This window comes from Rhinolophus sinicus, chromosome 14 (assembly GCF_057876585.1).
Source record: "Rhinolophus sinicus isolate RSI-liver-muscle chromosome 14, RSI-T2T, whole genome shotgun sequence".
NCBI lineage: Eukaryota > Metazoa > Chordata > Mammalia > Chiroptera > Rhinolophidae > Rhinolophus > Rhinolophus sinicus.
In genome coordinates, this window is record NC_142514.1 from 47738952 (window position 1) to 48680175 (window position 941224).

The window sequence follows — 941224 nt, forward strand, 5'->3', positions numbered from 1 at the left end:
TAGAGGGTCTTGTGCAGAATGCCAGTTTCTAAAAGGAGTGTTCACTCAGCACAATGCTGCTGCTTTCTAACTATGAGACTCTGGGCATAACCCCACATACTGCTGGTTGGGGTTATTCTTTGGCTGGAGGGGGCCTGTGCTACTAGCTAGGCCACTGAAGACAATTTCAAATTCATCTGCCCTCCTCTTGTGTGTATGTTACTCTTCCTATTAGGAGGCGAAGCTTATTACTCTTTCCTTGAACAGCTGAGCCTGTGACTGATTTGACCAGTAGAATGTAGAGGAAGTACTTTTTGGGGACTTTTGAGCGCAGGCTTTAAGAAGCCTAGCAGTTTCCGCTTCCTCCCTTTTGGAACCCAGCCACCATACTGTGAGGAAGTCCAAGCAACCGTGCGGAGAAGAATCGAGGCTCTGGGTTGAGCTCCCCGCTGAAGCCAGCACCATCTTGTGAGCTGTGTGAATGAGCCACCTCAGCAGTGGATCTTCAAGCCCTGAGCAACCCTGCTGACATCGCAGGGAACAGAAATGAGCTGTCCCCTCTGAGCCCTGCCTAACCTGCAAAATCATTCACCCACAAACGATTGTTGCTGTTTTAAGCATTAAGTTTGGGGGTGATTTATTGTGTAGCAACAGATCATTGAAACTCATCTCTTAGAAGCCCTGAAAACATTTGAGTCGAGTAGTTTCTGCTCTCTCACCCTAGATACCACGGCAGGAAGTGTCATCGTTTGGGGGGCTTTCGGTAGGTATTGCTCTTTACATTGTGACTGTATCATAACCTTGTAAACTTAGAGTGCTTCAGATGGAAACATAAGTTTGAAGTGGAGACTGCCCTTAATTGCTCCCTGCACTAATAATAGTCGAATTGGCATTGCCACCGGCGTAACGTAAAACAACACCGTTGGTTCCAAACACACTCGAGATGCCTTTAGGCTGTAAAGTTTAGTTTATATTCTAGAACTAACTCTCTGTAAGGGAGGGTGGGTAACAGGATCCCTCAGGCATAATAGAGGAGAGACACAGAATTATATCATGAAGTTTGAAGGGTGTGACCTTACCCCAAAATCAAGACTTTCCCATTTCTCTCTCTTCACACACACACACACACACACACACACACACACACACACACACACACTTCTTCATAGCAAAAGAAGGTGCCATTATTTTTTACATCTGTCATATCTGTCTCTCTATATGGACATAGTATTACGATAAGCTACCATTTATTGGAACTATTCAATGCTTTACATATAATAGCAAAACTTATCACAACCCTGTGAGGTAGGTACTATTTACGATCTCTATTTTACAGGTGGGGGAACTGAAACTTAGAGAAGTTAGGCAAGTTGGTAAGATCACACAGTTAGCAGGTGGCAGAGCTGGGATTCACATAGCTCTGCACAGCTGAAAATCCTAGGTTCTTTTCTATTAGCCCCCTCTCCACACACACATACACACACACACACACATGCACACACACGGGAGAATCATGTATCTCACTGACTTTCAGGACTGTCAGTTTCCTATTTCTGGACCTAGCTTCATTAGCACGATGACATGAATGAACTTCAAGGATTTTTTTCCATTTTGTTTTTCTCCTAAGCCCTCATAAGTGGGCTTGTTTTGTGTTTTTGACATTTGAAAAGAAATTCCATGTGGCTTGTGCTCATGAATGTGCTGAGGGGCAGTTGGGTGTTTCTGCTTGTGTGGAAGCTCTTCTCTCAGGCCACATTCCTTTCCCATGGACTCCAGGGACGGCGGGGAAGGCGCCATGGGATCTGCCTGGAGCGAGCTGTGACTGTGGGAGCCAGAGACTCCTGGCCTTGTTACAGCTCCAGGTTGGAGGAGTGCCATGAAATCACATGATGTTTGGACTAAAAGGGCGAGCCAAAGAATGTTTCTCTCATCCTGCCCTGACCAGTGACGCCTAAGCAGTGAGCGAGTGGGCCCCTCCAAGGAGCTATTCTGATCCACTGAACGCATTAGGACAATGGAAGAAAAGGCGAATCTCGGGGGCTACTAACGCTGAGCAGTATTCCAAAACCAGTTAGTGAGAGTCAGGATATACAGAGAAGCATGGTGGGAGACCCTGGAAGGACACTTCTATGTCATCTTGTTAAATACCCTCCATTACTGCGAGTGGAGGAGGTGGTAGTAATTAAAATAGTGAGCCAGAAGGGAAAGGGACAGATGGTTTGTGTAACCAGAACAAGATTCCAGGTGTCCTAAACCCAATGCCAGGAGCAGAGGGCAACCCTTGTTTAGGGTTTTTGTTGGTGGAATGTGGAATAGCTTTGTTAATTTGATTATTTTTTCTAAGGGCCTATTTTTCAGATTTTACTCTGGATGCCGTGGAGAATGAAGGTTGGTGTAGAAGAAAATGCAACTTATTGCCGACAGAGAAAAAGAGGACACCTCTCATGTCCACCCTCTTCCCAGTCTCTCCCACCTCCCTTCTTCATTTCATATTGACAGCTTCCTATTCTTCTGGATTAGAGAAAGAATAAAATAGGGCTGTCCTATGCTTACTTTTCAAGTGTCACTTATCTAGACCACAGGAGGACTCATTCTAAACAGGAGAATGATTTAGCCCTCCCTGACTGACCCAGGTCCCTGGGCTCCCAGCCTCCTCTCTGAGACCTGGCAGATGAGCCTCCCTCGGCCTCCCACAGTGAGCCAGGGGTCTTGAGAAAGTTAGTGTAGCCATGAAGGCGTAGGTCTACGTTAAATCTTGGCTCAACCATGTTTTCGACATTGGCGTGAACTATACGAAACTATAATATATAACTTTTTAAAAACATTACCTTTTTTATTTTTAAAATAATTATAAATTCACGTGCAGTTGTAAAAAAAAAATACAGAAAGATCCCATGTACACTTGTACCCATTTCTCCATAATGTTAACATGGTGCAAAACTACAGTCTAATGTCACAATCAGTAGATTGACATTGATACAGTCAAGATACAGAAGAATTCCATCATCACAGGATCCCTTCTGTTGTCTTTTTAGAGCCACACCTATCTCCCCTCAACCTGGCAACCGCTACCTGTCCTCTATTTTTATAATGTAGTCATTTCAAGAATGTTATAGAAATGGAATCATATAGTATGTAACTTTTGGGATTGGCTTTTTTTATTCAACGTAATTCCCTGGAGATGCATATAATTTGTGGCTTGTGTCAAAAGTTTGTTACTGTTTATTGCTGAGTAGTATTCCATAGTATGGATGTATCACAGCTTGTTTAACCATTCACACATTGAAGGACCTCTGGGTTATTCCCTTTGGGGCTATTACAAACAAAGCTGCTATGGACACTTGTATATAGCTTTTTGTGTGTACGTAAGTTTTCATTTTTTTCTGAGATAAGTACTCAAGAGTGCATTTGCTGGTCTTATAGTAGTTGAGTGTTTAGTTTTATAAGAAACTGCTACACTCTTTTCCAGAGTGGCTGTACCATTTTACATTTCTATCAGCAATGAATGAGTGATGCAGTTTCTCCCTCTACAACTTCGCCAGCACTTTGGTGTTGTCACTATTTTTCATATTAGCCATTCTGATAGGCGTGTAGTGATATTTCATTATGGTTTTCATTTGTATTTCCTTAATAGTTAATGATGCTGAATATCATTTCATGTGCCTATTTGCCATCTGTATATCCCCTTCAGTGCAGCATCTGTTCATGTCTTTTGCACATTCTCTAACTGGATTGGTTTTTCTATTGTTGAGTTTTGAGAATTCTTTATATATTATAAATTCTAGTCTTTTGTTGGACATGTGGTTTGCAAGTATTTTTGCCCAGTCTGTAGCTTGTCTGTTTATCCTCTTACCAAGGTCTTTCACAGAGCAAAAGTATTTAATACTGATAAGGTCCAGTTTATCGATTTTTCCTCTTATAGATTGTGCTTTTGGTAATAAGTCTATGAACTCTTCGGTCTAGAGTCTAGATTTTCTCCCATTTTTTTCCCTAAAACTTTTTACACTTAAGTCTGCAATCCATTTTGACTTGAGTTTTGTATAAACTGTGAGGTTTAGGTCGAGGTTCATTTTTTGGCCAATGGATATCCAATTCTTCTAGCACTATTTGTTGAAAAAACTACCTTTCCTCCATTGGATTGCTTTTACACCTTTGTCAAAAATCAGTTGGGCATGTTTATGTGGGTCTATTTCTGGGTTCTTTATTCTGTTTCATAGATCTTTGTGTCTATTCCTCTGCCAACATCACACTGTTTTGATAACTATAGCTTTAAAGTAGGTCTTAATATCAAGTAGAATGATTTTTACCACTTTATTTTCTTTTTCAGTGGAACTTACATGTTGTTTTGTTTATCATTTTACTTGGGAATACACTTCAAACTTACAGAAAAGTTGCAAAAATAAAAATACTACAAAACATAGTCATATATTTTTTAGATTCAATTATTCTTTATATTTTGCTGCATTTGTTTTATCATTTGACACCCCCCCCCCACACACACACACTTATTTCTACTAAACCATTTAAAGCCAGGTTAAATGTATCATGGAACTTTATTCCTAAATACCTCATATACTCCCTGAAAATAGGGATGTTTTCTTACATAACCACAATATAGTTATCAATGCCAATAAATTTATCATTGATAAATACTCTTATCTAATCTCCTATTCATATTTTTACTTTTTTTGAAAATCAATCCAATAATGTCCTTTAAAGTCTTTTTTAAAAACACTTTAAACAGGGTGTCCAATCTAGGGTCAGGCATACCATCTAGTTGCCAAGACTCTTTACCCTCCTTTAATCTGAAACATCTCCACAGCCTTTCTTCATCTTTTATGCCATTGACACTATGGAAGAATACAATAACCCCTACCCCCAACTTTTAATAGTGCAGTCCTCATTTTGGGTTTATCTTAGATTTCCCGATGATTAGTGGTGCATTCTTGGCCAAAATATTACAAAGGTGATGTGTCTGTCTCAGCATAACACATCTGGAGGTACTCCATTTTCATCTGCCTCCACTGGTGATTTTAATGTTGATTATCTGGTGAAGCTTTTGTATGATATTTGTTTGTGCCTACAAAAATGGCAATTTCATGACTCAGCCTAACACATAACCTTTATTAAGGTTTTATAGGTGTAACCTGACCTCTCTGATGCTCAGTTTCCCCTGTTTATTAAGCGTGGCTAGTAATAATTTCTCTCCCATGAGTATCATTGGGAGAGTTAAATAAGGTAATGTATGTAAAATTTGGCACATGAAAAGCACCCCATGAACATTAGCTATTATTATTGCAGCTAGGCAGTATTAAGGAATCTTGGTTTTGATCTTACTCTCAGACTCTCCCAATTACAGGCCAAAACTAGGACAGAAGCAAAATGATGGGAGTGGAGACAGCCTTAGTGCTGCCATTTCAGTTTCCTCATCTGTAAAATGGGAAAATGCCTCCCATTCCACAGGGGTGCTGTGAGGTTTAATGACATGTGTGTATTCTATGCCTATGTAGAACCTATGTTGAATAAGTTCTCAAGAAAAATCATGAGTGATTCATAACCTGTTGTATGAGGAAAACAGAAATATCTGTCAGTTTTTAAAAAAAATCTAACATAACGTGGATCATTCTGAAGCAGTAGCAAGGTATGAAAAAATACAGTCGGAGCCCAGGACTTTGGGAATCGGCACCATTTAGCAGCTGTGTGATCTCTGGGCAGATTACTTAACCATTTGGACTTCCATTTTACCATTGTAATTTGGGGACAAAAATCAAGTGCACAGCCCTTGGGATTTTTCTGTTAATTAATGATGCCTAGCAGTACCTGGGCACTCCATCGACGACATCTGCACGAAGGACGCATGGCAGAAGCATTCGCCTGGAAAGCTGCCTGGAGCTAAGCGCTTCCCGGGCCAGCCCATCACAGTAGCTAGCGCCCACGCCTGGGCCGGGCCGCACCCCGCGGCTGCCGCGGGAGCCGCTGTTCCCGGCTCCTCCCGCCCCTTTCACCCCTCTTCCCCACCTCCTCCGCCACAAGCTCCGCCCCCGGCAGCCGCGTCTACCCGGGCGACTGCCCGGCACCTGGCAGACGCGCGGCAGCGGGGGAGGCAGGAGGCAACCCTCGGGCGGCGGCGGGGGAGGGGCGTGGGCGCACAGATGGGAGCAACTGAGAAAGGCGGCAAGAAGAGCCGGAGGCTGTTTTCTTCTCTGCGGCCGTGGAAGGCCACCCGGCGGCTGTGGAGGACGCGCTCGGCTCCCAAGGCGGCGCAGGGTGAGTGTGGGCGCGGCCGGGGGACCTGTTACCGCGCGCGGCCAGCGCGGGTCTCCGACTGCAGCCTCTCCCGCCGAGTTCTCGGGCCTCCGGCCCGCGGGCGGGGGCGACGCAGCCTGGAAGTCCGGCCCGATCTGGGCGACCCTGCGCTCTGACCCTTGGCGGCGGGAACAAGACCCGTCCCTGAGCTCCCCCGGGGCCGCTCGACCAAGTGCAGGGGCCGGTCTCGGCACAGTGCCCTCTCCCCCTGACTCCTACGCCCTACGAGCATCATCTCCCGTGGGCCAGGTGGTGGCTACTTGTTTACTTCCTGCAAAAGCCTCTGTCTATCTGTTTAGCTCCGGACAGAAGGAATCCAGGGTGCCTCGGAGACACAGCCTTACTCAGGTTGCATCCGCCCCTCCCCGCTCCCAACACCTGGCAGCCACCTGCAATGCAGTACCTTTTGGGGGAATGAATCCGTACCTAACGCTACCTTCAAGGTCCTCTTCATCAGACCCACCCCCTTTCCAATCTGTCTGGGGTGGCTCCCTGTTATTTCCTAAGCTCTAGCTACAAACTATTTCCCAAACACATTCCACCCTGCCCTCACCAGGGCCTTAACTCAGTGATTTGTTAAATCACTGACTCACTCCATTCATTCCTTCCACAATTTTTATCCATCCCCCATGTGTGCCAGGGCCTGAAGTGAACAAGATAGGCAAGGCTCCAATCATGGAACTACTTCGGGAGGGGGAAAGAGACGTTACAAATATAAAACAGGTAAAAATCCCCACGAGGAATTGCTCTGTGTGCTTAGAAGGAATCAGTCCGTTGGGAGAGGACACAGGCAGGGGGCCCTAGCTTATAGGGTAGGTGGACAGGGAAGGGCTCTGAGGCAGTGCAGTGTAATGAGACCTGAAGTCTGATTAAGAGTTACTCCAGCATGGAGCCAGGGAGAGCATTCCTGCCAGAGGGAATAACAAGTGGACGGGTTCCCGGTGTGCCTGAGCTTAGCAGGGGGAAAGTGAAGAAAGCAGGGCCTGGATGAAGGTCTGGCTAGTCCATGATGAGTTTGGGTTTTATTCTCAGTGGGCTGGGAAGCCATTGAAATGTTCTAAGCAGGGACATGACATGATCTGCTGGCTCACTGCCTTCTCTGTCTGCAGTGGCCATGCCTTCGTCTCTCAGCCTGGCCAATTCCTACGCATCCATCAAGACTTGTGCAAATGCCATCTTCGCTGTGAAGCCTTTCCTGGGGTTCCTGCCACCTGTAACCTCTCTTTTAGTATCTTGTCACTCATAGGGCATTTGTTGCTATTCATCCAGTATTATAGATTCCATGTGGGCAGGTTATCATTTGCGTCATTTTAGCATCAGGGTTTGGTACTTGGTAGATACCTGTGTGCGTGCGTGTGTGTGTGTGTGAGTGTGTGTTGTGTGTGTGTCCTATCTTGTCCTTTTCATTTATTTCCATCATCTGATGATTCTTACTAGGGACGGACATGCCTTGATTTCTAAAATGGCCGACCTCATCGAGGGCAGAAGCTAGGTTGCACTAGAGCCCTATTATGGATATAGTTGTCACTTTCCCACTACGGGGTTGTTTTGAGGCTTAAATGAATTAATGAGTTAATACTTGCAAATTGCTGGCACATAGCATTCTAAAAATAAATTTGACAAAGAGCAGCAATAATTATCTTTCAAATATTTATTTATTGCAGTAGAAACAAGCTTTTCTATTGTTGGTAGTTAGAGAGACTCAGTGTCTTGGCATTGTTCTCTTGCTGGCTTTCAAAAGATGTGTGATTACTTTTCCTCAATGCACCAATTAAATTCCTGCCCCACTGGCATCAAGAACTTGCTGAAACTTAGTAGGGCTGAAGGCTGAGCACCCTTTCTTTAGGTTGCCTGAGTAGTTCAATAGATTGGAAATTGCAACAAGTATTCCTCGAGTGATAATTACATGTCTAGTGTTATTTCAGGTGTTGTGTGAATGTTTACCAAAGAAGAATAAATGGGTATTTCCATTGTACTAAATTAGGTTAGAATAAGTTTCCTACTTTTATAAATTTTAAAACCCGTTCTATACTGCATACACAGCCATGCTCTCCTCTCTTCTCTGTTCCTCTCGCTGAGTTCACCCATTGCTCATGAATTCACACATCTCTCTTTTTTTTAGATGGTATCTCGGTTGCTCACTGCGTTTCTCTACTTCCCCTTCCCCTGTACAACCTGGGGGTAAGGTCATTAGAATGTCTTATGTATATGATACTTTACAGTTTACAAAGTAGGTCAACTACAAGATCTTGTTTAGATCTTGACAGCACCCCTGGAAGGAGGGAGGGAAGGTGGTGTTTATTTCCCCCATGTACAGATGAGGAAGATGAAACAAGAGACAGATGACTTGCTAGAGGTCATATGACTGGTGAGTGGCAGACTTAGGTCTGAGTACCCATATAGCATCCTTTCTGCCACATCTCCCTGCACAAAGTAAACATGTTCCAATATCCATACTCATGGAGGGGAAAAGTAAAATTAGTACATATCATGCAATGAAAGAAATCCACATTCCAATTTTATTTGACTTTTTTTTTTTAAAGGTACCCTGATTTTTCATGAGGATGGCAATGTCACTTGGGCATCTACAATCATATGCTTTGGTGTCAGACAGACTGATTTCAATCTGCCCCTAATTAGTGACATACTAATAAGCTGTCTGATCTTGGGCAGGATGTTAAATCTTTCTAAAGCTCATGTATCTATCATATGTAAAATAAGGATGATAATTCTAGTGCCATAAAGTTGCTGTAATGATTAAATGAGTTAATGCGTATAAAATGCCTGGTACAAGGTGGTAGTTATTATTTTTATTAACAGTAGCCCAGATCTTCCACCATATGGTCATACCCCAAATATGGTTAAGTTGTGGAGCTGGAAAGTTAAGTGAGCTGCGGGAAAAAAATCCGTAGCTGGAAGCTCCTTCAGGGCAGCTCTCTCTCTGGACCAACCAGAAGGTTCTTCACATCAATATCCTTTTTCCCACCCGTTTTTTTTTTTGTTTTTTTTTTTTTCACCAGAAGGCTGAAGGTGAGAAATAACATACCTTCTGGGGACTCCTGGCATCTTTTCAGCCTAACAGTGTCCCAAATGTAGCAGCTATTCAATTAAACATGCTTGTAATGAATGAATCCTCTAGGAGGATTCAAAGACATGTCTCCAAAGAGAATGAGTCTAAAATTTACAGTCTGAGCACCTGTGACTGTAAGTATAGGATAAATACATAGAAGGACAGTAATTGGGTTAAAAGGTATGTTTCTTTAATTTTGAAACGTATGCCTAAGTAGACCTCAGTATATTTGAGCTAACTTAGTTCCCACCAGTAATGTGTGAGATTCCTGATTCCTTACTTCCTTGCTAATACTGAGTAATGTCAGACTTTTTAATTTGATGGGCTTGCCAATTTGATGGGCGTGAAATGGTACTGCATGGTTGTTTTATACTGAATTTCCTTGAAGAATAATGAAGTTGAAGATTTTTCACATGAATTATCAACCATATATGTGATCCTCTTTGAAATGCCTGTTCACGTCCTTTCCCATTTTTTTAACTTGGCAATGGTTTATTATTATTATTTTTCTTATCCATTTGTAGGAGTTCTTTACATATTCTGGATACTAATCATTTGTTGGCTTATATATCCAAACAACTTTAAAAAATATACCTAACCACGCAAGTGGTTCTAAAGGGGAATATGAACAAGCTGTGCCCAGTGGAAATTAACCCCTCACGTGCGTCCATCCTTTCTGAAGGTCTGTAGTTTAGTGAAATATCAAAGCTTTTAGGTTATAGAAAAAGGAGCGAATCGCTGGTGGAAACATTTTGTGAACAGTAGGCCGGCTTAGCCCTTGAAGTGATGGTAGAAAACAGGTCCTGACTTCCTCCCATTAGAAATGACCTCCTCCGGATCCTCGTGGGGTGAAGAGCCCTTTCCAGAACTGCAATATTCCCTGGGAAGACACCGGAACTGGAGTTAGTTTCTGTCACAATAACTTTTCCTGGAAAGCAAAGAGAATGCTTTCCAGGAAAAGTTATTTGGAGAAGAGGATGGGACACTTGCCAGGTGATCTGTGGTTTCATCCCTCGCTGCCATTTTCTAGCCATATACCTTTAAAAACTCACATTGCATAGAAATAATGATCACTACCCAGGGATATTGGAAAGAGCAAGTGAGATCATAAATATGAAAGGCTGTGTAAGTACAAGGTGTATTTTCTAGGCTCTTAAAGACAATTCCAGAGTCGGAAACCTTTGTCGACCTACAGTCATTAGGCCCTATTCCTTCTCTTACCGACCACCTATTCTGCACACAGGTGCATGATTGTACAGCAGTAGTTCTCCCAGAGCAGTCTCTAGACCAGCAATAGCTACATCAGCATGAACTTGTTAGCAGTACAAATTCTTGGCCTTCCCAGAGAGCTGCTGAATCAGGAAATCTGGAGGTGGGGCTCCGCAATCTGTGTTTTAACAAGTCCTGCAGTAATTGATTTGTACTAAAAGTTTGAGAACACTGGCCCCATGGGATTTGCCAAGACTTGGGAGTCAGCAGATGTGGGCTTTAAATCTGAACTCTTCCATTTGCTAGCTTGTGACATGAGCAAGTTACTGGACCCTTCTAGGGCATCCAAGCTCTCATCAGTGAAAGGAAAATGATATCTTCTCCCTCTTGGGGTTGTTGTGAGAAGTAAATAACAGGAAGGAATTTTGCTACTTTTTAGCTATGTTTCCTTTGGAAAGTCACCTTGTCTCTTTCAGCCTTATTTTTCTCATCTAAAAAGATGGAATGGCAAGAGTTAACATGTATGCACTGCTTACTATGTGCCAGCCACTGTCCTAAACCTGTACATATTTTAATTTTATTTCTTACGGTAACTGTGTTTTACAATCTCTGTTTTACAAATGAGAAAAAGCACAGAGGTTAAGTAACGTCTCCCAAGTTCCACAGCTAGTAAGCTGGAATTCAGTTCAAACTCATGCAGTGTGCTCTGAAAGCTCTTGCTTTAAAAGATGATGGTTGGCAAATAATAAGGTCTCAATTAATATGTGATGATGATGATAAGATTGCCTGGCACACAGTAAGTACTTCATATATTAATTCTCTTGCCTTGAGGCCTGGCTTCTGTAGAATTTGCCAAGGTTTTCTTACAGTCATGCTGCCCTCTTCTGCGTTGACCCTAATCCCAAAGCTCCACCCCCATGTAGGCAGTTTTGTTCTCACATCTTTTATGGCCACTTAGATGCTCTGAGCAAACCAGAGTCTTGGCTGGATGGAGGAAGTCTTGGCTTGCCTGAATGTGGTGTGGAGGTGAAGCTGTCCTCCTGTTACCCCACCCTGACGTGTTTTGAGGATCAATGACTAAGCCTGAAGAGGTTCCAGGCTAGTGGTTGAAAGGTCATTAGGTCTGCCTCATTTGGGACATAGCCTCCTAGTTTCTTCTACTCTCAAATTTCTAAGGAAATGGAAAAGCTTTTTTTTTTTTGCTCAGTTTTTCTTCAGAGTAAAATTTACAGCTGGGAAGTTTAACCCACAATATTACAGCAGTGTTTTTTCTTTGTTTTGCTAGGACAATGAAAAGCCTTATTCTCTTTCAATTTAGGGCCCCACTCATTGTTCCTGAAAATTTTCTTTGGTTTTGCTCTCAAAATGGCCTCCCTTGCTGGGCATGACTCACCAGTCTAGTGACTCAGAAGTGGCATCTAACAAGACAAGGACTGTTCAGAGCTGTGAAGGGACTTGGTTGCCAGTGGAGCCTGCCTGGAGCTTGCCCTAAACCCAGTTACTGAGATGAACCATCATTTCCATTAATAAAGGTTTATAAAGGTCCATGGTACCAGTTTATTTGAAGTATGGGGTCTGCCAGAGACACTGCCTTGTCCTGGAAAGCTCCAATGCTTGAGTCCATTCTTGTCCCTCAACTGGGTATGGCCTTAAGATTTACTGTGGGGTAAGACCAAGCTTCTGAAAATTCATCTGACACTGCTTGGAATGGCCACTGAATTAGGAGTTATCGGGCTTCTGTAAATACAGTGACAGGACAAAAAAGTAAAGTCTCTTTTTATGTGAAGAGGTCTTCAAACCTCTTTCAACTTAATTTTTAAAATAAACTACCAATTAAGGGTAGATAGATGAACAGATATGCAATAAGAGAAATATAGCAAAATATACTTGAAGATGGAGTTCAATCGTGCTGTTCTTCCAACTTTTCTTGTTTGAAGCTTAGATAAAATGCAGGTACCCTTAAAAGTGACCACCCTCTTAAATAAAAATTACTTCTCTTTTAATATAAATGACAGGCCTTCTCCCACTTCCTCACTTCTCCCAGCCTTATGGTATTTTTTCCTGGGAAGCTTGCTGGATTAAAAAGGGCCTGGAGCGAGGCTGGTAGGGGGTGAGCTACTTCTTTAAGTCGAGGGCTTTGTATTATTCCTGATGTGTAATTCTCACAGTAGCCCTACAGGCTAGTTATTATTTTTTGCATTTTATGAGGAAACTGAGCCACAAAGGGGTGAACATGACCCAAGTCACAAGGTACTAATATTAGTCTTCACAGCGTTTATAGAGCCCTTACTTAATGTGTCAGGCTGTGTGCTATGTACTTTACATGTAGTAACTCGTTTGGGCCTCACCCAACTCTAGGAGGTGGGTACCATTATTATCTTCATCTTACAGATCAGAAAATGGAGATTAAAGAGGTGCAAGAACGTGTCTCAGCTTACTTTAGGGGCCAGTACATGGCAGAGCCCATGTTTGAACCCAGTTTCTCCTGCTTCAGAGCCCTGCCCCACTCTTCAGACCCAGGCCTTGGTGTTCCTCTGCCTAATTCAGTACATCGGTATACCTTATGGCGCCCTCTTGTCCTGAGACCATAGCTCTTTGAGGACAGCAAATGTTTTGTTCACTGTGTCATTTGCAGTGTTCAGAGCAGTGCCTGGTACAATGAATATTTATTGAATGAAAGCGCACAAGTAGTGGCTTCTCACCACCTGCTCCTTCCCTTACCCTCTCAGCCTCTAAAGGTGCTCCTACGAGGTACATTTTGACTGTCTTGGACTTGGTCCTTGGAAACAGAGGGGCCTGTTTCTTTCAGGTGATTTATGAGTTAACATGGTTCATTTGGTAGCCGCTGAATGAAGGCAGATTTTCCTCATTGGTCTGACATTGTCCAAGAGGAACAGAAAGGTATTATCCACTTCCAAGGAAAGAGGGGAGCAAAAACCAAGACTTAAAATTTCCCTCAAATCTCAGGGACTTTAAATTGTGGCAGCTAGAAGTCAACTCCAGGACCCCCTAGTGGCCATGACAGCTTTCACTCGACAGCTGTTTGACTGTTGGGCTGGAGGACCGAGCCCATGAACACTAGCAATTAGTTCTCTTAAGTGCCCAAGCATGTTGGTGATTGTACCTCACGTTTATACAGTGCTTAGTTTACAAAGTACTGCATCTGTGCTTCCCTTTGATCTTCTGAACAGCCCAGTATATACACAGGGCAGGTGTGATTAGCCCCACTTTACAGATGAGGAAACTGGTACCAGAGAGGCTAAGTCACTCGCCTTACACCACTCAATTAATTGTGGTAGAGATAGGTCTTCAATCCTCTTGTCTCAACTCTTACTCCAGCAAATTTTCCATGTCAATAATGCATTTAACCCAGCATTTTCTGGGCATGAGAGCAATAGGTAGGTGTTAGTCTTCTCCCAACTTAGTGAGGTGCTGGATTGGGTCAGTGAATCTTTTTGGATATCAGTTTACCCATCAGTCTAATGGGGGGATAAACACCAATCATCGGTGAGTGCACTTGGAGGAGAGGAGTTTGTGAGAATTCCAAGCTTAAAAAACAACTTGGGAGTAAAGATGTTTGGAAGGGACTGGGATGATCCTGGCCAATTTTCCATAAAATAAACATCATCTCCCCTGGCCACTCTATCTAAAATGCACCTCTGTTATCTCACAACCATGCTTCATTTTTCTTCACAGCATTCACTGACATTTATTATAGGTTTATATTTGTTGATTGTCTGAATATTCCCACCAGGGAGTATGTATGTAATAGCCGTGAGAGCAGGGGCTTGGTCTGTTTTCTGCATTCCTGAATCCTTAACAAGTGGAATAGTGCCTGGTAGAAATACCATATGAGGAAGGAAGGGAGGAAAGAAGGGAGGTAGGCAGGGAAGAAGGAATCTGAGCTGAGTAGTGATTGAAAGTAAGCTTGAATGAGATGATTGAAAGATTTACTTGAATCTTGCTTCTCCTCTAACAGAGGGGTCTCATGGTCTGGTTGCTTCATACCCATTTCTGGATCAGCCACTCAGTGGCTTAAAACCAGTCATTAAAGCCTCCTTGAGTATCAGCTTACACCTGGATGAAATGGGTTCATGGCCTGTGTCCATGCAGCAATCACAGGTCATTGTATTGTACTTTATGCCTCTGTATTGTAACCGTCTTTGAGCATCCTGAGGACTGAAGGATGGTCCCCTTCACTGTTGTATCCCCAGTACTTAGCATAGAGCCTTGGCCACAGAGAGGTAAAACAAATGTTTGTTGAATGAATAAATGAATGAATATGTAAGAGGAAACAAAGCACAGGGTTCATATAATCCCCCTCCAAAGTTAAGTCTCCATTTGAAAATAAGCCTGGTGCATGGCAGAGACATTCCCCTTTCAACTGGAACCAAATCTCTCCAGAGACAAGGAGGTGCTATACAGTCGGTTCTCTGACCTAAAGGAAGGAAAGTCATGCCTAAGCTCCAGATCCAGTTCCAGGCCGTGTTTTGGAATTTGTGTTTACGTCTGCCTTCATCCCCACATCCTTTCTGCTCCAGCATAAGCAAAATTATAACCCCGCACACTGACTTGCATGCAATTCTCAGAGCCCCGGTGCATCTCCGTTGAGGGGGCTTCGCCCCAAGACCGCTGACTGACTGTGAATGACAAATCAAAAGTCAGGGTTGCAGAATCAGCCGGACTTTCCTGCTCATTTGCAGCAAAGGGAGGAAGGAGAGAATGAAAGATTCTGAAAATAAAGGTAAGGGGCTGACTGCAGAGGGAGGCTAAAAGGTGCAAGGGAGGAGATGGTGCTGGACAGGCATGTTTAGCTTGTATTAATGACCGATTTAGGATTACTGTCACATAGGATTTAAAAATTCTAGTTATATAATAAACCTGACTTTTTTTTTTTTTAAATGACTGGCTTCTGGTTTCCAAATATTGTATCATTCAATTTTCCATTTTTGTGCTACGAAACATAACCATATTTTTGCATTCTTCATTTACTCTTCGCTGGGTAACACATCTTTCTATTTCACAGATTTCCTTATGATAGCTACCAGGATTTTAGTAATTTTATGTTGGGAGTGTTCACAATAGTTAACTAATATGTTACGTTTTCAATGCATTATTGGAATTGGAATAGCTGAAATACTTCGGATTTACACAGTTAGGGTTCTCAAGAAAAGCCTTGACTGAGAATCCCCTAATGGACATTAATCTTTTGAGGAGGACTCAGTGGGGAGCCGTCACTGACCTTCAGAACTGTTTATCTTGCAGAGAAATATTCGGATGTAAAGTTCCCCCCGCCCATTCTGCCAAGCCTCCACCCCCTAGATCCCTGATATATTAACACTCTCCCTCCCTCTCCCGCCCGCCGTCACTCTTAATTCCTTTGGAGGGTGGAGGAGCGAAACGGATTTAAATGAAAACCCAGGAAAGGAAAGGGCTCCTGAAAATGAGCCAACCAAATTTTAAGTTCAACCACAAGGATCCTGGAGGATTCTGGGGTTTTAAATTCCGAGGCTCTTTAAATTTTCTGCCGCAGTTGGGGGAGGAGCGATAGAGCCCACAGTCTCAGCAGGCTACACGTGTTCCCAGATCCTATTTCCAGGAGGGAGCCCTTCCCTTGTGCTGGTCCAGCTCCTGGTCCGGTTACTGGAGGAAGGCGCAGTCGGGGGTCAGGCTCCCGGGGAAAACTCCCGGGTGGCCACCAGGGCAGAGGGCGCCATCTCCGCTCCTTAGTGCCCCGCAGCTGCTTGCTGAGAGCTAATTTTAGGGTTTGCCTGCTCCCCTTGCCCCCCCATCCCCCGCAGGATTTTACCGTTCTCACCCGGGAGGCACTGCGCATCAGTTTGCACCCTACCCTGTCTTGTCCGTGTGCTCTGCGTAAGGAGGGCCCAGCACTTTGCCCTTGGGCACCCGGGCTTGGGTGCGCAGGTGGAGTCTGGCACGTAGCGCCCGGGCAGGTTACTTGCGCCCGAGTTAACTTGTTTGGGTGATCCGTGCAACAACGCGAGCCCCAAGCCGCCTCCTATCTGTGCGCCACGGGGTGTGTGTGTGTGTGTGGGGGGGGGGGAGTGGGGGCGGCTTCTACAGACCAGTCTCAGCCACTCACTCTTGCTGTTTATGATTCCCACATTGTAATGGGCAATGATTTGAATTTTTATTCCACATTAAAAAAAAGAAAAAAGAAAAAAAAGGAAAACCAAATAAACCACATACAGCCTGATGCCAGTGGAGAGACTGGTATTTCCATCTACCAAGCTCTTTGTAATGAAGGTTCTTAAGCTACCCCACTGGCTATAATTGAGGCTTTAAAAGGGGCCAGGGTAGCTGGGGTTGATAGTATTAACATCTAATAGGTTCTAGATCATTCATATTGACATACTGATCTCTGTGGTTTTGATGTTTAAATTTCAATTAAGTAGCCTTAGCAGGGAAGAAAACAGCTATGCATGGGCCTGGTAAGTGGAAAGAGGGCTTATCCACTGCTGTTTCTACGCCAGCCTCCGGTGGACAAATAAAACCTGTGTGTATATTCAAAGTATTTTAAATGAAATCGAGGACAGTGTTGACTTTTCCTGTGTTGTTTTTAGTGGCTGGAGAAGAGGTTTCTGGGAAGAAAAAAAATGTGCTTATATGCCATGTCATGCTAGGCCAGGGGCACAATTTCGAGAAAGATAAAACTGCCTGAATTGGAGGTTCAGGTTCAGGTTAATATTCACTGTAGTTTGGAATGGAAACACTCCTAGTTTCTCAGTGTATCAGCATGTTTTAAGCTTCAAATCTCCAGCTGCTTTTTTGAGGGGAGTGGTGTTTAGAATTTTTGTTTCACTTTGTTTTGGAAAGAGCCTTTGGTTGGGAGTCAGAATAGGTAGGTTCTAGCTTGTTCTGCCAGAAACTCATTAGTGACCTAGGATTTCATTTCTTTAGATTTCAGTTTCCTTATCTCGAAAATGGAGAAATGTTAAGACTAGATCACTGTTCTTCAGATTGTGGTGGTAAGAAACCCATTTAGTGAGTCTCAAGCAACATTTAAAAAAATAAAATTGAATAGAAAATGTCAGAAGCCATTGCACATGGTGAGGATAAATACTGTTGCCTGAAATTTCTGTTTCGGGTATTTGTTTTTGTAGGTAGGTATGGGCTGTATTGCTGTCAGTTACTATTTCTCACTGTGAATTCTAGTCAAAAGAGTTTGAGGAACACGGAAATAAATCATAGCTTCAGTCATTTGGTTTTCAACAAGCCTGAAATGCTGTTTTATATGCATGTCCATTTTTGTTTATAAGGAGAATATCAATAGTTTTTTTCAGATTTTCAAAGGTTTAGACCCCAAATAGGTTATACATTATTGTATTTCTTCGAAGTTCCTTCCAAGCTAATTTCTTACAGATCAAAGAATCCTTTCAGGGCTGGGAAGTAGTTAAATGTTGAGAGAGATGGAGTATGCTACATGACGTTGGGGGTGTGTAAGGTGGGGGGGTACGTGTGTGCATGTTGAAGAGGTGTAACCATGGTAACCAGACCATAAGATCTATTTGAATATGTGTACACTAAAAATTAGAGTCTTTGAATACGTGTACACTAAAAATTAGAGTCTTTGAGAAGTACCACAGAAAACTATTAAAATGTTGTGAATTGTTTGGAAGTCAACTCTCCTTGCAAAGACTGAAAAAGAGCCAGGTAAAATTTAAAGAGGTTGACAGGGGCAAATAAATACTCAGGATGTTAGTAGGAGAAACTGAATTTTTATAAGCTACCATCATATGACCAGTGTTCAGTAAATAGTGAATTGTGGTTTAATAAATGCTTTTCTTTCTTTTCCCTATTACTGGTATATCTTGTCTTTAAGGCAGTCTGGTGAAGCTTTTAAATACAAGAGACATTGTATAACATTTAACCAGCATATCTCAAAATGCTTTGCAAGCCAGAAAAAAAAAATGTATGAGGCAACTGAGAAAAAAATAGTTGACTGAATTAATAAGTAGGTATTGGCAAACATGATAGCTAATTATAATAATAACAACCCTAGCTCCTATTTAATGAACAACTATTAGTATGTGTAAAGCTGTCTGCAGGGGCTTTACATATTGTCACAACACTGCAAGATAGGGAGTATTTTACATGTAAAGAAATGGTTTAAGAATTTTGTACAGGGATACATAGCTAATAAGTGGCAGAGCCAAGATTCAAACCCAGGTCATTTTACCTCCTAATCCATTCATTCACATGATAGGCAAGAGCTTGAGAATAAGTGGCATGGCAAATTGCAGTTTTTAGTAACATTTTCAATATCGTTTATTATTAGAATTAATTTGCTTACTATAAAAGGGAAATGTGAACCTTAGAAAATGATGGCTTTTGACTGATTTTCTAGATAGTGTTTATTTGAAAAGTAGACATTTTTAACTCTTAAGTTCAGCTCCAGATTTTCCTTTTATTTAGTAAATTCTCTGAGTGTTTATGCAACAAGGTTTTAGAAGCAGAGATATCAAAGGACAGGAGTGTCTCCACACCTGGGTGGAAATTTAGGTGGAAATTTTTTTTTCTACAGGAGTTCGGGGCAAATAGGTCTCTTTTCAGCTTTTCTGTTATTTTTTCTATATTTCATCTCAAAATAGCAAACATGACATTTTGTGAGCAAATGAAGTTATGCATAACATATTTTAATGTAAAACTAGGATTAGAGCATTGGTCTATGCTAGTGGTTCCTGAAAGAATTTGATTTTGTATTAAAATTTATTAAAGAATCTGATTGGGAGTTAGAATATAGTCAGGTATAGACTTTTAGGTCCTAAGTATTAAAGGGACTCTGGCGTCCATCCCCCCAGTCTGTAAGTCAAAATAAAATAAGTGTAAGGAAATCTAAAAATGTTGTGCTTTTTCTTAATCATCATGACTACTGTGATACTTTTAGAGAACTCAAATTCTTTCCAGGACTTTTGTTGTTGCTTCTTTTGACTGGGTGGATTGAGGAAATGGTATTTTGACTGGGGCGATCTGTAAGTGGTGGGGTGATCTGTAAGTGGTGGGGTGATTTTTCGGATTTCAGGGCTAGCCTGTGATAAAGCTGGGCTTGCAGCTTGCTATGCCAGTGGTTCTCAAATGGGCATGGTCCTGCTTCCTGCAGGACACACTGGAAATACACGAGGGGCTCTAGAAGTGTTCACTGGGCAGAAACCAGAAAAGCTAGATGTACTGCATTGTTCTGGACTGTTCTGTCCCATGATAAATTACCCCGTGTCTTGTGCAACTTTCAGATGTTTTGCTGAAGAGGTAAGTGAAAACCCTCTATATTTTTCCGAGCATAGAACATAAATTGGTTTTACATATACACTGAAATTCCCAGGATTAAAAATGCTATGTAAATTGAGGGAAGATTGTAGTTTATTTTGTTCAGAACCCAAAGCGACACCACTTGTATTAGAGACTCCAATACAATGCACTTGTCTCATTCAATCTACATACAGGTACACACATCTGACTACTTTATTATGACCTCAGTACAATCCTGCTTGATCATTTACATATTGAAATCCATATTGTTTTATTATAAGTAACTTTCATTTTTTACATTGTAGTTGGTCCCTTATTTATCTTTTTGTTTAATTTTGTGTCAGGTAGCTTATTTTATCTTTGAATTTCATTTTGAGATACTAAACAGGGAACTACAAAAAATGTTTTTTATATTTACGTATATTTGTATTGCTGAGAGTATATAAAAGGACTTCATTTTGGCTTTCTTAATATTTTAAAAGAATTTGAGCCAACATTAAAACTTTTGGAGATTGCATATTCAATTCTATATTTCTGGTTCCTTAAAAACATTAGAACTATCTACAACGATGAGATTGAGCTGAACATAAATTGCAGGTGTTGGGGTTGTAAATCTTCTAAAACATTTTGTCTGGTAATTATTTTTTTAGGCTACTGTACTGGCACTTTAAAATTTCATTTTCTAATTGTTGCTAGGATATAGAAATATAGTTGATTTCCTTTGTTGACCTTATTTCAGTGACTTTGCTGAATTCTTTTACTGATTTTAATTGTGTTTTGATTTTTGGGGAGTTTACTGTGTAGGCAGTTAGTTTTCTGTGAATACTGTCAGTTTTATGTCTCCCTTTCAAATCCTTATACTTTTTAAACCTTGCCTTACTGTAATAAGATTTCTCTCACAACATTGAATAGAAACGGTGACTGTGAGTATTCTTACTTTGTTTCTCATCTCAGGGAAAGCTATCCATCTTTCACCATTAAGTACAATATTTGATGTAAGATTTATATAGATACTTTTTATTGGATTAAGAAAGTTATCTATTCCTACTGTGCTAAGTTTTTGAATCATGAATTGGTGCTGAGTTTTACCAAATGTTTGTCTATATTGCGATGATCATTTGTTCTATTTTATTCTGTTCATATGATGAATTACATTGAATTTTGACTGTTAAACCAACATTGCATTTCTGGAATAAGCTCAACTTAGTTGTAACATGTTGACTTGCTAGTATTTTCTTGCAGACTATCTTTGTCCATGAGAGATATTAACCTGTAATTTTTTATTGTTGTGATGCCTTTGCCAGGTTTTGATATCAAGGTTTTGCTGAACTTACAGAACAAGGAAGCATTTCTTCTTTTTCTATTCCCCAGAAGAGTTTTGTAAGATTGGAATTATTCTTTAAATGTCTGGAATAATATGCTGGTGAAACTATTTGGGCTTGGAAATTTTGTTGTGGGAAGGTTTTAAAATATGGATTCATTTATTTTAGTAGGTATAGATTTATTCTAATTTCCTTTTTTTGTGTGTCTTAGTAAGCTGTGTTTTTCCAGGAATTTGTTCATTTCATCTGAATTTTCATATTTATTGGCATAAGGTTTTCTTTATATCCTCTTAGGATCTTTTTAATATCTGTAGGTTGTGTGGTCTTGTCCCTATTTCCTATTCCTAATGTGACATTTCTCTTTATACTGTTAACTTTCACTTTTTTCTTTGTATATTGCCAAAGTTTTCTTAATTTTATTAACCTTTGTAAACAGCTAGCTTTTTTTGACTTGGTCATTTTTTGTGTTTTTTTTTTTTTTTTAATATTACGTATTTTTTATTTCTTTAGTTCCTACTTTTATACTCTTTGGTTCTAATTTTCTGAAATTTTTTCTAGTTTTTTGAAGTGGAAGCCTATATCTGATTTTCAGTTTTGTTTTTTAACAAATATTTTCATTTAAGGCTGTAAATTTTCTTCGAAGCATAGCTTTAGCTATATCCTGCAAGTTTTGTTATCATTTAGTTTAAAATATTCTATAATTTCCATTGTGATTTCTTTTTTTTTTTTTTTTTTTTTTGATATACTCTGTTATATAGAAATGTACTTCTTAATATCTAAGCAGTTGGGGAGTTTCTTGTTATCTTTTTTGCTATTGATTTCTAGCTTACTTTTACTGTGGGTAAAGAACTTTTACACTGCCCCACATATTCTTTACTTTATTTTCTGTACTTTTAGTCCATTTTTCTCTTTTTCAGTTTATTTTTTTGCTATCTTAGGGCTCACCAGCTCTCTTTGCTGTTCCTAATTTATTATCACACAATCTGTTAATGTCTTGGTTTCATTTTGTATTTTGCAGTTTTAGAATTTGTATTAGATTATTTAAAAAATAGGTATTCCATCTTGTCAGTTATTTCTTCAAATATATTAACCACAGTCATTTTAACGGCCATATTTAATAATGGCAGCCAGAGTCACTTGTCAGTCTATTGATGTTTTCTGTCTTTCTTCTTGGTTCCCTTTCTTCATATGCTTGGCAATCTTTTATTAAATGTCCAACATTGTGTGTGAAAAGCCTCTGGATGATGTCATCTCCCTCCTGAGAGTTTGCCTTATTCTCTGCCACAGAAGAAAGGAGATCACTAAAGTCTGATCAGACACTGTGTCAATAAGGCCATTCTGCAGACTTTTAAGGTTTGGCTTGCTTTTGGGTTTCCCTAATCCTAGGCCCCCAGGAGTACTGACTGAGAGCCTGAGATGTTTCCCATGGCAGGTCCTGAAGTCCAATTTCTGTCTTTCTAGATTCTGAGTTTGCTGAAAACTCTGCTCTGCAAAATGCTCATTCTTCTTTTCCATCTCCTTTCTCCTTGGCTTGTGAGCCCAGTACCCTGTCCAGCTCAGTTAGCAACACTTCAAGGAGAAAGCGCATAGCAGACTCACTTCTCTGACCTACTCTAGGATGTGCCTTTCGAGTCCTGAGCTCCACTTTTTGTCTTTGCAGCCCTGTAAGAGTGTCTAAAATTCTGTCTCTTAGCAGCTGCCCTCTGCCTGGCTTCTCAACTTCTTGCCCCATGCCAAGAATTGGCAAATAACCTACGGGAGAAAAATGGGCTTTCAGAAAGATAGGCTTACCTCAGTGAGCCTCTCTCATCTCTCTAAGACCTGGCTCCTCAAATCCTGACGAATCAGTTAGGTCTCTTATTACTTCAAACAGATGTTTTGGTATTTTATCTGGCTTTTCTAATTGCCCTCAGCACAACTGTTGGTTTGCTACAATCCACTCTATTATAACTGGAAGTTGAATAAGACAGTGTTTTTTGTGTGTGTGTTTTTTTTTTAATGTGGACTATATTAACAAATTAAAACAGCAGAGCAGTAAACTCAGATACCGATGACATTTTAAACATCTTATATACACAATAAAGGGTGTATATAGTTGATTTCTAGCTAATTGCTTATTCGAAGCTTGCTAGTGTCTTCTTTTCCCGTATTTTCTCTGACATGCTTACAAATTTATGTTGCTTTGTTCCAGAGAATATGTGTAGTAAAAGACGTTCATTTTTCTGAGTCTTGCCCTCCATCGAAATGTTTAATACTTTTGTGTTTTTTGGAATTTGGAATTGTTAACTCATTTCCCAAGTTTACTATTATTCTAAAATTTGCGAAATAATTTGAATGGTTGAGTTACGAAAAGTTCTAGAACACTTAATACCATAGCTTTCCCCCAACCTTTTACCATGAACGAGAAGGTATTTTTTTCAACATCCTTGTGTGGGGGCCATACATCCTCCTGCCCAGAGTCAGACGCCATTCCTACCTGGTCGGAATCTTGCTCACCGTGTCAGGTGTCTGAGTGGGTGGAGGCCTCGATGTAAGATGTCCACAGCCCTCGGAGCCTACAGCAGCAGCCCACCAAAAAGCCGGTAATGCCTGCTATGGCCAACAGGGTGGCATGCCATCCAGAGGCTCGAGAGGACCACCAATTCACCGAGGGGTCACGTCTCTCCCAGGCAGACTGTGCTCCCCCTCTCTGGTGCGGCTCCTCATGGGCTTCCTGAGACTGCGTTTTCACACGCACAAACTGCTCTACCATCCCTCGGAGAGCCTTGGCCGGCGCCATACCCTGCTCGCTGCGCCATTTGTCGTGTGGGAGACCCTGCTCGCTGCGCCATTTGTCGTGCGGGGCGGCCTGCAGGGTCTCTGGTCCCGCTCCCCACATAACGCAGGATATGGTGAGGCCAAAAAGGAACACCCACGGAGCCATAGGTAGGGGAGTCATACCACTACGGTCTCACTGGAGGCTGGGTTCACTGGACGTGCGACCTGCTGTCCGTTTTGTCTGCAACCCACCGACGACTCTCTTTCACTCTCCTCCACTCTCCTCCGTAGCCGCAGCAGTTATATTAGCGGCCAATTGGCTAACTGGCCACAGCTGATGGCCAATCAGCCACAGCTGACAGCCATCTACTACCCGAGCCAGCACTCCTCCACGTGAGGCCAAGAGCCTGTAAACTACTTTCTGGGGCTCTGTCCCCACAATGACATAAAATGGAAGGGTGACCAGGTAGGTGACTGGTACATTACCCAACTGTGGAAAGGTTTTTCATGTTACCCCCTGATTTTTTTTTTTTAAATCAAACAAACAAAATTTGCACTTGTTTTTCAGTCTTTTCAGAGGTGTTTCCCGACTCTAATGCTGATAATGTTCTTCTGTTTTTTGATCTGGCTGCTGGTGTTTTAGGTACATTCAGTTTGTGAAAATGTGTTGAGCTCAATGCACAATTGATCACTTTTCAGTATGTCTATTACATTTCATTGAAAAATTTTAAAAAGAACTAACGTTTTATTGTTAAATAAATAAAAAATGTCCAGGACCAAAAAGCTTGAGAAGCACTGATCAAGTTCATCCTCCAAACCCTAAAATGATGAGGGACGAGGAAACTGAAGCTTGGAAAGGGGAAATTACTTGGGGGTTGGGGAAGTGTCTCGCATGCAGACCTTCTGACTCTATCTAGTTCTGTCTTACTTTTCTAACTGGTTGGTTCAGAAAGGGGATGAAGAAAAATCCAGCATGCACTAAATTTGAGCTGGATGATATTCTCAGAACCCCAAATGTATCTTGCATGAGTCATCACTTAACTGCCTCCTCTTTTTCTGCCCTCTTCATCCTCTTCCCTGGGCCTTTAAAAACAGATACTTTTATCTCATGTGAATTTGGAGATGGTTATTTTATCACCTCAGAATCATTTGACTTACATATGCTTAGAAAAAAGGAAATTCGTGCCTGTGAAATCTAACAAGAGCCCAGCACAAGGTATGTTTATTTCCCCTTCTAAGCCATTTTTAGTTTGATGCTGTATGGTTTAAATTTAGAATACTTTTTTCAAACTGGGGGTGGGGATGCTGGTGTGGAGATTGGACCCAGCTGTGACTCCTGCTGTTATGAGTTAAATGGGAAAACCTGGAAATCAATGTAACTCTAAAAGGAGTGGGCTTTCATGAGAGGGGGCTGCAGGGGAGCAGACTTGGCCTTAATTGGGGTGACATAGTGTGGGGGCAGAGCCCCAGAAAGTAGTTTCCAGGCTCTCGGCCTCACATAGACAGGTGCCTGGCTCAGGTAGTAAATGGCCATCAACTGTGATTGCATGGCCATCAGCTGTGGCTAGTTGGCCGTCAGCTGTAACCAGTGAGCCATTGGCCACTAATATAACTGCTGTGGCTACGCTAGCAAAAGGAGAAGCGAGAAAGAATGGGGGCTAGCAAGGAGATAGCGGCTGGGCTGGCAAGCATGGATGGCGGTTTGCGGACAGTGTGGATCCAGCCTCCAGTGAGAGTATAGTGCCGCCAGAGAGAATATAGTGGTATGACTCCCCTACCTATGGCTCAGTGGGTGTTCCTTTTTGGCCTCACCATATCCTGCGTTCTTATGTGGAGAGCGGGAGCAGAGACCTTGCGGGTCGCCCGGCACGACAAATGGCGCAGCGAGCGGGGTCCCCTGCACGACAAATGGCGCAGCGAGCAGGGTCTCCCGCACGACAAATGGCGCAGCGAGCAGGGTCTCCCGCACGACAAATGGCGCAGCGAGCAGGGTATGGTGCCGGCCAAGGCTCTCCGAAGAGTGGTGGAGCAGTTTGTGTGTATGAACACTGAGTCTCTGGAAGACCAGGAGGAGCAGATGCCAGAGAGCTGGACCCACGTGGAGGGGTGGGAGGACGTGGACGTTTCTCCCACCAGCACAGGAAAAGCCATGCAGCTGCTGGAGAGATGGAGCCCCGTGGAGAGGTGGAAAGATGTGGACGGTTCCCCAACCAGCACAGGCCGGAGAAAGCAAAGGTCGTTGCAGCCCTGTGGGCCGGGAAGTTCCTGCTCAGGCAGCCCGGATGCGGGACTTGTCCCAGGAGGAAAGGCTTGCTGAGTCCTCTGTGGGAGATGAGGGTGAGGTCAAGGTCGTCCCTCACCCCCAGGACAGCCCTGGCAAATGACTATGGACTATGGGGAATTGCTTTCCATCCCTAATTTAATGGACCGCTTGACTGTTTGCTTGGGAACTTACCACCTTGTAGTGGAACTGGGGGATATTTGCTTTTGTGTCTTGACTGGCCACCGTTGAGAATATGTAAGCACCTTGATTGTGAGTCGCTGTTGTTCCAGCACGGTACCCTGAGAGGCCCAGAGAGAGTGGCAGTGCCCTGAGAACCCTGGCTGAGTCCAGGAAGTCTGGCTGTGCCCTGAGATACCCTGGCTGTGCCCAGGAAGTCGGGCTGTTCCCAGAGAGAGTGGCAGTGCTCTGAGAGCCCTGGCTGTGTCCAGGAAGTGTGGCTGTGCCCACAGAGAGTGGCAGTGCCCTGAGAGACCTGGCTGAGTCCAGGAAGTCTGGCTGAGCCCTGAAGATACCCTGGCTGTGCCCAGGAAGTCGGGCTGTTCCCAGAGAGAGTGGCAGTGCCCTGAGAAATCCTAGCGGTGCCCTGAGAAACCCTGGCTGTGTCCGGGAAGACAGGTGGTACCTTAAGAAGTCCAGGAAGTCTGGCCGTGCCCAGAAGTACTGGTGGTGCCCTGAGAAACCCTGGCTGTGCCCAGAGAGGCTGGCTGTGTCCAGGATATTGCATTCACCTTCAGGCTCCTCGCACAGGGCCGCTCGCGGAAGACGCTTGTCGCGTAGATTGTGAGGTGAGAGCCTGTAGGGGTGGAGTGTGGGGGCAGAGCCCCAGAAAGTAGTTTCCAGGCTCTCGGCCTCACATAGACAGGTGCCTGGCTCAGGTAGTAAATGGCCATCAACTGTGATTGCATGGCCATCAGCTGTAGCTAGTTGGCTGTCAGCTGTAACCAGTGAGCCATTGGCCACTAATATAACTGCTGTGGCTACGCTAGCAGAGAGAGGGAAGAGAGAGAAAGAATGGGGGCTAGCAAGAAGATGGTGGCTGGGCTGGCAAGCGTGGATGGCGGTTTGCGGACAGTGTGGATCCAGCCTCCAGTGAGAGTATAGTGCCGCCAGAGAGAATATAGTGGTATGACTCCCCTACCTATGGCTCAGTGGGTGTTCCTTTTTGGCCTCACCATATCCTGCGTTCTTATGTGGGGAGCGGGAGCAGAGACCTCGCGGGTCGCCCGGCATGACAAATGGCGCAGCGAGCAGGGTCCCCTGCACGACAAATAGCGCAGCGAGCAGGGTCTCCCGCACGACACATGGTGATGGTGGTGGTAAGGAGAAAGAGACAGTGGGAGGTGTCTGTCTTTCCCTCCTGCTTCTCCGGGACTTGGCCTGATGATGTGGCGAGGGTTTTTTAAATGTGTTTGTACACACACGTACATGCCCAGGCATGCTCACATACATGGATGCATACGTGCCATGTTTCCCTGAAAATAGACCTAGTCGCACCATCAGCTCCAATGCGTCTTTTGGAGCAAAAATTAATATAAGACCTGGTGTTATATAATATATAATATAATAGAATACCGAGTTTTATATTAACTATTGCTCCAAAAGACGCATTAGAGCTGATGGTCCGGCTAGGTCTTATTTTCGGGGAAACAGTATGTAGCTTGGCTTGAAATTGGTAGTGTGTCATTAATTCATCCTGGGTTCATTTTACTTCCTCAAAGGCTAGATTTTGAGTTCCCAACATTCTGTTTCTTCTGCTTGGAATATATTTCCCCGTCCTCTTTGGCTCAGTTCTACTCCTTTTCAAATAGCAGCTTCCTTGTCAAGGCTTTCTCTGACTGCAGGTCTCTTCCCTATAACTCGCCTTATAACACACTCCCAGAGCATCTTGTGTTTTCTCTTTCATGTCACTTTCCATACTTTTAGTTACTAGATTAAATTCTGGCACACCATAGGCCCTCAATACATGTTGTAAAATGGAGGTTGGAAAGAACAAAAAAAAGGAAAGAAGAAAAGGAGGGAGGGAGAGGGAAAAGGGAAGGGAAGGGAAGGCACCGGAGCCACATTTTGGATCTCTCCTCTTAAACTTAACAAAGTGGATAAGTTCTGTAACATCTCTGAGCCTCAGTTTCCTCATTTTCAAAATTGAAATAGTAATACTCAACTCATAGGGTTGTTGTGAGATTAGAAATAATACATTAAAAAGTACCTAACTAGTGCTGATACGTAGTAGACACTCAATACAATGTAATTAAAAAGTATATATGTTCCCAAAAGGGAGTTATGAAATTTCAGAAAAGCACAGAGAAAACCTGTAAAACCATCTATTATTCCATCCCTTAAAGATAATTGCTGTTGAAATTTGAGTGTATCCCCTTTCTGTGATATCGTGGTATATCCATACGTGCTTTACTTTGTTGAGATCATTTTTTTTTCCCTTAACATAGCCGCGGACTTTCAACTTTTTCAGTATGTGCAAAACACTACTAAATTTCATAATATTTCATAACAATAACCAGGCCTTCATTTATTAAAAGGAGATTTAGAAACTTGTACGTTTAACCATTCACACTCAGCTTTTAACAGGAAAGTATGTTTTTGATTTAGGAGGATAATTCAAGTTCCAGGGTAAATAAATGATACAGTAGATAGGGTACAAATTGACTTGAAAAAAAAAAAAACCCTCCTTGTTCATTTCGGTGGATTGGGGGATTAGATTTTTAAAGAAATGAGGCAGCCAGTAGAATGAAAAATCCATTGTTCTAGAAGTGAGGAGGTCTGAAATTTTCCTGCTTACAGTCCAGTCACTGACTCACCTTGAGTCAGTCATTTCACATTGCACCATGCCAATCACCAAGTTGATGCCCAGGATTAATTTATGGAATAATTTAATACATCCCCCAAGCCCATTTAGGGTGTCAGTGAACATGTGCTGAGTGAAACTGACTCAACTCTGTGTGTAGTCTTCCTTCATAAACCAGAACCTAATTTTCATTTTGTTAATTAGTACTCTGCATTGGCCATTTGAATAGCAAAATTCCAAGTTATAGAGAACAGTGGTCATCTGTTTTTGTTGTTTTTTCTCATCATCTGCAGATCACTGCTTAGGATTGAAAAGTCCTAATTTTTATAAAGTCAGTCCACTTGTGAAACTATCACCTAAATCACTCCATAGGACATTGCTAGCAACCCAGAAGCCCTCTTTGCTAAGAGTAACTATTAAACGAATCCAAGATTGGTTTTGCTTGTGTTTGAATTTTATGTAAATGGGATCATTCAGGATAGTATAATCTTTTGTGCTAGTTTCTTTCACCCAATGCTGTGTATTTATAGTAGTTGTAGTTCATTCATTCTCATTGCTATAAGGTAGTTGTAGTTCATTCATTCTCATCTCAATACAATAAAGTGGTTTATTCCATCAAGTGAATAAACCACTTTACTTTTCTCATTGTAATTTTGACAGACATTTGGGTAATTTCCAGTTTTAGTATATTACAAAAAGGACTGCTGTGAACGCTCTCTTACATGCCTTTTGGTTTATGCACATCTGTACATATGTCTGTTGGTTATATGCTGAGTGAAATTACTAGGCCATAGCGTATGTGTGCATTATGCTTTAGTAGATGCTGCCAGTTTTACATAGTGATTGTACCAAGTTTTACTCCCATCAGCAGTGTATAAGACGTCTAGTTGCTCTACATCTTTATCAACATTTGATACTGTCAGTCTTTAAAATTTCAGCCTTTCTGGTTGGTGTGTGGTGATATATCATGGTGCTTTTAATTTGAATTTCCATGATGAATCTGAGGTTAAACACGTTTCCAGAAGTTTGTTAGCCGTTTGTGTGTAGTTTTTTTGTGATAGGCCTGATTGGCTTTTGCCAAATTTTCTATTGGGTTGTCTGCCTTTTTCTTATTGACTTGAAGATTTTTTTTTTTTAATTAAATTGTGTATTCTGGATATGAATGCTTTGGAGATATGTATTGCAAAAATCTTCTCTCACATGTGGCTTGCATTTTCAATCTCTTGATATATTTTGGTGATCAGAGATTTTTTAAATATTGTATACTTTATTAATTTTCGCTTTATAGTAACTACTTTTTGGATCCTGTTTAAGAAATCTTTGCTTGCCACATTGTCATAAAAATAATTGTTTTATGTATCGTTATAATAGCTTTGTTATTTTAGAGTGTATTGATTTTAAAAAATCTTCATGCATTTGATGTATTGAAAACAGTTAAACACTGAATAAGTTTAAATGATGACTTTCCCACAACTTCTTACCTGTGTGATCTTTGGCAAGTCAAATTAGCATTCTCAACTTAATTTTTTTCAAGTATAAGTAAGAATAATAATATTTACTTCAAAGTATTGTGAGCATCATGTCTATTTAACTATAAACTGTTATTAAAAAGTCAGCTATTATAAATGACAGTTTTGGAACAGTTGGGGTTATCTGAATATAGACTAGATAGTAGATGACATTAGGGAATTATTATTAATTTGTGGTTGTTTAGGAGAAGTTCATTATTAGGACGTGCATGATGATGATAAATATGATGTTTTAATTCATTTTCAAGAAGTTCAACTAAAAAAAAACACCCTCAAATATTTAGAGAAAGCAAACTGATAATATGTTTTCAGTTGTTGAATCTAAGTATTAGACATATGGTATTCATTGTGTGAAATTCTTGCAACTTTTTGGCATGTTTGAAATTTTCATAATAAAATGTTCAGGTGTAAGTTAGCTATTAATGAAGTTAAAGCATTCCTTCATTTAACATTTTCTCCAAAGCTAAAGATACGTGAGGACATCATTAAATGGATTTTGAGTAACTTGGTTTATTTTATCTGGGAAAGGAGATGAAAATGAATTAAGAATAAAACGTGAACTGTATAGCATTGCATGCCAGGGTGGGATAAAGCTGAGTTATTTCCATAAAATACAGGCATCGCTGGGAATGTAAGGAAGGAGAAGTTAAGGAAGGGATTGGGGATATACTGAGTGCCCATTAAGCCACTGTGCTTCATATGTGAATAAATATCATCACCTTTGATTTAAAAAGCAACTCTGTGAGGTAGGCAATATTAGAAAAGTTCTATATGTTTTGGATAACTTAGCTAACACAGCAACTGCATGGTGGAGCTGGGATTTGAACCCAGATCTATGTTTTATCTTTCTCCTTTCCACTCTCCCATTCTTATTTATAAAGGAGGTTGGCTGCCTTTTTATTTCTTTTTTCTTTTTTAATGAATGTTATGCTTTTCATTGTAGAAACTTTGGAAAACACATATGTATCAATGAGATTTGCTGCATAACAAACCACCCCAAAACTCAGTGGCTTAAGATAATATACATTTACTCAGCTCACAATTCTGCAGGCCAGTAGGTGGGCTCAGCTAGGCAGTTCTGATCTGGGCCAAGCTCAGCTGTTCTCAGTGAGGCTCATTCCCATGACTGGGGTGACTGGGCCAGCTCCTCCGTGTGGTCTCCCAACCTCTGGCAGACTACCTTGGGCTGGTTGTCCTGGAGGGGGAGAGGAGAAGCCAAGAGAACAAGCAGAAGTCCGCAAGGCCTCGGGGGCCTACACTCAGAACTGGTGCTATGTCACTTCCCCTTTGTCATAGTTCATACCATGGACTGGGTGGCTTAAACCACACATATTTACTTCTCATAGTTCTGGAGGCTGGGAAGTTCGAGATCAGGGTGCCAGCAGATTCAATTCTTGGTCAGGGCCCTCTTGCTGACGTGTAGCAGGCTACCTTCTTGCTATCCTCACATGACAGGGAGAGAGAGCGAGCTCTGGTCTCTTTTTCTCTTCTTATAAGGACACGAGTCCTATCTTGGGGGGCCTACCTTCGTGACCTTATCCAAACCTAATTACCTCCCAAGGCCCCCACCTCCAAATACCATCAAATTGGAATTTAGGGCTCTAACATGAATTGGAGTGGGGGGCATTCCGTTCATAATACTCTCTGTTGTTCAAAGCAAGTTACAAGCTAACACCAATTCAAGGACGGAGGAAGTAGACTCTACCTCTTGGTAAGAGGTAATATGAAGTAACATTGTAAAGTGGTGTGGGTAGCAAGGAGTGGGGAGTGAATGATGGCATCCATTGTTGCAGACAGTCTTACAGAACATACAGAAATAAACATCCTTTAAATCATTCCTATGACCACTGTCAACAGATAATCACTGTTAATATGTTGGTGTATTTCCTGCCATTGTTTTATTCTATACATTTATAGTTAGACTTTTTCTGTTTTTTTCCCAAAGAATCTGACTCAGATTTTAGAGTTAGATTTGTGTTCTGTTCATTTACCTTAATATTATATTGTAGGTATTTTCCCGGGCATAAACTATTCTTTGAAAGCGTGGTTTACGATGCAAAGGAAACTAACGTAATTGCTATGTTCCAGGTACTGTGCTAAGCACTTTCACAGTTATCTTGACAATAAAGCAAGTTTCTTGTTAATTGACAGGATTGACATTCTGCCACCAAACAAAGAATTCACTTGCTGTTGCAAAGGAAAAACAATGGATTTTGCTTGAAAAGATCCAGAGAAAATTATAATGGTTAAGCTAGATCAGCAATGCCCATTTTTCTCTTGAAAGCCTAACCTGTCACCTGTAACTGTTTAGCACTGGCAGTTTCCTTGTCGTAAATGGTGGGAGAGTTGGGACACTGGCAATAGCTAAGGCTGTGTGCTCTCCATTTGTTCCTGTTGCTTAAGGAAACCATCTTTGCTGGACGAGATCACATGTTAAAGTTACGTTGAAGGCCATTGCCAGCCATTTCAGTGAGCAGTTTTTATTTGCAAAGATTTTGATTTTGATTCTGTGAACAAAATAGTATCTTGTTAGAGAAGAAGGTGTGGTGGAGGGAACACATCCATTTGTGACAGGAAGTGATTAATTACATTCATGAATCATTAGATACAGAGAAGTGTGGATTTTTGGGGGAATTGTTCCCATTTGCGCTACTTTGTCCTGTTGGCAGTCTCTATATCCTGAGTGATCAATCAGAAAATACAGCCTTGTACCCGGAGACCACCTGTCCAGCCCTCTCTTTTTATAGGTGAAGCCACGTCATTATTTATTTGATGGATCTGGCTGTATTTCAGGGTCATGCTGTATTACATCCATCCATTCTTATTGTATAGACAGCGTAATAAGGAGCATAAAATTTGGAGGCCAAAGACCGAGGTTTGAGCCTGGGCTTTGCACCACGTAGCTGTTGACTATGAACAGATTTCTTAATTTCTTTGTTTTAATTTCTCATTCATAATCACAGAAGCTTCAGTCTTCTGAAAGTTGTTGTGAAGGTTGACTGACACAGTTTACATCTGTGCTGTCTAATACAGCAGCCGTAGCTATGAGTGGCTGTTGAGCACTTGAAATGTAGCTAGTCCCAATTAAGGTGTGCTGTAAGTGTAAAATGCACTCTGAATTTTGAAGACTTAGTGTGAAAAAATATCAAATACCTCAATGATTACTTGGTCCTGTTGACTACATGTTGAAATGGCAATACTTTGTACTCACTGAATTAAATAAAATATATTTAAATTAATTCACTTGTTTTTTTTAATGTGGCTACTAGAAATTTAAAAATTACTTATATGCCTCATGTATATGGCTTGTATTATATTTCTATTGGACAGTGTTATGCTACATGGAAGTTCTCTGTAAAATATAGCATACAGCATAAATGTCAGTTACAATCAGAAAAAGTGTAAGTTTAGTTGATGAATAGGATTTCTAAGTGATATCATGAAGCTTATTATTTTTACTAAATTTCTAATGCAAGCTTTTCTTTACGCATCTTAATTTTTCCTCTTAGTGTGAAGTAGGGAAGTGGGGGGAGGGTCATGATAATCCAATTATCTGAGCAAATATTAATAACCAGTGCATTGAGCTACAATGATTCAGGCATTGTGCTAAGTACTGTATTAGGTAGGATTTTGTTGGTTAAAACTGACAGAGGGGCGGGCCCGGTGGCTCAGGCGGTTGGAACTCCGTGCTCCTAACTCCGAAGGCTGCCGGTTCGATTCCCACATGGGCCAGTGGGCTCTCAACCACAAGGTTGGCGGTTCAACTTCTCGAGTCCCGCAAGGGATGGTGGGCTCCGCCCCCTGCAACTAAAATTGAACACGGCACCTTGAGCTGAGCTGTCTCCTGGATGGCTCAGTTGGTTGGAACGTGGGCTCTCAATCACAAGGTTGCCAGTTCGCTTCCTCGACTCCCGCAAGGAATGGTGGGCTGTGCCCCCCTGCAACTAGCAACAGCAACTGGATCTGGAGCTGAGCTGTGCCCTCCACAACTAAGACTGAAAGAACAACAACTTGACTTGGAAAAAAAAAGTCCTGGAAGTACACACTGTTCCCCAATAAAGTCCTGTTCCCCTTCCCCAATAAAATCTAAATAAATAAATAAATAAATAAATAAATTTCCAAAAAAAAAAATCTGACAGAGACCCACTTTGAAGTAACTGAGTTGAAAAGGGGGGAATCTTGTAACCATGGAAGGGGTAGGAGTGCATCTGGGCGTCGTGATTCCTAGGATGCAAACTTTGTTTTCTCTCACGCTCTCTCTTCCTCTCTCTAATTTACTTCTCCTTCATTGGGAACGTTGTTCTCTTAGATCACTTATCTCCAACAGTCAGAAAGCATTGTTCCTACAACTCCTGCCCGTCATCCTTTCTTTAGGGAAGGACTCAGACTTATTCTCTCTGGTTTTAAATTGAAGTCCTGTGAAAATGCCACGGTTGGCTTAGCTTGGTTTCAGGTACCCACCCCAGGGCCATGGCAACTCTTAATTGCAACCACAGTGGAGGAAGATTTCCCAGAAAAGGGCGTGCTGCTTCTGGCTGATAAGAGAATAAATGTACACTACACCTACCCTCGCTACTTTAATAAGTACAGCCATTCTGCAGAGGTAATCTCAGTTTAGAAATGAGGAAAGTAATCGAATAAGTTACCTATTTTGCCAAAGTTCAGACATCCAGGCTGGAAGCCCGGGTGGGTCCATCTCCAAAGTCCATGTTCTTAACCACGATACTGAGAAAGTTCTAGTAAATTGGGTTTGTGGGGACTTAAGTTTTACTGAATTAGCAATTTGCTATTTTTCTCCCTACTAGATTGCTTCCGACTGAAATTTATGGTCGGAATGAGGGTACAGAAACTGGTCCCATGGTAACACACAGTAAATTTTTCTTAAATGGAAAACCAACACTACTATGCTCTCCAGTCTTGCAGCCAAAGCCTTCAAGGCAATAGAGAAACTCTACCATAATTATAGTAATGAACTTCAAACATAGTTACTGCTTGGGCATTTTGTTTTTGTAATTTGCGAGCTAACACCTTCTTTTGGAAACTTCTCCATCTCATTTTGTCACCATCACATGGTTCCTTATACTCTGTACCACACAGCGTAGTGATTTCAGAGGCAAAGATGGAAGTGTCATCTTGTTTTTCATCAACACTCTCTGGCCCAAAGGAAATATTCTTTAAAAATGATGATCTGTAAGTCTTTCAGAAAAAATGAACTGGAGTGTATGAATTTCCTACTCAGATCAAAAAGTTAAAGATTTCAAACTACAATGATTTTAAAAGGCTACAAGTCTGTGTGTTTTCCTTCACCCAGTATAAGTGGTTTTATTTGCATAGGAAAATAGCAGTAAGTGACAACTTTATTGGCTGAATTCATGTTACTCAGTGTGATGGAATGCTAAGAACTCTGATATGGACTGGTGAGAAAACCAGTCCCCTATTCGTAGCTCTCATGCAGTTATAGATGCAATGGCTAACATTCACTGGGTTCTAAACAGTATACAGAGCAGTTACCCATATGTCTTTCATGGACTCTTCCCAGTGGCACTAGTCATTTATTTGTTTAATACGTATTTATCAGGTGTTTGCATTGTGTCAGACATGATGTTAGGTACCAAACATTGCCCACAGTCTGATCTGGGAAGTCATATATGTAACAGGAAATTACAATGTAGTGTAAGTGCTGTGTTAAAAGATGTACACTGTTCTGTGGGATGACATGATATTATATCTAACTTGGTTTTGAGAACTTTGGTGGTTTCCTGGGGAAGTGCTATCTATCCGTGCATCTGAAGGGCAAGCATGAATTGACCAGGCAGGGGATCATAAAGAAACGCTGTGTCTGAATTTAGAGACAGGATGGAGAAAGGGGAAGTGATGAGGGTGGAGTCTCCAAAGGGTTGTATCTGGCTTAGAATGTGAAGGGTCCATTGTGTTAAATACCTTAGACTGAGGGCAATGGGAAACTCTGGAATGGTTTAAGCAGCTGAGTCATAATTGGATCTGCATTTTAGAAAGCTCAAATGTGAATCAGTTTTCTCACTTCTCTGTCTCAGTTTTCTTTTTCTTTTTTAATCGTTTCAGGTGTACAAAACAACATAATGATTAGACATTTATACACCTCGCAAAGTGATAACCCCAATAAGTCTATTACCCATCTGACACTGTAATAGTTATTACAATCTTATTGACTATATTCCCTATGCTGTACTTTATATCCTGTGACTATATTTTTTTATAGTTGACATTTAATATTATTTTATATTAGTTTCAGGTGTGCAGCATAGTCATTAGACATTTATATAATTTATGAAGTTAACCCCTCCCCCATTAGTCTAGTACCCATCTGACACTATACATAGTTTTTACATTATTGACTATATTCCCCATACTATATTTCACATCCCTGTGACTCTCCTCTAACTCAATGTGTACTTCTTAATCCCTTTACCCTTCTCACCCAGCCCCTCAACCCTCCTCCCATCTAGTGACCATCCGTTTGTTCTCTGTGTCTATGAAACTACTTCTGTTTTGTTCGTTTATTTTGTTCTTTAGATTCCACATATAAGGGAGATTATACGTACGGTATTTGTCTCTCTGAGTCTGACTTATTTCATTTAGCATAATACCCTCACCATCCATGTTGTTGTTCAATTTTCTTATCTCTAAATTGAAAGGGATAGTCTTACCTTGAGCTCCTTCCAACTTTAATATTCCATGAATTTCTCCTATTCTGGAAAAACGTAATTTCATGCTCATTTCCAGATCTGTCGGGTAGCAGGGCCTACGGTCACAACTTGAAAAGGTGAGTTTGTGGGGATGGGGGCGGGTGAGAGTGGGGACAAGAAGTTGAGTGGATTGAGATGTCATTTCCACTGGGAAATAAGGACACGGAAAGGTTATGCAGGTTTTTCTGACAGTCTCCTGAAAGGGAACTGGTGGATAGCGTTAGCCTCTCAACAGACAGGGTAATGTCACCTTGCCCTGTTTCTCTGTCTCAATTTTAATACAGATGCAATCTGATAGTTATTTTACAAAAATGCTGTAAAGTGCTATATACTGAGATATTTACTGATGAAGTAATACGAAGTCTAGAATTTGCTTAAAAGTAATTACGTGTCTACGTATAAAGCATGACTGGCCGTGACTGGGTAATTGTTGATTCTGAATGATGGGGACAAAGAAGTCCATTATGTAATTTCTCTATTTTGTATATGTTTTAAAATTTCCATAATAGAAAGTGAAACGATACAATAATAAAATAAGATGCCCCAACTTATTACCCAAGTTCCTTACTTACTTTCCGTACAAGAAAAGTAAGGAGGAAGAGTCATACTCTCACATTTGGCCACATTGAAGTAAATAGACTCAGAGCCACTGTGTCATAAATGCTAATATTTTGCTGTAAGTTCTGGATCAACTTTGATGGCTTAAAATGCTCTGTATTGCACTGAGATTATTTGGGCAGATCTAAGAAAGAGAATTATACCCCAAGGAAGGGGCAGCTTTTCTAGGGAGTTCATTGATGACACAGTCAGGGTTCTGCAGCTCTGGGCAGGGTCTGCCCAGGAAGGCAGTCTCTGGATAGTAGGCCAAGGTGGAGACATCTCTGGCTTTGGAGTCATGCATGGTAGACGCAGGTGTGTATCAGTTGAAGGCAATGACAAGAAATAACAGAATAGATAACATTCATTGAACTCTACATGCCAGGCACTGTGCTCAGCTCGTTATGTATTTAATATCATTATTCAATGCTACTTGCTACTCTATAGAGGCTACTGTTTTACAGATGAGGAAACTGAGGCATAGGGAAGTTATATAATTTGTCCATGACCACATAGACTTTCCGTAATTCCTAGTAAATGTTGTGGTAAATAAATAATTGAAATCCAGTCGTTAGCTTGCAATTTGCATCCTAGTTAGGATTAGGCTTGGATGCACATAACAGAAAAAGCAAAATAATAATGGCTTACAAAAAAAAGTTTCTCTCTCAGCTTTAAAAAGTCTAGAGAATCGGTACAGGGCTGCCATGGTTATCTGTGGATCAGGTTCCTTCTGTCCTACTGCTTCACTGTCACAGTCTCCCATCCTCATGCTCACCTCATCCTGGTCCGAGATACCTGCTGGAGCTCCGTGTTTTACTCAGAAGAAAGGGAAAAGGATGAAAGAAGGGCTCCCTCATCCCCCCTTCAAAGGATGCATACCAGAAATTGCACATATCATGTCTGCTTATATTACAGTGACCATAACTTAGTCCTATGGACATACCTACGTAGAAAACTCGCATGTGGCAGGTCCAAGATATGAAAGAAGACTGAGAAATACATTCTTTATACTGCATGGCCATGTGCTCAGCTAAAGATCTATGAGCTAAAGGTTCTGTTAGCATTGAAGATGGAAAGGAGCTGTTGGGGATCACTAGCAATCACTGCTTAGCCCATGCTCAGCTCGGGTTTCCGTAGGTATGATGCCAGCACCGTAATCTTTCTCAGAAGACCTTTCACATTTAAATGGGTAAATACATGGAAAAACTGAGGCACTTAATTTAGTTCGCAGGAAATACTATGAATAGTTCCTTCCCTCCAGTTAGATGTGGTCAAGTAGGCAGCTGTGGTTTGGTGCCTTGGAGACTTTGCCTGGAGACTCAGCACCCCAAGAATTGGCTCTACCTGCATCTGGGGGGACCACTGCCTTCCTTATCACCATCATAGAGGATTAGCCACATGCTCTAGGGCTCAGAACCTTTGGGCACAAAGGGGTTACAGAGAATATGCATCCACATCTTAAGGCTCTTGAGCCTAAAATCATGTATAATGAGCTCAGGGCCAAACATGAGAATGTTCAGGATTTACGGAAACTTTCTCTTCAGTGTAAGTGCATTGGCACTTGACTTGGGAAAACTATTCACCATGCAGAATTTTTGTCTGTGTTCCCCAAGATTGATAGCAATTGAGCACAGAGTCAACTTATGGTATAGTCTGTTGGTGTTTGTCCATTTGAGAAGTTGAAGTTTCCCTGCTTGTAAGATGACAGATTAAAGGGACAGGTGCTTCCATAAGTCACTCTTGAAATAGTAATATAGGTGTATTACCTACAGGTAATATAGGTGTAACATTGTTATACCATGAGCCTGGCCTTGAAAATCAAGGGTACATTGAATGCTAGCAAATTAAACTGTGTTTTAAGTGAGCTTACTAAGGAAATCCATAGCACATTTTTCTGCAAGCAAAGATGGCTTCCCACACAGATTTTTTGCATTTTCGTTCAATTAGCAGATACTTACTGAGCACTGTAGTAGGCCTGGCAAAACATGATGAATATTGCCTTTACCTACCAGACTTGCTCAAAATACCTGAATTATAAAGAGACAACTACTAGTCCTAGGCAACATATAGTCAAATAATAAAATTTGTTACATCAATTCTAAAAACAGTTTCTTTTATAAACATTCATTCAATCTTGAAGCATCTTAACACTGATAATATGTCATGTGTGTCCTATGTTAGTTGTAGTATATTTTTCTTTTTTAATGCAGTGACTTAAAATGGATGATTTCTTAGATTTTTTGAAATACAGTGTTTGAGTAGGGTCTTAGTGTTTATTATGTGCTTTCATGTACCTTATTTCATTTGATTCTTCCTATGAGGGAGGAAAGGTAGAGTCCTCAATTTTATAGAGAGGGAATGTGGCTATGAGTAGTAAACAGATTATAGAAAACTTGCTTGTGGCAGGTCCACAACTCAAACATAGTTTTTTGTTTTTTTTCCCTCCGAAGTGGTTTTCTACCATGCCTTGATGTCTTTTTAATTTTCATACACACATATTGATACATATACACATTGCAAACACAATAGAGGTCAAGCTCTTTTTTTAAAGCTAGGAGCTTCTAATGAAAATAAAGATTTTTTTTCTTCTAGTGATTTAAAACGAGGCCAAAGGTAGCCAAGTATCAATTTTCAGGAGCTCAACGTACAAATTCCTCTACGCCAGGTGGTTACAGTACAAGACTGCCTAGTGGGAAGCCACATTAATGGAAAACTTTGAGGTTTCGCTGAGCAGAACCTGCCACGTGGATAGTAAAGCAAGGGTAGCTCCCATAAGGTGCCCAAACCATGTTTCACTTAGGTCAGATCCAAGGAATGACCCCAATGTTCTCCAGCTTTCACGTTGACCACTGGGATCGCCTCTTCAAACTGATGCAGTGGCCAAAGCATGATCAGAAAGATGGGAGTTTGTATGCTAACTGATTGCTAGCTGTGTGAGCTTGGGCAAGTTACTTAACCTCTCCAAATGTGCCTCAAAATAAGGGTGATAACTTTGCAATGTTGTTGGGAGGTGGATGTTAAGGTAGTTAAGATACCTGGCAAATGGTAAGTTAGCAATGGCAGTTATTTTTAATACTTCTACAGTTTGGGGGAGGTACAGGTTGCAGGGTATTGAATTATCTTTAAAAAATATATTCTGCCTGGAAATTTTTCCCTATCTTCTGGGAAACCCAGAACTCCAATAGGTACCAAGAACAGACAAATCTCATACTTCAGGAATATTGTGGGGATAGTTGAGAGATTTTCTTCTTTTAATATTACCAGCTCACTCGGTTTTTTCCAGCATACTTCGTTGTCTCTCGTGTGCATTGCTCTATGTGGAGCTCTTGATAGCTGCCACTATTTATGCACGCATTCTATAGAAAACCCTTGATTAACTGGGACTTAGCTACTGGAGCACTTAAATGGTCATCGTTTTTCCCCTCTGGGCTTTATTTGGAGGAGAAACAAGAAAATGACAAGTAAAGTTTTGAGAAGGATAGGAAAATCCTGTAATTTAACACCATCAATTTTATCTAAGAGAAAGAGAATGATTCTCAAGGCCACTCTGCTGATTAATGATAGAGTGAGGAGGATTCTCAGCCTCTTGCTCTTTCTTCTGGACTGTGAACTACAGATGTGGCTTTTGGCATTTGTCTTGGTGTTGTTACTCCTCTGGCTTTGCCACTACACTATTGGTTTCAAAATCAAATGCCTGCAAGGTTGAAGATAGTGGGAACAAGTGGGACAGGATAGGTATCGTACATTGGGAAGTGACGGTGAACGATGGCACTCAACGCTGGAGCCTGTGTACTTTCTGTGAAGGCATCTAAGCTAAAATTTTTTTAAAAGTACAGAACAAACAAAACACATCTGGGGGTCAGATATGGCCTGCTGGTCTCAATTTGAGTGCCTTGTACCAATTATATCCACAGGCCTGGTTCATTAAGGAGATAGTCTGAATTATGTACCTGAGACATGTTGCCAAAGAGTTTCAATACTATTCGTCGATTTATATTAGCTAAGGCAGAAAATTGAAGAAGTGCATTTTAGAAACCTGATTATAGTATATTTTGTAACAGAGCAGAAGCTCTCCCCTTATTCACTGTTTGGTTAGTCAGATTAGTCAGAATTCTTTGTTGTCCAATTATTCAAGTGAATTCAGATGTCACAGTGTATAGGACATTCACAATTGGATTCTAGGACCTCTCAGTACTGGAGGTTATTGCCATATGTAGACATTCAAACATTTAATACTGGGACCCATAGTGAGAAACACATTTGTGTTATTGCTGAGCAGAAACACACACACACACACACACACACACACACACACACACAAACTCAAAAACAGTATTTTAAGAAACATCTTAACTATGTGCCCAAAGCTGATGTTTTCTGACCTATATCATTTTTATTAAAATAAGCTAAGTTTGTTTTACAGTCCACTAGTGTATCACAACATGTAATGTAAAACAAATCACTAGACAAGGTGATGCTAATATTTATTTAGTAGATATTAATATTTTCTCAATCTCTAATGAGTGTGAGGTACTCTTTTGGGTATCATGCGGGATATACACATGAACAAAAAAACAGATTTTTATCTGAAAATTCAAGGCAGAACAATCACTTCACATTTTACATAATGCTTTTATATTATCATACAGCCATAATGATAACAAATCTCTTAAGTGGGCAGGGCAGATTTTAGCCTAATTTTACAGATAGGAAGTTACATTTTTGAAAAAAATGATTTATCCATAAAAAAATAGTAGAATAATAATAGTGATAATAGATGGATGGATAGCATTTGTTAAGCACTTACTATATTTAGGTACTGATTTAATTTTTACTACAACCTTAATCTGATGGTACTCATATTATGCTGGTTTTACAGAGGAGAAAAGTGAGGCGGAGAGGTTAAGTAACCTTGCCCAAGTTCATAGAGCTAAGAGTCTGAGGAACTAGGATTCAATGCTAGAAAATAATGGTTCCATAACCTGAATCTTAACCAACGTATGATAGTTCCTGGAAATCACAGGGCACAGGGCCCTTCCTGGAAGGCACAGATCATGATCCCAGATAGGTTGTGCATGTATCCATTGTTTCTTACCCTATCAACAGTGGTGTGACATCTGCTGTGACAGGAGATCATTTTGGGGGTGGAGGAGATGGGGAGAAATAGAGCCTGGCTCCTGAACATTCCTCAGTGTGGATAATCTTTACTAAGTTAATAAAAGTGACTGAAGTCAGCAAGAAAAAGGCAAAGGGAAAAATGCTCTCCCCCAAAAGAGACCATCTGATCATTTGGCTCTGGCCCCAGATGTGATGTGGTATTCTTGAGATAAATTATGGAGCAATCTTGATCTTGGAAAAACAGGAGAGTTTGGCTGTAAATGTTCACCTTGGATTTTATCAGGGCCACCTCCCTTCCTTGAGTGCAGGTTCTCATTCAGAATCATATAGATAAGTTTCCATTAGCATAGTCTTGGAAAAAACAATACTTAATCTTTGTCAAGCTCCTCACATACGAAGAACTAGGCCTGACAAGCACTGAGGATAGAAGCCAGATCAATAATAGTAATAATAGAGAACAATTGTTAAGTACTTAATTCTATATGTGTTAAATACTAATTAAAATCTTACTTCCAAGTATATAATAGTGGTACTTTTATTATGCTTTATTTTATAGAGTAGAAAAGTGAGATCTTCATGGACAAGTGAATTTGATCTTCAGGACAGTAAAGACAATCTTAGGGTTGAAATTGGTGTATATTCCCAGTTTAAGCACCAAACTAGTTTTTAGACTGTTGTAAATTAGTCGAGCTGTTGTATTTTCCTACCCTAATATGTTCTTTATATCCTAACTTTGTAGGGTTGTTAATAATTACTCTGATTTTATTTATGTTAAATTAAGAGCAAAGATAAAAAATAAAATGGTCCCTGTAGCCCATTCATGTTTTTCTTTAAATTTGCAAACTGGGAAGATAGATATCCAAAAATACAAAGGCGTATGTTTCATCTAAATTTCTTCCAGCAATATGTCTGCAACTTTGAAAACAGTTGAGCAAAAAATAACTGAGAGTGCTGTTTTTGAAAATAATAATTTTCACTTTTTAAAAATGGTTTTCCCTAAATTCTCTTAATCCAGCGATTATAAATCCAGAATTTGACAAGGCATGTGATGGACATTACATATTTACTCTAACTGTGGGTTAGTAATGAATTAAAGGAAATGTGCAGAAAAGATTAAAATGTTATTGGAAAAGATTTACTAGACTGTGCAGAATATTATTTCTTCAGTCAAGTAAGTAAAACAGCTCAATCCGACAGATATGGGAAATTGAAAGCATAAAATTTTTGTTTAAAATTTTATTACAACTTTAACTGCCACCACTCAAGTTTTTTGATCTTGTAAATGAGCATTAACTGTGATTTGTGATTCAGGTTGGACCACACCATCACCAGATAATGCAGTTAGGAAAGCAACTGGTCAGGCAATTTAGTCTTCCCAGAGGGACTGGAGGGATCTAGAAGGCAGCAGGCACTCTCTTGGCCTCTACTGATTCACCTTCTTCCTCCAAGAATTGGCGTTTGAGTGATCCTTGAAGAGGAAAACGTCTCTCAATCCAGTTAATTTATTTTACATAGACCCTGTGTAGAGCTAGAGCTTCCAGGAAACTGTTTGGGTCCCAAATGATTTGGACTGAAGTCTCTTAAATGTGATAGTTTGATTTTGTGTCCTTAGGTGATCAAAATTATAACAGCAAGAGAAAGCCATGAAAGGGAAGAAGGCAAAGCTGGCTTAAGCAAATTTTACACACATGCACTTTTTTCTTGTTGTTTTGATGATGAACCTCTGTCAGATGACTTGAAAAGCTTCTCACTTAGTCATCCCAAATCCTAGTAAAGAATCCTTTTTAACCAAGATTTTCACCTGGCCTTTACCTAAATTGATGAGAAGGAGGGGTACTTCTGCAGTCCTATTATTTCAGGTGAAAATGAACATTTAGTAATCACCTTTTGAGACTTAGAATTATATCTAGGTTTTATAAGGCTTGAAAATTTTTACAATGTTGGGATCCTCTTTAAGAATACGAAATCACGAATGTAAAATTTTGTACACATCCTTGAAAAAGGCTTCTGCACGAAAGGAGTCCTGACCCTTAAGCTTCATTACCTTTGTGATAAACTCTCCTCTGATGAGTGACTGCTTTCTTTGCCCCAAAAGTATGAAAGAAAAGGGGGGTGGAGCTAGAGAATGGAAAGAAAATCCTCATTTTACTTGCTTCCCAACCATTCCCTCAAGCCAGCTGAGTTGTTTGGTCCTTTCTCTAGGTCTCAAGGTAAATTATGTCAGATCTGAACTTGCACCTGATTCAACCTTGCTCTCCATCCATTTCCCCAATTTATTCCTTCAGCAGATAGTTACTAAACAGCCACATACTATATACTGACTAGGTCGAATGGACCCTAATTGCCTCCTAGTGTTTGAATAGCAAGCTCTTTGGTATCTCACTTAGGGACCATCATTATGGGAAATGTGCAAAACCCTGCTGTTTCTTTCTATCCTAGCATACATATAGCCTGGCTTAACTTAGGTTTTTTTTCTGTTCCATTGAGTTACAAATCAGTCCTCTAGGGTTGTAACGGTCCGGGTGGCTTTGACTTGCCGAATCGTCTAGTAAATATAATCCAAGTTATACGAAATGGGAGTGTCTGGATCTTACCAAGAGACCCCCTTGTCCCCAAAGCTTACCAGTCAGAGACACCCAGCCCCCCTTCTTCTTCACCTCACACGCTAACACACCCTCCACCCGGGTTGTAGTAGTCGCCTCCTCCTCCCACCCCGCCCCCTTTTACGCCTTCAGCCCACCTCCCCGAGAATCTCCCTTTCCTTACTCCCTCTCTTTTCTTCTCTACCCGTGGGCCAGCTGCGATTGGAGCTGCCCTGCTGCACGGCGGGGCGACGCGGCGACACCTTATAGGATTGCTTCCGGGCACTCCCCAGCCAGAGCGTGGCTGGCCGGGAGCCTGGAGCTCGGCTAGGCTGGCAGCTCCGTGGCGGCAGCGCCCCCGCCCTCTGCCCCCCTCCCTCTTGCTGTCCCTCCCTCCCTCCCCTGCGCCCCGGTGCCGAGCCGCGCTCTGCCCAGGGCGGTGGCTTCGCCGCGCCCCGTAAAGCTCCTCTACGTAAAGCTCCTCTACGGTGGCCGCTCCCTCTTTCCCTCCTCTTAGCATCATGTCGGGCACTTGATGTTTTTCCTCCCCTCCCCTTTTTTCTTTTTTTAAAATTTCTCCTTTAGCCCTTTCCACCTTCCATCTCCCTATTCGTCTCCCAGGTGGATTTTTTTTTTTTTCCCTTTTCTCTTGGCTTGCCCATGAGCCTCCTCGGGAGCTACCGGAAAAAGACCAGCAACGATGGTTATGAATCTTTGCAGCTGGTGGACAGTAACGGGGACTTTAGTGTGGGGAGCGGCGGGGGTGGCGTCAAGCAGAGAGTGAATGTCGGGGCGGCGGGGCGGAGTCCTGCCCGGCAGCCTCAGGACCGCGCCAGCACCATGGACAGCTCAGGTAGCGCCACGGTTGGGGAGCGTCCGGCTGAACTCCGTGCGCGGGCGGACCTGCAGATACGGCCCAGTACCCAGTACGCTAGCTCGAGGCTCCCACCCCAGCCCTAGCCAGGGAGAGGCTGGGAGAGAGGCGAAGGCATCTAATACCACCAGAGAGTCGCGTCTCTAATTTCTCTATACCAGGGAGGTAGGAAACGTTAGATCAGTCCGGAGGCCCAGCGACTGTAGCGAGCGCCTCTTAATCTTCTAAGGCTGCTGAATACACCACCTGGGGGCGGGGAGGGGAGGGGAAAGTGGAGGAGGGGTGGACAGGCGAGGGGAGGAGGTGGCACCAGGCGAGACTAGGAAGTAGGGCGAGAAGAGGCAGCTGCTTTCACTACCCAGCTGGATGGGGGGGGTGGGGGGGGAGAGGTGAAGGAGTAAGTGCGTTGATTGTTTTTGAAGCCTGTGGACGATATGGATTCCAATTCTCGTAATGCTGGTGTTATTTGCAATTGTGTAGAGCTCTGCTTCTTCTCAACCCTGCTAGGGTTAATGCTGTTTCTTGAGCAGTTTTTACCTGGGATCTAGAGTCCTTTTCCGCAGTTTTTATGATTTGCACAATGAAAGTTACTCTATCTGTTGTTGGCTTTGATCTTGTTTATACTTTCACATTGAATATATTAATATTTCATAAACCTTTATATGTAAGAAAAATGGAAATACCTCTACACTTTGTATCGGGGCTTGCAACCATCTTATAAAGCATTTTAACAAGTTGGATTTCTTTCTTGAAAATGCTCTTTTAGCGATTTCCGTAGCAAAACAGTCATACACCTTGGACAAGGTGTATTATTATAACCGTTTTCTTACCTTGTCAAGGAACCAATATTCGAGGATTGTTTACATAGAGATAATTTATAATTGGAGTGGTTAGTGGTTTGTTCCACATTGATCATTTTAATACTGGACAACTGAAGACTCCGGAGGAAAGATTCATATTGGGTTGTTGGGAAGTAATGAAACAAAACTGGATTTAATTCCTGCTTTGCAAACAAATACTTGCGTCTGTAAATTGTGTAATGGCTCTCCCTGGGCTACCATTTTCTATTTCCCTCATCCCATAAGTGAGGTGACATATTGCCCACAGATGTTCAAGTATCCTGGCCTGAAAACGAATGTTACCCATAGAGCTCTTAGTGAAGTTAAGTAAGGTATTGGTGAGATGTTCTCGCAGGACCATTTTAAATTACAACTAAAATGTGACTGATGGCTTCAAGGGTCTTGGTATTGAGGTTGTACATTGCTATTTAATTTATGTTTTTCCAAATCTGTGATATAGCAAAGTTCAAACCATCTTTTGACTAGATGTGATCTCCTTTAAATCTTAAACAAAGATTCATGTACTCCAAATGATGACACTGGAATCCTTTCTGGAACATAGTAGGCATGTAAACAAACGAACAGTTTCCAAATGAGTGTGGAGAAGCCCACTTCAGGGAAATGAAAGAAATATGAAAATTTTTGTATTTTCATCTTTCCTAGAGATTTTCTTTTTAAGAATTGGAGTTTGTTTTTAAAGTATGTCATATTCTAGAATAAATTCAGCACGTATTTCCAGAGCTTGTGTGCTGAGCTCTGTGCTAAGTAAGCACTGTGGGGAACTGCCCTCTAGGGGGCAGTCACTTAATAGGGGCAGTAACTCAAACACAGGGCAGCCTGTGGTAAATCTGGAGTTTTGAGGATTCTTTTTTCCCCCACTACATCAGAGATTTTCCAATAGGTTTAGAGGAGAAGAGTGAATTGCCTTGATAAACTGTTGTAATGGGAAATCATTTTTTTGTTAAGAATATTATCTCTAAATCCTTATTATTAGGAGTTGAATCTTCAACTCGATCAAACTAGAACTATATGAAATGGTTGCAGGGTCCCGTCCCTCACTCCCCACTTAGGGGAATGATGTGGCTTTGTTGTGGCAGTACTGTGTATCTTATGACAATTTTGATGCATATTTACCATTGAGAATGCAGTTTGGGAGGATGCTGTTTGGTTTGGATAAGGGATTGGGTCCTGAGAGTGGGTTTCTTTTAGTGGGTAGCAAGTTTCATTTACTAGTGCAACTATATCTGTCCTGTGTAATTATAGTTCTTCCAAGATCCTGAAAGAGCGGCTTTGTGTAGTGTAAACATATCTGTTTCTTTAAGATATTTAATTAAACTCATGGATCATTTCTAAAGCAGCAGTAATCTGCCCATTCATTCTATTGATCGTGCTGTGATATCCTGGTTAGGATAGGTGGTTCATGGGGCTTTTGTTCTAACAGAAATGTTTATGAATGGAGAGAACGTGTCGGGGTACCACTAGAGAATTTAAAGTTTAGTCTTAACAATACCTTACACGTGCACAGTTATTTATAATAGACAGAACAGTTGGACACTAATCTTATTTCCTTTCCCCAGAATTCTGTTAGATAGGGTAAGTCGCATGTGTCGGTGGCCAGGGATTTGGGATCAAACCTCTGCACTATTGTTACTAGTTGTAAAACCTAGAAAATGTTTAAGCCTATTCCCCATTATAAAAGGAGACTCATAACAAAGCTTTATTTAGTGTGAGGCTTAAAACAACAGGAGAAGATATTTGCAATTTTTCTTCCCTTTGTTATCGGTACTGTTCCAATCGGATGAAGAAACATATTCTTAGAGATGGCAGGAGACTTGTTCAAGATAAAATAGCTACTTAGTGACATCAAGATTCAGGTTTGTGATTCTAAGGTCTAAGGGTATCCCCATTGAACTAAACTGTCTTTATCTCTATAGGCATAATATCAACTGATTGTTGAAATGGAAACAATATTATCTACTTTGATTTTCCCCTCTGTTATTAGATGAAAGAGCGACAGATGTTCAGAGAAGTGTAATGATTTTTAAGTCAACAGACTTTCAAGTGGTAGATGCCAAAGCAGCTCCCTGGGTGGATGTGTCTTGCAGAGCTCTCTACCTGCTCTGGCTCACTTTCTCTTCATTTGAATTATTTGCTAGAAAAGAGTGTCATTCAAAGGTCATCCTCTCATATCCCAAATGGCACTGCAGCTATCCCAATTCATTAGCTCAGAAATCCTGTATTTCTCTTGTGTGCATTTCATCTTCCATGGAAAGTAGAATCCACAAAAGCATCACTCCCAGTCTTGAGTCACGAAAGCGTTCCAACATTAGGCTTTACTTACCAAGTTCATGATGACAAGCCACAAAACAGCAGTCCAATTAAGAATGTAAGGATAATGAAGAATGCTAAAATACTTGCCTGTTTAGTATGAATCTGATTGCAAACAAAAATTAGCTTCAACAAATACTATTCTGGATAGTGTTTAAACCCAGCACCCACATTATGTAATCTTTATTTGGGTAACATCATGCATCATTGACGTATTATCAGCATATAGGTACTGATATTACTTCCTTAGGAATACCGGCTCACTTAAGGGTCTTGTTGGCAGGCAACAATGGTTGAAGGCAAAGTTGATTTATCTAACTGATTTAATGTATGGCTAACCTTTGAATGTTTCTGGATAACCGTTTAATGATGCACCTCTCAAATTTCAAGTGCTTGGTGACTGCCAGGTTTTATAGACTTAGAAGGGGAATCCTTTGGACCAAGTCTCTGAAAGATGGCCACGTAGGCTATGATCTACACCTTCTGTGATGGAGCTGTCCCTGCCTTCTGAGGCAGTGACTTGGACTGTTTTCGTTGGCACAGAGCTCTTCCTTTTATTTAGGCAAAAATCAGCCTTTCAGCTCTCTAGATACAAAATAAAATCAAGTTTTTTTTTTGTTTTTTTTTTACCACATGGCAACCTTTTGAAAATGAAACAAGAGGTCATGTTTCTCCTCTTAATCCAATTCTCTTCTCTTCTAGGCTAATCAAGCCTAGGTTCTTCAGCTTTCTTTTTTTTCCTTCACATAAATTGGTTTCCATATAATTATCCTAAGCCTTCAGAATAATTTGTTTCTTTAACTTTATGTAACGAGGTTTGTAAATCAATTTTTATTATAAGAGTTTTCCATGCTCTTGATTAAAAAAGAAATAAAAATTACAGAAAGGAATAAAACGAAAAATATAAAAACATACCTTCTTCCCTCCCTGATTCTTTAGGCCCTTGCCTCAAAGGTACCGTATTTTGCCATGTATAATGCACACCCACGTGTTTGGCCCAAACTTTCAGGGAAAAAAATCTTTTGTTTTAATTTTTTTAATTGAAATTTTTATTTGTGTACATTTATGTACTTGTTTTTTGTATTATAAAGGAATTTTAGCATTTGTTTTTTAGCATAGTATGGTACAAGAAATTTTATATAACAAATAATTACAAAACACAAGAATAGATACAAGGTACAAGAAATTTTATGGACCGGTAACAAATTTACCATATTTATGCATCATAGAAGGCCAAGAGCTCTTTGTTGTTGCAAGTTCATCCTAAGTTCAGCAAAACTGATTATCATTATCCCAGGGTATTATTTTGCATACAGATATCGTTACTGATTTCTAGAGTTACACTTTTAACTCATAAGCATAAATACAAGAATTAAAAACATTTATATAGATATGGAATTAGTACTACCCATCTATAATGCACATCCTTATTTTTCCCTCACAAATTTGGGCCAAAAAGTGCCCATTTAATAATATGGCAAAATATGGTGACCCCTATTGAAAGTGAAAATGTATGTAAATACATATGCACCATATTTTCCCCAAAATAAGACCTAGCCGGACAATCAGCTCTAATGCGTCTTTTGGAGCAAAAATTAATATAAGACCCAGTCTTATATTATATTATGTTACATTATATTACATTATATTAGTGGTAGTTCCTTTCCTCTTGTGGTTGAATAAACCAGGCACAGAGAGGTTAAGCAATTTGCCTCAGATTACACAGGCTCTACTCATTCTTTATTGAGTAAAATGCCATAAAAAATGCCCATAAGATTGCAAGTGAAGAATTTAGTGAACGTTTCTATTTGTTTCTTTCCCTGAGGAAAGGAGAAATAGGAGTGTCCGAGATAACTGAAATGAGTGCAGTTGTTTTTCATTTTGAATCTTGTGCCAATAAGACAGATATCTCTCCGGATTTAAACATAGCATAAAGAACTTAAAAATACTGGAACTGAGGAAGATAGAGGAAAATCAGTATTGAATAAGACTGATTAAATTCTGATATGACACTGAGAGTACAATATAATAATGCAGCTTTATAAATTTATAGAATGATATCTTCAGTAAAAATGAGTCTTCACTGCTCTCAGGGTAAAGTCCAGAGTATTCTTAACTGGACATCAGAAGCCCATCCTAGTACCTCTGCCAGCGAGCCCAACAGAATTTCTTATCCTTTCTTCACTGGTAGGGTCCCCCTCCCTTCACTGTCTCTCTAAGCTTTTGGAAATACTGTTCCCTCAGCTTAGGGCAGCTTTCCTCATAGCCATCTAGATGTCCACTTTTCTAAGTTATCTCCTATTCATTCTTCAGGACTTGGTTTCATTAGCCTTAAACCCCATAGGCTGCCTATGAGATGGCTGTTCTCCACGCCCCTCCAGCAGCCTGTACGTCCCTGTCATAGCTTGTCATCACATTCAGTTGTGATAATGTTGCCTGGCCTGTGTCTCCCTCTAGACTGGAAGTAAAGTTCAGACAGCTGTGTCTTATTCACCTTTGTATTCTTGTCACTGTTTGGCATTTATTTAAATACTCATTGAATAAATGAAAGCATGAACAGATTTTGAATTTTAAAAAGGGCATTTATAATGAAATACGTCCATCCAAATCTAAAAATAATCGTACAGCTAGATTTTAACAGAAATGAGGCCAGACTTGAAAGAAATGAAACTATTGCCCAAAAGGTAGGCCAGTTCAATAACGAGCATGTTTTGTATGCAAGGACAATAGAGGGGAGACAGAGAGGATTTAATACATGGCCCCAGGCCCCCAAGAGTTTTCTAATGTGGAAATGTAAAGAAATAATTATCTCACCAAAAGACTGCTCTCTTGAACAAAAAATGCAATCTATTGTATAATTTATCATCTAGGTAACTTTTTTGAGCAGAAATAATGAAACCAAAACAGAAAACAAACCATTAAATGTACACATTTTTTTTTTCTAACGGACTAATAATAGATGACTTTTGTCCGTAGATTTCTTCATTATTATCACAAGATTTGACTCTTAGCGATTTTCAGGTTTAATATAAAAAGTTATGTATCACCTTTGGCTTTCTGCAGTTATATGTAAGTTTTATGGTGACTTACTGCTTTTTGTAACCTGCACTCACCATTTTGAACTCTTTCTGGAAAGAATCTATCATTTTGAGGTGAATTGAAGAATCCTGGAGCTTATATTGAACATTTCCTTGTTTGTGAAACTTGTAACTCAGGAATAAACTAAATTACAGTTACTGTATGTTGAACAACATCTCTTGAAATTTACTTGGAAGCTTTTGACAGAACAGCTTAGTTAGTCTGAGGAATGAGTCCTTCATGGTCCAAAGAATTAGAAAATTTCATGACATGTGCCAAGAGGTCTGGCAGTTTCTACTACCTTTAATTGCTTTACCTGACATGTCACAGGCCACAGTCTAGATTCAAAAAACGTTTTCATTTCAACAATGCATCAAAGTATAATTGTAAAAGATACTAGGGATGGAAGTTAAAATTCAGCCGTGCGTGGTGTTAACAATGCAGATAACCCCACCAAGGAAGCAATCAAATGACCCAGTGCCTTCTGTGCAGTGTTGGGTTTGCATGTACAGAAAGTAATGACTACTGGTGTATTGCACAGTAGCACTCTATTTGGTGTCTGGTGAGTTTGTTTGGCATATGTTCTAAGCCACTTCCTGATGTTAGAAATGTTACGCTGTGAAAGAAGTGCACATTAGAATTGGTTATATTTGGCAAACGCCGGGGTGGATAAGTGGGATAACAATAGACATGTAAAGTGGTGTGGGGGTGCAGAAGAAGGAGCCATGATTTCACCTGGAAGGACTAGGGACGGCCACAGTGGAAAGTGATGTTTGAGCCAGAAGTCAGTAGGTGGAGAAGGAAAGGAAAATTGTTTGGGGCTGGGGGCTGAGGCACCGTGACATTATCGTGCATGGTGTGTTGACAGAACTGCATTTAGGCCTAGAAGCTGGAGATCATATGGGTGGGAAGTGCTGTAGTGGATGGCGCTGGGCAGAGAGATAGAACCCAGATTGGAGCGAGCCTGCTGAGGAGGTTAGACTGTATTCTGTAGACAGTGGGAGGGTGCTGAAGATTTGGGGGTAGGGGGAGGTGAGGCAGGGCTGACTTATCCAACAGGAATAGTGCCTAGGGACCCCAATAATTTTAAGACCCACCAAAATGTTTTAAAATTTCTTTTAAAAAACAGAATTTAAAAAATGAGTATAACAGTTAGGGATTCACCTTTATACAAATGCAACCAAAATATACAAATTTTTTTTTTTTTTTTTTTAATGGGGGAATGGGCTCTCCAAGGCAGGAGAAGAGGGAGTATTTCCAGTCTTGGCTAAAAGTGGGAAATGTGACCAACTGTTTTCTATGCTGCAAATGTACCACGAGCATACTTGTGGAAGGGCCAGATATACTGTTAGCTTGGCACACGGTTTCACTAAGCTTTCAGCTCTTTGGTAGGCTGCCCTTTATTAGGCTGTGCAGCTCTTCAGGGGAGTGCTGTGGAAAGGGTGGGAGGCAGGAGCAGGGCCTGTGCTTGCCCGTGGGAGGAGAAAGGTAATCAGTGGAAATGCTAGAACTGAAGCTCTATGGCGCTGGGCTGAGTCCAGGCCCGAGGCTGGAGGCCAGGATGGTATAAGGTAGCCAGCCTGCCCTTACGCCCATGCTCGCTGCGTGAGGCTCCGTGTCCCTGCCTGATGATGGAGGCACAGGAAGAAAGCTCGGCCACTGGAGAAATTTGGAAGATGATTACTGATGCAAGAATTCTCGGTCTCTATGGAAACAGACAAGTGCCTGAAAAAATACCCTGACCCCAGGACTGCCTCGTACCAGCATTTGGACACTTGAGCATTGAAACAAAAATCTTAGCAGGGTAACAGTCCTTATTTCTCCCTGCCCCTTATTCTTTTTTCGCTTTCTCCTTCTATGGCCTCCTTTCCTCTTTTCTGTCTTCCTCCTCTATCTCCTTCCCCTTCATCTTCAACTTCCTTGTCCTTCCTTCCCTTCCTTTGTCTGTGCTACCCTCTTTGCCCTTTCCTGTGTGGGTCCTGTGTGCCCTCCTCCCCTGCCAGTGAGTCACCCCGTGGGGGAGATTTGGAGCTCCATGCCAGGAAGGTACGTGGATGACTAGTTTTGGGGGTTGTGTGGGGGCGTGTGTAGAACTTAGATCCCAGCTTACTGCACGGGGTCCAGTAGGTGTGAACACAGGTGTCACTTTCCAATTTGGGTAACCGTATCTAACCTACCTAAAATTTCACTTACTGTTACTATTAGCCAAGTGTTCCACACTGACTCGATGGTGAGGGGTTTCACAAGTCTCCATCCTAGAGGTGGCTGTGTTTCATTCCGGCGAAGGCAAGAATTTTACTTACTAATTCACAACTGGGGAGTGCAAGATAAAGCTTGCCATTTTCCCCTTCCTGTCTCCCTTGCCTCACCCCTGCAGGAGAGCAGATCTTTTCTCTTCTCCTTCCCTCTTGCTGAAGCCTCGATGAATTCCTCTGTTTTCAACACTGCCACGTCCAATTTTTGGATACTCTTGAACAGTGGGGGGTATTAAGAAATCATGAGTCAGAAACCCCAGATATCAGCTCTGGCTTTGTCATTTACCAATTGTGACCTTGGGCCAGTAATTCAAATGAGAAAAATCATACTGACCCTGCCGGTTTCACAGGCTAGGTGAAATGTGAGAATGTAGATGAAAGCACTTTGCCGTGAATAACTCTATTCTCTCATTTCACAAATGCCTCTTCACCACCTACTATGTGCTGGCACTGTTCTAGGTACAGGGATGCAGTGGAGGACGAGACAGATAAGACCTCAGCACCTACGAGCTTATATTATACCGTGTTTCCCTGAAAATAAGACCTAACTGGAAAATAAGTCCTAGCATGATTTTTCAGGGTGACATCCCCTGAACATAAGCCCTCATGCGTCTTTTGGAGCACAAATTAATATAAGACCCGGTCTTATTTTCGGGAAACACGGTAGTGCAGAAGACATGGCATAAACCAGTAAACAAAGATAAAGGATTCTATGCCATGCTAAATGCTACGAGGGGCTAGAGTAAGGAGAGAATAATTCAGGGTCCTGCGGGGAGGAGGGAGGCCCATTTTATAGACTATGATCAGGAAAGCTTTTTCTGAGGAGGTAACATTTGAGCTGACACTTGATGAAGCAGAAGCAGACAGAAAACATTAAAAAAGAAAAGAGCTGGGAGTAGAGCAAGCACTTCAAATACTAGGTCCAATAAGTGAAAAGACCTGGAAGAGGGAGAAAGCTTTCCCGAAAGGAGTAGAGAACTGGTGTACCCGGCACTTAGGAAGCCAGGAGGGAATGACAACAAAGGAAGTCTGAGTTGTGTTTTTAAGAGACTATGTTGGCTGTTTGCGTTGAGAAAGAATTTGAGGTAGCTTCACAGGTATTGGCAGGTTGTAGGCAGGATTTATATAGCACAGGTGAGGTTAGCAACTGTACTGCTCAGCATTAATGGTCAGCCTGCCCCTTCCAGCCCCCCAGAGTTCAAGTGAACTAACATTTTCACAGGTGCTTTTTAATATGCTATGATATTTAGTTCTTACAATTATCCAGTAAAATACGTGGCATCAGCAAAATGTTTTAGACAGAAGAAGCTCTGTTAAGTTCAGTGAGCTGATAACACAGCTCAGGCTGCAGCATGGCCCAGGTCTCCTGACATACTGGAGAGGGACAGAGATTGCAAAGGAGGAGAGCTGAGATCTTGGGCTCCCTGTGGCTAAGATGTATCGATCACTTTAGGAGGAGACGAGCTGGAGGGACAGAACAGGAAAAATTGGGTTTTAACTGCTAGGGTAATTAGCTTAGGTTGCCTCGAAAAGTATAGCAGGATTCCACTTTAATTATTGGTCTGAAAGTCCAGCCGTTAATTCCCGTCACAGGGTAGGAGCTGGCTCTGTCTCTTAGTGTGCCAGGAAAGAACTGTCTCCTTTATGCCTCTTACTGGCACACAGAGCCTGGGAGCCTTTCACACACTATCTTGTTTTGTGAGCATTTGCAGTTGTAACAGAAGACAGTTGTATTTCGTATGTTGCTTTGTTTTCAAGCCATTGCATAAGAGCTGGCCTTCTTGTATCTTAAAAACCCCAAACAAAACCAAAGCAAACAAAACCAAACCCTGTTTTTGCTTATAGCTGTGATACATATTCATGAGAATAAAAAGCACACACAAAAAGAACCAAATTCAGAGAGTGGTATAAAAATGAAAATAAACGTCCACTTCCTTTCTCTGCAGCTTTTATCCTACTCTCTACATATAATTAATATTAATGGTTTCTTGTATATACTTACAGAATTTTCTGTGCATGTGCAAGCTTATACACCACCACATAGACCAAGCAGAGTCATGTACACCACATAATGCTATCCACCCATTCATATGTAATGTGTGACTGTATGTCCGGGAAGCCTTCTATGCGTGCTGTTCCATAACTTGGTTTTTACTTAACACTGTGTCTTAGGTAACTGTCTACATTCGTACCCAGAGATGGACCTCTTTTTCTCTAATGACTGCTTTGCATTTCACTGTCCCAGTTCCTCCATCGATAAGTAGTAAATATCTTTAAACACGTATTTGTGTAAATTGTATATGTGGTACACCCGTGGGATAAATTCTTAGACGTGGAGTTGCTAGGGGAATGAGCATATGCACCGCACATTAGGTCTTGCCAGATTGCTGTTCTAGAACCTGTAACAACCTAAGTTTCTACTGTCAGGGTATGAGACTGCTTGTTTTCCCACATACTTGCCAAAGCTGAGTGTTACCCAACTTTTTTATTTTTGGCAGTCTCATGTGTGAGAAATAGTGATCGTTGTTTGTTTAAAACTGGCATTAAATGTTGATACTTCTATGAATTATTTTTGTTGTTGGAAATGGGTTCTAATTATTTTTTTAATTACATAGGTAATTACATATTTAGGACGATTTAGAAAATGCAGAAAAACACAAAGGACAATAAAAGTAACTGATAAACTTGTTTTCCATGGATGACCATTGTTAACATTTTAGAGTATATCCTTTTGTCTCTTATCTATAAGTAGAGTATGAATGAAAAAGATTTCCTGTTGTCTTCTTGGCTTTCCATTGATTGTGGCTACTATTCTTCTTGTGGAGTAAAGCACTGGAGTTGGGGCTAGTGATTGTTCTAGATTCGAGTTTTGGTATCACTGACTAGCACTGTAACCTTGGGTAAGTCATTAGCCCTTTGAGCCCCACTGTAAAACAGATAATGCCTATCTCATCATATTGTTAGGACCATCAAAGGGGATAAGGTATAGAAAAATGCCTGGTGCATTCCCTGCCCTAGAGTAGATGCTTGATATGTGTTGGCTGTATCAAGGGGTTGAAGCTAAGTGAGGATATTTTATTAAGTCGGGAATATTTTATTATCCTGGGGTTTCTTCCAAGTAGATCATTTTACTCTCTTCGTTTTACAAGGTTCTGAGCATTTCCTTCGTTATAGTCGTTCTGGGATTGTTTATAAGCTTTAAGGCAACTTGTAGTCACAAGGAGTCTTCATAGCTGTGTAGGATATTTATCACCAGAACTCTCAGTTGAGGCAGTCAGCAGGCTTGGTACATACTCAGGACAGGCCAGTTTAAGGGGAGTTTTGAGGGCAGAGGATGAAACAGGAATTTTCCAAGGATGAAAGGAAACTAGCCTTTATGTTCTAAGAATGATTAGCCATTAATGTGTTTGTCTGTAGCTTTATTTATTTTCCCCAGTGCTTCTGCAAAAGCTAGTTCATGGAAAGCAGTGGTTCTCAGTGATGGACTGTTTTATGCAGCCCCCCCAACCCCTGACATTTGATAATGCCTGGAGACATTTTAGATGGTGGGGTTGTTACTGACATCTAGTCGATAGAGGCCAGGGTGCTTTTAAACACCCTACAATGCACAAGACAGTTCCACACAATAAAGAATTATCTGGCCCAGAATGTCAACAGTGAGAAGGTTGGGAAGCCCTGATATAAAAGGAGTGAATATATTGATTATGCGTTGAAGGCAGCAAACATGGTAAAGTATGGGTCCATGGTCTATGAAACTGGTGTTGCTGACCAGAGCTACAAATTGAATGGTACCTAAGAGGAATTTCTTTCTGGTTGAAAGAAGGTGCTTTGCTCTTCAGGGATAAAATGGTTCTTGTTTGGCTAAAATCACTACCTGGAGACAGCCAAAGTCCTAGAAAGGTCAAGTTCATGTCTCAGTGTCCATGGAGTCCAAGATAGACCAGCTTTGTTTATTCACACATTTATTCATTCAGCAAGCACTGTAAGTGACTACCTGCCCAAGTACTGTGCTGTGAGATCAAAAACAAACAAACAAACAAACAAACAAAAAAGCCATCGTATTCACCCCAGAGGAGCCAGATGTTAGAAGACCCAGGAACACTGTGTTAGAAGACAGTGTTATTGTGGTTAAGAACTCAGATCTGGATCTGTGTTTGTTGGCCTCAAATCCCGCCTCTGCCACTTGTAATGTACAGTGGTACTTCGGTTTTCGAACGTAATCCACGAGCTCTGAAACAGCTAGGCCTCAGGATCTTGCACTCAGCAGAAACCGTGTGACATATTCGACTTCTGAGTCATGTTCAAAAACTGAAGCATTTACTTCCGGTTTACGGCATTCATAAACTAAAATGTTCGTCAACAGATGTTCAAAAAGCGAGGTACTACTGTATGTGATTTGGGTCCTCGTTTTAGGATGAGGTAAAGAATATCTAGTTTACGTGATTGTTGTGATGATTAAAATGTTGACAGACATAGAGTGTTTCGAACAGTGTCTAGCTCAATAACATTTTAGTTGCTTTTGTTATTTTTATTTCACTCCTGTTACTGGAATCTTGGAGCTTTATGGATTATCTAATTTAGAGTTTTCAAATTTGATTAGTACTAGATTTCTGAATAAAAGCCTTACCCAGACTGACAATATATGAAATGCATGAAAACAGAAACAACTCTGGTTAAAGTAAGCGGGGGAGGCTGGACACTGCTTTCTTGGACGACTCCCCTCTCTATCCCCAAAGGTGGTTTCTCGTGCATAACTGCAGACCCTGGGGCTGGGTAGGAGCCAGTTTGACAACTGCTGATCTCATCCAGTCCATTCATTTTAAGGGTAAGGGCCCTGAGGCCTGGAGAGAGGAATTTACAGGGAGGATAAGGCAAATACGTGAGTAACATGTGCATGTGTCAAACGATGCCGTACGCAGGAGTTCAGAGACGGCAGAGACAGACATTTCCTTGGTTAGGTTGTATTTAGGGCTGGTTGGGAAGGATGAGTAAAATTTGAGCATTTCAGATAAAATTGGAAAAAAATATTTTCAGAAGAAGAAATACAATGATCAAGGGAAGGAGGAAAAAGCATTGGAGACTTTACCCATGTCTTCGTAAATTATCTTTGGTTGCACATAGTAAAAGCCTATTTTAGAAGACCTTAACTGAAAACCAAAGGAAAGGAGTTGTTACAAAGTCACAGGGTGTCTTCTGGGTTCCAGGATCGGAGAGGTGAACCTGGTCTCCTTTGGGCCTGGAACTCGAGAGCTGAAAGCCAGCCCGCCTCTCTCTAGTGCATCATGGTTCTTGTTTTGTTCTCTTCTGCGCGTTTGCTTCATCCTTTATTCTCTCTCTGCACAGCTTTCTTGTTGTCTCTGTGCACATGGCTTCCCCGGGGTTCCCAAGGTCACATGTCACTCATTCCAGCAATTGGTCTTCACTGATCCTCTGTCTCCAAATCCCAAACTCTAAATTACAGGAAGAGAGAATTCAATGGGCTTGAGAGTTGTTGCTTGTGTCTCTCATCCAGTAGCTCTAGCCAGCGTGGGGGACGGGAGGACGGGTTGGCACAGCCCTCCTGAAACTTGAGAAAGGAACAGGCTGACCCTCGAGTTGCTCCTTTACCATCAGTGGAGACTTGTACCTCTAACAAAGTACGTGGCACATAATATGGGTGACAAGTAGGTTAGTGGGCTAATGACGGCTTCCCTGAAGAGGGACACTGACAGGGGCAAGTAGCCAGTGCTGGCTCTGAAGTGTAGGCAAGATGTCCACAAGTGAAGAAGGGGACGAGGGAGGACATTCTAAACAGGAGCTGGCTAGAAAGGTGGGAGAACACTGAACGTGGTAGTAACACTGAGGGATTGAGTATCTGTGCACCAGCAACTTCAGTCGTCCACACACATAACAAATATTTATTGAGGACTTGTGAGGAGGAGGGTATGTTTATGGATGGAGAAACCAAATTAAAATAGTTAAATTACTGCCCCAGTGTCCTAGGGAATAGGAATAGGAACCATAACTAGACTGTTTCAGTCTTAAAAAAATATTTTTCTCTATAGTTTCATTTTTGCTTTCTCTGCTTGATTTTACAAGAAAATGACTCAGGGCAAGGTTGGTGGCTCTTGGTGTGTGTGTGTGTGTGTGTGTGTGTGTGTGTGTTTCAGTAGCTGTTGAAATTGTGCATTGTCCTTACTTCCGAAAGTGAGAAATAAGCACAGTTTCCATAACTATAAAATGATTTATGTATGGGTGTATGTTTGTTTTAGGGGGATTGTTTGGTCAGATCCTTTCTAGCTCTAACATTTTAGTATTCGGGAGCTTATTCTCTTGCATTTCAGTAATGTCAGCAACCAGTTAGATTCAATTTATTATAGAATTACTTATAATAGGAAAAAATTCAGCACTGCCTAAAATGTTCCAGGATCGGAGATTGGTTGAGAAAATTATGATATGCCTAGATGATATTACTAAATAGCCATCAAAAAGTATTTATTCAATGAATTTTTAATGTAATGGAAAGATGTTTGAAATGTAAAGTTTCGGAACAAGAAACAAACTATATGTGCTGAATTAAACTACACAAACACACACATATGTATATATTCACACAGGAAGTCATTGTAAGGATCTATATGAGTCTAAAAATGGAGGAACTACATCAAAATATTATAAAAGGATATTTGGATAGTAGGGTACCAGTAATTTTAACATTTTTCTTTTTTTTAAAGATTTTATTGGGGAAGGGGAACAGGACTTCATTGGGGAACAGTGTGTACTTCCAGGATTTTTTCCAAGTCAATTTGTTGTCCTTTCAATCATAGTTGGGGAGGGGGCAGCCCAGCCCCAGGTCCAGTCGCGGTTGTTAGTGCAGGGGGCAGAGCCCACCATCCCTTGCGGGAGTCGAGGAGTCGAACGTAATTTTAACATTTTATTTTTATGTGTTTTGCTACAGTTTCAACAATGAATTTACATTTCATAACTTCAGTTTTATATAACTATATTCCTCTGTAGCTGCTTTAATAACTGCAGTTTTTATTGAAATAATTACAGACTCACAAGTAGTTGTGAGAAAAAATACAGAGAGACCCTTGTAAACTTTGCTTATTTCTCCCAGGGGTAATAGTTTTCAGAACTCCAGTGTAATAGCACATTCAAGATATTGACATTGATACATTCCACCTCATACTCCCCTGGTGTTTTTTGTGCTCGTGTGTGTGTGTAAGTTCTATGTGGGTTCGTGAGTCCACCACCACAGTCAAGATACTGAACACTTCCACCACCACAAGGAGCCTTCGTGATGCCCCTTTTATAAAACCACATCCACACCCACCGTTGTTCTTTCAAAAACATAGTTAACTCAGGTATGAAGGGCATTTACCCGTTTTGCTTTTTCATCTGAAGCCATAATTGTAGAACCTTAGAGTTGGAAAGAACTTTAGCAGTCTTATTGGTCACACATAAGGTGGGAATTTTAGAGGGGAAATGGGAGAGGTTTTATGATTCTCTGCCCTCCTTCAAACAGCATCACCTTGAGCTCTCTCCCTGCCCTTCACCCCAAGGACCTTTGCCTCAGTAATGCAGGTCTTGAGTTAGCTTTCTCATGCCTGACCCTCTAACTCTGGGTCAGCTGCTGCTTTTCTGTGCCTTGAAAATACTCTGTATTTTCCTCATTGTGCACTTTGCTCATCTTATAATTGCTCGTAGAAAATCAATAAATATTGGATGGGCAGATGAATGTGGATAACAGTCCTTTCCCAATTTCTGAGGAGCCTTCAACGGCCAGCTCTCCTTCTTCTGCTCTTTGAGTAGCACATCACAGCATTTATGTGGCCAGCCTACTTTAGTTTGGCTGTGTCCCTTACTTGCCTAGTCCACAGATTCCAGCCTCTACCGGCTGAAGCTTCCACCAGGATGAGTGCCTCTTCTGAGCTCCTCACATCTGTCTTTTCCTCCCCCACTTCTAAAGCGAACACAACATTGGTGATGAGTACTACGAGCAACTTCCAGCCTACCACCGTGCTGTGTGCTTGACATGCGTGATCTCTTTTAACACAACATAGTTCAAGTTAGGTTTTACTATACCCATTTATAAAATGGGGAAACAGAGTCAAAAAATGGTGGATAGCAAGTAGCCAAAGAAGAGGCAACTAGATTGAAATCCAGGACTGTCTAATATAAAGCCCCCTTTCCTGACCGGTCTGAAAGAAGGAGCTGCATCTGTTTTGACTCCATGGTCCTCCCAAATGTCAGCACTTCCTCAAGGACCCTCTTTAGTTCCTGATTGAACTCTTTCAGTCAGGTAACTCTGGACTTTGGAAGGCAGCCATTCAATTGCCAGACCAGAAACATCACCAGGAAGTTGTCCACGTTCAGTGGCCTTCTTCCCTTCACTCCCTCAGCGCTATATCTAGGTGGGTTGTAGCCCTGTCCTGTCTTGCAACATAAATTTCTCTGAATCTATAGCTCCCTCATGTGATAGCTAGAAGGGATTTCAATGATTTTCTGGTCTTATCTATTGCAGATGAGGAAACTAGAGTGCCCACAGAGGAGCCTGTTCAACTTACTACCCTTGAGTTACGTGAAACCTGATCCTATTGCTCTGGCTTACCTTTCTCCTTCTAGCTCTTACAGTCTTTCTTCATGAGATGGGTTTTTTTGACCTTTCATTGCCCTGGTTATTCGCGTATGGACACCCTCCAGCTGGCCATTGTCCCTCTTGATTTTGGAACTGATCTCAGTATCCCAAATATAGGTTGATTGCCTGAGTCCTAGAGAGGATGTTTAATAAAGTAATTATGAAAACCTCTATGTGCCAGGGGCTACCACATTCTGCCTTTCTTCTTCCTTTCTCCAAATATTGTCTACAAATATTTATGAGATAGTTTTGGCTGCATGTAACAAAGGCCATCAAAACTATGGCTTAAACAGATGAAAGCTTATTTCTTGCTCACATAAAAGTCTGATTTGCAATGGCAGCTCTACTCTGAAATAACTAGGGTCCCTGGCTCCTTTTATCTTGTCTCTTTATGCTCCTTAGGGTGTTACTTTCTTTCTCATTATCTAAGATGGCCAACCAAACACGTTTGTTTTCCACCATGCCAATTTACAAGAAACACCGTGGAAGTTGCACTCTCATTTCCATTCCCATCCCATTGGTTGGAACTTAATCACGTGGTCATGCCTCACTGAAGGGGGAGCCTGGGAAATGTAGTCTTTTATTTTGGGAGGTCACATGACCATAATAAAATATTTTTAAGGAAGAAGAAGGGGAGAATGGGTATTGATTTAACAAATAGCAGTCTCTGCCACACCCCTCTCTCATGTTTCAACTCCAAAAAAACAGGCCCTAGGTTGGTCCTTTAGAACCACTGGGCTCCCAGGCTTATGAAGTTCCATTTCTAGAAAAGATGACAGAACTCGGCCTCTCAGTGAAGTCAAGAGAAATTCTCAGGATTTCATGAAAGACTGAAATTCACAATCTTTGTGAGGAGGACGCAATGGTAAAAATAGCTGTCATTTATTAGGAGCTTACTATTTACTTGCCATTTATCTGTAAAATACTTAAATATGCATTATCTTATTTAATTCTCAGAAGAATCCTAGGAGGCAAGTACTGTTATTAATCTCCAACTTTACAGATCAAGTTTTCCAGAGAAATGAAATAACTTGCCCAAGGTCACATAGCAAATACATAGTGACACTGCCAGCTATTTATTTTGGTGCCCTGGTGACCTGAGGTCATTGTCTTCTCTGCTTTGATGCCCCACAAATTGGAGTTGCTCATTAACACTTCATAACGCCTTCTCATGTTCCTCATATAATCAGAACACATCTAAATATAATCTGAGCAGGAAGTGAGCAGGAAGTGTTGTTTTAGATAGGTTATGAGCCCCAAGTTGAAGAGATGGGTCTTATATCCTGTTTGCTGAGTCTTAGCTCAGATCAGAAAAAGTACATGGTGACTATTTGGCAAAGGCTGTTGTTCCTGCGCTCCATTTCGCTGTCAGTGGTGCTCCTTGGGATATTTCCTTTTGCATGAGGCAACTGAGGAGCAGAGATATCACAGGACTTACAACTTACGGTAGGGTTGGGATCTGACTCCATCCACATCGGTTTGATGCCAAGCTGGAAATTTAACTTGCCCACTGCCTCATGTTCACTATTTTTCTCAGCCTGAAGTCTGTTTCCTCATGTTCTGGAGTCTCTCAGTATATACTGGGACCGGGTACCAGGCCTTCAGTTCATTGGCTTCTCTGTGCCTGGTTAAAGATCCTAGGCTCTGATTGATCACAGACATTTCTAGGCCCTGATTGATGATAGCCTTGATTTTAATCATTTGTTGTGTTTTCTTTTATCAGTATGGCAAGTGGGTTATACAAATGTTAACCAAGAGGCGTTTTATGAAGAAACCATGTCTCTGTGGTCAAGTGCTCTTTTCCAACCCCAAATCAGGATATGTAGACCACAGGACAGGGCACTTGACGCATGGATATTTCATAATAATAAGTATTTGGTGAATTGCGGGGTGGTGATGGGGGGATGCTTTAGAGGTGGTGGGAGGGGACGCCTTTCTGAGTGGGTAGCATTTACAGTAGGGTATTCTAGAGAATGAGAAGGAATCAGTCATGCAAAGAGCCAGGAAGAGGTTCCTGATATTATAGAAGGAATAACAAAAGGCTATGCGCTAGGTGGGGAAAATGGAAAACAGGCAAGAAATAAACTAATATCATGTCTGAGCCTTATGAGTACATATCTTAGAGTTTGTTTGTTACAGAAGGGGAGACAGAGGCCCATTGTCAGTTGCCGCCTCCCCCATGCCCAGTGGAGAGTCAGTGGCTACTTGTGGACAGGCCTCAGTGATGCTGAGGTAATGCCTTCCTACTTGTCACATTCTCCTTCGCCTCGGCATCTTTGGAAGAGTGAGGAACAGTTTCCTTAATGAATCATTATTCTCTGTCGCTTTACTAAACTCACCTTTGAAAGTGGTCACATGGACAGTATTCCTTTCAGAATTCTTTTGAGATCTCCCAGGGGCTTTGAAGCTAAGAAAGCAGTGATATTTTTGATAGCAATGGCTTATAAAAATATTTAGCTCACTCTTTCCTCTTAAAATCCATTCAAGCACTTAGAAGTTTGGAAATCAGATGATTATATCAGAGTCTGAAACCTGGAATTGATAGAAAATTGGAGGATACTCAAAGGATGTTCTGTTGGCAGAGGGGCTGAGCTGCTCTGAAAACAATGGCAGATTCTTTTATTTATAGTGACTAGAGCCTCACAGATGTGCATCAACTGGAGATAGTCCATCAGTCACTAGCAGGTCTGCACATGGTTCCAGTGTGGGTACTTGGGTTCTTAATCTGATTTTTATTCAGCTATTCATTTTAAGGTCTGTAACATACCAAGAGGTTTTTTTTATTAGTTTGTTTTTTTTTTAAAGGCAAGCTAAAAGAACACAAGTCCAGTAATTAATTATGGGAATTTAATAGTACATTCTGGACTTACTTGTTGTTTGCCCAGGCTCAGCAGAGATGCTTTTGATGTACTTCCAATGACAATAAAAATAACAGCTTGGTGAAATAAACAGGCTTTTAGGTGGAGAACTGAAGTTCTAGGATGAGCTTTATCTTCTGATCACATTGCTCTTTGGCACTGGCCACGAGTACAAACTCTCAATGCCTTATTTTTAGTTTACAGAGTGATTCCATGAACATTATTTTACTTCACTTTTATGAGCTGAGTAAAATTATCTTCATATTGTGGCTGAGGAGACTGAGGTTCAAAAGAGATAAGTGACAGGTGACAGAATCAGAACTCCAATCCAGATGTTGTAGTACTTTCAGTCCTAACTCCTGTGAAACATAGCAGCCTTCAAATCTTAAAAAGCATCAGTGCCAACTGTAAGACAGTGACTTAGGGGTTTTTCTCCCATGAGTATTATTTTAAACATTTTAAGGAAATAACTGCAAATTCTGTTCCACACTAACCCTAATGCTTTCTATAGTGTCCCTGAGTCCAGAATTCCTCAGGACTATTTGACTTTTCCCCAAGCTTCACTCTTTAATATTACCTTATGTTTGATTATATCGTATTGAACGCAGAGTCTGGAGAATAATTATTAAGGATTTGTAGGTTGTTTGCTTGACCTTTATAAAGAAGAAGCATAGATGGTGTGGCTGCTATGGAAAACAGTATGGCAGTTCCTCAAAAAATTAAAAATAGAAGCACTGTATGATCCCACAGTTCCACTTCTGGGCATTTATCTGAGGAGATCCAAAGCATTAATTTGAAAAGATATATGCACCCCTTGTTCACTGCAGCGTTATTTACCATAACCAAGATATAGAAGCAACCTAAGTGTCCATCGATAGATGAATGAATAAAGATGAGGTGTCATATAATATATTACTCAGCCATATAAAAGAATGAAATCTTACTATTTGTGATAACACGGGTGTACCCAGAGGTAAATATGCTAAGTGAAATAAGTCAGAGAAAGACAAATACCACATAATTTTACTTATATGTGGAATCGAAAAAACAAAATAAAACAGAAACAAACTCAGAGAACATTGTGATGGTTGTGAGATGGGAGGTGAAAAAGGTGAAAGGATTAAATAGGACAAATTGCCAGTTATAAAAATAGTCAGGGATATAAAGTACAACGTGGGGAATATAGTCAATAATATTGTAATAACTATGGATGGTGTCAGGTGGGTACTAAACTAATGGGATGACCATTTGGAAATTATATAAATATCTAATCATCTGAAACTAATATTGTATGTCAAATATAATTGAAAAATAAATTTTAAAAATCGTAGATGTGAATAGAAATAAATAAAAAACTATTTCACAAAGTAACCTGGGCTTCAGCCATGTCTGTATCTGATTCACTCACTGTAACAAATTCTTTTGAAGATATGTTTCTAATATCTTGGACTAGCTAATTAAGGACGAGATGGCAGTTTTGTTGTTAGGTTAATTTAACTATCCATGCTTTGGGAGAAAGCCATGACAAAACTGTATCAAAAGAAAAAGAAGACTCCCAAATAAAATTATACTGGCAAAATTTTCTAGGCAGAGAAGAACACTGCAAGTATAAGATGTAATCATGTTTGACACAAGAACTAGGAGAATACAAACTACAAGACCTTTAAGCCTGACAGCCTCTGGCAAGGTGGTAAACAATGGGAGGTCTTTTAGAATGGCTTTTCTTGGGATAAAGCACAAAATATATGTAACACATGCAGAATTGCTGCTGGAGAGGCGACAACAAAAATACTCGAGACATCCAAGGAAACCTAGGAAAGCATGTGCAAAGTTCCAGAAGAAAGCAAGAGTGCGGGCTGTTGGAAGACTTGGCCAGGGACTCCCTGGGATGGGAACAAAGAGCTAGAGGGTAGGGAGAAATGCAGGAGGTGAAACTGTAGAGCTCAGCAGCTCCGTCATTCCAGGCCTTTTAAACCCTGTTACCTGGAGCTCTTAAAGGTTTCTAAGAAGGGGAGTGATAACGATTAAATTTGTGTTTTAACAACATCCCTCTGGAAAGGACAAGAAGCGTTCCAGGCTGGGAGTGAGGAGATCAGTTTGCAGGACAGTTAGGAGGCTGGAGAAGCGAGAGACCTGAAGTAAGGTACTAGCTAGTAGTGGGTGTGTAGAAAAGTGGGATGGATGGGGTGTTTGCCTGTAGGAACGGGGTGAGGAGACAACGTACGCAGATTTCTCTGCATCACCCATTCTTACCCCATCACCTCCTATGCCAAAAAACCTTTGTTGCCATTGGGGCTTTTATGGCCAATCAACAGGCGAGATTTGTGGATTCTTGAACCAAGTCTTTTCTAATAACCTCTACCACCCCAAGTTGCTAATAAATGCCCTTGACACATTTTTATTGAAAAAAACTTGTGGGCAAATGATTGCCTTTTTAAAATGAATGTTCAATGTGCAGGGACATTTTATTCTAATCCAGGAGGAAACAACTGTCTTAAGTGGCTAACCAGAAATACAGTGGTTCAGTTTCTTTAATTAGAAAGTGATAGACCTTCTAATGTGTGTATCATATAAATACCAAAAATAATGTTTCTTTTAATATAATGATGGTGAAAGTGGTAAGAATGACTATGCCTGAAATTTGAAGGCTGTGTTTATGTGGATGGAAGCACCAGAGGTAGTGAGAAAAGGTAGATTTTATCTATCCGTGTGTGTATATAAAATGTATACATTGTATAGTATGGTACATAATGTATGTGTGTGTGTGTGTGTGTGTGTGTCGATGGTATATCTTGAGGCTCGTCACCTACAGGATAAATCTGAGTGTCTTAAATGGACATACAAGTATTCCATAATGTGATTTCTACCTATCCCACCGCTCTCTGTGAAGTATTATTGCTGACTACTTTATAATTCGGAACTTAAGGTCGAAATCAATATTTATTGAGCCAGGCACTTTGGGAAAAACAGTGCCCCAAATAACATATATCTATCCTTTCGTGGAGCTTCTTTTCTAGTAGATGGAGATAGAAAAAAAAAATCAGGATTAAATATTCCATGAAGAAAAAGAAACTAGAATAAGGAAATTGGGGATGCTACTGCCTAAAGGGTGACCTGGAAAGCCTCTCTGAAAAAAAAACATTTCAGCAGACCTGTAGGAATTGAGGAAGCAAGCCATGTGGATATTGGGGGGAAGAGTGGGATGGTCAGTGCGAAGGCCCTGAGGCTGGGGTAGAGAGACAGGGAATGAGAGGTCGGAGATAAAGCCAGAGAGGGATGCAGAGTTCCACTCCCATAGGGCCTGTCGGACATTGTAAGAATGTTCATTTTTACTCTAAGTGGGATGGGAAACCACCGGAAGATTTTCAGCAGAAGAGTATGATTTGCCTTATTTCTTAAAGGAACACTTTTGTTGCTCTCTATCTGACAGACTGCAGGGAGGCAGGGGCGGAGGCGAAGACACCAGGTGGGTCTCCTGCAATTACTCAGGTGAGAAATGCCAGGGACTTAGATCTATGGTTGGAAGCACCAGAGGTAGTGAGGAGAGGTAGACTTTATCTATCCATGTGTGTGTATATAAAATATTTACATGACATATTATGGTATAGAAGATGTAAATACAGAGGGTGCCAAAAAAATGTATTCACGTTTTAAGAAGGGGAAAAACCCGTATTAAAATTGTAATAATATATACCGATAACAAAAGATGAATACAAGTCATGTGTATACATTTGTTGGCACCCCCAATATATATACCTTTCTAATTTCAAGTGTGTGTGTATGTGTGTGTGTATGTGTGTATGTGTATAAAAGTAGGAAGAGGGAACAACACAAGTAGAAAGCAGAAACCTGTGTCCCTATTATATTACCTGGCTTCGAGAATGATCTACTCGTGACCAATCTCATTTCATCTGCATCTGTTTCCACCCCTCTGGGTTAGTGTGGAATAAGTCCCAGCCACAAAATCATTTCATTCTTAAATATTTCAATATGTCTCCAAAATATAAGGACGTCTTTTAAAAACATTATCACATGTGGAGAAAAGGGAACTCTTGTACACTGTTGGTGGGATTGCAAATTGGTGCAGCCACTATGGAAAACAGTATGGCGATGCCTCAAAAAATTAAAAGGAGAACTACCTTATGACCCAGCAATTCCACTTCTGGATATTTATCCAGAAAAATCCAAAACACCAATTTGAAAAGATACATGCTCCCCTATGTACACTGCAGCATTATTTACAATGGTCAAGATATGGAAACAACCTAAGTGCCCATCAATAGATGATTGGATAAAGAAATTTGGTACATACATACAATGGAATATTACTCAGCCATAAAAAAGAATGAAATTTTACCATTTGTGAAAACATGGGTAGCCCTAGAGGGTATTATGCTAAGTGAAATAAGTCAGACAGAGAAAGACAAATACCATGTGATTTCACTTACATATGCAATCTAAAAAACAAATTAGAAAGAGACTCATAGATACAAAGAACAAACTGATGGTTGCCAGATAGGAGGGGGGTGGGGGGTAGGGTAAAAAAAGGTGAAAGGATTAAGGACTACAAATTAGCAGTTACAAAATAGTCATGGGGATGTAAAGTACAGCATAGAGAATATAGTCAATAATACTGTAATCTGTGGTGTCAGATGGATACTAGACTTATTGGGGAGATCACTTTGTAAATTATATAAATGTCTAACCACTATGCTGTACACCAGAAATTAATATAATATTGAATATCAACTGTAATTGAAAAAAATGAAAATAATAGTCTCATCCCATCTAGAATATTAATAGTAATTCCTTAATATCATCAATATCCAGTCTGTTTAAATGATCACAATTCTTAAGTGAGAGTTAATTTTTTCTTGTTACATTTTGGTTGAACAAGGATCCAAATAATGTTAATGCATTAAAGTTGGTTGATGTGTCTCTTAATTATCTCTTCTAAAGTTTCCTTTCCATCTCTTTTTTTGTCCCCTTGCAATATCTTTGTTGAAAAAAATCAGGTTATTTGCACTGTAGATTTTCCCCAACATCTGGATTTTGCTGACAGCATCCCTGTGGTCGCACTTAACCTATTTCTCTGTCCTGTGTTCACTGGTAGTTAGAGGCTTGATCAGATTTAGATACAGATTAGATTTTTGCAAGACTGTCTCATCGGTTAGTTTTGTCTTTTTATTGGGGGTACACAATGCATTGTTTTTTTCTGTGTTTTTTTTTTTTTTTTTGATCACTGCCTAGTTCCATTGTTTTATTAGGAGTTGCAAATGGTGAATTTTATCATCTCTTTTTTATTCATTGGCTGGAATACGTCCATGAAGAGAAACTTTCCCTCATCAGATATTTGGTTACAATGAAGTGCAATTCATATAGCAAAGCCTGGAAACAGACTCGATTCCCTCTATCAGTTTTCAAAAATAAAATACTGGTTCCCTAGCCTTTTCCGAGGGTGACTAATGACATTTTTTTCCTTCTCTCTTCTTTATCTTATTATTATGAACACATGTTTGTAAACATATATGTGTTTCAATCCATTGCAGTTATTATTCTTACTGATCCTCAAATGGCCCCATCTTTGGCCAGTGGGAGTCTCTTAAGTTGGCGTCTGAATCCTTTTGACGCACTGCGGTAGTCATTGACTCTTTCTTTGCTTCCTGGTATCACAAACCAGGCTCATCTTATACACATTCCATTCCAGTATTAGAATCAGGCTGTGTTCAAAGGATCCTGGTTTTTTTTAGAAAGCAGTGGTGTTTCGGACCATCGTCTTTTTGTGACAGCTGCTTGCTGCTACTGGTCTGGTCTTTGTGTCCAGTCCTTTCAGGGGACAGAGCTAGAAACAAAATTTTTAAAAGATAAAATGCATCATGGATTAATAATGATACTTCCAACTCATATTCAGGAACATGTTTTTTTTTTTTTTTTTACTTAATTTCATCAGCGTTTTACATCCTTATCTCTTAACATCTGTATCACTTTTGTCCCATGCCAAAAGTCCTGGTTCTCAATTACACCAATATAACAACTTACTTGCTTAATGTCATAATACATAGTCACAGTATAAAAACACCAACACTACCACCAAAACAGTTTAAGGTTGTAATGTTTTTAGGGTGGGTGTGGGGGGTCTGGATATAGTCACTTTAAGGCAGTTACTTTGTATCTTAAAGTCACTTGAGATAGTTTCTATCTGTGTGGTTATATCATCAGTTTGATACTTAGTTGGGTTCGTTTGCTTCATTTTGCTCTCATTTTATAGGGGTTGCTTTTCAGTTTGTGTTTGTAATTATGTATTTACATAGCTGCAAATTGAAATCTATAAAACAGTTGTATTCAAAGAAATCCAGCATGTATCCCTGCCCCCCATGCTTGATTCCCTACCCCATAGGTAGTAGTTTTGGAGAATATATATATATAGTTCCCCCCCCGCCCCCCATGTCCCTCAACTCTGAGATAAGCAGGAGTTCTACATATAGTTTGAATTCTGGATAAAATCTGAAGGTTGAATGACAATATTTTCAGGAAGATTAAATGTGAGATGTGAGAATAGGGTCAAGGTGGATATCCTGGGGTGTGGCTTAATCAACTGATAGAATGGCCCTGAATGCCCTCGCCTCTCCCCCATCTGTCCTGGTTAACCTCACTTTTCTTTGCAGACTGTTCAGCTTTCCTTGTTCTCAGGTTCTCTTCTCTGTGTTCCAGTGATATCCTGTATATAACGTTGTCCTTCTCATACGGTGTTCACTCTTTTTGTTTATGTTTGTCTGATCAGGAGACTCTGAGCAGCTTGATGACAGGGATTGTGCTTGCTTCTGTTTTCCTACCGCCTAGAACAAAGCTTTTGACTGAGTAGAAAGCAGTGCAATGTATACATGAGCAACTAACTAGGCCAGGCCCAATACTAGGTTCTCTAATATCTACAATCTTCAGAATAACTCACAAGGTCGATGTTGTCATCCCATTTTACAGGTGAAGAAACTGAGACACAGGAAGGTGTAAGTAGCTTATCTAAAGTAACAGCTAGTAAACAATGCTGAGCTGGAGTTTGGGCCCAGGTCTGTCTGAGGCTGAAGGTACACAGCCCCAACTGTTCTCTAGGGGTATTCATTTAACAAATGGTGTGGGAGACTCTCCACATTTTGCCTTTACTAACTGTGTGACCTCAGCAAGTAAGATAGCCTCTCTATATCTGTTTCCACCTCTACAAAATGTAAGATAGTTATAATATATACCTCAGAGGGTTGTAAAGCATTGAGAACAATGCCTGGTACATTGTAGGCACTCAAATGTTAGCTGATTTTAGTTTGTTATTTTTAGTAGCAGAATACTAGGATACACTTATTATCACTGTATCCACAGCTCTGTGTTCTGCACTGTGTATGCTTTCTCGTCTAACCTACTTGCTTGCCTTCTAGGAGCTTACAGTCAGCTAAAAAGGCAACATGCAGATGTTTAAAGGTTACAAAAAAGGGAACCTGGGGAGTGGGGAGTGGTTACTCTGAGATTAATGCCAAGTTCAGGAAAAGAGGACAGAAGGAGTTTGCAGCTGACCAACCTGTTATGTAACAGCCCTCACCAGGGCTTCCCAGACAGAAATAGAAAACAGAAACCTTGATGGAGATTTGAATGCTTTTGTTTGACCGACGCTGCCCTTAGTGGCAGTTGAAATGTCATGTCCAGTTTGGTGAGGCTTCTACCAGTACCTTGCCCATTAGCAATACATCACAATTTAACTCACATTTTATAGAGTCTGTGACTCATGGAGTCACCCAGTGTTGAGGGACCTTGGAGATCAGCTAATTCCACTCCTCGTTTCTCAGAGGAAGAGATTTTTGCCCTGAGAGGGAAAGCCATCTGCTTAAGGGCACGCAGGTATTTGGCACGTGAACTGCTTTGGTGTTACCCTCATGGGTCGGATAATGGATATACCCGAATGCCAGGACTTATGTCTGGGAGGAGAGTGGACGCTAATGCGGAAGTATGTGGGGGAGGGGGATGATGGCCCCTCTTATGTGCTGTTCCCATTGTCCTTGCAAATCCAGGCTCCACGCCTGTGAGAAGCACTGTGACAGTGGCTGCCGCGGAAGAGTCCCCCCCACCCCCCATGATGTAGCCATTTCTCTCTACTCTTCTCTCTGTCAAACGGGAAATGAGGAATGTGATAGGGAAGGGGCATGGGAGTTAGAGCCAGGCAGACCTGGTTCATGACCTGATCTGTGACTATTCTAGAATTACTTAACTTTCATAAGCCTTAATTTCCTCCTCTGTAAAATGGGCATAATAATAGCCTTTTCGACGGGTTGTTGTAAGGATTAAATGTGATAGCGTATGTGAAGCCCCTGACAGAGAAAAAGTGCTCAGTAAATGGTAGCCACCCCCTCACCCCGAGCCATCTTAATGTAAGATCGCTTATTCTCAGTGAGGACATATGGCAGAGGGTTGTGGCTGTGTTGTTACAATTCCCTGTTTATCAGAAGTTCCTGAGGGGTGACGAAAGATGCAGACTTTCGGCCCCATCCTCAGATATTCCGATTCAGGAAAAATATGGAGCTCTGCATTTTTAAACAGGGGCACCCCAAGATATTTTGATGCAGTGGTCTGGCACCTCTGCATCCTGGAGTCAGACCTGGGATTTAATCCTGGGAACCCCTTACTAGGCCCTCTAGCTTGGGCCTAGATTATGTAACCTCTCTGAGCCTCATTTTGGCACCTGGACAGTGGGACTAACTTAGCCTTTTTTGCAGAGTCCTTTTAAGGGTGAAATGAAGCAGGGCATGTGAAGCATCTCGCTTGGACCTGGAATATAGGGGAGCCCAGTGAAAATTAGTTGCCCCCCGGGGCTGCCTCATTTACTTGTACAGTTACGCTATGCACAGACGGGCTTGTCCGAGAGGTCAGGTGGGAGTGAGATCAAATCCCCAAGGGCTGACTCACCCTATTCTAATATATACAAATGTTCTGTACAAGCTAGCTGTAGCTCCGTTTCCTCCTTTTATAAAGGGAAGCCAAACCTTTAAAACATATCCCCCAACCCACGTATACCATTATTTAGGTTTTACAGAGGTCACATCACTCATGATGGAAAGGTCACCTGCTTTCAGCCTCTCATGTTGTCTCTCCTTTATGAAGATCCTTTTTTGTGATTGTCGGTACCTGTCTTTGAAATCTCAGAGCCTGTGAGCTCTGATCATGTTATCTGGGATCTAAAAGGCACCACGTGAAACTAGACAGTGCTAATGACTTATCAACTCTGTTAGCCATAGCCTTCCTTGTCAAAGAAGGCTGTGACCCTGGGTTTGTCAGCACTAATGCGCTTTTGTACCTTAAAGGGAATTGACCATGGGCAGCTTTGCAAAGTGTGTAGAATGTTTTTTTTGGGAAGATGGAGAGCATATTCGCAGTTTGGTTCTTTGAGCACTTGCCCATTCTCCTCTCCTGTGCTCTGCTGCCATGGCTGAAATGCTTATGCACGTGGCTGGCAAACATGAGAATCAAAGTCAGCAGCTGCTGCCCCTCGAGACTGCATGTACCTGTAGAGTGGGTGGCGCTGGGCAGCAAGAAGAAGCTAATTCAAGTAAGAATATGAGGTATGAGTGAAAAATATGGTGAATGTTTACATAAAAAAATTATTACAGTAAAAGACACATTGCCATGAATTCCCCCTCAAAATACTCCCCCTTGCTTCGAACACACTTATCCCATCGTTCTTGCCACTTTCTGAAGCAGTTCTGGAAGTCCTCTTTCGTGTCTTAATCCTCCATCATGACAACGCTCCGTGTCACACATCCCTTCTGGCACAGGGCAATTTCTGTCAAACACAAACATTCCGGTGTGTCCTCATCCACCTTATTCACCGGATCTGGCACCATGTGATTTCTGGCTCTTCCCCAAAGTCAAAATGATTCAGGACATCGAGGCAGCCACGACAGCACAACTAAAGACACTCACAAAAGAGGACTTCCAGAACTGCTTCAGAAAGTGGCAAGAATGAAGTGTGTTCAGAGTGAGGGGGAGTATTTTGAGGAGGATTAATGGCAGTGTGCCTTTTAGTATAATAAAATTTTTTACTGAAATATTCACCATAGTTGATCACACCTTGATATATTTTTAAAAATACATTTGATATAACATCACATGTGCGCGTACAACGTGTGGGTTTGATACATTTATATGTTACGGTATGATTGCCATTGTAGCGATAGTTAGCACCTCTAGCACGTCACATAGTTATCATTTCTTTTTTGTGGTGGGAATAATGAAGATGTGGTCTCTTAGCAGGTTTGATTATTATAATACAGTATTGTTGTCGTTAGTTGCTACATTGTGCATTTCATCTTGGGGACTTACCACTCATTGCAAGCCTTGGTACCCTTAAATGTCTCTCCTATCCCCTCACCCTCTGGCCACGGGCAACCACCATTTTACTGCTTTTACCAGTTTGGCTTTTTTCAGATTCCACATATAAGCAAAGAGCATCTTCAACTGTTGCCTCCCTCTCTTTGTGTGACCACCAACTCCACACAAGGGGCCATGAGCATAGCTGGGCCTGGACTTTCCTCTCCTGCCTGTTAAAAGTCATAGAAGGTAGTTTTCATCCATTTATGTCTTCCCAGTAACGGATGGTTAGCAGTGTTTCTCTCCTTAGTGTCTGGTCTTTAAAATATCTTTAGGTCGAAGACAGAGCAGACATCAGACCAGGATCTGGCTTCTCTGTTGTCCAGCAGTAGTGCTTTCTGGTTTGACTGTTTCCCTTTTATGGTTTAAACTTTTAACTGTGTGTGTGTGTGTGTGTGTGTGTGTGTGTGTGTGTGTGTGTGTATGTGTGTATGTAGTAGCAAAATGTCATGAGAAGAACATGGGCTTTGGAGTGAGACGGACCCAGGGAAGAGCCCTGGCTGTGTGACTGTATTTGTCTCTTGGTTCTTCAGTTAGCACATCTGAGAAAGGGGGTTAATAGAATTTACTTGGCAACATGATTGTGAGGATTAAATGAGAAAATGGATATAAAGCTCATAGTCCCAGTTCCCAATAATCAGAAGGGGATTAATAAATGATAGCTGCTGCCATTATCACCTTGCAGCATTTCAATGCAATTGCAGTTGCTTTAGGCTGAACTGGAGCTTGTGGTTTCTTGACAGATTTAATTCAGTTCAATTCAGTGTCCTATTTTGGACTGTTGATTCTCGTAGGAGTGCTTCTTGGTGCTTGGTACAGACATGGTATAAGTCGAGCGTTGTCTCTGTTCTCACTAACCTCTTCTTGCTCATTCTCAATTCATTTCTTCTTCTTACAGCTTCCAACAAAAGCATTCCACACCTCTCCCCATAATTCTAAATAACTCTGTGGACCCTTGTGAAGGTTAGTTTGACCTTCACGCCTTTGGGGATTTGGGGACCACTCACCTCCCTAGTCTCCCTTTCCTCCCTCTCTAATACACAGCTGCCTGAGGAAACAGCAGGATATCCTAGTTCTGGTAGTGCCTTTAGCACATTATCTCAGCATCTCCTTTTTCTTCCTCTATTGTGGAGCCCGGAATACCCATCCCTCAGTGCTGGGTGAGGATTCATGCCTGTGAGTCTGTGTGCCAAGAGCAGACGGACCCCCACACAGGCCAGACCATGGGATATAGAAGAGTCATATTGACATCTGCGTCTGCCAAGTGCCAAGCAGAGGCAGACGTCTCCTTGAACTCAGGGAGGCCCTGGGTAGACAGTGATCTGTGCCGTTTCTGCATCCTACAGAAGACAAACCACACAGCTCTTTTCTGTTCCCCTTCCCTCTCCAGGTTCCTCATAATAGAAGGTAGTGGTGAAGATGGCATGATGATATGGCTACTACGTACTGAGCATTTCTTGTGTGTGTGTGTGTGTGTGTGTGTGTGTGTGTGTTTGTAAGTATATATTATGTTGTTACATATTTCAGTTAATGATTAGTATCTCAAAACTGAGATCCAGTGTGATTACACAGCACCCCTAAGCATGTAGAAGACGGGGTGGGGGGGAAGGTGGCAGAAATGATGGTAACGGCCCCTCCAAAGCAGGACTTCACACTTTTCTGATGGTAGGGTAACCAGTAGGCCAGGGAAATAATCAATTGTCTCCCTCCTCAGCAACAGCCAGTGTTTGTCTCCCTTGTCATTGGTGCGTTTCATTTCAGTTATCTTCAGGTGGGTGAAGAAATAGATCTCAGAAAATTTAATCCATCTGGTGGTGCTATGCCCAGAATTCAATTAAGTCCATGATTTCCAATTAATGGGCCTTTATGCAGAGACTGAGGTCATCACATTAATCTTGTTTTATTTTAGGATTTCCACTGTCATCATTTATAGCCAGTCTTGTCAGGATTATTGGAACATAATTAAGCCAGAAGGACATCCAGAGCAGCTAGTTCACATGGGAGCCAGGGAAGGACCCCCCCGCCTTTGCTTGGTAAGCCTTGCTCAGGCATCACATGTGAGGATTTCCCTCTGTGGACTATCTCCTGGATGTCTGATCTCTGTGTCGTTCCAATCCCCCATGATAAAAAGTTTCCAGACATGGAAAGGATTTCAGAGTCGCAGTTGGTGATCCACTGTGAGCAGTGTTCTAGTTACTTCAGTGCCACCACCTACACCTTCACTTCAAGTTACCACTAAGTTGTGACTGTAACAGACAGCACGGTTTTACAGATGGTGGATTTAACCTTTGTGATAATTCTGTGAGGAAGGTATCATGGGCTTTCAATTAGGTTATAGATAGGAAATGGCCTCTTCACTGACTCACTGGAAGAACATGGCAGTTCCTAGATGCAGACCTTTCCCAATTGCCTGTTTCTTTCCTTTTCTCGTGGTGGTGTTGCCTGTAGGATCTCCTTCACTTTCCCATGTGGAAATAAGGAGATAGGCATACATAGGCAAATACTATTTATGATTGCCTTCCAGATGACAGGTGCTTCTGTGTTATTATTTCATTTAAACCTCATCACATACATGGAAGGAAGATATCTGCTCCCATTTTACAGTGGAAGAAACCGGCATAGAGAGATTAATTACCTTGCACACAGTTAACAAAAGTAGGAAGGAAGGAAGTTCAGTGTTATGAATCCAGGTCTGCTTATTTGCAAAGTCTGTTCTTTCAACCATATTCTGAAGGTACCAAATGCTTCTTCTCTTTTCCTGGTTCTCCAGGAGTGTTTATTGTGGAGTTGAGACTCTTGAGCACAAGTAACACCTAGGGGGTCATTGTTTTGAGTGGAGGGGTTCTGAATAGAGACTAGGAACCTACCTACTCCTAACAGGTAAGTGTGTGCCCTTGAGATTTGTTTAGCATGTCTGCTGTGCTCCGAGGCCAGCCCCAGGTCGTCTCCCAAGTCTGGTCCAGCCAAGCCCTGTCGTTGGCTTTGATTGAATCTGCTCAGTGTTTGGTTTGCCTGTGCTAGAGGGTAGTAGTCAGACCTATATGAGAGTGTCTCCACAGGCCAAGGCCACGCCAGAAACTTTGTCCTTGAGACCAGTGACACGTAGGCGTTGCAGGTTCTCTTTGTACTTAGGTAGCAGATTTTCCTCCAAATGCTGGCTGTGGGATTTTTGTTGTTGTTTTGGTTTGGTTTTCGTTTGTCTCAGGATTCACCTTCAGAGAGTTTCTGCATTCCCTGTTTATTATAGTTAGCATTTACATGTGTCCTCACTCCGAGTTCACTGCTTGGCTTCACTGAGCATTTTTATGCTCGGCACGACTTACTTCAAAGACTGCCTGTCAGGGGTTCCTCCTAATACATTTATCTGATAATTAGATGCTGAAGCTACTGCCTTGAAATTTCCTTCAGGTGCCCTCTGATGGAATTCTAGGTTTTGAAATATGCCCTGAAAGGTGTGCTCTCCCTGGGGAATCCCACTTGTCTGAGGCAATATTAATATTAATGTGCTCTGTGAACAGCTTGGAAATCTGTTGATGATCATTTTATTGTCATTTGTTATGTCAGTGTGACAACCAAATCCCACAAGCGGTTATAGAGAAAGCAAGCGAAAGTTCTTACCCTTTAGCTTGACCTTCAGTCATTCTGGGATCTGAGGGCCACTCACCTTCTCAGTCTCACTTCCCTTTCTTCTTACCTCCTCCCAGTTCCCCGAGGAAACAGCCCCGATAGCCTGGTTCCAGCACGGTGCCTTAGGCAAATGACTTACCAGCTGAGTCCACTTCTTTTAGTGGAGACGGTGAGGGCCACCTCTCAGGGCTCTTAGCATGGTCGCTAGTACAGCTCTAACTGATGCTCAGTTAGGATCCTTTTCCGTTTTATGTTTGTCGTCCACTTGGTGGTCTCTTGGCCTTTGCTTGCTCTCCTCCTTCAGCTTGAAATGCCCTATAGACCATTTCTACTCAAACTGCAATTCAGGTGCCACTTCTTCCATAAAGCCTTCCTCTTTCCTGCTTCCAGCCATCTGCGTCCCTGTCCTCAATGTAGAAATACACTCCTCTAAACACGTATCCACTTCATAAGCCCGCGCACGCGCGCGCGCGCACACACACACACTACTTGGTGAGTCTGAGCAATAGAAAATCAGTTAACAGTTATGTTGCAGCTCTATGACATGTTTAAACTTGCAGTGGCAGCTCCACAAAAAAATATTAATAACTATGAAGGTACTTTTCAGTGTTAAGTGGGAAAAATGACAGGTACAAATGTACCTGTAGTATGATCTTCTTTCTGTGTATGTTCATAGAACACGCCACATACGCGTGTTTTGCACATATGCAAAAACAGAACTCATAATGCAAGGATATAGAGTTCTCTAAAGTGTTAACAGTGGTTATCCTTGTTTGTTCTCTTGTTTTATTTTCTTCTCTGTTTTAATTCCTTTTTCTTTGGTTTTAGTAAATTGAGGTGCAGAGAAGTAAGTTAATCATACTGCCTTGCGGTCTTTACACGGCACAAGGCCGCTCTTTGGTTTTATTCTAGGTTTTTTTTTTTTCCCAATCCCATCCTCTTTTCTAAGCCATTTGCTTTTTTTCTAGAATGCTCTTAATATGTATCCTTAGATGTGCCTACAATTTTCCATATTGAATATGCAGGATCTCTGTATTTTATATATATATTACATTATTACAAAATAAAATATATAGTATATATGTTATGTAACAAAATATGATATGATAAAAATAATATATATACCATATATACATATAATACATGCTTATTTTAATCTGATTTAAAACCCCTTTTCAAAATAGAAACCAGAATTGTATCTCCTTTGTTTCCTCTCCCCTCAACCTCAACTCTCTCTCTCTCCCTCTCTCTCTCGCTCTCTCTCTCTCTCTCTCACACACACACACACACACACACACACACACACACACACACACAGATTTCTTGACCAGCTGCACTTCCTCTCTGAAATCCCAGAATTCTTTATTGCATGTTGGTAGATTCATCCCTTGCACTCTGTGACATACGGTTCTGCATGGAGTTTCCCCTCTGACTTGTCCCGAGTAACTGAGCACGGCTCCTAGTTCTTAGCACAGTCCAGAGCTTTGCAGAGAATGGTTATGGCAAGGTAGACAGCCCTGTGGGACCAAAGATAGTGTTTTGTGGTGATTCATGTGTTTGTCTTACCTTCTTCTAGTCTGGGCTCTTTTCAAGGATATGGTGAGAGGGACACAGGCTTTACAGTTTAAAAGTGTGTGTGTGTGTGTGTGTGTACACAGCCATACATATATGTCAAAACTTATCAAATGTTTACATATTAAATATGTGCAGTTTATTGTATGTCAATTTTATACACGTCAACACAGCTGTTTATTTAAAAAGCTAAATCATAGCACTAATTGGGGAAAATCATTTTGTCTTCCTGGTGTGTCCATTTGCATGGGAATATATTGCTAAGATCCCATTGAGTATTGAAATGTTATGCACCTGGGTTGCTTCCTCTTATGGTTTGCAGGACTGCACTTCTGTGGCTCTCTGCACTAGGCCGTGCCTGATGAAAAGAAAAATGCGTAGCGTCACACAGACATTTGTGTATCCTAGTTAAGCAATCCTGAGTGAATGAACCTGCCTCTTTGAGACAGTTTCCTTATCTGACAATTAAGAGCAAAAATTCCTTTCAGTTTTATTGTGTGGGATACTGTCTGTTCGTAGTGTAGTGCTTAGCATGTAGTAAGGGTCCTTTGACAGATGTGCACCATGTGTATGTTGTGTGTAGTATATAGTATATACACATCAACCTTGACCTTGTAAACAAACAGTGTCCGTCCATGGTAGTTGCTTCTCCACTGGAGAGAAACAGTTGGATATTTCTCTTAAGCGGCCTGCTTGCAATGGCAGCACCAGAATTTCTGACTAGGAGTTGCTAAGAGAAGACAATTTTATTGGAAGGAGAGGAGGCTGAGAACCGGGTCTTAGAGTTCACTTGCGTAACTAACACAGTGCTTTCCTTTGCTGCGGGTATTATTTGGAAGGACTGTTGCAAGAGTTCTCTCAGTCACCCTTTGAGGCCTCTGTTGTCTCCCCTCTGCCCATTAAATGGAACTGAAGTGCTGGAAAGAAGATTTTTGCCTGATGTTTTTCATTGCTGTATGCTTTAAGCAGGCCATCAGTCCTTTGTTATCTGCGTCCTCCATCAGGGACAGGGTCAGATAACAATGAGGACGTTTTGTCTGTTCCAGGCAACAAGGCCAGCAATTAGAGGGAAAGGTCATAGTCCCTTTAATGCAATTTAAGCCCTGACAGTTTGATTAGACTATGGAGAAAAAAACATTTGATGGTCCCTCACTTCCTGGAGTTGAGAGGCCATGTGGTGGGCAGAACCCTTGCTGTTTCTTCAGAGTCCCATTGGGGGGTTCTGATCTTATTAAATAGATTTGATCATTATTATTTCATAATGATGAGCTTCTTTATTTGGCCCCAGTGTTGGAGAATAAAGATCTCTTACATAGATCTGTTTCCCTGGCATACCATAAATACTTAAAATATTTGTTGAATCATATTAAGCAATATCCATATATGTTTTATATGAGATTTTGTTGTCTAGAATTTGGATTGGCAACTATGGCCTGGTTCTGATGATCTGTGAAGGTGTAAAATATGTTACGTCCATTTAGCTGGAATTTCCCCAGTATTGACAGCCTGTGAGTGGCCTTTATTCTACACAGGTCAGTTTTGGTTCCCAATGTGGTCCTCATTTTGACTGCATTTCTCATTCTTTCTACTCTTACAATTTTTTCTTTTTTTTTAAACATCTTGGATCCTTTTGGGAAAGAAAAGCTAGTAATGGTTACTTAATTAGCTCCTCTTATGTGTCTGAAGATAAAAATTTCTCCCTGGTCTTCTGATCAAATATGAGTCCAATATTAGTCCAATGAAACGCTTGTTGAGTTTTATGAAATCTTCATCACTTAGGCAAGCAAGCTTAGTGGGTACGGGAAGACACAGGGCTGCAATCAGAAATTCAGAGAAGTGTGAGGAGACAGTGGAAGCATCTGGTTACATTTGCTGCCTACAGTTAGGCAAAGGCCGTCTCTGCCTCCATTGATGTGTTTGGTCTTCCTGGTCCTCCCTGCCATCTTCTCTCTGCATTCCACAGCAGCTCAGTTTCACATACATTTATTGAGTGCTTACTGTGTGCCAGGTACTGTGTTAAGATTTTAGAAGGATGTGAAGAAGCATAGAACACGGTCCCTGTTTTTAAAGACCCAAAGCCTCAGGGGGTGGGGGCAGACCCATTCACAAATAATTCTAATATAGGTTAGACTCTTCTGAATCCTAGGATGGAGGTGCAAAGTGAGGTAAGGGAATGAAGGCATGAGAGACAAAGTCCCTCATGAAAGAAAACAGGATGGAGAGGTGGATACGTGCAGGGGCTTTAAATCCAAAAGGTCCAGTCTCATGCTGTCATGACTGCTACTAAAGCCTCAGTTTCCTCACTGGGACTCCCACCTGCCACTGTGCTTAGTTGTGAGGGTCTGCTTTGTGGAAACCGCTTAGCAGAGTACCGAACCTGGAGTACTCATTTAATAGATGGCCTTTAACAATGCCGAAAGAGTCGGAGACTTTTAGAACTGGAGGGAACTTAGGTAATCATCTAATTCATTCCTGTTTTTATATTCTTTGAGGCCCTGAGTCTGTGATTCTCCCATAAGCCACATAGCTCGGGAAGGAGCTGGGGCTGCTCCTCCCACCAAAGTCCTGAGAAATGGGTATAGAAATACCGTACACATTGATTTAATGGTGTCAGGGGTGATAATAAAATATTCAGTAAGTGGTAATAATGTAAATTAGTGTATAGATATATGAGTATATAATGTATAGACCTTTTATTCTCTAAACAAATGTACACATGCACCTATAACTTTACCAGGTGATAGTATTTATAGCACAATCTATCATTCTAATCTGTGATTTTGGGGTTGATTTTTGGACATTTTTTAGAGTGTCCTTGTCACTCGCTAAATGATCCTCATTTCTGAGTCATGGTTTGAGACAGGGAGTGGCATCAGCTCCTTCCACCAACGTCCCCTTTAAACTGATTGTCAGAAGGGCCCCGGCACCTTGCTCTAGCTGCAGAAGGGCTGAACATGCCGTTGACTTGTCGGGGCTGTGATGCCCTTGGATGCCAGTGCTCCCTGCGTGGTTCAGACCCTCCGCGCCTGAGTCGTTGGCACTTCCTGCTCTTGGCCTGGGCCTGCCAGGGCTGAGCTCCCCTGGAGCCGTTGGTGGATGCTGCACATGCCCAGGTCTGCCTCCTTGGTCTGTTGAGCAGCTGCCAGACCTGTCCATATCTAGGGCTGCTACTGTGCAGTGTCACCAATGACTTGTAGCTTTAATAGCTCATAGTGCGTGCCAAATAGTACAGAAATATTTCAGTATTTCAAAAGCCAGTACCACGTGCAAATAACGTATACCATTACTAGATCGCTTCAAGTTGGGAAGGCGAAACCCCAGGGCTATAAAGAGGTTCACCTCTGTTAAAAATTTGTGATTCTGAACTATCAGAAGTGAAGAGTTTATATATGCTGTAGCGGAAGCTCCAGGCAGAGATTCTGTCCTTGTTTACACAACTCCAGTTGGCTTTGTCAACCCTGAAACTGAACATGGCCTATTTTGGTGAGGCTTGCCTAGCTTTGCTGGAGACAGCATATTTCAGGGCTTTATTCTTTCCATTCCCCAGAGCCACCTGGTAGCTGTCATTTGTGCAGTGCTTACAACACCCCAGGCACTATGCTAAGGTTTACAGAACTTTGTCTTACGTAATTCTCACCACAATCCTAGTAATATTCTATGAATGCTTCTATTTTACAGATACGGAAATCAAAACTTTGATCAGTTACTCAACTCCTCTAGGCTGGAGTCTGGTCAGTAGCAAAAGTTGAATCCAAACCAGTTCTGGCTGACCTAAAGCCCATATATTGACTGTGGTGGCTTTGTCCCATGCTTGTCCTTGTTTGGCATAGGAAATGTTGATTTTTTTCGCTTGATTTTACTTTTTTTCTGTGAAATTATTTCTAGTTGGATTCCTGAGCATTCCATGGTAGGTGGTCAGTCCAATGACTTAATCACATGAGAGCTGAATTTCTAAGAATTAAAATAAAAATTCCTGATTGTTTTGGAAAATCTCACTCTTTAAAATTGCATTCACATACATGGTCTCATTTGTTTTTTTTGACGCCATGAGACATGTAGGCAAGTTTCTTAATTTGTTCCAATTTATAAAGGGAGATGAGGCCTCAGAGGAGTAGAATATCATGCTTAAGGTCACAGTTTTTAAGTGGAGAAACTAAGTCTCCAGTCTAAGATCTCTGTCTTCCCAAAGTCCGTCCTCTTTTCTCTAAGCTTCCCTGAAGTAGGATGAGTGGAGAATGAGGGTTAAGCTGCCTTTGATTCTGGAAGCCTTGAGCTTTTCCATGATGTATCTAGTTGTTATCCCCAGGTGATCCATTTTTCTCTAGTTGTGCGAAGCACAAAGCTGAAAAATCTGTTATAAACGAGGTGAAGTCTTCTGTGGTGATGACACTGGTTCTTTGCCCCTTGCCAAGTGTTGTGGAGAAGAAATAGCAGTTTCCAGGACAGGGGCTAATGGTGCATCTCTGCAAGGTCCCTGTAGTTTGGGGAATTTCTGTCCTGCCGTTGCCAACTTTGTAGAAGCCAGGAAAGGACACCTGTGGCATCATGACATAGAAATAACCACTGAGGAAAATGTATTGTTGGTGAAAAGCATGAAGATCATCCTGCCAAAATCCAGATCATTGGTCATCTCTTAAACAGAACACTAGGGAATAATAACAGTTACTGGAACTGGATGACCAGGACTTTTCTAGAAATGGGAAAGGTGATGCTCTGTGGAAGTGTGTTTGGGGAAGCACAGAGGAAGGATGTTGTCCAAGATCTTTAATTGTCACCAAGAGCCCTTTGCCACCTCTTCCCTGTCCGTCATGTACTGGATTATTTGGTATTTACATCAGAGCTGAGACGGTTACTATCACAATAAATCAGGGTCTCACGTCTTAGAAAAAGAGCCAAGTATTGAAGGGTCTTCTTGGTAAGTTCCCAGCTTAGTTGAGTTAAAGATTCGCTTAGGGTTACTCAAGGGCTTATGGGCAGCATTTATCTGCATCTCACAGGTTGGCTGGGAAACTAAGTGACTGTGAATGAGGATGAATTATGCACTGAGGAGGGTGGTCTTCTACAGCGATGGAGGAAGGACATGGTGAACTTTAATAGCATAGTACTTTATTTTATCTAACATTTTAAGCTGTAAAACTCATAAATGTAAATTATACAACATTTAGAAATTACAGTCAAACAAATAAAAAAATCACTCATCATTTCCCCCTCTACGTAGATACAATTACTATAACTCTTGAAAATTTAGCAGCTAAGAGCATGGACTCTAGAGCAGCCTGCCTGGGTACAAACGCTGGCTTGCTAAGTGTGGGACCTGGGTGCGTCCCTGACGTGACTGCTTCAGTTTCCTCATGTGTAACATGGGGAAAAGCAATGGATCTTCTTTATAAGGTGGTCGTAGAGATTCAATACTGCATATAGAGAACTTAGATCAGTGCTTGGGGAACATAGGCTTTCGGTAAATTTGAGTTGTTATTATTTTATGGTTATTAAATCCTCTGCTATCTTTCTTTAGACTCCAATGTTTTTCTTTTACAAAAAGATTAAACTGTGCCTATTGTAGAGTTTGCTTAGTTTTACGTAGCCATTTGTCATGAGCGTCTGTACACTTCTAGAGTGATTTAACATCTAATTATGTGGAATAATATATCACTTTTAGTCTCTTGCCATTATAAATAACACCTCAGTGAATATCTTTATTTGCTCAATACTCGTATTTGCGTACCAACCTCTTCTTTTGATGACAGTACTTTAAGGGGGAGCATACTTTCTTAGGGGTCAACAAGTGGAATTATATGCAGATATATATATATATGTCATGGGTGCTTATATTATATGAGCAGTGGGAGCATATGTGAGGAATAACCACTGTGCATTATGGACTCTCCAGGACAAGGCCTCTGTCAATATTTTGCTTCCTTTTTCATAGTACTTCTCATGGTGTTTTGCCCATGGCTGACCAATCAAATTGATGTTTATGAAAAGTAGCCACACTTAACTTTTCCTGTATTTCTAGTTACATTAAGGCAATTAAGACCATTTGCCTTACCATTTGTGCTGGTCTTCTTAAAAATATATTCTGTTCCAAATAACTATCAAATCACCTCAAATCATTTTTGGAATGAAGCTTGGTTTAAATAAATGAGCAAACAGCTAACAGTTCATTGGGAAGCAGAGATTCTCTCCCAGGAGATAACAAATTTTATGTCATGGAGCAAGTGAGAACTGGTGAGGTCACTCATGTGGTGAGTTCCCAGGGCTTGGGAGGGAAAGGATCCTGCTTGTTGTCTTGTAAACAATAGGAATCCCAAGAAAACTTGTTCATTACACCTTTAGAAATGATGGGGTGGGGCCAGGTGCTTGTCTCTTGGTGGGCTTAGATTGTAAAACAACAAGATATCTTAGAACAAGAATCTACCTGGACCCTTCAAGGCACAGCTCTGGATCTTTCTCATTGGATGGATGACACTCTCATGCTCTTTTAGCTCCCACCCTCTGGGATCTTCAAATTCCTGAGGACCCTTTATGAAGCCCAGGTATTCTTCTCACTGGGTGCCATTTTAGCTGAAGCTTTTAGAAAAGTATCAGAAGTTGTAAGCTCTGGATTCCTAAGAATGCAAGTCTTTTTTAACCATCTGGTACAGGGATGATAAAACTTCTGTAAAGAGCCAGATAGTGAATACTTTAGATTTTTGTTGGCCATTAGGTCTCTGTCCCAACCCTCAGCTCTGTCGTGCAGCATGAAAGCAGCCATGGACCAGATGTCAAGGCATGAATGTGGCTGTGTTCCAGTAAAACTTTACTTATAGACACTAACATTTGACCTGAGTATTGTTTTCGCCTTTTATATTAAACCTTATTCTTTGTTTGACCTTTTTCAGTCATTTTAAAATGAAAAAGCCATTTTGATTTCACAGACAGGACAAAAAATAGGCCAAACCCACAGGCTGGATTTGGCCCGTGGGCCGTAGTTTGTCGACTCCTGATCTATAGTCTTTTTTTTTTTTTTTCCTGCATCCCTTTCCAAGGGCACCATTTCCCTCTTTGTTGTATCATGTTTTTGAAACTTCTCTTCTCTCAGCTGGCTGATGCTCAGCTATCCTTTGGAGGGTCTGTGCTGTTGGCCGTCACGTAGCTCATCAGGGAAAACCAGAATACCTACCCCAAAGAACCTTTAGGGCAAAATCAGATCATTTCCTTCTCTTTTTTTGTGTCCTGGCTAGCTGGACATATAATTTGGGTATATGAAGGTTACAGATGGACTTTGACACATAGTTCTGTTTCTGCAGGGCTCCAAGGCTCTAATGAGCAGAAGCGTGCAGCCTGAGTGATGTTGAGAGTCTGATTTTTAGATAATCAAGGATATTTATATCTTTTAATAGGTTGGTGCTGTGGAATTCTGTTCTAGCATGAAATTGAGACTCAGAGAGAAGTCTGGATAATCAATTTGGTGTCATCCCTTAGAACAATAATATATTCATTTGCTTATTCGTCAGCTTTGATTATTCTTTGCAATTTCTAGTAGAGCCTCCTTTTCAGAGAGATACCTAATAGTGACTGAGGCAGCACTGGCTCTTGTGATCAGGATAGAAGGACCAACAGCCAGCATTTATTTATAGGTATATGTGTGAGCCTCTAAATGGCATGTAGGACTGTAGTAGGTACCTCAAGTATGATTTAACGTGTAGCCGCCTGGCCAATAAACACCATAAAAGATAAGCCTCTTCGCTACTAGTTGGGGAAATCATAAAATAACAAAATGAAATATTGCTTCATACTCATCAGATTTCTAAAAATTTTAAAGTCTGACAAAATCGAATGTTAAGGAGCATATAGAGTGAGGGAGCTCATATACGTTACTAGCAGCAGTTTACACAGATATGACGACTTTGGAAAATGATTTGTCAATGTCTAGAAATTTAAAGATGTGCATATCCTATCTACTAGCAAATTTCACTCCTAGGTACAACTTAGAGAGAATCTCTTATATGTAATCAAGTTGATGTGTTTCTAACTGTATTGTTTGTTTTAGCAAACAACCTTAGTGTCCATCTTAGTGGGCAATCTTATTGTCCAACCTTAGTGGGTAATGGATGCATATTTTAAGTGAGCTAAAGTTCCACGTGGTACCAGCATAGATGAGTTTTAAGTGATGGGGAGTGAAAAAAGTAATGCTGCAAATAGAAAACCATTTATATATAGCTTAAAAGCTTGGAGAATAATATTAATATATTGCGTATGGATACCTACATATGTAGCAAAAGTTTAAAGAAATTATTTGGAATGATAAGTATTAAATTCAGGATAGTGGTAGGGGAAGAAAGAGGGATGTGGTTGGGCTCAAATCCCACCTATGCTGGTAACGTATTAGCTGTATACCCTTAGACAAGTTTGCTAACCTCTGTGCTTCAGTTCTCTGGTACAGAAAATACAAGAATAATGTTACTTACCTCATAGGTATTCTATGAGTTAAATGAGTGAGTGTATGTAAAATGCTTAGAATAAGACCTAACAGATAGTAAGTGCTATATGAATGCTAGCAATTATAGTTCTTATGTACATGAGTATTTTATTCTTTCTTTATTTGAAAAAATCTTAAAGATTGCAAGTTTTTATTCACAACTGTTTTAGTATTCTAAAAGATAAGGACTATTTTTTCAACATAACTGTAATATCGTTATTATACCTGAAAATTAACAATACATTTTAAATATCAAATACTTAATAAATATTCAAATTCCAGTTGTCTTATAAATACCTCTTTTTTTTTTTTTTTTTTTTTTTTTTTTACAGTTTGTTTAGATTGAGTTCCACACATTGTGCTTGGTTAATTTGTCTTTGAAGACTTTTAATCTTTAGATTCCTCATCCAACTTTCCTTATTCTTGCAATTTATGTTTTTAGCTTTGTTGAACTATAATTGGTATGCAGAAAGTTATACACACTTAATGTATATATCTTGTTGAGTTTGGACATATGCATAGATTTGTGATACTGTTACCATATGAAAGGTTCTAAATATATCCATCACCTCTGAAAATTTCCTTGTATTCTTTTGTGTGTGTGTTGTTTTGTTTTTTTGATAAGAACACTTAACATGAGCTCTATCCTCTTATCACATTTTAAAGTGCGCAATAAATACTGCAATTTTTAAAAAATAATAGATGTCATTCTTGCCCTGTGCTATCATGTAGTTGAAAAGTGACCAAAGGTTAAAAATATCAGCGTAGGATTTTAGGATGAGGCATAATAATAGTATAGCTACAATCCATTGCCCCTAGCTATGTTAGGAACTATGCTAATAGCTTCATATGCACTCATTTAACCTTTTCCTATGAAGTAGGCTTATTTTCATCCCTATTTTATAGACAGGAAGAAAGAGGTTTAGAAGGACTGACGTCCCAAGGTCACACAGTTAGGAGTAGGGAGGCTGGGCCCGAACCCTGGTGAGATTGACTCATGCTCTTGACTGCTGGCTGTGTAGCCTTCCTGGACATTGCTTGCATTAGCCTTCTGCTTCCTTCCTGTATCGGTCTTTATAAGCTAAGCTGTGTTGTGGTCGTGAACATTCCCCAAATGGAAATGAGGTGGCTCCTAATAAGAAAGTGTTAATCTTTACTCATGTTGTGTATGCATCAAAGTTCACCTGGGAACTCTGCCCCAAAGCTGCTTTCTTTGTGACCCAGGAGATACTGGAAGTGACACATTAACACGTTCACTCGTGTATCATAGGCTAGAGTGGTGGTGGTGTTCAGTCGGGGGTAATTTTGCCACCCAGGAGATACTTGCCAATGTGTGGAGACCTTTTTAGTTGTGGAAACTGGGGGACTGGGAGGGCTGCCATGGTGCTATCTAGTGGGTAGAGGCCGGAGATGTTGCTAAACACACTACAATGCACAGGGCAGCACCCCCAACCCTCAGCAAAGGAGGATTTGTCCCCAAATGTCAACAGTGCCAAGGTTGAGAAACTCTGGGCTAGAGCTAACCAGCAAGTACCAAGTTATGAAGCTGTAAGGGAGAGAACCTGAAGTAGTGACCTAATAGCATTAATGACCACCATGCAGCCTCAGGCCTAAAATAAAGGCCTGTAATAGAGGCCCTTCAGAAGATGTTTCTCGTGTAGGAGTGAACTGTTACTTCGAGGGATAGCTACGGAATGGGCCTTCTCACAGGCGACTCCATCAAGGGGTCATTTCTAGGCCGCCTGCTGCTCTTCCTTGGCAGGCTCTCTGGAGCAGCACTCTCTGAAAGAAGCACAACGCAGGCCACATGTGTAATTTAAAATTTTCTGGTATCCACATTAAAAAAGTGAAAAGGAACAAGTGAAATTAATTTAAGAGCATAATCTGTTTAATTCAGTAGATCCAAAAGGCTGTCATTTCAACATGTAATCAATGTAAGCATATTATGACCTACTTTACGTTCTTTTTTATTGGGGGGGGGAACTGTCTCTGAAATTTGGTGTGTGTTATACCCGCAGTCCATCTCAGTTCGGAGTAGCCACATTTCAAGTGCTCAGTGGGCACATATGACTCGTGGCTGCAGTTCAGGACACGCAGTTCTGGAAGTTTCTGTTCCTGGGACGGAGGGTGGCACTTGCCTTGGGCTCTGAGAACACACGGCACCGGGGTAACCCAGAGTCACTCAGTTCTGAGCGCGGGACGTAACTTCCAGGAATGTTTGTCCCAGACACTCAGGGATGATCTGGGAACCAAGAGGGGTCAGTTTCCTGTGTAATCGGTGCCATCACCTCCTTTTCTGTTTTCATTGGCAGGTGCCTCGTCTCCAGACATGGAGCCCAGCTATGGGGGCGGTCTCTTTGACATGGTGAAAGGAGGTGCAGGGAGACTCTTCAGTAACCTGAAGGACAACTTAAAAGACACCCTCAAAGACACATCTTCCAGAGTGATACAATCTGTTACCAGGTATGTGTGTTGTTCTCAGTTGAGTTAATGGACCTCAGTGCCCCCAAAGGATCTGGTTACCTGCCAGCTGCTTGTCTGGCTGAACGACTCTGGTTTTCTGAGATAATTGCATGGGATCTGATTGAGCAATGTCACTGAAGCTATAAAGTTGAGTCCTTCGGAAGCTACAAGCACAGGCTCCCTGGTGCATGACAGTCTAGTTGTTGCCATCCCTGGCTTTCAAATCCAACATCCTGGGTTCTAGTGCATAACCTGCCTTTGTTAACCATGAGACCTAAGGTAAGTTAATTAACCTCTCTGAGCTTTACTTATACACCCTGGTAGGATTCGTGTCTTCGGGTGGTTTGAGAATTAAATGAGATACTAATGGTTATGTAGTCTGAATAAGCAATACTCACGGATTGCAATCAAAACAGAATTTTGGTTTTCTATCTTAATAGCCCTTTAAAATGTATTTAATGGGAGAAGGTTTCTACCTATCCACTGTATGAAAACTTGTACCAGCAGGCCATATGAATTCTTTTTTTATTCTTAGGTATTAGAAAATTCTGGGGTCACTTGAAGTTAAAGGGTGTAGTTTTAAATAAGAAATTCAAATGTCAAGTCCAGTATATTAATGAACGTTTTAATCTTTGTTCAAAAGTAAAGTTGATCCCTTACCTCCAATCCTCAACTAGGACCTTATAGACAAAGAGAAGAGGTCCTTTGTTCTTTCTCCATCACTTCCTGCCCTACCCACTAGCTGCTGACACTTACGAGAGACATTTTCCTATAGGCAAAGAGGCTGGAACAGTCAGTTTTAATAAATTGGCATTGCTCTTTATTTTGAGTGGCTTCTGTTTATAAAGTGTTATCTACAAAGGGTATTAGGGTACACCGGTTGGGGTGGTAGATTTACTCTCTTTAGGGTGCGGGCTGTCTGCTCTCAACAGTGCTTCCTTGTTAGAGAGAAGACCTTGAGGGAAGTCAACATAATGCCAGCTAGACAGAAGTGTCCCAGCTAATGATGGGCCAGTGATAGAGAGACAGAGAGCTCGGCATATTTAGGTTATTTTAATGAGTGCCCTTTCCTGTTTCGCTTCCAGCTACACGAAGGGAGATTTAGACTTCACTTACGTTACCTCCAGAATTATTGGTAAGTTGTTCGTGTTTGTGAACTGCTCCGAGTCAGCTTTCAGTCGCTGCCCCTCATGACAACAGAGCTGTTTCACCCGTTTTCTTTCTCTGTGACCCTCCCAGTGATGTCCTTCCCTCTGGACAGTGTTGACATAGGATTCAGGAATCAAGTTGATGACATTCGAAGCTTTTTGGATTCCAGACATCTGGACCACTACACGGTGTACAATCTGTCGCCTAAGTCTTATCGAACTGCCAAGTTTCACAGCAGGGTAAGCAATTGTCGCTCTGGGATCACATGGCTGAAGACATGACGATCAATTTCCTCTTTTTTCCGATTTCCTCTTAAGAGCTGTCCTCAAAGCCTTTGCCCTTAGACCCACGAAGCTGAAAAACTACAAACTCTGCACATTTCTAGCCACAAAATATTTATTAGGCTGTAATGAGATATTCTGAAGGGTTTCTTTGGGTGAAGATATTTGCAGGAACGTTGATCTGTCCGTGAAATACCACCTGATTTGGGATGGTATTTGTGCTTGGTTGTGCTTGGTTGCTCAGTGGTGCTTGGTTGCTCAGTTGTGAGGGCACATCGCTGCGAGGCTCAGTTGGAGACAACTGCTACTTAAGGCGTCTGGCTCCCTTTCTGTGGTAACACTAATTAGGCTTTTAACCCTTTCTGATTGCTCCTTGGGCATCACGATGAGGCAGTGTGGCTAGACCAGTACAGACACACCAGTATTAATGGAAATTGCTTTCTGACATTCAGTAGAAGTGCTTCTTTCATAAGTGTTTCTTCAGTCTACATTGTAGGGTTGGTAATCATATTACTAATATTAATATCGTGAGAGTAGCAGCCAGCACTTACAGAACATATATACTGGGCCAAGAACTTTACATGTAGTGTCTCATTAAACTCTCTCCACAGTCCTCTGGGGTAGCTGGAGAAACTGAGGCACAAAGAGGTAAGGTACCTTGCCCAAGACCACACAACTAGTAAGTAGCCTAAGGCTTCTGCTCTTCACCATGACCCTGGGCTGACATTATTACCTGGACAAGCTGGGTTGTCCTCCTAAGGAGCTTTTAGAACTAGGCAGCGAAATAGTCCTAGTTTCAGGCTGGCGAAGGAGCATGACACTGCCTTTGGTTTGAATCTGATGTCGAGCCTGATATTTCTGGCCACTGACTTCTTGATTTACTCACTAAAAGAAGGCTTTTTCTCTCTCTCAAGAACATCTTCAAATATCTTGACTTAGCCTTTCTCTGTGGTTGGTTCTGCAGCGACATCTGGGTCTATTCATAAATAGAAAGGGTTTTCTTTGTACATGGGACCCCTTACAAGTGAAACTTGATTTTAAATATGTAAAATGGTAGCTGGTTGTCCATGCTGTGTATCTAGGATCTCAGCTTTGATGTCAGAACACACTGTGCTCCAAATCTCAGTTGCCATTGATAATCTCTGGGCCTCAGTTTCCAGGTCTATGAAAAAATACAAGAAGGTTGATTTGTATGTTCTCTAAGACCCCTTTCTGCCCTATTGTTCAGTAAGATAAGGGAGAGTCTTTTAAGGACTCTCTTCTCAGAGTGTTCCCGAATAGGCAAGAGGTAACCCAGTGGTCTCAAACTTTCATGTACATCAGAATCACCTAGAGGGTTTGTCACATACCCAGGCCCCGCACCTGTGATTTGGCAGGACAGGAGTGTGGTGAGAATCTGCGTTGCTCATAACTTCCTGGGTGCTACTCCTCTGTCACCCTGGGGACCGCTCTCGGAGAAGCACTGATAAAACCATTCTGAAGGGGTTTGGTCTAAATTGGCATTCTACAATGGAGATTTTAAATGCAGTGCTTTAAAATTCCCTATAATTAACTGCCCTTCCATCCCTTATTCCTTCTATTACGTAATTCAGAGCAAGTGAATAAATTTCAAGCAAAAATGTGGGTTGATATTTTGTTTCTAATTCAGATGCAGATCTTTTGAATTGATTTTTTTCTTGTTTGGAGACTCAGTGCCATCATTTTCATAGCTGAAGGGCTGTGGAACATCCTGCCCTAATGTTTTGTGGAAATTATATTTCATCTTGAAAGATCTGTGATAGTCTGGACCATTTTCCCTCTGGAAGTAAATAAAGATATAACATCATTATGGAAACATTTGTACATATGAAGATATCTGTTTGGGTAGTATTTGTAAAAGCAGTCGCTATAAAGATATCTAAAGAAAGGTATCTATTAGTGTAACTACATATCTTGTGACCCATTTTTACAGTCTTACCAAAGGAACCAGGAATTACACAGCAAATTATATCTGCTGCAGGCTGCTCTCACTTGCCCAAGAAGGGCAGGACGTGTGTTTATTTTATTTGCTACCTAGAATAGTGCCTGGCATGGCTAAAATGTATCTCAGAAGAATGAATGTGTCAAGAATTGTTAAACACATAGGTATAAAATAAATATTTAGTTCTTGTTCTCAAGGCACTAAAGCCTCGCTGGAGAGAGAACCCAGGACATTCTAAATAATACAACCCAGGACAAATGCAAATAATATGTACACTATCTACTGAGGGAGTTTAAGGAAGGGAGACAGCAGTGAAAACTGGACTTTGAAGCATGAGTAAGTCTTGCATAGCTGCAAGATGTGGGGTTATTCTTGTCCGTGAAAATTATGTAATGAATCTTAGAGGTTCTTCATCATCTGGCTTCTGCCTGCCTCTCCAGCTTCATCTTCCACTGTTCTCCCTGCTCCCCCACCCCATGCTCCAATCAGGGGAGACACCCCCTGTCTCTGCATGAGCTGCTCCCTCTCCCTAAAACCCCTTCTTTGTTAGCCTAACTTCACTAAGAGGAAGATTGCCACATGCCGTAAGCCTTTTTCGATTCTTTCCCCCTAACATACAGGATTGTATGATGTCCTCAGCCCTAGCCAGGTAGTCCCAGAACTCGCAGCCCTCAGTTGCATATCAGGTAGACAGTCCCCAAACTGTAGTATATTCACCTTAGCTCTGCTTTTGATGTGGGTTTTGTCAAACTCCTAGTCCTTTCTTTCCCCAGTACTAACACTGTGAATTGATTTGCATCTCATTGTTGCATTACTTAGAAAGTTCTCTTCTCATCTTCCAGTCCGTTTCTTCCTCTTTTAGGTCAGTGGAGTGCTAAGGCTGCAGTTAAGTCTTATTTTAATAAGTGTGCATGGCAGAGTCTTCCATAAATACTAGTGTTGGAAAAGACCAAACAGGAGACTGGTTTTCTTTACACACTCAGGTGTCCAGCTCTGTCTGTATTTCTGTGCCTTAAGACCAGAACTCAGTCACTTTACATTTGTATTATGTGATGTGTGTTTGGAGATGCGGGTGATAGTGGCAAAGACAGGATCTTTCCGGGAAGATTTTATTTGCGGAGGGGCATCATTCTGTATTTTGATTAGCTTTTGTGCTTAGACGTCACATGGATTGAAGGAATCCTATGCAATAATCAAAAAGCACTTTTCTTAGTATTTGTTTACATAAAAGAACATTAAAATAGGACTCTGTGTTTAGTCTCAGTTTTAACAGAGGATTCAGCTGAAAACAGCACATGGCAGATAGATAGTCCTGCTTTCAAAGTGAAGGGCTAGAATACCTGTTCAGAACCGTAGAGGAGGTATTGAATGTCAGTTTTTTTCCGTTCTTCTTAGCCAGTACCCACCTTGAAGAAATGACTAGTACCGATGTTGACATAAAGTCCTGGAGACTTAACAGATGCATCATCTATCCTGATATCCTTAATCTGAGTTAAACAGACATGGGTTCCCTGTGTATTTAGATCCATGGATGGGCTTCAGAGGGTTTAAACATCTGTTTCCACTCCCTTTTTTTTTCCTTTTTTAATTGTGGTAAACTATGCGTAACATAAACTTATCATTTATACCCTTTGTAAGTGTACAAATTCAGTATCATTAAACACACTCCAGGGTTGTGTAGTCACCACTATCTATACAGAACCTTTTTTTTCATTATCCCCCAAATAAACAGTGTACCCATTCACTCCATGAGTGTGTGTATGTGTGTATCTGGGTTCAATTTCTGCACAGGTTTATAGCTGTGCCCCAGAGTATCAGGAACCACCACTTTACACATTTCTTGATGTTACTGTTGGCACCAAGTCTAAACTGGTTCTGAAGTTTCTACATTCTGAGTAAAGCCATTCCAGTGCCCCCTTTGAGCCTTCTTCCCCCTCTGCTCAAACAGGAAGGAAGGTATGCTGAAGGAGCCCTTTAGTAACATAGAAAAAATAAACCTAGCTGGTTCTGTCAGCTACCGTGTTTCCCAGAAAATAAGACCTAGCCCGACAATAAGCTCTAATGCATCTTTTGGAGCAAAAATTATTTATATTATATTATAGTAAAATAAGACCGGATCTTATATAATGTAATATAACATAATTATAATATAATATAGTATAGTATAATATAATATAATACCAGGTCTTATATTAATTTTTGCTCCCAAAGATGCATTAGAGCTGATGGTCTGTCCGGCTAGGTCTTATTTTCGGGGAAACACGGTAGGTTTATTTTTGACTTTTTTGACTCATTTTGACTCTTTCCAAACCACATGATCTTGTAGGATTTCTTCCCCTTTGGGAACAGCTTGATTTTTGGAAAATATATTATCATCTTGGGGTCATGATTATATGAAAGTCAACCTTTCCCCCACCCCCCTTCCTTCCAGAGTTCACCAAAGTCCCCATTATTTCTGGTGTGGTTTGTTGGTTGGTGAAGGGGTTGGCCATAGAGGAATGACCTTACAGCTTATGTTTCGTCTTTCCCTCTGCCACCATGCCTCATTGTAAGGACAGGAAATGGTTGGGTAAGAAAAGAAATTCCTGGCCTGAGAGCCAGAGGACCATGGATCCCCATATTCTAACTCTGCAGGTTTCAGTGAGTTGCTAAAGACATTTGGTAAAATACAGCCATCACAGGAAGCCCCACAAATGTAAGATGGAATGGGAGTAAATAGTTATCAGACAGCATGGTATCATAGAAAGTACACAAATCTTATTATTTTTATTGAGGTAAAATTTATAAAACATACACAAATTTTAAACTTTAAAAAAAATTACCATAGGTTCCCATCTCAGCTGTTTGTCTTCCTGGGTAAGTTACTTCACCTATTCAGAGACTCAGTTTTCTCCTGTATAAAGTGGGGATGACAATAGAATACCTATCTCACAAATACTTAGAACCTTTTTGTGTAGGTTTGCTTAAGGAATACATGTGATAGGAGTGTCTGGCCTAGAGTAAGCCTTCAGTGGATGGTAGCCATGATTAACATTGGTAATAATGAAATGCCACAATAAATGACTGACTGAAATACCCTATCCCTCCAAGGTTCTTAGAACACTGGATATAACTCTGCCGTATAGCACCTTTTGCTGCTCAACAAGTGGATGCGTATGCCATCTTATCTCGTGCTTGGGGCAATGGAGACATGAAAATCGAATAGTATCCAGCCCGGGTGCTGTTTTGGTCTCTTTCCCCCCTGGGTGATATCATGGCAGCCCTGTGATCCATATGGCATTCTCTGATGCTCTGCAGCTCCAGGAGGTGTTCAAAGGGACTAGAGATGGCAGAGTGAAATGTCACATGCCTTAAGACTTTGCTTATTGCATGAAGCTGTGAATCCTAGAAAGCTAAAACCAACCACCAATCCGAAACAAAACAACCAGTTTTCAGTGACTGAATTCCTTTTGAAAATGTTTTGGGTTTAATTATGACTTAATGTTTTTTCCCCTTTGGAAAGAGCACATACTTTAAAAAAAATTGAAATTGTATGTTTGCTTAATGATGTATAATTATATGTGAAGTAAATATGTAATTATGGAGCACTTTCAATTAATATTATTTACTTGATTGATTTAATGATTCTGGACCTTTTAGCCTGTTGTGCTAAGAACAGTTTAGCCAACTTTTAGCTGAGGCTTAGTATAGACATTGCCACTTAGTGTTTGTATGGGTGACATACAGTTTCTAAAAGGTTTAAAAATACAACCTGGCAAAACAAATTTCCAACACTTTTACATGGTTGTGATCTAAAACAACAAAATTGATTTGCCTTTTTTTTTTTCCCCTTAAGATATTGCATATGTAGACAAATTTTATTACAAGAAAAGATTGCCAAGTGAGGGTCATTCGTTCACTCAGTAAATACCTACTGTGCACCTGCCATTTAATTAGCACATGCACACTGGATTTGGGTCACAAAAGTGAATTAAGTTATGGTCTCTCTTCTCATGGAGCTGAATGTCTAGATGGGAGACAGACATAAACAGTTAATTTGAATACAGCTTGACAGTAAGCTTGCACTTACTGTGTTTACGTTGTGCTACTTAACTCTCACAACAATTTTGTAATGTCTATTTTCACTTTACACACAAGAGAACTGAGGCTTGGAGAGGTTAGTAGCTTTCCTAAGGTTAATAAGGTAGTAAGTGGTAAAGCCAAGGTGAAAACCCAGCCTATGGTCTTACCCATGTTGCTCTACTGATAAAAGCTGTAATAAATGAAAATGAACAAGGGTACGGGTACAAGATGACCAAGTTGACGAAACATTTCTGCCTGTGGATGTGAGAGAAACTGTCAGAGATAAGAGAGCGCTTGACCTTAGGTTTGGAAGGATGAATAGGGATTTACCAGGGAAGAGAAAACATTGCAAACAGGAAGCAGCTTGTACAGATGTACATTTTGCAATTCCTCTGATGGTAAAGTTTATCTTCCCCATTTTTGTTATTATTATTTTAAAAAATCAGTATATCATCTCCATTCTTTGAGAATACATCAAAGAGGAATCTATCTGGGGGTAAAGAATGGGCCAGAAACAGACCTGAATGATGTTAGGTAAAAGGGACAATCTGTTACGGAGTTAGAATTGACAGAGGCCCAGTACTGGAACACCCTGGATTATTTGGTAGCTGTGTCAAGCATTTCAACTGGTTTGTTTAATAAACTACATCTGTCATTCCCAAAGATAAAGGAAAATGGGTGTCCTGAAAGGTCCCCTGCCACTACCCCACAATCATCTTATAGAAAAAGAGTTATAAATTAACCAAAAAAAAAAATAAAAAAATGGGCCTTCTTGGCAGCCCCAGAGAGAGAAATGCCACATGTTTGCTTTCAGATGTCAGCTCTACAGAGACATACATAATTTCCCATTTGTATTTTGACTGGTTGTTATTTGGTTACCAGAAAAGGGCAAACCAAACAGATTGCTCCTACTTCCTTTTCCCCACTGTTAAATGTTAGGAATTTGAGACATTTGGGTTTTCTTAGGCCAGTGGTGTTAGAGTTGCAGAACACTTTCTGATGACACCATTGACATAAAACCGATTCTTTCTCCAGAGTTCCCTACATCAACAAATGGCATCTGCTCCCATTCTTTTATCCAGCCATTCCAGCTCGAAACCTGGAGTCAGCCTTGATTCTTTCTCTCCTTTCTCTCTCTCAGATACACCCCTCCACACTCACTCACTGCCACCATGTGATCAATCATCTAGTCTTGTGTAGGTATTCCACTCCCCCTCTATTTCGTGAATCTCTCAAATTGTTTTGTACGCCACTGCTACTTTCTAAGTCTGAGCCGCCATCATCCCTTACTAGACTCCTCAGCTGCCTCCTGACTGGTTTCCATGACTACTCTCATGTCATCCACCATCCATGCTGGATCTTGAGATGGCTTTGGAAACGCAGATCTGAGGGTCGCTCTTTTTCTTAAATACTTCTCCCAGCTCTTAACAAGGCCTTGTATAATCTGACCCTTTAGACTTCGCTCTCACCATAGAGTTTCGTTCATTTTTTTTCCCAAACATTTTTGGCATTGGCAGTTACCTGATTATAATAATAATAATAATAATAATAATAACAACTAACGTTTATTGATCACTTTGTGTGTGTCAGATCCCGAGCTAAGTCCTTGAAATACATTCTCATGTAGTACAACCCTGTCGTGTGGGTATCATTAACCACGTTTTATGAAGAAAGGCTTAAAGAGGTCACAAAGTTTGCCCAGGTCTAAGCTTCTCTTTATTGTTTATTAGTTAAATTAGTGAGTATCTAATCAATGAGGGCTCATGCCTCATATTTTGAGGCAAATGATCGTCTCAACTAGTAGACTGTTGTAGCACAATGATTTATATTCAGAAGACCAGGTTGCAATGCTGGTACAGTTTTCTTATCTACAAAATGGGGGCCATATTAATACCTGTCTTATATGATTGTTACACAGATCAGAGCTGAACAGAATTCTTGGAGCATAGTTTATGCTACATAATCTGTTAAATGAATATGTGATGTGTATTGAATGAAAATCCTGAAGGTTGACCCCGTGGAATTGTGGGTACCATCATTAGGATAGAAAGAAATAAGGACCATGAACAAGCTTGGACTCACTCTTCAGCATTTTTCGTGTTATCATGAGAGCTGGGATAAAATTAGGAATAGTGCAGAATTTATAAGATAAACCTATAATTAAACATCTAGTAGGCAGGTCAAAACACCTTGTACTTACTAGAAATTAAATTTGCGCAGTGGTAGTATTATAGTCATTGAGGTTTATCTCAGGGGCAATTATTGCTCATTGAAAGAAAATTTAGTGGAACCTCACAGAAAAAGAAATCCAAATACATGGTCTAGTTGGATTTAAACTATATTTCAAAATATGTTTTCATACCTTAACTGAAACGGAATTTTTTAATTAAAAAATTACTGGATGAAACAACTCTTCTTTCTATGGTGGGCTCCTGTTCTCAGACCTTCCTGGCTATGTTAAAAGAGGATACAGCATTACTTCCAGAAGCAGTGGTTTGGTGGGATACCTGGTTATGCAGAGGAAGTCCTAGGGGAACTCATTTTCTTTTCCTGTGTCCCCTTAGGTCTCAGAATGCAGCTGGCCCATTAGGCAGGCCCCCAGTCTGCACAACCTCTTTGCTGTGTGTCGGAATATGTACAACTGGCTACTACAGAACCCCAAAAACGTCTGTGTTGTCCACTGCTTGGTGAGTAACTTGTTGTCTTTGTGGTGGTTTGGTGTAGTTTGGTCAACGACAGCCGGCTCTGCACAGACTGATGAACAGGTAACATTTACGTTGAATTATAATTTATTGAGCTCCTTCTTAGGAATTAGGTGATCTGAGGGATATAAAAATGAGAGATGACCTTAATATTCTTGTCTTAAAATTTGAGTACTAGTGGGAGAGGCAGATATGTACACAACACACATCATACAGGGCCTCCGCAATGTGCTTAGTATTATAAAAGAGGTAGAAACAAGAGCTGTGGTTGCACAGGTGAAAATACCATTGACTTGTGTGTGAATAAAGTTGACATAAACACATATATTTATTTTTCCTTTTAAAAAAATATATTGTTTGTTTTTCAATTACAGTTTACATACCACATTATATTAGTTTCAGGTGTTCCACATAGTGATTAGACGTTTGTATGACTTATATAGTGATAACCTCAATGGGTCTAGTACCCACCTGACACCATACATTGTTACTACAGTATTATTGACTATATTCCCTATGCTTTCCTTACTTTTTGTGTTTGAATAAAAATGAAATAAAAAGACACCTATGCCCTTGTAAGCAGTCACATAGATTGACTGTATTTTATAGCAATTCCCAGTGGGACTGATGGCTTTTCTGACCACTGACTTCATAGAGCCCCTTTCCCTAGCCCTCCTCAGGAGGCCTTTTACCTACTGTTGAAAACTCAACTTCTGACCAAAAGAGACACCAATAATGGATATCCCTTGTAACAAGTATTCTCCTCTCACATGGGTCTTCAAGTTAAGTGACCTAACCAACCTTAATCCTCCACCATCTGACTGGCTCTCTTCTTTCAGTTCTATTGGGATAGGATTTGAGCCATCAAAAATGGATGTGAAAATAAAGATGTGAAACAACGAAAAAAAAAAAAAAAAAAGGAAAGAAAACTCAACTTCCAGTAAAATCTTTCTGCCCCTTTTGAGTATTTGCACAATATGGACTTTCCACTGTATATCTAAATGCCTCCTGTGGCATTTTATACACTCTATCATCATACTGGTGATCTGCCCGTTTCCCACTAGACTATGAGCATCTTGGGGGCAAGGACTGAGTCTTTTGTCACTTTTGCACCCCAGGTGTGAAAGATTTGAATACGTGTTTGACAACATGAAAAAATAACACACAAGTGGAATCTGAGCATAAACACTGGAAATAGTCATTGCTTCTATAAACTTCATGGGATATATATTTTTTCACTATGATCTTGATGATTTCCCTCCACCCCACACTGCCCCCTTCTTGAGAGCCAGTTGGCTAAGAAGGAAGAAAGCAGAAGAACCTGTTTTCTTCTTTCCACTTCACATCCCTAAACTCCTGGCAACAAAGGAAGAACAGCTGGTGTTCCTAGGAGTTGAATATTAAAGGCCAAAAAGTTTTCCTGTCTGAGGCGTAGCAGATTGTGCAATGGGGCAGGTTGCCATTAGGGACTTAGCCGTCTTTAGGCACCTTAGTGATTTTCTTTTCACGCGAGAACTTTCTAAAAGTTCAGAGAGCCCGGTCTGATGACTTTGTAAGGGAAGACGGTTCACAAGAGACGAGAGGCTTTCTGTTCTAACGATGCAATCCTGAAGACGAAAAACCCAATGAAGAAGAGAGAAGAGGCAGACAAGATACTATGACTCCTTAGGCTGCTCTTGAAGCTCCTGAAAAAGGACATTCATGAGTCGGAAAAGACTGCAGCAAGGCTTTGGGAAGTAGAATGGAAGCTGGAGGTGGGAATTTTTGTTTTTAACCTATCCACACTACTATTATCAAAAATAATAAGCATATACTGGACTTTTAATAAAAAAATTTAAAAGACTTACAGATAAAAGGGGGGGGGGGGGACACATAGCCAAGCACCATGAGCCTGTTAAAAGAGTGTCAAGAGGGCTAAAACCTAAAAAGAATTAAGTTGAGAAAAATGTCTTTAAAAAAAAAAAGTGTCCTTGGAATAAGGAAGACCACAAATGCTTGAGGCACACAGTATAATCTTAACTCCTTTTACTCTGATCCTTTATCAGGAGGAACAAATGTCAAAGCTAGAAAGAGAAGAACAATGATAACTAAGACAAAGCTGATAGGTGGCGAGATAGTAAAAGAGCCTCACAGTACTTAACAAAATAATCCACTCTCTAGCTTTAAATTATGTGACAGAATGCCGAAAGCACTAGGAAAAGCAGTTACAGATTCATTATGTCATATGAGGAAACTGGAAGAAGAGGTGCCAGGCAAGCGGAGAGAGATTTTTTGTTTTCCCCCCAAAAGACGGAGGAGGTTGATCCTGGAAAGTTACAGGCTGGTGAGCCTGATGGCAGTTCAGGCGAAATTCCCATAAATTTTTGCACAGATGATTTTCAGCTCTTACCAAAAACCCTAAAATTGTTTCATTATGAACATACATATCAAACCAACTGAACATTTTGCAACAAGACTAATAGAGTTAGTAGAGATAATTTATTGGATTTCTGCAAGATATTTCCGAGTTTCTTATAATCAAGGTAGAGAAACTTGAGCTAGATTGTTAACACATTTAGTCAAATTGTGGCTGAATATCTGCTCCTAACGGTAGGTGATTAATACATCAGCAGCCTCCCAAGGTTGCATTTGCTTCATCTTTTTATTAACAACTTTGATAAAGACGTGGCGATCAAGCTTATTCATTTTCTTAGACTGGGAGGGTCACATTAATGAATTTGGACTTTTAAAAAGTTTTTTCAGGTTGGTCAGTGAACAGAAGCTAACAATATAAAATTAAACATAGGATGAATGTACAGTCTTGAATTCTGGTTCTAAATGATTAAATATATTTGTCCATTAGCTTAACACATCATATGAAAAAGAACTAGGGGTTTTAGTGGATAGAAAGTTCAATCAGGGTTTATGGTGTGACTTAGCCTGCATTTAAACTAGCTTAGCCTAGGGTTATGTTAATAAAAACACAGTATCCCAACTAGGGAAGATAATATTTCCTTTCTAGTTTGATCAGAACACGTCATATCTTGCATTTCACATCTGGGCAGCACATTTAAGATTGTTGTTTTAAAACTGCAGTCTTGTTCAGAACAAGTGCACCAAATTATGATGTCTCTTAAAATGGAATATCAAATGAGGAAGAATTGAAGGGACTATGTATTAGCAGAGTTCTCCAGAGAAACAGAGCCAATGGGATATGTAGAGAGCAATATTGAGAGGAGAATTATTATAGGAATTGGCTCACGTGGTTGTGGAGGATGAAAAATCCCACAGTCTGCCCTTGGCAAGCTGGAGATCCAAAAAAGCCAGTGATATAATTTAGTCTATCTGAAGCCCTCACAACCAAGGGGGCCACTGGTGTTAAGTCCAGCGGTCTGAAGGCCCCAAATCCAAGAGTTCCAGTGTCTGAGGGCAAGAGAAGTTAGATGTCCCAGCTCAAGAAGAGAGAGAGGATTTGCCCTTCCTTTGCTTTTTTGTTCTATTTAGGCCCTCAACAGATTGGACGGTGCCCCCCTCCCTCAGCCCTCTTTGAGGAAGACTGATCTCTTTACTCAGTCTACGGACTCAAATGCTGATCTCTTCCAGAAACACCCTGACAGACACACTCAGAAATAATGTTTTGCCAGCTATCTGGGCATCCTTTAGCCCAATCAAGTTGACGCAAAATCAGCCATCACAGATTGGGTGTGTTTTTAACCAGGAATATAAAAGTGTTGATGGAAAGGAAAGGTGTTCAGATATGTGAGGGCTGTCAGAGGGGGAAAGGAGTACATTTTCTTTTGGTCCTCACAGAAGGAAGAATGAGAATCGTTGAGTTGACACAGACTTCAACTCAACATATTCACTATAAGAAAGAACTTTGTAAACTGGACTGGGCTACTTCAAGTAGCAGTAAGCTCCTTGTCACTTAAAATGTTCTAGAAGAGGTTGGGTCACCATCTATCAGGAATGTTATTACATGTATTCATCTATTGAATAAGGTTGAATCAGGCGAAGCTTCTTTTATATGATTTTATATGACTCTAGGAATAAATTTTGTGGGAAATATATTCCAAAAAGCAGTATTTATCTAACCTGTGAACTCTACCTGCAGCCCTAATCCAACCTCCACTGTTAGCTCTGATGCCGCAGGTCCAAAGTTACTTTGAAGACTAGATTAGTTTTCAGTAAATATATGCAAATCAAATTTATATTGCTGGGTTTCTTAGATTAGTAGAGAGTCAATTTCACCTTAAGAATCAGTCTTGCCTTTCTGCTTTGTGATTTAAATAGCTGGAACAGATTTTGATTTTCAAGTAAATAATTTTGAACTGACACACATGCCCAGTCACAAGGGTTTCTCTCCTCTCTCCCCACCCCACCCCCAACCCTTCTCTTTTAATGGCAAGTACAGCTATTCTTAGTGGTGAGTGGGTAATTGAATGGGCCATGTTTATGACAAGTTTATGCATTTTCTTTGGCAGGATGGACGAGCAGCATCGTCAATTCTGGTTGGTGCTATGTTCATTTTTTGTAATCTCTACTCTACTCCTGGTCCAGCTGTTCGGTTATTATATGCAAAGCGACCAGGAATTGGACTTTCGCCATCCCATAGGAGGTAAAGTAAGCTAGGTGCAGGGGTGGGCACAGACATGGTCTAATTGGTATCATGTACTTAAAAAAAAAGAAAAAAAAAAAAAAACCCTTTTAGGATAATTGACTTATTATCTTCTCTTTAGTCAGAATCTCTTCCTTTCTCTTAATTAAATTGTATCTCCTTACCTTTTTGGATTAAAAGAAGTGCTTGTGATGATAACATTCTAGAATTTTTCCAATGCCAGCCTTTAACTATACATTTAATCTGCTAGATCGAATAGGACTAGATGTTCAAAACTGACCTTGTATAAAGCTCCTACAAGCTTTTTCATTTAATAAATACCCTTTTATCAGTTCTTTGGGGGAAGCACAGCAGGGTCATATTAGATAAAAGCTTTTCTAAATTTCTGGCTGCATGCTCTTGCTAGTTCATGTTTAAGAAATTAACACAGTAAAGCTTTACTGTAAGTTAAATTACAAAGACAAACTTCATAGTAAAGCTCGATTGCTTGCTTCTTTCTTCTGGTGTGGTGGGCGCCAATAAAATGAGAATCTTTTGTTTTAGATACCTGGGCTATATGTGTGACCTCCTAGCCGACAAACCCTACCGCCCTCACTTCAAGCCTCTCACCATTAAGTCGATCACTGTCAGTCCAGTCCCTTTTTTTAACAAACAGAGAAATGGATGTCGCCCTTACTGTGATGTACTGATCGGAGAAACCAAAATATACACAACCTGCGCAGATTTTGAACGAATGAAGTAAGTCATGATAGTTTTCTTCGCTTCTTCTTGTGAATGGCTCAATTCTTCTGTAAGTCGGATTGTATTCTTCCTGTTAGGACTGCATCATTGTGAAATGCCTGATATTAAAAACAAAAGTGTTTAACATAGGTGGTAATCGTAAAAAAGCACAACTGCATCAAGGGACACCGTAGCCGCTTTCAAATGGTGATACAAGCTGAGGGACTAACATGAGCTGTAATGAGGGTTAACACAGTGATGTGGAAAAAAAAAAAAGGCAGTGGTGTGGGACAGAGGATCTGGACGTTTAAGAAGAGGATGACCTTGAGAGCTGGTGAGGATAATGGATGAATGCAGTTTCTAGGTGAGCAGCTAGGTAGATGGTGATGTAATTAAAGAAGTTATAGAATCTATAGGAAAGAGCAGGTGCTAGTGGGAGGTGATAGGGGTTGTGGAGAGAAGGGAGAGTGGATGATAACAGGAAATGAAATGAGTTTAGAATAGACTGAATTTGAGGACTGGTATCCAATACCCTCATAGAGCATTTCTTTGTTGGTTTCATCCTGATCTCAGTTGAACTTTTTGTTCCCTCTTTCTTTGCTTTTACTATTAATTTCAAGTTAGGGAAAGGCAGGTACATCAGGGTACGATGTATTTGAAGAAGAGATCTGCAAAATAGGGATAGGCGACTGATTTATCTGGAAGTCCGGATGGGATGGAGAGAGAGGCCCTGGCACCAGACCAACGCCATCCCATGGCAGAACCAGTTGGCACTGGCTGTGCTCCTCCTGACTTTGCTCAAGATAGAAAATGGTTCTTGGGTCCAGGCCTGGGCCAGCAGGTCCCTTCACCTGTGCAATTGTACCAAATTGGACTCTGTTTATGTATGTTTTTGTCTCTGTTTGAAGAGAATACCGTGTCCAAGATGGGAAAATCTTCATTCCCTTGAGCATCACTGTGCAAGGAGATGTGGTTGTTTCCATGTATCACTTGAGGTCAACCATTGGGAGCCGGCTACAGGCCAAGGTATGGTTTCAGGAAGAATCATGGCGTAAGCTCCTCTGAACCTGCAATAGGAGTATTTCAATCTTTCCTCTTCATCACTTTGGGTTTGAGTGACTTGTGGTTTTAGAATCAGATGGAGCCTTTAAAGACGGCTTATGCCCATCTTCCTCATTTTACAGGGGAGGAAACTGAGACTCAGCAAGTTTGTAACTTGCCCAGATGACTTTGCCGGAAGGTGGCAGCTCTAGAACTTCTGGCAAATCTTGCTCTTTAGAAGCTTGTACCTTTTTTATACCGTCCCATTTGGATCAGCATGAGCGGATATTTCTACTAAGGCTGTGGGATTAAGTAATTACAGTTTTTCAATTTTTTTCCTGTGATAAAAGTAACATAACATAAAAGTCACCCTTTTAAAATGGACAGTGCAGTTGTTTTTAGTATTTTCAAAAGGGTGCGCAACCATCAGCACTATCTAATGTCAGAACGTTTTAATTACCTCCAAAGGAAACCCTCTGTCCATTAGCAGTCACCGCCTATTCCCCCGCCGCCATCCCCTAGGCAATCACTAATCTACTTTCTACCTCTATGGATTTACTGATTTTGGACACTTCATATAAATGCAGTCATCCCATAAGTGGTCTTTTGTGACTGGCTTTTTTCACCTAACCGTGTTGTTTTTGAGGTTCTCCCACGTTGCGGCTGTAACAGCACTTGATTACCTCATATGGCCAAATGATACTCCGTTGTGTGGATACACCACCTTTTAATCTCTTCATTAGTTGATGGACATTTGGGTCATTGCCACTTTTGGGATATTACAAATAATTCCATAAGTAATTGTATTTTAATTCATCAAATATTTGCCAAGTGCCTACTCTGTGCCAGTCATTGCCTAGGTGTGTAGGATTGACAAGAATGAGACTGTACTTGCCTGTAAGGAGCGCAGCCTCGCGTGGGAAGTTCACACATCTACAGCGGTTCCACTGCCCTATTAGAAGTGGGAAGAGATGCTATAATGGGGGCGGTTTCTTTTAGCCGGTGGTGGCTCAGAATGCTACAGAGAGGATATGACCTGTCATGGTGGGCCATGAAGGATGAGGTCGTCAGGTTGGAGCAGGGGCATTGCAGATAGAAGGAATGGAATGAGCCAAAGCATGGCCGTGTGCAAGAACATGGGACCTTCGCAGATGAGGAAATGGCAAGAGTTCCTGGAGAGGAGAGTCTAGAATTGACGCTGTTCCACATGGAGAGGTCATTTAATATTGAAAGTAAACCAAGATTCAAAAGTAGAAACAGTTGGTGGTGCTTGGCTCGCCAAAATATAATCTTGATCCGATTTCCTTCTCCCTGATTGATGTTAATGTGCTTCTCTCATGTATTTTTAGGTGACCAACACGCAGATATTCCAGCTTCAGTTTCATACTGGATTCATACCATTGGAAACAACAGTTTTAAAGTTTACCAAGTGAGTGGTGCTGGGGCCGAAACCCCTTGTCAATCGAAGCGCAGTGAAACGCTGGGAGCCAGTTGCTCAGGGCTCGTTAGTGCTGTGCTGCGGCACCGCTGAACGTGCTGCAGGACTGCTGAGTGTTGCCTAACAACACAGAGGCTGGTGGCATTTTACAACTTGTGGAGGTGCCTATGGTTTGTCCTGAACACATGGTTCAATGGACTTCAAATCAAAAGGCCTGAAAGTCCACGTGAGGGGACAACAGGGAACAAACTATTAATACTGTGATCCTTTGCATCTGTGGATCCCTTTGTGTTTTTCTGCAGGGTTGGCAGTTTCATCAATAGTAGGATATGAGCAGTGACCCTTCAGAATGGATGCCAGGCTGGAGCACTAAGGCTCCCAGGGGGACCCCTCTATCCTAGACATTCATCCTTAGTTGCAATATTATAGCGTGGTCTGGGGAACACGGGGTGGCTGAAGCTGGCGTGGTAGATGGGAGTTGCTGGGTCAGGGTAAGGATACGACATTCAAGAGCTCAGGGTGTAGGCTGTGGGCCTATTTCACTATTTCAACACCTGACTTGGCCGTTCTTGTGCATAGTGGGTGGATGTATCAGCCCTGCCTTGTATAATGCTCTCACATCTGGTAGTATCCCAATTCTTTGAGTAGGTATTATTCTCTTTTCTCAGGAAACTGAGGCTCAGGCCAGTAAAGGAACATATCTGGTTAATGACTGATTGTTCCCCTAGAATTGAGTCTCAGAGTTAACATAGGAGTCAACCTCCAATGGTTTCTGTGCTGAATATCATACTCGTGCCATTGCTTTTCACTGATCTTATCTATATTTTACATCCCTATTTAGGCCTGAATTGGATGCATGTGATGTACCAGAAAAATATCCTCAGCTATTCCAGGTGACTCTGGATGTAGAACTACAGCCCCATGACAAAGTGATAGACTTAACCCCACCATGGGAACATTATTGCACAAAAGATGTCAATCCCAGCATCCTCTTCTCTTCTCACCAGGAACATCAGGATACTTTGGTCTTAGGAGGTATGAGTCACCTGGTGGATTTGTCTCCCGCATGAAGCCTATGTGTTATTTATCACGTTGACGTATTTCCCGTGTTTCATTGACACTGCATGGCCTTTTGTCTTGCAGGACAGGCTCCAATAGATATCCCTCCAGACAACCCCAGGCATTTTGGGCAAGGTGGCTTTTTTTCCTCTCTCTGTTGGCAAGGTACTTCCAAGCGTTTCTTTAAGTTACATGGTTAGATGATTAAGTTACGTGGTTTTTCTGTCTAGATGATTAGTTCTCAAAACAGCCCAAAGTAAAGCAGCACTTCAAGGTCATATAGCTTCCTCCTTATTCCACACTCCGCTCATTCCTTTTTCAAATCAGGCAGCTTTCCTACTTTCAAGTCCATAGATGCTCTTAGACTGATGCAACAGGCCATCTTAAACTGCAGTCTCCCTTTTCTCTCTATGTAGTATTGTGGATCACCTCTTTCCTAGATTTACAAATAAGTCATATTTTCTAGCACCACCCTTTATGCTGCTGACACACAAATTAACAAAGGACTCTGCCCAGCATTTCCTCTAAAGGGCTCCAACCACTAGCAGGGCAGAACTAAGCTTCCCCTCGTGTAAGGAAGGCAAACACTTGCCCATATGTCTCTGTTACTTGTTTTAACAACTGTGGCAGACATAGGGCTCCATCACAGTATCCGTTTTTTGCTGAATCTGGAGATGTTCCAGAATTTTTCCAACATAACACTTCAGACTGCTGCCATCAGTAGACTGGCATTGGCATTCCAAGTGGTAGCCATCTGCCATCTTTGCCTTGGAGTTTGTTGAAGTTAACTGCAAGGTTCAATGTAGAATTGAATAATGACTTCCTCTCTAAAAGGGGTAGGAAACTGGCCTTGCCAGTGGTCTACTTACAATTTTCTTGCTTGACTTCCTCCGTTGTGTGAACATAAGACAGTATTCCCACTACCTGCACAGAGTTTTCCATATTTGGTGAAAAAATTGTTCATTTGTTTCCTTTGAATTGAAAGGCTCACTTTCAGAATTTTCCGTTATACTAAGAAATGGGACCAGTAACATACAACAATGGAAAACCTGGGAAATCTAGATAGCAGGTAGATGTCCCAGTTCCCTCTTGGTTTCCCCTCTATCTTCTCTGCTTCATACATGGGCTGTCAGTAAAACTTAACGTTTACCTCTTTCCTGCCATTTTAGTAAGTGATTTAAAAGTCGTTCCTGGTAGAACTAGGTTTTAGCACATATGCACAATTTCTTATCCTAACTCCGCAGAGCCAGGTATGTATCGGAATGCAGAATTTTTTGGATTTCAGAAGGGTGATCTGGTACATAAACTGTATATTATTTGGCATTCACGGTGGCATCTCTGGCAACAACTTGTAATCAAACAGACTAACATTTCTGCAGTGAAACACATAAATAACACCCCTGACTGAGATACACGAAGACCGTAAACACTTCCACTGATATCAGCTGTGATCAGATTATTCTACCAACTGAGTTTGTACCAAATTTAGGGAAACCTTTCCCTTTCCACAGCCTTTTGCGTTTCACAGTTGGGGATAAGGGATGTGGAGCTGTACTTGATTTGGAACGTGGATCTTTCTGACGTTAAATAATAAAGTTCCATAGGAGGATCTGTCTCAAGGAGAGCCTGGAAAGTCACTCACCAGCTTCTCTGTTCCTTCCCCAGAAGATACCTCTTTCCTGTTGCCTATTTACTGCTGAAAGTTACCTCCTTTCAGGTTGGGGTAAGGAATATCCTAAGCAGAGCCATTCCCACTATTCACTTATTAGGTGTGTGGTTCACGTCTGCTCTAGACTGTGGGAGAAAGGCCCTGCTTCTGGCTGCAGGCCACATGGAAAAGTAAAAGTGAGAGGCGTCAGCAAAGGAATAGGAGATTATGTTGTTTTTGTTCAAAGCACCTAGCATAGTGCCTGGAAGATAACAACAACAATAATAATAATAATAAAAGATACAAACACTCAAGTACTGCTTACTGTTGATCTGGGTGCTTCCTATACATCATCTCATGGAGTTCTCACTGCAGCCTTGTGAATTAGGTTCTATTTGTTACCCTCATTTTGCTGAGGAGGAAACCAAGGCCCAGAGAAGTAAAGTAACTTTCTGAGAGTCACAGAGCCAGTAAGTAGTGGAGCTAGGATTCAGACCCAGGCTGTCTGGCTTCAGAGTTTCTGCCCTTCACCTCTGAGATGCTCGACAAATGGTAATTGAATGTGTAATATGAAGTACATCCTTTTCCATTGGAAAGGGTTTGGAGGTGTTTTTTGCTCAGGCTGCTCCTTCTGTCTTTCTGAGGATATATATATACAAAAACCAACAGTGTTGTGGCCAGTAGCTAACCATTTGTGGGCACATTGGCCTTTCTTAGATCAGAAATCAGAGAAATCATTCTGTGAAGAGGACCACGCTGCCCTAGTGAATCAGGAAAGTGAGCAATCGGACGATGAACTTCTGACCCTTTCCAGTCCGCACGGCAATGCCAATGGTGACAAACATCATGGAGCCAAGAAACCCAGCAAAAAGCAGCAGGAGCCTGCTGCCCCTGCCCCCGCCGAGGATGTGGACCTTCTGGGCTTGGAAGGGTCTGCAGTGAGTAAGAACTTCTCCCCGCCATTGGCTCCGCCCACCAACTCTGAACTGCTCAGTGATCTGTTTGGGGGTGCAGGTGCGGCCGGCCCTGGACAGTCCGGGGTGGAAGATGTGTTTCATCCGAGTGGACCTGCGTCTGCGCAGTCAACACCACGCCGGGCTGCCACCTCCACCTCTGCATCTCCAACCCTAAGAGGGAGAGAAGGTAATTTTTTTGCATGTGGCACTGTACCTACTTCTCAGTTTCAAATTATAACCTTTTGGGCCAAGCGTGCAGAATGGAACCTTCCTACTAAGCTAGACTTTTCTCCCTGGAGGTCCCTCAGAGGTCTACATCTTCATTTAAATGGGGAGCACAAGAGGAAACAGAAATCTTGCCCATTTTGGTAGGGTAGTGGAGGAGTGGATATTTGAATTCTTCATCCTTACTTTAATGGTTTTTTTTCCAGGGCTTCAATACCTGAGCTGCTTTCATTACTTCTGCTTGGAGATGTATAATAGGTTGATGAATAATAACAGCAAATGTTTGTGGGGTACTTACTATTTGTCAAACATGGAATTTAATGCTAAACATGGTTCAGTTCTTATAAAAACCTAGTCAATAGGTGCTGTTGTACCCCCATTTCATAGTTGAGGAAATAGAGGCTCCGAGTCAAACTAATGGCATACATTCGTGCAGTTAGTAATTGATGGGTCCAGGGTCCCCAACTAGGCCATTTGACCCCACAGCTTTCTCTCTTGCTTCCTGTCGTGCCTCCTGGGAAGTGTAGTTCCCTGAATGCACTTTGGCTGTTCAGAGAAGCACTTGGTTCCTTCAAGGTATGTTTAAGGGACTCATGCCAGGAGCACAGCCGACTGGAGCAGAGCAGTTGGTGCCAGTTAAGGAGTTTGAGCCCCTTGTGGATCAGTTAGCTTCAATTAGCTTATTGCTGCAGACCCAACCCTTCCTGTGAATGGTCATCCAGAGTGTTTTGCTATTTGCAGGACAGTGTAGCTAGGTAAGCAGAAGTCCATTATAGCTTGGTAACAGCTGCCCCTTGTTACCAAGATGATGTCACATTAGGAAGAGTAAAGAGAAATGTCTTAACTCTCCAGGCATATGGTAACCTATAGGAACTTTCTTTCCCAAGCTCACCCTTCACTTCTGAGAAAGGATTGGGCAGGTGTTGATGTATGGTCGTTCAGCTGGAGGCATTCTCTGTAAGAGTGAGTTTCAGCATCATAGAATGTAGCTGCAGAGGCTCAAGGTCCTGCATGTTATTGGTGGTGCCTGGATGTGAACCCAGGTGTCCTGCATCCCAGGCTATTTCCTCTACACTTCATTCACTTCCTTCCATCCAGTTCTTACTCATCAAAGTGAATCAAATCTGGCATTTTCTTTCCGTCAGGAAAAAACATCCCCAAGATCCAAGATAGCATAGTGCTCAGTGGTCATGTGTGAAGACCACGCGCCTTGTGTGGCTTTCGATAATTTCATTCATCATAGTCCTGGGCAGATAGTAGTTGTGTTCCAGTGTCAAAACTACAAGGTACCTGTGAGAGTAGATAACTCTGTTCCTCTGGTTATAGACAATGAAATTGAGGCCTAGGTATCTTGACTGACTTGTCCAAGAATACACAGCTGGTTAGTGGCAAGCCCAGATCTAGAACTCCAGTATTCTGTCCCCTAAGAGGAAGTAGAAGGAACACAGTCCAGAGTTAAAGGCTTGGATTTGAATCCCAGGACTGACACTTAACTGTGTGGCCTTATTAATAATACCTTAATTTTCTTAGTTGTGCAGTGGGGATAATACTTTCTGTCAGCATTGTTGTTAAGAGCTCTCGTCTTGTGGTGTTGGGAGGTTCACTTTTAGTTGTTGGAGAATGCCTCTAATTTAACATAAGTTGATATTAAAAGTGCACCAAGTCATAGCGAAAGGATTTTAGCATCCTCCACTAGTTGGCTTTAAAACTTAGATGTAGAGGGATTAAGCCAGCATTCTCTTACAGTTACTCTATAAATCTCAGTGTTCTCATTTTATAGGAGGGATAAAGTTGTGTGAGTATTAAAATAGGAAAGGTATGTGGATTGCGTAGCATCGTGCCCGACAGACACTGGATCCGCTGGTGCTACACTGGACTAATCTGCTGCCCAGCAGATAGTAGAAGAGCATCATGGCAACGAAGTCATAGCTGAACATACTCAACCATGTATCCTACATGGGCTTTGAGAGTGGGGTTTGTTCATTAACTTGTTTCATTCTAGTCGTCTATTCCTAAACAGGTCAGTCCCACTCCAGGAAGCAATCAACTCATTCGTACAACTCATAAGTATTAGATACTTACAGATTAGGAAGTGACATCCCACTATGAGTTGCTAAGGGACGTTTTGTTCCTTGACTGATAATGAGATATTAAAGGCCAGTTATACACATGCAGCTCTGCACCGTTCTCTTCACGTTCATTTCACACCTTGATAAATGTGAGATGCCTCTGGGAAATTCCTGGAATTTGGAGTCAGAAGACTTGAGCATGAATTCCAGCACTATTATTTACTTGCTATAGGGCTTTCTAACCTCCGGTTCATTGTCTATAGAATGAAGGTAATACCGCTTCTGGTCTGAGAGAGATACTAGGTACTGCGGACCTGCTGAGGCGTTCTTTATGAAAGGCAATGTGAACCCTAAGAAACGATACAATCTTCCTGTTTTTGCTGGACACCTCAGCTGCCCACTTTGTTCCAGTCTTCTTAGTTCATTCACAAACTTTTGTTAGCCCCGAGGAAGATTTAACGACAGAATGGGCCTGTGGAACAGCCCAGAAGGCAGGCATCATCCCGATTTTTCAAGTATCTGGCCTAGGGTCTGGCAACAGTGACAACTCTTCAATATTTATTCAGTGAATGAACTCATAGGACAAAGAAACACCTTTTTCTTTTTGTTTTCTAGGTGCCACCTTTGACCCATTCGGAGCACCTTCTAAACCATCAGGGCAAGATTTGCTGGGTTCTTTTCTGAATACGTCCAGTGCATCCAGTGACCCCTTCCTTCAGCCGACGAGAAGTCCTTCACCAACGGTACACGGTAAGGAAGTATTTTATATTGTGTTGAGTGGAACATAGATTGCCATAAGATATCAGGTGCTTAGATTTAAAAGCATCCTGTAGTTGTTTTCTTGGGGGGAGTGGGGTTTGGGGAGAAGCTACATATGCATCTCTCCCTTTTGGAAATGAACAATTCACATTAACCTATCAAAAGCTCTGGGATATTTTACCATAGCAAGCCTGTCAAACTTTGTTCACTGAGCTTTTCTAAAACGGATTTGACTGTGGAATTCTTTTTTTCATTAGCGCTACACGTACAGAATTATAAGACACCATTGACTGTGGGAGGTTCCTTTATTTATTTTATGTACCGATACGGGATAAATAAATGCTGCTACTTTGAGTTGATTGAAAGATGCATCCTAGTTAGAAACATCTTTCAGATGTGGAAAAATACGAGTCTGAAGTTAATAAAATGTAGTAAGAGCATTTCATAAAATTAGTATTGTACAGAACAAAGTTTAAAATACAATGCCCTGACATATTAGGGCTATTCAGTCTAATGCGAAGTGGCCATTGAGCACTTGAAATGTGGCTAGTCTGATTTGAAATGTGCTCTCAGTATAAAATACAGCCGAGATTTCAAAACTTAGTACCAAAAAATGTAAAACATCTCATTAATATTTTTCTATATTAATTACTTAAGATGATATTTTGAATAGATTGGGTTAAATAAAATATTAAAATTAATTTCACCAGTGTCTTTTTACCTTTTTTTAATGTGACTACTGGATAATTTTAAACTACATGTGTGGTCCACAGTATATTTTTATGTTAGAGACTTAGGTTGTGTGGAAAGAATAGTAATCACATCCATTTGTAAGGGCAAACGGGTATAATTTCAATAAAACTGGTGAAAACTGGAGCTCTTCAGTGAAGGACAAATGGCTTTGAGCTTCAGCTAGGGGACTGTCCTGATGTTAAAGGCTATTGATCATTACTGGCCTCAGCCGAGAGTGATGTATTCGTGAAGGCACTCTGAGCTTGCCTGGAGAATGTGGTTCAGTCACCAGCTTGACCTCATGGAAGTGGTCAAAAGCGAAAGGAAGATGAGTTGTGCAACATTGGTCAAACTATAACTTGACTAAAAATGAGAGATTAGTCCAGGAATAACCTTTATAAGTGATTTCCAGTTGGTCTTAAATCTCAAACTGTTTGAAGTGGCTCCACAGGGCAACCTACAAGAAATGTACCTCTCACGCTTGAGCAGTGCCTACCTAAGAGAGTCTCCTGATTAGAAGTTCATTACCCTGGGAGGAAAGATACAGGGATAGAGGTTAAAGCTGTTGTTTTCACTCACTCACTTAAAATTTAAGTCACGTCATTGCTCTGCTCAAAATGGCTCCCTATTTCATTCAATTATGGAAGCCAAAGCCCTTGAAATGGCCTACGTAGGCCCTATGTGCTCTAACACCCCAATGACTTCACTTCCTGTTCTCTCCCTCTTGCTCTCTCCATTCCAGCCTTACTGGCCTCTTTACTGTTGCACTGGCTGTCCCCTCTCCCCTAGACATCGGCATGGTTTGATCTTTGCTCAACTGTCACCTTCTCAATGGGGTCTTCTCTGACTGCTCCATTGCACATCGCAACTCACCCCCCTGCCCCTACTCTACATTTTCCTTTCCATGGTACTTATCAACTTGCAATATATTCAATAGTTTACTTACGTGTTATGTTTATATTTAGTTGTCTGTTTCTCCCCACTAGAACATGAGCTCCAGCAGGACAGGGACTTTTGTTTGTTTTGCTCATTAATGCTTCCTTAGTGCTGAGAAGAACTACTGGCATATGGTAGGTGCTATCTAATATGTAAATATAAAATGAATTAACTAATTTTTTTCCTACCTAAGTCTCCTTGATGGATGATAGCATTAATAAGGTTATGTATTTTCCTGACTTTAATACTTTGAATTTATTGTCTTCATAAGAGTGCTACCTTTTATGTCCCATGGGCATGGATATTCATACTTCAGCATGGCAGCTCCGGGTCTAGTTCTTTGTTTCTTGTGAATTGGTTAGAACGTGTTGTTTGTCACCTATTTTTGGCCAGTTAGCACCCCTTTCTTTTGTGGCCACGCTTCTCATTTTGGTGTCTGTCTTGCCCAATGAATGAAAAGAATTTTCCACAATCCTTGCTGGGAAAGCAATGATCATTCCACTATTCGTGTCTCAGTTGCATCTTCTTCATACAGGATAACTATAGGGGAGACTCAGATGTCAGATTGGGAGGTCAGATGCCCACCTCCAAATTCTTGGGGAATTTACCTCAGATTTCCACAAGGTACCACCAATCTCTTCTGAAAAATCAAGAAATATTGCCTTTGAGTTCTAAAAATATTTATAGAACATCTACTCTAAAGAGAATAAGCACTTGGGGCATAGTGTTGGAAGAAAGAGTAAATAAATAATCGTAATAAAAGGCAAAAGGGAGAATAAAAGTATTAGGTAATTACTTTTTAATTTGTATATTCCCATCTCTCCATCATATTTTAAGTTTCTTGAGGATAAGCAACATGTCTTTTAGTTCTTTATTCTCTGGTGTGGTGTCTTGCATGTGGTATGTAGTCATAAGGATTTGTGAGTTTGCTTAGTAATGAGGTTGAAGTTCTGACACCTAGTTCTGCATCCTACTTGGACGTAAGACCTAGGTGAGAGAGTGAAAGAAATCAGACAGCAAATAGTAGCAAAATAGTCTAATTTCCACCTCAATTTTCAGGGATTACTGTGGAATAATAATGGAGAGGAAAGAACTGTTTTTTGCCGATAATGGCATATTCTTTTTAACTTAATGGGAAGGTACAAGGGGTCTTTGTTTGTACTACGCCAAAAAAAAAAAAAAAGTAAATATAAGTCTTGCTAATACTAATCTTGGTGATTTGATGATTCTTATGGTGGTCAAGGTGGTGTGTGTGTGTGTGTGTGTGTGTGTGTGTGTGTGTGTGTGTGTGTTTTAAATCTCACTTGCAATGTTAGTTTAGTATTTGCATTTTACTCCTTGATTTTATGGAGAGAACCTAGAGGTACCTTGGAAAGAAATTATTTCTTATGGCACCCTATTTCTTCTTTGGATTTTATAGGTGCAGCAAAAACTTATTACCAGTGTGTATTACTCTAATACACCTAATTCTCTTCAGCTGAACATTCTTAAATGCTACATTTGGAATTTTGAGAGGGGTTAGAATGATCTATTTAGAAGCTGTAATGAGTTAGTTTTGAGTAACAATAGATACATCCCTGGCATGAGCATGGTGGATGGTATATAGTCAATGCCCAATACATGTTCTCAATGACTCATCATTCTCAATTCATGTCACAGAAGAGGAGAAAACAAAATTTCAGTTTTAAGTTGATCATGCCTCTCCTGCGCTTGTTAATGCCAACCTAGGGCAAATTGAGTTTTTTTTTTTTTTAATCTTATTGCCCACTGACTTTTGCTTAAGTATAGTGGTAGGATACACAAAGATGAGTAAAATGGTTCCTGCCTTCAAGAAGTTCACAATTTAATGGAGACAGACATATGCACAGTTATAATTCAAAGTGTGTGGATATGGAGATAAAAAAGGTGAGCCAAAGGAGGAACAGAGATAAATAATATATGGCTTTTACCAACCCTGATGTAAGAACCACAGATGAGGGCACAAATTATCAAGTGCTGCAGACTGTGGTGAGAGCTCAGAGGCAGGATGAATCCCTTGGGACCTTGGGAGGCCATGCAGATTGCATGGAAGGTACAACATTTTCCTGTGTGGACTTCAAAACATGGGTTCTAAGCTATCTTGTTTTGATTCTTTTTTTTTTCTTCTTCTTCTTCTCATATTTAGCTTCTAGTACACCTGCTGTGAACATTCAGCCAGATGTTTCAGGAGGTTGGGACTGGCGTACTAAACCAGGTAAAGGTCAGCAGGTTGTTGTTGTTTTTTTTTAAATTATTATTATTATTATTATTATTATTATTATTATTTCGGAGCACATTTAACCAATTGCTAAAGCATAACAATTGGTTAAGAGGAAGTGAGTAATTACAGAGTATTATAGCCCACTGTATAATTGATGTTGGTTTTCCCTAAACACTCATATTCTGCTGGAACTCCTCCCATTGCACTTGATGACATGGTAGAGCGGTGTATGATACATTATTTCAGTGTTCTGCATCTCATTTGCTGAATGAATGTCTGTCTTGACGCTAGAGTTAGGCAGATACAACTCTGCCACTTAGAAGTTCTTGGAGTTTTTTTTACAAGTCTGAACCTCTGTTTTGTTATCTGTGAAGTGGGGGTCATAGCTCTTGTCCCACCCAGTTGTATAGTTTAAGTGAAATAACGTAATGTGAAAATTTCTGGCATGGAGTAGATGCTGAATAATTTGGATTGTCTTCCTTCTTCACAAAGGACTTGTTTCAGGGCTGGATTTGTCTGTGATAAATAAGCTGTCTTTCTCATGGCTGGATACTATTTACTGAGAGCTCTCTTGTGTAATTGCATCTCCAACACTGTGCAAGCTACACCATCCACACCTCCCCCCGACACACACATTCTTATCACAGCAACTTGCTGAAGCAGTTGCTGTTTTCTTACTTGCCAAATGAGAAAATGTTGAAGCTCAGAGAGGTTCAACAGCAAGCCCAAGGTCACCCAGCTAGGAAACAGCAGAGCCAGAGCTCAGATCCAGGCCTGACTACAAATCCCATAGGAAAGAATGAAGTCAGGTGACAGGAGAGGTAAACACTGGACATAATAGTTCACAGGTATGGCCAGGAAACAACAAAGGCCTTCTCTGTGCCTTGTCCCTGCTCCGGTGCACTAGTCACATGAGCCAGAAAAGCAAGGTCTAGCAACTTCTAACGTATTTCCAAATCCTGTCCTAGTTTGCCCTTAGAGACAGGATGAGCTGTAGCTCTGGATTTCTGAATTTCAGAATTCAGCCTCAGAGAAGTAACTCATTTTCAATGATCTGATTTCCTTTTCAGGAGGTTTTGGAATGGGAAGCAAGTCAGCTGCCACCAGCCCAACAGGATCTTCGCACGGCACTCCCACCCATCAAAACAAACCCCAGACTCTGGATCCTTTTGCTGACCTTGGGACCCTAGGTACAAACTTAACAGGTTAAGATACTTACTTAAGGCTACAAAACCTCAAATCTAAATCTTGAGTGTCACAATAAGCTGGTACCTAAAATCCTGTGTATTCTTAAACTGGACTCTAAAACCTGAGATTGGCTTTAAAAAAGGAAAAAAAAAAAAAGGAAATCAGCTTCAAAGAATGGGTTGGAATTAACCCCTATTAACTCATTTCTCCAATGCCTAATTTTGGATTAGTAACATGAATAGAGTTGGAACTTCCAAAAGCATCTGACAACAGGGTTTGGCTGCAGCAAAAGTAATGAATGTTTAGGGACACGCTAAGAAGCTGGTCAGATCGATTTGAGCCACATGGGTCCAGCCGTGCATAGGCTGTCCTGCAGTGTTACCCATGAAAGCCTCATACTGGTGTCCCTCTTCTCTCTGTTGACTACAATGTTCTCTGGTCAGTTTGTAAAGTTACATATGGAAAATAGACTATGTAGTATTTCTAAAGTGTTTTTCATCATGTATTAATTATTGTTATAGGCTAAATGTTCCATGAGCAAGTAATTTTGTAAACACTGCGTTCAGTGGACTTTGATTACTGCAGAAACATCTGAGAATAAATGTCCAGGGTGGTATTCCTCAAAGGGTTACAGTTTGCAGGGTTCTCAAACTATTTCACCAAGGAACCTGTTTTTAAGGCATAGTTCTTTGGATGGTCTGAAACCTTGTCTTCTCCTTTTTCCTCCCTCCACTGGGCAGTGCAGGGTTGTTAAATAAGGGTGAGTAGCCATGTTGGTAGTTGAGGTTCTCAGAAAGCTTTAAATGCTGAGGCATTTAAAGACAAATTGTCTGCAGGGAATGAGAGTATGGCAACCATTTTTGCCCGTAATTGTGTCAGAATCTTGACCTTTCATTATCTAAAGATAAAAAAAAAAAATCTAAATCTAAAAAATCTATTTTAGATTTTTTTTTTTCTTTTAAGAACTCTCAAAATTATTTTCCGTTCTTTGTATCTTTTAAAGTTTTAAATAACGATATCAGGTGAAATTCTATTTCAGATAAAACTCATGTGCTGTTTACTTTTTATCCATTTATTTATTCCGCAACTATTTACTCAGTTCATGCAAAAGTAATTGTGGTTTTTGCAATTATTTTTAACCTTTTAAACAACAATTACTTTTAAAAAAAATTTTATTGGGGGACAGTGTGTTTTTCCAGGGCCCATCAGCTCCAAGTCGTTGTCCTTCAATCTAGTTGTGGAGGGCGCAGCTCACTGGCCCATGTGAGAATCGAACCAGCAACCCTATTGTTCAGAGCTCATGCTCTAACCAACTGAGCCACTCAGCCACCCCAGAAACTTTTGCACCAACCTAAGTGCCTCCTATGTGCTAACACTGTTTTAATGAAATCCCAACGAACCAAAAAAAAAAAAAAAAAAAAAAAAAAAAATCCAAAACAAAATTCCTGTCTTCCTAAAGCTTATGTTCTAGAAGGGGAAACAAACAGTCAATGAATAAATATATAATATAATGTCAAATAGTAAAAATAACAGTGTTTATTGGGGGTTTTACTATGTGCCAGGCACTATTTTAAGTGCTTTACATATATAAATTTATTTAGTCTTCCCAATAATCTTCTGAAGTACAGAATATTATAATCCTCCTTTTGTAGACGAAGAAACTGGGGCACAAAAGGTTAAATTACATGCCCAAGTCATAAAGTTTAAACACTAAATTCTATCTCTAAAGCTTGCACTCATAACCCCTGTGCACAGTGCTATAAAAAAATAAGGCAGAGAAGTGATGGTGAGTGGTGGATGGGCTGGGTGTTATTTTAGACATCAAGTGGTGGGGGAAGGGCTCTCTGAATAGGTGACCTTTATAGGGAAGTTCTTTTTGAAAATCCAACATCACATCTTACATTTAGTTCTCATGTTCTTTTAGACACCTCTAATCTGGAATCATTCCTCAGCTTTTCTTTTTATTTTATTTGTTTTTGTTTTTTTTAAATTTCAATGACTGTTGACATACAATATCATATAAGTTTCAGGTGTGCAGCATAGTGATTAAACATTTATATAACTTACGAAGTGATTGCCGTGAAATCTAGTACCCATGTGACACCACACAGTTATTACAACATTCTTGACTATAGTCCCCATGCCATACTTCATGTCCCCGTGACTGTTTTGTAACTGCCAGCTCGTACTTCTTAATCCTGTCATGCTTTTTCACCCAGCCCTCCAACCCCTCTCCCACCCAGCAACCATCAGCTTGTTCTCTGTATTTATGAGCTTGTTTCTGATTTGTTTGTTTATTTTGTTTTTTAGATTCTACATATAAGTGAAATTGTACGGTCATTCCTCAGCCTTTCTTTGCCTTTTATGACATTGATACTTGAAGGGTACAGGCCAGTTGAGAAAGTGTCAACTTGTTAACTTTAACCACTTGCTTAGGGTGATGTCTTCCAGTTTCCTTCATTATAAAGTTACCATTTTTCCCTTGGTAATTAATGAGTAATCTGGGGGAGATAATTTGAGCTTGTCCTATTTGAGATAATTTTATTTGAGAATATTTTATTCTCTTTTTTTTTTTTTTTAATTTTATTTTATTAAATTTATTGGGGTGACAATTGTTAGTAAAATTACATAGATTTCAGGTGTACAATTCTGTATTACATCATCTATAAATCCCATTGTGTGTTCATCACCCAGAGTCAGTTCTCCTTCCATCACCATATATTTGATCCCCCTTACCCTCATCTCCCACCCCCCACCCCCCACCCCCCCTTACCCTCTGGTAACCACTAAACTATTGTCTGTGTCTATGAGTTTCTGTTTCTCATTTGTTTGTCTTGTTCTTTTGTTGTTTTTGGTTTATATACCACATATCAGTGAAATCACATGGTTCTCTGCTTTTTCTGTCTGACTTATTTCGCTCAGCATTACACTCTCAAGATCCATCCATGTTGTCACAAATGTTATATTTTATTCTCCATCTGACTTTTACCCACTGATTTTAGCACTCTTGCCAGAAGTAGTTATTACTATGATGTTTGCAAAATTGTGGTTTTCTGATTCTGTCCTTCTTTCTAAATTTATTAATGGGCACTTAACTAGAACGAAAATCTCCTTTTCTTTTTCTCTCTTTCTTCTTTCCTCCCTCCCTCCCTCTCTCCCTCTACCTGTCTCTCTCTCACATCACAATGGACTAATGGATTTTTTTTTTGATTCAGTGAGTTATCATTCATTACTATCATTATTCCCTTTAATGTTCACATTGTTCCAGATTTGATTTGTGAAAACGCCCGTTTTTCTGGCTTCTATGTCCTTTTCACTGGATTGCATCTTTTGAGAACTTTGTTTATGGCACAACAAGAGAAATTTTTACACCCTCATCCTAGAATCATTCATTCTCCAAAGACTTTTTATTCTCTTTTGTGGGGAATGGTATTTAGAAACCAAAATTTGTGTGCTAAGTATGTTTATTGGTAGTGGGGTGGGTATCATTGCTCTCTACCTTTCAGTACATAAAGATAGGAGATGAGTGAGTATAAATATGTTTAATTCCATCCAGTACCACATGGTTCTTCCTTATCTTGCCTTATTGCCTATGTGTATCTTCCATTCCCGTATATCACAACAACATTAGTAGTCAGACAACAAAAATAGTTTCAGAATAGTTATAGCCAATATCGCTACAACAACAACCCTACCAGGAGGACTTCAAGAGTTCTTTGTCATTTTTGAAATGCAGTAATTCTTACAACTGCTGGAAAAATCGGTTTCCTAAATTTTTATCTCCATTTTTCAAGTCACATAACTTAGGAAAGTTAAGTGACTTTCCTAAAGCCACACCGTGAACCAGGTGATGGAGCAAGGGCTACCAGCTAGAATTTTGATGCCTAGGTAATTGCTTTACATATTAAACTTCCAAATCATATAGCTGCAATTCAGAAAAATACAAATGACAGCTAGTGTCTTTCTCTTTAAGGTATTTTCACACTGAGCAATTCTAATACAAACGCGTGTGCCTTAGTTCCTCCCATAGATATTCTGATTTAGTTGATCTGGCTCTGGCTCGAATATAGAGAGTTTGAAAAGCTCCCCTGACGATTCTGATACACCGCCAAGGCTGTTAACCACGCTTTAGGTTAGCAGTGGCCTCTGGGTTTCCCTGCTTCTTTGTGTTTTTGTCAGCTCTCTGCTTCAGTAGTATTAAAAGTTAGACTTGCTGAACATGGGTAGAAAATATTGTGGAAGAGTAGACTTCGGGAAGTCCTATGATGTTGATGAGCCCCTTGAGAGCAGGGTCAGCACCTGCCCTTTCACCGCTGTGTCTGCAACCTGGCGTGTAGAAGGTGCTCAATAGTATTTCATAAATGAATGGATAAATGACAATCTTAGGGGAATCTGGATGGTTTTGTTTTGTTTTGCTTTGTTTTTAGTTTTTTAGGCTTTCCCATATTCACTGAATTTTAAAATAACATGTAATACATACATATATATATATATATATATATATATATATATATATGTACTATATATATATTCAGTACATATATACACAGAAGAAAGACAATAAGCATCCTGAAAATATAAAATGAAATCTCAGTGTGGAATAAATACCCAGCCTGAGGTATATGTGGATGTGCTGTTGGCAGGTGGGCCCAAGGGCACAGGAAGCCACGCTCCCTGCTCTGAGTTACAGAGCGACAGGGGGCAGTGCCAAGCTTCAGACAACAACCCTGGTCATTACCTTCTCCTATTACCAAGTATTTATTGAGCCTTTATGATGTACCAGTGTGTTCTGGGCACTGCTGGGCATAGAAACTTGCATTATGCATTTTATAATATATAATGTGTCTTAATTTGCTTTGTTCAGTGTTTGTGAAACACTTATGTGCAGCCATTGTGTCTTTCCAATGTGCTGGTGATGGAGATGTAGTGCTGATATCACAGATAAGGGAGCGAAGGCTCGAAGAGGTGAAGTTTTCCCCTGAGCTTCAGAAGCACCAGGATTCTCTATAGACTGTTTTCAGCTACATTCCCAGCTCCCAGACAGTATCATGATGAATGTGTGAATGAGAGAGAGAGCTGAGGCTCACACTCGGATCGACTCCAAGTCCAGTGGCCATAGTACAGCGTTCCCAGTGGGGAAGGAAGGAGGAATCCCACATCAGAATAGAGGGAAAGTATCCATAGAAAGAAGAGACAGTAAGGAAGGGATGAGTTGTAGTGAAAAGCTCAGAGACTTGGGGAGGAAGTAGGGCTTATGGGTGCAGCATATCAGCATGACATTTGGAGGTAGCATGCCTGTGGTCAAGGCCTGGCTCCTTTATCGAGTTATGTGATCAGGAACATGTCAGTACATCTCTCTGCGCCTTGATTTTCTCATCTTTAATGTGGGGCCAATAATATTCCCAACCTCCTAAGAGTGTTGTGTAGCTTGATGGCAGTAATGTACACAAACATAGCTCGTAAACTCTAAAGAGCTATATAAATGCTACTTATTTTATAATCACTGGTACTTTGGGTTTGGTGCACGAAAGGGTCCCTGGAGATCATGACATTTCAGGTTCTCTTTTTACCTTTTTAAACACTAGCCATGACTCATCTTCATCTTTTGGAAACACCTCAGCATATATGCACTGAGTACTTAAAAGTTAGGAGATTATGGAATCAGGGTTGTACTTAAATTCCTGGCACAAAGTAATGTCACTTTTTAAAGCGTGAATTCGATCCTTTGCCCTGTTCAAAGTTGTCAGAGCATTGGCTGTGTTTATTCTCCTGCAGTGAAATGTAAGTAGTATGAAATTGAACCCTACTGAAATTTCAAAACATCTTTGTTTATTCTTGAATATCAGCCATGCTTGTATTTATAACAAACAATGATTAATCCTGATCATTGAAGTGTAACTAGCACCTTAATGAGTGAATATATTTTGTTTTTTCCTTCTTCTTGTCATTTGGTAGTTTTTACTCCAGTGAAGAAATAGAATTTGCTTAGAAGGTAGGAAGGAGGAGAGGGATGGCACAGTGGGAAGAGCCAGGCTCTTCTGGCTTGGAGCCAAAGACTTGGATTCAAGTCCCAGTTTTGTCACTTGCTGCCTGTGTGACTTTGAGAAAATCACTTAACTGCTCTGAGCTGCAGTTTGTTCATCTGAAGAAAAGATGGGACTATTAATACATACGTAACAATGTCATTATGGGGATTAAAGGACATCTATACCTGAAGTTTCTTTAATTATTAGGAAAGTTTATTGTGCTATCAGTCAAGGTGATTTCCACTAAAGTCATTGCAAACAGTAACTGGGATACAAGAGTTAGAGGCTACTCAAAATAACATTTACCTTCTTTTCCCCCTTTGTTTTGTAGGTAGTTCTTCATTTGCCAGCAAACCCACCACACCAACTGGATTGGGTGGAGGATTTCCACCTCTCAGCTCGCCACAGAAAGCTTCTCCCCAGCCTATGGCTGGAGGGTGGCAGCAGGCAGGTGGCTACAACTGGCAGCAGACACAGTCGAAGCCACAACCTAGCATGCCACACTCCTCTCCCCAGAACCGACCCAACTACAACGTGAGCTTCTCAGCGATGCCTGGGGGCCAGAATGAACGTGGGAAAGGATCAACTAATTTGGGTAAGGATGATAGTATGGAGCCTGGCTATCAGGTGGCCTGTGTTTTCATTCTGTCTGTCTGTCTGTATGTATGTATGTGTGAAGGAGACAAGAAACAATTCCAGTAGTTTCTGAGGCAATCTTACAGTTGTAGTGACACAGCATGGTCACTGCCTCCAACTCTGTGCCTACACCACCTGGGTTTACCATACTGTTAACACTTATCACATCATTTTCTGACTGTTAGCGGACTTATCTGTCTGTCCACATTAAGACCAGCTGGAGGGCAGGCGCTGTGTCTTTTTTTGCCATGTTATCATAGGCACAAAACATAGTGCCTGGCACGTGATTAGAACTGAATGAATATTGAGGGGATGTGAGTGGAGGGGTGGTTGGATCTTTAAGCTGGCATTCCTTTGGAAGAGGGGGTAGAAGAGAAAGGTTGGGAGCCCTTTAAGCACTGTGTTCACATTTTCCCTTGGGTGCTGAGTAGAGGAGGGTATATGTCCTGGACATTTGGTCTTTCTTATGCTCTGGTTGGTGGATGTTCCTGAGATCATTGGGTTTCCTGTGATGGTTATTCCTCTCTTCTGAGAAGAAAGTTAAAAAGAACATAAAATGGGCCCGCAGCTAAGGTTGGAGGGTCCTCTGGATGGCATTCATTTTTTGTTAATGGGATTCTTGATGAGTAAAAAGCAGTGTGTTTTTCCTAGCAGGAATGGTTAAATTTGACTTTGTTAAAAGGCCTGTTATGATATATATTACATTCCAGTTGAATTCCCAAGATCATTCCCAAGAATGAAATGTGTAGGGATATGATGAGGAAACAGGCCTTTCTTTGGAATATGGAAAAGAAAATTCTACACTTCCTAGTAGCAATAACTATGATTTATTGAGTGTTTACTGTCTGTATGCCAAGTGCTATTCTAAGCAGTTTTCATGGATTATTTCATATATTCTTCAAAACCACCCCCATGTTGTAGGTGAAGAATCTATGACAGAGATGGATAAAGTAATGTCCTAAATTCCTACAGCTTGTACGTGACAGAGCCAAGATATGAACCCAGGCCATCGGGCTCCAGACCCCTTGCAGGCAATCGGGCTCCAGACCCCTTGCTCTTAACCACCGCAGTGCCTTCTGGCTATGACACAGCCTTCTCACAATACTAACGTGATAGGGACTCTTTTGTGGGGAACGTGTAACATCGTGTTGTTCTTTGGCTAGCAGTGGATATTCCTTGGATAATTGCATAGAGTCTTGTGGCTTCCTTTCCATTTTTATTTTGAGTAGGTGTATGGTGAGTGTCTTCAATCAGCAAATACTGATGGAGCATCTTCAATGTAGAATACGTTGGGGACACAGCAGTGAACAAGACAGACAAAACCACTAGTCTCAGAGCACTTCTGTTTTAGTGTGTGCAGGTGCCAGAATGTGTACAGAGTACCTACCAGTACGGAGATGACAAATGGGTTTCAGTTCGGACACCAACTCTGGTTGATGGACATTGATGGCATGGACTGGTGTGTTGTGGTTTTGTTTGAATTTAACAAACATTCAAATAGCCAGGTGCTGTTATAAGCACTATAAAATGTTAACCTCAATTCTCACAACAACTCTATGAAGTAAGTAGTAGTAACACTGTCCCCATTTACACATGAGGTGATCAAAGCATTGCTAATAAGTGGCAGAGCTGGAATTCAAACCTGGGGAGTCTGTCTCCAGAGTCTCTGCTGTTCGCCACCATGCGAGGCTGCCTCTCCAAGCAGATTGAGAAAGATCGTGAGGCCACAACCACACTTGGAGAAGAAGACCACTATGATGGACTAAAATTGTCAGCTGAGTGTAGGAAGAAAAGCGATGGCATTAGTTGTATGAGTGGGACAGGGGGTGGGGACAATCATGAGTGTCCTTATCTATAAATAGATGGTACAGTGGAAATGGAATTGGATTTAATCTAAATGGAATTATGGAATTGGATCTAGCCTCACGTCCCAGCTTTGCCATGGACATGGTATATGGTCCTGGACAGAGCTCTTAAGTTCTCCAGACTGCATTTTTCTCGCCTAGAAAATGGGCATGGCAGTCTCATACCCATACAAGGTAAGTGTGAGAATTAAGGAGAGTAATGCCTGCGAAAGCACCTTGAAGACTTGAAGTGTTGTGAGACAATGGTATGATTTATGTTTAAGAGTAAAAATCATAATGAGTTTTTAAAAATTATATTGCAGAAGGGAAACAAAAAGCAGCTGACTTTGAAGATCTACTTTCTAGTCAAGGTTTCAATGCACACAAAGACAAAAAAGGGCCTCGAACAATAGCTGAGATGAGAAAGGAAGAAATGGCGAAGGAGATGGATCCTGAGAAATTAAAGGTGAGTGAGCCCCTGACGCAGTCTGATTATCCTGTATGACAAAGCATGTGACAAGGTCATGTGTGTGGGTCCATCAGGGTTCCTGTTCTTTGCCTCCTCACTGCTTTTCTCCACTCTTCACCAGAGCAGTTCAGCTTTTATGTTTTGCATTCTGGACCTCTAGGTAAGATTTGCCTTGGGGCAAAAGAAAGTTTCTCCGTTGGTTTTTTTAAGTTTGTAAACCAGATACTCTAACCATCCTTTATCACAGATGAGGAAATGGGCGTTATTTCACAGATGAGGATGTTGTGTGGACAGGTGGACCCAGATTATCCTGGAAACAAAAAGAACGTCATGCTGATGAGTTGTGTGAGGTAGTGGAAGAGTTTGTAAAGATCAAGAGAATTAGCATGCTCTTCACAGATGGAGAGGTTGAAATCCTACATGACGAAATACTAAATAAGCTGCCATTATAACAGACAAGAAGATGAAGGTCTGATCTGTTACTGCATTAAAGCATCTTCAAAACCAGGCTAGCATAGCCATTCAATCTTACACGTTTGGGGAAAAAAGAAATACAATACCTTTGCAGGCAGCTTTGAACATCGGTTGAGGATGGTCAGATTCTTTGGTACTTTCTGAGTGCAATAGAAGGTCCCTTGTTTGCACTTGCTTTTCACTTCACACATCACACACAGAAGCTTTATATTCCTTCCAAAACCTTTGTGTTCCATCACGATAATTTTTGTTCATATGGCAAACTCTGTCACTTTTGTGTAAAACAAAGTCATGTATGTCTTTTAAATCATGCTTGGTTATTTAGTTGGCACAGGGTAAATAGTTGTTTGGGAGAGGAGCCGTCATTAACTGTGACTAAACCATTCATTGGAGAACAAACATGCACTGAGCTCCTGTTAATGTCCTTAGTGCTGACACATTGTTACAATCACTTCAACTTAATCACCTCATTTGTTCAAACTATGAAGATCCAAACTATGAATAGTTTGAATGAATGACTAAATGGATGAATTCATTTAACAAACCTTTTTTGAGCAGGTCTTTTCTGTGCCAGCCGAGTGACTTGATTTCTGAGATAACAGTATTATCTCAGAAATAGTACCTTTCCTCAGGCAGCTCTGCCTCGTGGCAGGAAAGGACAGACACACAGACAGTTACAATAAAGTGGGGCACATAGTATGATAGAAATATGTTTAAGGGAGTAGCCCAGAGAAATGTACTCTTTTTTTTCCCAAGGGATATTTATTTAGTGTCTCTGTGCCCTGTGTTGCACCAGACAGAGGCAGATAGCAGAGATCAAAATAGACATGGTATGTGTCCCCACGGAGTTGATACTTTAGGAGTAAGAGAGGAAGGAATTCAAACTCTCAAAGGTGAACAGTATAAAATTCCTGAGCAGGCTTTTGAAGGATGATGAAGAGTGAATCAGAAAGAGAAGGCAGCAAGTGGAAATGGGAGAACATTCCAGGTAGAGGAAACAGCTTGGAGTTCCCAGGGAGCCCCAGGTACTTTGAAGCTGTTGGAGTGGGAGGGGTTTCCAGAGCCCAAGTGGAGACCGTCTAGACCCGAAAGCATTTGAACTTCTTAATTCCCCTGTGTTTGCAGATTCTGGAATGGATTGAAGGCAAAGAGAGAAATATCAGAGCACTTCTGTCCACCATGCACACTGTGCTGTGGGCTGGGGAGACCAAGTGGAAACCAGTGGGCATGGCAGACCTGGTGACACCAGAGCAGGTGAAGAAGGTGTACAGGAAGGCGGTACTGGTGGTACATCCAGATAAAGTAAGTAGAACCGACCCTATCGTCCCGCCTGTCTGGTCCTTGATTTATTAGTTGATCGACATACATTCAAACAGCATACTTTCAATTTGCTGGTGATTAGCCTATTCATATGATAAAATACAGTCCATGGGCTAACATCGAGTATTTAAACAAATAGTTACACTTTATAAAGTGGGTGAAAAAATATCAAACTATATATTACAAATAACGGAATGGGGGCTTTGCTTAGAGAGGTAGGTGTAAGATTCACCACCAAATAATTTTCAGGGTCTCCAAGAACTTAACTATTTTTAGAAATGGGAAAATAGGAGCTTAGAAATATACAATCAATTGGAGATAGACGGTCATGAACCCTTGTCATTTGGTAGATACTTGTGGAGACTGGAGAAGAATCTTTTGCTGCCCAACAAGTTGTCCGTTGTCTACTCATTGACTGATTATTACTACCATATGTGAATTTCTAGGGGGTGGGCATTCTGGGGAGGTCATAGTAATTCGGGTCACATAGACTGGGCTGTAAAAAGAGAAATAGCCTAATAGAAAAACATTTCAATAATTTAGAGCCCACATATTAGCAGTGGAAGATTTAATATAAATAAATAAAATTTTATCTGTGGTATCTAATGCATATTTTGTTTTATCTATAGGCTACTGGGCAACCCTATGAACAGTATGCAAAGATGATTTTCATGGAGCTCAATGATGCCTGGTCTGAATTTGAAAATCAAGGCCAAAAGCCCTTGTATTAATTCATGAGCTTTTCCGTCTCTGCTACAGACCTGTGCTAATGCTTAGTGTATGTCACAATTCTGAGATTTTTACAGATGAACCAAAAACTCCAGTAACATGTATCCAGTACTAAACTGTTACATTACTTGTGAATTAATTCCTCATTGATAAGCAGTGTAGATGTTTGTTTTCTTGAGTCCCCACCATAAAAGTTCCAAAGCAGGAGAGGAACTTTTAGTCAAATGCCCTTGCGGAGTTACAACATTCCAGCCTGCCCTTTGGGAGCCTACTCAGCATATTGTGGGGAAATGGAAAATAGGCCACCAGAAGCAAAGCACCCATTTCATTGTCTGGGAATAGGATTAATGAGCAAAAGTTATGATAATAAGATTAAATGATAGATTTTAACTAATGGTTTTTAGATTTTCTTGGAAAGATGTAATTTGAGCAACAGCTTTATATAGACTCTAGGAACACAACCACCAAGTTTTTTTTTTTTTAATTAATAGAAATTTACTATGGTCTATAGCATAGTATTGTACATTCTTTTGGTCAAGAGGACTTGCACAAGAACTTGCACAAGAACTTGAATTATGAAAGTGATTATATTGCAATCCAGTGATTACCACCAACTCTTTCTGGATAAGCTGAAAATCAGTGAAAATGCTGGCTAAAGAAAATAGGGACTCTGAAGATGCAGAAATCTTCATTTCTGGTCAGAAAGTGGGGCTGCTACCTTCCTTTCCCTTTAGAAAACTGGTTGCTTAATTAAAAAGTCTTAATAACATGCGCTGTGTGATCTGAGAGAAACTTCTAATTTTGCCATAAAACTTAATGCTCTTCCTTTTGCTTAGCCAAGAAAATGTTCTTACCTTGTTGTAAAGCAGTGTGGCGCATTCACAAGTTACCAGGACCAATATCTAGTATGGACTCAGTGTCCTCTAGGTTTGCAAGTGGTTTCCAGTGGGGTTCATCGTTTTAAAAGTTTTTGGGGATCCACGGGGCCATCTGTGAAAGCAAAGCAAGAGTGAAACCTTTGCAGACTTCACACTGGTCAGCTAAGTTTTTTGGCTGTTTCTGATTTTAAGGGATAAGCAATTGTTATCCCGTGACTTTAGTAGATCTTTTTCGGTGCACATACACATGTGCTTAGTATATATATATATATATGCAAAGCAGACTGGCAAAAAGATTTCCATGCTAATTTTAAAAGGTTCATGCTCAATATTGTGAAAAGCTTTCAACAATTGTTTTTCAAAGACAATCATTTCTGTTTCTGTTTTAATTTTCTTGTGGCAAACTGTACTGGAAAAGCAGCATGTCAAAGATGCTTTATGTTCTATAGAGAACTCTCTTTTTCTTTTCTTTTCTTTTTTTTTTTTTTTTTGGTTAAAAGAGTTCATTTTTTACTTTACCTTTTACTGACAATGTGAACTTGCAAAAAACAAAAAAATGTTCTTTTTAAATATACAGCTGTAAACTGTCCAAGATAACCATAACAAACTAGTTGTTATTTATTAACGTATTATAAAATAATGTTTGATCCAGTATGTGCTTGTCTTATTTAAAATTGGAATGTGAGACATGTTGCTGTGACCTGTTTTTTTTTTCTCATTCACATTTGTAGATATTGTGTGAACTACAGTATATAATGATAATAATTAAAAGGATATTATGTGAATGTCACGTGCATTTTGAAATGATAGAACTATATTAGCTTTGTATCATGTTTGGATAATTCACCAATATTCACAGTTTAAAACATCATTAAACATTTTGTAATTAGCAATGAGAAAAAAAATCTTACTTAAATTTGGGTTCTCCACCTCTTTCCGGATACATTATAACTCTGGATCCCTGTTTATCTCAAAACCCTTAACATGTGCAGACCAACAGGTTTTTGCATTCCTTTTAAATATCTGATTGTGACAGAACTTCTTGTTGATCAGATTCACCATTTCATTCATATTTATTGTAATATATTTTTGTTTTGTAAATATGTTACACACAACAAAATGTGATTGGTCTAAAATATTTGTAATGTATATTAAAAGGCTCAAAAATATTTGTAGACACCTAAGTTATTTTGGCACTCATAGCAATGTAATAACAAACTTGAATTGCACCTTTCCACATGATTCACATTTAAGAAAAGTTATGGGGAAAGAACATGAAAAGCATCTAATACATTTGTACCAAAATATAATCTGACAGGAGTTCTGAATTTATACTCTGACCACCCTCTCTGCCACCCTTGCCTCCATGACTACACACACTTTGATCATGTTACATGAATACTGCATTTCAGAAGGAATCAGCATAGAAATCCTGGTCTCCTAGTTAGAATATTCATGGATTTTTCAAAGCTGCATTTTTATACTGAGGCAGAGGGATTGGTCCTGGGAATCTGGGACTTTGTCATAGAAAACATTTTAGTTCTTTTAGGACAGAAGCAGCATGTTCATTTAGAAGCAGAGGTTGCAAATCAAAATCATTTGAACCATTCCTGTACTGTCTGTGTCTGCAAGTTGGATCCTAATGCTGCTGATAAAACACCACTGTTTAAGAAATGAACACAAAAATTGAATTCCAGAAATAGTTAAAACAGCAATTGTCCAGTTTCTCCACTGGAAACATCTATGGGGAATTTAGATCAAGTAAACAGGTTTTGTTTGTTCTAAAGCTAAACCGTGCTGTTTGGGTATAGTACTGTGTTTTCCCAAAAATAAGGCCTACCCGGACAGTCAACTCTAATGCGTCTTTTGGAGCAAAAATTAATATAGGACCCGGTCTTATTTTACTATAACGTAAGATCCGATCCTATATAATATAATGCCAGGTCTTATATTAATTTTTGCTCCAAAAGACACATTAGAGATGATTGTCCGACTAGGTCTTATTTTCAAGGAAACAGTAGCACAGCATTGGTTTGAGACCAGAAGACTGGGTTGGAATCGGTTTTTTCACTTACGACTGTCATACTGGGCGAATTTCTTAAAGTTTCTAAGTCTTAATCTTATCACCTGTAAAACAGATAATTCTAACAACCCTGCAATGGAGAAATTAGGCATTTGTATATATAAACTGCCTGTTATTAAATGGATACTCACTAAATAGGAGTTATCGTTACAGTCAATAAGACAAAGTGTATCACTGCAGGTCAGTATGGGAGCTGAATTACATTGTTGTGGGAAGTGGATAACATGAGTAGGAAAAGGCAACCAGTTGGCTCTGATTTCTGCCTCCTTGGGCTGACAGAGCTATCTGTGTAAAATGGCAGATTTGCACTGTAGGTTCTATAAAGGGAATGGCTGTATGAAAAGAAGTACTATTTGAGAGTTAGGAAGGAAAACTACCATTGACTGATTTCAATAGTGTTGCATCATACTTGCATTTAACTTACGCACATCCAACCCCAGTGCAGATGTGATGTCACTGCATCTATCTTTCATGCACAGCCCTAGGTACTATTCTATATATTCATTTTCTCATTTAATTTTCAAGTTCTGAGAGGTAGGTTTTGTAAATCATACCTCAGGAAATGGAAGCCTGGAGAGGGTTACCCAGAGTTGGTGTTTGAGGCTAGATTTTTCCTGTAGGATAGGGAGAAATGATACTATATTTGGTGAACTTCATTAATATTTGTTAATTCAACAAATATTGTGTGTATACTGTAGGATATAAATATGTTTATAAGGAAAAATCGAATAAGTGGATTTGATTGCCCTGTTAAACATAAGGGGCCATTATTTCTAATTACTACAACAGTTTCTGCCTTCCTGGAACTTCAGATCTACTGTGGGGGACAATACAAATGCTAACCATCTGACTTCAGAGGTGAACTGTTTTGGGCTTGATCTCAGCTTCCCTACTCACTAGCTACTCTCTGAGCCTTAGTTTTCTCATCTGTAAAATGGAGATAATAAAATCGAGTTTATAGTGTGAGAGAATTGAATGCAAGGAGAGACTATAAAAATTTATTTGAAGTCACTGTAGTTCTAGGCAGCATGAGGACAGAGTCTCAGACATCAAAGTAACACACTGATGGCCAGGTGGGGATAGGGTTCAGCCTCTGAGATTTTACTTTCTGTTTGTGGTGACTCTTATTTTTGAGGAAACATGGAGTGGGTAAGTGGATGAACAATTTTTCGTTGCAGCATCTGGCAAGAGAAAAGCAGATGTTCTAAAAAGATGATTAAAGCCTCAGGCAAGATGGCAATTTTTCTCTTTAAAGTGTTTAATAAACTGAAACTGGAAAGGACAGCTGGTGTGGGCAGAAAACTTGTTGGAGACCAATACGGGCTCTGCATTTTTCTGATTCTGGACATTATCCACCTGCAAACACCTCTTTTTCTTTTCACCATCTTTAGTTTCTTCCTGCGAAGCTTAAGGCATTCAAACCAAGCTGTTCCTCTGAAGTAATGTCACTTTTCTCCAAAATTTCCTTTGTGTGGGACTGGCCTCAACTTGACATGGAAGCCTCGAGCAAACCTTTATATCTGATTTTCCAGATCCTTGCTGGATGATTGGGAATGGAAGGGAAAATGGGCTGATTTGACTCCATAGGCAATCCACATCGATCAGTGAGAAAAACACCTTAACTTCCTCATGAGAACAGCTTAGCACTAGAGCAAGGGAGCTGAAAAAGACAGGCTTTCGGTGTTTGGGTGAAAGGGAGTACCCCGAGAGCTTTAACAGGTATTAGAATAGGATACTCAAAATAGGGAAGGCAGTTCTCCACTATCTTGAATAGATTGCAGGCAACGGAGTGCAGTGTAATTCTGGATCTCCACGGGTCGGCAGTGAGTCAGGTATTAGCAATACAGTTTTTAATAAGTTCTTTCCATCTGTGAGGAGAAATGAGAGGAGCTAGAAAAACAAACTCACAGGTAGTTAAGCATGTGTTGAGACAATAATACTCTCAGTGTACAGTTTTGAAAAAGTAAACCAAGTGGGGATCCTGAAAGGTGGTGAGAATTTGTGCCTCTCAGGTAGTTAGAACCCGGGTTCCCACGTATCTCAATCTTTCAGTCTTGTTGAAAATTAAGAAAAATGCAATAGGAGAGGGGCAGCACCGTTCCGTGGAGTAGTTCTCGGCTAGAACGAGGGGTAAGTAATCCAACCTCAAAAGAGCTATGTGCATCAGGCAAGTCCTACTCTTTCTGAGCCTCTTTCCTTAAAGGTCGAATGAACCAGATGGTTTTTAAGTTCTCTTCTAGGCTGTTCCTAACAAGACAAAACTCCATTCCCTGGAGGGAAGTAAATACAAAACGGCTGTCTGAGGAGGGCTCAGAACCTAGGAGACGGGATTGCGGCGCAAACGGGATTGCAGGGCAAGCCCAAGAAAGAGGACCAGTAGGCAGGATGATAGAGCTCTGCGAGTGGGGGCGGAGCTATGGGCGGGCTGGGACGCGGCCGTGCGTGTCGGGGGCGGGGCTCCGAGTGGCGGGGCGGGGCTTGGGGCCGACAGGGCCGGGGCTCCGAGTGCAGGGGGCTGATCGGCACCCGCAGGGGCGGGGCACCGTGTGGGCGGTGTGGGGAAGATGGGGCGTGGCAGGGGCGGGGCTCTGAGTGGCTGGGGCGGGCTCGGGACCCACGGTACAGTCCTGGGTGGGGGCCAGGGCTGTGGCAGGAAGCCGGAAGCAGCCGCGGCCCCAGCTCGGGAGACATGGCGGGCATTAAAGGTATATCGGTGGTCCCCGGCTCGCTAGTCCTGCGGTGGGGGTCGCCACCTTCTCCCCGGGCTAAGCTTGGAGCTGCGCTTTCAGCGCGTGGGCGACGAGCGGCCTTCCCCCAGACTCGCCACGCGTCCCGCCCCTCCAGTGGGAATGCGCTCTCGCGTTCCCTTCGCCCCTTGGGATGCGGGTGGAGGGGTGTTTGGGGAGCCTTTTTGTTCTTTTTGCAAGGCCACTGGCCTTCACACTCGCCTAGCACTCCGGGACCCTCCAGGCGGACCCCTCTCCAGGAACGATGGCTGCTTGGGAGACCTGGGCCAGCCCCCGGAGCATCATCTCGGCTCCTCCTCAATTCCTCGCGGCGTTCTCCCCCCGCCCCACTTCTTGCCGAGTTTTTAACAAGGTTCCCACTTCCTGACATGTCCACCCTGAGGCCTCTCCTTTCTTGTCCTGCCACTCCGCAGTTTCCCATTGCTTCCAGAGAAGCCATTGTCTCCAGTGTTCTAGGCTTTGAGGCACTTAATCCTCTTGTTCGTGATGATTTTTCCAATTGGGCAGAGTTGACTGCAGGCGGGTGTCAAAAGAAAGCGCCCAGAAATGCTGTATTTGTCATAACTGTGGAGGGTAGATTAGGTGGAATTTTATCGCAACTTTCATGTATGGACAGACAGTGGTGTTTTGCAGTATGTAGATTTGGAATGGTGCAGTTGATAAAAAGGGGGTATCAAGAACACCACTTCCCTTATCTGTATTCCGTCAGAGGAATGGAGAATGACTGGTGGGAGAGGTTATTGGAAGGCTTCCTGTTATTTTGGGAGGAAACCATTGGATTTCTATCTTTTGAAAAGAGTAGCGTAACTTGTGTCTCTCCTCTTTGGAATGCCTGTCCTCTTCGAAATTTGAACCCAAAGCTCTTCCTTCTCCTGTTCGTCAACCTGCTATAAACATGTATACAGTATATTTACACACATGTATGTAATTATGAAATTTACTTGAGTGTGTGAGCCTTTAGCCACAGACCCATTTTATCATGATTTCTGGCTGACTTTTATATTCAACATCAGGTTGATAAACATAATTTACTTGGACAGTGCCCAGTGTATAATATCGCCATTTGAAGCCAATGCAGGAAACAGCTGACAAGTAGGATCTCAGTATTGGACTGTGTTCAGCCATGCCCAGAAACTATGAAATAATGATGTTTATGTGTACATGTGTTAGAAATTGTGATGTAGTAAAAAGCAAGTTAGGCTATGAAGTAGAAAAGCACTAAGGGAAAGAAGCATTTTGCAGATAATTCAACTTGTGTTGAGAGACTACTATCTGCCTGAGACTAGGGATAAACATAAATGCGAAGTTACCGCTGGGTGACAGAGTTGGAAATAATTACTATGTAAGTGTCTAAGTTGTGCTCAGATATAGTGAGAGCACAAAGATGGCGTGGGTTGCATTGTGTGCCCCAAATAGATATGTTCTAATTCCCCAGTACCTGTCAATGTGACCTTATCTGAAAATAGGGTCTTGGCAGATGTAATCAAGTTAGGACGATGTTGAATTAGCATGGGCCCTAACCCAATGACTAGTGTCCTTATGAGAAAAGGACATGGAGACATACAGGGAGAACATATAAAGACAGAGGCATAAAGGACAGTGATGCAGCTGCAAGGCAAAGAGCACCAAAGATTGCCAGCAACCACCTGGAGTTAGGAAGAGGACAGGAAGGAATTTTTTCCTTCGAGTCTCCAGAGCGAGCATGGCCTTTCTGACACCTGGATTTCAGACATCAAACCTCCAGAACTGTGGGAAAATACATTTCTGTTGTTCTAAGCCACCCAGTTGATGGTATGTTGTTAATAGCAGCCCTATTAACTTAATGCAGATGGGATCACTTAACCCCTCTCCAGAAAGTAAGAGGACCATTTCTCCACAAGAGGCAATCCTTGCATTGAAGCTGAAAGGATCAATAAGGCTTCACCTACTAGGATGAGGGAAGGGCAGAGTTTATTCCAAATGGAGAGAAGAGCATGTAACATAGGGCAGGGGGCATGAAAGAGCACACTGTCCTCTCCAGGAGCTTCAGCCATGTTAGTAAGACTGAAACTTAGTGGGAGAATGGCGAAGTTTGAAGCTGGAAAGGCACTGAGGCTCAGACCACGATGCACCTCAAGTGCCAGAACAACTTGTAGGCTGTGAAAGCAACTGCGAAGCAATGACACCAGCTTTATATATTTGAGAGGTCACTGTCTACTGTGTGGAGGGTGGATTGGAAGCGGTGAATAGGGGTAGGTATGAGATGATAAGGGCCTGCACTAGGGCAGTAGCCAAGGGTTGAAGAGAAGAGGGTGGGTGTTTTAGTCCTCAGAGGTGTAACAATTTATTGGGAAGTTCAAGGTACCAGCAGATTCGATGTCTGTTGAGGGCTTACTTCCTGGTTTGTAGATGGCCATCTTCCTGTATCATCACATGGTGGAAGGGGTGAGGGAGCTCTCTGGGGTCTTTTTTATAATGGCACTAATTCCATTCATGAAGGCTCTGCCCTCATGACCTAATTACTTCCCCAAAGCGTAATACCATCCCATTGGGCATTAAGATTTAACATGAATTTTGTGGGGCACAAGCTTTCAGTCCATAGCAGTGAGGTCTGAGAGATTGAGTCACCTTGACTTGCTAATTTTCTGGAAGGCAGAGTGCCGTGATGGTGTTGGTATTTCAAGATAGAACCTTCAAAGGGAAGAAGTGTGTGTTTGGGAGAAAAAGTTGGGGATGTTTTACACATGTTGAATTTGAGGTCCTCGTTGGCTACTCAGGTGGAGAAATCCAGATTGGAGCTGGAAGTGCAACACCTATGTGGCCGGGCCCTTGTGGTCCTGGGGAGCTGTGGGTTGAACGCAATGTCTCAGCAAGCGTGTAGAGTGAAAAGAGATGAAATTGAATTCCTGGTCAGCTCCAACTTTAAGAGATGGTAGAGGATGCGATTCCTGAAAAAGGCAAAAAAGGACTGAAAAGAATCAACTGGAAGATACAGTTGTGAACCTAGAGAGACTGCTGTTACAGACCAGAAAGGTCTGCGGTTCTCTGCTTTGAAAGGTGTCCTGGAGGAGGGAGTAATGCAAATGGTCAGGCACAGGGAGGGGACAAAGCCAACCTGGAAGAGATCCTCTGTCTTGAAATAATAGGTAAAAGCTTAACTTTGTGTATTTTTCTTTAAAAAGTGACATGCACCAAATGAAAAAAATATATAAATTAAAATTGTCAGTCCTTCCTTGTCCCCTAATATCTTCAAACTTCCAGATGTCTTTAAAAAGCACCTTGACATCTTCCTATAAAACAGTACCCACCCCCAAATCTCCTCTTAATGTAAAAAGAAGCAATGAAAATGCTAATTAGTTTAATCAGTGAGTAATTTTGAATGTTACAGATTTTTTCAGAAGGAAATTTGGGTAATATAGTGTCCTATGCTTCTGATTTATATCTCTATCAAAGAACATTGTGAAAATGAGCATCGATTAACATTTACTTATTAAGCCCCTTTTTTTGTCAAGCACTTTACATAGATTATCTCATTTAATTTCCATAAGCTTCCTCTTAAGGTGGCACCATTATCCCCATTTTACACATGAGAAATCAGATTTAAAGAGGTTCAACGTCTACCCAGGGTCACACAACCAGTCCTTGGCATAGAAGGTTTGAACCCATGTTGGTGACTCAGAGCTGAAAATTTTTAAACAACTCTGATATTCTGTTTCTCACTTAGCAGCATAAGGACAGATATGTTCCTATCTCCTCAGAGACTAATGCCCTACAGATGCTGGAAATAAATATTTTATTCAGTAATTGAGAATCATTTTCTGTGAAGATAGTCTCCAAATACTTGAAGTTTGGGGAGTCAAAAATGATCAAAGGGTATACATTACAGGGAGGCAGTTTTGCATATAATTTAAGGAAAGAGGTTTTTCAATCTTCAGAAACTGTCAGAATGAAATGACAGTTTCTGCTTCAGGCAGTGGTGAGTTTCCCTTCACTGGATTTGTGGTAGACTGGCTGGCTGGCTGCTTATGACAAATATAGAGAGAATTCATACATTAGATATGGGTTGAGTACTGGAAATGCTGAGACCTTTCTCCACCTAAAAAATTTAAAATTGGTGGACAGAAGCAGTGATCTGCTAATCAAATGTATTATCAACTAATGAAATAAGTAAATTACATTTGCTTAAATTTGGGATCTTTTATTCTTTTAATCAAAATTTTTATTGAGATAAAATTCACATACCATGGAATTAACCTTTTAAAGTGTTAAAGTCTGTGGTTTTTAGTATATTCATAAACTTGTGCAACCATCGCTACTATCAAATTCCAGAATATTTCTTTACCTCTAAGAGAAACTCTGTACCCTTAGTGGTTGTTCCCCATTCCTCTCCTCCTTCCCCAGCCCCTGGCAACCACTGATATGGAACCTCTAACTCTTGGTTTTATTTTTCACAGCTCTTGTGTTATTATCCTTCAGTGGGGCTATTGGACTGACTTTTCTTATGCTGGGATGTGCTTTAGAGGATTATGGGTAAGTTACTGGACAAACACTGTTCTTTTTGTATCTTTGTCACTATTTTGTGTGTGTGTGTTTGTGTGTCATGGGTGTTAGAGAGTTTGGTGGATTTAACACTAAGCTCTAACCAATGAGTTAGAGAAGCCCAAATTATGAACCTAATCCCTTCATGGGTCAGCTGTACTTGTACAGAGAAAAGCTCTTTTAAAAATTGATGTCTTCATTTAATAAGCATTTCTTGAACACCTACTCTGGATCAGCTGAAGATACAAGAAGGAAGACACACAGTGCTGTCCTCAAGGAGCTCACAGTTCTAGTTGTGAATGAGAGACAGGTAAACAATCCAATTAGTAAGGTAACAGCTATAGTGGAGATATGTGCAAAGTACAGTGAGAGTGTTGAGAAAGTCCATCAGAATTTCCCTGGGAGATCCGGGGAGGGCTGTATAGAAGTTTTCTTTAAGCTGAGACTTGGTGGATAAATAAGAGTTTATCAGTCTGGTGAGTTGGGGAGGGCATTTCAGGCAGAGGGAACATTCAACAAATTTCTTTAAGTTAATTTTAATGCCATCTGGAGGTGGTAAATTATCTCATATTTATAACGTACATATATAGACACACATAGACAGACACAAACAGACCTTTTGATCATGAGAAAAACTCACTAGTTTATAAAAGAACAGTTGAATCCAATTTTTGTTTTGGAGGCATTTACAATTTATATTGTCAATGTAAGAAATGTCCAGATCTTAGAGAATATTTATAAGAGTTTATTTGAACCCAAACTGCTAACAGTTGCTGGGAAACAAGATCTCAAATACTTTGGAGAATGACAATTTTGCAGTTTCTTTTATGTGTTTGAAATTAAGGAGGGAATGTAAGGAAGATTACATGAAGGCAGGAGAAAGCAAAGCGGGAACTGGATTACAGGACAGTTAACAAGATTATGTGCTTTCTTGAGGGTGGTTATGCTTATTTCAAGGGTATGTTAACCTAGAGCACAGAAAAATGGACAGGACTTGCTTAAGGTAACAATAAACTTTTCACTAAAGAAATTATATGCCTAGGGTCTGACTACCCACCATGACCTGCCCACGTAGGAATTTATGATCATATCACCCTGTGAGGTTACTTTCCGTAGAACCCCTTTCTCATCCATAATATCTAGCATTGACAAGTCAAGTTCCAAATGACCTTCCCACATTTAAAATAAGGACAGCTGTTTTCAATATTTCAGAGAATTGGTTTGCCACCTAAATGACATTATAGGTTGATCCATTTATCTAAATCCTCTTTTTCAGGCATCAAAAAAACAGTTAAATACACTTTCTATTCATTCTGCTGTAAGTTTATGGTTGTGGGTATGTCAGGTAACAGCTGAGTCTATTCCACACCTCTTCTCCAATCTGTATCTGTTTCCTCACTGGTACAATAAGGGCTTTGACCTACAGAATCTCTAAAAGCCCCATCCAACAATATTGTTTGGTGATTCTTGAAATACACCGTAATTCCTCTAATTTAAAATTAGGAGTCCAAACTCAGTGTTTCTGTCCTGAGTCTCTTCATGAAGGGCACTTTCCTTTCTTGCTTTTTGGTTAACCTTCCTGCCCTCTTAGATGTATGCTGAAATGGGAAGCTTTCATTATGGTGGGGCTTCACCCCAACTCCTGCTCAGAGGTTCTGGCTATCTGGTGGATCTGTGTTATCAAGGCATTGGGGTGATATGCATTATTGTGTGTGTATATAAAAATGGGTGGAGACTATGCCTTTACCCCCCTGTCAGGGAATGAAACATAATAAATGTCTAACTGATGGAGAAAAATATTTTTAAAGCTTTTATAGAGAAAATGTAGTTGGAAATAGAAAAAATGTAGTTGGAAAGCAGATGGTAATTTTTAATAAATGCAAAACATTGAAATTTGAGAAGAAAATAGCTTTTTTTTGCATTACAGAGTTATTGTGAGCCCTTGTAATAAAGATTAGAATGTATGTAAAGTTTTCACTAATACGCGTATGTATTTTCATGTCTTCCAAACTTAAAATCCATTTATTATTTTGTTCATTCAGTAATATTAATGAAGCACCTCATTATAGGCCCTGGAGATACATGGTGATTGATTAAGACAGATCAGATCCCTGTTCTCACAAACAAGGAAATGTCAGATGGGAATAGGTGCTAAACAGAAAGTTCAGAGGGTGATGTGCTCAAGGGTGACTCGAGGCATTTAAAATGAATGGTCAGGATAAACTGCTCTTAGGAGGAGACCTCTCAGCTTATACTGTGTGATGAGAGGAGCCAGCCAATGAGGAGATCAGGGGATGGAGTATTCTAAGCAGGATGGGCTAAGTGTGTTTAAGAAACCTGAAAGAAAGCTGATGTGACTATAGATTAAGTGAATGCAGGGAAGATGGCACAACATGAAAGAAATGTTAACCAGATCATGTAAGACTTCGTAGACTAGGGCAAGGAACCTGGGTTTTATTCTAATCCACTGAAATGTTTCCAACATGCAGACACTCAAAACAGCTTTATTGAATTAGCATGTGCAGCGCACTGAACTAAGTTCTATAGGGAAAGCAAAGATGTCTAAGTGAAGCTTCTGTCCTTAAATTACAGCTCAGTAATAACAGAAAATAAAGGTTCTAGTTTATACATCGTGTAGTTGTTTCTGACCACAGTGTCAGCTATCTACCTCTTAAGGGACTGGTCATTTTTAAATATCAGTACTTCTTATCTGCTAGCATCAGCTTATGTGCTAGTATTGACAGTTGAATAAGTAGTTTTTGACCTAGACATGTAAAATAATATTAACTTTAAAACAGTAGACTGTCTTAACTGTAACTTTTCTTTTTGCATTTCTTCTGGATCCAACCAACAGTGTCTACTGGCCCTTGTTCGTCTTGATATTTCACGCCATCTCTCCCATTCCCCATTTCATTGCCAAAAGAGTGACGTATGACTCTGATGCGACGAGCAGTGCCTGTCGGGAACTGGCATATTTTTTCACCACTGGAATTGTTGTTTCTGCCTTTGGATTTCCTGTTATTCTTGCTCGTGTGGCTGTGGTAAGTTTTGTTCTCTATTGTTTTGCCCAGTAGTCGCTGAGTTTACTTCCAAGGCCTGTGTCTGGAACCACAGTTTCATTTTCATTTCTTAGACTTAGTACTCAAATCAGAGGTTGTTTTCAGTTTCTCTAGTGCACATTTTAGGTCTACCTATCAATATCTTGGCCATGTTTTCAGAATGCTTTCTTTGTTTCTCTGGCAACGTTTAGCCAGACCAAGTGATTTCTTGTTTTTTCTGCTTTAAGCTATTTTTTTGAATTGTTCTCAAATCCTTGCCTCTTATCCTAGGGCAATCCACAGAGACTACAATAGCAAATCTAAATGGCTCCTGATCACCCAATTCCAATGTGCATGTGTTGGGGGGGGGGGGGAGTTTCCCCTACACCACCACCGAGAACTGTCTACCCAGAGACAGCCTCAAGTTAAGGTCTCAGTCCCACAAGACTGCTCTCCGTCTCAGGTACCACTCGAAAGTCCAGGTTGTTACCTGTGCTTCTGACCGACTAGCTATAGATCAGAGCTTCCCATGACCTTCTCCTTGGGTTTGATTGATTTGCTCGCAGAACTCAGGAAACTGGTTTATTCACTAGACCACCAGTTTAGTGTCAAAGGATATGACTCAGGAACAGCCAGATGGAAGAGATGCCTATAGGCTAAGTTATGGGGAAAGGGTACTAAGCTTCCATGTCCTCTCCGAACGCACCACCCTCCCCAAATCACAAAATCACCAACCCAGTGTTCTCCAAATCCCATCCTTTTGGGTTTTTTTGGAGGCTTCATTACATAGGCATGATTGATCAAATCCTTGGCTGTTGATGACTGATTCAGTCACCAGCTCCTCTTAGTTCCCCAAAGGTCAGGAGGGTGGGACTGAAAGTTCCAAACCTTTAATCACAGCGCTTGGCTTCTCTGGAAACCATCCCTCATCCTTAGGTACTTTCCAAAAGTTGCCTCATTAACATAACAAAGGTAACCTTTATCCTTCTGGTCACTTATGGAATTTCAAGTGTTTTAGGAGCTCTGTGCCAAAAAGGAGAGGAAGATCAAATATGCATTTCACAACAGGCATATGTTGAGGGGCAACTGTTAACTACTAGAAGATACAATGAGTAAGATGACATCTTCATATCCAATATAAAAATTTTCCTTTTGTCTCCAAAACACAAATTCTGGGTATAAATCTTTTCTTTGATGTTCACTGTCTTCCTACTATTTATTTTTATTCCTCCCAATTAACATACTGTTTCAATTTTGTGAAACTCTTATTTGGGGCATTGAATACCAGATATGCACAAGTCTTATTTATCCATTCAGTAGATATCTTTAGAACATATGTTATTAGTAAGACACCAGGAATAAGAGGCAGATACTGTCTCTGCTCCCAAAGAGCACAGAAAGTAGCCTGATGGGTAAGTATAGAATAAATGTACTATGTGTAACAATTAAAACGTGATCAGAATGCCTTTGAAACAACAAGAGAAATTCCAACTGGCATTTGGTGTGGTTTTTGATAAATAGGATTTTGATTAAACTAGAGAAGGCTATTAAATGGAATGGCACCCAAGTGTGAAAAAGCAAAATGTGGAATAAAGAACAGCAGTCCTATATGATGGAGCAAAAAGAAGTGGTTGAGATTGAGGGTAGGGAGGCTGATGACACCTTATTTGAAGGGTCTTTAATGTTGTGCCAGTTCGAACTCTTATCTGGATAATGGAGAAACATTGATGGTTTTTGAATGCAAGATTGTCATGAGCTTATTCTTCTTATGTCTCAGACTAAGTACTTCTTAAGTTTTGCTCTAAAGAGTTCTATTTTCAGCCTTGGATACTGCATCACATTTTATGAAGTGACTTTGATGTGTTCTGTTGGTTAAATTAAAACAAAAAATGCCCACTAGAGGGTGCTGTCATCCCCAACGGTGCCTCTGTAAAATCATCTCCCACACCCAAAAAGCTGTTTTCATTTGCATGCAGGTTATTTTTCAGTCTTTTTTTTTTTTTTTGTCTGATAGAGAAACAAACCAATCCATAACTCTCCAATTCCTATTTTCATGAAAGAAGGCAATGTGTACTGAACTTTCAGTACCCAATGTTGTAATTGGACTCATTATAATCTGCTGCATGTATTTTACTTAAGGCAATCATTGTGTAGTGAAAACAACTAGAGAAATATGTCTAATGGGGAAAATGTTAAGGATGATACTAGACTTAATTAACAAGTATCATGAAATAATTAGACTAATTACTGAATAGTTCACTGTCTCCTGCCTGTTACATTAAGCCTTTTAGCAGCTTTGTGTAATATTTCATTGGATGTTTCTAATGCAGAAAATAACAGATTTGTAAAGAGCACAATATGAAGAAAGTAAAGATTTAATTTTCTTTTCTTGTGTTTCAGATCAAATGGGGAGCCTGCGGCCTTGTGCTGGCAGGCAATGCAGTCATTTTCCTTACAATTCAAGGTTTTTTCCTTGTATTTGGAAGAGGAGATGATTTTAGCTGGGAGCAGTGGTAGCAGTTTATTCTGATAAAATGCATTTAATTTCTTTAAAATTATACTATATGTATGTGTGTGCACATGTGGCCTTTGACTATGAATTTCAATATGCTGGGTTTTTTTTTAGTTTTTTTTTTATAGCTTTATATCATGTTCACATTAAGGAGGATTACATGAGAAAGAGATTAATTATATTCCCAGCAAATAGACCACTCCATTTATTCAATTTGAATTATGTTATTTGGCTGTTTCTATAGTCATGGTGCTCTCAGAAAATATATTAACACAGTCTTGTAGACAGCTGCTCACATATGCAATGCATCTACATCTTCTGCGTGGGGATGTGCTTGGGTAGGACCAGGTCTCAGTTCTGCCCAGGACTTCCAAGACACACTTGTGGCCCAGAGAGGCAGAGGTGGTTCCTTCTTTGTGTGGTGGACCCTTGCTTCTCAAAGTGTGGTCCACAGATAGCATCAACATCTCCTAGGAGCCTATTACAAATGCAGGACCTGAGACCCCAGCCCAGACCCAGTACATTATGATGAAATCGCATAAGAAGTGCTGTCATAGAGGAATAAGCATCACATCGTTTCCTTTTCTTTCCCTTGGCTGAATCACTTAACCTCTCTGGGTGTTAGCTGCCTATTTGTAAAAATTGTTTCATCTCCCCTCATGTTGAGGCCTAGTTCACACTCTTTGTTATTTGTGAAATGTCCCACCTGTAAGATACAGGCTGTTGCTCATATTTCTGAAGTGTTGGCAGTAGATAACAGCTCTGCCTTCTCACTGTCTGAAAGGCAATGGCTGTCTTCACAGTGCTAGGGGAACAGAATAACCCTGGAGCTCCACTGGGGTGCGAGGAGTGGGGAGGCCAGGCTGGAACCAGTTCCTGAGACCCCAGGAGCTGCTTTAGCAGGATGGAGAAGAATAGCTAGGTAATTCTGCTTCATTTCCCTTTATAATCTGACACTTCTGTCCCGCTCCCTTCTCTTTCCACCCCCCGCCCCCCAACACACACACACACACACACACACACACACACACACACACACACACACACACTCCCAGCAGTTCTGATGTTCTGATTTGCTCTTACTCTTTCATGACACTGGCATCTCCTTTCTGTAGACATGGAACCAAGTAAGCAAGCAGAGGGGGAGCTGCTTAATTTTACTTATATGTTGATATGCTTGTCTTTCATGTCCTGTAGCACTTTATATAAAACACTTTAGCTACTTCTAAATGAATCATTAGGATACATGTCATGATGGACCTTGTAATCACAGTTTTTCTAGTTCAACTTTATGTCCAAGACCTGTTGATAAAGGGAGATACGGGAAATAGAACCACTTGATCAGAATATAAGCAATGATCTTAAAGTATTGTTACTATGTGATAAGTGACATACATTCAAAACACTGAACCCTTGAAGTTTGTAATCTGAGTAATTAGCACACTCCTTCATATTCTGGAATGATGCTGGGAACAGGAGAAGATAAAAGTGATACCTGAAAGGACAATAAGCCAAGTTATATTTTGACGTTGTGCATGATTTTTTGTTTTCAATGTTATATGTACATATAGAATTATTAAAGTTGTTCCAATATTTATATTAGACAAATTATATTGACACTTTATGATTTTAACCAGCATTTTTAATTACACTTGCACTTATTGTATTGAAATAAATTGTACTTTTAACACAAAACCAGAGTTTAATTTTAAAAGTCCTCATTCTGATGTAGTCTTACTTAAAAGACAATGAAAAAATGAGAATTTCTTGGTGTTCTAAAATGGGCAGTTTGAGCAATAATCTGTCCTGCAATAGAATAATAGCAATAAGTTTTAAGATCCCATTTTGAATATCTAGTTGGTTTGTAATAGCTCTTGTTTCCTAGAATGGGAATAGTGTTTAATTTATACTATTTTTTGCAAAAAAAAAAAAAAAAAAAATGTCTTTGTTGCTTATACACATTTCAAATAACCAAGGTAGCCTTAATGTGTAGCCTTAAATCTTTGCCTCTTGACTGTATTTTCAGAATAATGTAAAGTACTTGCATATAGATTATTTGTAGCTATTTCCTATTAATGGAATGATTTGTTGAAGTGGTGGATTTGGGGATTTGCTATGTGTCTGAATACAGAAGACCTTTGTTCTGAAGTGCCTACGTTTCACTTAAGTAATAAACGTCAATAGGAAATACTGCTACATATGAAAGTACAATACAAAAGTTGCATCTTGGTGACAAAAATGTTGGACATTTTTTTCCTTTTAAATTTTTATCATTTTCTATATACCATAAAATATATTTGGGAGATTCAAAGCATATTGATTACGGTCTCAAGCTGAGATTACACATAAAGAATTGCTTATATGTAAGTAGTCTTATGAAGGTATTATTCTCTATCACATTCCAAACAACTGGCTTATAGGTAGACTTTGAAACACTTTTCTCACAGAAACAATATTATGTATTAGTGACTGAGTCCCCAGGCTAAGCCTTCAGTGGCAGACTAAACCCTAATGTAGCTGACCTACAGTACTCGAGGTACCTGCCTGAGATTTGAGTCTTGGAAACAGGTTAGTGTCAACCGTGGAGGCAGGAAAGTATAAATTTCGACATCTTTTCCAGAGATCAAAGTCTTTCTTAGGTCAGTTTTAGCAGCCCTTTCCATCCCCTAACCCCTTGGGGTCCAGATATACTCCTGTGAGGTTTGCTGGCCTCCTCTCCTGACTGGGGAGCCATCCTCTTAGCTTACCCCACCTTCTAAATGAGGTTCTTCATATTCCAAACTCATCCAGCTTTCTACTCTTACCAATCAGTTTTCTTAGCATAGCTGATATCATGTGATAAGAAGAAAGCAATCTGACCCAACTCCTTTCCAGAAAGAATGAATGACTTGGGATCATCTTCCCCAGTACATCTGAAACTCACCCGTCCGTGCATTGTGCAATCATCACACAGCGCTGCCGCCTTATTTTTACAAGGGCGTGCCTCGGCACCCAATGACTTTCACAGAAAATGGCAATGTTCCAAAGTAAAGTGGAAAAAGCATTCCAGCAATTTATAGGAAAGGATGAGACTATCTTAGAACAGGGTAACACTGCCATAGCTCTTCCTCAGGGTGAGTTTCAGCTGGTCCTACTTTTCATAGTTGTTTCTTTTCCCTAGGAACCCACAGATTTTTTTTTTTTATAGTCTCCTGAAGAAATCTTTACCTTTGAGATATCTTCTTGATGAAGACTGAGTGTAGCTGAAATGTTTCATGAATAACATTCCTTATTCTCTCAGGGATGGCTAGAAAAGACAATGTGTTGACAAGGATATGGAAAAAAATGAGCCCTCATAAATTGCTGGTGGGAATGTAAAATTGCAATTCCTCGAAAGGTTAAACATTGAGTTACCATATGGCCCACAAATTCCCTTCCTGGGCATAGTCCTAAGAGAGATGAAAACATACATCACACAAAAACTTGTAAACGAATGTTCATAGCAACATTATTCATAATAGCCAAGAAGTGGAAACAATCCAAATGTCCATCAATAATGAATGAAAGAGATGAAGTACTTACTGATACATGTTACAACATGGATGAACCTTGAAAACATTATATTAAGTGAAAAAAAGCCTGTTACAAAAGCCCATATATTGTATAATACCATTTATCTGAAATGTCCAGAATAAACAAATCTATAGAAAGAGTGAATATATGTGTTTTCCAGGGGCTGAGGGAAAGGGAAGTGAGGAATGACAGCTAATGGGTACAGGGTTTCTTTTTGGGATGATGAAAATATTTGGAATTAGTGGTGGTTGCACAACTCTTAGATATACTAAAAGGCATTGATCGAACTGTACTCTTTGAAAGTGTAAATTGTGTAGTATGTGAATTTCATCTCAAAAAAACACGAAAAGTAGAAACAACCGAAATGTCTAATGAACTGATAACGTGTGGTGCAAACTTATCATGGGTAATGGAAGTGTTCTAGATTGTGGTGATGTTTGCAGAACTCTGTGACTGTACCAGAAACCATTGAATTCTATGCTTTAAATGTGAATTTTATGGTATGCTGATTGATATATCAATAAATCTGCAAAACACAATGAATGGAAGAATGAACTCTCTTTGTCTGAATTACAAGAAAAGTATATCAGTTATTCCAGAATTTGTGGGACAATATCTTGAGGAATCCAGCCAATACCAAAATAATTCAAGTTATAAGGGTGTTTTAATTTACCTGCAATGTCATTTTTCTAGGTTTTGTAATATCCTATTATCCCAGAATTTTAATTTGATAATTTAAAATTTATTTAAAAGCGCCTTTTGAAGGAAGACCCCCAAATTGTGTAAGTGTTAAGCCCCACAAAATCTAAGATTGTCCCTGTCTATAGCAGTGATCAAAACAGACAAAACCACTTGCTATATAGAGCTTATATTTCAGGAGGAGAAGAAAAAAATGAGATGAAAGAAAATATTGTATGTCAACTGGAATTGAACAATAAAGTAAAAAAAATAAAATACATGACATGATAGGTGGCATGGGGGCAAATTATAGTAGAAAAAGGGATAAGTAGTATGTTAGGCCTCACGACTTGAGATGCCTAGGGCGGCCATGTGAAGAAGCCATTTTGAGTTCACATCCAAAAGATGTGGATGCATCAGTCTTTGTGAACATCCTTAATTAGTTCTTTACAATGCTTTTCTAGAAGAGCAGAAGTGGGTTGAAGTGTATACACATTTTTCATGATGCCAAATCATCTTCCTGCTCAACCGTTCTTGAGAATGCTCTTTCCCTACCAAAATATGTTTTTAATATTTTAAAAGAATTCTAATTCAGAAAAAAACATCTCATTGTTATTTTAAATTGAGCATATGTTTAAAAACTGATAATATTGAATTTTTTCATACTTTTCTTCCTCTATCTCTTGTGAATTGCCTACTTTTTTTTAGGGCATTTATCTTTGTTATTGATTTGAAAGAGTTCTTTACATATTAAGATTCTAAGCATTGTTTCTTATATTTTGCAAACGTATATATTTTTATCAGATAATAGACTCATGAAAAGTAGTCCTGTGATTTTTAAACTCGTTTATGTAATTTTTCTACCTACAGAATTTTCTGAGTTTTCTGTAACCTAACATGTTAATTTCCCCCCAGAAATCTGAAATTGTATGTATTTTTAGAAAGGTCTTCTCTATTCCGAGAGAATAAAAACATATTCTCCTAGAGCATTTATAGGTTCATTAAAAATACATTTTAATTCACCTAGAATATATTTTGGGTATTTCTCTTGATATCTTTAGCCAGGCATCTCAGCAAGTTAGTAAACTGGTTAAACAGTTTGTTTAATTTCAAATATCACCTTTAACATACAGTAAAATTTTATATCCACCTAGTTTATTTCTGGACTTTCTCTCTCTCTCTTTTTAAATGTAGGTATTCTTGAACCGGTACCACGTTTTAAAAATGTATTCCTTCATAATACGATTTTTAATTTGGTAGAATAAGTCTGCACTGATTTCTTCTTTTTTTCATTACAAAAAGTAGCATTTTATAGCTTGAGAAATAACAAAGTTTAAATGAAACAGCTCTTAACCCAGGAAGTGAAGTTATGGGCTAGTTGGGACTCTGGCCAGGTTATGGTCATTGGTAAAGAAGAGAGGGGGTTGAGTTGGAAAGTAAGTAAAGTGGACCTCGTAGATGGCTGAGACAGTAGCCCCAGGTACCTGAGTTGTAGCGACTGTTAACTCTGAGGACTAATTTAGGCAATGTCAGGAAAATTTGTTTTTCTTTTCTTTATTTTTCTAAATACATTTTTTCATTATCTGAAATTATCCTCATGTAGGTTGGAAAATGCTGACACCAGTCAATTCTTAAGGTCTTTTTTATTCTAAACAAAATTGGTAGGATTATGAACCCCATTGTTTTGAGATAACCCAAGTGGTTTTTCAGGTGCTCAAAAGTTTTTAGAGAACTGTTAAAATCTCATGTTATTTGGGGGCAGTATTAGCAATTAGAAGTGTTTCATTTCACATGTTTTATCAGGTGAAATTGATTTTGGTTTGGACTTCTTTTCTTGGAGTGAGAAATATTTCAATCAGGTAAAATACATCTAACACATAGTAGGAATTCCGAATATGAAATGGCAATTTAATTGGTATGGAGTTTCTTAGAGAAGGGTTAGTGTAGTAAGATTAAATAGTTTTAGCTAAAAATAGGCTTATTTTGTTTAAAAAGATTAGATTGTGACCTATATTTTAGCCTCTGCATTTTAGTCCTTGGCAATTTAGGACTATATGGTGTCTTATTAAAGTTATCTTTAATTAATTTTCAAATTTGCCTCTTTCAACACAATGAGAAATTCTCAAGTTCTTCCTTTGCAGCTTGCTTGGGTGTGATACAACTGTTACCAATATGGACATAAAGACTGAGCTGATAACTGAATTATATTAACTCACAGGTGACCTAGTATATTTATACATGTATGCTTTGTTGTGCTATCTTGTTAATATTTTAAAATGTATATTCTCTTACTTTCAGCACTGTTTCAAAAATGAAATGCTTGGGTTCATTCTTGATAAAATGTGAAAATCTTCTTCTACAATTTCTTTTTTTGCTCCTACTTTCCTGTTAAGGTTGGCCTTTGGATGTATGTCTTCCTGACCAGAGTCAAAAAAGTGATTTTAGTTTCACAAGTATGAATCATAGTCCAAAAACTCAGGGCAACAATGATCTCATGTGACGGTTAAGTTTATTGTCAACTTGACCAGCCATGGGGTGCCAAGACGTTTGGTTAAGCATGATTCTGGGTGTGTCTATGAGGGTAGACTGTGCAGTTTGTCCTCCCCATGTGGATAGGTCTCATTGGACTTGGACTGGAACTTATACCATCAGGTCTCCTGGTTCTTAGGCTTTGGGCTCTCTTATTATGTCTCCAGTTGTCTGACTGCAAGTTTTGAAACTTCTCAGCCTCCATATTCACATGAGCCAATTCCTTACAATAAATCTCTTTACATATCTCTATTTCTATTTCTAACTCTTATCTCTGTCTCATCTACATCCTACTGGTTCTGTTTCTCTGGAGAACCCAGACTAATGCATCTAATTTACTTATTTTTCTTATATCACCTTCTACTTTGTGCTTCGCACATCATTGGACAGATGGGAAATTCAACTCCAATTTTCTTGGAGTTGAAACCTAGGGCAGCACAGAGAACTCAGATCTTAAGCCAATGAGTAAGTTGTTTGCCTCTCCCATCGATGATCCTTACTCATCACGAGTCGCTGCTGAGATACCCACGGCCTCTGATTATATGATCTCTTTAGGACCAGGTTTCTGCACTTCTGGAGCCACTATCAATTAGTGCAAGGGCATCTGATGAGGCTTAAAACTGTCAAGTTCCTTTCCCATTCAGGTCTTGCCACCTTCCCAGAGTGCTGCCAGAGATTAAGGCATGGGTCCTCACTGCTTATAGGATCTTCAGATATACATCTCTGACTGGATTTAATGAAATATTGTTGAGAAGTCAGTTCTCCCCAAATTGGTCTATAGAATCAATACAATCCCAATTAAAATTCCAGAAAGAGTTTTGGGAGAAATTCATATACTACCTGATTTCAAGACTTATTATAAGATTGTACATTAGTTCAGTGTGATACTGGAGAAAGGACCCTCATATAGATCAGTGGAATGGCATCAGAAATCGATGCATATATATGTGGTAAAATGATTTTTGATTTAAAAAAAAACATTCTAAGCTGAGGAGACATAACAATGAACAGAACAAGTTCTCTGCCCTCATCTCATGGAGCCAGCTTCAAATGGGCAAGACTAATAATTAATTTTTTAAAATAAACAAATAGTTGAGTAATAAACTTTGACAGTGACTAATCCTATGAAGAAATAAATCAGGATAAAGGTACAGAGAATGACTTGCAGCAAGGGCTACTTGAATATGTCAGATAGAGATGGTTGTTGAGCAGAGATCTGAATAATGAAGTACAAACATGGTGATAGGACCTAGTTTGAAGATGCAATTCTTGGGTTTTTTTGGTTGTTGTTTATTCCTTTTTTTCAATAAATTTTTGTTGAGTACCTGCTATCTACTGAATATTATTCTAGTAGCTGGTGACACAGTAGCAAATGAAACAGACAACTCCCTCTGCCCCCACACAGCTTACTTTTTTCTAAGGAAGTAAAGAATAAACTACATAAATAAGTAAAATGTATGGTATGTCAGTGGAAATGCTGCTAAGGCAAGAAAAAAGAAGAAAGGATGGAGATAGTGTGTGTGTGTGTGTGTGTGTGTGTGTGTGTGTGTGTGTGTGCGCGCGCGCGTGTGTGCAGGTGGTAGTGATTTCCATTTAAGATACAGTGGCCAGGAAAGGCTTACTTAGAAGATGGAATTTGAAGGAAGTGAAGGGAGACCTATGCATAGGGAGAGATGATCCAAGAAGAGGAATGAGCAGGTGGAAAGACCCTTTGGTAGAGCATGCCTGGTAACTAGCAAGGAACTCAGGGAGAGAGTGGAGGGAGAGAGTGTGTATAGGGGCTGGATGGATCCTGTGGTCCTGATGTATAGGTTACTCTAAAGACTTTGAGTTTGGCTTAGTGGTACAAAGTCCTTAGAGGGATTTGAGCAGGAGTAGTGATACGACTTAGTTCTTATTAGGATTTCTTTAACTGTGTTTTAATTAAGACTATTTTAGAGAGAAAAAGAGGAAAAAAACAATTTTGCTTTTCCAAATTAACCGTGTTTGTATTTGAAAGAAGGAAAGGAGAGATCAACAAACCACAGAAAACAAATAAATGCATTTTGTTCAGGGACAGACAGCTGAAGCAATAAGGGTGAATCACAGTCAGAGAATCAGTTATGTCCAAAGTACTCAGGAAATGGCTTGGTCTCCAATTAATCATTCCATGTTGTTAAACTCTGTGGAGATAAATTTAGCTGGCAGTAGGTGGAATGAGATGAGTTCTCATGAAAACATGTTTTCAATGAAGTTGGCAAAGAGTGCTGTGTAAATCCAAAATAACCCAAACTATGTCCTAATAGTGTTACGTTTGGTGTGCCACATCCCCAGGAGTGACCAGTTGGGATGTCTGTCCCTGAGGCAGGAAGACAGAGGATGCTAACACTTGCCTTAGCAGAAGGGGTGAGATAGTGAGGTGGGTGAGGGAAAGAGAATCGCCCTGAAACATACAGATGCTTTGGTGTTACCGCCCCCTCATGGTCATTCTAGGAGATGTCTTTAATGTGATTTAGACATATTTGCTGTCAGGGCTCACACTTGGTTAAATTTAAATTATCAATAAAGAGAAAGTGATTTTTAAGTATTAGCCCTTGGACCGTATTTATGTAATTCATTTAATTAGTGTGTGGGGGGGATTGCTATATTTTTTTAAACTTTTATTTATTTAAATGTGTTTTTCCAGGATCCATCAGCTCCGAGTCAAGTAGTTGTTTCAATCTAGTTGTGGAGGGCGCAGCTCAGAGTGGCCCATGTGGGGATCGAACCGGCAACCGTGTTATTAAGAGCACCGCACTCTAACCAACTGAACTAATCGGTTGCCCCGGAAAGTTGCTATTTTAATGGCTGTCAGCACAATTCTTTTCAGGAGGAAAAGGTGTTTTTTTTAAGAAAAATTTCTCTAATAACTTTATTTTTTATTTTTAACTTTTTATTGACGTATATACAAAGGAAATCACATATAAATATGTAATTTGTTGAATTACCCAAAACTGAACACACCTGTAAACAGCACTGAATTCCTGTTCCTTTTATCCCCATTTTAAATTATTTTTAAAAAGATTTTTATTAAAAAATAGCTAATACACAATATTATGTTAGTTTCAGGTGTATATAACAGTTATTCAACAATTTATTTACCTAAATAAGTGATTGCCATAAGTTCAGCAACCATCTGACGCCGTACTATGCTATCACAATATTATTGACTATATTCCCTATGTTGTACATTGCATTCCATGACTTGTTTTATACCTAGAAATTTGAACCTTTTATTCTCCTTCTGTGTGTTGTGCGTGCCCTCCTGTTATAGTTGAGCTTTGGTTGCTATTAGCACATCAGTAGGGGGGATTGACCCTCAGGCTGATTGGCTTGGGGTGTGGCCACGTCCATAGATTTCAGGCTGCTGTGTGGAGGGCTTACCCCATTGAATGGGATGCACCCCCATTGGCTCTGGTGCCTGTTGAGACTGCCCTTTGTGTGTGCCGCTTGTGGGGCTAATTGGGCGGGTGCTCTGCTGTGTTCTGAGGCCAAACTCCAAGTATGTTGATTCTGGGGCCTTGGCCTCTAGGGCACACCCAGGTGACTGTTTGGGAACTACCTGGTAGGAGCTACAAAGTGATCTGCAGTTGTTTACTAGCCTGTGCTAAACCTGGAGGCATGTCAGAGAGGCCACTTTGCAAACTGAGGACGTCTGCCACCAGTACCAGTCCTGGGGTAACTCTGCAAAATGCTAGGACACTCCAAGGCCTGCTGCCACCTGCCAGCTCCTTTAAGGTTCACCACTGATAAAGCCTCATGTGGTATGCAAGTTAGGGGAGACAAGGTCTGAGGGAGTCACTAGAGTGAGAAGAGTTGTGGTCACTAGGTTAATGTAAATTCTGATTTGGTGCCAGTGCTAAGCCTGAAGCTTCTCAGCAAAAGTCCCACAGCATACTGAGGCCAGTTGCCACCCACCTTTGGTCTATCAGACTGGGATAGTTTTCCAAGACAGAGTGCAATGCAGGTGGGCCTGGCTGCTTGCAGGAAAGTGCCTCCGGCATTTGAGGAGTTGGTTAGGGCGGAGTCCCAGTGAGTTAGCAGATAGGAGCTGGAGAGCTCACCAGACCAATCAGATTCAGATTTGGTCATGTGGGGGTGGGCTTAACACAAGAAAGATGGAGCCCGCCTGCTGGCTTCATGGGAAAAGGATCCCACACAGGGAAAATGCTGATTGTCCTCCAGACCTTCTCTCAAAGCCACACAACTCAGTTGGCTCCGTGTATGTCACAGACACCTCAGAAGTGTCCTTCCACTGGAGCACAAGGTGAGTGCCTGGAAGTGAGAGAATCTGTGTGTGGGCTGTTTAAGAGGACGTCTGGTTTCCTGCCACCTTTTGTCCCACCTGGATAGTCGGAATCCCTACTGTTTTTCACAGGCGGATGTTGTGGGTGCTCTCTTCCTGGCATGAGTATTCTGGGCTTGAGAGCCTGATGTGGAAACCTCCGCAGCTGATATCCTTCCCAGTTCTCAGCCTCCACACAGAGGTTTGGAATTAGCCAGTTCCGTGTCTTCACCTCTCCTACCAGTCTCGATGAGGCTTTTTCTTTATATCCTTAGTTATAAAACCTGTTTCAGCCAGACTTCAGGTGATTATCCAGGTTGATTGTTCTATAATTTAGTTATAATTTTAATATGTTCATGGAAGGAAGGAAGGAAGGAAGGAAGGAAGGAAGGAAGGAAGGAAGGAAAGAAGGAAGGAAGGAAGCCAGCACAGTATTTATCTATTCTGCCATCTTGAATCTCAGTCCAATTTGTACTTTATAATCCCTTCACCTTTTTCACCCTGTCCCCCAACCTTTCTCCCATCTTGCACCCCAATAAATCTAGTATCCATCTGACACCATACATAGTTATTACAATATTATTTACTGTATTCCTTATGATATACCCTACATCCCCATGACTACTTTGTAACAACCAATTTGTGCTTAATCCCTTCACCTTTTTCACTCATTCCTAACAACCCTCCCTCCCATCTAGCACCATCAAAATGTTCTCTGTGTCTATGAGTTTGTTTCATTTTGTTTGTTTATTTTGTTCTTTAGATTCCACATATAAGTAAAATCACATTGCGTTTGTCTTTCACTGTCTGACATACCCCAGTCAGCAAAGTACCCTTCAGGTCCATCCATGCCACTGCAGATGGCAAGAACACATTCCCTTCCAGGGCAGAGCAATATTCCACTGTATATATGTACCACCTCCTCTTTATCCATTCAACCATCAACAGACACCCATGCTTCCTCCACATCTTGGCCATTATAAACAATGTTGCAATGAATATATGGATGCACACGTCCTCTTGAAGTAGCATTTTGAGTTTCTTTGGATAATTACCCAGAAGTGGGATTACTGGGTCCTTCTTTGTCACTTGTTATAGCCTTTGTTTTAAAGTCTACTTTGGTATAAGTATTGCTACCCCAGCTTTTTTATTTTTTTATTTTCATGAAATATCTGTTTCCCATTCCTTTACTTTCAGTCTGTGTGTGTCTTTTGATCTGAAGTGAGCCTCTGGTAGGCAGCACATGTGATAATCTTGCTGTCTTATCCATTCAACCACCCTATCTTTTGATTGGAGCATTTAATCCATTTAGAGTTAAAATAATTGTTGAGATTGTATATATAGCCATTTTATTATTCAGTTTTTTATCTTTTTTTGTCTTAAAGAAGTCCCTCTAATATTCCTTGTAATACTAGTTTGGTGGTGAGGAACTCCTGTAGCTTTTTCTTGTCTGGGAAGCTGTTTATCTAGCCTTTGATTCTAAATGATAACTTTGCTGGGTAGCGTAATCTTGGTTTTAGGTCCTTGCTTTTCATCACTTTGAATTTGCTGCCAATCCCTTCTGGCCGGCAAAGTTTCTATTGAGAAATCAGCTGACAGACTTATGGAAGCTCCCTTTTAGGTAAATAACTGCTTTTTCTCTTGCTCCTTTTAGGATTCTCTGTTTGTGTTTAACCTTTGGCATTTTAATTATGATGTGACTTGGTGTGGGCCTCTTTGAATTCATCTTGTTTGCGACTCTCTGCACTCCCTCGATTTGTATGTCTATTTCCTTTGCTATGTTAGGGAAATTTTCAGTCATTATTTCTTCAGATAGGTTCTCAAACACTTGCTCTCTCTCTTCTCCTTCTGGTACTCCTATGATGTAAATGTTTTTATATTTGATGTAGTCCCAGAGGTCCCTTAAACTATCCTCATTTTTAAAAATTGTTTTTTTCTTTTTGCTATTCTGATTGGGTGTTTTCTCCTACCTTGTCTTCCAAATCACTGATTCCATCCTCTGCTTCATATAATCTGCTGTTGATTCCTTCTAGTGTATTTTTCATTTCAATTATTGTATTTCTCATTTCTGAATGGTTCTTTTTTTATGGTTTCTGTGTCCTTTTTTAGGACTACTGTCTCTTTTTTGAAGTTATCACTAAGTTCCTTGATCATCCTATAATTAGTGTTTTGAACTCTGTATCTGGTAAGTCACTTGATTCCATTTCATTTAGTTCCTTTTTTCTGGATTTTTTCCCTATTCTTTGGGACATGTGTCTTTGTTTTCTCATTTTGGCTGCCTCTCTGTGTCTGTTTTGTTTCTATGTATTAGGTAGTTCTACTACTTCTCCCAGTCTTGGCTGGGTGGCCTTACATAGTAGAAGCCCTGTGGGGCCCACTGGCACTTCCTGATCACCTGTACTGGCAGGCATGTCCTTTGTGTGGGTTGTGTGTGCCCTCTTGTAGTTGAGGCTTTCTTGCTGTTGGCATGCCAGTGGGTAGAATTGACCCTCAGGCTGTTTGGCCATACCCACAGTGTACGAGCTTCTGTGTGGGAACTGACACCATGGAGTGGGATTTGTCTCAGTGGGCTCTGGTGTTTGCTGAGACCACCTTTTCAGTGTGCCACTTGTGGGGCTAATTAGTGGTGCTCTGTTGTGGTTTGAAGCCTGCCTCTGGGTATATTGGTTCTGGGGCCTCTTGGGAGGTACTCCTGTTCAGACTAACATCAGCCACTGCCTGTGATTGACCTGGGGCTACCTGGTAGTTGCAACAAAAAGTGATCCACAGCTGGTTGCTGCCTGTGCTGGACTTAGAGGCTCATGGGAGAGGCCACACTGGGAACTCAGGCTGGCTGCTACCAGTACTGGGCCTGGGGCAGCTCAGTAAAAGGCCCAGGGCACCCTCAGGCTTGCCTCTGCCTGCTGGCTTCCCGTACAGCTCAACTGCTTAAAGAACCTTTGCTGCATGCAAGTTGGGGGAAGCAGGGTCTCAGGGAGTCACCAGGGTGGGACAAGTGTTGTTCACAAGGTTAATGCAGATTCGGGGTGGGTTCCAGTGCTGAGGGGCCACTCGGCAAAAGGCTCAGAGCACACTGAGCCAGCCGCCACCCACATGAGACTTACAGACCCCTGAGAGTTGTCCAAGAAAGACTACATCATAGGTGGGGCTGGCTGCCTGCCAATGAAAGTGCCTCCCACAGTGTACAAGCTGACACCAGCTGCCTGCTGCTGAAAGAGCCTCCTGTAGTGAGTGGGGCAGGGTTGTCTGCCCACCACTGAAAGTGCCCCTGGCAGTGTGTGAATTAGGTGGCATGAGGTCCCAGGGAGACTCCAGGGTGGAGTGAGTGGTTTTCACGAGGCCAATGCAAATTTAGCTTTGGCTGTGTGCAGGAGGGCTCAACACAGGAAACTTGGTGCCCACCCATAGGCTGCATGGGAGGAGGGCTCAACAGAGGGACACGGCGGCTGTCCCTCCAGACCTTGTCCTGACGCCACACAACTTTGTCTCTCCCTGTGTGTCTCTGGCTCCTCCAAAGTTGCTGTCCCTCCACCAGAGCCCAGGGTGAGTGCTTGTGAGTGAGTGAGTCTGTGTGTGGGTCCTATAAGGGACACCTGGGTTTCCAGCAGCCTTCTGTCTCACCCACTCTTTTTCTCCACAGAATCCCCACTGTTCTTCACAGCCATATGTTGTGGGAGCTCCTCTTCTTGGCACTGGTGCTCCAGGCTGGGGAGCACAGTCTGGGGCTGGGGTCCCACCTTCCTCAGGGGGGACCTCTGCAACTGAAATATTCCTTCCAATTTTCAACCATCACGTTTGTGTGGGGCTGCCCATTCTGTATCTCCACCCCTCCTACCAGTATTGGCATGGCTTCTTCTTTATATCTTTAGTTATAGGGTTCTGTTCAGCTAGTCTTCAGTTGGTTCTCCAGGTTGATTGTTCTGTAATTTAGTTGTGTAATTTAGTTCTATAATTTGAATGTGGCCATAGAGTGAGGCAAGCAGTGTTTACATACTCTGTCATCTTGTCCAGGCTCTGGAATGTTCAGTTTCCTGATCTAGTGATGGCTGCACTGCAATTTTAAATCTGTGAAAATTTACTAAGTTGTATACATACAATATGTACACTTATAATTTTCTATGTGTATGTATAAAAGAAACCTCACTTCTCATGTGTTTTTCTGTTGATGATGAACATCCAAATATCCAAAGCTGGAAAGACTTTTTATAACATTTTATTTAAGCCAAAACTGACAACAATTGCCAGGAAGCAAGATCTCAAATGCTTGGGAGAATAACAGTTTTGCAGTTTCTTTTATGCATTTGAAATTAAGGTGGGAATATAAGGAAGATTACACGAATGGGGGAGAAGGCAAGGTGGGGATCAGATTATAGCATAGTTAAGATTATATTCTCTCTTGAGGGTGATTACAGTCTTAGAAGGAGTCTAAAAAGAGGGTAAAGGGGATCCAATATATGGTGATGGAAAGAGAACTAACTCTGGGTGGTGAACACACAATGTGATATATAGATGATGTATTACAGAATTTTACACTTGAAATCTATGTAACTTTACTAACAATTGTCACCCCAATAAACTTTAATTAAAAAAAAAGAGGCATTTCAAAATTGTGTTAACCTAGATGCATAGAAACAATGGACAGGGCTTGCTTAAGGCAAAGATAAGCCTTTTACTAAAGAAGTTATATGCCTGGGGTGTGACTACCCCCCAGGACCTACCCAGTTAGGAATTTATGATTTATTATAGCACCGCTTTTCATTCATAAAACTAAACCTCCATACGTGCAGCACAGGTTAAAAGCCCTTTACCAAGCTACAGAAATTGTAAATGTTTCCCGGGGCTGTGTTTACTACGTGTTTTTTTCTTACGAAAGCCAATAGTAAATAACTTGATAAAGAGCAACTCAGAATTGAAATTTGCTTTGTGTAAAAATAATCTCACTTGTTTAGAGGGGTTAATATGCTGTATGTGGGTCTAGTTGCTGCTGAATATCATTCATCCTTTTGTCCTTCTAGCCCCCAGTGGCATTTCTTGTTCATAAGTCCAATACAGTGTAAATAAGATAACATTGGGAACTGGCTGTAATTTTATCTTCCTTCTTGAAGTCTTTTATAATGTGGAGATAATTAATAGATCTATGGTTAAACTCATTACCAGGAACAGTCAATATTTGTTTTCCTGTGGAGCGCTTGGTGATTACATTAAGTGAGTAGAGAGTTTCCTTTAACTGCAAATCTTTCAATAGATTAACAATTTTAAGGTTAGAGATCTCTAACCTGTAAAGATGTTAAAATTATTTTTCTTTTAACATTCCATTTCTACAAATAAACGAGAAAATTCCAACTTAAAATAGAAGATTAAATCAATTGCTCAATTACGTGTTTTAAATTAACCAGATAACTCTAACAGGTGAAACTCTCTTAACACTATAAGTACATAAAGTATCAAATATGAAAATTTAATACAAAAACAGTAATATGATGCAGTTGATTCTCTTCAACATTTTATGCTTAATTTAATTTAATTTTATTAATTTTGTTTATTAGTTTCAGGTATACAAAACAATGCAATAGTTAGACATTTCACCCCTCACAAAGTGGTAAGCCCCCTCCCCCAATCTATTGCCCCTCTGACATCATACGTATTTATTACAATTCCATTTACTCTATTCCTTATGCTATACTCCATATCCCATGACTATATATATATATATATATATATATATATATATATATATATATATATATGTAGAATTACATTTTTATGTGTAAAATTATAGTTGACATACAATATTATTCAGCTTCAGCTTCAGGTGTACAGTGCAGTGATCAGGCATCTACACCATCCATGGAGTGGTCTCCCTAATAAGACATGTGCCCATCTGACACCTTACAAAATGTTCACAACATTATTGATTTTGAAGGAAGCTACAGGCCAAACTGTCTTTCATATCCCCATGGCAATATTGTAGTTACCAATTTATGCTGTCTAATCCTTTCCCCTGCTCCCTCATCCCCACCCCCATCCCATCTAGCAACCATCAGTTTTTCCTCTATATCTCTGAGACTATTTCTGTTTACTTAGCTTATTTATTCAGTTCTTTAGATTCCACATATAAGTGAGATCATGTGGTATTTGTCTTTCTCCGACTGACTTATTTCACTTTATGCTTAATTTTAAATATTTCTGAAGATAAAGTTGTTTTCTAACTTAAAAAAAAGATGCCATCTCAAGTAATTTGGGGAGATATTATTTAGCCAAACAAGATTGCATAATGACCAGAGATATTACCGAGGCTCTGACTGTATTCTTGTCTGAGGCACCAATGAATCTTTTTACTTGGTTAAATACTTAGAAGCAAGATTTCTGGGTTGAATGGTAAATGTGTATTTAACTTTGCAATAAACTGCCAATTTATTTTTCAAAGTAGCTGTACCATTTTACATTCCCATCAATGACGTATGAGTGTCTCAGTTCTGCAGCCTCATTAGTACAAGGAATTGTCAGGTTTTAAATTTTAGCCATCCTAGTAGGCATGCAGTGGTTTTAATATGCATTTTCCTAATGAACAATGATGTTGAGAATCTTTTTATATACTTATTTATTATCTCTATATCTTTAGTTCTGTCGGTGTATATTTTTGGCCCATTTCTTCATTAAGTTGTTTGATTTCTTAATATTGAGTTTTGAAAGCTCTTATATATTCTTGATACAAGGCTTTATCATTTATGTGATCTGAAAATATTTTATCTAGTCCATGGCTTGTCTTTTCATTTACTTAACAGAGCCTTTGGAGGAGCAGAAGTTTTAAATTTTGATTAAGTTTAATTTACCAGTTATTTTCTTTGATGGATCATGCTTTTGATATCATCTTAAAAGTCATTGCCTAATCTAAAGTTGTCAGATTGTTCTCTTATGTTTTCTTCTAGAAGTTTGATGGTTTTAGTTTTAGATTTAGGTTTATGGTCCAGTTGAGTTAATTTTTCTCATAGAGTATGAATTATGAATCAAGATTTGTTTTTGCATATGAATATCCAATTGTTCCAGCATTACCAGTTGTAAACACTATCTTTCTTAAATTTTCTTTGCATTTTTATCAAAAGTAAATTTACATATATGTGTAGGTCTGTTTGTATGTGTAGGTCTATTCTATAATCTATTCCCATTGATTTTTTAAGACGACCATTTCTCCAATACTATACTCTCTTGACTAATGTAGCTCTATCTATAATAAGTCTAGAAATCAGATAACATATTGGGTTTCACAAAAAATCCTTCTGGAATTTTGATTGGAATTGCATTGAACCTGTAGATCAGTTTGGGGAGAATTGACATCTTAACAATACTGAGTGTTCCAATCGATGAACAATCCATTCGTTTAGGTCTTTTTTAATTTCTTTCACTAGTGTTTTGTTGCTTTCAGCACTCAAAACTTGCACATATTATATTTATTCCTAAGATTTTGTATTTTTTATACTCTTATAATTAAAAAATATCAATTTCTAATTGTTCATTGCTGGTATATAGAAATAGAATTGATTTTTAAAATTTTTTTTTGACTTTCATGAGTTTGATTATACTCTATGAGTCCATTGTAGTATTCCCCATGTCTCCATGATTATACTCAGGTTTAATAATTCACTAGAAGGACTTAGAGAACTCAGCAGTGTTCACAGTTATGTTTTACTATAACAAAAGGATACAGATTAAATTCAGTAATGGTAAAAGGAACGTAGGGCAGGGTCTAGAGATCACACTGAACTTCAAGTTGTCCTCTCCCACTGCAGCTGTGTGGAGAGAATTTATTTTTCCCCAGACACAATGTGTGAAAATATGCAGAGTATTGCCAACCAGGGAAGATCACCCAAGCTTTGGCATTCAGAGTTTTTATTAGAAATTGGCCACAAATCCACAGCTGACCATCTGTGTGGCAGACTTTAGTCTCTAGCCCCTCCAGAGGTTGAGCTGAATATTGTGTGGCCCAAGGCTCCCGTCATACATCACATTGTTAACACAGACCCCCAGGTATGGCTACGTAATAGGTTCCCACCCTGAGTGACACGATTAGCCTAGACTATCTGGCTACTTCTTCAACCTTATTGGTCTGCTACTCCGCCCACTTTCCATAGCTCCAGCTGTTCTGTTACATGAACACTTCAAGCTCATCTTACCTTAGAGCCTTTGTTATATCCCATACTTGGAGCAATCTCCCCTTATATTTTGGTATAACTTGGTCTCTATTACCATGTTTTCCCGAAAATAAGACCTAACCAGAAAATAAGCCCTAGCATGATTTTTCAGGATGACAGTCCCTGGACATAAGCCCTAATGTGTCTTTTGGAGCAAAAATTAATATATGACCCAGTCTTATTTTCAAGGAAGCACGGTAATATTTGGGCTTTGTTAAATGCCACCTCCTCATCTGGGTTTTCTCGACCACATAATCTACAGTAGAACTCAAATGTCTCTAATACACTCTGCTGTTTTTCTGTTTAGTTTCTTCATAGTACTTACCACTGTTATGTTATTTTTTCTTTACTATGTTCCTTTGTCCCGTGACCACATAATATAAGCCAAATGAGAGTAGGACCCTGATCCATATTACATACCAGCATTGTGTGCCTGGCATGTAGTAAGTGCTCAAAAAATATTTGTTGAATGAATGAGTGACCTTCATAGCTGAAACACTGAGGCTCAAAGAGATAAAGTGACTTCCCCAAAAACACATCCAACAAATGCCAGAGTCAGGATTCATCTCATGTTTGCCTGATAGGATCTTGAGAACAGAAAAAGAACATTAGGTAAAAGCTGAAAAAGCTGAATAAAATGTGGATTTTAGTTAATAATCATATATTAATATGGTTTGTAATCGTCACAAATGAACTATAGTATTGTAAGATGTTAATAACAGAGAAAATTGAATATGGGGTATATGGGAACAATCTTAGCAAATTTTCTGTGAATCTATAACTATTCTAAAATAAAAGACTTGCTAAAGTAATGGGTGGCTGAATGGGAGTAAATAGTCTGGTCTTGCAACCTTGGAAAAAAGAGCAAAATTCACATAGGCCTAAGACCTGTATTCCTCTCTGGTATGGGAGGAAGGACATGGCATTTGGTAGGGAGAAGGGCTGAGACAAGTAAGGGTGTCCAGCTTGTTCCTGCCCTACTGTCTCATGGCTCTTCCTGGAAAGAGCTATGGCTCTGTAGAGCCATGTGTACTAGAAGATAAGATTTGACATTTCCTTGGTGTGGGGAAAGGGGTGGTGCGCAAACTCAAATGACCACAGCATCCAGTCATGTGGTCTAAATGAGTAAAACAAGTTGGGTGTAAGAAACACGGGAGCTCTGGGAACGATAGCAAATGGCAGAGACCATCCTCAGGTGAAAGAACAGCTACTACTGAGTGCTGGATGATTTTTGCTACACAGGAATGTAAGCTCAGATGCTGTATTTTCTGATATTTCAAAAGAAACTAGAAATACAGATTTTAAAAAGTAATATGGACTAGTCTACTTTTTAAACATTGGCAATTATTTCAGAAAGTTTTTGTTAAACATTAAGCATAGCCAAACTGAATCAAAGGAGATACTTATGTGGACATGTTCCTTACACTGCCAGGTTGCAACTACTCTCTATAAACCTGGGCTCTGCCAAGAAGGTGAGCCAATCTCGGGGAACCAGACCTTTGTGTAAAGCATGGGGTTACTGAGTGTGCCCTGGTCTATGACAGCTTCAATCTGTGAGAATAAATGTCTGAGCTTCTTCTAGAAAGTCCTGGACAATGTAGAGAAGAGAGAGGGAATCAGTGGTGAGTAGCATGAGCAAAGGTTGAGAGTTAGAACATCCCAGGGTGTGTTTAGGTGACTGGATGATTGAAGTAAGGATTCACAAAGAGGAGAATTTGTTGGGCTAGAAAGTTAGGTTGGAGCTAGATTATGATGGGCCTGGGCGTTTGGACTTTATGTGGTTTGTAGCAGATGACTAGTCCCCAGGTTCTCTTGAAGGAACATAGAGAAGAAGTCAGGAGCTGTACTGAGAAATTTGGTATTAATCCTGGACTTACAGCCAGAAAAAGAGGCAGAATAAATTAATATACTGAGTCTAGTTAGAATAATTGGGTTCAGGTGAGAGTGACCATTAATAATTAGCCAAAGAGTATGTATGCATATACCTTTATGTAGTTATTTGACGCATACGTAACCTTTCTAACTGGCCTAGGTTGACTTATCTGGCCCCAGTCAAAACAGCTCCCACTGGCACCCCAGATTTATACCAGTAAGCAAACACTATACTCTTTCTCATTCTCATTCCTGTCTTAGTATCTCTTGACTCCCAAGGATTATAGCACTGACCCAGAGCTGCTGAAATGGAGAGACCCATGCCTGACCAGTGCACACAGCATACAACAGTGATATTTGATGTGAGATTAGGTCACAGCCAGCTAGGAAGCTTTCTTAATTGTGGCATACAGCCAACAAAACAAAGCCTATTTGGTGTGTGTGGAGGGTTCTTCCATCTCTTTCTGGCTATCCCTTCTTACCCTCCTTCAGTCATCCTTTCCCCTAAATTCTAGTTCATAATTTTTATTTGAAACTTTTCTAATTCCTTTGGGCCACTAGCTAGCTGAGCATATACCTCCCTAAACAATAGCATTATATTTCATACTCTTATTGTTGTAATGCTGGTATTTTAATAGCCCAAGAGAGACTGAGATAACTACCCCCATCTCACCACCATCACCAAGGAGATCAAATATCATTTTTAGCATTTCTGATAAGTCCCTTGTGGTGAAAACATAAAAACTAGAGACCAAAAAACTGGCAGCTACATATTTTCAGTAAGATATTGCTAATGGTTGGCTGGTCCTTTCTAATAATGAATTAAAATTGGTGTTTGGAAGGTTCTCTTATATTAACTGCCTAAGAGTCCTGCTTTAAGAAGCAACTTCTCGTCTTCCTCTCAGCCATCTGCCCAGCAGCTGCAAAGCAGCGACCATGGAGAAGTGCATCTCCACACACATTGGCCAGGCTGGTGTCCAGATTGGCAATGCCTGCTGGGAGCTCTTCTGCCTGGAACACTGGCATTCAGCCCCATGGCTAGCTGCCAAGTGACAAGACGATTGGGGGAGGAGATGACTCCTTCAACACCTTCTTCACTGAGACAGGCACTGGCAAGCATGTGTCCAGGGCAGTGTTTGTAGAGCTAGAACCCACGGTCACTAATGAAGTTTGCACTGGCACCTACCACCCTCTATTCTACCGTGAGCAGCTCATCACAGACAAGGAAGATGCTGCCAATAACTATGCCCCCAAGGGCACTGCAGCATGGGCAAGGAGATTACTGACCTTGTCTTGGACCGAATTTGGAAACTGGCCTACCAGTGCACAGGTCTTCAGGGCTTCATGGTTTCCCACAGTTTTGGTGGGGGAACTGGTTTATCTCCCTGCTGATGGAATATCTCTCTGTTGATTATGGCAAGAAGTCCAAGCTGGACTTCTCCATTTACCCAGCCCGCCTGGGTTTCCACAGCTGCAGTTGAGCCCTACAGCTCCATCCTCACCACCCACGCCACCCTGGAGCACTCTGATTGTGCCTTCATGGTTGACAATGAGGCCATCTATGACATCTGTCATAGAAACCTCAATATGGAGCACCCAACCTATACTAACCTGAATAGGTTCATAGGTCAAATTGCGTCCTCTATCACTGCTTCGCTCAGATTTGATGGAATGTTGACCTGACCAAATTCCAGACCAACCAGGCACCCTATCTTCACATCCACTTCCCTCTGGCGACATATACCACTGTCATCTCTGCTGAGAAAGCCTACCACGAGCAGCTTTCTGTAGCAGAGACCACCACTGCGTGCTTTGAGCCAGCCAACCAGATGGTGAATGTGACCCTCACCATGGGAAATATGTGGCTTACTGCCTGTGGTACCATGGTGACGTGGTTCCCAAAGATGTCAATGCCTTCATTGCCACCATCAAGACCAAGCTTACCATCCAGTTTGTGGACTGGTGCCCCTCTGGCTTCAAAGTTGGCATTAATTACCAGCCTCCCACTATGGTACGTGGTGGAGACTTGGCCAAAGTACAGAGAGCTGTGTGTGTGCAGAGCAGCACCACAGCTATTGTGAGCTTGTCTGGGCCTCAAGTACCACCTGATGTGTGCCAAGCATGCCTTTGTTCACTGGTATGTGGATGAGGGAATGGAGGCAGGAGTGTTTTTTGAGGCCCGTGAGGACATGGCTGACCTTGAGATGTATTATGAAGAGGTTGGTGTGAATTATGTTGAAGGAGAGGGTGAGGAAGAAGGAGAGGACTACTAAAGTTAACATGTCACAAAAGTGCTGCTTTTACAGGGAAGCTTATTCTGTTTTAAACATTGGAAAGTTGTGGTCTGATCAGTTAATTTGTATGTAGCAGTGTATATACTCTCGTATATAATTACTGGCCTATGCCTTAAAGCATGACACTTGGTTATAGACCCAACCTGTCCATTTCAATGAAGGGTTTGAATAAAGTATTCCCTGTCTTAAAAAATAAATAAAGTTGGTGTATTTATTGCTTCCTCCCATTGATTCTACCGTGTTTAACCGAAAATAAGACCTAGCTGGGCTATCAGCTCTAATGTGTCTTTTGGAGCAAAAATTAATGTAAGACCCGGTCTTATTTTACTATAATATAAGACCGGGTCTTTAATATAATATAATATAATATAATATAATATAATATAATATAATATAATATAATATAATATAATATAATATAATATAATCGGGCCTTATATTAATTATTGCTCCAAAAAGACATTAGAGCTGATTGTCCAGCTAGGTCTTATTTTCAGGAAAACAGGGTCGTTCTGCCTAGTGAGGCAACTCAGAGCAGTTCTAATCTCATTTCCATTCTATGAAAGAACATTTATTAATAACAGCAACTATTAGCAAACTTGATAAAGTTGTAAATGAATAGTGTAAATCCCACTGGGGTCTTTTCCAATCACTTGCTCACTTCCCAAATAAGTAAACTGAGGGAGATGTCTGATTTTAATCATGATGATGTACCACTGATAACCCAAAGTTACTTATGACTTTGCCATTAGGATTTACAATGGAAACTGTTTTTTAAAAAAGAGGTTAAAATTATCTTTTATTTTTATAACCTTGAATTTAAAAAAAAATTAGTTTCAGGTGTACAAAGCAACATAATATTTAGACATTTACACCCCTCAAAAAGTGGTAACCTCCTCCCTCACAATGAAACTCTTTTATGTATGTATGATAGGAATTAAACTTTATGTGAAAATTTACATAATGAACATTTTTGATACCCAAATGAGTGTTTTCTCTAACCAAGGCACAGCATGGGAAAAGGGTCCTACCCTTATTTCAAAACTGTCCAAAATATTTTGTGATAGTTAAATAATTTTAAATACTTACAGAGGACTATTTGAAGTCATATGGTGAATAAAGTAGATGATAGAGACATCTGATGATCACTTCGGGGCAGTAAGCAAGGTACCAGTAAAAATCGAGACAGTTTTTCTTTTTTTTAATATAACATTGTTTTTTTAACTAGTTTCAGGTGCACAAAACAATGTAATAGTTAGACATTTATCATTTATATCCCTCACAGAGTGACAACCCCTCTCCCCCATCCACTACCCCTTTGACATCTCACACAGCCATTACATTTCCACTGTTTCTATTCCTAATGCTGTACTCCGCTTCTTGTAAATATATATATAATTGTAGTTGACATTCATTTTTGTTCAGCTTCAGCTTCAGGTATACAATGCAGTGATCAGGCATCTACATCATCCCTGAGGTGATCTCCCTAATGAGACAAGGAGAGAGTTTTTCTTAACGTGACTCAAAAGGTGCTTCAGAAGGCAATTCACACAGAGGAGTGTAAGTGGCAGTAAAGACAATACTCATGATGATTGGTAACCAAGAAATGCTGGATTAAAAGTAACCTAGTTTACAATCAAACTTCCCCTGCTGATATAAAACTTTCTATTTATTTATTGTTTTGATCACCCTTACTTTGCCTCTGCAAAGAGAACCATACTTTCAGTAGGATCCATCATTTTACTCAATAATTGTTTATTGAGCACCTTCTCTGTGCCAGGCATGAAGGGCAAGATGAACACGTGGACTTCATCCCTGCCCTAACTGATTTATGGTAACAGTGGGGTTATGAGGTCAGAGTATGGGAAAAACAAAAAGCAAATCTTTGACGGAAACTGATTGGAAACTGCTGGTATTAGTTAAATATGCCCACATTTTGAGTTAAAGTTTTACTTTTTCCCCAAACATTATCTTGACAACATTATAGTCCCAGGAGGTATTAGGACATGTGGTAATGAAAATATAGCAGGCCTTGTGCCTTTATTAATGTTTACATTGCTCATGACCTTTGTGCATAAATGCTTTTTGCACACTTGGCCACTCAAAACATGATCTGGTTGACCTGTTTTTCCACAAGAACTTGGACAGAATCTTTGACGGACAAACAGAGAGTCATGCCTTCATGAAGGATCTACTTACAAATGAAATGCTATAGTGTCATACTTTTAAAGCAAGAAATGTGAACCAAAGTTGAAAAAAAAAAGCAGTAATGAGGGACTAAGTTAAGCTTTTAACTTATAGAGGAAACTGACCATATTAGGAATTTAACATTGACTTATTTTTCTTTGATGTAATGTCATAAAAAGTTAGAATGCACTCATTCATTCAACAAGTATTTATTGACCACCTACCATATGCCAACCACTTGCTAAGTGTTGAGGTGCAATAGAAAACAAGACAGAACTGGAATGTTACAATGCAATAAGTAACCACAAATTTTGAGCTACAGAAGAAAAATGGAAGAGTGCTGTGAAAGCAGGGGACATAGAACAACACTAATGCAAAGTAGACAGGGAAGGCTCTATGAGGAAGTGATTTCTTTAAACAGAGACCTAAAGGATGAGTAGAAAATGGTATGATCAAGATTGGGGAAGAGATTTCCAGGCAGGAGGAGCAGTGTGTGGGACAGAATATATTTTGACTTTAATAAATTTCAAATTGTGAAAATTTTCCAAAGCCCAAAATAGAAATTCAGCATCCTGTGATATTTAAAAAACCTCATCATTTTACTTTAGACTGGCCAGAAATGTGTCAAGAAGAAAACTTGAAAGAGATAGATTTCATCTCTCTGGCTTGTAAACAAAATGCACAAAACACTTGAGGTCAGTTTGTAATTGCCCTTTTTCATCATCCCAGATGAATGTCCAGACTTTAGTAACCTAGTAAAACTTTTTTTCTGGCTTTGTAAATAAATATGCTACTGTGAAATCTGGTTCAAAAGATCAAGCAAAGAGCAACTCTGGTCTTTAAAACATCATGTAATATGAGGTATTACCAAACATTCATTTTAAAAAAAGAAAAGAATAAAATCAATTCACCAATGGCATGCTAGTGTGAGGTAGTAAAATGAAGCAACTCAGCCCAGATGCTGCAATTCATAAACAGGGCTGTTATTTGGGAGAAAGGGCAAAGGAAGGCAGTAGCAAAAGAAGTTAACATGGATGGGGTCATGCAGTCTTTCCTTTTCCATTTTCCTCCATTCAACTATAATAACTATGCCGCTGGGTCATTTGGCTGTGGCAAAATTGACGCCAAAGTCATCTACTTAACGATATGAAGAGTACCCATCAACCTGGGATTACAAATAGTCCTTTACCTTGTCAGACTTTTGGAAAGGCTGCACCCTGGAGCCCAGTGGGGAGTGGGTGAGATGGTGAGGGTGTCTCTGTACACTCTCGACTCACTGCTGGTCGGTCAGCATGTTTTGTAGATGGAAGAAAGCACATTTGTTCTTATTCAAAATCTCAATTCTGAAAGATATTTAATCCCAAAACTCATCTAAGGCATTGCAATATTCTCCGAAAGGAAATACATAAATAGATTAAGTGCCCCTAAGGACAGATGTTCACTATCTCCTGAGGCAGCCAATTCTCTTTCTGATAGCTGCCATTTAAAAAAGTTCTTGCTCTCCTTCCATCAACATATATTTGATCCCTTTTACCCTCATCTACCATCCCTTTCCCTCTTACCCTCTGGTAACCACTAAACTATTGTCTGTGTCTATGAGTTTTTTTTTTTTTTTCATTTGTTTGTCTTGTTCCTTTGTTGCTTTCAGTTTTATATACCAGATATCAGTGAAATCATATGGTTCTCGACGTTTTCTGTCTGATTTATTTCACTTAGCATAATAATCTGAAGATCCATCCATGTTGTTGCAAATGGCACTATTTCATCTTTATGGCAGAATAGTATTCCATTGTGTACATATACCACAACTTCTTTATCCATTCATCTATCAAAGGACACTTTGGTTGTTTCCATGTCTTGGCCAGTTAAATAAAGCTGCAGTGAACATTGGAGCACATCTATCTTTACAGATAAATGTTTTTAGATTTTTGGGGTAGATACCCAGGAGAGGGATTGCTGGGTAATATGGTAATTTCATTCTTAATTTTTTGAGGAACCTCCACACTACCTTCCATAGCAGCTGCACCAATCTGCATTCCCAACAACAGTATATGAAGGTTCCTTTTTCTCCACAGCCTCTCCAACACTTGTTATTATTTGCTTGTTGGTGATGGCCATTCTAACTGGGATGAGGTGATATCTCTAGGTGGTGAACACACAATGTGATACATAGATGATATATTATAGAATTCTACACCTGAAACCTATGTAACTCTACTATGAGTTGGCACCCCAATAAACTTTAATTTAAAAAAAGCCTATTATGCATAAGATTCTTCCTGTACATCATCTTATTTAATCCCTCCAATAACCCCATTAAATAAACATTATCATCTCTATTAAAACAAAAAAAAGTTCTCACTCATATCAAGATCAAGTTCATTTTTCTTTAATTTCCACAAAAAGCAATAATAAAACTATCTCTTGAGCACTTCTATGTACTAGAGCTATGCCAAGGAGCTTCACATGGATGGTTTGTAGTGCTCCCAACAATAGTGCCAGGAAAGGATCATTGTGTGCATTTTAAGAACAAAGAAACTGATTCAAGGTCACACTGCTAAGAGGCGTGGATCCAGTCTGGCTAAATCTAACATCTAGGCCTCAACACCATGCATAATTCTTCTTTGAAATTTGTGTATTTGAAGGCATCTCTTAAACTCTTTCTCTCAGTTTCCTCACTCATATCTCATATGTCATGCTTTCCAATGCTCTCAGGATAAACTGTGACCATATTTCTATAAAAGGTATCTATAGATCAATATAAAGGTTATTGATCCCCAGAAAACTGCATACAGTATTCCAATTGGGATGTGAGCATTGCTAATAGACTTCCTTAAGTTTTTTATTGATGGTATTTGTTTTTAAACAACAACAGTAGTGTAATCAGTTAAGATATGGGTTTAGGTAGATTTCAACCCTGACAAGCTGTTGACTGTGGGTATTTTACTTGCCAAATTATTAGATTTCTCACCTATAACACGGGATGATGATGATAATGCCTACTTTTTAAAACTTTTGTGAGAATTGACATGATACATGTAAAGAAAGAACTTAGAGCACTATTTTCAATAAATGGGATATATTATATATATATATATATATATATATATATATATATATATATATATATTATATATATATATATATATATATATATATATATATATATATATATATATATATATATATATAATTCAGCCATAAAAAACAAGGAACTATTGCTATTTGTGACAACATTGATGAATCTTGATGGCATTATGCTAGGTGAAATAAGTCACACAGAGAAAGACAAATACTGTATGATCTCACTTATGTGTGGAATCTACAAAGGAAAAACCCAAACTCATAGGAAATGATTTGTAGTTAGCAGAGGCAGAGGGTGGGGGTGGGAAAGGGAACTGGACGAAGGTGGTCAAAAAGTACAAACTTCAGGTATAAGATAAGTACTAAGGATGTAATGTACAACACGATGGCTGTAGCTAACACTGCTGTGTGATATACGGGAAAGCTGTTAGGGGAGTAAATCCAAAGAGTTCTTCTCACAAGGATAAAATTATTTAATTATTTTCCTCTTTTCGTTTTTCTTTATTTTCTTTTTATTATATATACACACATATATATATGAAGATGAATATTAGCTGAACCTCTTATAATCATTCTACAATATGTATAAATCAAGGTATCATACTGTACACCTTAAACTTATAGTGATGTTTGTCAATTATTCTCAATAAAACTGTAAAAAAAATAATTATAAAAGAACACTGTGTTCTTAAAAAATTGCAGCATACCATTTACAGAGAAATTCTTCATTTAGTCACGATCTAATGAGCTAAACAACTAAACATTAGCAAGCGAAGTCTGTGAGCAGCAATGTAGATGACACCAAGTCTATGCATTTGTCACCTGAATTCTACTCATAGACCCATACTCATTTAAAGCCTTATTATATACATATGTCTATAAGCTTGGTTCTTTCATTACTGAGTCCATAGGCAAGTACAGGAGGTAAATCAACCGAAAATAGCAAGATAGGTAAATTGAAAAGACCAAAGGTAGGCAAATTGAAAGTAGCAAGAAACAAATGATTATTTTAAAGGAAAAAGAGAGACTAAAGAATTACAAAAATTAGAAACTCAAAAGGTATAGAAGTCTGAGACACCAACTAGCCTTGAATAGCCGAGTAGATTCCAAGAATATCACTGGATTATAACCTAGCACTATAATTGAGCAGCTTTCATCCTGCGCTCTTTTGGAAGGAGCACTGTGATTTTCCTTTGAAAAACCATCCTTCCCAAATTGTACTTAGTTCCAGTGGAACCATCACTTAAAGTGTCCTTTCCTCTCCTGAACAAGGTTAACACATGGTACAAACCAGCTCAGTTGCTTTCTTGTAGAAATTTGCATGTTGAGCAGAATGACACAAAGCTGATGGGGCTTCTTCATCCTGGTGGTGGTACCCTGAATAGATATTCCATTCTTTCCTTCTATATAGACCCTTGGAACTGCATGGTCCCTAACCTTTTCAAGATTGGTTGTCCAATTTTCCTTCACTTGGGGGACTTCTCTAAAACACTCCAATAAAATACTTTATTTGTTTACTTAAGTTATCCAAAGGTGTTTTGGGCTGTTCACAACCTGTGATCTATAACTGACACGGATTCAATAGAGGAAAGCCTTTTTTTTTTTTTTTTTGGTTCTTTTTTTTTTTTTTTTTATATGCAGGGTTTAAAAAGGTATTTTTAATAAAAATTTAAAATAGTTCCATCTAATTTTGTTAAAATAAAATTGAAAAATTTTAGCATTACAAGGATATTTCCATTCTAAAGAATATATTAATTTTTCTAACCACCTTAGATAAATGAGTTGTTACTGCGTACAAATCCAACAAATGATTGCATTTTACTTTTATAGCTTGAATGTGTCTTGGTTAGCTCCTTTTCCCAGCATGGCTCTGGTTAACTCCTTATGAAAGTGATGAGTGATTTTGTAGAACCTGTTCAAGGACACATCTGAAAGAGATACCTTTTAGCTGTGGTCAATACACTTTGTACATTCTACAAATATCTACATCTCTTTTGTGTATCATGCTGTGCAAAGTTTTGGGATAAAGCAGTGTGATGGATGCAGTCCCAGCACTCATGGAGCTCGTGGTCTAATAGCCCAGTACATGTGCACGGAATGGAAGGTAAAGTTGCCCTTGCTCATGATGAGATAATTCCCCATGACCTTGACCATGCAGATCCTTTGCTTAGAAAATCCAGTGTCTGACCTTTATCCACATCCTTTACCTATATTCCATTTCTTTTTCATGGTTCAGGTCAGATATGTTGTTCTCCGTTAAGCATCTCACAATAATAGCATTTTTGGGAGCAGGATGCTTTAGTTGGATTACATCTTTTATTTCTCACAAGGCACTATGAAGTATTTATGTAGGACTCAAATAATCTAATTGATGGGACTTTCAGGAAGATTGACAATATTTATAATTTGAAATATTGAATTCAACATGACCAGAATAATTGGGATCTTTTTGACCATAGAATCTAAAATATAAGTTGGGAAAGCAACAGTTTTAAAGCTGACTGTGCATCAGAATTGCCTGGGGGAGCTTTTCAAAAAATAGAGTACATTCTCAAAAATTCCAATTAATTAAAAACATACAAGTACACACATATAGAACACAGCACACAAAAAATGACCCCAAATCATATCTTCTAAAGATAATCACAAATAGCACTTGGTGAGTTTCCATTCAGTCTTTCTTGTTTTGTAACTATACACTTTTAAACATAATTTTGGCATAAATGTGGCCTTTTCATCGAGATCTTCCCTGACCATCTCATTTAAAACTATAACCTACCTCCATTCCCTGTCCCTGTTATTGCTTAAGTTTTTCCCATAGAATTTCTCACCTTTTATTTATTAAAAATTACATTTTAATTAATTTATTTTCCTCCCCCAGGTAAACTTGCCTTCCTTTTCACCTTCCTGCACCACTCACTAGACTGTCAGCTTCAAAAGGGCAGAGCTTTTTGTCTGCTTTGTTCACTGAAGCGTGCATAGCTCCAAGAAGATTGTGTGATACAGAGAGGTGGCATAATACTTCTTTGCTGAATGATGAATAAATAAATGAATGAGATTGCCCAAATGCCCTTCAGATATACTGAATTAATCCCACTCGTACAAGAAGTGAAAGTCAGTATCCATGTCAGAGAAGTGTTTTTGATGAGTAGGACTTTGAGACATTGCTCGAATGCTTCCTAGGTTCTCTGTTGAGGGCACTGAGAGTCAGGAGCCTAGCAATAGTAAAGCAGCTCCCTGAGGTCATTTGGCTAATAGCAGGTGCTACACCTGAGGGCAATGCCATACTGAAGAGACCACCTGCCCTCTAACAGGTTCAATAGGAATATTTTTAAAAACGTGCCCAGCTCCTAGTTCTGGAACTTGAGCACATAACTTGTCCTCGTTATAAATTCTGGGACTTGTTCAGAGCTATGTCCTCTGGTGCACATATTTCTACTGCCTAGATTGCCTAATTTTTGAACTTTTTAACAGCTGAGTACTGCTTTCAGTGCTATTTAGTCATTTCCCACAGCACTCTGTACCTTTAGAGTAGCTTTTGAAGTTACTTGGGCCATTTGGGGTAGAGGACATTGGATGACTATTTTTGTGCCACTAGATAAATGGAAAGCTTCTTGGTATTATTAATGTTCAAAACATGCAACCCACACTCGTATGTTATTCAACTAGAGATTGCTTTGAAGTCATTCTTTAATTATAGAATTTCCAAATCAGAAAGTATATCTGAAAATAGAAATTTAGAACTAAATACATGGAAGGGCATGAAGGGCTTTTTATAAAAATTAAGAGGATAGTAAAATGTAGTGGAGAAGCTCCAGGGCTAGGACTCAGGAGATTTGGATCCCAGCTGCGTCTCTGCCCATTATTAGCCCTGCAAATCCCCCATTTGGTTGGGAAATGGGGCTGCTCATCCTAACTCACAAGCTTTGTTGTGTAGAACTATAAATATGTGAATCACAATGAAAACTGTAAAATTGTATCAGATTGATAAAGCTGCACTAATTTTCTTAAACATTGGTGAATGACGGCAGGTTGGTAGAAAGAGGGATTTCAAAGGACTCTAGAGCTTGTATACACATAATATATCGTTATACATAAACATGTAGTGTGGGTACCTGGCAAAAATTATCTAAGTAGTGTCAGAATATACCGTATTTCTACAAATCAATAAGACAAAGACAAACAAAACCATGAAAATGTACTCAAACTCATTAGTAATCTTGGAAATACAAACTAAAACCACAGTGAGAGATCATTTCAGACAGAAGCTTAATATTAAAGATGCCAGACAGAGAGAGTACACTTGAAGTGGAACTATATTCAGTAGTTAGAAACTACTGGGGCTTAAATTCTTGATTTAAAACTGCTGTGGTTGAAATTTCAGCTCTGCCACTTGCTGTTTAACTTTGAACAATTAATTCCTCTAAGTCTCAATTTTCTTGTCTATAAAATAGGGAAGAGTAATGAGAAAATCCATGGAAAGCAGTCAGCACGTTGCCTGGCACGTAAGAGAACACTCACTGCATTGTTCATTGTCATGTAAATTTTTATAACTAGTGAATGTTGCCTGCTCATTATGGGCCAGGCACTGCACTGGGCTGAGTGCCTTATGGGTATTATTAATTCTAATCTTATGTGTTGTGATTATATCCATTGTACAAATGAGGACACAGGTATCAGAGATGAGGGGGCCAGGACTCAAAGCTACGTCAGGTGGACTCTGTAGTCTGTATGTAAAACTCCTGGTTTTATTGCCTCCCACTGTTGCCATGGAGAGCATTGCATCTTAGAAAGACACAGATGATCTTCAAGGTCACTTACATAAGTCCTTTATCTCCATCACATGCACGCACGCATAAGCACACACACATGCACACATATTCAGAGAGACTAGCCTATTTCCCTTTCTGGTTAGAAGTGTGTCATTTTTCAGTATTGTTCCGAAAACAGATTAGTAATGATAGAGTCTGTCATGCTTCTATTACCAATTTTTACAGTCAGCCTATAACATTACTTATAAAAATGTTCTTTTGGAGCCCCTGTGGGTCTCTTTGAACATTTCTGCAGCATCATCTGTACAGAGAGTACATCTGGGAAGATTGAGGATGGGGAATAATGTAATCAAGCCTGTTAAGAAGCCCTCTCTCTGAAGTAAACTGGAAGGTCAGATGTGCATATGATGTTTCTGAACTCCATTCTCTGCAGCTCCATTCTGGAATTTTAGAATTAAAAGAGACTTTAGCAATTACCCTAGTTTAACTTTCTCTCCCCTGCCAGATTCACTTTGACAATATTCCTTACCACTTGCCATAGCTGGGGAGGGAAGGATTTTTCATTTAATTTCTGGACTCCACTAATGGTTACATAGTTCATTCATTCTTTCTGTAACGTTCACTCTCTGATGTGTGTTCTGCCTCCTAAAGCAGCATAGACTAAATATATATTTTACACATGAAAAATCTTTGAAATTTGAAGACAGCAATTGGGTTTCCTTTGTAAGACAGGTTTCTCTCGTGAGAAAACTGGGTCTCATTTTGTGCACCATGATAACCATAGCCTCTAGAACAGCGTACAGTACAGTCTCATGAAATTTCTTGGTGGGTGATTGAGTTTTCTCTTTTCTACAGTTACAGCTTCAGTGTCCTGGTCAATTCTTCATGAGACATGGTTTCTGAATTTCTCGTGCACTGAGTGATCCTTCTGTGAACACGGTCTAGTTTCTTCATATCTTTCATAAAGTGTCTGAAACAAAATATTTTATTCCTTTACATGTGAAACGTGAAATGTGACCATTAACTCGTCTCAGATGTGCGCCCCATGTAGTCAGGGCCCACATATTATACGTAAATGGATAAATGAGTGGCTATATGAATATATGCTTAAGGGTTGCTCTGGGCAGTTATGGGTGTAACATTTGACCCTGCTGTGCTTGGCTACAACTGGTTGAACTTAGGGTAAATATCTGATTTTGGGGGGCCAATCAGAATCCTGTCCTGGGAATTTGGAATTAAGACCTATCTCTAGGGCAAAAGGAGCTTAAAGGTCCGGCACAGAGGCTAGAAGTAGAGATTTGACTTGTTACAGCTTCATGGAGCAGAACTAAGAGGAACAGGGTAGTGACAGAGAGAAACAGGAGACACACAGCCCTCAAGAGGAAAGGAGATAGACTACTTGGCTGCCTACGGACCCCATGGCTTCCCAGCGCCTGGCTCCAGTTTCCATGGGGGTCCAGCCGGTCTTCATTTTGTGAGCGCTCTGAATCCTTGCAATAATCACTGTCCCGCCAGGCCAGATGGACAGACACACAGACATGCACACATATGCCTGTTCTGAAGCTTGCTTAGGTTAGTTCTATTTCTTGCAATCACACTATCTCTGTATAGAATAATTTATCCAACCTAAGATAACACTAATGCTTGACTCATATTCTACACATAGATAAGTAAACTATCCAAGACTTTTCACGTGAACTGCTGTTAAACCAACCTTGTCACAGGTTTTTTTGTAAGTTTTCTCATTCAAACATTCATTCAACAACAGTATATTAAGCAACTACTATACGTGAAAGTACTTTTTATAAACAATTTGCCTGTCAGCTGTTGCTTTTTGTTGCTAAAAGGACCATTGTCTCAATAATCTTGCGTTTCCATTTACTTCTTATCAGCAGTGGAATGAAAAACAAATGAGTTACCAAGTAGTGAGCTCGTGAGCAATAAGGAGTAAAATAAAAGTTCTTAAGCTCTGAGTGTGGGCATGTGCAGGGATGATGCAGTGCATGCTGTTTGCTACATCTACGTCAGGTGCTTTGAGAACATTTTGCCTACTCTGCTTTACTCTTAGATTCTGGGTTGTTGAAGGTATAGTAAATACATTTTGGATAACTGAAATGTTATTGTGGTTTTATGCATGCATATATGCACACGTATGTCATACAAATTTCTATCTAAATATATATACCACGTTTCCCCAAAAATAAGACCTAGCCGGACTATCAGCTCTAATGTGTCTTTTGGAGCAAAAATTAATATAAGACCTGGTCTCGTATTATATTATGTTACATTATATAAGACTCGGTCTTATAGCAAAATAAGACTGCATCTTATATTAATTTTTGCTTCAAAAGGCGCATTAGAGATGATGGTCCGGCTAGGTCTTATTTTCAGGGAAACACAGGACATAGCTAGTGGAAAAACAGTAAGGTTTTTACCAGAATGCAACAGTGAGGAAGATTCAATCACAATTAAATAAATAAAACTGGTTGCATTTATAGACCATCAGATGTGCTTGGGACTTTTTCCTTCTGGTTATACATCTTGAATAAAACTGAAGGTTAAACTTGGCCATTTGTTGGGCCTTTTAATTTATCTCCTTCATCTTACTATTTACTTCAACAAATCAACCAACATTTAAATACCCATTTCCAAGCTGCTTTTCTGCAATCCCAATTTGTATGGGATTCCCCCCGAACCCTCATCACTTGTGAGTTCAGCTTTAGGGATGAAAGGGAATATGAGAAAGAAGACACATTTATTTTTTCATAGTCCAAATGCCAATGCACTAGTCAAGTTTATACTTGCTCTATCCTCCATTTACACTAGCAATAAAAGCAGAATGGCACAAAGAAAAAGGGATTTGAATTCTGGCTCTGCTACCTCTCAACCGTACAACCTTTTTGCAATTCTCATTATTTCTTTGTATCTAAAATGAGGTTAATACTACCAACTTATAGGAATTGCTGTGAAGGTTAAGAGACTTAATGTCTGTAAAATACTTAGCATAGTGCCTGGCACCTGGTAAGTGTTCAACTGATAAGAGCTTTTATTGTTATTTTTATTACTGTGAGATTCTTCTGTTCATGCCTCCAAAGAGAAATATAGAAAACAACATGCAAGGTAGAGGAGGGAGGAAGCATATTGTAAGAACAAAGTACATTTTCTGGTAGTCCTGATATTAGTTATAAATACCTTAAAAATTTGTTAGTGGTAACACAATTGTTTAGAGGTCTGTCCTGGGGATAATATGAATTTTCCTATGAGGATTATTCCAGGCTTCATTTTCTATGAGAAGGAATTCCCTTATGCTTCTTAAATTTCTATTTTCTTGGTAGAGAGTCTGTTTTCCCTAATCTACTGTGGGTTTTCTCAACTTTTCCCCTTTCAATCCTAGTAGGTTCAATCTGTGCTGTGGCAAGAATGGTATTTAGAAGAAAGAGACATGAGAAAGGGCCATTCTTCACAATGAATACTATGTTTTAATACCCCCAGATAATTCTACAATAATTTTCATCCCTACTTAGACATTTTATGGAAAATGGCCTATCCTGTGTATTTTTAATCTTTGGATCTAAGAAAAAGTTCCTACTAGCCAGCTCTACGTCTTTGAAGGCTGAAGTGCGGGTGTTTTGTTCTCCACCCTCTTGGATGACTTGTGGAAGTATCTTCTAACTTCCTTCCTGAGGGAGTTTCCTCAGACTTAAACTAAGGTTAGAAAGGACTGTGACCACGTAGTTGATTCAAGAAATGTAATTGATCGAGTTCATGGAACACGGGACCAAACTTGCAGGGGAGGCTGAAGAGTCCGAATGCCAGTTGATTTTAATAATAGGATAGAATACTATTTGGAAATCAAGGGATTGGATTGACCAAATGACCACAACGTAATGACTCCAAGATAAAAAACTGTTAGCTGAGCAATATACAATTGTACATATTGTTGTATAATGTACTTTCATTTCCTTACCCTAAAAAGCCCCTGTTGCTGGCAGGTAGATTGGCCTGGTCTGAAAATTTTACTGCTGTCAGTTCCGATGTGAAGTCATTAATATTTGTCACATATTTAAACTCTCTTTATGGTAAATGGTAGAGGCAATTATTTTCCTATATACACAGGATGTATTGAGGGAGTCAAAGCACTCTAAGAAGAGGCTCCATTTCAAGGTAACAGATTTGTGTCTATTTGTGCTTAGATTACAAAACTTAGAAAAATCTCAACTACTTATGTTACTCTGAAGAAAGAAATGAATAACTCAGTAACTCACTATTGCTAAGAAACAAATTACTAAGCTAACCAAATATCATCCTTTCCCTGTGTTTCAGTTTAAAATTTCAGAGAGAGGTGTGGTCAGATTTATCAATATGATTCACTCTCTACCATTTTTCTCTTCTAGGAGAGAGCCCCTTTCTGCTATGATTGATTGCCTAGGGGAGCCTCAGGATATCTCTGGTGTAAAGAGCAAACATCCTTTTTAGCAAATAGCCAGACATTACAGTAGGGGGGATGTAGATTATCTTGCTTATTTTGCCATCTCTCAGTGCAGAGATGGAAACATTGTGAACTGGGAACATTGAGTTTCGTTCTACCAGTATCCTTGCCTTTTAGAAGGTACCTGTTACGAACAGTAAAAGTAAAGTGGATTGCTTCTGAAATTGTGAGATGAGCTAAGGGCAGCATTTCTATTTCATTAGCTGTTTTTTCTTTTTATATTTTCTGCTGAGAGAAAGAGTGGAACCTAAGCTCTTCATTCATTGAAGCATCCAGGTTGCTTAGAATCCTTTTAGGTAGCTACGAACACCTTACGGCCATTCCAAAAAGTATAGCTAGATAATTTGTAAATTCAATTTCGTGTCAATTATAATCCATTTATTGTGCTCCTTTCTGTACTGTGGGTATTTACCAAGCTCAGCTGTAGTTTATAGCGCTAATGAGAAAGATTAACAGTAAAAAATCTTTTCTATGCACAGGTGGGGGTGGAAGACTTATTATCTTCTCCCTCCACTTCCAAATCACCCAGGCTTCAAGCTTCAAAATCATATATTTTTCTTCTTCTTCTAATCTAATATTAAATCATATTGATTTTGTCTTAATATTTGTTTCTATTCCCCATTTTTGCATTATGATTGTTTTTATTTTATCCCAGGCTTTCTTATTTCATTCATTAAGTGTTTCTTTGTTACACATTAATTAATTCATTCAAAAAACATTTATTATTCACCTACTATGTATTAGGTATTAGCAGCTTGGAGTTTACACTCCACTCCTAATAATAATTAATACGTAATAATAATCAAGATGAAATCTCATGTTGGGTACAATCTTGCCTGTCACTACGAAAGCCTCTAATAAGTCTTTTATAGATTCTCCCTATATCACATTAAAATTACTATTGCCAGGCTAATTTTGTTTAATGCTTCATTTTGGCTTCTGTGACCCTAGTTGTGTGGCTCTAGTCTTTTTCCTAAGGTTATCTCACATTATTCTCTTAATTTTCCAATATTTTAGATAAATTCATCTGCTAGCTGTTTTACCATGATCCCTGGCCTTTCCCAGCTTCAGTGGTTATGTTGTTCATTTCATGTGGAAATGCCTTTTTTCCCCCACCATCTCATATGACAAAAATCCATCCATCTTCGAAAGCTCACTTTAATGGTCACTTTTTTCAGGAAGATTTTCCTAATCTCCTTCCTCTTTGGCATTTGTTCTCCAGCATTATCCCTTAATATCCAGCTATCCAGACTCTGTCCCTACACATTCTGAATTACTTGCCTAACATAACAATCTAGAAAGGAACATTGAAATGCCTAAAGCAGTTGTTAGCAATTGCTCCAGTATTTTTTCTATTTCCCGTACGCTCTCCTACATACGTGTCAGTTCTTGGATTCCGCCAGTCCTTTGCCCTTCTTTGGTCTCTTTTCTCTGCACATCTACATCAATTTTTTAAAAACACATGTATATTTTTATTGTTCTCTTAGCATTTGATTATTGATTCTCTAAAGTGGATTTTCAACTTACTTGTGTGGTTTTTTTTCTGAAGTGGATATTCTTGGATAAGATCTTGCTTTTGTTCCATTCTCTAAAGAATTCAGTCTTGCCTGGGGCCAAACTAATGCCAGCCGGTCCCTTTCTATTCTCCCAAGGGATGGGGGGAGTGGCCAACCAATTATCTTTATTTATATTTAAAATTCTTTTTAAAATTAAAAAAATGTGATTGTAGGAAAATACGCATAAGAAAATTTACCATCTTAACCATTTGAAGTGGTCAGGTCAGTAGTGTTACATATTTTCACATGATTGTGCAACCAATCTCCAGAACTTTTTAAAGCGTGCAATCTGTTCTTACATTTTTAAATGGTCATTTATTTGCTTGCTTTACCTTGCCTATTAGACAGAAAGTTTCTTGAGGACAGGGCTGTGTTACTGATTTTTGTATCCTAATCAAACTGGTATAATCCATTAACAATTGCTTCATGAAGTTGAATTGGCCCTAGTTTTCCCTATATTCTCATTTAATGTGTTCTCCATGGGATCCCTACTTTGTTAACAGACGGAGAACCTGTTATCAATGAAATAGTGTGCATCTTGAAAACATTTCCACTTACGTAAGCGAGGAAGATGAATGTCAACAGGTTTAGTAGTTGGTCTATGGGGTTGATTGCAGCTACTTTGGAGGTTTGGATTTTTGGCTTATTACATGGTGCTTGCTGGTTTTTTGTTGTTGGGAGGTGGGACAGTGCTGTTGTATTTATTTTAAGAAGGCAGAAAGCCAGGGAAACATAATTGAAAGGAAGTTTCGGTGCTGGCATATTATGATTCTAACGGGAATGGTAACAAATGAATTGCAACTTCCTTTTATTTGAAGTGGTCCATGTGAACTGGAGGTTAACATTTTACACTCAAGATATTGCCAACTGCCAAATACTTTCATGATTCTTGGTTTAATATAGGCCTATAAATTTACACTGTACTGGTAATTTGTATCTTTACATAATAGCTTCACAGAATTACACTGTACACGTTCTCCAGATTTAGGGGAAACCAATTATCTCCCCCACCCTCATATTTCTGAAGGTTCTCAGAGGGCTTACAAAGGTTCGGGTAAGTACACTTTGATATTTGCACAACAATGAAAGCGCCCAATGACGCATTTCTCCGAACATATCTTCGTCATTAAGTGGTACATGCCTGTACCTATGTCATTTCCTTTTTTTCCTGAAGAACTTCAACATTTCTTGCACCTCCAGTTCTGCTGAAATAAATTCATTCAGTTTTGTTTGTTGGAGAAAGTCTTTATTGCTCTTTCACTTTTGAAGACTAATTCCACAGAACATAGAATTCTAGGAATTCTAGGGTTTTCTTTTTCTTTCAACAATGAAATACTGCATTCCACTCTTTTATGGCTTGCACTGTTTCTGATTAGAAGTGCTTTGCAATTTTTGTCCTTGTTCCTCTATAGTTGGTTGTTATTTTTCCCCTTTGGCTTTTTTTTTTTTATTCAAGATGTTATCTTTTTTCTTTTGGTGGCCTGCAGTTTGAATATGATATGCTTAAATTTAAAAAAATATATTTGGATTCTCTGAACTTCCATGATTTGTGGTTCAATGTCTTTCATTGATTTTCAAAAATTTTCATTCTTCATTACTTCAAATATTTCTTCTGCTTCATTATCTTTCTGTTCCTACTTCCATTATAATTACACATATATTACCTTTTAGAAATTGTCCCACAGATCTTAGATGTTCTGCTTTCTTTTTTCATTCTTTTAGTTTTTTGAATTTCAAATTCAGGAATTTCTCTTGACCTTTCTTCCAGGTTTTTCTTTTCCTGGCTTTTTCTAGTTTCTACTGATATACGCTTTGAAGGCAATCTTTATTTCTGTTACAGTTTTTTTTTTTATTTCTAGTCTCTTTTTTATTCTTTCTTCAAGTTTCCGTATCTCTAATTGTATTGCCAATCTCTTGTGTGTTGTCTGTTTTTTCCATTATAGTCCTTAATGTATTATTCAGAGTTATTTTAAATTCCTTGTCTGATAATTTTAACATTTGTGTCATATTTGAATCTGGTTCTGCTCATTGCTTTCTCTTTTTAGATTGTGTTTTTTTCTTGCTATTTGTCATGTCTTATAGTTTTTTGTTGAAAGCTGGACATGTTATATAGAGCATAAGAACTGAAGTAAATAGGCTTTCAGTGTGAAACTTTATATTAATTTGACTAAGGGTTGGGCTGTTTTTAGTATATGCTGTAGCAATATATATCAGAGACTTCAAATTTCTATAGTATTCTTGTTTTTGTTTCCTCTCCTGACTTTGGGCTTTCTTAACTCCTCTTCCTCATAAAGAATGTGTTTTGCAGCCATGTGTCTGGGAGACTAACCAGTCACCTGAAGGCAAGTTGATTATATTGAACTTCTTTTACCCTGGAAGAAAGGAAAACAATTATATATTTACAGCAATTGACTCATCATCCAGGTATTGGTTTGCTTACCCTACCCATAGTGTGCCAATCAGCACCATTCTATGAGAGCTTACAGAGTATTTGATCTACTGACACAACATTTGATAAAATATTGCATTGGATTAAGGTACCCACTCTACAGCAAAGAAGACGTGGCTGTGGGTACATGACCATGGGATTATTGATTCTTTGACCTATTGTACCATCCAGAAGCTGCTGGCCTGATGGACTGATGAAATGACCTGTGAGAGGGCAACTGTGGTGACAGGTTAGAGATGGTGTCCTGAAAGAATGGAATGCTAGCCTCCAAGAGGCAGCACATACCCTAAACCAATGACCATTATATAGTCCTGTGCCCCAATCACAGATAGAAGTACGGATTTCCCTCTTCACTATCACTCCCAGTGATCCATTTTGTGCTTTTATAGGGCTAGAATTCCTGGATTGTAAAAGGGGAACAATTTCTTAGCTAGAGTCCCATTAAGCCTTATGTTTCATTTAACACCAGTCACTTTAGGCTCCTCATACAAAAAGACAAGCAGCAAAAAGGAGATGCCATCTTGGCATGGAAGTGGTACGGCTGCTGTTACATGGTGACATCAGGGAAAAATACATTTAGCATGCAGATAATCCACTGGGTTTTCTTTTTGATACTTACCTGCCTAAGTCGATAGTAAATGTACAAGTAAAGTAGCCATGGCCTGAGAAGAAGGGCATGGTAATCAGGGACTCATACATCTCAAGAATGTAAGTGTAGATCACCTACCAGTTAAGCTATGTAGATTAGCAGAGATGCTAGCTGAGTAAAGGGAATTTAGAATAAGTAGAGGACAGTGATGGTGGAATCAACTATGATCCAGAGACCAGCCATCGTGGTGGAAGCTATAGTTTGCCTCACCAACTTTCATCTTAAAAGTTTTTCCAAGAGAAAAGACCAACCAGAATTCTGGAAGAACACTTCCCATATGAGGTGAATTTATTATACGAAGAAAACAGATTCAAGAAGCACAAGAGGTGGATTGTAGGAGATGCTGTAATATGCTACTCAAATTATGCCTTATGAATTGAGAATCTTCATTTCTTTAGCTCCCACGAGTGCTGACATCTCATAGTCCAACCCTAAAAGTAACCATGGGAGAAAGAGAGTCAACTCATTCAGGAGTTTACCTCTACTCCAGGAGCAACCCACATCCCATGGTTGATCATTATAGGTAGTATAAACCCCTCTTCCCTAGCCTCACTTAGGGAGATCTCATAAGGGTCATCGCAGCTTTAGAGTTCCTTGTGAAGTTGTCTTAAGCATCTGCAGAAGCTGTATTGCCTTTCTTCTTTCCCACTCTTTCCCTCACTCCCTTGCAGCTGGTGTTCTATGGATCACTCCTCAATAAATGACCTGCATGCAAAGCTCCATCTCAGAAAACCCAACATTTGACACACAATGAGGAAACTTTAGAACATATAAAGCTACTTCAGCTTGTCTCAATTTTCTCTCTGATATATGAGCTTAAACTTTAAATAGGAAGAATGGTGGGTTGAGTTGAAGGAAAGAAAATAAAGATAGTATAGAGAAATGATTAAAAGATTGGAACCTTATATATAGTAACAGAGACAAAAGTCAAAGGACATTAGTTCATATTGGGCTTAGTAGTACACTGAGTTGTAGAAACACATAAAATATGATGGAGACCATCCATGGAATTATTGAAGGGTTTGAAAGAAAGTAATAGTGAGGTGGTGTATGGACTTCATTGTTGAGGAAAGAAAGAAGTTCTTGGGTTAACTTTACACCAAAACTGAACACACAAGTGCTAATCAGCCTGCGATATCTTGGTGGATTTTTATTCCTGCTGATGTTTCAGCCTGACTTTTTTGCAATATAAAGGATTCTAAAAGGTCTAAAAAGAGCTGTTCTCTCCCATCCTCCAAAGTTGGGGTTGGGAAGGGTAGACTATTTGGCAGTGAAGTGAGTAGATGAAATTTTCAGAGTTTTTGTTTTGTTTGTAGGTTAAGATGATTTAACCTTTATCAATATCATACTTTCTTGGAGTAAGGTAAAAAGTTGTCTTGTCAAAGTGCTAGAGTCATGCTGTCCATCCTAAAGCAGTGCTTTTCTCTGGCACATAACACTTCAAATGATAGATTCTCTTTCTCTGGGTCTTGCTATCATTGTAATCAGTTTTTCCTAATCCTTGAGTCTTTGACAATACAGTGTGCTAATAACAAATGAGGTTTATCACAAAGGTATGTTGTATGCTATTCAGGTAGACTGTGATGTTTGGAGGACAGGAACCATGTCTGTTTTGCTCATTGCTGAATGTCCAGCCCTGTGTGAGGTCTTGGCTAAGAGTAGGTGCTCAATAAATTCATTGTATGACACAGTGAATTTGGGGCAAGTCACTTAATATCTAAAATCTTCTGTTTCCACATCTATTGAAATAGAAAGAAAAGTCTCACTCTACTTTCTTCATTACCTATGTGCTGGTATTTTAATACTTCAAAGAAGCCATCCCATGTAAAATTAATTGTCTTCTAAAAAACCCTAACTCAAACCATGTAGATTTGAAAGGGAGCATCTAGACTTTTCTCACATGCAGTACAGAAATCCTTTCTGTTGCATTCCTGATGAATAGTTATTGAGCTTCTGCTTAAGTAGTGACTGGCAACCCAGTATATCCTCGTGAGCCTATTGTCAGATAACTCAAGAGCAGTGATACAGGAGATGTAGTCTGAGGACCAATAGCATCAGCACAACCTGGGGTCTTGTTAGAAATGAAGCAGCCCAGGCACCATACAGAACTTGAATCAGAATCTGCTTTTAACAAGACAACAAGATCCCCCAGTAATTCATATGCTTGTTAGTGTTGCTCTAGAGTTTTGTTTTTTTTTGAAAGCTTATTCTTTATAGTATCCAGTCATTAGTCTTAATTCAATTTCTTGCAACTTTATATAAGTCTAGTCTATTCCTTGTTCCACACGAGACTTTTCAAATATTTGAAGGCAGAATCCACGTTGTTCGTTGGCTTGACTCTTCCTAGATTGTTCCAGGTGGGAACCCTTCCTGTTCTGAGCTTTCCCATAATACCTTTGTCCTGTAGGATTGTTTTAACAAGAATATCAGAGTCTGCGACTCAAGGATTTATGAAAGGAAAGGCTACCTCATCTCTTTGCCCCCATGATTGGTGGAATGGCAATAAAAGAAAGGACATTTGAGCTGATTGTTTATACACTGAAGCCTTAGGGCATATAAACAGGATGAAATCACTTATCTCACCCTTACTAATTGTTTCCTACAGATTGTGGCATTTTCCTGCATTTGCCATCTTTTCAGGGACAGTTCTCCAAACTCAGCCTTCTCTTTTCTATACTAAAAGCACCCTGTCCATTTAACCGTTTGGCATGGTTGGAATGTGAATTTTTTTAGAGAAGAGGATAAAGTTTTACTTATGTTTGTTTTTAACTTCAAGTTAAATCAGTGCTTAGCACATAGCATGCTCTTAATAAGTATTTTTGCATATACAAATGAATTAATGAGTAGAGAAACATGGTTTCAAGACCTAGGTTTCCATCTTTTGAAAACACATTAGTGTGTTACTATCCTGACAAAATGTGGTATCATAAAAGGGGCAGAATACTCCATAGGTTGTATGACCATTTTAGATCAGTGGTATTATGAGTTGCCCTAATTGAGACTTGATGCTTTGAGGAGCTCAGCCTAATAAAGACAAAAGAGAATATGACTGCTATCATTATGGTTGTCTGTGTTTATAAAGTCAACATAGACCTTTACAAAGTTGATTTAGCTTATCAACAAGGTGGAATTTGTTTTAAGTGGCATTTTTAAGGTTTTTATTTTATTTTATTTTGGATCTGAGGGTCTTTCCAAGATTAGAAAGGCTCACTTGGCTGAACTTCTGAGGTCTTTCCCCCTCATCTCCTTTCTGTCATTCTTTGCTTCCTTATTCCTCTAACTATATCTGAAGCCATTTCCCTCATCTGAAATTACCTTTTCTTTAAGTATTACTATGAAAAAGACTGTGGGGAGAATAGTAAATGCAGAGTAGATGGAAAATCATAATGATTCAAGAAAGATGGTGGTAAAATATGACATTTTCTGGTGTTGGATATAATAATGGGTAGAAACGGAGGAATGGGAAAAACAGACTGGCTTCTTTGCCATGGCAACATTAAGTGCATTTATTATATAAACAGAAGGAGGAAAAGCAATTATTTGGTCCCTGTGCTTTTTTCCCTAGTCCTCTGGGTCTCTTGTTTTCAGTTCAGTTTAAAGTCTCAAAAGACGGCAGCCAGTTACCTTGTAATGACATAGATCATTTTCTTAAATGCCCAAGATTGCAGGTATACAGTTGACTTCACAATATTTTACTATTGAAAAATAAATACATCAAAGATTTCTTTAAAAGTTAACACTAGCTTGTGTCCTTTTTCATCAAGCACAGAAGAGTGCCCCCTGTAAAAGTTCATATCTTTATTTTGATACAATAAACTTATGAGCAGAAATCAAGGTACCATTTTCTTTACAATTCAGTATCATTAGAAAATTGATTCATTCATGTATGTCTCAAGGGTAAATGGTCATCATCGAATGTCTGACAGAAAAACACTAAGTGATTCTAGTTTAAAAGGAAAACCAACGTGCGCTGAGTAACAGCACTTCATAGATAGTTTGAAAGGGTACTTTCCTTCACTACGTCAAAATGCACCTGATGTCCTTGGGTACCAGTGAGAAAGGAAAGCTATTAACTGCTAATGGTAGTGACATATTGTATTTTAAGAGAGGAAAGGTAGGGGAAAATATATGGCAAACCAATTGTAAGTCAAGAACACAGTAGGTTTCCCAAAGAGAATTTCTGTGTTTTCATGATATTCTGCCCATTTTCGATGGGATAGTGCAAAATTAAAAAGTGTCTAGGATCATTTAATAAATTTTCCAAATAATCCAAAATTACAATGTAAGCTGTAAGATGGGTTGGGGTAAGTTGATGAGGCAAGAGCTTATTCATATACCAAATTTCTGGGTACATGCATTAGCCCCACTCTTTATTAGCTCTGTGACTTTGGGCAAGATACCTAATGTCTCTGAGTTGTAGTTTCTACAAGTGCACAATCAGGATAACAGATTCTACCACAGAGAGAGGTTGTCAGGTTTAGTGCAGTAACATGTAGAATGCAGCCAGTAGGGGACTTGGCATATGGTTGGGCTTCAAAAATAGGAACTACATTTCCATTCTCTCTGTCACTTTAGTTCAGATCTTAAGAATCTCCTGTGGGCACAAATAGCTTCCAGTTTTCCTTGTCTGTAGTCTCCCAATGTGTGTCCATTTTGTTTACTTACCAGTATTTATACAACATCTTTCACACAATCTTCCTAACTTAATATTGTACCATTTTCAAACTTCTTATCATAGCATTTAAGGACATCCACCATCTGACCCCAAATAACATCTCCTTTATAAAGACCTTGTTTACTGTTCTCATTTCCTCAATGTGCCCTTTTTTTCTTTCCATAATTTCACTCAATTCTTCCCTGCCTCTAAGTGCAATACTTTCCATTTCTGCATATTGAAATCCTACTTATGCTCTATTTTTTCTTTATGTAAATTTTTTATGTAAGCATCTTTAAAGACTTTTATTAAAAATATAGCTAACATACAACATTATATTAGTTTCAGGTGTACACCATAGTTGTTCAAAATGTATATACCTAAAGAAGTGACCACCATGATAAGTCCAGTAACCATCTGACGCTGTACCATGCTCCCACAATATTATTGACTATATTCCCCATGCTGTATGTTACATTCCCATTATTTGTTTTATACCTGGAAATTAGGGCCACTTATTGCCCTTTACCTTTTCCCCACATTTTTTATTTTTCAATTACAGTAACATTCAATATTATTTTGTATTAATTTCAGGTGTACAGCATAGTGGTTAGACATTTGTGTATTTAAGAGGTGATCCCCCTGACTAGTCTAGTACCCACCTGGCTCTATACATAGTTATTACCATATTATTGACTACATTCCCTGTGCTTTATTTTATATCCCTATGATGATTTTGTAACTACCAATTTGTAGTTCTTAATCCCTTCACCTTTTCACCCTGTCCCACAAACTGCCTCCCATCTATCACCCTGATAAGTCTAGTTTCCATCTGACACCATACATAGTTATTACAATGTCATTGACTGTATTTCTTATGATATAACCCACATCCCCATAACTAATTTGTAATGACCAATTTGTACTTCTTAATCCCTTCCCCCTTTTCACTGACCGCCTTATTCCCCTTCCATCTAGCAACCATCAAAATGTTCTCTGTATCTATGAGTTTGTTTCTCTTTTGTTTGTTTATTTTGTTCTTTAGATTCCACATATGAGCAAAATCACATTGCATTTGTCTTTCACTGTCTGACATACTCCATTCAGCACAATACCCTTCAGGTCCATCCATGCCACTGCAGAGGGTAAGAAACCATTCCATTGTATATAGGAACCACCTACTCTTTATCTATTCATCCATCGGTGGACACCCAGGCTGCCTCCACATCTTGGCCATTGTAAACAATGCTGCAATGAACATATGCATACACATGTCCCCTCAAAGTAGCAATTTGGATTTCTGTGGATAAATACTGGCAGTGTGATTACTGGGTCCTTTTTTGTCACTTGTTATAGCCTTTGTTTTAAAGTCTATTTTGTCTAGTATATGTATTACTACCCCAGCTTTTTCCGTTTGTTTCAATTTTCCATCTCTGTACTTTCACTTTGTGTGTGTCTTTCAATCTGAAGTGAATCTCTTGTAGGCAGCATATGTAAGAATTTTGTTTTCTTATCCATTCAGCCACCCTAATGTTTTTTATTGTAGCATTTAATATATTTACATTGAAAGTAATTGTTGATAGATATGTAGTTATTTCCATTTTATTATTTATATTTTGATCTTTTTTCATCTTAAAGAAGTCCCTCTGAGATTCCTTTAATACTAGCTTGGTGGTGATGAACTCCTTTAGCTTTTTCTTGTCAGAGAAGCTCTTTATCTGTCCTTCAATTTTAAATGACAGTCTTGCTGGTTCCTTCCTTTTCATCACTTTGAATATTTTTGTGCCAATCCTTTCTGGCAGGCAAAGCTTTTGTTGAGAAATCAGTTGAAAGTCTTATTGGAGCTCCCTTATACGTTACTATTTGCTTTTCTCTTGCTGCTTTTAGGATTCTCTCTTTGTCTTTAACCTTTGCCATTTTAATTATAATGTGTCTAGGTGTGGACCTGTTTGGGTTCATCTTGTTTGGAATTCTCTGCACTTCCTGGGCTTGTATGTCTATTTCCTTTTCCAGGTTAGGAAAATTTTCAGTTATTATTTCTTAAAATAGGTTCTCAGTCCCTCAGTCTCTTCTTCTTCTGGTACTCCTATGATGTGAATATTGTTATGCTTGATGTTGTTCCAGAGGTCTCTTAAACTATTCTTATTTTTTTGTATTCTTTTTTCTTTCTGCTGGATGTTTTCTGCTACCTGTCTTACAAATTGCTGATTTGGTTCTTTGCTTTATCTAGTCTGCTGGTGATTCCTTCTAGTGCATTCTTCATTTCAGTTATTGTATTGTTCAGTTCTGACTGGTTCTTTTTATGGTTTCTATGTCCTTTTTTATGCTTGCTATCTCTTTGTTGAAGTTCTCAGTAAGTTCCCTGAGCATCCTTATAACTAGTGTTTTGAATTCTGTCTCTGGTAGGTTGATTGACTCCATTTTATTTAGTTCTTTTTGTGGAGTTTTCTCCTATTCTTTCACTTGGGATGTGTATCTTTGTTTCCTCTTTTTGGCTGCCTCTCTGCGTTTGTTTCTATGTATTAGGTAGATCTGCTATGTTTCCCAGTCTTCGCTGGGTAGCCTTATGTAGTAGGTGCCCTGTGGGGTCCTGGCACAGTCTCCCTGGTCATCTGTGTTGGGCGCTCCAGGAGTGTCCCTTGTGTGAGTAGTATGTGCCCTCCTGTTATATTTGAACGCTGATTGCTATTGGCACGTCATTGGGTGCAATTTACCCCCAAGCTGACTAGTTGTGGAGTTTGGCCATGTGCACAGCTTAGAGGCTGCTTTTTTTTTTTTTTTTTAATCCTTACATATCTGCTTTATTAGTTTCTGAGTGGGATATGTTAAAATTTCCCCTCTACGAGTAAGGATTTGCCAATTTTTTTTCTTGTTCTTATGTCAAATTGCTTCATCTTTCAGAGTCACAGTTTCTTTGTCTTGTCTTTCACAACATTGGCCTCTATCTTTTTGTGGGCTCCAAATCAGACCTCACTGATGGAGTCACTTGCTCTGAGCTCCAGTACTGAGGAAGCAGCTCAAAAGCCACCAGGGACATATGGAGGGCTTACATATGGAGGGCATATAGAGGACATAAGGAGTGGGATTCACCCCATTGGGCTCTGATGCCTGTTGAGACTGACGTTCAGGTGTGCCACTTATGGGGCTAATTGGGTGGTGCTCTGCTGTGATCTGAAGCCAACCTCCAAGTATCTTGGTTCTGGGGCCTCTTGGGAGGAGCTCCAGTGCAGGCCTACATCAGCAACTGCCTGTGACTCTCCAGGGACTACATGGTAGGTGCTACAAGGTGATCCGTGGTTGATTGCTGCCTGTTTTGGACATGGAGGTGTGTCGGAGAGGCCACACTGGGAAATGAGGACAGTGGCCACCATTCCTGGGTCTGGAGTAGCTCTGCAAAAAGCCAGGACACTCTGAGGCATGCTGCCAGCTATGTGCTCGTGTAAAGTTCATCCACTGATAAAGCCTCCTGTGGTACACCAGGGTAGAGTAAGCAGAGCTCACTAGACCAATTCAGATTCAGATTTGGCCATGGGCATGGGGGAGGGTTCAACACAGGAAAGATGGCACCCACCCACTGGCTGCATAGGAGAAGGACCCCACACAGGGAAAATGACAATTGTCCCTCTAGTCCTTTCCTTGAAGCCACACAACTCAGACTTTCCCCATGTGTCCCTGATGCTTCCTGAGTCACTCTCCCTCTGCTGGAGCCCAGGGTGAGTGCCTGTGACTGAGTGAGTCTGTGTGTGGACATCTGGGTTTACTGCAGCCTATCCAGATGGCCGGTATCCTCACTGTTTTTCACAGCCAGATGTGGGGACTCCTCTTCCTGGCACCAGTACTCCAGGCTGGGGATCTTGGTGTGGGGCTAGCGTCCCTCACTCCTCCATGGAGAACCTCTGTGGCTGAGATACCCCTTCAAATTTTCAACCACCTCACAGAGGTTCAGGGCCAACCTGTTTCGTGTCTCCACCCATCCTATGAGTCTCATAACTATATCTTTAGTTATGAAACTTCTGTTCAGCTAGGCTTTAGATGGTTCTCCATGTTGATTGTTCTATAATTTAATTTTAATTTTGATGTGTTCATGGGATGAGGCAAGCACAGTGTTTGTCTACTCTGCCATCTTGGATCTCTCCCGTACTAATGCTTTAAATTCCAGCTTCAACACCATGCTATCCATGAAATATTCCTTAATCCTTTAGACAGAAGTGATCTCTACTTCTGAACTGCCTAACAATTCCTTACAATATTGATAATACATACTTATGCATTTGTATAATGCTAAACTCAAGGATAAGGATACAGTTTGGATATTACCTAACTTGTCTAGAGTAGTTGGCAATACAGAAATCTCTGCATCCATTTTCTCTCTCTGACTTGTGAAACTCTGGACTTCTTACTACCTATCTGGCTTTCCCTTCTCAGTCTTCTCAATGGGTGTATTAATTTCCTAGGGTTGCCTTAAAAATGTATGACAAACTGGATGGCTTCAAACAACTTAATTTTACTGCCTCAAAAACCTGCGTGTGAAAGCTTTGCTCGTAATCACCAAAAGTCTGGAAACAACTAATATGTCTTCCAGTAGGTGAGTGGATAATCAAACTGTGGTACATGCATACAATGAAATAGTATTTAGCAGTAAAACAAAACAAAACAAAACAAAAAAACCCACCACCACCACCACTAACAACAACAAAGAGCTATCAAGTCACAAAAGATATGGATGAATGGTAAATTTATATTTCTAGGTGGAAGAAGCCAGTCTAAAAAGACTACCTACTGTATGACTGTATTTACAGGATATTCTGGAAAAATCAAATTATAGAGACAATAAATAGATCAGTCATTTCTGGAGTTTGAGGAGGGGGGAAGGTTGAATAGGTGAAATACAGAGGATAACGATTATGAAAAAATTCTGTAATGGTAGGCACCTGACCGTATGCATTTGTCAAAACCCATTAAACTCCACAGCACAAAGAATAAGTCTTAATGTATGCAAATAAAAAATCATTTAGGAGGTATAAGGATTCCAGGGTGGAACACAATTTGACAAAACAATCTAACTATGTTATAAATGTATGAAAACCAAACAAAACAGTGCAGGGATTAGGGGAAAATTTGACTGACCAAAATAATTGGAAATGAGTGGAACCTGTGAGACTTAAGGAAAAAGGAATTGTACATAAACACTGTATTCTAGTTGGTAACATCTTCCATGGGGGAATGGACGAACTATTCTGAAATCACAATACATGTATACTGGAATTAAACAAATAAGTAAGTGAATGTCAGATAGTGGGAGCCAGGGTTCTTACTGTTGAAGTGGGAGCTTACAGGTAAGCAAGTGGAGGATGCTGGCATGATCCCTATGGTTATGGATTAGAGTTTGAGACATCAGTATGAACTCATGTTTGCAGCAGGTGTTTACATATAAAAATATTTATAGATATGTGTATATATAGGTATTCATTATGTACCTGTTTTGTATTCTGGATTAATGATATAAATAAATTATTGAATTAGTAAACAATTTTGGGAGAAGAGACGAATTTCTCATGCAGAACAATTTAAAATAATTTGTGTAGATCCTCATTCTCAAGGAAGTGGAACATAACTCTCCACTCCCTACATGTGGGCTGTGCATAATAACTTCCTTCCAAAGAGTACAGTGTGGAAAGGGGAAAAAAAGAGCAACTCTACAGGGGAAAAACCTGATAAATGTTACCTCAGCCAGGAGATCAAGGCCAATATTATAGTGATGTCACATTGATAGTATGTACATAGTGTGATACGATGTGATGGGAGTAGCACTTTAACTCTGTGGTCTTCCTCTGCGCATAACATATAACCACAGACTAATCATGAGGAAAACATTAGACAGACTCCAGTTGAGGGATGGTGTATGAAATACTCAACCAGTACTCCTCAGTACAGTCAAGGCCATCAAAAACAAAAACAATTCTGAGAAACGATCACAGCCAAGAGGAGCCTAAGGAAATGTGCTGACGAAATGTAATGTGGTATTCTGGATGGGATACTGGAACAGAAAAAGGACCTGAGGTAAAAACTAATGAAATCTGAATAAGTTATGGAATTTAGTTAAAAAGTATATATCAATATTGGTTCATTGATTGTGATCAATTAAGCATACTGATGTAAAATGTTAATGATAGGGAGACTGGGTATATGGTGTACGATGGGAACGCCACTATCTTTATAACGTTTCTTTAAATCGAAAACTTCTAAAATAAAAAGTTTATCAAACAGTTTCTACTCCAAGTTTTACCCATACCAATTAAATCAGATGTCTCGAGTGTGAGGTAGGCATCATTATTTTTTTAAACGTCCCAGATGATGTCTTTACGCAGCAAAATTTGGGAACCTCTGGGGTAGGAAAAGTCTCCGAGGCATGGAGGCTGTTATATTTTGGCATTCCTTACTTCACTCAAAATGTTCCAAACTAATCGAATATGTTGAGTGTTGCTTCTATTTTATACCTGTGTGAAGTTGAAGGCTTAATAATGAGTGTGATAAAAATAAAGTACTGGAACAAGTTGCCCGTTTGAGCACCACTTGATGTTACATTATTGAATATTGAGCCACTGACAAATATATCAAGCATATAATTACAAACAATATTACATCTTAAAATTTCTCTTGTAATTTTCCCTCGATTGAAATGAAAAAACACATTTATGTGCACACTCTTTCCTTTGGTCCCAGCCCCCCTCACCAGAGTATATCAATATGCTCTCGTAGACTCCCACCCTGGGTTCATTTTTCACCCTTTTTTGATTTTTTCTGTGCTGTAGAAGGCTGACTCTATGGGCTGCAACACTCCACCCCTTTTGCCCTCTGATTTCCAATTGGGTTCAGGCAGGATGGAAGAGATAGATACGATATTTTTAGCCCCACTGTTGCCCTTCCTCGTCATGGTTCTGGCAGTGGCTGCATTTGTCCCAGCTCCAGCTTCTGTCAGCTCCAGCTTTCGCTTGGCTCTAGAAACACTGTTCCCTTTCCTCACCCCTTCAGGCCCAGGAGAAGTAATGGCTTCCTGTTGTGGCTAGTCTCCGGTAACTCACCATCCTTTGTTGGAGTTTTAAAAATTTTAACTGTACCTCTATAAATAGTCTCCTCACTGAAATATTTTGTAGTTTAACCCTTGAGGGTACCATCTGTTCCCTGTCAGAATTCTGACTGATACAATCAGTGTATAGTTGTCTGCTCTCTGTTCTTGGGAATCATGACCTCCCCCTCTTTTTTAAAACTTGAGATAATGTCCTGCCTACTTCTTTGGCTTTAAAAATGTCCTCTATTTGGTGAAATGATGCTGAAAGTAGAGAACATTATTTTCCCTAAATCTTTACTTGGCAAAAGAAAATGTTGGCAAACCTATGCTGGTTCACCCCACATTTTTTTAAATTTCACTTTTGAAATCCAGAGTCTGGAAACCATTGATCTAAATGAGTATTTGACTTTGAAACATCAAGGGAATTCAGCTGTAATTCATTTTACCACAAGAATCTTACAAATTTGGTGAAAGTTGCCACTGTGAAAGTTGTCACAGCAGGCACTCAAGTTCCTAGGGTTCACTTGTTTGCTTAACTTATTGTCCCACTCCTGGTAAGGAGGCAAATAGTATCAGGGAAAATAGAAGGAACTATAAAAATTGAAGTGGTATTTTTTGCACTCTTCAGTATTACACTTCCAGAGAAGAAGATGTTATAGCAGACTGTGTTTTAAGTATCAAAAACACAGACCAAAAGTGAATTCAATCTTTGAAGACAAACAGAGCCATCTCAAGTTAGGGGGAAAATAAGAAAGCCCCAAGAGAAACAAAGAGAGCTAAGTTGGTGTGTCATTGATAAAGAGGTCCTGTATCCAGTAGGTAACTCCATCTCTGAGCAACAAACAGGGGACATCTGTGTTTAAAGTGGTGTTTTAAATTGAATGCGTTTCATAATATCAAGTGTAGTAGTCCCTCCTTATCTGCTATTTTGTGTTCTGTCATTTTGGTTACCCCTGGCCAACTATGGTCCAAAAATGTTAAATGGAAAATTCCAGAAATAAACAATTTTTAACTTTTAAAATGAGCACAATTCTGAGTAGCATGATGAAATCTTGCATCATCGCGTTCTGTCCTGCCTGGGCATGAGTCAGCCCTTTGCCCGGTATAGCCATGCTGTATCCGCTATCTGACCATTAACTATGGTCAGCATATTAACTATGAGACTGATCATTAGTCACTTAGTAGTGGTCTTCGTTATCAAATGGATTGTCATGATATCACAGTGCATGTGTTCAAGTAACCTTCACAGTAGCCTAATGCTATATGGCATAGGCCAACATCATTCGCCTCACTTCATCTCATCACGCAGGCATTGTATCATCTCACATCATCACAAGAAGACTGAGTAGAGTACAATAAGCTGTTTTGAGAGAGAGAGAGACATTCACATAACTCTAATTACAGTATATTGTTATAATAGTTTTATTTTATTAATGATTGTTGTTAATATCTTACTGTGCTTAATTTATAAATTAAACTTTATCATAGGTATGCATATGTGGAAAAAATATGAGGTCTGATGACAATTAAGTTCGTGAACTTGTTGCAACACTGTTGCTAACCTTTTTTGATATCAGAGGGATTATTCATTATGAATTTGTACCAACTGGACAAACAGTTAACCAAGTTTACTATTTGGAAGTGCTGAAAAGGCTGTGTGAAAAAGTTAGACGACCTGAACTTTCCACCAACAATTCATGGCTCTTGCATCACGACAATGCACCAGCTCACACGGCACTGTCTGTGAGGGAGTTTTTAGCCAGTAAACAAGTAACTGTATTGGAACATCCTTCCTTCTCACCTGATCTGGCCCCCAATGGCTTCTTTCTTTACCCGAAGATAAAGGAAATATTGAAAGGAAGACATTTTGTTGACATTCAGGACATCAAAGGTAATACGACAACAGCTCTGATGGCCATTCCAGAGAAACAGTTCCCAAATTGCTTTGATGGGTGGACTAGGCACTGGCATCGGTGCATAGCTTCCTAAGGGAAGTACTTGGAGGGTAACCATAGTGATATTGAGCATTGAGGTGTTGTAGCACTTTTTCTAGGATGAGTTCGCAAACTTAATTTGCAGACCTTGTATATAGGGTTTGGTACTATCCACAGTTTCTGGCATCTACTGGGGCGGGGGGTCTTAGAATGTATCCCCACAGATAAGGATGGACTACTGTACAACTAATCTATAATTGAAACAACAGTTTTGATGTATGCTATGAAGTTTATATCTGAGAACTGAATGTTATAGGAGATCAGCCACAGACACTCCTGAAGAGTTTGGGAGGAATCCAAGAGCTGAGAGAATCACAGAGTAGAAAGAGCCATTGTCCCTTACCCTAGAGCTAGGGGTGGAGAGAAGACCCTAGTGTTCTGGACAATCTGGGGTAGCATGGGGCAGTATGTAGGAATGGCTCTTTGATGAAGGCAGTCAAATCTGAACCAGCTTCAGAGTTCCAGCTTGACTCAGTAAGATGAAGAAGCAGTACGATACTTCCTGAGAGTAGCATAGATATGGTTCTGGGTGTTGGAAAGCCTTGCCAAGCTGCCTGTAGCTCAGAGTGGTATTTGGAGAACATTCTTGCATTTCAGAAAAGAATCAGGAGCAAGCAAGGGGATTCATTGATCTTGAAGTGACCTTTGACATGGACCTATGTAGATCAACACCTGAAAAACAGACACGATGAAGAGTCAGATGACAAATTCAACAGATGACCAAGGGTCAGAAACTTTGCTTATCATGGGTCCTGCCTGCCTTCTTGTCCCACTGACACCTGCTTAGAAGTTAGGAGTGAACTTAAGGAAAGAAATACAAGTCTGAATTCATTGAGGTTTCGTTTCTATGCATTGGTAAAACAGGATCTCACTGAAGAAATTAAGTTCAGTTGCATAAAAACATTGTCATGTTTTCTGAAGACCTGCTTATATGGACTGAAGTTCAAATTCTGTTTTCTACTATAGACTATGTTCTTCCATGTGACAGAGAACCTGACTGCTGGCAGCTGCAGCTCACAACTTCATATATTCACCATCTGAGGGGGGAAAACTCTTTATTCCTTTTCCTTCCGCCCCTTGGTCCCTCCACCCCAATTCCTGTTTGAAAAGACTCAGAAAACAATCTTGCCTGGCCTTCTAGTCATGTTCCCACCCCATGGACCAATTACAGAGCCAGAAGTATGAGATATTATGATAGATCCAGCTTGGACCATGTGCTATGTGGCCTCTGAAGCCAGGATGCTGTAACTAACTGGCTGTCTCCACTAGACTCATGTGCTTGGTTTTGGAGGAGGAGCAGTTTCTCTGCCAAAAGGAAATACTTTTATTTATTTATTTATTTACTTTTTTAATTAGTTTCAGGTGCACAAGACAAAGCAAAACTTAGGCGTTTATCATTTATATCCCTCACACTGTGTGAACCCCCCTCCCCCCATCCACTATCCCTCTGTACGTTCCCCAAATTAATTTTCAAAACCCCGTGGTCATCTTGTGGTTACCGACTATTTTTTTAAACCTCTCACCTTCCCCTTATCCCCACCCCCCCCGCCCCTCTAGCAACCCTGAGTTTTTCCTCCATGTTTCCAAAACTGTCTCTGATTAGTTCATTCACTTATTCTTTTCTTTAGATCAAAAGGAAATACTTTGACCAGAGGAAGAAGAGAAGAAAAGTGACTGAGAAAATAATAGTGTCCTTCACAATCTGTTTGAATTAGGTATCCATCTAGTAGGACCACTACGAATAAATGTTTCCTTAATGTTACATTGATATGATCAAAGCAAGTAACTAAAATAATTAGCAGGATATTCACTATGTCTTATATGACCCATTAGAACTAGAACCCAGACTCTGAAAAGAAAAAACCCCACAAAAAACAAAACCAACACAAAAAACACTTAGCCTTTACATTGTTCGTTTGTAAATTTTGCAGCATATTAACTATGAGACTTGGCTTAAAGGCCAGTGAATAGCCCGGTGCTTTTTGCTCTCAAATCCCATTGTACTCCTGCCGAGAACAAAGTGTTTTGTGCTATGTGAAAATTTGTTTATGGTGTATGTGGACCAATCATCAGGATTATTATTGGCCACTTTCCTTTAAGGTCCATTGGGACTTAAATCTGAAATGCATTTCTGTGAAAACTTCACTTAGCTGCATAATTCTGAAATGATTCTTACCAACTGTTTATTCATAGCAGGCTTCTCTGTAAACAAACAATTCAATTGGCTTGCCTTTCAACTCCAAGCAGCTTTATGATCTCAGTTTAAATAGCTGCTTTGAGTTTCATTGCTGTTATACAGCTTTTTATGCCGTCAGAATAATACATGTCTCCCACATTCATGCCAGTAGCACTCTACAGAGCAAGAAAAGACAGTCCCGCAGATTTGGATCCTAAATGAGTTGCGATGGGGCAGGTCGCAAGTGGCAAGTGAGCTCAGCAGCTCAATAGTAACCAGGCTGCCCCAGGCCTTAAGGAGCATCAGAATGGCTCTAGTTTCCAGGAATAGTTTCCAAAGAATGCATGATATCACATAGATATTTTCAATTAACTCTTTTTATTTTCTGACTATAAAAGTAACATGGTCATTGTAGGTAACTTGGAAAGGTAAAAATGAATGACTAAACAATTCCCCAAACCAAAGATAGCCACTGTTAACATTTTGGTGTATTTCTTATCATTGTTTTTTTTGTGTATATATTTTTAAAATCCGTTGAGATTATGTTACATATAGAATTCCTATAATATATATTCTATGGAAATTTAGAATAAAAATATCTCTTTGATATGTAAATTTTAAACAGTGCTATAGGTAAGTAATCACTGTAATTATTCATAAAATAAAGCATTTTTGTTTTTGTTCTTTTGAATTATACAAATGGAATACTACAAGATTTGCCTTTTATACTTCAGTCCAATGCACATTAACTGAGCAATGTCTACATCCAAGATACTGTGATAAACACTTTAGGGGATTAGAAAAAAGTTGATAAGACACCACTTTTGTCCCCAGGGTATTTATATAGGTATATATACACAACTAACCACTAGATGACTGAGAAAGTGTTTTATGATAAAATGGTTACAAAACAAATTTCCAAATGATCATAGCCTATAGGTAGCGTAGCTCCAATTTGGCAGATTACGAAAAAGGGTCAATTTAGTTATCTTAGCATTTTGGCATGGAATTCGACCATTAGATGGTGATGGGTGATGGTTGAAGGAGGGGTGTTGTGGAATGGAGGCAGAATTGAATTGAATAGCATGCTGAACAGCACTGAACGAAAACAAGAAGTGAAAAAGAAAAAAAAGCAAAGGTGTGTTTAGGTAACTACAAGTTACCCTTTGCATTGAAAGAACACACTTGGTAAAGTAACTCTCAGATAATCTACTGCGAATGAATCTGAATGTCAGACTGATTTAAATTTTATTTTGTAGGCAGTGGAGAAACATAGATACTTTTGAGTAGCAGCATAAAATGATCAGGGCTGTACCTTAAGGGTATTATAAGAGACCTAAAATTCTTAAAAGGAATGAGATGCCCATTTGTATGTAGGTGGGTGTTCATATAACTGTTTTCTAAATATACTTTTTAAATAGAAATGGTAGATATATTTTCATTTTTTTTCTGTACTCCAAGAATAATTTTTTAGAACTTTTTAGAAGAACATAAAAATTTCATGAAATATTTTAATGTCTAACCTTCCTTGTCGTTGGTATTTTAAAAATGATTTGTAACTTGACAATGAAGTAAGTATTCACTTGTTGTATATATATTTGTTTCTTTTGTGTTTCTTTCATAACATGCTTCATTCACTCAAAAAGGATTTATGGAGCAACTATATGAATAAAATTTTATATAATGAGTATTATAGGAACTATGTCTCTTGGATAATTTGGATTAAATTCTGGGCCTGGAGATAGAATTTTAGTAAGAAGAGTTTTGAATAAAATTCTTAGCATTTAAGAAAAACTATTAGTACTTAAGATAGTCAGACATTCTATTGATAGTAATAATCTTGCTCTTAAATATTTGGAAACTCAGATTTTCTACATTTGTTCTTCAATTTCTTTTCCAAATTTTCAAAGTGTTTTTCTTTCACTGCTTTTTGACTACTACATTAACTTTGAATTACTGAAAACCTTTTGAAAAAATGAAATGCGTTTTAAGGGTACTGTTCGTGTTCAATGTAGAAAATTGATTTTAGGCTTTCATTAAATCAGCTTTTACATTATCTGCTCTAAACTTTTTATTGATAAATATATTTCTCGTGTTGACAGTGGTACTGGCTACGATTTAGTCAAATAAGTTGGTCTACTAATTATCTAGAAATGGCACGTTAAGTGACTCCAAAGTTCAAACATCCTTATGTAAAAGGCTTTCTCTTCCAATGTTTACTTTGGTTTCAGAATTCATTACTTAACTAAGCACTATATTCTTTATAATGCAGTTCAGTACAATTAAATATAAGAAGACATTTACTCAAATCTAAGAATATACTTGAATATTTATGGTAATTAATTGTATTAATGAATTATTATTATTTTTTTTACCATAGCACCTTTTAAGTTTGCAAATACAGCTCTTATTTTAGATCCAAATGCCTTTGTATCCATTTCACAAAGCCTCATGACATATTCTGAGATTCCATTTTTGCTACTCTGCCACTCTTTTTCCTTCCAAAGGAAAGAATAAATTAGAGCAATTGTAGCAACACAGAAGTCACAAAATGAAGGCCAACTTTAGTGATGCTTTTTAGGATCAGGATAAATAAATAGTCTCAAATTACTCTCATGAAATTTTAACATTTGGGGAATCTCCCATAGTTGGTGCCCCAGACTTAAAGAATTAATACATAATCAATCTGGAAGTCACAGCAGAGCATATGCATATAAACTGTCAAATTACTTAGTGGTTCTTTGGCTGCTTGACTGAATTGGTTAAAATCAAAGCCTGTGTATGTATGTTTAAATAAAAGCCCTTGCCAATTAATTTTCCTGTTTCAGATGTACTGATTCACCCCAACCCTCTTGAAAATAAAATGTGTGTATGTTGTAACACACACACACAGACACACGCACACATACACACATTTTATTTATTTATTTATTTATTATAATGGAGAATAGAGGCAAGGAAAGTAAGTAAAGCAATCATAACCTTTGGAGGGATGAAATTGTTCATGCTTTATGAATGGTGAATACACCGCACTGTGAATAATAGGTAACATTTTTACTATAGAACTTGTCATTTGCACCCCAAAACTTGATCATATAAACACTGAAGCTGCAGCTCCAAATCATAGATTCTTTGATGCAGTGGGGACATTAATTACCATCATTCTAGTCTAACCTCTTTTCTACCCAATGTTGTCCTACAATATCCCTGAAGGACAGTCGTTCAGTCTCTAATTAAAAATATCTAGTGCTAAAGAGCTCATTTTGTCTCACCAGGTAGCCCATTCCACTTCTAATGGCTGTGAGAACTAGAAAGTTATTCTTTTGATTTGGTTTAAATTTGGCTACCTATGTTTTCTGCTTGCTGATTTTAGTTTGGTTTACAGGAGCTATCCAGAAAAATCTGCCACTTCTTTATGATTGTCTTTTCAGTGTTTGAAATAAAATATCATTCTTGCCTTCCACCAAAACTGATTTTCTCCAATTACATTTGGCATGCCTATTAAAATACAGATTTCTCTTTCCTCACTGCCAGGGGCCTTTATTCATTAGATGTATGATGGGCCCCAGGATTTTTGTCTGTTTTGTAGTGTGAGTTGTGTTTGCTGCTATGTATTTTTATCAGCCTGTTTTCTGTAGGTAGAATTTTGGGGGTCCAATGATTTTCTTCCATTTTGTACTCTATCTCTTTTATTCCAAGCTTGCAGTGTTTCTACTGATATAAAATTCTCAGAACCTTGTAGGTGTCCTGTGTATGTTAAAGAAATTCACTCCGGAAGAAAAGAGGCTTGCTGTGGATCTTCCCTATATAAATTCCCATCTCTATTTTGGGGCTCTGAGAAGATCTGTGAGTTACATACTTAATCTCTTCAAAAAACCTTTTGTGTGACTGTATACTCTGATTTTTTAGTCTTCCTGAAGTATTAGCAAAAGATTGACCAGCTACGTGCTTGGCTTTTTCTCTACAGCATGCTTTCCTGGCAGTGAATTGCTTACTTTCTGCATCTTTTGGAAACTGGATAAGCTGAAAATTTCCCAAATCATTAAGTCCTGGTTCCCTTGTGTTTAAGAATTCTTTCCTCAATTTATCTCTCTCTCCTTGTGTTTTACTCTAGGCAGCAAGCAGCCAGGATGCATCTTCAACACTTTGCTTGGAAATCTCCTCAGCTGTGTATCCAATTTCATTATACAGTATACAAGTTCTGCTTTCTGTATAATTGCAGGACACAATTCTACTAAGCTTTCTGCCACTATATATAACAAAGATCCTCCTCCCTCAAATTTCCAATATCATGTTCCTCACTTACTTCTATCCTCACCATCAGTCACTTTAATGTCCATGTTTCTACCAACAGTCTCTTCATAATGATTTAAATATTCTCTAAGGTGATGTATGTTTTTCTACCATGTTCCGCACTTCCTTCTGAGTCCTCACTAGCAGCATGAACAGTCTGTTTAAGGCAAAATAGGCTTTTTCCATCATGCTCCATAAACATTCTTCCAGTTTCTGCCCACTGCCCAATTCCAGAGCCATTCCCACCCACATTTTCAGGTCTTTGTTATAGCAGTACTTCATTTTCACTTACAAAAAAATATTAGGGTTCAACCACAGAAGCAGAACCAGTAGGAGACACATAGTAAGATACTTATTGCAAGGCTTAGGTGATTGTAGGGACTGGCTAGGCTAGTTCCTACATAGAGCAGACTGTCAAGAAAGGCAAGCTGGGAATTCTCGGTCATGGACGGAAGGTTCTGTGGAGTTTCTTTTTCTTGAGGGAAGCCTCAGCTCTACTTTTACCGCCTTTCAACTTACTGAACCAGGCCCACCCTGATTATTTAGGATAATTTCTCTCACTTGCAGTCTACTGATGATGGACTTTAATCACGTCTACAAAATCTCTTCATAGCCACGCTTACATTAGTGTTTGATTGCATAACTGGGGGACTATAGCTTAGCTAAGTTAGCACACCAAGACCATTAGTGTGTCCTATATTATACTTCTTCTACTACCCACAGCTGCGTCCTCACACATAACCTAGTTATTTTCATTTGAATGTTCAGGGTTTAAAGGGATTTATTCTCAGAGATGTCTTCAGAATCAAGATAAGATGTTTTCATCTTATTGGCTTGTTGTACACAATAGTTCTTCAATTAGCAGTTACACCTTCACAGGGGGCAAATTATTTCTCCATGAGGATTTAGAAGATTGATGTACATTAAATATCAATTTCTTTTGGTTGGAAATGGCACTGATAGTATTTAAATAATCTATTTCCTTGCTGGGGACCAACAGCATTGGTATCACCTGGGAGCTTATTAGAAATGCAGACACCAGGGCCCTACCCCAGGACTCCTGAAGCAGAATCTGTACTTTCAATATCCCTAGTTTGATTCAGTTGCACCTTGAAGTTTGACAAGCACTGGTCTACTACAATTGCCTAATTTCTTCTGTTACCCTTGCTCGAGGCTCATCTTTTTCTTTTTCTGCCATACTTTATATATGCAGGATGTACTTCTCTTCCTCCAAATTTGAAAACACAATTCTTGAGTCTAAAAGTTTGCAACATTTCATCATGAATAAAGGTTAAAATCCAAATCACCTTCAAAATCCCATATAACTTTCGATGTTCTTCCCAGTAGGTCTCTATGTATTTTTCCAGGTACATTTTTCTGAACATATCACGAGCTCGAGCTACACAATTTGCTGTCCCCTAGGGTACCGTGCCTTTTTCCCTCTGTGCCTTTCCTTCCACACTCTGTTTCTCTGCGGGGAGTGCCCTACACGACCTGGTTGAACTATGAGAACCCTCGCTTGACTCCTCTTGGATAAAAAGGACCTGTGCTGTTTGTCTTGGTCATCATGCCTGATATGTAATTGCTACTGATTATCTATTAAGGGAGCAATAAATGAGCAAAATAAGGGAGCAAAATATGACTACCCAAAATGGTTTCCAGAGATGTGAAGAGTAAATGAGATGATAATAAGCAAACATAATTGAGTACTAGGTAAAAGTACTATTGTAAAGGCATTATCTCATTACTTTTTATGACATTTCAGAGAGGTCATTATTACTATCACCTCTATTTTACACAAAAAGAAACAGACATGACCTGGTTGAACTATGAGAACTCATACAAGATCTTATCATAAGTTGCATAAAAACTCAGCAATATGGCCTCTGATAGATATCAAAGCATCTGGCAAAGTCCTTCACAAATGCAAAATTTGAGATTTGTGTGGTAATTAGACATATAATCAATAGTTATAATTATCATGTTATTTTAAAAGACTTTCGAGAAAACATTTAGAACACCACAGACAGGGTGAAGTGCTGTTTTAATTAAACTGTATTCCAACAAACCTTTCTGAGCATCTACGTGTATTGTAGTGGATATCTGTGCTTTTTTGTTGACTTCTTCAGTAAGAGCATCCTAATTTTATTTTGGGGTACCACTTTTCCCCTGCTAAGTTATTTGGTTAGGGTGAGATCAACTCTCCTCCCTTTCTCTGTTTTCATGGAGTGTACAGGTTACTCACACCTGGATAGTCATCGTATTCCAACTCTTTGGCCATCATGACCCAAGTAAGTTAATAAATAAGACTTGGTTTGGTAGTTGTTAACATATTGGTTAATTGTTTCAAATTGTAAGAGTGGAAGAGTGAGAAGGAAAGTCAAAGAGAGAAGAGGTGAACCAGGAGAGAGTCATGAAAATCGTTGTAAAGAGTTTCAAGCAGTGCTATATCAATGTTATGAAATTAATAGTTGAATAAGGTTTATGTATTTTGAAACTAACAACCAAAATACGTGGACAACCTGTTTTATTCATTGTAAGTAGCTGTAACTTCAGTCATGATTGATTGCTCTTCGCGGGATCTGTATCTGTGTAAATAGGCATATTATTGATTTTTTTTAAAAAAAGAGAAGATAGGCGATCTCATTATTTTCTTTTTTAAATCAAATGTTTCCTTTTAGTGATTTTTTTTTCCTCACTCAGGAATGAGTTAAGGTGTTAATCCTTTCTTGTTATCATGGAGAAGTTTTTCAATGTGGTAATAATTGCCTAATTGGTAGTGATTTATTTTTACTCATCTAATCAGTCAATAGCTCTTTATTGGCCTTCAGATAGGCAGCAGGCTTTGTGCCAGAGGGAATGAAATTCAAAGGTGTCCCTTAGCCTAGAATGTAACCTCCACAGGAGTTCCTGACTCAGAGCCTGATGCCTAGCAGACATTCAAGATTTGATCATGGTATCAGAAATCCATACACGTGGATGTGGGGGTGTATTTCTGTATTAATTTAACAATGGTAGCTTTGAGGAGCCATGCTTGGTCTTTAAGTATTGCCTGTGACTCAAACATGAATTGAAGGCTTGGGCCTTTGTAATTCTTTACCTTATGGCAGTTATTCCTCATAATACTCAGGTTTAATGATCCTTATTTTCAGTAGTTCACAATGAAATAATTTATGACAATGATGCTGGAATGACACCCTGATACCATAGTAGGTAATTTTAGTCCCTAATAGTTTACTAGCTTTAGTGAATTGAATGGTGGCTCCCCCTGCCACCCCCCCCCGCCAAAAAAAAAAAAAAAAAAAAAAACACAAACAAAACTGTCCACATCCTAAACTCCAGACTCTGTGAATGGGATGTTATTTGGGTCTTTGCAGATGTAATTAAGTAAGAATCTCCAGTTGAGATCCTCCTGGATTATCTGGATGGTCCCTACATCCAATGACAAGTGTCTTTATAAGAGACAGAAGAGAAGAAGACACAGACATAGAGAAGGCCATGTGAAGATGGAGGCAGAAATTGGAGTGATGCAACCACCAGCCAATGAATTCCTGGAGCTACTAAAAACTGGGAGGGGCAAGGAAGGATTCTCCACTTAGAGCCTTGGGAGGGAATACAGACCTGACTACACCTTGAGGTTGGACTTCTGGTCTCCAAAATAGTGAAAGAATAAATTTCAGTTATAAATGTTAAGTTTGTGGTCATTTGTTAAAGCAACCTTAGGAAATGAATATGCTAGTTTATACCAATTATCTAATTAAGGATTCTGCTGTGTTGTTTTATTTCATAATAATTTGGGAAAGTCAGTATCTCTATTCCAATTCCTGTCTCCGCCCAATGGAGACATTGGTCTGTTTTTTGAGGTTTGAATGAAAACTCAAAGGTTAGTGCTTCTGGGTTATTTTTGCCTTTCAAAGATGCCCCAGAAAGTCCATTCAGTGCACAAATATGAAATTTCTGCATGAAGTGACCTCAACAGGTGGTCTGGAGATCCAAATGCTATTCAGAAAAGTGACACTGGACCTGGGAGGAAATTTCTATAGGGGAAAAGTTCCATTTACAAAGCCCCACAAGTTGGCAGAGTGGCTGGGTCAGGGAGCTAGGAGACCTTGCTTACTACCATACCCATCTCTGGGTTACTTTCTCTCTGTGCCTCTGATGCCTCTTCTTATGAGGGTGTTAGGCAAGTTATTTCTAGAGACTTTTTAAAATTAACCGTTCATCCAACCTAGAGTATGTCCACTCCCCTTTATTCATTCTTCCTCACGCTGTTTCCTTCATCTCACCCATCACAGTTGGTAGTTATATGAATACTTGCGTGTCTGACTATTACAACTCCAAGTTCAAGGAACATAATAACTGCCCCTAGCATATTGTCTGGCACACAGTATGTCCTCAACAAATCCATGAGTGAACATTTTGAGTGGAGAGCAAGAAAATGTCTAATTACTTTGGGTTTGGAATCAGGCTGTTGAAGGATTTTTGTTTCCCTACATCAAAAGCCATTGAATTTCAAGATTGAAAAATAAATGGTCATTTAGTCCAACCCCCTACTTGGTGCATGAGTGGCCTCGTCAGCCTTCCTGACAGCATGACCAAAATGCTTGGCTGAAACATCCTTGGTGATAGGAAGCTCGCTACCTCCCTACTTCGGGTCTCCCATTCGTTCTCCTTTCCCACTCCTCCCGATCATTGCAATCTTTATGGTATCATTTTCCACACCTGATGGAGCAGAGACATGGAAGTCCGCAGGTGGGAGGAACAGAGGGAACCCTAGCCTAACTCCGAGTCTGAGAACCTCTGGCTCAAGGTGAGTGCGCTGTAGCTGACTGCAGGATGCAGTAGCGGTGCCCCCTTCCTGCTGGGTTCGTCTCTGCTCTCGGACTCCGGGAGCGGGTGCGGGGGCGGGCAGGGGGTCCTCCTTCTCAACATCTCCGCTTCTCCTCCTCCCCGCCCGCGGCCACGCGCCTCGGCGCTCCCTGCCCTCGCCGCTCGGGTTCCCTTCTGTCGCTCCCGAGCTGTCGCGGAGGGCGCGGGCACGCGGGCGGCCACCCGACTCTCTCTCCCTTCTCCCCAGCCCACAGGCCACCCCCACCCCCCGCCCCAACCTCCCGCCAGCTCCTCCTCCGCACACACTCTGCTACCCTTCTCTCTCCTGAGAGTTGCCTGGCATCTTCGGCGAGGAGTTTGGAGCGCCCCACCGCAGAGACCACGCCGGCTGAGCGCGAGCCACGCAGGTGCCATCTCTGCCTTCCATCTGGGTTGGATCCTGGCATCGAGGTGGGACCCGCTTCTCTCTCCTCCACTCCCTAACGCCACCTCTTCCCGCTCCCGGCAATTCCAGGAGTGGGGCGCTGGGCCGCCCGCAGCCTGTGGGCCACTTGGGGACCAGGAGTTAGGGCCGGCCTGGAGGCGCCACTGGAGGGGCGCCGGGGATCTCTCGGCTTCCCCGGGGCTGGGAATCGGGGGGCCCCGGGGCAAGGGGGTCGGCGAGCACAGCTAAGTGCAGCCAGCCGAGTCTGGGCTCGCACCTGCCGGGCACGTCCCGAAAGGACGTGCCACCCGGCCAACTTCTTTTCCAGGTCTCCTTCCTACTGTGGAAACTGAAAGGACTCGTAAACCAGTAAGTCCTGGGGCCCGGAGGAGGGATTTATGGGTTTGGATGCAAAAGAAAAAAAATTGTTGTACACCCGAGCCTCTGTTTTCCACTCTCTCTTGCTCTCCTAAAGCACATTAACAAACAAACAAAGAAGAAAACCCAATCCTAGCCAAAGCACTTATTTAAAGGGATTTATAGAGACGAGAAAAAGAGACCTAACTGAAGAATCACTTTGGAAACCCCAGGTACGGCGAGGCAGCCTAAGAAAATGGTTATTGTGGGTGCCATTTCTAGGACTTGTGTGTGTAAACGGAAGATGGCACTGGCTCTTGTAAGCCTGACGGAGTTCCTTATAGTGAGGGTGGTTCGGAGTGTCTTCTATTAACGTTTATTTCCATAAGTATTAAAGTACCTTGAAACAAGTACTCTTTCAGAGCTTTGGACGTGGAGTCAGAATTTTGGTATGATTGCCATTTATCTGTGACTTTGCTGTTAGCTTGACTTCTCTGGGCCTCAGTTTCCTCATCTGTCAAATTAGAGGGTTGAATTAAGATTCTGAGGGCCTTTTAATAATATCTAAGATGTTTCCCAACTTAAAAATTTATAATTCTTTAACATGCTACAAACATTGCTAGATTCATAATTTCACGACATTTAAAAAATCTATATTGATCTTGGCATTTTGTTTGTATGCATTTAGGAATTGTGCTTTTAGGGTATTCCAACCAAAAATTAAAGAGAAAAACACTTATAAAAGGATTCAGAAATACATAGTTTATATGTAAATATTTAGATCATCTCTCCCTCTTCCTCAAAGAATCCTGTTCAACTTTAAGTTAGTATTTACAACACTGCAACAAAAACATGTGACTTTAGCAAAGTACTTATTCTCTTTCAGTATTGTATAGTTGGAGGACATAAAAATTGTTTTGGAGGAAAACAAAAATTGCACCTTTCCTAGCAATTACTGCTCTTGAAAAGTGTTTGCTACTTTTTAGCATAAAGTTGTGTGCAAAATATTAAAAAAAATGGTTTCAGGCCACGTCAGAGCCTCTCAGAAATGAGCTCAGGAGCAGAGATGCCAATTTTAGTAAAGCATTTTTGTTGTCTTGGATTGAATCCCAGAAAATAGCAGAGGTTAACCAAACAGGTAAATAAGAAATTAGGTTTTGACACACACACAAAGTTTTATAAGAAGTGGGCACTATAAGTGTCAGCTAACCTTTCATTTCCTTTTGATAAAAAAATGACAACAAACAGCTTTTGGCTGAAGGAGATAGAGAATGTTAGAATGGCTTTTGTTGTTACTTGTAATTCAAAATTATTTGAGACTTAGTCATCAGACTTAGTCATCAGTCATTAGGATAGGTTTAGAAGTGTTTTGGCTCTTTTTGGTGGCTTTGATCTAAAGTAATGGGTTTGTACCAGCATGTACTTTGTATGCAGTTTGGGATAATGGAGTGGATTTGAAATACTCTTTTATGAACACATTTTAACTTAGTTTCAGTGCCTTTTCACTTTGGGGCTGACAGTGTCATGAATCATTCAGGCATTTGTCTTCCCTCATCTTCTCTGGTGAAGTAGATGGTCATCTCCTTAGAAACAGAGGCTCAAAACGTTCAGCAAATTGGTTTTTGAATGAACAGAGAGTAGTAGTAGAACTTAAATACCCTGGCTTCTCATTGCTGGTTGGAAAACAACTGAAAACAGTGGCTGGGTCTGACTGCTCAAAGGTCCACAGCCAACTCATTCATGGCTTAGAAGCCGTGGTTGGCAGAAGCTCTATTTCTCTTTTGTAATATGGGGACTTTACTCTCATGAATTTACCAAGAAAAAACAGGCATGTCTTCACACTTAGATCATTATTATATAACTAAATGATTTGTATTTGTGAAGTACAATATCTCAGGGGGTCCTGGAATAAAACTAAAATGTCCAGGGAAAAAAAAAGAATTGTCTTGGCCATACTGTACTGCATTTTTCATATTGAGAGCCAAACACACATGCGGTACTAAAACACATGTCCTGTGGAGTTAAAAATGAAGAAAAGGGCTTATAGTCTGCTCTAATTCTTAAGATCTTTGGAGATTTACAAATTCTGCATTTAATTAAATCAGAAAGTCACAAATGTTCACCTCCTGGCCCACTTTAGTACATATAACCTTTTAGTTTAAATTCAAATTTGGTCTGCTTATTATTTGGAATATTCCTTCTCAAATACTACCTAAAACTTTTGTGACAACGGTGACATTATCTGTTGTCTTTTCCCACACACGATCTTATTAATTAAAAATTTTTTAACACTTTGAAATATAATATTTATAGGGAGAAGTACGTAAAATAAATGTACTGGTCAACAAATAGTATAATAAATCATTATAGCAGATAATTGTAAGGCAAATACCCGACTATTCATCTAAAAAACAGAACATTGTTAATACTCTGAAATCTCTTACTTGTTCCTTCCTCCTCACAAGTTTAGTTTCAACTATTTTTTTGGAATTTTATATGACGACAGGAGGCATTCTTTCATGGATTCTTTTGCTTAACATTATGTTTATAAGATTAAGCCATTTCTTTGTTCCCCTTTAAAGCAAAAACTTTTAAAAAGAGATGTTTATATTCCCTGTCTCAAATTCATTTCTTTACATTCTCTCTTAAACCCATTCCTATCAATCTTTTGTTTTTAGTACCCAGCCAAAACTACTCTTGTGATAGTCACCAACGAAATCACCTTTCCTAAATCCAGTAGTCAGTTGTCAGTGTTGATTTTACTTCACCCATTGGTACGTTGTCACAGTTATCACCCTCCGCTCCCTGTAATATTTCCTGATTGATTTTCAGGGTTCTGTGTGCTCTTGATGTTCCTCCATCACTGGCCACTCCTTTCTATTTACTTTGCTGGTCTCTCCTCTCAGAGGTTTCAACCTTAGAATGCCTTAAGGTTTAGTTCTTGGGAGCTCTTTTTTCTATAGTCTTTGATGAGTTCATGCAATCTCTCTCTCTCTTTTTTTTCCTGCAATGTCTATGTCTGTATACTGATGACTCCAAAATGATAGCTGAAGCCTTGACTTCTCCCCCCAAACTTCCGACCCCTGTGACCTCTATCCAGCTGCCTACTCAGCATTTCCATTAGGATGTCTAGTAGACATCTCCAGCCCAACATACTCCAAATGGAATCTTCATCTTGCCCAAGTCTACTCTACCTGCAGTCTTCCCCATCTCCATCTTTCAAATTGCTTCGTCCCCAACCTTGGAGTCATCTTTGATTTTTCCCATTCCCTCAGACCTCAGATGTAATGTGACAGGAGATCTTTTTGCTCTGTCTTCAAAGTAAATCCAGAATATAATTGCTTCTTATCATCTCCACACTGCCACCTTGGTCTGAGCTGCCATAATGCCTAACATGGATTATTGCGAGGCCCTCCTAACTGGTCTCCATGCTTTTACCCTTTGCTTTCCAGAATCCGTTTTCAGAATTGCAATTAGAGCTCTTGTTTTTACAACATATGTTTGATCATGTCATCTTTCTGCTCCAAACTCTCCAATGGCTTTCCAGTGTATATGGAGTAGGAACCAAAGTCCTTAAGATGACCTACAAAGCCCTGCCTGATCTTTCCTCCGCCCCTTTACCTGTCTGATCTCATTTCCTACTGTTTTTCTCACTCAGTTCCAGCCACACTGGTCTCCTGCTGTTCCTTGGCTATACTGGAGATCATCTTTGCACTTTAACTTCCTCTGCTCTGGGGGAATGCTCTTACCCCAGACATCCACATGGCTTACTACTTTGTTACCATCACTTCCTTTACATCTTTGCTCAGTGGTCTCCTTTTCAGTGAGGCTTATCCGGAATATCATATTTAAAATTGCATATCTTCTTACCTTGCAATACACTCTTTCCATAGTACTTACCACCTTTTAAAATACTGTATGACTTCTTATTTATCGTTTTTTGTCCTGTTTATTTCTAGTAGAATTTAAACCCCAGGAAGGCAGATTTTTTTTTTTCTGTTTTGTTCACTATTGTATTCCTAGTACCTGAAATAGGCTGAGCCTATAAGAGATGCTCAGTAATTTTTTTTTTTTGATTGAATGCTGTTATTGACAGTGGCTATTACTTGTTTATTTTCATTGCTGGATATAGTTCATTGTATGAATACAATATCTTTATTGTTTACTGATTCCGATTACAGATAATTGGATCACCTCCCTTCCTCTCTTGCTCCTTCTTTCCCTCCACCTCTCCCTGCTGTAGTGTGGATCAGTACTCCAATCCTTTTTATGGTCAGATAATATTCCATTGTATGGATATACCACTTTTTGTTTATTCATTCATCGGTTGGTGGACATTTATGTAGTTTCCATTTGTAGGCTATTTTGAATAATATTGTCACTAACATTTGTGAACAAGTTTTTGTGTGAATGTATATATCACTCTTGGGTACATACCTAGTAGTGGAATTACTGAGTCATAAGGTAACACTGTGTTTAACATTTGAAAATCTGCCAAACTGCTTTCCAAAGCAGCTTCCGTCATTTTACATTCCCACCAGCAATGTACAAGGGTTCCAGTTTCTCCACATCCTTCTTAACACTTGTTATTGTTCGTACTTTTGAATATAGTTGTTCTAGTGGATGTGAAGTGGTATTACGTTACGGTTTTGATTACATTTCCTGATGACTAATGATGTGGAGAATCTTTTCACGTGTTTATTGGCCATTTGTATATCTTTTTTTGGAGAAATGTTCTTTGCCGATTTTTAATTGGGTTATTTGTCATTTTACTATTGTGTTGTAAGAGTTCTTTATATACAGATACAAATCTGTTGTAAGGTATATGATTTGCAAATATTTTCACCTTCTGTGAATTAACAAATGTCTTCTTCTTTTCCAATGTCTAGGCATCTTGTCAAAAATCAATTTGTGAAAAATGTAAGGGTTTATTTCTGGAATCTCAATTCTAATCCATTGATATATATTTCTATCCTTGTACCAATACCACACCATCTTTACTACTGGAGCTTGGAAGCACGTTTTGAAATCAGAAGTGTGAATCCCCTAACTTTGTTCTTTTTCAATATTGTTTTGGCTATTTCCTCCATATCCTTATGAATTTCAGAATCAGCTTGTCAAGTTCTGCACAAAATGTAGCTAGGATTTTGAGGGGATTGCACTGAATCTGAGATCAGTTTGGGGAGTACCCTGTTTCCCCGAAAATAAGACCTAGCTGGACAATTAGCTCTAATGCGTCTTTTGGAGCAAAAATTAATATAAGACCCGGTAATTTTTGCTCCAAAAGACGCATTAGAGCTAATTGTCCGGCTAGGTCTTATTTTCGGGGAAACACAGTAGTATCATATTAATAAAATCAAGTCTTTTAATCCATGAACATGGGATGTTTTTCCATTAATATAGATATTCTTTAATTTCTTTCAGTGATGTTTTATAGTATTCAATATACAAATCTTGCACTTCTTTTCTTGAATTTATTACTAAGTATTTTATTCTTTCTGATGCTATTGAAAATGAAACTACTTTTGAAATTTTATTTTGTTCATTGATAGTGTGTAGAAATACAAATGATTTTCATATGTTGTATTCTGCACACTTGCTGAACTTATTTCTTAATTGTAATATGTTTTTCGTTACTTCTTAGTATTTTCTATATACAAGATCATATCACCTGAGAACAGAGATAGTTTTACTTCTTTCTTTCTAATCTGGATAACTTTTATATCTTTTTCTTGCCTAATTGCCCTAGATAGAATCTCCAGTTCAATACTGAATAAGAAGTGAAAGTGAGTATCTTTGTGTTATTCCTGATCTCAGCAGGGAAATATCTAGTCTTGAACCATTACATATTATCTCGGTTGTGGGTCATTCATATGTAGCTGTTATGAGGTTGAGGAAGTTCTCTTTTATTTCAGTTTGTTGAATGTTTTTATCATTAAGTGATGTTGGAGTTTGTCAATTGCTTTTTCCATTGATATAATCATGTCTTTTACTATTATGATTCATTAATTCCTACATTGATTGATTTTCATATTTTATACCAAACTTGCATTCCTGAGATAAATCATATTTGGTCATAGTGTATTACTTTTATTTTTTAGAATTAATTAATTAACTAATTAACTAATTAATTAATTAATTAGTTTCAGATGTACAAAACAATGTAATAGTTAGACATTTCACCCCTCACAAAGTGATAACCCCCCTCCCCAATCTCTTGCCCCTCTGACATCATATATATCTGTTACAATTCCATTGACTATTCCCTATGCTGTACTCCACATCCCGTGACTATATATATATTAAATTATAGTTGAAATACAATATTATTCAGCTTCAGCTTCAGGTGTACAGTGCAGTGGTCAGGTAGGTTGGATAATACTTTTTATACATAGTTGGATTTGGTTTGCTAGTATATTTGCATCCATATTCATAAGGGATGTTGGTCTGTAGTTTTTGTACTGTGACGTTTTTCTCTGGTTTTGGTATCAATAATACTGCCCTCAGAATAAGTTGAGAAGTATTTAAAATTCTTGGTTTTATATTTTTCGCCAGCAACCTTGCTAAATTTTATAATTAAGTCAAACAAATTACAAATAGGTACTTTTGGATTTTCTTCTTTTCCTGTCACTTATGAATAATGACTGTTTTGTTTCTTCCTTCATAATCTTTAAACTCCCCCACCCCTTCTCTTACTGCACTGACTAGGACCTCAAGTATAATGTTAATTTGAAGTACTGACAGAGGGAATCAGTTCACCATTGAGAATGGTGTTTGCTTTGGGTTTTGGTAGGTAGCCTTTTTCAGACTTAACAAATTCCTTCTATTTCTAGCTTGCAAATAGTTTTGTTTTTGTTTTTTTGTTGTTTTTGGTCATGAATAGATGCTGACTATTATCAAATGCTTTTTTTATATTTGCTGATATAATCTGATGCTTTTTCTCCTCCAATTTATTAATGGGGTAAATTATACCAATTTTTAAAATACTAAATCATAGTAGGCCCCTGTTCCACTACCATACTCTTGCTATATGAGCTTTTTATGCATTGCAGAATTCCATTTGCTAATACATTGCCAAGGATTTTAAAAAGTCTGTATTCATGTATAAGATTGGCTATAATCTTTTTCAAATTGTTCTTGTGTTTTGGTATTAAGGTTATGTTAACTATAAATTTGAGTTATTAGTGTTGACCTCTTTTTAGTCTCTGGAAGAGTTTTTGCTGATTTAAAATTATTTTTTCCACTGTAAAAATCTTTGGTGAAACCAGAGTTTCTACCATGGATTGGACTTTTAATTGATTACAGGAACATTCTCCTCCCTTCCTTCCTTCCTTCCTTCCTTCCTTCCTTCCTTCCTTCCTTCCTTCCTTCCTTCCTTCCTTCCTTCCTTCCTTCCCCATTTTTTTTCTTTCTCCTTTTGTGTCAGCTTTGGTAAATTATATATTCTAAGAGTTTGTCCATTTCATCTAAAATTTCAAAGTTAACTGGCATAAAGTTTGTCTAATTAATTCTGTGTTTATGTCCCCCTTTCATTGCTAACATTGGTTATTTGTACCTCATTTCTTCAGTCTCATCACAAAATTTTATTAGTTTTACTTGTCTTTTAAAACACCAGTTTTATGTTTGTTGATTCTTATTTTTGCATGTTTGCTTTCTATTTCACCAATTTCAGCTCTTATCTTTATTATTTCCTCCATTTTACTTTTTTTGATATTCCCTTTTGCTGTTCTAACTCCCTAAAATGAATGATAGCTCATTAATTTTCAGTTTTTCTTTGTTTTGAAATGTTATTTATGACTCTGAATTTCCCTCTAAGTACCCTTTTGTCTGCATGAAGTAAGTTTTGAGATGCTTTATACACTATCATCTGTTAAAAATATATTTTGATTTTCATTACACTTTTTTTTACCCAGTGGTTTGCTCAAAAATATTTTTCTTAATGTCCTAATATATAGCATTTGTACAACTATATTTTTGCTATTTATTTCTGCCTTAAAAACTCTATGGTCCGAGAATGTGGTTTAATCCTTTGGGTTTGTTTGTAACATGCTTTATGTCTTTGTGCATGGTCAGTTTTTATAAATGTACCATTAGTGCTTGAAAATAATGTGTAATCTGCATTTTTGGGGAGCAGAGTTTAATGTATGTCAAATTGGTTAATGTTGTTCCAATGTCATTTGTTAATGTTCCAGTCTCACATATCCTCATGTATTTTGTATTTGCTTATTCTATCATTCTTTTGGAGAGTGGGTTAAAATCTTCCGCCATATATGTAGATTTCTTTTTCTTAGTACTCTGAATTTTCACTTTATATATTTTGAAGCTACATTTTAATATGCATATGTTATTTTGAAGTTATGTTGTATATTGTATATATATATACGTATATATGTATATACACACGCACATTTAAAATTATTATATATTCCTGGAAGCTTTTATCAATTTGGAGTGACTTTCTTGAGTTATAGTTCTGCTTTTGTAGGGTTTTATTGGGGGATATTATATATCTATATCTATATCTATATCTATATCTATATCTATATCTATATCTATATCTATATCTATATCTCTATCTCTATCTCTATCTCTATCTCTATCTCTATATCTATATCTATATCTATATCTATATCTATATCTATATCTATATCTAATCTATCTATCTATCTATCAACTTTTTTCAGTAGTTCTGAGTTATGATTATCTTCATACTTCCTGGTGGCTTCAACATGAAAACCATATATCTGTATTCTTGGATCCACATTGAACCCTTGAATCTACATTGCTGACGTGCCAAGCTTAAAGATGTGACTAATGTCATTATAATACTTTCAAGTGAATTTTAGTAAATATTCATAAAAATATCATACAGAGAAATGCTGGATATATAGTAAAAATCATTGTCAAACTTAAGTGCCATGAACTTGGAATTTTAAAATCTTTTTCAGAATTGTCAATACTTCATATGTTTCAAGTAGGCTCTCTGAAATTTTGGGGAATATTGATTCTCACCAAATGAAAGCCAGCAAGTCACTTATTCTTTCAAAAACTTAGTAGGCTACATTCTTCCCTCTTACACAATTTTATGGTACCAAATAAAATCTCTCAAATGTAAATACAGTCCACTTTCAGTTAGTGGCCGTTGAAATGATTAGGTAATCTACCGAGCTGGGTCCCAGTTGTGGCTCTGCTTTGCAATGCATGGAGACTTGCTGAGGAAGAATACAGCTGCGGGGAGCCATTGCCTGGTGCACTGTAAATGATTTGGAAGGAGAGAGTCATGCATTTGAGAACTATTTGAGAAAAATTTTATGGTACCCTATGGATCTCTTTAAATCCAACTAGAGCACTATGGACTAGCCACTGAAAATGACCGCACTGGAGACTCTTACGGGGCATTATGGTAGTAATATTAGTTTTAAAGTCTTTGCCAATTAGTGGGGAAAAATCCAGAACTGATATAGATTTACAAACATGTATATATATGTGTGTATAACAGTGAATGAGAAAGAGAGAAAGAGGAAGGGAGAGGCTCTACTTTTGTGCCAATAATTTCTATAAAGTTTGTGGGTGCATATAAGTATTTTATCTTGTTGGTACTAGATAATAGCTAAAAGTTTGAGCCAAATAGATTCTCAAGAGCTTCTATAATGGTATTACAATAAGCTTTAAAAATGTGGACTCATGTTGAAGAACAGCTTTTACCGAATATCTGTCTTGCGAAGGCGTAGAACAATTTTGTCAGAATTATATTTTCCCATTTCACTTTAACTAGCAGCTGTTATTTGGGTGTTTAAACCTATGAAAATTAAGAAACTATACACATGAGGTAATCAAACAATTAATTTTCTGTAAGCACCAACAACATTTCTGAACCAAACTGGCCAATGTTTAAGAGATGAAAAAGAAAATAAGTTATAAACATAGATAAACCCACACACATTTAGTAAACAGAGAAAATAAATTCTAAACACATGGAAAGAGAAAATAAGCTATAAACACACATAGATAAACAGAAAGCATACTGGCACATACATAATAAGCACCCCATAACTGTAGTTGCTGTTATATTACTAAGATGTTACCTCTTAGAGTTATGACGTACTTATCATATTAGACCTACCTAGGAGGTAGCTGGGTGACCTGGGTGTCTGGCAATAACACTGCTAGTCACAGGTTTGATTTGGGGGAGAAAAGGTTTTTATACAGAACAAACAGGACGTAAATTGTTCTTTCTATAAAAAGCAGTCATCTGGGCAAGTGGCTTCTTGGTATTTTGATTCTAAGTTTGCAAATCAGTTCTCTCACAGGAGTTCCTTTCATCTTTATTGATATCCTTTGGTTGATCTTTGTTTTCACTGACCATAAGTTCTGTGGGAATGTCTCTTGTAATACTTGCAATGCTAGTGTAATGCTTCATATCTTCCTCATTTTTCAAAGGGGCAGTTAAATTTTCACTCCTCGCTGGGATATGTTATGATTCCCCCAAACTAGAAGTAACTCTGATTTCTACTAGTTACCACTCTTTCTAGGTAGTTGTGATTCTTTTAATCTAGACATCATGGATATTTAAGATAAGCCACCATTTTTGTACTAATAAGAAAGAAAAAGCTCTGCCTATTTAACTATTTTACAATGCTTTCTCATCCTTTAGAATTTTTGTTTTGTACCTACTAAGAGAGGCTTTTAAGAATTATTTAAATAAAGCTTTTGTTGAACGCATATCCCCCTCATAAGGAAAGTATAAATCAAAGAAATTGGTTAAGAAATTCTTTTCCATATTCAGAATCTGGTTTTTCTTGAATCATTCTTCAACTCAATGCTGTTGATGTCAGTATTTTCCCAAACAATAACATACTATGGTTATCAAGAATATTGTGACGTAACACTTAATAAAAGACCGCTTCACTATTGTTCTTGAGATCTTGTAGGTTGGCCGATTTTGCACATTTGATTAAAGCTGGCTGTTTATTGACCTTACCGTAAGATATCAACATAAGGTTTCTAGACAACCCTCAGGGCTCATATTCCTTCATCAAATGTTCTTTAAATAGTTTGTTGACCAAAATATTGATGGGTTAAAATGTTACAGTCTGTCATGAGGAAAGTGCCCCAGTTTGTATGTATGCAATCAATGACTACTAGATCGCAGCCGCTACCAGGCCGCTGGTAATTGTCAGATGGCATCGATTTTAACAAAGATCCTGATGTCAGAGGTGTTAAAATATTTTGAACCTTAAAATAGAAGAAATAAAACACTATTCTCTTCCTTTATATTTCCTTAGAGTTCAACTAAAATTTCACTTCTATGAACCTTTTGTTGTTCTCTATGATTTTGTTAGTACGTCGCTATGTTTTTCTGAAAACGCATAGCACTTGAATTGAAAGGACGGAATAATAATTTTGCATGAAAATAATCAATGTACATGGTTACAAAAACCTACTGTCATAAAAGAAAACTGTAGTCCCCTGACCTACTACCTTCACTATGTCAGTCCCGACTGTGGGAACAACTAACGAACCATTTCTGGTCTTGGTTCTTAGACCTGTGGCTATCCGTCTAGGGCTAAATCATATGCTTACACCGATTCCTTTCTCACTTCTCTTCTCTTCTCTTCTTTATTTAACAACTGTAAACAGACACTGTGGTAGAAGAGAAATTAGCTTACTGATTTAGCCTTCTTTTTCCCTTTTCCACATATAATTATATTAAATTTCTAAGCTCTTTTATTGGTTACCTTTGTAATGCCCACCACTATTTCTTATTCTATTCACTACAGTTTCTCTTGGCCCCTTACTTTATAAGGTTGGTATATTTTAACTTTTGACTTCTCACTATCTCTCCTTATATAATTATACTACCCCAATTTTGACAACTATATAGTGGAGAATGTTGATAACATTTTATATTTAGTATTTTGATTAATTAAATCTTTCATTTTGTCTATTGGTTGAGCCCAAAAGTTGAAAAATCAGTAAATTGGGATGTGTTGCAAATAAGTCATTTTTTGTTGTTGTTGTTAAATAATGGATTTTCTTTCAACTGGATTCTTTAGTTCCAGCATTTGCTCAGAATTATTCCATATTTTATTTTTGTTCATATTTAGATCAGGACTTTTTGTAGAGCTTTTTTCAATTAATTTTATTTCTTCTTACTGGGAGAAAATATGTGGGCCTTCCTCTTTATATCTTTAATTTCCATTTTTTTTTAAACTTGTTCTCTTTACTTTTTGGAATCTATTTCATTCTTCTTTTTGAAGACCACTGAATTCATATTCATATTTGGACTTGTGGCTTCAATTTTGAACTATAACTTCCTTTTCTCGTTTGTGCTGTTCTGGGTTTTGTTTTATTTTCTGTAGCTTCAGAATCATATTATGTCTCATGTTGACTCCATTCCCACCTTCCTCCTAGCTATTTCTTTTCGCGAACCTCTGTATTCCAGCTGCTATCTGGACTGGTCATTCTCAAGTCTGCAGAGCAATCAGCTAGGCTGCAGTCATGCTTTCCTGAATCCATGTTTTCCTTTTTCTTGGTTTACTCATTTTGCTGGAATTTCTTGTTAATGTAGTTCTGAGAAAGAGATTCATAAGATATAAATTTCCTAAGTCACTGTGTTATTGAAGATATATTTGTTTTGCTCTGATACTTGCTTGACTGGCTAATAGAATTTTAAACTGTAGATAATTTTCCATCAGGAATTACTGGATTGTCCTCTAGCATTCAGTGTTTTGGTATGAAACTCTTATTTCCATTGTTTCTCATTTCTTTAGTGATTTTTCCCCCTTGGGAGAATTTTTCTATCTTCTCTTCTTTTTTGCACTTCTCAATTTCTTAATGATATGTTTGGAAATGAATTGGATTTTTCCCTATTCCTCCTCCTTGGAAATTGGTAGACTTCTATTTTTTCCAGTTTAAAGACTTATGTCTCTTATTAGCTCTGGGAAATTTTCTCATTATTTCACTGATCATTTTTTCTTTATTCTCTTTTTTTGGAAGTACTATTGGTTGGACATGGCTCTCTTGACCTTTTTTTTTTAAAGCATCTTTTCTCAGTTGGTCCCCCCACCCCGCCCCCCGGCCTTTGGGAGGAATTAATTATGCAAATGTGCTTTCTAAACTTTCCATTGAAAATTTTTTTATAACTATGCATTTAATTTTCCAAAGCTCTTTCTTCCTCTGATTATTCCTTTGTTAGAACAATCTTTGAATTTATGGATTCAAAGTCTTCTGAAATGTCTCTGAAGATACCACTAACATTTGTTAAAGATATTTTTTCTTCTCTGATTTATCTTTATGTTCCTTGTGACAGGTTTTCTTTTTTCTCATAAAATTTTCCATTATATTGAAGACTTTCTTCAAGTTTTAGTTAATATCTCCATTCAGCCAGGCTGTTAGTGAAGAAATAGGAAGACTGTGAATTCTGTGCATATCGGCAGTGTTTGCCTGAACCTTCATTTCAGGCACTTAGTCAGGAGCTGCCATTTATGCTGAAGGTCTATCCTCCTAAATGTCTGAAAGTGTAAGGTCTTTACCATGTTGGTGCTATGTATATACTTAAAGCCCCAATTCTCCTCCAACAACAGTCTACATTTTACTCCTTAACATATAAGAGTATATAGGACAATTTTTTATTGTCTTTGGCTATTTGACATCTTTGAATATTTTGCTTATGTTTGGGGAATTCACCACTTTATAAATCAGTGGCTTCTCAAGTTTTCTGGCTGCTTGCATGTAGACTGTGAACCAGGCTTTACGAATTAGAGGCATTCATGCCAGGTTTTAGATCAGAAATGTGGGATATGAAAGAGCAGATGTGCTCACAGGAACTCAAAGGTAATAGGCGTTGAGGTTTCAGTCATAACATGCAGTGTCTTGGGCAGGGCTGTCTTTTCTAGACCAATCTACGTGGAATTTTGGGTGTTGTTTTCAGCTGTGTGCTTTATTAGTCAAGTTCTCTAGTCCTTGCTGAGGTAACCCCAAATCTTTAGTGAATTCCTTTGTACTTAAACTAGCTAGAGTTATTTTCAGTTGTTTGTAAACCACTTGCCTGACTGTTACAGGGAGCTGGGTTTGGCTGCTGTGAATTGTCTGTAAGTCAGATATTACATACAGAGAGCAAAACGTCCTCTTCTTTCAGCTGCACCGCACACTGCCCTTCTGCCCTTTACCATTCAGAACATCTCCAAAGGTTTGCCAGGTAAATTTGTTTTCTCATTGATGACAGTTCCTTCCCCAAATATTCTAAGTAGTTACTTCCTTAATTCTATTTCATTAGTCTTTGCTTCATCTTTCAGAAATTTCTTTAAATCTCTCTTTTGCTGCTGGTTCCCTCTCATTCTCTCTGTTCTAATGGATTGATATGATTTACTTTAATTCTCAGTGCATCTCAGAAGGAAGAGAAGATCCATTTATTCATTCAGTTTGCCATGTTGAATATGAAGAGTCATGGTACTTTATTCATATTGGTATTGTAGTACTATGCAATGTAAAAGTCATAAAATAATGTTACTTCTTAAAGTAAATTATGATTAAGTAAATTATTAATTTGTGTATTTCTAGCACCCTGTGTGGTAACTTACATTTTACTAAATACTCAGTTAATATTTAAATGAATTGATTTATGTACCTAGTTTTAAATTACTTTGTAGGTAAGATGCCTATTCTGACCCAACTTTCTTGCTTTATGGCACCCAAATTTATGAATCATAGTTGATCCCGCTGCATTTTTAAGCAGTTAATTTGTGACAAGGTCACACAATTAGAGTCATATCAGGAATTAAAGTACTTGAAATTATGTTTTCTAAGTGACAAATACTTATGACAGGATGGTGGGAAAAATATATATTTTTTTAATTTCAAAAATAATTTAGGTCTTTAACAAGCACTTGATGGGAAAAACAAAACCAATTTCTATCCTAAGTGAAGAAATAAAAGTAAACATACTTAAAATAACATGGTTACTAGAGATAGACCAGGCTATATTTATTTTGTTAAATTTTCCACACTTGAAGAAATAGTGTTTTTCATTTATATTTAAACAAAATGCTTAAATGTTGCTATGTAAGTGAAAGACAGATGGCTATTTCTCCAGCAGAAAGGAAAAGCAAAAATTAGTGGCAGATGGAGCTTATTGAGTTTATTGGTCAAGGCAACAGAACTGTCAGAATTGCTTTTCTTACAAACCTTTCTACAAACCTAGAGACCTTTTGTTATCATTGGAGCAAGTTGTAAATAATTTCCTTCTTGCCTAATCACTCATTCAAACACTGAGACTATTCTGTTTTATATTTAAGTAGAATTTGATACATAAAAATAACACAAAGAATTCTCTCTGATAGAAATTAAACAGTCTGGTTTTCTTCTGAAAACCCACAGTATAATTCAGTAGAATATAGATTTTGATTTTCCTATTGTTTAAAGTTTATAGTAATAACGAAAGAGTTAGTGATATGTTGAATGTGATTTGAAGAGTTAGTGATACCGTGTTTGGTATGTTATGCAAATGAAATTATTGCCTGCACATCCAGGTATCATGGATGCATCATTTAGATCAGACTGTGGATGAGTCTTTGTATATTTCATAAAGATTTCTTTAAATATTTCAAATAAGACACATTTCTTCTTTTAACTGTCAGCATAGAATGACTACATTCCAGGGGAATGTAAGGCAGTATTATCTCAAATTCCTCAAGGCTTGGTGTGCATCAATTCAGGGAGCTATACTTGTGGAGGGTTGCCTGAGGAATGAGCACTCCATTTGTTTATCTACATCAGGAATTCTTAACCTGGGAGTTTTGGATAAATTTCAGAGAGTTTGTCAATCCCCTGAAATAATAGCCCTAATTTTGGGTGTATGTGCCTCTTCCTGGCAGTTGGTACATTGCTCTCCCCAAATTCTCAACAAGGTCCATATCCAAAAATGGTTAAAAATCACAATTTTGAAATTCTGTCTGGTGTTAAGCCAGATTCCCAAAGAGCTGTATATGGATGATATTAGAAAGCCTTTTTTAAAGATTGCTTTTATTCAATTTTGTCTTGGTGTGATGCCACCAGCCTATTTTGAAGAATATTTTAAGAAAGAGTCATATTTGCCATTCATTCATTCATTCAGTTAATATATATGGAGTATCTATTATGTAACAGGCAGGCTAATATGTGTGAAGGATATAATGATGAAAAGGAAATAGTCAAAAAATCCCTGGGTCTGGTGTAGTTTACATTCCAGTGGAGAGAATTAGACAATAAGCAAGAAAATTAACAAATCATATTCATGTTAGTGTACAGTAATAAGCAGAAAAAAATTAAGCAGAAGAGCAGATATGACATGTTGGGGTCGGGCAGGTGTTGAAATTTTAAATAGGCTGGATAGGGAAAGCTCCTCTGAGAAAGTGACTTGAGCAAAAGGGAGAGCAGTGGTTGATGAGGTCAGAGAGGCCTGGAACAGAGATCCAGGACCTTGTAGTTCTGCAGAGGCCTTGGACTTTCAGTCCGAGTGAAAACGGGAGTACTGCCGTGTTTTGGGAATGTGAGACAAGATCACTTGTCTGTATGTTATCCAGATAACACTGTGTGTTATCAAGATCACTCTCGTTGTTGCATTGGGAATAGACTGAATTAGGGTCGCAGTAGGGAGATCAGTTAGGAGGCTCTTCTGATCTTCCATGGAAGAGATAATGGTGGCTTAGAATGGGGTATTGGCAAAGCAGGGGTTGAGAAGTTATTGTATTTTGAAATTCCCATGAAACTCTACTACTCTTAGGATGTTCATGAGAATGGTACCTGTTATCTTATAGAGTTAGTAAGGCAAAGTTTCTTTCTGTTCTTAGTGTTAAGATGATTTGTACATTTCCCTTAAGGAGTTGGTTTTAAGTACTCTGAATTTATAATTGGATAATTTCACCATGAGAAAGCTTAAAGCAAATTAATAGCTCATCCTTAGGAAGTGAATTCAAATTAATGGCATTTTGAATATTAGACCATTTTGGTCACCTTACCATTACTTTCCACTTCACATGATTTTTTTTTCCCCTCACAGTTTAAAATTTTCTGTCATGTTTTTTCTGTATTATTTCTGTTTTTGTAAACCTCCTTATGTCCTTTTCTGGTACAAGTCAGGGTGCATATAAATATTTCTCTCTTTGAAGCTATGGGAAGTACCACCTTTCACATTCTCCTCAAGGTTGCATCTATGCCCTTTTCATACTTGTGGTTGTGTTTTTGTTATACAGAACAAAACCTGAATGCAAGATTTCAAACCATAAAAATAGTTTGTGTTTTTCATGGAGCATTAAATAAAAGAATGGTTGTCTTATGTAAGGAAAAACAACTGATCTATTTTGTCACTTAGCTAAGTGGATAATCATTTGAGTTAAAAGTGAGTCAAATCAATTGTTGGATTAAATGAGTAGTCACTAGTCAGTTCATTTGAAACACTTAGTCTACGAATATGTTGTATCTATGACACATCTTGATTATGAAACTTGCCCTTGGGTTTATTTCATGAGAAAATTTTGTATCAGAAACAGGTAACATAAAAAGCTAGAAGAAATTTGTACACATTTCATATGATTAGATACTGAGGATTCCAAACTAAACCAATTTTTAAAAATCCTAAAGAAACATTGCGATGTCAGTATTAAAGAACCCAAATTCTGCTGAAAAACTGATAGTCTCAAAAACAAATTTACCAGACTACACAATGTTTATACACACCCATTTTCTTCCCAAGAGTTATTAAGTTGTGAAATAAACAAACACGTTTTTCTGTTTGCTGATCACGTGCTACCAATTCTCAGATGAGACATATTTTGTACTTAATATTTTATAACATTCTTTGTCGTAAAGATGTGACTTCTATTTTCAAATAAAATCACCCAGAATTATGGGCAGTTCTGAAAGGGATGGGAGAGATCATCCATCAGTCTGACTTGTAGATGAGGAACCTGAGGTCTAGAATGTTGATGTCCCAAGGCATACAGTGATTAGTGAAAAAGTCTAGATTGGCACCCCGACTCCTGACACCTAATTCAGGGTCTTTTTTTTTTTTTTTTAGCCTCAGATGAACTTGCATGTAGTGAACCTAATCCCCAATTTGAGATAATAAAAACGCTTGGACTATAAAAAGCCTTTAGTGTTTCATTATAAACCTAAGCCCAAATATATTAAAATAATAGTAGCATTCTAATTCATGACATATTGGTACAAATAATCTTGTTCATGATGTGTTTCGAATTGAATAGAATTCATGGGAAAGCTTGTCTCTAAAATCACCCTATCGTTTGGCTATATTACACCATTGAACTTTTCTTAAATTACTCTGATAACTCTCCTAAGTGAATATTGTCTCATCTGCAAATGAACAGTGGGTTTCCAAAAGCATATTGGGAAATTTCCTCCTTTTTATTGGAAATAAATATGCAGTCATTACCTATGTTCTAACCATTTGGCTTTGTAGTATCATAGGAAGGACAGACAATTTTTTGATTATGTCATATGAATATATGGCTGATTTTAACTATGTAAGAAAACATGTGCACGAGAATAAGTCTATAACATAATTATACTTTAATGTGAGATACTTCTCTGATATTGATCCAGAGTGTTATAGGTAATCCAAATTTAAGAACTGATTTATAATCCTTTTCCTTTTATATTTTCTATGGACAGCTTGTATATATGTCAGGGTTTTTAGTTTTTTAGATTTACTGTTTTTCAGGTGTACTTCTCCGAAGTAAGATGACGTGTCAAAAATTTTTTGTGGCTTTGTTACACTGGGGTAAGTCATTTGCCTTTTATCTGTCTATAAATAAGGTAGAAATTTTTCCCTTGGAGTTGCTGTTTACTTTATTGGCTAACAGAATTTCTCATCTCCAGTTAGGAATTCTCATGCTCATGCTCACTAAACAAAAATTTAAGAGTGAAAATCCCTTCTAACCCTTTGAAAAAGTGAGAATGAAAATCCTTCTAACCCTTTGAAAAAGTGAAAATGAAAACCATTTCCAACCTCCTGGAAACAACCTGATGTGTGTCCTTCCAGAACTATAACACTAACACACACACAGACACAGACACACACACACACACACACACACACACACACACTTCAGCTTTTCAATGTGTCATGACAACTTTTTTCAGTATTTACTGATGTACTTATTTGTTTAATGATTACACGGCAGTTAACTGTATGAATGGACCTTAATTTATTAATTTATTTGATGTTTCCCATTGGTAGATATTTCTTTTTCTGTAACAAATCATGCTGCATTGAAATCCACATACATATATCTTTGTATATTTGGGAGAATATTTCTGTAGATTAATTCCTAAAGAGAGATTCTTATGTAGAATATATGCACATTTTTGAATTTGATAGGTACTGTGAAATCTTTTCCGTAAAGCTTTGTACCATTTGCAGTCTGAATGTAAGTATATGAGTGCTATTCCATTGCATTTCTGATGCATACGCCTTTAAGATACATATGATTATTCTTTTACCTTTTTGACCTGTCAGGTACGCAAAATATGGAATCTCATTTCAGTTTTATTCATTTGATTATTTGTGAGGTTGAACCCTGTTTATTGACCATTTACATTTATTATATGATTTTCTAATTCATATACTTTGACCAGTTTTCTTGTTGGATTTTATTGGTCTTAGTTGATTTTTAGAAATGTCTAAAATGTAATAGATATTTAGCTTTGCAGTATCAGTCAGTGTTCTCCACAGAAACAGAATATATATATATATATATATATATATATATATATATATATATATATATGAAGACATTTTAAATTTATTATAAGGAATTGTCACATAACTTTATGGAGGCTGAGATGTCCCCAAGATATGCAGTTGGCAAGCTGGAGACCCAGGAGAGCTGATAGTATAAATTCCAACCTGAACACTGGCAGGTTTGAGACTCAAGAAGGATGGATGTTTCAGTTTGAGTCTAAAGGAAGGAAAAGACTGATGTTAGTCAGGCAATAGGAGTTCCCTGTGACTCAGACTTTTTGTTCTCTTCAGCTCTCCAATTGATGGGATGAGGCCCACCCACATTAGGGAAGGCAATCAGCTTTACTTGGTCTGCTGATTCAAATGTTAAATTAATCTAGAAGCATCCTCACAGATATACCCAGCAGAATATTTGACCAAATGTCTGAGTACCCTGTGGGCCTTGACAAGTTGCCTCATAACATTAACCATCATAGCCCTAACAATTTCTTATGTTTTGCACATTTTTCCTTTTTGCCCATCATTTTCTTTTAACTTTGTTTTCTTTTACAGTACAGGAAATTTATATATACACATTAACACCCTTATACATACTTAGAAACAAGATACAATGACCCTTGAATATTTTAATTTTATTTAGCAAATGTAGCACTATTAAGTTACACATATATGTATATATGTACATATGTACATATACATGGTGCCAAAAAGTTGTGTACACATTTTCAGAAAGGAAAGAACTATTAAAATTGTAATACTCAATATATACTGATAACAACAGATGAATACAAGTCACGTTTGACTTCTGCAATTACAAGAGGTGCTCGAAGTGGTTACCATCAGCATCCAGACACTTCTGATTACGGCAAACCACTGCTTGAGCAACGTTGACCAAAGTGTCCACTTGTACACGCTTTTTTGGCACCCTCAGTGTATATCTATCTATCTATCTATCTATCTATCTATCTATCTATCTATCTATCTATCATCTATCTCTATGTCTATATAGATATAGCTCTCTCTCTATATATATAGATATACAGCATATCTAGGTCTATATATATATCAGATTGATACTAATCCAAAGTGCATGTGCCCAATGCTTCGAAAGGCCAAAACTCAAAACTTCAGAGTTTGGAGTAAGGAAAGTTTTGTTGCTTGAGAAGGAGCCAACAGAGAAGACAGGAGACCTAATCCTCAAATCCACCTTAAGAAAGTACAGAGTTCAGGCTTCTTTTATGTCAAGGGAAGGAGAAATGGGAGGGGCTGTTTTAGTAAAACTCAAGCTGCAAGCAGAATTCCTCTAATGATTGGCATGTATATATGCAAGACTAAGCAGGAGCTATGATCCTGAAGGCCCTGGGAACAACCCAGGCTTGAACAAGATGGAGTCAGAGAGACCGAATATTTCACTCTGTTACAAGATAATAGTCAAATCTTTAATTCTCTGTGTCAAGGAGCAATTTACTTGGTGATCATATTTAAAATAAATGACTATGACACAAAATGATGGGTTTATTCTCATATGGAAAGGAGATGTCATTTGAAATGCTATTTTGCATTATAACTCTGATAAACAATAACAAATATGTTATAAAGAACTATTATCAAGGGATGGTGTATACTTTGGAAATTTCCATCTTGAATAACACCAGAAGAATGCTTTCAGAAATTATATGTGTATTAGTCTTTCTCCTTCCCATTACAGGAATATCCTTAAGAGAAAGCTTACAGATTTTTTTTTAACGTCTTCTTATTTTTAACTGCCTTGAACTATAGCAGAAATCTGTTTGAAATTAATCATACATTGCTGATGACTTTGGAGTGTACCATTCTCATTTGTTTCTTACCACGTTCTAGTTTTATTCTGATTAAACAAAACAAAACAAAACTTCAAATCATCTAATTTGTTCTGTGTTCCAAGTTTTTGAAATTAAAGCCAGGCTATCTTTAACGAAACCCACTTTATCTGTCAGCTATTACCTGTGTATTTAGTTCTGAGCATCTCCCCAGCTACTCCAATCTAAAGGTGCTCTTATGAGCTTCTCTACCAGTCTCGTTGTACACACTGTTCATTCTCATTTGCAGACATGTATATATTTACAGAAAATACTCAACAGAACTCCACTGTTAACCAATTTCAACAAAACAAAACAAAACAAAACAAAACAAAACAAAACAAAACAAAACAAAACACTATGCCATAAGGGATCAGAAAGTGATAACATACTTCTCTCTCTTATATTATCTATCTAATTTTTATTAGGCTCCAAATCTCAAATGTTTCCAAGATGTTTGTGGTTTGATCAAGTTTTGTGAATCAGAAGAGTTCTCAGGATATTGTTACTCTGATAATATATGCTTTCAGATGCAAATACTAGACTCCTTGCTATTTAGGGTTCATTTGGAGGGAAAGAAGTATCATTTGCAAAGGAAGCATGTAAACAAAATAGAATCATCATTTAATTAAGCTGATTCAATAGTTGCTGTTTCTATGACATTCATGATTACATTTTAAATTTCAAATACTTCTTTGAAGAATTTAGGCTAATTTCAGTTCAGCCAACTGAATCATTCCTCCATGTACAGCCTGAAAATACAATAGTTTTAATTAGTAACATTACATATTCACGGTTTTGTAAAACGAAAGAAATAACTTAGTCTCTTTTCATTGAGATATTCTGATTTTAGAAATGTGTTAAGAAGATTGAAGTACAAAGGAACACAGTTGCAATGAGAATTCACTTTTGGCTAATTGTTATCACTGTGGGCAAAATCATATCAGTCATGTTAATTATTTTTGTCTTAATTTTTGCATCTGATACATACTTATATTTATAGAAAGATTTAGAAACCAAACTGTGAACTGTCATTACTTACATATTGTTTGAATATTTTTACATATATTATTTTTATAATTATAATGATCATGAGTTGATTTTTAAAAATTTCTATTTTCTTACAATTTTACATTTACCTTAATCCTTCAAAATACTTATTCCATATAAATCCACGTAAAATTCTCAGAATTCTCATTCTGCATTAGTTTGTATATGAGGTAACACAGCTGTTGGGTTATTTGCATAATTTGTAAAAGAAAGAATTATGGAGAATTGTGATTTTATTTTTAAAGAATTAGTTATTAAAACACAAATGTCACTTTTGAGGATTCTTTTTGTACAGAATTATATAATTGTTCTTAGTTTTTATATGTCTAAAAAGTGATAATTGTCTTTAGTCAACAATGGAAGTCTGTGTAAGAAGTCTGTCAATGTGCATCAATTATTGGAGAATGCATTAAGGACATGTCTTATGTAATGTCCTATATCTGGAAGATTATGGGCAGAGTCAGGAGATCATTTAGTTGTCCTGATGTTGAAAACAAAATCTTTCTAAAAGCACTCAGTGATAGTACTGTTAATATTTTGGTGTTATTCTCTTTAAGAAATATTAAAACAACACTTTACTATTTGTTTATATAATTACACATCCAGATATTTCTTATTTCTGCTGAAGTTCATTAGAATTCTTTTTAGGAAAGGAGATTGAAATATTTAACTATAATTCCCTTTCATTAAAATATAAATGTTAGATTAATGAAGAAAATTAAGCATAAATTTCCAAAAAGGGGTGCTAGAGAGTGACGTTTTCTCTATAAATAAATGCACCCTCTTAAGTATAACACCCTGTGCAGTCAAAGCATAGAGCTGTGTAGTAGGTGCTGATTGAGCACTTGAAAAGTTAAATCATTACTACTGAGCACTGTATGGTTTAATCTTAGATACTTCCTATGTATGTTATAGTCAAAATGATTAATTATTTTCCTATGTGTCTTTTTAATGTCCTAGCAGAATTTATTTATGTGATAACAGCGTTTAACTTCTCATATCCAATTACTCCCTGGAGATTTAAGTTGTTTTGCATGCCACCAAATACAACCCATGACGTTGTCTTGCCTCCTGGAATCTCAAAGAATACTTCAGATTTGAATGGACAATATGAGGCAGCTGTTGAAGCTAAATTTAATTCAAGTGGTACCTACTTTTCTAACTTCTCATCCAAACCAACTGTCCACTGTTGCTTTTGGAGTGAGGAAGATAAAAACTGCTCTGTACATGCAGACAACATTGAAGGGAAGGAAGTTGTTTCAACAGTAAACTCTGCAGTTTTTCAACAAATAGGTAAGTATTTTAACTTTCCAAGATTTAGCTTTTATTTAACTGTATTGAACCAAATCTTTTCATTCTCTGGAACCTGTATGAAATAGATGTCTTATGGATGGGATTCTTAACACATACCATCATTTTATATGAGTAATAAAATCAGGATTCATCATGGGACCAAACTAATAAGCCCCGAATTATTTTATATCCTATAAAACTAAAATAAAAATGTAATGAAGGAACTCTTTTTATCTATAAATACATTTGGTGTAGACTTCTAATTTTGCTTTAAAATAGAGAAAGCACACCTGATTTTGTTAAATAGATAAAATACTTAAAATATTAAACTGTTAAATTAGTTCAATCTTAAAGCATTTGTGAATAATATTAGTTCAAGCAAAGAATCGCTCTGCAACCAATATATATTTGAAATCTTGCATGTAGCTAGTGTAGTTAATAATGCTGCATCTGGAAATCTAAACAACAAAATTATTTCCAAGCCTCCTGGAAGAACTAATGGAGCCAAGTCAATTGACTCAGCAATCTGAAGAAATCTTCAGTGTGGGAATAAAGACACACACAGTATAGCACTCCTTTGTAGGGTTAATCAGGATTTCTCAACCTCAATACTAGTGACATATTAGACCAGATAATTCTTGGTTATGGGGAGCTGTTCTGTGCCTTAGAGGAGATTTAGCAGCATCTCTGGCTTCTACCTACTATCAATAGATGGCTATACCACTCTCTCCCCACTTGTAGCAATCAGAACGTATCTCCAGACTTTGCCAGCTATTTCCTGGCGGGCCACCAAATACCCCCCTGCTTGAACACCACTGATTAGATGGAAGAAACACTCCAGTGTGTTGAAATCAGTTTAGGAATAAGGATAAAGCATAAATATGCAATAAAAATCAGAGTTCTGGAACAAGTTAGACTAGCTCCGAGTGTCTCCCATTGAGTCTAGTCATGTAATTTAATTTTAAGTGAAGTGCTTTTTTTTTTTTTTTTCAATTTGTAAGGGAAATTAACTTAGCCATTTCAGTGATTATTAAATGTACCAAGAATGAACTTAAGAAGTCAGGGTCCTTGGGATAAGCCTCGAAATGATCAAAAAATGTTAACACTTTCTTCACTTAAGAGGCATGATCATGATGCTGTAGGTTTTAATTTTATATACTGTATAAATAAGGCTAATACCTAGTTACTTCTAAGTTAGTTTACGTTTTTATAACTAAAATTACTAGTTTAAATGGTGGTTACTGCAGATTTCTATTTAATATTCTGCCAAGTAGGTGGTTTATTTCATTGGGGTCAAGAGTGCTGCCAAGCTAGAAATCTTTTAGGTTTGGGAAAATGTGTTAGTGTTGCCTTAAGATAGTTTTAGTCTCGTCTGAAGTTAGTCATGATTTTCAGTTGTTGCTATTCTTGGCTTTCTAAATTAAAAATCACCTATAGTTTATCTTTCGTTATCAGGTAAGTTTTTCGGTGTGCAGTGAAATAAACTTTCATCAGTTGTGTTTGGAGCCTGTAATATTACAATAACAAGAATTTAAGGCATACATCATAGTTCAAATGTGAATCACCATGCTTTTATTGCTAAAGTAGACACATAAATACTGCTCCAAATTTGCTTGTACTTTGATATTTAATGTTCTCTTTTCTCTTGGAAAGTGAGCATTAACCAAGCTATGTGAGTTTTGAGGATTTGTCCTTCTTAAGTGGTTCAGGATAAAAAAGTTTGAGAAGGAATAATTGAATTTAATTCTCTTACTTTACAAAAAAGGAAACTGAAGGCCAAAGGAACGGAATGACTTGGGCAAACACATACCACTAGGTAGAGTCTGTTTTTTTTCTCTCAGAATGGGCAGTGGAAGTTGTATCAGAACACTGGTAAATTTAATTTAGCTCTTCTCTTTCACTGAGTTGTTCAGAATGTTTTTCAGATTTAATGTAGCTTATTTTTAATTCAGGTGCAAACTGGAACATACAGTGCTGGATGAAAGAGGACTTGAAATTATTCATCTGTTACATGGAGTCATTATTTAAGAATTCTGTCAAGAATTATGACCTTAAGGTCCATCTTTTATATGTTATGTAAGTACCAAGTAAATTAATTTGGACAGTTCAATTTTTTTAAATTTAAATGCAAGAGCTTCCATATGCAGAAGTGGACTGTGAAACCTCTCTTATCCCTACATTTCCTTTCATATCTCTGTATATTTCTAAGAGGATATATATACATATATTATATATATATACATATATACATATATAATATATAGTATATATACATATATAGTATATATATATGTGTGTGTGTGTATATATATATATATATATATATATATATATATATATATATAATTTTTATACAACTTTCTTTTCCATTAGGTTTCTTCTTTTCTTTTTCTGTTGATTTAGGTAGAAAGACATTGTAGATAAGAATGGGCATATATTCTGAAAAAATTGTGAGGTGAGTCTCACCTCAGCTTCTGAGTATTGAGAGAAGGAAGGAAGTACTGTTGTTCATGAAGAAATATTTGAAGTTTGGGGCAGAAATAGATTTTATTGAGCAAAATAGATTTTAGCTCAGAGAAATAAATTCTTTTGCAATGCAGTACATTCCTACAATGACCTAAATACTTGGGATGGTGATCAAAAACTCTCTGGGTGCCTATTCAAGAGAATTTCAAATATTATTAGCAGGTTAGAGCAATGTGCTCCGTTTTAAAACTCTGTGGCTATGTGTAAAGTCTTAAGTTTTAATGTGTATAGACTATAGTTATGTCTTGAGTTCTGCACTTTCTGAAAAAGGTATTCTATATAAATATATCAGAGCATTACAAAATAGCATAGTAACTTAGCTACTACAGCTGAGACCTTTAGTTAGCTGAGTAGTCACTGGTCTATGCATCTAAACGGTAGAACCCAGAAAAAAGAGAAAATTATGATAAATTAGCTAGATTTTTAAACTTGATCATAGGATTAATTTTGCAGATTCTTTTGACCTGCTTTTATTTTTAACTCAGGTTTCTAGAATTATTAGAACAGGAAAACCTGTTATAAGTGCATGCAATTTGAGAAACATTCTCTTTTCTTTTCCCCACATTAATTGTTCTATCCTTTGTATGATTTGGTTAATATGTATATTTTACCAATTGTTACATGCTAGTTCTGCCTCGAATTCTACTTTAGTGCACATCTTTGGGCAATGTATCTCCAAGTAATTTAAATAAGACTCCAGATCAGGAGGAAGAGCTGGCCAGTATAACAAATGAGACCTCCATGGGAGAGAAAATCCATAATGGTGGTTACGCCACAAAAGTTTTAAATCAAAATCACCTTCTCTGGACATTAGGGAATTCACAAGAGAAAGCTCTCAAATGCTTCCATGTGTAAATAATTACATTTTTAAAAGGAACTAAACCCTAATGTTTATAAGGGATTTAAAGCCCTATAAATATGTCCCTTAAGGAAAAGCATTGTTTGAGCTCAGATATTAATGTTTGTCAGAGGATTTGAAGGAGAGGTAGCATAGAAACGTGCTATTCTGGAACAGCTTTAGACATTTTATCTTAGACCTAGGAAGGAAATCTTCTTCCTTCGTAAGGTGCAGACTCTGTGTACTAGGCACTGAGCTGAGTGTGGGAAACACTGTGAAACAACTGAGACTCAGCCCTTCCCCTGGAGCTAACAGTAAAGGCAAAGAGCAAAACAACAAACTTTGAAAAGACTGTGATGTAATAAACACAGGGACTTGGGGATCATATGCCAGAAATATCTGCCTAGATTATGAGGGGCACAGAAGAATGAGCCAGATCGAGTGAAGAGCATTTGCAAAGGTCTGTAGTCACATATAGACACTTGAGGACTTGAAACATTGCGTGGTTGGGCTGGGAAGGAGGGGAATGATGAGAAGTCAGTGTGGATGAACAAGCAAGGATCATCCAGGGAGTTTGGACATTTGTAACTGCTGACACCTAGTTGACTTTGTTTCTTCAGTATTAGTCCTATCTGCGTTGTTAGTGATTCCAATATCCACATGGATGATATTCAGTTTCTTGAATGCTTTATTTTTATTCTTATTTTTTTCACTCCACTTGGTTCACCCATTCTCATGAACATACTCTAAACCTTGTCATTACTGATAAGCATGTTCTTTATATAATCTCAGTTCAAGGATCCCACACTCTGACCATCTCTTCTCCTACTCCTTTTGTTAGGCTTATTTCCTCTATTATCTCAACCTCAGAAGTAATTCTACATGTTTCTTGGCTCTGCGATCTGGGCATATGTTTCTCCTTTTTCATGACAAGGTGAACAACTCTGCAGCTGAGTATCTTTGTCAGTATGCTTACAGTAAGCACGGTTTGGGGAGTCCAGTGGCTTTGTTTCATTTTGTATTCTTTCAGTCTAAGCTATTGTGATTCTGCTATTCTAATTCTCTCATAAGACCACACGGCTCCTGTGAATCTTCCTTGGGTTCACTCCATTAGACAAAAGCTCACAGATTTCTTAGAGATAAGCCCTTCTCTTTGATCTTTGCTTAAAAGCCATTTCTTAATTTTAATATCTTTTGCCATCTGGAGAGGCTGAGTATTTCATACGTAGCTCTAAAGTCCTGGTTTCTTTTGTTTCACAGCCCTTTCCTCAATGTATATCTCTCCTCTTGCAGCAAGAAGAAACCGAGAGGCACCTTCACTCTTGCTTAAAAATGTCTTGAAGTAGGTGACCCAGTTCAGTAGGCACTTAGCTTTGTGCCAGTACATAAGAAAGATCCCCTTTCCTCCAGTTTCTATTAGGTTGGTGCAAAAGTAATTGCGTTTTTTGGAATTATTTTTAACCTGTTAAACCGCAATTACTTTTGCACGAACCTAATAATATGTTCCTCACTTTCTTTTGTTCCCTCACTTGCAATGTCCTCAAAATCCAGATTTCTACCAGCAGTCCATTCAAGGCAATTTAGGCATTCTCTATATCATGCTTGTCCAAATCTTTCTAGCTTCTGCCCATCGCCTGGTTCCAAAGCCACTGTCACATTTTTAGGTATTTATTATGGCACTATCTCATTTCCAGGTACCGACATCTGCCTTGGTTATCTATGCTATATAATAAATTACACAATATTTTGTGGCTTAAAACAACAAACATTTATCATCTTTCAGTTTCTATGGATCAGGAATCCCAGTGCAGCTTACCCGGGGAACATCTGCCTCAAGGTCTTTCACAAGATTACAATGAAGATGTCAGCTAGGATTGCAGTTATTTCAAGGTTGAACTTCAGGAGGATCTGTTTCCAAGCTCACTTCCTGGACTTCCAAGGTCCTCATAGGTTGTTGGACTGAGTTCCTTCCTGCCTGTAACTGCAGGCCTCCTTCAGGTGCTTGTCACGTGAATTTCTCCATGGAGCACGTTACAACATTGCAGCTGGCTTCCCTTAGAGAGAGCCAGACAGACCTGCTGATGACGTTGTATTTGAGTTTCACCAGGAAAAAAGGAGCAGTGGGAGATTCTCTTATGATTGCCCTTCTCCCCAAATCTATCAGTCTACTCATGCCAGTGCCTAGGCAGTTTCCTTTGCTTCTTTCATTGTAGATGAAGTCTCTGTGTTCCAGTCTAAAGTGAACCCTTTCTCATGGGTTTTGAGTCCCATCCCCTGTGGCCTATTCAAGAACTTTGATCTTGCAGTGATCCCCTCTCTTTCCTGCATCTTCAAGTTTCTCTCTCAATGACAGACATGCTGGAATAACTCCCACTTAAGACATGGATTTCCTTGATCACACATTTTCATCAAATAACTACCCCCATTTCACTACTCCCTTTAAAGAAAACACAATTTTGGACTGTGCGAATACATTATATCTTCCAAAATTAATATACAAAGTCAAGAAAAGTGACTTCTGGCCATGAGGGAATGATAGGGTCTGGGATTGCTCTTCCATCATAAACAATTAGGAAACTTGATAAAATGTAGGAAGCATCCATTTTCAGATATTGGACAAAGACAGAACAGAACTGCAATTCCTGAGAGAAGGAAACAAAATGAGTCCTCTGTCACTCAGGCTGTCTGAAGAGGCGATTTCCAGAACATGGCATAGGGTTGCAGAACTCAAGCAGAGCCCAGAAATATTGGTGAATCAATGAAACATAGATAGAAGTTCAGAGAGTGTAAGAGGGCTTGAATCCATGAATCCAGGAGGTACAGAGGGGGTCCCCTTGACTCTTTGGCGGAATACCATTCTGCCCATGATGTTGGGTAAGAAAAACTTCTAGGAAGATAACAATTACCAGGAGCTATAAGCTAAACAATTCCCAGAAGTCACACAGGGCCAGGAATAATTAAAGTTTCCATCAAACAGTTTGGTGAGACCTTGTTAAATGTCAGTGACATTTTTAGAAACCCCATATAATAGCTATACTTTAAAAGTATAGCCCGAGAGTCAAGCCTAATTAGCCCGAGAGTCAAGGCTACACTATGCTATCCCAAAAAGAACTTAAAAGAAGCTTAAAGGTTCAAACTGGTGCCCAAGTTACTAACCGACTGCCAGAATTTTTTTTTTACCAATCTTTAAAGCTAAACAGTACAATACACACTCAAAAATGTAATATTCACAATCTGGCATCCAGTAAAAAAAATTACATATGAATATTTGTATGAAGGAACAGGAAAATGTAACCGATAATCAAGAGAAAAAAGAAAATCAATCAATAGAAACAGACCCAGAAACGACAAAGTTGATAGAATTAGCAGACAAAGACAGTTATTAATATGCTGCACATACTCAATGATATAAAGGAAAACATGGATATAATGAGGAGAGAAATTAATGATGTAAAAAAGGAGTGACTGAAATTTTTAGAAAAAAATTTGTGAAGTAAACGAAAGTACTCAATATTAATTGCGACATTTTAGGAATAGTGTTCTTCCACTGCTACAAAATGTTTCACGTTGGTTTTATATTTTGCCTGCTATAATGCTGGAACCAGCAATTTGTCCAACGAGCCTTGATTCCTTTTGATTGGAGAATAGTATTTACAAAGCAGTATGTCAGGGCTAGGTGCTCATTGTTACTTGAGTTGCATTGTTTCTAGGCTCTCTCAGCACAGAGCTAGTTATACTTATGTATACACATAATATGCATATGTACACACATAATATATACATGATGTATATATATTAAAATACACAATTTATATCTCTCCATATAAACATATATTAAAAGCTTGTGTCCATACTAATATCTCCCATTCTAGTCCAAAACAACAGAATTCATTCTAGCCTTCCCTTTCTTTCTTTTTCTTTTCTTAACTCGTTTCTCCAGCAGTGAGAAACCTGGCTTCCCTTTCCTGCAATATATTACTCATTTGCTCAGTCCTAGAATACATGTAGTTTTGAAATTGCTAATCCATAGCACCGTGAAAAACAAACATATTAGCTAGAGTATAATATTTGTTTAGACTTATTTTGTCTTTGCTAAGGCTAAAGGTTATGATCAAAACACTATGTTCCAAAGTTAATTAGGATTTCCTCCCCTCTGCCCATGTAGTGATATTGTGAACTTGATGTACATTAAGGGCCATTCATTCTTGTTTCATTCCTCTTTTTTTTCTTCTTTTCTTCCTCTTTCCTATCCTTGTTGATTTTCCGTGTGTGGTAATATCTTATATGTGAAGAGTACTTTGTGTTTTACAAAATGCTTCTTAAATTTGTCTCCTTGATAAGATTTATCTAGGTCAATACTTCTCACCTGGGCTTGATTCTCAAGCTCTGGGGTGGAGCTAGTAATTTGCATTTCTGTCAAGTTCCAGGTGATGATGGTTACTGATTTGACAACCAGGTTTTGAGAACCACTGATTTATGACACTTATTAAAAACAGATTCCTTAGCCCCAGACCTACTGAGTTCTTCCTGGATGGTCTAGGAATCTATTTTTTTAACAAGTCTCCAGGTAATTCTTATGAAGAAACTAGTCTGGGGTACTAATATGGTCTTTGAAATAGTTTGGGATTAGCAAAGTAGATTTTTTTGGGTAACATTTATATAGATAACCACTCTGAGATTTAAAATAATTGACTTGATTAAATGATATAGAAGGCTATACTAAATTTTCTAATTCCTGTTAACTGGTTTGTCTACTATGTTTTGCTCTTAGTTTGTGTCACAATCAGAAATTTGGAGGGTACCCATTTGGTCTTATTCCTGTAATAACTTAGTATAAATCTCTTAGAGAAGTTTTAACATCTTCATAGAAAAATGTTCTGGGAACAAATAATTTGACCAAAGGTCAGAGGACAGAATGTGCTTTCTATAAACCACTGTGTCTGCCGAAAATGAAATTTCAATACTAAATCTTATACATCTAATTTCTGTGTAGAAAAATTGACCAAATGGTGAAATTTGTAAAGAAGCCATTTAAAATTTATTTGACAATTTTTTTTTACTGTCTTCACTTTCAAGTAAAGTTTACTCATATATAGAGAAATTAAATAAATAGTGGCAGAGAGAGAGAAAGAGAGAGAATTGGGAAGGGATAAAATATTTTGCTGCATAAAAATTTTTGAAGAATTTCAAAAATTCTTAAGTTTTGGTTATGTTAAACCAATGTATCTCTTTCTTATTTTAAAAACTTGATTATCACTTTAATCCTTATATTTAAAATGATCAATTTTTTAGGGTATCATTTGATGTTCATAAATACTTAAAACTTTTAAAAGTCTTTTGGAAGTAAAAAGTTCTTGTTCTGACTTTGGCAAATAACAAGGCTTCACACAAACTTGGAAAAACTGCTGTCATAAATATGAGAAATATCTAATGTTTTCCTAAAGGAAAAATATGCTTTGAAATAATTCTATAATTCTCTAATGTTCCTATTTATAGAAATATTAACATGACACAGTTAAAATATTGTTTAATTGGAGCCACTAATGTCTTTATTAATCTCCTAAATAAAATGACAATGGTAACAGTAAAATTTATCATATGATAATAAGACATGTTGGATGTAATGAAAAGAGCACTGAACATGGGAGCACAAGACTTCAGATGAGTTCCAGGTCTATATTTTTGGACTATTGCTGGGGTTGAAAATTGCATGACTATGTTTATGGACACCAAAATTTGAATTTCATATAATTTCCATTTGTCATAGAACATTCTTTCTTTTTTTTTCTTTTTAAAAACCAGTTGAAAATGTAACAAACCAATCTTAACTTACAAGCTGTACAAAACAGGTATATTTGGTTTGTTGGGTTGTAGTTTCCTAACTCCTGCTTAGAACATCCAAAAATTAGTTTTAGATTGATTCCTAGGGTTTCATGATGGGGTTATTTGTTGTGGTGGTTTGGAAATTTTTAGAATGGAGATGCTTCAAGAAAAACAAATTTTGAATTACTGTTATATATATTATATAGTATATGTTATATATAGTCATTATATACTTATGGATGTATGCTATATGTTTTATTTTCTTTGTGTATATTGAAATTATAAAGAAAATGAAGATTGATTAAATAGTGAAATTGATTAACAGTGAAATATTAGAGAAACCACAGAGTTAATCTAATTGGTAATCAAATTTATTCTACAAATGTCCACTGTGTTTAGAAAAGGATGGCATTGGCAATATCATCTAAATTAACACAGTGTAATTCTACCTTTTTTTTGTTTTAGAAAAGAAAAATATCACTAGAATTTCTTATCCTTTAAAAAGTAGTAGTTGAGAATATATGTCTTATTTTCTCTTCAGTTCTATTTTTGCCTTAAAATTTGGGAGTTCCTCAGTCAAAATTTCTGACATAAAATACCACAATTGATTCAATTTACTTTATACCCTTTTGATAAAAGCTTTTATTTTAATATTCGAAAAACTCATAAAAGGCATGGTGTGACGTTTTTAAAAACTGTATTTTATTGTCTTTGTTTAAACATTTAGATAAAATTGAAAATGCTAAGTCGTTTGACCGTTGCACCTCTGATTAAAAAAAGTATTTTATGGGTGTACAGGACTTACAAAAATATTTTCATATAATTTCCTTTGATATTCATAACCACCTTGTAAAATAGATGGTGCAGGTGTGTTCTTTATTTTATTGATTAAGGAAACGGGGGTTCACAAAATGCCCTTACATGTCTGTGGTCTTATGGCTCCTAAGCAAACGGAAGAACTTCAGTTTAAATCTCGGTGTTAATTTAGTGTGCTTTTCTCATTATCCCTTACACAGTACCCAGTAGATGGCTTTGCACATTAAAAGGTCTGTAAATGTTTTCTGATTGATCTTTTTAGGACTAAATTAATACTAGGGTCTATGATAAATTATGAAAGTGTATCATAATTCAAAACATTTAATACTAGTGGGATGTGTATGGAAAGATTAGGGCCCATTTCTTTCATGTTGTGTTTATATCTGAATGCTCATGTATGTGCTAGTTAGCACAATTTCTAAAGCAACACTTCCTCCACACTGAATTTTTAATTAGTATATTTATCACTTACAGTTTTTCCCCCCAAAGAATTGCAAGATATCCGAAGGCAGTGATCATGCTTAAATATGAATACTCTCTCCCTATCTCTAAGTTCTTTAAAAAGCATAGAGTGGTTTGAATAGAAGGCAAGACATATTTATGGACAGAATGGGGCTAGCTCAAGCAAGACAGGGGAATTTGAGGCATTGTATTCCCCCCTCCCTACTCCCACCCTGAAGTCTTCTCATTTACAGCAAGGCTTAGACTAGGGGACCAAGCAGATTAAAAAAAACACTAAAAATCAGAAATAACAACTCTCTGTGTCTTGGTTGCATGCTATTATTCTTCATGTCTTGAGTTAGGTAACTTTACCCAACTAATTACAATTATATTTTAAGGTTAACCCATTCATTTGTAGGTTTACAATGATTGGCAAAGTATTGCTTAAGTTTCTTTTCCTAGATTTTTGTTGTTGTAAACAACTTTAGAGAAATAATTAACACACAATAAACTGTACATATTTAAAGTATAAAGATAATTTTTGATAAATGAAACCAGTCATAAAATCATCATTATAATGAAGAAAATGAATATATTGCCAATCACAAAATTCCTTCCTGCCCCTTTTTAATCTCACCCTCCACCCCTACCTGTGGTACCCTACCACTACCATGCCTGCCCCCCACTGTCCTCAAGCAATGTCTGATCTGCTTTCTGTTACCATAGGTTACTTTGCATTTTCTAGAATTTTTTTAAAAAATAAACTCTTCTTTCTTTCTTTTCTTTTTAAAAACTTTTACTTATTTAAGTGTGTTTTTCCGGGACCCTTCAGCTCCAAGTCAAGTAGTTGTTTCAATCTAGTTGTGGAGGGTGCAGCTCACAGTGGCCTATGTGGGGATCGAACTGGCAACCTTGTTGTTAAGAGAACCACACTCTAACCAACTGAGATATCTGGCCGCCCCTAGAATTTTTTATAAATGCAATCATACATACTTTTGTCATTATTTTATATGGCATGATTTTGAGATTCATTCATGTTGTGTGTATTTACTGGTAGTTCATTCTTCTTCCTTGCCGAGTAGTATTCCGTTATATGGATATAGCACAATTTGTTTATCCATTTACCTGTTGATAAACATTTTAGTTGTTTACAGTTTTTGGCTATTACAAATAAAAGTGCTACAAGTCTCTGTACTTATTTGTATACAAATCTCTAAGGAAATATGCTTTCATTTCTCTTGGATGCAAACCTGGGAGTGGAATGTGTAAATCATATGTTAGGTGTATGTTTAACAACTTAAGAAATTGCCAAACTGTTTTCCAAAGTTGTATTATTGTACTTTCCCACCAGCATTGCGTTAGAATTCCAATTCCACTACATCCTGTTCAATACTTTGTATGATTAATCTTTTTCATGTTAGCCATTATAATATGTGAATAGTGGTATCTTATTGTGGTTTTAATTTGTGTTTCCTGAATAACTAATGATATTGGGTTCTTTTCACATGCTTATTTTCATTCTTCTATCTTCCATGGTGAAGTGACTGTTGAAATCTTTGCCTATTTTTTAATGGGATTTTTAATTTTAGTATTAGTGAGTTTTTAGAGTTCGTTGTATCTTCTGGATACAAGTGCTTTATCAGATAGATGATTGGCGTATTCTCTCAATCTATGGCTTGTCTTTTTGTTATCTGTATCTTTCAAAGAACAGAAGTTTTCAATCTTGACAAAAGTCCAATTTGTCAGTTTGTTCTTTTATGGATCAAGCATTTGATGTTGCAGCCAAGAATTTTTACCTAACCCAAGGTCACAAAAATTTTCTCATGCTCTCTTCTGGAAGTTTCATAGCTTTAGGTTTTAAATTTGAATTGATAATCCGTTTTGAATTAATTTTTGAATCTGGTGTGAGGTAAGACTTGAAAGTTGTTCTCCCCCCTCCCCCACCGCCCCTGGCATATAGATATCCCATTGTACCAGCACAATTTATTAAAAAGACTACCCTTTTTCTACAGAACTGCTTTTGAATCTTTGTAAAAAATTGGTCTCTATTCTGTTTTCCATGTAAGTGTTGGTCTCTATTCTTTTCCAGGAACCTTATTTTTTCTATCTTTACACTAGTAGTCCATTGGCTTGAATATTGTAGCTTATTAATTATAACTTCTTGCATTATTATGTTAGTCGTTGCTTTAGGATTTATAATATAGGTTTTTAACTTATTATAGCCTGATATTATACCTCGAAGTGATATTATACCACTTCACTGCATGCTGACATATCTTCCTCCTCCCCAAGCTTGGTGCTAATGTCATACATTTTACTTCTACCTATGTAAAAAAACCTCACACTACATGGTTTTTATTTTTGCATTAAACAGTAAGTAAATATTTACCCTCTTAGTTAAATTTTATTTTCTTTGTGTGGAACCAGACTTCATCTGCTATCATTTTCTTTTTGCCTGAAGGTTTTCCTTTAGCGTTTTTTTATAATGCACGTCTCATAGTGATGAATCATTTCAATTTTGGCATGTCTGGAAAAGCCTTTATTTCATGTTTATTTTGAAAGATATGTTCTCTGGATATAGGGATTAGGATAGCAATTTTCCTTGCCTTTCAGTACGTCCTCGTTGCTCACTATTGTCTTGCTTATATTATTTCTGATGGCTCACCTGCTTTAACCCTTATCTTTGTTTCCCTGATATAATGTATCTTTTTGCCAGATGCCCTTTAAGGTGGGTGTCCAGAGCAGTTTATCTCAATTTGGATTTTGTGTCCTACATTTTCAATATGTCCAGTACCTTCACAACTATATTAATATTTAGTTCTTCTTTCTTCATATAGGCCGGAAGTGTTAGAAGAGTCGCCCCTGGTCCCCCAGAAAGGCAGTTTTCAGCTTGTTCAGTGCAACTGCAGTGTTCACGAGTGTTATGAATGTCGTGTGCCGGTGCCAACAGCCAAACTCAACTACACTCTTTTTATGTATTTGAAAATTACATCTGCTGGAGTCATTTTTCAGTCACCTCTGATGTCAGTTCAGCCTATAAATATCGGTAAGTTATAGGAAAGATCATAGATCTAAACAGGAGTCATCCAAACAGGTTAAAGATTGATGAAAAGTTTGTCACTAGCTTACCTTGCTTTAACCAACACTGTAATTATGGTAACTGTAGTGCTGGGGTGGGGGTGGGGTGTATCAGGAGCAGATTCTGGAATGATTTAACAGTGGTATTGTTATCTGTGCAGTTATAACTAAATTCTTTCTTGTAAACAGTTTGATTTTTTGAAATCCTGGATCTGTCTAATGGATATGTATTGTTGGGTTATTACTTTTTCACATCTCAGACAACTATTTATGAAAATAATTAGAAGCCTTTTTTTGGCTTGAATTTATTCCTTCAATAAATATTTCTTAGAGGCTCATGATTTAGGGTCTGGGGAAACAGTGGAGAATGAGACAAAGCTCTTGCCTCAAAGGGCAGGGACAAATAATAGCAGGCAGAGATAAACAGCGAAAAAGTAAACAAGGAGTAATTTACTATACAAATCTGATAACGAGAAAAACTCAAATAATAGGCAATTTTTTTAGTACAAGGATGCCCCAAATTTCTTTTGATCAACTTGAATATATAACTACAAATGTGAATAGAACAGGTACATGTTAACTTAAAGTATTTGACCCATTAATTCAGTTTTGTGTGCATATGTTAAATTCGATATTACATATAATATATAATTTAACAGTGTTACCATTCTGCACTTACATTTCCTGAAATAATTATATATAAATGCTTTATATGCCGCTTTTCATCATTGTTTTTGACATCACTAGAGCCATTTTTTAAGGTATCTGACATAATTTTCCACACAATTTCTTCTTTGCTTCTTTCTAAGTTACCAGGGATATGACAATTTTTGAATCTGCACATAGCATTATATTTTAACATTAGGGCTTTCAAATAATTTGTCATCTAGGAATATATTTATGATATTCACAACATAATTACAATGATATCCCAGCAATTCAGTCACGAAGTTCTACCTCAGGAAAAAAGATGCAAAATGTATATTAAATATCATCATCATCTCTTTTTAAAACCAAATCTATCAAGTGATTTTCAGAAGCATTTGGCGCCATCATTGAATTGAATTGTGTTTTTTTTTTTAAATAAAGAGAAAGTGCTATGATAGACTTTATTAAAAACTTTAAAAAGAATTTTGTCTTTTTCAGGGACAATTTTGGGGAATTTTTTTCTTGTATTTAGGTGTTATTATAAAGTATACTGTAAAGTCCAAAAATTGTTAAGTGCCATGAAAGAAATGGTGTGATGGAGAGTATTAGGGGTAAGGGTTGTAATTTCAGCTATGGAAGTCACAGATAACTTCTTTTAGGAGATAACATTTGAGTTGAATAGAGATAGCCATGCAAAAATCCAGAGCAAAAGGTACTACTACAAGCAGAAAAAATAGCGTTCACAAAACCCTTGAGATGAAATGAGCTTGGTTGTTAAAGGAACCAAAGAGAAAATCCTTGTGTTTGGAGTGAATGAGGTAGGAGAATAGTTGGAGGTGTGGTCAGAGTTATCCGTATCCAGATCGTATCATCGGCTATGGTTTTGGAGTTTGGATTTTTTCTAGTTGCAATGGAAGCTTTTGAACCAGGAGAGTTATATGATCCGGTGTATGCGTGTGTCTGTGTGTGTGCATGTACGTGCATACATGTGCATATTTAGTAGTTACTCTACATGGGAAGAAGAAATTGATGGGGAAGAGGGGAAGGATAGTTGCAAGGGTGGAAGCAGAGGGTCCAGATAGGAGGCTGTTGGAATTGTCCAGGTGGCTTAGGGTTAAATCAGTGGAGAAGTAATGATCAGACTTGGGATCTATTTGGGAGATGGTGCTGACTGAACTCCCTAGTGGATTGAGTTTGAAGTGTGAAGGACAGAGAGGAATCATGGATAACACTTAGGCTTGGACTTGAGCATACCAGTGAACGGTGGTACTAGATACTGAGATAGGAAAATTTGGCGGGGATTAGGTGAGTGACACATTATGTTTGACACGCTTTTTAGAAACTGAAGAAATGTTGAGTAGGCAGTGGGATATATGATCCTAGAATTCAGAGGAGATAAATATTTGGGAGTCTCTATCATATAGATGTCTATGGAATTGTATAAATCACCCATTTAGAGTTCAGTGAGAGAAAGACTGAGGAATGATCAGAAAAAGTGAGGCGTAAAGAAATGTGGTGATCTGGAAGCCAAGTGGAAAAAGAATTAAAGCTTTTCTTTTTCCCCCCACAATGAGCAGGTGTGTGGAATGCTTCTGAGAGGTGGGGTAAAATGAATCAGATAATTGACATTGGATGTGGCAAAGGGTAGTGAACTTGATAAGAGCAGTTTCAGTGGACAGTTAAGGAGGGAGACATGATCAGAGTAGGTTGATTAGGGAATGGGATGCAAAGTGGAGAGAGTAATGCCAACTTTTTTGAGGAATATTGCTCTGAAATAAGCTGATAGATGGGAGTGTATCTGGGACTGCATATATAGGGTGGCCTGGGAAAAACTATTTTTAGATTTCGAACATTAAGGAATATTAAGGCAGTTAGGAAATGTACAGTAGTTTATATTTTATGATTTGGTGTTTTTGTTTTGCTTTTTAGTCATGGAAACTCAGTGTATTTCAACTGTTTTTTTTAGACTTCAATGTTTAGCTGTCCCTTCTTTAAAGTAACTAAAATTTGTAATATGTCACGTAAAGTAAAACCTATTAATTTTGACTCGAGGAAAAAGAGAAAAACTATATCCAAATTTCTGAAAACATAGAATGTGAAAAATATTTATGTACCATTTTATTTCTTGAAAATAAAATTTAAATCAGTCAGTGTTTCAAGTTATGATTATTTCTATGTGCATGAGTAATTCCTATTCATTGTAAAAATCTTGAAATAGAAATACACTAAGAAGAAAAATACATCATCTATTTTCTATCTTTTGGCATTTTTTTCTATTTTAATACATATTTATACATATGCTTTTCATTTGTTAGTTTTTACAAATCAGGAATGCAAGTATAGTGTTGTTTAATAAACTTTTTTAAAATTAAAGTTTATTGGGGTTAATAAACTTTTAAAACTAACAATATTAAACATTTTCAATATTCTTCTCAATATGATTTTTAATGGCTGTATAGATTTCCCTTGTAGGGATGAACCATAAATTTATTCAATCAATCCTTTATTGTAAGATGTTTACATTGTTTCTACAAATAATTTAAAGGTTTTGTTAGTTTAAATCTATACACATAGCCACATATCTCCATATTTATATACACAAATGCATATGCATACATAAACACATATGTATACATATGAACTCAGAAATCATTTAGCAGGTTAAACACACCATTAGGCTCAGAAATTTCATCCCCATTTCTGGTGACAAGCTAGGGCCTGCTAATACTGTTTATGACATTTAAAATATGCATGCTGTGTGTTATTTGAGTAGGTGTGTCTGGATTGTTGTTATTCAAAATTAAATGCTTTGCTGAATTTTGCATGCATATTTGCATTAATTCACATTCATATTTGCATTAAGTTTTGCATGCAACATCTGTATACATTTTCCAAATAGTGCTCTGCAAAATTCTTTTTTGTTACCCACTAAAACAAATGGGTAGGTGTAGTGGGGAAAGGCTTCAAATAAGTTTGGGAAATGCTAGGTTAAGTAAAGTTAAGCAGACTTTTTAAACAGCAGGGATTCACGTTTATCAAAATAACCTCGTTTGGTGATTTATGGTTTTTATCACTTAGGGAGAAAGAAATGAAATTGCTATGGTAAGGTATAAGAGAAGACCCAATATTTTGTTTATATAATTAGCCCTTGAATAAGGTCATCCTTTAAATAGTTGAAAGACCAGGATATGCTAAAAGTTCGATTTGACTTCATTTTATGATTATCATAAAAATTGCTTGACTTAAAAGTGTTCTCTTTTTTCCTTAAGTGAAACCTGATCCACCACTAGATTTGCGTATGGAAATCACAGATAGTGGTCATTTAAAGATTTCTTGGTCCAGCCCAACATTGCTACCATTTCAGCTTCAATATCAGGTGAAATATTCAGAGAATTCTACAACAAATATGAGAGAAGTAAGTACACTTTACTAAATAAAAGGAAATGTTGAAATGTAATTAAAGTAAATGTGAGATCCCCAGGTCCTGTAGAAAGTGCTGCCCCCGCCCCGCCACCCCTCCTCCTGCACTGCCCCCCTTCCCTTACCAAGTGTGCACATTCTTTGTGGAGCAGAATCAGTTATAGTTTAATATTATATTGCTGGCTTTTATTGAAGATCAGCATAGGAAATGACCATATAAACAGCATTTCTGCATCTTCTATAAAGTGCTTTTAGAAAATTGTTTGACATTACGCAATATCTCTTATGGATCCATGTTACATATTGAGGAGCATGACTAATTCCTCCAGAATTTAGTGCCAGAAAAAGTTCCTCCTCTGAAAAAAGGTTATATATATTTGATTGTGATCTTGCTTTCCTCTTTCTTCTCCCCTCTTCCCTTTCCCCTCTCTTCTCTCTCTCCCATTTATACACACACGCACACACACACAAACACACACACAGAGTTAAATGGCTACAGGAAGTCCAGTTATAGAAACTCAAATTCATAATTATAATTTTTTTTCACCTACAGATATCCTCTGGTTTCTGATTTTACTTTTAATCTTTTTTTTTATTACTCAATATATTTATTTACATGCAGTGAATGCATTTGTACTGTTAAGTGCAGTAAATCCTTTTCTCAGTCTTTTGGTAAATATTTATTGAGCACCTACTAGATGTCAGGGACTATTCTGCTCTCATCAGGATACACTGGGATAGTAGAACAGGATAAGAGGAGTTTGGTCATGCCGGTGGGACATGGTGGGTTGTAATAGTAAATGGAGGTGGGGAAGATCTCATTGAGAAGGTGACATTAGAGGGGGGAATGGGGTTCCATATAGAGAAAACAGCAATTCAGAGGCCCTAAGTTGGATGAGAAGCTGGAGGCCAGGGGAGTGAGTGAGAGTAAGAATAACAGTAGATGCATCAAAAAAGAGTAGGGGATAGTAGTCTAGTTTCATTGTGTTTGCATGTAGCTGTCCAGTTTTCCCAACACTATAGAATGTTATTAATGTTATCCCAGTAAATATGAATAAATGTGCAATTAAAAAAAAAGTGGGGCAAGGGAGGAGAAGGAGGAAATTTTAATGAACCTCCTGGACCTGCAAGGACTTTGGCACTTTATGAAACTAATTGTTATGTCATTTAGAGGTAAACAACTGTTTTTTTGTTTTGTTTTGTTTTTTTTCGATATTGGCTAACTTTGTTAAGAATTTATTTTCGTAAGGAGCAGGATAGGTATCCTTCATGTTGAGCATGGTAAAGCAGAGTGAAGACTTCTCTGGGCTTCAGCTTTCTCGTCTGTGAAATGGAGAAAATAAGACTTGAAATGCTACCAGTATAGGTGACCTGATACTGTTTAATGTGTTCCTCATCCTTTTCCCACTTTCAGTCTGTGGCACCCCGCAGTCTCAGAGGCCGGCGAGTTTTGGAGTATATCATTTGAAAACTGAATTTATTTGCTAAGCACTTTTTAGCTAGTGGTTGTTTTATGCAGCGTTAGGTCTCTTAGATATTTTCCCTCTAGTTTGTAAACTGTATTTTGATTCACTGCATCTTATCATCAGGCCCAGGTTCTTAATATTATTCATGCCGTTCCTCTGTGATGTGTTCCTCTAGGAACACTTATAGTTCTGTTTACCCTGCACGTCATTTTCTAACATGTGAGTTACACTTGTCAGCAGTGGCTTGAAGCTTCCCAGCAACATTAGGTATATGTCTCAAAATTTGAAAGGTCAATATTCGTTATCATCCAGTTAAAAATATTTGCTGGTTATCATTGTGATCGTTTTCTTGAACTTATGCACTATTTAAAATTTTTTTGGCTAATGCGACAACATATGTTCTTTGGTTATTGATTTCTGTTTAATTCCACTGTGGCCAGCTAACTACTCTCAGATTTTAATTCTTTGAAGTTTGTTGAGACCTGCTTATGATCAGTTTTGGTAAAGGTTCCACGTTGACTTGATGTTCTCATGTGTTTTTTCCAATAATATTGAACAGACTGATGAGATTGTTTCAGCTACATCTCTGCTAGTAGGCAGTGTGCTTCCTGGGTCTTCGTATGAGGTTCAAGTGAGGGGTAAGAGATTGGATGGCCCCGGCGTCTGGAGTGACTGGAGTAGTCCTCTGATTTTTACTACACAAGGTAGGTTTTATGATAATCCCTGCTATTAAGAGGGAAATGTATTTCTAAAGTTACTTTTGGCATATCATAAGAATCTTAAATTTTGTGGTACTAAGAAACCAAAAGGAGGAACACAATATTAATTTTCTATTTAAATTCTATGTTAATGAAAACTTGCATAAGTTTTCCTTTGCAAGTTCCTATGTTAATGAAAACTTGCATAAGAGCTCCCAGGTTTATGTGCATCTATAGCAGTATCTTGTTGAATTACTTTCTTATTAAAAAGATGAGTTAATATAAAAGTTCCAAATCCACACATTCAGAACACTACTTGTGTTGATGTTTCTTTAACTTATAGTTTGAAAATCAGACATATTTATTTATTTGACGTTAATTTTAAATATTACGATTTTATGTGAATAGTACGCGTCATATAATAAAATAATCCTTTTGCTCCTGGTACTTGGTTTTGAGAGTTTTCACTTTTGTTTTTCATATTTTAAAAGTTATCTTTAGCATCAGAAACACTGAGCTTATTCACAACTTCCTTAGAAGTTGAGATGCAGTGTTTTCCATAGGGGCCCAGGTGCCTTAGAATAAATAGTCCTCGCCCTGTCACACGCTCAGCTGTTACTGTAGGATGACACTTCATGGTCCCTTGACAAGTTATCTGATCTGTCACATCGGCAAAACTATTCCTACTCAAACTCACTCGGGTTGATTATGAACATATGGAGATACCAAGTACTGTGTCAAACACAAAGCAGATATTCAACACATTTAACTAAATACGTTTAGTTTTTGATTACTTAGTATTTAAAAAGTAAGGATTAGTCAAAAAGTAAGTAGCATGAGTGGTTTCAGAGATCTGACAGAATTTTATAGAAATCCTGGCCTCCTCACTTATTTGGAATGTTTCTTAACCTTTCTATGCCTCAGTTTCCTCATATGTAGAATAGGGATGTTTTTATATGGATGGAATGAAATAATGCCCATAAAGAACTTACTGCAGTGGCTTACTTACCCTTAGTAACCACTCAGGAAATAGTAGATACTATGATAGTTTATAAATCCCCAATCTCAGTATTCAAAATCTCAAAGTCTAATGAAGGTGAGAGATTGGCATGGTCCATAACTAATTGCTTAGCACCAGTAAGATTGTGAGAAGAGCTTGACAAACTGCTAAGCAAAGGGAGTGATCAATTCTCACTGGGAAAGTCCTGGGCCTTGCATGAACAGATTTAGAAGACATGCATTTCTCATCTCTATTCCTCAAATAATTATTGGGTATCAAAATGTGTATAACGTGATGCTGACAAGCTTTTGGAAGGAAGATTAAAATTTTATACCATTGATTTATGGGCCTTAGTGATCAGCTGTGAATGAATTAACAGGAATGAATAGACAGGAATGAATTAGCATCAAATTTCAAAGCATGTCCCATGGTGGTTTTTATACAGTGGGATGTGGTGAAGTGGGTGGTGAGGAGGGAAGTTTGACAAAGATGGAGAGGCAACAGCCCCTACCCCCAATCTGAGCGGCCTGTGGCTTGCCGCTTTTATTTAATCATTAGGTGAAATGTTTCTCATCCACAAGAAAATGGATTTATTCTTTATTGCTTTACTTCTTAATTAGATCTGAAAACCTACCCTCTCTGCAGAAGAGGGAAATTCTGAAAGACTCATCATTGTTTTTAAAGTTTGCTAATATTCAAATTATACCTTTCTAAAATAATGGTTCTTAGCAATGTTATGTATTTAGCTGGATTAAGATGAAAATTTTGATTCAGTATAATAGTTATTTGTGTTACATTTCACATAAGATTTGTTTTGCTTTTAGACCTTTGAATAGACATATTTTTAGTTCTATTTTACTTTATATAAAACCCTTTTATACTTTTTTTACTTCCCTAGTTTATGTCAATGTCCATAGGGTTAAATTTGCTTGGTTTCTTAACATGTTGGATCATATTTTTATGTTTTCATACATAATATAATCAACTTTATTAATATATACTATAAAGCACATACACATATATGCCTTCCCATATGCAAATATTTAGTGTTTGTGTACATGAAGGTAATAAAGATATGTTTTGCTGCAAAGAAAATTTGTCAATTTATTTGCTTGTACAATATCCAACAATATTACCATTAATAGCTAACCTTTTATTTATTAACTACAAATGTCCCTTTAGTGACTTTAGACATCCCAAACAGAAAAATCTGAAAATATGTGGAAAAAAAAAATCTGGACAGTGAGTAAATAGCTGCTCCAAAGGGTAGAGTTTATTGACTTAGCAATGAGTATGAAGTCTATTAATTCAACAGTCTTGGATAGTTTAGATGCCACTGAGTGGAAACAGATGAATATTAAGGGAAAGATAGAAACTTGCCAAAAGAAAGTATGCTAAGGGCTCCAAGAGTGGGGATAAAAGCTTACAGCGCGTTTGTCTATTACAATGTCATCTACTGTAATTGATGTGTGCTGAATTGCAAATAAAATATACAATTAGGTCATAATTCCCTATTGAATAATAGCAATGATGATGGTAATGATGAGAGTTATAGGGTACTTCCTGTGTTTCCGGCACAGTTCTAAGTACTTTATATATACGTATTATCTTTCTATTCTTTCAACAATCCTTAGTGATAGGTGCTGTTGTTCCTCTCTTATTGACAAAGAAATTGAAATTTAGAGAGGTTAAGTAACTTCTAAAAGTTGATACAATTAGAAAGTAGCAGAGCTGCTGGCAATCTAATTCCAAAGTTTATGTTTGTAACCACTAATATGGTAATAAGGGGATTAAGTGCATAATGCATAATTATGCAAGATTTCCAGTGGCACTAAAAATTGATATTCAAAGCTAATAAGCAGTAAGCTTAGTTACAGTAAGCTTAGTTACATAAAGTATTTTAGTGTAACACCTCATTTCCTTCATGATTCCTGCCAAATGAGGTTTCGGTGTTTGCTTAGGTTTTTAAGATTTCGTTTTGCTGAATTACCTTTGCATCAATTTCCATACTTCCCAGTGCTTACCACACTTGATCCTTGTTCCCTGAACGGTGTGCATCAGCAAAGGATGTTTTTCCAAACTTGGGTACTTGCTATTCTTTGCGCAAAGGGATTTGAATCTTTCTCCCTTAAATCTAGGTATTTACTATTATTAGCTTCTCCTCCATTGTTCACTGATAAGTGCTATAATGCCATCTGCCAAACAGAAACATTTTGTACCATTGAGGCATTGATTTATTTAGAATGAATCAGAACACCTGCTTTATCATTTCCAAATACTTTGGATTTTCCTTTTTTTTTTTTTGAACAGAGGTTACCTGGTATATTGCTGCCACAACAAAAAGAATGCTAAGTATCAGTTACTTTATAGTTACTACTTTTTATTCATTGATGTTAGTGATATTAAAGCTGTACCTACCAAGTGCGGTTAAGGAAGCATTGCTATTCCTAATCAAAGAATTCTTATGGATTCCTATAAAATGAATTGGCTAAGTTCTTTCTCTGTAGTTGTTGGGAAGTCTTGACTTTTAGAGGAAAACCCAGGACTCTAGCAGAACTTATGAAGTCCAACATATTGCATTGAGGTTGTTATGCTATACACTAAAAACAACTTTAGAAGTGCTGAATGCTTGTAATACCTTTATTAATATATTCTTCTTGTTATGAAAGAAAAGGATAAATATTATACATAGTAGATAATTTCTGCATTTCACACTTGGCAGCTCTTATAGTGGGTTAGAGGAAATATTTTCCCCTTAAGAAAATTAGGTAATCTCCAAGAATTAAAAAATCTGTTTATGGAGCTATAATAAAGAAACACATTTTAAAATAACTTTATCTAAAATGTTTTGATTTATGTTCTTTCGAGTAATTCACTAATATTTATCAATAGAATTTCCTCTTTTAATAAAGTTTAATAAAGTTTTAATGTAGATTCTGCAAAGGTATTGCTACTTGGCCATAAGTAGAAAATCATTATTGTTTTCTTATCTTACAAATTAAATATTGTAGAGTATCTCATGTGAGAATAAAATATATGTATTATTTTACAACTTAAATATTCAACATTTACCTCATCAATTTCAATGTATTTGTTCAAAGCAAGTTTTATAAATTGTCAGGTTTTTAATAAATTGTTTTTCTTATTTTTAAGCTAATATTTCAGCATTTAATAATGCCAGAATACTTTGACTTTAATCTTATTCCTTAATTAAGCCTTAACTATATGCATTCGATTTTGAAGTGAAATGCTTTGAGTTTTTGTTGTCTTTAAAACTAAAAGCTTCAACTTCATTTCTGAAAGCTCATTTGTGCTCTTTTAAAAAGTGGATTAGTCTGAGACTTTTGAAGCACTTCAGTAATGAGGTGGGGAGCATATTCAAGGTAGGTTAATCATCTCTCATGTCAGTGCTAGGTACTTGTGCACAGCATGTAATGTACCAGTGAGGCTCGAGTGCCATCCTAGACTAGCTTATAAAGCTAATGGACTGGCTTCTGTCCAGTAATTTCATGCTATTAAGTTTTCCTCCTATTTCTGTTTCATTGTAGACATACAAAATGCCAATATCTTATATGGATTACAAATACAAAGACATTGCAGCTCAGCATGTTATTACAGAAAACAATAAAAACCAACATAGATTTTTAATTCTGTTTTTGGAGGTAATCCAGATGTTATGTATGGAAACAGACATTCGTATTCTAACAGCAAAACAAACAAACAAACAAAAAACGGGTTACCTTAAATTGTACAATCGAAATAGACTGATTGTATAATACACTCTGGCAGAAATAATTTCTTCCTATGTTAACAGTCATTTACTTTTATTCTGTTTCTAATTTAAAATACAGGCAAACCATGTGTCCAGCAATAGGGAACTGAAAAAATAGTATGGAATCGTGTATAGGAATTAAAAATACTATTTTAGAAAAATACTTGTTCCCTTGTTCTTAGCCACAGGAGACTGGCATTAAATAACTCAAAATGATACTACAGACCGGTAATATACAGACTTGCTTTGTATATTGATGCATTATTAATTTTACATTTCCTAACTAGTTTTCTTATTTAAAGTTTATTTCTCCACTTTACCTGCTAATTTGAAATTTTCATATATCCAAAGGAGACGTAGCAACCACCATTTTTCTTTCTTTTCTTTTTTAGGATTTTGTCTTATAGTGATTTAAAAACTTGCTCTAAGCTTCACTGATTTCTTTTTTTGGCTTTATGAAAATACATTTTTATTAAAACCAGTAGAGTCTGAGCAGGAGACAGCACAAAGGGTGTAAACAATGTAAACCCTACCTTCAGCTCAGCCTGATTGAATGCTGAAAGACAACTCAAATGCTCTATGTGGCCTTAGTGGCAAGATACATTAATTGTATTGTACACAGAAGACACACTCATGGTGAATAGGGAAAATATTTTATCGAAGTCGGTCCCAAAGCTAAATACTGGCATCATCACAAACAGCTATGCGAAGGCTGCTATCCCTACTAAACTGGTTTGTTGAATCACAGCACCACATCCATGATGAGTCAGTGTGGTACATTTGGCTTCATGAGGATCTTCTGCTTCTAAATCCCAAACGTAAAGTTTGCCAACCTGATTACCCACTGCAAGCATCTTTTGCCAGACATCCATAGTAAACCTCATGTACCAAATGTCACACTGGCTGTAATCAAATTGCCCAAGAATAGTCACTTTAGACTCACTGGGCTTAATTTTATCTACATCATATTCCATTTTACTAGCTTTCCAGCACACAATGTTGTTTTCACAAATCACCTAACCAACACACACAATCGATGTAATGCCTATGGATATCTCTGGTAGAAAAGTCAGGAAAGTGAGTTTTCTGTTCGTTTTATTTGCATTATAATCATAAGATCCCTTAATCGCATTAATCATCCTCTGAATTGATCCTCCAAAGTTTAAGGAAGTGATCCGCACCACAGGATGTTATTATTTTTCACCCAAAGAAACATAATGAGCACTTAGAACTTCATCTCTGTGCCCTTCTGCACCTCCAAATATTGCCACGAGAGTGTCCGTTTGCATATTCCATACTCGTAAAGCACGATCTTTACTGACTGACAGGAGAAGATGTGGGTCTCTTGGGTGGAATTTCAGCTCATTGATAGCATTCCCATGGCCAACACAATGCTTTATGCACTGCACTGCTATGGGATTAGTTATCCTAATTATGCCTCTAGATCCAGCTACAGCCAGCAGAGGATGGCTTGGATTGCTGTCATGTCCATGCACAAGTGTAAACGTTTTCATTAGCACGAGCATCCACATAGGATTGCAACAGCTGGATTTCTCCTTGTGAGTGACATTCGTATAAAGTAAATCTACAGTTGCAAACGCTAGTGGATCTCCTTTTTTACTGTGCCAGCTAAACTGAACTTCAAACAATGGTTGATTATGATCTTCCTTGAGAGTTTTATACATTTGAAAGAATATTTGCATTTCTTTGACTTCCATTTCCCTTTCCCCCAACTTTTCCTTCCAGGTCCACTTGGTATGTTTGTACCACTTTCTATATTGACATCATCATCATTCTCATCTCCGGAGAGGTCTGGGTGGCTCTAAGCTTCACTGATTCTGAAAACAGAGTCTAGGCATGCCATTGTGGAATGAGACTGTATTTCATTTTCATTAATTTTCTACCTATCAGCTAGCAAGTGACCATTACTCACTAAAACGTATTTTATAATAAATGTCTCTATGTTTAGAAAATATGGAAGACATTTGTGCAAGCTCAGGTCATTTGAGAATGGGAGTGCTTGGGACTCTAACTGTACACAAACAATTCCAGTTTTGCAGTATCTTAGCACACTCATTTTATTTTGGCCGTGTAATCCTGAATGCGTTGTGAATCTTTTTTACATATAAATTGCTTACATGATGATTTCTGCCTTCATCTGACATTCTACCTTTCTTCCTTTATTACAGATGTCATATACTTTCCACCTAAAATTCTGACAACTGTTGGGTCTAATGTTTCTTTTCACTGCATCTATAAAAATGAAAACAAGATTGTTTCCTCAAAAAAGATTGTTTGGTGGATGAATTTAGCTGAGAAAATTCCTCAAAGCCAATATAATGTTGTGGGTGACCATGTTAGTAAAGTTACTTTTCCCAATGTGAATGCAACCAAACCTCGAGGAAAGTTCACCTACGATGCAGTGTACTGCTGCAATGAGCATGAATGCCACCATCGCTATGCTGAGTTATATGTGATTGGTAAGAATACTGAGGTTTTAGTCGTTTTGTTCCACAAGATCAATTTTTATTATGGGCCCCGTGTTAGGGTCCCATTGAAGATATAAAGAAATTTTGTTTTCATTAAAATTTTTTTGGTGTTTTTTGCTTTGTATTAATCTTGTAATGTGTTTTAAATAGATGTCAATATCAATATATCATGTGAAACTGATGGGTACTTAACTAAAATGACTTGCAGATGGTCAACCAACACAATCCAATCACTCGTGGGAAGTACTTTGCAGATGAGGTATCATAGGTATGTATTATTTTTACTGTTTTATTTTTCTGCGGATATGGTGAAATAACAACTTCCCAGAGAACTATCGCCATGACAGTCATCTCGTAGATTTTCTTCTTGAAAGAGGAAGGTAGAATATACTTAATTAGGAAACAGTAACTGCTACTGTAGCCATGTAATGACATATTAAGAGCAAATAGAGGCAGAAGGGCTATTTCAAAGAGGAGGAGAAATGCTTTGTGTATTCTGATATGGAGTGTTGATAGGGACTCATTTATAAAAAAGGGATTTTCTTCTCTGAGAAAATGAATGATATATTTGATATGTGATTCATATAGGAACCAAGAATTGGTATTTTGAAAATTATATTGCTTTGAACTAGAAAATATCGACACTGTAATTAAGCTGTAATTTACTATCAAGTACATTGTCAGTTTGTCATGGAATTTAATCCATATTGAAAGTGTAAGGAATTTACCTTCCTTCTCATCTCAGGAATGCCCATTACTACTTTTTATCTATACTTTTTAAATTGCATCACTTTTTAAATAATAGCTTAGTTTTCAGTGTTATAGGTTCTATCTCTCATTGGGTCATGATATCCATGCTATAGCAATGCTACTTATTTCATTTGCATTCCCACTTAGTGTTTAATGAAATATTTAATATGGATTAATGTCTGTTTCTATGGAAAGACAAGATTGGGATATAGCTGGGAATTAAAAAAATAACTGTCTAATAAGAAAATCTATTTTCAGATTCAGATGAAGCAACAAATGTACCTTTTAACATCAAAGCAGAATTCTCAGATATCTTACTGCTTTCATCAACATTGCATATTAATTGACTGTTTTCATATCTTTTAAGGAGCAGCCTTTACTGTGCTGATGTTCCATCTATTCATCCCACCTCTGAACCCAAAGATTGCAATTTGCAGAGAGATGGTTTTTACGAATGCGTATTTCAGCCAATCTTTCTATTTTCCGGCTATACAATGTGGATTGGGATCAATCATTCTTTGGGTTCACTTGCTTCTCCCCCAACGTGTGTTGTTCCTGATTCTGTGGGTATGTTAAACTGTGTGGTGTGTCTTCATTTTTATTAGCAGATTTGAATTTAGGTTGATACAAGGTAACTGTTCTATTTTACCATTTTCTAATCACATTGGATTTAAATTTTTCCCTGTTTTCAGTGGAATTAAAAAGACAATCAGCCTTAGAAAGTTTCACAGTTTTGATATCATTTTAAATTATTTATAGCACCATGATGTAGCAATAGGAATATTTTCAGCATACTATTTGATGAATTATATTGGTCACTGTGAATGAAATTTAGTAAGATCATTCTGAATAATGCACTACTTTGTGTTTTTCTCCCAATGTACTTATGAAAACATTTGGTATTTTCAATCTGGAAGTTTAATTTGGGTATTCTGATGGTTTTTCTAATCTGAGTAGTAATCACCCAAGGCATTCATTTATGAGGCTGCGTAGAGAGAAGAATTCAAAATAACTAAAGTGATGTGAAGAAGAGAAAACAGACAAATATGATGACATCCATTATGATATTTTAAACATTCTTTTAAAAATATATTTTAATTTCAAAGGATTAACAGAACCCTGGGGAAACTTGATATATCCTTTTGGTATCACTGTGAAATCTTTGAGAAATTATCCATTTATGATTGTGCAGCAGTGATAAAAGAATATGTTTTGGTGCTACATACTATTTTGTTGGGAGATTATGCCCAAAATCAATATTTGATTCATTATACTTTCAAATAATTAGAACACATCTGAATTAAAACTTGTATTTCATTAAAAATAAGATAGCATTGTCATAATTTTTAGATTTTTAAAAAAATTTTAGTTTTTGTTATTAGTTTCAGGTGTATAAAACAACATAATGATTAGACATGTACACACATCACAAAGTGATAAACCCACCAAGTCTACTACCTGTCTGACATTGTACATAGCTATTACAATACCATTGACTATATTCCCTATGCTGTACTTTACTAGGTTTTTTAAACATAAAGTCTCAATTAACACCCACACGCACACCCACACACACTATTTAGTTTGATTCCGTTTTAAGTGATTTTGCTATAAGAGGTACATATCTGGTACTAAATATCCTTGTATAGGAAAGAGCCCTACTACGTCCCTACCCCACAAACATGCACAGATGTACCCTCACATGTAACATATGACAAATGCAACATGTATTCAATTCTATATCTGAATAACCTCAATGTTATTCTTTTTAGTACTTAAATAAGGAGTTTAAATTGGGTTCATATTGCCTGCTTAGTACCAGAAAACAATGTGGAAATTAAACTAATGCAAATGCCAGCTCCACCTCTTACTAGCTTTATAAACTTGAGCTAGTCACATAAGCGGTCTGTGACTATTTTATCACCCGTTAAATGTGGAAAGCTCTTCATACCTCCCCAGTGTGGGTTTTATGGGGACCAGGTAAACTATTGTACTTAAAGCATCCTTTCTGCAAACTGAACATTCATGGAGTCATGGTATCCACGGAATGGAATCACATGATATCCATATAATTCAGTCACGTACGATCACAGATTTAATGTCTTAAGGTCTCTCAAACATTCATACTTCCTTTCTTGAGAAGGAATTATCTTTTCAAGAGATGAAATATACATCATCTTACTGGTTGGTGAAGAATGTCTTCTTGGTATCTGAAGAATTGAATATTCGTGAGAAACTGTACTAATGAAAAAGTTTAGTTTTGGTTATCAACAGTTTAAAGTATTATTGCTGATGAAATGTGGAGCTTCAGAGGCTCACACTGTTGTGCTTGGGCATTGGGACTTTTTGTTTCCAAATGCATTGAATTTCCATACTATTCTTTACTATTTTTTTAAAACGTTCTTACCATGCTGGTCATCTTTGCTTCTCTGTTTCTGCCCGTTAAAAGCCGGTTTTCTTTAGATTATAGAGAACCAAGGCTTTACTCTGCAAGACTGACTCTGAACTTGGCCTAGAAATACTTAATAATAGACAGCAGGAGAAAAATTTGAAACTTACACATATGGAAATGGATACATTGCATATTTTTGCCTTTAATTAAAGTTCTATGTAGAACAGTGTGCTGTTGATATTTATCATGTGTTCAGTATGATATCTTTTGCGGGCAGAGCCAATAGCTCAGTTTCTAATTAGGTCTTAGTATTAACTTGCAGGGTGGCATGGACAATGTATTGTTTTATTATTATTTTTAAATCAACCTCTCTATTTGCAAAATAGAGATTAAACCCTTTCATATGTATCACATAAAATTGTAGGGGATTAAATGAGATGAGGAATGAGAAAGTTTTGAAAAAGAAATCTTGCTTTATAAATTTAAGGTATAAAGAGTATAACATAATAATGGCTTTTAAACATTATGACTGTCATATCATACTGTTTTTTAAATTTCTAGTGAAACCATTGCCTCCACCCAGTGTGAAAGCAGAAATTACTGTAAAAATTGGATTACTGAAAATATCTTGGGAAAAACCAATTTTTCCAGAGAATAATCTTCAGTTCCAGATTCGTTATGGTTTAAGTGGAAAAGAAGTACAATGGAAGGTACCTTTTACCTAGAAATTTCTTTAGCTTGCTTCACTAAATGTATTTTTTATATTGTTTAAGAATTTTATTGCATAAGATTTATTTTATTGGCATAAAAATACATCCTTCTGTATTCTGTAGGTATTTTTGTTAAATAGATTGCTCTAAGTTTAACCCTTTTAAGGAATGAAATATCCTGCAATCCACCATTTCCAAAATTGAGTTTTATAGAATGTTGGCCTCATAAAATGTTCCTTGCAAAGAGAACATATGGCTCAATAAGTTTAGGAATTCCTGTACGTCCCTAGTGTAGAGGCACAGTATATTACATATTAAAGGTTTAGAGAGGTCCTACATTAAAGGAACATTTGTGACTTTATTTCATCCTGTTTCTCAAACTTATTTTACCAAGGAACCCTTTTCCCTCTAACATCTAATAATATTCCTTAGTACACATATGTTCAATGGAACGCATTTTGGAAGAAGCTGCTTTTATGAAAAAAACAGAATCATACCCATAGTGGCAAGTGTGCACATGATGACTTGCCATGTCAGTTTTCTGATGGCAGCCTGCAAAGACCTAGAAAAATCAGGAACCCTAACTTTGTCATTAGATCATGATTTCAACTGAAAAGAATGTGATTGTTTACCTGCTTATTCAGGAGACTGACTATCAGAGATGCCTTCTATATAGCAGGCCCTACTAGCAACTAAATTAAAATTCTTAAAAGTTTTTATGGATAGAGGATTAGTGGACAGAGGTTAGTAACAGAGTTAAGAGAGCAAGTGGGAAGTGAAGTTGTAAGTGAACCCGGCCAAATATTGTTATGAGAAGGAAATAACTAGAGGACTAAGACAACCCTTAACTCTAAGGGGCTCACGAGCCAAGTCTAATGTGATTATTTCCAAAGCCAGAAGTCAATTACCTCTTAATTTTGGAATAGTGTAGTGGTAAGGTTTAAAATGAAATGCACTTCAGGGTCTGCTCAGCTAGATACGAGTGTGTGTCAGTCATGGCCAGTCTAATGCATTGACTTACGTTGCAGATACACGAGGTGTATGACGCAAAGTCAAGATCTGCCAGCCTCCCAGTGCCAGACCTGTGTACTGTCTATGCTGCTCAGGTGCGCTGTAAGAGGCTGGATGGACAGGGATATTGGAGTAATTGGAGTAGTCCAGCCTACACAGTTGTCATGGATGTAAAAGGTCTGTAGAGGTTTTGTAAACACGCTTTAAAAATGCATAAGTGTGTGTTTCAAATATGACTGAAAGATAGTCCTCCCAAGAACATATATACAACTTGGGCTCCTTGTTGTTTTGCAGTTCCTGTCAGAGGACCTGAATTTTGGAGAATGATTGATGAAAACACCACTAAAAAAGAGAGAAATGTCACTTTACTTTGGAAGGTATTCCTGCTTTTTATGTTATTCTTGAAATTTATCTTTCTGCTCTTGAAAGATTTACTTCATGGTTCATAATTTTGTCATTTTAAAGCTCTTCAATCTCATATTTCATTTATATTTTGCGACATGATTACAGAGAGCTAAGATCCATAGTGGAGGGAACACCAGGATAGAGTTAGGATAATTTAATGCTGTTCTCAGCTGAACACATTATACAGGGGGTGCCAAAAAAAAATGTATATACACTTGAAGAAAGGAAAAAAACTATTAAAATTGTAATACTCAATATGTACCAATTACAAAAGTTGAATACAAGTCATGTTTGACTTCTCCAGTTACAAGAGGTGCTCAAACTGGTTACCATCAGCATCCAGACACTTCTGATTATGGCGAGCTACTGCTTGAGCAACACTGACCAAAGTGGCCACTTGTATACATTTTTTTTTTTGCATCCCTGGGAGTTATGTCTGTACTATTTTGGCAAAGTATTTCACCTAGACTCTTTAGCCTCAGTTTTCTCATTTGTAAAAATGTAGGATTGGAGTAGATGATATTTAGTGTTCCTTTCAGTCCCAAAATTCTATTTATATTTAATCCTAAACAAAGCAAATGTGGACTTCCCTACATACCTCAAGGGCATCTAAAACAATAGATATTCTTTTTGTATGATGGCATGTAAACAATGGATATTTCCATAAACAATGGATATTCAGCCTGGCAATTTTCAAGGCATTCATTCTCTCTCCCAAATGAATTGACTTCTATCCCAAGAGAGTGGAGTTTTTTGGTCAGAATTTTGGGGACACACAAACATTCAGTCTGTAGCAAACATCATATGTCATTAGGAAATTACAAATTAAAACAACAGTGAAATGCCACTACATACTTAGAATGATTACAATACATGTAACTGACAAATTGATGCAAGGATGCAAAGCAACAGGCACTTTTCTTCTTTGCTGGTGGGACTGCAAAATGATACAGGTACTTCGGAAGTATTACAAAGTTAAACATAGTCTTACCATATGATCCACTATTATATTATTAGTTATTTACCCAACTGATTTGAAAACTTGTGTCTGCATAAAAATTTGCACGTACATGTCCATAGCAGCTTTATTCATAATCACCCAAAACTGGAAGCAACTAAGGTATTCTTCTATAGGTGAGTGGATAAACCAACTATAGTACTTCCGTACAATGGAACGTCATTCAGTGTTAAAAAAAGAAATTGCTATAAAGCCACAGAAAGACCTAGATGGATCTTAAATGCATGTAGCTCGGTACTAGAAGCTCGTCTGAAAGGGCAACATAGTGATTCCACTTATATGACATTTTGGAAAAGCACAACTCTAAAGATGATAAAAAGAGTAGTGGTTTCTAGGGGTTTGGCTAGTGGGGAATAAGGTGAAGTATAGGGGATTATTTATGGTGGTGAAACTATTCTGTATAATATTGCCATGGTGAGTACATAGTACTACGTATTTGCCAAAACCCATAGAACTTTATAGCACAAAGAGCAAACCTTAATGTATGCAAATTAAAAATAAATCATTTAGGAGGTTGGAGAATCCCGGGATGGAATTCAGACTGTGACAAAAGAATCTCTAACTGTACTACAAGTGTAGGAAAAACCTCACTGTACGAGGAGGGAGAAAAAGGTACAGGCCTAAGTCACTGTAAATGAGTGGATTCTTTAAAGGCAAAAGAAACGGTACATATGCACTGGGTTCTAGTTGATAAAGTTCTTTATCATGGGGTATGGGTTAACAATTCTTGTACCACTATACATATAAACTGAATTGAATAATTAAGGAAATTAATGTGGATGGTGGGGCCCAGATTTCTCACTGTTGGACTAATTATAGAGGAGCAAGGGGGAGAAGACCAGAATAATCCATGTGATAATGGGTTAGAGTGGAAAACATCATATGAACTCCTGTTTACCTTAATATGGCTACAGATGGATTCATTTGGAACTATTTCTAGATATGTATAATACAGGAGTTAGTATACACACATATATTTCCTTGATTTATAAGCTGAGAGGGCCTTGAAGTAACAGTACTCTAGTAGAAGGAGCATACCCAGATTTGTTTCTAATACCATTCTCTAATAAAAGGACCTAAGGTTCCTTGAAAAATGGATAGAGCACCTTTATAGTACCAAAAAGTAAGGAAGTTTATCATAATTTATTTTTAATTAAAGTTTATTGGGGTGACAATTGTTAGTAAAGTTACATAGGTTTCAGGTGTACAGTTCAGTAATACATCATCTATATATCACATTGTGTGTTTGCCACCCAGAGTCAGTTCTCCTTCCATCACCATATATTTGATCCCGTTTACCCTCGTTTTTAATTGATAGTTGCAAAAGTAAATATCAGTATATGAAAACTGACGTAGATTTTTAAAATAAAAAAGCAAAATTTGCATGACTTTTCAGACATTTCTTTCTTGAAATGGCTGCAAAAATCTCACCCCCATTTACTCAGATTATTCCAAACCCACAGAGATACATGTCTATGTGTTTGTGTTTCTTGTTTTCTGATATTTCTGACTTATAGGAATCTCAATTACAAAAAAAGAAAGAAAGGAAGAAATTGAGAAGCACTGTTCTAGTCTATTGCATAGAGTCAAGCTTTCTAGGGGTTTACAAGGGATTGGCAGCACTTATTCTTACCTGAAACAGGTGAAGGTGATGTGAGAAGTGGTGTATTCTGTAGAATGGAATAATAGAATTGGAATAAATACAAGGCCTGATAATTAAGTTGGAGAACTCATCCTAGAAAAAGTGCTACATACCTCATTGTTGAATATCACTACTGTCACCTTCAAAGTACTCCCCTTGGGAAGCTATGTATTGATAACTGCACCTCATCCTCCCTTCAAAGCAATTTTTGGAACTCTGTTTTTAGAATGGCCATCAGATCTGTCATATTACCCTTGATGTCCTGAATGTCATCAAAATGTCTTCTTTTCAATAGTTCCTTTATCTTCAGGTAAAGAAAGAAGTCGTTGGGGGCCAGATCAGGTGAGTAGGGAGGGTGTTTCACTATAGTTATTTGTTTACGGGCTAAAAACTCTCTCATAGACAGTGCCGTGTGAGCTGGTGCATTGTCGTGATGCAAGAGCCATGAATTGTTGGCAAAAAGTTCAGGTTGTCTAACTCTTCACACAGCCTTTTCTGCACTTTCAAATAGTAAACTTGGTTAACTGTCCAGTTGGTACAAATTCATAGTGAATAATCCCTCTGATATCAAAAAAGGGTTAGCAACATTGTTGTAACAAGTTCGCGAACTTAATTGTCTGACCTTAGCATGTATTTTACACTGGAATTGTCAGTGACCTGGTATGATTTTTTTTTTAACTTATAAGAACCGAAATTCTGGGGTACCATATACAGTATCCTGATAGCCTGTGTTATGTTAAGTGGCAGCATATCAAGGGAAGGGAAAATGAATGACAAATCTTACGAGGTTTGACAATTAAGTTTGTGAACTTGTTGCAACGATGTTGCCTTCATCAACAATTCATGGCTCTTGCATCACCACAATGAACCAGCTCACACAGCACTGTCTGCGAGGGAGTTTGTAGCCAGTAAACAAATCACTGTATTGGAACACCCTCCCTACTCACCTGGGCCCCAATGACTTCTTCCTTTACCTGAAGATAAAGGAAATATTGAAAGGAAGACATTTTGATGACATTCAGGACATCAAAGGTAATACGACAGGTCTGATGGCCATTCTAGAAACAGAGTTCCAAAAATTGCTTTGAAGGGCGGATGAGGTGCTGTCATCGATACATAGCTTCCCAAGGGGAGTACTTTGAAGGTGACAATAGTGATATTCAACAATGAGGTATGTAGCACTTTTTCTAGGATGAATTCGCATACTTAATTGTCAGACCTCATATGTGATGATTAACATCTTTCATCTTTCTTGTTTCTGTACAGAACCAGAGAGCGTTATCCTTTTTTTTTTCTCTCTCTCTCTTTTTAGATTAAAAAAAACACACCTTTTCTTAGAGTGAAACTTCTTGGTAGAAAAGCATTCTGTTTGTACTCATACTTCATTGTCTTCCAATGATTTATTCTCTGAATCTTAAGGATAAAAACACCCTGAAGGGAGAAAATAAGTTTCCTATGCTCCATACCCATTCAGACACCTTCACTGAGGCTATATTCAGAGGCAGGCCCTACTCTATCTCCCTCCCCATACCACAGCCTGGAAATAGGCAGTGCTTGCTCCAGTTTCCCAATGGGAAATGAATGGTAAGAGCTCCATGAGGTCAGTTGGTATAAAAAGCACCGTAGCCTTTAAACTAATCAATTTTTATATTTACTACAGCCCCTGATGAAAAATGACTCATTGTGCAGTGTGAGAAGATATGTGGTAAAACATCACACTTCCCGAAATGGAACATGGTCAGAAGATGTGGGAAATCACACTAAATTCACTTTCCTGTGGACAGAGCAAGCACATACTATTACAGTTCTGGCTGTAAATTCCATTGGTGCCTCTCTTGCAAATTTTAATTTAACATTCTCATGGCCTATGAGCAAAGGTAAGAAAAGGTACAGGCCAATAAACCAATGTCCCTTTTAATATTTAATCTTTGCAAACTCCTCCCCTTCTAAATGTCTTCCAAGAAGCCTGTGACTCTCTGAATCAGAAAGTCTCTCTTTCACCTTTGTTTCTTCTTTGTCTGAAAAATAACAAACTAGATTATACTCTGATTATATAATATGGTTCTTGGGTTCTCATGTGGTAGAGCATGGTTGAACATGGTTGAAATGGTATTATAATAAGAGAGTATTCTAATAAATCTAATATTTAAATCTTTTGGAACAATGGGGGAGAAGAGTTTGGAGGGAATTAAGACGATCTATAGGCTAGTGGAGAACACCTTTCTGACTATATCCAAAAATCACTTTTTTTTATTTTAGGTGGAATCTTGTTTCTCCTCAATAGCGTGTATTCCCACATCTTTCTGCTTATGATATATGACTCTTATAATATTATACAAAAATAATTGTCATGTGTTACATCTGTTTGTGTATATGTCTGCCTTCTTTTCCTTCTCCCCTTTTCCAGTAGATTATATGTTCTTCAAAGGTATTAGGAGGTTTTCATTAATTTTGATTTTAAAAATAAATTTCCTTCTTTTCCCCTCAGTAAATATCGTGCAGTCGCTCAGTGCTTATCCTTTAAACAGTAGTTGTATGATTCTTTCATGGACATTGTCACCCAGTGATTACAATCTGATGTATTTTATTCTTGAGTGGAAAATTCTTAATGAAGACAATGAAATTAAATGGCTTAGAATCCCTTCATCTGTTAAAAAGTATTACATCCATGGTAAGTTTCCTGTACTTTAATATGTTTCTCTTATGGATTAGTATGATACTACAGATTAATAATTTAATTAATAAGCCAGTTAATTTAAACTTCAAAAATATGGATGATATTCCTATCTTAATACATGCAATTTTGTCACTTTACCACAAACATTTCATTCTATTTCATTTGATCCTTTTCCATTTAAATATTTTACACAGTGGTCACCATTTCATATCAGATACCACTTTCCTTCTAATTTGTTCCTAGGATATATCACAAGCATGTTTCTATTTTGTCCCCAATCCCTTTAACCATCATTTTAGATGATCATATAGCATTTTATCCCAAAATCTACTTAAACTATTTATTTGAGAACATTTATGTTGCTTCCAGCTTTACCTTTTCCTTTAAACCAATTTGTAACGGTTTTTGATACCTATTGCCAAATTTTCCCAAATTGTGTACCAGTTTATAAATCCCACTCACGGTGAGTGGGAATGCCAGGCTGAAGGCCTGAGGATCTCGGACCTGGTGGCACAGGCCAGTGTAAACTCCCAAAAGTAGACCAGTTGCCCCAGGAGGTGTACAAAGTATAGTCTAAGTGCCCAGTACAGCATCTCCAAGTCTGAGTAAGGTTTAAGTATAGAAAAGCTAAGGATTGTCATGATCTTGTTATACAACATCATTCCAAAGACTCATACTTGTATTTTACTTCAAAGACCTAGAATTTAGCATTAGGGTAAATAGAAACAAATTATTGATAGAGAACTAAATTCATTTCATTACCACTGTTGTCCAGATGCTTTTCTTTAACCCATGTGGATATAGAATTTAGGCTTTGAAGAGATTTATCTCTTATAGAATAATATTTATATGTTAATAGCATGTAAAAATGATAGATCACTGATAGATTCGTTTTGAGCTTTTCTATGGTAATGGTCATCCTCCAGGAATCTAAACTCCTCAATATTGCAAGGAGATTTCTGGACCTTACCCCCATCTTCTTTGTATAGAATTTTGCAAGACTTTAGTCTCTCAGCTGCCTTGAATGGAGAAACTAAGTAAGCTAAATTCCTATGTAAGGGGAATATTGCTGGCTTTGAGGATATGGGAGAGGAGGTAAAGCATATTGTCCTAGACAGGTAAATAAGACAACTCATTTACCCTGAACTTGAATAAAGTGGCTACCACTGGAACATGCCTTTGAAAAATTGCTGTATTCTATCACTGGGTTAGATTTTTAAAAGTTATTTGTAAAATTATTGTCAGTTCTAGGAGAATTTGGAGGGCTTAAGTTGTTTCTGAAGCTCCCTTAATCATAAGTATCAATCTATAACTAAAAAGTAATTTCTATGTTTGGGAAAATAGGAGGGTCACTTAAAATTTTTTTTTATATAGATTTCTCTCATTTATATTAATTCAGTAGGAATGACCCGTTAATATGTTTTTATCCTCAGATCACTTTATCCCCATTGAGAAGTATCAGTTCAGTCTTTATCCAATATTTACAGAAGGAGTGGGGAAACCGAAGACAATTAATAGTTTTACCCAAGGTAAAAATGTTAACTTTAGTTTCTTTTTATACAGATTTGTGGTTTTCTACTTAGCAGTAATGTTGCCATCTGATTATTCTCCTTCTGATGGAATCATGGAAGAGTCCAGAGTCTTATGTAGTAGATGTGTCAAGGGGTGCATGCAATAATGATACGTGGTTCCATGGTGGTAGTAAGAAGGAGAATAATCAGTCATGGTATTGAATTCTTGTATTGTATTCTTGTATTCCTGTATTGAATTCTTGTAAAATTTTCAGTCTCAAATTGGGTAAAAAGTAGATGGAAACGAAATAAAGGGAAATCCACAGCTATATAATAAAATACATCTTCATAAAGATTAATTAGAAACATATTAATATTCTGTACAACTCATATAAATGCACTTTCCCGAAACATTATGTTTTGGAGCATGTATTTGTGAGTCCACAAATTTTAATCAGTCTTCTAAAGGAAATATTTTTTTCCTCTAAAAATAAAACTGGAGGCCGGCCCGGTGGCTCAGATGGTTAGAGCTCCATGCTCCTAACTCTGAAGGCTGCTGGTTCGATTCCCACATGGGCCAGTGGGCTCTCAACCACAAGGTTGCCAGTTCAATTCCTCGAGTCCCGCAAGGGATGGTGGGCAGCGCCCCCTGCAACTAAGATTGAACACGGCACCTTGAGCTGAGCTGCCTCCTGGATGGCTCAGTTGGTTGGAGCGCATCCTCTCAACCACAAGGTTGCCAGTTCGATTCCTCGAGTCCTGCAAGGGACGGTGGGCAGCACCCCCTGCAACTAAAATTGAACACGGCACCTTGAGTTGAGCTGCCGCTGAGCTCCCAGATGGCTCAGTTGGTTGGAGCGCATCCTCTCAACCACAAGGTTGCCGGTTTGACTCCTGCAAGGGATGGTGGGCTGTGCCCCCTGCAACTAGAAAAATGGCAACTGGACCTGGAGCTGAGCTGTGGCCTCCACAACTAAGACTGAAAGGACAACAACTTGAAGCTGAACGGCACCCCCCACAACTAAGATTGAAAGGACAACAACTTGACTTGGAAAAAAAGGCCTGGAAGTACACACTGTTCCCCAATAAAGTCCTGTTCCCCTTCCCCAATAAAATCTTTAAAAAAAATAAATAAAACTGGAGAGATAATATAGACATAAGTTCCCTGGGCCTCTTATATTTCTGATTCATCTTACCATAGTTGACGTATGAACATTTTGCTATTACTTTTCAAACTGTCTTCTAATCCAAGCACCCCAATAATGAAGTTTCAAGAGAAATATTTTACATGGTTTCAGAATTAAAATAATTATAATAATTCATTTATGTATTATTAAACAAACATATATCGAGCACTCTTCTAAGCACTGGGGATTGAAGAGTAAACATGAGTCTCTGCCTTTATGGAGCTTAACCTCCAGTACGCTAATGGGAGTGACAGCCAAAAAACAAATCATGTATAATGTAATGTCAGATAAAAATGAGTGCCACGAAGCAAAATAAAAGTAAGGTGAAGGGATAGACTTAAAATGTGGTACTTCAGTTAAGATGGCCAAAATTGTTGTTTTCTCTGTGCAGGTGATATTTGAGTAGAGCCCTGCAAGTTCAAAGGGAAGAACATTTCAGCAAAGGGATAGCATGTGCAAAGGCTCTGATGAGTAAGCACGCTTGGTACCAAGTTCAAGAAACAGCAAGGAGGTCAATATGTCTGGAGTGAACAATATAGAGACTGGCAGGTGTTGTAGGTTGGCTTGAGACAGAGTCATCATAGCAACTTTCATTGGTACTTTGACTCATACAGCCTGAAAGTGATCAGATGGAGAGAACTGACAAATAAGTTGTTTTGAAAAAAATATTTTGCTAAATTAAGCATAATTCTGAACAAAATAATAATTTTATTAATGTGATCACGACTATACTTTTATCTTTTTATTTTTATATTTTAGAGGTAATACAGATTTATGATGAAATCAGAAAAACAACCTATGCTAACTTTTGATACAGAAAGATACTATTTCTTCAAGCTTCTGAATTGTGTGAATTATATTTCTTTTTCAGATGATATTGAAAAACGCCAGAATGACTCAGGTCTATATGTACTTGTGCCAATAATTATTTCCTCTTCAACCTTGTTGCTTGGAACATTGTTAATATCACATCAAAGGTACTGTAGTTGTTGTTAAGTATCTTCAGCATATTTAAACCTTGATTTAAAATACAAATCAGAAACATTAAGGTATTCTAAATTTTTTTGGTACAATTTAAGATGGCATAAAAATAAAAGGACTGTTTTCAGAAAGCCAAATTCCATTTTGCTAGCACAGCATAAACCTAATGGGAGAAATTCGTCTTTCTGAGTATATACATTCAGGAAATGACCAGCCTATAATAGGAAATCATAGGCAGTATGTTTTTGGAGATGGCAAAAATGGCTTTCAGAGTTGTGCAATACAGATTGAGGATATTAGTGGTGACAATTTACCTGGAACAGTCAGTTTACTTAGGATCAGTAAGCATTCTGCTTTTTGAAAATCAGCGCTGCACGGCTCCAGATTGGTTTGGCAAACGGCCTTGACTTTCTTACGGTTCTATGGGTGCCATATTACTCTGTGCTGAGAGGTCTGGACCAATGAGTTTATTTCACAGATGATGAATCTCTACAGAAACTTTTGCCTTCTAGCAAAAAAGAGGGAGAGTAGATTTTAGAATCTGAATTTATCTGTCAGTCAGTTGAGCTTATGGGGCCATATCAAGTAGAATTGTTTCTGAAACTCAATTGATGACCATTTTTAATATTTTATTTATTCTGAGAAAAGCCTATGCACAGTGCCTGGCACCCAGCTTTCAGTAAGTGTTGGCTAGTTTTATTATTATAATGATTATTAACTTTGGTCTAGAAAGCTTGTTGGTGGAAATCTTCATGTAATAGCATATGAAAATGAATCTGACCCTACTGAGGCATTAATTTCTAATTTATACATTTGTTAACTGTTAACGTTTTCAATACGAGTGTTTTTCTCTAATTCTAATGCAATATTTATCCTTTGTAGAATGAAAAAGCTGTTTTGGGAAGATGTTCCAAACCCCAAGAATTGTTCCTGGGCACAAGGACTTAATTTTCAGAAGGTCCCTTTTTCACTATTCTTAACCTCAAATATATAAGATTGCATTTTACATGTCATATGCCTTCTAGAGCTTTAAACATTTTTAAGGTTTAAAAGTTCTTATTTTATTCAATTCATTTTAATATATCTGTTTAATCTACCATATATTTTTAAGAGTAGCAGGATTCAAGTATTTGAAATCAGGGGAAACAAAACTCAATAGGCAGTTTAGCATATGAAAGTTAATAATATGCATATCTTTTCTGTGTCACAGTATATATTAAAACAAATATTAGAATATTAATGATCAAATCTGATGGAGAATGGATATTTGGATACCTTTTAAAAATAAATTGATTGTCCTTAGGCTGGAATCAATATTTTTAATACCTATAATTATTTCTGTAATTATTTAAATCAATTAAAAAACTATGTAAATAATTCCATCCTCAAACACTGCAATATGAAAAATGCAATTTTATCATAATCAATCTTACACTTATACAAATAGTTTCTTTCAAGCTGAAGAACTTAATGAAATAATTAGTCAACTATAATAACTTAATTTGTACCTATGTCTATAACAGAATTCTTTAGAAAGCTCTAGAGGTTAGCAAATGTTTTATTAACTCTCAAAATTTGAAGTGAGATTGTTTTTCTACCCATAAAACTGGAAAAATAAGGATTTAATTTTCATGTCAAAATGTATACACGATGGTTTAAACAATCATATGGAGGTTATCAATGCAGTCTCAATATCTTAACTGTTGTATTTATCATACAGCAGTGTTTAGTCACCATGTTGTACATTACATCCCTAGTACTTGTTTATCTTATAAGTGGAAGTTTGTGCCTTTTGACCAACTTCACTCAATTCCCTCTCCCCACCCACCACAAATCTGATCTTTTTTCTATGAGTTTGAAATTTTTTGGATTCCACATGTAAGTGAGATCATACAGTATTTGTCTTTCTCTGTCTGACTTATTTCACGTAACATAATGCTCTCAAAGTCCATCCATGTTGTTTACAAGTGGCAGGATTTTCTCCTTTTTATGACTGAATAATATTCCATTGTATAGATGTATATTCCACAATTTCTTTATCCGTTAGTCTGTTGATGGACACTTAGGTTGTTTCCATGTCGTGACTATTGCCAATAATGCTGGGAAAGCAACGTTGGAGCTACAGTGTGGAAGATGACTAGGCATTAACTAGGTTTTATGGTGGAGGGGAACACAGGCAAAGCCTCCTGCGAATAAATACAAAGCCACGTGGCTGGAAGGACCTTAGCACACTCACAAATGGAACATGGGGAGAATAGAAGACAAAGAGTCAGGAGGAGCTATTTCTTCTTAAATGTGAGGGTTTTTTTTTTCTTTTAATCTGAGAGTTTTTTGGTCAAAAATATCTAAATATCTATTTCAATAGAAAGATGTAAAGCTTCACTCTCTAAGTACGTATTCATGTAGGGACTAACCATCTTACTGTTTCTTTGAAAGAAGCTAAACACTTTCTCTCTCTGAAATTTCCCCTATGAACCACCATGAAAATGGTTTCTCAGTGTTTACCAGGACAGGGAAATGATCGGGTCCACCTCAGCACCATGCAGTTTGAACCTGCAGCAAATGATCTTTCCCTTTCCAGGACAATGCCTGACACAAAGGAACCAGTTGGTAGATGTAGGTTGAGTCAGTGAATGCTTGTCCACTGCGTGGTACCCCACTGTCTCATGTACGCTCCCTGAAGATGATGAGCATTGTACCACAGCACGTCATCTGACAGACACTGTATACAAGCAGACTGAAATATCACCATTTCCCGCCAGGTTCTGGCAAACTAAAGAAGTGTGAAGAATTTTTAAATTACCTGCAGTGGGTGTGTGAACGCCCTGATTTGTAAGACAGATATTTTAAACCATAGCAAGTATTTGACTTTATATAATCCTACAAAGATATTCTTTAGGCACAAACAGCCCTTAAGGTAAAGCTTCGTTTGGCACTGGGGCTTAACAGGTACACAAATAACATGATTAGGAATAAATCAGTTTTTGGAATCTAACAGGAATATTTGAAGAATGGAAAATAATATAATTCCAAAGATCTTACTAATGATAAAAATCTTCTAAAATTCGGTATCTTTTTTGCATCTCGCTGCTTTAATCTCCTAAATAACTAAAATTTACTTTTTTAGGGAAAAATAATACCGTACGAAACATGTTGTATAAATAAAGAGTACAAGGAAAATTTACTGACTGCTCTGTGCTTTCACATTCATATTGTTTTATTTAATTCTGTCATAAGCCTCATAGCCTTATATTTTCTGATGACAAAACTGAGGCTCACAGTGGTTCCGTAGCGTGTCTTGCTCATCCCGCCTGTACATGTAGAAACCTTGGGTCACACCCAGGTGCATCAGGCTCAAACTGATACTCTTGCCATCAATTCCATATTAACAATTAATTGCTTAAGATACTTAGTGCTGCTAAATTGGACATTTAAATACAATTGAAATGGTAAATTTTATGTTATAAGAGTATATGTTTTAGTGCAATAAAAACAAAACAAAACCGGGCAATGGATTTGAATAGACATTTCTCCAAATGGCCAATAAGCAAATGAAAATATGCTCAACATCATTAGCCATTAGATAAAACAGATAAAAAATACAAGATATCACTTATCATTAGCTAGGGAGACTATAATAAAAAAAAAGATAGTAAGTGGTGGTGGAGAAATTGGAACTTTCATATACTGCCTGTGGAAATGTAAAGTGGTGTAGCCCTTTTGGAAAATAGTCTAGCAGTTCAGTAGTTAAACGTGGAATTACCATATGACCCAACATTCCACTTCTACATGTGTATCCAATAGAAGTGAAATCATATGTCCACACAGAAACTTGTACATGAAAGTTCATGATAGTCAAAATGTGGAAACAACCTACATGTCCCTCAAATGATGAATGATAGGCAAATTGTGGTATATACAATTCTAAAACTGAAGGAAACAAACAAACAGTTCAGTGATGGGTCTAGGGAAGGTCTTTTTTATTTACTTGGTCATCATTTAAAGACAATTTCAATTGTATGTCTTCTGTCAATTCTAAGAAATTATGTTATTACTTTGATAATTTCTTCTCTTCTTGTTTCTTTGGTTCTCTCTTTCTAGAATCTGTATTCATTGGCTTTTGGACACCCCCCCGCATAGATCCTCCATATTTCATTATCTCATCTCTGTTGTTTGTCTTTTTGTTTTACACATTGAGAACTTGCCATAACCTACTCTTTCAGTGCTTCTGTTGAACTTTAATTTGCTATTATATTTGTAAATTTCCAAGTATTCTTTTTCAGAGTATTCTGTTCTGGTTTTGTACATGCAATGTTTTCTTAAATCTTACTAGAAATATCAATTAGAGGATCGTTGCTTGTTTGTTTTAAAAATTCTCTTTTCTTTTATTCCCTGAATTCTCCATTTCTGCTAGGATCCTGTTCTCCTCTTATTTGTCTTGGCCTTTCTTTTTCTTTATCTCTGACTTTCCCCTAATATCTGGTAGTAATCCTTTGTTTTCCTTTCATATTTAAGAATGAAACAATAGACAGGCTGACTGGGAGCACAGTGCATATATATAGGCGGGGATTGTTGTCCTGGTTGGATAGACAGGGCTCTGGCTGGATGAGGAAAGATGTGCTTACAGACACTAATAACTAACACCCCATGGCTGCTTGGTTCCTCCCCAGATAGCTCCTTAGTTGCTTTTGAAAACAAAATCTGAATTTGGCTGTGGAAGGTGATTTGCCTATGAAAGCTCTTCCATGTGCAACTGTGGAGTAGAAGAGCCCCATTCTATATGCAGAATTTCCAGTTCTCAGTCTCAGCTCTCATTTTTTCCTGTGTTTTTACCTGCCATCTCGTCATCCACCATCTCTATTGTATTCAACCTGACAAACTTTCTTTCTCTTCAGCTACAGCCCACTCTGTAAACATTCTGGTCTGCAGCTTCCGTTCTGGTTTGCTCATCTGAGGTCTACACTCATCCAGTTGTTTTCCATTTTTAAAAAATGAAATAAAAATCTTAGTCTTTTTTAGCCTTCTCAGATTACCTTCTTTGTTATGGGTGTATATTTAATTTATTCATGTAGTTTCATTCTAACAGTCTCTACAGAAATGAGAAAGAAACATATATGCTAAATCTGCCATCTTGAATTATATTACTCTTCTACACTATTTTTCTTGATATTTTAAAAATAAAAATCTTTGAAAAATAAAAAAAGTGAAATAAAAATAAAGATCAGAATCTTAGATTAAATTTTTGTTGTAGGAAAATGTACCGTAGCCTTGCTTTTGTTCTAATTCAAATTTCACAGTGTTTAAAACACTGTTTTCATTTTTTTACCCTTTTCTTTAGCATTTTTGCCTAATCTGTGATTTTCTTCCTCTAATTCCAAATCATCTGTATTTAAAAAAATCTAACCCTGCTCTTTTGTTGTCTACATTTATGCCAGTTTTTACCAGCGTGTACTCCACTTAACAACCTGCTTTAGGAGTGTTAACGCTAGAACAAAATGGGTTTTTATGACACAAAGACTATCCTAGAGTCCTCAGCCTGCTCTAGGCCTCCAAAGAAGAAGCTCAGCCACCTATGGAAGAACACCATCCTCACAGATCTGAGACAGAACACCCTGGCATTCCTATAAGTGTGGAAGAGCTGGTGCAGTTTTGAGTTAAAGGTTCTATTTAGAAGTGTTCATAACTGAGCTTAGAAGTGTATCTTTCAGTTCCCTAAAATAGGGCTTCAGTTTTGTTTATTTTCTAGTTCTTAATATTTATGCATATGCCCTTGAGTTATAAAGAACCAGAAGAGGCGATGAATAATTAATCAGCTCAATTTTATCTCAGCAAGTAGGAAAAAAAAGCAAAACAAAGCATGTTCTACCTATTTGTGTTTGGGGTGTCTTTTCATCTGCTATTGTGTTATGGAAAGATTGTTGGACTGGGAAAAACAAAAAACAAAACCAAGTCAGGGTTCTCACTCTGCTCTAATTAGCTATGTAACTTTAAGCCTCAATTGTTTTGTCTAAAAAAGGTGAGAGACATAGATCAGATGATTTCTCTCTCTCGCTCTCTCTCTCTCTCTCCCTGTGTGTGTGTTTGGAATAGTTGTATATAGCTGTGTATATAGTTGAATAGTTGTGTATAGTTGTACATATATTTCAACAGGTGTATACAGTTATATATGCGGTTGAATAGTTGTATGTAGTTAGACATATAGTTGAATAGTTGTATATGAGGTCTGACAATTAAGTTCATGAACTTGTTGCAACGATGTTGCTAACCTTTTTTTGATATCAGAGGGATTATTCATTATGAATTTGTACCAACTGGATACAGTTAACCAAGTTTACTATTTGGAAGTGCTGAAAAGGCTGCGTGAAAAAGATGAAAATGACCTGAACTTTTTGCCAACAATTCATGGCTCTTGCATCACGACAATGCACCAGCTCACACGGCACTGTCTGTGAGGGAGTTTTTAGCCAGTAAACAAATAACTATTAGAATACCCTCCTTATTCACCTGATCTGGCCCCCAGTGACTTCTTTCTTTACCTGAAGATAAAGGCAATATTGAAAGGAAGACATTTTGGTGATATTCAGGATACCAAGGGTAATATGATGACAGCTCTGATGGCCATTCCAGAAAAAGAGTTCCAAAATTGCTTTGAAGGTTGAACTAGGCGCTGGAGTTAGTGCATAGCTTTCCAAAGGGAGTACTTCAGAGGTGACCATAGTGATATTCAACAATGAGATGTGTAGCATTTTTCCTAAGGTGAGTTTGCGAACTTAATTGGCAGACCTCGTATAGTTGTGGTATATTTAGTTGAATAATTGTATATAGCTGCATCTGTTGTTGAATAGTTGTATATAGCTCTACATATTATTGAATAGTTGCATATAGCTATATATGTAGTTGAATAGTTGTATCAAATGATTTCTTAGATCTTTTTTCTAACTAAAAAAATCATGATAATGATTCTGTGATTCTATTCTTCACTATTTCAGCTCTTCTTTCTGTTAATTTTAAAATTTTTGTTTTCACTGCTCTACTCTCACTTTTTCTTGTTCCAAACTATCTAATATTGCTGTTGTTCCCCCACACCCCTTTTTATTTTTACAGTTCTTTGTTTTTGTCTCCTTTTACTTAGTCTGTTATTCCTCTATAGTTTTTCCTTTTCTGGGGTAAGTAAGACTGTCCTTAGAGTGTGATATTAAGGCATGCATTAAGGAAGTGGAAGAGGCCAATTTAATTAAAAATTTTACCCTTTCCTAAAAAGATGCATTACTGTAACATAACTCAAGAATTTATAGTCCAGAACTCATGTCTGACAGAATATGTTTTGAAATCTTTTATCTTTTGTTTTCTGAGTGATTTTTTATTTTGCTTTCTTACTTTGTTTTATTTTATCTAAACAGAAAATGGACATTCTTTGAAGTCTAATCATGATCACTACAGATGAACCCAATGTATCAACTTCCCAACATCTAATACTTCTATAGAGTATTAGAAGATTTTTACATTTGGAAGAAGGGGAAAAAAATCTAAAAAAAAAAAAAATTGGTTGAACTATTGAGAACTAAACTATGATGGATTATGTTGATTTAAAACTAAAAAGAGACAAGTACATTTGGGGCCAAGGTATAGGTCTAAGTTCAATTCAGTTTGGATATATAATTACTTTTCAAGTCATCTAAAGTTAAAAAAGTAATATTCGTGATATCTGGCTTTTGATTTATCACTTGATCATAAAACATTAAAAAATTTTGACTGTTGCTCTTACCACATATCTATTAGCTATCATCAAATATATAGTAAACAATGCTGTAACTGGGTGAAAACTACAACTTCTGACACATAGCTTTGCAAATATAATGACTCTAATTACATAATGCAGTAAAGGTATTTAGTTTATATTTTTATGTCCAAAATTTTCTGTTTTATATTCCTTTATAGACACTTAAGTCTATAAACTGACCCATTTGGGTGTTCTTTTGAATTTCTTGTAGTTTTTATAGCTAACTTTGCTCAATCCGGGAATTTCTATTTTCAATAGCCTCAAAAATAGCTCAAGTGCTAACGTCCATTTCATTTCAAAGAAAGCCACAAGTTACAGTCTGTCCTGGTCACACGCCAATGGAAATTATAGTTCATATCAGGATGCCCTGACATATCTAGGTCAAGTTGACCACATCAGAAAACACATTGGCCTCCAACTCAACCTCTTTGTGGAATTCTTGCCTAAATGTAACTTATATACACTGAGCCTCCCAAAGCTTCTGGCAGGTAGGGAAGTGGATAGTGATGCAACAAGGGAGACTCTTTGGGGCTTTTACAAATATTTCATGATGAAGTTAGGACTTTTCTTTCTGAAAAAGACTACTTGCTGTTTCTAGGAATCAGGCATACTAATTGTGTTGCTCACATTCATAATGAACCAAAGTCTTTGTTTGATGAGCCCAAATAATCAAATTTAGGCTACATATGGATCACTTGTATTTAAATTTCATTCATAGTTTTGTTTGAATTTTAAAAAAAACCAAACACTGAAATTCAGGAGAAACGTGTCCTTTGCCCCCTTCATTGATTTTTAATAGATGTCATTGGAATCTAAAACCTAAGTGTGAAATTAGACAGACATTCTTTAATTCCTACCACCTGAATACATACTTAATGTGTTCCCAGACTGTTCTAAAATCTCAAAAATTAGATATAAATAGTAATTGAAATGATTTTTGATAAATACACTTTTAATAAATATTTGTGACCCAGTCATAAAATATGCTTCAATAATATTTGTGGGCATGTGATTTCTCTTTGACTATTAGTGAAGTCTTCCATCTAAATGCATTTGAAGATATGTAAATTATTTGGTATCAATAAATAGTTACCAATTATGAAGTTTTAGAGGGCATGAAATATGCCAAATGTCATTTGAAGAACATACACGAGTTTGCATTCTGTAGATTTCTATCAGAAAGAAAATCGGTATAGGAACAGTTTTTTCTTCATATATATGTTTATAGAATAAGAAAAAAGGTTATGTTAACATGGCATTTGTCACTATGTAGTATTTTAATATCTATATAAGTGTATTCCATTATTATTACATTTAATGTTCGGTATATTTATTTTATGGTTATAATCACCAATATATTTCATTTAAGAATTCAAAACTATGCTAAATGATTTATGGTTTTATATGGAATATGTTTGCCATTATGAAGAATAGCTGGGTATATTGTTACTTCAGGCAATAAATCTGAATTCATTTTATTAGTTTAAAAATTATAATATTCAAAAGTTCAATTATGTGAATGATATACAAATTGAACACATTTTCTATAGCACTTCATTTAGCTGTTAATTTTTCAATGTGATGTGTCCACAGTATTCTTTACTTTGCATTTATTTTCTCAATATGTTTACATTGTATGAGTTGAGCATTTTGCACACAGATTCTTGATTTGTAGCTGCTTGACAGGATTTTTTGTTGTGCTGTAATCACCATTCTTATAAAAAGTATGATGTGCATTTGTTTTGTGTCTTTGTCTTCATTCCACATGTCCCATAGTATGTATTTTTATATTAAGTTATTTATAAGAAACAGTAATTTTATTTTAAAAGTTTGTGATCATCTTTTTCACCTTCATTGTGTTCAATAAATAGGTATTCTTCATTCTTATGTTCTGATAGTCTAAAACAGATTCTTAGTATGATGTAAGGCAGATAAGTTCTTAACAGGCAGTCACAAGTATTTTACCTTCATATCACATCTTATGTCATGGAGTAGTTATTTTAACTATCTTTGGAGAAGCTTTTGCTCATTTGATTTTATTTCAATTTACTTTTTTTAGTAGATGTTTAAATTTTTCGTTTGGGGAAATCTAATTTGCTATAAAATATTACAAATTCTTTAGAAGATAGCACTTTCTAGTTACAATAATGACTCTTTATTGAGAGCTAAGCACTTTCAGACACTATTAATTTATTCCTCATCACAACAATGAAGTAAGTATTGAACACATCTTTACAGACAAAGAAGCTAAAAGGCATGAGGTTAATGTACTTGTCCATGGCCATAGAAGAAGGACTTAAACCTAAATCAGTCTCATCCAACTTTTGAACACTATCTTATACTGCTTCTCATTTATAATTTTTGATATAGCTGTTTCAGTCCAAAACTAGTTATTTGTGGTTGACTTAATGTCCTTTAGCATTAACCTTTCACACTTCCATTACTGCAAACATGTCATAGTGAAGCAAAAAAAAAAAAAAAAAAAAAAAAAAAAAAAAAAAAAATACCACAATTGAACATTAAAATGTGTCTTTTCTTTTAGCCAGAAACGTTTGAGCATCTTTTTATCAAGCATACAGAATCAGTGACATTTGGTCCTCTTCTTTTGGAGCCTGAAACCATTTCAGAAGATATCAGTGTTGATACATCATGGAAAACTAAAGATGAGAAGGCACCAACAGCTATGGTCTCTCTACTTTTGACAACTCCGGATCTTGAAAAGGGTTCTATTTGCATTACTGACCAGTGCAATAGTGCTGACTTCTCTGAGGCCGAGAGCACCAAGATAACCTGTGAGGATGAAAGCAGGCGAGAACCCTCTGTTAAATATGCTACCCTGCTCAGCAGCTCCAAATCAATTGAAATCGATGAAGAGCAAGGGCTTATAAATAGCTCAGTCAGCAAATGCTTCTCTGACAGAAATTCTCTGTCAAAGGATTCTTTCTCTAATAGCTCATGGGAGATAGAAACACAGGCATTTTTTATGTTATCAGATCAGCATCCCAATATAATTTCACCACACCTTACATTCTCAGAAGGACTGGATAAACTTTTGAAACTTGAGGGAAATTTCCTTGAAGAAAATAATGATGAAAAATCTGTCTATTATTTAGGGGTCACCTCAATCAAAAAAAGAGAGAGTGATGTGTTTTTGACTGATGAGTCAAGTGTGTTGTGCCCATTCCCAGCCCACTGTTTATTCACTGGCTACAGGATCCTCCAGGACAGTTGCTCTCACCTTGTAGAAAATACCTTCAACTTAGGAACTTCTGGTCAGAAGACTTTTGTATCTTACCTGCCTCAGTTTCAGACTTGTTCCACTCAGACTCAGAAGATAATGGAAAACAAGATGTGTGATCTAACTGTCTAATTTCAATCAAGAAACATCTCAGATTATGTTATAATGAGTCATATAAAGTGTACATATTCCGCTATAGTTGTGGATAGGGGAGAGAAAAGAAGACTGAGTCAAATTTGAAAATGATTGTTCTAAAATTAAAGTTATCTGTCCTCACTCAGTATTACAAGCAAAAAAAAAAAAAAAAAGTGAGAAAGCCTTCATGAGCCTAGCCATCTAGACTGACTCTTCTAATGATTCTCTGAACAGCTGCAGTGGGAATGTCTCCAGTGACTTGTTTCTAGCTAGAAACAAGCCCAACAAATATCATTTGTGAACATTACACCTGTGTAGCAAAAGCTAATCTGAATTACACCTACACCTGAAAGAAGACTTCAAACTGACACTTGTGAGATATAACTGTTTTTCAAGAGTGTGATTGTTTTACCTTGAGTTGTGTTTGTTTTGCCCTAATTTACCCACACAGACACACACACTTATACTTACTAGGCATCCTTGTGCATTTTTAAAATATGTGATGTATTTGTATTTTGTGCTACTACACTGTGTTATCTGAAGGTTTTTCAATTTAACAAACTTGCCTTGAGCACTTACTCTGTATTAGGCACTCCGTTAAATGTTGCAGATAGTGGATTTAGCCCTGGATATACTTGTGAAGATTGACAAGTCAATCTTTATGTATCAAATCTAAGATGTGTACCATAGAATGAAACCGCTTACTAGAACGGCAATACCCACAATCAGTATTTTGAGGACAGCACAAGCACTTTTGGAAAAACACAATGTCTGTCTTAATTCTTCTCTATAAAACATGTTGAAATGGTTACTTTCTGATCCAGAGAGAATCCGGATACAGTTAGGTTGCTGAATGTTCCTGTGTGTCACTCTGGAATCATTGTCTTCCCCCATTCCCACTTGCATGCACACAATTTTTTTCTCACTTAGCATTCTCTCTATATGTAAACCCACCACTGTGCTAATACTTTCCATATTTTAACTCAATTTATTATTAAAATAATTGTATGAAACATGTATTACTATTAGAACCCTTTTAAAGGTTAAGAGATTAAGTAATTTGCCCAAAGTTGTAGGGTTAGTGGAAGATGGAACCAGAATTTAGATTTAAACCCAGATTTTTTCAATGCTAGTGATTGTGTTTTTATCCTATACCTTACACTGCCATCCGGTAAACACACACACACGTGTGCGTGTGTAATCAAATAAAATGTGTAATCAAATAAAGTGTATTAAGTAGAAATGTAATACTGCATGAAAATTAAGTGAGAATTACACAGATGCTGTCTTTACCTTTAAAGACTTTAAAGTTTATTGTTTATTTCAGCTTTTTGGTGTGGCAAAAAAACCAGAATGACAGCCTATTGGGCAACAAACTAAGTTAAGAAACCTGCACAGATAGACGTTTAATGGCAATAAGTAAGAATTTGAATATTATCAACATCATCAAAAGAAATACTTTAGTCCTCAAAAATATGCCTATGGGTTGCTAAATCTTACCAGTTTCGTACTTCCAGAGGGGATTCTGCTGATTTTACTGTTACCTTAAGTAACGTCCTACAGGCCATCTCCATTCCAGTTGTAGCCATATGAAATGAGCAGTTCTAAACAATAACAAAGATCTCAGACCCTACCTGACAGATATCTCTTCACACTTGCCACTTAGAAATCAATCCATCCATCCATTTCGTGTCTCAGAATCTCACATACTTCAATTGATAATCCTCTTAGAAGAGAAAGATGGAGGGCCCATATCGACTCATGGAATAATTAGTGTGGTATGAAAGCTTTAGTTCTATACAAACACAAATTGAGGGAAAAAAATATTTTTCTCACTGATTTTTAAGTGGTTTACCAATTCAGAAGAAGAAATAAATGGTTACATATATGGAAGTTTTGGTAAAATGGACCATTATTTTTAATGTCACTCATAGAATATAGACATTTAATTTAGTGTACACTATAGAAGTGTTTGGAAATTACATTTTGCCCCATTCTGCATATCATTAGAGACAAAAGACTGAACATGTCCACCACGTAAGACACAACATCTGCCTGTGGTCTGGGACCCAGAACAACGTGGAAGAGAAACTGACATGTGCAGTTAGCACAAGGCTTCACCATGCTCTGTGGATGCTGTAGTGAATTCAGAGGTCCCAGGACCACTGGAATGCTGCAGGTCTGAGTTAAAGGAATTTAGTGACAGCACATCACCCTGAGATTATTGAAACCATCCTGGTGCAGCTTCAGTTCCAAAAACAAAGCATTTCAGAAATAATGAGATTCCAAGGGGCTTTCTTTCATGAAGAGGGCTGAAGTGGTACAGTTTAGACTATTGGTACATATAGATTTAGAGCAAATTTATTGTCAGTGTGCTAGGACTCTGATTTTCACTTTGAAAGTTCATTTCGCTGTATATTACTATATATTATTGGGTCTTTATGAAAAGTATGTGCCATTAAATAGTGGATTTTCATAAAACCTTAGGTCACATTTAGAATGTTTTTGTTTTAAACTTTAGAATGGTCAGATACTCTCCATTTCTTCCCAGAGATTCTGGAAAAGAAATTTTAAGGGAGAGAGGACCTGAACTTTGGATTTTTAAATTTAGGGTAATTTGGGAATTTTGAATATTTTATTTAAAGGCCTTAAATTACAACACAAGCTACTAATCAGTCTCTATAAATGTGAACTTCATGAAAAGAAACTCAGAAATTAATAATTTGAACTATGGCTTCAAGTTTAAACAGATTATTTGAAGGTAAATCATTCTTAAGGGTTAATGAGATTATAGGTTTCCTAGGTTAAACCCCTCAAGAACAAAGAGAAAAAAAATCAAGGTACACTTATCAGTAAGAGTAAAGGTCTTATTTTGGAGCCCTATATTCCCATTTAGAGATGAGCTATATATTGACACAAGGAATAGGAACAGATATTATTTTTAAGCACAGTCTCAAGCAATATAAAGTCATGGATAAAATTCCGAAATCAATGTGTCATCCTGGACCTAGAATAAGGTTTTATGACCCCAATCATGGCATTCTTTTACCTCCTCTCATCCCTTTCCAATAAAATCAATTTCCTCTTTACAAATATCAAACATGTGGTCATATTCCCTTAGGAATATCCATCTTAGGTACCCAAAAGCAGAGGGAAGATATATTTCCCCCGCAAATTGATTCCAGATTCCAAAGCGACTTTGGTTGGTACAGTGTACAGACTAGACTGTAAGAGTTGTGTGTAGGTGTTCATGTGGATTTGGACAGTGTGCTAAATGGATCATGACGTACTGCAACCATGTGTCACGTGGATGGGGATTAAAAAAAAGACCTCTCTCCAAATTATTTCTCATCATTTTTAAAAGAAATTTGTTCTGCTTTTCATCTTTCAAGTGTCATCTTGATGGTTACAAACTCTTCTAAAGTTTCCATTATTGAGAAAACACATTCTCAAAAATTTCAAACACAAAATTAAAATTGTCCACTCTAATATGATTAGAAGAAGTTGCATTTGAGAATAAAATTAAACATAGTTACCAAAAAAAAAAAAAAAAAAAAAAAAAGGAAGAACTAGCGCTAAAAGGAAACTAGATAGTCAATAGTTTTACTCTTTCTTGACCAACTAGTTTAAAACAGTAAAGCACTCCTGCACCTATTCATGATGTTGGAAGAGCAACTTACAACACAAAGGTCTGTACCGGAACTGAGACGTTGCATGCATTTGTATGAGCATCAAGAAGTGGTTTCCATGGGTTTTTATACTGAATGAATTATTTTGATACAAAGTTTATCAATTAATTTTTATTTTGGAAAGCTGCTGAGGTCTAGTTTTCTAAGTTAATTATGCTGAAGATCTGTGGCATTGAATTCAATTTCGTGAGGATCACTGACAGGATGTTTTAAATGACATGTTCATTCAAAAACCCGGAACTGAGAAAAACTTGGAAGATACTTAATTTTGTAGTGATACACTTATATTGTAGATATTGTACTTTTAAAACTTGTCATTAAGTAGTTGGTATGGAGTTAACACCTTCTTTTTAGTCACGATTGGTATGTTAATAAATCTTATAAACAAGTGCTGAGATATGTATCACTAATTGTTCTATAAAATTTAATTATCCTAATTCTTCTTTATGTTCCTAAAGTTATAAAGTATAAATTATGATGGTTAATATTTTTATTTTTGTAATTATGAATCATAAGCAATGTCAGAATTTTGAGACATAGAAAGTCCAAATAGAATCATTATGAATTTAAGTTATTTTAGGATTATTTTATCTACTGTATGATAACTACTTTCAGCAAAGATTTGAAAATATAAAGAAGTAATCCTTGTAGTTTATGTAAATAGTTTATCCATTGTTAGCCTTTGTGTCTTCAAAAATTCTTACAAACCTAATACCCTGCCTTTGGAAGGAATTTCAAAATATTTTAGATGCAGTTCTCTCCTTCTTACTCTTACTCTCTCTGGTACTTACTCAATACATCACCCCACACAAATTCTTTCTAGAATTGTAGCTATTTGCGATGAAAAATTACTCATTTTAAACATCAAGAGCTCTTTAGTATAATTCTTTAGTTTCTTAAGTAATCTTGATTTACAGTGATATGCAAACATGTGCTTTGTCACTTAGGTTTCTAGTAATTTGAGTTTTTAACCACTCTGTAGGCTGGTATTCAAAATACGTTCTTTCTTGTTTGTTTATTTATTTATTTATATTTTAGAAATGTAAATAAAACAAATACACACAGGAAAAATTTCAAACAGTACAGAGAAAAACAAAATAAAAAGTGCAAGTCTCCATCCGCTCCTTTAGTTCCTATTCTCCAAAATAACCTCTGGTATTAATATATGCCACATACTTTAAAAAAAATTCATATCGTTGAGATCGTATTCCACTTGCTGTTATAAAATTACCCCTTTCCCTTAATATATCTAGTTGATACTTCTAGATAAACCCAAATTACCTACTTCATTATTTTTAATGGTTGCCTAGTATACCATTGTATCAAAGTACAATTATTTGTGTAATAGTTCACAATTGGTGAATATTTATGTTGTTTCCAATCTATATTGTGGGCAATATTGAAGTGAGAGCATTCGTGTATAATATTATGTTGGCTCACTTTTGCAAATATACTTGTCAGGACTCTTGGTTGCAAGTGTAAGAAACCAACTCAAATTTTCTGAAGTATCTTTTTGATATTTTAATTTTAACTTAATGACATTGATCTTATTTTCATGTTTATAAGCCATTTGTTCTTCTCTACCTTCATATTCATTACCTAATTTTCTATTGGGTTATTATAATTTCATTGATTTCTTAGAATTCTTTATTACACATGTGATCTTAGTTTTTCTTAATTGAGATATAACTTAGATACTGTAAAGTATACAAGCCATCAGTGTAAAACTTAATACAGTTTTATACATTTCCCCCTGATAACCTACCTAGGAATAAAATTGCTGAATCATTTTATAGGTTCTAGTTTAGCTTTAATAGATACTGCCAAATAATGGTTGAACTAATTTACACTGCCATCAGTAAATTTAGAAGAGTTTTGTTGCTTCATATACCATATCCTAATCAACATTGATATTGTCAACCTTTTGAATTTTAGCCCTTCTGATGGTTGCATATTGGTTTCTTGTGCTTTTAGTTTGCATTTCTATAAAATATAATGAATTTAAGTAACAATATCTTTCCTGCCATTTTTGCTATTTTTGTCAATTATTTTATTTCTGTGTATTTCACAAACACATAAAACATTGTTACATTGTTGCTTTAAACACTAAATAGTCTTTTAAATTTGCCCTTTGTAATGCTGTTTATTCCTTCTTGTATTTTTGTGATTCCATCTGGGATAATTTCCCTTCCTCCTAAAGAACTTTCTTTCGGGTGTGGGTCAACTGTTATGGATTCTCTCAGGCTTTGTTTCATTTTACCTTCAATTTTGATAGGTATTTTTGCTGCCTATAGAATTCTAAGTTGGCAGTTTTTCTGCATCTCAAGTTGTCACTTTATTGTCTTCTGGCTTCCATAGTTACAGTTGAGAAGTTAGCCATCATTTTAGTTGTTGTTTCCCTTAAGGTAATTTGTCTTTTTGTTTGTTAGCTTTTAAGATTTTTCCTTTTACCTTTGGTTTGTAGCAGTTTGAGTATAACATGGTTTTCTTTTTAATTATCCAGATTGGTATCATTGAGCTTCTATCAGTGGGTGACAGGTTTCACTAGATATGGAAAATGCTCAGCCATTATTTCTCCACATATCAATTTTGTCCCATTTTATTTATCCTCCCCTTCTGGGATTCTTGAATTCACATGTTAATTATTTCGGCGCAGGCCCACATGTGTATTTTTCCCCTTTTTTTTTTTGTCTTTATGTTTAGTTATGATTATTTTTCGCTTCATCTATCTTTGAGGTCACCAATTATGTCATTTCTATGAAAAGTCTATAGTTAAACTTATCAAATGCAATCTTGTCCTTTTGATTCTTTTTTGTAGCTCTTAATTGTCTCTTGAAATGCTATATATAGTGTGCTGCTGATTCCTTCTAGTGCATTCTTCATTTCAGTTATTGTGTTCTTCTCTTCTGACTGGTTATTTTTATGATTTCTATGTCCTTTTTAATGCTTGCTATCTCCTTGTTGTTCTCACTAAGTTCCTTGAGTATCCTCATAACCATTGTTTTGAACTCTGTCTCTGGTAGGTTGCTTACCTCCATTTCGTTTAGTTCTTTTTCTGGATTTTTCTCCTTTTCTTTCACTTGAGATGTATTTCTTTATTCCCTCACTTTGGCTGCCTCTCTGTGTTTGTTTGTATGTATTAGGTAGATCTGCTATGTCTCCCAGTCTTGGCCAGGTGGTCTTATGTAGTAGGTGTCCTATGGGACCCTGGCACTGTCTCCCTGGTCACCTGAATCGGGTGCTCCAGGAGTGTCCCTTGTGTGGTCCTGTGTGCTCTGCTGTTATAGTTGAGCCTTGATTGCTATTGGCATGTCAGTTGGTGGGGTTGACCCTCAGGCTGACTGGTTGTGGGGTTTGGCCACATGCACAACTCATGCGCTGCTGTGCGGGGGGCTTACCCCACTGAGTGGGACTTGCCCCAGCAGGCTCTGGTGCCTGTTGAGACTGCCCTGGTGTGTGCCACTTGTGGGGCAAATTGGGTGGTACCCTGCTGTGGTCTGAAGCCAACCTCCAAGTGTATTAGTTCTAGGGCCTCTTATAGGAGGGGCTCTGGTGCAGGCGCAGGTCAGCCGCTGCTTGTGACTGGCCAGGAACTACCTGGTAGGAGCTACAAAGCGATCCGTGGTTTTCTGCTGCCTGTGCTAAACCTGGAGGTGCGTGGGAGAGGCCACACTAAAACCGAGGATGTCTGCCACCGGTACTGGGCCTGGGGTAGCTCTGCAAATAGCGAGGACACCGCGAGGCCTGCTGCCACCTGCTGGCTTTCTTAAATTCAGCCACTGATAAAGCCTTGTGTGGTATGCAAATTGGGTGAGGCAGTGTCTTAGGGAGTCACTGGAGTGGGAAGTGTTGTGATCGGCAGGTTAATGTAAATTCTGGTTTGGTGCCAGTTTTGAGCTGGGAGCTACTCAGCAAAAGTCTCGGAGCACACAAGGCCAGTCACTGCCTGCTGGGGGCCTGCCAGACTCCAATAGCTTTCTAAGAAAGAGTATAATGTGGGCGAGGCTGCCTGCTCACAGACAAAGAGTTTCCAGTGATGGGGGAGTTGGGTAGGGTAGGTTCAGAATGAGTCAGCAGGATGGAGCAGCAGAGCTCACCAGGCCAATCAGATTCAAATTTGGCCAAGTGTGGGCGGGCTCAACACAGGAAAGATGGCGCCTGTCTGCTGGCTGCACGGGAGAAGGATCTCACACAGGAAAAATGCCGCCTGTCCTCCTGTTCTCCCCCTAAGCCACACACCTCAGTCTGCCCTTGCTCCTGTATGTCTCCAAGTCACCATCCGTCCTCTGGAACCCAAGGTGAGTGCCTGCGAGCGAGTGAGTCTGTGTGCTGGCCCTTTAAGAGGACGGACGTCTGGGTTTCCTGCAGCCTTAGTCCCACCAAGATGGTTGGAATCCCCACTGTTTTCCACAGCCAGATGTTTTGGGGCTCCTCCTCCCAGCACCAGTACTCCGGCCTGGATAGTCGGGTGTGGGGCTGTGGTTCCTTGCTCTTCCTGGGGGAACCTCCATGGCTGAGATATCTCTCCTGGTTCTCAACCACCACACAGAGGTTTGAGAGTCTCCATCCCTCCCACCAATCTCGATGTGGCTTCTTCTTTATATCTTTAGTTATAAAAATTCTGTGCAGCTAGACATCAGCTTGTTCTCCAGGTTGATTTTCCTGTAATTTAGGTGTAATTTTAATGTGTTCACAGAAGGAAGCAGGCACAGTGTTTATTTACTCCACCATCTTGGATCTCCCATTCAATTTCTAGCATGGGTCTTGTTTTCTTATCCATTCAGGTACCCTATGTCTTTTGATTGGAACACTTAATCCATTTACATTTAAAGTGATTAGGTACATAGTTGTTCCCATTTTATTATTCATGTTTTGATCCTTTTGTTTGTTTTTCTCCTTCTGTTTAAAGTAGTCCTTTTAATATTTCTTGTAATACTGGCTTGGTGATAATGAATTCCTTTAGCTTTTTCTTTTCTGGTAAGCTCTTTATCTCTTCTTCAATGGTAAATGATAGCCTTGCTGGGTAGAGTACTCCTGGTTGTAAACCCCCCACACCCCCTTTTTTTTATTACTTTGAATATTTTCTGCCACTCCCTTCTGGCCTAAAAAGTTTCTGTTGAGAAATCAGCTGATAATCTTAAGGCAGCTCCCTTGTAAGTAACTAGTTGTCTTTTTCTTGCTGCTTTTAGGATTCTCTCTTTGTCTTTAACCTTTGCTATTTTAATTATAATGTGTGTTGGTGTGGACCTGTTTGGGTTCATCTTGTTTGGGACTCTGTGCTTCTTGGGCTTGTATGTCTATTTCCCTCACCAGGTTAGGGAAGTTTTCAGTGATTAGTTCTTCAAATAGGTTCTCAATCCCTTGCTTTCTCTCTTCTCCTTCTGGTACCCTTATAATGCGAATGTTGTTATGCTTGATGTTGTCCCAAATGTCCCTTAAACTATTATTATTATTATTATTATTCCTTTGTGTTGTTCTGATTGGGTGTTATATGCTTCCTTATCTTCTACATCATTGATTCCATCCTCTGCTTCGTGTAATCTGCTGCTGATTCTTTTTAGTGTATTCTTCATTTCAGTTATTGTATTCTTTATTTCTGACTGGTTCTTTTTCATGATTTCTATGTCTTTCTTTATGCTTACTATCCCTTTGTTGAAGTTCTCACTAAGTTCCTTAACCCTTCAGTACATTAATTGATTTCAAGTTTTTTTCCCCAAAATGTGTTAAAAATTCACACACACACACACACACACAAAGTTGATATTTTGACTATGTTATGCATTTAATAATAACATTTTGAGCTGCTTTGCACATAAATGACATTATTTTTATTTTAAATCTTTGTTATGTGGTAATAAATTTATTATATTGAATTTTAGCAAAAAATACTCAAAACATACTAAGTGGCATCAATTAGATTTAAGTATAGATAAATTAGAATTTAATTGCATTGATGACATAAAACATTTATTACAATATGGCATACAAAACATTTTTGTTTTTGATAGTGCAAGCCACAGGAAATCATACACAAATATCACAGCAAAAGTGTCAAGCATTCTTATAACCAGTTTTAAACTGTTTCTGGTTTGTTGGTTGTCTCCATTTCATTTGTTTTTTTTTTTTCATGGAGGTTTTTCCTGCTCTTTTATTTGGGAGATGCTTCTTTGTTTCCTTATTTCGGTTAACTCTCTGTGTTCCCTTCTATGTATTAGGTAGTTCTCCTATGTGTCTCAGTCTTCCTCGGCTGGCTGTATGTAGCATGTATCCTGTGAGGTTCAGTGACACAGTCTCCCTGATCACTCATGTGTGTGTGTGTTCCAGGAGTGTCCCTTGTGTGTGTTGTGTGTATTTACCTGTTGTAGTTGAGCCTTGCTTGCTTTTGATGCATCAGTGGGTGGAATTGACTCCCAGGCTGACTTGCTGTGTGGATTGGCTATTTCCACAGTGTATGAGTTGCTGTGTGGGGCTTAACCACTCAGAGGGGGATTCTCACCAGTGGGCTCTTGTGCCTGTTGAGACCACCCTTTGGGTGTGCCATTTGTGAGACTAAGCGGGTCGTGCTATGGTATGGTCTGAAGCCAGCCCCAGGGCGTGTGGCTTCTGGTATCTCTTGGCAGAGGCTTCTGTGGCAGGCCAATTTCAGCCTTGTCTGTGACTGGCCTGGGGCTACTGGTAGGAGCAACAAAGCTATACGTGGTTGGTTGCTGCCTGTACTGGACTTGGAGGCATGTGGGGGTGGCATCGCTGTGAACAGAGGCCAGCTGCCGCCAGTATTGGGCCTGGGGTAGCTTAGCAATAGGCCAAGGACCCCTCTAGGCCTATTGCCACCTGCTGGCTGCCCATACAGCTCAGCAGTTGAAGGAGCCTTCTTAGGTACACAGGCCAGGCTGGTTAACCCGGTGTTGAAGGTGTTGAAATTGTACCCAGTGATGTAGCAACTAGCTGGGTGGGGTAGGTCCCAGGGAGTCACAAGGTGTGGCCAGTAGTTTTCACAAAGTCAATGCAGATTCAGCTGCTGCACCAGCGCCGAGCCCATGAGCACCTTGCAAAATGCCCTGGGCTCATCATGGTCAGCCCCTGCTTGCCTCATCTCCATAGATCCCCAAGAGCCACCTAAGAGAGAATATAGCTTAAGTTGTGGCTAACTGCCCACCACCGAGATTTCCCCAGGCTACTGCAGGCTGTCTGCTGCTGTAAAAAGCTTTTGAAGCTTGTGGGGCAGGGCTGGCTGCTCAGGAACCAGGAGTGCCCTCAGCAATGCAGCACTAGCTGGGTGGGGCAGGGACCCAGGGCATTACCAAGGTGATGCGCACATGTGGGTTTTCCCAGACCAATTCAGTCTTAGATTTGGCCCTTTGGGGGAGGTTCAATACAGAAAAGACGGTGCCCTCCTGTAGGCTACACATGAAGTAGGCTCCACACAGGGACAAAGCCCTCACCATGAAGCCACCCAGCTGTCTTTTCCTGTATGCCTCTAGCACCTCTCGAGTTGCCGCCCCTCCACCGTAGCCCAGGTGAGCATTTGCAAGCGAGTGAGTCTATGTATGAGCCATTTAAGATGATGTCTGGGTTTCTAGCCGCCTTCTGTCTCACCAGGATGGAAAGAGTCCTTGTTGCTTTTTATTGCCAGATGTTGTGGGGCCTCCTCTTCCAAGCACAGGACATCTGGACTGGGGAGCCCAGTGTGAGGCTGGGACCCTTCCTCTCAGAGGGTACCTCTGCCACTGAGATGTCCCTCCCAGTATTTAACCACTACCTATGGGTTTGGGGTCAGTCCATTTCACATCTCTACCCTTCCTACTGGTCTCGATATGGCCTTTTCTTTAAATCCTTAGTTATAGGGGTTCTGTTTGGCTAGTCTTTAGATGATTCTTGAGGTTGATTGTTCTATAATGTAGTTGTAATTTTGATTACAGGCAGGCAGCAGGCATAGCATTTACCTGATACACCATCTGGGACCTCCTCTCTTTGTCACTATAATATTTAGTTATCCAAGATTATCCATCAATTTAAAAAGTTGGGGAGAAAAATTTTACTTGTATCTTCTTAAATAATAATTGAGATAAATAATTCATATCATGTCTGTACTATTAAATTCTTCCCAGAATCCACCTTTGACACTAGAGAATAGAAATGTAGTAGGTACTTTAAATTTATGCTTTAGATATAGGGTTATAAATAGGGTGACTATCCATCTGATTGCGGCTGGCCAAGTTTACCTTTATGTATAAATAATAACCCCTTTCACTGTCATATGTGTCCCAGTTTTGACAACAAAATATATGGTCATCCTATAAAGGACTAGCCCTCCTGATAATAATTGTTACTTTCATTTTTGTCTCTTTAATGCACTAGTCATTTTCAAATGTGTTCAGGTATAGAACATCTGGAAATCATGGTGTACTTTAAAGAACATCAACATATTCTCCTATTGTATCACCTGAAAACACTGTCTAGTAGCAAATAGCTATTATTTGTATTTAAGTATCTGCTTCTCAAAAATAACTGGATAAAAGCTTTCAAAATAAAAGCTTTGCTCAAAAATAACTGGATAAAAGCTTTATCCAGCAACATGGTAAACTAGATGTTCAAAGAAATCTCTCTCAACATAGCATACCTTAAAACAATGCTAGATTAGAAATATCATTTTAATGTACTGCTACATTGAAGGGACAGTAAGGAATTTCCAGAGGAGTGTGCTAACATTGGCATCAACTGATTTCCATGACCTATTGCCTCGTTTTGAGAGAGTAACACAGAGGGAGAAAAAGAGGGGAGACCTTCCACAAGTGGAGGACCTCAGAAGTGAACAGGATAAAATTGTACCCAGCAGAGGAAGATGGCAGGGTGTATGTTCCTATCTCAGCCATTGCGCTGGACTGAGTTGAAAAAAATAAAAGAGAAAAAAGGGCTTCCTTTGAGATTCCCTACCCTCAGATTTGTATTTTAAGATTTTCATTTATATAGATTTTGGGCCAGAATTCATACTACTTGTGTGGTCCAGAAAAGCACAAGCAGAATATTTAGTTTTAAGAATCCCAGATTGGTTGAGCCTTTAAGGTACATCACAGAAGCAAATGTAAGTGGTCTCTGGGGAAACCCACCTTCAACCTAGATCCAGAAGACCTCACAACTCCAAGGAACATATGGTCATGGACAAAAATCACTTAAACAAGGACAGGGACCCCTTTAGTGAGAATCAACTGGAACAACAGATGACAGTATCAGAAATACCAAGACCAGAATACTAAGCCAATATGATCAGGAAGGCAAAGGAGAAAAATGGAAAAGATTTGGTCCTTAAAAACAGTATTTTACTGCTGAGTCAATCCTGTAGCTGCCTACTTCTGAACTCCTAAGAGAGGACATATTTTTTTCCTATAGTTTAAGTCATTTTAATTGGGAGTTCTACTTATAGCTAAAAGCATCTCAACTGATGGAAAGAAAAAGGAACTGACTTCAGAGTGGGGTGACTGTTATCACAAAAATAGCAACACAATGTGATTGATTTGCAGAAGGAGGAAAGATGGTTCTTCTGTTTCTGGTATTAGAGAACAAATCCTACTAAACTGAAAAAGAAAGATCAATCCTCAGGTTGAAGGAAACTCACAAACTTAAAGATACAGATCTTTAACCCAATAAAACCAAAGAATATTTAACATATATTTTTTCTTCTTTAGAAATAATGGATGCCATTTACACCGTTAGAAATTCCTGATATAGCACACTGCACCTCAAGCAGTAACTATTGACCCTGAGACAAGATACAGATAAAGAAAACTTAATCTACATAAGAGGGTCCAGCCAACCTTGTTGAATTCCTTGAAATTCTCCCTGAAAATTTTAGGAAATTTGATATAAGAGGAATATTCAGATTCCTTCTCACAAAATAGAACTCAATACAAAAAGATAGTTACATTGAATGCTGTTGGCGGTTGTTTGGCTGACATGTCCAGCAAAACTTTCCTGAAAGTCTTCTCTTTTGCATCCTGATAAAATGGTCTGTTTTGAGGATTTCTAGACAGACTAGATTTGCAGTCTGTTTTTGTCCTTAGTGATTTTGTGACCTTAGTAGATCCTTCCCACTCTGGTCTCCAATTTCCTTAACTGTTAAATGAGAAGCTTGCTTTACTTAATTTCCGAGGTGCCTTTCAACTCCAAATTTCTAAGACCATGTTTCTTTACCAATATTTCTCTTTACAGAGATTATCGATCTTAACAATAAAGTTAAAAAGGGGCATTTTTCACTCTCACTTGTATTTTTTTCTGTTTGACTCTGGGTTCTTATGCTGCACTGATCTGAATTTCAAGAGCTCTCCTGCAGCCACACTTAATGGGCGTTGAATCAGGGCCACGTGCAACAAATGTGCGATAGCCACAATAGGGAGTTAAACCTCTGGAAAAGGAGTTTCCTGGGGTTAAAACTGGTGGGAACTATCAACAGCTTGATGTAGGTGGAGGTAGAGGTATTGACAGGTGAAATTGTAGACTCTATTGACAACACTGGGATATGTGCTGAAGAGAAATCTACATCTCTCTATGTATATATCTATAAGTAGACACACGTATATTTTAAAGCAAGACCTAGCTATCTATATTTATCCATATACTCATATAAGATATAAAAGGACATCAAATGAACACGATGGCCTTTTCTAATGAAAATGTTTTTAGTAAGTATTTTGTCAGAGCCTCAAAGCCTGGTATTTCAAGGCCCTGTCATTTCATGGGAAAGCTGTCAGTGAAAATTTTTGAATCTCTGATGGATAAATACTTTTTTGTGAAACTGCGCTGGACTTCTCTAAAATCCCCACATGGCCTGATGTCCAGCTTTCTGCTGCAGGGCCTTTCAACCCTTTGCTTTAAAGGTTTGGCACTTGGCCAGGGACTGTGACTCCACCATCTCGCTTGCTTATCACGCCCAGTGTGTCACCACATCCTACTACTTCTCTCTCCTGAGCATCCCCTAAGCCTATCCACAGTGTTCAACCCCCTGTCTATCATTCTAGTCCAGGATTTCATGATCTCTCACTAGATGATGGCAATTGTCTGCTTATTTCAGGCATTTGGGTGAATGTAAAATAGTATGGTAGACCGTTGTTTTGCATTTCTCTGATGTGAAATGAAACAACTTTTCATATATGTTTCTGTTATTCAGATCTCCATTTTTAAAAAGTACTTGATTAAATGTTTCACCCATTTTTTTTTACTTGTTTGTTTGCTTTTGTTTTCAATTGATTTGTAAAATTTTTTGTATATTCTAGATAGGAGTCCTTGTCAGATATATGAATTGCAAACATAGTTTACCACTCAGTGGCTTGCTTTTCTACTCTCTTAATGAAAGTTTTTGATGAGCAGAAATGCATAATTATAATACAGTATAATATTATGTTTCTTTGTGGTGAGCAGTGTTTTGAGTCCTGTTTCAAAAAATTTAACCTACCCTAGGATTATAAATATATTATTTTATTTATTTTTACAATACATCTAGACTTAGTCTTTTGTTTTGTTTTTGTATGATACGAGCTAAGGGCCTCTGTATTTGTTTTTATTGCTGTGTAATGAATCATCATAAATTTAGTCGCTTAAAACAGCCCACTTTGTTACCTCATCGTTTCCGCAGGTCAGCAGTCTTGGAATGGCTTAGCTGGCTCCTCCTCACAGGGTCTCACAAAGTTGCAGTCAAGGCATTAACCGGGCTGCAGTCACATCTGTGTTTCGAGGTCCTCTTCTAAGCTCATACGATTGTTAGCAGAGTTTATTTCTTCTCAGTTGTAGAATTCATGGCAGCTTGTTTCTCCAAAGCCAGCAAGGGAGAGAGGGATATTCTGCTACCGTGGGTTGTTCACCCCTAGACCCTCTTGTAAAGAGCTCACTTATTAGGTGAGGCCCACCCAGGATTGAAATTCAACTGATTAGAGACCTTAATTACATTTTAAAAATTCCTCCACCTTTGCCATATTATATTGATTAAAAGCAAGGTACGGGTCCTACCAACACTCAAGGGGAAGGGAATTTACAAAGGCATGGATACCAGGGGGCAGGAATCATGGCAGACCATCTTAATATTCTACTTACTACAATCCCTTTCTGTTTTTTCCAAGCACACAGTTGACCCAGATGCATTTAGCACTCACACTTGATAAGGTTTTTGTCCAAACATCAGAGGAAGGGTTGATTCATAGCTAACAAATGAGGGCCATTTGAATAGGAAAATTCTGAAAGGAAATGAAATCTTGGTGAAATTGATGAAAGGTACACAGGAGGTGGCTATTTTTTTCTGAGCTGGGAGGTATTTGATCTTCAGTAGAAGGCACTAGAGTGAGATATGTTCATTATTTTCTCCAGGGCAAGTGACCCATTAGAGTTCTTGTTGCAGATTGACTCGAATTTCTTTAATTCCCCTTTCAACAACTTCAGCAATATGTGCCCAGCATAGTCTGGTACAAGGCTACCTGGCCTGCACACTCAGGTCATGAAGATTGGGCAGAGAAACTGCTCCCAGTTGAGATACATAGCTGGATTCAATAGCTCAGCAGATGTGGAGGCAAAGAGTGCGGGAGAATAAGGGAATTAATAGAGCTGTTATGACTGTAAGGAGTATAGCATAGTAGAAGAGAGAGAAAATGTTTAGAGAGAAAAATCAGGCTTGGAAGGAAGGAAGGGATTCATGCTGAGTATTAAGAGATACAGGACATATGGAGCACCCTTAGCTTCACCAGAAATACCATGTTTCCCCGAAAATAAGACCGGGTCTTATATTAAGTTTTGCTCTAAAAGACACATTAGGGCTTATGCGTTCAGGGGATGGCATCCTGAAAAATCATGCTAGGGCTTATTTTCCGGTTAGGTCTTATTTTCGGGGAAACACAGTATACACACCTAAAGCCAGAAAAATATGACTCTAAAACAGCACAATCGAGGAAATTAGTTTTCTAAAATAAAAATCCCTTGCAGACATGTAATGTTAATCCCAAATTAATGAAAAACATGAACGTTAAGGTCCAAGAATCATAAGCCCAAATTGTGAATAAAACGAAATCCGTACCCAGACATATGATGAAACTTTCAAACTATAAACACAAAGAAAAAGGATATTAAGAGAAATCAGAAACAAATGACACTCTACAAAGAAAGAACAATTAAACTCTAAATAGGCTTTTCAAAAGCAAGAGTAGAAGCCAGGATAGAATAATACCTGGGAAGTCATGAGAGAAAATAACAGTGCACTGGGAGTTCACCACTGATAGACCTTTGCTGAAAGAACCACTGGATGTTATCAATGAGACAGAAATGGAACTCAGAAGGACAAAGTGAGACCCAAGATGTCTTTTTCAGCAAAAGAATTAGTAAACATGTGGGTAAACTGACTGTATTAAATAATAAAAATGTTGACTAACTCACAAGAAGAAATTTGTATATTAAAGGATAACCTTGCAAATTTTTGATTGATATAGGCACTACAATGTAAAACTTAAACCTTCTACAAATTCATAACCTCTCCCTCTAAATCAACAAATTCCAATGGTGGGTATCTCCAATAATCCTCAGATATTTCTCATGTTCCAACCCATACCTGGTCTCACTCTCAGACCTTTAACCAAGGAAACTTCTTACCTATTCTGTGACATCACACCTGCTAACTAGGAATACAGAATTGCCCGACTGGCTTAACCACAGGGATCTGAGGTAATGGCTAATTGATCACCAGAAATGGAATAGATGGGCAACCTAGAAAGGTGTTTCTTGTCACATAGAAAGAAAAATTGGGGGTTTGCTGAGAAGACATGAGAACCCATAGTAGAGATTCACAGCTTTTTAGCAAGTTCCTAGAACTAAGTCAGTTTATAAAACCAAAGACCTTCAACGGAGAGCAACTGCAGCCATTTACTGAATTAATATGCACTGTGGATAGTGAAATACATTCTCCCAGGGGTTATTAGATACTAACTCTGACTTTACAATGACTCGCAGAGATCAGAAACACCACTGTACCACAGGTTCGAGTTTATGAAGATCAGTGATAAATGGCCTGAGCCTCAGATTTATCTTGAGTTTCTTTTCCCAGTCCCAGATTATATAGTGGGAATAGGCTTTCTTTGTAACTGGCAGAATCACTACATTTGTTCTCTGACCCAAAGAGTGAGAGCTATTATCGTAGGAAAGGCCAAGTGAAGTCCTTGAGCTGCCACAGCCCTAGGGACAACTGCAGAGCTAACTGCCACCATCAGAGACCTGAGAGCTGCAGTTGTGCTCCTACCAGATCACAAGCGGGGATTCTTAGGGATCTTCTACAAACAGATGGTCTCCCAAAGGGTGACAGCTCCCACCCAAATCAAGTACATGACTGCATGAAATATACACAGATTTCCCCTCAAATTAAATGAGCAAGACACAGATTGTCATGCTTTAGTTTTCATTCTTTTCTTAATTTTTCTAGCTGTCTTCTTTCCTCTTTTGGTAGTTTAAAGCTACTTTAAAACATTCTGATTAACTTCCTGTGGCTCACAGTGGTTTGTGTGCCAACTTATCACTGATTCTTACACGTCACCACCTGGCCTCTACCATGCCAATATCCTAGTCTTCCCATTGAAGTCAGGAACCCAGTTCCATTGTATCATACTGCACTGTCATGTCCAGCCTCGGGGACAGCCACCACAGAGCCCTTCAAGGCTGCAGGTGCCTCTTCATGAAGACATTTCTTAATTGTGAAGGGAATGTGACAAGATGGCTGAACAGGTCGCATGTAATAGATCCATTCCAACTTACCTATGTCTCTATGGATTCCTTTTACAAAAGGAAGTAACAGCCAAACTATACCATCTGCAGGCCCCAAAAGATGAGGGGACGGAGCTCCTACCAGAGGACATAATGAGAGAAAGAGTCAGCCACTTTGAGAGGAGCAGTAAGCTTCAGTTGAGGGAAACAGAAAGCTGGAGACCTTTTATCTTTGGACAGGGAGAGAGCCAAGGGAATAACTACCTCAACCTCCCTCTTCACACCTCCCTCCCATTTCCTCCCAGAGCTTCAATTAGACAAAACCAACCAGACAAGAAGGGCCTGTTGATACAGTCCAGACAGGGTAGATGTCTGAGGCAAGGAGAGGTATGGAAAAGAGGGGAGAATAGACAAGGAAAGGAAGGGAGATTTCTTAGTCTCCTCTCAGCAGAAAAGGAGATTCGTAAGTAAGTTTAGTGTTTTGTAGAAATAAAAAAGTTACATTTCTTCCAACATGGCATGGCAGTAATGTATTACTGCAAAAGTAGTTGAGGTTTTTGCAATTATTTTTAACCTTTTAAACCGCAATTACTTTTGCACCAACCTAATATAAATGTTAAAATGGGCTATACTAGTATTTTCTTGCTCCTCCTAAAAAGAGAAGGAAGATGAAACCCACAAATCAGGAGGACCCACCAAAATCCTTGTCAAGAGGTCAAATAAATTTATCTGGATAAGAACATATTAGAATCTGATTATCAAAACATTACAAACCTACTTCTCACTTAGTACTTGGCAACTTGAAAGGCTATTCTCCCACATTTTTGCAGGGGTTACTGCCTCACTCCAGGCAGTTCTCTGCTCAATTTGACTTCCTCACCTTAAAGAGACCATCCAAAACCAAATTATCTAAAGTTGTACCTTTTCAAGTCTTTCTTTTTGAAATAAAACAATTCTCTAACTAACGTTATATTAATGTTTATTTTGCTTACTATTTTATTGCCTGTATATTACTGAAATATAAGCTTATAAGCTTCAAGAGGACTTGGAATTGTTCTTTCAATTCTATATCCTTAATACCTAGAACAGTGCTGGAAACAAAGCAAACCCATTATTACTTTTCCCTAAATAATTCTCATAATGGTTAATATCCCCAGAGAGAAAATGGGGGCTTAGTCACTTTTCCAATAACTCAGAACTAGTAAGCTGCCGAGTAAGGAAAGAAGTCCAGGCCTGAAGGCATATAAACATCAAAACCCAGTTTGTCAGATGGTGAGCTTCTTGTAGCAGAGATCTAACTTGGAGTGTGGAAACTGGAATTGCAGTGGGTGAAGACAGAGGATTCGTAGACTCCAAATCTCCAAAGGGTTAGGAAACAATCATGGGCTTCTCACTTGGGGTAGGACTCGTTAAGTTATCCATGAAGTTAAAAAAAAAAAAAAAAAGTTTCAATTAATTAATTTAAAAAAAAGGTAGGCTGGTTTTAAGTTCTGTGGTTCCCAGATCCTGCTAACAGTCCTCCTGATTTGTGTTGTGCTCTTCTGCCACCTGCTGGTCATCCATGGGAAGGCAGAATGAAGCTTCACACTTGGTCCGTGCTCTTGGATTTTGCCAGCTCTGCCCTGCAGAGTGAGATTACAGCGTCACCTGCAGTCCTTCTCAAGGAGCTTGTTTTGAGACCCTTGGCTTGTTTCTATTTTTTTTTAGGCGTCTCGGAGAAGTTCTGAGTGGAGGGCCTCTGCCTCCAATCTGAAGTTCCAGGCTTCAAACAGGATGCAGACAGATGCCTCTCCCCTGGGTCCTCCGAACCTTTGATATAACGGATGGTTCTTCTGGACGGCTCAGCAGTGCCGACTGGCGGGCACAGTGGGCGTTTTCCAAATAAGAGTTCCTTCATCTCCCTTCACCAGAGCCCCCACCCAATGGCTGGCCCGTGCAGCCCTTCTGGTTAGAGTACACTTAGAGTCCGAAATAGTCCCAAGGAGATGGGGCCTTCTCACTAGTGTTTAGGACTCTTAGGGCTAAAAATATCAGCTCGTGGACTTATGCAAGAGAGAGCCTCTTCTTCAGGGGTTTGTGGGCCAGTAGAAAGCCTGGAGGCAGGGGACCTAGTTATGCCAGGGCTCCAACTAGGTGGATTGTTGTCAGCAGGGGACTCAGACTCCAAATTGTGCAGTGGACTGGAAACCATCCACTAAGCACGTTAGATGACTGCCCATTAATTTTCCACCCGAAATCTGGGGGAAACCGTAAGAAATACGTGTGACTATATTATTCACACATATACAAAGAGTATAAAATTTCTGTTAAAGACCAAATATCAACAGTACTTATCTGAGAGTGATGTGATCGTTTCTTCCCTTACTGCATTTTCTAGTTTTTTCTACAGTTTGCATTTATTACTGGCATAATATTTTTTAACTTAAAAAAAAAAAAAAGAATGTTTCTTAATGAGAGACCTGTGGACCCAGGACTTTGTTTGCTGTGGGTGGGATGGATGCAAGTCTCCCAGGAAGGAGTTGTGAAAGCAGAAAACAAAAGGGCAGCTCTGTTTCATCATTGCCGCTCACTCACATAGGCATTTTGAAGACAAAGGTCAGAGTCTTCCCTAAAGCCATCACTAGCTTGGCTGGATGGCACGCTGCTGGCGCTGGAGTCCAGAGACCTGGCATTGGCCTCTAGTCCCCACCTGCTTCCATTCCTTTTTCACCCATGATCTCCTGCCAGCACCTCTGTCCCTAGCCCTTCCCGCTCACCATAATTGTCCCATCCTCACTCCAACTTGCTTTTCCATTGCCACGTGAAATGATCATAAGCAAGTGTCTAGCTAGAAACAGACATTATTCATTCAGTATTAAGTCAAAGGAGTGAAAGGGGACCACAAGGACTTTTTTTTTTTTTTTTTTGTCACTGGAGAGGTTTGTGCATGTCAAAGTTTAAGACTTATTAACCTACATAGTTTAACCTGAGCTGAGAGGAGCTAAACTCTAGGCTCCCCGTACCCCCACTAGCAAATGAATTACCACGAGTGAAATCAAACTCAACTTCTCCTTACTCCTGATAAACTCTTTCTTTTCCTCCTCTTTCTGCAAACAGGGCCGTCATCTTTCCAGAAACCTAAGCATAAAATCTGAGAGTTACTTTTCACGTTTTCCACCATTTAAACAATGGCCCAGGCCTGAAGATTCTGTCTCCTGGATGTCTCTCCCTTCTCTCCTGCCCACTGTGGTTTCCCTGTCTCATCCCATTGCCTCTGCTTACCCCATAGCACTAGCATCCTGAAGTATCCTGCTCACAGTCTGCCCTTGTCCGGTCCATCTGACTTAGAGATGCTGCTTTCATCCATTTGAGGGCCAGTTTTGACTATTCTGCCAAAAACATTGACAAGTTACCCAGTATTGACTAAATAAATCAGAATTCCATAGTTGGACATATGAGCCCCTCCACAATCCAATCCCAGGCATAGGGTCTACTGCTCCCCTCCTTATAAGCTAGTCAGCAGCCAGATTCCCCGAAAATAAGACCTAGCCAGACAATCAGCTCTAATGCATCTTTTGGAGCAAAAATTAATATAAGACCAGGTATTGTATTGTATTATATTATATTATATTATATTATATTATATTATATTATATTATATTACATTATATTAAAGACCTAGTCTTATAGTATAATAAGACCGGTTCTGATATTAATTTTTGCTCCAAAAGACACATTAGAGCTGACTGTCCGGCTAGGTCTTATTTTTAGGGAAACACGGTATTATGTTCTAGGCACTATAATAGACACTGAGGCTATAGAGACAAGTAAGACAGTGCCTGCTCTCCGGCAGCTCCAGGTCTTGTTGGAGAGACAGCCAACAGTGTAATAAGTGCTCTAGGGGGATGCCCAGAGCTCTCTGGGAGTCTAGGCAGAGAGTATGAGGCTAAGGGCAGATAAGGAATGGGTGAGGGTGGGGGCCAGGGGATTGTTGAACATTTTAGACAGAGGCAACAGCCTTGCAGATGCCTGGAACGGCAAGAATACATGGCAGGTGATACTACAAGTAGTTTAGAAAGGATGGAGCTTAGGTTGCATGACAGAAAGCAGTTGAACATGATGGTGAGGGCATAAGAACAGCAGCTCTAATGTTAATATCTTCGTAGGGGCCCAGTATTCTGCTGAACACTTTTCATGGGCTTTCCTATTTACTGTTCACAAAACACTATAATATTGATATAGTTTGTTCTGCCACGGTACGTGTTTCTGTGACACCAGTTAACTCACACGTGATTGGAAAATGATTTCCGTGTGATGAAGTTGGGTTGATTCAAACACGTTTTTCTCTGGCAAAGGAAATTGGTGGAACAGGAGTAAAATTAGAAATTTCTACCCAGTATTGACCAAATAAAATCAGAATTCCAAATAAAATCAGAAAATGATTGGGCTTTCAGCCCAACTATGTTTTAGGCTGGGGCCCTAACGCTGTATTTTAAGAATATTTAAAATGAGAGCCTGACCTGAGTCTCCTTTCCTGGGTAGCCCAGCCTTGCACAGGCTCTAGGCTCATGGCAAGTACTCATATTTGTCCCTCTCTGTCTGTGTTCACTGCGGCCCCATGGCTCAGAGCTCTGCTTCTATCTGCATTTTCTTGGCTCCTACACAATAACATCTCCACTCTACAAGTTTATGCTTTTAAAATACTCCCTGAAGCAGCTTTCAACTATGCTGAGTATCCTGCTTAGATCGTCGTGAGTTACCTCCTGAGATTACAGCTATTGCTTTTATTAGTGCTCTGATTGCAATGCTTCACAGCTTTTGCGAGATCTGCCCAGCTTCATTTTTCCCCTCAGTCTTTTTATTTTTAGTGTGTGCTTTTGTAGAACATGAACTTCTTACGGATTGTATATGTAGTACAATAAGAGACATGTACTGTTAAATTCTCATTTTATAACAGAGGAAATAGAAGCTTAGAGGCATGGAACGTGCTTGTGTTTGCACAGTTGGCAAATGGTAAAGCTTGATTTTCACAACTGGGACTTTGAAAATTACATTTCCCAGACTTTTTTTTTTGTCAGCTGCTGTCCTGTAAGGGTTTGCTGTTGGGTAGCACTGGAAAGAGGCCAGAGAGTGAGAGAAGGAAAAGGTCGACTTTGTTTCTGTAGTCCTAGTCCTGTCCATGTTTCTCAGGAGTCATGGACAATTGGCTCCAGCCTTTCTGTGCCCCTTGGTTGCCATCAGCAGCTGGGTGGCAATCCCTTTGGCAGTCAGTGAACCAGCCATGCCATGGTCCTTCACCAGATGGACCTTAAAATCCCTGGATAATTAAAAAGCCTGTGGGGGATTCTTCACCTTCTGGAATGATTTGCATACCAGCTTTCAAAGTTTCCTCCCAGAAGTTTGAATTTCAGGCTTTCGGAACTTCTCCAAGCTCTTCTGTTCTGGAAAGACCCTCTTCAGGCTCCTTGTTCCTAGGAGTTGTGGCTGGCTTCCTGCAGTTCTTATTCTCTGGGTTCCCCTTTGTTCTTTCAGAATTCCAACACTTGTGCTATCCATCCCTGGTATTAAATGTCCTCTCTACAAAAGCGAATGTGTCTTCTCCCGGAGCAGAGCCCGACTGTCACATTGTGCTCATGAATATCTCTCTGTAGGGAAAGGTGAGTCTCTGAAGGCATTTAAGCAGAAAACGAACTCCTTGTGGCAGATCTTATTTTATCTCAGCATTTGGCAGCATTTGTCTCTGTGGACAACTTTTCCTTCCTTTAAACATTATATCATCGTGGCTTCTGTAATGTTATACTCTTATGGTCTCCTCCCATCTCCTCTCCGGCCACTTTTTCTCAGCCTCTTATGAAGACTCTTCTTTCTTTATCCTCTTATTACTGAAAGCCCTAATGGGGGCCCTTTTGATTCTTCAGTCTACACCTTGCCCTAGAATAGCTCATCAAATCCCATAGATTCAGTTAGTATCTGTCTTCTGATGAAGATTCATGTCTTCAGCCCAGACGTTTCTCCTCAGTTTTCAGATCCATTTATCCAACTGACATCTGGACATGTCTATTTGAATGTTCTCTAGTTAACACCAGACAGCTTGTATTGTGATAGAGGGAGAATTTGTTTCAATCTAGAGTGTGGTTAAAAAGCCCTCCTAATCGGCATGAAACCCAAACATCCCTAACTGAGTCGATGGTCCTTATCTCCCATCCGCCCTTCTTCCCCTCTGTGTTCCTAGTGTGAATAGCTAACTCTGGAGTTCGTCCAGTTGTCCAAGTCAAAAACCTGGGTGTTCATTTGATCCCGGCTTTTTCCTCTTGTCCCTTATACAGATAAGTCCTATAGATTAAATATCTGCATTCAATTTACTTATTTCTATCATCTCTGTCACTAGTCTGTCCTACAATAACTTCCAACAACCTCTCCACAGGTATCTCAGTTTCCAAATGTGCTATTTTAAAGTTCAATTTCCACATAGCACTGAGAGTAATTTTTCCCCCAAATAAGAATCTAATCAAAGTCTTTCTTCTAATTAAAATCCTTAAGACCCAATTCTACCTTTAAAATAAAGGATAGACGGCCTAACATGGCTTATCCTACCCTTTATGATCTTGTAGTGGGATGCCTCCAGATGAGGACTCCTTTTTTTAAGCAAGAATAGTTGCCATTTAAAGTCTTCCAGTTCTAATATGCCGAGGGATGTAGATGGAAGGCATCCTTAGGAGCAGATATTGCTTTGGGAAGAGTCCCTGGGGTGGTTGGGTAGTCTCTCTTACATGTAAATGTTAGGCAAGCTGGTACCCATTGCCTTGCGAAAGGCATAATAGGAGTTCTTGAAACCTGGCAATAGCTGCATATGCTCAAAAGGCACGTGTCCAGTGTCTGGGGAAGAGGTCAACAGAAGTCACTGAATTTCTCAGAAGCAAATAAACCTTGACTTCTTCCCTGTTGGGTTTCAAGGTTATTAGAAACTCTTTGCAGAATTGATGTAGTCTCTGTTGATATCCCCTGGCAGCAAAGATCACCATGGGATAAAGGTGAGTTTGAATACTAGAGGGCCCTATACTGACATGAAGGCATAACTGGTACCCACCGAGGTGTTAATACCTACCTGAAGAGGCCTGGAACTAAGAGGAGGATGGAATGACTTCTCTTGTAGATGTCAAGCCAGCTTCCATCCTCAGCCATGTCAGTGTTTATGCAGTGGGACCATGAACTTTTTTTTTTTTTTTTTTTTTTTTTTTTTTGTAGAAGTAGACAACATTCTTGCAGCCAATGCATGGATTTTTTCTCTCTAAAGATGAGCCATAGATCTGGCTACATAATTTGCAAGGCCCAGTGCAAAATGAAAATGTGGGGCTCCATGGTCAGAAAGTATTAAGAATTGCAAGACAGCAATAGCAGACCAACGTGGGCCATTCTGAGCATGGAGCTCTGTGTGACTGCCCTGGCCCTCACCAGCCATCTACCTGGTGAAGTGTTTACATTGGACATCTTCAAACATGGAAAGGAAACAATTTGTTCTTAAAGCAATTGATACCTGCTGCAAGGATGGATATGACTTCATTGCCGACAGTGTCTCTGTCAGCACTACCGTGTGAGGGCTTGCGGAAATCATGACCTATTGAGATGATATCTGATATAATAGCTGATGCAATATTGCTTCAGACTAAGGAAACAAACTACTGAAAAGAAACTGCAACAATGGACACATGACCACATGATTCATTAATTGTACTATTTACTTTATCACTAAGAAGCAGGTGTCCCAACAGTACTGAAATGGACTTTTGAAGGCTAAACTAAAACACTATCCCTGAGATAGGACCATTCACGAGTGGTGCACTGTCATTCAGGATGCTAAAGATATCAGTGGCTGATAGGGTGCTCTGTCCACATGGTTTCAGTAAATGGATCCAGGAAGCAAAGATGGAAGTAAGTTTGACCTTATCATTTCCAGCGACTCAATCAGGGTATTTGTGCGTTCTGTCCTTACAGCCTTAAGCTCTGCTGTGTTAGGGTCCTGATTCCCGCAGGGGTAGAAATGTCTCTTCTGGAGCATGACTCTGCACCATTTCCTGAGTTGGAAGCTGTGACTGTCACCTGGCCACTTTGGGCTCCTCATGCACACAACCCATCCAGAAAATAAAGGAGTTACTCTATCGGTTGACATATTGGACCCTGTTTATTGTGTGGTGCTAGTAATGGGGGGCATGAAGGAATATGTTTGGAACTCAAAGAATTCATTGAATTTATTCAAGCCTCTAGAGCAGGAGTTGGCAATTTTTTTCTTAATGGGCCACATAGTAAATATTTTCATTTTTACAGGCAGTACGATTTCTGTCATAACTATTCAACTCTGCTGTTGTAGCAGTCATAGGCAATACATAAATAAATAAATGAGCATAGCTGTGTTCCCCAAACAAAAGTTATTTACAAAAATGGCTGGTTCATAGGCTACAGTTTGCTGTCTTCTGCTTTCGGTGTAACCTCAAGTAACCAAGAACTATAGAGCACAGAGGAAGATGTCAGATGATACCATGAAGATACACTGAGTCAAGTTTAAAATGTGGGAAATTCCACAAAACAAATGACTTGTTTTCTTCAACAGACATATAATATAGATATTATATCTATATAATATAGGTATATAGTATATATATAGATATATAACAAAGAAAGATGAAGAACTGCTATATATTAAAGGACACCTAAGAAACCTATTAATATATGGACTTTCAATTAAAATTGTTTTTTAATTGTCAGGGAAAATTGAACATAGGTTGGAAATTAACGTTGTTAAGGAATTGAAAAAAAATTTATTGGGTATGATAATGGTGTCATGATTATGTTAAAGTAAGAGGCCACATCTGTCAGCCATGTATGGTAAGGTACTTATAATGAAATAACACAATATCTTGGGTTTACTTTAGTATAGTCCAGCAAAAGAAAAAAAGAAATAGCAATAGCAGACCATTGTGTGTGTGTCTCTGTGTGTGTGTGTGTTGCTGGAGAGTAGGTGTTAATGAAATAATAATAATAATAATGGCAAAATGTGGACACTTGTTGAAACCATGAGGTACCTGAGATTGCATTGTAGCGTTCTCTCTGCTTCTGTAAATGTTTGAAAAATTCCCAAATCAACAGTTTAATGAACAGGAAAAATAATTTTAATTAAATGAAAATATTGAAGATGTTGCCATGCCAAATTTCTTACCACTTTGCTCATTTATTATTTAGGTGCTCACCAAATGAAAAAAAAAAAATGTATGCTCAATTCTATAAGTAAACAACTTTCTTAGTTTCCCCTACTGTAGTTTGGTTTCTAATCTAAACCTTTGGATAGATGATTTGTTCTACTAATTGATATTTTCTACGAAGAATTCTTTCATCTGTATACTGGGCTAAAATATGTTTGCTGAATATGTACAGGAGTGCATAAGTGATGACACCCTTTTCTTTCCTTGATTGTCTCAGTGAAAAATTTAGGGATGAAATGTTTATTCATTTGCTGTTTTCCATTTAAATATTGGGCACATATGCTCCATGCGCCATGTACTGAACACATCCAATTGTATTATAACGGGCTACTTCTACCTGAGGGCCTGGTACCCAGAAAGTACCTGTCATGGCCTTGCTCGCTTGAACTCTAAAATTCTGTCTCTTGTTATAACATGTCATTTTTAGATTAGGGAGAGTCTTCATCTTTGGCTCCCCTCCCTTATCTTTTTAGTGACTTTTATTGGCTCGTGAGCTTCATCATGTATACTGAAGATAACTAATGACTTGCCTTTGACCCCAGGCCCGCGGAGTTTTAAATTACTTATCTTTTGGAAAGTTTAGCCTTTAAGACTTCAACCTTAGTCTTCGTTTAAAGACAGAAAAGATGATGTATAAAGACTATAAACTAGGATGGGGGGATTGGGCTGAGAAGTTTAGCCCCCTTGAATGTCTTTGGAGTAACGGCTTGCTGAAAGGCAGGGGGAAATCCTGCTGAGAAGCCCAGGCTTCCGCACCTTGAGCTTCCAACCTTAACCCCACTCAGAACCTCAGATCCAACTACAGCCCTCCTTGACCTTAAGAAGGCAGCTTTTGACCTCTGAAGCCCCTCCGTTTACCTCCTACCACCTGCTTAATTCTAGCTGATATACAAAGGTGCTGAATTAAACCAAGAAGTGTGAACATTTGTGAAAAGTATTTGCCCAGAGCGGGGTGGGGTCCACTGACAATGTCTCAGGAATTTCAAAACTCTGCTGCCCTCACACCAGGCTCAAAGTAGGAATTTTACTCTGTCCTGCGGTTTTGTCATCGTCCACTCTCAGTGTGGCCCTGGCTTCATGTCTTCCCCTTTCTGGGCTTCTATTTCCTTCTCAAGGAAGTAGATTCAGTTCAGAAGGAAGTTGAGGTCCCAGGAACAGGAAGGAGAATCCTTTTAAGGTCAGAGTTCCACTCAGCTGTCTAGCCAATGGAGACAACCTGGAGCAGAAGGCTCCTCACTCTCCCAAAAGCAGAGTCATGAAGCAAATCTCTTTCTCACAACCTCCAATCTTAATTACAATCTAGTTCACCCCTCACCCCCAGCACACACATACCCACACTCATACGTAGAAGTCCATTCAGGTTTCAAAGGCAAACGACTCGTCTTGGCTAGACTTGATCTGAAGTTCTGCACAGAGTTCTAACTGAGAGCCTGGAAAGCAGGACCTGAATCCCAGTCCCTAAGTGATGTTCTGCTTTCATGTGTCATCACAGTGACGGGCTACCTGGTGGTAATGTAAAGAAAGCAAAGAATAAAGCAGCCTCTGAAAACAGCCTATACCATTTCAGACCTCAGATACATAGTAAGCAAACACTCAGATTGTGAGGTTCCTTGTCACCTGGCCTTTTCCAAGGCACCAAATCATTACTCCCTCAGCCCTCTTTTTTTTTTTTTTTTTTTTTTTAACAGGACTTTATTGGGAAACAGTGTGTACTTCCAGGCCTTTTTTCCAAGTCAAGTTATTGTCCTTTCAATCTTAGTTGTAGAGGGCGCAGCTCAGCTCCAGGGCTGCAGGGGGCACAGCCCACCATCCGTTGCGGGAGTCACACCAGCAACCTTGTGGTTGAGAGGATGCGCTCCAACCAACTGAGCCATCCAGGAGGCAGCTCAGCTCAAGGTGCCGTGTTCAATCTTAGTTGCTGTGTTCAATCTTAGCTGCCCACCATCCTTTGCGGGACTCCAGGAGTTGAACCGGCAACCTTGTGGTTGAGAGCCCACTGGCCCATGTGGGAATGGAACCGGCAGCCTTCAGAGTTAGGAGCATGGAGCTTTAACCACCTGAGCCACCGGCCCGGCCCAGCCCTTTGTTTTTAACTTCAGATGTTTAACACATCAGTTCAGGCTGCCCAGTTATCCTGAGGAACAGTGGAAAAGGCTGAAGCTCCCTAAAGTATCTGGTAGAATAAGCTTGTGTGGAATTCACATTTAAGGTTATCTCCCTTTCTTGGAGGCTGTGGAAAAGAGGACGGGCCTTGGACTCCAGCAGAGTGTGGGTGGCACCCCTGTTCTGCCAGTTACTTGCAACAGGATCATTTAAGTCAATCATTTTGAGTTCCAATTTTGTCTTTTAAGAAATAGTGATTATAAAAATAACTCTATAGACAAGAATTGAGGGATTACATGATATGTGTAGGTAAATTGCTGGTCAATAGATTCTCAACAAATACTGAAATTTCCCCATCCCTCTAACCTACAAAATGGTCTTCACAAAATTTTCACCTTGGGCTGCAAAAGTGCTTTTTAATTGAAAAAGCCAAATTGATTTAGGTCCAACACCTATCCAATCGCAAAAGTGGAAATTTACTCTCACACACACTCTTCCACTGGGAGTGAACAGGAATAAGTTAGATGGCATTGTAGCCACTAATGAGAGTGGACTGGGGGAATGCAAACTAATTTATCAAGTAGAAATAATACTTTTTAAATGAAACAAATATATGATCAGCAATACCACGAAACTGAGTGTCCTTTTCCTTGCCTCCTGGCTTTTGTCTTGTATTTTCCTCTGGACGTGGGATTAATTGCTATGTCCCCAGTTATGTATGAACTCAGGGCTGGCCTATAAAATTTCCTTACTTTTGGCCAGATGCGTATCCTCCAGTAAGTGCCTGCATTATTGGGACAAAAGGACACTCAGCAACTTCCCTGTTTACAACACAACCATTCTGAAGGTATCTTGACTATATATATATATATATATATATATATATATATATATATATATATCAAAAGTCTTACATAGGTATACTCCTTAACTCAGCAATTCCAATTCTAGGAAATTATTCAAAGGAAATCATTAAAATGTGCTAAAAAAATTGTAAACAAGCATTCTATTTATAACTTCAAATGGAATGTTATGTAACTATTAAACATGTGTTGTAGAAGAATACTGACATACAGAAATATACACAATAAATTTGTAATCAGAAAAACAAGTAGTCTATAAGGCATTTGGATTTTTATGAACTCACTGCTTTAAAATCGGGGCTTTACAGAGTGTAGAAGGAGAGAGGCAAATTATTTAGTATTTCTAAATGGTGAAATTAAAGGAAAATTTTAGTTTTGTTTCTTTGTACTTGTCTGTGTTTTATAAATTTTATGATGAGTTATTATTGTTATTACTAACACCCAAGTGAATGATGGTTGCTTTCCCTGTAGGGCTTTTGGAAAGCTCTTCACACGTCTCAGAATATTACTTCCCCCTCTTTGTTTATTGACGATAATTTTTCGGTCATTATTTAAAACTAAGCTTAAATATCACTGATTCCCAGAATTCTTTACTGCATTTACAACATCTTTTTTAAGACACGCAAGCACACGTTCACTGAACACTTACCACAGGCTAATAAGCACTATTCTAAGCTTTTTGTGTGTATTAACTCATTTAGTTTTCACCACACCCAAATGAAGTAGGGAATGATGTCATCTCCATTTCACAGATAATGTAACTGAAGCTTAGAGATCAAGCAACTTGCCAAGATCACACAGCTAGGAAAACGGTGGGTGAGAATATTATAAATCCAGGCAGTCTGACTCTAGAGCTCTATACTTCTGCACTAGTCTGCCCTATACTTGCATGTGTTGCTACAGAGCCTATTGCCATTATTGATTTGCTTCTGTGCATTCCACTCTGTCCTGCAGCTTGACTAAATTCCCAGCACCAAGCATCTTCGGAGATAAATAAGTATTGAATAGTATATAAAATTTTCAACGAGATTTACCAGTGCTGTTAAGTACGGAACAAATCTTTTATTGCGATTGAGAAGAAGTGGAAGGAAGGGGAGGAGAGGGAGAAAGAAGAAAGGGAAGAAACAAAGAAGAAGAGTAATAGGAAGAACAGGATGGTTGTAGAGAGAGAGAAAAAAGAAGTATTGAGGCTTTGGGTCCCTACAACGGTCAGTCCTACTCCCTCTGTTTGGCAAAAATTCTAATTCAGTCATTTTCAAACTTTTTAAAAAAGCAGCAGACTATTTTCATCTGTAAAATTGTGTACCAAAGGCTAGCATATAAAATGGATGAGGCTGGGGATGGATGTACAACTTGCTGTACTCATTCAAGGAATTCCTGGCCTCCCCCAGCCCCACTGCAGCCCTGATACACCTCTGAAGAAACGTTAGGACCTGAGAACAGCTTGAAAGCCACTGACTTAATTCATTTTTGGGTGATGGTTGAAGTGTGCCTTTGTGAGTAGAATTCTTATCTCCTATAGGATCAATGTTAAAAATCGTGATCTTGTAACTGTGATCCTGTATCTTCTGTTTTTGAAATTTAAAACTCTGATGTAAATCGATTTGACAGTGGTTTGGCTTGGGACTTCTTGAAAGTTTTTTTCTCCTTTCTGTGCCTCCCTCCCCTCTCACCAAACCTTGATGATTCTGTTTACTGAACATTTAGTATGCATCCCAGTTCCAGTGGTTCTGTTTACTTCGAACCAGTGTGCACATCTGGCTGGGTAACTTGGGAGGGGTTTTCTACATCTGTGTTGGATTCACTCCAGACCATGAGGCGGACCAGCCGCTAGAAAGCACCTTTTCCTGGCGTTGCCTGGCCAACTTCTCCTTTCTTCCTTCCGCCCCTCCTTGAGCATCTATAAAAGCTTTTGGCGATATGAAGAGAAGGAAGGCAGTCTTTGGGACAGGGAGTCCACTGTCTTCCCTTAATGCTGACATTTTGGAATAAAACCCGCTTTTCTTTCCGCCAACCTTGCCTCTTGAGTTGTGGCTTTCTAGCGGCGAGCGGCTGGATCTTTTGCAGGGTAACAATCTCTTTCTGAGACTGCAGTTCAAACCACACTAACTCCAAGAAAATGAAACAGTTACATAATATGGAATTTACATAATAAATGTTCCCTTTGGAAGATTTTTTCTACGTGGGTTTTATTGACGTTAGAGTTTAACTTTAAACTTCAGATGTCTTCTTTGTCTGATAAATATTCCTGCAGCAAGTACAGGCAGTTTCACTTCTCCAGGAATTTTCAGACTGCTTTCAAAATTAGTATTATTTATCCTGAAATTTTCTATGGTCATTTGCGATTCATGAATGCTTTTGAAAACTTCTGAATGGAATAAGATTTGGTGGAGGGAGATTTTCCAATACTTTATCATCTTCATTGATTCCTTGCTTAAAACTCAGTGAATCTGACTTCAGCCAGCCGGTCAACAACACTATCTACTCACTGCGGTGTCAGATCTATGAGAAAGTTGCTCCAAGTCATCAGCAATCATACATACAAGTGCTGATTATTACTATGAGGCTTTGTTATGATAAGGAAGATTATAATAGCAAGTTTTTTCAGATCAAATTAATACACTGGCTTGACTGTATATATTAGTCTATACTTACCTTTATTGAGCAAATCATGATATTATTTTTAGCATGGTAAAGAGAAAATCCCAGGCACAAAATGGAGTCACCTGTTGTGTTAAAAGCCCATGACACCAAACCTAGACTTAATACCTGACCTAATTGCAGTTTCATCCTTCTCCAGGAATGTAAGCTTAATTGGTAGTCTGGAATTTTCTAGTTAGCACCAGTGAGGTAATCTGTGGGCCCTCTCCATTCTCTCAAAGGAAGCTAAGGCAATCCGCCTGATAAGACCCCACCTTTCCCCAAGGAAGGTAAACTTGCTTGAAACAATCCTTTCTTTTTTTTCCTAACAACTTTTTTGTCCTGCCTCATTTCTCCCTACAAAAGCCTTTCATATGGGACAGCTTCTCAGAGCACCTCTCAGATTACTAGACGGCATGCTGCTTGACTCAGCAATTAATAAAGCCAATTAGATCTTCAAATTTACTCTATTGAAATTGTCATTCTTTAACAAGCCATGACAGAAATGGGTGGGTCTTGAGAATCCTACTTATAGAGGATATGGAAGGAGTTATTTATGTAACGTAGGTTATGTTGCAAATGTCTTCTATACCAGTTTACACATTGGGACAGGATGTGGGAAGTATAGCCTAACTTCTATGATGGGAGGCTAGCTTGTGGTAAATTCATGTCACTGACTAGAAAGGACTCTCCAAGTGCCCTCCTTATAACCACGGATCCTTTAAATAAGCATTGCATTTGCAAATAAACCAACTTTGATGTATCTTTGATATTTCAATGGTTTGAGGAACTGGAAAAATAGCTGCCATTTATTAAAAACTTGCTCTTAGGTTGGTGCAAAAGGAATTGCGGTTAAGGTTAAAAATAATTGCAAAAACTGCAATTACTTTTGCACCAACTTAATAAATGCAATCATCTTCTCATTAATTTAACATCCATCATCTCATTTCATCCTCAAGACAATTCGATGAGGTAGATAGCATTTACGTCCATTTATAAAAGTGGCTCAGAGTTTTTGACTTGTCCAAAGTGACATAGTTGGTAAGAAGCATGGTCAGAATTCAACCCAGTTCATCTGATTCGAAAGCCCATGCTCTTGACTGCTCTGCTAAACGGACATTGCAGTGTTCTCCAATTAGAACTGTATCTTCATTTGTTGTACTTATTCTTCCACAGTCTAGCACATAGCAGGCATTTAAGAAATGTTGAACGAATGACCGAATGAATGAATAAAAAGCAATGATCTGATTTAAGCTGTGAATAACCAAAATAATATGCCAATATTTCTTAAATACACCTAAGCTCTGTTTACTTTTTTCCATTTCTACTGTCAGCCCAAGAACCATCCATTTTGTGGATGAAAAAAGGGTTCCATGGAAAGAAACCTCACAGGGTGATTTGATCATAAATTCCTAACTGAGCAGGTCATGGTGGGTAGTCACAGCGCCAGGTATACAACTTCTTTAGGGAAAGATTTTTAAGCCAGCCCTGTCCATTGTGCTTGTGCATCTAGGTTAACACACCTTTGAAATGCCAGAAGTAATACCGTTGGTAGGGGTAATTCTTAAGCACATAATCTTGTAATCCAATCTTCGCTTTGCTTTCTCCCACCCTCATGTAACCTTCATACATCTCCCCCCTTAATTTCAAATGCATAACAAACCCTGCAAAACTGTTATTCCCCAGAACATTTGAGATCTTGCTCCCCAGCATATGTTGTCAGTTTGTCTCAGATAAACTCTTATAGACATTCTCTATAGGTTTGGACGTTTCTTATATTGACAACTCCTTCAAAAACTTGGCTGTCTCCAATCTAGTCTCACTGCAAATACCAGAGATAGCTCTCTGAAATGCAAAACTTTTCCACCTTCACCCTCATAAAAAAATCTTCAATGGTTCTCCACTGCTTCTAGGATTGAGTCCCAAACCTTTAACATGGGATACAAAGCCCTTTCAGCCCCATCTTGTACTGGCTCTGAGAGCCCTCAGTAGTGCAGCCACTCAGGCCTGCCTTCAGTTCTCAAGGTGCTGTGTCCGTGCTATTTTCTCTGTTGAAAATACACTTTTGCTTTCTTTCCACCCTCCACCTCTTGTAATTCTTTTATCCTTCAGATCTCAGTCAACATTCCTTGCCCCCCAGAGCCCTAAGTCTAGATCAAGTTCTAAAATTTCATCTTATGGCAACTTGAACTTCTCCTTGTTAGCAGTGATCACTGTTGCAAGGTTACACTCATTTGATTGGTTTTCTGTCTCCCCCATTCAAATGTAAGCTCCATGGAGCAGGGGCCATGACCATTTTTTACTCACCTTTGTGAAGACCATCAGTGTCTGTCCCATAGTAATCCCTCAATAGATACTTAACATTCAAAGGTTTGCTTGAATGAATGTATGAATACCATTGGGATACTGTGAGCTGGGTTTTCTGCTGTTTCCATTCTCCATTCTTATCATCATGATCTAACATTTCTGCAGCAACTCTTTTGCTCAGGTCACAGTGATGTTTAGAATGGATTTTAAAACTATCAGCACATCTCACAGCATTTCAATAACTTTCATATTGATTCCACATCAATATGATATGTTGAATACTCTGGGTTAAATAAAATCTATTACTAACGTTAAAAAACAAACAAACAGCACTTCTGCTGTCAGGGCTCACCTCTCGGGAAGCTCATATAGAGTTAGGATTAGAAAAAGCAAAGCACGTGTGTGTTGGGCAGGTAATAAAGAGAAGCATCCGTCCAGAACGCCTGGGTCACTGACAACCTGCAGGCTGCCTTGGTTCTCTCATTACCACCTTCCATTTGCCTTCACTGTGAAAGAAAGGCAAGTACAGAATGCAGACTCCCTGCTGACCTGGGTGCTCCACAGAGCCACTGATTAAAGCTGGAAATGAAACTCTTTTTCTCAGTTTAATCTTCTTAAACCTAATACTTGCTGTGTTTCCTGCTGAGCTACCACACACCTGCTGGGTAGCCCTTTGCTACCTGATGCTATGAAAATGATGACATTTACTTCCTCAAGTGAGAGAGATGATCAGCTCATTAGGAGGCCAAAGGAAGAAAAACAATGCTCAATTAGTTTTTGAAAGAGTTTCATTTCCACCCTTTGACTAGTTTAACGGGTTAAGAATGAAAGAACAAACGTGTGTGTGTGTGTGTGTGTGTGTGTGTGTGTGTGTGTGTGTGTGTTAAGCACTGTTGACCTGGACTTCTCTGTTTCCAAAGCATCTATCATTGTGGGCAAATTCAATTTCATGAAATTGAAATGGGTGTCATGCTGGCTTTTGAAGGCACCGCTGGCCTTCTGGAGTCCTTCATCTGCTTGGTCTCTGACCCCTCTGGCTCCATTGTAAAATACAATCTGCAGAGGCAGAGTATAGCTCCCTTCTCGACCACATTATTAAAAAGCGTGACTTCTCACCAAAAGAGAACAGGGAGACGCCAAAGAGAAGAACAAAGCTTTTCTCTCCTCGGCACAGCATGTTTATTTTCTAAGACCTTCTAGCACTCACCCTAGAGAAAAGAAAGGACTCAGTATGCTGTTGTCATTCTAAGGGAAGAATGAAATGTGCTAAGATGGGTATTTCTATTCATACTTTGCACATCACATCTGCCCTACATTTCTAGCACTCTCAGGAGGAAGGGATGTTTTTTTTTCTTTTTAAAGCATCTCTTCTGATTTGAATTTAGAAGTGTTAGAATGTTTGGTGCTGCCTGGAGTTGAAGCTTTGGGGTAAGATTGTGAAATTTATAATCTGAATATTTTTCACCCCGATGTATAGGCTACCAGCCAAACACATTTTTGGAAGGTAGAAGCTCCCTATCAAAATAAAGGACATTTGCTTTTCTATGTTGTCACTACACGTTTTTAAGGGTGATGCATTTGGAATGTAGCCTAGAATCTACCTGGCCTTGCCAGACCATGTCTGTCTATTGTTCTCTATTGAACTCCCGTAGTAAAGCAGTGCCTAGGTCATAGGAATCCCTCATGAAAATGTTTTAACGGGACGAATAATTAAATGATTCCTTGAATATCATCATCAGCAGCAGACATCCTCTTGAGCAGTCACATGTTGTAGGGAGCTCAGGAAGGTCCTTGTCTCCCCAGCTCTGCTTAGCTGTGGACGCCAGCAACCATTAGCATAGAGATCAGCTCCCTCGCCCAGCCCTGAGCTTGTGTTAAAAGACTTCATCACATGTCGCATTCTCGCCAGGGGCAGGGACTCTCCAGTAAATCTTGTTGCTGAAAGCTCAGCATCTGCTGGACCCGAATGAAACCTCAAAGCGAGCTGCTTCTGTGCTTAGTTAGACCTCCCAGCCTCAGTCCCGTGCCAGGGAGTATGTGCCTCTTTTACTGTCTGGCGGGGGTTTTGCTTCCATAATGATCAACAAATGGAATATAGCATAGAATTTGTCTGACTGCAAGTTTCACCTCTGCCTAGTGCTTCCTACTGTGTTATGAGGGGGAACAGAATACATGACCCCCAAATATGCCATTTTGGCATGTGGATTGTTTTGATTATCAAGGCCCTACAGTCCTAGGAAGAGCTGTTTACCTTCCCCTTATCTACCTAAAATAATTTAGATAGAGGGCCTATACCAAGAGAAAGATAATACTGAAGATAACTTTTTATCAGAAAGACTTATCTACACGTGACAAACTATTTACCAAACATTTGATCTTCTCATTTTCCTGTGAATTATCTTCCTCCCCTTTGAGGCACCAGAATCTTACCCCTTCGCCTTAGCTCAGTATGAGATATAAGCATCAACTGCCTGATTGTCTTTGGGTCTCATGTCTTTAGGGCTTCCGTACATATGAAATTTGTTTTCCTCTGATTAATTTGTCTTATGTCAATTTAATTATTAGACTAGCCAAAGAAACTAGAAGGGAAGAAGGGAAAAGTTATCTGCTCCTGCAATTACATGCATAGACTGGACCCCATAGCCCAGAAAAGTTAGCATTTATGTGCTTGGCATAATTCTAAATGTGTTGTCTCTGCAGCGTATTAATCTTCATAGCACCCTTACGAGGAAAGTACTATTATTATGCTATTTTTAAAGATAAGAAGATTGAATACAGAGACAAAGACAATTGCGCTCAAGTTAAATAGCAGTATGATTCAATTCAGTCCATCTAATTCCAGAGCTCATATCCCTAAGTAGTACATCATAACTAGTATCCCTTTAGGCAGGGAGAATATTTAGCCATTGGGCACTGATAAGTTTTAGCAGTCAGGGTCCATTCTGATGGGTTGGGAGTCCATTCTGCTTAAATATTTTGAATATCAGCTCTTCCCTTTGGACATTGTGGGGATCTTGGCTATTTCTTGAAAGCTGCTATGTAGCTAAGTTCCATGATGCCATTCCACCTGATTCTAGATTCCATCTTTTTGGACTAGTCTTACAACTGAGTATGTGGCTACAGTAGATATGAAGAAAAACAAAACAAGGTCTTTAATCTCAACCTCGTTAATACAAAGCTTGAATATAAAATAATAGATAATGCCTGATTTGATGCAGCTTACCCAAGACAAAAAAAAAAAAAAAAAAAGAGGTATAGACAAAACCATGCAGAAGTTCATAGAAAGAGAAACCATTGAGACTTCTCACAAATGAGATGGGACTTGAGCTGAGCCTTGAAGGAAAGATTGGGACAATAATATGATGAACACTGGCAATACCGTGTGTCTAACAATCAGGTTCATCTAAAATGACAATCGGCAGAAATGACTGCTGATCAGAAGTGTCAAAGTTCAAACTCTGAAAGTAGATGCTAATTAAAAGTGGGAATGAAATTTTGCTCCTGAGTATCCCTTTTCAGGACACTAACAAGTTTTCTCTTATATTTAAAGCTAAAAACAGTACAGGTTTTTTGTAAGTTCTATTAACATTTTGGAAAATCCTGTAGACAGGACTTAACACGGCTCCAGGTTGGTCTTCTCTCCTGTCTGGCTCATATCAGGACCACAGGAAGAACACTTGTCTCTTGCTCTGCCAGTCTGGGAGTCCTGGCCCATTGCAATGCAGTAACTTTTAACCGTTATCTCCAGACCATTTCATCCTTCTCTTATGAGGATTAAGGCAACATTCCTTACTGTTTTCCAGCCTCAGAGACAAACCTAAATTTCTCAGAGAAGCCAGTGGATCCACTGCCCCCTCCCCTCACCACCCCCCGCTGCCCCAAGTAAGCAAAAGATGACGTCCATAAGCCTTCCTCTCATTTTGGGTGGAATAGGTTGGGGTATCAAAGAAAAGCCATGATCTTTTCAAAGAAATCTCTTTACAAATCCTTCCATTTTTATACTTGCTCTCTTAATACCTTTATGGGCTGTACCTGTAATTTGATGTCTGCTATGTATCACATTAGTCAAAACTGAGATAAGAAGATCTAATTTTAACATCCTGATATATTTTTTAAAACTCATAATGGGGGACGAAAAAGCCCACAGAATTTTATTTCTCTTTCTTTTGCTATTTTGAGGAGCTGAAGAAAAATGTCTAGCAATCTCTCTTTTGAAGAATACTGGAGAAGAATTACCTATACAGAAGCAATTAGAAGTAAAAAAATAGCTGGGTCAAATCTCAGTCAGAAGATGGCAGAAGTCCCAAGTTAAACTGGCAGCTCAATTTAAGCCTATTTTCTTTGCTGTTTATTTCATTAAATTATTGGGAAAGGATGCCAATATTCAGCCTTAGGGACTTGGTTAAAAGCTTTTTCAATTGATAGCAGCAGGATCGTGAAATGAATAACATTCTGAGTGCAATAGTGGCTTTGCTGAAAACAAGCAATCCTTAATACATTTAATTTAACTACAATAATAAAGAAATATGGATTTATATTAATAAAAGAGATTTGAGATGGGGTTCTTTGATGGTTCAGTAAATGACATATAACCAATAATTCTTTTGGGATTCTCAAAAATTATATTGATCTTTTTTTTTTGTCCTTTTAAACCCATATCAACCACTTGATAATAAAAAGATGTCTTTTAGAAGAAAGTTAGCATTAAGTATGTAAATACTTGGTATTGATGAGATGGGGGTAAATAGGAACTTTTACATAATCCAGGTGGAAGTGTAATTATAGTAGGCAAATGGTTTTGGGTGCTTGACATGACTGATGCCATCTTAAGAAACAAGTTGCTCTCAGTGACAGCTAGTTCACCCCCAGAGGGGTGTCCCATATCACCTGAAAGGAATGTTCTCACACAGATAAATACAGATAAATAGGCCCAGTAAATTGTTTATTGCTTTGGAATATACAGCTGTTAACAAGCATGTGCCACTTGGCTACAAACATCTCTGTTCCTGGAGGCTATTTATCTCAAGCTCCCATCCCCTTTCTGTCTTCCTGCCACCCAAGATTCTGCTTCTGTTGGTAAGTTCCCTTAAACTCTGTTTAATTCTGGAGTTAGAAGCTTCTTTCTTTGGTCTCATGGCCCTGTCCTCATTTGGAAGCTGGTTACAGTACATCTTGGGAAAATTTCCCAACTAATTGTTGCAGCCTTTTTGAAAAATAATTTGACAAAATGCATCAATAGCCTTAAAAATTAAATACTCTTAAATCCAGTAAGTCCTTCTAAATTCTATCCTAAAGAAAAAACAAACATGCAAAAATATTTTTTCAAAGACATTTTTGTAAGTGAAGCAATCTTAACATTCAACAATAAAGGTTTAGCTAAATTAATTATCAGGTATACATATGATAGAATCCTTTTTGTGAAATCCTTTCAAATTAGAATATGAGTCTATATTTATCAATATAGAAAATGCTCAAAGAAAAGCAGGGATAGGGGAATATGCTGAATAAAATTTCATGTTTTAAAATTTACTTGTATGTATTCACGTATATGATACACATGTCAGGAAGAACCAACAATTTAACAGTGGTTATCACCGAGTAGTGGAATTTTGAATGATTCATCCCTTCTTCCTACCTGTATATTCTAATGTTTCCATAACAGATATGAATTATGAACATTTAAAAGAAGAAAGTAATTTGAAGAGGTTTTATGTAATTTAGAAGGAAGAAATATATCAAATAGAAGAAAAAATGAGTCCACCCAACATTAAATACAGATCGGTATAAGAGAAACATATAGTTTAGTGCTAATGGTAAAAACAAAACTGGAATCTTCTTTTCAATGAATATTATTGATTATCTGTTAATTGTGTAGTTCTGTACAGCAGAGAATCCCTAAGATACCTTAGATAATGGGGTTAGGGAAAAGGAACTCCTCCTCCTCCTCCTTCTCCTCTTCTTCCTCTTCCTCCTCCTCTTCTTTTTGTAGGATAGAGTGAAGCATATATTGTGAGTGAAGAGCTTGATTAAATTTCCTAGATTCTGAATAAATGGTCTGTCCCCAATAATTCTTCTACCAATGTCAATAGATTAAAAATTTTATCTTATTACTTTTTTAAATTGAATTGGGAAAGTTGATCTTTTGTTTTTGCATGTTTCCCTCCTACAATAGAAGATACCACTGTTGTATAATTAACATGGGGCATATGGTGGTTCCATTCTATCTGAGTTCAGCTAAACTCTCCAGAATGACCGTTATATCAAACTCTTACTTCTGCAATGCAATTCGTTCTTCTGCAAGGCAAATGTTTCTAAGGAAACTGTATGAAAATGCAAAAGCTCCAAACATACCATCATATATACAATGGAGAAAATGGCACACACATTAATAATGAATATGATTGTCTTGGGACCAATGAAATAAGTGTTGGTTGTTACTGTTCCCGATGACACCAGTAATAAAAAGGGGTGCCAAATAGAGAAAAGTCCTCACATTATATCTTAGCTATATACTATGAAAGGGAGAAAGTGTTTCTGGGAATAAATGGAAAATCATTAGCAGGTCTCTTTTAAGAGGGCAAAGGAGAGAGCTAATGCATTAAGGCCAAACTGGCTTCTCAGAATTATGGTTATCAAATCTATCACCCTCTTCCCTCAACCCTCTCACCCTCTTTGTTTTTCTTTCCAGTTGATCTGAAGCCTTAGCCTGTAAGAGAGAACAGTTATTACTACCTAAATTCTGTGCATAAGATAACTGATAACCAACCCAGGATAGTCAACACAATATTGAAGGAGAAGAACAAAGTTGGCAGACTAACACTACCCAACTTCATCTTACTATAAAGCTGCAGTAATCAGGGAGAAAGGCTCTTTCCTTTCTGTCTGGCTGCAACCATTAGCAGTCTTAAAAGGTTCAGTCAAATGATTTCCAGAAAACTTATAGCAGACTCATAAAACCTCTTGAGAACTAAATTCCTTTCCACTCAAAAATTTTAAATCATTTATTTTGTATATAGAGGTTGTTCAACTAAAAGAAGAAATGTCTATTAAACTAAAGCAAAAAAACAAAACAAAAAAACCCAAAAACCAAAAAGGGTACAGTAAACAAGACAGTGGCATATTAGCAAAAGAATAGACAAATAGATCAATGGAACAAAGTAGAGAACCCAGCAATAGACCCCCATAAACATAGTCACCTAATCTTTGACAAAGGAGGAAAGGCAATATGATGCAAAGAAACTTTCTTCAACAAATGATGCTGGAACAACTGGAAATCCACATGCAAAAAAAAAAGTCTTGTTAATAATACTGTATTGCATATTTGAAAGTTGTTAGGAGAGTAGATCTTAAAAGTCCTCATCACAAAATAAATTTATAACAGAGTATGGTGATGATGTTAACTAGATTTATTGTGGTGATCATTTTGCAATACATACAAATATCAAATCATTATGTTGTACACCTGAAACTAATATGATGTTATATGTCAATTATGCCTCAATAAAAAATAAAATTACCATGTAAAAATGAATTTAGATATGGACTTCTCATTCTTTACAAAAATTAAGTGGATCATAAATCTAAATGTAAAATACAATACTATAAAACTCCTAGAAGATAACAGGAGAAAACCTAGATGACCTTGGATATGGTGATGCCTTTTTACATACAACACCAAAGATATGATCCATGAAAGAAATAATTCATAAGCTGGACTTCATTAAAATTAAAAATTTCTGTTCTGCAAAATATTATGTCAAAAGAATGAGAAGACAAACCACAGACTGGGAGAAAATATTTGCAATTGACATATCTGATAAAGGACTGTCATTCAGAACATCTGAAGAGCTCTTAAAACTCAACAATATGAAAACAACTCAATTAAAAAATGGCTCAATTAATGGCATATATATATATAAAAGAATATATAGAGATGGCAAATAAGCATATGAAATGATGCTCCATATCATATGTCATCAGAAAAATGAAAATTAAAACAAGTAGGTGAGATACAACTACCCACCTATTAAAATGGCCCCAATCTAGAACACTGACAACACTAAATGATGGCGAGGATGTGGTGCAACAAGAACTCTTTCTCACTGCTGGTGGAAATACAAAATGATACAGCCACTTTGGAAGACAGTTTGACAGTTTCTTACAAAACTAAACATACCCTTACCATATGATCCAGCAATCATGCTCGTTGATATTTACCCAAAGGGAATAAAAACTTATGTCCACACAAAAATCTGCACAAGGATGTTTATAGCAGCTTTATTCATAATTGCCCAAACTTGGAAACAACCAAAATGTTTTTCAGTAAGTGAATGGCTAAATAAACTGTGGTACATCCAAACAACGGAATATCATTTAGTGCAAAAAAGAAATGAGCTATTAAGCTATGATAAGACACAGTGGATGCTGAAGTGTGTACTACTAAGGGAAAGAAGCCAACTTGAAAAGGTTACATATGCTCTGTTTCCAACTATTTAACATCTGGAAAAGGTAAAGATATGGAGACAGTAAAAATATCAGTGATTGCCTTAGGTGGTGGTGAAAGAAGGATAAGTAGGCAGGGTATAGAGGATTTTTAGGACAGTGAAAGTATTCCATATGATAGAATGATGTATACATGTCATTATACATTTGCCTAAACCCATAGAGCATACAACACTAAGAGTGAAACTTAATGTAAACTATAGACTTTGTGTGATTATAATGTGTCAGTGTAGGTTCATCAATTGTAACCAATGTACCGTTCTGGAGTGACATTGATAATGGGGGAGGCTGTGCTTGGTGGGGCAGAAGGTGTATGGGAAATCTCTGTACTTTTCTCTCAGTTTTGTTTTAAGTTTAAAGCTTCTCTAAAAAAATACAAAGTTAAAAAATAGAAGCTGAACCATACAATCAGCTACCCACACAATTGTACTCTCAAGTGGGAAGAGACGGGAACACTCTCCTTTGAATGGGCTCCATACAAAGTAGTATATTCTGAGAGCAGACTAAAGAATGGAAAGTATGACCCCCAGTATGTGCACTATAGAAGCAAGCAGTTGAGAAGCAATTTGGACAATTTTTAAAATGCATAATATTTTGGTAAGTGACATAAAGAAAATTTAAATCAATTTAGGGATGCATCTTGCCTCAAGATGGGAAGTCACATTATCATAAAAATGTTAACCCAGATTAATTTAACCCTTGGTGTAATTCCAATGAAATTTCCCCAAAACAAAATGATTCCAGTGTTCGAACAATCTAGAACAGGGGTTTGCAAGCTGAAGCCCATGGGCCAATTTTGGCCTGATGTTGTTTTCATAAATAAAGTTTTATTGGAATATAACTACATTCATTTGTTTACATATGTTCTATAGTATCTTTTGTTCTACAGGGGCAGAGTCGAGTAGTGTGACAGAAACCATTAGGCTTGTAAAGCCTAAAATATTCACTATTTACAGAAGATGATAGGGTAGCCAGTCATTACCTGAGAAGGAAGAAGGGGCAACGACAGATAAGAATGCATTGAAATGAAAAATGAGAGGGTGCATGCCCTTCCCCATTTTAATTCACAACAAATTACTAATATCCAAATTTCCCAGTTTCCAAAAAAACACATAGTTTCTCACATTTTAAATGTCCTGAATTTGATGCAAATGCTATAATAGATTTAAAAATAAACTTTTCATCCACCAGATAGAATAAGAGTGCCACACTTGTTACTACCTATCCTTGTGTAAATTTAACTTTCTGTAGAAAAATCTCTCTCATCTTCACCACGTGATTGCAATTATGTGTATGGTTAACACTACACACTGTCCAGTTGTAATCAATGTAAGAGTTCACTTTTTTTACATAAAAACATAAACAGTCTATAAACATACCCTAAGGAAAAAACTGGACACACACATAAAGATGGATTTGTAAGGATAGTAATGCAAATATTGCAGGCTACGAAACAGCAAATGTGATCCAATTTTTATAAAATGATGTGTGTGGTTATTTCTATACACATTTCTATCTAGTCATCTACGCATATCTATCTATTTATCCATCAAGGATGGAAAGACATACATCAAAATCTTGTTGTTGTCTCTAAGTCGAGTAATAACTAGAGATGTCCCACTTTTTTCGTATATATGTGTATTTTCTGCACACTCTGGTGCAGTGTATCACGGTAAGATTCTGGATGGATGAGAAGAATACACTTTATTTTTTTGGAAATAAGAGAAAGATACTTTGAAAAGGGAAATGAGAAATAAGAAGCTGTATGATGCTGGGAAAGGGTACACATAGAAGTAGAGGATCTGGAAATGGATTCCTCTGCAACTATCAATAACCGTATACAATTTGGAGTGTTCATGTACTCTCAGAGAGATACACATCCCAGTTTGAAGACCAATCTAGGAGAATTGATGGCTTTGACCAAGGTTAAATCTCATGTGGAGGAGCAACAGGAAGGAAGTAGGTTAGTATTTTATATATGATATAAAGGATAATTATTTGATAATTATATGATATATCTGATAATTATTCATTCATATAATAATTAGAACAACTAACGTTTGGTTAAGTTTACAATGTATATTATTTTAAACAATCTCATTGGGCCCTTATAACAACATTATGAGAAAGTATAGATATTATTTTTATTTTTTTAAATAGGAGAGATTAAGATTCAGAGTTTTTAAGTGGCTGGTCTAAGGTCACACAAAATGCAGTGGCAGAAAAGGACATGAACTCAGTCTTCTGGTTCTAAAGATAACTAGGTAACAGTTATTACCTGTGCTGTATTAAGTGAGAGACCATTTTAAATGATTACATTCTTTTTCAAAATTGATTTTGTTAAAAAAACATTCCTAAAAATAGTAGTCTCAAGTATTTCAGCAAAGGAGTATGTGGAATATATAGATTTATTTTCTTACTGTCCATGTTTCTTTTTGAATCATTAAGCTAAAAATTCTATTGTTATTCAGTTTTTAAATCAAGTTTATGGAGCATGGCAGAGTACACATAATGGCTTGCAATCAATAATGACACAGTAACAATTTCAACGGCCATGATTTTTTCTTTTCATATAAAATATGCAGTGTTTTAGTTTAAGATTTGAAGCATTAATAAAGTAATATGAAAATTATAATACTGAACTGTGTACAGGTACTTTCAATTAATTAGGAATTAAAGCTGACATACTATTTTCCAAAATATTCTTTCTTAAGATACTCTGATTTTATGGATTTTCTTTTATTAAAAATAATGAGACTATTTGTTTATCGCTAATTACAATTTAAGTTACTGTTTTTGGATAATCTCAGAAAATTTTAAGACTAAAATGCTTAAAGACATGTTTTCTGATATTTAATGACTTATAGGTTGTGTCTGCTACCCAAGAGAGTCTCCAAGGTACATCCCACATTCCATGGGTAGCCCCTTTTGCAGGCATAGATAACTGATTGCATCCCATCACAGCTAACTGACAAAAAAGCTTGTTTCCAATCCATGAAAGCCAGTGGTAGGGTGATTGAAGGCTAAGTAGGGGATGTTTTTCACACTACAGCATATAGATTTGTGATGGTTAATTTTATGTGTCAATTTGACTGGGTCATGGGGTACCTGCATATTATTTCTGGGTGTATCTGTGAGGTGGTCTCTGGAAGAAATTAGCATTTGAATTGATGGACTGAATAAAGCAGATGGCCCTCTGTAATGTGGGACATTATCATCCAATCCACTGAGGGCCTGAATAGAAGAAAAAACCAGAGAAAGGTCAAATCCTCTCTGCCTGACTGATTGATCTGGGACACCCATTCTTTTCCTGCTTTCCATGCTCCTGAGTCAGGCCTTCCGACTCAGACCCTACTCCACTGGCTGTCTGGCTCTCAGGCCTTCAAACTACACCACTGGTGGGTTTTCCTTGGTCTCAAGCTTGCAGACAGCAGATCATGGAACCTCTCAGTCTCCATAATCATACGAACACTTTATAACAAATCCCAATATCTTTTTAATTTTGTTTCTTGGGAGAATCCTGACTAATACAACATTATAAATAGTTCTATAAAAAAATCACAGTCCTTTCTCAAACACGTGGTTGTCCAAATTAGGAATGTTCATATGAAAATCTGGAAGTATGGAGTTGCTTCACTTCAAAAATCATTTTCTTAAGCCCAGAGCTTAAGTAAAAGACTATCCCTGTATGAGTACATTGAAAGAATGGATTTAAAAGAAAATATGAAGGTGTTTCGGAGTTTAAAATGGAAAACAATTATAGGAAAAGACAAAATAGACAAATATAAAGGAAGTATTTCAAAAACTCTAGCCTGAGGACACTTGTCATTTACTGGTCTAAGGTGAAATAACGAAGGAAAAGGACAATGCAGTGAATTTTTTGTAACACTAATTTAAAAAAAATGATAAAAACTCTGAGATGATGCTTTTGTTAACTTTTTGCTTTGTTGGTATTAGTGAAAATGATCTTTTTAAAAAAATGCGATGATAGTACATTGTGTTACTTCCTTTTTTTTAATGCTCTGATTGGACATGGAAAGTTGGCATTCTTACACGGGCCATATTCTGTCACACTCTGACATACATACTTAATACCATGGCATCCCAAAGTCTGAGAACCATAAGGGATGTGCAGATGGAAAACAAGCATATGAGAACAAGGTCCTTTTGATGTCTTTCAACACATTTATAATAAAGCCCAAATTCCTTTCTTTGCCCTAAGACTCTCCACATGGCCATCCCCTTGCCCACCCTGTAATTTCATCTCTTCCGCTCTCCCATTTGCTCACTGAGCTCTAACCACACTCATCTCCTTTCTCTTTCTTCAAGACCCAAATGTTTCTGCCTTGTGATCTTTGAACTTGCTAATCTTTGCTTGTAATGCCTTCTTCATTGCTCTTCAAATGGCTGACTCCTTCTTATCCTTCAATTCTCAGCTCCCTTGACCATCCTATCAAAAGTAATTCCCTCCTATCCATCAGTTACTCTTTAAAAAAATCATCAAATTTATTTCTTTCCTTGCAGTATGTGCTAATTTTATTATTTGTTTATTTTAAACTATTTATTATCCATCTTCTCTGGCTAGAATACAAGCTCCGAAACACAGATGCTTGTATTTTTTTGTCTTCTGCTATATCTCTATTTATGAGAATGGTGTCTGGCAATAGGTAATTATTGGGTACCATTAACTGATGGAAAGAAGGGAGGAAGGAAGGAAAGGAGGGAGGAATGAATAAAGGAAGGAAGAAAGGAAGGAAGGAAGGAATAAAGGAAGGAAGAAAGGAAGAAAGGAAGGAAGGAAGAAGATTGTAGCTAGATTAAAAAGAAGAGAGAAAGACAGAAAAGTTAGTCTTGGCCATAGCATGAGCTTAGGAATATTTTATGCCTTTATTCGTTAACTGTCTGTAACCTCCTCCAGAATGAAAACTTTGTAAGTGCAAGGACCTCATTGCTTTTTCAACTGTATTTCCAATGTGTAAAACAGGGCCCAATTCAAAGCACTCAATAAATATTTGTTGAATTAATGGATAAATGGTGAGCTCCATTTAGGAAAGCTTGCAAAATATGTTTAAGAGGTAGAATACTTGGAAGTGATGTTTTTCTAGCACTTGAGTGTAAAAATACATGAAAAAGAAAACTATATATAATGTTAAATTAGGCCCCGTAGATGCTCTCTGGAAAATATAAAATAATCACAAATCATTTTATAAGAATTGCTCTGATTACCTACCCCAAACTGAGCTAGTAAGACAAAGAAACTGTTTATTAGCACTTAGTGTGATACAGGTACAGTGCTCAGAATTTTCACCTGTGTCATCTTACTGGGTCCTCATAACGAAAGCATGTCTGTTTCATAGATATAACAGGGTGTCTTAGCTGGACAGGTACTCCTAGGAATTAAAATTATAAGCAGTCCGATACGTCTAGGTGGGATCTAGAGCACCGAGGCTCTTGGCAAGTGGAATTAGCTGATGGACACACTCTATTGTGCCGATTTATACCCACAGATCCACAGAGATTCTGTCTCTGGGCAAAGGGCTCAAACTTGTCAGGTATTAGATTTCAAGTGTAAATGCGTATGTTTGACAGATTCATGTAATCCTGACAGATGCCAGCTTTCAAGAACAAAATGGAGCCTCTGTGAGTGAAATTGCTATAAGGAAGGGAGAAGTCTGGCATTATAAGCTAAACATAGCAATATGGCCTGTTCTTCAAAGGGGCGTGCTGGGGTTTTCAGGTATCAGTATAGTATTGGGAATGGAATTTGTTCTCAGTCCGCTACTCTGTTGGTTTGTTTGCATACTGGTGAGTAATGGGCTATACATATCAATCAGAGTTTCCGTTCCAGATCATAGAAATGAAGCAGAAAATGATTTGACATAGATGCTTACAAAAATGGTGGAAGGACCAGAGGACCCAGAATTTGGCTGAGTTTCTAAGGATGACACCCTGAACAATACTGTGGAACTGGCCAGTCAAGGCTATCGTCACATCACCATCAGGAACGGAGAAATCAGTAAGCTGCTGGAAGCGGAACAGCACACCTCATCCACCAGCGGAGGAACCAGAAGATGCCAGCACCACTGTAGGCTCTAGATCTGTTCACCTCAGCCATGATCCATGCCCGCAAAATGAATACCCCGTGCCCTGACTCCCGATGCCACTAAGCTAGGGAGCCCTGGTATCACTGCTGCAGAAAATCCTAATGCATCCATGCCAGGAAAAGAAAAACAAGGCAAAAGCAACAAAAGTGTAGACTTCACATCATTCTTGTCTTCTAAATCTCACTTAGATGTATCTGCTTAGAGAAGCTGGGTTCCTATATACAGAACCTGAGCTGAAGAAAGGGTCTGAGAAATGTTTATAATGTTCTAGCTTCTAGAGTGCAAAATAAAACAAGACAAAAAAAAAAAAAACACCAAAAACAGTCTGCAATATTTGCTACAGACACCATATGTAAATTGAAAGTTACATCTCTGGATGCTGAGACTCCTCAGAGCACAAGATGTCTACTGCTGTGGGATGACTACAATGAATAGTTATTTAGGACTCAAATAATCATGTGGGAACCTCCTTAACTAAACACTCAAGGGGCATTCTCTTCCTTATTTTGCAAGAATGATGATAGAGATCCCTGGCATAGAGGGGCTGGGGTGGAATTTCAGATCCACTGCTCTCCAGGCACATAGGTCTCTAGGTCTCTAGCTCCACTAACATCTACACAGCAGAAAGAGAATGAGCATGACGGCCCCACTTGAAACAGCAGCTACGTGGAGCTGTAAGGCCTGGCTGATTCATGAATCCATGTAAGCTCCCTTAGGGTCACGTAGACAAGTGGGGATCAGGACTTGTCATCTTGATATCAAGAGGGAAGGGCTAAGAATCTCAGGACTCACATTTTAATATGCTCTCATGTGTATTCACATGGATCTTTTGGTTATATCAATTAAGATAACGAATGGAGCTTAGAGCAAGTAATCAATTTGCTTAAGTCATCTTAGGGTGGAGCTACAGTTTGGCTCTCTCCAAGGTAGGTGGTATTTGTATTAATTAGGATATTTTTGATTGAAAACAACAGACAACTTTGATTCAAATTCTCTGAAACAGCAAGGACATTTATTATCCCACATACCGGGATGCATGGAGGTCCCATGGCACGATGGTAGTAACCCAGTGCTGCTTCTCTGATGGCTTCTGCTCTTCCTTGCTCCCGTGCTGGCTCTAACTTCAGATTGGAGACGAGCAAGTGCCACAGCTCCAGGCCTCATATCCACGCATGATGATGGCATTTAGAAGAAAGAGGAGGCTTTTATCTGGGGTCTTCTTATGACCATGGAAGTTCTTTTCCCATACGTCCCCAGCAGACTTCCTCTTATGTCTCAATTCCTTCTTCTAAGACTATACTTGGAAAAAAGAATGAGATGATGGCAGTTAGCTTATACTAATTAGGAATCACTTCTGGAGTTGACTCCCGAGCAGAGTTAACTTTTTCAGGACCACCTTGCTGTGTGGGATAGTTGTGGTTACTTGAATAAAATCAGAGTTGTGCTAAAAAGGAAAGTGAGAGTAATGGAGGAAAGGTGAGCATGGAAGAATGTCTACTGAAACTTATGTAGCACTAAATACTTAGCTGCGTTCCTGGAGGGTAAACTATCAGAAAAATTACTCTTTTTTTTTTTTAAGATTTTATTGGGGAAGGGAAACAGGACTTTATTGGGGAACAGTATGTACTTCCAGGACTTTTTTCCAAGTCAAGTTGTTGTCCTTTCAATCTTAGTTGTGGAGGGTGCCGTTCAGCTTCAAGTTGTTGTCCTTTCTGTCTTAGTTGTGGAGGGTGCAGCTCAGCTCCAGGTCCAGTTGCCGTTGCTAGTTGCAGGGGGCGCTGCCCACCATCCCTTGCGGGACTTGAGTAATTGAACTGGCAACTTTGTGGTTGAGAGCCCACTGGCCCATGTGGGAATTGAACTGCTTAGCAGCCTTCAGAGTTAGGAGCATGGAGCTCTAACCGCCTGAGCCACCGGGCTGGCCCCAGAAAAATTACTCTTTTTAAGATTAGGAAATATGCTGAGGAATGAAGAAACTCCCAATGCTAGGGGAAAAGTGGAGAAATTAGAAAAGAATGAGAAAAAAGGGAACTCATTGTACAACAATATGCAAAACAAAGAAAACAAAGTGCTTACAAAGAAGGCATGAACCCTGATAAAACTGGCTATGAGAAAGCTCTCTGAAGAGGAAGTAGGACACAGAGAATTTAAGATTTAGAGACATCGGGACTGAGCTGGAGGAATGTCTAAAGAGAGAAGGAGTAAAGTGACAAAGGAGAACAAGAAAGAAAAGATAGGGATGAGAAGCCCTGCTGTCCTGTAATTAGTCAGGGGAAGGTGTGTTGCTGGGAGACCTGTTCAAGTACTGGCAGAAATTAGTCTCCGGCAGCTGGGTTCTGCAGAGCAGGAGTGATTCTTAAGTCGCTGACATCCTTTGTGCCTCTGGTCATTAAAAATACAATTTAATGATGAAGGAATTCAGCAGAGCAGCGATTCTGAGGCTGTTGTTTCTGCTTACTGTCTAGTAAGAGAAGTTTCCCATTCTTCTGTTTTGTTCCTGGCTGAATATGAAGCTGTAGTATTTGAGTGTGGTCTGCAGGAGTGGCAGGGGTATGACAGTACGATTAACAGCATTTCAGTTCCTCCCAAACTTTTCCCAGAATGTCTACGTTACTAAACCATAATCCCCCACTGTGTTCCTCTGGAGACCTTTCTGGGAATATCACTGTACACATGTTTTCCAGGAACCCTCCTGTCCTCAGTCCTTTATCTCCTGTGATTCCTGTTAGGCTGTATACAAAGCTTATGTTTAAACTTAATGACAGCATTATGCTCAGATCCACAATAATCTAGCTCTACAGATATTTTATGATCTACATATCGTTGTATAACAAGTCAATACCTGGTGGTTACCTTTAAGTGGATCTGATTTATCTAAGCATAACGCTGCAAGAAATGGTAAAAACTACTCTTGGACAACAGCCCTCTATCAGATATCTGCTTAAGCTACCATTTATTAGCTTTTTGGTTCATATATATATAATGTTCCAATTGCTGTTGCATGATTAAGGCTCCACGTTTTGGAACTATTTTAGATTCTACACATTGGCTTAATATTATATCTTGGTCTCATTCTCAACTTTCCATTCAACTTTTTAAAAATAATTTTTATTTTTTTCAATTAGAGTTAACATACAATGTTATATTAGTTTCAGGTATACAACATAGTAATTAGACATTTATATAATTTATGAATTGACCACCTGGATAAATCTACCCGTCTGACACCATACATACTTATTACAGTATTTTTGGCTATATTCCCTATGCTGTACTTTATATCCCCATGACTATTTTGTAACTATGTCTGTATTTCTTAATCCCTTTTCTTTTATCATCTGTCCAATTAATGCCCCTCCCATCTGGCAAAGGTCAAAGTGTTCTCTGTATCTATGCATCTATGAGTTTGTCTTTGTTTTGTTTGTTTGTTTATTTTGGTTTTTAGATTCCACATGTAAGTAAAATCATAAGGTATTTTTCTTTCTCTGTCTGACTTATTTTATTTAGTATACTACCTTCTAGGTCCATCCATGTTGTTGCAAGTGGCAAGATTTCATTTTTTTTATGGCTGAGTAGTATTCCATTGTGTATATCTTTTTTTATCCATTCATCTATTGATAGACACTTAGGTTGCTTCCATATCTTGGCTATTGTAAATAATGCTGCTATGAAAATATGAATGCATATGTCAAGTTAGTGTTTTGGGTTTCTTCAGATAAATACTCAGGAGAGGAATTGCTGGCTCCTTCTTTGTCTCTTGTTATATAGCCTTTGTTTTAAAGTTTACTTTGTCTAACATAAATATTACTAACACAGCTTTGTTTGTTTGTTTCTAAGTAGACGGACAATTAAGTTTGTGAACTTTTCACCATGCCTTTACACATATTTTCACGAACTATCTTTTTCCATCTCTTTATTTCAGTCTGTATGTGTCTTTTGGTATGAAGTGAATCTCTTGTCAGCAGCATATTTAAGGATCTTGTTTTCTTATCCATTCAGTCACCCTATCTTTTGATTGGAGCATTTAATCCATTTACATTTACAGTAATTGTTGACAGATATGTAGTTATTGCCATTTTATTTTTGATCTTTTTATTTCTTCTTCTTCGTAAAGAAGTCCCCTGAACATTTCTTGTAATACTGGTTTGATGTTGATAAACTTCTTTAGCTTTTTCCTGTCTGGGAACCTATTTATCCTTCCATTCTAAATGAGAGCTTTGCTGGGAAGAGTAATCTTTGTTGTAGGTCCAGTCCTCGCTTTTCATCACTTTGAATATTTACTGCCAATCCCTTCTGGCCTACAAAGTTTCTGTTGAGAAATCAGCTGATAGACTTATGGGAGATCCATTGTAGGTAACTGCTTTTCTCTTGTTGCTTTTCAGATTCTTTCTTTGTCCTTAACCTTTGGCATTTTAATTATGATGTGTCTTGGTGTGGGCCTCTTTGGGTTCATTTTGTTTGGGACTCTCTGTGCTCCCTAGGCTTGTATGACTATTTCATTCATCAGGTTAGAAAAGTTTCCAGTCATTATTTCCTCAAATATGTTTCCTTACTCTCTTTCTTCTTCTGATACCCGTATGATGCAAATGTTTGTACACTTGATGTTTTCCAAGAGACTCCTTAAACTGTCCTCATTTTTTTGGATTTTCTTTTCTTTTTGCGGTTATGATTGTGTGTTTTCTGCTACCTTATCTTCCAAATAGTTGATTCTGTCCTCTGCTTCATCTAATCTACTGTTGATTTCCTCTAATGTATTCTTCATTTCAATTATTGTATACTTCATTTCTGATTGGTTCTTTTTTTATGTTTCCTGACTCCATTTTTAAGCTTCCAATTTCTTTGTTGAAGTTCTCCCTGAAATCTTTGAGCACCCTTATAACAAGTCTTTGGAACTCTGAACTTGATAGATTGCTTGTCTCCATTTTGTTTAGTTCTTTTTCTGGAGCTTTGTTCTCTTCTTTCATTTGGGTCATGTTTCTTTGTCTCCCAAGTTTAGCTGCTTCCTTATTTTTGTTTCTACGTATTATGTAGAGCTGCTATATCTCCCAGTCTTAGTAGAATGGCCTTATGTAGCAGGTATCTTGTGGGGCCCAGTGGTGCAGTCTCTCTGGTCACCTGAGTGGGGTGCTCCAGTTGTGTCCCTTATGTAGGTTATATGTGTCCTCCTCTTGTAGTTGAGACTTGATTGCTATTGGCATGTCAATAGAAGGGATTGCCCCTTAGACTGATTGGTTGTGAGGACTGGCTGTGATTACACTGGAGGAGCTATTGTGTAGAGACTGATCCTATGGAACAGAACTTGCTTTAGTGGGGCTCTGGTGCCTGCTGAGTCTGCCCTTTGGGTGTGTCATTTGTGGAGGTTATTGATGGTTCTCTGGTGTGGTCTGAAGCTGGCCATCAGGTGTGTTGGTTCTGGGGCCTCTTGGAAGGGGCTCTGTTGCAGGCCAAAGTCAGCTGCTGCCTGTGGGACACTTGGTATTAGCTTCAAAGAGATTTCAGATAGTTGCCCCTTGTTCTGGGCTTTGTGGTGCCTGGGAGAGGCTAAGGTGGAAACTGAGGCTGTCTGCTGCTAGTGCCGGGCTTGGGTTGCCCACCAAGAGATACAGGGCATGCTGAGGCCAGACTCTGCTTCTTTGGGGTTTGTGAATCTTTGAGAGATTTCAGGAAAGTCTTAGCATGAGCCAAGGCAGGCTGTTTGTATGGAAAAGCCACAGGAAGTGGCTAGGTTGGACCAGCACGTTGAGTGGGGTGGGGTCTCAGGGAATCAACAGCATGGGGAAAATGGTGTTAGCTAGGTTGATGGAGACTCAGATATGGTGCCAACCTGCTTGTGGGGAATGGTTCAACAAAGAAAGAATGCCTTTTGTCAGTACTTCTGTCTGGGAGAAAGCTGCCCCTCCAGCCCTCACCCTGCAGCCAGAAAATTCAGTTCCTCCCTGCATGTCCCCTGTGCCTTTTGAGCTGCTGCTCCAGTGCTGGAGCTCAGAGTGAATGAGTCCATCACTGAGTAAGCCTGTGCCTGGGCCCTTTAAGAGAAACACCTGAGACTCTAGCAGCCTGTCTCAGTTAGCCAAAACTCCTCTGTTTTTCATAGCCAGAAGTTGTGGGGACCTCTCTCCCAGGCTGGGACCCTGAGCTGGGCAGCCCAGTGTGGGGCTGGGACTCCTTGATCCTCAGGAAGGAATTCTGCAGCTGAGGTATCCCTCCTGATTTTGAACCACTACATGTGAGTGTGGGACCAGCCTGTTCTGTCTTCATCCCTCTTACTAGTCTTGATGTAGCTTCTTTTGCATATCATTAGTTATAGAACTTACGTTCAGCTAGACTTTAGGCAGTTCTCAATGATGGTTCTTCTGCAGTTTAATTGTAACTTTGATGTGGTCTGGAAGGAAGCAAGCACAGTGTTCACTTATTCTACCATCTTGACAGGAAGCCCTCAAAATTTCCTCTATTTCAAGCTCTTATGGATTTATATCGAAGACATTTCCTGTAACAGCTCTGACTGTTCTGGCCTTTGCTCCAGACCTTGTAGAAGAAGAATCGGATAGCTGGTATGAATGTTCCAGTTGGGAACATATCTTTGCCCTTCAAGAGTCAAGCACTGAATGTGTCCAGATGCTGTGTTATACTGATTGTATTTAAATTAGGATTGAACCACATGTTCTACTCATGAGCTTGGCAGAAAGCAGGGGAGATAATAATTTTTCTTTGGAAAATCATGATTTGTTATCAAGAGAAGAAAGTATAGGTGCTGGGTTAAGAATAATAGCTAACTAAACTACCATAATCATCTACATAAAAGTTTCAGGAATTTAATGGGCTATCAGTCCCAAATATTTCAAGCCTGTAATAAGATTTTTGAATCTTGAAATAAAATTTTAAGTGATGGAGTCTGAGAAAAGTAGATCCTTAATACATTTTGAAAATCTCACCTTTTGTCAAGGTTATTTTAATTACATATTTAAGAAAGGCATTATATTTGACTGACTTACATTAAAAATTAAAAAATCATATCACATTCTTTGACCAATATTAACTTATTCCCAGATTATAGCATCTAAGAGAGTCTCTGCTTTAGATCACTGCAAGATATACAAATACTCCAATTTCCACATTTGCTTAGTTGGAATAATTTCATAAAATGTGAGATACCATCAAAAGTGCTGAAGCAAGATGTTTACCATACATTTAAACTTTAACATGCACATATAAAGCAGTCTTACAAGGAGGGATGTGGTGCTCATCACAACATGTGGTTAGGCATGGCTATATAACAGAATATAACAGTCTATACTTACTGCAAAGAAATACTTTACACATAATGGGGTATTATTGTGCAGAAATTTGTATTTCAGGTTACAAATTCAGGAACAAATACTATGTGTTCACATGCTCCACTAAGACAGTCTAGTTTTGCACACCAGGCACATACACTGCTACATGCATGACAGCATTCAATCTGGAAAGTGCTACGCTGCTTGATAACATCCCTAGATCTGCTCAATAAAAATTGAAGAGATTGCCAATCACACTCAGTCTTGACAATCCTCTTTGCACAGCAGTAAATAAAACTAATGGTCATATTATCATTTCCCCACTAAATCAGGGCCAACTGATCCTTAGGAGAAAAGTAGGTCCATGGTCACAGTCACTCTGAGTTCTTATTCGTGTATGTGTGCAGAGGCTGAAGGGACTTCTTTGAAAGCTGAAGATCCTGGGAATAAAAACAATTTACAGGAACTTACTTAGTTAATAGATTTGTTTGTGTGTTTGTTTCTCTCATTTTTGTAGTATCCACATGTAAATATCAACCTGTATTCCCAAGGTCTATACCAATTACTTTTATTGTTATTTATGGTTTCAGTTCTATAGTTATTTGAAAACGAACAGCCTTCTTTTGTGGCACAGAGTTCTTTCTGCTTCTGTCAAAGCTTTTTAGAGAAGATAAGAGAGAGAGAGAGTAGCAGCCATGCAGGTGATGTAGACAAGATTGTGTATAATTAACTAGGGAGCTTGAAAAGTCTATGAGTTGCCAAAGTGATCTAATCAAAAGTACTGGCTGACAATGTTTGGAGATGTTGGAGAAAGAGATCATGCAGATTTTGCATCATGGCAATCCTTTTCTCTTCTGACCTGTGGAAGTATAGCTTCAGTGCTCAGCACAAAGTAGGTATTTCATAAATATTTCATATTGAATGAATAAAAGATAAAAACATGATGAGTGTAGGATAATTTTATTTTCCATTAATAATGCCTAGGTAAAAAGGATGGAGGGAGGACGAATCACATAATCTCCCTCTCTAGTATTTAATTGAATGAAAACAAACAAAAGTAGCAAAAAATATAATCAAACAGGGAAATAAAAAAAAGAAATCTAACAGGGAAAAGGGGGAAATGTTTTATGACATAAAAATATATATATATATATGTAGTCATAGAAAGAAAAAAGAACTAAGCCTTGCTGTTTTTGGCCCCAACTCCACAAAATCATTTCTAGAGAGATAAAATGAGTCAATCAAATTCTGGACTTTTTTCTCTTCCCTTTGTGTTAGATGGACTAGATGTAGCTTTGAGGAGAGGGACAATATGAGCACAGTTAATAATCAGTATAGACTGAGTCAGATGAAGTATAGGTGCTCCATTTTAAATGAAAGTAACAATAAAAGGCCTGAAGATACCCTCACTGAATAGACTATATCCCCTTTCAGATCAAGTAAACAATGATAAGACATAGTTAAGAAAATGTCAAAAAGGAGGATATTACTAAGGCCCTCTTACAATTGCACTAAGCCTAAGTTGATATGTCACAAAACCTATCCTTTATTTTCAAACTGCAGCCCAGATAAGGTGGGAAGAAAATTTTGGAGAATTCATCAACAGAATAGCAGAAGAAATAAAGTACATATTTAGAGTAGCCAATATTAACATTGAACATTCATGAAAAAATTGTACGTCAACTATGAAAACAATTTATAATTAAAAAGTTTGAAAGAAGGAAACATGAGAAAGAAAAATGGACAACTGAGACTGGAAAAAATATAACTCAAGACTCAGAAAGCAAGTGCTTGTGATCATTTCTTGCTGTAAAAGAATCAACACAAGCACAAATTTGGTAAAATGGCAGTTCTGATAAATCAACAGAAGAAGATGATTCAAGAAATTGCGGAGATGAGAAGAAAATGTGCTACCAAAGCAGCACCATTATGTAATGAATAAATAAGTAAATAGAAAATGCCAAGAACAGAATATACATAACTAATATTCAAATTATTGACCTTGAGGAAAGGATTTGAAATGATTGCATTGAATGAAAAAAAAATCTAAAGAAATTTTAGACGTAATTATAGGTAAAGAAAACAGAATATAAAGCATAACTATACTTGATGTTTTTGAAGTAGATTCTAACAAAGAAGCAGAAAAGATCTTGAAGAGTTAATACAAAAATAAATCTGAAGTGAAAGAATTAAATCTGAAGATTGCTAAATGAAAACAATTAATTGAGAATAAATGACACTGACTGTTTTCTAAAAGATCCCTCAAAAATTAAGGAAAAAAAATGAAAGCAAGAGATTGAAGTTAGAAACCCTTAGTATCTGGCAGCTTTTCCATGTTTCTGTAAGGTATCAGAGTACTTCCCATCCATGGTTTGCAGCTTTGGGCCTTTGCTGACAGACAAAAGCAAAAATTCTGCTCTTTAATCTGTTCCTATACACATATATGCATGAGAGACGTTGGCTGTTCCATTCATCTCAATGGGTAGAAGAATGTGGCTTGGATATTTTATTGCACACTTAAAAAACTGTCTATTATTTATAATGAGCGTATATGAAATTAATTCATTACTTAAAAGACCTTGTACAAAATATATAATTTTATATATTCATATATAAAACAGTAGAAATTATTTATAATAACTTTTAAGGAATCCTAAAAACGGCAAAAGATCCGAGTTCCAGTTTCTGCCTCTGACAGCCATGTGATATTACCATGGGCAAGTCACTTAATCTGGCTGTCAAGTGGGTAGGTACTACTATTCTCATTTTATAGAAGAAGAAACATGCTTGGAGAGGTTAAGTGGCTTGTCCAAATATAAGCAAACTTTCTGATTCAAGGCATGAGGCCAAGTGCATCAAGGCTATATACTTTAATTTGATTTTCAGAGATGAGATATGTTTAACACTACATGTTAAGATAAAATAAGTTAATGAGTAGGAAAGCGCGTCTCAAAGGAAAACTGCCAATGCAAACTTTCCAGTATCAGTTTTGAGGTGGCATTACAGACAACAGGACTTAGAAGTAACTTCATGGCTTTTCCCATTGGTTTATTTTATTATTTTGTGTAAGATTAAAGTAAAACCAAGTGCAAGTTTTTAGTGCAATGAAAAAGGGTATATTTTCCTATCTATATTATTGTGCTTTATATTCTAACAGAATTTTGGGGGCTAAACATTAGTAAGAAATATAGGTGAAATATGACTCCTTCCTTATTTTAAAGTGGAAAATAAAGAAGACTTTTACTCTGTCAAGCTCATTTCTATTAGCACCACTTCACTCCTTATGTCCCTGTTTTTAACCATGTTACAGAGGACACTGTTCTTTGTGTTTCTTCTCTTTTATGTTTGTACGGAATGGGCTTCATTTATAATGATACCTGATCACAGAGAGCTGCAAAAATAGACTCGTATGCATGGAAGAAATGATGGCCCCTCCTGTTCCTTCTTTCCACTCCCAAATAGTGCCCCTTAGTAGCTGGTTCACCCAACAGGAAGAAAGGCAAATAGTGTTTACTAACATATCAGTACATGGAATGGAAAAAAGAAAGAAGCCACCAGGAAGCAGCCTTCCAGAAGACACATTATGATAGGACACTTATTAAATAAATGTAAGTTCAAACATATCTCATCTCTGAAAATCAAATTAGAGCATACAGCCTTGATGTACTTGGCTTTTTCCGAATCAGTTCTTGTCTAGCTTTCCTGAAGTGATCCAGACAGCACCAATTTAGGACCTTTCCAGTGTTGCAAAGAACAGGACAAAATAAAACCCTGTCAACAACAATCCTTGTGTTTTCTGTATACTATTTTAACAATTTTGTTTCTTGAATCATTCATTCAATAAATATTTATTAAGTTCCTACTATGTGACGCGTACGAGATGAAGTAATAAAATGTTATTAATATATTCAACAAGGCAGTCTGTTGGTTGCTAATGGGTTTTCACAGAATCCTAACACTGATTAATCAGGACTCTCTCGGCTCGCCTAAACAACAGTAGGGCCAGGCTGGCTAGACCTCTGGCCTGGCCTCAGGTCTGGCCTCAGGTGTGGCCTGGCATCATGCGAGATGTGTGCAAGAACTTGACTATTGTATTGTCTGCTTGTTCTCTCTCTTCCTCTTATACCTCCCTTCTCCATTTCTATCTTAATATCTCCTTTCTCTTTCTCTCCACATATTAAACTTATTCAAAGTACCTATTCCCATAACCATACAACTACAGTCACAGGGAACTCTGGACTTACATCCTTATAGATTTGGTCCCAGAAAAGAAAGCAAACTTTTCCCGACCAGCTTCAGTTAATTGGAAGGGACGTACTTGGCCCGAGGATGTGCCCAACTTTGGACCAGATGGCTGGATACATTATTAGCCCACCCATGTTCATATGCTCACTCCTGCGGCCTGTAAGATAGGATCTGTTACCAGAACATGAGGTGGGGAGAGGAGAAAAGGCGCACAATGCTATGCAAAGAATAGCCATTGCAGACATGCCATGAGAAAAACCATGTACAATTATATATTATCTGTTTAAAAGCAGATGTAATTTCCGTTAAAATTATGCAAAGTACATGATCAGAAAAGCTAAACATGAAGAAATAAAATTGCCCCAAACAATTCAAAAGATCTCTAACCAACTTTCAACTAATCATCAAGATTCAATATTTTGCTAAATATTTACTTGACTCCTAAGACTGGCTGTGTCCTTCCCGTTATACATCCTTGCAGTACCAGTACGTCTCTTCTCTCACAGTTGACACAGTGGCAGTTAATTATTCATTTAAAGTCTTTTCCTTTAGCGAGATTGTAACTTCCATGAGACCTCCGACAAATCCAGAGTCTAACGTAATGCCTGACACATGGTAAACACTCCATAGATGCTGATTTAATGAATAAAATGAGATGAAAACAATTCAACACAACTTTTGCATCAAAATTTGCAAGAATTTTTAAACTGATAATTTTCAGTGTTAACTGGGATCATTACAAAGGACATTCTTATATATTCCTGGTTGAAAATAAATTGATGCCATACTTCTAGAGGATTATTTGGCAATTGGTTCTAGAGCTCAAAATGTTCAGAGCTTTTAGATTTTATTCAGAAATGCATCTGTGGGGACAGAGCTAGGAGTGCAGTTTCCAGGCTTTCGGCCTCACGTGGAAATGTGCTGGCTCAGGTAGTAAATCAACTTTGATTGGATGGCCATCGGCTGTGGCTAGTTGGCCGCCAGCTGTAACCAGGGAGCCACTGGCCACTAATATAACTGCCGTGGCTACACTAGCAGAAAATGGGGGCTGGCAAGAAGATGGTGGCTGAGCTAGCAAGAGCGGATTGCAGTTAGCACGGCAGATTGCAGCTAGCAAGTGAGGTTGGTTGGCAGAGAGAAGTGGACGGCAGGTTGTGGATGGTGTGGCTCCTGCTTCCTGTGTCTCCAGTCCAGCCGCCAGCGAGAATATAGTGGTATGACTCCCTTACCTATGGCTCCGTGGGTGTTCCCTTTTGGGCTCACCATATCCTGCGTTCTTATGTGGGGAGCGGGACCAGAGACCCCGCACGGCACCCTGCATGACAGCATCTTCAGGAAATAATCAGAGTTACACACAGGGCTGTTGAAACAAATAACTCTTCTACTATGTTCTCCCTCATTTCTTCTTAGCCACTCCCATCCCCAGATTTAAACTTCTTGCCAGTAGAATATACCACCTGCTACCCCTTCTTGTGCAGTTATTTAAAGATTGTGGATCCCTCCCTCTTACATCTAAAGATTTGATCTCCTGGCTCATTACCAATACCTCCAGCTCTGCTCTTGTATTGATTCTTAATGACTTCAATATCTGTATAGATAATCCTTCCCAAACCCTGGCCTTTCAGTTATTAAACCTCTTCTCTTCCAGTGGTTTTCATCTCCATCCCACCTGAGATATTCACTTCCATGGTTACCCCCTAGACTTTGTCATGCCGCCCAACACCATAATCTCATTTCTGAGCATTCCAACTCTCTGAACATTACTTCCTGTCATTTCCTCTAAGATATCCTTAGACTGTTAGAGTTAAGGCACCCCAGTTCTAACAATCCACCTGTCCTCTTGTCCTACCTTTCTTCCTCATCCTGTTAGATTCAATGTTACTTTATTATAGGCATTTCCTTGCCCTTCTCACCCTCCATTGCACTCATGTGGCTCAAAAAAAATTCTGGTTAAAGCAACTTCTTCCTCTATTCCAACTCTGCATTTGAGCTGCTGAACTGGCTAGAGAAAAAGAAAAAGCCTGGTGACTGTTCTCACTAATTGTATGATTTGCAACCACAAGGGGGCCCCTGCTATTTCCTGGCAATCCAATTTTATACTCGGCTTTCTGCTTTCCCATTACCTTGCTAAATCTCCATCTTTCCTTTCCTCTTCTCTCCTATCTGATGCTCTTGCTTCCTGCTTCACTGAGAAGAATATAAGTAATCAGAACAAAATTTCCGCAGGCTATCTCCTAGTACATGTACCAGCCTACTCACACCTATATCTTCTCTGCTCATTTAAAGTCAACTTATACTCTGTATTTTATCCCTTCTGCCCACCTCAAGACATCGCTCCAGCAAAACTTCTCTCATACATATCATCCGTTTCTTTACTTTATACTGGATCATTCCCATCCATATAAAACATGCTGCTAGCTTTTAAAATATTTTTTGAAAAAATTCTTTATAGACTTCCTGTTTTAGCTACCAACCCCATTTCTGCTGTCCTTTACAGTAGACTTCTCTGAAGAAGTGTCTACATTTTCTTGTATCTATTTTGCTTCCCATATTTGCTCTTGATTTCCCTCCAGTTGGGCATTCCTCTCTAACCACTTTACAGAAACAGCTTTTGTAAAAATCATCAGTGATCAACTTGTTTCCAGATTAGTGATCAGTTCTTAGTCTTCTGTTGACTTGACCTACTGCAACATTTGACATGATTAACCCCTCCTTTCTGAATCACTTCCTTAACCTTGGCTTCAGGCCTATCACTCTCTTGTGGTTCTCTTCCTACCTCAATGGTCATATATACTTAGTTTTGTTTTGCTGGTTATTCCTCATGTTCTCACTTGTAAATATTGGAATGTCTTGGGACTCAGTCCTCAAACCTTTTCTCTTTTCTATCAGTGCTTCCTCTAGGGTTATTTTATCCATTCTCATGGCTTTAAATATCATTGAAGTGCTGATGATTTCTGAATTATTATTATTATTTTTTACGCCAGACCACTCTTCTCAGATATCCAGCTGCCCATGTGATCTCTCCATTCGAGTGTTTAATTTGCATGTCAAATTTAACTGATCAGATCCAGGCCATCTGACTACCCTGTCTTGTTCCTTCCAATCTCATTAAGTGACAACTCCATATTTTCAGCAGTCAAGGTTAAAGCTTTCATTAACTTTTCTTCTCATATTATCTATTAAACCATTCTGTTGGCTTTACCTTCAATATCCAGAACCTGACTATTTCTTACTACTTTCCCCTCTATCTCTCTATCGTAAGCTACTTTTAGCTCTTCTCTAGATTACTATGAGGAATACTCGGATATATTAGAGGAGAACTGGCTAGGCTTAGTCATTAGATTGGGGCTTCCCAGGAAGAGTATGATCTGGCTTAAACACTGTGGAAAATCTCAGAGCACTACAGCCAGAGGTGTGACTGCAATACTCACAGCTGCATTTCAAGTTCTTTCTTGAAGAGAGAAATGGTGCACCATCAAGGTAGCCATATTACATGAGGGAAAATACACTTCTAAAAACTTCTGTTATGTTAAGACACCAAGTTTTCTGGGTTTAATCTGTTAATTAGTATATGGGATGAGATAGAGATATAAAATATCAGGTAGTGATGAATATTAGGAAGAATAATAAGAGTAATAGTTGTAGGAAACGAGGTCAGAAAGATAGTAGGGGTAGGGTAGAGCAACACAAATTTTCAGTTGAGCCTAATTTCCAAATAAGCAACCAACAGATACACTTACTAATGCTTCTATATATACAGCAAATTAGAACTTGGTGCTTTATAGTTTACTTATGTGATCATATGGGTTTTCTCTCTTGAGCCTTGAAAAATAATGTGAAGTAGGCAGCAAAGTATATTATTTCTCAGATAGAAGAGGAAAATAGGCTGAAAAGAAATTACGTATTTGGTTAAAAGAGATCCAGTAGAAAGAGCACCCATGTCCTCACATTTCTACCCCTGAACTCTCTCTACGACACACATTGTCTCTCAAATACCACCACCTGGGCATCAGCCTGTTTGGTTTTCTTTTTTTCCTTGTGTGGGAAACCAATTCTGAATGTCAGAATCAAATTATTCCACAGAAAAGGTTTTATTATTGTAGAGGAAAACATATATGATACAGCCTCAGAGAATATGAAGAAAGCACTGCGGAAGTGTTAAAGAAGTGTTTCTCCTTTTTTATTTTCTTATTATTTATATCAGACTGATCTGCTGGTGTGTGCTATGTTGTGATCCACATTCTCCGTTGCTTTCTGTTCTGTCTTATTTATTAATTTTGCACTCAACCACCTTTTCTTTTTCATTGCATACAATTATATTCAGTGCTGCACACTCAAAATTATTTTGCCATGCTGCTGTGAAAGCTTGTCCCCTTTTTTAAAAAATGGAGACATAAACATGATACTATTTAGAAACTGAAAAAGATTGGATAATATGCATATAAACATCTGCGCATTCATCAGGAATTAATTGCTTTCAAATACCAAGAATGTTCAATAAACAGTTGATAAAAAATGAAAAGGTATCTTAGCAGAGGCAAATTATCAGAAGAGTGGGATCTTATTGTGTGAATTAGTCTGTTATGAAAGCATTAGTGAGCAGTTTACTTCTTTATAAGATGTTACTACAAAGGAATCAGAAACATAGACCTTTAAAAAAAAACAAATTCTTACAAATAAATATTGAAAGGAATAATATAATTATCTTGCTTTTCTCACTGAGAAACCCCATGCATTGTAAATAAAAAACAAAACAGAACAACAACAAAAAAACCTTACCAATGTCCTCTTGAGAGTAGAGGTAAGATTGTAAGTCTTGATTTCTAACCTCCCCAAGTCATCATTTAACTTTCCTTTATTGGCCTATTTGGCTATCTGACTAATTTTCCAGAGTTGCGTCTTTTAAAATTGTTTTTTTAAATAGATCTATTCCTTAAATTTCACATCCAATTTGTTTGTTCACATAGCCATCATTTCAAACACTTTCAAGGAGCTGTTTTCAACAGGAAACCTTATCAGAATATCAGAATCACCTAGGAAGCATTTCAAAACACATCTCTCTTTTCTCTTTCTCTTCCTTACCGTACACTGACCCTACTTCCGAAGGCCGTTTCTGAAGTCATCCATTATAAAGGTCTTTGGGACAAATTTATGGAAGCATTGGTAAGAATATTCTCTCATAAGCCCTTTTGACTGCATAATTGCGAAGAGAGCAAAAATTTTTACTGACTGTGAACAAAAGTCTCAAATCACCAAAGCTTAGCAAAAAAAAAAAAAACTAAATAAAAGAAATAAAAAGACCAGAATATAAACTAGGGCAATAAAATGTGGGAAGCAAATTACAGTTTTAATATTTTTTCCATGTTAGTAATCTCTAAACTGTTACTGACAACAGTTACAAGGAATTTTAAAATGTATTACCTCTGTACATTCATGCTCCCAATGGTTTATTACAATGAAATTTTAATCTTACAGAGTTGCTCCAGTTCATTCCTCCAAGATATCATTACTCTGCAAAATAACTAAAAGATAGGCAAGTGCCTATCCGCTATACTCTAGTGTGTTTATTAGTAAGCTCTGTATACCTGTACCTGGAGAACTGAGCTCAATCAGTCACTATACTTAAAAATTAACAGGGTGAAAGAAAAAACATAAGTATCTTAAAGACAGCTTAAGTGTTTCCCAGGAGAAAGGCCTTGACTTGGTGTGGCCAGAGGAAAAGTTAAGGAGACAGGTTCTGGATATCTGAGAAGAGTGAAGAGAAAGCAGGGAGACCTAGTGTTTGATGTTAAACATCCCTGAATTTACTCATTGTGTTTCATGTTTCTAAGTCCTGAAATCACAAATATCTGAAAAGCCCTGCCCTCTCTGAGGTTTTCCACCCACATGCGATTGATTCTCTTCTTGGTGTATTATTACTATACATTTTGGATACTGGATCTGCCCCACTTTTAGCTCCTTACTTAAGTAACAATCTCCACTCACTGCCATTGCTGTCCCCCAGCTATAGCTAATTAGACCAAGAGGAGAAAACAGATCTAAAAGATCTCATCCATAGCCTGGCCAAAATTTCTGACATCCAGTGAAAGTCTGGCCCACGAATTTTGGGGCGGAAATCCAATTCCTGGAGAGAGAGCTAAGGTGGAAAATCATGAAGGCTCAAAGGCTGAGTCTACATCAAGACATACATGTATTAATTTGTGCAAGGTAAAATGGGTATTATCACAGTGAATAATCAGAAAAATTGTCCCAAAACTCGGAATTGGCAAAAGAGATTATTGGGTGTTCCTTTAGGGTATGTGCTACTGGCTGGGCTTTTTATTGACTAGGGTATTTTATTACTCAGTTGGGAGCAGACTTTAAGTTACAGATTTTTGTCTGGTAGAGAGGCAAAGAATTTCCATCCGATGAAACAGATACAGGAAAGCTTATGACATTGTCCTGGAAGACATTAACCACTTTTGTATCTAAGCCAGCTCTTTTATCCTAATGTTCTTTGATTAAATTTGATTAAATTTACAAACATGTTGCTCCTAAAATTTTCTTTTGGCCAGTTTTAATATCTTTAATGTCCTTCTTATTAATTAATGACATACGTGAAATTTTTGACATATGTTTTGTATTTGTATGAAATCATGAGTTTTAATCTTTTGAGAATTCAACTTTGGAGTTCATCCACTGAGGTGTTTAACAAAACGCACTTTACAGAAACAAGTACATTGTGTTGCCAGCGGTGCACACTGCATGGGCTACTAAACCCATGTATATCATTTTTTGGGTCTCAGAGTGAATTCCAAGTGACTTTGCTGACTCCGTTTTTTTCCCCTCTAGTTTCATCCCCCATCCCCAACCACCACCCTGTTCTCTTGTGGCTGGTAAATTATTCCTGTGTGTAGCAGTTAAAACTGTATTTGGCTTTGTGATCTCATCATTTGGTGATTGAGAGAAAACAGAATCTAGTTTCTTAGCGTTTTTCATTTGTGTCTACTAGTGAGTTCACATGAATTAAGAATTTCATGCCCATTAGGAAGAAAAATAGTTGTTTGAAATCTAGACCCGCGAGGGTCTGTAGTTTTATGTTTGCTTCTGATCTGTGACTAAGCTGTAAAACAAGCTAAAAACTCTGTATGTTTTTGTGTGCCTGGAATCAGAAAAGTACTTTCCTGACTGTAGAAAGTATTAATAGATTGATTTATTGTCTCTTAAATTACAGGAACTTTGTTCTGATTCATTTGATGAAATAAGTAAGTGTTTATGAAATAAAATATTTACCAAATTCACAAATATAAAGAAACCGAACTTCTAATAATTGCAAATGTGCTAGACACTTAAGGAAAAAAATCCTTCTTACATTAGTTGCTGGCTTAGAATAATTTTTTTTCTATAAGAATTTAAATTTACGTAATAGTGATGAATATTTGAACAGAATAGACTGGTTTAGTGATTTTGGTTTTAAAAATCAATAATAATGGTTTGTCTTCTCCTTGAATTAATCATTATGGAGTATGAAGTAAGCATACTTTTTAAAAATTAAGATTTGGGTTTGTTTTCTCATGAAAAGACTAGTTTGGCTAACTTTTAAAACTTCTTTTTGGTTTAAACATATTCTTGGTTTCCAGATCAAGTAAGTTAACATATTCCTAAGTGCTGTTTAAGATTTTAAATAAAGCAAATTTGTGTGCAACTGAATTGAATCATAATTCCAACAAACATTTTTATAACAATAATAGTGTTTTATAGTGTGTCAGCCTAAACATTTCCAATATCCTTAAGTGACTTAAATATGAATATTAATTAAGTTAGTTTTTCAATAATCTTTGAATAGCTGGAAAATGTATAATTAAGGTAAAATACTGAAACATTGATTACTAAGCATAATTGTAAGTTTATAAATTTTTGCTTCTGATTTTTATATACTCCATTCAGTGGATGTATCTTTGGCTTATACTAATAAACATGTTCATTTTTGCTTTTTTGAGAGGACATGAAAAGGATGAAAAAATGTCTGTATCTTTAAAGTATTGAACTATGTGTATTCATGAGATTTGCTGATCCACTAAAATACTTGTGAACAATAGACTGTTGTCAGTTCCCTACCTTTTGGTTTTCTCTGTAAAATAGAAATTGCTGCTTTAATTACAATTTATAATTAATATGGGTGGTTGAGGCTATCTTTGGAGGAACACAACTGGGTATATGATTTTGTTTTTCAAAGAAAATGGAGAGTACTTTTGTCCTAAAGTAAAGGCTTATCTTGTTCCAGAACATGAAAAGTATAGTAAAGGACAAAAGTTGAAGGAGGAGCGAAATGTGGACGGTTTGAAAGGCGGGAATTCACTTTGTAATCCTTACATCTGTAAAAGATTTATGAAACACATTAAATTTGGCAACGCTCATACAGTTTTGATGGATATGTTCACAAAGTTAATTTAATAAAAAGAAAAAAAGCTTATGAAACTTTTATTATCAAATATATAAATGCAAAACTAGAATTTGGCTATCTCTCTAAGATAATAAATTATTGTTAGAGCTTTGCTGTCCAGGTAAAGAATGAATTTTGAGCTCCCCAAAAACCCCATCTCCAGAAAATTGTTATTATTTGATCTGCCTGGAAGTTCTACTCTCAGGATCTGTCTTTACTTAACCTGCTTCTGAGCTCTGCTCTGTGCAAACAGCACTATGTACAGGTCATTTGTTGAATAGAATTGGTGACAGTTACTTAGCATAGGAGCTACTTAAAGTGGCCTTACCAGTGGGGGCTAACAAGAAACTGTTGAAAAAATCTTAAAAAGAAAAACTGGGGAATGAGAAGTCCCTATTAGCTTGAAAAGTTTCAAATATTCCTAGAAGGCCACACTCATGTGCAGGGTTGTGCACATGCTATAAAAAACCTAAGAAGGCCCTAACCTCTCAGGTATGAGGCTTTGTGCAAGCAGGAAGTGAAGGCTAAGGCAGAGCTGTAACTGACTGCTGAGACCATCAGCAAAAGCTCAGAGGCTTATTGATAATTCAAGTCATTTTAAGAAATCTCTGTCCAGTAGTTAGCTCACCACTAAGATACCTAAACAACAATTAAAGTAGCTGTACATGACAAAAAATACAGATTTTATAGAATTGGTCCAGGGAAGTCACAGAAGTAACAAACAGCGAAAACAAAAATAATAGACAGCAACAACAAACCCTGGGAGGTGGAGGAATCTTATTTTCTGAGTCAATACAATATATTATCTTAAACATCCAGTTTTCAACAAAAATGTATGAGTCATGCAAAGACACGAGAATACATGGCTCATAAACAGGAAAATAAAAGCAATAAAAAGAAACTGTTCTGAGGAACACCAAATATTGGACTGATCAGATAGACTTTAAACGAGTTATTAATATCTTCAAAGAACTAAAAGAGATCATGTCTAGAGAATAAAAGGAAAGTATGGGGAAAAAGTTCGAGAATGATGTCTTATCAAATAGAGAATATTAAGAAAACTATATAGATCAATAGAAACCCTAGAGTTGAAAGTGCAATAAATGAAATGAAAAATTAACTGCAGGTGCTCAACAAAATAGCACTGGTACACAATATCCCATTCTTTTCGTTCTCCTTCATGATGTATCTTCTGCAAATGCTCCCCTATTGCATCATCATTTTTTCTAGGTAACTAGATTATTTTCATACAGCATACAAAAATGCTCTTATAAAATTACCTCATTAGCTGCTGCCTCATTCTTTTGTTCCTGTTTACAGAAATGTCTTCAGAAGACCTACCTAAAATTATTGTATCCACTTCTTATCTGCCTTCTCCATTCTTTCTTGAATCCACTTTATTCAAATTTTCTCCCCACCTCTGACTCTTGTTAATGTCATTAGTTTCTCCACATTGACAAAAACTGTTCTCAGTCGTTTTATTATTTGAACCAAGCCAGTATTTGGCATTGTTGGTGAGTACTCATCTTCTTTAAAGACTTTATTCACTTGCTTTAGGAATGTCACTTTCTCTTTGACTCTTCCTCTCAGTCTCTGAATAATCATTTTCAATTTCCATTGCTGGTTATCTCCATGAATTTTAAGTAATGGTGTACTCTAGGGCATAGTCATTAAACCTCTTGTCTTTACTATCTAAATTCATTGCATAGGTGAACTTATCTAGAATAATGGCTTTATATACCAATTATGTATTGATAAATTCCAAATTTATAGGGCAACATTGAGAAATATGGGCATGTGGGTTAGTATTTTTGTAGTATCATGGCCTTAAATTTTCTGGTTGGTGGAAGTTACTCCACTGCTTCTTGTCCTAGGTCACTGCTATGGACTGAATTGTGACCTTCCCAAAATTCATATGTTGAAGATATAACCCCCAAGATGATGGTATTTGAGATGAGGCCTTTGAGAAATAATTAGGATTAGATGAAGTTATGAGGGTGGGACTTTCATGATGGTATTAGTGCTCTTATAAGAAGAGACAACAAACAGCTTGCTTCTCTCTCTCTCTCTCTCTCTCTCTCTCTCTCTCTCTCTCTCTCTCTCTCTCTCTCTCTCATTCTGTCTTTCATTCTGTCTCTCTTCATCTCCCTCATGCACAAAGGAAAGGCTATGTAAGGACAGAGAGGGAAGGCAGCCCAAGGAGAGAGCTCTCACCAGACACCAGAAACATGGACCTTCCAAGTGTCCAGAACTGTGAGAAGTAAATAACTGTTATTTCAGTCATTTGTTCTATGAGGTCTGACAATTACAGTCATGAACTCATCCTAAAAAATGTGCTACATACCTCATTGCTGGATATCACTATAGTCACTTTTGAAGTACTCCCCTTGGGATGCTATGCACCAATGCCAGTGCCTAGTCCACTCTTCAAAGCAATTTTGGAATGCTTTTTCTGGAATGGCCATTAAAGCTGTCGTCGTATTACCCTTGATGTCCTGAATGTCATCAAAATGTCTTCCTTTCAATATTTCCGTTATCTTTCGGTAAAGAAAAGAGTCATTAGGGGCTAGATCAGGTGAGTAGGGAGGGTGTTCCAATACAGTTATTTGTTTACTGGCTAAAAACCCCCTCACAGACAGTGCCCTGTGAGCTGGTGCATTATCGTGATGCAAGAGTCATGAATTGTTAGTGAAAAGTTCAGGTCATCTAACTTTTTCACGCAGCTTTTCAGCACTTCCAAATAGTAAACTTCGTTAACTGTTTGTCCAGTTAGTACAAATTCATAATGAATAATCTTTCTGATATCAGAAAAGGTTAGCAACATTGTTTTCACTCTTGATTTGGACTGACAACTTTTTTGGTCGTTGAGAATTAGCTGACTTCCATTGTGCATTTTGATGCTTTGTTTCAGTGTCGTATTGGTACACCCACGTTTCATCATCAGTGATAACACAGCCCAAAATATCATCTTGCCTCTCCAAAAAGTCTGGGCAAACTTTGTCTCTCCTTTGCTATTGTTCATTGATGAGATCCTTTGGGACTATTTCTGCACACACCTTCTCATGCCAAGATTTTCAGTTAAGATTTTCCTAACTGTTTCTCTATCGATGTTTACTTGGTCTGCTATGCTTCTCATAGTCAGCCAACAATTTTGATGCACAATTCCACGAATTTTTGTAATGTTTTCGTCTGTTCTGTTCCTTGACCTCTCTTCATCAGTGATGCATTCTCTCCCCTCAGAAAACCGTTTAATCCATTTGTGCACTGCCGTTTTCTTCATGGCATTATCCCCTTAAACTTGGACTAACGTGTCCCTGATTTCACTTCCACTCTTGCTAAGTTTAACAAGAAGTTTAATGTTTGTTTCTTGCTCTAATTCAAGCTCAGACATTCTTGAGACAGCACACAAAAACATGCAACAACAATAATGAACGCCACTCAGCAAGACATCGCCACACGTCAACACGAATACAGCTCTGAGACACTGATATACCAAGGTTATGTAACCTTACCAAGCTGTTTGTACAGTGCTGCAAATGTAAGTGCAGGGTGGCAAGTGCACGAACTTAAATGTCAGACCTTGTATGCTATTTTGTTATGGAGCCCAAGCTGACTAAGACAGTCACCATGTAGCTCCAGAAAAGCAAGGCCCAATGACCAGAAGATGGTCATTGTTTTTGCCATATTTTAATTTGCAGCTGAGCTTGGACCTCTGCACCTTAACTCTAAGCTGCTCCAGTCAAATTGTAACTGCTTCCTCTAGAACAGTCAGCAGAAGCCAGATTCTTGGCTAAAATCCATTGGCAGAGTCTGTTTTGGAAGAGGCAGAAGCTGTGACACTTGATAGTCATTGGCAGTCTTGGTGCTTGTGTTCAGCACTATATTCTAAGCACTCAGTATCATTCATGCCCATGGGAAGTGTTCAGTATATTGTATATGTTTGATGAGTGTTGATTGAATGAATGCACACAGAGCAAAGTCTTCTTTTATAGTATCGGTCATTAAATAATCTTTTCAGGGTTTACTTTTCAGTGTTACCATCAGAACGGGGCATGTTTTCTGCCCTTTCTTGCCTATAGAGTTAACATGATGATGTGTAAAATGAACTCTTTGGAGCTAAATACGCTACATTTAAATTGATATTTTTTTCACTACTGTTTGTCATTTGTAGGATCGATAGTGCTGTATCCAGACTAGAAGTTACGAACCGAGATCATTTGGTAAACGTGCATTACTATAAATTCTAATGAAAATGGTAAGAAAATTTAAGTTTTCAGACAATATCAGACTGTTGGTTAATAAATCATGTTAAGAATTTGCCAAATTCTTAGATAACAACTTATTGCTATGTAGAAGATAGGATTGTGTTGATTTAATTATGGCCAAGCAAAGTGATCCTGTTTACTAGTCTGGAAATAAGTGAATGACTCAAATAAATGCAAGGGCTTTATATGTATTTTCTCACTTAATCTCCCAACAGTCCTCTGGAGTACATATTATTGCACATACCGTGAATGATCACATATTACAGATATTCAAGGCCATACAAAATCCTGGCAACTTCTACTGCCAGGAGTTTACTGTATATCTTAGTAGAGAAGACTGTCAACTTTAGTAACACTGCTATTATTCTGGTTCCTCTTGTAGATGAAATTAGGGGATTTCCAATATTATGTGTCATGCTCTATATTAGTGCCTTAGAATGCCAGAGGGAACTGAAAATTTATTTATGAGGTAGGTTGCAGAGGAAAACATGAAGATTTGAATTGCCTTGAAGCCATGTTTTCACTTGAAAATAGGTCACTCTCTGTTTATGCTGGCTCTCTGAAAGAATGGGTCACAGAGGGAAAATCAGAGCCAGTCAATAGTTTCCCAGACCATACAAGGCTCTGTTCTTCTGGTACCGATAATGACCTGGATTTTGAATTTTTGCCATGTGGCGCTCTACGAGATGAGTTGAAGGTCCTTCTAAGGTTGGTGTGGTCAGAGGATGACTGTCGTTTCCTACTTAAGGGCTGAGGTTTGGGAACAGCAGAGTTGAATGTGTAAATGCTGCAAGTTCATTAAGTGGCTAGGCTCAACTTCATGCTTTTGAAGTCAGCCAATCTTGGCCTAAAGTCTAATATAAAAGAGCTTTTAAATAGAACTACGTGTAAACATATAATTTCTCCAGAAGTTGTCATTCATTTTCACACTTGAATATATGACTAATTAATTAAAAAGGAAGATTATATACTAAAATAGCCATGTGAATCATAGCTGCTGACATGATAATACCCTGTATGTGGAAATTAGTTTGACCTTTTCATAGAAAGAAAGTACTTGTACTACTATTATTATTCTGTGGCACATCACATTTTCCCCCAAGGCTAAAGAAAGGATGACAGATAAAAACTTATATTTCACATTACATCTAATGACTTTTAAATTTATTTCATTTAATATTTAAATAGCTAACAATTATCATGGTTTTCAAATAAAACACTATAAAAACTCACTGAAAAACTTGTTACCCATGTCCCAGATCCCATCTTACTCTCAGGGGTAACCACTTTTATTTGTTGAATATCCTTTCAGAGGTTTTAAAACTGCATATTCCATTAAGACATATATTCTTACTTTTATCCCTTTGTTACTTAAAGGTAACCTACTTCATTTTTAACTTAATAATGTATCTTAGAAAAATTTCCATATCAGTACACTTCCTCTTATTTTTAATATCTGCATAGTAGTATCTCATTGTATGGTTGTATCTCTGTTAAAAGACGTTTGAGTTGTTTCCAAACTTTTATTATTCCAAACAATCTTACAACAAAGAAATTTGTGGTATATTATTATATACGTGAGTTAACTTCAGTAACTGTCATATGTTCAGTATATTTACTAACTGAAGTATATTAAAAAATGAGATTTGTGGGTCAGAGTGTACATGTATTTTAACTTTTCTTTTTACCATTAATCTATATGGTTAAATTGCCTGCCATCGGAATTGAATCTGTTTATGCTCCCACCACTGATGGATGCGAGCCTATCAAACTTACAAATAATTTATACTCATTTGTCCTTTACCTTTGCCTTTGTTTATGGTGTTTGTTTAATGTTTGTTTTTTCTTTTTCTTTTTGTCATACTTTTCAGTCTACTTTTTATGGCTTTTGGATTTAAGGGTTTTGCCCATGTTTTCTTCTAGAACTTTTCTTATTACTTTATTCTTCTATTAAAAAATTTAGGTTCAGTTTACTTGTTCTAAAAAATCTGTTTGAGGGAATATTACTTTAAGTTTATGAATTAGTTTAGAATTATTAGGTTGGTGCAAAAGTATTGCGGTTTTTGCCATTATTTTTAACCTTTAAACTGCAATTACTTTTGCACCAACCTAATGTTATCTTTATGATCTTTGAATCTACCTATTCAAACATGGAATGTCTTTCCAAGTGTCCATGCTCTGTTTTGCTTCCTTGTCTTATACATTTTCTGTCTTATATATTTTCTGTTTATTGTATTCTTAGATAGTTCAGCTTTTTTGCTGCTAATCTAAACGAGATATTTTATTCACTATATTGTCTAACTGGTTGTTTGTATCTATAAAAGCTATTTTAAAAATATATATATTGATATATTGGTTATTGGTTGTAATAATTTTCAATTGATTTGCTTGATTTTCCAGATATACTCTCATATTTTCTACAAATAGTGACAGTTTTTACAGCCTGAATTCCAGTGTTTAGATCTTTAATTTTTTTCTTCTCTGCACTGATTTATAACACCAGAGAATAATGTTAAAATATAGTTGCATCATGGCCCTTCCCTTATTTTAGTAGAAATCCTTTTAATGTTTTATTTTTAACATGGACTTCAGGCTAAAATAGGTATTTTGGAAGTATTTATATATCCCTAGATAATTGAGAGTTTTTAAAATCAAGAATGGCTATTGAATTTCTCAGGTACCTTTTCCATGTCTCTAGAAATAATCCTGTTTTTCATTCATCAGATCTTTCTATGATTATTTACCTGAATAAATTTACTAATGTTGATTATTCTTACACTCTTGGGTTCTGGATTTATAAGTAAGATTTCTATAGGTTTCATTTATGTGCAAATGGTATTAGAACTTGGTTTCAATGCCACTTGCTTTACACAATTTACTTGATGTTTTCATTCTTTTTATGCTTTTTAGTTTAGGCATCATAAGAATTACCTACTCTTTAAAGATTCTTTAAAAAATTCCACTGAGAAAATCATTGCCTTGGTAATTCATTGGAGGGGGATGGGAAAATGAGAATTTTTACAATTTCCTCTGTTTGGAATTTCCATGTACTCTAGGGACAGTTTTAGCAAATCATATTTTCCACTAAAACTATTCATTTTATCCAGGTTTTCAAATGTCTTTTCCTCTAGTAGAGCATTCATTCTCAAGGGGGCGATATATCTTAGATATTACAATGTTTTGTGGCCCTCCAAATGTCCACCTACTTCACAAAATCTTATTCCTTAGAATTTAATTTTCTCACTAGAGAGACATTAAATTTACCTCTAGGGGAACAAAATAAAAAAAAATGATGGAGACACATTATAGTAAATTAAAGTAGTTTTTAGGATTATATTAACATCTGCTTCTATGTTTAATGCTTTATCATTTCTTATTTTTTGTATTTATATATTTTTCTTGATTAATTTAACAGTTATTTTAGATATTGTATTTTATAGTTTTAAAAAAATCACAGTTTTTGGAATTACATATCAATTTTAATAATTTTCCTAGCTCATTCATTTCTTCTTCTAAATTACTTTGTTCTTTTATTTTCCTTCTGTTTATTTAATAGTGTTTTTCTACCTTTTCAAGTCGGTGCTTATTCAATTGATTAAGCTAATGCTGGGTCACAGAATTCTAAGTATTGTTTTCATTTATCAATATTTTCTAGAAATCATACAATTTTTGTTCATAATAGTAAGAGAGTTTTCTGTTTATAATTTCCAGGTGGAGAGGTTTTTGTTGTTTTTATTTTTCTATTAATTTCTAGTTTTATTATTTTGTTATCATAGAATGATTCTATATTTTTAGATTTTATTAAAGTTTTATTTACAGTTTAATATATGGCCATTTTTCATAATAAAATATTAGCCTTTAAAAAGAACATGTGATTTCTACTTTTGAGGCACAGGGTCTGATAAATCCAGAGTTAGACTGAGAGAGGAGTAAAATTCTTCTATTTTTGGTCTCCTACCTATATATCTTTCTATCTCCTATAATGTCTGCTTATATACGTTGCTGCTATGATGTATTTAGTTTATAAATACTCATAACTTTTACATCTTCATTGTGAATTTTATGTCTTGTGTTAAAAAATGTCATTCTTTGCCTCACATAATACTTATTTGTCCCAATCCAACTTTTCTGATAGCAACGTCAAACTTCAGCTTTTTTATTATTATTACTTTTTGTATGTGTTGGGAGATGAGGCATTATCTGGGTAAAACCTGGATTTTCCTTTTGTTTTCAACCATCCTAAATTCTTTGAAAAATGTATCTTGTATTGAATTTTGCTTTTAACTCAATTTGAAGATTCTTTTAAAAATAACTTAAAATATGTATTTATTTAGAAGTATTTGTCTCAATTGTTGGCTGTGTGTGTGTGTGTGTGTGTGTGTGTGTGTGTGTGTGTGTGTGACTGGATGGTTGATTTTCTTTGCTGTGTACATGAGTACGTGTGTATGCGTGTCTGTGGTGTGTGTTTATGGTTTTTCTGATATTTAGAAAGGTGTGCATTAAGATATTTATTTGCTTTCTAGTGCTTAACTTTATAATTAAATAATATTATATTCGTAATCCTCTATTATTTAGAACATAATTATTAGTTATGAGCAATAATAAATTGGCATGCATGTTTTTCTTTTCCTTAATCTGCATTTTATCCATTATCACATTTTGTCTAAAAAATTAAATTTCTTCCTGTTTGTCTTTGCACTGTTACACATATTTAGTGAGAATCTATTGAGTTCATATCTGTAAAGTGGTTAGAATATTGCCTGGCAATAGCAAAATGCAAGTGTTATCTATTTTTATTGGATTTTTTTATTCATTGCAAAATACATTAGTCACAATTTCCATTGCCTTTGTGGCAACTTGTTTTTTTGTCATATATTGGTAAGTTTTGGTGCTCCTTTTCAGAATTTTTCTTATAGTATCTTTGTATCCTTTTTGTGCTAGCTTCTTATCATAACTCACTACTGAATGAATTATATAATTTTTGGTCAGTCTTTGTAGAAAGTTCCTGAAATGTTGGATTCAAGGTAACTTCCTGTTCTCGTAATCAAAAAACTTCATACTTTCTGGAAGATTGTTACATTAATCCCCCCCAATAATTGACAACTCCCCATATCTTGTGTAGCCCCTCCCACATTGACTCTAAACAGCTTTAGGTCTTGTGTTAGCCAATGGGGCGTTAGCAAACATGATACATGCAAAAGCTTGAAAAGGGCATGAACTTGGGGCCTACTCTCTCTTGAGGCTGGCAATTCTTCTACCTCCATGTGAAGCCCTTCCTGGAAAGACGCCGCACGTGTTCAAGCCATCCCTTTTGAGGCCCATGTACATGAATGAGACCTGCATGGAGCAGAGATAAGCCATCCCAGGTGAGCCCATCCCAATTTGACACTTCATTGAATTTTAGGCAAACAATTGGTAGCTTCCTCAACCATTGTTTTTGGGGGGTTGTCATGCAGCAATACATTACAGATTCACTTCTATTGCTGCCTCCAAAACAGACTGCTTCCAGGAATTATGACTTTCCTGTAGACTCACTCTGAGTCTCTGAAGTAAATCTGGTTCAGGACATGGTCTGCCAACAGCCCTGTGCTCCCCAGTTTTTATAAACAAGGAGAGGGCTTGTACACATCATAATAATTATCTCATCTTCAAGGATTATAGGTTTGGTGACCTGCAGCTATTGGGTCCCCTGGAAACTGTGCCTTTTCTTCCCATCTCTGTGTGCCTCTTCTGCCTTACTTGTTCCGTTCCTGCTCCATTTTTTGAGAGACATAGCTGCTTTTGCATTTTATGGTAAGCCCCTCACTTGCAGGAAACATTTTTTTACTGCTACTTTCTAATGTCCCTACTGCTAGTTCCCTTTGCCTCTTCTCCCTGGGCCTTTTGCATATGACTTCTGCCCAAACCCAGCTGGTTTTAGCAACCTTTACAAGTACTTTAGAGTTTGTGAATAAAATCTGTATAAGTTTGCTGAAAATGGCATTTGACATTTTTCTCCATTCTCTTTGTTAGTTTATATAATTTCTAGAGAGGAATGAGAAAGATGTTTAAATAGGTGACATTAAATTCTGTCCATTAAATTCTTTTTTGCAGCAAGAACCCTTTGGGCATAATTTTCTGAAGATGATGTAATAACCTTGGGTGCTTTAGTAATCGTTAATCTATTTCAAAGTTCTAATATTCAGAGAGGGGAAGCATGCCACTCAAACTGGTTCTTTTTTCTTAGATTGAATCACAATTTAGGTTTCCATCCCACACTCTATTCGGGCAACAGTCTATATTTAATAAGTCTGAATAATTACTTCTCACTGCGGTTCAGAAAAAGAGATTATATTGTCATTATTTTACAGATAAAGAGTGTGTCAGAACCATGAGTGCATTGCAGGATTTATTGGCTTCCCTCCAGATGCTCACTGCCTTGGTATTATTAATTTTGGCCTTGGGCTCAATTTCAAGCTAATATATAAGGTGGGTGGTATAGAATGTAAAGCAACAGGTCGAAGAAGGCAGCACCTCAGCTGTGGAGAACTGTGTGTTCTACACTTCAAGGGCTAGTGCTTGAAAATGTATCCACTTAAACCCTGCATGGAAAACAGCACAGTCCAGGAGTCTATTAAGTCCACACTTTAATAAGCTCTCAGGTATGACGTTCGTTGTGTACGTAGGTAAAGCTGGTTTGGGTTAACTGTTGAGTAATAGAAGGTTATTGCCACTTCTTTGGCAAGCTCCTATTTGCCGTTTAACAGTTCAGAAGGGATCTAATTCACTGACCCATTTCCCCTTCAACTGGAGAAATTTACTCCCACTAATGTAATTGGTATGTGCTTCTGTTGTGTAATACTTGTACTGTCCGTTTTGGGCTTTCATAGTGCTTCTCCCAATAAGCTGTGGGCTCCTTGGGTGTAGGGACTGCGTCCTAATCATCTCTGTACCCCAGCATCTGGCACAGTGTACTGTGCTGAGTGCAAAATAGGCCTGCCGTAATGTTTATTGGGATAAATTGAGAAATAGGCCAGTTTTACCCATTGAAGTCTTTCTGGTCTCTAGCTAGTTGTAGGAGTTCGATATGCAGTTCCTGCATCCCTATCTTTCTCCTTGTTTCCTTGACAGCTTTCTTCTTTCTTTCTATGACTGAAAGGGCTGGACAACTGGGGTAGAGGAAAACTGTGTCGCCCCCGCCCCACCCCCATCCCCAACAGCAGGCCTCAATTCACCTGTGTTCTTTCAAGCCAGACAGTCATGTTCCCGGGTGCCTGTTGCTCGGTCACACATATCCCAAGTTGTCAGACCCACTCCTAGGGTATCTTAGTGGAGCACCAACTCGGAGGTGATCTGACCCGTTTGTTCAGTAGCACTGCGCTTATCTACTCTGGAGCTCCTTTGTGCAACAGGAGAGCAGCCGGTTTTCACCCTCACACCCTCTCCTTCCACATAATTTGCCCCGCTCGCTCCCTCTCCTCCCCCTACCCCGAGCTCTGAGTGCCCCCCTCCCCATCCTTCTTTGTGCAACCCGTGGCTGTGGAGCTTCTAGTACTGTATTCATGGCAGATGAAGAGCGAGTGACTGACACGTTCCAGGGGCTGCGAATCGCAGCGAGCGCGGGCGGCAGGGGGAGGGTGCGTAGTGGCAGACGGTCTCTGGGATTATGAATGGGGGCGGGGGGGGGCGACGAGTTTGGGGTTCAAACCAGGATTTTCGGCATTCGCCTTTGGATAGGCACGCAGGGCTGTGCGTATAATCCTTCAGCTGTGGTGGGAAGGGAGATGCCGTGAGCTCCTGGTCGGGAGTGAGGGTTATTTCGGAAAACTCCCTTGGTGTCGAGCCGGTGGAGTACTGCGGGAGGTCTGCAAGGTAGGTGGGGGAGGAAAACAAGCGAGGTGGGGAATCAGGGAGAGGCCAGCTGGCTGGGGACGGCGTGTCTTGCTCCTTGGAATTGACAGGTGGTGGCCTCAGCAGTTACAACCTACTACACAGCACCTAGTCCGTGCAATATGATCACATTGTTATTCCCCGCACCCGGCTGAAGAGCGCAGCGCGGCAGACCAAGTGCCACCAGCGAGCTGTCTCTTCCGGCGGAGGGGGTGAGGGGGGCAGTGAGGGTACAGAGAGGGGGTTTGGGGGGGCAGTGAAAGAGGAGAGAGAAGCTCAGGGGCCGTCGTGGCCGCCTGTACCTCCCAGGCCGGGGTCCTGGACGCCCGCCGGTCGGCACGCGCGCTCTGCAGCCGCTCCCGGCTTGTGCGCCCCTTTCCGGGTCTCCCCGCCCCGCCTCGGCGGCTACGGGCTCCCTCTCGCTGTCCCGGCTGCACGCTAGCAGCGCGTAACCGTCCCTGGGGCTGGCTCTTGTGCTTGGGGGAGTGAGGAAGGCTCGCTCGCATTGCACCGACAAGCTGTACCGGGTGAGCCGCGGCCGGAGCCGGGTGCCCAGAACGCAGCGGCCACCGCGGTGCATCAGTGGCGCCTCGGGCAGGAGGAGGGAGGCTTCCGCGAGGGTAGCCTGAGGTAAGGGCTGCCCAGGAGGCTGCGGGTTTATTCTCGGCTTCTCTTACTTCATCACACATCCAAGCCGCAATGGAGAGTGTAGAGTGCTGGGGGGCTGATGGGGAGCCGGGGGCGGCGGGGGGTAGTGGGAATAGAGTGGTGCAAGGATCGTTGCCTTGACGGCGTTATTGCCCCTTGTAGTAAATTCGCCAGCCCGCCTTTCCCTTCTCCCATTCCTTCTCTGCCTCTGCCTCTGCCTCCGCCCTTGGACCTCTTGTTAAGTCCCCGGGAAGGAGAGAGAGCCGAGGGAGGATGGAGAAAAGCAGAGGGATTCGCCCAAGAGTGGGTGATGGATTGGCGCGTGGTGCCCAGTGATTGCGGGCGGCGGGCGCGGGAGAGAGCCTGAAGTACCCAAGAGTTTGCTAGGCTGTGGCCCCGGGATAGTCCTGCATGCCGCGGTGGCCTGGGCACCGATGGGGCGCACCCAAGTCACAGCATAACGAAAGCTCTGCCAGGAACTTTTGGGAAAGCACAGACTCATGTTTGGGGAGGGGTGCTGGGGTGTGTGCAGAGCCTGACCCTTTCTAAGCTACTTGCGTGCGTAGGGACACCCCCCTTCTTTCCTGCCTTCCCTCCTCTTCCATCTTTTGGTTTTGCTTCCTTCCTTCCCTTTTTCACAGAACCCACATCTCTTCCATGTGCCATACTTCCAATAAAATGCAAACCCACTGTAGTCATAGCTTTAAAACAAGTATAAAGAGATCACAGAGACATAGTTCTCAATTACAGTGTGGTTCATTTTAAAGACAAATATATATGTATATAAATAACATATGATGTGTTATATATTGTATAATATACATATAATGCATATATATATATATATATATATATATATATATATATATATATATATTATAGCATGTATTTATTATACATGGTATTTAATATACACACAAGCCTGGGATAATTTTTAAGAACTACTTTGAGACTCTCACATAAAATTACATAACATTTACATCATGTTAACATCACATGTATATGATGCCACTAAATAGAAAGGGTAAATCTATGCATTCTGTGCCTTAGATCTGTATGAGATGTAAGTGTTGTTTGAATCACATCCATCTTTTAAATTCAGAGGTTTCCAGCTACTTGAAAGCCCTGGGCTACACTGCAAGAAAAAAAGGCACATTAAAAACAAAAACAAAATAAAACAAAACAAAAAACAACAACCCCAAAACAGACACTGTTTTTTTTAGTGAATCGTCCACTTTCCCCTCTTTCCTTTTACTAACAGCCAGTAGTTATGCCTATAATTTTCATAAAAACAAAAAATCTGGGGACTTCAAAGTGTTTTTTCTTAGGCCTGAAGGGGTCTGGAAGGGGTCTGGAATTATCTGACAAGAAGGTGGATAAGGCAAATGATTTCACTTCAGGTAAGAGGAAATAAAGCTGTACTTTCTTCTGAGGGTATCTCATTCATCTTCTGATATCCCAAGAGAAAAACCCTTAATGTCAACATATGTCTTCAGCATAACAATGGTCTATTCAGCTTTTCAAATCAGTACTTGTAGTACTTGACTAGTAACATACTTGCTGGCTGTTTCTGCTCCTTTTCTTTTTAAACAACAGAATGCCAATTACAAAAAATAAGTAAAATTGTTTAATAGATGATTTGTTGCAATGGTGTGATTGATAGGTTGAAGCTCTCTATTTATATTCCCATCATCTCTCTATAGTCCTCATTACAACTGTGAGCTAGATGATTTTGCAATGTACCTACTTGTTTTTTTTCCCCTCTGCTGATTTGCTTTTTAGTTTATTTGTCTTGACATATTTTGCAAAGATGAATTATCTTAAGTTTCTGTAGAGGGTACCCACTTGGGAATGCTTGTTTCTTTTAAATAGAGTTGATTTTTATTTATGGAATAAGAAATCGATCATATATAGTTTTCTGATCTTGGAGTCCTTGCCTGTCTAGAGACAGGTGTTTAATAATGATGGCATGCACAAATAAGGATTCATGTTCGATAAAAATATCAGATACAGAAATGATATTTTCATTGTGGTTTACAAACTGAAGATTTAATATTGTGAAAGGATAAAGAGTCTCACGTTGCTCTTAATATCTTATTTGGCTTCCTTTGCAAGAGGTAGGTACATGATGTAGTTTTGAGTCAGAAAGATTGGGGGGTTAGTGATTGGATTGATCTTTTATTATTATGGCATGAAACTTCATTGCTCTTCCCAAGGAAGTTTGAGCAGCAGAGTTTGGAGATGTGGGGATGTTGTTGATCATAGGATGAATGGGTTCCTTTGAGCAACTGTTGTTGTAGTCATCTCTGGTAATATGGCAGACACCATGATTTGTCAAATCATGCTTCAAGGAAGAGTTTTTTTGCCCCACCTTCCTAGAGGGCTGTCAGAAGACAGTCTTCAAGGGTCAGGCTCTTGGAAGATTGCCTGAGCTACACAAAGCTCCTTTGCTCAAGGTCGTGCATGTTTCCAGGCAACTCACATCCAATGGCTGATCCTTGTGGGAGTATAAAGGCCTGGCCATCTCAGCCAACTCCAGAAACTCTGAAGGCCCATTCTAGCTTTTGAACTCCCAGTGGAGCACTGCAGCTCCATGTCTCCCCTTCCCCATTTCTGCTTCCTTCCCCATTCTCAGATGTTGATAGCAAGACAGTCCTTAATAAAATTGCATGATCAACTTCATCTGTAAGTTGGCTTCCCCAGGGAAGTCAATTTGTAACACCTACTCCATGCACATTCATTTTGCCAGTTTGAATTTGTTATCTTTGAAAATGTAATGCCACTTCTCACTGGAGGACATTTCCATGTCCCTGCTCCTCTTCTATCCCTCCTTGTTTTATCATTCTTCCTGACTTTTATTGTACGCACAGTTTCTTTGTCTAATTTACATCTATTGATTTGAATGTTACCTATCCCATTTCTATTCTTCTAGTAACTATTTTTATGTTTTTAACATTCGCATTTTGTCTTAGATAATATTAATCAAAATATCTATTCTTCTCTTACATAATATAAAAGTCTTATAATGTTGTAATTCTGATCATACTCTATGTCTCACAATATTGTGCAGTAATGTAGTTCCACCACATTTTTTACATCTACTATGTCATGTTTATATAATTAATTTTTTTGATGTTTTCATAGTCAATGCTTATTTAAATTTACCCATATTTTCTGTGTTCATTGTTGCTTATTACATCCTTCTCTTTGCTTCTGGATCAAATTCCTTCTTATGGAAGTAGTTCTTTGATAAGCATATGGAAATGATAAAAATATCTTAATTTTTAAATTTTTCTTGAGACTGAATTTTATCCTAAGTCTTGAGTAATAGATTATCTGGAAGCAGAATTCTAAGTTGACAATTATTTTTCTCATCACTTTGGAGATATTGTCTTTTAGCCTTTATTTTTGGTGATGAGAGGTTGTTTCTTGGTGGCTTTTAAGAGAGATTACTCTGTCTTTGGTGTTCTGAAGTTCTACTATGACATGCCCAGTTGTGGGTTTGTTTTTATTTTTTTCTTCTTGCGATTTCTTATGCTTTTCAAATAAGATGACTCTACTGTTTCTTGAATCATTAAAAATTTGTAGCATATCTCATCATATATTTTCTTGCCTCCATGATCTCTATCTTTTCCTCTGGAATTCTTATTAGCTATATGTTGGACCTTCTTCTTTTACCTCTCAGTCTGTTACCCCATATTATGTTCAATTAGGAAATATTTTAAAGAGACATTTGAATAATCATTCAGTAATATTTTCCAGCTAATTCTTTCTTCATTGAAATCTTATCTATTGTTCAAATGTCCATTGAGCTATGATTTATATTTTCACTTCTAGAAATGTTATTTAATGACTTTTCATGTCTGCCTGTTTTTTCCCCTAGGTTTTCTATCTTTTTATGATGGATTCTATCCTTATTTTCTCTCTCTAATAATTATACCTGTACTTAGTTTATAGTTCAGATTGTTCTTGCACTTAAGTTCTTTTGGGGGTTATTCATCCCTACGGTTGGGTCTGCTGGTTTTTTCCAGAACTATATATCCACTTTAAAGTGGATCATTTCCTCATGTGGTTTATTATTTGGATTATGAGCTCATCTTCAGCCAGGTTTTGCTTTTGTTTTTTCTCTGTGGTAGTTATATTTTCCCCAGTTTTTGAAAGTTTCCCTGTAGAGTGATACTGTGTTTGCTTCTGTAGAACATCCCAAGGGTTTTGCTGGTCCAGGATCAGCTTTAAAAAAAAAATTATAGAATTATAATTGACATATGACATTACATCAGTTTGAGGTGTACAACATAATGATTTGATATTTGTACATATTGTGAAATGATCACTACATTAAGTCTAGTTAACCTTCATAGGATCAGCTTTTACATTAATTTCTTGGCTTGAGATTCCTGCATCATTCAGGGGATATCAGTTCAAATTATGTATGTGTGTCGGTTTAGAGATTTAATTCAAGGAATACTTTTTTCCCTTCTATCCAGAGCTCCAGGAAGAGACGGGCTTTCTTGCTACTTCCAGACCAGGCTCCTAGTCCTTCTTAAACTAAGGGGTCAACTCTTTCAGGAGTCTCGTTATGCAGAGGTCTCAGCTCCAGTTACCTTCCTTTCATGGGCCCCAAACCAAGTGACCTGTCCCTGAACCCATGGAACCTCTAGCCTCTAGGCTTTAATGCCTGTGTCTGAATTCTGTATGGCTTTGGAATTCTGTATTGCCAATTTATGTGCCTACTATCCCGATAATTGTTTCCTTTTTGCTCTGATACCTGCAGATTCTTTTCTTTTTTTTTCTTCAATATTAACTATTTAAACTATTTCAATTTTTCTGGTGTTTTGAAAATCTATGTATATATGTGTTTGCAGAAGAAGGGAGTTCAGTCCACATTAATTCCGTTGGCCACGTGAGTAGAATAAGATGTCTAACTATGATTATATCCATTCTGAGAATTGCTTCTCTTCAGTTACTTTCTTCCCCCCCCACCAGTATCCTTACTTTATTACTATTATTTTCAAATTTAATAATACTAGTCTCCTTGTCTTTTTTTGCCCTTATGTGACATTAACATTTGTATTGAGTTCAGGGAAGTTGTCTTGTAGAGTGTCGCACAGTTGGGATTTGTCTGGTGGTTTACTCACTTGATCAGGTTCACGTTAAACATTTTTAGCAAGAGTACTCCTGCTTGGGTGATGTGTACTTCCTATTGCATCACAGCAGGAGAGTCTGTTTGTCCCATTATTGGTGACTAAGTTAGATCATCACTCAAAAGGTGGTTCCTACCAAATTTTTCTTGTGTTTCTACTTTGAGGTTAATAAATAGTACTCTGTAAAGTGATACTTTCAGACTATGTGAAAATGCCACTTACCCACAACTTTCACTTTTACTTTTTAAATAAATTTTTTTTTATTTTGAGGTAATTCTAGATATAATGCAGTGTTAAGAAATAATACAGAAAGATCCTGTGTACCCTTCATTCAGTTTTCCCCAAGAATAATATCTTGAAAAACTATAATGTGATATCACAACCAGGAAATTGACACTGATACAATCTATAGATATTCAGATTTCACCAGTTTTACATTCATTTGTGTGTGAGTGTGTGTGTGTGTGTGTGTGTGTGTGTATTTAGTTCTATGCAGTTTTATCACTGTAGGTTTGTGTATTTACTACCACAGTCAAGATACAGAATAGTTCCATCCCCACAGGATCCCTTGTGTTGCCCTCTTTATAACTATACCCACCTACCTCCGCCCTCTGGCCCCATTCCTAACTACTGACAACCACTAATCTGTTCTCCATCTTAATGTTGTCATTTCAAAAATGTTATATAAATGGAATCATAGATTATGTAATCTTTGAGATTACTTTTGTTCCCCCATACGCCACAATTCCCCAGAGATTCACCCACATTGATGTACGTGTCAATAATTTATTCCTTTTTATTGCTGAGTACTATTCCATGGTATAGATGTACCACAGATGTTTAGGTATTCATCCACTGAAAGACATTTGGGTTGTTTCCAGATTTTGGCTGTTATATGATTAAAGCTGCCATGCACATTCGTGGACAGGTGTTTGTGTGGAAGTAAGATTTTCTTTGGGTTAAATGCCCAAAGGTGTACTTGTTTAGTACTATGGTAATTGCATTCTTAATTTTATAAGAAATTGCCAAACTATTTTCCAGAATGATTGTTCCATTTTACCTTCCCAGCAGCAATGCATGAGTGATCCAGTTTCTCTGTATTATGTTAGAGTTTAAATTTGTCATTTTATTATGTTTTTGTTTGTGTTCTCTGTCTCTTATTCCTTTATTTCTCTTTTCTTGCCTTCCTGTGAGTTACTTAAACATTTTGTTGGATTCCATTTTGATTTGTTTCTAGTGTTTTGGGGTATATTTCTTGGTATAGTTTTCTCAGTGATTGCTCTGGCTATCATTATATATATTTAGGTCTCTTTACTCTCCCTTCTTTTAAAATACTGTTGTTTGAGTATAAGCTGTTACATTTTTTGTTTCAATCATTGAATGTGATTTATACAATTCATATTGGGAAGGCCTTTGTAGTTGATCATTTTTTCCTTTTTTTTACATTTCTCCAATTTGTTTATTTACTAAAATATATATACGTTACAAATATTAAAAACTTTAATATGTGCTCTACAGTAAATGTAAGTAGAAGTTCTAATATTTCTTCCCACACCGAATGATAATCTTAGCACTGGTCTATTGTCACAGGTCAGTGAGTTTATCTGAGTTGAGTTGTTCTACAGCATCATTTTTAGTGACCTAAAGGCCAGTCCTCAACTTTAGGCATAACGTCTTCTTGGTAATCACATCTTTTTTTTTCTTTTTTTAATTTATTGGGGTGACAATTGTTAGTAAAATTACATAGATTTCAGGTGTACAATTCTGTATTACATCATCTATAAATCCCATTATGTGTTCACCACCCAGAGTCAATTCTCCTTCCATCACCATATATTTGATCCCCCTTACCCTCATCTCCCACCCCCCACCCCCCAACCCCCCTTACCCTCATTTTTTCCTTTCAGCACCTGAAATATGTGCCACTTCCTTCAGGCTTCCGTGCTTTCTAATGAGAAAATCATCGTTGTTTGAATTAACGCTCTGCTAAAGGCCATGTGCCATTTCTCTCTGACTTTAAGAGTTTTTTTTTTGTCTTCAGTTTTTTAGAAGCTTAGGAATGATGTGTCTTGGTATAGATTTCTTTAGGTTTATTCTATTTGGGGTTTGATCAGCTTCTTAAATCTATAGATTTGCATTTTTCACCAACTTTGGGAAGTTTTCTGGCATTATTTCTTCAAATACTCTTTCAGCCCCACTGTCCTTCTTATCTCTTTTTGGGACTCTGATGATATGAATGTTGCATCTTTTTGTTATTGTCCCACAGGATCTTGTTCATCCTTTTTTATTTTTATTTTTTTGTTTGTCTATTTTGTCTTCTTTTGTTCCCATTGGATAAATTTTATTGATCTATTTTCAAGTTCACTGATTCTATTGTCTGTCATATCCACTATTGAGCTCATACACTGAGTGTTTTATTTTGATTATTGTGTTTTTTAGTTTGTATTGCCATTTGGTCCTTTTTAGAACTTATACATCATTGCTGAGATTTTCTATTTCTGTTTTTTTTTTTTCAAATTTGTTTCCATTTGAATTTGTTTGTTGAAGCATTTTTATAATGGATGCTTTAAAATCCTTACCAGATAATTCTAATATCGGATTCACTTCAGTGTTGGTGTCAGTGATTGTCTTTTCTCATTTAAGTTGTGATTGTATCCTGGATATTTTGGCTACAGTGTTAGGAGGCTCTGGGTCCTATTTAAATCTTCTACGTTAGCAAACAGTCACCTTGTTTAGGTTGAGCACACAGGTCCCCTGGATTACTTTTGTGTGTTGTGCTTCCAATGGCAATTTAGTCTTCAGAGAGTTTGTGCTGCTGTTTTAGTCTGCCTGACTTGTTTGAAGCTTCTGGGGCTACCACTGAGCCCTTCTGATGCCACTGGCTGGGGGCAGGAAAACCCTCCCTAGGCCAGGCCCCACTGGGGCCTCTAGGTGAGGGAAGGGATTCCTTGGCTGGTAGGAATAAGGAGCATCCCTGAGCCGAGAGCTTGTTGTGGCAGGATTCCCCTCGCTGGTGCTGTGAGGCCATCTGGTGTTGCTGGCTGGACCCCAGTTAGATGCAAGGGAAGAATGGGACTACCTATATCATCTAGTGCTAGGTTGGGGGTTGGGAGGCCCAGGGAACCTGCTGTTGGGTAGGGATTTGTAAGGCAACATACCGCTTTCTTGTTCCTCTTGCACGGGGGTCACTAACCAGTCCACCTCTTTCTTTTCACTGTTCTGAGTCCTCCTTTCATTGCCTCTCGCATTATTTCTAGGGTTTATAGTTGTATAAAGTAGGGAGAGGTTGGGAGAGTTGAGTGTAGGCCATCTTATCTAGACTGGAAGTATATGCTTTTTTAAAACACTCTAGTTTAAGTCCTCAGTCACATTCTCCATTAATATATTTGAAAATGCTAGGTTGTGTTTTCCTGTAATATATGTTTGTTCTAGAGACATAGCCTAAACCTCTGTTGAAAAAACTGGTGCATATCTGATTTAAATTAATTGATAGTACTGTAGTCAGATAATTAAATTTAAAGTCACATCCAGTCAGTGGAATCTAAGACAAAAATCTATGTTTGTGATATTTTCTCTATCAAACATTTTTCTACAAGTTTTCTTAAAGCATTTGAAAAATATTAGTACCTTTTGTCTGTTGCCATCTCTGAGGAGTGCTAAAATAATCCTTTTTCAGATGGATACTTTAAACTGTAGAGAAAATATATGACATTATTTGCATAAGCAACGTGCTGATATTTTGAGTGGATTAAGGAAGAGATACCAGAATTCTGTCTTTGGCTCTCCTGGTTTACACCACAGTTCTGACTCATAGAATTCTGGCATTTTTAGAGATCACCTATTTCAACCCTATTTTTGATATTTAAGAAAACGGATACTTCGAAGGCCATAAAGAAGCCTTGGTGCCTTCAGTTCAATAATAGCAGGACTTGTTTATTTTGAATTCTTAGTATTTCATAATGTGATGTTTTCTTTAAGAAATCAGAATCATTTTCTTTTTAGAAGACTTATTAAAATTTTATATTGAGGCATGATTTCTCAGTTCCCGTTTCTAATGAAAAAAAAGTACTTTAAGAAGTTAGGATAGCATGGTACTCTTTTAAAAATAGGTGTGCTTGAAAATCTGATGATCATGTGACCAATTAACCAGAAAAATAAACATCAACTCAAAAACTTTGTGTACAATATCGAGGGTGTATGCTCTAGGGGTGAGCACTAAATGCTGTTTTTGTGTTATTTGTATCATGTAACCTCTGTGAATGGTCTTTGCAAGGGAAAGTGACACGGGGATAATGCCTCATTGAATAGACGCTCCCTTAAAGGCTTGTTTATCATGGCAGTTGTCCTGGCGCAGTGCATTGGTGTGCTGAGGAATTTGTTTTCCTGCAGGTTCTAGAGAGCCGGTAGGTGAGAAGGATATAGCAGGATCAGCAGGTGTTAAAACAGACTTTGGGGAACAGAAACAGGCAACTCAGCCCACGATACTTGCTCTCTGCTCCCCCTTGTACACATATACACACACCTCAAGATTCCTTGTCTATTTCTGTCTGCTGTCACTATTTCACTGTATGGAGAAACATTGTCCCTTAGAGATAATTCTCCTTTTCTCTAGTAAGGCTGCTCTGCTGGTGGTCATTTAAACCTAATTTCACCCTTATAAAATATTAGGGGCTAAAAGACGAAAGCTTGTGGTGTCACTTGATGTATTTACTGGGGACTTTTTGGGGGTAAGGAGAAACATGTTTTTCTTATATTATGGATCAAAATAATTTAAGAGCATGGAATGATTAATGTCTCTGAATTCAGAGATGTGGAACTGAGGCCAGTGTTTGTTAAAGTAGTTGAAATTGCTATTAAGGAAGCTGCCTATATATACTTATAGGAAGCTGCTACATAGTCAGTCCTCTGTGATTAGCACAACTCCCCAGATGAGAAGTAAGACCCTGAAATGACTTAAGTGCTATGATGTTTACTAGAGTGAAAAACTGAATACAGGAAAATGGCGGCGGTGGGTGGGGGGCGGAAGGTGTACAAAAAGAAATAATGACACAGTTTGCCCCCCACCCTCCTAGTGCTTTTATATCTTTTAAAATCTTGAAGAGAGTTGTTTTCAGGGTTACTCTTTAGTAATTGAATCATTGAGTACTGGCAATCAGAAGTCCTGAGTTCCAGTTCTACTATGCCTCTAAGTAGATAAATGACATTCCCTTTGTAAGCCCCGCGTATAAAACAAGGCTGTGAATTATGATAATCTCTAAGATTCTTTCCAGCATTATGATTTCGTGACACTTCTCATTCGTAGGTGTTACTTGACACAATGTTAAGGGAATTTTTTGATAGGCCTGTATGCATATTATTCAAAATAAATCTCTCCAGGAAACTACTTTTTCAGTTTGAAATTATTATAATACCTTGATAGGGTCAGAAATTTTCAATAGTTAGAGAGGTCATAATTGGATCAGGACTACCCAACTATATGGATACAACCACAGCACAATTTGAGGAACAAATACTTTAATGCTGGTAGAGATAATGGCAATGGTAACGATGTTAATGTGGATGACACTAGATTTAATTGGTGTGGAGGAGTATCGACGTTGTAGATTGCTCATTAAGTATCCACTCATGCCCTTTCTCTTTTATCTTCCTCGGCTGTACAAGTTGGAAGGCAAATCATTTCACTTTGCAGCCTCTCTGGAAGCTAAGAGTGGCCCGTATTACAAAGATGAGATGGCGACTTATGGGGGATGCTTCTTTTCTTGAACAAAAAAGGAAAGCTTCTCAAGGAGAAGACTCTTGCCCTTGACTCTTACCCCTTCTTTTTCAGTAGGGCATGGATGAACTGCTTTGAGGTGAGCAGCCACCTCGCACACATGGAGAATAAAACCACATACTTAGGAAGATGAAGCAGAAAAATAGATGTAGCTTGGAATCTTGATGACATCTTCGAGTAGATCTACCAGCTCTGCATTGCTTATCTCCAGTCTTACCATTCTGTGAGAAAAAGTGGAACCCTTAACTGTCTCTTCCACTACTTATTAGGTTTTCTGTTACACCCAGCCAAACATGTTCACAGCTAAATATGTAAAGTAATTGTTATGACTTTGTATTTTACCTTTTTGAAGTATAAAAGTAGTGTTTACAGAACTTGGTAATTACTAATTTTGGACTGCAAAATTTAATCTAGTTTGTACAAATAATTGTCATTTTGAGGAAGCCTGGATGTGAAAATTTTGGATAATTTGTAAAGTTTTTATTTTATTGTCCATAGCATGGAGAATAGCAAAAGACTCCAAGAATTTCAGTTTTGTATTGCTTAGAGAATATTTCAAATTTTATTCAATGGGTAAAATTTACATGAGGGAAAGTATTTCTGTGAGTCACACCTCCTACTTAGCTCTAATCTTTGGTAAGATGGGGATACAGCTAGAGAATACTAATGAGTCTTGAAAAAATGTTTCCTTATTTGGTTTATAGGCAAAAATATATAGCAGAGTGAGTTGCCCTCTTTACTGTTTAGTCTAAGTTTATTTTCAGCAGATTCCTTCATACTTTCATATGACTAAGAAATACTTTAAGAGGAGGACTTTAAAGAGTGAAGGAGGATAGCCATTTGCAGGAAGTGAATATAAAATATGTAAAATAATTTTTGTGTGACACAGTATGTGCACACTGTCCATTTGTGCTTAAGTGCGGGAAATTAGTTTTTGCATTAAGCCATATGATAAGGGAAAAAGAAGGATCTAATTGGGATATACTTGTGTTATTTTACCAACTAGGATTGCAGTCATTTGAGAATAACTGATAATTTGACATATAACACACTACAAGTAAGGAGTGTATTGTATATGCCATGAAATGTCTGGAGGAAGATGCCCCAAGGCTGGAGCAACTGCATAAGGAGATTATCAAGGATTTAGGCTCTTTCTTGCTTTTGGCTCTACCATCATTCGAGTCTAGCTTTTACTCTGTTGGTGGAAAGTCAATGAACCTCCAGGCATGGCGTCTGGACCACAGCAGGAAAAAAGGGGCTGGACAAAAAGCAAGGCACACATTTGCTGAGTCAGAAAATAGGATACGGAAAATGATAGCTTCTGGGAATATGCATCTGGTAGATTTCTTAGTATCTTATTCATCTGAACTATTTAATGGCCATCCCTAACTGTCGAGATGTCTGAGAAAGAGAGGATTTTTCTTTTTTTCCTCCATTTTAATCTTGGAAAATTGGTACCTCCCAAACTGTCAGGATTTTCTTATACCAAAGAAGAAAGGGAGAATGGATATTGAGTAGGCAACCATCATTGTCATTGGATATGAAGAAAATTTCTCTGCTTTTAAAATAATATTTGTAATGTTATATCATAAATGCATAATTTGGAGATATCTTAAAATATGACAGTTTAAAAATAGTTGTTATTTGCCTTAAAGTCCTAGAAGGTATAATCATTTAAAGTTTTGTATCAGTTGCCACTTATTGAGATTGAGATAACTGACTAACATAAATCTCAAAGCATATCTTGATAGTCATTGGTATTAAGCTAATTGTGGGCAGAAAAATTATCATTTCCTTCTACAATGAATAATGAGATATGTGAGTGTGAAATTCTAAGAAATCAGACAGTGACAATATTATATACTATTCATTCATGAAATACTGTACTTTGTTTTTTGTTTAAATTTCATTTATATATTTTGAGCTATTTGTTATCCTAAAAATTTTAATGACATATGTGAGTAATACCTAGGATCAGATATTTATTTTAAAAAGAATAAAATTGGCCCAATTCCAGCATTTCTACTTTGTCATTCTCATTCTGTATATTGATAGAAATACCTTGTAATTGAGGGTTTATTCTCCAATTGATGTAGGCACTCTACTTAAAAGCTGTTTATCCATATCAAGAAGGATAATGGATCTTTTCTGGTTAAATTTTTTTCCATTAAAATAGGATGAGACAACTGTTCTCACCACACTTCAGAGGGATAGTAAAAAGATAAATGAAATAATGGATGCAAAGTGCCTGTTTTTGCTCTGAAAGGTGTTATATAAATTCTATAAATAGTATTATTAATGTGCAAACAAGATGATGGGTGAGTATTTCTAAAAGTGGGTATCATAACTAGGATTTTGAGTGTGGTCCTCAATGTCAGTTTATTTTTTTTTAAAGCAGAGCAATATAGAAACACATTTTTATGTTCTTGTACTGAATTATCAAAGGTAATCCTCATTGTGAGGGGAAGAGAAAGTACAGACACAGTTTCAAAGAGAGAGGTGATTTATTGAATAATGCTCAGTTATAAAAAGTCCTTTGGGTCGCTTAAGTGGTTACAGAAATGGGAAAACTCTGATTAAAATGTGAACTCTTATTAAGACCTAGGGTGGAACTTCTAATGGCCATATCTTGAAAATAATGAGATTCTGCTTAACTCATAAAAATCTTCAGAAAAGGTTTTTGTAATATCTTCAATAAAGGCTTTTATTATCCCCTTGGCTACAGGTGTTTATTCATTGAAAGATAATTTGAGACAGAAAGTCGTTCTTTATTTTTATTTGACCTGCCATTTTTTCTATGTGCTAAGTTACCAGTAAAAATGAGTTGCATTATACAGTAATAAGAACCCATGACTTTGAGCCAGGGAGCAAGGTTCATGTCTCAGGTTTGCCACTAATTATCTGTGTAACTGTGAAAATTATTGTATTGCTTTGTGTAAAGAAACATCCTTTAAGCCAGCTCCTTCTCCTCTTTAGGCATTCTAAATTTAAGGTGTTTAACTTGACTAGTTGAGGTCATAGGAGAAATTCACATCTCTGTGGGAAGAATACTGGCGGTCTTTGATGTCAATCTTATGGTGGTGGGCGGTCAGCCATGAAACTGTCATGTGAAAGCTGGTCTGGAAGTGGATACAAAGAGGGAAGCTTTGCTTTTCTCTGTGCCTTATTCTCTTGTGTGATTTGTTGAAGGTAAAGGCTTATTGGTAGTTTATGCTAAAGAGATAGCAACTGAAATGGAACAAAGTTGGCCAGTGAAGGATAGTATGCCATACTTTGTAAATCAGATTATCCAGATGATTTTCTCTCTCTTTTTTTAAAACTTGCTCCAAGTCTTTAGAAAGTCTTGTTTAAGTGTCTTATCTGTTTTTTGAAAATTATGGGGAAGGTCAAATGTCACCTAGAGCTGTAGGTGGGAAGAGTGCCCCCTAGCCCAAAACAGTGCAGTAGCAGGAGCAATAACTAGAGAGTAAGAAATTGCTAAGATAAGATATGGAGGACATTACAATAGGGCTTGAGGAGCTGTGGTGTCACGTCCTGCGCGGCGATGAGGGTTGTGGGAGCGAGGAGGGCAGTGCAGGGTTAAGAAATACAGTAACCATGAATAGTGTACAAGCGGGGCCAAGGGACTCCAGCTTCAAGGACTGAGCTCCGAATTGGGCCTACGGCCTACGCATAGCTTTTATTAGTTAGGTGGGGAAGTAAAGGAGATAAAGCATGTCAATCTCAAGATCTGTGAATTCCGTACACCATAATAGGAAACTGATTCAAGCCAATCACCCTGGCCTGCAGGCAGCTGAACCATAAGTCTCAGGATGTATGTACTTCCCCAAAGGACAAAACCTTTATGCATATGAATAGATGGAGAGCACATCATTGAATCTCTTCCCCTGCAGGTTGTGGGAAGGAATGCAGCCACAGAGGCAGAGGCTCTCCTTAGCTGGGGGAAGGTGGGGGGCTGTGCCCACCTCTATGAACCCCGTGGATTCTCCTGTTTGTCCCCACTCGGCTGTGCCTGGCTTGAGTTGTCCCCCGCATGGGGAATCTTACTCGTCATTGGCTGACCAGACATCTTTCTGGGGCCAAACAGGGAGACATAAGGTGCAAGCACAAAGGTGAAGCAAAGTCCCTGAAAGGATCCGTCTCACAGACTCTTCTTACTTTAGGGGCAGGTACATGGAGACAGATGGGTAAGCTGCTGCGTGACAACACTGTGGCTGGTGAATACCTATAGAGGTCTAGTTGTCATTTCCCAAATGGAGACTCTTCTTCTACTGCACACCTTTGAAGCTTGGAGTTTACTTTTGTTGAAGAAGATGGCAGGTTCTCAGAAGGCTTGCTGTTCTTCATCTGGAAAATGAAGGGATTAGACCAGGTCATAGTTTCACAGCCATTTTTATTTTCTCCCTCCTGATTCACTTGTTCTGAAAGATTTTTGCCTACCAAACTATTTCTATAATTGTATCTTTTAAATGTAACCAGAAGCATATAACACAGCCAATTAGAGCCTCCAATTAATATGAGATAACTAGTGTGACCATTCTGAGAAGTTATAATTCAGCTTAAAGCAGACAAATTTGATATTTTTGTTCATTTAAGAATGCAATAAATGTTTACAAATTTTTCAAATTGCAAATTTGCATTTTGATATGTCATCTAAAGGCCGTGGTCCACTGTTCTACCTTTCTTCATCTCTGATTCCTGCTTCCTAGAGGTATTACCTTCAAATACTGAACTATTTCCTTATGTTTGCCTCCATTTGTAGAAACAAGACATGCTGCTGTTTGTTAATTTTTAGTTTTATTCTTTATATAGTTATTTCCTGCTATGGATGATGACACACACACATTCACCTACTTTGTTTCCTCTATTTAATTTCTAAATTTTAAAAATTTTAAATTGCTATAACTGTATCACTCACAGCTGAATCATTCCATGTACTACGATTACATTTCCTTTCTTATAAATGTTTTTATTTTCCTCATATTTCGTAACTGTTTCAATCATTTTATTTTGCACAATTTTCAAAGTATCTCTCACTATTTTACCCCATCTAAATTGTAAATTTCTTTTTAATATGTTTAATCAAATCATCTATACATTTTATCTTTTTATTGGTCACACATGCATTTTCAAGCTATCCATACATTTGCTCAATGTTGTCATTTTGAAATTTTCTTATTTCATCTAAATTAGTTAGAGTAATCTTAGGCTGAGGCAACAAGTAGCCCCCAAATCTATAATGGTTCAAACACAACAGAAATATATTTCTTGCTCATGTAACACTAATGAGCTATTCCAGGTGAGTCGGGGAGGGGAGTGGGTGGCAGCTCTGATCTGCTGTTTTGGGTGAGTGAGATGGGGTGCTGCTCTGCTTCCCGCAGTCACTCAGGGTCTCTGGTTGGAGGTGCTACTGTTTTCAGTACGTAGGTTCCAAAGTAGCCATGGTCAACTCCAGTGAGAGCTGGGAGGTGGTCCTGAGAATGGCTTACACCCTTTGCACTTATATATCTTTCTCTAGGACTCAGTCTTTTGGCCAACCCAATTATAAGAGAGGCTGAAATAATGCTGTCTAGCTGTGTGTCCAGAGAAGAGGACATGGGGTTTGGTAGACAGCTAATAGGACTTGCAGTGCAGTCATTCTGCAGATTTCTTTACCTCTTTCCTGTGTTGGATCCCTTGTTTCTTCATTTCTGTAGATTCTCTTTCTGATTTAGTCTTTTGTTTTGAGGGATGGAGTAATCCTTTAATATCTTCTTAAGAAATGGTGTGTTGAAGGTAAAACTTTTGAGATATTTTATGTCTGAGGATGTTTTTGTTCATTTTTATACCTGATGGATGGTGTTTTTTGAAGGTAGGATCCTTGTCAGACACCATTTTCCTACAATGCCTTCCCACATTTCTTAGATCCCATAAGATATTGTATTGTCTTTCATTTGGTTTCTTGTTTATCTCTTTCTAGAACGCCTATTACTATATTTCATTTAATCTTATATGTTTTCCATTGTAAGATACACCATTGTTTTAAGTATCAGTAAGAAAAATGTATTTTCAATTAAACTGTGGACAATATTTTAATATCACTTAGAATATTAATTTGATTCTGATTGAAAGAACATAACTTAATTAAAGATAAAGTGTATCATATATCTTTCCTGTGAATGCATTAAAAAAGAACACATACTGAAATCGATTGGACTAGTTGTTCTGAAAACATATTCACATTATGAATTTCTCTCTTCTAAGTCTCATTTGAACTCCAAGTCATAAACGTCTGTGTTCTTCATCCATGCACTATCACTCTGTGCCAGCAATAGTGCTGGTCCTGAAAAGATGCTTAGCAATCATGGAGAGTGATCCTCCTCTGTGATTCATGCTCTGGGAATATTGTTAAAAATGCTTGATTGATGGTTGCCAGATGGGGCGTTGTTGGGAAGATGGGTGAAAAATTTAAAGGGGTTGAGATACACAAATTGCCAGTTAGAAAAACACTCATAGAGATGTAAAGTACAGCATAAGGAATATAGTCAATAATATTGTAATAACTAGATATGGCGCCAGATAGGTACTAGACTTACTGGGGTGATTACTTTGTGGTAAGTTATATAAAAATCTAATCTATGTGGTACACCTGAAACTAATATAATATTTATGTCAACTGTAATTGACAAATTTAAAAAAGTGTTTAACAAATGCTTGATTCACACTGCTCTTATCCCTTCCTCACAGGCATATGATTTCTAGATGTTAAAAGAGTTCCATTATTGTCTCCTGGGTTTTCTTCCAACAAACTAATACTCACTGTGCAAGTTTTCATGACTGTGCAGATCATAACAACCAGCTCATTACTGCTGCCTCTCTGAGAGCAATTGTGAGATACTATTGATTGTAAGATGGGTCCGATTTCAGAGCTATAATAATGTGGAGAATGTGTATAATATTTACATGTTGAACCAACTGCATGAACCCTTGAAAATGTTTTTATCATTTCAAATCCAGTTTTTACATCTTATATATTGTTATAAATCTTATTTTACTATAGACAGAGGGATAGAGAACAGTCTGACTTTTCCACTGTGTGCCTTAACTGAACTTGAATTTTCTCAAGATGAAATGGTAAGAATCCCTCGGGATCCTTTACCTCTAAAAGCAGCACATGTGCCAGAAGACTCACTGAGCTTGGAGGTGATGAAAACATAAGAAGCACCACAGTCACGATTCAGGCACCCTTTTTTAAGTGCATTAGGGAACCAGACCTAAAAGCAATGCGAAACATTTTTCCGGCTGTCCCTCTGCATAGATTCACAATTATAGTATACATGCTATCCTGTAACTATCTACTTACCTAAAATTGAATATAGATCTCTAGCATCTTTACAAATTGCTACATAGTATTCTATTGAATAAACGTATTGTGCTTTATCTAATCCTTTCTCCGATGTTGAACATTAAATTGCTTCCATTTAATTTTTGCAATTAAACAATGCTTTAGTAAACATCCTAATATAAATGTTTTCATTTGTGGAGTTAAGGGCTATATAGATTTTAAAGGCTTTTTGCCACCAAATTGCCTTTCACAAAGGTTATACCAATTCACACTTTCACCGACTGTCTATCAGTGACCATCTCGTCACAACCTTCTAATTCTGGGTTTCATCAGTCTTTTGCTAATGTGAGGAGAGTAAAATGATCTCTTTGCTGTTTTCAGCTTGTTTTCTTTGGTTACTAGGGAGCCTGAAAAACTTTCGTTTTTTTCCTATCTGATACGGTGTCCCCGGAGAGAGAAAGAGGCTGCCCTCGTAGGGTGGGCATGAGCAGGGCAGCTGGAGCGGTTCCTTTGTTGATATTAGTAAAAGGTATCTGACAGAGAATGTAGTTACTCCTTTGGATTCCTGGAAGGTCTAGGGAATTCTGTGGTTTAAACCCTTTAAACTTCACAGAGATCCTTTTCCTTGCCTTCCCTAAGTGGCTGGAGGCCTTCCAGTCACCTTAGTTTTTTGGTGCTTTGACCATGGTTTCTGTGGGAGAACAGAGCTGCCCCCTCCAGACTACATGATCCTCACTAGTCCTGGTTGGTTTCAGGGCGATATGTACGTAGGGGAGCTGTCAGTAGGGCTTTGAGTCAGTGGAGAGTAAAGCAGGGGGTCCACAGAGCAGGTGGAAGATACACGCATTTGAAGGCAGACAGTAGAAGGCAGAGTGAGGGAACAGATGAACTCTAGGCAATGGTCCACACAAGGAAGAGGGCGCATGTTGGAAAGGTGGGCGGAGGTCACATGTGAACTTTGAGTGTGCCTTGATTGTGAGTTTAAGGAGTATGCTCTTTATTTTAAGGCTGTGGAGGGCTCCGAGATTTTTGGATTCCTGGTATGATGAGATCTGACAAATAGGAAAGCTAATAACTGGATGACATTTGAAAGGGATGCAGGCAATACAAAAGGTTGTATTCCTGGTCTCTGCATGGATCCTGCAGTTTATGTTTAGCTTTTTCTTTTTTTTAAAAATTATGATTTCTGTTTAGAGGGACATAGAGTCAGGTGAATGCTTCCAGTACAGGGCTGTTGTATAGTCTATGTCTCAGAAAGAAAAGTGGGAAGCAGCTCATTTTTTTTATAGACAGGACATGCCCTTAGGATATGTATAAGTATTGGGGGTGTCATTCCAATAAACTTTAATTAAAAAAAGAATATATATAGGTAGTAACAGAGAGAGAAAAGTTGTTTTTGAGCATGTCATGTGGTATGTGGGTAGATATTTGGCATATTGAAATGCTGAATGAATCCAGAAACTATCAAAAATATCCTATAGACTTGCTGTAAGATCATCAACTGCCAAATGGCAGCAAATGTGTAATTTCAAATGGATAATGCACTGGTTATGCCATTTAGACTAGCAAAGTTCTACGTGTTATATTTTTTACTTTGTATATGAACACATCTTTCATATCCGAAATATTAGAGTAAATGAGCTCTAAATACTGTCTTCATTTCATTGGGAAATTATCTTAAGCACATGATACAGGATATTTAAAAAGGACTTAACATTAATAACTTGCAATTGGATGGTTTATGACTATTTTCTTATGTTCATTGAATTTTGAACTATATTTTCTGAAATAGCATTTATTATACTCTTAGATATAATCTGCTTTGGCTTGGCAGTCAGTAACTGAATAAGTAATTTCATCTTTGGTATTACTGCCTGACAAACTGTGATTTTCAGACATGGTCATAAAACCTCATGAATAGTCAGTTTTTAGAGATAGGATGGTAAATATCTTCTAATAAATCATGGCTTGTGCTTAGCTCATTTATGAGTAGTTATTGCTATGAATCTTTTTGGTACTCATAAAATGCAGTTAAATTTGTAGCTGAAGAATTCAATTTTTACTCTTCGAGTAACTGTAGCCAAGGGCTGTACTTTCCTTCAGCCTAGATAAGTCATAGTGACGTTCCTAGGCCAAAAGAAGGAAGCTTGATAAAAGGTGGTGGGTGGTGAGAGGAAGATGCAGTGTATAGCTTTCCTTCCAAATGCAGTTATTGGGCTTCTCCAAGGTGGAGTGTTTATAAATTATGGGGTGTTCTAGCAGTCCTCAGTCCAGACTTTCTGCTCTGCCAAAGGCAATTTTTACTATTTCTTTCAACATTTGTACCCTTAAAAAACCTAGTTTTCTCTCTGGGGGGAAGGTAACTAGTATTTATTGAGCATGTACCTTGTGCCAAGTAAGTTAGTCAATGCTTTAAAATGCTCTCATTTAATTCTTACTATAACCTTGTGATAGAGGCATTATTATACTCATATTAAAATGAAAACAATAAGTCTCAGCCAGATTACATTATTTGGTTAACTCTATATAGTATGAGGTTATGTTTCTTTCCTTTCACCAATCCAAAATCTATAGTTTTTCTAGGTCCTGCTTAAGACTCAACATGTTAAAATTTAAAAAATACGTATTGAGAGTTTTATTATGTTTCAGGTGCATAAATTATCTCATGTAATGTTCACGAAAACAAACAAATAAACAAACAAACAGGAGAAGTAGGTATATTTATTTTCACTTTAAAGATGTGGAAACTGAGAGGTCCAGAGTCTGAATAATTTGTTCAACATCACGCAGAGCTAGGATTCAAACCTAGGTCCATCTGTCTCCAAAGCCTATGCTTCCACTATTACATTGCTTTGTAAGTCTTTGTCTTTATGGGTTATGTGTTAAATTTATTATTTTGACAATTGTTTTAATTTATTTTTGTTGCTGCTTAAGTACATACCGTACTACTTTTTCATATGAATGCAATAAGAGCTAATATGGAGGGCCTACTACACGCCGTTAGTGCTTTGCTAAATGCTTTGTCTGTAATAGGGCTTCTTAGTCTCAACCCTGTTGACATTTGAGCCAGATGATTCCCTATCCTTGGAGGGGGGGTTCTGTCCTGTGCATTATAACATGTTTAGCAGCATCTGTGACCTCTTCCAATAGCATTCCTCCCCCTCTCCCCAGTTGTGGAAACCAAACAGACCTCCAGACATTGCCAAATACCTTTTGTGGTGGGGAGGAAATCACCTGAGATTGAGAAACACTGTTTTGTATTATCTCATCCTATCCTCAGAGCACACTGTGTTTGAGGCTCACACCCTTATGATCTCAATTTCACACAGGAGGAATAACTTAACTCAGGATCACACGGCATCTCCAGGACGCAAACTCAACGCTTACATAGAACTTTGGACTAAATTTTGCTTTATTTCATGGGCTGCCTTCAAATTTAACTTGAAAGTTCTGGAAGTCTCGGGCTTTGTCAGATTCTTCTCTTTCTTTTTCTCCTTCCCCTTCTCCTTCTCCTTTCCTTTCTCCTCCCCTTCTGCTTCTCTTTCTCCCTCCCCCTCCGCCTCTTCCTCCTGCTTCTTCTTCTCCTTCTTCTTCTTTTTCTTCTCCCCCCTCCCCCAAGGACACCAGGAAAAGTATTTAAAATTTCAGCGCTTTGAGAGATGTTCATTAAACAAATGACCCATTTTATGTGGGTCATATTTAAATAAGAAACTTTTAAATAAAATTTAGCCTAGTGCAGTAATTAAGAACAAACGGTTTGGAATCAGAAACGTCTCAGGTTTAAATCTCACATCTACCATTTATTAGTTCTAGGATTCTGTGAAGATTTTTTGACCTCTTTTAGCACGAGTTTTCTCTTCTGTTTGGGACAAATAATTCCTCCTGTAGATATTGTGGAGGAATATATGTCACCTAGCACAGTACATGACACAAGGTTAAAAAAATTCAGTAAATGGTAGCTATTAATACTGGTAATACAAAGAATCACAATAGTTATGATAACAAAATTGTTTGGATTTTCCCTTTATAATATGAGACCATTACATATATTTCAATCAAGTTAAAAAATGTTTTCCTTTGTATACCTAGAACAACTTGAAAGCTGTTGTTGCCTTAACATTAAGTTAAAAATTACATAAAATTAAAAAATACAGAAGAGAAAGGAGAAAAGTCTGTGGAAAATGTAAACCTAAACAAACAAAAACATAGGACCATTCTGTGGATGAAATTAAAATACTGAAATACTTAGGTTCTGAAGACAAGTTACATTTAGTTCATTTCATTTTAGTAAAGAATTACTAACCCTCTTGGTGGCTCAAAGAAGAGCCTTCTTTAGCCTCCAGAACAGCTGAATTGACTCATCTCTGATCTCAGCCCTCAGCCTTCTGCTGGTTTGGCATCTCTCGCTTCCTTCCTCAAGGTCTGACCTTTTGCCACATTTCCTCTGACTCATTTTTTGGGTTCTGCTCCTGGCTTTTAGCTTCTGCTCTGAGGATTCCTTTCCGAGGTTCCTGGGTCCTCTTTCAGGTTAGTTACTGACCTGATTTAATTTTCCACTGGATTCCCTCCTTAGGTGACGACACTCCATGGCTTGCCTGCCATGCCTCAGTTACATGACTGCTCAGAGACGGCATTCTCACCTTCTGCTGCTCCCTCTGCCCTAAGCCAACTTTGACAAATACTTTACAAATGTAATTGGCAGGAATCATTTAGGTTTTAACTATAGGTTGGTGGCATTGAATTTCCCACACAGTAAAATGCCATGATGCAAAGTCATTGGTTTTAGACTCTTGAAAGACTATTTTTGTATTTTAAATGCTTCTCAATTTTTTTTTTTTAATCTTTTGGTATACTTTGGAAGTGTTAATATTTGTAGGGAACACTGAGGTATGTAGATAAAGCTGTTCTTGGTTCCAGGACCTGTGTGGCTATAATGGAGGGACGTAGGGGATGAGTGTCTCAGCCTCCTGTACAAAATTATATACAGTGGCATATTGGTTGGGAAGCTGTATTCTAAAGTTCCCCGGAAAAATACAGATAATAGCACTGGTCTGGGCGGGGGAAGTGAGGAAAGCGTAAACCCTTAAACAGTTGTTCTTTAGCCTCTTCATTTTCCACTTAACTATCAGATGCTTTCTAAAAGGCCCAGCCCACCCTGGAGAAACTGCCAGGAATAGGAAAACTCAATGAAGATAAAGATGCTGCAGTTTCTGTAGGGAGGCTGGTGAGGAAAGAGATAGATCTATTTTAAGACGTTTTAAGACGTGCTGAAACTGGAAAGAGATTGGGAGCAGGGGGAGAGTTAGGAGGCTCCTGAGGGAATCCAAGAATGAGGTACTAAGAATTTGGAGTATTGGCTACCGAACTGAAAAGGAATGAATCACTCGTTTTACATTCATAGAGAAAAGACTTGAGTGTATATGATAGGCCAGCCGATAGAAATTTATTTACCACCTTGGAAGTGAAGCTATATTTATATCCTTCACCAATTATGTCAGACCACCATAATTACCATTAGATATGAGGAGAGTGGGGAGAAAGACGTCAATAATAATATTCAAGTTACTATTTTAATGAATTATATTAACTAGTGTTTAGTTTTTTTAAATGATTTTAATTCATTTTAGTCACTGAAAAAAGGAGCAAGGAAAAAGTGCAATTTGGGGTGGAGAGAAGGTGTGTTGAGTTTTGAACAACCCAATTTTGAGATACTTGTGCAATGTAAAATAACAGCTATTTGGAAAGTGCTTGGAAAGTGGTTCTGGAAGTCTCAAGAAAGAGCCCCATCAGAGAAACCAGATTTAGAACAATATGAACAATGTAGAGATCCATACTTTTGGTTGGTGTGCGGGGGGAGCGTTCCTATGGAAATCATATGCCAAACTGTGTTCCTGTGTGGTTTTTCTGGGGAGAGGACCCTGTGTAGTTTCAAGGCATCACCACCATAGAGAGTAAATTAAGCCCTGTAGGACAAATTGGAGGGAATTATAATTTTTAAAGTAAAAGAGGAGAATGATTTGAAGATAACGTTCTCCTCCCTCCCCCCACCCCCCCTCCTTTGGCAGTAATGCAAGAGTGTAAAAGGGAATTGGTTTGGGAAAACATATGATTAGAAATAATGAATTTAAGTTGGGATAGAAATTTGGGAAATAGTGTGTCCCACAGGTAACAGCGGTTGCAGCCATGGAAAACAGGTGGGAGATGTGGATTGCAGATAGGCTTAAGCATCGCAATGGTACTAGAGGCTGTGAGCGTATTTGAACTCTAAGCAAAGGTTTAGAATAAAGACAGAATGATGCAGAAGGCCAACTTCTGAGCTTGGCAATACCCAGAGTAGAGAGCCAGGTGAACAGAAGGAGTGGGGCACTCCAGGCACCTGATAGAAAATTCAGTCATGAATTGGCTAACGCATGTTGCTTGCCAGAGCCTTGCTTGAGGCAGCTGCTGGTTGACAGAAACAGCTCAAGAGACATATCATTACTCTCTCCTCTAGTTTGCTAGATTGACACTAGTATTTAAACCTGTTTTGCTTCCTTATCTCTGTAACTAAATTTGCTTAAAGCACATATGTATAATATGTGTGTGTATAAACATATATAGGTATGTGTGTGTGTATGTGATATAGAGAACACACGAAAACAAATATGTAAAGCTGAAATAAATTGATAAAGGATGAGTTGTAATATATATTCCTATAACCACTGGATTATTTTGTGCACCTTCTACAATGTTTTCTTAAACAACTTTATTGACGTGTTTCTTATATGTAATAAATGACACTCATTTAAAGTCTATCATTTGGTGATGCCTGACAGATGTATTCACGTGTGTAACCACCACAACAATCAAGATATTTCTGTTATCCTCAAAATTTCCTCCTGCTGCTTTGCAGTCCTTTCTTCTCTTCCCCTCAGCCCTTGGCAACCACCAATCTCCTTTCTTTCACAGTAGCTTAGTTTGTAGTTTTATAATTTTATATAAATAGAATAATACAACATGTACTCTTTTTGTCTTGTTTCTTTTCCTCCCCCACTCAACTTAATGCCTTTTTAAAATTATTATTGCTGTATGGATATACCACAATTTGTTTATCTATTTATCTGCTGATTGGGATTTAGGTTTTATCCAGATATGGGCTATTACAAATATGCCACCCACAAACATTTTTTTATAAGTCTTTGTGTGGACATATGTTTTCATTTGTCATGGGTAAATACCTAGTTATGGAATAGCTTCGTTGTTCTCGTTGATCAGAAAGTTCATGGCTATATTAAAATGATCACATTTCCAAGAATAAATGTATTCATTTATTCTTTTAACACATAGTTTTAAGCAAACACATTTGCACTTTGAGAGCCAAAATTACAAATTGCATCTCTGCTTTTGAGGAATGTAAGAAATATCAATTTCTTATAAAAGTCATTTATGTGATAAGTTGGTGTTTCAAGTCGCTGGAGAACACAGTGAATATCAAATGATTGACCAGTCTGGTGCAAGAAATTGAACACTCTTCCCTCTGTAAATTAAATAAAAAAATGAGTACAACTAAAATGAACTGAGATGAAATGCAATATGGTATCCTGGATTGGATCCTGGAACAGTAAAAGAACATTAGTGGGAAAATGGGTGGAGGGAATATTGGAATTCTGTGCAATCTGCAAATTTTCTGTAAATCTAAACTTATACTAAAATTAAAAGTTTTTTGAAAAACTTAAGCATTTCTGCTCAATAAAATTATAAGCTAAAAAAGTAAAGTGAGAAAAACATTGATGTGTATATGACAAAGATCCTTATTGAAAAAAAATACTCTTTTAAGTCAATAATAAAAATACTAATCTCCTGAGGAAAAAAAGTGGGCCAAGAACATAAGGACAATCAATAAAATAATTTGTCCGTATGACTTAGGTAAGGAATGGACCTTAGTCCCCTGCCTCATGTTTCCACATGGGAGGACTTCAGCTAGAGTAACACCTTGGCCAGTTTCCCCACTTCTCACTCTCTCCTACGTGGGGATAATTTACTTATCTGGTTTAAAGAATTTGGGAGAAAAAGAATCAGACACACACAGCCCAGCTTTTTCTCTATTTTCTTTCTCTATTTGGATGCATCTCTCTACTGTTTATGTTGCAATTCTAGAAGAATCTTGGGATGTCCAATTATTATCTAAAGTTAGGTATTCATTTTCTGATCTGCCTAAACATTAAGAAAGCTTTTTTTGGCTTCTATTTTTAGTGATTATTAATGTACTCTCTCTCTCTCTGTGTGTGTGTGTGTGTGTGTGTGTGTGTGTGTGTGTGTGTGTGTGTATGTGTGTGGAGAGAGAGAGAGAGAGAGAGAGAGAGAGAGAGTCTGACAGGGTTGTGGTGTGGTTTGTGGGGGCAGGGTGGAGAGTGTGATTAAGTATACAAAATCCTAAGAGCTGATAAACTTGCAAATATATTAATTCTCCATAACAATCAAAGCAATGCAACTTAAATCAAGAGGGTCCCATATTTTTACCAGAATGATAATTCAGAAAAGGTTTCAGAAGGAACGATAGTTAGTATTGAGGAATTTGTAGTGAAAGGATCTTTTAAATTGTGGGTAGAAGAATAAATTGGTACAATTATTTTCCAAAGGCATATCGTCAATTTGTATCAATAACCATAACAGGCTTACACTCAACTTCACTTTTAGGATAAAATCTAAGGTAGTAACCAAAGATTTTACACTAAGATTTGTAAACAAATATTGTTAATCACAGCATTATTTGTAGAGGGCAAACGTGGGAAGCGACTTAATTGTCTAATATGTGAATATTGTACTACTTATGATTAAAGCCATAAATAAAGACCATGTCTTGAAGAGTATTGAGAGAAATGGGAAAATGCATATGATCTAGTGTAAATAAGATAAAAGCAAGATATAATACCATGTGTACAATTTAATCTTAGTTTTGTAAGCAGCCTCTCTTTACAAAATAAGTTTTGTAAAAACCATTTTTATAAAATTATAATTTGAAAAATACTTTTATAACAACATATTTATAAACATATTCATAAAATGGAATATCAAGTGAGATTATTCTTGTCTGAATTTGCAGTTGAGGTCCAAAGCTGAGAACAATGGTTACTGTGTACCCCATAGAGATGGTTGTCTTGGGGAGTGCAGTGCTTGGGAATGGGTCATTATGAATGATGCCCGAAATGAAAAGGTTATTATTATCAAGATGCCTGCTACATGGAAGGCATCTAAAGCCAGTGTCTCATTATTAACCACAGAAACAATAACCAGGAAAATAATCATGGGATGATGCCAATCTCTCCCAGCTATATTAGGAGAGATTTACCCTCCTCTCCTCCTTTGGACGAGTTAGTCTTTTAGAAGAAGGAGGTGGTGTGTCAGGATGCCTCATTTTACATTCACAACTGGTAAGTCAACCTAAGTCTAGTTTCACTGGTGGCAGGGGAATAGAGGATTTTGAATTCAGTTTAAGATTGAAATTTTAAAATGAAAGTCTTGAGCCTTAAATATCAAAGTGAGACTGTTCTAATAATTGAAAGTTTATGGGCGTGTATCAGTGTGTGTGTAGTTTGTTGAGGGGTCTTAACTCATTGGAGTGTACATATGAATTGGTTTTTTTTATTTCCAATTGTGATATGTCAAACTCTAGTCCCTGTCTGTCTTCATTATTGCAACTCTTACTGACATGTTGGCTAGATTCTATTAATATATATAAATTTGCTTTAAAAAAATAAAAGTGTGTTTGTATTTTGTACCTATATGAATGTGCAGCAAAAAGGGCTAGAAAAATGTCCACTAAAAATTAGTGATAGTTATCTTTTGGTAGGGGGATATTTATACATTGTATTCCACATATTTATTCTTCCCTGTATTTTCCAACATCAAATGTGTATAACGTATACTCTCACAATAATATAGATATATATTATAAAGGTACGTCTTTTGCAAAATTGTAATTGAAGATGATGCCATTGTGTTGTTTGATTTACATTTTATAAGGATCCACATACGACTGTCATTCTTAAAAGATTAATACCTCAGGAAAATGTTTCTCCAGATAAACCTGCATGATTTCTCTTGTCAGATAAAAATACTGGGCCTCTTCGGTTTATTTACTAGTAGACAAAGCTAAATTCATTGCTCAGTTGTCACTGCCATTGATTTTGCTCTCATCATACCTCATTTAGAATGCCTCAGCTGCCTTCTAACTATTTTCTGCTCTAGACTCTTCCACCCTCAGCGCTGCCTTCTGAGGATGTTTCTGGAATGCAAATCTGGCTGTAGTTATTTCCATTTAAAATTCTTCAGTAGCTTCCTGTGTGATAAAACCAAACTCTGGGCCTGGCATCCTAGGCCTTCCCTCCACAAGACTCTGCCTAAAATGCCTTCGCTAGTGTCTTGTTTCTTTCCTACTTGTGTCCTGTCCTTTAACTTGCTTAAATGACTTGTAATTTTCCTACAGTGCTTTTTTCATGACTTTCTTTGTTTCTCATGCCTTTTGTTCTTCCTTCCTTCATTCTTGATACTGTCCCTTTCTTCGGAGAAAACTTCTGTTTTTTCTTTAATGAGCTCAGCTTTACCTAGTATAATAATCTGTTCCTTTCTTGTGTTCCCAGTACCACATGAACGGAACTGTCATTTTTTGGTTATTTTTCTGTCTTCTCTATAAAAGGCCAGACCACATTTTCTTCAACCTGCTAAGGGCTTGTTACATAAAAGATGTTTAATACTCATATGTGTAAAATCTAAGAACTTTAGATACATTGTCTTTTTTAATTCCCTGCAACACATCTGTAAGGTGGATATTATTATGCAGCTGACAAAATAGAAGCTTAGAGACAGTGTTACTTATTGTGTTGTTATTTGCTTAATGTCTGTTCCTACCACTGGACGGTGAGCTCAGTTAAGCAAGGAATAGTAATAGTTAAGATTGGCTAGGATATGCTGCAGTAATAAAATGCCCCCAAATTTTAGTGGCTTCCAAAACTAAACACAACATAGTTTGTTTCTTATTCATGTTACATGTTCTTTGTGAGTTGGATGCTGTTATGCTGCACCTAGATTTCACTCTGGGATCAGCCTGCCAGGATAGCCTTTATCTGGAAGATTGACAGTTTTCATAGCAGAAAGAAAAGGGACACAGAACCGCATGATGGCTTTTGAACTTCTGTCAATGTTTCATTGGCCAAAGTAAGTCACGTGACCACTCCTAAGTACAAAAGGATGGGTATCTATAATCTTCCTATAGGGATGGCATCACAGAGAGGAAAAATGAAATATTTGGCAAACATTAACATAATCTACCACAGGGAACCTAATTGTTTTGTTTACCGCTGCCTGTTCAGCACCTATTACTATGCCTGGTACATGTAGGTCTCAGTATTTAGTGACTGCATGTCACAAAGCTAGTAGGCATGCCAGAGCTGTGATTTGATTAGTCTAATGTCAGAGCCCATTCTGAATGACTTTGCTATTTGCATTACCTAGTCTCAGATGCTTACTACGTAATATGCCTTTCTCTAATATCTCTGCTCACTCTCTCTTGTATTTCCTTTGTTTTTAATTATTCTATAAATAGCAGGGAAATATTTGCTGTGACAATGAAAGAAGTTAGAGAAAGATGACCCCAGAAGTAGAATGAAGCCAGGAATGTATAGTTTCAGAGATGTCAGGTTAAGAAAAAAAAAAAATCAGAAGGAAAAGAGTAAGGGCAGTATCAAACATAGCAAGAGATTAATTAGGAAAAAAAAGATTGTTAGAAAAGGTCTTTGCTGTCAGATACTTCACTGGAGCCAAGGGGGCATAAAAATATTTACAGATTTGATCAGACTTTAAAAAGTAAAAGTGATAGTGGTCATATTTATCTTTCAGGGCATTCTGAAACTGAGATTGGGGTGGAAGTACAGTTAAGATCCCATATTTAAGGTATAGAGAGCTTTTCTGTCTGCAGTATATTCACATGGGCTAGCTCTCCATTTTCTCAGACACAGAGAAGGAACTATCTTTAAAAAGGAAGAATGGATTCTATCTCTGAATAATCACATTAATCTCCTTGAATGACTGGCACCGATCTCAGTAATTCACTACAGACAAAAAAGGAGAGCTTCACATGTTGTAAGGTAGGCTAGGCAGCTTTTGAAATTCAAGTAATTTTATTTATTTATGGTTAAAATAAAATATGACATCATAAAGATTCATTGAAGCATTGCTTTCTCACTTAGGAGATCAGATTGCGTGTGGGCAGAAATGTGTATTAGTACAAGAGATTCAGTGGGCCAGTGAGGACTACATTTATAGGAGACCTAGAGGCGGAGTAGGAGCACAGATTTTAAGTAAGTTGGATCTAAAGCGTTTTAAAAATAATTTAACTCCTTTGATTTAGGTTTTAATTCCACCTCTACTCCTTGATAGCAGTGAGACCGTGGTAAATAGAATTAATCTCTGATTCCTATTTTCTTCCTCTGCAAAGTGAGGATAATATTTACCTCGATGTTTTAGTATAATAAATAATAATACATGTGGATATTGACAATCAGTGATAGCTCATATGATGTACTAATTGAAATAATTACAGTGATGATTACTCCCTCATCCTCTTTTAGCTCTGAGGAAAGAGCAGGATAAGTGAGGTTAGAAAGTATTTGATCAGCACTGATTTATCATTGGACACTTGCTTATATCCCTATAAGATAAGTCTGGCTTAACAGCAATGCACGGAGGTCCCCAGCAGGGAAAATTTCTTTCCCCAGAGTCTAAGAATCTGTTGAACTACTTGGAATCAAAATAAAGAATTTCAGGTACGCTGACCATATTTGCAAACCCTACAGCTTGTGTGAATCCACTGAGGAGAAATGACTGTAGAACAGGGGACAGGGGACTTGTTCTCCAGTGATGACCCTCAACTCTACCACAGTCTGATCAGGCGCGGGGAATGCAGCTCATGCTGCCCTGGAAAGCATGAGGTGGTGTATCAGCCTTTTTATTCTTGTTTAAGGTTGTAGGAGAATAATTGCCATAGCATCAGTTTTCCCTTCCAATGCAGATAAGCACAGGATGCCCCTTGGTAGAAAGATTGAAGTTTTGGGAAGTTCTCATCTTGTTATAATTTATTAAAAAAAAGAAGAACTCTTTAATAAAAAAGCAATTTAACAAGTTCTTTTGCCTCAGTTTCTTGAAAGATAGCATAGATTCTATATAATAGTTTTTGGGGCTGGAAACTACTTCCTAAAGAAATCTACTTTCTCCAGTCCTGGTTTTTAGACAGATAGAAAAGTTCTACATGTAATAAAAATTAACTGAAAAATTAACTGCTTTATCCAATTATGTTCAACAAGTGGTCTTGGTCCTACTTGTACCTTAAACTTACCTTGTCCGCAGTTCTTCTCCCTAATCTAGTTCTCCTTCTGAATTCCCTATTTTGGTTAAAGGTACTCATTTCTCTTTCTAGAAACAGAAGCTCACAATTGAGTGTCAGGTTATACTCCTCTCTCACAACCTGAAATTGTTGATCTCCTGCCAGTTTTGCCTTCCTAGTACAGTGGTTCTCATTCCCGGCATGCATCAGAGTCACCCGTGGAACCTTTAAAGAATACTACTCTGGAAACCCATCCCTGGATATGTTGGGGTGTAAGCATCTGCATTTTGTATTGTGAACGTTTCATAGATATTGAAGAGTAAATACAACATAAAATACAAAACTAAGGTATACATACAATAAATGCCTTCCTTTAGCTACCACCCAGTTCAAAAAAAAACAGACCGTTTACCAATAGAGCTGATGTTTCTTGTGTAAAGTAGTTCGTGGTTTCACTTTCCAAGGTTTCAGTTATCCATGGTTAACTGAGGACTAAAAATATTAAATGGAAAATTCCAGAAATAAACAGTTTGTAGTTGTGAATTGTGCCATTCTGAGAATGAGAATGATGAAATCACAAGCCGTCCTGCTCTGGACCACCTGGAATGGAATCATCCCTTTGTCCAGCATATCCAGGCTGTATACGTGGCCTGACCTTTACTTACTTAGTAACTGTCTCAGTTATTAGATCTACTGTCATGGTATCACCATGCTTGTGTTCAAGTAACTCTTATTTTACTTTACAATGACCCCAAAGTGCAAGAGTAGTGATGCTGGCAATTCTGACATGTAAAAGAGAAGCCACAAAGTGAACCATTTTAAGTAAAAGGGTGAAAAAAATTATATGCTGCAGTTGCTAACATCTAATATAAGAATGAATCTTCTATCAGTGAAATTGTGAAGAAGAGATTTGTGCCAGTTTGCTGACAGAGAGAGAGAGAGAGAGACCACATTCACATAACATTTATTGCAGTACATTTTATTATTAGTTATTATGGTTAATTTCTTACTGTGCCTAATTTATAATTAAAATTTATTGGGGCAGCCAGGTGGCTCAGTTGGTTAGAGCACGAGCTCTCAACAACAAAGTTGCCAGTTCATGGGATGGTGGGCTCTGCCCCCTGCAACTAAAGATTGAAAATGGCAACTGGACTTGGAGCTGAGCTGTGCCCTCCACAACTAGATTGAAGGACGACAATGACTTGGAGTTGATGGGTCCTGGAGAAACACACTATTCCCCAATATTCCCCAGTAAAAATTGAAAACAAAAAAAGAGTTCACCTTAAAAAAAAATAGGTGTGTGTGTGTAGGAAAAAACATTATATAAGGCTTGGTACTAGCCATGGTTTCAGGCATCCACTGGAGGTCTTGGAGCATATGCCCCGCAGATAAGAGGGGACTATTCTGCTCCTGGTCTATCATTTTCTTCTCCTCCCTTCAAGGGTAATTTCTATTCTGAATATTATATTTACCTTGCCTTTAGATTTAATTATAGTTTTATTAGATATGTGCCTTCATAAACAATAGTAAAATTTTGCGTGTTTGAACTTTATGTAAATGTCATCATACTGTACGTAATCTGTTTGCTTGACTTTTTTATTCTCCTTTATGATTTTGATATTCGTCGATGCTGGTGCCTACAGCTGTGGCTCATTTATTTAGTGTAGTACTGCATTTACGACTATAGCCTAATTTATTCACTGTCCCATGGGTGGTTATTTAGATTTTCTTTCTTTCTTGTCTCTTTCTCTCTTTCTTTCTTTTTTTCTTTCTTGTCAGGTCGACATCTTAAACAGCTTCTCTAGGGCATGTACCTAGGAGTGGAATTGCTGGATTGTATCCTTGCATTCCATATATTTATGTTTTCAACTTTGCAAGATAATGCCAAGGTTTTGCTGATAGTGGCTGTATCAACTTACTCCCACAGTCTTGCATGAGAATTTGCGTTGTTCCATATTTCTGTGTTCACTTTTTAATGCTCAAGGTTTGTTTTCTTACTGGAGGCTATAAAGTGTTATCTCACAGTGATTTTAATTTGCATTTCCCTGATAACTAATGAGGCTGAGCACCTTTTCTTAGTATATTTACCATTCTTGATTCATTTTCTTTAGAATTCATATTCCTCTCTTTTGCTGTGCATCTGCATTTTAAAAATTCCACAGGTAATTCTAAAACAGCCGAGGGTGAGAGTAAAGGCCTTTACATTTCTTCCTTCTTGTGCTTCCTCATTGTTCCTACTGTCTCTGTACTTGTTCAGGCCCCATCGCCTCAGCATCTCATTGATTTGCAGTACTCTACTCACTGGTCTCTGAGCCTTTGGTTTCCTCACCGCCAATTCATCTGACCAGGCCCTTTTTCCTGCACTCCAGTTCTGACTGATTCTCTAAACTCCTTTACAAGAAACTGTCGATGACTCTCCTTTGCTTGCAAATAAAGTCTGATTTCTTGTGATTTTTTATTAATACCTACATCTCTACTGTTGAGTCCCTGTCGTTTCATCACACACCTTTTGCTGTAGATCCTAATATCTCGTTAATGTCAATTATGAGCACCACAATTTCTTCCTTCCATGCTTGGTCACCAATGAGCTCCACTGTTGTTAATGTTTTGGAATTAATTATTTACATTTTCCTTATCCTACTTGCCACTTTCTACCTGGTTTTATAGTTGTCTTTGCTAGGCAGTGAATCCATGAATGTACGATCCTTCATTTTCTCCACCTCCATCTCAGTGCCTTTTATATACTATGTGATGGTAATTTTTTGTGAATGAATGAAAGAAACTGTGGAATAGAACTAGAACTCAAGTCTCATGATTTAGTATTTTTTTCTCTGTGTGTTAAACCAGTCACCTCCTCCAAGCTAAGAACTAAATTTTCTGAGTGGTGTATATGCTTTTTCCTAGCTAGAGTATCTCTCACAGGCTTGGTGTGAAGATAAAAGATGGCCATGGGCTTTATTGTTGCTGTTGTTTAAGCAAACATATTTAAAATTACACAATAAACTATACCCTTAAGACCAAAGATACTTTGAAAAAAAATTCTTAGTAATGAGAAATAATAAATATTTTAATATGAGTTTGCTAAAAGAAAGCACTTTAAATCTATTAGGAATTAAATCTGGTGATTAAATTTTTAAAGTAAACTAGGCAGTATTGCTTATAAAACTATTGACAGGGCTCTACGTGCAAAAATTAAAGGATTAATTATACAGAAATGTAAAAGAATAAGACTGGATGTCTTATGTGAGTTATAAATGGTTCTTAAAGTCATTTCTACATGAATTTTCTAAAAAATATTTTTAGAGATGACGTCATTGAAAAAAATATATACTCTCCAACAAAAATATTCCATATATATTCAATTCACACACCAATAAATTCTCTTGTTTAAAACCATTCTTGTCATTTTACGATCTCATTTTATAGCACACCCTTCTTGGTAGATTTTGTGGATTTTAATTTGCATTTTCCTGAATATGGCTTTGCTGCTGCTTCCTTAGGTCTCTGAATTGAGCTGTTATGTGCAGGCGATAAGGAGGACCAGCTTTCAGAAGCCCAGTTGATTCAAGCTTCTTAGTGATACCCCGGATCATTTGAATGGTTACTTTGGGTGATACCAAAGGTACAGTGAACCCTATCTATCTCTCATAGTGATGGTAGAAGAATGTAGTTATTATTTTTCTCATGAAATCCTCCAATATCATTTAGATCAGTAGCAGACCTGATTGGCTGGTGACCCCAAAATGTTTCATACCTCTTTCTCCTTTTATTTCTTATCCCTTTACACTAGAAGTTAAAAAGCCAGATACTTGTATCTGACCCAATTCTGGCTAAGAAGGCTTAAGGTAACGACTATTGAGGACCTTCTGAGAAAGATAATTTGCTTCTCAATGAAAGGGACAGGCATATGAAGAGAATGCATTGGCATTGTCTCTTCCCTTTCCTTCTTTCTTGGGATATTGGTGACATGATACTATATATGGAACAGTAGCAGTCATCTTGTGACTACAAGATAAAAAAGCCAGCCCACTGAGGTGGTGGCGCCCAAGGATGGAAAGATGCCGCTTCATGATGATACTGTTGAGCAATGGAATGAACGCCCATGTATAGGTGTGAGTAAACAGTAAATGTCTTATCTTTACTAGTCACTGGATTTTCTGTTATTGGAAGCTGAATATATCCTAATTGATAGAGTCACATGTTGAAAGAGTCTGTAATTTTCTCTATAATTTCCTTAATTATAATCTTTCTCTATAATCTTCCATCTGTAATTTTCTCTATAAATTTTTTGAAAATATCTCTATCTATCTATCTGTCTGTCTGTCTGTCTGTCTGTCTGTCTGTCTATCTACCTACCTACCTATCATCTATCTCGTCTAATCTATCTATAGTTCCAACAGCCTTTCAGTGAGGTTTCTGTTATCTGTGCTGAAGTCAGCTTCAAGAGACTTTCCCTTAGTTTTCTTTTCCTGAGATTTTATAATAACTTCTTATTCATTCTCTTTGTGTATGACATCTTTCTGGCACTGGTTGTGAATACTCTTACAGTGATGATATTATCATCTTTATGGAAATCTGACTCACATTAAAATTCCATCATATTTTACATCTGGATTATCATAAAATATTCTGTACTCATCTCCATGGATGAATACCTGGTTTACAGAAGAATTGCTAATGTTGCCTCTCGAGGGAGTTTTAACAAACTCTTCATAAATAGGAGAACTTTCCTTTTCAAAGTCCACATTTCCTAGAAATTCATGAGACTTCTTTGGAAAAGGTGCCTTATGGGAGCTTATATTCAGATGTCCTTTGATGCTTCCTTGCAAAATAATCTTAGTAGTATAAGACTTGTTTTTCTGTCCATGCTTCCTAACTTCCTGATGGAGTTTCATGGAATCATTGAACTTGAACCATAAAAATACAATGAATATGGGGCTTTTTATTCTAGAGCAGGAGTAAGCAGACTTTTTCTGTAATGATCTAGATAGTTAATAATTTAGACTTTGCAGGCCATATATGGTCACTGTTGCATATTTTTGTTTGTTTTTGTTTTTAATAACCTTTTCAAAATGTAAATGCCATTTCTAGCTCTTGGGTCACAAAAACAAGGTGTAGGTTCTGTCCATGGCGTGTAGTTTACCAGTCCTTGTTCTGGAAGGTTATACTAGAATGTAAGGTTAAGAAGCTTCTACTACCCCCCAAATAGAGGCAGAACAGTTGGGAATACTTAGCGTAAAAGTCAAGAGGAAGAGGGAGAGGGAAATATTGTAGCATCCTAGCATTTGTCTGTATATAATAAATGTGAGAGTAACTTTTGGTTTCATCTGGAAACGTGGAGACCTGGAAAGAATGTCACTCTTGCTCTTACAACAAGAATAAAACTTAACAAGCTACACGTTAATGCTTTTTCTTTCTTTTGTATTCAGACATATTTTCCTAGCTTTGCACACTAGTTATTTTGCTTGGACTTGGAAGTCCCCAAATGGACTCAGGTATATATCTTTTGGAGAGGGTTGTTTCTACTGAGAACCAATTTTGCCATTTGTGGTTTTTTTCTGGAGGTTTTGTTTCCAGATGGCAACATTAATTTAAGTTCCACTTCTTATAGTCACCAATAACCTCTTTGAAAGTGTTGAAGGTCAAATTCAGATATGGTGAAAAGGTACGTCTTCTTCTTCTTCAATCAATGGTTTTCAATAGGGAGTAAAGAGCGCAGGCAATGATCATATCAGCATTTCATGTGGTTCTTTTAAAGCTCTAATTGTATATATTCCTAGCTAAGGTTATTAGGTGTGTATAAATAATATAGAATTACATAGAAAATTGTAGTAGACATTCATGCTACTCAATAATATTTTCAGTTCTACTCCTTCTGAGCTCAGGATATGTCCTTCTCTGCTTCTTCTTTGAAGTTAATGTAACCTTATGACTTTCTATGATGAACGAAGGTGAGCAAAATTGAGCAACGTCACCTGGACTTGGAGTAATTTGCATGAGTAAGAAATAAACTTGTGTCATATTAACCACTTAGACATTAGGGATCATTTGTTACTGTTGCATAATCTAGCCTGTCCTTACTGAAAGAACGATAAGCATCATTGTGAGCTTTTATAAATTGGTAGAAGTACATAATTAAGTATATATAATAAGTAATGTATAAGTAATAAATACATATAATTATGGAAGTGGGTTTCAACCAGATTTTAACTATAAAAATATTTCCTCAAATACACACTTACAGAGATTCCCAACATATAAAGAAATAAATTGTGCAACTACTGTGTCAAAAGCAGAAGCTGGATTGGCTTCCTCTGGCCAGCCTTCCCATCTCTCCCTGCACCAGACTTTGAGGCCTCTGAGATCCTTGGGGCTCATTTGTTGAATTCCTAAGTCTTCACAAAGCTTAATTTAACAACTACAGGAAGATAGATTTTAGCTCAAGAAAAGGAAGTTTTTTTTTTTTTGTCAAAAATATCCAAAGACAGAATGTTTTACTGAAGTAGTGAGTGTCATCATAGTAGGAAATGTTAAAGCATTGATTGGTTATATTAGGCAGGTATGTGGTAGGAGACGTCTTGTTATTGACTGGCCATTTCTAGCCCTGGAGTTTATGATTCTTAGGCCTCTTCCAATGGACAACCTTCTCTATTATTCTTTTTTTTTAATGAGCTGGTGGGAGCATGAATGGACTGCTTCCAATCATTGACATCTTTTTTTTTTTTTAATTAAAGTTTATTGGGGTGACAATTGTTAGTTAAGCTACATAGATTTCATTCTGTAATACATTATCTGTATCTCACATTGTATGTTCACCACCCAGAGTCAGTTCTCCTTCCATCACCATATATTTGAACCCCTTTACCCTCATCTCCCACCCCCCTCCCCACTTACCCTCTGGTAACCCCTAAACTATTGTCTATGTCTATGAGTTTTTGTTCCTTCATTTGTTTGTCTTGTTCTTTTGTCATTTTCAGTTTTATATACCACATATCAGTAAAATCATATGGTTCTCTATTTTTTCTGTCTGACTTATTTCACTTAGCGTTATAATCTCAAGAGCCATCCATGTTGTCACAAATGGTACTATTTCATCTTTTCTTACCGCCGAATAGTATTCCATTGTGAATATATACCACAACTTCTTTATCCATTCATCTATCGAAGGACATTTTGGTTGTTCTATTATTCTTTACCTCTTTCCCTCCCTTATTTTCATTTTCCTAATTTATCACTTCTTTATATTAAAAGCCTCTCCCACTGCCTGTCCCTGTCCCTGTCTCTCTCTCTCTCCCTCCATTTGTGTGTTGTATCCAGCTTGTACTGAGCCAAGAGAACCGGATTGTAAAATTTCAGGAATTTTTGAACCCAGTTATTAATCACAGACATTATTAAAAATTCAAAGATGTAAACTTACAGTTAGGTAAATTTTAAAGCAAGGTAATAATACTCAAACTCATCACTTCATAATGACTTTGCTACATTTTATTATTACTCATGCTCTTCAGGTTATTTACATCTATCATATCTGTATGGTGAAAATGTACAATAGTGTGCTACTGAGCATCACCCTCAACTTTACTGTCAGTGATGCAGCTTGCAATCAGCCACGGTGGGCGTATTTATACCAAAAAAAGTCATCAAACACTAAAAATCAGAGCCTTTCTCAGGAGAATTGCTTGTTAAACATTTACCAGCATACTACTGTGATCACTGTATCTCTCTCTGACTAGAATTTTAACTCCATAAGGATACATACTTTGTTAGTGTCAGAGGAAAAAAACATCCAGCCTAAGAGAAAACTTATAAGACTTTATTTGAGCCAAACTGACGACAACTGCCAGGAAGCAAAATCTCAATGGATTGAGAAAATGCTCTGGAAAATGGCTGTTTTGCAACTTATTTTGTACATTAGAATCAAAGGAGGAGGGTTACATGAAATCCATTGGTGGTAGATCAAGAGGCGGGAGAAAGCAAAGCAGGGAAATCTCTGGAATTGGATAAAAAGTAAGTTGGAGAGACAGATACTTCTTTTACATTGGTGGATACAGGATAGTTAATAGTTACCATTTTACAGCACATAGAGAAGGTAATCAGGGGGCAAGAACAACAATGAGGGATTCTGTAGTTTCCTGTTCTGGTGTGGTGGGTTGTGCCCTGGGGGTTCCACAAGAAGGAATTACTCTGAATTTCCAAGGGCATGTTATCTTAGCTGAAAAATATACAATAGATAGGCTCACATAAGATAAAGATTGACCTTTATCAAGGAAGCTACAGGCCCAAGATGTGACTACCGGCCATGACCCCCTTTAGTTAGTTTGTAAGGCCTGCCATGCAGCCCTTCCCTGAGCTTGTGAGGTTTAGTATGTGGCCCCTTTTTAATCCTTTTTGACAGTTGGGTAGCTAACAGGAGCTACATTCTTTTGTTTATTAGTCAGTAATCCTTCTACTAGACAGTTACCCTCCCTGGGTCTCATTTTCCTTACATGTAAGTGAAGTGGTTAGACCAGATGGTCACTAAGGCTTCTTATTGCTCTAGCATTCTGTGCTTATACTGAGTAACATACTTACACTATATTCTTATAATTTTTGTATCTCGTATGTCTCTCCATCTCCATCTCTAGCTCTATCATTACCCGAAAGATTACTTTTCTCTTACTGTATATTTTAGACCATGCTGCCTAAAGGGTTATCTGTAGACAGACAGAGTGTGGGTCTTTATGGAAGCAAAGGAACACGCTGACCATCCAATCTCTGTTCTCTCTTCTTATAAGAGAGACTCTTTGCTTTATTTAGAGTCCTCATCAGGCTTGAAGCAGTAAAAAAATGCTGATTCTAAAAGAGGATTCCAGAACTCAGAAAAATACTTCCTTTTTTATTTCCACATTTTAAATTTTCCATTTATATTTTCTGAGTATAATTCTCTCACAATATGAGAGAGGTCAATTGCTGAAGGTGCTCATTGTCTACTTTTCTAACTTGAATATACCAACGAGCACCAGGTATTTGTCATGGAGCCACCATGGTGATAGATATTCTAGACCTAAAGACATGAAGAGCAAAAATTTTTTGCTTTTTTCTTTATAGACTACATCAAATAATACCCCTGTACGTAGAGGTATCACCTCTAAATGGACGGCGTCTGGACTAATATTTCTCACACCTGGTTCACAGGGATAAAGATGCTCCCTAATAGCCTCACTGCTGCAGTAGCCTGAGCACCAGAGTGTACGATGAAAGCTGGCGGGCGACCTTGTTGGGATATGATTTTGTTTTAAGCACATATAATGTTTTGCACTTTTGTGGTGTATTTTTCCTCCTTTGGATGTAAAACATCATCATAAAAATGAAATATATATATATATATTTAGTTTCATAGCTAGGTGAGCTATGCATAGTTAGTTGTGTAAAGGGGTTTTTTCCTCCTTGATTTCTTTTTCTGTTCAAATTAGAACTGTGTCTCTAACCAGTGAAGCCTCTGAATGTAATTTGTATTTAAGGTGCCTAAGAATTGACATTGTTTTTTGAAACAGGTAAGGTATTTCACTGATAATTTTTGCCATTTTGTGCTTTAGATCATTAAAAATTGTGCATAATGGCAAAGAATTTAATTGCCTGCTGGTTGTGCAAGAGGACATTAGAGATTATGTGGAAATAAAAGCTACAGCAGAAACATGCACTTTTCAAGATTTAATAAGGTGTCTAATTTAGAAATAATTTTCTTTGTACAACTTTCATTCTGGTCCCTCTGATTCTTGTTCCTCCAGATTGTTGCAATTTTTTAAGCCATTTTTTTGCAAGAGCAGATAGAGCTAGTGATTGATCTAGCTCTGGGAGATGACTTGACGACACCAGCTTACTCTAATTGCCTTGCTTTAATTTCTTTTTCTTTATTAGGAAAGGCAGAAAAACAATTCCTGCTTTTGCTGCATGTTTCGTAAAGCTCTTCTAATATTAATCATTTCTACTGATTTATAAGCACTTGGGTTTCTGTTGCTTAAAAATCACAAGTGCAAGCAGAAGAAATGTGAAACCAGAAAAGACCTTGAAGCTAATACATGCTTTGTAGAATCTCATTGTGTTGGATGATGAACTTAAAAAGGTTGTGTCTTGGTGTAGAATTAACCCCTGGTCGTTCGCAGAATGTAAAAGATTTTATTAGACTCTACAAGAGTAAGAGAAGATTCATTGAAAGTCAAAAAGAGAGAGAAAGGGAGTTCTGTTTGGAACTAGCTAAGGTAGTATTGCCAGGGCAGAGCCCAATGGGGACAGCTGCACCGATGAGAAGGACTGCTGGGGTTTTATATTTTTCCATGCAGGATGTAGGGTGCTTGTCAGCTTGCAGGGGGGCTGCCGTTACAATTGTTTTCTCCTGGGAACTGTTCTGTTTCCATCTATGATGGATGTCAGCTTGTAGGGAGTTGCTGTTGTGATTGGGGGCTATTCTCTTCCTACCTATGATGAATGTAAGGTGCTTGGCAGCCTGCAGGTGCAGTGCTGGTCAGGGGATTCAGAGCCAAGCGGTTAATGTTTAGCTTGTTCCTGTTAGCCCACAAGCTGGCTCCTGTAACTCTTTGCCTGTCCCATCCTGCCAGCTCACAAGCCCACTCCTGTCAACTCTTTCCTTGTCTCATCAGGTTGTACTAGGGAAAATAATTTATTTCTGAAAACTAGTTGTAACTAGTGGCTTGTGTAGTAGGCATATGTAAGATACGGAAATTTGCTCTGTCCTTCAGGATTTGGAGATAATTATAATAGCTGAAGTTACAATCCCTACCCTAAAATCCCTATACTTTTAACTTTCAGCTTTCCTAGATTTGGCCTAAGTTATTATGTAAGATGCATATTTTTCTGTAATTTTAATGCAGGAAAATAAAAGAAATAAACAAAGTGAAGGTAGTATATGTGCACATTACAGTGCATGAAAAAAAGATGATAAAGTTAACAGAAAGTTAAACTGTGACATCTAACCATGTCTTTAAAACTCAGTTAATAAATAGTCTAGCAAGCAGGAAAGAAAAAGAAAGAAAAGGCATCAGAATTGGAAAGGAAGAAGTAAAATTGTCTCTGTTTGCAGATGACATGTTTTTATATAGGGAAAAGCATAAAGACCCCACCAAAAATGTTAGCTCTAATGAACGAGTTCAATGAAGCTGCAGGATACAAAATTAACATAAAAATTAGTAACATTTCTGTACACTAACAACAAGGTGTCCGACAAAGAAAGAAAACGATCCCATTTACAATAAAAAAACAGTTGTTAGCTACATTATTCCTCAGAAAACATAGTAAGGATTGTGGTTTAAATATGACTACATATACAGTTAACCCTTGAACAATGCAGGCATTTGGGGAACTGACCTCTGCGCAGTAGAAAATCCACAAACATAACTTTTTACTCCTCCAAAACTTAACTATTACCTAGTTGCCTACTGCTGACTGGAAGCCTTACCAATAACATAAACAGTTGATTAACACATATTTTATATGTTATATATATATTATATACTATATTCTTACAATAAACTAGAGAAAAGAAAATGTTATTAAGAAAATCATAAGAGACAATACTTTTACAGTATTTATTGAAAATAATCCATGTATAAATGGTTCCACCCAGTTCAAACCCATGTTGTTGAAAGGTCAACTGAATAACCGTGGAAAGTATGTAAAAGTTGTAATACAAGCCAATAAATGTAAATTCCTCAAAATAAATACAGATCAGACCAAGAAGCTATGTACTGTGTAGCACTTTAAAATAATTACTTAAAAGAATGAAAGTTAAAAAAATATATAGGTTTTAAACTTGATGCAAAAAAAAATCTAATTGGATTAAAAAAATGATTTACTTTAGACATTAAAATGTCATGATTTTAATAAAATGAATAGTTGTACTTTTATTATAACCTCTTAAAAGTTTAGTTGATTTGTCATTAGTATTTTTCTGTATTATGATAAACATTAACAATACTAAAAACTAAACAAAGCAACAGGTCCGTGATATAGCTTGGGAAAATAGAAATAACAATTAAAAAAAAAGGTTTCCAGAAAATATGAGGTATTTGAGGTCATGAACCATCTCCTACATTGTTTTAGATAGATACCTTAGGAGTACTTATTAGTTACGAGCCCTGCACTGGGTACTGGATGAAGACAAACTTCCCATCTTCAAAGACAGAAGAAATGACTCGCCTTTGTTCTTTGTATAGGTATTATTCATCTCTGCACTTTTAGCACCTAGCACAGAGCTCCACACATAAAAATTACTCAGTATCTGCTTGTTGAATATTTGTTGGAACACTGAAAAATTAAGATTTTGGAATCACTAAGTTGAGTCACGTTTGGGCTTCTCAGAAATTTTGTAAATGGAAGAAAACACAGGCATAAGATCTCTCGGATTTGTTGGGATGCAAATTATTGAACCCTATTCAAATAATAGCACTGCAGTTAGAGTTTGTAATGTTAAACATTTCTATTTATATTAACACTTAATATAGTAGAAAGAGCAGGAGTCTGGGGTAAGATACCTGTGTGATTTTAAGTAAGTAGCCTACTATCTTTGAATCTGAGACTTTTCATCTTTAACATGAGGGCCAAGGAAATGGGTTTTTAACCTAAAGTCACAAATGACCTTAAGGGAGGCTTTGAATGACTTTGAACGGTATGCAAAATGATGTAGGGATGTTTGAGAATACATATTTTTACTTGGAGAGGATCCAAACTTCCATAGGTTCTCAGGAGTCTATTCTCTCTGCCCCCAAGTTTAATTTCTGTTGTAAATTATCTCTAGAGTTTTTTTTACTTTAGAAAATAGTCTTTAGTGTGCAAAAATTCTATTCAGTAGATTAAAATTAGGAAATATGCTTTTCAGCTCATTATTGTGCAAGAGAAATCCCATTTCGGGTTATTCTCTGTTTCCTAACCTAGTCGAATAACCCATCAAGCAGCTAATGAAAATTTATTGATAATCATTATATATTCTGAACTGTTTTAACAAAAGGGAATAGTGAAGGGCATACCAATATCTTTCTTTAAAAAACCAGTTATCTAATTAGGAAGACAACCTAATCTTTAATTTCATTGTAGTCATGGAGATGAACCCCACGCCATGGAAAATTGGAGGGAAGCTATATTTAAGACTATACTGCTATAAGTGAGATAGATGATTAGTTCTAGCTGATGTATTAAGGAGGTATTTTTAAGGTGTTGTATTAATCCATTCATACAAGACACATTTATTGAGTACTGACTATATGCCAGGCACAAAATGTACTGATAAATAATATATGGTCTCTCAACATTAAGGACTGTTGTAGTGTAGGAAATAGACACAGAAACAAATAATGACAGTATTATGATCCAGTATTTTCAGATACGATAAAGGTACATGGGAAAACAGAAGAGTTCCTGTAAGCTGACCTATAAGGTGGTCTCAGTGGTCTCAAGGCTAATTGAGTGATGCAATATATAAACAACTAAAACTTAGCACAACATATATTGTATCAAAATTTACTCTGAAGTGCCATGCAGCTTCCGAAGAAGAGGACTTCTCTGTCACCCATGGGGAAGGGAATCACAGGGCACAATCAAGAAAAGGCTTTGTGACAGGTGTGGAACTATGACTCTGGTGGGATTTAACAATAGTGGAGACGAGCAGAGAGGGAGCAGCAGGAGTAAAGACACTGGCGAAGGGCATGCTTGGGAAACAGCATGTTGTCCAGTACACCTGGAGCACAGGGTGTTCGAAAGTGCATAATTGGTGGGGAAATTATTAGATCCCTAGGAAGTGTACGGATAACAGAGAGGAGAAAGATGAGACTGGAGATTCAGATGGAGGCCATTTCTTAAAAGACCTTATCCGTCATGTTAAGCTATTATGGATTTATTCTGAAGCCCCTGGGATACACTGAGGGATTATGAATATGAAGCGATGAGGTGATGTTTGAGGTATATTACACGTAGTCACCAGCAAGAGTGAGGCTGAATACATTCCCCAAACTGTATTTCATATCGCCATGACTATATTGTAACTGCTGATTTGTACTTCTAATCCCTTCACCTTCTATAAAGGTTACATAGGGTGCTGATGGGCACTGGACTTATCGGGGGGATCACTTCATAGACTGTGTAGATGCCTGACCACTGCACTATATACCTGAAGCTGAAGTTGAATAATATTGAATGTCAACTATAATGAAATATATATATATATTTAATATATATATAAATATATATAAATATATATATATATATTTAATATATCTATATATCTATATCAAAGGGGTAGTAGATTGGGGGTGGTTATCACTTTGTGAGGGGTGAAAATGTCTATTACATTGCTTTGTACATCTGAAACTCAAAAAAAAAAAAAAGAAAGAGTGAGGCTGAGAAGGCCCAGCTTCGTACACACTAGAAACATACTCAGACCTCTTAGGATGGTGTGAGGAAAATCCCTAAGGATGATAGTTTCAACAGATTCATTTGCTAGCTTCTCCTTCAGTATTTGGCTTCACCCTTTGGAGGCTAGATACTCTAATTCCTGTATGGGAAACTTTGCCCTTTCCTTCCCCAAGGTACAGCTATTAAGAGAGCCCATGAAATTTCCCACTACTAAAGCCATCGAGCAGCTATGAGAGGCACCCCATGTTAACACTTAAGAAACTTGATATATTTTAAACTTAGTTTTTCCGCTTCCTAGATATCTGACTTCAGAGCATGTTCATTAGTATATCTAAACTGGAGTTTCTTCATCTGAGAAACAAGGCTGAAAGTTCATTAGAAAATACTTACATTTAATCACTTTGTTGTATTATGTTTTAATCAGTAAATGAGGAAAGACAGGATGTATTTTTTCAAAGTCTGCTTTTTTTCTTTCATTTGCAAAAAAGAAGTTTTGCACCCAAACATATTATTCTTCCAATTTTTTAAAGGATAATGATATATATTTTTTGAAGCTGTAATTTAAAATTTCCTTTCAGTTAAATATAATTCTAAAAATGGCATATCTTTACATATACTTGCTTGGTGAAATTGAGTATTACTTGCCTGTTTCTAGATGGGAATAAGACAATTATAGACATTTCTGGTAGTGAAGTTGCCATATGGGCTAATATGAGTGTATGGCTTAGTTAGATTATTTTATTTAAGTTTCAGGTCCTTAATTTTTTTCTGTTTTTTTTTTACCTTGTATTTGATCTTGAAGGAAACAAAGTACCATCAAATTGCATTTATCTCAAACATTTCTTATCCACATGTCTTCAATATATAATCATAATACTTGGTACATCTGAAGTGCCTGACATCTGGCGTTCATAGATTGCTTTATAAAGATGGACTTAAGCCTTGTGGGCGAGGTAGCAAAAGCAGTCAACAGTGTAAGAGCATTTATTGGATACTAATGATTGCACTGGTGCTGTAGGGGGTAACCAATTTGAGAAGGAAAAAGTTTTCTGTGCTTTCAGGTAGCCTACAATTTATCCAGGTGGTCCAAACACAAATGCTTTCCTTTTAATTTTTTTAATATTAGTCTCCAGTGTACAAAACAACATAATGATTAGACATTTACACCCCTCACAAAGTGATAACCCCCCCAAGTCTACTACCCCTTTGACATTCTATATAGCTGTCATAGTACCATTGACTATATTCCCTATGCTGTACTTTGCACTCCAAGACCACATGTATATATAAACATATATATATATATATATATATATATATATATATATATATATGTATATATGTATATATATATTTAATTATAGTAGACATTCGATACTATTCTACTTCAGCTTCAGGTGTACAGCACAGTGGTCAGTCATCTACACAGTCGATGAAGTGAACCCCTCACACAAATACATTTTTGAAGAATAAAAGTAGTACACTTAGGAGTATGGCATTGCCTTGATGATGGTTCTACTATTATAGAAGAATTGTGTTCTCAGAGCTGGAATCTTTGTGTTCTTCTTGGCAAATGGAAACTTTCCATTTAAACTGGTTTACTCATTACTATGAACTTGGCAGCCAAAAATGGTTTACAAATTCATTTTGTATTGGATTAGAAATTACAAAAAAATGCAAACAAAACAAAACAAAAATTCAACTGGGTTTTTCATGATTTCTTCTATGACAGGAGTTTTGTTCCAAGACTGTCTAGTGACCAAACCCAAAAGGCTGTAGTATGTAGTTTTTTTCCCCCCTCCGCCAACCACATCACTTGAAAGAGTAATAACTAAAAACGGGGGATGGAAAGAAGGAGGGGAAAGACAGGACATTCTTTTCTGTTTCTTTGCTCATAAGAAGGATGGTGTGACCAGTTGGACAATTTTCCAGAAATAATACATAGATGAATGGACCAGTTGTTTTTATTACAGAATTATGAAGGAATTTTAAGGTGAAAATGGTTTGTAAAGCAGCTCTGTCAGGAGTAGTTTTGTTGAAGTTTGCATTACTTCAGTGGGCTGTGGTTGGACATACAAAGTGATAACCATAAACAGTCCCAGCTGTTGAATTTGAACTGTGGTGGAGAGTTCTGCCTAGCCCCTTTTATCCCCAAAGACCCCTTCAGATTGGGGAAGTCAAATCTTCCTTGAGTTCTCTCCACCTAACATTTCTGTGCTCTGGGTTTCTATGACATGACATTGTTTTCAATTAGTATTGCAGGCAATTTCTCCTTCTCTGGATAATATCATTTGATGTAACATCCAACATAGTATCTTCAGCAGTTTTTAGAAGTGAGCTTATATGATGTACTTATTTCCACAGTTGTAAACATCATAAATGATTTGTTGAGAAACGTACATCCATTGTAGTATAAATATGAAAGTCTTTTATTTTTTCAAGTCTAACTTGCTATGCGAGTCCCGTTAGCCTCTTCACAACACCTTGGATAGATTCTATAGCTTCCTAGGCATTTTTGGTTAACTTAGTTTAGTTTAAAACATCACTCTGATATCTGAATCAAAGCTCCCTCCTCCTCTAGTGTTGGGTGGAGATATAACCATGACTTCATTGTAGCAGGGCGGCATGGTCTGCCTCAAAGGTATCTTTGGCCACTTTACTCTTCAAGGTTAAGCTCTTTTGGTTTGGGGAAAAGTGGGCAGAATGAAGGAATAAGGAAACAGATCTTGTAGTGTAACTGGTTTCATGCTGGTGATGCTAGAAAGTGCGTCTGCTGTCATTGTAGTCCATCCTGGCTCTCACGGATCCTGGTGGCCCCTGGTAATATGGGGGGATGTCCACATGGGTGCTGTGCATGGTCCTCTCGGATAGTGTGCAGCTTTATGCCTCTTCCCCTTTATCCCCAAGGACCCCTTCAGATTGGGGAAGTCAAATCTTCCTTGAGTTCTGCATCTCCCTTCTCTGGATAGATGTCCCGTCACAGGAATTCCTGAGCACCTGCCAGATCCTCCCAGCACCTTCTGAGAGGCTTAGAGCATAAGGCAGAGGGTTCCCATCTTTTCTTCATAGCACACTCTACCATAGTCTCTTTAAGCCTTGGTGGCCAGGCACTTCAGTGGGCTTTCCATGTTCAGAAATCTCTTGTCCAGAAAAAGGTCACTTGTCACTGTAACTTTAGGGTGTATATTCTTCCTCATCTTTCTCAACTCCATGATAGCACTAGTGCAGGCCTGCAGATTTGATCTCCTTAGGAAGCATTCAGTGAGGGTGGATGTCAGGACTTTCCAGGATCGATGAATGAGTCTCTAGAGGTCTCTCTCACTTAGTTCCAGCAAGGGAAAAGCATGGAGAGAGGAGGGACTGGCCTCCATTCTTGAGTTCTGCACTTACCAAAGCTTGTAGGGACTGACAGCAAGCTTCGTAGAGTTGGAGGAATATTTAAATATTTGATGAATTATATTTCAACAGATGGATACAGGGAAAGATTGTGGGATTTTAGATAGAGAGATTAAAATGAACACCGAGGTAAGAAACCATAGGACATGTGTGGACACCAAGAAATAGTCCAGTTTCATTGTGGCATAGGGGGTAATGATTAAGTCGCAGAAAGGAGAAAAATTTGGGACGTAGTATGCTAGGTTAGTTTAGGAAGGGTTATGGAGCCATTAAATGTTTTAACCAAGAGACGAATAAAATTATGATTTTGTTGAAAAGCTGTTATTGTGTCAATCATGGGTCCTTCTCTTAGCCTCCCTCTTTACACTGAGAATGTCTCTCAATCAATGTCAGATTATAGCAGAATGGACATCTCTAAAATGTGGAACTTGGTGAGTTCCCGGGCCTTATTGCATTTCTCAGTAGCCTGTATGTGAGTGACACAACTGAATTTACAGTCCCTTGTTTATTGTCATTCCTTCCTTCATGTGATTGTGGCACATAGAGAACTCAAAAAGAGATAGTACCAAGGGAAAGTCTAAGAGATAGAGACTCTTTAGTGTAATATCATCATTCAGTATCAAGTCCTTAGCTTTGATCATCTGGGCAGTCAATTTGGTCAATAAAATAAGAGTTAAGTAAGCTCAGGGGGACAACTTCATTAAAATAAATGAACAGAGAGTAATGTATTAACCAATTTTGTGAATTCATTAATGTTTAAATCAACCATGAAATACAATTTTAACTAGTAACTGGACCAATTTTTAAAGAGTAAATGTACATGTGATGAATTTTTAAAATTTTCTTTTTCTAAATTAAATTTATTGAGGTGGAATTGGTTAGTAAAATTGTTAATATATAAGTTTCAAGTGTCTATTTCTATAATCCATCATCTATATATTGCATTACGTGTTTAGCACCCAAAGTCAGTTTTTGACAAATGTGTAGAACTGTGCACCATCAGCCACAATCTGCATGTAGATCTTTCCATTATCCTTAATTGCCTGCCCCTTCTGCCAAGTTCCAGTCACTTCCCAGACCCCACTCTCAGCCTCAGGCAACCACTAATGTGCTTTCTCTCAGTAGAGGTTAACTTTTCTTTCTAAAGCTTTCTATAAATGGAATCATATAGTATGTACTCTTTGGTGGGTGGCTTCTCTTGTTCAACAAAATGTTTCTGAGATTCACTCATGCTGTTTCACATACCAATAGTTCATTCTTTTTTATTGCTGACAATTTTTGTTGTATTGATATACTACAAATTGTTCATCCATTTATCTGTCGATGAATATTTGAGTTGTTTTCAACTTTTAGCTATTATAAATGAAGCTACTCTGTATATTTCTGCCCGAGTCTTTTTGTGGATGTAAGTTTTCATTCTCATGGTTTATTAGTCAGGGTTCAATCAAGCGATAGAAACCACGCAGTAATTTGAAGGGAAAGTTTAATTGAAAAACATGATGAAAATAATTAAGTAGGTAATTATTAATAGGAGATTATTACTAGAGGATTTGAGTAATGAAGAATTGGCTACTAAGAGGTAAAGAGAATTCTAAAGAATATAAGACTAGCAGCAATAGACAGCAGCCACTGCTCCTAGAACTGAGAGAGAACACCCAAGGAGGAGGCTCCTCCCTTCCCTGAGCTGAGATCTAGGGCTCATTTGAGAGGGTACGGCCATGGCTCAGTGGATGGTAGAGAATTTCCAGGAGGTGCCTCACCGACAGGACTCACTGGATATCTGTCTTCAGGAGTGCTGGAGAGGAGAGGAAGTGTCCACAGGGAGAAGCGAAACTCTGGATCTCACTGCAGAGATACCCAGTAGGGGCCTGGGAAGCTGTCCAAGGTACCTAGTTTGTCATACTCACTGGCAAATTACTGTCTGGGGTACCAAGGGAATGACTGTTTACCCAGAGCGGGCACACGTGGCACTGAATAGAGACGTATCCTAAAAGAATGCTGAAGGCAGTTGGTCAAGTGGAGTTGCCTTGAGAGTGATACTTCTCTCTGAATGCCAAAGCTGTTCAAGGGAAGGTGCTTAGCAGGAGGTACTGGTGGGGAAGCTGCTCTATGGGTCATGGGGGAAACTATTCACAGTGAGGTGCCCCGACAATGGCATTTCACTACAAAGCTGCCTGATGGAGTGCCAAGTGAAGCTGCATTTCAGAAGGTGCCATATGCTTTTGGTCATGGGGCCCTGCAGGAAAAAAATGTGTGTATTACAAGAGCCTGACGTGAGTAGGACCCCAGAACCAGAAAGAGAAATGCTTTTCTTTTCCATTGTATTTCCAGAACCCTCTACTACAAAGCTTAGCATTGTATACTCTAGCAAAGGAGAAACATTTACAGGATTCAGCTCTGCTATCACAGAGCAGGCAATGAGAGGTGGATATGGAGCTGGGAGTTAATAAACTGATAACTGATACACTTGGTAACTACATAGGAGTGGAATTGCTGAGTCACATGTTACTACTGTATGTTTATATAAGAAATTGCCAAATGTTTTTCAAAGTGGTTGTACCATTTACATTCCCACCAGCCAGCAGTGTATGAGAGTTTTAGTGGCTCCACATTATCACAAACACTTGGTATTATCAGAATTTTTACATCTAGCTATTGTAGTGAATTTGGTATGGTATATCTTTTTGGCATATCTTTTTGGTTTTACTTAATCTTTCCCTGATGGCAAATGATGTTGATAACCTTTTTATTTGCTTATTGGTCATTTGTATATCTTTTCTGATAAGTACTTGTTAAAATATTTTATTCATTAAAAACATTAAGTTGTAAGTGGTGTGTGTGTGTGTGTGTGTGTGTGTGTGTGTGTATTTACACACATATGTATATATTCTGGGTCCATTGGAAGATGTAAGTGTTATGAATGTTTTCTCCCAGTCTGTATCTTACCTTGGCATTTTGTTAATGATGTGCTTCAAAATGCAGAACTTTCAAAATTTGATGAAGTCCAATGTAACAAGTTTTCATAAACAGAGATTTTTATTTTAATCTAATAAATCTTTGCCTAGGTAGCAAATATTTTATCCTATGTTTTATTCTGTAAGTTTTAGAGTGTTAGCTTTTACATTTAGAACTCTGATTCATACCAGATTAATTTTTCTGTACGGGATGAGATAGGGGTTGAGGTTTATATGGGTATGAAAGTGAATCTGCCCCTCTCCCCCAAATAGACATTCAATTGTTCTAGCACCATTAGTTGAAAATAATCTTTTCCTTCCATTGAATTACATTGAACACTCTGTCAAAAATCAATATAATGTATATTCCTTGTCTATTTCTGGATTCTGTGATCTGTTCCATTAATCTATGCTTTTGCCTTATGCCAATACCATGCTGTCTTGATTACAGTAGCTTTATGGTAAAATTTGCAGTAGAACAGTGTAAGTCCTCCACGTGTCTTTTTCAAAATTGTTTATGCTATTCTAGCTTTTTCTTCTTTTTGTACCTCCATACATATTTTAGAGTCATACTGTCAAAGTCTACAAAAGAGTTTGCTGAGATTTTAATTGTAATTGAGTGCTTTGGGAAGAACTTATAGCTGAACAATTTTGGTTTTATCCCAGGAATGTAAGGTTGTAATATGGTAAGTTTCTCCACTTATTTAGGTCTTCTTTAGTTTCTTTCCTCAATGCTTTGTAGCTTTCATTGTACAAGTCTAGAGATACATTGTGAAATTTATTCATAAACAATTCATGGTTTTAGATGCTATTTTAAATAGTATTAAAATTTTATTTTCCAGCTGTTTGTTGCTGCTAATATATAGAAATAAACTTGATTTTTACATATTGGCATTAAATCACAAGACCTTGTTGAACTTACTTATTTGTTCTAGAAGCTTTTTTTCTAGATTACTTAGGAATTTAGTTTTTTCTTTCTTGTCTATATACCTTTTATTTCCTATTCTCATATTGCAGAAATGGCTAGGGTTACTACTATAGTGTTGAATAGAAGCAATAAAATTAGAATCCTTACCTTTTATACTCAATGTTAGGGGGAAATCATTCATTCTTTCATCATTAAGTATGATCTGAGAAGGAGTTTCTGATAGTGATATCTTCCATTGCTAGTTTTCTGAGACAAAAAAAATAATTTTTAATCAGGAATTTTTGGGGGCATCTCTTGAGATGATATGTGTTGTATTATGTTAATGTGGTGAATTACACTGATCAATTTTTGAATGAGAAACCAACCTTACATTCCTGGGACAAATCTTCGGTTATGGTGTAGTACCCCTGTTTGTATATTGCTTATTATGGTTGGGTGGATTATAGCAATGCTATTGATAGCTTTCCTGGAATCAACGTACAGGGAGATGGAGACTCTTAAGGGTTTTTTTTTGCCTCAGCTACAGAGAAGTCTTGTGAATACTGTCAGTCTCAAATACACTCCTCTCAAATTGCCCCACCTCAGTTAAATGCCACCCTGTGTTGCCAGTGGATCATGCCAAATATTTTGGGGTCATCCTTGATGTCTCAACTTCTCTTACAAATCACTCAGTCTTTCAGGAAATTCTGTCAGTTCTACCATCAAAATAGTCCAGCGTCTTGTCACCATTTCCATTGTCACCAGGCTTGTCACCATTAATGGTGTTTGTCACCACTATTTTGTACCTGGAATATTGTAACTACCTATTTTCTGTTTTTGTCCCTTGTACACACTCCTTCCTTCTGTTGAATGTTGACATAGTACCTAAAGTAATGCTGTTAAAATGTAAGTCAGAACATACTAATTCTCTCCAATGGTTTTCTATCTCACCCAGAGTAAAAGCCAAATTCCTTAGAACAGTCTACAAGGCCCTTCATAGACTAACCTCAGCTACTTCTCTTTTCCTGCACACAGTGCATTTCAGACAGTAGTTTCCTTGCTATTTCTCAAATACACTAGGCATGCTTCCACGAGGGAATGGCGTTAGCATTTCCATTCTCTTTGTTTTTTATTTTATGAATCAGGTATCCACATTGCTTCTCTCACCATCAGCAGGTTTTTATTAATAGGTCACCTTCTCTGTTAGGTCTTTCCTGATCAACCTATTTTAAAATTATACCCTTCTCCCTCCTCCTTATTCTCTTTCTTTTCACTATTATTTTTTTTTCCAGTGTGATTGGTCATCATTCAACATAGCTAAATATCTTATCAATTTATTTTGTTAATTTTCTTTCTATCCTGCCTGGATGTAATTTTTGTGTGTTTTAATCACTAGAATATCTCTGTTGCCTAAAACACCACTGAGAACATTGTCTACATTCGAGAGATATTTGTGGAATAAATGAATATTTGAAGTCTATTATCATAGTGACCAGATACTTGTGCCTTCCAGACACAGTATTTCTTTTCCCTTGACAGAGTTGCACACAAAATTTCAGGCTCTTGATCTGTGACTCACACAGACCACCCTGTTGCCACATTCTCTTTTTTGCAGGCAGGTTACATAATACCCATGACTAGAGCAGAGCTGTCTTTTGTATTCAAACATATTTTCTGGGCCGTGCACATTAATTATTTTGCTTGGTCTTGAAAGTCCCAAAATAGACTCAGGTATATAGCTTTTTGAGAGGATAATTTATATGAGAACTAATTTTGTGGTTTCTTTCTGAAGGTTTTCATTCTCAGATGGCAACATTAATTTAAGTTCCAGGGCAACTCATTGTAGTCATCAATAACATCTTTGAAAGTGTTAAAAATGAGTTTAGTTCAGCTGTGAACATTTGAATTCAGATAAGCAGTGTTTATTCCTTGCCACCTCCTTATCATAAATGGTGGTTAGGTGCACAGGCTAACCCACAAAAGCCTATTATATCCCTATGAAGCTGAATGGTAATTCTAATATCATCGTACCTATAAGAATTATAATCTTTTTTTTTATATGAGAAAATGTATCCAAGTTCTAAGCAGCTGTGAGGACTCTCTGGCTGCAAGTTCCAAGTAATTGATTTATAGACATTGTTGAAATATAGCTTGATGACATGTGGGGATTACATTTGCTTGGAAATATTTCATTATCTTGGATAACATATGACAATCAACCTTGAAAAATGTTGTAAAACACGAATTAGAAATCTAAAAAGCGTTAAGTGGTAGCATTTAGGCTCAATTTTATAGTTTTTCATACTTCTCTCCTGTAAACATGTGGCCCTTTTTACCAGCCTGTACATAGTAGAGCATTCTCTTCTTTTGAGTTTATCTTACCTGGTTAGCAAATCACATAGTAAGTTTGGCCATGTTAACATTTAAAAGCTTAGCAATTTTGTTAATAGAAGGACAGAGAATTTACCATACAAAGGACCATTTCTGTGGCCCTCATTTTGTTTGCCAAGGGTAAATGAAAGACAGGAGATGCAGTTAAGCTCTGATTTCTGGTCTGGAGCATTTGTGAACAGAATCTATGTTCCAACTGTCATGATGCTCTAATTGTGGTCCCTTAGAATCTCAGAATGACCTATAGATAAAGGAGACCAGTTTATCCTCCAGAAAAGTGAACAAGCATCCAGATCTCATGATGGCCATTGACAATATAAGATTAGACTATGGGATGTCTCTGGGCTGATGCAATAACTTTGCAAAGGATTTTGTACAGATCCCTATCTTTGTTCTCTTCAGCCTCCCTTCCATTACTTAACAACCTTCATTCTGTAATAAACCTTTATGGAGAGAGATGGGAAGAGGGAACCTTTTGCTCCCATTTTAGAGATGTTTGATTTTGGTGCTATGTGAATTCTTAGTTTTCTCTGGAACTGTTTGAATTTTATTTATTTACTGTACTGCCATATTTTGGCATCCATGCATTCTACCTCAGATATTTGCATATTTCCCTTCTGTACCCAGTATTTCTCAAACTGGCATGTACAGATACCTGGATCTTTGAGAAATTACTTTTGGTTATCCATGAGTACAATGAAAATGTTTAGATTTTCTGTTTGATGATATAAAGGAATTGGCGTAACATATGCTGGATTACATGGATGCTCATTTTCTGTTGAGTTTACATTTACATTGGAACAAAGTAAAGGTCAATGACATCACAATAATTCATGCAAAAATTTTGACTTAGTTTGAATTGAGAAAAGAGTTGGGAGAATTGAATTATCATACACTGGTACAGGGATGTCAAATAAAAAAGGATATATACCATACCATGTTTCTCTTGCATCAGAATGTACTGGGTGATCGGGTAGATTCTATTTTTGCACAAATTGCAACTGTTCTTTCCTTTTGTTTTGCAATACAATGAGGATATTTTCATAAGCAATATTTTAAAAACATTGGTATTGCATTTTGGATTACTAATATGTTGTTTGTCGCATACAATGACCAAGTTGTTTATCACATACAATGACCAATTGGTTGTCAAAAATGAGTTTCCTAGTAAGGGAAAATAATGAAAATTAACCAGTGGTTAGAATATGCTCAAAACAATAATAATCAAGCCAGCAGTAACTGATATACAATATAAATACTGTAGATAAATGCAGCTTTCTACTAGTTTACTCAATGTTGGCAACTCAGTTTTAGAAAAACATTATATATCATATTAAATTAATGTAGCTAAATTGATTGGTAATTGTTTTGTAATTTTGGTGTGAGGAAATTCCTCCATTCTTCTTATTTCCATGTAAATAACCATTAAGGAAATATTCCTGACATCTTGCTCCAACCCTCATTCTTGTCTATGGAGGAGGAGTGAATTACCTGGTTAGAGGACGGTGACCATCGATTCATTATAGATTGTGGCTGCTCTGTAAACCCAAACTATCTATGAGCAGGTTGTTCCAAGATCTGGACTAGGAAGGGTTCTGGCAGGAAATGCTTATTCTTTTTTATTATTAGTTTCAGGTGCACAAAACAAAGCAACAGTTAGACATCCATCATTTATATCCCTCACACTGTGTCAACCCTCCTCCCCCCATCTGACATCGCACACAGCGCACACAGCGCACACAGCCGTTAGAAGGAAATGCTTATTCTTATGCTAAGGTATGTTCTTTAACGCCCTTATCAGTATGAAAGATGATATTTTGATCTCCAACTGTTTGTCTCTTTCTCTTGATTGATTCTCTTCTTGGGAGAGAGAGGAATTAATCATTATTGAGCCTCTTAAAAATCCCAATAGTTTTCTTTTCACTTATTTTGTAAATTTATTTATTTTTACGGTTATAGGGGAGCAATATGCAAAGGACTTCATGCCTTTTTAATGTTAAATAAATAAAAGTAAAATTATAATGAAAGTAAGCCAACACCAAGAATGCCTGAGCATGCTTTCCCTTTAACATGCATCCATATATCATTTAACTTAGAGGAAATCTGAGGTAAGAGCACTGTCACTAACATACTCAAACTCAAATTAAAAAGGAGACTAAAGCAATCTGTCTTGAAAATTAAAAAATTAAAGTAAATTTTAAATACATTTAGAATATGATAGTAATGGTAGGTTTTAAAAATTTCCGTCATTCAACATAAAAACAACAATGGCAACAAAACAACTACGATAGCCAGGCCCCAAACCTATAAAAAAATCTGTAACAAAACTAGCTGGACACACCTCGTGTGCACCGCCCTGCACACTCGCTCCCACCGCAGCACATTGCACGCTGCTGCGCGGGCTGCTGCTGCGGGCCTCCGGCCCCGCCTGAGCCACTGCCCCTGTCAGCTGCCACCACTCATGCTTTGCCGGCCCCCAACCAGCAGCCCAAGGTCTTCTACAACGAGTGCCACGACACTGTCAGCAAGAAAATAGTCCCCACGGTCAATTGATCCACTGGGGGAGTGATCTACCAGGTAACTAAAGGGGACGAGGAAAACGTGGACAGGGCAGTAAAGGCTGCCTGGGCCGCCTTCCAGCTGGGTTGGCCCTGTCACCGCATGGACGCGTCCAACAGGGTCTGGCTGCTGAACCGCCCGGCTGACCTGATGGAGCAGGAGCGGACCTTACTTGGTAACTTGGGAGACTCTGAATAATGCCGTGTTTCCCAGAAAATAAGGCCTCGCCAGACCATCAGCTCTAGTGCATCTTTTGGAGCAAAAATTAATATAAGACCCGGTCTTATATAATATAATTAATATAATATAATACCAGGTATAATATAATATAATATAATTAATATAATATAATATATAATATATACTGGGTCTTATATAATATAATATAACGTAAGACTGGGTCTTATGTTAATTTTTGCTCCAAAAGATGCCTTAGAGCTGATTGTCTGGCGAGGTCTTATTTTCGGGGAAACAGGGTGGCAAGCCCTTCGTCATCTCCTACCTGGTGGATTTGGACTTGTCCTCAGATGTCTCCCTTACTATGCCGGCTGAGTGGATAAGTACCATGGGAAAAACATTGCCATCGATGGGGACTTCTTCAGTTACACCGGCCATGAACCAGTGGGGGTGTGCGGGCAGATCATCCCGTGGAACTTCCTGCTCTTGATGCAAGCATGGAAACTGGGCCCAGCCTTGGCGACTGGAAAAGTGGTTGTGACGAAGGTGGCTGTGCAGACTCCACTCACCATCCTCTGTGTGTGGCCAACCTGATTAAGGAGGCTGGCTCCACTTCCCCACCCCTGCCCCCAGTGTGGTCAGTATTGTTTCTGGACTTGGCCCCACGGCTGGGGCTGTCATCACCTCCCACGAGGATGTGGACAAAGTGGCCTTCACAGGCTCCACTGAGGTTGACCACCAAATCCAGGTTGCTGTGGGGAACAGTAACCTCAAGAGAGCAACCCTGGAGCCGGAGGAAAAGATCCCCAACATCGTGTCAAATGCTGATATGCGTTGGGCCATGGAGCAGGCCCACTTTGCCCTGTTCTCCACCCAGGGCCAGTGCTGCTGTGCTGGTTCCTGGATCTTTGTGCAGGAGGATGTTTACACCAAGTTTAGAGTGGAGCGGAGCTTCACCCTGGCCAAGTCTCGGGCGGTTGGGAACCCCTTTGACTAAGCAGGGGCCACAGGTGGACGAAACTCAGTTTAAGAAGGTCCTTGGCAATATCAAATCTGGGAAGGAGGATGGGGTGAAGCTGCCGTGTGGTGGAGGGGTGGCTGCTAACCGTGGCTACTTCATCCAGCCCACTGTGTTTGGGGATGTGCAAGACGGTATGACCGTCACAAAGGAGGAGATCTTTGGGCCAGTGATGCTGATCCTGAAGTTCAAAACCGTAGAAGAAGTCGTTAGGAAAGCCAACAATTCCAACTACTGGCTGGCCACAGCTGTCTTCACAAAGGACTTATCTGTCACAAGCACTCCAGGCTGCTATTGTGTGGGTCAACTGCTATGACATGTTTGGGGCCCAGTCACCATTTGGTGGCTACCAGATGTCTGGGAGTGGCTGGGAGCTGGGAGAGTATGGTCTGCAGGCGTACGCAGAAGTGAAAACAGTCACAAGGTTCCTCAGAAGAACTCCTGAAGAACCAGGCCGGCTTCCTGCTTATCCAGTGATGCAAAGCTCAACAACCGCAGCAGCAGCAAAACCAAGAAAAAAGACCCTTGCCCTCTAAAAGTCTCAAAAGAGAGATTCTGCCACTACATCTCTTGGATCAAGATGGTCCCAGAATTTGATTTCCTGTAGGGTGGGGTGGGGAAGGGAATACGGGAAGCGTTTAAAACTTCAATAATATTACCAGCGTTCAGGGTGATTTTTCAAAAACAGATTCAAATGTCTCATCCCGTCCATCTGATACACGTTTGTTACTTGCCCTGATAGTGGAAGAAAAAGCCATTGTTTCCTATTGTACTAACATTGAGGCCACAGCTAGCACCTTGCTTTGTATTCTGGACGAAAACTCATTAAAAACAGTGCTGCTCTTCAAAGAAAAAAACAAACTGGCTAATAAAGTATGAATTCTAAACTATGATCAGGCCAGGTAGAACCACCACCAACAATAACACCTACATCATAACAAGCTCTAGATGTGACTACCTAGTCCTGAAAGTACAGCACAGGAAAATGTTAAACCCCACTACAAGAATATAGTCGGCATCTTCTGGTCTGAGGGAAGAAATCCTGCTGAAGAAATGACACCTTTAAGAAATAACTGAAAGAATAAAACAGAATAAAGGGTCTTCAGAGACATATTAACATATTAGCCATTTGGGAATGTATAGATTTTATTAGGATCTTGATTCAAAAAGTATAAAAATTAGAAGACAATATGAATATAACAGTGTTTGATAATATTAACGAATTACAAACTACAATTTTTAAGATGTGATAATAGTATTGTGCTCATTTTTAAAAGAATCTCTAACTTTTGTAGCTATGTAATAAAATATTTATAGATAAAATGATATAATGCCTAAAGGAGAGAAAATAAAGTGAGGTACAGATGAAAACAGATTGATCATGAATTAATTTTTGAAACTGGGAGATTGAGGTTCATTATACTATTCTCTCTCTAGCGTAGAATATGTTTGAAATTTCCTTTAATAAACTTTTTTTTTTTAAATCAAGTAAGGGAACAAAAGGATGTTTAAATGAGGATATCAGGACCAGAGGGTGGGCTGTAAGACTTTTGTGACAGTGTTTTTCATAGTACAAAGCGAAGGAAGGCCAAAGCAGATTTCAAAATCCTGAACATCTAGTAAAAATGATTCCAGTTCTGTTCAAATATTATGGTGACCTAGCAATGGGCAAGATCAGATAAGTGTAACCTACTTTCTTTTTAACTTCGTAATATGGTTGTATTTTACTTAAAAAGGTCTGTCTGACAGACTGGCAATTCTCCCAACTTTTTACCCAACCAAAGCCTCCCAGCCTGTGTGATGAGAATGGATTATAGGCTTGCTAGAGCCCTTGGGGTGGCTGGGACATGTAATTTCCTGGACTAGAACTTTCAGCTTCCAGCTGTAAGCGGTCTTGTTTTTTTAGTCTTAATATAATATACTGATATTATAATTTCTTATACCCCGTGAATGCTTGGGAAAAACTAAACTAAATCATAAATCAGATTTGTTATCCTCTCTACTTAAGAACTGTTCTCTGTGGCCTACATTGTTGTTCAGAGTGGTCAGTACCTTTTTTCAAATCAGAGAGACGAACTTCAGAAAGGAACAGATGTCAATCTGTCAGCTAGCAGATACCTATTGGTTTTCTAGGCATAGTGGGTGGGGAGAATATATACTTTGCTTCACCATATGTTCCTTATCAGAATACCTTTATTTCTCCACTGACTCTGATATTGCACATTCCACTGACATTGGTATTATAAAAGTCATAGTGGGATGCTCCCCTGCTGTTCAGTGAATGGGAGATGATGATAGAAATGCCTGTACTTCATCAGAGGCAGCAGCAATCAGTGACTTGTCTGACTGATAGAATTAGCGTGGGCCACAGGGAATCTAGGAAGCCATCTGGAACCTTAAGAATTAGAAAGTTTATATGAAGTAGAGGTCCTTAATGTCCAATTCAGCACTGAAGACAAGGAGCCTGAGGACTAAGAATAGAACAGGGGAACAAGAACCATGTTTTACATATTCACCCCTTTGTCTCCAGGACCCAGCCCTGAATCAGACATTTGTTAACCATTTGTTAAACTCATTTATTGAATGACCACCAAGCGCCACTCTAAACTCGGTGTAAACATCCATTCAAGTAAGTTAACCAGCAATAATACAACTATTTTATTGTCACCATATGGGTTTGACTAAGCCAATTCTTGTTTAATTTATAGCCATGAACAATTATCAGAGAGCATAGAGATAGAGAGCAACATGTTACAACTTAGTTAGGTCCAGGTATAGGTAATTTTAGTGGTCTAAAAGCCAGGTAGGTAAGAAAAACAGTATCTGGGTCAAGAGACTTGGACCTATCAAGTTAGAGAGGCCAAAATTAGAAGAAGGGCCATCCCATGACAGCCACTATGTTTAAGGCTCTGGGAACCCTGCTCTCTAGTGGGAAACAAGGATTATTAAACACTGTGGTGGTGCAAGAATGTATAAGGAAGAGAGACAGTTTTGAACATTGACTGGTGGCTAAGGGAGGGCTTCACAAAGTGTGAAAATGAGGCTAGGTTTCAAAGGGTGATATACAGAGTCGGGATAACATTTTCCTTCCATTGCTACTCCCTCTTCCAAGTAGCTGAGGTTGGCCATAGAGCACTCATTTATTTATTCGTTCACTGAACAAATATTTATCAAGAACCTACTGTGTGACAGGACCTTTACTAGGCACTGATTCAGCAGGTGAATAGGCACTAATCCATCAAAGAGACAATATGTGGAATACAGATAATCTGAGTCAGGGATGGCGGGTGGAAAAATAGGGTCAGACTTTCACAGATCTCATCCAGGTAGTGGAAATGGAAATGGGAAACCATCTAATTCTTGGCAGATGCTCTATCCTCAGAAATTTGGGATAAATAAATGTAATTATTTAAATTTTAAAGTTTTGGGATTGTGAACTAATGTTAGTTGTAACATTTCTGAAAGGGTGAAACAGCATGGGGTGTATGTGTGTGTGTGTGTCTGTTAGGTACAAAGAGTGCAGGAGCTTACAGAACGTCACAGAAAGAATTTGTGAACCGCTGATTGTAACTAATTATTGTGAAATTAAGTAGCAGTTGTCAGTTACCAATGACAAGAAATTACATCCAAGAGTATTAGAACTCCACCCTGTTTTTCTGAGAGGGAGGCTTCATTGTTTGTGCATATTTGTTAATTACTGACTACAGTCCACTCCTTATAATTTCTGAGGTGATGTTTGTGTTAATTTATTTGTGTTGAGTTTTAGTCACCAAAGTGCTGTAATAAAGCCACACTTGCCTTTATCATATTTTGAAAAACATCTTTTTTTGTGTGTCTTTTAGTATGAAAGAAAAAATTCCAGTTATTTTTAACTTATAAGTCATGATTTTTTTTTTTTTTGGTCATCTCATGGAAAGGCTCCTATAAAGGCAATTAGAGCCTTTAGTTGTTATTTCCATAACTTTGACTGTTTTTATTAGAGACAATGAAAATATGAATATGATTGTGGGAAGGATTGGAGAACCAAGACAGCTCACATATGTCATAAGATTAATTTTAGACTTGATATTTTTTCCATTCAATGCTGACTTGCTTTCTCCATTGTTACAGTATCATGCAAAGATTTAAAATATCCAAGAAATTTTTACCAGGGAGACAGAAAGAATTATTTCCCAAGAGGATTGATTCATTATGCATTTATATTCTTCTCCAAGCTGGATACATTTCAGAGCTAGGCCAAGAAATTTGTAAAATGTTTGCATATCCTAACCATGTCTCCAGGACCAACATATTCATTCTCTTAGATGTTATTTTGTCTTCAAATCATGTCCTAGAATGCTCACAACGGCACATTCTATTGCTTATTGAACACCAAATTATTTTATCAAAGGATATTATTTCTCAGTCATCTTCCACCAACCACTTCACCTTTATTGCCACTAGCCAAAAACAAAAAAACAAACAAACAAAAGACTAAACTAATATTTTAAAGAATAGGGGGTTAACATTTTACTTTCTACTTAGAACACATAAAAATCATCCAGAGGGTATTTCTGGTATAATTTTAAAAATCAAAAACATTTCCATCTGATTGCTTAGATAGCACCCCTTAGTAAGTCTTTGACACTAACAAGAAAATCAGCAAAGTAGTTATAATGCACTAATTCATATTTCAAATTACCAATAATGAAAGTCTTAAGTGAGAGGAGTGAGACTACATTTTCATTTTTTCTATGTAGATCAGACCATTCAAGTAAGTTAACCAGCAATAATACAACTATCTTATTGTCACCATATGGGTTTGACTAAGCCAATTCTTGTTTAATTTATAGCCATGAAAAATTATCAGAGAGCATAGAGATAGAGAGCAACATGTTACAACTTAGTTAGGTCCAGGTATAGGTAATTTTAATGGTCTAAAAGCCAGGTAGGTAAGAAAGACAGTATCTGGGTCAAGAGAGTTGGACGTATCAAGTTAGAGAGGCCAAAATTAGAAGAAGGGCCATCCCATGACAGCCTCATGTTCAAGGGCAGCACTGCAGCAGCCCTGGAACATGATCAACTTTAAGATCCTGCCCAAATATTTTGACCCAGAACCAGGGGGCAATAACAGGGACCTAGTACCAGAATTGGAGTTCAAGATAGAGATTTGCTGCCAAGGAAAAGATAGAGGCTTGGCTCTTAGGGTGAGACCTAGAGTCAGAACTCTTCAAATGGCAGGCTAATTTGATCAGTTGTGAGTATGTTTTAAATCTCCTCAGAACTAAAGTCAGACTTGGTCCTAGACTTGGGGTACTGGACCAGGGCTTGCAGGGGAGAGTTAAGTTATACAATTTTCCCAGTTATAATTTGTTCCCTAGTGAAACACAGTTCTTTCTTCTCTAATCTGAACTGGTCCTCTAGTTTAACTGCTAATGTGCAGCATGGTGGTTGACCATGGAAGTTCTAGTTCTAGTGTTAGATCCCTTTCTAGATTTGGGACCCAGGTCAAGTTATTTAACTTCTTAAAGCCTCTGTTTCCTTATCTATGAAATGAGAATAGAAAATTATTTCATGGCCTTATTGTTAGGATTGACGTAAAACAGTTGGCATAATGCCTGACACATAGCTCATTAGAATTTGTACTTTATTTTTATTTCTAACTAGTTACCAGGTATAAAAAGGGGACTACACTTCTGACCAAAGTGTTGATACTCAGGCACGAGTTGACACACAGCCTTCCATCATCTGATCAGACATTCTGTACACTACCCCTTCTGCCTCTCTCATTGTGCCTGTCAGCTGGCTGAATTGTGTGACACTTCCATAATAAGTATCAATAAAAACCCTGTAATAAAACTTGCCAAGAAATATAACATCTGAAATTCTATCTCTAGAGATCTGTTTAATATATTAATCAACTTTGCCTAAGCTCTGAATATGACTTTTTACTCCTTCATACAACAGAATATGGAGTGTTATTTTTTTTTTGTGTGTGTGTGTGTGTGGATATGATTCTTTTGTGAAAACATTAGTATTATACTAAGAATAAGATGCTTTAACATGCTTAAAAAATGTAGGTGAAGTTAAAAATTGTTTTCTTAATGGTTATTGTTTTGCTCATGATTAATTTCATGGGAAAAATCTGTACATATATTGTATAAGTTATCCAATTTTTTCCTTTTTGTTTATCAAATTCATGTTTGTTTTTTAATATTTATAAGTACCAGATTTAGCCATATTTTAGAAAATGTAATTTAAAAAATTCCACCTACACACCAAATTATTTAGGACTTTGAAATCACTTTCAGAAAAATGGTTGTTCATGAGTAACGGAATAATGAATGGTTATGTTTATGAGTAATGAATTTGAATACTGTTGAATAAATGTTCCTAATTAATGACAAATAACAAACACAGTGGAGAGACAGATTTTCGCCTCGAATAATATACAGTCCTTAAAATGTAATCATGAGCCAATACCCTCAGTAACGCCAGTGTTTCAGCTGACTCTGGGTTCACCATGAGAATGGAAAGTAAATAAAGAACAGTGGTGGTTTAAGTGTTCCTTACTTAGTACTGAGATCAAAGACTTACTAACAATTCTGAAGCATAGCAGCCTTGTAATCCTCAGAACTCAATGAATAGATTGGTGAAGTAAATCTCAGTTCACTTATTTAAAGAAGAGATAAAAGTGGCTATTTAGCCATCACAATTTTCAAATAAGGAGACAGAATGGCAGTGATAATGGATGTGGATTTTTTTTCCATCTTCAATCTATCAGCATGCTTCATTGAATCCTTACTGTATGCAAAGCACTATGTGCCAAGTAGTGTATATTAACCATTGTGTCGGGATATAAAACAGTACAATAAAAGCACTCATGTAGCACATTTCAAGTGAAGAAAATTCTTTCGCGTATGTCATCTCATGCAATATTGACAACCTCCTCTTGAGGAAGGAACACAGGTGGTATGATTTTTTCCACTTTATAGATAAGACAACTTGAGGTCTTTGCAAATTAAGTGGTTTGCTCAATCACCTGCAGAGCTGGTAGCTGGATCCAAGTCTTCATATACAAATATTCATCTATTCAAAAATATTTATGGAGGGCCTACTCTGTGCCACTCACTATGCCAAGTCCTGGTGCTATCTAACAAGCCCCTGCTCTTCCGGAGCTCACATTCCAGGAAGGGAGGTGGGAAAAGAACCATTCCCAGTAGAAAATGCTGGGCTCTGGATGGATTGTGCAGAGGCAAGTGAAATGCACTCACAGTTCAGAGAGGGACGTCCTTTGCGCACTGGCAAGGAAGGCAGGGATTTCTGCTGGACTTTGAAGTTGTGTGTGTGTGTGTGTGTGTGTGTGTGTGTGTGTGGTGTGTATGTGGGGTTCCTCTTCAAAGGGACAGAGAGATGGCAGGAGCAAGACATAGAACTCATGAGGGGGAGATAATTAGATCAGCAGTGTTGGAGGCAGCAAAGGTGACTGGACTGGGAAGAAAGGCTGGCATTTGTGTCCCAGAAAGCCAGGCACAAAATTTGAGATGGATGAGGTAGGGATGATTGAGGTTTTCTAAGCATTGGGGGGGGGGGGGGGGGGGGGAGAAGAAGATAAATACGGTAGAATGTGATGTGTGAATTATAAAGTGTGAGATAAGATGCAAAAAAAAAAAAAAAAATCCCCTCAGTTTTTAAATGATTAGTTTAAGGCATTTATCTTCTAAAATTAACTATGTTGTATGAAAGCAATTAGTATGATAATCATCACAAAACTTTCCTAAATTGTTCTTTTTGAAATATGGAAAAGACATTAAAAATATCTGGGGACTTAGTTTGGCATTTAATATAAAAGAGCTCTTTTAATGGAATATATGAAAATGAACTATTCTCTTTTGTTATCAAGATTTTTTTCCATCAGATCAATGTCTAAAACCAATATTTTATAGAAGCTCCGAGTTTTACATATATGTGCTAGGGCTTGGTGTGATACTTCATAAATGAAACTAGAGATTTTTGCCAAATTCTGATTATTTTTCCCCTTCATAGTTTATTTGAGGATATTCTTTGTAAGTTCATTTTTTCTTTATAGTATACTTTAATCTTCCTTCTAACACAGTTCATTTATTTTCATATACAAATTAGTTAAGAATTGATATACTGTGGAGGGGGAGGATGAATTTCTTAGTATTTTTTTTTAATTAAAGTTTATTGGGGTGACAATTGTTAGTAAAGTTACATAGATTTCAGGTATACAATTCTGTAATACATCATCTATAAATCTCATTGTGTGTTCACCACCCAGAGTCAGTTCTCCTTCAATCACCTAACGGGGAATTCCTTAGTATTTAAAGAATGATGTAGATGAAAAGTTTATTACATATCCTAAACCTCCGTCTTCAACCAGAATCACTTATAATTATTTTATTATCACTTTTATTTTAGATTTCCCCATTAACAAGTACATACACAGTATGTTTATTTTAAAATCACAAACACTTTTTTGGTATTTTAATGCTCTCAATCTTTGCAAAAACTTAATTAAAATGTGGTGTCTAAGAACTTGTCAGTATCTGTCGTTTAGAATCATAAAGCTTCTAATGGATATCGCAGCACACAATGAAAAAATACTTATTGTTTTGTCCACTGATTAAAACAAATATTAATAGCTACATATATTACATATGCATACATATATACACACATATGTATAAAATTTTATTGTTAGGTTTATATTTATTAAATTAGAAAAATAAAATCGACCTATTATTTTATTTACTACTAAATCTGTTTTTATTAGTGTCAGTGCATAGGCCAAATTCTTTAGGTTCCTCATCAGTAAATTATTTAAATTATTGGTGGTCAGGACTCCCAAAATATATGATCTTAAAGTTGTTGATTAATACATTTCTATAATTTATGACACATTGTACATATATAGAATTATTAATCATTGCTATCTGTATTCATACAATTTGAAATATTTTCATGGTTGGGAATGATAACCTGAAAGTGTGTTGCTGTGTAATATTTTCAAATGAATGCAATTAGCAAAGAAGTTTTCAAATATTACAAAGTCAATATGAAAATTTTTAGAAAATACTTAAATAAAGAGGATATCTAATTTGTTGAGGAGTTATTATTTGCCAAGGAGTACGTATCTGTATTCTTTACACATTTACCTTCACATATACTCGATGAGATAAGTGTTATTGTTCCCGTTTTAGCAATGAAGAAACTGAGACACAGAAAGGTGATACCCTGGTTTCTCCCTTCCTCTTGCCCTCCAATCTCCCATCAGTGTTTCTGTTGGCTGAACCCAGCCAGAAACCTCTGTCAAGGCTTCTTAGGAAATGCAGGATTCAAAGTTCAATACCCCTGAAACACAGACTAAACCGGGGGACAGGTAAAGAGTGGAACCCAGGCCCAGAGCTAACCCATACCTACCATGTAGCAGGCACAGGTGTATGCTGTTTTTTTCTCATGGTATTTCCAAGGTTCCATATGAAATTTTACTTGGTCATTCATTTATTTAACAAATGTTAAGTACCTGCTAGATGAATGCAATTCAAAGATACATACAATAAACATCTTAGTAGGAGAAGATATAAGTTCACTAATAAATAATGTGTAAACATAAATAATATAAAGTTAATATGTATGAAGAGTGTTATAGAAAAGAGACTGAGAAAAGATCTAATTTGAATCAGAGGAAGCAGAGTGTGAAAAACTACAGAGAAAGAATGTGATTTGAACTGGATTTTGAAAGAAGTAGGAGGTTGTCTGAAATCCAGTTAGGTAAGCATTCAGGCACAGGAAAAGCATGAATAAAAGCATTGAAAGATTTGTTTATCAGGTACAATGAGTAGGCCTTTATATCTAGGATACAAGGGACATGAAAGAAAGTGGAACGAGCATGGTCAATTGCCCTTTAGCTCAAGGTCACTTAAACATTGAAGAGTATCGATTCCTAGCCAGGTTTAAGTACTATTTACTCCCTAGATTATTGAAGATTAGTTGCAGCCATCTTCTTTCTGTTCTCATTCCTTCTTAGACCTGCACAAGGTTACTGTTATTTTTAGGTCTGCATATCTTCCTTGCTTTATGTAAGGACTCTGAAATGGAATTACGTAAGGGAAAATGCAGTGTGCTTGCCTTCCGCAAATCATTAGTATTTCTGCTTCCCCAAATATTCATATGCCTCCTGATCACTGCAAGACATGTGAAGCAGATGCATATGTGCCTGGCTGTTTACTTTTTGTGCGTTTACTGGCTAGATTTGAGGTCTGGTCAGGGACGAAATAACGTGGACAATAATTCAAGCTGTGCTGTTTCAGCTTCCCTTTAATACCTGGACAGAAGGAGTTTCCAGTGATGTCAGCCATGGTGAACACCTCTGCTGACTTGTGACTAGTGAGAACTCGGAATTTAGACAAAAGTGAAGCAGGCCAGGCCTGAGTAGGTGGCCATCAGTACAATGTAAATCTTTTGAGTAGCAAAATATTTTCCTACCTGTGCTGGTCATTCTGTTTGCATCTCCACATCCATTCTCTGCTCTTCTCTGTGCTCTGGGAGGCTAGCTCAGGGAGTGTACTATAGGTACTCCCTTGCTCTTGGGGTTCCCACTGATTCTGACTTATGGGAGGCAGTCGAAGAAGAGAGGGCAGGTGAATAGACTTGAGGTATTTGTTATCCCTCTTCTTCGCTCCCTTTTTCCCTCCCTTTTTCCCTCCCTTTTTCCCTCCCTCCCTCCCTCCCTCCCTCCCTCCCTCCCTCCCTCCCTCCCTCCCTCCCTCCCTCCCTCCCTCCCTCTCTCCCCAAACAATGAAACACCATAGTTTTGGCAGAGGCTGTATTCCCTTAGTTTCTGTTGGGTAACCCCACATTCTTGACTTCAGCTCTTAGCAAATTTCAGAGTACTGTCCCCTTCCCTTGTTCCTTCAGGCCCAGGGGTGATCACAGTTCCCCACTGTTGGTAGTGCTTGGGTGCTTCACCATTTTTTGCCAGTTTCCCTAACCCTGCCTATTTCTCTGTACAACGTCCTTTGTACGATTAAATGCTCTTAAATTAAACCCTTCGAGTCTTCTTCATTTGCGCTCTGGATGCTGGGCTGAACCCTCCTTCAGGACTGAGGAATGCCTGTCAGCTCTCTCGGGAATTGTCCTCAGTCAGTTGCACTCACCAAAGTCCTGTCCCCTTCCCAGAGCAGCCTGCATCCAATGACCGATCAATGTGGGGTATAAAGGGCTTGGTCCATTGGACCCAATTTGGGACAGCCACAGGGTTGTTTGAGACCTTTGTTGAGACTGTCCTGAAGCTCAGGTGCCACCCTGCCAGACCTGCTTCCTCGGCCTCGTTTCCACAAATGAGAATCCTAAGAGTGCTCCCTAATTATGATCTGGAATGCTGACCTCAGCCTCAGCATCTGCTTCACAGAGAGGCCAGTTTACAACACTCATTCTTTAAAAGCATGTGTACAGGCTAATTCTTGTAAAGGCTAATCATTTTCTTTTGCCTGTAATTACCAATAGGACCCACAATGGGCATAGCTTTTTCTGTAGCTTCCCAGTTCCTTTTCCTGAGATCTGTTAGGATCTCTTATTCTCTTATGTCAATCTGTGCTCTTGAAAATGATCTGAAAATACTAATTAAAGCAACTTTAAACTACCAATTTATGCCTACTAAGTCAGCAAACATTTTAAAATGTAACAGCATGCAATATTGTTGAAGTTGTTACGATTAAGATATATTTATACACTGCTGATGGCATTGCTAATCAAAATAACTCTTGAGAAAAATAGCATTGCCTGATGTTATATATCATTATGCACTTTGGCCTAATAATCAATTTACTGAGAATTTGTTCTTAAACAATTGAAAGCAAGAACAACTCTATATGCACAAGTTATCATTTTTGTTGAAAGAAGAGACTACCACTCAATATCTGAAAAAAATACTGAATTTCTTACTTTTTTAATCAAGGGAGAGCTTTGTTTTTTAGGCATGGGCCTTTCTGAGCAAAGCACGAATCTGATTTTGTAAGATTTAGGGAAGCATGGAGTTTCGGTACTTGGGGGCCTAAAACAACATGGGACTGTTCAGTGATTGGTTGATCCTTGGTTGCAGAAGCATGGTTACCAGTGTGTGTCTAATGCTGACTGGCTGACTTTCAAAAGTATGGTCAAGGAAGTGAGGTTGTTTCCAATTGGCTGACTTTCAGAAAGAACCCTGAAGTGTCATTGATTGGCTGACTTTCAGAAACCTGGTTATTGAGATAAGTTGTCATTGACCAGTTAAATAAGTTTCAACACAGCTGGGTAGCTACTTAGTACTACTGAAAAATCAGTCTTTTCTTAGAAGTGTAGGGATTTTTTTCTTCTTAGCAGCATAGTCTCTAATAAAACCCTGGATATAATCTCAATATCCGATAATGTGCAAATGGTTAAATAAATTATGGTGAAGATACAATGGATATTATTCTGTCATTAACAACTATTATATTGAATAGCCACACGGTGAAGGGTTTATAATGTAAGGCTAGGTTAAACAAAGGATTTTGAATTATATTTTCTTCTTGATGGTAACTATTTGAAAAACTATGTGTATGTAAAAGTATTAGCTCACAGAAGAATGATGAATGAAATTTTTATTATTTTATATATGCTCACATGGTTTGTATATATACAAACAGGTAATATTTGTCAAAAAGATTTCACAAGAAAAATAATCTAATATTGCAGCAGATAATAGGAGTGTTTGACTTTTCATAGGGAATACTGAAGATCAAAATGATAAGATACAAATAAACTAATTTCAATTTAGGCTGTAAGAGTGGAAAGAACACTGAACTTGGAATTGAGATCTTAAGTTGAACTACATTGTTAGACATCTGACCTTGGGCAAACCATTTGTCTTTTCTGAGCCTTATTTACTCATCTGCAAAATGGGACTAGTCATTATGTACCTTATGGGGTTAAGAGCATTAGATGAGACTCTTATGTAAAGTGCTTTGTAAAGCGCTGTAAAATGATATGCACATTCTATTCTAATTCCTTTACTTTCACACTTCACTATTTTTACTATGGATAACTCAAAGCTAATTGCTAAAAAATATAAAATAAAGTGAAATCATAAATGTTTTCAAAAACTAAAATGCTCCATACTATCAAGCAGGTTTAGAATTGAAGCCAAGGAAGGCACATGCTGCTGCTGAAAATATTTGTCCTTTTAATGAGGTGCCAGAGAAGTCGGCATCTGCCTGAGTGCTGGCAGAGGAGAGATGGGGGCAGTCTTCCTAGCGCACTCTGGCAGGCCTTTCTCTGTGTGGCTGCTGCTTTAGCGAGGGCATCCTAGGATAGATGCATTGATTAGCATCATGGGATGCACCGTTCATTTCTTCAGAAGTTTCCTTTGATTTGGGGTCATTGTGTTCAGTAGACATCCTCATGGAAAAGCTACAAAGCTACAGAGTACATAACACTGCTATGAACAACAAATGTAGCGCAGATTCCTTTCTATTGCAAGCCTCTACTGCATTCATAATCCTACCAAAGTTTAAGCCTGCTCCCATACTGAATCGTGCCAAGGCTGAATAGCTATTAATCTGGCAAGCTCATTAGTTATAAAGTTTAACTTTCTCCAACTTAAGCAGGTAACCCATGCATGAAAAAACTCCTATTTGTACCCCTGAGAATTTGAGGAGTTTAGAATTGCTGGAACTGCAAACCATTTTTCTTTTTCTTTCTTTTTTTTATAATTGGGGAAGGGGAACAGGACTTTATTGGGGAACAGTGTGTACTTCCAGGACTTTTTTCCAAGTCAAGTTGTTGCCCTTTCAGACTTAGTTGTGGAGAGCGCAGCTCAGCTCCAGGTCCAGTTGCCATTGCTAGTTGCAGGGGGCGCAGCCCACCATCCCTTGCGGGAGTCGAACCAGCAACCTTGTGGTTGAGAGCCCATGCTCCAACCAACTGAGCCATCTGGGAGGCAGCTCAGCTCAAGGTGCTGTGTTCAGTCTTAGTTGCAGTGGGTGGAGCCCACCATCCCTTGCGGGACTTGAGGAATTGAACTGGCAACCTTGTGGTTGAGAGCCCACTGGCCCATGTGGGAATCGAACCGGCAACCTTTGGAGTTAGGAGCATAGAGCTCCAATTGCCTGAGCCACCCGGCCGGGCCCTGGAAAAGCAAATCTTTTCATGACTTGGGGAATTCTGTCATTTAAAGCTTGGTGAATTTGGTTTTTACCTGTCAGCCAAAATCCAATGTCATGTTTGTTTGTTTTTCAAATTCAGTTTAAATTCTTCTACTTAAATGAAACTTAAAAATTTAAAGATAATTCGTTTGCGTTATGTTGGTTTGCATTTTTGTGGAAAGACCATTTCTGTGTCTGCTCTTATATGACTGCATGTGTGAGTATGTTGTTGAGTACCTAAAGTTATATGTCTGTTTTAATACAGTTAAAATCTAAAATTTGAAGTTTAATCAGTGGATAAATTAGACACCACAGCAGATACAAATATACTTAGTCTCAGTATTGCTTTTCTTACTCTGGTAAGTTGATTATCCAAACCAACTTAATCAATTAACAAACTAGGCATTGTGACAGATTAAAATATACATGTTTTCAGTCTCAATGTAGTTTCACTCTACTTTTAGAAATAAAATAAAGTCGATCAATGAAAGAATAATTGAAATCTGCTGTAATCGGAGTTGAGTGAAACATAGAATCCTATGAGAGAGACGGCATTTAAGCTGATTCTAAAGAATTTGGATACATGGAGGAGCATGGACAAACAAAAGAAATAAGTGTATGCCAACATCTTGAAGGGACATACCATGTTTCCCCAAAGTAAGACCTAGCTGTATAATCAGCTCTAATGCGTCTTTTGGAGCAAAAATTAATAAAAGACCCGGTCTTATTTTACTATAATATAAAACCGGGTATAATATAATATAACATAATATAATATACTATAATATAATATACTATAATAGCAGGTCTTATATTAATTTTTGCTCCAAAAGACGCATTAGAGCTGATTGTCTGGCTAGGTCTTATTTTTGGGGAAACACGGTAGTACGGAATATTTGCATCTATTTTCCAAGTGAAGGCTACAGTCCTGCATCTTTAATTGAAACACACACACGCACACACTTAACAACAACCAAGGGATTGAGATGAAGCAGTTTATGCAGTGGTTAGGAGCATTTGCTCTGGAGTCAGGCTGCCTGAATTTCTGTCCCAACCTTTCTTATTAGCCCTGTGACCTGGGACAAGTCATTAGTTTCTTCATCTATAAAAGCAAGGATGATCACACTACTACTCGATGGAAATGTGAAAACTGAAGGAGATAACACTTAGAATAGTAGTGCCTAGTAAATGCTTATTGTTAATATTTGAAGTTATTTGTGGAAGATGTTCCTAATTTTGTTAACTTTGATATCTTGCTAAAGGCTTCTTGAGACTGGAACTTGTGTCTTTCATTTTTAATTAATTAATTCATTTACCATTCAGGTTTTGTCCATCCACTTATACCATGTGCTAAAGGTGAGAGGTTATCTAATCGACATCCAATCCTTTAACATTTTGAATAATCAGTATTTTGGTAAATTAAGGTAAGTAATTATCAGCTGATGGAAATATATATTGTCCGAAGAGTTAGTCAGTCTTTCTTCCTTGATGATTATAGTTATCACAGACCTTATAAGATGTAGTATAATTATACTTCTTTGATGTATGATCTTCTGTGTGTCTGTCCCAGTAAAGGTACTAGCCTATCATCTCTGGTCAAGCTCATTGTTACAAAACATGCCTTTCTTGTTTCAGTAATGTAGGTGTGAGTTACATAAGAAAATGTTGAATAGATTTACATCAATTCAATTAGTCTTAGTTATTTCATTTATGTGATATTTCAGTGTTTTAATGGCTGTAAGACTGAAATGATTTTTCATTTGATGGAAGTCATGGCAGAATTTTTAGGGTGAAGTGTACTAATAGTAGTTGGCATCTATGGAGATTGTTTTGATTAATATTTAAAAGAATGTAGCATTTTCACTTCTCATTGTAGAAAACGAAATGTGCCTTTCAGAGGTCAGTGGTTCTAGGAGTCTTCAATAGAATTGGATACAGCCCCTGATGCATCATCCATGATGTCATCTGTGATCTGATAACCTTCTTTATAATTGTCCTTTTCACAAGTAAAGCTATATTGTTAAGTCTCATCTGTAGGTGTCTTGTTTTTAATTTCAATTTATCTACTTATGCTTTGATACAAGAGAGACTCTTATAATAGCAATCCCCAAATTTTGCTCCCTTGCCTTTTCAAACCTAGCAAAGCCATAGAATCATAAAATTATAGAGCTGGAAAGGAATAGAAATTATGTTACACAGTCCCTTTATTTCACTGGTGAGGAAACTGAGGCTTGTGAAATTATCTTCCTTGCTTAAGACCATAGTGATTAAAACGTGCTAGAACTAAGGTCTTCTGTTTCCAACCTACCAATCATAGACACTGATAATATTGATAGTATGTAATGGAAGAGCATCTGACTTAAACATTTTGACAGGGGCAACGATAAGTGGGCTACTATTTTAAGTTGAATGATGTTTTTTAAATAGGTTAGGATCTTGTTTTACCGTTAAAGGGAATCACCAAACAAAACATACCCAAAAGCCTTTTTATGCCTTTCACTCAATTACTAAGTCTGTAATGTCATGATGCCTCTAGCTCCCAGTTTGTAGAAGAAAATGGTGGATATTGGATATAAACTCTGCTCACTTAATCTCTCTGTCCACTTAGAAATATATGTGCATCTGCATCCATCCTAACCCCAGTCCATGCTTCTGTCTGAGGCTAATTGTCTATCTATGCTGTAGATTTCAACTCCTCTAGTCCATCAATTATCCTTTTTCCTTCAATCCCTCCTTCTGTATCAGCCCTTCCCTTTTAAAAAATAGACGTATTCAAGTCCACTCCTACTCAAAACAACAACAAAGTATGTTATTCATTGTTTGTTGTCTGTTTTTTTCTAGATGTTATTCCTTATCTCCTGTTCTCTAGAGCTAAATTTCATGAAGACTTTGCCAATGTATGCTACCTCCATTTCATTATTTCAAATGCACCACTTAGTACTTAGGAGTGAAATTGTAGTTAGCAGAATAAATATTATAGTGTTGAAAAGTAAAACATATTTCCTGAAATAAACAACAATGAATAAAAACAACTCCCCATAATAAATGCATAAAATTGTAACTTAGATTAGGAATTAAATATCACACAATTAATAAAACATTGTGTTTAAAATGGACTCTTACAGGGCAGCCATCTCACAAATAAGCTACTTAATATCATTATGATGGGATACAGAATATACCTGTCCCTTGCTTAGGTATTTGAATTTATTCTTTAAAATCCTGATTAGTAGAAAGGTCTTCAATGACAAAAAATTTTAGTTAATTTTCATGCAGAAAATATGATTCATTTCATTCTATCTCATCATACTCAAACAATTTTCATAAATTAAAAAAGTATCAATTGAAAACAAGCTAATAAGTAGTAAACAATAATATGATAAATGTAGTTTGTACACAAAATGCAATGTAATAAACACTCGTATACTTACCAAATGACTCAACTATCCCCATCCTAGGTATTTACCCAAGGTAAATGAAAACCTATGTTCATGCAAATATTGTATTATACTTGAATGTTCACTACTGCTTTGTTCATTGTAACCAAAACCCCCAAACAACCCAAATATTATTAACTGGTTAATGGATCAATTCCATGGAACACCACTCAGGAAAAACAATAAAACTGTTGGTACGTGTGACAACATTGATTAGTCTCAAAAGCATTATGCTGAATGAAAGAAGCCATCCATGAAAGACTACATGCTATATTATTTTATTCATATTAAAGTCTAGAAAAGGCAAAATTACGGTGACAAGGAGCAGATCGATGGGTACCAGGAGTTAGTTGTGGGAGATTTATTACAGATAGGCAAGAAAGAACTTTTTTGGGGTCATAGAAATATTGTATATTGTGGTGATGTTACATTAGTCAACTGAAAATTGGTGAATTTTAATACAGTATGTTGTTTTGATTTCAAGAATGCTGATTTTTAAAATGGCACTTGAACAGCTGGATCCATATTAGGACATGACCGTTGGCCCTGTCTCTCACCACACGCAAACATTAATTTCATATGGCTCATAGTAGTTAACACAAAGGATAAGATTGTAAAACTTCTAGAAGAACAACTAGGAAAAGTTCTTTGTGCTCTTTGGGTAGGCAAAGATCTTAGAATCTAAACTACATATATACATGTAAAAAAATTTTGAAAATTTGACTTTACCAATATTAAAAAATTCTCACTAAAAACCACTTTTAGTAAACTGAATTGTCAAGCCACAGACTGGAGGAAATATATCTAGCAAAGAACTCGTGTCAACATTAAGGAACACCTACAAAAATTAACAAGTAAAATATGAATACAAACAACTTGATTAAAAGTGATCAATGTAGTTGACCAGATGCTCCAAAAGATGGTACACTGCAAGGCCAATAGCACATGACAAACTATTCAACATTACTATTATCAGGAAAATGCAAATTAAAACTATAATTTGACATTATTTCAGACCTTGTAAAATGTCTAAATTAAAAAAACAACAACGAAAAACTGACACTACTGAACGCTGGTGAGAATTTGCAACTACTAGAATTCTCATGTATTGCAGTTGGCATATAAAATATTAAAATCACTGTGGAAAACTGTTTGCCAATTTCTTTTAAATTTAAACATACTCTGTGACTGTGTTCACAAATTTACTCTTAAGTAAGTCCTAAGAGAAATAGACATATATGAACACTCAAAATCTTGTACAACACATATTTAGCAGTTATAACCATAATACCCCAAATGTTAACAACTTGATTCTCTATCAGTAAGAGAAAGGATAAATTATGATACATTTATAAAAAAGAATACTTCTCAGCAATATAAAAAAAAGAAGGAAGTACTGATAGATGTGACAAAACACATGGAACTCAGTGACATTAAGCTGCACAAAATAAACTGGACACAAGAGAACCTACCATATGACTGCATATATATGAAGTTCAGAAATACACGTAGTGATAGAAATGCTTGTTTACAAAATTATTAGCATCTTAGTTTCTTTACTGGAATCTGAAAGGACTCTTTTTTCAGTTTTGAATTTTCAACTTTATTAAGATTTCATTGTTAGGTGCCACGTTCCTGGATTACACGATGTCTTTTCATTCTTCTTCAATGTTCTTTTATTTCTGGAAAATTAAATTATATCTTTAGATATTTGCCTTGTATATTAATGCCTTTTTCGTTGTTTTGGTTCCTTTTTCAGGGATACTAATTATGTGTTACCTTTTTTCCTTATCTCTATTTCTCTAATTCTTTAAAACTCTTTGTTCATTTCTAATTTACTTTGCTTGCTTTATGTAAGTCTGTGCCCTAATGTTTCCAGCATTGTCAGTTCTCTCTTTTGCTGCTTCCAATTTGGCCTTTAATTCTGGGTTGATTTTACTATGTGCTTTTACTTCTTTACTAAGCTCTGCCAATTCATATATTCATGTTTTAGCTTCTTTTGTTGTTTTACAATAGTCATTCATTTGAGAGTTATTTATTGAGTGTCCACTACCCTGTGTTAAGTACGGTTCTCACAGTTGTGTCCCTTCTATGGTCTTATTTTACAAAGACCTCTCTCTCTCTCTCTCTCTCTCTCTCTCTCTCTCTCTCTCTCTCTCTCTCTCTCTCTCTCACACACACACACACACACACACACACACACACACACACACACACGTAATAGCAATGTGCTTGTTTAAAATTATCTGGTCTCATGATATTTTTCTAGTTGTGTTATTTATCTTCTATTTATTTATCCCTTTCTCCCTCCCTCCCTTCCTTATTGGCATAGATCTGTGTTCTTTTCTTTTTGATTCTCATACATCTTTGAGTGAAGTGATAACTTCTCGGCCAGCTATTTGTTGGAGGTTTTTGTATGAAGGTGGAGTCCGTCAGGACTTTGTTCCAGGGATAAAATAAATTCTCCTTTTGTCATTGGGTTGGGTGTATGAATGATTGATTTTAAACTGTATTTCTTCTCCGCTAACCTAAATTGGCTCTGCAGTGTTGTTTTTATTTTGAACCCCACATGGGGATACATTCTAACCTTTTTAGTACTTAGGGCCTCGAAAGATGGCGGTTTCATCCTGTAGCCCTCTCAAAGCAAGCTTCCTTCTCTGTCACTTTCTGGAGGCTCTTGTTTTCAAAGCTGGCTAACGACCATCTAATTTCTCCGTTTAATAATCGCTTTTCAGTCATTGTCTTGCGTGACCTTCTGTATCATAAGACCATGTGTATTGTGCCTCCTCCTTAAAGCTTCTTCCACCCTTGATTTCTGTCACTATTTACTGTCTCCTTATTTTCTTCTTCTTCTTTTTTTTTTTGATAAAGGTTTTTGGTCTTCTTACAATCCTTTCAAAATCCTACTGCCTTCAAACTTCTTGTTGCCACACGAATACATTTCCTATAGTGTAGAGCTAAACATTTTGATCTCCTGCTTCTAATTCTTCAAAAACTCCTCCTACCTCCATTATATATGAAATAAAGTCCATATCATTATGCATTACATTGCAATGTCAACATGCTCTGTCTCCTACACATCTTTTTAATTGTGTTTTCCACTGCTGTACGTCCTTCAGAGTCATACAAACTAGATATAATTCACCAAACATAATGTTGAATGTCTGTCTCTGTGATGTTTCTTCCAACTGGATTATTTTTCCAGCTATTTTCCTCTGGTGAGTTTATTCATCCTTCAAAACCATGCTCTGGTGTTAATCTATGACCCTCTTATTCATGCTCCTCAATCCCTTTGATGTGTTTCTTCTCTATGTAATGAATGATGCTCATTACAGACTATTCAACATTGAGTGTCCTAGACTGAGCTCTTTGGCAGGCAAACTGGGTGTCTTCTGTTGTTAGCAGTGCCTGTCAAAGAGATCTGTACTATTTATTTCTTTAAATAAATGAATGAATGTATGACTGTCTCCTAACATTTAGGCTTGAGGCCATTGCCGCATTCTCTCTCAAGCGCTTAAAAAACATGACCAGATGATAATGAAACAGGAGAATTAACAGAAAGTGTGGACTATGAAGGTAATTGTCTCTCTATCCAGGATGACTTAATATAATCTTAGATTTATTATGCTTACCAAATGATAATGGTAGTTGTTTCATTATATCTAGGCAAAGATAAACAAAGAAAAATAAAAATACTACCTCAAATCATCTAAGAAGTGAATAGGAAGAACTGTATAACCTTTGCATTCTGTGTTTGAAGTCTGTTAGTAATTTTACAAAAAATTTGATCTGCATTCTCTCTCTCTCTCTCTCTCCCTCTCTCTCTCTCTCTCTCTCTCTCTCTCTCTCTATATATATATATATATATATATATATATATATATATATATACCTCCAACAAATAACTGGCTGAGAAGTTCTCACTTCACTCAAAGATGTATGAGAATCAAAAAGAAAAGACCACAGATCCATGTCAATAAGGAAGGGAGGGAGGGAGAGAGGGATAAATAAATAGAAGATAAATAACACAACTAGAAAAATACTATGAGACCAGATAATTTTAAACAAGCGCATTGCTATTGTGTGTGTGTGTGTGTGTGTGTGTGTGTGTGTGTGAGAGAGAGAGAGAGAGAGAGAGAGAGAGAGAGAGACAGAGACAGAGACAGAGACAGAGACAGAGAGACAGACAGACAGAGAGAGACAGACAGAGAGAGACAGAGAGAGAGAGAGAGAGAGAGGGGTCTTTGTAAAATAAGACCATAGAACAGTACTTAACACATGGTAGTGGACACTCAATAAATAACTCTCAAATGAATATATATATATATATATATATATATATATATATATATTCATTTGAGAGTTGATATATATATATCATTTGATATATATATCAAATTTCTACAACACAGGCAGTAGAAAAATATTAAAATATTAAACTGTTTGCTCTAGATTGGCTGTCATTAGGGCAATGATCTATTTGTAGTGACAGTCTATAAAGTAGAGGAGAGGCCAAAAGACTTTTTGTGATTCTGATGATGTTATTTAGCTGTATGATAAAATAGAGAAATAGATATTGCTTCTTTTTCATTAACTACCAAGGGAGAGTGTTCTATGTTATATGCACGGTTGGATAATAATTTATCAGTGTTTGCTATTTCCTGTAATCATCATGAATGGATTACAGTCTAAGCAATTTGGGATTAATGTCATTTCAGACATTATATCTTTGTCTCATGATTGTAATATTTACCTTGACAAATTCATCTTGACCTCCTGTCCAGATCCCTGCAGACTCTTTTTCCAGGGAAGCAGTTGTTATGTTCTCTTGGTAAATAAGAAAATTCAGGCATAAATAGTTCTAAAGGAGAGTTATATAAGGTCGTCTTATTTCAGTTGTGTTTTTCTAAAAGGAAGGAGATTAAAAGGGCATCTTTGTGGTGAGCTGAAGAAGTAAAGCTTAACTGAAATGTTTTGATGGGATTGTGATTAGCAGACCATTTAATGAGGACTGTTCCACACATACAAGACCCTGCCAGGCACTACTCACTATTTTATTCAGTCCTCACAGTAACCTGTGAGATAGGAGGCACTGTGCCTGTTTTTATAAATAAGAACAAGAGTCTCAGAGAGGTCAAGTAAATTGCTAAATGCACCACAATTAGTATGGGACAGAGTTGGAATCTCAACGTTGAGTTTTCTGAATCCAATTTCCGAGAGCTTTCCTTTCTGTAACTGGTTTGCATTAAATATAGTTTATATTGGAGAAACTGCAAATACCTGTCACTAATACCAGAACTATTACTGCTTCTGTCATCCTAAAAGCATGCAATATTTTAATATTTTAAAAATATTGATCATATATGCTTGCAACCGTAGCAGGAATATATACAACAAATAATTGTTTTTCACCAAAAGAAACACAAGATTAGGAGGAGGATCAAATGACGTATTACAGATTCTATGGTCACTAATTGGTCTCTTATTAGTAGCTAAAGATCAGAGAGAGGAAGTCTTGTTTTGTTTGGAAATGAACTACTCTCCTTCATCTTGCTGATAGAATTTTACTTATCCTACAAGAGCATGTTTCCGATGTGCTTTCTCTGAATCCTTTCCTGGTCTTCCTATGCACAGTTATGTACACATTTCCCGTATGTTACTGCTACACCTTGCAAGAGCCTCTATAATGTAATTTGTTGTATCAATGGTCAATTCCTATTCTACTAGTCTACTTCGACTGTCGAATCCTTGAGGATAGAAGTCATGTCTTTTCTCCTATGTATTTTTGCTGCCTATTCAGCACATGACCCTCAGTAGTGCTCAGTAGATGCCTGTTGTACACACGAATCCATGAATGCATGACTGAATGTCTGAGTACATGAGTCTGTGAATTCATAAGTGAGTGGCTTGGTGCGGAAGTCTTTTTTTTACGTGTGTTTTAGCATGCTCTCTAATTTATAAATAAGCATTTGCTAAAAGCAAAGCAAAACAAAACCCTTTCATTTATAGGCAAATATAGGCACTGACGCGGAGCAAACTGGGGACCAAATACAGGTTCCTGGACTTTTCGTCCTCGTTATGCCTTTCATTAGGTGAATGCCAAGTGAACTTTTTCAGGGCTCTTTATGACATCTGTAAATTGAGGGAATCACATATGGCAAAGGTTGGTATTTAAGTCGGTGCCTGAATAAATAAAGTTTGAAAAACACTGCTCTATGGCATTTTATGGGGTATTATAGGCAGTACTACAGTGGTTTTCAAGCATTTCATTTTTAAGTGGTGGAACCGCTTGTTAAATAAAATCTTACAGCTTCAGAATGTAAAATAGATAAAAATTAAGATTTTTATGGCTCCCAAGCCTCTTTGTCCTTTAAGATTTGCTCCTTTCGTCCTCTCATCCCGTACATATAAAATGTATTAGGTGCTTTTCAAATTCATGTATGAGTCCATTCTTAAGGCGAGGCCTAATTTTGTATCCTTAAAAATAAGCAAGGAAATTACAGTTTCTGAATATAAAGACTAATAGAAAATATTGCCCTATGTTCCATTATGCCCTATCAGAACAATATTATACCGCATTGCCGCATTAGTTTCATCCTTATGCTTTTGAGATTTCTTTCTTTTTCTTTTTTAAAATATTTCCACCTAGATACAGATCCCCAAACTTCTAGTAGGGCTGGGAAAAACTGACCCAAAGTTGAATGTCTGCTTCTAAATAGACAATAATCATTGGCAGAATTAATATCTAATTCACTTAAACCAGTAAATATCATGTCATTAGTTCATTTGAGGTCCTGGGAAGATTCCTCACATTTTTAGGATCTTCATCATAGGAAGTCTGTAATGATGTGGTATTTGTATTTCTGAGAAAGGAGCAAATGGAAATTTTGTGTGCTTGCTTGCTTGACACAATAACGAGCTACTCTACTTTGTTATTTCACTCTTCTTCTGAAGAAAGGAAAAATGTTAAGTTGATGAGTATCTGGAGTCTTTAATCCTAAAAAGAAGACTTTGACCAAAGTCTTACGTGTCTCCCACATGTCCCATGAAACATGTTTAAAAAGCATTATACGGGTGACAATTTAAAAAATCCTAGGGACACAGCACTTGTGAATGAATATCAAGAGTCTTCTGTATTGACTTAAAATAATTTTAGATATTGAAGCAAAGACTTAATTTAGAAGAAGAAAATACTTGTCAGTTTTTGCTCAAGCATAAGAGAAAGCAGAGGCAAATTATGCCTTTTTAGTTACGTTTTAGAGCTATGGTTTTATACACATAATCTAAGTTTCCTGATTTAATGTAATTTTATGTGAGATTACATAAAAGAGTAGCTTTTTATAGATTCCATATGTTCTGCAAACAACAGAATCTTATCTCCTTTTTGTTTCATTATTTAAAAAAAAACACAAAAAACTGGTTCCTTTCTTGTCCTGAAGTCCCACTCTTATTCCCAATTTTCCTCTGTATCTTGGCCCTAACCCATTCTCATTTGCTGCTTCTTCCCAGATAAATAATGCTCACTTGCTGCTACCAAGAGACAATGGAGGATAATAGTTAATTGCATGAGGTCTGCAGGCACAGTGCCCTGGTGAATCCTGTCTCTTTTCTTTCCTAGATGTATGAACTTGGATGAGTTATTTACCCTTTCTATGCTTCAAAATTCTCACCTGTAAAATGGAGACAAACATAATTGTGAGGATTACATGAGACTATATAGGAACTATAGAATAGTGTGTACCACAAAGCAATTATAGCCCTTTACAGCAGTAAGACTATGTAATGGCTGTATGTGATGTCAGAGGGGTAGTGGATGGGGGAGAGGGGTTGTCACGGTGTGAAGGATATAAATGATAAATGTCTAACTACTACATTGTTTTGTGCACCTGAAACTAATAAAAAAATGTTTTAAAAAAAGAGTAAGACTATGTATTCTGGTAATATTGGTTATTTGTGAGCTGATATTTGTAGTTTACCAGACATTCCGGTTCTATCTCTTTCCCCCACCCGTCTGCTATTTTTCTTTAAATCCTTTAATCCTTTAAAAAGGATTCTCACACTTTTAGTACATCCAGGGAGAGGCATAGAGTATATCTATTGTATTCATTCAAACATTTTCCAGTAAATATCATTTGGCACAGAGAATAAAGTATCTAATAATATTCACTATGAGCTTCTGAGAGGTTCAAAACTATGCATTCTTCCAAATAAATATAGTTATGATGAATACTCTGAATAAGAAAAAAAGTAATGATGTGATAAGACCTTGTGACAATTAGTGTAAGTCGGTAAAGGCTTTTCTGAAGAAATGATATGCAAGCGGAAGGCTGAGGAATGATTTAGCTAGGCAAAACTGAGAAAGTATTACAGTGTAAGAAAAATCCTGAGGCAAGGATGGCCGTTGGATAGACTCTAAATGCACTTTGGCTAAAGTGAGTTAAAGGGGATGGTGATGTGGGAAGGCAAGGGGAAGCCCACATAGGAATGGAGGCTGAAAGGCAAGCAAGGACAGATCTGTAGGGACTTGCATGTGACATTCAGGGGTTGAGCTTATCCTAAGTGTAACAGGAAGCCGTGAAAAAGGTATAGCAGGGAAGGAATAGAAGGAATTTGGCATTTTGAAAAAGAGCGCTCTGGAGAATAGACAGGGGAAGCAGAAGGGCTTCTTTCTTTGTTCCTTAGTTACAGGACCCGTAAAAGGACTGGGATTTCCTTTGTGAAACTTTTGTTGATAATTTTCATCTGTAGAGGTGGCCTTCCCTTATTTACTCCCCTAATGAGCCCATTGTCTATTCCTGTCATAGCACTTTATGCACTGCACTGTGAGTCCGACACATGCCAAGGGCGCATTTAGTATTTTAGAATGAATAATCATTGACCATCCCTCCGAAGACTAGACAGTGGGCATTTTAAGGTCAAGGATTATGTCATATTTATCTTGTATTACCCATAGCATCTAGCAAGTCTCTGTCACACATGGGTTCTCAATGGGTTCTGTTGCTATTATTGAGGAACTAAAGGAAAAGAAGTGGTTAATAGTCATGATGGATGGAAAGGGGGTTTTGGATCATATATGCAATTTAATTTTTTATACCCTCCTTGAAAGTTGGTAATATTAATTGAGATCTTAGAACACTTTTAATAGGTTTGTGAAATTTATTAATAGCTCTGAGGGTGGAATTAGAATAGCCCCATTTGTGCATGAGCAGGTACCCAGCAAATGCTTATGTGAATTGAATATTCTTCATGCATACTGGCCCTTTGCATTTGTTTGTAGACCTTCTGTGGTTCATTTCAGGATATAGTAAAACTTCCCTAATCCTTTCTAAGTCTTCCTTAATCACATCATCACTTTGGTACAATGAAAACTCAAAGATGAAAACCCTCAGATGCTGAGAGAGTTTACAATATCAAATTGTCCATTGATTTGAATATAGGGCTTGAATATGCCATTTGAATACAGGGCTTCTTTGTTCTTTCCCTGTTATTTAAAATGGCATTAAAACGACTGAAAAACAAAACAATTCATATGCTACCTTGTGGCATTTTAAACTATAAAAGATTAATCAGTGGTACTTATTTCAGAGTAGGAAAAATAATTCAATTCTGTAAAACTTTGCAATTTAGACAGTGTTTACTGGAGAGAAACTCACTTATAAACCCATTAGCATTATTTATACAAGTAGAAGCATGGGAATAGTTTGTCACTTTCTGTTGTCAGAAATTAACATTCATCCAAACAAATTGTATACTAAGATTTTTGGCTTTCTTGTCAACATGTGAATTGATTTCAAGTTTGCATCCTATTAGTAATTTAGAAAGGACACATTTTACAGTAGAAATTGGTTTTAAGTTGTTGTTCAGGAGACACATTTTAGTCAGAGCAGCATTTAGCTTAGCTACTTTGCAGTCTGATGACTATTAAAAGAATGCCATTATCTCTTTGTTGTTTGTCATTCTCTCAGGTGAAGCTAATAGTTTAAATTCATATTAATTCTTAATACTTTTCAATTTTTATATCAAAAATCCTTGATTTTATTGCCTAATTAAACAAACTGATTTTCTCTCCCAGGTATGCTTACATCTAAATGGTAGGTACTCATAGTCTGAAGAAATTTTACATAGAAAATGTCTTTTCATATTACATACACATTTTTCTTAAATTTGTTTGCTCTCCATTATTTACATCCCACTATGACAATTTGCAGACTCTCTTCTCTGTAAAGCTCTTCTAGTTCCCAAAAGTTGAATCCAAAAAGAGCTGTAATTTAGTGCAGTAGTCCTGAGTTTCTGAAAGTGTGATGAGACCAGGCGATAGAAACTCACTGGAAGAATATTATATTTTATGTATTGAAGTCTAGACATGTTTATCCATTTGTTGAGTCTAGAGAGTTGGTTTTTATAGTTTGTGTTTACTTCTGTGAGTTTCCTGGAATTTCATTAGATTCACAAAGTTTCTGAATAATTATAATCGAACCCCTTTCCAACCCCCTTGACAACTGAGGACACCGAAAGCCCAGAGCTAGGTGGATAGTTATAGCTGGGCAGTTGTGGGCCTGTGAATGGGGACAGGAATTCAGACTCCTCTTTGTTCAACATTTCTTCCCCCAATTCATGCTACGTTAGATATTCGCCCATACCAGAAGACCCTCCTTTTCTCAAACTAGACTTTATGCTAGTTATTTTATAAAGTTAAGACCCACTGGTCTAGTGTAGAGGTTCTTAGACATTTGAGGTTTATGAATGAGTGAATTTTCTAAAGGATTAGAGGACTGACATAAAGTTGCCATGTTTAATTTTTCACAGTTGACACCATTAAGAAACAAAATAAATATTCATGTCGCATTATATTATCATCATTTTATAAATGGCTATTTTAACATCTGAAAGGATGATGAGTAGGACTGTTTCTGTTAAGCAAGAAATGGGGACAGTCATCCAAAGCCGAGAACTAAGAACCATAAAAAATAGCCCATGTTCTCAAAGGAAAGCAGAGCACAAAAGTGTTGCTCAGGCAACTCCCTCTGACAGGAAGCCAGAGGGGTTCTGATACCACCCAGCACCCCAGCAACTTCCCTGTCCTCGTATAAACTGACTCTGGGTGAGGGCAGGATGGAATGTGAAGAGATGTTGGAAAAGTGAATTATTGGTCTACTCAAGCTGAAGAACCACTTCTAGAGATGGGGGAGGGGTGCCTTCAATAAAAGGAAGGTTAGCCTCTGTATCCCTTAGGTTCTAGTTAGGAAAACCAAAGGGGTTTAATACAAGGAACTGATTATATATGTATTGAACGGTGAAAGTGAAACGGGGCCAACCAAGTAACCCAAAGATTAGTGAGGCAGCTACCATTTCTAGTACTGAGGGAAGAAAGGGGATGGTGGTGTTATGAAGTGCTAGGAGTGCAAAGGAGGGGTCACCACCCTAGGAGCTGGAACCACCAAGGGGTCACTGTGCAGCTAGTGAGCAGGTGTCTGATGAGGATATCATGTGGCTGGTTCTGGGTCTGCCAGGAGGGAGTGCCAAATTTGTCTATACTTCTGAACGGAGGAACAGAGTCTCTTCTCTGCAAAATTCTTCTAGTTTCCTACAAGGATTCCCATTGTCAGCACCTACAGGAAGCCAGTTTGGAAGAGATCCTGTGAAATGTAATTTGCAATGTCTCAGTCCCAGCATCGCAGAGCAGAGTTTAGAATGGTTGGCTTGGGTCTGAAAGACATTGATAAAGAACTGGGACCATATCTCATTTCTCCATGGATGACTTATTCAGAAGACTTTCTCATCTGCTCTTTGTACCTTCTTGAGCAAGGGACAAAGAAATGGAGAGAGCAGGACAGAGAGAAGAGATAGCAGCAGAGCAGTGTACATCTTCACCACTTGGTGTGACGAGGATTGCTTGAGCTTATTCTGGATCAAATGTATTGGGGCTGGAGCCATTTTGTCATGTCTTGGATTTCATTCAAGAAAGTAGCCTATCGCTCAAGGAGACCCTATCAACAAGAATTTTAATGTGTACCAATGGGGATGAGAGCTGAGGAAACTAGAAAAGTTATTATTTTTTTTTCCAATGGGAAAGCTTCTACTTACCTCTAATAAGAAAGCCAGCATTTGGATGCTGGCCTTAGAGAGGGCATCAATACTCCATCTCTTTTCACCAGAGAAGTGGTGACACTCAGTAGAGGACTGCGATTAAATGCCCAGTGAAGCAGAAAGGTTTTTGCTGCTTTTCCACTATGCTGCAATATGGAAAGAGCTAAAATCTGCAGAGGAAAGGAGGAGGAGGAATAAAAAGCAGACCATTGCCTCTTCCCACTCCAAGTTCCACATGCTAAGCAGGGAGTGGCCCCACATGGTCTCGTCACTGAGCTGGGTAAAGGGGAGGAGAGGTGATTTAAAACTATAAATGGGAGTTATGGACTCAATTTGAACTGTTGTGACAGAAGACGAAATAGATATGATAGTACAGGTGGAAAGCACTTCACTGGAGAAAAATTACAACCAGTACATATCTGGGCCCTACTAGTTCAGAATGTTCAATAAATCTCACACACACACACACACACACACACACACACACACACACACACACAAAACGAAACCGTTTTGAACATCATCTCAGAATAAAGGGCAATCTTTAAATTTGGAGGAAAAAGTAGCGTTCTTAAAAACTCAAAATATTACCCTTATTTTTCTCATTTCTTCAAGGTTTGGTCTAGCATGTATCCATAAAGTAAGATTTTAAAATGGTGATTATTATTTGTTGAAATTTCTATCACTAGTACCGATAACTGTAACCTGTGGAAAGAAAAAAATCCACACAGTAGCTATAGCATCCAGGGCCCTTTCCCTTATTTTAGCTTTTAAATCTTTGTAGAGAAAGGAGAAAGTCGGAAAGGCAAGGTTATATGAGGAATACTGTAGTCTTTGAACATAACAGAATGTTTTGAAAGATTAATATAACTTTAAAAGCACCTTTTAAGTGGAGAAATGTAAAACCACAGGAAAACTATTGAAACATGCCAGAAATGGAATTTATAGTTGTCATACTTACTCATCACCTTAGAAATTCTTAGAAATACTTTGCTTTAATGAAGCATATGGCGTTCTATTTATTGAGAAGCAAATTCTGCTAATGGAAGAATATTCTCAAACTAAGAGAACCTGACTTTTTGTCTCGTCTATGTTTGCCTTAAACTTGGGGCACTTAAGAACTTCCATATCTCTTAAAAATTACCCCTGCTTGTTCTTACACAATTGGGGAGCATGGTTCTAGAAAACTGATTGATTTAACTTGTATTTGTAACATCAGAAAATGAAGTAAAAATCACTTCATTCGTTTGTACCTTGAAAAGATGTGAGGAAGACCCAATCAGCTGTGAGACTTTGGGCATATTTCAGTGATAACTTAAGAGGCTTGGTTTTAGAACCAGAATATTCTAGTCTGTGACTTTGGGAATATTTCTTTACTGTTCTAAGACTTGATTTTCTCACCTGTCATCATTATTGTGTCTACCTTATTTGGTAGGCTGCTTTTGTGACATATATTTGAAATCATGTATGTATAGTGCTTAAAGTGGCGTAAGGTAAATTCTCAACCTATGCTAGCCTAAATAAAAGGCAAGTGGCACTAACAATCAGCAGTAATAGGCATGTATAACCCCTATTCTACATATCATAACAATATAATATTGCAATGTACGATATATTACATTATATTGTATACTATTATATTATGATATGATAGTATAATATTATTACAAAATACACTATTAAATATATTATAACATTTCTCAGAATTCCCAAACAGAATCACCATTGCACCCAGAGTGATGACATAAAGTTATTTCAGCCTCACAAAAGCAACTTGAGATAACGCCTGCTGATATTCTTTCTGAAAAGCCATAAAATCATTCTAGAACTCCAACTAGATTTTAGTCATTCATTCTTTGAAAGATTATTTGACCCTGCGTGGTATCAGTCACTGTACTAGGCACTGAGGGAAGATATATATATATATTTTTAATTTATTGGGGGGAGGGAAGATATTTTAAAATTGCCCTCTGGCTTTGTCACTTTTTCCGAACAAATCTGTTAATCAGTCAGGCTCCTGGCAGGAAACGGATTGCACTCTCAACGGGGAGTGAAAGAGAGTTTAATGGAGGCACTATGTACAAAAGGTGTGGGTTGGGTTGAGGAGAAGCTGAAAGGGACGCTAAGCACCATGAGGTTAGCAAAAGTGGGAAGCTCCTTCAGCCCTGTATCTGAAGGCTCAAGTGGAGACAGTAGATAATGGAGGCCGGGAAACTTGTCACCTTAGAAGAGGGGTGCCCGCAGAGCAGTGACCTAGAGTCGAGGACTTTAGCCACTGTCACACCATGGCTAACAAAGGGCCACTCTCTTCCTGTCCCATTAGCTGAACACACTCAGGAGCCAGAGGGCTAGAAAGCCATGAACACAGTCCCTGGGACCCAGCTTCCCAAGACACAGGAGAAGGGGGTTCTTGAGGGGCAAACGGGGGATATCCAGAAAATTCTCTCTCTCTCTCTCTCTCTCTCCCTCTCTCTCTCTCTCTCTCTCTCTCTCATATAACAGATGTTGGGTTTTATTTCTGAATATAAAATAATATATTTTTAAATGTAGAACATTTGGGAAACCGCCTTGTTACTTGAGTTCCTGTTTTTCCTAGTCAGCGCACGCTCCCAGTTAAAGGCACATGAATTTACTCAGTAAGCCCTCACACTCAAGATGTCATAAAACATAAACTTAATTTCCTGGCTAAGACCTCACAAAAATACTCTTGCTTGGCAAAAGATGTACTGATGTTACCCTGGAACATTTTTGTCTTTCTGCCTGTCAGAAATTTCCTTAGCAAGGCATCTTCCTACATGCATCATACCCCTAGTATATTGCTTCTTTCCTTATTTTTGCACACCATGTTGTTCTCTATTATCTCCACTAAACAAATTCTACTTATTATTTAAGACTAGTAAGAAACCTAATTTCTTTTCCAAAGCCTTCCCTGAAACCCAACAGCAACTATTTCTATATCTCATAGAAGAGTTTTATTCACACATAGGATTTTAGCACTTAATTGCATTCTTTGATTCACTCATTTTACAAATATGTTTGAGCACCTACTATGTGTCAGAGTACATATTTAATATACGTACACTTTTCTTTTCAAACTAGACCTAAAATCCTTGAGGGTTGGATTTTCATCGAGCTTCACTTGTATCCCATCATGCCAAGTCTAAGAAGATAGACTTAAGGTCTTATTTTTCATTTCTGTTGGGCAAACTTAATCATTGTTCTTCTCTGATGAAGATAGGCTAGAGATTTCTACTCCAGGTGTATTGTTTAATCCTATGTTTAAGCTCATTTCCTGCCAAGCAAAATGGATGTCAGAAAAAAATTATATTTTGCTTCATAGAGGTTTCCTACTAATTTAGTATGTGAAACCATTTGTTAGAGGTCACTTTGGTTTCCTTTTCTTCACCATACCCTACTAATTATGCTTCTTTGTAACTGACTGTAAACAGCATTTGCATTTGATAGTCTTGATACTAAACTTACCAGTAAAATGTCTTTTGTTTTGCACCGTGATATGATATAATGCTGCATGTATTTTATTCACTGTGTGAATTCAGCTGACATTCTCTTAATACATATTTAAGAGACCACATAATTTATCAATTAGCTATGGCCTAGGACTTAGCCTGTTACCTTTCCTTAGTTCCTTCATTCAAGATAAGTAGATATCATTTACCTAACAAAAAGATGACCCCCAAAATATATGACACACTAAGTTTTGTGGAAATGAAATAATTTTAAAATAAGAATATTCTCATGTAATTTGTGGATATATATATATATATATATATATATATATATATATATATATATATTCTTTTTTTCCCCCCTATATCTACATAATTTTTTTTGGGCTCATAATACATCACAAAAAAATTGGAAATATGGAAAAGAAAGAAGAACCTCCTATAACTCTTATATAATGTCCACTGTTATTATTTTACTCATTTTATGCAGCTGCTTTAATACTTTCCATGCTTGTATTTTTACAGAATTGTAATTGTTGGGTATGTCTAATTCTACGTCCTGCATGTAAAACTTAAATTTGAATCTTTCTTTTTTAACTTAGGAGTATAAACTTTTTTCAGGTTTCACCCTATTGAGGCACTAAGATTGACTATAACTCTGTGAAAAAAATAATCTCTGTTATTTGTCTACTTTTGTTAGGTTTCAAGCAGACTTTGAGTAAAAGCTCTAAAATTCTTCCTGTTCCTTGAGGTATGCTGGGGAAATTTTTATTCTTGGCCTGTGGAATCAAACCCTGAAAAGCCTGTAGGGTTCTCTCCCTAGAACACTAATAAAGGCAAACTTTCCCCCTCCCCCCACTCTCTTATCTGTCAGTTTTGCTGCCAACTCCTGCATAATATAGTCAAATTATGTGTTAGAAATTCAACCCTGGTTTCCTGGGTGATGGTACGATGCCATTACTTGCTATTCCTAGTCACATAGCTACAATTGCATCACACTCCTAATCTATATATATCTTCATGTTTGAGAAGCAGAGTTTTCAAATCAGGCATTTATTAAGAGTTTGAATGTACAGAGCAAGAAAACCTAGGTGCTTCTTGAGCTCAGCAACAACGCAGGATGTTTTTTATACCAAGATCTCGAGAAACCACCATATGGACTAACACTTCTTAGATTTGATGACTTCTACAGTGTATGTTTTCCACTTCAGTTCTGCAAACTCAGAATTCTTCATATTCTCTTGTAAACTCTTATATGCCTGAACTTGAAATTTGGGCCTGTTTCAGTGGCCTGAGTTTTCATATACCAGTGACTGGTTTTCCTTGGGAGCTTCTATAACCAAGAAGCACACTTAAATTTTGGTAATATTATTGATGTTGTTTCTGGAGTGGTTGCCAATGACCTACACAAAACAAATGTCATGAACTTCCATGTCTCTGCTTCCAAATGGCCAGGTTTGTATGATTTAAAGCAGGGGATTCTCACTTTTTCTGACTACTGATGGCTGAAATTCTCTGTGATGAATACTTACCTGGGTACTGATACATGTGAAAGGTTTAAACTGACCGTAAAATTGAAATTAGAGGGTCTTTTTTTTTTTTAATCATGTGTATTTTTTGTATTGGTCTTTTGTATTGGTTTATTTTACTATCTTTTCCTTTTTTGACAATAGTATCAAGGGATCATATTCCTTAAATTCTAAATCTGCTATGTGTTTAGCTGTGTTATCTTGGCCAAATTATTTTTTTGATCCTCTGTTCTCTCATTAGAAAAGAAAAAAGGTGAAAACAATCTCACAGACTGTAATGGGGATCAAATGAACTACTATATGGGAAAGTACTTTTTAAGTATAAAGCTCTTCACAAATACATATTATATTTATATTCTTAATGATCATTGATTATTTGGGAACCCAGTTGTTACAGTGTAGTCTTCTTGTTGTCCTCCCATATAGCGTTGTATTGATTTCTTGGATTTTTGTATTTTGTGAACCTCTTTTCTCACATGTCAGATTAATTGACTTGGTAAATTGTGGTATTTACTTACACACGTACATCGCGTGTAAACATACATTCAAATGTTAGTTTTGCGAATACAAATGAGCCACATATTTGTATTTAACTGAAGATACCCAACAGTTACCTTTTGTGCCTTTTTATCCCCCCTGTAGATCTTAAAAATTGTCAACAAAGCTACACTGAATAACAGTCATCCTAAGAGGGGATATTTTTCATCACTATAATGAAGAAAAGCAGGAGTGTGATGACAGTAACGGCTGATGACGTAAGTTCCAAAAGTCAGAGTTGCCGGATTCCACCCACTTTTTTTCTGTTCAACAAAGAAGTCACTGCGTAATTCTATTCAAAGGGTGGACAAGGTAGTTTAAGACCACTGCTTTGTCACTAGGTGTTTCTGTGTCCCAGACCCAGCAGCATTCTGTGAGGTAGCCTGCAGGAATGCCGCCCTCGCTGCGACTTGGAGATGAGCTCAGCTTGAGCTTTATGGTTTCATTCACAAAACCACCTATCTCTGGTGTAAGCCCACATCCTAACTCTCAGAAATTCCTCTGTCCACACTGCCTGCATTACCTGTTCCCTGATGACTTTCTGCCACATTTTCACACAGGTCTAGCTAAACCTTGAGAGTTACCTCTTGGGGAAGGGTCTTTGACAGTTGCTTGTAAGAAGTTTGTGATATACACACGTTCTAGGTCTTGGCTACTCAAGTGTGGCCCTTAGAGCAGCAGCATTAGCATTACCTGGGTGCCAAAAACAACAAAAGAACAAGACAAACAAATGAGAAACAGAAACTCATAGACACAGATAATAGTTTAGTGGTTGCTAGAGGGTAAGGGGGGCGGGGGGTGGGGGATGGGAGATGAGGGTAAGGGGGATCGAATATATGGTGATGGAAGGAGAACTGACTCTGGGTGATGAACACACAATGGGATTTATAGATGATGTAATACAGAATTGTACACCTGAAATCTATGTAATTTTACTAACAATTGTCACCCCAATAAATTTAATAAAATAAAATTTAAAAAAAAGAAAAAAAAGAAATGCAGAGTCTCAGGCCACACCTCCGATCTAAAGATCAGATTGTATTTTCACAAGATCCCCGGGTGACTAGATATGTACATTATGTTTGAGAATCCCTGCTCCAGGTCATCTGAAGAATTCTGTAAACTCGCTGTCTTCAGAGTTTTGCATCTTCAACAGCTGAGATTAAGTATCTCCTTTGTTTTCCATTAACCCGTCTCCCCATTAGTGTGTCTTTAATTGTCCAGTCTTGACTCAATTTCTGTTTGTAATTGAGCTAAAAATTATATGCCACTAATCAGATGTGCAGAAGGAAGGGAGAGAGGAAAATGAATTTTCATTGTTCTTTCTAATAAATAGCTCATCTTGTTGTTAAGTTCCTATTTCACAGATGGGGGAGGATCTGAGAGGAACTTGAACTTGCAAGTCTATGTCAAAATGGTGTCTTTTGGGTAAAGGCCCAGTCTTTCAGTATTTCTCCCAGTTTTTATGCCTTCCCTTTAATCACATGGCACTGGGCAAAGGACAGACTTAACATGAATTAACATTATAATAATAGATGTGCGGGATTGTCATTTTTCCACTAGTGCTTACTGTTATCTGGTTGAGGAACAGCTCGTTTCCCGAGGTCGTTGGTTGTCAAGTCTCTGCCCTTGCTCCAGTGCTGCTTAGGCATGTGATAGGTGTCCCAGGTGGCGACTGCTCTCAGCATGAGCAGTGCACTTCTCAGTTCACTTCCAGTTTGACCTTCTTCCCCACTGCCTGGGCTCTTCGCCTAACCTCTCAGTGTGGGCTCCAGTTGTTTAAAACCCTCAGCTCTGCTTTCTGGGAGCCCTTCTCTTTGGGCTGTTCAACCCATGGACTCCCGGTTCCTTTGCCTCAGGCCGCAGAAGCCCCTTGGCAGGCACTCGAGGGCTAATTCTCAGCTCCCTTCTGTGTCCTGGGTGGCTTGTGGGAACTTGTAGGACCCACAGATGTAGACTGAGACAGGTGTGCCTCGAGTCTGTTGTCCTCAAAACATACTCCTTTGTCATTGCTTTTCCTACTCTTTTGTGTTGACTCGACCATCTCCTTAGTGCTCTGTTCTCATCACCCGAACAATATTTCCTTTCTTTATTTCCCCCTTTCCTGCTCCTTGACCACAAAGGAACTTCCCTTAATTCATATTCTAAGTTCTCAGAATATGAGAACAGATGGGAAAAGCTACGTTCAGACCTACATGCTCTCCTCAGGGAAACTTCTGGAATTTAGAAATCCTTTTCCTCTTTTAAAAAAAGCTTAGGATTATTTCTTAATACTATTTGTAGACTGTGTGCTCAAAGATTCTATTTTTTGGAAGAATAAAACTAAGCAAAGCATTCTGTCCATAAAAGATGGACAAGTATTATTTCTTTTTTCATTGCATCCTTCGGGTTATAATCCAGATCCTCCCTGAGGCGTGGTTGCCACAGTCAAAAGATGGGGAAGGTTGCATACAAGAATGTGCAAAAAAAGAATATTAACCCCACCAGAATGGATAATTATTACCGAGATTTGCACTGTCCATGTGGTAGCCACTACCCATGTGTGATTCTTAAGCACTAGTCTGAATGGACATGTGCTAGAAGCATAAAATAGATCTTGGATTTTGAATATATAGTAGTACAAATAGAAAGGAATGTACAATATTTCATTAATAACTTTTGATATAGTTTACATGACGAAATAATAATATTTTGGATATACTAAGCTAAGTAACATTCATTATAAAATTTATTACTAAACGTAATTTTACCTGTTCCTAAAAAAGAACAAAAACAGGTAAAAAACTTTTTAAATGTGGCAACTAGAAAATTTAAAATTACATATTTGACCTCCATTTGTGGCTTGCACTTTATTTCTAGTAGGCAGTGATGATGTAGAACTTTTTGCTGTGCACCTCAACCTTTTGAGTACAGTGCAAAAGATCATACTAAATGTTACGCAGAGTACCCATTCCCTCACAACAAGAGCAACTTAGCAGACCTTACATTTTATATACCACACTCTTGAAGTAAGATTTTACCCTTAGGTCTAGGATATTTTATTATATTCTCATTTATTTCCACTCAGCAAATGTTTATTCGATGATTTAAATATTTACCTAATATTAATTTAGCACCTATTACGTGCCAAGCACTGGTTAGGTTCTAGCAAGAAATTGCATAGAGTCCTTGCTCCTTTGGAGCTTATATTCCAGAGGAGAAGGCAGAAATAAATAAGTGAATTATAAAACAATTCTAGCTATGATACGAGCTATACGGAAAGATGAACTTGGTCAGGGACAAAGAATGATTGGATGGAGAGAAGAGAGTATTTATGGGAAGATAAACAGATGACATACGGACAGAGAACATATGGATATCATGACATATGGACAGAGAAGACCAATGGGCAATGAGGGAGTGAACCCTGTGTAGATCTGGGGTAGGACATTTCTCATAAAGGGAACAGCATGTGCAACGGCCTTTACTGCGTGCAAGACACTATGTTTGGCTCTGTGGGCATACACAAATGAATAACCATGGCTACTGCCTTCGTATACTTGAAGCACACAAATAACTTGGTACAATGAATGACATAGGAATGATATGCATTCAATACTTTGCATTCGTGAACTAAGTTCCAGAAGTGAGGGGTAAATTAAGTGTTATTCAAGTGCTGAACATGAGCAACTAACTATGACTAAAGGGATTACAGAATTGTTTAGAGAGGGGGAGTTGCTGATTTGGGAAGGAGTTGAAAAGGGGAAAATCAGTAGAGATACGAGGAGATATGTGTTTAATTGACAGACAGAGAAAGGGAGGGAGAGAGAGAGAGAGATTCTATATATATATATAACTTATCTCTAGGAAAACTACTCTCATAATCAGTAGTAGTTGCCTATGATAAAACCACATTTTTCAAAGACAAAATTGCTTTTATTATTGTCTCATCGAGTACCATGTCATTTAGTCTTGATGAGGGCCCTAAGTGTCATTTGATGCTTCCCATAATTTCCAATTCTAGTTTCATAAGGTTTGAAAAACTCTGGCCTGTTCTCTAAATTGAATGTGCACAGAAGCACACTAGAAGTCCCTGGAAATACCTAATCTCGTTTTCTCACCATGAGTTTAATCATAAGACTTCAAAAATTGGAACAAGCTCCAAAAATACCTGAAATGCACTCAACAAAAGGCAAAACAAAACAATAGCAAGAACAACAATGCCTTGAGTACTTAGGCACCAATATGCCTCATCCAGACACTTCAGTGGTCCTAACATGGTTAGTTTTGATATGGGGATAGAACAAAGAGCTCCTTTGGTGTCTCCTTCCCTTCCTCCCTGCAACGGTTTCCTACTTAGGTTCAGGGTTTCACACTAGCTTTTCGTTTGTGATAACCATTTGGAATTACATTGGAAAAATATTGATTTTTTAAAAATTTATTGGGTGACAATTGTTAGTAAAATTACATAGATTTCAGGTGTACAATTCTGTATAGCATCATCTGTAAATCCCATTGTGTGTTCACCACCCAGAGTCAGTTCTCCTTCCATAAATAAAGATGATCCAAGATCATGAGGATAATCCCAAACCGGGTTGTTTCCATTGTAACTATAAAGACATAAGTTGATTTTAGGGACAGCGGTGCATTTTAAAATTTGTGATTTCCAAAGGTAACATTCAAATTCATCTTCCCTTCCCAAAAGTCTTTGTTTTGGTAGGTGGTGTATAGATAGCTGTAGTCAGACAGGTTACAATAGGAAAATAAGCTCAAGATCACAAAATCCGTAATTGAGAATTGACAGAATCAGAGTTTGCCTTTGAGAATGTTACTACTGTATAAATTATGAATGTAAATTAGAGAGTTTGAGGTAATTATGAATAGTTCTACATGGGTTAATGAGTGTTTGTAAAACAATGTTCGTGTTTCCAGCATTTAATTTAATTTATAAAAAGGTTTTCCTTTATATGCTTTCGTGGCAATGCATTTTCACATTAACAGAGGTCTTTTGAAACAATTCCTTTAACTCAAAGAATGACTTCAAATCTGTAAATTTAAGCCTGTGGGTAAGTCAGTGTGGAAAATATTTTATGGTAGGTGTGATTTTTCAAACAACACATATCAAAAAAGTACCCATTTAGTTCATTTACTACTATCAAACCTAGTTGGTAATATTTCCTTTTTCTAAAAGAGAAAACATATCCAATAACTTTATTAGGAGACTATGGTGATTGGTGATTGAACTAAATAATATGATTATTTTTGTTCTCTGGTACAGTATTTCTTGTATAGTAGGTAAAGTATATACTCAAGACTTGCTTTCCAGATAATCAGCACTTTTATTTAAATTTTATTAGTTTCAGGTGCACAAGACAAAGCAATACTTAGATGTTTATCATTTATATCCCTCACACTGTGTGAACCCCCCACCCCCTATCCACTATCCCTCTGACATAGCACAGAGCCATTACATTTCCACTGTCTCTATTCCCAATGCTGTACTCTGCTTTCTGTAACAATATACATACAAATATAGAAATACACATACATATATATAGTTATATAAAATTATAGTTAGCATTCAGTATTGTTCAGCTTCAGGTGTACTGTGCAAGCACTTTCTTTACATCATGCATATTTGGAGCTAGGCTGATTTATAGTTATGAGTTCTAAATTTTAATTTATTCTTAAATCTCTTTAGGAAGACTTTAGATATTCTCTTTCCTTAACTAGTCTGTAAGTTTTTTGAGAAAGAAACTTATATATAGTGAGCTTTCACCTCAGATTCTTACTTCTAACACACGCACGCACGCGTGTGCATGTTCACACACACACACAGAGACTATAATAAGTGCTAGGCCTACAGTGCATTTAATATAATTACAAGTTACTACACAGTAAAACACTGGACACGTTCTAGAATATTTCAAACTCTGGAATATTCTAGATTGGTTTTTCTTCCTCTTATCAAATAACAGAATCTCAAATAAATAGTATTCCAAAACCATAAGTCAAGCGAAAGAAAATATGATGATATCCCATTTTTAGGTAGTGAGAATAGGGTCCCTGAAAATTATCAGACCTATTCATGTCCATATTTCCATTACCAAAATGTCTTGCATGGATCAGATAAGTATAAATCATTAGAATATAAGTTTTAGGAGAATATTTACTATGTCCTTTTTTTTCCTGTTGTATCTTTCTTAAGTAGCACAATACAAAACTATGATAGGAATGCAACAAATATTTGTTGAATGAACACAGACCCTTAAACTTGAGTTAATTATTCTTGTATGAACTAAGACAGGGATGGGTGGAGGAGTGGGGTGCAGAGAATATTTCTGTGTTTAAACCTCAGGAGGTCTAATCTCAGGTTCGCCTAGTTCTGTTCTGAAGTGCTAGTAGGAAGTACCAGTCTGTTCAGGTGAGAGAACTTGGCCTGATGGTAGGGCTTCCATTATTCCCTGTTAAGATAGAGTGGAGAGTGACAATTATTAATATATATTTTAAACTCCAAGTTGCCATCAGTGGCCATTTGTAATGGTATAACATCTTCTGTCTTTGAGCTGATATGAATGGTACACCAGAGCAATTCATTTGGGACCCCCACTCCCAATAGTACCAGGAACTATAGTCACCAAGAGCTATAGAGGAGTGAATAACTCTTGTCACTGGTTATAGCACAGCGCCTTTATCTTCTCACAAGTATTCCCTTCATGTCAGTCAGCATTTGAGCAAATATTGAACGTGGCTGTTCAGCTCAAGACTGGATAAATTATATTCTTCTTTTTCTGAGCTCTGATATAATTTGAATAATAAAAAGAAATAATAATAGTCATTCATAATTCCATAATGGTCAATATCTTGCTGTCCTATGATAAAAAATATTTTTACTTTAGAATTCTAAACAAGAACTTTTATACTTTAGCCAGTATAGTTTGTTCCCATGTTCCAGAATGGGATCATTGATTTCCTAAATATATTTTTAATTATGAGCTTTCATTTTAGAAAATAAAAGAAACAAAGGGAAAGAAAGAAAAGAGAAAAATTTTAAAAAGAGAAAGAAGATAAAAAGCCCTCCAATCCACATGTCATAAATGGTAAACATTATCTACAGTCCTAAAAATCATCAAGAATATGCAACTGATATATTTATTCTAAAAGATGAGAATTAACACCCTCCCTACTCCCCCTTTCTTGTTTTCTCTTAAGCTTTTGACATCAGTGTTAGATTCTAATTGTGAGCTAATGAATCAGGACTTTATGAGTGACAACTTGATTATTTAGATTCTTATTTTACTCTACTGTGCATCATTTTAAACAATTGCATTTTCTTTCTTTTTTTCTTTCCCTGTGGTTCCTCCAGAATGTTAAAGATTATTTTGAATGTAGCTTGAGTAAATCGTACAGTTCTTCTAGTAACACACTTGGGATCGACCTCTGGCGAGGGAGAAGGTGTTGCTCGGGAAACTTACAGCTACCACCACTGTCCCAAAGACAGAGTGAAAGGGCCAGGACTCCCGAGGGTGATGGCATGTCCAGACCGACCACGCTACCTTTGATGACACTTCCAAGCATTGCTATTACAACTGTAAGCCAGGAGTGGTGAGTAGCCTCAAAATGAAATGTCCGTTCTAAGTTTTATTTTCCAATTACTCCAAATACAGTTCACTGTTATTAACTGTTAATTATCTGTGGGATAACTAAGGCTATTGATATTCGGCAATTTGTTTCCCTTTGGGTAGCAAGACGAAGCCTTTTAAACAGTGGAAATTTTCTACCTCTTTAGGTTGCAAGGAGCCTATTGAGGAAGAAATGAGATGCATTTTTATTAATGTCAAGGGAAAGAAAAGTCACTGCCTGTGATCTGTTTTGTTTTGTTTTTTAAAGAACTATTTAGTGAGAATCAATGTGTTTTATAATAGTAAAGCAAAATCCTATGAGAGTACCTAAAGGAAAAATATGTGTGTATATACACACACAGATATTCTTATTGCTGTAGTCTTCATATTATTCCTAACTTCTTTTTATTATAATCCCACTTTATTAATCTCAGTTTGTGATTATCTATAAAATAAAGCACTTCATTGTAAATCAAAAGAGGAATGAAAATTGTGCTGTGAGAGATGCTTGGACTATTTTGCAGAGTCTATATTTGAGAAAAAGGCTATTTTAATCGAATGTTGAAAAATTAATCAAATACATATAACCTTAATAGTGTCCTTAAAATTGTGCCATGACTCTGCTTCAAATATGTGTTTTATCATATATTTAATAATTAGCATTTTCTCTTTGTTTCTTTATTGTCTACATAATTTTCAAACATTTTCCAAGAATGGCCTGCTTACATAACATGAAGTATTATCATTAAAATGAAAAATGTTTTCTCAATATTTTATATAATTTTAAATGATAATAATATGGTGCCTTTAAAATTATTTTTGTTCAAATCACTTATTAAGTAGAAGGACTAAACATATTAAATTATTATACAATATCATTTCAGTAAACCATTAAAATCTGTGATTTTTATGATGTGTCATATATCCTTGCCACATGCTGAGCTCTACAGTAGCCCGTATGTGCTCATTGAATGATATAGGACATCTTTTAATGGGTAGTTATCAAATACATTAAGAATTACATCACTGAGACTCCAAGTATCACAGTTGTTAGCATGAAATGGTTCACCAAACAGTCTGTATGTGATAGAGAATCATGTTAACACATTCTAGGGAGAACAGGTTAAAAAATTGTGAAGCACTGAATTACATCTTTTGTTCAGGTGAATTAACATTAGAACACTCATAGCTAATCATTGAAAACTAAAATGAGCGTATTGTTTCGATATTGTTTACTTGATCATATCGCTTCTGTGATTAGTTTCGGTTATGTTTCTGTATAATCACAGATTTGGAGTCTTAAAGATATCTACAGATTTATTTTCAGCAGGTTGACAATGGTATGTATAGTGGGGCCAGTTGTTATTGTTATAGTATTGAAATGCTTCCCAGCAGTTGGTAAATTTATACTTTTCTGAGCTCTCTGATGGTCTCTACTACTATCCCAGATGTCTACCCCAGAACTAAATCCAGCAACTAAAAAGGTGATGACTGGCACCGTAGGAGTTCAGTCTTGGCAGGTGTTGGTTGGTGCTGTTTCTGTTAGAATAGTACTCCAAATAAAAAGTGCCTTGCAAAGTTTGAGTTCATTTAACTCTAGGACACTGTAGGAGCTGTGGCGTTGTCCCTCCTATAGAAGTAGAAAATGCAGACCCTGACGTTTGGGACATGCTTGTATACCTCTCTAAGTTGCATGTATTTATCTGCACAAAGAGAACAATTGTATTCACATGATGGACTTTTGTGAGGATTAAATATGGTAGTTTAGTAAAAAGCATGTTAGACAGTCACCAAATGTTAATTTCTCTTCTCTTAATCATTAGCCAATAAATCACTTTGAAAATTAGAAAACATGTCTCAAGTATCAGTAGCTTCATGCTGGGTGTCAGTAGTTTATAGTGAAATAGAGAATTTAGCTATTATCCAGTGAGTTTATATCGTATAGTCAGCTAACACCACATAGTAGTTCATTTATAACATGTCTGCTTTATTTCAAATTATCTGGATACTTTGTAAAGTGTGAGAATAGTCAGTCATTGACTATACTCTCTTCCATATATATATCTATATATATATGTATATATACATATATATATACATATACATATATATGTATATATTATTATTATTTTGTCTTTCTGGGCTGTATTCTGGTAACTGCTTTTTATTTTTCTTAAAGTTGCTAATTCTCTTTTCAACAATGTCTAATTTGCTGTTAAATCTATCATATTGAATTTTTAGTTTGTATTTTTTATTTGTAGAGTTTGTGTTTATTTACTTTTTAAATATGCCAGGTAATTTTATGTAATTTTCTTTTCATGTATTAGTTATCTATTGGTGCATAACAAATAGTTTTAAAACTTAGTGGTTTCAAGTAACAAGCATTTATTATCTCAAATTTTCTGTGAATCAGGAATCCAGCTGTGGTTTAGCTGGGTGCCTCCAACTGGGTCTCTCACAAGGCTTGAATCAAATTATTAGCCAGTGTTGCATTCATTTCAAGGCTTGACTGGATGGGTGGGATCTGCTCCCAAGCTCACTCACATGGTTGTTGATAGGTTCAGGTCCTTGCTGCTTATTGACTGGACACATCAGTTGCCAGACACATGGCCTCTCAGAGCAAGGGGAGAGAGATAGAGATAGAGATAGATAGATAGATAGACAGACAGACAGACAGACAGACAGACAGATAGATAGATAGAGAGATAGATAGATGGGTAGAAATAGAAGGTGAGCAAGATAGAAGTCAAAATCTTTTTACAATGTAATCTTGGAAGTGACATCATATCTCTTTTACATAGTCTATTCATTAAGTCTAGCCCCCATAAAAAGGGAGGAATTGTGCAAGGGCATGAATACGAGGAGGTGGGCATCACTGGGGGGCCAATTTAGGGTTACCTGCCACATTGCAGATATTTTCAAGCTTTTAAAAGTTTCTTTAAATATAGCAAGAATATTTTTTTTTACCCAGTTGATCAGTTAAATAATCCTATCAATTGATGTAGAAAAAGTATTTGGCAGTGTCCAATACTCATTCCTGATAAAAACTCTCATCAAACTAGAAATAAAGGGGAACTTCCTTAACTTGAAGACCTGTATTTAAAAAAAAAAAAAAGAAGCAATTGCTAACGTACTTAATAGAAATTAGATGCTTTCTGTCTAAGATCAGGACCAAAGTAAGGATGTCCTGTCTGACCAAACTTATTCAACACTATACTGGACATTCTAGCTAGTGCAATAAGACAAAAAAAGGAAATAAAAAGGATACAGTTTAGAAAGGAAGAAATAGAACAGTCTTTGTTTGCAGATGACATGATTGTCTATGCAAAAATTACCAAGGAATTGACAAAACAAACAAAGAAGAAAACCTCCTGGAACTAATAAATGAGTATTAGCAAAGTTGCAGGTTACAAGGTTAATATATAAGATTGATTGTTTTGCTATACACTGGAAATAAACAGTTGCAATTTGAAATAATAATAATAAATACCAATTACAGTAGCATGTAAACAAAAAAAGGAATATTTAGATATAAATCTAAAAATATGTATAGGATGCATATGCAGAAAACTACAAAATTCTGATAAGAAAATCAAAGAAGTTCTAAATAAATAGGTACACTATGGTCACGGATTAAAAGATTCAAAATTATTAGGATGCAATTTTTCTCAACTTGATTTATAGATTCAAAGCAGTTTTAATCAAAATCCCAGCAACTGGTTTGTACACATTGACAAACTGATTCTAAACTTTATATGAAAAGCAAAAGCTCTAGAAGAGCCAACATAATACTGAAGAAGAAGAAAAAGTTAGAAGGCTCACACTATCTGATTTCAAGACTTACTATAAAGCTACAGTAATCAATATAGCATTATATTGGCAAAAGTATAAATGAATAGATCAAAGGAACAGAATAGAGAGCCCAAAAAAAGACCCATGAAATATAGTTAGTGATCTTTGACAAAAGAGCAAAGGCAATTCAGTCAAGAAAGGACAGTTTTTCCAACAAGTTGTGCTGGAACAATTAGCCATCCATATCCCGACTCCCCCCACAAAAAAAAGAATCTAGATACAAGTCTTACACCTTTCACAAAAATTAACTCAAAATAGGTCGTTGACCAAAATATAAAATGCAAAACTATACAGCTCCTAGAAGATAAAATATAGGAGAACAGCTAGGTGAACTTGGGATTGGCCACAAGTTTTTTGATACAACACCAAAGCATGATCCATAAAGGAAAAAATGGAAAAGTTGGACTTCAGTAAATTAAAAATTTCTCTGTGAAAGACAGTGTTAAGAGAATGAAAAGACAAGCCATGGACTAAGAGAAAACATTTGAAAAACACATATTTGATAATGATCTTGTACCCAAAATATACAAGAAACTTAAAAAATTCTATAATAAGAAAACAAACAATCGAATTGGAATATGGGCCTATGTTTTCAAGAGACAACTAACTAAAGAAAATATGCAGATGGCAAACAAGGATTTGAGAAGATGTTCAACATCATTTGCCATTAGAGAACTGCCAATTAAAACAATGAGATACCACTGCACATTTATTAGAATGACTAAAATAATAATAAAAACAATCCTGACAGTACCAATTCCTGGCAAGATTGTAGAGCAGCAAGAACTCTCATTCATTGCTGGTGGTAATGCAAAATGGCACAGCCACTTTGGAAGACAGGCAATTTTTTTTATAAAGCTAAACGTAATGTTAATATATGAACTGGCAATCACATTCCTAGGTATTTATTAAACTTATTTTAAAACTTATATTCATACAGAAACCTGCACAAAAATGTTTATAACAGCTCTATTCAAAATTACCAAAACATGGAAGTAACCATGATGCCCTTTAATAGGTAAAATGATAAATTATGGTACATCTATACAGTGGAATATTATTCAGTGATAAGAAGAAATAAGATATCAAGCCACAAAGAGATGGATAAATCTTAAATTTATGTTGCTAAATGAAAAAATTCGGTATGAAAAGGCAACATACTATATGATTCCAATTATATGACTTCCTAGAAAAAAAGCAAAATTATAGAAATGGTAAAAGATCAGTGGTTGTCAAAGGCTTGGGGAGAGTGTTGAAAAAAAAAATGAATGAAGCTTCAACATCCTCAGACTTTAGTGAGAAAAACAGATGTAAGAAAATTATGATAATGCCATATGTTTAGTTCTAGCATAAGAATACAGGTGAGGAGCAATTAATTCTTACTTGGAGGGGAGAAATAACAGTGAAAGCTTATATTTGTCCTTGACCTTGAAGCTGAGTAAGCATCTATCTGCTGGACAGAAGTAGAAATAATATTTCAGGCAGAGGAAATAGCATGAACAAGACCATGACTACCTGAGACAAAGTTAGATATTCAAGGAATGCAAGAGCTCATAGAGTGTGTAGGGTATGTGAGAAGGTATGGGTGGAGATATAGCTTAAATAAAAAGTAGGAAAGTTGAGTTTTAAACAATAAAATGTGACAATCCATGTTAAAAAAAAAGTGGGCAGGGTTAGAACATGAAGAGTCTTGAAGTTTTGGCTTTATCCAACTTAATAAATGGAAGCCATTGAAGATTTTTTTTAATAAGGTGAATACACATCTGTATTTTAGTAAGGTAATAAAGAATAGACAATGTAGAGGTTGTTTGGAAAGAGAAAAGTTGTAGGTTGGAAAACTAGACAGGAGACTTTCAGAGTGAGGTGGATGACACACGGTGAGGGATTTGAGCAGGAAAATAGATGTGGGAATGAAAAGGAGAAGGACAATGTGAGCAACATTGGAGTCGAATGGATGGGAAGTGATGCTCAGTTGAATGTGGATTAGAAGCAAGAAAGAGAAGCCATGAACACATAGTGGTTTTCAGCTTGATCAACTGGATGAATGGTGATGCCATGAAGAAGGCAAAAAAAAAAAAAAAAAAAAAAAGGTGGGGGGTGGATACAGTACGAAGTGAAAGGTGGTGGGTGTAGTTTTGAATAGGGTGAGTTTAAAGGTCTTTAGACATGTACCAAGTGGACATTGTCTGGAAACAGTTAAAAACGTGTGTCTGTATCACAGTTTGGGGATCACAGATGTACAAGTGGTAATGAAGTAACGGAATGCATGAGATTGCCTAGACCAAGTATGCAGAGATTAATCAATATCAATTTTTATCTTGAACTAAGCATATAGCCCTAAGGAATAATAACAACATGGGAACAAATAAGGTGGAAGGAGAAGCCAGGGAGAAGGCAGAAAATGAGCAGTCTGAAAAGTGGGATGATAATCATTACAAGAAGAATGGAGAATTGTTACAAAAGGAGAAGTTAAGTCATAGGGAAGGTTTCATTACAAAAGATAGAGGTCACACCGAGTATACGTTAGATGAGGATTGAGGGGGCGGCTGGATGGCTCAGGTGGTTGAAGTGAGAGCCCTGAGTGGTGGGGTTGCCAGTTCGATTGCCACATGGGACAGTGGGCTGCACTCTCCACAACTAAATTGAAGACAATGAGCTGCTGCTGAGCTTCCAGAGGGGCAGCTGGATGGCTCAGTTGGTTAGAGCGCGAGCTCTCAACAAGGGGGTTGCTGGTTCTATTCCCGCATGGGATGGTGGGCTGCTCACCCTGCAACTAAGATTGAAAAAAAGGCGACTGGACTTGGAGCTGAGCTGTGCCCTCCAAAACTAGATTGAAGGACAATGAGTTGGAGCTGATGGGCCCTGGAGAAACACAGTTCCCTAATATTCCCCAATAAAATTTAAAACAACAATAGCAACAACAACAAAAACCCATCAAGGCCAAAAGGGAAGTGATTTGTACAAAGTCACAGTGGGTAGGAAGCAGGGGTCAGGAGGCAGGGATTGTTAAAATAAACAAGATTAAAAAGAAAGATGAGGACTGAGAAAAGACCTTTTAATAATTCGGTGGGTGCTGGTAACACTAGTGAAAGTCTTAGTACAGTTATGGAGTCAGAATGCACTGGATTTAAGATTGAACCGGGGTGGCAGAGGGATGGGGAGGAATGCAGAGCAATGCATTGGTGACGCTCTAGTTTTGTTGGGTAGGTACATATATGCTCTTTTGTCTTCTGAATGTGGTATTAAAAGTGGACAAAATAAGACTTTTAAAAAGCATAAAATAGAGCTGAGGAAGAAAGGACAGTAGTAAAATAGTAATATTTAAATTTTTGTTAGTGAAAGGAAAAAGTGAGAGTGGAAGTTGATTAGGGAAGACAAGATTAAGGAGAAGTGCTATAATTTGGAGACTCTCATGTATGCTGCACAGAAGGAACCAGTAGATGGAGAGAGACTGCAGATAAGAGAGATGGGCAGTAATTGATATAGAATATAGTGGAAGGGGGAACATAGGTGAAAAGATGAACTTCAGACAAGATTAGAAAGCTCTTCTTTTGAGATACGTAAATCCAAGGCAGAATGGATATATTGGAAATGACAAGGAGAGAAATAGGAGAATCTCATCTGCAAAGGTGGAGATCAGGGGTTGTCAAATATCAGGGTACATGGAATTTTACTGCAAATCAGATGGCTGGACCCCAACTCTAGAGCTGAGAGCCTGTGATAGGACCTAAGAATCTGTAGTTCTCACACATTCCTAGCTTATACTTAGGGAACTGTTCTGGGGGACGACAGTTTGAGAACTCTGGCCTAGATTTTCCCAGTGAAGTAGGAGGTTAGGTCGTCGGCCGAGAATAAGGGGAATGAGCCCTCTGCTCTCCTTTCAGCCAAAGGCATACATTGTTCCAGATCACCACGCATGAGTTTTTGTCAGGAGGCCTTTATTTTTCCTGATGCCACGCCAAGTGACCTGCGGTGGGATTGGACTCCCAGGTGGTAGGTAACAGTAGTGCTTTAAGAGTACAGACATCTGAATGAGACAACAGGCTATTGTCAGTGCATTTTCAGTTGGATAGGAAGAGGCACAAAGATAAAAAAAGCAGGGGGTCTTGTTTCAGGGTTTTCTTAATGTGTACTTTTTCATAAGAAAGTGTTCTGGCTCTTCCTTTGTTATTCCCTCAAAGAAAATTATAAATATCACTTTGCTTGTCCATCTCCATCTGCCGGAGGGCTATGCTTTGCTTCTCTAAATGTTTCAGTTGTGAACATGATGATTCCATTTGGGCATCTATTAACTTAGGTGTGATGTCCTTAATGTTCACTGTCCTAACTTCCACCTCCATTGGGGATGTTGATGCCAATTTCCTTGCTGCTTTCTGAAAGGCTGGAAGCAATTTCGTTGGTTCCCATTATCACAAAGGGGCCCAGCGGTCAGCCCACTGAGGTGGTGGCTCAGAAACACGGAATGTACTTTATTGCTCCCACAGTCTGTCGCAAGTTTATGGTCTGATGAGGTTTTCAATAAGAAATGTTTTATACTTTTGGGCTGTCTTGCAACTACAGATCCTAAAGACCTGTTTTAAAGATCAAAATACCCACAGATGCTGTGCACAAATGCCACCGATTGAGCAAAACTGGTGTGAGGATGGGAAATTGATGACACACACATCTGTTCAGCATTTACCAGGCTTTTTACCACCCACTGAAATTTTTTGATTATAGAAACAGCATTTCTGACTTGTGCATTAAGCATTGCAATCTGTAAGTCAGCAATCTGCAAACTCCCCGCCACCCCCGCCCCGCTGCCCCGACCCTGCGCTCTCCATCTCAAGTATGTGAGATAATGGACAATGGATAAAGTCATGCACCATCCCCTCCATACCTCATTGCTTATATATTCTGTTATCAGGTCAAAATTATATTAGAATATGGGCAGTGCAGGTTTTAATAGAAAATGCTTAAGATAGGATTGGCTTATATGATTCTAATAAAAGGTGTAATACTTTTATTTTACAGTATAGATAATACTCGCACTATAACACATTATAATATATAATGTCCTGTCCCCTCTCCCTGATTTTATTTAAATATAACTCCACAACAACTTTGTGAGGTGGGCATTATTCCTTAAGGTAAAGCAAAAAAGAAACAAAAATGGTTTTAACCAAAGTATATTCATCGGTATATAGTATTTCATAATAGAGAAAGACTCCATTTTTTAAATTGAGGTATAATTGACATACATTATATTAGTTTCAAGTGTACACTGTAATGAATCAATATTTGTATATATTGTACAATGATCACCACAATAAGTCTAGTTACTTTCACCATACATAGTTTTAGAAATTTTTTCTTGCGATGAGAACATTTAAAATTTTACTCTCTTAGCAACTTTCAAGTATACAATGCATTATCATTAACTAAAGCCCTTGTGCTGTACATTACATCCCACAGACTTATTTTTTTGTAACTGGAAGTCTGTACTCTTTGATTCCCTTCACCATTTCACCTCCACCCCTCTCCCCAAACCATTACATTTTTTTTTTTTATCCATTTATCCCTCAATTATGTTGTTTCTTGGCTATTATAAATAATGCTGTAGTGGACATAGGGGTGCATATATCTTGTTGAGTTAGTGTTTTTGTTTTCTTCAGATAAATACTCAGAAGTGGAATTGCTGGATCATGTGATACCATTTCCCTGAAAATAAGACCTAACTGGAAAATAAGCCCTAGCATGATCTTTCAGGATGACATCCCCTGAACATAAGCCCTACTGCGTCTTTTGGAGCAAAAATTAATGTAATACCTGGTCTTATTTTGGGGGAAACACGGTAGTTCTAATTTTAATTTTTTGAGGAACCTCCATCATAGTGGCTGCACCAATTTACAATCCCACCAATAGTGCACAAGGGTTCTCTTTTCTCCATATTGTCACCAACACTTGTTATTTCTTGTCTTTTTGATAATAGCCATTCTATCAGGTGTGAGGAGGTGATGGCTCATTGTGGTTTTGATTTGCATTTCCCTGATGATTAGTGATGTTGAACGCCTTTTCATGCACCTACTGGCCATCTGTACGTCTTCTTTGGAAAATGTCTGTTCAGGTCCTCTGCCCATTTTTAAATTGGATTGTTTGGGTTTCTTTGCTATTGAGTTGAATGAGTTCTTTATATATTTATATCTGATTCTTTATCAGATATATGATTTGCAAATACTTTCTCCCATCCTGTAAGTTGCTTTTTCATTTTGTTTGTTTCTTTTGCTGTGTGGAAGCTTTTTCGTTTGATGTATCTCACTTGTTTATTTTTGCTTTTTTGGCCTTTGCTAGACAGACTCCAGTTTTGATGGTTGATGGCTGACAGCTTCAGCTTTTCACCTCTCTTTTTCCCTTAATCCCACATCTAGGAAAGATAAGAAAGTCTGGGCACTATAACTAACCCTAACCCTAACTAGACAATCAAATCATGCAAACTCCTGCCCTCTCTAGGAACTCTCATCTCACACCCTACCCTCTTACCTATAATAAAACAATAACCCATTTGCTACTTCCCTCTCAGCCTTGCTTCTCTTTAGATAGAACCAGTGCCTTTCTCCTAGAGGAATTTTTTGTTGTTTACTATGTGTCATTCATCCTGACATCCGTAAATTCCTGTGCATGGGGCAGCCCCACATCCAGCAGGGGATTCTAAGTGCCCAGAGAAAACAGGTTTCTTAGGGCTTTAATCCTTTAAACATGTGGTCATCTGAGACAAGAAAAGTAATGTGCTTTTGACTCAGGTCTGAGATCTAAAGGATGAACCAGACATGGTCTCTGCCCATCCCTTCAGTAGTTATATCCTAGTAGAAGAGGCAGACATGTAAATTAAAAAAAGCACAACATGATGTCAGATGTAATATGTACAAGGTAGTGAGGTAATGCAGACGGCTGAGTAGCTAGTCTTCCTGGGTTGAACAATATGTCTGTAAACTCATAGAAGCATGAAAGAGGATTGCATACTGAAGGAATAATATTCAGGTTTATTTGGCTGGAGAACAGGTGGTGAGATGCAGTTGGTAAAGGCCTCGGCGTCCCTGCTGGAACATCGGATTTTATCCTGAGGACACTGACGAGCTATTGAAGGGCTTTAAGAAATGCAATGAAATGAGGGAATGTTTTCATTCTAAATAGTTCACTTTGATGGCAGTGTGGAAGATAGATTGGAGTGGATACCGAAAGATAATTTAGAAGGATACTGCTTTAGTCCAAGTGAGCAATCTGGATGGCTGAGTCAGGACAAAGGCAAGGAAAATGGCCAGAGGAGGACGATGTGCCAGGCACTGTTCTAGGAGCTGGGGTATGATGGTTCAGAAAGCGCAGAGAAATTCTGTTTTTATGAAGATTACATTCTAAGAGGGGGGTGGTTGTGTGGGAGAGAACCCTCAACATCCATTCTTTCCTTCTTTCTAACAGTAAGGAAACTCTGGAGTTGTAACTGAGCCCGTGGCTACTCAGAAAATAGACTACATTTTAGCCTTTCTTAAAGCTTCCTCCTAGTCTAGTTAGAACCTAGGTTCTGGCCAGAACATTGAAGGGTATTCGTCTCCTTCCACACTTTCATTTTCTTCTGGCTGAAATGGGTAAGCAGTGGCGAGATAGCTCACACCACGTGGCCAGGGTAACAGCACAGCCTGATGGAGCAGCAAAGCTATAGGGCCCTGAGCATGTGACAGGCTGGATTTTAGTGTGAAGTAAATATAATTCTGTTCTTAGTATGGATTTCTTTCTGTTACAGCAGATGAAGCTGCATCATAAGTAATACTGGGAGAGACACACAATTATCATGGAGGTTTACATGAAGGGGATGCCCAGATCAGGAATCCCACAATGGCAGTCATACAAGTTTACATAAGTTATACAAGTGTGGTTTATACTGCTGAATCTATGAAGCTTAATCTATTATTCTTCAAAACAAATACTAGCTGTACTTGGCATGCAAGGAAGAGGTTTACAGAATGCCCAAGCTAGTCAGGTGGTTGCCCCTCAGGCAAGAAAGACCCACTTGTGCAGGTAACTCTGGGTATGCCAGCCAGCGTGGTGAGAGGTGAATATCCCTTCATCTGTCTTCTTATTATCGGATCTGAAATAAATTGGTTATTTAACTGATAAAAGCATGAGTCTGTTCCTGGAGGTGCAAGCTGATTACAATAGTGATTATAATAATTAACAGAAAACTACAGACTGAAACCATGTGGTGAAGGAAATAAATAGACTGATGTGATAGAAACTGTAAGCTGAGCAAAGGAATGTTATTTTAGGTAAGGTAACTGTGGAAGTCCTCTAAGAGGAGATAATATTTGATTGATATCCAAATGATAAAAGACAGCCAATGCATGCAAAAAGTGTGTATGTGTGTGTGGCGGGGAACGTTATAGGTAGAGGGGCTAGAAATGTAAAAGCCCTGAGGTGGGAAAGAGCCCAGGATAACTGAACAGGAGAAAGGAGGCCAGTGTGTCTGGAGTGCAGAAAGCAAGGGAGAGAAAGGAGTTGGGACTTAGAAGCAGGGAGCAGTTCGATTGCCCACTCACCTATAGGCAATAGTAAGGAATGTTGTTTTATTCTAAAAGCAATGGGAAGATATTATAAAGTTTTGAACAACAGTGTGGCATGATTTGACTTTTAAAAAATAGTGTTTGGGGTATGGGTATAATTAATGATATGGACAAAATAGAAGTAGAAATTATTGTGGGAAGTTGGGAAGTTGATTTGAAAAAAAAAAAAAGAGTTGCCAGAGAAGATGGAGAAAAGTGAAAGGATGTAATTGTGTTTTTAGAAGTAGATTGATAGGGCTTGCGATAGAATGCATGTAGAGGTCTGGGAAAGGAAGGCATCAAAAACCAATCCCATCCATGCTGTTTGCTTGTGCAGCTGGAAGAATCATGGTTCCATTTGTTAAAACTAGAAACACCACAGGTTCCAATACATAGTTTGGAACCAAAAATGTTGAGTTCCCCATATAGGTAATAGTAACTAGCCATGGGCTCGGTTACAACTCCAGAGTTTTCTTACTGTTAGAAAGAATATGTTGTCTTGGAGTGTGTGCATTTTTAGTAATGAAGGTCCAATAAATTGTCAGATTTTTCAAATTTTAAGAATCATTGTTCTAAAATAATCTATTCTTACATGTGTTGATGTTATACCATTCATTCACTGGATCATTCATTTCTCAAATATTTTTTTTGCCACGTAATTTTCCAAGACTGAGAATATGGGAGGAACATATTTTTGTGAAAGAAAATGTTGGGCTTGGTGCATTGTCCAGCAATGGAAAATATTTGTCTAACTCAAGAGCAAGATTGGGTGTGAGATGGTGATTAGTAAGTCTTGGAAGATAAAATGATAGTTGAGTTTTTTATTGAGAGGGAAGTGGAATTCCCAAGTGGGTTTTTAGAATGAGGAAAGGACAGGCTTTGAAAGGAGGAGGAAGATAAAGAGCAAATAAAGACAATAGAGAACGAGAAGCCCTGGCAAAGCAGGAACAAGGAGACCTGAGTCAGAAAACAGAAAGCAATTGTTTTTCAGACTGCAGGTAAGTTGGGTAAATGTGGGCAGGGCGGGTGACTTGAGTTTGGCAATTTGGAGACCACTGACTTTCCATTACCCCACTTTCAGCTCTATGAGTCTAGTAGTCCTGGTTCCCAGGTGGGGGGCCTTCCTACCAGGAGACACATTAAGAGCATCACTAAACTTAAAGCTATAGTTGTTTTCTGGTCACTTTGGTCTCCTTTTGCCAGTAGACCAGTAAACAAAAAAAGAAATTACCATATTGGCAGGGATAATGGACCCTAGTCATCATGGGGAGGTAAGGTTGCTGCCAAATAATGGGGAGAGGAAGCACAACTACCCCAAACAAGACACAGTATATTGATGAGCAAGGCCACGCCTACTTCTGTGCCTTGGTTCCTGGGCACATGTATTCTCCCATATGAAAGTAGAGAACCATGTAATGGCTATGGGTTTAAAGTACATAGCCCACCCTAAAGGATAGTGCCACATCTTACAAGAGTGTTGTCTCCAAACTGGCACCTCAGTGGCAACTTTAAGAGTCCATCACATTGCTTTCTAAAGCTGGCAGCTTCAGGATGAGTGTACCTTTTGGTCATTTTCTCTCCCCCATACTTCATTGCTGTAAAGTGATCCCTTGGCCCAAGTTGCTATTACGTGGTCATCATATACTTTAAGTCCTTGGATAATGGGCTGGCTGAGATACTGTGGGCCAGAAAGGCAAACCCACAACAAAAATACATGTTGGTCCTGGCTAGATGTAACACAGCTCTTTCCTGGGTGAAATGCATCCTACGTAATCAATTTGCTACCAAGTGACAGGTTGGTCTTCTTGAAGGATGGTTTCTACATTGTCTTGGTTGCTGGCAAGCCCAACATTAAACGGCAGCAGTTACTAGAGAAGCACCAAAGACGTGAAGTTCATGCTGTTGGATCCATTTATAGTCTCCATCTGTACCACTCAAGCTATCCTGTACGTAAGACCATTGACCAGGCTTCAGGATAGCCGAGTAGAGAGTCTGGCTGACATTTACCGGCTGAGTTGTTCTTGGTGTTCTTTACACTTCTTCTGCAGTGGATGCTCTCTGATAGGCATGAACATGCAATAGACAATCACCACACTTAATACCTATTCCCGTAGATCCATCTACATGCCTCTTACCCAGATCTTCTTATACTTAGTCTTTCAGGGCTTGTTCCAGGGTCCTCACTAATCAGCCAGCTAAGTCACTAGTCCATAAACTACAATCTCAGGCCACTTCTTTTCTTTCAAGTGCTATTTTTCAGGGCTACGCTGTAGTACAATGGCAATTCATTTTCTACTTACAGCCACATACTGAGTTGACCTAGATCTGTACCAATCTTGGGCTTTTCCTTCTTTATCAATAGGTCATAGGACACCCTTCATGAGTTCATAGGTGTGAAATGTGGGAGAAGCATTGCAGTGATAGTGACAGATAACATACGGATTTCGGACATAGATTTGTACAGCTCCCTGCACAAATATATATATCTGGGCTTGCTCAAATTTGATCTCACATGTATCACATCCATGTGATGCTGGAGCACTGCTGAGGTCACCTAACTTCCTGACTTGTTGGGTCTGTTAGTATCAGCGACGTGCTGGTAATCGCCTCTGAAAATAACATCTTGGGTTTGTAGTATTTGCCAAGTTCTGTGGTGTTACTATCTCCACAATGGCTAATTTCATGCTGCCTGAGTGAGGTCACAGAACATGGACTTGGGAAGAGATGAACCGTCTCTTGCATATTACTGTATCCAGCTAGTGATGGGCAGTTCTGACCACTTGATGTCATGTCATGTCATGTCACTTGAGGCCCCATGGTTTCATGCTCAGTTTCTATTGCAGCCCAATGGCATGCCAGGAATTGTTTATCATTTCTCTGCTGCAGATGGCATTGCTTCCTTCTAGTACCTAGGAGTGTGCACTGTATATAATACATTTTGCTACCTCAAATAACTCTAGGATCATTGGTGATGTGGCTTAAGCAACAATCCTGGACCTTATGCCAAAACGTTTTCACCCTGGGCTCTACTCAACAGCTTTCTACATCATCTGAAAAATGGGTCATAACAGTATTCTCAAGTGTGTTATAGGCTGCCTCTAAAACTCAGAGTCCTATCAAACATTATGGTTCTTTTTTGGTGCTAGGATATGCAAGGTAATAACTTATCCATTACTTTGGAATGAATATCGCAGAATGCTCAGAACACTAGACTCCTAAAAACTTTATCTATGTGCCAGGCTCCTAAATCTTTCTGGGTTCTGTCTCCCTCTGGAGTACATGTGTCTTCCTAAGGCATCCAGAGTCCATGCCACTTCCTGCTCATGAGGTATGATTAACATGACAGCATCAATGCAGTGGACCAGGGTGATGATCTGCCCAACGTCCAGATGATCGAAAGCTCCTCTGACAATATTATGGCAGAGAGCAGGAGAGTAACACGGGCCTGGGGCAAGACTGTGAATGTACACTGTTATTTTGCTGTGTGAATGGGAACTTCTGAACCTTGTTTCTGTTAAGAATGAAAAAGAGAACGTTTGCTGGTGACATACCAGGTAGTTAAAACTATATTAATCTGCTCTGATAAATATGGTCACATATGGTACAGTAGCTGTAATTGAGATGGCTGCTTGGTTAATTTGTGTCATCCGTTGTAATCTTCTGTGGTCCCTAGTTTTTTCAGGGGCCAGACTAGTACATTAAAGAGGGTTCTATTGGGGACCAGCAGTCCTTTATTCTTTAAGATTTTGAGGGCGGCACTGATTATGCCATCCCTTTGAGGTGCTGCTATGGGTTGAATTGTATCCCCCTAAAGATATGTTGAAGGCCTAACCTCTTGTACCTGTGAATGTGACCTTATGTGAAAATAGGGGAATTGCAGATGTAATTAGTTAAGTTGTAGTCATACTGGAGTAGAATGGTCCTCTATAGGAAGAGGGAAATTTAGATACAGATACATAGAAGGAAGGCAGCTAGAGGTAAGACAGAAAGGGGCAGAGATTGGAGATGTGTTACCAGAAGCTAAGGGATGCTTGGGAATTACCAGAGCTAGAAGAGGCAAGGAAGGACCCTGCCTTAGAGGCTTTGGAGGGAGTATGGCTCTGCTGAAACCTTGTTTTCAGACTTCTAGCCTTCAAAACTGTGAGAGAATAAATATATGTTGTTCAAAGTCACCCAGTTTGTGATACTTTGTTACAATAGCCATAGGAAACTAAAGTAATACAGATATGATAGAAATATTTTTAAAAATTTATTATCCTCCGGGAGGGGTGGTAGTGGTACTTTCAGGATCTCCTTCTTGGCTTTCCTACAACAACAGTTCTAACTTTACAATTCAAGGAACAAAGTTAGGGTTCTGCCAATTGCTAAGTATATTTATTCCAGTTATTCATTTGGAGACCAGAGAATGACCAGCAGTAACAACTGTGAGACAAACATGGTTTGGACTCAACTTATTAGCTGACTTCCACATTCCTCTACTTTTCGTGGGATGGCCATGTTGGGATCTTGGACGAGCAGCATCAATCTACATTCAGTAGTTTGGAAAGATCTGAGTGGTATTTTAGGGTCTTTTAGTTGACATGTTCTAAGTCAAACAACTGGGTCTATGAGCATAGCTATTCATTGGTGGTGGCTGACTTCAAAAATTCTGCTTATCAGTTCTGATCTCCATTGTTTGCGTGTTCGCGCGCGTACCTTACTGCCTGCTCGTTTATCTTGCCCATAGGAACACAATGTTTTGTGAGCCATTTTCATACATGTTTGAGGGCCAGGCCTTGCTAACTCTTTCTGAACTTGATACAAATGATAGTAATTCTGTCTGTTCCCAATCTATGGGTATGTGCGGCCACCTGGCCTCTACTAATCTCAGATCCGATCATCCCTATTGCTTTTAGGGAAAACAGTAATATAATAATATGTCCTGCCATTATTCCCAGCCTATGGAATGATGAGGGTATCTCCCTAATCTTATTGCCTTTATACAGGGAGTGTCTTCTGGGGCTCCCTAAGCAACATGGTTAACCACAGTGTTTTCTATCTTATAGAGTAGACCTTATGAATGCTTCTCAGAGCTTTTTAAACCCGTCCTCCCTACCTTGCTGCAGCAATTCTGGCATCTCTATTTTGGTTAATACATGCTTTCTTCAAGCTTCTAAGGGCCATTCCAACAGTCTGTTACAACTGCCATCGGAACCCTTGCCAGGGTGTTAAATCCTGTATCACTGGACATTTTCACCATATTGCCAAACTCTTCCTACCCCAACTTTATGTCCTGTCCCTCTTGATCTAGCTCCATCAGGAATCACTCCTAGTTCCTGATGGTAATGTGTTATCCAGGTCCTGAAGCTTTGTAGGCATATACTTTCCCTTTTGCTTTAGCTGGCCCAGCACTTCCTGAGTCAGGTTATGCTGAGATTTAACTCTAATTATGAACCAAGAGGGGAGGTGGGGCAAATCTTGAGAAGGGCAAGAAATATCTTCTAAGGCACTTGCCTTCTAAGGCCTTTGTAGATCTTCAAGCATGTGTGTGTGTGTCTAGCTTTATCTTCCAATAAGGGGAGATTGGCCATTTCTGCAGGCCCATAACATTCAGGATAAACTCAGGATTCGAGGTTCTTAACTGTGCCTACACAGATACCCCCTTCTAATGTCAAGGTCCCAGTCTTTCCCTGTCCGGACCTCGAGTTTGTGTAAGAGACTTGCCTGGGCTGAGATTCAGCCTTTTCTGAAGCTCTGCTACCAATTAAATCCTGTCCCTGTTTTGCTATGACTTCTGTCCAGCTGTAGGAGCAGAAATTTTCTTTAAATGCTGCCAAGGAATCCCTCTTATTGTCACACTTTGCTTTAAATTGTTTATAGATCTGAGTCTGTCATTTTCTCTCTTTAATCAATGGTGCCTAGCAATAGCTAACCATATCTACACTTCTTATAGTTATTATTTCTTCATACCTCTAAATACCAGGAATATTCTTCTGGCTATTGCGTGTTCTTCCACCTGTATCCCATCACAGGTTGCCATAGGTGGAGGACAGACAAATGCTCTAGCATTACAAGGACTACCCGTACTTCACGGGTCACCAATGATAGGGTTCTCATTGCCATCCAGCCAGAAATGATCCAACTTCAGAATTCCTATCTTTAGAGTCTACTTCCCAGGAATGCCCTGGTGTCAACTGTCTTAGGTTGGGTTCCTTAGAACAAGACCTGAGATGGGGATCTTTGTTTAGATGATTTATTCAAAATATCCTCTGAGGAGGCGGGAGGTGAGGGAAACAGAACAGGGCAGGAGAAAATGCCAAGCAAGAATGTGATCTCAGTAGAGACTAGCTTCAGTGTGATCCCAAAGATATTCTCGAGCCCAAATGACAGACAGAGCTAGTCTCACACTGAGGCAAGGGGGGCTGGTCTTTTGTATTCCACGCTACTAGGGCATTGGTCCAGTCAACCTCGGTATGGGGTGGGGAGAGGTGTGGCCACCCAGGTAAGATGCTCCCATTTGGTCCAGAGCAATTCTCTGTATTGTTGCCTCCAACAATCACAACAAATGGGAGAGGGATGCACCAGCCAGAGGTGGGGATCTGAGCAGATACCAGTAGCATCCACTACAACAATGTGGCAATATCATGAACTACAAACTCTGAGTTATTCTGTGTCCTGGGTAAGAAATGTATTTCTTAAAAATGCTTGGAAATACGCGAGGCTTGGTTAGGAGGGAAGATAAATGCCCTTCTTTTTAGTGCAATTACACTCAATCCCACTGGCCATAAATCCCAAATGCCCAATTCACCATCTTTGACTAGGGATCCTCATGCAAATAAGATCTCCCCTCCTGGTCTGCTGTCAGCTCTTAGAATCCTCAAATGGAGACTGTTATCCCCAACTGTGGCCCTTGTAAATTTCATCAATTTTTTCCCCCTTCCTTCTTACCTTTACTTTATAATGGTTGAAGTGAGAGATTACAGAACAAGTCCTTTCATATACATTGTCCCATTTGGAATGGTGTGACATAATGTGGAAATGCTTTACCTTTTTGCTTTCCATGTACAAGTGAAAATGTCTCTATGTGACTATACACTATTTCTGAAAAGGGGACGGAAACTTCAAAAAAAAAAAAAAAAAAAAAAAAAGGAGAGAATTATCCAAATGTGATGTACAAATGGTTGAGAATGAGATTTTGATTTCCTATTTTTCTCCGTTTGAGTTTGGGAATTTGTGTGGTTTTTTTTTGTAAGCAAAAAATATGTGAGCTCAGCTCAGGGCTTCAGTGTTCTTGAAGGATCTGGAGATAAGTCCTTGTCTCCTGAGTTGATGAAATGCAGTTTACGATTAGAACCATCCTGTTCTTTCCTCCCCAAAGCTCCAAGCACACTGTAGAATGAGCAGTCTGCTCCCCATAAACACTTGAAAAATGGTGATGCATGCTAAAGTGCTTTGAAAACCAAAAATCCACATAAGAATGTATCAAGGTTGCTTTCAAGGACACTTTCCACAGTCTGCCCTAAAGTGGTCTTTCACTTTATGTCCCCCATACATAAATTCCTTGTGCTAGCCTGGGATTCTTCCTCCTACTTGCTGCACAATCCCCTTTTCATTTTCTCCTTCTTCGCTATCAGAATTCCACCTGGAATTCTAAGCTGGGTTTGAATCCCCACAGTGAGGAAGCAAATCTTGATATTCCAAGGTTTGGCAAGAAAGGTGAATCTCCCTGTGGGGAAAACCATGGCACAAACCTGTGGTTTCCCTCTTGTCCACTGAGGTTCTCTGTCCTCAAGGGAACTCCTTTCCTTAGGATGGAATTCTCAAAGTGTGGTCTCTAAGCGAGAATATTATCATCAGCAGAGAACTTGTTAAAATGAAAATGATTGGCTCCACCCCAGACCTATTAAATGAGCAACTCTTTGGGGCTGGGGACCTGCGATCTGTGTTTTAAAAAGCATTCCAGGTGATTTTAAAGTTTACAAATCACTTTTCCAGGTCTGCACAAGTTGGAGAATCACTGTCCGAGGGAATTTCTTACTGATCATCTTCGATACCATCCTGCTGGCCTCAGGCAGTGCTGCCCCATTCAGCACTCAAGCCAAATAAACACTTACTTGCCATGGCACAGTTGGAAAATTTCACTCTTCTAATGGCCTGTCCATAATAAAAGGAAAATGAATTTTCAGAGCAATGTATAATTAGATAACAATGATTCCTAAACTATGGAAATGTATTATATTATAGTGGTTAAAAGCACCAGTTTTATATTTAGACAAACTAGGCTTTGAATCCAGCTTGTCACTTAATCATGATACTAAGGCCGTGCACCTGTTAAATAATGATAATAATAATGCCTACCTTTTAAAGCTGTTCTGAAAATTAAGCAAGATGATGAAAGCAAAGCAATTAGCAAAGTTCCTGAATCATAGACGGTGATCAATAAATGGAAATAAATTGTAGTTTGCTTAGTCATCAGCAGTTCATTGCCCTCTATTTGCAGTGGATCTTTGGGACTAGCTCTCAGGCCATCCCCACAGGACATGGGTCATTTTCAACGTTGGAATCCAGAAGTCCCCCTGAGCATGTCTTGGTCCTTGGAATCTAGGGCACGAGAGATGCAGGGATTCTCTCTCCCGTGTTTGACTCCTAAGGTCCCAATTCTAGTCTATTGGCTCAAGACTCTCCTAGTACCGAGGCTCCTGTTTTGGGGGAATATCAGGCCCACCTCAAACATTTACAGTCGTGGTGCCAGAGTACAAACTGGAGGCCCACACAACATATATTTATAATTTACAGAGCACAGAGCAAGCAAAAAATAAACACACAAACAAAACAACAAAACAAAGTCTACTGTGTAGACGGAATAACAGCCCCCACAATCCCTGGAATCTGTGACTGTCACCTTACATGAAAAAGGGACTTTGCAGATGTGGTTAATTTAAAGACTTTGAAATGAGGAGATTATCCTGGATAATCTAGTCAAATGTAATCACAAAGGTCCTTAGAATATGGGGGAAGGAGAGTCAGAGAAGATGACAAGCAAAAGTTGGTGTGGTTTGGTGCCATGAGCGAGAATACAGGTAGCTTCTAGACCCAGAATGGCCAGAATGGAGTCTCAGTTTTGTTTGTACACAAATCTTCTCCTTCATGATATGAAATGTTTTCATCTCCTTTTTCTAATTTCTTTATATTTATTGGAATGCATATATTTTATTGGAATGCATATTTCACATGCAGTTTATTTCAATTTAGAAATTTTTTTCCAAAAAATTTAAATATACTTTTTATTATATTTTTAATGAAGTTGCCAAGCCCATATCTGTGTGTGTTTCTGTATGCTTTTGCTTAACTACTAATAGCAAGCATAATTCATACATTAAATTATTACAGAGTATTTCAAATTCAAAATTAATTACATTTTATACCAAACACCATGATGTGTTCCTACCTGAGGATATTCTGTCATTTTGCTTATTTCTTCTTATGCATCGCTTATGTTTGAATAAAATCTTATTGCTTTAATAGCATTTAGTTGGCATTCCCATTATGTGCCAAGAATGACTTAAAGGGTAAGTTTGATATGTATCTTGCTGAGACGTTCCATTTGGGGCAGACCTGTAAAATACTGTATATAATATTTAAATTTATCCATACAATATTATCACTAATAGTCCAGCTGTGACTATATCTTCTAGTAACAAATTCAACCCATGAACTATACATGGCACAGAGAATGCTACTGGAATTTTGGCCAAAATTCTGCTTGAAAACTTTTCTTTCTGACTATTTAGCACCAGTATCATAGACATATCCACAATAATATTTTAAATTATTTAAATAAAGTGGAAAACTATGTCATATTCTAGAAAACTTCATAATTCTTATTGAATATTTTATAAAAATTAAGCTATCCAAAATTCTAGTGTCCAGTGTCTATCTAGTTGCCAGTGTAAAATAATCCGTATCACCTTTTCATGCATTTTACATCTAGATTTACATTTGTATAAACTTATTAGTAATACTCATTGTTTACTATTACAAAACGCTCCATAGTTTCCATGTGCAGCTGTTGAAAATACTGCACCAGTTTCTGAGTTCCTTGAGAATCATGAACACAAACAGAGAAAGGTGTAAGAAAATGGAAGCTTGGCACTGCTGGAAAATGATACAGTATTTTAAGAAAATCTATTACATTCATTCTATATGAGAGGACATATTTAAATAATTTGTATTTTCTTTTACCATGTAGAAGCCATGTCTGTCTCAGTGTCAGCCGTAGCATAGCCCATAAACCTTTAGGTATTGAGGCATAATGGCCTTTTCTTTTGAGGGTTGGAACAATAAATACAGAGAAGTGCTCCTCCAGAGTATGGACAATTTATGAAATACCCTCGGAAGTCAAGCATGGTACTGGGGGAACATTCACCCTTTTAGGAGGTATTTCATTCTCTACCACAGAAATGTGGCTTCCTCCTAATGCCTGAAATAAGTGATGACAACAGCAAAGGCATAACCCATTACTATAACATAGCAATAAGCCAACCGGCATGTGTGTGCATGCTAACACACAGACACACACACACACACGAAGAATTTAAGTAAGTTGCTCAAGCTTGTATTACAGCAGTGAGACTTGGGATTCCTGCCCAAGTCTGCTTTACACAAAGCTCCTTCTAGTATTCTAGCCTGTTTCCTCAAGAGTAGGCTTTTAAATTTCTTTCCCTCACTTAATTGTCTAGCATCTTAACCACACCCTGTGTCCCTCAAAACCTGTTCATATTCTGCTTCTTTGGGGCAGGCCTCCTGCTCCCCTTTTGAACTTTGTAACTATAATTCTGATGTTACAATGAACCCATCTATTAGTCGACAGAAATTGTGTCTTACTTCTTTCTGCATTTCTTTTACCTAACAGAGTGCCTGGAATGTATTAGTAGCTGAACAAATAATTTTTAACTAAATTAAGTGGAATAATAGAAAAGTTATCGATTTGAAAGAAGAAATCTACCATTCAGCAATACAGAATCATTAAGTGTGGGCATTCAGAAATCACTCAAATGTCTTTAGGTTCCAAACTGATAGCCACTGGGATATTTTAAGAGGAGTCCTGAGAAGATTCCACAGTTGTTGGTTTTTTCCCTCAGTAGTTTATTTAAATGTAGGCTGTTCCATACTATCAGCAAATTCTTCCTGATATATAAGCTGAAGCAGTACCTTCTAAAAGATACACTGCAGCTCTGAAAGAACTGCTGGAATTGCTATAGTTTCATTCTTTCTTCAGGGTTATATTTAAGGTTTGAGAACATCTTAACTCAGCACATTTTAAAGAGCAGTAGTTTTAGTTTCTTGGGCAAATGGTCTTGTTTTAATTCAAAACTAAAGGTGTTGGCTAACAGTGATAACACCTCACTGTTTCCTCTCTGAAGCTTTTCCACCAACCATTCTCCTTTTCAAGCAAAATCAACTACTCCTTCCTCCATGTTCTCAAAGCTACAGTATTTAAAATACACACATACATGGTGCAAACTCATACGCGTGCGCACACACACACACACTCAAAGTACTAAATCATGTATAAGCACTATTTTTGATGTAAATACAGAAGAGATATAGAGTGTGATTCCTTGAGTTTCTGAGGATTTCCTCCTTGTGGGCTTCTTTTGTGACTCTCCCACGACGTAGCAAACTTTCAGTAAATGTTTGTGAAATACCCGAATAATAAATGAGAAAAAACAAGGTGGACCTTGAAATAATCTTGCTACCTTTGTTTCTATTATTGTGACTGTTATGTATACATGTGTCCTAGTCCATATGTGTAAGATTTTTTCTGAGATATGCATTGGTGACATTGTATACACACTTTGAACTTTACTGGGAAACACCAAATTATTTTTCATAAGTGGTTGAAAATGTACTCTCTTACCAGCAATGTATGAAAGTTCCTGTTTATCTATATACTCTCTGACCCTTGATATTGTCAGACTTCTTAATTTTTGACGGTCAAGTCGGTATGTAATGGTATCCCACTGCAGCTTTAATTACAAACGAAGCTGGGCAATTTTTCAAATGTTTCTTTGCCATTTTTTAAAGACTATTTTTTCCCCCTGGTTGACCTACAAGTAATTGAGAGAGATTGATACCCATTCTGATAGTATCTTTTTGTAGTTCTATCAATTTTTGATTTATACATTTTGAAATTATTTTATTAACCTCACTATAATTTTAGAATTTTTATATATTACTGAAGTAATGAATTTTTCATCACTATACACTGACTCACTTTCATATTAATAATGCTATTGTCTTAAACTCTATTTTGTCTGATCTTTGGTTTTTGGTTGTTGTCTAGCCTCTGTTCGTCTAGGGTGCTTTTTCCATGTATTTACTTTCAAAATTTCCATGTCCTTATGTTCTAGGAGTGTCTCTGATAAATAGTGCATATCTGTATCTACTCTCTTCTAGTTTTCATGTTGTTCAGAAGATTGGGCTCTCGTTTGACGGCCTGTCATCCATTGTAGGTCACCTGTCTTTTTGCTCCTACTGCTTTACTTATTTATTTTTTTAATTCACCTTTGTGTTCTGAGATCATTGTAGATTCATATGTACTTGAGTACCCTTTACCTAGTATACTCATTCCCTGGTTTCCCCCAATGGTAACGTCTTCGAAAACTATTGCACAATATCTCCCTTCTTTGTAATTTTATTCTTCACTTCTTTAAATATTTCAAACCTGGTGATTCTATATTCTGTAGTGGACAATTCCAATATCTGTAGGACTTGGAGTTCTCTGACTGTCCCACACTACAGCTTACCTTAATGTGCTTAGTGACATTTTAACACATGCTTATTATTACTTGGTCACATTATTATATGTGGGAATCCTGCCAGCCTGAACGTGGGTGGCTTCCCTCCTGAGAGGGTTTGTTTTTCTGGGAGCCAGAGCTGCTCATGACCCAGGGTGCTAGGGGCCTGCCTTGAGAAAGGAGCCACAGGCTTAATTCCTCCCATTTGGCAGCCTTGGGTGGTGCTGCTGTGGCTGTTCGCTCTCAGGCAGCTCTGTGGATCCTCAACTCCCACCGCTCCCTGAACTCAGTGGCTTCTCTGTTTCAGGTTGGTTTGTTTGCCTTTGGAGGATAGGCTGGGGTTTGTGAACATAGCAATATGTCACAAATTGGGTCTTATCAATGATCCAGCTGCTTTGTAGCAGAAAGTCAGTAAAGCTCATAGTTTATTGTATTGCTGGAAGCAGACGTTCTAGAGAGAAGGTGACAGTGGTTATTAATCTTTGGAGTGAGTATTGAATAAAATCACATTGTCCCTGGAGTGTATGCCTGAGGTATCGCCAGTGTGTCCTCTGCACCCCATTTCAGGACCGAAGCACTCATTTCCCCAGCTGCTTGGAGTGCGAGTACCACAGCACGATCCTCTCTGACTTGCCCTTGTCTGAAGGGGACAGCCATACTCAATGGTCAGCCTACCTCCAATGCCTACTGATGTGTAAGTCTATGTGTGCCCAAGTCAGGACGGCACCTCAAGGGCTAGCCTAGCTCAGAGCTCCCTACGGAGGTGGTTGAGACCTTTATTGTGACCACATCCCAGTTCAATTTCTCTGAGAATCTTGCTTCCATCACTTCCTCACAGGGATTGATGATCTTATGGGCACACCCCTAATATACTGCCTGCATTCAAATCTGCCTCAGAGTATGTTTTCCTGGAGGAACCTGACCTAAAACACTCTCATTTAAAAAATAAAAAAAGAAAGAAAGAAAAATGAGAACTAACATGGCTCCATAGAGTACACACTTAAAATATCTATGCCATTGTCATCAAGTTTAGTCCTGGGAGCCATTTAGAAATTATCTAATTTTACCTCATTTTGAAATAACAAATGGAGACCCCAGACTTGAACTAATTCACAAAAGGTCACCGACTCACTTTAGGATCATTTCTTGTCTCCAAATGAAGGGGACTGAACTCTGATCTTTACTATTCAAACAACTATTATCCAAGTAACCTCTGGTTCTGTGCCTTGGAGACCTAGACACTTATTACCTTCACTGCTGTCTTTCCTCCTTGCTCCTATGCTGTAGCTTTTTGTTCTTTGCTTGCATACTCCTAGCAAGTTTCTTTAGACAGTTTTGAGTAGTCATAAAATAGAGTATGGAAAAGATCGCTGAAGGTGGTAGAACAGAGAAATGTAAATATGTTTTGCTTGTTTGTTTCCTACAACACCCTTACAACTATTGGACCTGGTGGTAGCTGCTGGTCGGCTTCATGGATGTGTGGCTGGTGACTGGTGTACAGGGTCCCCCAATAGGAAGGGCCCAGCTCTTGATTTAATGCTCAGTTGCCGCCCTGAAATTCATAAACTTTTTTTTTAGCAAGGAGCCCCCCCCCCATTTTCATTTTCCAGTGGGCCTCACAAATAATGCAGCTGGTCCCGGGGAGACACTTCGATAGAGAAAGGGCAACATGGCCTTTAGAAGTCTGACAGATCCGAGGTTCCATCATGTCTCTACCCGCTGTGTTTTATGGCCTTACGCTAGAGTCTTAAACCCTCTGGATCTCTTTTCTAATAAAGGAAATATTGACGACAGGGCCTACAAGAATGTGAAATTTGTTGGTTAAAAAAATAATTAATAAATGTCACTACAGTAGTGACAATGTGAAAAAAATCAGAATTAGTGAGGTTAAGACAGTGGGTTCTGGATCAGATTTCCTGGGTTTCTATCTGAGTTTTGTAATTCCCAGTGGTGATACCCTGAATTAGTTCCTTAAGCATTCTTAAGGAACTCAGGATTGTTGTGAATGTCAAATGAGTTCGTTGTAACTTCTCAGCACAGTGCCTGGTATATAGTATTCAAATGTTTAATGCTATTGATTTTAGGAAAGATACCTCAACTCTTCTAACACATGCATTCTATGGAAGAAAATAATGAAAAAGGTCCTTTTTTGAGAAATGGTTGGGAATGGTTGGAAATACATGCGAACAATATCATCGTGAAGGACATAACAGCTAAAAACCACGGAGTAAAATGTTGGCCTTTTCAGTGTAGCAACTCCACGTAGCATTCATCTCCTGGCCACCAATGTGTCCTTAAGGAGAAGGGGTAATCTCCTGTCAGTATCTTCCAAATAGGTAATTCTGGTGGACAGTTTTACCGTTGTAGTAGAAAACCTGGAATCACAAATTCCCTATGATGTTTGCATGATCATTGTCTTCAGTTTTATACTCTTGGCACCTACTTGGAGTACCAAGACTCCTTCAGTGATAATGTACTGCATTAATCATCCAACGTGAGTCCAGTTCAGGATAAGCTCTGAGAAGGAAGTATACATTCTTGCATAATTTCTCAGGATGGCCCAAAGGTATAGTGCAGTCAATAATCAAACTAAAGCAAAATAAAACCCATTAAAAAAAATCAAATGAGTAAGATACATAGGTGTGAGGACCTATGGAAGTCTAGTCACCTAGTTTTGTGGAACACAAGATAATCTGGAGAAAAGAGCTATAGTGCGTGTACAATCCATGCCATAATGCCACCTAGTCCCGCAGGCCCCAAAACACTTTCCCTTGTTAAACAAACCCGACCAACCACTAAAGAACAAAGTATACATGTATATTTGATGGTGTATAGTTCTTGCAAAGTTTGTGATTCATAAAAGTCCACAGTATGTTTGTCTCGGGTGCGGAGGGAGCTGTATAAACTAGAACAGTAGACCAAAGTGGTGATTTGTATCACAGATGTCTTTTATTTATAGACTAGAACTTTGAATGGTGAACAGGCTCTTTTAAAATTCCTTCTTGAAATACCAAAGTTTATAACCATGTATCCTAAAAGCATTATGGGCTATATTTAAATAATTGTTTAAAATTTGAGTCCATTCTATCCCTCCCAGATAAGCAGAAATCAAATAGTTCATGTTTTTTTCCAACACAAGGGGGCAGCATTGTTACACTGTTCATTTCCCATAGGCCCCAAACCTCTATTTTGTGCAGGTTTAAATACACAGCACACCTCTTTCAAACAGATAATCATCTGAGAATTGCACAAAGGTAGACCCAGGCTATTTATCACCTGTATGACATTCATTTTAATATTAGTTTTGAAAACAGTACCCTCTGATAAGCATTCATACAAATTTTGCACATTTTATTTTTACTTCATTGTTTCTGATTTTATAACAATCAGTCAAACCTGGGAAGAAACTAGTGACTATTGTGGTTTGCAGTGTTCATGTACGGTAATTTTCTAGAAATCTGAATTCATTTAAATGGAATTTTCAACCATGTTGCTGGAAAGGAGAAAGGGTGTTAGGAGATAGGCCTGTTTGACATGAAAGATGAGGGATCAAACCACAGAGCAGGTGAGCTTCCTGTCGGATGTGACACAACACATCAGTGCTACCAAGTATGGTGGCAGGTCCATGCGAATAAATGGACATGGAGATGGGGGGTGGGAGTGTAATAAGAATGGTACTAATGACAAGGACAGTCACCAGTGTTTGGCTGCTCATTATATCACAGATCCTTTATTTGCTTAACTGTGTTTTCTTTGTCTAATACTCATGCAAAGTAGATATTATTGTTTTCATTTTTATAGGTGAGGATGTAGGAACTTGGTTTGGTTAAATGATTCACCTTCAGTTCATCACACTCCTAAGTGGCAGCACTGACTGCTAAATCCAGCCTTTCCCTACTGCTCCCCATTGGCTCTCCACCCACAGGAAAAGAGATGGCATTCAGTGATGCAACAAAAAAATTAATTTGATTTTGTATTTAAACTTCTTTCTCCCTACCCCATTTGGTTCATGTATTTGATTTAATCTAGGCTACTGTGATGGTTAGTTTTATGTGTCCATTTAACTGGGCTAAGGGATGCCCAGATAGCTGGTAAAACATTATATTGAGGGTGTTTCTGTAAGAGGTCAGCATTTGAATCAGTAGACTGAGTAAAGATCACCCTCACCAATGTGGGCGGGCATCATCCAGTCCTTTGAGGACCTGACTAGAACAAAAACGTGGAAGGAGGGTGAATTTGCTCTTTGTTTAAGCTGGGAAATTTCCTCCATTTCCTCCTGCCCTTGAACATCAGTACTTTTCGGTTTTGAGGCCTTTGGAATTGGACTGACTTATGCCACCAGCTTTCCTGGTTCTCCAGCTTATAGAGAGCAGAGGTGAGATTTTTGGGGCCTCCATAATCACATGAGCCCATTCCTATAATCAATCAATCTCTCAGTCTCTCTCCCTCTCTCTCTTTCTCTCTCTCTCTCCCTCAATTATACAAGTATATACCAGGGGTGCCAAAAAAATTAATATAAGTAGAGACTTTGGTCAACGTTGCTCAAGCAGTAGTTCCCTGTAATCAGAAGTGTCTGGATGCTGATGGTAACCATGTCGAGCACCTCTTGTAATTGCAGAAGTCAAACGTGACTTGTATTCATCTTTTGTTATCAGTATATATTATTACAATTTTAATAATTTTTTTCTTTCTTAAAATGTGTATAACTTTTTTGGAGATATATATATCTTTTCAAAGAAACAGGATATATATGTGTGTATATATCTATATATCTATATATCTATATATCTATATATACACACACATAAATGGACCAGTGTCCACTTGTATACTTTTTTTTTGGATATCTATATCTATATCTATATCTATATCTATATCTATATCTATATATCCTGTTTCTTTGAAAAATCCCTGACTAATATAATAGAGCTACCGTAAGCAAAATACAAAATGCTATATAAGGTCCAAATTTTATTATTGTATTTATTATTTTTAGCTCTTTACATTCTGAACAATCTTTTAATACCTTATGTCTGAGAATCTTGATCTCAACAGGAGAACTGTGGGTAGATTCCAGAAGACGCTATTCTCTTGTAGAATTGTGTTTCACTGTCTTAGTGAATCAGTGACTGAGAAGGGAATGTTCGCTTTTGTATGGTAGCACAATAGATTTACATAACATGTTTTCCTCTGAGGAGCCCAAGGCACAGCCAAGATGGTAGGTCACCACCTTTACTATCTGCCAGTAGCAGGAATAGAAGACAGTATTCATCCAAATCTTTTTTTTTTTTTAAATTTATTGGGGTGACAATTGTTAGTAAAAGTACATAGATTTCAGGTGTACAATTCTGTATTACATCATCTATAAATCCCATTGTGTGTTCTCCACCCAGAGTCAGTTCTTCCATCACCATATATTTGATCCCCCTTACCCTCATCTCCCACCCCCCATCCCCTTTACCCTCTGGCATCCAAATCTTTGAGAAAGAGAAACTGAGGCAAGAGCAAAATGCTGAGGTGGATTGGCAATCATTTGCCAATGTTTGAAATCCTTGAACTAGCACTCTATTCCCGACCCAGGACTGTATCTTTTGAGTTTAATATCACTTTAGGAATCAGAGAGGCATGCGTTTTTAGTCCCAGCTTTGCCATTTTCTGGCTTTTGGCTTTGGGCAAACTCACTGAGCTTCAGTTTCCCCATCTGTGAAAGAAAGATAAGAATAACACTAAATTATCAGTATATATATACTAATACACACACACACACACACACACACACACACACTTTTATGTGCATACATATCTATTCAATAATGTCCATTTAGAAAAATCTACCCTGCTTTGTGACAAGAGCACCAATCTCATTAACTACAGCCACCAGCACTTCTAAGCAATACCCATTAAGGCCACTAGGTGTCTCTAGAAAGCTTGAAGTATAAGAGTAAGAAAAAGGACGCTTGTGAACATGCTTTACAAACTGTAAAGCCTTATAAAAATATCGGATCATAATGGTTTCCTTCTTCGAATTTAAGTTCCACATGATACATGCCTATACTTTTGCACTTATTAATTAAAATCAATAACCATTAATTGAGCACCTAATATATACAAGGGAAACATTCATTCATTTTACAATGTATACTGTTCTATGCACTGGATATCCATCAGTGAACAAAATAGACTATTTCTTTGCCCCTGGAGCTTCTATTTGTAAGGGTGTTAATAAACACACACACACACACACACACACACACACACAGCATGTTTGGTTGTAATATGGAGAAAAATAAAGCTTGGTAAAAGGCTAGAGAATGCTATTTTAGATCATGTTGTTTTTTGAGAGGGAGAAAACTGAGCAAAGACTTGAATTAATAATGGAATGAGCTACATATCCAGCTAGGAAAAGTGGGCTCTCAACAGAGAGAACAGAAAGTAAAAGACCTCGAAAGGAAGAAGTATGCTTGTTATGTTTGAGAAACTGCAAGGCAATCAGGGCAAACTATGCAAATTTATGGGTTTCCTATATAATTCATTGTCTCTTTGGGAGACAATATCTGTTAGAATATTATAATTTCTCTATTATAGGTGTGGTCACCTATAATGCCATGATAAGGATAATAATAGTACATATTGAGTACTTGCTATGTGCTAGGTTAGTCCTTAGAACACTACCAAATCAACATAATTATCCCCTATTATTCAGAGACTCTAAATAGCCTTCCTAGGGTAACATATCCAGTAAATTGGTGAGGCAAGACTTGATCTTGTTTGAAAGTACAGGCCGTAGAGTAACTCAATGGGAAGACAGATGATTAAAAAATACATAATGAAGTAAGAGGGGTTATGGAAAGCTACCAAGCGGGATTGACATGTGACTTGTGCTCTGGGAGTGGAGAGAGAATCTCCTGGCAGAAACAAAGGCATGGAGGCTTGGAAGAGCATGGTTAATGCAGGAAATAACAAAGTTAAGTGCGGCTGAAGAATCTTTAACACTAAGTGTAATGGATGTGTTCTTATGCCTACAAGTGCCAAGGAGGGTCTGCTACAGTGACATAGGACACCTTTTAGCCATGGCTGATTGGGCAGAGATGGAACCCTGGTCCAAATGCAGCAGAGTCTGTTGTCTTACTTGGGGCATAGGAGTTGCATGGTGTGACTCAAACAGATGAGTTGACCAAATCAGATTTTCTCTTTCAAAATTTTGAAGCAAAGATACTGAGACTATTGCTAGTCCATGGAGGGCCCTGGAATAGGGAGGTTATCCCAATTTGGGGGCTCAGAAATTTATTTGAGGCCATGCCAAAACTGATTAGGAAACTATAGACAGAGAAAAATGGAGCAAAGACAGATATGAGCAAAGATGGAAAATCATGAGGTCTCTGAAAAAAGAAATGGAGGTGGGAGTCCTTTAATTTCTGCCACATTTACAGTTCCCAGGATTTTACGCCTCATGAGGCAGGTAAATTTCCTATCCTGGAACCTGGAGATCTCTGTATCCTAAAATTAGGGAGAGCATATAATTATTTATCCATACTAACATACTTTTGATAGTAAAAGTGGGTGCTATTAATAATTGTAGGCATAAACTTGGCAAGTACTTGGAAAACTGGAGTATGCAAGGGTAGACTAGGAAGTACTGGGGGTGCCAAAAAATGTACAAGTATATACATGACTTGTATCCATCTTTTGTTATCCGCATATATTGAGTATTACAATTTTAATCCAGGTTTTTCCTTTCTTAAAATGTGTATACATTTTTTCTTTTGGCACCCTCTGTATTTAACTTCTGGCTCTCCAGAAAGCAACCACAACAGCAATAGGCCAAAATTTGATTTGTAGTGTTTGCCGATTTCCATGATGTAAATGCTCCCACCATGGCTGATCCCAAACTCCCAATGTGATATTAACTGGGTTGAAAAATTCCTGAAAATTTAAGTCAGTTTTCTCAAACTGTGACAAGTCATCTCCACCACAACACTGGATGCACATTGCCCTACCTAAAATACTCCTCTTCCCCAGGTTTCTTCTCCTTTCTTTCTTTTTCCTTAGGTTTTTTTCATGTATTTGAACCTTGCAACTCCAAACGTACTGATTAGAGCAGTGTTGCCTTTGGACCTGAAACTGTAGGCAGTGGGAAGTCTGCCTCCAAGTCACCTGTCCAGCTACTTGAAGGGAGAGAGTGCAACTTCCTTTTTACTCTCCAGCTTGCCCAGCACAGTGAGGAGTATGCAGTAGCTGTCAGTAAATAGCTGCTGAATTAGTGCCCCGGGCGTCACTCATTGGCTCCCTTACAGAAAGGTTCCCCAGCTGGGAATTCTGATTTGCCTGTGGGAAAATCAGATTAGCAGTGGGAAAGCAACTTTGTGAGAGTAGGAAACACAGCTTCGCAGGGGATTATGAGACCAGGGCTCTGACACTCTCACGTAGGTCTGATTGTTGTCAGACCACCATCCCTTGTCAAACTCTAGCCTTCCATAAGCAGAAAATGAAGTTTATTAATTCAATTATGGAATGGTCTTCCCCTATAGCCACACGGGTACTTACTGCCTGATCAATGCTTCTCCTGAGCTTGTTCACATTGGCCTGAAGCAAGTGCTGTCACGCTCATTCCTCATTCTTCAAATAACACAATCTTTGCCTTCCAAAATAGCAGAATCTTCCCTCCTGCGTTAGAAATAAATTGGTTACTCAAGCTTATTTGTTGAGCCTGGATTGTACAAATACATTTTTACCTGGAATCTAGATTGATTTTTCTTTTCTTTCCCACCCCTTTTTATTCCTATTTCTGTTTGTATGTATGTGTTATATATATTCAGAGATTGGTGAAATATCAGGAGAATTCAATTTCTAACAGGTTTCCTAAAGCAATTTTCCTTATTTCTGAGAAGTGATAAGACTGAAAGACATTTCCTCTGAAAATCCTAAATGTATTATTGTTAAACAATTGATACTGCACTTTTGCTGGGACAAAATTTATTCTAAATCAGACACGTGTAGAACCCCTCACCCCCTGTACACACACACTTTCTTTTCCAACAGCTCTCAGCTAAAATGGAATCAAATGAAATAGCTCTATACTTGTACTACCACTGTCCTTTTGGAGTGAATTGCTTAAATATTTGTTTACAAAAGCCTTCCTAGTTCAGGGGCCAAGCAATAAAATGGTTAAATAATTAAAAGCTTTCCAAGACAAATTATTTCAAAGTACTCTAAAAATGAAGGTGCAAAATCACACCTGTAACCAAAAACTCTAAGTCTCAGCTTTCAGTGGACATGCATTAGAATCAAGGTCAAGAGTCACTGTTCCTCCTATTTTTTGGTTAGAGCAAGAGTAATTTACTTTTATGAACCATAGTGTGAAAACCAATTCACCAAAAAAATTCTATGTGCTTACAATGTGTTAGTCAATGTTGACAACGTAAAATGATGAGGCCATGAGGCTAACAATAGATGTCCGTAAAGGAGCGTATATGAAGCTGTTTGCTAAAGCATCGATTAAAATTCTGAAAAAGTGTAAAAAAATCTACATATATAATGAATGACCATGATTTAATTTACAGCCTATAATAGATTTCTATCAGACCATTTAAAAACATGTTGTAGACTAATACTTGGCTGCTGTGAAAAATATTCAGAATATATTGTAAAACAAGCTATAAAATTTTATGATAACATTTGTGTGTGTGTGTGTGTGTGTGTGTGTGTGTGTGTGTGTGTGTGTGTGTTAGCCATAAGACTAGAAAAATATGTGCCAACATGGTCTGTTAACAGTGGTTATCCCTGGGCAGATTGATTAAAATCATATTGTTTTATTTTGTATTTACATTGTTCATTGTGCTCTGTTTTACTGCCTTGGGTATGCTTGACTATTTTAGTTCAAAGAAGTTATTCTCAACAAGCTTGCTGAATTTTAAAAGGGATAGAGTCATACACAATTAAGTATAAAGTGAGGCATATGTACGTGCTCAGTTTATGGTGCAGGAGCATTTGAGTCATTCATTAAATTCCTGCCTTCTTATTCAAGGATAGGTTTTAGAAAGGTGAGTGGGCCTAGCCTAGAGGAATGAGAACACCTGAGGCAACATGAATTGATGCTTCTTAAAGAGTTAAGGCATCTCATCCCCCCACAGAACAAGGAGAACAAAGCTTTTACTGTACTATTAATTAGAATTCAGCTTTGCATAGTCTGTGGTTACAAACTTCAGTGAAATTGGTGCAGGATCCTATTCTCAAAGGGTTACAAAGCACATATTGTTGTCAAAGCCAATCCAGTCCAGGAAGATGGCATCCTTGGAATAAGAATTAAATGCATTTTATAGTGAGCAAACCACATTAGACACGACCATAAGTTTAAATGTTGAACTGTGGTGAATATTTCCAGGAATCTTGTCATCGTTTTTTACTTCAAAATGAATGTCTTTATTTCCCACAAATCCAAGAAAACATCTTTTAACAGCTTATCTGATGAAAAAAGAAAAACAAAAAAACAAAACAACTAACTGGAATATAAACATTGTCAACCATGATGGTTCCCAGTTAATGGATCAAGGTAGCCTTGAATAAATTTCTATAAAGCAAAAATCAGCTCGTATTTACCTTTTCCCAAGTGCTTGGCTCACTGCCTGACACATAGACACTCACCAGAAGTATGAATACTTGATACAGCTGGCAAATGTGCTACCCTGAAAGTCTCTAATCTGTGCTGACTGTTGAATAGAATGGCATGATGGAAAGAATAATGGATGGAGAGACCAGTGACCTGGGTTCTAATCCAAGCTCTTCTATTAGGTTGGTGCAAAAGTCATTGCAGTTTAAAAGGTTAAAAATAATTGCAAAAACCGCAATGACTTTTGCACCAACCTAATATTAACTCAGTGTATGACTTCTCTTTATGGCTCCATTTACCCATTTGTTCAAAAGGAGACTGGACTACATTAACTCCAGCAAGACTTTCTTTCGTACTTAAGTACCTAATATTCTAAGGAATTCCTCGAGGTTCTTTTCCTTTCCCTCCCTATTGTCAAAGCTCATGTATTTATTCATGTATCCCACAGATGCTTACTGACTGTCTTCCCTGTGTATCAGGCATTGTGCTATGTCATACAGAATAGGCTGCAAATAAGGCACACATAGTCCCTGGCCTTGTGGTCCAGTGAGATTGTTGTGTGCCCTCCTACTTAACTGACTACGTTTTTAAACATTTTACTTACTGCTTAAAGTGCAATCTTATACTAATGGAATGTTCTTCTTATTCAGGGAATTGTTTGTCATCATAGGGCTCTCTTTGATGAGATAAATGATTTCATAAAGATTAAATTCATAATTTGTATTTCCTTGTTCATTGTTTGAATGAACCAGACAATGACAAATGTAGTGTTTTCTAGCGTTTTAGTAAGATAGTGGGTAGCCTTTGCATTACAACGGAGATGTACGAGTATGTTTAAAATACTGTTTATAAATTGTATTTTATAAACTGTCATATTTTCAGTGTACCAGAGTGAACTGACGATTAGAAGGAATGTTTCAGTGACATATAGTGAAGGCATTTTGTTATGTAATTATGACCCAACCTATGTATTTCTTTTATATCTCTGTATCTTAATAAAATGGGGATTATTATACTAAAATAATTAGAGCCACATTTTGGCATGCATCTTTTTTATCTTTGGATCTTTTTTATCCAATCTAATAGTGGATATACTAAACGTTCTATCTCTTTTTACCTAGGAAACATCCTACTTTTTCAGGGTAAGTCGGGATAGGCGGCTTATGCTGCTATAACAAAGAGCTCCAAACTCTCAGAAGTTTAAAACAGTATAGATTTTTTTTTCTTGCTCACACTACACACTATATTCATCTTGGATATAGATGCATAAGATTGATCATAATCCTTCCGGGACCCAGGCTTCTGGGACCTGACTGCAGCCACCATCTCAAAGATTTTCATGAAAAGTGCAAGAGAACAAAGAGCTCTCTGGAGGGTCTCACGCTGGCAATGAATTCTTTGGTTACATCCAGTTACTGATCATTGGTCAGAATTAGTCACACGCCCCATATTCTCACAAGGGGCCAGAAAGTGCTATCCTACCATCTGCGTAGGAGGAAGACAGCTGGGATACTTATGAGTAACACTAATTACTATCGTACGTGGCATGAAAGACTTGTTTTCAAGAATTAGCTCTCTTAATTTTCTAAGGAATCAATTAACTATTGGCTCTCCTAGCCACTCATTTAGTTGAGAAATCTTTTGTATTCCTTTGTTTTTTTTTGTATCAAAGCACTATCTTTCTTGAAAAAAAGTTTCCTGCAATATTGCACATTGCTGAAATTTTATCAAATCTTCCAATTTTAGATATGACAACATTTGTATACATCATTATGTATATGTCTGTACTCTTGCTCGTGGATATTAATCATTTTATTACTGTGATTTTCAAAAGCATTAAAAAAGAAGTAAGTTTAGGTTATAGTAGAAGCTTTGTTTCTTTAATTCTCTGTCTCCTTTGTGTTTTCATTAGACCCTTTCAAGGTTTTGCTTTGAATTGCTATTTCAGTAATACTCTTTGACAGTACTCTACTAGTGCTTACTCATTTTCCATTCTAATGTGATTCTGAGCCAGAGCAGATAGGAATTAGTCAGAAAACCATTTTAGACTCACAATACTTCTAAAAATCAATCCCAAAGGTTCGTTTCATTATTCAACTTTCTTAGGTAAAGTAGTAAACAATGTACAAATGGTTTTTACTTTACATCTTCAAACTAAAGCTTTGTTTTTATATATATTACCAATTTTACTCATTTATTTATTCAACAATTCTTTATTATATTCCTACTGTAGCAAGCACTAAAACTGATTTAATTATATGGTGATTACTAAACATTTATGAGGAGTTACAAGTAATTTTCTAAGTAAGTTAGTTACGCTTTAAGGGTCATAAACGTTGTGTTCTTTTATATGAAGTTGGCAATACAAGCCTAACAATGGAACGTGACTTTGAAATACATGACCAATGGCAGGGGCTAGACTACGTTCTTTCCTGTGATCCTTTGCTGAAGAGGGATATGCACATTGAGAAGATTATTGACTGGAGGTGCTAGTATGGTATGTTTTGTTAGATATTCTGGGACCCATAGTTTATTTACTTACCCAGCCAAAAGTGACTGTGTACCAACAGTGGGCCTTTGGTTTTGGTAGAAACTTAGACGATAAAGACCATTAAGACACAGACCATATTCTCATGGAGTTCACAGGCAACTGGGGGAAATAGATATGTTCATGTATATTTAACAAGTATATAATGTGATAAGTTTTATGGGAAAGGTACCTACCGAGTACAAGGGAAATACCAAAAGGTCGTGGAAATCTAATCTGGAGGTGTCAGTGAGATCTTCCAAGAGTGGGGTGATCAAATGACATACTGGGGTCTTAAGAGGACTTCACTGCTGGGAGAGGAGGGCGTTGCAAGCATAACTGGCAGCATGAGTTAGTAAATGCACGGAAGTGGGAAAATGTGCAACTAGAGGGCTGTGTATATGGGTAGGGGGAACATTAGGTGAGTGAGGGCAGGAGATGAGGCTGAAAGAAAGCCCTGGGCCAGGCAGAGCAGGATCTCGGCTTGTGTTTGCCTCGGAAGAATATGTTACTTTTCTAGGATAAGAAGGGAGAGGCATTCGCTAAAAGGATTGGAATGTATTTCATATATGCTTGGGATTACTGAAACTTATAAAACAAGAAAGTGACATGGTCAGATTGATAATATTCGGGAAGATAAGTGATTGTATTTGGGGACAGATAGGGAAAGACTAGAAATAGTGATACCTGGAGGCACACAGAACTTAGTGTCATCAGCGTAATTCTCCAGTGACTAGATTCTAGGCAATTGAGATACATGACTAATTCTTATACTTTGATTTATAATATTATGACTATGTGCTTAGAAAATGGCAGCTGGTCCTTTAATACCTTGATTGCTTTTTCTACATAAAACATCTCCATTAAATTTTCTTTCCAGCCCCAGAAGCAGACATGTTAATAGCAGTCATTGCCTTCCTCAGCAATGAAAATCTGTGTGGTTCCGAGTACTTAGTTAGGCATTCTATTAATAGATTGTAATAGGTATACTGGGGATAGTCCCAAAGGAATCATTTCGTGAAGAGCCTTATGTGGCTTAAATGCAAAAACCCATCAGTGAGTAAAGGGAAGAGTTGATGGCATACATGTAGCCATCAGCAGAGTTTGGAGTGAAATGAAGTGTGGAGAGTGATACTTATTGCAAATATTTCAAAAGTAGAATATGATAGTCCCTGACGATGTTCAGAAAGGATGCTGTTAACCAGCAGGTTAAGCTGTTTTTGACAAAAGAATAAAAATGAGGGAGAATGATTAGAGCCAAAGTTGGCTAACTTGAAATAATCATCTCAAACTGCCTAAGCAGGTGTTTTACTATATTCCTGTAGCTATAATGACATATAATTTGAGATATTTTCCAAATGAGCATCAGTATCAATAATGAAACAAAGTGGGTCATAATCTATTCTTCCTTTGGACTTTTAAATGCCATGTCTTCTATCGTATGAATATAGAAGTCATAATCTGTGTGACCAAGAAATAACCTTCATTGTTGCTTCTCTCTGTTATGAAGTCACACTATTCTTTCCAGCCAGACTGGGTAGAGACTCTAGTCCAAAAAAACCTTTGCTAAAATGTGATTAACATAGATTTGTTGGATTTCCTGTTCTTGCTGTTGTTTTTAAGTTTCTAAGCATTTAGTTCCCTTTCACTTCACACACAGGTGTGCTTTGATGCACCCACTTTGTGGTCAGGTTGCCAATTGTTTTACAAAGCAGTTTGCCATTTAGATGGTAAGTTTCCCAAAAGGCCAGGAGATTATTTCTTCAAATGGCCTGCTGCACGTGTGTGTTCATGTGTGTGTGTGAGCGCACGCGCGCGTGTGTGTGTGTACAGTTCTCTACAATACAATGTCTTGCTATGTTACACAGAATTTTTCTGTCATCTGGGTTATGCATTTATTAGTGATCTTAAGTTCTCAAGAAGTTCATGTATCTTTATCTTTCGGATCTTAGGGTTATTTTTTTCTACAGTGTTTTATAGGTCTAGATTATTTGAGAAGAGATGTGGTACAGCTGAATATTTTCCTGAAGACGGAATAATTTGTCATTTTTTTAGATCAGCCTTTCTGGGATAGAAAGTAGCTTTGGCCAAACAATGATAATATTCTTCAGTTGGTGCACATGGAACTGGGCGACTGCACCTGAAGTTCTGTGCTGTTTACCAGAAAGTAGTGGAAGTGGAAGAAGAGGCATAATGGATTACATCTGATCTGATATACTCTGATTTACTTACTTTTTTGCATGGCTATTTCTGGACAGTAGCTTCAATATTTTTTTATATTTAGATGCAATTGTACTATAACTAATTAGTCTTCTTACCTTTTCAGTAAAGAGAGGAGAAAATAACACACTTTGTTGTTTTTAGCTTCTCTGGAACTAACTAAACATTTATTGGATGACTACTTTGTGTCATACATAGAGTTGAATTTGATAAATTGTTGCCTTAGACAATTTCTAGTCTAGTGAGTATTTTATCTTGTACATTCTTTTTATTTCATTTAGGTAAAGTTCTAAGAGCAAAGTGTTCCCTTCACTGAAAATCTATCCCTTCTGTTTTTATCGGGAAATCCCACAGCTATCCAGCTTTGAGCAGTAGCTAATTGACAATACTGGAAAAAAATATCAGTTCTGGAATGCTTTTTTCATTAATTGGAAAGCCACTCAGAATTATTTTTTAATATAGTCCCACTGCCACAGAACTAAACTGAAGGTGAATGAGTGACAGAGAAACGCTTCAATTCATAGATAATAATGAGTGAATGTTGGTTTACTAATGTAGGTATTCAGTATCAGTGACTATTTTTATATTTCTATCTATATATGTATGTTTATGTATAAAATAATAAATACATACTCTATTTTGTAGTGTCATTGATTTTTAGAGAAAGAACTTTGGAGTGAGACAAAGCTAGGTTTGAATAAAACCTTCATGAATTACTGGTTTTCAGCTTTAAACCTTACCTTTCAGAACATGAGTTTCTTTAAGTGCACAATGGGAAATAAAAATACATATTGTGCAAAGTTATTGTAATATCTGCACAGCTACTAGAACACAGTAGACACTTAGGAATTGGTAGCAATTTTCTTTTTGTTGTTAATTTATTTGTTAGTGACTATTGAGGTGCTGTTATGAACAAAAGATTGTAGGAAGATATTGTGGGAGGGCACAAAGAGAAACAAAATAAGATCTCTGTCTTTGAAGAAGCTTGCCACAGTTAAATGGCAAATCGGAAACAATCCTGATAGAAAACATGCAAAACCTTTGTAGCACAGAAATGCAATGCTGGAATAATTTTTATGTGTCAAAGGTAGAAATTCTAGGTCATCATTGCCCTCCTTCCCAAGCTCTTGAGAGATCTCCTCCCTAAATATGGCTGTAATGGAACACTTTATTTTAAAGACTTTTTTTAAAACTTTTTTTTTATTAGTTTCAGGTGCACAAAACAGAGATATAGAGGAAAAACGGAGGATTGCTAGATGGGAGGAGGGGTGGGCATGAGGGGGAAGGTGAGGGGATTAGAAAGCACAGTCGGTAACCACAAGATTGCCTCGGGGATACGAAAGTCAATTTGAGGAATGTAATTAAGACATTTTTTTTTCAAGTAGTTTTAAGTGTTCAACAAAATTAAGAGAGAGGTACAAGGTTTCCCATATGCCCCTGGTTTCACACACACAACCACCCTTACCGTCAACATCACTCGCAGAATGAACATTTTTTTTTTAACCAAAGATGAAACTACACTGGCATATCATAATCACCCCCAAAAGTCTATAATTAACCTCAGGGTCCCTTCTTGGTATTGTACATTCTATGTGTTTGGACAAATGTATAATGACATATATCCATCATTATAATATCATACAGTGTATTTTTACTGCCTGAAAATCCTCTGTGCTCTGCCTGTTCATCTCTTCCCCTGATCCCACCTCTAGCAACTACTGATCTTTGTACTTCCATAATTTTGTCTTTTTCAGAATGTCATACAGTGAGAATCACAGAGTATGTAGCCTTTTCAGGTTGATTTCTTTCCCTTAGCAATATGCATTTACGGTCACAATAGCAGGCTTTTAATCAACTCAAAGATGTCTTGAGAGAAATTATCAATAACTGGTGTGTCCAACTACAATAAATAGGACTGTGCTTATAATCTCTAAAACCGTATCTTTGAGTTGGCTCCTTATATAGGAAATGTTCAGCCGTTAGTATAATTAGAGATGCTCACAGTTGGTCACTGCCCTGCTGGGGGGCTGCCATACACTTCTCTCTGATCCATCACAGACATTGCTCATTGATCACGGCATTCTTTCCCCCTGAAGGCAGCCTCACAAACCTTCTCCTCTCAGTGTTTCAGGCTGTCACAACCAATTGATTTAACTTGACACCTGACATAACACCTATTTGTCATATTAACCTAAGCATTTCTGAGTTTGAGGATGTCTATGTTAGCTCAAGGCCAAGTCCTCTGGCCCAGTAGATCTATTAATATATTTAGGAAATCTGACCGACTAACTACAGAATTCTGCCTTTTATTTTTTTTCTTTTGGTTTCATTATATGTTAGAATTCTATGTGATCAACTCTGAAAACATGGTGAAATGCAGTAGTTCACAAACATTGGTAGACATCACCTACCGATTCACTGAAGACTTGTGAAAGCCCATTGCTGGGTCCCACTCTCAGGGTTTCTGATCCAGTAGGTAACAGTCTTTAAAAACAAGTGCAGAATTTGCTTTAGATATATAACCCCAAGTGATGCTGGAGGTGCCGGTTATGGAACCACACTTGGACAACCACTGGCATAATGAACAGAACACAAAATTACAGACAGAAAAGGCACGGGGACATTATTACCAGTGCTTTCACTTTGAGTGTCTTAAGATATCTGGGCCTCAAATTTTTCTCTATGAATATTTCTCTATAATAAAACCTCATGGAATTATTTTAAGCACTCCATGAGATGGTTCAAGCATTTGATAAAAAATAACCCCTCAACAAACATTTCTTCCCGTTGTATATTTTTTTGGACTTTGTAATTGAAAAAAAAAATCTAGTATTACTTCAGATACTACAGGGAAAGGGAGACAGCATTGTATTGTTCTTGCTCTTTCCTCCAAGAAATGTTACGTATTTTAATCTTTAAAAAATTCGCTCTCTGTTGTTCTAAACATATCTGCTCTTTGCTTTGAAATCCTTGCCTCAGGCCCTAAGGAGAAAGTTTTACTTTATTTAAGTTTGGAAAAATAGACAACTGGTAAACTAGCAGGGGACTGTGTATAATAGCTGAGCAGCCACATTGAGCCTAGAATTTCCCTTTACAGGGAATACTTTAAAATGAATGTGATAATGTATATACTTTTTAGATCCTGCAAGGGAGTGCATTAGTCAAATATTTATACCATATTGTAGTGCAAATGCAATGCCATTTACATTTTAAATTGCATTTTGTTGATTTACATGAATTATCCTGCACAATACTTGCTATGAACATTTACATCTTACAGGCCAGGAACTGAGAAACAGAAAGCTTGAAGGAATTGCCCTATGATGAAGAAGGTGGCTATGCACAGACTCTGATAAATAATTCATTCACTTAGGTCATTCTCCTACTTGATTGCTCTTCAATTTAGCAAGAGATTAATTTGTTTTCACATAAGTATTTTCACATACAGATTTTTTTTTTTATAAAGTGCTGAATTTTTGTGTTTAGTAATCTTAAAAAAAAAACATCAAGATACTCTTTAGGAAATAAAATGTTATCTATTATGGCAAAATAGTTCCTAATTATAATTCAGTGTTTATGGAGTATACAAATAGTTTACAATTGAAAGGAAAATTACTATTCTTACTACAAATCTTGACAACAAGCTCAATGTTTCGACTACTGAATTTCTTAGAATTTTATATGGATTTGAGTGTTTCTCACCTTGGCATTTCATTCTTTTATCTACATCTGGGTTTTTAATAGGTATTCTTCAAAATCTCTTTAAACATTCTCCCTTTAATAAATACTTTTGGCCATCGAACTCAGTTGCATTTGAAGTGGTTCTCTGGTTATTACCAACACCTTTAGCCAATATTTACTGAGCTGTGAAAAACTGAAAATCAAGTTCAAAGGACATTTTGATTATACAAAAATGAAGCTCCTTATTGGAATTTCACTCCAGGAAAAAAAAAAAAAAAAGCAATTCATGCTTCATGCGTCTTCCCACCTAAGGGACATATAATGGCACTTAGGGAGGTTACCGTCCCCCCAATTGCTTGCTTCTCACTTTTAAAGGAAAAGACAGCCTTCTCTGCGTATAGTACTCTGTAGAGATTGCCTTCCTGCCTTTGGCAGAGCTCCTGTTTCTCCTGTGAATCATGCTCCGTACACAGAGTTACCATTGTGTTATCTGAAAGAGTGAATCCTGCTGGGTGGTGATACAGCTCCTCCTCAGGAAGGTCACAAGTTCACGTCTGTTCTGCCTTCTCTCTAGCAAGAAGTGTTCAGGCTAAATCACAGATAATTGCGATATTCCTGGGTGTATTGCAGGTTAGACTTGCAGTGGTATCCCAGGAGTGGTGGCTAAAAGGCCATTAGCAATGGTGAATTCAGGACAAGTCTTAGCTGTGCCATTGGGCTCTCAGCATCTCTTTTCAGTGGCTGTAAGAATGAATTGGCTTAAGGCCTTGGTTGAGGAGACTGAGAAGGAGACAGATGGTACTTCATGGGAGCACAGATAAATGCTCTTGCAGTTTAAATAAGTGATCTTTATGTATAAGCTGACATTTATTACCCACCTACTGTATACCAGGACCTGGTTGAGGTGTTGGAGTCCATGTGGTAAATAAAAGTAAAAGATCTCTGTTCTCATGGAATTTTTATTCTAGCGGAAGTGGCAGATAAGAACAATGTCAGAGAGTGATAGATGCTCTTAGAAAAATAAAGATGAACAAAGTAAGGGCACGGATGGTGCTGTTTTACACAGGGTAATTATAGGGAAATGGGAGAAAGATATAGAGCAGAGCTTTCCAGGCAGAGGTAAAGCAAGGAGTCCCTGAGGCGCCTGTGCTTAGCCACAAGGTGGGCCATCTGTAAATTCAACATTTATTTAACATAGGAATGTTCTGTTGATAAAGATATATACATCTGTATAAAAATACATTTTAAAAAGTACATTAGAAAAAGAACCATCACCACGTTAAAGATGTATGTATAATGAAGGCATACAATAATACTTTCTGTCATCAATCTTTTTCCCAGTAGAGGCATCACAGGGTTAAAACAATATACTTCATACATAATGTACTGTAACTGCTTTTTTAACAACTGAAAATGTACAGAAAATGCTGTTTTGACTATCTATCTTTAGTCTTCAGCTGCTGCTGTCACGATTCAGAAATTTGGATCTCTGCCTTTAGAGGCACATTTCCCGAGCTGTAAAAGATAATCTGATGGAATACACAGCCGTAATCGTAGGCTGTGATTTTAGAATATAAACTCCTGCTACAAAGGGGGAAAGGCATTCCTTTTCTTTTATTTGAGTCTCAGTTATGTTCTCAATATGCTTTTCTTTGACTTTGTTTATATTTTCATGAAGATGAAATTTTCTTTGGCTTCTGTGTGTTGGACAAGTGGTGCCCACTAATTTTAGTGGGTTCTGTACCAGTGGAATCTCAAAATGTGTCTGGAAATTCAGAAACCTGAACCAAGAACTGGTGCTAGCACAGATTGGAAGGAGGAATTCAAGCATCCCTAGATTTTACTCTGGGGGTTGGTGTGAAGTGGCACCTTAGAGTATCTGCTAAAAGTGGACCTGCATTCTGAAGGAAGAAAAAAATAATTGAAGATGATAGACAAAAGCAGAATCATTAAGACTTTGGTCTCCCTCTTCTAAAATTTCTAAATTACCAAAACCTAAATGAAAATATGGGTGATCGCTAATGTAGCACAAATGAAACAGTTTACAATCTGAGCCCAGAACTTGCAAAATCCGTGCAGATTTCATAGCAAATCACTTCATAGTGATGATAATGAAGAGAATTATTTTCCAGCCTGCAAATTCCCAAACATTAGTCACAGGACTCTCTATTAGAAGCTAAAACAGGCTAACAATAAAATCACTGGAGGATATTTCTATCTTTAATATTTATGATCAGAAAGAAAAGGAAGTATATAAGAAAAATATCTTGTTTTTTAACAGCACATGAAGGTCAGATAAATTCTAATTTTGAGTTGCAAATGAATGACTAGGCGGAGGCAGACGAGGCTGATGTCTCCCCTTCCAAAGTTGACTTAACACGGAGAGGGCTGCATTCAGACAGAATTAGTTATAAAACTAATGTATTCGTGAAATTGCTGCCTGGGTGAAACTAATCATTTTTGTTGCATACTTAAATTATTTTATCTTGTCCTGAAATATGGCTTTTATAGAGAAGCAATTCCAGTTTCAGGATATAACATAATTGGAGTTAATAGGTTGTTATACAGTGGACTTTCTTTATATTGAGGACCTATCTATATGTTCCCTTCTCATTCTTCCTTTGCAATGCTGTATAGTAGATTCAAGCATGAGTTTTGAAGTTCGATTGCTTTGATTTCGATTCGTTACTAACTGAATGATCTTGGATAACTCAGCCCATATTTCTGTAATGCAGTTTGTTCATCTGTAAAGGGTAGATTATACTCATATACTTCAAAGAGGTGTTCTGAGATCTAAATGTAATAGTAATGTATGCAAAAATGTCTACCTAGTACATAGTAATCTGTCTATAAATACTAGTTGCTATTTCTTTTTCCCCAACTTGCTCTCTCTCTCTTTCTGCGTCCTACCCACTTGAGAGAGGTGTGGGAAAGATCCTTCTCACAGCCCTCAGAAGGAACCAGCCCTGCCAACACCTTGATTTTGGACTTCTAGTCTCCAATACTGTGAGACAAGACATTTGTATTGTTTAACCACCCAGTCTGTGGCACTTCTTTACAGCAGGCCGAACAAACTATACAAGTTTTTGTACCAGGAAGTGGGGTGCTGCTGTAACAAGTACTTAAAAATAGAGAAGTGGCTTTGGAATTGAGTTGTGGGTAGAGACTGGAAGAGTTTTGAAGCTCTTGATAGAAAAAGCTGAGGTTTCGTCGAAGAGACGTGGTAGAAATATGAATGTTAAAGGAGCTTCTGTTGAGGTCTTAGATGGAAATGAGGAACATATTATTCGACACTGGAAGAAAGGTGATCGTTTTTACAAAGTGGCAAAGAACTTGGCTGAATTGTGTCCCCCCCCCCCCCTTTTTTTTTGTGGCTGGAAAGGAGAAATTGTAAATGACAAACCAGGATTTTTAGCTGAGGAGATTTCTAAGCAAAGTGTTGAAGGCACAACTTGGTCTCTCCTTTTTGCTTATAGTAAACTGCAATAGGAGAGAGGCCAATTGAAGAAGGAATTGTTAAGTAAAAAGGAACCAGGACTTGAAGACTTGGAAAATGCTCAGCCTATTCACATTGCAAAAAAGGAAAAAAAAAAAGAGAGAGAGAAAATGTATTCTGGAGAGAACATCTAGGGTGTGGCTGTTTGTTTGCCAAAGAAATTAGACTTGTAACTCATGGATCCAAACAACCATCTCAGCAAAAGTAAGGAACAGAGATGTGATTATCAGGAAAGATCTGTGGGGGACAGCCTTGTCTGATGGCTTGGACCTGTGTGAATTGCACAGGAGGCCACAAAGTTTTTGAAAAATTTGTATCAACAGAAATACTGCCAGCTTGGACTAAATGGAGACAGAGACAGGATGAAATGAAGGAAGGCTATCAGAGTTCTAATAGTCTATGGGCAGGAAAACAGGCTGATAGATCTATCCAGCAGCAAACATGTTATTTTTCAAGACAAGTGAAGAACAACCCTGAAGGCAATTCAGAGGCCAATGGCCAGAGGTCACAAGCCCAGGGAGGTGGGGCCATGTCCTTCTTGGTTCCAGAAGGAGGGGCTCCGCTCAGTTTCAGAGGGTGGAACCAACGCCTCAGTTCCAAAGGGCAGGGCCCCCACTTCTCAGGGCTGAGGGAGCAGGGCCACTACCCCAGTGAGCTCAGAGGACCAAGCATTGAGCTAAAGAGGATTGTTCCCAAGCCTCAAATTCTAATGGGATTGGTCCTAGTAGGGTTTAGACTTGCTGGGGACCCATGATCCCTCTCTTCCTTCCAGTTTATTCCTTTTGGAATAGGAATGTCTATCCTATGCCTTCCTACCATTGTTGTTGTTATTGTCTGATTTTATAGGTTCACAGATGGAGAGGAACTTTGACCAGGATGAATCTTCCTCCAAATTTACCCATTACTGATTTGGATGATTTAAATGAGATTTTGGACTTAGAGTTGATACTGAAATGATTAACAGTTTTGGAGACATAAAGATGGAGTGAATGTATTTTGCATGTGAGAAGGACATGAATTTTGAGGAGATAGAGAGCAGAAAAAACAGAGGGTTGCTAGAGGGGCGGGGGGGTGGGGATAAGGGGAAGGTGAGAGGTTTTGGGAACGTACAGAGGGATAGTGGATGGGGGGAGGGGGGTTCACACAGTGTGAGGGATATAAATGATAAACGTCTAAGTTTTGCTTTGTCTTGTGCACCTGAAACTAATTAAAAAAAAAAAAAAAAAAAAAAATGAATATTATGGGTTGAATGATGTCTCCCCAGATTCATATGTTGAAGTCTTCACTCTCATTACCTTAGAATGTGACCTTATTTGGAGATAGGATCTTAACAAAGGTAATCAAGTTAAAATGAGGTCATTAAGGTGGACCTTAACTCAATAGGGCTACGATTCTTATAAAGGGGGAAATATGGACACAGAGACGGACCTGGAGGGAAGATAATGTGAGGAGACCCAAGGAGAAGACAGCCATCTACAAGCAAAGGAGAGTGGCCTGGAACAGAGCCTCCCCTCACAACCCTCAAAAGGAACCAGCAATGCTGACACCTTGATTTTGGACTTCTGGCCTCCAGAACTGTGAGACAATAATAAATTTCTGTCGCTCAAGCCACCCAATCTGTGGTACTTTATTGTGACAGACCTCGCAGCCTAATGCCCCTTCTCCAATTACTATTGTGCACGTCAAAGGTTCAGTCTAAGTGTTATAAAAACCTGTCTAGTCTGTGCTTGATAAGGAATAGTTGAAAGGGCTGTAGTTACGTAGGATGGAAAATAAAAGTATTACAAGATAGATCTTTGAAAGTCTACCATACGACTTATTCATTGTAATTCCAAGTGACAGAACTAGCACAAATGGAAGAATATCATTGGGGGACATATTTTGGTTCAGTACAAAGAAAAATTACTTGCCATTTACTACTAACACTGGATAGAAATCTTCTGTGTCCCAGTTAGAAATCAAGAAGAGGGGAAACAAAAGGTTTTGTTTATTTTTTTGCATTTGTTTGTGTATGTCACTGGATGACATCTACATTCTTTCAATATTAAAAAAGGTCGCAGGAGAGCTATGAGCCAGAAGCCAGAAATAGGACTGGTAGAGTATACTAAGGGGAAAAAAAAAACCAAAAAACCCTTCACAAGCTCTGGACAAAGAACGCCTCCATATTTTATCTTGTAGGATAGTCCGGGTAAAGATAACCCATTGTGAAACAGAGAGGGACCTAAGTACTAAGGGAAACAGAAGAGAACCTTGTTTTGACCTCTTTTGAAAGGACAGCAAGTGAATAAGGAGGCAAATAAGTTTAGAACGATGATTAGAATTAGGCTGTGATAGTTGGGCCATTAGACTATAAAAGCATGTAGACAGACATAGGTCTAGCTCATTCATTTCAGTTTTTCTTAGATTAGCGTAGTGTCTTACAGTTAACATTTAACTAATATACCAATACATGAATAGATACTGGGTTCATATTCCTGGGTTTTTAAACATTCATTTAGCACACACAAAACATTTTCTATACGTGTGCAAGAGTTTTAGATAAAGAAGTTAACACATAAAGAATACATTATGGTCTTTACTCTCTAAGAGCAAAGAGTTCTTTTTAATGAGACATGTATATACTACAAGAAATGAATTTTCAGACTGCTGGCTGAAACTGTCTCAGATAGTATACTATCATGCCAATGAGGACTTATGTAAATAGAGAATAAAGATTTACCAAATGCAAAATGAACCAAACAAGTCAATTGAAAATAATTGAAAAATTGATCACATCACAGATAAAGTAAAAATTACATGAAGCTTTTTAGAAGTACAGTTTTATGTTTAATAACAAATATGAAACCTTCAAGTAATAATCCAGGCTTAACAAAGAAAATAGGAAACCGTATTCTTGGCATATAGTACCTACTCAGTATATCTTTGAAGAATGGGGAAATTATGAGAAATATAGAAAGAAATAAGGAGAAGTAAAAAGACTAGGTTTCTTTAGAAGTATTCATGGTGCCACAACTGGCAGTGAAAAAAAGGAAACTATTGCTTGGGAAAGTGGTCAGGATAAGATACTCGTTGGGAACCACCTAGAATTCTTCCTTATAGCCGCAAAAGTCCTCAAGCTTTCTGCTGTTCTCAGTGATAGCGCCACCTATTGGCATCACTGAGGACTAATTACAGCAAAAGGGAACTTTAGGAAGTCTCTGGATGATGGTCCAAGCTACAAGCCCCACAGACGCAAAGAAATAGCAAAGTCAAGAATTCAAAGCATTCAACACTCTTTGGGAAGAGAGTTGATAAAATAAAAAGATTTCAAAACTAATTTGAAAGTTTCAGATTTTGTAATTGATATTGTTCTATTAAAGTTTCTGTTTCTAGTTAAGATGGGAGTAAACAGGCTTCATTCTGTTTCTACCACTGAATAGGGCTTTAAGTGCTGGACAGAATGCATGGATCAGCTATTTGAGAACGTTGAAAGGTAAACGTCGGTGGGCAGATTGCGAAAGAAGACCCAATTGTTGGAAAGGAAACAATCTAAATAGAAAATGGGCAAGAATCTTGAACAGACACTTTGCCAAAGACGCAAATAAGCACATGAACAGATACTCAACATGAGCCATTAGGGAAATGTACACTAAAGCCAGTATGAGATACCACTGCACCTATTAGAATGGCTAAAAAAAAAAATAGAATAAAGATTCACTTCCTTTCACTGGAAAATGTTGGTGAGTCTGAGGTGCAACTGGAAACTCTTGTACAGTACTGATGGAAATGCAACCATTCTGGAAAGTGGTTTGACATTTTGTTAGAAAGATGAATATATACTTACCACATGACTCAGCAGTCCTACTCCTGGGTATTTACTATAGAAGAATGGCAGCAGATATTCACACAGAAACCTGTACATGGATGTTTATAACAGCTCTACTCATAATTGCCCAGAACAGGAGCAGCATACATGTCCTTCCATGGGTAAATAGGTGAACAAACTGTGGTGTATCCATACACCTGAAAACTACCTGGCAATAAAAAGGAATGAACTATTGATACATGTAACATCTTGTCTAAACTTCAAAGACATGCTGAGTGAAAGAAGCTGTATCATAAGTAGTATACATGACATTTTTAAGAAGATAGAATGATAGCGGTGGAGAATAGATAAGGATTGGCGGGGATTAAGAATGGGAGGAGGATCTGACTATAAACGTACATCACAAGAGAGCTTTTTGGGGGAATAGCAGATGCTCTATATACTGATTGTGGCCGTTGTTACATGAATCCACATATGTGTTAAATTACAAAAAAAAAACAAAAAAAACAAAAAGCAAAACTGCACCCAAAGGGTTAATCTTGTATGATACATTTTAAAACAAAACAAAAGACACAAAAAAGTAACTAAGGGTGCTGTACAAAAATATGCATTCTATTTAAAAGTCTTTGCTACAAAGCTTAGCATGCTTACCTATAATATGTCCCCAGTCTTGCATAAGCTAATATTATACTGTTTTGATGGTATCAAATATTTATATCAAATTAAATTTGTTTTGCTTCTTAATACTACACATAGCCAAGCTTGATAGTTAAAAGTCTATTTTCCTCATTATGAATAAAAAGCCATAATCATTAATGTTACTGAAGTTTTAAATTTTTCTGATATGAAAAGATTTTAAATTAACAGAATATGTAGTAAACAAACAAATCTTGAAACAACTAAGTTAGCCGATTTTGATATAATCCACTATTTTGGAAGCATTTTCCATATTGATATATATTCTGTATTATTTTTAGACTCATACTATTGAAATATTAATTTAGGAAAATATTGTTTCCGTAAAATAGCTTGCAAATATATACTCAAACCCAAAATGAATCCCTAAATATTATTCCCTTGTTAAGAGAAATAGAATGAGTTTGATTTAATTTTCATATATGCTATACTTTTTCTATGATCTCTGTAGTGTCACAGTTAATTGGTGTTGCACAGATAATTATCTACATTTAAGAATTTTAACTGTCGATTAATACTATACCATTTTTTCTCACATATTTCACAGAAGACTGCTGACAGGGTTGAAAATAATGAAAAGATAAAAGCTCATTTTAGAGAAAGAGGTGTTCCCAAATGTGCCTTTGTTTTTAAAATACATGTCCCTAAAATCCTATTCATTTGAAATCACCCTTTTAAGTAATTTACTGACAGGTTAGTATTATCTTTGGGAACTGGAATACCCTTTTCATGCAGATTTTAAAATACCTTCCATGGAAACAGTTTCTCTCTTTACATTTAGGTATCTGACTCATCCTTTTTGATATATCTTGATGTTAACAATGACCTAGGAAACAAAGAGAGGAGCTTCCTCGGTATTTTTGTCTATGAAGTCTACCTTCCCAGAATGTGCCTTATGAAAGAAGTACCTAATTACTCTGCCAAAACAGAAAACACTGTGAGAAGAGGACTTAGCAAATATATCCTACCTGTGCACCACCTAGTGAATAAAGATTGGAACACATGGGTATTTTGCTTTTGCACTGCATTTCGGATGTGGATAAATAATGATAATAATAAAATATTTGAAGAACAAAAAAATGCTAGTTAAAATGGTAAACATAGCCAAACTGCTATGATTTAGGAAGCCTATTTAGGAATCCTTTGTAAGTTCAAGGACAAGAAATTAGGATATTGATTGGACTAGCTTTCAAGACAGTAAGAAAAATCCAGGGCTTAACAAGAGGACATGATTTGGAGCACTATGTTTATTTTCTATTCTGATTTACAATCAATAAAAATTAATCAATCTGGATGCAGCATCAGGCACTGGAGATATAAAGATGAATAAAATAGTTTATTTTTTGGAGAACTGATACTCATAGGTTAGTCTAGGACACACACGAAAATATGTATGAGTATATACTATGAAACTATCTGAGATGAATTCCATGCTGTCGGAGTGCAGATGGTATGAAACAGCTGACTCTGCCTATGGAAGTTGGGAAAGATTTCACTGAAGAGTTTTCATTTGAATTTAGCATTAATGGATGAAACACAGTATTCTTGGCACAGAAAACAGAGAAGTAACACATCGAGCAGGGAAAACTACATAAAATAGTACATAAAATCATGAAAGGGTTACTGCATAATGCTGCTCTAGCCCTTGCTCTAACTTGAGGTTGTTTGGCCTATTTTTATTTGATGTTCCTGCTCCTTCTATCGTATTCCATGCTGAGGAGATCATTCATTTATTCATTCAACAAATATTTGAATACCTATTATGCTAATCCTTCTCCAAGTCTTCCAAGAAAGACAAGAGGAGGGAACTCTTCCAGACTCGTTTTATGAGGCCAGCATTACCCTGATACCAAAACCAGACACTACAAGAAAAACAAACAAAACAAAACTACAGGCCAATATCCCCAATGAACATAGATGCAAAAATCCTCAACAAAATGTGAGACAACAAAATTCAGTAATACAATGAAAGGATCATACACCGTAATCAGGTGGGATTTATTCCAGGGATGCAAGGATGGTTTAACATGCACCAAGCAGCCAACGTGATACCGCACATTAACAAAATAAGGATAAAAATCATATGATCGTATCAATAGATGCAGAAAAAGCATATGACAAAATTTAACATACATTTATGATAAAGCCTCTCAACCAAGTAGGTACAGAGGGAGGATTTCTCAACATAAATAAGGCCACATGTGACAAGCCCACAGCTAACATCATTCAGTGGTGAAAAGCCGAAGTCTTTCCTCCAGGATCAGGGACATGGCAAGGATGCCCACTCTCATCATTTTTATTCAGCTTAGTATTGGAAGTCCTCACCAGGGCAATTCGACAATAAAAATAAATAAAAGATATCCAAAACGGAAAGAAGTAAAAGTATCACTATTTGCAGATGACATGATATTATGTATAGAAAACCCTAAAAGCCTTCATCAAAAATTGTTAGAACTAATATATGAATTCAGTAGTTTCAGGATACAAAAGCAACACGCAAAAATCTGTTGCATTTCTATACACTAAAAATGAACTATCAGAAAGAAAAATAAAGAAAACAATCCCATTTATAATTGCATCAAAAGAGTAAAATACCTAGGAATAAATTTAACCAAGGAGGTTAAAGTCCTGTATATTGAAAACTACAAGACAGTTGAAAGAAATTGAGGAAGACACAAATAAATGGAAAGACGTTTTGTGCTCATGGATTGGAAGAATATTATTAAAATGTCTATACTACCAAAGCAATCTACAGATTCAGTGCAATCTCTATTATAATTCCAATGGCATTTTAAAAAATATAACAAATAATCCTAAAATTTTTATGGAACCACAAAAAACCCTGAAGAGCCAAAGTAATCTTGAGAAAGAAGAATAAAACTGGATGCATCATTCTCCCTGATTTCAAACTATTAGTGTATTACACAGCCATAGTAATTAGAACACTCCAGGATTGGCATAAAAATAGATACATACATCAGTGGAATAGAATAGACAGCACCAAAATAAATCCACATATGGTCAATTAAATACAGTGGGGGAAAGGGCAGTCTTTTTAATAAATGGTGTAGAAAAACTGGAAAGCCACATGGAAAAGAATGAAACTGGACCACTTTCTTACACCATACGCAAAAATTAACTAAAAATGTATCAAAGACTTGAATGTAAGACCTAAAATCATAAAACTCCTACAAGAAAATATAAGCAGTGAGCTCCTTGACATAGGTCTTAGTGATGATTTTTTTTTTTTTTTTAATCTGACACAAAAAACCAAAATAAATAAGTGGACATCATGCTCAAAAGCTTCTGCACAGCAAAGAAACCATCAACAAAATGAAAAGACAACTTACTGAATGGGAGAAAATAATTGCAAATCATATATTTTGTAAGGGGTTAATATCCAAAAATGTATAAAGAACTCATACAACTCAATAGAAAAGAAATTAAAAATGGGCAGAAAATCTGAATAAACATCTTTCCAAAGAAAACATATAGATGGCCAATAGGTACACCAAAAGGGATTTAACATCACTAGGGAAATGAAAATCAAGAACAAAATGAGATATCACCTCACACCTATTAGGATGGCTATAATACAAAACAAACAAACAAGCAAACAAAAAAACAATGTGTTGGGAAGGGTGTGGAGAAAAGGGAACCCATGTGCCCTGCTGGTGGGAATGTCAGTTGGATCAGCCACAATGGCAATTGGTTGTGGAGGTTCATACACTCCTATGATCCAGCCATTCAACTTCTGGGTAATTCAAAAAGATATGTGCCGCCCCCATGTTCATTGCAGCATTATGTACAATAGCCAAGATGTGGAAACAACCTATGTGTCTATTGACGGATGAAAGTATAAATTGTCACACACACACACACACACACACACTCACACACACACACACACACACACACTCACACACACACACACACACACACACACAGGAATATTATTCAGCCATAAAAAAGAATGAAATCTTGCCATTTATGACAACATGGATGGACCATAAGGGCATAATGCTAAGTGAAATATGTCAGACAGAGAAAGACAAATATCTATTTGTATGTTCTCTTTTATATGTGAAATCGTAAAAGAAAACAAGCTCATTGATATAGAGAACAGATGGGTTGTTGCCAGAGTTAGGGGTTGGGCTGTGGAAGAAATTAGAAAAACAAAGGCATGGGTTTGGGGCTATAAAATTCTTGGTGGGACTTCACCCTTCCTCTCCCCAAAAAACCCACCCTGCTGTGTGACAAGTACCATTCTGAGAATTGGGATTATAGGAGTGAATAAGGCAAAGTCCTGTCCTCATGAAACTTAAATTCCATGGGTAATAAATGATAACAAACCAGTCACTAAGTAATATGTACTATATTAAATGTTTACAAGTATCATGAAGCACAGTAATTCAGAAAAGGGGAGATTACAGGTTTAAAAGGGGGGATTAGGGAAGACTTCATCAAGCAAATATATTTAGGCAAACCCTGGAAGGAGATGAGGGAACAAACCATGTTGACATCTTGGGGAAGAGGAAATTTCATGACATGTTCAATGAACAGAAGCAAGGCCACTGAGGCTAGTGGGAGAGTAGAAGGAGAAGAAGTCAGAATAGAAAGAGATGAACTTCTTCTGTCTTATTAGGCATCCTCTGTTACTGAGGATGGGAAATTCTTCGACTGGGCCTTCTGGGCCATTGTGCGGGCTTCAGCTTTTACTCTGAGGAGTCATTAGGAGGCTTTTCTTTCTTGAACAGGACCATCTCTAAAAGCCATTTAATACCATGCTTAAGCATTTAGGGTACAAGTTTGCTGTGTCCCCTCTGATTCAGCTGACATTGCTAGGTGGTACAGGTTAAAATGAATCTTTCTGGAGTACCACTTTACTAATGATGAGTAATTAAATAGAATCATACGGATAAAAATGAAGCATTCATATCCTCTTATAAAGATAACATGCTATAGATAACTTTGGACACAAAGACATTTAGTACTTGTGAAGATACACTTTCAGTGACATGACTAGACCACTCTGGGAGCATGCATTCCATTCCCTCTTCTGTCTCGTTAGCTATCCTCTGTTATAAAAAGCCTGGTGTAGGATCAACTCCTTAAAAGCTATGCAATTTTATATTTTAACGTTCTCATCTGAAAAGGGGCAAAATGATGTATATTTATTCTAAAAATATTTATTGAGTATTTACTTTGTGTCAGACCCTGTTCTATATTCTAGAAATGAACAAGACTCAACCTAGCCCTAAAGAACCTCATAGTTTAATACCATGGGGAAATCCAACAAGGATTTCAACAGGACTTGTCTGATTTGTTTTCAATGAGGACCAAATGAAATAATTTATTAAAATGATTCAATATCTGGCACCAGTAGGTATGCCATAAATGTAAGCTATTATACTTCCCTATAATCCCTTAATTCTTAGGAGTGATCAGTTAATTGTTCTTTTTCGTGTGTGTGTGTGTGTGTGTGTGTGTGTGTGTGTGTGTTCACTACCCAGAGTCAGTCTGTCTTCCATCACCATATATTTGACCTCGTTTACCCTCTTCTACTATCTCCTCCTCCCCCCCAGTTAATTGTTCTTTCCCAAGATCGCAATGAGAACTATTTTCACTCAGTTGAATGTTGTCTTTAACCACATTAGCATAAATCTCTAGTTCCATTTCTTCAAACTGAAATAGAGGAATTGGGAGAAGTTGCCAACTGTGGTGAGTGGATATTCTGTTGAAAGAGGCTGTAGTTATTTTTTGGTGCTCTGTATTCACTTATTACCACATCTGACTGTAGGAAGAGCTTGTGTATCTTTAATTAAATAGAGCCAAATGGCTGTACTCAGACAGTGTGTTGTTTTAGAAAAAGAGAACTGGATAGTGATGTAAGTAAAGACATAATCAACGATAACTTAACTCTACCAATATTGATAGTCTTAAATTCATTCCTCTTTCAAAAGAAACTTCTGAATAAGCTTTGCCTTCTCCAATGTCCAGCTTTGTATTTACAGTAAATATAAGCCATGCAATTTTGTGCTCAGTGTTATTACGTGTAATATTATCACAAAAAATCTACAGTTTTGTGACTTTAAATTACTTTAGTTTTATAATGACAGTTAAAAATTGGTCACTTAGTTCAGAGAAAATTTATTCTAGGTTAACTGTTAAAGTCTGAAAGGTATTGAATCAAAAAGAATGTAATTATTTTCATTTAAAATAATTTGATTACCAAACTATTACCTTCAAAACACATTTTACCAATGTTGTATTATTTTCACTGTATAAATTTATCATTTTGTTTGGTTGTAAATAGTTTGCTTTCCATTTCAATTTAATGAAAAAATTAAACTATACATTTGTTCATAATACTTATAAGTAATACATTATTGATTGTTATTGACCATATAACTCTACTCAGATCCTTTAATGATCTTTTATGATGATACATTTTTGATTCTTGTTGCATGGACAGGATGTTGTCACCAGGAATTTCATTATTTAAAATGGAGACAATTGAAATTCTCAAATAATTCCCAAGGGTAACCATCTGCATACTAATAAATTGACTCAGAATTACTCATTTCTCCTTTTGAGGTGTCAAGGGCTAAGTATTCCATGTGGATAGGAAGGTTTCTTCTTTGGCTCTTTGGCTCCTTCCTAGGCACTCAGAAAGGCATACAAACTCTAATTGCTTTCTTCTTGGCTTTTTCTCCTGTTCTGGCTATCTCTCTCAAAACAGATATTCTTGGCTGAACTATAGCAGGGTGTTATCTGCTTTTACTGTAGTTTTGTTTACCTTTTCTTAGATACCATCTCCTGTTTCCTACCTTCTAGATTCATCTTTGATTTCACTATTTAGCACAGTGTCTAGTTTTTCTTTGGCATTTTGACCCTAGAAACAAATTTTCATGCATTTACCTGTGAACATGCATTTCCTCTTCTCAGAGGAAACTAATTCAGACTTTAAAGTAGTCTGATTATCTCTTAAGTTTTATATTTCAATTAATTGTCTTTGGTATTCCTAAATGTTATCTAGAATATGAGACTTAGAATGAACAGACTTTACCTATTTTGAGAATTTTATTTCTTAAAATAATTCTCAAAATTTCTTTAACTGGGACATTGGCTGTCATAGTAGGTAAAGTGAAAATAATAATGCGAAATGTCACATAATGTCATATAAATTGATATTATGCTGCTTTAGGTAAGTTTATGTCAACATTTCCTTATCTGAAGCCCAGTTTGCATACAGCTTAATCTAGGTTGTGAAATTTGCCATAATTTGGGGAGAAAAAAATACCTAAAATGGTTACTATATTTTGGCAGCCTTGGGAAGTGAATATGAGAAATACCTTATTCAAATTGCTATTGTAATTTTTGCAAATAAGTCACTCTGAATATTGGTAGGATATTGTCATATCCCAGCTTTAAATCATATTATTGTTGGAGGAAAATCCTAGCTTTGTTCTCATAATTCAGTAAGTAATAGAGAGCGTTCACCATATTTTCTCCCACGATATTACTAACAATCTATTCTCAAATAGGGCAGTTAAAATATCTTCAAACATATAAAGAACATGTGCTGGGGCTTAGCTGGACACAAGGACTATTTTGACCTCTTTGGAGCACGTAATAGAAGAGCACTCCATTCAGAGTCAGAAAGCCTGGCTGGGTTTTGCTGTAGCTCTAATGGCAATGACAAATATGACTTTGGACAAGTCACTGAAGTTCTCTAGGTCTATTTCCTTGTCTTCGAAATGAGGAGCTGAACAAGGTGATTCACTCCAACTCAAAATTCCATGACTTTGCTTTTGTTCATGATATCTTTTTAATGTATTATTAAAATATTGATATCTTTCCATGGTAATATCAGTAAACTGGGAGTTTCTATTCTTCGTATTATGTTTGAACTGCTCCCCTCATGGGCTGGTGTGGGGTTTATTTTTTTCTATACACAGGTCATAGTCTGCTCTTATTCAGCCCTTTAGATATTCGGCCAGAGTATATGACATATGAATGACTTTATAAAGGTGGAAGTCCTCATACCTTAGAGGAAAAACAATGTCTCCCCTTTTCACTGAAATCTTACTGTGAATCATTCCTTAACTGTCGCTCTCCCTGACCAGCCCTAGTTCTGCATTGTCAAATTTGTATGAGGTCAGGCTGGCCGTGGTGGTCGTCATTGCCAGTACAGACTTTTCACAACTTCCGTACACTTTGAGAACCACAGTCTTCTTTTCACTTCCACATGCCTTATAAAATATAGAAGTTACATTCTGGTATATTTCTAAATGAAATTTCAGGTTGATATGCTTTGGAACTTGATACATTTTTTTGGATTCCCCTGCCTGTATGTCTCACTTGTATGCCTTTGTGAACAAAATACTCACACTCACACTCACACACACACACACACACACACACACGTGCCAGCAAAGATACCCACACACAGACACATGCTGTTTGTACACCTACCTGCACACACACAAATACATGCAGACTTCCTGGCTTTGGACTCCACTCGAACTGAGAGTTTCTACCTCCATTTCCATTCTGGGGAGCTTTGGCTTTCATAAGTGACTGCATCTAACAGAGAGGCTGCTGTGGGCAACCAACCCATGAACAATGGGCTTAAACAGAAGAATGAGGGTAATGTTTATTGGAATAAAGATTAGGCTTTAAATTCCTCAGGGAAATGAACCAAATTCAATGTTTTCCTGTTATATATATATCGATGCTGTTGTGGATCTTCTGGGGAAGGAAAGGGGTAAAAAACAAACGTAAGCAATCAGCTCTTTCATTCAGCAGTGGAATTTTTTGGGGGGCTGTTTTAGCTAGGCTTTTTGACAATCCCTGATTTAATGTTTTCACTGTGGTGAGGACAGTAGCTTCCCAAATTTTGTGAAAATCTAAGCGATGGAGGGTGTTGTTTAGGGGGAAACAGAGTGCAGTTGTTTAAGTAATCCTGGGCCAATAAGCATTTGGTAGGTGGAGTTACTGTTGTGTGCATATACAGAGCAAGATAATTCTGAATGAAGACTTTAAACGTCGCACATGCTGGAAGGGCTGGGGTTCTGCTCTTTGTGCATACAAAACAAGTGACTAGGTGACCAGGTTTTGCTTAGTGCCCATTGGTGAATGCAGCTTGTTTGATAAGATTAAAAAATACATGTGAAGGATTTATCAGAAGCCCTTATGAATATTTCATGAGTTGATATATTCAGCTGAATGAATTCAGTGAGTGTCAGTGTGTAGCTTGCAGACAAACCTCATCCACAAGGAGGCTACTGACATAGGAAGCACTTTGGCGCATTTTCAGAGGCAAAGCCAGGCTGATAAAGCTCCTTGTGACAGCCTGACTTGCCATTCTTCGAGTGTGCTGCTCTTGCTCTCAGCAGTTCATACATTGGAGCCTCTGCTTCCTAAATTAAACGGAAAATAGTTTGCAGACTTATCAGCCTTCTAACCTGCAGCCGTGTCTCTGCTATGCTTGAGGTTTTTGTTTTGGATGGTGAAAGCTAGCACTCTATATAAGACATGACAGCAAAAGATTCTTCCAAGGAACTTACTGCTTCTGAATCTGAGGTTTGCATAAAGACTTTCAAGGAGCAAATGCACTTAGAACTTGAGCTTCCGAGACTACCGGGAAACAGACCTACATCTCCTAAAATTTCTCCACGCAGTTCGCCAAGGAACTCACCATGCTTTTTTAGAAAGTTGCTGGTGAATAAAAGCATTCGGCAGCGTCGTCGCTTCACTGTGGCTCATACATGGTAAGACACGACTTGGAAGTGTCTACAGTGCTTTTCATTAGTAGGCAGTGATTTAGAAATGTAGTAAATGGAACATTGGAGTTTTGTTTATAATACAGACCACAAGTGTGAAATGAATGGAGAGTGGGTCAGCAGAGGAAATACATAGTGAGTGCACTGTGTATTAAATTATCATTGTGCTACTAGCTGTTTCCAGATAAGCCTCTCACTGGAGAGAGTCTTTAAAATTACTGCTTATAAAAATACCTAGCTAATTTTAGATAAATTGAGAATTGGAGGAGTTTCAAAAACGCAGTTTTTAATCTTTGTTGAGCTGATGGGTGACTGTTTTGTGTGTTTCGTAGTTGTTGTTGATGATACTTTTAATAGTATATTTTTGGTAAACGAAGAGTTTTAATTTTAGTTTTAATTTAGTTCTGAAGACAATGTATAAAGTCGAACTTAATTTATTGCATTGCCATGTTTGTAGTGTAAAAACCAGTGGGGTTTTGCTTTATTGACTATCTTTATAGTATTAAGGAAAGGGAAAACTAAGTTCTCACTTTTGAAATTACATGGTTAATCAATTTTATTTATGATTCAAACTGCTATTATCTTTAAGAGCCTCTTGTAAAAAAAAGTGACTTAAAATTTATAGATAATAATAAATATCCAATTTCCTTGGGAATGCCAAATAAACAAATTCTAGAACACCTCTTCGTTCTTGCACTGAGCCTATCACCTTTAATATATATGTTATATGCAATAGGCTAGCTTCCCTAAACTCATATACGACTGAAAAGTAAGAAAAATCACAATAGACATTATACTTTAATTGCAAAAGTTAGGTCATTTCAGATTTTTTTGAAGGATATATTTTCTTTCAGGTTAAGATACCCTTCAAAATTTGGTATCTGTCCCTATAGTTTTTACTAGATAGAGACTGTAGCAATGAAGGGAGCTAGTACCTCTTAAAGGTAATTTTAACAATCATTTTGTGATTGCATACTAGATTGCCAACCAACATTATAAGCCAAGGATATCTGGTTTTTGAAAATTAATATTTACATGAATTCTGTTTTCTACTCATCTGAGATGTTTGTCTGCCTAATCTAGGGCACAGTGCATTGACTAATTCAAGTTACCCCTAGAAATATGTAGATTGCCTTTGGTGGACACTACACATTTAGCCAACATATATTTTACCTAGCTAAAAATGATATGGTTATTTTTGTTTTCTGACAATGGATTATCGTTCATGTAACTGTTTTATTGGAGAGTTTTTTTGGTCGTCTTTTCATGAATTAAATCTCATTATTTAATTGTCATCTCATACTTATAGAAAATACATGATGAGTTTTTCAAATCCTACCAAAGACAGCATTTGTATAAATGTATTTATATATAAGTATGTACTGATTTAAAGAAGTCCTCTCTCTAATGGTTTACCCCACCCCTAATATGTGTATATTTTCACACATTAGGTTGTTGCAAGAATAAGTGTGGTTTTTGCAATTATTTTTAACCTTTTAAACCGCACTTACTTTTGCACCAACCTAATACTTTGCTAAGTAGTATAACTGAATAGGCGAATGCATAATTAGTTCTCATAAAAGAAACAAAGATGGAAAACATACAATTAATTAATAGCCTCATTTTTTTAATGCTTGGGTTAATATTAAACCATTATTTTCAAGTAATGGTAAATCTTCATAAAACCTTGGCAATATTTTCCTTATTATAAAGTTCCTGAGTATAATAATTGGACTTTTTTTTAGAATAGATTTTGATATGTTAGGAACATAGAGGTATAAATACTGGATTTTCGCTTTTCAACAAAACTCAAATTTTTCAGTGATTAAAGAGCCAGTTTTACTCATGCATTATACAAATTTTCTTGCAGCAAGTTACAAAAAGAATAATTAAATGATATCTGAGGTAACTTATGCTGTTAAAGTGATCTTATTCTAGCTCAGTTAAAACAAAATTTTCCACAAATTGCCAAAAAATAAAACATATGACTTTGGCATAATGTAGCATCATCTAAGTTTAAAGCATTCATTAATTATAATACCTATTTTATAACTTTAGTTATGACCATGATTCATTTTCATTTAATTTTCCCTCCCAACTCAGGCACTCCCGTTATTTTTTTTAGTAAAGCTGTACCATCATTTCTTTCGACTCCTGATTATGCCCATATTTATGAGTATATCTATTATTTTATCTGAGTGTATGTTTAATATTTTTCAAATTTATTTTCATGGAACATTTAATGAAAATTTCTTTTGAAAAATATACTCATATCTTATATATTTGAATGACTTTCTCACTGATCTTAAAAGTCATGTGCTTCTTTTCTTTTTTTTTAGCTCATATGTAATAGTTACATGAGGAAATAAGAGCATAAATATTTTGCCTCTTTGTCATGATGAAATGTAACCATCCTTTCATGATCAATGATTGGTATTTTCCAAACCATGCATTTAAGTTAGAAATTCCAAGATATGCAGTTAGAAGTCTCTGAAAACATGTTATTACTTTACAGTAGACAGTAGGCTTCTTTGAAGAAGATTGGATTGTTTTGATTCCAGCATTGAAATTAAAGTAATTTTCATGATGAAGCCAAACAATGCAGAGGATACAGTTTATTTCTAAACCCATGGAACAATTTTTTTTTTTATCTTTAGTTATTTGTAGATTTCATATTTTGGTCAGATGAACATGTAGTTATGGGTTTGCAAACCTAGGATATGAAGTGTGGGCTAATGGCAGACGATTTAAAAATTATTTGTAAAATACTGACTCTGGGATTATTTAAAAAATATCTGAAAAAAGTAGATATTCAATGTGTTGTCACTAATCAGAATATTTACACAATCCTAAATCTGGAAGGAATTTGGAGGATTATTTCACTGCTTCCTTTATTTACCCTTGGGCAGAACCACAATTACTCCAACTTTGACATATGGAAATCTGCTCTATTTTTAAGACTGGAGAAGATAGTTCTATAACTTCACTTAGTACATAATCTTACTACTTCATGGTCCGGGTATTATACAATTCTTCCTCATGGTCCATCTATATATAATATGTAGATTTATAATCTGTATTTTGGTCCTCAATGGATATTGAGAAAACACTTAGAAAAAACTGCTTGAATCTAAAGATCATTATTAACTGGTTCCAGGGTTTTCTTTTTTTATTCAGTCAACTTACAGAATTGAGCACTACCGTGAGCAAGAAACGAAAAATATTCTTATTTAACTCACGCGGATTCCTAAACTTACATAATTTAAGTTCTTTACCAGAATGTTCACATGTATCATCTAAGTTTCACTCTGTAATATATACTCTATAATATACTATGAATTCATGTTGTTTTCAATATTACATGTTGCAGATATAAAAAATAAAATATTCTGAATTGCTTCAATTTCTTCCAGGTATTTCTACTCCATGAATCATTGTTTTGACTCTGAACCACCATTCCAAATGTCCAAATGCTTTGAATTCTTAAACTCGGAAGTGGACATCACACTCATTGTTAGAGGATATGAGAAAATGTAGATAACATGTCATACATTACCAAGTGTCAATGGAATGTTCAGCATTGCTAAACAGAGACTAGGGAAACTAATGCCAGAGTTCTTAGGTTAGCATATTATTTATCCTTAACCCCAAATCGGGGTGACAACTTTGGAGACATAATGTTATCCTACCTGGATTATGCAGCCTCTATTTCCTTGAGTGGCACTTGCCCCAGTGTCCAACTTTTTCAACCTTGCTTCCTTTGCTGATGTTTCAAGCTCTTTTCTCAGTTCTCCTCCATCTTCAGCAGCATGATACCCTCTGAAGAAAGGTACTGGTGATCTTGAATGCATCCTGGGCCCACTACACACTTCTTCCCTTTACTCTCCTTTTGAAGAACAAATGTGTTGGTGGGCACCACCCTCTGTCGGTCCATGTTTGCACATGGGAATATGCTTGCAAAGGAAACAAGAGTCTTTCAACTAGAATTAGTATTTGCAAAAAGACTTGTGTTTTGTTATTTTTTTCCTTTTCTCCATGTAGTTCTAGTTCTACCTATATCTTGGAAATCTTTCTTCATTTTAATAAGGGTTCATGAAGCGTGTACTTTTTACCTAATGTATGAATGAGAAAGTATTAGAAGACATAGTTCATACTCTAAAGGAACTTACACCTGACAAGACAAAGCTGGAGAATAGTAAAAAGAAAACAATGAATATAATATATGCTTGACCTTTCTCTGAACTTTAGGTACGTTTACTGTCCAATGGAATTTAGCCCTTGTTTGTTAGCTAAACCTACTAAATCTGTGCCTGTCTGCTTCAGTTTCCTTGAATCATTTCCTAGCAATATTGGAATGTTTTTGAGAAATATTTGTGCCTTTACATATTTACTGATTGAACGTTTGATTGAACAAAATATTTATTGAGCACCTACTATACTGTAGACCCCACTCTGGGTTTAGGAGCTAAACAAGAAAGAGAGAGCCCTTACCTTGAAAGAACTCATACACTAACTGGAAAACAAATATTACGCATTAATTAACAATGTGTAAATTATGCTACTGAAGAATGATGATCAACTTGGCATGAGAGAACAGAAGAAATAAGCACTGCTAGAAAGTGAGTCAATGTATTAAGGAAGGTGTAGAGGAGATGACATTGGCATGGGGTCTTGAAGAATGAATAGGAGTTTTTCAGAAGAGCCAGCAAGATGGGTACTTTTTTGACCAAAGAAACAATAATAAGGAAATTCTATTACCAAATAATAGTAATAATAGCTCACATTTATTCACCATTTACAATGTGGTTAACATTGTTCTAAACGTATTTACTTCTTTAGTCCCATAGAAAGCCCCTGAATTAAATAGTATTATTAGTTCCGTTTTATAGGGACAGGAATGAAGCACAGGGAGAATAAGTTCAATTTGCCCAAGGTTACGCAGCAAGTAAGGGACTGAGCTACGATTTGACTCAGAGCATGGGAGAAAGTCATCAAGGTTCCCTGGAGTTACAGCTAAGGTGCAAGGTGGTAAGATTGTCTGTAGTTGGAGTAATACTCTAGGGATTCCAATATCATGAATAAGACTTGGGGCTTTATTTTGTGACCAGTGGCAAGCCACTGCAAAGTCGTGAGAAAGGAATTGCCATATAGCTTATACTTCGGAAAGATACTTTGCAGGCATTGTGGAGAATGGACGAGTGGACAAGGAGATGAGAAGCAAAGGCAAAAGGGAAAATGTATATTTGAGAGATAATGACTTCTAATTATTGTGTATAGTCCATAACATTGAAATTGTGCTTATGCTATTCTTTATGACTTAACGAATTACTGTTTATGGAAACTGGGAGGAAAGTACATCAATTTCGTATCCCTTTCATTTATCACCTACAACATCAGGCTATGCATGGTGGTAGCTGAGGCACTGCCCCAAATACATCAAACAGAGCACAGGTGCTTAGGATGGGTGCCTCTAGGGAAAACCCTAGTCCTAATTTATAGAGGTGCTTTGTGTTGTTTATGTATAACCCTGGTGTGTGTGTGTGTGTGTGTGTGTGTGTGTGTGTGTGTGTGTGTAAATAGAAATTATCTTAGTCCACAGTGTGAACTGAATGCCAGTGGAAATCTATGCCTCCTAGCCTGAGTCTATTGCTTTAATCAGAGCAAGCATTTTCTCAGTAATGCAAGGCTATAAATGGTGTTTTCCTGGCCTTTTAATGTCTGCAAGTCTTCATTATATTGGATTTTTAAAATGCTTACTGTAAAAAGGGCTTTGTAAAGTAACGATGACAACCCCCGGGACACACGCTGGAAGGTGGCCCAGCAAGCGTCCCTACTGTCCAACTGCTGAAGTCTAGCCCCTTCTGCGAAATCCCTTCTGCTTTCTTCTCCCATTGCTTCCTCTTTCACTCCTTCCTTTTTCTCCTTAGATGTTTATAGGGCTTCCTTCTCTAACATCGCTGTCAGGACACCAGCAACATTACGCTTGAGGCATTTAAGCAATTCTCAGGAAAGAATCTAAAATGCTTACCATGGTTGACAAGCCTTACACTATCTGGCCTCGGGCTACCTGTGACCTCACCTCCTATTCTGCAGCCATGTTAGCCTTCTTCCTGTTCTTCAACAAACCTAGCATGTTTCCACTTCTGGGCTTTTGCACTCAGTGTCTTCTGCCTGGAGTATGAGTACCCTACATGTTGACATGGCTCATTCTCTTCCTTCCACATAGGCTTCTACTCACCTGCTACCATAGGAAGGGCTTCTCTGACTCCTCTACCTTTCACTTTCCACTCCCTTTCTCTGTTTTAATTTTCTTCTTGGCACTTATTATTACCTGAAAATACATCACCTGTTTGTTATATTGTTTTTACTTTCTATTGTGTGCCAACCCTACTAAATTGCCTGAGGGCAGGGATTTTGTCTCGTTTACAAGATCCCAGGCACCTACAAGAAAGGCTGGCACTTAATAAACATTTGTTGAAAAAATAAAAGAAGGAATGAATATGGCTCCTCTTTCTTGCTCTTAGAACACTGTTCCTTCAGCCAGAGATGAGGGCGGAGAAAAGGAATCTTAGTTGATGCTTGTTCCACAAGCATCCTTCCTTCATCGATCTCATAATAGTTGTGTTCCCTTTCTGCCAGTAGGGCTACTCTAACTCTCTTCCTGTTTTGTGTTTTATGATATTGCAGGTACAGGTTTAATTACAATATCTCACTTGAGGCTAAGTGTTTTACATGGTAGCCTATTTAATTAAGCCACCGTGTACAAATCATGCTACCTATCCGGTAGTGCTACCAAGTAAATATGTATTTGTCTGTAGCGTGGTACAATTATTTATTTAAGTTATTCCTCATGCATCGAACAGCACAGTTGGTGCTTCAGCTCAGGCAGCTCTCCATAGCTCTTAACTGTCTAAGTGGAAGTGCACGGAGGGATCTATTTAGTTGTCCTTCAAAATGTTTGCATATTATATATTAGATTAATTATCTATATTTTTTCACTGATGCAACATTTGAAATATTAGCACAGCAATTTAAGTTTTTTATAGGCTTTCCCTGGCTGACTTTGAAGTGAGAATCTGTGACGTGCAGAGTGAGGACATTGTGAATTAATAACCCCTATACTCTAGAAAAGACATCTCCAGGAGTGCACATTTTCACTTGGCTCTGTCTCATTTTTTTCTGAACTGAGAGGTTGGGACCTCTGTCAGTCCTAGTCATGGTGTGACACAGATATGTTTGAATCCCACTAAGTACTTTGAGTTGAAAAAAAGAAAAAATGATTTGTTGCCCTTCTCAGATTGCTTCTGGCTAGAACTTAGGCATTTTCTCTTTGAGGGAGAGTTACTGTTTATCTAACACTTTCATGGAAAAGAACACGTGTCACATGGTGTGATCCGCTGACAGACCTGGCTCATCCTCGTCTTCCTCCCTGCACCCCTCACAACTCAGGCTTATTGCAAATTACATAGATTGGAAAGAAAGCGGGGTATCTGTAGTGTGGCTTCAAGGAAAACTGCTTTCAAATGGTATTTTCTGGAACATCAGTGTTCTAGGAACCATTTTGGGCATTCCTTAAAAAAATAGGGTGGTGATGATCTCTTTCCTGGTCCCACATCAAACAGAGCAACATGGATGACTCTAGGCTCGGAGACTTTTCAAGGGTCTCACACAGATTCCATAATCTCCAAGTACTTGGAAACCATCAGGTTAAGGGATAAATGAGTGGAAGAAGAAAAAATTCCTGGGTAGCTGTGCTTGATAAAGTCTTAGTAATTTCCAGACAATTTATAACGTTAAAATTATATGCATCTAAGATGTCCAGGAATGGCCGCAGCATAAATGAGGAGGATGAAGTATCTGTGGGTCAAGGAGAAATCACTGGTAGGGAAGATTTAAAATTTCACAAAGTTACAAGAATAGTACAACACTCCCTACCTAGATTTACTAATTATTAATATTATTAATACAGAGATACATTGACTCTGTATCTCTCTGCATATATAAAACCTTATATATGTTTTCATTAGTTTGAAGAGAGCACATTTAGATGGAGAGCAGTAGTTTGAGGACCAAAAGGAGATCCATATATTTTTTAAATACGAAATTATTTCCATTCCATCAGCATGTTCTCATCCCATAATTTCAGAGTTTTATTCCTAATAGTGTGCTAACATACTGACAAATTATGAATATGTTTGTGGCCCCATTTAAAAGTAAACTATTGAAACAGTTACAGTGGAAGGTTAAAGGCATCTATAATAGTTTATGATTTTTCTTCATGATAAATTGTTGGTTTGAGGTGCTTGAAGTAGTTTCTAAGAGGATAGATGTCTGCAGCATTCAAATTTTTCTTCCCCTAAAAGAGACATTATTTCTTTTTCTAAACCTGTGAGATTTGTGTCATTAGTATGGAACATTACATAATGCCTTAATATACTACACATGGGGTTCTATCATTACATTATTTTGAAATTATCTTGAATTTTTTTTTCAGTGTTCATCTTTGTTTAATGTTACAAATCTGGAGTCAAGAAAGCTGGGTTGGTTTTCAGTATTTCCTCTTGACTTGCTAATGAAATTTTTAGATCAATTGGTCAACTGTCTTGGACCTCCATTACTTCATTGGCAAAATGGAGAAAATAGCCTTATGTTTAAGTATTTTCAAATATTAATTTAATTTAAAAACATTTCTGTCTGTTTAACCCACTCTCTACCTATCTCCTAAGATAATGTATTCAAGTACATAGCACACTTCATGCATTATAAGTCACATAATAGGTGCTACTGCTTAATTTTCTTATTAAATCTCTAAACATGCACAAACATTCACATTGGCAGTCTTGGTTGGTAAAGCAGAAATTATTTTTTATTATTTGAAAAGCATCACTGGGTATGGAATATGCTGATTTGAAAGAGTCAAAGTGCACGTGAGTTTGTAAAGAAATGATTTTATAATATCCACTGTGTGACTATTTGACATACTGAAGAAACAAAATATCATTCATTTATTATAATGTGATAATCACATTTTAACGAAACAAGCTAAATTGTATTGAAACACAGGTCAGAAGATCCAGTGTGACTAGCTTACATTTCCAATAAGAAACTTTATAGCCTTGTTTGGATGCAGTCACCAATATGTTTTAAAACGCCATGTGTTATCGTCCACTGTGTGAAAGAGATAAGAAGAGAACCACTTTGAAGTAATTCCATCCACTTGCACCAGTAAGCTTGAAAGCAAAAAAAAAAAAAAAAAAAAAAAAGCCATAGGAAGATGCCTTGTCTATTTCAGGATCTCACATTTAAAAACCCAATATAGGATTTAATGAACAAATGCCTTGGGAAAATTCTAGTGTCATCAAGAACTCATTTACCTCAAAACGTCTCCTTCTATCCTTTCTATTCTTCCACAAATTAATGACATCATACTATTTGTTACAGCATAGAGATTCTGAGAGTCCTTTTGTGGTTTAACTGGGCCACAGTTACCTCAGCCGTTTATACAGTAAAACTCTCTCACCATGGGGACTATTTAGGCCTCCTGAAGAGAGAGGTCCAGGAAGACAAAGATACTGAGAGATCCAAGTCGCTCTTGCTGATGTCGGAACTGCCCAATCTTCCTCCTGAGATCTTACCATTAAAACCCATATGCAAATTTAAACTTCCTGGAGATAATGATGGCCGTGGCCCTTCCCTGTCGCCTGCTTTCTCAGGTCTGAGCTCACCCAGAAAACAGGTGTGTCTCTAGCATGCTTATGTTTCCCAAAACGACACAGGCACTTGAGGATGCTGCGTGGGCTGGTGCACAGGGCACAACATTTGAATCCAACTTTACCTTTTATCACATATGTACTAGGTTTTGGACAAACCATTTAACCTACCTTAGTTTCTTTTTCTGCACCTGCAAAATTAGAAAACTCCTACTTCTATCTCTTTAGGTCATTATAAAGATTAAATGAAGTAATGTGTGTGCAATGCTTAGCACAATCCCGGGACAATGACAGCTAATTAGCGGACATCAGTTCACTAATGTATCCAGAGCTTATGATTTCATATAAAAATGTATAATATATATCATAATATAAATGACTTAAATAGTTTATATGACATGGTTTAATTAAACAGGTTTTCATTGAGCAACTGTTGTGCATATTAAATACATTCTTTTTAGACCCCTTACATGTTACTTAGTTGCATAGGATGGTACTTTATCTTAAAGCCTATATTAAGTGTTATAACAGATAAATAAAATTTAAAGAGAAAAATAAATCACTGTGTGTTAGGGGGTTTAATCACTCTCATACTTCACAGAGACCACTGCAGATTACTTTGACCAAAAAATGATTTTTATTCTTTAAAATTTCAGTTACGTTTTGAATTTGATAGTTGTCTCCATTAGTGAAACTAGATGCCAATGAAACACCACTTCTCTAAATTAATTTAAATAATTTCTAAAAAAAAAATAAACCAAGAGTGTTCTTTTCAGAGTACCAGAACATCACGAAAGTTGTTTTCCCTCGTCATTAGAGTCTAACATCCTAGTCATTTACTTATACGAGAAAGCTTATTCACGAGAGGCAATGGGGAAAAAAGCTCCGGATCTAGAGTCAAGAAGTTAGGCATACATCCTGGCGTCACCTCTTACAAATTGCTTTTTTATTTGTTTGTTTTGAGTGGCGCAGAGGTGGTTATTTACCCTTCTGAGAACCCCAACTTCCTCATCGGTAAAGTAGAGAGAAAACAAATCTTTCCCTATTCATATATGATATTTATAAAATGAATTAGAATTGTTGAAAAACACAAAGAATTGGAACCTATTTACTGGAAGAAGAAGAAAGTTTATAAGACAGAAAGTAATGATAAACTAACACCAATGAGTACAAAGCAAAGTGATTGACTTGAATGGTGCAGGTGTACTTGGGTTTTTGTAAAGAGCATTCTGTTAATAAATCTTATTAAATACCACTAAGATTTTATTTTATGAAAAAGGAAGAGTTAGAGCTGAATGGGACCACTTAAGTGAGAAACTGTATGGAGACAGGGGCTAGACTAAATCATGCCTTTGGGTCTTATTTACACCCCCCCCCCCCATGGGTCTTTACATCACTTTCATGATTCCTGCAGAAAGATGATAGAAGGCTCATATAACCAATATTCAGTGCAGGGAAAGTTGTATTTAACCTTTATCCAGATGACTTTATAACATTGAGATCAAATTGCTTGATCATTTATTTCTTGATCATTTCCAAGAATATTTAGGGATGAAAACAGAAATAAAAGTTATTGCTTCTCTTTTGATAAAGTCTTCCATCTCACATTATCATTGATCAGGCTGATTCTGCCTCCCAGCAAGTGAAAGCCAGGGAAAGGTTATATCCTTAAGACAGAGGTTCTGTTCAAGCGAATTGGTACATCGTTGAAAAATTGCTATTCAAATAAACTCAAAGCTTTGGGACAGTGCAAAATGGGATAAAATCCTTTGGACTTCACAAAAATCGTGCTAGCTTTCTGCTTCTAAGTTAATAAAAGTAAAATTTTTAGAAACCTATCTGGAAATTAGAGATTAAATTAAGCAACTGCTTCATCTGAATAAAGCTTTGCAGAGTCTAATATTCTGAGAGAGCTATCTTTATAAACACAGTGCTTCCTTGGGATTCAGGGATTTGAGCTTTAATGCTAGCTGAATCCCAAATGCCCAGTGAGCACATCTGCATACATTTTCTGCTGGTAGCTTTGTCAAATATGATTAATAATTACCTGCTCTGCCATCCTTATCTTATACATTATGGTATGAATATTGAATATCAGTGGTTATAGAGTGCTTTGGTTTTCTGCAAAGTAACTTGTCAGAAACATTCAGAAGAAAAAAGAAACTTCCTAGAAGTTTTATGCATATCAGATTTTCAAAAATGTGACTCAGCTTTAAAACGTGTTAATGAATTTCATATTTTATGTGAACTCTGAAAAAGCTTTTGGCAAGTACTTCGTTACTCTGAAAATTTAGATGTTTACATTGAGTTTCTTAAACCATTGCTAGATTTATATATGTTAGTCCTTTTTCAATGGCTAAAAACCATAAAGACATTGCTTAGTGAATTAATTCTGATGTGTGGCTCACATTTCCATTTTGCATTGATTCTAATCAACAAATATTAATTGTTGGGTAATGCAAACATGATGCACCTTGCCAAGGAGAGTATATCATCATTTGGTATGTGAAATTACTTTATTTGACAGTTACAAATATTACATGTATACAAGTATAAAACATAATTGTTCTCCTCCTCTTCCAAGTGGTGCCAATCTGATTATGAAACTAAAGGTTTACAGAGCAATGGTGCTGTCCCCCCTTTCCAAATGTCTGTGAACGTTGAATCTGTCCCTGTTATGGTGACTTCCTTTCTTCAGCAATTAATCACTAGGGAGCTATGCTAGGGAATCTGATACAGAGCAAGAGGTCAGGTATGAGTAATCTGCTGGTGTGAGCAAGTAGGAAATACGCTCCAAGAGAGACAGAGGAACAAGACAGAAGAACAAGATAGCAGTACTGTCATTTTTTTCACATGAAAAATGGGGTAATAATAGAAAAATTATACCAAATGTGTCTGCTATCATTTAATCCATTTACAGATGAGGAAACTGAGACTCAGAAAGGTCAACTGACTGATGCAAGGTAACCAAGCTACAAAGTGACAAACCACGAATTAGCTCATGGGCTCTCATTTAGAGGTGTCTATATTGGTGAGTTCCATACATTCCATGGTACTTCTTCACACAGCCCATTCCACCTTTCTCAACCTCCAATTCCTAACATCTAAGGGGAAACATCCAGGGTTATCATACTCTCGTGTCTCCTTTTGTAACGCCTTCTCACAATGAGGACTGGAGAAATTCATTTGCACTTAAGCATAATTTACTCATGGGGTCTAAGGCATTATTCCGTTTTAGGGAAATATTAAACCAGAAGATTTAATCCCTACTTGGAGAATTTGACACATTAGAAAGCAGAGGCAAAGAGAAGTATGTTAGAGGATGAAATGGGATTTTCTAATCCCCACAAGGCATGGGATGCAGATGATAGGCTGGATGTCCCAGGCATGTAGTTCTCTTTGCAGACCTTTCATTCACTCACCATGTCTACTACCTACCTGGTCTGTGCCCATGTTTCTGCCTTTAGTCTTGTTTCCCTGGATTAACTACGTATCCCTGGTTAAGGTCAGCCCCTCCACCATTCACTGCATTTTATTCCCTCTCACCCTCCAGGGCTTTGCTCCTGTACTTGTTCCTGCTGTCCCTGCATCATTAGTTCTCCATCCTATTAATTTCTATCAGTCTACAAACATGCTCTAGCTCTATTCTTTCAAAGGCCCTCTTTGACCTCATGTAGCCCTCCATCTATTACCCTATTTCTGTTCCCCTTTGTAGCAAAACTCTCCAAAACCGTTGTCTATACTTCTCTCTACATTTTTCTTTTCTCCAGTCCTTTATTGAAAACTTCTAATCAAGTTTCCCTCTCACAACTCCGCTAAAAGTGTTTTTATTGCGGTTATAACGTCCATGTGAGAAATCTAATGATACATTCTCAATCCTTACCTTACTCAGCTCATCAGCAGTGTATCATGGAGTTGGTCATTCTCTCTTTCTTGAAACACTACCTTCACTTGGCTTCCGGGACACCATGATCTTTCTCTTTCCTCAGAGGCTGTTCTTTCTCAATCGCCTCAGCTGCTTCCTCTTTATGTTCCCAAACTTTAAACCTTTAAATATTGGAATGCATCTATAGAAATGTGGACGCTTCTCTCTCTCTCTCTCTCTCTCTCTCTCTCTCTCTCTCTCTCTCTCTCTCTCTCTCTCTCTGTCTCTCTTTTGTCTACACTCACTCCCTAGGCCAATTATCTTATGTAGAGTCATATCTTTAAATAATATCTGTATGCTGATGTTTCCTAAATTAATACCTTTAGCCAGACTTCTCTGAACTCCAGGCCTATATACTTATCCAACAGCCTTCTTGGCAGCTAAATCTTAGCATGTCCAAAACTGACATCATGATTTTCACTCCCCATGCCCCACCCTCATTGCAATCTGTTCCCAGTCCTCCATTTCATTAGAATGCAATTATATTTTTTATTAATTGCTTAGGCCACAAATCTTGGAACCATCATGACTTCTGCTTTTCTCTGATATTTCAGACTCCAAATGCATCAGCAAATCCTATCAGCTCTACATTTGCACCGTATCCAGACTCTGACCACTTCTCCTCAGCACCACTGCCACCATTCTGATCCAAGTTGCCATTACTTCCTACTTGGATTATTACACTAACCTAACGTGATCTTTCTGCTATCACCTTTCCTCCTTACTGTGCATTCCCCACACAGTTGCCATAGTGATCCCCAATAACATGGGAGTGATTGTGTCACTCCTCTTTTCAGAGTCCTTCAGTAGCAACCCATCTTCCTCAGGGTATGGGTTGACATGTATGTACCATACCTGCTAGGCCCCATGGGTCTCAACCTGTGACTTCTCAAACTCCTTTCCTTCCCCTCACACGATTCCAGCCACCCCGGTCCACTTGCTTGTCCTCAAACAGACAAAGCAGTATCCTTAATCAGGGCTTCAGCTTGTTTTGTTTGTTTCGAGAAAGAGTTTCCCATAGATGTCTATATGGACCTCTTCCTTTCTCCTTTCAGGTCTTTACTTGAATTCATCTAATTGGAGAGGACTTTTCTGACCATCTGTATAAAATAGCAGTCCCCACCCTAGCTTTCCTATTGTCTTTACCCCTGCTTTGATTTCTGTACTGCATTTATCCACATCTGATGCATGTATCTACATCCACATCCATATCTATATTCATGTCCATCTCCTTCCTGTCTGTCTGTCTGTCTGTCTATCAATCAATCAATCAATCAATCAATCAATCATCTTATTGTCTACCTCCTCCCACTAGATTAGGATCTTCATGATGACAGATTTTGTCTATTTTGTTCATTGCTAAATCTCCTAAACCTGTAACATAATCTAGCACGTAGTAGGCAGTTAATACATATTTATTGAATGAGTAAGTGAGTGAATGAACAAATGAGTTACACAGACTGTTTGGATCCTTATAATTTGAAGCACTAAGTCTCCAAGTTGAATGGCAGAGAGAAATGTGAATAGATAATTTAAAATATAATGTGATAGATAAAATAGTAAAAGTAATTCCCTCAAAAGAAGCAATTGTATTTGCAAATATAAATTTTAAAAATTAAAAAGATATTGTTAAAATTTAATATTAGATAGGGGAGAGGTGCATAGTATGGAAAGTATACTGAACTTGTCATGAGAAAACTTTAATTCATATTCTGATTAAATTGTTTGTTAGTTGTGTAATCTCAGGCAAACAACTAATCCAGTCTGTTTCTCTCATTGTACCCACTATTCCGTGAGATTTATTTTATTTTTGTGAAGGTTAAGTCAGATAATATGATACGTAATAGACATTAAGTAGATATTATTTTTCTTTCTTCCCATATCCAATATTTTACTTTACACTCACAGTTTAGCCCTCTATAATGTATCTTACTCTTTCCTCGTTTCTCAATGATTTCCTAAATTCCCACCTCATTGACTTTTTTTCTTTTTTTTTTCTACAATACTTTTTAGCATTTTTTGGTGTGGTAATCAGCCTCACCATCCCATCAAAGATTACTCAACTATCTTTCCTTGTTTCAAATACGTATATATAAACTGATGAGTCCTTTAGCTATATTTGTAAGGGTGAAAAGCTGGATCAATTTTCAGCTTTATTGGACAGTAATATCTGGATATTTACTTCGTATTCTTTAATTGTAAGTATGTTTCTTTGGCTCACACTGAAACTATTATGTTATGAATCAGTGGGATTTAAAAGGACATCCATAGAGTAAGTGACTGGAATTGCACATAAGTCTGAACGATGACTGTTTTTCCCCCATACTACTTATTGCCAGGCTATTAAAAACTGCAACACGAGTATTTTCAGGACAGAATATCACAACTATAAATGGTATTTTTAGGGTATTATGTGGAAGAAAAAAAATCAGGAGTCATTGTATTAGACTAATCTCTTTGAAGCCAGGTGCTATTTCTTTTTCTAATTGGTGAAGAATTTTATTTCCAGTTTTATTGACATATAATTGACATATAACATTGTATAAGTTTAAGGTTATAATTTAATGATTTGATACATGTATATATTGTGAAATGATTATCACAGTAACTTTAGTCTTATTACATTGCACAATACAGGCAAGTAACTGTTGAACTGAATTTCTTATTTTTTGTCTCTAATGTGTCAATATTTTTGTTGCACATGAGAAAGACTTATTTTGGTCCCTATTTTCCCACTGTGATATTGGCAAGGCAGAGGGTGATATAATAATGTAACATCTGAAATTATAGGGAATGAGAAAACCCACACACATAGTATTTGTCAAACAATTAGGATATTTCTCAAATATGAACAGATGTACAATAGAAATTAGCAACATGAAAGACAACTTGCTTTTTGATACAAACACAGAGAGTTTATATATAGTTTTCTAGGTTATAATATTTAAAACCTCTTTCTTCTAGGTACTCAGTTACAAAACTCATTGTTAACTGAGACCTTGATTCTATAATTGTTTTCGTTTTTATATTGTGATAATGACAAATATCAAGAGTTATATCTTATCACTTTTCGTCGAGGTCCAAATGCCGTTTTTTGAACTTCCGTGGAAGATTTTTTTTTTTTTTAATCCAAATTGTTACCAGTTGAAAACTCTTAAGGGGTTGTTTAGTTTTCAATGAAAGACAATCTTTTAAGGAGTTTATGTCCTAAATATTTTTTGGTTTTGCCGTAGCATACATCAGACATAGTTTTTGCATTTGGATTGGGATTTTCATTTTTCACATGTTCTCAAATTCTCTAGGCATTTAATGTTTCCATCTGGTTCTCATAAAAGATTTCACATTTGTCATGCCGCTCAGGCTTCTGCTCAGAGAGAATCATTATAATTCCATTCATGACTCTAGTTTGATAAAGCAGATGCTTTTTTAACTTTGGACTTATTTTTGCTTTTACTATTTTTATCTGTCTGAAACCTAGGAATAACACTTGATTTTAATGGTGCAATGCTCTCTGAAAACAATCGTCGTGTGCACACCAGACGACAGGTTTGCCCCCCACTTCCTTCTAAGCAGTTTGAAGTTGCTAGGGCAGGGGAAGCAACCACACTGTGAGACTGGTACCAGAAAACTTCACAGTCGTTGTACTTCCTCTCCATTAAACAATCTGTTCTCAGTCATCACAGATGGAGAAGACATTTTCAAGAACTTGAACATTTTCTTGAAATAGCCAAACAAGCAGGAATCCCCTTTCACTAGTATGTTACATACTAGTTCTAGGGCACAGGTTGAGCAAATGTTCACACCTACCAGAGGATGTTTTCTGTTTCATTAGGTGCTCAGTTACATGTTTGTGAATTTCTTTAGTGAGTACTTATGTAGCCCTTCCATATGCCAGGTAATGCTCTAACCGCTTTGAAATATTAAATCATTTATTCCTCATAGCAATTTTACGAATAAGGTACTATTAGTATCTCCGTTTTAAGAATGAGGAAACTGAAGCAAAAGAAAAACACGAAAAACCCCACAGCTAGCAAGTGGCTGAGCTACGATGAAGACCTAGGTGTCAGGCGGGAGTCCATGTTCTTAACTACTACGATTCATGGTGTTCAGCTGCAAATTTCCAAAAACCGAGGATTACTTTCCCAGAATTGAATTGTACACTCAGTGTAACTCCCCCAGCACCATGGTTGACTGACAGTTGGCACTATATGGATGTTTGTTTACTTAAGTGCTTAATGAAGAATGTGTGAAACAATGACCAAAACTTTGAAATAGGCAGAACCAAACCCAGATGAAAACAGTAGCCAGTGGAGTGACTGCTTTTCATTCAGCAATCCCAGTGTGCCCAGTGTCTAAGGATAACCCATGTTTAACGTCCTGATGCTCCTAGGATGATGCTTCGGATTTTGGATTTTCAAATCTAAGAGAATTGTCTTCATTTCACTCATTGCTCTTCACTGATACATTTTTTAAAAAAACTAAATTGTAATAAAATACACCTAACATGAAATTTACCATATTATTTCTAAGTATACAGTTCAGCAGTGTCGAATACATTCACATTTTTTTCACATAATTTCCAGAACTCTTCATCTTGTAAAACTGAAATTTATACCCATTAAACAACAACCTTTCCTTCCTTCCAGGCCCTGGAAACCACCACATTTTGTTTATCCATTTATGTATCTATGGACCTTTTGGTTTCATGCTTTCACCTTTTGGCTATTGTGAATAATGCTGCTATAAACATGGGTATTCAAATATCTCTCTGAGACCCTGATTTCAATACTTTGGGTTATAAGTGAAATTGCTGGGTTATATGATAATTCTATTTTTAATTTTTTTTGAGGAGCCACCATATATGGTTTTCCATCGTGGCTGGACCATTTTATAATCCCGCCAACAGTGCACAGGGTTCCAGTTTCTCCACATTCTCACTAGCACTTGTTTTCGTCTCTCTCTCTCTCTCTCTCTCTCTCTCTCTCTCTCTCTCTCTCTCTCTCTGTCTCTCTCTCTCTCTCAACAGTAGTCATTCTTCTGGGTATAAAGTGGTATCTCATTGTGGTTTTGATTTGCACATACATAATAATTAGTGACATCAAGCATGTTTTCATGTGCTTCCTGGCCATTTGTGTATCTTTGGAGAAATGTCTATTCTAGTTCTTTACCCATTTTTAAATCAAGTTGTTTGTTTTTGTTGTTGTTGAGATGCAGAAGTTCTTTATATATTCTCTAATACTCTAGGTTGAAAAAAAAATTGGAGAATCCTTTTTAATGCCATTTGAGGGATTGACAATGATGATTGTACAGGTGACTGCCTAGTGGCCCAATTATATGGCTAGGTGATTTTTAAAGAGACCTGAATTTCACATATACCAGTTAAATTTTTAACAACAAAATGCTATTTTGCATTTTATTTTTCCCTTCAAGATTGTCCTTTGTCATTTTCTTTTACCATGACTTTGCCCATTCATGCATTAATTTTCCTTTTTCAGTGAGGAAGCAAATGAATAACTGTAAAGTTGATCATAGAATTTGGGGTGCCATTAGATTATATAATGACCAAGGATTACGGGAAGACCTACAGCCTGATTTGGCCCAGCTACTCTTCCTACTTCTGACCTACTTGTGGGAGAAAAATTCCCAAAAGACAATAGAAATAGGAAATAAGTTCCTTTATGATAACCTGCACTTGTATCTGAAATTCCAAAGCGTGGCTCTCTGCTGAACTGAACTGAAGCACACAGCTTCAGCTGACGGTAATGTTATATATGGTCAGGAAAACTTCTTTGAGAATATCATGATTGAGCTAAGATCTGACTGGCTAGAAGTCTCCACCCATGAGAAAATTTAGATGAAGAGCATTTTTATTAGAAATAATAGAAAATTACAAGTGAAAAGGCTTTAAGGTGGGAGTATGCTTGGCATGTTAAAGAAATAGGAATAAGTCCAGTGAGTCTGATGATATAACTTAATGATGATTATAGCAATATAGTATAACAGGGGTCAAAGTAATATTTCTTCCTGTAGAGGGAAAGAGAAGAAAGGGTTGGAGAGAGTGTCGTCTGGTATCGGGGGAATAGTTGAGAAGTCCTCTTAACTTTGGAGACCTGTAGTAGGAAAATAGGTAAGGGATTGGTCTTGCATTGTATGGTTGGTTCATACTGTTACTATTAATATATTCATTCATTCATTTATCGAAAGCTACCAAGCAGTTTCTATATTCCAGGTACTGTTCTAGGGTTAGTCATTGGAGAAACTGAGGTAAACAAGAAAAAACGCTTATGTCAAGGAGCTCATGTTGTGTGTTTGTGGATCAGCAATTTGATAGAATTCTTCTAATTATTGACTGTGTGACCTGAGGTAGGTTATTTAACCTCTCTGTGTCTGAACAGCTTCATTTATAGAATGAGGAATTTATTATAGCTACTCCACGGAGCTGGTGAAAATTAAGAGTTAATGTATTGAGAGCATTTAAAATAGTGCCTGACACATAATCACAGTATTTATTAGCTGTTACTATTGTTGCGATTGTTTTATAAAATGGCATATAAAATTTAATTCTTCTTTATGGCCGAGTAATATTGAATGTCAACTATAATTTAATATATATATATATAGTCACGGGATATGGAGTACAGAATAAGGAATAGAGTCAATTGGACTGTAACAGCTATATACGATGTCAGAGGGGCAATAAATTGGGGGAGGGAGTTATCACTCTATGAGGGGTGAAATGTCTAACTAGTACATTGTTTTGTATACCTGAAACTAATAATAATAATAATAATAATAATAATAATAAAGGTGAAGATAAAAATAAGTAAATAAATGCACATCAGCATAAAAAAATGGCATAAAGGAAAGGATTAATTTAGTCCAGAGAGTTAGAAGAGTTTAAAAGGAAAAGTGAAGTTTGATTTCATTCATTCGCTCTTATTTATTTAATGCATATGTGTTGAGTGCCTACTGTGTCTCAGATATTGCTTTTATGCTTTTCCACATACCCCCATCTTACTGCCTATATTATCTTTGAGACCATTATTCAGCTGTCAAACTTTAATATTTGCACCGTCTTCTTCAATGTAACCTTCAGTGGAGGGAAGAGTACAGCTATTAGAGTTCTAAATTGCACAAATAATTTTTAGGCAGAATTGTGAACCATGATATTAAGTGTAACCTAGTCAGTGAGAGGAGAAATGCAAAGAGCATCTAAAAGACATAAATCAAAGGTGATGAAAATGTCTTAGCCAAGAGATAAAATATAAGAGAGATAAGAAATACAGGATATCATAAGAAGAAATGGAATAATCAATATCTTTGTAGATTTCCTAAGCTTCCCATATTTATTTTATATTTTATCTTCTTCCAATTTTCTAGTGATAAAACACAACCAGAGGCAATCAGTGATTGCTTTTGGGTCAACAATACGTGGGTAAGGAGCGGAACAATGCAGCTTGCTTTCAGCCCCACGTCATAATTGAGTGGAAGGAGGTAGTGGGATATGCCCAGGGACAGGATATGTAGGACAGGTATTGAAGGAGAAGAGGGTGAGCTCTTTGGGGGGTTCTTGCAGAGAAAATAGGCAAATAGGGTGGGGGTAGGATGGAAAGCAGAACTTGCTGGAGTTGGAAGCATGGGCTTCCAGCAAGATGGCTGGAAGGTATTTCTCTGGAATTTGGATGGTGCCCATACAAGCCCTTCCTTGCTGTCTTTGGTTTACCTATTTGACAGCCTCTATCAGACTGTTGAATATGAGAGCTAAGGTTTGAGAGCAGGAAATTTAGTGTCTTTGTGTTAACTAACATCTCTCATTGTGCTGGACATATAACAGGCTTTTAGTATTATTAATATATACTGAATTGATATATCAATTTATATATCAATGAATGAAGTATTAAAATAAGTCTGGAAGAAGAGGATCGTATCCACTAGACTTAGCCTGCAATTTGTTCAATATTGATGTGATTGAACAATACAAGCTACTTAAAGAAGAGCTTAACATATAATACATGGTTAACATAGCATAATAATTTATCATTTCTATAAATTAATAATCTTTCAATTTATTCTACACATATTCCATGGTGGGATTTTGTGGTGAAAAATTGCATATAAAATAAAATTGTCTGGCTAATTGTCTGATGCTAATTTAACTTATTGTGTTTAAGCATCATCAATATTGTGGAAATAGCAAAATGTTTCCCATATTTCTGTAGATTTTTCTTGTTTTTCAAGTTTCATTTGTGACTTCGAGAACCAGAAACCTCCTTAGGATATGACAAAAATAAAATAAGTCTTTCTTCTCCAGTAAAAATCTCTATACCATCCATTTCTTGGGTTTAAAATCTCAGATGGAGGCAACTACTGATTATTCCTTATGTTTAACTACTTGTGAAGTACAGAAATACTTCATGGCTATAACCCACAATTAGTGAGATTTAAGAAAGTTTATATTCCAGAGTGCTCTCTAAGAACCATTTACATTTCACCAATTATATACAGAGTTGCATGTGGAAATCAGAATTAAGGGGCACCATTTACTCCAGTTGTATTTTAAAACCACTTACAGATTGGCACCTGGGTAGCTGGCTATCTTTTACACAGCTCTGCACAGATCATAGAATCTTCAGTGTTGAAGTTGCTTCTTCCTTTAATGTTACTCTTGTAACAGCGCCTGTTTAGCTCTTTCAGTAAAAGTAAGCCAAACACTTACAGTTAAAGAGTATGTGGTAAAAAAACAAAACAAAAAAAGAGTATGTGGTTTTGACTTTTATAATACAGTAGATTCTGAGTAAATAAGTTTTAAGGTTCAATACTTTTTAAAATTTACTTTTCAGTTATAATTGACATGCAATATTTTATTAGTTTCAGGTGTACAACAACATATTGATTAGACATTTTTATACCTTACAAAGTGATCAGTATTTCAATTCTGTGCTTGACTTTGCTTGTGTAGACATGAATGGAAATCTCATAAGACATTTTCAATATGAGGCTGACATTCTAATATCCCTTACAAAAATATTTGAACCCCTAGAAACAGTTTTCCAGTGACAATCAACATCTTAGATGGTCTTCCAAATAATTTGACTTAAGAGTAGGATTTGGAAATAAGCAGCATTCTCAGACTCAAAATGGTACTCTGTTGTAAAAGTGTTTATGGAACATAATCTTAAATTAGCTTATGTTATACATTTATCCGGCCTATATCAATTGAGGGTCCCTTTGTGCTAAGGCAGAATATAAATGTATATGAAAATAATTGTAAAATTTTGTGATACAGACTGTGATCTAAGGATAAAATACTATAGGATGTAACAAATACATAAGTTCGTATGTTATAATTATGAAACTACCTATAGAATTGAAAACACCATTCTTACATTTTTTTTTACTGCTTTTAGGAGTAATTATACTCTTAAATTAATGGCAGGAGTTCTTACTTACTATTTTCACATTCAAATGCATCCTGATATGATGATGTATAGTTTTGATGACCTGGTTAATACTGATGAAAACTTTTATCGGCATTATCTGGTACTAGTAGTATGAAACATATATATATATTTTTATATTATTGCAATAATAACTAAATGTATTAGTACTTTTCCTAGCCTAGAAATCATTAAGCAATTGAATCCCAATTAATTTAAAATCCATTTCTAGAAGCTTATAGTTTTCATAGAATTATTTAAATCTTCCATGCATATTTATGAGATGTTCCAGTAAATATTTGTTACAAAATTATTTTTAATATATCACGTCCTTTGTGAACCTGTATTCTATTGGAGTTCCTTTGCACCTAGAAACACAGAAAATTAGATATTTGCACATATAACCATACTCTTTTTTATTTTACTTTACTGTATAGTAGTGACCTAAGTCTAAGCTGGAAGTCTGTGATCTGGTTTGGGGGGCTAAATAGACAACACGCTCAGAGAGATATAGGAGCTAAGTGTACTTCTCTGATTCATTTGTAGGTATCATTCAAGTCCCAGGTTTGGCTTCTTTAGTTTAGGTCAGGCAGCCAACAAGAGTTCACTGAGTGGTCATTCATGACCAAGACCTGTACTAGACCTTAGACGTCAAAGAAAAATAAATTAGTCATTATCAACAAGCGTTTATTGATACATAGAGACATAATTTCTCTCTCAAGAGTTTTCATTAATGTTGGGGAGATTAGACATATATGTTTTAAAAATGCCTGTTTGAAATTTGGCCAGGAAATTTTGTTGCTGGTGAGTAATGTAGCTAGGTAGGCCAGTCACAAGACAATGTCATAATTAGGTCAGGATAACAAGCACACTATAGCATTTTGCTAGGTACAGTAGGTTTTAGATTAAGGCCATTGTCTGGCATCATAATAGTGAATGTCAAATAAATAAATAAATATAAATAAATAAATAAATAAATAAATAAATAAATAGTGTCACTTAAAGAATACTTAGAAATAAGATTCTTACCGTTGGGCAAGTAGACTAAGTGGCTACATTTTTGGTACCTTGGAGAGTTCTCAATAACCTCTAACTTTGATTTTGTATAAGATTCTACTGAGGCTTTTTGTCCTGCTAGCCTTACGCCTACCTGATTAGCTCTATTATTGTGCTAGAACTAAAGACAGTTAATGCAGCTGTACTCCAATTTTCTGTGAATAGACTGCATGATACTAGGATGTCAACTTCATCCTACTAAAAACTTTTGGCCATCACACTAGATCGTGGACAATACTTTTGGGGCTCCTCAAAGGTTCCTCTGTACTGAGGAAGGCAAAATCACTTGTCAGGGGTTCACACGCATTGACACACTTTCTTTCCAGGAAAAAGATCATGTTTTTGGCTCAGACTGAAGTGTTAGCAAGAACAAGGTGGCATATGCTTAGCTGCAATTAGTGGTAGAGACAATAAACACTGTAGCAGTTAAAAAAGGGAAATTGTCACTAAGAGCTTTCGAGCCTATGAAAGTTCCATACAATAGCTGGCCCTGGAAGGGTTCAGACAATCTGAGAGAAAAGAGGGGCATTCTCAGTGGAGAAAATGGTGAACATCAACGTTCTATCGATTTCTGGGAAGACAGTTACAAGACAAAATCTTTATTTTTAAATTGCCTATAATCCACCAGAGGGAGAAAAGAAACATGCAAGCATGAACCAACATTAAATAATTACCAGTTATGTAGTAAAAGAAAAGAGTATAAACTTAACAACGTTGCTTTAGAGATAAAGTCTTGGGAAGAAAGGATCAGTGTTGGATAGGGCTAATTAGGGCAGTGTTGTAGAGATTGTGTCTCCTGATCTAAGTTGTTATTTTCTATTTCTTATATAAGTATTTCATAAGTGTATGTTGTGCTTGCTTAACTGGAGAATTGACCTCAGGAGGAAATGCCTACAAAATAAAGGAAAAAACTTGTATACCAGAAGATCTCAGTTATACATATTTTGATCGTTACTTCTGTGGGTTGTTTCAGCCTGAGTTTATTTTTTACCTCTTCAGCTGTCTACCCCCACTGTTCATGCTTCTTCTTGCCTCTTGACTTTTGGATTTTCCACTCTGAGAGACTCTCCATACAAGTATTCTCCATTAATGTAGAGTAGAGTTGCTTTCACTTGCAAAGTGTCCTAAAGGATAAAAAAAATAATCAATGGTGGGTACACATAATAGGTAAACAGATAGATAGATAAATTTCAATAATACTGAATTAGGTCTTTCACCAAGGCATTTTCAGAATGTCTCTAAAAATATAAATCTAGCATACCAATATCTTGGAGTTGGAAATACTTTAGAGGTTGCTTCATTTACCCCTTAATCAATCAAGTAGTCATTCAACCTGCATCACATCTCTGGCAGCTGGTCATCAGACTCTGTGTAAACATTTTTAAAGATGGGAAGCTCCTTACCACACAGCTATTCCACTGTTGACTAACTTTAACACTTGGGAAGGTTTTAATTAAGATGGTATCTATTTCCATGACTTTAAATCTGTTGTCCCAATTTCTTTCTAGGGAAGCTATACCAATTAGGTCAATTCATACATTTATCCAATACAATTCTAAGTTTAAAAAAATAGGCTTTAAGACAAGATTAAGAGAGTTAGGGTACTTCAAGGAAGGCTATGTTAGGAATAATGTCTGAAAAACAAATAATTGATAAGAAAGCTGTGTACTTTTCATATAGAGGAACCATAGAAATAAATCACTATAGCAGTGCATAGAAAGGAGTAGAGTTTAAAGTCCCAACAAATAAGTTAAAATCTTGATCTCTTTAGAGGCCCAATAACCCATTTGGAGTACCACATATATTAGAAAACAGGGATTTTATGAAAGATAGATATTTTCAAAGAACACAATTGTACAGAGGCAAAATTTAAGTAAAATTAAAAAAAACACCTTTCTGCCATTCTTCTTTACTATCTGCTATGCCAAGTTGAATTACCACACTACAAATTTAACAGACTTGAAACTACTCATTCCTTCCCAGGATGATGCTTCCGGGAGTTTCCTACTTCTGTTTCTCGTATTTCCACCCTCTTATTTTCCCAGGCTTCAAATTTTAAACTCAACCCTCTCTTCTGCATTTCACAACTAATTGGCAACCAAATTCTTTTGATTTTCTTTTTGCAATATCCACCAAGCAAATGATCCTATCTGCTTAGATGCAGTAAACAGGTCTTCTACCAACAATATAGGTTTCATATTTTTATTTTCATTGTGAGTTCTATAAAATTGTACAGTATTCATTGTCAAGCTTAGGACTTTAGTAATTTTATTTTTACTTTCAATTTTGAAGAATCTTGTCATGTAAATGTTTCAGAACATAAAAATTAACTAATATACATTTTTTTTCTGGTCAGTGAATGTTTTTGCACTGTCCTGAATCAGTCAGGCTTACAATTCTGAAAAAGAATTGTAAACCTCAATAGCATTTGGTCAATATTGCTTTATAGAAAAAGTGTAAATACGAGTTCAATTTTTTTCAGAAGCCTAGGAAATGCCTTTGAAGTATCACTGACATTTTCTTCCCCTCAGTGGTTTAACATATACAGTAGAAGGAGTGATGGATATGATCAGGACTCATGACTACACTTTCTGCTTTAACTTAGTCTGGCTTTGAAACTTGGGTAAATAATTAGCGTCACTAAAAATAGAACTTGACTTGATAATATCAATGGTTTTTTTTCTATATCTAGCCTACCATTGTGTCTCATCTGCTATTATCCCCAAGTGGCCCTAATTAGGAGAGGTCTATAGCATGACAATGTAGCTTTGAGTCTAAGCTCTCAGGCTTTAGAGTCAGGCAATTTGGGTATACACCTCGGTTCTGCTTGCTATTGTACCAGGGGAAAACGTACTTCACTTTTCTATGTCTTTGTTTCCTGATCTGTAAAATGGGGTTAATGATTAATAACAGCACTTAATTTATAAGATTGTTGTGAGAATTTCGTAAGTTAATATATCAAAAGTGCTTGGGACCCTCACTAGCTCATGATAACTACTGTTGGTTTGCTATTACTGATATTCATATAAAGCACTCAGATAGTGCCTGGCATATAGTGTGTATGTAGTAACGTATTAGCTGTTATTCTTATTGCTGGAAACTTCATTCCAATTTCTGTAAGCAGTATTCAGACTTTGGCCACAAAGAAAAACAGATTCTCATAACAAAAATCCATGTTCTTCACTTTGACAAAGAAACCAGCAAAATTGCTCCTGAGGACGGGTGCACACTTCACCTTGTAATGTCATAACATATGCCTGTGAATGACTAGTACATAATACGTGGTTGAATAAACTTGCTTTTTTCCTTTTCCCAGCTGCAAACCAAGGTTTGCTTTGAGTAATACTATCATTCTGTGCCCCAATGTTACTGTGAAAATGCATCTTCAAATTCTTGACCTTTATTTTACCTGTTAGCTTTATGCACTTTCCTTTTAACTATTATAATCCAGTAAAATTTGAAAATTTATGATTAGATAGGAAGATTGCTCTAAGTTGGTAGAATGTAATTTAATACAAGAGAGTTTGAGTAGAAATATGTTGAGATAAATGTGACATATATTACAAATATTTTAGAGCAAACATTTTTTTCCAACTTATCATTGTTAAAAATGTTTTAGATTAGAAGATGAGAGATGGAGAATCCCCAGTATGGATTCTTTCTTATACAATATTTATGAATGATAGCTTCATTTTTTATGGTATTAATTACAAGTCATATGTTACTATGATAATCAGCACTATGGGCAAAATTTCTTTTTAATTGTAATCATCATAACATAATGAAATCAGTTGCCTATATTTAGACATAGAATCATGAAATATTTAACTATTAAATTTATGATATTTTGGGGCGGCCGATGGCTCAGTTGGTTAGAGCGTGAGCTCTCAACAACAAGGTTGCGAGTTCAATTCCCACATGGACTGTGCCCTCCACAACTATATTAAGGCACAATGACTTGGAGCTGATGGGCCCTGGAGAAACCCTATATTCCCCAATAAAATTTTAAGAAAAGGATATTTTGATTTTATAATCTTAACTTTGAAATGACTGGTTTCTAATTTCTTATCCAGTGATCATAATTATAAATTATATTTACTTGCTATACAAAAGCACTTTCAGGGAGGCTGGTTAACTCGGTTGGTTGGAGTGTGGTGCTCCTAACAACAAGGTTGCCAGTTCGATCCCCACATGGGCCACTGTGAGCTGTGCCCTCCACAACTAGATTAAAACAACTACTTGACTTGGAGCTGATGGGTCCTGGAAAAACACACTTAAATAAATAAAAGGTGAAAAAAAAAAAAAAAGTAGCTTCAACCAGCATCCCTTTGGTTGCTCACCCAAAATTATTAACCCTAATTTCAGAAGACTCTGAGAGATTAAATATTATAGTCAATTATAGTGACAAAATTGGTATTTAAGTCTGGAATTCTGGTACCAAACTATGCATTTACAGGTATTTAAAATAAATAGGCTAAAATAGTTGATTAGAGAATAGTAGATGGGTGTTTATCACTCTTTCACCCCTTCCTTACTCTTCTCTGACATTCCTTTGCAGAGGAGGGTTATGGGTACAAGAAGACATTGTCAAGGAAGGAATTGATTCACATTTAGTAAAGATGGTTCAACTAGGAGGACAGCTATCGCTTATTGGTGAAACTGGTGCGTACACCCAAAATATGAAATTAAATTCACATTTTTTAAATTGACTAATCTTTGGAGTTGATGATGTAGGAGAAAAATGAAATATTTCAGTGACCCATATATACAGAGGGTGCCAAAAAATGTATACACATTTTAAGAAAGGAAAAAACTGTATTAAAATTGTAATACTCAATATATATAGATAACAAAAGAGGAATGCAAGTCATGTATATACATTTTTTGGCACTCCGTATATATTTGTGTGTGTGTGTGTGTGTGTGCGTGTGTGTATTTGCCTATTATTCCAGAATTGGGTTTCAGCCTGCAAGTAAATGAGAAAGCATTTGTTTTCATTTTTAATTATTGATCAGCTGCCTGTAAGGTTCATTTTCTATTAATGCGGAGGTGGAATTGTGTTTTTCTTTCCTCTTTAGTCCTTGATGAACCCCATATGGTTCTGGTGCTCACAGCTCTTCAATAATTCAAGCTTATCATGGAAAAAAAAGTCAACTTTTGAAAATCTAGATCAGTGGTTCTCAGTTTTTTTTGCTTTTTTGTGTGTGTGCTATTAGCAGTAGGAATATTTCTTCAAGAAAATGACAATCTGGACTCAAACTTTTAAAATATATTTAAGCAGAGCTGCTTGGTTTGCATATGAGAAAGACTATTACCCTATGGTCCCCACAACTTTTATGCCATCTGTGGTGGTCTAGAGGTGGCTCCTCAAAAGCCTGTGGGGTCTATTGAACAGAATTGAAATATATTGAGGTAGATAATAAGATATCAGTTAGATATAATGTAGCTCTGACTCGGGGCTGAGACAGACCCAATCTGGGTTTAAACTATGACCACACCACCAACTAGCTTTGCTATCTTGAACAAGTAGTACAGTTTCTCTAAATATTGTTTCCTCCTCAGTAAAAATGGGAATAAAATGGTGCCCACTTCAGAAAACTGTTCTGAAAGTTAAAGTCATACAAATAAAGTGCTGGCACATATTTTTACTGATGTCAATATTTAATAATCTAAGACATACTTTAAAGTGATACAGCGTAGTTAGTATAATCAAGTGGTAGAGATACTGCCACTCAAGGAACTGTGGCTTTCTTGATGAGAGACCTGCATGTTTCAAATCATAATCTTAAAATGCTATAGTTTATGCTTTTTTCAACTAAGATTTGTGTAAAGACATATATGAAATGCACCTACGTTGAATAATAAATTGTAAAGTATCATTTAAGATACTGAACTGGTGAAAATCCTTAGTATACTATCTATATGCATTGATGGTCTATACAAGCATTTCAAATGATGGCACAGGGGCACGATGGCATACCTACCTACTCTTTCCAAGTGCAAACACACTCTCCATTCTCTTCAGGGTAGAGTCTCTAAAGCAGAGGTGTATATGCCATGGTATCATTCATTCAATCCTTAATAAACAACCTATTTTGCTTTCTGTCTCCCCTCCCCCTTTCTTTCTTTACCTCTTCCTTTTCTACCCTGTGACAAACACTGTTTTAATTATGAAGTAAACAATAAAATGGGTGTCACAACCTAAGAGGGTGGTGGCTATCCACAAGTTACTGTGCCTTCTATCCCTAGATGTCACTGTAATCTCAACACTAGGCAACTAATCTTTTTGGCAAAGATATCAAGTGAGAGCTGTCTAGGAGGAGATATGCTGCAAGAAACTATGGGCAGAGTGGAGCAGTGAACACTTTGTTCCCACTCTTTCTGCATCCACCATACCGTCTTGTTTCCCATGGTCTCTGCCACCTGGTTCCTGCCCCAGACTCTCCTTGCTCCTTCTGCCATGTTGCCCACTGGATTCCGTGAGTGCTGCACTGAGTTCCAAGAGGGTGTCACCTATGCACCACCGACTCCTGGGCCTAATGCATACTATGCTTCAATTTATTGAATGCATTAAGAGGTCTCTTCTTAAAAATACACATGCCTCTGGGAAGTAGTATACTTAAGGGTATACTTTGATTTCTAGTTAGAACCTAAGCTAGCATATGTTGGTAGCCAGCTGAAAGCAAGACTATCTCAGGAAAGATGCCAGAGAGTAGGTAGATGTGCCAAACAGGAGATGACAAAAGCACCAAACCTGAAAAAATGGGAGGAGCAGGAGTAGAGAATAAAAGTAAATTTCTCTCTCTCTCTCTCTCTCTCTCTCTCTCTCTCTCTCTCTCTCTCTCTTTGTTTTTAAATTTTGCCTAAGCTTCTCATTCAAATCATTTTGTGCTTCTTGGACTAGCTATTAATACTAGATTTTTGGTCAATTAGCATTTCAAAGAGATAAAGACAATGGATGATGAGTCTGTGCATCACCCACCCCAGTGAATGACAGCTTGACTAACCCCAAAACGCAGGTCCCATGCCCACCCCTACCCTGCACTCGGCTTCTCAGAATTCTCTCCCCTAACCTTGAGCGTTCTGTGCTTCTCTGTCATGTCTTGTGATTAATCTCTTTTGCCTCTTTTACTGAATGCTCAGTTTTCCTAATCTTTTCATCTCTTTTGATGTTTTTACATTTCTTTCTCCCCCTTTGTGAGTTAGCTTTTTCTCTCTCTTCTCCTTTTCTTTTGGTCTAAATGTTTGGCATACCCTTAACTCTTATCTGTATGCTCCATGGATGTTTTATTATATGCTTAAGATATTAACTGTGGTTACTTCATAAAGATTTATAACTCCTAGTTTTCCCTTAAATAACAAGTGTGTTGAAAGCTTTAAATTTCATATTTCAAAGAAAAGAAAATGTTTTTTGCTATGTAATCCACTCCCACTTTGGACTCTAGATGAGACTATTTCAGAAGAAAAAGAATCATCTGCCCTAATTTAAGTTATTTTAATGTTATTAGATACCAAATTTAATTCACATATGGTATCATGGAGTATTGCTGGGTTGCCTAGTTCTCTAGTTTTATGCAACAAAGTTTTACGAATTGGCTTAACTACAGAAACTATTCTCTGAAACATATACCAAATATTAAAAGGGGAGAAAACATCCAGACACTGAAAAATTCTGTGCACACCTCAGCCTGTAAATCCACTGAACTTACAATCTTTGTTCTTTCCCCTTCTTCGCTTTGGAAGACCTTTAGCGTTTCTAGGAACTCATGCTGTATGAGTATGTGCTGAATCTTGGAAGTGACCATATTTCCTTTTTATTCCTACCTCGGTTCAGCTCCATCTGCTCTAGCTTTTTGTCTCTGATCCTGAAGTTTTGATCTTACCATTCACTTTCTCCCAGGAAGCTCTTCAATTGAGCTTACATTGTTATTGCTGCCTGCCAAAGCATCACTCCCTCTCCACTTGATAGAATTTGGGGTGGGGGGACTATTATTTAAACCTTTGCACTCTCAGGTCACTGTCCTATTTCCCTCTCCTTTTCTGGTATCTTCTCTCTGCTAGAAAGGAGTTTCTCAATCTATCTGACTCCTTTAGAGCCCTTTTTGCATCTTAGTTTTCTAGTACTTCCTTGCATTATATTCTTACTATATGTAGTTTGGATCATTTTCTGGTGTCAATTGCAAAAATGGGCTAAACTAAAATTGAAATTTTAGTATAATTAAAGATTGGCATCATTTTTAATAATACAATATTTTAAAAATTTTGTGGTGCAATAAAATTTGTATATGGAGGATATTTTTATCATTGAGTAAAAGATTATGAATCAGAAAAATGTCACTGAAAAGGAAATAAAACATGTTTAAGTTCCCCTATTATCTTTATTCAACTTAAGTCTAAATTATATGGTAAATCAGAAACAGAAGAGATTAATGAAATAAGAAGCTTTATAGAGCTGTTTCAGAAATTTGAAGGGTTTATGCAATTTGGATAGAGAAAATATGGGGAGGGTCTACCAGGAGCTCAGAATTGCAGGAGTGAAGGGACACTAGATTGTGGAATAATATTGGTATATGTTGGTATGGTGTTTGCTAGAGCAAGAGGTATGCAGTGGGCAGGATTCATTTATTCAGTCAGTCATATATTAAAAATAATTATCTATGTAGTTACTCTTACCTTGTGCAAGTCATTGTACTAAGTTTTAGAGTCTCAGGGGTAAATAAAAACAGATAACACAAAATATATTCCTATATAGGCATTAATTGAATTATATACTAATTTAATGATAAACCATGTGATATGTGCTTTGCAAAGAAAAAAAAACACAAACTCATAAAAGTATATAGCTGGAGGTCTTGATATCTAGAGAATGGGATCAGAGAAGATTTCCAGGATGAAGTGAGATTGAGCTAAAATAAAAAGCGAGGATAAGGAGAAAATTATTTTTTACTTTAAGATTGGCAACTCAGTACATAGGGAGTGGTTGAAAATATGGAGGAAAGAAGAGGTCTGCAAGATATTTGAGATGGTAGGAATAGGAAATGAATTTGTAGGATTTTAGGTGGGGTTTCAGATTTTGGTGGTATTTTTAAGACATGAAAAAAATAGTTGAGATTGTTTAGCAATTAGGCTCTTGAGCAGGGAGTGTACTGGTGAAGGTATTGCTTTAAGAATCTGGTGGTAATGGTTGGTTGAATGACTGGAGTAGGAAAAGGCTCAACAAGGTCAGAGGGAAGATGGCTGCATACAAGCAGGCATTGAATGCTAAGATCATGAATTAAGATAGCTTAAAGTCCATATGAAAAATACCCTGTGTGGGTTTTTAGTTTTTGTGACATCTTTTCACTCCGATTTAAGAAAAAAGAAGGAGTCAAGTGTGTACATCTCAAAAGTCATATGTTCAGTGAAATTTCCCCTATTCCCTTAGGAAGAGTTATAGCTTACTCCCCCAGAATCCCACAGAATTCTATTTCTATCTCTGTTAGCTCACACTCTATGAAATAATTATTTATTTATTTATGTTCTTGTTCTGTGAATAACACAGTTAGCTTTCCATGGGCTGGGAGACTTGTTACTTATTTTACACAGGGCACGTAACACCGAGTTTGAAAAATAGTGGGCACACAGTGGATATTGTTATTGATTGAGTGCCTAAGTCAACCGTCAACAGTTGCATTTTCTATATTATCCCACATGTATTCTGTCTTGTTCCCTAACTTCTGAGTATATTGCCAAGTAAAAGACTTTGTAATTTGGAAAGAGCCAGTACTTTTCCTGTGGAAATCACTTGCATGTCCAAAGCAAAAAGATTGGTTACTTTTCAAGACAGTGAGTGGTGACTGATTTATCTAATACTATATTTATTTGGTTTGTTGTATGACACATACCAAAACATTTTGTGCTTTTTCCATTCTTAGTGGCTGGTCTCAGAGGTCTCCAATGATATTGTTGACTCTCCTCTCTTTATCTATATCTATCTATCTATCTATCTATCTATCTATCTATCTATCTATCTATCATCTGTCTATCATCACATACATGTATATACTCTGCCAAATAAACATGGATTTTAATCTTGTTGTTTCACTTAGCTGTGTCCCAGAAAAACCATCTAGTCACTGAGCCTCAGTTTATGCATCTGAAAATGGTGAATAATTTCTCCTGTCTTCTAGGGTTTATGGCAGGATTAGAAATAATGCCTATGAAGTATTTCATAATTGGTATGCAATACATAATGACTATTATTTTAGTATATCTTATGATATTGTTCTGTAGTTATAAATAGGCATAAATGGCTATTGCTTTCCATAACTGACTTAATTAATGGTTTCTAATCAATTTTGGTGGGCATTTGGGAGGAAAGTCAGATTTAAATGCTGGCTCTTTAAGAATGGTGTTTGGAAGGATGAAGCTGAGACTCCGCATTTCCCTACCTCCGTCAGTATCTATACTGAAGTACTTAGGATGGAGAGTGATTCAGAGCCTCCTGTAAGTGGAGGTACTTGCATCATCTGAACATTAGCTGTTCCCAGGACCCTATGTCTGTCTAGAAGCCTTTTCAACTAGGATTACTTTTGTAGTGGCCAGAAGAGTTCTTTCTGGTATTGGTTTGTGTCCATGCCCAACTCCTAACAAAGAAACCTTTTAGCAGAGGGCCCCCAGGACATTTAGGTCCTCACTATCATGGAATGAAGAAACAAGCACCCTGTTCTCTTAGAGGAACCTCAGAGTCTCTTACAGTGGTGCTTAATTCTCTCTACTTCCTTAGCTAGCAGGAAGAAGGGAATGGAGGCAAGAATACATCTTTCTTCCCACTCCCAAGGAGAAAGTCTGTGTAGAAGGAGTGGTCAGGGTATTATGATTCTTTGCCGCATTAGGAGGGTAAAATGACAGGTGATGCTTCTCTTTAATAAGCTAGGTACTTAGGGGGGAAAGTTCTTTGTTTTGGGTTGTCTTTTTAGTATGAAGAGTATGCTCAGGCACAGGTGTGTTGGAAAATAAAGAATGGGTATGGGGTGTGATAAAATGGATGGAAAGAAAAGCAGGTGTGTTTTTAATACAACACAAAAATGTGATCCTGTAATGTCTGAGACTTTTTTGGATGCAGTTTTAAAGGGAAAAAAAATTGATCAGAGAAAGCAAAGGTAGAGAAAAGATTTGTAGTTTGGACTTATTTTTAGGGAGGACTGTAGGTGTTGTCATCGTAGGAGCCATTTAGGAGTCAACTTTGAACTCAGGCTAGTGAGGAAGGGGAGGGAGAAGAACGAAGCCATGCAAAAGGAAGTAGGAAAAACAACAACAACAACAACAAAATACCTTGTTCATTGGATAATTTTACTTGAATTCTGGTGTGCCTGATCTACTTGGCTTAATGGCTCCATCTTTGAAAACTTTCAGCCCATTTCCCCTGGAATTGGTAAGATTGGAAGTGGGTAAGAGCTAGGAGTGTCCTCAGAATGATTTCTTGTACAATGGGATAATTCCTTCTCTAAAATTGACCCATATTGACCTTGTGTTGTAAACAGAAGGATGGGGGTGCTTGTAGCTACTTATTTCTTGGGCAAACATGCCAAACAAAGTAGCTTAGAGAGCATGATGGCCCAAAGATAAACTGCTGGCTTACCTCCTACTTAGCAAAATATTGTTTAAAATGACTCAATTTTAATAGTTGGATTCTAAATTTTTTACTATCCAATACTCACAGATGTGCAAAAACGTTCCAGAATTTCCCCAGTAGACAAATGGACACTCTCTTTGTACTGACAATACACCTTGATATTGGTTTGTTCCACATTTTCATCCAAAGCCAACAGTCATCAATGTAGCCTCTGAATTTTTTTTATTAGACCTTACTAACCTCTTTTCTTTCCTTTCTTCTTTTTCTCCAACCTTAAGAGCCAGCTATACACAACTATTTGCAGCTTCTCTAACATGCTGTCTTTGCCTATTTGCCTGTGCTGTAACCAGTGTTTGGAACATTTTCATTTATTTCTTCACTTACCTCATTCCACAGAATCCTCGAGACAGGGTTCAGTGTCCTATGGGAAGCATAACCAATTGCAAGATGGAGTCAGAGTTAGCTGTCTCTCTTATGTACTGCAGTTAAACTTCTGTGCTTTATAATAGCATTTATCACAATATATAGCATGTTGTTTACCTGACCCCTCTTCCTAGGTCATGAGTAACTTGAGGAGACAGATCATGTTTTATTTTTGCACCTATCTAGCTAATCTAACCTAACTTATGATTTAACATAGTGTCTGACTCAATAGGTAACCAGTAGGTTGAAAGAATAAATGAATATGTGAATTTCAAGTGCATTATGTAATGGATATATGATATGTAAATGTTAAATAAATATTTTTAAAGCAGGTAATTTTCTTGAAGAAACACAAATTCCTCAATTTTATTTTTAATACAAAAGTTTAGAAAGATGTACAGGGTTGGATTAGCTGTTTTCAAAGGAAATGTCAAACATGGAGGTCACTAATTATGCAGTCATTCCTATTCAACCAGATTCTGGCAACTCCCCCCAATACCTTCAATTCAAATAAATGTTAAAATTCTTTGTGTAGATGTTAAAGTGATTCATATAACTCTTAAATTTAAATAACTAAAAAGAAAGGTGTTTTAATATATTCAGACCAAAAATAGTATGAGGTATATTTTCTTCATGTGTTTTCCAAAGAAAGGAAAGTAGACTGTTGCTACTTAATTCCTGATATATTTAAACACTGATAGATGACAAAATATTATAATGATGTGTTGGTTCATTTATCTGGTTAAAGTATATGTTGAGGCCCAGTATATCTTAATATACTTGTTCATTACTACATATATAATGGCAGTAATTCTTCTCATGTGTCTGACATACATTTTTGAATGAGTTTTATTTACTGAATCTGAGGGACAGAATAATAAGTTAGGAGGAAATAGAAGGCATGGCCAGAGCTGGGGAAAACAAAATTGTGGAATACAACAAACTGAATTCAAATTCTGAGTCTTCCCCTTAATAGTGCTGAGAACTCGATAAATTACTTAACCTTGCTGACCAGCCCCTTTCCTCATCTGGTACAGGTTGGTGATATTACCTAGTTCAACTTGTTGTTAAGAGGTTTGAAAGGGATAATGTAGGGAAAACAATTAGCCCAGTTCCTAGCACACAGCAAGTGTTCAACAAAGCTCTATTTCTCTTTATTTCCTCACTGTTCTGGAGTGGGTGTTCTTGAGACTGTGTTGCAGTGGCTTTTGAGTCAGACAGTCTGTATTAAATAAGACACTTCACTGGCATTGAAACGTGTTTGATCTGTTGAAGGAAAATTTTTATTGAAAAGACTGATTATTTTGTATTATCAAAAATAGATATAATTGTTAATATAAAAATAGATTGGATGGTAATTGTAGTTGATAATACTGTATTATATACTTGAAAGTTGCTAAGAAAGTAGATCTTAAATGTTCTCATCAGAACAAGAATTGGTGATAATGTGACGTGGTGGAGGTGTTAGCTAAGGTGATGGTGGTAATCATGCTGCAATACATTATAAGCATATCAAATCAACACGTTGTACACCTTAAACTTACACAATACTATATGTCAATTACGTCTCAATAAAGCTGAAGAAATGGACTATCTAATGCCTGTGAAATTGCCAAACAGCATCAGTAGTATGAATCCAGCAAACAGTGAATCTAATTGGAACTGTCCTCTGGCAATGGTGTAGCTGTTTACAGTCTAATCTATTATGTTAACTATTTTCTTTCTGTGTGAAATTCATGTATTCTTTCCATGAACGTGAGATTATAAAAAGTCTGATGTAATTTTGAGGTTAGGGCTATACGTTGAGCTCTAACAGGTCTCATAAAGGAAAAGAGGCCATATGGATGTGTGCCTACTGTGTGTTCCAGTGCCTACTGAGTATCTACGTGTTAGTGCTTTTGGAATAAAAAATAAGTCTGAGCCTCTGCCCTTTAACAATAGCTCTTTAGATCCTGTAGAAGAAGGAAAGGAAACTAAAGAAAATTCTTTTGAAGTTTTGACCATAGAATGCAGTTATAAAATAAAGTCAAATGGAGAAGTCAACTAATTGGATTCGTTTCACTGTTTCAGTCAATCTGTGTTGAATCTGAGCAAAACTGGTCGAACGGCTTACATGACAGCCCTCCAAGTCAATGGAAAATTTCCCAAGTTCATGCTGGTTAGGAAACAGAAGGCCTCTTTTAAAGTAGTGCAAAACTCAGCAGTTTGGGTTTCATTGAACTGGTTTAGTGGTTTCAACTTATATAACTTCCATATGGAAACTTAAGGGGAACATAGAAACTAAACCCTCTTATTGTACCACCTGAGAGCAGCTGCTATTTCAGAGGTTTCTGTTTAAGTGGCCCGGAACCTGAAGTTTCTTTTTTTCTTTTCTGAAAAGCTGGGTTTCTTTCCCAAAAACCAACAGAACCAATCAAACTTATGAAAATTGATTTCTAATGGCACCAAGAGGAGGAAATCCAGTTTAATCTCTTTTTCAAAGTTCAGGAACTCTTGGAACCAGTTCACCGAAAAATCAGCAAAGGGTCCAAGCAGAACCAAAACCAAATGGGCAAAAGAAAATGTGTTCTGTACTGAAACACGGGTGGTGCAATAATTTGTTTTTCTTTTGAAATAGTCTAGAGGCAAATGAGGAAATTAGGTTGAGTGCTGTAAATTATAGACAGCTAGGGATGGTTATTGGCAAGGACTAAGGATATAGTTTGAAAAAAAAAATCTCTCACTTGGAAGCCATTGAGAGTCATTGAGGGTTGGCGAAGCATTATGCTAAGCGTTTTACATGTGTTTTCTCATCTAATTTTCTCACCAATTCTATGGAATAGTGATTTAGAAAAACTCAGTTTTCTACCTTCCTGTGTAGGGAAAAACCCAGTTCTTTCCTACTGTGAGTTTCTCCCCTGTGGTCTCCTTGACTACTCACACAAAACACTTCACTTCTGATCACCAAATGTGTGGAGGTTTTTCCCCCACACCAAGCAATTTTCGGTGGCACCAGCTGAATGTCCCAAAATTTAACTCAATTCTGACATTATCTAACCTGAGAGAACTTCAGAGTCCACAAGTTAAGGGCTCAGACCACAAGACTGCCCGCCCCTTCCCAATCCCCAAGGCACACACTTCAGGTACCAGTTGTAAGCTCAGGTTATCACCGGTGCTTCTGACCAACTGGCTATAAATTAGAGGTTCCACCAACCTCTCCTTGGATTTGATTGTTTTACTAGAGAGGCTCACAGAACTCAGGGAAACGCATGGATCAGTTTATTATAAAAAGATGTGACAAAGGATGCAGATGAACATGGAGATAGAAGAGATGCGTAGGGCAGGGTAAGTACGAAGTGTTGCAGAGCTTCCAGGCCCTCTCCAGACGCTTTCCTCACACCTCCATGTGTTCAGTAACCTGGGAACTTTCTGAACCCTGTATTGTGAGGACTTTATGGAGGCATCACCATGGAAGTATGATTAATCAACTCCATTTTCAGCCCTTCTCCCTCTCAAGAGAGTGGGGCGAGGGGGTAGGCAGGGTTAAAAATGCTAAGCTTCTGATTATGGCTTGATGTTTCCAGTGACCAGTCCTCATCTAGGAGCCACCCAGACTCACATCGTTAGAACAAAAGACACTCCTGTCACCCAGGAAATTAGAAGAGTTTCAGGAGCTCTGTGTCAGGGACAGAAGTCAAAGACCAAATATTAGAACAAGGAAATTACAAGGGTTTTAGGAATTCTGTGCCAGAAACAAGGGGCAGAGACCAACATATGTTTTCTATTATCTCACCTGTTTTAACCTCATTTTAGCTTCTGAAGAAACTGACTGAGAAATGTAGGGTCTTCTGAAGGTTACACAGCTGAGGACTAGATACAGGATGGAAGGCCATGTGTGTCTCAACCTCTGGCCACCACATCACACCATATGTTGAGGAGTTTATCCTTCATCTCTTCTTTGTATGGATTTACAAACAGTAAGAGTTGATTGATCCATTCTCTAAATATTGACAGCAGATTTTTAAAAAAATATTTAAAAAGCCTTTCATGCCTAAAAATTCTGATTACTCCTTTGAAGAAGTTTCTACACAGGTGGATATCTGTTGTGAAATGAAAAAACTTACATTTTAAAAGAAAAAATAATGAGCTATTTGATGACTGAACAGTGTTTCTATCTGCTGCTTTAGGAATCCTACAGATTGTTTGGGTTGCCTTAGCAGAGAGATAATAAGCTCAATATTTTTTAAGTAAATATTTGAAAAATGAGCTATATCTATAATTAGATCAACCTTTCTAGACTCACAATGAATGAAGGCGTTTGAGAAAATTGCGTATTGTACTGATTATATTTGACTATCTATTATATTTCATAGTATTATCACATTAAAGTCCAAACTCACATGGTCAGCTTAGTTGCATTACATTAGTTTTATGCTTTGTGAGATGTGAGATAGTCCATATCTGAATTTTAACCCTATGAGGGAAAGATATTATTTTTTAGAATTCTGAATAGAAATCCTTATTTAAAAATTCCATTGTATAGGTCATTTCAAAGAGATCTTGTGGGATCAAAACCAGGAACTCTTAACGCTGTGACCAAAGATTGAAGTTCTCCATAGGATGTAGTAGTCACTCAACAGTGCTATGTTTTCCTGAGGAGATATATAAGAAGAAAAAAAGAAAGAAAAAATTCCATTTTACCCTGCCTTATGTAGTCATGTCCTGAGTAAAATTTTACCTTTTCTTGAATTTTGGTATTGTATACATCAGCTATGGAATTATTTTGTTAACTGCCACTGATGTAACTTTTATGAAACATAAACTGAATACTACTGGTCTGAGCTTTACAAAACAAAAAACCTACGTTACCCATTTCCTGTAGCGGGTAACGTAGGTTTTTTGTTTTGTAAAGCTCAGGCCAGTAGTCCCCTACCACGGGGAATAACCAACCAATTTCTGTATTTGATCCACCTGCATTCTAATTCCAACCACATGGTATAGGAGCGGCTGCTGCTAAGCATATGATTGGATAAGTGCGTTCGAAGTGAGGGGGAGTATTTTGAGGGGGATTAATGGCAATGTGTCTTTTACTGTAATATATATATTTTTTAAATTTAAACATTCACCATATTGTTTGATCATACCTCGTATGCTCAAATGCCCAAGATGCTTATGTTATGGTTGGGGACAGAGGCATAAAGATGGAATACATTTTGGACTATTTTAAAACAATAAAAGTTCAATCCAAGAAGTGACATTCTTGCAAAATGAGTCTTGAGGAGTGAATGAGAGCGTGACTAAGAAAATGGGAATGAGCATGACAGTCAGTGGGACAAGCGTGGTAATAGATGCTCAGTTGACGACGCTGAGCATGAAGGTGAGGGAGACGGCAAAAGGAGGGGAGTGGGCTGTAGAGTAAGAACCAGATTATGATGGGCTGGAAGCCACGTTGGGGAACTGGACTTGATTTGATGCATAATGGTAGTGCTTCTGGAGTGTTTTTGTTTGAGCTAAATTATTCTCCAGCAGCAGTGCCAGGAAATACCTGAAACGGACAAAACCAGAGGCAGGGAAACCAGGTAGGAGGTGAGTGCAAGTGATCTACGCTAGATATGATGAAGCTAGACCTGTGGTAATAAAGATGACAGAAGAGACAATTTATAGAAATATTTAATAAAATTATATGACATGGAGAATTCTGAATGTTTACATGAAGCAGCAAGAACAAATCCATGTTTTGTGAGGCCTGAACATTATACAATTTATGTAAAAGAGTGCAAAATTATGAATTCACGATGAGGTATGAAAATAAATATTTGCTTAAAATTGGAAAGGAAACCACAATTACACATTTTTAAAAAATGACAGAACCCTCAAACCTCACAAAATCCAGAAAAAGAAATATATCTCATTAAGCACAAACGAAATGTATCACCATCTTAACTTCCCTTTAGCCGTATCACAAAACTGCCGGTACCCATTCTTTATATCTCGCAGCACAAAGAAATATGACAGGGATGAAACCAAAGTGGAAAGAGAATCAGGAGAGACTAGGATACAGACCAGAACCTTTTGTTCTTGGTGGAAAATTGAGCAATCATGTCTAGTGAGTAGTGAACATAAATTTAAGCTGTTCTTATTTTTTCTTATCTGCACAGAATAGTTTCAATTTTTTATCAGAAAGATTTTGAATTATCAGGAATTACATGTGTTTGGCATTAAGAACAGAATAATGATTATAATTGTTAAAAATGAAGTTATCCAATGAGGAAAACATTTCATAACATTACTTCACAAAGGAAACTGTCCCCCTCCGGTATTTATTCTTTTTGTCCATTACTGAATAAAGTGCCCCACCATATTCACATACAGTAGACTCTGGTGTTGTCTTAAGGACCAAAACGCCTGAAACCTATGAGTCAGGCAGATAAACTTCTCTAAACTTTAATTTGATTTTTTAAAATCCGATTTGAGATATAGTATAAGCAGAAACAAGAAAACAAAACTAAGAATAAAGAGAGTTTTATAAATTGATTTATTTAGAAAATAGCAAATTTCAACTTTGCAGTAGTCATGTGATTGTATTTATACTTGTGAGACAACTGGTGATTCCAGTGAGAAATGTGGCAAGATTGGGTCAAATACAAAATTCATGGAGCTTCCTACCTCTACTTTGAGAGACAATTCAGCACTGAGATTAAGTGTAAGGACCCTGGAGCCTGACTAACTAAGCTTCACTGCTTACTGGTGGTATTTAAACTCTTTGTGCCTCAGTTTCATCATCTGTTAAATGGGGATAATAACAGCTACCTTACTGGGTACTAGAGTGGATTATAGGTGTCACTGAATACAAAGATCTTAGAAGCAATATCCAGCAAATAATAGATAAGCATTATATAGGTGTTTGTTATTTTTGTTTGCCAAAGAGAAGGAGCCATAACTTTTCTTAGAATGGACTAGAAGTCCCCATACAAATAAGTAGTCTGATTTTCAAACTTTATTGCTAGCCATTGTGCTGGGTATGCTGAACTCCCGACCAGTTTCCCAAACTGCTTTCCACATGGGTGTTCTGAGATAATTTATAAATTTTACAAAAAAATAAATCTGGAGCTGAATTAAATTAAGTGTTTTAGAGGTACAGAAATGTCCAAGTAGTTTTATGTGCCCTAGACCCATAACTCCAAGTGGTTCAGGGATGAGCTCTGGAAATGATTGAGCAATAACCTTTCTCTCTGAGGAGACGGGGAAATACTGTTGTTACTGTGGGCTTTCACTGAACATGACTAGAATTTTCTATGTTAAGACTTTGGCTTCACCTACTTTGGGTGGTGTAAGTTCAGTCCTTTTGAAGAGGTAGACTGTAAATGCCAATTGAATCAATCCCACCCCAAAATCAGCTGTTCTGCTCTGCGAAGGGAAGTGTTGCTTGTTTATTTAACATTTGTGATCTTGTTTATACTGGTGATGGCCACCTGTGGGTGTGAGCAGGGCCAACAAGCTAAGTGACAGATGAGTCATTGCCACGGGGTGGGCACACATCAATTCTGTTCTTTGGATCGTGACTGGAGTTGTCCCCGGCAGCTCACTGCCATTTTCAGACTTGCTTCTAGTATCCCCTTTTATTTGTTGCATCCCAGCAACTCGTCCCTTAATTCAGGCAGAAAGCTCACGGTTTCCTCATGACTACCGTTCCTCATGCACCATTTTCTGAACACAAGGTTTAGGTGACTTCCGTTACCACTTCCCTTGCATTTTGATCACTGAAATTCCATTATCCAGGCATCATTTGTATTTATGAGTAAACTTTTCCTCTTGAACCACCTCCATACTCCAAGGCTTCTAGATGAGTCGTTTCCTGACAGCTAAGGAGCAATGATATATAACATATACAACAATGAATAATCTTTTCTGCAGTCAATAATACATGCTCCCACGAGTGTACCCTCTTCTGACTTGGGGATGCTGGTGAGAACTCTAGACCAGATATTATCCAATTTGGGAGAGTAGAACAATAGAATATGGTATTCAATGCACTTTTAAATACTTATCTGGAAGGTGTAACTATCATGTTCAATATTATTTGTGCTACAAAGGAAAGAGTCAGGGAGAAATAAACTATAGCATCCATGGATGTTTAGTGAAAAAAGGAAAAATCTGGTTGTCTAATTTGGCTCCTTTATTCTATAGTTGTGGAAAATGAGGCCAAATGCAGTTAACTTGCTCAAGAGCCACATTTCGTCAAGGTGCTGCCGGGAGACTTGAACAGTCTTCTCATTCACAGCCCCATGCTCTTCATTCTCAAATATTTTATACCTGATAACGTAGTGGAAAATGTTTGGCTTCGTGGCTACCTGAGGCATCTTCCTTGATATGAGACACACAAGAAGTCCACGCTTAACATATCAGTTAGTGAGTGATGGAATCAGTGAGGGAGTAAGTGTATAGACGCCTTCATTTTTAAATTTCAGTGTTGGGAGAAGGGAAGAAAACCTTACAACTAATTAGCTCTACACGTAGGCCTTTCTTGACTCTGTCTGCTACAGTTGCTATAGTAATTGATTGGCCTCCTGAACTGTGGAGGTTTTACGAGATTCTCCATCTTTTATATTTGAATTAACTTTTTAAAAATAAGTTCTTTGTTATTTTGAGAGAAGAACAATCATAAATCTAGGATGAGGAGATTAGGTTCTACTCCAAATTCTACTGTGAAAATGAAGAGTGATCATAAGCACGTCACTTTACCACTCTGTGCGTCAGTTTCCTCACATGTAAAATTGAGGTGTTGCTCTAAAGGATAGCTGAAATTCCTTTCAGTTCTTCTGAATGGGTTAAGCTACAAGTCTCTGAATGTTAGAGACTTGTCATGTCAATCAACCTCATGCGTTTCGTACGTTTCCAGTGCCTGATTGTTGGAAGAAGGACAAGGTTGGGAGTTGGGCAACTGTGTTTGTACTGTCAACTGATAGGATTGAAAATGGGAGTAGTATGGTTTGAGTAGCAGAAAGACCATCGCAGGGTTTCTCACTAAACAATGAGAAGATGCTGAAAAGAATTCCTGCATAAGAGCACTTAGATATTTTTGGAGGTTTTTCAACGAGGCCTATATTTTGTATTAAAAAAATAAAAACGTATGTAATTAAAATATAGTTGATTTTATATTAGAATTAGTATATTAGCATATGTCCTAAAACTAGATCACACAAGCACGGATTTTCTAAATAATCCTTCAAGGAAATAGAGCAGGAAATGAAGAGTTACAGGATCTGACTCATACTTGTTTGCAATGTGGTCTGGATCTTTCTGATAGAATAAACATTGAAAGCACTGGGGTAGGCCTGGATACCAGTGATGCCAACAACTGGATTTTAGCATTTCTTGGTCCTAGGTATTCCATCACCGTGTACCTCTTCAAAATACCTTTCACTTTTCTTTTGCATAAATACAAATCGAACCCTAAGTTACTTTCTGCCTTAGGGATGGGAAAACATATGCTGAGAATGTAAAAAGAACAGTGTGAAAAACTCACATAAATAAATGAAAATATTTTAAAATACTACTAGACGTGTAACTTGGAAAGGAGGTAGTTTTGAGAATTAGGCAATGAATAAACTCTTTTACCTAGGTTTTTTCATTCAGTGCTTTGTCATACAGATTGATGGAGATAGATGTGTCCTCAGTGAATTAAAGAACCTAAGATATTCATTGTCACTTAGTAAAACACTGATAAACTTTAAGATTTGTTTCCACAAATCATATGCTCAATTGGAAATATGCATTTAATTCAATACCAGGAGAAAAATCTATTGTTTTTTGCTAATGATTCAGCTGTTCAAATGATCTATTGTATCCGTCGATGGCCAGTGGCAGGAACGAGGCTCTCTGCAGTATTGTAACCATGACATTAGTGACATCATTTAGTGGAAATAGAATTTGGAACCTTTGGGAAACAAAACAGTGGCTTCTTTGCTAGACTCTGTGAGAACCTAATGAATACTAACAGGATGTAATGAATAGTGTTGATTTATCTACATATGCTTAGCAATTTTATACATGTGCACACACATATATACATAAAAGTGTTTTATTTAAAAATCCATGGGATTCACAATGCTCTATAGATTTGGGGAATGATGTTCTTGTATTGCAAAGCCATGCTCTACTTTAAAAACAATGCTTTTTGATTATGTAGCACGTGGACTCAACAGGGCTAAGAAAACACATGCCGTTGGTTCTATTCTGAGTTATACCTTTGTTAAAAACAAAGATTCCTTCAGTGGACCTTATTAACTAAAAATAATGAAAGGGTAGTTATCCTGCAAGGGTATGTTAGTCTGCGGTGTTGGGAGATGTACGAGGGGAGACTCATTATTACTATAGAAATGAATGCTGCGCCTGTTGCAGACGCACAGAGGACAGACTGAACATTATGGAGTGGAAAAGCAATGGGAAGAAGGGATGGCATCCAGTGAGAATGGAAGAAATTACCCATGAAGTACTTTATTGAGAAAAGAATAGCATGAAGTATGGTAGGGGACCTAGATATTAAAAATTCCTAAACGAAAAATGTGGAAAATGGTATTACAACCTAGGAGGAGACTGCAAAGAAATGATGATGCTTCTATTTTTAAAAATTAAATTTTCTTCTAAATTAGACATATCCCGATAGTTTTGCCTTTAGAGCTACTTCTTAAATCCTGCAGTCTTCCTTAAAAATTAAATTTGGAAGAAAACAAAGTATTGAAGTTGGTTCAAGACTATGTATTTGAATCCTGAGTTACTTTCTTAGCAGTCTTGGAATTTGGGGCAAGTCACTTGACCTTAAAACAGAGTATAAAGTAATACTGACCTGTTACTTTATACTCTTTATAAACTATTAAGTTAGTATATGAGAGAATCAAAGTTTAAAATTAGTCCATAAAGTGAGTATTTCTAATTGGGGTAAAGACTAGGAAATGGAATTTGGGATACAAATCACTCATTTGAGCGTTTGAGAATAAAGAGAAAATGTTCCCCCCACCTCCATTTCTTGCTTTAAAAATGAGAATGACTTGTTCATGTTTGAAGACGGTAGAGGTAGAAAACATTTATTATACACATATAAATATAACACTAGGTGATAATTTGCAAAGGGAATGAATAAAATGCTATTAAAGTGTTACCTTTGATTCAAAAAGATCTTAATGGATTTAATATTTTCATTCATTCACTCATTTGGATAGACTGTCAAAGTACAATTTTATTTTTAATCATCTCTTTGTGCCATGAATTAAATATAAAGATGATATTTTTATAAAACTTGATATGTTTTCTAGAAATGTTTATAAGTTAATATAATTTATGTACTGTGGTGGACATGGTGATATGCCATTCAGATACCTCTCCAAAGAGAGACTTGCCCCAGCTCCTGTCTGCTCATCCAAGATGATGCCTTTCCCACTGCAACCCACTTTCATGACTGATGGAGGTTGGGGATCTAAAAGTCCAGCCATTTGGTCCAATGTGGAGGAACAACAGTGATGTCCTGTGGAGTTGACCAAGGCAGTGGGAGGCTGCATTGCATCTCAGATTCTCCTGCCAATTCTCCTTCCTTCCCCTCCCTTTCACAGGGGTTGAGCCCAAGAGCACTCCTTAGTAAACGTCCTGCATGCCAACTTCCATCTCAGAGTCTCATTTCTAGAGAACCCAACCAGCATCATGAACCTCTTTCTGTTGTACCCCAATTCTCATGGATACATTTTTGTGCATAAAATTAAAAAGTCAAGTTTTAAATGTATGCATGCCATCAAGTTATCTACTTTATATTCTTTATGAATTCACAAAGAAAATAAATGCTTGCAAAATTTCAGTTTGCTCACGTTTTATATGCAAAATCTTAGCTACTAAAGAATTTTGAAGAGATGCATAATTACATTTATAGGGAGGAGATACATTACATTTATAAGGAGACCCTTTGGATCCCATCAAACCCACTCATGTAGATGAGCCTCAAGAGGTAAAAGGTTAGTCATACTAGAGGTTAGAACACAGGCACGGTTACACTCCTTCCTTACCGTTCTTTGTTAAAAGACAAATTTTTCCATCTTTCCCCTCTCCTTCTTTTTTCTTCTGTTCCTTTAACCCAGTTTCTTTCCTGATATCCCTAAGCCACAGTTGTTTCCCACAACTGCAAAATCCTTTTACAGAAATGACTAGGAGCGTGGTGTGTGTGGGGAGTTATACAAAGGCCTCATGTAATTCCGTCAACTTGCAACTCTGCTTAAAATTGATCAAATTAGAGGGTGCTTTCTGGACCCCATGACACTAAGCAGTTCTCCAAGATGAAATGAATATTAGTCAGCCCTTCTTCCCCTGAGAATGCAGGAGATGAGCTGAGGGACAGCTTCTTCATTGCACATTCAGGACTACACGTTTGTACCTTCCTCCCATGAGCAGAATTGCATGCAGTATTTCTTAGCAATTAGAGTCAACAAAGTGCCATTAAGAGTACTGCAGTCTAGAAAAATGTATTATTTCAGAGATCGTTTTAGCTTTTCAGTGCAGAAAAACAATGTACTTACTGCTAAATATATTTCAGAGGGTATGGCCTGGATTTATTCTGTATGTATCTCATATATATTTATATCTAAGTAGTTGCGATCTGTTGTTTATCTTTCCTTTAATGCCTTAACAATATTTTTGTAAGTATTTAGCATTGTGCAAAATGCTTTCACTTATGTTTGTTGAACAAATAATACTGTTATTATATCCAGGCACTAGAGAAGGGAATTACATAAAAATCTTACTTAATTTAAACTTCACAGTAGCCTTATGAAGTAGATAATATTATCTTCATTTTCAGGTAAGAAATCTAAAGTTCAGCAAGTTTAAGTTATGATTACTTGCATTTGTTGTTTATGTCCCAGACTTGCTCTAAGAGCTTTACTTATATTGGTTATGTATTTCTCAGAATGACCCCATTTAAAGAGGCCCCATTATTATCACTGGCATTGTATAAATGAGAAAACTGGAACCCAGAGAGATGAGGTAACATGGCCAAGGTCCCACGGTGGGTAAATGGTGGGAGTGGGATTCAGCCTAGTTTGGGTGACCAACCATCCTGGATTGCCAAGGATGAGGGGTTTTCCAGGACACAGGACTTTCAATGTTAAACCCGCAACGGTCCCAGGCAAACTGGAACAATTGTCATGTTAGATCCAGGTGGTCTACTCAGTTGCCCACACTCTTAAGTGCTTAGCTCTTCTGTCTTTGAAGTAGAAGGTAGTGGATCCAGGGTTTGAACCCTCCTGTGTGACTCTGAAGCCTGTCTCGATGTTGCCATTGTGCGGCCATGGTTTGTGTTTTGGGACAAACATATCACAAAAGTGATGATGATTTGCTAACTGGTAATGTGTTTGGATAGGTAATCTTATGCCAAGGACTCATATTTGTTCTTCTTTTATTTGAACAGCTTTATTGAGGTACAATTGATAGGAAAACAACACATATTTAATGTATAATGTATACAATTTGACGAGTTTGGACATATGCATATACCTGTAAAAGTATCACTACAATTAAGGTAATAAATATATCCATCACCTCCAGAAGTTTCCTTCTGCTTAGCACCACGCCCCCGCTTTTTTTAAACAAGTTCTAGAGGTCTGTTGTACAACATAGTGTCTAGTTAACAGTCCTGTATTGTGCAACAAAAAAACGAGTGTTTAAGAGAGTAGAGCTCATGTTATGATTCGGTATTGTCTTCATCTCATTTGATAGCAGACCATTTATTTTTCTTAACACTTTAGTTTCTCCCAAACCTATTCTGTTTCCCATGGCACTATAGACTTGTAGTCTGTATAGAGATTGATGCCTTATCCCCCCCACCCCACGCTCTACTCCTGAATGACATATTCTCATATGTACCCTACTTCAACTTCCCTTCCCCACATGGCTCTGAACATTCAGTATCCGCAGGTAACTCTCAGCTTCCTCTTCTATCATGTTTCCCCCTCAGGCCTCTAAGTGTTATTATTTCCACTATCTTGCCCCCTCACTACCTCCTTAGTCAGTTTCACAGGTCACAGCATCTTCCTATAACATAGTACCAATAAAACTGCCCTAGGACTTGAGAGAAGAGAGAAATGGATTTAGACTGGTGTTGTCATGGACCCCTTCTTAGAGAAGATAGCAATCCAGCCAAGTTTTGAGGAATGATTTTGATTGTGAGGGGACATTAAAAACTAAGGAATATTAAATTAATTTTTTTGATTCCATGACCTGTTCCGTAAGTAAGTTAACTACTGGCTGCCTTACTGAAGCAATTTGGAAAGACTCTGTGTTTGAGGGTCGTGTTTCACAAATGCCCCTAGGCTCACAATGCTTACGTGTATTGACATTGGTTTAGCATTGTAAAGAGCATTGTAATACTTACCAGATGAGTCACTTTTGGTTTGCACTTACTTCCCTTCCCTGAGCCTCAGTTATCTTTTGGCTAGCAATACCAATGGAATAGAGTTGTGAGGTTAAAAATAGATAAAGCGTTTACTAATAAAATAGCTAGTTTGATGCGTGGCACATAATAGCTGTTATTAGTCTTAGCCAAAGAATTATCATACTGTTCATGGATAAAAGCACATTAGAAACAACTGGTTTTATGCTTCTTTTATGCTCTGATGAAATAATAAGTAGATGGGAACAGATAGCTGTTATTAGTACTCTAGGTCAGTAATAAGAAATTATTTTTAAACACACCCCACTCTTTCCCTCTATAGCAATGCTTTGTCATCTAGATTGGGATTTATGTAGGTGACCTCCCCCAGTGCCACAGTGCTACATGTTTAAGAATACCAGATATTTTTACTTTTCAAAGCATACTTTTTCACATAAAATAATATGTTAGAAATCTGAACATGAGCAATAGATGACATTTTGAGATATAAAATAAATTGTTACAGCAAACCCTGAAAAAAATTGCATTTAAATATGTAGATATGTTTGATTGTTGACAGCGAGGCTTAAAGGGAGTTTGAATTGAATATTTTGTTCACAAAAAGATATTAGTAATGTTTCATTGCTCAACGTAGTTTGCATTTATATTTCAGCAGGGTGACTGTTTTTTGTCAGTACAAATATGTGTTTCTTGTTCTGGCTACACTTCCCCTAGGATAAAATAATAAGGGCAAAACTGGTTTTAAATATATTTTGCCCATGATGAATGCAACTTTATCATTTGGTTATATTTTATAATCAGGTATGTAGGTGATGCTTAGTTTATCGCTGCTATTGAATATTTTTTCTGGTTCTGATTAGTTGCAGGCTTATGGGACCTCTAGGGCAGTAAGAACAGATGCAGAGGGGGGATTGAGTAGAATTTTAAATTTTAATTTAAATTGCTATCTTCATGCAATTTTTTTCAGACCCTTGGCCTATTACAGAGAGAGAGAAAGAGAATGAGAGAGTGAGAGAGAGAAACAAAGAAAGACAGAGAGAGAGAGAGAGAGAGAGAGAGAGAGAGAGAGAGAGAGAGAGAGAGAGAGAGATACCCTTTCCCAGCCGTGGTCAGCGGGCATGTGACTATGGAAGAATGGTTAGAGAGGTGTGGTGTCAATGACTTTGAAGATGGAAGAAGGTGGCCATGAGTCAAAGGATGCAGGCAGCATCTAGAAGCTGGAAAAGATAAAGGAATGGACCCTCCCCTAAAGCCTCTGGAAAAGAACACAGACCTGCCAACACCTTCACATTATCCCACTGAGACCCGTGTCAGACTTCTGACTTTCTGAACTGTAAGATAATAAATTTGTATTTTTTTTTAATTTTATTAAATTTATTGGGGTGACAATTGTTAGTAAAATTACATAGATTTCAGGTGTACAATTCTGTATTACATCATCTATAAATCCCATTGTGTGTTCATCACCCAGAGTCAGTTCTCCTTCCATCACCATATATTTGATCCCCCTTACCTTCATCTCCCACCCCCCACTCACCACCCCCCTTACCCTCTGGTAACCACTAAACTATTGTCTGTGTCTATGAGTTTCTGTTTCTCATTTGTTTGTCTTGTTCTTTTATTGTTTTTGGTTTATATACCACATATCAGTGAAATCACATGGTTCTCTGCTTTTTCTGTCTGATTTATTTCGCTCAGCATTACACTCTCAAGATCCATCCATGTTGTCACAAATGTTCCTATATCATCTTTTCTTACCACCGAATAGTATTTGTATTGTTTTAAAAACTAAATTTGTGGTAATTTGTCCTAGCAGCCATAACAATGTAATGCAACCATATACATATTTTATATTACACTGAAGGAAATAAATTTATTTTTACTGTTTTTAATTTATATGTATTTACCTCTACAATGATCTGTTAATAACATATGCTTAAATGACCATCCCTTATCCAAGGCAAATTGGTTCATGGTAGCCCTCAGTTTACTGCATCATGGGAACATACATAAAAGAAACTATGTCCTTCATTCAATGGGTATTTACAGAGCACTTGGTATGCCAAGAACTTTGCTAAGTTCTGGTGGTACTGTAAAGAATAATATCCATGTTCCCTATTCTTATTATATTATCACATTAGTTATGACTAGGATGGAAGGCTTTTTGGAAGTTAATACATATATATATTCATGTATTTTAAGATTTCCCCATGTAACATGGAGTCAGGACAGAGTTTATTTTCTTTGGCCATATCTCATTGCTTTTAAGATACGTCTTACAGTGGAACCCCTGGAATTTAAAACCGTTTTTAGCCAAAATGGCAGTGAGCAAGGAAAAAGCCCAAATAGAATTCCAAGTCTGGACACACGTTTAGAAATCAACCATGACTTCAGAAACAGTTTTTAAGTAAGCTGTTCTACGAAAGCTAAATCATAAGTGACAGTTATGCCAAGATTAATTCTTTAACTGCTATGAGATAACTTGCTTCATGAATGCCAACAGCTCTTATTTGATTCAGAAGGGAATACAGCCAATAAATTTTATCTTCTGTTCTCAATCTGGCTTCATTTATCACTGAGTTCTGAAGCTTCTAGTAGATATGAGACTTTCTCCAGTGTTCTTGACTACTGCTTCTACCTCTTTTAGATATTATGCAAAAAGTAGGAAACAAAATATATAGAACCTAAAATTTCAAGAGTTTTCACACGTTGTAAAAATTCTTTTTGTATTTGAAATATATAATACAATAATTATTTTTTCCCTGAAAGAACAGTAAAAAAATTAGCTTAAATTGAAAAGCACTCTCTCTGTTCTTTCCAATATGGTAGCCACTAACTAGCCACATGTGATTATTGAGCACTTGGAACGTGGTTAGTCCAAATTAAGATGTGATATAAGTAAAAAATACACACCAAATTTTGAAGACTCAGTACAAAAGAAAAAAAGACTATCTAATAAAATTTTGTATTGATTCTACATTAAAATGATATTTTAGATATATTTGGCTAAGTAAAATATATTATTAAAATTAATTTTATCTGTATTTTTTACACTTGTTATAATGTGGCTACTAGAAAACCTAGATTTACATATGTGCTTTGCTTTTATGGATCACATTATATGATATTGGACAATGCTGGATTAGATGATTAAATCCGTCATTCCAGTTGTAGGAAAACATAGGAAACTATGTTTGGATTCTTAAGTACTGAGTGTGAGGTCAGTATCTCTTGCTTTGCAAGACCTCTCTTGCTTGGTCCTTCCCCTCTTTCTGAGCCTGGAAGAGGGGTATCCTTCTTCTCAAGAGAGGGATCATTAGGTATAATAGACATGAGTACGTTTAGAACGTCATTGATATGCCACTGAAAGAGGTTAACAAAATTGGGAGAGAGAGTGGGTAGCATATTCTATCAGCTGTACTAGATTATTTGTCCTTTTTCAGAAAAGCTCTAGAATCCATCCCTTGAAAATGAGAAAGAAAGAGCCTGTTCATTCACTAGATCAGGAGTAGATGGGGTCTACAGCCTGAAATGTGAACCTGGGAGAATGTGAGAATGACAGATTTTAACCTCATCTGAGTGGAAAGGAAAGAACTGGGTGGAATGGATTCAATATGGTGATTTCACACTGTCTTCAGCCTTCGTGGTGACTGAATTGATTGGCAATGCACTATTTATCATTTTATTGCAATATTGTTATTAGAGCATGGGGAGGTGGTTATCAAAGTAGCCATGCTTTCTATTTCAGAAACTAACTACCTGATGTCTCCTGGACATGAGTTCAGACTATCCTTCCACTAAGAGTAATGACTTGCTAGTTTCATGAGGAAAAGTATGGAGACAGAAAAATCCTGTATAAAAACTGATATAGGGAGAGGAGTTTGAATCATAAAGTCTCCGAGCCTTTGTTCACTTCTAAGACTTTTTTCTTCCTTTTTTCAAGGCTTTCTGGCAGTGCTATGAACACTTACTGTGTAGAATTGATGAAAAATAATATCATTACCATGTAATCTGCTGAATCTTATTATTTTATTTAAGTTAATACACAAGAGGAAAACATGAGTTCTGTATTAGCAGAAAGGAAGATATTTTCAATATCCTCTTACTGCTTATGAACATCTGTTTTAGAAGTTCTTAATTATCTCCAGGGAGAGAGGGACATAATAATGATGGTCATACAGAAGCAATTTAAAAGTGATCACAATTGGTTCCCCAAATGCATCTTTGCTTGTCTTAGGAGCAGAGGTAGGGTTTGCTTATTCATCTAGTCTGCAAAATGTTGAATGCTTTAGCCATTTTCAAATTTGAAAATTGCTAATATTCCATTTTCTGAGCCATGAAAAGGGATTATTTTGTCTAAGCAAACCCAAACACTGTAACATCCTGGTTAAAATAAACAGCAAGAGATGCTCTGAGTTTCTTTACAAAATGCAATTTTCTACTCTACAGATAAACCATTGGGTGCTAATTATGGGAACTGTGGCAGCTATAGCTCCTAAATAAAATGGCATTCCATCCATTAGTATCATGGAGAGGTTACAGAAGATGGCCTTGAAAGACACAGTATGGGGGACAACTTAAAGATTCTCTGTGGCTCTCATCCAAGAATTTAAAACGCTTTCAGATGGTGTAGAAATTAGACTCATTCTGCATGACTTCAGGTGAATTAGGAAGAAAGATATTTAAGATGAGAGGAACTTCTTCTATGTTTACCAAAGAGCTTCCTAACAAATAGTGGTCACAGTGAAATTGGTGCAACTTGAAGGTCAGGTTCACCCATGAGAGGATGTATTTAAGCAGAGAATAGACAACAGTCTAAATTATGCTGGAATGGGATTCCAACCTTAGTAGAAATTAGGTAGGACATTACAGAAGCTAACCTTCAAAGACATTTCAATGTTAAGATGTCTATGAAAAGCAACGATTGACTTGTGTTAGCAGTTTTCTAAAAAGAAAATGTCAGTGTCTGGATTACATTACTCACTGCAAATCTGAATGAAATGCATTTATGCCTTGAAAGGTGTTGACCTTGCATTACAATTCACACCACCGCTTCAGTGCAATGAAGAAATGCTCGTTAGTAAGGACCTCCACCATATTCCAGGCAAGAGCACTTTTGATGAGAGGTGACTAAAGAGTGTAGGTATTTCTGCAGCCCTCCCACATATAGCAAACCCGGTCGTTGATAGTTCTGTGGGCACAGCTAGTCTTTATTCTGACCTCATTAAAACATTGACCATCTAAGACCTCATGAAATGTATTTGCACACAGATGCCTCATAGTCGATTACCATTCATTTTGTGCCCTAGTGGTTTTGCACAGTGAGGATTTGAAAGTTAAAACCCTCACAAAACTGTGAAGATGGGAGTATCTTTTGTCTAGTTTCTTATGAAGTTGGAATGACAAAAAGTTAGAACAAGAGGAAAAGGTGAAAATTATTTATTTCAGTGGTTTGTCACCATGGTTATACTTTGGAACTTCTGGATATTAAAAAAAAAAAAAAGAAAAATCAGAGTCTGGACCCCACCCGCAAGGATTTTTTAATTGGGCTAAAGTAGGTTCTGTTTTTTGGGGTTTTGTTTTTGTTTTTTGGACAGCACCCCCAGGTAATTCTAATGTGTAGCCAACATGGGGAAGCACTAGTCTTTTCTAACTACTTCATTTTCTTAGTGGGGCTAGTATTAGGACTTAGAAGAGTGGTTTTCAAAATTTTTTGTTTGTAGCACACTATTAAGAGCTGTAAGTTTGGGCAACACACTTGAGGGAACCAAAAGACAGAAAACCACTCTGAACTCCAAAATTATAGTTACAATGCAACACACTTATTATTGCAGCGTGATAGTGGCTCACAGTGTCTACAAAAGCACCCTGATTACTGTATTGCTGTTCCAACCGCCTTTTAAACAACTCTTTACTGTCTTGACAGTGTTTTCTTACATGCACACAGTCAAAATTCTGGCAGGTTCCCCAAATTCGTGATCTTTCTTTGTTGTCAGATCCTTATTAGCTCCTAATTGCAATGAGCTGTACACTCCTTGAAACTCAATTCCATGACCTGCCTTGTTCAAAATTCCATCTAACAGACGTTTCATTCATTCACTCATCAATGGAGATATGGTGGTGAGAAAAAACAAATACAGCTCTTGTCTTCCTGGGACTTACAGACATAAATCAAATAATCACTTAAACAAATGTAAAATTGTGTCTATGACAAGTCTAAAGAAGATATATAGCTCTAGCAAAAAATGTAAAATGGGGATTTGACCAAATTAGGGAAGTCTGGGTAAGTCTTCCCTGATAAAGAGAAAGATGAACAGAAACTAAGAAAAGAATGAAAAGAAAGATCATTTCTGACAGGATATATTAAATGTTTTACCATACAACTTGCTATTCAGTTGTAACAAATATAATTTCATATATTGATCAAAATTTAGCTCAGTACCTAAGAATGGTGCCAAAAGATATAAATTTGGAACCTAACAAATATAATGAGTAGAAGTAACTCCTTGCAAAACTTAGAAATGTTTAGGTCGGTGAAAATTTGGTTATTGACATTGTTAAACTCTTGAAGATGCACAACTGGTAAGGGGTGATGTTTTTATAACTGGTATTAGAATCAGGGATGATATGAAAACTTTCACGAATACCTAAATTTATATAGATGGCCTCCAGAATTTTTGATAGGAACAGTTGTCAGAAAATAGTCTGGCTTTCCTAGTACTGAGTTATAAAACTTGGTGCTTAAGATCATTGTATATATTGGTTTAATTTAAACCAAATCACGTCCCTTGCATTTTCTAGTATTTCCTTCTAATTTCTCAAATAGAAGAAATCACTTTCTCTCAATGTATTTAGAATTATTTACAAGAACGTAGCCCTCCTAAAATGTCCTTGGACAATATGCCAAAGTCCTCCATAACTTTAAAGAAGAACAGAGGATAATAGATGGATCAGCGATCCTTATGCTTTTCTATTGAGGCCACCTGGTGGATAACATACTAGTTCCATGGGTACATGCTCATGACCCAATAGTTACACGTGTACTCCTGGTTCTTCCAGTCATGAAAGAATATAAGAATGCATATAAGTGAGAAGAGTATTATAGAGGGTTCCTTGAAGCTTAAATTAAAAAAAAAAAAACCCTATGTTGCAAACTTCTATACCTTCTTATATTTGATTCATCTCATAGCTAATCGTAGCTCACCACATATCCATTTCAGTCCTCCATTTTAAAAGTTAAGAAACTCTTATATCTTACTTTTAAAATGAACTTCAAGCATATTATACATAATGGAAAGAGATTCTTTATTCTAACAATGAGCCCATTGAGCTGGTGTTCATTTCTATGAAGAAATCTCCACTAGGGTCTTTTGGTGGAGACAGTGAGACTCACTTCTCCAGGAAGTGCCATCACCCCTCTCCCTGAACTAACATGACCAACTCAGAGGTGATGGGTGTTGCCTTGAAGTAATAGTTAGGGACTGAAGACACAAAGAAAAGATGTTCTTTCACACCCTTCAAGGCTGTGCACCTGTGCCAACAGATGAACACACTTATCTCCCATTTTACACCAGAGAATGCCTAGTCATTCTTTAAATCCAATTTCAATATCATTTTCCCTGAAGTCTTCTGTAATGTCTTCTGGTAAGTTTAGCAATTCCCCTCATTGGAGTATTAAGTTCGTATGTCTCCTATGTGACATATTCTCAACTGTACAATTGATTTACCTTCACAGGAAAACCTGAACTTCTGAAAGCTAAGCCCCAACCTAGGTGTAATCTATTGATGCACCATCTAGTATAGTTTTTGGCACGTATTACATACTCAAGAAATGGTTATTAAAATAAAATAAACAATTGAGTAAGTGCCTGAAAGAGTAAGTGTGAGTGAAGATGAAAAGATTCTTGTTCTCACAGGGAAGCTGCAACAGATTAATTAAACAAATGGTAAGGCCATAGGTTTCTGCCTTGAACTGTGCAAATGGTAAGTATACAAAGAATGTCACAAGGATCTCGCTTTGAAGAGGAATAAAAACATCTAACATCTTAGGCCCTGGTGACAAAGGCAATAGAAAAGCAAGACAGAGGACCTTTAGGAACTGGTGATGTCAGCCTCTGTCCTAGCAGTATTGTGGAGTGTGGCATTTTGATAACTGTGAGAACCAGACCTTATTTTTCAAAGTGTCTCAGTGATGTAAGTTGATCTGGAACCAGGAGCATCTGACTTTGAACCCTCTGGCTGTTTTCCGAGCTGTGTGAGTCTAGGAATATCTGGAGCCTATTTCCTATTCAATGGCTATGACCTTGTACTTCCCGAGGAATGAGGCTGTCTTCATGCTACTTATTATTCTGGTTGCTTTCCCAACTCTGAAAACCTTGAGTCCTGAGAAACATTCATTCTCTAGTTAATAGTCACTCAACTGCTAAGCCTATAACATAAGGAGGATAAGGGATTGTCATCCAAGTGCTCATTAACATGTCTGTTCATTACTGAGGTAGTTTTCATGTGACGTCTATTATTTCTTTGCTTTCCTGCTCCTGCCTCCTTTTCCCCTAGGTACCACCAATCCACCAGATATGTTTCCCCTGGGGTCTCAGATATGTTTCCCCTGAGGTCTCTGAAGCCCTCCAGGTATAGTAGTACCTATCTAAAACATTATTATGGATAAATGACTTAATTAGTATTCTTTCAAGCCCTGTGAAAGCTTAGCTTATGCCCAAAATAGAGCAATTACAAAAAAAAAAAAATGACGTTGAGTAAAGGAGTGGTTTTTTTCCTTTTAATATCTTCAGTTCTTGAATTTTGAAGTAGAAAATTTCTAAATGTTTTAATACAGCTGAGCTACCAAAGCCAGTTTTATAGAAAATGCTCTTGCAGAAACTAATTTTTAAAGAACATCCAGTATGTTCATGACTCTGAATCCTCTGAAATGAGCAGTTGTTTTCCTATTTAGGTAGAACTTTCAATACCAAACATTATAATGAGGTTTCAGAAAGGTCAAAATTAACAATAGTTACTCAAATTTGAGTGCTCTTCTCTTGAGAGTAGTGAGGTAACTTGTGAAACAAATTGAGGTATAATTAAACAGAATTAGATTTTCAACTCCTCAAGATTATTCACATTCACGGTTTCTCTTAGGTTTCTCCTATCCTGTATCAGTCAGAGACCCAGCAAACCTGAATTTGTCCCTGATTATTTTAATAATATGTTGTTAGTGAAGAAACTACTTGCAGAGGTATGGTTAAAGCAAGGGACAAAGCAAGGGCTGATGAGACACCTAGAGACTACTAGCCGTGGTAAGCCTAGGTCTGAAGGGACAAGAAGTAAAAGTGTTAACAGGGTCACATGATGAAGCTGAGGGAAGGGCTAACCAATGGAGCTGTGGAAATAGAAGGTCATAACTACTTAAAAAAGAAAAAAAAAAGAAAATAGAAAAGAACATACAGTAGCCCAGAGCTAGAAGGCGAAATATTCATGGCCTGCCTCTTTGGCCTCCAGTTTCCTGCAGGTGTTTACCATTGGTCAAATCCAAATGGAGGTCAAGTAGAACCATTTACGGGTAGTGGCCATTTACCAGTAGTGGTCTCTTTAATTCTTGTTCTTATAGGTTATTATTTTCTTTGACTCTGAAGTCTATTTTTTTCTTGCTACCTATATGTAACTCTATAGTTGTAGTATGTCTTATTGATTTCTTGGACTCTGCACTCTGCTCTCCCATCTTTATTAGAATGTTAATACCATATGTTTCAACTAGAGTGCCCAGTGCTAATTATTAATGGCATTTGTTAAAAAAAATATTCTGAATAAGCTTAATGTATTCAGTATTTCTTGCAGACTCAGAATTTTAAAAAAAGAAAAATCTTTCCAGAAAATTTTACAGGGTTTCTCGTAAATTATGTTTTCTTTTCCCATTGTATAACTCTCCAACATGAATTTGGGAATAAGGTAAAAATTTTGGTTGCTTTTAAATAATAATAGGGGTATAATTTGCTAATATTTTTATTATTAATATTTTTTAATTTTTTGTTTTTTGAATTTCTGTATATAACTTTTTATTTCAATATTGTAAATTAAAACCCAGCATTTGTATACAGATAGATTTCAAAAATGATCTATTAAATTATTTTTTTAAACATCAAAGAAATCCCTTATTTTGTCAATAATAGAAATAAAATTAAAGACTGAAATCCACTTATTTTTATTTCACATCAATCTTTTGTTATTTCATCCTTTTATTCAGTCATGGAGTAAAATATTTATTGAGTGACTGTTACCATATATCATTGAATATACATTGTCATTACTTTTAAGTATCATTCTGACTTCAGAAATATTAAAATGTGAAAAAATGTGTTGTAGAATGGATGAAATAATCTATGGTGTACTTCAATTTAGAATAACTTGGGTGGATAAATAGCTTATGATCTAGGGTTTATAACCAAAGGAAAGCAAAATAAAACACAACAAAAAACATTATCTAGGTCCTGGGTATCATTTTTGTATGTTGCTCTTCTTTTTTCAATAAGTCTGTTTCGTGCTTTAAATGTAGGAGCTATGTTATACTTCTTTGACATTCTCTGTAGTGTTATTACACAATACGAATGTAATCATAGAATGTCAGTGATAAGAGAGACTTTAGAAATCATCGAATAATATAGTCCAAACTTGTCACATACAGATGAGAGAATCAGAGAAGTGTCAACTTTCCCTAGTCACTCAGCTCATCAGTAGCAGAGTGGAGACTAAAATCCAATTCGTAAATTCCTTGTTCAGTGTTTTATCCATTATACAATGTAATTTTTGAGAGGTGCATACTCAGCAAATAGTAACTCGTGTGCCTACTACCGTATGTGTTTACCAGGTTCATAATTAATTAGTGTTGGGGATGAATGAGTATTAATCTCAATACCAATACTCCACTTAGGTGTTAGAGTTTGACTGTCACTTAAACTTAGTACAAAATGGTGTAGTGATAGCTTTGTGTCTCCTTTAGGTGCAGACGCGTGTTAATAGCTTTTACCTTAGGAAAAATTTCACCCATTTCTTATTATACTGAATGGCTCATCCAGTGTTCTTTTGGATGCCCTTGTTGTTTCTTCCAGCAACAAAAATTAGAATGACAGAAATAAACATGTGTAAGTAATTTGTATATATGAAAATAGAATATGCATAAAAATTTGATCATTTATTCATTCAATCTTTATCAAGCACTTACTTTTCTATTTGTGTGATGAGTGTTCTCATATCCTTAATTAATTTTGTTGGACCTAGTAATGAGATTACCTCTCCCCCATTTCCTACATTAACTGTACATTTTGGAATCATGTAGAATAGAATTTAGAAAGAGATATGTATTGAACACATTAAATTAACTTTTGTTTTGTCATAAAAACTATACGGCTGTAATTCACTTTTAAATTCACTTTTAATCTACTGTTTTCAAGTATATAATCATCCGCATTTACTTTTGCATTATTGATTAGATGAAAAGGAAAAGCTTGCCCTGATGGCTTGCAGACTGGTGAGTAGTATTTTTTTAATCCAAAGTTTCCAATTGTTCAAAGATAAACTATTTCCAACTTAAGTAGCAAATGATTTATAGTATTTCTGTTGAGTAAACAAAACTGATTTTGCCTTTGAATTTAACTACTACACTTTGGCACTAGGTTTGTTGAACTGTTAATGTAGATGTGATGTCAACATTCAAAAAAATGTAAATAAAATTGGGAAGCTCCATGTAGTTACATACATTCCTTAGAAGCTGCAAAATATAATTATACATATAAATACCATTTGGATTTCTTCATTCTGGCTGCAAAGTTATAGCTTCATGTACCTGTCTGCTTTTCTGTGTCTTATAACTTATGTCTCAATCACCCTCCCCAACTAATCTTCTGAAGGCATACTGTTGCACATGAAATCTAGCATTTAGAATGTTGGTTTTGGAATTCCAAAGGCTGAAATATGAATCTTGGCTCAGACTGTTAACTAGCTTTATGATTTTAGACATACTACTTGATCTTAGACACAATTGTCTTATATGTAAAATATGGAATATAATAGAAACTTCACAAGATTACTGTGAAAATTTAGCAGGAATGTGTAATTTTTTGTGTGTGTTCAGTGTATAATGTTTTGCTACATTTTAGCTACTGTTTTCATTTTGTAATGTTTACACAAAAAAACATAAACTGCTAAGGCTAGGGAACATGTAAGACACAGCACACAAAAGTCAATGCTTTGAAGGGGATATAATGGTTCTTGTCCTATGAAACAACCAGGAGTACAACACCACTTACAGAATTCTCTTATGGAAAGAATAGCACCGAGCAGAAACACAACTCAAAGCTATTCCCAGGGAAACAGGGTAAGAGTCAGTAAGCATTCTGCACAGCAAACATTTAAGGAGAAGAGATTTCCATTTGAGATTTGTACAGCAGTTATTAGAATTAACCAACAGTTAAAAACATAGAGGCAGAGTTGAAGAGTTGATCAGATTTTAGAAAGTAATGACTGACGATATTTTTTTAAATTCAAAACACATTCATCACCACCCCAACCCACCCCTTCAAAAGGTATATTTTAACATTTCTGAATTTGGAATTGATCTTATAGTTGAGGATAGTGTCCTATCTCCCACCTGGGTATGGGGCACTATTAAATTAATTCTGTGTCTTAAAAGGATATATCTCTGGATGGAAAAAAATGAGATAATATGTGCTTTGCTATATTAATTAATACATTTAGAACAATTGCAGATGGAAATATGGAAAAATTCTTATTTAAACATGATCCCTAATACAAACCATACTTTTATATCAAATCATTATAATATAGACTGAATTGGGACGTAGAACATAATGGGACACTCAAGAAGACCGATCTACAATCATAGAAAAGGAAAATCCAAAATGGAATTAGGACATGGATATTTCCCATTGTTTGACCAATTCCTTAGTACTGGAAACAAAGTATATTATTTGTGGTCTGCAGTTGAGAGGTGTATATTCAGTTCAGTGTTGGTTAATTATAGATAGAGGTCGCCTCACAGTTTGGCTAAATCACTTTGAATTAAACTTTATATGGTGTTCATAAAGTCCTGAAATAGAAGAATTCCATTCTTTTATAAGACATAGATAATGAATAAAACTTTTAATTATATAGATAGGTGTCAGGTCCAGATGAATATTTAACTGACAAATGCAGTAAGAAATGTTGACAAAGGGGAGAGGCGGTGGAACATGCAGAAGCCTTCTAAGAATGGTTTCCAGATGACGCCCATGTTTGTTTGGCGACTATGTTAACTCCGTGCTCTGTCCTTACATGGTCATCTACTGGCTATTTCAACTTGGGTATTGAAGTTTATTAGCAGTCAAGCTCAGACCCATAGTTCCAGTCCACTTTTCCAACCTTATTCCCATTACTGTGTCTTTGACATCCAATCAAAGCATATCTTTCTCTGAGCATGCTCTTTTTCTTTCCTGCTTTCATGCTTCCACTCATGTTCCCTCCATCCTGAAATATCCCCCTGCCTTACCTCTGTATGATGAGATCCTAACCAGACTTCAAAGGACAACTCAAATTATCACTATCCACTAGGACAAATTTGATTATCATAGGAATATTCCTACTCTCAGTTCTCCCTTAGCATATGCTGTACTGCTTTTAGCATTTGCTACAATTATTTTTGCATTATATTAAGTCTGAGACATTATATATCTAATTATTTATGATTCTGTCTTTCCAGTAGAGCCCACACAGTTACTAAACGCATACTATGTTTGGACGCTGGCAGGATGGAAATGAAATGGTCATACTCCTCCAGATCAGAAGTCTAGTGAGGACACAGAAGAGAAAATCTTGGAAGTTGAGTTTGATAAATACCATCATAGATATATAGCAGTGTGTCATGGGGTATAAAAGATTGATACCTAAGTTAATCTTCATCTTAGGGGACAGTGAATGTCTGGGTCAGGAAAAGCTTCCAGGAGGAAGCTGTTAACTTGGTAAACAGCCCCTTCATTATATTCTCGCATTTAAACTCTTTTGGGTGGAGTTCTGTTCAGGTATTTATGATTAGATTTGCTCTCTATTTTTGTGAAAACCTCTTATAATATTTATTCCATGTTCTTCATGCTTGTATTTACATGTGTGTGTGTGGTGTGGTGTTTATCCAGCAGAACTGTGAAATCTTGATTAGGCGATACAGTGTTTCTGTAGCCTAGCTACTCTGCAAGTATCTGTTTCATGTTCATTCTCCTTTAAAAGAGTGTGAACTCTTTTGGAGCAAGTGCCACTACCTACTCTTAATCATATCTCAATGCCTATAACATGCAGGTCAAGCACTAAATAAATGTGTTAAACTAGAGTGATTAACGGGTCTATATACACTTTTTCAGGAGGAAAAGGTCTGTTGCAATTTTTAGCTGGAATATATGAGTGTTCTTATTACTATATATACATTGTAACTTCATGGAGGAAAGGCTTTGAGGGTGGAAGAGACAGATTTGCAAGCTGGAGAAAAAAGAATGTGTTAGTGTACAGGAGGGTGGCAGAGGGAGAAGGAGATGAAGTGGGAGCTGGGGGCGGTGAAAGGTGGTAAAGTGAAATGCAAAATGACAATAAACCATTTAAAAATAATTTGTCCCAAAGTGCTGGCTACTCTAATTCATCTTTGCTGAAAAATCACATATTTTTGGTTCACCTTTTAGGAAGGTGGTAATTTAGGCTAGGGAAAAAGTAAACAAGTTCAAATTGCTATGGAAACAATTACCATAAATATTGATTGATGATGATATTAGGAAGCAGGAAAGAGATAGTTACCATGGAAACATGGACATTCAGAGAATGCTCTTGAAGAGATTCCTTCTTATTTCTTTTAGCTAAGTATCTGATTAATCTAAAATAGCTGCACCTTTGTGATTTATTTTTATTATTCCTTAAGATTTGTTAAAGAACATTTTTCTATCTTAGTAAGTTATAGCCACAGGAATTTAGGAAATCTTCTTTATTATATTCACAGGAATTTGATTTCATTTTAAGACATCTTTTTTATGATTAGAAAATCTTTTTTAAAAAAATGACATATTTACCATATAAGCTCTAGAAGCATTATTTTATGAACACAAATCTTTTTAACTTATTCCTTTCTTTAGAGTATAAAGGGATGTTAATAATGACAGTTTTCTTAATGGAATTTAAATTATTACTTTTAATTTGCATTGACTAGCAGCATAAAATACTCCATAAATATTGAGAGAAGATCTTTTCAAGCATTATGAAACAATAAAAACAGGCTCACTTTTTCTCTAAGCAAGTTTTTACAACTTGAATTTTGAGACCCTTTTTAGGTTTAGATTTTTATTTTGGTTATTTTGGTTGTCAACTTACTATAGAAACATGAGGCAGTTTCTATTATGGACAATATATTTGTGGTTGAAGAATATGTATGATTAAAAAACATCCGTGTTTATAGAAATGCAACATGTAGAAATTTGAATTGATAAAGCAGGATATTAAACTTTAGTGTTACCTGTACATTTGTAGGTTTTGATTTTAAAACTTCCTTAGCTGAGTACTTTAGATAATATATTCTGAAATGATTCCTTACTTTTTCGGTCCTGTAAAACTGCAATATAAAGAGCTTACAATGAATACATGATTTCCTACCAGAAACTGATATACCTTAAGTATCACACTTAGATTGAATTGCCATTCTGAGAGTTCCTTTCTCCTCCTGGCTGTCACCTCTTGTCATCTTCTTTGGCACCGATAGTTCCATTTCCCGAAAAGAGAACATGTAGACCATTTGTGGTAGCTCTCCTGTTATTACTGATCTTTTGCCTCTCAGAAAAAATGTGTTACAAGGAAAGCCTCTTTAGATGCTGTAAGACTAAGCGTGATCCATAACCTTGGGAAAATACAGCATACTGATTTTTCAGACACTGCAGGCTAATATAAAAAGCCCTCTTGCTTTCTTAAGGTCATACAACTTTATACATAAGAGGGACTTAGAGGTGAACTTTTCTGACTCCTTCATTTTAAAGGGCAAAATATTGAGGTACAAAGTGGTTAGGTGATGCATCTAAGGCTAGGTCTCCTGTTTGTCAGATTAGTATTCTCTCCACAGCACCAGTACATCTCCAAGGCATGGTTCAGATGCACTTTAGCCTACACCACCCTCATCTCTATTTACCTACCCCTAAGCCACCACAAATAAATGTACACAAGTGGACTATTCACTATGTAAATGAAAGAGCCTTCAAGACAGAGCCTTCACTGGGTACTTCTCCTATAATGAAATTCCTGGAGGCTGATGAATACCATGGAGACTGCTAAAAAAATAGTCAGAAAGCAGTAAAGTCTGAAAGTGGTGTATCTATATCTAACTAGGGTGAACCTTCCCCCTGAAAGATATATATCCAAATCTAAGTGAAGGTGGCAGACCTGACTTCTACAATTACTTTAAGACTTTTCTTGTCTCTTCTAGTGCTAACATTTTTCACCTCATTGTGTGGACATTTTCTCGTGATTTCTCTAAGAAAAATTATCCTACTAAAATGGTTTTACAGATCTTGGTTTGTAGATTTAATATTTCTTTGGAGAGAACAACCAAGTAGCTGTCTATTAAATGGCCAGGTAGTGAAGGTCTCCCTTTCATAGAGTGAACATGGCGGTTTTAAGGATGGCAGTATCTATGTAATATTGTCTTTCAAAATGGCCCCCAAATGTCCAACTCACTAGAATTTTTTGTCCTTCCCCTTCTACTCCAAAAGAAAAGAATGGGCTATGGTTCAGTTGCTAAACTACACAGAATAGATACCTCCTGAATGCCTGTTCTAGGTACCTTGGTAGGTTCTAGGGACACCAAGATGAATCATATGTGGTCCCTGCCATTGATGTTTTACAAGTTAGTGGAGGAGAAAGACAAACAAACATAAACTACAATATAATAAATTGATATGACAGGAATTGGAGCACAGAGTAAACACATCTCATGTACATTTGTGGAATCAGAATAGGAGTGATGGAGGTGAAGGTGAAATAAATTGCAAACAAACAAAATCCTACTTCTCTAAAGGTTGTTCCTAATCTTCAGACCTTTTTCAGACAACTGAGCCATTTCCTTATAAGAAAATGTTTGCCACCGTACAGTTATTTGATGATAGCTCTGCTGTGGTTTCATGGGTGGGTCCTCTGGATCACGACTCTCTAGGCCAGGGATTGCACCCTGCTGTCAGATAGGGCAGGACCAACTCTGGCAGGACAAGTTAGTGTGCCCAGCATATTGAACCCATCCATAGGGCCTCTGTGTACCTTTCTTTACAGCAGCACTTGGTAGTTAAGAGCAAGACATGTGGGGTCAGGCAGACCTGTGTTTGAATCGAGGCTATGACATCAACTATCTGTATCATTTTGGGTAGTGACTTTATTTCTCCAAACCTATTTCATGGCATTATGGTGAGAATTCCATGAGGCAGTGTTAGAAAGATTTTTAGAACAGTGCCTGGACAGTAAGTTCCAATCCTGTATCCTATGCGTGATGATCACATGAGTGACCGTGGAAGAGTGGAAAACCCAGGGGTATAAGTCTTACGAGCCCTGGTCTATAAACAAACTTGTATCACTCTCCTTCTCCAGCTTCTCCAGACCCACTCTCCTCACTCCTACCTCCTGTTCCTTCTTTGGGATATAATGATGTGATTATGTCTCCTCCTTATGCCATTCTAAAAAAAATAATTTACAGTCATCTCAAAGTTTTAGTTGGCAACAAACCCAATAGGAGACCTGATAACATAGTTATCTCCAAAGTAAATATACACTTAAACTGCACCAATAGAAATGTAGTTTCCAGAACTCTGGAAATCCTTCGTTGGCACCCTTGTGGAGCGCCTTTGGAACACTGAGCCTAGTTTTTTGATACTGTCCTTAAAGACATTAACAAACTAGAGAGCATCCCAGGAAGGATGTGCAGGTTGCTTCATGGAACGGAAACCATAGCATAGAAGAAAAGAGTTGAAAGACAGGGATATTTAATATGGAAAAGAGTAGACGCAGGGTATAGGAGAGCTATCTTTAAATATAGAGATGGCTGTAATGTGGAGTGAAGTGGTCCTCGAGGGAGTCATGGCTGGAAGCCCCATAGACATTGTTTTTATTTGGTGGGTGCTATACATAGAGCACACACACACAAATAACACCTGGTTTTTAGGCAGGCAACCCTGCCCGTTTCAGACTCAGTGCCTGTGTCAGAAACGGCTCTGGATATGCGACTGTTCGTCGGTTCATCTTCAGAAGAGAGGGTTGGAAAACTTTGGTTTCATAAATTCATTTGTATATTTAAAGGCAAACATACCCAGATGGTTTCTTGGTTGGAACATATTGTTAGTATCAATGACACCTGCCTTTGGTGAGGAGTCATCAGGGCATGATTTCTTTCTCTCAATAATTATCTGATATTCATTCACATAGTGCTGATTAAGCCATCCATTTATTTAAGAGAATCTTCGTGAACAAAGGTACTTTGACAAAAGAGAACAAATCCCCTGCACTTTGAGAACCTAAGTCCTAGGAACAATGCTTTTGTTTTATTATGGTAAAATGCACATTCTATTTACCATTTTAACTGCTTTAAAGTATAAAATGCAGTGGCTTTTAGTACATTCACCGTTTTTTGCAAACATCACCACTAGCTAGTTCCAGAACATTTCCATCACCCAAAAGGAAACCCCATTATCTATCAGAGCAGTCGCTCCTCATTTCCTCCTCCCCCTGCCACTGGCGACCACTGACCTGCTTTCTATCTCTGTCTCTATGAATTTGTCTGTTCTTAGTATTTCACACAACGTGTAGCCTTTTATGTCTGGATTCTTTCACTCAGTGTAATGTTTTCAAGGTTCATCCATGTTGTGGCATGTATCCATACTTCATTTATTTTTATGGCTGAATAACATCCCATTGCATGGACATCCGCTATCTTGTCTATGAATCAGCTGATGAACATCTGGCTGTGTTCACCTTTTGGTTATTGTGAATAGTTAGGCTATGAGCAGTTTTGTATTAATTTTTACTTAAACTGCTGAATATATATATATATATATATATATATATATATATATATATAGAGAGAGAGAGAGAGAGAGAGAGAGAGAGAGAGAGAGAGAGCAGTTGCTGGGTCATATATTGAGAGACCTGCTTTTTCTTTTTTAATTGAGACTTCCCAGCTTCATATTCTCTGGTTTGCCTACAATTTGTAGGATTAGGAAAGGATGTCATTGTCTTTATTCCCACCTTTTTAGAGATTTAGCAATATCTACTTAGATATAAATGGGAAAAAATTCAATTCCTAATAAGGACCAAAATGATAATCCTGTAAATGCATTTTTTGGGAAAGGTATTGATCTAGAAAGGGATGTGTGCATGTCCCCAGGCCAGTAGCCCATGTGATTCCTTTTTCACAAGGAGTTGTGCTACTGGGCTCCTGGCATTGCTGCCCCCAAGTTGGTGTCTCCACCATAAAATGGGATGAGGACATCCGGACCTTCTGAGCTGGTTAAACCTTGGCTCTTGCTAATGTATTCCGGGCAGAAATGTCCTTCCAGATTTTGATTTTCCAGGAGACATTGGAAATCTGGATTTTTATGTGATCTAATTTTTAAATGTTGGCAACTCATTCACATTTAAAAAGAACACTGTGTGTGTCAAGCAAAACAAGACTGGGAGTTGGTCATCAATTGACTTCTGCTCTCTTTTTATTTATGAGTCCAGCACTACTCAGAGAATTATAGTAGCAATAAAATCAATAATAGCTAATTCACTAAGCACTATGTTGCAGGTACCAGTCTAAGCATTTGACACATGTCAACTTAATCTAATTCTCATCACAATTCAATGAGGTAGGTGTAATTTCCTTATCATTTCTGTAGAACAGGTCTCATGGTCCTTGAGTTGTTTATTTATGAACTTGACTTTCCTTTACATATTGTAAGCAACTTGTGGGCAGGGACCACAAGTTTACATTTATTTCCATTTATGACCCCAAGACTGAGTCCAGTGCCAAGTATATGTAGATATTTTCTAAATTTTGATTACGTGAATGAACGAATTGTATCAGCCTATGACTATAATTCTTGTCTACTCTGCAATAGTAAGAACAATCACTGTTATTAAGGCTTTCAAAGGCACATACCATAGCTATTAATTTATTAATAAAAAGCCACACTGTGAAGAAGTTAGTTGCTTAGTCTCTAGAAACAGGCTTTCTGATTCAAATCCTGCTTCTCCCAGTTATGGTTTGTGTGATCTTGGTCAAATAACACACCTCTATGTACCTCATTCTTATTATTTTCAAAATGGCAATAATGATATAATGAGAGTCATGTCCAACCCGTTCTAGCATTTACTGTGTGCTCTGCACTGTTCTAAGCAATGCATAGGAATTATCTCTCTTAATCATATCCAGCTCTTGGATTTGTGAGGATTAAATGAGTTCATTCATGTAAAGCATTTATATTTTGCTTGGCACACAGGGAGCATTCAGTACAGTTGGCTAGTATTATTATCTTGCCCATTTTACCAAAGAGGAAATTGAGTAATAGAGAGATTGAGTAAATTGTTTAAGGTTACATGGCTAGCAAACTGCAGAACTGGGATTCTGACTCCTGCCTACCTGTCTTAAAGCTTCTTCCCTTAATAACCCCATACTGTCCTGACCATCTCCCTGAGTATTTCTTCTCCCTCCCTTCATTTCACCTGTGCAGCCTCTGCTTAGTCCTGAGAATCCAGTCAAAATCCATTCTCTGTCTTCTCTGACCTTCGGTGTTGTTTATTGAGCAATTCATTTTGTACAAAATTGTGACTCTTCCCCCTATCATTATATTTAACTGTACTTTAAATCTGGTCATGTATTTTAGCTCTTGTCTTTCATCTCAGCACCACAGTTAGCACAGAACCTTGTATGAAAATCACACAATACATGAGGGGTTCTATCAGGTGAGTAGAATCACTTTATAACTTTGATCAAAGAATATTCCTGTTCTTTTGAAGTGTGGGTCACTTATAGCTTTGGGGAGAGGAGTGAGCAGTAAGAGAAGGAAACAGATTCTACCAAACCAACCACTCATTAATTCACTTACTCATTCAAGAAATGTTTTTGATTTTAGATCTTCTATTAGGTACTTATGACAGACTCATTCCCTGTCTCTGAGGAGCTTGACCTCAGATATATTCAGATCAGATGGATCTGTGATCAAAAATTTCATAAATTTTGCAACCAGATAGCCTACACATCTTTCTCATATGTGTATGTCGAGTTGCTTTAAACAGAGTTAAAAATGTAAAATGCTCTGAGCATTCTCTCTCATTGTCTCTGAGTTGTCTGTATCCCTCTACCTGTATCTCCTTCCTTTTCCCTTGGTCTCTTTCAATCCCATTCCAAGCTTTCTCAGTGAACTCTTGGGCATGGATAGGTATTTCTGGTTAAAATAGAACTATTTCTAGTTAAAAACTGCTGATTGAATCACGGTTGCACAGGTGCCCTTTTGACAATTTGAAGGAGCTTTACGATTCTGACCTTTTATCTCTGTTGTTTTATATTCCTGGTAGCCTGCAGGTTACATGGGAAATACGTCATGTGAAGCTGCTGGTGCTCTGAATTTCCCATGTGTATTCTGCAGGGTGGTTAATCAAGTGTATTGCACATAGTTTTTGTCGTACACCTGTAATGCAGCTTAACAAATGCCAGTAAATTAAAGAATCTTTAGAGAATGCACCACAAACTGATTAAGAGAATAGAGAGTTATTTAAAGAAAAGATTTAAGGAGCTAATTAAACACAGCTTGACTGAGCAGAAACTGAAGGGAGAGTTAATGGCTCTGTAATATTATTTGAAGATGCTAAATGTTGAGGAGGAAAAAATATTTTGTATAATAACAAAGAAATGTTATTAAGAGCAGTGAAGCAGAATTGAGAATGAGAATAAATGAAGTATGTGTGAACTCTATTAAAAATAAAATATACTGAATTATGAAGTAGTCTTTCCAGTTATAAGGAAAAAGTCTTTCCTTGAAGAAATAAAAATAAGCATAAAAATAGACTAAAAAGTTTTTAAAGAAAATAATTTTAATATTTTTGGATAGTTTAAATGGCCTGCTATTGTTTCATGTTTGTTAATTTCCAATGTGAGCAATTTTTTTTGTTCTCTCAAGGGCCCATTCTGCCCAGATGGTTCTATAATATGTGTCCTGTAAAATCCAAGGTTTCTAACTGGAAAAGGGGCCCAGGGTAGCAATACTGAAATAATTGCTCTTTACAATTTCGTTTCATTGGCATATCTCTGAGAGTAATGAGAGCTATTGACCAAGCTATGACATTTCCACATTCTTATGCATTCTATTTTCCTTTCCTGAGTGAGAATGTTCTTCCAGTTCACACAGGAAAATTGTGTTGAAGTGTTAGTAACCAAGCCCATCATGAAACTACCAAATAGAGCATGTCTATAATGTAAGTTGTTTAAAACTGAATAAACAAGATAAATTAAATAATTACTTTGACAAAACCAACCAGTTAAAGAATATAGTTATCTCTTTTTAGCAAGTGAGAAGATACTGGTTTATAACTAGGATTATAGCATTAACAGGATAAAAATGGAAACTTGATTGCATGGGTAAAATTCAAAATATAATCATTGAAAACATTGGCAAAGGTTTTTATGTTTAGATGTATTGCTGAGATAGCCTGAACTCATAACAAAAAGGATATGAAATCTAACCTATGGAAATATAGAAAACAAGAGGCGGGGTCATGTCTTCACCAAAGTGACTCCAGGTGCTCACAGAGAAGCCCCATCTTTGAGGTAACATCAAGGCAATGACTTTGTGTATTATAGGCACATTCCTTTTGGCTTTTTTATGCCTTATCAGAATATTGTAGGTGATGAGAAAGAGTTCTCCTATATTACATTCGGTTCTTAATGCAGACCTTCTGAATCTTCCTTCCTCTTTTCATTTTGGTCTCCCTGACTTATTGCTATCGAGTATACCCCAGAGCTTTCTCCATGGTCTTTTCCCCAAGTGAGAAAATTCAATTTTAATCTATTATTTCTTGTTTTTCTTCATATCAATTGCTGTTTATTCTTCAAGGAGTAAAGCATCTAATATTGGCAGAGATTGAGATGACTTTGCATCCAGTAAATGTCTTTTCTATTATCAACATTCTCAGTCTCATTCAAAAACGTCAGTGCTGGATCCCCTTCATTTGGATGTGAAGTCCCACCAGCCTTTGTCTGAGAATCTTACAGAGCTGATATCCTGTATTCCAACTATTCTGTGGGCTACACTTTCCTCATTGTATTTCTACAAAATTCAGTTTAGAATACATTAAACTAAATCTCTTTAAAATCATGGTGTGTTTTTTAAATCATTGAAATATATTTTAATCGTCTTCTATGTGTACAAATTTCTGAAGTAGAATGAAGGGTATATATATAATAGATAATTCAGGAATAAAGAAAAAGTTCTATTTATGGAACTGGCAGCTCTATATTGTTGATGACTCTAAAAGAAATTTCATTTTTTGGAAGAGAACTTTCTAGCAATGTGGACTAGTGAAAAGTGTCCAGGCTACCATAGCGTTGGAAAGCATTGGAAAGATTTGTTGCATTTTTACTCAACTGTTGTTTGACCTTGAATTAGTCACTTCTCTGAGCATCAATTTCCTCATTGATTAAAAGAGGATTAATGAAACCTATCTTTATTGAATATCTGTATAGATTATTACTTAAGAAGCTTGGTCTTGCCACTATTCTCTCTTCATCCTCCAGTAAATTACTTAACATCACAATATCTTAGTCTCCTAATCTGTAAACTGGAGATGACAACATACTTACTTCATGGAGTTGTGAACACTGAATAAATTAAGATATGTAAAGTACTAGACATTATATATTATTTCTAGCACAAGCTATGCTTTATGAAAGGTTTCATTATTATTATTGCAATATTGTATAATAATTAGTAATTATTTTTATAAAATGTACGGGATACATTATACTGTATTGACTAAGGAACTGGGGTCTGGAGTCAAATACCGTGGTTGTATTACTTATAAACTTATAATATCACTTTTAAGCTCTACCTTAGGAGAGTAATTTAACCTCTTAAAGCTCAACTTTTATCACCTGCAAAATGGGGATAAAACTAGGCTAACAGTTGCAGCTGGCACTTACCAAATAATTACTCAGTATTCTAGGAACTTAATATAATTATCTTATTTAATTATCCCTATAACAGTGTTTGAGCTAAGTATTATTAATAAACCCATTTTATATATGAAGAACTGAAGCATTAAAAAAGTTAAATAACTACCTAGGGTAGATTAGACTCATAAAGGATAATAATGGGATTTGAATCCAGTTACTTCCAAGCCCAGAGCCCATGACCCCAGATATTGATTGCCATGTTAAACGGCCACCAAAGATAATAATAATACAGTACCCACATCATAGTATTATTGTGAGAATTTTAAAAAACTGATTCACATAAAAGGTTTAGTTCAAAGCCTGACACATGGACAATGCTCAATAACTGTTAACTTTCATGAAATCGTGTGAGTATTTTAGGGTAGGTTTACAATCTCAAGGCTGTACCACATGGCAGGCAGGATGGGTCAGTGGTTGGAAGTATGGCTGTGGTAACAGATATCAGTGTGAATCTCATCTCTTGCTAACTGTGTAACCTTGCAAAATTCATTTATTTTTTTTCACTATCCCTCTATAAAACAGAGAAAATGATGATACGATGGAACTCTGGACCATGTTTCTCAAATTCACTTATTAGCTGACTTCTATTAGGTTCTGCCAAGGGGAGACAATGTAGGAGATTGAAAGAATTGAAAGATGCGAGGTGGGAAGAAAGGACCACCTTCCTGTTTTCTGATCCTATCAGCATCTGTCCAACAGCATGGGGCAGGGAGGGCTCCAGACGTCAGCTTCTGTTAGTGCTCCTGGTACCAGCGTTTCCCTTCAGCCTTCTGAGCACCAGCGATGTGGGAGCTCCTCCTCTGAATTCAGAAGTTCTGTTGACCCCATATCTTCCCTTTGCCTTTAGCCTAAGGACTGTCAGCTACTTCTTACTAATACCCTGCTCTCCTCAGCTTTTTCATTTCCCTTTCAATTATTTAATACCTATGTAACAAATTCCCTGTAAATAAACCCCTTCGGTTTGACATATCATAATTTTAGTTTTAATGACAGCACCTTGAACAAAACATTCACTCCCAGATTTCCTGTCAGCTCAAATAAGAAAATGTTGTAGAAAGCGCTTACTCCAGTGCCTGGCACAAAGCAAAGATCCAGGAAATTATAGTCTCTGGCATTATCTGGAAACCCACTTCTGGAACTTTCTAATTTCTAGGTTGGTTCAGGCCCTGTAAACAGGGTGAGCCATTATCTTCCATTCTTTAAAAAGGAGGAGCCAGGTCCTGAGTAACCAGAACGAACACAGATGTGGTAAATAGAAGTCCTGAGGGTTGGATGTACTTCCATTCACTAATCGGTGTTGTAAAATTGCTCTGGGTGACAGATGTAGAAAGCCCGTGCTTTTCACCAAAAACCCAATAGTGTGTATGGAGAAGTATACACTAGGGAAATGTGAGGACTCAATAATACCCGGGAGAAGACCTATTCACTGTTAGAGAGCAAGAACTTGGGCAAGGTAAGTCATCAGCCTAGAGTCTTATAAATTCTTCATCAGTTTCACTAGCTATGGATAGTGAATGCAGAAATACCTGATATTCATTAATATGTCTCTGATTCGTGAGCTAAAAGTAATGGTTCTCAGTCCTGCTTTCACATTATAATCATCTGAGGCACTTAAAAAAGAAAGTCTGGTATTCTTGGCCCAACCTTTAGAGATTCTTATTTAATTGATGTGGGGTGAGACCCAGCAATTTGGTTGGTATTTTTAAAAGCTTTCCAAGTTGATTTTAAGGTGCAACCAAATCTGTGATTTAAAGATAAATTACATATTTAGCATATCCTCATGAAGGTGCCAGAAGACCATTTAGTATCTATCTTTAAGTATTCCCATGGTAAAAGGTCATTTTTGGTGAATTGGGGGCTTTCTCTTAGGTTTCTGGGAAACTGAGTAATATATATGGCCTCAGATTCATCCATGACTCTTTCCTCTGTGGACATTTGTTCTGTAGCGGCTCTTCTTACAATGTAGCGATAGCTAACATATTCCATAGAACTAGTTCTAATGGTGTAATTAAGACCAACTGTAGTAACTGACTATTTCTTAATTCAATTGAAACTCTGTACTACAGAAACATTGCACGCGGCAGTACAATGGGCAATGAGTGTGTGTGGGGGTGTGTGTGTGTGTGTGTGCATGCACGTGAGTACACACGCATAGGTAGCTGCAGCTACTCTGGATTTGCAAAAACATCATTTTGCCGGCTGAAATGGTATGTTCTCACTTCACATATCATCTATTCTAAAGTGTCCTCAGACACCTGGAAGGGAGTTTCTGTAAAATAGTCTTGAAATGAAATAATGTCCATTATACAGCCTTATAACAGGAGCAGCATTGGAAGTGGCTGTGCAGGAAGAAGTAAGAAAAGAATCCGAGGAGCACGGGAATAAAGGAACACAATGGCATTCACTCCCAGTCCCCAACCCTAACATTTGTGAACCTGCGTCTTCCTTGCACACTTAATTAAGTGCGGTTTTGCAGCCTTTCTTTCACTGTGGTCTTTGGGCTTATTCTCTTGTCACACCTACTCTCCTCTGCCCAATTTTCCTGTCCTTGAGAACAAGCAGCCGCCTGTTTTGTTTCTGGGGATCTTGCTTGTCCACAGTAGGGGATCCATTTCAATCTGGGCTTAACCCAATGATCTCTACCTGTGGAATTGATGTGAAGGATAAATATTTACGAAGAGCAAGGTGTATAAAAGTTAACTGGCTTCTGTTACTTCTGGTTTTTTTTGCTATGACTTTCTCCTTTCTAAGGCCCATTCCCACGTTTTTGAGAAAGTATATAGGCTTGGGCATCAGAAGGCGTAGGTTTGAACCCTGGTTCTAGTTAAGTAACCTTGGGCAAAATGCCTAAACTCACTCTGACTCATTTTAAATGATGATAACTACAGTATCTACCATATAGGAATTTTGTGAGCATTGGCATGAGGTAATGCATATCAAGTTGTACAAAATGCTCAATAGAAAATGCTCCAGGGAATGTTCATTATTATTAATTGTAGCAGTTATTGATGTTATTTATTTATTCATTCAAATTATTTTCCTTGAATAAAATTCATTCACTATTCATTAGTGAAATGCATTTTTAAAATATTAGGAGTGTCTTCTGTGCTTGAAAAACTATGGTAGGCACTGGGGAACAGGATAGAAATGTTGTTTTCCTTTGTGGGGTTCAGAATCTAGTGGGAGATAAAGACAAACAACGGGGGATTAGTCAGATAATTACTATGATTAGACGTGACCTTTGACTTATTCATCTCCCCTGTCTAGTCAATCACAAAATCCAAAGAAAGCAAAGAAATACATTCTTGACGGTGTTCCACGCCTCCCCTTTGCAGCCCTCCACCACCTCCCTCATCCTGTACTTGTCACTTTCGTGCCTGTGACCACAGCCGCCTTCTCGTCAGTGTCCAGGCCGTAGTATTTTCTCCTTCATTCTCTTCTTCCACGACCACGTTAATCTTCTTTAAACATTGCTTTCATCATGTCAATCTCCTGTTCAGTAGCTCTAAATAGCTCATTTGTTCCTCCTCCACCAAGTCCAAAGTTATCTGCTAACTTTCAAGACCACCCACCATTTGTTCCCAGCTCTGTGTAATCATGTTTTCCACTTCTCAGGGTGCAGCAAGGATGGCATCTGCATGCTGGGGACACTACATGCCACCTCCAACCTTATTGATATTGTCATAGAACTGGCTGACTTTTGAGTGCTGAAGGTGTGCTCGGTGTTGGATAGCTGTTTACATGGTTTATCTGTAGTTTTTATAAAAGTGAGACTCTTCATAGAAAACAATGTCCTGGTTTACAAATGAGGAAAATGATTCTTAGAGGTTAAGGAATCAGGGTAAGGAATTTGCCTATGTTAAGCCAGGATCCAAGTTCATGTTTGTTTCACTTCAAGTTTCTTTTCTCCTCACCGCGCTCTACTTCATGCTGTACGCTGTTCATTCTGCACACGCTGCACTCCATACTTCCTTTGGTCCAGAATGTCTTTCTTCTCATCCTATCGATCTAAAACCTTAAATTCTCTTCATGGCCTAAGGGCTATCTCTTTTGAAAAATGTCTAATTCTTCCTGCCATCGCTGATTTCCTTCATCTTCGAACGCCTGCAGCATTAACCATCAGCCCCACCTTGTTTCTAGCCTTTACCTTTGCATCGTGTTCTGTGAGTCTCTATGTGCCAGCCTTCTTTCCGTAGCTATATGATAAGTTCCTTAAAGTCAAACACTCTATTACATCATAGTCCCCCAATGAGCGGCAGTTTTTCTGAGCACGAGGTAGGTATAAAATACATGCTTGTTCCCAGGATCATTTGTCTTCCTTAGCTTTTGTGTCCATCTGAAGTCCAGATGGGCAGGACAGAAAGGAATCAAGAGGAAGACTTAATTCAGGCTTGTAAGAAATTAAGGTAGCTTATAAGTGATATGAGAAATGTAACAAGAGAGTATTGGGATGAAAGGGAATAGAAAAATAAAAGTGAGGCCAATGTTGCTGGGAATATGACTTAAATCACAGGACATAATGCTAGAGGTAGGCTCTGTTTCTGAACAGTCAGAAGAGAGTGTAACAATCTTCTCTCTTATAAAATTCAGTGTCCATGAGATAAAAAAACACAAATCAATTGCTTGTGAGCAGTAAGTCTATTTTTGGTACCAAGACCAGACAGGACTTTCTCCTCAAGGGTTCTTAGGAAGAAGACATCGAGCAAATTAGTGAACGACAGCCTTGCCAACATCATTCCAGGAGTTACAATAAAGAGTTTCATACGAAACTTTCTTGTCATGACCCTGATTCTAGCCAAGGACAACAAAGTGAAATAAGTAGTAGGAACAATTCCTCAGGTGGGAAGCAGGGCTGATGTTGGGGTTTCAACCCCATAAACTCGTTCAGTAGAAGGCCTGAGGGCCTAACCCCCAGAGAAGCCCAGCTGAGTGCTCTAGACACCTGGAGGCTCAGGTATAGAAGTTGGGGAATAGCATGCATACCGGGAGATGAGATATGGTAGAGCTTATCTGGTTTTACCTTTTCTCAGATGTGGGGTGGTCTCTTCATTCTCCTGGGTGGCTCTGTCTGGGTTTTGGTAGAAATTCAGGTGGTCACTGGGGCTTGTGGGGAGGCGATTCCCCTGATGAGAATCAAACATGAGTGTCAGTGCCCCAGCAAATTGGACTAAGATTCTAGGCTTAGTTCTTGTTTTGGCTGGAAGCAGAAGTACCAGTCAGGAAAGCGAGGCTCACACTGCCATGCACATAGAGTCAGGGTAGGAATGGTGGAGGAGGTGGGTTAGCCCGATGGATTTATGGCGATGCTGATTTGCTCAGTCCGGATATACCAAATGTTAGGATGAAGGCTGGTGGAGCTGACAACACCTGTGCCAGGACTTTGTTCTCATTGGCTCATCAGGGGTTCTCAGTGTATGAAACAGCATCCATGAGAGGTAGGTGCTTGTCTGTATGTACCCTCTTGTGCCCCATACAGGTCCATCCAGGACCCTGAGTCAGTCTCTTTGGCACAGGTCTCAGGCAGCTGTGTGTTTTACAGACTCCCCAGTGATTGCCATGTGGGCTAAAATTTGAGAAACACTGAATTAGGGACCAACTGGGGCAGAACCTACAGGTTTCAGGTATACATATCTGTTCTTAGGCTGACTTGGAGCTGATATTAGACAGAACAATTTTAGTGGGACTTAGAGGATTAGATACCATTCATTTTTTTATGAAATATAGAATGATGAAGTGGTTTGGAGCAAGTCATTGAATTTAAAAAGGGGCTTTTTGTGAGAGAAGTGCAGACAGGGAAATTTAAAAGTCCTCTAATAATGGGAAAAGGTACAAATTTAATGAATGGGGGAGTTTTAATATGAGCTAGCAGCACATCCTGCCATTTGCCTCCATAGGAAGCAGCTCTGAGAGCATCTGAGAAATTTTACTTTGGCAGAAGAAAAATCTAGAGTGGCTGGACATGCAGCAAGGGCAATAAGAACTTGGCAGAAAGGAAAACAGGCTGATAGGTTGCCATAATGTAAGCAGAATGGCTGTGCATTCTCATTCCAGAAACTTCTCCTAGTTTCTAGATATATTTTACCAGCCTGAGCACAAAGATCCAGAGCCTGAAGTGCATATTTCCCTCTCTCTCAACAGGTTATGGGGAATTATGACAAGCTTTGTTTGTGTTCACCTCAAAAATAGGTGTTTTGACTGCAAGTTTGTGCAGCTGTCATTGGTAATGAGGATCTAAGCCCACGCCGCTGCTTGTTGTGTTGTTGTTTCACTTGCCTGTTGTGGTGATTTTAAATGGGGAAAGAAAGGAATTGGGGGAAAGGTTTGAATCAGAGCAATCAGGCAACTTCAATAATGAAATGCTACCCAGGCTTTTGTGATAGGAAATCTATGCAGTCCCACTGCTAATGCTACTCTCGCTATAGGGATTCTTCGAGCCTATTTTATCAGCTCAGTGGGGTTCGATGCCTCTCTTCTCTGGAGGGAAAAAAACAAAATTATCCCCAGAGTAATGAAACACACCTCTCCTACGTTTATGGAGTGTTTTATTAAAAGCATGTTGCTTTGGTCTCGTATACTAGTTGCAATATGTAGGTATAAAATGCCAGAATAGCTCTCAAGGGAAACACATTCCTTGGTGCTCATTTAAAATTCCTCAAAGAGGATGCAGTCAGGTGTGATGTTAATATTTTGTGTCTTGGTTTGCTCCCTGGGATTTTTTTCTTAAAGGAGCTGGTGGATAGAGGATAGTAAAGGATCAGCTGGGTTTGGGGGTCACCTGACGAGGACCCGCCGTTCACTATGATCTGCTTTCAGAAACATTATTTTCCTTCCTTATCGCCCGCACTCTCGTGTTACTTTTCTTATGTCATTAACCATTAGGGAATTTTAATTAGTGATCAAGCCAATAACATTTTACTTATCAATACTGCTAATCATCACATTTTCTCTTTGTATGTCTTCATTTTTAATTGGGCCGTGAAATTTTCACAATGCACTTAGGTTCTGAAAATTTTAACCCAATGTTGCATTTTGCAAACCTCACTATTAGTTCCATCCAATTACCATTTCATTCTTCAGCTCATCTCATCCTAATTATTCCAAAACTTCAGGGCCCAAATTCAGTTCTAGGACAATTAATTCCTACCGCAGCATGTAGTCTAAGAGGAGAGAGACTTGTAAAGACGTAATTCCAATACAGTGTGATAAGGATAATAATAGAGGTGTTTGAACAGAGAAGTGCAATTGAGAAAAGTGATATTTGAGTTGGATCTTAAAAATTTGAATGAAAATTTACCAGACTGTGAAGGGAAAAACGCTCATGCCAGGGAGAGAGACCCGCAAGTACTAGGGCACAGAGTCATGGAAGAGCAGAGTGTTTGGTATTTTCAGAGAATAGTTGGTACATTTGTGCTTATGCACTGGAGATTGAAGAACAAAAGATGAAGCCAGAAATATAGGATCCATATTGTGAAGGGCCTTATACGTTCCACACAGCTGGACTTAAACTTTATCCTATGGGTATTGGAAGGCCAGTCAATGGCTTTTAAATAGGGAGACTGTATTTCAAAGAAGCATCTTACAAACATTACTCTGGCAGAAATATGCAAAATGATTTGGAGTGGGCCAGACTGGAGACAGAGAGATGAATTAAGAGGCTATGGCAATAGTTCTGAAGACAGCTGTGTGCAACTATAGGTCCCCAGGCCCTTGGGAGGGAGAGAGATTGCTGAGCAAAAACCAAATGAACTTGGTGGTCAGCTGTTTGAAGCAGAGAAGAGAGGGAGAGAACACAATGAGACTGAGCTTTCTAACTTGGGGTTTTAGCTGGTCCTCTGTCATTGCAGAAAAGACATCTGTGAGGAGGTTCCTTAGTTATATTTAGGGACAAGGAACTCATAAGTGTAGTTTTGGAATGATGAGTTCTGAGTATCTCTGGATATCCAAGTGGAGCTATCTAGTATTTAGTTAGATGAAGAGGTCTAGAGCTCAGAAAGAAATTTTTGACAGGAGACGTGGATTTGAAAATATGGGGACTTATTATTAGCCTGCCTGAATCATGACTGTATAATGCTATTAATAAACCTACTCATGCAGCTTCATTACATAGATGGATCCTTTAGAGGTTCTACTCTAATAAGTCTTTAGTATTTTTACATCTGCTGCTGCCGTGCGTGTCAGATGTGATGATCTGTGCTGTACTTGTATTTCCATATGTTTTCACACTAAAGGAAATGGAGGCCCATCCATTTATGTTTTCAATGTCATCCTATTGAGTATTCAACAAAGTGAAGTGGAAAAAACTTGACCTTAGGGGTCTGATAATCAGTGGGGCTTTTCACAAGTGTTCTAGTTCTCTTCTGCCTGGCATAGTAGGGTTGTATCCCTCAGCTCCCTGTAAGTTAGATTCAGCTACGTATTAGCTTTTAGCTCTTGAAATGTGAATAGTTAAAATGACCAAGGTATTTCTAGGCAGATGCTTTAAGAGTTGGTTTGTAAATCACCACACCCCATTTCTCTGCCTCTGTAGCCTTGGAGATAGCAGGCTTTATTGTCCAGGGCTTTTGAGTAACTGCAATGAGTAGAGCCCCCATATGACCCACTTACACAGGTAGTGTACGTGGGTAATAAAATTTCCAAATTAAGCCACTGAGCTTGTTATGCTCAAAGCATAAACTAGCCAATCTGCCTGGTAACAAGCTGACCAGATATGGGCTCCAGCCCTTGCTCTGCCACTAATTAACTAATTCTCAGCAAGTTATGCAACTTCTCTGAGCACCAGTTTCTTCATTTTTGGAATGGAAATAATGATACTGAATTTGCCAGAACTCTGTGAGAATTAGAAACAAGGTATACAAAGCACCTTATAAATAGTAGCGATTCACTTCTTCACAGCTAATATATTTATAGGCAGTTACTCATTTTTAGTGTATTGATTTTGTAATATCTCATGGTTACCTCTCAGATTTGTGTTGTACTCAGGTTTCTCGAACATGTTATCTATGTGTTTATCTGAGCAATTGCTACAAAAGGGAAACAAGATAAGGCCAAGGATAGGACCACATGGTTATGCCAACGTAGATCTTCTCACAGATCTGACATTTATTAATGGGCTGTCTTTAGATAGTGCTGTACAAATAATTCACCCTCCAATAGCCCCCAATTTTTCATCTTGTCCATGAAGATTTGGAGTTTTTTTCAGAGTTACCATGTGAAATGGGTTGTATTAAATCAGTCACCTTGCTAAAACTGTATATGAGATAACACATAGGCTTCTTGAATACTTGTAAACTATTTTTTAATGATATTCTGACTTTTCCCCCCACAGACAAGCTCATTATTGCTTACGTTCTGAAATATACAAATAGTTTATTCTCTTTACTTTCAGTATAATCCTACACCAAAATTTCTGTCATTCCGCCATAGAATTATCTATCGTGATCTTTTCATCAGTTTATACCATCCCCTTTACTTAAAACTCTCCATTGGTCCCAAAGGATGTCCACAGGATAAAGTTTATGGAAGATTTTTATCTATTTGAATATTAACTGAAAATTTATGTTTGGAGAAACATACAATATACCCTTCAGTTATATGTCTGACAAATTTAACTCTTAGAAAAGAGAAGAAGCGATGATAAGAATTACTTCTCATAACTTCATTTTGCAAAACAAAAAATGGTATTGTGGAAGAGATGACAACTTTGGGACAAAGGGGCCTTGGAAAACATAGAGGTGCAGAATGGGAGAAAGATAAGAGTATGGATAAGGTAAATGTAGTGGTAGAATAGTAGAACTAAGGATTACCTTGAGAGTTAGGTTTGAGACGTCTAGAAGAAGTATTACTTCCTGAGATGGTGTAGTCTGACTGTAGAGCCTATTCCTTCCAGGGATGACACAGGCTGGAAATACATTTATAGTCTAAACAGGTTGAGATAGATTGATAAATTCATCAGTAAGGTACCAGGGAAGGCAGAATGGGTCATAGGAAAATAACTACGATTTTTTGAGGGGAGCTTTGGGTCATCTTAATTTTTAAGAGGGAACTTTTGTTGGGCAAGTCAGAAGTTTGACCAAATTTAGCCATTTCTTTGTTCTTATATTATCATCACAGTTCAGTTAGTCAGAGGAATGAATTGCCATCAGTTCACCAAATCCTTTTGATGACAAAATAATTTTCATATTTGTTTGTATGTGTGTATACTGACATAAAACCAGTAATGAAAAAAAGTTTAAATTTTAGGAAGCTGCACAGACTCCTGCCGCCCTGAATAACGCATACCAGAGAACGTTGAAAGTCATAAGCCTGAAAATATTCAGGTATAAGTGTGCTTTCTTTAAAGTGTGCTTTATCCCTCAATTGAGGTGCCAGTAGCTCTCACTATACCCTTTCCCTAGGTAGCCAAATTAATTGGGAAAAGGGAGAATGTGGGCAATTGTGCCCAGGCTCACACACTATACCGTGCCTCTTCCCAGCAGTCCCTGGAAGCACCCTGTCATGATCCCCGCTCTACCTGTGTGATGTCCTTTCAGAAATGACTAACAGTTTCTCTTAGGTAAAAAGATTTAACTGGTAATTAAAGTGGCATCCTAGGTTTTAAAAAAAGTAACTGTAACTTCATAATTTTATTTTCCTAGCATCTGTTCTATTCAAGCCAAGCCTACTGTAGTGATCTTCATGAAGACAATTCAGCAGTTTCCTAGCAACCAAGTTTCCTGTGGTTTCCTTGGTTATAAGCAACGACATAACTCTTGTGGGCAACTTCAAAAGCACAGGAGAAAACCCTCCTTCTAAAGAATGAGGTTCCAAAAAATTCAGGTTACTGCTTGCTGCGTGTGTCCCTTTATAATGAAGAACTCTCTCCCCATGGGCATTAATTACTCTAACAAATGATTATGTGGAGCTCTCAAAGTAAAACCATGTTAGATTCTATATTCCTTTTGATTGTTTTTGTCATATGCCTGATCCTTTTGTTTTTCTTTTGTAAATTGGGACTCTTTTCCCATCTCTTCAAATTGATTATTATCCTTAGACATATCCAGCACATGAAATTGAGACACTTTTTGTACTTATAGGAGGGGTCATTTATGAAGGCAGCAGAGGTATAGTAGCTCAAAGGTAGGACCCAATAGTACTGCCTTGATTTTTACTAATTGAGTATGTTTTAGAGGCTTAGATGGATGGCAAGACCAAGGGCTGCTGGTGGAGTCCATTAAGTGGCTGTTAATTCAAACTGACCAATACATTTCCAGTGCCAGCATAATCCAGCATTAACCTCTTTTATGTACTCAATAGTTTTTCCCCCCTATATTCATTTCTAAAGAAGAACTAGATTGGGTAGCTGTGTTCTCTGGTGATATATCTAAAATCCGTACTGTGTCGATGGAAGAAGGAAATAGAAGCTTACACGATTAGAAGTTGAATTTGCTCTGTCTAGACTATTCATCTTTGCTTCTTCAGTGCCTATCATAAAAACAAGCTGGTGATAAACATGAAAGATTGAATTCACGAATGACCAGGGGTCAGTCAACAGCTCCTTTAGATTTTCCAGTGAAAATCGGGATTTTGTGTGGGGATCACCAGGCTAAAGTAATGGCCATTTGGAAAAGGAGAAAAATGTAATGAATTCTGTACATACGAATTTTTCATTTTGAGTCAGAGGATATTTCTTTGCATACTATGCATTTTTCATTCAAATATGTATTATGGACCTACTATGTGCCGGGCTGTATGCTAAGTGCTCAGAGTACAATAGCGATTTCTATGTCAAGGAGCAGGAATAAGAAAAATATGTTAGGAATTATACATTAACTAAATGACAGTATAAACACAAGCAAAGTGACAACTTTGTTAAATAGTGTAAAGAAAAGCTACATGATGCCGTGAGTTTAATAGTGAAACCTGTTCTGATTTGGGGGTTGGGATTGTCAGGGACAATTGCTCAGAGAATAGCATTTCAGCTGGAAGATGAAGGGTTGAGTAGACGTAACAAAAGGAAGGATGAGGTGGGAGGGAAACAGTGTAGACTGAGGTAAGAACATGTGCGAAGGGCCCATGCATCTTCAGAGGAACCCCAAGAAGTCCATTGAGACTGGAGTGCAGAGTGGAGTGAGCATAGAAAGCGCACAGGTTCCAAAGGCTTCAGAATGATCTCTTGACTGGTCTTGTAGGTCATGTTCAGCAATTAGGAGAAAAAAGCTAGAAAAAATTTGGAAGCATTGCACATAGTTGCATTTTAATGCTTGCAGTCATAAATGTATTTTAAAAATCACCTAAGACCTTGATTTGAAGGTGAAAACGTAATTCTGAATTTCCTGAGATAGTTGAGTGGCTACAGGATAGGGTTGGTGGTGTGAAGGTGGCATTTGGACAGACTGTGCTGGTGGACTAGGGGTCCAATTTAGGGAAAATTGAAGGCCAGGCAGAAACTTCAATAATCCAGGCAGGGAGGCTGAAGCCCAAAGGCTCAGAGTCAGGCAAAGAGAATGACAAGAAAGGAAGGGGTAGCATTTATTGAAGATGATTTTGCAGCAGATGTTTTATATTCATCTCATTTCATTCTAACAGTTACATGGCAATGTGGGTATTATTTTTCCTCTTTTTATAATATTAAGCAATTGAGGAACAGGGACTATAAATAATACATCCTGGATGACGTGATAGCACAGAGACAGAGATTATAATCTAAGATTTGGGTTCTTCAATCTATACTATTTTTAAATATCACATATCATATTTCCATTCTTCTCTGCGTAGTTGGGGTCAAAGAGTCTTGATATCAATATGCTCTTTATATAGTGGTAGCCATTAGCCCCTCGTGGTTATTGATCACTTAAAATTGGGCTAGTCCAAATTAAAAGGTGGCTTACGTATAAAATACACACTAGATTTCAAAGGCTTAGTGTGAAAAAATTGTAAATATCTCATTAATAATTTATATTGATTATATTGAAATAATATTTAGGTATATCATATTAAAGTCATTATGAAAATTAATTTTATCTGTTTTCTTTTCCTTCTTCAATGTGACTAGTAAATATTTAAATTACATGTAGAACCTGCACGATATTTCTATTGGACGATGCCTGCATGGGACTTGTCATCATCCCTAAAAACTTCCCTCTTGCCATTTTGCAGTCAATCTCTTTCTCCCACCTCAGCCCTTGGCAATCACTGATATCCTTTCTGTCACTATGGTTTTACCTTTCCTAGAACATCAATCAATAAGTCATACAGTGTGTAGTTTTTTGTATTGGGTTTCTTTCATTTAACATAATGCTTTTTGTAGATACCATGTTGTTATGAATCAGTGGTTTGCTTTTCTATTGTTGAACAGTATCTATGGATGGCTAGTCCACAGTTTGGTGATCTACTTCGCAGCTGATGGATTTCTGAGTTGTTTCCAGTTTTTCACTATGTTAATAAAACAGCTATAGCTATGTGGGTACAAATCTTTATAGGTACGCATGTTTTCTTTTGGGGGGGGTAGATATATCAGGATGGGATTACTGGATGGTATGCTAAGTATAGACTCGACTTTAGAAGAAACCGCCAAACTATTTTCCAAAGTGGTTGTAACACTTTGCATCCCCACGAGCAGTGTATGGGAGTTCCAGGGGCTCCACATACTCATCAGCTAGGCCCTGTCACTCTTTTTAAATTTTAGACATTCAGGTGGATGTCTGTGGTATCTCACTTTGGTTTTAATTTCTGTTTCCCTGCGACTAATGATGTTGAAGATCTTTTGGCCGTTCATATATCTTCTTTGGTGAAATGTGTCATTCAAATATTTTACCAACTTTTTTCATGTTATTTGTCTTCTGATTGAGCTGAAGGAGTAAGGAGTACTTTATATATACTGAATATTGTATCTTCTATGTTCATGTCTTCAAATTCACTTATATTTTTCTTCTGCATTATTTAATCTGCTGATAATACAATATGTGGTATTTTTTAATTTCAGATTTTGTAGTTTTCATCTCTCAATTTCCGGTTGGCTCTTTGTTATATCTTTCATTTTTTTCCTCCCTTATATTCATGTTTTCCTCTACCTTCTTGAACAAATGGATCATATTTATAGTACCTTTTAAAAAACTATCTTTATCTGCAAATGCCTTTATCTCTGTTATTTCTAGGTCTCTTTTTATTGATTGGTTTTTCTGCTGTTCATTGATCTTATTTTTGTTTGTTTGTTTTTAATGCTGGACATTATGGATTTTACTTTGCTGCTGGATTTTGTTGTATTCTTTTAAAAAGTGATAGACTGCTCTGGCACAGTTAAGCTACTTGGAATCAGTTTGATTCTTTTGAAACTTTCTTTTAAAATTAGAATGGATTCAGAGTAATCTGTAGTCTAAGGCTAATTAACCTTCACTACGATGGTGATAAATGTATGATGATTCTTATTGATACTCCATGTTATCACACTGCCTAGTAGAAACATGAATTGTGATAAGCTCTGCATCAATTCGGAGAATTGTTAAGACTAAAGTTCTTTCTTCATCCTTGAGTAGTTTCTTCTCACACAATTGCATATCTGTATTCAGCCAGATTCAAGGGGACCCCTCATCAGATCCTACGTCTGTGCAGCTGCCTCATTTTTAGTACTCTATCTTGTAGTTCCTAGCCTCCTTGCTCCCCCTACGTTCTGATCTCTTTCTTACCTCGCTAAGAAAATGCTGGGCTTTGTTTGAGCTCCCCTCTCTGAAATGTAGTGTGGTAGTTAACTTTACACTGTACACTAGGCATTCATTGGACTCACCTCATTTATTTTGCATTCTGTAGGGAATCACAGTTCGTTTTTTCATATATTTTGACAAGTTTTCTAGATATGTAAGGTGGGAAGGTTAATTTGTTATTCTATCATGGCTACAAGCGGGTGTCCAAATACTTTAACTTTGAAATCAAATCAATTATCATCTTTGAAACCTGCACATATCGCGTATGCATCCTGAGGTGTGTTCTTTTTTTTTTTTCCTCCATCACTAGTTCAAAATATTAGCACTTCTGGTAATCTTTCAGGAGGTTAGTTGCATTTTTGCTGTCTAGATTCCAAGAAAAACATAATTAAGAATATTAACACATTAACATTCAAGAAAGGTAGTCTACACATTATAATGAACATGCTCGTTTCTAATTTTGGGGGCTCCATTTCTATATCAAGTTAGAGCATTCAAAAGCATTTTAACTGGAGTGATATCCTTTAACTCTCCTATAAATGGCTTCACTCAGTTATATTTCTATTTTGTGCTTATAGCTTTCCTTACGGCCATATAAAAAACATTGCACCCTCTGTTGAAACACAAACACACAGACACACACAAACATAGACACAATGAAACAGGAATTACCATAATATGCCTCCCATCACTTTTTTACTCCCTTGCTTGCCAAGAAGCTCTGAACTGAATCTAATTATCGGATATTTTGTTTCTGGCTTGGTGAAAATCTTGAACAATTTGAAAGAATAAATTAATAGATGCCATTTAATGTGCTTTTATAGTTTTGACTTTTATTTCAACATTGTTGTTCTTAATGCCTTTTTCTTTATATTATCATAATTTTAATAGCACAGTATACATTTTTAAATAATGAAAGTGTAGAGAAACATAATTCAGTTTTTTCCTTTCCTAGGTAGAGAAAATTATTATTTCACAGAAAGAATAATTTTTGTTTTCTGTTTTTACAATGCTGGACACATAGTTGGTATTTTGTCAACCCTGATAAAATGGAAGCTTATTGATGATAGACTAAAGCTATTGAACATATCCTTTCTTCCTTTCTTGAATACTTAAGTGAGCAAGCAAGGGGTTTGTTAAAGTCAATTTATCTCAGTGCCAAGCACATATTGGCATCTATAAGGTGAAAAATGTTGTGGTGGGTGCTGAGAAATTAATTCAGAGATGTGGTCTACGCCGTTCTGAAACAATCGCTCCAGAATTCTGTTCTTTATTGATGCCAAGAACAGAGTGCTTTCTCTGCTTGGAATGTTCCCTCTCCTGCAACACACCGCACCCAGATAATCCCTTGTCTTGCTCCTTGCTTCATTCAAGTCCTTGCTTAAATGTCACTTAAACAAAGAGCTCTTTGCTGGTCATTTTTCCTAATATGGAACTACCCGCTTACTCTTTGTTCTCTGCTTTACGTTTCTTCATAGCTGTTGTTACCACCTGATGTATTATGTGTTTTTATGATCATTTCCCTCTCCCCCCCCACTTCAAAGTAATCTCTGAGAGGAGGAACTCTTGCTATCACAGTATCCATAGATCCTGAAATAGTGCCTCATACAAGTAAATGCTTAATAAATATTTGGCACCTTGTAGGTGCCAATGAATGAATACAAAATGAATTCTCATGCCAGAGAATAAACCACAGCCTACTTTTTAGGAAATTAATTATATAAAAGGAAAGGTCCTTATAGTCCTTTATGACAATATTTTGTAAAGCAGATAAATTAAAGTTTATTATTAGCAATAGAGTAGAATCACCGTGCCTCCCTGAGGTTATTTAGATTTGTTGTAGTAGTACATTGTAATCATATGGGTAAATTGTTGATTCGGTTAAAAATTGTCATCTTCTGATAAAGAATCATCACGACTCTTCATGGAAAGGTTAAAATGAGTTGTTGATTTTATTGAGCATCATGGAGTAAGAAAAGTCCTGTCTCCCATAAGCTTCTTCATGTTGCTTCATCCTTCTCTGTACCTTAAGGAAGCTCCAGCACCTGAGACAAGACAGATGCTGAATGTATGCTCCAAAAGGCTGGAACTTGAAAAGATTGTGTCCTTTTTCTTTCATTAGATTTCCTGATCTGGCCCTGCTTCCTCTTCTATGTCTTAAACTTCTGAAATGAGGCCATCATTTCTGTCATTCATCAAGGTCCTTACAGTTCCTCTTTCTGTGCGGTTGAATATTTTTCCATACATGTTGATAGTGATAGAGTATAGATCCTGATTCAGCATGAGAAAGCTCTAGAATGAGCCTTGGCTTTTCGAGCGAAGATCCTAGCAACCTTTTCTACTCCGTATGTTAGTTTTCAGTAGGTTATGAAAACCACAGGAGAAAAAAGCAACAACTAGGTATAAATAAACAAAATAATATAAGTCTATCACACTGAGTTGATATGATAGCAGTTAAGCACAATGAATCAGTTGTCTGTGTATTTTTGCCCCTGTGCAATGTCAGAACATTTTAGGCTTCCATGTGGTCTCTGAGTGAAATTCCCTTTTCATTCTCACATCTGTTCATACTAAAGCATATGCTCCATTATTTTCTAGGAAATGGGAAGTCATAGCCCACTGTGAATGCCTAAAAACATACCACCATACTACGTACAGATTAAATGAAGAATGATGGCCCTCAGTCATTGTTTTCAAAGTGCACTGGAAATGAGAAAAGCACAGTAATTAATTTGGGTTGTTAATGCCAACCCATGTCCCCCTATTTGTTTGAGACTATACAGTGAACTTAAAAACTACTTCTATTTTTATACTTAAAAAAAGTTTAAAAAAAAAAAAAAAAAAGTTTTCAGCTGTTTGGATTTTAGAAAACAACCAAAAATACCTGCCTTCCCATGAGACTTCCTGGTAAGTCTGGCATGACAATCAAAAAGACTTTTGATTTGTTAGAGTCCTTGCCTCGGGAGATGGTATCCTGTCATACAGATGTGTTCATTTCCAGGCAGAACACCAAGTTATTTGTTTGTACCTTTCCCTTTAGGAGCTTTCATGATTCTAAACCTTTTATGAGATGGGTAAAGCAAGTCTTTCTGAAGACAAATTAGGTACTATAGAATACAAAATTGTTCTAAGCTTCCCAGTGAATCGGATCAATCTCAGTTATATAAACGTCAACCCAAGACAATAAAAGATGTTTTTCAATAACTTTTATTGCTATGACATAAATAATATAAAACAATAACAGCAACAACAAATCGTGACACTTATTATGGTGAAACTAGAGTTCAGACATTTCATTTGGATATATTTTTTAAAAAAGATACACATTCATTTTAAGATCTTTCGTTAACGATGTGATGGTGTTAATACATATTTGTGAGTACTTACTTGAGCAAAGTATTGAAAATATTCAATTCTACTTGTAAAACTGTTTTAAATCATTTTGATTCAATTGAAAAATCAAGTCAGACAAATGATTTGATATCACTTCCCAATGAAATTAGCTTAACTAATTTCTAGTTTTTGACTGAATTTCAGTCAAACCATTCAGTTAATTTGAAACCATATAGAAATCTCTGTTCTCATCCCATTCGGTTAAAAATTGTCATCTGCTGATAAAGAATCATCGTGACTCTTCATGGAAAGGTTAAAATGAGTTGATGATTTTACTGAGCATCATGGAGTAAGAAAAGTGCTGCCTCCCATAAGCTTTTTCATGTTGTTTCATCCTTCTCTGTACTTTAAGGAAGCTCCAGCACCCGAGACAAGACTGATGCTGAATGTATGCTCCAGAAGGCTGGAACTTGAAAAGATTGTGTCCTTTTTCTTTCATTAGATTTCCTGATCTGGAAATCTAATGACTTCTCATCAGCCATTTTTCTGCCCAGTGTCTTGTCCATAGTACCGATGGTAAATGAAAAAATGAAATCTGTATTGACTGAAACAAATAAGTTATTTTTTTATCCCTTGCTAATAATTGTACCTGAACACTAAGGGGTAAGGTAATTAATGCATTGTAATTAGTGTATAGAGCTAGTGAAACTCTGTTTTAGACAATCCTGATGGGGATATATCTAAAAATAGACAAACAGATACCTTGGGAAACTTTTTAAAATTCTTTTTTTTAAAGAGTTTCTTTGCCAAATTATATGCGAGAATACACATACCATGAATGCCAAAAAAAATGTATACAAGTGGACACTTTGGTCAACGTTGCTCAAGCAGTAGTTCGCTGTAATTAGAAGTGTCTGGATGCTGATGGTAACCACTTTGAGCATCTCTTGTAATTACAGAAGTCAAATGTGACTTGTATTGATCTTTTGTTATCGGTATAAATTGAGTATTACAATTTTAATACAGCTTTCCTTTCTTAATATATGTATGCATTTTTTTGGCACCCCTGGTATAATTGGTGATGATGGGATAATTATTTGACTGAGTATAGCAATAGTTCTGTAGGTGAATTAATATTGTTAGGATTTTTGCAGTAGGTATTTTTGTTAGGATATCAGGGGTCAAATCTGTGAAATTCTTAGAATGATACCCAACTACTCAGTTAATTTCTGTGGAATACTTCTAGATAAGAGCTTTTCTCATTTGTCTGGTTGTAGAAATATCAACCACTGTGTACTCTTTTTAATTAAAAAGTAAATTGACTTACTGTAAATTTTTAGCACTACTGTTGGTTCTAGGTACCATATAAACCTCATTGTTCTAGCAAAAAGCTTGAAAATGTTCGTACATGTAGGTCAATGGTAAAGAAGATCCACCAAGAATAGTTTAGTTGCCCAGGTTAGAAAGAGTGGTACCTTTACTGTCCCTAAGCCTAAAGAGGAGAGGGGTGGGAGCAGTTCCACGCCAGGCCGAGTGGAGATAGCCATCTAGGGAGATGAGCTTTTCAGTGGTCCCTGTTGACCCCTTGGGACAGAACCATGAAGAATAAACGGCTCTCACATTTTGCCTCCATTGGCTGGACATAAAGAGAAGTTGGAGGAAGACAGCCAAGTGATGTAAATCATGGTGGGCAGCCTTTTGTAGCATAATGCAGAGTAGGGAACGGTGGGGAGTTCATGTGGAGGGAGCAAACAGGATATCCAGCACAATGGAACTAGTCGACATAAGACGCAGTTGCTAGAAAATCTGTCATAGTGAGTTGCTTTTTAAAAAAAATTATAACAGATTTTTTTTTTTTTTTTTATGTTGCCAGTAAGGTATCCCAAAACATGATCTTAAATCAGGTTTCTTTGCCTTTTCAGCCCCAAGTGAGCATAATTGTTGGTGTCTAACAGATGCTGATTAGTCACACTCATTATAGTTTGGGGCCTTGTTTATATCACAACAACATTTGCAGGTGTGATTACATGTAAAATGAGGCTTAGAGAGAAAGGGCACTGTTCCCTGCTTTGATTTCATCTTTCTTTGGCAGTGGTTCTACAAGCACTATGTTCATTAAGATCCGTATAGTTTGGCCTGATTTGATTAGATAGGCTCACCTTCCATTGATCAGGTATTTTTGTGTTGTCTGGTTATGGTTCCCTACCGAAAGAGAACAATTTAGAATTCATGACAGTCACCATTTTCTAGATAATGAAGCAACTGAACAGTCCCAGCATCTTTGGCAGGACTAAATTTTTTATATTGGCAACCCACAACTTATGAGTCTAAATGAATCCAGAGCTCTGCCATTTTAGGACTTTCGTGTTTTATCCAAGGATGAATACAAGACAGGTAAATGACCAAAAAGCAGTGTATGAAATAAGTTGATCATCTTTTATATATTGAGTATTTATTTTTGGCAAAAAAATTGAATGAGATGCTGGGGGATTACAAAGAACTCTAAGTATACTTAGGAGCTTAAGTTTATTTGTGGAAGAAAGGGACAGGTGCTTGAGAAATCAAAGTAGTAATAAAGAGGTAGAAATCATCCCTAGTTTTTTCATGGTGGATGTTCTTGTGTTGCTTCCTGTTAGTATGTTTCATTCAGAGCACTTGTCACAATTTATAATGATGTATTTGGGGAAATTTTTTATTCATTGTCTGTTTTACCCCAAACCTTAATGAGGGCAGCATTATATTATTTTCCCCCACCAATGAAGTATTGGTAAATGTGTGTTGAATGAATGAAATAAACACAGATAGCAAAAATAACTCCTACCAGGTTAGTACTCCAAAGCGGATAAGCAAAGATTACTAGTTGGCGACCGTGAGCCAGTTGCTCTGCATCAGTTTTCCTTGAATCGACTTAAACAAGATGACAATTATAAACAAGGACACGAGGCTCCACCTAAGTGTAAGATGCTTCTACAACTCAGGCTGCCTGATTACAGACTTAGTCTCCCTTTGTCTTCACTCTTGTGTGTGTTTTCCTCCCATGCCTCTAGCATCAATGCGCCCACACATTATCATACTTAATCTTCTTGACATGTTTTCAGTTTACCGAGAGCTTCCTGTCCATGAATTGACAAAGCACCTCTGTGGAGGATGTGGTGTCCTCCCCAGTTTTCAAAGGAGGAAACGGAGACTCAGAAAACTGTAGTGACTTCCCTAAGAGAACACAGCAAGTTAACAGAAGAGAACTTGGACTGGGTCTTCCACTTCCAAACCTAGTGCTGCCCCAAGCAAAAAGCTGTTTGTATCTAGTGATTATGACGGTGTCTGAAGTGGCCAACTTTCCTTTTTGTTCTCTTCTTTGATGTTAAGTTTTTGAGACAAAACTGGGATTCAAATTTAGAATTCTCAAGCGCCAAAGGTGCTTTCCCCTATGGATTGGACTCAGATGTGCGACAAGCATGCAAAAAGGTTAATCTGTTTACCCAACTAGAACATTTTGCACTGCAGAAAAAAACTGGGGAGCTGCATTGCTGTGCTTCTCCAGATGTCCTCTGCTTTGAGCTGCTTTATTTGCATTTGGTATTTCAAAGCTCACGATCAATTTACAATTATAATTGCCTTCAAAATTTTACTTTAACTAGCATTCTGTGAGGGAAAACATCAATTTACATTATTTTACAAAGTGGGGAAATATCTAATGATTTATAAAACAAAAAAGGGTTTCATCAAGACAAGGGAGGACCAAATTGCTGCTGCTCTTCTGTGTTGTAATCATTTCCTAATACGAGCTCCTGTTATTTTCATACATGTGTTTTGCATTCACTGTGCTAGCGCATAATAAGAAAATTCTAATCATTGAATTATACAGCTGCTCTTAGAGAATGAAGAGCCAAAACGTGAAGAAGAAAATGAAACAGCTGATTATAAAATGTGCATTGGATGTCTGTCTGAGCAGCACTTGTAACTAGATTAATTCCCTTTGTTAGGTATTCCTTACTCTTCATATCTCTTTTTATAAAAATACAAAAATGTATTCCCCACATACACTATTGATTGAGTTCTTGTCAATGCGTTAGAGGGATTCTTATGATTATCTCAGTTTCTTTCAATTCTAATATTAGGAAGAAAAGAGATTGTACATTATGCATTGAATATATTGTTTTAAGACTCAATGGATAATAATTAACATTTATTAAGCACCTACTTTCTGTTAGGCACTCTGCTAAGAACATTAAAGGAACATAATTCCTTTAATGCTTGCAAGAATCTTTTAGGGGTATGCAATTCCACTTTTATGAACCCTTTCTCAAAGATGAAGAAACTCAGGTTAAGAGTGTTTAAGTTGCCAAAAATTTTATAGCCACTGAGTGGTAAATATAGCATCAAAGAATAATTTAGGTTTTAAAATAAAAAGTGAAAGCCAGAAAAGGGCAGAAAGTACTAATACCTGGTTCTGAATTTTATTATTAGTCTGATAAAAATAAATAATTGATGTGCAAATTATACAAGCTTAAAAGAAGGAACCTTAGATTGAAAACTCCCTGAAAACACAGACTAGGTCTAACTCATTTTTTAGTCTCCTTGCATACAAATAGCCCACAGAAATTACTGAATTTTGTGCAACCTCAAAGTATTCCAAGGTTAGAGCGTACAGTCCAGTCTTGAGAAGTTCCAGGCATCAGAAAATTATTTTATCTGTTAAGTAACAATCTTTCTTCCTATAATTTCCCCCTGTTGAAATTGTCTGATCAAGGGGCAAAAGTAAGTATAATAAATATTGATAAGGTAACAGTGATATCCATAATGGATGATGAGATTCATATTGAGCCAGTAACAGTTTAAACTCCTGACCTAGAATGATTTACTTCAGAGCAATTTTTCTCTTCTCTTACTTACTTTTGGGTCACCTGGGAAATGCTTAAAACAGAGCAATGCCCAGGTACCACAACAGATCATATGAATCTGAATATCTGGAGTTGGTCCACACATCAGAATGTTTTAACAGCTCCCCAGATAATCCTAATGTGCAGTCAAAATTGAAAAGTACTGTTTTAGAGAAATGCACACTAAATATACAGGATTATTTCCAGGCAAGGAGCAACCTCGTGATGCAGACAACACAATCCAGAATGGCATCTTTTGTTTCTTTTTCAATTCATCAAGAGTTGGGGTCCAAAATTTGATTCTGACCCTGCATAGGAATTAATCAGGCCCTAGAAATTGATAACATGGATCAAACATGAAATTGTCTAATACAGAATATAGAATTCTGGAATTATAGGGACTTTCCATTGGGCACATCCCCTATCTGAAAACCCCTTCCTCCTTTTTGATTACCTGGACAGACGTACATACAGACTCATTGCTCTGGAAGACTGGTACCCGAGCAGAAAGAATTGAGTGGTGGCATACTTTGCTTAAGGTGTAGTGGAGGGAATACTAATAAAATATCCCTACCTTAAAAACGAATGACCATGCTCTTTTGTCCAAATTATGGTGTCCTACAGTTTCAGGATTATACATTTATCACTCTTTTGGAAATGTCCTCTAGATATTCTAAATTTACATTGCCAAGTCTACTTCTTTGACTCTGGTGTTTCCATGATTTTATACTAAAGTTTTTTTTCTTATCTTATAGTTTTTAGCATTGGCAATATTTTATTTCTATTATATTTTCTTGATTGCATGGTCAAGAATTCTAGGGCTATCATAGCCCATAGAATGCTCATGAATGTGCAGAAGATAGGAAATTTGGAAGATACCACAAACATTAGAAGAGCAGTTAGTTCTTAACCTTCTTTTCTGCTGAGACACTGATCAAGATTGATGTACACTTGCATCGGCATACCCAGAATTTGAAAACTTTGTCGCATTATCTCTATTGACTCTTTTGTTATCTGGCTCTCTCTCATGTTGGAGGCTTTCCTCAAATGTCTGATGAGTCCTGAATGAGTCAATTAAAAAAAGCTGGCTTGGTATTCTTTGTGCAAGGGTAGGTCTAGCTTTAGGGTTATCAGGCCGAGTGAGTTAGTTGACAGGACACTGAGGTGGGGACTTTGTGCTGGGCTTCCCCTCGCCCCCCCTGCCACACATATATCCTGGAAATTTAGTCCAATTCTTCAGAGGAGCTCTTCTAATCTTTTGTCCGAGGACTTGGGTAGGGGTGTGAAGATCTGGAGGTCTATATAGAAACTATCGTCCATCGTTCTTTGTTCTTTTCAGTTTTCCAGTTGAGGGCTCATTCTTTCTCTTTTCAGTGGAAGCCCCCAGGATGTCACTGGCCTGAGTCCCTCTCTGTCCTGCCCCAGCGTTTACCACTCCTCCAGCCAGCTTTGGTCTTCCAAAGTGCTGATGACAGACTCTGCCCCCTTCTCTTCATCATTGTGTATTTATCAGATTTTTTAAATGCCATTTTTATTTTTAAAATATCTAAGGAGGAGAAGGAGACAAACACTGGTGGATAAAGTAAAGCAGACATTCAGAAAAATTGTTGAATGTGGCCTGCGGCATAGATAAGTAGACATAGATTATCTACAACTCCAGACGCTCTAGCTGCATTTCATCCCTTTGTCTTCGCAAGAAAGCTCTTATTAATAGCAAGAAAGAAAGAAAAATAAAAGATTGACGATAGTATAGAGATTTTCTTCACTTCCAAAATCAAATTCATGGACTCAGATACTTTGAGTATTAAGGAGAAATTTCTTCTGACTCTCTTGACAATTGTTTATAACTACTGTGTTGTTAACACTGATTTAAAATAGTTTCCTTGCAAAATTCAGGAGACCAAAAGATCTTCACAAGCTATAATTATTGATAGATATATGATTGTACTTGAGTGCAGAAAAATTAGCACAGTAAGTATAAATGTTGGAAGAGATGTGATAGTAATTTATGGAATTTACCTAGACTTTTTTTTTTTTTTTAAGTTTCCAAGTCTACAGCCATCTCCAAATTATTTTTGTATCCCCTCATAGCACTCAGCGTAAAGCTTTATCCCCTGTAAGTACTCAGTTTTCCATTGATAAACTGAGAATTTCTGAGATCCTGGCAGCCCACCAACTTATGAAATATAAACCTGGAAGAAATGTATCACATCATCTAGTTTTTTTCTTAATTCTGAGACATTTTTCTTTTTCATATATCATCATTGCTTGAAAAGAAGATGTGTATGAAAATTGATATGTACAGGTAATATGTGAGTACTTCTCTTTCTGAAAAAAAAAAAAAAAACACAACAAAACCTTTATTACATTTATTATATTGTTGTATAGTGTTAGAGTGGGTGGCATTTAAGAATTGACACATTCCTCCCGTAATAATGTGCCATATTTTTCCTTTCCTTTCTACTTTTGCAGATGCTTTTTCTTTTGCCTGGAATGCTCATTCCCTCTTTCTTTGTTCTTTGGTGAATTCTTCACCAGTTTTTTCAAAAACAGTTTAAATGTTACCTCTTTGGTAAAATCTTCCCAGGCCCTCACAGGAACAGCTGATGCTATCTCTTCTACTTGTAGGCAATCTTTGTCAGCTTCTTCATTTATAACAAAATTTGTCCAGAGAATAAATTGGTGTTTTCAAGGTTACACATCAGAAGGGCCTCAGAGAGATAGTCTCATGTAAGACCCACGTTAGCTCCATGTATCCAGCTGAGTGGCCCAAATGGATTCTGGATAATATCTATTTTGGTTGCATTCCAAAGGTATTTGAGAAAGAAATCAGGGAGGAGAAGGGTCAGGAGTTCATTGTAGGAAATCCTTCCAGAAGACCTCGTTACCATGTAATTGGTGTGTTTGTAGAAGCTCAGCAGTGTGTTTCTCACCTTGATTTTGGCCAGTAGGTCAGTCTGTGCTAAGCAGTTGGTACATCAGTCCTGAATAAGCAGGTAGGGACTGACTCTTTAAGACCGTTAGCCTGGAGTAGGACACAGAGACAGCTGCTTGTGCACCTTGGAACATGTGCAGGTAACTGAGCATGTTCTCAGATTACAGGGAGGAAGGAAACAGGCTTATTTACCAGGAGAAATAATATTGTCTCCAGCATTCTCCAGAAAACAGAGAAGCAAAGCAGTTCTGTGTTCCAGAACCCTGCCCTTTAACTGATGCTACTGCCACAATTCTCAGCTCCCTCCTTCTGGCACACACTTCAGCTGAGATTGCCAATGAGTAGAGGGAGCTCTGCAAGAAGTGCTGGATTGTGACACTAGCACTGTTACGGGTGGAATTCTGTTGCCCCAAAAGATGTTGATGTCCGAATCCCCAGTACCTGTAAATGTACTTTCTTTGCAGACGAGTAAGTTAAGATCAGGTTATTAGAGTCGGTCCCAATCCAATATAACTCTGTCCTTATAAAAAGGGGAAATTTGGACATAGAGAAGCACAGAGGGAAGATGATGTGAAAACATAGTAAGGACAGCATCTATAAACCAAGTGACAGCTGAGGCTACCAAAAGCTAGGAATGAGGCAGGTAACAGATTCTCCTGCACAGCCCTCAGAAGGAACCCCTCCTCCTGACACCTTGATTTTGGACTTTTAGCCTCCAGAACTGTAAGACAAGGAATTTCTTTATTTAAGCAGCCCCCACCCAGATGCTGTGGCTGGTGACATCTCACCCTTCTCCAGTCTCCTGGGGAAATTTACTTTAAATATCTCTTCTCCCTGCCCCAGTACTGATGTCAAGAATGAGAGAAAAGCCTCACTGTGTGAGTCTTCATATGAGAAAAGACTCATATAAACATCATTGATTTCTGACCCCCTATCTTTCCATCACATCTGCCAGACAATTTGAGGTCTAATATCCCAAGCTGGTGATCACAGCCCAGCTTGAGCACGCACATGGGTTTTATTTGCCCACACAATGTTTTATTAAAATAAAAAAAACACAAAAATAATCATAATGATTATTTGCAGAAATATTAATATTGCAAGATTGAGCATCAGAATTTGAATTTCTGGCACAGTAGTCCAATATTCCCACGCAGGAACATTGAGCTGTGTCCAACTCATTTCCAATGAGAGGCAGTCACATTTGAAGGGGTTTGGATGCCCTTTCTATCTGCTACTGTCCCTATCCCTCCCTGTTCTTCCTAGACCAGGCCCAGTTCTGTCTTATCTCATGACTGCTATCTCTATGGTCCCTACAGGCATTTGAGTTTGGGGCCATTGGAGACATTATTATGATAATTATTTATTTTCTTACTATTTTCTCTTGGAGGTATTGAATTTAGTCTGTCCTTTGATATGCCCATGTTTTGTAAGTGGTATATCTACATATGTATATGCTCTGTAATGATTAGTATATGCTCTGTAATGATTACATATATACCTCAATAGTGTTATGTATACTGTGGAAATGAAGCAAATGTTCACTTAAATTCTTTTTGTCCACTATGTAAAAATCAATCTCTTAATTACAATGAGGTCTATACAGCTAGACCAGGTAGTGGTGCTGCCTCAGGGTGGTTACCGTCTACCCTGAGGAAGTAAGATATGAAGTCATGCATGTAAGAGATTCAAGAAGAAAGTAGAAATTGTGAAGGCAAATGCAGATGAAGCTAGACAAGAATTCAGAGGAAGGAAAGAGTACTTCTGACTGGGACCGTCAGGGGAGTCATCAGGGAAATTTGGTGGTGGTGGGGGGGGTGGATTTCTAGCTGGGACTTGGGAAAAATGTAGGATTTGGTCGAACATGAAGAATACTGAGTATTTGGGTGGGCTAGGATGGGCTAATTTGGAGAGATAACAAATAGTTTAGTTTAATTGAGCTGTGGGAGGTTGTGAGGAATAAGCTAGGGAGGATAATTTGGAACCATCTCATCATAACATGAATGTGAGAACTGAGGAAGTTAGGCAGTGAGGAGCTAGGAGTCTAAAAGGAGCAATATTTACCTCTGACCATGACGAAGAATTAGACAAGAAGGCTGTGCCTTAACCATGTTGCTCAAAAAGAAAAATGGTCCCGTATGTTGGTGTCTAGTTAAATTTTGTAATGAACAATTTCTCTTTACTTTTCCATCCCTTTATTTGTAGCAGTTTTCAGGGAAAGTGGTCTAACACGGTTCTTGGTAGGCAGTTCTAAAAAAACAATCCAGAATTCTTATTGCTGCTACAACTTCCCCTCCAACAACTTTCTAACACGAACGAGTTAGCATTCTTCAGAAGTATTCTCAATGGCTTATTAGCTGAGTTTCTCAACTGCTCATTGAGAGAGCGATGCTGTCATTTTGAAACTTGAGTTAAATAATTTCCTTCGTGTTCTTTTCCCTTTCATTCTTGTAATTTTCTCTCTTCTTTTCTCCCTTGCAGCTCTCTCTGTTTCTCTCCTTCCTGCCTTTCTTCCTTCCCCTTTCTTTTCTTTCTCCTTCTATCCGCTCTTCCTCCTTTCTTCCTTCCACTTCCCTTCTACCTTTGTAGGATAATGTAGAGATTAAGAACAATGACTTTGGTGTTCTATGGCCTGTGTTATAATTCTAGTGCTACTGTTGACTGGTTGTAGGACCCTGAGGTAGGTATTTAGTTTCTTTGAGCCTCCATTTTCTCATCTGCAAAATAGGATAATAATAATACTTACCTCATATGGTTCTTGAGGATATTCATTAATTAACACATGCAAAACACTAAGAACACTGCCCGATACATATCAAGTACTCAGTAAGTGTCAGCTATAATTGCTACTACTGTGTTTCCCCGAAAATAAGACCTAGCCGGACAATCAGCTCTAATGCGTCTTTTGGAGCAAACATTAATATAAGACCCGGTCTTTTTTACTATAAGACTGGGTCTTAATATAATATAATATAATATAATATAATATAATATAATATAATATAATATAATACCGGTCTTATATTATTTTTGCTCCAAAAGACATATTAGAACTGATTGTCCGGCTAGGTCTTATTTTCAGGAAAACACAGTATTATCTTCATTGAAGATGAGCTCTTTAAAAAAATATGGAGAGAAATAAATTATGCTGTCTCTTACTGAATTTTAGGCCTAAGACCTTTATTTTGATATTGAAAAATAATGTGTTGCTATGAAATACATGTAGAATCCACAATCTAGATCTATACAATGAAGACAGTGAATTATTGGAGGCTGACTTATAAGTGGATTAATTTCACAAATATTACCTTTAGATCACCTTTGGGAGAACAGTAGTCATATTATAGGTGCCTTCTTCTATTCTGTTACTGAGATAGAGCAACTCATCTGTGATGCATGACATGTTTTACATGGAAGAGATAAGGAGGTCTTGGGTTTCTTTGGGATTTTTCAAGAGCTCTGTTTTGACCATTTCTCTCTCTCTCTCTCTCTCTCTCTCTCTCTCTCTCTCTCTCTCTCTCTCTTGCTCTCTTTCTTTCTCTCTTTCTTTACTGGGAATACCCAGCCTATGGTACCTTGACATTTGAAAAGGTCAGTATATTTCCACACACTAGTAAGCATATTCTACTTCAAATAGGTGGAACAATGAATTTCTGATTTTTTTTGGTTAGGATAGTGATTTTAACAAGGAAAATAGCATGACTTAAGCCTGTTCTGATAACCGTGAGTTCAACATGTGTGGTACCGGGGATCCCAATAGGTTTGACAAGAAAGTGTACAGATGTCACCTTCTTAATACCATCTGAAAACCGTCTCCACAGGACCTTTGTGTGTTTGTGCACCTTGCTTCCAGAAGCATTTATGCTCATCAGCATTTTCAGATAACGGACTTACAATTTCTCAACTTGATTTTTTAAATGAAGTGATGGGAAAAGGTAGGAATGGAGCCTGTCTTCCTCCTCCCTTCTTCCTTCTTTCCCTTCCTCCCATTCTTTCTTTCCCTCCCTTATTACTTCCCTTTCTTGTTTTCAAAGATTTTAATGTCATTATGATTCTTTCAAATTGGCAAATGTTACCATTAAATAATCATCACAGACACATTTGCCCTCCACTTACCATCAATTCATCAGATCAAAACAAATTAACTATGCTTATATAACATCGATGAAATTGTCAGTGCTTTCAGGCCAAGAACAAAACACCATTCAGATTACCCAGAAATCACAGTACATGTGATCATGAGAAAGTCCTTAGCCTGTCTGCGACTTTGTTAGTGGACAAAAATAGTAATTTTATAGTGGAGAAACCTGGCAGATTCAACCTCAACCAGTGATCAAGTTTAATATCAATGCTGAAAGATGTATCAAAATCATGTACCCTCCTCATAGGATACACTTAAAGAGTGCATCACTTATGAGGAATAGCCTACAAAATAACTGACCTGAACTCTTCAAAAATATCAAGATAATGAAAAACAAAGAGAGAGAAAGTGTCACAAGAGGAGATGATAAAGAAATTTTAAAAGGAATTGTAGTGTGAGATACTGGATTGGATCATGGAATAGAAACAAGGACATTAGTAGAAAAACTGGTAAAAATAGGAATAAAGACAAGTTTAATTAATAGCACTGTCTCATGTTAATTTTTTAGTTTTGATAACTGTGCTATTATTATACAAAATGTTAATTTTAGGGAAACTGGGTGAAGGGTAAAGGGTACACAGCAACTCTCTACTACTTTTGGAAATTTTCTGTAAGTTTGAAATTATTTCAAAATCAAAAAATAATTCTCTTTACACATTAGGAACACTTTTAAATTATTTGTAGTTTGAAGACAGGGCATAATGTTCAAAACTTATCGAAATCATTTCATTAAAGAAAATTTTGGATCAAAATGGTGGCGTGAGGTGAGCCTCTGTAAAGCTCCCCTGGAATTTACAACTAATCAAACAACAATAACTCCACAAACGACTCCCTGCACGGCAGACAGGCAAGACGAAGAGGCCCATTACTGAATTCACCTAAAGGTGAGCTAATTGCGTGAGTGGGGAAGGAGGGAAGGGAGAATTGCGGAGACAGAGCCCCATGGGTGCAGGACGCAGACCTAGCTCAGTGCTCCGAGCTCGCTGCATCCCAGAAGTACTGCAGCTGCGGGAGAGGGAAGAACTCGGACTGCTAGGGCTCCACTTATGGCCCACAGGGCTGAGGGGGCAGCATATAACACGGCTGAACCCAATGCTCACGGCAGAGACCTCGGATAAAAGACTGAGGGAAGAAGGCTGAAAACGGTGGTTTAAGCCCTCACTGCCGAGCAGAGAACGGAGCCTTAGGCACTGAGATTAGTCGCCCCCTCCCTCCCCTCCCAGAGCTCCCTTCGCCCCCACCTGCCCAGTGCTAGAAGCGGAACAGTAGCAGTGTCAGATCAAAAGAACAGAATATTTGCTGTTCTGAGAACTGTGGACCGCAGACACAGATTCACAGCCCAACTAGTTCAGGCAAAGGGGAAGGAGCTGTGGAAGCAGGACCGGCTGTGGTGGTGGTCGCAGCCATTGCTCTGGGCCACCTCTCACAGCTCACCCCGCCCCTGGCCCCACCTATCTGGGCGGATCCCTGCAGGAGTAAACGGAACTGCTGAAACATACGGGCTCTGAATCTGGAGCTGGAAGAGCTTTGGAACATCAAAAGCTCTCTGCATACCCACCAGGACACTGCGCCCTGTGACCCAGGCAAACCATTAACAGAGGAGAAGACCGTCTCCCAGGGAATCCCCCCCATTGTGAGAGAAGCTGGAATAGTGCAGAGAAAATAGCACTACCATGTGAGAGAGAAAAAAAAGGCTGCAGTCGGAGAGAAAATAAAACATTCTACCAACAAGTACTGGAAAACAAAAGAAAGACCTCTTCCTATCAACCTGTTGCAGAAGCCACTCCTGTAGATGTCTAGGAAGAAAAATAATAAATCAGTAATTGCCATGAATAACCAAGGCAACAAGACAGCTCAGAAAGAAAGTGAAAAGTCTCCAGAAAAGGAACTTAAAGATACGGAAATGTGTGACTTAAATTACAGAGAATTCAAGATTGCATTTCTGAAAAAACTCAACGTGATGCAAGAAAACACAGAAAGTCAGTTTAATGAACTCAGAAACACAATCAAGGAACATGAGCATTTTACGAAAGAGATTGAAATTTTAAAAAAAGAGCCAAATAGAATTTCTGGAGATTAAGAACTCAATAGAAGAAATTAAGAATGAAATAACCAGCTTAGGTAGTAGAGTTGACCAGATGGAGGAAAGAATCAGTGACATCAAAGATAGAAATGTGGAAATGACAGAGATGGAAGAAGAAAGAGACTTGAGACTTAAAATAAATGAAAGAACTCTACAACAACTTTCTGACTCCATCAGAAAGAGCAATATAAGAATAATGGGCATACCAGAAGGAGAAGAAAGAGAGAAGGGAACAGAGAATATATTCAAACAAATTGTTGATGAGAACTTCCCAAACTTGTGGACAGAACTGGACCCTCGAATCCAAGAAGCAAATAGAACACCTAATTACCTCAATCCCAACAGGCCTTCTCCAAGGCACATTGTATTGAAGCTGTCTAAAAAAACTACAAAAAAAGAATCCTCAAGGCAGCCAGGGAAAAGAAGACGGTAACCTACAAAGGAAAGCCCATTAGATTATCATCAGATTTTTCAGCAGAAACTCTACAAGCCAGGAGGGAGTGGAACCAAATATTCAAACTATTGAAAGAGAGAAATTATGAGCCAAGGATAATATATTCAGCAAAGATATCCTTTAGATGTGAAGGAGGAATAAAGACCTTTCCAGACATACAGAAGCTGAGGGAATTTTCTAGTACACGACGTGCACTACAAGAAATACTAAAGGAGGCTATTCGACCACCATCAACAGGGACATTTTGTGGCAACAAAAACATAAAAAGGGGGAGAGTAAAGGCCTGAACTGGAATATGGGGATGGAGAAAGTAAGCGTGCTGAAGAAAATGGAATACGCTAAATATCAAACTTTCTTTTTCATAAACTTAAGGGTAACCACTCAAAAAAAATCCAGAACTGAAATATATACTATCATAAAAGAAGAAACAGAGGGAAACATCATAGAATACCACCACACAGAAATAATAGACAACAACAAAAAGGCAAACAAACAATGGAGACACAGCCTTACCAGAAAACTAAAACTATTGAAATCCTCACATATCAATAATCACCCTAAATGTAAATGGACTGAACTCACCAATAAAAAGTCACAGAGTAACAGATTGGATCAAAAAACTAAACCCAACCATATGCTGTCTCCAAGAGACACATCTCAGCTACAAGGACAAGCATAGACTCAAAGTGAAAGGGTGGAAATCGATACTCCAAGCAAATGGTACCCAGAGAAAATCAGGTGTAGCCATAATGATATCAGATGAAACAGACTTCAGGGTGAAAAAGATAACAAGAGACAAAGATGGACATTTCATAATGGTAAAGGGGACTATACAACAAGAAGACATAACAGTTATCAATATTTATGCCCCCAATCAGGGAGCACTGAAATATACCAAGCAGCTACTAACAGAACTAAAGGGAGAAATTGACCAAAACACAATTATACTAGGGAACTTAAATACATCATTGACAGCTATGGCTAGATCACCCAAACAGAAAATAAATAATGAAATAGCAGTCCTAAATGACACATTAGATGAAATGGACATAATTGACATATATAGAGCACTTCATCCTTAAACATCAGACTATACATTCTTTTCTAGTGTGCGTGGAACATTCTCAAGGATAGACCATATATTGGGACATAAAAACAGCCTCAGCAAATTTAAGAAGATTGAAATCATACCAAGCATATTCTCTGATCACAAGGCTTTGAAATTGGATATCAACTGCAAAAAGAAAGCAGGAAAAAACACAAATACATGGAGATTAAGCAACATACTTTTAAAGAATGACTGGGTCAAAGAAGATATTAGAGGAGAGATCAAAAGATACATAGAAACAAATGACAATGAAAATACATCCTACCAAAATTTTTGGGATGCAGCGAAAGCAGTTTTAAGAGGGAAATTTATCTCATTACAGGCCTATCTCAAGAAACAAGAAAAATCCCCCCAAATGTAACCTCATGTTACACCTTAAAGAACTAGAAAAAGAGGAACAAGTGAAACCCAAGGTCAGCAGAAGAAAGGAAATAACAAAAATCAGAGCAGAACTAAATGAAATAGAGAACAAAAAGACAATAGGAAAAATTAATGTGACAAAGAGCTGGTTCTTTGAAAAGATTAACAAAATTGACAAACCCTTGGCTAGACTCACTAAGATAAAAAGATAGAAGACACTAATTAACAAAATCAGAAATGAAAAAGGGGAAGTTATCACAGACACCACAGAAATACAAAGGATCATCCAAGAATACTATGAAGGACTATATGCCACCAAATTCAGCAACCTAGAAGAAATGGACAAGTTCTTAGAAACATATATAGCCTTCCAAGGCTGAACCATGAAGAACTGGAAAATCTAAACAGACCGATCACCAGTAACGAAATTGAATCAGTCATCCAAAACCTTCCCAAAAGCAAAATTCCGGGACCAGATGCCTTTACTAGTGAATTTTACCAAACCTTCAAAGAGGATCTAATACCAATCCTGCTCAAACTCTTCCAAAAAATTGAAGAAGAGACAATACTCCCTAACTCATTTTATGAGGCCAACATTACCCTGATACCAAAACCTGGTAAGCACAACACAAAAAAAGAAAACTACAGACCAATATCTCTGATGAATTCAGATGCAAAAATCCTAAACAAAATTCTAGCAAATCAAATACAACAATGCATTAAAAAGATGATTCATCACGACCAAGTGGGGTTCATCCCCGGGGAACAAGGATGGTTCAACATCCGCAAATCCATCAATGTGATACATCACATAAACAAAATAAAGGACAAAAATCATATGTTTATATCAATTGATGCAGAAAAAGCATTTGACAAGATACAACATCCATTTATGATTAAAACACGTAATAAAATATAGAAGGAAAATGCCTTAACATAATAAAGGCCATATATGACAAGCCCTCTGCTAATCTCATAATTAATGGAGAAAAACTGAAGCCCTTTGCTCTACGTTCAGGAATACAACAGGGATGTCCCCTATCACCTCTGCTTTTCAGCATAGTGTTGGAAGTCCTTGCCAGAGCAATCAGGCAAGAGAAAGAAATAAAAGGCATCCAAATTGGGAATGAAGAAGTTAAATTATCACTCTTTGCAGATGACATGATGCTATATATATAGAAAACCCTAAAGACTCCACCAAAAGGCTATTAGAAACAATTAATGAATACAGTAAAGTTGCTGGCTACAAAATCAACGCACAAAAGTCCATTGCCTTCCTATATACTAACAATGAAATCTCAGAAAAAGAAATAAAAAAAATTCCTTTTGCAATTGCAGCAAAAAGAATAAAATACCTAGGAATAAACTTAACCAAGGATGTGAAGGACCTATATGCTGAAAACTATAAGACATTTTTGAAAGAAATTGAAGATGCAAAGAAATAGAAAGACATTCCGTGCTCATGGATTGGAAGAATCAACATAGTTAAGATGGCCATATTACCCAAAGCAATATACAGATTTAATGCAATCCCCATCAAAATCCCAATGGCATTTTTTAAAGAAATAGAACAAAAAATCATCAGATTTGTTTGGAACCACAAAAGACCCTGAATAGCCAAAGCAATATTAAGAAAAAAGAACAATACTGGAGGTATCACACTCCCTGACTTTAGCTTGTACTGCAGGGCTACAATAATCAAAACAGCATGGTATTGGCAGAAAAACAGACACATAGACCAATGGAATAGAATTGAGAACCCATAAATAACCACATGAATATGGACAAATAATTTTTGACAAAGAAGCTAAAAACATACAATGGAGAGAAGACAGCCTCTTCAATAAATGATGCTGGGAGAATTAGATAGCCACGTGCAAAAGAATGAAACTGGACTGCTATCTGTCACCATGTACCAAAATTAATTCAAAATGAATCAAAGACTTAAGCATAAGACCTGACAGAATAAACTGCATAGAAGAAAACATAGGTACTAAACTTATTGACCTTGGGTTCAAAAAGCATTTTATGAATTTGACTCCAAAGGCAATGGAAATAAAAGCTAAAATAAACAAAAGGGACTATATGAAACTTAAAAGCTTCTGCATAGCAAAAGAAACCAGCGACAAAATAAAGAGGCAACCAACTGACTGGGAGATTTTTGCAAACAGTGCCTCCGATAAGGGGCTAATAATATCCAAAATATACAAAGAACTCATGAAACTCAACAACAAAAAACAAACAACCCAATTGAAAAATGGCAGAGGACCTGAAGAGACATTTCTCCAAAGAGGACATACAAATGGCAAATAGACATATGAAAAAATGCTCAAAATCACTGATCAGAGAAATGCAAATCAAAACCACAATGAGCTATCACCTCACCCCAGTCAGAATGGCGATCATCAACAACACAAATAGTAACAAGTGTTGGAGAGGCTGTAGAGAAAAAGGAACCCTCATACACTGTTGGTGGGAATGCAGACTGGTGCAGCCGCTATGGAAGGCAGTGTGCAGGTTCCTCAAAAAATTACGAATAGAATTACCATATGACCCAGCAATCCCTCTCCTGGGTATCTACCAAAAAAATCTGAAAACATTTATCCATAAAAACACATGTGCTCCAGTATTCATTGCAGCTTTGTTTACGGTGGCCAAGACATGGAAACAATCAAAATGTCCTTCGATAGATGAATGGATAAAGAAGTTGTGGTATATATACACAAAGGAATACTATTCGGCCATAAGAAAAGATGATATAGGAACATTTGTGACAACATGGATGGATCTTGAGAGTATAATGCTAAGCGAAATAAGTCAGACAGAAAAAGCAGAGAACCATGTGATTTCACTTATATGTGGTATATGAACCAAAAAAGCAAAAGAACAAGACAAACAAATGAGAAACAGAAACTCATAGACACAGACAATAGTTTAGTGGTTACCAGAGGGTAAGGGGGCTGGGGGGTGGGAGATGAAGGTAAGGGGGATCAAATATATGGTGATGGAAGGAGAACTGACTCTGAGTGCTGAACACACATTAGGATTTATAGATGATGTAATACAGAACTGTACACCTGAAATCTATGTAATTTTACTAACAGTTGTCACCTTAATAAATTAAAAAAAATTTTAAACAAAGAGGAAAAAATGGATGCGTTTCTGTAACATTTTTGTTGTAGAGTTTAAAACATAGAAATTAAAGTTTAGAATTTAATTGAAGATATGATTTCTTTTACTAAAGTGATAATATTGAGCCTGAGAAATGTCAGAATTTGTATTAACCTGTCTAGTACCCCACGTATGTTTTGATCTTTATGCCGCCAATAGTATATAATACAAAAGAAGAAAGCATGTGATTTTTTCAAGTATCCAGGAGGTTGGTTCTGGGGTATAAAAAGGTATAGGAATGTCAAGGCCCCTATTTAGCAAAAAACAGTAGAATTTGTTTCTTTACAGAATACATTGTCTATCTCCAGATGCTGTTGGCTTGAGACTGCCGAGCAGTGACAGTATTGACTTTCTTATTATGAAACTTTCTAATAACTAATATTTTTATTACCTGACTTATGCCTTTCTTAGCTTTTTCCTTATTACTGGTATTATTTTAGTCATCCGATGGTTTTCATTGAGGGATTTTCTAAGCTATTCAAGTATAAGAGCTCTTAGGTAACTCTATGTCAGGGTTTAGAATGCTAGATGTCTATACTTCTAAGTCATGTAAAGGTTTATTTATTCAACCTCAATTGAGCTAAGTAGGTTTTATTTATTTCTAATAATATTGTGTATTTGAAAATTCCATTAGTTGAAAATAGGTAGATTCTGGGCTTAATTTCTAAATTTTCTTTGCTTAAAATTCTGTGCAATGAAGGTGCAAAGGTTTGTTTCCAAGGAAACAAATGCACTCCATTTTCATCACATAAAATGTTTTCTGCAAGAATATTCCATAGCCAGTCTCCAGGGAGATACTGTGTCATAACATAGCTCGCGCTGGAGATTTTTCCAAAGGATGCGTTATTTTATTTTTGTTCCCTCAAAAATCGTCCTATATTAGTGCAATCACGTTTGTATTGGATTTCAAAAAAATTAACAACAGAGCCCTTGCCATCACCTTATTAGAGTCATAAAGTGTACAGTTCCGGGGATTGTGATTTTCCTCTGGCCATTAGGTTAGGTTTATATCGGTGTCTAAGTAGCGCGTGTTCAGGACATTCACTTGAGAAAAACAGCCTGTTCTAAGGAGGATATTTGTCACTCTGAGGGCTGGAAAAGAATGTGACCCTTTGTTGGTATTTATCTGAAGCTGGAAGTGACTGTTTTATCATAAGAAGTTTGTAAACCATATAAATAGCCTAGCTTTACCTACTTTAGTGACTGACTAACACATAAGCAAACGGAAGGAAGGAGCGTCAGCTCACAAAAGTCTGAGAGTGTTCCGCTGCCTCTCTTGTCTTACCCATGTGGGCACTTGCGTTCAGGGACTCTGCGTTACTTGTCTTGTGGCCTGGACGTGGTATATAATAAGCGGGACCAAAATATAATTAGTTAATCCTTTCATTCCATTATCAGCCTGGATGTGGCTGATAATGGAATGAAAGGATTAACTAATTATACAGTAAGAAGACAAATTTTGGAAGTAGAAAACAAAATTACTATGGTATTATAGGGAGTGGAGATGGCATAATAGTCAAAATTAGAAACCATAGCTCTGTCCCTTAGAAATTCTTCAACTCAGCAAATCACTTAAATCTCTATAAATGGGGAAAGGAGTATCACTCTTACAAAGTTGTTAATTAACATATATAAAAAGTGTATGTATTGGAGGAATTTCTTTAAAATACGGGAACTGTTCCATAAAGAGGAGTGCAAATTCTTCCTTTGTAAAGGCCACATGATTGCCTTTTGATTCCGAAGAGATATTACATTTACCTTGCTTCTAACGCAAATCTCATGTATGGGCCAGCTAATACAAAATAATTAGAAAATATGACCTTGCAAGTCTAGCCTAGAGCCTAAAACAAAGAGTTCTTTTCTTAAAATTCTGTGAAAGATTAGACTTCAGTAGGCCTCACCCTAATACTGCAAATCCCCCAAATTCTGTCTCCAAAAGCCCAACATGTAGCTGTCTAACTCAACCCTCTTAGTCTGATCCTTTACATGACTTAAAAGTGTAGCTGATGAATCAAAGTTGATAGGAAAATGGCTCAATTTATGAAATGGAGACAGGTCCCTCACGGCATTCCCAGCAGAGCTTCTCTAAAAAGTTCTGTAGAGTCACTGTGTGAAAGAGAAACACACATGACAGACAGTTGCACACAGGAAGTAGCAAATACTGACACCACAATATGGTATCAGTAAACATTTATTCATTTGTCCTTTATTCATTCATGAGGCAAATTGTTTTTGAGTGCCGTCTAAGTGCCAGGGACTAGACTAGGTGCTTTCAACACACACGATCTCATTTGCTATCACATGAAATTTGGCAAAGAAATGTGATTAACCCCATATAGTGGAGGCTGAAGGAAACCACCCAGATCCCCCTTAAACCGAGCCACTCACTCCCCTAGATCTCCCCAAGTGTTGGCCGTTGAAGGCTCTCGCCTGATCCCTATCAGGAATTTCACTCAACCAAAGACAGGACAGCCACCTTAACCAGGTCACCATTCCTCCTGGGGTCAGCCTGCATCCAGTGACTGACTGAAGTGGATTCTAAAGGCTCAACACCTAGTCTCAGTCAAGGACATCATTGACGCCATGCCAGCTCAAGAGCATCAGTAGATTCGGCCGAGGCCTCTGTTGCAGCAGCATCCCTGTTCATCTCCTCCTCCCAATCCTGTCTCCTTCACCCCTCACACAGGTGTGATGCTCCCCAATGCACTGGCCAACACGCCTCCTGCACATAAACTGTAAAGACTCAGGGTCTGCTTCCTGGAGATCCATTTTGTAAACAAGGAATCTGAAGTTAAGGGAATTCTTCTTTCACCTAAGCCTACAGAGCGAATATGCAGTGGAGTCAGAATGCCTCCACTAAATGTCATGATGTTGTAAAAACCCAGAAATTAGAAAATAGGGTTCAAGGTTGGACATAAGTCCCTTCCAGGTCAATTTAATTTCTCAGTCCCAGACTGGCTGTCTGCCACTCTCAGAATTGGTCAAAAGGGTTGTGCAGAGCTAATTATAAAGGCAAGATGGATATGTCTAGATGTCACCATTAGTAGGAGAGGGCAGGAGCTAGGGAACAGATGAAACGTGGCATAAGTATTGCCAACTGGAAGCAGACGTCTGCACCATTTGTTTTACTGGGACCTTGTTAGTAAGTCAGCTCTACTTAGCAGATACTTACTTAACCTTATTATTTTCAATATGTAACAAAAATTGAATGATCAGAATAAGGAACTATAAACAACATAAAATATTGATGGGAAATCATGTTTTTAAAAAGACACCTATTAGTACCATAGTAAACCGATTTTGAATCTAGAATAATTGTGGATAGGAAAGAAAATTAGCATTGATACTTAAAAACATTTATGTGGCCTATGAAAATGGCAAAATCAGACTTCATGCCAATGTTAACTCTCAATATTTTATAAATGCCAAATATATATTAATAGGAAATAAAGGGATGATTTAACATTTTGAAGTTTTCTAGTGATAACAAATTAATTCAATAAACAAATATTTGAGCATCTACTGTGTACCAGGCATTGTTCTAAGCAATGGGGATACAACAATAAATGAAACAGGTGGTCCCACTCACATTACCTTACTTTATACCAGGGGTATGCAGACTGTCAATAAGTTAATAAACAGATACATAAACAACGCCACTCAGTGAGCCTGACATCTGAACAGTGACGCATCAGCCTCTTCAGGATCTGTGAGAAGAACCTCTAAGCAAAAGGCCAATGCAAATCCCTATAAGGGAATGAGGGGAACTTTGAAAAACAAAAAGAAGGGCAGGATGGCTGGAGCGGAGCCCGTGATGGGGAGAGTGTCAGCGAAGCTCTAGAGTAAGCCAAGGGTCAGGTCACCGGTGGTCCATGAAAGAGGATTTGAATTTTTACTCTACGTATGATGAGAATTCTTTAGTGTATCTTAAGCAATGGAGTAACATGATCTTATTTGTATTTTTATAAGTTGGTTCTGACTGGAGTGGTCCTGAAAGATGTGGATATAGGCAGTAGCCACTCACGCACGAGTCAGTGTTGTGTGCTGAAGAGGAGATAGTGGGGGAACAGTGCAGTAGAGTGGGGAGAGCAGAAAGATCTCAGTTCAAATCCCAGCTGTTTCTTTCTACCTGGAAGTTATCTTCTGAATCTCAGTTTCCCTATTTGTAATAGCAATAATACAACTTAGTTTGCTGGGCTGTTTTTAGAATTAAATGACTCATGTGCAGTGGCCGACACCGGGTAGATGCTACATGTTTTGTAATAGAAACAAATGTGGAGCATGGGACTGAATGAATAGTGATGTAAATATGCTGGCTTTTCTCTGATCATACTTTTTGTTGGTGATAGAAAGACCTAGAAATAAAGTCTGACCTTTCTTAAAGAGAAAAATAATTGTTTCCCTGGGCTTCTAGCTTCAAACGGAACTATGTGAAGGGCTGCTGAGGATATGAGATTGGAATGTTTCTTTCTTACTTCTCCCTCTATATTTCTCACTGCCTTTAAATCCTATACCGCAGATTGTTTTTGTTGTCTCCAGATCACACAGGACACCCTTAGTAGCAGCTCACGCTGACACATGTTTAGGCAGTGTGTGCATTTACATTTAATGCCCCTCTTCTTGGCTTTAGCAATGATTCGAAGAAAAAACACTGGAGAAGACCAAGGTCATCCAACTTGTTTAACAAGCTTTCTAGGACTGGGGAGACTCAGATACAGGTCGGAAGTAGCAGTGGCGTATCATGGAAAATATTGTTTGGGAAATTCTATTCGTTCGAGGTAGCAGCTGGATGCAAGAGTTGATACAAGTAAGGCTACTTGCTTAAAGAGAATACCTCAAGGTCAAGGAGTCCCAGCAACTGATATTGCAGTTTTGTGTAAAGTGAATAGTAAGAACATGTGAGGAGCAGGAGGAAACTTGATGATAAGGATGCAGATGCAGACGTGAGGTGGTTGCCTCTGTTCTCCTGCAGTGCTATTCACATTTACCCTGCAATATAATGACCCGCAAAATTGTAAGGCCCAGGGGATTCTGCCAACCTCGCATCCTATAGAGGCAGCTTTGGATGTCACTCTCAGTTAGATATCTGGAGAAATCCCAACGATGATGAAGAAGATGATGATGATGATGACTTATGAATGCCAGCTTACAAACTTAGAAATGCCATAAATATTACTGCCTTTACTTTCACTAACATATCTTAATGTCTTTCTCTCAATCCTATATTACTTACCCAGCAGAAAACTGAAGCTGAGGTCTTTCTGGGGTTCTCACACTCAAGGGTGAGTCACAACTCCTGGGTCGTACTGCCAAGTATGGCCATAGGGCAACCTTGTGTTTGGTCATTGGGCTTACAGCCTAACTTGACCATGAGAAGAAGCTTGTTGTCCTTATCCGCATAGCTTATTTGGGTCTGGCAGCCTTATGTTTCCTTGCCATGCTTGGGGCCCAGGAATCTAAAGCAAGGCTTCATCTGACCCTATCTGCCTAGAGCCCCCAAAAGCTATCCTCTCTTGGGGCCTTGACACCTTCCTGGTGATAACATAGGGGAGCAGAGCCCAGGACCTCTCCACCCTCGGGAATTTAGCCAGGTGGGGGGAGGGCAGTAAGGAGAGTTGGTAGCTGGAGTTGAGCCCTCTCTCTATGTTCCCATTATCTACTATCCTACAATCTTTCTGCCTTTCCCCATTCCTCCCATGGGGCAATGAGCTCAGTCTACCTCTTACTTTAATGGCAGATAAGCAAATAGAGAGAAGGCAGGGAGGGAAAAGCATAGGTTGCTATCTCAAATGTCATGTAGACAAAAACTGGAAAAAAAAAATAAAAAGACACCTAAGCACCTAAGGCTGCCATTAAAGAGTGGAAATCTTTTCTGAGATAGAGATACAGATGAATACATTGAAACCAAAAGAACAGTTTTCTCATCATGCCAGAACCATGCTGGCTTCCTAGGGAAAACATACTCTGATTCAGCCTGAGAAACAATTGTGTCTTAGGCAGAGAGTTACGGAGTTGGCACGGTGGAGTTGCTTTGGATAAGCCAACGCATTTATGTGGTAGTTTAAAAACTTCTATTTAATAACATGATGCACTAAGATAAAAGTGGTACATAAAAGAGCACAGTTCTCCAAGGTACCATGCCCTTTCCTTCTTCTTTCCACACTCGGGCATCTCTGGCCCTTTCTTTTATTTTTACTGTAGTTTGATTCTTCTCTTTTTAGTGTTTCAGGGCTAGAGGAAATTCCCGTTAACATTATCAGACACCTCATGCCTTTTTTCACATCTACACTTAGGCCCATCGTTCAAAGGGTCCAGTGTGGTCCAGTGGGCTATGCATGGATCTTGGATGTAGGAGACATAGATACATACCCCTTGCTACACATAATGCATTCGTGGCTATTAGCAGCTTACTCATGCTATCTAAGGCTCAGTTTCCCTATTTGTGAAGCAGAAATAAAAATCTCTACTTCATAACTTTGTTCTGAGGGTCAAGTGCAATAATACGATGGAAGGAGGTTTGCAAAATACTTTTATACAATTCCTTCCTTCTCTCTAAAAATGTTTGTTATGTGTTTGCCATGTGCCAAACACTTTGTTTAGAGCTTTATCGATAAAAACAGGATAATTTAGTGAAGGAGACATATAAATAAACAGAAAAGCACAGTGTGGTCCTGTATCAGTAGAGACAGAACTGGGCCATGTCATGCATAAGAGAAGTAACTACGTAGTCTGTATATCGGAGGATAGTGCTAGATTGGCTTCCTGAAGGCGTTGGCACCTGAATGGAGTCTTATAGGATGAAGAGGGTTTGGTGGTATAGGAAGGATAGGTGAGAAGGTATTAACAACAGAATGATCAAAGACAGTGAAGCAGCAGACATCCAGGTGTTGGTGTGTATTGGTGGAGACATACCGATCTAGCTGGACCATGTAATTCGAAGGCACATGTAGCTAGAGGTGAAAAATGGAGAGGTAGTTAAAGGGTCAATTACTCTGATAAAGTGTTCAGATCTAAATCTTTGGGTGGTGAGAAATCATTGAAGAGTTTTATGCTATCAGAATTTTATTTTAAATAGATAACCCCAATGAAGGTTTTCATGGTGTCGGGAGGAGATTTGAGATAGCAAGGCCACAGTCAGAGAGACTGTTAATGCAGCAGTCCAGGGGAACAGTGATGAACACCTAGATTTGCACAATGGCATTAAGGATTAAGTGTAAAGGATAGAACAATGCTTGGTGGTTCATTTGGCTGGTGGGATACTGATGTAAATATGGGCATCGAAGATGGTTGATGCCAACGATTGAGGAAAAAAAAAATAGAGAGATACGAACAAGTTCAGGGGAGGATGCATTTAGTTTGGAACATGTATAACTTGAGGCATCAGATGAAGATACATGGTTGGATGTTAGGATTATGAACATGAAGGTCAGAGAAGAGAAGGAACTAGTAGCTTAATTATTATTATACTTAATAATGCACTTGACAGACTGCAACCATAGAGCCCTTTTGGTTACTTGTATTTCCCAAATAGTCTCATTTTAGTAATTAAAACATTTATCTCATGTAGTAGTTGAAATTTCAACTTGGCATTTTAAGTTAAAGCTTCTGCCCTCCCACAGTTTGGGCATGCAACAATTGGGATGAGGAACGAAAGTGTGGGTCAGGAAAGGTCTGTCTTGACTGGCACCAGTGTAACCTGGTATTGGGCCGCTCTGGTTGTCCAGATGTTTCAAGGTGGTTTTTCCTCTTGTGCCCACTTTCATAGACTCATTGAAGAATTAGGTACTAAACTATGTTTACTGTAGCTCCCTCCATGTCACTAGCATGTCTCCTTTGGTTGATTACTTGTGACCCCTCCCCACCCTCACCTCTGCAGTTCCACTTTGTGAAGATATATTAGTACAACTCGCATCTAAGATATGCTTTCCACTTCAAGTTCTGCTGAGGTACTCTAGACTTTATTCTGGAATATGGGACTAGTTGACCACTGTTGTCTCGGGCCTTCACCAAAACCGAGGTAGAATGAACCTCATTTTTAGATCCTATTTCAGAGATGTGTGAATCATTTGATTAAAAGTTAGAACTAAAATAATGAATACCCCACCACCACCATCACCACCAGCAAGAATACTCACAAGAAAGATAAGTGGAATCGGGACAGATTGCTGGGGGAAACCATCATTCAGAAGGTGAAGAGAGGCTGAGAAGGAGAGAGACAGAAGCAAAGGTCATTGAGGGAGAAGGAGAACCAAGAGAGTAAGGACTCGCAGAAATTACAGAGTAGGGAGTTGCAAGACAGAGGGCATAATCAACATATCAGATACAATGGAGAGATGTAATTAGACAAGGACCAGCACAAAAAAAATGTTAGATTTAGCAATTAGAAGATCAATCATAACCTCAGCAAGCAATTCCAGTTTAAAGACGGGGAAATGATGAAAACTTTTGAGAAATCTAAATAAAAGAGGAGATACTAGATGTTGGGGAGAAGGGATACAGTGTCAAGGTAGAGATTTTAGCAAGGGAGAAGCTGAAACAAGTTCACAGACTGAGAGAAAGCAAGCATTAGGGGGAATGATTTGAAGATACAGGAAAGAGAGAGGATAACTGAAGGCAGATGTTTAAAGCTGATTATTTCTCTTGTGGGCATTTTCATGACCTCATGGAGTTTAGAAAGAAAGAGATCAAGAGCATAGCCAAGAGGTTAGGGCTGATTAGTAGGAGGGCTATCTCGTCTTCTGAGAAAGGAGGGGAGTTACATAAACATGCACTTGGATGTGTTTGTTCGTGGTGGTAGAAAGTTGAAGATGGCTTTAGTTTTCTCACTGAAGTAGGGGGAAAGGCTCTTCTGCTGAATGTGATGAATCAGGATCTGAGTCACTTATTCTAATCAACTCATTTGGAAATTAGACAGACAGAGTTGAACAGAGTGGTGTTATTGTACTTAACACAGAGATATGGAAACAGTGATTCAGAACTCTTCAGTGACTTGCGTGAGGTCACCCATCCAGCCACTGTCACAGTCTGGACTACATCAGGAGCCTACAGATTGTTAGGCTATGGGCACTTGAGAATCTTAGATTTTTATGTTTCATCTTTACCAGTCAATAAAAGAACAAGGCGTAAAAACAGAACGTTTTAAAAATAGTCCTAAATTTTCATATCTGTCATCACACTTCCTTTTTATAGCTAAACTTTAACAATTATTTACTGAGTATCTCATATCTTCTAGTCACTGTAATAGGTGCTATGCTGGGAAATCAAATATGCAGTGAACATTTAGTGAGCATTTACAAGTTCTAGGAACTATCCTAAGTACTTTACACATATAAGTTAATATAATCTTCACAGCAGCCCAATAAGAGTGAAGAACTCGTATGATTAATATTTTCATATTACAGATAAGGAAACCAAAGTCCAGTGAGGTTAAATAACTGACACAGAGTCACACTGACATTAAGTGACAAAGCCAGTCTCGTCTAGCTCCAGGACCCAGTTTTATTCTTTACAATATGCACAGTTCTTGCTCTTAAGGAGCTAATCTTCCTTGGGGAAAGCAAAAGAAAAGGGGGTTGGCTTTATCAAACAAAACAATCAATAGCAGGATGATGTAACAATAGAAGGAAAGTAATAACACAGGGCGTGATGAACTGCAAAATGTCTAGTCCAGGCCCCTAAAGATCTACGGAAGGAGGGCTCAGTGTGGACTTGATGGCCTGACAGGTGGGATTAGAATAGTTTGACTCACAAATCTGAGAGGTGAGAATAGATAGACCTTGAGAACAGGCAGAAGCTGTCTGAGTCTCCATCAAAATTATATCCATACTATATTTTCATGAAAAAAATGAACAAAACAAAAGCTAGGTTTTAGACAAGGCAGAGGATTCACATTCATCCATTCATGCATCCATCCATCCAACAAATATGTACTGAGCTTTTGCTCCATGATATGTTCCACGGTGGAGCTGTCGGAATTCTTGTGTCAAGGACCACAGCTTAGTCACCTCTCTATTGCCAACAGTATTGGCAAACATTTTACTAATACTTGGGCTAACAAGCGTTGTTGAATTTAATTGATCAAAGAGGAATAGTCAGTTAGTCCAAGTAGACATGTCATTTATGTGTATTTATATAAACCCTTCAACTCTGATGTTAAACCCAAATAAAGAGGCCAGATTTCCTTCTTTCATGTGAATTGCCCCTTGGGTACTTTACTGCCAAGAAATCCAAGTTAGAACTTCCCAGCCCATTGCGATAAGTCATAATAACTCTGAAACTGTAAAAAAGTAAGTGGGTGAGAGCCTTGATGCTTTTTCCTTCTCAGAAGGCTCCTTGACCTCCGTTAGAAATGTATCGACTTTCTCTCTCATTTATCCCACAGAGCAAAGGTTTATTGGAAGGAACAGCTTGTACTGGTACCCAAAGGATCTGAGTACAACCTCTGTATTAGTTTCCTATTGCTGACATAACAAATTACAGCAAATTAAGAGGCTTATAACAACACCTATTTATTGCCTCAGAGTTCTGTAAGTCAGAAGTTCGAGTACAGTGTGACTCAACTGGGTCTGGTGCTTAGAGTTTAACAAGGTAAAATCAATGTGTCAGGATGGCTGCCTTCCTTTTCGGAGACGCTGGGGATGGACCTGCTTCCAAGTTCAGGCAGATTCTTGGCAGAATTTAGTTCCTAGTAGCTGAGGGACTGTGGTCTTTGGTTTTTTTGTTGTTGTTGTTTTGTTTTTTGCTGAAAGCCAGTTAGGAGCCCCTTTGATCTCCTTAAGGCTGCCCAAATTCCTTATCACATTGTTTCCTCCATCCTCAAACCAACAAAGACTCATCCATTTCACACTTCATATCTCCCTTACTTCCCTTCTTCCCCGTCACTCTTCTGCCTTCAGTAGAAGAACATTCTCTACTTTAAAGGTCTCATGTGATTAGATTGGGCCCACCAAGGTAATCCAAGATCATCTTTCTATCTTAAGGTGTGTAATCATATTTATATCTACAAAGTCTGTTTGGCCATTTAATGTAACACATCCACAGATTCTGGAGGATTAGGATGTGAACATCTTTGGAGGTCCTTCTGTCTACTATACCCTCCTCCTGAGACAATGAGGTATTACAACAACCACTGACATGATTCTGTAAGGACACCCATCTGCTCCAGGGCCAGATAGCTGCTGCCTCTCCAGCTCTAGTTAAAGAAGAACAGGTAGACACGATTGTGGGGAAAAAATTCCCATCAGGCCTCCCATTATACAGAGGGTGCCAAAAAAAATATATGCACATTTTAAGAAAGGAAAAAACTGTATTAAAATGGTAATAGTCAATGTATACCGATAACAAAAGATGAATACAAGTCAATGTGTGTACATTTTTTTGGCACCCCGGTATGTACTGAGCATAGGACCATTCTCAACCTATAGGAGGTGCTCAGTAAATGGTAGTTGCTGTGATAGTAGAATGACAACCATGATATTACTGTACTATATTTGACATGAGACACTATGCTACTGACTGAAACAGATTCAAAGCAAATACAAAACATAGCTTCTGCCTAGTAAGAATAACAAGTATGCACATCAATATATGGAACCGATGGAGTGTTAAATACCTTGAAAAGAGGTACTTCTTTTTGTTCATGTTGGCTGCAGTTGATGCTCATTTTCAACTGTCCTTACCCAGGTCAAAATGATATGAAGGGTGGAGAGAAGTTTGTTAGCACGAAGTTTACCCCAGCTGGTGCCCACCCCTATGCATTGCCAATCTTGCAAAACCAGAAAGGCCAGCCACCTGAAATGGCCTCAGAGAAGGCCAGGAACTAGAAAGAGGTCAACAAATTTGCTCAGATTTAAAAATAGAGAATCAGGAAACAAAGGACTCGCTGCAACTTCTACAATGACAAATTAAATGCAAAGAATGACACATCGTTACATAAGAAGCATAAAATATAATTTAAATGTCAAAAGAGCTGAAGATTCTTTAATCATGTGAGAAAAAAATACAAAATGTGTTAAACGTCTCAATTTGTACTATACAAAAAAAGTGAAAAGTAAAAATGACCTTGTTTTATATAATGTAAAACTACAGAAACCAGTCATATTTTTGTACTGTTTATAGGAATCCTTATGTTGATTTTGCCCAGCTTTAAAAATATCCATCTTTTAAAAGTTCTCATGACTTTTGGGGACTTTGGATATAGTTGAGTGCAAGAGGGTATTAAACTCATGACAGTGTTTCAATGTGATATGTGTGCCTGTTAAAATTGCAGTTAAGTCTTCCAGATGAAGGATCCATTTTCTTTGGAAGGAGGGGGCGGACTGCAGACTGCTCTCACCCTACTACTTGGAATATGATTTCACATACATTTTGCTCTCTTGAAAATTAGCTTTGTGGCAGTTGGTTTCCCTACTTCTGCCACCCACTTACATTTTAGAGTTCTGTTTTGAAGCTTGGGAGATATATTTAGAAAACATTATATTAATGTTTTAGGTCTCTGTCTAGATACAGTGGTTTCACATATGCTGTTTTTCGGCAGATGTAGAATTTTACTCATTTTTGACTGTCAGAGATATCAACCTAGTCAAAGCTAAATATAGTCTATGTACATATATATGTATGTATGTAGATAAATAGCATTTATATATGTGTGTATACATATATATACATATATACATATATACATATATACATATATACATATATATATATATATATATATATATATATATATATATATATGCATATGCCATAGCTTAGGAATTTTACTCTTCATTCATTTAGTAAACATTTATTGAACTCCTACTGTGTCCCCTGCAGTGTGACCTGAACACCGAGAATGCAAAGGTTATGAGGACACAGGACTCTGGTGTCAAGAGCTCTGAGAAACTAGGAACAGTAGACAGGGGTAAATACTGTCCTAGCAACCAGCAGTGCTCGGAGAGAGCTTTGGGAACACATAGGAGAGACACCCACCCTCATGTAGGGCAGAGGAATGGAGCAAGTGTTTCTGGAGATGACTATTTTAGTGAACGAACAACTCTTTAAAAGTAATTTGTTTATCCTGGTTTCTGGTATTTTTGGTAACTCTTCAGGTAGGATGAATTCCCCACTTTAGTGGAGGATGGGATATAAGAGAAAGAAGAGTGAGTTAGCACAAAACGAAGAGAAAGTGCGGAGCCGTTTCAGGATGCCTCCGCTATTTGCCCTGGGATGTAAGTTCCCCGTGATTGTTTTCCTGCCCTGGGCCTCAGAAGCAGGGACTGGGGATCATGCCCCTGCCTCTGGAGCAGCCGGCAGGGCATGTAACCCTCTCTGGGCCTCTGAGAGGCAGAACGTGAAGGATGTCTTAGAAGACATGCCTTCAGCACAACATTTCTGCAGCCAATCTGGGGGGGAGGTGTTCATGGGCTTCCCTTCCAGGACAGCTGTTGCTCAGACGAAGAAAGCAATACAATGCATTAGGCACCGGAGATATCACGAAAACAGCAAGGAGTAGGACAATTCCAGTTTAAACTTCTAAGAAAGTCAGGAAACTATAGAGCTGCAAGATTTGAAGTCACTTCTGCCAGTTTATATGTTGCTTCCCTTGGCTCTCCAAAATTAGAAAAGCTACTGTACTTTGCCAAGAATTCAGTATGCAAATAGCTTCTAATAAAGAAAACCATAGGAAGAACTTGAACTTTGTTGCAGAATGCCAACACACTGACAGTGTTTAAAGAAAAAACAGGAAACAACATTAGAAAGCAAGTACACCTGCTTTAAAAATAGCCCTGCTCTTAGGAGGAAAGGGTTTCTGAACTAGTTTGTGTGTGTGTGGAAAAATCCACCAATGAATAAGAAATATAATCAAGTTGCTCTTAGTTATACACAAAGCATTTGTGTTGTGGGCAAAGATTTATATTCTATTTGAAGTGCTAGGGTCATATTCTGATTTAATAATATCGGTAACATCTGTGTTCCTCTCTTTTGTTGACATCTGTCCACACCTGATCATTTTCGTGTATATATAGTCTTCAGTCCAGAGAGGAGGTAGAAGGAAAGAATATTTGAGGGTTGCCTTCAATACTCACATTAGCCACCAGGAAAGCTCTCTAAAGAAAACCCTCTTCCCAGCATCAGGGAATCAGTGGGTAAGATGGAGGATACGCTTAGGCAGGGAGAGCAGTTTGTCGCACATCCATGCTTTGCATCTGTGTCATAACAGGCATTTATAAAAGGCTGTAGATGCAGTGTGAGAACCTCAACATGGGAGCTAGACAGTGGTTTAGAAGAAGAAGCACAGAAAATGCTTAAAGAATGAAGAGTATCACATTCATACAATAGGTAGCAATTGAGGACCTGTCTTTTTTGCCAGACACTGAGCTACCATAAAGGATAAGACATAGCCCTTATCTTCAAGAGTTTGCCTTCTAGCGAAAGAAACATCTACCACTAACTATGCCTTAATATAGCCAAAGCCATTTGTGCACTAAAACATGGATTAATTTTTATCAGAAATAGGGAAGCTTCACTGAGTAGATAACATGTGAGTGGAAACTTGATACAGAGAGAGGATATCAACAGGCAGAGAAGGGAAAAGCGGGAATACCACATCAAGATCAGGCTTTAGGTCTGAAATCCTGGACAACAATCTGAGCACAATTAAAGCCTCACAGAGTGAGGTAGGAAGATAAGGCCAACAGGCCTGGTGAACTGGAGCAGGGCAATACAGTCAGAAGCCCTTTGACACTGTGCCAGTAGCAGACACTGCATGGTGTCCAACTTGTATTCATCCTCCCCTTTCTTTGTATGAATAGGGTCTTAATCCTAATTTTGGGGGTGGGGCAAAGTGCTTACGTAAAGGCACTCACCTTCTCAGAACTCTCTTATAGCCAGGGATAGTTATGTATCTTAGTTTGGGCCATTGGGATATAAGCCAAAATTGTTTAGAGGGTATTCTGGAAGGCTGTTTAAAAGGGCATAGCCATCGCTGGCATCTGCCTTTTTCATGTTACCCTGTGCCCTTCTTTGAACTCAGCTCACAGAGATGGGCAGCCATGTTGTACCCAGTATGGCAAAAGTCTTGCACTAAGGTTTCTAGAGCAGGAAGAAGAAGCCTAGTTCTCAAGCAATAGTTCCAGGATGCCTCCCCTAGAAAATAAACTTACTTGTCTAAACCACTGTGGTCAGGTTTCTACTAATGCAGCTACATTCAGTACTGATTGATATAAATGGCCTGTGGGGAAAAGTGAAAATAGTTGACCAAAAAAAGCAAGAGTGATTCTGACTGGGAGTTACAAGCCCTAAGGATTGTGAGGATAGAGGAAAGGAAACCTTACCTGAGCTTCCTAAATCAGTACTTGGCAAAGGGTTCCAGTTCTTTTCCTTTTTCTTTTTTCCTATTGAGCCATTGTGCATTCTTAGCACATCCACTCACTCATCAACCCAATGTTTATTGTGCACCTGCTATGTGTCAGGCATTGTGTAGGATTCTAGGGCTACACAGAAGTATATGATGTGGGCCCGCAGGAAGCACGTGATCTAATGAAAATAAGGGTGTCAAAGTTAATCATAAATAGTCGGGTTTGAAAAATGGGATTTTAAAAATATTCTAAAATTTTAACAGATAATAAATTACTCTCTTTCAGCTGCATCTACAATTTAGAGTGTGAATTGGCTAGTAATACATTGGTATTAATGCCACAGAGGAAAAGGGGCCATGGTGCTTTATCACCAGTGATTTGAGTGAAAGGAAGACAATATTAGTGTCTTTCTAAAGGAAAATGAAATAAGTAGCTGGAGAGAGAACATCTTGAGAGACATACAAATGTCACCAGTAGACAGTTAGGGATGGCTACTCTGCTTTGATAGACTCCAAGAAGTTCCCATCTCCACTTTTCAAAATCACTGCATTCCATCAAACATCTGACTTCTTAAGGTAGTAGAATGAACTGTCGTGTGAGATATAACTTCTTTATGCCCTGATAATGCTCTGGTGGCCATGAGAAGCAATCCACAAACTTGACTGCTAGTTCCTAAAATAAAAATTTAATTTGAGCATTAATGCATTCCTTTCCAGACATTCAGCAAATATTACTGATCACCGACTACGTTGGCTATATGCCAGCTACTGTGTTAGGTGATGAGAAAACAAAGTAGAGTAGCACAGAGCTTGTCCTCAAGTTCTTGGGAGCTTGTACATGCAAAGGAAACAGGTAGCAGTCTCCAGGGTAGGCATCTGAAAGAACAGTGGAAGGTGTATGGATGGTTAATTATAGGAAGACAAGTAGCTTTGATAGTATTAGACTTCAAGAGAATCTGTAGATAGTATAATTCAAGCACTGATAGTGAACCCTTGCAACAATGGACAAGGCTATTATTTCTCTGCTCTGATATTTGGACCTCACTGCAAGTAGGTGGATAAGAGCACTCATATATAACCAGACCCTGAGGTGCTGTTAGCTCTTATATACTGCAAAAGTCAAAACCTGGGCCTTTCATGGGAAGAAGAACACCTCATCATTCATCTTTGTACGAGGTCTTGAGTCCCAAGGACCTTCAGAAGTCATTTCTAAGCCTTGTATTGAAGTAACAATCCTGTGGTTTTTTGGCGATGGTGATTTCCACAAAAGCTTTTATGCCACATTATTGCTTGCCCTTTAAGAAATGTGGGATAAAATAAAATGAAGAAGATGCCTTTCCAGCTATTTCCTTGCTGCTTTGCTTCCTACAGTGGACTGTTGTACTTTTCTGGACAGATACTGAATATTGTTTTTCTCCTAATTATTTCTGCAGAGGGATGATCCCTGCTATTACTAAGGGATCTCTGACATTGAGGGATGATCCCTGCTATTACTAAGATTTGTGTGTGTGTGTTTTCAAAATGGTGTGACTGCTGTACGACTACAATATTTGCTTTGTTTCACAGAACTTAGCAAGGATGGAAGAACTTCTGACAGGCCAACCAGTCCGTCGTCCTCCCTCCCCCAATCCCCATTTCTGGAAGTAACTTCTAACACCTGCTGTTAGATATTATCTTTTTTTTTTTTTTTTTTTTTTTTTACACTCACAACATAATAGCAAGAATATATGAAAACCACTCATCATGAACAAGACTTAGGAGAAGGCCATAACCTAGGCAGCATGATTTTTTATGGGCTTAGTCTTCTTTTTTCCTAGATGAGCAGCTAAATAGAGTTACCACTGTGCATGACTCCCAGGAGCACTGTTAAAATCAAAGTCTTTGTGAATGGTGGCCTTGACATTGTACGATAAACAATCCACACAGTCAAACCTCATAGCTCTGAGCTAAGATACTAGCAGCATGCCCATCTTAGCATCATACACACCAGGGGTCTGCTTGCTCTCCCTAGACTCAAGTTATACATTCAAATCCCATGTAAATTTTGCTTCTATTCTAACATATGTCTAAGTCAGGAATCATGTTTTAAATTGCTTACCATAGAAAAAAATTAATGCTGCAGAAAAACTCACCGTGTTTCAAAATCCTGTACTTTTCTGTACCCGTTATACACTAAAAATGATGTGTAAACACGAAGGACAACTTCTCTTGTGAGTTGCTACATACAACTCCCAGGCCTGCAAATTCTATTTGTTTTGATTTGTCAGTCCGTGCTCTCCAGCATTTGCGTTTGCGTATGGCTACATTAATGAAGCAGCCATCAACCGTGAAACAGGTGGACAGTTTGTGAAGCCCAAGTGAGACAATTTATGTGACAAGTAACAATTCACATGGAAAGAAACAAAAATAATATGTAGTTGATCAGTATGTTGTACTTTAGAAAGTGCTCTCATGCTAGACTGTGAGCATCTTCCAGTCAAAGATCATCTTTAATTCTTCATGTTTCCATTGTTGTAGTTCAAAGTAGAGCCTCAATAAATATTTGTTAATTCATATTTATCATAATTGGCCCTGCTGACAGCTCCATAAGTTGGGAAATACTGCCATTTTGCAGAGGATGGAACTGTGGCTGAGTGTTGACTTGCTCAAGAAAACGTTGTTAGCTCATGGCAGAACTGAGAGAGAGAACGGGAACCTATGCCCACTGGCACATCAACCGTGTACCACCCATGCCACCACATGCCTTCCACATGCCCACATTCACATTTTCCTCTCAATAACCACAGAATTTCAAAGGAGAGGAAAACAGTTCACGCATGTTGCATCGCCTTTTCTGGTTCAAATGCCTGGTTCAGAGTAAAAGCTATTATCTAAATCCGGTAAGTCTTCTTGTCAGCTTGGATTTAGTCAGACTTCAAAATGGAATGAGCAAATTATAGATGGCAGTAATAGAGTGCTTCCAAGAGGGCATTTCTTACCTACTTTATTCTGCTTCTGGGAGTTCTATGTGGAAATGTTTTAAATCACTCAGGAAGAGATTCTAGAATGAGAAAGCCTGACTTGTAGTTGGAGCTCTGTCCTGACAGGTGTCTAATGATTTAGTATCACTCTATCATTTGAGGCTATAATTATTTGCATTGTACCAACATAACCCCACCAAGTCTTACAGAAACAATAAGAAAGGAGACTAAACCTGTTTTCTCTTCTTTCCGGGATGGCTATCTTATTTTTATCATTAAAGGAATACATACACATAAATGTAAGAATTTCTACCAGCTTCCCCATGGAATTTCTATGATCTGCTTCCTTGAGTCCAAATCCTGTGTCTATTCTTCAGCGATACTGAAATTCCCTTCTTCTCTGAAGCTTTCTATAGCAATTCCAATGGGTTCAATATCTGACTTCCTATAGCTCAGTATATGCTTGTTGTTTGGCTTTTTATTGACATATAATTCACATACCATAAATGTATATTTATAAAATGTACACTTCAATCATTTTAGTATATCCATAGAATGATGCAATCAACAAAATCTAAGCTTAAAATATTTCCATCACCCCCAAAATAAACCTTGTATTAGCATTTACTCTCCATTAGCATTCACTTTCCAGTCCCATCCTCCTCAGCCCTAGGCAACCACTAATTTACTCTCTGCCTCTATAGACTTGCCTATTTCGGACATTTCATATAAATGGAATTGTACAATAGATGATTGTTTGTGACTGGCATCTTTTACTTAGCATAATGTTTTCAGAATCATTCATGTTGTAGCATGTATCGGCACGTCACTCCTTTTTATTATTGAATAATATTTCATTGCATGGATATACTACATTTTGCTTATCCGTTCATCAGTTGATGAACATTTTGGGTTGCTTATACTTTTTGGCTATCATAAATAATACTGTTATGAATATTCAAATACATGTTTTTGTATACAACTAGGAGAATTGCTAGATCATATGATAACTCTACATTTAAACTTTTGAGGAATTATCAAACTTTTTCAAAGTGACTGCACCATTTTACAGTCCCACCAAAAATGAATGAGGTTTCCAATATCTTCACCTCCTCACCAACACTTGTAATTGTCTGTCATTATTACTTAAACCATCCTAGAGGGTGTACGTAGTATCTAATTGTGGTTTGATGTGCATCTCTTTTTAGTAATGATGATGACTATCTTTACATGTGCTTAATGGCCATTGTATGTTTTTTGCAAAACATCTCTTTAAAGGAATTGTTCTTTAATTAACCAATTTCTTTATATATCCTGGACACAGGCATGTCCACTTATCAGTTACATGATTTGTAAGTATTTTCTCCTAGTCTATGGTTTGTCTTTTCACTTTCTTGATGGTATCATCTGTAGCACATTAATTTTGATATCATCATTTTTTGTTGTTTTCTTTTATAACTTGTGCTTTTGGTGTCTTTGCCTAACACAGGGGCCTAAAGATTTACTCCTGTGTTTTATTCTAAAAATTTAAAGTTTAGGCTCGTATGTTTAGGTCTATGACACATATTGAATTAACTGTGAGGTAGGAGTTCATCTTCATTCTTTTGAACATGGATATCCAGTTTTCTCAGCACCATTTGTTGAAAAGACTTGTCTTTCCCCCACTGAATTGTCTTAGTATCCTTGTAGAAAATCAGTTGACCATGGATACATGAGTTTGTTTCTGGACTCCCAATTCTAGTCCATTGATCTATATGTCTATCCTCAGGCTAATACCACCCTGTCTTGATTACATGTTAAATTTTAAAATCAGGAAGTGTGAAACATCCAACTTTGTTCTTTTCCAAGGCCTTCTTTTTTTTTTTTTGGCTATTGAGAATCCCTTGAAATCCTATATGAATTTTAGCATCAGCTTTTCCATTTTCTTTTTGAAGGCCAATGGGATTTGGGTAGGAATTACATTGAATATGTAGATCACTTTAGGGAGTATTGTCATGTTAATAATATTAAGTTTTCCAATCAATAAACATGGGACGTCTCTCCTTATTTAATTCCTTAATTTTATTTTTTCAACAATGTTTTGTGGTTTTCAGTGTACATACCCTAAGCTTCCTTGGTGTCTTTGTATGTTCTGGCTGCTATAACAAAATACCACCAGCTTACAAGAAACGGAAATTTATTGCTCCCAGTTCTGCAGGCTCAGAAGTCCAACATCTCAATGCCAGTTCTAGTTGCCTTCTAGTGAAGGCTTCCTGGTTCACAGCCTGCACCTTCTCCCTGTGTCCTCACATAGTGAATAAGGCCAAAGGTGCTTCTGGAATCTCTTTTTTTAAGGCACAAATTCCATTTATGATGACTCCACCCTTGTGGTTTAAGTACCTCCCAAAGTGTCCGCCTACTAATTCCATCACCTTTGGGAGTTAGGGTTTCAAAATATGAATTTTGGGAGGATGCAGACATTTAGACCATAGCACTGGTCACATTTATCCCTAAATGTTTTATTCTTTTTTATGCTATTGTAAATGAAAATTTTTTTCTTAATTTCATTTTCAGATTGTTCCTGCTAGTGTATAGAAATGCAATGAATTTTTCTATATTGATCTTGTATCTTGCATCCGTGCTGAGCTCATTTATTGGCTCTAATAATTTTCAAGTGGATTCCTTAAGATTTTCTATTTACAGGATCATGCCATCACCAAATAGAAATAGTTCTAAGTCTTCCTTCCTAATCATGGCACCTTCTCACACTTCTTGCTTAATTGTACTGGCTAGAACATCCAGTACAATGTTAAACAGAAGTGGTGAGAGCAAATGTCCTTGTCTTCTTCTCGATTGTAGGGAGAAAGCATCCAGTCTTTCATTGTTAAACATAATGGTAGATGTGGGTTTTTCATAGATTGAGAAAGTTTCCTTTTACTCCTATTTTGTTAAGTGTTTGTATCATGAAAGGGTGTTGGAATTTGTCATATGTTTTTACTGTCTCTAGTAAGTAAGATGATCATGCGGATTTTAGCCTTCGTTTTATAAATATCATATATTACGTTAGTTTATTTTTGTGTGTTAAACCAACTTTGGATTCCTCAGTTAAATCCCACTTCATCATGATATCTAACGCTTTTCATATGTTGCTGAATTCAGTTTTCTAGTATTTGTTGGGAATTTTTGCATTTATATTAATAAAGGATACAGGCTTGTATTTTTTTCTTGTGATGCCTTTGTGTGCTTTTGGAATCAGGGCAGTACCGGCTTCATAGAATGAGTTGGAAAGTGTTTCTTATTTATTTGTTTGTTTGTTTGTTTGTTTGTTTATTGGAAGGGTTTGATAAAGGTTGTGTTAATTCTTTCAATCTCTGGTAGAATTTACCAGTGAAATCATCAGATCCTGGACATTTCTTTGTTGGGTGTTTTGTGGGTCAAGGGATTTATAGGCAGAGAGAACGATAAGACGTAATGGAATTTGGTTTTCAAAAGAGTTAGAAAGCCAAGGTAGCTGCAGCCAAGTGACTCCCCATTGCCTACATGTTAAAATTTAATCTCCTTAGCTTCACTCATGACTCTTCCTGGTGTGGAACTTGCTTAACCTCTCCAGCTTCATTCATCTATTGTCACTACTCCTGTAAATATCATCTATGCTGAACTAATCATAATAATAGTTATTCTGTTCCAGGCAGTATGTTCTGTCTACTACACAATCTCAATTAACATTATATTCATTTTCACGGAACTAAAGCCTCTCTCAGTTCATGATTTTGTTCCTGAAGCTACCACTCCCCAGAATGAACTAGGCCTTCATTCTTCCCTGCTCCCTTTCTGCCTCCGTTTGTGGTTTATGGTTTAAGATTCAACTCAAGTGTCACCTTCACAATAAAGACATTTTTATGTTTCTAAATAAAATATTAGTGAAGAACATCTAACAAATCTGGGTACTTTTGTTAATGTGTTTCTCTAATATACTATAAATCCTTTGATGGCAGGAACCATGTTTGAGTCATCTCTTTATCCCAAATCTAGCAAACTGCCTGTCACATAGTAGACACTAAATAAATATTTGTTGAATTAAGAGGTAACCCCAGCTATCCAGAATAAGATTTTTCCTAGCATTTTTACTAGCCGAGATGTTATTGTACTTTTCTGTGCTTCTCACAGCACCTGGTACATCATTGATAAATGCTCATTGAAGTTAACTCAGCTGAATGATAAACTAATATTATGTGTCAGTAGCATATTTTGAACTCTCCAGATAAAAGGCACCATAAAAGCCTCAAAGTAGCTGTAAAAAAATAGAAATGCTAAAAATATATTTGGATGACATCTCTTTTTGAAAAATATAAAAACAGTTCTGTTGTGTTTTGAAATATAATTCCACTTGAAGATTTTGGGTGTAACAGAGCTGTGTTTGGGGATTCTGGTGATCCTAATAACAACATTCCTGGATACCAGGGAAGGGGAATCCATTTTAGAAGCTTTTCAATGACAAGTTTTGTTCTCTATATCTGGAAGCAGCTCCCACTGGTGTTTACTTAAATAGGAAGCTCAATAGCACTGTGGGGTCCCCAAGAGAAGAAACATTTGGTATTCCTTTAATTCTCCCTCTATCACAAGACAAAGGTGAACAGGTGTCATGGCAGCACTGGCTGTGACAGCAATGCATCAACACCACCCAAGCAAGGTTTGTGCTTTTTAACGTTGACATTCAAGATCCGTCTCAGTCAAGGTTCTCCAGAGAAACAGAACCAATAAAAGATACAGATTATATTTTTATATATTTATATATCAACAAATATCAATATATATCAATCTCTCCCTAGAGATAGAGATGAGATAGAAACAGAGACAGAGATAGAGATAGAGATAATCCCACGATTGTGGGGGCTAGCAAGTCTGGAATCTCTAGGGCAGACCTGCAGGGTACAAACTCAGGCTTGAGTTGATGCTGCAGTCTTGAGTGTGAAATAGCAGGCAGGGAAATGCAGGCAGATGTTAGTGCTGCAGGCTTAAGGAAGAATTTCATCTTCTCTGGGAACCTGTTTTTGCTCTGAAGGCCTGTAGCTGATTGGATGAGGCCCATGTACATCATTGAGGTTAATCTCCTTTATTTGAAGTCAACTGATTGTAGACTTTAACCACATCTACTGAACATCTTTCCAGGGACATAGAGATTCCTGTTTAATTAAATAATTACGTAGTACAGCCTAGCCAAGTTGATATATAAAACTAATCATCACAAGGTCCTTTGCCACATCGCACCTGCCTGTCTCTGCCACTTTGGAACTTTCCATATCTTCTCATTCCCCACATCAGACTGCCAATCATGCTCTGAAGAAGGCCTGCGCTTGCCTGCCCTGTAGTGCCTTTGCTGGGTCCTCCATCCCTGCCCTAGAGTCTCTCTCCTTCTCTATCCCAGCTGTCAAATTCCTCCTCTTCTCCCTCACGCCCTATGAAAATGCCATTTGCCTTCCCAAATCTTGGCTGCTTTTCTGTTTGGGTATCGTCTCTCCCTCTCTGGAACCCCCAGCAGATTTCTTGGCAGCACAGTCACCTTGCTCTGCTTTGCATTATTCAGAAATGTATTCATGGGCAACCTTCCCCCCTTCTCTGTGGCCTGAGGGAGTCAAGAACCTCCTGCTTTTTAGTTTTGTTTTTAATTTCTATCTTCCCCAGAGGATATATAGAGCTTTCATTCATGCGCCAATCTTTGTATTTTCTCTGTGCCAGGTCCTGTGCTCACTGCCGGGGAATATAAAGATCAATTAGACAAGTTGTCAGCACTCTTGAGAATTCAGTCTAGTGGGGAAGGCAAATTAGTAAACTGTAGGTGTCCATAAGTATTGGTTGAACTGAATTAATTTCTGCTATAGAAATGTAATCATTTTCCCCTCAGCATCGCCTCACCTTAATGCTTTTACCTATAGACATTAGCCAGAGCAGACAGCTGGCTTGTGGTGGAGTGGACAGCTCTGTCCTCATAAAACCTGTGAAGGAGTAGTGTGTGTGGTGTGACTGAGAGGCATCAAAGTTGTCAAGTGATCCAAAAATATTGCTATTGCTAAGATTCAGTAATGCATGATATGGCACCCTTGGGAATCCATTCACTTGGGTTCAGAATTATCCTATTTCCAGATGTACCTCGGAGGAATTACTAAATACACATGCTGATATCTCTTTGAAATGTCCTTGCTTTTCTTCTTTACCTCTGTATTCTCTCCCCTTCCTCTAAGACTTAGTTAAATAGCTTCCCTGGAAAACTCCAACCAAGAAGTTAGGGGCTTCTCTCTGGGTCCCCATAACACCCTGTGCCCATTACCACATACATTTTTCATCCTCTGTTCTTTACCAGTTTATTAGTTGCTTGACTTCCCCACTAGACTGAACTCTTAAAGGAAAAAAATGTACTTTTCATCTCTGTGACCTGAACCTCAGGCACAGTACCAAACACATACGCGTAGTCAGATGCTCTGTAAAGTTCCTGGAATGTTGAGGTGGTCCTTTGATAGAATGAGCCCTGAGCACATCTAGGGGACAAGCCTGATGAAAGGGAATTGAAGGGTAGAGAGGGGGGAGGTAGAAGAAAAGGGGCCTTAGTGAAACAACTTTTGTGCATGGGGCCATCCTTGATCCTACTGTTTGCTATTGTTCGCTTTTTGGTTTTATTCATGGATAAAGTACTTTGTGAATTAAACATGCTCTTTTCTTTTGTTCTACAATACACAATCTGAAGCACTGCCAGCTGGCAGTTCTTCTGGAAGCTTTTGCTGAATGTAAAGGTGGCTACACATGCTTCACTTTAAAAAACAAAAATGCTTTCAAAATATCTTTTATTTCTGCTTGAACAGAGAACACAAACCTATTCCTTGCCTTTGCTCAAAGAATAAGCTAGTAAAGACAGCCTACAAAGGGATTTTTTTTTTTTCTCTCTTCAAATTTCTTGTAACTGCAAGGAATACAGACCTACATGGGTTTTCTCAAGTAATGGGGCTGGAGTTTTCAAGGTGCATCTAGTTTGGAACTGAAATCAGCAATGGAAACCAAGATACCCTTGGAGTCCGTAATTATCTGTTTCTTTCTCATTCGCTGAGCTGCCTCTCTCTCATGTCTCTTCTCTCTGCAGAGTTGCTCCATTTTCCTCTCGTCCCTCCTGCCCTACGTGTCTCTTTTCTCACGTCTTCTGCTTACCTATAAATTTCTGCTCCCTCACAGCTTTAACATGACTGCCCCGGATGCCCATCAGTGCATGAGTTTCAGCTTCAAAAATGTATTCCTACAAATAGACACCCTCTTGCTCATACGGTTTAATTTTTCTACAAATGCATTCTTAAATTAATTTTTAGCAGAGTTGATTCACAGATAGGTCAATTTTTCCTAACATTACCAAGAGTTGATTATATACTACAGTTACCTGTTTGTCGGTTATCGCTTCTCTATTTATTATATATTTATGTTATTATATTTTTATTTATATTATAATATATATGTAATATAGTTATTACCACTAGGGCAGAGTTATGTCTTCTACTGGCAGCACCCCCAGAATCCAGCATAATTCCTGACATCTGTAGGTAGTTAAAACTTTGAATGAACGAACGGCTAAGTGAGGCTCTTGATATCCTTACTTCTTACTCACCCTCTTTTAATCCACCTTCAAAAAAGTAATCTTTCCAAAACAAACATCAAATCATGATATTTCCTGCTTAAAAATCATTAATGACGTTTATCATCCACATTAATATGAGGGTATTTATTGCCTACTTCTCCAGCTTTATTTCTGGTTCCTGCCCAATTTCGTGTACTTACTGTTTCTACAAAGCCAATGTCATTTATAAAATATATTGTTCCATGTCCTTGCCTTTGCACATGGCAGAATCAGTAGAAAAATACAAAGTATGGGACAGAGCGAAGATGAATTTAAGAGACAGGTTGATAAGATTTAAAGTCTAAATAATATTAATGTAACTAGTGTGTAAATCTCACAAAACCTACTATTCTCTTCTATATAATAAGCACCTGCTATGTTCTTGTTAGAGTGAATTAAACAGAGGCATTTGTGTTTTTATCTGGCTTCAGATCCAGCAGGGCTGAGTGAAAGGAATCTAAAAGGGTGAGTTCATTGGTACATGAACAATTTCATCCTTTTTCAAGCTCAATAGCTATTATTGTGACTAACAATGCAACTCTTATGAATTGAATACAAACAAGAAATTGTCAGGGGAGTGTTTATGATGTCATCATAAATATTTATAAAAGGGACATGATGCAATGTTTTGTGAAATGTGGGTAATGAAAGGTTAGACTGTGCATGTTCGTTTAGATCAAATTATAAAATACCTGAAACTGGTAGAGTTTCTAATTACAAAGCACACTCACATTTATTATCCTATTCAAACTTCAATTTCTCAATCTCCATTGGACCATTATCTTCACTTTCGAAACATTCTATAATATCTCCATCCCTAAGATTTCCTCTCTAGACTTCATGTTCCCCACCAGAAACAAGCCCCATGTGTCTTCTCTATGACAGCCAAACCCAAGAGCTGTCTATATTCGTTGTCTCTACTTTTTCATCTGATATTCTTTCCTCAGAGCAGGTTGTGATCTCCACAACTCCACTACAATTGCTTTTATCAAGGTATTTAGGAACCTCCGTCTTGTCTATTCACTCCCCCCTCCTTGAAGCAGTCTTCTTCACTTGGCTTCAGACACAGGCTATTCCCACTGGTTTTCTAACCACCTCACTGACTCCTCCTCCTCCAGACTTCTCAGTGTCCCACTGCTCAGGTCTTGTCTCTCATCTTTGTCTACACTCATTACCCCGCTATTCACTAGGTCCCACTTTTCCATATTGTCTGCAAACTGAAGATACCCACATTTCTATCTTCAACCCAGTTTTCTCCCTAAGCTGCAAACTTGTATATCCAAGAGTCTTCTTCACTCTCTCTAGATAGACATCTCAAGCTTACATTCCTAAAACAAAATTCTGGAAAACCCTGCTCTAATGTCAGTATTCTCCTTCTCTGGAAGTGGTGTTAAATTCCTCTAGGTGCCCTGGCCAAAAGCCTAGATGTCCTCCTAAATGCCTTTCTTTCTTCAGGCCCAGCGTGTCATCCATCAATTCATCAAGTCCTGTTGATCACCTCTCAAGTGTACCTGGAATTCAACTACTTATTACCACCTCTACATCTACCACCCTAGGCAAAGCCACCATTTATCACCAGCCTAGACTTTTGGAATACCTTTCTAACTAGCTCCCAGCTTCCTATCTTTCCCTTTTTTGCTGTCAGTTTCTATGGAGCAGCCAAAGTAGTTCTTTTAAATGTAAAACCTTTCAGTGGGATTCCTTTCTCATTCTAATTAAAACTCAGTCTCTTCCAGAACCTATAAAATCTACATGATTTAGCTCCTGCCTTTCCGTCCAAGTTTATCTCTACCTTTGGGTATTTGCACACATTGATCCTGTCTGGAACATTCTTCTACATTTTTGCCTATGATTCACTCCCTCAATTCCTTCTGCTTCTACTCGAAGGTGATCCCTCCCCTACCTTCCTATATCTTTTTGTCCCTTAACTCACTTTATTTTTCCTAAGTCATTTACCTATAAATATATTTTTGCTTAATTCTTTATGGCTCCTATTTTTGTCACTAGAGTCTAAGTCTAAGAGTGCATTTAATGTAAGTGCCGCCCCCCCCCCAAAAAATGTGTTGAATGAGAGAATGAGACTTGAATATAAATCTTTTGACTAGAAATTGAGTATTCTTTCCATGACCCCAAAACCATGTAAAAAGCGATCATCTTTCCATATTTTTTTGATCTCTCCAGAATATTCTGTAGAAACAATTTGAGAACTTGATTTCAGATTCTTGCAGATAAATGACGATGTATTATATTGAAACAGTTATGTTATTAGTGTTTGGGTTGGTAGCCTGTGGGCTTATGATAGGGGCATCCATAGCATTCCATTGGCTCAGAGTCATCTCACACTAATGCTCAGATTTAGACACAGTGCTAAGAGTGGCAGGGAGAACCATCTTAAAACAATAGGAATTCACAGACTTTTAAATGTTGATATGATGAAATTGAAAAAAAAAAAAAAAAGAAATTGAAAGAGCAGAAAAGGAAACACACCTTTATTAAAATAAAGTCCCTTCAGGTAATCTCAATGTAAAGTGTCATGGACAATAGAACTTTGGACACAGTCTAAAATAATCTTGAGGGTCCTAAACCCTGACATTCTGGGGTAGTATCCTGCTTTTCCCCTGTAGAGATTACTTTCACATCCCTTGTCTTTGTTGCGCATGAATTCAGTGCTCTCCACACTTGCCTGGAAGACATTTAAAATTAGTTCAAGAAGATTCACAGTAGGATAGGGCAACTATTTTGTTGGTGCAAAAGTAATTGTACTTTAAAAGGTTGAAAATAATTTAAAAAACTGCAATTACTGTGGCACCAACCTAATATCATTTTTGTATACCTACTATGTACCCAGAATCTTAAGTCTGTTACCTTATGTGATAATTATATTCCTGAGGTAGGGATTTATAATGGACATTTATAGTTTAGTCTATGCAGAATAGCTTCTTTTTTCTTCTAGGAAATGCCCCTCCGTCAGCCAGACACTGGATATTTTAATATGTACATAGCATACAGCCCCCAACCTGCTGGCCAGAGATATTATCATGTGACCAAAGATAAGCCAATTAGAGTCCTCACACATGATTTTTATGGTTAGTGCTAAAGAGGAAAAGTTGTTCTTACTTCTGGTCATAAGGCTGTAAATCATGGCCCATGACCACATCTTACTAACATCTCATGAGGAGGAGCTTGACTAAAAGAATTTACTTGACATTCAGAGAAGAACAGAGACACACCAGAGACAGAGAAACTCAAAGGTATTTTTTATCCTTCTATTCGGTCTTCCTTGAAGTTGGCACTATCTCTACTCTTTACATTTTTTTAAAACTTTTATTTATTTATGTGTGTTTTTCCAGGACCCATCAGCTCCAAGTCAAGTAGTTGTTTCAATCTAGTTGTGGAGGGTGCAGCTCACAGTGGCCCATGTGGGGATCGAACCTGCAACTTGTTAAGAGTACCATTCTCTAACCAACTGAGCTAACCAGCCACACCTCCATTTTTTTTATGGCTTCATTATATGAACCAATAGTTGCCTTTCTCTTTTTACTCATGTCCATTTTAATTGTGTATTTGGAACTTGTAATTCAATAGAGAAATTCAATTACTTGTGACCTGTTAAGTGACTAAATGAGATTTGAATTCAGGGCGGTAGGCTTCTAACCACTGCCCCCTTCTCTGCTCTCCATACCATATTGCTGCTCATTCTTTCTACCCCTCGAAGGAGTTAGAACTCGGTAGTTTAACGTGTGACACAACCTGCTGAGGTTTTTGTTGTTGTTATTGTTTGTTTGTTAATGGAAAGAAGTTATCTAATGCAGTTATTAAAAAAAAAAAATTCTATCTATCCAAGGGTGCCCACCCAAGTCTCTGCTTCAGTTTCTTATTTGTAGAATGACTAAATTGGACTCAGTGACCTCAGAGATTTTTGGGTTTTTTTTCATGGAAAATTTTCTGAAATCAAATTGATTCTTAGGGCCTATGAAGATCTAATTATACTGACTGTGCCTCTAAGATTTATTTAAGTACAAAAACAAAGAACCATCAAAAGTAGATGCCTCCATCAGACTTCACAATCAGGAGCCAAGTTGGCTTCCAGCCCTCCAGCAATAACTCTAGAGTGGTGCTGTCAGAACATCAACATGTTATTATTTCCAGATCAAAATCCCATCCTAAAGGACATGTGTGCATTGTCAGGAAGGAATTGAAAAATCACCAGAAACACTCAATCTTCCGAAAGATGAAAAGGCGGTTCTTTTTTTTTTTTTCCCTTGAAAATTATAGTATACACTCCCCAATCTTGGAAACACATTATTTTGGAATAGTAGTTATAAGCACCTTTCTTTGGCATTCAAATTGGGTGCTCAACAACTCCTACAGAACATCTGGAGCTCTACAGACGACCACAGCGATTGGTAAAATCAGCGAAGCCCATTTCAGCAGCAACATGCACAAACAGGCACAGGCATGGAAACCTCAGCAGAAACACACACACACACACACACACACACTCTCACACACACACACTCACAGAGTGGCCTTTGTTTCCTTCGGAATGTATTCTTAGACTGCATGCTGGGAAATTGTCCCCCAGTGGAAGGCTTTGGATAATCTCCCAAGTCTAAAGTATCAAGATAATCTTACTCTGAATGGGTTTCTGGTTTAACACTCAATTCTTTGAATAAGAGAATTGATTCCTCTGTTTAGACTCTTTTCCAAAGAAGCTCCAATTATGTTAAAATTCATACTTATATGGTATTTTATTGTTTCCCAGGTGTTTTCATGCAAATTATCTATTTACCTATTATATCTATGAGGTCATTCATAGTATTATTTATATTTGACCTATTTGTCTTTCATCATCTCAGCAGCTCTATTATTACTTGTTTTTAAAGATGAAGATACTGAGTGAGGCTCATTGGTATAAATGACTTATCCTGGGACACACAGCTAATAAGTGGTGGAACTGATTTTCTACTTAGGCTTTGGATAGTGCAAAAAGCAAGAGCTTTAGAGCCAAACATATCTGGGCTGGAATCCCAAGTTCATCCACTAGTTTTGTGACCTTAAGTAGGTGACTTAATCTCTTGGATCTTTGATTTTATTATCTTTAAAATGAAGTTCATGATATCACAATTATAAGCTTCTTTGGTGTATTAAATAAAAAACCATATAAAGCCCTTGACACTCATCCCTGCCAATTTGAGTACTTATCAGTGACAAGTAGGTATTCATCAAATGGCTGTAGTTTTAAGCCAAGAACTTTTGAGTGCTGCAAAAAACAAAGTGCTTAATATGTAATAAGGGTTTTTGGAAGCTCCAAACTTTTATAGTATGAAGTGGTCTGTGCTTGAGGTTCCAAGGATTTTCTGCCTCCTCACTTTATCCCTAATTGAAAACGAATGCACGGGACAAACTGTGCTTTCACAGGGCTCTCTTGCGGTAAAGTTCATGGGTTTGCAGACTGCTTTCCACAATTCTAGTGACTGTTTAGTCCCCCCCACACACATAGACTCTAGCTCAGATCGCTGGTAAGCCAGCGAGGTTCTGTGTGTTCCACGGCTACAGATCGGTTTGCTGCCCAGTCTATGCTGGCTTCCGGTCACAGGGTGTAGATGAGCTGGGCCTTAGATAAACTGAGGAATGGGTTAGGATGATCAGTCATTAGGATAATGGATAGGTGAAGTACCTGATGTGTTTTTGTCTGTAAGAAACAAAAAGCCAATTCAATGTGACTTGAAGTGGTCATGAATAGGTTACTGAACTTCTCTGAGTTTTAACTTTCAATATTCTAAACTGGGATAATATAGGATTATCGTAAGGATTAAATAACAAGAAGTTCAAAGTGCTTACTCAATCCAAAATTTGACGTAAAGTAAGTGTTCAATGAATGTGAACTGTTTTTGTTCTCATTGTTATTTTTCTTATTGAGGTTCAGAAGCTAAATACAACTTCCCATTTACATAACTACCAAGAAAATTTTTTGTCAGACCCCCTTTTATGTATAAACATTTTCTCAGGAACTATGGTTTTGTACTAGAAGTTCAGGCACAAAGAACTGTGCTCAAATTCCTTCGCTGTGTCTTACTAGCTATAGGATTGGACAACTTTTAATTCTCCCTGAGACTCATCTACAGAATAGAATTAACAATACCTGCCTCACATGGTGCTGTGAGTGGTAAATAAGATTGCATGGGTGGCAGTACTCGGCATAGTACCTGAGGCACTGGTGCTTGTTGAGACTGAATTTGAACCTCAGTTTCCTTATCTGTAAAATGGACATAAGGATACTTTCCCTACAAGTTTGTGATGAGGATTAAATGCCATGATAGTAGTATTAGTAATCTCTTACCACTATGATTTTTAATAATACTACTACTGTTATTGCTGGTGTATTAATTATTGCTTATTGCTATTATTAGTCATTCTTACTGCTCTTGTTATTTCTAAATCAAATAATATAGATTCTGATTTCTTTTCATATCAAAGAAATACTCATAAAGGAAGATGGCTTAGAAATACCTTTACAAATTCTTCAGCCCATTAGATTTTTGTTCAGAAACACATTTGTTATAAGATGCTTTAACTACAAACGTCTAAGTATTGCTTTGTCTTGTGCACCTGAAACTAACTTAAAAAAATAATAATTAAAAAAAAGAATATATAGGACTGACTGTGCATGAAAGCCATGTAAGGAGGCTCAGCATTCATTAGTCACTCGGGAAATGCAAATGAAAACCTCAAGGAGATAGTACTTCACAGCCAGTAGTACAACTAAGATTAAAAAAAAATGTAACAATTGATGAGTACGGGAGCGAATAGAAACCTCATCCATGTCTGATGGGATTATGAAATAGTGCAGCCTCTATGGAAAACAGTTTGGCATGTCTTTAAAAATGCTAAACCTACAGTTATCATATGATTCATCAAGTCCATTTCTTGAATTGAAAACCTATGTCCATGTAAAGAACAGATGTCATGTATAATAATTCACAACATGTGACTAGATAAACAAATTGGGGTATAGCCATACAATGGAATTCTACTCAGCAATACAATGTAACAAACTGGAAAAAAAAAAAAAAAAAAAGATGCTTTAACCGATTAAATCACATTTCAGCATGTAAAACTGTTCCTGAGCAAAATAATTGTTTAATGTCATTTAAAACTAGTGAGGTTAAAAATTAGTGATATAAAATGTGTTGCCCTGTTTGAGTACATATAGGTTATCTAGCTGCCCTACACTTCAGATTTTCGGGGCTGGCTTATGGGCGATCTTTACGTAGCACTAGGGCGTGACTTATTACTAGATGAAACAGCCTGCTCAATCGAAGTTGTTTTGGTGGCTTTCATGCTGTTAGCTGTTGTGTCTTTGTGCTCTCAGATAACATTTATTCCTTGTTGCTTTTCCTTCTCATGAGCTTTAAGCACAAATCTTGAGATATGTTTGTCTATAAGTATGCAAGTCTCTGCCATCATTTTTCTTTCAATCGTTTCCTGATGTGGCCCAGCCCTCTCAACTGGAAGCCGGGATCCACTCCATCAGGAAAACATGCTTTAGTAGAAAACCAAAAGAGTGACATTTTGCAGATATAACCCTAGAGTAATGTATATTACATGTGTGACCTTTTTTGCCATGCTGAGGAATTGCTGCTGCCAGTAGTTCGGCTCTTACTAAAAAAACTACAATATCTGTTATAGGCAGTAGGGCGTACTGCACATAAAACATAGTCAGAAAACTTAGGTTTGAACCCTGACTCTGAGATCTTCTAGGTGAGTGACCTTGAGTAAGCTGCGTCTCTCACACTTAGTTTCTTTAACTTACATTTGAATCCCTGCCTTGCCACTCTATCTTATTAACTGTGTTCTTCGGCTTCATTATGATAAAAAATGTTTGTACTTCTAAGGAAACCATTAAAAAGTGAAAATACCATCATTATAGAGGGAGAAAATATTTGTTAATCATATCTCCGATAAGGGAGTTATTTTCAGAATATATAAAGAACTCTTACAACTCAACTATAAAAAGCCAACTAAGCCAATTTTAAAAATGGGCACAGGATTTGAAAGACATTTCTCCAAATAAAATACACAAATGGCCAATATCCACATGAAAAGATGCTCAACATCATTAGTCATTAGGGAAATGCAATTCAAAACCACAATGAGATGCCACTTGACACCCACTAAGATGGCTATAATGTAAAAGACAGACAATAACAAATTTGGGGGAAGATGTGCAGAAATCGGAACACTCATACATTGTTGATGATGTTGTAAAATGGTGCAGCCACTTTGGAAACAGTTTAGCTATCCCTCAAAATTTAAAATACGGAGTTATGATATGATCCAGCAATTTTACTCCTAGGTATATATCCAGGAAAAACAAAAATATACATTCACACAAAAACTTGTATATAAGTGTTCATAGAAGCATGATCCACACATAATAGCCCAAAAGTCAAAACAACTCAAGTGGCAATCAACATAAACAAAATGTGACATATCTATAAAATGGAATATTTTTCAGCAATAAAAAGTAATAAAGTACTGGTATGTTCTATAACATTAATGAATCTTGAAAACATTATGTTAAGTGAAATAAGCCACATATTGTATGTATAATTCCATTTATACCGAATGTTCAGAATAGGTAAATCAATAGAAACAGAAAGTAGGTTAGTGGTTGCCAGGGGCTAAGGCAGGAGTGTCCAAACTTTTTTCAACGTTTTTCACCAAGGGCCATATGCCGTAAATACACAAACAGCCGGGCCACTCACTCGAGGTGAAGTACGCATTGCCTCACCTGGTTTATTTAAGTAAACTAAATATATTTTTGGAATTTGCTGCGGGCCAATTAACAATGGATCATGGGCTGCCGTTGGCCCGCGGGCTGCAGTTTGGTCACCCCTGGGCAAAGGGAAGGGTAAATGGAGATGGGGGTTTCTTTTGGAGGTGATGAAAATGTGCTAAACTTGGATAGTGGTGATGGTTATACAATTGTGAATATACTGGTAACCATTGAACTGGACATTTTTTAAAGTTGAAATTTATGGCATATGAATCATATCTCAATAAAACTTTTATTTTTTTAAAGGAACTTAAACTTTTTGATAATCCTATGAAATTGAAAAATGATATAAGGTGACTTTTTTTTTCCTGTTTCCAAGAGTAATAGGATAGTCTCTTGTTGGGGTTATGGTGGTGAATTAGTCACATGTCATCTTTAAAATTCCCCTTATCAAGTCTTTCCAGATAGCTTTTGCTATTTTAAAATTTCCTTCAAAATCTACAGACAATCCTTTATTAACAGTCTCAAAAGTCATCATGCTGCCTGGTTGGATTAAACGAATGACTTTCACCAATGCCTCTGTCTTCTCTGCTTACTCCTTCTTAACAACGCTATTGCTCCCTAAACCAGCAGAAAAAAGATAAAGCCTTTTCCTATAGGAAAGTTACCTTGAACATTCACCCAGACCCAAAATATAATTTTGATGAAAACGACTCCTATTTAATTATAAACTAGGCCAACTGTATTCTTTCTTGTTAGCTGTAAGCCTGTGGACTAGCACTCATTTTTATTAATTTATTCATTAATTAATTTTGCAACAAATATTTATTTAGCACCTACTTTGTGCCAGGCACTAGAGTCGGCACTAACTATAAAGCAGTAGAAACAGTTCAGGAATCTTGTTTCTCTTGGAGTCACGTGCTAGTGGGAGGATACAGATGAGACACACAATAAATAAAGTATGTATGTTAGAAGGTGATAAATGCTGTGCAAACGCCGTTTGAACAATGACTTAAGGAAATGTGGGAGTGAACCATAATGGGAACTGGGGAAGGGCATTTTAAGCACAGAGAATACCCAATGAAAAATTCCTGAGGCAGAAGCATACCTGGCACGGAGCCAGTGCAGCCCAAATAGAGTAAAGAAGGGGAGCTCAGGGAGCAGTGGGGTTAGGGAGCTGACTGAGATTATATCTTGGGTCTTGTAGGCCATTGTTAGGACTTTGGCTTCACTTTGAATGAAATGGGGACCAATTGGAAGTTATTCAGCTGACGAATGAGGTGGCCTGAGTTAGGTTTTTGAAGAATTACTCTGGTTGCTATTTTGAAAATAGACTGTAATGGGGCAAGGAGATAAGAGGAAGACCAGTTAGAAAATTGGTTTTCGTGTCTAAGTGTCGATTGTCTGTGTACCTCTTCTTTTTTTATACCTGTTGCTGCCACTGCATAAAATGAGTCCTGTCCTAAGGTCAGCTTCTCTGAGACATTGTGAGGCTTAGAAAGTTGAAATGTAGAGGAAAATATGAAATAAAGAAAGCAGGTATCCCTTCTAGGAGCACACATCCAGTTATAATACAAGATTATCAAGATCTAGAAGGATGATACATGAGACTAAGTCCCACAACAAGAGACAAAGGCAAAGCCATTCAGACAGGTCTTCTCCTTTGATTGCAAACCAGTGTTTGTCAGTGTGAGCCGTGGCAATGATCGTATTCTATCCAGAGATCCAGAATGTGGAGACCCTTGTCCTCTCTGTTGAATGTCTCTGGGGTATGATTTGTCTCGCTGGGAGACAGATGCCGTTAGTTCTTCGTGGATCTGAGGATCTTTGAACCTGTTACTGCTGTGCTGTGTTAATGATAAGCCCCGTGGCCTTCGAGGGCTATTGTATTATAGCTGCTAAAGGCCAGTCTTCCTGGGCCAGAGGTGGACATTTAAATACACACCAGCATGCTTCGAGCCGTCAGGGGTGTTGGTCCCAAACCTGGACAAAATTGAATCTGTTATTCTAGTCACACTGTTATTTCTTTGTGTAACATAGACATTCTCCTTGCTCTGTAATCTCCTGTGATGAAAAGGGCTTCTAATCTCTCCAGGGTTTTCTCTTTTGTTGTGGTATAACATATGCCATTCAGGAAATCTGACCCCATGTGTTAGGTGTTCTTTCATCGTACTCTGAATGGGCTAAACAATGCAGACTGAGTCAGACAGGAGGTTCGATCGCTCGAAACGCAATGCAAAAAGGTGGAAGGAGACAGAATTTTATTTGATTCATCTGCTCACTCTCTCTGTTAAATGAAGACCCAAAAAACATGCTCACGTATCACCAGGCATGGAGGAGAAAATGCAAAATGAGAGAGAAAACACGGGATACTGTTTAAAGGAAGATTTTGCCACGATTTTGGAAACTCAAATGCTTTCCTTTTCCAAGATAAATTAGAAGACATGCTACTACACACACCATGGGAAGTTATCATTCAGATTTGACTGGAAAATCAATGTTCTCATTTGATATCTAAAGGAAACTACTGATGATGTTCCAGTTGAATGCTTACATGTTAAATGTTAGGTCATTTGTATTTCTATCGAAAACGATGTCTGCACTGGCAAGTGGCATGCCATCGGAAAGAAAAATAAAAGGACAAAGAGGTAAGCAATAACTATGTGGCTGCAAGAACACAGGGAAATGAATGAAAATGAACGGAGTTCCTGAGTGGTGGGACATTGATAGAGCATCAACCCTTCAGCATGTTGCATGTTAGTGATCTGCCTCCTCCCCGGCGACATTCATGGATCTGGTAGGTGTTGGTAACGCTGTGAACAACAAACTTTATCTGACAGTTCAGGAATAGAGCTGAGACATGGTTTCATATTTAGAATGACTGAACAGTAAGACATTTAAAATAAGCAAAAAGACTGGGGGAAATGGAGTACTTTGTAAAATTCTATGACATTTAAGAAAAATACTTTGAGTACATTCATATATTAAAAATTCTTTATTTTATTTATTTATTAATTAATTTATTTTACAGATGTAGGTAGTGAATTAAGTGGAGGTTTTCTGCTAGAATAAATTCTCTGTTTCATCAGGCCAGGGTAAAATTTGTGAATGGTTTTCATTTTTTTTTTCACTTGAATTTTAAATTAAGACTATTTTTGAAACGCTTTCCTTTATTAGACTCTTACAAAAAGACGTATAAGGTAATGAGCCATTACTACAAAGTGTAAAGTGGTTTTTTTTTAACCACTCAAATATATATTTTTATGTGGCTAATACATAGTGGAACATTTTTTTAAATCTTGGGTTTTTTTAGAGCTATAGGAGAGATGTAAAATACTCTGCATTGTTTAAATATTTCTATTTTCTGTGAATTGTGTCTTCATTTTGAGAGTTAAAACAGTAAGAAACATGGAATTGTGGGTAGGTGGGAGACAGTGGGTGTCACAAACTCGAACCAAGCGATGATTTGTGCTGATTTACTCTTGTGTCATCTCATAATCTCTGGTTTACATATGCATCAAAATAGAGGAAAATGAGCATACATTTTAAGCATAGTCATTCCGTACTCAGGAATTATTTAACTTTCCAACTACTCTGAACGTCAAGGCTTCTAGAGGACAGAAATTATGACTGGCATAGTTATTTTGCAGAGTACCTAGCACAGGCTTCAGGCAGTTCATTCAATGAATACTTTAGGTGGCGTTGAGGAGCAAATCAGAAAAGCAAAGCTCTCTTACTCTTAATTTTGAGCATAATTAGTTCTCATAAATAAGACCACAATTTTTCCTGGTCACATTTTTTTCTAAGGTCCAGAGAAAATATAGAGGACATGAAAGGAAAAGGAACTTAGAATGTTTCTTTTCCCATTAACAATGGAATTCAAAAGACAATTGTGTAAAAAAACAAACAAACAAACAAACAAACAAAAACCTTTTACCCCATTTAAATATAACTGCAGTTGAGCGAGTCATGAACTTTAAGGAGTGGAACATTAGTGGTCTGTGATGAAATAAAAAGGAGGTGGTTTGTTAAAACTAGAAAACATTTGATTGCACAGTTAGGTGGGTTTCTTGATGGTTTCAGAGCTATGAGATACAACTAATATCATTGTGAATTTCTAAAAAGAAGATATATTTAAAAGGGAAAAATAATTTAAACATCTGACATAAAAAAGGGGTGAAATACCTATTAATATCTTAATGGAAAACAGTTTGAGAAAAGTGATATTTCAATGAAATATACACTGCCTGAAGAACTAGATTGATATGGATACAAATCCCAGCTTCATTGTTTACCAACTCTGTGACATTGGACAGGTCTGAGCACTAAGTCTCTTGTTTGTAAATGAGGTTATAATGCTTTCCTTGCAGTGTTGTGAAATTTAAGCGATGCGTGAATCACCTAACATAGTTATTGGCACATATGAAGCACTGAATACTAAGTTCATATTAAGAATGAAATGTGAAAAAGAGTATAGGTATTATGTGTTTGATTGTGGTATTTCAATGAGATGTAAAAGTACTTTAGCACAGTAACTAGTCCAAAGAATTAACCCAACAAATATTAGCCTCTTTACTGCTTGTCTCATCACCTTGATATTGTTTATAAATTGGTTAGCATTTTGTTGAAAATCCAGATTTTTTTAGTAATGATATGTTGTTCAAATCAACTTTTAAAAAATCCCACTTATCCATTAAAATGGCTGATTCATTCACATTTCCAACATACATTTGTTGAGCACTTACTATAAACTAGGTACTGTGTTAATCTTCTGGGATCCAAAGTTCTGTAACCATCAGATAGAGTAAACCTACAAATAAACCAACAATTTAAAATCAGTGTGTTAAAACAATAATAGATGTGTGCACAGCCTGCTTTTGGCCACACCTATGTCAGATTGGGGCATCAAACAGGTGTGCCATACTATCTAGAATTCTGATGGTTTAGTAGGCCATAACTAGACAGAGAATCACAAGAAAAACCTTCCATATATAACAAAGCTTAGCAAGATTCTTTTCAGGGGAAAAAATTTAAAAAACGGTTGCCATTCCAAATCATAAGAAGGGAAGTGATTGCCTGAGACAATGCTGAAAAGGTTAGATAAGCCCTTGCAATAGCTTCAATTTTATCCTGATAGCTATGAGAGTCTTACAGCAGAGAAGGACAAAGCCAATGTGTGGCACCAGCCTAAGAGCAGAGACTGGTTAGGGTGTTTTCTATGGAAACAAAGGGGGCTTCCATCAAAGTAGAGTTGTATTCTATTTTTGGAGGAAAAAATTCAGGCAAGTACTACTAACCTCACAAGAGTCTATTTGTGTTTTTCAAAATCTTTGAGGTGACCCACTGGCTCAGTCAACTCTTAGATGGCAATTTGCAATGATCAAAATGGAACATCACAATTAGAGCGTTGAACTGTAAGTGGTAAAGCATTTTCAAGGTTCAACAACTAAAGGCTTGGAAACTTGCCTAATGTATTCATCTAAGCTCTCTACCTGATAAAGATGTATCTGTTTTTATATATCTTTTGAAGAGTTAAGTGTACATTTTATATTTTCCAGTTGAACGCATTTGACTTACTTGTTTTCGTTACTTTACCTGTATTTGTTTCTACTGAACGACACGTAACCATGATGTCAGGTGAGAAAATAACATTGGGCTCTACATTTCCAATTACACCCACATCAATTAATTATATATAAACAATCACTTAAATGCAGTAGGAGAGCTAAATTTTAAAGGAACCCTAAGGGAAATCCTTTAGCGATGAGAAGAATTATTTTTGAAGGAAAATTACTTACCAATTTATTTGTTTTGTATGTATCTATTTTGTACCACATGGTCCTTAAAGCAGGACACACCTACATTTAGTGAATTTAGTAGACAGGATATGAGTTTAACCTAAGCCCATGTTGGCTACTACAGCAACCATATTAGAAGCTAAGGTATAGATTTGTAATGTTCCTAGAAATCAGTAAATACTTGTTTATTCTTTGAAATAGTAGAAAATCTGTAGAGCCTGACAGTGTATTTGTCACAGCTAAACACTGCACAGAAGCTAATGTTCAAACTGTGCAAGAGCTAACTTTTAACAACCATTAGGTTACAATCCTGTGTGTAGTTTCATTGTGAAGGGTGCTTTTTATTTTATTTTATTCTTTTAAGCTCAAAAAAGGCTCTTTGCTTTAATTACCCAAGCCAGCATACATGCCTGAGATCAGGTCTCTGTGATGAAGATAAAAACCAGTAAAACTTGAATACTCACAAAAATGCAAATGCATTATCTTTTACTGATAGTCACTGATAGGTACAGACAGCAGAAAAACTCATTTTAATCTACAACTAATTTATTTAGCTGGAACATAAACACCCAAGACTTTCAGGAATGTATTCATTTTTAGTTTTCCTGTGCTGTGGACATTATCCTTCTTTTGAGACTTTAGCCATAGCACAAGCAGTATGAGTTGAATGCCTGTGAACTACTTTGATGAGAAAACCTGTGTAGAATATTTGAAGAATTACATTATTTCTTCCTTCCTATGCTATTTAAAGGAACTGCATATAGCCTGCTCAAGCAGAGCACACACTACTGAAGCTGCATAATCTATCATTCATCACATTATTTGCTGTGCTCAGCATGAAGCTAGGTGTCACGGGGTGCAAAAGAACTGTGGATGCACTTGCTTCAAATTCGGGGCAGAAAAATACACTTTTCCATGAGATTATTGTCTTGACAAGTCAAGCAAAAGGTTTTCTTTTGTTTGTTTGTTTGTTTGTTAGATTGGTTTTTTGATAGAGAAAAGATCTAGAAGGAACACATATTCTTATTCAATATTCAAAACTAGGTAGTACTTAGTACTAATATTATAAGCTGATTAAAGACAGATGGCTCAGACTATTATTATCAGCTCAGAAAAAGACCGAAAATTACCCTGAGAGTTGACTGCAGGAAGGGATGGTTAGCTGGCTCCTGAAACCTTCCTCTCTGTCAGAAAGGCAGTTTCCTGTTTCATTGCATAGTTGAATCAATGAAGGCTAGGTTCTGGAAGCTAAACACAGACGAGGAAAATGCCAAGATTGGAGGACCCTGGCAAAAAAGGAGAGAGCTAATCTGATAGAGAATGTCTTGAGAGGGCCCCACTTGCAAAACCACAGATCTCATACTGCAGTGGGGTCAGGCAACACCTAAAAGTGGCAGGGACTTCCGCTCTTAAGATATATTCCCTGCCTTCAATCGGAGCCCCCCAAAAGTAAACTCTGTTGTGCCAATCACAGTAAGTTAGTCTGATGGCTAAGACTTCCCTCTTAGGATTAGTACAGTGATTTAATTTCCTTGTAATAATTAAAGGTAGAAGAAAATAAACATCTTAACTATACTCTTCAACTTATCCAAATGATCAGAGCACTGGTGAAATTAACATTGTAAAAGATAATCAAGTCATAAAATGGGTATTTCTAGCAATTTGTGTCAACTAATTAAAAGTTAGCTTTTGAATTACCATGCCTGCTGAATCAGTTTTTAGTAAAACCCACACTATTGTATTTCATATAAAATAGTTCTATATCAAGAAAAATCTTTCTTAAACTTATGCATTAATTATCCAAACTTTGGTGTGAGTGGTGTATAAGGAAATGTTCTAATCACCACTAACCTCAAAATTAATCTTTGTTTTCTTTATGATCCACTAAAACTGCATGCATGATTTAACTGAATTTTCAGGGTGCTATATAGGGGTGTTAACTCTAATAGGCTCTGAACGTGGTGCCCCTGGTAATACAATGCTTACTAGAATTTGTCCTTGCTAGGTTCCTACCTAGGAGGAGCTTGTCCTTCAGTGAGAGAAACAGACACATGTCAGTTAGAAGACAATCTGAGAAATGCCGTAAAAGGACTACCCTAAAAGCTCCATAAGGCCCCAAGAAGAGCTAGCACAGGCTTCACAGAGGAGGTGCTATTGGATTTTGGTTTTTCTGGGTCATAAAGGAGGCTTTCCAGACAGAGAGAAAAGCAGATGCAAAGGAGATAGAAATGGGCATGACTGGTCCAGGGAAAGATAAATTCTATACTGTGACTTTTGTGTATTGTTTATTTTCTGTCCCCACTCCTTCCCACATCACACCCTACCCAAAACTGGAATGTGAACTCCATGAGGGCAAGAAATTTTGTCTGTTTGGATAATGGATAGATCCTAAATGCTTAGCACAATAAGTGCTCAATAAATCTTGTTGAAAGAGTGCATGAATGTATGTGTATGTGTGAGTTGTAATTGTGTGACTTGGGACTTAGGCTTCTCCACAAGTTCAAGTGATTTGGAAAGATGGCATGGGGCAAGCCTTGGTCTTCAATCCGCTTACATCCTTGAGAATACTTAGCTGAAAGAAGATTTGTTTTAAAACTAAGAGTTACTCTGTAGCCTTTATTCTGTCAGCAGCAAAGTTTCAAAGCCCTGAATTTTTTTTTTTTTTTTTTTTTTTTTTTGTCCAAGAAGTGTCATAAGGTGCAGACAAAAAAAAAAAGGAGTCAAGTTTAGGCTTGTGTCCATAGCACGTTGGAGCCAGATAATAAATATTCAGGCTCTGTAACGTTTTAGGAAACCCCATTCAAGAATATTTAGTGTAAGCCCTTGGTGTTGATTTCCGAGTAAATAACAGGAAAGCTCTGTGGCCTTTGTTTAAGGTGAGGTGCCAGGATAGCTCAGTAAACAAAGCTTTGGAAAGAGTCATCACAGACTTCAGTATGTTGCTGTGAAAATCCAAAAATTTCAGTCACATCGTCAAAAAGCACTTTCTAAGATACAAAGGGAAAATCTTAGAATTAGAATTCGCATTTAAAACTGCTGTGAAGTCTCATCACAATGCCTACTATTCCTTAAACAAAAGATAGTAAAGAGTATTTTGACATTAATCTATTATCTAACAATACTGATAAACACTCATTCGTTATAATAAATGATCTATAGTCATGTCATTATATTTCCTTTTTTTAATTTTTATTAAATGCATTGGGGTGACATTTGTTAATAAAATAATACAGGTTTCAAGTGTACAATTCTATACCACATCATCCATACTTTACATTGTGTGTTCACCACCCAGAGTCAGTGCTCCTTCCATCACCATGTATTTGACCCCCTTCACTCTCTTGTTCCCCTCCCTCCTTACCTTCCTGTAACCACTAAACTGTTTTCTGTGGCTAGGAGGTAATAGATCGATGTCAAAATACCTTTAAAAAAAAATGATGTCCTATAATTAGTAGAAACAAATTTAAAAAATTGAATTTTTAACAATTCATAATAGCAACAAAAATATGCAATACTATGAGAAATGTATAAAACTTATAGAAGGACATCAAATACGACCTAAATATACCACAGTAATAAAAGGGAAGATTTGCTATTTTAAATATACATGTTTCCTTAAATTAAAAAAAAAAAGACAGTAAAAGGAAAAGGTTATATATGCATCTCTTATTCTCTTATATATTATTTGAAAAAGCTCATGATAGGTGACATATTCTGAAATTTCCATGTAACAGTTTTCCCCTTCTCACCCCACCCCCAAAAAAAACTCAAAATAGAAGAAAATGTATTATTTAAAAATATTAAATATCTATTCTATGCCAGATTAAGGTACTTTAAACACATTTATTCTTCATAAAAACCTATTCGATAAGTACTATAATCCCTATATTGCAGATTAAAAACTAAGGCTTAGATGGTGTTTATTTTCTCATTTTCATAAAACAAATATTGAGCACAATCTAAACACAAACTCAGGTCCATATGATTCTAACTCTTGCTCTTTATACCATATGATAAAGACAATTTGTTTAAGTATTGATTTCTTGACTGCTAATGAGACTGTTTTAATTATTGCTACTATTCATAAAGTTTATAAATATTTAAATTTATTTAGTGAATATATTTAAATCTTTCATGGTCTTTTAAACAGAAAAATAATATTTATTTGGTGAATAAATACTTAGAAATATTTGATGATCTAAAATATTTAGTGATCTAAAATATTTGGTGACTAAAAATATTTTGATTGCTTATAAAACAACAGTTCACAAATGTTTATAATACTTGTGCTACAGGCAAGAAGGCACTTATATAAGGCATACTACATGCTGAGACATATAAATAAGGGAAAGACTATCAAGGATCTGATAATTAAGTTTGGATAATGAAGCATATATGTTCAATACCTAAATCTCTACATCTGTCAGAAAAAAAATCAACCTTCATTTTTCACTGCTTTGATTAATTCAAGGTCACTGATTTGTTGGTGTTTGCCTACCTTGCCAGGGAAACTCACCCAGTGTATTTCTTTGTTAATATCAAAACACCCGTAGATTATGAGTAGCCAGTGCCAGACTACCTAGGTACATGTGCATGCATAGAGAACAGTGACTCTTTTCTCCTTTATCTGGCAATAGGACTGCTCATGGATGAGTTGGAACACAGAATAGACAACGGGGTAGGTAAGACTGCACACAGAAGCAGAAGTTACATGGAGGAGAACATCTAGTATTATGGCATGGAGAGTAAGATTTGCCCATTGACAAAAAAAAGTCCATCATGGACTGCTCACCCATCAAAAACATATTAGAAGGAAAGAAACATATACCATAGGAAATATAAGCTAACCTACTTGCTTACCATTGAATTTGCAGTGTCTAGGATGACACAGTTGTCAATCGATATTTTCTGAGTGAATTAATAAATGACCCAGGATGCTCAATTCATTTGGACAAGTGTAGTTGTCAATAAATGATTAATTAGTTTCCTGCATGGGCTGATGTAAGTTTTCATCTCTGGCATCACTACAATTTCTGATTGAAGTGATAGGTTATATACACCTTAGAAGAACTGGGAACCCTCAGAATGTGTTGATTGTAAATATATCTATCTGAACCTGATTCTAGAATTTCTAATATCCTTTCTCATGGCTCCAGAATCCAGTGCCTATTTTCTCCATCTAAAGAAAGTCTAGGCCAGAAGGAAATGGGGCTTAACTGTCCAAGAAGCCCTCGAAGGTTCCATCCCTGTTCCACAGAAAGAATTCTAAAATCTCTTTGGTAAGGGAGATTAACTGAGTCCATAGATACTAATGTTCATTGATTCATTTAGTATTTTCCAGAAGAGCACGCCATTCTGTGCCTAGCTAGGGGAAATAGAAACGAACAACATGTAGTCATTATTCTTCAGGAGCTCATCCTCAAGTAGGGAGGAAGCAGAATACATGTTCCTGCAATCTGGTAAGTATCTTAATAAAAGCATGTGTTAATAGGAATGAGAAGGTAGAGATGGAGGAAAAGGGCAGAAATGATATGAAACAGCATAGCTAGTTGGAGGAGCTGCGTGACATGAGTGGGTATTAAAGGTCACATCAAGAAGATAACATTAGGCGATAATGTTGGTTTAAGGTCAAGCCACATATCACATAGGAATTTGTTGTGACATGCTAAGGAACAGAGACTTTTTCCATAAAAGCTTTGAGAAGACATGCAGGTTTTTAAGCAGGGAGTGGTATGGCCCACAATTTATCATGTAAAAGGATGATCACATAGGTAAAGGTCACATCGAGGGGACTGGTTATGAGGCTGTTGCAGTCATCCAGGAAAGAGATGATAATGACACAAACTAGGTCATCTATGGCCAGATAACGAGGAAACCAATTCAAGGTAAAGGAAACAACGTTCTGGGCTAGGTAACCACTTGGGTAGCTACTCGCTTGTTTAGGACACTGGCAAGATTTGGCAGACCACTGGCTGATAAGACAGGTTTCCCACAGCTGTGAAAGGGCCCTATTTCACTTTTATTGGTACTGGTAGTGGTGATTAGATGTGGTAGGTAAGAATGATTCTCAAGTTGCTAGCTTGGTTTACTCTGTGGATTTTATGTTGTGTGTGTGTGTGTGTGTGTGTGTGTGTGTGTGTGTGTGTGTGTGTGTGTCCACTGCCTGGCATAATACTTGTCACTGAAGTACAATGATACACATTTTTAAACAAGTAGCTAAAAATAATAGTTATCACATTTAGAGTGCCCACCAGGTGTTTATTCATGTGTCATTTCATTTCATTATCATTTTGCAGATTGTGTCATTCAAGGACATGTAACTACCAAGAGATGGAGCTGGAATACAAACCCACATGTACCTGGCCTCAGTGCACATATTATTACATGATGATGAATGAAAGGGATGGATAAGGGAAAGATGAATCTAGTGGGGGGAGAAACTTCAGGGCTGGATCAGTTAGGAAGCTCAGCCTTGTAAATAATGTTCAGTATGTTTGGTAGCTTTAGCTATGACTTATTGTCTGTTTCACAGCTAAATGAATGGAAAACTGGGAAAAAGAAGCTTATTGTTTAAATCAAATAATAAAGAGCACTTTCAACACCCTGCTTTGAGTAAACATAACTGATTGCCAAGGCATTTGTTATTCTAGCTAACCTAAACTTTCAGTGCTGAATCTAAACACATTCTCTCTTGTTTATTCCTCATTGAAAAAGTAAGTTTCCTGCATCATGGCCTTTCCTGTTCTGGGACTCTCTTATTAAATTATATAATATATATATCATATGTACTATTAGCTGCTGTGATAACATTGAGTGAGCTGATGCTTCGTGGCCAATAGACAATGGTTGAAGGGTACTGTTTTCTGTATTTCTTGTTCTTGGCCAGTTTGACTTTCTAGACTAAATGACTTCGGATCCTATTCATTTTGGCACGTAACCTTGAGATTGACATTGGGGTTACTCCCTTATCTTTGTCCCCAGTTTTCTCTCTATTCCACTTTATATTTACTTTGTATCACCACCATTGTTTGCCAACAAACACTGCAGAAAGCAAGGAGAAGCAAGATAGCAGACAGTTCTACATTCTTCACTCTGGTGAGGCTGTTCTATGCACAGCTCTTCTAGGCAGCTTTGAAAACAAAAATCCATTTTAAGGATGTTTATTAGTTTGATTTGCTATGATTAGCCTTGAATATCCTTACTAGTTTAAAGTTGCAGAGAGAGAGAGAGAGAGAGAGAGAGAGAGAGAGAGAGAGAGAGACGAGTGGAGACCTTTACTTTAAAACTGTGTAATTAGATTAAGTATTGTATTTTTTCTGATTTCAATATGCTATTGTTTACTCAGGCAAGTAAGACTATTACTGAAAAGAGACGCTTGAAAAGCCAGTAAATAATATGTTGTGCTTAACAAACAAAAAAGCAGTTGGTTCTGCTTTCTTCTTTTTAGTTTTATTTTGAATGTTTTTGAAAGAAATGTTAATTCACAGAGCACTAGTTTCCTTCCTATCAGTTGTCACAGGAGTTTTTGTTGTTGTTGTCGTTTGCTGTTTTCTAAATGACAGTAAAGCTTTGTTATACATGTACCTACGTATTTTTTCCTGAACATTTGGACATTTCTTGGAAACTGGTTAAAGTTTAACAGTAGGATTTCATTAGTGTTTTCAAGAGGTAGTAATTTGATTGTTTTGAATTTTTATACAAAATATATGTAGAGAGTGATCTTTAATAACTTTATAACTGAAATATAAAAGGCAATACCTCCCATATTTAAATTAAGTATTTTAGTGAGCATTCTTTTGTTTAATTTAGTTTTAATTGCATTATTAATTGTCACGAACAAGATATTCCTAGGGAAAAAGCTGGACAGATCATCTAATTGCAGCTTTTACTGCTTTGAATGATAAAGTGCCTTTGATTTGGTGCTGAGCCAGGAGGGCTTGATTGATAATATCTGTCTCAGATGTCACCCTGGGAGAAAAGAATAAAACCTCAGTAGACTTGGTGCATTGCAGCTGTCTCTGCTGCTCCAATTTCTCTGCCCCATTGACGTCATTGGGAGGTTTCAAACCAGTCCAGAGTGTCTAGTAAACCTGCACATAAATGAAATGAAGAAACAGAAAAACACTGATTCATAACCCAGCCCTCACTCCAAAGAGGTAGCTGTTATATTTTCTCAGATATTGGGCAGATGTTTTCTCTTTCCTGCACTTCAAAAAAAAAAAATTATTAAAATTCATCAGCTATCCAGAAATGTGGGAAAGCCTCCAACAAGGAATGGGAATTGCGTAAACCCTTCTAAAATCAGATTACAGCACAATGAGCCACGTTGGCACAGGGTTCTCAGATATCATAACCTGTATCCAGCTTGTCTATAAGATCAGGACTGTGTGGAGCAGAAAGTGGCATGGGAAACAGCTTTCTCTGCATCAGGAGAACTTTAACCACCCAAGCAAGTTCCCGGCACCATTTCTTCCTCTCTTCATTCTCAGCCTTTTGTATTGAGTTCTAAATGAGAGATGCCCAGAAACAATGACATGAGCACAGAGTAAAGTATTTTCCAAAGAAGATGACAAAGTCTCATAGTTGTTGTTTTTTGTTTTGTTTTGTTTTGTTTTGTTTTGTTTTGTTTTGTTTTATGAATTTGGCAAAGAGAAAACACAAGAGGAAGCAGAGGAGGAAAAAAAGAACACTTTTATAATCTGTTTTTTTATTTATTTTCTTAAAAGCTGATTTGTCTGCTTAATTAACTATATGATAAATTCTAAATCTCAAAATAATTTATCATAGGAAATCTTTTCTAAATGGTGTCATGGAGCAATTTAGTGACTTGGCTGACCATTAATGTTAAAATATGTCCAAATGACAATTTTTCATCTGCTGGGCAATGGGACTCCAGACAAAAGGAGAATGCTCTCCCTTCCCCTTCTTTTTATTCACACCCCTTCCCCATTCCCCACCAGGTATGGCAGGAAAGGACTCACAATTACCAAGTAGCTTTCATTTCTTACTCATCCAGCAAGCTCCATGGCATACAGTTAGAAAATAACTGAATCTTTCTAACACTTTAAAGTACACAAAGCATTATCATTTCCATTTTCCCATTTCAGTCTGACAGACAACCCTGTGAGGTAGATAATATAATTATCGTTATTTTATAGATTAGGAGATTGAGTTTCAGGCAGGTTAAAAGGAAAAAAAAACAAACATCTTGCCTGAGGTACTTGTAAAAGGCAGAGTTCAGATTCAAACCCAAATTTTTGGAATTCTATATCCGTCCTCTGCTTTCTTCACCATAAGTCCAAGGAGGTAGATTTTTTTCAATCCCATGACCTACCTTTTGGAACCACTTGAACTTAGCTGATACGTATTGACCACTTATTACACATGGCAGTTACTTTAGGATAAAAGTGAAGAGACATGTGTTGGCCTTAGGAAGGTTAGAATACTGGGGATAAGACATAGATCCACATATAACTATATTACGAGACGGAATAAGACAAAGTGATGGCATCTGATCAGTGCATCTTCACTGAAGCAGCATTTCTCATAAGTGTGTTACTTATGGTATTTCAATAGGGAAAGATGGTGGGTGAGGCCATTTTGGACCAAGGGACCCTCATGAACAGAAATCAAATAAGCAAGATAGATAGAGGGGTGACAAGAATAATAATACAAAGGATCTTATTTTAAAACTGAAGGTTGGGATCTGGTGAAAGTTTGGTTAGAGCCGTTAGTGGCAGACTTTAAATGCCAAGGTGTGGAGTCAGTAACAATGAGACATTTTAAAACATGCTTTAAGCTATGGAATAAAACTATTAAATCTGTGCTTTAGTAAAATCAGTTAAGCAGCCATGTGTAAGGTACATGAGAGAAAAGAAAATCTGGCTCATGATGTCAATTAACAGGTTCCATAGAAACCTAGAGGGGGGAGATTTAAGAAATAGGATAACTCAGGGCTCTAGGAATGCATTCATTCGTTTAAAAGTATGTATGGAGCATCTCCTGTCTGCAAGCACTGTTCTGTGTCCAAGAATATGACAATCACAGACTGATAAACTCCCTGCCTTCATAGGTATTCCATTCTATAAAGGGGAAAATGGAAATGAGGGGCAACTTCACCAAATGCTTCAGGGCTAGAACTAACACCACTTAGTGACAGGTGGCTCTGAATGGAAGAAGCATCGGTGCTCACTTGGAAATTATCTGCTGGCGGGAACATGCCTCATGGCCTTTTGGCTAACAGTGCACTTACTCTACAAAGGTAGCCTCCTTAAGACATTGTAATTACAGTTGGCATGGATACTGTTATAGTTCAGATATGATGAGGTATGGAAACATGTCTGGCAAAGCACCAAGGGCTACATAAATATTACCATGATTAGATGTGAATTGCTTTTTTTTTCTGTGTGTGTCTTTGTTCCAACAAAATATTAATATTTCAGAGTGTTTAATCTGGTAAATTATTTCCCAATTTACTTATCGATTTAAAAGCAGAGTCAAAATATGTTTCTATTCATTATGTGTTTTCAAAGAATCTCAGGGGGTTATTTCACAGGAATGTTGCTTGGAACTTATCTTGCCATATAACATTTTTATTTTGTTGCTGCTGTGGTTTCTGCTTATATACTAATACAATATACACTATGAAAAATGTTATTATGTATTGTGCAAGGAGCCACTAAAACTAGTGTGTAGGGTGCCAGCACCTCAGGGAGAAGGGATTCAATTCTGCCTTATCTATTGATACATTTTGTGAGCTATGTCACCTTAAGCATTTAATATTTTAAACATCGAATTTTCTTCTCTGAGGTTTTTTTACGTGAGTCATTTATTACATAGACTATCAGTATTTTTTTTTTATATATATTCACAAGTCTCAGAACTTATTTCCAGTGTTAATCTGTGGGTCATATTATAAATAAGATTTTTTTTCTTTTTTACCATGTATAGTTAAAAATTAACAGACATTGGAATCTTACCTCACATTCAAGCAAATATGAGCCATGTAATTAGATTATTACCCAGTCAATAGAAATCCAGAGGATCTGGGTAATGACTCCCTTTATGTGTCTGCCTTTTGTCAAGTTAGAATGAGAATACACATGAAAGCTGAAGTGGAGAACTGAGAATATTACCTGGATAATTATCTTTGAGGAGTTGTGTATTAAAAATAAGATGATAATAAAATGACCTTTTTACATTGATAATTACCCTCCAATGAATTGCTGTTTTACTGAAAAGAGCTTATGCAGTAAATCGTTACTGATGTGTATGTACACATGCCGAGTGTAATGACTGAAATGGTTCTCTCTCTACCTATTGAAGATGCGTTTATTTTCTGATCACTTCTGCCCAACTGAATGAAGATGAGACAGATAAATGACTAATTTGATCAGTGACCTCTTATATCTATAAAATTTAAGTTTTTAAAAACCCTCAATGATCTTACTGCTTAGAATTTTGGCTCAACGGAAGTGACTGAATTTCCTGACAAGCCTTTCCAAAACCCACCCACCACCTTTCCCCATTCTCCTTCATCCTCTCTCCATGTACTGTCCTCAATGTTCCCTTTGCCTTGTCATACTGTATTTATCTGTTTACTTGTTTCTTTCACCTCTAGACCATGAAACTCTTGAGGAGCATGACTATTTCCTTCATTTTTTATACCCACAACACTTAGTAGAGCTTTTGACACATATTAGGTCCTCAGGAAATGCGGAAAATACAGTCAAACTTTCTTTTAACCCTGGAGACATGGATTTCATGGCTTTGAGGGGGAAGTTTTATTTTCCTGAAAAAGAGCTCTTTTGTCCTTTCTGCCTAATAGAAAGGCTGTATATCTTATCATCTCTTAGGGCAACTTACTGAATGTTGAGGTATATGAGAATAATAATAATAATAATAATAATAATAATAATAATAATGGCAGTAGCACCTACAGTTTACTGAGTACTTACTGTTTGCCAGGCCTGTGCTAAGCATTTAATATATAGGAATATCTCAGTCAATCCAGGTGAATATTATTATTGTCATTTTGCAGATGGGGAAACAAATAGGTTAAGGTACTTGCCCCAAGTCACCTTGATAATAACAGTTGGTAAATCAAGATTAACACATTTTTCTGCCTCTAATGCCTACTTTTAACAGTTATGGGAAATTGACAAGTTAGCTTCTAACAAACACATTAACAAAGACATGGATTTTATTTGTGCACAGGGTTGGGGTGTGGTAGTCACATATTAATGAATGGCTGTTATATATGTCTGTTAGTGCGGGAAAATAAAACTGATATCATTATCACAGTATGCAGAGAAGAGTCAGATGTTTCCACAAGGAAGGAATTTCAAGTTGTCTAGTCTTTTAGCATCTGAATATATTTTGGAACAGGATTTTTTAAAACTCACCTTTGGTTTTGTTCTTGAATATGAAAAATATGCTTTAGGAAACACGTCATTGTATAGGGGACCAAAAGACATGAATTCTAATCTCAACTTTGTAGTTTACTGAGCTGTATGACCCCGCATAATCCCTTGAACATCCTGAGCCTATTTCTTGGTTGTCAAATAAACGCACTGGAGGGAGCGATGTCTTATGTGCACTATATCCCATACCTTCCTAATCCCCTGCTGTGCTTGCTTTGCTTCTGAACAAGCTCTGAAGCCAACATCAATTTAATTTGGTGAGAGAAATCTTGTGGGCCTACTGTAGGTGAATAGTATCATCTCAGAACCTAATAATGAGAAATCTCCATGGGATTCTCCATAGTTTGGGGTTAAAAGGAAACTTAAAGAGTGAGGGGCACAACGGTTCTTAAAATATTTACAGTTCCCTACATTTGGCCTTTTAACCTTTAGTAACATTGACCAAAGTACTTTTAAACTGATTCTGGCTAACATTTGGAGGAAATCCATGAGGTGAGGTTATTATCTATAGGGCATGCTTATAGGGAATGAGTAGCAAAGTAAAAGGGACATTTTAGGTGCACTGCAATTCAGCATCAAGTTGGCTTTCACCATGAAAAGGTGCTTTGAATAACTGAGATCATCATAGTGATATTCCTGAGCTGAAAGGAATCTTGAGAAGCTGTGTAGCCCACCTTTCTGCCTGGGGTCATGCCATATTTAAACTATAAAAAGAGATTAGAAATCTTGCTTGTTTTTTAAGGGAGATTCCACAACTTCCCCTAGTCCTTTATTCCAGTAACTGACAATCTCACTTGTCAGCAAATCATTTTTCATAGCTAACCTAAATCCCTAGGGCTGCAGTTTGAATTCATTTTCTTCTGTCCGTAGAGGTACAAAACAGCTGGTATAATAACTTCTCATGTACATGGGGATTGTTATCAAGATGTTCTTCAGTTCTCATCCTGAAGCCAAATTCCTCGAACCTTTCTTCATAATTTCTTTTTTGTCTAACCCTTTAATCGCCAATTCCTTTTGCACATATGAACTCTCCCCAAGTCTTTATCTTCTCAGCTGTGAGACCCAGAATAATATATAATGTGTAGCTATTATACCCTGGGAATTGCTTAATTGAACATCATACCTGAACATAACTTGGATTCTATTTCTATTTAAGCAAATAAATGATGAAAACTTATCCTTTTAACATTAGAAGTGCACACCATTGTATTAACAGCAAGAGAGATTACAAGGGTATACATTGTCTTAAAAATCACAAACTCACAAAAATCGTAAACTAAAAACTAATAAATTAAGGGAATGTCTTTTTTTAAAAAATCATGGCCCCTTCCCTCTACCTTTCTCCTCCCATGCTAAGCAGAAGTTTGATGTGATAAGACAAGAATAAGTTTCATATCAAACAACTCCAGTTTCAGTCCTGGATATAACTAGATTTAATGGACAAGAAGATTCTAATTTTTGAGCTTTACTTACCTACTGTGTTCCATAAGATGATAACAAAAATGGTTAATTCCTTGAGAACAAGGACCCCTTATTTATTTGTGTATCTTCGGGGCCTAGTTCAATTCATAGCATACGTTAACACACGCTTTAATGTTTGAATTTTTCTGAAAGATTGTGAGAATTAAATGAGGTTATATATGAAAATATTTGGTCAACGATTGAACTCTGTATAACTGAGTCATCACTATTAACGTTTAAAAAGTCATTATTAGTAGTGAATTAAAAAAAAAATAAGCCCGACTTTGATTTGGACTCATCTTTCCAAGAATATTTCTGTTATCCTTTTTTTGCATAGCTTGTAAAAGATTGTCTAAAGAGAAGTTTCCTAAAATGAATAATCCATGGTACAAAACTTACTACTTGGAATTCAGTGTGTCAGTTTCTTCTGATGAGCAATCTGAGACTGACAAATGAACTAAAATGTGACTAGGCGACCTCCCAGAGCCAATTAAAAGTCACCCTGGCACCAGGAGAACAAAGCTTCTCTGAAAAATTTATATTTTTCCAGGCCTTCCATGACCTTGGTACATTTCCCTATGTGGGAGAGAGAATCAATGATATCTTTGACTGACAAAAGCATCCAAAGGTTTAAATAACATTGCTTTATTTATTAACAACATGACTAAAAGGAGTCATTTAAGTACTTGACCTTCTTCCATGGGGGAACATTGCCAAAAGTCCAGAGGAGTAATATAGAGAAAATTTTTATGGCAGGGACTTAAAAGGGAGTGTTTGTAAATAACAGTTTGATCTTTCCAAAGAGCACCCTTCCTTGTCTTTATACTTGGTTTGCAAATATTTGACTCAAAATGGATGAGCTTAGAATCAAAGTGGTTCAGGTTGAGATCTTAGCTCTGCCATACAAGTAGATCAATCCTTGGGAAAATTACTCAGCCTCTCTAACCTCAGTTTTCCTCTGTAGAATGTGAAATATGTTACCTAGTTCCTAAGCCTCCTGGCACTACTGGGCTCTTGGTAACTTCATTACCTCCCCCACCTTCTGTTCTTCTCTCTTGCCTTCCTTGTTAAGTGAGAATTGGCTGGTTAATATGGTTTACAGAACTAGTATGTTTGGTGGACTTGAGAGATCTCTGTAAGAAGTGGCTGAAAATGTTGGATAAAACATTTTATTGAATTTATTTCCAAGAGTGATATTGATTGTTTGATAATGACACAAAGCTATAAAGCTCTGAGAATGTGCTCCTTTTTGAGAAACTAGGTTAAAAAAAGAAATACACACACACACTCACACACACACACACACACACACACATATCTTTAAAAGTGAAAATTGATTACAGCCTGCCAAGGCCAAATAGCATGGAAAGAATTCTGAACTAGAAATCAGGAAGCCTGGATATGGTGCCAGCTCTGCCACAAATTAGATAACCTTGAGTAAGCCCCTTTTCTAGAATTTTGAAATAAGATTTCTTCATTTTCAAAATAAGGGAATTATATCCAAGGCTTTCCTATATCAACAGCGTACAGCACTGAGATTCAGGGCTTTTTACTTTCTCAAAGAGATACTGCCTGGAGTGCTAAAGGGTTGAGGTCCCATCTGCTTTGGCCATCAAATCTTCAGACATGGAAGACTTTTGCAGAGTGATATGGCCGATAGGCCAGCACATCTCTGTAAGGACGTCTGTTTCCCTAGTGTGAACACAAGATTCTGGAGGCACTTTGTCCCCCTCACATTTCTTTTTTAGATGAAGACTATGCTGTCTTGAATGGTGAGAATGTTTGTCACTAAATAGAAAAGTAGAAAAAGCAACAACAAAGAACAGTAAGGAGTTCAGGATACAAGAAAAAAACAAAAAGGGAGTAAAAACCATGGAAATCTGAAACGCTGCAAATAATTTACTCTGCCAAGTCAAATTTCTGAGATTGAAGTCTGGATCAGTTTGTGTTGCTGCAGTCTCTGTTGAATTTACCAAGTAGATCTATCATTCTTAGTAATTTAATTTCTATGGAGCTGGAAAGATAAAGATATTTGTGACTCATTTATGGCCTAAATTAGATCTCTTGATTTGCAATAAAAACTATATTTAAAAAGATTATATTTTTGTATTTTCTCTATCTTTTCAGAACTTCAGAAAGGACCATGTCTAATTGCATGGTTGGCATAGAGCCATTTTCTTGGCCATAACAAATAATAAATCAACTCACTTCACCCAACCAAAAAATCAGGATAACTTATAGATGGTAATATCTCGTAGCTAGCAGCAGTTTTTCCTACTGTTATAGAGAGTAAAAAATAAAATCAGAGACACACATCATAATCAGTGCTTTTCTAAATAGAATATTCAGAAATGGTATTACTCCCAGTCAAAACTGAATTGAAATACTCCTCAGATATGCCATCTAAACTACAGTGAATAACCATCCACTTTTGCTCTTTTCCTACGTGCTAATGAGGGAGAGTATAAAACTCAAAGAGCATTGGTTTCTTCAAAATCTCCTATCTGGGGCTTGGAATCCATATTTTGTATAAATTCATTTTTTCTCTCAAAAAAGTCAAAATAAAAATCTAACTTAACCCTTAAGGGTAAGGTAAACAAGGAATAATACAACGACAAAATTTAGAACCCCTAAAAATTGAGATTTATCATGAAAGCATTTAAAATGCAGTAGCATTTAATTTGAGAAAGAAAAGGAAGACCCTATTTCTATATCTTTCTCTTCAAAATTTACTGCTGTTTCACTGGAAGAGGAAGGAACAGGTTTCTCCTGAGTTGGCAAGTTAGTGTGTTTGAATGGAATAAAGAGAGAAGGCCAAGGAAATCACACTGTTTTTAGTATTTTCTTTGCAAAGAGCTTTTTGGGACCAAGGCCATGACTGCTACCAGTAAGTACTTAGTTGCAAGAAGAATGTGAGTGAACATCAACGAGGCTGTGGCTTTGTATTAATACACTATTAATGTCACTAATGTTCATTTGAATCTCAAGACTTACGAGCAAACTGAGCAGCTAATCTTCTGCAGTGAACCCCAGATCCCCTTTATAGTGAGTCCTGGGTGTAGGGGTTGTTTCTTCAACCTGATATATAAAAATCCACTCTTCTGAGTGATTGCAGAATACCTGGTGTTGGACTTCTACATCTTACCTGTATATTCACTCGTCATGCACACAGCTGTTTTTAAAATGTGGTTTTTCTGGTTATAAAAGAAATATATTCCCACCATGGAAGATTTATAAAAGCAAAAGTATTTTTAAATCCCTTTATATTTGGTAAAATCCTCAGAAACCATCGTCAAGCCAGAAAGGGCAGGGATTGAAGGGCCAAGGAGGTATCTTAGGGACACTGTAATAGGAATGCAGGCGTTTCTAATGCTACAAAGACCCTTTGGACGGACTGCGGCCGTCCTCTGCTTCTCGCTACGCTTCTGCTGTGTTCTTAACAGTCTTTTCCAGCCTAGGTGATGGAAAGCATGGCCACAGAGCTCCCAAGTTTTAGAACGTGTGCCTCAGATGGCTCGTACAGATTGCTTACTGATCACGCTCCCTCTCCATTCCCTACCTGCACTGTTTAGAGAGAGACACATGGGCCCAGCTTACACATAGTTCATGTGTGACTCAGACAGGGGTAAACAAGTGTGCTGACAGCGTAGTTGCTTCCACTGCACCCGAATGGACTGGGGATGTGGGGGAGGGGTTGGGGTAGACTTCCTCAAAAAAAAAGGCACTGAACAAACATTCCAATAAAACTTCCTTTTAAACCTGTAATTCCTCTACCCAGAGATCATTACTGATACCCTTTTTATATATTTTCTTTAGGTATTTCCCTTACGCTCCTGTATTCTTTTAATTGTTGTGAAGATTATTCTGTTTCTTAGAGTTTTCATCTTCCTTTTTCCAAATACTATTTCATCATTATCACTCACTCATAGCTTATTTTTATCAGTAATCACTGACAAATAACAACCACAATAGGTAGCATGTAGCAAGTGGCGTATTATTGTGGAGATCTTTATATCATCTTGTTTAGTCTTACAGTGGAATGATATTTATTAACCTATTTACAACTTGCTACCAGTTACAGCATACTTTCACAGATATTCCATTCAGTCATCACAATTGCTGTGAAACATGGTATTATCATTGCTTTTTCTGTTTTATTGACTTTATTAGTTTCAGTTGCGCAAAACAACATAATGATTAGACATTTACACACCTCACAAGTCTTCTACCCATCTGACACCGTACATGCTATTACAACATTATTGACTATATTCCCTATGCTGCACTTTACATCCCATGACCATATATTTCTCTTCAGTTATAGTTGACATCCAATTTAGTTTTATATTAGTTTCAGGTATACAATGGAGTCGTTAGGCATTTATATAATTTATGAATTGATCCTCCCCACCAGTCTAGTATCCATCTTACACCATACATAGCTTTTACAACATTATTGACTGTATTCCCATACTTTTTCTATTTTACGTATGAAAACAGAAAAGTCATACAGCTAATAAACGGTCTTTTCCAATCAGATTTCAAATCCTATTCCTTTTGGTCCATGCCCTGTTGCCTTCCCTGGTATTTTGTGATTCAGACAGACTGACGCTGCTCAGGTGTTTCTCAGGGCAGTTGTTAACGCGTAACTACCTGTGCTCCTGCCAGGCTCTTCTAGACACTCACAGTGACTACAGGGGCCAAGGGGGAAGGTGAGGAAGATTGCTGAGGCAACAAGCCAGGAATCAGGAGTTTATCAACTCTTCCAGGACACTAGTGTAAGCGGGGGGTGGGGGCGGTATTATGACTTCCAAGGGTCAGATACAATTCCCTTTCCCCCCAGGACCTCTGCTGCCCCTCACCATGGCCTGCACGGCCAGGCACCCTCTCACCTGGGTATTTTCTCTCAGGGGCCTCCTTTTGTTTCTCCTTCCAATCCAGTTTCCTTCAGGAAGACTTGTCATATACCCATAGCAGTGAAATCCAGTTATGGCCCAGGGTCAGATGATCTCCCAGAGGGCTTCTGTTTCATGGTCCCTGAATGTTCAGCAGCAGGAGACTGGCCTGCAGTCCAGACACGACCGCTGAGGGGTGATGCAGCCCAGGACCACACTCCAGCCTCTCACGCCAACAAAACCAAAGAGTAGGTTTTGTTGTATAACCAAAGCAGTATAACCAAAGATTAGGGGTATTCTGGTCACCCTGAAAAGGAAGGTCAAAGAAGTAGCAAGAAGTAGAAGACTTGGGCCATGTAGGAGTACTGAGCCTTCTATAAAAATTTCCTATATTAAAAAAAAAATCCTTTAGTTGGGATAATAATAATACTGTGAGTAATAAGCAATACTTATTACAATGCCCTTCATTCATGTTGCCAGCCGCTGGCTTGGTTCAGAAATAAGCTTGTTAGGAATCTGTCACACCTGAAGAGACTGCTAAGTGACAGCTGGGATCTGACCCAGGTAGTCCAAGTGTGACTGCAGTCTACACAGGTAACTGATGCCCCATAGGGCAGAGAGTGTGGAACTCATGTAATCATGTGTGGAATTTCAGAGTATGGTCCTCCAGCTCAGGGCCTGGTTTCATTTGTCTTTGGTTTCCTGATGTGAGTTTAGAACATCTAAATAGAAGGTGGGTTATAGGGTAAACACGAGCAAGATTCTGTATTCCAGCATGGCTTAAGTTGGACTCATTATATTGCTGGTTACTCCTGATGCCTTTTAGTGTTTTTCTCTTTTTTCTCTTTGTCTTCTTTGGGCAAAACATCCAAGGCTGAGCCCACGTTTTGGTGAAAGATGACCAAGTCTTGTACTGAAAGGAAATTCTACTTTTATTTTTCCCTCTAGCCATAAGCTGTGCTGGAAATAGTAATGGAACTGAGTAAATAAACACAACTTATTGGGCAAACATTTAGATTCTCAATTCACATTGAGATAACTGGAGGGTTAAAAGATTAAGGTTTCTATTTTTTGTTTTTAGAGTAACTTGTTTATAGTCATGTTTCTTTGTTACCTGTTAATTTTTTTGTCTTTGAGTGCCATCATTTTTGTTTATAATGTGCAGATGTATAATGAGGTTGTTATCATATTCATTGATTAAAACTTAGTAGCAGGGTTTGAGCAAATGAAATATTTCATAATATGATTTATAGTATTAGTCTCCAGAATTTAGAAACTGAACCTTAATTATTTACACAGATGGCATTTTGCTATCATAAATATTTATGAAACCACAGGTCACTGAAGATGTCAATTAATTTTCTACCATTTAAGACCAACAATTTAAGGCAAACAACAAACATTTCAAAACAGAAATTTCTTGTATTTTTAGTAATAGCTTAATCCCATTGTTGTTTTTGTTACAGGTAAAAAAAAAAATCTCAGAAACTGAATCAGGTTTTGGGGTTTCTAAAATTTTTAAGTAACTGTGAAATGCAGTCTGCTTAATTTCTTATATGATACACAAAGGGAGAAAAAAATCTATTCTAGGATGCGGTCCCAGTTGTAATGGTGAGTCATTGCCTGCAGAGTCATAATGATAGAAGAATCTATTTATTCTTGTTCTCTAAGCCTCGCATAATGAAGCCATGCAGAAATTACATAATTATTCCTCCTGGATGGACTTTCTTATTGGTTTGTAATTACAAAATGCTCTTTGAGTACTTTTGTATCCTGAAATTAAGTCTTCAGAATTGCATAAAGAACCGTAAGGTTTGATCTCGGCTTGTTTATTCTCTTTATATTTGATTTTGCCAATTAATAGTGTAGCTTCCTAGATGTTAAAATGTGACTTATTTATCTGTTGCATGGCTCAATTACTTAGACTAATTTTAAATAAATCCTAAGGGAAACTTCTTATTTTCACAATCACATGGTATATTTTTCCACTAATTGTAACTGCTTCTTGGATAAATTAAATAGCTTATGTTGCTAATGTCCCATGCTCTCTAGGTGTGCCCCCTTCAATATCTCCTGTCATTTTTGGCCATTGATCATAAATGGTTGCTAATCATTTCCATAATTTTCTCTGAAGGGAGCCTTGGGGACAAGACAGGTTGGCTTATATAAGCAATTAATATTACTGGTACTGGTTGCTTTTACTCCCTTCCTCAACTAACAACTGTTGAATGTGTACTATGTGACAGGCAATGGGGATAGAAAATGAATGAAACTTCAAAGAACTTATGGTCTAAGTAGCACCTACTTCCAACAAGCTCTTCTAGCTAAAACCTGCCCGTTCCAGAGATAGAGGGCACATGCTGGTTATTTATAAGCACTTAACTGCTTGAAGATTCTTCTGGGATGATTCCTAAGATAGTTGTCAGGAGAAGCTCTAATAATCTCCAAAAGATTCTCATTTCTTTGTAGTTATAAGTATGGAATGCCTAAGATATACTTTAATACAATAAGCTTATTGTTATAACCAAAGCCGTAGAGTAAAACTATTAGTTTCCTACAATATACTTTCTTGCTTCTCCAAGTCATTAAGATATTACAAAGCGGGACTATATTATCTCATTTAATTCCTGTAGAAACCCTTTGAGGTACTTCATATACTCCCATTTAGATGAAAATCTGAAGCTTAGGGAAAAAACTTGCACGCCCAAAGTTCTTAACCAGTAAATGGCAACAGAGCAGGTTGGAGCAGATAATGCTCCAACCCTGTGCAGTTTTAAACTCTTTCATCAGAATTATGTCATGCTCAGTAGCACATGCCGGACATGAATCCTTGGTCTCATGGCAGACCTCTAGCTCTTGACCTTTCTCATATGTGTTTTATAGGTAGTGGTCATTCCGTCTAATGATGATTTCCTTTCCCAAAGCAATCTACAGCAGAAGAGTCGCTAATATTTGCTTTGCTCAAAAGTAAGCGTGTGTGTAGTGTTACTCACAGCGCCATGAATCCAATTCAGTTGTTTATTGAAACTATTATGTCCTGAATTTCTACTACGTGCTAGGTAGTTTCATATCATCCCCTTTAATCCTCACTGTAAAATAGATGAGGATACGAATTTTCTAAAATCTGTAGTAGTTTATTCAAGGTTACATAGGTACTACATGAACGAGTGTCTTGGATTCAGACTCAGATGTTTGATTCCAAACTACCCTGATAGTTAAATCATAGCTTATGTTGTCACACATTTGTATCTAGCTAGCATGTAATTTTTTAAATATCTTTATTAAAATATAGCTCTGGAATTGTAACAGCTACATACAACGTCAGAGGAATAGTAGACTGGGTGGGGGGTTATCACTTTGTGAGAGGTGTAAATGTCTAACTATTACATTGTTTTGTGCACCTGAAACGAATAAAAAAATATATAGCTAACATATAATATTATATTAGTTTCAGGTGTACACCATAATTATTTAACATTTATATACCTAAAGAAGTGATCGCCAGATAAGTCTAGCAACCATCTGACACCGTACTATGCTATCAGAATATTATTGACTATATTCTCTATGCTGTTCATTACATCCCCATGACTTATTTGTTTTATACATGGAAATTTGAGCACATAATTTTTAAAGTCAACTTTGTTTAGGTATGATTTACACACCATGAAATGCACACTTTAAGTGTGGTGAATTTGATGGTACTTGAAAATTTTATATACCCTTGTAACCCTCTCAAGCTATACAACATTTCCATCACCTAATAAATGTACCCTTTGCAGTCTCCTTAGCCCCGCTTGCTCTAGGCTACCATTGTTGAGATTGCTAACAATACAGATTAGTTATGCCAATCTAGGACTTTATATTAAAGGAATTGTGTAGTATATACTCTTTCACGTCTGATTTTTTTCACTAAACAATGTTTTGTGAGAGTCACACATATGGTTGCCTATATCAGTAGTTCATGCTTTTTTATTATTGAATAACATAACATTGTTATAATGTTATAATAATACCATTGTATTGTTATACTCTGTTTCTTTTTCCACTTGCCTGCTGATGGATATATGGTTGTTTCTAGGTTGGGGCCATTATGAATCAAACTGCTATGAACATTCACATTTCAGTTTCATTGGCTCATGGGCTTAATTATACCAAAAAATTTCTTGAACTCTGAATTTATCTTGAGGGATGCTCTAATGTTCTTCATACAAGCCCGATCTTGTGGGACGTACCATGGACTCCAGCCAATTTCTGTAACTCATGTGTAGTGGAAGCATTTTTCTCTCAGGTATTTGATTATGCATTTATATTAACTCTCATTTACATTGCAATCTGTCCTTGTGATTGATTACATTGCTTTTAGGGTCAGTGATCGTATCACTTCCATGTCAGTGGTATTCACCACTGTATTTATCAGTCAGGCTTCAGAGTTTCAAGCATCTAAAAACAATTTCACCTCCCTTAAAAAGCAGATGAATTTATGCAAAGGACATAGGGTCCCTCATGTGATCAGCAGGGACCTACAGAACAAGGTTTGGCGAACAGGTAGGACCAAGGAAAGGTACGCAGCTGCCAAGACCAAAGCCAGGGTTACATCCATCTATTGATGACACTAGAGTCTTCATTTTTTCTCCTGATAGAAAACCATAATTAGTTGTTCCATTTCCCCTTAGCCTTGAGAAGGCTGCTCCTGAAAAACTTCCATCGAGGCCCTTGATATGTGTTGGGGAGAATAGAATGGCACACTACAGATGTGGGCCACAAGCCCTTGCCTTCTCATTGAGACACCAAGACTTGTTTGAGCCCTTCCTCCTGATGAGAGAGCACGGCAGGGCATGGCTTGTCTGATGTCAAGGCTGGGAAGATCAGATATACCACTCATGATGGACAGCCTGTGCGGTCCCATGTGGTGTGAACATGATGTTACATGGTTTATGGATTTAGCATCTACTAAGACTCAGACATTACCCAGATGCAACTTCTTGCTTGCATAAAAGACCTGACTTTTCTTCAGGCAATCATATTGTATATTTCAAGTCCATTCATTCTTCTAAAATTCTAGATGAGTATTTCACACTTTCACCTCTTCTCAGACCCTCATTTCTTCCTCACCCATCCCACTCTCAGCTAATGATCCTTTCTAATTCACTGAGTAAATTGAAGCAATAAGAAAGGACTTCCACAAACTCCTAATTACTAGCATCTACCATCCTACCTATAGATGAATTATCCATTCTTCTAAGGCCAATTAAATAATAATCTCTATGTTGGAGTAAATGAAGTTGGTCTATTAAAAATGAAATAATACTTACTAGGTACTACGCATGCATCATCTCATTTAATGCTCTCAGCAACTTTTTCAAGTAGGTACTTTAATTAGTCCTGATTTATAAAGGAAGAAACTGCAGCCTGCAGGAGCTAAGTCACTTACCCAAGGTTCCACAACTACTAATGGCAGCAGAACAGGTTTTCTTGACTTCAAAAGACAGCTTTAGAAGAAAATGTCATTGGAATTTTGTGATGTTCCTTAGCGTATGGCAGAATATAGCACTGTTGTTCAGCAGGTCTTGTACCAAGTTACCCGATAAGCCTTCGGCCTAGATCCCAAATGTCTGATGTTCTGATCCCAGGGGGGAGCTCTAACCTTCATTCCTGAAAGATCTCATCCGTGAGGTCTAGAACGCACAGCACTGACAGAAAATGTTCCTGCCTTCTACCACCAGACATGGGGCATTAGAGAGTACTCCAGAGGATTCCCACAATATATTCCCCTGCCCTCCTTGTGTATCAGTAACTAGTATCCACAGCCTATGCATAAATTTGGATTTTTACCTTAGTCTCCTCTTCCAAGAAAAGTGACAGCAAGATATATCGCGTGAGGTTCAGCCACACAAGAGCAGTGGGGAAAGTTGCTCTTCCCCACTGTCCTATGTGGTCCCTCTTAGGTGACTTGTCCTCTTTCTTGTCACAGAACCTACTTACAGTGGTACCAAACTTTTGTATGGAGCCACCACTGAATCTGCTTTTTCTCATAACCTAAATAGAGCCTCAATTGGATTGGGCCCTCCGTGACTTCTCTGAATTCTCCTCTGATTTCCACTATCTTTCTCACTCTTTTCTCTCAGCCACATAGGTTTTCATGCTGTTCTTCACACACACCGTGTATGCACACTCCTGCCTGAAAACCTCTGTTTTGGTGGTTTCCTCTGTCTGGAATGCTTTGCATCCCCACACCCACATGGCTCACTCCCTCCCCTCCTGCAAGCCTGTGCTCCAATCTCACATTCTCAAGGGGGCCTAGCTCCCCCACCCCAACTGCTCATCCTCATCATCTTGCTCTACTTTCTTTACCCATTTCTATAGCACTTATCACTTTCTGATACAGTATAAAATGTACTTTATTCATTATTTTTATTTTTTATTGAATTTTCTCCCCACTGAACGTAAACTCCTTGACGTCATGTCTTTTGTGTTCACGGATGTATCACAAGCAATTAGAACAGTTCCTGGCCCATATTAGGCTCTCATTAAGTACGTGTTGATTGGCCCAAATCCTGGAGACCTCTATCATGGTACACTTTCTGAGACATTCTGTAGACTCCACGCAGCTTCCTGGTCTGCACCGACCTTCACAGCGTCACTGGATCAGCTCATTCATAAGGAGCAAGTGGCAGAGCTGCGTGCACTGCCGCTCAACACAGCACGGAGGCCGCTCCTGCTTGGACCCTACTCAAAGCTAGAAGTGCCCAAAGCACCTGGTCAGTGAGTCTAGACCGAACACCATGGTGTCATATTTTTTCCAATGTCTGTGGAGGCCCCCAAAGCTTTGTATATCTTTCTTGAAAATGGCTCAATCAAGCCTTGTTTTCCAGTCATGGATATTTTCTTTTATTATTGTAAAATGAGTAAGGTTCTTAATTGGCTCTGCCCATTTATTTCAGCCCCAGGGACCCCATAATTAATTAGTCAGGATTCCTATGGAAACTCTTTCGTTGTCCATCATTAAATTCGCTAAAAGAAATCTCCTTTCTGAGGAAGCTGTAGAATGCTCCTTGAGACTGAACTAGATGATATTTAAATGGCAAAACCCTGTCCACTAAACATGAGTAAGTGTCCCAAGAAAGGACCAAGGTACCTCAGTGTTGTTCTTATTCAAAGCAGTTTTGCTGCTCTCACAGGGACTATCTTTCTAGGTATTTTCTTCTGGCTGGAAATCATTAGTCCTAAAATCTCCTTTGACGTTTACCTTAAAATGTTTATTAAGTCTGCAAATAGGACTCTTGGTGCCCAGACCTGGTATCCAAGTGTCCCACGGGCGATCTTAATTCCTAAATCTTGCTATGTAACTGTGGCATTTCTTCCCCACCCCCAATTATGTGTGTGTGTGTGTGTGTGTGTGTGTGTGTGTGTGTGAGAGACAGAGAGAGAGAGAGAGAGAGAGAGGAGAGAGAGAGAGAGAGAGAGAGAGAGAGAGAGAGAGAGAGAGAGAGAGATTATTTACATACAGTGCTGTATATGTTTAAAATGTACATAATAATGATGACTTACATGCGAGGTCGGACAATTAAGTTCATGAGCTTGTTGCAATGATGTTGCTAACCTTTTTTGATATCAGAGGGATTAGTCCTTATGAATTTGTACCAACTGGACAAACAGTTACCCAAGTTTACTATTTGGAAGTGCTGAAAAGTCTGCGTGAAAAAGTTAGACGACCTGAACTTTTTGCCAATAATTCATGGCTCTTGTATCATGACAATGCACCAGCTCACAGGGCACTGTCTGGGAGGGAATGCTTAGCCAGGAAACAAACAACTGTATTGAACACCCTTCCTACTCACCTGATCTGGCCCCCAATGACTTCTTTCTTTACTTGAAGATAAAGGAAATATTGAAAGGAAGACATTTTGATGACATTCAGGATAGCAAGGGTAATACAATGACAGTTCTGATGGCCATTCTAGAAAAAGAGTTCCCAAATTTTTGTGAAAGGTGGACTAGGCGCTGGCATCAGGGCATAGCTTTCCAAGAGGAGTACTTTGAAGGTGACCGTAGTGATATTCAGCAATGAGGTGTGTAGCACTTTTTCTAGAATGAGTTCGCGAACTTAACTGTCCAACCTCGCATGCATTTCTCTTAAATTTTAATATCCCATGAATGTGTCTTAAAATCAATGGTGTCCAATGAAGTATGCCTTCTTAATCTGAGCATTATCTCCATTAAATTTTGCAGATCCAGAATCTGTAATCATTGAGATTATTTGTTCCAAGTCACAAGTAGCAGAATTGGGATTCAAACTCAGATCTGGATGATTCCAAAGCCCATTAACAAATTAGAAGACATGACTTCAGATTTGGGATAAATACCTACTATTCATTATGACAAGTTCAGGATCCAAAATAATTTCAACTGGTTAGGGCAGCTTGATGCAAACTAAATGAAACTGAAAGTGACCCTCTGTTACAATACGACCAGACTTGAAATGGTAACTAACAGTAAGAGGGTCAGGAACAAGAATTGGGCACACCTACTGAAATAGAACAGGTGCTGGAGTGGGGTAGAAGTTAAAAAGTGAACAGCAATGGTAGGGATGAAAGCAGAAACTTGAGACTCTAGTAGCAGGCAGGGTAAACCTGCTGTGACAGGTGAGGGAAATTTAGTAAGATGTAATGGGGTGTTCTGACAAGTAGACAGAGCCCAGGAGGTGGAAAACTCAGCACAGGCTGTTGATAAAAACACAGATAAAATGGTCTCAGAGATCTCTTCCACGGATTGTAGGTCATAGGAAAAACATCCATGGATAGGTTATAGTTTGAGCTAGTATCAGCAAATACTGTCACTCTAGAAGCAAATAGTTTTGTCAGTGAAGAACATGAGTTTTTTAGGATGGTACATGGGACAAAATCCTAGGACTGGGAGATGCCAGGAAGGAGATGAGAGAACCGGCAGTATCATAATGCAAAGAACACTGGGCTGGGTGTTAGGAGTCTTAGTTCCTGGCCCTGCTCTGCTAGAAGGAGGAAGAAGAGGACTCCAGTAGCTCTGTGACTTCACACGAGGAAGGCAAATGTGGACACTAACAGAGGAGGTAGGAGCAGTGAGCCAGCCAGATTGCTTCTGGTCAACAGAATATCAGACCCAAAGTTATATGAAAGCATAGATTCCTTTGGAGGGCTTCTCTCTGCAGGAATCTTCACAGAGAGGGGATTGGGCCAAAACTGAACATACCCCAGGAAAACCAACCACTCCATCCACGTGGATACCAGCCTATCAGCATGCACCTGAGATCAGGGAGAGCTCCCTTGAACCAATAAGTGACCAGTTACCTAAGAATACCTTTGCCTACCCTATTTTTCCTAGCATGTCCCCTAACTCCAGAAGACTTAGGCCTTGAAGAGAAGTGCAGAGTCGCCACAGAACCAGACGGTGCACCCCAACTCATAAGGTGCTGGAGTGGGAGGAAGAGTGAAAGAACAAAGTCCAAATGCCTAGCCAGCAATGAGAGAGGGGAAAACTTGACATTTGATATGAAATTGAAGTTTTAAAATGGCCTGGTTTGTACTTCTAAAGCTGCTTGCAGAGCTATGGGGTCTGCTCAGGATGTTATTAAAGTGTCACAGCAAAGGGAAATTCAAAAAAGTATATTTGAAGAAAGTAATTAAAAAGGTAAAAGAAAAACAACAAAAACATACTTAGTTTATCCCCAATAGAGTTGACATGTTGTGGTAAACTGGTTGCACCAGTGTTATAAAGTGGTAGCATAGTATTCAACTATGAATATTCGACTAAATATCTGAATTTCATGGATTCAGTTTTAGTACATCTAGCAAAGTTAGTCTTTAAATACAATATGTTACTTTTAAGAAAACTTAGTATTGTATTACAGAAGGGAATGCAATTCAGCCATGATCCTGCTTTCTTAAGACATTGCTGAAAAAATCTCAAACCTAGTCAGTATTAGCTAGGGACAAAATTTGACATGTTCATTTTCCAAGGAGTCAGTTCATGGTGTGCCAGAGAAGAAAGGAAAAGGGTTACTGAAACAACTTATTTCAGCCACAGGGTAGAGGAGACTATTTGGGAAAGTCAGTCTTGGGGTAGCATAGTCATTAATTTGCCAAATTCTTTGTCGATGTGACTGTGACTGTCTGGAAAGCGTGTTCCCAGCCTCAGCCTCAATCCCCACGCACAGTAAGATGAATTAAAGACAAGGCATGGCCCCAGGTCCAGCCCCACCTACAAATACCCTTGCTTTAGAGATTGAATAAAATCTTGAACTTACATCGCTCTCTTCTTATGCCATCCTACCTGCTTCATCTGCTCCAAGGTTATTCTTTCAGCCTGATAACTAAGGCAGGTCATTAAGGATAAGTGCAGGAATGCAGTGGTTTGTAGAGGTCTCCCTTTACCTCCTCCAGGCTCTTACCCATGTGTGTCGTGGGTGCCCACATTTAATCCACTGGATCAGTTCAACCTTATTCATTTATGAAGGCCATGTGAGGCAATTCTATTTTGTCATTGAATGTTTACCCCAACAGTGTTGGCAGGGAGTACAAGGCACATCCAGCTGGGACTGTGAATGAAATTTGATAAAGGTTTATTTACAAAAGGGTAGGCGGAGTTAAGGAAACCAATAAGGAATGTGGAGGTGCCCAAGGACTGGCAACAATGGGAAGTTATGGTTACTAGTGCTAGTCCCGAAGGAGGAGGGGAGGAAGCAGGGTTAGTATGACGGAGTATGCAGCCACCACCAGAACTGCAGGGACAAGCAGGGGGGAGCAAAAAAAGAAATGTTCTGCCATCTTTCTTCTCCTGCCTGCCTGTCTCCTGTTGGTGTCTCCCATTGCTGAACTTAACCCAAAGTCAGAAGGGAAGGGAACCTAGGGATTAGCCCCATAGATCAGAGAAGGGTGGAGAATGGATTGGAGGGTGGAGGTGGGGAGAAGCAAATGGAGGATAATTGACCCAACTATTTGGGGTATTTATATATTTTGGTTTATTATTTTTATTAGTTTTGCCTTTCTTATTAAAACATTATTTAGTGAAAAATTTCATTTTTCTGTCAAAGCCTGAGTTATGTTGTGCAATTATTATTTAATATTTACTAACGTTCCTGGTACTAGATCTGTCCCTGGGATCTTCTGAACAATATATCTTTTACTCCTTATTGTAACTGTAAGGGGAATATATTATTAACTCCATTTTATAGATGGAAAACTTCTCAAATTAGCATATTTCAGATAGTTTGTGAAATCATTGGAATTTTTTCCTAACCTAAATTTATGAGAGACTATCATCTACAATTATGTTTCTTATCTTCTATTTCCAAATTATACCCTCACCTTCAAACTACAGTGGTGCATGTATTTTTTTCAAACTGCAACCAATGAAATTGAAGTGTGTAAGTGTTCCCATCTCCAGACAGAAAATGGATTATATTTCTTCTACTGTGACTCAGATAAGAAAAAAAAAAAAAAAAAAATAAGAGGGAAATTGCATTTAAAATTCCAAAAAAATACAGTTTTGTGTGTCTGTGGAATCTAATAGGAACAGTGATTATATTTGCTGAATACATTTATGTTGTTAACTCTTTATATTCTCCTCTCCTGTTCTACAGTGATTTCTTCATGGTAACTTCAGGTTTAAATCTGAAGTGTTATGCATAGTACTGTACACATAGTAGTTGTTCATAGAATAGCTCTTGAATTAATTCAGAGGACGTTATGCACGTAATTCATCACGGATATTTGAAGTATCATGAAAAAACTTCCTGAGGGCAACTTGAAAAGAGCCCTGGATGATGGCTAGGATTTGAAGGGTGATAGAGACAAAGGACTTTCCAAGCAATGGAATAACAAGCACAATCGAGATGCAGGAAACTTAATTACGCACATGGGATTGGAGAAATTCTGTGTAGTTTCTGGTTAAGGTTTAAGAAGAAAAGACCAGGAAGGTATGGCTGGAAAAGCAGTTTGAGGCCAGATCATTGAGAACTTTCATGGGCTGGTGAGAATTTAGAATGGCAATGGGAAGACATTGAAGGATGTTGAAGAAGGGAGTGGCTTAGTTAGAAATGGATTAGAGAAAGATTGAGCTGGATCGATGGGGAGAAATGAAAGGCAGAGAGAACACCGGGAGAAGCAGCAATAGTCTGGTAATAACACAATGAAAAATTCTGTAAGGCTGTAGGGTGCAAAAAGATGTAACTATTCAGTGCATAGGAAATGCAGGAAGATTCTGTGCTCCTACCTACCAGGTGGAGGTCAGGAGGAAGTCAGGATACACCTAGTCAAGGTCTGCTGAGATCTCATGTACAATGAGGTGAAGTCCAAGGGCAGAGTCATCAGCACAGGAAATGACTGGCCTCCATGAGTGGGAGATGGGAGTGGTCCTGGGCTTCCATTGTGGAGTAAGCCTAAAAGGCTCTCTCTCCCTTGATCTCTTGCTCGATGTCTGGAGAGTGCAAAGGAGGGAGGCAGGGAGATGTCTCACTAGCCTCACTTCTGGGTGAGTGATGATTGCTGTTTTTTCCTCCTTAATCATTTTATTTTCATTTGTCAAAAAGTTATGCTCCTCCTAGATAATCAGTTCTTTTCAATATCAGTGCTCACCAATCTACCTCCAGGCCAGCAAATTTTAATGTTTTCAATCCCTGTGAGACCTCTTCCCTAGCCTTCTGAAATGCTATGATCTTGAAGGACATCTTCTGTCAGATCCTTGGGCATATCTTATTCCACTACTAGACTGCAATGTTCTTGTAAGAGGAGATTCTATTTATTCATCTTAGCACTCTTAACACCTCGCATAAGGCCTAACATTTGATAGAATTGAGGAAAGTTTGGTTGGTTGGTTATACAGAGTTATAAGAATAGCAATAGCCATCTTTTAGAAATCTGTTATATTGGATTTTATCTGTAGGGTTCAATTATGTTTTTCTTATATATTAAAAAAAGTCATACTCTCATTGCAATTACTAATATGCACCATTTCTGCCAACAGCATTTGAGAGCATCAGTATTCCTATTTTCTCAGGTTGAGTAAATAGTTAAATTAGCTCTCACTAAGGGGCTGCTAATGTGTAGAAATCCCACTGTCACAAGTGGAAACTTAGTCATGTATGACCTCTCTCAAATATAGGCTCAGGAAAGATAAGTTACTAGGATAGTCTTCTTCTAATATGGTTTTCCCTGGACTTTGGTTCAGTGGCAAGGGCAGCATAATGGCAGGGGTTAGTCGCAGATACCAGTGGATACGTAATGTAAATGGCATGTTTCTCATCCAGATCTATTCACTGCTATTAAGAATCCATGGCCTTTACTTGTTACCATACAAGTTTCAGAGAGGCTGAAACTGATTAGGAAAGCATCATAGAAAGAGATTTTATAGTTGACACATCATTTTACATATAATAGCGTTTTCCTAAGTTGTGGTTTTAGTTGTGGTCACAAAGTGTACTGTCTCTATTCTACCTATGATGGTGAAGACCAAGTCATGGGGAAAACTGAAATCCAGAGAAATTCCCAGAGCATAATATTATCCCTTCCTTTGTCCCTGGTTTATCTTTGGTTTCTGCATCCCATTTAATGCTGAAAGGTGTTTTAATGATTTCTGGTTTTGTCACTGGCATTTCAAGAGGTGTTACTTCATCTGGCATTGCAATCCAGAGATCAAATTACCCAAATAAAACTCCTAATGGTCTCATTTCCATTGACCAAAAATTATGTTCACAAAAATTCTGGTTAGAATCTTCAGGTCAACAGGCAAGAAGACTATAGTTGAGAAAGGATTTCTCTAGTTTACTATTTTTGTGATTCCTTGACAGTTTTTCTGTAGTGATTAGTATCAAAACACTTAAAACTAGAGCTGCCTGCCTACTTATCTTCCAAGGCAAGCAACACAGAATTAGGGGCTGAGGATATTATATCCTTCAAACCAGATTTGGGAGGAAAATATCCAAGGGATGGCAAACGCTAAGGAAAAGAAAGAAAGTGGGGAGCGCAGGAAATGTCTGGAGACGTGAAGGTGGTCTGAGGTTAAACAGCCAAAAAAGCTTACAAGATTGCATATTTTACTTATTGTAGGAAGAAAAGAGCGGAGCAGCTGATAACAAGAATGCTGTTTGATCTTCTACTTCAAAGCATGATAGCTCTAGATTAATATTCAGTTCTTCTTTGTTCAGGTACTTTTCTCTTAGCCTCACCTCCCTTCCATTAGAGGGAGAAGACATTTTACAGTTTCCAAATTGTCTCTTCTAAGTTCCCAGGGATAAAGTAGGAGACATTCAGGAGCCTGGCACATTAGCGTCTTCTTAATGCAGTATGAAGTTGAGGGGCTTTTTATGTGGATATTGGTAATCACAACTGATTATTAAAATTGCAAAGAAGCCTTGTATGCTGCTTGCAGGCTAAGATGGATGATGACAGTGGAGCCTTTTGCATTATAAATTAGAATGGATGCTCCCTTGTTGAGTCATTGCTCTTTCTGGTTGCTAATTTATCTTTTTATCTGTGATTTATCCTTACCCACTCATAGTCTTAAACTGTCTTTCCCTGTGCTACTCTTTCTTAATGGCATAGACTTGAATTTACTGTAACTAGTTTGGCAAATTTACAGCTTCAGAAGGGTGTGTTAAAACTGTTGCCAATAGCTTTCTGGAGATGGGTAATAACATCGATTGGAATTGATAGTCCCTTGAAGGAGAATAAGTTAAAATGTTGTCAGGGCTCTAGGGAATGAGATGAAGCTGATATCTTCATTTGTTTTTCCAGTTAAGCCTTGACTATTTCTTTCTACAGCGGTAAACAGACATATTGTTCTTACTGCTGTTAGTAGTAGCAATAGCAATAATAATATTGATAAAATATATTTTACTATGTCAAAGTTCTTTGGTTTCTTACAACAGATGTTGCGTTTGACTAACTTAAATGAGAATTTATTGAAAAGATATTGGGAGCTCCAATAATTGTGGGAAGCCTGGCGAGCCAGCCCTGGAAATAGGCGAAAATGAAGGCAGCCCTGGAAAAAAGAAGAGGGACCTTTCAGAAAGGCCTCCCAACCAGAACCATCTGATAAGGACCACCCTGTAAGGTTGGAAAGACACTCTAGCCATTTGTAGCTTTTTTGTGACCCTGGCTGGGATTTAAATTGTAAAGATCGGGTATCTTGTTTAGCCCAGCCAGGATAACACTGGGGCTCTTTATTTAGATTAAGCAAGACCTATGATTGCTTATTATGTCAGCTGACTTTATCTAATGGAGTAGAAAAATTTTGCTTAATGGCAAATTGAGATATTGTTAAAAATTAGGAAATGCATACTTGGCAACCCGTTGTCCTGTATTTTTCATAGGAAATGTAAAACATATCCAACTAATCTTTGTAGCAGCACTCCAAGGTATGGAATATTATGACTATGTTATAGGTTAGGTGATTTAGGATTAAATATATCATATAAATCCCCCTAAGCCCTATAGCAGTTAAGTGACAGAATCACATTCAAGACCAAGTCTCCTTTTACATATCTTAGGTGGTTTCCTATTCTGTGGTGCTTTGCTATTCACACAGATAAGATCTTTGAGGAACTTCAGTTCTGAAATCTCTCCTTCCCCTGACCCTCCCACCCTCCGTCTCCATTCATCTCATCTTTCTTTCATTCCTGTTTTCCTAAGTTACCATTAGAAAGCACCCTGACATTTAACCCTGGATGGCCCAACACATCCCCTAATATAAACTAATTTCCCCTAACCTTTCTACCATGTTGCTGGAACTCCTGCTCTAGGGAAGCATCCAGATTCCTGCATTTTCAGTCTCTTAACTGATTGTTCCCTTGCCTTGTTCTAACTGACACCTTGGCTCTCCCTTGGCCACTGAGCTACCCATGCAGTGCTCTCAAGAGAGAGCTACCTTTTTTCCCTCCCATGTTCCATGCACTATAGGGCCTGGGCTATAGGGCCTGGGGGTAGAGGAAGCACCATCCTTACTTTTCATTGCTGCTTAGGGATCATTTTATTACCCTTCTTTCTAAAAAACAAAAACAACAGCACCTGGCTTTTTTGAAGTGCGTGCCATCAGACTACACTACCTATCCACCCACTGCTGGGTCACTTCCACTAATTAACTGAATATTGCAGCATCTGACTCACTCTTTCTCTCCACTATGAATTTTGTCATCATTTGTGATCGCTTCCACAGCCATAGGTGATCCATTCAATACTCTGCTCTCATAGTTACTTGCTATTACTTTAAATAATCCTTTTCTGCACATGGAGTGAGCCATCTTCTCTCCCACATTTATTTTAGACCTTTTAGTTACCAGTAACGGAACCACCTCCAAAGTCTTGATGTCAAGACCCCCACTGTCAGATTCCCACTTCCTGTCTTTCCAGCTCATCTCTCATTGCTTGGACTTGTAACCCATGATGATCTCCAATTCATTGACCCGACCACCTTTTCACTAATTCATTGACCCAACCACCTTTTCACTAATTCATTGACCCAACCACCTTTTCACTAATTCATTGACCCGACCACCTTTTCACTAATTCATTGACTCGACCACCTTTTCACTAATTCATTGACCCGACTACCTTTTCACTAATTCATTGACCTGACCACCTTTCCACTGTCCTTCACTCCTCTCAATCCCTCTCATACACATATCCCCCATTTCTTTCCTTACCCAGCTTAATTTCAGAGTTTATCATTAAAATCTCTCTGTTATGAACACCCTTAGCCGACCACCATGCTCATGGGCAACATTTTAGACCTGGTTAGACCAACTCCTCACCTACTCAGACTCAGCACAAGAGCAGCTGAACAGGCTGGGGGAAAATACTTAACCACACTCCTTGGGCTCATTCTAAATTAATGACCACAAATCTCAGATGAGCTGTCAGCCTTACTGAGCAATTTTACTGCATGTTTTAGGTCAGTTCACTCTCCCAGTCTCTAAAACAACTATTACACACCATCTCATCTCTCCTGAAACCTACAGAACCATGTTTAAATATTTGATACTCTCACTAAGAAAATAGAAATCACAGGACAGCTAATTCATCTAACTGTCCCAAAATCCAGCAATGTACTCTGCTCTTTCTTTGGACACAATCCACAAACCCCATCCAGCCTCTCCAATGTACACTGGAACCCATTCCATCTTTCCTGCCCCAGGACTTTGTATCTACATATCTCTCCTCCCACACCTTGATTGTCATTCTCTCTCTCTCTCTCTCTCTCTCTCTCTCTCTCTCTCTCTCTCTCTCTCTCAAGCACTCATGTATGACACTAAAGAATAGAATGGACTCCATGGCTACCTTCAGTAGTTGCCCTCCCCTTCACAGCAAAACTCTTTAAAAAGTTATCTTTATCTCCTCACCTCCCATTTTCACCTCAACCCACTTCTATCAGACTTTTGTCTACTGTGCTCAAATGGAAACCACGTCATTAGTATTCTCCCTCTCTCCAAAATCTATAGTGCATTATCAATTCTCATCCTGCTCTACTCAGTACATAGTATTTCCAAGAACTACTGAATTCTTAATGATAGCTCAGGTATTTTTCCACCCTTGCATTTTGTAATGAGAGACCCTGAGTGATATGAGTTCCTTTACACTCATCAAATAGATTTGAACTGAATTAAGTGAAGAAGGACTATCCCTCCTTGGGTATAGATACACCAACTACTATGGCATTTCTCCTAATGGGATTTGAAGCAACCCTTATGCATAACCCCAGCCAGGATATAGCTATACTTGTGTTCTAAAAATTACAAACCGAATATTTGGGCACAGCAACCAGAGAAGGCATATTTGATGCTTAACCTACCTATGAAATTAAAAAAAAAAAAAAAAAAGAAAGAAAGAAAGAAAAATCACCTTCTGTTTAATTTATGCAAATGCATACTGTTTTTGGAGTCTCTGTTTTATTTTATTTTCCTGGTGATTGGAGGTTCCAATCCCTTATTTTTCTTTAGAAACAAATTTGCTTTTATAGATTTGTAACATTTCTCATTAAGTTTCTCACTGCGGGAAGTAGTACATTCATTGCATGTATCCTGTTTAAAGAAAAATTAGGTACCAGGATGATTTATTCTTTTGGTTCAGTAACTGCAGATCTAGGGCAAAAATATTTTGCTGGGAAGCACTTGCTCATTTGCATACTGAAATTCAGTGTCATTCTGTGTCTGCATTTTCAGGTCTTCAACCTTATGGAATTGGTGATGAGTCAGGAGGTGACGTAGTAGAGTGCAGAGATTGTAAATTCTAACAGAACTTTTGATTTAGCCAACAAAGTATTTTAAGGAAATTTCAGTTTCAATTCCTGTAAGCTGTGGATGCATCCAGTTCACCAAGACCCCAATAATTACTCCCTGTTATCTTATATTCAACCAATTTTATTGAACAATTTTGTTGTTGTTGTTGTTGAAAATCTTCTACATGCCAGGTACTGGCCTAGGCCTTGGAAATGCAGCCATGAACAAGGTAGGGCAAGGTCTCAAATCTCATGAGGCCTGTGTTCTAGTGATAAATACATAAAGAAGGAAATTAACTAAGATGATGTGGCGTGCAGTGTTCGTGGGAGGAGGTGATCAGATGGACTGACCAGGAAGGCTTTCTTGAGGTGATATTTGCTCTGAGGTCTCAAGGACATAAAGAACCAGGGACAGAGGATGGTAAGCAAAGCCAACAGCAAGTACACGACCATGTGGCAGGAAGAGTTTGGTTTGTTCAAGGAAAATGAAGTTGAGTGCAAGTAAAATACAGTGAGCAACATGGTGACTCACTTAAAATGTGGTCCAAAAGGCAGCAGAGAGCAGATCCAGGAGAATCTTATAGTCCCTAGTAAAGGTATTGGATTTTATTCTCAACGTGATGGACAGCTAGAGAAGATTGTAAAGCATGATCTGGTTTATATTTTTTCAAATTTTTTCTGGTTACTGTGGCTAAAATAGTTCTGGGAGCCAAGAATGAGAACAAGAAGATCAGTGACTACTGAAAAAAAAAAAGTCAGATAACAGACAATGGTGGCTTGAAATGATGGTTGAAACTGACTGTGAACAGGCTATACAAATGTGGGATAAACACTGGAAATACAGCCATCAGGCCTTGCTGATGAGTTGAACACATCAGGTGAAGGAAAGAGGGAGATGAAGGACAATCCCTGGGTTTTTGGCTTAAGCAACTGGGCAGATGACAATGCCATTAATTGATACGGGAAGCTGAAGGAGAAACAGACTTAGCTGGGAAAATAAAGGATTCTGTTTCGGCCGTGTGGACTCTAAGATGCCTGTTAGACACCCATGTGAGGTGCTGAGGAGGTGTTGGACGTAGGAGTCCCTGCATAAATTTACATTATTTCTAAGGGCTCTGAGTTTGTAACACTGGTAGAGTATGTAGGTTAAAAACATTGGTTCAGGAGTAAAACGATCTTTGTACAAATCCAGGTTCTGATGCTTACCAACTCTGTGACCTCAAGCAAGATTCTTAATCGTCTGGACCTCAGTATCCATATACAGAGGGTGCCAAAAAAATGTACACACATTTTAAGAAAGGAAAAAAACTATTAAAATTGTAATAATATATACCGATAACAAAAGATGAATACAAGTCATGTTTGATTTCTGCAATTACAAGAGGTGCTCAAAGTGGTTACCATCAGTGTAATTTTAATTGTGTATACAGTTCAATGTGTATACATTTTTTTGGCACCCTGTGTATATGTAAAATGAGGTTAAACTATTATATATTTCATCAATTTGTTGTAAAGATAAAGTTAAATTAATTTAATTTATGCATAGTGCTTATCAAAATCCCTAGAAAAATGTAAGTACACAATATAATTAGGTATTATTTATCAAAAATCTGCTCTGAGATATACACTTTGTATAACTTATTTCAACCAATCCTCCCCAAACTCCTCACATCAGCATTATCAGCTAAGTAATCAGTCTACAAAAGACTGAGAACAGATGGATGTAAACACAAATTTATTTTTTACTTTTGGAAAAAATGTGCGCACCTGTACCCACTACGCCTGACTTATCCATGTTGGAAACATTTGTATGAATCTGAAATGTGTGTGTATCTCTCCACCGAAATCCAGATTCCTATATCCAGCTGCCTGCTTGGCATCTCTTGGATGTCTGTCATCTCACACTTAACATCATCTGATCTTTACCCCCAGACCCAGAGCCTGCTCCTTCCACTCTCTCCCTCATCTCAGAGGATGGCATCTCGGGCCTTCTGTTTGCTCAGGTATAAACCTTGCACTCACCATTGGTCCCTGTCTTTCACACACATTCTTTATGAGAGTCTTATTTGAAATGACCCCTGTCCTCATCTTCTGTGTGTCCCCCCTCCCTCCCCAACTTTGCTCCAGCCACACTGGCCTATTCAAACACACCAGGCATTTTCTTGTCTCAGGGCCTTTTCCCTCCTATTTCCTCAGCCTGACACTCAAATATCCCAGCTATTCCCACAAATATCTTCCTTGCTAACCTGACCATCCTGTTTAAACTTGCAGCTCTCCTAGCACGCCTTTCCTTCTCCTCCTGTTTTGCCTCCTTTCTCTTCCTTTCCCTTCTTTTCCTTTTCAGAAAAGAAATCATTCTATGTTGCCTCCAGGGGCAGCAAAAGATTTGGTTCTCCTCCAGATGTTTTGCTCATCTTAAGTGGTACTTTATATTCCCTGCAGTCAGTTTTTCCACCCAGTGAAGGTCCACTGGTGCTCTGCCTGCTGACTCATCTCCATGACATCCATTAAGGTTGTTTCCAGCGGCAAATAAGACACCCTACTTCAGTGGCTAAACAGCTAAACAGTTAGGGCTGGATTTGTCTCAAGCAGCAGGGACTTCCAGGGTAGGAGTCCAGGGCCTTACAAGACCCAGTGATGTCCTGAGACTTAGGATTTTTTTTATCTTCTTTCCTGATACCCTGGACTTTATCCTCGAAGCCATATGATTGCTACTGGTTGTCTGTGTATTGAGTCCCTGTTTCCAGCAGATTAAAAAAAAAAAAAAAAGGTAAAGAGCAAAGGATAAAGAGTTCTCCTAGAAGGTAAGATTTGGACTATATGAAATTGCTGATTTTCAACTATCTTTTAACCTAAAAAAATGGCAATTTTATATGTCTGGCCTAAGATTTAGGAAGGAGCACCTTCCACAGAGATTTCTACCTACATTTCATTGGTCAAAACTATGTCGCTTGGACACTTTGAGCCTCATAGCAGAGCAGGGAGCAAAAATACGTGAGCCTTTGGGGCAGCCTACTCAGTGCCTGCCATACACCTTTTGGCTCTTGCCGCAGTGCTGAGCGTCCAAGACCCTTCAGCCTGCTGGCTTTGGGCCCTCGGCCCAGAGTCCCAGTTGCAGGGTAGCCGCCACAGCTTCTCACACCCAGGTATTGTCAGCACTTCAATGAATTCCTTCTGCACTTCCGCGCTTCCCGGGTCACGTGAGAACGTTAGGGTCTGCTGTATGATATCTAAAGATCTTGGGGAATTAACTACATTTTAGAAGTGCAGATAAGTAAACGACAAAAACCTCTGCTCCTCTGTCTATCTAAACTGTACTGTCACTGCTGTTCTACTCCTTTGTCATGTGCTGGCATGGCTTGCGAACCGCAGGCGTGAGCATCTGAATCTTTACACATACTTAATTTAATCTTCAGAGCAAGCCTTTACGCTTTCTCTTCTATCACTGTTTTACACTTGACGAAACTAAGTCTCAGACAGGTTAAATCCAAGGGCTTTTCGTTAGAAAATGACAGAGCTTCTGTTGAGATCCAGGTGTGTCTGATTTCAAACGTCTGCCTGATTCATTGCATTAAACTGCTTGTAAGTAGATCTTTCCCAGGGCATTCATTTCCCACTGCATATAGGACGCCTTGAGTCACTCTGAGTATTTCTCAATGGGGTTAACAATGCTGGGAAACTTAACAGTCTCTCTGGGTAGTAACTCCCATGTTAGAGTTGCTGAATCCCCTAGCTAGTCCCTTGCTCACACATGGATTTGCATTTGTGGAAATGTCAACAGGATATTCTAGGTGGAAGGCTAGTCTAGGAAGTAGGAAGAGCATAAGCAAACGCAAGTAAACACAGCTCTGGGAGAGTGTGTAATTCATCTTGGTTAGAGTATAGATAAGCTATCCTAGCACATAAGCTTAGAAGGTCAAGTTCAAATCATACCGCAAAAACCTTGACTACCAAACAGAGGAATTTGAACATTCTTCTGTCTGCAGTGGAGATGTATTAGAGGTTTTGGCACAGGAGAGTTAAAATACATTTTCTATTTTGTGCTGCAGCTTAAATAAAAGAAGTTTCAAAAGTACCTTAAATATCAAGCAGACATAAGATTCCTCCTGCAGGAATTATTAAGGGAGATTTGAGAGTTTTGTGTCCTTTTCTGTAATATTTTCTTTCCAAGATAGCAATGATATTTATAGTTTGTACATCAGAAGAACTGTTAGTCTATAAAAGACAAAACAAAACAAAACAAACCATTCTCAAACTCAATTTTCCTAATAAGAATAAAAGTTGCTGCTACTTATATTAAATAAGAAATGACTGTAATCCTCTCTGAATTCATGTTAAAATAGTTGCTAAACTAAAACCTGCATGGAAAATGGAATGAATATTATTCCTTCCTTGTCTAGAGTAGAATGCTCACACTTCAGAATATAATTTTTAAAATATTGAAGAATATTGGAGAAGTTAAGTGACTCATTTATAAAATTGAGGAGGAAACATGCAAGAACTCAGCTAGACTGCGTAAGGTGGTGATTTTTATTTGTCCAAGTAACGCCACATTATTGAGGTGGCACAAAACACAGTGTATTTATCTGTGAGTCAGAAATATGTGAGTCAGAAACACCATGTGAAGTGCCCTCTGTCCTTTTGATTACTGAAACTGATGTTTTGGTTTGGCTGGGTAATTTCCCAGTAGTTAAGATAATTGAGTATTAAGGAGGAAATCCATGTTGAGAGAATCGGTTGTGAAAAGATAAAACGAGGAAATGAGAATATTGATAGAGCTGAGAAGAAATATACAGGGGATGTCTATTATGAATATATCAAATAAATCAGCCCTTCAGATGACTTATTTAACAATTTGTGCGTGAGTGAGTCAGTCAAAAGACAGGGATGTAGGAGAAGCAATTCAAAGGAAGAGAATGCTTGGCAAATGTGTTTCCTCAAATACTTAGATTCGGAGGCAGTAATTGTTTGTTATTGAAAAGATGGATTTGTACAGTAACAATGCCCTGTCCCCAAAAACAGTCATGAATAGGACTTGATATCTGAAGAGGAAAATGAATTCGCATTGGTTAAAAAGGAAGGACTTCTCTGTCTACTTCAAAACACTGACCCTGTATCCCTCTTTTAAAAGGATTGCTCTTCAAAGAAAAGCGGACGCCTGTCATAATGATTTAGGGTTTTTATTCCTCACGTGAAGGCCAAGTGTGAGATAAAGGATTCTCACAGTTCCCCACAGGTACTGTAATGATGAGGCCATTCCCCAAACCTGACTGGCCCCACCTTACCTTGGATTTGGGGAATAAAAAGAGGGACTCCCTAGCCTGATGAGGGGCAAGCTGTGACCTGCCCAGAGACATTGGATTTAGATTACAGGATGATTTAATTTCTAAAATTAATGGCAAAAAAAACAACAACAGTGAAGTCTGGAGACTTTGCTTAGCTCTAATAGAATCATGATACCATTTATTTTTGGAACCTTGACGTTTCTAAAACTCTTCCGATACAAAATCAATGCTAAGTAGTTTTATAGAAATTGGATGCATTTTACATAAAATTACCACTAGAGCTGAGGACAGTGATGTACAAAAGCAATGTGGACAGTGTCTTGAATACACTGGAAGGTAAACTGAGTGCCTCACTGGCAGCACCTCACATCTGTACCACATTTCAGACCTTTACCCTTTAAGCTGCCTTTACTCTTCTTGAGGTTTCCAACTTTGTGTAGTTAGATTATGAGCCTCTTGACCATTCATCATATACTTCCTATAATCATCACCGCTTTAAACACGTTAGTGAGTCATTGGGAAGTAGACAGTATTTTGTACTGTGATAAAGGCAATGATAAAATCACCTGGGAAATGAGTACAGATAAAGGAAACGGGGCTGCAAGCTGAACCCAGGGACTCTCCAACGTGCAGACTTTGGGAAGAGATTAAAGACCTAGGAAAGCCAATGAAATAAGAAGAAAACCAGGAGAAAAAGTCAAAATAAAAGAAGATAAATTGGGCAAAATGTTCCAGCACTTCAAGGATAATGGTGACTGACAATGAACCATTGGTTTGGGCAAGATGCTGGGCACCGATGATACTGACCAGAGGGATTTCCTATGAAGTGTTTTTCCTCTTTCTCTGCTCTGTTTTAGATAATTGTTTTATGCTTCCATTTTATTTCCTTAGGTATAGCTTTTTTGTTTGTTTTGTTTTGTTTTGGTGTTCTGGTAACTATTCCTAGAGGCCCTGCCTAGAGCCTGCTCTGTCTTCTCTTTTAACAATTATTATTAATATTTTAATTTAAAAAAAAATTTCAATTAATTTGACATTCAATACTATGTTAGTTTCAGGTAGACAGCATAGTAGTTAGACATTTATATAATTTACAAAGTGATTCCCTAAAGAACTTCCCAGACAAGAAAATGCTAAAGAAGTTCACTACCACTAAACCGGAACTACAAGAAATGTTAAAGAGACTTCTTTAAGAAGAAGAAGACAAAAAAAGATTAAAAATATTAATAATAAAATGGCAGTAACTACATACCTATCAATAATTACTTTAAATATAAATGGGTTAAGTATTGCAATAAAAAAATATAGGGTGACTGAGTGGATAAAACAAGACCCATATATATGTATGGAGCCACCTCTTCTTCTTCTTTTTTTTTTTAATGGTGACTTTAGAGATTCTAGTATAAATTTTAGATGATCACAATCTACCTTCCAGCAATATTATACCACTTCACACATAGTATAAGAAACTTTCCACAGTATATTTCCATTTCTCTCTTCTTTGCATTTGTGCTCTTGTCATATGGTTTACTTGTATTATAAACCTTATAATACGTTGTCATTACTTTTGTTTTACAGTCAGTTATATTTTAAAGATATTTTAATAAGAAGAAAAATCTTTATTCCTTTGTGTAGATCTAGATTTACCATCTGGTATCATTTTCCTTCGGCCTGAAGGATTTCCTTTAACATTTCTTATACTTAAAATCTGCTGGTGATGAATTCTTTCAACTTTCATATGTCTGGTAGAAGTCTGTTTTGGTTGTTATTTTTGTTTGTGGGTTAGTTTATTTTAGATATAAATCTGTACAGTAAATTGTTTGCTGATGTGCAAAATGGAAAATGATGATGCAAGAAAGAGTAAAATTACTCTAGTAGTACAGTCTATGAGTAGGAGAGAAAGAACAGAGTTCAGAACAGAAGGTTTGGCTACAGATGCAATCATAAAAATTTATAAGATAACAAGAGGAAAGTCTGAGCAGATGTCTACTGATGCGGGTGAGTTGATTGATTTGTTAATGGATCCAATCAAACTGGGTTTAAATCTAAGATCCACTATTCCATAGCTGAGTAGTCTTCAACAAATTATTTAAACCTTGGAACTTCAGTTTTCAAATCTATAGGATCAAGTAAACACCTTTGCCAGGGTGACTATAACAATGAAATGAGTTAATATACACCAAACACCACATAGCCTGGTACATTGTAAGTACTCAGTACCTGTGAGAAAATACTATATAGTTTTTCTAAAGTTTACTGCTTAAGTCAAGGAGAAAAGTTGTCGTGATCTCATTTTTCTACCTTTACCTTCTCTTTTCCTCCTTCTTTCACCCCTCCTTTCTTCCCAAAAGAACATTTTAAAACTCAAATGCCAAGCCACCTGCAGGTGCAGTGTTCGACTGATAACATTTGGAGGCCAGATGTTAACTGACACAAACACTATTAAATGTTCTGTAGTCTAGAGGCTGAGGCAATGATTTCCAATTTTATGATTATTATTTGAGTTTATAGCAAACAATATTGCCATCTTTCCACCCCACTACCTCCACCAAAAAAAAAAAAAAAAGAGAGAGAGAGATGTGGCCTATTCATTCTCAAGACATTAGGTTGGTGCAAAAGTAATTGCAGTTTAAAAGGTTAAAAAAAAATTGCAAAAACTGCCGTTACTTTTGCACCAACCTAATAATATAAATTAGCTTTTCAAATCCAGAGTTCTTGAAATATTAAGTAATGGCATTTTACAAACCTAAGACAGGGAGTACATCTTCAGTGAAGACCTCAACACCCACTTGAAGCTCTCTCTGAAAAGTCAGTGATTTGTGGAATTTGGTCTGAAAACCAGACTCATTTTCTGAAATAAGCCTAGAGTAGTAATCACACACATACACACAAACCTGTAATAAGGTTTTACATCAACTGCTATTTTAAATTTGAGCTTCCTTAAGATTAGTGTGGGAGCTAATTAACTCCAACAACGGGAGTTAATAAATGAGCCCTTCCCCTAATGAAAGATTATTTGTAAAACAGCAATAATATGGGTCTGCTATGAAGCACCAAGGTGATTGCTAGTGTTTAGTACACTCACATACTCATTTCCTCATTCATTAATCCATTGAAGTGACATTGGTTCAAAACTAGCAGTGTGTTCCAAGTACAGTGCCAAGTACTAGTTAATACCTTGGTAAATACAGCAGATGGAACTTAGAGTTTTATGAGAGAAGTGACAATTTCAGAAATAATAAGCACACAAATAGATATAGCAAAAATGTATACTAGGTACTATGAAGACCAGAAGACCTACTTAAATAATGGGTTTGGGAAGGAATATTTTTTGTAGGTGACTTAATCCAAGGCTTAAAGAATAAGAAGGCAACTATGCAATGAGTAGAGGAGAGAACTAGCAGAGACCAGCTTTTATTCATTCACTCAACAAATACTTATTCAGCACTTTCTCTGAGCCAGAAACTGTTCAAAGCAAAGAAAATCTGCCAGTGAATAAAACACACATGCAAAATTGCTGAGGTGGGAATGAAGTTGGCATGTTTCTGGAACACAAAGGAAGTCCCTGAGGCTGAATCACACTGAGCAGAGGGGAGCGTGGTATAACTTGAGAGTGGAGAGGAAGCAGGGGCTAGGTTACGTAGGGACTTGTAATTTATGGTAAGGAGTGTGGATGTTATTCTAATTGCAATGACATGATTTGATTTCTGTGTGAAAAGATTGCTCTTGCTGTCATATGGAGAAGGGTTTAGAGGCTGAGGAGAAAGTAGAAACAGGGAGAGTCTTAGGGAGACTGACTGCTCTAGTTCACATGAGATTTTAATACCTGAAACAGTGGTGGCAGCAGAGACAGAGAAAAGTGAATAATTTTGATGTAGGACGAACAGGACTTGTTAGCCAACTGAAAAACAAAAAGGGACAGTTGAGGAAGGAGGTAAAACCATGGATGATTGTGGTTTGTACAACTGAGTAAGTGATGGCTCCACTTACCACAGTGAGGAAGATGAGGTAAGTAAGTGGGTGGGGACAGAAGGGTACAGGGGGCGGTTTAGGCTGAAGATTAAAATCAATTCAAATTTGTTGGCTCAAGTCTTAAACAAATTAATCCAAAAGTGCAATTCGGTGTCTCATGGGATCAGCATGTCATCCATCAATAGAGTATACAAAAGAGTTAAATGACCATTTATTTATCTCCCACATTTTAGCTATAGATTTCAAGCAGATTTCTGGAACTGGTTTCCAGATGGTACATGAGAACTTATTGTAAAAAGTGGCAATTTCTTGGAGTCATCGCTGGTTGAGTAAGAACTGGTTTTCCCAGATCAATCTCATTTATCTTGAAGGGAATTTCAATTTCTTTTGAGCTCCTGGAAGCTGGCACCATCCTTGTTAATAAATATTTTATTTAATTAATAGAGTAATAGATTTTCTTAGTGGCGGGGCTAGCAAACTTGTAAGTGGGAATATTTATATCTTATTAAGAAAGAATTTATCTTTTATGATACTTTTTTAGGAAAGGTGGGGAATGTAGGTGGAAAAATATTGAGCTAGTCGGATAATTTGTACACCCACAGTGCAATTAGAGGCAGCAACAGCACAAAATATGTTCTCAGCCTTGGTCCTCTCCATGTCTGCTTTATAAAGCCCACCTACAAAACACGTCCCCATACACAATTGTTCTCATCTGGGAGACCCCTACCTTTCCTGAGAAACACTGTCCTATAGAAAGTTACTATGACTCTTAAGAGTTGTCGTATGCCTTACAGGGTTTCAGTGGATAAAAGTTTGAGGGTAAATCTGTGAAATGTCAGCACTAACTAGAAAACACTGAGAAACACGTATTTATAACATTGCGATTTCTTGAAATCACTTTTGGCCTGGAAATAAGTGGACAGAACATTTTGTAAACTTGTCAGAAATAATGTTCTTATAATTAGGAGGTAGCACTGTTTGCACTTGTTCCTGTCTTCCTTGTACATCCAATCATATAACATAGGCACAGTGTGAAGTTATTAAAGGAACACATTAAAATAGGCTTCTAAGCATGTGAAACAAAGCTTTTAGACAAAATTACACTCAATTTATAATCTCATTAGAAAAACTAGGTATTGGTATTACTATTTTTGTTATGTATTTCTTTAGTGAAATGTTTACAGCACACAAAAGAAAGGATGTCACACAACAAATAAAAGAACTTGCAACACAAAGGCTGCAGCAAAATGAAGGCCTCCTACGAAAGGAACATCAAGTGGAATACTCACGGTATTTCCATCTCTGACGCCATGAACACCAAGGGATGGGGATGGGATGGCTGCCGCCAAGTAGGATCATTTGCCTTTTCCTTGGAATTGGTGCTCTCTGGAAGGTGTTCCAACCCTCTCTGCAGGTGGTATTTCTTAGTAAACCCTTGGCTCTTTTTCATGGAGTTGGCTTTTAGGGTTCGAACAGAGCAGAGGGCAGAAGATGGCTTCGTGTCACCACACCACTCACATCCTTGCTTATTGGGGAAGCAACTCTATGCTGCCTGCAATAGGTATTAAGGTGAATGCGTAAAAGTTCCTTGGTCCCAAACCATTCATTTCTTCATTTGGTTATTCATCAGACATATATTAGGTACCTACCCTCTGACAGACACAATCCTTAACCATGGGGTAAAATATATGAAAACGATATTCTGTATCCTTGAGGAACACAGCCATTTGGGAGCAGAATATCCTCACAATTATGCTGCACAAGTGCTATAGTAGAGATGCACAGATAGATATTAATACAGACTAGCTATATGAGACAATGGAGCAATTAACTCATCTCAGAAAGGGGGCAAGGAATGAAGAAAATTAAATCACTGTCTCTTTTTGCTCTTCTGAGACCCAATTTTCAATGTGGGTGTTGGTGGTGGTGGTGGGGGTGACCCACACCAAGAAACGGACACCAGCAGGGTGTCCAAAATTTCAGCTCAATTCTAACACTTCTACCCAGAGGTAGCATCAGGTTCTAGAGGTTAAGCGTTCACTCTATAAGACTGCTCTCCCTTCAGAGGCCAATCCTAAGTCATGGTTGTTACCTGTACTTTTGACTGATTGGCCATAAATTATAGGTTTCCATGACCTCCTCCTTGGGTTCAGTTAATTTGCTGGAATGGCTTACAGAACTCAGAGAAACATTTTACTTACTAGATCACCAGTTTAGTGTAAACGTTTAGTTCAAGAACAGCCAGGTGGAGGATATGCACAAGACAAGCTTTGGGGTAGGGGATCAGAGCCTCCATGCCCTCCCCTGGTACACCACCCTCCTCACATCTCCACGTGTTCATCAACCCAGCTCTCCGAACGCTGTCCTCTTGGATTTTTATGTAGGCTTCATTACATAGTCGTGAGTGATTAAATCATTGGACTTGGGTGATTAATTCAACCTCCAGTCTTCTCCCCTCCCTGGAGGTCCTCGGGGTGGGACTGAAAGTTCCAGTCCTCTAATCCCATGGTTAGTTTTCCTGGCAAACAGCCAGCCCACCCTTAGGTGAAGTCCAAAAGTCACCTCATTCACATAACAATCTCAACACTTGCAAGGGTTTTGGGAGCTTGTGCAGGAATCAAGGATGAAGAGCAAATATATCTTTCTTATGGTCAATTATAATATCACCCTGGCTTAATAAATGACACCAGATTCAAACCCAAGTATCATTTGACCCAATTCTTTGGTTAAAAAGGGTGTAGAAATGTATATTGGAAAGAATCCAAGGACAAACTATCTCAACTCAAATGACACCATCTGGGAAAGATGGGTGGTGTGTCCTGAGGTAGAGCAATAGACAAATCACATGACTTAGAGAATGGAACTGCTGACTACCCAAACTAAGGAAACACTGTCCTCCATACCCGTCTCTACCATACTATTATGTTTTGTTTTCTTTATAGCATTTACAACTATCTGAAGTTATTTATTTATTGTCCATCCCTCCCCAGAAGGACCATTTCTGTCTTGTACATTGCTATATTTTCTCAGGCCTAGAACAGTGCCTTGTTTCAGAGTGGGGGCTTACTAAATATTTGTTGAATGAATGAATTATTATTAACAATATAAAACCCCATAAACTATACTTGAGAGCCAATCTTTCTTCTATCTCCAAAGTCTCTATAAGATTTCTAATCTCAGAGGTACCTCATGGATCTTTTAGTCATTTATTTATTTATTTTCATTTATTTCAGTGGGGAAAGACTAAGGGGTAGGGGGCAGGATACGGAGAGTCCCTGTTTCAATTCAGTCATCTCCCTCTCAGAGCAGGAACTGGAAGCCAGATCTCCAGAATCCCAGAGATTTTCAGCATTACTCTGTTACCTCTGGTTAAACCTCTCTGTGGGGAAGCAGTTTGGGATTATTGCCATGAATGAATTTTCAAAGCCCCTAGAAGAAAGGAAAGCAGTGCGAAGCTGCTTCTAGAATTCAGATTAGCTAAGCATCACATTTCTCCTTCTCACTCTATGGGAGGGAAGGCATAGACTTTGGATCTGATTCTTAGGGCAAAACTGTGACATTCTGCTGTAGCTATGGCCAGAGGAGGTCTACCCGCCTTCAGCTAGGCCATGGGCTCTCCATCATGCTGGCTGTGATTTTGCTCAGTGAAGTCCGTCATTAGAAATTAGGACTGGTTGCAGCCTACAGCCATTAATTATATAAAGGTGGGTCACTGTCAAATCAATAAAAAGTTCATGTTCCAGTGCAGCTTTCACATCTATAGGGACCAGATAGTACATTGAGGTGATGACCAACATAAGTACATAAATAAATGGTTATTTATTTTTAACAAATTGATAAGCAAACATTTGAAGATATTAGTTTCTGAGTTCAATTAAGAGGAATACTTTCCAACAGAACTTTAAAGAAACAGCTTTTTTTTTTTTTTGTGAATACACCCAACACACACATACACATGCTCATTATTAGACACAAAAGCTTTCAAAAGCCAAAACTCTTGGGCTGGAATTCCTTGGATCCTGCAGGGAAGGTGGATAAGGATGAAGAAAGAGGAACCTACTGACTCTATTTAGGAACTGCTCAGAAGTCTTCACCTGCCAGAGTTTTGAATCCTATAGAAGTAACTTTTTGTCAGGAGAGAGTTGTAAACTGTGAGAGTCTTACATCCATTCAACAAATATTTGTTGTATGCCTTCTGGCATAAGACTCAGTTCTAAGCCCTGGGAATACAAAAATGAATAAGGCTTAGTCCCTGCTTCGAGGTCATGGTCTAATGGAGTGAAAGAGGTAAGTAAACAGAGGAATACAGTCCAGGGTGGTAGGCTCTGAGATCCATAGGGGATCTGTGGGGACGTGGAGGAGAGGTCCCTGGGCACAGATTGCAAGATGTAATTCAAAGAGGTCACGCTTTAGAATTTTTCGAATGAGGTTTCACATTTTGGAGCCTCTGTTTTCTCCTCTTTGAAATAGGGCAAAGAAATTTAGCCCAGCAGAGTTGTGGGAATTCAATGATGTAGAAGATACTCAATGAGTAATTTTAAGAAAGAAAAGCAGAATTGAGATAGCAGGGCACTCTTCCCAAATGGTGGTGAGCCACTCTGCTGACCTGTGAGTTTCAACGTTTTTGTAGAGCTTGCGATCATTTCAGTGGTGCTGTTTGTTAGAATAAGCTGAAGAGACTCACCGAGAGAGGGACTGAATTGAAAAAGAAAAGATTCGGAAGTGAATTATTCCTTGGATGTTGTTTCATGAATCTTGGTTACAGAAATTGGGGTGTGCACAGATAATGGGGGATCAGAAAACTACCACCCTGGGGACAATTACAGGCAATTCTGTAACCACCTGGCTTAGATTGAATTCTTGGAAGTAGAACTTCTCTTAGTTTAATAAAAGGTTTCGTGTACACCTGTGGTTTTGTTCTTTATCCCTGGTTTTTCCTCCCAGGCTTATGAATAAGGCTCCAGTTGTATTTCTCCCTCCAAGACTGGCAAGCAGCCTCACCGGCTCTGATTGGAGGCTGGGAGGTGCAGGCTGGGAAAGCTGTAGCTGCCTTCTGCCATCTGCTGGCACTCCCCTGCACCGGTTCAGGGCTGGCTTTACATGGGTTTTAGGGAATGGAAACCACCCGGACAGAAAGTGTGGGCCAGAGAGTGTTTCTGCTTTTAGTAAAAAGAATGAGATGAGAAGATGGCAAACAGATGTTGGTCCAGGAGAGCTTTCCCATCATGGGGGTTTGTGTAAAGATATCACTATCTCAAACATCAAAACCCGTGATTTTTCTGTACAAGTTTGTTTTGTTTGGGGAGAACACAGCAGTGTATTTTATTTTATTTTACTTTATTTTCTCTTATTTTATTTTATATCTTTAGATCATTGCCTCACTGGGTAATTGAATAGACAGGTGCAATTACTGTGATAAAGCACAGTAGGGAAGGGATGTAGGGGAGCACAGAGGCAGAGCATGAATCTAAGCAGAAGAGGGCGAGGAGGTGATGTGAGCTGCGTTTTGAAGATGGTGGCTTATTGGAGACAGTGGTGAGAAGGGCACTCCACCTGCAATTTCCTGTGAAATGTTTTCCTATCCCTTCTCTCTTCCTGTCTCCCTACCCTCCTCTCAGTTCCCACTGGCATGAGTTTCTGCTCTTCCCTTCAGATGAGTGACAGGGATCACCACTTCTCACTCCCAGCCTCACCCACTACCAGCACTGCCTCTGAGGAGCAGAGAACTCTAGATACAAAGCAGGGGAAAGTTGTTAAAATAACAGGTCTTAGACAACAAGCAATTGATCAGTCCAGGGTGATCAACCGAGGCCGGGAGACGCAGTCAGAACCCTGGACATCAGAGAGCAGAACTGGGACGGAAGGTGGGGGCGGGGCGGCTCTGATCCTAGAAAACAAACCACTGTCAATACTGTGTCAGTCTAGATGCTGGATATGAACCACCCCTTTCAGCTTTCAGGCAGGTAGTGTCAAATGTTCAGAAGCTCAGGAATAACATCCTCCCTTAATCTACCTAAAATTCTGAGTAACCTCATCTAGATCCTGAAGTATCTATAAGCTCAAGGATAGAAACTGCAACATTATTTCAAATCACAAATATGATGGGCAACAGTGGGGAAAATGCTTTAGAAAGTATGGTACAGCCTCTGGATAAAGAAGTGAGTAACCCATGGAAAATGATAATTTTGGAAACTGCGCAGTCCGTGAAAAATACTTGTGAAAAGAAATCAAGATCCAAACCTGTGGGAAAAATGTTCAGAAGGAAAAATACTAAACTTCTAATAAAGCTGGTATTTTTCTCTCTATTGTCTGTTTTATATATCATCCTTATGTTACTTTTATAATAGTTTTTGTTTTTTTTTAATATAAAGAAGCCTAAAGATGAAATGTGTGTCCTGATTAAGGCAGAGGCAAAAGTTACCCTAAATAAATATGGACCCCATTTCTGATATGTCAGATTCCATTTTATCCCTAATTGTACTTCAGTTTGTGTGGCATATTCATTTTGCTGGAGTCTGTCCTCAATCTCCCCCTTGCCCACACCCCTCCTCCCACCCTGGATCTGTGGGACGCATTGTGATGTCTGCCCGCTAATTTTGCTGTGACTGGGGCTGGTGTCTGGTTGGTGATTCATGTTTGTTCCTAAGTTGTACATCTGTGTTGGTTGCTTTGAAACAGTGCCCCAGGGAATATGAAAGGCCATTTGTCTCACTGAGACTGCTTCTTTGCACCAGAGAATTCTTCCCTGGCTTCTTCTGAATTCCAACAAGCCCTTCTTTAAGTTTAGGCAGGGTAAAGAAGACAGGAAAAAATTTTTAAAAAAAGAGCAGCACGGAGAGAGTTGTGGTGTGTGGGTCTAGTCCCTGCTTACCTGACAGGACCACACTTTCCTGATATTAACACTGGGCACAGAATGCCCTGTGACATCCACTTTAAGGGCAATGCCTTGTGGACTTACTTCCTGCCCACTAGGAATGCCTCTGGCAGAAAAGAGGGCAGAGTGAGCCCTAGTGGAAACCTTGAATGGAAAAAGTTCTCTGAGTTTGGTAGGCATGCTCCCTTGGCACATCTTCTAAGATTTTAGCACAGGTACACACAGCAGTGATATTCATAATATTTAATGACTGGTCCCTCCTGGGCACTGACCCATTTAATGGTCACAGGCCTTAGTGCTGCAGTTAGAGGACCCCTGCTGTTCCAGACACCAACCCTGTAGTTCCTGGACCACCTGGACGTCCAGTAGGCTCTGGAGGGCCTGAGGCAGTAGCTGGCTGCTGACTGTTACAAAACTATTTCAATGTTTTCATGTCCATAAAGGCTTTATGGACACAAACCGAATGAATAACAACACCGTGAGGGCACATGAAGTTTCAAAGCTCATGCCCCCTCTTAAGCTTTATGTCGTCCTGTCTTCACCTAAGATCCCACCCTCTTTGTCCTCAAGAAAAGTTCAGAGCCAGCCTTAGGTCCTACTCGTTCTACAGGATTCGAGTGGCACAAAGGAGCCCTTATCCACAAAGCAGCTCGTTATGTTGCTCAACAACTCATATAGATCTCACCCAAGGAGAGTGTGCAAGTCAGCTTTCATTATGTTTTCACTTGCTACAATGTATTTGGCTCACAGCAGAGCCCTGCCTCCGGGCAGGCTGGCAAACAGGCTGGTGTGTGTGAGTGATGGCCCACCTGCCTGCATGCCTGGCAGACTTCAAAAGGCAGCCCCCTCCCAGACCCTTAGCCTACTGTGAAAATCCATCTGCAGTGTCTTGGAGGCCCCAGCACATAGTGCATTGTTATGGCTCTTCCTTGTCCTTTAAACCAGAGACTCTCACCTGCTGCATCTTATCAGACACCTGGAGCTTGTGGGTTGGCTGCAGCAGCTTCTCGGAATGGTCTCCAGGGAAGCACGATAGCCCTGCATTCTGGCATTTCTCCTTTCAATGAAAAGGTTTCTTGTTTCAACGAAACATACAGCTTCAGGGTAATTTGCTGCCTTCCCTTTGTTCATACAGGTAACAGCCAAGGTTGCTCATAATCTGACTGACTCTACATACAAAGCACAGACTTTCTTTGAGTCCAGAGACTGAAGGAAAATTGCACCCCATCACCCAGCAAGCTGTTCTGGAACTCTGTGATTAGGGAAGCCTGAGGTTGTAGAGAAATGAGTTGGAGGTCTTCGGTGTCCCAATTTTTGCTCTACAAATGACAAGCCTGTGACCTTGAGCAAGGCATTTAAAATCGCTCTAAGCTTCATTTTCCTCAAAAGTAGAGTGGGATCTACTTGCACAGGGCTGTTATGAGGGGTAAATGACTATCAAAAAGCAATTTGTAAACTACAGAAATATAAGCAAAATCCACCCAAAGAGAGCAAGTTGTAAGAACTAGCAAAAAAAAAAAAAAAAAAAAATAGAAGCATGCATATAAAAATAAATTATGGCACTGGATGAGTACGAGGTGTGATAAAAAAATACAGTGGATGTTTAAATTAAAAAAATATATATTACAGTAGAAGACACATTGCCATGAATCCCCCTCACAATACTCCCCCTTGCTTCGAAAACACTAATCCCATCGTTCTTGCCGCTTCTAAAGCAGTTCTAGAAGTCCTCTTTCGTGAGTGTCTTCAGTTGCGCTGTCATGGCGGCCTTGATGTCCTGAGTCAATTCAAAACATTTTCCTTTTATGGTCATTTTGACTTTGGGGAAGAGCCAGAAGTCGCACGGTGCCAGATCCAGTGAATAAAGTGGATGAGGACACACCATAATGTTTTTATTTGACAGAAATTGCCGTACCAGAAACAATGTGTGACACAGAGCGTTGTCATGATGGAGGATGAAGTAAAGACACTCACGAAACAGGACTTCCAGGACTGCTTCAGAAAGTTGCAAGAAGGATGGGATAAGTGTGTTCGAAGCAAGAGGGAATATTTTGAGGGGAATTCATGGCAATGTGTCTTTCACTGTAATAATTTTTTTTTTCATTTAAACATTCACCGTATCTTTTGATCACACCTCATATAAAGGAAGCCCACTATTGTGGTCTGACTTGGAGAAGAGAGCATCCCCAGCTCCATCCCTTCTCTAACACCTCTCTGAAGAGCTTTAGTCGCAGAGCAGTGAGTGGTCTGGAGAAATGCTAGGCAAGAATGTTACCGTCAATTTGTGGCTAAGGGAGTTGTGCATGCAGGGAAAATGAATAGGGGATGCTGGAGAGCATGGGAAGGGTAATGTCACCAAGCCAGTGTCACTAGGGTAATACCCGGATGGGGGGAGAGGAAACAAGAGACAAAATCTCTGCTGCTTCCGCCTGTGTGTTCATTGATCAAAGCTTGTTCAAGTAAATCTGAGCTTGAGGGAACCTTCTCCGATTGAAAGAGATTGCTCAGAAAGCTTCATGGTGCCCCTCTGTGGCAGCCAGTGGCTGTCGCCTCCTCCAGAGATAAAACTCTGCAGCCCTGGTGGATAATTTGTCATTATCAGATTAATTCATTCTCTGTGCTGAAACTTGTATATGGATATTGAATCTCAGGTTGGGCCTCCCATCTATTCAGCCGGTGGATGTTTTCAGTAAAGCACTGTGTTCCTGAAACACTTAGAAACATGCATATTGTGTCTTTAACGAGACTGTGGTATTTACTGATGACAGGAAGAAGTCTCCCAGCTAGGTAAACTCATTCAGTGGTAGTAGTTAGAGCTGTGTTAGTGCTGTCCCTGGTGATGCTTATCATCAAATTATTTTATGGTTGGCTCTTACTCTGAATTTGTCAAAGTTGCTCATGCACTGAAAGGCCATGGGAATTTGCTCTGGGGTTCGAATCCTGGCTCCACTCTTTGCTAATGATTGAACTTCGGTGGGACTGTTTTCCTTTACACAAAATGGGAAGAATAATGACTGCAACTCAGAGCTGTTGGGGAGATTAAAACTTTCCATGAAATGTGAAGTTTTATGTGAAGTGCCTGGCACACATTGGTTCTCACTGTACGTATGTCAGATGCCCTCCTCCATGGTTCTCACGTGACCTGAGTTTTCTGTTTTCTCTTTTAAGCTTTGATGTGGAAAATGGCCCTTCCCCAGGTCGGAGCCCACTGGACCCCCAGGCCAGTTCTTCCTCTGGGTTGGTGCTTCACGCCACCTTTCCAGGGCACAGCCAACGCCGAGAGTCCTTTCTCTACAGATCAGACAGCGACTATGACTTGTCACCAAAGGCGATGTCGAGAAATTCTTCACTTCCAAGCGAGCAGTGAGTACAAGCTCTGTCTGGCTTCCAGTCTCACACTTACCTCATCTTTAACCCTGTCACAGCAGCAGCAGCAGCAGCAGCAACAACTATTCCCCTTTAGTCTGTGGGAAGGAGGAAGGAGAAAAATGCACATGAGCAGAGGTGACAAAGGTGACCATCTTGAGGGCATTTGTGCTCTATAGCTAGGGTCTGCAAAGGTATTAAAAAACCTCAGTCACATTGTTCAGTTTACATCTGTTATTGATACTTTTTTAAAAAATGTCACTGGGCTTCATTTCCTGAACTGCTGAATCCCTTATGGGACGGGAACCTTAACACTTTTTGCAAATCACGCTGAATTTTTCCACAGCACGTGCAGTTTGCATGAGGCCACAGAAGAGACAAAAAAATGGTGGTTGATGACATGCATCCTCTCTCAGTGGCCTTTGCTTGGTGACATTCAATCGTCTGTCGTTCAGCCTCCTGTCTGTGTCTTTTCTCTGGACCCTTGACACAATGCTTACTTGTTGCCAGGCTCCTTGGTGAGACATATTCCACCGCCTTATTAAGCACAGCTGATGTTTCTGTTTTGCTGCTATTAATTGTAGATCTCTCATTTTTATTTAAAGAACAACGACAGGGTTGTGTTACTTGTTTATTAAATTTTTGAAACCAAATAAAATTGGATGCTGAAATGCATGCCTTAAAAAGTTTCTGGGCACATATACAATTGTTTTTAACATCATATGTTATAAAAATATCAGTAACTCCCTTAACGCTCCAGCCCGGAAAATTCCACTGGGCTTTCTTCTACTATTGGAAAGGAAGCTAAAAAGGGTCACCCCACTGGAAAGGGGCAGGGGGGCATTTTAAAGTTCCCAGTAAGAAAATATTTCCCAGGGCATTTCTGCCAGCCATTTTTAATAGGTGTATCCCTGCCCTAAAACATCTCAAGCATTGAGTGGGCCAAAATTCATTTATTCACTCATTTGGTAAATATTTACTGATTCTCTCCTATGTGACAGACAGTGTACCAGTCCCCAGGGATACAAGATGAACAAAACAGTGGAAAATTCACAGATGAGTTAAAAACAGATATTCTCAAAAAGGTTCCATGCTTTCGGAGAGGCTACAGTTAAATAAGAAAGATAAGGGGAACATCCACATAACTCTATTACTAGTGGAAGGAAACATGTAATGAGTGCTTACCAAGAGGCGAGCTGCATTTACAGATGTTATCTTTTTTAAGCTTCACAACAGTCCTGTCAGGTCAGTACAGTTATTATCTCCACTGTAGAGATGACGAAACTGAGACTCTGAGAGACTGAGACATCTACCCCTGTCCCATGACTGTATGTCACGCTATATCCCAACATGCAGCTACGGCTGACTGTATTCAAAACTGTTGGACTCTATCTGCCTATGTTCTTCAAACTGCAAAGCAGAATCTCCTACCAGGTAGAAGACGCATGAGTGCACAGTTCAGGTACCTGGAGGAGAGGTGACCACTGTGCAGTGGATCATATAGAACCAAGTAAGTTTCTGACCAAGGTTTGGAGGGGGGCTGTGACGGTGAATATACCTGGAGTTCTCTCTTCCACTAAGAGAAACACCTTTGGGGACTTCATATGGGGGAAAAGCACAGGAAATGGCATGAGCTCAAAGTAATTAGAGCTTCATTCACATAATGTCTCATAGATGAAAGACTAGCGTTGGAAGGCAGCTGGCAGTTCCCCAAACTCATGCCAAAAAGCCTCATAGGCCTCAGGGTCATTCCAGAGGCTTCCCAGAAAGTTCCAATCAAATTTCAGATTAAACCCTGGTGATTCTGTACTTAGAATCAAAAGGTTATAGAAATGTTGAACTTGAATAGACTTTAATGATCACAGTCCAACTCAGCCTATAGCTGTAGAAACAGAAATCTAGTTCTGAATGAGTCTGCAGCCGCGGTCCTAAATACCAATGGTTCCATTTTACCGACCAGCAAAAATTTCCCCCAACTTTAGAACCAAAATAGTGTTGCCAACTTTAGATTTAGGCAAGTAAAGATTGTACAGGTAAGTTATCTAGTATCATTCTCAATCTTTTAATGAGAATAACTTTTTAAAATAAAAAAAGTAGGAAGGCACCCTTTTATAACAAACAACAGCTCTTCTCAAGAAAAACAGCTGGCAATATCATGTCACCCTCTCAAGGATACTAGGAACAGGATCCGTTCAAATCTTTAAGCGAGTGAAAATAGCACTGAATTTGGTTTAACAAATATTTCAACATTATAGTAAAACTTTTATGTATTTGTCAGTTGAGGTGTTTATATTCCCCAACACAACAAGAAGTGGAGTTTGAATAATATCCAGATTCTTCTGGTATTTCCTTTTACCAGGACCATGTTGAAACATCCAGTATCACACAGGTGGTATCTGGTGCTAAACTGGAAGTAATGCTCTCAAAGCGATTTCACCCGAATATTCCTCTTCAGGGTGAATTGAAATAAATAGAGGGACAGCAGCCCCCAAACCTCTGACTGCTTCCCTTGCCTTCCATACATAGAGCCAAGAAAAGGAGGACAGTGACAGGAGTGACGTCTTGACACAAAGGCCATTGCTTCGGGGCTGCAGGATGTCCCCTGCTCAGGAGCCCCTCATACCCAGCACAGACCAGTCATGAATTTATAGAAGAGGTGGACAACTTGACATAATTTCTTTGCATTAAATCCTAGTGGGAGAGACAACACTAGCTTTTTAAAATGTCTCATCTGAACTCTTTCAGAAGAGTAAGAGGAAACTCAGCCGGAGAGAGTCAGTGCAAAGAGTAAACATGTGAATGGAAAATTAAAAGTGGCTTTAACTTTTACCAATAGAAGAGAGATTGACAAAAGCCTTTCTAGTAAAGAACACAGATCACTGTTGGCTCCCAACAGGAAATTTCAGATGCTTTCCTAGATGGGGCAATAATTTGTTGGTTTCTGTTCTGTTCCTGTGTTGTAGTCATCTCTAACGTAATGCTTTTGTATCTGTGGTACAGATTTCCCAATGGGAACGGAAAGTACTGGAAACTGGTGAGGCCAGTGATATTGCCCCAAACTGTGGTGGGAACCACCCTAGACAGAATCCAGTTTTGATTTTCCACCTGCAAAGCCACAGGGAAGGAAGAGCCGTGTCTCTTTCTTTGGGTCGTCTCATCTGCAAAGCTTTATAAAGACAAGGAGCTCTTTAAAGACACCATTTGTGTGAGGACGAAGAAGTGTCTAGAGAGTAGTCAAGGGAAATGAGACCTAACAACCAAGAAGAAAAGCAGAAATAACAGCCCACTTAAATTTAAGACCTATTGATTGATAGACTAACAAAAACCATAATGTGGTATCTAAGACGTGCGTGAGACTTAACTGCTATCACACTTACTAGCACCATGACTTTAAGACATTGAATCTCTTTTATAGTGTGTAAATTATCTGTAAATAAAAATACACATTTATTGAGCATTTCCTATGTGCTGCGTACTATTTAAAGTACTTTACACATTTTAACTCATTTAATCCCCATAATCCCAATGTGGTTGGTACTGGAATTTTCTTGTCTTAAAGATAAGGACATTGGAGCACAGACGTTAAGTAACTTGCCCAATAAATGGGGGACCAAGGCTTAAATCCAGGGAGTTTAAGTGATTAAACCGTGTGGCTATCTAGTATATAAACAGACACTAAATGAGGATGAAAAATAAAAATAATGATATTAATTTCTGTTCTGCCTCCCTTTCCAACTGTTTTAAGGATCATATTCATTCTTTCTTTTTAAAACAATCACTTACCTTTAGGCACTTTGTCAACAAATAGGACACCTCCTATGTCTTCAAGGGAGCTAAAAGTATAGGAAGTCAGGGCAGCTGGTTCGCTCAGTGGTTAGAGCACAGCGCCCATAACACCCAGGTCACCAGTTCAATTCCCACATGGGACAGTGAGCTGCGCCCTCCACAACTAGATTGAAAAAAACAACTTGAATTGGAGCTGATGGGTCCTGGAAAAACACACTGTTCCCCAATATTCCCCAATAAAAATTAAAAAAAAAAAAAAAGGAATAGGAAGTCAATAGGCAGTTTTAGTACCTGCAGGTAAGGGTAGTCATAGAAAGGTGTACCCAGGACTTTGAGAGGTCGAGCCAGGCGGGGCAAGCGGCCTACCTTGAGGACTTACAGCTAAGGTAGAGGAGTTAGCCACGCAGAAGGGTGTGCAGGCGAAAGGGCCACGTGCTAGCTAACTCACTCTAGTTGGCAGGAGCAGGGTGGGGAGCCACAGCCCAATATGGCTGTGACAGCGAATGGGAGGGGATGAGGAAGTGGTGGAACACAAAGCTAGAGAAGTAAGCAGAGGCCTCGTCATGAAAGGCCTGTACTAAGGAGGTGGCCTCTGTGATGCAGGCGAGCAGTTGGGAGCTGCTGGAAGCTTTGAAGCAGGAAAGTACAACATCAGAGGAATGTTTTTGAAAGATCGCTCTGATTTTGGTATGAAGAGGAGTTGGGAGGGTGGACAGGCCTAAAGACTAGTGTCCAAGAGCCAAAGGAGAGGCTGCTTTGGTAATCCACATAATAGAGGATGGACACCTACCTTAGAGCAGATCCAGTGGCAGGTTAATAAATGTTTGCAAGTTAGGATCAACAGGGGTTGGTGGTTGATTGTGGGATGAGAGACAGAGAGGTTTCAGGATTGACCAACAAGATAGGTGGTTGCACCATCCCCTAGAGTCGAGAACATTCTCTTATTACATGAAATAATGTGTATGAAAGTGCGTTGTAAATGGTAAAGCACAATATAAATAGTTCTCTTGATTCCAACGAGGGCGGACATGACTATCCTATGGAAGTTCTCACCAACTGGGAAGATAGACCTGCAATTCTTTAATTATAATAATGATGCTGCTGCTACTAATAAGAATAACTATAACTAAATAATTAAAGTGCTTTTTAGCTGCCAAGCACTGTTGTAAGAGTTGTACATGTATGATAACTCATTTGCTTCTCACAACACCCCACTTTACAGATGAAGAGAGTGAGGCATAGAGAGCTAGCCTGATGTCTCATAGTTAGCAATGGTGCAACTGGGAAACAAACCAGTGTGTGTGGCTCAAAATCTGTGCTCTTAACTGCAATAGTGTATGTGTCTCTACAAAGCAGACTAAAATCAGTGTTACAAGAAAAATATAAGTAAAATTCTGTGTGGTAGGTATGAAACAAAGAAAGGTGCAATGAATAAAATCCAAAATGCAGTAGGAAGTAGCATGTGCTTTCTAGAAAATCATTTCATTATTTAGAGTAGGCCTACACTCAATTCTAAGACGCTCACTATTCTCACCTCCAATTATTTGATCAAAATGTAATGTGCTAGTTTTGTCACTAGATGGTGCTTGTGACACAGTTCTGAAACCTGGCCTGGCCTCTTCGCTTAAGAGGCATTGCCCACTTGAGTGGTTTGAATCTATCACTTTCATAACCGATCAAGTATTTGGTTATTTCCATGTCATTTTATTCTTAATTATCAATATATCAAATTATGATTTAAAATTTTAGAATAGTTTCATAAACAATCTGGCTGTACTCAAATAGGAGTTTGTTTTTTCCTCAACTTACCTATGAATTATCTCTAGCAGCTATTGACATACAGCATTAGCTCTTGCAGTTCAAATCCTTTAAGGGAGCCAATGCTGGGGGTCTGCGAGTCCATCCCTTGCTTCTGAATGTTCTGCTCTGTTAAACTTCAAAAGTTCGGTAACGATAAAGTCATGTTGACATGGCGCTCTCTTAGTTATTTGTTTATCTCCCTTTAATCATTACTTTGTACAATTTTAGTAACTCCCTATTATGCAACAATATATCAACTTTTGGTACTATATATGTATTAGATTTGCTTATATTATTTAGCGTTTGTGGAGTATGTAGACACCAGAAAGCCAGGAGTCATAGATGATCTGCTTAATTCTAACTCTATTACCTTATATCCAGTTCACCCTAATGTCTTATGAACAATGTGAACTTCACAGTAGAAATCTGAACAAATAGCTACATATTCCATCCCTCTAAAGTTCATCTGAAGAAAATAGGTTGGGAAGAGGCGGTTCTCAATACAGTTCACCACCCTGCATGTATCACACTGCTCCTCTCTTCATCCTTTATTCTGTCTCTCCTTTCGGCTCCTCTCCAAGAATCCTGAGGTTCTTCCTTTGGTTCTCTCTCTCTCTCTCTCTCTCTCTCTCTCTCTCTCTCTCTCTCTCTCTCTCTCTCTCGCCATATATATATATATATATATATATATATATATATATATATATATACATCCTACCACCTCAGCAAGCCACCCTCTGCCATTGCTTTAATAGTCCCCACTATTGCAGGTAACTCCTAAATTTGCAGCTCTGATTCCCATATTTCAGCCTTTCCACTTGATGACTATACCAGGATATCTTAACAAGTATCTTAAAACACAACCTGTGGGAAAGTGATACATCTCCTCCCGCAACCTCTCCTCACTTTCTTGTTTCTTCTACTCATGACTTCACTAGTTTCCCGGATACCTATTTTGTAAAACTGAAAATAATATATCTCTATGACCACTTATCCAATGCAATGGCCAGTTCCTGGCAAGACGTTTAGAGTCTCTTCAAATTGTCTTTTCCTAGTTCTTCTCTGCCTCACCTATTTCTTCTCATCTGAATGACTGGCAGTAGCTCCTTATTTTCCCAGCTCTTCCTCTCTAACTCGTCCCTTCGTGTCATTTACTTTCTAAAACATTTTTCTGTTTGCCTATCTCACTAAAAACCTGAACTGGCTCTTTTCTTGCTACTGAGTTAAGCACCAACTCCACAACCATTGTTGATGCTGTCCATAATATGGGCATGGGAAGCTTCTAGTCTTGTCTTCTATAACTGTCTATAGTTAATGCAATCAGATCTACCCAAGCCGGCACCAGGCATCTCGGTGGGTGAATATGTTCAGTAGTTTCCCATTTCAAAGCCTTTTTTCTAGCAATGTCTCTCATTGGTAGCTAGCATGTACCATGCGTGCCATTTAAAACCTGCCCTTAAAAATTCATGTCACCAAAAAAAAAAAAAAAATCATGTCACATGCTACCGGTTCAATCAAGCCTTTCCTACTTCCTCTAATCTGTGGTTGTCACCTCTCCTCTGCACCCCCCATTAAGTATCCGTTGTTTGTATTTCTTGTTCTATGTTTATACTATCTATTGCACTATTTTGAATATTTTTCTGTCTCCCCTACTGGGTTTTAATTTGGGATTATGGATTCTGTATAATTCAATCTGTCTACTATGCAGAATCATTGTAAAATAGGAAATATAGTGGTTAAAAGCATAGATTTTTGGAATCAGACAGTCTCAATTCTTCCCCTTAATATAAATCTGCTAGTTAAGCAGTTGTTTGACTACTCTGAGCTGTGATATCATCTATAAAATGGGAATTGTAAGAGTACCTGCTTCAAGTCTTGTCACAAGAATTAAAAGTGATAATGCATATAAAGTGCTTAGCACAGGGCCTGACGTCCAGTAAGCGTGTAAAGCATGCTTACGCTCGTCAGTGTGCTTTTTATAAGTCACTGTGCAAAAGTGGATGCACAAGAAGTTTAGCAGATTGGATTGAAGGGGGACTTCTAGCTCAAGACAAAAGTAGGAAGGGAAATATTATGTTAAATAAGACCCCAGAGTAAAAGCCTGTGTTAGAGGAGAGACCCACGTGGACATAAGTGTTCGACTCTGGGTCCCCAGGCCTCACACAATGCTTGGTACGGGGCAGATGCTTAATAATTAATGGTTGCATTCACATAATTAACTAGTAAGGCGCCATATTTGTATGGCGATCATGAGAACAAAGTGATAGATCAGACAGTAAAGGCAGCTCATTGTCAAATGACCTCTGTGTGACTCACACTGTGAAAGCAAATTGGCCTGATTTGGTGTCTGCAGCTCAGGCCGACGTGTCTTCTAATGACTTTCATGGAGAGTTTGCTGCATGTGGGCTTAAGTCGATTTATCATCGAAGCGTGTGCCAGAGAGAGAGAGCATTTCTGAAAACACAATTTTGACTGTTTCTAAGTAAAGATTTACATAACACTAGGTACAGCTTAATCGGATCTTTGGACAAAATGAGCAACAATGATATCGTAATAGTAGATTCAGTCCGCACACTCCCCATTAAAAGCTTTTCCCTGGGTACTTTAAGAAAAAAGTTCTATTAAAAACAAAAGTAATGGGATTCCCAGACAGAAATCTGTGTTTAAATGGCATTAAGGCTGTGGTTCAAATCAACAAAAGCCAGGAAATCCAAAGTTAACCTTTATCCAGACTGTTATACCATTTTTTCCAACTCTGTGTGTGCCTGTGAGCAGCCCTCCCTTTGAATTTCCTGGCTCTGGCAACCCAAATCCACAAGTCGCTTTGAATTACAGTACTCTGGGTCTACTATTTAATGGGAGTATACCCTGAGGATATATGCTTACGTGCTAATGCTTTTATGTGTAGTCACTGTAAATCTACATGCCATGAACCTAAGTTGTTTTTTCTTTTTTTTTTTTCTTTCAAGTTCCTGAGATCCCCATTTATGCTTCAATCAGTCCTGCCTTATGTCTAGGTAGAAGGACTTGTATAACATTTGCATTGCTAACACTGATAAAGGTTAATATTGTGATTCAAATGCATTTTTCAATGTTTCTTTTCTCTCTTTTCCCCAGACATGGCGATGACCTGATTGTAACGCCTTTTGCCCAGGTATGTATGTATTGTGCTAGCCCTGGGTCACTCTCACTCTGTCCCTGGTTCTACTTTTTAAGTATGGCTTCTGCACCTGCCCATTCATCTCCTTTCGTTCCTAACCATTTAAACATTTTCCTTACAGGTTCTCGCCAGCTTGCGAAGTGTGAGAAACAACTTCACTCTACTGACAAACCTGCATGGAACATCCAATAAGTAAGCATGGACTTTTTATGGAATTATGAATCCTTTCAACAAAGTCAAAACCACTGAACAGTACCAAAACAAAACAAAACAAAGAAAGAACGTAAAACAAAAAAACAACAAAAAGAAAACAAAACAAAAACAAAACTGTTGCCTGGAAATTTGCCATCCAAGCTAAGTTAGGCTACACAATGAAATTTGAAAATATGATGGCGTACCATCGTATTTTAGAATTAGTAAGATGTTAGAAATTAGTCTGGATCTTATTGATCTTTGTACCCTTAACACTTACTATACAATAGGAATTCAACAAATGAAATAATGAGATGAGGATTTTGTTGACTTTCGTATTTACTTTTTTGGAAAGTATGAATACTTCTCAGTAATAGCTATAAATTCTATTAAAATTCTTTTGGAATAGCTATTAATGAATTCAGGGATTCAAACTTGAGATTAAAAGTACCAAAAAGTTCAAGTCCCAGTTGCCTATTTTATAATAAGATATAAACAGATTCATGCAATTTGATGACTACGTGTGGGATGAGCTTCTCCTCTTCTCCCAACTAACTACATAATGCTGGTCATTTCAATGAACATTTCTGAACCCTTAGTCTCTTCATGTGTAAAACGAAGTGTTTGAACTTGATATTCCCGAAGCAACTTTCTCCTTAGAAATCATTTCAATCTATGAGTCTAAGTGTTATGCAGTTCACTGTCCAACATTTTAAAAGACCACCACAGGGCTTTTAGAAGGTCATAGAATCTGTGATCCTGGAATGGTCGGGCTGAAGGAGACCCTTGAAACCATTGATTCAACCTCTTTGTTTTATAGGAGGAGAAATCCAGGCTCTCTAGCAACTTGCTAACAGCTACACCGTAGGGTATAGATATACCAAGGCCAATTCCTAAATCTCCCAAGTTTTCCAGCCAGTATTGTCTACACAGCACCTAGTTTCTCTAGTCTTAGCTAAATTATTCATAGACTCTCTATTTTGATTTTATCCAAATTTTCAAAGGGTGGAATTGTTAAAAATGGAAGTAAACTCTGCTTTGAAAGCTTACTTTTTCTCTCTCTGTTCTATAGCTTGTTGCTGAGCCTCCTGTGAGAGCTCTGCATACCCTAATGGAGTCTCTCCTGTCTTTGGTCTCTCCTCTAAACTGTTGCCCAAACTGCCACCCGAGGGATTTTACCGCATGCTGTTTGACCTTGCCATTCTCCAGTTTGAAGCATTTCCGTGGTTCACTCTTACCACTAAGATAAAGTTTAAATGTGAACGATTGGCACCCAAGACACCTCATGATCCAACTTGTTAGTTTGATTGACAGATGGGTTTATATTTGATACAATATCCGCAAAAGCTGAAGGCTTGCCCAGCCTCTTTTGCAGTAGTACTCTCTGTTTATTCATTTATTAAGTAATTTACCCAACAAGTGTTTAGTTAGTACATGCTATTCATCCATCCATATATGTACGTCTTTAACAAATATTTATTGAGCACCCGCCTTGTACCAGGCACTGGTGATATAGCAGTGACCAAAACAGACAACTTCTCTGCCCTTTCAGGGCTCCCATTCCAACAGGAAGCACCAAGGCCTTCAGTGAGGAACCCTCAGAGCAGGTCTCTGGCCCCAGGAGATCACAGTCCAACAACTGTGGTCTGCGTGTTCCCGGCATGTTCTACTCTCCATCCTGATCATGGACTTACTGTTCTGTCTTCCTAACATGTCTCTCTCCAACCTGCCGTAACTTGCCTGATGAAATCCTGCTTGTCTTTTCTAACTCATCTCTAGTATCACCTTCACCAGGGTGCTTTCCCTGACCCCACTGAGGCTACCTGAGCGCCCCGCAGTGGCCCTCGAAAACCCTGCCAACCTTATCACACCATTTATGGATCTCTGTTCCCCCTTAGACAATATGCCCCTTGAGGCCCCTTGAGAATTACATTTGCTTTTCCTTGAATTTCTTCCAAGACTTAGAATCCCTGACACCTAGTGAGTGCTCCATAAATATTTATCATACATATAAATTTCTCAATAAGTAATTATTGGAGAAAGACCACCAATTATTTAGAAAATTACTTTTTTGGAGTGATCCCTTCCCTGTGCTTACCTTCTTTTCTTTACAGAGTATAGCCACTAGAACCATACTTACTGGTTTCATAATTCAATTCTACCACTTGAAAATTATATGGCTTAGGCAAATTAATTAACCTCTCTATATCTTGGTTTCCCATTCCGTAAAATAGGGTTGTTCTGAGGATTAAATATGTTGATAGTTGTGAAGCATTTATAACAACATCTAGCACATGGTAGATGCTCAATAAATGGGAGCTATTACATTGATAGTTACATTTCTTTCACTGAATCCAGAAACTATGCAACACTTCGGTGATTTCACATCCATTATCTCAGTTTCAATCACCGTAAATGATATTCATGACAGATATTGTTTCCCCCACTCTATGGATAAGGAAACACAGCTCAGGGAGATTAAATGATTTGTATAAGAACCTACCACTTCTGGGGAATATCAGAGTCATATCTGAAACCTGGTATCCTGAATCTTATTACAGTGCTCTTTCCATTCACTACTCCTGTTAAATCTTTGGGACTATGGGAAGACATTTCTGAAGGCTGTGGAACAGAGAGTCATTTAGGAAGAACTTATGGAATAGATGAAGGTCAGAGAGCCTGACGGCAGAGACATGAGCTATGAGAGTGTTTTCAGAAATTTAAATTGAGGAGGGGAGGTCTGTACCAAGGCAATGAAGGTTGGAATTGGGAAGGAAGGGATTTTAATAAGAACATTTTTCAAAGGCTTCTTACAAAGCAGGACTCAAGATCACTACATTAAATAGCTCCAGGGGCAAGAGTTGTGGGGCAGGGGAAATTGGAGGCACGTTTCAGTTACTGGTTTCTTACCATGGGTCTTGGAAGTTCGTCCTCTGGTAGTAGTCTTGGGGACTTTCAGCCTAACCCTGCTGATTAATAGGCTACGTCATCTGAAGCTACTTTTTTTGCAAATTAGGTCTTTCCAGAGCCTTAAGTGTTTTGATCCACATGAACCTTCGGGAACTGAGTATCCTCAGACCATAATTGCCATATTCAGAGCTGACCCAGAGCCCAGTCTCACATGCTGGCTGAAGACCATCTCCCAAATCATGGCCCTTTGTGTCATCTTTGGTCCAGACCAAACCACACTCACCAAATAGATCTCCACCAGTAAGATAGTTGCATCTAATGATCTTTCTCAAATCCATACCCATATTTGTACAGAGTTGAGCCTCATATTGATTTCAAGTACTTCCTTGAAACCAACACCAACCAATAGAAGTTCAAGGCAGGGCACATCCACCACTAGAGCTTCACCAGAGTGTTGAGATTGCCTCAGTCCAGCCCAGGCTGAGAACTGAATGATGGGTTTCAGCTACCGATGGAGCAGCCCGTCAGGGGCAGAGTAGAAAAGTGGAAAATTGAATGCACTCCATTCTATTCCTAGATAGGCAATACCCTCAAGCAGATAAAGAAAACTGAAGACAAGAATATCTGCCAGGAATGGATCTACTCTATGGAGAGCAGTTTTCTCCCCACATATTCACTTAAGAGCTGAAACTGAGATTTATGGAACTCAAAAGTTTCTTTCCTGGATCTCTGTCTTGGGTTCCAGGGTGCCACTAATTGCCTTGAGTGTAACATTTAAGCAGTAATTACGTCCTTGGAGTGGTTTTCATGAGACATCTGGATAGTGTGGTTTAGGATATGAAAAGGAACTCCCACATAGAACTATGCTTCTCATAAGTCAAGATTTCCTTTATCTTTTGGCTCTTTGCTCTGCATGAAAGCAGTCCATTGTCTGCCTGAGCTTTACCACCCAAAGGCTGAAAATCTCGGAGTTCCTGTTGAGGTGATTTCCTTGCACTTCCATGAAATGTTCCATTGAGGAATGCTTGATTGGGCCTGTTATTTCTTGGCTTCAAATTAAACCCTATATTTCCTTTGTCCCAGGAGTTAATTTTGAAAATATGGCTTTCATTTAGAGTTGTTAATTTAGATAAGCATCCCTAAAGCACTTACTGGCTTCAAAGAGACTGGTGGCGAAATCACATGGGTGCGTGGGAGTGTCTGCCATTCAGCAGTCTGATAATCAGGGGACAGAGCTGGGAGCAAAGCGATATCCTCCGTCATTCAGCTGGGTCATCAACGTCACAGATATCACTGGTGGCTAGCAGGAAATCATGCAACATCTCTGTATTAACATTACTCTAGGCATAACTCAATCAACATGTATGCAATCTTTCAGAAAGAATTAATGACCACTTAATTTTTTTTCAGTGTATATCTGAGGTGTCTTTCATTGCTTTATGTATTTTGGCATGGGATTTAAATTAGCTGAAAATAATAAAATTTTAAATATTCGGAGTGGGAAAGAACCTAGCCAAATTTTCTCAAGAATAAGTGAGGAAATATATGTAAAACCCCTCACATAGGACCTGGCACATTGTAAATTGGCAGTAAATGTGAGCTGTGGCCTGCTCTCCCCAAGGGAGGAAGAAATGAAGAGGTTGGGTGGGTTGCCCAGGGCTATACAGTTGGAAGAAGCCAGAGCCAGGATTAGCATTCCTGACTTTTTTTTCATAGTCCAGTTCTTTCTCCACTGTGCTATTCGGGGCTGGAAAGTATTCACTACTGCGGCCTTATTATTTTCCCTAGTAATGTCACAGTCTCCGGCAATCCAGGCATATAACTTCTCATGATTCTTCCATAAGTTAGGGACCACTGGAAACTGGGCAACCAACGCCACTTTCTTCTGGCACTCACCATTTTCTCATTGGCACTCTCATACCCTCTAAGCCCTAATGCAGCTTCCAGAAGTCATTTAAAAGGTATCAATTTCATTCATTTAAAATGTCTTCAGCCTCTTTGCACCAGTTCTAAGTGATAAACCAAATAAACAGAGTCCATGCTTTTCCAAAGCTTATATACACAGATGCTTGTCTGAATTAACTCTAAAGAAAAGCTATATTTTCAAAGTTAACTCCTGGGACAAAGGAATTTATATAATTTTTATACTTTTCAAAAAGTCATTGGGAGAATTGGGTGCTATGAGTAGCGATGATACTAAGAGCTATGCCATTAAGGAAGCAGACATTTCCAACTTTTAGGGTCTCTTGGTTCAATGTCTCCTTTTACTGAAGCCTTCTTTGGAACTCAGGAAGATAGGGAAAATAAAATTGTTAAAAACATATTATTAATCGAATGAATACATAATGGATACCTATATCATACCAAATATTTAGCTGATTCCAAGGTTTCAAAGATAAACGAGGTGCAATCTTTGCTTAAATATCTTACAGGTGACTTGAGAAGACAGACAGGAAAGTGGGAATTTCAGTCTAGCATAAGCAATCTATGATGGGACAAGCATAGGACACTACCAGTAGCGCAGACAAGAACCACACACAGGAGGGAAGACTTTCCTGAGGAGGTGATGCCTAAACTGAGTCCTAGAACGTGTGAAGGAGTTTGCCACTTAAAGAAGCGGGGGAAAGTGTTCAGCTGAGCAAAACATACTCAAGAGCTCGGCCACATGAGTGTGTGCTGTGCGTGAGGAATACGTGAGGAATAGCCGATAATATGTAGGACCAAGATACTATAGGAAAAAGGAAACCAGATAAAACATTCATATGGTATTTAGCTCATCAAATCATTTTCACATCAATGGTTCATTCAATCAACAGTTCACCTATATTTATAGAGTTTCTACAATTTGTGAGGCAAGTTGGTGGGTCCTGTAGAGGTTACATAGAAAGGATCAGAATTGAATCCTACCATGAATGGGCCACAGATTAGTGGTTGGGATAATACATGCTCATATGAGGTTAACATGAGGAAATAACCCTAAAGGTACAAATAAAGCCCCATGAGAGATTAGAGGGAAGATCATTTTTAGCTAAGAGGATGGCATTCCTTGGAGAAGATGGCATTTAACCTTTACAAGTATGATTCTGACACCAATTACAATGCATGGGTTCCCCCACCCCTACATCCAAGCAATTCTCTGTTATACCAGTATTCAGCTCAGGTCTGATAGCATTTACCTGGAGACAGCGTCAGATCCCACAAGTTAAGGGCTCAGTCCTATAAGACTCTCCCTACTCCCATTTCAGATGCCAATCACAAGTGTAGGTTGCACTTCTACTGATCAACTTGCTCTAGATCAGAGGTTCCAAGGACTCCCTCTTTGGGGCTAATTAATTTGCTAGAGTGGCTCACAGAACTCAAAATATTTTACTTACTAAATTACTGGTTTATTACAAAAGGATATAGATGACACAGGAACGACCAGAGAGAAGAGCTGCACAGGGCAAGGTATGGGAGAAGGAGGGCTTCCTTGCTCTTTGAGCATGCCACGCTAGCATTTCCGCGTCTGCACCAACCAAGACCCGTGGGGTTCTCATGAAGGCTTCATTACAAACAGACACCTGATGAAATCATTGGTCATTGGTGATTGAATTCAATCTCCAGCCCCTTTCCCTTTCCCTGAGGGCCTGGGTGGGGCTGAAAGTTTCAACCCTCTATTCACACCGTTGGTGTCCCTGGCAACCAGTCCCAGGGAATTTCCAAAAGTCACCTCATTAACGTAACAAAAATCACCTTTCTCACTCTCCTTACTTAGGAAATTCCAGGGGTTTTAGGAGTTTTTTTGCCAGGAACAGGAGGAAGACCACGCACGTATGTGTGTCTTATTATAAATCACAGAAGTATAGATGATATTTAGACACATGGATTTGTGCAGGGAGAGCTTTTCTTTCAGAGGAATGGCTTGAGCAGTGCCAGGAGAGGGCTAGCACGTGTTCAAGGGGAAAAAAAGGGATGAGGTTTGGCCTTGACAATGTATGCCTTCCTTCCTTCCTTCCTTCCTTCTTCCTTCCTTCCTTCCTTCCTTCCTTCCTTCCTTCCTTCCTTCCTTCCTTCCTTCCTTCCTTCCTTCTTTCCTTCTTCTTCTTTTTCCCTCCTCCTCCTCTTCTTCTTCTTCTTCCTCCTCCTCCTCCTCCTCCTCCTCCTTCTTTCTCTCATTCTTGCTTTCTCCCCTTTCTTTCTTCAATAAGTAGTTACTGAGTGCTTGGCATATGAAAGACCACCCTGGATTTTAAGGATCCAGTAGTGAACAAGTTGTTCCCCTGCTCAAATAAAGTTTACATTTAAAGTAAGGAGTTCTATATTGAAAGCTAATTAGACAGTGCCTGTTTTAATTACAATTTTAAAGTGCTACTAAGGTGAAGTACAAGATGCATAAAAGCAAACAGCCAGTCAGCGGTTTGAAATAAAATGTCAGGAAGGGAGGAATTCTGAGAGATAAGCTCGGAAAGGTATGTTGACGCCAAAGAGCAAAGGACTTTGAATGCCAGGCTAAGGAGTTTGGGATTTACTCTCTTAATTTTTCTGAAAAAGAGCCTTCAGTATTAGTATAGATGTTGTCAGCAGATTGGAAACTGGAAAGAACATGTACTTTGGATTCCGAAAGACTTAGCTTGGACTCCCAACCATGCCTGTTATAAACCACATGTGCTTCATTTCAACATGTGTCTTAACCGCTCTGAGCTTCAGTTGCCTTACCCTTCAAATGAGATGATAATAGATAATAATAGATGATAGATAATAGTAGCTCCCAATAGAAGCTAAGATGTACTTAGCACAGCGCCTAGCAGAGCAAAGCAATCATTGGATGTCAATTTCCCTTCCCTTGTTACACATGAAAATTTCATGCCACAGAAAGTTGAGAAGTACCTGGCCTCGGCTTGCCTTGCTAGTAAATGAATGGTAGATGTGAAACCTGTCTGTCAGACCCTGCAGCGATCAGGTATAATTATCTAGACACTAGGCTGCCCCTAAGGAACCAAAAATGGATGTGGAGCACTTAATAAAAACCTAGGAAAATAACTGTGGTCACACCTGTAGGGAGACCCTTCTTTCCCAATACCTTGCAGGCCATTCTTTATCATTCAGAATTTGGCTTCCTTCCCAAACTTGCCTATACATCAAAATTCACAGAGAAATAAAAAGTTACAGATTCCCAGGCTTCATTCCAGATATACTGAAATAGACTTTCCAGGCATGGGAAAGGGAATCACATTTGTAATAGTTCCCCAAGTTAGTCAGATATCTTCTATGTTTCGAGACCCACTGGCCTAGAGTCCCACTCTCTTGCTTGTTGCTAATATCCTGTTGATCTTCAGTGGGACAGAGAGCTCACTCTGCTAGTCAGTAGTCCTGAAAACGTGGCTCCCAGCATCAGCACCACCTGGGCACTAGTTAGAATACAAACTCTCAAGCCCACCCCAGGCTGACTGAATCAGAAACCCTGGGGGTAGTTTCCACAATGTGTCTTCATAAGCCTCGAGGCGATTCTGATGTACCCTTCAAGTTTGAAGGCTATTGCTCTGTACTATTTTGGGGAGGTTCTCTGGCAATGCACTGGGAATCCAGGAGAGTCTGGTAGTTCCACAAAGCATAAGAAGAATGGTGAGATCAGCAACAGATGTGGGGGAGAAGGGGGTGCAGGGAGGAGATAAAGAAGAAAGAAAAGATGGAGCCCTAGTATTGTGGAGCATGAGTTTATTTGTTTCATTTCATTCTTGACATTAGTAGGTTGTTGTGATGTAGAATAGTGCCCAGTTCCTCTATGAAAAGACCATTACATAAAATAAGCAACCTGGATTACTGTTCCTAGTGGCTGTGTGACCTTTGGCAAGAGAAAAGTCTCTCGGGTCCTCAGTTTCCTGAGGTGCAAAAATGAGAGGTGTGGACTGGTCGATCTCTAAGGACTCCTCTGGCTGTAACTTTCTACAGCACTGCCCAAAGGAGCTGGAATTCACTCTTAACATTTGGTGTCATTCCTGAACAAGGATATCCTCTTCTGGGGGCCTCCTGGAACAGGGAAACCACAAACAGAGGGGCTAGTTAGCGACCTGGAGTAAACGACTTCCTTCCTAGAGTGTTGGAGCATCCAGGAAGCTGTGCATAGGGAAATTCCAGGCCATCTGGATGTGAGAGAATTGCAGTCATCTACCCCTGTTACAGTAGCCTGCCTTCCGGAGGTAGCATTATGTCACTGGATAGCTCACTGTGGCCTGGAAAACTCCTCAGTGATCATGGGGATGCAGGGAGAGAATATTCAGACAAAGACTCAGGTCTTCTTTTCTCTCTATCTCCACAGGAGGTCCCCAGCCACTAGTCAGCCTCCTGTCTCCAGAGTCAACCTGCAAGGTAAGCCAAGTCCTGGCCTGTCTCCATATTTCAGAATATTGAATGTGCCTCTTATTCAGAACCTTTTTAAGAATGATAGCATTTGTTTGCATATCATGGCCCTCAAAATTATGTCTCTTGGTGACTTTTTTCAAAGACATTCTGAAGCTTTACTTCGTTCTGTGTGAAACCCAATGAAAAGCAGTGTTAAATTCTTTTCACGTCATGTGTATGCCCAGGCTTTCAGAATGTGATGCGTGAGTGCTAATGCTGCTTCCCAGTACAGGAGCAGGAGGCAGAACTGTAACCATCGTGCAACTTGACCTCAGCTTGTTCTGCCCCGGTGAACTCCAGGAGAGCTAATCTCAAAGCCCCCCAGCCCCCAGGTGCCCCCATGTGGGCCTCAGGGCCCCACAGGCTATGTTTGTGGTTTTCCTTTTAGCGTCATCTATAGATCCCACTTGAATCTACATCCTTTCCAGGTGTGAAACCAAAACGCCTCTCCAGGTCACAAATCATTTCTTTTGGAGGTCATCCAATTTCATTTCTCAAAGGTGTTTTAAAGAAACCCAACCTCCCATCTTTCAGGACTGTGCCTATGCTTTTCATGGAGAGTTGAGAGCTGTGTGCAGAGACGAAGGGCTACTTTGAAGGAGCAACATGGAGATGTGTAGAACATAAATTTTTCTTGACATAAGATACAACCAGTTAGATGACATTTTTAAAAGTGTAAAATGGAGTTTTTCCCCTTGACCCTGATCCCACTAGTGTAGCAGTGGTCTTGAGTAAAACCACACGAGAAACAAATAAGATGAACTCATAGTGAGATCGCCTAATACCTAACGAGCGTTGCCTTTCTACACTTCTGTTTTCAGCATGCTCTTAGCTTCGCTTTATACTCATGATCTTCCTTGCTTGGAAGTTGTGTTCTCATATTGGTATCATGGCCATAAGTATAGTGGAAATAATACAAAAGCCCAACCTTTAAAAGAAGGACACAAAGGCAGTAGTTTCCATTGGTGTGTTGGCTTCTGAAGTATTTATCATACGAGCTTTCAAAAATATTTCTATGAGAAAAAGGTTGAGAACAAGAATCGAAGTAACAGGAAGATACTGAGTAAAGACGATTTTACCTCTAGAGCTGCATGATATGAAATAGAGAGAAGCAAATAATACTATATCTATGGACTTGAAAAACCTAGTGTGCTGATGTACTGTTTCCTTTAGAAGTTTATAAAAAGAAACTGGATAAAGTGTTTTAACATAAAACTGGTGTTCCACACTTGGATCAAAGGAGATGGTTTTGGAACTGCTATCATTTTGTCATGCTGGCCTACCAGTGAGATGCTTTTGTTCACATTTCAGGTAGTCCAATGTGTTATGATACACCCTAAATTTGAATCACTTTGAATATTTAAACTATGTTTTCTTCTTGTTGTAATAAGTGCTGACAAACATTAGGAGAAATGGGATATTTATGGTTCGATAAATTAGCTCATTAATGAAAGATGCCGTTGGAAAGATCATTTTGTGATTATTGGCACAGTAACTGCAGCTTGGCAACTGGCGTCTTTTGCTCAATTCTTTTAAAACAATGGAGCAAAGAAATGACAATACCACTTAGGCAATTTGTTTTTGTCTGCCTTTGTGACAAACTACAAAAATTCTGGCTTTTCATTGGGAAGAGAATGTAGCGATATCAATTATTACGTAATTAGAGGTTTCAAAATCTTCTTAACGCTTAACCACAGTCAAAAAAAAAAAAGAAAAAAAGGAAGGAGGACACACACATCCTGTGTTTTGTTCTTATTATCAGCTTAAATAAGTCAGGCAGATTTTTCCTGTTATTTTAATATTTATCAGCATATGACAAAGAGGTGTGTTTAAATAGAAACTTTAAAGGGGAATGAAAAATAAGTGGCTCAGAGTGAACAAAATTGAAAGCTAGAGTGAGGCTTTAAAAGGTGATTTTTCTTGATAATAAGATAAGTTTTTCATTTATTATTTGAATCAAGGTCTAAGATAAAAGATACAAAGAAACCTACAATAATTTACACAGATTTAACAACAAGCCAGTTTGTAGGAAAGCCTCACTGACTTAGGTAACTATATTCTTGTGTAAAGTACTAAGTTTCAGAGAGAGAGAGAGAGGAAAGGCAATTCTTTTAAAAAGGCTTTTGAAAATGCATCTAAATGAAGGAAATGAAATTTATTTTAAAAACTACTTGTCAGAACCATGGTTAAATCGATACATTTGCTCTTACAGATTGATCATTAACTGGGATAATTCATGGGGAAATCAAAGCAAATCTCTCAATCTGTAATACCATCCTTCTCACTGTTTAACCAAAATTATGTTTTTTGGCTCTCATGATACAGCACAAATTCCCCTCCTCTGCAGAGACATCCTCATTTTCTAGAAAATCAATGTAATTGCTCTTTTTTTGTGCTATGGCAACAATTCCCGTTTAAGATATACCGTAATTCATGGCTTGCATTTCTCCTCCATGAGACCTCCGTGAGGGCAGTCGGTGGACCTTATTCATCTCTTTATCATTTCAAGTGTTTTACGTTATTTTCACATAGTAGGAAGACCATCCATGGTGACTAGACCAGGAGAACTACATAAAGGTTGGGGACTTTCTCTTAAGGAAAATGCTCACAAATTAAAATTTAATATGGGTCAGTATTTTTATCTCTATAGCTATGAAAAATATTCAATTGTGTGTTTTTTTGGTTTTTGTTTTGTTTTACTATTAAACATCAGTTATTGCACTGAATTTAAAAGGGGTTTGGAACACACTCTATAACTGTTTAAATATATTAGTGTGGTTCATATAGGTTTTAAACACAAAAAGTTAAATCTAAAAAGTTGGGATTTTGCACTTTGAGCGGGAAAGCCAGAGTAAAGTAATAGAGAATTTAAAACCCAGAAAGTAGAGCAAAGCAGCAATCATGTGCTCCTAGGTTAAGGTGAACCATGCAGAAATCCTGCTGTGGGCTATTGAAAATGCTAACGATGGGCAATTCAATGAGCATCTCAATTTTTGTTACATTTTGCCTTTTCACACGAGTGAATAGCAGGCCTTTTCTACATGATGCTTAAGGAGTAGAACAAAACTGGAAAGATACAAAAGAAAGAACACTCCAAACCAAGGCAAGAATTTGGGTTCTACACACTCAAACTGGAAAACTGAAGTATTTCTCAGGATTTCAGACCCCAAAACTATTTTCAACAGAAAAAAAAAAAAAATTAGATAATTGAAAAAAATCAATGTGTGTGTGTGTACGAGTAAGGGTGTGAGTGTGTATGTGATGTGTGTGTGGTGTGTGCATATGCGTGTATAGGGTACTTGTCACGCTGTGTCCACCCATCCTATCTATCCCTTGCTTTTACATGCATTTCAGTAGTAATTACAGGTATGTCATGAAAGTGAGGATTTACTGAAAGGGTCTGTTATCAAGTGTTCACTGCCTTTACAAAATGATTCTTTACAAAAAGATAGAGACGTGTTTCTTTTAATGTCTAGCACTTCTGATTCATATAAATGTGACTTGATTTGTAATAATATGTGTCATATAGCCAACATTTTGGCAGTCATATTGATGTGTAAGGAGAGATGTTCTATGCTCATTTTCTTCCTCCAAAATTTGCCAACAAACGTATTGAGCAAGAGCATCACTAATGTCACAGATTAGATGTTATGAAGAACAACACCCAAGTCCATGGGTCATTGGAAATGACAGCAAACCATGTCAAGAAGATGACTAGGCAATTGCCTTAAGGACTTCTGGCCAGACTGCTGCAGACCCAAAAAAGTCTCTCCCAGCCTGACTCTCCACAACCCTGATTGATGGTAGTTTTCGACACCAGTCTTAGACGTATTTCAAGAAAAGTCTGTGTGTAGAAAAATAGGATAATCTAGGGCTTTCCAGTATGCCTGACATAGGTTAACTGAAGTGAGAAACAGACTTAATTTTTTTCAGAGCTCATGGAAATCTATTTCTTTTATTATGTGTCCAGGCCATTCTGGGGAGGAAATGACTCTTTACTGGTTGATAAAACAGAAAAAGAGACTTTCTCCTAAGAAGGCCTATTTCTCAGTATGAGTTCCTCCCAAATCTTTACTTTAATTATGAATATTCCCCTGGAGGTTTATGGGGGTGTGGCAGATGCAGGGTCTGTTCGAGGAGTAGACAAGGGGCTCAGTGAGTTGTCTTGGATTCTAAGAAATTCAGAAAGTCATGACATTGATTCAGGTCTCATTCTTGGCCAGAGTTTCCAGGGCCTAGGATGAGAGATAGACTGTGTATGCACAAGCACTGGTCTCTCTGAGAACCACTGCAACGGCCTGAAAGCTGAGCTGTGTCCCATGACTGGCAATGAAGCCCACATAGGCAGAACATTTGCTTGGTTTCTACATTAAGCAAGAACTGTCAGGCGGGATTGCAACACTTACGGACAAACACGAATAAAATCAATCTTGTTACAAAGTCTGTGGCCATTCATGACAAAGAAGAGATTGGAGGAAATTTAAAAAAAAAAAAAAGAAGAAGAAAGGAAAGGAAAAAAAGAAGACAAAACTAGAAATATCAGATTACTTTTTCTTCAGTATTCTGAATGTCGTGTGGCCTGAATTATTAGAATAATTGCCTTCATTACTCCCCTTGAGTTTTTAGGCAACTTATGGACAAAACAATAGGACAAATGCACTTGAAAAGCCCTGGTAATTCTGAGAATAATTCCCCAATGGTTGTAAGAATTGCTTTTGTCTAAAATAGCATCCTTGTGAAAGTTTACCCCAGAGCATCAACATTGAGCTATTTATATTGATTTGCAATTATTTCATATAGATGTCTAAAATTAAGTATGGGTAATTACAAAAATATTGACAAGTCAACATAAGTGCAAATAGTTAAAATGGTACCCTCGAGCAAACATTGCCAAAAATAAAGCCCTGCTCGTTAATGGCTATTTCGCCAGTTCAAAATTAATTTCTAAATTTAGTGTGAATGTTTCTTCGTATTAAATAAAACCAATGAGACCAGCAGCAGCTAATCTCTCACTTGCTGCCTAAAGAGTTAAGTTCGTTCCACGTTTACTCCACTTCATGTTTTTGTACTGCTGAGAAACACCATCCACCCACCCCCCTCTGAAAGTTGGAATCATGCATGTTAGTAAGTATTTGAGTTATGCTATTGACGTCAATGGAGTCATTAAATAGATTGCTGGCCCTCCCAGAGGCAAATCACTGCCAGGGACCTAGATACAGACGCGTTTTTTACAAAGACAACCATCAGGTTTTGCTATAGCTGCAAGCCAGAGAAAGGGAAAAGTTTATATTGTAGCAGACCTATCTCCAAACACAGTTTCTTTCTTTCTTTTGCATTTTAGTTCCGGCCTTTCTTTCTGTTTGGTTACAGTAGGCTCAGGCAGATGCCCAGATATGGTTACCTCAATGTTCTGTGCGCAAAAGCATCTCCTGTAATTGAGACCGTGAAGGGTGACACCTTTAGCTCTACACAGCCCATCTTGATGTTTACTTGATGGCATAAATTGTCTAAGCAAGTCATTATTGTCTGCCAGTAAGGCTGTGTTTGATGTATAGTTCTCTGAATAAACAGTTTCTTCCACACACACACACACACACACACACACACACACACACACACACAATTTTGTCCTTCCTGCCACTTCTGTGGGGCTTGTCTGCACCCCTTCTATATGAATTCACCTTTATTCAGCCTGCACTGTGCTAAGGCACCCGGGCTCTGAAGCAAAGGGTGGAGAGGGAGACTAGGGAGAAAGATTCACTTCTCTCAGCCGCCTCATCTGCAGAGCTCCCGCAGGAGGCAGGAGGCTGGCCACGTGCCTGTGTCCTCCCAAACCCCAGCTGCTGCCTGCCTCAAGCCTGGTCATGCAGCTCCCAGGCGTGTCAGAGAGAGCCCTCAGGAATCATCTGTCCCTTTCTGGTTAGTCTTGACAGCTTTATTTACCTGGACAGCCCCAGGAGTCAGAGGTCACCTCAACCTGGACTCTTCCGCCTCCCAGGCTCATAGTTAGGGAGCCATCTTGAACAGACTGACAGCTTGCTTCAGATCTGGTTGTCAGAATCCACCATATTGCCTTTAGCACTCATCTCCTTCTCCGACCCCCATTCCTTTACTCCCTACACTCCCACTTCCTTATCAGTAAGTGTATATCCAAACGCCAGATACGTGACCTCTCTGATAACCTCTTTTGGTTCATCTGGAGGCCCACATCCATCTCCCCTTCACCATTGCTCCTTATCCCATATTCCTGGCTTTGCGTAGTGGCTTCCCCGTTCACCCCTTTATCTCTCTTGTCACCTCCCACAGCCAAGTCTTCTAGTTATGATTTATGTTATTTTCTTAGTTGGCTGTCCTTTGCCTCCAGGATAAGAGCCCCACTTCTTACCAGATATGCAAAGTCCTCCAGAATTCTCCTGATTTATTCCTTGCCCTCATCTCCTACTTTATCCCCTGCCCGCATGCACAGCTGGTGGCAGAGGTGCACTGAACACACTGTCCCTCAAATGTGCCAGGCTCTTTGTGCCTCCTTGCCTTGCTTTGTGCATGCTGTTCCTCCTGCGTGGGCTGCTCTTTCCCGAAAACACCATCCACATATTCAGCTCAGGGATTCTTCTTACACTGTCGCTATGAACCAGTTCTTTATTCTCACTGATTCCTGGATTCTGAAGTCAGGATTAAACTAAATACATAGTCTCAATCCAGAGCCTGATAGGTAGGCCAAGCTCAGTAAATACTAGTTCCTTTACCCATCGCCACCTGGAAACGGCCTTTTCTCTCCTTCGACACCCAGTATGGATGGCGCCTTTTGGATGTGCTCCCTGCCACTCACCTAAAATTACTCTCGGTTATGATCTTAAGTATCTCGAAATCTCAGTTATGGTACTTGTCATCTTATGCTATAATTATTGATTTAATTTTCTCCCCTTGTAAACTAAGAGTGTCCCAAGTTCAAGTACTAATGCACTTTTAAAAATTTACCTCCAATTTGTAGCATCTGACCTGGAATAGTAGATGTTCAATAAATGCTTATGGAATGCGCAAATACAAATGAGTGTACGTCCATGCCTGAATCAGAAAGGCTTGGAAACTGAGGCTCATAGTAGGCTTTTTTTCAGGCTTGTCTAAGCACCTTCTAGCTCTGAGGTATGTACACAAGGTTGACATCCGTGGCTAATCTTGACTGCATGTGACTTTTCTTCACTTGAAGTGAACTCTTTGTTATCCATTACTTCAAGAGGAAGTGGCAGTGTTGAAAGAAATGAAAAAAGAAAAAATGACTGAATGTGACTAGCTTATCATACTGTCTTATGCTTTTAGTGCCTAGCAGTGCCTGACACAAAGTAGGTACTCAATCAGCATATTGAATTGAATGGGGTTGGGAATCTCGGGTCAATCCCTTGGACAAATTAGTCCTCTGAGATTCAGTTTCCTTATATGAAACTGTGCATTTTAATAGTCTATCTCATAAGATGGCTGTGAGGACTAAATGAGAAAAGCTATGTGTGTGGTTAAGACACACATAGTGGTTAAGAGTGAAGACTCTGGAGCCAGAGTGCTGGTCAAATCCCACCCCTTAGACACTGGGGACAAATTAGGACAAATTATTTACCCTCTACATGTCCCAATTACATCATCTCCAAAACTGGGAAGGCAATTGTACACACCGCATACGTTGGTTGTAAGGATTAAATATACAAACATATGGAGAGCACTTAGAAGAGCTCCTGGCACTTAGAAAATGTCAATCTTAGTATCGGTATGAATTGTGTTGTACAACCTACTTCCCACAGTACCCAGCACATACGTAGCAGGTGGTCAATGTGTGATAGCTGAGAGCCCAGGCCTGCCGGTATGAGCAGGGAACCAAAACAGAAAACCTTGTTGAGAGCTGTCTCAAGGGTCCTAATCTACTTCCTTTCCATAGTAAGACAAACTAGAAAGTCATCTTTCTTTGAATTTTAAGATTCTTTTCCCTTGATTGTAAAAATCTGATTATGTAAAAATAGATTTGGAACCGAAGGTAGGATTCTCCAGGCCATACAGGAAAAGCTAAGGGAGCTGTAGGGAGAAGGGAGCTGATACCAAATGTCAGAGGCCAGTGTAGAAGTATGGTTCTTTCTCTTCGAAACAGAGTGCAACCAAGAACACCCAGTTAGGATTCTGATAAACTGGATCTTCGTTCATTGAGGGTTTTCTTTGGCAGAAGCCTGAGAGGACTTTACTTTATGAGAGGGAATAATTACAGCTCTACAACTCATTACAGTTGTGTTTACATACAATGTGAGGGCTTGGCACACACCTGCACAGGCACAGGTTTTTCACCTCAGGGAGCTCAGCAGAGAGTAGTAGCCGCAGGAGCTGGTGCAGAGCTTCCCTTTAGAGAGAAGACAAAATCTACTACCAGCAGAGTCCAGCCTGGGGGAGGCCTTTGACTCCTTTTGGAAATACTCTTATGCCCGCTCTTAATTACTTCTGGGAAGGGAAGCCACCCTCATACCCACCTACCCCCATCTCTCTTCTTTATTGGGAAGGTAGGAGACAAGGAGGTCAGGGTTGGCCTAGAGAAGAATGAATAAGGATGTTGGGAGATGAAGGAGGAAGGAAGAAGACCATCTAAGTTCTCTTTTCTGCCTCCTGCATCCCCAAGACCAAATGATCCTGGGGGGGTTGGGGGGGCAGGGTGAATTCTGCTTGCTTGCTTCTGATCAACCCTTGGCCAACACATTATGGAGTTGTCTCCAGAGCTGTTCTCGGAAGCCAGGGCATTTCAGGGAACAGCCTTTCACCCAAGAGAACAGAAACAAAGCAGCGACTGTCCCTTGAAATAGAGAACAGGCAGCAGAACTCACTGGATCTTTTTCTTAATTTATTGTCTTGACTTATTTCTAGCCAGAGCTGTTGACAATTACCAAAAGTGACCCCTCAGAGTTTTGCGTACTTTCCTGCCCCCTCTTTGGCTGTGTCCCTGGAGTGAGCTGGGGCCATGGCAGTTATCCAGTTCATTTGATCCGTGGAGGTAGCCAGGTTAGATAATGAAGTCTTTGCCCTGCCTCCTCAGTTGTACTTTGGGCTTCACATTTCTAGGGTCTAGTCTGGCTAGTGCTGCTTATCTAGTAAACTAGATAATTTCCAAAGATCCATACGCCTGCCTCTGATTGCAAGAAGGGACAGGACTAGCAGTTCTTGAACTCCTGTTATGTGCCCTCTGTATACATACGTGGGGCTTACTCAGACCACACAGTGAGTAAGTGATAAAGTCAGAACTGAAACCTAGATCACTATTTCTTGAAAACCCATGCTCTTTCCTCTAGTCCTGACCACACTGTCCCTGCCTCTACCCCACTCTAAGCGTCAGATGTTATAACTAACGGAAAGGGGGATGGTGACAATTTCACAACAGGAGAGCAAACAAAGGTACTGAATTTTCTACAACCTAAACAATTACTAGATAATAGAAAATTTCCTTGAATTCCTTTGTCATCTATCCATTTTACTGTAAGTGGTAAGAAAATGTGTAAGTCTTGAGAAAAATGTCTCATACGTGTCCATTATTTATTTACTCATTTATTCGTTTGATAAACATCCTACTAAGTGCCTGCTGTATATGAGACACTGGTATTACACACTTGGGATACAGTGATGAAGAGAATGAATTCAGACCTAGACTTTGTGGAGCTTACAGCCCAGGAAATAGTAAATGAATGAAATGCATGATTATACATTTGATCATTGTAATGAAGAAAGTACAGAATGCTATAATATTGCCTTACAATTTCACCTGTAAAAATGGGAATAATACTGGTACTTACCATTTGGGTTACTGTCATATTTAAATGAGTATTTACTAGTACTTACCATTAGGATGCTTGTCATATTTAAATTTGGAATACTGCTTCACATCTAGTTATATTTCATATTCACTTTAATTATTATCATTAGTTATTATTGGGATTGATGTAGATTAGGGGACAGGGAAGGCTTTTGTAAGTGACCTTGAACGTGAGCCCTGAACACTGAGTAGAAGCTGGGCAGGTAGAGACAGTAACTAACACCTGAATGGTGCTACAATCAGAGACCTGGGTTGATAGAGTGACAGTGAGGGGAAAGGCCAGAGAATTGAGAGAGGCCCGATTAAGCAGGGCATTTGTAGGCCATGGTAGAACATGTAGCTTTTATTCTAAATTTAATGTGTGTTGGGGGCGGGGGGGGAGAGATGGGACGCATTAAAGGATTTTGAGAAGGAGATTAATATGATCTATTTGAATTTTAAATACAGCACTTCTCCTTGAGCCACAAAATCTGGGTTATTGCTACCTCTTATGTGTTCCCCAGCACGTGTGTTTCTCTGTCAAGATACTCAGCACCTGGGCCTTTCATCCACCGTCAAGGTTAAGGAGGCAAGCTCTGGAGCCAGACTGCCTGAGTTTAATTCTGGTTCTATTCCTTTCTGTATTATTGTCGATAAGTAATTCCAACATCTCTGGGCCTTGGTTTCCTCAAATGTACGATGGTGTGATAGTAGGACCTTTGACATAGAATTGTATAAAAGCTAAATTGGTTAGTGTATGTCAAATGTTTAGAACAATGGCCGGCACACAGAAAGCACTCAGTACATGTTAATTGTTTTTAATGTATTGTAACTACCTGTTTTCTTGATTGCTTACACCATTAGACTGTATGTTCAGTGCCTGGCACAGGGCAGGTGCTCTGAAATTGTATTTTGAAAGAACAAAAGAGTTGTAGTGCAACAAATTGCAAGTCAAACGAAAGATTGCTGTCCTATCCTTGGAGAAATGGACTTCCTCAGTCAGGGGTAGATTCTGATAAGGCGGAGTCCATAGGAAAACAATTTGTTTCAAAATTCGTTATGCCCATCTGCATTGCCATCGGCACAAAAAGCAAATTGGGCTCATGAAAGAGCTGTTTCTTTCTCTTAGGCTCTGTGACTATCTCTCGGAAGGCAAAGGCTACAGCTCTGCAGTTCATTGGCTGGCTTCGGAGGGACAGTCCCACCAACAGTGCCAGTTGTCCCCCTAAGCACAGAACACTACGAGTTCCTTTTCATCCCTGCATTGCTAACAGAGGCTCCGTTCTGTGAAGTAAATGCACACCTCAAGTGTGGTTCATAAGCATCTCCACTGGGAGAAGCTTTCCATGTCTTTGTGCAGCTGGGAAGTCTTAGGCTTCTAGTGGCAGCAGCCTCTTTACATCTCCCTGAAAACAATGAATCCTTCAGCTCTCTACATATGCCAGTTAATGCTGTGTGTGCATGTGTGTGCATGCTGGTTTGTTACTATTTTATCCCAGGAGAAAACAAGGATTCTCCACAGGCTTTTTGTCAACACAATGGGCCTCTGTTTTCATTGACCTGGTTTTCCACTATTTCTTCCTCTCTCATCTCAAGTTTAACCAGTCTGTCTCTCTTCACTCCTAGATCATTTCTAGGCCCTCCTCCGATTTGTCTCTCTCCATGCCCCTCGCACTTCCAAACTACCTTCCCTATAGTCCTCTGAACCCGACTCAAAAGCTTACCTATGGAAAGCCTCCTGCAGTTAGTCCTGCCTCTTGTAATAATGTCCCACTCGATCTACGTTATATCGGACTATGCATTGCCCTGTGTTGCTTTTTAAAAGATCATAGTTCTTTATGCCATGGGCCTAAGTTCTTCCCACACCATTCATCCACTTGTTCAGGTTTCTGTGTGTTTCTTAAGCTACGTTTTTTTATTACAGCCTGTCACTGAGCCAGGGGGAGGGGAAGAAAGGACGTACTAACATGAATAAGATGCAGATTCTCATCTTGAGTTGGCACCATCGGGAAATACGGCTCTGGAGAAAAGGCTACATGAAGATAATGACCGTATCAGTCAGGATTGTCTAGAGAAACAGAACCAGTGAGAGTTTCTGCTGTCACCTCTGTAATCCTGCATCTCAGTAAGATCCCCTGGCAGTCTAACCCCAAGGCATCTGGCTCCAGCCTGGAATATCATAGACCTATGATCCTGCCTTTAAGGTGCAGTGTTTTTCCCTCACCCTCCTTTATCTTTTGATAAAGAACTACTCTCAGTAAATTGAACCTACTGTTGATCCTGTCTGGAGTTTAAGGCATTAGCATCTCACCATGTTCTGTTCCCCCAAATCTTAGCATTTCTTCAAGTGTTGAGGAACTTGTTTAACTCAAGTTGCAACAACACGTATCTCTGCCTCCTCTTTTTCTGCAGCAGTGGATGTGCTTCTATTCCATTTCCTAACTTGGTCAGTGGGATAACTTACCACGTCCCACTCCTCAAGTGTCTGTGGAGGTGAATGCACTCTAATCTTTAGCAAGGAACAGTGATGGGGAGACATTTCCTTTCCACCCTTCTGTTCTGCCGAGGCAGAGCACAAAGGCAGGTGACAGTGGGTGGAATTCATAGGAGAGAGCATGTTTGCCTCATTGAGCCATTTAACCCATTAGAGATAGGGCAGGAAATGGAATGGGTTTCCCTGGGGTACAGTTCATGTGCATTTCCAGGCTGGAAGAGCACTTGTCTAGACATGTAGAAAGTTTAACAAGGGATTCTGTCATTCAGAGGAAGGGTGGACTCAGTCAGTTATGAGGTGTTTCCTACAGTGTGACTATATGTGATAGGACAGTGGTTTGATAAGTTAGTTTCAACTCTACACTGTCCCCAAAGTGTTTTCTTTGTTTCCAGAGAGCTCACTATTAAGCATTTATTTCAACTACAGGGCCTGCGGGAGAAGTGTTCACATAATATTAAACCTCTACTAAGTTCCAGACTTGCTACTAGGGACTGCATCAACTACCCTTTGTGAAGTGAATACTAGTATCCCATTTTTTTCAAACCCACGAAGCCAGGCCTCAGTGAGGATAGGTAGTTGTATACAGACACAGAGCTAGTAAGTGACAGAGCTACGGTTTGAATACGAGCTTCTTTGGCTCCACAGCCTATATACTTGGCACTAGACCTCTGTGCTAGCACGTAAGCACAAGTGCTGCAGCTGATACCCACTCGGATACCTGTTTTAAAGGTACATATACCAGCGGGATGGTGTTTACGTCTGCTGCTTTAATCACCCCCCGCTTTCTCAGGGCAATACCTTCCTGTTTCTGTGCTACATTTAAGCTGTTCTTTTCTCCAAATTCTAGAACTAGAGAGAATTTAAAGAAAATGTGCTTTGAGTCCCCTCAGAGAAATAACTCAGCCAATAGGCAGGTGACAGTGTCTTCCTCTCTTGTAGGAATAAGTCCCCTTCACTGAAAGGTGTTTCTTTTGGGAACTGAGTAGGGCATCCTGGCAAAGAAATGAAGCAAGGGAGAATTTTTAGGACATAGCCGAGCAGTGGGAGATTTATCTCCAGAACATTACTCACAGCTTAAAAGATATCCCCAGACTCTGACATCACCAGCAGAGTTAGATTTCAGATCTATAGTGAAACTGGGGCGTGCCTCACTTGAACACAAGGAGACAGCTGTCCAATTCTAGGCTTGCTCTGGAAAGTCCCATTTTGAATCATTTGCTTCTTCTGATGTTTTGTTCAACTTACCTACCTCAAATGAAACTCTGTGACTTAAGCGAAAGAGCACTGGGCTGGAACTCAGGAAACTGAATTTTAGTACCAGTACCAGCCAGGTGTGTGACCTGAGGTAAATCTTTTAACCTCAGACTTACTTATCTTTATTTTGAATTATTTTGTCTCTTTGAGTCTAGAATCCAATCTTACAGAGACTTCCAACTTCCAAAATGGCTCCGGGCTCAGAAATGATGGTATGTGGGTATTGGGATGGATAATTCTTTATCAGAGAAGAAATAGTCCCTGAGCTGGTTACCACTGACTCTTGACTTTATGCCCAGGTCTCATTGGTCTGGCTCTGAAACGTGGGCTTCTTCCTCCCCTTCCTACCTTGACATTAGGCCGCGTGACTGCTGCATAATACAGTGTCTTTTTTTAACCCGTGTCAGCCTTGTAGCTGGTAAAGTTCAACAGGACCAATCATCGCGTGCTTAGGCGTGCTGGGAAAAATGCAGGGGACATGGCCCCTCACCTAAGCTTAAAAGCATTCTCAGAGGGAGGTTCTGGAGCCAGCGTACCTAGGTTTAGATCCCATTTCTGCTACTACTTATTAGGCGAATTACTTCTTAAACCTTCTCTATACCTTCGTTCCTTCATCCTCATTTTCTTCATCTTTAATACCTTCCTCATGGAGTTGTTATGAGAATTAAATGAGTAATTGTATATAAAACACTTAAAATAGTACCAGTCACAGAGTAGTGACTGAATACATTGTTGTTGTTGTTGTTGTTACTATTACGTATGTTTGTTAGTCCCCTTGTGCCAGGAGTCTTGGAAGGTTACAACTAGGTTTTGCTCATTGACACTTAATAATGTTTGTTGGATCCAATTACTCAACAGCCATTTACAATGCTTGTACTATTTGCAAAGCTCTCTGCTAGATCCTTGGTAGAATATAACAACCTACTTAGGAAAAGTTACTGGGTCTTAGAGCTTATACACTAAGTTTAATTTGGAAAAATTTCCTCTTTAAATATTGTTCTTTTTGTGTGTGTATATATGGCCCTTGCTTAGAAAGGGCTAAGGAAGGAACATGACTGGGAGGAAAATATTGTATTTATATACGTATTGACCTAATCAGGCGAGCCATTTGCAGGAAGTGGGATTACCAGTAGGGCAATGGGAAGATCAGAGTCTTCCTTACAGTAGAAAGCTCTTTTAGAACTCTGATGTTAGACAAGAGAGTACTACCTACTTTTAATGGGTTTTCTGTCAGACAGAGAGAGAGAGCACCTCATTCTCTCACTTACTCACCGTCTTGTTTGTGAATTCATTTACTCAAAAAGCACCTCATGAATACTCAGCATTGCATGCATCAGGCATTATGCTGGGCGATGGGTGTACAGAAATGAATAAGACAGTTTGTTCTCTGTTCTTGGGAGGAGCTCACAGTCTTGTGGGGCAGACAAACATAAATGGGTATATAGTACAGTGTGATAAGAATTTGCCTGAAGCCAGTGAATGCAGAGCTGTGGTCACAGAGAGGAAGGTACGTATGAGGAGCGGGATCTCCTATCCCAGGTACAAATACCACTCTGTACTGTGCTATACCTAGGGATTTTGTAAATGAGTTTTTATTGAATTTTTAAAAATGAGTACTTTCCATAGCTGGGTCATTCATTATACAGCTGAGTTTTCTTTCCCCCCCTCAGTCATTTTAGCTTATGTCAGCACATTCATTGAGCACCCATTATTGTAAACAGATTAGGAGATTACAGATCCCTTCTGACCAGGGCCACTAATACCAGGAAGGCATAGGAGATCTGACTTGAACTCTGCCTTGAAGGGTAGATAAGATTTCAAAAAGCAAACGTGAGAAATACCATTCAAGAAAGCAGATCATGCCCCAAAGTGCAGTGGCTCCAAGAGTATAGCCTGAGATACTGGAATGAAAGTCATCCGGAAGGATTCATGAAGGGAGGGTAGGTGTGAGAGAGTAGGCATGACGGGAGGGAGTGTGGTGAGAGAGTAGGCAGGAAAGATGGGTGGGAAAATAAGAGGGAGTTTTGTACCCCTTGCACAGAAGTGGGGATTTTATTTTGTGTACAGTGAGGGGCCACTGATATTTGTTCTGCTGGGGGGTGCAATATCAGAGCTGTGCCCCTCAAGTTTGCAAATGTAGTATAGGATCTGGTGACAGGAAAAGAGTGTCAGGCTTGGAGTCAGGAAACATGGGAAAGAATTCAGTTCATCCATTGATTAGCTGTGTGACCCTCTGCCAGTCGATAACCCTTTCTGATCTTTATTTTAGCCTCCTCATCTAACAGTATGAAAGGTGGAACTTCTGAAAAAAGAGCAGCCGCAACAACCACAGAACCTTCATTGATCATTACTTCCTGTAGAGCATCAGGCTAGGCCATCTCTATGTAATGTGTAAACCTCAAAACAACTCTGTGAGTTCTTAGAGAGTTGAAATTAATTTACCATATGGCCCACCAGTTCCATTCCGAGATATCTACACAAGAGAGCTGAGGACACAAAGTCTTGAACAAAAATGTTCTTGGCAGCATTTTTTTGTAATAGCCAAAGAGTGCAAATAACCTGTCCATCAACTGGCGAACAGATAGACTAAAGTTGGTATATCCATACAATGAAATATTATTCAGCACTAAAAAGGAGCAAGCTAAGGATGTAGGCTACATACGAGTATGACACAGATGCACCTCAAAAATATTACGCTCAGTGAAAGAAGCCAGACATGACATACCATAAAGTGTATTCTATTTACATGAAATATCCAGAAAAAGTAAAGCTATGAGCACAAAAAGTGGGGCAGGGCAGGAGACAGGGGTTAACAGTAAAGGTGCATGAGGGGTCATATTGGGGTGATAAAAATGTTTTTAAGCTGATTTGTGGGGATGGTTGCACAACTTAGTGAATCTGTTACAATCATAGACTGTGCACTTGAAAAAGGTGAAGTATATGATATGCAAACTAAACCTCAATGAAGTTATTTTAAAAAAACAAAAACCACTCTATGAATAGGGGCTGTTCTTATTCCACTTTACAGATGAGGATGTTGGCTTTCCTAAAGTCTCCATTAAAAAGTAGTGGAGTAATCATTTCACAGTATATATGTCTATTAAAACACCATGTGGTACCCCTTAAACGTACACAATTTTGTACGTTATTTCTATCTCAATAAAGCTGGGGGTGAGAGGGAGAGAAGTAGTAGAGCTAGAATTCAAACTCTTTCTGTCTGATCCTGAGTCCATGCCTTTGGCTGCGGTCCATACTGCACCCTCTCTTATGTCACAAAGTGGTTGTGAGAATTACATGAAGCGTAAGATCCATGTTTGATCACATTATGCACAGAGTACCTGTGTGGTTGTCTCCCAGAAAATCTTAGCTGATTCTGACTGTGGCAGCCTTTGGCCAGATGGGTTGGAAGGGTTTAAGACAAGACTGAGTGAAGGGCTCTACAGTGGTCCAGGCAGGAGGTCCAAGAAGGCTTCCCGGGGTAGTGTCAGGAGGAAAGAGCAGAAGATGTAGAAAGAAAGTCCAGCCAGGGTTATGCTCTTACTTGTCACATGTTTTAACTCTAAACAAACATGTAGGACTCTTAGCTCTATTATGAGAGAAGACAAAGAACAGAGGTCTTTCTTTCCTTCAGCAAACAGCTGACACATGTTCCCATCATAAATTTTGTAATTCAGGATGTAAAACCAAATTCAACAACCCAGCCCAGCCAGAAGGTTAAATAAATAAATGCTAAATAAATAAATGTAGATTTGTTTTTCCCCTTTGCCCATGAGTCTCTGTAGAAGATGCCACGTGCTTCTCTGCAATTTGAAGTCTACTAGCTAATTTTTCTTTCTGTGTGAATTTGGGGGAACAGCCTACTCAGGGTTCGGAGTTGAAACTTGGAGGAGTTTAAACCTTTTGTATGTTTTGCTTTACATTTTCCCAGCATGAGCACCATTGTTAAGGATAATTCTGAATCACAGGGAAGAGATCGCACCTAAGATCACATCTTTAATTTTGGAATGCTGTTAAGACGCAGATGGCAGACACATAGCCCACAGTCTTGGCGGATGCAGGACTAGGTGACTATCGGGCTTTTTCCTGAGTTACTTCCTGTGACTGACACTTTGTAACCCAGATGTGTCTGCCACATGGTGAAACTTTATTATTAAGAGATCCACATCCCCCCCAAACAAATAAGGCAGCATAGCAAATAGTGGTGTTTGCTCTGTATACATTCGGGTTGGTTTTTCATCATTTCTGAGGACCAAGTCCCCAGGGCTTCCCATTGCACTAGTGAAAAAGTGTGAGAATTCAGTTTGCCTATTTTGGCAACATAAACGTGAAACAATTTGTGGTCATGAAGTCAGGAGTCCTCACTCCCTAGGGCTTGGTAGCAGCGGATGTGGCTGTGAGGATTCTTAGGAAGAGCAATATTGAATGTGGAAGCACATAGGACGTAGACCAGGCGGTAAAGAGAATATTCAGAAGAACTCCTGGTTTTATGCCATTAAATCTTTGAGCCCAGTCCCCAAAGAGCCAGGAAAAGCTAGCGTATGTCTGGCAAAGTAATTAAGTGTTCGAGTTTGAAGAAGCTTGAAGAAATCTCAAACGTAGCAAAACTAGTACTAGTACAACTGCTTTGTTAGCTGTTAAAGAGAACTCAGCCGGTCACTTCTCATTCAATATCCCTTTATTGAACAGTTACTGGGTGTGTGTAGCGCTGTCCCAAACGCTGTGGGCAATATTACGTTAGCGTCCCATAGGTGACCATGAGTGCAAACGGGGACGAAGTTTAGATGTGAAACATTGAACCATTTAAACAATAATGATAAGAGTGATATGTGGTTGTTTCCTCCTTAGTGAAGCCTTTCAGAGTTGTCCCACCTCTACCACTGTTAGCTGCGGCTTCATCTCTAAACCCCCAAAATTTGATGTAACCCAGAATGGGATCTTGGAAAGGCCCCTTGAGTTTTGGAGCCAGACAATCTTAAATCGAAATCCCGCGTGGCCGATGTAGTAGCTAGATGTAACAAACAAGTCTATTCCGACATGGTATCTCTCAGAAACCAGCTTCATGCCTCACATTTAGTCGGCATTCTATAAATATTTGAGGTTGAGTACATGAATGAACCGGGTAAGGCTAGCAAAGGTCAGAGTTCCTCCTGATGAAACAGGAGTAATCTCACCTACCTCTGATGTCCAAGGAGTTGAGGGGTTGCTAGAATCATGGTTGACAATGGAGCCTCATTTGCCTGGACCCATGTTCTAGCCTGTCATTTAATATCTCTGTGGTTTTGAGCAAATAACGTGTCTTTACCTCAGTTTCCCAAACTATCCAATAAGGATAATAACGCTATCTACCTCTCAGGTATGTTGAGAGGAATTATTATTTGTATGGTCCTTAGTTAGGGCCTGGTACATAGTACATGCTATGAAAATATTTGTTAAATAGAAATAAATAAATAAATGAATAAATGAATAAATGAATAAAATGGGTTTGCAGTGAAAATTGATGAGTGTTAATTTTACAAAATACTTAAGATCTGGTACCAAAGATGCTGAATAAATGTTAGTTTAAGGAACTTTATGTTTGATCCCCATTTCCTAAGCCAGTGCCTGGCTCATAATAACCGCTCAAAATGACATATAATGGTTAAGTGCTACAGGTTTTCTGAGGATCATGAGGACCTTGCATGTCAGAAACATGGGGAAGGATTTCATCACGAACAGGGAATTAAAGCTGGATCTTGGTTAGGAATTAAACAGACAGGGGTAAGAATTTCACCGAGGAGGCGTATAATCTGCATAAAACTGGAGGAAGGAAAGAATTCTGTCACAGTCATGAGATGCTCCATCACCAGCAGGACTCGGCACCACTTTCTGGGAGCACAATTTGTCATGGTCCAGCTATTTAAATGAGTTTGGCCAAAGCTTTCTTTCGGTTCTATGGTTTCAACTGCTCAGATTAACACTTTGATGACTGCTTATTTATTCACTCATTTATTGAACAAATATTATGTGGATTCTTTTATGTGTCAGGCATTTTGTTAGGTAGTGGTGAATAAAATAAAAATGGACCTCATCCCTTTTGGACCAGGAAGGAGAGGCAGACTATAAACCACAAAATAAACAAATTTTGATAAGTGCTTTGAAGGGTATTAAGATGACATGGAGATAGAAAATAGTGGGAAGAGAGGGGAGGTTGTTTAGATAGGAAATGAGCAAAAGTCTCTCCAAGGAGGTGACATTTCACCTGAAGCCAGAAAGATAAGAAGAAAAAGGGAGACTATTCCAGGCAGGGAAACACAGTGTTCAAAAGTCTTGAGCTTGGTGTATTTGCAAAAGAAGACCAATGTGACTGGAGTGGAGTGTGCTGAGGGGGTACAGTAGAAAACAGGGTTGGGGATGGGCAAAGACCAGATCTTGTAGGGCTGTTAGGCTATAGTAAAGAATCAGGACTATATTAAAGTTGCAAAGACACCAAAAAATTGAAAAAATGGAGGGGAAATGTTACATAACTTTTTAAAGTTCACTCAGGCATCAATGTGGATAATAGATTGAATTGGAAAAGAGAGGAAATGAGAGGAACATTGAAGCCGTCTAGGTAAGAGGTGATATTTGCTTAGTCCAAGATGGTAGAGAAGCAGGGATAGAAAGAAGTGGACAGATTTGCAATGTATTTTGGTGATGGAATAGACAAACTTGCTAATGGATTAGATGGGAGAGGTAAAAGTAGAAATAATAAGAGAAAGAAAAGAGTCAAGAATGAAATCCAGGCTTCTGGCTTGACCCACTGCATGGGTGTTGATACCACTGAGTAAAATGGATATGATTAGACGGGGAAATTTTGTAGGGTAGGTGGGAAGGAAATCAAAAGTTTGGTTTTAGCTGTTAATTTTGAATGTTGTGATGCATCTTAGAAGTGATGTCATATAGGCATAAGAAAGGTTAGGCTAGAGATCTAAATTTGGAGTTTTCAGTATGTAAATTGTGAATAAAGCCATGGGCAAGAGTGAGAATACAGAGGAAGTGTACAAGTTCAGGACCATATCCATGGAAAATGTCAACATTCAGATGAGTAGGGAAGGAGGAGATTGGGAATAAGACCGAGGTGGGATGATCAGAGGAGTAAGAGGAAACTCTGGAGAGTGTGGTGTCATAGAATGTGAGAGAGGAGAGTATTTTGAGAAGTAGATGGCCGTCAACTGTGGTGAAGTAAATTGAGGAGAGAAAAGTGACCTCTCGTTTTGGTAACATGGAAGTCATTGATGATCTGGACAAGAGCAGATTTATGAGGATAGAAGCCAGATTCAGAGTGGGTTGAACACTAGAGGATAGTAAAGCATGTCTGTATGTTGCTGAAAAACATTCAGAGGGAAGGAGACATTACTGAATGAGAGAGAGGGGGAATAATCAAAGGGGCAATCCTAGAGGAGGTAAAGGGCAATGAGTTCCAGTAAGCAGGTTGAGGGATTGGCTTTTGGCAGGAGCAGGGATGCCTTCTCAGGTGAAAGAGGGAAGAAGAAGGAAGTGGGTTTAGGCACAGGTAATAATAATCATCATTATAGCTAATATTTATCAAGAGTTGCTATGTGCCAGGTAATGTTCTAAGTAATTTTTTTATTAACTCATTTAATCCTCATAATAATTTTATGAGATAGGTTTGTACACATAGTCAATCAAAACAGAGAGTTCTTTCTCATCTCATGGTTTAAATTGTGGAGAGGGGCAGCAGATGGGAAGCTTAAGGAGAGGACATAGTGTCACAGAAAGTTTACTCAGTGGGACTTCCAGGCAGTATTGAGGGTTCATTTGAGGTTTCAAATCATGAATAAAAAGAAAATCTAACATAAAATCAAATGGGACTTCTACAGCATTTAGCAATCATACTTCAGTGACCTGACTTAATTGATACTTAATTTGGAATTGGGGGTAGTTTCCAATGCCAGGAGTAATCAAATACATGAGTATCCCCAGTAATGTCCAAGCCCCTAGTAAAGTTTCATGAAGTTGCTTTGGAGACTTGGCCACAAGGAACCCTACACCAATCCCACTACCAGCCTTCCTGCCCCAGCTCAGAGGGAGGAACCACGGCCATGATGAAAGAAATATATATATATATGTTTCTTATATATGTATGTGAAAAATAAGCTACAGCAGCCCATCAGGATGATGACAGAAATTTGCCGAGTTTGAACCTTATAACTAGAAAAGGTCTAAGATGGGTGCTCTGTCCTACTCTACCTCACAGAGCTTGCCAGGTTTCTGTCAGTGACAAGGGCACTTCTCCGACCAAAGCAATCACCATTAGCTTTTCCCATTGCTAAGATCTCATGAATGGAGATTGCAGAAGGCTATTTTGATTGACAACAATTAGTAATAGCTAAGTTTATTGAACACTTGCTCTGTACCAGGCTCTGGGCTAAAGGCTTTTATATGCAATATCTTCTTTAATCTTTAAAACAACACAACAAGGTATTTTTATCAATTTCCATGTTACAGATAAGAAAACAGAGTTTTAAGGAGATGAAATAATTTCTCTAAGGTTGGGAAGCTAACAGGTAGAGAAGCCAAGAGTCAAATCCAGGAAGTGTGACTCCAGAACTTAGACTCCTTAGCAAGTGCTAAGTACATACCTGCCAAGCAGTACTATATGTTCATTAAATGGTAGCTGTGGTTACTAAATGGAATGACCCAGAAAGTTGAACAAGTATCCCACAATTTTGATCACTATAATCAGTGATCATACGTAATTCAAATACTTGACCCATATAAAATACATTTTTCTTTCCTTACTGTTTGAAGTATCCAAATGACTCAGGTAATCAACTCTACCCCCTCCCCCGACTCTCCTTCTACCTTTTTAGATGTGATCTGTGCATGAGACTACCTCAGATACTCTAATTCGTCACAATTTGAAAAGTCACACAAATATTTCGTTGTCCCGTCCTAAGTGAATTTGTATGAATTCAAGATATTTTCCCAATAGCTTTAGGTATAGATGTTTGTAATGGGCCAGAGCTCCCTGGGAGTACGATGAAAAACAAACCTAAGTGGAGTATTCTGGTGACCCCGTAGCCCAGACCCACCATAATAACCGATTTGGGGATGACATGGTCATCTGGTCCATGGCATTTGGCTTAGTGGTTCTGACTGACACATGATGATTCAAGTTTACCCATGTACACACCAGAACTTCCCAAAATGACCTTTTTTGAGGTCTTTGAGGTTAGTCAGAGGGGGTGGAAAGAGCACTGAGGCACTATACACAAAGCAGCCTTGTTTTTATACCACTTGCTTGGACAAGTGTCCAAACAGATGAACAATAAATGTAAAAGAAACAATAACATCTAAAGTTCTTTGTTTTTTAAAGCCATAGTTTATAATGGTTTTCTTTGTATATTAGCCTTTTTATTAAATAAGAGGAGAAAAACAAGATGAAATACGGTAGTCCCCCTTTATCCATGAGGATGCATTCCAAGACCCCTAGTGGATGCCTGAATCCGTGGATAGTTCCAAACCCTATGTACTATATGCTATGTTTTCTCCTAGACATATATACCGATCATAAAGTTTAATTTATGAATTAGGCACAGTAAGAGATTAACAACAAAAACTAATAATAAAATAGAACAATTATAACAATATACTGAAATAAAAGTTACATGAATGTGGTTTCACTCAACATCTCTTATTTTACTATACTTACTTTTCCCTTAAAGGAAACAGGTTATGGCTTCTGTTTGGCATATTCGAATTGCCAGCCTCACTACTCTTGCGCTGTGGGGCCATTGTTAAGTAAAATTAGGGTGACTTGAACACAAGCACAGCGATACCTTAACAGTCAATCTGATAACCAAGAAATGGCTGCTAAGTGACTAATGGGCAGGTAACATGTACAGTGTGGATTCACTGGGCAAAGAAATGATTAATATTCCAGGCAAGATGGAGCAGGACAGCATGAGATTTCATCATGCTACTCAGTACACATGCAATTTGAAACTTATGAATTGTTTCTTTCTGGCACTTTCTGTTTAATATTTTCAGACTGCAATTGCCCATAGGGACCTAAAACTGTGGAAAGAAAAACACCAGATAAGGGGTTGGGGGGCAGGGAACCACCATAAAGGAAAAAGCAGAGAAACTGGCAAGAAATTGATTGACTTAGAAAAGAAAGTGGGGAATAAAATATAAAAAGAGTTTTTAGGGAAAATCCCTGTGTAAAGGAAAAGAAGACAAAGATACGACACAGGGTGTGTTTCATGACTAACATGCGTTGGCTCTGTACCTCGGTGATTCATTTGGTGGAAAAACATAGCTGGGTCAGAGAACTTGTTACTGGGCCCAAACTTTCTTGGAGTCATTGGAAGCTTTATTTTGTGTGCATATTTTTTGTCACTTTTTTGAAGTGGAAATATTAATTGCTTTTCAGAAATAGCCATGGTCATTGGAATTTATCTGTATAGGCACTTGAGATTTAGAATTAGGTCATGGACTTTGGAGTATGAAAAGGTTTGTTTGAAGCGACCACTTCTTTGTCTTCTGACAGGAATAGGTCCCCTAAGGGAGCCCTGTTGAATATGTCTGAAGGGGACAGTCTGCTCTTTGGAAGATACAGACTACATCAGTGGCTTTCCAGCTTTTTTGGTCATGACTCACAATAAGACATACATTTTACATTAAGATTCAGTCCCCACCTATGTGTGTTTTATGAAATAATACCTTACTACCTATGTCATTCCTAATGTTTTGTATTCTATTTCAATCTAGTCTAAGTTTTTTGTTGTTGTAAATAAATGCTGGCCAAGACCCATTAAATAAGTGTCATAAGTCACAACTGGATCTCTAAGTGTGCTCCTCAATTTTTGTCTTGTCTGCAACCCTCCCAAACACACATTGCTAAAATACAGTACAGCCACTTTGCAGGAGCATCTCCCTCACACTCCACCCATCCGATGAAATAACTTACAGTTTCTCAAACATGATGCTGTCTTTCACTTCTGCACATGTCAGTCTCTGTTCCTACTCAGAGCGCTGTAGTATTTTCTCACTCCACCTCCCCATTCTTCACCAGGCTAACTCCAGCTGGTTAAGATTCAACTCTGGGATCAACATCCCTTCCCTTTAGTCTATGTTGACCTGTTTTCTGCACTCTCCTGAGCATCCTGGGCTTACCTTTATCTCAGCCTAATCATGCTGTGTTATGATGACCCATCCATGTGTTTCTTCCCCGTTAGACTCCTCGAAAGCAAAAGTTATGTCTTATGTTATGTCCCCAAGAACTGGTCGAAGGTTTGACACATACCGGATTAATAAATTTTGGATGGAGGAGAGCCTGCCGATTGGTAAGCGTTTGGTACCGAGTAGCTGCCTCCTTAGTAAGTTATAACGTGTTTACTGCAAACATGAAATCATGCTTTTATAAAGCATTCTCATCCTCATTGCAGTAGGTATGTTGACCCTCATTAGAATTTTTTTTCTGTTACTCGTAGGAAATAGTGAGCAAAGTAGGTAAGACACAGGCTTTGGAGCTGCATAGAACTGGATTTCAATTCTGGCCCAATTTCTAGCTCTGTGACCTTAGGCAAGTTACTCAAATTTTGAAGACTCTCAGTTTCTTCATCTGCAAAATAGTAATAATAACCTATGTCTGTTGTTAGGATTGCGTAGATGTTGTTAAATAATGGAATATAAGCTCCACACGGGCAGGAATTTTTGTCACTTTGGTTCATTTTCATGGACTTAGAAGTGTGGCTGGCTCATGTCTGTTGAGTCAATGAATATTTTGCTCATAATAGGCCCTCAATAATTCATAATGACTCTAATTTACATGAATACCTTAGCAAATTTTGCACAGGATTCCTCAGAGTATGAATGATATGCATAATAATATCTTATAACTTCTTTGGTCAGAAGTTAGACTCCCACCTGTGAGGTGACACTTCTAGACCCTGACCTTCAGTGACTCAGGATGCATGTAGAAACATTTGTCTTCCTGAGAAATGCTGTATTTCAGACTGTTCAGCTAGAATTAAGGTCAGTCATTTCAAGACTTTGATTTTGTGGAGGTTTTTCTGTTCTCTTTTTTAGTTTCACATAGGGGCATGTGATTCTTCTTTCTTCTTCCCTTGTCTCTTTTTCTTGTTATACATCTATTAACCATATCACCATTCACTGAGTATTAGATAGACTCACACAGATTCTGATTCAGAGTCTTGGGGGAAATGATTGAACTTCTCAGTGTTCTAGAGTTGTTTTACAAAGATCTTATGTAAGATCCATAAGGATAGAAAATCCATTATTACCTAATGTCCTTTCATGTTTCCCATTTCATGAATGGATGTTTCTATTCCAAGGTTTCATTTGGGGCCGTTTCCACTTCCAGTACTTTTATAAGTAACTTGTTGTGCTCCATAATGAGGGTATTGTTTCCAGCTTTTTCAAATTTCATCAGTTTACCAATTTCTCTCAATACTACATTTCTACCAGCAAAACAAAGAAATACATTTTAAAAAACAATTCTCCAACTCTTCTACAGACCAGGACAAATAAAGCAATGGCATTGCCTCATTTTCCTAATTTCTCCAAACAATAAGAATGAAAAGAGAGTCTCATAAGAATGTTCTCACCTAGCCTTCACTTTCTCATGCATTTATCCCCAAAGCCCCTTCATTATAACAGTCACTGCAGAATCTTTTAAGTAGTCAGGTTAAATGATCCAGATTATCAGTCCACTGAGGTTGCTGACCTTATATTTCACATGGTAAGAACAGGCTTGTCCAATTGTTACCTACTCCATTATATATAAAATGAGTTTTACTCATTTGTTAATGAATTTAGGTAAAATTTCAAGGTGTACTCCTTATCATAAACTGCTCAGATATATAATTAGAGAGCATATATAAAAGAGAATGGTAAATCCTATGACACTATATGAATTTAATATCTTATTAAGTTCATCAACAGTCAATATACTAATATGCTTTTGTTCTCACACTGACTTTTGTTCTCAAACTTAAGATTACCACGAAGTCATTACAGTCATAACAGGCTGGGTGGGGCTGCTTATTAAAAATTTGAAAGAGGAGGAAGAGTGTATTTGGTGGGGAAGAGAATACATTTTGGTTAAGTGAGATCAGGACAAGGGGAAGCTTGCCTAACTAACTACCGTGTTTCCCTGAAAACAAGACCTAGCCGGACAATCAGCTCTAATGCATCTTTTGAAGCAAAAATTAATATCAGACCCAGTCTTAAATTATATAAGACCCGGTCTTATAGAAAAATAAGACCGTGTCTTATATTAATGTTTGCATTAGACGCATTAGAGCTGATGGTCCGACTAGGTCTTATTTTTGGGGAAACACAGTAATAGATCTCACTTAGCTGGTTCCATGATGGGGGACAGAATAGAGCATAGAAGATCAGAGATTTCTAGAGAAAAGAGGAGGGTTAACATTTATGGAACCCTTACCGTGTGGTAGCCATTTCACAGACTTTTTTCACATCGTCAGACTGCAACTGGGGGAAGATTATTGTATCCATTTTAAAGATAAATAAGCTGCTGCCCATAAAAAAATAAATAAATAAATTCAGTCACCTGTCCAAAGTCATACAACTCTTATAGGGCAGAGTCCAGATTTGAACCCAAGACTTCAAAACTTGTGCTCTTTCCACTAACCACACAATCTCAGAAGGCTCCCGTTAAACCTGTGTGTGGCCAGTCAGGTGAATGTTGCACGGGACACGTTTTAGATTTCCACCTTACAAACCTTCCCTGACAAATTGAGGAGAGGTTCCATAGACTGGAACTCGAGGTCTCTTCTTCTCAGCCTTCTACCCTGAATGCTTCCTCTGAGAACATCACTGTAACCTGGAACATCTTTTACATGGATCTGAAAACATTTAGTGAAGTGGAAAGCCCTGTGTTCATGGTAGCCAGTCCTGTAGTACTTTTTAATAATAAAAAATGTGATTACAGAATGAAAATATTGCAAGGAAAAATAACGTGCTATAATATAAACTCATAAAGGCATGGATATTAAACCTGACCAAATGCATATTAGGAACATTTGCTCTACTGCAAAAACACAGGCATCCAGAGGGAATATCTTCTCTCTAGTGTTCTTGCTTTTATCTTCTTCAGTCTTGTGAGAAGACATTCAAGGATCCTGTTTCATTGTCACCATTAACAAGTTCATTCTGCAACAACAGAGTGTCTGGCCAATGCCAATAGTTTCCTTGAATAAATTCATTTTCTGGTGATTTTAGTTCTCAAGACTTCCTGAGATACTAACCATGGAAGGAAATACTACCAATTTAGTTCTGGGCACTGGGTCGGCACTCAGACTGCATTCCTGGCTGTAGCCTGGGACATCGCTGCTGGCTGGACTCACTTCTTCTTGCCCACCAAGGAACCTGAAAACCGTTTTAAGGGGAAGAGGTGACTACAACCCCATCTCCCAGCTTAGCGATTATCCAGTTCACTGCACTTTATTGATTGTGGGCTGCTGATTTATCCAACCCTCTCATTTCACATGTGAGGGAAAGAGATTTGGAGTGACTTCTCCATGCGCACATAGCTGATTGATAGAGTGTGGGTTAGGATTCCGCGTCTCCAGAATTCTTTCCATTCTCCAGTCACTCACTTATTGATTCACTCATCAAACATTTATTGGATGCCTATAGTGTGTTGAGTAGCTACAGCTACAAAGATGAATTAGACACAGACCCTGCACTCATGGCCTTTACTCTGGTTTATGTCTTTGATTTCCCAGAGGATCTTACTTCTATTATGAAAGTGACTCTATGCCAAGGCTATCTCTCCACTCTGGCTGGATTGGGCAACACAGTTACTAACAGTATACAACCCCATTTCTAGTGTCCAAATGTATTCATAAATGGCCTGTTCTCTGGTCTTCAAACTTTCTTACTGGGGTTCCTCACCCAAACATGGCAGTACTGATTGATAAATAATATTTATGTTGGTGAGCTCTGAGGATCAAACTATTGATACTAAAAATAAACCCTATTTTCTCCCTAGTAAAAGAGAGTCACGATGTATGTGTACATGTTCATGTGTAATTAGAATCTCCCAAAACACTCAGAAACAAAGTGTTTGCTCATGAGTGGACCACGGTACAGGCTACAAATATATTTTATGCCTGACATGGCTGCAACATTCCCCATACAACAAATATCGGATAAACCGATTTTTGCAAATTGGTAATTTTGATAAATTAAGGACTTTTTCCCCCCGTTATTTTAAGAACCAGACTTGGTGCTTTTTCTTTTGATGAGTAAGTATTTCCTGAGGGCGTGCTGTGTTCCCAGTGCTGTAAGAAGTTTCAGCTCTGGGAGACTTAGGGATCATGATCTCAAACCACTTTCACGTTCTTCTTATAGCTGTCATTCATTCTTCTCCTAACTCTCTGATCCTGAGGTTAGAAAGACTCATAATATTATCTCTGTGTCACAGATGAAGAAGCGGAGCCCTGGAGAGGTTTAGTGACGTGCCAAAACCCTCACCATTAGTGAGCGATAAAGCTGGGGCTAGATTCCCCAATCTTGCAACTAAGACAGGGCTTTTTATTATTATTATTATTTTAATTATGCCAGATTGACCACCATGTTTTTTAAAAACACAGGAGGGATTAAATGAAGAAATTTTGCAAACACTTAAGGGGGACCTCATAAGAGAATAATAACAATGAAATGGAAATGTTAAATTTTGTTGTAAATACTACGTACAACTGAGTCTCAAATCTACTCCATAGGCTTTCCTCCCTATGGGCATAATTGAGCTCCTCTCCCAAATGACAGGTTTAGTGTTTACACCCATGGGAGTTACAAGGACATTTTCCTTGCAGGGATTGCTGCTGAACTTCTCCTAAGGAATGACTTTGTGATGGGAGAAATGCAAGTGACAAGTACCCTGAGCTTTGAGAACTCGAGACAAAGCTTATTCTAAAGCTTGGAGCTTCCTGCTCATCCAACTGATTAACTTTGACTGGATGGTGGCCATTAGCCTCCCCAATGACAGAGGATTGGACTGTTTAATTACAGTAAGCCTAGGAGCAGGGAAGGATTAGGACACAGCATCCCTGGGTAAAAACAGGGAAAGTTAAACTTTGGAACTGCTTCCAAATTGCAGTTCACTGCCCCTGTACTGGTTTCTGGGAGGGGAGGTGAGCGGGGTCTGAAGCAGAAGGGACTCACTGGCTTTGGAGACAGGAAACAATGGAAATGCACAGTTCGTCCACAACCCAGCCCTTCTTAGCATTATCCCCAGCCAGGTGACATTCATGAGAACCCTCCCCTGCATCAGTTTCCACATTTGTCAAATGAGCAAGAAAAAACAAAAAGAATTACAGATTGCCAAGGTTGGTAACTTTCCCTGATGGTCGTCTTACTGTTATCTGTTACCATGACATGGCTATGGTGTTGTGTGGCCTGGGAGAATCTACAAACTGGTCTTATGGCTCTTGATCACCCTATTTGATTTATTGTCAGCAGATGACATTAAAATTAGCTTGCATTTTCTGAGCAAATCTGGATGAGCAATGGAGGATGGAAACAGGGAGTGGCCTGGGTAGTGGCAGGAATTAGAATAATAATCCCTTGCGTTTTAGAGATTGCAGAACATGTTCCCACACACTATGTCACAGGATCCCTGCAAAGTCCTGTGAGGGCAGGTATTCTTAGCCCCATTTTATAAATGAGAAAATTGATGTTCTAAAAGGTGAAGTGATGGCCAGAGTTCACACATGCATGCACACACGCACAAAATTCATGGCAATATAAAAAGTAGAGTAAAAGCCAAAGCTCTTAACTTCCTAGTGCAACACACCAAAGTGTGAGTGGAATCTGTCATAAAACTGTTTAGCTCTACTCAGATAATCAGCAACTGATTATAACATACTGTTAGCACAAGACTCTGGTACTTGACTTTTTCTGGGCCTTCAGAACTTCTCTTCTTTTGGCTCCCCTCCCCAACCTCCTGCTTATCTTTGTAACTCTTTCAGTTTATCACTGGGACACCATTTTCTCCAAGAGATTCTCAAGATTTTGTTAGGTGACCATCCTGTAGATTTGCGTGACACTCAGTGACTACCACCACACTATCCTTACGACTTAAATTCAATTGCATATATTGAAATATAACTCTATCTAGGCAGCAAGACTAGTTATTTGTAAGTCATTCACTAGTGGTTATTTTTTCACCATTGTAAGTAACCCCAACACCTAGCATGATGGACTCTGGATCAATATTTCTTAAATAAATGCTGCATGACCCGCTGTAGCCAAGAGGAAGCTTTGCTTCCACATTACCCTCAGGGGTAGGAAGAGATTGAAAGATCTTTTAAAGCCATCTAAGATAGAACCTTTTCCAGAAGGAGGCTCTCGGGAAACCAAACTCTAGCCATTTGCGTAAAATATTAGCTTATTCCCAGAAGCAAGGCTTAGAGTTGTGAGAGTACCAGAAGTGTGACATAGATACACGTTCATGTTTGTGTAACTATATAGGGAAAGAGGTAAGAGCAGATATTTTTGGAGTTACAGGAAAATCTAGCCATGGCACCCAGCCTGCTCATGTGTCTGGTTCTATTGCTGGGTACCAAGCTTCATGCCAATCCTCTAATAGCCAGATATCAGTTTCTGGGAAGAGACTTGAACTTGCTATGTGGTTATTTATAACTATAACTTCCTATTTTGCATCAGGTTAGAAGATCCTATAATATGAATGTTATACATTATCAGAACCACCTATAGATGGAATATGATAAATATGGTCGTTGCTGAGCAAGGCCTAGGACTCAAAAGTCATGGAAATAGGGAACTCAACACTTAACCTAGTACGTGTGTGTGTGTGTGTGTGTGTGTGTGTGTGTGTTCCTTTAAAGTATTTAGGAATTAATGCATGTATGAATGTAATTATCATATAAAATGAATTAGTTGAGTCTTGACAGTGAAGCCGTTTCTGCAATGTCAGAATCTTAAAGGACATGTAGAGCTTTGCATCCCATTGCAAGGGATGAGTATTACAGATTGTGCTAAACTTTCAGCAAAAGCCAACATAGGCAATACGTAAACAAATCAGCATGGCTAGGCTCCCATAGACCATTATGTACAAAAATAAGCAGTAGGCCATGTTTAGTAAACCATAATTTCTTGACCCTGGTAATAATCAGAGCTACCAATTCTCATGTTCATGACTTTACTACCTTCTGAAAATTGTTTCTTTGTTCTCCATTGCCCAGGAGCGGAAGCACAAGCTCCTTAGCTCTACTTTGATCTGAGCAGCACTTTCCTACCCCCTGATGCTCAATGCTTGTTTTCTTCTCTTGGTGCTCAACTCACATTGTTCTGTACCAATCATACCATTCTTTCTCTTTTTTTTGCATATGACTTTTATTTGTAATTAAAATCTGTTGGGGTGACAATGGTTAGTAAAATTATATAGATTTCAAGTATACAATTCTATAATATCTCATCTATAAATCACAATTGTGTGTTCACCACCCAGAGACAGTAAACCTACCTTCCATCAACATATATTTGATCCCATTTACGCTCTTCTACTACCCCTCACCCCTTACCCTCCAGTAACCACTAAACTATTGTCTGTGCCTATGAGTTTGTGTTTCTTTGTTTGTCTTCTTTTGTACATGGATTAATAATACCATTCTTAATGCTTTCTACTTACTTAGATCCTGCCCATTCTTTATGGTAGATGTTCTCAAATGAGGTTAGAGGGCTCATACTAGAATCACCTAGGAAACCTAGTGCTCGTCTCCTACCCTAAATTCTGATAGGCCCAGTGAGGAGGGGGAAGACAGGGACATGTACAGCTTGAAAAGGTTCCTCAGCGTATCTCTACCCTCCAAACCACTGCTTTGTGGCATTATGAAAATCCCACTCCTCCAAGAAGCCTGCCCTGACCACGTGAACCCATACTCAGCTTGTCTTTCTTTGGATCCCCTTAGTCCTCATTGGCAAAAAAAAAAATTGTTTTTAGCACCTATCATCACCGTATTATTTGGTTATTTAAGTGTTTCATGGGTCAAGCATTGTTCTAGATGCTGGGGATACAGAAGCAAACAGGCCCTTCTCTGAAAATGACATTCTAGTGACAAAGAGAGACAGACAATGAATATGTGCCCAAACAAGTGTAGAAGATAATTTCAGAGAAAGAAAAGAAAACAAGCTAATGGGATCAGGAGTGACTGGACAGGGGAGTTGGAAGGATAAGGAGATGCTGTTTTAGATGGAGAGTCAGGGAGGGCTCAGGGGGTCTGACATAACTGAGCTAAAACCTGAGTGCAAAGACTTAGGGGGAAAGAATTCGGAGCTGAAGGAATAGCACAGTTTTCTTTCCTTTCTCTGAAAATGCTGTTGGACATAGAATGTTGTAGTAAAAACAGAGATGCTTAAGAATAGTCCCCTCATTTAAAGTTGTCGGATAAAATAGAGGATGCACAGTTACATTTGAATTTCAGATAAATATTAAATAATTTTGTAGTATAATGACTAATTGTTACATAAGAACTAAAAAAAACATTGTTTATCTGAAATTTTAACTTAACTGGATGTTCTGGGGGTTTTGTTTGTTTTTGGCTACATCTGACAGTTCTACCTTTTACTCATAGGAAAAAGTGGTTCAGGGTTATTTGTGTCTAATATTATCCAGTTACTTGGAGTTGATGCAGAACAAAATCTTAATCTAAATTGGGAGCAATTCAATTTGGTGTTGATATTTCAAAAAATCTTATATTGTTTTCTAATCATCTCACTGGGTAGTAATTTGTCTCCCTGACAACTCCTTAAGGGCATGTTCTGTATGTTTTTCGTTTGTTTATCATGCACTAAGTACAATATTAAGTACTATATTTATGGTTTTATCCCCTTTCTATTGCAAGCTTGCAATAGAAGTACTGTTCTATTTGGGTACAAAAGGGAAACAGCCTCTGCCAAGTAGAAGTTAACATCTGACTTGGGCCTTGATTGGCATGGATTTCAAGGGATTATCATATAATAAGAGATTATAAAGAACATCATCCAGGCACAGAAAACAGCACTAGGAGAGGGTGCTGAGAATGGTAGGACTTGTTTTGGGAACAAATCCACCTCTGTGGTTGCAGCAGAGAATAACTAAAGGATAAAAGTATGAAATGTTAGACATGGGCTAGAAAGAACTCTAAATACCAAATAACGATATTCACATGTATTTAATAAGTCATGGGAGTCATTAAAGAATTTTGAGCTGGTACTTGATGTAATAAGAGCCACATATGAAGAAAATCAATTTCTTGGTGGTATAAACATGGAGACCAATGAGTAAGTGAGTGCAAAACTGTCGGTTAGTTAATTCGATTCTTGACTGTAGTTTATAATGAAAGATAGGGTAAGGTTGGACTAGATGCAATTGATATTTTTGAGGTAGGACCCATCGAGCCTGCCAAGTGGTGGGTTGTACAAATGGAGGAAAATGGAGATATTGGAAATAAAGCCGAATTTTAAGTTTAGATGACTAACGAAATGGTGGTGGTATCATTAATAAAAATATGGTAGTTAGGGAAGAGGGTGGATTGTCAGTGGGAAAAAGGTGAAAGCTTTTATCTTTTTAAACATAGCCTTATAGAATTTGAGAGCTATGAAAGTCATTATGATTATGTCCAATCCCTTTGCTTCATGTAGAAGAAAACCTAGTGAGAGGAAATGACTTGCCTGTGATCACCCAGCAAGTTAGTGGGATAACCACTTTTGGAAATCGGGTGTCCTGTTTTCCCTGAACAGTGTTTGTTCCATAAGATGATCTTATCTTACGCTGAGTTTACTTTGTGGAAATAGAATCATCATGTGGTAAGATGTAGTGGTCTGTTAGAAATGTAGATGTGGCACTTCAGTGACAGATCAGGGCCAAGGGCTTGGGAGCCCTCAAAATGAAAATAAGATTGAAATAGGCGGAAGCAAATGCGATTGCCGAAGGAGACATGAGAGTTGATAAGTCCAATGTGACAGGTGTCAATGGATACTAAGATGTGGTCACTAAATTTCACATTTAGGAGGCCACTGGGACTTGAAAGAGAGAAAACCGTTGCCACTGAATGGAGTGGAAGCAAGAAGCAAAATTATAAACATTGAAGGAGGGAGGGACCGGTGAAGAGATGGAAACAGAATTTAGAACTGTTTCTCTGGAAAATGGCATAAAAAGAGAAAGACGGGATATTGTTGCAACAGGGCCTAAAGAAAAGCTTTTAGGTTATTGTTGGGTGGGAGAAACATAAAATATGTGAGTAGGTAGTTGCTGTGATGGTCATGGAGAACAACAAGTGAGAGGTGTCAGTAAGTGAGGGTATAACTGAAGTTAGGCCAGAGGGGGGTGGAAACCAAAAACAAACAAAAAAATACTCCAGAAGACAGAGGAGCAGAGAATGAGGAGGGACACTAAAATGGATGAGTGTCCCTCAGGAGATAAAGAGGCCTCCTGAGGAGGTGCAGTTGATGGAATTCAAATCGACCTTTATCTTATTAGTGAAGGGGGAAATCAGATATTCTATCCTCTCACCTTCTCCAGGGGGAAGAGAGTCTGATTATGCGAGGCAGATAAACAGAAGTTTATTTACATTTTTTTCTATGCACTGTCTTTGGGTAGAAAGTGGGGGAAATTTGACAGATATGTTTCTAAAATTACATTTAGATGTAGTTTGTAGAAAATGTATAAAAAAGTTTTTCATGATCTACTCTGTAATACTACATATAGCGTTATAGTCAGAAAAGAAGGTTCAAAATGTTCTATGCAGTTGACATATACACTGCCAGCTCAGTAAAGAGAATGGGGTTTAGTGGATGTGCTGGAATTTTGAAGGAAGAAAATTGTATCATTATTAGAGTTGGGACCTTTAGGATCACTGAACTATTCTTAGTTGTTTGGAAATGATGTCCACTTCATCCTGGAAGAAGATTTCAGGAAACACCAGCTGCCATTTGGTAATATCTCTCCGGGAAGGCCCTACGTGAACCATTCTGCAACGCACGTATAAATAACGGGATACACTTTAAGACACAAGACATAATGCTCTAAAAATTTACCTCCCAGAGTGGTCAGAAATTTAGACAAGTACATGATTAATATGGCAAGGGAGTTCAAGAAACCTCCAAGTTACTCATCCTCCCTGGAGACTCAGTTTCTTCTGCTATAAAACAGAGATAATGCTCCATCTAGCTCTTCAGCTGCTATGAGAATCAGATGATGGGATACATGAGAAAGAAGTTCACATAGTTTAAGGTAAGAGTGTGGTATGATTCTTACTAGCTGTGTATCCTTTTCAGTGGCTCATTGAAAGTCAAAGTGGAGGAAGAGCACCCAGATTGGAAGCATCACAAATTGCAGCAAAGTTTAATGGGATGAAGCGCTGTGCCTTTGGAGTCAGACAGTCCTGGATCAGAGTATAGGCTCTACCACTGATTAGTGGCTGTCTGACTTCAGGCAAGTCATTTAATCTTCTCAAGCCACAGATTTGTTTTTGGAGTGGCGATACTAACACTGCTTACATTTGCCAAGAGAAATGGATAATTTGAAGTCAAGTACTCCTTACGACACCGTGTGCCTAGAAAACTCCCTGTAAATAGTGTGCATTACCATCATTTTATAGCAACAACAACTACAGTAGTATAATAGCTTCAAGCAGCCATTTATTGCTGCTGATTTACAAGGGGTACAACAGACATTGACCTCTTGGGGTATTGGTTTTGTGGTTTCATTATTTAGGAACATTCTCTCCAGGCTGAGAGTAGAGAACCAGCCCAGGACCTGGCAACTGGCATCATGTGGCTGCTGGGTGCCTATGGGAAGGGCTTCTGATGAGCTCACCTGCTCTCTCACTTTCCATCCACCCTCTCTCTCAGGTCAGCCCCTTTCCTGTCCTTCCTTGACAAGCCTTAGCATAACAGAACATCAGAGCTAAAAGAGTCCCCTAGCCATCATCTGTTCCAAAACCTGCATTTCACTGCTGAAGGAGTGGAGCTCAGAGAGACTGAGGGGCTTGTCCAGAGTGAACTGGCGATCAACCTGAAACTAGAACCCAAATCTCCCAACCCCCAGTTCAGACCTCTTGCTTCTACCCCACACTGCCCTTAGGAGGGAGCTTTACCGCCACTCTTTCAGTGCAAATGAAGGAATATTATCTCCTGAAGAATTAGCCTTGAATCTGATACTTCAGCAAGCCCCCTGGACAATGCTTTGCACCTAGTAGTTACCCAGAAAAACATCTTTCTAAATGGAATCCATTTCTGAGATACTCTCTTCTCCTACTCCGTTTTTAGAACCGGGGACCAAACTTAAAGATCACCTTTAAATGACCTTGTTCATTTCTCTGTGCTGCCATATATGCAGATGTCCCCCTTCTTAGGGAAAGCCTCCTTCTCTAATTTTGCTGGGCAGTCAATCCATCTTTCCCCTGTGCTCTCACTGCCCCAACGAAGAGCTCTGTGCTATTGTTTATGTCGAGATAGCACAGCATAGTGGCTAAGAGTGTGAGATGGAGAGTCAAGAGAATGAGGATCCTGGCTGGAACTTATGAGATACTTAACGAGAAGATAATATTTACTTCCTAAGATGCTAAGCGTTAATAGTGTGTGAAGTCCTCAGTTTGTTGCCCGGCCCCTAGAGTGCGCAGTATTCGGTTGGATTACAATTTGCACATTAACGTGACGGCCCCACCCTGCTGAACTATGACCTTCAGGTCCAGAACCGTGTCTTAGTTCGTTTTGTGTCCTTGAGACTTCACACAGTGTTGCGTGATACATAGCAGATATTCAGTGTTTCCAAAAGGGACAGAGAAAGAGGAGGGAGGGAGGCAGAAGGGGCAGTTGAGGGATACAGCTGAGCGCCAACCTAAGAAACCAGAGACTTAGGTTCAGACCCCAGATTTTCAAACTGCTGGTTGTGGAGTGTTCAACCAGGCACTCAACGTGTGTGAAACTCATTCTCTTTATCAGCAAGATGGGTTTGCTCCCTTCATAGCATCCTTAACAGGATAATTTGAGACAATGTATGTGAGAGTGTTTTGTAAATTGAAATGTACTTGCTGAATTTGTTACGAGAATTGTCATCATTACAACAGGGTCTGCCTTGATTTTACTTAATAATTAGCTAGCCACTGTGCAGTGACACCTGTCTTAGAGGAGAAGGCACTGTGTTAGCTGCTGGGAGGTCTTTGCTTTCAAGATGTTTACAGCGTGGAAGGGAGGTTAAAACCCCTGTGGCCTCTACCCCCGGCCAGCACAGGTGCTTCGAGAACACTGTTGGGCAGCCACCCTTGACCTCAATCTACCTACCTCAGTGAATGCCTGGCAGTGGTCTCTGAAGCAACCCCTAACAGCACATGCACGCCAGGCCTGCCCCATGCGCGACTTGGGAATGCTGCCTCCTTTGTCAAATGTCACCAGCACCACAGCACCATGTTCTCATTTCCCTCATAACACACATTTCAAAGCAGCAAACTGTATTCCCCATGACGTAAATGGTACAGTGGCACGGCAGGGGGCAGAGGGTGGCCTGAAGCCAGAGGAATAGAAAGTCAGGGGCAGACTTCTGACAGCCCATTTCCCCACACCCAGCACCGCATACGGGGACCTGCTCTGAGACTTTCATCTTCACCCTTACACAAAGGTTCTCTTTCCTTAGGTATAAATCCCCATGTGTGTAGGTCTGGGAGCCCCTGGAGAGACACAACTAAAGGGAAATTTTGTTTCAGTGCCTCTTATACTCCATCAGGGAGACACAAAGTCTTTTCAGGGCAAAAGCAGCTCCTTATTACAGACACTCCTTGAAAGCTTTGCCTAATTTCCCCACAGCTAAATCCAGCTTTCTTTTACTTACCCCTTTCATCTAAAATGAGGCGTTTAAATGGATGTTAAACGTGGGTTCTTAACCCTGGAGACAGGTTTCTCCACATGTTGAAAAGGTTCAGCTCACATGGGTATTCTATTCATTTTCTATTGCGGGTGTAACAAATTACACAAACTTTGTGGCTTAAAACAACACAAATCAAGATTTTGGTGAGGCTGTGTTCCTTTCTGGAGACTCTAAGGGGAAAATCCATTTCCTTGCCTCTTCCAATTTCTAAAGGCTCCCTGCATTCCTTAGCTCCTGGCCCTCTTCCATATTCAAAGCCCGCAATGGGCTGGTAGAGTCTTTTTCACATTCCCTCACTCTGACATTGATTCATCTGCCTCCCTCTTCCACATTTAAGGACACTTATACATTGGACCCACTCAAATAACCCAAAATAATCTCCTTGTTTTAAGGTTAGCTCATTAGCAACCTTACTCCCATCTGCTACCTTGATTCTCTTTTGCACGTAACATAATATATTTATAGGTTGCAAGGATTGGGACAGAGACATCTTTGAGAGGCCATTAGTTTGTCGACCACAGGTACTGACAGTGATGTCAAGACCTCAGGAAGTCTCTGTAGCAATGACTGGCAAATGTGGCCCATGTGCCAGCTACTTGTTTTTGCAAAAATAAAGTTTTATTGGAACACAGCCACCTGCATTTGTTTATGCATTGTATGTGGCTGCTTTCATGATTAAATGGCAGGGTTGAATATTTACAACAGAGACTATATGGCTCAGAAGTCTAAAATAATTACGTTTGGCCCTTTTTAAAAAAGTTCACAGACTTTTTTTCTATAGCACTCCATATATCTCTGGTTGTGACCATAACTCTACAGAACATCACTCAGCAACTTTGTGGATGTCTTCTCCATGTTTTTCACTCCCTCAGCACCCACCCCCACCATATACTTCTTACATTCCTAGCAGTGCTCTGCCTGCCTGTCTTGCTCGTCCTCTTCTACCCTCAATTGTCATACAACTACTAAACCCTAGTAGTAATTCCAAGCACTATAGTGTGTCATGTCTTTACTTTGATAGATGTTGTTCCCTTTGCTTAGAATGCATTTATCTTCCCTTTCTATTTCCTGCCCAGCAAACTCCTATTCGTCCCTTAAAACCCTGCCAAGGCATAACTGCCTCCTGGAAACCTTCCACAACAGCCCTATCCAAGGAGAAGTAATTATTCTATTCTCAAAACAATCTTTCTGAACTATAAGTGCCTCAATGGCAGTGACTGCTATATTTACCTTCTTCAGTATTCCCTGTGCCTACCCTAGGGACTGACATGTATTATGTATCCAATAAATATCAGTTTAATTGAATGGCACTTTAAATATTGCCAGTCAGAGATGAGGCATGGTACAGTGGCAATAATAGGTTCTATAAAACTTCACAATTGGTTTCTGCTATTACACGGAGGCTGCATAATCTTGGAGATGTCAGTTCCCTTCTCCTGGCCTCAGTCTCATCACCTATGCACCAAGGAGTTGGGTTAAATGTGGTTGGTGTGTAAGGCCCCTTCCAGCTTTCATGGTCCTCTCCATCATGGCGGATTTGACCTGGCTCCTTGCAGATGCTGAGGAGAGAGAAACCTCCTGTGTTAGGCTTGTGCCCTGCAGAGCTGGAAATATCCAAGACATATATCCCTCATAGCTTTGTTTTGGCTATGGGGCAACTGGGCGCTGAGGAAATGGAGAAAGAGGGAGTGGAGAAGAGAAAGGAATTGGTGAGATAATTTGGGAGAATCTTGTAAGTATTTGTTATTGACATTTCTCCAGAAGCCAAGTAGAAGACAGACACATGGGCTGGAGAGGCCAGGTAGTGTGTACTCATAATCCCCAGTCTATCCACTTACCAGGGAGCCACCCTAAATCTTTGTAACCATAGAAGAATCATACCAAACTCAACACTCCCCGCCTCTTCTAATTCCCTCTTATCCATCAGTGCTTCTGATCTTATGTCCCACTCGAAGGCTAGAAAACTTGGTGACAATTTTGGACACTTTCCTCTTCTTAGTCCTCTATATGAAGTCCTCTTATGAAGATATATTCTTTCCTTCCAGACATCACTTAGAACTTAATTCTTTTTTCCCCATCTTATTGTTACCACCTATTCTAGCCTGCATTGTTTTCAACTTAGTTCCTTAAAGTAGGGTCTTCCTGGGGTCCTATCTCTAGCTACTTCCCATTAAGAGCCATCTTATGTATTCCTGCTGACCTAACTGTCCCAAGTTCCCTCTTTCTTCAGGTCTCTCCCTTGTTCATGAACCTCCAATAGCTCCTTACGATTCTTGCCTCAAGTCCAGACTTCTCCACTTTATTTCATAATCTGGACCTACTCTGACTCTAACCACTTTTCTTCAGCAATCTCTGTTCAGTAAGACTTATCTCCCTGCCACTTTGTGATTCATTTTGGACTTCATGTCTTCCTTCTTATGGTTACCTTTACCTGGCTTTCAAATCAGTTAGGTTCAGTGCACTTCCACAAATGCTCATTAAGCAGCTGCTGTGTTCAAAACACAAGCCCATGTTTGCTGCTGCCCTCCTTCTTTGACGATTTAACCCACAACCCACAGTGTGCCCCGACTGTTTTCATTCGGTGTCTGTGCATTCCTGCTCCCCTCCTGGTCCACACATTCCTTGAGGACAGCAATGACCATGTCTATAGCTTCTTTGGGGGCCTGCCATTAAGCCCAGACACCCAGTCCACCTTTCCAGGCTCATTCACCATTTCTTTTTCCATCCATTCTATCATCTATACGTTGATGATAACAGTACGACAATCGACTTCCCCAGGTTGCTTTGAAGATTAGAGATATTTTGTTCAGGTGGACTCTCTCAGTTAATGGGTGCTATGATTCACGTCATCCTTCTTATCCATCCTTCCCATGGTCCTTCAGTTTTTGGTGCACAGGCTCTTGAGCATTGGGAGTTAAAGTTGGAACATTCCACACTTATCCCCCAAATTATAGTAGGCTATTGCATTTCATTTTACCTGTTTTTAAGGCAAGCATTGATTAAGTGCCTGCTGTTTACTAGGTATTGTTCAGGGCTTGCCAGCAGCAATTTCAGTGGCCTTTTTTGCAGATGAGTCATTGGCTCTTCCCCATCTCATGCCCAGCCCTCCCTATCTAAGAGGAAGTGAGGTGTGGGAACTGCAATTCAAAGTTTTCACTGAGGGCTTGGTCCTGAGCCTCGGCCACGTAAAACTCATTCATTCCCCACCCTCTCCAGTTCTTCTGGGGCTGTGGCTGCCAGGTGCCAGCTGAGGCCTTTCGTCTGCTGGCTGCCCGTGCTATTCAGTTTCAGAAAAATCGTTTCTATTCCAAGCTACAACTATTTGAAATTCATTGAAGAGTAGCAGTAATTCATTCATTCAATAAATTCAACCAGTGAATGAATTCAATGCAGTAAACGTTTGCTAAATTAAAGCAATCACTCCACAAGACGGACTTAATCTTACAATGTCTGCTGTATGTTTCTGCAAGAAGTTTTGTCGTCTAATCTATTTTTTTGAAGGCCAGTATTCCTTTGTTTACTACTATTTTAAGCAATATTAGTTCTCATAATTGAGGGAACCCTTTTAAGCTAGGTTACATGGCATTCTGTAGTAAATGTCAGAAGAACCACCAAAACAAAAACAATACAAAGCAACAAGCTCGGCTAATAAAAAACCACTTTTAAAAAATTACTGTTGGAATCTATTATCTAGAGGATCCCAGTTTTAAGGCTATTCAGCTATTCCAAATCTGTATTACATCAATATATGTTGATCCTGGCAAAAATAGGCCAAGATGTCAGAAGTGACATGCAAAACATTTACAGGCCTTGTCTGTATGTGGTGTTCAGAGGGAGATTGATTTAAGCCAGTATTTTCTACCTCGCCTGCACATTTATGTTGGCGGGATTTTCACTGGTAAATATTGGTTTAAACCAAACACTGAAATCTTTAATCACTTTTAAACAGACACTGCATTATACTGTATTGGAAAGGGAGAAATAGAGAAAGAGTCAGCACAAAATGGGAGCTACCATCTTTCAAATGTGTAAAGAAATATCAGAGTTAAGTTAAATTCTTCAGAAGTAGAAATGCCAAGAAAACCTTTGCTGAAATACAAAATTTTGTTTTTCTAAAGTCTGGAGCTGAGTTCAGTTAAGTGACGTTTATAGTTTACAAACCAGGGGAAATGAGGGCAGGAACGGAAGTACTGCTACCTCAGGAGAAACTGGCCAAAGGAAGCCGAGCCAGCTGTGACATACACACTGCTGGCTTCTTTCTCAGAATCTCAAACAATTCTTGTTCGCTACTGTGTCAAGTTGGGTTGCCATGAAAACTGGGGCCTAATTTTATATTTTGTTGAATGTTATTTGGAAGTTCTGAATCTGTCACATAAAGCAACTGCTTGTCTACCTGTGAACGAGGCTGCAAAAAGCAAACTGTGAACCTTCTTACAACACATACGTATACAACCCCACCCCAAAAAGAGTCACTTGGTTTTTTTTTGTTCTGTGCCTTCATTCATGTCCAGTGGTTCTTACTGAATCACCCAGAACCCCATAAATCACCTCGAGAGTCTGAGTGTCCTGCTCTGTTCCTTCTTCCCACCCCCACCACCTCTACACTCCCTGAATCTCCACCCCTCTTATTTCAGACACCCCTGGGCGGCTTAGATGTTTCTAAGAATGTCTGCAAGAGGACCTGCTGTTTTAGCTCTGAAATCTGTAATTATCTCAGCTTAATTAAACCACTGCAGCTACATTCTTGGACAGATGATGATAAGATTTCAAAGAAGCAAGATGAGATGAACGGCTGGCCTACCGAAGGCTACCTGAAGGAAATCCTATTTTTGTTTCTTTCTTTTATTTATTTATTTATTTATTTAAATTTTTCATCGGCCAGGACTCCCAGGGAATAAAATGTTGAACATGAAAGACTCAGATAGGGTGGTCATCGCCAAACCTGGCTGGGGATGAGACCACCTGGAGCAATTCTAAAAGGAACTAATTCCCAGAGCCCACCCCAAAGAGACGGCTTCAGTGTGTGTGGGTTGACCTGGGACTCACCCCCAGGAGATTCAGGTTCAGCTCTTTCACACACTGGTGCCGTGATGGAATATCAACTTTGGATTCAGGTTGGATGAGAAAGAGTTCCAGCATATACCTAGAGTGACGTTGGGCGGGTTGGGTAATCTCTCTGAGCCTCAGTTTGCTCACCTATATAATAAGAATAATAACTGCTTAATGGGGTTGTTGCAAAGATTAAATGAGGTAATGTTGCAAAGATTAAATTCTGACTCCACTAAGTGTGTGACCCTGAGAAAGCTACCAAATTTCTCGGTTCCTCACTATAAAAGAAAATGATCTATTATATATAAAATAATACTCAGATCAGGAAATTATAATGAAGATTAAATTAGTTCATGCATGGAAAGTGCTTAGAAACTATAACTGGTACTCAATAAAATTAACTACAATCATTATTGTTATTACCACCTCTTTTAAGGTGCACATTAGTGGGGGAATGAGCATTGACCTTCAAGGGTTTACGTCCTGGCTATAGCCTTATGATCTAGAACAATGCTGTCCAATAGAAATAGAATGCAAGCCCCACAGGTAATTTTAAATTTTCTAGTAAACGTGTAAAACGAAACAGGGGCAATTAGTTTTAATAATGAATTTTACTTAACTCGATATATCCCAAATATTATTATTTCAACATGTAATCAAACATAAAACTTTATGGAGCTGCTTTCCATCATTTGTTTTCATACAAAGTCTTCGAAGGGCAGTATGTATGTTACACCTACAGCACAGCTCACATCAAACCAGCCACATTTTAAGTGCCCAATAGCTGCATGTGACGAGAAACTACCATACCAGACAATGCAGAAATTCCAGATTTGTAAAGCGAGTCCCTTCACCTGGATGAGCACCAGTGGTCTCACTTGTAAAAATGGAGATGCCGTTCACAGCTTGCTTTGCAGAAGAAAACGAGCAAACTTGAAAGTGCTTTGTCAACTTGAAGACACTATATGCAATAGGCTGTCTGCTCTCTGCAGCACCAGACTGTCAAATGCAACTCCATTCTCACGTGGTAAGTGACCAAAGTCCTGTGTGATCTGAGACATCACCCAGGACAGCACGAGGAGGAAGCACTTTCCTATAGGCAAGTGAAAGAGATTTTAGCTGCTGTTTCAGGAGATGGGAAATTTTCCACCATCCCTCCCAATGGCAAACAACTTTGCTTCTACTCTCCATTGAGTCTTGAAATTCCTTTGACAACTTCCATTCTACAATTAAAGATAAATTGAAGATATAAATAATCTTTCTATTCCCTCTGGCAACACCCTGGTTTGGGACCTCGTGACTTCTTAACTCCTGACCTCTCCTGCAAGTAAGGATCTCTGATATTAATAATTTACCAAGTGCTTATTCTCTATTCCATCCTATAATACTTACAACTTTCTGCAGTTAGATCAATAATTTATCTTCTTATAGGCTGCACTGTACTAGCAAGGGCACTGAACTTGGAGTCAGAAAGCCTAGACTCAAGTCTCTAGGTTCTGCATTTAGTAGTTATGTGGGAGTTAAGGTGAGACACTCAAACTTCAGTCTCTTCCTCTACGAAATAGAGACAATAGTACATCCTTCGCCAGGTATGATAAGGATGAAAAGAAATTATACCTATGAAAGAGACCTATAACTGCAAAGTATGACACAACTCTGAAACAGTATTAAGATATGTATAAACCACTTTGTGTGTGTGCCATTCTTCCGCTGAAGTTTTCAATGGCTCCCCATTGCCTGGCAAATCGATTCTTTCATCTGGCATAAAAAGCTGTCCAAGACCTGGCCCTGACCACCCTACTTTTGCAAATCCATTCCACTCTACTCCTTCACTGAAATCCAGGGTTCTAACCAAGTAAGTCTGTTATATTTCTTCTCCTTCAACGGGACTAAATGGTGTGACACGTTTCTAATTTCATACCTTTATTCATGCAGTGTATTGCCTTACCTCATTTTTTTCATCTCTCAAAATCCCATCCCTCCTACTGTACCCAGCTTGCAAATCTATCCTGATCTCTTTTTCCTTTATCTACTTGTGGTATCGCTGAACATTGCTTGTATATTTCATATGACAATTGTCAAAATCGATTTCGGATTCTAGTATGTCTTAGTGCTTGGAGACCTGCAGTAAAGTGCCTAAGTACAGCTATTTGATGAGAGTTAGATAACAAAGTGTACATCTGATTTTGCAGAAATCCTCTTGATAGACAGAATGTCCCCCATATTAAAACTAGCCAGCCTAGAAATCTAACCAAGGTATGAAGACAAAAGACGAGTAATGCTCATTAACTGTGGTAACATTGAACAGATCAGCAAAAAGAAGGTGGTTTTTTTGGAGACTACTAAACAAAGAACCAGGACAAGTATTCCTGACATTGTTTATCTAATACTATTTAGTAACAAAGGCTGCATTCGTTTTGGTAATCAATATCCCATCTATTGATATGTTGGGCAAGTCAGCATTTTGAACCATATTTTTTGAGCCTCTACTAAGGAACGGATGCTGTGCTGCATAAAAGAGCAGCCAAAAAGATATGTTCCCTGCCCTCAAGAAGATTACTGTGTAATGGGTGAGATAAACTGAGAGAGATAATTTTGATGAAATACTGTCAGTTGGAAATAGAGGACTGAGTATGGTTTGGTGGGAGGTTAGAGAAAAGGAGCTTAATCCAACCTCACAATATGTAGAAAGCTTTGTAAAGGAGAGGAGTCTAGGCCAAATCCTAAAAGATGAGTAATTGTTAACCACATGAACAGAGTTGGGAAAGCAGATGGAAATGTCTGAACAGGGACAACTACAGTCCACCTCAGCAGTGGAGCTGAATATATCAGGCTTGAGGAAAGCAGCCACTTAAATCATCCAGCTACTCCCCTGCTCTGATTTCATGCTTACCAAGCAATCTGATGGTTAGCGTTTGATCTCCCACGTCACGGAGCACGTAATAAGCAGAAGACATGAGAAACTGCCAGTAAATTACTGCTCTCTGTAAGTGAATTCATTGGTCTCTGACTTCTCATTGTGATCCTGTGAATTAAACTAAAGTGTTTTGGTATGGACTACCTCATTTAATCCTCATGCCATCCCCATGGAGAAAATATGTACACCCCCATTTTAGAGATAAGTCCATTAAGACGTAGAAAAATTAAGTAACTTGGCCAGATTCACACTGTTAATAAAATAAACGGCAGAGCCAGAAATCAAACTCATGTATGTTTTCCTCCAGATCCCAAGCTTTTCAATACTACTTAGTGAGCCACCTTGCAACCATTCATTCATTTGTTCCTTCAAGTTCATTCTTCAAACTGCAGCTAGTGTGATAATTTTAAAATGCAAATTTGGCTAGGCCATTCTTTTGATAAGGCTCCAGAAAGTTTTCCCATTGTTTCCAGAATAAAGTCCAAGGTTCTTTTCATGGCCTGCCATGGGGGTATATGACCTGACCTACACTTCTTGTATCAGTCTCTCTCTCTCTCTCTCTCTCTCTCTCTCCCCCCCCCCCCCTCTCTCTCTCCCTGTATTCCTGCTACATGGACTGCTTGCTCTCAGCTCACCGAACCCACTTTGACGTTCCTTCCTCCTGTCTAGGATGCTTTCCTCCCTCTTTACACCCAATTCTCATTCCTTCGAATCTCATAACTTTCCAAGGTAGGCCTTCCCCAAACTCCATCACATCCCCGCTTCTCAGATTTTTGGGTCCTCTGCTTCTTGTGGTATTGCTGTTGAACACCAGCACAAGTGGATAATTAAGTTCCTTGAGCACCCTTTCACACTGGTGGTACATGTTATTTACCGAATGAATACAGATTTCCATTAGTAAGTAAATGCCAAAGTCAGAGTCCTTCTGAAGAGCAGGTTTTCTTAACAGTAAGGACACTGAAAGAACTGGAGGTAGAGCAAAAGGAAAGAGGGCTGTGAGGCTGGCACAGGAAACACATAGTTTTGCCTTGTCTAAACCTGTTTGGGTGAAAGAAAGAAAAAGTTGGGCCATTTGTTTATAACAGGCCCTATGGCTTAGCAAAATGATCATGGAATTTAGAATTAGAAAATTTAGGATCTCTCCCTCCCAACTCCCTTTCTCCCTTCCTTCTCCTCTCTCCTCCTTTCAACCTCTCATCTCTCCTCTCCTCCCTTTCCTTCCCTCCCTCCCTCTTCCCTTCTCTCTCTCTCTCTCATCAGATGACTTTGAGCAAATCATTAAATATCTCCAAGCTTCAATTTTCTCACATGCATAATGGAAAATGTATGTCATCATCATAATAATCTCTATCTATGAGGTTTATTTTTCAAGGAAAAAAATGAGATCTGCAAGTGAAAGTGCTTGGTAAAATGTCAAGTTATATATACAAAAACTAGTTGTGATTGGACTTTTTTTGTTGTTTGTTTAACTTGTAGAGTTAGAGGAATTTGCTAAGGAGATTGGCATCAAAATGATCTACATTTCACTATTTCCCTTGAGGGCAGTGAAGCTCTTCTTCCGTGAATCCACCCAGAGTGAAATCCCTGTCATGTGCAATTGCAAAGTTCCACATTTATAAAGACACATTAACAAAGTTCTGCCTAAAGAAAGGCACATGGGCTTACAAACTGCCTGTGGGAAGAATTGTGTTACAGAGTGTCTAAGTGTTCTCCAGTTCCTGTGATTTGTTTGAAGAACGTTTTACTTAAGGTTAAAATAACATGCTTTATGAAATGTTGCATTGTAACACAGGTGTATTTAATTTACCAAATATTCATCAAAAGAAAATATATATTTTTCACATAATAACTTAGGAGGAAAAGAAAAGCTATTGCTAACAACAGGGGAAAAAAACATAACCAAAACCAGTAAATAAATAGGCCAATAGCCCCAACCAGTACCTTTAAATAAAGAGGCTGATTTCCATATATGTGAGATTATTTTACATTTTAACAAATACTAATTGTACTGTGAAGAAAACCAGAGGAAAGAAATAAATATGCCAACTCCACCGCGAGTCTAGTGAGGGCATCTGCAGGGCTACAAGTTGATGGACAAAGCTAGAGTCCTAATGTAGAGAATCCAACTAATACACCCTTCTCATTTCCAAGGATCAGAAGAGGGTTTTTTTAGTTTTCCCATCAAGGACTTCTCAGTATTATTTTCCACATGGAGCCTTTGCTTTAGAAGATTTCATCTACAAAAACAAAAACTGTATTTAAAGGTCATAATTAGTCTACCAAATTAAAATTGTGGGTTATTTTATGGAGGCTTATTTAATGTTATTTTAGTTATTTAATGATGTTCACAAATTAAGAGGTAGGGAAAGTCTTGGGATGTTTTCCTTTCAATATCAAGAGGTTGCTTTATTTTGAGGTTAAAAGTGCAGGTTTTGCCGTGAGTCCTGTTCTGAGCCCCGCTTTTTGGAGCCCTCCCAGTCACGCTGGGGATATGTTCAGGCTAGCTTGCTCCCACATCCATGGGCCACCGGGCCATTGCATAAGGTCACCGTGTAGTTCAGATACTGATCAAAGCTACTCCGCCAGGTGAGGGGAGCTGAAATTCAGCCCATGCATCACTTGCCATGCTTTCTTCCTAAGCTGTCTGCCAAGAGAGGGCACATTTTTGTAATTTCACAAAGGCACCGTGTAAGTGTGGGGTGGGAGACAGGACAGGGGAGGAAGCTGGAAGGCTATCCAGCTTCACAGACTGACCATTTTGGAAAACAGGGAAGGGATTTCCCATATAATCATTCAGTGCAATGAACCATACTAATGTGTCCTGTTCATTGCTGTAACCCGGCACCCAGCAGCAGGCTTGGCACAGAGTAGACCCTGTATTTTTGTGGAATGAATGAATAAACAAATAGCTTTCTTGTACGATTCTCCACATCTGGAGGCGCACTAATTTGGCACGTCAATCAGGGTTTGGTGAAAGCAGAACAATACATTAGGCCAGGTCTATATTTCAGAAGTGAAAACCAACAAACTCGAACCTAACCAAGAGGCCGTTTCCTATCTGCGGTCGTGCACTTGGAGGGAGACTTTAGGATTTCATGGCCACCTTACACACACTCTCCTCCCTAGGAGCGGAGCCAAACTCCACCCATCTCACCTATCAAGTATGTGGCAATCTACCCTCAAGAAAGTGACCAGGACTAAAGAGAGAGAGTCGTGGGGAGAGGGGCAAGGAAAAAGTTCCTGACACGTGCCAGGCATTGTACCAAATGCTGGGCATGCATTAATTCACGGACTTCTCATAGCTAGTTCATGCTATCTTCCTGTTGTGCAGGTCAAGACATGGAGGCACAGCCAGGCTACTTACCTTGTCTAAGGCCACTCTGTTAGCAAATAAATAGCAGAGTCAGGATTTATAAACAGCTGGGTCAGACTGCAATGTGTTCCACTCAATTCTGAGTTATAGGAGCATTGTGGTGTACACAATAACAAAGCCAATGTCTCCTGGGGGGTATTTTTCAGCTGGGTGAGATTTAGTCAAACTCTGTTGATACCCACTGCTATAGTTCAACAAAAGGAAAGGAAATGTTTTTAGAACTCCTGCTCTTTGTTTTTTAAACTGGACTTTCCCTAGATGGGACTATCTGTTGAAAGCCTGCACGGAAAATCAAACAGAGAAAAGTACACCAATCACAAGCGTAGATCAGTGAATTTTCATAAAGTTAGCACACCCACGTAACCAGTACCCAGGCCCAGAAATATTAGGTTGGTGCAAAAGTAATTGCAGTTAAAAAGGTTAAAAATAATTGCAAAAACCACAATTACTTTTGCACCAACCTAATAGCTCATTGTCAGCGTCATAAAAGGCCCCCTCAAGTCCCCTCCCAGAACCAAACCCTCCAAGCTAGCCACTATGTTGAATTCTAATAGCATAGATTCAGTTTGCCTCTTGAACTTTCTATAAGCTGAATCATATTTTTATGTGCTTTTTAATACTTGGTTTCTTTTGCTTGACGTTTATGTTTATGAAATTTGTCCTTCATGTCTGGAAGTTGTTCTGATTGATTTAACTACCACACAGCCTTGCAAATAGCTAGTGTCTTCTCAGAAAGTCTGACTATGTGACACAGTTAAACAAAAGGTTATTTACATTTTTTTCCTATGCACTGTCTTTGGGTAGAAAGTGGGGAAAACTTGACAGCTCTGTTTCTCATATATACAGACCTGTGTTAAAATTGCATTTAGAATGACTCCTTTTATTAGGAATCTAAAACAATCAAACTCATAGAAACTGAGAGTAAAATACTAGTTACCAGGGGTTGGGCGAAGGGGGTTTGGGGAGGTATTGGTCACTAGGTAATTGTTTCAGATACATAAGATGAATAAGCCCTAGAGACCTACTGTACAGCATGGTACCTACAGTTAATACTGTATTGTATACGTAAACATTTGTTACAAGGGCAGGTCTTATGTTTACTGTTATTATGACACACACACACACACACAAAGAAGGAAGGAAACTTTTAGAAGTGATGATTAAAGTTTATGATACTGTTTATGGTGACAGTTTCACAGGTATATATTTATCTTCAAACTCATCAAGATGTATACATTAAATATGCACAGATTTTTTTATATGTCAATCATACTTCAGTAAAGGATGCCTTTAGGTATAATTTATAGAAAATTTATATTTGGGGTGTAGTGTGATGGTGTCCCTTGCTAATATGTGTGATTTGGAAGAGGCCACTTGCCTCTCTGCACCTCAATTTTCTCATCTGTATTAAGAACGGTGGTACTTAGGGTTTCAAAACTAAATGATACAGGTATGTAAAGGGCCTCTGTTCCCACCTGTCACAAAGAGCAGTGGGGGTCATAAGATCACAGTTTCCTCCACAAAGTATGGGGCCATCTGAAGTCTGTTACCAACTGGGGCACTGATTTCGTAACTGCTGAAATCTTTATCCATGTTCTTAAACTATGAGCAGCTAGCTATTGGTGGCCAGGCCCAGGTTTCCCATGACCCTTTGCTATCACCTTTCTCTAGGTCTCTCCTTCCCAACACCTCTTTGCTAACACATACATTTCAACTGGATTGGCGTGAAAAAAACTAGAGAAATTAGAATATGACCTAAGTATTAGCTGGAGTGAAAAAGGGGGCAGATCATTAGGAAAAAAAGATGTTATGCAAGAGTTTGTATACTATGATCTCATTTTGATTATATACATATGGATGTACACATGCACACACATGCATGAAAGAATCTACACAGAGGAGTTAGGGATAGGGATCTCTGCTTGGTAAAATGTGCCAATTTTATCATTTCAAAGTTTTGCTTGTCTGTAATTTTGTAAATTTCTATAATGTGCCTCTATCCCATCTATAATAATAAATGAAATGTTTACAAAATACACATACTTAAAATATTTACGGTCTCATTTTGTGTGTATGTTCCTATTCTGCCCTCCCTGTGAGAATATGGTATTTTTCTTTCCCTCAGTTTACAGAAAAAAATTTAGTCTCAACAAACTTAGGTAACTTGCCTGAAGTCACGCACTGAAGCAAGATGCAGGACCAGAACCTACCAGGTCTTCTGAGTAAATACTGTGCAGTCTCCTGTTGCTATTGGCTGTTAGGTGCATCAGAAAAGGGAAGAAACTCAGGAAATGACAACATTTAGGAAAGCAATTACACGATCTTCATAGAAAAGACCCAAGGGTAACATGTCATTTTTAAAGGCAGCATTTTCGGGAATATGTGCATTTTCAGCACTGAGCTAAATCCTCTATTTCTTAGACCAAGATGTAGCCTTGCAAGAAATCTTGCTCTAGTAATTTAACCTCTGACTTCTCAGCTGGTGCCTTAAGGTAAATTAAAGCTAGTCATGCCTCTTCGGTGTCTGCTATACAGATATGTTGCGAGGATTAATGAGTAGTGTGCTTGGAACTCCTTTGAGAAAAGAGCTATGTGAATGCCACATATTATTACCAGATTAATATTAATTATAATTTTTCATCCATTCTCTCTTCCTGTTTCTCAGGGTCAAATGCAATTCCTACCAGAGCTGTAGGAGGAAGCAAATCTTCCTTTGCAGGTCTTGTTGGAGTGAGAAGGAAGAAATAGAAGGGAGGTTGGTTGTCCCTACTCCTTCCTCCCTCTGGAAATTTTTGACAAATAGAGTTAACGCCATGACCATACACCATTCCATTACCTGCTCTTAGCCCCTGCAGACCTGCTTCTGTGGTACTAAGCAGCTCCTTTTCAGAGCCACTTTGGTAAGACAAGAAACAGGGCCAGCTTCATATTCATGTAACCTGTGCTGCTGCACAGGCCCCACCCTCATAGGCATCTCGTAGTCGCTGTCTTGAAACCCGTCATAATTTTACCTTTGATTTTTAAATGATTTTTAAGTGAAGTCTGATGGGACAATGGAGTATACTCCAGTGGCTTAGAGCCTTGGCTCATGTGCTGCTCCATCGCCTGCTACCTGCGTGCCTTCCCTGGACATGTTCTCCGCCACACATTCCCCTCATCCCTGGTGCCCCAGGACTCAACCAGCATCCTTCTCCCCGCCCTCACCCATGAGCTGGCATCCGTTCTCATCAGGGGCCTAGGTGCAGGTGCAAAGAGTGCATATGTACCTTGCAATATCTCAGGCACAGGGCATGGTAGCAGCCCTCCCTGCCCTAGGTTGGCAAGGACATAACATGGTAGACAGCGACCATGTCTTGGCAGGGGTAAAGCCTGTTGTCCACCCCTGATCCAGGTATCGAGTACATCCAAGTGCAGAGGTTTTAGTACCCTTAAGGGTCGTCTGTCTGCTTTGGATTGGAGCATTGGTACTGTGGAAATGTCTGGTTTTCATCGAGCCTGCTCCTGGCTGGGGCACAGCATATCAGTCTCGCAGCTGGCAGACAGGCAGGCAGGGATACCCTAGCAACTGGTGAGCTGGGCGTGTGCCCTGAGTCATAGGATGCAGCGCCTCAGGAGTCTGGTGAGGGTCTGCATTCTCCTCATGGTATCCCCAGGCCTGAGGGAACGTGACATTAAAGAGTAAATAAAAGACACCATGCCATTCATTAATTGTGACAAATGTGCAATAATAATGTGAGATGTTAACAATAAGGAAACCTGGAAGTGGGATATGTAGGAACTCTCTACACCATCGTTGCAACTTTTCTGTTAATCTAGAACTATTTTAAAATTAAAAATTTAAGAAACAAAAACAACATCACCATAATATGTCATGAGATAGAGAGAGAGACTCCAGAAGAAAGGAAAAGCATCATACTTGACTGCCTTTAACAGCCCTTTTTCCTGCCTTCACAATAAGGGGTCCTGCATTTTCATTTTGTACTGGGCCCTGCAAATTATGTAGCTGATTCTGACTATAAAACCCCTTGTTGAATACACAATTCTACTATCTCCTTTCCTATTCCTCCCCACCACCGAATGCCAGTCTTTTGGGTTACCTGGACTGCCGTTAATAATTATATTCCTATGTATGGATCACCTACGAAGAACTGGCTACATACCAGACGCTTTATATATTTATCTCATTTAATCCCATTATAACTTTGTGAGACAAATATTCATATCTTTATTTTAAGATGTAGGAAATTGAGGTCCAGGGTCACACGGTAACTGATTGAAGAGAGAGTCAAAATGTGTGAGTCTCACTTCAAAGCTGATGCTCTTTCCACATGGCTACAGATGTTCCATTCAGCCTCTAGGTGTCCAAGTATTTGCAGGCTGCTTGGGCAAGCACTTTGGTTTCCATCCTCCAAGTACTTACTGAGCATCTGCTAGGTACCAAGCCCTGGATCTGGTGCTAGTGTTACGATGTTATAGTGTGAAGGTCAGTCCTGAGCTGCCCTTGTTCTTTCCTCTGGCTGTGCCCATAATAAGCAGGGTTTTGATGCCCCCATACTTAGCCCACTCTGACATCTGTCCCTCTTGCCTTAGCTACTGTGATAAGAAGGCTCTAAAATGGGACACAAAGAAAGTCTTCATTCCGTATTAAGAATCTGGGAAAGTGATGGTTACTAGATGGGAGGGGCTTACAGGATTGGGTGAGAAAGGTGAAGGGATTAAGAAATACAAATTGGTAGTTACAGGAGAGTCACGGGGATGTGAAGTACAGTGTGGGGAATATAGTCAATAGCATTTTTAAAAGTATGCATAGTGTCAGATGGGTAGTAGGCTTATTGGGGGGAATTACTTCATAAATTATACAGCTGTCTGACCACTATGCTGTACACCTGAAGCTAATACAAAATAATATTGAATGACAACTATAATTTTTTTAAAAAAGTAGTTTCAGGGATGTGTAGTGCTGCATGGGGAATATAGTCAATAATGTTCTAATAACTATGTACAGTGTCAGGTGGGTGGTAGACTTGTTGGGGTTATCACTTTGTGAGTTATGTAAATGTCTGATCACTGTGTTGTTCTGTATGCCTGAAACTAATAAAAAATAAATAAATGAACAATGAAAACAGCATCTGGGAAGGAACAAATCCTCATTAACTTTAAAATATATTTTACTTAAAAATGACTGTGGCTGACCAGAAGAAGGGAGGGCAGTGAAGTAAGGTCCTGTCACACCTGTTGGGCAGTCATGACATCTCAGTATTATAGCAACTCTAGGAGCACATATGTTTGTGCCTGTTCTGTGTAATAGACAATGAATGAGCTGTGGCGGTAAGACTTAATTGGATTTTGAAGAGTCCTCCTACTTCTTCATGCTTTTGTTGCTATAATTACTATATTTCCTTTTTCAAATTGAGTGGAAATCGGATCCCCTTTTCCTCTTCCTGAAGGAGAAATGTGATGTATCATCTTACAGTAATTTTGCATATCAGCCTATTTAAAGGGTTCGGAGCAAGTCGCTTACTCCCCACCATCCCTAGTGAATGTCTGATTTTAGTTACCAAGAACCGCAGGTTGTGATATGGAAAATACCAAGGTAGTAAAGCCTGAGTAGTTGGGAAGTGGTTGGACTTTTTCTTTTTGGAGAGGCCTGGAATGAAGATGGGAGGGTTCTGTCACTTCAAGAAAAGCTTCCTTTGGAAAGGAGTCCTCTTTGGAAGGAAACAGGAAGCAAGGGGATGTTTTGGACACACTAGGGAGTAAGTGGGGAGAGTCTTCATGTTGAAACAGCATTGCAAACTCAAAGAGGAAGAACGGAGGGAAGGTACATGCAAGTCTGGCTGGAAATGAGTTTTACTAAAATCACCTCGATTCTTGTCTTCACATTTTTGAGGAGTGTGAAAAAATGGAGGAAGTCATCTCTAGTGGTTTTGTGGTTTTTTTAAGTATGACATACAGGATATTGAATTTTAACCCGTTTATCCTGAAGTGAAGGCATATTTGGGGGATAAACAAAACACCTATTCTTTGAGATGTGTGTCTGGGCCCAAGTGATTCCAGTCACTTGGAATCACTCTTTTGTTTATTCCCCTTCTGCGTTAAGTAGGAGTGCTACACACATAAATTCATTCAAAAAATAATAAAAGGCTATGTGGTCTCCCTAGAGTTTCTGTATGAACATATGAAAAACGTATCCTAAATCTGACAGGAATGTGTGTAGTTTTTTTCTTCATCATAGAATTCCATACAAGATTTTCAGTTTTATTAGTGCCTATTGCTTGCATTCCAGAAAGCCTGGCAGAGTTAATGGATGCCGTTCCCCTCAAAATCAATCAAGTATGCAGGAGAGTCTGACAGATTTTATAACTGTATGTAGCATCATTAATCCATCTAGCATTTATAAAATTATTTCAGTGTTTATTAACATAGGGTTCTTAAGTCAATAACTTTGAGTATTAGTTTAGACTCACACACTTTTGAGTATGGAATGACATGTTGTGAACACTTAACAAGACTTTTATTATCCAGCAAAAATATGATCTTAAAAACAATATTGTTTTGAATGGACCACTGAGAAATATTTCCAGAATGTCTAGATTCCTACAGTGACAAAAGCAGAGCCCCCGGCTTTAATCAAAGTGAAAATCTGCAGCCTTCACATCTGGCTCCACCTGAAAGTCCGGTTCAGAATTTCCCTGTGATCCTGGCAGTTGCAGAAGAGAAGTTTTAGCTTTGTTTAGTATAACAAGAGCTGTAGGACTCCCAGCCCAATAAACTTGTTCATATAAAACTCCAGACAGTTTCTCTTAGACTGAAGTCTTATCAGGGAGACCTCATTTTGCCTCTACTTAAAGGAGAAATTCAGAAGAGGAAAGGAATAACCTATGCCGGTCAGTGTTTGCTGAATTAAAAGTTAATCCAACTTGTACACGTTCCCGGGAATGAATGGCTGCATAGCCTTCCAATGAAACTCTCAGTCCCCCCCACCCCCACCCCCACCCCCAACTATTCAACTGTATGTTTCATTTAGGAGAACAGCAAAATGAGAAAATGCTTTCCTCATTTCTCCTCTAGAAGGCAAACATTCAGAAATGACATCACACACCCTAAAGAGCCCCAGGATGACTAAGGCAGACGGAGCCTGAGAAAACTCACTGCTTCTGCCTTTAGTTTTAGGACACATGTATGCAGATGAGCTTATAAGAGACGGTTCCCCGCCTTCTTCCTCAGAGGAAGTTTCTTGGTAGATCACAGACACCTCACCCAGGAGTGGGGGTGAAAACTTGGCACCAGGCATCCCCGGCAGAGAGCACCGCGGTGATTTGTTCTCCTGGTGGAGAGAGCTGGAAGGAAGGAGTCGGCGCGCAAATAATGAAGGAGCACGGGGCCACCTTCAGTAGCGCCGGAATCAGCAGCGGCGGCGACAGTGACCTGGCTATGGACAGCCTGCAGCCGCTCCAGCCTAACTACATATCTGTGTGTTTGTTTGCAGAAGAATCTTATCAAAAATTAGCAATGGAAACGCTGGAGGAATTGGACTGGTGCTTAGACCAGCTAGAGACCATTCAGACCTATCGCTCTGTCAGTGAGATGGCTTCTAATAAGGTAAGAGATGACCGTTGTATTCGTTAAGATGTGACCACGCTTGGATCTCCAGGCTCCCCTGGCCTCTGTCTGCAGTAGAGGTGCACCCAGGGATGTGACTGACTGTAGGAATAGGTTTGTTGCTCTGCCTCAGAAGATTCTGTCCCCAAGTGCCACACTTTGTTTGTAGCTTGATGCTACAGTAAAGTTTACAATCCTCAGTACGCTTTAATTCCCAGAAACCAAACTTCTTTCTTCTTGATGTAGCTCGGCATATGTTTAAGTTGAGAGGTGATTATAAACTATACAAATCACTATACAAATGAAAATGCCTTTTTGAAAACAATTATCAGGAGGATAAAATCTGAATGAATTCATAGGGTAAAATGTGTAAAATATGGCATTGCAATCAAGTATTTGACATATATAGATAGAGATATATATACATATATCTCTATCTATATATAAATATATATATATATATATATATATATATATATATATATATATATATATATGAAGAAAATAATGTGACCGCCATATGTATCAACGGAGAGAATGGTTTGCCCTGAAGTTTCATAAATTCTGAAATTCTTCTCAGAAGGACATTCTGGGATTTTCTAACACTTATTTTGTGATGCAGACATGGCTATGATTGAAAAAAAGAAAGAAAGAGAGAGAGAGAGAGAGAGAGAGAGAGAGAGAGAGAGAAAATATACTTTGTCTCCAAAAAGATAAAGTCTTTTTCTTAAAAGTTTGCTGCTTTTCAAAGTGGAATCATTTGAAATAAATGTCCACTCATACTGCAAAGAAATGGTTTTATTCACAATCGTCAGATAAAACTTAGTGTTGAAGAACGTTAATGATCTATCATTATATTATTTGTTTAATTAACACCTGGATTTAGAGGGCTAACTTATGTAGTAAGAGTTGTTGCTTTTTGTTTGTATTTTTCCCGTGTATGTGTGTGTGTGTGTGTGTGTGTGTGTGTGTGTGTGTCTGTCTGTGTGTATGTACAGCCTTAACATTATCCCTCATAAGTACACATTTTCAGAATCCCTGTTCAGACTAGCTTGAGGTGTTGTCTTACTGTCTTATGGTTCTGGGGCTTGGGAAGAGATTTTGCTCCACACCTGCCTGCTTGCCCTTTCCAGCCCAGGAGGTGCACTAGCGAATGTGTGTCCCCTCTCCCTCTTTCCTGGGGTTAAAGTACCACCTTCCTGGCAAGGCTTGCAGGCTGGCTCCTGCTCAAAGGATCTGAGCAGAGGAAGCATTGCCTCCTTACGAGGTCCTGGGTGGGGGAGTGGGGAACTCTTCTTAGTCTTTGTGTTTTGGTTAGTGATGGGCAAAATAACAATAATAACAATAATAAGTCCCTTTCTCCCATTTTAATTCATATTCAAGTCGGAAAAAAAGAGAAAATGTCTGAGGCTTAACTATTTTAAGCTGAAGTCTAAATTCTGGGATTTTCCAGGCTGTTGTAAATCTTAACCAATTGCCTCCCCACGGGGAGGGCTTAACTGCTTAACTTCCCCAAACCACCTTGGGACTCCATGTAGAAAATGTTTCCCACTTGCTTCAGTTTACTTTCCAACATCAACAGACACTCTGTTCTGTGTATTTTGTGATCATTGATACCCATACAAAATGTAGATCCAATATTTGGAGGCAGCTTTGCAGCAGGTTTCACCATCAAGGATATGCTGAACTTTCTTCTGGAGTCACTAAGTAACAAAGGCAACTAACTCTAGTGTGGGCGAAAGAATACTCATTGAGAAACTGCAAATTGCTATTCTTTTTCATTTTGAGTGTTGCTGTGTTGTAGATTCTAGCTAGGTTTTGTGTCTGGAATGGTAAAATTAGACGTTGTCTATATCGCAAATTTATTTAAAATTGTTTGTATTCAGTGTCATAGTTAATAAGACTCAGACCAGAGATAGTGTAGGTCCTGGTAAGAATTCCAATCACTTCAGGCTTCCGCGCCTCCTTTATGGTGTCATGTGCAGAAACCAATGAAAGTTGAATAGAGCTAACCCTAAAGAAAGGGCTAAACCTGAATTCTGACGCACTTAGCTTAAGTTTAAGTAGAAGGCATTCAGCCTCACCCATCTTCTAAGTCTACAGTGGAAAGGTTGTAGGGCAAAGCAATTATCCAGTGGATGAATAATATCCAGCTGACAGCTGAAGCCAATGTCAATTTTTAAAAAGATCTCACTCTTTTGACTTAGCTACTTCCCCCCCCCCCCCAAAGTCTTGATTATCCAGATAATTGTCTCGGGTAATGTTTAATCCATGGCACATATCATATAATGAGAATATTTTTGTGGCCACCAAAAAGAAATTGATCTACATTAGTTTCTTGGGAACTGAGTTATCTGTGATTAAAAATAAAATTTCATATTCGATTTTAAATGTTGTTGAAACTATTGGAGCGTTCTATCCAAGTTACTGTTTAAAAGTGTAGTCACCATCATCGTCATCATCATCATCATCATCGTTACTGTGCAGTCTTATTTGGGCATCCTTTTCTTACTCTAACTGAACAAAGGAGCCACGGCAAAGCTCTGAGATACAGACTTGAAAGTGAGTGTGAAAATGTTCTGTAGAGCAGTATGTAAAAAGTATGGGCTTTGGAGTCAAAAGACCATGGTTCAAATCCTGTCTCTATCGTTTATTAGCTACTTGACCTTGGCCCACTTACTTAACTGCTCTAAGACTGTTCTCACCTGTAAAACAGGGATAAAAATGGTACTTACCTCACTGGGTTGCTGTGAAGATTAAATGAGATGTAATGCATGAAAAGCATTCAGCAAAGCCCCTGATGTATAGTAAAAGTTCAATAAACGATAACTTATCAATAGTGTTCGTTTCAAAAGTTCAAAAATGATAACATCAATTTTTTTACATCTTTGCAAAAAATTATGTGTCTCTAGTTCTGACCAGCTAAGTGACTGACAAGTTGTGTTTGCAGCTTCTGAACTTAAGAATGGTGATGGGCAAGCCAGTGTTTTTCTTAGGGAGGAGTTTGGGAATTGCATAGGTGCAGGTCTACCCGCAGCTCGTAGAGAGTTGACTGTGTCTAGGGAGTTTTTGAAACGCAAGCAATCTCTCATATTTACTTCATCTGGGTAGGGTTGTGTGTTCTTTTTTTTCTTTCTTTCTTTGTTGTTCTTTCTTAACTCTTTCACATTTTGAAGAAAATTGTGACTTAAAGAGTAGAACTGGCTTTCCCAAGTGTGATTCAGAGCCCAGAGAGTTACAGACAAGGAACTGTTTCTGTGATTTATAAAAACATAGTTTTCTTGGCCCCCAGTTTTCTCATTTCTTAATGCTGGCCACAGGCCAAATGGAATCCCAGAATTATAAAGAAAAATGAAGTCAGGTGGGTTAATGTCATAGATTATTTCCCCCCAAGAATTTCAGCAAGGTGGAATAAACTAAGTGGGAGTTTTATGAGGCAATGACTTTGTTTTTCAAGAGGGAAAGGATATCTAGTGACCCTTTTCTCAACAGCCCAAGTTCAGTTAGATGCGTTAGAACTGTTTTCTTTAATGACAGATTGCCTTCATAGATTTGTCCATTAATTTTAGTGTTTCAACTTTGTCACCTTCTGAATTAGAAGAATTGTTTTACACTTCAGTGAAAAGCATCAGAGCATGAGTGTCTCAGTGGCAAAACAGTCAGATGTTTTGAAAACAGGATGCTTTGGCTCTGCAGTATAAAAAGAGGAACGGAAAGAGAAACAGTATAGAAAGGAAGAAACCAAATAGCCTCAGCAGGATCCCCAGCCCAACAGGCATAAACACTGACCTATCTTCCTGACCTTCACTGGGGCTCAGTTCCTGACCTCGTGTCACCAAAGCCAATCGACGTCATTGGAGGAGGATAGGAGGAATGGCGCAGCTGCTGTGAGGGTGACTAGAATTTCCTGTCTCCTTCCTGACAGACAGTCAGAAAAGTACAGAGTTGCAACAACAGTGGCTGAGCAAGGACCAACACAGAACAATGCCAGTGAGGCGTAGTGGTGACTGATGATCAAGAGGGAGCTTTTACTGAGAGACAGAGTTACTTGCCTAAAATTTTCAGGTGAAAAAATGTCAAAGGGGTCATTCATACACAGCGTGTGGAATGTTTTCCTAAGGATGAACTTGCTATGGTGTTCGGTAAGGAGCTGTGTACAAGCAACTTGTCACTGTTCTAACACCTTCCACAATCCTTTTCTTTCTAGACTGGCTTTGCCCTGGGACTATTTTATGAGTGCTGCAAAGGTTTGAGCCCAGTTAGGAAAATGGATGTTCTATTGTTTAAAAGAACAGTCCTGAATAATATCAGTACTCTCTTTAGAATGAAGCTTCTGGACCTAGCACTTCAGTAAACGTTTGCTAAGGAAATCTATAAGATAGGAATGGTAGATAGTAGGTCCTTTTTCTCTGAAGGCGTCATGAACTCAGCTACAGATACCATCATCACAAGGGAATTGAGTCGCCCGGGCTGTGTACATTTATTTTTCTGGTTGTTCAAGGGTGGTCCTCCTGGCGTACTGAACATAAAGGCATCTTATTGCCTGTGCTCTTGGGTGGAAAAGAATGAAGTCATACAATTGTACCAACCTGTATCCACCTGGAGCCCAAGCTGTGTAACACTTGAATGTGATCATGATAGACTGATTGCCCTAAAGTTGGCTGAGTCATTTTCTAGCTAACTGAATAATCAGTGAGTATTGGAACTGTTGGATCCAGCAGAACTGAAAGGAAATAGATCTTATTGGTCAAGAGAGTCATCTTAGAACTCTGTCAGGAAAATGATAGGCAGGTGATCAACTTCTGAAAGGGATTAATTTCACTCTTGCCTAAAATTAATTAGATATAATTAAAGCAGTACCACACTTAGGGCAAGAGGGGTCCTTTTCCCGGCCCCGTGCTCCAGCCTGGTCTGCTTCCAGCTACACTCGACTCCAAGAGGCGAGGAGTCTTCCAGGCCAAGGGAGCAGTTGTGCTCCCTTCTCCAGACCGCATTGTATCCATTGGACTCCTAAGTTCTCTGCCTAAATGGCTTTGAACCCATTTCCAGGGGCCTGGATACGCCACTTTCCGGGGCGTGCTACACGAGTGTACATCCTTAGGCCCAAGGAGAAGACAAGAGGCAACATTCAGCTATTGAGAGTTATGTGGGAGGAGCTTGGACTTGCAGGCTGTGGCAGAGGGCCTAGGAAAGCCCATATACGGGGTCCCAGGTAGTGTTATGTCAGCGAGAAAGAATAGGGCCGGGTGTGGTCCAGGAGGTAGATCCCCTTGCACTGTCATATCCAAGGAATTCAAGAATTCTAAATTCAATCTGGCCTTCCAAGCTGCTAAGAAGGGATGTCTTTCAAGGTAGGAGTACTGGAAGTAGGTCAATTTACATCTTGGTGTATGGTGCATGGCCTCACAAATGTTAGCGGTGACCCTGGATTAGAAAGCAGAATAGGATGAAAATTAGTATTGACAGCCAAGTGGGGGAACTCACACATATTTTGACCTTCTTAGTGCTCAGATTTATGTAGAACTGGAGGCAGCAAAGTGAAAAGAGCCAGGGACTAAGCCATGAGTCTGAGTTCCAGCCCTGCCTCAATTTAGGTGTGTTATCTTAAACAATGAAATCATTTTGTATCTTTGCCTTTTTCTTATCTGCAAAACAAGATAATTGGAGAATACTATCTTCATGGTCTCCTTCAGCTCTTGCATTTATTGATAGGATAATAATAGTGAACAACCAACCGATGTTTACAGGTGTATACTATGTGTGCAGACATTGTGCTAAGCTCCTTACCTGCATTCTGTCATTAATACTCACAGAAACCCTTTGAAATAGGTACTATTACCCCCTGTTTTACAGACGAGTAAAATGAGGCTTACAGACTTGAAATAAATTGCCTAGAGAGCCAGGATTCACACCCAGGCTGTCTTCACCATCAGTGATCCCAAGGGGGTAGATAAGTACAGAAATATAGAGGTATTTAATATCTCTTATAAGGGAATTTTGTTGTGGCTTCTGGGAGGTCTTACTCTTTGCACTCTGGCCATCATTCATTAGATCTTATTTAAAATCCTAATGTGCAGTGACACCAACCATAAATCACCTTAAGCTTAGTCTTCTTGGCTGGGAAGCAAGAAGAGGGGAAAGAATAGCCATAGTTACAGAAAATGATGGTAAAGCACTCATAAATTGTAAATAACAATGTTAAACTAATCCACTGCCTGTTATGGATCAGTTTGTTAAATTCAAGGCTATTTGTTTCCCAAAATTCTATAACATGGGCTAACGTAAGACAGTAAAGTTTTGTTTAAAGGACCTTAACCTACCCTCAAATTCCCTTTTTACCCAACCTCCAAAATAAAAAGAAAATAGAGAGGTTATTCTGTTTTCTTTTCTGAATTTATTATTATTCAAAAAATTGGGACAATTTTATCATATACTATGTCTTTTCTAATGCACGCAACATGAACATAAAATAGAAGAATGATGCTTCCGTGACAATAATTAATATAGGAAAATTTCCTAGAAGTAACATGTAGACTGTCTTCCTTGGACTTTGCCTTCAAACAAAGATGAAAGAGAAGATTAAGCGTTTGTTCTTATCTGGCATTATTTCAGTTACTCTTTCTATGATAAAAATAGAGTTGTATTATTGAGAGTGTAATTCAGTATTCCAAGTTCTAGTCCTATGAAAACTTAACAAATCGAAGATTTTGAACATTGTCTAGTGCTTTGTAATAAATTTGAAATGTAATCTATTTTGCTTAATTTAAATATTTTGCATTAGTATTTACACAGCCATTTCCTTCACTGAATTCTAATCCATTTAGTCCAATCTTTCCGCCAGCTCACTTGAAAATCCCCCAAGTGAGCAAATCTCTAACTAATAAGCAGGAATGAAGTAAGGTAACATTATCTTTGATTGTTGCCTCCGGCTAGCTGATAAGGGAGCACATTATATTCTTAAAATCTGATAAATAAGTCATTTTAAGGGGAGCCTTTCCACATGAAAAAATATCCGATAATTATGTTTAGAATGTCAAATATAATTCTAGAACACTAGTTTTGAAAAATAGAATTACAATATACTAATGCAAAAAAATAGTTGTTTTACATTTTTTCGTACTTCTTTCTTGTCTTTTTTTTCCTTTTAGACTATGTCCCAGTCTAAAAGGCACCCAACATCTAAGCCATTGTTATCAATGAAAGAAAAGCCAAGGGTGGCATTTACTCTTGTACTATTCTCCCCAAACATTTTACTTCTAAGTAAAAGTGTGCTCAGCAAGTGGGGATCGCTCAGCTCTCTGGAAGCCAGGACTTACCACCAAACCAGAGGATGCCAGGGCAAACTGGTGCCACAGTCAATAGATTCACATTCTTGAAGACACTGTGCCAATTGTTGATGTGCATCACGGCACATCCCTCCACTTAAGCATTTTTCAGGGACCTGCAGGCTCCTCTGCCTTGCCCATTTGTACGTGATGTTTCCCTCAACCCGTGCCCAACTGTTTAGTCTCCTGGATATTTTACTGTAACTTCCTTTGTTTGATTTACTTTAAAGTAGCCAAGTGTTTCCACAAAGAAAAGACTGTTCAGTTATTTAGAAATGAAGAAGACAGTAAAACTCCTGTTTCTTTTGTTTCTGTTTTGGGAAGTGTCTAATAATCTTTTTCTCGTTATGGAGTAGTTTAAAAGCTATTAATCACGGAATGCTGTTGATCAGTCACATGTTTCCTTCTGCTAATTGCTTGCGATTTTAAAAGATACCGTTTTTCTAACCTAAAGCCTTCAGAGATTGAAAGTTAGTGAATTTATTGAAAACAAAATTCATCTTCATGGTTCAATTACATCTCTTTTTTTAGCTCTTCAAAATATGGCAATTATAAAAATGATCATTAAAACCTTTCAAAGGCCAACTTCCCTTCACTCTTTGCTAACAGCCTAGCGCATAATGTTATAAACTTCAGCGATTATAAAAATGAAATTTGAGTACAAATAGGAAGTAAAAGTAACTAAACCAATTTTAAAAATTTAGGTTTAGCACAAGAGGTTTTGCTATCTGAAAAGATAAATTTTAAATAGTTATTTTGGAAAGAAAAAAGTAAGAAGAGAAGTTATCTTTTCAACTCAGTCATATAGGTTGTGTGCTACAGCAATCAGACAAGGCAAAGTGAAGTGTTAATTTGGCAACTATCTAAGGTCATTGATCAGTGTGGATGGTGAAAGTTGCTAAATCAAACCAAAAAGATCTAAATATATTCTTTCTAGGTAAAGTCTCATATGGTTGCATTAGACAAAATCCCAGAACTTTAACCCCAAAAGGGAGCCTTAGCTATGATCTATTTGAAAACTTCATTTTATAAAGGAGGATTATAAAAGCTGAGGATAAGATACCTAATGTACTCACTCCAAAGATCTTTTTAAAATATAAAACACAATGTAAATAAAAATTAATTTTATTATGACACGACTTCTCCAGAGTCATAAGGTTAACTAGTGAAGAATCGGGGTCTAAAATACAGGTCTAATTACAAATTTAGCTTGCTAGTCCTCTTCAGCGAAAGGTTGATTCAGCTTAGGAAAGACAGGGAGCATCCCCCCCTTCATTTGCATTGATTTTAACCTCCTCATTGTCCATTTACCTTTCTTGAGTAAAAACTACATGACTGAATCATTTCAACCAAGGAGAACTAAGTTAGCATTCCTGAAAGTTTTGTGATCAAAATAGTTGGAATGAGTTGCTTTCAATTGGTTGTTTTTCTTCACGTTTTGCTGTTTTAATTTCTGAATTAAATATACCATATGACTTATATAGACATAGATATCTATCTACCTATAGATATCTATATCTATCTAGCTGTAGATATCTCTATCTATCTATCTATCTATCTATCTATCTATCTATCTATCTATCTATCTGCAGGGAAAAAATAGTCTCATCTTACAAAAGTAATCTGATTCTTTCCTTAGGTTAGATCCCCACAAATGGAATTAATGGATTAAAGGACATGAACATTTTTAATGCTCTTGATAGTTATTTGCTTTTCCACTAACCCCAATGACAAAGATTGAGTAGTAAAAATCCCGTGATTCGTATAACTGCCCTCAACTTCTTCGTATTGGTTCCTTTCCTCTCTCTGAAACTGAAGGTGGTAAAATTGGAGAGTTTTACCAATTGGTGAAAAATAGTCATGCTTGGATTCTCTCTGCTACTTAGCTTAGGATGCTGAAATCGAGACGGTGATCTCAGTTTGGCCCTCTCCCTACACCTTAGAATGTTTCTGTCCAGTAACCCAGATTATGCCAAATTCTCACAACTCAAATATGATTTTTGGATTTTTCAGTCATATTACCAACATCTTGGAGTTGGGTTCAATAGTGTTAGCAGCTCCATATTTAGATAAAATATCAATGTAATTAATGCCTTATAAACATTTAAAATCAAACAAACCTCATTTATAGCAGATAGAGACACATTTTTATGTCTTTAAGGAGCTTAAGATGAGGTTTAGTATTTGTAAGAGGTCAAAGTTAAGCAAATTGCAAATATTTTGTTGTAAAATATTGATGAATTCTGAACTACTAATATAATTACTTAAAATGAGGAGATGTGGGAAAAAATAAAGGAAAAAGGATAGAAAGACATGATTATCTCAGTTATAATGTTCATTAAGGGAAATTATTCTGTGGCTAAGATATACCTGATAGTCTCACTTTAGCTTTTTGGTATCTACGCATTTTTAATCATTACTTATATAACTAAATAGGACCAAGTGAGGTAACAATTCTTAACATATCATGTAGAAAATAAAAAGAAAATTCCCAATTTCAGGGGAGGGGGAAGGTTACACAGCTTAGTGTTTGGGCTATTAGAATAAGATATAGTAGACTTGAATTAAAAAGCTAAACTATATAAAAGGAGATTCCATTAGAAGGGGGGGATAATTTTAATAGCCAGGAAAATCATTTGCGTATATGAAAAGAACTGACAAGAGTTAAAAAAAAAAATAGACAAACATTTTAGTGGCTCCTGTTGATTGAAACAGTGGTCTTCTAGCTTTCTCTCTATCCATGATATCAGAAGATCTATCGAAAACATGCCTTAGGACTATAAGTAAGAATTTTATTATAACTTACAAATCAAATATAGGACTTTACCCCCCTCTCTCTCTTGGTTTTCCATTGTCTAGAGAACTTCCCTTTGGCTTAAACATATCACCAAGCCCTATACTAGGAGCCTATTCCTAGTATGCCAAACTTGTTGGCTTTCTTTTTTTGCAACTCTGCCTTAACTACTCTGGCTTTGATCACATTTTTATAGACCATGCTTTTATCTATCTTGTCAGTTAGTATAATAGCCAACATTTTAGTTATCTGGGGTTTTATTTATGTCTGCTCCAGATTGCAAGGTCTTGAGGCCTGAAATTGTGTTTGAATTTTTGAGACTCCACATTTGCTTACAAAGGCTTAAAAAGTATCAAGGAGGCAGGGCTCTGTTTCTCTTTAACTGTAATGAGAGAAGTGAAAAGCAAATGAAGGCTTTTGTCAGTTCCTGGTAGTTGATTTTAGGTTTATTTGATTTTGACTAGCTCTCCACAATTATTTCAAAAGCTCTCTGATTTGGTCATTTACAAAATGTGTTGACATGGGGATTTTGGATAATTAACCTCTTTTATTTTTTCCACCAATGCTAAGCTGGTTAATGACCTTTTCCATATTAAAGAAGGACATTTTCTTTAGCATTGTCAAAAAATTTAAATTATGGAACATTCTTAGAGCATCTAGTGATAATGTGCGTTTCCAGTATACTTCTGCACGTCCATTTGATTGTGAGAAGGGGATCTGCTGATGGGTCACGAATGAAATGGACTTCAGTTCCCGCTCTAAATATCTCACTCATAGCCCAGAAAGGGCAATATAACCATCCAGAATTCTACTCATCTGCCAGCCTGAAAGGGCACAGTGCCCTCCTGCCTCAGCTTCTATCCATTGAGATTGCTACTGTTGGCTCTAGTCTCTAATTGAGTCAGAATGATTTAGATATATCTGCGCTTATTGAGGCAATGGTTATGTTTTTCTTGGCCAGGTCCAGTACATTATTTGTATTCTTGTCAGGTGAGCTGCTACTGAATTTTTCTGCGCTGTATTTTAACACACTCTGGATCTGGTTGCACAAAATGTATTTGCATCCTTCTTACCCATTGCATGGAAACTTCCCTGATAATATCTCATCAAGATTTACCGTATTATTATTATTTTTAATTAAAGTTTATTGGGGTGACAGTTGTTAGCAAAGTTACATAGATTTAAGGTGTACAATTCTGTAATACATCATCTACTGTGTTTCCCTAAAAATAAGACCTAGCCAGACCATCAGCTCTAATGTGTCTTTTGAGCAATAATTAATATAAGACCCAGTATTATATTATATTATATTATATTATATTATATTATATTATATTATATTATATTAGACTGGGTCTTGTATTAAAATAAGACCAGGTCTTATATTAATTTTTGCTCCAAAAGATACATTAGAGCTGATGGTCCGGCTAGGTCTTATTTTCGGGGAAACACAGTATATATCACAGTGTGCGTTCACCACCCAGAGTCAGTTCTCTTTCCATCACCATTTATTTGATTCCCTACCGGTATTATTTTTTAAACATTTTAAAATCAGTTAATTTCAGAGCATTTATTTTATTTTGATTGTGGTAATGTAAAATACTCTTTTACTAATATTCTTCTTTTGCATGTTTAAGGTATTAAGATAAGGTCATCATCTAATGCTGTATTATATGTCTGGCATAGTAAAAATTTCAAACTGAGGAAGGTCACAAATTGCCTTTCAAAAAAGACCCTTCAGGGTCCTGAATAAATCCTAAAATAGGAGAACCTTGCCAAAAATAAACAAACAAAAACAGGAACCCAATATATTGGGTTAAAATGAGTAAACTATGAGCTCTTTTTCATAAAGGAAATGAAGCATGAGGAGATATTATTGAGGAATAATTCAGGAGAGAGTTTTCTTTTCCTTTTTTAATTTTTTTTATTTTTATTGGGCAATATTGGGGAACAGTGTGTTTCTGCAGGGCCCATTGGCTCCAAATCATTGGACTTCAATCTAGTTGTGGATGGCGCAGCTCAATTCCAGGTCCAGACTTTTTTTCGGTCTTTTTAATTGCAGGGGATGCAGCCCATCACCCCATGCGGGAATTGAACTGGCAACCTTGTTTTTGAGAGCTCGCACTCTAACCAACTGAGCCATCTGGCCACCTAAGATTTTTCTGTTTTGATCATTGCTTTTCAAATCCAGCCACATGATCTGTTTCCCCCAAGATCTTTGACTCTGCCTGAGGGAAGACTAATTATGGGGCAATGCAGGGATCTTTAAGGCCCATCTCTTCACTTAAAACTTATTTGCTTCCAAAATTTCCTATGGTGCCAGGAGAGAGTATTAAATAAAGGGACACTCTCTTTAAATGTATAAATGTTTGTAATTTTGTGTTGCTAGATCCAAGGTTGCATGTAAGGAAACATATCTGAAGATCCCTTTCCTGCGTACATAGGCTCTCACCTATTTATCTCATATGATGCTCACCTTGAAGAAAGTATTGTGATATTCTCATTTTCACTGTGAAACCAGGATGCAAGAGAGATAATTGATTTTTCTAAGTCCTTCAGCTACTAAATGGTGATGCTTAGAATCAAATCTTGTTCTTTCTGCTCTAAAGTCAAGTGATTAAAAATTAAGATAAATTCACAGGGAAATTTATTACAGTCTTATATGACTTGCTAACACAACATATAGTTATAGTATTTTTAAAGCTAGAGCTCAACCAAGCCTCCTTTTTATTTCCCAGACCTCAGTTTAGATGTTATCTCTTTGAAGACACCTTCTCTAATTATCCTAACTCAATAGCTTATTTGTTTCACACTTTGCTGTCACAATTTATGATTTTTGGGATTTGTTGTGGAACTTAGTTTTTACTCCCTTAGACTGTCAGGTTACTGGGGACATGAATTGTGTTTACCTTGTTCACTCTTGTAGTTACAGCATTTAGAGTAGCTCTAGGCACCTGGTAAGCATTCAAATAAATATTTGTTGGATCAATTGCATGAGGCTCAGAAACTTCATCTAATTTGTCTAGGACCAGCTATGTTGTTAGTGCCGGATCCATTTTAGAACCCAGGAAACCTGTTTTCTATACAATGCAGCATGCTACACTTAGGTGCTTTCCAAGCCTAATTGTAGTTTTTCTAATTGTTAGGTTGAATGAGAAATCCCCACTTGTTTCACAGTGACCCTTTAAAGTACCCTCAGAAACAGTGAAATCTTGCTCCCTGGACTCAAAGTCAGATAACAGCAGACAAAGTCAACAGGGACAAATGCTCTTTCCTCATGAGCAGAAATATGAAGCACGTTTTTGCTGGTGTTTGGTTTGGCATTGGGGTATTCGGTTTACCTTTCTCTCTGCACCCTGTGGACAAGTGTCTAAGCCCTTCAGAGACTGGCAATAGCTATTGCACACTCAACTGGAAATCTACTCACGAAAATGTGTCTGAAACTCAGCTACGCTCCGTATCTGTTGTGTCTGGAGAGTAGCATTAGTCATTCTGTCCTTGTTTGGTTATATTTTTCATTCTTGACGTATTGCTGATACTCCTCTCACCCCTCCCCCAGCCACATATTCAATTATTTCAGATGCATTACAGGATTGACCTCAACTGAGGAAATCTGAGCAAAATGCATACTTGGAGCAATTACCCTTCTGTCAGGCAATTTGTGGCCATTCATGGCTTTTGGTTAACACATAAAGAGTTTTAAAGTCTCTTAATTTGAGGAAATTGGCTAAATCATGGCATCATGAGTGGTTAGAGTTAACAACAGCTGGAAATCTCCAAAGAGCTTTTTTTTTTATGTTATGGCTTCAATGCAAGGCCATTTTGAGTTATTGTTTCATTTGACAGGCTTCATCTATCTTCATCTATCTTTCTGGCAATTCTGGTTTACACTCCTTAGACTAGTGAATAATCTAAATGTCAACCAGTGAGGCAGAATTTCTAGGAGTAACTCCTGTGGCATGTAATCTACATGACATCAATGCATCACACCTTCAGCAGCATCTTGTGGGAATTCTGTAGTTCATTGTACAAGCTTTGTCAACAATGAGAAGAAAAGAGCTTAGGTTTGGAAGAGCCAACAGGAACCTCCACCCAAATGCAAACCCAAGTGAAGAAGGTACCATGAGCTCCTATTCTTTTAAAATTTAAAGACAAAACTCAGCTTCAAGCACAAGTCCTGTGGAATAAACTACAAGTCCTAAAATAGTCTCAGACATTTTGCCAATCACTTTGTATATATGTATATAATTTCTAAACTTCCCCTTTTAAAGATGGAAAAACTTAGTCTCCAAATAACTCAACAACTTGCCAAGTTTGGATTTTATTTCCAAACTCAGTTGGATTCTCAGCTGATCCTATGTCATGCTAGAATGTTGTTGCGTCTGCTTCTGGACTTTTCTTTGTGCTGTTAGACCCCACTGGTAAGGTCAACCTGTAACCAGAACTTCCTCTATGCCCATGTATCCAACTCTGAAACTATTTTTACAAGCCTTCCGTAAGCGCAACAAACCTATACATCTTGGGGTGCACCATTGTGCAAAGCATCCATTCATCTTTTCTAAATTATGGTAGCCAATTATAGAAAAAAAAATTCAAAGCAAGTATAATTATCTTTTTTGAAAGGGTAAAATTATATAAGACTACCGCTTTCACTCTTCATGGTTTAAAATTATTTTCGAATATCCAACCTGTGGCAGATTCTTCTCAATTTGCAAGTGCATGTTCTAGCATAGGCATACCAAAATACCAAAACAGACAACATATTTGCTTTCAGGGACAGAAACGATGTCTATGTAGCTCAGGTTTTTTTTTTTATTTGTTTGATGGTCCCTAGAGTTTATCTTGAAAATTTCCAGGCTAGGGGCTGTTCCAGCCCTGGGAAATTGCTAATCCAGAGACAGTGAGTCCAATGCTAGGTTTCAAGGCATCCCGTTATCTTTTATCTCAAGGGGTATGTGAAAATTGCTAGCTGAAGTCAATATTATTAATATTTAACACAATACACTCCACACGATGATTTAAAGGGCTAAAGTGGTCATCTCAAGAACAAGCTATGGTAGATTTTTGTGGCTGCAAAAATATTGGAAATTTTAATAAGGCAATACTTAGTGAAGGATTTTAAACAACCCAGGAGATTTTATAGAATACAATTTGGAAATCAGTTTTTAAAGAGAATCATGATCAATACTTATGGGGTTATGAAAGGAAAGTATAATGTTTGGGGGGCTGATGTCCCTGCTCTGTATCATTGCTTTCAAGTCAGATATGAAGGTCCTGAAATATAGGTCTTATTTTCTACTAGTCAGGAGAGGACACTGGAATGGATATTCCATAGGTCTGATCCATGGTAAGATTTCTAATTTCAAAAATATAACAGGTTGTAGAACTTCTGGCTGCGAAATGGTTCAAAAGACCTTAGTCATCTGCTTTGGAATCACATGAACATCCCATGGCATTAGAACTGGCTTTAGAAGTTTGAGGTTAAATATTAGCCATTATGTACAGGAAACGTTGTAAAAACTTAAATGGAAAAACAAAAGAATAACTAAATAGTGAGCTTTGATTCCTTGATTTTTCTAAATTGCTACGATGGTTTTTGTCATCTATTGGAAAAAAGCCTCTCCAATATTCAATTATCAAGCCAGCACCCCAGATCTGCCAAAGTATCTTTGGTTTATTTGTTTATCTCTATTACCAGCCAGATTAAAGGGGAGGGGTCACATATATAAAATAAAATTGTGAAGCGCCAGTTAGTAACTGTTGCAGGTCTTATCGTATTACTCACCAGAAGGAAAGACCTTTGTCAAAAAGAATAAGTTTGGGCATTTATCTAAAAATATACAGGGCCTCTAAAACTGATGTGTTATTAGTGTATGATTTTGATATCCAGTCTCTTCATGGGATATTTGGACCATGCAATATCTGGGATATACTTACACTAAAAAGAAACATTTGTTGCTTATATGAAATTTAAATTTAACTGGGTGTCCTGAATTTCTATTTACTAAATCTGGCAACCCTATATATGTGGAAACATATATATGTAATTATTTGTATAGTTTATAAATATAGTGTGTGAGTATATATGTACATATAGTTAAAAATGCATAATGAAGATATAAGTCTTTGGGTATAAATAATTATAGTATCTTTTGCCCATTTAATTGTGTCACTGCAGCAACTTTTAGACATAGCGGAATGTTAGGTCTGAGAAATTTCTCTAAACATTCTTAGAGGAATTACTTTGAGTCTAGGAAAGTTCGATTTTTTAGTGTCCCGATAATGTGTGCCAAATTTCCTCTTGAAAAGTTTCCAGAAATTCTAAGAAAAACAGACAGCAGCAAAGAGGATAGGTAGGTAGGAAGAAACACTTAATAATTTTGAGGGCTGTTCCAGACCTCGTCTCAAGTGATAGATAAGTTGTATTCAAAGTTGTATTTAAACTCTTTTGATTTTTTTTTTTAAGTTCTCTGTAGGAAAGCTCTAATGGTTTGTCCCTACTTTGACTTTTAAAATGTCACTTGAGCAACTTGTCCTCTAACCAGTGAGTGGAATTTATTCTGCTTTAGCTTCTTCATAAATGCCAACATTTTGTTGGAGAATTACGGTTAGAGACGTTCATGCTTGTTTTGCATTATATACTTATTTGTTGTGGATTACCCTATCACTAGACAGTTAAGAAGAGAATCATTCAATTCTAATCTATTTAGATGAGTTTCATTCTTATTTGGCGCACAAACAGTTAGAATGACCTAATTATATTCCCCAATAGATCAGGGGTTCACTCCAGATATGAATGCGGTAGGACTTGTTTGCTAGGATGGCCCATCATGAAACTAGTCTCTAGTAAAGTAGATGCTAATGGACAATAGCATGCTAATTCCTTTCTTTTTTTTTTTTAAATTAAAGTTTATTGGGGTGACAATTGTTAGTAAAATTACATAGATTTCAGGTGTACAATTCTGTAATACATCATCTATACATAATCACATTATGTGTTCACCACCCAGAGTCAGTTCTCCTTCCATCACCATATATTTGATCCCCCTTACCCTCTTCTACCACCCTCATTGCCCCATTCTTAAACCTGTTATCAACTCCATTTAATTTCATTTGCTTCTCAAACAACACAAACATTTCATTAAAGAAACTGAACATCCAGTTTCAAACAGATGGTAAAGTTTATAGGGAAAGGCAAAGAGAAAAGAGATGAGATGCACATTGTTAGATAATCTGAAATGTTAAGAATTGTGGAAATTACGAGTTTGATAAGGGGCTTTAGAGAAAGTACACTATATCCCTGCTTTTGTTGTTGTTTAAATCAGATTTTGCAAAGAAAAGTGTAGGTGTTTAGAAATTAGAGTTCTTCATTTCTTTGGGCCCTTGTTTCTTCCCGTGGAAACTTAGAGGTATGGAAGAAGCAGTTTTCTTTTTTTAAATCAGAGGGAACCTTAGAAATTAGCTATTTTACAACTCTTGAAACTGAGCCCACAGCTGAAAAAAAAAAAGAACTGAGCCCCAAGAAGCTAATTCATCTTACCCAAGATCGCCCATCTGATTAGTGCCAGAACTAAGACAACAGAGACAAGCTCTCCTTACTTCCATTTCTCACTAAACTGGGTCACTGCAGTTTCAACTTCCTTCTACCACCACTAGCTAGCATTCTGTGATTTCAGGAGGAATTTTCAGCCCCTTCACTTTCCTAATGCCCGGGAATTCTTATTAAGTTATGACTAACAAAGTGTAAAATATGAGTCAAAATTTAGTCCCTAGTAAAGTCATTGTGACTTTAATGACTTCGGCAGTTGTTTCATGCTGCAAAAACAGGAAGATCCCACACAATAAGGCGCCTGTCTCAGATGGGCTTCTGCGTAGACGGCCACCCACAAGGGTAACTACTGGCACTGTCTTCCTCGCTCTTTGGCACCTTGTTTTCATTTGCACAATTTTCACCTACTGACTTCATCATGAGGTTATCAATGAGGAGAAAGTGCTTGCTTTATCTAGTCATGGACAGACTGAAAGATATATTTTTGATCACTTAAGATTCACTCCTGAGTGATAACCAGGTGACCAACACCCTGACAAGCCCAGATTAGTCTTAAAAGTAGCTTTTTCACATGTTTGATACTAGCCCCTTGTAGTATTACTTTCCTGGATTGCTTTATTCTTAGAAACCTAGAAATGCCAAGATTTAGAAGCAGAATGACTCTCTCAGATCATTCTAGTCCACTTCTATGTGATTAAATTAACTAAGAGCTCATTACCAAGAGTTCCTAACTTGCCTATGTATCTTTGCACAAAGCACAAACTAGTCGTATGATGAGAAATATCGAAAAATGATGAAGTATCCCATCACTACATAAGAATCGGCCTCAGAAGAAAATAATCTCTGTATGTAGCCTTGAAGCTAAAGAAAAAATTGAGCCATAAACAAAATGTTCCTATCAAGTGTAATTGAATTTCAGCTTTTGCTAGTCCAGATATTTTAAATAACTATTAAAGGTAGCCTATTCCAACAAATTCACACAATTTTATAGAAAAGATACAGTCTAGGCAAATAATAATGAAATCATTTATGTAGAGAATATCTTTTTCTCTTCAAAAAATAACTGCAATTTCTACAGCGTTCGTGAATCTAGTGTTAGGCATAAGCTTATTAAGAAAGCATTGGAGGAATTTGTGTTACTAAAGGTTCATTCACAAACTTTGCTTGTCTGTGTTGAAAAGGGGTTTCAGCCATTTCCTCTGGGGACATTATTTCTAGGTAGGCTCTAACAGGGTTTTCTTGTAAAGGCAGATTCTTATCTGAAAAATAGGATCTGTGTACATTAGGCAGTAGAGACACATTTATCTTTGAAATAGTGTGCTCCTGTTTGTGGCTTTCGCTACTGCATTTGGTAAAGTAAATGATGTCCACTCCTTCTCATTCCTGTAACTCCTTGGGACACAATTTCCCTTTGGAGCTATTTTACTTTCATTTCTGTACTAAACAGCCAATTTGGTAAGTAGACAGGGAGACTACAAGAGTCTTAGAACATAAAACTCTGGAAGGATGATGAATCCTTCTCTTCCTTTGTTGGCAACTTGTTGTTATGAACTGAAGCATTTCTGATTTGGGTTGTTTTTCTCCACAGTGTTGAGAGAGTTTTGTTTTCTGGGAAATACTGGTTACTGGTAAAGAATGTGTCCAGACTGTAGGAGGCTGCTACAAGATTTATCATAGAGTCATGACAGGTTTAGACTGAGAGGCTGAGATCCTAAAATCATGCATCACTCTCATTTTGTATGAGAGGTGAAGTGACTTCACAAGATTGTTAACGAGAGCTGCGAATGAAAGTCTGGATCCATCTACCACGTTGTGGCTGCCTCTGGCTCAACAGAAACTACTCCCATATGGGAGTCAGACACTGAAAACCCAACTAAGCTGAGCTCCCCAACTGTCTCCTGGGTCCTAACCTCAAACACAATTCACGTCTATTCCATTCCTTGATGTGTCTCCTCACACAGGCCAGCACTAATCATACTAATTGGACTCTGCATTACTAGAATGTGAAAGGTAACCCCTGTCTGCTCTTTGAAGGCCGTGTCTGCCTTCCTCCATTTGGACAGAGTGCAGCATAAGTGGGCCCTTCATAAATGCTTTTTGATGAGAGCAATGATTGCCTTAGTCAGTGTGGTTGGGCCCTCCCTTACAGAGGAGGAAAACCAACGGTTGTTGCTAAGCAACGGTTAAAGGACTGGGTCAGTTTCTGACACTAAGTGACCGCCATTTGCGTACTTGATCATGTTGTGTGTTTTACGGTTGCCTTAAGATGACTTTGTTTTTTGGTGGCATTGCCATGCTCTCGGTAAAAGGCTCATAGAACTTAGGCATGAGAGGAAGGAGGTGGTATTCATCTGTTAACTACTTACATGAGTACACTGGCCTCTTCTGTAAACTGTGCAGGAAAGGTGACAAGTTTGGTTTATTCTCATCTATGTAGCTGAGAGCTACTTCCCTGCTCCCTGAGACTGATCGATAATTTATGCCAGCAGGGTCCTGTGGCAATGGGAGGTGATACAAAGAAAGGAGGAGAAAAATCTTTCCCTGTCTTTTATGATTGAATTTCTACCTGCTCATGTAGTCTGAGCTTAGGGGCCAATAGTGCTAATAAAGAACTTGCCCCATCCTTTCCAAAGTATTAATCTTTCTGGTTAACTAATGTGCTCTAATGTATCTAATTATTTCTGCTAGGATGAAAGTTGATTAAAAGCATGGAGAGGTTTTTTTTTGTTTGTTTGTTTGTTTGTTTTTCACTGCTATATATCTCCAATGCTTTGCCTGGCACATTTTAGGTGTTCAATAAATATTTATCAAATACATGATCAAATGGTATTATGGAACTAGTACAAAACTGATTGACTCCCATATCTTCCTAAATATTTCGGAGAGACCAAAGGAACCAACGTGAGGATGATTATTTGAATGTTACATTTGGCTAAGTCTAGTGCAGAGATATAGTTAAAGAAATCGTGTCTCTGCTTTTTACGAGATATTTTTACAATGTTCCAAGTAAAGTTTGCTTCTTTGCCAAAATTTAGCTGATCAAGTGAGAACATAGAAACCTGTCTTTTCCAGCTTCTAAGTTTTTAGTGTAAGTACCTGTCTTTTGAGAACTGAAAATAAGGTGCCATTAAGACCGAACAATTGTGTCTTAAAAAACAAATAATCTGGAACTTATGTGATTCACTCAGAGTTCAGAATTGCATAGAGTTTCAATAAGTAAAACAGTAGCCGAGATGATTGATTCACAGATCCCTGGTTAGTTACAGTTACTAACACACTGTATCATGGGAAAATACACATACGCAAGCAGGGTTACCCAGAAAGTGGGTGACGGTGACTCTCGGAGAACAGTGCATAGCGCAGTGAGCCAGCGGGCAGCAATATCGATTTTCAAGGCTTTGCCTTGAAAGACCTGGTCTCCTGGGGACAGGCAGTGGCTTGGATGCTTGAAGTGAAGCCACTGTCAGTGCAGGATGCTTATTTGAAAGGGGGATGCCTCACAGGAGAGAGAACCAATTGTGTGTGTGGGGGGGGGAGGGGGCGGGGGCTGTTGCAATGGTGCTTTGCGATTCCTTTACCTTGCTGCACTTGAACTCCTGGGAGTCACAGGGTGGGGTAACAGAAAGAAGGAGAAGGAGGGCAGGGGGACGGGCCTCAGTAGGGAATCCCACTGCAGTAGGGCTGTAGTCTTAGACTCCCTGCTTGTCTATTCTCTAACCTCAACAAGCAGGAGGTGGGGAAGCGCCTACAGGAAAGGAATAACTTCTCTACATGCCCTACCTTGCTAAAATGAAATAAAAATAAATTTAACCCCTAATTATTTCTAACATGAATTAGAAGATGCAACACAAAAAATACAAAAAAAAGCATAGTCGTTCATATACCTGCAAATAATCCACCATTCATGCAGCAAACGATATCTTGTATTTCCTAACACATTTTAGATCCTAGATTGAAAGGTTAAATGTGTTTAATTCATTTGTTCCATGTCATCAGATATGCATATTAATGAGCTGGTGGAGTGCAGAAAATTGCATTCTGCGTGTGAAATACTTTTAAAATGAAATAAATGAATTCTTTCCTATTTGTGTCCTTGTGAAAGAAGGCTAAACGCATCTGTACACCATTGGTGTGTGGAAAACAATCCTCCAAAAAGATAGTTTAAAACAAGTATTTTTGTATATGGAAAGCCTGGTCTGAAAACAGCCACAGTTTTAATCTTTTTCATTTTTTTTTTTTAATGTTCGGAAAGTAAATGAATCAAATGCACCATCACTTTGAAACCTTTAGAGTAGCTTCAACTCTGTGCGGAGGCTACAGCTGCAGAGCACAGGTCTGTGCAGTGGGGAGAGGGTTAAGAACACCTAGTTGAAATGGGGGAGGGTACTGGCTTCAGATATACTTAAATATTCATGGGGCTCCCTCCATTTTAATCTTCTCCTTTTAAAAAGATGGCTGTGTTTCCCAGTCTGGCAACCCCTCAGGCAAGAAGAATTGCTCCTTCCTTGCAGAGTTCAGCTGAGCAGGACTAAGCTAGGGTGGAAACTCCTTCGGCCACTAGGACTATTCATAATTCATAAGTGCTGCACACCAGCCAGCTGAATACGTTTGGACAGGCTCTTACTCCTTCGTGCAATTTCTGATTTCATTACTCTCCCTGCCAGGAAAGAAGCAGGGAGCATAGGATTCTTGGAAGAATGGAGTGCGAAGATGGGCTTTGTTTGGATTAGAAAGTGCTTTAAGTTTTGGAGGCTTTGTCCTTTATAATTTTTGATTATTTTACCACTAAATGCAAGGCTTTTCTGCTCTCTCAGAACTGTGAATTTTTTCAAAGGGATTTGTGGATTGTGGCAGGAGAGTATTCCAAAATGCCTGAGGCAAACTATTTGTTATCTGTATCTTGGGGTTACATCAAGGTGGGTTCATTTGATTATGTTATGTGTCTTTGACTGAATGTGAAGCGTTTACAGCTGTATGTTTTCCGTGAAGTAGTAAACACTTGTAATGATTTGTGTTGTCACTTAGCCCACTGAGGCTGCTTATTATGAAATAAGCGCATGTTATATTACATTGCATTTAAATAGACTGTGCTATCTTTTCATCCTATTCTTTTTATACAACTCTATTTTTAAAGGGTGCTTTTTTTTCCCCTTAAAATTTTCACATATAATTTCTCCTCACTGTATATTATTAACTGAAATTATATTTTAGAGTTAACTTTCAATAAATGTATTTAAATACGTGCTTACATCTTCAAGTGAAATTATCATGACCTCTATTGAAATTCCTTTTCCTCTTTTTGCATCTTCAGAAGCAATCATGTCAATTCTAAGAAATCTTTGAAAAAAACCTTTTTTTTTTTCCTAAATAGACAATGGAATAATTTCACATTAAGGGGACATTGTATTTTGTAAAAACAGTGTCATTTATCTAATGGTATCTGCTCATCCAACCTCTCAGTTCTTGGACAGTAAAGTTGTGGACATGTAAAGTGATAATTTGCTATTTTTTAGGTGGTTAATACATTTTTGTTCTTCATAAACAGTTCAAAAGGATGCTGAACCGGGAGCTGACACATCTCTCAGAAATGAGCCGATCAGGGAACCAGGTGTCTGAATACATTTCAAATACTTTCTTAGGTAAGACGTTCACTGGGAACCCTCTTTCATAACTGAGATTTTTTCATTATTAATCTCCGAAATTCATCAGGGACATCCCTATGTGAGTTTGAAATGAGGTTAAGTCATTGGAAAAGAAATCCATTTAAAATAAGAACTAAGGACAGCCTTAGGGTGAAAAATGAGGAAGGTATTTTTTAAAAAAATGAATGAAAATACCCAACAAAAACTGAGGTTATTATGCCCTAAGTGTATTTATATTGACCTCAGGTCACCCCTTATCTACCCACCCACCTCCATCTCTGTCAAGACCTCTGAAGGGGTAGGGGTGGGAGTTCCAATTACCCAAACCCTCAGGACAACTCCACAGCCTCCTGGCATTCTTTAAATTCTTTCAATGCTGGGCTTTGAGCAAAAGGTTTCCTCTTAGGTGGTTTGTAACAGATATGGTTGATGAGTAACTGATGATTTGGCCCATGAGAATAAGGTTTAGAGATAATTTGACTATTGCTTTGCTAAGTTATTTTGTAAAGAGAAATGGGGGGAAAGAATCTGTATATCTCTGAAAGATTTGACCCTCTGAAAACAGCATCCTCATCTTCCTAATCTGATGCTTTATCTATTCTGTTCTGTAGTCACTTTGCTAGTATTTAACATATGACACAGAAAGTTTGCATCAATGATCCCTAACTACTGTCAAGCATCCTGTTTGATTACTAGGGATTTCTGATCTCATGTTTAAAGCCATTCTATTGTATAATGAACCTATTTAGGCTATATATTTTTTATATAATGCCTGTAGAATCTGTAATCTGTACTTCAAAGTGAATGGGTAGATTCTGAGTCTGTTGACTTTCAATTATCCCTGAATTATGCTTGTTTCCAGAACTCCACTTTCCAGGGAAATGACCCATTCTTACAGCTGAACATCACACCGCCCTTCATTTGGGCATAGCTACACATCATTAAATCAATGAGCATTTGCCTTGATGCCTTATGGAAACGCACAGCTCTTCTGCTTTTGTTTAAAAAAAAAATCAATCCTATTTCTCTAATACCAAAGCACTTCCTGCTATCAGCAGATCAATCTTAAACCAGCCTAGTGCAAAACTCACTGCAGCCAATGAGCACCAGAAAGATTAACAAGTGCCTTTCCAACTGTTTCCAGTGTGTGGGTGTCTGTAGCACCTGGTTTTCTCCAGCTGCAGTTGCAACAGCCCTTGTCAGAGAACAAAGGAGAATTTTTCAGACATCCTAGCTCCGAGAAGTAGCTAGAATCTAATTGAACAGAAAGCATTATATGCATCATTTCTTCTCCATTATTCCCCCTTTATTACTTTGAAGCCAGATATCGTCTCCTGTCCATTTCAGATATACCCCGTTCTGTGCAACACCCAATTGTTTTTCATAAGCTGGGGACCATTTTAGAGACATTTTATAGGTCAATGACTGCGAGAGAGAAAAATAAATAAGTGCAAGAACTCATTTTTGTTTTCATAAACATTGCATTTTAAAATACACCACGTCTTCTCTTCTCAGAAGAGACTCTCATGACTAGAGTAAAGCTACATGGAGCCCTTAATCATCCAGGACTGCACCTAAGCAGTCCCCTGCACTTGTTTCTTTCACTCTCTGCGTGCCAAAGACAATAAGTATATTTTAGAATACTAATGAATCTTTTTTTGTCATCAAAGGCAACCAAGTGAGAAAGCTGAATAAGATAGCAAAGATGAGTCCTCAGTCTCCACACTTTGCATCTAAAGGAACAGGCAAATGTCAACTCTGTTGAACATGCCATTGGCTATATTTTTTAGGTGCACCTTTGAAGAAAACCAATCACTTGACTTCTTAGTATTCCAAAAATTAAATTATCAAGAGCATGTTGTTGAGGAAGGTTGTTAGGCTCTCAGTCCTTACAGACTCAGTCTGAGGAAGGCGGTGGTGTGTGTGTGTGTGCGCGCATGTGTGTGTGCGCGCACGTGCGCTTGCACAAAGTAGACCCCATCAAACAGACTAGACAGACAAGTTAAAGTTTTAAATATTCTTGAGAAAATATAGGGCGAAAAAGAAATCAAGCATGTAAACAAAAGGTGCACCAGTTGCCTCATTTGTAAAATGAGAGCACATCCCAGAGCCCTTTCAACCCTAACGTTCTTTGACTCTGATATGGACAGAGTTTATCAGTGTTGCTGAGACATGGCAACCGGAGTTCTCTGTAATAGACCATAGACCTGCAATCTGACAATCTCCAAAAGCAAACAAAGTTTATTTTCAAACTATAAGTGCAAGACATGGGACTCTGAGTCCTATCTTATGAGCATGGTGCATACTCCTAAAGGACCTTGAACGAAGCCTTCTTCATACACTGTCAGATCTGCAAGGGATCTAAATGGCCTCATAGTTGAATTCCCTTATTTTATAGGAATGAAAACTGAGGGCCTTGAAGGGCAAAGTAACTCGACTAGCCAAGTATGGCTAATATGTTCCTGAGTCAGAACTAAGACTTAGCTCTCTTGACGCCTAGACCTAAATATTCTGTCCCATCTTTAACTAGGAGAGAAGGCTATTAGAAACTCAGAATATATAAAAGAAACTCACATTTAATGGTATTTAAGTAATACTCATATTCTTTTGGAGAAAGATCTTTAGGAATCAAGATTGTGAGACCTAAAAATAAAATATTTATTAACATTTTCCAGTAATATAAAGGGCTCCTACTAGAGCACAGCAACCATCTTAGTGAGCACAAAATGAGACGACCCTAGCAATTTAAGTTAAACTTGAAGAGCATTATCTCAGTAAGAGTCATTGAATGTTCAAATATGTCATTGGAGGGAGGGAAGTGTTTACTCCAGGGATCTGTGAAACTTGTGTTGTTTCCATCAAAGGATGGTGTCCAGATGGAGAAGCCAAAAGGCAGGCAAGAGACCATTTACCACTGCAGGCACTTATTCTATTACATGAAAATGGGCTCCAGGTTGCTGGTATAAGAGGAAATAAAGCATGACTTACAGGGAGGGAGTCTAGCGAAAGATACTTGGATGTTATGTTCAATTTAGTTAGTATTTTTATAAACAGAGAAAAACTATCCTTTTAAATACCCTACTTACCATCTCAAAAGCTAGAACAGAATTTAACAGAGGAACTTCAGAATAGGGAAACCTATAAGTTGTTCCAATTCCTGCATAGGAAAACACCCAATGTTGAATTGCACTCTCTGTGAATAATGGCTTTCTTCTTTATTGTAAAGTTCCAGACACAGACACAGTAGTGGTTCAGCTCAATTACTCGCTTTCATGGGATCTTTAATTAAACAAAGGGGAAAAGCTGCGAGTCCCACTGGAGATTTTTGTATTTGCAGTGGCACAGGAGAATCTAATAGCCTCTTTAACAAGACATGAAGAATGGTGAGGAACAGTGGTCACGAAAGGCATGGACTATTGTGACCTTTCATTTTAGCAAAAGTAGTAATTATTAGGAGTGAAGTGACAGGGAGAAAAGTAATTTCAAAAATAACATAATATATAGTTTTTATGCCAGAGATTGTGAGACCAGAAAGAGATGTTTTACAGGAATCTCCAGGCCCGGGTTCTGTGCTATTAAATCACTGTGTCTGGAACAAAGTAATTGCAAAATAAATATCTGTTGAATAAATTGCCCTTTGAGCTTGGGCAAGTTGCTGACTTCATCTGAAAAGTGAGAGTGTGGGATTATTATTGGTTCTCAAACCTGGCTCTGATCATTAGAGTCACTTGGGAAATTTTTTAAAAATACTGATTCGGTAGGACCGGATGGAGCTCATAAATCTGTATTTTTTTTTTGAAAGTTCCCTGGTACTTCTGATGCTGAACCGGGTTGGAAACCCCTAAACGAATTGAGATGACCACTAAAATTCTTTTGTAAGCAAAAGTCAGAGGCTGATGAATCTAGGAGTTTGTGGGCACCTAGAGATGAAACTGGGATGCTGGGGAGAGAGAATACCCTTGCTCCAGCCCTACAGCCAGGTGTTGAGTTGTACATGACAGCTGCTTCTGTCTTCCTGTGCCAGCTTTGCTTTGATGAGTTGTCCCCAGGGCCCCGTGAGCAGGCGGAGGTCTCTAGGGAGAACATGTGACTATGCCATCATCGGCAAGAGTTGAAAGCAAATAGTCTAGATCCCAGTATGCCATTTGGAAACATGTCATTTTCAAGTGGAGAAGTTGTATTTGTACTAATTTTCACTGTAACAAGCAGAGAGATAAATGAAGGAACTTTTGAAAGCTGCATTAACTCTTTCAGCCACAGGGTGTCATTTAGTTCAGTGAGGTAGCTGTTAAGCTATTTAATACATTATTGCCTCAGTGCACTCCCAGGCATCCCCGTGGCCTGAAAGAGTTAATGCATTTCTCAGAAGCACTCAGGATACATCCCCCTGTGAAGGGAAATGGAATATCTGATTGCTGATATTTTTAATAGCATGTTACAGAGAAAAGAGCTTCTACGAGCAGGTAGACGTGGTTTTTTGTTCACTAATCCTAGCTCTACTATTACCCTTTGGAGCAGAATTTTTTAAAAGATTAAATGAGATGAGCATAAATGTTTAATAAGCATAACTATTTTAAGAAATGTAATGCCTTGTTACAAATTGTTTATTACTTTTTAGTAGAATTAATAGATACAAGGCATGAAGTAAAACTGAAATTATAATCTTTCTCTAAACCTCAAATGGCAATAAGCCATGGCTTTAAAGTAATTATTTGAAGATTACAAACCATTTATTTCTCTGCCATACATACTGTTCATCTAACCTGAAATTGTAAGTTATATCGAGCTAAAGTTATATGGATTTTTAAATTAAAAAGTTAATACAAATATAAAATGAGCAGACTGTCAAGCCTGTTTTTATTAACCTGGTCATGGCTGCATGAACCTTTTCTATTATACAAACATCTAAGTTATTCACTTTTTAAAAATCTATATATAAATATTGATGCCCCACCTTAAAAATGTATCAGTGTAATTCTCCTAAATTACACTACAAACGAAAGATCTGGGATTGAGTCCTACCGCTGACACTTCTTGGACAACTTATTTAGGTCCTGTGGGCCTCAGTTTGCTTAGCAATAAAATGGAGCAAATTTTCTTATATTTTCCCCACCTATCTCACAGGACTGTCCTAGAGGTCAAGTGAGGTAATGCATGACAGTTCCATTGCAGATTGTTAGGAGTTGTTCTTATTGCAATGTGTTCTCATTGGCACGTATAGTCTGAAAAACATATCCCTTTGTTGCAGACAAGCAGAATGATGTGGAGATTCCATCTCCCACACAGAAGGAGAGAGAGAAAAAGAAAAAGCAACAGCTCATGACACAGATAAGCGGAGTCAAGAAACTGATGCATAGTTCAAGCTTAAACAATACAAGCATCTCTCGCTTCGGCGTCAACACGGAAAATGAAGATCATTTAGCCAAGGTCTGTATGAGCTGGGAGGGTGTGTATGCAGCTCTCCGTTTGACAGCAGGCAGATGTCCAAAATTACCTACTAGAAAATAGTAGTGATCACTTTTGCTTTATTATTAAATTGTATGATAAGGAGGCTGGTGTGGCCTCTTTGTCCATTGCTGGGCACCTAAGTAAAGACCCTTTTCTATACCAAAGGGACATTTTTAAAAATCTTAAATTGGATTTGTAAATGGATAGTTCCTCATGAAAGAGAATCCTACTGAAGGCACACTGGGTAAATCCAAGGGGAGGCCAGTAGGCAGGACGGCATTATCCCAGAGGATATTTGGGGGACTGTATACCAAGGAATAATGGGGAAATCTGCAGTGATTGGCAGAGCTGGAGAAGAAATGGGAGAAACTGACAGCACTGACTCCTGAGCCCAAACCCCAGCAGTGGAGGAAGGCACAGAAAGAGTTCATACATCCTCCAGGAGGCTGTACAAGGGGACTGCTCAGCCCTGTGAGAATGAAATGAGCTTACTCCGAGCACAAGGACATTCAATGAGGCCTACTGAAAGATATCATTAGAGTAAGGTTGATTACACACGGGACCAAGCCTCTGGGGAGAGCCTAGATCCCTTACTCCAGATGATCATTAAGAATGGAATAAATTGCTCCTTTAATCAAATAATCTTAGAATAATCTCACAGCCCGAGACTGAATGATGTTTCTTCCAGGTTTATCTGTGGCCTAGGAGCTCTAGGATGTAATATGTGACTGGCATTCTTCATAACCTTTTACATTAAATTAGGGTTGACTTACGCACATTCTAGCAGCTGAGTCTTTCTGACCCGGCCCTTAGTGATAATAGCCAAAGGGCAGAGAACTACCCCTGAGATGGTTTTACTTATAGGCCAGTGAGCGGCGAAGGGGAGAAACGGGACTGGAGCTAGAGTGGTCTCTAATCATTTGCAGCTACCTCTGAACACAACATTGGTTGAGGACTGACATATGGCAAATATAGGTCAGCAGCTAAATTTATAAATGAATTACACAGAAACTTGTAGCTAGAGTGAAGAGCACCCCAACATCCTAAACCATTCCATTTTAACTTTTTCATGCAACTAGAACACTCTAAATCGACACCTGAAAGACTTAGCCAGCCATTAGCCAAAAAATAAATAATGAGGCATGCTAACAGAACTGTGCTTATTCCTAAATCCCTCTAATTTTGATTACAGGAGCTGGAAGATCTGAACAAATGGGGCCTTAACATCTTCAATGTGGCTGGATATTCACACAATAGGCCCCTAACATGCATCATGTATGCCATATTCCAGGTGAGTGAACAGCAGAGAATGTTGCTTATTCAATTGGATGGCTCTTTGTTTTCCCAACCCACTTTACTTTTCTTATTGGCTTTGCTTCATTTTGGGACATCCACTTATTTATTTTCTAATCCATTTTACCACATAGGAAAGAGACCTCCTAAAGACATTCAAAATCTCATCTGATACATTTGTAACCTACATGATGACTTTAGAAGATCATTACCATTCTGATGTGGCATATCATAACAGCCTCCACGCAGCTGACGTAGCCCAGTCAACCCATGTTCTTCTTTCGACACCAGCATTAGATGTGAGTAGTTATGACCTGTTTGCGTACCTGCTCATCCTCTTTAAAAAGTGCCATACAACATGTAATATATTTGCAGAAATAGTGTCATTAGATTGCATATACTTGAACTGGTTCTTGATTATGTAGAGTATCTATCAACTGGGTTACTAATAAAAATGGCTGGCATTTTTACTGACTTTGCTTCCTAATAGCAGAGTAACCTTCCTTTTATATCTCTTAACAATTGAGAAATTGTTTAATTATCAAGCAATTAACAGGACACTTTATTTTTCATTGTATCTCTTATATCTAATATGTATCTAGTTCAGTGTCTGGTATATAGTATATCTCCTCAGCATGCGGGTACTGATCTGAACTGAGTCACACCATCCCAGGCACTGCGAGGAATAGCACAGAAACAAAATATAAAATGTCCTATATGGTTCCTGTTAGAAATAAGTATCCATAGGCTGATTCGCCTAAGAATTCATTAACCTGATTCTATGGACTGAGGAAAAAGTAACTGAAAATCTGGAACTGAGGAATTTTGCTAGGCCTCCTGCTAAAAGGTAGCTGTAACTCCTTCACCAACAGATCAATGCATTTGTACACACCAATATTAGCCTCAAGCTGCCTAGCAGACCATATCTTCCTTGACATACCGCAGTGGTGGTCAGGGGCTTCCAAATGAGTAGGCTCACTGTAGCAAGGTCCTAGCTGACCTTTATCCAGCCCCACTTTTGTAGGTTCAGTTTGAAAGTTGAAGAAAGATTGAACTTACCACACTCTATTGCCTGGGTTCCATATTTCCTAATAAAAGAAACCCAAGAGCACTTGGGAAAGTGAGATGGCACTAAGGCTCTTCTAGTTCCCTGTAGGAAAGAAACTATGCTTTTTATGTTCTGTATGAGCATCACAGAGTGAGCCAATGCTGTTTATCAACTATCCACGCTTGTTGATAGGATACCTACTGTGTGGCCAGAAATCAACCACGAGTGCCACAGATGTTTAGAGAAGGGAAAGTTCATTGTGTCCTTGAGTAATTAGATTGGTCTTAATGGGAGAGATGGAAACTGAGCTGGCATTTGAAGGGTCAGCAGATTTAAGTAATCACAGAGTACGGGAAAAGACGTTTCAGCCAGAGAAAGACATTTTAGCCAGAAGGAATATATACTTAAATAAAGACTAGATTTAAATCACGTTTGACACTGAGGGCAGAGGAGCCTTCATGACATGGCAGGAAGGAGTAGAGCAGTGAGGCATTAGGTTTCTCTTCTTAGAAATATTCTCAAATCTTGCACATAGTAAACATTTAGTGGATAGGTCCTGAATGAATGGACGAATGAATATTTGAAACCTTCTGACCACACTACACATTTGGCATTGGGAAATAATTTATTGCCAGTGTTATGAGTCTGGAATTTGGCCTTTGTTCTCCGAGTTACTCAGCCAAGAAAACATATAAGGTTGTTATATCTCAGAGCAGAGCCTGTCCGACTTGCTTCTTTGACCTGTATGTGCTTGTGTTATATAAGCACCATTCTGCCATATCATTTACCCAAGAAACAAACATCATGTAGCACCTGATCACTCATCATGAGCATTGTGCTAATGCCTTCCTGAGCCTCAGCCTGTAGGCTTGATGAGGGCCTGGGCTCCGGTCATCATCCCTTTCATAAGAGACCTTACGATGATGGATAGAATCTACATTTAATTAAATGAGTAGACTGAAACATTATAAAAATCAACAAACAATCCTCCTCCCAACAAAAATGAAATGGAATGCTTTAATATGAAACTGAATAAGCAGGCTAAGCAAATGGGACCCGGAGTTCAATGTACTCATTTTGCTACGCAGGCCGTCTTCACAGATTTGGAAATCCTGGCAGCCATTTTTGCAGCTGCTATCCATGACGTTGATCATCCTGGAGTCTCCAACCAATTCCTCATCAACACAAGTGAGTTCACCACTAGGACAGTCATTCAAGATAATTGTATGATTCACTGCTTAATTTTTTTTCCTCCTGATGTTTTTGTTATGGATAATAATAAGAGTAATAATGAGGTAATCCTTCCATTCCACTCAAACTGGTCAGACCTTTCCTGGATACTGTGTCCAATCTGGCATCATAATTTTTGAGCTGCATAGAGAACTTGCAAAGGGTCAGAGGGGAGCCATAAAAAGTACTCAATGTTTGGAAAATACAATATGTGAAGAAAGAGTAACAGATGTGGAATTATCCAGTAAGCACAAGGGAAGGCTTGGGAATAATGTGATAATGATTTTCAGTATTATGCAGGGCTTTCACACAGAGCATAGTGACCCACTAGTGTTTCTCCCTACTGAAGAAGCAGGCTGAAAAGTTAGATCTGAGCATGGGAACCCCTAAACAGAAATAAGACTCCAAAGAAAGCACTGGAATGGGTTTCCATAATTCAGGAGAAAGGGTCATTAAAAGTCCCACACTCTCTTCCAACTGCGTAGGTTTGATTATGGATTAGTCTGTCATAGGGAATATGACTTCAGTGAATTTCTGGACTGGTTCAGCCTTACAATCCCAAGCCATACTCAAAGCTTTCATCATATTCAAAATATTTAGTATCCGTGCTAATGAAAAATCCATGCATTCTCACAGTTAATGCACTATTTCTAAATGCTGAAAATCTAAGTACTTTTTCTTGTGAGAATATAGGTTTCCTGTTGTCATGATTCACATCAAGTGCTGACAGTTTTATAGAAATGTTTGAGCTACTTGCTGTAGAAGAGTCCCTGTCATACTTTATCATCAGAATATCTGAGTAATCTATGTGTGGGTACTTTTTCTTTTTCTTTTTTTTTTTACCTTTTTCTTCTATTGAAAGAACATAAATTTTGGGCAGCTCCTATATCAGCTGACATGGTGTCATGAACCAATCCATGTATAGGCCAGTTAGCCTCACACAGAAACATGGTGTCTCTGTTATAGCCATTTACAATACTACAGCATATAAAGCCAGTATGCAGATTGGTAGCCTTGATCACAGGGCAAGACATTACTTCATATATCCTACTACCTTTTCTGAGGATGTAACTCAAAGCACACAGTTAAAGCAATGGTATATAAGGATCACCGGCCCTTAGTGACATATTACCATCACACGGCTATTCTTGATGAAGAGAAAATGTGCCTTCACAAATTTGATGGCCATATTCTCAGTTGCAGACCAGGGCTCTGTCTAATGAAAGATGTCTGTGGTTCTTCTGTGTGAAAGGAAAGCTGTAGTTTATGTATCCAGATACTGTGATTTCTGGTGTATAGGGCCAAATGGTGGAAAATTTGACATCAAGTTGTTTTTAAAAAGTAATGTCTTGTTACCATAATTACAGAAAACTCCAAAAGCTACATTATTTGGATAAAATGAAATTTTTACACTCATACCATCACCTTCATTGAAAATCCCTAACTCATAATTGACAGAGCTGGGAAGCATATTAAAAAGTAAATATAGTTTGAAAACCCTAATACAGTAGATAAGTTTAGTGACATTTTCAGTTTATTATTTTCCAAAGCACAAAATGTATGAAGACATAAAGGAAATTACAATTTGGGATAAAAATAGGATTTAGCTGCTTGGGAATGCCCTTACCTACTGTCGAATTCTTTATGAAGTGAAGAAGGGGAAAAAAGATGTTAAAATACCATGAATTTTAATCAAAGAGAAAGCTCATGCACTAATATCTACTAGAAGTATTTTTTTTGCTTAGAAATTGACTGGGTCCCTTTGTAAAAAGAGACTGTTTCTCTAAGGGGAAATGACATGTGGATCTCGGTTCTTGAAGCCATTTGAAGAGAACTAGCTCTGATTTCACATTAAGGTAATACGAATGTTTGAATTGTCCCCCTTTTTATTAAGTCATCATTTCTTTTTGTTTATTAGACTCAGAACTTGCTTTGATGTATAATGATGAATCTGTCTTGGAAAACCATCATCTGGCCGTGGGTTTCAAACTGCTGCAAGAAGAGCACTGTGACATCTTCCAGAATCTCACCAAGAAGCAGCGTCAGACACTCAGGAAAATGGTTATTGACATGGTAAGACTTCAGCCTCTCTACGTTCCTCACTTGCCTTTACCCTTGCAGCAGGAGACATTTTCATTCTCTCTGATAAACTGAGCTTATTGAGACTTTTCATTTCCATTTTCCCCAAGGTGTTAGCAACGGATATGTCCAAACACATGAGCCTGCTGGCAGACCTGAAGACCATGGTAGAAACAAAGAAAGTGACAAGTTCAGGTGTTCTTCTGCTGGACAACTATACTGATCGTATACAGGTATTTGATAAAAGTCTTTCATTTAACACAAAGCCAAACCAAGCAACAATTAAAAAATGAAAACAAACTTAAGTTAGTTACATGTCCTAGCTTTTTACTACAGCTTTGGGCTTATTTTAAGAATAAACTAAGCATCACTGATATGTGGTATATAAAACTGAAAACAACAGAAGAATAAGACAAACAAATGAAGGAACAAAAACAGACATAGACAATAGTTTAGGGGTTACCAGAGGGTTGGGGGGAGGAGGGCTCTAGAAGAGGGTAAACAGGGTCTAATATATGGTGATGGAAAGAGAACTAACTCTGGGTGGCGAACACACAATATAAGGTATAGATAATGTATTACAGAATTGTACACCTGAAATCTATGTAACTTTACTAACAATTGTCACCCCAATAAACTTCAATTAAAAATAAACTAAGCAAGCTAAGGAAAATATTGCAGTTTATTCTCTAATTTATGAGGAAAAACATAACCCTATTTATTGAATTGCTTAGTTCTAAAAATAAATGGCAAAATCTATTTGTAATTAGATATATGTGACTGTAGTCCCAAAACCTTGTGTTTGAATATAAATCCCATTGACTTTAAGTTTGTTAGTTTTGTTTTGGTTAAACAAATTGCCATCAGCTGCTCTCCTCTTTCCCAAGTGGAAAATATGAAGATATCTACTTTGAGTAATTCTTTGCATTTTTTCCAAACTGAGGAAAGGAAATGATGGTAGTATCTGACCTCTAATGTCCTTTCCAGTTTTTAAATTCAATGACCGTCAATCTAAGAAGACACATATTTTCCCTTTTGGGACTCCTATAATGATAAATAACTAACTCTGGCCAGCACCATTATAATTCTGCTTTTTTGGTGCACACACCATAATTATAATGCAACTAAAAATGTTCTTGGGTTTGGTACCCAGTGTACTAGTACAAGAGGGATGAGATGTTCTGGTAGCATGTACACCTAACTTTATGCGGTTTCCCAAACTTGATGATTTCAGGTCCTTCGCAACATGGTCCACTGTGCAGACCTGAGCAACCCCACGAAGTCCTTGGAATTGTATCGGCAATGGACAGACCGCATCATGGAGGAATTTTTCCAACAGGGAGACAAAGAGCGGGAGAGAGGAATGGAGATTAGCCCCATGTGTGATAAGCACACAGCTTCTGTGGAAAAATCCCAGGTATCTTACATAAGGTTTTCAAAGTTTTTGTGAGCTTTGCTGATTGTAGAACTCGGGAATTCTATCTAGTTCTTTTCTTTTAACAGAATGTATATATATATATATACATATACATATATACATATATACATACACACACACACACACACACACACACACATATATGGAATTATAAGGAAGCAACTACCCATTTAGGTCCGTTATACTCATGACTCATTTGCCTTCTCCATTACACTCAGTTTCACAATGTGGAGATAAAGCAGTCATCAGAACTCATCAAAATTTGGACCGTGTAGCCTAAACAGATTAGATAGTTGTCTACGACCTTAGCAAATCCAGCTGATTGAACTGAAGGCTGCTGTCTCCTCCATTCATCCATTCAGATGTCTCCTAGCGCTGTCTCTGTTCAGGAGCTCTACTCTTGTTCCCCACACCCTAGTCTTGCTTTCTCTACATAAGCAAGCACACTGCCACCATCACCAGAGGCAGTAAATCTCATTCCTACACATGTCTTCTACCTCATAGTGCAAGCCTTGTCCTGTGTCCCCTTCCAAGGCTGCATCTACACCTCTGAAAACATGCTGACATCTTCTGGTTATGTCCAAAGCTACAAATTCCCTGTGCCCTGAGGACTGGGGACAATATACCAGAGGCGGAGGAATGCAGAAATGCCCTAGCTGCCTCTAGCTGCAGACTATGTAGCACTAGAAAATGTCAAATGTCCCTACAAAGGCTTCAGGGTCTGCTGAAATGTTATTTTCTTTGAGACAACAAATGGCTTCAGCCCAGTGGTCATGACTGAGAATGAGTCTATAGGCTGCCCAACGTCTTCATCACAAAAGTGTTCAGTGTTTTTTGTTAGTGTTTATCCTCTTTCCCCATTACCTGCTACCCCAAATTTACATATACTTGTAATATCAATGTATAGTTCCTTTGCATTTATTTTGTTGCTTCTTAAAGAAATCCAATCAAATGAGTTTAAAAATCTGCCGAAGTGCTCTAAAAAAGTCTAATATGCTATGAAAATGCATGATAGCATTAATTAAGGGCCAATTCAAATACCCTAAAGCCTGCATTAGAATAATTAATTAATTAATTGGAATAATGTCCTTTTATTAACAACAGTGACTTTTTTTATATTTATATAATGTCTGTGCTGTTTTCCACACATTTTCCCATACATTATTCTGTTTGAACCTCCACACACAGCCTTGCAAGATAGACACAGCATGTATTTCCCCAGTGTGTCAGGCAAAGACGCTGTCCCTTGGTCCATTTTACCAGCTCGTTAGTGACCCAGCTGCCCTCTACCCAAAGCTCTTCACCCTCTCTCACTGTGGACAGGTCTCCCTGTGGCCATGACATCATGGTCCGCTCTCCTGTTTCCCACAGATGTGTTCTGGTGACCACTGTCTGGGTAGTCTGGTAACAAAGCCCTTGACTAGGTGCTGTTAGGATTTGTAGAGCTCTCCCATTCCAGGACCTAGGAAATAAGCAACTGGGGCCCATCTCTCAAAAAAATGCTGAACACTTAACAGAAGCAAAACAAATGAAGAAAGGAAATGATTGCATTGTGTTCAGCTGATTCAGTTTTCTCCATTGCCTTGAGCTTTGTTTTTTCAGGTCCTGGGAAAACACCTTGAAAATAGTCTCGAATGTCCATTAAACATACATAAAGAAGAAAAGGGGAAGCAAAAGGGGTGGGTTGAAGCAAGAGAAATATCTGAATCATCCACATTCTAGTTCTTATAACTAATGCAGATCGGAGATGCCCTGTCTTTAGTGTGAATTCTGTTTGTTGAGGTTAAGGAAGCACCAGAGAGAAATAGGTGACAGACAGACAGGTAGATATAAAAGAGTCACATATGACTAAGATTCTTTAATATGGTACAACTTTGATGTATTAAATTATTGGCCCCAAACTAGTCTGTTTTGGGAAGTTTCCAGTGGTGTGGAAAGGTAGCTATCTAATATTTCCCTGGGTGCATATACACTGCCCTCGCTCTTCTCCCCTTGAATCCCAACCCAGCATTTCTCCAGCTCCCCAGACCTTGACAGGGGAATTCCATTCTCTCATTCAACTGGTGCCTATTCTTTCTCTCAAGCTGCCCCCACCCCCAATGTTTCCTGTTTGTCCCACAATGAAGAGGTCAGCATACGGCCACAGAGCCAGCTCATACAGGATGCATAGCTCCTGTGTAAACCAAACAGAGCCATAAGCCTCATATTTATTCTCAGGAACACTCGCACAGGAACTGCTTAATTGTTTTTATTTTCCCTTCTTTCTCCTGATGGAAATGACTGTGTGCCCTATGGAGCTAAAACAATTGCCGACGTGTCCACAGAGGGGATCTTTGTTTAGGCGCTTAAAGTATTTTCACATGTTTAACCACACTAATCTACAAACCAAAAGCATTCCACAGAACCTGAGAAATTTCAGAGTAGTCAGGGGCTGGCTCCCCATCATTTTGGAACAGCAGCATAATTTCAAGTTACCAGGGAAAGAATGTTGAGTCAGAACTCGTTAGACCTGGGGTTTCCTTCTCCAGAGGATGACTCACAGAATCCAAGCAGTGACAAAGTCATTCCCAGCCAGGGTTACATCCAGACTTATCTGGCACACGTGAAAGGAAAAGTCATCCGTTATACTGAGATGTGAAACGAACACAGGCTTTGGAATCAGACAAAGCTGGAACTGAGTCCCTGCCCCACCACTTACTGGTCTGACCTCTGTCAAGATATTTAATCTCAATGAGTCTTAGTTTCCTCCTTTGTAAACAGTGGATGATGATGCTTATTTTGCGGGATTAAGATTGATAATTTATATAACATCCAATGCAGGACGTCCCTACAGTATGTGCTCACATAATGGAATCCATTATTATTAATCTCTCTTGGGTTGTTGTTGCGTTTTCTTTGCATGGAAACCAGGACAGCTTGTTTGATTTTCAAGGGCCCATCCCAATAACAGATGTGTAACTTCATTTTTCTCCAGGTTGGTTTCATTGACTACATTGTCCATCCGCTTTGGGAGACCTGGGCAGATCTGGTACAGCCTGATGCCCAGGACATTCTGGATACATTAGAAGATAACAGGAACTGGTATCAGAGCATGATACCCCAGAGTCCTTCCCCACCGCTGGACGAGCAGAACAGAGACTGCCAGGGGTTAATGGAGAAGTTTCAATTTGAACTGACCCTTGAAGAGGAGGATTCTGAAGGACCTGAAAAAGAGGGAGAGGGCCACAACTATTTTAGCAGCACAAAGACACTTTGTGTGATCGACCCAGAAAATAGAGATTTGCTGGGAGAGACTGACGTAGACATTGCGACAGAAGACAAGTCCCCGATCGACACATAATCTCCCTGTCTGTGTGGAGATGAACATTCCACCCTTGATAAGCATGCCAGCTGTATGGTAGGGCCAGCCCACCATGGGAGCTGAGGCCTGCACAGGACAAGGGCCATGTGGCTTTTCCAGTTACTTGAGTTTGGAGCCAGAGTGCAAGACCGTGAAGCAAATAGCAGCTCAGGAAATTCCACGGTTGACTTGCCTTGCTTGCAAGCCTGGTGGAGAGCTGAAGCTTTATGTGGTACTGGAGGCCAAGTTCGGATCCCCACTAAATGGCTTGAAAATAGAAGACACAAAACTGAGAGATTTTTCTGCACTAAGTTTCAGGAATCGGTCCCCTCTAGTGACTGAACTGACAAATAACTGCATTTATAAATCTGCTCACCTGTCCCTTTGTCTGCCAACCTGTGTGCCTTTTTTGTAAAACATTTTCATGTCTTTAAAATGCCTGTTGAATACCTTAGAGTTTAGTATCAACTTCTACACAGATAAGCATTCAAAGTTGACAAACTTTTTTGACTCTTTCTGGAAAAAAAAAAAAAAAAAAAAAAAGGAAAGAAAACGGTCTTCCTTCTTTCTTGGGCAATAGCTTTCACTTGACTACAGTTACTTTTGCAAAGTGAAAGGATACGCTTCTAACCACATTCTACTTCCTTCCCCTGTTGTCCCATCCAACTCCACAGTTGCCCTTACACTTTGTCTCTGTTTGCCTGCTTTGAAAAGTAGTTTCTCTCCTGCCGAGTTTCACTCTTTTGCTGTCATCAGAATAAAGTTGAACCAACTAGGGGGTAGGAAGGGGTAAGTCGCATTGTTCACAGTAACAGTCTTTGTAAACTTCAGCAAAGCAAGGCCGTGCGCCCTGTTGTGTCCCGAAGCCCTGAGCCACTGGCAGTGGCATGGCCCTCACCCCGTCCTCTCTCCCTCCTCTCCTCACTCTCACACCCAATTATGCCATTTTTGACTTAATGCTGCCGTCTTTCTCTTGCACTGCCTTCTGTGCTAACACCTCCATTTTTGTTTATAACCATGTATTTATTACTTAATGTATATAATGTAATGTTTTGTAAGTTATTAATTTATATATCTAACATTGCCTGCCAATGGTGGTGTTAAATTTGTGTAGAAAACTCTGCCTAAGAGTTGCGACTTTTCTTGTAACGTTTTGTATTGTGTATTCTGTAACCTGAACATCGCTCAAGAGAGACATACAGCCCCCTTGCCAGTGAGGACGTCAGTGGGCTTTTACTCAGACGGTCTGCCCTTATCCCTGTCTGAGTTGCAAATACTGTGCAACCCCTTTGTGAACCAGTTTTGAAAACAGGATTCTCACATTAGATACTAAATGGTTTATACTGAGCTTTTACTTTTGTATAGTTTGATAAGGGTAGGGGGCAATGGGAGGTGGTATTCACCTATGTTCTATCCACGTCTGTGTACGCACGAGTTGGGTTCTAACTGGGTTCTACTATAATTGTGGCTTCAGTTTAAAAAGCAACACACTACATTTGCTCACAGATGGTTCTTCTGAATGTTCTCAAACTACTGACTTTGCAAAGAAAGCCTCCTGCCTGCCATTAAGCAGGAAAGTCATGTTCCAATTAATTACAAAAGAAAACAATAAAACAATGTGAATTTTATAATAAAATGTGAACCGATGTAGTAAATTATGCAAATGTGAAGCTTCTGATTACACTTGTTAGGCCTCTTACTGGCTTCAGTCTCAGTTTGTAAAATATATTTCACGCTTTCAGTTCAGCGTTGTCACTCAGTAGTTAAAGAAATGGCACAAATGTGCATGACCAATGGGTTTGTATGTCTATAAACACTGCATTATTTCAGGTGGACATTTTATTGTTTTCAAAAGTTTCTCACAATGTATGTTATAGTACTATTATTATTATATATTGTGTTCAACTGCATTCTTAAGAGACTTTTCTATGAGGTGAATAAACAAAAGCATGATTAGATTAGACTGTAGGCCCAATTATTTCGTGGTTAGTTCTGACGTATTAAAAGCAGATCATTTTTTTTTTCACTTCCCTCCTACTATACTCCACAAAGAAAACCAACTGCTTTGCCTGGCCGATATCAAAACTGAAGTTTCAGAATCTGTGTCCAAAAAGTCCCCAACTTGTAACATTACACATTTTCTTAGCAACTGTTGGGCCAGCTCAATGGTGCAGGAAGGGAAGTGGTGAAGGAAACCAAATAGAACCACCTTAAGAAGCTGAAGAGTTTAATCTACTAGATAAGTAAAGGGCACCTCCAGGTTGGCTGGGTCCTCTAGAAAAGTGAATCACAGAACATTAGCTTAACGTGGTCAGATGGCCCCATCAATCATTTGACACAGAAAGAATCTGAGATGCAAAGAGTCCTGTTAAAGCATAGTCCACAGAGAGGTGGTTGACACTCATGGTCTTCTCGGTGATCCATGGAGTCTCCTGTTGATTACATGGTTCAGCTTTTCTTTCTGGAAAGAACGGTATAAATATCATAGATACTTGAATTTTCCGTTGAAATCTTAAAGTCAGCTTTAAAAGAAAAATTATATACTGAGAGGTGTGTGTGTGTGTGTGTGTGTGTGTGTGTGTGTGTGTGGTGGGGAAGGTTGGAAATAAGATTCAGTGGATGGCCCATGATATTTTAACCACAGGGAAGTGGTTTGTGAACCAGTAAGAGGGTCTCTTCTAGAAGAACTCCACTCAATAAACTGAAATTACTATATTTCTTTATAGAGACAATTGAACCTGAGCCAACATTGTAGAACCAGCTTGCCTGCTGGTTGCAGAGCTAATGTTTATAGCAGTTTGTTACCACCCCTGATTTCTGATTGCACCCTACTATCTCTGAGCCTTTACTGATTGACAAAAATGAATTGGTTAGAATAGCCACAGGTGTGACTTTTAAAACGTCTACAGCTCTAAATATTTATAAATGTTTGGAGGTCTGTTTCTACAGAGAAGTGGTTCTTAACCCTTGCTGCAAAATGAGAATCACCTGGGGAATAACCTTTTTTTAAAAAAAAAGTGTTGATATTTGGGCCCCATGCTCATCTCAGATTTCTGTTTGAATTGGTCTTGAGTGGAGCCCTGGGTATCAGATTTCTAAAATACTCCTGAGGTAATTCTAATGTGTAATTTTGAGCAGAGAACCACTCTTTCAAAAGAGAGAAATATGCTTGTAGCTAAGGCTTTGTCTTAGTCCATTTGAGCTACTGTAACAAAATGCCACAAAGTAGGTAGATTAAAAACAACAGAAATTTATTTCTCACAGTTCTGGAGACCATGAAGTCCAAGATGAAGGCACCAGAATTTTCACATTCTGATGAGGGCCCACTTCCCAGTTCATAGCTGGTGACTTCTTGCTGTGTCCTCACATGGTAGGTAGAAGGGGCCCAAGAGCTATCTGAGTTCTTTTACAAGGGCAATCATCAGGCTAGCCGGTGGCTCAGGCAGTGGGAGCACCTTGCGCCTAAAGCCCATGTTGCTGGTTTGATTCCCACATGGGCCAGTGAGCTGTGCCCTCTACAGCTAAAATTGTAAACAACAGCTCTCCCTGGACCTGGGCTGCCAGGAGCAGCCATAGGCCGTAGGCTACTGTGTGCCGCCATGAGTTGCCAGTGGCCAGTGTGAGTGGCCGGCAGCACATGGTAATCCACAGCAACCCACGCTGACTTCCGGCTGTTCACGCTGACCTCCGGCTGCTCACGGCAGCCCAGCTCCAGGGATAGCTGTTGTTCACAATCTTAGCTGTAGAGGGTGCAGCTCACTGGCCCATGCGGGAATTGTGGGAATTGAATTAGCGACCTCGGCGCTAGGAGCACGGCACTCCAACCACCTGAGCCACCAGGCAGGCCCATCCCAGGATTTTTTCCACCATTCCATTGCTACCTTTCTGAGCCCCGTGTCTTACTTAGTGATCAAATCAATGATCATATGAGCTTTAAAACCTCTGAACCAAGATGGAGCAGAATGGCTGGCACATCCCATTTATAAAGCCAAGAATTCCCCAACCTGGTTTCTTCCCAAGCCCCTCAAGACTCATATCCGGTGCCCCCTCCAGGAAGTTTTTCTGATCCCCTAGTTTGGGATAAGGATTCCTTGAACTCCCAGAATATCTTGTATTTTGCCACTAATTAGGTGTGTAACCTTGAGCAAGTCACTTAACTCCCCTACACCTCCCCTTTATCATCTGTAAATTGGGGATAATTATAATAATGCCTAGCTTATACAGAGTTATGTGAAAATGACATGAGTTTATATATAAAGTTCTAAAAAATAATTATTAACACTATGTGTTTAAGTTAGTTTTTTATATTTTCCAAAAGATTATAACTCATTGAAGTCAGAAGCCAGATCTTACCCTGTTGAACTTCCAGTACCCAATCCAACATCTGGATTTGTCAAACCGAACAAGTGGTTTTGTGCAAGGGTAAAATGTAACCCTATGCCTAAGGCTTTACAAACCAAAAAAGGTGTTGGTCTCTGAGCCCTGGAATGATAAAGCCATATAATTTTAGAAACAAAGATTCCTCAGAAATCGTGTGATTCATCCCTTTCCTTTTACAAATATAGACTGATGCCCAGCGATGGCCAGTTACCTGCCCGATATCACATAGTGTACTAGTGTCCGAGGCTGCCATAACTAAATACTACAAACTGGGTAACATAAACAACAGAAATTTATTGTCTCAGTTCTGGAGGCTAGGAGTCCAAGGTCATGGTGATGTCAGGGTCAGTCCTTTTAAAGGGAACATGTTCATGCCTTTCCCCTAGCATCTAGGGATTTTCTGGCAATCTTTGGCTTATAGATGCAGCACCCTCATCTCAGCCTTCGCTTTCACATGGTGTTCTCTCTGTGTGCATGCCTATGTTCAAATTTCCCCTTTTTATAAGGACACCAGTCACATTGGGTTAAGAGACACCCCCCCCCCCCCGCCACTTCAGTATGACTTGCTTTAAACTAATTACGTCTACAACAACTCTATTGCCAAATAGAGTCACATTTTGAAGTTCTTGGGGTTAAAACTTCAAAATATAAATTTGAGAGGCAGGGTACAAATCAACCCATAACACACAGTTACTCACCAGAAGATTACTATTTCCTAGTACAGGGCTTTTGCAGCAACATCATGACCTTAGACACCATTCAACTTCTCTGCACCTCAAACTCCTCTCTAAAATCAGAAGAATGGACGGTGTGTTTGAACAGATACTATCCAGTTACAAAAAGCTTAATGCTTTATACCAAGGCATTTTTGTTTTTGTAAGGCCTAAGTTCTTCAAACATATTATTTTCTTGGTGTAGCTAGGTGCTACACAGAGGGATCAGGGAGAAGAGGAAGTAGGACCTTAGTGGAGTAGGACAAACATCGCTCAGGTGTTAAGAGCTTAGGTTCTGATGGTGAAGAGATCCCAGTTCAAATCTCTGCCCCTCCACTTTCCAGCTGTGTAACTGTGGGCAAATACTTAACCTCTCCCAGCCACAGTTCCCTCCTCGTTAAAATGAGAAAAATAGTAGTAACTGTTTCATGAGATGTTTGTAAAGGCTAGTGAATAGTGCATCTAAAGCACATACGTGTCAGCCATTGTGCCGCAGATGTCAGCTAAGGCTTCATTCCTTCTACAGATATTTATAGAGTGCCAATTATGTGCCAAGCACTGTGCAATAAACAAAACAAAGTCCTGGCCCTTATGAAGTTGATAGTTTAGTGGAGGATAAAAAAAACCCAAATAAACAAAAAGAGAAACTGTACAGTATGAGATAGTGTGATATGTGCCATGGATTGGCGAGTGACAATGGGTAAAAGCAATGGCTCTGGAGTTTGACTGCTGGGCTTGAAATCTGAGCTTCACCCTTTATTAATGGCCTGGACTGGGGTACAGAAAATACAAAAGCCCTGAAAATGTAGTGGCTTTGTCAACTTCGGGGAACATCAAGGAGGCCAGGTAAGGAAGAGGAGTAGGAAATAAGGTTGGCAGTCAGGTCACAGGTTGTTGTTAGGCCATTGTAAAGACTTTGGGACGTCATTGGATGATTACGTCCAAGCAGGGGTCTGATATGACCAGACCTACATTTCTAGAAGTTTACTCTGTGAGAAGAATAAACTATATTGAGGCATATGCAGAAAAACGGAGACCAGTTAGGAGGCTACTGCAATGGTTTTCTGAAGTGATAGGAACTTGACAAGATTAGTGGTGGTAGAGCTGTTGATAGTCGGAAGATCTGGGGTATATTTTTAAGGCAGAGCCAGCAGGACTGGCTGATGCATTTAAAAATGGAAGCACAGGAAAAGGAGTGAGAAAGATCCCAAAGAAGTAACCTGAGCCACCTGTTGAATGCTGAGAGTATTTCCTGTGATGGGGAGCGTTTCAAGAGGAACTGATTTTGGTTGGAGGTGTTGAGGAGGCAATTAGATGCGTGAGTCTGAAATTTAGGGCTGAGAGTCCTAAACCTATCAATGAGCAGGCTTCCTGAGTCCCTGTCAGCTAATTCTGTTTTACCCCAACTCATCCCTGATGCCAAATGTGATTCCTTCAGTATGTTCCTCAAGGAATCTGCCCACATCAATCATTTCGTGTTTTTATAGAATTGTATTGAAACAACAGGGGGTCTTGGGACGTCACGCTCAACAGCAAGCTGCTTTCTGCCATCACGCAATGCCCCATTCCCTCTTCCTCCATTTCACTCTGTCCTCCAACTCATTGAACCTCCCTCTCAGGAGCAAAATCAATTACAGTAGTACCTCGGTTTTCAAATGTCTCCGTTGACGAACATTTTGGTTTATGAACGCCATAAACCCGAAAGAAAATGCTTCGGTTTTCGAACACAACTCAGAAGTCGAGCACGTCGCCCGGCTTCCACTGAGTGCAAAATCCTGAGGCCTAGCTGTCAGCTGGTTACGAATGTTTCAGAACTCGTGGATTACGTTCGAAAACCGAGGTACCACTGTATGTATTTTTCCTGGCATTTGCACCACAGTTAGCATTCATCTTTTGTGAGTAAAGCACTATTGGGGGCAATCTCAACTTCTAAACCAAAGAGCTTCTCAACAGTTATTTTGTGCAAATATACGCAGTGCTCTCTTAAGATAAATTTGGATGTAAGAAGCTTTCTCCATCTTTTTATGTTTCCCCCCAGTAAAAGCGGGATGCTCACTTTCTGAGAGGTGAGTGAGAAGACAAAGCTCAAATGTTTTCTGATGACACTCAAGCTTCCCCCACCTGATGGCTCAGCTCTGCCCACACCCTTTGCTGGGTTTGCACTGATGCTTGAGTGTTGCCCTTTGGCTCTCCACAGTGCTTGGCACTTGGGGTTTTGAGTAGTGATCTCACAAGTCCCTCCTGGTTTTTTTTTTCTCTTCCCCTCATATTTCACCCCGTCCCTACAATGGCAAAAATTCTTCTCCATGCCTCTGATAAAGCAATTCTACAAGGCCCTCTTGTGTCTTGAGCATGCTCTTGGGGTCTTCTTCTTCCCCACAAGCAGCTCTCACTTTTCTCCACAGTTCACTGTTCTGAGTGCAGGCTCTGGAGTGAACATGAATGGAGACACCCAAATGCCTTTCCCTCACTTGGTCTCAGTTCCTACATGCATCTCACTGTGTTTGCTGAGTGAGATTTTTAATATTTAAAGATATGTTTTTATTTCAAAGCATGGGCCCTCAAAGCAAGACAATTATGTTGTCTGGTGCTTAGGTAAGAATCAAAACAAATAAAAAGCGGTCAGTTAGAACACTGAAGGATAAACAAAAGTGGCTATTTTGGATGCTTTGAGATGCAGCATGCCATGTCCAATATAGCTCTTTTCAGCAGTAATTTGGTTTATATTCTACTTTCACCTTTTACTTTTCTCATGGACTTGTAACCTAACATCCAAGTAAGATATGACTCCACAGTTTCTCTAGTTTCCTACATGGAAATCTCAAGGCGAGTCAAGACAGAACGGTCACACGAAATCAAGCAACTGTAACCTCTGTGAGAGCAGAGGTCATGTCTGGTGCATTGCCCTGGTTCTACAATGCCTACTATCATGCTTGGCACAGAGTCTATACTTAAACATTTTGAATAAATCTGGATGTTGATGACAGTAAAACCCCAGTTCATAGGAAAATAAGAAGAATGTATGTTGCAGCAAGTTGACTCAGTTTCTCTCACTAGATTGCAATGATCTGTTTTCAGATCTATCTCACCACTCAACACTGAGCCCCTCCAAGATAGGACAATGTATTTTGGGTTTTTTCTCTTTTAATCTCTGTATTTCTTGACAACAATCACTATGCTGGCCCTCAGTGAAAGGAGTGCCCTGTCCTGTTTGTTGAGTGAATGACCCAACACACAAGGTAGAAAATCTTGTTATTGAAATTACTTGTGAAATATATCCATCTACCTGATTTTTCTTGGGGCGGCAGTAGAGTAAGCAAGATTTGACAATCCTATGCCCCAGGCCTTTCTTTGTCCCTTCTTAGTTGTGAGAATTTGGGCAAAACGCTTAGATTTTTCTGAGCCTACATTTTCTCATAATTAAATGGAGTGAACAATAGTCAGCTAAAGAGGGGATTAGATATAGCATTACATGTAGTAGGTGCTTAATAAATCTTTGTTGTCTGGATGTATGTTCTCATGGATGGAAGAATAAATGATATTAAAAATACCTTTAAAATCACTTTCTGTCTTTGAAAAGCATAATGCAGCAATACATTTTGATAAATGTAGGGTTATATAAATCAAGCTCCAGTTAATCTAGATTTTCTACACATACCTCAATATTCCAGGAGGATAAATGCTCTCACTCCAACTCACCAATATGCTGAGTTGGGACTATGCTGACATTGATAGCCTCATTGAAATGGAAGGAAATTTGTAAATCTTATAAGCCCACCCTCCTCCAATGCTATGGAATGCCTCAAAAATATGCCTAATTGCAAAAGCTTCCAGTAACAAAGAACACAGAAATATTCTTTTGAGATGATGCAAATTGTTAAGTTTTTGAGATGGAATCAAATTGTACTCTTCTAAAGCACCCTTTCTGGTTTATGCTTCTTCCTTCAATAGCCAAATAACGTGTATAACTCCTCTTCTAATTTCTTGCTCCAGTTGAAAATTTTCCGAGTTTGTAACTATGGGACCTTGCGGGAAAAAAATCATATAATCTTTCTGTGCCTCTGTTTCCTTATCTGTAAAATAGAAGTAATAATAATAGTACCTATGTCAAAGATTATTATGAAGACTAAGTGAATTAAGGCTATAACATATTTAGAATAGGACTGTAGTCTACATTAACAAATGTTAACTCTATATAGTTAGAGGTAACGTTTTCTACATTGCTCCTTTAATCAGTTTCGATATGGCATAAGTTCATCATTCTGGTCCAATTATCCTGGGCTTGCTCACATTGACAGTGTTTTCTTAGGATGACTGTCCCAGAGGCAAGCACCATATTTCAGTCATGGTAGAGTGGTGTGACTCCTGCCCTTCTTTGTTCTGGGCACTGTTCCATAGCCCAAGATTGTATTCATTTGCGAAGTCAGTGACTCACCCCGATGATTCAGAAAGTGGTTATAGGCAAACAAACCCTTCATACCTTGTCACACGAACCACTGTGAAACCATGTTTCCTCCATTCACTGAGTTTCTGAAATTCAGTGCATCATTTTCACCTTACTGATACATTTCATTTGAAAAACTAGCAGAGTATAGGAGAGAGGGTTTTCAGTGTGGTGTCAGACTGACCTGTGTGAAAATACCGGCTCCAGCGCTACCTTTGAGACCTTAGAGAAGGTACCTAACTTGTGTCATCTTCAGTGTTCTTTTCTGTAAAATGGAGGAATAAGACCCATATCAAAGGATTGTTTAGAAAGACTATGATGTAACTTATGCAAAGAGTCTAGCACACTCAGGTATGCAATATATGAGTATTATTAGTCATATTAAACCCTACTACCATGTTTCCCTAAAAATAAGACTTAGCCAGACAATCAGCTTTAATGTGTGGTTTGGAGCAAAAATTAACATAAGACCCGGTCTTCTTATTTTACTATAATATAATATAATATAATATAATATAATATAATATAATATAATATAATATAATAATATAATATCCTGGGTCTTATATTAATTTTTGCTCCAAAAGGCGCATTAGAGCTGATTGTCCAGCTAGGTCTTATTTTCAGGGAAACAGGGTATACTGCTTAAATGAGACAATATCTGTGTGGGAAAAAATCTTTATATTGTTTGTGTTAATCCAAAAACCAACATTGTTTTTAACCTAAACATAATTTTGAATTCTGATTCTGATAACCCATTAGCTATGCTCCAACCCCAGCATTCGTGATCTACATCTTTGATACTAAAGTATTCTCTGTTTTTATTTACATTGTTAGTAGAAATGTTAACCAGGACACCATGAGGAATGGAGATGTGTTAAGCCACAGCAGTCTTCCAGATGAGCATCCATCCATTAGTCAGTAAGTATTCCATGGGCAATGGCAGTGAGTCAACTATAATTTCGGCTATGTGCACAAACATATCAGGAAAAGCTTGATCTAAGGTTTTCTGAAATTCAGACATACAGTCTCTAATGCACTGCCCCTCTTGGTACAATCTACTAATACTAACTGAGAAAAGAGACTATTAGAGCATGACTTGTTCTTAGAGAACTCACACTAGTTACTAGTTTCCTCTCAAATGACCTACAAACCATACCTTAATGATCTGTTCAAGAATATATTATACAGTTTAGATCATGTTTGACAATCTGCACTGCTGGTTCCTATCTTTCTAATGATTGAGATAATATTTGTCTAGCACACCCGCCCCCTCAGATTTATGACATACTTGTGTTCTCTCTGATTTCTCAAAGATGACCAATTATGAGTCAAAAACACATTGGTAAGTCTTTTCAATCTCCTGGGAAATCATGATCTTAGAGACATGAAACCACATAAAGAACAGAGAGGCTCTCCTAACATCTCTTTGCTTTATTTGGCAAGCGTAGCAGTAGAGCACGGTACTTGTACACTCTTAGTTAAGGGCTTATCTTCTTCTAACTGAGGAAAACTGTCTTCTCCCCCCCAAATACATAGTTTCAGAAAAGATGTCACTAGAGCAGTGAAGGAGGAGAGGGGAACCGATCTACTATTTCAAATAATGATTCTTCAGCACCTACCATTGATTAATTCAATAAATATGCACTAGGTCCTTAATATTTTTCAGATACTAAGACATTGTCCTTCCTCCTTATGTATTGGAGAATATAGGAAGACAGACGTACAAATGAAAAAAAAAATTGATAACATTATAAGAAGTGCTAGGTACGCATAAAGAGGTACGCATAAAGAACACAAAAGCGAGAATACCTAATTTTTTTTTTGGTGGGTGGATAACTTTTCATAGAAGGACAAAGTTGAATATTCAAGATTGAGTCTTCAAGGATACTGAAGCAGTCAGCAGACCAAAAGGATCAGGAGAAGAAGAGAGTAGAAAGGGTTGTATTCCAGGAGAAATGAAAAACACATTAAAAGAGTAGAGATATGAAAGACTGTTGCTGAGGTCAATCAATATATTCATCCATTCCACAAATATTTATTGAGTTCATTTTATGGGCTAGGTACTCTATTGGACATTGGGAATACAGTAATGTACAGAAAAAAGCCCTACTCTCATGAATAAAGTTGCAGTTAGAGAGACAGATATTAATTAAAAATTTAAAAGGTGAATGTGTTATTAGGAACTGGTACAAGTTCTCCAAAGCATGGAAATATGAGAGTAATTTAAAGACATCACCTTGGCCAATTTATAAGGAAAGAGAGAGGAAGCATTTTATGACTATAAAAACAACTGTGTTAAAGCCCTATCGCAGAGGAAGCAGAGAACCTAGGAGGAACTGGGGGGAAAAAAAGCTCGTTTATCTTAACATCATGAGTAGTAAGAAATGAGGCTGGTGAGGCAGGCATGGGCAAGATCTCACAGGGCATTTAAAAATTTTTGCTTTTCCTTAAACACATGAGAATCCACCAAAAATTTTAAGCAGGGAGGTGGTATGATCGGACACAAATTTTGGAAAGATCATTCTAATTACAGTGTGGAAGACAGATACCAAGAAGATAATCAAAAATGTGGAAGACAAACTAATAGGAAATTACAGTATTCCAGCGAAGACAGGATGATATCTTGGAGTGTGGGACTGTACAGACAGAGAGCAATGCATGGGTATGAAGTTATTTAGGCATTGCATTTGCAGATCTTGATGACAGATGATCTTAGAGAAGAAAGAGGGAAAAAGACAAGAATAAATCCCAGGTTTTTGCCTTATACACCTGGAAAGGTGGTGAAGTTGCTTTCTGAGAAAAGGAACCCCAAGGAAATACTGGTTAGGAGGCAGGCAAAATTGCAGTTTGGGGTGTGTTGATTAATGGATGTCTTTGTGATATCCAAGTGTAGGTCAAGTAGACAGTTGAATATGACAGTCTGGAACTCAAAGAAGTCTGGTCATACATATGATACTCAAAACCATAGGATGTCCTAAGGAGACAGTGTGTAGTGAGAAAAGAGGGTTGTGGGCAGGACGAATTCCTAAGGAACTCTGTTATTTAATGAGAGAATATAAAAAGGATGGGGCTGCAAAGGAGCTTGAGAAATTGAAATCAAATAACTAGGTAGTGCACCAGTAGAATCTGGTGTCTAAGAAGGCTAAAGGAAGAGAATGTTTTAAGAAGGATGTGATCTACAACACTGAATCTTGCTGAGCGATAAAGTTTAGAAACGTGGCTATTACTCGTTATTTAGAAATGTGGATATTACTCGTTAACTTAGAGCGATCATTTTCAGTGGAGTAATGGCCCAATAGACAATTTTCAGTGAATAAAGAGTAAGAAGGAAGTGAAAAAATCGAGGTGGAAGAACAGACAAGAAGCTCGATTACCAACAGGAAGAATGAGAGAAACTGAGGGAAGGAAGACTGAGGGATCATTGGTAATGTCTGTCTGGGAAGGCAGCAGTGGTATGTTCCAAAGCACTGGTGGAGGGGTTAGTCTTAGGAAAAATACCACTTTCTCCAATACATGAGGAAAGGAGCGGTACAGGTATAAGTGGGCTGTGAGTGCAGCGGAAGGAAGATGGAAGAATTCCTTTCTTCTCATCTTTGGTTTTTTTTTTTTTTTAACAAAAGAACTTTGGCCCTTTCTCACCCACCATTTCTTTTAATCAAGAGGAACACTGGTTAAAATCAAGTAAAACACTTTCAGAGGATACGAAAGGAACTCAACCATCCAGTTGTTGGAGGAAAATGAGACTGTTGAACCTCAATAAAGGATAACTCTACTTAGAGAAGGAAAATGGTAACAATCTTTGAATATGTAAATCATTTTTATGTAAAAAAATTAATTTGTGCTAAATTACACTAAGAGTGAGACTCAGGCTACTTGAATGTATGGGAAGGCATGTTTCAGCTCAGAATTCAGCAAACTAGATTTTCTAATTTTTCTTATTGCTCCCCCCCCTCCAAATAGAATAATATGGAGATGTGGTAAATCCTCAGTTACTAGAAGTGATTGTTCAAGGAGACTTTTACTTGTTAGGGCTGATGCAAAGGGGGAAATTCAAGAATTAGATAGGAGGGATGAATGTTGGGAGTTTCTACTACTTTAACTATTTTTCTCCCCTTTATATCATGAAGACAATTTGTTCTCCTCTTCTTCAGCATGAAGTTCATTCTCCCTGAGAAGAGAGGAAGATGGGAAGGCAGGAAAGAAAGAAAACACAGAAAGGAATAACTATCAGGCTAGAGTTTTCCTGTGAATCATGTTATTTCTACATTATTGGCCCAATCTATAAGACTCCCCTGTCCTTCCTTGATTTTTTTTTTTTTTTGCGAGTGTGTGTGTGTGTGCGTGTGCGTGTGCGTTATTTGGCTTGATTTTCATCAGAGTTTTTAACACCCCTCTATTGTCCTTAGCAATTTTTCACCTAGCTTAGTCTCATTGTTTTCTTACTAAGCATATACTCATGTTCATCAAGTGACCTTGACTCTTCCCTTATGGTCTCAAACTTTCGTATTCATTCTGAGAAAGTTTCTCCTCTTCCTCCATTTTTATACCTATTGTTTACAACCTGAGCTCTTCCATGAGTATCCTTGTGCAGGCACATGTGTTTTTCTCACTTCCTTCCTAAAATCTTGGAATAATGGTCATTTGTACAACACTTTATAGACTTTATAGTATCCATTCATAGGCATCAATGCATTTGATTGCCTCAAAGACTCATTGAGAGGCAAGTTATGTGCTACCAGCTCCAACAGCATCACCACTACTGTAATCACTATCATAACCACCTTCACCAACTCCATTTTTAAGATGGAGGTACAGTGAAGACTAGGGAAGTGCCTCAAGTCATTCCATTGGACAGCTGAAAAGCAGAGACTCGGACTGAGACCTGCATGACTATAAAAGGCTCCTTCTATATGTAAAGCAATTGCCCTAGGACTTGATTTCTCGGCCACTGTAAGTTTTCAGTTGGCATAGTCACCTTCTCCAAAACTGCCTATTATTGCCTTCTCAATAACAAGCTTTTTTTCTTAAATTATAATTTCATAGAATTGCAGTTCCCTTAGTTACTTCCTCAGTTATAAAAAGTGTTTATTGAATTATTAAGTGAACTTTCTGAGACCTTATTTTACCAAATTCTCTTGAATACTAATGTTTCTTAATAGCGTGAACCATCTCCTCTGAGTCTGTTATCCTACCTCTTTTGATTCTCTGTGTCTAAATTTGCCCTCTCAGAGGCATATAAATACCCACCTTGACAGTGCACCTAACTGGTCAGTCTGTTAGTCACTCAGTCAATTAAAAACTATTTACTGAGTGCCTAACATGAGCCAAACACTGTCTAGGCTCTTAGGAAAGTTTGGGGAAAAACAAAAGAAATACATAAACCATATAGAGAGACATTAGTCAAATAATCGCAAAAATAAATTAAGTCAAGTGAGTATTTGTTTGTCCTTTTTTGCCCTTTGTTAGCTCTTTTCCTTTGCCCTTTGTTAGGTTGTTTGTAGTTAATATGACAAACCTACACTAGAAACTTATGTCTTTAACTTACTACAACTATTCCACAATGTACCTTGCTCTCTCACCTATTTCACAGGCACATATAATTTAGAAGGGAATTTAGAAATTAGCCAGCCTGGCGCTTCTCAGACTTGAATATGCATACAAATCAATTGCGAATACTCCTAAAATGCAGCGTCTGGGTCAGTAGATCTTGGGGAAGTCCTGAGATTTTGCATTTTTAGCAAGATCCCAGATGCTGCTGATGCTGCTAATACATGAACAACACTTTGAAGAGCAAAGATCTAGTCCTTTGGTTTATAACTAGGAGTATCCATCAGAATACGTTGCTTTTGCAAAATACAGATTATGAATCAGACCTTTGCAGGGGCTGGCACATATGAAATTTGAGAAGGCAATGTTAGTCTTCCACTTCCAGTGAATGTGAAATAATAGAAGCAGGGTTTACCATCCAGCCTGAAATAACCAACAGAGTAAAACCTGATAAAATGTGATACATGGTTTTCAAGACACTAGATGTTAGCCAATGAAAGAAAGTGAGTGATCTCTAATGCATCAGGCAACAAGTGCTGTGAGCCCCAGAAAGCAGTAACCCAAGCAGAGCCCAGCTGATTTCCTGAGTTGACGAGACAGAGCTGAGCATCGGGGGAGAACAAGGTGGCTAGAGTTCTCAGCAAGGAGCTCAAGTTCTCCTAAGGAAGGAGCTGCACAGACAGAACTATGGACTTCTGAAGAAAGTCCCCCTCAAATATATGGCAGAGTACTGATCAACACATACTTTTGAGAAAACTACCCAATCAAGGGTAAGATTTACTGGAACAGAGAAGAGATAACAGTGTCCTGTGTTCACATAGAGCTGGAAAGAGTGCTTGTAATTACCAGCCAGACTGGAAAATCTCGTGATTCATGAGGCAGTAGAGTACTCGGAAAGGACTGCTTCTGGTAAAGAATAATTAACCTAGACTGAGCACTGCTCTAGTCTGATCTAATAAATTTTAAAAGCAAGACAAAAATGATCAAAGGGTTTCCAAGTAACTTTACTAACTCACAGAATAAAGCTCAATAATATTTATAGGGATACAAATTATCCAGCACCAAACAGGGTAAAATTCAAAATGTATGAGAATCTAAAGAAAATTTACCAGGAATTGAGAGAAGAAAATACAACCCAGGATGAGAAGGAAAATCAGTCAAACAAAACTGACTTTGAACTAACAGAAATGTTAGAATTAACAGACAGGAATACAGTTGAAGCTGTATTCCATATGGGGCTAATATCCAAAATATTTAAAGAACTCACACAACTCAACAACAAAAATAATCCAATTAAAAAATGGGCAGATAACCTCAACAGACACTTTTCCTAAGAAAACATACAAATGGCCAACAGATATATGAAAAGATGCTCAAATTCACTAGCTATTTGGGAAATGCAAATCAAAACCACAATGATGTACACTTGAAATCTATATAATTTTATTAACCAATGTCACCCCAATACATTTAATAAAAATATTAGTAGAGACAAGAAAGATATCAAAATGCAGTAAATAGGATTAATAATAGATTATACATTACAGAAGAAAAGATTAGTGAACTTAAAGACATAATAATGGAAAGTATTCAAAATAAAACACAAACAGAGGAGAATTAAAAAAAAAAAATGAACCAATCATGATGGTGCTTTGGGACAACTTCAAGGGGGCTAATAATGTGTAGTTTGAGTCCCTGAGGGAGAAGGAGGAGTTCATCAAAATCCATTTTAAAATAAATGTTGGAAAATTTTCAAATTGAATGAAAACTTCAAACCACAAATTTAAGAAGCTTAAAAAAGCCCAAGAATAAGAAACTTGAAGAAAACTGTATTAAAGCACATTATCAGCAAATTGCTTAATGACAGTGATAAATAAAATAAATAAATAAATAAATCTTAAAAGCAGCCAAGCATGGGTGGGGCAGGAAATCATGTTTTGTAGAGAAGAACAAAGATAAACATATCAACAGATTTCTTGTCAGAAATAATGGAAGCCTTATTTCTCGTCAGAAATTATGCCAGCTTTGGGTCACTCCAAATGTTCCTTGGCTTGTGGAAGAATAATTCTGATCTCTGCCTGCGTCTTTACATGGCCTTCTCTTGTGTGTGTCTGTGTCATCTCTTCTGTCTCTTATAAGGACATCTGTCATTGGATTTAGGGCCATGATAATCTAGGATAATCTCATCTGGAGATCCTTAATCATATCTGTAAAGATTCCTTCTCCAAATAAGGTCAAATTCACAGATTTTGGGGCCAAGAAGGTGAGAATATTTTGGGGTGGGGGGCACAGGAAAACCCTCTACAGAGACATTTCCAACAGGGTCAGGACTGTAGTGAAGAGAGACAGATACTGGACTCAGTTGCAAAATTTAAGGGGATGCCCAAAAAACTGAGTAATATAAATAAATTTATAATAACAAACAAATAATAAAAATATTTTAAGAAAATATTCCTAAAGATCAAAATTAATACAAAAAGTCAATAATTAACAAAATATAAACATTTTAAATAAAGACAAGGTTCGTATTACTGATTTTTTTTTTTTTTATCGTGTTTCCAGTATGGCTCAGCATGACACTCATTTCCAGCAACAGCCCAAGCCTCTGATCCACAGTGAGAATGAACAGAGCCAAACCCACCATTTTCCCTGTTACAGTTTAGATCACCCTTCCCAGAAACACAGCTCCAGGGAGCTTCCCGCAGGAGACCAGACCACTCCGCGCTGGGTTTCTAGCTTCCAAAGCAGGTTTATTTGTCTTATGAATTGTGCAAACACCCCCTGAGAAGCTAATTAAAATGGGAGCTCATGCTGCCAAATCCAGGAAACCTCCAAATAAGAATCATGGGGCTGCCAGAAAGTGTTATTAATACACACACCCAACCCCTTACTGTGGCTTAAGGAGGCAGAGGACACACTGAAGGACAAACTCTGACAGGTGAGACTACAAGGTGAAGTGGCTAAGCCCCACTGCCAGGCACAGCACGGGACAAATGGAAGGCACTCCGTATGTGTAGGAATAAATACTTGACACACTGGACTCAGCTGCAAAATTTAGTAACCAGAAATAAAACAGAATTCCCTGCCTCCTAGCACCGCTGAGAAAAAGGAAATGTGTATGCTATCATCTAAGCTAATACTATTCATTGATTACTTAATGCTAAATAATTAGTATGAAATAAAAACCATTGAGAAAGCGTAACAAAAAATATGATCACATTTACAATAGTGTAGAAAATATGTAGGAACAGACTGAAGGGGGAAAAGGCAGAAAATATAGGAAAAAACTTGAGCTAGTACTGAAAGGTATAAAGGAAGACTTATACTCCTGAGTGGAAAGACTCACAATTATAATGATATAAATTCACCTCAAATTTGCATATGAACTTAATGTAATTTTCAAAAAATCAACCAATGGTAGTTTGGGGGAGAAACTTAAACTGATTTTTAAATTCATCTGATAATCAAAGCAGTGAGAATAGCTGAGAAATTTTTGAAAGAAAAAATTGTGGGTAACATTAACTTCCAGGTAATTAAAATTATTATAAAACTGTAACAATTAGGACAAGGGGCAGTGTTACAAAATAAGAAAATGCACATATGTGACAGAAAATATAGAAACTAAACTACCTATATATATAAACCTTTAATATGTAATAGATACTTTATATCAAATCATTTTTGAAAGGAAGTCTTGATTAATATTGTTCACACCTGGAGCTATTTATTATTAGCTAAATAGATTCCCATTTTATATTATATACGAATTAAATTTAAATTAGTTATAGAGTTAAAGGTATAAATGAATTATAGTAAATTATAGGAGACCATCTTATCTCAAGGAGATAGGTTTTCTAAGCCTAAAAGCAAGAAAGGAGACTATAAAGGAAAAGATTGATCAATTTTTCTTCATAAAATTTAAACTTTGTATATTAAAACTCACCATAAACAAAAGTAAAGGAAACAATAAATGTAGAAAATACAAACCACATTCATGAAAGGTAAAGGATAAAATACCTTATAGAATGGTTTTTCCACAGATCAGTAAGTTTTGATTTCAAATCTCAGAATCAATAAAGCATTCTCAAAAATCAATAAGAGGAAGAAAACATGAATAGTCAAAATATAGGTGATGGTCACAGAAGCTCATTTGAAAAAGGAATCAAAATTGTCAATTACATGGACAATATCGTTAGGCTTACAAGTAACAAAAGAAATGCAAGAGAAAATAACAATGAGATACCATTTCTCAAATTGACAAAATTATTTTAAAAGATCAAACTCAATACTGAGACTCCAGTAAAATTAGTACTAACATTCTCCCATACTCATTTCTGGCAGAAGCATCAATCAATAGAACTCTTCTGAGAGGGATTTGAGTACTATATGTCAAAAGCCTAAAAATAATTCTAATCCTTTAATTTAGTTATTTTATTTTTAAGTGGAACTAAGAAAATGATTTAAGTGTACAATAGGTTTACAGATAAGATATTCATTATAATATTACTGATATTGGCAAAAAAAAAGCTTAAAACAGTCTCAGTGTCCAGCAACATGAAAATAACCAAGTGATGAGATTCTATGATGCCATTAAAATATTTTTGAATAATATTGAATTGTATAGTCTAATATGTTTAGGTTTAAGTTTATTTAAAACTGTATAACAACTATATACAACAAATAAGCACATAAAGATACACATGCATACTACAGGAAAAAGAATAACTAACACCAATACATTACTATTAGGTATTTCTGAGGGGTAAGATTTCGATTGGATTCTGTTTTATATTTTTTATGTTATTCAGATTTTCTGATTAGGATGCATTATTTTATAATCAGAAAAGAATAAAAAAATGTGTTTAAAAGTCTTGATCACCAGCTCAAAGCATGTCAACACTTGAAAGAGCATTACCAAGAACCCGATCCTATTTCTTTGTTTTTCAGATAAAGAAATCAAGAACCCAGAAAGCTAGGAGATTGGAAAGGCCAGGTGTCTGCAAGCACAGTAGATGTATCTGTCCAAACCCCAGACTATTTCAGAGGATCCCTTTGCGGTCTTGCAAAGAGAGAAACCACAGCCCATGGTGCTCTCGGGGGCATAGATGGCCACTGAGAATACCCACTCATCTCAAGTTCTGGCCATTCCTGCTTGATACCTGAAGACCAGAAAGTGGAAGATATGACCGAGACCTCCGTGTTGCCGCCCAAGAGAGCACCCCTCACTGCCCAGGTTCTTGAGCACATCCTAAGTTCCTTTGTACAGAACTTGGAAGATTCCACACATATTTGAGAGGTGATAGAATTGGGGGAGTCAGGAAATTCTACCCAGCTCCCATCCAAATCTACCATGGTTCTCCACTCCCCCCTTAATACTCAGGTCTCTTTCATCCAAAAGGAGATGTTGAGGGTGGAGGTGGTGGTGCCATTTCTATAGACTACAGTGTGAAAGGCAGGGTCGTGCCATGTAGTGGCCCTGGTCTTGAAGGATGTGAAGGAGTGTTGCCATTTAGAGAGGGCAGCAGTGGGCAGGCTTGCCAAACAGAGAATAACATGTGGGAAGGCCCGGAACGGCGGCATGATCAAAAGTTCAGCAGCATGGGGTGCCTGGGGGTGGAAGGGGTGACAGACGATGTGGCTGAATTGTGAAAGGCCTTGACCGTGGGGTGAAGGAGGACTGTGGGAAGTCAAGAGTAGGATTGGACAATGAGAGGGAGTAGGAGGTGCCCAACGCAAGGCCCAGGCCCTGACAGAGAATGAGTAATCACTGACCAAGACAGGGTGAACTGGCCCAGCAGACAATTAGAATCACTTCCTTGAGGAAACCACAGCCAGATTCATCAAATGCCCCAGCCCCAGCCCCAGGCGTCCGTCCTCAGGAGGGGCACCTGAATTGCCAGGGCCATACTTTCTGCCCTAGTTTTACTTTTGTACATTTTTCTCTCACACGGCTGAGAGTGGACAGCCAGCAGGAGATCTATGGTTTCACAAGAAAAGGGTGAAGCTAAAGCTAAACCAAGAGAGGAAGTGGCAGAATTTTTCTGAGAAGTTTTCAGCAGTGAGAAAAATCTCCCAGAAATGCTGAAAGGAGGCCTGGTCCACAGCTACTTGGCTGAGACCTGCCAGCTTAGTTCATGGATGGACACGTTTGGATGGCAGATGAACTTAGGAGACAGAAGACTGTCTCCCAGCTCCACCACTTCCTGTGGTGATGGACAAGTTACTTATCCTTTCCAAGCCTCAGTTTTCTCGTATGTAAAATGGGGATAATGGTAGTCCCTACCTCAAGGGTTACAGAGAAGATAAAACGGTATATTACGTACAGTAGGAATAATACTGAATTGTTACTGCTAATTTTTCCTTCTCTTTTCATCTTCCTGAGATCCATATCCATTATGTGCATTGATATTAGAAGAGTACAGGAATGGAGTACATAAACAGCTAATTACCGAGTTTCTGCCCGATGCTTTACACTAATTACTCTCTTAATCTTCCCCCATGACCCCGCAAGGAGGGCACTAAGGTCTGTCACTGGCAAATAAATTGTAAGTCAGAAAAGTTAAGTCACTCATGTAAGATCCTAACCTAACGTGAGGCAGAGAAAGAATTCTTTTTACATCCAAAATTCCTGCCTGTTCCACCCATCAGGTTGTCCCCAGGCCAAATCCCCACAAGCTTAGTGCCACCTGCCCCTACACACTTGCTGTCATGGGAACAGCTCCTCTCCCCTCTGTCATGTAAACCTGGAACTGCCCTTGTTTTACCGGCCAAGATAACCCAGGCCAGGACACAGCCAGATGTGCCCTCCCTTGGCTGAGGACTGCTGTGGGTCACAGGCACCCTTTGGATGGAGAGACACGCCACACCCAGAGTCCACTGCCTAGCAAAACATAAGAATTTGGAGGAAACGCTGATCAAAAAAATATGTGTGTGCTTCTATCCCATGGGGAGTTTCTGGGGCTGGAAGAAGCCTGTCAGGGTACAAAGAACCCAGAGGGATGAGGGGCTGGGAATGATTTTAACGAGGTGAGACCCCACGGGGCAGAGTGGGTGGGGGGATGGGGAGCTGGGGGATACCTTGTCATGCTACACATCCCACCACACTCTAAGGTGTCTTACCCTTTTCAGTCTACAAAGTAGGAAAGTGAGGTTCAGACATGCCAGAAAGAGGGTGCTTTATATGACAGAAAGAGCTGGGCTTGCCATTCTCTGAGATCTTTGTTCCAATTCTAATTTCTTTACTTGTTTTGCCATGTGATCATGGATAAAACTGAGGCACTGTGCAGACTCAGACTCCTTTAGGGCTCAGAGTTCTCAGCATAGGTCCCGAGGCCACACTGGGCAGACCTTCTGCTCTACAGATCAGGGAGACTCTGACAATCAAAGCATCAATTCAAATTTTTGTTTTTTTCATTTCTCTTGAAAACCACCACTCTGGATGATGTTGTGTGAGGGAGTTTCCTAGAGAGACATCCAGGATGGTTCCGACAGGCAGGGCAGGTGTGTGGAGCCCTGTTTACTAAACTCAATCACCAAGACTCCCTCCCAGTGAAAGGAACAAAGCTCTCCTCCCCCCGTGCTGGGCTCTTTCCGAAACTTTGGGCTTAGCTCTCTAAGAGCTTCAGATGTGTTGAAACTCTGTAGAATTCAGGGGAAATCTACGCTGGGTCAGAGCCTGTGCAGTTATCCCTCTGGGAGTTTCCAGCTTTGTGTAGGCTCAATGTCAACAATTTTTTTTTGGAGAAAATCTAGAGCTGGTCGAGGGCCAAAGCTCTCTTCCTCCTGCCCAGGTTGTTGGTGAGAACACTCAAAGCTTATACTTTTACAAAAGAAAGAGAAATTGACCCTGGCTGATTGTCATGAGAGGAAAGGGCCAAATTTTGTCAGATGCCTAGGGTGTATAGGAGTTTTATAGTCATCCTCTCACTTGGATCTCACCCTGGAGAAAGGTGATATTCTCCTCATCTTAGAGAAAGAGGAACTGAATTGGCCAAGGTCATCCAGCAAGTAGTAAAACTGCGAGATTTTTCTCTTTTCAAATCCAATGAACTTTTTACTTCCTGTGATTACTTTCTGATTCTCCAGCCATGCATTTGTCTAAAGAAAACAAATTGATTGTTTGGGTTTAAATTCTGGTCCAATAATGATTAGCTGTGTGATTTGGGGAAAGTTACTTAACCTCTCTGAACCTGTTTCCTCATATCTAAAATGAGGCTGATAATAGCAGTTCTTGCTTTACAGGGCTCTTGTGAGTTTAAATGGGGGAATGTTTAGAACCATGTACCATGACATAATGTGGTTTTATGTCAGCTGTTTTAATCATATATTAATAACTTGATTGAGGAAATGCACTGTTGTTTTCCCAGGTATGTAGTGTCCCCTGGGGGGAGGAAGAATTCTTATACAAGCCCGTCTCTGTGCTGGCTGGGTGCCTCAGATTCATTATCCCATTATTTCTCCTGCAATCCTATGAGTGAGGGATTTTACAGGAAATTGAGGAATAGAGAAGTTAAGACATATGACAAATATTGCACAACTAGAGGGTATTAGAGCTGGGACTCAAACCCCAGCCTGACCCAGAATTTCCACTTTCTCCTTTATCACTCAGTCCACTGCCTCTGGGTGGAAACAGAACAGCCCAGCAAGAGAGCATGTGTACACATGCAGGTGACTAGGGGCCTGCCAGGGAAAGGGGAGTTGCCATCTGGCAGGTGTTGCCTTATTTCACAAATGCATTATTTCCTGACAGGTTCTCTGCATATTTATTATGGGTAATGCTTTACATATCCAAAGCACAAAGGAAGCTGGCAATTCAGGGTTTTCCTACAATTTGAAATTTGAAGACATGGGTCTGCATTTATTTGTTTGTTTATTGTCTGTCTACTATGTGCCAGACACTGGAGCTGCAAAAGTAAATGAGGTAGTGATAAAATGGATTAATTAGTGACTCAGTGAATTCATATTCACAAACCATGATAAGTTCCATGAAAGTAAGTTCTATAGAATTAAAAGGGATAGATTAGGGTCTGGTCTGATCTAGCTGGGGCTCAAGAGAGAGCATGCAGAGATCTAAAGGAAGAAAAGTTAACTGGGTAAGGAAGGAGAGGATACATATTAGAGAGAGAGAGAGAGAGAGAGAGAGAGAGAGAGAGAGAGAGAAAGCATGTGCAAAGGCCCTGAGAAAGAAAGGAGCATAGACTACTTGAGGAACTGAAAGATTCCCCACTGTGCCCAGAGGATAGAAAAAGAGAAAGAAAGAGATTCAAGATGAGGTTGGGAAGATGGGAAAGGGCCAGGGTATGCAGAATACTGGTGAGTTCACAGAATTGGTCTTTGTTCTAAGAGAATAGAAAGCAATTTAGTTACAAAGAATTATGATTTTTGATAGGTGCTATAAAAATTTGAGTAATCGGTTTAGGATATGGTTAATACAACAGTACCCATCATACTGTGAAGGGACGACAGTCATCAACTTGCCTGCTAAGTCTGAAGGGTAATTGGTGGTCGTGGGAATAGTGTGCTGAGGACTCTGGGGTGTATCTGGATCCAGTGGGAATAAGTATTGTCATCCATTAATGATGTGGGCCCGTGATGGGCTGGAGCTGGCTGCTCTAACTCAGGATCCATAAAGCACAGTGGCTCAGGCATCAGACTGACCCAGATTTGAGAATCACAACTCCACCACTTGCTATCAGTCAGAACTTAGGCAGTTTACTTAAAATAACTGAGAATCTCAACGTCTCAAGCTGTGACATAGACATAACTGGACCCACCTTCAAGGGATTTATGAAGATTATAGGAATGACAATGTTAAATAATCCAGCATATTATGGACTCCATAATAATACACTTCCTTAGTATGGAAAAGGAATTGAGGAATATAATCATGGAATAATGAAAGTCGGAATTACCGTAGAGTGAGCAGGAAGGAAAAAAATAGAAAAGCCAATCATTTCACCTTTTCACAACAGATTTTGACCTGTTTTTTGTGTACTATGTAAACTCTGAGCACAGGGAACTGACCGCCAACACGTAGGCTACATTGAATCAGGCATCCAGGGCACGGAGCAATGTTTTAGAGAACACAAGTCAGCTTCAGGTATGAATGCTATACAATAGACCTTTGTGGAAACAACCAAATGGGTGGGTTTGTGTTCTGTATTCATTTACTGGTTTGATAAACGGACTATCAGATCCTTCACCTTAGCAGTGAAAGAGAATGTAGACTGAGGCACCAAAGTAGACTAGATATTCAACACTGAAGTGAATTTTGAGGCTGTCCACCTAAGACGCCTACAAAAAGGAAGGAGTTAGGAACTCAGTGGATGACTCAAACACAGTGAGAGGGGAAGAGGGCTGGGATGCTGAGATTAAGAGAGGATTTGTGAAAAGGATTTCTTTAGAGAGAGCTGTCAGGGAGCTGTCAGTGCCAGCTGCCCCCAGGGTTTTAGTATAGAACTTTTCTGGTATAGTGCCAGGCGCAGAATTGACATTCAACAAGCAATTATTGAATGAGTAATTAATACATGAATATAACATGAAATACGTGAGGAATAGAAAAGGAGCATAAAGACTCTTTAAATTAATCTCAGGCCTCCAAATTCATATCAATTATAGTCCACAGAGTTAAGAAAGCTTGCAGGTATGATGAGGGAGCCATTCTTATAACCTGTGACAAGCATGGAATAAGATTCTAGAAGACTGGAAATGGGCAAATTTTCTCATTTTCAAAAAGCTGAACTTCAAAAATGATAAACCTATGCCATTAGTTTGGGCAAAACTCTAGAGCATGTTTCTACATATTTTGGCAAGAAAATAGTCATCACTCAGTGACAGCACTTGTCCAATAGGGTTCTTGGAGGAGCCCCATCAGGAATATGCTAAAAATAATGTATTCTAATTTTAGAAAGTGATTTGACAACTAGGTTAATTGAAGAAATGTGAGTGCAATAAGAGAGGGTCATAGATAATAACCACCATACCCACATCGATTCATGGCTTATTAGTCTGGACAAGTGTCCCTAGACTCATGACATGGGGCTGTGGTTCTCAGTCCTGGCCAACTGTTAGAATAAACAGGGGAGCTTTTGAAACACATCCATATCTGACCCTATCCTTAGAGATTCAGATTTCATTTGTCTGGTATGGACATCAGCCACTTGTATATTTCAGAAACTTTCTGGTGTCTAATGTACAAAGGTTTAGCACTACTTTCTTAGTGTTGTACTCTTCACCATAGACTTTACAATATATTTTTAAAGAACTGATTGATTAAAGACAGAGAAGCCACCTGTGTCATAATTGTAGCAAAGTCAAAAATAGAAAGTAATGGAATTAAGTTTAAGAGAAGCAAACCAAAACCCTCAACAAGCCAGAAAAATGAGCAGAGACATTAAAAAAATGAAGTGTCTTGTCAGAGATATAGTGTCTTAAATGAGTCAATGCAGAACTTAAAGCAGAATCAGGCACAAGCTAAATGTGCTCGGTACAGTTATCACACCTAATCCTCTTACTTTATGATGCTGAGATTATCTCCAAGACAGAAAAAGTAAGGCTCCAAGGAAGTGTGCCTTCCTAGCCCAAGGTCATGAAATAAGTGGCAAATTAGATTCAAACCCAGTCATGACTAACTCCACTGCCCAAGTTCTTATTTACTATCCTATTAGATTTAAATTTGATTCTAGAGCTGACAGGGGTGCCAAAATTCACTTCATACATTTTAGAGAGGGAAACTGAGGGTCTGAGAGGTTAACTTGACCAACCTTACATAAAGGGTGGTAAAGCCAGGACTTGAAATATATGAAAAAAAGCTGGAGAGCGGGAAAAAGAAGCAAACAGGCAATTCCCACATCCAGGGCCCTCTCCAGAGCAAGAGAAATCTGGGAAGGTCCTGGCTAATCCCACAGAAATAGAAGGCATGAGTAGGGATTTCTGGCTCTGATTAGGAGTCCCCCCACCCCATCCCCAAGGAAGCTTCTGAGAAATTCTCACAAAGAAGTCCTTCCGGATTCTCACAGTCAATGCTGGATTTTTCTGGGTAATCCTGAGACTGCCCTAAGGGGCAGATTTCCACCCCCCTCACAGCCCTATACCTGGACTGAAAGGTTTAATTAAAGAGGTGAGCTCCCATGTCAAGGAGAGTTTTAGGTGGTAGGAGTTGAAGTTTGTTTTTCTTGGCATAGGAAAATCCTGGCCCAGAGACATGGAGAAGGATATTGAAGATGTTTTATAGCAAGACACAAAAAATCCTTTGACAAGGAGATAGTTCAGAAGGACTCTTTCACATGTACTGTGGCTGGCTCTTGCCTCCACTTGCTAATGAAGAAATTCTAGGTCCCAGGGAGTGCACCCCAGTAACTGGGAGTTCTCAGGTGGAGTCCCACATGTACTCATAAGCAAGTTTTATTTGCTATCACCTTGCTTCTACCCCAGTTTTCTTCTCTTCCAGCATCCCTTCTCCTTGAGACTCTAACTCCACGTAATGGAATTGCCTCACTCACTAGTGAGCATGGGGGTGAAATGAGATGACACATAGTAGGCACTCAACAAATCAAAATTTCTTATCATAATAGCATCAATAATGGAGAAAAACAACTCCACTGGTTCCTTCTGCTGACTTCAACTAGATACCCACAGGAATCAAGAGGGACCAGTAGAAGATAGTTTGAAATATTAGAAGGGAAAGATGATCCTTTTCGACTGATGATGGTGCTCAGACTTTAAATGCAGGAGGACGTCCTAGTCAGGATGCAATAGCAATTCCAGGCATTAGTCATTACATGTTGCAAGGTCTCCTAAATTAACTTCTGGTGCACACTTGACCTAAAAGCACCTAGAACCCAGACTCCTTCGGCCTGTACCTCTCAGCTTCAGCCACCTTGGAGAATAAAGATAAAGATAGCAACACTTAGGGGAGGCACGCTGAGGGCCAAGGCCTGCACTAAATGCTCTAGATCTGTGACCTGACTTAGGCATCCCAGCAACCTATGAAGCCAGGACTCTCACTATCATTCCCTATTTGACAGAAGGGGGAGTACACGTTCAAAGAAGTTGAAGAACGTGCCCAAAGAAGAATCAGTGTTCTGACTTCAGACACATCCTTAACTCCTTTTGACGCCTCAGAAATCTCTGGCAGAGTCCTGCAGGTAGGGCCTCCTTTACCTGCCCTCATTTGCTCAAACCCTACAACCATCCTCACATCTTGGCCTCCTACGACCCTCGCCAGGGTGCTTTCCCTCTTTGGGAAGGACGAATTTAGCTTCCTGGCTCTGCACCTTTGCTTCAGAACCAGCCGGAGGAGTCATATGACTTTGAGCATTGGGTCCCCAGGGACAGAGTGTGCAAACACCAGCTGCCGCTGTGGCTCCTTTTACTCACACTGTCCTTGGAGGGGCCCAGACCCACACCCTGAGAGGCTGAGCACACTATCACCTTTGGGGTACTGAAGGGACATCTGGAGTCATCCTGCTTTGGTCAAGATGGCTACTTCTCTGCAGGAAAAGATGGGCTTTTCTCATCACTCCTAGTGCTAAAATGACCGATGTTAGGGAGAAAACTGCCAGCAAGAGGTGGTGCTGCCAGACTGTACTGGCTCTCCCAGTCCCAGCTGATTTTCACAATTTCCTCTTTTTGAGTGAAAGCAGCATCCACCAAAGTTTGTTCCTCCTCCTGACAAGGAAGGTACAGCCTCAGCAGAACCTGCGTATAGCATTTTGGGGAAGAAACCTTAATTAATTCCCCAGGCTTGAGACAGGATATCCCTTCCATGTTTCTATGTAGGCTTTTGAAAGGCATGTCTAGTAGAGCTATATACTATGTGTGCCTCAGGTTCCAAAATCCTGCACCAGTTGCGTGAGATGAGGTCTGCCACTTAGTTGAATCCTCATGTCCTTCCAGAAAATATTTGCCTGAATCTCACATTCTTTTAAGATCCTTATTAGAGAATTCTCCAGAGTCTACATTAAAAATTTCATGGGAAGATGATCTTGTTCTTCCTCTGTAATACGTGCCAATTCCTTATAACCTAACCCAAAACAGCAAGCCAAAAAATTTTGAGCTCAGAGAAATTAAAGATGAAATCACCGAAACTGTCACTGGTCAGGTTCCCTGGAAACAGATTGGAGGGAGATTTATACTGTTATTCCTTGGAGAGTTCTCGCTGAACTCATCTATAAGGGAGGGAAATGGGACTAGGCAGGGGGAGAAGTTAAATTACAATAAAACAGAGGATTCAGCTGATCCCATGGGAAAGCTCTGAAGCTGAGATGGTCTTTCAGACATGCCTTAAATTAGCCTCTTTGCACTTCGTACCTCTGCAAGAACCTGCCCTGGGAAGGGGGCATGTGTCACCTTGAACGAGGCAGTTACCTTTGGCTGAGAGCAATTCTCCAAGAGGAGCTCAACCGTGGGCCAACAGCGGTCATGGTTCAGAAGGGGCGTTTGGGTGGCACTCCACAGCATCCATCACACAAGCTAAGTCTCATGTTACAGGAAACAGAGTCCTGGAGAAGGAAGGTGAATGGCCCAGGCTCACCTGGTAAGCTGATGGAATAAAGAACGATACTCAGGCCTGCAAACCTCAAAGCAGTGTTTTCCGTCTCCAATCTCTAAATATGTCATTTGCGGGATATCAACACTGTGCTAGCCAGTGTGTAGATTCAGATATTAACTAATCAAATCAAACCCCATAGAGTGGGTACTATTACCTTCCTTTTCTAATAGAAGAAACTGAGGTCTCAAATGTATTTAGTAGCCTCGCAAAGTGCCTGTCACATATTACAGAGCTGTTTGTCTTCAAAGCCTGTAACCCTGCTCCATCCCTATAATGCACGTAGCTGTTTCCTCCCTATATTCCTGCAAATAAATCATCCCGTTGTCCTGATCGTCAACAGTGAAACCGAGGAACAAGTTATCTTTCCATGCCCAGCAAGACCCACCCCCATGAAAACTGCTATTTTGGTGAGCATCTGCAATTCCTTTCTGGCCCATTGCAATTCCCAGGCTTGCTACTTTATCCATCATAGGAGGCCCAGGGATCATAACCCTGTGACTAAACATCATTTCAGCCATTGAGCAAGTTTTTATTGGGTGCTCACTACGTGCCGGCACCATGCTAAGCGTTTTGCATTCATTCTTTCAGACTGCCCTATGAGGTCAGTATTTTTATCACTAATTCATAAACAAAGAAAACAGAGGCTTAGGAAGTTCAGTCACTCACCCAAAATCACACAGCCAGACTTGAAACGCAGATCTACTTTGCTTCGACAGAACTGTATTTGTTCACTGTCATTATTAAATAAATCTTTATTAAATGCCTATGCACTGCCCAGCACTGTGCAGACGTGTGCTGGGGACAAAGCTCCACTCAGGGCACAGGCTCACCATCCTTGCCTTCACTGATGTTGCATTCTAGAGCTGGCGTCACAACACACATGCCTCCAAGGGCTTTGAGTGATGTGGATGGGCAGGGAATATGGGGGAACAGAGAGCTACTTCCTGGCTTCTGGGGGCAGTGGCTACTCAACTCCAGCCAACAGTGGCTATGTGAGAACATGGACCCAGCGTTGCCACATTTCCCATTTTTCACCAGGAGCCAGAAATCTGCATTTTATGTGAAATACCTTGATATTTTAATGTTGGGAATGAATCCAACTGTTGTTCTGTAATCACTAATGTTGGCTAAACAAAAGTCATATGCAGGCCAGATTGAAACCTGGGGTACCACAAGTGCTGTCTTACACTGAGTTTCCTAGAGAGTCGGCCCACGTGGATCCAGCTCAGTCTGACCCTGAAAGATCAAGGGCACCTTACACTCTCCCCCAGTCTATTGTCCCTGTAATAGGAAGCTTCAGAAAGTGTCTCTATGTTTTCTTGCTAGAGGTACCCGATAGCCTCTGCAGAGCCTCTTGAATTCCTTGACGCTCCATTCTTTCCTCAGCCTAGGCTATTAGCTGACCCACTTCTGTCAGGAAATAGCTTGATCGTGGGCGTCTGCAAACAGTAAGACAAGGCTACGTGACCACTGCTCAGAGCCTTCTTCCCCCTTCTCGTTCCCACTGCCACCAGATGGTTCTCAGATAATGCCATGTCTTTCCTGCAACAAACATTCCCAAGGCATTCTGCTGATCCCCTCTGATCATCCTGGGAATGCATTTTCTCAGCCTCTCCCTTCTTGTCATCTCTTCCCCTTTCTTATCTTCAGAAGGCTGGGGGACCTGAACTGGTCACTTTCCAAGGACAGTTAATCATCCCATGAGAGGAGCTCAGGGGCTCACGTAGACAGAATAAACGTGCAGACTCGGAGTTCCGGCTCGCCCATGGATGCTTACAGCGTGTTTGTGACCACCCTATCATTCCCAAAATTATTTGTGATACTGATCTCACTCATTCTCTCAGCAGCTAAGATTCATGTTCTCTAATCAAACAAGTGGCGTTTTGCCTTCTACAAATCTCCCAGGAGACAAAAACAAGATGATCTTAGCTCACAAACCTGGCTTCCAGCCGAACTTTGATCTATGATCCCAGCCCTTCCCCTTGGTTCTCAACATGACTCCAGCCACAGTTAAACAGCCATCTCCTTCTACCTCCACTGAGGATGTAAGAGGCAAAGAGTGGGGATCTAATCAATATTTACCACCTGTTACGGGATATTACTTGGTAGGAGGGAGAATTGGGCCTCAGAGATGAGGTCATTATTAGCTGGAAGAAAAAGCCAGCAGAAAAAAAAAAATCACATTGCTATTCTCAAGCATTCATCTTTTTACCTGCCAGACTAATGGCTGACAAGCAAAGACCTGAAGGTTTTAAACCCAGAGAATATGTAAGAATTCTTGAAATACATTGTTCGACATAGGCGAACCTTGGCACTTGAAACTTTGTTTGAGGTTTCAGTTATTTTCAAGCTACCCTCCAAAGTTCACGTGATGCCATCAATTTTTAATTATGCTGAGCCACAAATTTGGATCACACTATGAAAAGCAAGTCATTAAGGAGCTTATCTGACTGCCTAGCATCAGATTCTCTGTGGAGTTTTATCTCCTCTTAGTACATAATTCCACTTAATCCTCACAAAGAGTCCTGCTGAGGAGATAGTATCACACTCATTTTATAGATTAAGGTCTAGGAGATGATGGGGCAATGGTAATATTACTGAAGATGACAACTTGAGAAAGTCTCAAAAAGATATCATTTGCATGTCAAGAGCCTACTGGACTAATTTCCTCTTATCTACTTGGAACAATCCCTCTGAAAGAAGTAACATGAGTGCAATGATCCAGAGATAGTCTTCTAACTGTAACTCAAGCATTAACTGAGGCCTTCCTCGACTATGAAATCTAATTCGATCTACCACCACCTCCCATTCCACCATCAAGGAGATCCTTGCTCCCAGAGTCCTTTGCCAGTTCTCTATGCATTACACTCCTACGGGCAACTCCCCTGAATACAAACTGTATCTGTGTTCCTTTGGGAATAACCCAATCTAACCTTTTCAAGGGTTTCATAAAAATCCAAACGAATGTTTTAGGGTTTGATATACTTTACAGAAGTTTTTTTTGTTGTTGTTTTTTTATTTTTTATTAAAGTGAAGATACATGAAGAAGCACACAGCATTCTACCATTTTACTTACCCTTCCTCCCTCTTTTTCCCCTTTGTGTTTTATGATCTCATTCTCCAAGCACTCTGAGAGCTACAACTCATTCCCTCTTATGTAACCTCCTGGTCCTTTTCTCTAGAGGGGCAGTGGCCAACTCTCACACTTTGAGAGGCTTAGGTCAGCCTCAAGTGAGCCTATCAAAGTGTTTGCATGTGAAAATGTTCTTGTATCTGCTGCTTAAAGAATAAAAATCCCTCGCTCTGGTGATATAATCATGAGAACTGTCCTAAGATGAAACAGGCGGCCCTGGGAAATAGGGAGCTTGATTTCTTTAGACCAAATACATACAGAACCATTTAGAGGGACATTTGAGAAGGGTTTAGATGGATGGTTTTTTCCAAACTGCCTATAAGATCCTTCTAACCTAAAGATCCTTTAGTGCAAGAGTTCCAAGCACTCCCAGACTTTGACAGCAGACAGACCTGAATTTCCACTTTGCATCTCTCACTAGCTGCAGGAGTGTGGTAACATTATTTATCCTGTTCATGACTTATTTCCTATAGCTGTAAAATGCATCTGATAATTAACGAATGATACAACGTTTCTCACTCAGCACAATGTATAATGTAGTAATAGCATCATAAAAGAGGGCTGCTCGTATTAACTTTATTTTATTGTCATTGTTTTGTTGGCAGGTCGTCTAAGTCTGAGAATTTAATAAAAAGAGTATTCAATGAGGAGTAAAAAGAAAGAAACTCTAGTACCACTTTTGCTATATAATATCTGAGGAATGTTAGGCCACTTGACTGATCCGGGCTTCAGTTTCCTCGCTTGAAACTGTGGCATGAGGATCACAGTCCTCTGTGAGGGTCTCACGCAGGGGCCATGAGAGTTACATTAGAAAATTAAGGGAACCATGCTCTGAAGTATTTAATTACCTTCAACATTGGCCAAAATGGCAGAGTCTGCCACTTCTGCCTTAGATGCCTAGCTCACACTTTCTGAGCCTTCTTCTGCCCAGGGCTTTTGTGTTGTCCCCAGCTTGCCTGGAACCCATGGAGGCATACCAGCTTATCCACACACATGGGGAAATAAAGCCAAATCTACTCTACCCTCAGTCTCTCCTCCTCTGCTTAAAAGGCTTCCTCTTCAGTGGTCCCTGCTCTCCGCTCGTTTAAGGACTTAGTAATGACTTTGTAAGCTACCATTCTCAGAGAGCACATCTGCATTTTTAATAGGAGTCTCCTAGACACTTTATCTCATAAAGCAACAGGGAGACAAGGATGGTGGAATTATTTTAGAGGAGATGGACTTTATGCTGTCTTTGCAGAACACAGCCTGCTTTATCTAAAGGTAAGCCAAATCTGTTCTGGTTTGTGTCCTATTGAAGCTTCTATCCCAAGCCCGTGTTGATCAGCTGTAAGATCCATGTATACTCATATCCTAAAAGCAGCTTTCCATCTACGCCAAACTGCCTTGCCTATATGGCCAGAGGCTGAGGCATGGACCACATGACCTCGAGCCTTTCTTTCTGATTCTTGGAATCAAATATCAAAGAGATTCCAGGGAAAACGATTACAACTCATCCTCATTTCTTCAACAACAAATGTTTACTAAGCTCCTACAGTAAACCAAGCACTGTGCCAGAATTGGAGTACACAAAGCTGAATAAATGCAATATAATCCTGAACTAGGGGCTAACCTCTCTCCATAAAAGTACCATTGATTCTTAATATTTGAAAGACTAAAAACAAAAACGTTTCACATGCAGTTTCTTGTTTGTTCTTCCAATAACTTTGTAATCTAGTAACTGCTACCCGCATTTAACTTAGGAGGCATCTGAGGCTTTGAGGGCTTGAGGGATTTGCCCAATGTCAAAAAAAATCATTAAGGGGGCTGGCCCGGTGGCTCAGGCGGTTGGAGCTCCATGCTCCTAGCTCCAAAGGCTGCTGGTTCGATTCCCACATGGGCCAGTGGGCTCTCAACCACAAGGTTGCCGGTTCAACTCCTCGAGTCCTGCAAGGGATGGTGGGCTCTACCCCCCGCAACTAAGGTTGAACACGGCACCTTGAGCTGAGCTGCCGCTGAGCTCCTGGATGACTCAGTTAGTTGGAGAGAGTCCTCTCAACCACAAAGTTGCCGGTTCGACTCCCTCAAGGGATGGTGGGCTGCACCCCCTGCAACTAGCAACGGCAACTGGACCTGGAGCTGAGCTGCGCCCTCCACAACTAAGATTGAAAGGACAACAACGTGACTGGAAAAAAGTCCTGGAAGTACACACTGTTCCCCAATAAAGTCCTGTTCCCTTTCCCAAATAAAATCTGTAAAAAAAAAAAAAAAGTCATTAAGTAGTACAGCTGGAATGTGAGAGGGTAGGTAGTTTAAGTGACAGTCAAATCAGTTGTCCTTAATCTGTGCCATCCATCTTTGGGATTCGGGGCCTGTTTAAATCATTAGTGCAAACCAAACAGAGATGTATGACATGACTGACACACTCCTGTGATGTATCAGATGCCCCCTGCCCTTACCCCTTTGTTCAGTCTGCAATGTAAGCCCGACTAAGGCAAATGCAAAGACAAAGGCGTATTTGCCTGCTCCAAACGGGCAGTGTAGACCTTGAGGGGGTTGTCACCTGCTGTAGTCATTCATGATCTTTCTTTCCAACAGAAGGACCCTCATGTCATAGCGCATTTCATAACTAGAATAGGAGAGTTATGCACAACACCAGAAGTCTAGTTTTAGGACAGTCTTGAAGCTCCTAGGCTTTTTGGCTAGAGACAATAATTTGGTCAGAAGGCTTTTAGCTTTTCATTCGGGTCCAGAGGGGACTGTAGCTATCTGTAGTTTCTATGACAACCACTGTTTTTTCTATAAGTAGATCTGCCCCAGCACAGTGGAAGCTTGTGATCAGTTCTTAATAAATGTTTACAAATGACTGGAAGTACATCAGCCTTCTCCAGTATACTCCTTCCCAACAGTGAGTTCATAAGGGTTTCTCCTGCATTACAGGGAAATTTACTTTCATGCTCATGGAAACTAACAGAGTAGATTTAAATAAACATTTCCTATGCTATTAGTAGTTCAACTCATTCTAAAAATAGATTTTAACTAGAATTTCTCTAGTCCAAACCAGCCTGGATCTCAATAACTCAGCATCAAAATAATTTTTCTCTGGCTATTCCTGCACCTGCTGTTACAGTAATTCTAGCCCCGTCAGCTCCTTCCTTGCTCATTCTGGGAGTCTCCAGGAAGTGGGTCATCTTGTGTAGTACTCTTGGCTAGCATTTTCCTCTTTTCCTATTCAGGCTTGTAGCAGTGATGTCTTCTGCCATGACCAATGCCAAAGAGTTCATGATATGACCTTGATTCTGGGGCATGGTGACCTCTCCTTTCCAGATATGAGCTGAGTTTGGCTCAAGCAGTAACCCTTCATGTAGGTACGCCCTTGGAGGCACAAACTACCTGTCCTCCATATGTGCTTGGAACTGTATCCTAGGACTGTCATGCTGGGTCTTCTGCTACAAGCTGAAGCGAGCAAGTAACTGCATTGGCTCTTTTTTTTTTTTTTTCAGATGGAATTGAACTAGCCTAGTTTGATCAAAGAGGTGATGATAAATGTGCTGGCAACATTTGGATCTCTTTTTTGCCTGCCATGAGTAGTTAAGCTAATCCTACTCTGCATTTGTAGAGTAACTGGAAGAAGCAGAACTGAGTTCATTTACTCCATCCCCTGGGAAAAGGAAGACAGAGTATAAACTAGGGGCACGGCCCCTTGATGGACCTGAGTGACATAATTGCTCTACCAGAAGTTGAGACAGATGTCTGACAAGTGAGTTTATAAGCGCAATGGAACAGATGATTGGAAATGAAGGCTCTTTCAGATGTTGCATTTGTTTGTTATTTCCTGCTTTGCTCAATATAGTAGTTGATTAGTCGTCAGGGATATTTAAAGACGACAGAGAAATTTAAACAAGAAGCATATAAAAAGGACAAACGTGATTGGAGCATAAAATGGAGTTGGAATGAGATTCATGAAAAAAATGTTACTCACCATCATCTAAGTTTCTCAGCACTGACGTACAAAAGAAGCCGATTAGTTATAGGATTCCTAGGCTTCTCAAGATTTGTTTTAAATTTCTCAAGAAAAGATAGCTAGCTCTTCTTGCAAATAGAAATAGAAATAAGTTGCTCCCAAGAGGACTTATCAAGTGAACTCCATGAGTCAGTCTAGAAAATGCAATCGCCAAAACCAAAGAAAGCTCTCAATGCGCAGAGGGTGACTATTAGCACACAAATAATACAAGTAAGTATGAAAGTGCTCGAGAATGGAAGATTCAGGAAATCTCAGCCAGGAATTGTAGGCTCCTGCTCTCTTCTTCCTCATCCCCCTGCTTGCCTTTCCCTGTTATGTGTTTTCCCTCTATCTGGCACTTCTCTTTCTACTTCTTTTTTCCCAGTGGCTCTATCCCTCTATTAGTCTCTCTCTCTCTCTCTCTCTCTCTCTCTCTCTCTCTCTCTCTCTCTCTATATATATATATATATATATATATATATATATATATATATATATATATCTGTCTCTCTCTCAGTAAAATTGTTTTCTCTTCCTGTCCTGAAGTTCGGAAAGGACATTGCCCAAGGTCATAAAACTGATTAGTGCAAGTTACGTGCCTTAAGGCTTTGAGTCAGACTTATGTTTCAGACCAATCTCTACCTCTAAACATCCATTCAATATTTAGCAAGTATTTATTGAGTTCCAAATAAGGTGATCCCATCTAGTCTCAAGATTTGAAACATCATCTGTATGTCTCCCAAGTGTGCACATCTGGTCTTGACCTCTCTCCTGAAATCCAACTCACGTATCCAGTGCCTCTGAACATCTACGCTTAGATGTCTAGTAAGCCTCTCAAAGCGTCCATATTTAAAGCACCAGGAAGTATGGGTTTTGCCTCCACAGCTTCTGCCCACGTCTCTGTATATCAGGAAATGACATCTCCATTTACCCAGTTATTCAAGTCAGTTTTCTTACCCTGCCCCCCATTGAATACATTAGGAAACTTGCCTGCTTCACCTTCAGAACAGACCCTCAAATGCAGCCACTTCTTTCCATCCCCAATACCATCACCCCAGTCCAACTTCTCTCTCTCTTTCTCATTCTAGGGCTAAAATAGCACATGCAATCCCCCTATTTCGAATCTTGCCTTACTCTTAGGCTAATCTTCACACAGCCTTTGCAATAATCTAGTTAAATCTAAATAAGATTATGGAACTCCCTTGCTCAGAACCCTCTAATTTTGCTCTTGTGTTGAATACAACCTACATTTCCTATCAGGGATTGGTTTACCGGGCCCTGACTATCTCTCTGGACTCATCTCCGAGCACTCTCCCCTTTATTCATTGTGTTCTACCCATACTGGTCTTCTCGTTCCTAGAACAGGTCAATTCCAACCCCAGGGCCTTTCAACTTGCTAGTCCCACCACCTAGAGTGTGGTTATCTAGATCTTCACAGGGATCATTTTTTCCTTCATTCTGGTGTATCAAAGGCCATCTCTGCAAAGAGGCTTTCCTCATTACTCCCTATCCCCTCCTTTGTTTTATTTTTTCTCATAGCATTTACTACTTTGAGTTATTGTCTACACTTGTTGATTTGTTGATTGTTTCCCTCAGGCAGAATGTAAATTCTATGAGGCAGGGGCTTTGCCTGTGTTGTTCCCATGGTACCTCAGCACCTAGTGACAGTGAGTGGCACATTAAACAAATTCAATGCATTGTTGTTGAATTAACGTTTGAATGTGCTAGACGTACAGTGGAAGTTGAGTATCTGTTAACTGAATGACTAAATATCACAAGTGCTGGGGATACAATAGTGAACAAGACAGGCACCCCTCCTGTATGCTCAAAGCACTTAGAAAAAAAAAAGCATCCATTAAATGTGTAATAACAATAAAATAAGAAGAATGCTATGGTAGTGTAAGTTCACTGAAGCAGCAGGGACCTCCAATCTAATCTGGTATAGAATTTAACACCTTAGATGTATGGCTTTAGAAAACTAACCTCCTGACCCTAGCTAGTATCTACTTGTGTGAAATGGGGATACTAGTTTTATCAGTTATGTGTCTTTTGCAAGGAAGAAAGAGGAATGTATGTAAAATGCCTAGCACATAGTATATGCACAACAAATTTCTGTTGTGCAATAACAAATAGCTGTTCTTGCTATTATAATATTAACATTTGTTATACTTCATGGTTGTAAAAATTACATAAAATAATGTATATGAAGTACTTAAGAGTGTCCGATTCCTTGCACCATTCTATAAATGTCATTACTGTTAACAACAACAAATATGTCTGAGGTTGTCAGGAAATCCTTCACAGAGGAAAAAAAACTTGTGTTATTACTTAAAGGAAGCATTCTTAATCTAAGCAGGCAGGTGCACCTATACATTTTGTTTCTTAGTCAACAATTATTCATTTTTAAAAATGTTTCTTGTAACATCCTGAGATGAGGAGTATCCTGTTTTGGTTCTTCTATTTCGCAAACAGAGAGAAATGGCAGAAGTTAATTAGCTCATTCAAGTACATACTAGTTTTGTTGTTTAACCAGTAACAGCCTTCTGTGAGAAAAGACTGTGCAGTAAATCTGCATTGAATGCCGACTCTGTGCCTCATGTAAGATACAGGAATGTGTAACAACTTAAGAGACACCACTGTGCCCAGGGTGAGTGAGGGTACTGAGATAAGCACACAATGTAGGCAGGAAAGTGAGAATGACCTTTCATGGTGCTAGAGTAGAGTTACAGAAATAAAGAAGAGTGAGCTCATGGTCAAGAGGTGTGGTCAGAAAGGACACCATAAAGGAGGTAAACTTTAAGGCCGGGCTTCAAAAATGAATAGAATTTAGACAGTGGGGACAGAGAGATCAAGGGAGAGTGTCAGGAAGAAGAAAACATATGAGCAAAGGGCATGGTGATGAGGACACACCACACTCATTCGGGAGATGTCAAGCGGTCAAATTCTCTTTGTACAGAAAGGTCTTACACGGGACACGTGGAAGATAAGGATTTGCAGACAAAGGCTAGATTAAGGAGTTTTGGATTTCATCCTCCAGGCAACTAACAACCATTGCATGGTTTTGGTGAGATGATGTTAGGAGTATAAGCAGACTGTAATGGGAGGGCATGAAGGGCAGAATAATAGAGGCACGAATTAAAATCAGAAGTCATTGCCATCATCCTGACATAAAATTGGTGTTGCTATTGGATTAAAAGGAAGGGGTGCAACAGATACTTTGCTTGAATAGACCCGCACTTAGTGATTGGGTAGCTATGGAGGAAGATGGACAATCTACACAGCATGCACTGGAGTGGTCCTCAGTCCTGCAGGATTTCTGAAAACATTGTCTACAGACTGCCTCTAGCAAGACCACTTAGGGTGCTTGTTTAAAATTCAGATTCCTGTGCCCTATTTCAACTTACTGAATCAGAATCATTGGGACCAGGACCCATAGAAACATGCATTTTCACAGGCTTGTCAGGTGATTCTTAATGCCTTTTAAAAATTTGAGGACACCTGTCTTTGAGATTATTTGACCGATAATCTCTGCATTTGTTTTCAAGGTGTGGAAATGGGGGTTCAAAGAAGTCAGTGACCTTCCCAAGGCCACACAGCTATCTGTAATTAGGATGAGGCAGTCTTACTCACTGTGTGAACTTGTTCTGCCATGCCATGTAAGATTTATATCTGATGGTTGGGTGTTGCACGGAAGGCACTATGTCCTCACTTTCAAAGTGACGAGGCAGAAAAATTGGAACTAACGCCTAATAGACCAGATGCCTTAGAATTCCAACAGGCTGATGTCTATCCGCTATAGCTAAGAGGACCATCCTATACCTATAAGGAGGCTGGTACCGCTGTGCTGGTACTGTCACCACAGCCTGACTCTTGGACACTGAGCATGTCGGTTTGTGGGAATAGCCAGGGCCAGGTGACCTCCTCAGGGTGATCCTAACATATGACCACACAGACGAGGCTGGTTCCCACAGACTATCCTGGCTCTCAGAGGGACAGCCGTGCAGAGAGCATTTCTTGCCTCTATTGCCCTAGATTGTGGGACTCCAATGAACTGTATTGAGTTTCATACTCTTTGATAAGCCATGTTATTTAGAAGACCATATGCTGAATTTAGAAAGGAAAGATCTGGTTTAAACTTTTCTTCTAGCTGTATGATTTGAGTCAAGTTAATTATGGAATATCGTTACCATGAGATTGGCGATGCCAATCCCCCTATTTTATAAGTTAAAAAAAAAGACAAACAGAAGTTCAGAAGAGTAGAATAATTTGTTTAAAGTTACACAGTAATGTTAACTTTCTAAACCTCCATTTCCTCAAAATGAGGAAAATAAAATCAACTCTAGTCAGGGGCTCCTAATCCTCTCTTTTCAACATTGTAATATGGTAGCAATCATTCTCTCTCTCTCTCTCTCTCTCTCTCTCTCCCACAGACACATACAAATACATACACAATACATGTATAACATAATATGACATATGAACATATAAGATTTATTTAAAATGACCTTAAGAAGAAAAAGATTTTAGGATAAGAATGTGTTTTGAACCCATTTCTAGGCCTACAATATGGACTCTACCACGTGGTTTCCTGGGCCCCGTCTCTACCATAGCTGGTGAGATGTGCTCCAAGCCTCCCCACACTACATTCAAAAAGACTGTCCCACTGTCTCTATCCTGTTCCCTATCTGCCTCATTTTTTCTGGGGAGCAGACAGTGGCAGTCTAGTCCAAGTGTGTCTAATCAGGTTGCCCAAAACAAGGGGAGCCTTAGCAGGTATTTGGACTTGGGGTACAGAGCAAAGCCCAAAGACTCAGAAAACCAGGGAAGCTCTTATATGTTGGTATTCTATTTGTGATAGGGTTCTAATAAAAATGGCTTGCCTTTCTCTGTCTGACTTATTTCACTTAGCATGAAACCCTCTAGGTCCATCCATGTTGTCACAAATGGCAAGATTTCATTCGTTTTTATGTTTAAGATTCCGTTGTATATATGTACGAATCTTCTTTATTCACCTACCGTGTTTCCCCGAAAATAAGACAATCAGCTCTAATGCGTCTTTTGGAGTAAAAATTAATGTAAGACCCAGTATTATATTATATTATATTATATTATATTATATTATATTATATTATATTATATTATATTATATTATATTATATTATATTATATTATATTATATTACATTATATTATAGACCTAGTCTTATATTATAGTAAAATAAGCCTGGGTCTTATATTAATTTTTGCTCCAAAAGACACATTAGAGCTGATTGTCTGGCTAGGTCTTATTTTCGGGGAAACACGGGATAATGTTTATGTCAAGTGTAATTAAAAAAGAATTTTAAATGGCTTGCATTCATTTAAGGACAAACACCAAACATCCCTTCATCCTAGTTTCAAATAGATAAAAGTAGAGCCAAAAAACAGAAAGGGAGTGGAGTGGTATTTTTTTTTTTTTTATCTTCAGGAAATAATTTTCAACATGAATATTCTAAATAGGAGTTACTCTAGAGATATTAAATTTTCTTAATTAAAAAATTCATTTTTCTCTCAGCCTTTTGAAATGTCCCCATTATGTAGCACAATCAAGCTCTAAGGTCTTACTCCTATTTCAGCATTTCTCAATCAGATAATCCCAGAGTGCGGATCCATGCATGGGCTTCAGTTCAAACCAACTGATTTAGAACTACTTGCAGAGATAAGTTAAACAAGCTTCCAATAAGATTCTCATGCACAATAGAATTTGAAAACCACTGCATACCCCTTCAAGCATCTAAAATCATTTCAATTTTTCATCGGATAAAATAATCTGTTACATTGCACTCTTAATATATTTGTTGCCTTTGGGTCATCACGTCTTCTTCCAGGTCACCCATATCGAAAGTTTAGCATAGGACTCAGCCAAAGAAATTAGATGGACTATAATGAAAATACTGCCTCACACTTCCTACTATAAATCTTCACTCTTCTCTTTCTTTTCTAACTTTCTTCCCAAAGACATAGCAGTAAAATACACCTATTTCAAAGTTCTATTTCTATGCACACCAGAGCTTTACAAACACTGCCCTCTGTGTGGTGGGTGCTTTCCAAGCCAATGTCTTTGACTAGTAGACTAGGCACAGGAACAATGCGTGGTGAATGAGTCAATGGGAGGAAGAAACACAGCGGGAGGAAAAATAAAGACAAGAAATGAAGGATCTCCATGGTTGGGGTGTCAAGAACCAGAAGAGTTAGGATCTGGTTGCAGTTCTGTCATTTACTTATGTGTGACCTAGGGTGAGTCACACCCCTCTCTGGGCCACAGGGTACTCACCTAAGGCCAGGTAGAATTCTCCAAACCTATGAGCTTCCCAACCTATGTGCCATATCACAATGATGTACCACAAATGGATTCCAGGTGTGCTATGAATTATTGAGTCTCTTAACACTCAGAGTGCCCTGTGGAACTTGGAGTAGCTGAGGCTCCGGCACTAGGTGTCTCTTGCCAAAAGGAGTTCCATCACAGGTTCATTAAGGAGTGGTCTCAGCAGTGCAGGAGCCTGGAAAATACCCTCATATTTCTCAGAGAAGATAGCAAGCATGATGAGCTACATTTGCCATGCATTGCTCCACTGATGTCCTGAGTGCATCCAAGAAGATGTTCTACTGCCTGGACATCTCAGCAGCCAGCTTCAAAGCACACCACTAACTCAGATGAAGTCTGAGGACCACTAGGGAGTTTGTTGCCAGATGCCTAGAGCTTGAAACTCAGCCCAAGATGCATCCAGTTGGAGATGGATGGGTATGAAAACATAGAGGGGCTTTCTGATCTACCCAGTGACAAGTATTAGCCCACAATCTTTATCTTTACATATATCAGTTCTCCTCTCATCTGTAGTTGACGGACAAGAAGCCCATTTAGTTGTCTCCATGCTAGCTGCAGGACAACCCTTCTCACAAAGCATCTACAATGTAGAAATTGAAGCTTCCTTATTATTTTGAAGCACAAAATAGGTAAAAGTATGTGTATAAAACACTTTTACTTTATAATAAGAAATGTAAACAGTTATTTGTCAGTATAAGAAAAGGATAATCCATTGGGATCTTGAATATCAAAAATTGCTAATTTTCAAATGATTATAAACAATGGTTTTAAATTTTTTATCATCTCCTTGTGCAAGTGAAGTTTCTTATTGATAGAGACCACTAAGAATTTGAGGTAATCATCATGGAAATGTCTGGACCAGCATTGCATATAGCCATTTAAGCATCATATCTGTCATAAAAAAATATGTCAGTGAAATTAAGTTCAAATTTCTCATGTAAAACTTTGAAATAGTTTATTTACATAAATTTAAATATTTAATATTTTCCTAAATATTTACTTTATTTCTCCTCCAAGTATATAAATATCAAGTGTTATGAATTTTTTTTCATCTAGCTTTATATAGCTATTCCCAGATCCCCTCCAATATGCTCCTTGCCCTATACAAATATTTTCATTTTCTAGATGTGAGAAGGGTTAAGTCCAATGTTCTAGGAGTGGTTTTCAACTGGGGGTGACTTTGCTCCCAAGGTGCCATTTGACAATGTCTGGAGACATTTTTTGTTGTCACTGCTGGGGAGTTGCTTACTAGCATCTCGTGAGTTGAGGACAGGGATCCTGCTAAATACCCAACTATACATGGGACAATCCCCCATACAAAGAATTATTGGATCCAAAATGTCAACAGTGCCAAGGATAGAACATTCTGCTAAGGTTCGTCTCTGAATTATAATTTTTCTTGTAGTTGAGAGAATGTGATTGCCAATAATGGGTGTGGCTGGGAACGACCAGCTCTAATCTCTTAACTGCATCTATAACAGTAGACCCAGCAGGCAGGTAAAACACAGAGCAGGGCTTCCTGTATGCTTGCTGGAAATCAAGCTAAGGATATTTGCTTGAGATGGTATACGTTACAAAGCAGCAAGTGTGTAACCTCTATGATACAACCTTAGTACCCTCCTCTCCTCCCCTTTTACTTGTTTTAAAGTTCCATATTCTGGAAATAGCATTTTTGGATTGTAACCCATCTTGTTTTTCAACAACTTCCCCCCTCCTCACTCCAGGTCTCACCAGGACTTGCTTGGCTGAGATGGGTCTCCCTATAGGCAGAGATTTACAATGAATAGTTTTTCAACTCATTCTCTCACCCTCACCCCCAATGCTCCCACATACAATTTCTTTGGACGTTGAAGCTATTCTATGTTTTGGTCTTAATGCCTTACCTTCAGGACTAAACAAACCTTCCACATCTCCCCTCTTTGATATACCCTCTCTTTTGATTTTTCTTTTTTTTAGCAATTCAGGATGAATCAAGTGACAGAGAATTAAACAAGTCTGGGCAGCCATACTCCTTTAGCAATATGGTTCCTACCACTTCTTTAGTACATTTTTACAACAGATTCACATCTGCCACCTGGTACCAAGACTAGATGGAATGGAGCGTTAGGTACAATATTTGTCCTGGGATTTAATTGAAGATGGACAATTCTATTAATAATTGCTCCTGGATAGAAGACCGATCAAGAGGCCTAGGGCCTCTGCTGTGGAAATGTAAGCAAGTCACTCAGTCATACAAGGCTTCAGTTTTCCTTCACTCAGAAAAAGCACTGAGAAATTTTGAAAAGTACTTAAGTATTAGGAAATGCATGCTTTATGGTATTGACTTCTTGCTAATTGTGTCATTTCTACTGAAATGAGGAAGTTGGTTTTTACAGTTGGACTCAGGAAATAGTTTACATCCTCTGCAGGGTTCAGAGTAACTGAAAGATTATGGTCACTGATGTGACCTGTAGTATCACTTAAGTGTTGGAGAAACCAACCTATAATTCACTTAAGGGATATATATTAGGCTCCTATTGTGCTATTTGAGTACAGTAATATTTGTGTCTATTTTGCAGATGAGAAAATAAGGCACCAGATGACGGAAAGGACTATTTGACACAACCCCACAATTTTGACCAAGGAGGAAGGGAAAGGGCATGAGAAGCTATGTCCAGAGCAATGAAAAACTCCCAATTCTCACTTCCATAATTTGATTCCTTCATGTGTGCTTCTCTGGCTAAAAACAATCAACTGCTTATGTCAGTTATTTAACTGCTTAAAAAAGTAATGAATAATCATTATTTACTGCCTTGTTAATCGGCAGTGTTATTGATCAGAAACAACTGCTTAAGGTAATGTTATGTTTTGCAATACTTGATTTATTGTCCTGATTGAAAATTTTACTCGAGTTTTTCCTCACACTTCTATTGTCCTCACCAGATGGACAATATCCAGTGTTTTGCCACAATACAATAACCATGCCTTCTTTAATTTCCCTCCTATTATTAGCAGAGAGTTGAGTTGCAACATCAAACTTCAGTTCATGAGGTGTATTTAAACTGTGGAGAATGACAGTCCAGAGAAGAAAAACGTACCTTGCTGTGTATCCAAGTATAGAGACCTCTCTTTCTATCTTTTTTCGTAGGGAGGCCTCAGGTATGCTTCAGTTAGGAGCCCCCTACATCCTGGTTCATGTTTGGAGTCACTGAACCTCAATGTGTATTAAAACACCCAAAAAACTCTCTAATCTTTTAGGATCCCTAATAATTCAATGTTTCTGACTTAGAAGGCAGATGACCACATTCTCTGCTCTCATTTTACTGCATTTACCTCAGCCTTCAGTTTCCTAATTAGGAATGGGGTGTTCAGCCAAAATGCTGGTAGGACTGGCAAAGCAAGGCAATTGGAAATGTGTTTAGAGGCCAGTCTTCAGGTTCTATATGAGTGAAAGCTTTATATCCCGACAACATTTGGTACTGTCCACCTTCTAGTTTTCTCCATTATAATAGGTATGTAGTGGTATTGTACTATGGTTTTAATTTGCATTTGCCTAATAGTTAATGATGTTGAGCATCTTTTCAAGTTCTTACTTTTCATACACCAATCTTCTTTGATGAAGTGTCTTGAATAAATATATATATACACATAAAATGCCGGGGACGCCAAAAGAATGTACACAAGTGGACACTTTGGTCAGCGTTACTGAAGCAGTAGTTCGCTGTAATCAGAAGTGTCTGGATGCTGATGGTAACCACTTTGAGCACCTCTTGTATTTGCAGAAGTCAAATGTGACTTGTATTCATCTTTTGTTATCAGTACATATTGATTATTATAATTTTAATAGTTTTTTCCTTTCTTAAAATGTGCATACATTTTTTTGGCACCCTCTCTCTACATATTCATATATATAGTCAACTCCTTTATCAGTTATATGATAGATATATGATTTGAAAACATCTTCTGTCAGGCTATAAATTATCTTTCCATTCTCTTAACAGAGTTTTTCAAATAACATGTGTTTTAAAATTTGATAAAGTCCAAATTATCAATTCTTTATTTTGTGAGCTATGCTTCTGATGTTATATCTAAGAAGACTTTGCCTAAACCAAGGTTACAGAAGTTTCCTAGTTTCCTATATTCTAAAGGCTGTATAGTGTTAGCTTTCAAATTTAGGTCCATGATCCATTTTGAGTTATTTTTTCAATATTATGTGAAGTACGTATCAAACTTTATATATAATTTTTGATATTCAATTGTTCCAGTACTATTTGTTGAAAAGATTTTCTTTGTACCTTAATCAAAAATAAGTTGTCATATATATGTGGTCTATTTGTAGACTCTCCATTCTAATCTATTGAACTATTTGCCTATCGTGATGCCAATGTGATACTGTTTTCATTTCTGTAACTTTATAATAAATCTTGAAATCAGACAGTGCTACTCCTCCAACTTTGCTCTTGTTTTTCAAAGTTGTTTTGGCTCTTCTAAATCATCTGCATTCCCATTTGAATTTTACAATCAAGTTATCAGTTCTATCAAGTCTGCTCAGGGAGTCCATCTGGCTCCTTGGTGTTCCTCCTCCCTTGCCAAACCTAGAATCTCTCAAGGCAAAGCTGGGACAAAAGGAGAGAGAGTACAACACATCTGGTTCTCATATCTCAGGTATCACCATCTTTCATTGCCTGATGTCCTGTGCCTTGAAAATCATCGTTTGACATATTTTGTCTCTCTCTCTCTCTCTCTCTTTTTTTTTCTTTTGTTATTTCATGTAGAAGGGTAAGTCCAGTCCTTGTTCTGCATCTTAGCTGGAAGCAGACTTGTGGTTATAGTTTTTGAAGTATCCTTATCTTTTAGATTATCATACTGAGCTATGCACAGAAAACATACGATGTCTGAAATTTGCTTCAACATACTCCTGATGTCAGAAAATGTGTGGGGTGTAGAAGAAATGCCATTCGTCATGAGTTGATAACTTCATATTAGGTGATAGGTACAATAGAGCTAATTGCACTTATTAACAAACACACACACACACACAAAAAAAAAAAAAAAAAAAACCTTATATAGGCTTGAATTTTTCAATAAAAAGCTTCCAACATAAGGATGTTAATACTTGCCTATCTCATAGGATTGTTATGAGGATTAAATGTGGAATTATATGTAATGTGCTTAGCACCTAATGAAGACTAGCTAGCAATGCTACATAATTGTATAAAAGCAACAATAAAAGATATACAAAAAAGTCTGATTTTAAAAATTTCCACAATAGACAATAAAAACCTTTTAACCAAGAATGATTGCAGTAGTGATTCTGAGGTAGCAGAGATTCAGTTTAGGCTTCAGTTCCTCTGCCAACCCACCAACTAGGTTTGGTGCCTTTTCTTTAAAATGGCTAAGCACCCTGTTCCACCCACTCTCAAAGCACTTAAATATGGCCTGATTGCTCTCCTGACATCTCCTTACACTTATCTCTGTATCCTTCTAGCCCGGCACACAGTGGACACTCAGACACGCTCATTGCGTGGGTTGACATCGTCTTCTCACCTGCCCATCTCTGTGACCCTCTCTCTGTGCACACATAGTTCCTGCCTCTGTGCAGAGTCAGCCCTGGGTTCATGCTTTCCTGTTTGAGGGCTTTGGCATTTAGTTTCTGCGTATATACTGCCTCATGCTCACTATAAGGAGTGAGTATCTTTTCGTCTTCACTTAACTATAGTACCTTAAAAGCCCCATGTCTCTCCAGTACTTCTCCAAGTCCTCCCCCCTGAGAGGTGGCTGGTTTGAGCCAGGCAGCCAGAGCTCAGGGTGACAGAGAGGAGAGCCTGACAGCGAGCACAGACCTGCACGGTGCTGCTCTCAGGCTAATCCACCTCTTGCTAGTCCGCACACAGGTAGACCACGGTGAAATGCTCAACCAAGAGAACTAAAGAACTTAGAACCATAGACCATTAGGACTGGAAGGGCATTGAGGTCATTGAGCCTGGTAGTTTGTTCAAATTTTCTTCTAGCAGAGGGTGACATTCTTAAAAACAAAACAAAACAAAACTTACGTTTCCTACCCCAGTCCCCAACGTGGAGCTATTGTAGTTGAAAGTGTTGGAAGAGGGAGTTATGCTCTCATTCCCCTTTTGTACATCCTTCAACCATGAAACACACACACACACACACACACACACACACACACACAGGTACCTTGGCAGCAAGAGGCATCTCTGAAGAATCCATAGGTCACTGAGGAACAAAAGCATAATTTGAAAATCACTCGTCAATTTGAACATTTTTACTTTGAGGATCGTCACCTGGGGGATATTGAGTCTGGGACCCAAATTTCAGAATTCCTGGTTTCTTCTTTTTTTTTTTTTTGTATGAATTAATCTACATGGCTCTTCTTGATAAAAACAACAAAACACTCCATAGGCGTGTCTATCTTCTGAGTGTCAGAGTGGTAGAAATTTTCTCAGCGTGGACCAATGTTCGTGGGAGTGTTGCTGGCACAATCACGGCTTTCAAGAATGAACCAGAGAGGGGGATGAATAGGAGAAGTGCAGAGGCTTTTCAGGGCAGTGAAAATACTCTGTAAGATACTATAAAAATGGGTACATGTCACTATACATTTGTCCAAACCCAGAGAATGTACAACACCAAGAGTGAACGCTAATGTAAACTATGGACTTTGGGTGATTGTGATGTGTCAGTGTAGGTTCATCAGTTGTAACAGATGCACCCCTCTGGTGAATGATGTTAATAATGGGGGAGGTTATGCATGTGTGAGGAGAAGGGCTATATGGGCAATCCCTGTATCTTCCTCTCAATTTTGCTTTGAACCTAAAACTGCTCTAAAAAAAATAAAGTCTTTAAAGAAAAAGAATGAACAGAAATGCTTTGGCTTTTCTCAAAAAGAAAAGACTGCATGATGTCCCGATTGAAATGGTTTGAAAAGCTGATACAGTGAGAGATACATCTCCTGCTCTGAAGGCCAGAAAACAGCAAACTCCTTTTTGTGTGCGTGTGAGTGGTTTTATATCACCATCTAGTGGCACAACGCAATACTGCCGCTAAAGCTGAAAAACTAGGTTCTTTCTTTTTTAAAAAATTCAATCAACGAAGTGTTTATTTCAGAGCCTTTGAAATGTCAGGTTTACAATTGCCATTGGGAACATAGCAAGCATTATTACAAAACCTATAAACTGATTTCAGAAAGATCTGTCCATGTTACTCCTTTTTTAAATTAAATTTATTGGGGTGACAATGATTGTAAAATTACATAGGTTTCAAGTGTACATTTCTATAATACATCGTCTATATTACTCTTTTAGACATCCTTAATCTTCTATATTCATTACCAAAAAAGTAAAATCAGGCCTGAGACAGAAGACAGGTCTCTAACACAGATCTTCCTCACTCCTTCATCTATGACCCAAAGTGACCCCAGTCTGCTCAGAGCCCAGAAAATAGAGACCTATTAAACCCCAAGCTCTTGACGTGGGCATTCCTGGGGAAGTGAGACTTTTGCAAAATCTCCCTTGAAATATTACTACCCAGTTGTCACCATTCTGAAAATGAAAATTTATATGCTTTTCCTGAGTCTTGGAGAGTACGGTATTTAGATTCGGGTCATTTCCATATATTCTTGGAAACAGGTAACTTATAATGTACCCAGGACTCAAAAATATCTGATCAATTGGTAAAATTTCCTCCTTTCCAATTTACTGTGACTCCACCTTTGCACTTTACTGTGAGGGCTCAGCAGACTCAAGTTGGAAAGAACTGTGGTTTGTACCCCAAATGGGTGAAGATGTAGTCTGTCATGCACAGTCTCAGCTCCCGCTCCCCCACAAGAACGCAGGATATGGCGAGGCCAAACAGGAGCACCAACAGAGCCATAGATAGGGGAGTCATACCACTATAGTCTCACTGGCAGCTGGGTTGGAGACACAGGGGCCACACAATCCGCAACCGGCTGTCCACTTCTCTGCCAACCAACTCCCACTTGCTAACTGCAATCTGCGCTTGCTTGCTCAGCCATGGCAGTTATATCAGTGGCCAATGGCTAATGGCTATAGCTGATGGCCAGCTAGTTACAGCTGATGGCCATCTACTACCCGAGCCAGCACCTTTTCATGTGAGGCCGAGAGCCTGGAAACCGCTCTCTGTCCCCACGTGGTCTTTGCTGGACATCCCAGATCACTTCTATAGGACAAGGAGTTTGTTGCTAGGAGATCTCTTACTTTACCATTTTCTTTGGATTTTTTTCTGAGTCCAATTCACAGACAATTAGATAAACCTGAAAAGATGTTGGTTCCTAGAAATAAGCCCTAATTCTTTTTTTGTTTGTTTGTTTTTCAGTCACAGAAGTAACTTGGACAAGTCATCCCTCTGACCTTCATTTCTCCCATTAGAAAAAGAGTCTGGAATGATTGGACATGGATAACCAGATGGTATGTTATCCTCCTGGAGAATGTGGGCAAAATTTTTAGAGCTTCAGACAACCCGAACACTTACTGACCTGAAAATTTAACTTATCAAAGAAAGATTCAGATTTCAATTTCCCGCAATATGGCCAACTAGTTACTCTAATGGGCCTTATGGATAAAATAAAATTAATGATGAACTACACAAATGCAAAAAAAACCACATATTTTTAATGCGTAGTTGCACTTATTAGAGTGAAGGAAAACTTTTGAAGGCCTAAGAATTAAATAAACAGTAACAGTGAACTAAAACCTGAGTGAGGAGCAGGAAGTCAGAGAGCAGAGGAGGGAGCTGTAAGATGAAATTGCCTGGAAGTATATGTGCATTCACATCGCACTCAACATACCCAACAATGGCTCTTGGGATTCTTGTAGATTTCTTTTAATAAAATATAGTCCACAATTTCAAACCATCAACAAACAAAACACACAAAAATAATTGAGAGACAACAGAGACAACGAATGAATGACTTAGACGCCCCCCCCCCCCAAGACTTTAGAGAGTGGAATGATGTGATAAAAATGTGAAATAACCATGTGTGAAAGGTTAAAAGAAATAAAAGAGGGAGTAAAAACTAAGAATGGAAAAGTAGAATATGTAAAATGATAAGGCATGTTTTAGAAAGAACGAAATAAAATTTGCAGATTTCAAATCCAGACACATATTTCAATGGCTGAGTAAAACAGCAAATTAAATAGACCTGAAGAGACAATGAGTTGGAAAATATAATTTGAAGGAATTACCTATAATGTAGCTCAGAGAGATAAAGAGATAGTATATATAAGTAAATGAACAGGCATAGATCATGGAAAGCGAATTCTAATCCAACTCACTGGAGTCACAGAAGTAAAAATTGGTGAGCAAGTGGGAGAAGGCCTCGAAGAGCAGTAATTAAGTGTGAGCTCTGGAGCCACAGTGCCAGAACTCACAACCTAGCTCCCTCATTCCTTAGCTTTGCGATGTGGGTCCAATAACATAAGCTCACAGTGAGGGATAATAAGAGCCTCTATGGTGTTGTAAGCATTAAATTAGTTATTACACATAAAGCACTTAGAATATGTCTTTACACAAAAAATGTTTTAAAATAATCCTGCACAATAATTCAGATTTTTTTCAGCCAAAGACATGAAGATGTAACTTTATGTATTCTTCAGAATTTTACAGTAAGTTTTGTTTTGGAAGAATTGGTTATGAACCGAGGGCTCCCATTTGAACTGATGACCAAGATTAAGCTAATTCATTTCCAGCTGAATCTACAACAAATAAAAGAAAATTAAAAAAATTTTTAAAAACAAACTCATGTTTAGTAATGGAAGCTAGAGCATTGTGGCAGTACGTTAAGAAAAAAAAAGGCAATGTCTGTTGTAAAGACTGACAAAACAGCAGCTTAAGAGACAGAGTATGTCTCCAGGTGTAGGAGCTCATAGTCTTTTACTAGTATCAAAATTAAAATTTTTAAAAATCAAGGCATATGTCTTGTGTTTTTATGTGGAAGGCAAATTATATAGGTAGGAATGAGCTTAACCTTTGGAGAGAAATATTTAGTCAAATACCATAGTTTTTAATCCAAAAAGTTATTTTTCTTCATTCTGTTAACAAATAGAGGTTTCCCTCAAAGACTGTGTATTTATTTTCTAGGGCTGTTGTAACAAATACCACAGACTGAGTCACTTAAACAACAGAAATTTATTTTCTCACAATTGTGGAGGCTAGAAGTCCAAGAGGAAGGTGTTAGCAGGATTGGTTTCTTCTGAAACCTCTCTCCATGGCCTCAAATGACCTGTAGATGGCCATCTTCTCTGTGGCTTCATATGGTTGTCCCTCTGTATAGTATGTCTCAATCTCTTCTTATAAGGACAGTAGTCATATTGGATTAGGACCCACCCTAAGGAGCTCATTTTAAGGTAATTAATTCTTTAAAGACTCTATCTCCAAATACAGTCACACTGAGATAGCAGAAGTTAGAACTTCAACATGTGAATTTTGATTGGACACAATTCAGCCCATAACAGATGGCACCATACATATATTATAGAATGAATAACTTGGCTGGGCAAGGCTGGTTGGGTCTGACCACAAGATGAAGCTTATTCAAACATCCACCTTGTTGACATCAGGGGTCTGGACACAACAGACCACTCAAAAACAAAGACCACTCAAAAAAAAAAAAAAAAAAAAAGTAAAAAAAGACAGATCCTTAGATTTAAGGAGATGATCAATCACTAGGGAGAACTAGACATGACTGCATTTGTGTGTGTGTTCTTCCTTTCTTAAAATTGGGGCAAAATACACATAACATAAAATTTACCAGTTTGTACCATTTCTAAGGGTACAATTCAGGGGCATTAAGTACATTAACAATGCTGTGCGACATCACCACCATGCATCTCCAGAACTCTTTCATCATCCCAAACTGAAACTGTGAAATAGTATCTCATTGTGGTTTTAATCTGCATTTCCCTAATGATTAACAATATTGAGCGTCTTTTCATGTGTTTATTGGCCATTTGTATATCTTCTTTAGATATATTCAAATCCTTCCTCCATTTTTGAAATAGGTTGTTTATTTCTGTTGTTGTTGAGTTGTAAGAGTTCTTTATATGTCTGGATATTAATCCCTTACCAGGTATATGATTTGCAAATATATTCTCCCATTCTGTAGGTTGTCTTCTCACTCTGTTGATAGTATCCTTTGATGCACAAAAGTTTCTAATTTTGATGACGTCCAATTTATCTTTTTGTTTGTTTATTTGTTTTTTTGTCTGTGCTTTTGGTGTCATATCTAAGAAATCCTTCTCAAATCCATTGTCACAATTGAGTATATTTTTAAATGGTCTGGTTCTCTGGAATGGTTTTGTTATTGTTTTTGTTCTGTAAACTGGATGATTAGCATTGTGACCCCCCAAAATAACAGTAAATCCTTGTGTGGTTTCACCAGAGTCTGTATATATGGCCTGGGCACTATTATCAGCCCTGGCCTTCTTCCAAGATATATAGAAACATAAAATGGAGTACTCTGGCTCTTAAGGGGTAAGGTACTCACAAAATGCATATATTAGTAAAATATGAACATGAAAATATTTTAAAGAACATAAAAATCCTAGTCTAGTTTTCTCTAAAAGAGCAGAGTGACCAAGTAAGTGGTGATAATAATAGGTAACATTTGCATCATATTAAATGTGCTACACTGTTCTAAGTATTTTTAGTGTGGTGACTCACTTAATCCTTACACTATCCTATGAGGTAAATGTACTATTATTGGCAATTGACTATGAAATTGGGGTACAGAGACATTAAGAACTTGCCGAGGATCACATAGCTAATACTAATATCAAAATAAAAATTTTTATTTTATTTTATCCTAAGCATTAGAGCAAGGATTCAAGTCTGGGCACACTGTTGTTATAATCTCTGGTCTTAACCATTCCATTATATTACCGCTTGAAGGCAGTGATCAGAGTGGACAGCACTAAACACTAAACATATTCCTGTTTACCATGACACATATTCCAGCAAAATCCACTGTACCTTGTGAAAAAGAAATACGTGTGGTTGAGATCTCTGAGTCTACTCTTTCGATTTATTGAACAAATAATTATTGAATGTCTTCTATGGTCAGACATTGTTATAGATACTTGGGGTTTCTCATGAAGTGAATGTTTGTGTTCCTCCAAAATTCATATACTGAAATCCTTACCACCAATGTGATGATATTGGGAGGGTGGGAACTTTGGGAAATAATTAGGTCATGAAGATAGAACCCTCATGACTGACATTATAAATGCTCTTATCAAAGAGACCCCAGACAGCTCTTTAGTTCTCTTTTCACCTTATGATGATGCAAGGAGAAGAAGGTAGGCTGCAGCTCAGAAGAAGGTCCTCATCAGAACCTGACCATGCTGGCCCCCTGATCTCAGATTTCCAGTCTCTCACTGTGAGAAATAAATTTTTGTGGTTTATAAGCTACTCAGTCTATGGTAATTTGTTATAGCATCCAGAACTAAGATAGGTTCCTTATCTGTAAAATGGAGAGAAACTAATTGTAGTTGCCTCAGAGTATTGTGAGGTTTAAATGATTTACCTGTATATCATAGCTTCTAATACTACATTTCTTTCATATGTTAACACCTCAAAATTAAGATGTTCTGATAATTAATGGGTCCATTAAAGTTGTTCTTCATCTCTCTTAGTCATGTTTTTTTTTTTAATTTCAAGCATTTCTGTTTGGCATCCTCTTTCAGTTTCAATTCTCTAGATTGATATTCCTTATCTGTTCATGCGTGTTGTCCATCTTTTCTCCTAGGGTCTTTAATATATTATCCATTATTGATTTAAATTCCTGTCTGATAGTTCCAATATCTGGGTAATCTATGGGTCTGGTTCTGTCGATCACTTTGTCTCTTGACAGTGGTTGTATATTTTTATTGCATGCTGGGTATAGTACATAGAACAATAGAGAGGGAGGTAAATATTATTTATGCTTGCAAAGAGGAATACTTCATCTTCTGTTGGGGTTTGAGTCAACATGGTCAGAAATTCAGCTAGTTTCAATTTTGTTGTTGCTTCAGTGCTTCACCAGTTTTATTCTTCTAGTATTTTCTTGTACGTAAGGTGGAGGCAGGTTTGCCTCATTCCTAGACAGGCCCTATGTCCAAGGGTCTTGGAGTTTGGGCTTTCTTGGTCATCTTGCCCTTCTCCCAGAGCACAAGATCTTAAATGGTCTGGGCCCAGTAGTTTCCTGTCCTTCCTCTAGTCATAGAGTTTTGTTTATTTTCCTTTCCACTAGTTAAAAGGAATCTTCACCTATTCCCTGGGGGAAAGAGGGTTTGCTGCCCTTTTACTGACAACTTAAGTATTTGTTCCTTAAAGGAGAAGGGTTTGAGCAGGATTTGTGCTTTTCCCATACCAGTCATTTATCCCCATCCAGGCTTTTAAGAAAAGTTTGGATTTTATTAGATTTTTCAGAAATCTTCTGTTGTAAGGTAGAAGCAACGTTATTTTCAGGTTTCTATATCCTAGATGTAAACTAGAAGTTCTCCAGATGTATTATTTTTAATTGTTCTTTTGTTTGTTCACTTATTAAATTAATGCACGTTCACTATAGAAAATGTACTTTAAACAAAATAAAGCTAACTGAAGATTATTTTACACAAACACAACTCCTAGATTTATGTTTCCTGGTCGATTATAAGCTTTGGGGGAAAATAGCTATGAATTTGAACTAAGGTATGAGAACTCAGGACCTCAAGGTGAGCTGCTAATACACACTGGTTAAGCATCTGGACATGAAAAAGTATCATGTCGTGGTGAAAAGGTTTCAACCTAATGGTACAAAAGGAGTGTTCAGCAGTGAACAATATCAAAATGACCAAAGCATCAGTGGTTGTGCACATAGGCTTCCAAGCTTTCTCTATCTAAAAGTCTCTGAAAGCAGAACTCCTTCACTGTTGTGTCTCCAGCCCCTGGCACCGTGCTCAGGCACATAATGGTCTCTCCATAATAATGTTTTGTATGAATATATAAATGAATGAGAAATCCCCTTGTTTCTTGCACAATTAATGTTGAAGCCTCAAGGAGACACAGGACTTTCTGCTGCTTCTAAGGGCATATGAGTGTTTCAGACATTACCTGAAGATAAATGAAATATACTAAATTACACCTCAGGCTGGTAAAAGATAGTGTATAGTGAAACTTATGCTTCTCAAATAAGATTCAAGCTGTTTTGTAAACCGCCTTTTCAACCCACTATTAGTTTTAGACAGATCCTGAACACAAAGAAGCAAAGAAGGGAAATTAATTTTGAAAATTGGTGGTGGACTGTAAAATAAAATAAGGAAACATGAGGAAAAAGTATTTCACAAATAAGTGTAATTTAATACCGTTTATCTGTCTAGCTCAATGATAGAGACTGTGGAGCGCAGGTACCAAAAAATATTGGAATGAGTCTCATCAAATAGCTGTAATAAGTTGGGCAGAAATTTATAGAGAAAAAATTTCTTAAAATAAAAAAAGCCAGATCTGCACAGACCTGTGCCTTCAACACATAAGGATCATTTTAACCCAACAAAGAATGTCCAAAAAAATATAAATCTACAATAATTAACTTTTCTCTGGCTAACCTATCTCTGGGAAACTGAAATATTCTCCAAAATAAGTTTTGTTTTAGTCGAAAATGTTTTTCACAGTGAAAAAAAAATCTTTTAAAAAAATCAGATTCTATGCTGCCACCTTACCCTACTATCATGGTCAGATTATGTTTCCTCAGCAACTTCACAAGATAAAATGTGCTACAGTGTCCACCTTTGATGTCACAGCAGATGGCATTGTCTTTGCAGCAGAATAAAATGGTGCTTTCTCATTACCTATTTTCTGTTTGGACTGTCAGCATTATTATTCATAGGAAGAATCATACAATGACTATTTTGAATGTGATACCCTTTCAATTACTAGATCACTCTGGAGTCCATCTTCCTCACTTCATGTTATTCAAATCAACACAGGACTGGACTATAGGGGACCCTGTGTCCCTGTAATTGATACTATTTGTTGCTTATATATTTGCCATTTTTTCCTTCCTTCTTCCTAATTTTGTTTAGGTAATTACCCCTCAACACTTCCTGGCAGTCATATTTGTTACTCAGGAATAGCTGAACCTTAGAAATGCATCCTAATAACTAAGTCAATTATAGCAATTCCATCTCCCTAGCTAGTGATTTATTCAGGGACCCAGGTTTAAGCTAATCAGTGCACAGGTCTTCCTCTGTGACTGTACTGGTACAGGATTGAGCACATGACCAATTTGGCTCAATCAGATTACAAAGAACTCCCACTCCACGGTAGGAGGAAAGAATTCCTTTCAACAGTTGGACAAGAACAAGGAATTATTTTTGTCCCAATTACAGTCAGCAGACATGTTGAGAGCGTGAGGGATGCAAGCCCAACCCACAGCTGATACCTGGTAAAAGAACAGAACAGAGAGAAGAGCAGAGTACTAAGAGTCAGAGCTCTTGATTGTGGCTTGTTTATAAAACGCCCCACCTCTGGACTTCCTATTATACAATATAATGCATTCTGTTATTGTTCAACACAGTTTAGAGTCAGGATTTCTTGTAACCAAAAATATCTTGACTGATATAGTTCTAGTATCCAATAGCAAACATGTGATCTTGGACGACCCTTTCAAGTCTTTGGCCCCCAGCTACTCCATGCAATAATTAAGAGGTTGGATAGGAATCCCTTAAATTGTCCTTCTGATTTTCTAAACTTCCATGTCTAAAAGGCAAAGCAATTGTCTAAGCACCATGACATTTTCAAAACAGTATAAGAAGTCAAGTGGGCAGTTAAGGCCCACTTAAAGTTTAGGACAAAATACACTACAAAGTATGCCACATTTTAAGAGAAACGGGCCTCTAGAAGGTTACTTGAATGGCTTGTGAGTGACACCAAAACTGCCCAACTTCTAATCATTACAAGAGCCAAGGGGGTTAAAGATAGTGAAACTTTTGTGAAGTGCAATGTTCACAAAGAGTGGCTGTTTCCCTCCTCACCATCACGGGTGGAGGAGGGATGGGTGGTTACTTAACTTCTTCCTAACTAAGGGATCTCTGGTAGAATCACTTAAGATGAAAATAATAAACAGCACCTGAGTAGTCACATTGATTTCAGAAGCTCTGGTCACAACTTTGAATATAGGGCACTCCAAGACAATAAATGAAGTATTTAGGCAGAACCACACAAGTATGAGAAAAGATAGAATTAGTATGGAACAAGATACCTAGCAAAAGATATATACTCCCTGCACCTGTCTCAGAATTTGAGGTTGTTAAAATTGGAAGGGACCCTGCAAGTTACTCAGAGGAGTGCCTTCTGCGTGTCAAGCATTTTAATAGACCATTGACATACAGTCTTATTTATTGAGTACAAAACAAACATATTGAGGAAAATCTTACCCCTATTTTTAAAATGACAGTACTCACCACATATTTGATGCCTTTTATCCTCATCTACCAACCCCCTCCCCCCACCCTCTGTTAACCACTAAACTATTTAAACTATTGTCTGTGTCTATGAGCTTTTGTTTCGTCATTTGTTTGTCTTATTCCTTTGTTGTTTTCAGTTTTATATCTCACATATAAGTAGTGCGGGGGAAAAAAAAAAAAAAAGAACTCAGGTTCAGATAAGGTAAATGACTCACATTTATATCCAAAAACTTAAGTCTACAAATTCAGGTGTTCCCAACTTCAAGACCTTAGCCCTTTGTACCTAAATCAGATTTATTTCCTCCAGTCACAGGATTCTCTTCTACAGAGTATAGGGAGTGGGGACTCGGGCTTCATCGGACTATCACAATCTGAGGTGGATTCCGTTTTGAGAGGCAGCTCTGTCTACATTTGAATAGCTCTGTTTTTCTTCCTAATTTTAGACCTCGAAATTTGCATGGCAGAAACTTCCACTGAGTCTTTATGGAGCCTTTTGAAGCAAACCTAGCCAAGCTAATTCTTTGTAACTTCACTTCTCCCCAACTCCTAACATCTCCCCCAACCCTAAGTCTTCATTTCTTCAGGGAACACATCCAGTATCCTCTCAACTATTATTTGTACAACGTTGCTCCTAGGTTCCATCCTGAGTGGCATTTCTTGAACTTTATATTTTAGAATTGTCAGTGGCACTGCTGAAGGTCAGCACCCAGAAAAGGACTCAACACTCCATTTGTAATCTGTTTTCAACCTGGTATTAAATTTCAGCAAATGTGGTTTCAATTTATTAGCTTTTCCATCAGGATCCCAACACACTAAAGACTGATTTTCTGAGCACCAATTTACAAGGTTTAAGAACACTCAAGAAACTCTCAAAAACTAAGCCAACAATACTTAAGATTTATCCCATTAAAGGGGGAATACTATTAACATGCAGGCAAATACAGCTGAATTGGATCTCAAGTTCCAACATTAAAGACTTCTACAGGAAACTGCGAGCTGCTCAGCCCTGTGTTACTTTTGTTGAGTTATAGAGCCAAGTCTTACTTGGTGGGATTTCTGCCAGCATCAGTGCTAAGAGGTACATTGGCCTTCACCGGATGCCATTTCTATGAACACTCCAGTCAGTGAAACCAGGACATAAGAGTAATAGAACAAAGTCCAGACTGGGTCGTATGCTAAGAAGTTCAGTTTATTCCTCTGACTGCACTTTTCAAGAATGTGCTTTTATTTTAATGGGTTCCCAGGACACCCGTTGGACCCTTCTCTCCTATACAAGGGAGAATCAGCAATAACCCAGAGAATCATGTTTCTCTATGCCCTCAATAATCAAGAAAAATAAGGGGTAGTCTGGAAATTTTCAACTAGCATTGAATAGCAGATCTATCACACTGCCAATGCAGAAGCAATGTGTTAGAGTACAAAAATGTACATGTTACAGCTAATAAACACTGACTACTTGTAGGTAGCTAGATCGTAAGCAACATAAGAACATTTCTGTCTTTACCATCATATTGCATACATGGTAGGTAATATTGTATACATATGTATGAATAGCTAAAGGAACCAATAGGATCAAACCTACAAATGGTTGACATTGGCTTAAATCATGAGATTTGGGTGTTTCCTGGTGGAGTCTTTAGATACTCTCTTAATGAGATGGTCTTCAGATGTTTGCTTCCGTTATTTTTTAGTAATGCTCATAACTAATGCCCCTAGACAAAGTCAGATTTCTCAGTTTTATGTTTCCTTAAAAATTAGTTGGATAAGGTGGGTAAACGGAGCTCTTTCACACATAAAATTCTATTCTTCTATCTTGGGAATGATGATATGATCAAAAAGAGTCATTTAGATCAGGTCCACCTGGTCCAGGCACAGATTTTTCAAAACTAATGTAACGGGCCTTATAACATAAGTAGGTTTAGGAGAAAGTTAGATGTGTAACAATATCCTGCCAGGAATATTATTTTGTAAGAAATAAGGTCAAAAGTTATGTTAATAGGACAAATATATAATCCTCATAATCATAAGAGATGTTAATTATCTTAGAAGAAAATCATATTGACTTTGGTGATGAGTATATGCTGTTGGGTAATTTGTGATGTAATCAGTCACAGATCTTGTTGATATAGATAGTAAGTTAAAAACAAAGAAGGCACAGTCTTCCTCATTCACAGAAGAAGAACACTTCCATTTGTGAAATATTAAATTCTAGGCTAAGGAAATCCATTTGTATCTAGCAAAGATGTTAGCTAAGATAAAGGACTGGGACCTTACTCTTATGTGTAGATACACACACACACACACACACACACACACACACACCCTTCACCATACAGTAGAGTAAGGAGCAAATAGGGTGGGTGGGGGGAACCTGTCACACTACAACTACAACAGCACTCACCACATTGTGTAGTTGTATTTATTAGTTGATTATTTGACTAATACCTGTCTGTATGTACTGAGCTCCTCTGCTGCCCCAATTCTTACCCTGATACCTGGCATACAGTAATTATTCCATTTAAATAAATGACAGTTAAATATATGAATAAAAAGTTTCCTTTCTTAGTAAATATAAAACCCATAGCCTTCTAGGTGGGAATCAAAAGAAGAATCTTTCAGTGATGAGAGGTGACAGGTGAATTAGCTCAAGTCTGTCCCAAAGACTCATCTTTCCCTTTGGGATCTGTCACTGATTGTCCCTGACATCTCCATGCTGACCTGTACCTTCTTCACACTCTCGTCCAAGATGGAACATTGGACCTCTTTCTTAATATCTCTTATTCCAGATGAGGTAGGAATAGAACACTCCAATGAAAATTTATTACAGGTTCAGGGATAATAAAAGGAGAAATAAACACAGAGCACCAGGAGTCTCGATGGTCTGGTTCAAAGAAATTTGTTTTTTGAAATTTTGAATGGTGTTGAAATAAATTATCTGGTACATTACAATGAGAGTAAAGAAACCTAAGTAAGTTAATATTTATTTTTTAATAAAACATTAAAATGGTCTGTAATATGCTGTAACCATGGACTGTTTCAGAACCTACAACATCATGTGGTCCAATTTTATGTGTTTTCAGGGAAGTAAAAAATATGAAAAGAATTGTCCAACATTACAGAGGACTAGTGAAGAGACAGACAGAAATTTAGTCCTCTTGATATCCAGTCTAATTCTTTGGTCACCCAACTTAATGCTTATTCCCAGCTGCCTGACTCATAACATCCCCATGGGCCCAAATCACTGAACTCTAAAACAGATTGTATATAAAATTAATGCTATCTGTGGTACTTTATTAAAATATAGTTTATCTTTTCAATTTCTTATTGTTTTTAACTGGATATATAACCCAATGCATTAAAGAAATCTTGATAGTTGCTATTAATTGATAAACATATTTGTAAAGTAGTAAGACAGAAGGAGAAAAGACAGTTGCTTAGTTGGGAAAGGTCAAGTTGGGAGATAAGTTCTATCTCTCTTCCAATTTGTCAGATGGAGCTTTGTGGATAATCAGATATTCAGGAGATGGTCACATAATAAATAGATAAACTGGATTTTTCTGAGCCAAGGGTTGATGGAAAAAGTCTTCAAGGCAGGATTAAGATGATGACGCAAAGGTGATGTCAAGTAAACTTGCCTGGGAGAAGCAGTACAGTTCAATGGGCAGACAAGGTGGAGCTAAGGAAAGTGAAGTAGTTGATTTACCTGGGATGTCTGCCTAGAAAATTTTCAATTCTTTCATTTAGACAGATAGCCACTGTCTTCTATTAGTTCATCCACCTGAGGTTGGACATTATACCATCTCACGTGTGTGTATCTCCAGGTGCATTGCAATCAGCAATAGCTGTTTGCTTAGTTCTTGGATGAACAATTGCTAATGAGCAGTAAGCCAATCATAACACTAGAACAGGGAAATAAAAATAATAATGTGGGCAGAAAAAACCTCTGTCACAGCAAGTCTTTGAGCTAAAATATGGAAGGATGTTATCATTTCCCAAGTGGATTAACCACAAGACGGAACCTTTGTAGAAAAAATAGCAGGCATCATCATTAGGATGGGACGAGGGATAGCTAAGTTGTCTACAGAGCCTGGAGAAGATTATATTGTGCAATATTAAAGAAATGAGCAAGCTCAGATGTGACTCTGATAGGCATGAGAATGAAAGACTTCTCATCATGGAGGTGGAGTGTGTCCCTAGGAGTTGCTATAGGAAAGGGAAATGTGCCAAATCTCAGTTACATATTGGGCCTGAGCAGTAGGATGTTATTGGAAAGAATTAGAGGGCTAGGCAAAAAAACCAAAGCAGACCTCCATTCCTATGAACTGCAACTGACCCAGCAATGTTAGAGGGAAAAATCTTGGAAGATACCAGGTTGCACAGGGTTTCTTCAGTACCAAGGCTCAGTCTATGGCAGCAACGGTCATTTACCTTTTTGAAAGGTCAAGACCAGTGACTTGGGGGTTAAAAGCATTGATTCTAAATCCTGGCTTTTTGCTACTTACCAGTGGTGGGACTTTGGGGCATAAATTAATGAACCACATTGAACGTCAGTTTCCCCATTTGTAAAATGATATAATGCCTAACTCATGGGCTTTCACAAGAGAATTAAAGGAAATTTCAGCTCAGAGTTCAGTGTGTGGCATGTTGTAAGTGTTCAGAAAATGGTCAATGCTATTATTTTAATTGGTTTTTACTGATGGAACCAGATGTGAATATGTTTCTGGCCCTAGTTACGACTGGTTTAGGAACTAGATCATTTGCCTGACAATGGTGGCATAAATTCTAGAAAGTAAGCCAAGGAAATTGAGGAATTTAGAAGGGCAACTTTGGTCTCAAACTTCAAGGGGACCTTCTTTGCATCAATTTTGTTGATTTCTTCTTAAACTTTGTTGCCAAAAATGGAGTACAGAAATTTTATGTCCTGGTCTCTGCAAAGTTTTATTGTTTGAAAGTTTGAACAAGGTCCATAGCTAGCATTTCAATTCTTGGTTCTATTAGATCTGCTTTACTAAACAGAGATGAGCCATTTATACCACTGGAACACTGGTATATTGGTATTGCTGGATACTTTTAAAAACCTGAATAACAATTTATTTTGTTAAGTAGTTACGCAGTTCCCCTATAATCTTGTTCAGACTATCTGTTGAAACAGCAATGCCTTACTTCAAATAACAGAGAAAATGTACTTCAGACCAATTTCTGCCCATACCATTACAAATTTACAGGAGCTAAATAAAAGAGACTTTACTGTATCTGAGAGTATCAGGGGGTTTTCTTAAGGGATTCACAAATGTAACTCAAAATTTACTTCACAGTTACTGAGGATTTCTATCTCCTCATTAGTTGTGAACATGGAGACACAGATTATTAATTTTAATAATAAAAAAAGTCATTTTTAGCTAAAATTAGGAGAAACTTCACAGGCCAGGAGTCTAGTCCAAACCCTGTCTGAAACATGTAGAGTTGTAGAGCTCTAGCTTTTGCCCAAGAGAAATCCAAGATAGAGCATTCATTTATCCATTCATTTAATAACAACAAAAAAGATGGAACTGAGTGTCTACAGCACTGGGTAAACAGAAGTTATTACAAGAGACAAAGTGCTTGCTTTCATGTACCTTACATTCTAGTGCAGAGAGACAGTCAATAAACAAACAAACAAAAAAAAACACACACAAAAAAAACACACAAGTAAGCAACATAATTGAGGTAGTCAGGAAAGGATTTTTTTTTTTTTTTAATGCAGCAGAGTAAGGGCTGGGGAACTAATGGGAGAAGATAGAAGATGCTGCTGTAGATAGCACATCAGAGGAGGGACAAGTGAGGTGGCAAGTGAACAGAGGCCAGGATAAAAGGAGGAAGTGGATCTAGCAGAACCCAGGCCTAGCGAAGTCTTTAAGAGATTCCGTCAACCTCTGTCCCCCCCATTGCAGAGGCTTCTTCTTGACAGCCATGACACTTTGAGGCCTAGGGACATGGCTCATGTTTTCTCCAAGGATGTACAGGAAGAACACTCCTCTGCCATGTACTCCGCCATCTTTGTCACGTCCCTGTTTTCACCTCTTTCTACTGCCATCAGTATTAATACTGGGAGTCAGCCCCTAAAGATGTAGCGGCTCCACTTTTTAAGTACTAGAGATATGTGTCTGCTTCTCATGAGTTTGGATAAAAGAAAAGAAAAAAGTACGCGAATTAGTTCCACTAGTGGCTTGAACAGTCTTCTATGCAAGAAATTTTTCAAAGTTGTTTTGATAGTGGAAACCATTTTCTCAGCCAAGATCTTATGCAAAATGGATTAAATACTATATAACCCAGAAAAAAGAACTGCTTTGGATGAGGCAGAGGTGGAAGTCTCAAAGATGTGACAGCCCAGCAAATCCTTGGGAGTTCCTGAAAGCTTTTGAAGCAAGATCTCCTTGGAACAAATAGAAAGGAGATTAAGTTCACAGAGGGCGGGTTTTGTTTGTTCGTTTATATTTTTCAAAAGCTGTTCCACATTCCTTCTTTGAGTTTCTGGTCAGTGCAAGGCACAGCCATATAAATTAAGGGCAAAAGTGAAAAGTGTAAAAGGGATTAAAAATGAATCACGTACTGATCACACATTCTGAAGGAGATGAGACAGTAAGATATAATGGTGAAAAACATGAAGTTTGAGCCATAAAGTTTCAAAGCTTAGATGCTTCCCTTATAAGCTGTGTTGTCTTAGCTAAGTGAATCAACCTTACTATGCCTCAGCTTCCTCAAATGTGAAATGAAACCTATTGACTTGTTTCTTCCTCAAAGGATGATTGGTCCCTGTTAGGTGATTATCTCCAAACATTAGGGATAAATCACACTCCTCCTCTAAAATAGCTGTGCTGGACTGAACAGTAAGAATATAATAGTGAGGATGCTATTTTAGAATCAGGAATCAGGGCAGAGGATAGTGCGCTCATGCGCAATCCTATACTGTACCTGTTCTGTAGTCATTCCTGGACCCTGGTTACCTACCGTCTCTGGGAAGGTATCCAGATAAAAGATTTGGGCCTTTCCCATGTTAGATGAGATCAAGGCCTCTGTCCCTGGCCTTGGAGACTCAAAAGTTCTTTTGCAAGTCTTGGTTTTTAAAATAAGTTTCTGGAAAGCAAAGACAGACTATTGAAAGCCCCAATGCCCCTTGCCCCAGGGATGATGGAGAGATCACAGAATACACTCACCTGGTAGGTCCTGCATTTTGGGCAACATTACTCATGTATCAGACACACTTCACTCTGGAAGGCACGCAGAGGCCATTGTTTCTTTGGTATTACCTTGTTTCTCCAAAAATAAGACGTAGCTGGATAATCAGCTCCAATGCATCTTTTGGAGCAAAAATTAATATAAGACTCGGTCTTATTTTACTATAATATAAGACTGGGTGTTATGTAATATGACATAACATAAGACCAGGCAAATACAATACAATATAATACAATACAATACAATACAATACAATACAATACAATACAATACAATATAATATAATATAATATAGTATAATACCGTATCTTATATTAATTTTTGCTCCAAAAGACGCATTAGAGTTGATTGTCCGGCTAGGTCTTATTTTCGGGGAAACAGGCTAGGAATGAATGAGTTCCTTGATAACAGGTATGAAGTCTGCCCACCTGGCTGGTGATAGAGAAGGGAAAGGGCTTAAGTGCCTGTGGGAACACATTATGTGTGTGCATGTGTGTGTGGAGCTGGGTAGCAGTAAGACACTAAGACCGAAACAGGCCTCTTTGATCAGTACGCCTGTCTCACCAAAAAGGCCTCTCCACTGCTTATCCTCCTTCTTCTCCACAAATAAACCAGAACAATCATCTACCAGAGATAAGAATCCTGCCGTTAATCTAGAAGGTAGGAGCAGCTGCAATCAGTTTTTTATTTTAAATAGCATTTCTTCTACCTGCTAAATAAGTATATGTACATATATATATCAAAGGTTTAGCAATATTTATATCTAGGAAAGATTACTAAAAATTAATGTTTTTCTTTTTATGTTTTCTTATTTGCAAAAATTTTTACAAGAGGGATGAATTGGAAAACAAACAAAAAGGACGTTCTAATGTTTCTCAATCCTTTTTACTGAAAATGCTTGTGAATTATTCTAAAATACTGTCCTGCATTTGTAATTTTGAATCTGAAATATTGAAAGTCTGAAATGATTGGTAGTGTGTTGAATTAATACTTGCTATCAATTTATGTTATTGTCATTCATTTCTCTCTCCTGAAAGACACTACACATGCACAAAATGACTCATTCTTTGAGAGATCTAGTTCATTGGATAAGGATATGAGCGTGTGTGTGTGTTTGTTTATGAAGGAATGGCCCTGATCCTTGGAGTAAACTGTATGTTTTGTGAAGTTGATTATATGTTTATATTATACAATGCTCTAATTTTCAATTAATTGTCTTATAAAATTTTTCCAGACTCCCATCCTCTCAATACTTTATTTCCTCACCTTGCATGTCCACCTTCAATCATCTTAAGCTATATTTTATTTCTCCCATTCCTTTAATCTTTCCTTGTCTACCTTACGCTTATGGTGCCATTGGCTAGCTCTATGATTCGTTGTTGACCTTTAAAAAGCTAGCGGATTTCAACCCAACCCTCAGATCCAAGTCCAGAAGAGAAAAAAAGAAGGCTAATTTTCCTAATTTTCTCATTTTCTTGAATTATATTCCTGACTAACATTTGGGCTAGTTACAAAAAGGAGGGAGGAAGTAAAAAGGAAGGTCTGGGACTAGCTCCAGCAAGTGTGTGCCTGGCTGTGTGATTTAGGAAGACAGCTGGGCTTTTCAGTCAGAGAAACCTGAGCGTTTCCTGTAGCTCCATGAATTTCTTGCTATGTTGCCATGAATAATCCACTAACACTGAGCCTCAGTTCCCTCACTGGAAAACAGGAACAGTATATCTACCTGGGAGGATTATTATGAGAATTAGAGATAACGTGTGTAAATGATGACTATTGTTATATCCACTTCATGTCTCCAATACCAAATATGTCCCCTAATTTAAATGCCAATATTAAATGTTCAATATCACCTTGGACAAGTGACTTGATTTCTCTGTGCTTCAGCTTTCTCATCTGTAATAAGGAATACTGATAATCCTCACTTGTCTCCAATTCTCCTTGTTCTGTAAAAAGGGAGTGCAAGGGAGAAGCAGGGTTTATTCTTGATGCAAAAAAATATGTTTTCTATTTCTCATGACTTATTGCACTAACTGATTGTTTCCATATATACCACCCAGGATCACTGTGAGGATTATATAAACAATGCATGTAAAGAACAGTGCCCCCAAAGTATTAACTACCATCATCGTTATCATCGTCAATCATCCATGTTAAGTACGCTTATCCTCTATATTATGTTGTCAGACCTAGTTGCTGATTTTGGGTTTCGAAAATATTTCTGTTAACTGGGGTCATAACTTAATTGTTGGTCCCAGTCCACAAGATCCAGGAAGGCCCCTTGATCTGCCTGGATGTACTGTCAACCATTTGTAGGAACAGCAGGGGCAACCTGGGTTCAATGTTCCCTTGACACTTGCTGTCTGTATTCAGAATACTTTAGCAACTGCTTGAATCATTTCATTGCTAAAAACTCTACTCAGTATGGACACTCCAAGGTCCTTTAGCACCCATGGCCAAAATCATTAAAACCCAGTCTATGGAAAAATAAACATGGAAAGGACAGTGGCCCATCACCAGTGGTAGAGATATGACCCTGACTGAGTGTAGTTTGGGCAGCCTCCAAGTTCTCCTGGTAAATAAGTTGGCATTTCCAACCTAGGCATGTTAATATGTAGCTCTTCCCTGTGGGTTAGAGGCAGAAGGAGACCACCAATCAGATTTTCAGTTCTCTGAGAAAATGCACTTTTCTTCCATGGTTAATTTTGTGAGTCATTTTAAAGAGAGAAATAAAACAGACCAGAGAAAAAATGCTTTCCTCAAAACTACTTAAAATGACAGCTGCAGATTTTAGGGGAAAATGGATATACTGAAATGTAATTCAAAGGTAAATTAGGACTCAGGGAGTAATGAGACAAAGGACAGCTATAATGAGAGTTATCCAATTATAACCCCCATCAAGTTTTCTATCACAAAGGGCATTCATTTAAGGCCTGCAATTGTGAATAATTGTTCCAATCAAAGATTTACATGAGGTCACAACAGGTGGCATGTAAACAAATAGTTAAGGAAATGAGCCATAAAGAATGGATAAATCGTTCTAACATCAACAAAAAAAATGTGCCTTCTTTCTTGCTTTTACTTTGTATAGAGCAATGAGAAGTGGAGACTGGGTGATGGATGGATAGAAATAAAATTGAAGTGTGTGTAGTAAAGCAGCATCACGTAACTGGAAGCTGTAGTCACCTGAACTGTTGACAATTGAGTCTAGCTGTCTGGAGATAATGTATATGACAAAATCCACAAATCAAAGCCACGTTCTTATTTCATATGTGAACCTTACAAGTCCTTGCTTAAAGTATATTTATTTTTAATTTTTAGAATAACCTTAATGTTTATTTGATTTTTTTAGATTATCAAAGAAATACATTTTGTTCTTTTTTCATTTAAATAAAATAGAATACGGGGAATTTTAAAGAAAAAAAAATATCATCAACAGTAATCCCAGCACAAATAAATTACCATTTTTGCTATTTTGTGTGTTTCATTCTAATCTTTTTTTCCTTTGCGTACGTATGTACACATAAATGCAGAGGGTGCCAAAAAACTGTATACACATTTTAAGAAAGGAAAAAACTGTATTAAAATTGTAATACTCAATGTATACTGATAACAAAAGATAAATACACGTACTAGTCACGTGTATACATTTTTTGACACCCCCGGTATATTGTAGAATAAGCATCATTCTCTTTATAGAATTCATATCTTGCCTTTTTCATACTGATTGCTATTGTAAGCCCAGAGGTAACAAATTTGGTTTTCTAAAATATCCATAGCCAGTTTTCGAAGCAGCAAATTGGAAGAGAGATCAGAGGACCATTAAAGAGAACTATGCTCTCAGCTGTAAAACGAATGAAAGTACAGTAAGGTAGAAAATTTTGTGAGTGAATAAAATAATAACCATCTCAGGATTAGAGGGGAACTCAGAGAACATGTAATTCAACCCTCATGCAAACGTTTAATTTCTTCTAAGGCATCCTTGCTGAAGGAATACCTTAGTGACAACGATTGCAGTACACTTGACCCTTGAGCACAGGGAAAATATGGACACTTATTCCCAACCCCTCCCTGCACCAGTCGAAAATCTACGTATAACTTTTGACTCTACAAAAACTTAACTGTAGTCAGCCCTTAGCATCACAGATTCAACCCTTGGCAGATGGAAAATGTTTTCATCTGCTGTTACGAGTCTGTGGATGGGAAACTGCAGTTGAATGCGAAAATACTGGTTTTGATTCACAGTTGGTTGAATCAGCTGATGTAAAACCCAGGATGCAAAGCCCAAGGATACAAAGGGCCAGATCTGAAGGGCAGACCGTCTTTACTGAAAAAAAATCTGCATGTAAATGGACCCACTCAGTTCAAAACTGTGTTGTTCAAGAGTCAACTGTATTTCCCAATGAGACCCTTTCCCTTTCCAGACAGTTCTTACATTATTTGGGGCAGTGCTAGTGTTTGTGACAGACCATCTAGTCAAACAAATTTAGTCGAGTAAAGTTCAAAATAGGTGACCTGATTGGTGGCAGACCCCCTTTCAAGTACTGATTCAGGAGACAGGTTTCTTCCATCTTTGGCATGTAGCCTCGAAGGCTTCCAGAATCATCAACATCAAGCCAGTGAAAGAAGAAAGAGTATGGAGGACCGTGGAAGAAAGGTATTTATGGACCAGGCCTGAAAGCAGCAAACATCACATCACATTGGTCACAACTCAATCACGTGGACTCACCTAACTGCAAGGGAGGCTGGGAAATGTTACCTAATTTTGTGTCCAGGGTGAGGAGAAACAAATTTGGTAAATGACTAGCCAGTTGATGCTGCAGTTTTATTCATCACAAGGTTTAGTCTCATGTTGAGTTAAAATCCCATATAGATTGGTTTTGATTCTGCCCCCAGGACAACATAAAATATTCTAATCCCTCTTCCACAAGCTAACCCTTCAAATGTTTGAAGAATGATTTTATAACCAGTGTTTGGAACTCTGCATCTAGTAGATTGCACGTCTCCCTTTTGTTTAGTTCTTTTTCTGGAGCTTTGTTCTGTGCTTTTATTTGGGACATATTTCTTTGTCTCCTGTCATGCGAGGGACCCTGCTCGCTGCCCCACTTGTCGTGCGGGGCAGCCTGCGGGGTCTCTGGTCCCGCTCCCCACATAAGAACGCAGGATATGGTGAGGCCAAAAAGGAACACCCACGGAGCCATAGATGGGGGAGTCATATCACTATATTCTCGCTGGTGGCTGGGTTGGAGAAACAGGAAACAGGAGCCACACAATTCTCAACCCTCACTGCGCCGCTTGCAGGCTCAGCCACCATCTTCTTGCTAGCCCCCATTTTTTTGCTAGCGTAGCCATAGTAGTTATATTAGTGGCCAATGGCTCACTGGTTACAGCTGACGGCCAACTAGCCACAGCTGATGGCCATCCAATCACAGTTGATGGCCATTTACTACCTGAGCCAGCACCTTTCCCTGTGAGGCCGAGAGCCTGGAAACTGCTTTCTGGGGCTCTGTCCCCACATCTCCCTAGTTTGGCTGCCTCCCTGTGTTTGTTCTTATATAGGGCTGCTATGCCTCCTGGTCTTGTAGAGAGACCATACGCAGTAGGTGTCCTGTGGGACCCAGTGGTGCAGTCTCTCTGATCACCACAGCCAGATGCTCCAGTATGTCCCATGTGTGGGTGCCTTCCTGTTGTAGTTGAGACTTGATTGCTGTTTGCACATCAATAGGAGGAATTGACCCTCAGGCTGATTGGTTATGAGGACTGGCTGTGACTACAGTGGAGAAGCTATTGTACAGGGGCTGAACCTACAGAGCAAGGTTTACTTTAGTGGTGTCTAGTGTCTTCCCAGTCTGTCCTTTGGGTGTGTCATCCTTGGAGGTGGCTGGGTGATGCTGTGTCCCAGTGCAAATCTGGCCATTGGGCCTGCCATCCCCAAGGCCTCCTGGGAGGGGACCCAATGCAGGCTAAGTCCTGCTGCAGTCTGTGCCCTGCCCAGGGCCACCTGGCATGAGTCACGAAGCAATCCAGAGATGACCACCACCTGTGCTGTGCTTGGAGCTGCCTTGAGAGGCCAAGCCATAAACCAAGGCCAGCTGTCGCTAATGCCAGGCTTAGGACTCCTCAGCCAGAGTTATGAGACACACTGAGGCCAGATGCTGCTTGTTTGGCTTTTGTGAATCTTTGAGGTTTTAGGAAAGGCTGCAGCATTAGCCAAGGAAGGCTATTTATATGGGAAAGCCACTGGAAGTTGTGTGCGTGTGCCTGTAAATTGAGTGTGCATGGTCTCAGGGAATCACTAGGGTGGAGCAGATGAAAGGTAGTGACTCAGATATGGTGTCTGCCTAAGTCTACATGCAGGAAGGGGAAATCTCAACAAAGAAACAACAGATTCCGCCAGCTTCTCCCTCCAGGAGAAAACTGGCCCTCCAGTCCTCATCCTGAAGTGAGACAATTCAGTTTCTCCCCATATGTCCCTGGTACCCTTCAAGCCTCTGCACCAGCACTGGAGCTCAGAGCTAGTGAGTCCATCAGCGAGTAAGTACATGCATGGGGCCCTTGTAGGGGTACACCAGGGAGTGCAGCTGCACTCCATCTCACCTAGCCACAATCTCTGCTGGTTTTCACAGCTAGAAGATATGAGAACTTCTCTCCCTGGCCCTGAAACCCTGGGCTAAGGAGGGGCTGGGACCCTCTAAGGAGGGGGAATCTCTGCAGCCAAGATATACCTCCTGATTTTTAATGGTCACACATGGGTGTAGGACCAGCCTGTTCTGCATCTCTGACCTTTCTACTCGTCGTGAGGTGGCTTCTTCTATATGTCTAGTTGTAGGGCATACAACTAGTTTTATGTCAGTTTGGCTACACTTCAGGCGATTCTCAATGATGCGGGAAAGAGATGTCTTTAGACCATATGGGCCACAGAGGACAGTATCAGAGTGGAGTCACCTTGGGTTTTATTCAATAGAGCAACATGGAGGAGTGAGAAGATACCTAGAAGCTGAGAAAATAATCACAAGTCTTACTATCTACCATAGGGATGCATTTTCCTAGGTCAAAAGAAATGAAAGAGTACACCACCTTCATAGAACCCACAAAGTACTTCAATAAAATACCAGCCTTCATTATCTGTCAGACCCATCCAGAAATGCCAATTTAACCATATTTCACGTCCATAGGACATAAAGCTACACACCCAAGTGAAAATTGCCCTATCCTGTCTCTCATATCACCATACTTTGCAATATGCAATCCACAGGTACTAGCATGTGAAAACCAGATAAGCAGAGACAGGAGAAGGAAAAACCCAAATATGCCCTTCTTTCTGTGACCTCCAGCCTGAAGCCGACCCAGCTGGAAGAGGCAACAAAATGTGAGTTCAGAGTTTTGATTAAAATCTTATGCAAGGCAATCCAAATACTGACTTGAGACTGCTTGCAACTTAAACTAACTGTAAGACTGTGTTTTCTAAGATTGATCAGAAAATTTACAAGACCCACCCAATTTTCATTCAGGCATAAGGGGCAGATAACCAAAAGTAGTGCTTGGTCAACATACTGGTTCCATTTAAGGGTTTGAAAAATTCACTAATATGGAACACCTCCTTCCCAGATGATACCAGATAAAAATGATTTTTTACCTGGAATAAAAGGGATTTAGTATAGCCACAAGATATATTACATGGAATGGACAAATAGGAACACCCCTGTATTAGAACGGGATTGCCTATATTTTGTTAACCAAAAATCCTAAGAACCTTAGTGGTCTTACACACAAAAGTTTATTTCTCACTCATAAGTTTCCTTTAGGTCAGACAGCTCTCCAAGGTTGTTCCCTTTTAAGGAAGAATCTGGACTCCTTCTGTTATGTGGCTATACTACCTGGGAAAAACTGCTTCCAAAGTTACAAAAGAGAGAAATTTCAGAGCTCACACCTACTCTCAAATGATGCTGTGCCAGAATAACCCATGTCACTTTCACTCAAAGACTACTGTCCAGAATTAGTGACATGACTCTACCTGATTGTAAGACCGACCCCTCCCCCCCGCCACACACAGACATGTTATTTTGTGTCCAGGAAGGAAAGAAAAGAAAAGCTGGATATAGTGAGCATTAGTTATCTCTACCACAAACTTCCTGAATGGCTACGGCAGTGTGGATAAGAAAGGCATTTAAGGTTATATCACTGGAGGGTTATAATGTTCATGTTTCTTCCCAATTGGAGATTTTTAGCTCAGGTCTCTCTGGAGAAGTGACTCTTCACACCAAAGGTAGAGGACTGCAATAATATGCCTATCACTAAAGTGAAGATATATAATCTGAAGACTGAATACACATATAGAGTGGTGAAGAATACTGCAGGTTAAGGATTATAAATTTATATCATTCTTGGATTAACAAATAATGCTGACTGGCAAGTTGCAAAATACGTTTGAAGGAACATTATCAAAGGAAGTTTCTGATGAAATTTAGTATTTGAAATAAAATATTAAATACTTTCACATATGAAAGATCAGCATTACAAAGAAACATATGCAAATGATGCTGTGTCATATACCTTTTGTCTTTATATTCTCAGCATCTAGCAATTTCTATTAAAGTAGGCACTCAAAAATATATGTGTTTTGAATGAATCATTGATAATCAATGATACACAGGTGTCATTAAATCCTTAGACATCACCAAAAAAATTCCCAAGAATGTATATATTTTATAGACTATGGCTAAAACTTTTAAAACCTTTTTCAAATTGAAGAGTAGAAGAAAACAGGTGTCAGAGTTCTTTCCCAGTTAACTCAACTCT

At 38.3% G+C, this 941224-nt stretch overlaps 4 protein-coding genes, 1 long non-coding RNA gene, 1 other non-coding gene and 3 pseudogenes across 33 annotated transcripts; 8 read left to right on the forward strand and 1 right to left on the reverse strand.

Annotated features, from left to right (window-relative positions):
- Positions 1-5921: 5921 nt before the first annotated feature.
- On the forward strand, positions 5922-136227 carry DNAJC6 (DnaJ heat shock protein family (Hsp40) member C6). 8 transcript variants are annotated; one of them, XM_019731705.3, is made up of 19 exons: positions 5922-6246; positions 92774-92924; positions 94010-94059; positions 94164-94312; positions 102941-103063; positions 107539-107672; positions 108216-108410; positions 109301-109418; positions 110783-110862; positions 111713-111906; positions 112015-112095; positions 114296-114721; positions 117444-117578; positions 121420-121488; positions 122565-122684; positions 129040-129303; positions 131512-131654; positions 133257-133433; positions 134081-136227. In XM_019731705.3, exons 1-19 carry the CDS (start codon positions 6132-6134, stop codon positions 134180-134182), a joined length of 2826 nt encoding a protein of 941 aa, XP_019587264.2. In that variant the 5' UTR covers positions 5922-6131; the 3' UTR covers positions 134183-136227. The 8 variants fall into 8 exon arrangements, with proteins under 8 accessions (XP_019587264.2, XP_019587263.2, XP_074190965.1 ...); XM_019731704.3 differs by having other exon boundaries at positions 5988-6246; positions 122565-122699; XM_074334864.2 differs by lacking the exon at positions 5922-6246 and adding an exon at positions 15093-15308.
- Positions 136228-139610: 3383 nt separating this feature from the next.
- LEPROT (leptin receptor overlapping transcript) lies at positions 139611-154051 on the forward strand. The gene is made up of 4 exons (XM_019731755.3): positions 139611-139846; positions 144322-144397; positions 147261-147447; positions 149845-154051. Exons 1-4 carry the CDS (start codon positions 139831-139833, stop codon positions 149959-149961), a joined length of 396 nt encoding a protein of 131 aa, XP_019587314.1. The 5' UTR covers positions 139611-139830; the 3' UTR covers positions 149962-154051.
- A 6216-nt stretch (positions 154052-160267) lies between these two features.
- Positions 160268-216022, forward strand: LOC141572110 (uncharacterized). The gene is made up of 3 exons (XR_012497260.2): positions 160268-161000; positions 207905-207991; positions 212567-216022. It is a non-coding gene; the product is annotated as an uncharacterized LOC141572110 (long non-coding RNA).
- LOC109447419 (tubulin alpha-1A chain-like) lies at positions 171868-173352 on the forward strand (annotated as a pseudogene).
- Positions 216023-217737: 1715 nt separating the features above from the next.
- Positions 217738-296030, forward strand: LEPR (leptin receptor). 12 transcript variants are annotated; one of them, XM_088791188.1, is made up of 21 exons: positions 217824-218025; positions 218328-218368; positions 218475-218589; positions 237075-237134; positions 241946-242278; positions 244231-244354; positions 255560-255768; positions 259718-259863; positions 261894-262038; positions 268994-269284; positions 269444-269561; positions 270411-270610; positions 272997-273145; positions 274174-274333; positions 274451-274533; positions 278882-279098; positions 279710-279892; positions 281332-281427; positions 283468-283573; positions 284460-284535; positions 293900-296030. In XM_088791188.1, the coding sequence occupies exons 4-21, from the start codon at positions 237095-237097 to the stop codon at positions 294725-294727; spliced, it is 3504 nt and encodes a 1167-aa protein (XP_088647314.1). In that variant the 5' UTR covers positions 217824-218025; positions 218328-218368; positions 218475-218589; positions 237075-237094; the 3' UTR covers positions 294728-296030. The 12 variants fall into 12 exon arrangements, with proteins under 12 accessions (XP_019587415.3, XP_019587391.3, XP_088647314.1 ...); XM_088791189.1 differs by lacking the exon at positions 218475-218589 and adding an exon at positions 232420-232556; XM_074334873.2 differs by having other exon boundaries at positions 217825-218025; positions 241949-242278.
- Positions 267459-268969, reverse strand: LOC109446976 (polycomb protein EED pseudogene; annotated as a pseudogene).
- A 6542-nt stretch (positions 296031-302572) lies between the features above and the next one.
- On the forward strand, positions 302573-867627 carry PDE4B (phosphodiesterase 4B). 10 transcript variants are annotated; one of them, XM_074334882.2, is made up of 18 exons: positions 302573-302717; positions 369005-369088; positions 472343-472455; positions 479583-479821; positions 750657-750851; positions 759558-759594; positions 759722-759792; positions 768998-769047; positions 826366-826478; positions 849692-849785; positions 855037-855215; positions 856429-856527; positions 856664-856828; positions 858666-858765; positions 860726-860880; positions 860997-861119; positions 862121-862303; positions 865299-867627. In XM_074334882.2, the coding sequence occupies exons 3-18, from the start codon at positions 472414-472416 to the stop codon at positions 865662-865664; spliced, it is 2211 nt and encodes a 736-aa protein (XP_074190983.1). In that variant the 5' UTR covers positions 302573-302717; positions 369005-369088; positions 472343-472413; the 3' UTR covers positions 865665-867627. The 10 variants fall into 10 exon arrangements, with proteins under 10 accessions (XP_074190983.1, XP_074190984.1, XP_074190980.1 ...); XM_074334881.2 differs by lacking the exons at positions 302573-302717; positions 369005-369088 and adding exons at positions 376834-376949; positions 412714-412835; XM_074334880.2 differs by lacking the exons at positions 302573-302717; positions 369005-369088 and adding exons at positions 377241-377597; positions 412714-412835.
- LOC109447506 (aldehyde dehydrogenase, mitochondrial pseudogene) lies at positions 428728-437551 on the forward strand (annotated as a pseudogene).
- On the forward strand, positions 582544-582670 carry LOC141572565 (small nucleolar RNA SNORA25). Its single transcript, XR_012497889.2, has one exon. It is a non-coding gene; the product is annotated as a small nucleolar RNA SNORA25 (small nucleolar RNA).
- Positions 867628-941224: the final 73597 nt, after the last annotated feature.

Bases quoted from the DNA above. Each gene is read 5' to 3' on its own strand.
- DNAJC6 (XM_019731694.3), top strand. From the start codon at position 46,206: ATGAGCCTCCTCGGGAGCTACCGGAAAAAGACCAGCAACGATGGTTAT. The intron at 110,863-111,712 runs GTGAGTGGTGCT...ATCCCTATTTAG, and splicing joins ACAGTTTTAAAGTTTACCAA to GCCTGAATTGGATGCATGTG. The intron at 114,722-117,443 runs GTAATTTTTTTG...TTTGTTTTCTAG, and splicing joins AACCCTAAGAGGGAGAGAAG to GTGCCACCTTTGACCCATTC.
- LEPROT (XM_019731755.3), top strand. The intron at 144,398-147,260 runs GTAAGTTACTGG...TCCAACCAACAG, and splicing joins TGTGCTTTAGAGGATTATGG to TGTCTACTGGCCCTTGTTCG. The intron at 147,448-149,844 runs GTAAGTTTTGTT...CTTGTGTTTCAG, and splicing joins TTCTTGCTCGTGTGGCTGTG to ATCAAATGGGGAGCCTGCGG.
- LEPR (XM_088791188.1), top strand. From the start codon at position 237,095: ATGACGTGTCAAAAATTTTTTGTGGCTTTGTTACACTGGG. The intron at 259,864-261,893 runs GTAAGTACACTT...AATATTGAACAG, and splicing joins CTACAACAAATATGAGAGAA to ACTGATGAGATTGTTTCAGC. The intron at 269,285-269,443 runs GTAAGAATACTG...TGTTTTAAATAG, and splicing joins TGCTGAGTTATATGTGATTG to ATGTCAATATCAATATATCA.
- PDE4B (XM_074334882.2), top strand. From the start codon at position 472,414: ATGAAGAAAAGCAGGAGTGTGATGACAGTAACGGCTGATGAC. The intron at 860,881-860,996 runs GTAAGACTTCAG...ATTTTCCCCAAG, and splicing joins GGAAAATGGTTATTGACATG to GTGTTAGCAACGGATATGTC. The intron at 861,120-862,120 runs GTATTTGATAAA...TGATGATTTCAG, and splicing joins ACTATACTGATCGTATACAG to GTCCTTCGCAACATGGTCCA.